General features: G+C 45.0%; 5 protein-coding genes across 14 annotated transcripts in view; 3 read left to right on the top strand and 2 right to left on the bottom strand.

Annotated features, from left to right (window-relative positions):
- Nucleotides 1-279961, bottom strand: part of CHCHD3 (coiled-coil-helix-coiled-coil-helix domain containing 3) — a 286033-nt gene extending 6072 nt beyond the window's left edge. The window contains exons 1-8 of one of the 4 annotated variants that reach the window (XR_014784221.1): nucleotides 279794-279961; nucleotides 267309-267414; nucleotides 227532-227613; nucleotides 185257-185401; nucleotides 117517-117600; nucleotides 68498-68568; nucleotides 35238-35343; nucleotides 6095-6230 (exon numbers count right to left, since the gene is read on the bottom strand). Coding sequence is in view for 2 of the 4 variants with exons in the window: in XM_084809044.1 (XP_084665170.1) it covers nucleotides 6095-6230; nucleotides 68498-68568; nucleotides 117517-117600; nucleotides 185257-185401; nucleotides 227532-227613; nucleotides 267309-267414; nucleotides 273172-273285 (738 nt within the window). In the remaining 2 variants the exon portion in view is untranslated. Of the gene's footprint in view, nucleotides 1-6094; nucleotides 6231-35237; nucleotides 35344-68497; nucleotides 68569-117516; nucleotides 117601-185256; nucleotides 185402-227531; nucleotides 227614-267308; nucleotides 267415-273171; nucleotides 273307-279793 lie in introns of those variants that run through there. The other 3 variants (XR_014784222.1, XM_084809043.1, XM_084809044.1) reach the window with 3 other exon arrangements.
- A 76519-nt stretch (nucleotides 279962-356480) lies between these two features.
- On the top strand, nucleotides 356481-902212 carry EXOC4 (exocyst complex component 4). Of its 3 annotated transcripts, XM_084809035.1 has the most exons (19): nucleotides 356481-356584; nucleotides 357742-357807; nucleotides 385080-385269; nucleotides 391501-391695; nucleotides 416139-416323; nucleotides 417521-417630; nucleotides 421144-421387; nucleotides 434708-434885; nucleotides 511135-511280; nucleotides 517021-517109; nucleotides 647561-647657; nucleotides 796897-797116; nucleotides 828120-828256; nucleotides 838992-839147; nucleotides 840286-840464; nucleotides 873118-873256; nucleotides 877377-877555; nucleotides 879098-879257; nucleotides 901672-902212. In XM_084809035.1, the coding sequence occupies exons 1-19, from the start codon at nucleotides 356499-356501 to the stop codon at nucleotides 901907-901909; spliced, it is 2994 nt and encodes a 997-aa protein (XP_084665161.1). In that variant the 5' UTR covers nucleotides 356481-356498; the 3' UTR covers nucleotides 901910-902212. The 3 variants fall into 3 exon arrangements, with proteins under 3 accessions (XP_084665161.1, XP_084665162.1, XP_084665163.1); XM_084809036.1 differs by lacking the exon at nucleotides 357742-357807; XM_084809037.1 differs by lacking the exons at nucleotides 356481-356584; nucleotides 357742-357807; nucleotides 385080-385269 and adding an exon at nucleotides 389956-390020.
- Nucleotides 902213-921385: 19173 nt separating this feature from the next.
- LRGUK (leucine rich repeats and guanylate kinase domain containing) lies at nucleotides 921386-1012754 on the top strand. Of its 4 annotated transcripts, XM_084809038.1 has the most exons (21): nucleotides 921386-921754; nucleotides 926852-926959; nucleotides 932020-932101; nucleotides 933920-934020; nucleotides 934573-934662; nucleotides 938799-938880; nucleotides 946521-946645; nucleotides 952227-952370; nucleotides 953194-953274; nucleotides 962051-962137; nucleotides 963038-963144; nucleotides 967077-967196; nucleotides 974140-974236; nucleotides 975244-975357; nucleotides 978176-978377; nucleotides 980964-981080; nucleotides 987020-987177; nucleotides 990706-990794; nucleotides 1004527-1004661; nucleotides 1009086-1009231; nucleotides 1011195-1012754. In XM_084809038.1, the coding sequence occupies exons 1-21, from the start codon at nucleotides 921506-921508 to the stop codon at nucleotides 1011392-1011394; spliced, it is 2634 nt and encodes an 877-aa protein (XP_084665164.1). In that variant the 5' UTR covers nucleotides 921386-921505; the 3' UTR covers nucleotides 1011395-1012754. The 4 variants fall into 4 exon arrangements, with proteins under 4 accessions (XP_084665164.1, XP_084665165.1, XP_084665166.1 ...); XM_084809039.1 differs by lacking the exon at nucleotides 934573-934662; XM_084809040.1 differs by lacking the exon at nucleotides 1009086-1009231.
- An 8217-nt stretch (nucleotides 1012755-1020971) lies between these two features.
- On the bottom strand, nucleotides 1020972-1052681 carry SLC35B4 (solute carrier family 35 member B4). 2 transcript variants are annotated; one of them, XM_084809034.1, is made up of 10 exons: nucleotides 1052527-1052681; nucleotides 1038808-1038921; nucleotides 1037693-1037795; nucleotides 1034342-1034391; nucleotides 1032632-1032713; nucleotides 1031849-1031912; nucleotides 1030567-1030676; nucleotides 1029027-1029102; nucleotides 1027102-1027177; nucleotides 1020972-1024744 (listed from the first exon to the last, which is right to left on the bottom strand). In XM_084809034.1, the coding sequence occupies exons 1-10, from the start codon at nucleotides 1052601-1052603 to the stop codon at nucleotides 1024471-1024473; spliced, it is 1026 nt and encodes a 341-aa protein (XP_084665160.1). In that variant the 5' UTR covers nucleotides 1052604-1052681; the 3' UTR covers nucleotides 1020972-1024470. The 2 variants fall into 2 exon arrangements, with proteins under 2 accessions (XP_084665160.1, XP_084665159.1); XM_084809033.1 differs by having other exon boundaries at nucleotides 1020975-1024744; nucleotides 1052458-1052681.
- LOC146339306 (uncharacterized) lies at nucleotides 1052436-1083151 on the top strand. The gene is made up of 10 exons (XM_084809031.1): nucleotides 1052436-1053002; nucleotides 1059379-1059562; nucleotides 1063575-1063607; nucleotides 1065132-1065242; nucleotides 1069027-1069216; nucleotides 1069773-1069973; nucleotides 1071601-1071878; nucleotides 1075105-1075170; nucleotides 1076146-1076311; nucleotides 1082737-1083151. The coding sequence occupies exons 2-10, from the start codon at nucleotides 1059405-1059407 to the stop codon at nucleotides 1082797-1082799; spliced, it is 1266 nt and encodes a 421-aa protein (XP_084665157.1). The 5' UTR covers nucleotides 1052436-1053002; nucleotides 1059379-1059404; the 3' UTR covers nucleotides 1082800-1083151.
- Nucleotides 1083152-1095454: the final 12303 nt, after the last annotated feature.

Raw genomic sequence — 1095454 nt, 5'->3', positions numbered from 1 at the left:
CTTCGAAACCCAGCTTGTACTTCCGGTAGTTCTCGGTTTGCATACTGCTGAAGCCTAGCTTGTAGGATGTTGAGCATCACCTTGCTGGCATGTGAAATGAGCGCAATTGTGCGGTAGTTTGAACACTCTTTGGCGTTGCCCTTCTTTGGAATTGGAATGTAAACTGACCTTTTCCAGTCTTGTGGCCACTGTTGAGTGTTCCAGATTTGTTGGCATATTGAATGCAGCACTTTAACAGCATCATCTTTTAGGATTTTAAATAGCTCAGCTGGAAGACTGTCATCTCCGCTAGCTTTGTTGTTACTAATGCTTCCTAAGGCCCACTTGACTTCACTCTCGAGGATGTCCGGCTCAAGTTCAGTGACCGCACTATCATGGCTATCAGGGACATTCAGATCTTTCCTGTATAGTTCTTCTGTGTATTCTTGCCACCTCTTCTTAATCTCATCTGCTTCTGTTAGGTCCCTGCCTTCTTTGTCCTTTATCATGCCCGTCTTTGCACAAAACGTTCCCTTGAGAGCTCCAATTTTCTTGAAGAGATCTCTAGTCTTTCCCATTCTGTTGTTTTCCTCGATTTCTTTGCATTGTTCATTTAAGAAGGCCTTCTTGTCTCTCCTTGCTATTCTCTGGAACTCTGCATTCAGTTGGGTATATCTTCCCCTTTCTCCCTTGCTTTTTGCTTCGCTTCTTTCCTCAGCTACTTGTAAAGCCTCATCAGAGAGCCACTTGGCTTTCTTGCATTTCTTTTTCTTTGGGATGGATTTCGTTGCTGCCTCCTGAACAACGTTACGGACCTCCGTCCATAGTTCCTCAGGCACTCTGTCTATCAGGTCTAATCCCTGAAATCTATTCCTCACCTCCACTATATATTCATCAGGGATATGATTTAGGTCATACCTGAGTGGTTTAGTGGTTTTCCCTACGTTCTTCAATTTAAGCCGAAATTTTGCAAGAAGCAGCTCATGATCTGAGCCACAGTCAGCTCCAGGTCTTGTTTTTACTGACTGTATGGAGCTTCTCCATCTTTGGCTGCAAAGGACATAATCAATCTGATTTCGATATTGACCATCTGGTGATGTCCATGTGTAGACTTGAATTACTGTGATGTTGAATGGTTTGCCTTGGATTCGTACTGAGATCATTCTATCATTTTTAAGATTGTACCCCAGTACTGCTTTTCCCACCCTTTTGTTGACTATGAGTGCTACTCCATTTCTTCTAAGGGATTCTTGCCCACAATAGTAGATATGATAGTATATAGTAGTAATAGTAGTCACCTGAATTAAATTCGCCCATGCCTGTGCATTTTAGTTCGCTGATTCCCAAGATGTCGATGTTCAATCTTGCCATCTCATGTTTGACCACCTCCAGCTTACCTTGATTCATTGATCTGACATTCCAGGTTCCTAAACACACACACACAGATACACACACATACATACACATGCACACATATATATGTGTGTATATATACATATACACACACATATATGTGTGCATGTGTATGTATGTGTGTGTGTGTGTGTGTGTGTCTCTCTCTGTATGTGTGTGTGTGTGTGTGTGTGTATCTCTCTCTCTCTCTCTGTGTACGTGTGTGTGTGTGTGTACGAGCATGTGTGTGTGTATACACACACACACACACACCACACATTCTGAGCTCCTTGGGGGAAGGGTGCAATTCTTAAAAATGAAGCAACATTAATATTATGTATTTGGCCAACAGGCTGATTTTTCAGTTGTTGTTGTTCAGTCGTTCAGTCGCGTCCGACTCTTCGTGACCCCATGGACCATAGCACACCATATATATCTAATACATGGATTTCTGCCCACAGAATCTGAGCCGAAAGGGGACTGATGTACCACCTATCAAAGCGGGCAAATGAGAACTCACAGGTCATGTACAGCCTATTAAACTATGAGCTGAAAGTTGAATGTCTTGAGCATCAAAGGAAAAAGATACTTTCATCTGTGTAAATCAAGCTGTGTGTGCAGTTTGGCATTCTTCAAAAAGAAGGGTTGCTATTAATTTCTAACGCTATCCATTTTGATGAAGAGAGGCTCAAGGAGATTCGGTACTGAGCCTCCCAGGATCCGGAACCCAATGTCTCTACATTTCATGCCACTTTCTTACAGGTTGTATAGATGGCTGTTTTTCTTAAGGTAATGGCAGTCGCACTCCTCTTATTATGTCCATACTATCCTTGCTCTTGCCGTAGAAATGGGGTCCCCAACGTGTGCTCGTGGGCAACAATATGCCCATGTATAGCTCTTTTGATGCCCATCAGGAGCTCTGCTCCTCCTGAATTTTATTTTGTTTCTTAAGATTTTCATCGTTATTATTATTTAACTGAGAGGCTGGTGTGATGAAAAACAAAAGGCTGCCCTCCGGGGCCATCTTTATTTGGGTTCAAAAGAGTGGCTTTGTGTTTTAGAGCTTAGACCCCACCTATGCCTGGTAGTTAGGTTCTTGGGAAAGTTACTTTTCTTTTAGTCTCACCAGTTTGTCTTCTGTGAAAGGAGTGTTTTGTGCCCCACTGTGGCAGCCATTTGTGAGAGCACACACAACACTCTCAAAATTCCAAATATACCCACTGACCCAAAAAAGGTTGGGGACCCCTGCAGTAGAATCACATGACCTATACTACTAAGGGGGTGGGCAGACTATAGCCCTGCATTGGAAAAAAAACTGCCCACATCTCTAAAAAGGGAGATATTTAATCCAATGCAGGAGGGATGGGACATTTTCTTTCATAGAAAACAATATATTTTTTTAAAAAAAATATGGGGCATGGCTGAAAAGAAACGGAAATTCTCTGCTGTTTGTCAGTTAAGCCTGCATGAACACTCATGTGACGTGGAAGTGTGCATTTTTGAAAGAACTGAAAACAGAAGATGGAAACTTTTTTTAAAAAAAAAATAAAGAACATTACTGTCAGGACTGATTCTGAGCATATGGAGATAGTTATCAGTTCAGATTCAGAAGGGGAACAGCAAGAACCAAGGGAGGCATCTTCCCCAGCCAGTTCAGATAAGATATGGTTAGGCATGCTTCTCAGGTTACTAGCACCCAGATGCCTGGGCCTAAAGCCTCCCCACCTCCTCCGTGAGAATCCAGGAGGAGGAGGAGGAGGAGAGCGCTGGGCGTGACCTGAGGGATGCTAGACCGCGGCGCAGAGCAAAGCGGGAAAAGTTAGAGGTGGCGCTCAGATGGTCGACCCGGTTGGCGATGCGTGAGGGTCAATGGAGGGGAGCATCACTGGAAGGGAGGGGCATCCCTCCCTAAGTTATTCTAGCCAGCACGTCCCTGTTCAAACTGCTAGCAACATCGTAGCTCCCATTTGGGTCCCCTGCTGTTATTCCTTTGTAGCCTGAGAGTCTTCGGGGCTTTGCATCTGTAATGACGCTGTTGATAGTGAATCAAAGACGTGAGACTGAAGCCTCTCTTCTTGTGTGTGTGCACGAGGAAGGTGGCGGCCAAGGGAATGTGACAGTTCCACAGGCATAGGTGGGGAAATGCACCTCATCAGCAGTCCAAAAGAGACACTGCAGGTCACACAGCCGTCTCCAAAGCAACAGACATGCTACCTTGGTGGGAGAACTACATTTTCACATCCACTCCATTGGTGTTTGAGTGACACGACTTGGAGGGAAGATAGCCAAATCCTCTGTATTAGGAGAGTTATAAGCCTGTGGCCATTTCTCAAACCAAGAACCGCCTATACATACTGCCGTCCTGGAAGCTAACTTGGGCTCAGAGGTCAAAGCAGACTGTTAAACTAGGATGTCAAAAGAATATTGCCTGAATCAAAAAGAAAATGAAGTATAACCAGATGTGAAGGAAATTAGAGGAATAAGTTGTTGAATTCTAGGTTTGTACATCACCTAAACTGAGCAACCCTTTGGAACTGGAGGTGGAGTTGGAATCCTGGGGAAACCACCACGTTAGCCAGAGCTACTGACAATGCACAAATGTTGGTTTCTGCTAGCACATGGATGCCACAGTCACTTTTGAGCAGTGAGAACTAGTGGAATTTGGAAGAATGAGACTTGTCCTTGAGCAAATTTGAGGACTGCAACTGTGATTAGTGATTGAGTACTGAGATAAAAAGCTTCCTGCATCCTGCCCCCTCAAAGTTGCAAACCTAAATGGAAATAACCAAATAAAATAGGATTCCCTCCTGCTTCTCTTCTCTGCCACCAACAGAAGCAGAACAGCAGGAGGGCTGTAAGGATCTACCCTGCAGGATATAAAGTGAGCAAGTCGGAAACTACAGGAAGAGAGAAAAACATACAGGGCAATGGGGAGCAAGCAACAATCATGCATCTATAAAGATGCATAATTGGCCCTTTCCATCTCTCAGTTCCATGCATACGGTCTATGCCAGCTTATTGGGTTCTCTTGAGAGAATCCACAAAGTAAACTTGGCAAGCTGCCTTGACAACCATTATAAATTGGCGTGTCCCTGAATTTGCAGACATGCAAAGCAAGCAAACGATAGCCATACAAGCTAGAGCGTGGCTTCTGGCGTTACCACTCTACTGGGGATACTCTCTGAAAGAGAGCAAGCCAACTTCATGGAAATGGAATTATAGTAAGAACAGAGAAGGGTCACTTATAAAGCACTACCATGAGCGAGGCAACTGGAGGTGCAATTGACGGCCTCTGCTGACAATATGACTGCAGAGCTGGATGCCTCCCAGTAAGGTGTCCTCTCGTCAGAGCCCTGTTGAAATGATTGGGAATGCAGCAAGATAAAAGCTGCAGCCACCACTCACCAGAGTTGCTTACTCGTAATTGTTGTTCTCCAATTGCCCACTGAGGGAAATTTCTAGAGCTCAGATAAAAGTCAGAGTGTGCACATCCCCATTCTTTCGGAAGGCTGCCGGGCCCATGCTTAAGTACATGAGCCTTCACTTCCCGCTTGGACGCCACAGTAAGTCTGCATGACTAGTAACCCATCAACTTAAACTCCTGTCCCACCCCCTGTTTTTGCAGTCTTGAGCAGGCAGTTTATGGGAGGTTTCTCTAGCCCTTGTCAGACTACTATACAAGCTGCATCCCGCTTGGTGGGTGAAAGGTTGTGAAGGGCTGGGCTACAAAACCAGGAAAGATGAGCAGGGTGGATGACTGCACACTAGATATTAAAGTTAAGATGTAGCATGAACAACAACATGTTGTTCTTCATGATGTTCTTCATGTTGTTCAACATGATGTTGGCCTGCAAACGTCCTAGGAGAAAAGATATCTGTCTTTTGTTTCCCATATGTCTGCTCTAGTATTAGATTAGAGGGACAAAATAGGTGTGTGGGAAGCTGGTGTGTGGGTACGACTTTAGCTGAACCATGCAAACCAGACAAGAAGCTGGAACTGAAGAAATCCAAAAAATATGTAAGCTGGTATTAGTGGGCCAAGGAGGGTGCTACTATCTAGTAAGGAGGTTTCCAAGCAGTTTTGTACAGAGTTAATGAAATATGGAAGAATCAATATTTGCAACAGCATAACTCAAAACTGGCTAAAAGCAACAAAAGATGGAAGAGGATTTAGAAGTACATCAAATGCAGACACGGATCCAATCCTTACGACTGCGGCTAAGTTTACCTGCTATTAGTCAGAACGTAAAGGCTGCCTTCTACTGAGTCAGACCCTTGGTCCATCTAGTCCAGTACTGTCAATAATGACTGGCAGTGGCTCTCCAGGGTTTCAGGCAGGAGGTTTTTTTCCAGCCCTACCTGGAAATGCTGGGGATAGAAGCTGGGACCTTCTGCATGCAAAGCAGGAGCTCTACTACTGAGCTATGGCCCCAACCAGCCTTGGAAACCACAAGGGAGCCCCAACGCTCCCCAATCCCCTTGGGATTTAAGCAAGATTCATAAAGACAGCTAAATGGAGTTAAATGAAGAGAATGTATAAATCAAAAGCAAAATGGGCCGAATCCAAGAGACAGTAAAGCAACAGACAAAGAGGTAGAGAGAATAAGTACATTACAAAATTACCAAAGACAGGAAACTGCCCCCCCAAAAAAAACCCTAGAGAGATCTCTAAAGAGACATCTCAGTGTTGCCCTGCTCCTTTGAACTGCTTTTCCGTACCCACCTGCTTGGCATGGTTGACACACTTGAAGTACTCGCTGGCCAGGGCTGAACAGCTGAGCGTCTGCTGGGAATTTTGCTGGTAGCACTGGAGGATTTTGTTCTGCAGGTCAGCACACACTGGGGTAGACTTATATCGCCTAGAAGGAGGGGGGAAGCAAGAAGAACAAAGGTGTTTAATGGGTGTTTTCACCCTAAGTTATAAGAAACCAAGTGTTTTTGTTTATAGAAGAAACTAAATATATGTCCAAATAAATATTTTCTTATTTATGTGTTTAAATTATGATCACATAACAAGTGCCCTGTGGTACCAGTCTAAGGGTCCCATCCAGTCCAGCATCCTGTCTGAACAGTGGCCAAAAAGATGCCCTCAGAAGACCACAAGCAGCAACTGGCTATTAGAAGATATTGCCTCTGGACATTTATTTATTTATCTACAACATTTATATACTGCTCCACACCTAAACAGATTCCAGAGTGGTGAACAATAAAAGACAAAAAGAATGAACACCATATTAAACTTTAAAACAACAACAACAACAACAGGATACCAATAAACATTTTGGCTGGTCAATCAAGGAAGGCTTCTTGAAATGAAGATGTTTTCAGCGGTTGCCAAAAACAGCACAACATTGGTGCCTGCCTGACCTTGAGGGGCAGGGAGTTCCACAGAAAAGGAGCCATCACACTGAAGGCTCTTCTCCAGGTGGACTCCAATCGGGCCATAGGTCCATGTGGAACCCCAGGAGCATCCCATCTGATGACCTCAGTGACCAAACTAGTTGGAAGGGAAAAGGCACTCTTGTTCCATTTAGGGACAAGGATGTTCCATTTAGCTATGATGGCTAATATCTATTGATAAGAACCATGATGTGGGAGGACTTTGAGAACTGGTTCCTCATGTGGATTGGGGCATCCTGACCACATAATTACAACTTTTTCTCTCTCTTTTTTGGGAGGGGGACTGTTCTGTTGTAGTTAAATTCCATACCCCAAATTATACCACTGCAAAGCTGCCCATACAACATGTGCCCATGGAGATCCCTTTCCCATCAGCAATCATACTGGAAAGATAGCAAGGTGACTCATAACTGTATACATAAACCACTGTAGCTATTCTAAACTGCACAGAATAGCTCACGGAAGTTACTGGCAGCCTGCACTGCACCCTACAAAAGAAGAACGGTAAGCAAAAATTAGGATATATCACTTGTGGCTCAACCAACAACATATGGTTAGTACTAGAAAAGGGAGAACAAGCTCTTGATGAAAATATGTAAGAACAAATTAAATCATTATCCAAATTAACGATTTGGTTATCTTTTCATAAACTCCCTGCTAATGATTTACAAGTTATCTGTATGCAAATATTTTTGAAATAGTTAAGAACAAAGCATCTTTCACGGTCGGTTTCTTAAAACATAGGCCATCACAGACAGACAAATGGGATGGATTCTCAAGGGCAAGGATCATACTAGTGTTTCACCAAGTTTTAAAATGTCTGTGTACACATTCTGATTAGTTTCATATCAGGGGTTGGACCCAGAGACCCATGAGTGGAGGGAAACCACCAGTAATGCAGATCCACAAATGCTGCGTAAGTGCTAGTGAAAGTCTGCACAGTGCTAGAATAAGAGCGGTTCTATAAAAATTCTAATGCTTCCACTTGCACATGTGAGAAAAGATCTTTGGATTTAACTTCATTTCTCTTGTGCAAAGCTCTAGTGCAGTCGTCCCCTTGTTGGCTGGGGATGATGGGAGTTGCAATCCAACACCTCTACAGGGCATTAGGTTGGGGAAGGTTGAGACAGTGTAAGGTGTAGAAGAGTCCTTTCATGAACAGAAGTCACATTCTACATGTGGAAGGGCATCTTTGGATCCAACCCTAGGCTTGTTAATAGCCATTCAACTAGTATCCTGTGATGAGTAAAAGTTGCTTTCGAGGCAACCAAGTACAGATGCTGTTAGAAACCACAAGAGAGATTGTTACTCCCCACCCCACCCCCACTTTAAGGCTATCAATGTGCCACAAATGACTAATATGGGTATATGTAGGCTACTAAATTGGGGGGATGGCCTAGCAACTTTTATGGACTTACTTCCAACACTAGTATCATACCATATTCAAAGCAAACCTACAACCCAAACAAGTAACGCATGCTATGTAATTCAGGAACCACAATATATAAAATACACTCACAGGATATTTGTTCTTTGAAGAATTAATGATCAGGAACCAAAATTTCTCAAGTACTCAATGTATATAGCCAACTTTCCCTAGTCCACGCAAACACAAAAAACACAAATACATTTTGCCAGTTTGGCTAGTTACCAAAGTTTGTTCAGCCATTCTTTCAATAATAGGTTTGCAATCAGCATATGTTCCTTCCTTACAGTCCATCTCAGGATGGTACCAAGACATTTACTAGATTAACAAGAATTATGTAATCAAGCATAGTTTGGGTTACCAAAGTTCTTGTATCACCTCCTTTCATAAATTAAGTTGATGCTGATTTACATGGAAAATAGTTGCCTTTTTTGCTGGCTCATCTCCAACATTTATGCGGCCCAGTATAGATTTTATGCAATCCTATGGCATTAAGTGCCAATCTTCATTCCTGTTCTTTCCAGTCAAGGGAACACTTCCTTCCAAATTAGTGTGGCCATGTATCCCCCTCCCGCCGCAAAAAAATTATACAAGCTCAAGAGCTCATCTAAACACTTCCCTCCCATTGCCAGCAACGGGAGGGAGTGATTTTTCCTCTGTCCACAGATAGAAGAAAAACACTATAAGGTCATCTCCCTTTTAACTTCCGCTCAACTGGCAAGAGCCAACAGGGCTTTGGAAGGAAGAGAGCACTCTGATCGCTGAGCACTCCATTGAGAGAACAGCATTACTTTCTTAGCCACTTTTACATGTGAATTGTGTGCCATTTACTTTACAGGGTTGGTCTGAATTAGCCTCACATTTCACTTTGCAGGCCTTCTTCACCATGGTAAGGGAGTGTTACTGACAACACAGAGCCACTATGATGCTGGCAGCCACAGCAGGCCATGCCTCCAATCTCTCTACCGTTATTGCCCAGAGAACTGAGGAGTGCAGGTTGAGTTCCCTTCGTTTGGTGATGAAATCACCACATCACTTGCTAAATATATCTCATTCATCTATTTCAAAAAATGGAACAGGAATGTACACATTTCTCCCAAAAATCCAATATGCAGCTAAAACACATCTTCCAGCTAGTATTACCACGGGCTAAACTTCCTGGAAGATGGACTGTTGGCAAAGGACAGGTTGCACCTCACAAAGGCTGGGAAGAATGTGTTTGGCCACAGATTTAGGAATGTACGAAAGTCACTTACCTTTTCGCTTCTCCCCCCGAAGTTCAGGCAATGGGGGGGAGGCATCCCGCCTTGCCCGGCCGAAATTCAGGCCGGGGGGGGAGGCGCCCCACCCGGCCGAAATTCAGTCCGGGGAGAAGTGCCCCGTCTCCCCGGCCGCGAAACAAAAAGTAAAAAAAAAAAAAAAAAAGACCCCGTGATAGGCTACATGACGATTTACGTAGCCTATCACGGCTAGATTTCCAAAGTCAGCCGTGATAGGCTACGTAAATCGTCACGTAGCCTATCACGGGTGACTTTGGGGAAAAAAAAGCACGTATGGGCGCCACCATTTGCGTTCCTTATTTTGGCACGTCTAGTCTACGTAAAGATTTACGTAGACTATGGCGAAAATAAGGGCAACGCAAATAGCATGCCCTTATTTTCGCCGTAGTCTACGTAAATCTTTACGTAGACTAGACGTGCCAAAATAAGGAACGTAAATGGCGGCGCCTCATGGGCGCCGCCATTTGCGTACGCGCTTTTTTTTTTCTTCCCCAAAGTCACCCGTGATAGGCTACGTGATGATTTACGTAGCCTATCACGGTTGACTTTGGAAATCTAGCCGTGATAGGCTACGTAAATCGTCACGTAGCCTATCACGGGTGTTTGTTTGTTTTTTTACTTTAGTTTTTTTGCAATGGCGGTGGCGGCAGCAGGTCGGGAGACCGGCCGCCGCCCCCACCCGCCACGAACCACCGCCGAACTGCCGCCAGGACCCACCGCCGAGAGGGACATTCGCCGAAGGTAAGTCCCGTCCCGGGGGGGGGGTGGGGGGCCAGCGGAGAATTTCCCAACCAACTTCGGGGGGCCGAATGCGTCAGTGCTCGGCCTCCTGAAGATTCGGGGAGAAATTCTCCGCAATCCCTACACAGCTTGAAGAACTTCATCAGGAGGGCTTTAAACTGAATCCTACAGGGAAGGGAGACATAACGTTGGGGGTAGCAATGGACAAAGGTTCATGCACCGCAATGGAGAGAACAGCTCTAATAGCGCCCCAAAATAGTCTTCACAAACATGTAGGAAGAAAGCCAGACCATGAAGGACATGGTCTTCGATGTCTATATACTAATGCCCAGAGTATGGGAAACAAGCAGAACGAACTTGAACTCTTAATACAGGAGGGAAAGTATGACTTGATAGATAGGTGAGATGACTCTCATGACTGGAATACAGCAATTTAAGGATATAACTTGTACAAAAAGAACAGGAGGAACAGAAAGGGAGGTGGAGTTGCACTGTATGTGAAAAATACATGTCACTGCACAGAAATACAGGAGGATGAACTTGGTAGCCCCATCAAGAGCATCTGGGTTAAAATAAATGGAGCAAAGAATAAAAGGAACCTGGTGGTCGGAGTCTCCTACCGGCCACCCAATCAAGAAGAGGACGAGGATGAAACTTTTGAAAAGCAAATAGCGAATGTTTCAAGGAAGCATGATGTAGTAGTAATGGGGGACTTCAATTTCCCTGAAATGTGTTGGGAGACAAATTCTACAAAACACGGCCCCTCCAGGAAACTGCTGACTTGTGTGGTGGATAACTTCCTCCTACAGAAAGTAGAGGACTGGCTATCCTTGACTTGATCCTAACCAACAGAGATGACTTAGTGGATAAAGTAGCAGTTCCAGGAACTCTGGGGGAAAGCGGCCATGTTATACTTGAGTTCATGGTTCTAAAGGAAGCAAAAGCCGTGTATAGCCAAACCTGTACCCTGGATTTTAGGAAAGCTGATTTTAATAAACTCAGAACAATGATAAATCCCATGGCAAGCAACTCTAACGAGAAAAGGAGTCCAAGATGGGTGGGAGCTTTTAAAAAAGGGAATTCTCAAGGCACAATTACAAACAATTCCAACAAGAAGAAAAGGTGGAAGACAACAGAAGAAGCCAATGTGGCTTCACAAAAACTTAGAGATGACCTGCAAACAAAAAAGGACACATTCAGGAAGTGGAAGAAAGGCCAAGCAACAAAGGAAGAGTACAGGCAGGTAGCACAGAATTGCAGGGTTGGCGTCAGGAAGGCTAAAGCTGAGAACGAGCTGAGGTTAGCGAGGGAGGCTAAAAGCAACAAAAAGGCTTTCTTCAGATACGTACATAGTAAAAGGCAGAGGAAAGAAATGGTGGTTCAGCTATTAAATAAGGATGGCAAAATGATAACAGATGACAAAGGAAAGGCAGAGGTGCTCAATTCCTACTTTGGCTCAGTCTTCTCCCAAAAGAGGGTCTATGACCCCCCCGGAAAGGCGAAGAACAGGCTGAAGGGGTAGGATTGCAGCTTGAGATCGATAGGCATATGGTCAAGGAACACCTAATTACTTTGAATGAGTTCAAATTTCCAAGGCCAGATGAACTGCATCCTAGAGTAATAAAGGAACTGGCAGAAGAAGTCTCAGAACCACTGTCTATTATCTTTGAGCAATCACGGAGGACAGGGGAAGTGCCAGATGACTGGAGGAGGGCTAACATTGTCCCTATCTTCAAAAAGGGTAAAAATGAGGAACCTGGGAACTACACACCAGACAGTCTGACATCAATCCCTGGGAAAATTCTGGAGCAGATAATAAAGCAATCAGTCTGTAAGCACCTTGAAAACAATGCAGTGATTACTTGAAGCCAACATGGATTTGTCAAGAACAAATCCTGCCAGACAAATCTGATATCATGTTTTGATCAAGTAACTTCCCTTGTCCCCTTCATGGATCACTGCCTTGTTGTGGCAAAGGGGCTTGCGTAACTCAGTGAAGCCATAACTATGCCATGCAGGGCCACCCAAGACGGACAGGTCATGGCAGAGAGTTCTGACAAAATGTGGTCCACTGGAGAAGGAAATGGCAACCCACTCCAGTATTCTTGCCAAGAAAACCCCATGGAACAGATCACAAGGCTAAAAGAGATGACGCCGGAAGATGAGCCCCTCAGGTCGGAAGGTGTCCAGTATATTACTGGGGAAGAGCAGAGGGTATTTCCAAGTAGCGCCAGAAAGAGTGAAGCGGCTGGGCCAAAGCCGAAAGGACACTCAGCTGTCGATGTGTCTGGTGGTGAACAGAAAATCCGATGCTGTAAAGAACAATATTGTTTAGGAACCTGGAATGTCAGATCAATGAATCAAGGTAAGCTGGAGGTGGTCAAACAGGAGATGGCAAGATTGAACATCGACCTCCTGGGAATCAGCGAACTAAAATGGACAAGCATGGGCAAATTTAATTCAGGTGACCATTATATCTACTACTGTGGGCAAGAATCCCTTAGAAGAAATGGAGTAGCACTCATAGTCAACAAAAGGGTGGGAAAAGCAGTACTGGGGTACAATCTCAAAAACGATAGAATGATCTCAGTACGAATCCAAGGCAAACCATTCAACATCACAGTAATTCAAGTCTATGCCCCAACCACTGAGGCCAAAGAAGCTGAGGTTGATCGGTTCTATGAAGACCTACAACACATTCTAGAACTAACATCAAAAAAAGATGTCCTCTTCATCATAGGGGATTGGAATGCTAAAGTAGGAAGTCAAGAAATCACCGGGATAACAGGCAAGCATGGCCTTGGTGTACAAAATGAAGCAGGACAAAGACTCATAGAGTTTTGCCAAGAGAACATGCTGATCATAGCAAACACTCTTTTCCAACAACACAAGAGGCGACTACAAATGGACATCAGCAGATGGTCAATATCAAAACCAGATTATGTCCTTTGCAGCCAAAGATGGAGAAGCTCTATACAGTCAGTAAAAACAAGACCTGGAGCTGACTGTGGCTCAGATCATGAGCTGCTTCTTGCAAAATTTCGGCTTAAATTGAAGAACGTAGGGAAAACCACTAAACCATTTGAGTAGAAAACATTGAGTTGGATAGACAAATAGTCTGACTTGGCATAAGTCAGCTTCCTGTGTTCCACACTGTCATGGGACTGACTATGCCCGGATGGAAGGCAGACCAGGCCAAGTAGAGTGCTCTACTCCTCTTTGCCATTACTTTCCTATGAACTTACTGCTGCCACTAGGTAGAATTCTTTTTTCCCTAGCTGCCTCCAGCAAACAGCCTAAAAACCTTCTGGGTCTCTTGCAAACAATCTTAGGTAGTGTGGGTTTTGGCTTCTAGGTATAGGGTGGGTAACCCAACAAGAAAAGAGACAACACAATTTAACCAACAACATTTTACAAGTTTAATGAAAAAGTATTATTTTAGGGAAAGGGTTTTTAACATCTGAATAGTTACAGCACACACACACACCACAAGAGCAAAACAACCTAAGAAAATAACCAGGGGAAACACATCCAGCTATTTCTAATTAGGCTGTGTCCCTATTTTCCAAGTTCTTCATAACAATATCTTACTTTCAGATTCTCAGCTTTTCCAAGCATTTCAAGCCCCAAGCAGCTCTCCGATGTTCTTTCTTTTTCTGATTCTGGTTTCTACTTCTTTCTGATTCTTCTTTCCTTCCAACCTTTCTCTGTATTTTAGTCTTCATCTACCCAACTGCCCTTTTTTGCTTTCACTTTTGTGTGTGCATAAGCTAGCCTGTGCACTTGTGCCTTTGACCAATCAGGAGGCCTCACCTTTGCCCTAAATTTCTTCTGCTGAGTTCTTTACAAAAATTTAAAAGCCTCTGCATCTTGCAGAACTGAAATCTATCTTTTTCCAACCTACATAGTTCTTGGCACCACAATGAAAACAAAACCCCTTTTATAAGCTTCTTATGTACGTGACCTCTTGCTAAAACTTGCTTTCCAGGCCTGGTGGCACTGAAGCATTTGGTTTCCTGAATTTTTGATCCAATGGAAAAAAGAGATGAAGTCAAAGGCTGTGTGTGTGTGTGTGTGTGTGTGTGGTTTTATTCCAAGAAGTAGCCATATGTATTTTGGTCCTGAGTAGGGGCCTTCTTCAGGGGTTAGATTTTTTATATATATAAATGCTTGCAGAGATCTTTGAAAAAGATAAAATCTGCAACTTAACGTTTTGCCTTTTAATTCAACACGTACAGAAAAGAAATAACCCCATAGTACCCAAACCAAACTATATACAACATCTGAAGGCAATTCTGTTCCTTCAAACACACTATATAAAAATGCATCACCACCAAATGCTCAAGATGCAAAGATGGTTTAACCCTCAAACAACCCCTGCTGCCCGGACTTGCACGACATGGGAAGCCAAGCACCCACAGGCACCCTGCAGAAATGGTGCCTGTGGGCACCCAACACAATGCAACAGCCCCTGTGGGTAAATTAACCCACAGTGGGCTATCGTGATATATGCAAACAGGCCCAATATCCCTGCACCAATCTGCATATAGGACATGACTGGGCCAGGAGGTACAGCCCTATATCCTCTGTAAAACTGATTTGCATATTGCATTTTCTAGACTGTGGGCTGGATAGTCATGGTGAAGTATTATGCAGCTATGTTACTTGCTTCTTTAAAAATTTGTGGTCTTCAGAATTGGATCTTAAGAAGGAATTCACCAGCATTAACACATTCACCTACTATGCTTGCAGAAGCATTCAGGTACACATTGGCTTACAAGGCTGTTCCCAGGACTGGACAGCACAATGTGTGAATCAGTTCTTGGTTGAGAGATTTCATCCTTCTGTTTTTCTGGGCTGACAACATTGGGAGCTAATGGGGCATCCAGAATTTTTCACAGGCTGTTTGCTTCCTTAGAGAGTTTATCTGGGGAGCGTCAAGACACCCGGGTCCCTGACAGAGCCCACTCATCCCCAGTTTTTTTTCAAATGAGCAACTGACAGACCTGAGCTGAGATTTGAGTAGTACCACCCATTTTAATTGTTTCCTGGGAGGTTTACAGTGTCATAATATGAGAACTGATGCTGCAGAGTCTGCAACTGATAACCGTGAGGCCTGCAGCTGCACGAGTCCCAAATAAAACTTGAAAGGAAGCAATGTGTGCATGCTTTGTGTGACTTATGACTCACTGCTCTCATGATTCACCACTTCTAATGAAACCTAATGGCAGGCCTGCTGAGGACTACTAATGCGTTTTGTTCAGAGAATCACTGTAAGCAAAGCAATTAACCCAAACTTAAAATTGCTCCTGAACTGTCCGGATGAGGTAATTCAGATGGGATGACTTTGCCCCCTTAATAAAAGTCCTCAATGTGGGGGACAAATAGTGCACATTCACAACTCATCTTACAGTAGTTTTGCCAGGGCTGTACTAAACAACATGAAGGTTGTATATCGAATGATATTTGGGAGGTTTTTCAACGCTCTGATCAGTACCTAGAGTCACAGGGTGAAAATCTTCAGGAGGCCACCGTTTTCCACCCTAGCCTCATGACAAGATCCTCCATTTGCCAAGCCCCACAGATTTTCCCAACTTGCAAAACGGATAAAGCAGCTAAAAGCTTTAAGACCAGGCTCAGATTGCTTGAGCAAGTGAGTTGATACTAGGGCCATGCATTTAAACATTTGGTCTCGGCCCCTAGGAATTTGAATCCCCCCTCCTACCCTGCCAAGACACATATTAAAGAGCCACACGGAATTACAACCTCACTGGTTTATTTTTCTGGAAATAGATTTACAATCAATAGCAAAATAAAAGGCCCAAAGATGCGTACTGGGCCAGGCACAAACAAAATGCCCAAGGCCAAGCAGGGAGCTTTCTGAAGAACATGTGGATCTAGACCTTCCACACTCAAGCCCAGCACTAACTACTACACTGTGTTGTATCCATTATGTAACTAAGAACTGCCCTGCTAGATCAGAATGAGGCTCCATACAATTCAGAATCCTGTTTCCTACAGTGGTCAAGACAGATGCTGCTGAGAGGCTCACAAGCAGTGCATGAAGGAAAGATAGGGTCGTACTTGTTTTGGTATGTTATTGTCAGATGCTTTGGACATGGTTTCAACAGCAGTCCAAGGATGGGTCTCTGCCCTACATGTCTTCCATGGCTGCTATCTCCTGCCCTCTTGACTCCATTCTCATTGCCCCTTCCAGTTCCCCTTCTCCATGCCTGATCCTCTGTTCATTCTCATGTTCCTACTTTTTTTGGCAAACATTTCCAAGCTTCAGAAATCTTCAAGGCAGTATTATACAAAATAAAAAACGTAAGCAAATTTACTTGATTGCTATAGACTAATCACAGGAGTTTGGATCTGCCTTGAAAAACAACAACGACTTAAAAAGCAAAAGGGCTTGGAAGGTTTGTTCCAGTTACAGGTATCAGGGAAGCTAGTAAGCCAGAAAATAGTTCAAAGCATATGCATTATTGCTGAACTACACTGACAGTCAGTATCACAGGACTTTGGGAGGTTTTAATGGCTTGCCTGTTAATCACTGGTTTTCAAAGATTTTTCATTGTTTATTTTTAGCAGGGGAAAGATTTTACCTTGCTTCTGAGCAAAACCCCCAAAGTAGTGTATACATGCATGTGGACTCCCCCATCCACTGAAGAGAACCCTGGGCCAAGTACTGGTAGATCTTGCTGTGTAAATAGTATCAGCTCCCTTGGCAGACAATGCACTGGATTAGCCACCTAGAAAGAAGCCCTGACCGCACTGAACGATTCCATTTGTTGTGCTCCCCTAATGTGCTGTTTACACTTTGGGGCAATGGCCAAATCACATTAACTGCCTAACATTAGCTAGCCACAAACAGACGGCAAAGCAACTTCCAATTCAGGAGACGGTGCATGGAAGAATCGAAGTACGCTATAGGGGATGTCTGCCTTACAAACAGCAAATGATCTCTATGAAGGAAGCGTCCTCTATACTGATGTACAAAAATTGCCATTTGGATGGTCACATGCAGCACCAAAACAACTATGTTGGATCAGACTTGGGTCAGGAGAGTTTCTGTCTCTCTCAGACCCTCCCCACTTCTCAGACAAGTCTAGCCAAACCTTTGCTTCTGCTGCAGCCGAAAGGGTGTCTCTCCTTGTAGTCTTTTATTCAAGCTGCCATTTTGTAATGTGAGTGAGAGGCAGGTGTACAAGCCATTTTGATAGTGAGCAGAGAGCTTTCATTTGGGGGCAATATAGAAATATAATGAATGAATGAATGAATGAATGAATGAATGAATGATACAAAGGGCTGCCCTTTGTATCTGCTGCAGCCATGAAGGATTAGATGAAAAACCTTGGGATGGCGAAGATGCTGTCTCCTCCCTGAAGTCTTTGAAGCTAAGCCACTGCCACAATACTCACATCATGACATTAGTTGAATTAAGGCTGGGGAAGGAAGCTAGACCATCTCTATTCATGTATTGCTCAGTTCTCCCCCATCAGACTGAATGGACGTATTTCTCGTAACTGTCAACAGATTATTAACAGGAGTGCAACATTTTTCCTCTTGTTTCAGTTAAGATAATAGTATAGAAGCACGTAGCTATATAAAAGAAAACTGTCTTTTCAAAGAACCCAGAAAGGGGGGAGGGGGAATGGAAGCAACTTTTCTGTGTAGACCTTTTTTTTTTTAAAAAAAAGAACCATATTGCTCATTATATTTCCAGGGCCTCCAGGAAAGCATCCCATTTAGAATATTCAAACAAAAAGAATCAACAACAACAAAGGGTTATCAAAAGCCACTCTGGTAAGCCAATACCCTTTCTGTATAATGGAGACAAAAGGAGCCCGCAGTGGAGGTATTGGATCTAGTCCCACAGGATTGGGGTCATTAAGTAATAACCACAAAAGTTAAGAGAAGGAACCCTAGTGAAAATTCTCAGCTCTTTGATGCTCACTGAATGGGAAGAATTCTTACACCACAAACTCTTGCCTTTCCATGGGCCCATATCATTGCCGAGATCTATTTCCATGATCTCTCTGTAGCAACTCAGAAGACTGTGCCTCAATTACAAACTTTTCACCTGCAAGCATTTTCATACAGAAAGCATTTCAAACCACTTCCCCAATGCCCAGAGACTGTTCTTGTCAGAAATGCGCTTGTGGGTTCCACATCTGAGATGCTCCATAATAAAATCAGTGTGAAATGTAGGCATTGTTTTCAGTTCTATCACAAGTTGACATCCCGGCATGCCATAGGAGTGACTAATCAGGGGTTACAGTGGGTGAGAGAGAGCACGCAAGCCTGAGGCCTGGTCCTGATTTCAGCCTGAGGAGCAGGGAACCAGTGTCCAAATAGGACCAGTAACTACTAATGGTGCTCTAGCTTGAACAGTAATAATCTGACTAGTATACCTTTTCTAGCCCCCTGAATTTTTAGCAGTGTGTGCGTGCATGCGGGTGCCACTGTGTGTGTGTAAAATTCATGAAATAGCCTGCTGTAAACAAAAGCTCAGGATGCATTACATGAATTAATCTTTCAAGTATTAGAGGACTTGGATTCTTGCACTGAGCAGGGGGTTGGACTCGACAGTCTTATAGGCCCCTTCCAACCCTACTGTTCTATGATTTTATGATTCTATAACTGTCCCCAATATTCAGCAATGACAAAACTATAGTAGAAAATGTTTTTGCTCTGCTCCAACCTGTCGTAGGCCAATCTTTTGTGTTGTAAGGACTGCGACAGGGAGATCTTACCTGCATCCCAATGCAAAATCACCCAAAACAAAGTCAGGTTCTGTTTTTCTGTGTGGTAGTGCTAATGAACTCACATCCATGAGGCTCTCCAGGGCAGTGCCCTAGAGAGCCTCATTGTCAAAATATACAACGGAGGATCTGGGATGGGGTCAATTTCTCTCACCCTCTGGGTCTGGTTCCTCTCCACACTTTGAGGCGTTGCACTAGGGCAGTAGTTTTCAAATGTCCTGCCTTCAGCAAACAATCCACGTTGGCGCATGCTCTGGAGAATCCTGAAGCTTCTCACAGAATCCATCAGCAATGCAGAGGATTCTGGGCCATGACCTAGAGAGCCTATTATGTCTCACTGCTGTTCCACCTGAACTGAGAATATGGCCCAACAACACACCCCTTGTGGCTGCATGTTATGACATAGCAACGTATCTGTGTAGCTACTCACAGATTGCGGTGAACACAATGTCTTGCATGGAAACTCATTACTGATCAAAGGTGTCACTTACACTGAGGAAATCCTAATATTTATTTATACCCTGCCTCAATGATAACATCATTTCAAGGTAGCTTCTAAAGTACACCAGGATTTCCCAGAACAGTTTGAAAACCAATGCAACTAGGCTATCATTTGCAAATTGGCATGCTGCACTGATCTGCTTCCACATCCCACATTAAAAGTAATAGCAAGCAAATTGGAGAACAGTGTTCTTTGACCTTTTAAACAACTGGATGATAATAAAACTTTGGGGGCCTTCAACTAAAGTGTTCTGCCAGCTCTCTAAGACTGGGGTAGTTCTTTCAATCACACTTTGTAAAGAGGTTTCATAAGAGATTATGGAAAGACCTGGTATGTGTGATCATAGAGCCGTTGTTGCATTGCTTTAATAACTGGCTTGTCAATCGAAAACAGTTTTCTAATGCATGAGCAATATGATTTGGTGGACTGAAAATCAAATTCTGATTGACCAAGCTACTTTCCCCCCAATTAAACGCTGAAGGTGGTGTTAAAAAATGTATAGCCCGATTGTATTACTGCACACACGACTCCTATTTTGTGCAAAACAGTTCCCATGAGGCAGAGACCATGCCAAATGGAAGGTATAGACCTCTCACTGCATGTTTTCACAAATCTAATTTAAAATCTGTGCATTACTATCTTCTGGGAGGGCTGCTAGGCATTTCACAACAACCTCACAAATAGGAGGATTTACTACGAGTTCAGGGGAAAAAAAACAACCAGTGTCACAGCTAGTAGTTTATGCTTCTCTAATGTCTTCTTATGCTATTGAAGACGGTCATATACTGGCTACAGTCGTATGCAATGGTAGGCAAGAATTCCGGAGAATCCTAGCTTACTGATTGCTCCTGGGCTAAACTAACCAGGAACTGAAAACTAAGCATGTGGTCCAAAACCAGGCTCCTGGCTTGTCGCTCCCAAATAAGCCAGGAATTTTAAACCAAAAACAAACCCTGGTTTGCAATTCTGGCTTGTAAGGGGCAAGACAAGCCAGGAGCTCTGTATGGATAACACACTAGGGGTGCAACCCTGTGCAGGTTTAGACAGAGAAAAGGCCTACAACTCCCAGCATTCCCCAGCAAGCAAGGGAGAATTGCTACAATTTTGAGAATTGCTACAATTGGGAGTTGTAGGCCTTTTCTCTGTCTAAACCTGCACAGGATTGCACCCAAAGTTTTCAGTTCTTGGTTAGTTTAGCTGCTATCATTGGCAGGAGGTGCCAAGTGAGAGCAAACAGGTTCTGTGCATCAGCAGACAGCTCATGAATGATAAGCCAGGATTCTTTGGAATTCTGATTTATTGTTGTGTGCAAACGCTGTTTGTTGATGTCTAAGCATTCAAAATAGATCTGCCTCCTGCAAATCTAGCAAAGATGTCTTCATTCATGATTTCTGCCCCTCATATATTGAGCCTCTCATGCAACCTGCTTAATCACCTTCAGATGTACTTGCATCTCTGCCCATTCTTAGTATGCCACTAAAACTCCATGAGTTTCCTTGCCTTGAGATATTCTCTCATTCCAGATAGCCACTGCATACCTCATGTTCAGACAACGCAGACCCCTTTCTGAGGTTCCTTCCTTCCTTTCCCAGCAGTCATGCCTAGAGCAAGATCCATCCACAGAAACACTCCCACTGGCTACATGTTAAAGTCTGCCTTTGAGAAATGTCAATCAAAGGCGCAAAAAGCAATGTTATTTTCATAATGTTTTCGGTAACCCCTAACAGTCCTTAAAAAAACCCAGAGGATTCCTCAATCAATACACCTCAGATGCTGAGATAATGCTTGTAGACATCAGGGGAGTCACAGCAACTATGCATTTGCAAGGTATGTTCAATGATTCTTAGTAAATCCCCTCTGCATTGCTAAAGAAGAGATGTGGGAAACAATCTTTCTAAGGTTCGGTCTGATGCAGCATCCACTTGTGAAAGGGATTGACAGAATGTCTCATTGTTTGATGGGGGGGGGGGATGCCGCTTTTATTGCAGCTCAGCACGCATTAACTAGCCATCACTCCCTGCAGGCAGGATGACATGTTAATGCACCCTAGGATGAGGTGTAAGACATGCACAGATTTGCTATGTGGTGCATGCCATCTCCACTCTCAAAGCACAAGGTGGGTTTCAATAAAGAGTCTTACACTGTCGCTTGCTGAGGCACCTGCTCCTTCCTCACAGTCCCCACATCCTCCAGACACACACCCCTTTTGTGCATGTAGTGCTGAGTGCAAAACAAGTGGCCACAAGGCCAGCATGTCTCTATCCTGCGACAACTGGGGCCAAACAACGCAAAGTATGTGGTAGAGCCCCACAAGGACTCCAGGTGTGTGTGGGAATCACATACTTCACTCTTCCCCCATATCAAAGACTCACTTATTGTGGCAAACTGGCATGTCAGAGAGGGGCTAGCCTAGCCCCACTCCCTGACCCATTAGTTATCTACATACAAGGTACGGAGGGTTTTTATTACGTGGGGAGCTTCAAGCAGAGGTTCCTTGATTTGCAAATGGCACAGGCCCAGGAGGGCTTGTGATTTTTCTGGATATCTGGTTCTGCTCTTAAAGCAGTTTTTAGAATTAGATCTGAGGGAACCCCTTATTTTTAAGTTAGGACTCAATCCTATGTGGATTGCTGGAATCCCTCGAACTTGGAGACTGCCAAGTATCCAATGAAGAGTGGGAGGAGAGCAGAGGTGATCTTCGCCTCCGTGTTCCAGCTGCCCTGCATTTCTGCTAGATGGGCGATTTCGACCGTCTAGCGGTGGCACCTCAAAGGGGGAAGGAAGGAGGCTGGGGCAGCCATAGCATACATAGTTTCACATTTCCCTTGGGCCCCCTCTTCCCTGATGCATTCACACACATAAATAGAGAGGCTTCAGTCTCACATTTAATTCATTATCAACAGGTTCATTACAGATGCAAATCCTCCAAGACTCTCAGGCTACAATGGAATGCCTCCAAGGGATTCTGCAGTTTGAAGTGAGGCTTGCTGGCTAGACTAACTTAGGGAGGGATGTCCCGCCCTTCCAGTGATGCTTCCCTATGTCACCTCTCACGCATCGCTAACCGGGTCGACCGTCTGAGCTCCACCCCTGACATTTCCCTCTTAGCTCTGTGCTGTAGTCTAGCATCGCTTAGGTCACAGCCCCCACTCTCCTCCTCCTTGTCCTCCTCCCGGCTTCTCACAGAGGGGGGCAAGGGGGGGCGGCAGGCCCGGCCAGCTGGTAGTTAGTAACCTGAGAAGCACGCCTACCCATATCTGAACTGGCTTGGGAAAATGCATCCCCCGGTTCTGGCTATTCCCCTTCTGAATCTGAGCTGCTAACTATCTCCCTGTGCTCAGAACGAATCCTGACACATAGTATTGCAGCCGGCCCAGTCTTCTCCCCTCCCCACCTCCAGGAACGCCCCTTTTTCCCCATCTCCGTGCTCCATTTTTCGAGCATGGAGAAGTAGCTGGTGCTGTTCTCTCTGAGCTGGCTACGAGGGGGAGTGGCAGGGAGTGTGGTTTCCTGGTTCTGAGGTCGGAGCCCTGTCTCCGACCTTGGAGCCAGGAAATTTAACTATCCTATGCGACACCCCCCACCCCCAGATGCTATCTGGGATTGCTCCCTCCAAAACCATACACCAAACCTAGTCTGAAAACTCAGCATGAGTGCACTATTAGGTACTGGAGATATACAGCTCTGAAGAAATGTTTACAACTTTAAATATGCTGCTAAAATGGAATAAAAGCAAATGTGTGCAGATGCAGCTCAGGCAATGCAGGCGATGTAACTCAACATTATGCATTTACATGATGCTTGGATGCCCAAGGATCTTACTCTGTCCATCCCCAATTGCACTTTTCCCAGCCTAAACCATTTTACCTTCCCCCACTTGGCAGCCATTTCTAAATGGCTGAAGTCTGTGGCTGCTTTGTTCTATATTGTACCCGATGCATGTAACATTCCCTTCTTCAGCAGATGATCAAAAGCGTTGGAACCAATATATTAATTCTCGTTGGTCTCCATGGCAAAGGGGAAAAAATGTCTACCTTTTATATTTCACAACAATATGATACTCGGGGGATAATGAGGCTGAAATTTAGTGTTGTGCACCTTAAAGGCATTTGATGCCGAGTGTCGTAGTTGACCTTACAGAATAAGAGAGAACCTCCCTCCATTTAAGGACAGAGTACAGTATATATTACGGATATAAAAAGAAAGCACAGCTCCTGTGGCAGTGTGAGGCGCTATAAAGATTTTATTAGTGTGGGTTGGAGGTGGCTGTATTACTCCCAGGTCTACTGAGCCAGGAGTGAGTTATGCAGCTCTTCCTAAAAGAGTGGCAATAAAAAATGTGCAGTGTGGCTGGACTGTCGTGTATTTGGCTTGTGTGGGTCATGGTTTCAGCCCCCTCCATTGAGGCATTAACAAGCTTTTCTGCCCCACACTGCTTGGAACTACTGATACTCATATGTGCTCAAACTGTGGACCACATTTTGAAGACTCAAAAGTGTCAGGGTCAGACCAGAGCTATGGGTAACTGTACCCAGATCTGGAATGTGCGCGTTCCAATTCAGAGTCTGTGACTTGGACTACAGGGAGTCATGTTTTGGATAAAATTGGGGGGAGCCAGGAGCACAGTAGTGGGCTCTCCCACTCTGGAGGCATCCAAGATGAGGCTGGACAGCCACCTGTCAGGGATGCTCTGACTTGGATTCCTGCATTGAGCAGGGGGTTGGACTCGACTGTCTTGTAGGCCCCTTCCAACCCTACTATTCTATGATTCTATGATCCCCACCCCACACTCCCACAAGTTCAAGTTACAGGAAGCCAGATTCCGGCTGAACACCAGGAAAAACTTTCTGACTGTTAGAGCAATATGACCATAGAACCAATTACCTAGGGAGGTGGTGGGCTCTCCCACACTGGAGGCATTCAAGACGAGGCTGGATAGCCACCTGTCAGGGATGCTCTGACTTGGATTCCTGCACTGAGCAGGGGGTTGGACTCGACTGTCTTGTGGGCCCCTTCCAACCCTGCTGTTCTATGATTCTATGAAGCAGCGCCCGAAATTACAAGAGGAGCTGGTGGTCTCCTTACCAGCCGCCTTAGCTACTGTCTTGAGAAGGCTACAGGGGGCTATGTTTCGGATAAAATTGGGGGGAGCCAGGAGCACAGTTTACTGATTTCATCATGACCCCTTGCCTTTCCCCCATACAGAAGCCGGGGCATGGTCTGCAGCCACCTGCTGCCGCCACGGAGGTTGGGTCTCGTCAAGGCACTGAAGGGAAGCCTTTCCAAGGGCTTGGCACTTTGAGTTCCATGAGGAAAGAAAGGCGAGGTAAGTGCATGATTTCAGCATTGACCTGAAATTAGGCGCTGGGCACCGGAGCCAGAGCCACAGTTGCAGCCACGGCTAGATGTGGAATCTGAAATGCAGCAGGCAGAAGACAGCTCTGCTGACCAGGCAAACGCAGAAGCCAGGGGCCTGGTATTTAGATCTGGCCTGGCCAACCCAGAGGCTTCATACTGCCTGCCTATTGCAGAGGGGAGCAGTTTTCCACACCTTTGTTCCCTTCTGTGCCCGTCATGGGCTCTTGAGGCCAGAGTCAACGCAGTCCCAAGTAGCACACTCATCTGGGCCTAGCCCTCAGAGCACAAAGTTCCCGATTCAAGCACTGGAGGCCCTAATAATCCACAACTCCATGGCCAAAGCAAGGCTAGTGAGCGTTACTGCAGAGTATCTGCTTATATTCAAACAGGCCCTTAGCCAAAGTGTGGTGTCCACAAAGAGCAGTATGTTTATTCAAGGCACTTTTCTCTTTACAGCAGTTTACATTTAATGCTGAGCCGAAAGCTCTCTGTGGAGAACAGTTGGTGCAAAATGCAGGTGTGATGTGATGTCGGGGGACAGATGGAAGGTGTCCCCAAACCACCTGCTCTGCAGCCATTGCAGTGGCCCTCCTCCCACGGCAATGATCTGATAGCTGGTGGCTTTCATTATTTTCACCAAAAAGTCTCCTAGAGGGAAACCAGGAAGCATTGCCCTCATTTGGACTGGCTTCAGAGCTGCATTGTGGCCATATTGTAGGAGACTTCCAGGGGCAAGGAATCAAAATGTTGGCCACCAGCTGGCTGAGAGAACGCTGCAACTGCTGCTCAGTTGAGCCAGCTTTTGCCCCCTTTCCCTTTTCAAAAAACACTGAAATGACCTCTCCACTTTTGCCTCCTTTGAACGGGCCATGAAATGGGGTGGGGATGGGTGGAGATTTTGGCTCAGCCCTACAAAATCATATTCTTCTATTTATAGGTTTTAATTTACCCCAGTGCATTCCCATCGCTGAATGAGCTAGTAGAAAAACCACCTCCTCTTCCAAGGGCAGAGTAGTTGTCCCTTGGCCCATTGCCGGGAAGGATTTTTTAAAAAGAAACAAAGGTTACATACTCAGCACAACAGTCTCCTATCCCCACTGCTGGAAAGGCAGTTCCATTGCTGCCCATGCCCAGTAGGGACTGAGAGCATCCCATCAAAAAGCAAAGAGCTCAAGGAGAAGATAATGAACATAATTATAGTTAGTTATTGTTTGGTCTCCGTACAGACCCACTTTATAACTCTGCTGCCAGCAGAGCTATTTTATGCAATGCCTTTTCCACTTGGCAATCTTTTCATAAATCAAAGCAAAAGGCAATAGCAGGCAGTTTCTCCTGCAGCCTGTTTGACAATAAAAGTTAACACGGAGCCCTGCCTGTTATCAATCTTCATAAATGTGCCCCCGCTATGGAAAAGGCTTGTGTCACAGTTCACGGGCTTTTCACTAATAATGCAAGCACAGGAGTGAGCTTGCTGCTTTAATGGATCTTCAAGTGTGTGTGTGTGTGTGTGTGATTTTATTTGGGGACTGAAGGGTCTTTTTTTTAGTCACAACAAAAAAAACCTTTCTTCTTAAATATTTAGAATGAAAGGCAGTCACGCTTCTTTTTCTTTGGCCACATTAAACTTCAGTGGAATATGAATATATATATATATATATATATATATATATATATATATGCATGCGCGCGCACATATATATATGCATGCTTCCATCCTTACAGGTCCACCTAGAGAGATGCTCACAGTAGCTACTCCCCAGACTTGGAATTCCATTCATTCAAAGATTCAAAAAGCCTAACCCCAATGAGTGTGTTCCACTAGTGAAGTTCAGATTTTTCTGTAAAGACAAGCCAGTTGTAGCAAGGAATGAGCAAAGGCTACTTTTGTGGCGGATTTTTAAAATGCTTTGTTTAGGGCAGGGGCACATAACCTGTGGGCTGCATGCAGCCCTCCAGTGTGTTATTTGTGTCCACCCATGACCGCCACAACCAAAATTACCACCTGATTTGCTGCTGCTGTAGGAACCAGCGTTCGGAGGGCCCACTTCCAAACCACCAAACCTTTCCAATGCATTGAGGCATTAACAAACACACAACCAATAACCACTTCCCCAAAAGTGACAAATGCGGAAAACAGCAACCAGATTTCTTTCAACCTGCAGCCACTGACCTCTCCTATGCCCCACTCTTTCATTCTGTTACAGTTCTTAGGGCACCAGCAGAGGGTGGGGGGAGATATTCAGTCTCTTCCCCTATGCTCTAGGTGTTCCTGATACTTCTGGGGGCCTGTGGATGCTGCAGAAATATATCCAGCCACTGTAGAGACCAGGTGTTTTGTGTGTGTGTGTGTGTGTGTGTGTGTGTGTGTGTAGAGTGTGTAAGTGCTTGCAAGTGTGCACTCGAATGCATGTGCAGTCCCTGAGCCCCCAACCAACACCACATGGGCCCTCAGGGCTAGAGAGATTGTGCACTCCCTGGTCCAGGACAATGCCAGATTTGCACCCATGGAATTTTTGAGTCAAAAGAAGGGGTGAAATGTGTCACACAGACACCCTGCTTATATTTTCCACATGCTATTCCCTCCTTGGTCCCAGGTACTTCGCTTCACTCTATCCTGCACTGGACAGGTCACATCTGGAGTACTGTGCTCAGTTCTGAGTACTACGTTTTAAGAAGTATTTTGACAAACTGAAGTGTGTTCAGAGGAGGGTGAGGTGGTCTGGAAACCAAGTCCTATGAAGAATGGCTAAAACAGCTGATTAAGGGGATGCGTGATATCAGAAGGACTGTCATGCAGCTGATGGAGCAACCTTGTTTTCTGATGCTCCAAAGGCAGGACTGCAACTAATGGGTGAAGTTTGTAGGGAAGCAAATTTTGTCTAAACATTGGGAGAAACGTCCTATTCAACAGTGGAACAGTCTGCCTCAGTAGATGGTGGCTCTCCTTCACTGGAGGTATTTAAGCAGAGGTTGGATGGCCATCTTTCAGAGATACCGCATTTATATCTTGCATTGCAGATCCTGCGCTGAGCAGAGGGCTGGACCAGATGACTTCCAATATCTCTTCCAACTTTATGCTTCTATGTTTCTCCCATCTGCTGCTTCAGTGATCTCCCTTTTTAAACACACACACACACACACACACACACACACACTTAAACGGCTTTTCCTGTGGCAGTCCCAGTCAATCAGAATCACAGAGGCAGCATGATGACATCATATTGTCCCACAGCCAAGCAGTTTTGGCTACACAATGCCATTCTAAAGCCAAATTAGAAGACAAGAACCATTGCCTTCGCTTTGTATTGGCTTCACAACGCCAAATAAATGGAGGGCAAAGTTTCCTGTCCCTACTCTGAATGGACAAACATTTTCACCCCATTTCACAAAGCTTCTCTAAACAATAGCCCAAACTATGCCTGCTGTGCACATTAACGGAGAGCAAACGTTTCTGCTAAACATGCCCTCCCATCGGCTCAGACCCAGTTTTGATGGCATGTTTCTAAATATTACCTGCCCTGAATCTTATAGACTAAATAATAAAAATCTTGCCCCTTCCCCAAACAAATAATAAAATATACAATTGGTGAGGTATGGGTAGTATGGTCAATTAAGTCATTGATAAGGAACTTGCCACATCTATTTGGTTCACTCTTTTTTTGCACCTATCTACGAGCTGGAGGTTTGGTTTCTGACAAAAGCATCAATAAACCACGTCTAACTCAGTGATCCCTTCATGGATCACTGCCTTGCTGTGGCGAAGGGGCTTGCGTAACTCAGTGAAGCCATAAGCTATGCCGTGTAGGGCCACCCAAGACGGACAGGTCATGGCAGAGAGTTCTGACAAAATGTGGTCCACTGGAGAAGGAAATGGCAACCCACTCCAGTATTCTTGCCAAGAAAACCCCATGGAACGTATCACAAGGCTAAAAGAGATGACGCCGGAAGATGAGCCCCTCAGGTTGGAAGGTGTCCAATATACTACTGGGGAAGAGCAGAGGGTATTTCCAAGTAGCGCCAGAAAGAGTGAAGCGGCTGGGCCAAAGCCGAAAGGACACTCAGCTGTCGATGTGTCTGGTGGTGAACAGAAAACCCGATGCTGTAAAGAACAATATCGTTTAGGAACCTGGAATGTAAGATCAATGAATCAAGGTAAGCTAGAGGTGGTCAAACATGAGATGGCAAGATTGAACATCGACCTCTTGGGACTCAGCGAACTAAAATGGACAGGCATGGGTGAATTTAATTCAGGTGACTATCATATCTACTACTGTGGGCAAGAATCCCTTAGAAGAAATGGAGTAGCACTCATAGTCAACAAAAGGGTGGGAAAAGCAGTACTGGGGTACAATCTTAAAAACGATAGAATGATCTCAGTACGAATCCAAGGCAAACCATTCAACATCATAGTAATTCAAGTCTATGCCCCAACCACTGAGGCCGAAGAAGCTGAGGCTGATCGGTTCTATGAAGACCTACAACACCTTCTAGAACTAACACCAAAAAAAGATGTCCTCTTCATCATAGGGGATTGGAATGCTAAAGTAGGAAGTCAAGAAATCACCGGGATAACAGGCAGGCATGGCCTTGGTGTACAAAATGAAGCAGGACAAAAGCTAATAGAGTTTTGCCAAGAGAACACGCTGATCATAGCAAACACTCTTTTCCAACAGCACAAGAGACGTCTCTACACATGGACATCACCAGATGGTCAATATCGAAATCAGATTGATTATGTCCTTTGCAGCCAAAGATGGAGAAGCTCTATACAGTCAATAAAAACAAGACCTGGAGCTGACTGTGGCTCAGATCATGAGCTGCTTCTTGCAAAATTTCGGCTTAAATTGAAGAACATAGGGAAAACCACTAAACCATTCAGGTATGACCTAAATCATATCCCTTCTGAATATACAGTGGAGGTGAGGAATAGATTTAAGGGATTAGACCTGATAGACAGAGTGCCTCAGAAACGATGGACGGAGGTCCATAACATTGTTCAGGACGCAGCAACTCAATCCATCCCAAAGAAAAAGAAATGCAAGAAAGCCAAGTGGCTGTCTGATGAGGCTTTACAAGTAGCTGAGGAAAGAAGGGAAGCAAAAAGCAAGGGAGAAAGGGGAAGATATATCCAACTGAATGCAGAGTTCCAGAGAATAGCAAGGAGAGACAAGAAGGCCTTCTTAAATGAACAATGCAAGGAAATCGAGGAAAACAATAGACTGGGAAAGACTAGAGATCTCTTCAAGAAAATCGGAGATCTCAAGGGAATGTTTTGTGCAAAAACGGGCATGATAAAGGACAAAGAAGGCAGGGACCTCACAGAAGCAGATGAGATTAAGAACAGGTGGAAAGAATACACAGAAGGACTATACAGGAAAGATCTGAATGTCCCTGATAGCCATGATAGTGCGGTCACTGAACATGAGCCGGACATCCTCGAGAGTGAAGTCAAGTGGGCCTTAGGAAGCATTACTAACAACTAAGCTAGCGGAGATGACAGTATTCCAGCTGAGCTATTTAAGATCCTAAAAGATGATTCTGTTAAAGTGCTGCACTCAATATGCCAACAAATTTGGAACACTCAACAATGGCCGCAAGACCGGAAAAGGTCAGTTTACATTCCAATTCCAAAGAAGGGCAACGCCAAAGAGTGTTCAAACTACCGCACAATTGCGCTCATTTCACATGCCAGCAAGGTGATGCTCAAAATCCTACAAGCTAGGCTTCAGCAGTATGCGAACCGAGAACTACCGGAAGTACAAGCGGGGTTTCGAAGAGGCAGAGGAACTAGAGATCAAATCGCCAACATTCGCTGCATCATGGAGAAAGCAAGAGAATTCCAGAAAAACGTCTATTTCTGATTCATTGACTACGCTAAAGCCTTTGATTGTGTGGATCACAACAAACTGTGGCAAATTCTTAAAGTGATGGGAGTACCAGACCACCTTACCTGTCTCCTGAGAAACCTGTATGAGGGTCAAGAAGCAACAGTAAGAACCAGACATGGAACAACCGATTGGTTCAAAATTGGGAAAGGAGAACGACAAGGCTGCCTATTGTCACCCTGCTTATTTAACTTATATGCAGAGTACATCATGAGAAACGCCGGGTTGGATGATTCACAGGTCGGAATTAAGATTGCCAGGAGAATTATCAACAACCTCCAATATGCAGACGATACCACCCTAATGGCAGAAAGCGAAGAGGATCTCAAGAGCCTCTTGTTGAGGGTGAAAGAGGAGAGTGCAAAAGCTGGTTTGAAACTCAACATTACAAAAACTAAGATCATGGCATCTGGCCCCATCACTTCCTGGCATATGGAAGGGGAAGAAATGGAAGCAGTGACAGATTTTATTTTCTTGGGCTCCAAGATCACTGCAGACGGTGACTGTAGCCATGAAATTAAAAGACGCTTGCTCCTTGGGAGGAAAGCTATGGCAAACCTAGACAGCATAGTAAGAAGCAGAGACATCACCTTGCCGACAAAGGTCTGTCTAATCAAAGCTATGGTTTTCCCAGTAGTAATGTATGGCTGTGAGAGCTGGACTATAAGGAAGGCTGAGCGCCGAAGAATTGATGCTTTCGGACTGTGGGGCTGGAGAAGACTCTTACAAGTCCCCTGGACTGCAAGGAGGTCAAATCAGTCAATCCTGAAGGAAATCAACCCTGAGTGCTCATTGGAAGGACAGATACTGAAGCTGAAGCTCAAATATTTTGGCCACCTAATGCGAAGAGAAAACTCTCTCGAAAAGACCCTGATGCTGGGAACGACTGAAGGCAAAAGGAGAAGGGGACGGCAGAGGATGAGATGGCTAGATAGCATCACCGACGCAATGAATATGAACTTGAGCACACTCCGGGAGAGAGTGAAGGACAGGAAGGCCTGGCGTGCTATGGTCCGTGGGGTCACGAAGAGTCAGACACGACTGAATGACTGAACAACTCCTCAGATGACATACATCAGCCGGGGGGGGGGGGGGCATAAATCTTACTAAATCATTACAGGGGAGGAGACAGATTTATACAAAGGATTTCACAAAGTCGGGCAACCTGCAGCTCCAGGGTCAGAAGGGTCTTGACAGCTTTTTGTTTAAACTCTACAAGGTCTAAGGACAAGAACACATCTTGCTTGTTGCTGTACTGTATATCTTTTACAGCCACTGGATTTTTTCTATGTCATCTGGAAAAAACTGATATTATCCAAGACACTCAGTACAACCACCTCCCATCTCGGGGCTCTCATCTCTGAGTTAGCCCCAGATATGTTAACACAGGCTGGAGACCAGTGGGAAGGCCCAGGGACAATTCTGTGATGCAATGAAGTTGTAAGCAGTAGGCAGAATGAAGCCAAATTAACCATCCTTCCACTACTCGATGACTGATATGCCTTGCATTTTACATGTGTCAAAGTCAGCCACATGTCCCCATCTTGGGGAAAACTGCAGATTATTCAAAAGCACCACAGGGATGCTTATGATGAAGAGCCCACTGAAAGAACTGAAAACAAGATTCGTGGATGTGCCTGAGATTCAATCAGCTTTCCCCAATCCTGCATTTCCCCCACTTGTTTCTGCAGAAAAAATGGAAAGTGCCGTATGACACGAGAAACTGAAATGGCAGATAAAAAGGGCTGCCAACTCGAATTTTTGAACATCTGGAAGTGGCACGGCACAGGCTCTTTCTATCCATTAATTCCACACAGTTATGTGTTGCCTCTTCCTGGAGTTTATGTATCTAATGGCCCTTGCACATCAGCAGCCAGAAACAAGTCCATGGCTGCAATATGGCAATGGTTAGAATTTAGATTTGAGGGTTGTAGACCCAGTTTCAAATCCCTGCTCACCATGGGCAAGTCACTAGTACTTAGCCTGATCTACCTGGACAGCCATCTGTCAGGGATGCTCTGACTTGGATTCCTGCATTGAGCAGGGGGTTGGACTCGATGGTCTTGTAGGCCCCTTCCAACTCTACTATTCTATGATTCTATGACCTCCCAAGATTGTTGTGAGGCTACAAAGAGTTGTAAAACACTTTCAGGGCTGAAAAATGATTAAAATATTACCAACAAAAACAATATGTAGTTGTGCTTAGTATATTATGCAGAAACCCCAAATGCTCCACTGGGATGGGTGTGTGAGTGAGAGCGGGGGGGGGGGAGAGGGGGGAGAGGGGGAGAGAGAGAGAGAGAGAGAGAGAGAGAGAGATGATTTTTTATCCACCACCAATCTCTATATGGGAAAACTGGTTAGAGGTTCATCTAAGAAGTTAGATCAGCGATTGGTAAACATGGGTCTCTCCAGAAAGGTGTGGGTAGTTGCCAAGGGAGGTCTAAGCTCTTTTTGTGCTACAAGATGCGGAGCCAACACAGGACACAAGCCAGCCTTGCATCTCCTGTTTTTCAGGACCATGGCTGGGAAAAGCCTATACCTGGGATTTTGGAAAGCCATTGCCCATCAGAACAGACAGCACTAGGCTAGACAGACCGATGGTAATGTTCTTCAAATATCTGGAAGGCTGTCATGGAGAAGATGGAGCACAGTTGTTCTCTGCTGCTCCAGAGGGCAAGAGTAGAACCAAAGGGCAGAAGAGCAAGGAAGCAGATTTTAACTAAATATCAGAAGAAACATCCTAAGAAGCGAGAGCTGTTTGGCAGTGCAACAGCGCAACCCGAGTGCCTTGGGAGGTGGTGGGTTCTCCTTCAATGGAGGTATATAAGCAGAGGCTGGACAGCCATCTATCAGGGTGCTGTAGCTGAATCCTGCACTGCAGAGCCTGCACGGAGCAAAGGTGTGACTGGATGGTCTCCACGACCCATCCCTACTCTATGATTCTCTGGCAAGATGCAATATAAGCCAACTCCTATATCCTTTTATCAGCTCAAATTAAGCTTTTAAAGCTCTGCTAATGTCAATAGAAGAGTTAATCATATGCTTAAGCTTCACCGTCACGATTTGCTTTATGGAGCAAACTGAGCAGTGGCCTGAAGTGCTAAATCGGGTGGGGAGGGGGAATGCCCTTGTAACATTTAGATAAAGCAATTCTATCCTGATTTGATATCGGTGAAGATGTTCCAGCTAAAACCCCGCCTTCATCGATATATCTTCCTCTGTTTCAGTGTACGTCTTTGGCATTTTAGTAGATGCTGTTATTCAAGATGGCAGCCAGATGAAGATGGATATAGAGAAACAGATGAAACGCCATAAGAACAGCAGCCATGCTGAATCAGACCAAAGGCCTCTCTAGTCCAGCATTAGGAACAAAGGAAACTGGTAACGCCTCTGATACTGGAGGTAATAGATAGCCATCATGACTAGTAGCCATTGATATCCTTATCCTCCATGAATTTGTCTAATCCCCTTTTAAAGCCCTAAGTTTGTGGCCATCACTACATTTTGTGGTAGCAGACTCCATAGTTTAACTATGCGCCGTGTGAAGAAGTCCTTCCCTTTACCTCCCACTATTCAGCTTGATGGGATGAGGAAGGCGTCTTCCAGACAGAGGGCGCTTTGTGCTACCAATCAAAAGGCATTGTTCCACTATTCCGTCTTTTCCTCCTTAATGAATTATTTCGCTGAAAGATAGACAGAAGAGGAGGTGGGAAAACACAGGAGGGTTACAAGCAGAATTGCCTGGACCCCCCATAAAAATCCTTGAATGAGGCAGGGTGATTGTAGGATAAAAGCCTCATCTGGAAACATCTGCATTTTATTTCTTATTTCTTATTAAATTTATTAATTGCCCATCTGGCTGGTCACCCAGCCACTCTGGGCGATGTACAACATACAATAAAAACAGTTTAAAACAATAAAATTCTACAATAAAAACATTTTCTAAAATACCCTAACCCACCCCAAATGCCTGCCTGAACAACAACGTTTTTAATGCACGACAGAAGCTCATTAAAGAGGGGGCATGACGGAGTTCCCTAGGGAGGGAGTTCCACAGAAGTGTACACACTGCCATGATGAAAGGTTCTGTGTCTTCAGCTATAAATCCTTTGGATGTCAGCTCTTTCAATCACAAATACAGCAAAGTTAACTGCTCCAGTACACACAGATGAGTCAAATTTCTGGTTCTCATTGGTTCTGAACATTAACTTGCTTCAATTTCAGTGTGGGAAGAATGAGGTTCAGTTAACCTTTCTCATCCACTATCACAAAATAAATGTTCGGACTGTAACTACAGCTAGTTAGCATCAGATTCAATGGGAAGAATCTTTGAGAGAGCTTCCTCTTTGAAAAATTTATGAGACAGCTCCAATTTCTTATCAAATGAACCATGCAGTTTAAAACTCAGAAATGTGTTTGGCATGTACTACAGCAAGATTTAAAAAAAAAATTGAGAAGGGAACAAGATCTGTTGCACTCAAGACCAATATTTGCAGTAGATACCTGTGAAAAGGGGGGTGCTGGAAAACATACTCCATGCCCTCAGAGTAATGGATGGCAGTAGTTAAAAGAGTCACCAAGTGCATATAGAAGATCACAATTAGCAGAGCTGCAATGAAACAAAGGAAAACCTTGGACTCAGTTTGAAGTGGGAATCTGTGACAGAAAAGAAACGTGATCACTTAATTGCCAACAAGATATAAAGTGGATCTGGTACTTCCTATGCTTTGGGCTGGTCGAGATGAAATATTGCCCATTCCTTAAACTTAGAAATCCCGGTTGAAAGGAAACCCTAGTGAGTATTTATCCTATTTATCTGTTTGCTTAAAAGATGTCAAAGCTGCCTTTTAGGGTAAACCCTTTTAGGATTAACTCTCCCAAAACCTAAAATGACACAATATAATAAAATAATGATAATAAGAAATGAAAAAGAAAATTAAATAATAAAAATCAGATAGCACTGTATACACAATGTGTGTGGTAAAGTCCTAAAGTACCTAATAGACCAAGGCAAGCAGGTGAGTGTTTAGGACTCTGTTTGAAGGCCTGTAGTGATGGGGTTTGGCAGACATCCATCCAGAATAGTCAGTTTTCCTACCCCACAGTACATTTTGTCTGGATTACATTTCAGCTTGTTCTCCCCCATCCCAAACTACCTCCTGATAGTAGTTCAAGAGTTCCACAGACTCCCTGATGGAAATGAAAAGTAGAGCTGAGTGTAATCTGCATGCTAACAAGATCTCAGCCCCAACGTCCAGATGACTTCCCCCAGTAGTTTCACGTAGATGCTGAAAAGCATAGGGGACAAGATAGAACCTTGGCTGATCCTCCAGGAAGGCCTGTAACATTGCACCTCTCAAGCCCAACCCGGATAGATGGTCCAGCCTGATACCACGGTTGATGGTACTGAAAGACACTGAAGGGCCCGCAGTGTCAGGATTGATTCTGATCACAGGGACATAGTTAGCGGCTCAGATTCAGAAGAGGAGCAGCCAGAACTGGGGGAGGCATTTTCACAAGCCAGTTCAGATATGGGTAGGTGTGCTTCTCAGGTTACTAACTCCTAGATGGCCAGGCATGAAGCTTCCTCCTTACCCTCCTCTGTGAGAAGCAGCGCGCAAGAGGAGGAGGGGCTTGAGGATTGTGACCTAAGAGACGCGAGGCGGCAGCACAGAGTTAAGAGGGAAAATCAGGGGCAGAGCTCAGATGGTCGGTTAGCGATGCGTGAGAGGCTAAACAGGGAAGCCTCACACGAGGGGCGGGACCTCCCTCCCTAAGTTAGCCTAGCCAGACAGCCTCCCTTTCAAACTGCGGGCAACTTTCGGTGATCCCATTTGAATCCCCTGGAGGAATTCCTTTGTAGACAGAGAGTCTTCGAGGATTTGCATCTATAAAGAACCTGTGGATAATAAATTAAATGCATGAGACTGAGGCCTCTCTATTTGTGTGTGTGCGAATGCTTAAGGATGGGGGGGCAAGGGATTTGTGACAAGCAAGAACCAACCAGGTTGCAGTTCCCATGTCCATTCCCTGGCTTATGTCATCCACCAGGGCAACCAAGGCTGTTTCCCTTCCTAAACCAGCTCTGAAATACAGTTGGGATGGATCTAAATAATCAGCATAATCCAACACGGACACCACAATATGCTTCAACATCTTGGCCAAGAACAAAAGATTAGACACAGGGTAATTATCCCAAACCATTCAATCTAAATGAAGTTTCTTTAATTAAGGCATCACCACTGCCTCTGTCAAGGCAGTGAGGACCATGCCATCTTTCAAAAAAGCATAAACTACCTTCAAGGTCCATGTCTCCAATTTCAATTGCCAAGAGGGGAAAGATGAAGGGAACATGTGGAGCCGCAAGGCTCCAAGCCATTTGTCCACATCCCAGTCTGTACAGGGTGAAAAGTAACTACAGTGTCCTCTAGCTCTACCCACTTCAGATTCTGTCAAAACTATGGCATCTAAGTCAGAGTGGACATGAGTGAATTTATCTGTAAAATGTACAACAAATTGGTCAGTGGATGTTCGAGCATTAAGCATGACTAACACTGATGCAGGTCTAATGACTGAACTATGGCTAAGCCAACTCAGGGAAGGTTGAGGAGAGACTGTGCACAAGAGGGGAGGAAGTGTGTAATCTGCAACCTGCTCTCGGACCCCTAACTGTTGTTAAAGCACAGAGAAAGTTATATCTGCACTTTGCACCAACCTTCAAAAAACCCCAGGAATAATAGGTAAGTAAGATTGTGAGCTCTTTGATTAATATTGATTAAATTGCTGTAAGCCACTGTGAGCACATAGGATAGAGTTAGATATAAAATAATAGACACATACATATCAATAAGATTAGATGGGACAAATCAGCCAGGGGTGATTGGGTAAGGATCAGTCTTTAAGGCAAGGATCAGCAATGGGGGAGTGCTGCCGTAAGTCACTTCTCAATGTCTGGAAAGATGACATGAGGTGGTAACTACGTCCTCTTGAAGAGAGCAAAGGAATGACCACGTGCTGCCATACTTCCAACGACTAACATGGATTCATCCTTTCTATATTTCATCTACAGATATGGGGTGACTTGTAGAAGCACTCCCATGCCACCAACTGAGGGAACTAAATTTACACCCCAAACTCCAACACTTTATTCTGCAGTATACTTGTTCTGAAACTGTTTGTTATCCTTTAACTTAAAAAACCAACAACTTGAGGCCACTCTGGCAAACTCTTGATCCATGAACCTGGAAATCACGTGACCCAAGAGAAAATTCTGCAACCAGCACTTTGCATCTTGCCTCCTTGTTCAAAAAATGTTGGCATTGTTGTAACACTTAGAAATGTGTCTCTGCAACCACAAGAGCCAGGATCTTAAGACACAGTCACTTGGAAGCCTTTCCTGGGCTGGGGGGGGGGGGCTCTCTTTTCCCTGCCCCTTCAGTCAAGTGGTGATGGACCAGAATCAGTTTTGGGGCCTATCCTGTCCTCCCCAACCCCATCCACATCATCCAAGCAAGGCCTCAAAGGTCACCAGGCAGGCAAATTCCAACAGGCTCATTTGGTCCTAGAGTTGGGACTTTTTCTCACCACTGAGAAAGTGCTCTGCTTTACTCAGTGCTGCAAAATCTCCCAATGTGGGTCCTTGCAGAAAAGAACCCTGGACCGAAGCTTAGATTGGATGGCTTTAAAAGGGGGTTGGACAGATTCCTGGAGGAAAGGGCTGTCGATGGCTACTAGTACTGATGGCTATATGCTACCTCCAGTACCAGAGGCAGTGAGCTTGTGTACACCAGTTGCTGGGGAAAATGGGTGAGAGGGTGCTGTTGCACTCATGCCCTGCTTGTGGGTTCCTGGTTGACAGCTGGTTGGCCACTGCATGAACAGAAAGCTGAACTAGATGGACCCTTGGCCTGATCCAGCATGACTCTTCTTAAATTCTTATGCTCTTATGTTCTATATTAACAAATGTTTATATGCTGTGTACAAAGCTGGCAAGGAGGGGAGGCACCTAATGCCTGCTGTGAAACCAGGGTGGAGAACATGTGGCCCTACAGATGCTGGCAGACTCCAACCTTCATCAGCCCCAACCAATGGACAGTGATGGTGGGAGCTGTAGTCCAACATCCAGAAGGCCATAGGTTCCCCACTCCTGCTCTCAACTAAGAATTCCATCCGAGTTGAAACAACATACTTTGTTGTACGTTCTTTTTCATGAACATTGGAAGGTGACTCCTATTTGCAGCAATTTTCAGCACTTGTTGCAAACAAATTTGTGTTGTTCAAATGCTGTTCTTCTTGACACCATTTTCCTTAGCCTTTGCCCTTACGGCAGTCATCTGCTTTGCTCACATTTATTCCTGTTAGCTGAGGTGAACCTTGTGATTTGAGTGATGTCATAGATGTTTCATCTGCCAGGAAAGAAGTCACCGTTCCTCATAAACAAAAGTCGCAGGAGTCACCACAGACAGATTAAACAGCAGTTCAGGAAACAAGGCCAAGGACTGCAAAAAGGAAAATGGCACCAAGCAGCAGCAGCTGCCAGGAGAAAAAAAAAGGGGGGGGGTGCTGGACAGCTATGAAACACCACAAATTCACACAGCACGTAAACTATAGAATTCGCTACCACAGGATGCAGTGATGGCCACCGATTTGGATGGCTTTAAAAGGGGGTTGGACAAATCCTGGAGGGAAAGGCTATCAAAGGCTACTAGTCCTGATGGTTCTATGCTACCTCCAGTACCAGAGGCGGTGAGCCTATGTACACCAGTTGCAGGGGAGCATGGGCGGGAGGGTGCTGTTGCACTCGTGTCCTGCTTGTGGGTTCCTGGTTGGCAGCTGGTCAGCCACTGTGTGAACCGAATGCTAGACTAGATGGACCCTTGGTCTGATCCAGCAGGGTTCTTCTTATGCTTAAATGTTCAGTGGAGTATTTTTTTTTCCCACCCAGGAATTTGTGTGGTTACAGAGAATGTGTGAATATTGCAATCAGATATTTGGTGCAATCCTAGTAATAATAGATCTTTCCCACACCTACTAAGATTGGCAATTCCCATAAAACATACAGCTTTGGACAACCAGCGGGGTGAATTACAGAATCGTTACATGGGATTCATTTCCACTGAAGCATTAGACATTAGTCTTTGATGGAAGTGGGACTTTGGACTTGATGGATCATTGATCCAATCTGCTACAATAAGGCAAACGTATTGTTATTGTGCATGCGTGTGCATATTAACTCAGACACAAACTTAACTGGATTTTGTTGCTAGCATTTGGCAGCATGAAATGCGTTATTGATCCAATGACTAGTAAAAAGAAGGTTATGAGGGATGCTTACAAGAGGAACATGCCATCCAATTCAAGATACAAAGAATAATATTTTAATCAAAGACACATTTGCAGGAAATGGTTTTTAAATGGTGACATAGTTAGTGGGGTTTCATGGTGGGGTGGATGACTCTGTCAATTCTGCTTTGTTCCACATTGAAATGTTTTAAAACTCATGTGCTTTCTCTCCTGTTTATACAGAATTTTGCAAATTTTCGTAAGTTCTATAAAAAAAAAAGAGCTGAACAAAATTCTCATTCATCCCTCACCAAAGCAGCAGTGGTACCAATGACACCCCCTTGATTAATGCAATAAGGACAAAACTCTCCTTGCTGAAACAATTCTTCCAGGCCTCAAAGGTTTCCTCCCTCCCATCGCCTCCCCTACTATTCCTGTGCCCTCCCTGCAACAGGGGACCCCAAACCTGTCCAGTGTCTGCATCTTCCCACTTTCTCAGTATTGAATGTTCTCCATTGTATCTTGGAATCTCAAGAGCATATGAGCAGGAGCGTTCACGTAAGGAAGCACCCTTGCTCAAGTGTGTGCAAACACAAGTGAGGTGAGTACAGCCCTGCTCACCACCCTGCACTCACATCAGTCCTGTGACCTGACACTGCTTTCCCCTTCTTGAAGGCCCAGAAGGCCCATTCAGGAGAGGGAAGGTGGGGGTCGGTACTCCTGGGGGCCCGTGGAGCGTCATTTCCTGTTGGGGACTGGTAATATAACTCCCAGAATCCCTGGCAGGAAATGGATACTTTCTGCACAAATTTCCGCTGAAGAAAAGAACTGCTGGGGATTCTAGGACTTGCATTTCCAGTCCGAGCCAGGAAAAGATGCTCCAACATGCCCTGTAAGTGCACACTGCCAGCTTCCCCACATTATGTTCCTGGGCTGCGGGGAAGGGGGAGGCAGCACTGAAAGCTCTGAAGTTTTGGCGAGGGTTTGAATCAAATGCTCACAAAGTCCTCAGGCCCGTGTGAATGTTTGATTCGGATAATCACAAAAGCTTGAACCCTTTGGGGGCAAGCAGTGTGATGGCTGGGCATCTTTAATGTATCACATATGGAAAGACCTCAAACAGTGGTAGTATGGAAAGCTCTTGAGAACCCACTGCAGACATACTACTCTGTTATTCTCTGGGCAGCAGATTCTTAGGATGGGATCAGAGGGATTACAACACTAGAGCACAAGATACAAAATACTGCTAATGTTGATGGAGGATCAAATCACATCTGGCATGGCAGATACAAATGTCATATGTATACTGTCCACCTGGAGGGGAAATACGCATTTGCAAATATACAGGAACATGTATTGGGGTTTGTAACTATGGGCATCATTCCCAGCCGCATTTCTGTCACAGGTATATGCCTCTTCATGCTGACAACCATCTGTGTACACCCAGCAAACAAGTCTGCTGTGTAAAATGTGAACAAGCTCTGAGTACCAGTAGTGTACAAGTTAGGCTACGGAATACAGAAACCAAAATGGTTCCTATGCAGTGAACTTAAATTCTAATACCCAGCACCGCACACTGCCTTAGGGCCAAAAAGCCCACCCCTGATATAGGTGAAGGGAAAAGGTAGGATTTGAAGGAAAGGCAAAGATGGAGTGATAGGGATGGCAGGCTGAATGGAACAGGTGGATCTAGGGCAGTGTAGCAAAAGCTCTGTAAAAGGAGTGAGAGGTTTTGGGGAAGGTTTTTAAGGAGCATAGGAATGTGGCATGATGGGAAGAGAGAAGGGTCAACAGCTTCTGTGTGGAGTGAAAATAGGATGCCTCAACCAAGCATATAGTTATGCAGTACTTTTGTCCTAAGGACTGGAAACCTGAAGTTGATAATGGAAGCAACAAGATGTCTTATGCCCACGACAAAAATGTTCATTACACTGTGAAACCGAAGTGAGCTATCTAATTCCTAAATTCAAATCTGGAAAATGTGTGGCCTACTGGTTTGAGCAAGGGCTTTCCGATTATGGTACAGATTTTTTTTTTTCCTTTTCAGTAGATTAAAAGGCATCAGCAATCCACTTTTACCTGCTTACAAGAAAAAATGGCTCACTCAGCCCATCTGACTTCTTTCCACAATGCCAAAAGAGAACGTCTTCTGCCAAGCTCCCCCACCTCCTGCCCCCCGGTCCCGGCTTAGCACCCAACAAAATCTACGAGGCAGTTAAACCTTCACCAGTCACAATCGGTGTGGCATATTGAAGGGAAAAATTGTTGGTACAGCACAAAATAAACTGAATTTCATTTTCAAAATTAATAACCAGAGCTACTGTACTGATTGCATTAGTCATTTCCATAAATAATTAAAAACCTCAATTTGCACAGAATTCCCAATCTGGTGCACCGCAGCAGCGCAAAATACAACGACCTTGCTGCAAAAGCAACTCCATCTTGTCAACAAGGACACGGGGCCTCGAGCATTGGCAGCCGTCCGGCAACCCTTAACTGCGTGGCCGTCCCATGAGCCTTGATCCATGCCCAGATGTAGCTCTTCTCGGAGAGACATTTCTCATTCCACAGACTTTTCAATAAATACAGCTCAGCTGGCATGTCTAAAATATGTAGCTTCAATTCAGACATCAGAGAAGCCAATCACCAAACTGTGGTTTGGTGACAGAGTAGCCCCACAGGTTCTCTCGCATGCTGATTCTCTCCTCCATTTCTTGATTTACTCTAACCATATATAGGCTGCCTGATGCTTGAATCAGCCAGCAAACTATGCTTGGTGCTAAAAACAGGATTGCCACCAAAGCCTAGTTTAGAAACCTACTTCAAACCATGGGTCTAAGAATCGAACTAGATGAGAAATGTGGGAATTGCATTTCTGTTTATTTGAACTTCAAAAAAGCAGTTGGGGGGAAATGACAATATTGTATTTTTATTGATTGATTGATTTCATTTCTATACCGCCCAATAGCCGAAGTTCTCTAGGGATCATGGTGTGTGTGTGTGTGTGTGTCTTAATTCAACACTACATACCAGTGCCATTTTCTTGATGACAATCACCCTCTGAAGTTGCTATTTGCCCTGGAAAACCACATGAACACCACATGTAAGGTTATCATTCCAGGGCAAATATAAGCTGTGTGTGTGTGTGTGTGTGTGTGTGTGTGAGGGAGGAGAGCTGTCAGGAGAATGGCACAGGGGAGAAAAAGTTAACCACTCTCACACTTCCAATTTTAATCAGGGGCCCAGCAGCTTAGTTCAAGAAGATGGAAATGCAGTAATATATTTGTCACATCCACCTTAGCCCTAAATCATGATTTGTAGACAATCCTGGCCAGGAGTTATTCAATTTAGATGTCATGGCTAACTACTGTTAGAGCAAACCAGAAAAGGGAGGAGAGCATCTTCTCATGAGAGAGAAGGGAGATGTGACCAGCTACTATGTCATCTGAACTGGGCCGTACCTTTTGGATTGTAACTTTTCATACCTGCTTAGGCTGCATCTCCACCCATGTGCTCTCATAGTGGGCTCTCCCACACTGGAGGCATTCAAGATGAGGCTGGGCAAACATCTGTCAGGGATGCTCTGACTTGGATTCCTGCATTGAGCAGGGGGTTGGACTCGATGGCCTTGTAGGCCCCTTCCAACCCTACTATTCTATGATTCTAATCTTCTCTTGTACTTCTACTTTAAACAATTTGATCATAAGGCAATTAGAACTGCTGTTCTGGATCAGACCGAAAGGCACATCTAGTCCTGTATTTGGTCTCCAACAGCGGCCAGGGTGTTAACATGCATCCTCTGCTGTTACTGCCTCTGGAGATGGAGGTTTTATTTAGCTGTCATGGTTAATAGTTTCTGATAGACCCACATAAACTTGTTTAATTGGTGTCAGGGTTGCATCAGTCCTTCTTCTTTTGAATATTAAAAGCATAGCCAGTGATGCAAGCAGCAGCCTGGCAATGGTTCTTAGTATTATTTTATTGTTATTTAATCGATTTATATACCGCTGAACATATTTAAAAATATCCCTAAGCGGTTATTGAGAATGGCCCAATGAGAACAACGCTATAGGATGACTAGCCGATGGGGACATCCATCTTTTTAAAACAACAACTAAGAACGTTCCCCAGAATGTTGCAGTTCCGCCACCACTTGAAGCAGCAAAAGATTTAACAGTTAAGAAAAGAAAGGCAGGCACAACCTTCTACTGCCTTAAATCTAGTATGGTATGTTTTCCTCTCCCTCCCCCACCCCCCACAAAATTTCAAAAAAATTTATCCAAACCTCCCCCACTGTGGAACCTGAACACCCCCGCGAAAGTGGCATTTTCAAACCAGCCTTATGTGAAACAGGATCAGTCCCCGATTCAAATCTCTCCTCTACCATGAAATCAATAGGTGGACACAGAAACAGTGTTGTCTCTCATTCCTTGTCCCTCATCTGCAGAAAGATAACAACAACTGGTGTGTGCACGTGCATATGCCAGTTGTCAACATTCAATCACATTGTAGTGTGAGCAGTAAACACACCTCAGGAAAGGTCTACACAGACTCGAGAACGCTTTGCTCCTCAATGGCTTGGGACACTAGGGAACACGTTTAGATCCCACCCCAACGGTGGGAATCAAGAGATCTCGAGAGCTCCAATTCCAATTTTACAATTGTTGCTAGTGGATGAATCCTTGGCACCCGCACCTTTGGTTGGGCGTTGTGTCGTGCTATATAACCCAAATAATTTGCCTGTGGGTGCTTTTTTTGGTGTGTTTTAAAAATTATTTACTCCAAACAGCTTTGCAGGATTCACACAGGGTACGATGTCTGGAGTCTCATCTGTCTCGGGAACAACGATGACTGCTGGATAAACTGCAACTGCATAAATCTTTGGGAGATTGATGAGGGTAATATAAAGACCTAAGGAGGAAGAGGGATCCCAGATGAAATTTGTAACACTGGCAATTAGAAAAACAGAAACACAATCTAATTTGATCTAGAAGGCTTTGGGAGAGACTCTGCTAGTGCAGGGATGTATATGCCAACATTATAGCAAAAACTTCAGTTATTCTTTACAGCCAGTGTGGCTGAGTGAAGAGTGTACTGGGCTTGGAACTGGGAGACCAAAGTTTAATCTCTACAATGGATTCAGCTGGGGACCTTGGGCCAGTCACCATCTCTCAGAGTCCAATACGTATGAGGGGATTAATAATGGCCTCCCTTGCAGGACTGTTGTAAGACTGAACAGAAAGACTGTAAGGCACACTGCATATTAACAGCACACTGTGAATGAACAAGCATGATAAACAAGATGTGGGGTTTTGTTTGATGGGTTGCTAAATTCCTTAAGGACCACCATCATGGAGAGATGAAAAAATGAAAAGAGGATCTTCTTCCCATCCCCCAAAACCACCTTGGCTCCTTACCACTAAAAAAGTCATTCATACAGTAGTACCCCACAGATCTTATCCATGCAATCCAGACCACAGTGTGACAAGCAAGGAGAAGCAGCATCACAGCAATGCAAAAGCTTTTGATTGACTCAAGAATATAAAACAAGGTACAGGACGCATGGGGAAGCCAACAACCTCTCACAATCACTAACCAGTACTGACTCTGAGCAGGATGGGAACCTTTCCAGACCCTGAAACATGATGGAAAGTCAGACATTTAGGTATCTGCTAAACCCACCTACTGATTCACCCTAAGGAAATATTATTGGGGCCCATCGTGTTCATGCAAATCAACACCCTTTGATATCCATCTTTATTTTTTGCCATCTTGTCAACAGAGACTCAGGGTGGACAATTAGAAACACAACTCCCCTTGCTGGCTGGGGAATGCTGGGAGTTGTAGGCCTTTCCTCTGTCTAAAGATGCATAGGAGTGTGCCCTAAATCATGTAAAAGATCTATTTCATCACATATAATATCTATTTCACACACATACACACCCAGTCAAGAATCATCTACTCATGACCAGTATACAATATGCCTTCTTCAATAAAGCCTGGCATTTGTTCCAGAGGATACCTAGCCTTGTGCTTTCAACAATCTGAGCAGGAAAGGAATTTCAGTTCCAAAGATGGGAGCAGTGACCATGAATACCTCTCTATGTGCCCCCACCACTCAAAACTGGCACACGAAGGATATCATCACCTTTAGCTAGCGATAGTCATTCCACCTGGCTGTATCTGAGAGATGAGACAGCAAGGCCCTTGCCATCAACAATTAGGCAACATTATGAAAGAGTTGTCACTTTAACTTGCTTATTTTTTCTCTTCCCTCCCTGTTCCTTTTTCCTTTTGTCTCATGTAAGACATTAGATTGTAAGCCATTATTTTAAACGGTGAACTACCTTGGTTGATTTGTTAGGAAGGCAGCATATAACAATGTAGTTAGTAAAAAAAATAATCAAACCAAAGAGACCATGACAGGACAAAGGGAACAAGATGACCATGAAAGTAGGGAAGGGGCTCAAACCATAAAGGATTTATAGGTTGAAACTATCACCTTGAACAGTACCCAGAACACCCAAAGAAGCTGGAACAACATCTACCGTCTGCTGACTATTCTCTTTGCTGAGCTTTTAAACCAACACGACTTCAAGAAACAGAAAGGAACCAGTTAATTGCAAGCAGCACCAGCAACAAATGAGCTGTAATGGAGGTGTGAGGCATGTAAATCAGCCCATGCCCACGATGCAGCGAAGGCAGCATCTGTGCATGCAGCTTGCAAAGTAATGAGGCTGTGACGATGTACTGGCATCCTGCTTTGATCACTTCATCTTGTTCAAGAGCTCTGCTGGGCTAACAGAGGTTAGTGGCGCTGACCTCTTCCCTCCTGCAGCTTTGCCCAGGAACAAACAAGGGAAGCACTTGATTTGAGATTCAAGTTCCGACCCCTTCTGCCCTCCATCATTGCCTCCCATTTGGAATGCTGGTAGCTTAACAGGTGTGGAAAGGGGGCAAGCAGCATAAGCCATCTCAAGTTTGATTTAACATGTGAAGGTAACTGATAAGACTATTCTTCTCCCTGTAAGCAGAAACAGGTGGCACACTACTTTAAACAAAATAAAACAAAACAAAAAACCCATATCATCAACTGTGCAAACATACATTCCCTTCCATGCAAACAGGTGAAGTCACTGGGATGTGGTTCGAATGCACACAGATGTTCTAAAATCTGCAAAATGGCTCCAGCTACAAAAGTGGGGAGGGTGTGTGTGGAGAGTGCTTGCAAAACTCATATATACAAGAGAACAAGGCGCATGAGATTGATTGCAGCTTTTAGCCTCCCACCTTGTTTCCATACTGTAATTGGGAAATGGGTGACTTGTACTCATGTAAATTCCCAACAAAGCATGTTCAATACACAAAAACAAGAGGCTTTAGAATCTTTGAAAGGGAGCTGGAAGCCAGATGTATCACAGCAGAGTATCACTTGCCAGCACAAGCGTAAACCGCTCCTTTCCATTGGAAGCGGAGGCTCATGAAACTGCAGCCGGCAGCAAGAACTGCCCTTAATGAGCACATCTATCAATTTTCAGGGGACTTGGTTGATTACGGGTACACAAAAATAAGAAACGTGCCAATTTAACTGTTGGCCACTGATGTGTAAAGAGAGAGAGAGAGAGAGAGATTCACTCACTCACTTGATTTCATATAAAGGTCTATTGAAAATTACTCCATCTATCCATGTGAGCCTGCACAGGAAGCTGCCAGAATTTCTCCACATGACACCAGGTGCATCCACCTTAATGTGTGATACAAGCCCCAGCTATGAAGAATGGACATTCAACTGGGTATATTACTTCTTGTTGTTAGAGGTTATCAGAGGCCAAGTTCAGACATTCTTTTAGGAACACACCTAAGATGTCTGACATATACACGTGAAAATGCAAACTGTGAATGCAACAAACATGTGTATTATTCTTTGTTGGGGAGCTATGATTGGCTGCAGCTCCCTGTTGAGCGTATGCTATGTGTCAAACCTAGGTTTGCCTGGGTGTAATGTGTAAAACGACTTTTCTTTTTCTAGAAAATATGTTGATGCTTCATCCTGATAGAACGGCGGTTAATGACAACTTAACAGGAGTTAAAAAAAGTAATCCTATTTCTAGGATTTAAAAACAATAGCCAGAAATGTCATTCTTTAAAATACATTACTAACCCAACACCCTTACAGGAACCTGTGCAACATCAACGCTGCCACCCACCACTGCAAATGTAAGAGCAACCATGCAAAGCCTTTACAAGTCCACGACACTGAAACACAAATAAACCTCCCAGCTACCTTGACCTCAGGATCAGGCTAACTGCACACATAACAGGCTCACAGCACCCTGTAAAAAATGACCAAGCACAGACTTTAGTCAGTTTCCAGGGAAAAATAATGTCACAATCCCAGAGGAGCAATCAAAAAGGATTTCAAACATGTCTTCTTTTTCTATACGTTTATCACAAACAAGAGGATACTTAGGTCAGACAAGGAGGAAAAGGCTGGTGACATGTGCACAATGATGGCTCTTTATTCACATCTCCACAGGGTCTCATGCAATGGCCTCCCATCATTTTGAAAAGAGTGGATTAACCACTTCACTTCCCTGCCTAGCAACAAGTAGAACCACTGAAGAACAGGTTCCCCAGACACTGGCATCACTAATGCTACATCAACTTATGACAGGTTACCGTATCATGGCGATCACTTGTGACCGAGTAAGATTGTCTTCCAAGAGTAGAGTCTTAGCAGTGGGTCTGCAGGTGGCTGTGAAGGCCAATTCTGGATCCACACAGCCTCCCACAGTGAGGACATAGGTTTCCAGGTGGGAGGCGATCATGGTGAGGGTTTGCTTCACGTGCCTTCCGCTGGGCTCGTTTCTCCCTTTTGCCCTGTACTCGTGCTTCTTCAAAGTCCACAGCGCCTTTAATATAGGCTGACCTCCAGTTGGAACGCTCATGGGTTAGAGCTTCCCAGTTCTCAATGCTTATGTTACATTTTCTTAGATTAGCTTTGAAAACATATTTAAATCTCTTTTGCTGTCCACCAATATTCCGTTTTCCATTCATAAGTTGGGGATAAAGTAGCTGCTTTGGGAGACGATGATCAAGCGTTCGAACAACGTGGCCGGTCCAGCGAAGGTGATGTTGGAGAATCATTGTTTCAGTGCTGGTGATCTTTGCTTCTTCCAGTACGCTGACATTAATCCATCTGTCTTCCCAAGTAATTTGCAGAACTTTTCGGAGGCAGCGTTGATGGAATCTTTCGAGAAGTTGGAAGTGGCATTTATAGATGGTCCATGTTTCACAGGTGTTTTTTGCTTTCAGCCTACTGAGATTAAAGTTTTCCATCTGTTCGATATATGATTTCTACACCAGTGGGAAGTTTCCCTTCAACAAGGTGTAGAATCATAGCGATAAAGATAACGAATAAGGTTGGAGCAATGATGCATCCCTGCTTAACGCCTGATCCCACTTTAAATGGATCACTTTGAGAGCCATTGTTATCCAAAACTGTTGCCGTCATGTCGTCATGGAGGAGCCGCAAGATGTTCACAAATTTATTAGGGCAGCCGGTTTTCAGAAGGATGGTCCAGAGAGCAGTTTGGTTTACAGTGTTGAAGGCCTTAGTCAGATCAATAAACACCATGTCCAAAGGTTGGTTTTGCTTCCTGCATTTTTCTTGGAGCTGTCATGTGGTGAAGATCATATCCACTGTCCCCTGGGAGGGGTGGAAGGCATTTTGGGATTCAGGGAGGATATCTTCTGAGATAGAGAGAAGGCGGTCTGTGAGGATCCTTGCCAGGATTTTGCCTGCTGTAGATAGAAGGGAGATGCCTCTATAGTTTCCACAATCTGTTCTATTGCCCTTTTTGAAGAGAATGATAATTATGGCATCCCTGAAGTCTGCTGGGATCTCCTCCCTCATCCAGATTTTTTCGATGAGCTTGTGAAGCTGTTGTGTAGCTTCAGGCCCACCTTCTTTAAAAACTTCAGCAGGGATCCCATTGGGTCCACTAGCTTTGTTATTTTTCATTTGGTTGATGGCTTTACTGACTTCCTCCAAACTAAGGGATACTGCAAGCTCATCTCTGGTTTGTTTTTGTAGAATTTGCAAGAAGACTTCATCAGCCACAATAGACGTACAGTTAAGGAGGTTGTGATAATGCTCTTTCCAACGCAGGGCAATAGACTCTTTGTCCTTTAGAAGTTTGGCACCATCTATTGAGTGTAAGGGGTTTGTACCATGATTTGTTGATCTGTAGATGGCCTTTGTGGCATTAAAAAAGCCCCGTGCATCATGGACTTCTGCAAGATGCTGGATTTCTTGAGCTTTCTTTATCCACCAGGGGTTCTTAAGTTCTCTAGTTCCTCTTTGGACCTCAGCCTTTGCACTGGCATGGATTTTTTTCTTAGCGGCACAGTTGATGTCTTTTTGGCATATTTGGAAGGCTTTCCTTTTCTTATCAATAATATGTTCAATCTCCCTATCATTCTCATCAAACCAATCCTGATGTTTCTTAGTTTGGTATCTGATAGTTTGTTCACAGGCTGCGATAATGGAGGTCTTCAGTTTATTCCAGTGTCCCTCGACATTTTCAGGGGTTTCCATAGATAGATGTTCCATGAGAGTTGTTTGAAAGCAGGCTTAATAGGATCTTGAAGGGCTTGGGTGTTGATTTTATGTCTTAGTTTCCTTCCTTGGAGCCAATGTTGAGGGACAATCTTAATGGCCATCATAGAACGAATTAATCGGTGGTCTGTCCAGCAGTCGTCAGCACTCGTCACGGCTCTAGTGAGGAGTACATCACAACGATCTCTGGCACGGACAATTACATAGTCTAAGAGATGCCAGTGCTTTGACCGAGGATGCTTCCATGATGTTTTAAATTTATTTTTCTGGTGAAAGAGTGCGTTGGTAATAAAAAGATTATGCTCTGCACATTTAGTCAGAAGTAAAATTCCATTCTGGTTACTATTGCCGACTCCTTCTTTCCCAATGATCCCCAGCCACAAATCAAAATCACGCCCAACTCTTGCATTGAAATCGCCCAGGAGGATAATTTTATCCTCCTTAGGTATCTCTGATAAGATGGTGTCCAGCTGGGAGTAAAATTTTTCTTTGATGTCTTCATCAGCATCTAATGTTGGTGCATAGGCACTTAAAATAGTTGCCTGCTGGTTTTTGGCGAATTTTATTCGAAGGGTTGAGAGTCGTTAATTAATTAATTAATTCATTCCATTTCATTTCATTTCTATACCACCCAATAGCTGAAGCTCTCTGGGCAGTTCACAAAAATTAAAACCAAACAGCACACAATAAAAGAATTTAAAATATATAGAACATTAAAACCACAATATAACAATAAAACCACAATAAAACCTAGCAGCAGTGCAGGAGTTTAAAATACAAATTTAAAACAGCAAAGCTAAAAGTCTAGAAAGCTAAAATGCTAAAATGCCTGGGAAAATAAAAAGGTCTTCACCTGGCGCCGAAAGGAGTACAATGTAGGCGCCAGGCGAACCTCACCCGGGAGCTCATTCCAGAGCCGGGGTGCCACAGCGGAAAAAGCCCTCCTCCTAGTAGCCACCCGCCTCACTTCCTTTGGCAGGGGCTCACGGAGAAGGGCTGCTGACGATGATCTTAAGGTCCGGGTAGGCACATATGGGAGGAGGCGATCCTTCAAATAACCTGGCCCCAAGCAGTTAAGGGCTTTAAATGTTAATACCAGCACTTTGAATTGGGCCCGGAAATGGACTGGCAGCCAGTGCAGCTGAAAAAGTACTGGTGTAATATGAGCTCGCAGGCCAGTCCCTGTTAACAATCTTGCTGCCCTATTTTGGACCAGCTGAAGTTTCCGGACCGTTTTCAGAGGCAGCCCCACATATAACGCACTGCAGTAATCCAGACGAGAAGTTATCAGAGCATGGATAACTGTAGCTAGGCTATCTCTGTCCAGATAAGGGCGTAGTTGGTATACCAGCCTAAGCTGATAAAAAGTGCTCTGTGCCACTGAGTTCACCTGTGCCTCAAGTGACAGTTCTGGATCCAAGAGCACCCCCAAACTACGAACCTGATCCTTTAGGGGGAGTGCAACCCCCTCCAGAACAGGTTGAATATCACCCAGCCGGGCAGACGAACCACCCACTTACAGTACCTCCGTCTTGTCTGGATTGAGTTTCAGTTTATTGGCCCTCATTCAGTCCATTACTGTGCCCAGGCACTGATTCAGAACAACCACTGCCTCACCTGGGTTTGATGAGAAAGAGAGGTAGAGCTGGGTATCATCCGCATATTGATGGCACCTCAGCCCACACCTCTGGATAACCTCCCCCAGCGGTTTCATGTAGATGTTAAACAACATGGGGGATAAAATAGAGCCCAGTGGAACCCCATGGCATAATTGCCATGGCACAGAGCAATAATCCCCCAGCACCACCTTCTGGAATCGGCCATCCAAGTAGGAGTGGAACCACTGTAGTGCAGTGCCTCCAACTCCCAACCCAGACAACCTATCCAGAAGGATACCATGGTTGATGATATCGAAAGCCGCTGAGAGGTCCAGAAGAATCAACAGGGTCGCACTCCCTCATTATCGTTCGATAATGCCAGTAGGAACTTCTGACAAGAACTTCATAAGATCATTTTTAACAGCAAAGCCTACTCCATATATTCATCGTTCTTGTTCAGGCAGTCCTTTCCAGAAGAAGGTGTAACCTCCTTTTTCTTCCTTCAGTTGTCCCTCTCCTGCTCTTCGGGTTTCTTGGAGTGCTGCTATATCAATGTTAAAACGTCTCAGCTCCCTTGCAATGATGGCAGTCCTGCGTTCAGGGCGTTCACTATCTGTATTGTCCAGCAGTGTCCGTATATTCTATGTTCCAAAGTTCATTTGTCTTTTGCGACCGCTAAGTGGTGACCCCACTGGACGCGGTAATCCAGTCAGGGAGAAGTGAGGCAGACTATGTTTAGGGCACCTTTTCTAGCCCCCTCCCCATATGGGATGAGCAGAGGGGATCCTAAATAGGACTGCTCAGTCATGGATACAGCTGCTGAACTACTCAACTGCCTCGGTCCTTGAGTCAGGATGACTGAATCTGTATCCACCGCCCATGTGCCGGTCCATGACTAGGTGCTTCCCTAGGATTTCACAGTCCTGCCCCTGTTGCCATTCGCCGATCGCCATGGGACTTTTGATTGGTTAGGTGGATTGGAAGACACCTGTGTGTGAATTTGTTTTATGTGTGGAGATCAGTGCACAATGATCAACACACAGTCTTCATAGAAAAAGGCGCATGAATAACATGACGATTGGTTATCTGTTGCAGCCTTCATCCGCCTTCACAGCCGTTGTAACATATATCTTGTTATCTTCCGCCTGTTCTGCCGTTGAGGACTTTCTTGGATCGTTCTTTGTCTGGTTCGTCCCCCTTGACCTTACCGACATGGGTGTCCCTGCTGGGAGTACATATCTCCTGACGGCTTCGCTCACAGGGTTCATTGGAACACACGAGCCTACTTACCACAACAAGGTGACGATCCAGCAAGTGAGAAGTTACTGTATGATCTAAGTTGATCAATAGGGTACAATTTTCTTCTAGTGATCTCTCAATAAACTCAGTGTCATTTCAAGTCCATACCTAGGTCAACTTCAAAGATTAGCACATATCCAACATAATAGTTTTAAAACTCTTATCTAGAGGAATGCAGGTGCTTATCAGAAGCATATCAGAAGGTTTCTTAATGAGACTACCTGTAACGGTGGACAAGTTTTTCTGAAAGAACTTGCCAACCATGACTGATTATCCACTGCAATGCACAGTCAGAAGAATCCATTATGTTCTGGAGTGCACTCTCAGATCACACAGGACAATGATGACACCCAAGAGGTGTGACCAGAGCAAAATGTGCCCCTAGACAATGCCCCAGAATCCGTTATAATGCATAAAGATTATGTGGCAAACACATCAATATGGAAAAAGCTCCCCGAAGGTCAAAATGAAAGACACTGGAGCCTGGAAACCACTGATCAAGAAGATTAGTTATACACCAGTATTACTGAACCAGAAAAAAAAAAACTCACTACCCAGCCCATCATTTTTTCTAATAATAGATGGTTGGGATCTTGGGGGAGCGGGAGTTTCAATTCATAAGGATGTTTGCATGTACCAGCCTCAAAGAAATGAATGGGGAATATGCCTTTATGTCTCTCCCACACATTTAGCAAGGTATACACAGAGGACATTCCCTGCAGACGGCAGCCTTTACCTTCTTAATGAATACGTAACTTAGGGCTTGTCAGCTTGTCTGTACTTGCTGCTGCTATAGTTTTTGTTCCAACATAACTATGTTGGCATAGACTCCCATCTGGAATAAAGGTACCCTCCGGCACAAAATGGCTTGTGCTAGTGTAATTGTATCTGCACAAGGGAATTGTGCTGGTATGTCTACTATGATTCCTTTAAGGCAGTTTTATCAGAATAAGAAAGTATGTTCTAACGAGGCTCCACAGTGCTACTCAAATCTACAAACAGACATGCTCTCAAGTTGTCTTCTGAAACCTTATTTCGTAGAGATATATAAAATTATGCAGTGACACAGAGAGAGAGAGAGAGAGAGAGAGAGAGAGCAAGCTAGCTCTGTCTTAATACTAGAACTTAGAGGAGTCATGCAGGGCAATTTATGGAAAGTAGACTTAAGACAGATAAAAGTAAGTACTTCTGCATACAACATACACATATTAAGGTATGGAATTCACCATCACAAGGTGGGTGATAGCCACCATCTTAGATGGCTTTAATGGGGGATTAGATAAATTCATGTAAGAGAAGGTGGTGGTGGTGGTGATGGTTCTATGGAACCTCCATGCTCAGAGGCAGCATGCCATAATGCTAGTTGCTGAGGGCAACCAACAGAGGAGGGTAGTTGGCTTCTTGGAGACAGCGAGCGGGTCTCTGTTGGAAATGGAAAGTTAGATTATATGGACTCCTGGTATGATCCAGCAGGGCTGTGATGTTCTTATGGTGGAGCATTTACAACACATGGGAAGAGTGCACACCGTTTTTACGCAAACATACAAATGTGTATTTAAATAACTGCAATTTGGTGGAAAAGAAACACAGACACCGTTTAGAATCCCCTGCTTTCACTGTATTAAAAGTACACATTTATCTAGCTAAAATGTGCTTAATTAATATTTCATATAACTGTGTTGGATACTCTACATTCCTAATGGATTGTATTGATCAAAGGAAGAAAGGAAAACGTCTATGTTGCTGTAGGGAAAACTAAAGCTGTCCGTTATAAAGCGACCAGTGTTCAAAGGTTTAAGACTTGGAGCTGGGCTTCTGCAAAATCTGGGCAACTCTTCCCTGCCCTGTAAAAGAAACCACAACATTTAAGACAACTATATATGTTATTGTACTTAAAACATTTATATACTGCCCTTCATCCAAGAGATACCACGGTGCTGAACAGCAAATAAAAAAGATGCATTATTTATTTCATAACACACTACAGTAACAAATAACATTAACAATAAAGCAAAGCAACAACTAAAAATCATACAGCAGGCATTTCTCAAATGAAAATGCCCGGCGACAAAGAGACTGTAATACAGATGGCCGGGCACCTGTTTATAGAGAGGGCATTCCATAATTTGGGTGCCAACACCAAAAAAGCTCTCTCCTTTGTTGTTACATTGCACACATTCTAATGCCCAGTATTTAAGCTTCATCACAGCTAGGCTTTTAGGTATTCTGAATTGTCTCAACCATGCCAATTTCCAGAGGATGGAATGTACTATAGTGCTCACTAGAGTGGCACTGTTTCATAGTGTTCCACTGTTGCCAAAACACCTGGCCATCATTGTTTTACTTAGTGGGGGAAGGTGTCTGTGAGTTAGAGGTCCCTTTCTGATCTCAGTGCACATGAACATAAGGAGGCAAAAATAACTCTTAAGAGCTCTTAGAGCTTGTTCAGACGATGGTGTTACGACCATGTAACATTAAAACCTGGGATTCAAAGCAAGATTAGCCACCTGCCAAAGTGTGAGGGAGTTGTAGAGGAATACCACCCCCTTCCTTTTGCACATGTCCCAGCTAGAATATATCTATCTACTGTAGGGCAGAGGTTTGCCGATTCCCTACGCCCGAGGTGGACAGCTTGAAGGCCAACACATCTGGAGGGACACAGCTACTTTGATCTCTCACCATCAGTTATTCTGGCTAGGGCTGATGGGGAGTTGTAGGCCACAAGATCTGGAAGGCCAGAAGTTGCCCACCCCTGTCCTATGCTGAATCCATAACCAATTGATCAAAATGGTACTTGGCTTTGAAGTTCACATGAGAAGAAAATGTCAGCCCCAAAGCTACCAAGTTTCCTGCTTCAAACCTTCAACATTGAAGAAAAAGAACAGAACCCAAGAGAAATGCGAAATTCAATTACTCAATAAAAGCCCAAATCCTTCTGCCCAAACCCAAGCTCTTCCTGTAATATTGCTCTTTTCTTTCTTCTTCTTCCTTATGTAAACTTTTCATTACGAACAAGACATCTTTGTAATATAATCATTCTGGTTATAATGCAACTGCGGATAACATAACGCCTGCATTAGAAAACGGCAGCAGGGCCTGGTAATGTTGTTTTAATATAATTTGTGTACTGCAGGAACTAGCGCAACCTGATCATTTAGAATTCAATCAATGTGAATTAGTGTCTTAAAGAGAGATAAACCATTTGACAATTTAGGATTTGATCAATGTGATTCAAGGCCCGACAAAGACTTTAAAATTATCAGGAATGATGATTTGGAATAATAAAACAAATTCATGCAGCACTGAAGCAGGCAGTAAGAGGGCATCAGGGTAAGAGGGCATCAGGGTACGTATCACAGACAGACAATATACAGTGAGCCTGTCAGGTCTGAGATACATTCTAGACGGCCTATGCAATGTGCCCTCCCTCCTTCCCCATCTTGAAAAGGGTAAATCAGCCATTAAGAATGCTCAAGTAATTCAAAAGGACTAAAGGAGAATAGGAAGGAAAGAAAAAACTCAAGGAGGGAGATGAGCTGTGTTACGGAGAACCTCAGCCATGATGGCTTTTAGACTATTTCTGGGAATCACCCTAGCACCCAGTTAAATGCATTCGTGTTCTTCCAGAAGACTGTTTGGGCAAGAGCTAGGAACAAAAGGTTCCAGAAAGCAGGGTATGAGTTACGAGCACATGATGTACTTAAAACTTCATGATCTATGGATTTTCTACTGTAATTGAACCAACAGGACCTGCCCTCATACAAGTATGCAGAGCATGGGAACTCCAGATATTACACAGATAAGAACGTAAAAAGAACCTATCTAGTCCAGCATTCTGTTCCCACAGTGGCCAACCAGAGGCCTATGAGAAGCCCACCAGCAGGGCATGAGCGCAACAGCGCCCTCCTGTTCATGTTGGTCTAATCTGCTCTTAAAGCCATCCAAATGCAACTAACACCACATCTTGGGGTGGCAAATTCCAGACTGTAACTATCTGCTATTTGAACAAGTAGTTCCTTTTGACTGTCCTGAATCTCCCACGATTCAGCTTCATTGGATGGCCCTGTGTTCAAGTATTATGAGAGGGCAAATAATGTCTCCCTGGTCACTTTCTCCACAACATGTATAATTTTATAGCCCTCTAAGTCTCCCCTTAATAGCTTTTCTTCTAAGCTAAAAAGCCCTAGATGTTATAGCCCTAGATGTTATAGTTGCTCCAGCCCCTTGATCATTTTGGTTGCCCTTGTCTGCACTTATTAATTATTATTATTATTATCATCATTATTATTAAATTTATTAATCGCCCATCTGGCTGGTCACCCAGCCACTCTGGGCGATGTACAACATACAATAAAACAGTTTAAAACAATAAAATTCTACAGTAAAAACATTTTCTAAAATACCTAACCCACCCCAAATGCCTGCCTGAACAACCACGTTTTTAATGCACGACGGAAGCTCATTAAAGAGGGGGCATGACGGAGTTCCCTAGGGAGGGAGTTCCACAGAGTGGGGGCCACCACAGAAAAGGCCCCCTCCCTCGTCCTCACCAGTCTAGCTGTCCTGGCTGATGGGACAGAGAGAAGGCCATCCGAGGCTGATCTTGTTAAGCGGCCTGTCTGGTGCTGCTGGAGGCGCTCCTTAAGATAGGCTGGGCCGGAACCATATAGGGTTTTAAAGGTTAAAACCAACACCTTGAATTTGGCCCGGAAAACAACTGGTAACCAGTGCAACTCCTTCAGCACTGGAGTAATGTGATCTCGCCGGCGGCTGCCTTTAATCAGGCGAGCCGCCGCGTTCTGTACCAGCTGCAGCTTCCGAACCGTCTTCAAGGGTAACCCCACGTAGAGCGCATTACAGTAGTCTAAACGAGAGGAGACCAAGGCATGTACTACCGATGGGAGCAGATGGTTGGGAAGGAAGGGGCGCAGTCGCCGTATCAGATGGAGTTGATACAGCGCTGTCCGGCTCACAGCTGACACCTGAGCCTCCATGGACAGCTGGGAGTCCAAAATGACCCCCAGGCTGCAGACCTGGTCTTTCAAGGGTAGCCGTACCCCATTCAACACCAGGTCAACATCCCCCAGTCTCCTCTTGTCTCCCACCAAAAGTACCTCGGTCTTGTCAGGGTTCAGCTTCAGCTTATTCCTCCCCATCCAGCCACTCACCGTCTACAGACATTTGGACAGGGATTCTACGGCCAACCTTGGTGAAGATTTGAATGAGAGGTAGAGCTGCGTGTCATCCACATATTGATGACACCGCACCCCAAACCTCCTGATGATAGCCCCCAGCGGCTTCACATAGATATTAAATAGCATCAGGGAAAGGATGGAACCCTGTGGCACCCCACAAGTGAGTGGCCACAGGTCCGAAACCTCCTCTCCCAGTGCTACCCTCTGGTACCTGCCGGAGAGGAAGGACTGGAACCACCGCAATACGGTGTCTCCAATGCCCAACCCCTCCAGGCGGTCCAGGAGGATACCGTGGTCAACGGTATCAAAAGCCGCTGAGAGGTCGAGGAGAACAAGGAAGGAGCATTCACCCCTATCCAGAGCCCTCCTCATATCATCTACCAAGGCGATTAAGGCCATTTCTGTCCCATGCCCAAGCCTGAAGCCCGACTGAAATGGGTCTAGATAATCAGTTTCTTCCAAGTGTGCCTTCAACTGCATCACCACCACCCGCTCAATCACCTTGCCCAAAAATGGCAGATTTGAGACTGGGCGAAAGTTGTTCAAAACTTGAGGATCCAAGGAGGGCTTCTTTAAGAGCGGTCTTATCACTGCCTCCTTGAGGGCTGATGGCATCACTCCCTCCTCAAGGGAGGCATTCACCACCGCCCTGATCCCCTCACCCAGTTTCTCTCTGCGGCCCATAATGAGCCACGATGGGCAAGGATCAAGTAAGCAGGTGGTCGGCCTTACAGATGAAAGCACCTTGTCCACTTCATCAGGAGGAAGAAGCTGGAACCGATCCCACAAAACTGGTTTGCCACAGGCCGCCTCTTGCTCACTAACTGTATCCACAGCGTGCAGAGTAACACACCTAATCTGATCAATTTTATCTGCAAAGTGCCTTGCCAAGGCCTCACAGGAGGCCTTAGAATGCTCCAGTGGTTCAGGAGCCACAGGACCGACCAGGCTCTGGACCACTTGGAACAGCCTCCTGGGACAGCACTCTGCAGACGCAACAGAGGCAGCATAATATTCCTTTTTTGCTGCCTTCATCGCCACATGATAGGCTGAAGATACAGCTCTAGCCCGTGTCTGATCGTCTTTGGAGCGAGACTTCTGCCACCGGCGCTCTAGCCGTCTCACCTCCTGTTTCAGAGCTCGTAACCGCGGATTGAACCATGGTGCAGTCCAAGCCCTGTTCAGGGGGAGAGGGCGTTTCGGAGCCACCTGATCTAATGCCCCAGTGATTGTGGCATTCCAGCCACCCACCAGGGTCTCGACTGAGCGGCCGTTGGTGTGCCCCAGAGAATCCCCAAGCGCGTTCAGGAATCCATTTGGATCCATAAGACGCCTGGGGCGGACCATTTTAATGGGTCCTCCACCCCTGCGGAGGGGTTGTGGAACCGAGAAGTCCAACGTCACCAGATAGTGATCTGACCATGACAAGGGGGTGGTGGATATACCCCCGACTTCCAGATCACTCCCCACTTCTCCAGAAACAAACACAAGGTCTAGCGCATGAGCGGCTACATGGGTGGGCCCAGTTAGAATATGGTGCAGCTCCCAGGAAGCCATCGTCTCCATGAAGTCCCGAGGTGCTCCTGTGAGGATGGCCTCTGAATGTATGTTGAAGTCACCCAACACCAATAAGTTAGGGGACTGTACACGCACATCAGAGACCACCTCAAGCACCTCGGCCAGGGAGTCAGTCGTGCAGCGGGGTGGACGGTACACGAGCAGAATCCCCAGACTGCCCTTCCGGCCCAACCTCCAGTACATGCACTCAGCAACCTTGATCATTTTGGTTGCCCTTGTCTGCACTTTCCCAGAACCTTTTTCTAACTACCAAGTTAACCCCATTCAAAGGATAATTTTAAATGGCCAATCTAAAGCCTGGTGGGAAAGATCTTCCTGTCTTGAAGTATCCTCACCTCCAGATAGACCATTAGGTTGTAGCACCACCCGTTTACTTGTTGGGAACATGGCTTTTGAAATTCCAGAGTGACCAGCTCAAATCACAGAACCAGGAGACTAAGGAAGTTTTCTATTTACTCCAGGAACCAAGCTACTGAACCTTTTGTTTAACTCCAGCTTGGGCACACCCTTCAGTCTGAACTGTCAAGGTGATCGTAGGATCCAGCGTACACAAACACTCTGTTGCACTGACCTTTGATTTCCCCCAGGACTGCCTGGCATGGTGCCCATTCCTTGTGATCGCCTCCTGGCACTATCCCTTACTCTGAAGCTGAAGCCACTTTCCAGGCCCAAAGCTCTCCTTCTTGATTGTGTTACACTGCTGCCTTGTCTGCCCAGATGGTGCTTTACTCCCAGTGAAGCACCCACTGCTGCATATAGGTAGCCTCAGTTTTCAGTGGTGCTTCCCAACCACACTGGGAACTGAGCTACCTGCTTGGAGTGCTCAGAGAGGCTTCCACTCTGTGCAGTCACAGTATCGGGACTGTGGACCTCTCTGAGCTAGCCCTCATAGAGCTACAGTGAAAGTAGCAAGACTGTTATGAGTCACTGGCTTTAAGCTCAACAGTTTACCTCTTTTTTGGCTAAGCTGACAACCAAGGGCATTATGCTAAGGCATGGTTGTGTCCTGAGCCACTTCATTGCCCGTGGCAACCAGCCATTGCCTTCTACCCCTTGGAAACAGAACCTTTATGACCAGGAACTAAAGTCTCTGTGCTCCCCTCTCCTCCTCTGAAACAGGTAAATATACCCATTCTGATTTAACATAGTACTGTAAGGAGAGCCCTGCTGGATCAGACCAAGAGTTCATCTAGTCCAGCATTCTGTTCACACAGCGGCCGACCAGCTGCCCATGGGAAGCCCAAAAGCAGGACATGAGTGTAATAGAGCCCTCCCACCCATGTTCCCTAGCAACTGCTGTACATAGGCATACTGCCTTTGATACTGGAGGTAGCATAGAGGCATCAGGACTAGTAGCCATTGACAGCTTTCTCCTCCAGGAATTTGTCTAACCCCCTTTTAAAGCCATCCAAATTGGTGGCCAACGCTACGTCTTGAGGTAGCAAATGCCATAGTTTGACTATATGATGTGTGAAGAAGTACTTCCTTTTATCTGTCCCTAATAGCCCACCAATCAGCTTCATGGGATGACCTTGGGTGCTAGTATTTTAAGAGAGGGAGAAAAATGCCTCCCTATCCACATTCTCCACACCATGCATAATTTTGTACTCCTCTATCATGTCTCCCCTTACTTGCCTTTTTTTCCAAGCTAAACAATCCCAGCTGTTGCAACATTCCCCCATAGGGGAGTTGCTCCAGCCCCTTCATCATTTTAGTTGCCCTTTTCTGCACTTTTTCCAGCTCTACAATATCTTTTTTTAGGTGTGGTGACCAGAACTGTACACAATATTTTAAGCGTGTTTATAGATTTATATAAGAGCAGTTTGATGTTGGCAGTTTTATTCTCAATCCCTTTCCTAATTATGCCTAACATGGAGTTTGCCGTTTTTACAGTGGCCTCACACTGGGTCAACATTTTCATCCAGCTGTCCACCACAACCCCAAGATCTCTTTCTTGGTCAGTCACCACTAGCTTAGATCCCATCAGCTTATACTTGAAGTTGGGATTTTTTGCCCCAATGTGCACCACTTTACACTTGCTTACACTGAACCACATTTGCCATTTAGACTTCCTCTAAATCCTTTATCCTTTACATTTATGCTTTGTCTGTGTTGTTGAACTAGGTTCCCCACTGTAGTTAGTCCAGCATTCAATCTTCCAGGTGAATGCCATGCCTCTGAATATCATCTAGACGAGAGGGAAAAGGTGGGCCCTCTCGGTGGTGGCACCAAAGTTTTCAAACTCCTTGCCCTTGAGGCCCACAAAGCTACTTCTCAGTTACGATTTTTCTAGGAGGTTAATATTTCCCCTTGCCAACTCCTGCTGTCTTTTTATTAGCATGGAATACTTAAAAAAATGTTTTGTCTTGCCTGATCGATATGATTTACAGATTGCTGGTAGATTTATTTGGCATGGCTAAGTTTCATTTGGTTGTAAGCCACTTTTGAGTGCCTTTTTGGCAGAAAGGCAATTAAAATAACATCAAAGTTTACACACACACACACACACACATAAAAATGTGTACTAGTCAAGCCTGAAATTATTCCCTGTAAGCAGAGAAGTCCCAGAGGGCTCCACAGATTGCTATTTTCCCCCATTTCTCCTGTGCTCTGGAACATGGGTAACTGGCATGGTGCAGATACGGAGAGCTGGATAGAATCATAGAATGATAGGGTTGGAAGGGATCTACAAGACCATCAAGTCCAACCCCGTGCTCAATGCAAGAAGCCTGATTCCCAGGCGGTCTCCCATCCAAGTACTAACCAGGACTGACCCTGCTTAGCTTCCGAGATCGGACGAGATTGAGGATAGATATACTGGAGGTGCACACAGAGCTCCTGTTCCCTGTTATGCCCCCTTGCACTCCCTGCACACACTGATGCACTCTTGCTGGTGAAGTAATGGGGGAAACAAGAGTATCAAACCCTGTGCCCACATTTTGATTGGACTGAGCCCAGGTATTTCAATGGAATTAATACTGGCAGCCTACCTCCAGCATTATAACTGCTGTCAAGAACAGGCCCTGCGTGTGAAACTTTCATTTAGAAAGTGACACAGAAAGTGAATCTTTGAGTGGAAAACTTACTAAAAATTCTAGGCATGTTTGCCATTATTAAGTCGAGTTGCTTTGCAACAATACCACAATTAGCTCTATTAATCTCACACTCCCAACTTGAAGTCACACTGACATGCAGCACATTGGTTTATGCATTTAGCAGAATTATAAATTTAGCAGCTCAACCTTACTTAATTCTCCTTTTACAGGCAATTAAACAAGCTCTTTAAAGCAGCTTGGCTCGAAACCTTGTCCTCAATCCTCACGTTGAATTAAACTGAACACGAGACATCGGAAGAGCATCAATGTTCGGTTTTTCACTAAATCTTTCATAATTTACTTATCAAGCAATACTCCAAAAGACAGTTCAAATAACATCAGTTTAATTTAAACTCTTAAGGGCACAGAAATGCACACTGCCTATTATTTCCTTCTTCTTCTTTTGAGCAAACAATTATGTATCAAGGTTGACAGGAAGACATCTCTCCCTTCCCCCTAGTCCAATACTTCCAAGGTCATCAAAATAGAAATAAGGAGGCATTTAGGGGAGGTCAGAAAATTATATGCAATATTGGGTCTTAAACATTCCCAGCAGTGTTTTAAATAATAAATTACCCAATACAACACAGTGAAGTAATTTTGGAGCTCTAAGCTCCATATCCTTCCTGGATGGGTGTGAGGAGAGTGCAACACAGTGTGTTGCCTTGTCCCTCACCTGCCCTTCATGGAGGGGAGGCACTGAAATCTTCTGCTGGGACATACCCCATTCCTGTGTGCTGTCTGCAGCCAGCCTCAAACAGAAATGTGGAGTGATGGGCAGCTAGAGCAGCAGCAGGCCTTCATCTTTTCCCCCAAACCCACATACAGGATCCCTGCCCTAACTACTCCACGTCAAGAGGAGGAGGAAAGGAGGGGGGTGGGAAACAAAAAGCAGAGAGAGAGAGAAAGATGTGATCCCTTCTGAAAAGAGGGTTGCAAGATGCGGTGAGTACAGAGCTCACCAAGAACCTGTTACTCTGCCGATAGGCAGGTCAGGTCTGGGGGACAAAGGCACCACTCCGCTTGTAGTAGCCACAGAAAGACGTTTCACCCTGCCTACTGACCCAAGGAGAAGGGGCAATTCCTACAGAGTAAATGAATCAGAACACCCTCTGTGAGTGCTGGGAAAATGCTGCGTGTGGATTGCTTCTGTGCCCACAGAGACAGCAACAACAAATACACTTCTAGTGAATAAACTTCTGCTTAATAAATTTAAACCATGCACATGTTTAAAACAAGTATCTTTAAAATGTTAGCCTTCAGACAAGAAGATGCTGTCAACTCCGCTAAAAGAGGTAAGGGGTCATCTTATCCATTCCCTTCCTATTGTTCCCCTGCCTGGAAGTTGAAATCACGCAAGCAGGAAGTGAGAGAAAGGTCTCTGGCTGGACAACTACAAGAAACACTTGAGGTTCATTCAGAGAATGGGGAGGACTGCTACACTGCCATCCAGTGACAAAGGCACCTCTCTCTCTCTCTCTTTCTATAAAGGAAAATAGATAAATCTGCAGTGCTATACCTTAATTATGCATCTGCAGCTGTATTTGTCAATATTATTCATATGAAAATGTATACTTATTTCCATAAGTTCACCACCAGTCCTTTGTGCTAGGTTATACATAAAACATTTTTCCTCGTGGAAGTTTAGCTTCAGAAAAAACACAGCCAATTGTTCTTTCCAGGGTGCCTTAATTCTGAGCAATCTGAAATCTAACTAAGGGGAGGCCTTACATTAGAAGCAAAAGTAAGAACTGCCTTGCTGTCAGGCCATGGGCCATTGAATCCAGCATTGTTTCCATTAGCAGTTAGACACATGATTCTGGGAAACTCATAAGCAGGGGCATAAAGGTGACGGCCCTCCCCAATGCTTCCCCTGCCCTCCTTCCACAGCATTGCATATCCAGAGGCATAGTGCTCTGTACATGGAGGCACTATTGAATTGTCATAGCTATAGGCACTGACCTGTCCTACAAGAATTTGTCCAGTCCTTTTAAAGAGATGCCCTGGGCTCTCTCTGAGGAAAGGTGAGATATAAATAAATGTAAATTAATTAAATAAATATATTTGTGCAAAATGAAGCCTGTTTAAGTAATGCATTGTTAACGAGTCCATAAGCTACTTCTATCGTGTGCCATTAAGGCCCCTTTTGAATGACTGAGTGCACTCAAACTCATGCATGTACCAGCTCTGCGCATCAAAAGCAGCCTTCTCCAACCTGGTGCTCTCTACATGCGTTGGACTGCAAGTCCCATCTTCCCAACCAGCATGGTCAATGGCGAATGGCCGTGCTGGCTGGGAAAGATGGGGACTTGCAGTCCAACACATCTGGAAGGCACCAGGTTGAAGAAAGCTGATCAAGAGGCTCACACTTAAATCACCACAAAGAGACTCATTGCCTAGAGATCCAGTGTAAAAACGTTATTCAAGTTATGTCAACTTGTGGTTTTACCACAGTGGTTGCTTTCATACGACCATTAAACCATGACAATATTGAAGGGGTGGGTGGTCAGACAGCTCATGGTGGTCCTTTGGCCTTGGAAATACCTCTCTGAATTGGATTTAAGGATGCTTTTACAGATCCTCTGAAGAAACCATACTACCTCAAATCTAGTGACTTGAGTTGCAGCCCCAAAGAATAACTCCTGGGTAGGCTACTCAAATAGCACACCCCAAAGGGTACCATATTAACAAGACTGAGGACTGCCCTCCATTATTCTTCAGATATCTGCTGAAGGTCTTTTTATTTCAGTGTACTTCCAGTGTTTTGATTTCAGGTTTTCTAATCAGTTGTTTACTGTTTTTAATTTGGCTGTTTTTTTAAAGCTACCTGTTCTGATTGTTGTTTTATGTGTAATTCGTATTGTGTGTTTATTCTATTGTTTTATTGGAAAGAGAGAGAGAGAAAGAGTTGTAAGCTATTTTGGACTGCAAATTCCTAATGAGACAGAAACTTCTTAGGCCACCATGAATATTTATTGATATAGTACTACCAATGTGCATAACGCTTTACAGAGTAAAAAACAGAAATAAGCTACCTACCCAGCTGAGTTTACAATCTAATATTTGGCACAGGACAAAGCAACAGAGGGAAGGAGAGGAAGATGGAGGCAATGCTAATTGGAAAAGAATATGAGTTCAGTTCAGTGACACATACTTAGGCTTCATCTCAGAAGAGGTTGGAGGACCAGTACACACCAGTGGACCTCACCAGTAAGAATGAATAGACAAAAGCTCCAAAAAGAGTAGTGGGGGTAGGTCAGGTTTACTTGCATGGCTTGCACGTGAAGTCACTAGTAAAACTGGGCTAATATAAGGTATCATACATACATGTATGTATGTATGACATACACACATGTATCACACACACACGTATATGTATATGTAAAAGATGTTGAGAAATAGCTGAGAAGTCAGAGAACCTGGGTGGATCTTCTAGTGGTCAAGGAAAGGAGCTGCTTCTCCCACCTTAACGATCATTGCCTCCCTAGGTCACCAGTCCCTGTCTGTCTGGAAACTTTGCCACCTGCAAGAGGTTTTCTTGCACGGGTGAGCTCCAGGCATGCCAAAAGATTAATGCACAAAGCTGCCACCTCCATTGAGGTGAACTGAGAAACCAGCCTATCAAAGAGCACACGGAGGTCTGGACTGGACTGCTGTGCTTGCAGTCTTGAGTCTATGGCTTTCTTCTCTGCCAGAGGTTTGGAGAAAGACTCAGCAACATAAGGAAGCTGCCTTATACCAGGTGAGACTATTTGTCCATCTAGCCCAGCACTGTCTACTCCGGCAGCAGCTGCCCAGAGTCTTAAACTGGGGATGCTGGGGACTGAACCTGGGACCTTCCGCATGTGAAGTATGTGCTCTATCACTGAGCTTACGGCCCCATGTGCAAGCCAATCTCTCCAGATGAAAGGGTCCCAGGTAGCAGGGCTGGGAAAGGCCTCAGAGAGGCACTGCCAGTCAGAACAGTCAATTAACTAGGCCAGACAGACAAACGCTCTGACTCGGTATAAGGTATTTTCATACGTTCGTATCTGCAGAATTTCAGATACACATACACACTCCTTTCACATTGAGGAGATTCTTGAAAACATTTGTATCTGAACATATACTGAAAAGGCAGACAAGATCTCATGTTTAAGACGCCTTTCTATGGGAAGGCTGACTAAAGCAGTGAGTTGCCTTCAGGCCCCTTTATGATCTTTATCAAGTTATTAGCAACTATAACGATATGTTGCTGAAAGGCTAAGAGCCTTTCAGCAACAGCAGACTTCCAGACAACAACTAGAACTGGTCTCTGTCTTCTATTGACAGAATTTATCAGAGGATGGCAGGAAAATGGGGGGTTTAAAGTTTCTAATACGAAAGCCATGAAATATGATGGATGATGCTTTCCTGCAAGAATTAGCAGCAGCAGAAGGACAGACCGGGGCTAAGGGTCAGAGCCACTTTGGTCCCGCAATTACTGGCTCTTCATTTAACCCTCTGGAGGAATAATAAAGAGAATTTAACCCGACCTTCACCATTAAGGGCAAAGTTAAATTGCTGATTTAAAAACCTTTCAAGCTGTACCAGGAATCTATCAAAATAGGTGAAATCCAGTCGCAGCAATAACAACCTCAATATTGCCCAAAGTGCTCTCAAAACCAAAAAGCTGTACAATAAATAAAATCAAAGACTGTAGTCTTATAATATAATGCAAGCTTTGGTATCTTACAATGTCAAATGTTTGACTTTTTGTTAAAAAAAAAATGGCTCTTGCTCGAGTCCCCTACATTTTAATGAGACTGATCCAGGAGATATGCCCACCTCTGACGATTCTGCCCCATGTCTCTCCATACAGTAACGCATACAAGCTTTGAATTTCAATGCTATGCTGAATGCACTGTTCAGCTGGCTCAAAGCCTTTGTCAGAAACCTTTCCTTGCAGTACCAGTACCTGCAATTCATTTTATTTCCATTTTCACTTCCCCAGTGCAGACTGATAGGCTACGGAAAAAAATCTGCCTTTAGATGAACAAAAGCAAAATCAGATTCATGGTGTTCAAAAATAATACTAGAGAGAAAGGAAAATGAAATGAAAGAAAAGGGGTCTTACTTGAATCTGGCATCTACCTCATCGACGGCTTTTTGGTATTGCTCCGTGGTGACTTTGTAGAACTGTGCGCTCTGGAAAAATGGAGAAAGGAATTGTGTAAATGATTGAACTACATACCAACCGATAACAATATCTGGGGGGTGTTTAGTTATTCCTGAGGCCCCAAAAGAGACATCCACAGAAGAAAATGCTTGCATTTCAAGCACAATTACAAACAGAAGCTCAGGAAATGTGCACATGTTCATTCCAATTAGTTAAAAAAAGCCCTGGCCAGAACATAGATAATCATCTCTACATTCTGCCTCTTCAATCCTGCTTTACTCCTGTCACTAGACTTCTGTCAGCCTTTTGCATCTTCTTACCTTTTTCCCTTGGCCCTCTTCTTCCTTTGCTTGCTTCCTGGGCCTCTGATTCGCTCTGTTTCCTGGGTCTTTGCTTCCCTTTCTTTCCTGGCTCTTCCACCCTTTGCTACCAGGCTCCCCTTTACCCTTAACATCCATGACATTCAGGGCCCATGTCTCCTTGTCTGGTTTCAACTATGCTCCCCAGTACTGCTCTGAACTTTGTGACATCACAGTGCCTCAGCCAACAGCCAGAATGACTACTCATAGCGGCTTGTGGCAATTTCAATACTGCCCTTTGTTCAAGCATTTTTGTAAGCTGGCAGGGAAGGTCCCATCAACACGTATTTTGGTTTAATTTGACAGTTAATTAATCTCTCTGCAGCAATAACCAGGGTCCATATATAAATCTGGAGTGAATTCCTACATAAACCTATATTATGTACATACATTTGTGTGTGTGAGTTACATATATTTGTTTCCTTAGATTGTTCAATGATTTTGCCACATAGATGGGCAAAATCATATAGCTAAGAAACCATATAGCACGCTCCGGGAGAGAGCGCAGGACAGGAAGGCCTGGCATGCTATGGCCCATGGGGTCACGAAGAGTCGGACACGACTGAACGAATGAACAACAGCAACAACAACAACAACAACAAGAAACCATATAGCTGAGAAGTGCATTATGCTCATTGCAACGAGGAGTAACAACACAATCCTGTACATAGGTACTCAGAAGTAAATCCCATTAAACTCGATAGGGCTTACTCCCATGTGGGTGGGTATAGAGCTGCTGCTTAAGTTGGAAAGCCACCTAAGTTAACACAAAAGCTCTGGACAGGCTTATACTGGTTTCATTCCTGATGGTTTATGCTTAGGAACTCTGGCCCATTTGAGGTCTTGGTGAGGCCAGCCACCTGAGCAAGCCAGCACAGTGAAAATGGGCTGTTCTAGCTGCATCTCCACGTGATAAAAGCTCAACCCAGAGTGGTTCAGAAATGCTGCAAGCCCTACATGACTGTATTGCGTCACAACTACATTAATGAGAGCCAGTGTGGTGTAGTGGTGAGAGTGTTGGACTAGGAGTCGGGAGATCCGGGTTCTAGTCCCCACTCGGCCATGGAAGCCCACTGGGTGACTTTGGGCCAGTCACAGACTCTCAGCCCAACCCACCTCACAGGGTTGTTGTTGTGAGGATAAAATGGAGGAGGAGGATCGTTGTGTAAGCCACCTTGGGTTCCTTAAGGAGGAAAAAAGGCGGGATATAAATGTAATAAATAAATAAATAAATAAAATGTAGATAATGGTTAACCACACAGGAGCAAGAGACTAATCCAGCACAGATTGTTGCCCCATGAAATTATCTTCCCCCTCAAAAAGTGTTTCCCCCTGGTGGCAATTCATCCTACCATGTTCTATTGGGGCTTAAGGCTCACAGAGGGAAGCGGACATGGCCAGGCCAGGGGGGTTTCTCCACGACAACGGAAGGAGAAGCGAGTGGAGGATTACCTGGATTTGTTCAACGGATTGGCTTTGGTGCGCCTGTGATCACACAGGGCTCCACGAGCGGGTGCAACACACCAGACTAAGTCGCTTCACAGAAGATATTTCCAGCTGGGGGGGTTGGAGTGAATGTCATCTGACTGGCAGGGGCTGCTCAATGAATAAGAGAGGCTCATCCCCTCCAGGCTCGCTGTCAGGATTCCTTTTGCCCCCACAACTTCAAACGCCGAAACACACACACACACAAGAGGCTTCAGTCTACAGCTTTTAATCAATTACTTCACAGGGTCACAGAGATGCGAATTCTCCGTGACTCTCAGTCTACAAGGAAAGGCCTTCAGGGGGTTCAAAAGGTAGCTACGAAAGTTGCCCACTGTTTGAAGAGGAAGCCTCACTAGCCTAACTTAAGGGGGGGAGGAACCTCTCTCCCATGAGGCTTCTGACTGCAGCTTCTCACGGCCAGTCAGGTAGACACTAAGTTCTGCCCCTGCCTTCTCCCTCTTTGCTCTGCGTCTGCATCTGGCGTCTATTAGATCAGAGTCTCCAACCCCACCCCTCCCCCTTCTGTTCGCTGTCTTTCACAGGGGTGTGTGAAGAGGAACCCTCATCCTCAGCCAGCTGGGCATTTGTAACCTGAGAAGCCGGCCCAGTCATGTCTGGTCTAGCCTGGGAAAACACTTCCCCCATGTTTGGTGGTTCTCCTTCAAAATCTGAACTGCTATCCCACTCCCTGCATTCAGAAACAACCCTGACACTCTCCCCTCTTTCTCCTTCAATAAAATCCTGGGAGGTTTCCTCCAACGTCTTGCCAAAAATCACTCTCCTCCTCTCTCCCCTGCCCCCCACATTAAGTACTTCCTTAAACCAACAATCATCACAGGAACACAGTGTTCCCCTTGCCTTGAAGCTGCCTAAGCTGTGAACAATCTCCTTCTCTCCCACTCACCACATTACTTACTTCCTTCCTTAAATAAACAATCATTATAGGAACACAATGTTCTCACTGCCCTGATGGGATCAATCAAAGCTTCAAAGCTTTGACATTAAGGCTCTCTAAATGCATTATTTTGATTCATGGGGAACTAGTAACTTTGGAAGTGCGCATTTCAGGAATAAGCCTCATTGACCACAATGGGAGGTACTTCTGAGTAGACACACATATGTTTGTGCTGGGAAAGACAGGAAGGGGAAACAAAGGGATGGGAAACCCGGCACCTTTCTAACCCAATGGAGCGAAGGAATGAAGGTGTGAATTAGTTACTTCTGAAGGGAATAAACGAAACAATGGAGAATTGCAGCTTTGGGAAAGCACTTTACAGCCTTTAGGAAAGTAGTGCTTTAAAATGTGCTATTTCAATTGAGGTGGATCTCTGTAAATGCTGGTATGTGCATTCAGGGGACAAGCTTCACTGACCACAATGGGAGTTACTGCTGAGTAGGCACTAGTTGGTTTGTTCTGGGAAACACAGGGACAGGGTCTATTCCAGGCCAAGTCAGGTCTCTTAAGCAGCAGTCAGGGAAGTCAGAAAACTGGACAGCTCCCAGTGGGTTATGCTGGCTGGAGCTTTCTCTTATCACAGTGAAAAAGCAGTATTATCTTAGCACAGAGCTGAAGCCATCTGATGCCTTATGTAGGATGACATGGTCTGTACTATAGTTGGCCCCACCTCCATGGAGGAGATGGCTGTGTTTTTTAAAGGGCCTTTGCCTGATTTGGTATCCACTGGCTTCTTCAAGGTTGGGGAGGTGGAGATGCTGTTGGGGACTTGTCTTCCGAGTCCAAGGACAGTAGGAGCACATCCTCTGGCCAAGAGGGCATAGGAGACAGTACAGGTGGTTCCCCGCTACGAGGAGCAGTCTGTACCTCATTCTCCTCTGAGTCTTCCTCAGGATACTACGGGCCCCTGGGCTTGGGACCATGATACATCCCAGGTATGCGCATCTGGAAAGCGTGCAGTGCCTTTCTATCCAGTCAACTCTTCCTAAATTTCAAAGGCAGCCAATATTGCAGAAGAAACCATTTTCCTATACCTAGAAATGTCACAGCTTCCCTATGGGGCAGGCAACGTTCTGAAACGATGGGCTATAAAGCTCTGACATTTTTATGATTAAATAATGTCTCTTTGGTAATCTTTTTTGATATATGAAACAGTTTTTATTACTCTGTAACACTGTTCACACTGGAACTAAGGCACATCACTGAGGAGGGGGTTCCAAAATATGTATTTACCCCACAATTCTACAGATTGAGAGGATGGCCCAGCCTAGTCACCCACTGGGATGAAACAGCAAGGAGCCTCTCAAAGGGGGGATGACTGAGCTAAAGCATGAGGACAGAGCCACATATGTCCCTTGTGTCCTGAAACTCTGGCTGCTGCTTCTCCTTTGCAAAACAGGGCCAGAGGGGCTCCAATTTCTAGAAAAGCACTGGACCAATGGCGTGTGTTTAACCCTGCCTGGCATCCCCCCTCCCAAATGCAGGCAAAGGGCCCAGACCCATCTTTCCACCCTAAATGTAGAACTCCAGCTTGGGGGCAGGGGAAAGAGTGAGCGGGAAGGATCTGCATGTAGTTCTGTCCTCAGGCTGGCATGTGTATAATATGAAGGAAGATTAAAAATCATGATACCGGAGATACTGAGCACTGGAGCCTGGATGCAACTTGCCCTATACTGCAGCTGGATTACCTATCCTTGAAACAGGGAATAGACATGTGGATGGAGGCTTTGACCCACCAGCTGGCCCTTATCCAGCATGAATGGGTACGCAAGGGATGAAGGCATAAATGTTTGTAAGGAAGTTGCGATAGTTTGCTTGTGCCTTTGTGGCGATTAAAATGGCATCTCCATATTACACCATGACACCTTAGGCATTTCATGTTTGTATACACGACACACCACATATAACAAGCATACTCAGTGCTGGGACCCTGCTTTTGCACTTGTTTTATGAGATCAGACCATTTTCAGCCTGGGTCATCTTTGTTGTTGTTCAGTCGGTAAGTCATGTCCGACTCTTCGTGACCCCATGGACCATAGCACGCCAGGCCTTCCTGTCCTCCGCTCTCTCCCGGAGTGTGCTCAAGTTCATATTCATTGCATCAGTGATGCTATCTAGCCATCTCATCCTCTGCCGTCCCCTTCTCCTTTGGCCTTCAATCTTTCCCAGCATCAGGGTCTTTTCCAGAGAGTTTTCTCTTCGCATTTGGTGGCCACAATATTTGAGCGTCAGCTTCAGTATCTGTCCTTCCAATGAGCAGTCAGGGTTGATTTCCTTTAGGATGGACTGATTTGACCTCCTTGCAATCCAGGGGACTCGTAAGAGTCTTCTCCAGCACCACAGTTTGAAAGAATCAGTTCTTCGGCGCTCAGCCTTCCTTTTGTCAGGAGCGCCCTAGTGGCCTCTTTCAGTACACTCCAATAGCCAACTCAAGATACAGAGAAAAGGATTCTTTTTAAGGCTTTAATCATTTTACAACTTAATGACACTTTCAGATGCTATCACCAGCGACTAAGCAATGAACAGCAGAGTAGCCTATGCTCCGGGTAGGCAGTTGGTCCCTGTTTGAAGGAGAATCACTTGAAGACCCTGCACTTATGGGCTAGGGAGAGATCCTCCCTCTTTCCCTTGGGTCCACGGGACACGGCCATTGCTTGCGCGCCAAACGGACGCTACACCTCCTTTCCGTGTCCTCCATCGCTCGTCGCTCCCTGTGTCTGCATCGAGCGTCTAGCAAGCCCCCCTCCCGCACTCTCTCACTGCCCAGGTCACTATCTATCTCAGGAATGCCAGCAGGAGGAATCTCTGCCAGCTGCTGTGCCTGTGAGGGATGAGCTCGCTCCTCTCCCATAGATTGCTGATCCTCCTCAGAATCAGAACTGCTCTGGGGTTCTATCGGCTCAGTTTCCACCCTGATACCTTATAGTCCAGCTCTCACAGCCATACGTTGCTACTGGGAAAACCATAGCTTTGATTATACGAACCTTTGTCAGCAAGGTGATGTCTCTGCTTCTTACTATGCTGTCTAGGTTTGCCATAGCTTTCCTCCCAAGGAGCAAGCGTCTTTTCATTTCATGGCTACAGTCACCGTCTGCGGTGATCTTGGAGCCCAAGAAAATAAAATCTGTCACTGCTTCCATTTCTTCCCCTTCTATATGCCAGGAAGCAATGGGGCCAGATGCCATGATTTTAGTTTTTTTAATGTTGAGTTTCAAACCAGCTTTTGCACTCTCCACTTTCACCCTCATCAACAGGCTCTTTAGATCCTCTTCGCTTTCTGCCATTAGGGTGGTATCGTCTGCATATCGGAGGTTGTTGATAATTCTCCCGGAAATCTTAATTCCGACCTGTGAGTCATCCAACCCGGCATTTCTCATGATGTACTCTGCATATAGATTAAATAAGCAGGGCGACAATATGCAGCCTTGTCGTACGCCTTTCCCAATTTTGAATCAATCGGTTGTTCCATGTCTGGTACTTACTGTTGCTTCTTGACCCTCGTACAGGTTTCTCAGGAGACAGGTAAGGTGGTCTGGTTTGTTTAAGAATCCATCTCTTTAAGAATTTGCCACAGTTTGTTTGTGATCCACACAATCAAGGGCTTTAGCGTAGTCAATGAAGCAGAAATAGACGTTTTTCTGGAATTCTCTTGCTTTCTCCATGATCCAGCGAATGTTGGCGATTTGATCTCTAGTTCCTCTGCCTCTTCGGAACCCAGCTTGTACTTCCGGTAGTTCTCGGTTCACATACTGCTGAAGCCTAGCTTGTAGGATTTTGAGCATCACCTTGCTGGCATGTGAAATGAGCGCAATTGTACGGTAGTTTGAACACTCTTTGGCGTTGCCCTTCTTTGGAATTGGAATGTAAACTGACCTTTTCCAGTCTTGTGGCCATTGTTAAGATAGCAGCCTGCTCGAGGCCACCCAACGACTTCCCAGCTGATTCAAGATCTTGGGTGGGAACTTCCAGTTTAATTACATCTTATGTCTCAGAGTTGGATTACACAGGCCATGGGGATGCCACAGTTGCCACTGGTACGAGCAGGGAAACCCACAATGTAATGATGCCTTGACATGTACTAAGTACTGCCAGACCTTTCTGCAGAGAGGGGGAGGATAACTTATTACACAGGATACCATTTCGGGGGGCATCCCCATGGCTTGTGTGATGTGTAAATACATCTCTCAGACACCAGTTTTCCTGAGCTGAGAATCTCCATGTCTTTTGGGTCAGAAAACAGAAGCTTTTGCCTCATACTATTGCAGACTCCTACCAATTAGATCAAAATCACTGTTATGTGATGGCAAAAAGACCACAACAAAACAATCTCTGTCCCTCTGTTCCAAAACAGACCAGAATGTAGGCAACATTAAGCAAGGCCCCTTTACTGTGATCTAAGAGGATATCAAAGTCATTTCACTGACAACTAAAAGGAGAAGCTCCATCTGGAAAGTCAAAAGGACAGATGTTTAATCATCTGAGCCTGTGCCTTATGCTTTCCCGGACCATTCTGAATTTGATGGGGATTTGATGGGGATCTAGAAAAATCATTGGAAAAAATATTAAGCTGAGAAGAAAGGTAAAGGTGTGTTTCAGGCCTCACACCTTTTACACAAATTATAATAAATTGTGTAACAGATACCACAGTCAAAAGGGCACACGAAGATTAGAGAGAACACGGTGGTCTTTCAACTGCAGGCTTGCTTCTGCAATCCCAGCCTAATAATTCATTTGTCTGTGGACTGAAGTTCCAAGCACGTGACTTTGGAGGTATTTTATTTTTTAATAAATCATTGTTGGCCGGTAAGAAAATGAAAATGAAATCCTGTTCACATCAGTGACCCCCTTTGCATTTAGCAATCTTGCTTGTCCAATGACAGTCACATCCAGGTTGCTCAGATGCAGATAAAATCAATAGGGATGTGATTAGACAAGCAGACGGACGACAATGTGCACACGGACAGGTCACCATTTGAGATGATGAATAGTCCTCTATCAACCAACAGTCCCCTCTGATGCTAACATTTACTATAATCTTATTTGGGCAGCGATTTATCTTTCTTGTGCCTGATCAATAAAGATGAACACAACAGTTGTAAGGATCGATTGCAATTTTTTATCATTTTAAAGCATGAAGGCACATTTCTGACACAAAGGCAATATTCTTAGAGTACTTGTTTGGCTTTTTCTTTCTTTTTTTAAAATCCGCCTTTTGAGAGATCAGCTGAGCTGCTATACATGTTGAGAGAGGCTTTAATCTGACTGCAGACTATCAAGCAGCCATTTATCCACTTAGATTCGCTTTAGCATGACTTTCAAGTGTTATCGTTTTCACTTGAACCTGTGTATGCATGCATACACACTGACACACACATGTAATGGGCAAATGGGACTCTGCCCCCAACCATCACCTTTTTAAAAGAAGAAATCCAAAAATATACAGACATTGGCTAGAAATGCTTGCTTTAATTGGCTGTCAATTAGAGATTACATTACTGTACAGTCTTCTAATCTACTAGCAGAGAAACTGCTTTTCTCTTCTCAAGTGGCTAATTTAAATTGTCCCTTAATATGACAATAAATGATGGGGTATTTAGGTCAGGTACATCCAGAATCAAGGATTCTGCTGTGAATCTGACTCCAACACCCATCCCCAAATCAGTGGGATAGAAAAACATACTGTTTTCACATTTTCTACACGTGGTATACGAACAGGAGGCAGAGTTCTAAATATAGAACAGAATGTGCAAGGAATTCCAAGTGTGCAAGAAGCAGAGTGCATGTAGCCTGTCTTTTTGTATGCACAATGCACACATAGAACTTCACACACATTGGGCTGAAAGCCAGTTTTGAAATCTCCCAAATTGTGGATTGGTTTGCAGGGTGAGGAGGAGAAAACTAGATTAAAGAACTGTTGGCCAAAATGCCACGTTACCAGGTGGATTTTTTTTTGGTAGAACAGAAGGGGAAAGTATCTAAAGTCCAATTTAAAAATATACCTCTGCAGAATGGCAGCTGTCAAAAAACAGAACCACATGAGTCCTCTTCATTTCAAGGAACGCTCTGTGTGAAGCAGCATCCCACACGGTTGCTGCCATTTGACGTTTGTCTCATAAATACAAAGGTAGGCCAATTTTCTAGCAACTTTCATCTCATAGTACATTACAAAATTGCATGTTGACACAATAAAAGCAAAATGAATGAGGAAAAAATGTGATGGCATGTAGTTACTACAAATGCTTTTACACTGGAATATTAAATCCATGTTTCTTCTAAAGGAGGTTGTATGTTGTAAGAGAGCAACAGGTAAACATTCTACTTTCTTTCATTTTGATGGGACTTGAGGCTGTAGGGCAGACTTCCCCCAACCTGATGCCCTCGAGATGTTTCCGACTACAACTCTCAGCATTCCTAACCATTGGCCATGCAGGCTGGGGCTGATGGGAGTTGACGTCCAAAACATCTGGAGGGTACCAGGTTGGGGAAGGCTGCTGTAGTAGGTCCTGAACCCAAAGGATGTCAAGCAAAGATTCAGCCTCTGAACCACTACTAAGCTCTGGCCAAAGCTCTAGTAAGGAACCCTAGGGAAAGCCAGCAAAATCAATAGGAAGTATCTTAGCAGTAATAGGCCAGAGTGAAGTAAGTCAGCCTTCCCCAACCTGGTCCCCTCCAGATGTGTTGGACTACAACTCCCAGCATCCCCAGCCAGGTGTCTGCGGGATGCTGGGAGTTGTAGCCCGACACAACTGGCAGGCACCGGGTTGGGGAAGGTTGAAGGAAGTGATATTGTTTAACCCCTGAACAAACAGACTAACAGGAAGTACTGCTGCACCCAGACCTCCTTTTCTTTGCCCTCACTTTTGCTCTCCCAATCTCCCCTCCTTCTGTGTACCTCAGCTTGGTGGGGTCCAACACATTTTTCTTCTCTCCTGCCTATCTCAATATTATTCTTTTTTCTCTGTTCCAATATGCCAATACTGATTGATACTCAAGTGATTTTTCAGCCATTGTGATTTAAATGACAGCAAACTACTCTTTGCATGGTGTGGTAAGGCATGATTAAAAACCTGCAGGGAGAAATACACCCAACCAACTCCTGGTGTGAAATGAACTTGAAGTGAATCAGGCCTCCAATACACATGCTCTAAAACCTCAAGAAAAGAATGGTGAATGTTATATCATCAGCTTTTTTGTCAATGTATGGAAACTCAGAATGTGTGTGTACATGCGCATGCATGTGCATTTTTAACAAAGCAACCAGAACCAAACCTGGATGCAGATGAGGCTTTGTGTCGAGATTCGGGCTTTGGAAATGCAGCCACTCTGTCTCCTCTCCAACTAGCATCTTTTGGTTTTATTTATCTAAAAAGCTGGTGGTGGATGGGGGAGGGGGCAGTGCAGCTGAGTGACTGATGTGTTCACCTTCTAATACTAGGGACACATTTTACCAGTGGATCCAATCACCGTGCTTTGGGGGAGGGACTGAGTGTGGGCTGGGTGGAAAACCCCACTATCTCAACTGCAACTCCCAAATGTAAATGGAAGTCTCCACTCGGAAGGAGATCTCCAAAGTGAACAATTCTATGGCCATGCGAATTCACCAAAGGCCATGGGACATGCAACAGTTTCCTCTTCTGTTTAAGGAAACAACTTGTGCACCAGCTCATGTGACAAATACCTCACATGTCAACTTGGAAGCTGTGCCTAATTACGGCTTGCCATTACATGTACATATGAGACTGCTGCATTAGCAGCGTAGGAGGTGCTTGCCTACTGCATGCCCAGAGGCCCTTGGATAGTCCTCATGACAACAAAGCTGGAGATCCCCATCATCCCTAATGGTGATCTCCATTTGTTGTTAGGAGATGCAGTTAACTGTCACTGTCAAGGGCTCCTTGGAGGCCTCTCTCAGTCTAATCCAGTAGCCAAGTCCAGACACAGACAAAGGGATTCCTTTCAAAGCTTTATTCTTCTTTTACAACTTAACAACTCTACAGGTAGCAACTAGATCTGAGCAGCAGAGTACCTATGCCCTAAGTTGAAACAGTTGGTCCCCGTTTGAAAGGGAATTACTGGCAGACCCCTGAACTTAAGGACTAGGGAGAGTCCCTCCCCTTTTCCTTTGGATCCTCGGGGTGCAGCCGTTGTTTGCGCGCCAACCGGGCACTACGCCTCCTTTCCACGCCCTCCATCTGGCGCTGCTCTCTGCGTCGGCGTCGCGCATCCATCAAATCTGCTATCTGCGCTTGGTCACTCCCTGGACTGCTTTCTAATCTAGGAATGCTGGTGGGAGGAATCTCCGTCAGCTGTGGGCCCTGGGAAAGAGGAGTGCCTCCTCTCCCAAGAGCAACTGCTCTTCCTCAGAATCAGAACTACTCTGGGATTCTATGGGCTCAGTGTCCACCCTGACGGTCACATGTAAAGCAAACCTTAGCCTCACATCAAGACAGGGGGTTCCATTGGGTGACTCAAAATAAATGGCTACAATTCCAGGACTACATCCCCCACATCAGCCAAATTCATGTTAAAAAAAACAACCAAAGAAGAAACCTAAGATAAAGGGGGTGGGGGGACCACATCCTTTCCATCACTTGTGAAAGTACACTTTTCCTCCAAGGTATCAAAGCATTCTAAGCGGTGTGTATGCCCACTGTTCAGGTACAGCCAACTAAAGTATCTTCCTGAAACTCTAATGCAGCCCTCTCAGAAGGTACCTCTTGCCACGCACCTCTGCAGTTCCTCTCAAAAGGTATGGATGTTTAATTTCAGAACTAGAACATTTGCTGGCTAATATCGAGTAATGCTAAAGAAAACTAAAACCTTTCATCATAGGACATACCTATTTCACAAGCCTTGTAGCTATTCACTCAACCATCTAATTTGCATGTAATTGAAGCACATTCGGTTAATACAAATGTTCTCAATCTTCAGCACATGCTTAGACGCAGAATGATATTTAAACATCCTATTGATGACAGGATGCCTAATCAAAGCCAGCCGTGTTTACAATCTCTCCTTCCTTGGCACCCTGTACCTGTGATGCTTCATATTACAAATTTCATCCTCACTAAGTTACTAATGTCTGCGATTCTTCATTACTCCGAAGGCCCTCTGTCATCTTGTGCTGCTTTCAGAAAGCTCTGGAGGTTTAATTGGCAAACGAGAACTTTTCATTGTTCCCTCTCCAATAATACCGGTACTCCAGACTGCGAGCACACATTAGCAGAAATGGCACATCTATAACAATGCCAGGCATCTACTGAATTCTCTCCCAAGGACACCAGCTGATTCTGCACATTCAAAACTACCCAAAAAAGGGATCACATAATTTTTCACTTAAAATGAAGTCACCTCTGCAGGTGAATTTATCTGATGATGAACATTATTCTACAGGGGCTTATGCCCCAAAATCCCAAGAGGCCACTTCCTCTTCTGCACCCTTCAGTGATTTGTAAGATCAACAGAGCACACTCTCTTGAGGTTGCCACCCAGGCATCGTGGTAGGACAGCCAAGCCACAGAGTTAACTGCTGGCGGCTGCCCCAATATAATGGAACTCTCTATCCTGGCAACTTTATTAAGAAATCTTGGCCAACAACCTTTTGGAAGCACTGTATGGCATTTCTGCATCGGGCAAATTTGGCAGAGCACCAAGGCTAACTAGTTGGGAAAAACTGATGCACACTACCCTGAGCTCCTTCAAAGAAGGGTGGGATGGAAAGGTGACTGATAATGCTGAATAACAACTTGCAGGAAGTTGGGCTTTGAAGAATCATGTTTTTAAATTTAAATTTTCGATTTGTATTTTAATCTAAGAATTGCCATGCTAGATCAAATCAAAGCCCACCTGCCTTTCAGTAGGAATGGCCAGCCAGACGCCCCTGAGAAGCTCACGAGCAGTTCTCTCCGCTTCTATATCTAAGGCATACATAGGCTTTTGTTGTTGTTGTTCAGTCGTTCAGTCGTGTCCGACTCTTCGTGACCCCATGGACCATAGCATGCCAGGCCTTCCTGTCCTGCGCTCTCTCCCGGAGCGTGTTCAAGTTCATATTCATTGCATCGGTGATGCTATCTAGCCATCTCATCCTCTTCTGCCCCCTTCTCCTTTTGCCTTCAATCTTTCCCAGCAGCAGGGGCTTTTCCAGGGAGTTTTCTCTTCGCATTAGGTGGCCAAAATATTGGAGCTTCAGCTTCAGTATCTGTCCTTCCAATGAGCACTCAGGGTTGATTTCCTTTAGGATGGACTGATTGGACCTCCTTGCAGTCCAGGGCACTCGTAAGAGTCTTCTCCAGCACCACAGTTCGAAAGCATCAATTCTTCGGCGCTCAGCCTTCCTTATAGTCCAGCTCTCACAGCCATACATTACTACTGGGAAAACCATAGCTTTGATTAGACGGACCTTTGTCGGCAAGGTGATGTCTCTGCTTCTGACTCTGCTGTCTAGGTTTGCCATAGCTTTCCTCCCAAGCAGCAAGCGTCTTTTAATTTCATGGCTACAGTCACCGTCTGCGGTGATCTTGGAGCCCAAGAAAGTAAAATCTGTCACTGCTTCCATTTCTTCCCCTTCTATATGCCAGGAAGTGATGGGGCCAGATGCCATGATCTTAGTTTTTTTAATGTTGAGTTTCAAACCAGCTTTTGCACTCTCCTCTTTCACCCTCAACAAGAGGCTCTTTAGATCCTCTTCGCTTTCTGCCATTAGGGTGGTATCGTCTGCATATCGGAGGTTGTTGATAATTCTCCCAGCAATCTTAATTCCGACCTGTGAGTCATCCAACCCGGCATTTCTCATGATGTACTCTGCATATAAGTTAAATAAGCAGGGTGACAATATGCAGCCTTGTCGTACTCCTTTCCCAATTTTGAACCAATCGATTGTTCCATGACTGGTTCTTACTGTTGCTTTTTGACCCTCGTACAGGTTTCTCAGGAGACAGGTAAGGTGGTCTGGTACTCCCATCACTTTAAGAATTTGCCACAGTTTGTTGTGATCCACACAATCAAAGGCTTTAGCGTAGTCAATGAAGCAGAAATAGACGTTTTTCTGGAATTCTCTTGCTTTCTCCATGATCCAGCGAATGTTGGCGATTTGATCTCTAGTTCCTCTGCCTCTTCTAAACCCAGCTTGTACTTCCGGTAGTTCTCGGTTCGCATACTGCTGAAGCCTAGCTTGTAGGATTTTGAGCATCACCTTGTTGGCATGTGAAATGAGCGCAATTGTGCGGTAGTTTGAACACTCTTTGGCGTTGCCCTTCTTTGGAATTGGAATGTAAACTGACCTTTTCCAGTCTTGTGGCCACTGTTGAGTGTTCCAGATTTGTTGGCATATTGAATGCAGCACTTTAACAGCATCATCTTTTAGGATTTTAAATAACTCGGCTGGAATACTGTCATCTCCGCTAGCTTTGTTGTTACTAATGCTTCCTAAGGCCCACTTGACTTCACTCTCGAGGATGTCCGGCTCAAGTTCAGTGACCGCACTATCATGGCTATCAGGGACATTCAGATCTTTCCTGTAGAGTTCTTCTGTGTATTCTTGCCACCTCTTCTTAATCTCATCTGCTTCTGTTAGGTCCCTGCCTTCTTTGTCCTTTATCATGCCCGTCTTTGCACAAAACGTTCCCTTGAGATCTCCAATTTTCTTGAAGAGATCTCTCGTCTTTCCCATTCTGTTGTTTTCCTCGATTTCTTTGCATTGTTCATTTAAGAAGGCCTTCTTGTCTCTCCTTGCTATTCTCTGGAACTCTGCGTTCAGTTGGGTATATCTTCCCCTTTCTCCCTTGCTTTTCGCTTGCCTTCTTTCGTGAGCTACTTGTAAAGCCTCATCAGACAGCCACTTGGCTTTCTTGCATTTCTTTTTCTTTGGGATGGATTTCGTTGCTGCCTCCTGAACAACGTTACGGACCTCCGTCCATAGTTCCTCAGGCACTCTGTCTATCAGGTCTAATCCCTGAAATCTATTCCTCACCTCCACTGTATATTCATCAGGGATATGATTTAGGTCATACCTGAACGGTTTAGTGGTTTTCCCGACGTTCTTCAATTTCAGCCGAAATTTTGCAAGAAGCAGCTCATGATCTGAGCCACAGTCAGCTCCAGGTCTTGTTTTTACTGACTGTATGGAGCTTCTCCATCTTTGGCTGCAAAGGACATAATCAATCTGATTTCGATATTGACCATCTGGTGATGTCCATGTGTAGAGTCGCCTCTTGTGCTGTTGGAAAAGAGTGTTTGCTATGATCAGCATGTTCTCTTGGCAAAACTCTATTAGCTTTTGTCCTGCTTCATTTTGTACACCAAGGCCATGCTTGCCTGTTATCCCGGTGATTTCTTGACTTCCTACTTTAGCATTCCAATCCCCTATGATGAAGAGGACATCTTTTTTTGGTGTTAGTTCTAGAAGGTGTTGGAGGTCTTCATAGAACCGATCAACCTCAGCTTCTTCGGCCTCAGTGGTTGGGGCATAGACTCGAATTACTGTGATGTTGAATGGTTTGCCTTGGATTCGTACTGAGATCATTCTATCATTTTTAAGATTGTACCCCAGTACTGCTTTTCCCACCCTTTTGTTGACTATGAGTGCTACTCCATTTCTTCTAAGGGATTCTTGCCCACAATAGTAGATATGATGGTCACCTGAATTAAATTCGCCCATGCCTGTCCATTTTAGTTCGCTGAGTCCCAAGAGGTCGATGTTCAATCTTGCCATCTCATGTTTGACCACCTCCAGCTTACCTTGATTCATTGATCTGACATTCCAGGTTCCTAAACAATATTGTTCTTTACAGCATCGGATTTTCTTTTCACCACCAGACACATCCACAGCTGAGTGTCCTTTCGGCTTTGGCCCAGCCGCTTCACTCTTTCTGGCGCTACTTGGAAATACCCTCTGCTCTTCCCCAGTAGCATATTGGACACCTTCCGACCTGAGGGGCTCATCTTCCGGCGTCATATCTTTTAGCCTTGTGATACGTTCCATGGGGTTTTCTTGGCAAGAATACTGGAGTGGGTTGCCATTTCCTTCTCCAGTGGACCACATTTTGTCAGAACTCTCTGCCATGACCTGTCCGTCTTGGGTGGCCCTGCACGGCATAGCTTATGGCTTCACTGAGTTACGCAAGCCCCTTCGCCACAACAAGGCAGTGATCCATGAAGGGGATCTTCTTTTCTTTACCAGATATTAAATCTCTGTGTGTCAATGCCAAGCTTAAATTCACATCTGGTTCACATCAAGCTTCTCCTACCTGCTGCAATAAAAACTTGCTGTCTCAAGAATCCTTGCTCTCGGTTTCAGAGATCTCATAGCTTCTTCCTTCACTACCCAACTATTAGCTATCTCTAGGCTTCCTTTATTCTTTGTCTTCATTTATCTGATCTTTTTAAAAATAAAAGTCCCATAATCTTTATGACAGCTTCCTATTCAGTATGATTTCCTCACTCAGCTTCCCAATTACTCTCCCCTCTTCTCCCAGCCCTAGCTTGCCTTCAGTTCCCATTGTCATTTTATCCACCCAATAACTTCTGTGCTTACCTGTTGGTAATTCATTCATAATCCTCTCTGCAATCTCCTATTCAGGCCTCCTCCTCCTCACCCTCACCATTTCCCTGTGAAGCTCATATTTCCATTCATGTTTTTTTCTGGGCACTGAAAAAATTCCTCAACACGCCCAGAGGCATACAGTCATGTGCATGTCACCTGTGTAGATCCCAGATGAAGGGCTGTTTGCACACAAGCCCTATTGACTCAAGAGTAAAATTTAGCTCCCTGTTAGCTTTCATGACTTCTTTTCCCCCAAAATCAAGTTTTGAACCCATATGGTTGCCAAGAAAAATTGAAAATAAACAGTGTGTCCTCTGAACCCTGAGAAATAAAACCATGGGAATGGGATCACCATGCATTGCACAAACCCCTGACCCCACCTTAAACCCCAACAGTCACTCCCCCCCACACACACACACCCCAATTGCCACCTTGCTTGTCCCTTTTAAGATGTGAAAGCAATAGGACCTGGCTATATTTGAAACCTTTCCCAGATCCTGCCATTTGTATTCATGGAAATGGCCATAGTTCAGTGACAGAGCACATGTATTCCAGGTTCGACCTCCAGCATCTCCAGCTAAAAAGATTTCAGAAAGCAAGGCGGAGTGGAGAGCTGCTGCCAGGCAAAGTGGACAACAGTAGTTCAGATGCCCCATGACCTGCGATAGTACATGACAATTTCATATGTTAATATTTGTGGGATTCCAGACAAACACATCTAGGCCAGGTGATGTCAGTGGAGGCGGCCTAAGCTCCGACTATCAGGAAGGTGCTATATGAATAAAACCACGGAAACACAGCTCTTCTTGTGGATCTAACAGTTCATTTGTGCCTTTTCATTTTCTATTTCCAGTACTGTAATTTCCTTCGGTGTGAACAACAGCCCCAGGGGGAAAAAACTCCATATATTTAGTGACTGTTACACTTGTAAGGATGGGCAGTGAAGGAGAATTGTGACGGAAGAAGTCTGTGAACCTGAGTGGTAAAGATCATGCAGGAGATGCAATATTTAGGTATTTGGAATATAACAAGAGCCCAAAGTCATGCAACCCTATTATCAACTTCTTTTTTTAAGTTTGGATTTCATTGTCTTGCTAAAATTCACAGCACTAACTTGGCCAAGCTGCGTGCATCTGAATTCAGTGAGAAACACCTCTACATACGGAGCCATTCACAAGAGAGGGAGTTTGCAGATCTATTTCTGTCACCTGTATATGGCAATACTAGCATTCAAGAGAAATGAATACATATGGAACCCCACAAAAATGTATGCTGCAGAAAGGAGAATAAGAGATTACTCTCTTCCAAAAAAAGCAATCAGCACTGCAGCTACTAAGCATTCCCAAACAGCCTTGCATGCAAGAAATCCCAGGGTGAACAGAAAATTACCTAGATTAAAAGGACCTATCTGGATAAACAGATTTACGATTCTGCCTGGGTTTGATATTCAGTTGCTTGGGATTTTATCTATTTGTTTGAAATGCTAAGATTATAGTATTATATTGGATATTCACCAAGTATAAGAGGTGGAATCTCAAGAGATGGAAACGGTTGGGGACGTGGGGGAGAGACTAAAGGATGCTATGCACAGAGATGGAGTAGAATCCCACCAGAATTGAAGCAGAGTTCCAAAGGCCTCTATGACATGGTAGAAAAATGTACATCTATGCTGAGGCCTACTGCATCATGGGGAACTCCCAAGTCACCAGGTACTCCTGAAACATATTGGATCCTGTTACGTTTGAAGGTGGGCCTCCAGGGCCTGAAATGGCCTCCAGAACAGGTGAGCGGGTAGTATGTCAGGAGAAGTTGTGCTAGTTTAACACCTACCCCATGGGAAGGAATCCAGGGGAGGGAGGGAGGGGCAGGGGCAGGAAAAGACGCCAAGTGTCTGCTCCAGCTGGGCTGGTTTTATTTGATTTTAAGTGTATGTCTTTGAATTTTATTAATTCTATGAACCACTTTGAGGACTTCTGTTGAAAAGCAGGATATGCATTCATTTGTTTGCTCAATCAATCAATCAATCATTCAGTCAATCAATCAATCAATAAAAGAAATATTTTCGGAAACTTACACTGCAATGCTATGCATGTTTACTTGGAAGCAAATTCCACTATGTTCCAGGTAAGGAAGTGTGCATAGGACTGCCTGGCACGAAGAAAGTGATACAGCCAGAATGATGGCTCCGCTTTGGCAAGTCAACAGAAAGCCAACAAAAAGCAGCCGGCACCTTTTGAGGTTCAGATTCTCTCTCCTATGCTGCAATCCCATAAAAGCAAGACGTCACTAAAAAAAAACCCCAAAACTGTGTGCCACTGGCAGAGCCAGAGGTGGTGACATCCATGAAGTAATCATCACTGGGTCAGCCTACACTGCGGAGGAATAGGCTGGCCCCAATCCTATGAAACCAACGGAGCCTAGATAGACTAGAACATTTGGTCATTTGTCACACTTGGGACTCCTCCCTAGGCAGCACGCATAGATGTTTTCCCCTTAAGATCCTCACAACAACTCTGTGAGGCACATTAAGCGAAGCCAGTGATACACACAGGGTTATGGTCTAGTGCAGCCTTCCTCGACCTGGTTCCCTCGAGATGCTTTGGACTACAACTCCCACCAGCCCCAGTCAGCACAGCCAATGGTCAGGGATTATGGGAGATGTAATCCCATGGTATGGTGGGCAGCAGGCTGGGGAAGGGTGGTGCAATGGATGGAGAGGAGAGGGAGGAGAGTTAATCTGGGCCAGCTCTATCTATTGCACTACACTAGCTCCAGCATCACACCGGAGCTACTTCCCCTAGCAATAACTCATGCTTCCTTCAAGAAGCTGTACGCCCTGGCCATGGGCTGCTACGGTTTGGAGGTGCCGAGGTAGTGATAAGCCAGACCCAGGTTTGCTTACAAGGAGCCTTTATGGAGTACTTGCAGCACACAGGCGTATCCAATGGTTGGATCAGACAGCTTCTCTGAACCCAGAGACAAGGGGTACAATGGGTTTTAAACCATACATGTTAGCAATGAGGCAGCATGACAGAAGCAAGCGGTAATTAGCGTTCATCTGCAACTTTCACAGCATAGGCTAACAGCGCTTGTTCAGAAGGAAAACAATCAGAACTTTCCCAGCACAGACACCTGTAGCTTAGCATAAACAGAGCCTCACTTCTCAGGCGCATCCTAGGCCCTGATAAGATTGAGAGCTCGTTAGCATGGAATGTGCTGAGGAGGCGATATTGACCTGTGACTCATCTTACCAGCCAAGAGGCCCACTAGCAAGAGAACTGCACTAATACATGAACCAAGTCAGAAAGCATTATGGATCTCTAGGCCCCTCTAAATCTACAGCTCTAATAGCGCCCAATAATAGTCTTCAGGCACACGTAGGAAGAAAGCCAGACTATGAAGCACATGGTCTTCAATGTCTATATACTAATGCCCAGAGTATGCGAAACAAACAGAACGAACTTGAACTCTTAATACAGGAGGGAAATTATGACTTGATAGGTATGACTGAGACTTGGTGGGATGACTCTCATGACTGGAATACAGCAATTGAAGGATATAACTTGTACAAAAAGAACAGGAGGAACAGAAAGGGAGGTGGGGTTGCACTGTATGTGAAAAATACATATCTGCACAAAAATACAGGAGGATGAGCTTGGTAGCCCCATCGAGAGCATCTGGATCAAAATAAATGCAGCAAAGAATAAAAGGAACCTGGTGGTTGGAGTCTACTACCGGCCACCCAATCAAGGAGAAGACAAGGATGAAACTTTTGAAAAGCAAGTGGCCAATCTTTTAAGGAAGCATGATGTAGTAGTAATGGGGGACTTCAATTTCCCCAATATTTGTTGGGAGACAAATTCTGCAAAACATGGCCCCTCCAGGAAATTCCTGACTTGTGTGGCGGATAACTTCCTCCTACAGACAGGAGAGGAAGGAACTAGAGGATCGGCTATCCTTGACTTGATCCTAAGCAACAGAGATGACTTAGTGGATAAAGTAGCAGTTGCAGGAACTCTGGGGGAAAGCGACCATGTTATGCTTGAGTTCTTGGTTCTAATGGAAGCAAAAGCCAGTGTAGTCAACCGCGTACCCTGGATTTTAGGAAAGCCCATTGTAATAAACTCAGAACAATGATCAGGAAGGTCCCATGGCAAGCGACTCTAATGAGAAAAGGAGTCCAAAATGGGTGGGAGCTTTTAAAAAAGGAAATTCTCAAGGCACAATTACAAACAATTCCAACAAGAAGAAAAGGGGGAAGACAACAGAAGAAGCCAATGTGGCCTCACAAAAAGCTTAGAGATGACCTGAAAAAAAAAAAAGACACATATAGGAAGTGGAAAGAAGGCCAAGTTACAAAGGAAGAGTACAGGCAGGTAGCACAGAATTGAAGGATGGCGTCGGGAAGGCTAAAGCTGAGAATGAGCTGAGGTTAGCAAGGGAGGCTAAAAACAACAAAAAGTAAGGATGGCGGAGAATTTCTCCACGAATCTCCGGGAGGCCGAATGCCAACGCATTCGGCCCCCCGAAATTGGTGGGGAAATTCTCCCCCTCACCCGGGATGGGACTTACCTCTGTCGAATGTCCCTCTCGGCGGCGGGTCCCAGTGGCGTTTCAGTTCTTCCGACCGGCCGCCGCCGCCACCATTTCCCAGGAAAATAATTTTTTTAAAAAAAACGTGATAGGCTACGTAACGATTTACGTAGCCTATCACAGCTAGATTTTCAAAGTCAGCTGTGATAGGCTACGTAAATCTTTACAAATTTAAAGATTTTTAAATTTTTAAAAATCTTTAAATGGCGCCGCCGCCGCCATTTCCCAGTAAAATAATTTTTTTAAAAAAAACGTGATAGGCTACGTAACAATTTACGTAGCCTATCACGGCTGGATTTTCAAAGTCAGTCGTGATAGGCTACGTAAATCTTTACAAATAAGGGCAAATAGCATTGCCCTTATTTTCGCCGTAGTCTACGTAAATCTTTACATAGACTACCTGTGCCAAAATAAGGAACTCAAATGGCGGCGCCCATGGGCGCCGCCATTTGCATACGCATTTTTTTTTTCAAAGTCAGCTGTGATAGGCTACGTAAAGATTTACATAGCCTATTATGGCTGACTTTGAAAATCTAGCCATGATAGGCTACATAAAGATTTACGTAGCCTATCATGGCTGACTTTGAAAATCTAGCCGTGATAGGCTACGTAAATCGTTACGTAGCCTATCACGTGTTTTTTTTCCAATTTACTTTTTTATTTCGTGGCCGGGGAGACGGGGCGTTCCCCCCCTGCCTGAATTTCGGCGGCGAGGGATGGGGCGCCTCCCCCCCTGGCCTGAATTTTGGCCGGGAGGGGCGGGGCGCTTCCCCCCCCGCCAAGAATTTCAGTGGGAGAAAAGGAGCGCCTCCCCCCCCACCGAAAACAGCTGTGGGACCAGGTAAGGGACTTTCGTCCATTCTTAACAAAAAGGCTTTCTTCAGCTATGTGCATAGTAAAAGGCAGAGGAAAGAAACGGTGGTTCAGCTATTAAATAAGGATGGTAAAATGACAACAGATGACAAAGAAAAGGCAGAGGTGCTCAATTCTACTTTGGCTCAGTCTTCTCCCAAAAGAGGGTCTGTGACCCCCCAGCAAACGCGAAGAACAGGCTGAAGGGGCAGGATTGCAGCTTCAGATCGATAGGCATATGGTCAAGGAACACCAGATTACTTTGAATGAGTTCAGATCTCCAGGGCCAGATGAACTACATCCTAGAGTAATAAAGAAACTGGCAGAAGAACTCTCAGAACCACTGTCTATTCTCTTTGAGAAATCATGGAGGACGGGGGAAGTGCCAGATGACTGCAGGAGGGCTAACGTTGTCCCTATCTTCAAAAGGGTAAAAAGGAGGAACCTGGGAACTACACACCAATCTCTCTGACATCAATCCCTGGGAAATGTCTGGAGCAGATGTTAAAGCAATCCATCTGGAAGCACCTTGACAACAATGCCATGATTACTCGAAGCCAACATGGATTTGTCAAGAACAAATCCTGCCAGACGAGTCTGATCTCATGTTTTGATCGAGTCACCTCCCTTGTGGACCGTGGGAATGCTGTGGACATCATTTACCTCAACTTCAGCAAAGCTTTCGACAAAGTGCCCCATGATCTCCCGATGAGCAAACTAGCTCAAAGTGGGCCAGATGAAACAACGATCATGTGGATCCACAGTTGGCTACAGGATCGGACTCAAAGAGTGCTTATCAATGGGACCTTCTCAAACTGGGGAGAGGTAACGAGTGGGGTACCGCAGGGCTCAGTCCTGGGCCCAGTGCTCTTCAACATTTGTATTAATGACTTGGAGGAGGAGGTGCAGGGAATGCTGATCAAATTTGCAGATGACACAACATTGGGTGGGATAGCTAATACCCTGGAAGACAGAAACAAAATTCAAAGTGATCTGGATAGACTGGCGCGCTGGGCAGAAAACAACAGAATGACATTTCATAGGGATAAATGCCAAGCTCTGTACCTAGGAAAAAGAAACCAGATGCACCGTTACAAGATGGGGGATACATGGCTCAAACACACTACAAGCGAGAATGATCTTGGAATTGTTGTCGATCACAAGTTGAATATAAGCCAACAATGTGATGTGGCTGCAAAAAAGGCAAATGCTCTTTTGGGCTGCATTCAAAGAAGCATAGCTTCCAAATCCCGGGAAGTACTAGTCCCCCTCTACTCAGCAATGCTTAGGCCTCATCTGGAGTACTGTATCCAGTTCTGGGCACCACACTTTAAGAAGGATGCAGACAAACTGGAGAGGGTTCAGAGGAGGGCAACGAAGATGATCAGGGGACTGGAAACAAAGCCCTATGAGGACAAACTGAAAGAACTGTGCATGTTTAACCTTGAGAAGAGAAGACTGAGGGGAGATAGGATAGCGCTCTTGAAGTACTTGAAAGGTTGTCACAGAGAGGAAGGCCAGGAGCTCTTGTCTATCATCCCAGAGTGTAGGACACGGAAAGATGGGCTCAAGTGACAGGAAGCCAGATTCCGGCTGAACATCAGGAAAAACATCCTGACTGTTAGAGCAATACGACAATGGAACCCATTCCCTAGGGAGGTGGTGGGCTCTCCCACACTGGAGGCATTCAAGATGAGGCTGGACAGCCAGCTGTCAGGGATGCTCTGACTTGGATTCCAGCATTGAGGAGGGGTTGGAATCGATGGCCTTGTAGGCCCCTCCCAACCCTCCTATTCTATGATTCTACTGTTCACTTGGTTACAGGCCTGGGGCCATTACAGAAGCCTACTGTCGGGGTGGAAACTGAGCCAATACAGCCCCAGAGCAGTCCTGATTCTGAGGAGGAACAGCAATCCGTGGGAGAGGAGCTCGCTCATCTCTCATAAGCACAGCAGCTGGCAGAGATTCCTCCTGCCAGCATTCCTGGGAGAAATAGTGACCCTGGAAGTGAGAGAGCGCAGACGCAGGGAGAGACGACAGATGGAAGGCGCGGAAAGGAGGCGTACCGCTCATTTGGTGCGCAAACAACGGTCGCGTCCTGAGGACCCAAGGGAAAGAGGGAGGATCTCTCCCTAGCCCATAAGTTCAGGGTCTTCCCGTGATTCTCCTTCAAACGGCAACCAACTGCCTTACCTGAAGCTTAGGCTACTCAGCTATCTTTCCCCACTGCTGTTCCTTGCTTTGGCACTAGCAACTAGTATTCTGAAAGAGTCATAAAGTAATAAAGGAATGAAGACTTGGAAAGAATTCATCGTCGTCTGTATGCTGAGCTGGCAATTCGTGGGGACTGCAAGAGGCAACGAGGGCGCTCCTGACACCTACAATGCTTCTTGAAGTACTTCAGTACATCCTTTAGTACTTCCTGAAAAGCACTGGTCTGGGAGCAGACCTGTAAGAGATCAAGGTCTAGACGGCTTTCCTAATTCGTGGCATAGTGATAAAGGCAACTAGAAGATCTCCAAGAGCAGGTGGATGCAATGAAATGTATTCCAGCACAGCAGAAAAGGTGACAACAGAGTGCCTCATTGGCTCTGTATTCCTTTGCTTTTGACAGCTAGTGTCTTTTGGAGTATCAGTTTGCTGCAGTTCATATGTCTCGATACGTATGAAGAAGTAATACCATGGGAATATATGATACATAATAACGAAGGGTTAAATTCTGATATTTGGTGGGGGGAGCTGTGAAAAGATTTCAAAAAGTGGCAGGGGAGTCACTATTCATTTCAAAAGGGATGATTATCTCCCCATATTTCAAAGGAAAGGCCTTTTGAAAGATCTGGCACGGAAATATGCATCTGAATAGAGGCATATTGAAAAGCCCAAGCTTTCAGGTATAATGGTTCTCAGTCAGGATGCTCATATGCTACACAACTTGATTCCCTGTGGCACATTTTAACACAGCTGAGCACACCGTCAGACCTGCATTATCACCCCTGCCCAGCCTACAAAACCTGATGGTTCATTAAATTTCTTCACTTCCTCCCGCCCCGCTTGCAGCCCTCTTACAACTATAGGAAGCTCCCCATAAAAATACTGGGGAAGCTTTATCCCTTCTGTGCAGATAATCTTATCGGAGGGCCAACATTAAAAACCAAGAAAATAAAAAGAGCTGGAGATGTTTAATTCCACAGAAGTGGAATAAAGCAAGAACGGCGGCTAATGTGAGTCATATGGGTTGTTAAAATATTAGTGTAACACCCTCCTGAGCTGTATGTGGAAACAGAAACGGGTTACACACACACACATTTCAGTTCTTACCTGTGTATAGAAAAAATTCCGGTATAATAACTCAAAGTCAAGCCATTCACTGATTTTTCTTTTCTAAAACTGTGCTCTACAAAAGCCATCACAGGAATATATCAAAGAGGTTAAGGACTAACTACCTTCTTCCCTGATTCCAGTTTTTGTGTTATTTTCTTCCCTTCCACAGTTTTTTATTTATTATTTATTTATTATTAAATTTATTAATCGCCCATCTGGCTGGTCACCCAGCCACTCTGGGCGATGTACAACATACAATAAAACAGTTTAAAACAATATAATTCTACAATAAAAACATTTTCTAAAATACCCTAACCCACCCCAAATGTCTGCCTGAACAACCACGTTTTTAATGCACGACGGAAGCCCCCTCTTTAATGAGCTTCCGTCGTGCATTAAAAACATGGTTGTTCAGGCAGGCATTTGGGGTGGGTTAGGGTATCAGTTCATCAGTTCATCCCGCATCTCCATCCCGCATGATTCTGATTCAGAATCAGTTCATCCCGCATCTCCATGTCTGGGCCGTACCATTTCACAAGCAAGAGGGGAGCGGGGTGCCGCACCTTCGATAGCTCCTTGAGTTCTGATTCTGACTGAAACCCGGAACGCATTCACCACCCCGCTGACATCGGAACTACCAGCCTCCACTGGTTCTAGCTTAGCCTTCTTCCTGACAGGATTGCTTTTAATGTGTTTGTTTGGCATGCCAAGCATTCAGTCAACCCAGCCCAGTCACACATCTACCACATCTGTGGGAACCAAGCCAAGGCTGAACTGTGAGCCACCGCCACTTAATGGAAAAGGAAAACAAGGAGGTAAAATTATGGAAGCCAGAGAAGAGGTTTCAATATTCAAACATCCAGTGCAGCCTGCCCCAACCTGGCCCCCTCCAGATATATTGGACTGCAGCTCCCTTAATTCCCAGACAGCATGGCCACTGGCTGGCTGTGGATGATAGGAGTTGCAGTCCAAGACATCTGGAGGGCACCAGGTTGGAGAAGGTGGTTCAAGTGAGTTCACCATCTGCTGCTATACCATCTTGTGTCAGCCCTTAAAGTCTTAAGAGCCAGGCAAGCACCAGCGTTTTCAACAACAACTCAAGCAGGCTGGCTGGGGCATCAGGGGTTTGGGATGGTGGTGGTGGTATGATAATATTGTGACAGCTGATGTGTTTATTCCTGTTACACAAGTTTGCTCTTTTTGAACCAAATTTCTGATCTATCCCCCTCACCCCATAATCTCTATTTTGATGGCAGGGTGTAGTGGCTAAATGATTAAACTGCGAACCAAGAAAGGCCCTGGTTCAAATCTTACCTCTGCCTGAGCTCACTACCTTACATGGTTGTACAGACAGGTAATTTATCTATTACGAATATCTAATTGATGTAAAGCATTTTGAACACACAGAAATACTGTGCAACCATGTATTGTTCCTATTATTACCAGCAGCAGCCACTAAAAGCAATAAGGTCTACCACCTAAACAAGGGGCCCTTAAATAATTCTCTACAACATCTGGAAACATGTGTCATCTGCTGACAGAACACCATCTATCAATGGAGCAAATTCCCCCTCTCGCTGCAGACAAGTTTAGGGTGCATGGGCGGGGGCTCACGCAACACTGGATGTAGCCCATATTTTTGTAAGGTGCTGTGGGGGATCTCAAACTCTGGGAGCCAAATTCCAGCTCTTTATTCCCTGAGCCACCAAGGGAGCTTGCCGGATGAGGATGCCATGGGTACATCATGCAAGTGTGTGTTGGAGTGGGGGGCGGGATTTCAGGCACAGTAATCTGTCAGGTGACCTGGGGACCAGTGATGTAGCACCTCGCACTTTAAGTCTCCGGAGCCTGCTGCTGTTTTACAGTCTTAGCAGCTTCTCTCTATCTGGCAAGGGCCAACTGCTACTAGATGACTTGCCTCTTACCTACTCATTGTCTGGATGCCTGCCCTGGATTCCTCTCCATCCCACCCCCTATAGACAGCTGATCTGGCTTGGACCCACTGTCTGCCTTCCTAATCTTGCCTTGGACTAAGCCTCCAGCTACCACCCCCTGGAACAGCTGCACTTTCCTCCTTCATGGCCATGATGCTGTTACATTTCAGGAGCTTGCTGCTCATCAGATCTGCCAATGTCTACGATTTGGGGTATGATGTATGTGTGGAATCAAATGTACCCATGATTAGAAAACACCAGTTTTCAGTAACAAATCTCTAGCAGTAGATATTGAGCCCAAAGGGGAGGTGACTAGAACATTACTGATTTGTCTGTCTTGATTCTGCTGAGTCATCTGAGAAGACAGTGCTCTGTTTGCATACTAAGTTCCTGGCTTGGGGTAAACTAGTTCTATTTTAGTTTCTTTCCCTGTACTTGTGCCTGTGTGTGACTGAAGAGTTATATGTGATCAGATGCAACATGTATGGTACTTAAAATGTGGATGATTTTTTAGTCTCTCCCAGTTAAAAGGGTTTAGTATATTTTATCATTACTTATCCACCCAGGGTTAGTTTTGGGATTTCGCTCACAGCCGCACACCTACTTACAGGAGCGGTGAACCAGCAAACACATCACATGAAACACATAGTCTCCAAATCACAGCTTACTGCTCAGTGAACCTAGAAGGTAGACCAACAAAATCCATCAACTGCCAGAGACGCACGGCCCTCTCTTACGGCTTTGCCTCAGCAGTTCCCCATGGCTAGTGAAGAGACCTCTACTCAGCTGAAGACCAAGTTATTAAGAAATGGTTTGTCGGCTTAGATTGGATTGATCATTTGTTTCCCGAATTCCTTTTCCCATCATTTACTCATTATACGCCTCCTCCTGATGGGAGAGGACATTTATTAGCTCCCGCATTTATTGCGCTGGCAAAGGGAAACACTCTGGTGGCAGCATTTCCTGAGGGCTGACTCATTTATCTACTGGATAAGAGACTGAAGTTTTCTAAGGGGCAGAAAAATTAAAATATCACTCAGGCTGACAGCAGAGAAAATGAGGGTCTATATGCGGATGAGAAGGATGTTTGAGCTTTCAGGTTACAAGGCTATTGACTAAAGAGAGTTGGAAAATTGCACACAGATAAAACTCCTTGTATAATATCCTCACACTGACAAATGAAAGGACTGAGGGCTGTTGCCCAAAGATGAAGCGTGCTTGGCAAAGTCCAGAAGCAGGACCAGAGAATTTCTTGTTTGGAAAGCAGGACCACTACCTTTCCTGTGTCACACTTCTTCACAGCTGCCCAAGGCTGCCAATGCTTTAGAAGCTCCCACTCCACCACAGATACTCATTTTAAAAAGTAACAGGTTTCACTGAGACCTACCTCAAAAGATATGGCTGGTTATTTTTAATCAATATGTGAGATTGAGCCCCCCTCTCAAAGGGAAAGCTTCTTTGACCCTTCTAAGCCTTCAAAAGTCCCTGTGTGAGACATTTTCCTTTAGGCAAACCTACCTTCCATTCCCTTCATGGTGTTAGCATTGATTTTTTTTTTTTTAAATCCATGACTGAGTCTTCAACAATCAGAAAGGTCATGAATATTCCATGACATCACGGCCAGTCAGCAAATGAGTGGAATGACGTGAAGCAGGTCCCAGACAAACAGGTTTTTTTTAGTCTGTTATCAAAAAACTGCAAAACTAGCACAAGGCAATCCAGCACAGGACCCGAATGTGTCTACTGGAGTAAAAGATATGCACCACTCTCCCAAACTTGCCTTTATATCTAAGCAGCCCTGGAAATCTTGTAAATGCTTACTGGAGCCTTTGGAACACCCTCATTCCTTTCCCAGGTTAGAACCCTCAACCACCTAAACCATGTGAGAGATCACAAGATAGTAAAACCACGATAACAAGTAGTCAGGCAGTCTCTGTCAAGGGCAGATACATGCAGGAAGCACAGAAAAGCAAGTAAATAAGTTGGGATGAGCCACTGTTCCACACATAACCCAGTTCTTCATTTCAATGGCGCGCGTGCAACTTCAAAATGGACTGTGCCCATAACATAGCTACAAACGTAACTCCATTCAGCTGGTCTCCGACAAAAGGAAAACAGACAGGGTGGAAGGGAAGCAAAACAGTAACAATGATGATACAATCACTTTGAACAGCAATGGCAGAACTAGCATATTTGGGTTTCATACAGGCAGTGATTCCCATTCATGAAAGAAATGCCCCAAACTTTCAGACAATTAAGGACGGAACTTGTCTCTCTGTCAAAAGTGGCAGCCCCTACCCCCACCCGTAGTACCTTTCAACCATGGTGACTATGGAACGTGAGACTTCTATGATCTTCATAGAAGAAACAAGAATGGGACAGGATTGGCAGAAGCATCTCTTCATTAGCTCCAGAGAGAAGAGTGAAAGGAATAATCAAGGAGCTGTCCACCATAGCCTGCTCATGAATCAAAGTTGTTGTTAATTTTCTGTCTCCACTAATAATCATCTCCATTTGCCCTGCTAATTTCCACCTTTGCCTTCTTTTGTCTTTTCTTCACGTATGAGCATACACCCAAGCAATCAGAAGGATATTCAGTCAACATGTCTGGAAGTGTTTCCTGCTCTGATCAATGACATTTCATCCCTTCTAGCTTCACTCTGTTGAAGCTCTGCCTTTTATGTGGATAAAGCAATCAACGGCTACTAGTCATGATGGCTATATGTGACCTCCAGTATCAGGGGCAGTAACTCTGCAGGTCAGTTGCTGGGAACATGAGCAGGAGGGGGCTGTTGCATTCATGTCCTGCTTGCGGGCTTCCGATGTGCATCTGGCTGGCCACTGTGCGAACAGAATGCTAGACTGCATAGACCTTTGGCCTGATCCAGCAGGGCTCTTCTTATATTCTTATGGATTGGCGTAACAGGCAAGGCAAACATGCCTACTGCTGCCCCCAAGCCTTTACTTAAAATTCAAAAGAAAAAAAGAAAAGAAAAAAAGGGTGACACACATCCACAAATCTCAGCCCAACCCACCTCACAGGGTTGTTGTTGTGAGGATAAAATGGAGAGGAGGAGGATAATGTAAGCCACCTTGGGTTCCTTGCAAGGAAAAAAAGGCGGGGTATAAACGCAATAAATAATAATAACAACAACAACAACAACAACAACAACAACACAACTCAAAAAGCGAGAGCTGCCTTGATTGCGTTTTTAGAAAAGTGGTATAAACAGTAAGTAAATAAAACAAAATGTGGTGATTGATATAGAGGCTTGGAAGGAATTTTCAACCAGATTAAGGCTGTTTTTCCTTCAAACTCCCTACTTATTTAACACAGCATCAAACATTCCAGCCTGACTTGACAAATGTAAGTGAAGTGACATGGTGGTTTCAGAAGTCTTTTCAACAATTTGGTGTCTGTTCCTCCCAGGGCCAAACTAGACACGAATGGCAGCCAAGATGTTGCTTTATTCACAAATCTGCCTCATTCACATGTGAAGTGAATAATTTCACGTCCAATTTCAAATACTAAAAGGAATGCATGAGTAAAAGGAGGGAGACCCTTCCCCACCTTACCTCCCACATTCTATTGCCCAAACTAGTTTTCTCCTTAGCCCAGCTATGACACCATAACTGAGCCAGACTAGGAGAAAGGCACCAAGGACAACGGACCACGGAAGAGGGGCAAAGGATTTATTGTCCTCATGTGTGCCTCTCTTCTCCTGTTAAAACTCAGACCATACGCACACCCTGTTTGAAACATGAACAAGGCAGGATTAAGACAACCGTGGCTGGCGCTGTCATTATCTAACATGATTCGCATATTCTCCTACAAAGTTGTGGGTTCCCGGTAGGGATGGGCGGAATGCTTACCCCGTTCCGGGGGGGGGGGGTCCACGGGGGGGGGGGGAGGCGATCCGTTCCTCCCCCCCCCCCCCCCCCGGAATCCATCCAGGCCAGCACCACTCCACCTTGATCCTGTGGAGCCGGCCACCAGCTCCGCTTCGCTGGTGAATGTCAATATGGCCGGCAGCCATTGCCGTGCCGTATCGCTGTAAGTCAGGCTCCGATAAGTCCAGTACGCCATTTGCGTCCATAGCCTGACTTACAGCAATATGGCACGGCAATGGCTGCTGGCCGTATCGACATTCGCCAGGGATGCAGCTAGCTCCGCAGGATCAAGGCAGCAACAGATCTGACCCAGAAGGATTTCGCACAGAGGTGGGGGTGAGTGCTCCATTCCGCCACAGGACCCAATGGGACCGGATTCTTGGAATCCAGCCTCATTGGGGTCCATGGCTGATTTCTCCCCCATCCCTAGTTCCCGGCAGATACGGAAATCTTCTTTTGTTGTAGTAGCAACTGATTTATCTCTAGCAAAAAATGACAGACATCAACAAGGTGTCCCACTTATACCCAACCTTTGCAAGGTTTTCTTTGTTAACACTCTTAACATGAAAGGGCAAACTACATGTCATGGAGGGAAGCAGAGGGATTCTCAACCACGTGCTTTCTGCATAAGGCAAATGCAGGAGCGCTTGAGGGGGAGAAATGGGGGCCAGAACCTCCACCCACCAATTCTCTTCCGCAAACATCTCTGTCTCTAGCTGTTTCTAAATTAGTATTCCCCCCCCCCAAAGACCACCGCAACCGGGCTCTGAAACAAGGAGTAAGTCCAGAGCAAAACTGCCAGAGAACATTTCTTAGGGGAGAATTGTCAGGCACAGGTAGGCCAAAGCACCCTGCTTCAGATTTCCCCCTACAAATGTTGCCTGCCTCCCCACCCCTAGATTCACTCTCACATAAGGGAGTTTAGGAAAACAATGAACAATTCTATCCTTGGTTCTCTTTTGTTCATATATTTTTCTTTGGGGGTTTGAATCATGTCATAGAAATACTATCCTTGCAACCACCTGGCATCAGTATTACACAGAACATAAGAAGCTGCCTTATACCAAGTCAGACCATCTAGGTCCATCTAGCCCAGTATTGTTGACACTGACTGGCAGCAGCAGATCTCCAGGGTTTCAGGCAGATTCCTTCCTAGCCCTACCTGGAGATGTCAGGGATTGAACCAGGGGCCTTCTGCAAGCAAAACAGGTGCTCTACCTCTGGCCTATAGCCCTTCCCCTATGGCAGGAGTGGACAATGTGTGGCGGTCCAGATGATTTAGCCTATGACTCCCTGGATCCCTCACCTTTGGCTATGCCAGCTAGGGCTGATGGGAGTTGTAGGCCAAAACATCTGGAGGGCCACAAGTTGCCCACCTCTGCCCTATGCCATCGCAGCAAGATGAAATCCAATCCCTCCCTGCCCTTTCCCCTTTCCCTCTGGCACATGCTGCTTTGTGAGCAAAATTTAGGACTGTGCACTGCTTCGGCCTGAATCCCAAAGCAGATCGGGGTGATTCGGGCTGAAGCAGACCAGTTCCAAAGAGGGTTGGGAGTGGCCTGAAGCGGCCTGAAGCAGGTTGGACTGCTCCTGAAGCACTTCAGGACGCTTCAGCCCGATCCAGGCAGCCACCCAGCTGAGCAAGCCCCCTGCTCTTTACCTAGACCTGTAGGGAGCAACTCCTTGCAAATGGCAACTCCTTGCAATACAGCGGCAGCTGTGGGCACGCCCCACAGGTTCAGATAAGGAGGAGCAGGGGGCTCGTGCAGGGGTACGTCAGCTGTCTGGATCTCACTTCAGACCTGGAGGCCAAAGCAGATTGACCCTCCTCCTCATCAGCCTGAAGCAGATCAGGGCCGATTCAGATGCCCTGTATCGGCCTCCGGAGCAGGTTGAGGGGGTCCCTGAACAGCCCTAGCAAAATTCTTCTACTGCCACCTTGCCCTATAAATATTGCTCCAGCAGGGGATGGATGAGATTGTTTCCACCTATTTAAACAAGATTGTTACTAGCTTGAGACAAATAGATAGATATTTTGTGCTGTATTAATTTCTATCTAAACCTAAATCTTGCCTGTCTTCGTCTAATCTGTGTGTGCTTCAGTAATTCCACCTTTGTGGGTAAAAGAAATTTTAAAAGAGTGAAAGAACAACAACAAAATCAAGCAGAAAACGGAGCAATGTACTTACCCTATCTTCTCTCAATACTATTTAGCATTTATATGATGCTCTGGGGGTGTTCAAGGCACTGTATATGCATGCCAGTAATCCTCACAACCACTTGAAGATAGTATTGTGGTAGGCGGCAGTATTGCAACTGAAGCTCTCCCCATGACCTGAGTTCGATTCCAGCAGAAGCTGGGTCCCAGGTAGCCGGCTCAGGTCGTCTCAGCCTTTCATCCTTCCGAGGTCGGTAAAATGAGTACCCAGCTTGCTGGGGGAAAGGTAGTCATGACTGGGGAAGGCAATGGCAAACCACCCCGCTATAGTCTGCCATGAAAACGCCAGCGCAAGCAGCGTCCCTCTAGGAGTCAGCAATGACTCAGTGCTTGCACAGGAGGAACCTTTCCTTTCCATTGCACCTAATCAATTAATGGCCAATGTGAGATTTGAATAGGTGACTACCAGGCTCACAGCTCACACTCTTAACCAACACACTATGCCAGTTTCACAGAATGGAATCAGCAACAATAAATTACAGGGCGTCAGATTTGGCTTGGACAATAGGAAGCTTACCTAAGAACAACATAAAGTAAGTTCCTTAGCCTGATTTTATAATTTCCTTCAGGCATCTCACAAGAGATGACGTAACTATAGGACACCCTGTCTTAGGACAATAGAATTAGATCTGACAATCTCTATTCTAACTCTGTGTATTCTAAATTTCTACTCCCCCCATCCCCTGCCATTCCTGTGCCGATTTTTATATGAATTATTAGAACGACAAGCAGAAGTTCCAAGATGGGCAAGCCTTGGGCTTTGTCTCCATGCAAGTCATACATGGAGTTATTTCACAGCGCAAAATTGAAATGGGTCATTCTTTCAACCTATGCTAAGGGTGCCATCTTTCAAAGCCAAAGCGCAGCTATTTCTGAGGATGTTTTAATGTTCAACACAAATTGTGACACCATAGAGAGCCAGCCTAGAACATTAATGGCCACATTAAACTATAATGTATGATGTGTCTACCTTAAAACAATCTTTCCTTGCAAGAAATGCAAGATTAATGCTTACTATTCAATGTGGAAAACAGCTTGGAGTTTTTATTTTATTAAGTGACACTTCAGCATTGCCATTGATCATAGGAACAGTAATGAATGATGAGAATAATGTATTTTTAACAAAGCAGAGTGTCATCAAATCTAGAGGCTCTGTTCACTTGTAGCCACAGTTGGGAAACTTATCTTAGCAATTATTAAATGCATGTAAGGATTTGTCTGTGTCATCATATATAAAAGCGCTTAGACCTCACTGACAGTAGTATCAAAAGAGTACTTTCATACCAGCTAAAAAGCTGAAACTTGGCAGACACATCGTTCAGGATAGCCTCTTGATTAGCAAAGTCTGAAAAACAAGGTAATGACTACACCAAATGGCTGAAATGGACATGGATCTCCTTCACAAGAGTATGGTCAGTATGCAAAGCAAAACACAGGACAAATTGCAGGTGTGTGTGAAAGTCTGCCCTTCATATGTAGGGATATGCGAATCAGCAAAGCTCAATCTTGCCAAAGTTCTCCAAATTCCATCTCGAAGCTCGTTCCAACTCAAGCCTGTATCAGATTGCGAACTTTGTGTTTGTTTTCGCATGAAAATCCATCTATATTTTTCCAAATGTATATATCAATTGTGCGCATCTTTAAATGTATGCATTTTCCTTCCATGTTTAAAGCATATTTGTGTGCATTTTTCAAAAGTGCACATTTTTTGTTGTGCATTTTTTAAATCTACGCATGCTGTTGAATACATTTCGGGAGGGGGGTCTGCGAATTACCCTGCAAGCTTGGAAATGTTATGGACTTCGACTGCAGATTGCGTCCAGGTCCATGTTCTGTCCGGAAGGCGCGAACAGGGTAAATCCTGATCAAAAACAAACTGAAACAAATTTCTCATACATGCCTACATATATGTGAACAGACTGGAGGGAGTAATGGATCTGCAGTGGCAGCCAATAATGTACCTGTGCTTGGAAAATCCAAGCTGTATTTAAAGCATGTGCATTTGTACACATACATGTGTGTGCGAGTATATGTGTCGGGGGAGGGAGAGAAATAATTGAAAGTGAGTAAATAATAATATTTAAAAGAAATACAGTGCACAACTAGGCACAACTATAATAGCATTATAATAGCATCCACTTTACAAACTGAAATAAGGAGTTCAGAACGCTAATATGGTTGGACCCAAAAGTGCCCTTCCCAAAGCAAAAAGTGACTCCTGCTATTTTACATCATGCATGAGAGCACTGCATAAAAAAGTGCAATAAATCTAAATGTTTTCTTCTGCTTCCATAAGCATGAGAACTACTATAGAACCTACCTACTATAGCACTGTGCAAACTGTCCCACTAGAGTTTGTGCAATCATTTGCACAGTAACTGTCAGGATTCTTTTTTTGCCCGGCTGAGAACTCCAAGAGCCAAATCAACACTCAGACCAGAGGTGGCGTTTCCAAGGCTTTAATTCCATTTACCCTAATGAGGCATACAGATGCAAATAGCTAGAGACTCACAGAACACAAAAGAAACAGCCTTCAGGGAGTTCAAAGGGAAACTACAAAAGGTGATCTCTGTTTGGTCAAAAAGGCGGCAAGCTCTCTTAACTTAAGGGGTGGGAGGGGAAGATCTCCCACTCTCCCGTGACACTTCCAGGCGCAAAGCTGTTGACGCCGAGCCGATCGGGCAGAGCGCCAAAGTTCCGCCCCGTGACCTCCCGCTTGTGCCCGCGTCTGCATCCTGCATCTAAAAGTTCAGGTTGTTCTTCCCTCGCCTCCCCCTGTCCGCTATCACTCCCAGAGATGTGTGAAGGGGGGGGGAGGGCTCTCCATGCAGCTGTGCCTCTGAAGCCTGGGGAAGTTCCTCCCCCACATGTTGCAGCTCTTACTCAGAATCTGAGCTGCTCTCACACTATATGCTCAGAGGCAACCCTGACAGTAACACAAGTGCCTATTTCCCTTCCACCCATGGTTCTTTGGATGCAACCCATAGCTTGAAGATTATAGCTCAGGTTCTCCCTTCAATCAATCAAGCTGCGATCTGAAATGCTGTAATTGTAAGCGAGAAACATCTTAGCCTCTGCTTGTCTGGCACAGAATTCTCCCATCAAAGTACTTCCACCAAATGCAGTGCAATCTACAGAGAGCAAGGTTCGAGCGCTGACAACAGAATGTTACGTTTTAGGTCAAACTGACAGCTCAATTGTGTGGTGCTATCACCAATATTAAACTCTGACCCATAATATAGAAGGGTATTGTGTTATCAGTGTGGTGTTGTGAAACTGTGATGAACGCTCCGTGTTTAATCTTTCCAGTGCAGAGCCTGGAGGTTCAAACAAGGAGTTGAAAAATGGCCACTGAGGACAGCATCTCAGCCCTCAGTAGCATTTGGTCTTTGGACACTGCCTGCATGCCAAAGCATCATGTCCTTCAGATTCTAGAAAATGGGAGGTAATGCCATCTGGGTGCAAGAAGGACCACCTGACCTCTAATCCAATGTCTGCGAACATGCCTCCACAAAGCACTTTTGTGAAATCAGTGAGTTTTCCAGAATTTTGAGAATCACAGCTTTCAAGCTCAAAAAGAATATTTCAAAGCCTCGTGGCCGTGAAGAGAAGCCTGAAAGCATCAGTGCTTCTTGAAAACTTCAGAATGCTTGCAGCCAATATGACCAACAAGGAATGACAGGCTGTAGCCTTGACTTGTGCTAGAAGACCAAACACATACCCTCCTAAGCCTAAGAGATCTTCAGCTATTGGGCAGTATAGAAATGTTATAAATAAACAAACAAATATGTGTGAAATAAACCTATGTTCTTCCCTGCTCATCTCTGCCCCTATTTCCACCCCCTTCCTCTGCTGTCTCCTATTTCATTATAGAATTTAAGCCCTGACCTCATCGTTTATGGAGCGCCATATACAGTGATCGTGCAGTAATATATTTTTTCCTTAGAAGCCTTAATGAACAACCTCATTCACACATTCACTTAATCAGTCACTAAATAACAGCAGTTCTCCGAGTGATGTACAAAATAAACAATAAAATATCACAACTATAAAACAAAAGTTAAGAAGCAGCAAATAAGACAGCTATAAAATCAAAACTAAGAACTTTAAAACAGACCAAGAGATTAAAACATTGCATCAATAAAAATATGACCAGAGAGCCAAACAAATTTTTAAAAATTGCAAAACTAAACAACCATATTACAGCATAATGTAAAAGCTTCTTTTAAAAAGAAGCTGCTGTTTTTTGAAGGCCTGGGAAATTAAAAAGATATTTTTTGCCTGGAACCAAAATGACATTAAATGTAGGTGCTAGGAACATTCCACAGCTGAGGAGAAGTCCCTTTTTCTTGTAGCCACCTGCATATCTCAGTTGCCAGGGACACTAAAAGGAGGACCTCAGCTGCAGGCTCCTAGTCACAGCTACTAGGCTACTACTGAGTAGACGACTCAGCTATCAATGGCTACTAGTCATAATGGCTATACATTACCTCTAGTATCAAGAGGCAGGGGGCCTCTTGTATGCCAGTTGCTGGGGAACAAAAGCAGGGGTTGCTACTGCCCTCATGCTCTACCCGTAGGCTTCGCACGGGCATCTAGCTGGCCACTGTGAAACAGAACGCTGGACTAGAAAGGACTTTGGTCTGCTCCGGAATAGTTCTTACATATTTATGATGATCTTAAGGCTTGGGTAGTTCCCAAGCCATGAGCAGCTTTAAAGATCAAAACCAGCAGTTTGAAATGGGCCTAGAAATGGACTGGAAGTCAGTGAAACTGATAAAGTACTGGTGTGTGAAGCTGATCAAAGAATCATAGAATAGTAGGGTTGGAAGGGGCCTATAAGACCATCAGGTCCAACCCACAAAATACTCGTGCAATACGTTCATAATGCCTGGTGTTGCAGCCATATTCTATACCAACTGACTTTTCTGGACTGTTTTCAAAAGCAGCCCCACATCCAATGCATTTCAGTAATCTAATTGGGAGGTTACCAGGGCATGGATCCTGAGGCAAGACTCTCCCTATCCAGGAAGGGTTGTATCTGGTGTACCAGCCTAAGCTGGTAGAAACCAGTTTGAACCACAAATGTCACTTGTGCCTCCATCAATAAAGAAGAATCAAATGAGCATCCCCAAGCAACAGAAGGGAGTGCAGCCCCTGTCAGAACAGGTCGAGCACCACTCACCCACTAACAGTACCCCCATCTTGTTTGGATTGGGTTTGTTTACTGGCCTTCATCTAGTCTATTTCTGCAGCCAGGCAATGATTTAGCACCTCCGCTGACTAATCAGAAAAGACAAAAAAGAGAAACAGAGATGCATGCCAACAGCATGCTAGTGACATGCGACTCTAATTCCCCAGATGATCTCACTCAGCCGTTTTATGTAGTTACCAAACAACATCGGGGATAAAACAGAATTTGTGGAACCATGAAGCGTAAATGCCAGAAGAAATCCCCCAGCACCGCCATCTAGAAATGGCTGTTCAGGTATGAGTGGAACCACCAGAGGGCAGTGCTGCCCACACCCAGTTCAGCCAGCCTTTCAGAAGGATACCATGGTTGATGGTATCAAAAGTCAGCAAGAGGTCCAGGGGAATCAACAGGATTGAACTCCCCTTGGGTTTCTCCAAGAAAGGTCATCCCACAGGGCAAGAAAGGCAGCAGCAAAACCAAGCAGAGTTGAACACACACACACACACACACACACACACACACATTGAAATGGATCTAGAAAATCAGTTAATCCAAGAGTGCCTGAAGTTGATTGGAAGGGGATGTCAGTCACAGGCCTGTAGTTGCTGAAATCTTCTGGGTCCAGAGAAAACCTCCTTTATATCTCATATACAGGACCGATCACAAGTTGGGGGTGGGGGGGAGATACTCTCCAGAAGGTTAGACTGGCTAGTGAACATGGGGGATCTTGGCCTTCTCTTGCAACCCCATATGGGGTTGTTTGCTTGATTAAGCAACTCACCTCTAAAAGGAAGTGCTTTGTATGCTCTAGGTATGTGCTGGTAGCACCCACTGTAATTGGGATGATACCCAATCTCCAAGTTCTCATATTTATCACATTTGACTGCTTTACTAATTTATGTGTTGGAAGTCCATACATTTAGATGCAGCAAAACGAAGGTAAAAAGCCTTTGCAGCTGATAAGGTGTCCAAGAAACTAATGCAAATTAAATTCATGAATGTGACAATGAATATGACAAGAGGGTGCAGTACTTAGAGGCTGCCCTACAGCTGGCAATACATTTGCAAAGTAGCCCCAGGTTGCTTGCCCCGAATTCTACAACAATGAGTTCTGGGCACAGCAAGTAAGAAAGGAACTTGGCTGCAAGTTCAACCTCCAAATTATTTCAATAACGCTTGTGCAGTTTCTTGGAGGTAAACAGTTACTTCAGCCCCTCAAAAGGACTATATCTGGGGAGCCTGTTATCATATAATAGTATTTCCCAGTGAAATGAATCCAGCTTCCCATTTCATGATGTTGCCTGATATTGCCATTGAAATCCAAAAGAATGCAGTAGGCAACCTCTTAATGAGCAAAGTCTTTTCTCAACTACACAATTCCCTTCTGTCCCAGCTACAACTATCCATGCTCACCAAGAGAAGGTAGGGAGTGATGTTTTTGCAAAACTAAGCACATTTGTGAACTGTCCAGATAAACTGCTGGAAATAAAAAGGTTTCATAGAAAAGTAGAATCATAGAATAGTAGGGTTGGAAGGGGCCTACTAGGCCATCGAGTCTAACCCCCAACAGATTTTCTTCATTATGATACATAAACAGTACCAGAAGTACTGTATTTCCAGATTCTAAAATGCTAGCAAGAATTTGCAGATACCAAGGAGGAACCTTCTGGTGCCAGAAGCTCCTAGGTTCAATCCCTGGCATCTCCAGGTAGGGCTAGAAAGGAATCCTGCCTGAAAATGTGGCGAGCTGCTGCCAGTCAGTGTTGACAATACTGGGCTAGCTGAACTAATTGTCTGACTCTGTATAAGGCAGCTTCCTATGTTTCATGTAGTCTACAGTCAATAGGAAGGCTGGCAAAGAAACAACACCTTCATTCCTTACCATGAAAGTCACTGCGGGGGGGGGGGGGGGATGCACCTCACCCCAAACTTTTAGAAGCCCTAATACGTCTGTTGGCATTTGGCCATTCAGTCACTTAAATGTCATAGCTTAAAGGCTTGAGATAACAATGTACTAAAAAAAATACAAAATCCTGCTAAAATTCAAGATCAGCAGCTAAAAGCTTATACTAAAATCCCAGCCTATGACCAGCAAACCCTAAAACCAGCCTGAACACAAAGAATCCCTAACAACCCTTCCACAAGTTATTTCTTTAATTGGACCTGTAGCTCATCCCATTCCAATGGCTGGGGGTGGGTAACTTTATCCTAATGACTCTAATGACTTATTCCTAGAGATGTGAAGGCCCAGAAAAAAATGGAAAAATATGGGGAAAACCCCAGTTTTTCTAAGGACTGTTTTTATTTTTGTTCTTGAAGAACTAGAAACATTGAAGAGCTTTGGGTTATGAAATATTTTCTTTTAGAATTTAAGATAAGGTGTTTCTATGATGTTACCAAGTTTTTACTCCCTCTGCCCCAAAATGATTTCTAAAAACTATGTAAGAAGACTTTTATAGCAAAGTAGAGATGTACAATGTCTGGAAATACTGAAGCCATGGGGAATTTTTTTTTTTTAATCCTCTCTGTCAGATTCTCAGCACAGTTATTTCTTCCCTTTCTTATTAAAATTATTGACCGAATGTATCTTTTACTGTATCTTTTATCTTTTACATTTTGGGATGCTCCAAGACATGCTCAGTTTCCCAATATGTGAATAAGGTCACCATACCATAATACGGAAGAAAATATACATTCTTGACAGTGTGGATTTTGTTCTATAGAGTCCTGTGTTTCTGGACTTGTCTTCCTCTGCCTCCAGTTCTTCTGGCTTCTAGAATGATTCAGATGTTTCAGGGACTACTTGCTGAAGTTCCCTCTGGTCAGACATAAAGTAGGAATCTAAAATACATTATGTATAACTTGGTTTGTTCATAAAATTAATCGTGTTTGGTATATTAAAATTTAAAAGTATAGTTTTTTCAGACAATTACAAATTTACTGAGTTCACTTTTTAAGTTTTTCAATATAATGATAATTTTATGAGCAAACCATGTTATACACAATATAATTTTGGGAACATAAAGGCTGCTTTACCTTCTTAAAGCAGCCTTTCTCAACCTGGTGCCCTACAGTTGTCTTGGGCTGCTATGGCCAGCATTCCTGACCACTGCCCATCCTGGCTAAGGCTGACAGGAGGTGAAATCCAAAATATCTGAAGGGCACCAGGTTGGGGAAGGCTGTCCTAAAGCAACCAACTGACTTTAGATCCGCACGGAGTACTTAAAAAGTAAGTATTGCTTATTTTCCAATTTTTCCCAAAATTTCCAGGCCCCACCGCCCCCAGGGAAAAATGTTTTTTTCCCATGGCTTCAACATTTCTGGAAATGTTACATCTCTCCTGGTTCCCCTCTTTAACTCCGGCCTTCAAAGCTAGTTTGAATTTTTCAAAAAAACTTGTATCACTTTCCTAAGTTGCACAGGCTCAGGTTTTGGCAAGTCTCCCAGGGAAAGGCAGCTGCCGAGAATGCCTCTGTGTGCCCTTGCAGATGTGATCTGAAGCAGAGATGACATCTATTTCTGAACTTCAAGGGAGAGTTGTCTGCATTTCCAAAGCAAACCCGCCGCACAACAGAAAGGTATTGCATTCACACAGTGGCCAACCAGTTGTCAACAGGAAACCCACAAGCAGTACTTGAGTGCAATAGCACCCTCCTGCCCATGTTCCCCAGCGACTACTTGTCCTACTTGTCCCCTCTATTTCTGATGTTCAGGCATGAGTTGCTTATGAAGCCGTAACGGCATCATCCATATACAAGACAGAGGTATCTGCATGCTTGGGGGAACCCCAAGGTTTGCAGAATTAAAAGAACAATGAACAACCCCAAAACAGCCAAATGAGGACTGAGTATGCTCAGTGGTGACAGAATGCTGAGTTTCGGGGGGGGGGGGCGGATAGGAAGGGGAATGGAATTGGGTATTGTGGAGGGGGGTATGGCCGACTGACTGAAACAGTAAACAGGAGCACTCCACACTACAGTATTTTCTTGCAGGTCCCACTTGTATACCTAAGGAAGCATTCCTCCTTGATCTTAAAAGCCATGAAGGAACACAGGAGTGGACTAGAGACAATCCGTTAGCCAGCGCTTATGAGACATGCAATCCAAAATATCTCTCTGCACATTGCCATAGAGCGAACACAACACCTAAATTCTAAGGAATGTGCTTTCTACCTTTGAAATTATTATGTGACTCATGGATAACATGGTCCTTTTGCTATCTCTGGGCCTGTACATTTAGGGCTTTATAGGTCAGAAATATTTGTGCCGCTTCAGCCAACATTTGCAAGACAGTATTCACCAAAGAAACTATCCAGTTGCTAGATCATTCACCTGTTAATCCTCTGAAAATATGAATACAGCAGAGAGTGCAGGGAAATCTGAAACCTGTGTGGCTTGCATTGTAATAGTTTTGTTCACAGTAAATGTAAACACACACGCGCACACACATCATGGATGATACTTGGCTTGGAAGCTGAATTGTGCATTATCTCTTTTTTCAGAGCACTGGACCTATCACGGCAAAAAACTAGCATTCCTTTCTGAGCCTTGAAGGGGGGTGAGTGGGGGAGAGAAGAGATCATTAAATTATAATTTCTCTGCACAACTGGGATGAGGATTTCCTACCAACAGGATTAATGCGAGCACAAAAATCCAGACTAAAGCAGCTCAGCAGAGAGGAGAGCAGTTTAGTGTCTAGTAAATTTGATTGCTGTGAAAATCCTGACACATCATAATAGCAAAATCCTATTTACTGCAGCAAGCAGGATGGATAATACTGGTTAATAACAGGTATAGTGTGTGCCATCAACTCACAGCTTTACAGTCTGCATGCTCATCTTACTTGAAGGTTAATACTCCTTGACAGGCTATGCAGTAAACCAACGACACAAATGAAGCGCCGATCCTACCAGCTGAAAAGCCTACTTGGAAACACAAGTCATAGGGGGAGAGAAAAAAGAACCAAAACGAATGGATACTATTTCCAGGATTCAAATCTACCTTCTCAGGTCTGATTAGCCTGCGCAAAAATTTACCTGTTGAGGGGAACCACCATCACTGTGCATCTTTTACCCCAAAGGCAGACAAATCTAGTATCAAAATATACCAATCTTCTTCAACGTGGCCAATGGCCATGCTGGCTGGGGATGATGGGAGTTGTAGCACCAACACATCTGGGAGGCACTAGGTTGGGGAAGACTGAAATAAGCCCTTGGAATTATGCAAATTGTGAATCAGCTTACCAATGTTGCCTAACCCATCCTGATTTTAAGACCCATGTTTTCAAAAAGCTAGGAATTGGTCAAGTTGGGGGGAGGGGGAGGGCTAAAAGACTGAAGAAGCAAAGCGGAGGGAACATACATTATGTGTGTGTATATATTAGGTATTATATATTTATGTATTATGTATTTGTCATATGAAATGAGGACTGATTTGGGGATTATTACACTCACAATGTGCTTTTTGTATAGTATATTGGGGTCTTATTATACTGTATATCTTGGTTCAGAGTCCATTCCCAGGCTTGCTACATGGCAGGTGGCTTTTCACTGGTAGCCCATGTTCTCCTACTGTAGGATTTCCAAGCCTGCTAGTTCTAGTTGCCTAGGGAGCAAGCACAAGTCACAGTAGGGACTGAACGACTGGAAAATGCAAGATCTGACTTAAACCCAGATCATCCAGGTCTGTATCCAGTGGATTATCCACTGAATGACACTGGCCCCAATTACGTACATTCTGGCATATGCGTTTGAAACACAGATGATATGTTTTGTCTCAACTGCATGTGCATAATTTTGAAAAATGCTGGGCCCGTGGAGGGCGGGGGGATACTTGGTAATGACAGATAGCTGGTTCTCTTCAATATTTAGCATCTGCATTTTGGAAATGAAGTAACATCACAGCATAATGATGGAGTATCTGGGAGTGTTTTGCTGAGGTCTCCTGCTGAAGGAAAGGCGAGTGCTTCCATTTTAAGCGTCTTCATTATTTCAATCTATTTTCCCATTGATTTGCCATTTCCCATACAAGAATGGCAATTAGCCCACTATGGGCTCCAACTGCATTAGATCCAGCCTTTTATACTGTCAGCTAGTAGGTTTTCATTCAACGTTAAAAAGGAAAGCAAACCCATACCATTCCATCCTCTGCTATTGTGCCTAGCACTGAAAGCTCAGAGGACTTTCTGAGCTGTTGCTCTGATATCAACGTGAATCAAGAGAATTGGATCATATTTTCTCTGGGTCTGAAGAGGAAAATGTCCCTTTAGCACTGATGAATGAATCTCTCTCTTGAAATCTAATGTGGGAAACTCTTAAATAACGAGTTTATAGCCTGAGCAGATATACTGCATGGGAAGGTTATTCTTTAACTCCTTTGTTAAACTATTCCATCTTGCTTAGCTGCCATGGGGTGTTCAATAACTCACAACTTATATGCCATCACTGACCTACAAATACCAGCAGCTGTTTGGGGAATCACTTTCGTTCGTTCTTTTTTTTTTTTTAAGTATCAAGGGGTTTGCTCCTTTTTTTGTGCACATAAACCATATTTATGGATGGCTATTGCCCCTGAGAACAGAATTGTTTATCGCAGCTGTCACTGATGCAGAGTCACTTTGTCCGGTATAATCCTCACCAAAAGGTTGGTGTATCTTCACTCCAGCCTCTCAAATATTTTCAGAATGACAGCCGTCATCTGGCAGTGAATATGTATAATAACTCTGCTCTAGAAGGAGCATCCTGTGCTGACACTAATCTGTTCTGTTGTCACCTTCCGTTATTATCAATAACTGCAGTAGTATCTCTGCTGCGAAAAGAAACATGAATATGAAACTGCTAATTGAAAAAAGCTAATAAAAAGAGCCAATTAATTATATAGAGGAGCTCTGACACTCAGTGATATGATATACACAAATGCCACCTCACAGGAATCAAGGTGCTTTATCTAAGAATCGGTTTAGGATTAAATTAGCATTCGTTGCCAGTACGATCAGTGTTTGCTTGGTTGCTTTTTGTTTTATGAAGTACTTGAGCTCAAGCCTCCCTTGAAGGCACAGCATCTGCTTGGTAGTACTGGGGATGCACTTTGATCGTTGCACGGCAGAGCCCAGCTCAGCGGCAGTGCATACGCCTTGCACGCAGGAGGTGCTAGACTGAATCCATGGCATCTCCAGCTAGGGCTTAGAAAGACACCCTAGAGAGCCAATACCAGTCAGGGTGGGCAATGGTGAGCTAAATGGACCAGCGGTCTGACTCAGTGAATGAATGAATGAATGAATGAGTGAGTGAGTGAATGAGTGAATGAGTGAATGAGTGAATGAATGAATGAATGAATGAGTGAATGAATGAATGAGTGAATGAATGAGTGAGTGAATGAGTGAGTGAGTGAGTGAGTGAGTGAATGAGTGAATGAATGAATGAATGAGTGAATGAATGAATGAGTGAGTGAGTGAATGAGTGAGTGAATGAATGAGTGAGTGAGTGAGTGAGTGAGTGAATGAGTGAATGAATGAATGAGTGAGTGAGTGAGTGAGTGAGTGAATGAGTGAATGAATGAGTGAATGAGTGAATGAGTGAATGAATGAGTGAATGAGTGAATGAGTGAATGAATGAGTGAGTGAGTGAGTGAGTGAATGAGTGAGTGAGTGAATGAGTGAGTGAATGAATGAATGAGTGAATGAATGAATGAATGAATGAATGAATGAGTGAATGAATGAGTGAGTGAGTGAGTGAGTGAATGAGTGAGTGAGTGAATGAGTGAGTGAGTGAGTGAGTGAGTGAATGAGTGAATGAGTGAATGAATGAATGAGTGAATGAGTGAATGAGTGAATGAGTGAATGAATGAGTGAATGAGTGAATCAATGAATGAGTGAATGAGTGAATGAGTGAATGAATGAGTGAATGAGTGAATCAATGAATGAATGAATGAATGAATGAGTGAATGAATGAGTGAGTGAGTGAGTGAGTGAGTGAATGAATGAATGAGTGAATGAATGAGTGAGTGAGTGAGTGAGTGAGTGAATGAGTGAATGAGTGAATGAGTGAATGAGTGAGTGAGTGAGTGAATGAGTGAATGAATGAATGAATGAGTGAATGAATGAATGAGTGAATGAATGAGTGAGTGAGTGAGTGAATGAGTGAATGAGTGAATGAATGAATGAGTGAATGAATGAGTGAATGAGTGAATGAATGAATGAGTGAATGAGTGAATGAATGAATGAGTGAATGAGTGAATGAATGAGTGAATGAGTGAATGAATGAATGAGTGAATGAGTGAATGAATGAATGAATGAGTGAATGAGTGAATGAGTGAATGAGTGAATGAATGAGTGAATGAATGAGTGAGTGAGTGAGTGAGTGAGTGAGTGAGTGCCAGGCAGCTTCCTATGTTTCACTGACCACTATGCCATGCTGTCTCTCCTCCTCACAAGTGAAACTGGGCAAAACGTTTACGCCTCCTTGACTAAAATGTGACTCTGCCATCCATTTTAGACAGAAGTGCATAACAATACGAAGCACTGAAGAGAAACTTCCAGTCCGTGTTAAAGAGGTCTAGGTGCTAATTCCTGAAGTCACAACATTCCTTTTTTTAAAAGTTTCACTGTTCCCTCTGTGGTTGCAGCACACATCTAGAGACAAGTGGCCACAGTGACTTGGAGTGCCTTCTACCAGCTTCAGCTAGTACGCCAGCTACAGCATCTCCTGGACAGGGCTGGCTTGACCACAGGGGTACAGGTGCTAGTAACCTCAAGACTGGATTACTGCACCATCTTCTGCGTGGGGCTGCCATTGAAGTTGGTCCAGAAGCTGCAGGTAGTGCAGAATGGAATAGTTCGGGTGTTGCCGGGAGCTGCCCCTTTTCAGCACCTCTGATGAGGTAGGTACATTGGCTGCCACTGGGCCAGGCTTATGGTTTTGTTATCGGTGCATAAAACCCTAAACAACTTGGGACAAGGATACCTGAAAGTGAGCCTTCTCCCTTATCAACCTGTCTGGTCAATGAGGTCACTGAATGAGGAACCTGGTGGCTCCGCATGGATCTGACCTGAGGTCTATTTAGAGTCCACACAGAGCAGAGCTTTTAATGTGCTGGCTCCCTCTCTGTGGAATTCACTGGCATTTGATGTCAGGCAGGCACCAACATTGCACTGTTTTGGGCTTCTGCTAAAGATGTTTTTATTTAGGCAAGCGTTCCCCAAGTTCAAGGCCAGCCATGGTCATATTGGTATACTTTCATTTTAATTTTTTACGCTTTGTATTTTGATCCCCCTCTTTTTTTACCACTTGGGAATCTTTTTTAGATGTTGTTAATAAATAATAAACATATGTTAAGAATCCCTCATAACAGATTGCAGGGATACTGGCTGAGAGTCTACCATGCTTTCTCCTGGCAACGAATTTACTTTTCTCTGCCCACTTCCTTGTTCTTTTTCCCTTTTCTCTCTTTTGAGTATTCTTAATGTTGAGCCAGAGTAAGAATTCTGTGAAACTCAAAACCAGTCAACCTGATTTGTGATTTTTAGCTGGTCCTGATCAAGGTCTTATGTTTCTGTTCCTGTGGCAAGCAAACAAGGGGGAAGGGCAGCTATCTCACCATAACAGGCATCTTAAGTTCTTTAGATTAAAAAAGCCAAAGTATAACGAACATCAGGCAGAAGAACAATATCAAGAAGTCCCATGAGAATCACCCTTAGAGACGTGGACTACACGCTAGTCTGAGCCATCCATGTGTCCAAGTTGAACAGCCAGGCATCCCAGAATAGCCTGTAAAGGCTGGACCACAAGTGTGGAACTCCTTTTCCTGGGAGGCTCGCCAAAATGCAGGTCTCCACATTTTCTGAAAAAGTCGCCAGGCTTGTCCATTTTGAGCTGATGTTTTGAGCCAGTGAAACAGGTTAATGCTGTCACTATGAGGTCTCTTTACGTCAACCCTAATGAAGGAGACGAAGGAGAAGACCCAAAGCTTTCTGATTTTGTGAACCGGTCAGAGAGCTTCAGCTATGGGGCAGTATAGAAATATAATAAATGAAAATGAAATGAATTTACAAAGGCCTTCTCTCTCCACCCCCTGCGCCACACCTTTATTTATTATTAATTTAGAAGATAAATACCCTGCCCTGAAATTTTATTTATTTATTTCTATGCCGCCCAATAGCCGAAGCGCTCTTGGTGGTTCACAAAAATTAAAACCACAAAGTGTTTCAAATAACGCTCGATGGCTTTCAAAAGACTGTAATAATACACACACACACCCCAATCCCACGCTGCCCGGCAGCCCTTAAGGCTCCTGGCTAACAGATGTGATCCAAGCAGGCTTTCCATCAGTTCTATAACCCCAGGGCAAATGGCAGTCGGAGCAGAATTCTTTTTAGCAGGGCTAGGTGTGAATCAAACTCCCTGCAACTGCTCCTTCTCTGGTTGATGGATGGGGCCAGGTTGGTCTCCACCTTGTGATAACGTTCTCCCTAGGAGGCAGGAAATGCAACCTTCCAGTCACCTTTGGTCCCATGGCTGGTGTTAGAGGCGTAGTATGCGTCCCATCAGCTCTGCACATTTAAAAAGTGGCCAAAAACTAAGTGTCTAACAGGAATTAACAGCAAAGCCCTTCATTAGAAGAGAATAAGCTCTCTCACCCTCTCTTCCAGTCGAGCCAGCTGCTCTTTGTAGTAAGTATCATGCTTCTTCAGCTCTCTGTCTTTCTCTTCCAGCTGCTTGGCCTAAAAAAAGCATCACAACACACACAAACACACAAAAGAGAGAAAACTGGATCAAGAAAAAGCAAACTCCAGCAAAGCAAAAGTCGGGTATATATTATGCCTGTTAACTCTTACATGGAGATTGAAGCCTGCAGCCTGTATGGTTCTGCCAAGACAGTATATTAATAAGATCATGATTGGAGCATTGAGAAAGTTGAGTGCTTGCCTATTGTATTTCCCTGTTTGTCAACAGCTGTGCCACAGTTCATCCAAACGGATCTAGGAAGAGTCACAAGACAGTGCCAAGCAAACAGCACTGAAACAAATTCCTTAGTGAAAGACAGGTACTATGGATCCTAAAAGAAAATGACAGATTTGGAAACCAACAATAAGGTGGCCAGAATGCAATGAAATTCCTGGAATAGGCATTTAAAAAAAATATTTGGATGATTATGTACTCAAATGCACAACTCACCCCAAATTTCTGAGCTGTCAGTGTCCAATTAGATGGCTAAAACCAGCACCCACTCAAGTAAAAAGTTTAATGTCTATGACACAGGTCACTTTTATACTATACATGTGAACTACTTCCAAACTGTTTTAAGTCCAGTCAGCACTCCCACTTTTTCCTGGTAACTGTTGTTTGTGAAAAGGCTGCCAGGGCTGTTAGCCTGGAGGCAGGCAGATGGTTTAGAGGGGATATGCAGTAAACCTGCACCTCAGTCTGAACTGTGGCAACATGTTTTCCAGACTGAGCAAGGCGGTAGCTTTACTGACCCTAATGGCAAACCAGGGGAACAGCTGCAGGACTACCTTCTGGCTATCCACATCAGGTTTCCCCAACCTGATGCCCTGCAGATGTGTTGGACTGTATCTCCCACAATCCTATGCCAACAAAGCCACATGGCTGAGGATTGTGGGAGTTGTAGTCAAACACATCTGCAGAGCACCAAGCTGGGCAGGCTGATCTACAGTGCTGGTGTGCTTTGCAGCAGAGATCAAGCCAGCAATTTCCTCTGCTTGCAGGCTGCCATGGTGGTGCAGGAGAAAGGCTACCGTGCGCCGCCAGCTGTCCTCATTTGAACCCCCTTGCAGCCCCAGACAAGAGTGCTGGGAATTCCCAGTTAGAATCTCCTCTATTCCGTGCCGGATGACAATTGTTTCTCAGCAGTAACTAAGAAAAGAACAAGTTACATTAGCCAAAACTGTTTTAGGATTGTATCAAAGATATGCCTCCCCAAGACAGCAAGATTACTCAAATCCTTGAAAGTCTATGAAGTCTGGATCATTATCCTTTTAAACACAAAACAGCTCCAAGAAAACCACCACTAGTTATCAAATACTTTGGGGAAGCTTTAATGTTTGCGACGCAGGTGCGAGAGAGACTGATACATCCTCACACATTTTAAGCTAAAGCATTAGTCTCTCATCGCTGAATATTTTTGCTTGCAAAGTTTCCCTCATTGCTGATCAAAAAGGTAGTTTTAGTCCCGTCCCCCCCGCCACTCCCTGGGCTCCCTCCCAGAGTAGGCTACATAGGAGAAATGAGGCTTGTAAAGTACAGTCCTTGAGAGTAGAATGGTTATCAAGGGATCAGTAAGAGGACATGGAACATTGCACCTCTAGGATCCCAGTGAAATGTCATCCCAAACCAGGGTGGATAAAAAAAATAAATTAAATCTTTTTTGTACTATTTTTTTTAGTATTAGTTTCTCCCAAAGAACACTTGGATTTCCTCCTCCTCCTCGCTATTGTTATTACATTTCTATAGTGCCCAATAGTCAAAGCTCTCTGGTTGGTTCAGAACATGGATAATATTAAATAATCTGAATATAAAAATGTTAATCCTACAGCTAAATCTGAAACCTGAAAGAATGCCTCCTGCTAGATTCACTGAGTTAAAGGTTTTTCTATGTAAATGAAGAGCCAATCTGAACACTTTTCAAATATAAATATTTACACTCTACCTAACAAACACAGGCACTTCATGTTCACCTTATGAAAATAAACTGCTTTCTTTCTTTTTCTTTCTTTCTTTCGTTTCTCTCTCTCTCTCTCTCTCTTTTGCTTTCCTCCTTATTTTTTTTCTTCCCCAGAATACTGTAATGTTGGAAACTGTAGATTTTGACCACGTTGTTGGTATTGTTTATTTCACTTATAAAAAATAAAATAAATATAGATTAAAAAAATGAAAATAAACTGCTCTAGTTTGCCCAGGAACTTCTCTGCTCTACTTCTTGCTTTGATGTATCAGTCCTAGGGTATTTGTTTTTGTTTGCTACTTCGCTTTTGTGAGGGTAAAGCTGTACCACGGCAGAGAGAAGCAGAAAAGAGCAACACTGGAAAGAAGAACAGAAGACAAAGTTGTCCAGCGTGCAAGTTCCTATTTTCTCACATTTAGCCTCACAAGGCGTTATGGCTGCTAAGAAAGACCCTATAAGGTAGCCTGCTCCAGCCTCATGCATCCAGATGCTTCAAACTACAACTCTCATCATCCTGACCATTACCCCTGCTGGCTACCTCTGATGGGAGTTGAAGTCCAAAACACCTGGAAGGCACCAGTTTGGGGAAGGCTGCTACATGGGAATATTTTGAAGACGCTGTCAAGGGCTCCTTGGAGGCCTCTTTCAGTCTAATCCAGTAGCCAAGTCCAGACACAGACAAAGGAATTCCTTTCAAAGCTTTATTCTTCTTTTACAACTTAACAACTATACCGATTGCAACTAGATCTGAGCAGCACAGTACCTATGCCCTAAGTTGGAACAGTTGGTCCCCGTTTGAAAGGGAATTACTGGCAGACCCCTGAACTTAAGGACTAGGGAGAGTCCCTCCCCTTTTCCCTTGGAGCCTCTGGGCGCAGCCGTTGTTTGCGTGCCAACCTGGCATTACGCCTCCTTTCCGCGCCCTCCATCTGGCGCCGCTCTCTGCATCTGCGTCGTGCATCCACCAAGTCTGCTATCTGTGCTTGGTCACTCCCTGGACTGCTAACTAAACTAGGAATGCTGGTGGGAGGAATCTCCGTCAGCTGTTGGTCCTGGGAAAGAGGAGCGCGCTCCTCTCCCAGGAGCGACTGCTCTTCCTCAGAATCAGAACTACTCTGGAATTCTATGGGCTCAGTGTCCACCCTGACAGACATTCCCTCTATAGATAGAAAGGAAAGCTTGTAGGACATACACAGTCCACCAAACAGATGCAAGGCTTGGTTGTATGAATTCATCAACAGTGTAAATAATACTCTAGATGTAAATTAACATGGTTCAGTAAATCAGATCTGCAGCACTGTTTGGGAAATATATAAAGTAAAATCAATGGGAAACCTGATTTAATGATCTAAACTGGGCTTTTTTCTTGCTGATTTAAGTTATGATTTAAACCAGTGATTTATCTGAAGTATTCTTATGCCACTCCTCAATCCAAAAGTCTCTGATTTAAATTACCTTGATTTAAATCAACCCACCATGTCCTAAATTGCCATCATCTAAATCAGCCTCCCCCAAACTGGTGCCCTCCAAATGTTTTGGACTACAGCCCCATCATCTTTGACCACTGATCATACTGGCTGGTGCTGATGGGAGTTGGTTGTCCAAAGTCTAGAGGACACCAGGTTGGGGAAGGCTGGGTTAAACCTTCCATAAAGCAGGTTTCTGGTCATCACTGTGCCCATTTCAGCCAGACAGCTCTCATGACAAAATTCACCACTGGTACACTTGTTCTGGCAAAACCATACAGGAAGCTGAAGGAAATGAAGCCTTACTCCTCAACAGCCTCACATTCCCACTAGACATAGGGCAAAGAACAGACAGGAAACCTAAAGGTATATCTGATCTGCGCATACAGCAGGCTGAGAAACTCGCTGCTTATTATTATTATTATTATTATTATTATTATTATTATTATTAACATTTATGTCCTGCCTTTTTTCCTCCTTAAGTAACCCAAGGCAACGTACATAACCCTCCTCCTCTCCATGTTATCCTCACAACAACACCCTGTAAGGTAGGTTGGGCTGAGAGTCTGTGACTGGCCCAGAGTCACCCAGTGAGTTTCCATGGCCGAGTGGGGGCTAGAACCCAGATGTCCCGACTCCCAGTCCAACACTCTCACCACTACACCACACTGGCTCCCACTGTAGAGTATATCTAACATTCTCAAAGTGTGGGAGAGCCCTCCTTAGGGAAGTTTAAGATGTTGCTGGGGTCTTTAATAAGCTTCTCTCCCCCCACTGAAATCTGCACCATTTTGGTCTTTCCTCTGTTATTTACTACGAAAATCTCTCTGTTGCTTTATGCTTCTTCTAATAAAGAACTGCCACGTTTGGAGTAACATCACTGGTCTGTCTAGCCCAGTGATGACTACTCTTACTGGCAATGGCGCTCTAAGGTCTCAGGTGGGTGGGGGTTTTCTGAGCCCTGTTACCTGAAATCTTCTAACTGGAGATGTTGAGGATCGAATCTGGGGCTTGCTACATGCAAAGCATGTTCTCTACCACTGAGCACTGGGCCCTCCCATAAAATATGACGCTACCTTACACAGAGTCGCACTATTGGCTTCTCTAGCCCAGCACGTCTATTCTGTTTCCCTCTTGTTTGAAGGGGCTGACGGAGGTACTATGATTCTGGTACTTTGGCTTTGTTACACCTGAAGAGGCTAAAAAACTCCTTGGTTTGTGGAGGCTTACCTCTGACAATGTTTGAGAATTCCTATATGGGGGGGGGGGCATCAACAGAATAATTTATTTGTTTAGAACTTATCCCCTTAATGAATGGTGGCTTTGCTCCTACCCTAGCCATAACCTAGACAGGCCTTCCTCACCTTGAGAATCACTATTCCTGCACATAGCTTTTGTTGTCTGTGATGTATATTCTGCATTGCTTATTGGAACTCTTGACTGCATTGCTTACCTTAATTTCCATCTCCTGGAAGCATGTAAATCCAGAAAACAAAGCCATGAACTTAGAACACAAACAGGATATAAATAGAACCCAAAAAATGTGCAAGACACATGCTAATTCTCACAGTTGTGGCCACCTAGATAACTTGCCCAGCAAAGTTGGGAACAAAACAAAAAGTGTGGCTGTGATACAAAAATTAATGGGCAACATTCTCAAATCTTTTAAAGTACAAAAGACCAGACTAGATAATCCTAGTACTGGGGGCTGATTGCACAATAGGTAAATAAGCAGAGGCGTGGCAAAATACAAATTGGATCACAGGAAGGGTATTTTGAATTTGGTCCCAACTTAGGGCAAGTTTTGCCATCAAGTCTCTCTAGTTGTGTCTGCCCACAATTACTTTTTAAAAGATTTCCAGACCCTCCATAATTTCACAGATGAAAAAAGGAGCACAATATGGACTGCTCTACCATAAAATGTTATTTTTTAAATTTATAATTAAACTTCTATCCCACAATTTTCTCTCCAAGTGAGACACTCAAGGTGGTTAACAAAAACAGGCCCAAAATAGTACAATAAATTAAAATACAATAATACAGCAAAGTAACACTCAACGTTAAAATAGCATAAAGACAAAACTGAGAGGAGCCAGAATTAAAGAACACCACATTATCACAAGACAGCCAGCAGTCTAACCTCTCAGGGAAGGAGTTCCAGATATGGGGTGCTGCCACTAAAAAAACTCAGTTGTGTATTGTCAGCAACCATGACTCCGAAAGCAGGGGAATAGACCACAATAGCTTCATGGAGCCTCCATGTTTAGAGGCAGTATACCTCTGCATACCAGACTTTCAGAACAAACAGGGATGGAGTACCTGTGGGCTCCCAGGAGGCACGGCGAGAAACAAGACACTGGATTAGGTGGGCCTTTCAGCTGAGCCAGCAGGGTTCTCATGGTCTTGCCTATTTTTCACACCCCTATTCTCTCAGCAAGGATCAGAGGATGCTTCTCTTATGCACTGCTGAACCCTCTTCTTTGCATGCTAAACACTATATTCATGACCCTCACTGACTGAGAAACAAAGAAGGTAGCTTATTTGGTTCAAAATACACTAGGCAAACCAGCAAGCATGACCAATGGTCAGGGATTATGGAAGCTGTAGTCCAAAACATTTGGTGGGCAACAGGTTGCCCAGCCCTGTGTAGATGAATGTAATAATCCTATAATACGCTATCAACAGTACAAAGAGAACCTGACCAGCTGCAGTATGTGAAACGGCAGCTAAGATGCCTTAGTGTTCTTGTGTGTATTTGTGCACTAGAGTCAGGACGAATCTACTACCCCAGAGCCAGCTGAAACTTGAAGAACAGCAACTCTTAACAACTCACACTAACAAACATTTTGGAAGGCGTCTCCAAAATCTGTGGCATAGGCCGAACAGGAGTAGTGTTTACCAAGGAAAGGTATGAGAAGATTAAAGGTGTCCCCAACCAGTCGTGTCCGACTAAAAGGTGCGGTGCTCATCCCCGTTTCTAAGCCGAAGAGCCAGTGCTGTCAGAAGACGCTTCCGTGGCCATGTGGCCAGCATGACTGAACACCGAGGTGCACGGAACGCTGTTACCTTTCCCGCCGAGGCGGTACCTATTTATCTACTTGCAATTTCTTGCTTTCGAACTGCTAGGTTGGCAGAAGCTGGGACTGAAGACGGGAGCTCACTCCGTCACGCAGCACTCAGGTCTCGAACTGCTGACCTGCCGACCTTCCAGTCTGCAGTTCAGCGTTTTAACCACTAAGCCACCGCGGCCCATGAGAAGATTAGGACCATCCTAATACATGGGGATCCTTGGAGATTATGGGTTTCAGCAGCCCCATTCTCTCCCCACTCCTTTGCCAAGAGAGAGAGCTCAAGAAGTGAAGTCAATAGAGTGGAAACTGGCAGAAAGTCACAAAGCAATTTGAATTTCCAACATTCACAGCTCTAGGAAATTTAAGACTATAACAAAACAAAGGAAAAGGTCAGGTATGCATAGTAAGTGACTATGGGAAGGCTGCAAGGTACCTAATCACAAACAAATTCTCCTCACCAACTTCAACAGATCAATTAAAAGCAATTGCCTGGACCTCTCAGAAGGGAAACAAAAGCAGCAAATTAACAGGCTCGCTGCTGTGGAACGAGAGAGAGCACAAGAGGAAATTAAAGGATTTCTAAACTTTAGGAAGTAGAACACACAAACATCCCTCACCTTGTAAGACACAATCCTGGTTCATCCACACATTTTCATCAAGGAATGTCTTTTTACTTGATTATTCAGCAGTTCATGAAATGTGTGAACTGGTTCCATTGAAAAGCATTAGGTGACGGGTGACATGAAAGCTCTCACAGTCGTGTTTGATCTGGGGTGGTACATTCACACATGCAAGTCAACCCTGAATGCCACAGTGATCAAGTGATGAACACGCATGTGTGAACCAGCCCATGCATGAAGCCCTGTCTTTCCCCATCCCATCCACAGTTTGCTTCAAATGAGGATTGTTGTTTATTCGGTCAGTCGCTTCCGACTATTCGTGACTTCATGGACCAGCCCACGCCAGAGCTTCCTGTTGGCCATCTCCACCCCCAGCTCCCCCAAGGTCGAGTCCGTCACCTCCTGAATATCATCCATCCATCTTGCCCTTGGTCGGCCCCTCTTCCTTTGGCCTTCCACTTTCCCTAGCAGCAGCATCTTCTCCAGGGTGTCCTGTCTTCTCATGATGTGGTCAAAGTACTTCAGTTTTACCTTTAATATCATTTCCTCAAGTGAGCAGTCTGGCTTTATTTCCTGGAGTATGGACTGGTTTGATCTTCTTGCAGTCCAAGGCGCTCTCAGAATTTTCCTCCAGCACCACAGTTCAAAAGCATCTATCTTCCTTCGCTCAGCCTTCCTTATGGTCCAGCTCTTGCAGCCATAGGTTACTACGGGGAATACCGTTGCTTGAACTATGCAGTCTTTTGTTGTCAGTGTGATGTCTCTGCTCTTAACTATTTTTATCAAGATTTGTCATTGCTCTTCTCCCAAGAAGTAAACGTCTTCTGATTTCCTGGCTGCAGTCAGTGTCTGCAGTAATCTTTGCTCCTAGAAAGACATAGTCTGTCACTGCCTCCACGTTTTCTCCCTCTATTTGCCAGTTATCGATCAAGCTGGTTGCCATAATCTTGGTTTCCTTGAGGTTTAACTGCAACCCAGCTTTTGCACTTTCTTCTTTCACCTTCGTCATGAGGTTCCTCAGCTCCTCTTCGCTTTCAGCCATCAAAGTGGTATCATCTGCATATCTGAGATTGTTAATGTTTCTTCCAGTGATTTTAACTCCAGCCTTGGCTTCATCAAGCCCAGTACGTCGCATGATGTGTTCTGCATACAGGTTGAATAGGTAGGGTGAGAGTATACAACACTGCCATACTCCTTTCCCAAACTTAAACCAGTCTGTTGTTCCATTGTCTGTTCTTACCGTTGCTACTTGGTCGTTATACAGATTCCTCAGGAGGCAGACAAGATGACTTGGTATCCCCATACCACCAAGAACTTGCCACAATTTGTTATGATCCACACAGTCAAAGGCTTTAGAATAGTCCATAAAACAGAAATAGATGTTTTTCTGAAACTCCCTGGCTTTCTCCTTTATCCAGCGGATATTGGCAATTTGGTCTCTAGTTCCTCTGCCTTTTCGAAACCCAGCTTGTACATCTGGCAATTCTCGTTCCATGAATTGCTGGAGTCTACCTTGCAAGATCTTGAGCATTACCTTACTGGCATGTGAAATAAGTGCCGCTGTTCGATAGTTTGAACATTCTTTGGTGCTTCCCTTTTTTGGTATGGGGATATAAGTTGATTTTTTCCAGTCTGTTGGCCATTCTTGTGTTTTTCAAATTTGCTGGCATATGGCATGCATCACCTTGACAGCATCATCTTGCAAGATTTTAAACAGTTCAGCTGGGATACTGTCGTCTCCTGCTGCCTTGCAAATGAGGATACTATGCCACTATATTAAGAAGCCACATGGAATATCAGAGTGCTGAGATGAGCATTAAAATACAGGTGCTGGACCTCAGTGAGCACCAGACTTCAGGCATTTGGAAATTCTTAGCCGAAATATAGCACAACACAGATCCAATATAATTTAGATGATGGAGTGAGGCTTTAGTGGGTTAGTAGCATGTGGAACCCTGCCTTGGAATAGGCAAGCTGGACTAGGTTAATGCTGGCTCTTGCAGCCTTACTAGCTTGTTAGCATTTCTTAAATCCCAAAACTGTATAGACCAATGGGAGCCAGGAGATGCTCCTTCTTGGGGAGAAAAGGATGAATTGGCAAAGCAAAATGAGATGAAGTTCATTTGCAGTACAGCAAGACTTCAATCACCAATGGGAGATAAAGAGGTGTGGGACAGATGCTCTATGAACGGTTTTTGACTTAGTAACTAGAGCTTACCTAATACTTCAAGCTGGAGGAATGAAAAGAGTATCTGTGAATATGAAGGTTTACACACAGCATGGGTGAAAGACATGTTATCTGAGAGCTTTTCTATGGATGCCATTGACAGTATTTTTCATACATCTATGGATGGCATTTACAACAGAGGAATGAGAACAGGTACCAATCCTTAGCCTGTACCTTAAATCACTTGGGCAGGAGAAGGACAAGCCTGAAACTGGAGCCTAGTCAACTCATGATGTGACCAAGCAGCAGCAGGTAGGTTGGGGTAACCAGGAGATCTTGAACTGAAGAGAGGAAACAGGGTGTTGGACTAGATGGACCTTTGGTGTGATCCAGAAGGGATCTTTTTAGTTCATAGGACTGAAGGTCCTGAGGCATGCCATTGCGGAGCACCTGACATTCTTGCTGGGATGTGCTCCCCGACTAGGCAGTTTCCTATGACCTTTTCCCAAGGAGACCATTGGTCTTTCTAACTCAGTGCTGTCTGCCTGACTGGGAGTAACTCTCCAAGGTCTTTCCCAGCACTTCTACTGGAGATCCTTTTAACGAGAGATGCAAATAAATGGTTCAACCCCAAACCACATAAATGTAAAGTATGTGCTCGACTATCAGGCTAACTGGATCCTCCCATAGGCCTTTAACCACAGGCTTCCTGGTTCATAGCACAGATTCTTAGCCACTATGCTACAGTAGGCCCACTACAGGGTCAGTGGCATAAAGTAATTAATCTCCAACCAAAAAGTATGCTTTCCTGTTCTGTGCGAGGAACTGCAGGAATTGCCAAATATATGAATAATTCACATGAGCAGTATCCACCAAGTGGCTAATGACATTTGCATTTTCCAAATAATGCAAAGCAAGCAAAAAAATCCAAATAAAAAACAGAAGCCACCACAATATTTACACAGGAGACAACATAAACATGCCACAGGCAGAGAATTCACTGCTGATATATACACTGGCAAGGTAATATTATATTTATGGGACTGCAGAACATGATCTCAGTGAATATCAATTAGCCATAACAAAATAATTAACAGTGACCATGTATTCAATTAGCTGAATGTTGCACTTTAGTTGTAAATGAAAAATGGTACAAGGTTCAGTGCTTCTTTTTCATAGTAGTTCTAATAAACACACTGAACTTAGGGACACCTTGAAGGGAGGAGCTCACCTCTGAAAGTTTAGCCTTAAATTCTGAGGTACCCCAAACCAAACCAATGCCAAATCAGGTGTGGCAATAAGAACTCCGAAGGTCAGTGTTAGGACTGATTCTTGTTTAACCTTGGCTTGACAAGGAAATGTGGATGTATGTATGTGCAGGCACACTTAGAACTCTACTGCATCCTTTTTTTTTCCAGAAGGAGAAAATTTACAGTCTAGTTCTGAATGGCAACCATCAAGCTGTAGAGAGGAGTTTTGTCCTTTTATTCCCTCTGTGCAATAATAGGCGTGGGGCAATCGATGGCTTCATCTCAAAGGAGGAATATAAAGAGATCAAGATGTTAGCAAGAAGAAACCTTAGTACATAATGACAAAAAACATTTTTCTTTTTTAAAGCAGCCAGATCTGGGAAAGATGATAAGAAGCCTAGCACTTAGAAAGAAGAGTACTGAGTGCCAACTTCCTGCCTGAATACATCTGAGCAACTACTTCTGAAGGGTTCAACATCATTATTCTCCAGAATTATACTTGCAGTCAAAAAATTATGCTGCACAGCATCCTGATCCCAGTTTCAGTATTGTATACTAAAAAAAAGAGAACAAAAGTAATCCATAGGATTGAGAATGCTGACTCTTATTTATGAGATTTGGGTTCAGATTCAACTCTGACAGATTGTCCAAGTCATTTTCCACGGGAAAAAACCTTTCACTTGTCTACATACTGTAAACTTATTTTGTATTTCTTTATTTATTACATTCTATACTGCCCTTTAGCTGAAGTTCTCTGGGCAGTTCACAAAAAAGAACTAAACTAAACTAAATGTATACACCTTTCATTGTCATGCCCCACCAAGGAACAGGGACATCGTTAGCAGGAACATCATTGGAAGAGGAGGCGGAGTCACTGGGACCCTGGCAACCCAGCATGGACCCTGCAGTCTTAGCTCTGGGAGAGGGCCACACCACAAGCACCATGCTGGGGCCTGGTGGAGAGTCTGGGACAGGGATCAGCCCCTGGGTACACAGGAAGAAGGGGTCATTTCTAAAGGCACTCAGTTGCTACCCGGACCTTGCTGATGCAATACTTCTGACCAACTCCTCCTCCTCAGGCTTCTAGCTCTCAGTTCCTGACTAGACAACCCCCACCCCTGCTGCTTCTCAGCAACTGTGTCCTGGAGCCTGCTCCTGGGCCCAAGAGACAGCTTCCCTGCCACAGCGGTAGATGGGGACTCGGAGCCTCACCGCTCGGGTCTTGCCAAAAACAGGACGACAAGTTCTGCTGTGGAAAGTAGAAAGCATTTTAACTTCCTTACAATTGCAAAACGTGTTTTATTCATCCAATGTTGTCTCCAAATTGAATCCAATTAAGACACAGTTTAAAGAACAACAACAGATAATGAGATGTATTTTACAATTACCTCACCTTACTCAAAAATATGAAATTCTATTAAGAATTGTTTATATTGTCAGAGTATAACTATAAGGGGATGATATTCCTGTTATCCTCCCTCCACCGTTACTTCCTATGAGGTCAGGTTTTGCCAAGTTTAGTAATTTAGATTCCTAGTATCTCAGATAAGCAACATTTCAATTTTCTCCATTCACTCTGATTTGGGCCCTGTCTGTCTGTCTGTCTGTCTGTCTCTCTCTCTCTCACACATACACACACACTTGCATGCAGGGTTGAAACACCATAGAACTAATCAATCTCCAATATAGGAGAATACGTGGAGTGTGAAGTGGTACCAATTAAAGGGGAAAGTTGTACATATTTTATATACCCTTTTCAGGTCAGTTTTGACCCGAAATAGGGCTTCAACATTTAAAAATATAATAGTAGGGAGTATTATTATAATTAATAATAATAATAATAACTATTTATCAAGCTCTCAGGAGAAAAAAAATTGACATCTCATTGATTAACATCCATCTGACAAAATCCCACATTAACAACTGGGAACAGTTGCAGCAACTCCATCTATGCCACTTCTACCTTATTCCCTGAAGGATCAAAGAATGGGGGGGGGGGGTGGATCAGATGAAGGATGAAACAATCTCTCTGCCTGAGGAGCTGACAACTGACATGCCTCATGTTTGTAAAGGGAATAAAGATCTGTCCATCAAGACTGACTTGACAAGACTACCCAATGAAATGCTAAGTGACGAAACAAGGGCTTTTTGCACTTAATATAGCAAAAGGTCCTAAAAAGTGTCTATGGGCCTTCAGGCAGTGTACTGTGCTTCAGAGGGAAGGTTAATGTGAAAAAAAGGAGGCTAAAGAGAGCAGCTGTGCAGCAGGGGGAATAAAACGTTCTAGCAGAAAATCTGCTGCTCGGGTTGTTTAAAGACATAGAGTCAGTAAACGCCACGAAGTGGGAACATATGATGTTCCTAGGTTATAAGCAAGTCTAAGTGTGACACGTGTGTGTGTGTGGGGGGCGTTATGGAGAGAGAGAGAGAGGGCATCAAGATCACCACATTTCCCTACCTCTTTTTATTATCTCCCCCATCTACCCCCAACATTTTTGCTGTGTATGTGAATGAATGTGTCTGCATTTGTGTCTAGGCAGCAATGTGACATTAATTATGTGCTGTTTCAAGATTACATCAGACAAGATTTGCATTCCAGATAATGTTCTCAGTGGCACAATGAAGCCGCCCACCGTGGCTTATTTAAGCCATGGTGAGCTGTGGTGCGTGCCTGTGGCTATTTTGAATATTCAAGCCGCAACCGCTGCTTGTCATGTCATCCGAACCCAGCAAGGGTGGGTTCTTGGTGTCGTTAACAAACCACACACAACCCAAAAACAGCGCATGGGTCCTAGGTCATTAACATAACCATGGCAACAACCCACCCTCGCCTGGTTCAGACAACACAACAAGGCGCAGTTGCGGCTTGAATATTCAAAAGCCGCCCAGCATGCACTGCCACACTGCAAAGTACCTTACATAAGGTATTTTGGCTCGTTCTCTCTCTCACTTTCTGTAACTAATAATTAATAGAAAACAATAAAAGTGTGTTTAAAAAACAGCCTATTTGTGATAAAATGGACTACCACCAGAAACAAGAACTCCAGCTGAAGAATCACAACTCTTGCCAAGCAGCCTTGGACTGATATCCTGAGGAGAGGATCTAAAGCAGGGATGGGGAACCTTCAGCTTGCAGAGTCTCCCCATGTGTCCTGCAGAGGCTTGGACTCCCCTCCACAGGCTCCACCCTCCTCAGCCCCCCAAGCCCTCGGTTCCACAGGCCCTACCCCCCCCCCGGCTCCCTCCTGGCTCCCCAAAGCACTGCCCCCTGGAGTCTACCGAGGGACTGGGAGGAGGTGGGGAGAGGAATCCTTGCCATCTCCCCAAGGTCAAGTGGCATGCTAAATGCTTCCCCTGGGCTTCGCTCTGCCCAGGGTTTCCCTAACTGGAAGAAGCTCGGGTGGAAGCACCAGGTGGGATCATCACGTACCACCTCAGCTGGGATGGCTTCGGTGCACGTGAACCTTCCCTGGCTGCCAGGAAGACCCACGTGAAAAGAAACCGGGTCCCCAGCTGAACCGCCAGGTGCGCCATCTGCTCCCCACCCCAAACATGGTCTCCACCCCTTATCTAAAGAATGAATGAAGCATGCAAGAGAGAACTACAAGGGCAGCCAGAGCTTTACTTCCTGATACTGCTACAGCAGTTCCTGCTCTCTGAGTTGCGACTTGTCTGCTCAGTAGTGGGAAATAAAGCAGAGAAATCAGAAATTAAGGTTCCAGTTACATATGCACCCCCTTCTCTCCAATATGCCCATATTGGATTCTGGCTCTAGACCTAATCAGCAATATTCCCTAGTCCATATGCTCAGGCAGACTCTCCTCAAAAAGTCATTATAATAGCCACTCCCTCTAGTACCAGCAATGAACACTCAAGCCTGCCCTGGCTCCAACCCTCTGTCTTCTTATAACAGGCTATTAGTTTGCTAAACAACGATGGAATCAAATGGAATGAAGCATACTGTTGTTTCCCTGCTTCTAAGAAATGCTTGCAGGATCAGGAAACCTGGACGCTAAACAACTGTGCATTGAACTGACATCCAAAGAACAGAGCAGAATTCCACCTGGCCATCCCAGCTGACAGAGACAAAATTGATTTGAGGAAGAAGAGAAGACACTTTTGCTGGCAATATAACAAACAGCACCTAAATGAGGTTCTCAGCTTACAGTGCTAGTGATAAACATCTCATTGAAATGTTCAGACCTTGACATTAAAACCATGGAGCTACAGTATGTGAACGCTAATCACAGTCACAACAGCAGCATTAACTCAAACACAGACAACTTCAGAAGTCTGAGGTAAGGTATTTTTTCATACATCAGAATGACGGAAACATACTTTGGCTACATTTGAAACAAGCCACAGTGAACCTTGGGCTTGTGTGCCCAGCCTCCCCCTTCTTCTCCAGCACAGCCAAGAACAGGAAACCAGAAGCTTTCATTTTTTATTAACCACCATTTAGCATTACATCGAAACCCTAACTGTGATTAATCTTAATTATGGTGTGGTGAAACAAGCCAACTTCATAACCCATGGTTTCAGATCGGCTTGTTTCAAACATACCATAGTTAACATTAACCGTAGTCTGTTGGGTTCAGACAAACTGACAAGCTGCAGTTAATCAAAAACAGAAGCGAAAGTTTCTGAACTCCTCTGCCTAGGCAAGCCAGAAAACGATGAAAGGTGGTGAGGGCACAAGCACAAGGCACACTGCAGCTTGTTGCCATCATGATAAACCACGGCGTACTGTGACATCCAAACACAGCCAATGAGTTGTTTGTGTCATGACCTTAGATGTGAATGCCCTAGCTTACATCAGGGACTTCCAGTAAGTACATAATCTGTTTGCAAGCACATCACACGTATTTTGCTTTAATGGTGTAAGTGATTTAGATAAGCTTTGGCTTGTAGGCTTTTGGCCAGAAATCAACAGTCTTACTTTTATGGTAAGTAATAATAGTAGTAGAAGACACAAAATGTTTTGTTTGAGAAAAGGTATTACTAACACGTAAACAAATTAGAATATTAATACGGGGGGGGTGTCTCCATAATTGCCAAGGCATTACCAATCCCACCCCGCCCTCTTTGCAGATTGGGAATAGCACCGTAGCAAGAATGTAACATGTCAAAACGTTACTCCTTGTTTTTCCAGTGCCTTTCAGCATTATGTTTCTGCCAGTTTTATCACTACTAACGGACCACCTAATAGCTTCTAATGTTTAAATATTTAGATGGAATGAGCCACTTGAGAGCAGGAAAGGTGGGCACAGAAGTGATGGGTGCCCCAGCCTGAAGGTGCCAAATGTGCCTTCAGATAGTGCTGCTTTCTGCAAGCTTTCTGCCCAGCCTTCCATTCAGAAAAGGTTGGGGAGCACTGAACACTGCTGCCCAAAGATGCATGAAGCACCTCAAGGTGGTGGACAACAGCACGTGTTTCCCACCCCTCACAGCCTGCCCCACCCCACCAATACCCAGTACAGGGTCAGGTAAGCTGATGCCCGACACAGATATCAAGACACTTGCATGGCCATTCCCATATTGCACATGTACAAGCTTTACCCAAGCGGGATGTTAAAGGCAAAGGTGTCCCCAACCAGTCATGTCCGACTCTAGGGGGTGGTGCTCATCTCCATTTCTAAGCCGAAGAGCCAGCATTGTCCGACAACGCTTCCGTGGTCATGTGGCCAGCATGACTGAACACCGAGGTGCACGGAACGCTGTTATGTTTCCCACCGAAGCGGTACCTATTTATCTACTTGCAATTTCTTGCTTTCGAACTGCTAGGTTCGCAGGAGCTGGGACTGAAGACGGGAGCTCACTCTGTCACGCAGCACTCGGGTCTCGAACTGCTGTCCTGCCGACCTTCCAGTCTGCAGTTCAGCGTCTTAACCACTAAGCCACCGCGGCCCTAAGCCATAACAAGGGATGTTACAATAACATAAATTCTCATTACAAAAACCAAGAGTAGCATGCTAGCGGTCAGGGAAACGCCTGGACAAACAAATGTGTCTTCAGCTGTCAGTGGAAACACTCCACACTAGCAGCCCGCCTGATCTCAATGGGGAGATTGTTCCAGATGGCAGGCACCACAACTGAAAAGGCATAAACGAACTGATAAAAGTTCACATGGCACTGAGGAAAAGGTTGGAAAGCCTTCTGAAAGCACGGTGGCAAGGACAAGACTAAAAGCGGGGCCACCTTTTCATACATGCATGGCTATCCGTCGCAGTGTTGGGAGGAAGCTAGGCTTGAATAGCTCGAAGACAAAGCAGTTGCAAAATGTCCCAAAATTCAACCCCTGACGTCTTCAGGTAGGGCTGGGAAAGACCCATGTGTGAAGTCTTGGAGAGCCACTGCCAGTCAGTGTTAACAATACTGAACGAGGTAGATGAGTGGAAGGACTGTGCGTTCCATGCAGTTCTGGTACTCAATACAACTTCCTGAGCTCAACCTTTACATGCTTTGAATGCAAAAAGACCCAGGTTTGATCCCCAGCATCTCCAGGTAGGGGAAGAAAAACTCTTGCTTGTATCCCTACAGAGCAGGTGCTAGTCAGTGTTGACAGTACTGGGCTAGATGGACTGACTCGGTATAAGGCAGCGTCCAGTGTTCCTATGCCTTTTGCACCAGGCTCTGGTTGGTGGCTCTCAGGTTTCAAGTAAAAAAACAAAATCAATCCTGCATGCCTGAGGTCTGCCCACCCATGAGCTAGTTGGTCCAATGGTCTGACTTGGTATAAGGCAGCTTCCATTGTTCCTAGGCTTACAATATGGCTGAGGGGTACACAATGAACTCTTTATCTGACTGCCATCTCCACTCTGAAAGAGACATCCATACATCCAGAGAGAATTTAAAGTGACCTTGCCTCACCAGTTTCACCCTAGCAGGAGCTCTCAGAGTTTTACAGAGGAATACGCCTGAAGATTTATAAATATTAAATATATTGTAAATTTTCAAGTATATATTTTGGAGTGCTGCAGATCACCATTCAAGTTATCTAATGCAATCTAACACTGCAGACCGCAATCTCTTGGAGGTGATATCTTTAACCTTAGCAACACAATGGGAATGTCTGCTGTGTCAATTTCATCTCTGCTTTTTCCACAAGTCACAAAGATCATTATCACAGCCAAGAAAAATATTTATAGGACATTTGCTTGCCAGTGTGCAGAAAATCACAAGAAGGTTATCCACAAGAGCACTAGTTGGGAGGCGGGGGAGAGAGAGGTTGAACACTTTGCTGATTTTTCTTCGTTTTCAGCATTTTTAAAATCATATCTGAAAGAATACCGATGTACCTTAAGTAGCTTCACTTAATTCAAGAGAGTCAAAGTACTCCTAGAAGTAGGCAGTGTCTACACTCTATTCAAAATGAGGCAGGGAACATACATAAATGAAAGTCCGAAATGATTAGAAGAATGTGATTATCACAGAGCAAGTCAGTGCAAAAACTGCACACATTTGACACACATAGTATGGTAGCTCATTGCTCTAATTATCCATTTATTTTCTGTGAATCATAAAAGGAACTAAGAGATGATGCAATAAATTCAAATACAGCTTCATCTATTTAGAAACATTAACCATACATGCCAGGAAGGAGCATTGGCCACAACAGGTAGTTAGAATTTCAAATAGGGCAAATACAGCCATTTTGATTAGTTATTAATGTTATCTACCATCATTCCCATGGAACAAGTCTCATATTAAAAAGGACCAAAAAGACTTACTCTGGTTTAGAGTAAGGATGATGAGAAAGTAGATCAAGCATTTCCATGTCTCCCTTTATGTTAAGAGAATAAGGGGATAGTCAGTGAACAGTGAAATTGAAAAGCAACAATACTGAAACTGATTAAATGCACAGTTAACCTGAAGAACTCATGGCCACGAGGTTCAACAAAGAAAGCTTAGTAAAAATTTAAAGTGAGTCAGGTGCTTATATTAGAACAGAGAACATTTCATTTTTAAACGTTAGTCCTCTTTTAAATAGCAATTATTTGAGAACACTTTATATTTACTCTTTTCTATTACTATTATTAAACAGGTACTTAACTTGCCTGTCATGCAGGGCTAAAAATAGCATCCAGATCTAATTCCAAGATGCAATGCATTATAAAGACTCCTTCTAGATGTGAATTCCTCCAAAATGTTCACAAGTTAACACTTTCCTCTACAGAGGCTGGAGAGTGAAACTGGGGGGACATGGAAGTGTATGAGAAACTGGACTTCTAAAGACCTGCAGCACGTATGGAAGACTAAACTACGTTGGGGAGAAAAAGCTCTCTCACCAAGGGTAGCTTGTTTGCCTCTAACGCACGGATTTGTAACACAATGACTGTCTGCATCAACCCCATGTTTCACACAAAACCCATTCTGGTGGAATTCACGCTCTAAGGCAGCCTTCACTAACTTGGTAGCTTCCAGATGTGTTTGACTGCAATTCCCATCACGTCCAGCCAGCATGGCCACTGGAGGACATATCTGGAGGGCAACAGGTTGGGGACAGCTGATCTAAAGAGTAGAAAGGCACTGGAACGAAATATCAATAATTACAACCCATTGTGTAATCCTCATTTCCTGCCTCCAAACATCAATTAAACAGGAAGCAACTCTGCTGCTCCAAATGTGTTATTAGGCTCATTTATCACCTGATACAGTGGTCTACAGCTAAGAAACATTGCTTTGTTGTAAAGTGAAAGAAGAGAAACTGGCTGTTGTAAAAGATTCCCTGCTTGAAGTCTCCTACAGGACACAGTATGAGAAACATGCCATTCCTGTACGCTGGACTAAAAGTAAAGGACCAGTTTGGGATCAGGGAAGATAAATCCTCCCTCACCAAAACAGAAGGACAGAGCTTTCCAAGAGAAACAGAGGTGTATAGCTCCCCAAAGGAATTTCTGAACAATTCCGTCATTTTTGTAAAATGCTTTGATAACACAGAGATAGGGACACCTCTTAAAATATAAAAAACAAAGGTAGACGAATCGGCCATAAGAATTCCAAAATCCATATTAGTGAAATACCTTTATTGTGCCAACCAAGAAGTGTATGTAAAATAGAGAACAATGTTCATTTTAGCAATAGGAATATTGATCTTTCCCCAGGGGCTGACCACAAATGCTTCTCACTGGTCCAAATATCTGCTGCTGTTGTTTTCATTTGTTGGAGCAAGGAATCTAGATTCAATTTAATCTGTTGTGAAATATCTTTGGGGATTTTAATGCCAAGGTAAATTGTTTAATAATTTATTTCGGTATTTTAAGACTTTGCAGAATTCCCATAATATCACCCAAGATCTGATTGAGGATACATTTAAGCTCAAAATACTCTTGCACTATACTTTCATTCAGGTTTGGTTTGGTTTTTAAGTGCATCATTAAGGAGGGAAGTTAATCTCAAGAATCAGGATTGTCTATGTAAATTAGGCATTACCAACAGGCATAGTATTACTGGAGCATGAACAGAATGTCAGTAGTATCTGTTTTATACTCTTCAAGTTGCTGAGTGAAACAGCTGTTATCAAAAAATAAATCTAAACAGAAGAAATTTTGATAAACAGGGGAGAGAGAAGTGTAATCTCTCTCAGACTGGCTGAGGTGGCAGCAGATATCCACAAGACAATTTTCAGTCATGTAAAACTTTTGAGAAGACTATACAGAGGTGGTACATCTAAGGGTGGCATGTCTGAGCTAATATTTCATAAAAGGTCCTTGTGCCCTCAATAATAATTTATCTGCATATGTTTGACTTCATTATCATCAAACTCTATATTAATGTCTTCTTAAATACATTCAAAATATCCTTAAAAAACATGAAGAGTTTCTCTTATATATATACTGACGATAGGTAGAATACTATCTGCTAAGTAATGGAAGTCAAATTTACAGCCAATAAAAGCAGAATGGGTTCGGAAGATCTGGGAGCAACTAACTTTAATTAAATTATCTGCATTTCAAACATCAGCAGTTAAACATCAGGATGTTAGCCAAACCTGGAGGCCAGTGATTACTCATATTATGAATATGCTTTCAGTATAAGCTCCAATTAAGGTTTCATGAACTGAAATGAATATTGCTCCACCTTGAAATTTAAATTTCTTTGTTGTGTCCTAGAGTTGGAAGGGACCTCAAAGGCCATCTAGTTCAACACCCTGCCAATATAGCTTAAAGACTTCAAACAAAAGAGAGTCCTCCAACTTCCTAGGCAGTGTGTTCCATTCTCAAACACATTGTACTGTCAAGAAATACCTCCTAATGTTCAGCTGAAATCCCCTGTCTTGTAATTTGAACCCACTGGGTCTTACCCTCTGGATCAACAGAAAACAAATTTAATCCATCATCTAATGTGATTGCCCTTCAAATATTTGAAGATGGCTAGCATACCACCTCTTAATAGCCTCAAGTGAAATCCAACAGTGTCCCTCTGCCGACGCACCTGCAGCCGCCTGCAAATCACCAAAATCCGCTTTGGAGGGTTGGGAAAGACCACTTACACGGTGCTGAATGTAAGTCTCCCTTCCCCAGACTAAGCATACTAACTCCTTCAACCTCTCCTCATAGCAATTGGTCTCCAGGTCCCTCATGTAGGGTTGGGGGAGAAATCAGCTTGGCTTGCATTTCATGGGAACTTACTGTCATGCCTTCCCCTGTTGCCACGGTTTCAGAGGCAGAATCTGATTTGGAGTCAGTGACAGAAGGGCCTGATTTAGGGCCTACTCAAACCGTGCAAGGTCATGCTGCTGGGAATGCGCCTCTGTCTAGTTTCTTAGGGGTGCAATCAGGGGGAGGTGGATACTTCTTCACAGCTGCAGCCAAAGCTAACCTTGGAAGGCACGGCCAAGCCGGCACTGCTTGGGGAACTTAACAGGCAGGAAGAAGATTCGGTCAAAGAAGAGGTGTGCCCAAGATGGTCACCTAGACAACAGCGACAACTGAAGAGGCTAAGTGAGAAGCAACCGCTTCAGTGCAGTTCACATCCCTAAGCTACATTTCCTGGTAGGGTTAGATTGACAAGTGAGGATCTCTAGTCACTCCGCCCCGGTATAAAAGCTAGCGCAGAGGAAAAACAGATTTGTGTGTACAACGGCGCGGGGTCTTGGACATTCCCTTGTGAGGACCCTGGACTATTGCCTGCCATGCTTTGGGACCCCGCTTTGGATTACAACACTGGACTTTAAGATCCCACCTCTAGCTCCTGTTTGGATTACCTGAATTTAGTGAATTTGAGCAAACGAAGGATTTGATGCATGGATTCTGGAGATGTTGTTCTACTGTAGTAAAAGAAAGAGTTGATGCTTTAACACATGTATGGTTGCTGATGTTGCGAAGGAGCTCGTCCTCACACTTACCTAATTTCACACTTTCGAACCAATCCATGAACTAAAATTTGGTTATCCTTCGAAAGTAACACTATTCCAAATTCTGCAATTGAGTTCTCCAATTAAAAAAAAAATCAAAACTGCATATATTAAGTGAAAGTGCACACAAGAATGTGTATATGAGTGAAAATAATGTTCAAAAATGCATTGTATTAGGAAAATGCTAAAATGTTTGTATAGTAGGCAAAATTGCATACAAACATGCATTTATTAGGATAACTGGTACACAAATATGCATATAAATTTTCAAATGACCTTTTTTAAAAAATCAAAGTTTGGGATGAACCGAACGTAAGAAACTGGGAGAAACAAAATATAGATTCATTGATCCCTACCCTCACCATCTTTGTTGCCATCCTCTGGACACATTCTAGTTTGTGGATATCCCTCTTAAACTGTGGCACACAGAACTGGATACAGCTCTCCGTGTGCATCTGACCAAATCAGAACTGATACATCATTCCTTATCATTTTGTTTTGTGAGATGTTTTATATGTAACAAACATGTTTTTGTAATAAACTAATTTGTAATTAAAAAAAAACTATCTACAGAGGATTCAATTAAATCCTGAAAACATTCACAAAGCATTTTCGAAGTATTACTGCTCAGCCCACTGATGTTAACTAGGACAAGGTGGACACTATCTTTTGAGTAGGAAGCATTAGATAACGACCACCTGTGAACTGGGATTTCTTATTGCAACTCCTTTAGTCCGTTTTGATGTACTACCTGTATTTGTTTTTTTATTTGAATGATTTCTGTGCTGCCTTTCTGCCAAATGGCATTCAGCAGTTTCACAAAATTTCATTAAAATAGCATAATCAGGCATACACTTCCCCTACCCAGTTTTTCAGCAGCTAGCAGATGCATCTTTTGTAAGAAAGATGGTTGGATCCAGATTACGTTAGGCCCAGTTTAGGCCCACTGAAATCGATAGGGACTTATGTTAGTCATGACTAAGTCCCATGGGTTTCAATCAGACTATAATGTGATTAACTTAGTATGAATCCTATATATATATATATATATATATTAGTAACATTAAACAGATATTTAAGAATACATAGCAAATATGTGCGTATATGTACACACACGCACACAGACCTCCTTCTCTACGTTTAAACTCAGGGACAAAAAAAAACCCCACCCAGCCAAATTATACAAAGGAAGGCTATAATTTCAACAAACAGATATAGAAGTGTAGCAGGGGAAAATCATCTTTTAACCAACTGAAACATGTTGTTGTTTTTTTTAGGAGTTGCAGCACAGTCAGCAAAAGCAAGTAAATATGGTTTGTAAAGCATATTGGCTCCATAAAGATACAACGCAAACCACAGAATCATGCAGTGTTCAGGCATCAACATTTTTAGTACTGCCCAGGAAGTAGCTTATACACATTGCTTGGTACAATTTATGGGAGGAATCATTCTGACAAATATTTTATGTCTTTGTCTGTTTATAGGCATTGGCAAGCTTAGCAGAGAAGCTGCAAACCTGAGGTTGACACCAGCCACAGTGCTTAGGGTGAAATAACCATCCCATCTAATCTCTGAAATACCTGAACCACTGCCTATGGTGAGATTACTCCTTCATTCAGACTGAGGAACTGGTTGAAATCTTGATGTATTATTAAAAACGTCTGGAAAAGAAGAAAAAGAAGGAAAGGTTCCTCCTGTGCAAGCACCGAGTCATTGATGACTCCTAGAGGGACGCCGCTTTCGCTGGTGTTTTCATGGCAGACTATAGCAGGGTGGTTTGCCATTGCCTTCCCCAGTCGTGACTACCTTTCCCCCAGCAAGCTGGGTACTCATTTTACCGACCTCAGAAGGATGGAAGGCTGAGTCGACCTGAGCCGGCTACCCGAGATCTGGCTTCCGCTGGAATCGAACTCAGGTCGTGGGGAGAGTTTTGGTTGCAATGCTGCCACCTACCACTCTGCGCCACATGAGGCTCTGAAGAAAAAGAATGTGAGTTCAAAAAAGCTGAAACAGGATTACCCTTTTGTCATTTGCTTACACACTTTAAAACCCACAGGCACCATTTTTGGCTGGGGTGATGTAGAGGCTGCTGTTAAAAACAGGCATTAAAAAACATTTAAGCAATTAGAAAAAGATATCCTGCATGACAACTTAGATCTCAAAGAAATCTTCAGGCAATGTGTCACATCTGTTAACTCAAAGGCTTGTCCTGTCATGCCCACCAGCCTAAAACCTAAACTTTTCTGTTGATCTCTGAAAAAAAATTGGTTTTGCTTAAGTTTAAGGATGCACTGCCGCACCTGCACAGTGCTGACCTAGCATCCCCATGCCTCTGCCACTGCCCCACAACAAGGTTGCCCAGTTCTCCTGGAGCATTACGCGGTGGCAGCAGCCTGTTAACACAGCAGTAAGCCAACTCACTGCTGCCTCTGTCCATTATTAGTAAGGCAAATGCAGATCTGAATCTCACCACAGAGTTCCCGAAGTATACTAAAATGAAGCGTGAGAGGAAGCCCTGACTTTCCCATGCATCTTAAAACTATACTGTGTTCAAACTACTGTAGTTCTGTGATCAAGGACAAGGAAATCCAGGCTAGCAGAAAAGCTGTCCAGCATAGAGCACAGCAAGAGATATGTTGTTTCAGCATTGGCTAGGCTTCAACTGAGCCATTTTATAGGTGATGCTCCTGCCCCACCCCTTTCTGGCTTGACAGTAGGGTCCGGATCCACAGCATTCCTCCTCCTCATGGGTAGAGCTCAGGGGCAGTCGATGTGCTGCCAGATGGGCACTGCAGTTCCAGTTCCGGACCTCCATCAGGACATTCTGCCGACTCTGTTTCTGGGGACCCTGGTAGGTCAGAAGCAGGGGGCTGGGATCTGTCAGTGCACTTTGGTTCCACCAATGTCAAGGCCTCCTTGAGGGGGCATCCCCCTGGTTTCAGGAGGACTACTGGCATCCAACCCTCCTTGACCCCCTAGGGCTAGTGATAGGATCATCTGAGGTCTCATTCAGTTCCAGGGTAGTCCTGCCAGGAAGGTAGTGGGACATGACAAAAATACCCAGAACCGATAAAGTGACATTTAGGTTCAAAAGATATAGTTTAAACCCATTTTCCTTTTGAAATAAATTTTAGAATGCACCATAAATTGGTCGTACATATTGCTATGCTCAGTTTAGGACTGGGGCAAGATGCACAGTGTGTTTTTAAGATGCCAACCTTGCAAAATTAGATCTGGAACTCATGCTGCATTTTGCGGTGTCACACATAAGCCTGCGTATGTATGAAATCTTATTGTAAACCAGTGTTGTAGCAGACAGCACCAGGAAGTGAGGTTGCTTGCTTTAAGTAACTCAATGCCACCACTGAATGGCTAAGAGGAATCTGGATACTCTTCCGGGGGGGGGGGGGGGGGAGATATTGTGCAGAGGAGGCATGACTGCTGCTAGGTCAGCACTCATGCCGACACACAGATGCTGATCCAGCCAGCTGGCAGCACCCAGCATGAGTGCGAGTCATGACATCAGCAGCCTCTGCTGGGCATTGCCAGCCAATCAGCAGCTACGATCCTGTGTAGTGCTGACCTTCCCTCATTTTGTAACATCTCCAAGTAGGGTGCTGGGTCTCCTCTCAGGTGTTACTCAGTGGCAGCAGCCTGTTGCTTAACAGCAAACCATTTCAGCAGCCACCACTGGTTGTACCTGTTTTGCCTACAGACATGAACTCAAAGCTACCTCTGAGTTCACATGTCTACAGTTGAGGCAGATGAACAGTGAACACATTGTCATTATACATTTGTATGTGCAGGCGCGTGCTCATTCTGCAGCTGCAAAACTAGCGCCTAGAAATTTCAGTGGGGTTTAAAAAAAAAAACACCCTTGGCAACATTAAGGCCTCATATTAGCTAACAATCAACAGCAAATATGACTTCAGTATTGCCAACAGAAGCAATCACTGAATAGGCATCTAATTACTCTTTATTTGTTTAATGCCAACGATAACTGTCAAGAACACTTCCTCATTTAAATGATGCAGGAGATTTCATAGATGCAATATCAGCATATCCTGCAAGTTTCAATTAAATGAATAAGCAATGTGTAAGAATTACCCCTTAATTACACAAAGCATACTTGAGACTGATGGCAAGAAATCAAAAGGGGCCATGTTAACCATAATAACCTCACTATTCTCAACTGTAGAGCCTTATTTTTGGATTCCATAGTCTTCTATTCAACTCAAAACCCCGCTTGCCACAGTCAAGAAACTATGGATAAAGGTTTTAAAATGACCAAGGTATGCAGTTGCAACATATGGGATTACATTAAAACGCTCAATGGTCTGGAAGCACCTGATCTTGTAGAATCAATGAGGATAAGCAGGCATGAACCTGACCGCTGCCTGGGTTACAAGCCCCATGTAAACTGCCTTGACCCTTCTAAAGGAAGGGTTGGATAAAGACATTATAATAATGAGACTCTATTTGGGGTTGCTCAGGCAAAATCCAGAGAGAAAACATTTAGAGCACATGTATATATTTATACAGTGCTTAGGAATTACTCTCACTATCCATTAAGGAGGTAATCAGCTCTTCGCTTCCACCCTTTAAGGGAATATTCTTAACAGTCATATTTGATCATCATCTGGTTGTGTCAACTAATAAGTTCTCAAAAACACCTACATGAGGGTGCAATCCTATCTAGATAGGTGGCCGCCTCCAAACCTGGAGGTGACCACCTATCCAAAGCAGGGCAGGAGAAGCACAGAAAGGATCGTTCCCTCCACACATCTCCTGCCCTGCTTTTTCTGCTAGACAGCCGATTGCAGCTGTCTAGCCGCAGGAGCACGGAGAGGGGAAGGAGGCTGCTGTACGACACATTGGATGTGTTGTACAGGCAGCTACAATCTCCCCGCCCTGGAACGTCCCCAGCCACGCCCCTTTCCAGCCCCTCCACGCTCCTCTTGTGAACGCAGGGGACGGGGCTGTTCCGTACTGCCTCAGAGGCAGTGTGGAAGTGGGGGAGGTTGTTTTTCCGGGAACCGACCTCAGAGCGCAGGCTCCAAAGTTGGTTCCCAGAAAACAGCATATCCTATGGCTGTCTAGCCGCTGTCTAGTGGTCATAGGATTGCTCCCTGAATAATCTAAATGTATAACACACTTAGCCAAAATTGTGTTATTTACTAGATACAATAGGATAGGAGGGAGGTTTCCTGACTCTGAAAGGATGTTAAACTCCAGACTCTGAAAGGATGCTTTTTATCCCAGATTAATTAGCATGAAACTTTCACTCATGAATCCTGCTTAAAAGTGTGACTAAATTATTTAAAAGCATTTGAAAACAAGAAATCTAGATTTTTCTTCCACTCCCTCATTCCAGCCATTATTTTTTCAACTATCACAAATGAAGAAAAACAAAGTAGCTCTAAAGGCCCATTTTGTGCAGATGAAATGTGATAGGGACTAATTAATCCATATTAATTTCTGGGAATAGTCTCTAATTTTACAACAAACAACAGAACTTAACTCCTGATCGGTCCTAAAACTTCTCATTTATGTATAAGACTGGAATTTGCCAGGAGAATACATTGTCTAGCAAACTATAAAGTCAATCTGACCTTTTCTGATCTGATTTCTTGTTAAGATTTTCAACCAGCTTGCTTGTCACTGGCACACGGCTTTCCCATCAGACAGCAATACCACAGTGGAGTCTGGCTGGATCAATGACATGTCTCAAGGATTTTTAACATGCTTAGACTGATGTTGGGACACAGCTTTCATGTCACGATGTCCAAAATCTCCGGCTAATCTGCGATTTATCAATCATAAGTGTGACAGTGGGACTAGAACACAAGATTCTGCTATGGGAACCTAGCCGACAACCTGTTCTTTGTCTGGCTAGCCTACCTTACAAAGACTGCTCTGAGCTTCCTGTAGGAAGGGCAAGATACAAATGAAATGCACAACATAAAAACACATCTAATCTGCAAGAGAGGTTTACTATCATTTCGAACTGAGAGCAACATTTCTATAGCACACCATTGGTGAGACTGCTTTCACTTATCCACTGATACTACTATGTCAGTTAAAGGTATAAGTGACTTAGTGAAGCATGCCAGCTACAATATACACACCTAATAGAGTATATCTGTCTCCAAGTTTAACATACAATCATGGTAGAATAACCTCCTGCCAGACACAGTCATGAAGCATTTAGTCACATGCTACAGGGTCTACATGCAACATTAATTTCCATCCCAACTTTGTCCTACTTGCCACAGATAATATCACACAAATAAAGTAGAAACCCATATTTGACAAATGCTGGAATCTTAGGACATCAGGAGAGCTCATAAGAGCAATGGTCACACTTTTTGACATGTGTGCAACAAGTCAACTCCAGTATACACAACAGAGCTACTGAAATGTTCACTAATATGTAAGAAACCTCACAGACTTTGGGGAGCTTTTGTCGCTAGACTACTGATCTGGGCCTGGGAGTCAAGAGCGGCACAGTGGAGGCAGGCAGGCAGGCAGGCAGGCAGGCAGGAGTGTAGACAAGAATCTAGACCATTGCCAGGCCCACACAGTCTTGCACTAGGTGTTCCACCAACTCCTGCTACCTAAAGCAGTAGTAAAATTTATGCCACACTTCCCACTTACTGAAAAATCCTCCCTCTGCCTGAGGACTACAAACCCTGCTGACCGGCAGAGTAGACATCGCTGGGTTAGATAAACCAACAGCCTGCCTCAGTCAACTTCCTACATTCATACCCAATTGTGGAAATTGATATGGGAGGAAGCCAGTGTCATGTGATTGACACAGGATATGGGAAATTACTAATACAGAATATGGCAAAATACTGATATGGGATATGGCCCCAAGACTTGAACCCATATTGATATGGGATATGGGAAATTAATATGGGAGGAAGCCAATGTCATGTAAATGGAAGTCTGCAATGGGACTTTCCCTCTTTGTCCTCCCCTGACAGCAACCCCCTCTGCCTCCTGAAAATGTGCTCCAGAGGGTCTCCCAACCTTCCGGAGAAGATTTTGAGGGTGTGCAGGGGGGAGGGGCAATCTCCCCCTTCCTGCTTTCAATGTCTGAAGAAGTTCCATCAGAAGAAAAACTTCACTGGATTTCATCCTATGTTTTCCTCCTACCGATGAAGCACAAAATAACTTCCAGAGCACTCCATGGCAGAATGTAACCAGGGCAATTTCAGCCATGTGAACATGTGGTTGTGGCTGGAAGTGTGTAAATTCTGGCTGTATTATATCTTGATGGGACTTTCTGCTCAATTGCTCAGGTACTGTGCGTGTGTGAGGTAGAGGATTTTTTTTTCCCCAAGGAGACTTTGGGAAATAGGAGGTTCTCACTAAATTCTATTTGCCATGCTTTCAGACAGCATGGATTATAATTTGATGAAACAAGATTTTAATATTTTTCCTTGTAAAGAAATTATACTGACACCTACTTAAGAAAAATGCCATAGCTTATCCTGCAAATGGATGTCTTGGGATTTTCATTTTACCTTCACGAACGGTTTTCAAATGCATGGCTCCATTTAAAACAGATTCAAAAGTCTTTCAGTGTCACCGTTCTACAGCTAGGTCTGTATCAATAGGCCATTGTCACGGAGCCTGAAGACATAAAACTCCTTATCAATTTTTTTATTTATAAATAACAGAAATCCATCACAAAAGCAAGCACCCCATATGCCTTCAGAGAGATCTAAGACGGCAACAAATTAAACTGGATCCTATTACTTGAAGGTCCAGGACCACAAAGAGCTGCTGAACACCAGTGGTGAACTGGTGTTACTTTGATCTCCATTGTAACAGAAAAGCAAAATGACATGTTCAAATGAAAATCATTTATAATGGATGAAAGCAAGGCTGCACTTTCCCTGAAACAGATATGTCTAGAGGGACGCCAAAAAGGAAGCAGGGTGTGTGTGGAGGTGGGGGGGGCTGTATGTGTCTGTGTGTGTTTGAGAAAATGGGGGAGAGGTATCCACAATGTGTTTTATTTAAAACAATATCCAAAAGTTGAAATATTAGGATAAGCATTTTAGAACTTCGCATCTCATTCAGTTGTTGAAAAAAAATAATTCTTTTAGCAGGACTAGTAGAATGACCCTGTTCTCCCTCTCATCTCTCTTAGCTCAGCCTGCTGGAATGGCTGCTGGTGGTGACAGCTGAGGGAGGAGGCGTCAGATCAAGCAATCTGATGGGCTTCCTCACCAACTTCCCTACCACCACCATACACTCAGGCTACCCTGAGGCAGCCAACAGACTTGCCAAAAAAAAAAAAAAATAAGGAACACCAAATGAAATCTAGGCACCAGGCAACTTCTCGTTGAAGAGGTGAGACAGTCTTGTTGAACAGTCTCCAGGGCTTGCAACAATATATAAGTAGGGATGGATGAACCTTCTTTTTGCTTTCTATACTGTTTGCATTTTTTCAGCTACAAGTTCACTCTGTCCCATTTCCACCTCAGTTTGGATTTTTTTTTAAAGTCCACATGAAAACTCATATGCATTTTGACATGCAATTTTTGTAAGCACTTTCTCCTAATATATGCTTTTGTGCACAGTATTTTCGCTAATGTACACATTTTAATATGCATTTTTTGATCGGAGATCCATCTCACACTTCAGAGAAGTGCAAAAACAAAAGAATAATTGTGTTTTGGCTCACATGCTAGCTCAGGAAGTGGAAGTTAGGTCAGTTCATATTAAATTGTGAACCAAACGAATGTCACCCCACCAGTATATATAAGCCTCAGTTCTATGCTGAAGGTTGTCTACCTGGGAGCTGCCCACAGTACTGCAAATCATCTTGCTGACTGACTCATCTGTGCCCCCATGGGGCTCCCCATCTACCATAATCAGTTTTGATCAGCCCCTTGGCTGACGCTGTCAAGGCCTTGGTTTTTAAAAACACTATCATGAACTGTCAACCTTATCCCAGGAAAAAAACTGAAATCCTCTTTGGACAAGAGTACAGAAAGGACGAAGGACCACCACTGACTGGGCACATCTGCATTCTCCTACAGCTTTGAAGAACATACTTCATACTCACATACAAAGTGCTTTCATTAGATGGATAGTTAAATGAATGACCAGGGAAGTGCTAGGCTTTTTGCTACACTTAGCTCTTACATTTGCACTTACAGATGCTTTTAAATAAAATATGACACTTGGGGATCGTTCAGATGATAATTTAAAGCCATGATTCCTGAAGTGAGACACGGGCTTCCTTTAAGTAGTGGGAGCACTCCTGTTCTGCTCTCAGTTCCATCTTGCTTGTGCCCTGACAGAAGGGCAATTTATACAGTAGAAACAAGCGGTGAGCTTTTGCCTGGACCAGTCTCCCCCAACTTGGTGCCCTCCAGATGCATTGCACTGGAACTCCTATGATGCCATGCTGGCTGGAAATCGTGGGAGTTGCGGTCCAACACCATGGGAGTTGCGGGCACCAAGTTGGGGAAGGCTGGGCTGGACGACCCATTTCAAACTGTAGGTGGGCCTGAATGTTCCTGCATGGGGAGAAAACCATGCTGCAAATAAAAACAGGAATAGGAGTTCAACCTAGAAAGATTTTTGGGCATGGGGGCTTTGCGTATTTGAATGGTCCCCCCGGTGCAAACACTCCTGCAGCCTGAAGTGGCACAGTCTAGGAGAAGCTTTAGTGCTTGTCCATGATGATTTTTAAAAACGGCCCCATCAAAAACTAGATTAGGAATTAAGCCCCTTCCCGATTACTGTTTATATGGGTGGCTCCTGTGGACAACCAGGGATCTGGCAGCAGAGATTCCAGTATGGGGCAGCTGGCTCCACTTCTCAAACCCCAAGATGACCATAAGACTATCAGTAACCAAGAAATATATTGCTGGTTTGAGAGTCTGGAAGTGAAGGAAGTGAAAAGTCTTCCAAAAGACCAGATTAAAGGCAGGGGGCTAAACCGTAACTCCATTCCGTTACTGGTATGAGTGAATGTGCGTGCATATACGTACTTCGGATGGATGGATCTCATACACACATAGTCACATGAACATGCATGAATAGGCATGTATTTTGTCCTAAATAACCCCCAATACCAATCACTTTTGGGTGGTTTCACACAAGAGCAAGCCCAGGTTTGCCCCCAAATGCCTGCTCAACAGGATGGTGCAGCCAATAAGGTTTTGCCAAAGCTGTACAAATATGTTACGTGTATTTACCACTTTTGTTTTGTTTTTTTTGGTGTACACCCAAGACACATAATGTCTGAAGTTGCTGACTATTCACAGAAGTGTATTCCAACCCAGCACTCGGGAGAGCCCATACCACAATGGCGTGGCATCTGCTTTGCAGGTAGACTGTCTCAAGTTCGAATTCTGGCAGCTCTATCAAAAAGAATCTTGGGCAGCCAGGTTGAGAATGATGTCCTCCTGCGTGACACCCTGGAGAGCCAATGCTACTCGGAGTGGCACGTAGCGGGCTTCAAGGACCAGCGCTCTGACTCAAATAAAGCACTTTCAAACATTTCAGTGAGTGCCTCACTTAGTTGCACAAGCTACTCCTATACAAAGTACTTCGATACACATTTTTTCAAATTCTTCCTTCTGTTATCCAGTCTTTAACAAACTGATTCATTTGGTGGAGTATTCCTTTTCTTTCCTTTTAGTGTATTCAGGCTGTACATCCATATTTTCAGCATTTCGAAAGACACAGAAGGACTTACTCCGATTTTTAAATATTTACTTCTTTCTGTAATTTGACTCCTATTGTGTAGTAGTTGTTGAAAGTAATTGTTGAAAGCAGCTTTTTGTGGCATCACATAATGAATATACTGCCTGAAGATTAGAAACACAGAGCTTCCGAGAAAAACATAAAAGCAGAACAGAAGGAGTTTTCACATGCAGTTACAGTATTATTCACTTAATTGCTGAAGAAGGTCGTTTTGCTGTAATCAGTGGTGTGATTACAGTTGTAGGTGTCTACAGTTGTAGGTGTCTACAACTGTTTAAAAAAAATTGCAGATCAAATACAGGCTTTGCAGATAAATAAAGCACTTCCGTCAATCAGATGTAGGCAACCGCTCCATAACAACCTCTGATTCCAATTAGAAACCCGAAGAGAAGACCTGCTGCCACCAATTAGAGCACCTCTTGGGTGCTCAACACCAAGGAGTTTTGGCTGTCTGGGTCAGCTGAAAGAGGAAAAGCACCTTGACAACAGGGAATGGAAAAAGCTTCAACAAGGTTCAAAAAGTTAACTGTTGTTGTCAAACTGAACATGGGACAATTTTCAGAAGAGGCAAAGGAAATGAAGCCAGCAAAAAAAGAAAAATCCATCCTTGACGGAACGAAGCCGATCAGTTGAATCTACCTCACACGGTTACATACCAACTCAGTAAACAAAGTGAAGGACTGAAATCTCATTATTCACCCAAGCCTGGGTCAGGCCTCCTGAAAACATGAGAGTCAAGAGACTTCCAAGGCAAACACAGAAATCTACAAATCAGAGTCAAGGTAAGTCTCACAAGTGTCTACAGCTTCAGATGCTAGTACCCACCCCGTGACATAACCCACAGCAGGGAGCAACGGGATCCATCTGTGTTGCCAAAGACATCATTTTGGATGAAAGTGAACAGAGTTTCTAAGTCCTGGGGAAATCAATTGAAGTACCTTATATAAAGTACCTTATATAAAGGCACAATGGATCACAGAAACTATCAGCAACCATTTTGGTAACTGCATCTCCCCTCCTGCAAGCCCGTACCAGGAGACTTTAAGACATTGCAGATCACTACTTCCTATTATCTGCCCAGAGAATATTAGTTGCTGGGCTGATGATAGATAGATAGATAGATAGATAGATAGATAGATAGATCGGTCTGTGGAAAAATTGAGCTGCTTCTCCTCTTATCTTCGATAGTTACATTCCCTGGGTTAAAAGTGGGAAGGATTGTGCACTTCGGTGAAGCCTGGGCTCTGCTCTTCCTTGTCCTTCTTTGGTGCACATGCCCTCTGCTTCTACAACTAGGGTGGGCAACCTGTGGCCCTCCAGCTGTTTTGGCCTACAATCTCATCAGCCCTAGCCAGCATAGCCAATGGTGAGAGATGATGAAATTTATAGACCCAAACACTGCAAGGGCCACAAGATGTTCAACCTTGCTCTAGCCATTGTGATCCAGACTACAAAAGTCTATCTGATGGAGGCTAGTCCATGGAGGATTCCATACCTTTGGGCAAAAAGTTAGATTGGATTATTGTTGGTCTCTCTAATAATAAGTGTGCCTGCTGCATTCACTTTTTGTACAGTATACCAAAGAATATACTCCAAACGAATGCTGCAGTTTCTACCCAAGGCTGGTTGTTCCTTTCCCTCACTAGAGCTCTACCTCTGAGTTTTGCCATGGAAAAGTTAATACGTTTCCCTAGAAACTTCTAGGGAAACACTACATGCAGGCCTTTCTACAGTGTATTCGCATACAATACCATGGGTAAATTACTGGGGCTAAGCCAAAACAGGTGACACATGTACACACATTTTGGCAAATACTCAGAGAGTAAACATGTTCAGCCATTTAATGAGGGCAGGAAGCATCCAGCCAAATCCAACTGACTGCATTATGACGTGACATCACCATATTACCCAAATGATCCCTGATTGACTGGGAGCACCTCACTAAGAATCCCTTTAAAAATGGTATCAAAGCTGCAGAACACAGAAAGAATCAGCTGCATACAGGTAGTGAATAGTGCACAAAAATGCATATTTGAAAATGGCATATTTTATAAGACCTCATTTCCAATTGTTCTTGTGCCACTCTTTTGAGTGTTATGTGCTCCAAGCGCACAAAGAGTAACACGGGAACAACAAATTGTAGTAAATAAGCAAACAAGGGTCAACAAAACAAAGGAAGAACTGGCCCAGACCTATCGTATGAGTTTAGGATTCATAAAAATGATACGTCAGAACACTAAACACCCATACAACACATATAATACTCTGACAAAACATATGCTGTGCAACAAAACACAACCCCAAAATGCCAGATGCCTTTTCACTAACATTGCATAAGTAAGGTAACACTCCTATGCTCAGTGTTAAGCTCTGCAGAGAAAGAACAAACAACCGCACTCAACTACAAAACACAACCTACAAGTTGCACACAAGTTTGTTCCAAAAGGGTTGGAGGAATTATTTTATTCCATTTATTATAACTATTTATATTTTAACTGTTGTGAGAACAGAGAGGGTTTAAACAGGGATAAAATAACACATGTTCATTGTATGAGAAAGCAGCCCAAACTTTGAGCTGACTATTCACAGGCAAGAAGACGGGAGTCTCCAATTTCTATTAAAATGTTTCAAAACACACATACACAGATTTATACTGTTCTGCTGGCCTGCTAAATTTTCCTCATGGTCTTATTATAGTCCTAGCATATAATATGTGGGTACTACAGAAGCATATGCTAGTAGCAGAATGAAACCTCTGTTCCTAGAACAAAGGATGCAGAGCTGCTGATTACTGCAAAGTGAAACCTCCAAGTTGGGCTAAATCCTTTGGCAGGCATTGTCAAGAGAATTTGAGTATTCCAGCCATAGTGGCCATTTCTTTGGAAACCCTGTGATTTCACTCAATAGCTGGCAATTGTTTAACAAGTAATTAAGCTAAGCGGTATTCAATCATGCCTACTCTTTTGAAGCCAACAATATTTATTTTATTTAACATTCTTATGCCCTGCCCTTCCTCCAAAAGAAGCACAGAGCCACTAACAATATTAATAAAACTACCAGAAAAAAACATTAAATCCTTCCATCACAATCAAACCATTTAAAATACAATAACAATAACCTAACCTAAAAACACAAAAACAACAAGTCAGAAGCTAAGTGCTTTTGTAAATAAAAAGATCTTTAACTTACATTTAAAAGTATTCACAATGGGGGCTAATCACACCTCTCTTGGGAGGGCATTCCACAGATCAGGGGCTGCCACTGAGAATGCCTTCTTACATCCCCACCCTCCTCACTTCATTGATGAGGGGTGGGCAGCAAGCAGGGCATCTGCAGACCAAAGGGCTCTAGTTGGCTGATAACAGGGGAGGCACTCCCTCAGGGACCTGGGTCCCAAACTGCTAAGGCCTTTAAATGCTAAAAGCAAGACTTTAAATTGGGCTCAGTGGTTCACTGGCAGCCAATGCAATGCTTTTGGGATATAATATGATCCCTCCTCACCGCTCCTACCAGCAGCCAGGCTGCAGCATTCTGCACTAGCAGCAGCTTCCAGCCATCTTCAAGGGGAGCTCCACATACAGCATGTTGCAGTAATCTGAGATGTTATTAGAACATGGCCAACTAAAGCCGGATCCTAGCTTCCTAACTACCATTTTAAAGGATTTCCCCATGGAGCATGCATGGCTGCATCATCCATCCAGGTGAGGACAATACTTGGGGCTGTGAATACTGTGAGCACCACAGAAGCCCAAATTTAGTACTCAAAATGCAATATACAAGAATGCAAAGCTCTGCAAATTTTTACTTATATTGAGTACAATCCAGCCAAAGTTCAGAACTGAAAAGTCCCATGGATTCCAAATGAAACAGTGTGAAGCCCATGCTTAACTCTCCCACTGACATCAGTAGGCTTCAAGAAATTAACATTGGCTTGATCATACCCACTATATTTTTAAATATTTTATTTACTTTATTAAAGCTCTAAAATCATCATACAAGAGTATGGGAGATTGCACAGAACACTTAACATCTCAATCGATGACAACTAGAGACCTCAGTGTAGCTTTTTATACTGGGTGGGTGAGTAGTCCTGTTTTGTTTGAAAACTTCACAAACGTGACCTACACATCCCTGCTTGAAAGCACTCTTTCCCTGTTTTATAAAAGAAAAGGGACTACATTTTAGGAGCAGAACTTAGTTCCCAGCTTCTCCAGGGGTCTCAGGTAGCAGGATGGGAATGAACGGCAGCGGCAAAAGAGCACGGATGTGATTTTGGCATATGACTTGTTCATTCCAATGGAGTTTGTGGAAGACACGTTCTTCAGTAAGTTGGCACCACTATATCAAAGAAATGGGCATTCCAAGTCATCTAAACAATTTTGTTTCGTTTTTTTTAATCATGTGGGTTTTCCTTTTGAGGATTTCTAGTCCTTCTGATACTGGGCTCAACCACATAACAAAGTAGCCCTGTGAAGGTCTGAGGCCTACAGAGGCAAGGAAAAGAAAAAGGTCAGCCTAGAGGCCTGGAGTTTTTGTTGGGAGGGGGTATCCCTCAGAGGAGTAGTTTCATTCACCCCATTAAGTTTCAGTTCCATTTCCCCAGTTAAGTTTCATTTCTTCAGGTTTGAAGCAGTACTTCTGGTTTTGAGGGAGGAGGGTATATAAAGCCAGCAAGAGAGCCAGTAAGAGCATAGTCGGGGAGACCAGAGCCTGAAGAGGAAGCAGGAAGAAGCAGCCTGGAGGAGTCTAAGTACAGCTAGGGTAAAGGAACTTGCATTTTGCAACTTTTATTTTCTCTTACTGCCTTTTGCATCACTCAGCTCTATTCTGTAAATACTTTTAGTTGTAATTTGTTCGCTTTAATTTACCAGTAAACTGTTGTGGTTAAGCCCCGTGTCTGGAGTATCTATCACCCCACATCTACAGCCTAAAACCCCATGTTATTGGAAAGGGGAAGGTAAAACGAGGAAGGTGGGACTCTTAAGGTGGAAAGAGATCCTTAAGGAGCTGCTCAGGGGATCCAGATCATAAGGGGAACCCTGACAAGCTCCTGTACTAGACTACTGTACTTTTAACCTTTCCTAATCCTAAACCTGTATTATATACATTTCCCATTTCCCCTAAGTGTCTTTAAAATTACTAGCACTTCAGATCATGATTCATGTACCAGAGACTGTGTGCTATTATCCCCCACCCCCACATCTCAATTATATCTTAACATTATGGGGACTGGAATGCATTAAATAAATCATACTGCACAGACTCCCAGTAAAGTAATAATACTTACATGCATTTTGGAAAAAATTGGCCTGCATTATAGATGTATGTATAATGTCATTACCTTATTTTCAGCAGTGACTGTAGTACCAAGCAGCAGTGTCTGCTTCTAGCTACGGATGGAAGCTTTTAGCAAACCTTATGTTTATTCTGTTGCTGGTAATTAGCTGCTTTGGTTAACATAATCCAACATTTACAAACAGCAATTTACCCAATATATAAACCCGCTCCAACAATTAACAAAGCATTGTTATTGATTAAGATTTAATACAGCAGTTGCTGGTTCTGCAGAGCACCACATAACAAAAATGATCTGTAATTTGTCAAAGAACATTTCTTTGTCAAACTACTTAGCTAGCAGAAGTACAGTTTCAATTGCATTCTCTGTCAGCCCTATACTCCAAAAAAAAAAAAAACTTTAAGCCCATGTGAGGAAAAGAAACAGACTGGGTGTTCATTGCTTTGCTCTCTCAAGAACTCACTTCTTTGCCTTAGCCTGTAATTGCACTAGGATTCTACAGGGGCTGATGTGTATATGGTGCTATCTGATTTTAACTCTTAATTTGGATCTTATCATTTCATTATGTTTTGTGGTTCTAGGTTTTGTTGTACGCAGCCTTGGGAGGGTTAATCCTAAAAGGCTGTTTATAAATCTTCTCAATAAATGAAAATATGAATTAATATTTTGAGGTTGTTTGTTTTTAAATGGATAGACCACTTATTACACATCCTGTAACCTGCTAGATTTTAAAATACTTTATATAACTGTTTTGTGCCCCCATGTACTAGATACTATGAGTGTCGGTTTCTCACACCATTACTAGATTTCATCTGTCCTTTTCCTACTCAGGACATTCCTCCTTTGCCATAAACTTTAACCACGGGCTGGAAATATTTTCTTCACATATCTAGGCAGCAGCCACATGTTTGGGGGGAAAACAAGCAAGAAGATGGTGCTGAAAAGGCTCTTAATGCTCACTTAGTGCTCACTTCTGCTCATACAGAGCAGAAATAGGGTTGGACAAGAACAAGGAAGCCACTTTAGGCCATTCCTAGGGAGATCTGCACAGGAACAACAACTAAGCACTACTTGCCTGCTTGACTGGTCCACGCTACCGGTGCTGGGCTAAAAGCAGTGTGGTGAGGCTCCAGTAGTATTACACGGTGCCAGCTTGAAATAAAAATGGCTTGGCTTGAGTTGTCCAATCTCACAGTTCAATGTCTAAGGCTGCAATCCTGCACCAAGTCTTTAGGAGAGCAAGTCCCACTGAGTTTACATGTGAACAAACCTGCTTAGGATTACACTATTAGTAATTGTTCTTGTACTCTGTGATGGGAACCAGCTGAGCAATAGAGACATTCAAGAGGCAGCCAAATGTTAGTCAACTTGTCAAAGAACACCCCAAGCTACCTGACCAATTGGGGCTCAATCACACACACGAGACACGGCGCTCGACTCCAATATTAATATGCACTCATATCTGCATTAACATACCGATAACTAATTTGGGAAGTGAGGCTGGCTACCCAAATTGAATTACCATTGAGCTTGTTTGCCCATGTAGACCATGCATATGCCAAAACTGATCTGGAGATCTGCTCTGCCACCACACCGGTTTCCCCATAAGGAAAGCCAAGCAGTAGATCTGCCCTCATTTTCCAGACACACTATTTTTACATCACTTTTCTATAAAACCTGTTTAAAAACAGCAGAATCCTGCAGGCATTTGGTGCCTGGAACATCTGCTTCAGGTGTCCAATGTCTCTATCTGTCAGGACCCAGCTTTAGCACAGTAGTGGGCCTTGTAGGTTATAGCCAGGATTTGATTAGAAGTAGCCTGAAAGTGTTCAGGCCTATTCAGCCTCTGGAATGTCAGAGTCTGTGTGCATTTATCTTTGTCACTGTTCTCAGAGCAGAGCCAGGGGGAGTCACCCAACGCCCTGTCCACCTGCTGGTCTGGCCTTGGCAGGCAGGGAGGCTGGAAGATGTCCATAAGAACCCAAGAGAGGTGGGGTGGGGTTTGCAGAAGGGTCGCCCAGGTTGAAGCATCACTGCTGGAGGGCTGAACAGTGACGCCCTGTTTACACAGGGACCTTGCTGAAAGGCTAATGGCCCTTGTCTGTCAAGGGATCCGGAGGGGGTGTCCTACAGTCACACCTTCCCTTATAAGCTGATGCAAAGGTGAAGAGCCTTTGCTAGGAACATCTTGTCTGCATTGCTCAAAGCCTTCTCTGTTTGGATCCATCATCGTCTGGGCTTTTGGAGGCACTCTGCACATGGACTCTCCCTTAATTGGAACTTTGGATTGCTAAAGACTTGCCATGAAAAGTACTGTGAGGCTTTTCATAGACTTCAACTCGTTTGCTGTGGATTGTGTGTCTTTGTTTGTCGTCAGCTCAGCATACTGGCAGGCTGGGTTTGAGCTATGACTTTTGGACTTTCCTCTGCCTGGACACACGAAGTGTGCAGTTACCAATGTGAAAGCGGTGGCACAGAACTCCCTGCATGTCTGGGTTTACCTTTCCCTTGATCTTGATAGGCCTCAACCATGTAGCCTGGAGTTATCAACAAAAGATTCAAAGCTGGACTCTCTATGGGTGTGGTTTTGTTTAGGCCTTTCAAGAATTTCTCCCTTGATTGCCTGAGGGGCCATTCCAGGAATCATTCCTATTCCTTGTCTGGGGTTTGGAACCTCGTGTAAGGATTGCCTGGGTTAGGTATGCCAGTGATCCAGAGTCCCTTGTGTTCAGAACAGTGGAGACGGCAACAGGGAAACCACATTGATGAGGATCTCAGTCACAGTAGTAGTGTTGAGCTTTGGACTATCCTGGAATTACATAGAGCCTATAGCTACTGACCATCAGCTATATGATTTCTGAAGAGTGTAACCATTAACCCTGTGGTGTGGAATTTCCTGCAATAAAGACATCTCACTGACTTGGGCGTCCAGTGTCAGAGTGCCTGAGCGTGTGTGCTGGGGGGGATTGGGAATCCTGGCGCTATCACACCCAGAACAGGATTGCTGGATCAAGGTGCAAGTTAATAAAAAAAATTATTCGATAGTGGCAGCAGAAAGCTTCCATTGTTCAAGAATGTGTAAGTGAATATGACAAAGAAAAACAGGGAGAGACATACTTCTTCCAGTCCTCAAAGACATTAACTCAAAGTATATTCGCTCCTTGATATATGCACAAACATAATAGCATTAATGGAACTGACACATAAGCATTTGCTGGCAAATATATCCCTTATCTCCGAGTCACAGATCTGGTGTAGTCAGCTACCCGTTAGCCATATTCCATTATTTTAACGCTTACAAACACATTATTTGCTTTTCATAAAAATGCTAACAGTTGTAGCAAGAGCAGTATCAGGTATTTAATTAGACTTCCAAATCATTCCAACACCTCCCTACAGCATAATTTAGACAGGCAAAAAAGCTCCAGAAATTCTCTATTTATCTTTATGACCAATAGTATAACTACTGTTAAAAGATAATTCAACCGTAGTATATTTTTCAACACGTAGTGTAAATGAGACAAATACCATCACACAATCAGCTAGTTGCCCTGGGTGCGGATTTACATCCAGATATTATATGAACACAAAATGTGTTTTGAAATCCAAAGTAGTTTGCCACACTGAAGCAAGTTTTACAGAAATTGGAAATATGTTGCAACATGCAAAACCACTGTGACCAGCTCTTGTTACATTTCCAACATGTCTGGCATACACGTTAGCCCCAGACTAGATAAAAGCTCTAAGTAAGGCCAACAGAGCTTCCATTTCTCAAATTTTGAGAGAGCAAGATTGATCCATATTAAATACTGATTCAATTATATTTTATATAAAAAATGGCCAATGAATGCTTACCATTCATAGTGAGTTCAGAGGGTACTGTTGATTGTCAGGCATTACCAAAAGCAGACCATTTAAGTCCAGAGTAGGAATCCAAGAAACTGGTGGTAACCAATGTAGAAAATGATTTAGCTTCAAAATGTTTAGAAATCCTCACGAAGTCCAATGCTGAATCTCAGCTAGAAGACTTGTCAATCCTCTGTCTTCTTTAGTTCCAGTTAAAGGAAATTCATTTTTTTCCTTTAGTCCAAATAGTTACAATTTAAAAAAAAAATTCATATTCTTCTGTGTAGGCACAGTGTGTAGTATGGAATAATTGCTGGTTTAGCTCCTGGTGCCAAAGCATCCACACTTCACTAAATATCACAGAATGACTGGTTCAAATCCATGTAGGAGCTAACTCAGCCTTAAAACCTCCCCATCTCAGCTAATGGCATACATGAAAAGATTAAAGGCAACAGTATTAGTTGTAATAATAATTACAGGTTGTAGAATCTTCTTCTTTGGGAGGCTTCCAAAAAAGGGCTAGATGTTAATTTTCTGGGGGTGTTTCAGCTACTGAATGTCCTGCTTCAGGACAGAAGACTGGCCTAGATGACCGACCATAAAACTCCATTATTCAGACTTCCTGGTCCAAAAGGAGGAGGATGGTTCATTAACTAAATATTTACCATGCCTGTATACTTTTTTGGAAACATAATGAATTGCGCCTGTTTTCTACAGATATACTAAGGCCAATACAATCCACTTCTCTCACTAATTCAGTTGAGATAATGGTCTACAGGAGGGCTACATATTGGAAAGCCAGTATAGGTTGGGGGGGGATGACGACTAGGTGGCTCCCTTCTCCCCACTAGCCTCAGAGGACAGAGCCCTCTAACAGATGGCTACAGGCACCCATAGCACTTGCCTACTAGGTAAGACACTTCTTTATCATTGGCTGGGATGCAGTTAGCGCCACTTTCATTGTGCTTTCTAGAGGGTAGAAACTCCTAGCAAGTTATGGAAGATGGGCTCCTACATCAGATCTCAAATTGCAGCTACTGTCTTAGAATGCTACAGGAGGGCCATGATTTGGCTAAAATGGGGGGTGGGGGGGAGGTAGCAGAGGACAAGGCTTGTAGACTCCTTTAGGGTTCCCTAACTCTTCTCCTAGAATGTTAGCCTTGCCCTACATGTCATTACCCTCTGTTAATTAGAGCCAAGAGTGTCTTGTCTTGAGACACATCTTGGTGTAATATCCTCAGGTGATGGTACGACTAGCATTCTGGTCAATTGATGAATACAGTTTTATCAGATCACTTCCTATTATTTAATTTTGGTCAAATATTTTAATGCCACATAGGTGGCAACTTACCTTCCTTTTTTCCCATTTGTTAGCTAGGGCAAGGGTGAAAGTAGCTTGGCCACTATCCCTATAGCACTCAGAGGCAAACCTAACAGAAGGGCAAAGCTTCTCTTACTGGCTACTTGCTATAGCTAGGGGCATCTCCAAACAGGAAGACAAGCAGTCATCAGTAGTGAAAGCCACTGCCTAGTGATCACAGTGTTGGACTAGGGTCAGGGAGACCTAGATTTAAATTCACATTCAGTAATGGAGCTCATCAGGTGACGTTAGGATAGTCACAAACTCTAAGCCTAAGCTACCTCAGAGGGTTTCTGTGAGGATAAAAAGGGGGTAAAATTAAAATGTAATAAAATTCCCTTAACTTTTAAAAATTGTTAAAAGTTGTGTTGCAACACCTGATCTGTTTTTGTCCCCCTAAGATCATAAGTATCAGACATGTTGACAATTATCTTCTTTATCCCTCTCATAACATTAATATTTTAAATATACTTGACCAACATTTGACTGGTCAACTGACCAAACCGTTTTTGACCAGTCAAATGTCCAACCCTAGATGTAGAATGGATCTGGTGGCTGGAACTTCCACCACTTGCCCCTTGTTTCTCTTCTCCTCCACAGGGCAAGTTCAAGGGGATCGCAGAGGCTAGCGTACCTCACACCAATGACACTGTGTGCCAAAGCAGTGAAACCTCCTTAAAAACCAGCCATTTGCGATCATAGCCACACCTCCCTGCCCAATAGCAGAGTCACTCAATGTTTATTAAGCAATCGCTGCCTTCTGCATGTGAAAGTGCCATGGAAGTTACTATCAGTTCAATTATTTACAAAGGCACCCAACAAAACACATGCCAGCTACTTTGTACATATTAAAATCCACTTTCTGATCATTTAATCCTGTTACAATTATACAATGACCATGGGAATTCAAGAATCACGCAGGCCTGTTTTAAGAAAGTAAGACTCAAGGAAACTATTACATTCATTAAAATGCTCTGAAAATGACTAGTTTATCATCCACATTGCAGAACAGAGAAGGGCTGAGCATAAATTATTTATGATGTGTAACAGTTTAATGGAGCATAAAATGGATTTTCTTTTCCTCACTATTAGCAAAAGTTGTGGGTTTTCTGTGTGTTAGTTCCAAACTTGGCAGTGTACCCTACCCATTTAGAATTATGACAGATGCATCAATTTTCTAAATTGTTCTATATCAACTGCAAGTTAAAAGAAAATTGCTTGCAGTAGGCTGTAACTGCTGTTTTCTAAGGTACCACACTGGTACCCTGCAGGGATCTCTCGAAGTTGCTTTATGGAGTCTTTCAGCAAATGCATAACTTTGACAACCCATCCTGAAATTTAGGGAACTTCCATCAACAGAGCTGCACACCAGCAGAGAACAGCAGTAACAGCAGGCCATCATTTTGAGATGGCTTGGGAGTGCTTGCAAACAAAATGCTGCCCATAATCCACTACAACAAAGGTGATGCACTGCTTAACTTAATGAAACAAACTGCAACTACAAGGAAAGAATAAATAGTTATTCAGATCATACATTATGTCCACTTTCTGGCAAGCTGCAGGTTGTACAGCTTTCAGTAACATTTTTAGTGACAGAGAAAACAAGGCAACATTAAAAAAAAAAGAAACAAACAAACAAACAAACAAACATCCAGAAGCCACAGCTGCCATCACCAGATACATCCAAAAAGAGAGGAACTGCAGTAATTGAATCTAATTCCGGACAAGACTACTAACAACATATAATCAGCAGGCCATAAACCCTAGATCTGGGGGGGCAGGGGGGGTGGAGGGCATAGCCCAGTGACAGATTGCTGCTGCTGCTGCTATTATTATTATTATTATTATTATTATTATTATTATTTATGCATAGGATGTATACCTACAATTATACATGCAGATATTAAAGATGTTGGTTAGCAAAAGAAAGAATGCACAAAAGATAGAAAAGAATGGTGATGTTTATTTGCATTTGAGGAGAAACAGTCAGTGATGTGGGTTTTCTGAAAAAAAAACTGAATTGGAAAATTTTCCAATGCAAATTAGAGTCATTTACATAGGAAAGTTTTCAGTTTGCACTGAAAAATATTCTGATGCCCTAGAGCAGGGGTGGGAAACTTGTGGCCCTCCACATGTTTTGGCCTACAACTCCCATCATCCCTCACCACTGGCTGTGCTGGCTAAGGCTTATGAGAGTTGTAGGCCAAAATATCTGGAGGGCCACAAGTTGCCCACCCCTGCCCTAAAGAGATTCAAATCAGCATGTTTATTTTACTCATATTTAGTAAACAAAGCTAAAAAAAAATACCCCATGTTAATTTTTTGTACCAAGTATTTGACCTGAAATATTTTAGGGGGGAAAACGAAAGCACATTAAGAGTGCAATCCTATGCATGTTTAGAAATGCTGGCTGGAGAATGCTGGGAATTGTAGGACGCTTTTCTGTCTAAATATACATAGAATTCCACCCTTAATACAATTTAATTATTATATTATGTAGATATTTTTATTGGAATGCTTTTAAAAATTTAAAGATAGCATGTTCTTCTTTTACATTGTTTAAATTTAAGAGGGGGTGTACTGAAAACTGTGGCCACAGTAATGAATTTTACCAGCCCAAAGAAATGCACAAGATATGTTGGCAACTACTAATCTGTTTCAACAGATTTCAACTCCCTTCCACGAAGCTTATTGGGGCAACTTTATTTTCACTGTTTCTACTTATTAGGTCCATTTGGGGATGTACGAGAAATTCATTTTGGTTTGTTTTTTATCTGGATTTGCCCAGCTCACACCTTCCAGACCAAACACAGATGCAGATGCAACCTGCAGTCAAAGTCCACATATTTCTGAGCTTGCAGTGTAATTCACGACCAAGCAAAATGCATTTGACAACACGAGTGCATTTGAAAAATGCCCACTGAAAAATGCACACTTTTGAAAAATGCACACAAATACACTTTAATCAATGGGAGAAGAGAGTGTCTGTTTCAAAAATGCACACAACTGATGTGTACATTTGGAAAAACACACAGCAAATACACAGGGATTTTCATGCAGGAAAAAAAACAAAGCTTGCAGTCTGATATGGACTCGTGTCACAATGAGCTTCAAGATGGAATTTAGAGAACTTTGGCGAGCTCTGGTTTTGGTGTCGCGCACATCCTGAGTTCCATTTCACACTGAGACCAACGGACAGGTGGACAGACAGACAAACAGACAGGCATATATATATATATATATATATATATATATATATAATTATTACACTTCTATACCGCCTAATAGCCGGAGCTCTCTGGGCGGTTCACAACAATTAAAACTACAAAAAGGAATTGTTATTCCACAACACTACACTGTACTGGCTCACTTGGTATGAAGAGACTCAAGCAATGCCTTACTGCTATTTTAGTTTATTTAGGGAGGCTTTTACTTATTCAATTCATGAAGCACTACACTATGTATGCTTGAAGCTACATGACTGATGTAGAAATTCTGCTACTGAAACTGCCAGAAAGAGTCATTGCTGATTTAACACATCCTTCCTTACAAAATGCCATGTTTGTTTATACACACACACACCCCTCATATATTTGCTAAGGATAACCACCTGAAAAACATTAATTACAACTTCAAAACTGCCAAGCTTGCCTAATATTGCATTTGCAATTGGCATATGTTCATTTTTATTAATGAACTTATGAAATGGAAAATTTTCCATGGAAAAATAAAACACTGGGAAAAAACCTCCCCACAGCACTGAGAACAGGTGAAGATGAGTCAGATATAGGCAATACTGGTGGTTATTTTTATGATGCCATCAACATACATGATGCCCTTTAAGAGTTTCAAAGGCAAAAATAGATCGGTCCTAGCTCCAAGGAGCTTATGGTCTAAGAGAGACACAGCAGGGAAATGAATGCAGGGAGAGAAGAAGAGATATGAACAAGGGTAAGTGCAGATCTATGTTAAATCAGCAAACTAGCCTCTGTGATGCCTCACAATGCACATCCAGGGACATACTTGCAGGTTGCAGGCATTGTTCCTTCTTCCCAGTGTCACTTACTGTTGTCAAAAGCAGCTGCTTGTCTTTTCTCACCCCTTCTCCTCTTTCCATCGTACCAAGAACACCCCAAGAACTTAACAAAAATGCATAACCAACATCCTCCACTGTTGAAACTTACTATGAATCCTGGATTATCTATGAGGAATCCATGTGTGTTTCAAACTAAGCCACAGCTACCATCACAATATAAGAAACCTTCAAGCCTGTGAGAGATACGACGCAAACAAAAACAAAAAGTTATACCTCCCCCACCCACCTCACACTGATCATCAAAGGCAAGGAATGAGGTGCAAAATCTGGACAAAAGGATAACATAAGGATGCCTACCTCACATTTTGAGAAATAGTCCTTCAAAGCAAAGAGTTCAAAAGTGGGAATGATTCCCATTGCCAGGATCTAAGCGTAACCTAAATGTTGCCCCTCAACAATAGGCCTTGATTCCAAGACAGAAGGACCCTCAATCAGCATCTCAGGGGACACAACAAATAGTCTGAACAAAATGCCTGCCCAGACTGAAGGTTTGGGAGCTCCAGTTATTGGAGTGATCCCCAGTGAAGTCAGACTTCTTATAGGATGGAGAACCAGGGCTTTCCCCAAACAGAGACAACCTGTGGGGCTTCTCTACAGGAACTATCAATTGCCATCTTCTCCCCACCCATACCCAACTCATGTAAGGCACAAGTGGACTCAGTGGCGTGCAGCACCTTCTATCATCTTAGACTGATATACCCTAACCCTTATATTTCTTTATCTGAACAAACAACCTAGCTACAGTTATCCATGGTATGTTAACCTCTCATCTGAATTACTGCAATGTGTTATACGTGGGGCTGCCTTTGAAAATGGTCTAGAAACTTTAGCTGCTCCAAAATAGGGCAGTGAGATTGTTAATGAAGGCTGATCAAAAAGAACTTATTACACCAGTCCATTTCCAGGCCCAGTTCAAAGTAGTGGTATTAACTTTCATAGCACTAAACAGCTTGGGGCCAGGTTACCTGAAGGATTGTCTCTTCCCATATAGACCTGCCCAGATTCTAAGATCATCTTCAGAGGCCCTTCTCTGGGTATCCCTGCCAAATGAAGTCAGAAAAGCAGCTACTAAGAAGAGAGCCTTTTCTGTTGTGGCACGCCAGTTGAGGAATGCCTTCTCCAGAGAGGCTGGCCTGGCGCTTATGCTGTGGTCTTTTTGGTACCTGGTAAAGACCTTCTTATTTTCCCAAGCATATTAGTCTTTCAGTTTCTGTCATTTTTAAGTCTGTTATTGTATTTTTAAACCTTTATACTACTGCTGATTTTTACTTTGGTTTTATACTATGGTTTTAAACTTTTAAAAGTTTGATATTATGTTTTATCACGCTGTATTTTATGGTTTTAATTGTTGTGCATTGCCCAGAGTGCTTCAGCTATTGGGTAGTATAGAAATGTAACAAATTAATAGATATATACATACCCTGGCTCAGGAGCCCATTAGGGCTCAATCCCAACACAAGACTCGGAAGGAAGATGACCAAAGGCAGGCAAAAACACTTGCCAGGTTGTAAGACATGCTTCTCCTAAAGGGTACAGTAATATGAGTGCTTTCATAAGAACAGCCGTGCTGGATCAGGCCAAGGGTCCATCAAGTGCAGCATTCTGTTCACACAGTGGCCAGCAGCTGTTGACCAGGAACCCACAAGCAGGACACGAGTGCAATAGCACCTTTCTGCCCATGTTCCCCAGCAGCCCCACTCTCAAGTTTTGACAGGATCAGAACCTTCACATGTCATAGTGAAGGGCCACACAACAGGGATCTGATGCAGAGCTTTGAAGTCTCTCTGTATTGAAGAGGCAGTTGCTGAGTCTTATTGCCAATATCATGTGACTTTGCCTCCTCTTCTAGAACCTTTGGCTGTACTGTTCCTTGGACCTTGCTTAATATTTTGCCTAGTGGACTCCCTAACCAGTCCCTATCGGCCTCCTAAATGTCTGTCCAGGCCATATGCTACAGAAGACCTGAGCAGATCAGGGCCCAGGCAAGACAGTTCAAATTAAATAATTTATAGTAACAAAAGTAGTTAGAGGGAAATGCTTCCAGAGCACGAAATGCAGATGCGTTGATCTAGGTCAATATGAGCTTCAGTCCCCACAGCATTGAGTCCTCAAGTATTTAACTACAGCAGCCTTCCCCAAGCTGCTCCCCTCACGATATATTCGACTACAACTCCCATCATCCCCAGCCAGCATGGAGGGCACCACAATGGGAAAGCTGGACTAGAGAAACATTATTCTTCAAACTCTTCTCCATTCCCAGCACGTATTACAAATATTAACAGAAAATTCAATTAATATTCTATTGAAGTCTTTCCTCTCTTGTGCCAAAATACCAATAGTGCTAGGATATCCCTGCATTGTCTACTATCTTGACTTCATTTCACAAACCTGGTTGGCAGCTTTTGGGTTCAGACTTGCATAATACAAAAATTACTTGGCCACTGTTGTATTGTATATATTCCCTTTAAGAGCATAAAAAGAGCCATGCTGGGCTAGACCAAAGGCCTATCTAGTCCAGCATTCTTTGTTCCCACAGCAGCCAACTGGAAGACCCAACGGGAAGTCTACAAGCAAGATATGAGCACAATAGCACCCTCCCACTGACGCTCCCCAGCAACTGGTATTCAAAGGCATACTCTGATACTGGAGGCAATATATAGCCATTATGACTAGCAGCCATTGAAAGCCTCATCCTCCATGAGCTGCCTAATCCCCTTTTTAAAAAATATCCAAGTTGGGGGCCATTGCTACATCTTGTGGAAGCACATTTGATAGTTTAACTACGCTGTGTGAAGAAGGACTTAACGGTGTGAAGAAGGACTTCCTTTGTTGAGAAGTTTCTAGTGGCAGTATGATCTACATACATACGTACATAAATTTAATAAAGAAAAATAAAAAAATACTAATGAAGCAGTACAAACACTGGAAAAGTCTTGTACCAGTGGCTTGCTGGAGGTAAAAGCTGGCTTGCAGGTGTTTGGGGGGACACTTTTGAGAAATGTTTAAAATAAATTAATAGCCTAAAGTGCATTCAAATACCCTGTGTGTGTGTTGACGAAACATCCTCACTTCAAAAAATATACACGGGCAAGAACATTTTCTTGTATTTGGAATTCTCTTTTTCTTGATGTACTCTAAATGCCCTAGCAGAAATTATTATGAAAAGAAACCATTAAAGGTATGCTAATGACTATGAATTGTGACAGATGCTATAGAAACAGGCCTGTTGGCTCAGTCACAGCACCATTAACTATCTATCATAAAGTACTCTGAACTTGCTCATTTATTACTACTGCACAGCCCAAGGGGGGAGGGAAGCAGCAAGAGAGTTTCTCCAAGGCAAAATCATAAGCCACTTACTTATCCTAATGTCATGATCCCTACTGTTTATCTGCATGATAATTAGGAAAATGAGAAGGAGTGAAATATTGTTTTTTAAAACGTGATTGGAATTGAACAGCCTTCTAAAGCAGGGCAAGGTGGCAGCATACCATGTTAGCAGACCAAAGCAGAAAATTTAATTAGATGCAACAACTTCCATGTTAGCATAAAGCACAAGGTTACCAACCTTTGCTGTAGATGGCTTGTTGACCCCCCTCCAAATAAAGGGGGGAGAGGGAGAAAAAATAAATTTTGATCAAGCAAGAAACAAAATCAACAGAAATGTATTTGCATATTTGAGCTATGTTCCCAATCTTGCCTACATCAAGTAGAAGCTATTCCTAATAACCTATGTAGCACTTTTAATGATGCAGACTGCTGTACGCCCTGTGTTCACATTACAACACTGAAGTAACTCATTATTATTCCAACTGCAAAGCTATGGAACCAAGACAGAGAACAACTTCAAGGCCACCCTGCTAGGATGGCCAAATAAGAATGTAGGTCTCCCAGTTGAACATTTTATCCAGTGGACCACTTGGGTTTTGGAATCATGGGTAAACCTACGCATTCAAAAGCTGAACAGTATTAATCACTCAAGAGTGTCTGGGTTTGATCCAGGTGTCATGCACCGTAAGATTTAAACCAGGAGCCAATTCCCTATTCCATTTTCCATCCAGGCCAAACACCCAGAGGGGGGAACTGCAGACATTTCAGGCTAGGAAACAGACTGCTGATCCAAATGAGCCATTCAGCTGCCCTTTTGTGTTACCAGACTGTCCCTCTGGCTGCGTCTCTCTGGCTGCTTCCCTCCTTCCGCACCTGGTTCTTTGTCTGTTCTCTGGCCTATCCAATTCTGCTACCTCCTGCCATGTCCCTCCACCGTAGATACTATGGAACCAACTCTGATTTCCCATTTGGGTTACAGATGCCACTCCTGTTTGCTTCAGGCCATTTGTAACTGCCAGGATCTGATCCTAAAAGCACTTGTACACCAAAAGCCTGACACCAGCAAACACTTCTGCTGCAAGTTCTCCATGTATTTTAAATTTCCACACTGAAATGAATGGAGAACGCACAATGTTCATATTTGCCCAAAACTGCACCATTTCCTGAAAATGGGGCAGGGGAGAGAGAAAGAGACAGAGAGGAGAGAGAGAAAGCGCTAGCAAGCCCATTAACATGAACTACTGGTCATTCCTTATCATCCAACAACCTGAACATTTCCAGAGAGTTGTTATGGCATTAGAATCCCACGCTGTATGAAGAACAGCAGTATTTGGCTTAGAGGACAAATAGGTTCAAGGATGTGTAGAGCTACAGGGGAAGAGCCCCCAGATTTTCACACAGCCTACCTGGAGATGCTGGGGACTGAACCTGGGACCGTCTGCATGCCAAGCATGTATTCTACCACTGAGCCACTGCTCTTCCACGTTCAGGGAGGAAGGAGAAGCAATTCCCACCCACTTAACTATGGTTCAGACCAGTGTGATTATTCTTCTGGAACACCTGGACAACTCAATGATTTTTACACACCAATTGATTATTTTTATGAACAATTAAATGGACGTGTGTTCTTGGTATCCATGTCAGGGCACAAATCCCTTTATATTTTTAGTGTGCTGTTGTTGTTTTACTTTTTCCTCTCTTTTTCTTTTTAAAATGGCCATTTCTTATTCAGAACTTTTAGTGTTTTAAGAAGAAACATTTTAGCCAAATAAACCTCCAGTTGGAAATCAAATTCACAACCAAACATACTTACTTACAAGCATACTTAGAAGATGTAAATCCCACTGGAAATAAATGGGATTTACTTCCAAGTAAACATGATTAGGATCAGGCTGGGAGTTTATACTCTTACATGTGAAATTCTCTCCAGCTCCCTGGAAATGGTAACTGGCTGACAAAGATTTTAGCTTTTGCATGCAGGTAAATAAGCAAATTCAGTCTTCAAAAAGCACGTTACATAAATTCCAGAAATCTGTGGTGATTGCAGGCACTTATATAGCAGCACATAACATTTATGTTGTATAAATGACTACAAAGTCTGGTTAATTTTTGTTCTTTTGATAACACAGGTAATTTTCTCTTAGGTTGTCCTACCAATCAAAGAGAGCAGGCTTGATAAGGAAAGCCTCTCAGGTGGCACTTTTACATTTGCCATAATTTGGTAAATGAAAACTACTATTAGTTATTTCTTTCTTAACTGAAATTAATCTCCATTTTTCACCACAAAAGAAAAAAACAGATAAATAGCAGCAAAAATTCTTGTTATTCAACTCAGGGTTAAAAATACATATGCCTAAACAAGCCAAATTTGGTAAGAGAGAGAAGTGTCTAATCCAACAGACAAACAAACCATAAGATTTGTCATGCTACTTTGTCAGGACCGGGAGGAAAGATTTCTGTCAGGGGGACCAAGTTGTGATCCACTGCACACAGTTGCACCACATCATTTAGAATGACAAACCCTGACAGCTTTTTGATTCAGCTTTTGTCGCGTCAGTCTGCTGGTGAGGAAGACACACGCCAAAGGCTCAAAAGTAATCAAAGTATGGGGGGGGGAATAATAGACATACATGCAACATACCGATTGTTAGGAAGATAATGTTTCTTAAAACTAGTCCTTCAAGCTTGTATCTTGGGGCACAAGTAGGTCTCACCTCTTTATAATGTACTGGATCCCTCAAGAGAAAGCAAAGATCTGTACAGGAGGTCAGTATGTTCCCCCTTGCCTGGCTACGACTAAGAGTGATGGGGCTTGTTTCAAAAAGACAGCAAGGGGCACAAGCAGCTCATTCAATTAAGAGGTCAGGGAGCTCCAGCAAGACCAGTAATGTGGGAGATAAAGCGACAGTATTATGAACTCAGTTTTAATACACTACAACTAACAGGACAGGAAAACGAACTAGATATCAGACATTTAGCAGTTACAGGAACTCTGGGGGAAAGCGACCATGTTATGCTTGAGTTCTTGGTTCTAAAGGAAGCAAAAGACGAGTGTAGCAGAATGCGTGCCCTAGATTTTAGGAAAGCCCATTTTAATAAATGCAGAACAATGATTAGTAAGGTCCCATGGCAAGCGACTCTAGGGAGAAAAGGAGTCCAAGATGGGTGGGAATTTTTAAAAAAGGAAATTCTAAAGACACAATTACAAACAATTCCAACAAGAAAAAAAGGCAGAAGGCAACAGAAGAAGCCAATGTGGCTTCACAAAAAGCTAAAACATGACCTGAAAACAAAACAGGACACATCCAGGAAGTGGAAGGAAGGCCAAGCAACAAAGGAAGAGTACAGGAAGGTAGCACAGAAATGCAAGGATGGTGTCAGGAAGGCTAAAGCTGAGAATGAGCTGAGGTTAGCAAGGGAAGCTAAAAGCAACAAAAAGGCTTTCTTCAGCTACGTGCATAGTCAAAGGCAGAGGAAAGAAATGGTGGTTCAACTATTAAATAAGGATGGCAAAATGATAACAGACGACAAAGAAAAGGCAGAGGTGCTCAATTCCTACTTTGGCTCAGTCTTCTCCCAAAAGAGGGTCTATGACCCCCCAGCAAAGGCAAAGTACAGGCTGAAGGGGCAGGACTGCAGCTTCAGATCTATGCACATATGGTCAAGGATCACATCATTACTTTGAATGAGTTCAAATCTCCAGGGCCAGATGAACTGCATCCTAGAGTCATAAAGGAACTGGCAGAAGAACTCTCAGAACCTCTGTCTATTCTCTTTGAGAAATCATGGATGGGTGAAGTGCCAGGTGATCGGAGGAGGACTAATGTTGTCCCTACCATCAAAAAGGTCAAAAAGGAGGAACCTGGGGACTACAGACCAGTCAGTCTGACATCAATCCCTGGGAAAATTCTGGAGCAGATGATAAAGCAATCAGTCTGGAAGCACCTTGAAAAAAATGCAGGGATTACTTGAAACCAACATGGATTTGTCAAGAACAAATCCTGCCAGACGAATCTGATCGCATGTTTTGATCAGATCACCTTGCTTGTGGGCTGGGGGAATGCTGTGGACATAATACACCTTGACTTCAGCAAAGCTTTCGACAACGTGCCCCATGATCTCCTGATGAGCAAACTAGCTCAAAGTGGGCTAGATGAAACAACGATCCGGTAGATCCACAGTTGGCTACAGAATCGGACTCAAAAAGTGGTGATCAATGGGACCTTCCCAAACTGGGGAGAGGTAATGAGCGGGGCACCACAGGGCTCAGTCCTGGGCCCAGTGCTCTTCAACATTTGTATTAATGACTTGGAGGAGGAGGTGCATGGAATGCTGATCACATTTGCAGATGACACAAAACTCGGCAGGATAGCTAATACCCTGGAAGACAGAAACAGAATTCAAAGTGATCTTGATTGGCTAGAGCACTGGGCAGAAAAAAACAGAAATTCAGTAGGGATAAATGCCAAGTTCTGCACTTTGGAAAAAGAAACCAAATGCACAGTTACAAGATGGGCAATTAGCAAGAAGGATCTTGTTATAGTTGTAGATCACAAGCTGAATGTGAGCTAACAGTGTGATGTGGCTGCAAAAAAGGCAAATGCTATTTTGGGCTGCCCCCTTCGTGGATCACTGCCTTGTTGTGGTGAAGGGGCTTGCGTACCTCAGTGAAGCCATCAGCTATGCCGTGCAGGGCCACCCCAGACGGACAGGTCATGGCGGAGAGGTCTGACAAAATGTGGTCCACTGGAGAAGGAAATGGCAACCCGCTCCAGTATTCTTGCCCCAAGAAAACCCCATGGAACGTATCATAAGGCTAGAAGAGATGACGCCAGAAGATGAGCCCCTCAGGTCGGAAGGTGTCCAATATACTACTGGGGAAGAGCAGAGGGAATTTCCAACTAGTGCCAGAAAGAGGGAAGTGTCAGGGTGGACACTGAGCCCATAGAATCCCAGAGTAGTTCTGATTCTGAGGAAGAGCAGTCACTCCTGGGAGAGGACTGCGCTCCTCTTTCCCAGGACCAACAGCTGACGGAGATTCCTCCCACCAGCATTCCTAGTTTAGTTAGCAGTCCAGGGACTGACCAAGCACAGATAGCAGACTTAGTGGATGCGCGACGCAGACGCAGAGAGCGGCGCCAGATGGAGGGCGCGGAAAGGAGGCGAAGTGCCAGGTTGGCGCGCAAACAACGGCTGCGCCCAGAGGCTCCAAGGGAAAAGGGGAGGGACTCTCCCTAGTCCTTAAGTTCAGGAGTCTGCCAGTAATTCCCTTTCAAATGGGGACCAACTGTTCCAACTTAGGGCATAAGTACTGTGCTGCTCAGATCTAGTTGCAATCAGTATAGCTGTTAAGTTGTAAAAGAAGAATAAAGCTTTGAAAGGAATTCCTTTGTCTGAGTCTAGACTTGGCTACTGGTTTAGACTGAGAGAGACCTCCAAGGAGCCCTCGACAGGAAGTGGCTGGGCCAAAGCCGAAAGGACACTCAGCTGTCGATGTGTCTGGTGGTGAAAAGAAAGTCCAATGCTTTAAAGCACGATATTGTTTAGGAACCTGGAATGTCAGATCAATGAATCAAGGTAAGCTGGAGGTGGTCAAACTTGTGATGGCAAGACTGAACATGGACATCTTGGGAACCAACGAACTAAAATGGACAAGCATGGGCGAATTTAATTCAGGTGACCATCACATCTACTACTGTGGGCAAGAATCCCTTAGAAGAAATGGAGTAGCACTCATAGTCAACAAAAGGGTGGGAAAAGCAGTACTGGGGTACAATCTCAAAAATTACAGAATGATCTCAGTACGAATCCAAGGCAAACCATTCAACATCACAGTAATTCAAGTCTATGCCCCAACCACTGAGGCCGAAGAAGCTGAGGTTGATCGGTTCTATGAAGACCTACAACACCTTCTAGAACTAACACCAAACAAAGATGTCCTCTTCATCATAGGGGATTGGAATGCTAAAGTAGGAAGTCAAGAAATCACCAGGATAACAGGCAAGCATGGCCTTGGTGTACAAAATGAAGCAGGACAAAGGCTGAGTTTTGCCAAGAGAACATGCTGATCATAGCAAACACTCTTTTCCAACAGCACAAGAGGCGACTCTACACATGGACATACCAGATGGTCAATATCGAAATCAGATTGATTATGTCCTTTGCAGCCAAAGATGGAGAAGCTCTATACAGTCAGTAAAAACAGGACCTGGAGCTGACTGTGGCTCACGTCATGAGCTGCTTCTTGCAAAATTTCGGCTTAAATTGAAGAACGTAGGGAAAACCACTAAACCATTCAGGTATGACCTCAATCATATCCCTTATGAATATACAGTGGAGGTGAGGAATAGATGTAAGGGATTAGACCTGATAGACAGAGTGCCTCAGAAACGATGGACGGAGGTCCGTAACACTGTTCAGAAAGCAACTCAATCCATCCCAAAGAAAAAGAAATGCAAGAAAGCAAAGTGGCTGTCTGATGAGGCTTTACAAGTAGCTGAGGAAAGAAGGGAAGAGAAAAGCAAGGGAGAAAGGGGAAGATATACCCAACTGAATGCAGAGTTCCAGAGGATAGCAAGGAGAGACAAGAAGGCCTTCTTAAATGAACAATGCAAGGAAATCGAGGAAAACAATAGACTGGGAAAGACTAGAGATCTCTTCAAGAAAATCGGAGGTATCAAGGGAACATTTTGTGCAAAGACGGGCATGATAAAGGACAAAGAAGGCAGGGACCTAACAGAAGCAGATGAGATTAAGAAGAGGTGGAAAGAATACACAGAAGAACTATACAGGAAAGATCTGAATGTCCCTGATAGCCATGAGAGTGCGGTCACTGAACTTGAGCCGAACATCCTCGAGAGTGAAGTCAAGTGGCCCTTAGGAAGCATTACTAACAACAAAGCTAGTGGAGATGACAGTATTCCAGCTGAGCTATTTAAGATCCTAAAAGATGATGCTGTTAAAGTGCTGCACTCAATATGCCAACAAATTTGGAACACTCAACAGCGGCCACAAGACTGGAAAAGGTTAGTTTAGATTCCAATTCCAAAGAAGGGCAATGCCAAAGAGTGTTCAAACTACTGTACAATTGCGCTCATTTCACATGCCAGCAAGGTGATGCTCAAAATCCTACAAGCTAGGCTTCAGCAGTATGTGAACCGAGAACTACCAGAAGTACAAGCTGGGTTTCGAAGAGGCAGAGGAACTAGAGATCAAATCACCAACATTCGCTGGATCATGGAGAAAGCAAGAGAATTCCAGAAAAACGTCTATTTCTGCTTCGTTGACTACGCTAAGGCCTTTGATTGTGTGGATCACAACAAACTGTGGCAAATTCTGAAAGAGATGGGAGTACCCGACCACTTTACCTGTCTCCTGAGAAACCTGTACGAGGGTCAAAAAGCAACAGTAAGAACCGGACATGGAACAACCGATTGGTTCAAAATTGGGAAAGGAGTACGACAACACTGTATATTGTCGCCCTGCTTATTTAATTTATATGCAGAGTACATCATGAGAAACGCCGGGTTGGATGAATCACAGGTCGGAATTAAGATTGCTGGGAGAATTATCAACAACCTCAGATACGCAGACGATACCACCCTAATGGTAGAAAGCAAAGAGGATCTAAAGAGCCTCTTGTTGAGGGTGAAAGTGGAGAGTGCAAAAGCTGGTTTGAAACTCCACATTAAAAAAATGAAGACCATGGCATCTGGCCTCATCACTTCCTGGCATATGGAAGGGGAAAAAATGGAAGCAGTGACAGAATTTACTTTCTTGGGCTTCAAGATCACCGCAGACGGTGACTGTAGCCATGAAATTAAAAGATGTTTGCTCCTTGGGAGGAAAGCTATGGCAAACCTAGACAGCATAGTCAGAAGCAGAGACATCACCTTGCCGACAAAGGTCCGTCTAATCAAAGCTATGGTTTTCCCAGTAGCAAAGTATGGCTGTGAGAGCTGGACTATAAGGAAGGCTGAGCGCCAAAGAATTGATGCCTTCGAACTGTGGTGCTGGAGAAGTCTCTTACGAGTCCCCTGGACTGCAAGGAGGTCAAATCAGTCCATCCTAAAGGAAATCAACCCTGAGTGCTCATTGGAAGGACAGATACTGAAGCTGAAGCTGAAATATTTTGGCCACCTAATGCGAAGAGAAAACTCTCCGGAAAAGACCCTGATGCTGGGAAAGACTGAAGGCAAAAGGAGAAGGGGACGGCAGAGGATGAGATGGCTAGATAGCATCACCGATGCAATGAATATGAACTTGAGCACGCTCCGGGATAGAGCGCAGGACAGGAAGGCCTGGCGTGCTATGGTCCATGGGGTCACGAAGAGTCGGACACGACTGAACGACTGAACAACAACAACAACAATGGCTCTGGGCTTCCTACCAGGTCTGGGTCTGCTGCTGCCTGAACTCTCAAGAGTCATGGGATGAAAGGAGGGGGATCAAGGCAGGGAACAGAGGGGTTATTGGGGGGCTCAGGTGAGGCATCCACAAAATGGGGCTCTTCAGGTTGCCTTTGGACTTCTCCTCCAGGTCTTCAGGTGGAATGGGGTTCTCTGGGGGTCCCAAACGTCTTCCTCTGAAGAAGTCCCTCCAGAGTCTGAGTCAGATAGGATCCTAGCAAACTAGTACTGGGCTGTGGCAATTCAGACTTTAGGCGGTGGAGGTATGTCACCTTTCTGAACACTCCTGCCATACAAATACAAGTACACGAACTAACATAGGGAGAATACTGGGCTAGAATCGTTCTACAAAACATGGCTAGGTTTCTATATAAAAGGATTTTTTTTGGTACGGAAGAGCTGATCCCACCCATAAGCTGAAGTGGTACAAGTCCAGGAAGTATTTTTACCATTTCATCTGCTCGCTGTGCAGGACAGGCCTGATTTTCAAATTTTATGGCAGCAGAGCTACCAAGGCTTTATTCTGGACATGCCTTAAGAGCATTGAAACAGAAAGGGCTGCAGTTGGCCCCTACCCACTCTGCCAAAACGTTGTATGTACTAAACACATCCATGCTTTCCAGACTCTTAAACAGGACAAGCACCTTCCTGAGATTAGTCAGGAATAAAAGCACACTCACCCAAAGCTCTACAGGCAATATTCTTCTAGTACCACAGTGAGTTTGACAGCCAATTTCATAACGCATTTTCAGTCTTCACCATTACTGACAGTTGTATCTAATAATAAGGAAATCTTCATGACAGCAAACACAAAGTAATTGGGTTTAATTCTGTTCTGGATCCAGCCCTAATATCAAGTATGAACACTAATTTATTGAACATTTTCACAACATTGCAAATAATCATTGTTGAACTTTCTAGTCTTGCCATTTTGGTTTTTTGCTGCTTGGGTAGGCCTAAAATAACTAATCACATTCTGGTTTAGGCTATGTAGTTTCCTTCAAATTATTTCAGAATCATATAAAATGACTCGTTTTTCTATTAAAATGATGAATGAGCTAAATGAGGTATGTAATAAAATACTGTAGGCATGTAAACAAACAAGTGTTCTCTCAAGGGAGAGTGCTTTACCTTGTTTGGCAATTCTGCCCTGCAGCATTTTCTAGCCAAGTCATCCTTAAAACATAGTTAGCATAGGAAGGAATGTCTGGTCAAGAGCAGGAAAGGTCAGGTGTAATCTGCTTCTGAAGAAAATCAGAAGCCCTCCTGTGGTCAAATGTGAACAAGTTAAAAACAATGGAGACAAATGGGGCTGCTAGTGAAAAAAAATACCCTATTTGCAGTATGTTGTTGGAAGCTATCGCTCAGGACTATGGAGAGAGATCTAACGAGTAACGTGAAAAAAAATTATCTGGTTCACTGATATCATGTGCATTGGAGAAACTCATCTGACCTAGTGAACATGTAAGCAGCAACCAGCCATCCATGGTGAAGAGTTCTCAGCATCTGGTGCAAACAGCAGTACACAGCAATGATAGAACCATGGAGGGGCCCTTGTAGGGCATCTTTCCCAGCCCCCTACTCAATCCAAGAAATCCAGAGTTAAGAGTACCCGCAAAAGATGGCTGCCTAGTCTCAGCTTGAAGACCTCCAGCAAGGGAGAGCCCACCATCCCTCTAGGTAATGGGTTCCATTGTCGAACTGCTCTTACTGTGAAGTTGTTTCTGATAATCTTCAACCAAAATCTACACTCCTGTAACTTAAGCCCACTAGATCTGGGGCAAAAGGGAACAAGTGTTTGCCCTCTTTCATGATTCAGCCTTTCAGCTATTTCAAGTCGCCTGCTCCCAGTGTTTTCTTCAACAAGCTAAATATGCCCACTTCCTTCAACCATTCCTCATTAGGATTGTTTTCCATACCCACTACTGTCATGTCCTCTCTGGAGGAATCCTCTTTGGAGGACAACCTAGAGCTCCCTGAGAATAACATTTCAGAGGAGCAGCTGGCTTCCAAAAGACTGTGAGAGAGATCAGGTGGATCCTGGACCCTCAGGAGAGACAATATCTGAACTGCCCTCTCGAGACACGGAGAGGCCTTGTTCTGATTCAGAGGCAAAAGCCGAGCTACTGCCTAGTCTGAGGGAGTACAGGCACCTAAAGGTACAGGATGGGCCAGCCACCAGGTAAAGAAGTGTCTGCCTCAGGAACAAGACTCCCTGTGAGTAAAGAGTTAGTCATAAGTAAGACTCTCTTCACGAGTAAGATCTTTTCTCGGGTGAGACTGATGGCCTGCAGCTGTGCCTGGGCAGGGCTCTGAATTTTGTTGTTCAGTCGTTCAGTCATGTCCGACTCTTCATGACCCCATGAACCATAGCATGCCAGGCCTTCCTGTCCTGCGCTCTCTCCCGGAGTGTGCTCAAGTTCATATTCATTGCATCGGTGATGCTATCTAGCCATCTCATCCTCTGCCGTCCCCTTCTCCATTTGCCTTCGATCTTTCCCAGCAGCAGGGGCTTTTCCAGCAAGTTTTCTCTTCGCATTAGGTGGCCAAAATATTTCAGCTTCAGCTTCAGTATCTGTCCTTCCAATGAGCACTCAGGGTTGATTTCCTTTAGGATGGACTGATTTGACCTCCTTGCAGTCCAGGGGACTCGTAAGAGTCTTCTCCAGCACCACAGTTCGAAGGCATCAATTCTTTGGCGCTCAGCCTTCCTTATAGTCCAGCTCTCACAGCCATACATTACTACTGGGAAAACCATAGCTTTGATTATACAAATCTTTGTCGGCAAGATGATGTCTCTGCTTCTGACTATGCTGTCTAGGTTTGCCATAGCTTTCCTCCCAAGGAGCAAGCATCTTTTAATTTCATGGCTACAGTCACCGTCTGCAGTGATCTTGGAGCCCAAGAAAGTAAATTCTGTCACTGCTTCCATTTCTTCCCCTTCTATATGCCAGGAAGTGATGGGGCCAGATGCCATGATCTTCATTTTTTTAATGCTGAGTTTCAAACCAGCTTTTGCACTCTCCACTTTCACCCTCAACAAGAGGCTCTTTAAATCCTCTTCGCTTTCTGCCATTAGGGTGGTATCGTCTGCATATCTGAGGTTGTTGATAATTCTCCCAGCAATCTTAATTCCGACCTGGGATTCCTCCAACCCAGCATTTCTCATGATGTACTCTGCATATAAATTAAATAAGCAGGGCGACAATATACAGCCTTGTCGTACTCCTTTCCCAATTTGGAACCAATCGGTTGTTCCATGTCCGGTTCTTACTGTTGTTTCTTGACCCTCGTACAGGTTTCTCAGGAGACAGGTAAGGTGGTCTGGTACTCCCATCTCTTTAAGAATTTGCCACAGTTTGTTGTGATCCACACAATCAAAGGCTTTAGCATAGTCAATGAAGCAGAAATAGACGTTTTTCTGAAATTCTATTGCTTTCTCCATGATCCAGCGAACGTTGGCCATTTGGTCTCTAGTTCCTCTGCCTCTTCGAAACCCAGCTTGTACTTCCGGTAGTTCTCGGTTCACATATTGCTGAAGCCTTGCTTGTAGGATTTTGAGCATCACCTTGCTGGCATGTGAAATGAGCGCAATTGTGCGGTAGTTTGAACACTCTTTGGCGTTGCCCTTCTTTGGAATTGGAATGTAAACTGACCTTTTCCAGTCTTGTGGCCATTGTTAAGTGTTCCAAATTTGTTGGCATATTGAGTGCAGCACTTTAACAGCATCATCTTTTAGGATCTTAAATAGCTCAGCTGGAATACTGTCATCTCCGCTAGCTTTGTTGTTACTAATGCTTCCTAAGGCCCACTTGACTTCACTCTCGAGGATGTCCGGCTCAAGTTCAGTGACCGCACCATCATGGCTATCAGGGACATTAAGATCTTTCCTGTATAGTTCTTCTGTGTATTCTTTCCACCTCCTCTTAATCTCATTTGCTTCTGTTAGGTCCCTGCCTTCTTTGTCCTTTATCATGCCCGTCTTTGCACAAAACGTTCCCTTGAGATCTCCAATTTTCTTGAAGAGATCTCTAGTCTTTCCTATTCTATTGTTTTCCTCGATTTCCTTGCATTGTTCAATTAAGAAGGCCTTCTTGTCTCTCCTTGCTATTCTCTGGAAATCTGTATTCAGTTGGATATATCTTCCCCTTTCTCCCTTGCTTTTCGCTTCCCTTCTTTCCTCAGCGACTTATAAAACCTCCTCAGACAGCCACTTTGCTTTCTTGCTTTTCTTTTTCTTTGGGATGGATTGAGTTGCTGCCTCCTAAACAATGTTACGGACCTCCGTCCATCGTTTCTGAGGCACTCTGTCTATCAGGTCTAATCCCTTACATCTATTCCTCACCTCCACTGTATATTCATCAGGGATATGATTTAGGTCATACCTAAGTGGTTTAGTGTGTTTCCCTACGTTCTTCAATTTCAGCCAAAATTTTGCAATAAGAAGCTCATGATCTGAGCCACAGTCAGCTCCAGGTCTTGTTTTTACTGACTGTATGGAGCTTCTCCATCATTGGCTGCAAAGGACATAATCAATCTGGTTTCGATATTGACCATCTGGTGATGTCCATGTGTAGAGTCGCCTCTTTTGCTTCTGGAAAATAGTGTTTGCTATGATCAGCGTGTTCTCTTGGTAAAACTCTATGAGTCTTTGTCCTGCTTCATTTTGTACACCAAGACCACGCTTGCCTGTTATCCCGGTGATTTCTTGACTTTCTACTTTAGCATTCCAATCCCCTATGATGAAAAGAACATCTTTTTTTGGTGTTAGTTCTAGAATGTGTTGTAGGTCTTCATAGAACCGATCAACCTCAGCTTCTTCGGCATCAGTGGTTGGGGCATAGACTTGAATTACTGTGATGTTGAATGGTTTGCCTTGGATTCATACTGAGATAATTCTATCGTTTTTGAGATTGTACCCCAGTACTGCTTTTCCCACCCTTTTGTTGACTATGTGTGCTACTCCATTTCTTCTAAGGAATTCTTGCCCACAGTAGTAGATATGATGGTCACCTGAATTAAATTCACCCATGCTTGTCCATTTTAGTTCGCTGATTCCCAAGATGTTGATGTTCAATCTTGCCATCTCATGTTTGACCACCTCCAGCTTATCTTGATTCACTGATCTGACATTCCAGGTTCCTAAACAATATTGTGCTTTACAGCATCGGATTTTCTTTTCACCACCAGACACATCCACAGCTGAATGTCCTTTCGGCTTTGGCCCAGCCGCTTCACTCTTTCTGGCGCTACTTGGAAATACCCTCTGCTCTTCCCCAGTAGTATATTGGACACCTGAGCGGCTCAACTTCCGGTGTCATCTCTTTTAGCTTTGTGATACGTTCCATGGGGTTTTCTTGGCAAGAATACTGGTGTGTGTTGCCATTTCCTTCTCCGGGGCTCTGAATACTCAGGCTTAAAAGCCTTCAGTTCTAGGCAGAGAATTGCTGGAACAACATCTGTTCTCCAGCTCCCAGACTCCAGTCCTGCATTCCCCGAATCCCTTGCTCTCTGTTGATTGTGCGCCTTCAACCTTGCTCTCAGTACTGACTTTTGCTTGTTTCAAGGCTCTGTTGTGACACTGCCTGAAGGACAGTTTCCATCTTCACTGCCATGTTCCAATTTGAACCTGTTCCAACTTATCTATGTTTTTCTTAAAGTGCAGTGTCCAGAACATCAGATGAGGTTGGACTAGCAAGGAATGCAGTCAAACTATTACTCTGCATGACTTGGAAACTATTAATTCTATTAACAGAAACTATTAGTGCTATTAATGCAGCCTGAAATCACATAAGCCTTTTTTGCAGCCACATCACACTACTGAAATGTTTAGCTTGTGATCAACTATAAGGCTACCGTCCTTTTCATGTGTACTACTGCCAAACCAGGTATCCCCATCATATACCTACACATTTTATTTTATGGTGATGATTTGTCTAAACACAGAACTTTGTATTTACCTCTGTTGAATTTCATTTTGTTAGTTTTAGCACAGTTTTCCATTCTAGGATGCCACCACCACCCCTTTTCCTCTAACCCTGGGAAGGGGAGCTACAAACCATTTATCTGCCCGGGATGAGGAAGCAACCAGCTGAGACCTACTGACAGTAATCAGGCAGCCTTGTTTTCCTCTTACTTCCCTACAGGCATAAATCAATAAACACTGGTGGTGAACCAAGAGTCTAGGCAGGTGGGGACAGAGAAGCCTCTCTTGAAATTGCCAGGTCCAATATATTATTAAAGGATTATAAGAGAAGAAAAGGGAAAGCAGAGTGGGTGCTTGAATAATAACTGGTTTCAGGACAAAATGCAAAAGGCAGCACATGCATGTGCACACACTATATCTATTGCTACAATGGATCATTCTTCCAAATAATAATGATCAACTTCAGATGTTTTATCTGGCCCCAAGTGCACAGAACTATATTCCTTTGCCTCTTCAAGAGGAACTGAGACTCTAACATCACTAGAACCTCAATAAAATGGCTTTCCAAAATGTAAGGTCTTAATGACAGCTCATTCTGGCCCAAGCAGTGAAGCAAATGTGTTGACAGTAAATGTCAGGTCATAATAAGAAGATGGAGATATAACTGCCCTTGTGCACTTAGGTTATCTATAAAAGTATTTCTTAAATGCCACACTTTCCACTGCTCACCCTGACACTCAAAATTTCTCCATTGATGAAATGTCAATAAGCTATTTATGGCAATGTCACCACATTTAAAACTATTCCAATAAGAGTAAATCCAGTTGGTCCACATGCAGTTCGCAACACAAAATACTTAATGTGTTTTATGAGCTGATATACAGCTGTTACAGAATTAAAAGGCTGGTCGCTAAAATTCTTCTATGAAGCAAGCTCCTCCATTCACCATCACCTCACAGCACCCATTCCATCAGGCTGCACGGAGGGACTGCAGGGCCAGTCCACTGGTTCTACAGGGAGACCAGCAACATTTGCCTCCTCCTCTCCTTGGACTGTTTCCATTCCAGCTGATCACTGTAAGAACGGTATAATTAAAAAACAATACCTGAGTTTGCTTCTTCCCTCCTCTCTCCCAATCCCATTGTTATCATGTATTTTAGAGGGTAAGCCTAAGGGCAGGGACTGCCTTATTATTGACCTGGGAGCCTTTCTGGGCTGAAGAGCAGGACAAGAATGCTTCAAAGAAATAAGAGAATGTGTTGGAACCTATACAAAGACTGCAGAACTGTCCCAAGCAAAAGCATACTACTGTGAACACCTCATGGGCAAACAGGCTCCAGATTTAAGCTACTTAAGGCGCAATTCTATGGGGATGGCCTGAAGCCTCCAAGCTCAGAGGCTTATGGCCATCCAATGCAGAGTGGGAGGTGTGGCAAAGGCGACCTTTGCCTCTGCGCTCCTCCTGCTCTGCATTTCAGCTAGATGGGCTTTTCACCCATCTAGCTAAGGCATGGGGGAGGGGGAGGGAAGCAGGCTGGGGAGGCTGGAGGATTACTTGTAATCCGGCCTCCCCAGTCCCCTCCCCTCCCCACCGACGGGAATGTCCTCAATACCTTCCCTCCGAGGTTGCTTTTGTGACCTCGGAGAGGAAGCCAGCACGGTTCTCTCCATGCTGGCTGTGAGGGGGAGGGGAAGGGGGTGGGGAGCTCGAACCCCTGGGTCTGAGGGCAGAGTGCTGAATCCGACCTCAGATCCAAGACTCCAAACTATCCTTTGGCCCCCAGACACTGTCTAGGGGCCATAGGATTGCTGTCTTAGGCTGCAATCCTATGCACTTAGCTGAACGGAGCTTACTTCTGAGCAAACATGCACAGGATTATGCTGCTACATTCATTATTCCACTTCTTCCCATTTCCAGTGCCTCCTTACACACAGCCTTACAAAGTTTGAAAGTTTTGCCTTCTATTTCACAAGGTCAGTTTAATGGAAGATTATCACCTTCTCTCTTAGGTGCATAAAAGAACTTGAAGGCTAATAGTAACTTTCAGAATCAGAACCCTGGATTTACACATTATTATGCATATGAGGAAATAAACTCAAGGGAGAATGGCACAGTTTTAAAAAGCTTGGTTCTGGATGAAGAAAACAGCTATGGCTTCTTGCACAAGGAGACAAATAGGCCACCTTTTAGCCATACTGTGAGCTATAAAGCTATAAACATTTTTTTTTTAAATCATTATGGGATTAATCTGAAACTATTTCATTTCTTTGATGGGCCAACCCCTTGAATCAATGGTTCATGGATTGGACTCTAGTTTTTATAAGGTGCCAAAGTGATGACAAACACAAGTTTCATTCTTAAAGCCCTTATTAAAAAGTGCTCTGTGGTCATTATCTCTCCTCAACTCCGCACTTGCACAAGTCCTCTCCGGATACATGAAGCAGAGGAGTCAAATGCATTATGCAAGGTCACCAGCCTTGTAGAGATGGGACATTAGGCAGAATGGAAATGTCAAATGCCAAATACTTGACATAGCACCTTCATGTTCAAGCAGCACTGAGCTACTGAAACCACTGAATCTATGCCATTATCACAACATATACCAAAATACTGCTTCCCTTCTACTAGCCATTGCTCCCCCATGGCTTACTGCTATTTGAACCAATGGGGAAGGTGAAGCACCAGATGAGCTACCAGAACTCTTATGGGTCTTCTGTAACATCCATCCCTTGCCTGTCAACCTTGAAAAAATAAACTGCACTTACCAACAGCTGCGCTTTCAGGCGCTCCTCTTCAGTTGCCGCTCTCTCTCGAAGAATGGCTCTGGCCAAATGCTCATTCGAGGCGGCCCGCTCTCGCTCAAGAACTTTGCCAATTTCATCTCGCACATGCATTTGATTTTGTTTTAACCTACAGAAGAGGAAAAAGACAGACACAGATCTAAACTGTACTTTCGAAACATAACGCCTGTCTGGGCCAAAGCAATGAGATACAGATATCCTACACTAGATCCATTGAAACAAATGGGAGATTTGCGGGAGTCTATCAGACTTTCGTTTTAATGGAACCAACCCACTGAGACACGGGAAAACATTCCGCACAGCTTGTGCCCATTGATAATACCATAAAATACCTGGGAACTCTGGTACAGACACTAAATTACTGGTTTTAAAAAGGCTGAAGGAGCATCTAAGTATGAATGCCAGGCTTTATTATATGCATAAAGCTTGAAGTCTCACAACTAATGTTATTTCAACTTATTGGTACAGCACCAAGATATAAAAATCATTATGACTATAAAAATCCTATTTCCCAGTAAGATTAAATACATTATTAATATCTCTTCAGTTATGCATAGTGTATAGCCTGGGCACAGTTATCCTTATTCCAGGCCATTCTTGTTCAAAGTAAAGCTGTTTATCCAGCATCATGCTATCTGAAATCTTCTATGTTAAAACAGGATTTTTGAGCTGATGGTGTGTCAGCCTGTCTATCGAAATGTGCTCCTTGGTATGCCGCATTACTCCATTCAACCCATGCTACATAACCAGTATTACAATTTCCAAATGGAGAAAAGCCTTTACAGACTTACGATTTAAATCTGCAGGTCTTTATTGTCAGATTCCTTATGAACAAAGCGTCTGTCCATGTGGGGCCAATGTGCCTGAAGACCTCCCTCACTATGTACTTGTTTGCCCAATTTATGAGGACTTACAAACAGCCTTCTTTAGAGATCTAGACCTGCCATCAGGCATATCTGTTGGGTATTTGGTTAATTTTTTATTGGAAGACAAGTTCCCTTACGTTTCTGGAAAGGTGGCCTGCTTTAATTTTAAAGCAGCCATTTTAAGGGGGGAAAGTTTGTGATAAGTCAGACTATCTTGATGGACAATCCTTTATTTCTTAGAATGCTAGGTTTTATTATTATTTTGACTGACCAATGTATTTTACTCTGTTCTTTGTCTTTAACGTGTTCTGTATTTGTAATGACTTCTGCTACACAAAATAAGCTATATTTGATTTGATTCTGATCTGCTTATCTTTCATTACCTATTTACTGCCATGGAGGGAGCAATCCTGTAGCCACTAGACACTGTCTAGAGGGCCATAGAATTTTTTGATTTCTGGGAACCGAGGTCAGAGCCAGGGCTCCAAACACAGAAACCATGCCCCATGCCCCCGCCCCCTCATAGCTGGAATGGTTCTCTCCGCAATGGCTAAATCTCTGTGCTCGGAAACAGAGCATGGAGACGATGAAAAGGGGGATGGTCCCGGGGGTGGGGAGGAGACTGCAGAAGCCACTTTACCCAGCTTCCTATGCGTTGCGCGGCCTCCTTCCCTCCCCCTCCCCAAAGCCGAGGCTAGACAGCTGAAATTGGCCATCTACCCAAAAATGCAGGGCAGCCGGAGCACAGGGGCGGGGATTACCTCTGTGCTACGGCCGCCCTGCAATGGATACTCGGCAGCCTCCGACTTTGCAACGTGCTGACTATCTCAACAGGATTGCACACTAACGGCCTTAACCCACACATAACTTTGTGCAAGAGTTACTTCTTATTCACCATCAGGAGCTTGCCTGGATAGACAGACAAAAGCCCACCTGCATGCAGGTAGGGATCCAAAACAACAGTCTATAGACTAGGGCAGCTGAACAGGGAAGGTACAAGGAGAACTGAAGGGAGGTAAACAAGCAAACCTAGACAGCTTGGAGCAATGGAGCCCTGAATAACAAGCAGTGATTCACTAGCAGAATGCCCAAGAGTGGGAGCCTCCCCAAAGTAGACATTTTATATATGGCACCCACCAATGGGGAAGACAGGCTGCTAGTCAACCAAGACCTAAGTAATTCATGAAGAACTGCAAAAGGTTGGAAGGTTCCATTGCTGCTAGGATGGGCTATAAATGCTGCTGCCTCTCCTGCTCAGGTTCTGCCTGGACTCAAAAAGCCCAGGTTCTTTTCCTAATACAGCCAACATGTGACACCACCTCTACAGCAGGAGATTTAAGCCCTTGTTATGCTTTGAGATCTAGACAATATTAGTGTTCTTCTGACCCTTGGTATGATCAGTCTATTGCAGGAAATTCAAAATTATGAGCAGACAACCTCAAAAGCTGCCAAAACGAATGACATTAGTTTTAAAATACCTGCCATTCTAACACTGCACATTTTTATACAGGGACTAAAATATGTATTAAATAATACAGCTAATAAAATACACCTGCTTTATGTGTGTTCTCATGCTGAGCACAAAGTCAACATCTGAAAGTTTGCCGCTGGTAACAGAATATGAAATACAGCTCTTCGAACAGGCTTAGGAAATCGTAGCAGAGATGAGGTTTCCAAGTTCTCACTGCTTTTGTCCGTTACCGAGGGAGCTTCAGAGAACAAATCATTATGTCTGGGGTCACTTTGTGAAAAACATTCCCCCTCCCCTCTCCATTACAGAGCTTTATATTTTCCCCCAAGGAAATGGTTAGAGGTTGGGGACGGAGGAAAACAGACAATAACAATTTGAATTGCCTTTGTGCTCCAGATACAACCCTCCGGAATGTGAACCAAAGGGGAGTTTTTATCAAGTTTATTAAGCAGCATCTTCAATTACTCAAGCAGAAAGTTAGATTATGCAGACATGGCCCAAATTCCATTAAGTGATTTCCCAAGATCCTCCAAATTATTCCAACCAAATCGAATCTATTGCACAATCAATGATGCAGAAAAAGGAAAGGCCAAATCAACATGCACAAATTTGAGGCTGGTGAAGACAAAGATGATCTGAAATAGAAGAGCTGTTGGGTTTTGTTAGGGATAAAACAGCACTCCCTTACCACTTCATCAGTACCACTTTATTATTGGTGTGGTAACTAATCTGTGATTAGTCATTTTGGGAATGCCATCCTGAGACAACATGGGGCAATTCTGACTCTCACAGGCTAACTCTGAAATGGTCCAGTCAACACATATATAGGAAGTTAGATTAGAACTGGTCATCTACAAATGGGGAGCTGCAACAAAAGGCTGTAGTGCCGATGTGGGTAACCTCAGGTCTGAGAGCCAAATCCGACCCTCCTGGGCTCCCCAGGTGGCCATGCCCCCTTTCCCCAGCCCCCACCCCCTTTTCCCCAACCACCAATCATTAGGCAGTTTCCTGGCTTTTGTGAAGTTTTTTCACCATTCTAAAATGTTGAAATGCCTCTCCTAAGGCTTAATTACTGGCAGTCAGAGCTTTACACTAAAAAAGGCTTTTGTATTTTGGCCCTCTTTTGCATTTGGCCCCACCTACCACTGGAATGTGGCCCTCGAAAGTTCCTCCAAAACTGAATTTGGTCCTTGGTCTGAAAGAGGTTCCTCACCCCTACTGTATGTATACCCAGCCCCCCTGTAGCACTTGTTTGGGGTTCAGTGGGGAGACTTTTTTTCTTTTCACCCTCTTAAAACTTTCCCCGACTCTGCTACTTAGTGCTAAAGCTCTCCAATATCCATTCAGAACTACCATCTTTAAAAAAAAAAAAACACCTCTCTTTTTTCAGCCTAAACTTGGATTTCCATTTTTCCACAAGAATTTCATGTTGTTGGTTTTGGTGTGTGCATGTTTTTAATTGCTACAGTTAAGGAGCAACACATACATCGCTTTGTTAATTCCAAGTATTCTCAAGGCATTAAAAAAACAGGAAAGGCCATCAGGCATATCCTCGATGAAAATCAACAGGCAGCCTCTCTTTAGAGTACCTGAGTGATATGATGAAATTTCTTGTTCTGCATTCTAGTATAGCCATTTATCCCACTCATAGCTCCATAAAATTGTTCAATAGCATCTCCTTATAGTATATTTAATCATAATTAGCACTAACCCTGGTTGAAATCCAAAACATACAGTGAACGAATAGTTTAGTTTGCCAAACTAAGCACTATCCTGAGGGCACATATATGGTAACGTAAGTGTAACCTGCTTGCTGACCTTGAAGCAGAGACCTGCATGTTGTCTTTGAAGCAAAGGCTAGAGAGGCAGGGTATACATGCAATACTTAACCACAGCTAATGCATCCCCTTTTATTGTTTATTAAAATTATTTCTCTCCTGCCAGGCACTCAAGGCAGTTAAAATTGTTTTGGATCACTTTTGAAAAAACAAAAATCAATAATAATATACAAACTAAAAAATTAAGTGCAGAACAACAGATGAAGTAAACCTGATAACAAAATAGGTGAAAGACGGTCAGGAATGAAATACTCAGAACATTTGACATGCCAAAAAGGTATTCAGTGGGCGTCTAAACGTCATCAGGGAAAGAGCCAAATGAGCCTCCCAGCTTGGAAGATTCCAAAATAGTTAAATGTTAATGCCAAGCCATGGTTTCCCAGCCTGTTTTGCAGACAAGCCTCAACCACAGTCTACACACTTAACCACGCTTACACTAAGCCCATGCTCAAGTTAAACCAATAGTTGAGCACCATATCTGCAAATGGCCATTGTATAAACAATCATAGAAGGTTCAATTCTACAGATGAAATGAGACAAAAAGAGAAATGATCAAATTCATAATAGATAGAAAACTTAGGCTTTTTAATGTTAAAATAAAAACAAAGATCAGAAAGATGTGTTAGAAAACAAGCTTTATTCACAACTTCACAACAGCATCTTTAAAAGAAAACCAATTCCTTTTTCTCTTGGGAGTCTTCCTGCAACAAATTTATTTCAAACAAACTTTGAAATTTTGTGCGTCTTCTGAAGTTGGACATCACCATTATGACAATGCCTACAGAGCTTTATTGACCTGAGTGTTTTGCTCAAATATCCCAAACTCACTTTAGATTCACCCGAGTTTCAGTGTAAGCAGGACAGTTCTGAATGCAAACCTGACTTATTTGCATTATGTAATTGCATGGCTTGAAGGAGCTTAATGAAACAAACACAAGTCATTGCTGCCCTAAGATCTCAAACACTTGCGTGCATCAACTTACAGTAGTTTTCTCCCTCAGCACGTTTTATTGGCATTCAGTATGCACTGCAACCGAAAGAGAATACACACCCGCTAAATCTCCAACAATGAGCATTGCCATCTACCTCAATGTTAGATAAATAAATATGAGACGTGAAATTTATATGCAAGCGCACAGATATACAGCAAACCCTATTGTCTTAGTTTAACTCTTCAACAGGCATTCAAAAAAAGTTTTTTAAGTACCAAGATTATTTTGTCTGCACTGCAATCATGTCTGTGAAATTCGCTACCACAAGATGCAGCGATGGAGTGGCTGCCAATGTGGATGGCTTTAAAAGGAGATTACATGAATTCACAGAGGATATCATGGCGATCACTCGTGACTAAGATTGTCTTGCAGGGGTAGAGTCTTAGCAGTGGGTCTGGAGACGTTGGGAGACGATGATCACGCATTCGAATAACATGGCCGGTCCAGCGAAGTTGATGTTGGAGAATCATTGTTTCAACACTGGTGGTCTTTGCTTCTTCCAGTACGCTGACATTAGCCCGTCTGTCTTCCCAAGCAATTTGCAGAATTTTTCGGAGGCAGCGTTGATGGAATCTTTCGAGAAGTTGGAGGTGGCGTTTATAGGTGGTCCATGTTTCACAGGCATACAGTAAGGTCAGTAGTACAATGGCTTTGTAAACAAGCATTTTGGTCTCCCTGAGAATGTCCCGATCCATGAACACTCTATGCTTCATTCGGGAGAATGCTACACTCGCAGAGCTCAGGCGATCCTGAATTTCAGAGTCATTGTCGGCTTTTGTGGAGAGATGGCTGCCAAGGTAAGAGAAGTGATCGACATTTTCCAGCATCACACCATTAGGCTGGATTGATCGCACTACAGAGGGGTTGGTTTGTGCTTGCTGGTAAAGCACTTTGGGTTTTTCATGTTAAGCGAGAGGCCGAGCTTTTCATATGCTTCTGCGAAGATGTCTAGGATAGTTTGGAGACCTTCCTCTGAATGTGCGCAGATTACATCATCAGCATACTGAAGCTCTATGACAGAGGTTGTAATTACTTTACTTTTTGCTTTCAGCCTACTGAGATTAAAAAGTTTTCCATCTGTTCGATATATGATTTCTACATCAGTGGGAAGTTTCCCTTCAACAAGGTGTAGAATCATAGCGATAAAGATAGCGAATGAAGTTGGAGCAATAATGCATCCCTGTTTAACGCCTGATCCCACTTTAAATGGATCACTTAGAGAGCCATTGCTATCCAAGATTGTTGCCATCATGTCGTCATGGAGGAGCCACAAGATGTTCATAAATTTATTAGGGCATCCGGTTTTCAAAAGGATGGTCCAGAGAGCAGTTTGGTTTACAGTGTCGAAGGCCTTAGTCAGATCAATAAATGCCATGTACCAATGGCTACTAGCTATATGCTACCTCCAGGACGAGTGACAGTATGCCTCTCAATACCAGTTGCTGGGAAACACGAGCAGATGCGTGTGTTATAGTGGTGCTCATGTCCTGCTTTGGATGTCCCACAAGCAGGAACAGAACACTGGACTAGAAAGGACTTTGGTCTGATCCAGCAGGGTACTTCTTAAGTCCAACAGCTCCTGCAGTTCAATGTGAAATGCCAAATCAAAGAGAAAATACAGAGGATAGGAAATGGCATCTTTTATTAGCCCCTATGCCCTGATAAACGTATCAAGAACATTTCACCAAACTCAAAAATGTGTAACATGTACTGGTCCAAAGCAAACAACCTGTTCTAATAAACTAAAAGGACACAGCTGTTAAAAGGGTAGGATTTTGCTTTAAACCATCAAGCCACAAGAGTCTGATGCTATTTATTTGCAATCTAAAAACTAAATGTTATTGTCTCCACAAAAACAGCCAGCATTTGAGCTGTCTTGCTACATAATTTTGCAGCAAGGAATTGGATGGTTTCAAACTCAAAAACTGGTTGTTAAAAGTTACACACCACGGAGGATATAACTGTTGTTTCTTATGTACTTACCTTCTTTTGATGTACTCTTAAACAGATCTCAGGCCATTGTAGTTATAATTAGTTGAAGGTAAAAAAAGTACAGGTGAGACTTTTTGTTATTGTGGGCATAGTCCTGCTATCAGCAAGCCATATTTTAAGCTACCTTGGGGGCCTACAGAATGGTGAGATAAAAACATATAAATGAAAAGAGTCATGTGTAAGCTAAGTGCTCCCAGTGACTTTGGCAAGAAATGTACATGAGTCTGTGAAAAGCTTTACAGCATCAGTGTTTTAACAGCACTTCATAACTTGTTGAGAAAGGTGCCTTGAATGGCATTGCCAGTGGAATTTGTGTTTTCCTAGGAGTTAGGAGGCAATAGGATAATGAACTCACTGGATACCAGAAGGAAGGAGCAGAGATCCAGTTGAAAAGCTGTAGTGAGGTATGAAAAAGTAGTATTGGTAGACTCCAAGAGGCAGAGTTCAGCAGCAGCGGAGAGGTTGCGGGATTGTGTATTTGGAAGGTATAAACAACAATCATCTGTGTATTTTGGAAGGTTTTATCATCAATCAATCACCTCAAAGTTAACTAATCACTATATTTGGGGTGTAGAAGTATTTTTCTGCTGGTAAGATCGGAGGCCTCTGCCTTCTCCAGTACGTGGAACAGCAGTTCAACACAATGAGCTGCTTATTATTATTATTAAATTTATCTTCTCTCCGCTTATGATAGACTATTACGCAAGCTGATTTGTACAGCAATTTTGACACAGAAGTGCCGATTCCACTGCAGGCTAGTTAAAGTACAAGGTCCCTTCAGTCCTAGTGTGGAATCTGAAGTGTTGCATGCAGCATTTTGCATATGCCTGTGGGCTTTCCAGCTCCCCCCCGCCTTTGAGCAGCAATCTCCACAACCCATGGAAATCCCCCTCAAAGGGTTGCTACATGAAGGAAAAACGCAGGTCAAATGGCATGTTCCATTCGTCTTTGACATATAGGCCTTTCTGGATCCAGGCCCTCAAACTCAAATTATTCGTCTTCTTATAACACGCAACAGCCATACAAAATGACATGGGCTTCATTTATATAACTAATTATACCTTTACTGTGGGGCAAGAGAAGGTGAAGCCCAAAATGATCAACTGATTATAGAAACACATTACAGACCAAGCGCTAGCCTGACCCTCAGCATCTGCACAAGATTTACACAACCAAAGGTTGTCCTGTGTCATCTAATCAATATGAGTGTACTCTGGCAGAAGGTAATGAAAGCCGGTAGCAGAAGGTTCCTGGTGCCAACGACTGAATGACTTCAACGATGACCTTAAAACGTTAAGGAAATATTATGGTTTTCAAACACTTGGAAAGGAATGTCAGCTATGTTCTTGTGCAAACAGGTCTGTTAAAGAAATAAAGATTGTATTAACCAAGAGAGACACACAACAACCTCTAGAAGGGTTACCCATAAACCAGTGGCAAACAGGAGTGAGCCGAAAAGGATGTATAACTCCACTGTTGGCCACTGCACTTGTGCACACTTCTATTGCGTATGTACTGCTCATGGCATGTGCCAATAATGCAAAGGGAAAGGGGGGAAGATCAGAACATAAGAGAAGGATGTATCCAGTCAATATGGGGTAACTGAAGTCACCCATTATTACTACACTTCCTTGTTTGGAGGCCTCCCTGATTTCATTTTCCATCTCAAGGTCATGCTGAGCATTCTGATTTGGGGGACAATAGCATGTTCCTAGTACGAAATTACTTTTGGAGCCCGGTATTGTCACCCACAGCACTTCTGTGGAGGAGTCTACCCCTTTTAGGTTTTCTAGTCTGCTTGACACTATGCCCGCTTTGACTTCCAGAGAAACATCCCCTCCAGTATGCTCTTCCCTGTCCTTATAGCATTTATATCTAGAGATGACCGTATCCCACTGACTCTCTCCATTCCACCAGGGTTCCATAATGCCCACTATATCTTTTTTTAATGTATTTTAATGTATTTTATCTTTATAAATGAAATAAACAATACCAAAATTACCAACAACCTGATCAATACTACAATTTCCCGACAATACAATATTCTGATGAGGACACCACAATAACAAAGAGAGACGGAAAAAGAAAAGAAAAAAAAGGAAAAGGGAGGAGGAAAGGAAGTGAAGAAAAAAGAAGATTCTTTCCCCTTCCCTCCCCCTCCCCTTTAAAGAATTAAGTTTAAACTCCAATACCTCCCGGCCCCCGATGCCATTCTATTTTAAAAACTATATCTATAACCTTAACAATCTTACAGTTTAATAAACAACCTTACATTTCAATATCATGTCATCAATCTTATATCCAAGAAACAGGTCTACAATTCATTCCTAAAAGCCCCTATTATTATTAATAATAATTATTATTATATATATATAGTGTTATATAATAATAAAACTTAATATAAACCTTCGTCAGTAATATATTTTATACTAGATATATTATCTACTCTGAAATAAAAAATACAAAGCAAGAAAAAATGAAAGATGAAAGAGAGTAAACAAATATATGTATAATCATTTATCTTCTGAGCTAGCCTGGATCATGTAGACGAAACACAAACAGTTAACAAAGCTTGTTTAAAGATTCCAGTTCATAGAGTTGTAACAGAATTCTCACACATTTTTACATTCAGCCATGCCTCCGCCATTTCATGATTTAGAAACTTCTTCATCTGACCTTCAGACACAATACAAAGTGTAGCAGGATATTTTAAGTAATATTGTAAGTTCATTTGTTTTGCCATATTTTTTGCTTTGATAAAATGCCTTCTTTTATTTGCCACCTCTTTGATGTCGTCTGGAAATAACATAACTTTATCTTGTCTCCAGGAAAGGCTTCTATCCTTTCTTGCCAAACGCAGGACATAATGCTTTGTGGAGACTTTTCCAAATTGAACTATGAACGTGTAGTCAGTCCCTTTAGCATTTGGTACACGAAATGCCTGTTCAATATCAAGTACATAATCAGATGGGATAGGGAGTATCTCATGCAAAGGTTTATCCACAAAAATAGGCAATTACATCATTAGACAGATTTTTAATCCCAATAATATGTACAATGGATCTCCTCATGAAGGCCTCCAGCTGAGAAATTCTGTCAGAGGTATTTTTAAAACAAACCTGTGTCGTAGTTTCATTTTCTGCCACTCGATCTTCAAGCTCATTAATTTTCATCTCCATTTGTTGCCATGATGCATTAATTAAATCTACAGCTCCTTGCAAGGCAGTGATGGAATTTTGGATTAAATCCAACCTTTTGGCTTGCTCCGTAAATTGCGAAGGTAAAGTCTTTATCAGAGTAAATAATTCCCCTATATCTTCTGTTCTCGAAACATTTGACACAGGGGGTGAAGGGGGAGTGGATGCCAGCTCCTTTCTTCTCCTTGGCGCAGTCATGTTTCTCTCAAACAGATCTTACAGGTCCTCAGATGTTCTCAAATATTGTTAACGTTTCTTAAATCATCCCTCAAAAGTTGTTGATATTTCTTAAAACATATATTACTATGGAACACGTCAGCCCTGTTTTCTCCTATGTAATACGAGTCTCAGTACAGCTTTTTGCGTTGGTAACGCTCTGGGGAGATAATCCTGGAATCCAGCCCCCCCACTATCTCGTGGGGGATACTTTTCTCCAAGATGTTATCCAGAGCTGCCTTGCCCCCCCTTTTAATTCCAGGGGGGAAATGAAAAGGTTTTGCAACCCTTTAAAAAGCTGTTTGAGAAAGCTCCCACGGAGAACCTGTGGGAAGCTGCCAGAGCAACATCGGTTCCAACCAGAAGTCTATAATGCCCACTATATCTAGGTTCTCCTTTAAAACCAGGGACTCCAATTCTCCCATTTCGGCTTGGGAGCTTCTAGCATTTGCACAGAAACACCTATACATGGTGTCCCTCCCCAGATGTCTCTGGCATATGCATGCTATGGGCCTTAGGTCTCTTTGACTGGCTTGCTATGAAGAGTGCTTTTCATGCTAATTTTCTGGTACTTGGATATACACACCTGAGTACAAAATACTGACGTCCTCACTTATTTAAATAAACCTAAGAAACAAACATTTATATTCTGGATTTCAATCAAGAGACCCTGAAATAGGTTGTCATCATCAAGATACAGCCTGTCATAAAATAAGGAACAGCAAAGAACAGTGGTACAAACGTAACAAAATCGGTAACACAAGTCTAAACGTCTAAAAAACCACACCACTGCACACCGAGAAAAACACAGAAAGGCAGTCAGGCAGGCCTCCTTGGAGAGGACATTCCATGGAGAGGGCATCAGACCTATCATACTTCAGACTAGCGGGGTGGGGGGCAATAACAAGGCTTCTGTTGTCAGCTGGAATGCACAGGCAGTCCCATAAAACCAAGTTTTAATCGGTCCTGGATGTGCCTTTAGTTATGACTGACTGTTCAAAGTTGGTTTTAGTTATATGTTGTTTGCATATATTGTTTGTGTATATTTTCTATGTGCTTTTATGTAAATGGCTTTTAAACTTTGTATATTGTTTCAATGTTTTAACTTCTGTAACCAGCCCAGAGGGCTTCAGCTATGGGGTGGTATAAAAATGTAAATTAATAACAGTAATAATAAGGAAAAAGCAAGTCCTTCAGAGATCCTGGCCTGAGATGTTTGTATTGCCTTTCTCTCCAAGCATATTCAAGGCCAAGTATAATAAAATGAAGGCTGCAATCCCATGAACACTTACCTGGGAACAGGTCCCATTAAGCTCTATGGAACTTTCCTCCAAGTAGATCAAAACAGATAGGACTGGGCTGTTAGACATTTAACACAGTTAGAAATATAATACAACAAGCTACAAAAGACAAAATACACAAGGAATGTTTCATATGTATGGCGCCCAGTGCATTACTTGTTCTTTCCCCTCTCAAATGCTCAGACGCATGGCCTGATCTTTCCTCTATGTGGAAGGGGGAAGAGTCTGGTAATAAAGTCATATTGTGCTTTATATTCAGGAACGTGTGTCCAAGTACAAATGGCATGTGCCAGTCATATTTAATATTGCCACATGCAAAAACCAACTGAGAATCTACCCTAACTAGAACTAAATGCACTTTCCTAGGTGGGTGCAAAAAGTTGCTAGACAAGGCTGAAGACAGAACCTGACTTCTCCTGGAACCCAAAACTTAACCATACTGACTGAAGGCATGCTAATTATTTCAAGGCCCATGTTGCACTGTACAAAATGCAGGCAAGGTTGGCTGAGAGCTATGTCTACCATGGTGAAGGTAAACCTTGTCCTAGAGAGCTCATTATCAGATGCATTCAACATTCCCTCCAACAGAAGACTTGGATAGCTGGGTGCCTATCAATTTGGAAACAAAAAAGGGCCACACAAAAAGAAAGGAGTCATTTTTGCAGACTTTGAGGACTTCCTAGATATGCAGAAGTTGGTAAATAAAACATTTTTTAAAACCCCAAAGCAGCCTGACAAGGATCTGGGAGGATCTAGGATGTATGGTATGTTGAGGTGATGGATGAGAAAATAAAAAGGGAAATGGAAGGGGCAGGAAAAGAAGAAGTAATTGTCCTGCTCAAGTCCCTAACATCTTACAATACGTTCGTGGAGGAGAGGGGAATTAGAATTGAAGAGATGTGTGGCATAAAGTTTAAAAAAAAAGACCCTACCACCAACACTTTCGTACAGGTAGAAAGGAAAAAGGGAACTTTTTCCCTTTCCCATTTTCCAGAACTGCCCCCCACCCTGCCACCACCACTATATAGCTGTACGTTCTCAGCTCTGAGGGGGGCAGCAAACCCCAAGCCTGTGCCCTCTAGCACTATATAAAATACACAGATGAAACGGATTTTACAAAATCTGTACATCCCTAGTCCTAAGCACTTTACAGTGATAATTTATATTAAACAAATTGGGAATATGTTCTTGCATTTCTACTTTAAAAATTGGGGAGGGAGGACACACAGATATTCTTTCCACCAGGATTCAAAATGTTTTCCGAAGTACAAGCTTTCTCTGGAAATCTTTCTTAGGTCCTGCTTCCATATTGAACTAATAATGATGCTATAATTAGTCTATGACACCATGCTAAAAGCCATCCCACACAGCACGAGCTAGGTTAGCTAAACTAACAAAATGAATAATTTAACTCAGTCAGCAAGGATTCACTCCACCAACTGCACTACTTACCTGAACATATTGTTTTCCAGTACTCAATATTGCAGCTGATCATATTGGATGGCCAAGAAAAATCAGTCACACTTCAGGCTAATTGCTATGAGAGACCAAAAAAAGTAACCCAAAGAGACAGTCCAAGATACTTGCAGTACATTCAGATATATGTATCTTTATTTCATTGCCACTGCCTACACTGTTGCTCCTGTGCTGTCCCAAATCCATGCAACCACTTTCATCCATGTGCTTCAGCTTTCTAGCATGTTTGCAAACCACACAGGTGACTTCTGACCCCTTTGATAGTCCACCACTTGTGTAGCATGTAAACATGCCAGGAAGCCAAACCACACAGCCAGAAGCCGTTCTACATACCTGGACCAGTGTCAGACAACTGTGGTCACAGCAGCAACCCACACTAGAAACAGGACATGTTAACATGGACCTTAGATGTTCCCAGCCACAGTGAATTAATCTATTGAACTGAAATTGTTCGCAAGAGGTTCAGTTCACCAAGACACCAAGTTCTAGAACTCTAGTACAAGAACGTAAGGGGAAATTTTGTTGTTGTTCAGTCGTTCAGTCGTGTCCGACTCTTCGTGACCCCATGGACCATAGCACGCCAGGCCTTCCTGTCCTGCGCTCTCTCCCGGAGCATGCTCAAGTTCATATTCATTGCATCCGTGATGCTATCTAGCCATCTCATCCTCTGCCGTCCCCTTCTCCTTTTGCCTTCAGTCTTTCCCAGCATCAGGGTCTTTTCCAGGGAGTTTTCTCTTCGCATTAGGTGGCCAAAATATTGGAGCTTCAGCTTCATTATCTGTCCTTCCAATGAGCACTCAGGGTTGATTTCCTTTAGGATGGACTGATTTGACCTCCTTGCAGTCCAGGGCACTCGTAAGAGTCTTCTCCAGCACCACAGTTCGAAAGCATCAATTCTTCGGCGCTCAGCCTTCCTTATAGTCCAGCTCTCACAGCCATACATTACTACTGGGAAAACCATAGCTTTGATTAGACAGACCTTTGTTGGCAAGGTGATGTCTCTGCTTCTTACTATGCTGTCTAGGTTTGTCATAGCTTTCCTCCCAAGGAGCAAGCGTCTTTTAATTTCATGGCTACAGTCACCATCCGCGGTGATCTTGGAGCCCAAGAAAGTAAAATCTGTCACTGCTTCCATTTCTTCCCCTTCTATATGCCAGGAAGTGATAGGGCCCGAAAGGGGAAATACTAGGTTTCTTTTATTGGGTAACATCTTTCCATCAAGGGACAGTATTTGCACACACCAAATTAATAAGTAGTGAGCAAAGCAATGATCGTATAGCAGGCCTCCTGGAGACTAGGAATGGGTGAACCCCCCAAAGTCTGGGGGCGGTCTGCCGCAGAGAAATCCAGGCCCCTTGGGTTCACCAGATTTCCCCAGAGCCCTGCACACGCCCACCAGATTTTGTGGGGTGCCGTTCCGGTTTATAAAAAGGCAAGATCGGCTGTCATTCACAGACCTTGGGGAAAAGCGCTTTTACAGCTGCAATTTATGTTGATGTAAGTGCTTTACTTACAACTTCACAATTTAAGGCTGTAATTTTCCCAAGGTCTGCAAATGGCAGCTGCCATTCGTAGACCTTGTCTTTTTAAAACGTGGAAGCCAGTGGGCGGGGAGGTAAAGAGAGCCAGTCCGCTGCGGACCCCACAGGTCCGGTTCTTGGGAATCTGGCCTTATTTGAGTTTGCAGTGGATTTCTCCAGTATCCCTGTTACTGCTGGAAATTAGACCCCGGCCTAGCAGACAGAGCCCACCAATCATATTGGCTGGGACAAACTACCACTTCGCTCCTCTTCTCCCAGCAGTCGTCCTGCCTGGCTGTTTCAGAGACAGAGACACATGCAGGGCAGTGATGTCTCCTACACCAGCTTGGATCAAATGCCATTTGGCTCCTCCCCTCCCCAAACTGTCTCCTGCAGTGAATATTCCACCTGGGCACTACATAACACTATGGAAAACCTGGTACCTGAATTCCTTTTGTATCATGACTCTTAGACTGTAAGCCATCATTATAACATGTAAAATTGCCTCGAGAGCTTTGGCAGAACTGAGGTACATAAATATGATGGACAGAATATACAGTGAGCCCTTGATCAGATGCAGCATGGCACTACTTATGTTCTTCAGTGCTGGACAGGTGATCATATCTGCCCAAGGAAATCATGTGTGATAGCTAACAGCCACCACTAAGACTGCCATTTTGACCACTCACATTTACCTCACTATTCAGAGTGCTCCCTAACTTTCTATGCCCATTCATTTTCAAGAGCACTTGCAGCCTGAAAGACAATGCTACTTATTCTGGGTTGTTCCCACTCACCAAGACTAGACACACCATTCTCACATTCTGAGAAGCAACGTAAATAGCTACATAGCCATTCCGTAAAGTTAGTGTGCAGTTTAGTATGTTCACTAGGTCACATTTCCATGGATTTAACACAGATGTACCTGCTGGAAAAGAACTCTACTAGTGGAAGGACACTTCCCACAAGAGTTATAATATTAAATGTGTAAAAGTGTGCCTGCGCAATTGCAGCACTTGATGATCTAGGAGTCCCTGGGGTCAAGAAAGAGATTAGCGCTCTACTGTTCCGTCGTGTACAAAAGTGTGAAGCTCCGTACTATTAAACAGGATATCAAGATCCCTTTACATTTTGCAATGATGTACAGCAGATGTTTCAATGAATTTAATACCCATCCCATCTGGTTGCCTTCATCGTTCAAAAAGTCTTGTTGCAGAGCATTGCTGTGCGCAATGGCTCCAACTAAAGAGCACTCACACCATGCCAAACACACAAAGCAGCACACATTTATGGTAAAAAAACCATTTGTCATTTTTTGCTTAGTTCCAACATGAACAAGTTTGTTAATGCCGTTTGACAGATTTGCATAACATTCTAAAATGTTTTGAACAATGCAGTTTAGGTCACAATGCAATATTAATGAGTGAATAGTGTTCCTCAATGCTGGGCTTAATATTTAATGAGTCTGAGTGCTGCAGAAAAAGACGGAGGTTAGAAATCACTGCAGCTATCAGGGATCCAAGAAAGAGGGCTACCTACTCCAAGGAAGCCATTAATCTAAATGTTAAATTGGGGTCTGAGGGATGTGGAAAAAAACTCCAACGCCTTCTCTTGTGAATTTCTAGAAACTACTCATTAGCCATCAGATGAAAGTTTACCCCATCCCTCCTCACCTGATAGTATAAAGAATACTGGAGGCAAGAAGGGAGGAGTTATAATTTTGAGTACCATGGCTGAAAAGTAAATTTTACAGTAAGTGAATAAAGAGAGAATAATGGCACCTAGAGTTCTTTCACACTTCGTTTTTAGAGTTGTGCACCCAGAGTGGGGGGGGGGGGTGGTCCTTGGTGTTGTAAGACTTGCCACCCGAGGAATAGATAGGGAAATAGTTGTAAACTGGAAAAGACACATTTCTATTTGTCTCCCAAGGTGCTGATGTGCCACAGCCAACTGACAAAGTTGTAGAATCATAGAATCATAGAATAGTAGGGTTGGAAGGGGCCTACAAGGCCATCGAGTCCAACCCCCTGCTCAATGCAGGAATCCAAGTCACAGCATCCCTGACAGGTGGCTGTCCAGCCTCGTCTTGAAGGCCTCCAGTGTGGGAGACCCCACCACCTCCCTAGGGAATTGGTTCCATTGTCGTATTGCTCTAACAGTCAGGACGTTTTTCTGGATGTTCAGCCAGAATCTGGCTTCCTGTCACTTGAGCCCATTATTCCGTATCCTGCACTCTGGGATGATCGAGAAGAGATCCTGGCCTTCCTCTCTGTGACAACCTTTCGAGTACTTGAAGAGCGCTATCATATCTCCCCTCAGTCTTCTCTTCTCAAGGCTAAACATGCCCAATTCTTTCAGGCTCTCTTCATAGGGCTTTGTTTCCAGTCCCCTGATCATCTTTGTTGCCCTCCTCTGAACCCTCTCCAGCTTGTCTGCATCCTTCTTAAAAAGTGGTGCCCAGAACTGGACACAGTACTCCAGATGAGGCTTAACCAGTGCTGAGTAGAGGGGAACTAGTACTTCCCGGGATTTGGAAGCTTGCTTCTATTAATGCAGCCCAAAAGAGCATTTGCATTTTTTGCAGCCACATCACATTGTTGGCTCATATTCAGCTTGTGATCGACAACAATTCCAAGATCCTTCTCGCTTGTAGTGATGTTGAGCCACGTATCCCCCATCTTGTAACTGTGCATTTGGTTTCTTTCACCTAGGTGCAGAACTTGGCATTTATCCCTATTAAATGTCATTCTGTTGTTTTCTGCCCAGTGCTCCAGTCTGTCAAGATCACTTTGAATTTTGTTTCTGTCTTCCAAAGTATTAGCTATCCCTCCCAATTTTGTGTCATCTGCAAATCTGATCAGCATTCCCTGCACCTCCTCCTCCAAGTCATTAATACAAATGTTGGAGAGCACAGGGCCCAGGACTGAGCCCTGCGGTACCCCGCTCGTTACCTCTCCCCAGTTGGAAAAGATCCCATTGATCAGCACTCTTTGAGTCCAGTTCTGTAGCCAACTATGGATCCACCAGATCGTTGTTTCATCTAGCCCACTTTGAGCTAGTTTGCTTATCAGGAGATCATGAGGCACTTAGTCTAAAGCCTTGCTGAAGTCGAGGTATATGATGTCTACAGCATTCCCACAGTCCAAACTGGAGGGTACTTGATCAAAACATGAGATCAGATTCGTCTGGCAGGATTTGTTCTTGACAAATCCATGTTGGCTTCAAATAATCACTGCATTGTTTTCAAGGTGCTTACAGATGGATTGCTTTATCATCTGCTCCAGAATTTTCCCAGGGATTGATGTCAGACTGACTGGTCTGTAGTTTCCAGGTTCCTCCTTTTTGTCCTTTTTGAAGGTAGGGACAACATCAGCCCTCTTCCAGTCATCTGGCACTTCACCCGTCCTCCATGATTGCTCAAAGAGAATAGACAGTGGTTCTGAGAGTTCTTCTGCTAGTTCCTTTATTACTCTAGGATGCAGTTCATCAGGCCCTGGAGATTTTAACACAATCAAAGTAATTAGGTGTTCCTTGACCATATGCCTATCAATCTCAAGCTGCAATCCTGCCCCTTCAGCCTGTACTTCGCCTTTGCCAGGGGGGTCATAGACCGGCTTTTGGGAGAAGACTGAACCAAAGTAGGAATTGAGCACCTCTGCCTTTTCTTTGTCATCTGTTATCATTTTGCTATCCTTATTTAAATAGCTGAACAACCATTTCTTTCCTTGGTCTTTTACTATGCACGTAGCTGAAGAAAGCCTTTTTGTTGTTTTTAGCATCCCTCGCTAACCTCAGCTCGTTCTCAGCTTTCGCCTTCCTGACACCATCCCCGCAATTCTGTGCTGCCTGCCTGTACTCTTCCTTTGTTGTTTGGCCTTCTTTCCACTTCCTATATGTGTCCTTTTTTGTTTTCAGGTCATCTCTAAGCTTTTTGTGAAGCCACATTGGCTTCTTCTGTTGTTTTCCACCTTTTCATCTTGTTGGAATTGTTTGTAATTGTGCCTTGAGAATTTCCTTTTTTAAAAGCTCCCACCCATCTTGGACTCCTTTTCTCGTTAGAGTCGCTTGCCATGGGACCTTACTTAGCATTGTTCTGAGTTTATTAAAATCAGCTTTCCTAAAATCCAGGGTACGCGTTTGACTAGGCTCAGCTTTTGCTTCCCTTAGAACCAAGAACTCCAGTTCATGGTCCACTTCATGGCCGCTTTCCCCCAGAGTTCCTGTAACTGCTACTTTATCCACTAAGTTATCTCTGTTGGCTAGGAGCAAGTCAAGGATAGCCGATCCTCTAGTTCCTTCCTCTACTTTCTGTAGGAGGAAGTTATCCGCCACACAAGTCAGGAATTTCCTGGAGGGGCCATGTTTTGCAGAATTTGTCTCCCAACAAATATCAGGGAAATTGAAGCCCCCCATTACTACTACATCATGCTTCCTTGAAACACTGGCTATTTGCTTTTCAAAAGTTTCATCCTCGTCTTCTCCTTGATTGGGTAGCTGGTAGTAGACTCCCACCACCAGGTTCCTTTTATTCTTTGCTCCATTTATTTTGATCCAGATGCTCTCCATGGGGCTACCAAGTTCATCCTCCTATATTTCTGTGCAGAGATATGTATTTTTCACATACAGCGCAACCCCACATAGCTTCCTGTTCCTCCTGTTCTTTTTGAACAAGTTATATCCTTCAATTGCAGTATTCCAGTCATGCAAGTCATCCCACCAAGTCTCAGTTATACCTATCAAGTCAGAATTTCCCTCTTGTATTAAGAGTTCAAGTTTGTTCTGTTTGTTTCCCATACTCTGAGCATTAGTATATAGAAATTGAAGACCATGTGCTTCATAGTCTGGCTTTCTTCCTACATGTGTCTGAAGACTATGATTGGGCGCTATTTGAGCTGTTCTCTCCGTTGCAGTGCATGAGCCTTCGTCCATTGTTACCCCCAACTTTACATCTCCCTTCCCCGTAGGATTCAGTTTAAAGGCCCCCTGTTCTTCATACTGTGGCCAAACACATTCTTCCCAGCCTTTGTGAGGTGCAACCCGTCCCTTGCCAACAGCCCATCTTCCAGGAAGTATAGCCCGTGGTCCCAGAATCCAAATCTCTCTCATCGGCACCACTTTCATAGCCAGTCATTCACCTGGAGTATTTTTCGTTCCCTTTCTATCCTTCTTCTAACTACTGGAAGGATGGATGAGAAAACTCTCTGGGCCCCAAAGTTCTTGGGTTTCCTTCCCAAAGTTTCAAAGTCTGATGTGATTTCTTCGTAGCTCCACTTGGCAGTATCATTTGTTCCCACATGGATGAGAAGAAAGGGATACCTGTCAGTGGGCTTTATGAGTGCAGGCAACCTTTCAGTCACATCTCTAATCCATCCTCCTGGGAGACAACATACCTGGCGAGTCCACAAACATTCGTGACATACTTCAGTCTCGATCCCACACAGCAAGGAGTCTCCCACTACTACTACTCTTCTCTTCTTCTTCTTGTAGGCCTGGGTTTCATCGCCTCTCCCTGACTGACCTTCAGCCTCTTGCTCACTCTCATGCAGGTTCCCCTGTAATTCTTCCTCTGAAAGCTGTCCTCCAGTCTCATCCTCAAGTACCTGGAATCGGTTCCACAGCTCCACTGCTTCCACTGGTGCAGAGTGGTGTCTAGTTCTTCTTCTCCTAACTGTCACCGTTTTCCAAGGAGTATCCTCTACGCCATTTTTCTTCACCTCACCATTTCCCACTTCTGCCTCAGCTTGCTGTTGCTCTTCAAGTTTCTGGTCTTCACTCTGCTGCTGTAGTTCCACCATTCTGTCCAAGAACTCTTCATGTTCTCTTATTCCCCGGAGGGTTGACAGTCGCCGCTCCAGTCCTCTTACGTTTTCTTCCAGCAGCGTGATCAACTTGCACTTGTTGCATGTGTAGGCCATGTTGTTCTCAGGCAGGAAAACAAACATTGCACACACCTTGCAGGTCACCACCACTTGAGAGTCTGGTCCTTCCATAGCCTCTTTTCCCTTTTTGTGTCTAGCTTTGTGATTGTTCTAGACTAGCCTGTGCCTGCTCCTCTACTCACTAGAGGTTAAAGGCAGAGTCCCACTGGTGTGGAAGTGTGTGTTACAAGAAAAGTAATTTTAAAAAAGAAAAGAAAAAAATGTTAGGGGCCTCCCCCTTGACCTCCCTGCCGAACTCCACTGGCCAACTCCTGTTTGCTCCCCCTGTTCACTCGCTCTGGTCGCTCGCTCGCTGTGAGCTTGCTTGCTTCTGTAGCCCCTGGACCAGCTGGAGCAGCTTCCTCTGCTCTGCTCAGTTGGGAGGCGGGAAACAGCCTGATGTGAGACCTATTTGCAAGACTGTGTTATGGATAAAGCATTGGAGTATAGATCAGGGTGGAAAACCTCAAGCTTTTTCTCCTCTTTTCAACCAACCCATGCAGTCTGATCACATGTTTATTCATAAGTAAATCCCACTGTATTGAATTGCCCTTTGTGAAGGAACAAGACTGCCCTCCATTTTCGTATTTAGTTTGGTGTTATGGAGTTATATCTGTGTGTGTGTGTGCATCAGTTTTAGCCAAAAGGTTAATAGTTTAGACTTCAAACATATAGTTAGAACGAAGAGGCCAAAAAGTTTGCTCAAGATGCCAGGAGATTATAAAGTTCAACAAAAAGTCAGAGGAAGAGAGAGAGAGAAAAGTTTTTAACTCTGGTAATAAAAACTTGGTTTGCAGAAATAAACAGGTACCCTCCTGACTAGTTTAAACTGGAGAGATAAAAGCTTACTTGAGATAAAAGCAAAGTGGAGGAGGAAGTAAGAAAACCCAGAGTCCTAGAGGAAAGGAAGAGCCAGAGCTGCTGGAAATGGAGAACTAGTTGAGAGAGCTGAACCAATGACAGTAAGATATTACTTGGATAAGGGACCTGAATAAAATATGGACACAGTCTAGTTAAGTTAGCTGGATGAGCTGGGAGCATCTGCCCCATCAATGACGGATGGATGAAGCCAGGAAGGTCACACCTTGCCATGATGGAAGGCAAGGGGAGCAGTCTGCCAGTGGCCTTGGGTATCCTGGTCACTGGCAGAAGGGGGTGCGCTCCTTGCTTTTTTCCACAGAATGAGCACAGAGAAAGAGAGAGAGAGAAATGATGAAGAACATTAGAAAAGAACCCATTGGGAAACTGCACTAGAAAATGCGATATTAAAATCAATAGTAGGGCTTGACCTTTTGGGATACTGTACTTTTTAAAGCTTTCTATTGATTTTTCTTTTAAAAACATGTTTATTCTGGAGTACTGGCAAAGATCTAGAGAAATATAAAAATATTCTTCTATACCTGGCTGGCTTTGAACAAAACAGTTGATAAATTATACATTTGCATGCCGTGCCTCGCCTTGCCTGGTGTGGCGAGTGCTAATGTTTCAGAACTGTTTTGATTTTTGCTATATGTCATGATTGTAGCTAGGCATGTTGTGTTGTCTTTCAAATCAGGAAAGCTGTTGCATCTCTCAAAATCAGTTCAATATTGATACAGAAAAAAATATTTGTCATATCACTTGCTGAGTGTGGGTGCTTCTGAGAGTGTTTGTTCATGTTATGCAAGCAAGGCAACAGTTGTGAATGTTTTTCTGTTGTTGTTTCTTGCAATGTGAAGATATTTGCAGGGCCCCGATCATCCTTGCATTGATGACTGATGCCGAGTATTGATTTAACCTGATTGCTCTAATTATATAGCAAACGTTTATTGGAGATATTGACCAGAATCCATAAAACCACCTGCCTAGTTCCATGCACACAACCAAAGTTGAGTTTTCCATGTATCATGGGAATCTGAGCATTTTAAGTCCATTCATGAAGCTGGGAAAAGTTCCAAAGGTAATTTATGGTATCATATGGTGATTTGCTGTTTAAAGAAATTCCCACTGGACACTGCATAAGAGCAGCTGTGCTGGATCACACCAAAGGCCTATCTAGTCCAGCACTGTGTTTGCAGAGTGACCATCCAGATGGCTCACAAGCAGGAAATGAATCCAATAGCTCTTCCTGCTCACATTCCCTAACAACTCATATAAAGAGGCAAATTGCCCCTGATCCTGGAGGTAATATGTAGCCATCATGAGTAGTAGCCATGCATAGCCTTACTCTCAATGAATTTGTCTAATCCCCTTTTAAAACTGTCCAGGTTTTGGGTCATCACTACATGCTGTGGTAGCAAATTCTATACTTTTAACTATGGGGCTATGTAAAGAAGTCCTTCCATTTGTTTGCCCTGGATCTCTCACCATTCTGCTTCATTGGATGAAACCAGATTCTAGTATTATTTGAGAGGGAGAAAAAAAATCTCCCTATCCACTTCCTCCGCACCATGCCCAATTTATACATATCATATCCTCCTCTTACATTTTATTAGCAATATTCTCTTCAAAATCCTTCTTTGCATCCTTTATTTCCTGCTTGCATTTTCTTCAAGTTCATGTTCCTTTTTGTTCTCACTAGGGCAAGACTTCCATTTTCTAAAGCTACTTTCTCTTTGAAAGCTTTTTTTTTAATATATTTTATTTATTTTATCTTTATAAACACTACCAAAATTATTAACAACCTACTGAATCCTTCAATTCTTATCCATACAATATTTTAGTTAGGACACCATAACAACAGAAAGAGAAGAAAGGAAGTCAAGAAAAAAGAAAGAAGAGGAAGAGAGGAAGTCAAGAAAAAAGAAACAAATTATTTATTATTATTTTATTATTTATTAAATTTATTAATCGCCCATCTGGCTGGTCACCCAGCCACTCTGGGTGATGTACAGCATATAATAAAACAGTTTCAAACAATAAAATTCTACAATAACAACATTTTCTAAAATACCCTAACCCACCCCAAATGCCTGCCTGAACAACCACATTTTTAATGCACGGCGGAAGCTCATTAAAGAGGGGGCATGGCGGAGTTCCCTAGGGAGGGAGTTCCACAGAGTGGTGGCCACCACAGAAAAGGCCCTCTCCCTCGTCCCCACCAGTCTAGCTGTCCTGGCTGATGGGACAGAGAGAAGTTCTTTCCCTTCCCTCCCTCTCTCCCCCTCTCCACCCCTTAAGAATTAAATTTACACTCCAACATCTCCCAACCTCCAATGGTATTCTATTTTAAAAAACTGTATCTATTATACAATCTTACAATTTAGTAAAACAATCTTTTATATCAATGCAACAGTTCTACACTTCATTCCCAAAAGCCTGAATATTAGTAATAATAATAATAATAATAATAATAATCAAAAAGAATATAGTATTGTATCATAATAAAACTTAAAACGAACCTTCAACTGTCAATAATATTTTTATACTATTTTTTCTATTTTAAAATATAAAATAGAAGAAACATAAAAAGAGAAAAAATAATAATAAAAAGAGAATACATAAAGGTAAAGAAATATGTATAAAATCATTTCTTCTCAGCCTAGATCATGAAAGCTACACACAAGCAGTTAACAGTACTTGTTTAGAAATTCCATTTCATGGAATTGTGACAGAGTTCTCACGCATTTTAACACTGAACCAAGACTCCGCCATTTCATGATTCGTAAAGTTCTTCATCTGGTCTTCAGACACAATACAAAGTTTAGCAGGATATTTTAACTAATATTGTAAGTTCATTTGTTTTGCCAGATTCTTTGCTTTGATAAATTGCCTTCTTTTATTCGCCACTTCTTTGATGTAATCTGGGAACAGCATAATTTTATCCTGTTTCCAGGAAAGGCTTCCAGCTTGTTTTGCCAAATTCAGGATATAATACTTTGTGGAGACTTTTGCAAATTGAACTATAATTGTATAATCATTCCCTTTAGGATTTGGCACACGAAATGCCTGCTCAATATCAAGAGAATATTCAGAGGATATAGAAAGTATCTCATGCGAAAGTTTATCCACAAAAGTAGACAATTTCACATCATTAGACAAGCTTTTAATCCCCACTATACATACGTTGGCTCTCTTCATATAGGCCTCCAATTGAGAGATTCTGTCAGATATATTTTTACAAATAACTTGTGTCATAGTTTCATTTCTTGCCACTCGGTCTTCAAGCTCATTAATTCTGGCCTCCATTTTTTTCTGTGACGCATTAATTAAATCCACGGCTCTCTGCATATGAGTGATGGAATTTTGAATTAAGTCCAGCCTTTGAACTAGTCCCGAAAATTGCGAAGATAGGGTTTTCATCATCGTTAAATAATTCTGCTAAATCTTCTGTTTTCGACACCTTTGACACAGGAGTTGTGGGAGGTGTTGAAGCAAGCCCTTTTCGTCTCCTCAGTTCAGCCATAATTTTCTCCAATAAATCTTACAGGTCCTCACATGCTCTCAAATATGGTTCAAAGTTCTTAAATTGTCTCTCATAGGTTGCTGATTTTTCTTGCAGGATATATTGTTATGGAACATGCCAGCCCTGTTTTCTCCTATAAAATAGGAGTCTCATTACAGCTTTTCGCATTGGTGCAGCCCTGGGGGGATAACCCTGGCATCCAGCTCCTCCACTATTGTGTGGGGGCTACCTTATTCCAGGCAAAAATCCAGAGCTATTTGCCTTGCCCCCCCCCCTTTCAATCCTAGGGGGGAGATGAAAAGGTTTTTCAACCTTTTAAAAAGCTGTTTGAGAAAGCTCCCACGGAGAGTCTGTGGAAGCTGCCAGGGCTACATCGGTCCCAAACCGGAAGTCAGCTCTCTGATAGCTTATTTGACACTGTTCGTTAACCATGCTGGTGTCCTCTTGGACTTTGTGGTACCTTTCATGACATGAGCATCTACTGTGATTTTGAGTAACCCCCAAAGAGAGATTTGAACCTCGTGACTTTCCCTTTCAACTTCTTCTTACCCGTTTCTTCATTTTAGAGACGCTTCCTTTCTTAAAGTCAAATGTGACTATGTTGGACTTTGGGGGGGGGGCAATTTGCCACTTACATATACATTAAATTTGATAGCAAGTTGTCTTGTTTCAGTAAATCGTAATCACCACAGTTTGTCCAGATTCAGACATAATGCTAAACTATGGCTATCTAAACATGGAAGTGAATATTTACAATGTCCTCATGGTCATGCTGGAGGAGGGGAGAAGGGAGGGTGTGTCTGAGCCTGTGGCTTGCTCAGACTCACTCAGATAATGCTAACCATTACATCCAAGCCAGGTCCATGTGTGAGACCCTGGCACATTCCCAATCCTGCAAAACATTGTTTGGAGAATGATCCAAACTGAGCCAGTGGTGGGGACTAACTATGTGATAATGTAGTGTAACTCCTATATGCTCTGTTGAGATCCCCCTGGATCTAAGTTCTCCCCAGGACCTGTTCACCCAGACTTATCTTAAAAATGTGATATATCTGGAGAAGATAAAAGCTTACCTTTAAAACGTGATATATCTGGAAAGACAACTGCCAAAGTTACCTGAGAGAATATAATTCACAGAATGAGAATGGGAATTAGAGACGGAGCTCTGATAAACTGCCTGCATAAACTCCAGTTTTCAGTTTAGGGTGTTTTTCTATTTCAGTCTTAAAACCTGCTATTTTAACGGACAGCTTCTATGTGCAGTTTTGTCTTTATACATTTTGTGTTTTACTTGATAAATGATAAGTTAGTGGAAATCTCTTTTCCATGTTTTTCGTGATGGAGCATTAGGGAAATATACAACTGTAGATTACTGGATAGAACAGTAATTTTCTTCTCTTCAGTTTCACCAGTGGGAATTCAAAAGGAATGTTTGCTTCCAAATGGAGATCTTTCATTTTGTAAAATAGCAAATGAACAGGCATAGGAGAGCAAGTCTTAATTATTGTTTCATGTTAATCTGTCACTTATTTGAATGAAGAACTAATGGGTGCCTAAACCATTGGGAAGTTGTTTGACAGGCCCTGCTGAAATGCAGGGCAGTTGATCACAAGCACTTCTGAACTCCAATTTTGCTGGGGTATAGTTATGCTGTGTTTTGCATAAATATGGCTTGATGACGTATTTTATTAGAAACTAGCTACACAAGCAGTTGTATTCTGATGTAAGCCCTGAGATATGTTAGTGGGGTGGGCTATGGCCCGAGAGAATGGCTGAGACTTTGAGGTGGGTCACCTCACCTCAAATATGATATTGTAGATCTGGAAAAGGTGCAAGAAAAGGACAACCAAAACTATCAGGCAGTTGGAACACTTTTCCTAAGAGGAAAGGCAGAAGCATTTGAGGCTTGTTGTTTTTTAAAGGCAAGTAAGAGGGACACTATTGGGGCTTATACAATTGTGCATGATGTGCAGGAAGTGGAGGAAGATGTTTTTTCTCCTTCTCATACTATTAGAATTCAGGGCTGCCTAATGAAATTGACTGGCAGTGGATTCAGAACAGTTGAAAGGTTTCTTCAGAGAACACCGAATTAGCATATGGAATGCATTGCCACTTTAAAAGGGGATGAGACACATCCATGGAGAACTGGTCTACCAACAAATAGAAAATCTATCTGCCATGATAGCTAAATGATATCCATGTTCAGAGTCTGTATTCCACTGAATGCCAGCTGCTGGGGAACAATGGCATGAGATGGCGACTGCCTTCGTGTCCTGCCTGTGGGCTTCCCAGAGGCATCTGGTTGGCCACTGTGGGAAACAGGATGGACCTCCAATGGACCTCTGATCTGATCCACCACAGCTGCTCTTGTTTTCTCACTGTACCATGCATATTAAACACACAGGCACCAATCTTTGAGAGAGGGGGAATAATCGGATTTTGGTTTCTCAGGCTAGACGGTTCAGGTACATGTGGATAAAATTTCATCCCCAACTCTCATCAGGAACTCTGTTTCCTGAGTTCTTTTTAGAGGCTCAGGCTCCCATGTAACCTCTCTCTCCATGGATGAATGCCAGCTTTTTTTTATAATGTAGCAACATCAGGTCTCTAGCCTGAGTTGAGCTGAGGTCCATGCTTCCATCTCTTGTGTTTCTGTTGCCCTTCCCTACCATACATCTGTCAGTCTGTGGTGTTGTGGGAAGCACTTGTGGGGCTTCTCCCATTCTTGAAGTTGGCACCCACTCCATTTCTCCCAAATAAACAGGGTAGTTATTACCAACAGAACACACATTTGTCCTCTTTAGAAAATGTGGTAAATAGCAATGTAGGTTTCCCCTTGAAGCAAGGCTTCTTCCTGTGATGTGTGCACTGCATCTTGTACTGTTGTCTTTAAGGTTTGGGGAACCCCCCTGGGGGTGTACATTTACTAAGCCTGTAAATAAATTCTGAGGTCATGAGGGAGTAGGTGGCCCCACCTTACTTCTTGTGCTTCTTCAGGCTGCTTCTGAATGCTTTTTTCGTTTTGACTTGCATGAGAAAACTCCCTTGAGCAAGTTTGTATATCTGGGGCTGGGATCAGGTCCCAGAACTCCTGAGGCTGCAGTCCTATCCACAGTTACTAAGGAGGAAGGGTGTCACATACCAGCAAGGTTCTGTTCTATGAACTGAAGGGAAAACAAGCAAAATAGTATGCCCACACTTCTTTTTGTCCTTCCCTTTCTGGAGCCTTTTCCGCTGCCACCAGAAGGAAGTTTTTATTTCACTGGCTGCCTCCACCAAGCCAGCATGAAACCTCTCTGAGTCTCATGTATCTACTTTAGGTCATGTGGAGTTGGCTGTTAGACGTGGAGTGAATAACCCAAAGAAGAGATCACAAAATTTCAAATAACAGAGTTTAATTTTTACTAAAGTGTCAATAGGAAAAAGTTTTAAAGTCTGAATGGACATACACTCTCACACAAAAAACAAAAAAAATATAAGCCACTATATCATGTCTATTATACAGTGAGCCCTCAGATTAACGTTCTTTTAATCTCTATAAAGCACTGGAAAATTATAGGCACTTTATAAGTTAATACCAATATTGATATAAAAGTTTTTCTTATATCTATGGGCACTCTGCAGATAAATGACCAGAACAAGTCCGGGGGAAGGAGAGAGAAGTGTCTTTACACAACAATTTCAATTAATGGCAAAGTGTTTTACAATGACACTCCAACCCACAAATGCAAGTGAAATTAATGATTTCTATCTAATACCCTTCCACTGAGCACAATGTACCGGCACTGCCATGCAGACATTTTTAAAGTTGATTTAGTGTTTACAGGAATTTTCCTCAATAAATGGATGAGAAGATTTAGAAATATGGTGGGCAAAGGTTGCAGTATGTTATCTAGCAAATGACAGATAAAATACCACACCATATGGAGTCCAGCTGCCCCTGTAGAACAAACTCATTATTTGGGCGTGTTTGAAGAGCTATTGGCGGCATTGCTCAGAAGAAGAAAAAGAAAAAAATAAATTTGCTGGAAGCGTCAAAGCCACATTTCTAGAAGTTGCCGCTTCCAAATGGAAGGCTAAAAACTAGAGGGTTAGCTGTTGCTAAGCTGTTACCATCTGTTTGGAGGCAAACAAAGGCGGGGGGGTGAAATCACCCAACCGGTAGTGCTGCCAGAGACTGCCTAGATATCAGACTGTGGGACAAACTACATTTATTATCTTATTTTGTTTGTTTGATGCATTTCTAGCCCAGACTTCTGCTGAAAAGGGCTCCCAGAGTAGTTTATAAAGATTAATAAAGCAATCCCTGCCCTCAGGCTTACGATTAGAAAAACACAACACAAAAGGAAAAGTGATTGGGGAGAGAGGAGGGGGCAAGGAAGAAGCTGACTCTGGCAGAAGTTCTCACAACAACCACAGGGTGTGGCTTCTTCCTACAGCAGCCTTCCCCAATCTGTGGTCCTCCAGATCATCCACAGCCAGCAGCCACATTTAAAGGCCACAAGCAAGTCTAACGTGGCTCTTCTTTGTTCTGCCACTACTCGCCATGTTAAGAATTCTACATGGGGAAGAGGTTGGGTAATAACATGATGTTTCTACAAGTGTGACCCATGATGTGGGTTTTCCGAAAAATTTTGAACCTGAAAATTTTCCAGTGCAAAGCAGGCTAATTTGCATAGGGTTGTCTGTATCGGAACATTTTCAGTTTTAGTGGAACATTTTCAGTTTGTATTAGACAACCATTTAGATTCCCCTATCATGGAGTTTGATGAGTTTACCTGTGGTTTAATAAAAAGGTGAGGACTTTCTCAATAAGCATGAGCAAAACTAATTATAAGGAGGAAAAAATATTTAGAACAGTACCAGGGTCAAGAAGTTCTCATTTATTCATGGGGGGGGGTAGAGAAAAGGAGCAAAACAATAAGAAAATTAAAATTGCCACCCATTAGAATCCAGGAGACACAGATGGGTTCAAGCTCAACATTTAACTAACACTCAACATCACACACCATTCAAGGGTGGTGTGAGGTAACTAAACCGTATCAAAGGTGATCTTAAGCATGCGTTCTGGGAGGACTGAGGAAGGAGAGGTGCACACATATGCAGCCTGTGCTGGAGGTGTTTTTCATGGTGAAGAGGTCCTTCCAAAACCTCAAAACAAATGCAACAAAATAGAGGGTGCCAATGAAGACCCTTTAGGACTGGGGTCTCCAATGTAGGGACTATGGACACCAATGTACCCATGGATAACTCTCATGGCACCTGTCCCAACCCCTTCTGATTTTTATTTTAAGATTTATTTATTTAACTCGAAGGCCAGCATGCTTCAAAATGAAGGGCTGCCCTTCAGTGCCATCTTTATTTTGGTTCAAAAGAGTGGTTGTGTGCTTTGGAAGTCAAACCCCACTTCTGCCCTGTACTGAGGTTCTTGAGGAAGTTACTTTTCTCTGAGCACCACCAGTTTGCCTTTTGGGAAGTGTTTTGCAACTGGCCATGTCCATCATGGCAGCCATTTTATGGACGGGCAAGCCTCCCCAAGACAGCTATTTTGTGAGAGCACCCATGACACTCCCTCAAAATTGCAAATGTGCCCACTGACCAACAGGTACTCGTGTGTGTGTGTGTATAAGTATAAAACTACGAAAAAAATAGTCTTTATAAATATCATACTATCTCCATCTATCCATGACTTAAAACTAAATGCAGGTTGTGTGAAAAGGTGAAAAAATGTAAATACTAGGAAAAGATTGCTTCATGGATTTTTATCTTCACCACCACCACCACACATCTTCCTTGTTCAAGCATCTCAGTACATATATCAGCGGTGGAAATCCAATATTCCACTGAGGCTGGCAACACCAACCTCAGTAGTGAGTTCATCAATATCATAATCACTATAATAAAACCACTAAGTTATCCTCCCACTTTTGATTTCCCAGGACATCCCAATCTTCTCTGCCTGCCATTTAGACTGTAAATTCACAGAGGTAATTGGGTCTCTGCTTTGCAGAGCACCCACCATCGGGGAGGGGGGGAGAATTCAGCTTCCCAAGACTAAAAAGTGCTTTGAGCACTCTATGCAGGATGATGAAGATGATGACGACGATAATGCTAAAGATATCTATACAACACAAAAATTGAAACTAACTTGGCACTTTTCATGTTCCCCAAACATAGAACAATGAAGTTGGAGGCAATTATCTGCAACCTCAACACATCCACTGACCAAACCCTCAGCTTCTCCCAAATCCCCAGTTCCATGATAGAGTACCCATACTGTCCAAGGCCTCAATTCACCATAAGCATACCCGGCTTTCTGATAGAAGTGTTAAAAATCTAAGAGAAGTCTAACAGAATAAGACCAAACCTCCACCTAGTTCAGCATCCTGTGTCTCACAGTGGCCAAGAGGATGCCTCCAGGAAGCCCTCACACAGAGCTTGTAGCCTACTTCTACTTTTATTCCCCAACAACTAGTAATCCCTAGCACACTGGTTCTGAACCTAGAGTTTCTATACAACCATTATGACTAAAAGCCGTTCTCTCCTCCATGCATTTGTCGACAGGACTTATGTTCTTCGAATACAAACATGGTGTTGCCAAAAAGGACAAATCTGCTCATAGGCAGGAGTACATTAGCAAAAGGAAAACTGGGCCAAAGACACAGTGGGGAATGATGGCATCAAAGTGATGGGGAAAATATGGAATAAATGTTCTTTTCTTGGCAAGAAGCCCTACCTTCACTACACTCATATTTTTGGTGTGAATTGTTATTTAGCAATCTCTGGCAACAAGCTTCAATTTCTCACAGGGTCCCTAAAGGCAAGGCCACTGCTCCACTGAGATGTGCAGATTTCTCCGTAGGAATCAACACAGCAGGTGTATCTTGCTGACCAGGAGCAGGTTTCTCATCTCCAAAGTTCATGAGCCATGGCATCCACCTGGCACAGCACACACCACTTCATACCATCAAGATAAATGCTCCCAATTACAAGACTGTTTTTCACTGGTATGTCAAAGGCACTTTCAGATGGCCGTCCTATCACAGCCATGAGCAAGGAAAGTACAGTTTAACAGCTGAGCATCCAAATACTGACCCAAGTCATGGAAGTCATTGAACTGTTCTAGCTATGTAATAACCAATTTGAAGCAAAAGAATTTAAGACTAGCAGGCCTGCAAATCACAAGAACTGAAACGGCATAGATTGTAATAAAAAATTAAAATGAATTTACCCCCACCTACACACTATCTACAGCTGGAAAGGTGATGCATTCCTATGGTCTAGGGCAGCCTTTTCTAAACATGCGTTCCCAGATGTTGTTACAGTAAAACTCTCATCACCCCTGACTATTGGCCATGCTGGTGGGAATGATGGGAAGTGTAGTCCAACAACATCTGGGCCTACAGTTGGTCTAGGCTTCCTGTGCCAACAAAGACACAGGTACCTTGCATTATGAAAGACAAACACAAAGGCAAATAGAGATTTCAGATGTAACTTGGTTAGTTTATTCTGAGAGCTTCAGTCCTGGAAGATGTAGATGAGGCAACAATTAGACATCTGTTACAAGATTCCATGATATCACAAAATCACAGAAGTCAGCTTTTAGGTCGCATACTAAGATACACATGAGAGCTTGCAGGAAACAAAAATCAACTAATAGCAAATACTCATGGCAGATTTAACATACCCATGAAAAAGAAACGTACACATCTCATTTTGACCAGCAGCTTTAGATATTAACTCAAGGATGTGTTGAACGAGTCCTAAATTCTTTAACTACATGAACCCTTCATTTTAGAAAACAGTTGTCTTTCACATTGTTTTTCTTCAAATACACCTTTGATTAGTGCATTATCTATGGAAAGCTTTTCTTCAAAATAGCTCCTGCAAGATTGTATAGCATCATCCCCCTTTAGCAAACAGTATCCCCAGCTGGCGTATGCATTGGTAACAAAGACAATCAAGCCTTGTGTACTTGACAGAAACTCCAAATTCAACGTTTTCTATCAGGCTCATGCTAGCTTTTGAGTCACGCGAGGGCCAGCCAAGAGATTATGGGCCTTCAACAGCAAATATATGGCAAAAGGATATAAATCCAGATGCATAACTCTATACCTACAAATAACTGCTACCTAGTATCACAGCTTTCCTAATGTAAGGCAGGCCTCTTCTAGGAGGAAACCTGTGTCCAGACTCTTTCAGAATTGTAACAGAGCCCCATTTCAGATTACTTAGAGGTTCCTGCCACCCACGTTGTGACCCATGCCACTTCAGTGACTGCTTATGTCATACTTCCTCCTGAACCCCTCTCCACAGCTCAGTGGCAGAGCACATGTTTTGCATGCAAAAGGTCCCAGGTTCAATCTCTGGCTCCTCCGAGTAGTCTGGGAAAGGTTCCTTCCCAGAATCCTGGACAGCGGCTGCCAGTCAATGAAGACAAAGCTGTCAGGGTGGAAACTGAGCCCATAGAACCCCAGAGCAGTTCTGATTCTGAGGAGGAACAGCAATCCGTGGGAGAGGAGCGCGCTCATCCCTCACAGGCACAGCAGCTGGCAGAGATTCCTCCTGCCGGCATTCCTGAGATAGATAGTGACCTGGGCAGTGAGAGAGTGCAGGAGGGGGGCTTGCTGGACGCTCGACACAGACGCAGGGGCGTCCTGTGGACCCAAAGAGGCGTAGTGCCCGTTTGGCGCGCAAGCAACGGTCGCGTCCCGTGGACCCAAGGGAAAGAGGGAGGAACTCTCCCTAGCCCATAAGTTCTGGGTCTGCAAGTGATTCTCCTTCAAATGGGGACCAACTGCCTAACCCGGAGCATAGGCTACTCTGCTGTTCATTGCTTAGTCGCTGGTGATTAGCATCTGAAAGAGTCATTAAGTTGTAAAAGGATTAAAGCCTTGAAAAGAATCCTTTTGTCTGTGTCTTGAGTTGGCTATTGGAGTAGACTGAAAGAGGCCGCTAGGGTGCTCCTGACAAAAGCTAAGCTAGATGGACCAATGGACTGATTTGAGATAAGGCAGCTTCCTTTGTTCCTCAATGCCTGAAGTTACTAGGAGAAGCTAAGCCCTCAGGCTCCGTTGGAAAGGAAGCAGGCAGAAATTCTCTGGAGAGAGAATTGCAGGGCAAAAGGTGCCTACGCTCAAATCAAGGTTGTTCAGATGTCCAACTCTGATTCCTCCATGGCTGGGGAGCAATTATTTATTTTTTTAACATTCTATACCACTCCTTCAACACCAAAGATGATCTGAGGGTGATGTATGCAACATTATAAAAAATATAATGCAACAGTAAAATTAAACAGAAGCATAAAAACTGTTACGACCAGCAAAACAAAAACAACCAGACTAAAATCAATTTAGATTGAATTAAAATTTGAAAATTCACCTCAAAATGCCTGGGTAGACAAGAGCATTTTAATTTGATGCCAAAAAGGATACCAAGTCAGTGACAATCGTATATTGCTTGGAAGGCCATTCCAACGTCAGGGCACTGCCACAGAGATGACCTCATAATGAAATAAAAAGGAAGGCACTCTCAACAATATGGAAAATGTCACAACATTTAACTGTGGTCAATTCACCAGTAACCCAACCCTATACATCCAGGTTGGGTATTGAAGGGTTCCCACATCCTGAAGAAAATCTAATGTATCCACCAGTGACTAAAACATTTTATACACATACTGGTAGTAATTTCGTATGATTAGCTGGTTCCTTTTCTTTCATTTTGCTTTCTAAGAAGTACAGAACACAATAATAAGATCAGGCAGAATTAGACACACAGTGGACACATATTCAGCCTGTTCTTTAAAATGAGAAATCTCAGCTCCAAGAATTATGGCTCGAAAGCATCTCGAAAGCATCTTTATTTTAATGATGGTTTTACTAGGAGAAGGGAAATTGCGCTCTCTCTCTCTCTCTATATATATATATATATATGTGTGTGTGTGTGTGTGTGTGTGTGTATATATATATAAAAATACAGCTCGATAATGCATGTCATTGTGTGTATAAAAGCTATAACGCTCATTTAAAAGACATGAAGCCATAAACTCACAGTAGATTCTGAATGTCACCTTAAGTACTTTGGCAAAGAAGAAGAGCTAACAGTGACAAACTAAAACAGGTAAACCAAACTAAATTGCTAACATTAGACATAAAAAAAAAAAACCACAGTGCAACTCCATTGTATAGTCTTAGGAGCATGCTAGCCTTTTACATCTGCTAATGCAAAGTGCCTAAGTGAAGCTCAAGCAAAATCTGGGTTTGATGTATGAGGTTTTTGACATGAACACACTCTAACCATGCACATCTCCAAGGAAAGGAATTAGATGAGCAAGGCTCCCATTTGCTCTGCCAGGTAAAAGGTGTAACTCTCATGTCAAAGGCTAGGGGGTCAGAATGAGTGACATTTTTCTCCCTGTCAAAGAGCTTGACTTATGCACTGAGGGAGCCGATGAGGAGTTAATCACAGCTGTGCAGCACCTACTATTCACATGTGACCCATTAGAAGTCTGTCAGATTGTCTTAGGACAGGAGCCATGGTATATAACTCCACAGAGTATTCTTTCAATCAAGGAAAGAAATAGACATTCTGAACACAAGGCTACAGGGACACATGAGTGGTCTGACCCAGGTGCAGCTCTCTCCATGCAATTCTATCAACGTGTCATGGCACATGGCAGATAAATATTCTCCACTTAGAAAAGTGGGTTTTAAAAATGGACCCACCACAAGAACACCTTGCTATATAAAGAATGCCTGAAGGAGCAGATGATAACCATCAGAACCAACCAGTTAAACCAACTTTTCAGCTTTCAGCACAGACATAGGTTCTCTTTTAGAGTAACCAATAGTTTGTAGCAACAATTGTCTTGCCCAGGCTGTGGGCGCTGAACTCTTAGAGGTGCCAAGACAGTGATACATCAGACTCAAAGGTTTACTTACAAGGAGTACTTTATTGCGTAACTTACAGCACACAGGCGTACCCTGTTATGAGCCTTTTGACTCATCTGCACATGCTCAGAGGCTTACTAGCATGGGTATTGCACCAATAATGAACTTATTTTTTAATTTTTTAATTAATTAATTACATTTATATCCCACCTTTTTTCCACCTTAAGGAACCCAAGGCAGCATACACAGTCCTCCTCCAGTTTATCCTCACAACAACAACCCTGTGGGGTGGGTTGGGCTGAGAGTCTGTGACTGACCCAAAGTCACCCAGTGAGCTTCCATGGCTGTGTGGGGACTAGAACCTGGATCTCCTGACTCCCAGTCCAACACTCTAGCCACTACACCACACTGGCTCTCAACTTAAGCAAGCACTATGGATCTCTAGGCCCCTCTAACACTATAAATGACTTGGCTACACTCCTGGGGCCAATACAACAATCCACACTTAAGAGTTCACACATGCAGCAACAGCAACTTCAACACTGTGATATTATGTCCTTTAACAAAATGAAGGAAAGAAAGACAGGCCAAGGATTCTGCCTGTGGGTAGAACATGTTGCATGCAACGTGATTAAGACAGCATAATGATGGTGCCACTGTTATATGTGGTGGTTTATAAAGTACAAGACAGCAAATCCCTACCCCAAGGGGCTTACAATATATAGACATAGAGAAGGGAAATCATGGAGTAGTAAAAAGGAAAATATGTCATTATTTCAGTTACCGCAGGGTACAGGAACTAGAGATTTACGCCAAAGGCTTCACTGAAAAGGTGTGTTTTGAGGAGTTTTAAAGAAGAGACATGGCATCATGGAAGCATTCTGGGAGGGGCAACAAGGTAGAAAGAATGATGTTGACAGCGGGAGGAGACACCTAGGGATGGCTCAGGGTGATGGAAGTGCACTCTGAAATTTAGTGTCATGCTAAATTTCCTTGACCCACATCACTGAGTCATTTCCTTGACCCACATCACTGAGTGCTGCTAGGAAGGGGCACCATGACACAGAGGAGAAGAGTAGTATCCAGTGCCATCCCTATACAGCACATATTGGGTAATTCTGCTCGGGGGGGCGGGGGGCAGGCCGTGAACAACCACCTTAACATTACATGGATGCAAGCTTGCTATACTGCTGAGATACCGAAGAAACAGACATTAAAATGATTTATTCAAAAGGGCTTTTGTTTTTCAAAGAAATAAGTATGCACGTTTCACAAACAGATGGAATTTCTTAGAAGGCTTGTGTGAGCACGGGGGAAGAGACAGCGCGCGCGCACGCACACACACACACAGAGGGGGAGGGGGAGAGAGAGAGAGAGAGAGAGACCATTACATTATACTTCTAAATTATATGAATACCACCCACAGAAAACATTGCTGGAATACACATATCCTACCATATCCTGCCCACTGGGGTGGGGAGAGGAGTTGAATAATCTATTATGAAAAGGGGAGTTGGTTGCACACAGAGCCTTAAAAAATGCTACAAAAAGAAACCACTGGTTAAATTTTGCAAAGTGCAAAATGCAGGCCATCCCTGCAGACCCGTTTCCCAAGACAGAAATCCAGCTTTCGTGTTCTTGTATGGCACAAAAGAGGTCATGCAGTCAGCACTTCCCCAACCTTCTTTCTGGATACGTAATTATTTCATTTAATAAATCTCAAGAGACATACAATGTATAGACATTCAGGAGGGAAATCATTGGCCCAAATTTCTCTGCTAGCAAGCTGAACACATAAAACTACCTTATGCCAAGTCAGATCACTACTGAGCCCAGTACTGTCTTCTCTGGCTGGCAGCATTTCTCCAAGGGTATCCAGCAGATTCTCGACCAAAGATCCTTTCAGGTGGAAATGTTCAGTATGAACCTAGAACTTTGTAATGCAAAGCCTGTGTTCTACCACTGAGCTACAGCCCTTCCACACAGCGCTGCGGGATCCCTTGGGCCAAGAGAGAAACCAGACTGGCTGGGAGTCTAACATGACCTCTTCCAGGCTACACTAATCCAAATCCTAATATTGTGTTGGCCACCAAGGCTTCCTTACTGCCATCCCACTTGACTTTGTCTCTTCCAGCTTCTTTACTTTACAGGGGGTTGGACTCGATGGCCTTTTAGGCCCCTTCCAACCCTACTATTCTATGATTCTATGATACATGGTCCACATTCAATTGCTGGATGTGCATCCAACACTGTGGGTGTTGTCACCACCCCTCTTTTGTTAGTAAATCCTCAGAGAGGATCTCTGCCCAGGATTGCCTGCCCAGATGGCCATGGCTCTAAAACTGCCAGGCCTTGAAGGTGAGGTGGAAGCATCCATAGAGGACAATTCACCAGGGTCCAAAACCCAGAGGGTCAAGCTCGGATGTCTCACAGTTTGAATCATGCCATCCGACACCTAAGGCTGTTTAATTCTTCGAACCATTTCAAGCAGAGATGACAGAGGGCATAATCTAAAGCCATTTAACAGCACCTTAAGGTGAGGCGTCAAGACAGATTCTCTGCAACTTTGCTTGAAGAACAGGGCTCAGCCATCACCAGGTCCTGCTTGGGGATATAAGGACTCAGATAAGCTCTGGATTCTCTTGGATCGTTTTCTGCCTTTTCTGGGAATTTCACACAGTCCTGGAAAAGCTATGGTCTGATCCTGCTTCTCTGGAACCTGTCCTTTAAACCTGTGATCTGAAACATGTTAGCTGTTCTCGAGTCACTCCAGCTGAAGGAAAGTACCTGCCAGGTCTGATCTTGCAGGTTCCATAGCCCGGCTGGAACAGGAGACCAGCTTCGACTTGCCTGGTACAAGGATTTTGCCTAACACTGGGTCATCCTGTCATAACGGACAAGGAGAGCTATGTGCTGGCCTGGCCTCTGACTGGGAGAAAGAAGCTTGAATAATTCACATAACTCTCTCTCTCTCAGTCCCATATGAACTGAGGAAGCAGAAAATACACACAACCCAGAATAAGAACTGAACAAGAAAACCACCACAAACAGGCACCACTTAATCGTACTGGAGCAGGGGTGGGAGGGTGAATAATCAAAGTAGATAATAAATTGCTCCATTTTAAAATGCTAGCATGAATTACATTAAAACTAACACAAATACTAAACACATTTCCTTGTGAAAACCAAAGATCAATTAAGACAAGCCATAATAATTCAAAGAGCAGCAATTTCACCATAATGCATTGATTTGCTTTACTATTTAATCAAAGAGGCATATTTTAGTTGGGTGTGTGATTGTTTTTCATTTTGGAGAAGCATTAATACTCTTGTACCCAATTATATACAATGTTAATGTAATTTAGACTGCAATCCTATGCACACTTACCTGGGAGCAAGTCCCACTGAAGCCAATGAGGATTACTTCTGAGTAGACATGTTTAGAATTGAGCCGTTGATTACATCAGAATATAGTGCTCTAAGCGAAACAAGCTATGCACAGGCAATTTTAGGAGTACTAATTATAATGTTCTTTAAGAAAACTAAAATAATGAACCTGCTTTCCACTTCTCAGAATGGAAAAGGACAGCATGCTGTCTTTCATTTGTGTTACACACAGAGAAAATGAAGAGTCGGACACGACTGAACGACTGAACAACAACAACAACAGGAGACTCCCCCAGAACTTTTATTTATTCAAATATTTATACCCCACCCTTCAGCCCCAAAGGCATTTTGCAACGATCAGTTAAAAAAAACAAAACCCCCAAACAAAGAAGGGACCACCTCTTTATCCCTGGCGTCTCCAGTCAAAAGGATCAAGGAGCAGGTGATGGGAAAAACTTCTTTGCCCAAGATGGTGGACAGCTCCTGCCAGTCAAAAGACAATTCCGGGCTAGATGGTCTGATAGTATGGCCTGGTGTGAGGCAGCTTCCTTTGTTCCTAATCAGCAACATAATATTACAGGAGGGAGTGGGGAGGAGGACAAACTAAGGGTGGTAGAGCACAGGCTTTGCATGCAACAGGTCCCAGGTTCAATCCCCAGCATCCCCATTTAGGACTGGGAAAGACCAAGAAAGAGAGGAGCCATCAGGTTAGGGGGTTCCATTGCTGCACATCACAACCAGAAAAGCCCTGTCACATATTCCCACCGACCACTTGCAATGGTGGTGGGACTCCAAGCCACTGCTGATGACTTCAGTGGGCAGGCAGGAAATGTGGAGGGAAGGCAATCCTTTAAGTAAGCTGTTACCAAATACTGGGTTTTCAATAGGCAACCTTAGAGAGGGGTCATGGATCAGAGGTGAACTACATGATCAACATCAGTCCCCATCTCCTAATCCCACCCTGGAATCTCAAATTAAAAGATCTCAGGTAGCATGGATGATAAATTTCTCTGCTCATAACCTCCGACAGCTACTACCAGTACTGACTTGGTGAAACATTGCTCCTACTCAGTAGAAGGCAGCATTCTATGTTCTCTGCACACATTCAGAGGTCTGATATTCATGCTTAGTCACTCTGAACATTTTTCTAGCAATGCAGCTGACTTTTTAAAACAAAAAAACCCTGAATGGACCAGTGAATGAACAGGGAGCAGTAATATCGGGGGGGGGGGGGATCCACTACTATTATTTTTCTGCAGAAAAAATGTATCAGTTTTTAGAAATGCAATGTTATGAACTAAGTTAAATTAGTACTCTGATGAATGAACACAAAGACAAGCCAAATTGGGCAACTGGAATGGATTACAATACGAACTACATTTAAAATCCAAACTGTAATTAACTTTTTCCAGGTGACTATCTCAAGGGGGCACATATGTTTGTGTGCACAGCTCTTGAGGCATGCTACAAGGAAAGAGTTAACCATTTTCAGTGCCTTCACTGTCATATCTTAAAATATTTACAAGTATTCCAATAAAAATAATTTCCAAATAAAACTTTGAATTTCTTTGTAAGTAGCATTTAAACCAAGCTAAGTGCACTTTGAGTTTTATTCCCCTTTAACAAGTACTTCACTTCAACTACTTTTGGCTATTGGAAAAACCTTTCAGATATTTATACAGTGCATAAATCACCATTAGGGAAGCAAATGTTTTCTAGAAAATCCGCATTACTATATGGGAGCACCTGATACTGGAAGCATTGTCGAAGCTAAGCAAAGTGGATCAGAGCAGTGCCTGGAAGAGAGAACAGTGGGATGCCCACCCAAGAGGCACTGGTCTTTCTAAAAGTAAAAACTGGGCATAAGTATAATCAAGTCAGCCCGTCCATCAATTAAGTTGGTACTTCTGAAGTTTTAAAAATTAGCTGCTTGATGGATTTTGTTTTATTAGTGTATAATCAAAAACATTCTTAAGTAGTGAACTGGGCTCTTCAAGATCTACTAGAAAGGGTTTTTTAAAAAAACTCCAGCCCAACTTCAGCCTCTCAAAAGCAAATAGGGGAAGGGCCACAGCTCAGTGGTAGGGCACCTGCTTTGTATGCAAAAGGTCCCAAGTTCAATCCCAAGTATTTCCAAGCAGGACTGGAAAAACTCCTGCCTGAAACCTTGGAGAGCCACTGCCACTCCATGTTGACAATACTGGGCTGAACAGACCAACAGTCTAAGTATAAGGCAGCTTCCTATGTTCCTAAGTGTAAGACTAAACAGAACTGTTTTTACCAATATATACTACAGCATGCCCTTTAGAAAAACCCACAACAGTGCCTGCCTACACAAACGCATGCACACAATTGTATCCCTTTACATCTTCAATGCTCAATATAAGTCCTTCTCTTTAAAACAGTTCCACCATTTCCACTGCTGTTAGAATTTCACTCTTGATCAATCTGATGAGATCAGAGATATGAACTTTGGTGCTTTTTCCTGAGCTACTCCACTGCTAAGGCTCCAAACAAGGAAAACACAAACTCAAAAAAGACTGAACTCAAAAAGCAAAAACAAAATGAGCATACTTGCATAGCAATGCACCTCAAGTTCGGGAGGTCAAATAGATGTTTTGTTTAACACCAATCCACACAAAGTAAAAGTGAGTCCTATCAAATCTTTCTTTCAAAGTACTACTTGAGCCCATACTTTGAGACCTCTCATCTCTCCCTTTACTTTAACACTGCAAGAAGCATGCATTTAAACACAAAACAGTGAATATCTATATATTCCCAAAACAAACCTTTTATGAGCTTCAGCATCTCTCCGGGCTTGTTCTAATGCCAATTCTTCAGCTATTCTTTTCTTTAGATCTTCTTCATTCACTGGAATTAAGATGTGGGAAAGAGTAAGTGCCATTGATACAATACAGATGTTGCCAGAGCACAATATGTTCTGAATGACCAGCTATAAGAACAGCCAGACATTTTTACCATCCTAGTTTCAATTTTAACTCCTACCAAAAGAACATAATGCAATCGATGCCTAAATTATTATTACTCAGCAAACTACTGATTTAAACAAAGACTTTGACAAAGCCACAGTTAAAAAAAAAAAAACACTGCCGCCATTACTTTGCCAAATCACCTAGGTCAGGATAACCGATGAGCTGTGATGTGAACATAACTTTGCAGACAAGTAACCAGGGCAACCAGCAATGGAAGTTGGAGGCAATGGCACAAACAGATGTTAACAGATGGGTCTGGGCAATATCCTATGCTGCCCATGCACCAGTGGGACCCACCACTGGTGCAATGGGAAGCTGGTGGTTTTTAAAGCAACCAGGCACAGGCAGAAAAGCTCTTTTTTGGAATGGGGCAGGTCAGCGGAGCTCGCAGAAAGTCCGCTGATGTGTCCCAATCTGGAAACAGCTGTCTCCAGGCTTGCTTTAGTCAGTATTAACTCCCCAGTGCTCTAGTGATGGGTCCTGCTAGCGCAACAGAATGAGCAGAAGCGCAGTGGTAGTACTAGTTATTGCCCAAATATCTAGATCTAAACATGTGTTTGAGGGCCAAAGTACACATGTCATGGAGTTCTGCCTCTTTTCTCCCCAAACAGCTGCACCTTTTTTTCTTTTAAATGAAGAATCACCCAGGAAGGCTGTGAACAGGAGCAGAAGAATGGCTGTGGGGAGAGGGGTTGCTGAATCCTTATTTCTAATTCTGTTGTTTAGTAGCCAATCCCCAGCTACCTACCCCCAGCCAATTTTCTCCCCACAGAAGAAAAGATATGGTCTACGGAGTCCAAGGCTGTTTTTCTTTTCTTTTTAACTGTTCAGAAAAGCAGACAAAAATTGTCTAGTTTGGCCCCAATGCCCAAGTCCAAATTTGAGAATGACTGGGATTGCGAGAAAGTAATAGTAGCTCTAACAAAACCTGCTTGTTGATTGCAACATTAAAAAACTCAAATACGAGAATATGGCCTGGGATTAAAGTCATGGCCCTGGTGAACAAGCGTAATTGGCACAATCCAGAAACAGGTTATGCATATTGCATATTGCAGTCCCACCTGAGTCTGGATATACTAGCTATTCCAAATTAAATATCCCAGAGAGCAAAGGTGCCTTCTTTCTTGTGCAACCTTCAGTTTCCATATTTCAGCACCAGATTACCCAGTTCAGTGTCCAATCTACTGGGGTCATTTATGATGTTTCAAGAATCTGAGGGAAAAGAAGGATAAAGATACATTTCTCCCATACTTCCCACTAATGAGAAAAAAACCTGTTGCACTACTTCTGAAAAGTGTATTCCTCTATTTTTCATTCATTTGAGAGAGGTTTTGACAAAATTCCACTGTGCTCAAGGACTGCTGCCTCAGGAGCATATCCTACATATTATTATTATTTAAATTTATGCGTCATCTCTCACCACAAAAAGCAGTCTCAAAGCGACTTGCACACACAGATCCAGAAATCCATAATTAATATAACAGGAAAAACACAAAATCAATATAAGCCATAATCATCACAACAATACAAGTAAAAATAAACATCATAAAAACAATCTAAAACACAATATAAAAGGGGTTCACCTACAATACACGCACATAGCCTAGAAGGAACAGCACAAAATCAGCTGACAATAATTGGGCCAAAACTAATGTCCAAATGCCTGGGGAAATTACGTCTTCGCCTGGAGCCAAAAATATGACAGTGCTGGCACCAGGCAAGCTTCCTTGTGGAGAGCATTCCATAAACACTGAGCTTTCACAGAAAAGCCCCGCTCCCAAACTGCTCTCAGAAGGGGCACACAGAGATGGGCCTCTGAAGCCCACCTCAGCATTCATATTGGGAGAGGCGGTCCTTGAGTTATTAAGGTAATGAACTGTGTAGAGCTTTATAGGTTAAAACCAGCACTCTGAATTTGGTCCAAAAACAAGTTGGTAACTAGTGCAGGTGAGCCAGGATCGAACATAGGTATAACATAGGTATATAAATAAGGTATATTTATATATATTCTGCTTATAATTAAGGATGCAATCCATCAGGAACAATTTCTGTGCAAATTCATGAGAGTTCCACAACACTGCTGTTTTACCTGGATTTGCTCAGAGAACATTCCCAGTGGATTGTGTCCTTCATCTCATTGCCTTTCCTCCCGCTCCGCACCTCAGACCCCCCACAAGCAGCTCTCATTCACAGCTGCACTACAAAGGCAGCAAAACATTTTACACTGCAATTGATCATTAGATTAATCACAACTCTGGAGAGATATTTTAAATATTTCAAGTCTCAGGTTTGCACCTGACAACAGGCATACAACGCATAACAATTAAGGTGTCCACCAACCTATGTATCAGGATTTTTTATTGCTCCTGCATGTGAGAGCAGGTTAAGGGGAAAGAAAAAAAAAAAAAAGGCTAATGGACTGCAGCTTCTAAAGAACAATAAATAAGATTTGGGTATCAGCCAATAAAGACATGGCACATTTGACCTTAACAATCAATTAGGTTATGCATTGATCAGCCAGATCCTAATAGGGAATAGAAGTGGAGCTGTAGATCATTAAATAGAAATTCTATTAGCCCTTGTAAGCAGCATGGCTCCCAAATGAGAAATTCAAGTAAGCGGAGTAAAGACTAATCCTGGAAGAAGGACAAGGTATGAGAAATAACTCCTGTAATTTTATTTATCTGTCCAAGTACTTTCAAGAAAACAAATAATTTGACTCAAATTGATGTGTTAAAACTTCTAGGCAGATCTTTCTTATTTAGCTGATGTGAATAAATTGTGTGCAAATAAACCACTGGAGAGTACAGCAGAGCATAATTACTCCAAGTCTGGTCACATTAAGGTCACCTGGAGAATACATATTATTGGCAGAGAACCTGATTTTTCTCTAGGCAGATTCTGAGGTTATACCAGGCACTCACAAGAGGTGTTTGAGATATAATTATGGAAAAGTTGTGTCAAGGAGCCACAGTGTTTTATTCCGCACTCAAGAGTGCTGCTGGCACTAAATGAATGCCCAATAGAGGACACACAGTCATCTTAGTAAAGGGTGTTTATTTAGGTGGTCTTTTGATCTATGAACTCCATAATGGATAGCCAAGAGCAATACCACATCTCACAATACCACCAAAATCAGCATCCCCATGTCAAGTTCCCTCCCCACCATTTTCCTTATTTATCATCACACTGGGTATTTCCCAGCCTCCATCAACGATGTGAAGAGGGGTGGGGAAAACACACAATGATGCCACCACAACATTGCAAGGAGAAGTGGCAGAACTCAACATGGGGCTGCCATTTTGAGATCCACATAATGTATAAATGCTGCAAGATTTTTTTTAAAACACAGACTAAGATAGCAGTCATGCACGCGATATCCTGGCACATATAAAAACATAAGAACGTAAGAAGAACCATGCTGGATCAGACCAAGGTCCATCTCTTCCAGCATTCTGTTCACACAGTGGCCAAACAGCTGCCCACAGGAATCGCACAAGCAGGACATGAGTGCAACAGCGCTCTCTCGTCCATGTTCCCCAGTAACTTGGGTATATAGGCATGCTCCCTGTGATACTGATAGCATATAGCCATCTTGAGCCCATATACGGCAGTGAAGGAATCTCCCATGAGCCATCTGGGGATCCACAGGGGGGCTTGACTAAAGGAAAGTTCAAACAGTACCCTTATGTATTCACAATTGCATGGGGGGGGGGGTCCCTCATGCCAGCCACACCCCAAAATGCCCACATGCCCAGCACCAGCCACATGTATGACCAAAATGTGAAGGGGGTCTACCCACAATCAGGTCAAGAAAAATTCCCACTTGCATGGAGGAGGTGCACACACAAAACCCCTTTACACTTCCATCGAATGCAGAGGTAACACACACATTGGCATGTCGGAAGTGTTGCCAGTACATGTAATCCCACTCCCCCCACCCTGCACTTGCATGTCCACTAAACATGCAACAGGGTTCGTTTGAACACCCTCGATGACAACCAAAACTATACAACAGCGAAGCATCACCACAGGCTCCCTCCGCTACCTCCAAAAAGCCTCACCACCAAGAGGCCAGATCAGAGATGGCTCATATGAAGGAGTGCTTATTTAGCAGCTTAGGGTCTGCCGTTTTAAGCTAACTGATCTTGCTTGCAAACATGGAGTTTTGCCAGAATGAAGGCATGTTTTCAACCATCCTCAGCTAAACTGGGAAAGAGTGGGATGTGATGACATTTAAGCTTCATTTAAGAGGCGGAAAGTTGCTGGAACTACAAGCATCTCCAGAACTCAAATTTGCTAACATGTTTCTTAGAGGGGCTTGTCAATTGGATAATCTGCTGCCCAGAGCCAGAACTCTGCACTTTTCAACTACCAGCCCAGCATTCAAACCAGGAGAGATGACTGAACAAATATACTTAAGAAAATTTCTCTGTAATAATATGTTATAACACTGTAAGACCTTTAGAAAGAAAGTGAATTTACTGCTAACAGGGGCTGGTTAATTTGCTCATTTAAATCAAGTACAAAATGGACTTGATTCTGATCCATCACAGACTAGAGAGCTTTATTGCAATCCCAGGTAATTTGGGTGAGAATACTCATTAAAATACTAAAGCTACAACACACCTGAACAGTTTGTCACACGTTGTGCATAATAATTCTTCAAGCATGTGAACAAGAGAGGGAATGAAAGAGAACCTACTGACATGGTTTTGTTTGGTGTTTTTAATAGCCATTGAGAAAAAAAAATCCCTCAGAAGCAGCTATTAAAGAAACTCGGTAGTCCTGACACGAGAAGTAGGGCACCATCACAAATTAGGCATTTGCTATGACAAACTGAAAGATAAATAATGTATCTACAAAAAGAGGAATAGAGAAAGGTGGGGAAGGCGCAGAGGCCTTTCTTAAATAATTACAACCAGAAACATCTTAGGAAGCACTTCAAAGGGACTTAGAGGGCATGCACTATAACCATGCAGAAGGAAATCAAGTTGTACTGCAGAACTAAAAACTTCTTTTTTAGGAGGACAGGGTGATGTGATAAGGAGAAAGCTCGACAAAACTACAGCTGGGGCTGACTCATAAAGGCTACAGGTCCTTCCTGTGTAGGCTTGGAATGCAAGTCAAAGTTGCTTGGAAGGGTAAAGCCAGCTATGTGCTCCCTAGACCCATGTCTGTCCTGGCTCTACAAGAGATGCCAGAGGAGGGGTGACCAATTGGGTGGCGGATATTGGTGATGCCTCCTTGAAAGAGAATCATGCTCCGGCTTTTCTAAAGGAGGTGTGGTGAGACCTTAATTGAAGAAGCTTGGCCAATATTGGCTTAGCTCTGTGTAATGTGTGAAAAGGTTGTTCAGTCATAAGACGAAAATAAATGTATGGCCATCTTATACCGCATCTGTCTGATCCTAGAGTAAAGAGGATCAGTACAAACTATCTGAATATCTGTAGAAGTTCCAGAAAACCAAATATAACTTACTATGATTAATTTCGGGTTTATAATATTTTTAGCAGTTAGGTGAACAGCTAAGTAAACTAAAGTTGAACATACTGGGGCAAAGTCCCTTTCTCGTTTGCATTACCTAAATTCAAAACAATGATTGTGCTGTAGTGTCGTGGCATGACATCCTGTTGTAACAGTATGTATGGGTTGGTTCTGTTCTATCACGCCCCATTTGGCCTTTCACAGTACAAAATTATATAAAAACACATTTAAACAGCTAAAAACAACTATGTTAAAACTACAACAAGTACTAAGATCTGCTAACAGCAATAAAAGCCTTCCAGAACTATACAAAATTGTCATTTTCAAAATGGGTTGGTGGTGATTTTTTTCTAAAAAAGAACTATAGTTTCCAAATAATTTTAAAAAACAACAATGATTAAAATAATCCCCAGACACTGTAAGATTAATACACCTGCCTTTGTTGCTCCAACAACTGGAAATACACCTCTGTTTTAGGAGCCAAACGGCGTTTCCTTGCTCTAAGAAGACGGAATCCCTTAGAGGCATTAGAGGCTAATGGTTTGTATATCAAGCTAAAATTTTCTGGAAAAAAATGCGACAGTCCATGGGGAAGGCATGCCTGAGTCACTTGTGAGAGTGACCTTGTTACATGCTTCCTGAATTTCTGTATTTCTGAGCAACAGGTCAGCTCACTGGAGGATGGGTATCAAAACTGCTGTGCTCCTACCAAAGGATTATTTTCAAAGCAAAAAAACTACCCTTGGAATCATGCAGGAAGCATTTCTACTCAAATAGATCAAGGGGGACGAAAATAAGGCTGTGCATGCAGGGGGAACTCCAGGCAATCTCGCTGGAAGCTCTCTAGGAACAGAATTCTATTGTCTGGGCGGGACGCTATACCCTCATATGTGCTGGCCAATCTGCCTGCAACGCCACTGTGATATCACTAAAAAAGTCACTTTAAGGGACCAATGGGACAAGATGCCATTCATTAACAATTTACAATTGTGTGAATTGCTTTTTAAAAATAAATTGCAGGTTCAGGGGCCATAATCTGATTCAGGACCCTGGTGTGGGGGCCATGAGGCTTTAACTCTTTGCCCCTCACTGTGGTCTCAGTCCAGATCAAGGGGGGGAGGGGTATGGAGGCACATCTGCTATTTCCTGGGCAGGGGGAATGCTCACTCACTCCAATGGGAGATTCCTCCCCCTTCCCCAATGCAAATAGCAGATGCAGGCCCCCCAGTCTGGATCAAGACTGTCCTCCAAGATCAAGGCCTTGACTTGATTGCGGCCCGTGCACCCACTAACTGCAAAGAGCATCACATCTAGTTAGAGCCTAAGATTATTTGCCAACCAGTTTTTCTCCACTCTAGGCACATGCATATGGATTTATCTGGAATATTTAGATACCACATTTCAACAAAAAGTTCTCAAAGAGAAAGTAAAAAGGTGCGTTAAAAATGTTTCGATAAATTTGTTTACCATCTCAGCAGAGGTGGGGATTCACATGTAGATCTTCCACCCACAAGCAAAGGAACAGACTCCTGCACCTTGGCTTGTCTATGCAAGTTCTGGCTGTCTCAGAGAGCAACTCCTCCCTGGAAGCACCCCACTCAATCCTACTTTGGGGATGGATAAGACAGTGACTGGGCACGGATGCAGGACTGCTCCAGCCATGCAGTTCTTTCCTTAGATGAGGGGTGTTGGACTACAGCTCCCATCAGCCTCAACCAGCATGGCCAATGGTCAGAGATAATGGGAGTTCTTGACATCTTTCCCACATGTTCCTTGAACAACCAACTTGGCTGCTGCTGAAATCCTTACAGGTGTGGTCTTGAGGCCCTCCTCCCTTGCCGACATTAGTGGCAGTTCTGGCTGTGTTGGTCTGGGCAAGAAGCAACCTCTTCCTGGAAGCACCTGCCCACCCCACTCCATCCCAGGGTCAGATCCAGGAGCAAAGCAAGTAAGCATGGGTAGACCAAGGGGGCGGTGCTGTTCCTGCCACACAGCTCCTCCCTTAGCTGTGCAGGCACTCAATATAATTAAAAAAGAGTGCACGTGCCACCTAGACTGGGCTACCACAGTACTACCACAGACGGGTGCACATCTGATTGAATACCTCCTCAGTACCTCCCCACCCCCAATTCCCTGCAGATAAAAAGCTAGCTTGTCCATGGACAAAGCTGGGCTAGAACGTCTCTCCCTGGGATGCTAGTTTCCTAGGTAGACATGCATATATTTGTATAGTATATAGCTATGCCCACCGGGGTATTTGGACCAGCATCCGGGAAGGTTTGAAGGCCGGGAGGGGGTGTTGCTGTAGTCTATAGGAATTCCATCTCCCTTTGCAGGCTCCCTGTCCATGTGACTACTGGTCTGGAGTGTATTGCACCTTGTATTGGGTCAGTGGGACAGATTAGGGATTCTGTTGGTGTATCGCCCACCCCACTGTTCAACAGACTCCCTAGGTGAGCTGACGGAGGTTGTCTCAGGTGTGCTGCCGAGATCCCCCAGACTGTTGGTTCTGGGGGATGTCAACATTCACACTGAGGGCACCTTGACTGGGGCAGCTCAGGATTTCATGGCCTCCATGACAACCATGGGACTGTCCCAACATGTCATTGGCCCAACACACGTAGCAGGGCATACTCTAGACCTGGTTTTCTCAACTGGACATGGAGATGGTGATCTGGAGGTGGGGGACTTTGTATCAGTCCCTTTGTCATGGTCAGATCACTGCCTGCTGAGGTTTAGACTTACATCAGCTTTTCCCCTCTGCAGCGGTGGGGGACCTTCTAAGATGGTTCGCCCCCAGAGGCTAATGGATCTGGATGGTTTCCAGAGGGCTCTGGGGGAGGTTCAGGCTGATAAGGCTGGCGCTCCTGTCGAAGCCCTGGTCGATCTGTGGAATGCAGAAATGACCCGGACAGTTGAAACGATTGCTCCTGAGAGCCCTCTCCAGAGTAGAGCTCATATGGCTCCGTGGTATACCCCGGAGCCGAGAGTGCTGAAACAAAATAGGAGACAGCTTGAGTGCAGGTGGAGAAAAACTCCTAGTGGATGCAATCGAACCCTGGTGCGTGCCTATGGCCAGGTATATGCAAAGGCAGAGAGAGTGGCAAGGAAAAAAAATTCACTGCCTCTATTTATTTGTCCATATGCCACCCAGTGGAGCTTTTTAGTGCTGTCCAGGACTTTTACATTTTTGCCCTAAGGACACCATGGAACCATCTGAGGCCCGCTGTAATGCACTGGCTAGGCACTTCCAGAATAACATCTCTTGCATCCGCCAGGACTTAGACTCCTGAAGGCAAATCTGGTGAGGTATCCAGAGCAGAGTCTTGTCCAGTTTTCTTGAATGAGCTTCAGTTGGTACAGCTCGACGACGTGGACAAGGTGCTAGGACAGGTTCATGCAACCACTTCCATATTGGATCCTTGCCCTTCTTGGCTAATAAAAACTAGCAGGGAAGGAACAGCTGGCTGGGCTAGGGAGGTGATTACTGCCTCCTTGTGAGAGGGAGTGGTCCCGAGTTGCCTGACAGAGGCAATGGTGAGACCACTGCTGAAGAAATCCTCCCTCGACCCGGAAAACCTTAATAATTATACGCCTGTTGCAAATGTTCCATTCCTGGGCAAGGTCCTTGAGCGAGTGGTTGCCAACCAGCTCCAGACACTCTTGGATGAGACCAATTATCTCGATCCATTTCAGTCGGGGTTCAGGCCAGGTTTTGGCACGGAAACAGCCTTGGTCACCCTGTATGATGACCTATGTCAGGAGAAAGACAGGGGGAGTGTGACCCTGCTGATTTTCCTTGATCTCTTGGCAGCTTTCAGTACCATCGACCATGGTATCCTTCTGGGACGGCTCTCTGAGCTGGGAGCGGGAGGCACTGCATTGCAGTGGTTTTGCTCCTACCTGGAGGGTCGGCTCCAGAAGGTGGTGCTTAGGGAACACTGCTCGGCCACACGGATTCTCCAATATGGGGTTCCACAGGGGTCAATTTTGTCCCCCATGCTGTTCAACATCTACATGAAACCGTTGAGTGCGGTCATCTGGAGTTTTGGAGTGCGTTGTCATCAGTGTGCTGATGACACACAGCTCTATTTCTCCATCTCCTTCAGGTGAAGCTGTTGATGTGCTGAATCAGTGCCTGGCTGAGACAATAGACCGGATGAGGGCTAATAAACTGAAACTCAATCCAGACAAGACTGAGATGCTTTTGGTGGGTGGTTCTGCTGACCAGATGGAGGGTGTTCAACCTGTTCTGGATGGGGCTGCACTCCCCCTGAAGGAGCAGGTCTGTAGCTTGGGGGTCCTCCTGGAACAATCTTTGTCACTTGAGGCTCAGGTGGCCTCAGTGGCATGGAGTGCCTTCTATCAACTTTGGTTGGTGGCCCAGCTACACCCCTATCTGGACAGGGATAACCTGGCCTCAGTTGTCTATGCTCCTGTAACCTCCAAGTTAAGATTACTGCAATGCACTCTACGTGGGGCTGCCTTTGAAGATGGTTCGGAAGCTGCAGCTCATGCAAAATGCAGCGGCCAGATTGTTAACAGGGACCAGAAAGTTCGAACATATAAGACCAACTCTGGCCTGCTTGCACTGGCTGCCTATATGCTTCTGAGCTCAATTCAAGGTGCTGGTTTTAACCTATAAAGCCCTACATGGCTTAGGACCGCAATACATGATGACAAGCCTCTCCCAGAATGAACCTACCCGTACACTACGTTCATCATTTAAGGTCCTCCTCCGAGTGCCTCCTACAAGGAAAGCTTGAAAGGCAGCAATGAGTGAGAGGGCCTTCTCAGTGGTGGCCCCCCATCTGTGGAACAAACTCCCTGATGAGGTCCACCTGGCACCAACATTATTATCTTTTCGGTGCCAGGTTAAGACCTACCTCTTTTCCCAGGCATTTGGCAGCACATGATGAGTTAAATCAGTCCTGGATGTGTCTTTAGTTATGTCTGATAGTTCAACGTTATTTTTAATTATAAGTTGCTTGTGTATATTGTTTGTGTGCTTTTATGTGCTTTTTTGTAAATGGCTTTTAAACTTTTTATATTGTATTTAATGTTTTAACTTTTGTAAACCACCCAGACAGCTTCAGCTATGGGGCAGTTTAGAAATGATGATAATAACAACAACAATGGAATATTCAATCTTACAAGTCTCCACCTGAATTAGTACAGGGCTGAATTAGTACAGTCCAGACACAGGTTTACCACATCATCTTTTGACATCTATTGTAAAAAGACTGAAATCAGGGGATGGGGGGAGAAGAGACTCCTTAGGGAAACCAAGCAGCCTTGTAAGCTCAGTCAATATCAATTTCTTTGAAGCACACTCCTTATTGACTTTATCTAAATAAAAGGCTGCACCCTTCCATCAGGCTGCAGTGAAGAAGGAGGGAAGCAGGGCCACCACCAGCTCTAGGAGCATTTTCGGCTGCAAAGCGAAGTTAAAATGGTTCAAATAAATAAGTAAAATACCCAGTCGCAGGAAACTGCAAGAGATACCATTATGCCCATCTTACTAAATATATCGCAGTAAAACATTATACTCTACTGTAGCCCAGCTTGGAAGATTTTTCACCTGAGTAAACAAGGAAGGCATAGCTCCTTCAATGTGGAACTCTTACACTACACTGCACGTGGGAAGCTTCTCTGCTTAGAAACATGGCTCATCAACCATAGCCATTAATGGGGAAGTAAGAAATCTATAATTCTGACACACTGTCCTACATCAAGTGGTCCCTTCATCACAGACACCTATTACGGAACTGAACTTTAGAAACATGTAGTCTAGAAGCTTGCCTTTAAAAATTAATATAAATCAAATGTAGCTTATGGGCACAGACAGCACACACTTTGGGATTACTGAATTTTCCAGTGCGATACTGGACTGAGGTCACCATGAAAAGAAATTGCATGTATACAGGTTGGAGAATCATTCACACAGCAGGGGCTCCACTTGCTGTTTCAACAGCTGCAGTTTCCACCGCTAAAGAGGAAAAATGAACACGAACATGCAGAATGGCAAGCAAGGTTCTTGCTCAGAGATGGGGAACTTGTGGCCATCCATATGTTGTTGGACTGCTTCTCCCATCATCCCTCACCAATGGCTATGCAAGCTAGGGTTGATAGGAGTTGCAGTCCACCAACATCTGGAGGGCCACACGTTCCCCATGGCTGTTCTTGCTGCGTGCCATATAGGTTACATACATAAATGGCATGAAAAACCACATCACCTTTTCCATGAAGCCTCTCATACAACTTCTGTCTTCATCCCCTTCTGAAACTCAGACCCAGTAAACTGAACTCCTATTTCTTCCCCTGTTTACTTCCATCTTGCTCCCATTTCTGTTGCCTCCCTTGTGTTGAATTTTAGACTGCAAGCTCCTCAAGGCAGGAACATTGGTTGCTACTCTGTAAAGCACTGTGCACATGAAGTATGAGAGGTGCCAGTTCACTGCAATTAGTGGCCAGTTTATGAAAACATAGGTTAATGTATCCATGACATGCTTAATGTTATTCTAGCTGCATGTGATAGTGCTGTTGACATTGCACAATGCCTTTATAGGACAGTTCTGAATGCCTTAAACTGAGCATGCCCAACCCGTTCCCTTTATTCATCTTGCCTGTCCCCCAACCTCCAGGAGATATGAAATTTCTTTTCAATAGCTACTTGACCATGTCAATGTACTGTCAGAATGCCCTTCTTTTTTCGGAAAACTCCTGCAAATAAGGAGGCAAATGTTCCCTTACCACGAATTGCCATGACTTGCTTTCCCTTAAATCCATTACAGTACAAGTGATTCCCTCCTGTGTAAACACAAAGCTGGAAGTGTATTAGCATAGCTGTTTGTAAGGCTTTTAGCACAACAATAGACTGGGGTATCAGAATTCTAAAACTTCCATATTAAATAACGATGCAGCAGACGATGAAGGATTTACAATGCTGCGTTCTGTAAGATAACACATACACAGAGCTGTGCAATTTTTTTTTCAATTCTGGCCAGAGTAATTCACAAAATTCCTTATGAAGGTATTCAGTCAGACAACCGGGGGGGGTGTGGGGGTGTGGAAGCCATTGTATTTCCTATCAGCCTTGCTGAAATCATTCCTAAATTCTTAACAATGAATCAAAGGGGGAAATGGGGATAGCGGTTCTTAGTATTTATTTTCAACAATTCACCAAGTGCAATTCTACTGTAAAAGAATATCTTGAAGTGCTGATGCCTAAAGAAGAGCACTGCACTGCTGTTAAACAGGCAACAATTAAGAGACTTACAGACTGAGCCTAAGCTTTGCTTATTCTGAAACTAAGACCCACTGAGTTCAATGAAGCTTATTTCCTAGCAAGTATGCTTAGGACTGCAAGCAAGTATGCTTAGGACTGCAAGCTTATTTCCTAGCAAGTATGCTTAGGACTGCAAGCTAGTTTCTTTACACAATGCAGATTATACAGCAAGCCTTAAGAATTCAGTAAGCCAAATGTAGGCCACGGCCTTCTGTGGAAGAAGCGAGGAGGGAGTCTGACTGCCAGTTCAAAAGTTAAGAGCAGAAGCTTCAGTTTGCCCATTGTGCAAGTGCACAAACTCCGCACTGAAGACTGCCCAGATCCGCCATCCAAAGGAACCATTTCCCTTTGGAATTCCCTTGGTGCGAGGTGGGCAGCAGCAAGAGGCTGCTGCTGTGGGAGACAGCCCCACATTCTTTCACCAGAGCTGGGATCAAGCAGAGCCATGTTCCTCGAGGACAAGAACCCTCAAAGAGAAGAATGAGTCCCACTTACAGAGAGGCAGCCGATTCCTCAGGGGAGACCCCAGCACCGGCAACTGGCTCCTCCTGCAGCAGACAAGCCCTGATGCTGCCTCTCCCTTCCTCTCAAGCAGCCTCTGTGGCTTCACTCTTCTTCCACACCCTACAGTAGCCAGGCAAGGTGGAGACTGATCTCCTGCCATCTCACTGAGCTCTTGCCTGGGTGAACTCCCAGCCCCAGAATCCAAGGAGTCTTCAGCTGTAGAGACCTCTTGGCCATGGTCAGGCCCGGACTCCTGTTCCCCCTGACAGAATCTATAACGGTAAGTAAGGAGGCCTGAAGGCTTACACCAATGAAGATACAAGGCAGCCGCTGAGGGGGGGGACCACTCGGAGCACTGAGCACGTGTGCAGCAGCTAACCGGCTAGCCGCACCCTACACGGGCACCATCAGACTGCAGATGGCCCATCAGCAATTGTGTACCTACACAGCGTAGAGAGAATGGCTGGCTGCCTGCCTCAGCTGTCACCTCATATCTACCCTGGGTAAGGACGTGTGGACCCATTCAGCTTTGGGAACCTCTTACCACCTCCGGCACTACTCCTTGCTGGCAGCAATAAATGGGGGGGGGGGGGGCGGAATCCCTAGGTTGCAAATCTGGCAAATAAATGTTCTGGAGTAGCAGTTAACAGCACACAATGCAGTAAACAACTAAATGGTCTTAGAAAGCAGTGAAGGCAGGGAAAGTGATCTACAAGTGTTTAACTCACCAGACGATGATGCTTAAAGAAATTAAGCTGAATACAACATCGGAGATTTGGTTCTTCTCTGGATTGTAGGTAGAAGGGAAACTGGCTACTTGCTTAAAAAAGAAAGCAAGTTGCATGCATTCATGAGCCATAGTCTGTGCATTCAGCATGATACTCAGCCAAATTATGCGGGGTTTGAAGACACCAGAAACTCCAGTCTGGATGCGCTTCTAGTGAATGCTAGTTTGGTGGTTAACAAGACAATTGCCCTGCAAGAGACTTCTTTTAGAAGAGACCACTGGCCATTACAGAGACTAGGCTGGATATTACTGCAGCATCAGCTCCCAGCAGACTAAAGGCCCATTCCGATATCGAAATCAGATGGCGGGGCTAGATTTGCACTACCCTGTAGAGATGTGAAGGCCTGGGGGAAAAAACTGGAAAAATTCAGGGGGAAAACAGTTTTTTTCCCATGGAATGTTTGGGGGTTTTCCCTAAAAATTGAAAAAATTGAACAGCTTTGGATTATGAAATATTTTCTTTTAGAATTTAAGACAAAGTATTTATATAAAAGACCCTGATGCTGGGAAAGACTGAAGGCAAAAGGAGAAGGGGACGGCAGAGGATGAGATGGCTAGATAGCATCACGGATGCAATGAATATGAACTTGAGCACGCTCCGGGAGAGAGCGCAGGACAGGAAGGCCTGGCGTGCTATGGTCCATGGGGTCACGAAGAGTCGGACACGACTGAACGACTGAACAACACAACAACAACCCAGCATTTACTCCCTAAAATGATTTCTAAACACTATGTAATAAGAACACATTTACAGAAAGTCTAGAGATGTAAAATGTCTGGAAATAATGAAGCCATGGGGGAAAATGTTTTTTAACTCTCTGTGTAAGACTCCCAACATAGTTATTTCTTTCATTCCTTATTAAAATTATTGATCTAAAGTATATGTTACTGACAGACATTTATGCTCATTTTCCCAAAATGTGAGCAGTCACCATTGTGCATTCTTGACAGTTCGGGTTTTATTCAATGAAGTCCTGTGTTTCTGATGCTGTAGCAGCCACGGATGGAGCAGTCATATGGCCACTAGGCCCCGTCAAGAGTGATACAGGATTTTTTGGTTTCTGGATCTGAGGTTGGAGCCGGCGCAGTTCTTCCCCGTCTCCGTGCTTGGAAATGGAGTGTGGAGAGGGTGAAAGGGAACAGTCTTGGGGGTGGGGCAGGGACCACAGAAGCCTCTTTATGAGGCTTCTTATGTGCTGTGCAGCCTCCCCCCATCCACCCACCCCGAAGTCCCCAGCCAAGGGTAGCTGGAGCATGGAGGAGAAGATCCCCTCCATGTTCCAGCTGCCTTGCATAGGGTAGCCAGCAGCCTCCAAGTTCAGAGGCTGGCGACTATCTTCATAGGATTGCACCCTTAATGTAGTTCTAATCTATTCAGACAATAATTGCAAATTTACTGAGTTTACTTTTAAAAGTTTTAAAATATCTTCTCCACTAACCTGGTGGGGACTAAATGCCACTCTCTTTTGGGAGGACTGACTCCCATCATTACTCATTCCAAATGGTCATTATGCAGCTTTAAGGTACCTCAATTTGCTTGTTTCCTTCTTCCCTTATATATCATATCTACCAGATTGTTGTTGTTGTTCAGTCGTTCAGTCGTGTCCGACTCTTCGTGACCCCATGGACCATAGCACGCCAGGCCTTCCTGTCCTGCGCTCTCTCCCGGAGCGTGCTCAAGTTCATATTCATATTCATCTAGTAATCTACCAGATTACTAGATTGTCATTTAGACATGATCCTGTCTATTTTACTTTGGCATGGCACTTATTTGAATTTAAACAACCAACAGGGCTGGTCAAATTCCAGATTTCATATTCTGCATTGTCCTGGTGGTCTTACACCCAGATGTAATTCTATCACATTCCTGTACTCGGAAAAAGGTCTGATAAAGGCCAATATTAAAATCAATACTGAGATGGGTTATTAATTGAAGTCTTTGATTGAGTTCTCCAGAACAACAAAAAACAAAGCATAGTAAAAGAAAAGGAGTAAACACACTTTAAGAGCTGAACTTCAACTGTTAAATATAACGGGGGGCGGGAGTCTTTAGCAAGTGAAAACAGCTGAACAATTGCAGATTTGTCATGCCAAATCAAGAAATTATTTTCAGTGTGATCATTTAAAAATATAAAAGCCTTCATGAGCTATAATAATGAAATCAGCCTACTGTATCTAAGTATAGTTTCAGGCAATGCACTAACACAACCTCATATATGCACAAGATCATCTACAATACCCAAACACAGGGACAGAAGTTAATTACAACTGTCTGACAGCTTTAATATAACCAGAACTTAATTTTGGCATCTTAAATTTCCTTGTGAGCTGTCAAGTTTTTCTGTTGAAATATAATCAACTTCCCATCTGCAAAATTTCAATTTTTTCAAAGGCTGCATTGTCCTTTTTATAATCATCTCTTTCACAAGATACTTCCCCAAGATGCTTCCCTTCAAAATTAGCATTATCTTTGTCAAAGGGAAAAAATAAATCACAGGGATTTATAGGTTGCAGCTATCTTCACAGTTTGACATCAAGTGTAGGCCCTTGTCTTGTGATGTTTTCAAGATGACCACTATGAAAAGGCTAGAGAGACCGCAGCACTAAACAGCTTCCTAGCACAAGATTCTGAGAAAGCCAAAGGCCTTGTGTATCAAACATGAGTTAGGTGCCAACCCTTCTGGGTTTTTGGTGCCTATTGAAAACATACCTTACCCAACAGGCATTCCCAAGAAGGTTATTTGTCCTCTTTATGAAAACTTGTTTTTGTACATTGCTTAGACATTTCTTTGATCTAAGCAATTCATAAATACTGTTAAATAAATAAAACAAATAAATAAATAATAAACATCTTCATGCATTGCCAAGAACATTCCAAGCGGAAGGCAGTATCAACAGTATTATTTTAGGGAACAAAGGCAAGTAGTACCAACCTAATGCAGGCAAAACATTCCTGATCTCTAACCATGATTAGAGGGGATTTTGAGGGGAAGCAGGCTAGAAGATCACCAGTCCCCACGCTTCCCTTCTTGTGCACCCATTTCCTTCTCGCCCTTTGCCCAAACAGCTTTAACCACTTGCACTGACCTCAACCACAGCCTTTTCACCATATATCCTGCCCCCATTACACTTCTAATATTATATATTCCTACATTTCAAGCGACCTCAGTAAGAGATTATTCTGTTCCTGAAGTAGTGCATTACACCAAACGTACATTCAGACTCACCAGCGAACAAAATAATTGCAATTTGATCTACATCTGATGGACAATCATGATTCAAGGTCCGACTTTAAAAAAAAACAACTCCATGTGGGCATGTCAGTTATTTTCTCAAACCCTCTGACTGGTGCTCAAGATGAGCACCGGCAAACATCTCCTAGCACAGATCTGACAGGTTTTCAAATTTAGGTGCACAAAAATTAGGCTAGCACCACCAATGCCCCCCCCAAAAGGTTATTAGAAGCAGGGGTGATTTGTTATTAAGAGTAAAGGGAGACACCACCAGCCATCCTGTCTGCCAGCCCGGCCACATTCTCCCCGCTATCCCCAGCAGATGCCCATCAGCATGTCACCTGTGCTGCAGCTCAGAGTTCCTTCCACTCAAGTCAGCATCCCTGCACATCCCCGGCTCCGGCTGCAGCCGGCAGTGCTCCCTCTCCCCCACAGGGTGGCTTCCTTGCCTTCCTCCAATGTCTCATGACCCTGGGCTCCGCTCCAAACTAGGCACGCTCAGGATTCCTGCACACATGCTGAGACAGAGCGTCCTGGAGGAGTGTTCTGCCCAATTCCTCCAGTTTCATCAGCTTAAGTGTATAGGAATCCTGAGCATTCCCAGTTTGGAGAAGAGCCCAGAGTCACGAGGCACTGGAGGCAGGCAAGGCAAACCACCTGGGGGAGAGGCCTGCTGGCACGGGGGCCGACACCTAGGAACAGCACATGCAGACGAGAAGGAAGCACCAGCAGGCATGCAATTTCTAAAACTTTTTGAAACAAGCAGCGTGGGGATGCGGGACCGATCATGGGGTTTGTGTGGTGTGTCCTGGGAACCTACAACCCCTGCTATTTTAAAAAAGAAAATGCTACTTTTATTCTTTTATTTTTAACCTGGAGTGTTGGGGGTTCAGGAGCAATTCATAGAATAGTAGTAGGGTTGGAAGGGGCCTATAAGACCATCAAGTCCAACCCGGGGGGGGGGGAGCATCCTTCCCCTCACTGGCTGTTTCTTTTTTCTTTGTTTAAGAATACTTTAAAAATGTTCTTTATTTTACTTTAGCCAACCTTCAGTTTGTTTTTTCTATGCAATGGATTAATCCTGGAGCAGAAAAATGTGGGTCCAAAGGAGTAGGGTATTTTTGGTTCTATGGGTCAGACCACTCCTCACCCTCTGCTTTGCACTCCTGAACTCAAAGCTACTCTGCCTCCTGAGGCCGCCTACCATTGGCTCTGCCTACCCTCAGCCCCAAAGGGCTCCAGCCTCGACTGACTGGAAGAAGGTATTCCAGTAACAGATTATTACATGCAACTTTAGCTACCATAAGCAAAACTTAAATCTCTAGCGAGATGAGTTGCTCAGTGAAGATGACATTCTGAGGCTGAGGCCATTAGAAGGCTTGGTGGAGCCTGATTGGCCTTTGAGGTCAGCTGACCTGAGCGCTACGTCAGCTAGATCGCTCCCCTGAAGAACATAGCTCCGTCATCAAGACATGTGGCAGAAATTAAACTATGGTGGTGCAGGAGGTAAGGCACCAGAGCCTGGATGCTGGGAGACCTGGTTTGAGTCACACACCCCAGATGCCTACAGGTTGCAACCTCAGGTAAGTCTCCTAATGGCCACATCTGGTGGAACAAGGTACAATTTCTCACTTCTAGCTCAATCTTTTCCTTAATCTTTACAAACTCTTAAGGTTGTTTAAATAAAGCCCAGTTTCATTCTCAAGCCAGGAAATCCATTCCAGGAAGAGAGATTCTTCATTTACACACGCATGGCCTGAGTTGAAATACCTGCTATGTCACAAATTAGTGTTGAGGATAGCACTTGCCAAGTGGTGTGCTACAGAAGCCTCAAGAAACGTTAAGCAGCCATGGCAAGTAAATAAAGGTAAAGGTAAAGGTGTCCCCAACCAGTCGTGTCCGACTCTAGGGCGCGGTGCTCATCCCCGTTTCTAAGCCAAAGAGCCAGCGCTGTCCGAAGACGCTTCCATGGTCATGTGGCCGGCATGACTGAACACCCAGGTGCACGGAACGCTGTTACCTTTCCCGCCGAGGCGGTACCTATTTATCTACTTGCGATTTCTTGCTTTCGAACTGCTAGGTTGGCAGAAGCTGGGACTGAAGACGGGAGCTCACTCCGTCACGCAGCACTCGGGTCTCGAACTGCTGACCTGCCGACCTTCCAGTCTGCAGTTCAGCGTCTTAACCACTACCACTAACACAAGGAGTGCACATCTTCAATATTCAGAGGATGCTTATCAAGGGGGTTGTTAAAAAAAAGATAGAAGCATATTTCTACCATCACCTTGTCAACACTCTCCCAGAAATTGTGACTTCCAGCCACGTAAATAGCAGAAGGGGGAGTGTACACACTAAGGAACTACATGTACCTTGAGTTCCACAATCGAAGTAAGGTGGGATAAAAATGTAATTAATAAATAAATAAGTTGACCCTCCCACACAGACCAGGAAGGCATGAGCAACTCACTCAGTCAACCTAGGAAGCAATTGTTTCTAGATTATTTGAAAATGAATATTCTGCTGTGTAGCCCAGAAAACCAAGCTCTTAAAGGCAGCTTACGAAGAGCTAAACTTACACTGCTCCTTGATCACACTACAGTGTGACAGAACGCTAGGTGTGATGGAAAGTTGGGGACTGTTTTTTACATATACAGGTAATTTAAAATATATACTTCTTAGATTATCTCTGTTTTCAGAGCAGTAGGCAAAGTTCCAATTTTCAGCACACACAGACTATACACGTCATCTCTCCCTTGAGTTATAGGTAGGCATGAAGAATAGTTGTCCACAAGCAATCAAGCCCTTCTCACAGGGGGCTGCTCAGTTCACAACCAAATTGCAAAAATCACATTTTAATCTGTTTTTTATTAATCTGTTAATCACAGCAATTAATCAATTAATGCACTCAAGCCCTGTCATGTAATCTTACAACTCAGTTGCATCCTTTCAAGTTTCAGGGAGCCTTTTGTAAAAAAAAAACAAAAAAAACCACTCACTTTAAAACAAAGCTTAATAATACATGCAAACCATTTGGGGGGAAATAAAAACAAAGTTATTAGTAGCATTTGTCTCTTGTTTGCCCCCAGAGGGAAATGGTGGTTTTGTTTTAAGCGTTTCACTTCTGTTTAGTTAGGAGGGTTAACTAGTTGCATGTTCAAGAGGAAATACCATTGTTTCTGTTCAGTCGTTAAGTCATGTCCGACTCTTCGTGACCCCATGGACCATAGCACAGCAGGCCTTCCTGTCCTGCGCTCTCCCTCGGAGTGTGCTCAAGTTCGTATTCATTGCATCGGTGATACTATCTAGCCATCTCATCCTCTTCTGCCCCCTTCTCCTTTTGCCTTCAATCTTTCCCAGCATCAGGGTCTTTTCCAGGGAGTTTTCTCTTCGCATTAGGTGGCCAAAATATTTGAGCTTCAGCTTCAGTATCTGTCCTTCCAATGAGCACTCAGGGTTGATTTCCTTTAGGATGGACTGATTTGACCTCCTTGCAGTCCAGGGGACTCGTAAGAGTCTTCTCCAGCACCACAGGTCGAAAGCATCCATTCTTCAGCGCTCAGCCTTCCTTATAGTCCAGCTCTCACAGCCATACGTTGCTACTGGGAAAACCATAGCTTTGATTATACGAATCTTTGTCGGCAAGGTGATGTCTCTGCTTCTTACTATGCTGTCTAGGTTTGCCATAGCTTTCCTCCCAAGGAGCAAGCATCTTTTAATTCCCCTGGACTGCAAGGAGGTTAAATCAGTCCATCCTAAAGGAAATCAACCCTGACTGCTCCTTGGAAGGACAAATACTGAAGCTGAAGGTCAAATATTTTGGCCACCTAATGCGCAGTCACCGTCTGCAGTGATCTTGGCGCCTAAGAAAATAAAATCTGTCACTGCTTCCATTTCTTCCCCTTCCATATGCCAGGAAGTGATGGGGCCAGATGCCATGATCTTCGTTTTTTTAATGTTGAGTTTCAAACCAGCTTTTGCACTCTCCACTTTCACCTCAACAAGAGGCTCTTTAGATCCTCTTCGCTTTCTGCCATTAGGGTGGTATCGTCTGTGTATCTGAGGTTGTTGATAATTCTCCCGGCAACCTTAATTCCAACCTGTGATTCATCCAACCTGGCGTTTCGCATGAGGTACTCTGCATATAAATTAAATAAGCAGGGCGACAATATACAGCCTTGTCGTACTCCTTTCCCAATTTGGAACCAATCGGTTGTTCCATGTCCAGTTCTTACTGTTGCTTCTTGACCCTCGTACAGGTTTCTCAGGAGACAGGTAAGGTGGTCTGGTACTCCCATCTCTTTCAGAATTTGCCACAGTTTGTTGTGATCCACACAATCAAAGGCTTTCGTGTAGTCAATGAAGCAGAAATAGACGTTTTTCTGGAATTCTCTTGCTTTCTCCATGATCCAGCGAATGTTGGTGATCTAATCTCTAGTTCCTCTGCCTCTTCAAAACCCCGTTTGTACTTCCGGTAGTTCTCGGTTCACATGCTGATGAAGCCTAGCTTGTAGGATTTTGAGCATCACCTTGCTGACATGTGAAATGAGCGCAATTGTACGGTAGTTTGAACACTCTTTGGCATTTTTAAATAACTCAGCTGGAATACTGTCACCTCCGCTAGCTTTGTTGTTAGTAATGCTCCCTAAGGCCCACTTGACTTCACTCTCTAGGATGTCCGGCTCAAGTTCAGTGACCGCACCATCATGGCTATCAGGGACATTAGGATCTTTCCTGTATAATTCTTCTGTGTATTCTTTCCACCTCTTCTTAATCTCATCTGCTTCTGTTATGTCCCTGCCTTCTTTGTCCTTTATCATGCCCGTCTTTGCACAAAACATTCCCTTGATATCTCCGATTTTCTTGAAAAGATCTCTTAACCTGTCTGATTTGACAGCCAACATAAAGCTTCAGTAAAATTTGGCAGGTAGAAGACTATAAAACAAACAGCAGAACCATGCCTTTAAATCGTTCTTAATATTAAAGAACTTCTGAACTGTAGAGAGCTCAGCAAAGATAGAGAACAAGTGTTTCTCACTATAGCTGAGAGGCTATACCAAGATGAATGGTGTGCTCCTCTCTGCTTCTCTCACCTTGAGGCACTGAACGCACTGCTCCCAATACCTTAACTGTTATTAAGCAATTGGGAATTGAGTTATGGATCATACTTTGATCCATAACAAAGGATCCATTTTTTGATCCATAACAAAGGAGAGGCCTCCCTGCCTCTCTAGTGCATGAATTTCCCTCATCCCAAACCACACTTGTGTTTCTTAATACGTTTCCCATCATGAGAACATAAGAAGAGCTGCGCCTGTCAGACCAAGCTTCCATCTCGTCCAGCATTCTGTTCACAGTGGCCAACCAGCTGCCTGTGGGAAACCCCCAAGTAGGACATGAGTGAAACAGCACCCTCCCCAGTAACTGGTGTATGTAGGCATGCTCCCTTTGATACTGGAGGTAGCATATAGCCAACTGGACTAGTAGCCATTGACAGCTTTATCCTCCATGAATTTGTCTAATCCCCTTTTAAAACCATCCATGAAATTGGTAGCCATCACTACATCTCATGGTAGCTAATTCCACAGTTGAACAATGCACTGTGTGAAAATGTACTTCCTTTTGTCTGTCCTGAATCTCCCACCAATCAACTTCATTGGATGACCCCAGGTTCTAGTATTATGACAGAGGGAGAAAAATGTCTCCCTGTCCACTTTCTCCACACCATGTATAATTCTGCACACCTCTATCCAGTGTTCAGAACTGTACACAATATTTCAAGTGTGTAAAAGATTTGTGTAATACATTTGTATAAGAGCAGTATGATCTTGCCAGCTTTATTTTTTATTCCTTTCCTAATTACGCCTAACTTGGAATTTTCATTTTTCACAGCCGCCTCACTTCAGGTCGACATTTTCATCCTAGATTCAAATGCTGGTTAAGAAGAAAGCCAGTCATAAGGCTAATGTCAGGATTCCCTTTGCCCCCACTGATCTTCAAACACCGAATCAAACACAGACCAGAGGCTTCAATCTACAGCTTTTAATTCCATTACCACAAAGGGTCATACAGATGCAAATTCTCAGTGACTCTGAGTCTTGCAAAAAAAAGCCTTCAGGGGGTTCAAAAGGGAGCTGCAAAAGTTGCCCACCATTTGAAAGAAAGGCGGGCTCACTAGCCTAACTTAAGGGGTGGGGGGAGGTCTCTCTCTGTTGTGAGGCTTCTAAGCGCCGTTGTTTCGGGGAGGCCTTCTAAGTTCCGCCCCAGCCATCTCCCCCTTGGCTCTGCGTCTGTGCCTTGCATCTATTAATTCAGACTCGCCAAACACCGCCTCTCCCTGTTCGCTGTCTCTCACGGGGGGAGGGGGGTGACAAGGGACCTTCCTCCAGCTGGACCTTCAAAACCTGAGGAGCCTGCCTATCCATATCTGGACTAGCCCGGGAACATACCTCCCCCATGTCTGGCAGTTCTTCTTCAGAATCTGAACTACTCTCCCACTTGCTGCACTCAGAAGCACTCCTGACAGCTAACAAGAGTAAGCTGATGCTAATGTAATGCTTAAGCAGGCTTCAACATTTATGCTCACCATGGTGTGGCACCCCTCTCTGGCAAGCATAATGAGCAAAAACCTTCCTTATAACTTTGGAGCTGCAAAGGTGGGCAGGAGCATCCCAGCAGCTGTGCTGGGATTGCTACCACCTCCCCAGCTCCAAGGCTGGGAAGGAAGCTGAGGGTGGTTTGGCAGGAAAGGGGTATAGCTCAGCAGTAGAGCACATAAGAACATTAGAAGAGCCACACTGAATCACACCAGGGGCCTACCTAATCCAGCCTTGTGTTCCCAAGGTAGCCAACCAGATGCCCCAATGGTAAGCTCACAACAGAACATGAATGCAACAGCATACTTGGGCTCCCCACCAACAGGTATATAGGGGCATGCTGCCTCTGATACTAGAGGTAAGATATAGCCATCATGACTAGTGGCCACAAGAAGGAAAGGGAGGGGCTTCTTTGAGCTGCACTCTGAGCCAGAACTCTCTCGCCAATCTTATCTGCGGAAAAGAGAAGGGTGCGGGAGGAGGGGCTTTTTCAGCAGCTTTTTCAGCTCTAAGCCTGGCTTTCCCACAAGAGAGGTAAAGGAGGCAAAGGAAACATCAGGGCTAATTGAGATCAGCTGTCCTGTCTGAAGGAAGGGGTGAGGGGGACAGAAGCAGGCTAAGGGAACATCAGGGCCTGCTCTAACTAGACTGCTCCCCCCATCCCTGGAGATAGGAGAGGAAGCAGGGCCATTCTACCAGCCCTGCTGAGAGTCTACATAATTTTTTCCTCTTCCCTCCCTATCTCTTTTTCCCTGTGTGTCATCTCTTTTTAGATTGAAAGCCCGTGGGCAGAGACTGTCTTTTTTGCAGATTTCTTGTAAACCACTCCATGAGCCTTTTTTGGCCAAGGAGAGAGATAAAAATGCATTAAATAAATAAATGAATGAATGAATGAGGAGCCCTCCTTGGCTGCTGTTGTGCAACTTCCAGCAAGCTGGCATGGGAAGCGAAGGAACCTGGTGACCACAATTTTTGGCTTGGCTAGCAAGGCCAGCCAAAAATTGTAGGTCCTTGTACTTAACTATGGCTAAGTAAATTGGGATTGTGATGTGTGCACAAACTCCTGGAGAAAGGATTTTGATACAGCTATTCATCAGGTGATCTTTCCCATGTAAGGGAACTCACAGAACATCTGTGAACCAGGCAGTACACAATCATGGTAGTGCTGCCATCCAGCTTCGTGGCCAGAGATGCAAATAGCCCCTGTGGCACAAAGAGTCTTCCAACTTCTTAGACTGGTGAACCAACTACAAGTCCTTCCTGACGGACAGTGTTGACACAGTTTTGCAGGCACTGGTAACTTGCAGGTTAGACTACTCCACTGTTCATAGAGCTGCTTTAGAACTACATCTGGCAGCTATGTTTTAAACTAATTGGAATGGGCACTGGGCAGATGACTGATTGATTGCATTTATATTCTGCCTTTTTTCCTCCTTAAGGAACCCAGGGCAGTGTACATAATCCTCCTCCTCTCCATTTTATCCTCACAACAACCCTGTGAGGTAGGTTAGGCTGAGACTGGCCCAAAGTCACGCAGCGAGCTTCCATGGCCGAGTGGGGACTAGAACCCGGATCTCCCAACTCCCAGTGCAACACTCTACCCACTACACCACACTGGCTACTAGGTACTAGGCATACTGAAGTTTTTGTCATAGCTGGAGGTAGATCATATTGCACCACACACAAACACACTGAGATCATCTCTCACTAGTCCTTAAACAGCTGCACTGTCTCCCAGTCCATATCCAAGTACAATTCAAAGTGCTCTTGCTAGCCCTTAAAGCAGGGGTGGGGAACCATCAGCCCACTGGATCTGGCCCATGGCAAGTCCCTTCCAAGCCATGGCCCTTGCCTTTCCTACTGGAGCCCAAGCAAGCTGCCAGAGCAGGGACACAGAGACCATTCTGTCCCTGCTCAGGCAACCTATGTGGCTTCCATGCTGGGAGGAATAAAGCCTCATCCAGCATGGAACTCAAGCAAGCTGCTGATGGAGGAACCGATCGCGCTGTTTCTCCCCCAGCAGGCTGCTGTGTTGCCGTGCTGGCAGGGAGAAATACAAGCCTGTTTTTTCCCCACCCAGCACAAAAGCCAAGCAAGCTGCCAGCATCACTTCACGCTGCACCTTCCTGTCAGAGGCTCCACCTCACCTCACACTTCCCAATATTGCAAGATTTGAGGGGCAGTGGGTCCAGGAAGAATAGTGGCTATGGCTGTCCCCACTGGCAGCTTTGGCCCTGTCCCCCACTGGCACATGGTGTCAGGACCAGCTCCCTTGCAAATTAAGCAACTAGATGCCTGTTAAAAGTTCACCAAACTCTTTTATTGCAGCGTAACACAAGCACCTCACCAGAGTCCATGGATCAAAATTTTAGTGTGTCCAATTTCAATAAATGCAAGTAGTCCAAACAGAAACCAGAGGCAGGATCTTAAAAGTCCAGCGTTAAACTCCAAAACAGGTCCCAAAGATGGGATTCAAGGTGTGGTATAGTCCATGGGTCCAGGCAACGGAATGTCCGGTACCAGCAACAATGTACTCACAAATTGGTTTTGCCTCCACATTAGCTTTTATGCAGAGGCAGAGCAGCTAAAGATCCTCATTTGTCAATCTAACTCTACCAGGAAACACAGCCTGGGAACATGCACTTTGTTGAATTGGTTGACTCTCCTCTTGCCCCTTCAATCAACACTGTTCCCTAGGAGATGACCTTGGGCACACCCTGGCTGAATCTGCCTTCTGCTCACTTATCAAGGAAAGTTCCTCTGCCTGGGGACCCTCAAGTGTTCTCCCCATGGCTAGGCCTGGCAGTCCTTGAGAAGGCGCAGTTTCCTCCCCTGGCTTGCAATCTACTGCAAAACTGGATAGAGATGAATTCCCAGCCTGCTACCATTCCATATCTTGACTAGGCCTTAAATCATCTTCATCTAACTCTGAATCAGACTTTGCGTTCAATACAAAACACACACACACACACACACACAGAAGCGTGCACACACACATTAAAAGGTGTGCTTTTTCAACCCAGAAAGTTTTTTTTTAAAAAAAAATCTGTTAATATTCGAAAATAAAGAGTTAATATTTAAAGATCTACATAAATATTTTTACTTCATGTGCAGATTGTGCAATTACTGCAAGGGAGCTTTGTATCATATGTATCTGCATTCGGTAAAAACCAAAACAGAGCACTTCTAGGTTTGGGTCAGAGAGCATGAAATGTAATTTTGAATAATCCACCTGAGACCAGAGAAGCTCATAATACTCTGAACTAGAATTACCTATTCTCTAGTATCTATTCAATAAACACAAAATGGCACTTCTAAAGGAACGCCTACGCCAAGAAGAGAATGCTACTTGTATACAAACAAAACCAGTCAAAACTATCTATACAGCCTCAAGGACATCAATTAGGAAGATTTAAAAGATCTTACGCACACATACACACAGAGCCAAGAAAACCAACACCTCCTGTAAAACAGTGCCTTTGTACTCACTGGATATTTTTTTTTTTCAAAACACAGGTTTTGAGTAAGCAAACATAATTAGCAAGTTCTTAAAATGCCTGTATAGTTTGTTAATTACTGCTCAGTTTGCCAGTCACACACTTGAACATTTACTTTTCCAAGGGGTCAGGGTAGATTATGATGTGACCTTATTTTATCGTTATGGTAACAGTTCTGTGAGGTGGTGCTGAATGGTAACAACTTCACCATGGCTACTGAACGGAGATACAAACCTTGCTATGCCTTAAGTGAAAGGACTGCCCCCTGACATGCTACTTCTATCCTGCAGAATAAGCAGGAAATGGGATGCCTTCACGCGATGCCTTTCCCATATCCCTCCTACAATGCGTTGCGTCATCTCTCACATGATCGTTCCACATGGCAAGAATTTCCCCTGCATGCACCACCTCTTCCTGACCCCGAGTAAGCATATGACTTGCTACATGACCAAAGAAAACATTTCCTTTCCTCACTTGCAGGCTCCACGCCCAGGACAGCCGACAGGAGGGCTGCCCTTCTATCACACTGCTGCCCTTCAGGCCTCCATCGCTGTAGACTAGGAATGGGCCACAGAGAGAATGGCAGAAAGAGATCCCACCTTACATCTGCACCCATCCAGAGGATGGAGTACATACAGCTCAGTCAGGCCTGCCTTGGAGTGGGGAGGAGTTTCCCCACCCCTCCTCTATGCAAGCCCTGGTGTCTTGATGCAGTCTCCCCAGGAGAAGAGCTAATTTGGAGCTTTTGGCTACAGCAGACATTTTGGTGAGCATATACATGCCTTAAGCATGCCAAAGAAATTAAGACTATAAACAGAAATTCAGGTTTTTTCCCACCATTTTCTGTTAATGACTGTCCTCCACAGATTTTTGTTCTTTTGCTGTCCAGTTATATGGGTGCCCAGCTGAGCTGATTAAAAATGATGTTGACAAAATAATAAGTTTTGCATATTTTTTAAAAACCATCTTAGGAGGAAGGTGACTTACATGAGCACTGGAACCTTTCCTCTACAAGGGCTTCAGGCCTCTGAAATAGCCAGCAACAAACTAACAGCAGTGTGCTATTCAACTAAGGAGAAGAACAAAGTAAGTGAGTCAAGGACACTGTGATAAACCATTGCCCAGCTGACTGTTGTATAGGTTCTTTAGAAGCGATCACAGGAAGGTGAGCTGAGCCCTATCATATTCAGCAGATCTTTTCAAGAAAGTAAATGGAGTTCCCCCATCATCAAGGTACCCTAAAGTAAACATCTCTCTTATTCATTCCTGCCTGGCACATTTTACAGAACCTTAGAAGTTTGTTATACTCCGGTTTCATCCCTTCTTTGGCAATACAGTAATACCTGACTTATCTGGACCCTCCTTTAACAGCAACATGCTTCACATGACTCTTTTTATCAGTTTTCCATTCAGCTAGCTTTCACATTCCCCAAGATATAGCCAGACCTGAAGAAGGAAAAGGAGTGGAGTGCAGAAGAAAAGAGTAACACATTCTAGTTTGCCCAGAAGTATTACATTAATGCAATTCGAAACAAAAAGAAAAAGAAAACAGAAGATTGACTGCTTACTACAAACAAAAATAAATAATATAACTATTATTTATATATAGTGCCACCAAAGAACATGGCACTTTAAAGAAGTACAAAGAGGACAGATCTATGCTCCAAAGAAATTACCACCTAGAATTTGACACACAGGAGACAGAGGAAGAAGGAAAGCTTGGCTTAGTTACACCAGGGTGTGGTAACTCTGGCACTGCCATTGGCATCAAGAAGTTTTGAAAAGGGCTTTGAAAAGAGATGGCACATTATTATTATACGTATATATAAACTTCATTTTAGTTTAAGTATAAATGGGAATGGGAAACCACCACTTTGAAACTATGGCAACATGCTACCTCCAGCGTGACAAAGTGAGCTTGCCTCCTTCAACAGGATGTAGATTAAAATTATACTGTGATGTCAAATACTGCATTCTGCACAGACTGCAAGGCACTCTGTTGTCAGGGCTGCCACCAGTGAAAACTCAGAAGCTTCAGCTGGTGCAAGTTCTACCTCCTGACAGGAACAGAACATGACACTAGTGTTCCAGTGCCTTCAGGGTCTTCCTGTCACCTCCCAGACACAATTCAGGGAGCTGGTTTTGACCTGCAGTCTTAAACAGCTAAATGGACTGGGCACCATACAGCGCACAGAATATTTCTTTGCAGACATTCTCTTGAAGTCTTAAAGACATACGAATAATGCTAGCTTCATGATCCCATCCCCTAGAGCAGATGTGGGCAACCACATTGTGTTCCGGGGAGCAGGCTGACTCCCCCTGCACACACAGGCTCATGGCCTGGATCTCGGGGGGGGGGGGGGACCTCCTGACCTCATCAGGCTGCTGGCCAAAGCTGGCTCCCCAGCCACTACAGCCAGGGAGACATCTTTGCTCACCCTTCACCTTCCCAAAGCAGCAAAGGCAAAGGACGAACATAATGGAGCTCAGCTGACGCCTGGAAGTTTGGACTAAGCGTGCTACCAGCTTCACTTCTCCTTTGCCTTCCCCACAAAAGAAAAGCAAAGTGCACTCAGGCAACACTTCCAGGAGGCAGTTGGGCCTGACCAGAGCACTCAGACACTGTCCCACCCCCTCTCCCTTTTGAGAGGACAGGGCTTTGGGGGAGGTAGCTGAGCCTTGACCGAGGCACTGCGGGCGGGGGTTTCCCCAACCCTGTCCTAGAGACTGGAACTACTCCCCTATGAGGAAGGTTACAACATCTGCGACTGTTTAGCTTAGAGAAAAGGCAAGAAAGGGGAGACACAACGGAGGTGTTCAAAATGATCTAGGGTGTGGAGAAAGTAGATAGTGAGACATTTTTCTCCCTCTCCCATAAAACTAGAACCCAGTGGGGTCATCCCATGAAGCTGACTGATGGGAGATTCAGGACAGAGAAAAGGAAATCCATCTTCACACAGCACATTGTTTAACTATGGAATTCACAACCATGAGATTTAGCAATGGCCAGCAATTTCATGGATGGTTTAAAAAGACTGGACAAATTCATGGAGGAGGAGAAGGCCATCAATGGCTACTAGTCCTGATGACTATACGTTACCTCCAGTATCAGAGGCAGTATGCCTATGTACACCAGTTGCTGGGGAACATGGGCAGGAGGGTGCTGTTGCACTCATCTCCTACTTGTGGATTTCCCTGAGGCAGCTGGTTGGCAACTGAATGCTGGACTAGATGGACCTTTGATCCGATCCAGCAGGGCACTTCTTATGTTCTTATGTTAGCAGTGCTCTCAGAACTAGAAGAAGCAGATCATAAAGCAATCCATCTGGAAGCACCTTGACAACAATGCCGTGATTACTCGAAGCCAACATGGATTTGTCAAAAACAAGTCCTGCCAGACAAATCTGATCTCATTTTTTGATCAAGTCACCTCCCTTGTAGAACGTGGGAATGCTGTAGACATCATATACCTCGACTTCAGCAAAGCTTTCGACAAAGTGCCCCATGATATCCTGATGAGCAAACTTGCTCGAAGTGGGCTAGATGAAACAACGATCCGGTGGATCCACAGTTGGCTACAGAATCGGACTCAAAGAGTGCTTATCAATGGGACCTTCTCAAGCTGGGGAGAGGTAACGAGTGGGGTACCGCAGGGCTCAGTCCTGGGCCCAGTGCTCTTCAACATTTTTATTAATGACTTGGAGGAGGAGGTGCAGGGAATGCTGATCAAATTTGCAGATGACACAAAATTGGGAGGGATAGCTAATACTTTGGAAGACAGAAACAAAATTCAAAGTGATCTGGATAGACTGGAGTGCTGGGCAGAAAACAACAGAATGACATTTAATAGGGACAAATGCCAAGTTCTGCACCTAGGAAAAAGAAACCAAAGGCACAGTTACAAGATGGGGGATACGTGGCTCAACCACACTACGAGCGAGAAGGATCTTGGAATTGTTGTCGATCACAAGCTGAATATGAGCCAACAATGTGATGTGGCTGCAAAAAAGGGAAATGCTCTTTTGGGCTGCATTCATAGAAGCATCGCTTCCAAATCCCGGGAAGTACTAGTTCCCCTCTACTCAGCACTGGTTAGGCCTCATCTGGAGTACTGTGTCCAGTTCTGGGCACCACACTTTAAGAAGGATGCAGACAAGCTGGAGAGGGTTCAAAGGAGGGCAACAAAGATGATCAGGGGACTGGAAACAAAGCCCTATGAAGAGAGACTGAAAGAACTGGGCATGTTTAGCCTTGAGAAGAGAAGACTGAGGGGAGATATGATAGCACTCTTCAAGTACTTGAAAGGTTGTCACAGAGAAGAAGGCCAGGATCTCTTCTTGATCATCCCAGAGTGCAGGACACGGAATAATGGGCTCAAGTTACAGGAAGCCAGATTCCGACTGAACATCAGGAAAAACTTCCTGAGTGTCAGAGCAATACGGCAATGGAACCAATTACCTGGGGAGGTGGTGGGCTCTCCCACACTGGAGGCCTTCAAGACGAGGCTGGACAGCCATTTGTCAGGGATACTCTGACTTGGATTCCTGCATTGAGCAGGGGGTTGGACTCGATGGCCTTGTAGGCCCCTTCCAACCCTACTATTCTATGATTAAGGCTAAGAGTCAAAGAAACTGTGTTTAAACAAATAAGGCAGCATAACAGCAGTATTGGGCTAAATAGTAAATACCTCTCCTGAAGAGTAATCAGAGCATATGGTCTTCGATGTCTATATACTAATGCCCAGAGTATGGGAAACAAACAGAACAAACTTGAACTCTTAATACAGGAGGGAAATTATGACTTGATAGGTATAACTGAGACTTGGTGGGATGACTGTCATGACTGGAATACAGCAATTGAAGGACATAACTTGTTCAAAAAGAACAGGAGGAACAGAAAGGGAGGTGGGGTTGCACTGTATGTGAAAAATACATATCTCTGCACAGAAATAAAGGAGGAGGAGCTTCGTAGCCCCATCGAGAGCATCTGGACCAAAATAAATGGAGCAAAGAATAAAAGGAACCTGGTGGTCGGAGTCTACTACTACTACCACCCAACCAAGGAGAAGACGAGGATGAAACTTTTGAAAAGCAAACAGCCAATGTTTTAAGGAAGCATGATGTAGTAGTAATGGGGGACTTCAATTTCCCCGATATTTGTTGGGAGACAAATTCTGCAAAACATGGCCCCTCCAGGAAATTCCTGACTTGTGTGGCGGATAACTTCCTCCTACAGAAAGTAGAGGAAGGAACTAGAGGATCGGCTATCCTTGACTTGATCCTAACCAACAGAGATGACTTAGTGGATAAAGTAGCAGTTACAGGAACTCTGGGGGGAAGCGACCATGTTGCACTTGAGTTCTTGGTTCTAAGGGAAGCAAAAGCCGAGTGTAGTCAAACGTGTACCCTGGATTTTAGGAAAGCTGATTTTAATAAACTCAGAACAATGATCAGTAAAGTCCCATGGCAAGTGACGCCAACAAGAAAAGGAGTCCAAGATGGGTGGGAGTTTTTAAAAAAGGAAATTCTCAAGGCACAATCACAAACAATTCCAACAAGAAGAAAAGGTGGAAGACAACAGAAGAAGCCAATGTGGCTTCACAAAAAGCTTAGGGATGACCTGAAAACAAAAAAGGACACATATAGGAAGTGGAAAGAAGGCCAAACAACAAAGGAAGAGTACAGGCAGGTAGCACAGAATTGCAGGGATGGCGTCAGGAAGGCTAAAGCTGAGAACAAGCTGAGGTTAGAGAGGGATGCTAAAAGCAACAAAAAGGCTTTCTTCAGCTACGTGCATAGTAAAATACAGAGGAAAGAAAGGGTGGTTCAACTATTAAATAAGGATGGCAAAATGATAACAGATGACAAGGAAAAGGCAGAGGTGCTCAATTCCTACTTTGGTTCAGTCTTCTCCCAAAAGAGGGTCTATGACCCCCCTGGCAAAGGCGAAGCGCAGGCTGAAGGGGCAGGATTGCAGCTTGAGATGGAGAGGCATATGGTCAAGGAACACCTCATTACTTTGAATGAGTTCAAATCTCCAGGGCCAGATGCACTGCATCCTAGAGTCATAAAGGAACTGGCAGAAGAACTCTCAGAACCGCTGTCTATTCTCTTTGAGAAATCATGGAGGACAGGGGAAGTGCCGGATGACGGGAGGAGGGCTAATGTTGTCCCTACTTTCAAAAAGGGTAAAAAGGAGGAACCTGGGAACTACAGACGAGTCAGTCTGACATCAATCCCTGGGAAAATCCTGGAGCAGATGATATGCAATCCATCTGCAAGCACCTTGAAAACAATGCCGTGATTACTCAAAGCCAACATGAATTTCTCAAAAACAAGTCCTGCCAGACAAATCTGATCTCATTTTTTGATCAAGTCACCTCCCTTGTAGAACGTGGGAATGCTGTAGACATCATATACCTCGACTTCAGCAAAGCTTTTGACAAAGTACCCCATGATCTCCTGATGAACAAACTAGTTCAAAGCGGGCTAGATGAGACAACGATCCGGTGGATCCACAGTTGGCTACAGAATCGGACTCAAAGAGTGCTTATCAATGGGACCTTCTCAAACTGGGAAGAGGTAACGAGTGGGGTACTGCAGGGCTCAGTCCTGGGCCCAGTGCTCTTCAACATTTGTATTAATGACTTGGAGGAGGAGGTGCAGGAAATGCTGATCAAATTTGCAGGTGACACAACATTGGGCGGGATAGCTAATACCCTGGAAGACAGAAACAAAATTCAAAGTGATCTGGATAGAGTGGCGCGCTGGGCAGAAATCAATAGAATGACATTTCATAGGGATAAATGCCAAGTTCTGCACCTAGGAAAAAGAAACCAAAGGCACAGTTACAAGATGGGGGATACGTGGCTCAACAACACTACAAGCAAGAAAGATCTTGGAATTGTGGTTGATCACAAGCTGAATATGAGCCAACAATGTGATGGGGCTGCAAAAAAGGCAAATGCTCTTTTGGGCTGCATTAATAGAAGCATCGCTTCCAAATCACGGGAAATACTAGTTCCCCTCTACTCAGCAATACTTAGGCCTCATCTGGAGTACTGTGTCCAGTTCTGGGCACCACACTTTAAGAAGGATGCAGACAAACTGGAGAGGGTTCAGAGGGGGGCAACAAAGATGATCAGGGGACTGGAAACAAAGCCCTATGAAGAGAGACTGAAAGAACTGGGCATGTTTAGCCTTGAGAAGAGAAGACTGAGGGGAGATATGATAGCACTGTTCAAGTACTTGAAAGGTTGTCACAGAGAAGAAGGCCAGGATCTCTTCTTGATCATCCCAGAGTGCAGGACACAGAGTAATGGGCTCAAGTTACAGGAAGCCAGATTCCGGCTGAACATCAGGAAAAACTCCTGACTGTTAGAGCAATACGACCATGGAACCAGTGACCTAGGGAGGTGGTGGGCTCTCCCACACTGGAGGCATTCAAGACGAGGCTGGACAGCCATCTGTGAGGGATGCTCTGACTTGGATTCCTGCACTGAGCAGGGGGTTGGACTCGATGGCCTCGTAGGCCCTACTATTCTATGATTCTACAAGCAAATGATATTTTCTGTTACTACGTTGTTTCTTTATTGTACAGTGGACATTCTGGATAAGCATCACTTCATTTAAAAATCTTATTTTGAATGAATGGATTGTCATTTTAGATTGTTTCTGCGATCCCCATTTTTTCCCTTCTGAGTTTTCACAGATGACGTTTTGATACTATTTTATTGTATGCAATTTTTTATGTTACTTCATCAGATATGTCCAATTTATTTTTAAGGGTTGCCTTTGTCTGTTCCCATCTTCTGATTTTTTTAGTATAACTTTGTACAGTGTTTTCTGTTCCAGTGTGGTTCACACTTCCTCTTGTCTGGCTGGTTTTAGGGGCCTTTGAGTACAGCTAGAGAAGGCAAACTCACACACACAAAGACCTTATCCAATTGAAATCAATTCCACTTGATTCTATCAGAGCAAAAGCAAAGTGATATGAAATACAAGTGAGCTTACTTTAGCGAATCATGGCCTTAACTGGAATCAAAGCTCCTGTCATACAAAGCAATAAATGCCAGCCCTGTTTAATTTTGCCACCTTTTCTTACATCAGCAGGTTAAAAAAAAAAGTCATTACTGCGGCCTTTCCAGCTTTAGTACCTGTTTTTTCATTCTATTCTAAAAAAAGGTGAACTTCTCAGAAACTGTGACCTCTCCAAGTAACAGTTGTCCATCTGCCTTGGTTCATGTGTGATCTCCTTTTACACCCATGAGGAACCCATTAAGCCATCTGGGGGGTGTATTGCTCAATTTGTATGCACAACCGCAAATAAAACTTTGTACAATTTATAAGAGCTGAATCCATTATATGCAAATGCAAGTGTCTGCGAGCAAAATTAAACTTATCTGTCCTGATGGTATCCGTGTCCCTTTGCCTCACTTGCTTATTCAAGAAATACAAAAACTAATAAGACTTTCACATCAAAATGACTCAACTCCATATCACAGTGTGACAGCAGCAAACAGATACTCAACATGTTCATACATTTCTGTGTTATACTCCTCTGGACCATTACATTAGAACCTGAATCATTACTGAAATTATTACATAGAATCTTTTATCTCAAAAATAATTAAAATGTGACATGTAACTGAAGTGTGGCATTTTCATTGCATCACCTATATTAGGTGTCTGAAATAGCTGCCATTATCATTTCTAATATGTTTTTATCACTACTGCTGTAGTTCTTGAGCATTCTGCAAAAAGCACCTACAAAATGCATTTCACTTTGTCCAGAACTCATCTTAGAAGATTGCAGCACCTCCCCTGGAACCTGGAAAGGCTGGAAGGAGTTGGGATTTGTGATGTCGTAGACCTCCATGGTGACTGTGGAGTCTTGAATGTAACGGGGATCCAATTTCTGAATCGCTCTTTGCCTGTTGTGTCCCAGAGCTGCAACTGCACTGTCTGGTCTTCCAAGTACATTAATTTAGTTAAGGAGTCAACTCCAACCGTATCCTGGCATGTGGCACAGGAGTCATACCTGAACCACGTGATCAAGGATGTCTTCCCAGGAAGACCAGTTTGAATTTCCTTAGCAGGCTCCTGAAGTCTCCTCCTATAGACATGGTGCACCTGGCTCTGGGGAAGGGGCACACCAGAGGAAAATGAGGGAGACTGTCATGGTGGTTATCACATGGCACAGGAGTGCATTTTCCCTCACCTTTCTGAAGGGTGATTAGGTACGATACACAATGTGGAGACGAAGGTAGAACCTCAAAATCAGGCCAGTTGAGACACATTAATCACAAGTCATGGGTAGTACTTCAGAATCATCAGTGGGGAATACAAGATCACAGAACCACAAGAGACAGGCCACCTCCCTCTCCACAGGCAGGACCAGCCATCTACAGGCACATCTATGCAATCCAGAAAGCAGGGTGCTAAAAGCACAGGACAGTTATACTGCAGGAAAGATACCTCCATAGCAAATAGCTCCAAATGTCAAGAGCTGGTCATACGCTGGTTCCAAATTGATCTGCAGTCCATTTGGAATCTACTCAGTAGAGCTTTCAATGTACAGGCTCCCTTTTTGTGGGATTCCCTGTCTGCCGATGTCAGGCAGTGCCAATGCTGTTTTGTTTTCAGCACTGGCTGAAGATATTTTTATTTAAACAAGCCTTCCCTGATAGACCAGCCACATTTTTATTGGTATAATCTGATTTTTAAATACTTTAATTCTTGGGAATCTTTTTACATATAGAGAGGTAAATCCTATAAGTAAATAAATAGAATACACTGCACATGGAAAGTATACCCCGACCTTCAGTCTGGAGACCAGGGGTGGGCAGAAGGTAGATCTCCAGATGTTTTGGACTTCATCTCCCAGATGCCCCTGCCACCACAGCCAATGGTTAGCAATGCTGGGAGTTGGCCCAAAACATCTGGAGATCTACTCTCTACCTACCCCTGCTTTAAACAACTGGAACAGCAACCAGACAGGCTGAGAAAATGTAAAACCAATCTCTTAGGAGGGCTTATGCTGGGTGCAATGAGAGAGCCAGTGTGAGGTAGTGGTAAGAACATCAGACTTGGACTTGGAGACCTGGGTTCAAATCCAGACTCCACACTATATGCTGGCAGAATATAAAATCACACTGCATCCTACCTGCCTCTAGGTGCAAGTTATGAACTAACAGTACATACAGAAAGCTCTTGATGCCACTACAGAGCAATGGAAGAGGGAACAGCTCGTCCCTCAAGGAAGAACAACAACACAGAAAGCTGAATCTGAAAACTAAGGCAATGACCACATAATTAAAAAAGGCTACAGCCTACAGCCAGAGGTGTTTCCTTTCCAGTAACCTTTTCTGTGCCTTCAGGCGCATTCCTATGGCCACTAGACAGTGTCTAGACAGCCACAGGATTTTTTGGTTTCTGGAAACTGAGCTCAGAGCCAGCACTCCAAGTTCGGTTCCCAGAAATCGGACTCCCTGCCTCCATCCCCTCCCCCGCCACCTTGTAGGAGATGCCGCTCGTCCCCGGCTCCGCACTCAGAGAACAGCAGCGTGGAGCAGCCAAAGGGGGAGCATTCCTGGGGGCGGGGCCCGCAGAAGTGCCGTTACGATGCTTCCTATGCGCCCTCCAGCCTCTGCCCCACTCTGATGCGCCCCGGCTAGACAGCCGAAATCAGCAGCCTAGCCGCAAATGCAGGGCAGCCAAAGTGCAGAGGAGAGGATCCCCTCTGTGCTCTGCCCGTCCTGCGCTGGATAGTCAGCTGCCTCTGCATTCAGAGGCAGCCGACTATCCCCATAGGACTGTGCCCTCCCTCGTTAAATATTTCATTAACTTTTCAGGAATCCATTAACACCTAAAAATAAATCAAGCCATTATATTTGTCTATTATGACTAAGCTCTGCTTCTAACACATGCATTCAGAAGACACTCAAACTAGTCTGATCGAATTATTTGTCATCACACAGCCTTAGGAAAGAATGACAGATATGCTTTAAAGATTTTGCACTTGTTATTTCATTATGTTTAAAGTTAAGCAAATAACTGGGAGAGGATGTTTGAAAGAAGGCGACTCAAGATTTTTATTAGAGTTGTAACTTATTTTCCCCCCTTACTTGAAGTCAATAGATCTATTTTACATTGGCAAGCACCATCACGTGGTAAAAACTATTAATCCTTAGGAGCTCTTTAAAAACACAGTTTGAAGTGACTTGATAACTGTCTACTTGCAACTGTCTATTTAAGGATTCCTATTAGAAATAAGGCTCTATGCTGTTTTCTTTAATACAAGGTTTGCACCCATTTTCACTGTGAAAGAGACAATGTACTCACCAATTTACCCAATACCAATTATCTCATCAGCCTTGAACCTCCCTCCATAGTTCAGGTGAGCTATCCACATATCTTTTTTAATTTTTAAAGTACTGTATGTGGATTTCTTCAATTAAGCAAACATTTGTCCCCTTATTTTGTAAAACACACACACACACCAGGAGATTGGGGGCAGGGAAGGCAGCTTTATGGTACAATAGGAGCAAGCCAATCGAGGCTTTGCACAGCCAGCTGGCTGCAAAATAGGAAAAACGTGTGTGTTTTTTTTACCCTGGCAAGAAGGTTCTTCACCTGATAAAAACATAGAAAGTATATTTCCACAATACCTCACTGTTCACACTGCAGACACGCGTATGCATCCTAATGTCTGGATACACATTCTGCTGAGTAGCTTCTAAGGAGCTGAAAGACCATGTCAGAGTTAAACAGACACATATCTGCCCATGCAGAAGCAAAGTCACTTCTCCAGAGCATGTGTTGGGGAAATGTAACACAGGAAGCCTTGTTTATAAGCAATTGCAAAGAAAAGAAAAAAGAAAAAAAATCTCGCAGGGGAGTTTAAAAACAAAGCATCCTTTAAAAAAACTCTCACCCCATCCCTGCCAAAAGTCAGCAAAAGGCATTCAGAAACAGCTTTGTGTAATCAGTTAGGGCACAATCCTATGCAAGTTTAGACAGAAAAACTCCTAGCACTTCCAGCATGCTGGCTGGGGAATGCTGGGCATTGTAGGACTTTTTTTCCTGTCTAAACATGCATAGGATTGCGCCCATAAGGGTTTAGCAAAATAATTTCAGAGTTACACCGAGATTCTTATTTCTCATCACTGGAAGCACAGACATACCTGAAGTACCTCCAACCGAGCCATGGCCACCAGATCCCGATTTCTGCGGAGACCTTCCACCAGGTGACGAGGGATCCTTCATACGCTCTATAACATTCTCAGACAGCTGAGGAGACATTGAAACAGAAGCAACACCGACAATTTATAAACTGGCCTATCAGAGTATTTATTTCCCATACTGCTTCCTGTTCTAGCTCCAGGCACAGGGTTTTTCTTTTTATTCTAGCTCTGAGAACCAAAAGAACCCTGTCCAAAAGACATTCTTGTAGGCATCAAAAACTGGCAACACATTGTAAGCAACTAGCAGGTAAACCTTGCAATGTGTTAAGGATGAGTAACAATCACGCCCTGATTGGCAGCTTGGAAAGACATTATTAGACCCAGCCTAACTGAGCTAAAATCTTCCTTGAATCCTCACTATCTCTTTCCTTAAAAAAGCAAAACTGAAGATTCTTAACAGGCACTACATGCTTCCACAGAGGCTGCAGCCCTAAGCATACTTGTGTAAATAGATACCAGTGAAATCAGTGGGATCTCTTTCCAACTAAGTGGGGTTGGGATGCAAGCATTAGTGGAAATTAAAGCAAAAGAACTGAAGTTCCATTGTTCTGAACAGTTATCAGGCTCACAGACATTAATAACATATATCTGTAAATGTTAAATCCTCAAGCGAAGAGGTAATGTTAATTTACAACACTATCACACCAGCAAGAATTTCTGTCTGGTAAATCAGTGTGTTGCAACAATAGACAGCCAGATACTATCAATTTTCAACTCTAGGAGTTCTTTGCTACTTGTGTTTCAGAAAACACAGGGACCTCAAGCTGAGCAGTGTCACAGGGACACAAAAGCACATGTTTACAGGTGAAGGAACAAAGGGAGAAGGAGGAATCAAAGAATAGGTGGCAGCAGGAAGCTGGGGCCAAGAGAAGCGTGAGGAAATCAAAGAGACAGAAGGAACAAACTCTTCCTTGGGCGCCACCCCAATATCTCCCTGTTTCATCATTTGGCTTTTATTTTTCTTTTGAAGTGCTGCCGGTAAGAGCTTTTACATAAGCTTCAGAAACCACAACCATGACACCAAGAGCCCCTTTGTAAGAGTCTCTGAGAAATGGGAGGGAGGAGTCAAGACGAAAGATAAAGGACAGGGCAAGGCACAGAAGGTGCAACAAGTGAGAACACTGCAAGATGGGCATTAGATGACTGAGAAAGGATTTGTAATGTCAGGTACTTAACGTTTACACAAGGGCCCACAAAAGCAGCCATCATCTTATTTTAAAAATGTATATCCTGCCTTTTCACCAGACAGGACTCCAAGGGGGTCACAACAAATAATTAAATTACAATTAATTACATTAAAATCTAAATAGTAAAAGCTGGTCCAGCAACCAATAGACAACAAAAGAATAAAACACCAAAACTAACACCAGTCCAATGCCCCCAACAGCCTGGACAAACAGAAAGTTTTAAATTGGCACCTAACAGATAATAGCATAAGGGCCGAATGAATATGCCTGGGAAGTGTCTGAGTGCCAGTATACAAAGGACTCTGTCAACTCAAAAGGTGGGGCACCTGGAATTATAGTGGAATATAATACACAGGCAGGTTCATATGAGAGTAAGCATCCATCTTCAGCTTACAACTCAGATTTTTTAAGGGTCTACTGGAGCTTTCTGAAAAAGTCTAATAATGCATTGAAATAAATAATATACTGCAAATACTAAACCACCTGGACACTTCAGATGAGCAAGATATTTAATAGATGCCTGCTGTTCATCAGTGCTTTCAAGGTGCTTGTTGTTGCTTTTAAGATCTCTAGACTTCATGGATGGTGAGTTTGGCACTATGCACCCTAACCAAATTATCCAACACAAACACTATAGTGGTATGTAACATCCAAAGATGCAACTTTGAAAAGGCTTGCTACTTTACCGTGCAGGGATGTTGCCCAAAGTTAAGCATAGGAAGGAAAGACCTTATCCAAGTTACAAGAGAAAGATAAGCTATTCAAAGCTGCTCTCCAAATATACAGGATTGTGAGTGAAGAGCAGAGGAAGGCAAAAGAGAAGAGATAGAAGCTGGGAGTTGTGGAGGAGAAATTCGGCAGTCTGAGTACATGAGGACCATGACAAACAGAAGAGAGCTTTCACAGTTTCAGTTAAGAGGGTAGGCCAACACTGGAGGGAAAATGTTAACTTGCACAGACCTATATAACATTTTTCAGTTCCAGATGTCAACGTCATCTTCGTTGGAGCCTGGGCTAAATGCTAAACCCTAACCTTTCTTCCAGTTCAATCTCTGCCCCTGAAAGCCATTTTAAAAAAAAATTGTGGAGTGTTGGTAAATGATCTTCAAGCTTTGGTGGGGCTCCAGGGGGAGAGAGTTCCATCATTAGGAGATTTGCAAAAATTGTTACTCTATTCGCAAGGATACTACTCTATACTTACTGTAAGAATCTTTATACATTACTACCTAGCCTTGAAGACTACAATTCTCAAACCTACTGAAGCCCAATGCAATGCATGTTTACTAAGAAGGAAGTCCCACTACACTCAATGGGGCTTTCTCTCAAGTAGCGTTACACAAAACCTCTGGATGTTTATCCAAAAATAAGTCTTACTGAGTTTAGAAGATAAGGAGTTCAAATATTTAGAGTTCAAGGGTACCTAACCTCCAAATATCTGTGCATAGGACTGCAGTTTTACAGCACAATCTGTGCATGTTGACTCAGAAAAAAGACTCACTGGGTTAAAGGGAACTTACTCCCAGGTAAGTATGCACAGGACCACAGACTTTGTTGAAGGGAGTGCTCCATTCAATGTAATTCAGAGCCTCCAAATTTGTTCTGTCATTCTCCACAACCACACAATACAAGCTAGAAACTTTAAACCTTGTTTACACACTTTGGGAGAGTAAGGTCTGTGCTTCACTGCAGAAGGAACCATAAGCTGCACTGTATTCAACAGGAGCACAGACTACGCCAAACACCTCATCATCCCTTCCCACTCCTGCAAACATCCCAGTGGCAAGCAAAGGGTAATTTCCCCCTCTGTGACAATGATGAATCATACTTTTAAAAATATTTAAGTAATGAGAGTTGCCTACCCTGTAAAAAAGCACAAGGGGCAGTGTTAAAAAAGAAAGGGGACAAAAACAAACCAGAAAGAGCAGGGTGGAAACAAGGTAGCAAGGTTGCTGGGTGAAACTTATGAACATAAAAGGACCCATAGAGATCTGAGGGGTAGGAACAGAAACACCTAATGTGATATATCCAATTCTGCCAGGCTACTCAGAAGAATACCATAGTCAGTGGTATAGAAAGCAGCTAAGAAGTCAAGGAGAATCAACAGAATTACTATCTTCCTGTCTATCTCTGTATTGGCATAGGTTATCCAACAGGGTCAACGCAGCTCCAGTTGGAAAACCTAGTCTGAAGCCAAATTTGAAGTGGATCAAGATCATCATTGCCACATGGAAGTCCAATTTAGAAGCGGGGTTGTTGCCACTACCAGCTTGATCACCTAACCCAAGAATTTCATGTTAGAGACTGAGCAATAATGATTTTAATCTAGCAGTACTTTTGTTTTGTTTTTAAGCAGTAGCCTCACAAATTTCCAGGCATTTTAGATTTTAGTTTAACATTTTATGGCTATCTTTTATTTTATACACACACACAGAGGTAGATGTGTCATTTGTTGTTTGGTGCATATTGTCACCCTGCTTATTTAACTTATATGCAGAGTACATCATGAGAAATGCTGGGTTGGATGAATCAGAGGTCGGAATTAAGATTGCCGGGAGAATTATCAACAACCTCAGATATGCAGACGATACCACCCTAATGGCAGAAAGCGAAGAGGATCTAAAGAGCCTCTTGTTGAGGGTGAAAGAGGAGAGCGCAAAAGCTGGTTTGAAACTCAACATTAAAAAAACGAAGATCATGGCATCTGGCCCCATCACTTCCTGGCATATAGAAGGGGAAGAAATGGAAGCAGTGACAGATTTTACTTTCTTGGGCTCCAAGATCACCGCAGACGGTGACTGTAGCCATGAAATTAAAAGACGCTTGCTCCTTGGGAGGAAAGCTATGGCAAACCTAGACAGCATAGTAAGAAGCAGAGACATCACCTTGGCGACAAAGGTCCGTCTAATCAAAGCTATGGTTTTCCCAGTAGTAATGTATGGCTGTGAGAGCTGGACTATAAGGAAGGCTGAGCGCCGAAGAATTGATGCTTTCGAACTGTGGTGCTGGAGAAGACTCTTACGAGTCCCCTAGACTGCAAGGAGGTCCAGTCAGTCAATCCTGAAGGAAATCAACCATGAGTGCTCATTGGAAGGACAGATACTGAAGCTGAAGCGCCAGTATTTTGGCCACCTAATGCGAAGAGAAAACTCTCTGGAAAAGACCCTGATGCTGGGAAAGACTGAAGGCAAAAGGAGAAGGGGACGGCAGAGGATGAGATGGCTAGATAGCATCACCGATGCAATGAGTATAAACTTGAGCACGCTCCGGGAGAGAGCGCAGGACAGGAAGGCCTGGCGTGCTATGGTCCATGGGGTCACGATGAGTCGGACACGACTGAACGACTGAACAACAACAACAACAACAAATTATATTCCTTTAGCTTTTGTGGTTTTGTATTTTATTCCTTTCACTATTGTAATGCATCCAGAGAACATCTGTTATTGGGTGGATTAAAAACATAATCAATCAATCAATAAACTTGTTGTTGTTGTTCAGTTATTTAGTCGTGTCCGACTCTTCGTGACCCCATGGACAATAGCATGCCAGGCCTTCCTGTCCTCCGCTCTCTCCCAGAGTGTGCTCAAGTTCATATTCATTGCATCAGTGATGCTATCTAGCCATCTCATCCTCTGCCATCCCCTTCTCCTTTTGCCTTCAATCTTTCCCAGCACCAGGGGCTTTCCAGTGACTTTTCTCTTCGCATTAGGTGGCCAAAATATTCGAGCTTCAGCTTCAGTATCTGTCTTTCCAATGAGCACTCAGGGTTGATTTCCTTTAGGATGGACTGATTGGACCTCCTTGCAGTCCAGGGGACTCGTAAGAGTCTTCTCCAGCACCACAGTTCGAAAGCATCAATTCTTCGGTGCTCAGCCTTCCTTATAGTCCAGCTCTCACAGCCATACGTTGCTACTGGGAAAACCATAGCTTTGATTAGACGAACCTTTGTCAGCAAGGTGATGTCTCTGCTTCTTACTATGCTGTCTAGGTTTGCTATAGCTTTCCTCCCAAGGAGAAAGCGTCTTTTAATTTCATGGCTACAGTCACCGTCTGCGGTGATCTTGGAGCCCAAGAAAGTAAAATCTGTCACTGCTTCCATTTCTTCCCCTTCTATATGCCAGGAAGTGATGGGGCCAGATGCCATGATCTTAGTTTTTTTAAAGTTGAGTTTCAGAACAGCTTTTGCACTCTCCTCTTTCACCCTCAACAAGAGGCTCTTTAGATCCTCTTCGCTTTCTGCCATTAGGGTGGTATCGTCAGTGTATCTGAGGTTGTTGATAATTCTCCCGGCAATCTTAATTCCGACCTGTGATTCATCCAACCTGGCATTTCTCATGATGTACTCTGCATATAAATTAAAACTACCCTCTCTGTAATAGGGAGAAACTTTACACAACCAGAAACAACCGGCCAAGAGCCTACCAATATGGGCGAGGGTCAAATGCATACATGGTTGGATGCACTTTTATAAAGACACCATCCATATCCTTGGGCATCATCATCAACTAAAATGATAATGCTGGTCAACAGAGTAGAGAGATTCACCAAAGGGCCAGTGTGGTGAGGGGGTATACGAGCACTGCACTTGGGACTGCAGAAACGTAACCTGAAATACTCACTCTGTCATAGGGAGGGCTGATCAGCAAATACTGGGTGTGGCTTGTTCTTGTGCAATTACAAACGGTTTGAACTGCTGAAGACAGCAAAAGAAACTCTCCACAACACCCGCACATGAAGCTGCAGGGAGAAAATGCAGCCGCTACTCAGTTACCTGTGTGCACATGCTCTCTCTCTCTCTCTCTCTCTCTCTCTCTGGGGGCTGCAGCAATTGCGAGAGCTACCTGTGGGCACTGCTGCGGCTTCCCGCTGTGCCATCCTCCAGAGGGAAAGAGAGTGTGCAGAGGCAGCCACTGCAACCTCCTCTTGCTCGCTCACATCTGGTTTCTGTTAGTGGTGTAGCAGTTGGCATTGGGTCCAGCAGACTCATCCTCACTGCCACGCTGTGCAAAGGGAGAACACTGGGAAGGACATGAAGAGAGGCGGCTGCAAGAACAGAAACCACCTCCTCAGCTTACTTGCTTAACTGGCTGCGCTCTCTGTCTTGAGCCAGCACAGTGGTTAGGTAGTCTCTGGGCACTGTGCTGAGCCCAGTCCTAACCACTGTGCTGCCAAGGAAAAGCAGACTCACACCAGTGAGCTAGCAGATGCAGCAGCTCCTTGTTCCAGCTGCCACCTCCCCTGCCCTTCCCCTCTGATTAGTGCACTGGTCGGGCCTGGGCACAGTCGGCCCAATCCTAACTCTACGCCAGCCGGTGAGGCCAGCAAGTGAGGAGTAGAGACGAAAGGAGCCACCTCCACTCACTCTCTCCCTCTGAGTATCTGCCAACTTCTTGCCATGCCCAGAGAGAGCTCTATCGGGTGGAGCAGTGCGGGGAAGGGAGCAATGCCGTGGAAGCCTCCATTTGTGCTCTCGCTCTCTCTTCAGGGATTGGGGAAGGGCGCAACTGAAGGGAAGCAGTGGCAGCCATCTACATTCCTCTGTCTGGGCAGCAGTTGGGATTGGGCTGAGCACTGATATCTCCCAGGGGGACAGCCCAGCATGCCCAGTCCCAACTGCCACGCTGCCTAGAGAGAGAAGGCAGACAAGACAGGGTGAGGCGAGCGGAGCTCGCTCCTTACACTGTCACTCACCTGCTTGAGCAGGCAAGTATACCATGATGGTGGCAAGGAGTAGCCACATTCACCCCCTTCCCCACTGGCTCCGAGCAGCAGTTAGACATCTGCAAGTTCCCAAGTCACTTCAGAGCAGGTGTGACTAGCAAGGATAGCAGGCACTCCTCCAAAACATTTCCCACTACCCCATTTGCTTCCCCAACTTTCTGTCATACTACGTTTTATTTAATGTGTTTTAGCAAAATCCTTGCTCCTCCTAATAGTGATCTTTGACACCATTCCCCCCCCCCATTTCTTTCTGGCATTCACCTCTGCTTGATGGTTTGGGGTTTGTTTATTTGTTTGTGTGATACTTCCTTAGGAGCAATAATTTACACCACTGCTGCCCAGAGTGAGAAGGCAGTTTTTATTTTATTTTGTAGTACCTTCCTAGACAAGCCAAGTTAAACAAGCCAAGGCAGCTGCTCCTTGCAACTGCTACCCAAATACCCTCTCTGGCATCTAAGCACATGAGCAAATGGTGCCTGTGCCTCCCTCCCTCCATCCGAAAAGAGACTGTAAGAAGAGACATGGTGGACCAGATCAACCAACCACCCAGTGCAGCCTCCTGTTTCCCACAGGGGCTGACCAGATGCCCCAATAAGAAGCCCATGAACAGGACATGAGGGCAACAGCACTCTCCTGCCACTGTTCTCCAGCAACTAATATTCAGTGGCACATTGCTTCTGAACATGGATGTTCCATTTACAGCATGACTAGCAGCATCTGATGGACTCCACAGCTGTGAAGCCATATACTTCCCTCTCAAACCCATATGAGCTGGTAGCTGCCACCACATCTTTCAGTGGTGAATTCCACAACTTAACCATTCACCGGCTACCCCCAAATTATGCTGCAGACAATTCTGCAGGTTAACCATGCACCAGCATGCCTCCAAATCCTGCAGTAGCCAATTCCACAGGCTAACCATGCGCCAGCATGCCTCCAAATCCTGCAGCAGACAATTCCACAGGTTAACCATGTGCCAGCATGCCTCCAAATCCTGCAGCAGCCAATTCCGCAGACTAACCATGCGCCAGTATGCCTCCAAATCCTGCAGCGGACAATTCCACAGGCTAACCACGTGCTAGCATGCCTCCAAATCCTGCAGCAGCCAATTCTGCAGGTTAACCATGCACCGGCATGCCTCAAATCCTGTAGTGGACAATTCCACAGGTTAACCAGCTTAACCACAGTTTAACACAGAGATGACTTAGTGGATAAAGTAGCAGTTACAGGAACTCTGGGGGAAAGTGACCATGTTGTACTTCAGTTCTTGGTTCTAAGGGAAGCAAAAGCCGAGTTTCGTCAAACACGTACTCCGGATTTTAGGAAAGCTGATTTTAATAAACTCAGAACAATGATCAGTAAGGTCCCATGGCAAGCGACGCTAATGAGAAAAGGAGTCCAAGATGGGTGGGAGCTTTTAAAAAAGGAAATTCTCAAGGCACAATCACAAACAATTCCAACTACAAGAAAAGGTGGAAGACAACAGAAGAAGCCAATGTGGCTTCACAACAAGCTTAGGGATGACCTGAAAACAAAAAAGGACACACATAGGAAGTGGAAAGAAGGCCAAGCAAAAAAGGAAGAGTACAAGCAGGTAGCACAGAATTGCAGGGATGGCGTCAGTAAGGCTAAAGCTGAGAACGAGCTGAGGTTAGCGAGGGATGCTAAAAGCAACAAAAAGGCTTTCTTCAGCTACGTGCATAGTAAAAGGCAGAGGAAAGAAATGGTTGTTCAGCTATTAAATAAGGATGGCAAAATGACAACAGATGACAAAGAAAAGGCAGAGGTGCTCAATTCCTACTTCGGCTCAGTCTTCTCCCAAAAGCCGGTCTATGACCCCCCTGGCAAAGGCGAAGTACAGGCTGAAGGGGCAGGATTGCAGCTTGAGATCGACAGGCATATGGTCAAGGAACCCCTCATTACTCTGAATGAGTTCAAATCTCCAGGGCCAGATGAACTGCATCCTAGAGTCATAAAGGAACTGACAGAAGAACTCTCAGAACCGCTGTCTATTCTCTTTGAGAAATCATGGAGGACGGGGGACGTGCCAGATGACTGAAGGAGGGCTAATGTTCTCCCTATCTTCAAAAAGGGTGAAAAAGAGGAACCTGGGAACTACAGACGAGTCAGTCTGACATCAATCCCTGGGAAAATTCTGGAGCAGATGATAAAGCAATCCATCTGCAAGCACCTTGAAAACAATGCAGTGATTACTCAAAGCCAACATGGATTTGTCAAGAACAAGTCCTGCCAGACAAATCTGATCTCATGTTTTGATCAAGTCACCTCCCTTGTAGAACGTGGGAATGCTGTAGACATCATATACCTCGACTTCAGCAAAGCTTTCGACAAAGTACCCCATGATCTCCCGATGAGCAAACTAGCTCAAAGTGGGCCAGATGAAACAATGATCCGGTAGATCCACAGCTGGCTACAGAATCGGACTCAAAGAGTGGTTATCAATGGGACCTTCTCAAACTGGGGAGAGGTAACGAGTGGGGTACCGCAGGGCTCAGTCCTGGGCCCAGTGCTCTTCAACATTTGTATTAATGACTTGGAGGAGGAGGTGCAGGGAATGCTGATCAAATTTGCAGGTGACACAACGTTGGGCGGGAGAGCTAATACTTTGGAAGACAGAAACAAAATTCAAAGTGATCTGGATAGGCTGGAGCGCTGGGCAGAAAAAAACAGAATGACATTTCATAGGGATAAATGCCAAGTTCTGCACCTAGGAAAAAGAAACCAGATGCACCGTTACAAGATGGGGGATACGTGGCTCAACAACACTACAAGCGAGAAGGATCCTGGAATTGTTGTCGATCACAAGCTGAATATGAGCCAACAATGTGATGTGGCTGCAAAAAAGGCCAATGCTCTTTTGGGCTGCATTACTGGAAGCATAGCTTCCAAATCCCGGGAAGTACTAGTTCCCCTCTACTCAGCACTGGTTAGGCCTCACCTGGAGTACTGTGTCCAGGTTCTGGGCACCACACTTTAAGAAGGATGCAGACAAACTGGAGAGAGTTCAGAGGAGGGCGACAAAGATGATCAGAGGACTGGAAACAAAGCCCTATGAGGAGAGGCTGAAAGAACTGGGCATGTTTAGCCTTGAGAAGAGAAGACTGAGGGGAGATAGGATAGCGCTCTTCAAGTACTTGGAAGGTTGTCACAGAGAAGAAGGCCAGGATCTCTTCTCGACCATCCCAGAGTGCAGGACATGGAACAATGGGCTCAAGTGACAGGAAGCCAGATTCTGGCTGAACATCAGGAAAAACTTCCTGACTGTTAGAGCAATACGACAATGGAACCCATGACCTAGGGAGGTGGTGGGCTCTCCCACACTGGAGGCATTCAAGACGAGGCTGGACAGCCACCTGTCGGGGATGCTCTGACTTGGATTCCTGCATTGAGCAGGGGGTTGGACTCTATGGCCTTGTAGGCCCCTTCCAACCCTACTATTCTATGATTCGATGCTTAACCATGCGCCAGCCACCTGCAAATCCCCAGCAGCCAATTCCGCAGGCTGACCATGCGCCGGCATGCCTCCAAATCCTGCAGCAGACAATTCCACCTGGTCAGTCCTGTGGCTCCGGAACCACTGGAGCATTCTAAGGCCTCCTGTGAGGCCTTGGCAAGGCACTTTGCAGATAAAATTGATCAGATTAGGTGTGTTACTCTGCACGCTGTGGATACAGTTAGTGAGCAAGAAGCGGCCTGTGGCAAACCGGTTTTGTGGGATCGGTTCCAGCTTCTTCCTCCTGATGAAGTGGACAAGGTGCTTTCATCGGTACGGCCGACCACCTGCTTACTTGATCCTTGCCCATCTTGGCTCATTATGAGCTGCAGAGAGAGACTGGGTGAGGGGATCAAGGAGGTGGTGAACGCCTCCATTGAGGAGGGAGTGATGCCATCAGCCCTCAAGGAGGCAGTGATAAGACTGCTCTTAAAGAAGCCATTCTTGGATCCTCAAGTTTTGAACAACTTTCGCCCAGTCTCAAATCTGCCATTTTTGGGCAAGGTGATTGAGCGGGTGGTGGCGATGCAGTTGAAGGCACACTTGAAGGCCCATTTCAGTCGGGCTTCAGGTTTGGACATGGGACAGAAACGGCCTTGGTCGCCTTGGTGGATGATATGAGGAGGGCTCTGGATAGGGGTGAATGCTCCTTCCTTGTTCTCCTCGACCTCTCAGCGGCTTTCGATATCGTTGACCACGGTATCCTCCTGGACCGCCTGGAGGGGTTGGGCATTGGGGACACCATATTACGGTGGTTCCGGTCCTTCCTCTCCAGCAGGTACCAAAGGGTAGCACTGGGAGAGGAGGTTTCGGACCCGTGGCCACTTACTTGTGGGGTGCCACAGGGTTCCATCCTCTCCCCGATGCTATTTAACATCTATGTGAAGCCGCTGGGGGCTATCATCAGGAGGTTTGGGGTGCGGTGTCATCAATATGCGGATGACATGCAGCTCTACCTCTCGTTGAAATCTTCACCAAGGTTGGCCGTAGAATCCCTGTCCAAATGTCTGGAGACGGTGAGTGGCTGGATGGGGAGGAATAGGCTGAAGCTGAACCCTGACAAGACCGAGGTACTTTTGGTGGGAGACAAGGGGAGGCTGGGGGATGTTGACCTGGTGTTGAACGGGGTACAGCTACCCTTGAAAGACCAGGTCCGCAGCCTGGGGGTCATTTTGGACTCCTAGCTGTCCATGGAGGCTCAGGTGTCAGCTGTGAGCCGGACAGCGCTGTACCAACTCCATCTGATACGGCGGCTGCGCCCGTTCCTTCCCGACCATCTGCTCCCATCGGTAGTACATGCTGTGGTCTCCTCTCGTTTAGACTACTGTAATGTGCTCTACGTGGGGTTACCCTTGAAGACGGTTCGGAAACTGCAGCTGGTACAGAACGCGGCGGCTCGCCTGATTAAAGGCAGCCACCGGCGAGATCACATCACTCCAGTGCTGAAGGAGTTGCACTGTTTACCAGTTGTTTGCCGGGCCAAATTCAAGGTGTTGGTTTTGACCTTTAAAACCCTATATGGTTCCGGCCCAGCCTACCTTAAGGAGCGCCTCCAGCAGCACCAGACAGGCCGCTTAACAAGATCAGCCTCGGATGACCTTCTCTCTGTCCCATCAGCCAGGGCAGCTAGACTGGTGGGGACGAGGGAGAGGGCCTTCTCTGTGGTGGCCCCACTCTGTGGAACTCCCTCCCTAGGGAACTCCGCCATGCCCCCTCTTTAATGAGCTTCCGCCGCGCATTAAAAACGTGGCTGTTCAGGCAGGCGTTTGGGGTGGGCTAGGGTATTTTAGAAAATGTTTTTATTGCAGAATTTTACTGTTTTGAACTGTTTCTGTTGTATGTTGTACATCGCCCAGGGTGGCTGGGTGGCCAGCCAGATGGGCGATTAATACATTTAATAATAATAAATAAATACCTAAATAAAATTAGCCATGCGCCGGCCCCCGGCGAATCCCCCTGCAGCGGAGAGGCCCCCGCCCGCCCGGCTCGCGCCCCGCGCCTCTCACCCGGACGCCCTTGACCACCGTGATGTTGTCGTTCTCGTCCGCCTCGAAGGTGACCCTGCGGGGAGCGCTGCCTCCGCCGCCCATGGCGCCCGGGCCGCTCGACCCGACTAGGCCGCGGAGCAGCGCGAGCGGGACAAGGTGCCCGAGCCGACTGGCGCCCCGCCCCGCGCCGCGCCGCGCCGCCATTGGCCCGCCGCGCGCCGCGGCCCGCCTCCCGGCCGGGCGCGCTGCGCTCCCATTGGCGAAGACGCGGTTACCCGCGGCAACAGCCCAGCCCGGCCGGCGGCGGAGGCGGCGCGGAAAGTTTTTCCTCCCCCGCCGCCGCCTCTCGGGCTGCCCGAAGAACGAAACTTCGCCGGAGAGCCGGGGAACCACGGCTCCCAGAGTGCACCGGGGCACGGGGAACCGGGCGCCGCGAGGCAGGCTGGGCGCTGTGGTCTCCACGGGAGTACCGCGCAGAGTACCTGCGAAGCGGCGCCGGGCGCTCGGCCGTGGGCGCCGCCTCGCGTGCTGGGCCGCGTGTTTGGAGCGTGTGAATGCAGTTCCTCGCAAGCTCTCAGGCCGCGGCACCTCTTGCCTGGGAGTCGTGGTTGTTCAGTCGTCCCTGACACCCATGGACCACGGCACGCCAGGCCCTCCTGCCCTGCGCTCTCTCCCGCAGCCTGCTCAAGTCCATGTTCATTGCGTCGGTGATGCTATCCAGCCATCTCATCCTCTGCCGTCCCCTGCTCCTTTTGCCTTCAGTCTTTCCCAGCATCAGGGTCTTTTCCAGGGAGTTTTCTCTTCGCATTAGGTGGCCAAGATATTTGAGCTTCAGCTCCAGTGTCTGTCCTTCCAAGGAGCACTCAGGGTTGATTTCCTGTAGGATGGACTGGTTTGACCTCCTTGCAGTCTATGGCACTTGCTTCCGAGTATTCATAGGATCTGAAGACAGGACACCCTGGAGAAGATGCTGATGCTAGGGAAAGGGAAGGCAAAAGGAAGAGGGGCCGACCAAGGGCAAGGTGGATGGATGATATTTTGGAGGTGACGGACTCGACCTTGGGGGAGCTGGGGGTGGCGACGGCCGACAGGAAGCCCTGGCGTGGGCTGGTCCATGAAGTCACGAAGAGTCGGAAGCAACTGACTGAATTTTTGTTGTTCCGTCGTTCAGTTGTGTCCGACTCTTCGTGACCCCATGGGCCAGAGCATGCCAGGCCCTCCTGCCCTCCGCTCTCTCCCGGAGCGTGCTCAAGTTCATATTCATTGCATCGGTGATGCTATCTGGCCATCTCATCCTCTGCCGTCCCCTTCTCCTTTTGCCTTCAGTCTTTCCCAGCATCAGGGTCTTTTCCAGGGAGTTAAACAACAACAAATTCATAGGATCGTGCTGCAAGGATGCAATTCTGAACACACTAGGGCAGTAGTAGCGAATGTTGTGCTCCTTTGGATGTTGAACTCCAGTTCCCATGGCCAATGTTGGGAGTTGGAGTCTTAACATCTACAGGGGCACAGATTTCCCACCCCTGTACTAGGGAGTAAACAGCACTGGAGAAACTGGGACTTACTTGGGAGTAAACATGCATGAAATTGGGCTGTTCCTCTGGGATTCCATGCACACTTTACATGGGAGTAAATACCTATGAATCCTCTGGAACATGCTTCTTATTAAGCATGTTTATCTATGCTGCAAATGGTCCAAAAACCTTATTCTTCAGAAACCACTTTAGTATTTATTGGGGGGGGGGGGGAATTAACAGCCCATTCCTATCCATGTTTATTCAGAAGTAAATTCTACTTGATTCAATGGTATTTACTTCTCTGTAAATGCATAGATTGCAGCCTAAAGTTGTAGTTCTAAGAACATGTCCTAGGAAGGAGCCCTATTTAAGTCAATGGGACAACTAATATGCTCCAGATTGCGCTGTTCTAAATGCCTTTTGACACTGCAAAGTCCATCCATGTGTCTGCTGCAAGACGGCTGTGGCTCACCACCAATACCTTTGCATAACGTAGCAACAACTTAAACACCTAACAAATTTATTGTGGCTCTTCCTGCATGAAGAGGTGCCTGCATTCATCAGATGAGTGAAGTATCAGTCCTACTTCCAGTGCAGGCTGGTGGCTCCAATGTCAGTGGGGCAGTGTATCCACTCCAGGGCTCAGTCAGAGTTCTGATTGGTTCTGACTGAAACCCGGAGCGGATTCACCATCCCACTGACATTGGAGCCACCAGCCTTCACTGAAAAATGAATCATAAGAAAGGAGAGCCCATCAGCAGTGAGCAGCCCCTGGACAGCAAGCTGAGCAGACAGGCACCGTACCTGAGCTCAGATCATTTCGAAAGAGAGGGCGCCCAGCACCAACCATCCGGACTCGTTGCGCAGCCATTCAACCTATTTTTCCTTAAGAGATCTTTTTTCGTAGTAAGAAAAAAGACAAAAGAAGCCACGGGAAAACAAGAGAGAACAGTGACATCCGGGGGGGCCATAAAATTTTGTGAATGAGGCAGTGAGATTGCCCAGTGAAAGCCTTGTCTGTATGTACCCACAGTAATATTTCTATTTAAATTATAGCCATTATTTCTAGATTTGCACCTATACATATATATTTAACCAGTGGTGGCTCTGATTTTGGTGGGGCTGTGAACAGAACCAGACAGATCTCTAAAGGAGATGCCCCCACCCCCAAGATAGCTCCCTTAGAGTTCTGGCTGGTTCTAACTGAAACCCAACGCCCCAACAAAATCAGGGACTTGGGTACAGATGAAAGAAAGTGTGAAGGAAGGATGTTCTTACAAAGGCCAGAAGGCCCAGCCGACCAAGACTGCATTACTATGCAGTACAAATGAAAAACAAGATCCTCCCAGAAGAGGAAACGATACTGACAAAGCAAGGCGGGGAGAATGTTCTTCTCCCTGGACATTCTGTAGAGCACTTGGGAGTTGGGGTTCTTTGGCAGAAAAGTTTCAAAGCAAGGCTGCAGCATGAAGCTACTGAGTAATACCTTAGCAGTAATACCTTAGTAATACCTTAGCAGTAATACCTTAGCAGATTTGACGGGATCAGGCTTGAATAGAGAGTAGCTGCCTACGGGAACGAATTGTCACTCTTTATTGATTTCTATGGCAGCTGCAGGGGACAGGGTGGGAGGAGGGATCAGATCATGAAGTCCCCCTCCCAAAGTTGCAGCAGTGTCTATGGCTTCCGGAGGGTGAGTCCAAAAAATTCTATGGTCCTTGGGACACTCTCCCAGGACCACAGGATTGCACCTTAATCAGTGGAGTCTGGTGGCTCCAATCACAGCGGGGTGGTGCATCCACTCTGGGTTTCAGTCAGAACCAGTCAGAAGCACCTTGGAGAGCTCCTTTAGAGTTCTGTCTGGTTCTCACTGAAACCTGGAGTGGATTCACCGCCCCAGTGACATCAGCGCCAAGCCTCCACTGGCCTTTATTTATTTAAAGTATTTTTATCAAGCTCCCCAGCCAAAAAGGCTCCCATAGCAGCTTACATACAATCAATTAAAAAAACAAAACAGTCCCTGCCTGCAGGCATACAGTCTAAAATGGCAGTGTGACACAAAAGGAAAAGGAAACAAGCGGCTGGTCTTTGGCAAGGTGCTGGAATAGCCCTGCTTCCCATTTCTCCTCCCTCTGCGGAAGCCTCCTGGAATGGTTGTGGTGGTGACAGTTGAGGAGCCTAATGGTGTGGGCTGGTGGATCGGCTCTGCTTCTTTCCATCTCATCTGCTGCTGCTGCTGCAGAGGAATTTCTAAACGTTTAATTAATTAGTTTCATTAACTAAGTGGAATTTTTTTTTATTTTATATCCCACCTTTCCACCAAAAAATGGCACTCAAGTTGGCTAACAGTAATAAAATACAGATTAAAAACAAAATCTTAATTCAAACATAGCATAAAAACAAATTAAAAACACAACAATGAAAGAAACAGGCAGCCCACCAATTAAACCCCCCTTCAGCAACAGACTGTGGCTCAGTGCTGGAGCACCTGTGTTGCGTGCAGAACATCCCAGGTTCAATCCCCAGCATCTCCAGGTAGGGCTGGGAAAGAATCCTCCCTGAAACCCTGGAAAGCGTCTGCCAGTCAGTGTTGACAATGCTGGGCTAGATGGACCCAAGGTCTGACTCAGTATAAGGCAGCTTCCTGTGTTCCAATGACCAGCTTACAGATCAAAGGCTGGCCTGAATAAAAAGGTCTTTGCCTGCCGGCAGAAAGACAACAGAGAGGGGTCCAACCAAGCCCCCCACACCAGGGAGCTCCAGAACCCCCAAGCAACCGCTGAGAAGGCCCTCTCTCGCATCCCCACTAAACATGCCTCGGATGGCAGTGGGATCAAGAAACAAGCCTCCCCAGAGTTCTCAAATCTGGGAGAAGGGGGTCTTTCAGGTATCCAGGTCCCAAGTCGTTTTTTAAGCAATTAAAAAAAAAACAATGGAGAATCTGCCTGAAGCTCTTGGTGGGATCATTCAGTAATGATGCCTCCTGTTAGAAAGGCAATTAGCGGAGAAAAAAACAAAAAGGCAAAAAAGAATGAGTGCTTACCAGTCCCACATGCACACAGACTATCTTAGCACAATAAAAGAGACCATGCCCTTCCTAAGTGACAGAAAGAGAACAGTTTACTCACAAGTATTATTTTACACACAACGCAGGCACAGCGTAGAGTTTCAAGAGCATTTGTTCAGTCCATCTGCGTTCTGTTACCCAGGCAGGAGTGAGACAGCAAGCACACGTGCTCCCAGCAATGGTGGCCGTCGGGGCGGTGGGGAGAGAACTCTCAGGAAACCACAGAGATCCTAAGGCTAAGGTTGCAGTATTCCCAACAGCTTGAAGGAGAGGGCTAAAGCTAACAATCAACAATGTGTTTGAAGTGGAGGCAAATACGCCTATTCATTGCACCATAAAAGCCAAAAAGGGAAGTTCGCGTCCTCCTGCAGAAGAGGGGGGGGGGACATGCCGGCTCCTGTTGTAGGTACACTCCCTTACCCTCAGGCACCCACCCCAGCCATCTACAATAAAGAGTTAATAATACTACTCCAAGACATCTAGAGCACTCCAGGTTGGGGACAGCTGACCTATGTATTATTTACCACCAGCAGGTCCCTGCTTAGCACTGAAACAAGACTGGAAACCTGCAGAAATGTTTTGCTGATGCATTTTTTCCCCTTTATCATAATTCATTGATTCCCCTTGCACCAACTGGCCCATTTCCATGCTATGAAACTTTGCAGGTATCGCATCCCTTGCCCCCAACAGAACTCCGCCCGCATTCTTGATACATTTTCAATCCATCTGCATTTGGATACAGAGTGACCTGGCAGATGGGGCTTCAGCCAATCTGCTTTCCTTGGACCTTAAGTTATCACAGCATCGCTGGAACCCTTTACTGTCACGTTACACATATCTTCAGAACATAGCAAGGACGTGCAGGCAGCCTTTGTGTGATGCCTGCGAGAGGCTGCCCTTGATGGCTGCTTGGAAGCTTCAGCTCATGCCAAATACAGCCAAATGCCTCCTGATTCAGGTGGGCAACCAAACTCACATTGGACTGGTGCCCACCATCTGCACTGGCTTTCCTGTTCTTCCCAACAGCAGGCTGAAAGCATATTGACAGGGGTAAAGAAGATGTCTATCAGAAGAGCAGACACTTGAAGTAAGAGTGCCTTGGACAACGGTGTGTTACAAGGCAGGAAGCCTTTGCACAATTTGGCTGCAACCCTTTAAACATACACACACACACATCCCAATACTGCAAAGAGACTCCCAATCTGCAAAACACAAAGGGGTCTTTTTGGCATTCTGTACAAATTGATGCATGAAGCTGAAAATCAGACACGCTGTGGTGTTAAGCACCGAAAACACCAGGTGGAAAAGATAAGGTTCAAAAGATGCTCGAGGGGAAGAAGCTATTAGTGGTGGACTCTGGCATCGTCTCTCCCTCATTTGCCACAAACAGAAACCAACTTCTGATTTAATTTGTGCCCATTTCCTCTGCTAAGAACCTCTTTGGGATTTGAAGGCTACGTACAAACATACATCACAACAGCAATTGCTGCGGGTGTTTTTTTCTTTCCTTCTTTCTCGGAGACATCAATGCTCGCAAAAACAATTGTTCTAGTTTAGGCTCAAATTAAGTTTTGCTTTCCCAAGGTGCCTCCTGTACATCATTTTGCAAGACAAAAAAGCAGAAGCCAGAGCCAAAGAGGCAAGGGACACACCCACACACACCTCAACCACCAGTCAGTTGCTGGAGAAATGAAGCCCACCTTATTAGGAAAGTGGATTTTTAAAGATCCCAGGTCAGTCCAGTGGAGGCTGGTGGCTCCGATGTCAGTGGGGTTGTGAATCCTCCCCAGGTTTCAGTCAGAACCAGTCAGAACTCCAGCTCCTTCAGTGTTCTGGCTGGTTCTGACTGAAACCCAGAGTGGATCCGCTGCCCCACTGACATCAGAGCCACCAGCTTCCACTGATTCAAACCCTGCCATCACCAGTTAAAAGGATCAGGTAGCAGCCGGTGGGAAAGATCTCGTGCCTGAGACCTGGGAGCCATGGCGCTCTCAGAGTAGGGCTCCGGGGCAGAAGTCCAAGACCCCATTCAACAGAATCAGCATCAGGGCCTCCAAAAGCAGCATGGAATGGTAGGGTTGGAAGGGGCCTATAAGACAATCAAGTCCAACCTGAGCATCTTCTTGGTCAAATAAGTCTGAGCATCTTCCTGGTCAAATAACATCATCATAGAATAGTAGGGTTGGAAGGGGCCTACAAGGCCATCGAGTCCAACCCCATCATAGGTCAGGTAGTGTAGGAAACTTACATTATTATGCTTGTTTTGCCATTTTTAGAAGCTTCCTTCTTTACTTTTAATGCCATGTAAAATCTATATATTTTCTTAACTATATTTGATTTTACTTTATACTTATAAATCCATGTCTTGGGATCATTTCCCTGCAGCCTTCCCCAAACTGATGTGTTTGACTATACCTCCCATTATTCCCAAACACCACAAATAATGGGCATGCTGGCTGGGGATAATGGGGGTTGTAGTCTAACACTTCAGCTGGGTGACACCTTGGGAAAGGCTGATTCACCCTCATCCCACCCATGCTACTCCTTTGGCTAATGTTACCAATTAATATTTGCATCTTTTATGAGAGGGTTTGAGGTGTTCTCCAGCTGTCCATTTAAATACTGGAGTAGGATCACTGCCTTGTTGTGGCGAAGGGGCTTGCGTAACTCAGTGAAGCCATAAGCTATGCCGTGCAGGGCCACCCAAGACGGACAGGTCATGGCAGAGAGTTCTGACAAAATGTGGTCCACTGGAGAAGGAAATGGCAACCCACTCCAGTATCCTTGCCAAGAAAACCCCATTGATCGTATCACAAGGCAAAAAGAGATAACGCCGGAAGATGAGCCCCTCAGGTCGGAAGGTGTCCAATATACTACTAGGGAAGAGCAGAGGGAATTTCCAAGTAGCGCCAGAAAGCGGCTGGGCCAAAGCCGAAAGGACACTCAGCTGTGGATGTGTCTGGTGGTGAAAAGAAAGTCCGATGCTGTAAAGAACAATATTGTTTAGGAACCTGGAATGTAAGATCAACAAATCAAGGTAAGCTGGAGGTGGTCAAACATGAGATGGCAAGATTGAACATCGACCTCTTGGGAATCAGCGAACTAAAATGAACAAGCATGGGCGAATTTAATTCAGGTGACCATTCTACCTACTACTGTGGGCAAGAATCCCTTAGAAGACATGGAGTAGCACTCATAGTCAACAAAAGGGTGGGAAAAGCAGTACTGGGGTACAATCTCAAAAATGATAGAATGATCTCAGTACGAATCCAAGGCAAACCATTCAACATCACAGTAATTCAAGTCTATGCCCCAACCACTGATGCCGAAGAAGCTGAGGTTGATCGGTTCTATGAAGACCTACAACACCTTCTAGAACTAACACCAAAAAAAGATGTCCTCTTCATCACAGGGGATTGGAATGCTAAAGTAGGAAGTCAAGAAATCACCGGGATAACAGGCAAGCATGGCCTTGGTGTACAAAATGAAGCAGGACAAAGACTCATAGAGTTTTGCCAAGAGAACACGCTGATCATAGAAAACACTCTTTTCCAACAGCACAAGAGGTGACTCTACACATGGACATACCAGATGGTCAATATTGAAATCAGATTGATTATGTCCTTTGCAGCCAAAGATGGAGAAGCTCTATACAGCCAGTAAAAACAAGACCTGGAGCTGACTGTGGCTCAGATCATGAGTTGCTTCTTGCAAAATTTCGGCTTAAATTGAAGAACGTAGGGAAAACCACTAAACCACTCAGGTATGACCTAAATCATATCCCTTATGAATTTACAGTGGAGGTGAGGAATAGATTTAAGGGATTCGACCTGATAGACAGAGTGCCTGAGGAACTATGGACAGAAGTCCATAACATTGTTCGGGAGGCAGCAACTCAATCCATCCCAAAGAAAAAGAAATGCAAGAAAGCCAAGTGGCTGTCTGATGAGGCTTTACAAGTCGCTGAGGAAAGAAGGGAAGTGAAAAGCAAGGGAGAAAGGGGAAGATATACCCAACTGAATGCAGAGTTCCAGAGAATAGCAAGGAGAGACAAGAAGGCCTTCTTAAATGAACAAAAAGAAATCGAGGAAAACAATAGAATGGGAAAGACTAGAGACCTTTTCAAGAAAATTGGAGATATCAAGGGAATGTTTTGTGCAAAGATGTGCATGATAAAGGACAAAGAAGGCAGGGACCTAACAGATGCTGATGAGATTAAGAAGAGGTGGAAAGAATACACAGAAGAACTATACAGGAAAGATCTGAATGTCCCTGATAGCGGTCACTGAACTTGAGCTGGACATCCTAGACAGTGAGGTCAAGTGGGCCTTAGGAAGCATTAGTAACAACAAAGCTAGCGGAGATGACAGTCTTCCAGCTGAGCTATTTAAAATCCTAAAAGATGATGCTGTTAAAGTGCTGCACTCAATATGCCAACAAATTTGGAACACTCAACAGTGGCCACAAGACTGGAAAAGGTCAGTTTACATCCCAATTCCAAAGAAGGGCAATGCCAAAGAGTGTTCAAACTACTGCACAATTGCGCTCATTTCACATGCCAGCAAGGTGATGCTCAAAATCCTACAAGCTAGGCTTCAGCAGCATGCGAACCGAGAACTACCGGAAGTACAAGCTGGGTTTCGAAGAGGCAGAGGAACTAGAGATCAAATCGCCAACATTCGCTGCATCATGGAGAAAGCAAGAGAATTCCAGAAAAACGTCTATTTCTGATTCATTGACTACGCTAAAGCCTTTGATTGTGTGGATCACAACAAACTGCGGCAAATTCTGAAAGAGATGGGAGTACCAGATCACCTTACCTGTCTCCTGAGAAACCTGTACGAGGGTCAAGAAGCAGCAGTAAGAACCGGACATGGAACTGATTGGTTCCAAATTGGGAAAGGAGTATGACAAGGCTGTATATTGTCGCCTTGCTTATTTAATTTATATGCAGAGTACATCATGAGAAATGCCAGGTTGGATGAATCACAGGTCGGAATTAAGATTGCCGGGAGAATTATCAACAACCTCAGATACACTGATGATACCACCCTAATGGCAGAAAGCGAGGAGGATCTAAAGAGCCTCTTGTTGAGGGTGACAGTGGAGAGTGCAAAAGCTGGTTTGAAACTCAACATTAAAAAAATGAAGATCATGGCATCTGGCCCCATCACTTCCTGGCATATAGAAGGGGAAGAAATGGAAGCAGTGACAGATTTTACTTTCTTGGGCTCCAAGATCACCGCAGACGGTGACTGTAGCCATGAAATTAAAAGACGCTTGCTCCTGGGGAGGAAAGCTATGGCAAACCTAGACAGCATAGTAAGAAGCAGAGACATCACCTTGCCGACAAAGGTCCGTCTAATCAAAGCTATGGTTTTCCCAGTAGCAACGTATGGCTGTGAGAGCGGGACTATAAGGAAAGCTGAGCGCCGAAGAATTGATGCCTTCGAACTGTGGTGCTGGAGAAGACTCTTACGAGTCCCCTGGACTGCAAAGAGATCAAATCACAGTCCATCCTAAAGGAAATCAACCCTGAGCGCTCATTGGAAGGACAGATACTGAAGCTGAAGCTCAAATATTTTGGCCACCTAAGGCGAAGAGAAAACTCACTGGAAAAGCCCCTGATGCTGGGAAAGATTGAAGGCAAAAGGAGAAGGGGACAGCAGAGGATGAGATGGCTAGATAGCATCACTGATGCAATGAATATGGACTTGAGCACACTCCGGGAGAGAGCGGAGGACAGGAAGGCCTGGCATGCTATGGTCCATGGGGTCACGAAGAGTCAGACATGACTTAACGACTGAAGAACAACAACAAGAGGCAGCTACTTGGAGCCCTTTCTGTCTTTTGGGTGGCCCATGACAACTCAGAAAATAGCTAGAGTTTGACCGCACAGTTTGTCACAACAAAAAATGGAACTGAGTTTTTTCAATAGTATTTAAGAATTCATGTCCAAATATGTTCTGTATGTGATTGTTGGCATCCAATGGTCCTTAGAATTTTACAGTATTTGATAGGTGACATGCAATAGTGTTTTATATTAACTATTTATTTATTACATTCAAAACCACCCATACTTCAAGGAGATCTGGGTAGCATACATGGTTCTCTCCCTAGCAGTTTATCCTTACAACAATCTTGTGAGGTACACTAATTTGAGAGCTAGTGACTGCCCCAAATCACCAAGTGACCGTTGTGGTTGAGTGAGGATCATGGTTCTCCGCAATTCTAGTCTGATACTCCAACCATACCCCATAAAGGGTCTCAGTAGTATTTTGAATGAAATAGTATTTGATAGTTGATCAGTATTTTGTACTGACAGTGTTTAATAGAGGGCACACAATTGTATTTTGTGTTTGATAATTGACCTGGAATGGTATTTAGAATGTTAAAGTATTTGATACATGGTATGAAATAGTATTTCGAATTTGATACTGGGCATGCAATGGTATTTAGAATTCGTCCATACTTGACAGCTGTCATATTAGAGAGCCAGTGTGGTGTAGTGGCTAGAGTGCTGGACTGGGAGCCGTGAGAACCGGGTTCTAGTCCCCACTCGGCCATGGAAGCTCACTGGGTGACTTTGGGCCAGTCACAAACTCTCAGCCCAACCCACCTCGCAGGGTTGTTGTTGAGAGGATAAACTGGAGAGGAGGATTATGTATACCACTTTGAGTTCCTTGGAGGAAAAAAGGCAGGATATAAATGTAATAAATAAATAAATAAATAAAACAGTGCTATTTTGTATCTGACAGGTGAGATATGAAACATCAAATATTTTATGCCTGCCACAACAAAGGAAAGCTAACAGATCCAAAGTGCTCAAATTTCAAAGGCCGAGGTTAAAATTTGCTGTGAAAAATTCAAAGCTGAATTTGTAATTTTGAATATTTACCACTATTAGAAATGTGCCATTTTACCTCCAGGCACGAGGCATGCCTACAGAAAGATTAAACTACATCATTAGTTTGACTCATATTTAAGGCATCTCATTATATATTCTCTCAGCACTCGGAGGGTCAAAAGCTTTTTTTATTTTTTTAAAGGAAAAAGATGGGTTGCATCAATAGTGAAATTCTGGCCTGGATATTAAAAACTAGACTGTATCCCAAATTGTAGGATCTCTTACCTGAATCTTACACTAACCCTTTAATTCCAGAAATGGTCTGGAAGAAGTAAGTAAGGGGCCGGGGCTGGAATCTACATTGCTAAGCACAAAACAGGAAGTCCAAGGCATGTGCATAGAGCTAGTGGTTCAGCTAGGTAATGTTAAGACCCTAGACTCGATGGTCTTATGCCCTCTGCCCTTTTAGACAGCCATTTTGTGTTATTTCAGTTGTGAAGCACACAACTAACCTTTCTCTTTCCCTGCTCTGCTTGCCATTCCATGCTTTCCAGCTATGTTCCTGATACTTAGGAAGAATAAAACCCTATTTGCCAACCCTGATGAAAAGGAAATACTCTGAGTGCAGATTGCAAGTGCAAAGTGATGCATGTTGGGGCAAAAAATCCCAACTTCAAGTATAGTCTGATGGGATCTGAGCTAACGGTGACCGACCAGGAAGAGATCTTGGGGTTGTGATGGACAGCTCAATGAAGATGTCAACCCAGTGTGCGGCCACTGTAAAAAAAGCAAACTCCATGTTAAGCATAATTAGAAAAGGAATTGAGAATAAAATTGCCAGTATTATACTGTCCCTATACACATCTGTGGTGAGGCCACACTTGGAATACTGTGTCCAGTTCTGGTCACCACACCTAAAAAAAGATATTGTAGAGCTGGAACAAATGCAGAAAAGGGCAATTAAGTGATCAAGGGGCTGGAGCATCTCCCTTATGAGAGAAGGTTACAACAGCTGGGATTGTTTAGCTTGGAAAAAAAGGAGGATAAGAGGAGACATGATAGAGGTGTACAAAGCTATGCATGGTGTGGAGAATATGGATGGGAAGGCATTTTTCTCCATCTCTCAAAATACTAGAACCCGGGGTCATCCTATAAAGCTGATTGGTGGGCTATTAGGGACAGATAAAAGGAAGGGCTTCTTCACACAGCACATAGTTAAACTATGGAATTCGCTACCATGGGATGTAGTGATGGCCACCCATTTGGATGGCTTTAAAAGGGGGTTGGACAAATTCCTAGAGCAAAAGGCTATCAATAGCTACTAGTCCTGATGGCTATGTGCTACCTCCAGTACCAGAGGCAGTGAGCCTCTGTACACCAGTTGCTGGGGAACATGGGTAGGACTGGGAGGGTGCTGTGGCGCTCATGCCCTGCTTGTGGGTCCCTGGTCAACAGCTGGTTGGCCACTGTGTGAACAGAATGCTGGACTAGATGGACCCTTGGTCTGATCCAGCAGGGCTCTTCTTATGTTCTTATGAGCAAGGAAAGTTTTGCATTTTAAACTCGCTTAAAGTTTTTGTGAACTGCCCAGAGAGCCTTGGTTATTGGGCAGTATAGAGATGTAATTAATTAATTAATTAATTAATTAATTAAATCATAATAATGGAGTCTGCTGACCTGATGCGAAATGCATTTACCTGGAAGTAAGTATAGTTTTGTTGTTGAAAACTATATTTTAATGTAAAAATAATAAAACGAGCATCTGTGAGGATGTGCATGCCTGGCCACCTGCCCCTTAATTATAAAATGCCTTTTGAAATAAGAAGGAAGAAAGGATGCTGAGGTGAGCAGTGTCTGCCCCAGTAGTCCCATGCTGACCCAGGTACTGATCCCAAGCAGTTTGCCACTGCTCCTGTTACCTGCTGCCATCAGGGAGGTCCTTTGGGGTTGCTGGTCCTGGACTTTAGCCCTGAAGACCATCCCTGGCTGCACTATTGGCTAGAACCACCCAGGATCCCTCTCCCATAGGATTCAGGTGGCTACTGAAGACTGGTGCTGTCTAGCTGTGGGATAGTACTGCTGTGTTTGCTGCACCACAGTCGGTTTAGTAAATAAACCCTGGCAGGGCAAGGCAAAGCAGCACAGAGCCGTCTTGCCACTCCAGAGTACAAAGCAAAACGGAATTTAGCATTTAACATCAACGTCAGCAGAAATGTTTCTTGACCTTCAACAGGCCTCCCGCTCCCCGCAGAGTTATTCGTCTCACACACACGCACACACAAAACATGACCAAGCTGCAGCAGCATCTCAGACACGTTTGAGAGCCTCCTGCTGAGAGCATCAAGGCCCGCAGCTCCAGCAGTGATTAGTCTCTCCGCCCCAGCCAGCCGAAGCCGCAAGGATGCTCTCCCCAAAAGGTGCTTTTGATCAGGCCATTCAATTCTGTTCGGGGGGTGGGGAGCAAAGGGCCTTTCCTGATTATTTAAAAACGTGTGTGCACACGCACACACCCCATGGATTTTTAGCACGATGCTCTTGCTAGTTCAATCCACAGCCAGTATCATGATGTCTTCTTGCTTCTCTGTCAGCCTTCCTCACAGTGGTGCTTTCAGATGTGTTGGACTATAATGCCCATCCTCCCCAGCCAGCATGGCCTTGCTGCAGGAAGTAGTGGTAATTTTGCTCACTCCTTTTAAGAAAAAAACCATCAGGGGAGATGTGTGCTCTATTTGTGGAGATTGGGGGGGCTTCTTCACATGGAGCTTTTATCCTGCTATTGAGATTGCTCATTCACAAAAGTTTGCGGGTCCTTTTCATGATGTCGTCAACCTCCGGGGCACATCCAGAGGTAGTTCCTGGTTATTCCATGTTAAAAAGATCTGGAGAATATGAAGTATCAAAATATATTGGATTGTTGCACTATAAAAACAGCCACTAGATAGCACTGTTTCATTGAGTTCTATGGAACCTTGAAAATGAAAAACTTCCCCTCTCAGCAATCACATGGTTGCTGTCTGAGAGCCCACGGTAAACGCGAAAAGGCTCCATGACAGGAGGACTGTGGATTTTTTTCTTTAGTGGAAAGGCAACCTGGGAGTGCACCGCAAAAAAACAACCCGGGCAGAGCAATCCAATGGCGACTGGAGAAGGGGCGGGGAAGAATCCAGGGCAGATGTCCTACCACCTTCCATTGAGAAATGGAGATTGACAACGTCAATCACCAGCCCTGAATGTCAGATTTGCAACTTCGGCATGTAGAACCAGCTAAGTGGATGATCACATGGGAGCTTGGACTGTTAACCAAGCTGGGAAGCAGCAGCATATGGTGTACCGAGAGCAGCCTTTCCCAGCCAGGTGCCCTCCAGATGAGTTGGACTACAACTCCCGTAAGTGTGGCCATTGGCCACACTGGCTGGGAATTATGGGAGTTGCAGTCCAACTCATCTGGAGGGCACCAGGTTGAAGAAAACTAACCTAGAGGCATCCGGGTGGCCAATGTCGCAAACTGGAGATCGGAAGAGATGGGGTTTTTTTTTAATCAGATCCAGCCATGCTCTTCCTGTGTTCTTATGTCTCTGCAATCTGGTGTACTACCTCACCAGCTCATGATTGACAGGGGCAGAGCAGAGGAGCTGGTCTCAAAGATAGGCAGGGCATTTTAGAACTTTCCAGGTTAAATCCAGGATTTCAAGTTATGGTGGGAACACGCTACAACAGATTTTCTCAATCTGGCGCCCTCCAGATGTGCTGGACTACAGCTCCCATCACCTACGGCCAGGGTGGGTGGAGATGATAGGGGTTGTAATTCAAGACATCTGCAAGGTGCCAGAGTGCAGAAGGCTGCGCTGCAGAAAGAGAGACCAGCTGCTAAAGCGTTGTTCTTGTAGGCTTCATATAGCAACCCACCACACAGTTGTACTTGATCCCAGGAGCAGACTTTTCTGCAGTGCTCCCTTCTGACCCACTGGGGTTCTCACGTTTGTGCTGACTGCATCGTAGCTGCTCCAGGTGTAATTCCAGCAGTTTTATCAGCTTCCATTCCCAGTTCAGTTAACTGCTTGCATGTGCAGAAACGTGTACTTCTTGTCTACGGGAAGTTCAAGGTTTGCCAATTCCCCTGTGAAATAGCAAATTGATTAATTGTATGCGACTAGAGCAGATTATTTACTCAGTAAGGGGCTAACATGATGATCCCTCTCCCTTTCCGCTGCGCCGTTGTTAAGTCTGTTTGATTTGGCACTTCGATAAACAACAGGTTAATACAATTTCAGAATATTAAGCTCAGGCAATGGTGACGGTCGATCAGACAACATAGGCAGCAGATGGCTCCTTTCTCTCAGCCGCCCTTGCAGGCGAAAAATTGGAAATGGTCAAGGAAACAATGGTGACCTTTTATACATAACTATTTGGTTTAGAGGAAAAATGGAAAGGACAAGTTCAGCTTTGAAAAGCTACAGGAGGGCACTGCTTGCAACCTCAGTGCGGGATGGGAAGCTGCTTTATTCTGACTCAGACCATCCATCCATCTAGTTCAGTACAGTTCAAGGGTCCCCAATTGGGGGGGGCACATTTGGCATTTTGAGAGTGTCATGGGCACTCTCACAAAATGGTTGCCATGGTGGGCATGGCTGGTTGTAAGACACTCATTTCCCAGAAGACAAACTCTTGAGAGTATCGGGGCACAATCCTGTCAATTGCACCCTCAGTGATTGGAAGCCCCTGAACTCGGAGACTTCCAGTCACCCAGTGCAGGGTGGGAGGAGCAGCAGAGACCATCTTTGCCTCCCCATCCTCCCACCCTGCAGATTTCACTAAGCGGGCTTTTTAGCACTTTCTTGTGATGATGCTTCAGAAAGGGAGGGGAGGAAGCTGAAAGAGGCTCAGAATAAATCATCTCCTGGCTTCTCCGGTCTCCTCCCCGCCCACCAGAACAACCCCCTTTCCCCCTCTCCGAGGTCAGTTTTCCAGCCTCGGGAGCCGGCATGGTTCCTTCCATGCTGGGTGTGAGGGTGTGGGGGGGGCGGGCTCAGTCAGATCTCTCACTCCCCTTCCCAAGGTCGGAGCGCTGTCTCCAACCTCGGAGGGGAACTCTGGACAATCCTGTGGTCCGGGACACCCACCCAGGGACTCTAGGAGTGCTCCCTAAGTAAAGTAACTTGACCAAGAACCTAAGTACAAGGCAGAGGTGGAGCCTGAACCCCAAATGCCAAATCACATATTTGACCCCACAAAGCACAACAACACACCCATTTCACAGAAGGCTCTTGATGCTCAGAGAAAAATAACACACACACCAGGCAAAGATTCACTCAGTGCAGGCAAAACACACCCTCTAGCCCCCAGGGCACCCCCTGCCCCAGCTTAGCTCTTCATTTTCTGGGGGGGGGCATGCTCCAAAATGAACTCATGGGCTGCAGCCACCCACCATTTTTATGCCCTAAGAATGCCTCCTAAGCCCACATGGGGCCCAAAAGCATTCTTGGAAATAAAATTCGGGTAGACCTTGCCACTCAAGCAAGGCTCAGCTGGAAAGAGAAGCCCCCCACACCCCCTTCTGCCCAGAAGCAGCCAAAGACCTGGCCAGGCGGGTGGGGCCTGGTGAAATCTAGAAGGTTCTTCCCTGAGAGGCTGCTGTTACATGGTTCACCACATGGGGCAGTGCCGAGTAGTTCCTGACACTGGTTCACTAGCCACTTTCAGTGGCCTATCTGGCATCTCCCTGGGTTCGGCTCCCTTGCATTTACACAGACATCTTGGCTTTGATGTAGGCAGTGCATGAGTTTGGCTTTAGACAGAACAATCCCTTTCTGCATGCTGCCTTTACCCTTAAAACCAACCAACAGCTTCCGGAGACTCAAGTCTGGCTCTGCCTTGCCTACCTATGGCCCAGCGCAGACGCTTGGCTCTTCCCTGGCTACAGAGAGTCTCTTCAATGAGAACAGCCTCATGCACTATGCCATCGAGCACAGGAGCAACGAGATCCGGACCCACTCAGCAGTGCGAGCGTCAGGTTTTAGGAAGCCTTTGGACTAGACAGCCTCAGTGGCCCCCTCCCTTGGTGATCCTACCTTCTCAAAGCCATTGTCACCAGCAGGTATTGCTTCTCATCCTCTTTCTCCTCATTGCTACCACTTGCTTGTAGGGATGTACGAACCCCTCACTGTCCAGTCTGGAGGGGGGGGGTCTGCTGTGGGGCAATTCAGGCTTCTTGGTGCCCCGCGGAGCCCTGCTGCATCCGCCAGAATTGGGGGAGTGGCTCTCTGGCTTTCTAAAAAACGTGATATGCTAATGGCAGCTGCCATTAGCCTATCATGGGAATATTACAGCTGTAATTTTACGACATTTCTGGCTGTAAAGCACTTACTTTTACCTAAATTGCCACTGTTTACAGCTACATTTAGGTAAGAGCAAGTGCTTTACCGCTGCAAATGGCATAAAATATGCTATCTATGGCTGTAACTTTCTTGTGATAAGCTAATGGCAGCTGCCATTAACATATCGTGTTTTTTAGGAAGCTAGAGAGACTCCCTGAGGGAACGCGTCCAGACCCAGAGGTAAGTGCGGCCAGTCTACCATGGACTCTAGAGGCTGGATCCTTCAGAAGCTGAACTCATTTGAGTCCGTGGTGGATTTCTCCAGCATCCCTGCTTGCTTGCCTGACAGGCAGGGAGCGAGAGAGTGAGGAGGCTGCGGCATCTCCTGCTCCTCCTTCTCACCGCCACCATTGTCAGGGCCAGAGCGAGAGGCAGGCGAACAAGCAGGTTGCCACGGTGAAGAGAAGAAGCAACTTTGAAGGGCTGTTGCCAGTGGGGCCATGCTGAGGTGTGGCCCCTCAGCAAGTGCCTAACCATGCCTACCCTTGACACCTACCCTTGATGCCACTCAGGGAACGACATCTTGCCAAAGCCCCCCCCCCCAAAACTTGGAGCCAGCCCCAGAGCCAGAAGGGCAATCAAGCCAGTGATCTGTTGGTGCACATTGCTAAGACCTCTGACCAGAAGGCAATGTAAGGCGGAGTCCTGCTGGCAAAAGGCCTGCCACACCCCTTGGTCCTGCATTTTACCTGGGCAACGTTCCTCTCTGCTGAGCTCCAAGCTATTGAACTACGTCTCTGTGTGGACTTGTCTGCCTTCTCCCACTTCTGTCACACTCCCTTGGGGGTTTTCCTGGTAAGCCAGAGTCAACAAGGAATTCTGGTGTTTTCACGATTCAAAGAAGGGAACAGATATCTACATGGGTGGGGATCAGAGCTGCAGTAAGAAGCCACTGTGTTCTCCTCCATTGTGTAACGGATGCCCAGAGAGATCAGCTCCATCATGGAGGTCTGTAGAGATTCCACAGCCAGACTTTATGTAAATTCTGTTTCTATTTTAATACTTTCGAGGTAGCCATCAGCAGATGGTGTGCTGAAACATTCATGATTTTAGCCAATAGAATTGCAATTACCAACTGTCCTCTTTACCATGCCACGATTAGATATAGTGCTATTAAGAATCCCTAATAATGAAATTCGCCTTCATGGATCACTGCCTTGTTGTGGCGAACGGGCTTGCGTAACTCAGTGAAGCCATAAGCTATGCCGTGCAGGGCCACCCAAGACGGATAGGTCATGGCAGAGAGTTCTGACAAAATGTGGTCCACTGGAGAAGGAAATGGCAACCCACTCCAGTATTCTTGCCAAGAAAACCCCATTGATCGTATCACAAGGCAAAAAGAGGTAACGCCGGAAGATGAGCCCCTCAGGTCAGAAGGTGTCCAATATACTACTGGGGAAGAGCAGAGGGAATTTCCAAGTAGCGCCAGAAAGCGGCTGGGCCAAAACCGAAAGGACACTCAGCTGTGGATGTGTCTGGTAGTGTAAAGAAAGTCCGATGCTGTAAAGAACAATATTGTTTAGGAACCTGGAATGTAAGATCAATGAATCAAGGTAAGCTGGAGGTGGTCAAACATGAGATGGCAAGATTGAACATCGACCTCTTGGGAATCAGCAAACTAAAATGGACAGGCATAGGCGATTTTAATTCAGGTGACCATTCTATCTACTACTGTGGGCAAGAATCCCTTAGAAGACATGGAGTAGCACTCATAGTCAACAAAAGGGTGGGAAAAGCAGTACTGGGGTACAATCTCAAAAATGATAGAATGATCTCAGTACAAATCCAAGGCAAACCATTCAACATCACAGTAATTCAAGTCTATGCCCCAACCACTGAGGCCGAAGAAGCTGAGATTGATCGGTTCTATGAAGACCTACAACACCTTCTAGAACTAACAACAAAAAAAGATGTCCTCTTAATCATAGGGGATTGGAATGCTAAAGTAGGAAGTCAAGAAATCACCGGGATAACAGGCAAGCATGGCCTTGGTGTACAAAATGAAGCAGGACAAAGACTCATAGAGTTTTGCCAAGAGAACACGCTGATCATAGCAAACACTCTTTTCAAGGGACGACTCTACACATGGACATACCAGATGGTCAATATCGAATTCAGACTATACAGTCAGTCAAAACAAGACCTGGAGCTGACTGTGGCTCAGATCATGAGCTTCTTATTGCAAAATTTCAGCTTAAATTGAAGAACATAGGGAAACCCACTAAAGCATTCAGGTATGACCTAAATCATATCCCTGATATGAATATACAGTGGAGGTGAGGAATAGATTTAAGGGATTCGACCTGATAGACAGAGTGCCTGAGGAACTATGGAAGGAGGTCTGTAACATTGTTCAGGAGGCAGCAACTCAATCCATCCCAAAGAAAAAGAAATGCAAGAAAGCCAAGTGGCTGTCTGATGAGGCTTTACAAGTAGCTGAGGAAAGAAGGGAAGCAAAAAGCAAGGGAGAAAGGGGAAGATATATCCAACTGAATGCAGAGTTCCAGAGAATAGCAAGGAGAGACAAGAAGGCCTTCTTAAATGAACAATGCAAAGAAACTGAGGAAAACAATAGAATAGGAAAGACTAGAGATCTTTTCAAGAAAATCGGAGATCTCAAGGGAACGTTTTGTGCAAAGACGGGCATGATAAAGGACAAAGAAGGCAGGAACCTAACAGAAGCAGATGAGATTAAGAAGAGGTGGAAAGAATACACAGAAGAACTATACAGGAAAGATCTGAATGTCCCTGATAGCCATGATAGTGCAGTCACTGAACCTGAGCCAGACATCCTCGAGAGTGAGGTCAAGTGGGCCTTAGGAAGCATTACTAACAACAAAGCTGGCGGAGATGACAGTCTTCCAGCTGAGCTATTTAAGATCCTAAAAGATGATGCTGTTAAAGTGCTGCACTCAATATGCCAACAAATTTGGAACACTCTACAGTGGCCACAAGACTGGAAAAGGTCAGTTTACATTCCAATTCCAAAGAAGGGCAATGCCAAAGAGTGTTCAAACTACCGCACAATTGCGCTCATTTCACATGCCAGCAAGGTGATGCTCAAAATCCTACAAGCTAGGCTTCAGAAGTATATGAACCAAGAACTACCAGAAGTACAAGCAGGGTTTCGAAAAGGCAGAGGAACTAGAGATCAAATTGCCAACATTCTCTGGATCATGGAGAAAGCAAGAGAATTCCAGAAAAGCCTTTGATTGTGTGGATCACAACAAACTCTGGCAAATTCTGAAAGAGATGGGAGTACCAGACCACCTTACCTGTCTCCTGGGAAAGCTGTACAAGGGTCAAGAAGCAACAGTAAGAACCGGTCATGGAACAACCGATTGGTTCCAAATTGGGAAAGGAGTATGACAAGGCTATATATTGTTGCCCTGCTTATTTAATTTGTATGCAGAGTACATCATGAGAAACACCAGGTTGGATGAATCACAGGTCGGAATTAAGATTGCCGGGAGAATTATCAACAACCTCAGAGGGGAATTATCAACAACCTCAAAGGGGAAGAAATGGAAGCAGTGACAGATTTTATGTTCTTGGGCTCCAAGATCACCGCAGACGGTGACTGTAGCCATGAAATTAAAAGACGCTTGCTCTTTGAGAGGAAAGCTATGGCAAACCTAGACAGCATAGTAGGAAGCAGAGACATCACCTTGCCAACAAAGATTTGTATAATCAAAGCTATGGTTTTCCCAGTAGCAACGTATGGCTGTGTGAGCTGGACTATAAGGAAGGCTGAGCGCCGAAGAATTGATGCTTTTGAACTGTGGTGCTGGAGAAGACTCTTACGAGTCCCCTGGACTGCAAGGAGGTCAAATCAGTCCATCCTAAAGGAAATCAACCCTGAGTGCTCATTGGAAAGACAGATACTGAAGCTGAAGCTCGAATATTTTGGCCACCTAAGGCGAAGAGAAAAGTCACTGGAAAGCCCCTGATGCTGGGAAAGATTGAAGGCAAAAGGGGAAGGGGACGGCAGAGGGTGAGATGGCTAGATAGCATCACCGATGCAATGAATATGAACTTGAGCACGCTCCAGGAGAGATCAGAGGACAGGAAGGCCTGGCGTGCTGTGGTTCATGCGGTCACGAAGAGTCAGACATGACTTAACGACTGAACAACAACAATAATGAAATTAGGTGTCTGGTGCCTTCAGCCCCTGGTTCCACCAGGGGAAAGGACCTGCAGTGCTGCCATTCTCCCTGATTACATATCTTGCACCGGACAAATACACATCTTTGCACCTGATTACACATCTTGCACCAGACAGATGGAACCACTCTTTTGGCATTGCACCATTCTGTCACTGTCCAGCAAGGCGCAAGCTAGGAAGAGGAAGCCATGGCTCCGTGAAGAGCTGCTCCAGGTGGTAAGCTCCTGGAGCCACAGGCTGGAGCATCACCCTCCGCAGTAAAGGGTTCCTAGTGTCCTGATCCCCCACCTGAGCAGAAGCTTGGGCCCTGACTCCAGCCAAGATGGAGAAGGGCCAGTGAAATCAGTGCACCAGTGGCATGGGAGGTTGAAGTCCTGGATACAGCCCTAGCCCCAATGTCATGCCTGATCCTGGCAGCCAGAGCTCCCTCAAGCCAACAACCTCAACACAGGACCTCTAGAGACAGTAACTCCTGACACACACACAATACACTGCCCTCCTCTGTGTCCATCAGTGCTGGCAATGGGGCTCAAGGGAACTAACCAAGAGGGTGCAGAGTGGTATGCTGCAGGTCAGAGGGCTGGCCCTTTAAGGGCTTCCAGTCCTTGGAGAAGGGGCAGGGTCTAGGGTGGTGATCTGGTCCTGGAAGGCTGAAGGCTGTAGGCCAGAGGCCCTTTGCAGCAGGGTGGGTAACGTGCAGCCCTCCAGATGTTTTGGCCTACAATTCCCATCAGTGCTAGCCAGCATTATCAACCGTGAGAGACGATGGGAGTTGTAGGCCAACATTTCCTGGAGGGCTACACCCCTGCTTTAAGCCCTTCCACAGTAGACTGTGTACTAAGGATCTCAAGACAGCCTTCTCTAACTTGGTGCCCTCCAGGTGTTTTGGACTACAACTCCCAGCATTCCTGACCATTGGCCATGGGAGGTGAAGTCCACAATATCTGGACAACACCAGGTTGGGGAAGGCTGATCTAAGAGAAATACAAATAGCGAAGAAGACAAAGGGAAAGAGGGACCAATGTGATTAGGAAGACAGGAAAGAAACAGGCTCCCTTCAAACTGGATAATTGATCTTTTCAGCAGTTCCTGTTATGGGCTGCTGGCTAATTATTCCTTTCTGCAAGTAGACTGCTGTTTAATAGCCCAGAATGGTGGGCTGGCAGGAACTAATTGTTAGAAGATTGTGTGTGTGTGTGAAGAAGTGGTGGTTTGCAGTCTGGAGAACTAAGACAGAAATGTAGATTGGCTGAAGACATGTTGTCTGCACAATGCCTTTGGGGTCTGAGATGGGGTAGTGGATCTGGTGACTTGTAGGAGTGCCTACTGCAACAGGGGTGGTGAACCTCTTTCAGCCCAAGGGCCAAATCTGTTTTGGAGAAGGTCTTGGGGGCTGCATTCCAGTGGAGGGTGGGGCCGGAGGCAAAAGAGGTGGGGCACCAGACACCAGCATATTGTAGCTGAAAGCAATTCCTGCCAGTAACTAAGCCTTGGAAGAGGCATTTTAACATTTTAGAATGAGGAAAACTGCACAAAACCTGGCAAAACACCAATTGATTGGAATTTGGGGGGAAGGGGTTGGTGCCTGGGAAGGGGGGGCATAGTTTTCTGGGGAACCCACAAGGGCCAGACTGAGACCCCTGGTGGGCTGGATTGGGACCCAGGCCTGATTATCTACTCCCCTGTACTCCAAGGATGGTGAACCTGTGACCCTCCAGGTATCGTTGGGTTCCAGCTTCCATCTGCCCTAGACAGCATGGGAATGGTCAGGGATAATAGAATCATAGAATAGTAGGGTTGGAAGGGGCCTACAAGGTCATCGAGACCAACCCCCTGCTCAATGCAGGAGTCCAAGTCAGAGCATCCCTGACAGGTAGCTGTCCAGCCTCATCTTGAATGCCTCCAGTGTGGGAAAGCCCACCACCTCCCTAGGGAATGGGTTCCGTTGTCGTATTGCTCTAACAGTCAGGATGTTTTTCCTGGTGTTCAGCCAGAATCTGGCTTCCTGTCACTTGAGCCCATTATTCCATGTCCTGCACTCTGGGATGATCGAGAAGAGATCCTGGCCTTCCTCTCTGGGACAACCTTTCAAGTACTTGAAGAGAGCTATCATATCTCCCCTCGGTCTTCGCTTCTCAAGGCTAAACATGTCCAGTTCTTTCAGTCTGTCCTCATAGGGGTTTGTTTCCAGTCCCCTGATCATCTTTGTTGCCCTTCTCTGAACCCTCTCCAGTTTGTCTGCATCCTTCTTGAAGTGTGGTGCCCAGAACTGGACACAGTACTCCAGATGAGGCCTAACCAGTGCTGAGGAGAGGGGAACTAGTACTTCCCGGGATTTGGAAGCTATGCTTCTATCAATGCAGCCCAAAATAGTATTGGCCTTTTTTGCAGCCACATCACATGGTTGGCTCATATTCAGCTTGTGATCAACAACAATTCCAAGATCCTTCTCGCTTGTAGTGTTGTTGAGCCACGTATCCCCCATCTTGTAACTGTGCATTTGGTTTCTTTTTCCTAGGTGCAGAACTTGGCATTTATCCCTGTTAAATGTCATTCTGTTGTTTTCTGCCCAGCGCGCCAGTCTATCCAGATCACTTTGAATTTTGTTTCTGTCTTCCAAAGTATTAGTTATCCTGTCCAATTTTGTGTCATCTGCAAATTTGATCAGCAGTCCCTGCACCTCCTCCTCCAAGTCATTAATAAAAATGTTGAAGAGCACTGGGCCCAGGACTGAGCCCTGCGGTACCCCACTCGTTTCCTCTCCCCAGCTTGAGAAGGTCCCATTGATAAGCACTCTTTGAGTCCGATTCTGTAGCCAACTGTGGATCCACCGGATCGTTGTTTCATCTAGCCCACTTCGAGCAAGTTTGCTCATCAGGATATCCTGGGGCACTTTGTCGAAAGCTTTGCTGAAGTCGAGGTATATGATGTCCACAGCATTCCCACGGTCTACAAGGGAGGTTACTTGATCAAAAAATGAGATCAGATTCATCTGGCAGGACTTGTTTTTGACAAATCCATGTTGGCTTCGAGTAAAAACGGCATTGTTTTCAAGGTGCTTGTAGATGGATTGCTTTATCATCTGCTCCAGAATTTTCCCAGGGATTGATGTCAGACTGACTGGTCTGTAGTTCCCAGGTTCATGGGATGATGGGAGTTGTAGTCCAACATCTGGAGGATCAAAGGTTCCCCACTCCTAGTCTGTTGTTTGCCCTCACTTGTGCTCTTCCCGTATATTTGTAAATAATGCAAATGTCACAAAAGCCTCTTACATCTCCAGTGCTCTTGCTCTCCAACAGAAACTAAATCCTGTATCACCACCGTTGCTTGGAGAAGAGGGGAGCGTGTAACAGCTCCGTGAAGCATTATGCTTGCTTACCTCTTGTCACTGCCAAGAGGTTGGCTTGCAGCTACCTGGCAGTTCATGCCACATTAATCTGTTGACAGAGCAAGCAAGGGTGGAGAATAGAATGGGGGCACAAGCCCTGAAACTCTGACCTACGTCGAGATTCTTATCATCAGGATTTGGATCAGTATTTCCCAACAGAGAAAGCAGCAAACATGAGTCACCCAGGCAAACCGATTTGTATTCCACATGGTATTTTCAGTTGATAGTCAGAGGTAATGATAATCTCGGATGAGAGATACTTTTTTAAAAAATGTGTTTTTCTCTCTCTACATCACTTCAAGGGATTTTAATTAAGTCAACACCTGATTATGACTTTGGCAGCCAAATTATAGTTTGCAGGGCTTTATCACCAAAAATGATTGTTCTCAGGGGCTGGCAGCATTTCTGCATCTATTCATCGGTATTGCTCACTGCTAAAATCTAAGTGACAGGCATGTGTTTAATACCATGTGCACATAAGGGGGGGGGGAGTTAAAAAAAATCTTTGCATGAATTTAGCTTGATTTATTTGTAGCTTTCCCTTCTCAATGAATTTTACTTTTATTTATTTGCCATATGTGAATACTGTCTCTTGGCTGAATTGTTTTGCTGTAACGCTCTTTCCTCTTCCCCCAGCAGTGGAGAGCAGTGTCTCTGCACACACAGGAGGGAGGCACTCACCCCCCATGCAGGTAAGCTCTTTCATGGGTGACCGCAAAGGGGGGCAAAGGGGAGTGTTCCCCCCGAATCCTAAATGTATGTATTTATTTTAATGTACAGACCCACACATATCCAGCTAGTCAGCAAGAGGTTTAGGGTGCAATCCTATCCATGTTTAGACAGAAAAAAGTAGGGATGTCAGAGAATTCCACTACAAATCTTGGGGAGGCCGAATGCCAGCGCATTCGGCCCCCCGAAATTGGTGGCGAAACAGTCTGCCCCCCCTGCCCCCCCCGGGACGGGACTTACCTTGGGCGGATCTTCCTGGTGGTGGCGGCGGCGGCTCCGGCGGTGGGGCGGCGGCGGCGGCTGGTCTTCCGACCAGCTGCTGCCGCCACCATTTCCAGTTAAAAAAACACAAACAAATGTGATAGGCTACATAAAGATTTACGTAGCCTATCACGGTTAGTTTTTTTAAAAACACCGTGATAGGCTACATAAATGTTTACATAACCTATCACGGGTGATTTAAAAGAAAAAAACAACAACGCGCGTACGCAAATGATGGCGCCCATGGGCGCCGCCATTTGCGTTCCTTATTTTACACGTCTTAGTCTACGTAAACATTTACGTAGACTAAGACAGCGAAAATAAGGGGAACGCAAACAGCGTAGACGCTATGCTATTTGCGTTCCCCTTATTTTCGCTGTCTTAGTCTACGTAAACATTTACGTAAGACAGCGAAAATAAAGGGAATGCAAATAGTGTAGCATCTACGCTGTTTGCGTTCTCCTTATTTTCGCTGTCTTAGCCTACGTAAATGTTTACGTAGACTAAGACGTGCCAAAATAATGAACGCATTTGTGTATGCGCATTGTTGTTTTTTCCTTTTAAATCAGCCGTGATAGGCTACGTAAACATTTACGTAGCCTATCACGGCTGACTGCAGGGACGCAAATGGCGGTGGCTACAGCCGCCGCCATTTGCGCCCCTGCTAGCCAGCGGCCAGATGTCCGGCTGCTGGCGGAGCTGGCCGGCGGCTCCGCAAAATCCCTGCGGAGCAGAGCCGGCCAGCCAGAATTTCGGGGGGGAGGGACGGAGAGCCTTCCCCCCGGCCAGAATTTCGGGGGGAGGGATGGAGCGCCTCCCCCCCCACCTCGAATCAATTTCGTTAAAAGGTAAGAGACTTTCGTACATTCCTAGAAAAAAGGCCTACAATTCCCAGTATTCCCAAGCCAGCTATGGCCGCTCATTAATAGGATGCTATAGGGATCCATCCTCTCCCCGATGCTATTTAACATCTATGTGAAGCCACTGGGGGCTATCATCAGGAGGTCTGGGGTGTGGTGTCATCAATATGTGGATGACATGCAACTCTACCTCTTGTTTAAATCCTCACCAACACTGGCCGTAGAATCCCTGTCCAAGTGCCTGGAGACGGTGGGTGGCTGGATGGGGAGGAATAAGCTGAACTCTGACAAAACCAAGGTGCTTTTGGTGGGAGACAAGAGGAGGTTGGGGAATGCTGACCTGGTGTTGAAGGGGGTACGGCTACCCTTGAAAGACCAGGTCCTCAGCCTAGGGGTCATTTTAGACTCCCAGCTGCCCATGGAGGCTCAGGTGTCAGCCGTGAGCTGGACAGCATTGTATCAACTCCATCTGATACAGCGGCTGCACCCCTACCTTCCCGACCATCTGCTCCCATCAGTAGTACATGCCCTCTCGTCTAGACTACTGTAATGCACTCTACGTGGGGTTACCCTTGAAGACGGTTCGGAAGCTGCAGTTGGTGCAGAACGCAGCGGCTTGCTTGATTAAAAGCAGCCACCGGCATGATCACATCACTCCAGTGCTGAAGGAGTTGCAATGGCTACCAGTTGTTTTCCGGGCCAAATTCAAGGTGTTGGTTTTGACCTTTAAAACCCTATACGTTTCCGGCCCAGCCTACCTTAAGGAGCACCTCCAGCAACACCAGACAGGCCGCTCAACAAGATCAGTCTCGGATGGCCTCTCTGTCCCATCAGCCAGGACAGCTAGGCTGGTGAGTACGAGGGAGAGGGCCTTCTCTGTGGTGGCCCCCATTCTGTGGAACTCCCTTCCTAGGGAACTCCGCCATGCCCCCTCTTTAATGAGCTTCCACCACGCGTTGAAAATTTGGTTGTTCAGACAGGCATTTGGGGTGGGTTAGGGTATTTTTAGAAATATGTTGTTTTAATGTGTAATTTTACTGTTTTAAACTATTTGTCTTATTGTACATAACCCAGAGTGGCCGGGTGACCGGCCAGGTGGGCGATTAAGAAAATAAACAAACAAACAAACTGCTCTTTGTGGTAAGACCAGTACCACAGGTAACGTGATAGACGTTTTACATTTTTGTGTGGAGGCAGGAGATTATATATATATATATACACACACACACACACACACACACAGAGAAACTTTTTTTTCTGTGAGAGTATCCAAAGACAGCATCTAATACTCAACATACCAATGCTATGTAAAACATGGTGGACTCAAAAATACAAGAGTATCTGTGTGTTTGCAGAAAATTACACAAGTATTGTCTGTAACTCAAGCAGTTAGCAGGATCAAGCAACACCAAGGCAAGACAACTTTTGTATCAGTTGTGTGCATCATGGACATCAACTTTTATGGTTAGGATTACCATTATATTAAGGAATTTGTAAATTGGAACACAAAAGGAGTTATATACAGTATTCAATGTCCTTGTAATCTGACTCTGATATATGTTGGGATGACTACTAGAGCTGTCAGAATAAGAATTTGTGAGCATAAGAGCTGCATCTGCTCTAGAAAACTACAGGCCAATATGGTGAAACATTTCATGGATATGGGACATGATGAAAATGATTTGAAGTTCTGGATTATTGAGAAGATCCAAGGCTGTGGAACCAGGCTACACCATCTCCTGAGAAGAAAGGAAACTTTCTGGATCTATACATTAAGGACTGTGTTGCCTTATGGGCTTAATAAGGAATTCAGCTGGATGCCATATTTGTAATTTCCTTTGTGCTGGTTTTCCAATTAGTTTCATACTATACTTGCCATTGTTTTATTCTATTACTTGCTTGTTGTATCTTAGCAATATAGTTTTTCTGATTGTAATTTTAGGATTATTGTATTTGCACTGTGTTTTTAAGCAGTTGTTCTCTCTGTACCCTACATGGGTTTTAAGATGTTTTTGGCTTCTTGGTATGTATGTGGCTTTAAAATTTCTTAGGTTCTTTGACTCTGGAAGCAACGTGTTTAGCATTAGATAATGACGGGTACTCAACCTTTGCCAAATTGATAATGCACCTGCACTGAACCTTGATTGAGGCCCCTATTTAGTAACCCAGATTACAATAGTGGATGGCTACTCACAGCATCCAAGCCATATGGTGGAGCAGGCTGTAGTGTTAAAAATCTTCTTCTGTCTTGGAAGAGAGCTAGATGCAGTGCTACTCGGTATATATTGATGGAAGAATTTTACCATCATGGGTTTTAAGGGCTTTTAGCTGGTGGGTTGCTCCTTTTGTTGTAAGGGATTTAGTTTGTATTTTTTTATTATTGTGGTGTGATGACCTGGGAATTTTTATTAGGCGATTCACCTTGTTATGTTTTAGGTACAGGAGGAAATGTTTAGACTCCCTTATCTAGCAGACATACATACATTCCACTTTATGGTAAGCCAAAAATCTTACTAGTTTAAAAACTGTTGGTAAATATACCTTTTATTATTTTTTAGTTATTCATGAGCTATTTTACTAATTGTGTCACTGTTATATTTTAGATATATTTAAACCTGTTTTTCTTTTATAGGCTTTATGTAGAATCTCTGCAATTATGAGACATTATCTGTAATTAGTGATTATATGGGCTGTAATTTGTGTTTATTTTCCCACTAATGAAGACTGTTTAGGTCAAAATGCATATGGGACAGGGGTATTGCAAAATCTGTATAGCCCAGATACCAATTATTATAATATGTATGTAGGGAATACTTGAGCACTGTTAGAACTTTTTAACCTTGTTTGTAGTATTTTATTAAAACCTTGTTTTTAATTGTTTATTAGAATTGGCGGTTTCCTATAACCTATTTTGTTTGGAAGCTACGGAGGAGACCATTCACCCAATAATAGAGATGTGCAAGAAACTGGCAGATAAAGTGGATATAAGAGTGAGCTTCAGCTATTGGGCGGTATAGAAATGTATACATAAATGTAGAACCCAAAGCTCTTAGACAAACCATGCAACAACAAAAGCCGTGCCAATCATCCCAGCTGACCCACAGAAGAGTTTTACCAGTGGCCCATCTACATTCCTTCTCTGGATTCACTTACTGCCTCACTGAGGACTCATTTCAGTGACGAAAACCAACGTGCTCTGAGTTTGCTGAAACTACATCTCAGATGTACCATGCTGAAGAAGGCTGTCGAGCCCATGTCAGTCCCGTTCAGGAACTTCACAAATGTGAACACTTTGGGGATGAACCTGTGACTTGGTATGAGTTGTGGGCCAAAAGATGTACCAAAGAAATACACAGGAGGAGCATGGAGCGGCCAAAATGGGGCATTCCAGGGGGTGTTCTGGGGTGGGGAGAGCAGAAATGCTGGTAGGACACATCCTATGTGTCATCCGGCAGCCTCCTCCCCCTCTCCACCCTCCCGTGGCTAGACAGCCAAAATTGGCTGTCTAGCCAGAAATGCAGGGCAGGAGAAGTGCGGAGGGAACGATCCCCTCCGTGCTTCTCCTGCCCTGCATTGGATAGGCAGTCGCCTCCGAGTTTGGAGGCGGCCGCCTATCTGTGTAGGATTGAGCCCTTACTGAACTATTGGGCCACGTCAAACTGTTCCCTGCTATTAAAAGAGCCATCCTCACGGAACTTCCCGTCCCAGTGAAAACATACACCGTTGTGGACTGACAAGCATCAACAAAAGAAGGTCTGCCTGGTTTCAGACCTTGTGTCTGGCATTCACCACAGCCAAGGCACATCCTGTGTAAAAGGCGTGAAATTCAGCTTTGGGGGTTTTAATTTGGTCTAGAGTCCTGCAGTATTGTTGCTCAATGGACGAACTGAAGCTCTGTGTCTTTCTAATGCCTTACTCTGTTATTGTTAAATTGACTGATAAAGCAGTTTGTTAGAAGTTAATTCTGAAACGTATAATCCCATACAATATAATAAAATACCAACAGGCGCAGTCCACCATAGTTTCTTGTTGCTTCTCTTCAGACAGCACCACGCAATGGTGCACAGGGCTCAGTCATATAAAGACTGCAAATAGTCACATCAACAACCTATCATTACAAGTCATAGACCTTCCCCCCCCCCGCTCCAAATTATGTGGACATCCATGACCTCTCTGTTAGCAAAGGCCGAGTACTCTGCTCCAACCATTGTCACTGCTGGTCAAACTAAATATGTGAAGGTCTGGAAAATAAAACTAGAAATTATGGGGGGAGCAGGGAAACACAAAAAATGTTCCTGTTCTTTTCCAGGGAATTTTGGAAAACTTGGGCAAAAATCGTGTGGGGGGATTTGATTTTTTCTGGCGTTTTCCCAGCTTTTTCCCAAGTCTTCACAGCTTTAGGCCAAGCACTAATGGACACTTTTGCCTTGCAGAAGCACAGCTGAGATGCAGAGACCAAAATGAGCTATCACCACTCATGGAGTTCCACTGCAGAGTGTGTATATTCACAGTAGCTGTGGCTGTTGGGTGTTGTAGTCCAATACCTCTGGAGGTCTCTGGGTCAGGGAAAGCTGATATACACATCACAGATGCTGACATGTTTGAGAAACCAGCTCTCCTGTGTACTTACATGTGGGCGAGAGAGGAATATTATGCTTCAGGCGTGTGATACGGACTTGCAGAATTTTCTGTACGTCCATTAGCATGACACAAGCACATGATACTTTTTTTCCTTTTCTCCTGATAAGGAGAACATGTCTGTGCAAGGATTCTGCACCTAGGTTTTTAATGAGTTAGTTCTGATGCTGCTATGCGTTTGCTGTTTTGTGATTTATTAGGCCTGTTTAAAGTGTGGTTTTATTGATGCTTTATTATACATTTTCTAAATGCCATTAACAGTTGTTGAATATAGTTTTATAGAAAAGCAGGATAAAATATATTAGATAAAAAAGATAAAAGTTATGGATGGATAAGGAATGCAAGCTTGTAAGGGTTTGAGGAAGAGAGCTTGCGGAGAGAGGTTGGGGATTCTGCAGTTTTGTGAGTAGTACCCCAAAATATGTGGTAGCCCCACAAGGATGGCAAAATCACACAATGCATCATTTTCTTTTCCCTGATGTAGAGAATGAGATTATGTGGAGGTAGCAATTATGAGCAAGTAGGACTTTGATAAAGCCATCTATTGTATTTGCCCAGGCCTGGTCTGGAGAAGTTGGTAAAGCTCCAAGTTTGAGATCTAGATTTGTGCAGCGTTTTTTGCTTAACCATAAGAGTAACTGCATGGTACATAGTTTTCTTTCCCCCAGTGTGGAGCACGAAATAACATGTTGATAGAGGATGCTGGCAGGTAGCACTTTAAGAAACCCAGCTGTCCTTTTCTCCTGTCCCTGGCTCAGAAAAGCAGGTGGTGCCCAACACAGGCTAACTATTATTTTTCTTAGAGCTGATGATATCAAATAACTCCTTCTAATAACAAACACAGTAGGTGAGTGCCATCAAAACTGTTGACAAATGGGGCAGCCAGAAAAAAAAGTGTGAGGCATCAGCATGCTCAGAAGAACACCAAAGTTTGCCAAAAGGGGGGAAAACCTAATGGGGCCAAACAACCAGCCAACAGTTGCCTCCCCAGGAAGACTGAGCATGCTCAGTTGGCCCTAGCATGTTGAATGTTAGTCTGTTGGAGGGCGAACAAAAAATAGAAAACTGGTGGGGGGGCAGTGCGGGGAGAGACATGGAATGAAGTGGCCCAGAAGATGGTATGGCTGGCTGGAATGCTGGAATGTCCCCGCAACTTTTTGTCGCTGGTCCCACTCCTTTTGTCTAAAGCAGAACTGAAGTTTCCTCCTCAGGCTATTGCTCTTTTTTTGTGATGTGGATATTTTACAGAGAAGCTCTGACATACCTGACAGATGTCCCCCACATCTGTAGAGAACATGGCATTATGGCAGCTGGCTGACCATTCCTTTGCTAGGCAGATTACCGGTTTACTTAATAGCCCACAAGAGCTGGCTGATGGGAAATGAGCAGGAAATAGGTGGGGATCTCTAATATGATTTAATTTAGTGTGATACTAATCTCAGTTTGGGGAAGGATGTGCCACCGCTGTTTATGGATGCGGAGGCAGCTGGAAGGCAGAGGTGACTGAGTGGGAGAGAAGGAAGTAGGGAGTGTTCGGAAGAGACAGAGAGAGAAAGCTGGGGATTGGCTGATCACTGACAGCAGCAGCTTGGGCTTAGGAGATCCTTCCTCTGGGGATCTGACAAAAAGCAACAGATCTCGTATCTCGCAGGAGTGCACACTCTTTGCCTTCACTTATGCTCTGCTTGTACATTTGTAGTAAAGCATATATCTGTGTGTTTATAGAATCATAGAATCATAGGGTTGGAAGGAGCCTACAAGACCATTGAGGCCAACCCCCTGCTCAGTGCAGGAAGCCTGATTCCCAGGCAGTCTCCCATCCAAGTACTGACCAGGGCTGACCCTGCTTAGCTTCCGAGATCAGACAAGATCAGGCGCATCCAACCCTTTGCTCGTATATTATGTGTATACACACAAACCCTTCAACTTATGTATCCCAAAGCAGTTTACAAAGCAAGTTAAAATCAAAGCAACAAAAATAAGATATATACAACTAGGGATGTCAGAGAATTCTGCAACGGATTCAAATAAGTTCAGGTTTCTATGAATTCGACCTGCAGATTCCCTAGCAGACCGGCTTTTTCCAAGTCACATGGATTCTGCAAACTTGCAGCCCAGTTTTTCACTTTTAGGGGGGGGATGATCGATAATTCGCACTAGCGCTAATGCATACTTGTGCAAATGCATGGATGTGCTCATGTGGATTCATTAATGTATTTGTGCATTTGCGTAAGTGTGCAACTGTCCATTAGCACCAATGCACACGTGTACTAATGTGCTAATGTGAATTAGCACTAATGCAAATTAGCACAAGCAGAACTAAATTCTGGTAAAAAAAAATTGATTCCATCAATGAGCAGACAATGGGACATAAGACTTTTGACAATCCATGAAACACAGATGGAACTGATTTAACAAAACCCATACATCCCTATAAACAAGAAAAGAATTAAAATCAACAAATGACACAATTAAATATCAATTAAAACAAGATAGTGAAAACTTTGTTTCCAGTGGTCTAATACTTTTTCAGACAAACCACTAAAGAGCCAGAGATAATAAAAATGTCTCAACCTGATACCTAAAAGAGAATGCAGTGGGCACTAGGTAGGTTGCCTTGGGGACAGATTTCCACAACCAGCCCAGCACCACAGATGAGGTGCCCTTTCCTTTGTTGACTTCCTCTTGATCTCTGGTGGCAGTGGTGACGGTGGTGGCACTTACAGAAGGGCCTCAGTGGACGATCTTCATGTTTGGACAGGTTGACATGGGAAAAAGCAGTCCGTAAGGTACTGCAAAAGGTAGCAGAGGTCTTCCCAATGTCATTCAAAGCAATGCCATTCAAATGCCATTCCCATTCAAAGGAAACCAATGCCGGGTAGCTCTACCTCTGGAACCGTTCATGGCTCGTGGAAGTGGAGGTTGGCAACAATATATGTACAGAGCAATGGAGGGGCAGGGGGTGCTATATGTCCACCTCTTTTGGCCTCCATGGCACCATTTCTGCAATCTCTTGTAAGTGGCTGACCAAAAAGGCAAGGCAGTTTCTTGCATAGACTGTGTGAGAATTGTCTCATCATTCCCACCCGTAAGCCGCAACAATTCCATATTAAAGTGATAAACTAACACCATTAAACATTTAAGGAATGATGAGGCAGGAAAGAGGGGAAAGCTGTTAAAAAAAATTAAACGTTACCGTATACACTGGAATTAAAATACTACATTAACTGCAGTGTTTTCCCCTTTTGTAGGAAGGCAGCGCAATTGCCCCACACATTAACGAGCCTCCATTTTGACGCATTTGTTCCATCTGCATGGTCTTCCCTTGACTTTTATGGCACCATGAGTTTGTCACTGCTTCAGAGTATGCAATATTTAATTTTTATCTCACAGCCCCCAAACCCCACTCTTCTTATAGACTGCCTGGCTTGCTGGATTTTATGTTGTCTGAATGTGTTTTAGGAAGCCTGCAAAATCCAAAAATGCCCATCAGGATCTGCCAACTACTAGACTCCAGAGAACCCCAGAAAGCCAGACTGAGATCCCAGCTGGGCTGAATTCTGCCCACAGCCCTGAGGTTCTGCAGCCCTGTATAAGAGACCTACTCAGATTGGACCTACTCAAAAGAGAACCACCACCACCACCACCAGCATGGCTGGCTAGGGAATGCTGGGAGTTGTAGGACTTCTTTTCGGTCTAAAGATGCATAGGATTGCACCCTTAGAAAATTACATTCCATTTGTGTATTCTCTGTGAAATGGGCACATTTTTCTAGCCTCTCTCCTAGAAAAACTTACAAGTTACAAATGCTTAATTCCTTGCTAATATGCTGCACATATGCGTTTTGTATTTTTTGTGACTTGATGGGATGAGATCATGTACCTGAGTTATTGTCTCTGTGCATACTCCTAGTTCTTATTTTGTGATTGTGACACATTGTCTTGATTATGGTGAATGGATAGCAATTGTCGTGTGCCATCTGTGGGGGTTCTTTTCTTCTTGAGTCAGAATTCCACCCCTGACCTCATCCCCTGCTTTATCAGAATGCTTAAAGATAAATGCATATTCCTCAGGTTGCAGCCTAGCAACCCGACTTGAGAGATTCACCAGCAGACGGAGTAGACAGCAGCCAGAAAGATGGACCAATTCTCTTACTCAGTATAATGCTTCTACCTATTCTTGCTCTAATTTAATAAGGAAAGGAGAAATCATTCCAGTAGTTCCAGCTTCATTTTCTGTTCCCCCGGTCTCCCGCTAATCTTTTCTCCCACTTTTGAACTTCACCACTTTGCACCCTATCAAGTTCACTACGCACTGTACATTTAAATGTAACAAGGCAGGCTGCGTGAACTGATTTTCCACAGAGGTCAGGTTGATAAGATTGCATGGGCAGTGAATATACACACAGCTTTTATTAAAGAAAAAAATTAAAGGCCTATCTGTGTTAGATTAATTAAAGAGCTGCTGTAAAGAAACATCCAGAAGAGCATGGAATTTTTCCCTCTGCAGACAGGCTAATAGCCAGAACTCCTGAAAGATTAAAAGGCTGGTGCTGCTGGCCAAACAATATACAAATTCCTCTCAGAGAAATCGCAGCAGCATGCAGTGCTGCTTGGAGGCACAAAGGTTACTTTGCCCTTCCCCTGTTTCAAGGAGAAGTCACTGAGAAATAAACTTTGGAACAGTACAGCCACTAAGCTGCCTCATTTTTATTGAAACTTAACAGGGTAGTGCAAGGTTTGGAGGAAAATGGGCTACAAATGTTCAATCCTTTCTCATTTTCTTCTGATATCTTGGCAATAATCCATAATTATACACACAAAAAGGACCTTATTTCGCAAGTACAGATTCCCGAACTGTATTTGCCAAGTGTTACTTTTGAATTCCACTAGCCCAGGGCTTAATACAATCTGGGGCCCATCAGGGCTTGTCCCCAAAACTTATTCCCCCCCCCACAGTACTCCTATTCCATTAGCAGCAGCTAGACAAACAAACATTAAGCCGGATGAGCTCCCCCCATCCCTTTCTCACCATGGCAGGAATGTCTGTGTCAACTCGGGAGCACTGTAAATAACACAAATGTAGCAGCGGTAATGTCAGTGCTCAGAAATGCAAAGGGGGAATAACGCCGCCGGGCATTCCCCCTACGCAGGGCAGAGTCCACAGGGAGAGCTGGGAAGGCAAAGCAAGAGTTCAGGCAAGGAAACGGGACCATGGAGAGCTCGAAGTGAAGCTGAGCTAGAATAAGGCAGGCTACACCCTTCAAGAGCAACAGACTGGCGATGCTGCTCCAGTAAACGTCTGGTGATAACTGAGGGCGTAATAGACTGCAGGCAGGTCAGAGTTTCTATCACCAGCCCACTAAGGGAGCGAGTGGTTCTGAGAAAGGGCGAATCTGCAGGTGTTGGCTCTGCTGGAACTCAGGGTGCCTCTGGCTGTGCTGAGGGTTCAGGAGAGGAGTCTTCAGAGAATGAGAAGGGTCGAGCAATTTCCTCAGGCCGTATGGGTGGTGGTCGGGTAGAATGCTGGTATTACTCTGTAGAGGAAAACCACTGGAAGACTATTGTATATCGAGGAGATAGGGATGGTGTGCCACAGTTGTTCCGTCTATTCCCATGTCTCCTGGAAGACCTTAAAACTTAGGCCTCCTTAAGGCCTTTAGTGTGAAATTCAGTTTTCAGAGTTAGTTGCAAGTGGGGGTGGCATGGCCTTGAAATGTGGGAGGATGACATGAACAATGGTACGGCCTTGGAATGCGAGAGGGTACCATCTGGCTATTGTCCACTCGCTTCGCCTAACCTTTTGAGCGGTACAGTTATGACATACATCATCAGGTGGCTTAAGCACAACAGGGGTGATTGAGGTGCTGTCCTAAGCGGCATGTAGCGCTCACGAGATTATGGTATAAAAAAGCCCCGCAGTTTGCCCAAGAGGAGCTTCGATGCAGACCTGACTGGGAAGGTGCTACATATTGGCTGTAGACTGGGGTCTCCTCGTTGTCGTTCTGCTGGGGCTCCGGAGAACTGATTGAGGACAGCTTGCTTGGTATTGTATATTCTTCTGGATATCCTTTTGCCTGCTTTAAATAAAATCCTTTGACTTCAACTCACTTGTGTGCTTATTGCTCCTGAATCCAAAAACAACCCTTGCCTTTGGCAAGACATACTCTCACACAGAAGGGTCTGAAGGAGCAGTGTCTTCCAGGGTTCATTCCAGGGGTGACTCCGGCTCCTAGTCTTCCTTCTCCTTGGTGTCCTCAGATACTGCTCTTGATTGTAGGACATCTGACCCCGGCCCATGATTTCTTATCACTAGGGATGCCAGACCTGAAAGGGGAATCATGCGTTCATGTCTGCTACTTGCTGATCAAGGAATGACTTGCTTATGGAAAAAGAGACACCACAGATCATAGAATCATAGAACAGTAGGGTTGGAAGGGGCCTACAAGGCCATCGAGTCCAACCCCCTGCTCAATGCAGGAATCTAAGTCAAAGCATCCCTGACAGATGGCTGTCCAGCCTCATCTTGAATGCCTCCAGTGTGGGAGAGCCCACCACCTCCCTAGGTCATTGGTTCCATTGTCGTATTGCCCTAACAATCAGGAATTTTTTCCTGATGTTCAGCCGGAATCTGGCTTCCTGTCACTTGAGCCCATTCTTCCGTGTCCTGCATTCTGGGATGATCAAGAAGAGATCCTGGCCTTCCTCTCTGACAACCTTTCAAGTACTTGAAGAACGCTATCATGTCTCCCCTCAGTCTTCTCTTCTCAAGGCTAAACATGTCCAGTTCTTTCAGTCTCTCCTCATAGAGTTTTGTTTCCAGTCCCCTGATCATCTTCGTTGCCCTCCTCTGAACCTTCTCCAGCTTGTCTGCATCCTTCTTAAAGTGTGGTGCCCAGAACTGGACATGGTACTCCAGATGAGGCCTAAGCAGTGCTGAGTAGAGGGGAACTAGTACTTCCTGGGATTTGGAAGCGATGCTTCTATTAATGCAGCCCAAAATAGCATTTGACTTTTTTGCAGCCCCATCACATTGTTGGCTCATCTTCAGCTTGTGATCTACAACAATTCCAAGATCGTATACTGCTTCTGTTAGTCAGAAGCCACTGGATGTATTAGTTATTGCTCAGAACAGTTGCTCCAGCCACAAGCAGGGAGGCGCCTCCTGTGGGAACTGGACCCAACCAAACTCCATGATTGCTCACTCCTTAACAGTGCCCAGAGTGTTCTAGCAACAAGAGAAAGGAAGGAGGAAATTGCAGCAAAAGCTAGCAACTATCTTATCATTCTCTGCTGTTTCAGGAAGAAGCCATGTGTTTCCAGAGGCAAGTGGTAATACTCACAGAAAGCTGGAAGGGGGGGTGTTGCCCCTGCAGTGGGTGTTGAACTCTTAGGTTAGAAGTGCCAAGATACATCAGACTCAAAGGTTTACTTACAAGGCAACTTTATGGGGTAACTTACAGCACACAGGCGTACCCAATGGTTGACTCAGACAGCTTCTCTGAACCCCAAGCCATTGGGCACAATGGGTCTTACACTCTACAGGTTAGCAATAAGCAGCGTTTCAGCAGCACGCGCCCCGAGCGTTCATTCGCAGCATAAACTAACAGCACTTGGTTCTCAAGCACAGCCACCTGCAGCTTTAAGGTAGACAAGCTCTACTCCTCAGGCTCATCAGTGATAAGACATTCTCCTCATTAGCAAGGAATGCACCAAGAAGGCTGTTATTGGCCTTTTGACTCATCTGCACATGCTCAGAGGCTTACTAGCATGGGAAGTGCACCAATAATGAACTTAAGCAAGCATTATGGATCTCTAGGCCCCTCTAACACTACAAATGACTTGGCTACGCTCCTGGGGCCAATACAGGGGGCTTTCTGCCAGTGTCTAATAGCTGCTACAGTCACCCAGAAGCTTCTGTCCACATGAAGGCTCAATTTAGGGTGAATTGGATCTGGAAAATAATATCAGGAGTAATTGCCATGACGAACATTCACATAGGAGTAGAATGAGATGTTATGACTTCTGGTTTGAGTGGCAGGCGGTGGGTGGGGGGATTTATTTATTTCATTTCTATACTGTCCAATACTCAAAGCTTTCTGGGTGGTTCACAAAAATTAAAACCACAAAGCACAGCATAAAACAATATAAAATATGAAAGCTTAAAACTACAGTATAAAAGTACAACCAGAATAAAACCTAGCGGCAATGCAGAGATTTAAAATGCAGATTTAAAACAGCAGAGCTAAAAGACTAGAATGTTAAAATGCTGGGAAAATGAAAAGGTCTTCACCTGGTACCAAAAGGAATACAACATAGGTGCCAGGCAAACTACTATTCCACAATGAATAGGGAATCGGTGCAAAAACAACCCAGGAGGAACTACTCCAGGAACCAACAGCAAGCAAGATGCTCAAGACAGAAGACAATTTAGAAGCTAGCCAGAGTGATAAATTCAGAGGACAAAACCTCAGGTTTGGGCATCCAGGATGGCCCAGACTAAAGCCAGGATATTGCAGCATATGTCCCAATAACATTTCCTTAGGAAGGCTGGGGTAGTGAGATTTGCTCACGATCAAAGTCTACTTCCTCTCCATATTGGGAAGGAATGTTCTCACCTTAGGCCTAGCATTGGGCCAGACTATGCAAGCAATGGTTGGGGTGGAAATATTGTGGGAGCAGAGGCATCTGTGAAGCATGATCTCAGATTGCAGAATTCTGCTTTTTTGGTGCAGAATTTAGATTTCTTGGTTAAGAACTTTTTTCAAAAAGCCTGTCTGGATCAGACTTAGGGTCCATTTAATCCCGCATCCTCTTTCCCACAGTGGCCAACCAGATGCCTTTGGGCAGCCCAGAAGCAGGGCATTCATTCATTCATGATGGTATTTCTGTGCTGCCTTTCTGAAGCCAACCTAGGCCATTCTAGAAAAGGTTTTAGAAAATAAAAACCATAATCAAATAAAAGCATAGTGAAACATTAAAATCAATCTTTAAAAGCCATAAAACCATAACAACAATGTTAAAAGTCAAGTTAAAAAAAATGTGTCTTGATACACACACCCTTCCTGAACCCAGAGAAAGTGGGGTTGCATTCCAGAATTTGGCACTGCATTCCAGAATTTGGGAGCAGCACAGGAGAAAGCCCTTTCCCGCAGGCCTGACAAGTGGGCCTCTGCAAGTGAGGGTGTCTTCTAAAGCAGTGGTCTCCAAACATTTTTGATCGTACACCCCTATCAGCGAAAAAAGTTTGAGCACCCCAATATATGTATATTTATTTATAAATTATACACACGTACTACTGTACTAATATATTATGTACATTACAAAACATACACAAAAAATAAAAAAATTACACAGGATGAGATAAAGATGAAATAAGCAATCTTTTTTTAAAAAAATATTTTATTTATTAACCATACAAAACCCCTTTTTGCTCTCCCTTAAAACAATTAGTATTAATATAATCTGTAAATCCACTTAACTGTGCACACGTCATTGCTATATGCTGATGATCGAGAGAGGGCACTGCTGTCCACTTGCAAGGAGGGGAAAGGAGGTGTGCTGGCCGGGCTCCTGCCTGCACCACAGCCAGGAGTCCTGGTCACCAGCCCCACACCCAGTGCAGAGTGCCCAGTCCCCATTCTTTGGCCGACTGGCGGCTTGGCCTGAGCTGTGAACCTTTTGGCAGAATGGCAGCTGAGAGGCAAGTGCCCACTTCCTTCTTGGCTTTGAAAGGAGCGGGAAGGGTTAATCTCTTCCCATTCTCCTTCTGCACGATGGCAGCTGAGGGGAAAGTGCCTGCTTCCTTCTTGGCTTCATTCTGCACAAGGAGTTTGCAGTTCATCTCCTTCCCGCTTTGCTGAGTGGGAAGGGTCACTCTCCTTCCTGCTTTCCTTCAGCCATGCCGCCACCCTCCTTGCACACACAAAGGCAGCTCGTGCACCCCAGCGGATCGTCTTGCACACCCCTGCGGTGCGCGCACCCCACTTTGGAGACCACTGTTCTAAAGGGCAAGAGGGCAATAGCCCTCTCCCACTGTTGCTCCCCACCAGCCGCTGCTCAGGGACATGCCGCTTCTGATCCTGGAGGTTGTATATAACCACGAGGATTCTATAGATAGCCTTAACCTCCATAAAGTTTGTCAGTGCCTGCTACAGGCTGGTTTTGTTGTTGCTTGTTGTTGTTTTAAGCACAGGGCACATACCGCCCTGAGAACGCACACCAAGCTGCATATGGCTCTGAAGTCCTTGCGCATGCAGGCTGATGTGCCTCAAGGCAGAATGCAGGCGTCTTGTCTCGGTTTCTGCTTCCAGAATGTCACAGGATGCTGGTCCTCCAGCGCTCCGTGGGGCCCTTCTAACAGAAATGCTCTCGAGCGATTAGAGCGGCTGGCTCGGTGGGAAAGGGATTGCGCAAATCACAGAAAAACAGATTTGAGGCAGAGAGAGAATTCCTCACAGTGTCATTTTAAAATGATAATTAAGGAACAATGCAACACTTTGCAGAGCCCCAAGGGTAGCAATACCACATGGTCACACCACAGAATAATGCGGCTTTTGTGCAGGCATCGCTAATTAATTGAAACAAATATTTGTTGCATTATGTCTAATGTGAGCATGTGATGCGAGAAAAGACGTTTCACAGCTGGAAAGCCAACTAAGAATATCGTGGCTGCTTTAAGGAGCAGCTGCTAAGGGAGAAACAAAAGGGGGAGGTATCGACACAATTGTTATTAAACAATAACACCCCTGTTCTGTAAAGAGATACTGCTTATCTTTTAGGATGCAGTGCAATCCTATGTATGTTTACTCAGGAGTAAGTCCCACTCGGTTCAGTGAGATGTACTCCAAGGTAAATAACCCAAGGCTGCGATCATATGTGTACTTATTTGGAAAACATCCCACTGAATGAAGTGGGGCATACCTTTGCATGAACATGCTTAGAATTGGGTTTCTGAGAATTCTTCAACACATAGAATCATAGTGGTGGAAGGGGCCTCAAAGGTCATCTAATTCTGTCCCCCTGACAATGCAACTAATCTGGTGCTACAGCTTAAAAACCTCTGTTAAAGGAGAGTCCACCGTTTTCCATGGCAGTCAGGTAATGGTGAACAGCTTGTACCATCAGGATGTTCCAGGGCTGTAGAGAGGTAATCAAGTCCCAGGGAAAAACATGGTCTTGGGCTTCTCTTCCTGCATTCCCCACCACCATGAATGCTGTCAGTATATAGCACAGTATATTTAAGTACATGGAATATCAACATAATAAATGCATTATAGAGTTCACTATGTAGTATTTAATGATGATAAATCTATTAATAATCATGAATGCCAGTTCACTAGATAGGCAAACCTTCCTTGATGGGGTAGATTCCAAAAGGAATCTCGGGAACTTACGAATCATCATAGTATCTGTGAACATTATTTACTATTAACATTAAGAACAGAAATTTTCAAATATTTGCATAATTCAAACGAAATGTCCTTTATTACAATGATTTATGAATCACCCAATACTTAAAAAGGGAGCCTACTTTAATGACTTCCTTCTTTGCTTTCATTTTGGCAAATTTATCAATTAAATTGTCAAAAGAGATTTCCTTAGCAACCTTTCTTTCTTCATAATAAGGTGGTTAAGCCTTTTCTGCCCTATGATAGATCTTAGCCAACCCTTCTTCAGTTAACTAAAGGTACACTTGCCTGATGCAACCAATGTAGGGATGTAACTGAACATTCTTTGGGTAACTCATATTTTTGGAAATGGATTTTTCCAGGTCATTTGCATAAATTTGGTCCTCTTAGCAGCCCCAGATAAGTAAGTACGCTTCATCGCTGAATGTATCCTCACAACAACCCTGTAGTGTAGATGAATTAATTACGTATTGTGTTCAGGGCCATCCCTACCATTAGGCAGAGTGAGGCAGTCCCCTTCAAACATGATCATTCTGTTTCCTATTCCAAGCATTCCAGTGAGATCTCTGTATTAAGAAGCCATCTTCTAACAACTAGCTCTAATGAAGAGACAATACACTAGCCATCCTGGGCCATTTAGAAGCATCAGCATTCCTTTGTCAAACCCCAGACCAGGCTTCCCCAGCCTATGCCTTCCAGATGTGTGGGACTGCAACTCCCATAATTTCCAGTACGCACGGTTAGTGGCTGGGAAGTATGGGAGTTGCAGTCCAACACATCTGGAGATCACTAAGTTGGGGAAGGTTACCCCAGACTCTTACCAGGCACTGCCTGGCACCATAGTGTTAGGCCTGTTCCTAGTAATCAGACAGCAAACCCATAGCAGTATATTGTTTGCAAAAATCGTGGGCTGTAACAGCAGGATGTGCTCTGAAGGGATAAGCACGGACATGTGCGCACACATGCATAGAGTTGCCATGTGGTTGCAATGATATTAACCACCCATCGCTCTGAAAACCAAGGGATTAAAAAGGGGTGTAAACTCATGGACAGCCTTTCATACATGGAATGGCATCCTCACAGTATTATTATTATTATTAATATTAATAATAATAACAACAACAGCAACAACAGCAACAACATTTATAGCCTGCCTTTTTTCCTCTTGTAAAGGACCCAAGGCAGCATACATGGCCCTCCTCCTCTCCATTTATCCTCACAACAGCCCTGTAGGTTAAGCTGAGAGACAGTGACTGGCCCAGAGTCACCCAGGGAGCTTCATGGCTGAGGGGGGACTAGAATCCGGATCTCCCATGTCCCAGTCCAACACCCTCACCACTATACTACACTGGTTCTGTGTTCTGATTTTTGTCAGCTACCTGCTCCTGTAAAATGTCAGTGAGCCCTAAATTTGGGAGCTGAAGAATGTTAGGCAGGCAGGGTTTCAGCCTTGCATGTCACTGCCAAACTCTGGCCCAAAAGAGGGCAACCCAGGGAAACCACTTAGGTCAGCAAAGAAGCAAACCAATACAGACAGTGCCTCCAACAGCACTACCATTCTCGTTTGGGCAGCACACTCGGGGAGGTCAGTGTACAAGAGAACCCTTGGTTTGCGTGCCCCCATCCCTTTCCAGGTAGAGGAGCCCATTTTGCTTTGCCCCATGGGTCTGCCAGACTAGTGCCAGTGCTACTCATCACCACATGGCCTACTGCTGTTCAAAAGACTTCACTGCAGATCTGTCTGGTTCTACTGTAGCTTCCTTCTTTGGCCACAGCAGAGTGCTGGCACATTCTGCCTGTTCAGAACATGTTGTGGCTTGAATCCTGATACCTCACCCCACACCAAACAGAACATTAGGGGCTGAATTTCGAACATTAGAAGAGCCCTGCTGGATCAGACCAAAGGCCTATTTAGTCCAGCATTCTGTTCACACAGGGGCCAACCAGATCCCCGTGGGAAGCCTGCAAGCAGGACATGAGCACAATAGCACCCGCCCACCTTTATTCCCCAGCAACTGATATGGAGGGGCACGCTGTCTCCTACACTGGAGGTAATATATCAGCACCATGACTAGTAGCCTTTATGAATTTGCCTAATGCCCCTTTAAATCCATCACTACATCTTGTCGAAGCAGGTCATCAGTAGTATTTTACTGAATATTTATTGCTTTTCTATTTGTTTTGCATATTTTTGTCTTGTTTTTATTTTGTCCACTGCCTTGAGAGGGTTATAACCTTAAAGGTGCCCTAAAAATCATTTCCAATAAATAACCAAAGTGCAGCCCTATAAACTGTACCCTTGCTGCTCCGAAGCCCCCAAACTCAGAGGCCTCTGAGATCCCTATGCCCTGCTGGGCTAAATCTGGCAGGGCAGGAGGAGTGGTGGCGGAGATCTTTGCCTCCCAGTCCTCCGATCGCCTCTGTGTTCACTAGACGGGCTTTTCAGCCCATCTAATGAGGGCGCTTTGGAGGGGAAGGGAAGGAAGGTGCTCAGGATCAACCATATTCTAGTCTCTCTGGTCTCCTTCCCTCCCTGCCCACCAGAACACCCCCTTTCCCCCATCAATTTTCTGACCTCAGAGAGGCAGCCGGCCCAGTTGTCTCTATGCCAGCTGCGAGTGGGCGAGAGCTTGGATCTCCCCCTTCTGAGCTCCCCCTTCTGAGGTGGGTGGGTTGCTGTCTCCAACCTCGGAAGGGTTTTCTGAGTCATCCTCTGGCCCGTGGGTTGCTGGCCCAGTGACCATACAATTGCTCTCTAAATCCCACAGTTTAACTGTGGAAAGAACTTCTTCCTTTTATCTGGAATCCCCCACCATTGAGCTACATTGGATGACCCTGGGTTCTAGCATTAGGAGACTTGTCCTTACCCACGTTCTCCTCACCATGCCTAATTTTATACACTTCTATCATGTTGCCTGTCCCTCACCTCCCCCCCCCCCCGCCAAGCTAATCTAAGTTGGTGGGATATATCTTTTGCACTGCTCCTGTTAATTTCAGGTGGCCATGCTCAGGAGAAGCTCCCATTGTGCCCTTCAATTTTTGGTTTGTTTCAGAAACCGCACGATGAACATTAGAGGTGAGTAATGGGGAAAAAGCATCTACCCAGTGCATTTCACAACAAGCAGCTGTCTCCTGGCATTGAAGGTAACCCATTGCATGATTACCACTGATCAGGGAAAGCCTCAGGGGTAGGCATCACTGGGCACATGTCAAGGGCCACACCCTGCAGGGGCCTACTGCCAGTGCCAAAATCCCCCTGGCTCTGCTGCTGCTCCTTGCAGTCACTGCCTGTTGACCTCCCCTTTCTGAACAAGCAAGCAGTGACAAGTGGGAAAAGACAGAGTGCCTTCCTTTACCTGCCCTCTCCCTCTGAGCAGTGATACCAATTGAGTCAAGAGGGAGAGGGCAAGTGAAAAGGCAGTGAGAGCAGAAGGCAGGAGGAGGTGAACCTGCTCAGGGAAGGGGCCCACTGAGCCCCCCCCCCAAAAAAAACCCTGAAGCTGGCACTGGCATCACTAATGGGTGATATACAGCATTTAAAAACTAACAGAGCCAAAATGAAGATGGGAGGAAAACCCTATCTCTGCTGGCATCCTCCAAGCTATGGATGGTGGACAAAGCACTGGGCTGAAACCACAAGCGCACTTGAGCATGCTGTGGACCGAGGCAAGGCGCTAAATAGTCCTGATTTAACTGGCGGTGTCGGTATTTCCGACTCAAAAATACACGATTGTAACTGCTCCTTGGTGTGTCTTTCCATTTCCATTTGAAAGAAGGATGGAAGATAATAAACCACAGCAACATCCCATGAGCTCAGAGGGTTTAATGAAGAATTAAGGCAGTTGTAACCGCACAGCTGAAATAATAGGAAGGAAATTGAATTATGCTCCCCATATTAAATGCATATATTCTTGAGCAATTCTGCCAAAATTACTTTGCTAACCTGTGGTGTGAAATATAGGCTGTTTTCACTGGGGTGCATTAAACAGTGATACCCTGCTTTTCTGCAGTGGATTTGAAGGGGACGGCAGGGTGGTGGAGGAAGAGGAGGAGGGGGTTGCACTCAGGTTGAAGACGCAACCCAGCTTATGGGTATATCGGCTCTAAATTGTCTCACAGCTGTTTCTGGCTCCATTAGACGGGAGACGGGGCAATTTATGGAAGTCATTTTAAACTATTTGATTGTTGGTATATATCTGCTGAATTGATTGGTTGGGGAGACAGATCTTTATTTTTATAATAGCAATAACATCCTTTGCACATTACTGCTCAATTTATCCCCGATGTTAACAGTGCCAGCCTGCATCTATCAATTTATATGGGGGGGGGAATATGCCGCTATTTCTTAATTAGCAGTCTAATTGTGAGAGAGTCCAGCACACTAGCAGATGAGCCTGGCTGGACAAACTTGGAAGCTCACACAAAACTACCAAGTAGGTAGACCAGTCTCCCCCACGCTGGCGCCTTCCAGATGTGCTGGACTGCAACACCCATAATTCCTACCCATGCTGCTGGGAATGATGGGTGTTGCAGTCCAACACATCTGGAAGGTGCCAGCATGGGGAAGGAGGACGCAGGTGAAGTGTAAGCCAGTGGTTCTGAGGAACCCCTGGGTTTTGCAGACCTTAGCAGTGTTGCTCAATCAGAAGATCCATAATGGCAGGGAAGCTGATTGGTGGCAGATTCAGGACAGATAAAAGGAAGTCCTTCTTCACACAGCGCATATTTAAACTATGGAATTCGCTGCCACAGGATGTGGTGAGGGCCACCCATTTGGATGGCTTTAAAGGGGGGGTTGGACAAATTTCTGGAGGAGAAGGCTAGCAATGGCTACTAGTCTTGATGGCTTTATGCTCCCTCCAGTACCAGAGGCAGTGAGCCTGTGTACACCAGTTGCTGGGGAACATGGGTAGGAGGCTGCTGTTGCACTCATGCCCTGCTTCTGAGTTCCTGGTCAATAGCTAGCTGGCCGCTGTGTGAACACAATGCTGGACTACTAGATGGACCCTTGGTCTGATCCAGCATGGCTCTTCTTATGTTCTTAAGTATCCTATGCAAGGCAGCTTGTCCTCTGTTCCTCATCTCTCCCTACCATGTGCAACCATCTCCTGATCCATCATATAACAAGCTTTATCGCCATGAGAAGGAGGAGTCCCAAACAAGAGTGTGGGGAAGCAGGTTCAAGACTGCCCAAGCCGGCTTGGTGCTGCAATGAGGTCAGACCCTGGACAGGACGAAGGGGGTGGGACAGAGTTCAAGAGTCTCAGAACCAAAGCCAACCATCCTGCAGCTGGGAACAAGAGGGATGAGTTGACCCAGCACTAGCTTGTTGCAACCGCCAGAGCTTTGTAGTCTGGCTTGAGGATCTAGAGCAGGGGTGTTGAATCTTTTTCAGCCCGAGGACCAAATTCCATTTCAGAAAAGCTCTCCGGGGCTGCGTTCCAGTGGTGGGTGGGGCCAAAAGCAAAAGGGGCGGGGAGGAAATGCCAACATATTGTAGCTGAAAGCTCTTCCTGCCAGTAACCCAGCCTTAGGAGAGGCATTTCACCCTTTTAGAATTGGGGAAAAATGTGTACAGGCCAGGAAACTACCACATGATAATGGTTAGGGGAAATGGATGGGTCCAGAGGAAGAGGACATGGCCATCTGGGAACCCCAGAGAGCCGGGCTGGACCCCAGGCAAGCTGGATTTGGCCTCCTGGTCTGAGGCAAAAGCCTCACCTCCTGAGTGCTGGAGCATGCCGGATAAAATACTAGTCTCTTGGTGCAGGTGCTGGCTCCGTCCAGGTGGCGGGGTTCAGGGCTTGCAGAGACTTGGTCCATTGATGCTCTGCAGGGCTTCTCTCATCCTCAGAGGATTCCCTACTCTGTCCCTCAGAGCCCATGGGCAAAGGCATATCTCCAGGGCTTGGGAAGGGCGGCAACTGCTGAATCTGGTGCTAGTGCATTTACTTGGGATGAGACACGGAGCGGGACCATCTCCTCCTTGGAACTACCCCTGCTTGGGCACTCTGAGCCCAGGGGCTAAGGAACGGGGGCATCACAAGCCACAGGACAGTGCTGGAGGAGCTCTAGGCCATGCTGAGTCAACACAGGGTGACAATGAGGCACAACAGGCCTAGCCAGCCATGGGTGAACTAAATGTGTGCTCTGTAAGAGAGATCTCCAAACTTTCTACCTTCAAGGAGTCCTTTCCACAGTGGCTTGTCCACTGGGTAACCCCTGGGCATTTATCATGGGACCTGCTGCATGCTGTATATTCTGGGGCTCATACTTGGCAAAAGCTTTCAGAGAACTCCAGGATTTCTTGGAACATTGTTTGAAAACTATTGAAGAACTTGCCCCAGAGACCACTGCTGCCTCTGGAGCCTTTATGTATGTATGTATGTATGTGGCTTGATCCTAACCAACAGAGATGACTTAGTGGATAAAGAGGCAGTTACAGGAACTCTGGGGGAAAGTGACCATGTTATACTTGAGTTCTTGGTTCTAAGGGAAGCAAAAGCCGAGGGTAGTCAAATGCGTACCCTGGATTTTAGGAAAGCTGATTTTCATAAACTCAGAACAATGATCAGTAAGGTCCCATGGCAAGCGATGCTAGTGAGAAAAGGAGTCCAAGATGGGTGGGAGCTTTTAAAAAAGGAAATTCTCAAGGCACAATCACAAGCAATTCCAACAAGAAGAAAAGGTGGAAGACAACAGAAGAAGCCAATGTGGCTTCACAAAAAGCTTAGGGATGACCTGAAAACAAAAAAGGACACATCCAGGAAGTGGAAGGAAGGCCAAGCAACAAAGGAAGAGTACAGGCAGGTAGCACAGAATTGCAGGGATGGCGTCAGGAAGGTTAAAGCTGAGAACGAGCTGAGGTTAGTGAGGGAGGCTCAAAGCAACAAAAAGGCTTTCTTCAGATACATGCATGGTAAAAGACAGAGGAAAGAAATGGTGGCTCAACTATTAAATAAGGATGGTAAAATGATAACAGATGACAAGGAAATGTCAGAAGTGCTCAATTCCTACTTTGGCTCAGTCTTCTCCCAAAAGAGGGTCTATGGCCCGCCTGGCAAAGGCGAAGTACAGGCAGAAGGGGCAGGATTGCAGCTTGAGATCAATAGGAATATGGTCAAGGAACACCTCATTACTTTGAATGAGTTCAACTCTCCAGGGCCAGATGAACTGCACCCTAGAGTAATAAAGAAACTGGCAGTAGAGCTCTCAGAACCACTGTCTATTCTCTTTGAGCAATCATGGAGGACGGGTGAAGTGCCAGATGACTGGAGGAAGGCTAATGTTGTCCCTATCTTCCAAAAGGGCAAAAAGGAGTAACCTGGAAACTACAGACCAGTCAATCTGACATCAATCCCTGGGAAAATTCTGGAGCAGATGATAAAGCAATCCATCTGCAAGCACCTTGAAAACAATGCAGTGATTACTAGAAGCCAACATAGATTTGTCAAGAACAAATCCTGCCTGATGAATCTGATCTCATGTTTTGATCAGGTCACCTCCCTTGTGGACTGTGGGAATGCTGTGGACATCATATACCTCGACTTCAGCAAAGCTTTTGACAATGTTCCCCATGATCTCCTGATGAGCAAACTAGCTCAAAGTGGGTAGATGAAAAAATGATCCGGTGGATCCACAGTTGGCTACAGAATCAGACTCAAAGAGTGTTGATCAATGAGATCTTCTCCAACTGGGGAGAGGTAATGAGCAGGGTACCACAGGGCTCAGTCCTGGGCCCAGTGCTCTTCAACATTCTTATAAATGACTTGGAGGATGAGGTGCAGGAAATGCTGATCAGATTTGCAGATGACACAAAATACGTACCTTGGAAGACAGAAACAAAATTAAAAGTAATCTTGATAGACTGGAGCGCTGGGCAGAAAACAACAGAATGACATTTAATAGGGATAAATGCCAAGTTCTGCACCTAGGAAAAGAAACCAAATGCACAGTTACAAGATGGGGGATACGTGGCTCAACAACACTACAAGCGAGAAAGATCTTGGAATTGTTGTCGATCACAAGCTGAAGATGAGCCAACAATGTGATGTGGCTGCAAAAAAGGCAAATACTCTTTTGGGCTGCATTAATAGAAGCATAGCTTCCAAATCCCAGGAAGTACTAGTTCCCCTCTACTCAGCACTGGTTAGGCCTCATCTGGAGTACTGTGTCCAGTTCTGGGCACCACACTTTAAGAAGGATGCAGACAAACTGGAGAGGGTTCAGAGGAGGGTAACAAAGATGATCATGGGGCTGGAAACAAAGCCCTATGAAGAGAGACTGAAAGAACCGGGCATGTTTAGCCTTGAGAAGAGAAGACTGAGGGGAGATAGGATAGCGCTGTTCAAGTACTTGAAAGGTTGTCACAGAGAGGAAGGCCAGGATCTCTTCTCGATCATTCCAGAATGCAGAACACGGAATAATGGGCTCAAGTTACAGGAAGCCAGATTCCAGCTGAACACCAGGAAAAATGTCCTGACTGTTAGAGCAATACGACAACGGAACCCATTCCCTAGGGAGGCGGTGGGCTCTCCCACACTGGAGGCATTCAAGACGAGGCTGGACAGCCATCTGTCAGGAATGTTGTGACTGGGATTCCTGCATTGAGCAGTGGGTTGGACTCAATGGTCTTGTAGGCCCCTTCCAACCCTACTATTCCATGATTCTATGTATTTATTTATTTACAGCATTTATATACCGCTCCACATCTAAACAGATTCTGCAGCAGTGAAACAGATTTTGGAGTGGTGATTGCAGAATTCTAGCTCCATGCTTGTTTTTAAACTTGAGATTTAGAACATTCAAACGTGGGAGGGAATGAAACTGACAGAGTCATCCATCCAGGCCCAGGGCTTTGAGTGTTTAGCTCTTTGAATTCTGGCTTTGAATCCCTGGGGATTCACCCATGTTTATGGTGCTGAACTAGGGTGGTCACCTTTTTGTCTGACAGGGTCACGATCTTTTAACAGCTGCAGGCAGGTGAGCAGGTGGGCACAACATGCTCCTCTCCATGCTGAGAATAACTGCACCTAATGCATTTGGCCAGTGCAGATCGGTAGGAATTTGATTTTAATTGTGTGTGTTTTTTAAACAAGAATTCATCAAAATTCACAAATTTGTTCACATGTGGGGCAGAAGGAATGTGAGATTTAAAAAATTCCAGAGATGGGAGAAAGTGAAACTAGCATCCATTCATTCATCCCTCGTTTAAACCCACATGCCCTACCAAACTGGCAAAATTATTCCCAATTAATGTTGTGACTTTTCTCCTGAGTGATGGTATTACCTGCTCCTGAATATGTAGAATGGGGTGAGCAGTCTTGGGACTTGTCAGTACAAATCAGAAGCAGGCACCCTTCAGCTTTTCGATGTGTGGCAAAGCTGTAAGCGGCTCTCAAATCTAATTTATTAAAAACACATTTGTCTGTGAGAGCACAAGATCCCTGATTAATTTCCAGCACCTAGGCTTATTTAATGCCACAGGTTGGATTGTCATTTTTGATTTTCCAAAGAATGCCTGATTGATAGAAGCTATTGTGAGGGTGCTCATTGGGCGTATTGTTCTTGTCAAAGAACCAAAGAGGAAAACCTATTGATGAAAATGGAAGAGGCAAAGTTGTCATATTAATAGATCATGAATGTGAGGGGGAGGGTGGCACGTGTGTAACGTAATGGAGATCTAAGTAAATCACACACCGTGTTAATGCTGCGTAAGAGACAACAATGAGCAATTTAACTGCGATATCCATTTCGCAGTTGGCACCATTACTGATTCATCCCCCCCCCCCCCCCCGAGGTGACTCAGATCTCAATCACCGTTGGCTGGTCACACTGTTCTCCTGCGTACATCGTCTTGTTGAACGCTTGGAATGTAAATCAATGCAAATGAAGCTTTGCATTTGAAAAAACAACTCTCTCCTCCCCAGCCCCTTAAAAGCTAGCTTCCTTAAAAGGAATTATTTTTGTACAGCTCATTAATGGTCATATAACCTGGATTAAAAAACCCTTGCACTCATTTCCAGGTGCTTCCAGATAAGATATGTCCCCATCACTCTGCCTGAATCACGGATGTTCATGGGGGCTCCAGACATCATCATCTTCTACTTGTGACCAGGGATGTTAGAGGAATCCAAAATGGAATCAAATGAGTTTGGAATTCGACCTACACAACTATCAGGTGGATCCACAGTGGGCTGCAGAACTGGACTGAAAGAGTGCTGATCAATGGGATCTTCTCAAACTGGGGAGAGGTAATGAGTGGGGTATCGCAGGGCTCAATCCTGGGCCCAGTGCTCGTCAACATTGTTATTAATGACTTGGAGGAGGAGGTGCAGGGAATGCTGATCAGATTTGCAGATGACACAAAATTGGGCGGGATAGCTAATACCTTGGAAGACAGAAACAAAACTTCAAGTGATCTTGATAGACTGGAGCGCTGGGCAGAAAACAACAGAATGAAATTTCATAGGGATAAATGCCAAGTTCTGCACCTAGGAAAAATAAACCAAATGCATAGTTACAAGATGGGGGATACGTGGCTCAACAATACTACAAGTGAGAAGGATATTGGAACTGTTGTCTATCACAAGCTGAATATGAGCCAACAATGTGATGGGGCTGCAAAAAGGGTAATCTTGTGGTCATTCAATGACAGTGATGGCAAGAGATGGAGGAAAGGAAGTGGTTTGCTGCATGACACATCGCTGATGTATGGAATTCACTCCTGCAAGCTTGGCAATGGCCCTAGCTTAGACAGCTTTAAAGGGGAACTGGACAAATCCATGATGAAGGAAAAGGATATCAAGGGCTTATTAGTCCTGGGTGGTGTGTGTGCGTGCGTGCGTGCATGCGTGCGTCTCCATCAGCGATTTACTCTGAGCTGGCTGCATTTGGAGGTCATTAGGGATACATGACGTCATGGCCATCCAGCAGGCAACCCAGAGGGTATCACGGAAAAAAATGGATTTCCTGAGACTGCTTAAAGTCCAATTCTTTTCCTTAAGTCGAGTTCTCTGCAGTATAGTTGTTGTGTGTCCCAACCCCCACATTTTCCTTGGGTATACTAGACCTGCCCAGGGGGCACCTTTCACCATGACCCTGGTCAAGGGGTGTTGCCCAACCCTCTGTTTCCCAGCAAAAACCAATTAGTGTCTACTCAGAAGTAACTGCCATTGTGGTTGATGTGGCTTGTTCCCTGAATGCACACACCAGCATTTATAGAGATCTCCCTCAACCAAAATAGCAGATTTTAAAGCACTAATTCCCTAAATGCTGTAAAGTGCTTTCCCAAAGCTGTGCTTCTCTGTTGTTTGGGTTATTGCCATTCGGAAATAACTACTTCCACCTCCAATCAGCAGATCCTGCACACCATCGAGTTAGAAAGAGGGCTGGTTTCCCATCCATTCAATTCCCCCTTTGTCTTGCCCAGCACAAACATATGCTTGTCTACTCAGAAGAAACTCCCATTGCGGTCAACGAGACTTGTCCCCAAAATGCGCACTCCTGAAGTTACTAGATTCCCATGAATTGAAATAACGCACTTAGGAGCCTTAAAGTCGAAGCTTCGATTGATCACAGCATTGGCAGATCAGGGCAGAGAGAACACTGTGTTCCTTTAGTGATTGTTCTTTAAGGGAGTAAATAATCCTGGGGGGCGGCAGTGGGGGGAGAGAAGGAGATTGTTCCCAGCATCTTCAGTTCAGGGGAAGGAGAACACTGTGTTCATTTAGGGGTTGTTCTTTAATGGTGTAAGCAATGCTGGTGGTGGGGGGTGGAGTCAGAGAGAGAGAGAGAGAGAAATACAATGAGAGTGATTTTTGTAGAGACACAGGAGGAAACCTCCTGGGATTTTATTGAAGGTGAAAGAGCGGGGAGAGCCTGGAGGGGGGGAGTCTCTCTTATTGGTTGAGCAGCCCCTGCCAGTCAGATGACATTCACTCAAATCCCCCCACCCCACCCGGAAGTACGTTCTGTGAAGTGATTTATACTGCTCGGTGCACTATTCGTGGAGCCCTGCCCGGACCAAAGCTGATTCCAAGAGCAATCCAGGTAAGCCACCGTTCCCTTCCCCTTCCGTGGTCCTGGAGACAGGGTCCTGATGGCTCAATGGAACTTTCAGGTTCGGAAGCAGGATGGGTCTAAGTAGCAGTTGCCGAGGGGCAAACTGGAGGGGTCAGCTCTTGCCCTCGTGCCCTGCTCATGGGCTTCCCAGAGGCATCTGGTTGCCTCCCATAGGAAGCAGTTTGCTGGACTGGAAGGGCCTTTTGTCTGATCCAGCGGGGCTCCTCCAATGTAACCTCATGACTTGGCTTGATGGGACACGCTGCTGATTTACCTGATCAAACTGGGTACGTGAAGGTCAAAAGCACCTCAAGGTGAACTGGAAGAGATTTCTCTCAAAAGCACAACCTAGAGATGCTTTTGATAGCAGAGGAAATAGCCTATGCATAGAAATAGGCATACTTACCGGTAATCAGCCTGTAGTATCCTGATGAGCCATGGAAGTTAACGTTCTCCCCCAGGCGGAGGATCCCAGAGGTTTGCAGCGCCTGTGGTGCAAGCTCTGTACTGACAGAACACAATGCTTGAAGAGCACAGAATTCCTAGAATTTTATGGCCAAGCCCCCTGTGCCAAATGAACTCTGAAAATTGATATAATTAATGCAAATGCCCTCATCTGCATAAGCTTTCCCTTCATTTACATATCTTAACTTTTCAGAGTTGTGCTTTCTTTGTGTGTGTCTCTCTTGCTTTAACTAGGTAGTGCTTTAGTTTAAATAGGGGAGGTGCTAACAAAGTAAGGCTGTCCCAAGACACTCAGGTTCCTTAGTTTGGAGAATCAAAATGGCACCCCCCACAGCTCCTAACATGGGGTATGATTTACTGGCAGGGCCAGCCCAGGGTATTTTGCTGCCTGAGGCAGAGGACAAGATGGCACCCCCCCTCCATTCCACATACAGAAGCTGATTGGACTGGCAGTTTAATCTTATCTCAACACTGGCAGCAAGACAGGGACCTCCACTTCACCTGAGTGGTGCAGGCTAGTTTAGGGGGCATGACACACACAGCTCTTTCTTCCAAGAAGAGAGAAAGGCTAGGGCGCTCAGGAGGAATGGCTGTCATTGTTTTCCCCCAGCATCTACTGTCTGAGGTGGTTGCCTCACTCTGCCTAATGGTAGAGCTGGCCCTCTTTACTGGAAAGTTCTGCAGGGGAAAGGGAGTGGGGCCATCCTTAGGAGAGGCATTTCAGCCTTTTAGAATGGGGGGAAATTGCACAAAAGATGGGAAACCACCAAATGATTGGTGGTCACAGAAGGGGGTGGGGAACCCTGAAGGGTCAGATTGCGACCCCCAGTGGGCTAGATTTAGTCTCTGGGCATGAGACTCTGCACCTCTGCTTTAGTCATGTGGAGCAGAGCCCTTCTTGGGCACAGCCACAATATGAATGTGTATGAATCCAATTTGAGAGAAAACCATAGATAATCAAGACTCCATCACTAGCATCTTGCTCCTTTCTGAAATTGTCCTTTTCACAGAGCGGAAGCCCTGCCCCTTTATTTATTAGTCCATTTTTGTTTATTTCATACATATATACATTGCCCTTCAATATGTGTATTTCTAGGGGGCTCAGACCACAGGGAAAGTATAACTCTGTAAACAAGGAACTCTGAATGTTTACTTTGGGTCAGGATACCTGAGAGAGCACCTTCTTCTTTACCAACCTGCCCAGTCACTGAGGTCATTGGAGGGCTTGCTCCTGGTGGTTCCACATGGACCCATGGCTGACTGGAGTCGACCAGGAAAAGAGCCTTCAGCGTGGTGGCCCCCTTCCTGTGGAATTCCTTGCCTTTGGAGGTCAGGTAGGTGCCAATGTTGTGTTGCTTTCAGCATCTCCTGAAGACATTGCTATTTCAAGAGGCCTTCCCTGAGCAACCAGCTGTGCTTTATTAAGTTCAGAATCTGTTCTTTTAAAATGTTTTAACTGTTTTAATTATGGGGTTTTATTCTTTTGACTTGTTGTTCACCACTCCGAAATCTTTGATGTGGAGCGGTATATAAATATTGTAAATAAATAAAATAAAAGTTAAAAAAAATCCCTACCTGTTTAACACCATAAAACAAGAGCTTGGCACAGACTGGAGTTGAAACAACAACTGAGCAGCATTAAACTGGCACAGGAGTTAAAAGGTGTAAGAAAATAAAATGGTCTCTGCCTGATGCCCAGAAGATGTAACGGCAGGCTCCAGGTGAGTTTCCCTGTTCCAAAGACTGGATGCCACAACAGAAGAGGCCTGTCTGTCTCCAGTCATCACCACCCACCTTAGCTCAGACAGCTAAGTCTCCATAGATGACCTAGGTGCACGGGAAGGTTGATGTGGGATCGGGCACTCCTCCAGGTACTCCTGGGGCCATTTAGACGTGCCTTTTACTCCGGGGCCGGTGCAAGTGGAGGTCTGTTTGATTAGGCGACGCAGTCGCCACCTCGCAGTCTTCTGTGGTTTCCACCCAGAAAATGCGGGTTTCCAAGGTGTAGTTTTCCTCCAAATTTTTCAGCTGCTGCGGCTTCACTGTGGCGGGGTATGCTGTCTAACCATCCCTTGGGGAGATGGCGCGGTTTGCGGTGGGTGTGGAGTGGAGTGGAGTGGAGTGGGCGGGGAGGGACAGTGTGACACCTTTATCCTCCTCCCCTCTCTTCCCTCTCTCTCTTCCCAATCACTTCCCATCCTGCCCGCAGTTGCAATGGGAGTGGGGGTGGGAGAGGGAAGCGGCCCTTCGTGCCGCCACAAGCAACTGTGTCCCTCTTTGCCGCAGCAAAACTGTGCAGTACCTTACCCCCATATATCTAGGTCATTGAGCATCCACAGCGCAGGAGCCGCGCAGCTCCAACGATGCAATAGACCCAGTCGGTGCCATGTAGATGGGGCCCTGATGTAGGACCCTTAAGCAGCCTACTTGCCAAGAGACCCCGCGCCCATCTTGGTTCTCACCTGGTGTGGAGACTTTCAACCTGGCCTGACTATGCACTGAGGACACACCCCAGAGCCCTTTGTAAAGACCTAAAAGATTCTGTATCATTTTCTTAGGACACAATCCTATGGATGTTTAGATAGAAAAAAGTCCTGAAAAAAGCATGGCTGGCTGGGGAATGCTGGGAATTGTAGGACTTTTTTTCTGTCTAAACATCCCTAGGCTTGCACCCTTAGTCTGTGCACCTACACACCCCTTGGACTGTCCATTCCCTATCCAGACAGTTACGGGGTCATCACAGATCAGTGTTGCCAAACCCTGCAGTGGAGGACCCTCAAAACGTTACAGCCATTCTTCAATAAAAGGTCTCATCTATTTGAATCCCTTCTTCAAATCCTAATTTTCCAAGAGTAAATAGCACAACCAGTAAAAGAAGAAAAATCAAGTTACTAAAGGTATGGGGGCCCAGAGCTCTTCTTTTAAATCTGTTGATTTGCTGGCATACAACACTTGGGTTTGCTATTAACATTAAATTAGCTGGCTCAATCAGTTAATTATATATAATACACACAGATCACTGTGTGTATCACAGATCACAAGAAGCAGACTTGACAAGGAAGGGCTACTTGGCTACATGCAGCGGAGCAAATGACTTTCAAAGGTGAACAATTCTGGAATTCCGGCAATGTTAGATTCAATCTGATGTTGGCCTGCATCCAATTGTCTGCTCTCTGCATTTGCCAATATCCAATGCTTGCAGAAATATGAAAAATATCCTAGGATAACTGGACAACATTTTTAAAACACTCAGGCAGGCTAGGGTGAAAATATCAAAACAACATTTCGAACTTGAATTCCATACTAATGCAAAGAACCTATCTTTAATTACCCAAGTGCTGATTCACACAACCGCTGTTTTAACGCAGCAAAATTAACACAAGCTGATGTTTTCAGTGGCTTTAATGCATAGAACTGATCCTGTGAATGCTTCCAAGTCTGTTCAGATTTGTCTTTGAGCCATTTGATTCACAGCTAGGATGATATCACAACATTAGAACTTAGGAACTCCTTGCCTCAGGATGGAAAGCCTGTGTTGCCCAGAGGTGCAGCTAGGTAATTTTAGATCCTGGCCTTAGGGCACAATCCTATGCTTGTTTAGACAGAAAACAGTCCTACAATGCCCAGCATTCCCCAGCCGGGATAGCTAGCTGGGGAATGCTGAGAGTTTTAGAACTTGTTCCTGTCTAAACATCCATAGGATTGCACCATTACAGTGCAAGCCTATGGCTGCTAGTGAGGGGCTAGATGGCCATAGGATTGGTCAGTTCCCAGAAACTGACCTCCTGAGAACCGACCTCCACCCCCTCCCATGCTGCCTCATAGGCAGGGCAGATCGGCCCCACACTCGGAAGAGCAGCATGAAGCGGGGAAAATGGGGCATTCCCGAGGGTGGGCCAGGGTGGGGAGGTTGAAAGTGTCAGTACGACACTTCCTATGTGTCGTTTGGCCACCCCTCCCCGCTCTCCAAGGTCCTTTGGCTAGACAGCTGAAATCAGTCGTCTAGCCGCAAAAGCAGGGTGGCGGGCGGGAGCATGGAAGAGATCCACTCCTCACCACTCCTCCTGCCCTGCAGTGGATAGGTGGTTGCCCCCAGGATCACAGGCAACCATAGATCCACATAGGATTGCTCCCTTAATAATCTTTCACATGCCCCATTTAGACAGTCATGTTATATTACCTTAATTGTGAAACACACAACTAACATTTCTCTTCTCCCTGATCCACTGCCATTTTATATTTATTCATTTACTTGCTTTATACCCTGCCTTTCTACCAAAAAATGGCACTCGAGGCAGCTTACAAAACAATTTAAAATACATAAATTTAAAATACATAAAATAGATAATAAAACAATAAAACACATTAAAATACAATAAAAATACAACTCCATGCTTCACAACTGCTTGTATATTCCTGATATGTTAGAGTAAAAAAAACCCAAACAAACCCAAAAACAGAAGAAGAAAATGTTTGCCAGCCCTGGTAAAAAAAAGAAGAAATACTTTGAGCATGTGCAGTTTCACATACTAAACTCACTTGAATCCCAGCACAGTTATGACTACATGAATAAAATGGTTTGCTTCTGCTGCCCTGACACCAAACACGTTTACTTGGGATTAAGCACCATTTTGTTGTAGAAAAGTATGGTTTTTTTAATGAAAAAATAAGGTTCTGTTACCATGTACACACCTGGCTGGCAAAACCCTGAGTATAATATGCTTTTAAAAATAAGAAGAAAGGATGCTGAAGACGAAAGAAAGGATGCTGTGGCGACCACCGTCAGCCCTGGTAGGTACTGGAAGCTCATCATGGCTTGGGCTGGTGCTGGGCCTCTTTGCTGCCCCCACTTCACCTGCCATTTTCTAGGGAGTAAATTTGAGGGGCTCCTGGGCTGTGGGGCCCGGTTCAGCTTGAGGTCCAGTGCTAGCCGCACCACTGTTTCTTTAATTTCCCCAGCTACAATATATTTTTCCATATTGTAATGTAAAGTATTCTTGGGTGGCTTGGTCCTGAATGTCCAGTTTAGACTCATTACCTTTACAAAAGACCTCCTTCTAGTGGAGATGAAAACTGCTAGAACTGGTCTGTTGATGTGGATCAACACAGCAGCCTGCATTTTTGGACTCTCCTTAGGGTGTGTAGCTATGGAGACAGTCATGATCAGCTTCTCCATTTCAAAATGACCACTACACCACTGTGTCTCAACCCATTCTTAAAACCTTTGTCCATTCACCAGCACCTTCTCTCTGTCTGTGGCTGCCCAGATCACTCAATAGTCCAGTATTTGTGACCATTTTTAAAATCTATGATCTTCCTTCAGATTCTGTCACGTCTCAGATTTAAACGGTATCTTGTTTAGGTTGGATGACCTTTTTGATTTTTTTTTTTACAGAACTATTACCTATTTGATTGGAAGCATGACTATAAATTCATTAACTTGTTGTGTTGCCCTCTAAGCATTATCTGGTTCAGTTAACGATTTTTAATACGCAAATGCACAGGCATGACAAAGTTTCAAAAAACAGAGGGAACCTCGATTAGTTCCAACCGTTCTTCAGAGGGCACGTTCTTTGGCTTTCCCCCAAAGAATCATGGGATTTGTACTTTTGGGGAGATGCTGACATTTCTTTGTTAAGAAGCCTTAGCCCCTTCATAGAAATACAGCCCCGAAAGCTAATTTACAGCCAGAGAAGTCGATAGCTGTGCAACAGTACATTCTTGGCAGCTAGATTCTCTTGCAACATGGACATGTCTTACACTTCTGGGTTTTTTAAAAAATGTTTTTCTCCCCTTTGGAATGTTGAATAGCTTTGCAAATAAACAAATGCCTATTAAAATTAATTTCTCATGAATTAAAAAAATAAGAGTTACTAACCAGTTAGATATTATCCATTGTGTTGCTTTTTTAAAACAGACAAATGTTGCCTGCATCACTTTGCCAACCCTTCAGCTGCGAATTTACACTTCCAGAGAACTGTGAAAGGAAACAAATCTCATTATTATTTTTCCCTTTCCTTTTGAAGCTATTGCTCTGCCATTGTGCCAGCTTACCTGGTACACAAATGCAGTTTTTAAAATCCCTGCCGCAGCACCCTGTGGAGTGAACATATGCCACGATCTCCGAACGAGAAGCCAGCAGCTGTGTAGCAGATCGAAAAAAAGTCCAGATATGCCAAAATCATCTGACAAACAAGCCATTAAGAGATCTTTTTAAAAAACCCACTAAACACTAAACTGCAATAAGGTTTAATGACAGCAACAAGAATCTGCCTGAAAGCTGCCTGATGCAAAGGCAGGGTGCTGGAGAAGATGAGAGGCATGTTGTTCTTCACTGCAGCATTCTGGGATTCCTGTGTTTCTGCTTTGTCAACAGGATGCAAAGGCCTGAGGGGAAGGGCACTACGAGTCAAGCTGAAAGAACATTAGATAGTGTTGCTCTTTACATATGCAGAGCCTTTCTACATGAGGCATTTATTGCGGATTCCTCATTCCCTACTCATGATTGTTTACAGGTACTTTAGACAATATTTTGGCCCTCCAGTTTCACTTCTGTTTTAAACAACACTTTTGGCGAGTTTTTTTAGAGCAGGGAAAATGCAGTCTTGTTTTTGAAAGCAAAAGAAAATGCATTTTCCACTTGCATAATTGCGTTCTTCCGCTATACCACAGTGCCACCAAGAGGTTATGTAGCAGAAAAGCAGGAAAGGAAACACTCTTCGTGTAATGCTCAAATCTCAATTCTGCGACAAAAACAGAAGTAGATAAATGGATTAACAGCCTTGTGTAGAAAAGCTCACAGTCCCTCTAGGATTAGGTATCCCACCCACCCCGGTCTGCTGAGCCAGGAAGAAGGCTGTAATGCAGGGGTGGACAACCTGTTTTTACCATCAAGGGCCACATGTGGTGGTAGGTAATGGGTCATATGCTGATAGGGTAACCAGGTGTCCTATTTTACAGTCCTCTATCTGAAGGGCTGTTCAGTCCAAGTACGCTTTAAAGATAAAGAACCCTACGAAGGGAGAGCATGCTGGGGTCTCAGGGTTAACAGGGCCGTTTCTTTGGAGGGGCAAATAGGGTGTCTGCCTTGAGTTCTAAATTCTGGGAGCATCAAAAAGCCCTCCCAAAGGTGGCAGTGGTGCTCTAAGCCCTCCCTATGCTGGCCACCCACCCATCTGTGCTGCCGCAGAGAGCCCATATGCTCACCCAATCTCTCACTGTGAGGACTCTCCCCAAGTGAGAGGTCGATTGGGCTAGTGGGCAGGCTGGCTCTCTCAGCTGGAGAGGCCCAAATGCTGTGTTTTGAGAGGTCCTCCCTTAAAGCAAGGCATTCTGGGTGAGGTGGCTATGAAAATCGCCTGCGCTGCCATGGCACAGGTGATCTCTAGGGCCCCTCACCAAGCATGGCTCACTTTAAAGAAGGGCCCCTCAAAGCACCGCACAGAAGGGGAGGCAGGCAGCAGGGAGACTAAAGAGGAGGAGGAGGAAGATGGTGACAGCTGGAGAAGAAGAGGAGATTGGAGTAAGGGTGGGGTTGGCAGTGGCCAGGGGAGGTGGGGGGAGAAAAGAAGGGCCTGGCTATGGGATGGGGCAGAGAGAAGAGCGGGGGCATGTCCGCCAGGGTGCTGAAATACCACCTTGCCTAAGGCGCCAAAATACTTAGAGATGAGCCTGAGGGTTAACCGTACCAGCTTCAGCTCTCTGGTGTAACTGTTTCCTGTTGCCAGCCAATGGGCAGTGTCCAGTGGGGCTGCTCTGCATTCACTAGTTCTGTTGCACTCATGGGACCCACCCTTCTGCGAGCTCCGCTGACCTGTCCTATTCCAGAAACAAGCCTTTTCGCTTGTCTTGGGTTATTTTTCAAACCATAAAACCCAAGAGGTGGGTCCCACAAGTTCAAAGGCATAACAGGATACTACCCAGTGAGAGGTAGCTTTGTGAAAATGATGTTCTCCCACTATGGAACATCGGAAACAGACTTCTACTGTGTCTGACCATTGGCCCATCTCATAGAATCATAGAATAGTAGGGTTGGAAGGGGCCTCCAAGACCATCGAGTCCAACCCCCTGCTCAATGCAGGAATCCAAGTCAGAGCATCCCTGACAGATGGCTGTCCAGCCTCGTCTTGAACGCCTCCAGTGTGGGAGAGCCCACCCCTCCCTAGGTCATTGGTTCCATGGTCGTATTGCTCTAACAGTCAGGAGGTTTTTCCGGATGTTCAGCCGGAATTTGGCTTCCTGTAACTTGAACCCATCCTGCACTCTGGGATGATCAAGAAGAGATCCTGGCCTTCCTCTCTGTGACAACCTTTCAAGTACTTAAAGACCACAATCCTATCTCCCCTCAGTCTTCTCTTCTCAAGGCTAAACATGCCCAGTTCTTTCAGTCTCTCTTTATAGGGCTTTGTTTCCAGTCCCCTGATCATCTTTGTTGCCCTACTCTGAACCCTCTCCAGCTTGTCTGCATCCTTCTTAAAGTACGGTACCCAGAACTGGACACAGTACTCCAGATGAGGCCTAAGCAGTGCTGAGGAGAGGGGAACTAGTACTTCGTGGGATTTGGAAGCTATGCTTCTATTAATGCAGCCCAAAAGAGCATTTCCCTTTTTTGCAGCCACATCACATTGTTGGCTCATCTTCAGCTTGTGATCTACAACAATTCCAAGATCTTTCTCGCTTGTAGGGTTGTTGAGCCACGTATCCCCCATCTTGTAACTGTGCAATTGGTTTCTTTTTCCTAGGTGCAGAACTTGGCATTTATCCCTGTTAAATGTCATTCTGTTGTTTTCTGCCCAGCGTTCCAGTCTATCAAGATCGCTTTGAATTTTGTTTCTGTCTTCCAAAGTATTAGCTATCCTGCCCAATTTTGTGTCCTCTGCAAATTTGATCAGCATTCCCTGCACCTCCTCCTCCAAGTCATTAATATAAATGTTGAAGAGCACTGGGCCCAGGACTGAGCCCTGCGGTACCCTGCTTGTTATCTCTCCCCAGTTTGAGAAGATCCCATTGATCAACATTCTTTGAGTCTGATTCTGTAGCCAACTGTGGATCCACCGGATCGTTGTTTCATCTAGCCCACTTTGAGCTAGTTTGCTCATCAGGATATCATGGAGCACTTTGTTGAAAGTTTGCCGAAGTCAAGGTATATGATGTCCACAGCCTTCCCACAGTCCACAAGGGAGGTGACCTGATCAAAATATGAGATCAGATTTGTCTGACAGGATTTGTTCTTGACAAATCCATGTTGGCTTCGGTTATCACTGCATTGTTTTCAAGGTGCTTACAGACTGATTGCTTTATCATCTGCTCCAGAATTTTCCCAGGGATTGATGTCAGACTGACTGGTCTGTAGTTCCCAGGTTCCTCCTTTTTACCGTTTTTGAAGATAGGGACAACGTTAGCCCTCCTGCAGTCATCTGGCACTTCCCCCGTCCTCCATGATTTCTCAAAGAGAATAGACAGTGGTTCTGAGAGTTCTTCTGCCAGTTCCTTTATGACTCTAGGATGCAGTTCATCTGGCCCTGGAGATTTGAACTCCTTCAAAGTAATGAGGTGTTCCTTGACCATATGCCTGTCGATCTCAAGCTGCAATCCTGCCCCTTCAGCCTGTACTTCGCCTTTGCCGGGGGGGGGGTGGGTCATAGACCCTCTTTTGGGAGAAGACTGAGCAAAGTAGGAATTGAGCACTTCTGCCTTTTCTTTGTCATCTGTTATCATTTTGCCATCCTTATTTAATAGCTGAACCACCATTTCTTTCCTCTGTCTTTTACCATGCATGTATCTGAAGAAAGCCTTTTTGTTGCTTTGAGCCTCCCTCACTAACCTCAGCTCTTTCTCAGCTTTAGCCTTCCTGATGCCATCCCTGCAATTCTGTGCTACCTGCCTGTACTCTTCCTTTGTTGCTTGGCCTTCCTTCCACTTCCTGGATGTGTCCTTTTTTGTTTTCAGGTCATCCCTAAGCTGTTGTGAAGCCACATTGGCTTCTTCTGTTGTCTTCCACCTTTTTCTCTTGTTGGAACGGTTTGTAATTGTGCCTTGAGAATTCCCTTTTTAAAAAACCCCGACCCATCTTGGACTCCTTTTCTCCCTAGAGTCACTTGCCATGGGACCTTACTGATCATTGTTCTGAGTTTATTAAAATTGGCTTTCCAAAAATCCAGGGTACGCATTCAGCTACACTCAGCTTTTGCTTCCTTTAGAACCAAGAATTCAAGTGTATAACATGGTCGCTTTCCCCCATCTAGCCCAGTATTGTTGACAGTGACTGGCAGTGGCTCTTCAGGTTTTCAGGCAGTTTTTCCAGCCCCTACTTGGGAATGCCAGGGATTGAACCTGAGACTTTATGCATAGAAAACAAATGCTACACCATGAGCTGCAGCCCTTCCCAAGGAAGAAATGTTGCTTTCATTCAGGTGACTCAAAATACTATTGCCAGTTTTTACCCATCCCCACAGATATGAGGAAGCCACATCTGGTTCTGGGCCTTGGTACACGTTTTTGTTTTTTCAGTTTAGAAGTTTCAGGATTTGCTCCGGCCATTCCATCTTAGCAAAAAGAAATTGCATTCACGTGAAAGTGCTGCTTCATCTTGTGTGTGTGTGTTTCCACAAATAATCCAATTAAAACAAAACCACCAACCAGGCGCTATTCTCTGTCTCCCAATGGTTTTAATAGCAAGGATTTCATTTTGCATTCCTGATTGTTTTGGCATTGAGATTGCTTGCAAATGCCCTTAGTTTTGAAGGGACAGAAGCCCAGCGTCAGCGCTGAGGTGCTAAGTAGCCAGGTCAATGTCACGCTATGGTAACTTTTAATTATTATTAAGCTTATTGAGCCCATATGCTTTGGATCAACAAACAAGGTCAGTGGGTCACATGTCCTGACCGCCTAAACTGATTAATTTTTTATCTCTTGGCAGATGGTATTAGGGTCAGGGTATTGATTGACCCACTCCCTCAGTTCTTGGCATGGCAAATTGCAGGCTGGAACATTCCTCACCCTGTTAAGCTTTTGGCCAGCACAGATCTCAGCAGACCATACCCGTGGAGTAGGAGTAAATATTGACGTTCAGGCACTCATCCTGGTGGTCCCCATAACCACACCCCCACAGAGAGTCCAAAAACTGGAGGCAACTCTGTTGATCCATATCAACAAACTAGATCTATCAGTTTTCATCTCCACCAGGAGGTGGTCTTTTGGAAAACTAATGAGTCTTACAGCACTATCCTATGCATGTTTAGACAGAAAAAAGTCCTACAACTCCCAACATTACCTAGTCCTAAGAGAGCATTTTTATGGCCCCTAGACAGCATCGGGGGGGGGGGGGCATAGGACACTTCAGATTCCCAGATCTGCTCCAACCTCAGAGCCAAGAATCTGCTCTTCCCACCCCTCCCTCTCACAGCCAGTGTGGAAAGACGTGCGCTGGCTGCCTCTCTGAGGTTGCAAAAGTAACTTTGGAGAGGGGGTAGAGGGGGTGTTTCAGTGGGAGGGGAAGGGAGAGGTTGGGATACGAGCTGTCTGGAGGCCTCTCCAGCCTCCTCCCCTCCCCTCCCCTCCGACATGCCACAACTAGACAGATGAAAAAGCCCGCCGAGCTGACAACCTAACCCGACAATCACCTCTGCTGCTCCTCCCTCTCTGCGCTGGATGCTCTTCGCCTCCAGGTTCAGAGGCACTGGGCGAGGAAGTCATAGGATTGCACCCTTAGCCGCTCATTCAAGACCAAAGCCACCCCAAAATACGTTACATTGCAAGGAATAATGTATCGTTGCTGGGAAAAGCAATTTATCTGCAGCTACTGTGAGGATGGCAGCGAAGCTCTGTGGGAACAGGGGATTCTGAGGGGGCGGCAGAGAATATCAGCCCCCCTGCTAATAAAAAAGGGCTGGCATTCCTTTCCTGAAAGCTCTGCTACACCGCTGCATACACCTTTCAATTGCTTGGACGGCCTCTTCCTGTGGAGAAGGGGACACAGCATTCCGAGTATGGTCGCACCATAGATTTGTATAAGGGGAATATGATCTTGGCATGTGTATTTTCGATTCCTTTCCTGATTATGCCTAACATAGACTTCGCCTTTTGCACAGCAGATGCAATCCCAATCTGGGTTGTGGTATTCATTGAGCTGTCCACCACAACCCCAAGATCTCTTTCTTGGTCATTCACTGCCAGCTCAGATCATATCAGTGTATATGTAAAGTTAGGATTTTTTGCCCCATCGTACCGCACTTTATACTTGCTTTTCCTATCAAGGAGATTGTACAATCCTATACACAGCCACTCAGAAATAAGTCCTACTGGATTTGGTAGGTCTTACTGTCACATACGTGGGTGTAGGATTGCAGGCAAAGTGTTACCTGTTTAATTTCTGCAGTGTTTGACTGCTGTTAAAAGCATAGTTGGAAGGCTGCTAAAAAAACCAGGGGATCCTATTCTCCAGTATCAAATGGTGTGGGGAGGAAATAATAATGTTTAAAACAGAATAAAAAGTGGCAACTTTTTGCTGAAGCTGCCCTGGGAACCTAAGAAGCTTGATGGATTAGACAAAGGTTCCATCCAGCCCAATATTTTGTTTCCCACAGTGGCCAACATGCAGGTCCTGAAGGCGATTGTCCTTTTCTGCCGTTGCTCCCCTGCGAATAGTACCGGAAGGCATACTGCATCTGAGCATTTACCCATCATGACTAGTAGTTATTGGTAGACTTACCCTCCACGCATTTTCCGAATCCCCCTTTAAAGCCCAATCTATGATAGCGGCCCTCACTACCTCCTGTGGCAGGGAGTTCCATTACCCCTTCTTTTGTCTGTCCTGAATTTACTGCCTTCAGCTTCATGGGATGACCCTGAATTCTAGCATTATCAGAGATGGAGAAAATCCCTCTCCATCCACTTTCTCCACACCATAGATAATTTTATAAACCTTGACCATAGTAGTCAAATCTGGAATTTTTTTTTTTTTTTTTAAGGTAGACATTGCTGTGATTCCTGAGCCAATGCGATCACCAGGGTTACTTTATAGAGAGAGATACTGGAGTGTGCGTGAAAAGTCACATTCTTTGACTGGATAGATTCACACCCTAATCTCAGGTGCTGGGGTGTGTGTGTGTGTGTGTGTGTGTGTGTATGTATGTGTGTGTGAACATCCTGTAGTTATTATTTAGGCATGGAAAGGCACTCTGTACCTGCTCACTAGTACAGCTGTCTTTTTTACTTATAAGATCATGCGTCCCAGGGCTACGCTATGGCACTGAAAAGAGGTGCTGTAGTAAGCCATGGATCAAATTAAGCAGAAACTGCTGCAGGGAGAGCTCCTTCCAACACCCCCCCCCCCCAACAACAACCATGAGCAACAGCATTTTTCCAAAGGTTTCTGAGTGTACTTGGGTCATAATGTCTGCAGCCAATTGACGAAGATGCGATTGAACGATCAAAAAAATGTTCATAACCCAGGGCTATACACTTATTGCTTTTTCCCTTAGAAAATAAACATCAATATAGATTTTATTACATCCTCTCCAGTCCCTCTTCTCCTCACTCAGTGAGAAGGGGGCAAAATCACACTGACAGTCGTGTTGTTCACCCTTGCGTTTCTATTGATAACTTTCTGTTTATCTTCTTGGATTCATGGTCTGTTATGAATCCTTCTTATCTGATCTGTTGCTTGTTGCTTCCCACGTGGCTTGCTGGAAAGGCCCGTGGCAATGGATCCTTTCCTCTCACATGGCAGTCCATTTCTAAGGATGTCACACTTGGACCACAAGCCTATCCAGCAGCTTAAGATTTGTAACCCGATCTCTAAAGTGTGTGTGTGTGTGTGTGTGTGTGCGCCATTTGCCACTTTCCTCCTTGTTTAGAGCAAATAGCAGATGGCCACCGAGTGAACAGGAAAGTGGAGTGAGCCAAAAATAATGGACTGCAACTCCCATTGGCCATGCTGGCTGGGCATGCTGGGAGTTACAGCCCAACACATCTGGAGGGCACCAGGTTGGGGAAGGCTGGTGTATAGCAGAGGTGGGCACAAGGCAGATCCTCCTGGATGGGTGATTTGCAATAGATCAGCAAGAATTTCTGACTCCCAATCGTTTAACGAAAGTAACAACAAAAGGACTGTTGCACCTCAATGAGGCTGCTGAAATGAAGAAAGCTTGGGATAACCAGGAATGGACTTTTATGTGAAAGGACTGTCTGTGAGCTAGGGATGTTGGAGAAATCCACCACAGATTCCAGTGAGGCCGGATTCCAAAGACGTCCCCTGGAGTCCGTGGCGGAACAGACTACCCCCCCACCGCCACCCCCCGAAATCCTCCCTACCTAGCGGTGGATGCGGCAGTGGCGGCAGCGGATGTGGTGCTGGATGCAGTGGCAGTGGCTCTGGCTCGTCTTCCGGCCACTGTGGCCGCCATTTGCGTTTGTCAAGGGCTCCTTGGTGGCCTTTTTCAGTCTAATCCAGTAGCCAAGTCCAGACACAGACAAAGGGATTGTTTTCAAAGCTTTATTCCTCTTTTATAACTTAATAACTCTACTGTTAGCAACTAGCTATGAGCAGCAGAGTACCTATGCCTTAAGTTGGAACAGTTGGTCCCCGTTTGAAGGAGAATCACTGGCAGACCCTGAACTTATGGGCTAGGGAGAGTCCCTCCCCTTTTCCCTTGGATCCTCTGGGCGCAACCGTTGTTTGTGCGCCAACCGGGCACTACGCCTCCTTTCCGCGCCCTCCATTTGGCGCCGCTCCCTGCGTTGGCGTCGCACGTACAGCAAGTCTTCTTCCCACGCTCTCTCACTCCCAGGACTGCTATCTATGCCAGGAATGCCGGTGGGAGGAATCTCTGCTAGCTGTTGGCCCTGGGAAGGATGAACGCGCTCCTCTCCCAGGAGTGGCTGCTCTGCCTCAGAATCAGAACTACTCTGGGATTCTATGGGCTCAGTGTCCACCCTGACATCGTGCCTGCATTAGGCCATGATAGGCTGCGTAAATACTTACGTAGACTATCACGGCAAAGAGCAGGGGCGCAAATGGTGGCCGCTACGCCATTTGTGCCCCTGCTCTTTGCCGTGATAGGCTACGTAAGTATTTACATAGCCTATCACGGCAAAAGGCAGAGATGCAAATAGCGTAGCGGCCATTTGCGTCCCTGCCTTTTGCCATGATAGGCTAGGTAAATACTTACGTAGCCTATCATGGCCTAAAGCAAGGACGCAAATGGTGGCCACTATGACGGCCGCCATTTGCGACTGCAGCAGCCCAGCAGTGGCCGGAAGTCCAGCTGCGGCCGGCCCCGGCCGGTGGCTCTGCAGTCTTGCCATGGAGCAGAGGCGTCTGGGAAAGATTCCGGGGGGAGGGACGGATCGCCTCCCCCCCACCGCATACACCCCAGAACGGAACCAGGTAAGGGATTCATACATCCCTACTGTGAGCTCCGTTCAGTTCTGGTACCAAAACAAATTTGTTGGCTCAGAATGTGCTCCATGACAATGGAAGGAGAAGCCAACAGTGGCTTACCTGGATTTTTCAAGGAGTTGGCTTTGGTTCAGGCAGTGCTCCACGAGCGAGTGCTCCACACCATTCTAAGTCCCGTCACAGGAACTTACTTCTGGGTGGGGTGGGGGGATTGTAGTGAATGTCATCAGACTGGCAGGGGCTGATCAACCAACGCCAGAGGCTTCCCCCCTCCAATTCTAGAGGCTTCCCTTCCTTACAGCTGACAAAGCTGCGAACGATCAAAGCTTCGATGCTTCGCATTAATTACTCCAAAGCAAACGTTATGGAAACACAGGTGCAGCCTTCTTTCTCCCCTGAAGCTTCCAATGCTTCGAACAATCAAAGCTTCACATTAATTACTCCCGTATTGCTGAGAAAGCAGCTTTGACATAGCACTTCACAACCTTTAGGAGAGTTAACCCTCTGAATACTTGAAGCACCGTGGCTCCAACCAGCCCCCTTTCTAATCCCCTTCCTCCTTTCCACTGAAGCTCCCAATGCTGCAAAGGATTGAAGCTGTGAATTAATCACTTTTGAAAAGCAAGGAAGCAAACATCAAAGACATGCAGCTTCAACATTAAGGCTCGTAAATGCACTTTTCGATGCATGGGAATCTCAGTAACTTCTGGAGTACGCATTTCGGGAACAAGCCTCATTGACCACAATGGGAGTTACTTCTGAGTAGACACAAATATGTTTGTGCTGGGAAAGACAGGGATGGGAAACCAGCCCCCTTTCTAACCTGATGCAGTGCAGGGTTGAAGGTGCGAATTAGTTACTTCCAAATGGCAATAAACCAAACAACGGAGCATCGCAGCTTCGAGATAGCGCTTTACAGCCTTTAGGGAATTCGTGCTTTAAAATGTGCTATTTCGATTGTGGGGGATCTCTGTAAATTCTGAAGTGTACATTCAGGGGACAAGCCACATTGACCAGAATGGGAGTTACTTCTGAGTAGGCACTAATTGGTTTGTGTTGGGAAACAAAGGGACAGGAAACACCCCTTGACCAGGGTCACGGTGAAAGGCAGACGCTTGGGCAGGGCTAGCATGCCTGAGGTAAATGTGGGAGTTGGGACACACAACAACTATATCATGAACAACCCAACTTAAGGAAAAGAATCGGACTTAAAGTGGTCTCAGGAAATCTGTTTTTTCCAAGAAAAGCTCCAGGGTGGCTGCGGGATGGCCATGACTTCATGTGCCCTGAACAACCTCGAAATGGAGTCAGCTCACAGCAAAGCAACTGTGGAGACCCCCCCACCCCCGTTTTCTGAGTGTATGTCTTTTGTACCTGATTGCTGGATTTGGGGGATCCAGTAAAAAACCAAGTAGATCCAGCTACATATGCCCACTTCTACTGTATAGCAGAGGAAAACATATTGAAAGCCAGCATGGTATAGTGGTTAGACTGTCAGATTAGGGCACGAGAAACCAAGGTTCAAGTCCCCAGTCAGCCAGGAAGCCCACTGGGTGACTCTGGGCCAGTCAGTCATCCACTTGCAGTGACACTCACCTCACAGGTTGTTGTGAGGATTAACCAGGATGGAGAGAGAATTCTCTGCATTCCCTTGAGCTCCTTGGAAGGGGCCAGTTACAGGGAGCACGTCTCCCTTGTTGCAACAGTTTCTCTGGCTATCGGTCTGTTTCTGAGCACAATTTGAAGTGCTGGTTATGACCTATAAAGCCCTATACAGTTTGGGACCAGGCTACCTGAAAGGCCACCTTCTCCCATACTGCCTGGGTCTTATGCTCTTCAGGAGAAGACCTCCTTTTGATACCCCTGCCTTCAGAAGCACGTTTGGTGGTGACAGGAGAGGGGCCTTCTCAGCGGCTGCTCCCAAGCTGTGGAACTCCCTGCCAAGGGAGGCTAGGTTGGCTCTCTCTCTGCTGTCCTTCTACCAGGAGACAAAGGCCTTTTAATTCAAGCAGGCCTTTGGCATGTAGGTGGGTCTGTTGCACTGGGTGTTGTTTTTATTCTGTTATTGTTGTGTTTTTAATTGTGTTTTAATGCATTTGATTTATTCTTGTTTTAATCGAGTTTTATTTGTCTATAACTGTAAGCCGTCGCCTTGGGTGCCATTTCCTTGGTAGAAAGGTAGGGTATAAATCACACAAATAGATAAAGAATAAACAAAAGAAAAATGCCATTAATAAATATTTATATTTGTAAGTGCTTGCACCATCCAAAGCAGTATATATCTAGGTTTCTGCATCCCTGAAGGATTTTCCAACCCCAGGTGTTGAATGTCTTTTACTCAGAGGCCAAATTTATTTTCAAAGAATCTCTTGGGAACCCCATTCAGTGGTGGGTGGGACCAAAGGCAAAGGGGTGGAGCCAAAAAATTCAGAATACCCCCCAATACCAGCATATTTTACCTTAAAGCCCTTATTGCCTGTAACTAATGCTTAGGAGCAGCATGTGAACCTTTTAGAATAGGCACACACACACAAACTGGAAAACCACCAGACAATCAGCAGTTGGGGAAAGGGGGCCTGACCATCTGGAGAAACCTGCAGCATCTCTACACCAGCCTAAAATCCCGCATTTAAAAGAGGGCTTTCTGCTTCCGTTTTAAATGCAGGATCATGACGGACTCCCTTTACATGTGCTTCCTTTCCCCCCTGCCCCCCCTTATCTGAGTCTTCCAGATGTTTCATTGATCTTGCTCCTCTTCTTGCAACTTTTCCTTTTTTACAGGGGGAACGCAAGCAGGGTAATTTGATACCTCATTATCTCCGATCTATTTAAAAATAGAATAAAGGTCATTTAGTGCAGGAGACGCCCTGGAGGTTCATGATGTCATCTAAAGGGCCTGCAAACATGGGTAACCAATCTCAATAGCAGGATAAAAGCTCTGTGTGAAGAAGCCTGGCACTGGAGGCCGGTTGCTCTGATGTCAGTGGGGCGGTGAGTCCGCTTTGGGTTTCAGTCAGAACTCTAAAGGAGCTCTCCGAGGTGTGAAGGATTGCTTCTTTAGTTCTGGCTTAAACTTGGACCAAATTCACTGCCCGAGTGACACTGGAGCCCACCAGCCTCCACTGCAGGTCAGATCTGGCACACAGGCCTGAGTTTCAAGACTCCTGCGGTAATTCAGAAATGGGAAGGGGTAAATCCAGGGGATCTACCATCTAACACAGGCAGACCACCTGGTGGAACCTATAGCCCGTTGACATGTACTGTTTCCCTGGACCAGGGGGTGCAAAATCTGATGGGGCAACCTGTTGGAATTTGTAGTCATAGAATCATGGAATAGTAGGGTTGGAAGGGGCCTACAAGACCATTGACGCCAACCCCTGCTCAATGCAGGAATCCAGGTAAGGGCATCCCTGACAGATGGCTGTCCAGCCTCGTCTTGAATGCCTCCAGTGTGGGAGAGCCCACCACCTCCCTAGGTAATTGGTTCCATTGTCATATTGCTCTAACAGTCAGGAAGATTTTCCTGATGTTCAGACGGAATCTGGCTTCTTGTAACTTGAGTCCATTCTTCCGTGTCCTGCACTCTGGGATGATCGACAAGAGATCCTGGCCTTCCTGTCTATGACAACCTTTCAAGTACTTGAAGAGCACTATCCTATCTCCCCTCAGTCTTCTCTTCTCAAGGCTAAACACGCCCAGTTCTTTCAGTCTCTCTTCATAGGGCTTTGTTTCCAGTCCTCTTCCCTGATGAATGGGATAATGTAACTTCCCTCTGGTGCCATACAAGAGCAATATAAACAAAAGCCCCTAAGAAGTCAAAACCTACTAAAAGCAACATGGAAGGCAGCAACAGAGACCGGTGCAGCTGCAACAAGTGTAAGTGAACACGTGCAGGCTATCCCCTTTACTGTTTCTGCTGTGAAATCTCTCTGGGCAGGACATTCCACAGTGGCTTCATATCAGGGAGGGTTCAGCCTCATGCTTTTAACATTGTTTACTTCTGTACATGAAAGGATGTGGAGCAAAACCTCTCATTATGACCCCAACAGTTACTTATCTCTTACATAGTGAGGGCCTCATGCTAAGGAGTCCTGGTGACATCGTGATGAGCCAATAACATACAGTATTGTGACTCCAACGCCCCATGTCCAAGATTCAAGCTTACAAACCTGCTTAGATTAGCCTTGGCTAATTAGTACTTAATTAGTACTTCATCTAAATTAGTACTTCATCTAAAGTACTGGTAATTCAGGAATTACAGCTGAAGAAGGATGGTGACAAAACTGGAGATGATTAAAAGGAGCTGCTATAAGAATACAAGGTCTGAAATGTGAGTCACAGGAGGACAGGATGAAGGAATTAACTGTCCTGTTAATTATTATTACTTCCATAGAGTCATCAGTGTACATGTTACTTTATGGAGTTATGTAAACAAAAAAAATATAGATCCCTGCCCCAAGGAACCTACAGCATAAATGTTGATGAGAATGGATATTTACAATGGAAGAGTCAGTAAGGCAGAAAAGAACGTGGATGTCTATGAGCAAATAGTCACATGTACTTATGCTTTCTTTCAGCTGAGGATTTTGGATGTTTTTAAATTTAAAATTATTTTTATGCCACCTTAGATTAAGATTGTATCCCTGGGAATAAATCCAACTGACCTTAGTGGGGCTTACTGTAAGTAAACATGCAAAAATCACTTCACTTTGACTTTGTCTTTATTAGGATGACGTCAACATTATGATGTCATCAACATTCACTGTGACATGACCCCACTTTGAAATTCAACCTTCCCTTAAAGTCACACAGCCCCACATAGAGCGATACTATGCACAGCTACTCAGAAGGAAGTCCTATTGAGTTCAAATGGGCTTTCTCTCAGGTAAGCAGGTACAGCATTTCAGCCCTAGACCCCTTCACATACCCCCTTGTAAGTAACTGGGCATAAGTATGTGTAACCGCAATAGAATGCATCTTGTTTCCCAGCTTCCATTTCCTTCCGCTGTCTCTGTTGTTTCTGAATTTTAGATTGTAAGCTCCTTGGGGCAGCTGACTCTGAAAAGCACAATGCTCACTGATGGCATCTTATTATTAGCCTTAGCAGCCATAGTAGTAATCAGAGCTAACTTGAAAAAGAAATGTTACATTTCTCAAAGAATAACTTATTTTAGAAATCAGGTTGACAGGCCTCTTGAGAGAAGCGCTTCGCTCATACCCTTTCGGAATAGCGATGCTGACGACAAGGGGCGACGGCACGTCGCTTCGCCTTTTCGTGGGAAGGTTGCGAAGGGCATCTGTGTTTATGGTTGCGAAGGGCTTCTCCCCGCATCTCCTCCACCTGACAGCCCCCACCAGCCCAGCCGCCGGAAACTGCAAGTCCCAGAGTGCGCAGCGCCAAGAGGCGCCGCGGCGGGGCGGCGTTGCTCCGCCCCTCGGCGGCCGCGATAGGGCGATCCTTGGCCGGCTCGCCCGCGGATTGGCCAGGAATCGGCGAGCGGGGCGCTGCCCGACCCTCGGCACTCCGGCGGAGCCCAAGATGGCGGCGTCTGAGGCGACTGGCCGTTACAGAAGCGCTATGAGCAAGAGCAAGGACCCCTCCGGCCTGCTCATCTCCGTCATCAGGTAGGGGGCGGCCTCTCCCCTCCGGGGCGCCCGCCCGCCCGCCCGCCCGCGGGGGAGCCTTGGCGGTGCCCCTCCGGCAGGGAGGGCGAGAGGGCGGCCCTCCCCTGCGCCCCAGTGGCCGCGGCTTCGTGGCCGCCCCTGCAAGCGTGCGCCGGGAGCCACGGCAGCCCCCTCCCCGGGCCCCTGGCACGGCTGCGGCGCCTGCTTCGGACAGCGCCCTAGAGGTACTGGGGCGGCACCGGGGGGGCGCCGGCGTCGGGGGGGCGCTTGGGGCCACGAAGCGCAGCGAAGGGCAGCTGCAACGACCAAGGGGCTACAGCACCGCCCCCCGAGGGAAGGCTGCGGTGGCCGGGGCTGCTTAGCTCAGAAAAAGGGCGAGGAAGGGCGGGCATGAGGGAGCTGCACAGAATTGTGCCTGGTGTGGAGGAAGTGGATAGGGAGGCATTTCTCTCTCTCTCTCTCTCGGCATACTGGAACCCAGGTTTATCCCATGAAGCTGCTTGGTGGGAGATGGAGAGCATATACAAGGAAGTACTTCTTCACACGGGCCGCGGACACTGACCTGCAGACCGGAAGGTCGGCAGGTCAGCAGTTCGAGACCCGAGTGCCGCCTGACGGAGTGAGCTCCCGTCTCCAGTCCCAGCTCCTGCCAACCCAGCAGTCCGAAAGCAAGAAACTGCAAGTAGATAAATAGGTGCCGCCTCGGCGGGAAAGGTAGCAGCGTTGCGTGCACCTCGGTGTCCAGTCATGCCGGCCACACGACCACGGAAGCGTCTTCGGACAGCGCTGGCTCTTCGGCTTAGGAACGGGGATGAGCGCCGCACCCTAGAGTCGGACACGACTGGTTGGGGACACCTTTACACCTTCTTTACACAGTGCAGAATCAAACTGTGAAATTCACTTCCACGGGGTGCAGTGATGGCCGCCACTTTGGATGGCTTTAAAAGGGGGTTAGACAAATTCACGGAGGAGCAGGCTGTCCATGGTTACTAGCCCTGATGGCTATGTGCTACCTCCAGTACCAGAGGCAGTATGGCTGTGTACACCAGTTGCTGGGGAACCTGGGCAGGAGGGTGCTGTTGCACTCATCTCCTGCTTTTGGGTTTATTTATTTATTTATTATTGCATTTATATCCCGCCTTTTTTCCTCTTTCAAGGAACCCAAAGCGGCTTACATTATCCTCCTCCTCTCCGTTGTATTCTCACAACAACAACCCTGAGAGGTACGTTGGGCTGAGAGTCTGTGACTGGCCCAAAGTCACCCGGTGAGCTTCCATGGCCAAGTGGGGACTAGAACCCGGATCTCCTGGCTCCCAGTCCGTCACTCTCACCACTACGCTACACTGGTTTCCCAGGGTTGGCCACTGTGTGAACAGAATGCTGGACTAGATGGACTCTTGGCCCAGCATGGCTCTTGTTATGTTCTTACGTTGTTAAAGGCCGCTTTCACACAGCACTCCCTCCCCTGTGTTTTTTTGGTGTTTGGAAGGAAGGGGAAGAAACATTGATGAAACCTGGATAACCAGTTGCCAGAGCAAGTTGACTTCTATAAATGAGCTTTTCAGAGAGATTTGGGTAGCACCCAAGTTGTGCTCTTTTTGGCGCCAGGTGAAGAAGACCGGGCACCTGGGAATTATTTCCCCAGGCATGTCTTTTAGTTTCGGTTGTTTTAAATCTGTACTGTATTTTAAAAATTTGCACTACAGGTAGGTTTTATTTTGGTTTTTATTTTTATTTTATTTTGTAGTTTCAAACTTTTATATTGTATTTTATCATGTGGTATTTTATAGATTTAATTTTTGTGAACAGCTTCAGCTATTAGGCAGTGTGGAAATGTAATTAAATAAATACCTAGGTCTGATGTTAAAAAATTCTGGATCCTGGTCTGCTCATTTGAAAGCCATGGCATTGACAGCTAATATAACGGCTAAGGCTGGTTTTTGTTTTTCAGCTAGATCAGATGGAAAGTTAGTAACAACCCTACTTGAGTTAACTAAAACTTAATGATTGTCCCGGTATTTGTATGTTCCCACCGATGTGGGCTTGCTCAGATATCGTGGCCCTGGGATAGGAAAAACATAAGTCCCTGTCTAGAGCCCTGAGTGTGCCTAGATCCACCCCCAAGGCAATTGTCTGAAGGAAGACAGCCTGTTGTTCACTGAGAACCTCAGTTCAGAATATATATTGTGTATGAGTGTTTCTTGTATTCCCTAGTTCTGAATGTGGTGGATGATGCAAAGCCAGGATACCCCCCCCCCCCACACACACACACCCTGTCTCCTGTACTTGTAAATTGCTGGGGGTGCAATGAATATAAGACCTCCCCCTTTGGGAGATGCAGAGAAAGAGTGAAGCAAGACTTGAGATCACCTGGAAAGCGAACAAAGGGACATAGCAGTGTGGTAGAGCACATGAGTGGCTGGGGTGCTTGCTTTTTCCAGTGGCTTAGAGGTAACTGGTGGTGACTGTTTGGGGGTACTTGCAGCTACAGGCTGCCTTCCCACGCTGCTCCCTCCCTTGTATTCTTTGCAACTTTTACATTGCCTCTTGTATTAGTTAGTGCTAAATGCAGTGGATGATACATAGCCAGGATAGTACCACCACCCATCTCCTGTACTTGGATATTGCTTGGGATGCAGTGAAGTTAAAACCTCTGTCTTTGGGTGGTGCAGAGAAGGAGTGAAGCAAGACTTGAGGCCACCTGGAAAAGCTTAGTGGTAGAGCACATGCTTTGCATGTGCCTTAGAATTTCCAGGCAGGGCTGGGAAAGACCTCTGCCCCATCCCCCCATTCTGATAACCTGGAGAGCCACAGCCAGTCACTTTAGACCAGGGGTGGGCAACTTGTAGTTAGGGATGTACGAAAGTCACTTACCTTTCCGCAGGGGTGCTTCGCGGTGGGGGGGAGGCGCTTCGCTTCTCCCCCCGAAGTTCAGGCGAGGGGGGGGGAGCCATCCCGTCCCACCTCGCCCGGCCGAAATTCAGGCCGGGGGGGAGGCTTCCCGCCTCGCCCAGCCGAAATTCAGGCCGGGGAGAAGCGCCCTGTCTCCCCGGCCGCGAAACAAAGTGTAAAAAAACAAAACAAACCCCCCCCGTGATAGGCTACGTAACGATTAACGTAGCCTATCACGGCTAGATTTCCAAAGTCAGCCGTGATAGGCTACGTAAATCGTTACGTAGCCTATCACGGGTGACTTAGGAAAAAAAAAGCGCATACGCAAATGGCGGCGCCCATAGGCCGCCGCCATTTGCGTACGCGCTTCCCCCCCCCCAAAGTCACCCGTGATAGGCTATGTAACGATTTCCGTAGCCTATCACGGCTGACTTTGGAAATCTAGCCGTGATAGGCTGCGTTAATCATTACGTAGCCTATCACGGGTTGTTTTTTTTTTTTTACGCTTTACTTTATAATGGCGGCGGCAGCTGGTTGGAAGACCAGCTGCTGCCCCCCGCCCCCGACGAAAATGCCGCCGAACCGCCGCTGGGACCCGCCGCCGGGAGGGACATTCGCCAAAGGTAAGTCCCATCCCGGGGGGGGGGCGGGGGGGCGGAGAATTTCACCGCTGATTTCGGGGGGCCGAATGCGTTGGTGCTCGGCCCCCCGAAGATTCGGGGAGAAATTCTCCGCCATCCCTACTTGTAGTCCTCCAAATGTTTTGGCCCACGACTCCCATCAACCTTAACCAGTAAAGCCAGTAGTGAGGGATCCCGGAAGTTGTAGGCCAATACATGTCGGACTGTAGACAATGCCGAACTAGATGAACCAATGGTTAGACTCAGTATAAGGCAACTTTCTAGGTTTCCTATGAGACAGAGAAGGGGACAACATGCATATATTCCGTGTGGGCCGATTAAAGGAATGTGTCTGCCTTCTCCTGATCTCTTAGAGATGAATATGGTTGGGGGTGCTAAGGCAGCTCCTTCTCATGCTGCTGCACACTTTATTCCTATGCTAAGGCCCCCTCTTCCCCAAAATCTATTGCTTTCCTTTATACGGATGTTTATGGTTGGCAATGCCAGGGGTATATGGCCTTCCTGCCCGCATTTCCTATACCTCTTATTCCTATGTGAAGGAACCCCACAATCTACTGTTTCCTTTCAGTCTGCATATGGTTGAGAATACCAGCGGAATAGCCCTTCCCTCACCCTGTCATCCCTCATTCCTATATATATATGGAGACCTTCTGTATCCCACATATGTAGTTGAGATTGCTGAGAGCATCTACCAGTCTTATAACGCTTATATTTAATGAGGATGCTAATGTAGTTCTCCCTGGGTTTCTTACATTTTACCTGTACGGTTGGAGGTGTCAAAGCAGCTCTCTCTACCCCTTCTTCTTCTTCCTTTAGTAATACTGTTGGCTAGTCTCTGAGCCCATCTGCAGCTCCTTGGGAAGAGCCTGGAGCTTGGACTGTATTACCATCTGTTGTTGTTCAGTCGTGTCCAACTCTTTGTGACCCCATGGACCATAGCATGCCAGGCCTTCCTGTCCTGCGCTCTCTCCCATAGCGTGTTCAAGTCCATATTCATTGCATCAGTGATGCTATCTAGCCATCTCATCCTCTGCCGTCCCCTTCTCCTTTTGCCTTCAGTCTTTCCCAGCATCAGGGTCTTTTCCAGAGAGTTTTCTCTTCGCATTAGGTGGCCAAAATATTTGAGCTTCAGCTTCAGTATCTGTCCTTCCAGTGAGAACTCAGGGTTGATTTCCTTTAGGATGGACTGATTTGACCTCCTTGCAGTCCAGGGGACTTCTAAGAGTCTTCTCCAGCACCACAGTTCGAAAGCATCAGTTCTTCAGCGCTCAGCCTTCCTTATAGTCCAGCTCTCACAGCCATACGTTGCTACTGGGAAAACCATAGCTTTGATTATGCGGACCTTTGTCGGCAAGGTGATGTCTCTGCTTCTTACTATGCTGTCTAGGTTTGCCATAGCTTTCCTCCCAAGGAGCAAGCGTCTTTTAATTTCATGGCTACAGTCACTGTCTGCAGTGATCTTGGAGCCCAAGAAAATAAAATCTGTCACTGCTTCCATTTCTTCCCCTTCCATATGCCAGGTAGTGATAGGGCCAGATGCCATGATCTTCGTTTTTTTTTAATGTTGAGTTTCAAACCAGCTTTTGCACTCTCCTCTTTCACCCTCAACAAGAGGCTCTTTAGATCCTCTTTGTTTTCTGCCATTAGGGAGGTATCGTCTGCGTATCTGAGGTTGTTGATAATTCTCCCGGCAATCTTAATTCCGACCTGTGATTCATCCAACCCGGCATTTCTCATGATGTACTCTGCATATAAGTTAAATAAGCAGGGCGACAATATGCAGCCTTGTCGTACTCCTTTCCCAATTTGGAACCAATCGGTTGTTCCATGTCTGGTTCTTACTGTTGCTTCTTGACCCTCATACAGGTTTCTCAGGAGACAGGTAAGGTGGTCTGGTACCCCCATCTCTTTCAGAATTTGCCAGAGTTTGTTGTGATCCACACAATCAAAGGCTTTAGCGTAGTCAATGAATCAGAAATAGACGTTTTTCTGGAATTCTCTTGCTTTCTCCATGATCCAGCGAAAGTTGGTGATTTGATCTCTAGTTCTTCTGCCTCTTCGAAACCCTGCTTGTACTTCCGGTAGTTCTCGGTTTGCATACTGCTGAAGCCTAGCTTGTAGGATTTTGAGCATCACCTTGCTGGCATGTGAAATGGGCGCCATTGTATGGTAGTTTGAACACTCTTTGGCGTTGCCCTTCTTTGGAACTGGAATGTAAACTGACCTTTTCCAGTCTTGTGGCCACTGTTGAGTGTTCCAAATTTGTTGGCATATTGAATGCAGCACTTTAACACCATCATCTTTTAGGATTTTAAATAGCTCAGCTGGAATACTGTCATCTCTGCTAGCTTTGTTGTTAGTAATGTTTCCTAAGGTCCACTTGACTTTACTCTCAAGGATGTCCGGCTGAAGTTCAGTGACCGCACTATCATGGCTATCAGGGACATTCAGATCTTTCCTGTAGAGTTCTTCTGTGTATTCTTTCCACCTCTTCTTAATCTCATCTGCTTCTGTTAGGTCCCTGCCTTCTTTGTCCTTTATCATGCCTGTCTTTGCACAAAACGTTCCCTTGATATCTCCGATTTTCTTGAAGAGATCTCTAGTCTTTCCCATTCTGTTGTTTTCCTCGATTTCTTTGCATTGTTCATTTAAGAAGGCCTTCTTGTCTCTCCTTGCTATTCTCTGGAACTCTGCATTCAGTTGGGTATATCTTCCCCTTCCTCCCTTGCTTTTCGCTTCCCTTCTTTCCTCAGCTACTTGTAAAGCCTCATCAGACAGCCACTTTGCTTTCTTGCATTTCTTTTTCTTTGGGATGGATTTCGTTGCTGCCTCCTGAACAATGTTACGGACCTCCGTCCATAGTTCCTCAGGCACTCTGTCTATCAGGTCTAATCCCTTAAATCTACTGCTCACCTCCACTGTATATTCATAAGGGATATGATTTAGGTCATACCTGAATGGTAGACTGCAGATTAATAGATGGTCTATTTCTGTGGGTTGTCATCTTTCCCATCAGCCAGCCCTTGTCTCTTTCTGTCAATGCTTCCTGAAGGAAAGAGCCTGGAACTTGGATTGTACCACTGACTGCCAAGGACCAAATAATCAAACATACAAATATTCACCCATTCACTCACCCACATATCCCTAATTATATTGTACAAATCATATTGTACCATTTTATGGGTTTTCATTGTAAGCTGTTTTGGGATCCAGTTTTGGCTGAAAAGCTGAGTATAAATATAATACAATTTATCAGTTATATAGCACTTTCCCCTTCATATCGTACCTGTCGGAACTGGTGGTTGTTGGAAGTTGATGGGAAGGCACTCTACTATGTTTGTTTATGGTGGTTGCTTGCTTGGGTCTGACAGAGCTCAGGCAGTGTTTCAGTTTCTTAGATGACTTGACACAGCTGTGGAGAAATGAATGAGGATGCCTTCCTCGGGGTGTCACTAGCTGTTTTAGCCCCCTAATGTTTTAAATACAAAGTGGTGGAATCTCAGCCTTGACAATCTATTTGGCATACTATCAGGCTAAATGAATATACTGTAGTGCTTTGAGGCTGTACTGTCACAGATCCCTTCCTATGGTTTTGGATGGGTGCCAGTGGCTGATGGTCCTCAAAGACTGGAAAGTAGCTTATATGACTGAGGAGTGACTGTCAAGGGCAGGGAATTTCCTGCTTCCCTTTGCAGTGCCAAGGGACAGCAAGTAACATCCTGAGGTTTAGTGTATGGTTGAGTGACCATTATAGCTAGGTTTGTTTATTCTTCGTATTTAAAAATAAATAAACCAAAATTCTGCACCAGGAAAACCTTCACTAACCATGCTTCTCCCCTTTCTACATGTCCCTTAAGAAAAGTGACGTTTCAAAGAGTGCTTGTGCAGATCAGTTCTGAAGCAAAAGTACAGCACCTCTAGCCCTGTAGAGGTAATAGGAGAGTTTAAGGAGCCTGGTGGAAAGGGCCACAGGTTCTCCTAGGACTTCTTGCTGTGCATGGCTCCGAAATCTTTTGATGTGGAGTGATATATAAATATTGTAAATAAATAATAAATAAATAAATTTGAGGAAGCCTCCATTCAATGCCGGCTATGGAGCAAAAATGCCACTGAACATACTCAAGAGTGCCTTTCCTGGATCACTGAGTACCCACAGCCCACCCGCAAATATCTGGCATTAGGAGGCACAGGTATGACTTGCAAGCAACAACACATTTAAGAGATGGCGTAAGTCTCCCCTTACTGCCCCATTTGAAGATGGATAGGGGTGTGTGTGGCTGTCTGATTTCTTTGTGCCTGATTTTTCTTTTGCTACTTTGGAGGGAATCTGATAATAGCTGATTTAATCTGCCCTGCCTACATCTTGTGAGTAGGCTGGCTGGAACCTTCCCACATTGTTGCTTTCTGATATCAGCGTTTTCCCACAGTTGTTGTTTAGCAATGTTCTAATTTGCTGCCCCTGCCCACTTGTGGTATATTATGACTTTCCATCTGCACCGAATGGCTGTTGTGCTAACATTGCTTTATAAAATGTTGGTGGATGGGTGGCACCTGTGATCACACACTTTGTTGGAATAAATTCATGTGTCAGCCTGTATTTATATAGAATCTCTTTGTTATGAACGCAGATGGATTGCTGTAGCATTTCATTTGCAGTTGTGAAGTTTGGCTCTGCTTAACTTTGGTACCAAGTAAAGCAAAGATCTTAAGATTTATGTATCTTAGTGAATGTAGCCCATCGTATCCCAACATTTAGAGGCAGGTACCAATATTTTTTTTAAATCCTGTCAAATCAAAATTCAGGTAAACAGGTCAAAATTCCAAGTCTGATCATCTGAGTCATCTACTTAATCATGGCCTCACAAATAGAAAAAAAAATCTGATGCCACTTCTGAAAAAGATTTGGAAAGTAGCTCCATAGTTTGAGGCAGCCACAATAGGTCTTAATATCATATAGGATTTGAGGGATAAGATAGAGGAAAAGCTGGCTGTTGGCAGAGCTGATATTCATTCCTGGTATAGGTACAGGTAGATTAGTGGTGCAGAAGAGGAGCAAGGGAAGAGTCTAAGCCACCTGGAGAGGGACCTGAAGGAATGAAAACATCACTGGAGTATAGCAATTTGCAAGCACCCTCCCTCATGCAAGAGATGTGAGTAAGCAAAAGTATGATAAGTAGATAAAACTTGTACTTCAGGTGCTCAAATAGACTGGCAGGGTGTGTGAAGAGAGAAATTGTAATCACCAAATTTTCCTCTGCTGCATAGTCAGTATAAGATCAGGATACGATAGGGGGTAGTGTACCATAGGACATGATCAGGATATGATAGGGGATAGTGTACCGTAGGACATAAAGAAAGTTTACTGGGGTAGGAAAACCTTAATGGAAAAACAAGCTTATGTTTCCATAGAGTTATCTGACTTGTACTGCCTGTAAGCAGTGACATGTATGGATGACCACACTTCCCTGCCGTGAGCTGTCTTGCTTTGGGGTAACCCAGTCATCCATATCATCTTACCAAGTGATAAGGAGAACTTTTCCATGCATTGTTGGTTTTTATTTAAGTTGTACTCATACCATGTTCAACAAAAGAATTGCCTGAGGGCCAGCTCATATGTATTTATGCATTTGTTTGTTGGGTTATTTTTTCATCCTGCTCTTTTTTGAAAGAGACCAGAGTGGTGTTTCATTCCCACAATAATCCTATGATGGAGTAGACTGATTCTACATGCTATGCTACCTACTATGTAGTAAGTGTCTACCTACTACTTAGTAAGAATCAGTGACCCGGTTAGCACATAATGGCGGCAAATTGTGGGTTAATTAACCCACGATTTGCTGGCTTGTATGTGACTGTCTCTTTAAATATACAACCTCTGATCGGCCTGATCAGAGGTTGTTCTGTGACATCCAAACCCAGACACTATGAGTTAAGTGTGGATTAAACAACTCCAGGTTAATTTACAATTAGTTGTTAGGTTAACTTTTGGTTGTTTAATCCATGATTAATCCATAGTGTCTGGGTTCAGACATCATAGAACAGTCTCTGATTGGGCTGATCAGAGGTTGCATATTCAAAATGGCAGTGGTACGCACTGTGGCAAATCATGGGTTAAGCATGACTTGCCACCATTATGTGCGAATGGGGCCACAGTTGAACTGGGACTTGAACCTTGGGTTCTGTTTTCAAAACTGATGCTCATGTTGCCTCATATCTTTGATTCTGGTAATATGCAGGCAACTGGAGAAGTGGAAATATGGTTGCTGATTCCCCTTGTGCAAAATATCAGTTCCATGGCTTATCAGTAATATGGTGAGTCATTAACTGGATGCATATGGATAAATTATCACCTTAAAAAAAAAATCTTCCATGCTTTGGATGTGGGTTTTAGAGACCTAATCTAAGGTGGTTCATATCTGTAACTTAGGTTGAAAATGCAAGTTAAAACATTATACAACAGAACTGTTAATGAAAACTGATCCCATGAGTTCTGACATTTAGGGTACAAAAGAAATCAATTGAAATAGTTGTTGTGTGGGCACTGGAAGCTTGCTCCTGCGGTGTTTGCTATCGAGGCATTGCGGTGCTGAACTACAGTATGAGATTTTGAAAGTGAAATTGACTGGAAATGAAAGCTGACCTATTAATTTTATTGTCCAAGCTGACTGCAAAGAGTAAATGGCACAAAGGAAATTAAAGTGGATGTTCTTTTACCAGGAGTATGAGTAAAAAAGAAAACAAAAGGGAACATACTGAACGATAGACACTATTTTACCTGCCTTTTCTGAAATTCTTAGAAAATAAGTTCTTGTTCATGATGACTGGATTCTATGATGGAGCTGAAATAACTTATGTGCTGCGAATGGCCACATTGAAAACCTGTCATGTTCTGGAGTCCTGGGGCTGATGTACTTTTTGCTAAAATGTGCTGAAAATTGGATGCACAGATAGGACAGATGCCACTGTATCCTCAAAATGGACCGCTTTTTGCCTTGCCTGGCATTTCATTTATTTAAACAATTTCTGACTTGTTGCAAAGTATATGGGTTCATTTCCCCAGCTGAGTCTTCAAATCATGTCAGATGGTGCAGATCTCTTATATTGGAAGGAACGTCTGAAGAAAAAGAGAGAAGCAATGCAGTTGAATGGGGAAGTTGCTAAATGCAGGAGCAGGCAGAAGAAGGTAGAGTGGAATCTACGGGTAGATCTCTGGATGATTTTTAGTAGATTGGCAATGGGTTCTAACTCTCAGTGGTTTAACAATAGTCCTTTTTCTTCCTAAACCAGGCAATCAAAATCAAAGAAGCTTGGGGGAAAATAGGGGTAGATTTGTGTGTGAATGGTAGTTCTGGTACTGAAAACAAATTCCTAGGTTAAGCATGTGCTCTGAGGCACCTTATTCTGCAGTTCAATGTCTGCCTTCCTGAGCTACTGTTTTGAACCTGGCTCTGGTTGGTGAACCTCAAGTTTCTAATGAGAAAAATGGTATATCCTGAAACCCTAAAGTCTCCCCACTTCTGGTGTAATGTATAACTTTGTGGTGATCCAGCTTTCTGGCATGTTCAAGTGTCAAGAATGACTAGTGGTGCCATTCTTACTGTGCTGTATAGTACCTATACTTCTGGCCACCCTAATTACTTTGGTATGGTTTAGTGACCTGGTGAGCAGGCAGTAGTGCAACCTGGGGCAGGCAGGCATACTTTCTCCTGTAATGAGGTGATCTTTGTCCTATAATTAGGCCCATGGACCCTTCTGCTCCTTAACAAGGGTACCATGACTCCCCCCCCCCCGCCGCCGCCCCCGATGTTGGCTGTCACTTCTGGCATGCATGTTGCAGGTTGTCTACCAGTAGTGTACCTGTAATCCTGATTATATCATTTGATCAGAGTTGTGGCAGGACTGTTCCTAATGGCTGAAAATTAAAGTGAAGATTGGACATATTGTGAGAAAGAATGTACTGCATAACAGATGATACCAAAAAAACATCTGGAACAACTGAATGTATGGAAAATCTGTTAATCTTTGAAAGAAGATGAGTACATGGGTTGTGATGTTCAGGGGTCTACAAATACCAGCTTGACTTACTAGCCACACTCCTATCCATCCTTGCTACCAGGTCGACCCCTATCCCTCTGGCAAGCACAGAGGCCTTGGGAAAGAAATGGGCTTTTTTTCCACATGCAGCAAGCTTTAGAGAAGAACAGAAGCAGATATTTTTTCCACTGTTTTGATCCTTCTCCAAAGCTTCCTGTAAGGGAGAAAAGACCCTGTCTCTTCCTTTAGCTTTCTAACAAGCACAGTGGGTTTGAGGGAAGGCTGGAGATTTGTGTAATTTGTAGGGAGCATTGGCAGCAGAAAGGAACAGCAGACTTCTCTCCTGTTTCTGTCCTTCTCCAAAGCTTCCTCAAAGTCAGGGAAGAACCTACCTCTCTCTCCAGCCCTCTGGCAAGCATGAAGGGTTTGAGGGATGGATTGAGTCTTGCCTGCTGTTTCTTTCTGTTGCCCGTGCTTCCTGCAAAATTGGAAACGGACAAAAGGAAGTTCTTTACACACTGCATAACTCATTTATGGTATACATTGCTGCAAGATATGATGATGGCCACTAGCTTAGATGGCCTTAAAAGGGGATTAGGCAAATTCATGGAGGAAAAAACTATCAGTGGCTCTTAGTCGTGATGTTTGATGATTATATGCAACCATCAGGTTTCAGAGGTAGAATGTCTTTTTCACACCAGTCGGGAGTAGCAATGAGAGAGAGAGAGAGAGTTACAGCTTTCTTGTCCTGCTCCTGGGCTTCCAAGAGACCAATTTGGGAAATAGGACGCAGGACTAGATGGATCCTTGGTCCAATCCTGCAGGTCTCTTCTTATGCATGAGAAGCACATGCTCTACCACTGAGCTATGGTCCCTTCTTCTAAAAGGGTCTTTGCTGCCTTTGAGGCTCCAGATGTCAGGGTGGACAGTGAGCCCATAGAATCCCAGAGTAGTTCTGATGCTGAGGAAGAGCAGTTGCTCCTTCGGGAGAGGAGCGCGCTCCTTTTTTCCCAGGACCAACAGCTGACGGAGCTTCCTCCCACCCACATTCCTAGTTTAGAAAGCAGTCCAGGGAGTGACTCAGCACAGATAGCAGACTGGGGGGGGATGCGCGGCGCAGACGCAGAGAGTGGCGCCAAATGGTTCGCGCTCAAAGAACGGTTACGCCCAGAGGATCCAAGGGAAAAGGGGAGGGATTCTCCCTAGTCCTTATATTCAGGGGTCTGCCAGTAATTGCCCTTCAAACGGGGACCAACTGTTCTAACTTAGGGCATAGGGATGCTGCTGCTCAGATCTAGTTGCTACCTGTAGAGCTGTTAAGTTGTAAAAGAAGAATAAAGCTTTGAAAAGAATCCCTTTGTCTGTGTCTGGACTTGGCTACTGGATTAGACTGAGAGCCCTCCAAGGAGCCCTTGACACCAACTCAGAATATTCAGATTATGAGATTGACACACAACCTACTGATGGAGGTCTCTGTACAAGAAATGGAGGTCGACAGTGTGTTGATACCTGTATTTGGGATGAGAAACAGAATTTCCCCTCTTATAGAAAATTTGCTAATAGCTTTTGAGCGCGATTTGGTTTCTGATGTTTGTGGTTTTGCTCCCCAGCTTGAGCCATCTGACATAACCTGTTCTTCAAGTGTCATTGGCATGTACATCTTGTCTGCTCCTATTCTCTCTCCTTCTGGCACATAAGTTCTGGATTATGTGGGGGTGCTCTGAATGTAGGGTGGTGGTGGTTAATTTGTGAAAAGTCAGATCATGGGGTTTGGGCTGAATTAGCTGAACCTTATATCCTGTCTAGCACTCTTATTTTATGAGGTTGGCAACCTATGGGGAATTCATGAGCTTGGCTTTAAAGTCATGGTATAAATTGGAAATCATGACTTTTGGAAAAATGGCATCTTGGTTTGTTTGCCTTTCTCTCCCCAAGGCTTTCAAGCTTATCTCCATGCCCATAAATTGGTAGTGAATTTCTTTTTCTCTTCTTCCATTAGTCTCACGATTTCTCTGCATTTTATTTTCTCTACACAGACTTGCAGTGGGATGAAACTGTGCTGGGAATAGTTTCAAAGGCATAGATGACATCTACCTAATAGGTGTTAAAAAGCCTAAAGGCCGCTGCTGTAGCTGCTGTTCAAAAGCCTCTTGGTGGACTGAATGCTGGAGATGCAACTTGATTTGGATTTGTTTCTTTAAAATGTAGTGTACTGGATGGAGAATTCAGGCAACTGATGGGCAATTTGGAAAATATTGTCTTCTAGGGGGACAAGTTTCTGTACTTCTATTGATTCCTCCCCTCCTCTAACCTTTTGTTTTGTCTATACTTGGTTGGAGCTGCTTTTGCATTCTGAAACAAGCTAGTTGGCATTTAGCAAATGCTATTTCTTGGTGAGAGCTTGTCAGATTTTATTTTTAAATTGGTTAATGTAACTGCCTTTTATTTTTTGTTAGGAGTTTCTCTGTCCAATTAAGGCTGCAGTCCTGTGCACACTTACCTGGGACACAGTGGGATTTACTTCTGAGTAAACATGCATAAGATTGGGCTGTAACAATAAGGCTCTTAATGGCCTTATTCAGTTGGATAAAACAAACTTTGGCTAAAACTTAATGAGACTATTCTTGAAACTATAGTGCAGGATTCTGTCATCAGGACAGACTCTGGATATCATGAAGGATGCTCTGTTTTCTGTGTTTGGTTATGTTCTGTTTCATCCCCCAAAGTTCAAATCTCAGAATGGAGGTAGAGAAATTGTCTATTAATGTTGAAATTCTGTGCTCCCTTACTTGAAAGCAACTTCATTTGAACTAAATTGTGTTTACTTATGAGTAATGAGTCAATTCAATGGCTGTATAGTACATATTCAGGGAGAGATATCAATAGGTTTAAAATATTGGTGGATGCCACTTTAAGATAGAGAAAGAAGCAATGTGTTTAAACTACCAGGTGTGTTTTGTAAACACTATCAGCAAGGCAGTTGGGGTAAGCATCATGGTGAGGCAGAAGCTCCCATCTGATGTTCTAAGTCTTTCTCCATTAGGCCAAAATTGTCCCCCACCCCCAGTCCTTGGCTTGAACTCTCCTGGGGTTTACCAGGCATCCCCTTCCCTATCTGTCAGGTTGTTGCATGAGCATACTGATTCGCCACAGCTGCATATTTGGGTAGGAACAAGGATATCAAGTGCCCCAGCCCCCAGTTGCAACCAGCCAGCTGTGTATTTGTATGTTTTCTATGTAGTCACTACAGTCAGTCTGTGCTTGGCATGGTGTGATGTGTTTCAAGGTGTGAGCTAGGAAGTCTCTCATTCAGTTATCTCTCCAGCTATGAGTAAACTATGTGGCCCTAGGGAAGCCTTTATCTCCCAGTTCCATCATCTGACTCCCCTCATTTCTTAGTCTGGCCTGCCTTACAGGGCTGCTGTAGGGAATGCTGAGAGAATGTATGTGAAGCTTGAGCACTTGAAATGTACTATACAAATGCTTCATATTAGAATTACTATTATTGTATTTCCTCATATCAGATGTTCACATTCCTACACCCATGGATCACCATCCCAGTACTTGGGGAGGCAGGGATATTGAAGTGGCGGGTAGGGGTGGGTTGAGGTTGAGAGAAGAATGGCTTTCCTAAGGCCACCTATGGAGTTTGTGGCTAAGTTGTGCATTCTCCAGCAGGACAATGCCCTGTAACAGAACTCAAAATACAAAACTGCCCTCACAGCTCTTCTGGTGAATCAGCTTGCCCCTTTGAGCCTGACATGAGGAGCTGAGAGCTTTCTGTTCTGGCAGTGTGATAACAGTTGACAGCATAGCCTCCTCCCTGAGAATTGGAACCATATCGCAAACTCCACTGAAGAAAGGATTTCAGTTGTCTCCAGTCACTTGGCAGTTCTTGCCATTGATACACCTAGTTCTCCAAGTCCATCTCTATTAACAGGTACAAACTGATATTCCTTCCAGCACATGCCCGGTTCCCCAAGGTGCATATTTTATCTCTCAGACATATTAATCTGTAGCCTTTCAAGACTCTCTCTCTCTCTTTTAATCCCTCCCCTCCCTGTGCTTGGTGAAATTGAAGAAATAATGAGATAAAGTGTTGTGTGTTTTGGTTAAATCACTAAACTTTATTCCCTTTATCTTGGGTATCCTTTAGCTTATCCCCCCGCCCCGCCCTGATTTGTGTAATTGCTTCAATGGGATTTCAGAATATATTATGAGATAGTATTTTGAGGTTAAGTACTGCCAGAAGCTCTAGGTAATTTCACTTGGGACTTATCCTTAAAATAACTTTTCAATTATAACATTCAAATAAGATTTCTGCATTCTGGAAGTGGTGCAGATATACACATCTGGGCACATCATTAGTAGAATATTCACCACTTCCAAACCTGAGCTTCACAGGATGTAGTTGTGGAAATGCAGCTCTCTTGGAGTGCAGGAGTGGCTGTGGTGGAAGTGGATTGGTGGTCAAATACACCTTTATTTTATGGGGATGATAGGCAGAATGAAGCACCTATACAGACTCCATAACCCAAGCTACTGTCACCCATTCTGCCCCCAACTCTCTCTACTATCCTTATTGGTATAAATATATTTATGTCAAAGCATAAATAAATAAATGTATTGCTAACATGTTTTTATAAGGCTGTAATCCTTAGAAAGTTCCATTATACTCCACAAGCTCATCCCTGTGGCCATTGGCCATTTCTCCACCTCTTGATGTTCCTGGAAAGAATATCAAATATGCTGTTGAAATATTGTCTTTAATATTTACCTATTTGACCAGAAAAAGAAAAAGAAGTATAATGGCCATGTGTGGCTCACAAGAAGGACAATAAAAAATGGTTGTTGTGGGCTTTGTCACATGATTATCACAGCCCACCATGGCTGGGGCTTGAATAGGCAACCTGGTACCCACAAGTGCCATGGCCTAAATAGGCCATGGTGGGGTGTGGTGAGCGTGCGAACCAGGTCAAAGTTGAGGGTTGCTCATGCAGCTGTATACCTTGTTAGTTTTTTGATTGTGCATTTAAATGTCTAACATTGCCTCTGTAGAAGGGCCCCAGAAATGCCTTGAAACAAAATGAGTTCAGGGTCAAGCTGTATGTACTCTGCATTAAACGTCAACATGCTTTATTTATTCATTATATTTTTATCCCTAAGGCTCAGGGTGGTTTACACTTATTTTGCACTTTTTAAAAAAACAACAAATAATAGCATACTCTTTTTTGTAAAGACCCTCAGAAATAGCCTGAGTCTTTTGCAGCTAACTGAAGAACAGCTGACAGTTCTGGTTTGTGTGGTATCTTTCTCCACATGTATTTGTCATGATTATGACCTCAAGACAGCACTTCTAGTTCATGTTTTAAGACTAGCAAGTTGTCAAGGCCAGAGAATCATCAAATTGTTTTCTGATTGATTTCCTAATATTACAGACTGGTGCAATAATTATCTGTTCTGTTGTGCCATGCAACAAAGTGGTGTCAGTACACTTTCTGTTGCTTTTCCTTGTGAGGACTTAATTCAGTGTTGCTTGTCTCCACAGCTTTGAATTGGGACTGTCAATTGATCAAAGGTTTTAGTCGATTAAGTGCCTTGCTTTAACTCATTAATCAAAATAAATATTGCATTACCACAATGAAAGTGATATTTCTGAGGATATACAATGAAGACAGCAGTTTATTTTAAGTAAATAACACTGACACATTGTTTATTGTCAGGCACATCCTTTCACATGCATTGCCTGAATCAATTCAGAGATGTATGACAATGGTTCAGGACAGTACTGAACCACTCCTCAAAAAGAAAAAGAATCTCAACCCATCCTCCTTGCCGTTTGCAATGTAGTTTAGCTATTTAATCCTTTTCACACTGTGTCCATGTAATACCTCTATTGAACTGTGCAGTGCTCTGTTTTAAGGAAGCAAACCCTTCTCCTCTTGAATGAATTCAGTGTAATTTATGGTTGCAGGGTTAGCTCAGTGGTCTTTCCTTGATCTTTGCTTGGGGATGTCCCTAACCAGTCCCTATCAGGAGATGGCTCTGTCTGAGGCTGGAGGAGTGTCTAGAATTCTAGAATTCTTAAAAGCTAACGTTAGATGTTATTGGGTGCCAGCTGTGTACAGTGTGTCAAATTTTTGCATACCAGGATCAGATTTTTAGGAGTGTAGTTGACCAGGCAACTTGGATTTTCCAGCCTTTGCTTGTTCATTCATGCACCCCAGCAGCCTGGCAAGTAAATCTTGAACCCCCCATGGCAGTTCTTTGTAAGAGCTGCAGTAGATCTGCTAACAAGCTCAGGTTGTTTACTTTCGGTGGTGTCCTCCAGTAAGAACCCAATCTCGTTAACAGAAGTACTTAAGCAAGTGTGGCAACAGCATCCTAGAACTCTTTCTTTATAGGAAACGTCACTGTGGTCCAGTCACCACAGAAGAAACAAGTGCACGCACACAGTGCTGTTTTATAATAAATTAGATTGATTTTCTTATTTCCAGTGTTCTGTTTGAATGTCCAGTCTGGTACTAGTATCAATGTCACTTTTTTGAGCTCTGGAATCTGCACATCATACACATGTATGGAGCTGTGTGTGTGAAAATGTGATGTGAAGAATTGCCCCCATATGCAACAAGGTCTTGCTTACCCCAGCTGATTATAGTTGAAAAAAAATAGACTTTGAAATTATTGTGAACAAGTGGGACTTGCAACAAAACCTTGCAGTATATCTCCACCCCCCACCCCCCCCACACACACACTAAGGGAAGTGCTGCTATTCAGGGCTGCATCCAGCCTGGAACACAAGTTTTGTTGTGCTCTTCAGGCCTCTGAGTGGGAGGTGAATATCAGGACAGAGGAAGGCCCCCTTTTTACTCCCTCCCATGCTCCAAAGCCTTCCCCTGCTGTGCTTTACAGTGCTGGATGACTATCATCTTTAAACCTGAATATATTTTAACTGTATAATGAAGGGTTGTGTGTGTAGGACTCTCAGTTCCGGTGATGAAAGGCATTTTCCTAACTGCAAGCCCTTCCTTTCCCCAGTACTTAGGACCAAACCAGGCACTGGTGATATATGTAGCATGCAGCGACATATCTGTGTTTTTCTTAATGAATTCCTGGTGTGCATGGAAGCAGTCCTTAGAGGAATGCAGTACATAGGGAGGGGAGGCTTATCTCTTCCCTCCCCATTGTAATCCCTCCTCCTTTTGCATAGCTCCAAGCTTTAGGGAGAAAAGTCCCCATTGAGGGGGTGGGTTCCATAGCCTTGTGTCTGGAGGCTCAATGTCACCCCAGAGAGGACTCTGAACCCAATGAGATACTGGTCACCCTGCTCCAGGGAGGACCCTTAGGAACCCAAGAATTTGGCCCTCCCATCTATCTCACCCTCCAAAATGGCTCTCTCAAAGCCTCTCAGATCTGTTCTCTAGGAGCATAAGGCTACAGAAATGAGCATGCAGTCAAGACCCAGTGAGAGTTGGAGCTTCCAAGGGACCTGAGCTGACTAGCCTACTTAAACCTCCTTTCACGAAGTACTAGCCTAGCCTAGCAGCTCCTACATAGTGCTGTCCGTGGTGCCATCAGTCTCTGCCTGGCTGTGCTCTTGTTTATCCAGCACAACTAGTGACTGAACGTAACCCAGCCTTGCTGGTCATAGTTTCTTTCTGCCAGAGCCTACTCGAGTGTCCGATTGACTGGCTGCCTTCCCCAGAGTTTGTAGCAATCATCCTGCCTCCCCTGTATGGATCATCCCTCCCCACATGTGCCTGTAATTTACTAAGAAAAAACCCTCAGATTCATAGTGGCATGCTATGTACGTACAGAATGTCTAGGTTAGCCTTTATTATACGTTTCTGGGTGCTTGAGCAAGTCAGTTCTCCTCTTCTGTCCTCTAATCTCTCCCCCCTCCCTTTCCCGGCTTGCATATGAACAGTACCAATTCAAGATTTGTTTCAAATGAGAAGCAGCATATGAATATTGCTAATAAACATGCCATGTCTTAAACTGCTTTCAGTCATAGATTCATTGGTAGACTCCTATAGGCCCTGTTCAGATGTCACGCTAAGCCATGATGGTTAGGAGTTTTGAGCTAACCATAGTGGCTTAGCATGACGTCAGAACAGGGGTCAGACCCAACCATGGCGATTTATTAACCACAGACTAATCATGCTCATTAACCTCTTGCTGGAAGATGGTTAGTGGGCTCCACCATGGTTTATAGTGACGTCTGAACACCCTCCATTGTTAATTTGCAGCTACCATGAGCTGCAATGCTGAGTTTCTCAGCAAGAGTGGCCAAAGAAGAAATAGCCGCTCTAACCTGAGTGGCAGATCTCTGAGGTTGAGATGTGCCTAGCAACACATGACACAAATGCTGATACCCATTCGCGCCAGTGAAGAAGCGCCCCTAGAACCACAGCTTGTGCCCACCTGTGACCTGGCCCGGTGGTGCAAGGGGAATGCCCCTTCTTCAGCCGAGATCTGCCCAGCAACACATGCTTGAATGCCCACCAGTGATGAGCACCAAAATGGCTGTCATCAGCGCAAAGGCTGCTGGGATGCTTAGCTGGAATGAAGGAATGGAGGTTCCTGCAGGAGGGAGGGTGGTTAGAGGATGGCTAGTGTAACCACATTGCGGAACATGGTTAGCTGCATGTGTGGCAGTGGCACGTGCAATGGTTAGTGGTAACCACCATGCATCAGGATTAGCCTAACTACCCTTCCCCATTGTGTATCTGAACAGGGTCATAGTCTGCCTGGCATCTGGTTTCTTTATTTCTTTCTCTCTCTTTGTTTCTGTAAATTCAGCTGCCATCTATATTTTGTAAGGTCACAGGTTCCACCAGGCAGTTTCAGGGTTTTTTTTAAACATAATTTTATTTCAGTCACAGCTCTGCATACATAGGGTGTCACCCCATGTATGTAGAAGCCACTACCTTATTCTTTTGGGTGGTCCCATTTTGCTTCCAGACTGATCCACCTGAGTTTGTTATTAGAGGGAATGATAGGTCTAGGGAAACCTCAATTCATTGCATTTCCCCCATCAAGCAGGCAGTGCAAATACTATGAATACACTTGTTAATTGTTCACAAACTTTTAAAGGAAATACTACGGATCACTAGAAAAGGCCTACAATGTATTCATTATTTCAGATGAATCTGTGCTGTATTTAGCATTGCTCTGTCACCTCATGAAAAAAGAAGTGATGTAGACTGCAGTGTCATTTTCAGTCCTCCCCCTTCTTTTGCACTGAGTACCTTGATGTATATAAGACACATGACCTGGATCTCTCCCCTCCTTCCTTGATCTTATTTGTAGGCTGATAGCTAGAGAAAGCCTGTCCTGCTTTTTCAACTTCTTGTTGATTTCTTGGCCTTGAATGAATTGGCCCAGATGAAAAGTATACACACTTCAGTGCTTCTTAAAAAATTAGACTTCTATTCTTTTGTTGCTTCTCACTCTGGATGAGTAGCCAATTGGGAACATGGCTGCTGCCAGCTCTTTTACATTTCAGTTACGAATAACACTGTGCTTTTAAAACATGGTGTCTTATTGCCATTCTTGAGTTCATAGCGCTGTCCCCCTTTTGTTTCCTTATTTAAAATTTTATAATCCACTTTTCAATGAAGTTTTCAAAGTGTACAATAAAATCATAATGCTACAAGGATAATAAATATATTAAGAATGCAGTTGATCCAAGGTACGAACTGGTGAAATAAGAGATATAACTGAGAGCATCTTTATATAAAGATTATCTTTAAAGAATAAAATAATTAAAGATCAAGTTCTTGCCTAAACAGAAAAGTCTTAAACTGCCTGCATGAATGGACTGAGCTTGCAGATCTGTGCAATGCTGTACACTGTACATTTCTTTAAATTTATAAATTTATGAGTTGAATTTCAGCCCAGATAGGGCCCCCAAGGGTGACGTAATTCCTAAAAGTACATGGTCCAGTCAAGACATGACTAGATTATGTACATTGTGCAGGTAGTTTTGAAACCGAAAGGTGATGTGTTCCTGAAATATCAGTTCCAGTGCATATGGTTTCAAGGTACACTCAGGTTGGTTAGTATTTGGATGGTAAACAGTCTGTATCAGGGTTGATTTGATTTAAAACAAATTGATTTAAATCACTTCTCTGAAGGACTCAATTGTAATTATTTAAATCACAGTTTAAATCACTAGTGAGGACAATTCTATTTAATCATCATTTTTAGTAGAAGTACATTATTGTTTAATACAACCTTAATACATATTCAGAGATGTAGGTTTCATTAGAAGGTAGGTATACACTAAGCAATTATTCTGAATTGTTTTCATATTAATTTTCGTCAAAAATGGGATGATAATTTGGTCATTTTAGAACTAAAGCAGAATGAGTTTGTGAAGTCTTTCAGGAGATGAACCAGCTCCAACTGTTCAGTTAATCATGATATTTTTGTCATGATGTACCAGAATCACCACCACCAAACAGGCTTTTAAATTATACTGATAAGATTGTTTATTCTTCTGGTTAGTTTTCTTCTTCAACAAACAACAACATTAACAAAACACGCACATGGATTTTTGTGGAGGATACCTGCAGAAGTTTCCTCAGGAATCAGGACTGCATGAATGTGTTCCGTTCACTTTTGGTTTCACCGTCAATTCCTGTCCCCTATCCATTGCATTTATATCCAAACTCCTCCTCCTTGTTCAGATCTATTTCATCTCCCCAAATTCTGTATTCATTGGCCATCTCTATCTTCACACTTAGAGGCAAGGCCTTGAGAGAGTGAGAGAGAAAGCATGCACTTTTGTACGCCACCTGCAGTGCAGAAAAGGGCTGAGCAGGTTATCTCCCATCTTTATGAATTGTTCTTCATAGAATATGATTAGAAGTTGTATAATTAGTATTCATGATGATATCTTTGACCCTGGCTCTTTTTTTTTTTTACTAATTGCTTTAAGAAAATTTGAAATCTGATTTAAATAATTCTTTTGATTTAAATCAAAACAATCCAATTTTTAATTTAAATAATCATTGATTTTTATCAACACTGGTCTGCATGTTACGTTGCTTTGTTTTTATTGGCAAACCTGCTAGTCTGAGATAGGCAGGCTTAATATGCATACACATATTCACTGAAAGGGGCTACAGGTGGCCCTGCAAGAGATGGGCTACTGTTGTGGAAAAGAGACACTTGCTAAAGCAAATCAGCCTTACTGCATAGTACCCCCATTAAGCATCACAAGTGGTTCATACACTGTTGTTGCTCAGTCGTTAAGTCGTGTCCGACTCTTCGTCACCCCATGGATTGTAGCACGCCAGCCTTCCTGTCCTCCGCTCTGTCCCGGAGCGTGCTCAAGTTCATATTCATTGCATCGGTGATGCTATCCAGCCATCTCATCCTCTGCTGTCCCCTTCTCCTTTTGCCTTCAGTCTTTCCCAGCATCAGGGTCTTTTCCAGAGAGTTTTCTCTTCGCATTAGGTGGCCAAAATATTTGAGCTTCAGCTTCAGTATCTGTCCTTCCAGTGAGCAGTCAGGGTTGATTTCCTTTAGGATGGACTGATTTGACCTCCTTGCAGTCCAGGGGACTCGTAAGAGTCTTCTCCAGCGCCACAGTTCGAAAGCATCAATTCTTCGGCGCTCAGCCTTCCTTATAGTCCAGCTCTCACAGCCATACGTTGCTACTGGGAAAACCTTAGCTCTGATTAGACGAACCTTTGTCGGCAAGGTGATGTCTCTGCTTCTTACTATGCTGTCTAGGTTTGCCATAGCTTTCCTCCCAAGGAGCAAGCTTCTTTTAATTTCATGGCATATATATTTTATCTAGATAATTCATGCATTGCAGCACAGTAATTTCGAGGCATTTGGTTTCTGGCAAATCATCAAGTTTAAGCATACACCAGCTTTTTAATATTAATGTATTTATTATACTGCCTTCTGTTTCAGAAGTTTGAAAGCAGAAAAGTTGTTTTCCCAGAGTAAACACTTGATTTCACCCCACATCCACTTTGCAAACACTTCATTGACTTTCCTCCAACAAACATTTTAGTGGGACCGCAATGAGTGTTCAGATGCCCTTCATTTATTTTTCTACTGTGTCAGCAGGAATGTGTATACAGTCCTAAGAATATTAAGTATCTCTTGCTTTGTTTGAATGGAATGACAACCCAAGCTTTTAAAACAAATATCCTGGGTTGTTGCAAATGAGACAGTGGGCTGATGCGGGTTGTCCAATTGCTTCCACTGCAAGCAGGAGAAGCTAAAAAAACAAGGGCTTAACCCTGGGTTCCAACTCTGGCTTGCCTCTCCCTTGACAAGCCAGAGTTCCTGGTTCATACATCATGCTAAACAACCCAGGGATGGAGTATTCCTGGGTTGTGCAGCTGCTCCCGCTGCAAGCATTCTTGCTCATTTTCAACAACCCAGGGTTAAAAAACAAAAACTGCGTTATTGTGATGTGTGAATGGGGACAGTGTTTGGATCTGCTTAGTTCATACACATCTGGTGATTTGGGGAGACTTTTGCTAGACTTATTTTAAAAGGTGAGGAACCCCTTTGCATCGAAGACCATATTGACTTGGGAATAATGTTTTCAGAGCTGGCGGTAGGTGCGGCTGGAGTCATCCTCTTCTTCACTATTCTCTCCTAAGAATCCTTCCAGAGGTGTTCATCCTCTTTTATTTGGTCAGCGTTTAGTGGCACAGGCTAAGTGGTCAATTATATTGACATTTTAATATTCTTAATTTGTTCTTTGATTAATCTTGTCTCATAAATGTTGTGCACCCAAATCTTTTGGTTTTAAATTAAAAAAATTATCACTTCGAAAGACAGAATCCTGCACTTCAGTGTTTCAAATCTGGGACATTCTTTTAAGGAGGTCTTTCATTCTTTCTGATCATTCTTATCCCTAATGTCTGTAATGAACACTTTGGGGTACACTTGAAAAATAATTTCTTCCCTGTTTTCTCAACTGTAGGCCCCTTTCCATCCACTCTGTACTGCAGGTGCTGTTACTTCAAAAATGGGCTTGTCATTTGACGGTAATTGGTTCCCACTTTCTTTGATGTGTCGCCATTGTAGCCCAGCCTTAGCTTGACATAGTTTCTGTTGTTTTAACAGGTCCAAGCCTGAAAGCCAAATTGTATAGGAGCTGAAAGCTATGCTGACCTTCATTGATTTTCTCTTCAAACCACTTCACCTATTTGCCCAAAACTGTCTGAGAAGACCTTAGAAAGGAAATAGAGAGACACTTTTGCTCCTGTGCATAAGGTTATTGGCAAGTCAGAGAGGTGATAGCCATTCTGTTGTTCTTGATGATTACTCTTCAATACTCTTCAATGGTATAATCCCTTCCAATATTGTACACTACTGTACAATAAAAAGCATACAGGACACTGAAAGGTCTTGAGGCATACAACCCCACATTGAGGAGAACGTATGCTTGTGACTTGCTATTCATGCTTTTGGTATCCTTTGAGATCCTTAGAAATTCACACATGGATGTTTTTGTTGTGATGGTTATTTCAGTGCCATTTATTTATGCACAAATGTAGGTTTGCTAAAAAAATAAAGTTAAAAAAACCTGTGAGAGAATTCCAGCCATCTGGGGAAGCTTAGAGCTGCTGCTATTGCTCGTTTCCAAAATTAATAATAATAGATCAGGGGATGACAAAAAATCATGAGATCAGCTTAGAAATAACAAGAGTTTGTAACAGAACCTTCCCCAATGTGGCACCTTCCAGATGTGTAGGCTAACACATAGTTAATTTTTTTTTGTCTCCTAGGCATGTGTGTTATGTGCAGTCTGTTTTCAAGCACTGTGAGGACAAGAAAAATCTTCTGCTGTCTAGTCTCATGGCAAAATAACTGTGCTGTCCTTCATACCTGTGTACATGTTTTTTTCCTACTCGGAAACAATATCTGTGTTGAAAGTTCATGAGCGTGAAGTTCATGTGTGTGATAGGACAGTGTTAGTGGCTTGAGATTGAAGTGTTTGCACTCGCTTTGTGACTGCTTGGGAGGAGCATGCATTTGTGTGGCAGGTTTGCACCTGCAATATATTTCAGCGTGGCTAGAGAATCTCTGCTCTCAGTTAAGGCCCCTAACATTGTCTGAGAAGAAGACCTGCTTGCTTGAGAGTGAAGGCTTTTCTGTGTACTTCACTATAGGAAATATTATTTGTTATTATCATTTAATAGATTTATATATCGCATACCATATTTTTTTTAAAAAATGTATCTCTAAGCAGTTTACAAAAGAATTTACATACATTAAAATACATTGTAATATACATTAAAGAACAGTTATGGTATATAATAATTGGTAAAGCATTTATGTAAAACATCAATTAACATTAAACATTAAAACAAATACAACACCATAATTAACAAACAGGGCGGCACACTCTCTTGGAAGGCCTGGGTGAAGAGATGGGTCTTTAACTAGTGCCTAAAGTGTGCTGCAGTTGGCACCTCCTGAATACCAGGGAGGAAGTGGTGCCATCCTGGAGAGAGCCCACTTCTGTGTTGCTGCTTGATGGCAATCTGCAGGTCATGGTACAACCAGCAAGACTTCTGATGATCTTCATGATCATACAGGTCTGTATTGAGGAAGGCAATCTGTCAGGTAACCTGGTCCCAAGCTGTTCAGGGCTTTATATGCCAAAAACAAGACCTTGTACTTGGCTTGGTAGCTAATAGGTAGCCAGTGCAGTTGGGTTCAACACCAGTGTAATATGTGCGTGGCCAGATGCCCCACTCAGCATCCTGGCTGCCGCATTCCGCACCAGTTGCTGCTTCTAGACCAAGCACAAGGGGAGCTCCACATAAAGCACATTACAGTCATCTAAATGTGAGGTAACCACATTCATGGGCTACAGTGGCCAGGCAGTCCCTGTCCAGGAAAAGGCACAGCTGACACACCAACTGGAGTTGGTAATATGCACTCCACACCGCTGAAGCCACATGTGCTTGTAATGACAATGATGAATCCAGGAGCACCCCCAAACTACATACCTGTTCTTTCTCAGGGAATGCAACCCGATCTAGAACAGGAAAGCTCCCCAATTCCTGTACCTGGAAACCACCCACCCATAGAGTCTCAGTCTCAGTTTGTTGGTCTTCATCCAACCCATTGCTGCATCCAGGCCTCTCCTGATTCAGATGTTACAGAGAAATAGAGCTGGGTGTCATCAGTATACTAAAGACACCTTGCCCCCAAACTCCCAATGACCGTCCAAAGTAGCTTCATATAGTTAAATAACATGGGTGACAAGATGTTGCCCTGCAGCATCCCATAGCATAATTTCCAGGTATCCAAGGCACAGTCCCCCTAGTGCTATATAGCAGCCTTCCCCAACCTGATGACCTTAGTGGCAAATTTGTTCCCAGGTATCTCCAGTGGGCCACGGTGGCTTAGTGGTTTAAGACGCTGAACTGCAGACTGGAAGGTCGGCAGGTCAGCAGTTCGAGACCCGAGTGCCACGTGACGGAGTGAGCTCCCGTCTTCAGTCCCAGCTTCTGCCAACCTAGCAGTTCGAAAGCAAGAAATTGCAAGTAGATAAATAGGTACTGCCTCGGCGGGAAAGGTAACAGCGTTCCGTGCACCTGGGTGTTCAGTCATGCCAGCCACATGACCACGGAAGCGTCTTCGGACAGCGCTGGCTCTTCGGCTTAGAAACGGGGATGAGCACCGCACCCTAGAGTCGGACACGACTGGTTGGGGACACCTTTACCTTTACCTTTTTTATCTCCAGTTAAAAGGAGCAGGTAGCAGGTGATAGGAAAGGCTCCTGCCTGAGAATTGAGAGAGCTGCTTTGAGACAGAGTAGACCAGGCTTCACCAACCTGATGTCCTTCAGAGGTTTTGGACTTCAACTCCCATCAGTTCCAGCCAGCATGGCCAGTGGTCAGGAATGGTGGAATTGTAGTCGAGAACATCTGGAAGGCACTAGGTTGGAGAAGGTTGGGGTAGATTCTGCCTTTCCTTTGTTAGTTTGTTTATACATTCTTTAAATAAACTGTACCTTCATCTAAAAATGGATTTCAAGACAGCCACTATACATAAAAATTTGAAATCAGTACGATGTTAAAAGAACACAAAACGTACGTGTGTGTGTGTGTGTGTGTGTGTGTATTTACAGCCTATTTGTATACATTTGTCTTGTTTTTATCTTGTATGCCGCCTTGAGAGGGTTGTACCCTTAAAGGTGGCCTAAAAATAATTTTAAATAAATTAAATAAAAAATAAATACGCAACAGTGCAATAAAACTGAGAGGATTAGAACTATGCAGTCACCTGAAAATATAATAATTTAAAATGCCTGGGCAAGTGAGATTTTAACCTGCCACTGAAAGAAATGCACTGTTGGCACCAGGCATATCTCTCTTAGGAGGGCATTCCAAAGTTGGGGCACTGCCACAGAGAAGGCCTTTTCTTTCATTTATGCACAATTCACCTTTCCTATAGATGGAGCACAGACAAGGGTCTCCTCTTTCAATCTCAGTGCACCAGCAGTTAAACACAGAGCCTCTTCCACAGCCCCTTTGTTTTTCCCTTCTGTTTCCTGGGTCTGATTATCTGTTGTAATTTGAGCTCTTTGTTTAATATTGAGATGTTTATTTCAAATGAAAGGTCTAATACCATCTTGAGCTCTTGCGATGGAGTAGGATAAAAATATGTAAAATATAATAAGATGCACACAAGTGGTGATGGTGGAAACTCCTTTCAGATCTGATGATTTGTCCCTTTTGTATGGCACCTAACAAGGATTTCTAAAGGACCTCTAGATCATGCAGTGTATGGTGGTGGTGGTGGTACGTCTTCACTCATGTCTGTGTTGTGAAATATAACCATCAGTAAATGATAAAGAGCATTAAAGTGGTGGCAGCTTTCTGCTTTGTGAAGCCATTTCTTCAGTTGCTTTTTTCTTTCTTGTTCTTTAGGACACTGTCCACCAGCGATGATGTTGAGGACAGAGAGAACGAAAAGGGTCGCCTGGAAGAGGCGTATGAGAAGTGTGATCACGACTTAGATGAGCTCATTGTTCAGCACTACACTGAGCTCACGACTGCCATCCGCACCTACCAGAGCATCACGGAGCGCATCACCAACTCACGCAACAAGATCAAGCAGGTGACGGGCAGTGTAGAGCAGAAAATGCAATACTTCCTGCTGATGTGCACTTGGCTTAGACCTTTATGACCTGCTTTTCTACTTAAAAAGTACCCCCAAATGATGGTTAAAATTATGAACCATTTAATTGATTGGAATGAAATCACTGCACTCATTCCCTCTGTATTTGAAGTTCAGGTGTGACTGCTGATCATTATGTAGTCAAACCAGCACAACCAAGACACAAGAGGAGACATGACAGCATGTTTTGGGAACCCCTAATCTTGCAGAAGTATACAAATACTTTTTTTTTTAATGTAGGGGGCAACTCCACCCCCCACACACAGAAAAATCATGCATATGTGTGCAATTGCATAGAAACAAAAGGCAGGAGCTGGGGGAAACTACATGCACTGTAGCCTCCCAGTCTGTGAAGGGGGAGCTTTGAAGGTATGGCTTATGCTGGCCTACTGTCTGCACCTTCAAAGGCTCCAAGCTGAGAAATTCCACAAAGTAGGTACCATGATAGAAAAGGCCCTGCTCCTCACCACTGCAGATTTTACTTGCATAAAATATGGAGCTCAGTGTAGAGCCTCTCCAGCAGATTTCATCAACAAAGGAAGAAGACTTCTCCTTTGTTCTCTAACTGCTGGAGCTAAAGTTATGATGGCTGAGAAATTTGGGCTGGATTAATTGTTTACTCTAACAAGGCTTCAGAATTAATTGGAATTTAATGATTAAGAATTATACTGAAAATGTGAAAAGGGACTAGTTTGCTTCTCGAAGTCATATGTAGAATTGGGCAGTGGTTTCTAAACTGAGATCACTCACAGGCTAATAGGCAATGGTTAATTTGTTGTAGGGGTTTCTTGGGTTTCTAGCTTAACTGGAAACTATGCTCCCTAATCAGATATTCAGGTACACTGTAGCTACGTGGTAGTGAGGGGCAGAGACTGCACACAAGTTCAGAGTTACCCATTTTCTTATTACTAAACATGTCTTTGGGTGAGCCTTGGGATTCTGAAGAGAGAGGGAGTCATACCTCACTAGGATAGAGTATGCCTTGCATCCATAACATCCTGGACTCAGTTCCCAGCACCAAGTTAAAAGGGTCATAGTTAGCATGGCTGGGAGGAGACCTCTCCTTGAGTTCTTGGAGAGCGGCTTCCAGTACACGTAGACCGGGAATGGGGAATGTGTGGCCCACCAGATGTTGTTGGGCCGCAACTCCCACCATCCTTCCTGATTGGCTGTGCTGTCTAGGGCTGATGGGAGTTGCAGTCCACCAACATTTGGAGGGCCACATGTTCTCCACCCCTGACATAAGTATTAGGCTAAGTGGACCACTCATGCAATTCAATATTAGACAGTTGTATGTGTTCAAGAGGCTCTGGGGCTGATTGCTGGTGCATCCTGACTCTTTAAGTCATGCAGTTGGGTCCTGTGAAAACTGGTGAGGAGAGGTGGGGTGATGAGGGAAAATGCAATGCAGGCTATAGGAAAAAGTGTGTGCGTGCATGTCTGCCCAAAAAGTCAGGGAACCCTTGCCTTCCATCTAGGCACTTGTTATCCAACTGCCTAACTAAGTGATGATGGCTCCTTGAAATTTAGAATTATTTATTCAGCCTGAGTAGTGCTGATGAATAAAAACATGGAACTATAGTGATTCTGGTGGCTGAAATATTTTCCCAGCCCTGCCTGGATGCTTGATGTGTATGTTGCATATATGTGCAGAAAATCAGTAAATATGGATGGGGATCTATGGTGACATGGAAGGTATGTGGATCTAAGTGAACTTTATGTAGAGCCAAAAGCATGCCGGGTGGAGTACCTGAGTAAATACAGACTGGTCTGGACATACTGTGAGCAAAATGGAACAGCCTGCTTCCCCAGGAAGAAAAGAGGGTTTCTTTCAGTTTGGCATTCTGTGAACAGAAGGGCATCACCCCTCTTGAGACCATGCACAGTCACCTTTTTGAACTTCCAAATTCATTTAGTATTTTCAAAGGGGAGTGAGGCTAGTCTGATCCATTCCAAGGGTAGGAGTTCATTTCAGGGATTTATGTACAAAGCTCAACTCCCTGTGAAGGCCGAGATCAATTACACGAAATTTGAAATAAACTATAGCTCAAGCTTACTCAATACAATTAAGCTCTGTACAGGTCAAAAGCAAATGTATAGGCATAGTGACCTTGAGATACCACCTTAAAATAAGCACAGAGGATGAAGGACCTTTTGGTATTTACTGTTCCTGATTAGATTCAGTCAACATGTATTGAAGAGGCTTTTCTTTAACCTCTTGGGAAGTGACAGACAGCATATTCGGTCTGATCCCTCCCTCCCTCCCAATTGGTCTGTCATATTAGCAGCCTTTCCATTTCTGTGTCCTAGCTCCCCCTGCCCCCCTATAAGGAAATAGATTTTACAGACCTGGAGAAAGTTTTTGCATCGTATGTATTTTGTTCTGTCTGTTTTGCCTATGTCCTTGGAGTAGCGGGGGAGTGTAGGGGGAGCTTAGAAAATTGCCCTGGTGTTTACTTGTTCTGTGCTTTTGAATTTTCTTAGTATTATACACTACATTATCCCACAAAGGTGACTGTGGGTTATCAGTTTTTTCCTACACTATCAGCCCTAAGAATTAGGTTTATATGTGTGTGTTTGTGTGTGTGCGTGAGCAAGAGGGAGAGAAAGACCATGAGTGCTTTCAGACAAGACTTTTATAGTGCCATCGCCCTGTCTCGTTCACAGAATTTTATGGGGGCTCCAGATGCCATCGTCTCCCACTCATAAACCTCTTGTGTTTTCTCACTGCTTCTTCTGTCTTTTTTTTTTTCTTACCATGGAAAACCTGTTACGGAAAAAGACTCAATGGCTGCACAATACCTATTAAGAGAGCCAGTGTCACATAGTCATGAGAGTGTTAGACTGGGAGCTGGGAGATATGGGTTCTAGTTCCCACTCAGCCATGGAAGCTCACTGGGAGACTTTTGGCCAGTCACAGACTCTTAGCCCAACCAACCTCGCAGAGTTGTTGTTGTGAGGATAAAATGGAGAGGATGATGATGATAATGTAAACTGCCTTGGGTTCCTTGCAAGAGGAAAAAAGGCAGGATATAAATGCAATAAATAAATGATAGCACAAAGAGCCCCTCTGACTGGAAAAAGCCCATGTCTGCCAGAGTTAAAGTCAATGCTGTGTCCACAGCATAATGCTCGAATCCTCCTCTACTTTCTTAATTTTAGAACCAGGGAAAAAAATCAATCACCTGTGCATGAATTAAATTATTCAAAATACTGACATACTTTGCCAATTAGTTTGCCATTATAATAGGGTGTGAGGACCATAATTTCCTGGTCACCAGTAGAACCATCTGAACTTTATCATCTGTGTTCTTATTCAGAACTCAAGTGTATGATGGAAGCAGTTTGTGGGGGCTGCCCTACAGCTATGGAACTCCTTTCCCCTGAACATCTTTGGGCAGGCTAGAGACAATGCCACCCAGAGAAATGGGAGCTGCATATGTACTGTAGTGAACAGCTGATTGGCACACTGCTTGGATTTGATTTGAGGTACATTTGTCAGTAGCCAGCATGCTTTAAGATTTCACTCCATTGTGGCTACCATTTGCAAACCATTTGAGGAGTGATTGCATCTGTGAAACTGGCAACCCAGTCAGATGAGTAAGTATTGGCTTGGGTGCAAAAGGGTTTATAAAACTTTGAAGGTGGGGGTGCAAAAACTTGGGTGCAAAAGGGTTTATAAAACTTTGAAGGCAAAGGAACCTGCTTCTTTGTTCTGCAGCTCCCAAAGGGCTGATTACCATGCCTGCTTTCTTTTTAGTTGCCAATTGCTCCTGCGTGCTTGGATTTTCACACTCCATTCCATAGATGTGGCTTGTGTCAATGATGCTATGGCAGTATCCAAAGAACTACTTTAGCCATGCCAGATGGAATCCCCCCCCCCCCCACAACAGAGCCCTATACCATGTAACAAACTGCATTGGAAAGTTCCCTCAGTGTCAAAAGCAGTTGGCTGTGTGGGATGGCCCTCCTCTTGTCAGGGGTGGAACTAGCTGTGTAGTTCTTTGGATCCTGGCCAATGTAGGAAAAAGCTATGGCCTTTTTCTTTCCACTGTTGGCCTTTTCCACTGAAAGCAGACTACATTTTTCAGGCTTTCACAGCAGCAGCAGTGCGGAGGTGTACAAGATCAGGTTCCCTGAAACACATTTTCATACATTTGATGTGTCTCCATGTTTGTGCTTCAACCTGTTTCATTTCCCGCCTACTGGTAACAACCCCACCAGGGAGGTGTTGCTTGCCTGCCAGCCACCTGTTAAAGGGGCAGGGGTGGGGAGAGGGGGAGAGAAATCTGCATTCTAGGCATGGCCAGAGGGAGGAGAACTGTTTCCAGCCTGTGGATCACAGAGTTTTGGAGTAAGAATTAAGGTACTGGGCACAGTCCAACAAAAGTTAGTGAAATCAATGGGATTTCAGTTAGTTATGGCTAAATCCCATTCCATTGCTTTCAGTGGGCCTTAGTCATGACTAATTCTTGCTAGATTGTGTTATCTCATGGCTACATAATCATTCAGCTTCCATTCTCAAGCAGCATATACACAACCAACTATCCTTGCTGTTAACTCTTCCTTGATTGATTGATTGATTGATTGCATTTATATCCTGCCTTTTTCCCTCTTACAAGGAACCCAACGTGGCTTACATGATCCTCCTCCTCCTCTCCATTTTATCCTGACAACAACAGCCCTGTGAGGTAGGTTGGGCTGAGAGTCTGTGACTGGCCCAAAGTGACCCAGTGAACTTCCATGGCCGAGTTGGGACTAGAACCACAATCTCCCGGCTCCCAGTCCAACACTCTCACCACTACACCACGCTGGCTCTCCTTTACTATTAACCTCTGCTGTAAGGGAGAGTGTTTGTCTTTGATGTCCCAAACTACCATTGGGGGTTATACCAATGTAGACCTGCTGCCCCCAAAAGGGAAATTCCTGCATCTGTATTTGGAGAACAAGAGCATGCAGAGAAGTTTGCCCAGTTATTATTTTTAAAAGTATGATCCTAAGTATGAATGTTTTTTTCAGAAGTATCGTAAGCCTCTCTATTTGGATTGGTTTTAGGAGAAGGGGGATGCCAGTTGAGGGTTAGGAGTTTTAACATAATTTGTCTTCAGAGTGTGTGTGTGCATGTGTGTGTTTAAATTATGAGCGGAGGCTTCCAGCCAAAGATTTGGGTAGCTATTTTAAACTGACACATAATTCCTTGCTTCTGCATCTCTTCTCTTCCCATTCTGACTTTGTTTTCTTTCTCCTCCTCGCAGTATCCTCCCTCTGGCCTTTTCTCTTTAGGAAGTATTTTTATTTTGACAAATGAAGCCTTCACTTTTCAGAACTACTTTCTAAATTCCTACCCCTCATTTTCCTAAGTCCTCTTGCTCTGCTTGGTCTACTGCCTTCTCAGGTCACTCCAGCTTCATTTTCCTAGCCTCTTGCTGCTTTAACCCCTCCTTTCCTAGTGCCTCTCCCTGCTTCCCTAGAATCAAAGGAACTCAGACAATCCTAACCAAAGACTTCCCAATCTTTCTATGAGAGAAGGGCAGCTGAGCAAACCATTGCTAGAGGTTTCATCTCTCTCACCAAATGCAATATTAGTGAACTGTATTAGCAATTTTTAGTCAGTTGTTACCCACCCTGAGCCTTCTAGGTAGGCTAGGCTATTAATATTAATAAATATTGTGTGTGTGTGTGTGTTTCCTGTAATCCACCTTGCTAGTTTTTCCTGCAACATATAGTGATCTGGATTGTGGAGGCTGGTCCTACTTTGTGGTGGCAAGTCAACCTTGTTGCCTTCAGATCAGGTGAGATCTGCAACAAAATGTTGCAGTTTGGAGTGCTCCTTTTTCAGTTTTCCAGTCAGCTAGCCATGCTCTCCTCCATGATACTCCATTCCATTCTGCCTCTCACTTGATTTCTGATATCCCCCCAACAGTCAGTCAGAAGTTGTAGCCACTGAGCATGCACAGTCCTGACTGAGTTTTTGTGTGTGGGGGTCTCCCCTCAAGTCTGCTGATACCTCCTCTCTTGTGTCTGGATGCTCCTGTAAGCAACAGCATTCAAAGCCTGAACACTGAAAATAAAGGGAAGAAAGATAATATTCTGTTTTGACATGGTCAGGGAGGCTGTGTAGGCTGGCTCTAGCACAGAAGCTGTTAGGCTGTTTTGTGCTACCCTTTGCAGGTCAAGGAGAATCTGCTGTCCTGTAAGATGCTTCTACACTGCAAACGGGATGAGCTGCGGAAGCTGTGGATTGAAGGCATTGAACACAAGCATGTCTTGAATTTGCTGGATGAGATTGAGAACATCAAGCAAGTGCCCCAGAAACTGCAGCAGTGCATGGCCAGCAAGCACTACCTCACTGCCACGGATATGCTGGTAAGAGGTGATAGCCGGTGCTTGACAGACAGCTGTCTGATAAGTGTCTGCTAGATCTGCTATCTGGGCCTGAGTAATTAGATCTGCCATTTACTCCCTTGCTGTATTGTTCTCCTTCCCTGTCTCTTTTGCCCTCTTCTGTCACTCTCTCCTTTTTTGATCTTCAGTCTATTAACCTCTTTGGCTGCAATGAAAGCTCTGCTGACTTTGACCTTATGTTCTTAACCTCCATTCCTGTCCTCCCATCTGTAGTTCCACATCCAACTTTTTCTCCTTCTCCCTTCCAGTGTTTCACTTCTATTACTATGCTCTTTGCTCCAAGGAACCTGCCTGCGCTCTTGTCCATGTTTCAGGGATCACTCTTTCAGACTACTGCATCCTCCTTACCGCTAGCACTTCCCTCTTGTTACCTCTCTCTTTGCCAGTCACTTTACAGTGGGTCTTCCTCTGCCATTGCAGGAATCACACCTCCTTTGTCTCTGCACTGCCACCCTGTTGCTCTCCACATTTGTCCCAAACACCTAGCTCTAGCAGGGTAAATCTCTCTCTCTCTCTCTCTCTCTCTGCCTTTAACTATGGATAAATTCAGAAAACAGGTTTTCAGTTGATGGTTATGAGAGGAATCTGGGGCATTGCAGAAAATTAGATTGTTGTTGCTGATCAGAAATCTGTTGCTCGCAAAGATCCATTGGGTGTCAGACCTTTATTGATGATGATCCAGTTCATCAGTCATCCCTCTTACTAAAGATGGTCCTGTGCAAAGGGAAAAGTACTAATCTGAATGTGCCACACACTTTTTTGTCTCCTCCTTCATTCTGCATGACCCTGTCTGCAATTTGCCACTGTGTGTTCTGTTCTCCGATATTCTTGCATCCTCCCATGATGCCCCATTCACTTGTCTGCCAAGTCAACTTGGCCTGTCCTCTTAATTCCTTTCTCACAGCTTGGTAAGAATGATGATGCTTAGTGAAAAAAACCTGTGCTTATCTGAACTGTTTCAGTGCCTTCAGTGTTTATCATTGCTGATATTGTGATTATAGGCTGCAATACATTTTGTCTGTTTAAAATCATGTCTGAAGAACTCTCAGCTGACTGGTAGAGGGGAACAATAGCACTCTTTGCTTTGGACGTTTTGGGAAGGACTGTATATCCTCTCCAAAATACAAGAAGGTCAGAACATTGCCTCACAGGTTTGGTGAAAATAATAAAGGTAGCTTTCCTTTCCTTAAATGTTAAATATTTGCACTTCATAAAGAGAGAGCGTTAGCTTAAATCCCTGTTCTTCAAAAGAACAGTTTTGAGTGCCACTTCAGCCCTTATATTTTTAGTTGTACATCTGAAATGTGAATGTGACTGTCACATTTCCCTTGGCCGCCTCTTTCCTTAAGCACTTACAAACACACAAAAGGAGAGGCTTCAGTCTCACGCCTTTAATTCATTATGCACAGGTTCATTACAGATGCAAATCCTCGAAGACTCCCTGGCTACAGAGGAATGCCTCCAGAGGATTCAAATGGGGTCACCGAAAGTTGCCTGCAGTTTGAAAGGGCGGCTGTCTGGCTAGGCTAACTTAGGGAGGGAGGTCCTGCCCCCCCGCCGCACGCTGCTTCCCTGTGCAGCCTCTCACACATCGCTAACCGGTTCGAACGTCTGAGCTCCACCCCTGACGTTTCCCTCTTAGCTCTGCATCTCCACCTCGCGTCTCTTAGGTCACAGTCCTCAAGCCCCTCCTCCTCCTCCTTGCTGCTTCTCACATAGGGGTGTAAGGAGGAAGCTTCATGCCCGGCCATCTGGGAGTTGGTAACCTGAGAAGCACATCTACCCATATCTGAACTGGCCTGTGAAAAAGCCTCCCCCAGTTCTAGCTGCTCCTCTTCTGAATCTGAGCTGCTAACTATCTCCCTGTGCTCAGACTCAATCCTGACAGTGACAGACACACATTTGCAAACATGTATCGTGTAGGTACATTGGCCAGGGAGCAGTGACTGTCTGCATCTCCTTGTTGATGATATATAGCACACTCAGGGGCAAACCTGGGTTTGCCTCTCTGTAATATGTGATATGGCCTTGTGGTGTTGCAACATTTATATTAAAGTCAAGTTAGTGAATAGATGAACTGGTTAAAAGCCAGATGGTTAAGAAATCACTAACCTGTCAGGGATGAGTCCAAGCCCCTTGAGATGTCTGACAGCTCTGATTCTGAATCAGAATTGGAACAGCTAGACCAGAGGCTGGGGAAGGGACCTTCCCTAGAATCCCAAGATGCTGGGAGAGATTCCTCTGAAGTCCCTGACAAACAGATGGCCCAGGCTGAGTTGCTGCCCCCTCCCTCCACGGTAAGAACTCAAGTTTCTGAGGAGGAGGAGGAAGAGGGACGTGACTTGAGAGACACTAGGGCATGTTGCAAAGCAAAGCGAGAAAATTTATGGACAGGGTTTAGATGCTCCACCAGGATAGCCACTCTTAGAAGCCAATGTTGGAGGGAGCCACCCTAAGGGAGGAGATCACTGTGCAGTAAGTTTGGCCATGAGGTTCACGGGCAAACTTGGCAACTTCACTACCGTCCTGTTTGTCTTCCCTGATTAGAGATCACAGATTAGTTGTTTAGGGCCTGAGGCAGTTGGAGAGCTTCCTTGAATCTGCATTTGTAGAAAGGCTAGTCTCTAGCAAAATAAAGTCATATTAGCCTGAAGCTTTGTCTCTTTGTGATGTTGATTGCGAAGGGGAAGGATGATCCAATTCCTGACATAACCAGTTGACAGCCTCAGTTTACTATATAGCACTTCTAATTTGTAAATACTTTACAAATGTTGCTGCTTTGCCCTCGCTATTCCCATTTGGGGGGACTGAGGCTAAGAGGGTCTTGCACTGAATCACACAGTGAGTCTTCATAGCCAGCAGTAGAACTTGAATGCAGGCCTTCTACACCCAAGCCCTGGTCTCTGTCCACTGCTATTAAGTACTGTGCACCTCTGTAGCTATATAACTTAAAGGAAAAATGTGGCAGACTGAGACTGGTTTATTCCTTTGAGCTGTAGCGGATTGACTTAAAATCAAGCTCCTCTCTGTTTTGTAGGAATGTACCCCCTCTCTATCCATCCCTCAGGGTGGCCTTGCAATTCCCTTCCTTTTGACAATAGAGCTATTCTTTTTCTTTTCTTTTGCTGTAGCAGAAAGTTAAATGCATCAAGAATGGAGCTCCTTGGCTTCAGCCTTCTTTAGCTTGCTTCTATCTCCACAGCAGAATGATGCCATAATTGTGCTCTTGCTTTCGGGTAATTCCATTCTCCTTCATTGTATCATCTGAGTAGTGTGTAAAATAATTATTAAACTGTCAGGGATGCATAATGTTTCTGGATCTCCTTGTCCTTTGTCCTCAAGGTAAACAGCTGTTGGCTTATCAAAAGCCAAAAATGATCCTACAAAGACGCCGATATCTCTCATGTTGAAATGGAAGAACTGATAAATATTGTTGCCTGTAGCTTTGTGATATGTGCAGTCTAAATTAGACCTTTGCAGTCATTGTGTGGGCTTGATGCAAGCGCATTAATGGCATAATTTCTGGTTGCTGCATCGCATTTTTGCAGTCTGTTCTTTGTATTCCACTCACATTAATTGAAGTAATTTTGCCACTGAAGCGTGTTTCCAACCTCTGCATTTAAATTGAAATTTTAATTCCCTTATTGTTTGGCAAAGACGTCTGAAGATGGCTTGTTACAGGTTTCATTATCACTCAAAACACTCCAGCTGGTTCTAATGTACAATGATTAATTCTGGGAAGACTTGCTAATGTAAGAAAGGCAACCTTTTCCCAGAAGCAGGAGCAAAGAAGCAAAGGTATTTGATGACGGCTGGTGTTTATATAAAGCTAGATGAAGAAAAATGTGTGTTTTGTAGCTGGCTGTTGACAGCCTAACACTTGCAGAGGTTAGCTTTACAGATTATCTGGAGAAAGTTCTGTGTATTCATTTCATGAATGAATCCGGCAAGAATAAGCTTGGAATGCTTCAGCAAGTTGCCGGTCATGCACAAAAATGTTGCAAGTTCCGTTAGCTAACTGGATGCTTATGTAAGAAAAGAAGTCCTTTGATTAAACACATTGGGAGAAAATTGTTCAGTGTTCTGTTCCTCTGACCCCATAAAAACATTCTTTACATCTGTTCAAGAATTTTCTTCGTATGAGCTTGGAATAATTTGGGAGCAAGGGGAAGAGAGGGGGCAATCATGCTCTGAGTGCATGGATGGGGAATTGTCTTATTACCAAGTCAGACTGTTGATCCATTTAGCTCAGTATTGTCTGAGAGCAGCTTTCTAGGGTTTCAGTCAGGAGTCTTTCCCAGCCCTATGTGGTGATGCTGGGGATTGAACCTGGGATCTCTCTTTCACTGAGTTGTGGTTCTTCTGTACCAGGTACACAACAATGCACTGGCCTATGGCATGGCAGTCCAAGACCTTACACTTTTTCTGTTGGGGCTGCAGCATCCCATGCGCTTGCTATACCTGCTAGGGGCAGGATTAAGTGCTATGCAGGGGCAGGCCTCCATCTCTTCCTACCTCAAGGGGGAGCAGAACCTAAGAAGCCAGGCTCCTAGTGAGCTGAATGGGGAGAAGGGAATAGCCTATCCCAGCCTGTTCCCTCCACTCATCTTCTATCCTCTGCTCTGTTGTTGCACTCTGTGTTGGTGTGCAAGTATGTTTTCATTCCTCTACACCATATTACTTGCATGAATTGTCCTGGGCTATTGGCTCTCCAAGGACCTTGGATTTGGCTTTGTGCATTCTCACTCTATATTTTTCTCAGGGAAGCAAGTGCAAAAAGGGCACTTGCTCAGGGAATGACTTTCAGAAGACCCAGAGGAGAAGAGAGAAGAACATAGCGAGTGTGAGTGTGTGTGTGTGTGTGTGTGTGTATTACTGTGTAAGTAGTAGCACTTCTGAAATGGGTTCGGGAATGCTAGGGGAATAACAGACTGAACATGAATCAAAAGCGTGATGCTTTGGCTGAAAAGCTAATCTCATTGTCAGTTACATCTACAGGAGTGTGTATTTACAAACCCAGTTCATACAAAACAGTGGGCCTGTTCTCATGATCATGGCAGGGGAAAGAAGTCATGGTGCCTTATTTTTCCTGCCATACGTGCTGGCAGGGGTGGGGTGGAGGGAGGAGGGATTAGCATAATTACCCTCGGCAACACAGCTTCCTGTGTCATGTGAACCCCACCAGAGTGGCTTGTCGCCATGGTGAACAAGCCACTCCAGGACCCCACAAAAGCCCATGGGTTCTGGTTGGCTTGTTGACCATGGCAACAAGCCACCCTGGCCATATTTGCATGACATGGGAAGCCACACTGTTGAGGCTAATTATGCTAATCCTCCCGACACTATATCACCACATGCAGGGTGGTTAACAAGCCATGGTGGCTTGTTAACGACCCTGCGATCATCCGAACTGAGTCAGCGTCTTCAATCCATAGTCAGGATGCACAATGAGGTATATGACAATGTCTCAGAACCATGCATGGCTCACCCCTCCCTGTGTGTGTATTGCAAGATTTGATCTGCTTGTACATTTTTGCATATATATACAATTCCAGTTCAGGTGTTTGCCTGTATGTGTGAGGGCTTAAACTGGTTAGGGGGACAGGGCCATGGATATCTTTCTGGGCACCACACTTCAAGAAGGATGCAGACAAACTGGAGAGGGTTTAGAAGAGGGCACCAAGATGATCAGGGGACTGGAAACAAAACTCTATGAGGAAAGACTGAAAGAACTGGCCATGTTTAGCCTTGAGAAGAGAAGACTGAGGGGAGATATGATAGCACTCTTCAAGTCCTTGAAAGGCAGGACACGGAGTAATGGGCTCAAGTGACAGGAAACCAGATTCCGGCTGAACATCAGGAAAAACTTCCGGACTGTTAGAGCAATACAGGAATGGAGCCCATTATCTAGGGAGGTGGTGGGCTCTCCCACACTGGAGGCATTCAAGATGAAGCTGGACAGCCACTTGTCAGGGATGCTTTGACTTGGATTCCTGCACTGAGCAGGCAGTTGGACTCGATGGTCTTGTAGGCCCCTTCCAATCCTACTATTCTATGACCACCCCCCCGCTTTATCAGGGGCTCTGATCACAAAGAGTTCTACTTGCGTTAACTGAATGCGAGTAGAACACCCCTTCAGACCTCAGTGCAGGGAGGTTTGGGACTGAGGGGGTGGGGGCTGGCATTCCCGGGGACATAGAGGCCCGATCCTGCTACCTAGTTTAAGCCCTCATATGTTCAGATCAAATGCCTGAACAGGGCTAACCTATGTGCACAATCTGATTACTGTGAAATAGGGGTGGATGGCCAGTATGGGTGCATGATGTTTTACTTAGGGAAGTGCTCCTTACCCCACTGCATGTGCAGCCTCTGCATAATCAGGATGTGGGGGAAGGAAGAGAAGGGAGCACTATATAAACTGTCTCCAGGACTTTAGATGTTAGTACTAGTCTCCCCCCACCACCCCTGGGTGAGAGTTTTTGGATTCATGTGTTCTATTTTGTGCACTTTAGTTCAAGAAGGCTTTTGAACAATTGGAAGGGATTTAGAGTTGAGCTGCAAAGGTGATAAAAGGTCTAAATTTTGTGTGGAGTTTCTAACATAACCAGGACTACATCTGGTCTGTGGTAACAAAAGAAATATATATGTATATGTATATATAAAGATTCATTGCCAAGTTTGCACAGATTTTGGACCAAGAAATCTAGATTTGATGATTGTGTACGCTAAGCAGACCAGAATGTATTTTGCATAATTCTGCTGCTTCTATTGGGGAAAGAAGGGCAAAGAGCTATTTCATAGACTGAGTCCTTGTATTGCTCACCCTCTGCTGCATTTATCCTTGGTGAATGAGATTCTGGCCTGTTCCTCAGCTGTGTGGCATTAAGCACCATTGTTGTGGCTTTTCTGCATCTGTTAAAAGAGCACATGGTTTTTTATTTCTGCTTCCAAAGGTGAATACTACCATTTAAAGTTCCCCCGAGGTAGATTTTTGCTTCTTGGACCAAAGCCTGCATTGCTGCCACCTTCTGTTTTGTTTTTGGAATTGAGCAGGTGGAGCCATCTCTTTGCTCGTGCGTTCAGCTCAATATAATTTGTTCAGAACAGGAGCCTTGCTTGCAGTCAGATTATCTCATTTTCTGTTGTTGTGCTGACACATCAACCCCTGAAGCATGGCAAGTTTTCCCGCTGCACCTTTTTGTTGCAATATCTGAACCTTGGCTTTAGAGTCTACCTTATTTAATTGGGAGATATTTCTACCAGTTTTGGTCAGACTGCATCTTTTTTCTTGGTGCCATGGCCAAGAAATCAGATATTAGCAGGAATGTCCAGGAGCTTTTACCTATTCTTAATGGCAAAGCCAACTATCGGACTGAGTGGAGTCAGAGGCAAATGGTGTGCCCAGGTAGCTAGTGGTCAGGTTCTGGAGGATGTGGAGAAAGATCCTGACTGTTAGAGCAATATGACAATGGAACCAATTACCTAGGGAGGTGGTGGGCTCTCCCACACTGGAGGCATTCAAGACGAGGCTGGACAGCCATCTGTCAGGGATGCTCTGACGTGGATTCCTGCAATGAGCAGGGGGTTGGACTGAATGGCCTTCCAACCCTACTAATCTATGATTCTGTGATAAGACCAGAAGCGGATTGCATGATCTAATATGGGCTGCTGGTCAGATTCTGGAGTGGGCAGTGAAGGGGGCAAGTTAAGGCAAGAGGAGCTTGTTACTACCCTTTCTCATTGATGAGTTGCTCAAACTGGAGATTGCAGTCTATAAGACCAACAAGGCCCCTTTTGGCTCCCCAGTCACTGGAATCCTCTTTGGCTGCAATCTCCCTTCTCACCACTGTCAGCGGGGTACTGTGGAGCAGGAAGACTCAGGCCAGCAACTCGTTCCACCTGTAAACTCTTCTGGTGGTACACTCTACTCCCAGTCTCCCTGGTTTGAGCTGCTGACACCTTTCTCACCTAACTGTGAGAAAGACTCCTTTCCTGGATTTACTCTATTTTCAAAACCCCTCTTCATGCATTCTCTGGAATGTGTGAGGTTAACACTGGCAACAGGGACAGGGCCTTTATCAGGGTCCCCAATCTTGCAGAGATTGCACACAAGCAGAACTCTCCTGCAGACCTTGCTGCTCAACACAGCAAGGCCAGGTAACTGAGGGGGCCAACATTTGCAGCTCTTCTTCTGTCCTGAGTTTTAGCCCTCATGTGTGCCGGAGAAGGCATGAAGAGGTCAAGAGTGTTTGCATATGTGAGCGGTTTGCTTCCTTGCTCATACTTGCCACAACTCAAATTAGGTGTTCTTTCCTTTTGTTTTGTTTTGTTTAAAACAAAAGCTCAGATTCTTAGAAAGTTTGTGACTTGCTGCTAGGGATGAATGAATTTCTAAACTCTCAAGTTCTTTCCATGCCATTTATGAAGACTTGCAAATTTTACTACGTTCTTATAAAAAATGAACTGAACAGATTTCCAACCCGTCCCTACTTCCTGTACAACCACAGATCGTGGTGCATGTCAGCCACATGGAGGTGTCACTTCTCCACATCGGAAAAATGACTGGTGTCTGGGTTTGCTATACCCAATCACTTGAGGATCAGAGTGTCTCCATGTGAATGGATAAAGGAGTGTAACATAATGTTACACTCCTTTATGTTCATTGTTGCTGTTAAGTCGTGTCCGACTCTTCGTGACCCCATGGACCATAGCACGCCAGGCCTTCCTGTCCTCCGCTCTCTCCCGGAGTGTGCTCAAGTTCATATTCATTGCATCAGTGATGCTATCTAGCCATCTCATCCCCTGCCGTCCCCTTCTCCTTTTGCCTTCAATCTTTCCCAGCATCAGGGTCTTTTCCAGCAACTTTTCTCTTCGCATTTGGTGTCCAAAATATAAGAGCTTCAGTATCTGTCCTTCCAGTGAGCAGTCAGGGTTGATTTCCTTTAGGACGGACTGATTTGACCTCCTTGCAGTCCAGGGCACTCGTAAGAGTCTTCTCCAGCACCACAGTTCGAAAGCATCAATTCTTCGGCGCTCAGCCTTCCTTATAGTCCAGCTCTCACAGCCATACATTACTACTGGGAAAACCATAGCTTTGAATAGACGGACCTTTGTCGGCAAGGTGATGTCTCTGCTTCTTACTGTGCTGTCTAGGTTTGCCATAGCTTTCCTCCCAAGGAGCAAGCGTCTTTTAATTTCATGGCTACAGTCACTGTCTGCGGTGATCTTGGAGCCCAAGAAAATAAAATCTGTCACTGCTTCCATTTCTTCTCCTTCTATATGCCAGGAAGTGATGGGGCCAGATGCCATGATCTTAGTTGTTTTAATGTTGAGTTTCAAACCAGCTTTTGCATTCTCCTCTTTCACCCTCAACAAGAAGCTCTTTAGATCCTCTTCGCTTTCTGCCATTAGGGTGGTATCGTCTGCGTATCTGAGGTTGTTGATAATTCTCCCGGCAATCTTAATTCCGATCTCTGATTCATCCAACCCGGCATTTCTCATGATGTACTCTGCATATAAATTAAATAAGCAGGGCGACAATATACAGCCTTGTCATACTCCTTTCCCAATTTTGAACCAATCGGTTGTTCCATGTCCGGTTCTTACTGTTGCTTCTTGACCCTCGTACAGGTTTCTCAGGAGACAGGTAAGGTGGTCTGGTACTCCCATCTCTTTCAGAATTTGCCAGAGTTTGTTGTGATCTACAGAATCAAAGGCTTTTGCATAGTCAATGAAGCAGAAATAGACGTTTTTCTGGAATTCTCTTGCTTTCTCCATGATCCAGCGAAAGTTGGCGATTTGATCTCTAGTTCCTCTGCCTCTTCGAAACCCCGCTTGTACTTCCGGTAGTTCTCAGTTCGCATACTGCTGAAGCCTAGCTTGTAGGATTTTGAGCATCTCCTTGCTGGCATGTGAAATGAGCGCAATTGTACAGTAGTTTGAGCACTCTTTGGCGTTGCCCTTCTTTGGAATTGGAATGTAAACTGACCTTTTCCAGTCTTGTGGCCACTGTTGAGTGTTCCAAATTTGTTGGCATATTGAGTGCAGCACTTTAACAGCATCATCTTTTAGGATTTTAAATAGCTCAGCTGGAATACTGTCATCTCTGCTAGCTTTGTTGTTAGTAATGCTTCCTAAGGCCCACTTGACTTCACTCTCGAGGATGTCCAGCTCAAGTTCAGTGACCGCACTATCATGGCTATCAGGGGCATTAAGATCTCTCCTGTAGAGTTCTTCTGTGTATTCTTTCCACCTCTTCTTAATCTCATCTGCTTCTGTTAGGTCCCTGCCTTCTTTGTCCTTTATCATGCCCGTCTTTGCACAAAACATTCCCTTGAGATCTCCGATTTTCTTGAAGAGATCTCTGGTCTTTCCCATTCTGTTGTTTTCCTCGATTTCTTTGCATTGTTCATTTAAGAAGGCCTTCTTGTCTCTCCTTGCTATTCTCTGGAACTCTGCATTCAGTTGGGTATATCTTCCCACCTTGCTTTTCGCTTCCCTTCTTTCGTGAGCTACTTGTAAAGCCTCATTAGACAGCCACTTGGCTTTCTTGCATTTCTTTTTCTTTGGGATGGATTGAGTTGCTGCCTCCTGAACAGTGTTACGGACCTCCGTCCATAGTTCCTCAGGCACTCTGTCTATCAGGTCTAATCCCTTAAATCTATTTGTCACCTCCACTGTATATTCATAAGGGATATGATTTAGGTCATACCTGAATGGTTTAGTGGTTTTCCCTACGTTCTTCAATTTTGCAATAATTTTGCAAATTTTGCAATAAGAAGCTCATGATCTGAGCCACAGTCAGCTCCAGGTGTTGTTTTTACTGACTGTATAGAGCTTCTCCATCTTTGGCTGCAAAGGACATAATCAGTCTGATTTCGATATTGACCATCTGGTGATGTCCATGTGTAGAGTCGCCTCTTGTGCTGTTGAAAAAGAGTGTTTGCTATGATCAGCATGTTCTTTTGGCAAAACTCTATGAGTCTTTGTCCTCCTTCATTTTGTACACCAAGGCCACGCTTGCCTGTTATCCTGGTGATTTCTTGACTTCCTACTTTAGCATTCCAATCCCCTATGATGAAGAGGACATCTTTTTTTGATGTTAGTTCTAGAATGTGTTGTAGGTCTTCATAGAACCGATCAATCTCAGCTTCTTTGGCCTCAGTGGTTGGGGTGTAGACTTGAATTACTGTGATGTTGAATGGTTTGCCTTGGATTCGTACTGAGATAATTCTATTGTTTTTGAGATTGTACCCCAGTACTGCTTTTCCCACCCTTTTGTTGACTATGAGTGCCATTTCTTCTAAGGGATTCTTGCCCACAGTAGTAGATATGATGGTCACCTGAATTAAATTCACCCATGCTTGTCCATTTTAGTTCGCTGATTCCCAAGATGTTGATGTTCAATCTTGCCATCTCATGTTTGACCACCTCCAGCTTACCTTGATTCATTGATCTTACATTCCAGGTTCCTAAACAATATTGTTCTTTACAGCATCGGACTTTCTTTTCACCACCAGACACATCCACAGCTGAGTGTCCTTTCGGCTTTGGCCCAGCTGCTTCCGTCTTTCTGGTGCTACTTGGAAATTCCCTCTGCTCTTCCCCAGTAGTATATTGGACACCTTCCGACCTGAGGGGCTCATCTTCCGGCATCATCTCTTTTAGCCTTGTGATACGTTCCATGGGGTTTTCTTGGCAAGAATACTGGAGTGGGTTGCCATTTCCTTCTCCAGTGGACCACATTTTGTCAGAACTCTCTGCCATGACCTGTCCGTCTTGGGTGGCCCTGCATGGCATAGCTTATGGCTTCACTGAGTTAGGCAAGCCCCTTCATCACAACAAGGCAGTGATCCATGAAGGGGGTTGTGACTATATGAGTGGACAATTTGATGAATCCATGATATTCATATGATTTGGGAGACAAATTCTCTAAAACATGGCCCCTCCAAGAGATTTCTGACTTGTGTTGCTGATAATTTCCTCCTACAGAAAGTAGAGGAAGGAACTAGAGGATTGGCTGTCCTTGACTTGATCCTAACCTACAGATGACTTCGTAGAGAAAATAGGAGTTACGGGAACTCTGGGGGAAAGTGACCATGTTATACTTGAGTTCTTGAGATAACAGAAGAAGCCAATGTGGCTTCACAAAAAGCTTAGGGACGACCTGAAAACAAAAAAGGACACATTCAGAAAGTGGAAGGAAGGCCAAGCTACAAAGGAAGAGTACAGGCAGGTAGCACAGAATTGCAGGGATGGCGTCAGGAAGGCTAAAGCTGAGAACGAGCTGAGGTTAGCGAGGGATGCCAAAAGCAGCAAGAAGGATTTCTTCAGCTATTTGCATAGTCAAAGGCAGAGGAAATAAATGGTGGTTCAACTATTAAGTAAGGATGGCAAAATGATAACAGATGACAAGGAAACGTCGGAAGTGCTCAATTCCTACTTTGTCTCAGTCTTCTCCCAAAAGAGGGCCTATGATCCCCCTGGCAAAGGCGAAGTACAGACTGAAGGGGCAGGATTGCAGCTTGAGATTGATAGGTATATCATCAAGGAACATCTAATTACTTTGAATGAGTTCAAATCTCCAGGGCCAGATGAACTGCCTCCTAGACTAATAAAGGAACTGGCAGTAGAGCTCTCAGAACCACTGTCTATTCTCTTTGATAAGTCATGGAGGACAGGTGAATTGCCATTAGACTGGAGGAGGGTTAATGTCCCTATCTTCAAAAATGGCAAAAAGGAGGAACCTGGGAACTACAGACCAGTCAGTCTGACATCAATCCCTGGGAAAATTCTGGAGCAGATGATAAAGCAATCCATCTGTAAGCACCTTGAAACCAATGCAGTGATTACTCGAAGCCAACATGGATTTGTCAAAAATAAATCCTGCCAGACAAATCTGATCTCATTTTTTGATCAGGTAGCCTGCCTTGTGGACTGTGGGAATGCTGTGGACATCATATACCTCTACTTCAGCAAAGCTTTCGACAAAGTGCCCCATGATATCGTTACGAGCTCAAAGTAGGCTAGATGAAACAATGGTCCGGTGGATCCACGGTTGGATACAAGACCAGACTCAAAGAGTGCTTGTCAATGGGATCTTCTCAAACTGGGGAGAGGTAATGAGTGGGGTACTGCAGGGCTCAGTCCTGGGCCCAGTGCTCTTCAACATTTGTATTACTGACTTGGAGGAGGAAGTGCAGGGAATGCTGATCAGATTTGCAGATGACACAAAATTGGTCAGGATAGCTAATATCTTGGAAGGCAAACAAAATTCAAAGTGATCTTGATAGGCTGGAGTGCTGGGCAGAAAACAACAGAATGACATTTCATAGGGATAAATGCCAAGTTCTGCACCTAGGAAAAAGAAACCTAATGCACAGTTACAAGATGGGGGATCCTTGGCTCAACAATACTACAAGCGAGAAGGATCTTGGAATTGTTGTCGATCACAAGCTGAAGATGAGCCAAGAATGTGATGTGGCTGCAAAAAAGGCCAGTGCTCTTTTGGGCTGCATTCATAGAAGCAAAGCTTCTAAATTCTGGGAAGTACTAGTTCCCCTCTACTTAGCACTGGCACTGCAGTTTTAAGAAGGATTCAGACAAGTTGGGGAGGGTTTAGAGGAGGGCAACAAAGATGATTAGGAGACCGGAAACAAAGCCCTCTGAAGAGAGACTGAAAGAACTGGGCATGTTTAGCCTTGAGAAGAGAAGCCTGAGGGGAGATATGATAGCGCTCTTCAAGTACTTGAAAGGTTGTCACAGAGAGGAAGGCCAGGATCTCTTCTTGGTCATCCTAGAGTGCAGGACATGGAATAATGGGCTCCAGTTACAGGAAGCCAGATTCCGGCTGAACATCAGGAAAAATGTCCTGACTGTTAGAGCATTATGACAATGGAACCCATTATCTAGGGAGGTAGTGGGCTTTCCCACACTGGAGTCATTCAGGATGGAGCTGGACAGCCATCTGTCAGGGATGCTTTTACTTAGATTCCTGCATTGAGCAGGGGGTTGGATTCAGTGGTCTTACAGGCCCCTTCCAACCCTACTATTCTATGAGATCATCGTCCTGCTTTCTCTGCCCTTGCAAAAAAGTGCCTGCATTTGCAAAAAGGACAGAAATATGTTTAAAAAAAAACTATAGCTTTTCAGCATTCTGGAACACAGCAGATTGCTGGACTAAAAACTAGATTCTGCTATTGTGGTGTATTCACTAGCAGCCAGTTTTCTAGGTTTTTCAACAAGTGAAGGAAGTTCATTCTTGGGTGCCAGGGTATGGTAGTAGCCCCTTCTGGCAAGGATTCTTAGTCATATGGACGATAAGCTCTGCAGTGGATAGATGCAGTGTATGGACGTGCATGCACCATGAAGATGTGGAATCATCAAATAGTAGGGTTGGAAGGGGCCTATAAGACCATCGTGTCCAACCTCCTGCTCAATGTAGGAATCCAAGTGAAAGCATCCCTGACAGAAAGAAAGCCTTTTTGTTGCTTTTAGCCTCCCTCACTAACCTCAGCTCGTTCTCAGCTCTAGCCTTTCTGACGAGTTTAACTGAGACAGGAATGGGGTACAAGGGCGTGGGGAAAGATGCCTCTTCACATAGAAATTGGGAATGGAGATAAACCCTTAATTTACCCCTTCATCAAGAAAATAAGGCCTTGTGGTCTGTGCAAGTTGTTCTGGTCAGACGAGGTTGGAGTGAGAAGTGAATCCCTCCTCAAGGGCCCTTATTGGCTCATATGGGCACAGCTGTGGAGCGGAGACCGGATGTACATTGCTTTACTGCTTCCCTCCCTGGCTCAGATAGTTCTTTTCTGCTTTTCTCTCAACTGTAGATCCCTGTCTGCTCTCTGCTTCCTACAAATTGGCTTCTCTTTTCTCATTGCTCTTCCTCTTTAGTGTTTCCCACCCCACCAACCTCCCTCTCCCCACATTCCAAACCTTCTTGCTTGAGTTGGGCAGTTTCCACTATTGTCCTTTAATTCCCTTGCTAGATATAGAGCGCTGGAAAAACCTTTCCCACCACATTGGAGTAATATGAGTGGAGACCTGTTCAAGGGAGCTGTCAGTGTAGTGGCTTGTGCTGTGATACTACATCTTAAATATGTAAGGCACATCTTTCGATCCATGCCATTGGGACTGCAGTATGATGTCAAGTCCTTAACTCAGCCTTCCCCAACCTGCTGCCCTTCAGATGTTTTGGACAGCAACTCCCATGATTCCCAGCCAGCATGGTCGTTAGGAGTTGAGGTCCAACACATCTGGAGGGCACCAGGTTTGGGAAGGCTGTCTTAACTGAACACTTCATTCACACAGGTTTTATCAACAGGGTTCAGAATTGTCCTGCCATGCCAGTCTCATCCTGCAACGAAAATAATATTAAAGTGGAACTCATTTTAGAAATATAAAAAGACATCATGGTGAATTTTAATATGAGTTTTAAGATGCCAGTGGATAAAATAATAACCTGGAAATTGGTTGTTATCCCCCTGCCTTTGCCGTTACTTTAACGCAAACAACTTTTCACATAGGTTTCATCAGTTTTCCCCTTATACTGAATGGGAATAGTTCTTAACAAAATACTCTTAATGTTCAAATGACAAACAGCAAGAGACTGCTTCTGAGCATGTGGTGTAAAATATATCTTAGAAGTGCTCAGCATTTAACTCAGTCAGCTTTTTCATTATTACTTCTAATCCTATTTTCTGATCCTCTTCAAGTTTTGTTTTGTTAATTTCATCATCAAGATGTAAAGATATTTTGAAAGCAGAAATGCATGAGTGGAGGGTGTTTTTTTTTTCCTTTGTAACGTCTTATTGCCTTTTCTCCCTTTAATATACTTATCAATAACTTCATCTCTTTCCTTTTAATCTTGTAAATTCCATTATCTGAAGCATTCTGTTGCATTAAACTGCTAGTGCCTCCCATTGCCTCATTTGCATTGACACGTGCTTGACCTCGGCCCCTCTCCTCTTTTCGTTAATGCATCAACAAGCACTGATATCTCTCCGGAGCATTATCATTTGGCTGTTAGCTCAACTAATAACAACCATTCATTTAAGCTGATGAAGGTTTATTAAATAAAAATGGGCGGTAATGAAGGTGGTGGAGTAGCGATAGCTAGCATCCTCATTTTTTATGGCAAGGATTTGCAGAGTCTCCATAAAGTGAACCGGCTTCAGAATGGAAGTTGATAGGGGTGTCCAGATAGATGTAACCGTGTTGTGGAGCAAGGATAAGGTGGAACTACGCATGACATAATCACAGGGTTGCTACCAACAGCAGTGGTCTCGCAGCTTGTCCCCCCTATATTAGTAAGGAGCATGTGTCCACCCAACCCAAGAGCAGCCAGTGTGGAGAGATGGGCAGAGAAATGTGCTTCCCTATATATCATTATGAGGAGAGAAGGGGAATTGGATGTGGGTTTGTTTCTTTTTTGGAGGCAGTGCTGTAATAAGCATCACATCAAGTCTACTCCATCTAGTGGATATACCTCAGTTAGGAGGCTGACTGGGCTGATGTTTTTAATCTTTTAAAATGGCTAAAATGAGGTACCTTTTAACTTCTCGTTATATTGGGTTGGATCCAGTGCTGTCATTCTACTGACAGAACTGCTTATGCCACTGGAACTGGGAAGAGGGACTATTCCCGCTCCCTCTCACTCCCACCGTGGACCCTCAAAATCTGCTCCAGAAGGCTGGGAAATTCTTTGGAGGAGTGCTTTGGCTAGTGTGTGGTATAGAAATGTAATGAATGATTGAATGAATGTTCAGGTGGTGTGGAGGACTGTGGAGAAGAGGAGAGAGGGGGAAAGTCCCTTTGTGCTAGAGGTCTTCTGCTAACATGGTGTTTAATGTAACTCTATGAGTTTGGCTCCAGTTTTGGTAAAAAAAAAAAGAAAAGAAAAAAAAAGAAGTAACTTAAAGGAATAGTTTTCTTGTCAGCAGAGTTGGATATGTTTATATGATGATGATGATTTAATTATTAAATTTATATATGCAGTTCTGTAAAGCTCAGGGTGGCTCACAGCAAAGATGCATTAACTCCTAACAGTTAAAAACAAAAAAATCCAATGGCAACAAACCTTGAATGGCATCCACATATTCTGAGGACCAAAGCAAAAAAAAGTTTTGCCATATTTTTTAATGGCAGGGATGCAGAAGCTAATTTCTGTTGGGTGCCCATGTATTCCAGATTCTGGGAGAGGGCTGGCCATCTTGATACTGAGACTTTCCTAACTGACTCGAGGGTTAGGTGATGACTTGCATTTTAGTTGAGCAGGAAGATGTCAGATTTCTAGCCAGCATCATCTATAAGAAAAAAATTAATGAAAAGCCACCTTCTGCCACAGGGATTTCTGAGAGATTTTATTATGAGGCTAATTTGTTAAGGCTTCTGCTATGAGGCATCTAATTTGTAACTACTTCAATTTCTCCTAGAGTGCAGCTGCAAAAAACATTTTCTGGAACTCTGGTATTATTCTGATTGTTTCTCAAGCTCTGATTTATGGGCTTATAATTTTGTCCTAGTAAACTAATGAAACTGTTAGAAAGGGACAGGAAATGCGCATGATCTTGGGGATAATGGAGCAACAAAGTACAAAAATCTGCCAGAGAAACTAGATTGCCTTTTAAAATTTAAAACTGCACAGTTGTTTAAACCCCCAAAGGACCAGGAGAAATAGTAGTAGTTGGATGATACAAAAGCATGTATAGAATTGAAGGTGCAAGGAAGATTCTGTGTTTCTTCTATTCCAGCCCCATGTTCGAAACAGGATCCCTTCAGGTCAACCCTGGAGGTTTTTTGTGCAGTTCCCTGGTTTTCAGTCTCTACTTACAATAGAGAAGAACTTAGCATTAGTCAGGAAAACATTCAATTATTTCATCACCATGATAAGGGTATAATGACGTCTTTCAATGCTGATCTACTCTTATGGTCAGAAATAACTTCCTAATGTTTAGATGCCCACATACAGTTTTTGGATGTGTATTTTTTAATATAATATCTTCTCTGTGGCCATTCCTCCTTTACTTTCCCCCCTCTCTAATTCATACTACTTGTTCTCATATATGTTACTCATATACATACCATCCACATACCTGCCCCCCATCCCAAACTTACACTCTGATAGCGCTGTCTGTTCTTCTCTGATGAACTCATCCTCACAAGTTGTGCATAGCCCTCTCAAAGCCTAGGCCATTAGTGCTCAGTTTTAAAGCTTCTGCAATGTTGGAATGTTCATAAACTTTCCATAACACCCTCAGCAACTGAGCCAATTGTTAGGATAACCTCATTTCAATATACTAAAGCCAGAGCTCTTGCAGCTAAATTCAGAGACTGCAATCTGTGTTTACCTCATTTCCCCCCTTATGTTGAGTTTATCTGCTGTGTATGTTGGTAGAGGGCAGGAATTGGCCAGCCAGCGGTCTGATCATCTGCATCTTCTGTTCTTAAATCTGAGACATCATTCATCTCTTTGTGACCATGGTAAGTGCTCTAAAATATTATTGAAAGCTGGGTATCTACCTTCCAGTAATTTAAAACCTATTGCTTGTCCTTTGTTGGATCATGTATTTATTTAGTACATTTATATCCTGCCTTTTTTCTCTCTTGGAACTCAAGGCTGCCTCCCATCCAGGCACTGACCAGACTCAGACCTGCTTCAACAAGTGATTGCATCATGTGTCCTTCCCATATTCTTTTTACCGTCTCTTAAAAATATGTTAGAACAGTCAGTTTCTTCTTTGTTTTAAGTGCCAATTTTGTGGTGGCAATACTGATTGTTCCTCCTTTAGATCCCAGAATGCAGACAACTATATGGTGATTAAACTCAAATGCTGTCTGAAATCTGTGCAGTGCAGTGCATGAATGTAGCTTTTCTGTTTTTTCAGTGGATCTTTCTGACATGGAGACTCACGGTGAAACATATTGTACCTGTGTTCTTCTGAAATAATATAGTTATTCAGAATACGTGATGAATGTTCCTATTGGATTTGATCTGGATGAACTCTCAGAAGACTGTGAAAATACCACTCTGGTTGATGGGGCATTATCAATTATCTCAATTATCTTCAGCAACTGGAATACATACTAAGTTTATATGCTCTCTTGCCAGTTCTGATGAGCTTTTCTCATTACATCTGGGAGCTCTTGAAGAGTTTTGGAGCCCTCATCTCCTAAATCAGCAACTAGTTTTATAGGAGAACCACTTTGAAGAGGGTATGGAGGGCCTCTATTACCAAAGCCACCATTTCCACCACTTTGCTCCTCGCTTCTAGGTTGGCAACTGGGTTGGGGTTGGGAAGATTGTGTTTGATCCTGGAACCTCCAATTTCTGATCCCTAGTTTATGTCCATGTAAATGAACGTAATGAAATGGTAAGGTTTTTGTTAGAACACTTAGCCCAGTTAGGTCTCAGTTTTAAGTGTGCTGTGCAAGAAGTGATGGAGATCTTGTCCATTATTCTCTTACAGCATACATGGTCCTCACACATTCCAGTGAGAGAGGTTAGGCTGAGAGATAGTACTGGCCCAAAGTTTCCTAGTAGGCTTTGTAGCTGAGTGGGAATTTTGAACCCTTGTATGAGTCTAATATTCTAACCACTACACACCACACACTGGGAAGGGGTCCTTACTGTATCCTGCTCCAGATCTAACAATTTGTACTGTGATGTAGGTTTGACTTGCAGCCACCTCCCAGGAAGTACAGTTCTGAATGGCACATAGCATCAGCTTACATCTAGAAAATGGCAGTAGTGAAGTTGTATAAAGCATGAGTATAAATAAATTATATTATTGAATGTACTGTACTTCTAATGTAAGTAGCATGCCACAACCAAGAAAACACTGATTATCTCCACAAATCATACTGTCACATATAAACAACAAATCATGCAGATGGTATGCTATTTTTCTCTTATTGTGAACATTTTGACTAGCAACAGAATTTGATTTTTGTGTTTTTAAAAATTGAACCATTAAAATACGAAAACCATTAAAATGAAGATTATACAATGCACAGTTTTTACTTGGATTAAATTTTGCATATGCCACATGTTTCTTGCTTCATTTTGAACTTGCTACGGAATGTTTTGTAGAATCTAGAGTATTTTGAAATTGTTTTTTTCACAGACAACATGAATGGCAAGAAGTGGGGTATGAGGAATAATAATACTGTAGTCTTTTCATTGAATCATAGAATAGTTTTATTGCTTCAACTCTTATGGTCATTAAAATAATGATTAATTAAACAAAACACAATATCAAGAGTGATTAGAAGCACTGTAGATATGTATAAAATTCAGAGAATTATATACTTTCCCTTCAAATTTAAAAATAAACGATAAGAAGTGGAACATATATAATGCAGCATTATAGTTAACTTACTCTTAAATGTTCTCTTACGCTTTTAGGTGGTTGCTGCAAATCTGTTATAAATTTATCTTCAAACAGTAGAAATAAGATTTTGCACGATACTTGTGGCTTCTTACTTTCTGCTGCCATGGATCTCTAGTGGTTACCCACCTGTTCTTGTCTGGAGTGCTCCTGTCTATATGTCCTTATATCATTCCATTTCCTTTGTTTCCTCTCCCGTGTCAGACTGATCCTATGGCACTGTCTGAATACCATTCATGTCTGTTCTCCTAGATTTTCTATGCCTTGCTTTCGTGGTGTGAATCTTTCCAGTTATGGTCTTGCTTTTCATTCCTGGCATACACACTGCAATACTGCAGCCCAGTCCCAGCAGGGACCTCTCCCTAACTTAGGAAGGAACTTGCTCTGGTTGCTCGCCTTTGCACTCCCTTCCATGACTAAAGGTGGCTTATATTCTGAGATGGGAAGTTCTAATGAAGGCAAAGCACAAGAAATGGAGACAGCATTCTGTAGATTTCTAACTTGGTGACTGATTAAGCAAACTGTCTAATCATTCAGTGAAATATCTCTGTTACTGCCAAACCAAAGCACACCCTTGACAGCCGATGCATGACCTCGCTGCTCTGGAACCATCAGTATGTCTCAACTCATCACAGGACAAGCAGTTCAGTGCACATTCTTTTTGGTATTTTGAGTAGAAGCGTGGGGAATCTTGAAATGAGCAACTTTAAAGTGTTCTTCATGGAAGTGTATGTCTCTGTGTTGGCACAGCAGAGTGCTCTCAGCTAGCTCTTAGCACTTGCCACACTTTAAATGGGATACCACAGCTATTTCCCTTGTCTCTCTGTACAAAGGGCAGGGGGGAAATGCACAGGTACAAAACACTGATTGTTGAATAATTTGCTGCCTTTGCTGTCTCTGGGCACGTGTCAAATGTTTTTGCACTTGGGAAAAAAATTAAAGCGTTCATACTGGCAATAATGGAAGAGTCTGTACTCCGTTTTGCTACCAAAGGTACTCTTGATTGCCCAAATGTCAGTTGTGATAGAACCTCGTATACCTCCCCAGTCCTAATGAGAAATGTTCATTCCTGGTGCCCATCTGTGAATCGTGAAGTGCTTTGCTAATATGGACAGATGCTGAGAATAGCAAGCAACTTAAGGTTACTTTTTCTTAGTTTTCTTCTTAGTTTTCAGGATGAGATAAATATTCAAATAAGCTCATAGAAGGTATTGATTGATTTGATTCATTCTGTGATTTATAAACTGCCTTTCAGGGCAAAACTACCCTTCCAAGGTGGTGTACAAAACTTCATAAAAACAAATATCGTAAAATGTAACCATCCAATTAAAAGCACAGTGCACAAACTAAGGGAAAGTACAGTTAATTCCAGCAATTAGTAAAAAGCAGACTGAACTTTAATTCCAGCAATTAGTAAAAAGCAGACTGAAAATAGTAAAAAGCCCCCCCTCACATTTTCTCAGTGAGAGTTCCAGAGGTGCAGGGCCACTACCAAAAAGGCCCTGTCCCTGGTACCTGTCAATCTGACATCTTAATGATAGGTAAAAGAACAGGGCCTTAGTAGGTGATTGTACAGCCTGGGCAGGTTCATACACATGTAGGCAGTTTTTTAGCTTTAGGATTTGTTCAAAATGGCAGAAGATAGCCATGTTGTCATGTCAAATATAGTGTCCAGTATTGTCATGTCCAATTTAGTGCCCTGGAATGTGTCTAGCTGATTCCTAGTTTTTGATAAACTCACAAAAAAACACAAGTAGCCATGATTTCACAGTGTGATACTTAAGAGGAATAGAACTGTGATATCCCTTTAAGCATATAAATTATGTGACGGCACAAGTGGAAATATTGTAGGCTTCAGAAATTGCCATATTTAGATCAGCCAACTTTGACATGATGGCCTCAGTTCCTGAAGTGGACTTGGCTTTCTTTTTGGGCCATGAATGTTTTCTCAGTAGGACTGTTCTGTTTTAGAGACAAGTGTCTTGGTAATGGGCAGTAATGAAGAATGAAATATGCGGGGGGGGCGAAGGGGCAAAGGCTGTTTAAATGGTGTTTGCTGAAGCATAGCTCTGGCTCTTAAGCTCTAAGCCCGCGAACGTTGCACCTCAGCTATGCTGTTTACCTCAAGAATTCAATCACTCTAAAAGCGGCATTACCAAGGCCGTAACTCCCCAGCTTGTGTGTCTGCAAATATGAAGTGTCACACAGGCAATTTTTTAGAAAAAGATGGCTGCGTTTTCTACCAAAGAAGAAAATTAAAGCTCCATTGGCTTCTTCACCCCACCTTTTAATACTACAGTAAATGATTGACTCTTCTGTTTTCTTTTTCTCAAGGCTTGCTTGAGAGCTTTATGTTGATATAATAGTTTAGTGTTTGTGTATAGCCTTTCCTTTAAAACATGAAAACCAAGTGGGGGCCCAAATCCTTGTGAAGAGAGTGAAAAATGACATTAAATATAACTTCTGTGGCAGACCTGAAAACCCCCTCCCCCTGCTCCAAGCCCTTTTTAACTCTCATCTTCCAGAGCTTTGGGGTTTGTTCTCATGGATTCTCAGGGTCACTGCCATTAAATTAAATTGAGCCCAAGTAGGAGGAACAAGCAGGAATGAATAGGTGAAGGAGTTCAGGCACTGTAGCAGCCCATTCCAAGCCATAATGTCTACGTCTAAAGGCTGTCCTAAATAAAAAAAGTTTGTATTGTGGACAAAGGCAGGACTGAAGGCCATTGGAAACCTAGTCCTAACATAGAATGAAAGAGCTTCTTGCATCCTTGAACTCCTTGATGATTCCGTCTATGGTAAATAGTTTAGACTGAACCAGGACTTGTTCCCCATGTCAGGCTCAGCTTTGGGATACATTTCCCTGTTATATAAAGTAATGAATTGTCTCTTTGAGCCTGTGTAGATGGAATATCTGCATCTTTCACTCCTGGCTGAGTAACCACAGCCAGCCTCAACGCATCTAGGAGTACAGAGCAAGAATTTTTGTTAAGAACGGCATAGCTTCAAGGCAGACTTGAGCTTCAGTACCTCTTTTTAAAACTCACTATTAAAGCAATGAGTCCCTGGGTAAATGCCTCTGAGTCCAGGTTTTGGTAACTGCTTCCATCATCCTTGAAGCCTGTGACTCTTAGTGAACTTAGAACTGTGTATCAAAATGCAGTTTATTTGTCATACTAATGATGCCTTGGATTATTAAGTGAAATATCGTTTAATTTGCTACAAGCTATTTATGCTCTCTGGTTACCTTTTGCATTTCTTAAGGCATGAACACTGAATTCCTGCAAAATGAGATTTTCTTTTCTGTTGCTGGTCACCTTTGTTTTAATTGCTTCATGATGAAGTATTTCCAGTGCTGCAAGGGAATAGTGAACTGATAAAATTAAACAGAATTGCTAAAGCATTTATCAGTTGTTGGTTTTATTAAATCATGTCTCATAGAAGGGCACCTTAAGCATTGTATCACATGGAGATTGGTAATGTTACTGTAGCCACCAATTTGGCCCTTCTTTAGGCTTGAGCTTTTATTTACTCCCAGGGTGTGTATAGAAATCACTGAAGTAGAAATGGGGAGTGACTCTCTTTCGAGTCTTAATATCTTTAGTTGAAAACTTCATTGGCCAGCAGCTAGAACAGAAATGGGTCGCTCACCCAATGTAACTGATCACGAAGAGCAAACCCAGAGTAATACTTCCTCAAAATCCACCTCTTCTATGAAGCCTTTTGACTTAGCTCCTTAGTCTGTGCCCCTTACTGAAGCTAAGGTGAAGTATGTGTAAATGAACTGAGCACATATTCTTCCTGTTACCCTGCCTTCCCCATGTCCTCTTCTCTAGATTACCAGCTCCTTGGAACAGGGACCTGTCTTCTTGTTTGTTACTCTAGAAAATGTCATGCCCATTGATGCTGTTGTCATAAAAGCATGACCTAGTTAAAAACTTAAGCTAAGTGAAGCATTGGGCAGTGGGCATTTTGAGAAGTAGTGAAATATACCATACATTTTCTTCGCAGGTCTCGGCAGTTGATTCCCTAGAGGGACCCCTCCTTCAAGTGGAGGGACTAAGTGATCTGAGATTGGAGCTTCACAGCAAGAAGATGAACATGCACTTGGTCCTGATAGATGAACTGCACCGCCATCTTTACATCAAATCCACTAGTAGGGTTGGACAGCAGAACAAAGAAAAAGGAAAAATAAGGTTGGTCTAAAAATGATTCTAATGCCATAAAGAAAGCCTTGTTCTTATGATGAGCAAGACATTCTTTTGGAAAGAGCTGTGCGGCCCAGGTCACTCCTGAGTGAACATTTAGTTGCTCAGAGGAAAATTTGAGCCTGGTACTACTAGTCTTAATTTCCTCTTTCCAAAGGCTATGTAGGCAGTTTTGTTGGTTGTCCATAGCTACTTGTCTATAGCTTTGGTGGTTAACCATGTACTTGCTCTGCAAAAATTCAGAGTCCAAAAGGCTTCCAGAAGTGCTTGTAGGATGATTTATATGATATTAGGATATCAATACAAACCATCAGAGGCTCTCCAGGGTCTGGGGCAGAGTTCTTAGCTGGGCTGCTTGAGATGCTAGGAAATGAAGCTTGGTCCTTGCATATGGGCTTTGCTACTCAGCCCTTCCTACTTCCCCTTTACTGGCTTCACTATCTATCTTATGGTTATAGACCAGGGGTGTTGAACCTCAGGCTCATAGGCCAAATCCGGCCCATTTGGGGTCTCATCTGACCCCTCCGGGGTTCCCCAGATGGCCACATCCCTTCCCTCCACCTCCAGTCTGTTGTTGGTTTCCCAGCATTCACACAGTTTTTCCCCATTCTAAAAGGTTGAAGTGCCTCTATGAAGTATTAGTTACTGGCAGTAAGAGTTTTAGTCTAAAATACGCTGGTATTGTTGCCCTCCCCTTTTTACCTTTGGCCTCTTTTGCCTTCAGACCTGCCCACCATTGGAATGTGGTCTCTGAGAGCTTCTCCGAAGTTGAATTCGGACCTCAGTCTGAAGTTCAACACCCCTGTTAAAAGCTATGCAGAACATAGATGCTTCTTTGAAAATGTGCTTCTTCATATATTTTTAATGGTATAGTAGTTATGATTAGAGGCGTGAAAATGGCACGCCGTATAGATTCTGCTACTTGGTGGCTGCTTCATGTCACTTCATTGTAAGGCCTAAACTGGTCATAGACCTTTACAATGCAGCTTTGTGGCTGAAGAGGGCACATTCATCTTGGATTCCGCCATCACAGCGGGGAGCATCTGTGGCTGAATTATCTACTCTGAAATTTCTATGAAGGGCAGTGATCTTCTCATTTGCATCTCCACTTTTTGATAGTGCCTGCCGGAGTTCTTTTAAAGCTTGCAGCGGTGTCAGGTTATGTTCCATTTCTTTTCACTGCAGTTCTCTTGTGAAGGATGTCTCTCCTGTGCCTCTTCTTGATGTAACTAACTTGTCCACTCCGCGCAAGTTCCTGGACTCCTCTCAGTTCAGCACTCCAGGAAACTCCAGTGGTGAGTGGTGAACTAATAACAGTTATTTCCATATGTCTCTTTTTGTTATGCTTGTGCATGGCTTTATTCAGCTAGATAGGGTTGAAAGTTGTTTGAGGGGGTGGGGGAATTTTGGGCTCAGAGGTGACTTTAGCTAGACTTAGATATCGGTTCCCTAATTTCAAGGGTTTGTTTACACAAATTTAATTGTTCTTCCAGTGTTGTCTTCAGTGCAGCTCCTACAACAGAGGCTGGCTACATATTATGTACAAATTTGTGTATTAGAACCCCAAGCCATTTATATCTGTAGAACTATGTATTTGGAGGCATGTGTGAAATTGAGAAGCAATAGCAGGGGAAATTGAGTTTCTCTTACATAATTTAGGTTGTGGAATTAAGATTTTCTGACCAGGAGATGGTATTTTGTGTGTTTAGTGAAGTATAAATGCACGCCTGGTTGAAGTAAGGATTTCGTGGCTGGGCTCCTTTTCCTGGCTTTCTCTTTTCATGCCCCAGAGGCAAAGTAAGTGCATCTTCTCTGTATTTGTCGTCCAGCAAGGAATTGTTTTCCAGGGGATGAATGGGAGGCTGTCTTTGTCAGGGCGGAAACTGAGCCCATAGAGCCCCAGAGCAGTTCTGATTCTGAGGAAGAACAGCAATCTGTGGGAGAGGAGCTCGCTCATCTCTCACAAGCACAGCAGCTGGCAGAGATTCCTCCTGCCAGCATTCCTGGGAGAGATAGTGACCCTGGCAATGAGAGAGTGCTGGAGGGGGGCTAGCTGGACGCTCGGCGCAGACGCAGGGAGCGACGACAGATGGAGGGCGCCGAAAGGAGGCGTTCCACTTGTTTGGCGCTCAAACAACGGTCGCATCCCGAGGACCCAAGGGAAAGAGGGAGGATCTCTCCATAGCCCATAAGTTCAGAGTCTTCCCATGGTTCCCCTTCAAACGGGGACCAACTGCGTTACCTGGAGCTTAGGCTACTCTGCTATCTTTCCCCAGTGCTGTTTCTTGCTTAGTCGCTAGTGATTAGTAGCTGTAAGAGTCATAAAGTAATAAAGGAATAAAGCCTTGGAAAGAATCCTCGTTGTCTGTGTCCTGAGTTGGCTATTGGAGGGGACTGCAAAAGGCAGCTAGGGCGCTCCTGACAGTCTGTGTGTAACAGCCTGTCCCCCCGCAACCTATGAAAGTGATACTGTGGCCCAGCAGAAGATGCTGTATGACACCATTTTGGAAGAAGTACTTTCTGCCTTCCTGTGTTGTTGTCAACTTTTTGAAAATTTGTTTCCCCTATAGTGGCATATCCTGAAGGCTTTCCCAGCTGGTCGCCAGAATTAAACTTGTAGTTGCTACTGGCAACTGTATGTGTGGATCCTTGCTCCTTGCACTGTGGTTTCATTAGTTGTATATATGTAAAAGGGAAATCCGTGATAGCTAGCTGCAGAGGATGAAGAACATAAGAAGAACCCTGCTGGAACAGACTGAAGGTCCATTAAGTCCAGTTTCCTGTACCCAACAGTAGCCAGCCAGAATCCTCCTAGGAGCCCCTAAGCCAGGATATAATGGCAAAAGCCATCCTCTCTTGTTTGTCCTCTGGCACCTGATATTATGTGCTGTGTGAAAGACTTGCTTTTTTCTGTCCTGCATTTACTGGCAATGGATTTTGTTTTGTCATTCTAGTGTAAGAGAGGGAGGAAATTCTTGATGCATACTTTAATAAACTTCTGTAATGTCCCCATCTTAGTCATATTTTTTCTAAGCTAAAAGCCCCCAAATACTTTAGCCTTTCCTCCTGCCTCCTGATCATTTTGTTTGCCCTTTTCTGCACCTTTTCCAGGCTTACAATATCCTTTTTGAGGTGGGGTCACCAGAACTATGTACATCATTCCAAATGTGGCTGCAACATAGATTTATATAAGGTGTAATATTGCTGTATCATTTCCATCCTTTTTCCTAATACTCTGTAGCATGAATTCTGCCTTTTTCACTGCCATTTCAGCTGTTTTGATGTTTTCAGTGAGCTTTCCATTGTAACCCCAAGATCTCTTTCCTGATTAGTCATTGCCACTATAGACCCCATCAGCTGCTTTGAGTGCCATTTTTTGGCAGAAAGGTGGGGTATTAAATCAGTCAGTCAATCTATCAGTGTGGATGTAAAATTAGGATTTTTGTCTCATTGAAGCTCCTTTTCTATTTTGCTATTCTGGGTAAGATGGATATTCCAGAGTTGGCTCAAGCTCCATGTCCCATTATTCGTTATTTGTGAAAATTTATTGTATATGATTGTGCAGAACACCACTTAGGAGTGTAAAGGGACAGGAAATCATTGAGAAGCTTTGAAGTGCCCATTCCATTTGTTGCTTATTAGCCATGCGTCTGAGCATGGGTAGAAGTTCAGCAATGGAAATTATGCTGGCGAAGGGGTTTTGAGAACTTTCAAAGTAGACCATTGGGGCCCCATGAACCTCTGTCCTTCTAAATAAAAAGTTCTGGTGGAAGCAGGGCATAATCTGGGAAAGTATAAATTATGCAGAGTATGGCATAAAATTTTACTAGCTGCTCATAAAAAGGAGACAGCTAGTGAAATGCACTCTGATAAATAGTAGCAACATTTGATCATCCACACGACTATAAAAAACAACAACAACAAGACCTGGAGGGTGTTCCTTAGCTGCTATGCTCTTGGTGTTGATTTGGGCTGGGGGATGGGACTTTCGCAGTTTTATTGCTGCCATGTCCCTCCTTGTTTAAATGCTCTATCATACAGATTAGTCTGGCATTGAGATAGGAAATCTATTTTTATGGGATGGATCATCAGTGTGGGAAAGTACTTGGGGAAGCTGTTAGTTAGAGAGTGACGAATTTTCAAGGGTCAATGTTAGTGATTTCTAGAGTGTTTAAATTCAGTGTAAATACCTTTTTGTTCAAGTTTTGTTTTGTTTGTGCTGAGAAGTTAGCAGAACTGTGATTTTTGTCCTGGATCGGCATATATTGAGTCAGGAATATGAAAACCTAGTCTGTTGGTTGTATCTAGGATCCTACACTACCATTAAATCTCCAATGGGCCATAAATAGCTGTGTGAGTAGGACAATTCCAGTGCTGTGCAAGGAAGGGTTGTAGCCTTCCTTGCACAGTGGTAGAACTGATGCTTTTCATGCAGAAGGTCCCGGGTTCAATCCCTGGCATCTCCAGGTAGGGCGAGGAAGGAATCCTGACTGGAACCCTGGAGAGTTGCTGCCAGTCAGTGTCGACAACACTGGGATAGATGGACCAATGGTCTGACTCGGTATAAGGCAGCTTCTTATGTCCACTGTCAGGATCCAGAGAACAGTGGATCTTGTTCCATGAACACTTGATGTCTTTGCCCTTGGGTTTCTCAAAGCACAGTCCACTTTGAAACTGAGCAGATTGTGACATGGCATAGGGGCCTGCTATTCAAAGAAGAAAAGTAAAAACAAAACAAAGCAAAAACCCACTGGTCACATCCAAGTCCTTGGGCATACCTAAAGCACCACTTTATTTTTATGTTCCAGGGAGAGATATCAGCTTGATGGAAATCCAGGATAATTTAGATCTGGATCCTGAGGAAAACAGCTCTATCTTTATGGGTATCCTCATCAAAGGCCTCGCCAAGCTGAGGAAGATTCCAGAGACAGTGAAGGCCATTCAAGATCGTCTGGAGCAGGAACTGAAGCAAATCGTTAAGAGATCTACCACTCAGGTGGCAGACAGTGGCTACCAGAGGGGAGAGAACATAGTCCAGGAAAACCAGCCTCGGTAAGAGCACTGCTTTTAATAATGCCTCAAAGAATATAGCATTCCTGACAGAAATAGGAACTTTCAGTCTGCAAGAACATTACTATGCCTTTTCTTTGACACAGAAATTTTAGTCCACACCACCATTTTGTGTATCTGTTCCAGTTGTAATCCTGGCCACCATGATCTATGCTGCTGAGCATTGCATGGCATCCTGTAGAAACGACAGCTCTCCCTGTTGTCCTTTTAAAGCTCTGCTACCTAGCTGAATATTTTCAGGTCAAGGTTAATATGAATCACTGGACTTCATCACTACAGAGTAGGTGTGAAGAATGCCTCTTGATCTTAGGGTTGGCATATGGATTGCACCTTTACCTTACTCTCAATTGATCTTAGCAGAGGATGCCGCAAACAGAAAATGTACCTAACTCTCAAGATTGCAGGAGAAATATTTGAAGAAGTAGTGGCATAAATAATATATGATTGAAAGCAAAAAGGCTAAATTTCATTTTGCTTTTCGACTCATCAGTTTTCACATTCAAGGGTAACAATTTCAGAATACAAATATATTATATGCTAATGCCACATAGCCATTAATGGTAGTTTGGCATCTGCCACGTTCATGGAAATGATATGCGCATCATGTTAATTACATACTTCAGTACAAATTCCCTGTAACATTGTGGCATGCGTATAATTTCTCAGAGTGCCTCAGAGTCCAGTTTCTTTTTTTCAAGAATAGGTGACTAGTAGGTTGTAGAGAAGTCTTTCCAGATGGAAAATGTGAGTGAAGCAGAGCTGACGGTCTGAGCTAACGGGCAACCTGAAGCTGTTGACACTGAAATGTGGGCTGTCTCGATTAATTCCAAGAAATGCTTCTTCTGGTGCCAAGGATGGTACTTTTAAGGGCCTATGCTGCTGTCTGTCTTGCTCATTGTCAAGGCATGTATCAATGCAGAGGGGCAGTTTGCAGACATTTGCCTATTTGAGGCTTACAAACTCAGGAGAAAGAGTTGTCAGGTCTCTCCAAATTTAACAAAAATGCAAAAGAAGGTATCCTGTTTGTTTATTTAAAACTTTTTTATGCAGCTCTTCAGCTGAAAAGGCTCTCAGAGCAACTTAAATAAATCAATAAAACAGGATAGTTCCTTCCTGCCGTCTCACAATCTAAAAGATACATCTTAAAAAGGGAAAGGGATGGAGAGGGGAGGGAAGAGGGGAAAAAGCAAATGGGTAGAAATAGTTAATAGTAGTTCTTATTCCAGCTGGAATAGAAACAGGGAGAGGAGGAGCCCAGTGGAGCCGATCTTTCAGCAGAGCTGATGGAATGGCTCTTCTTCTCATCTCCTTCTGCTGCAGCTTGATAGAATGTCATGAAGGGTCTCTACCTTTTATACCAGCTGTCATTGGCTCCCCATCTCACATTTTGACAATTCTGGATCTAGAAGAGAAGGAATCTGACTCTGGATGTTTATCCATCCTTCAGAAGGCCTGGCTTTTGTAAATGATTCAAAGCTAGCCAAGAGCCTTTCAAATACATTTTTAAAAAATGTGCCTTACTCTCCCCTCCCCATGTCCTCCATCTGCCATTCTTCCCTTCCAGCTGCTGCAATGTTGCTCTTTCCTGGAGCAGAAGATGTATCATGGTTGTATCAGTGTGGCTGTTGCTTTGGCTGGAAGAGATAGCTGTGATGAGTGCCATAGCCCTAACATAAATGTTTCCTAGACAATATAGGGAAGTGTGTGAGGACACAGAGTTCAGAAATGATGTTCTGAACTTTCAACAACAAGAAATATCGTGTGTGTGTTAACTTCTTACTAGAAAAAACTTATTGATAACATGACTAGATAAAAAAGCTTAAAATAATAATAGTAGTAATAATAATAGTAATAATAATAGATCAGCTTCCTACTAGAGCAAGAAATGATAAATGGGGCATTATTCCGTTGCCCCCCAATCAGTACAAAGGAGGGCCAAATATATTTATACCTTATTTGTGCTCAAACACAAGTTAGCAATCACACTATTCAATAATGTTTTCCCTGTCCTTACGAATAGTTAAGGAAAAGCAACTGTGATGTAGTTATGTGAGTAGCTGAGCTACAGGAACCTCATGTGAGCCTGCCAGCTGACCTTCAGAAGTGTTATGTAGGTAGGCTAGGAGTATGGAAGGGACAGAGCTGATTAAAAGATATAAAAACATTAAATTCTTATATGAAAAGATCATGCACTGGCAAGGAGTTCTGTTCCTGATGGAAGGTGTTGTAGGGAAGAGGTAAGGTTTGTGAGCCAAGAGATCTCTAGGCGAGCATTACAGCCTCCAAGAGAAGCAGGGTAATCACTCTTGGAACCAAATGTCAGTTGAATCAAGTTAACACCACGGGTTTCCTGTTTCCCCAATAAAAGCTAAATTCAGTATGTTAATGTTATAAAATCATGGAGTTAAAACTTGAGCAGGGTGAACTTCTGACAAGACTGCTTAAATTTCTAATAAGGTTTTTGGGGTTTTGGCCCTAGTGCCTTATGACCTCAAGACTTGGCAAGGTTTGGGTTTTAGCTCATCTGAGCCCCAGCATCCTACCTAACGGCTCTGGGTATTTTACAGTCAGTGAGCACATTGTCTGTCTGGCTACTGTACTTAAAAACATAAACATATTATTGCAGCCCAATAAAATGACTAATAAAAGGTGAGAGTCCCAAAGGGGTCTTATCACCTTGCTGAGCTAAAACCCAGGCAGCTTGTTAGCAGCAAGTCTCCTTTCAACTGAAGCAAACTCAGCAGTGCCATTTCAGCATGGTTAGTGCCCTTTTGATACCCCAGCAACCTGTTTGGAAGCCCCCTAAAGAAGATCACCCTTGTTTTCATGAGAGGGCTGTGTTTTGAAGAATGACGGTTTGCCTTCCTGACATATAACCAGGGCTCTTAAGGGTTCACATCTTTTCCTGTTGTAACAGTATAGTGCCTGCATGGAGACTAGCAAGAAAAATGCCTTTAATGGATGCCCCTGGCAGTGCAAGGGGTTACACCAACCTTTTCCAACTTGGCCCCCCTCCAGATGTGCTGAACTGCAACTTCCCATTGGCCATGCTGGCTGGGAATTATAGGAGTTCCAGTCCCAGCACCTCTGGAGGACATCAGGTTGGAGAAGGCCAGGTTATACCATGGGAGGGAGGGTTTCTCCCATGCTGCAGCATGAGATTCTAGTAGGTGAATGTAGATTTCTGTTTATCTGATTTGCTTCAATTTCATATAGTGGTGGGGCATATGTGCAGAGGATCTTTGTGTTGTGGCTCAACTGGATACTGCCCATTCTCTTATTCTGTGGCTGGCACTCCAAAGTCCAGTCCCAGCAGTTCTACATTGTTTATGTTACTTAGGGTTTTCAGGAAGTCATTTCAGCACTGATTTTCATATTTCTCATTAGTAGGTCTTAAAACCATTTTATGAGGCCAGTGTCCCATTTTATTTGCTTGCAGTGTGAAGGGGCAGTAGTTTATAAAGTTCACGCAGTCAGAAATCAATTGCATACCTTTGTTTCTCTATCAGCCCAATCTGAAGTTTCTTTACAAATAATGGTGAGGCTTTGCATAAAGTCACTTGTGAACAATTCTGGCTCAGTTTAAGTCAGTACTTTCTAGCTCCGAACTTGTGATGATAAGAAGAAAATGCAATGAATGGTTCCTATCAGCAACTGTAATGATGAAGTAGGAACAGTGCAATTCACGCTGCTTAGAGCCAAATGTTCCACCAGCCTTATGGTAGAATGTAAGAGGTAACTGTAATATGAAGAAGGATGTGGCAATGGCCAGTGTAAGGGCATGCAGAAATCACCACTTGAGGACATGAGTAATGGGAAGAGATTATGAACCATTGGAGAACTGTCCTAGTTTTTAACAGTTATCTCAAATGAGTGAAGGACAGAATGTAGGCTAACAAAATCAGGTATAATAGAGGTAGTATTTGTGGGTAGAACTACTAATCTGGAAAGAAGTTCTCAGTCTGTTCTAGACAGTGTTCCACCACTGGAAGGAACATAGGAAGCTGCCTTATCCTGAATCATTGGTCTATCCAGTCCAGTATTGTCAATATTGACTGGCAGTGGCTTGCCATTGTTTCAGGAAGTTTTTCCAGCCCTGTCTGGAGATGCTGGGGATTAAACCTCAGACGTTTTGCATGAAAAGCATGTGTTCTATCGCTGAGGTGTGGTCACTGTACCAATTACTGGTGCAGAGGTGTGGCTTGGGAGTTCACTTGGACCTGGCCTTGCTTCTGGGTATATAGGGTGGCAAGTAGTGCTTTTGCCCAGTTTAGGCTAGTGTGTCTATGGCCTTCCCAGAAGAAGGCAAACCTTGCCACAGTTATGTCTTTGTTACATCTAGATTGAAGTCCAGTAATGCACTCTACCTAGAGCTGCCTGTGAAAAGCATCTGGAAACTTCAGCTGCTACAGATTGTTGCTGCCAGCTTGCTGACAGGAGTCTGATCTGCAATTACGTAACACCTTTATTGTACCATTTTTGTTGTCTCCACATATGTTTCTTGGCCGAGATCAACATGTTGGCACTGGTCTTTAAAGTCCTAAATAGTTTGGGACCAGGATACCTGAAGGACTACCTGCTTTCATATGAGCCAACTGCACTGTGATTTTCAGCATGTTCCATTCTGTGGTTCTTTGAGGCTCGCCGGGTAAGCTGGTAGTATCTGATAGCAGTCAAGTAAGGCAGGAAAAAAACAGGACCTTGGATAGCTCCAAGTTGGTCCCGCTGGCTGGAACTCTCTCCTGCTAGAACAATAACAGGATGTTGACTTAGCAGGGAACTAAAGCCAACTTGAAGCCTTATGTAGGCTGCCAAGACCTGTAGTGTGGTCAGCTCCCCCTCTCCAGGAGAAGCTGACTGGATTGTTTTTGAGTTCTCCAGAACTCTTTATCAGGCAAGATGGTAAAGAAAGCCAAAAAGGTGGTGGTGGTAGGAGGGAGACATGTCTGATGTCCAGGCCATGGAGTCTGCATTTGGTTATGGGCTTAAGATGCTACCAGGTGCTACCAGGTACAAAGATGATTTCTAGTTGCACCTGGGATGCTCCCAAGTGTTGCTGGGAAAAAGAAGCGACAATTTGTCCCCAATTTTTGAAAATATAAAATCCAGCTGTTACTCAATTATAATTACAATAAAAATAATAGAGATATGCGAGAATTTTGTTCCTGTTCACAAATCATGCAAGCACATCCTGTTTGCAATCCCGAACGCAAACACAAGCAGGAACTCATTTCTTGGGATTTTTTTGCTATTTGCTGAACGTGCATTTGCTCTTGAAACTGCACATTTGTGTGCACTTGCGCGAATATGCATCCCCCCATTTTTGATCATGGAAAATAGATGTTTTTACAATTGCGAAAAATTGTGCACTTTTAAAAATGAGTATTCTTTCTAATCGAAAAAGTACATTTTTCATGATCAAAACAAAAGTTGCTAGCATTCGGGAACAAAAAAAGAGGCAAAGCAAGCTCTGAGGAAGAATTCAGGGAACCTCAGCGAACTCTAACATTTCATGTTCTCTCATCCCGAAATAATAATTCACAATAATAGACATTCATTAATGACAAGTATATGCAATGAATATGAACTTGAGCACGCTCCGGGAGAGAGCGCAGGACAGGAAGGCCTGGCGTGCTATGGTCCATGGGGTCACGAAGAGTCGGACACGACTGAACGACTGAACAACAACAACAACAAATGACAAGTATAAAAACAATCATCACTAGCCATAAGATTAATTTTGACTTTTCAAACATATTTCAGCCATATGGACTTCCTTGTTGGCTCATATTTTCTTGGGGAAATATTGCATAGCTTTAAGCTAAAGTAAAGAGCCAGGGTGTTGGAATGCACATGTCCCAGGAACAACTTTGGTGGATTGGCACAGCAGAATGATTCAGAGGCAGATGGCTAAAAGAAAGATGATAGGGAGCCTTGCCTGGATTCATCGCAAGTGTAACTGTAAATTGTTTCAAACATAATGTTCCCGCTTCTGTATGAAGCTAATTATCTTTTGTAAACTGCCTTGGGAGTGTTTGTACGAAAGGCAGCACATAAGCACTTCAAATAAATACATTCTGATTAAAAGGGAATTAGACAAATTCATGGAGGATAAGGCTATCAGTGGCTACTAGTTCTGATGTCTGTATGCTATCTCCAGTATCAGAGGCAGTATACCTATGTGTACACTAGTTGCTCGTTCAGAATGTGCTTAACATTTTTTAAAAAAATCTGTTGAAAATTAAGCATGTGTTTAAATCTCTCCCATTTAAATCAGTAGAACTTTAATGCTTAACTTTGACTGGATTGTGCCCTATGTGTCTTTAAACATACAATAGTAAGACAAAGCAAACTCTTTAAGTTATTACAAAATGCTCTTAAAAGAAAAGGTAAAGGTTTTATGTTTAACTACTAATGAACACAGGTTTGAAGTTCTATTCCAGGAACTTGGTATATCTTAGGGAAAGTACCAAACGCATACAATGACAATTAAATGTTAGAAAGAAAAATCAAAAGTATAAAAATATTTCTCAGTACTAAAAGATCTAGTTTGCAAAATTAATGTTAAAGCAGTTTTTTGTAATCTCTGTATTGTATGTTCACTTACAGGATGTAAATTTCATAGGGAGGCTCTGCAGACATGTTAGGAGAATGTATATATTCACACTTTCAGCTGCACTGTTAACAAATCTGGGGTATAAAACTAAATAAAAGTGCAGTGTGAAGCAGTCCTCGCTGTGGTCCATGTAATGCAGTTTGTTGCATCCAGAATAGGCAGGGTGAAGTCATAAGCATGTGTAGATTTGAAGTGGTTCGAGGTGTATCGGATGCCGATCTCCTCTGCCCTGGAAAATGCGATATAGATGGATCTGAGTTTACTTCACAAAGGATTATCCTTTTAAACCTGGAGTTCAGCTCCAGTCTATGCTCAAACGGTAACCATCATCCCGGTGCACTGATCAAATTCTTTGCAACTGATGCCAGCTTTTGGTTACTTTGTCAATTTGAGTTCTATGCCCTCTCCAGTTCATGTTGAGGAAGGTTAGCCTGATCCAGAAAAGCATGTTGATGATTGTAAAGTGCGGGAATTGCCATTGGTGACCTCGTTCAAGTATAAGCAGTCATATTGCATCACATTATGTCCATTTATTGCCCAAGCATGAGGAGCAGCCTCAGGATTTGTGTCACTTTCTGTTGAATATTTACTGTGTTTTTGTGGTGATGCTGTGAACTTGGACTGTTAAACTGCCCAAGTGGACCTTTGTCAGTGTAGATGGATGCTTTGTGGAGGTTGCTTGTCCTTAAAAGAACAAAACAAGTGTCATCATGTAGGCAAAAGAGAGAAAAAATATTCCTTTTTACAGCAGTGTTTGGTTCCTCTCTGTACTCCAGCTAGGTTTTTGGTCTTCTTGTCTCCAAATTTTAGAAAAGGTCCACAAAAAAGCTTCAGCAAAGGAGATCATTACCTTGTTGTGGTGCTGGAGCTTGAGCACCTCAATGACGCCATGAGCTAAACCATGAAGGGACACCCAAGACGGGAAGGTCATGGCAGAGAGGTCAGACTAAATACGATCTCTGGGGAAGGTAACGGCAACCCACCCCAGTATTCTTGCCATGAAAACTAAATGGATCAGTACAACCAGAGAAATGGGGATACCAAATCATCTTATCTGACTCCTGAGGAATCTGTGTAACGACCAAGTAGCAACGGTAAGAACAGACCACAGAACAATGGACTGGCTTAAGATTGGGAAAGGAGTACGGCAGGGTTGTATACTCTCACCCTACCTATTCAACCTGTACGCAGAACACATCATGCGATGTGCTGGGCTTGATGAAGCCAAGGCTGGAGTTAAAATCACTGGAAGAAACATTAACAATCTCAGATATGCAGATGACACCATTTTGATGGCTGAAAGTGAGGAGGAGCTGAGGAACCTTCTGATGAAGGTGAAAGAAGAAAGTGCAAAAGCTGGGTTGCAGTTAAACCTCAAAAAACCCAAGATTATAGCAACCAGCTTGATTGATAACTGGCAAATAGAGGGAGAAAACGTGGAGGCAGTGACAGACTTTGTATTTCTAGGCACAAAGATTACTGCAGACGCTGACTGCGGCCAGGAGATCAGAAGACATTTACTTCTTGGGAGGAGAGCGATGACAAATCTTGATAAAATAGTGAAGAGCAGAGATATCACACTGACAACAAAGGTTCGCATAGTTCAAGCAATGGTATTCCCCGTAGTAACCTATGGCTGCGAGAGCTGGACCGTAAGGAAGGCTGAGTGAAGGAAGATAGATGCTTTTGAACTGTGGTGTTGGAGGAAAATTCTGAGAGTGCCTTGGACTGCAAGAAGATCAAACCAGTCCATACGCCAGGAAATATAGCCAGACTGCTCACTTGAATTATATTAAAGGCAAAACTGAAGTACTTTGGCCACATCATGAGAAGACAGGATATCCTGGAGAAGATGCTGATGCTAGGGAAAGTGGAAGGCCAAAGGAAGAGGGGCCGACCAAGGGCAAGATGGATGGATGATATTCTGGAGGTGACAGACTCGACCTTGGGGGAGCTGGGGGTGGCAACGGCCGACAGAAAGCTCTGGTGTGGGCTGGTCCATGAAATCATGAAGAGTCGGAAGCGACTGAACGAATAAACAACAACCACCACAAAAAAAGAGCTGCAAGGATGCTGAGAGGATTTAGGGGTGGTTCTCTCTGAAGAGTGTTGGATAAAGGGAGCTTTTTTAGATTGAGGGGGAAGCAGGATATTTGACCAAGATCATTACTGTAACAGAGTGTCACTTGAGAACTACTATTCAGCTCATGCCATAGTAGGATGAGGCTTGCAATTATGCCAGTGAAAAAAGACATAATACGTTACGTTTAAATACCTTGTGGGTGGGGATGGACAGTAGTGGTGGAGACTTGTAGCCAAGTGTGTGGAGAGGTATTTCAAATAAGTGTGTGAAGTGCCCCATCACTTAACTTCCCATCTACTTCTTCCTGACAACACAGAATAATTCCTGTCTCTAGACCCAATTTGAGGGTTTTCCCCAAGCTTAACCCTGAAAGGCCAGATTGGACCATCAGAGGGCTGGATTTGGCCCCCTGGCTTGAGATTCTGTACCCGTGCCCTAAAGTTAAGTCTGTGTGTATGCTTTTTGATGGAGTGTTGGATTTGGTTATAAAGGATCAGGGGTAGAAACTGTGTTTAAATCCCTGGTCATCCATGAAATCTGCTGGGTGGCTTTGAGTGTCTGTCCTCACCCTCACTCGCATGTATGTGGACATGCACATGTGCATACACACACACCTCTTGCTGTTACGAGTGACCTGCCTGGGCCACCCAGTAACCTCTCTGGGATATCTGGGTTGCCATGATCCCAATCCAACACCTCAACCTGTGGCTCGCTAGCATTCTTGGGCCCTGGCATTTCTCATTGTTTATATTTCCATCTTTACCCATTAAAAACTCCAAAAAGATATGATTAGTGACCTGTCTCATAGAGTGTGTGGCTTTGAGGATGAATGAGCCTGCCAAGTTCTAAAATTGTACCAATAAATAACATCAAGAATAAAGAGAGAAATTAAAAAAATAGCAGTTGTTCAGAGCTCCAGGATTTAGAGTAATAAATGCCGACCTCACAACCACCATTATGATATCTAAGGGAATTTGCCTGTTTCTTGTGAAAGATTCCAAGACTACCCAGCCAATCTGCATTGGCAAGGTAGTTCTTGAAAACCTTGGCATGAATACATGGCAGCTCTTGTAGGCCTTGGAATGTAAAACCAGAGGGTTCTCGTTGCCCTGAAACAGCCATCTGTGTGGCCCAAGGCTTATGCTGCCTTCTCTGACAACACTGGCTGTGGCAAGGGCAGCTGACTTACTTGCAAATGTAATAAAGGCCTAATGTGACACTAAGGGGCTATTGCAGGCAGAAAGTGAATTGAAATAGCTGATTTAATTGCCTTTTGGAATTCAGCTGGCCAAAAGTACAAGCAAGATCAGCAAGTTCACAGAACAGACGGAGGAGGAGGAGGCAGGCAGGTAGTGCAGGACCACGGTACTGATAAGCCTATGCTAGTAAGGGGCTTGTGACTCTCAGGCTTCAGATGTGCTGAACAGTTATGATATGGCAGCCATTCCTAGGTTTCTGTTTTTGCTATAGGGATTCATAATGTCATAGAGCTATGCAAGAATAGTGTGCTCCATAGCGCCACCATGTTGGTGAGTGTCCACACAACATGCATTCAGAAACTGTGTTCTACAAGGTAGTAGAACAAACAAGCACAGTTTGTTACTTAAATTAAAACAACATTTAGACCACTTCCCTCCAAATAAAAATTATGGTTTAGAGTACTCAAGTTGGCTTATGGGATCATTGCAGTCAATAGAAACAAGGCACTATGTTAACTATGAAGCTCTTGCCATCAGTACACTGAAATATTTATATGGACTCCTCCAGGATGGAGTTCATCTTCATTCACACACTTTGCTGTATACATGATTAGCCACAATAATATTGACACACAGTTATTCTCTAGGTGTCTGGCATCCCATTGATGTCAAAACTACTGATGTAAGCTTGCATCTGTCTGTTTAATGAGGTAAACAGCCATAGATGTTGGAAATTTTTCTGTTTTCTAAGTAATGGTAAATTTCCAGTGTGGCAAGTTGCTGCCTGACCAAAAACAGTGATAGATTTTGCCATGGTACGTTAATTACAATAATTGGGTTCTTAAAAAGGCATAGGGACAACTAATGAGAGAGACATTTTGGTGAGGATATAGCAATAAACACCTGACGTATAATAGTAAAATCTTGGTAATTGGTATGGCTGATGAGCCTTGAGACTTCAGGTTTCTGGTTTTGCATGTCTGATTTTAAGCCCTTTCTCCAAATGTTGTATAGGAGATGCTACATTAGAATACAAATAGGGTTTCTTCAATTCTAATGAAAGAGCATTATGTACTTTCAAATGTTGACTCTCTCATTAAATATAAAGCATAGCATCTGTTGCATTTGACTTTCTCATGTTTTTGAGGTTTGCAAGAGTTCTTCAGACAGAATGAAAGAACATTACATTGTGTATACATCTAGCGATATGAAGGCCCAGAAAAATGGCGGGGTGGTGGTCTTTCTTTTGTGAGGCCTTTTTCTAGTGGAACAATGGGAAGTTTGGGGAGAAACAGAAAACTCAGTTTTTATTTTAATTTATTGCATTAAACTTCAAATGAGATCAACATGTGCACAGTCTTAAAAACACATAATTATAAACATCAAATTGATGTTATAAACATCAGAATTCATATTTAAAATTCATATCATAAAAGAAAATCCAAACAGGCATTAATGCTACTCTTATTAACTACTTTCTCTTTTAGAATGATGAGTGGAATGCTTCTTAAGACAAGTTTCTAAAGTATTGTTAGCTGCCCTTCACTCCCTCAAAATGCTTTCTAATAATTACAGTATATACAACAATGTACTTCACCCTTCCCCGACTTTTGCTGTCCAGATGTGTTGGAATACAACTACTTGGGAATTATGGGAGTTGTAGTTCAACACACCTGAAGGGCACCAGGTTTGGAAAGGCTGATCTACTGTTTCAGTGAGGTACAGTTACCATATACTATAAACCTGTATAATTCTCAGCTCTTCTTGCCTGCTTCAGATTCCTCCATCTTCTGCACTGTGTGAAAGAAACTGATCTATTCTTGGAAATATACAAACATGTGAAAGAGTAGAGAAGGACATTTCAGTTCATGCAGACCTTCAGTTCTTCAGGTCCACGTAAATATAAATGAATCGATCTTTCAAAAGATTGAATAGAGAAAAAGAGCTTTCATGATGCTAGAGCTTTCAGGAGTGTATAATTATTTGACATAATGTGTATTTTATACTCTGCTCACTTCTGTTAAAAAGAGATTGCAGTGTTTTTTTATTGCGTCTTCTGTTTCTGGGTAATGTTGACATTATGGAGAGCCAGTGTGGTGTTATGGTTAGAGTGTTAGACTGGGACTTGGGAGATCCAGGTTCTAGTCCCTGCTTGGCCATGAAACTCACTGGGTGACTTTGGGCCAGTCATTGACTCTCAGCCTAACCTCACAGGGTTGTTATGAGGATAAAATGGAGAGGAGGAGGACCATGTAAGCCACCTTGAGTTCTTTGCAAGAGGAAAAAAGGTGGGATATAAATGTAATAATACATAAATAAATGAAGAGGAGACTATTTCCAAGTTAAGATGGTTTCTATATTCAGCTCTTCCCCCACTCCCAATTTTCCCAGTGGGCAAAACCTAAGATATTAATTTATATCTTGCCTTTTTCCCATGGAATTCAAGGCTGTGTACATAGAGTTCATCCAGGCACTGACCAAACCAAGGGCTTCAGCAAACTTGATCCATCATGTTCCTTCATACAGTACTTTAAGTTATGCTTTGGTACGTTTGGGTGCAGCATCTTGCTGCTCCATGTCTAGCATTGGGTATATGAATGAAACGAAAGCGTTTTTACTGTAACATCGCAGAAATATACCAAAGACAACATTTACCTGCCTAATTATACAGGATTTGTACTATGTTCTGAAAGTAACAAATGAAGTGTACATCTGATCAGAAAATAAACATTGTATCCTTTTCAGTTCTTCCCAAAATTTCCAGTTTTTTTCTGGTGAGCAGGAGCGGGGTGCTGAAAAGGTAGAAAATATTAGTCTTAAAAATTTCTGGAAATCTTTACATTTTGACATAGAACAGAAGCTGGGCAATGTAGTAATATACAGTACTTCCTGTTTTGCTTCAGGTTGGTTCTTAGGACTTCCAATGGAAGCTAAGCCAGCAGAGGAGGAAATAGGCCATTTAAAGCAACCCAGTGTGATTTGTTTTTTTGACATCCTTAGTCATGGATGGCCAATTTCTATGCTTGTGTGTCTGTTTTTCAAATAGTGGTTCAGGAGCTGGAAATGTGTATTTTGCAAAATAAACGGACCCCATCGCAAGTAGTCAGGCGCTTTGATACAGCTGGCACCATGTAGTACTCAGGGCTTCACAGTCATGGAGTGTATACGCACAAGCTTTACATAGAACACCCAAAGAAAGATGCATCACTGAATCTCTCTCTCACCTTACAATTTCATTTTTCTTCCTGACTCAGTTGGCTCCTCACCATCCATGTCAGTGGCCAGGTCCATTGCATGGGGTCATGAGATGACTATTGTAATGCTGCTCTATTAACTGAGTACCCTTGAAATGCATACAGAATTAAGTGATGGAAAACTTCTCCCGCTCTCAAAATGATTTTTAGGTTACTTCTGGAGCTTCTGGAACTTCTCTTTGACAAATTCAACGCTGTCGCTGCTGCTCATGCTGTTGTCCTGGGGCATCTTCAACAGACTGTCGCTTCTGCCTCCAGTCAGTATGATGGAGACATCAAGTTATATGACATGGCAGATGTGTGGGTGAAGATTCAGGATGTCTTGCAGGTAAATAACTCAAACACACATCCAGTTTGCAGTGCTGTCTTTTTTTTCCTAGCAGAAGCTTTTGAAGTCTGGGATCTGCCTGTAATTTGGGGCAGTTGGCTCTTAGCCAGTGTTCAAGGTATAGCAGTAGGGTTTAACTAGGTTTTAGATAACAGTGAGGATGTAGAGGTTGAGATGCCATGCAAAATAGAATACTTATGGTGATTTCTCCCCTTCCAGAAATGTTTAGGAATACTTGTGCTGTGACATGACGCTATCGGATAGTGAATCTTCCCATCCCCATTTCACAGGTTTGGCTGCTTTGGGTTGAGGACAAGGAAATGGAATGTCACTACCTTTCATGCATCCCAGTGGCACATGTAATGTGTGGACTGTAATTAAGATGCTGTGCTAACAAACTACAATAATACAATATATGTGAAACATATAAAGATTGTAGAGAAAATACAATTGTAAGCCACCAGGCAGGGTGACCTGAATCTCTCAAAAGGTACCTGAGTAACAGGAGTCACATATAGTTTATGTGGTGACCTGTTATGGGTGGAATCCTCTGTATGTCTGGTATGAGTCAAGGGAGCATTGTATGCCATCTTCTGTGAGGATTCATGCTCTCTGTTGCCTCCTATGGTGTGACCTGCATTCACCAAACAGTGTAAATGTGCCCAATGCAGAAGTTATACTTTTGCCTTCAGGTTTTCCAGAGTCTTAAGTGTACAAAGCTGTCCTGGACAGTGCTGTATGGATTTGCATTCAGAGCATGAAATCTTTTGCGTGTCTTTCTGAAACATCATTTAGTATATGGAGAGTTCTGGCTTGTTCGAAACTAACTGAGGCCTTGAGGGTTTTAATGCCCTCAGCAGCATCCTTTGCTTTGTACCAATAGAATCTGAAGTGGTAGAGGGGAGTGCTTGCTAAGTTGTCAAATGATGCATCAGCAGATTTCAACCTGCCTGTACTTGATGTTGGGACTGCCTCTTGTCTCTTATGAAAATGCTACAGCTTTAAGACACCTGTCTTTCCTGTCATCATGCTTCTGTTTTAGCTGCTGGATAGATACATGCTGGGATTTCCAGCAGAGAATTGATTTTGGGGTCTTTCCCTTAATGTTTCATGTGGAGCTGCTCTATGGTTCTGGCCAGTCTCTTAAATATCACTGTATAGCTGAACTAGAACAAAGGGATAAACAACCAAATATCCCACTGGGCAATATCCAGTATTGGTGTCATTGTTCCTGTTCCTTACATGAACAGCTGGTGAATAGCTCTCAAATTATAAAGTGGGTTTGATAATGGGAGCTTGGGTAGTTGGATATTGTGAGTTCCCTCCTGTAAACCACATCCATTTAATTTTTAAGTCATTGTGGGCTCCTACTTTATGCGTTCATCCAAATCAACTGGTAAAGCTTTTCTTGGCCATCAGCCGCTTCTGCCTGGATTTGGGGGTTTGAATGTTCCCTCAAGCATAGGGTGAAACTCCCTGTAGAAAATCTGCATGCTACAGAGAAGTCTAAGCTGGATCCTTGTCCCCAGGTATGTGAATTTTAATGTATATTTAAATATGTAGGCCAGCCTCACCCAACTTGGTGCCCTCCAGATATTTCGGACTACAACTCCCACCATTCCTGACCATTGGCCATGGCTGGGGCTGATGAGAGTTGAAGTCCAAAACATTTGGAGGGTACCAGGTTGGGGGAGGCTGATGTTAGGCCATTTAAGTTAAAATTCCATATTGCACATTTTTTCTTAAGGGAAACCATGGTGAAGACAAGCAAAATGATTCTTACATGGAAGCAGAAATAATTCTGCTCCAAGAGAATAGAAATCTCTCATACATAAATTGTAATTCCATGCATTAATTGTGAATTATTTTGAATATTTTTTGGAAGGTCTTAAGTGATGTGCAGGAGAAGGATGGTGCATGGTTAAAACAAGTGATGGAGGCTTTTGAGGAAGGATAATCTAATCATGCAGTAACCAAAACCTCAACACCTTGGGCACTAGGGTTTTTTCCAGACCTGTGAATGACAAAGATCACATAGCATTGATAAAAAATAATTCAGCAGCATTTAGCAGTGGCTAGAACTCAGATGCTGCTTGTCACTGTATGACTTTCTCTCATTACATTTGCAGTACCAGTCTCTATGTAGGACCAGAGATGCTGGTCAACTGTCTGCTTATTTGATGGTGTTCAAATATTGCCAGGAATGAGGGCCCCTTACTCACCATCTCTGCAGGTTTCATCCTTGTTTCCCTTGCCTCTCCCTACCTGCTTGACAGCCTTCCCTCTTCTGGCGCCCACCTCCCAGCATCCCTGAGCCAGCATGAAGGTTGTAATCCAACACATCTGGAGGGTTCCAGGTTGGGGAAGGCTGCTCTACTGTTTAAACTGTAAGCTCTTCATGGCAGGGACCTGTCTTTTGTTTACGTTACTCTGTAAGTAGCCATAAACATTGATAGTGTTATTCATATGCATGCGTCCTATACAAGTAACAGAAATGGGGTTCAGGAGGAAGCATGAAACAAACTCCTACAAGCTGTCATGACAAGGGCCCAGGAGTCAAGGCCATCCTAGCATCCGTCATATTTGTGATAGGAAAAATAAGCCTCCATGTGTGTGGCCCAGTGCTTTTTAGAGATTGCGGGAGGGACTGGGCTCTAGAGTAATTTAGAAGACTGTAATTGTTATAATTAGCACATTTCTCTCTTTTGATAGAGTAATGTTTCCAGTACCGGGTATGACTTGACAGTATTTTACCAATTATTGACTGGTCAGTTGACCAAGTATTTAGCGCCTGGTCAAAAGCACCCTAGAATTTCTCTTGTCATCCTAGCTAGCTATTCAGATAATAACCCCAAGAATTATAACCGCAACTGCAGAATCGTGGTTATGAATGCTGTCCATAGATCCCGCCCCCCCTATCCCATTGAGCCATGTGCTGAGGCCAGAGAAGGGCTTATAATAGCACAACATTTCTGGGAGCAAAGCAACTTACTATTTTTGATGTTATTCTAATACTGAATTGTTTGCAGCTTCATCTCGAGCACTCATAATTTGAGGACAACCTTAACACTTTTGAAAGAGAGTACCATAAAACATAGTTCTGACAGGTGGGATTGGCTTTGTGGGTGTCTGAATCTTTCCTAAACATTGATGTGTTGATGCATTTGTGAGCAGATGGGAGTAGTGGGCAGAAAATGGGTGAAGAAGCAGTTGTCAAGATTAGTGTAATCACGCCTACGTGGCATGCCATGTGCTTTACCTCACGGATGTGTTCCTTCAGCTTAGAGATGGTATGTTGCAAGAGAAAATTCTCAACCTAATACCCGTCTTACTTTTGAAACAATTTATTTGGATTTTTAAGTGGTGGGTTTCAGGTAGTGGAAGGGACCTTAGAATATATTCAAATAAAATAAATAACAAAGGGTTTAACTGAATAACAGATGGAGGGGGGGATACTAGGGAAAGGGAAAGGGAGATGAAGGTATAGATGGCTGAACTCTCTTAGGAATGAACAGAGCCTTTCAGTTACTTCTCTTTGCACCTTTTATCCTCTTTGTAAGTGTACCATCCCACTCCACCCCACCCTATGGGAATAATAATTTTAGATTGAAAACATGTGGGGCAGGGCTTGTTTTTAAGATTTTAGTTTTATATGGTGCTTAGCTAAGTTGAGGTGCTTTCTGGAGCAGGTATGTTGGTGTGCCTCCTTGTTGAGGTTTGGGAAGCTTGGCAATGCCCATTTTTAAAGCAAGCATTTGAGACATGATCTGTCAGGACTTTTTGTTGTACATCTGCTGTTGTTTTTTGAAAATGAGTTTTTATTTTATAGCTGCTGATGGACACATTTGGGGGCAAGATGTAACCAAAACCAAGCACTTTTAAGTTGCATTGATTTCAAGGATCTAAAAATGTGACACCAGTTAGGTGCCATAGCTGAAAAGGCTCTGCTGTGTACCTGTCACACTTGGATTAGATGCAGTGTTTTGTACTCAGCTGCTGTGCAACCAAGTGCAAAAGTATATTTTGTAGGAAGTGGCTCCCAGGAAGAGAGACAATCCCACCTGATAGGGCTTTCTCTTGGGATTTACACTGTGACTTGCCACAGATCACTTACTTTGCTCTGGTTAACACCCCCACCCACCCCTCGGCTTGCAAGCTCAGTTACTACCTTTATTCTGAGCAAATGTTCTTATGTGTTTGCGGCAGTCTCCCAGATGGATCTGTGCTTCTGCACCCTCTAGTAACAGAGATATTAGATTTTTCTCTCTGACATTTTAGGCATGTTGCTAATTTAGTTCTTTAATTTAGCAGTTCGTTGAGAGCATAATTACTGCAGTACTAAATATTTGATTGAAAAGAACAATAAGACACCTCCAGTTAAAGATGTAATAGCATGGATAAGCTGTTTCAGGATAATATGATTAATGGAGTTGCAGGCTCTTCTGGCACAATTAAGATGCTTCTCTGAAATCCTCACATACCAAGTTGTAGAAAGTGTTGCCATTTTAGGCAGTATTCTGGGAAGAAGGGTTGAATGGAGCACAAATCCAGATTCATGCTAAAGCACTCCGGTTTGTTTTGAGTTTTATAGGGCTTCCCTGTATCACATTATTTTGCTGTGTGCCTAAGGTGCTTTAAGCATGCAGTTTGAATGTGACCAATACATGTACAATACAGATACACTTGTCCGTGAGCCAGGATTGGCTGCAGCTCTGTGTGGATAGTACACCTGGCAGCAAACCCAGATTTGTCTTGTATAAAATGTGAAATAGTCCTTAACCAACTCCTTATTTTGTCTTTAGCCTGTATAGTGAAGAGAATACACTGTCCATTGGGTCACATGTTCTGTGGTGTGTTAGTGGTTGGAGAAAACATCAAAATGGACTACAGCCCTACGTCAATAGATATCACAACTCCCCACTTTCCAAAGCCAGGGAATAGTATAATTTCATTCCTCTTCCTTTCCTTCTCCCCAACTCTCCCCTGACTGTTTTTTAAGATCCCTTGAAGTATCAAAGTCCCTGGGAGAATCAGTACAGTTATTATGGACAAAATGGGCCTGCAGGAAAGCAACAGAGGATTCAACAGTATCCAAGGCAAGCTACATCTTTTGGAACGCAAAGAGTTGGCCCAGGAGACTATATCTGGAGTGGGTCCCTGGACAGAGAGTAAGCAAGCTAGGTATCAAGTCAGTATGTCAGATTCATTGCTCAATAATCTAACACTGGAGTGGGACATTGGTCACAAATGGAAGAAGGTTAGAGAGAACAGGCGGTGGTAAGAAGAGTGCAGTCGGACAGGAGTTGGGTAGTAGGGTGTACATATTTAACTTTTTCCAAGAGAGTTGTTCTGATCAGGGGAGGAATCTGGTGGCAACTTCCCATGTGGCTACAACCTCCTGATTAATTGCTTCAGCAAGGTCCTTTGTTTTATTTCAAGTTCTTTCAGATCAAATGCAGGTCCCTGATCCAGCTTAGAGATACAGATTGTAGGAACCCTTCTTTCTACCTCAAGTACAGGGGTTGGAGTCTCTGTAGTGCCTGTCTCAGTGTTTTTGGTATTGGTGAGTTACAGCTGTGTGATTAACATGTTTGATGAGTAAGCATCCCATTGCCTGTGCTATGCACAGGGCCAAGGAAAGCTCTTGCAAAACCACAGGAACTTCCACCATCTGTGAGGACTCAGTGGGGGAACTTCATTCATGCCAAATCAAGAGCAATTGCTCATGGTCCTGACATAAAAAATAACTGTCCAGAAGCCCCCTGCCACTGAATTGTGTGTTCTGGAGGTCAGGTCCAATTCTGAATATGGCTGCCAGGATTTTTACAGGCTTGGTTTATTATATTCAATTTATGTGTCAACCTCTTTGCAGTCTAGAAAGCACATTAAGAATCCCTGTGGGAAGGTTAGGTATGATAAAGTGACTTGCCCAAAGCTGTTCTAGTACATCTCTCTTTGCTCTGCACTCCATGCCACCCAGTCAGATTTTACAAATGTGAAAGTTTTGATGCACGCAAGGCATGGGGCTGAAATTCAGAATCCAGGTTACTGCAGAAGTAGTACACAAGGCTGGAACTTGCCAGTAGGGAAACACAAGGATGCTGCTGAAAAATGGCAGCCATGATGAGACTGGCTGAGGCAAGGAGGTTGTTAACCATTTTTGAGCACCTATGTAGAAAACACCAAAGGGATTACTATGCTATTACTATATTTTACTATAAATTTGTTCAGTCGTGATTTATAGTAATTTGGTCTCTGAAATATATGGTGACTCACGAGGCCTGAAGAGGACAGGAGAGGCAGATCTATTGGAGGAAAGTTGGGATACATTATGGTTTAAACAACCCCTGAAAACCACGTCATAGAATCAGTCTTGAAAGTTACTCACAGGTGGTACCTCACTCCAGTAAGCCTGTACCACATGAACAATGAACTGCCGTCCTTATGCTGGAGAGACATAAGGTACGAGGTACACTTATACACCTGTAATGGGAATGTAACTTTTTAAAAGGAATTCTGGGTAAAAAAAAATGCAGACATATCAGAAATGACTCAATAAGTAATACCACCAAATCCTTCTTTGTTATCCATTTATGAAGACTCTTCAAGCCAAATCTACCATACAGAGCATGTCCCGTTGATCTTAGCGGCCATGCAGCTTGTATGGAGGTTCCAAAATATTGGAGTACAGGTATATTTAGCCTGGAAAAGAGGAGGTTAAGGAGAGACATGATAGCGGACTTTAACTATCTGAAAGCCTGTAATGCAGAAGATGGAGTAGACTAGTTCTCTGTTGCTCCAGAGGGCAGGACTAGAACCAGTGGGTGAAAGCTGCAGGGAAGCAGGTTTCGGCTCAACATAAGGAGAAACTTTCTAATAGTGAGAGCTGTTTGGCAGTTGAACAGACTGCCTCAGGCAGTTCTGGGTTCTTCTTCACTGGAGGTATTTAAGCAGAAGCTGGATGGCCATCTGTCAGAGATGCTGGGGAGCTGCATCCTGCATTGCAGAGCCTGCGTTTATGAGGGGACTTGAGGATCCCTAAGGGCCTTTCCAACCTTTATGATTCTTTGATTCTGCAGGATATTCAAGTCAGTCCAGGGCTGATACGCAAGGATTTGGCAGTTGGAGTTGCCAGAAAAACTGACCCATCACAGCAAAATGGGTCTGGGGTATTGCTAAGTGGACAATTTTATCAAAATTTGTTAACCACTTTTCCTCTATGTGAATAGAAGAAATAAGAGCTTCAGGCCATCAATTCTTCATAGCTCCTTCTGGAGAGATGTGTTACATTTAAAAAAGAAAAGGGAGTGCTGGGGCAACATGTATGAACATAGTTGTTCCTTTACCAAGGTTCTTAATGTGGGAAATAATGACTTGTTGAACTCTTGGGGTCCATTCTGTTAAATGTATTTATTTGTTTATAAAATAAGAATGTATTCTTTAAAAATGGCACCGGTGTGTCTCGCCCACCCGCCCAATGTCTAGGGATATTCAAGATGTGACATAGTAATCAGTGCTATGAGTTTCCCTGCTTTATCTAGTTGGCTACCCTTTTCAAGGATGGGACAACTTGCAGTATGATGATGTCACAGCATGCATTGCGCATCCCTAGTCATTATAGGGGCTGAACAAGAGACAGGGCTGCTGTTTTCAGTGGAAGCTTTGTGTTTGCTCTAATATCTACTTCTAGCTCAGCACTCCAAAGTTTGTAGCATCTGGGACCTCCTCAAGGTGACTGTGTTTATGTGATATGTATTGGAATGGTGGAGGGAGCTGGGGATGATGTAGGAATGAGAAGCTTGTGGAGATGAGCTGGCAGTGGGTGCAGTTGGGCTCCACTAGTATTAGAGGGAACAGGAGCTCTTGCTGTTGCTTGTAAATATTATTTCTGATATACAGGTCTGCAGCATTCCAGCACTTTAAATGCATTGAATTACCACACTGTGTTAAGCTTAAGAGCAATACAGTAATGGGATTCATGCTATGAGGGTCTCTTGATTCAAGAACGGAATTAACTTTATTCCTGAGGCCACAGAAATCTGTGGTATTGAAGTTTCCTCCAAAATGGAAGCGATATTCCTCTCTGTTGTCTTCCACGTGGCCTCAAATGTGCTGTGTTGGTGCCCTTGAAATCCTGAATGGTGTGGTCTCATTAACATTGTCCTTCCATTTAATTCAGAGGATAATTGGTGGATGATGATTGACAGCTGCTGTGGTTGAAGAATGCAGCAGAAGAGAAGCGGGAGTCAGATGAGAACAAAACAGTACTCCCAAGGCCATTAGCACTTTAAAGTGAGACTTACAAACTTTTAGCCCTTGCCTCTTTGATATTTTTTGTTTCATTCCTCAAAAGAACACATTTGCCGCTCTTTACCATTGCTTTAGCAAACTAACACAGTGATACTTAAAACAATGACTTCCTTAGATCAGGTGACTTTAAGGTATTCTTTGTAGAAAAGTTAAAATAGGACAAGTTAGACGATGACCTTTAAGAACTGTATAACCTTCCTGACTCTGAGGAGTACAAGTTCCCCTTAAAGAAAGATTAAAAGAAATTGCCCCTTCCATTTTACTTTCTAAAATGTTATTCATTAACTTTAGAATATGCAGAGTGATTCTTCATCTTGCTCCTCTTTATTACTCCCAAGCTGTTGACTGTGGTGACCTACCAATAGAATTGTCTTCAACACGCATGCTATTCTGTCCCATTTCTTGAATGCAGAAGGGGTTGGTCTGTTAGCTCTTTGGGCTAAAGTTTTGTCCAACCACGTGGTGTCCCATCCAGGTCTTTATTTTGGGGATCAGCAACAAACTATTTCTCTCTCTCTCTCAAAAGAATATCCTCTTTCTTCCCATCTTGGTTATGGGAAGAACACTGCTGGAGACTTTGGAGAGATGTTGCCAGTTGGAGTTGACCAGCCTTCCCCAGCTGGGTGCTGGCTGGTAATAATGGGAGATGTAGAGCAACTCCCAGTTGGAAGATGCCCAGTTGGGGAAGACTGGAGTAGAAAACACTGAGATAGATGGCTTAGTACTCTCACCCTTAGCTTAGACTGCCTCTCCACTTGTCAAACTCCCTGGGTCCCTGTAATGATGACCTTTCTATACGAGGCTGTTAATCCACTGTATCTACTTTCAGTTTCATGACAGAATTGAGATCTGCGGCACTACACAAAGAACGTTTTCTTTCTTGCTTTTCTGCTGTATAACCTCTAGGCAGTACTGTAGTATAGCAGAATAGTGCAAATACACAAGTGAAAAAGCATGTTCTTTCACTTTCATGAATAAATACCACATTTTCTGTGCTTTAAAATAAAAAAAACTTGCTGAAAGGGCTCTTTAGACACAGAAATGATACTGGAGTGTCTCAAGGTCTTCTAAAGAACCCATAAACAACCATGAGTAGGGAATGATGAGCGTACGATAAATGCCTCATGTTAAAAAACGTGATGATTCAGCAAATAACTACTGCCTGAAAGCAATGTGTATGTTAGCTGAAACCAAGTTCTGCAAAACTGAATTAAAACTGTCTAAAGTTATGAAGCATTCTGTGATAAAGGCATTACTGCTAAAAAAAAAAAAAAGGCAGTAAGATGAATCAACCCATGGTGTCAACTAGATGTTCTTGTATAAGCCATTATCCCAGCCTGTTTCCCTTTTTTAAAAAGTGTGGATGAAAAAAAAATAAATATGGAACAAAAGCTTTTTGCACATTAGGAGCGCTATATAAATGATTGATAATAATAGCAGTCCCTGGTTCCTTTTCATTCGAAAAGCACAATGTAGATACAAAATGATTAACTTTTTTGGTCCATTTGTAGAACCTCTCTCTCATCATGAGGGCGTCGGTGTACCATCTATGCCTTGAACGCAAAAGTCATATTAATTTTAAGCTCCATTAGAGATGCAAGGAGGAAAAGAAAGGTGTTCATCAAATGGGAAAGGACTAAATTAGTAAGCAATTTTTTTTAATTTCAAGGTTCAGGAGAGTAGCACAAATAATGGAGTTCTTCTTTGTTTTGTTTAGGAGGAAAAGCGCTCCATCAAAACTTGTATTTTTTGTCCTTGTAAATTGAAGCTCATTTATATTACTGCCATGCCTACAACTCACATCCAAGATCAAGGCTGCAGAAGCAGATAGTAAGAAATACTTTTCTCCCTGAAGAGTTTACAGTATTGGACAGAAAACACAGAATTAGAGTGGGAGGGGAAAATGGCAATTTATCAACTAATGAGTTCAAACTGAACCAGCTTCTTTTCACCCCTTCACTGGGCTCTCTGTATTGTGCCGTTAATGCAGTGTAACCATGGAATCTGGCTTTGGTCACAGAACTCAGTGTCCTGAAAACCTCAGCATTTAAAACAAAACCAAACTACCCCACATGCATCCAAGGCATATTTCTAGCAATTAATGTTTCAGTAGTTTTGAAAATGTGTGGGGAGCACCTGGTAAAATTGTACCTGGAGTGCCTGAGGAGAAAGGTGGATTATAAAGGTTAACCAAATAAACCGGGATAAAAAGAGGAGGGGAGGGACGTGTGCAGAAAAAAAAACAATGGAGAAAAGAAAATGGAGAAATCCCAGGTGCCTATAGAAAAAGCTTTATTTTAGTTCTTTTATATTGGCCCGACGCGTTTCGGAAGTGTTAGTTTCCTTCTTCAGGGGCTACAATAAAAATATATACTTACATCATCTTAGTTATTTCATGTTACTGCAGAACATATAACAACATCTCAAGCAGTCATAAAATAATACATCTAATAATAAATTGCTCCTCGGAAGAGAAATGCTCTGGATTTTAAAACTTGGTAGTGTTTCTCCCATAAGATTGAATGAAGATGTTGATTATTTACCATTGTTGTAAATGTGATAATAATTGTTTAAATTTTTTCAGAATCAGGAAAGGCAGCAAAGAGTTTTTGTTTTCCTTATGTAACATCAATGTTTTAGGCCAGTGTAGCCAATTAAGGGCATTTTATCCAAATGATTTAAGCTAGCCCACGGGACCCCTTTTGCTAATACAAACCGATGAGATTTGTCTTAGTATATTGACTACAAGATAAGGCGAGTTTGTGGTTATTAAGCAAATAACTTCCTGGGAAAACTATGGCTCGTAGAAGATTATAATATTTTTTGGTGAGTCTATGATCTGTTTGGCACAAAAATAAGGGAGTAAAGTGTAGCTAGGTTGTGTATCAAACAATTTTCTAATATGGACATTCGTAACCTCTCTTCCCTTCTCTATTTTTCTTCCTGATCATTCAAATAAAGCTTCTTAACCGTTTAAGGCCATTTTAAAGAACAACAGATTTTTTACAGGTGATGCTTGTTGTTAAAAAATAAATAAATCTGTACAATAAGATAATGTGAGGACTTTAATTTGTCTGATTATCTTACGAAATGGCATAATATAAGGGAATTATAGTTTAGTTTTTTTCTACAATAAATCCTCTCTTTTAAGAGAATGCTTTAGGGATGCCATTTTTCAGAGCTATTTACAAATGGTACACTTTCATTACTACAAATTTACTTCATGAAGCCCACCCTGTTATAAAGGTTGTTCAGCGCAATCTATATAATTTGCTGCTAATATGTTTATATAAAAGGTGCTGGTTGTTTTCAAGTGTGAAATATATTGGTTTGTTTTTATGTGAGGAAGGTTTCTTAATATTATAAACAAGTATTGATGTTTTATTTTTTAACATGATAATTATTGTGGTTAAAGTAATCCTGACATTCTTATCTGAAGTTTTTATAGAGAGAGAGAGACAATAACAAATCTCTGCACTTTGTCGTTTTCATTTTTTGCCTTGTTGGTTTTAATAAGTGTACAAGTAATGGTTTCTTGATTTTTATATGACTGTGAGAAGTATTAATTGTGTATAAGTTAAAATTGGTTGTGAAATTTATATAATTTTTATAGTAATTATTTATTTTAGGAGTGTTTGAGATGTTTTTATATGTTCTGGAGTAACATGAAATAACTAAGAAGATGTATGTATATATTTTTATTGTAGCCCCTAAAGAAGGAAATCAACATTTCCAAAATGCATTGGGCCAGTATAAAAGAACTACAATGAAGCTTTGTCTATAGGCACCTGGGATTTCTCCATTTTCTTTTCTCCATTGTTTTAACCAAATAAACCACCACCAGAGCAGTTGGCCAAGCAAAGACCTCCAAGCATCAAAGGGTGGGGCTTCAGTGTCTTGCTCCTTATGCATCTCCATAGGTGGCAGAAGTAGACATGATACAAAGCAAACTATTATGGCAACTGTGCACAATTTATTCAGGCTGCAGAATATTCATGATACAAGTTTGGGACTCTTATTTATGTTCAGAGTATACAAAACCCTGGTTACTGCTAGTTGCTGATTGAAGAACAAGCAGTAGTTTCAAGTGTGTCAGGGGAAGGGGGTTAGGCTCCCAGCTGACCCAAGCCTAGGGGAGACCTCTTTGGAGGAGGAGGATTTCGATCCCATAGCAGACCCAAGGAACCCGCTTGATCTCAGCCATGCTGTGATTCCTGACTCTCCCCTCCTTTCCTCTTGAAAGCTTGTCCCATAGCTTTCCAGAGCACTGGTGGTCATAGACCAGGTAGGACACTTGGAGTCAGAAGACAAATTAGGCAAGGCATTGAGCAATCAGCATTTGTGGTCAGAATTTATTAGGACAGTAAAATCACAGTCATGTTGGAAGTCTGAGCTAATATATGCTTTGGCTGTTGGTGATTAGATTGAGAGGTGATGAGACATACACTTCCTGGTATCAGAATCAGTGCAGATGGAAAAATGACTCTGGTCACCATTTCCATGTTGCTGTGAGCCTAACTGGCCATGTGAGCATGATCTTTCAGTACTAGCATGAGGGATATGGATTGGATCTAAATCAGGGTTGGGGACTTGTGGCCCTCCAGATGTTAGATTCCAACTCCTATCAGCCCCAGCCCACGTGGCCAATGGTTAGGGATGATGGGACTTGAGAGTTCAGCAGTATCTTGAGTGCCACAGGTTCTACATCCCTGATAATCAAAAACATAAATCTTGCCTTCCATGTTGTGATTTGTTTCCGTTGTGACCCTTCTTGTTGAATATTTTGCCTATAAAAAGCATAAAAAGGGAAAGGTGTTTAGGACCTCCCAAAATACTTTACTTTCAGAATGGCCCAGTTAGAATTATAATCATGGCCTTGAAATTACTGAAAGAAATTATTGGTTGTGAGCATTGGATTCATGACAGCAGGAGGACCTCAGAGTTAATGGAACAAAATTGGTGTGACTGCAACAGCAAATCTGACTTTTGACTAATTGTGAGACATTTGTATTCTCCCTTGCTCCCCATTCCCAAGACACAGGGTTAGTTCACACATGCATGTTCATCAAGGGAAGTCTTTCGTGTATGGATAAGCCGTCACAGATCAAACACCACAAATACGATGTTTATATCAACTTGCATCACCTGCAACTTGCAACTTGCATGATGGGCTTGTTCACACTGTTAATCTGGGTTCAGATTTGCATTTCAGTGGGTAAAGCTGACAAAGATCACTGACTCAAGGTTATAACTGAAATTAATTAAATGTTTTATTGATACACAATACAAGGGCAGTAGAGAATTATTATTGTAGGCCTAAATTAACTAGTCAAGAACATCAACAGAAAACCCATTCAGGGCAGTATGATGTGATAATCAACAGCATACAGAAACAGTGAACAAATTAGGAAATAATAGTATAATAATCTGAATAAAGAAATGGGAATATAATCAAACTCTGTATTATCAGGCCCTACACTCCATCTTCCTGCTACAGCCTCCTACAGCCCATGTAGTTTAAAAGCTTCCTAAATTCCCTAGTTGTACTACCATAATTCCATGGCATTATAGCATTCAAGAGAATTTCATAGCTACCGATATGCCCAAGCATCCCTTCATCTACCGTGGAACAAAGCAAAGCAGGAAATACAAAAAGGAAGAGAGAGGAGAGAAAAGAGAAAGGGTTTTCAGCATAAAAAGTCCAGCATGCCAGTATGCCACTAGTCTTGAAAAAATTGGAGAACTTGAATGCATAGAGAGTGGATCCATACTGACCAGAGATGGGACCAGATCTTTAAATCAGTTTGGAACTGAACCTAGAGGTGGACACTAGAACATCTCCACCCTTCATGCATGCTCAGAATTTCTCTGGGGAAAGTGTAACTGGCATCCCTACAATATACTTATTGTCACAAGTCACATAGACACATTCATACCAGCATCTTCTCAAAACAAAACCAAGTATATTATGGTTTTCCCATTTACTGTGCTGCCTCACAATGACCTTCTCAGCCTCCTAGCAGGCACAATGTTTTTCTCATTCCGTTTGTTAATCTGGGTGCCAAGGTTTCACACTGGCCATCACTTTGCCTCAGCAAAAGAGACAAGCAGCTTGTGCGGAGCTGGACTCTTCCATTGCTGTCATCCATTCCAGCTCATCATGGCAGCTCAGGTGTTTGCTGAATTCAGTGGCTCCTTGGGCCTAGTAGGGCCGTATAAACACACATGAAATACCAAACCATTGTTCGGCGCTATATGAATGAGCCTTGTACTTGCCCACTCCAGTTCAATTAGTTGTTTCCCCTTAAATGCAAAACATAGGGTTGTGTCCAAGTTTAGTCATGCCTAACTTAAGTCCCATTAATTTCAATAGGTCTACCCGAAGTAGGACTAACACTGGATACAACCCGGAGCTTCTCAATCTGTCTGAACTGGCAAGCTACAATTTGCACTTGCGTTTGAAATCATGATTGGAAACCACCTTCAAGCTATGGTTTGCAATCGTGCTTTGGAGAGCAAGTGCAAAGCGTAGTTTGGCAGTTCGGATGTAATGGCAAATTCTGGTTTGTACTAAAGTAGTAACTAATTGAATCGAAGCATGTGTGGCAAGGAAGGGTAACCTCCAGCCTGTGGGCCTAATTTGGCCTGTACTGGGGCCCAATCCAGCCTGCAGAGGGTTGAGTATCCTCCATGGCTCCTGCCTCCTGCCCTCCCAAGCCCCTCTCCTTCCCCTAGCCCCGCCCTCTGACAGGAATCCCCATGCTATCTCCTATTGGAGATAATAAAGGGATTCCCCTTACCTTGCTCAACCTCCATCAGAGAGTGAGTCCCTTCCCATACCATTCCGACTTGGTCGGGGCTTGCAGGATCCAGTTCCTTTCTGCTGGGGCTGAGTTGGACTCTTTCTTCCCACCCAGATGGTACCCTGATTGGGATGCAGGTTTGAAGGAGCTGCTCACCTTGGCTGGTGCTTGCACGAGCTGGCTCCTGCAAGTGCTAGCTGAGTCCCCTCCTGCCCCTGCAAGCTCCAGCTGAGTCCCTTTGCGTGTAGAGAGATGCATGGAGCTCTATGCCTCTCTCTGCATGTAAAAAAAAGAACTGGGCAACAGGGCGCCAAAGATGTCACAGGTTAGGGAGGAGCCCTGTCCTCTTGATGTCCTCCAGCTTGCTGGGCTTGGTTTGTGGAGCAATCTGGCCCCCAGATCAAAAGAGGTTGCCCTCTCCCCCCAACATATGGAGACAGGGAGGAGGATACCTGAGCACATGGTTGGTTTTCGTAGTGCCAAACCAGGATTTGGCATTACAGCTGAATCAAGTTTATACCCTTTGTTTGAAGCAGGCCATTGGCTCACATGCATTCACTCATCCTTCGTTGATTTGCAGCCTCCGTTTGCTGAAGATAAAACCACCATTAGCAAAAAAAGAAGAAGTCATTTTTGGAACTGATGGAATCTGAGAAATATAAACACCCTTGTTTTGTTCTGTTTACTCAAAACATCCCAGTATGTTTTCTTCAGTATTTTTGACAGGGTGCTTTTGTGCTTTAATTAATAGCTGCTGTGTTTGTCTTGGGTGGAACATTTAAATTACTGTTATTTTTAAGGCAAATAACTTTGGGAGAGGACAATCACGGTGATTGTAATGAGCACAACAATGGACATGGTTTTACCCAAAGGTGAGGGGTGGGCAGGGAATTAGTTAATTAAATGTGAACGGAATGATATAACTGGTAATTAAATCCCTTGCAAGGCTTTATTGAGATACAGGGTTACTAGGAAAGGGTGGTAGGATGTCCTAATTTTTTGGCGGTAGTCTTCGTAAGCATCAGTGAAGCAGTGAGTTGGAATCTTGTGTTGTTTTTTTTTAAGTCAAGAATGATTTGGCAAAGTACTATTTACTTCCAATTATAATAGGAACTGTGCTCTGTTCTTAACTCAGACCATATCTCAAGGGCCATAAAGGTTTGAAAAATTAATCAGAATATTTTTTTAAAAAATCAGAGCAGTGTTTTCTTTTTAATTCCCTTTGCCTTCCATTCTGTTGCTATGGCTCCCATGATAATGCTTCCTAATTAAATTCAATTACCTCATCTCTGGCCAAATTCAGACAAATATTTGTGCATATATGGCTACCGGTAGTAGGTAACTGGGATTGCACTTGCCCAATAGGTGCGCCTGTCTTATCTCTGGGCCCACTGGATCTCTATGCATTGAACATGACACTTGCATAGGGCCTGTGTGTTTGGGACTCAAGTATGTGTGAATGGCCAATGAGGCAGCATGTTCTCAGTTTACTGCTGCATTTGGAGCCTTCTACCACAGCATCCTGGCCCCTGAGGTAAGCTTTTCCTCTTGGGGACCAGCATGGGCTGATGTGTGAGTGTATGTGCAAATGAACAGAGTCCAGCAGTCCACTTTAGGTGGCCTGTGCTGCCTGCCCTGATTCTTGGTTAAAGATGTGGAGCAGGGATGTTCACCTTTGTGAACACCTCTACTTGATACTTCATGACAACCCTAGTTGAAATCTTAATGATTCCAATGGGATAGGCATAAGCATGTGGCTAAGTCTACACCTGCTTATGGGGCATAATACTCGCTAGATCATGCCCTATACTTAGTCAGAAGCATTGTTACTGGCCCCAACCATCGTAAACAAATACCATGTTGAAGGTGATGTGTAAGCAGAAGGGGCAGGGGAGTGGAATAACCAGCCAGAGTCTAGCCAGTTGATTGCTTTGTCACAAATTTTAATCTTTTCAGTATATTTGCCCTCTTACCTTAAGCTCTGGTGGGATTTCTGCATGTGAAACCTCTGTATAATCCAAATCAGATACAGCTTTCCAGCAGGTTGGTAAATAGATAAATCATTATTTTCCCTTAAGCATAATATTCCAAGTCTTCCCCTATTGCCCACAAAAGGCCATAAAAAATGAACCAGCACTTTTACAAATGATTAGTTGGGACACAATAAATGGATGATCTCACTTTATTACAGTGATTTGGTGCTGCATTTCCTAGCCGTTTAATCAGAATGTCACATGTCTGATACCCCGTTAGAAGAATTGCGTTTCCTACTCGCAATAGCTGCCAAAGTGATAAATGGTGGCGCACTTGAAATTGTTCTCCCTTGTGAGTTGCTCATGATAACTTACCTTTATTGGTAGTGATGTCTTTTCCTTCCAACACAGGGTGTCCTGTTGTTAGAATGAATAGGCTCCTATAATTTGGGGCCGCCTTCAACTCTGTGGCTGTAGATATAATGAGTGCAACTTGGGTTCTACATGTCTGAGGACATGGGGAATGAGATGGTCTCTGCTCAACCAATGCTCTGCTAGCAATTCTATCTATGCACTATTCAAACACTGCTGCACCCACCCCAGGCTGTCTAGTTATTTTTCCTTTTCTCAGTGTTCTTTTAAAAAAGTCTCTAGCCATTTCACTTATGGAGGTATAAGGAAGAAGAAAAAAGGGCACTTCTATTGATGGTGCCCCCCTTCCCCCTGCCTTTTGCAAGTTATTATATTAAGAGTAATTCATGTATTTTAAAAATCTGCCTGAATCAGGGGTAGGTTTCTAATTAATCAAAAGTGTATTAATAAGCTAATGTTGCACCTCCTCCCAAATCTATTTGCTCCCATTAAGAGATGTATGAGAACTCTTTTTAGCATTTCCACAGATATTTCCAGCTTGCCAAAAAGTGACACTGTGTATTCAGGACATTTGTCCTCAAAAGTGGATATGTAATTTTTACATGGTTAGGATTTTCCAGATAGACTGTACACATGTTAGCTGGCATTCCAGCATCAGTTCCCCATTCAGTATTGACAGTCTTGCTACTTACTGCCAGTGATGTGTTTTCCCCCCACAAAATTTTCTGATTCTCTAAACCTATTGGGATCTGGTTTAGCATGTTTACTTGACTTATTTCATAAACCATAGTAAAAAGTATGCTATGTTATGTTTATGTGCTGTATAAATATCTCAAAATATTTTTCCCCCTGATAACCAAAAGTAGTTGAACTGAAATATTTGGGGTGGGCGAAGTTCAGTAAAATGCACTTAATGTGATTTAATTCAACCAAATGCAAAGCTTTACTTGGAAATGTATTTTTATGGCAATACTTTCAAATATTTTAAGACATGACAACTCAGTGGCATAAGCTTTCCTTATATGTTTAAATTATAAGTGGGAGATATTTAAAACAGTTAACATACTAATTTTAGCCTGCCCAAAGAGCTGTGTGATATGCCATTAATGGGTTAAATCCAACAGAAGTCCTACTTAAAGTAGACCCATAGAAACAAATGGAACTTAAGCTAGTCATGGCTAACTCAAGTCCCATTCATTTCAGTGGGCCTACTCTGCATAGGACGTAGGTTGGATTTTACCCCTTGTCTACTAGTTCTGGTTGTGACTGATACATTTAACAATTAAATTGCCTAATTTGACCGATAGTGTACCTGTTCAGTATGTTACTCATTAATTTTATGAAATATGGATTTTTAGAAATGGAATGTTGCATGGAAAAATATGGTAGCGGAAAACTTTCTGCCCCACATCCCTGGCTATTGTACATGTTGAGTAAACATTTGAACGTTCTGTGAAATTGGAGTGGAGTCCAATCCTATGTATGTTTACTCAGAAGTAAGCCCCACTAAGTTCAAGTAGGTAAACTACATATTCATGCAATACTGTTAATTCTGCTCGATCTCTCATTGGTTTTTGATACCATCAACCATGGTATCCTCCTGGATTGACTCCGTGGGATGGGTATTGGAAGCACTGTGTTACAGTGGCTCCAGTCCTACCTACGGGGCCGAATTCAGAGAGTAACATTTGGTGACTTTTCCTCAGCCCCTTGGGAATTGAGCTATGGGGTTTTGCAGGGCACCAACTTGTCCCCGATGTTGATTAACATCTATATGAAGCTGCTGGGAGTGGTCATTAGGGGATTTGGGCCAAATGCCATCACGCAGCTCTATCCTCCTGTGACACCTGGATCAGGAGAGGCTGTGCAAGTCCTGGATCAGTGTGTAGACTCAGTAATGGGCTGGATGAGGGCCAAGAAACTGAAATTGAATCCAGGCGAGACGGAAGCACTGTGTATAATTGGTTCCCAGGTCCAGGAGATACGTTCATTGCCTGTTCTGGATGGGGTTACACTCCCCTTGAAAGATCAGGTTCAGAGCCTGAGGGTACTCTTAGATCCATCACTATTGCTGGAGGCCTAAGTGGCTGCAGCAGCTCAGAATGCCTTTTACCAGCTTTGGCTGGTTTGCTAGCTACAGCCTCTCCCGGACAGGGATAACTTGGTCACAGTGGTACAGGCATTAGTAATCTCAAGACTGGATTACTGCAATGCCCTCTGTGTGGGGCTGCCCTTGAGGCTGGTCCGGAAGCTGGAGCTAGTGCAGAATGCAGCAGCTCGGCTGTTGTCAGGAGCTGCCCCTTTTCAGCATGGAACTCCTTTGCTGAGGGAATTGCACTGGCTACCTATATGCTGCTGGGCCAGGTTAAAGGTTCTGGTGCTAGTGTACAAAGCCCTAAACAACTTGGGACCAGGATACTTGAGAGAGTGCCTTTTCCCTTACCAAGCTGCCTGGTCACTGAGGTCATCAGAGGGCATGTGCCTGGATCCATGGCTAACTAGAGTCCATCAGGAAAAGAGCCTTCAGTGTGGTGGCTCCCTTCCTTTGGAATTCCCTGCCTTTGGAGGTCAGGCAGGCACCAATGTTGTGGTTCTTCTGGTGCATCCTGAAGACATTGCTATTTTGGGAGGTCTTCCTTGAGTGACCAGCCGCAGTTTATCAAAATTCGGTTTTATAAGAATGGTTTCTTTTAAAAAATATTAATTATTTTAACATGGTGTTTTTATTCTTTATCCTATCTGCTGTTCACCACTCCGAAATCTTTGGATGTGGAGCAGTATACCAATATTGTAAATAGATAAAGAAATAAATATTTAATAGGATTGCAATCTTAATTATGCAATATCACATTTGCCCCTGTGAAACTATGAGAACTGATCATATCCATGTACATTACGTTGGCAGCCTGGCTAGCTTCAGGAGCAGAGTGCTATTTTTATTGTGCAACATTTCAAGTTCGGATGAAAAGGAATGGGTAAGTGTGAGACAATAAGATGATGTGGCTTGTGGGTCAGATACTTACAATAGTAGCGGTGTTAGTATAGTTCAGCATAGTGACTTGAAGTCCTGGCTCAGGACATGGAAGTGAATAGAATGACACACAGGTAGTCAAACTGGCAAGGGAGCTGACATTGGGGATAGGTACCCTAAGACATTGCTCTACAGCTTGTGGATTGGGATCCACTACTGGGTTGCAGCCTGATCTAAGGTGGGTTGCAACAGCAACACTTCCACCAGACGAATGTATAGTAAGGAATGAAGAGGTTGGTCCGCAATTGCAGGTTTGGACTAAGGGTGGGTCCCAGGTCTCAAAAGGTTGAAGGCTACTGGACCAAGAACATCTCAGTCAGTGTCTCAACAACTGGCTGCTCAATGTGAAAAGCCAGGCCAGAATAAGCAGCTTTATAGGAAGAGATTGAACCTCATTGCCCCTTGTATCATATGACTCTTGCTGAACTAGTGGGTGCAGTACCACCCTCTGACCATCTCCAGTTAGTGGTACTGAAGCTCGGCAGAAAGCAGGCTGTCATTGGGAAATTCATTCAGTTTGCATTTGCATGCTAATTTAGCTAATTTTGCACCTTTAAACCACCATGCGAACCAAACCTCAGTCATCCTTTGTACTTGTCCGAATTTGCAGTGGAGTTCTCGAATCACATGTCTTCCCTATATGATGGAAAATAACTTTCGAAAATGCATTATATTAGGACAGTTGCTTGTCAAAAGGTGTGTATTAGGCAAAAATGCATGCAAACTAGCATGTATTAAGAGAAATAGGCAAAAAATTTTATGAATTTTTATGCAAACTTTAAAAAAAATAACCCTCAGAGTTCGAGATGAACCAAACTTAAGATTGGAAAAATGAGAAATTGAGAGAAACCAAGATTGACAGATTCATCCATCCCTACCCCTCGTTCCCTGGCAAGACATTACTGTTGGAGCCCCAGGTTTAACACCCTGGTGCCATTTGTGGAGTGCCCAAACTGGATCACAGTATTACAAATAAAGTTTTAACCATGCAAAGTAGAGCATAAGTACTGATGGAAGTAACTCTTTTCATAATCAAGCAGACTTGCCTTGAACAGTACTTTCGCTAGCTGCTTAATTGGGTAAGTCTGTTAGGGCAAAGCTGGCTGGGGAATGCTGGGAGGTGTAGGCCTTTTCTCTGTCTAAACATGCATAGGATTGCGCCCTTAAATGCATAGGGTTGCGCCTCCCATACAAGGAGCGATGTAATGAATATGAACTGAGGAAGTTGGTTGTGCCGGAGCACTTGCTGCAGATTGCATTGTTTGTGCTTGTGTGCGTGATCCACAAGAGGGGAAAATACCATCATGTGCACAGGTAGTATCCCAGAGCTGCTGCTTTGTCATTGGCATCATTTGCCTGTTTATACAGGAAACAGTACGAATGCATTTTTCTGTTCATGCTCTTGAAAAACAACAGTGAAGGCTATTGGTTACAGGTTGGAGGTCTTGTTGGACTTTCCCCCCCTCTTTTGTGTTTGAAAACTGACACTGACAGCGTAATTAACAACCGCCTTAGAGATCTGAGCGATAGTTTCGCACACATTAACTGAAGCAACAGAAATCTGGTCCTTCAATTGTGTATTCATCATGTACTTTAGATTACAGAATGATCTATTTACTCCTGATGTGTCACACACCTGCCACATTAATAAGCCCGGAATTTCTATTTCTCATCCTGAAGCACTGTATGAATTTAACACACAGGCATGCATGGATCCCTGTAAAAATCAAAGACATTTGTAGCTGGCTGTAAGCAAAGCTTCTTTGCTGTATAACAGTCCATGGTTGAACAGGTTGCTTGCACGGGACACAAATAATTATTGTTGATTGTTAAAAATTGTTATATCTCTCTGTGGAGTGTGTGTGTGTGTGTGTTTATATATTGTTATGTGCATGGTTTTATCTTACAATATTGTATTTTTAAGGTTTTCAATCTTTGTAAACTGCCCAGAGATCTTTGGCTGTTGGGTGGCATTGAAATGTAATAAATGAAATGAAACTAATCCCATGCTCAGTTTTAGCCAGATTATGGAACTGACAGTAGTGAAAATTTGTTCGGTTGAAAAAGGTTAAAAATACTGTATTTTGCGGATGTGTAAGCAAAGGCCTATGCAAACCCTGGTCAGGCAGGGATTCGTGGGCAGTTTAAGCCTCTCAAGAATTTGTTTGAGAGTTATTTGCAAAATATCCTGAACACTGTAAGATTGCGAAATGTTCTACATCCTAGGCAAATGTAAAAGGCCTAGTATAGATAAGCACAAGATATGCTGGCCTCTGCTTACCAATGCTATTCTAACTTGTATCAGAAAATAATGCCTTTCAGGAGAATGTAGCTTATGAGCAAAACGGATGTGTTGTTACCGTCTTTACTAAACATGGTGGGTTGTTACCATCGTTGTCCTCATAGATATGTGATCAATTGTAATTGGATACTTAACTACGATGAGATACATTCTTAGCAAATTACTGGATTATTATGTAAATATGGATTGTTTGTCTGATTGGTTAATCAAGGATCTATGTTTGTACTTGCCTTTTTAAAAAGGAGGGTATGTTAACAGACATTTTTAGGAAAGGGGGAATCCCCCACACAACAGGAATCCCTAACAGCTGGGCACTGGAGAGGCATAGTTGAATGTCAAAAGCCCCCCTCCCCCACTTATGAGAACAAATATGACAATAGGGAAGCTGAGGTAGTTAAAAATGAAGAATTTCCCCCTCCTACCTGCAAGTCATATGATTGTCCCAATTCCTAGAGGCTCAAAGTCCTTCTCACAACAAGAGACAAGCACCCTCAAAATAATGGAACTGGAAGCTTTGGCTTATTACATGCTTGTAGCATCATAGCTGACTTAAATCCCATTGATTTTAATGAGTCTACTCTTAAGCATGACGAAGTCCATATCCATCTCAGTGTAGTTTTAAACACCAATACAATTATCATCGACAGTGTACCTCTCCACTGACAATACAGATGAACATCTGTAGCAATTTCATCTGCTTCTCAAAGTCCTTATTTAACATTCTGCTTCCCCTGTTTGCATAAAGATCACATGGTTATTTTACTTGAGCTTTGTTCTCCAAATAAAAATGGAGGCTTTCCTGGTGATCAGGTCTGGTTGTTGAAAGAAATCTTTAAATAAAACTTAATCTTCTGGTTTTCTTCTGCAGATATAGTGTTGAAGTGCTAGTGCATAGTGTTATTCAGACCCCATAAACTCAGCCTGAAGACATGAAGACTTTTATTTCAACTTGTAGAACTGGATGATTCAGAATGGAATGGAAGTAATACCCATTTTTCATTTGAATGGCAGCCACTAGATATTTGAGTATTTAATGTGAATGAACTAGCAGACAATCATTAACTTGCTTTTGTGAATAGATAAGGTGTTAACTAGGGACATTTTTGGTTCACCAGCTGGTGCCTCCAGCAGTCTGGCCTCTTCTGCTAGAGGTATGAAGTTTTAATACAGCTTAAGGAGCGAGAGCCATTTTGGAGGCTGTCCTGTGTTTTTTGTTGTTCTGCCAGGAATGAACTATTGGGGTGGGGTGGGAATCATCTTTGTATTAAAGTTGGCACAGAGAAAGCTGAATGCCACTGCTGAATCTAATTTCTGTTGGGTTAAAGCTAAATCTGCGCTGGTTAGAGGGTTTTTTTGTATTAATATTTTTATTGAACTTTAATTTTATTTTTTCAATAAAAATTACACACAGACAATGTATTAAAATAAGTGTGCACACACACTTAAATAACAGCAGAAAAAGAGAAAGAAAAAACAAAAGAAAAACACCACCATTAATGCCAACAGAAATAATAATAAAAGTAACAACTATATACAATAATGATGTTATACAACTTAAACTAATGATAATAACAGTGTCTGGTTCTTACTCATACAGCGCTGGTTAGTGTTGAGCCAATAACTGGGTCACATCCAGTGTTACTAACAGCCTTGTGGCGTATTGATAAGGCTTCCATGACCAACTGGTGAGTCCCAGCCCACATGTTAGAATTTGGTATTGTTGTGCTTTGTATTGTAGGTGTTGATTCATGCTTGCACTGTATACATGGGTTGGATGTTTCCAGCAGATCTACTTCTGTGTTCCCTTTTGGGAATATTATTTAATTTCTCCCCCACCCCCATTATGATTATGCAGATAGGAAGGTCTGATTATGTTGCTCTTTATGTTGATTACTGGCATTATAAGATTTTTAATTTTTTTTTACATATAGCAGTATCGAGTATTTACCACCTGCCAAGTGTCAGCTCTCGGCGCAGCGTGGAGGATTAACTTTAGAAGGAAAATGTTGATTCAAGGCAAAAAACAATTTGTGTAAATTATTTTTTATATGATGGCAGTGCAAGCTAGTGACCCATCCAATCTGACTGATTGTTTTCATCATGGGTATAGCTGGGCTGTACACAATTATCCCCACCAGGTCAGCGCAAAAGGGTAATTTTTATACACATGTAGATTCAAATCTGATTGAGTGTGTGGGAGATGTAAGCCCCGCCAATCAAGGCAAACTGAGAGGTGGAATGTTTTAGAAGTCTCAAGTGCAAGAGTGTATGGTCTGTTGTTAAAATATCCCTCATCCAGGCAGTACAGGAAAATAATGATTAGAACTGGCTTGTCCTACTCAGTCTATTTCCTTTTCAAAGGCTCCTACCCCATGGTGGTTTGTGATGAAAAATATTTGGCACCGAGGCTTGAGCCTGCCTGGAGGTTGCAGCCTCTGACCTGGAAGATTACCAATCGTACATAAGTAGAGGCTGGTTTTAATTTCTCACCGATGAAGGAAGGTGCTCTGCATATTATTAAAATAATCACTTGTCCTGTTGTTTCAGGGATGTGTGCTGCGAGTGAAACTGAAATTAATCTGAGATTAAGCAATTTGTTACATTTATTTTCTTCATTCATCAATGATTTTTAGGCCACCCTTCAGTAAATCTGTCAGGGCACTACAACAAGAATGAAAACATCAGTACAAAATCACAGTTAAAACTAAACATACGGTAAAATGGGCACATGCAAAACTGACATGGACCAGAAATAGACTGATCCACCCAACCCTATTTGAGGCTATGACTGACTGTGAGTAGGAATGTCAGAGAATTCCGCCACGGATCTCGGTGAGGCCGAATGCCAGTGCATTCGGCCCCCCGAACTCTGTAGCGGAACGGCCTGCCACCCCCCCTCCCCCCCGCAGATCTCCCCCCGGGATGAGACTCATCTGGGGCGGATCTTTGGGGAGGCTGCCACCGCTGCCATTTCCAGGCTTGCCTTGTGTAAAAAAAAAAAAGACGTGATAGGCTATGTAAAGATTTACGTAGCCTATCATGGCTAGGTTTAAAAAAAAAAAAAGACGTGATAGGCTATGTAGATCTTTACGTAGCCTATCACGGCTGGGTGGGTAAAAAAACACAAAAAACTGCGTACGCGAATGGCGGCAGCTACGGCCACCACCATTTGCATTCCTTCTTTTTACCGTCTTAATCTATGTAAATATTTACATAGACTATGATGGCGAAAATAAAGGGGAACGCAAATAGCGTAGCGGGTGCTATTTGCGTCCCCTTTTGATTCACCGTTTTAGCCTACGTAAAGATTTACGCAGGCTAAAACGGGGAATCAAAAAGGGACGCAAATAGTGCCCACTACGCTATTTGCGTTCCCCTTTATTTTCGCCATAGTCTACGTAAATATTTACGTAGATTAAGACGGCCAAAAAGAAGGAACGCAAAAAGAAGGAACCGTAGCCGCCGCCATTTGCGTACGTGATTTTGTTTTTGTTTTTTACCCAGAGCCCTCTGCGGCCGGAAATCCGGCTGCGGATGGCTCTGGCCTGGCTGGGCCAGGCCTGGCTGGCTGCTCCGCGGAGCTGCCGCGGAGCACAGCCGGCCGTTGGAGGATTCCGGGAGGAGGAACGGAGCACCTCCCCCCCCGGCCAGGATTCTGGGGGGAGGGATGGAACGCCTCCCCCCCCACCATCAACATAATCTGCGAAAGGTAAGTCACTTTCATACATCCCTAACTGTGAGTGCTCTGAGCGGGGGTGGGGAATCAATGAGAGAGGGCCAGTTCATGTACTTACTTGGCAGGTGGTCAAAATACTTGTGTGAAACTAGGCTGAATGCACTCTCCCCTCCCCCCTTTTAAAAAATAAATGTTAAGAACTGTGCAGACAGGGTGGGGGCGTGTGGACTGGCCAGCACACACATTTTGGTATGTGGATGGTGGTGGAGAGAGGCATGCATCCATTCCTCCAACAAAGGAAAAGGATGGCCATCCCAGTAAGTGTATGGACCAAAATGTTGTCTCTGGTTGTGATTGTACATAAATATGGACTCTTAAAAAGAATCTAAACATTGCCTTCTGTTTCTGTCCATCCAGTATTAATTTCTTGTTTCTTTGGAAAGAAGGGAATCCCTATGTCATTTCCTGATTTTGTCATTTGCTTAGATATCACAGTGGATTAATTTTTGTTGTTGTTGTTGTTTTATTTGGTGGTGGGTAGTGACATAAGGTGCCTTAACAATAGTATCTGAATAATGCTTTTTTCCCTTCCCTCCAGTGATTAAATTACCCTCTTTTCCTATCCAGCATTCTGAGCTTGGATCTCTCCTTGTCAGTACCATTACTCTTCAGAAGACACTCTGTTGATTCCAGTATAGGTTAATTTCTCAGAAGCACGATGGTGGTGTTGAGAATCAAAAAAACATGTTAGCTGATTGAGGTATTTGGTTCTGAAAGCTTGGCTAATTGTTTTGAGATAGCATATGTATTCGATTTGATTAATATGGCTGCCTAGTAGTAGTATCTGAATTGGTGTGCTTGTGGTCTGAGTTGACTTTTTGCTCCCAACTCAAAGTGTGCTTTTCAGTGATTTTTGCTTATGCCACTACTACTAGGTTTCTACCATGTCTAGTTTCTACTATGGGAAAATGATCATGCCTGTGAGCTCTTGGTTTTAGTCTTGAAGGGGTTTTGGAATATTGCAGGCAACCCGCTGGATATTATTAGAAACATGAAGAGCGATAATTGTTAATATAATTGTGCTCTGGTGAAGTGGAACCTTCAGATGAATAAGAAAGAAGTGGGTCTGGTAAGCAGTCTTGGGTGACAAAGAGAGCAGGAATGAAGTAGGCAGACAAGAGTCCAATCCATGATCAGGATTCCAGAAGGTTTGGGTGGTGGATGGTGCAGGAAACGTGCAGGCAAAATACAGTCTGAAACCAGGATCCTGGAGAACAAGGGCAGTCTGATCTTGGGTTTTCAGGCCCCTGAACAGGTCATCAGTAGCTGACTGCTTTTTCCGGCAGAGTGTCAGCTCCAGTGGAGCCCTTGTATCCCTCTTGGCCCTGAGTATCCCTCCCAGGTTCTGAACCCTTGCAGAGGAATAGAGAAGCTTAAAGAGACAGCCCTTGGGAGATGAGCACTCAGTTGCCTCAGCATCAGTTCCTGCTTGATGTGTTGATTGAGTCTGTGAACTGGCAGTGGGGCGGGGGCATGAGAATCCTGATGTGGTAGGACCTGGTCCCTTGAAGGGATCTGGATCAGGGTGCTGTCTTTGGAGATCCCAGTTCAGGGGGGTTTCAGGCTGTCAGGCTTAGTATTGGGAGATAGATCCAGTGCCTCTGCAGATTGTGCAAGCTGTCTTAACGTGGCCAGCATCTTCCCTTCTGTATTGGAGTCCTGCCTGCTGCTAGAGGTCCTGGGAAATGGTAAACCTGGTTAATTTTTGTAGGATTTTTTTTCTGGCACACTTAACCTCTTGCCAGTGTAAATCTCTGCTTTATAATGTAAGACAAAGGACAAGGCTTACAATCAAGATAATTGAACATCACCTTATTGGGAACTTTGACACATTTAGGCAGCTCAGTGAAACAAATTTCTGTTTGGCAAGAAGGCGTTTTTGATGGAGATGGATAAGTGGAGTAGGATTTTGACCTGTCAGATTGAGGCTCTAGCACACGGCTTTTGCAGTCAGATAGATTTATCCATGATGGGTTGTTGGTGCTGAAAACATGTGGAAGATCAAGCAAATCTTTCATATTTCCATGATCTTACCCCTGCTGCTCGATTAGGAAATTCTATAATCAAATGCCTCCAAGAGAATTCTGGAATTAAAAATGGGATTCCAATGCCTTACACCACTCAGTATGGTCTTCTCAACCAAGAGTAATTAAAATGTCTTATCTCTGAGGTTTGCCAGATGAGAGACAATTGTACCAGCCCCTTAGAAATAGATAATTAGATCCTTTTACCGTTTAGAAAGGAATCCAAATAAGGAGGTGTCAATGTTAAATTTAGGTTTATGACTTTCACTTAGTTCTTGTTCAGTTGTTCAGTTGTGTCCGACTCTTCATGACCCCATGGACCATAGCATGCCAGGCCTTCCTGTCCTGCGCTCTCTCCTGGAGTGTGCTCAAGTCCATATTCATTGCATCAGTGATGCTATCTAGCCATCTCATCCTCTGCCATCCCCTTCTCCTTTTGCCTTCAATCTTTCCCAGCATCAAGGTCTTTTCCAGGGAGTTTTCTCTTCGCATTAGGTGGCCAAAATATTTGCGCTTCAGCTTCAGTATCTGTCCTTCCAATGAGCAGGAAGTGATCCTGCTCATCTGGCCCCATCACTTCCTATATGCCAGGAAGTGATGGGGCCAGATGCCATGATCTTCTTTTTTTTAATGTTGAGTTTCAAACCAGCTTTTGCACTCTCCTCTTTCACCCTCAACAAGAGGCTCTTGAGATCCTCTTCGCTTTCTGCCATTAGGGTGGTATCGTCTGCGTATCTGAGGTTGTTGATAATTCTCCCGGCAATCTTAATTCCGACCTGTGATTCCTCCAACCTGGCGTTTCTCATGATGTACTCTGCATATAAATTAAATAAGCAGGGCGACAATATACAGCCTTGTTGTACTCCTTTCCCAATTCTGAACCAATCGGTTGTTCCATGTCTGGCTCTTACTGTTGCTTCTTGACCCTCGTACAGGTTTCCCAGGAGACAGGTAAGGTGGTCGGGTACTCCCATCTCTTTCAGAATTTGCCACAGTTTGTTGTGATCCACACAATCAAAGGCTTTCGCATAGTCAATGAAGCAGAAATAGACATTTTTCTGGAATTCTCTTGCTTTCTCCATGATCCAGCGAATGTTGGCGATTTGATCTCTAGTTCCTCTGCCTCTTCAAAACCCAGCTTGTACTTCTGGTACTTCTCAGTTCACATACTGCTGAAGCCTAGGTTGTAGGATTTTGAGCATCACCCTGCTGGCATGTGAAATGAGCGCAATTGTGCAGTAGTTTGAACGCTCTTTGGCATTGCCCTTCTTTGGAATTGGAATGTAAACTGACCTTTTCCAGTCTTGTGGCCATTGTTGAGTGTTCCAAATTTGTTGGCATATTGAGTGCAGCATTTAACAGCATCATCTTTTAGGATTTTAAATAGCTCAGCTGGAATACTGTCATCTCCGCTGGCTTTGTTGTTAGTAATGCTTCCTAAGGCCCACTTGACTTCACTCTCGAGGATGTCCGGCTGAAGTTCAGTGACTGCACTATCATGGCTATCAGGGACATTCAGATCTTTCCTGTAGAGTTCTTCTGTGTATTCTTTCCATCTCTTCTTAATCTCATCTGCTTCTGTTAGGTCCCTGCCTTCTTTGTCCTTTATCATGCCCGTCTTTGCACAAAACGTTCCCTTGATATCTCCAATTTTCTTGAAGAGATCTCTAGTCTTTCCCATTCTGTTGTTTTCCTTGATTTCTTTGCATTGTTCATTTAAGAAGGCCTTCTTGTCTCTCCTTGCTATTCTCTGGAACTCTGCATTCAGTTGGCTATATCTTCCCCTTTCTCCCTTGCTTTTTGCTTCCCTCAGTGACTTGTAAAGCCTCATCAGACAGCCACTATGCTTTCTTGCATTGTTAATTTAAGAAGGCCTTCTTGTCTCTCCTTGCTATCCTCTGGAACTCTGCATTCAGTTGGGTATATCTTCCCCTTTCCCCCTTGCTTTTTGTTTCCTTTCTTTCCTCAGCTACTTGTAAAGCCTCATCAGACAGCCACTTGGCTTTCTTGCATTTCTTTTTCTTTGGGATGGATTGAGTTGCTGCCTCCTGAACAATGTTACGGACCTCTGTCCATAGTTCCTCAGGCACTCTGTCTATCAGGTCGAATCCCTTAAATCTATTTGTCACCTCCACTGTATATTCATAAGGGATATGATTTAGGTCATACCTGAATAGTTTAGTGGTTTTCCCTACGTTCTTCAATTTAAACTGAAATTTTGCAATACGATCTGAGCCACAGTCAGCTCCAGGTCTTGTTTTGACTGACTGTATAGAGCTTCTCCATCTTTGGCTGCAAAGGACATAATCAATCTGATTTTGATATTGACCATCTGGTGATGTCCATGTGTAGAGTTGCCTCTTGTGCTGTTGGAAAAGAGTGTTTGCTATGATCAGCGTGTTCTCTTGGCAAAACTCTATTAGCCTTTGTCCTGCTTCATTTTGTACACCAAGGCCATGCTTGCCTGTTATCCCGGTGATTTCTTGACTTCCTACTTTAGCTTTCCAATCCCCTATGATGAAGAGGACATCTTTTTGTGTGTGTGTGTGTTAGTTCTAGAAGGTGTTGCAGGTCTTCATAGAACCGATCAATCTCAGCTTCTTCGGCCTCAGTGGTTGGGGCGTAGACTTGAATTACTGTGATGTTGAATGGTTTGCCTTGGATTCGTACTGAGATCATTCTGTCGTTTTTGAGATTGTACCCCAGTACTGCTTTTCCCACCCTTTTGTTGACTATGAGTGCTACTCCATTTCTTCTAAGGGATTCTTGCCCACAGTAGTAGATATAATGGTCACCTGAATTAAATTCGCCCATGCCTGTCCATTTGAGTTCGCTGATTCCCAAGATGTCGATGTTCAATCTTGCCATCTCATGTTTGACCACCTCCAGCTTACCTTGATTCATTGATCTGACATTCCAGGTTCCTAAACAATATTGTTCTTTACAGCATCGGACTTTCTTTTCACCACCAGACACATCCACAGCTGAGTGTCCTTTCGGCTTTGGCCCAGCCGCTTCCCTCTTTCTGGTGCTACTTGGAAATTCCCTCTGCTCTTCCCCAGTAGTATGTTGGACACCTTCCGACCTGAGGGGCTCATCTTCCGGCGTCATCTCTTTTAGCCTTATGATATGTTCCATGGGGTTTTCTTGGCAAGAATACTGGAGAGGGTTGCCATTTCCTTCTCCAGTGGACCACATTTTGTCAGAACTCTCTGCCATGACCAGTCCATCTTGGGTGGCCCTGCATGGCATAGCTGATGGCTTCACTGAGTTACGCAAGCCCCTTCGCCACAACAAGGAAGTGATCCATGAAGGGGACAGCACGAAATTAAGCACTATTAAATACCATTGGTTTCAATGAAAGTATTACGCACATGCTTACAATTATCCCATTGAAATCACTGAGTTCCAAAAGGGCTCAGTGTTGATGACTGGATTGTGCCCATGATGCTTCTGTAATGGGGAGCAGCTAGTCAGAAATAGGGTTAGTCTTTAAAGTAGCATCAGTTCTCCAAGAAATACAGCATGATGCAGCTTTCCCCGATGCAGAGACTTCTGGGAAGGCTGCGTGCAAGTTTCCTTTAAAACTGCTAACTGTCTTTCTCCTGCTACAGTCAGACAGAACACTGGTCTTGGCACTGCCTTCCGCCACGCATCCCCACTGGTTGGCGTTACTTGCATTTCTGGCTCTGGAACATCAATTGACCATTAGTGCCTATTAATCAAGCACTGTGTCTTTTGCAGAGAAAATACATATTGTTATTAATGACATGTGGTTTTTTGTTGTAAAGGATCTTGTTCCTTCTGCAGGTAATATTTTTTTGAATCACAGAGATCATGTGGGATGGGGTTGTTGTTGTTGTTGTTATATGTATTTATACCCCGCCTTTTTCCCAGTACTGGGGGTTGTGCTGAGTTAGTTTGATACACTTCAAAAAGTGCTAGCCTGTGCACGCGCGCGTTTAATCAAAGAGACCGACTTTGAACATCTCACAAGCTGGAGTAAAATGACTGAAATGAGTATTTCGCTGAGATTGTGCACTGGAATGTAAGTAGCAATTAAAGAAGGCAGAATACACATTCTTTCTAATAAAATGGGCGAGAAGATGACAGACTGACCTGACACGTACCAGGAGCAGCGGGAAGGATCCTGCATTGGCTGCCTCTTTTTCCTTTTTTCAAAAGAAGTAAGACAAGTTTAACAAAAGACTTTAACATGAATTAATACTCCTACAAATATAACTCAGATGTATTCTCTGAAATGCAGCAGGATATTAATAGGAGAAATGGGGAAACCAAAATGGAGATGGTATCTTTGCAAATAGATATGGGATGGAACTACTTCTTGTGGGAAGCAGGGAGCGCCTGCAGAAATTAGGATTGTTCTGTGCCCCCCACACCCACCCATCCCCGGTAATGTGAAGTAAAATTCTCCCTGTGTCCTGCTGTTCTCTATTGTTGTGATTTTCTTGCTTTTTTGCACAGCAGCCAATGATGAGATGACATCAGGACCCAAGGTGAGTTTTACTATGTATTACCAAGTAATTTTGGTGGTTCCACCTATAGGCACTGGATTAGAGCTTGGGAGGGGGGCAGTGGAAATAGAGTAACAATGTTATATTCCTGTAGTCTGGAACATATTGTGTATTTAAAATGTTTTGGATTGTCTATGTTAGAGAAAGAAAGAAAAACCTCTTTCTGCCTGCATGAAAATTGTATGTGCATTCATTGATTAGCACACGTTTTTCATCTTTGGGATCCATTATTTTACATGTGACTTTTTTTGTCAATGAGGAATAAATAAATTATGAAGCAATGTGCTTCTGGCATTGGATGGCACTGGTCTGGTCAAAGGTTGGATGTAGAGTGGGAGAGCCGAGCAAGAAGCAATGAAAGCATTTCCAGGAAAGGATGAGGAATTGCTGCTGGAAATGAACTTCATCCAGACCAGATCCATCATTTCTTGACGTGATCATTTCTATTTTCTGTAGGTCAGCTGCCATTCTAGTCATTATGTACTTCAATATATTTTGAGGTAAGCTAGCCTACACCTGACTTACTGACCTGAGAACCTCATCCCTCCTGTCTAGTAGTTGCTGGAACCACAGCCCTGGCAATTACAGCTCAGTAACATAAAGGGAGACCTAAAGCAATGTTGTACCAGCAGTGAATGGTGCAGGGGGCAATAGCAATCAGCATAGGAGGGGTGGAGGCACAGAACCAAGTTATGCATTCAGAACTATCGTGTGGTACAGCTATTCTCAAATTACGTGAGAATGCAAGGGGGGTTAGAGATTGCATGCTTGCATATTATCCCATGTAAGAAGATGCCCTGCCTCTAGAAAACTAGTGTATCAGGGAGCAAGTCTGATTGTATCCTGCTGTGAGATTGCTGTTGGTGGCTGAGTTTTTCACAGGCTTGAGCACAGTTTTTGCTTTCACTGCAGCAGTGTCCTCACTTGGAGACACCCAGATAATTTCTGTCTGTGCTTCCCCCGCCCCTGCCTCTGTCTCTGCCAGAGGTTTTTGGGGGGGGCAGTGCAGGGAGGCTGAAGAGTGAGAGCAGCTACTATGAACGCTCAGGAAAGAGAGTACTGCACTGGAATGTAGTGTAGTGGTTAGAGTGCTGGAATTAAATCAGGGAGATCTGGGTTCAAATCAAATCAGGGAGATCTCCCTGCTATTCGACACAGCATACCGGGAGATCTTGGTCCCGTCACTGTTCCTAAGCCTGGTTTACCTTACAGGATCGTTGTGATGATTAAAGGAAGAGGGACTATGCATGGTGTTCTGAGCTCTTTGGGTGAAGGGTGGTGTAAATACACTGTGGCTGCCCGGCCTAGTTTCCTCCCTAGAAGCACCAGGATGTGGAAGAGAAAAGAAGGGGGATAGGTGGGCAGTGGATGATAATGGCAACTCCCTCTCCCCCTTGCCTAGCTTCTGGAAAACCAGGGGGAGGGAGGCAGAGGTGAGTGGACTATGGAGATATATTTAAAGAAAAGATTCCTAGGCTTTCTCAGTTTAGCAAGACTATGCGAGACCATGTCTCATTCTGTGAATCATTTTGCTCTAAGTGTGTTTGGAACTTAGCACACCAACATCTGCAATTTCTCAGCGTATGACTGAGAGGTAGGAATGAAGGGAAATACTCCAAGCTTGCTGACACTGATTTGTGTGAGTACAGCTAAGACCGAAAACGTTTCCATTACATTTCCCCATTTTCTAAGGCAAAAATCCTGCCACTTGTCAAGGGCCTGAAAATAATGTGGGTAGAGTGGACCATATTTCTTGAATCAGAGTTAACAAAACTGGTTGCTGCCTGGGATGTGACTCCTCCTCCCCCCATTCCCCCTCCCATTATTAGCCATTGGCTGAGCCATTGTGATACACTATGGAACGCTCACCAACATTCTGATTGCTGAGGAAAAAGGGTCTGTCATGTTGACAAATAATGCAGCAGCTGCTACTGTGAGGGAAGGGCTTTGGTATAGGAAATTCCAGATTCAGAGTCAGTATATCATTGAATACCAGATGCTGTGGACCAACCATGGAGGACTGTGGGCTTCGTGCTGTGAGTGTGGCCTCCCCAGAAGCATCCATGTGGACACAGTTGGAAACAAGTCGAAATGGTCTCTTGGTCTGATCCAGCAGGGCTCTTTCTGGATGTGACGCATGTACTGGCTGACACATATGCGGCCATTTAGATGTTCACCCTGAAAGCATGGAGGGTGATCTTAGTGATCTTTGAGTCACTAAGTTCTACTGAAAATAGGCACCAGTTCACTTGTTGGGGTTTATGCATGTGGCAGCACTTAGGCTGTGGATTGTTGGCAAAAAGGTGGGGGAAGATAAACTGAAGATAGGGTAGCTATGGACAAAGGGAGCCCAGGAGGAAGGCTGAATAAAGGAAGAAGGACCGAGTCAGCAGTGGGACTGTCAGAACATGCTGAGGGGCCATGAAGGCAAGAGAAGGGTATAGTTGCTCTTATCTCCTGCTTGTGGGTTTCCCGTCGACAGCTAGTTGGCCACTGTGTGAACAGAACGCTGGACTAGATGGACCTTTCGTCTGATCCAGCATGGCTCTTAAGTTCTTAGGAGAAGAAGGGCTCCAGTAGACTGTAAGTCTAGGCTAGCCTTCCCCAATCGGATGCCCTCCAGATGTGTTGGAGTACAACTCCCACCATCCCCACTCAGCATGTACATTGGCCAGGCTGGCTGTGGATGATAGGAGTTGTAGCCCAACACATTGGACAGGCATTATGTTGGGGAAGGCTTGCTTAGGAGACGAGTGGCTGGGGAGGTCAAGGGGGGTTGAAGAAGACAGGTGGAATTGCGTACATTGATTTTGCAACAACCAGACAAGCTTTCTGTTGCAGGATTGTACTAAATGAATAATTGAGAGTACAGTTGCTATTGAAAGTCGCAATGCCAACAGCCATCTTGGAGCCATGTATCCTTGCCTATCAACTCAGCATCCTTGTGTCTGGTTTGAGCTATTACTTCTGCTGTTGGGTTGTGGGGCGTGTTTGCCAAGTAACACAGAGTTCGACTGTTTCCAAGGTGGTTTTGTTCTCTTTGAGTAATTAACACTTTTTGCTGTTTGAAGGCAGAAGTGCTCAATTCCTACTTCAGCTCAATCTTCTCCCGAAAGAGGGCCTATGACCCTCCCTGGCAAAGGCAAAGTTCAGGCTGAAGGGGCAGGATTGCAGCTTGAGATTGATAGGCATATGGTCAAGGAACACCTAATTACTTTGAATGAGTTCACATCTCCAGGGCCAGATGAATACTTCAGGGCAAGGGGATACTTGGCTTAACAATACTGCAAGTGAGAAGGATCTTGGAATTGTTGTAGATCACAAGCTGAATATGAGCCAACACTGAGATGTGGCTGCAAAAAAAGCAAATGCTATTTTGGGCTGCATTAATAAAAGTATAGCTTCCAAATCCCTTGAAGTACTAGTTCCCCTCTACTCAACACTAGTTAGGCCTAATCTTGAATACTCTGTCCAGTTCTGGGTGCCATACTTTAAGAAGGATGCAGACAAACTGGTGGAGAGGGTTCAGAGGTGGGCAACGAAGATGATCAGGGGACTGGAAACAAAGCCCGATGAAGAGAGACTGAAAAAACTGGGCATGTTTAGCCTTGAGAAGGGAGGACTGAGGTGAGATAGGATAGCGCTGTTCAAGTACTTGAAAGGTTGTCAAAGAGAGGAAGGCCAGGATCTCTTATTAATCCTCCCAGAGTGCAGGACACAGAATAATGGGCTCAACTTACAGGAAGCCAGATTCAGGCTGAACATCAGGAAAACTTCCTGACTGTTAGAGCAATACGACAGTGGAACCAATTACCTAAGGAGGTGGTGGGCTCTCCCACACTGGAGGCATTCAAGACGAGGCTGGACAGCCATCTGTCCAGGATGCTTTGAACTGGAGTCCTGCATTGAGCAGGGGGTTGGATTTGATGATCTTACAGGCCCCTTCCAACCCTACTATTCTATGATTCTGTAAGGCTACTCAGCCAAACTAGTGTGTGTGTCTGTGTGTTTAACCAGTTTAAATAGCTACATTTTATCCACTGGAGATAAATTGCTGTCACATCAATAAATAGGGAATGCTCATGGCTGCCAGCTTTATTAGATGGCGGAAGACAATAAATTCACAGACTCCCTTGTGAGTCGCAAAGATCTGAAAAAAAAACTTGCCAGTAATTATATAAAACAGAGACAAGTTAATGCAGGTTTTGCTACCTGTTATTTTTTCCATCAGTTCTAATCACCATTCTGCTTGGAACTGAGTGTGCAAGTTATCTCCCTCCTCCCTCAAGTAATATAGGGATAAAATAAATGAACCATAGCTGAGCTAAACAGAGAGGTGGCCCTTAAGCGGGCTGTTGCTTTAATGCGGCCTTCCGCAACCTGTGCCCTCCAGATGGTTTGGACTTCAACTCCCATTAGCTGCTACCAGCATGGCCAGTGGTCAGGAATCCTGGGAGGTGTAGTCCAAAACATCTGGAGGGGACCAGGTTGGGGTAGGCTGCTTTAGTGGCACAAATACATTCTACAAGTATATTTCCCTGTGCTAGCCATGAATGATTTTCAGCAAGATCTGTAAGAACTTCCTAGGGCATGAGTGTACAGAAGCTTTCCAGCCTGAGTTGGCACAGAGAGGCCATCGAGTATCAGCTTTGCATGTAGAAGGTTACAGGCCAATCCCTGGCTTCCTCAGTTAAAAAGGATCTCAGGTAGGAGGGCTAGGAAAGACCCTGGCAGAGATTGTGAAGAACCATTACCAGTCAGAGTAGATAGTAACAGGTGAACATAAGAACATAAGTAGAGCCATACTGGATCAGACCAAGGGTCCATCTAGTCCAGAATTCTGTTCACAGAGTGGCCAACCAGCTGTCGACCAGGAACCCACAAGCAGGACATGAGTGCAACAGCACCCTCCCACCCATGTTCCCCTGCAACTGGTGTACACAGGCTCACTGCCTCTGGTACTGGAGGTAGCACACAGCTATCAGGATTAGTAGCCATTGATAGCCTTTTCCTCCAGGAATCTGTCCAACCCCCTTTTAAAAGCATCCAAATTGGTGGCCATCACTACATCCTGTGGTAGCAGGATGGGTAGATACTATTGACACTCTCAAAGAACTCTAAAAGGTTAGAGAGGACTTACCTTTGCAGAAGGTTGATTCTTTTTCAGCAGGGCTTGTCCTTCTATATGCTTACTAATTTTATCTTTAATAATGCTTTCAATCAATTTGCCCGGAGTAGAAGTTAAGCTAACTGGCCTGTAATTTCCCAGATCCCCCCTGGATCCTGTTTTGAAAATTGGGGTTACATTGAATTGTCTGAATTGTCTAGGACTCTATAGGAAGCCAGGACAGCATCTACAGAAATGATCACCCTTGTCCAAGGCACCTCACTGAGCCGAGTCTCCTGGCTTGCACTGTTGGTATATCACTTGCTTTTGGCCTCTTGGCTTTATGCCTGACTATCTGATATTTTCCTGTTAGGCCTCGTGGATGCTTGTGTCACCGCATCCTGTGGCTTGATTCTGCTGTGATGAAGCAGCATTTCTTTGTAATGCATGGGACTTAAATGTAGGGATGGGTGAACCCCTGTCTGGTATTGGTGGGCGCCCACTGAAGTGCCGCTCCTGCTTGACCCCCCCTGGGCCCCCACTCGATCCCCCACAAGCTCGCTGAGCCACCTGCACTCACCCTGGATCCCGTCCACAAGTGCCCGCCATGTTGCTAAGCTTATTTTTTATGGAAAAAAGGGGGTCATTAAAAATGCACATATTTAAATATGTGCAAATTTGGACTGGGAAAGTTTGATATACACAATATTAGAGGCATAAATGGGCCATTTATGCCTCTAATATTGCATAGATCAGCCTTTCCCAGCCTGAATTTGCATATATTTAAATATGTGCTTTTTTAAGAACCTCCCTTTTCCTGTAAAAATCAGCTCGGTGAAGTGGTGGGCACTCGCAGACAGGACCGGGTGAGTGCGGGGAATGTTCGGGAGGGTGCGAGTGGGGCGAGCAAGGCTCGAGGATTGGTGGGTGTGGTCGGGGGGCATGGGCGCGGGGGGGAGCCCGACAGACTCCCGGAGCCAGTTGGGCGTCCCCGTCATCCCGACTGAAATGGCACCTGTGGGATAGATGCTGGCAAAGATGGAAACATTTGCTCTGGAGGCACCTGCCTTATGCCCTTCCATATTTATTTGTATTAAGGTTGTGAGAGTTTCACAAGTGTTTCTATATGAACCTAACACCATAGATGTGAACAGTATAGTCTAGTGTTCTGCTACTTGTCTTCCTGTCTCTGCTCTGCTAATGTTGCTTTGCTTCTTTTAAGGTTTTTTTTTAAGTTCTTGGCTTTCTGTCAGACTAAATGTAATTCTGGGTAGAGTAACAGTCAGGGCCAGAAATATCGGAACAAGAATAACTGTTTTGGCAGTTGGCCTCTGTACACCACCACATTGAAGTTGAAAGGAAACACACCCAGATGGGAGCGAAGTCAGGACTGTCAGCTGTAATTCTAGGGGTTTGACAAAAGTGGGGCACTAACCATTCAGGAAGTACCGCCAGTGGCATACAACCCCCCCCATCGTTGGTGGCTCATAAGTAATGGAACAAACCAACATCATTTCAAACTTAAGGATCCTCTTTAATACTTGGATGAAAATCCTTTGCAGTCAATGACTGCCTGATTTAACTGTCCGATCTTCCTACTTTGGCACAGTCTTTCCTACTTTCCTGCTATGGCTCAGTTTTCTCCCAAAAGAGGGTCTATGACCCCCCTTGGCAAAGCTGAAGTACAGGCTGAAGGGGCAGGATTGCAGCTTGAGATCAATAGCCATGTGGTCAAGGAACACCTCATTACTATGAAGGAGTTCAAATCTCCAGGGCCAGATGAACTGCATCCTAGAGTAATAAAGAAACTGGCAGAAGAACTCTCAGAACTGCTGTCTGTTCTCTTTGAGAAATCATGGAGGACGGCTGAAATGCCAGATGACTGGAGGAGGGCTAATGTTGTCCCTATCTTCAAAGAGGGTAAAAAGGAGGAACCTGGGAACTACAGACCAGTCAGTCTGACATCAATCCCTGGGAAAATTCTGGAGCAGATGATAAAGCAATGCATCTGTAAGCACCTTGACAACAATGCCGTGATTACTCGAAGCCAACATGGATTTGTCAAGAACAAATCCTGCCAGACGAATCTGATCTCATTTTTTGATCAAGTCACCTCCCTTGTGGACCGTGGGAATGCTGTAGACATCATATACCTCGACTTCAGCAAAGCTTTCGACAAAGTGCCCCATGATCTCCTGATGAGCAAACTAGCTCAAAGTGGGCTAGATGAAACAAGGATCCGGTGGATCCACAGTTGGCTACAGAATCGGACTCAAAGAGTGCTTATCAATGGGACCTTCTCAAACTGGGGAGAGGTAACAAGTGGGGTACCGCAGGGCTCAGTCCTGGGCCCAGTGCTCTTCAACATTTGTATTAATGACTTGGAGGAGGAGGTGCAAGGAATGCTGATCATATTTGCAGATGACACAAAATTGGGAGGGATAGCTAATACTTTGGAAGACAGAAACAAAATTCAAAGTCATCTGGATAGGCTGGAGCGCTGGGCAGAAAACAACAGAATGGCATTTAATAGGGATAAATGCCAAGTTCTGCACCTAGGAAAAAGAAACCAAATGCACAGTTACAAGATGGGGGATACGTGGCTGAACCACACTACAAGTGAGAAGGATCTTGGAATTGTTGTCGATCACAAGCTGAATATGAGCCAACAATGTGATGTGGCTGCAAAAAAGGCCAATGCTCTTTTGGGCTGCATTAATAGAAGTATCGCTTCCAAATCCTGGGAAGTACTAGTTCCCCTCTACTCAGCACTGCTTAGGCCTCATTTGGAGTACTGTGTCCAGTTCTGGGCACCACACTTTAAGAAGGATGCAGACAAACTGGAGAGGGTTCAGAGGAGGGCAACAAAGATGATCAGGGGACTGGAAACAAAGCCCTCTGAGGAGAGACTGAAAGAACTGGGCATGTTTAGCCTTGAGAAGAGAAGACTGAGGGGAGATATGATAGCGCTCGTCAAGTACTTGAAAGGTTGTCCTAGTGAGGATGGCCAGGATCTCTTCTCGATCATCCCAGAGTGCAGGACACGGAAGAATGGGCTCCAGTGACAGGAAGCCAGATTCCGGCTGAACATCAGGAAAAACCTCCTGACTGTTAGAGCAATACGACAATGGAACCCATTACCTAGGGAGGTGGTGGGCTCTCCCACACTGGAGGCGTTCAAGATGAGGCTGGAGAGCCATCTGTCAGGGATGGTCTGACTTGGATTCCTGCATTGAGCAGGGGGTTGGACTCGATGGCCTTGTAGGCCCCTTCCAACCCTACTATTCCATCATTCTATGATTCTAAGTCTGGAACCCATGGACATGACCAAATGCTGAGTTTCCTCCCTCGAGATGCTTTGCCAGGCCTTTACCGCAGCTGCCTTCAGCTGCTGCTTGTTTGTGGCTCTTTCTGCCTTCAGTCTTGTCTTCAGTAAGTGAAAAGCATGCTCTATTGGGTTGAGATCAGGTGGCTGACTTGGCCATTGAAGAACATCCCACTTCTTTGCCTGGAGAAACCCTTGGGAAGCTTTTGCTGTATGTTTTGGGTCATTATCCATCTGCAATATGAAGTGACGTCCTATCAGTTTGGCAGCATTCGGCTGAATCTGAGCAGAAAGTATAGCTCTATACACTTCAGAATTCATCCTGCTGCTTTTATCAGCAGTCAGGTCATCAATAAACACCAGTGACCCAGTTCCATTGGCAGCTATACATGCCCATGCCTGCACCATGTTTGACAGATGATGTGGTATGCTTTGGATCATGAGCTGTTCCTTTCCTTCTCCATACTTTTCTCTTCCCATCATTCTGGTACAAGTTAATCTTGGTTTCATCGGTCCAAAGAATTTTATTCCAGAACTGGGCAGGCTTTTTAAGGTGTTTGCTGGCAAAGGCTAATCTGGCCTGTCTGTTCTTTAGCGTTACCGGTGGTTTGCACCTTGTTGTGAAGCCTCTGTATTTACATTCATACAGCCGTCTCTTGACTGTAGATGTTGACAAGGACATGCCTACTTCTTCAAGAGCGTTCTTAACCTGGCTAGATGTTGTGAAAGGGTTCCTCTTCACCATGAGCAGAATTCTGCGGTCATCCACTTTAGTTGTCTTCCGTGGTCTTCCAGGCCTTTTGCTGTTGCTGAGCTTGCCAGTTAATTCCTTCATTTTCAGGATGTTCCAAACTGTAGTAGTGGCCACTCCCACTGTTTTTGCGATCTCTCTGATGGGTTTATTTTGTTTCCTCAGCCTAATAATGGCCTCCTTCACTCGCATGGACACCTCTTTGGACCTCATGTTGGGAGTTCCAGTGAAAAGCTACCACATGCAAGTGTAACACTCAGAACCACCTCCAGGCCTTTTATCTGCTTGACTGGTCATGGGGCACCCAGGAAACAGGCCACACCTGGCCAAGCAGCTGCTTGTCAGCCATTTGCTCCATTGTCAAAACCCTTACAGCTGACAGTCCTGACTTTGCTCCCATCTGGGTGTGTTTCCTTTCAACTTCAATGTGGTGGTGTACAAAGGCCAACTGCCAAAACAGTTATCCTTGTTCCGATATTTCTGGCCCTGACTGTATAGAGCAGGAATAGAACTGCATTATTGCACATATATGTAATAGCCTTTTCTTCTCTCTCTGCCCCTGTGTGTGTGTGTGTATGAGTGTGTTTTAATCATGAAGTCAATTTCTCCTGCTTCATTCGCTCCTTTCCTGCTGTACAAATGCCTGTGAGTGGAAGAGCAGAAAATGCAGTTTCAGAATATTGCGGTCAATAGGGTCAGAGCAAGAGTGAAAATCTAATGGGGGTGGTAATATAGATGGAGCTCTCTGGAATGTCAGTGGAAATCAAATTGGTGAGGCAGAGTGAGGATCATCGTATGGTCTTTGCCAGGCCTGTGTGTACTAGCCTGGGGGGGGAGTGGTTATAGAGAGGAGCAAGGGAAGACACTATCATTAAGTCTTGTGGGACTATCTGGGATTGATATCTTCCAGGCCTTGCACCTTGATCCTAAACATTTGCTTTTCTGGACCAGGGGTATCATAGAATCATAGAATAGTAGGGTTGGAAGGGGCCTACAAGGCCATCGAGTCCAACCCCCTGCTCAAAGCAGGAATCCAAGTCAGAGCATCCCTGACAAATGGCTGTCCAGCCTCGTCTTGAAGGCCTCCAGTGTGGGAGAGCCCACCACCTCCCCAGGTAATTGGTTCCATTGTCGTATTGCTCTTACAGTCAGGAGGTTTTTCCTGATGTTCAGCCGGAATCTGGCTTCCTGTAACTTGAGTCCTGCACTCTGGGATGATCAAGAAGAGATCCTGGCCTTCTTCTCTGTGACAACCTTTCAAGTACTTGAAGAGCGCCATCCTATCTCCCCTCAGTCTTCTCTTCTCAAGGCTAAACATGCCCAGTTCTTTCAGTCTCTCCTCAGAGGGCTTTGTTTCCAGTCCCCTGATCATCTTTGTTGCCCTCCTCTGAACCCTCTCCAGTTTGTCTGCATCCTTCTTAAAGTGTGGTGCCCAGAACTGGACATAGTACTCCAGATGAGGCCTAATCAGTGCTGAGTAGAGGGGAACTAGTACTTCCCGGGATTTGGAAGCGATGCTTCTATGAATGCAGCCCAAAATAGCATTTGCCTTTTTTGCAGCCACATCACATTGTTGGCTCATATTCAGCTTGTGATCGACAACAATTCCAAGATCCTTCTCACTTGTAGTGTGGTTCAGCCACGTATCCCCCATCTTGTAACTGTGCATTTGGTTTCTTTTTCCTAGGTGCAGAACTTGGCATTTGTCCCTATTAAATGCCATTCTGTTGTTTTCTGCCCAGCGCTCCAGTCTATCCAGATCACTTTGAATTTTGTTTCTGTCTTCCAAAGTATTAGCTATCCCTCCCAATTTTGTGTCATCTGCAAATTTGATCAACATTCCCTGCACCTCCTCCTCCAAGTCATTAATACAAATGTTGAAGAGCACTGGGCCCAGGACTGAGCCCTGTGGTACCCCACTCGTTACCTCTCCCCAGTTTGAGAAGGTCCCATTGATAAGCACTCTTTGAGTCCGATTCTGTAGCCAACTGTGGATCCACCGGATCCTTGTTTCATCTAGCCCACTTTGAGCTAGTTTGCTCATCAGGAGATCATGGGGCACTTTGTCGAAAGCTTTGCTGAAGTCGAGGTATATGATGTCTACAGCATTCCCACGGTCTACAAGGGAGGTGACTTGATCAAAAAATGAGATCAGCTTTGTCTGGCAGGACTTGTTTTTGACAAATCCATGTTGGCTTCGAGTAATCACGGCATTGTTGTCAAGGTGCTTACAGATGCATTGCTTTATCATCTGCTCCAGAATTTTCCCAGGGATTGATGTCAGACTGACTGGTCTGTAGTTCCCAGGTTCCTCCTTTTTACCCTTTTTGAAGATAGGGACAACATTAGCCCTCCTCCAGTCATCTGGCACTTCCCCCGTCCTCCATGATTTCTCAAAGAGAATAGACAGTGGTTCTGAGAGTTCTTCTGCCAGTTCCTTTATGACTCTAGGATGCAGTTCATCTGGCCCTGGAGATTTGAACTCATTCAAAGTAATGAGGTGTTCCTTGACCATATGCCTGTCGATCTCAAGCTGCAATCCTGCCCCTTCAGCCTGCACTTCGCCTTTGCCAGGGGGGTCATAGACCCTCTTTTGGGAGAAGACTGAGCCAAAGTAGGAATTGAGCACCTCTGCCTTTTCTTTGTCATCTGTTATCGTTTTGCCATCCTTATTTAATAGCTGAACCACCATTTCTTTCCTCTGCCTTTTACTATGCACGTAGCTGAAGAAAGCCTTTTTGTTGCTTTTAACATCCCTTGCTAACCTCAGCTCATTCTCAGCTTTAGCCTTCCTGACGCCATCCCTGCAATTCTGTGCTATCTGCCTGTACTCTTCCTTTGTTACTTGGCCTTCTTTCCACTTCCTATATGTGTCCTTTTTCGTTTTCAGGTCACCCCTAAGCTTGTTGTGAAGCCACATTGGCTTCTTCTGTTGTCTTCCACCTTTTGTTCTTGTTGGAATTGCTTGTGATTGTGCCTTGAGAAATTCCTTTTTTAAAAGCTCCCACCCATCTTGGACTCCTTTTCTCGCTAGCATCGCTTTCCATGGGACCTTACTGATCATTGTTCTGAGTTTATGAAAATCAGCTTTCCTAAAATCCAGGGTACGTGTTTGACTACACTCGGCTTTTGCTTCTCTTAGAACCAAGAACTCAAGTACAACATGGTCGCTTTCCCCCAGAGTTCCTGTAACTGCTACTTTATCCACTAAGTCATCTCTGTTGGTTAGGATCAAGTCAAGGATAGCCGATCCTCTAGTTCCTTCCTCTCCTTTCTGTAGGAGGAAGTTATCCGCCACACAAGTCAGGAATTTCCTGGAGGGGCCATGTTTTGCAGAATTTGTCTCCCAACAAATATCGGGGAAATTGAAGTCCCCCATTACTACTACATCATGCTTCCTTAAAACATTGGCTATTTGCTTTTCAAAAGTTTCATCCTTGTCTTCTCCTTGATTGGGTGGCCGGTAGTAGACTCCGACCACTAGGTTCCTTTTATTCTTTGCTCCATTTATTTCAACCCAGATGCTCTCGATGGGGTTACCAAGCTCCTCCTCCTGTATTTCTGTGCAGAGATATGTATTTTTCACATACAGTGCAACCCCACCTCCCTTTCTGTTCCTCCTGTTCTTTTTGAACAAGTTATATCCTTCAATTGCTGTATTCCAGTCATGAGAGTCATCCCACCAAGTCTCAGTTATACCTATCAAGTCATAATTTCCCTCCTGTATTAATAGTTCAAGTTCGTTCTGTTTGTTTCCCATACTCGGGGCATTAGTATATAGACATCAAAGACCATGTGCTTCATAGACTGGCTTTCTTCCTACATGTGTCTGAAGACTATTATTGGGCGCTATCAGAGCTGTTCTCTCCATTGCAGTGCATGCGCCTATGTCCATTGTTACCCCCAACATTACATCTCCCTTCCCCGTAGGATTCAGTTTAAAGCCCTCCTGATGAAGTTCTTCATGCTGTGGCCAAACACATTCTTCCCATTCTTTGTGAGGTGCAACCCATCCCTAGCCAACAGCCCATTTTCCAGGAAGTATAGCCCGTGGTCCCAGAATCCAAATCTCTCTCGTCGGCACCATCTTCGTAGCCAGTCATTCTCCCGGAGTATTTTTCGTTCCCTTTCTATCCCTCTTCTAACTACTGGAAGGATGGATGAGAAAACTATCTGGGCCCCAAAGTTCTTGAGTTTCCTTCCCAAAGCTTCAAAGTCTGACGTGATCTCTTCATAGCTCCACTTGGCGGTATCATTTGTTCCCACATGGATGAGAAGAAAGGGATACCTGTCAGTGGGCTTTATGAGTGCAGGCAACCTTTCAGTCACGTCTCTAATCTGTCCTCCCGGGAGACAACATACCTGGCGAGTCCATGGGTCTTCGCGACATAACAGGTATAACAGGGTTAAGCCAGGACAGTATTATAATCTCCAGGTGGTTATTTCTAGCAGTGTTTTCATTAGTTATTAAACTTCCTTATCCTTCCTCAACCCACAAGATCTAAAGGGCTTATGCCAGTCCTGGAAGTGCTACACTGTTCACCAGTTCAACGTGCTGGCTTTTATTTTTTATGCCCCACATGACCTGAGCACTGATGACCTGAAGGAGCACCTTCTGCCTGAAGGATCAACTGAAGGTACTGCTGTTATCATAAGTCCATCTGCCAGTGACAAGTACTGGAGCCCCACCTATGAAACTCCCTGCCTTAGGAGGCCTGCTTGACTAAGTCACCACTCTCATAACAAATTTAGTAAAAACTTCCCGCTGGGAAGACTTCCCTCTTCACACAAGAATGCTCAATGTAGGAAATTGTGCTCTGCAAGTTGGTGATCTTTGTGTGTTTTTTTGATTTTGTGACACATTTGGGCTTATTTTTTAAAATGTTTCAACCTGTAGTGATTTTTATGCATTGTGTTTTATGGTTTGGAAAGTGGCATTGAGTGCAATACTGGAAAGCAGGGTAGAAATTAAGGTAGTGATGATAATGCATCCTTAAATTCTTTCTTTCTATCTATCTATCTATCTATCTATCTATCTATCTATCTATCTATTTCACAATGCTGTCGAGGCAAAGGCGACAACGTATTTGCAGAAAGTCTCTAAAACCATACCAGCGTAGGAACTGTTTAATACCTTTTCTTAGAGATCAGATGGGTTGTTGGGGTAAGGTGTAAGGAGTTACAAGAAGAACTGAAGCCACAGCAGAGATGACGGTTGAATGTCACAGTCATCCGTTTCAGCAGGCCACCATAGCGGGGGGTGGGGGAGAAGACAGACGCTGGGTCTGAGGTTCAGTGATGTGTCGGCACCAGTGGTGTACTGGTAAATTTTGAAGTGCAGGTGCTCATCATGACAGTCCTCGTAGCCACACCCCCAAGGAGAGTCCAAAATTGCAAGCAGCTGTGTTGATCCATATCAGCAAACCAGTTCTGGAAGTTTTCATCTCCACCACAAGCAGGTCTTTTGTAAAGCTAATGGGTCTTAATCGTCCATTCGAGATCAAGCCACCCTAAACTACTTTTTATTTCAACAGGGAGCAATATATTGTTGCTGGGAAAATTTATTTCCCCCCAGCTACTCTGAGGATTGCAGCTAAGCTCAGAGGGAACAGAGAAGTCTGAGGGGTGTTGAGAGAGGATGTCGGCATTCCTGCTAATAAAAAAGTCCTGGTGTTGCATCCCTGTGAGGCCTGGGCCTGAGTCCACTACACCACTGGTCAGCATCTTTATCCTCCAGTGCCACAGTGTTCATTTCTCTCTCTTGGCAGTTCAGCACTGCACCTGTACTATTTCACCCATTGCAGGGGCTCCATCTTCTGGTGGGACTGCAGCAGAAAAGATGCAGGGAACTCGCTGATCCACTGCTTGTCCCCTTCATTTCATTCATATATTAAGATCTAGGCCTCACCCACATATAATATGGGCAGAAGCTTCGAGTGCACAAACAGCTGGATAATTGTCTGTCAGCACCCATCCTGCCAGTCCCTCACAATAACCCAATCTGTTTTAACCTCTGTATTGCAGCTTCCGTCGTTCTCTTGTCTGAATAAAGCAGAACAGCTATGCTCCAGGAATTCTGCAGTTCCTTTCAGAGCAGCACATCTATCTTTTTATGGCATGTCTGTTTAAAAGCACAAAGCGAGGACTGCAGGCAAGGCTGCACACACCACCTTGAAACTAATGACAACGGCGCTTTGCCTAATCCCATTATGGGCCCCCCAGTATCATTAGATGTAAGCGGGGCTGTTTAGCTTCACTTGATAAGTTGATGAAAGGAAGGCTGGCAAAAGGGCTCCCTGATGCAGAAATGCACTTATGCTTCTGCTGTAATGGAGCATGTTTGGAAACATTATAATCCGCTTAACGGTGGCATTTTGGTAGCCCAGCGTTGTGCTTTTCATAGAGGAGTGTAAATGACAAAAGAAGTGTGGGGTGGAGCATGAATGGTTCGTGTATGTTGTGCAACTTCATACAATGATCTCTCTCTCTCTCCCCTCCCCCCTCCCTCCCCCACCCCTTTAAAGCGGTGTTTTGTGAATCTTCTCTTTGCTGTGAGCTCCCCCATCTGGCATTAGTTTCATATTTTGTTAAAAAAAACCACCTCTGATAAAGCAAGTAACTGCTTCTCTAGCCAGCATGAGTTAGAGGTGGGCATGTTTTTGGAAGAGATGGGAAGTGGTTTCTCCTGCTGTCTTTAAATGCTGCTGACATCTGTGCATCAGGGTTGGACTTAGCAATAACTTAAGAGTGAAGGAGGACTAGAAAATTGTGTGCTAAACAGCTGTGCCTTTATGCAATCCCTATTAGTTTTGACAAGGGAGGGGGCTGGTGGAGGCGAGATTCCAGGTAGATGATGCCCTAGCTGTGCAGTGTTAATCTGTGACTTCACATTTCTGACTGTTTTCTGAAAGCTGGCTCCATTTGTTGTAGGTCTTGCCTCCTTTCTTTTGAATATCCAGGTGTATTTATTTCATTGGTTTTTTTAAAAAATTACCTTTGCAACTTACTCTTCTTCTGAGGCTATCACTGTAGCATCTGTGGGTATTTCTCATTTTATCCTAGCAACACCCCTATGAGGTGACTAGACTGAGAGATATATTTATTTATTTATTAAATTTATTAATCGCCCATCTGGCTGGTCACGCAGCCACTCTGGGCAATTGTACAATAATAGAAACAGTTTAAAACGACAACATTATACATTAAAAACATCATATTTCTAAAAATACCCTAATCCACCCCAAGTGGCTGCCTGAATAACCACGTTTTTAATGCATGGCAGAAGCTCATGGTGACTGGCTCAAACCCATCCCATGAGTTTGAGCAGGTATTTGAAGGGAAGCACATTCTGGCTTCTGCCATTGTCCAGAAGGACCAGCATTTTGGATTGTGCTGTTTTAATGCCCATGTTTCAGTGGGATAGGTCCTAGCTGACCAGGAGCTAATCCAGTTGACTCTCCAGAAGAGAAAGTTACCAGGGGGTGTAAACCTTCTGCTGGAAACCATAGTTCAAGCTGGTCAGAGACCTTTCAATTTGTTAAAATTTTGCTGATTTAAAAGAATTTAAGGAGATGCTTTCATTATGATGTCCTGGTTTAAGCCTTTAATTATATTATTCATCTTTATCCTTTTCCTAGAATCAATATTCAGGCCTTGTAGAAAATATCATTGCATAAGTATTTCACATTGATGTCAGACAAGATGTCACGTTTGCAACTTCCCCTAACCTTCTTCAACCCCACTAGCACATTTAGGCTAACACAAAGTAGCCTTGGAGAAAATTCCTGTCACATATATTTTTGAAAGACTAGGGAAAGTGTTTTAGTCATAACACAGATCTGTATTCCAAGAAACAGATAAGACTGGTTGCTAGGAGACCATGGGGCAGGTTGACTTTTTCAGTGGGAAAGGAAACATCCTTAAAGAGGGACTTGTCAAGGAAAGGAGTCAGAGGGTGAAGTTGCTTGCCTGCTTTTGGGGACAGTCTTGTCCCTAGGTTTTGTACCAGTGGGAGTTAAATAGAGAGTGAAAGAAATAAGGAACCATACTGCTTGATTCTTTTATTCTTTGTCTTAATATTCATATCACCTTTTATTCATTTATGTTATTAATTTATTATTTCTATATTATATTCTCTCTATAAAAAGAGCTTAAATGAAGGAACAGTATTCATGTGTCTATTTGAAGTCTGGACAATTGCCTTTCTGTAGAGGTTGTTTACTCTAACGGAGGATCTATCAGTCCCAAATAAAGGAGGGTTGTTCCCTTCAAATTTTGAGAGGTAGGTTATTCAGGTTGTTGATGCTTCAGAAGTGGTTCCAATCCATGAGAGGGCCTGCACCACCTGCCTCCCATGGCAAGGGGGGCAGGAGCAGCAGCAGTCTGGCCCCATCCATCAGCTGGAGCAGGAGCAGCTGCAGGGAGCCTTCCTGTTCCCTGACAGAAAGAGCACTCTGTTCCAGAGTGGTTCCATGCACCAGCCAGATGACTAAGGTGTGGGCTGCTGGCTTATGTCTGTGTAGCTCTCTTTGCCCACGAGGGAAATTGTGTTCGCTAGCCACAAAAAAATCAAAGCATGAAGGGAAGGAGTTGCAGCCCAACTAGTTCGTTTGCACAGTTGTGGTTAGTGCGTCAACTGCACCTATTCCTAGAAATCTCTGATTTGGCCACAGTCACTCATGCATGCCTTAGTTACATTCTATTGAGACTAAAGGTAAAGGTGTCCCCAACCAGTCGTGTCCGACTCTAGGGGGTGGTGCTCATCTCCATTTCAAAGCCGAAGAGCTGTCCAAAGACGCTTCTGTGGTCATGTGGCTGGCATGACTGAACACCGAGGTGCATGGAATGCCGTTACCTTTCCCGCCGAAGCGGTACCTATTTATCTACTTGCAATTCCTTGCTTTTGAACTGCTAGGTTGGCAGGAGCTGGGACTGAAGATGGGAGCTCACTCCGTCACGCAGCACTCGGGTCTCGAACTGCTGTCCTGCCAACCTTTCGGTCTGCCGTTCAGAGTCTTAACCACTAAGCCACCGTGGCCCCCACATTTAGACTACTCTAACACAATCTACATGTGGCTGCCTTTAAAATCTGTTAGGAAACTGCAGCTGGTCCAGAATGCTGTGGCCAGAAAGTTGGATACGGCTGGTTACAGGGAACATCTGACTCCCTTGTTACAACAGCTTCACTGGCTATTACCAGTTAATTTGAAGTGCTGGCTATGACCTATAAAGCCTTACATGGCTTGGGACCAGGCTACCTGAAAGGCTGCCTTTTCCCATATGAGCCTGCCTGGGTCTTAAGATCTTTAGGGCAGGCCCTTCTCTCGGTACTGGCACCATCAGAGGTGTGTTTGGTGGGGACATGAGAGGACCTTCTTGGTGGTTGGTCCCAGGCTTTGGAACTTGGTTGGCTCCCTCTTAGCTCCCCTTCCACTAACAGTAAAATACATTTTTGTTCAAGCAGGCCTTTGGCATGTAAGTTGGCCTGTTGGGTTGAGTGCTGTTTTTATTCTTTCATTATTGTGTTTTTATTGTGTTTTTAATGTATTTGTTTTTTATTGTTTTAACTAAGTTTTTATTTTTATTTTAAACTTCTGTTCTTATTATTGTTAGCTGTCTTGAGCTCCCTTTCCTTGGTGGAAAGGCAGGATATAAATCAAAGAAACATAGATAAAGAGTTCATATGGGAGTACCTAGCCACAATAAATCAAGTCTTTGGAGCCTGAGAGTTACATCCGAGGGTACTGAAGGATCTTGCAGATGTATTCCCTGACTATTGACTATGTTGGCTGGGGCTTATGGGAGTAGTAGCCCCAAACATCTGAAGGTGGCCTGCCCCTGTTCTAGGGCAAATAATTTAAGCGGTCAGTTTGTGAGCATTTAGGGAAAAAATGCAGTGATCACAAAGAGACAACACAGGCTTCTCAAAAATAAGTCATGTGATGAACCTTATATCCTTTTTTTGATAGAGCTACTAGCCTGATAGACCAGGGGAATGCTGTGGATGATGTAATATATCAGCAAGCCTTCTGAGAAGTTCCCCCATTATATTCTTGCTGGCAAGCTGGTAAAATGGGGACTAGGTGGTTCTACTTTTAGCTGGTTGATGGACAGTATCAAAAGATGGACTGTGTACTTTTCAGAGGCTTCCTCGTTAACCTGGAGAGAAGTGAGAAGTGAGAAGTGGGGTGCCACAAGGTTCTGTCCTGGGCCAACATCTTTATAAATGACTTGGATGAAGGAGTGGAAGGGATGCTCATCAAATTTGCAGATGATACCAAACTGGGTGGGGTAGCTAATAACTGAGAGGTCAGATTCAAGATGGTCTTGACAGGATGGAGAACAGGACCTAAACTAACAAATCGAATGTCAGCAAAGAGAAATGTAAAGTTCTGCATCTAGGTAGGAAGAATCAGTTGCACAAATACAGGATGGGTGACACCTGTCTTGATAGCAGTACATATGAAAAGGATGTAGGGGTTTTAGTAGACCACAAGCTAGATATGAATCAGCAATGTGATGTGGTGGCTAAAATAGCTAAGGCAAGTCTAGACTGCACTGTGAGGCTATCAAATGTAAAATGAAAGGCTGTTCATCCCAATATCTCTATTTATACACAGATCAAGTTTTGTTTGTTGTATGCTGCCAGTTTGTGGTTAGCTAAGAGTTTGTATGTGTGTCTGTACCTCTCAGTAAGGCACCAGGGATTTTGAACTTGGGACTCTAGTAGGGGGACCCACGTGCCTTCCTTTTGACTGTGGAAGAAGAAGCTGTGTTCTACTCTTTGCTGCACTGTAGCATCTCTACTGAAGATGGTCAGAGAGTCGTACTGCAGCTACCCACTCAGCAGGAATCAAATGACACAAGGGGCCAATAGGATTCCACCTGGTTCTTTTACACTGATGACTTTGGCCTGGCTCCTCATTCTGAACATCTTGTTGCTCATGCACAGACTGATCAGTTTTTGGAATGCCTGTCTTGGCTTCCATGCATCATCTGGAGCTGTTAGCTGTGCAGGCACCTTCTGAGGTATTCCGGCTTTCTTTATGTCATCAGAATTCTCTAGGTTAAGCTGAAGAAGCTGGTAGGGCCCCAACTTGGACAGGATATGAGTTGAACCATTAGGGAATCTTCACAATATTTGATCTTTTACTTCCATCTCTTTCTAAATCAGGAGAGTTGTAATAAGCTCTATCCTCTTCTGAAGGATACCAACCCAGTGTTGAGCCTTACTGGCAGTGGGCTCTTTGCTTTTTCCCAAACTGAAGTTCAGCTAAATCCCCTATTTTAGCTGTTCATTCAGTTCCACCCAGAAATCCTAGACTCACAGTGAAAGTTTTTCTTCCTTTTTTGGTGGGTTTGTAAAAAATGCTGGCTGGGGGATGCTGGGAGTTATGGTCCAACACATCTGGAGGACACCAGGTTGGAGAAGACTGCTTTTCATGGTAACTAATGACAGACATCTCCAGGGAACATATTGTCAGGGTGGAAACTGAGTCCATAGAGCCCCAGAGCAGTTCTGATTCTGAGGAGGAACAGCAAGCCATGGGAGAGGAGCTCGCTCATCTCTCACAAGTACAGCAGCTGGCAGAGATTCCTCCTGCTGGCATTCCTGGGATAGATAGTGACCCTGGCAGTGAGAGAGCACTGGAGGGGGGCTGGCTGGATGCTCGGCGCAGACACAGGGAGCGACGACAGATGGAGGGCGCCGAAAGGAGGCGTACCATTCGTTTGGCACTCAAACAACGGTCGCGTCCCAAGGACCCAAGGGAAAGAGGGAGGATCTCTCCATCGCCCATAAGTTCAGGGTCTTCCCATGGTTCTCCTTCAAACGGGGACCAACTGCCTTACCTGGAGCTTAGGCTACTCTGCTATCTTTCCCCAGTGCTGTTCCTTGCTTAGTTGCTAGTGATTAGTATCTGAAAGAGTCATAAAGTAATAACGGAATAAAGCCTCGGAAAGAATCCTTGTCGTCTGTGTCCTGAGTTGGCTATTGGAGGGGACTGCAAGAGGCAGCTAGGGCGCTCCTGACACATATATCCTTTTGAATCAAATTTATGAAGACTCTTGCTTTTCATTAATTGACATGCCATCCATAGTTTTCAAAAGACAGTACATTTACTAAGGCCTTGCTTGTTGATGAAAGATTTGTCATGTCTAGAAAATTGCTTACCATCGATACCCCAAAGATATAAAAAACACAGCTATGACATCTGGTTGGTGGAGGAGAAAGGGTGTGTTGTGGCAAGGTGCCTCAGAGTGCAATATGTGTTTTACAAGGAAGGGAAAGATTTTTAAGGATAAGCAGAGTGGAGGAAAATCCCAAGGCACTTCCTTCCCATCCTCTTTGCCATAGGAGTATTGCACATTTTTACTCAAGTGCCTGATTAAATTTGACATTTGAAAATAGAACTTTATGCAGAAATGAGTACTGTACTTCTCAGCATTTTAATTAAGATGTTTAGTTCCTGTCAAAGCTTGATAGTTCTCTCTGCTTCTCTCTCTTTCTCTCTCTCTCTCCCCCCGCCCTCCGGTTTTAAGGGCAATACGTCTTCAACTTCTGAAATTTCCGAAACCTGTACTTAACCTTTAATCGTCATTCCATTTACATAGGAGTCTGATTAACAACTTTTTAAAGTTCAGGAGCTTGGAGTAAATGCAACTAAGCCCTTTTTTGGAGTCTGTTATTAAGCAGTGGCATTTTAATGAAGACTAAGGGCATATATTGTTACTATCTTGACTGTAGTGGGATGTTTTAAGCAATTAGTTGGAAGGCTGAAGAACATGAAATATACTGTATTATCTAAGAGTTAACATTCTTGGTATTTAAACAGTATGCCATCTTCCTCCCTCCCTCCCTCTCTTCCTCTCCTCCCTCCCCCTGCTACTGAGTTGTAAGTTCCAGTTTCTGAATCACATACCTGTCATAATAGCACCTTGGCTCAATACATTGCAGTGAATTATGTTCCATGCATTGAACAACATGTGATCTCTTGCACAGCCACACTCTTCAAGGCATAACGTCTCCATAAGGAAGGGAGTTCCTAGGAAGAACGCTCTCTATTCTGCACATGCCCTCCCCCATTAATGTTGATTGGCTGCTCAAGAGACCATTGAGCCAATCCCTTTTTTGGCAGGCTTTTTACTGATTTTGTAGGACTCTTTCACACATTATGCAATAGCAAACCCAGGTTTCCCACTGAATACGCACTCAGTAGGGAGCTGCAATTAATCCTGGCTTCTTGGGGAAAATACTGACACCACCAGTTTGATGCCACCACCAGCACCCGCCCTGCTGAGGAGAGGACACAGAAGAAGACACCGCCCAGGTAGACTGTAAGTGAGCTTCACCACTGTGCTTCCTCCCTTCTACCTGTGGCTGCCCCAGAGAGACTTTCTGGGGCCAGAAAACACTGCCTCTTTGAAGGACTGGACCCCTGACTTTGCACTCTCTTCAAGAGACCTTCTATCAGTTGCAAGAGAGTGCAGCAGCTCCTATGCTTGGTACATAAAAAGCTGGGCAGCCTAGGGGCAGGCACCAAATGGGTTCACCCCTTTGGGGGTGAATGAGGGTGAGGGCCACCCAGTCTGTTGGACAGAGGGGGGGAGGGAAGGGACTGTACATCTGCCTTGTTGTGTATATACAGTAGTATTAGGCATACAATTATTGCCTGTTGGGTGTTTTTAAAAGGCACAGAGAGGTGGGGTACAGGGAGCAGCCATTGGAACAGTAGAGGGCAGAGGGAGATATGGTAACTAGATGCAGCTGTGGTGTTATGGGGGTGAGGAGTGCCACAGCGTGATGGTTGCTCCCAAGCTGTCTCCCATATCGGAGAGCCTGAGTAGCCCTGGTAGCAGTCCCCTGGGTTGAAGGTACTGCTGTTGAATGCCAGGTCAGTGAATGGGAAAACAACTGTCATCCAGGGCCTGATCCTGGATGGGCATGCTGACCTGACTTGTCTCATGGAGGCCTGGGCCCCATCTACATGGCACTGCTTTCACCCTCCACCCGCAGCATTGCAGCTTCAAATTAGCTTCTGGGGGTATTCACTTTACTGCACACTCCCCTAACAGACTCCGCTGTGGCCTTTTCTTTCTTTTTTTGCCTTTATACTTTAATGTGCAGCTGTGCAGTCCCATGAGCATGGGGGTGTGACACTGCAGTGTCTGTTTTGTATTTTATGGGTTCTGTTGTGTCTTTCTGTCCCTCCTTAGGTAAAAAGTGAGTGTTCTGTGTCCCTTCATTTCCACGCCATCTGTTTGTCAGTTCCCCAGCCTGGGACTCTCACAATGGTTCGCGTGAGCAGTATGTGCCTACCCATTGCTTCGAAATGGTAGCCGGAGTGAAGTTGTTCCTCCCCCAAGACCCCCTTGGCCCTTGGGCACTGAGTCTAAAACAACCATTGTGAAGATATGACGCTGCAAAAATGTGTGAAAGTGTGATTAAATAGATGAAAACGCCTCTCTGTGCCTCTGTAACTGCGAAGCTGTGAAGGGGCAGGGGGAGTAAAGGGGTGTCACAGGGTGACACAAACACTGTGCATGCCTACAACACCCCCACTGCAAAATGTGAAGTCGGTTTGGGGAAGGGACAGATGGCTCGCAACCGCAGGAAACCCGCAGCAAATAAAAAACATTGCAGCAAAAAACGCCTCCTTCGAAATCCGCATTTTCCGGGAGAAGACCATGGATGGCTGCAAAGTGGTGACCACCTATCCCAAGGGACCTCAACTTGCACCCACCCTGGAGTGAAAGGCTCGTGTAGATGGGGCCCTCGTTGGTTGAGACCAGGAGAGTAAATATCTCCCAGCTTTGCCCGTCTGGATTCTCCGTGTTACAGCAGGGAGGGGGTAGGGAAGTAGAGTTGCATTGCTCTATCATGATTCTACCCCCCTGTCCAGGTGCCCCATCCCACAGTCCTCCAATTTCAAGTGTGTAATTTGAAGGTGAGTGTTCAGTACAGAACAGGGATTCTGTTGGTGTACCGCCTGTCCTGCTGCTCAGCAGTCTCCCTTTCTTAGATGAGGTGGTCTCGGGTTTGGTGCTGGAGTCTCCACGACTTATTGTGCAGGAGAACTTCAACATACATGCTGAGGCCAGGGTGGGGCCCCGATTAAGATGGTCCAGTCCAGGAGACTGATGGATCTGGATGATTTTCTTATGGCTCTTGGGGATTTTCCTGTCACCTCAGCAGGCGATTCTGTCGAAGCTTTGGTTGATCTCTGAAATGGAGAAATAGCACAATCATTCCTGAGCATCCTCTCCCACAGAGCCAAATGATCCCCCCTGGTTTTCCAGGGTGCTGCAGGTGATGAAACAAGTGGGATATTGACTAGAGCGATGTCGGTGGAAAACTCAGAATCTGTCCAATCGAACATGGGCTAGAGCTCATTTGTGAGCCTACTCCATGGCAATGAGGACAGTGAAGAACTTGTACTTCACCACCATTGTATCTGCTCAGAGGTGCCCAGCAGAGCTTTTTCAGGTGGTCAGAGGCCTGTTACGCTCTGGTCTGCAAAGAAAGAGGTGGACCATTCAATAGCTTACTGTGACCGATTTGCATGACACTTTGCGAATAAAATCGATCACATATGTTCTTATTTGGATGGTATCATTGATACAGGTTTGGTGGATGTAACTTTGGCTCCTGATTGTCCAGTTATAATGGATATTTTTTTGGTTGCTAAAAGACTGATACTATGATACTGGAAGGATAAAAGCTCACCACCTGTAATATAGTGGATTGTAGACTTAACAACGGTAGCAACCTTTGAAACAGTGGTATATAGGCATAACTTGCAAATGGACATATTTGGATATCTGGTCTGCTTTTACTGAAGTTTATGTGTAACCTATTTTTCCTCCTCTTCTTTTTATTCCTAGAATATTGTAATATTTGAAACTGAGGATTTTAGAATATGTTACATTTTAATTTTTTTTCTGGTTTTGTTATGTTTTTTGTTTGTATGTTCGCTTTGTTTTGTTAAAATTCACAATAAAAATTTATAAAAATTGATATTTTAAAATTTGTACAGTCAGAGGATGTGGACAGGATACTTGGAGACGTGAGGCCACTCCAGGGCTGGACCCTTGTGTGCTGAATGCTTGCCGTTCCTGGCTTATAAAAGCATCTGTGGGGTGGGGTGGGGGAACTGAGTTGGTAAGGGCAGTGGTGTGATTCTGTCTTGCCTAAAAGAGATGGTGGTAAGACCTTTGTTAAAAAATACAAAGCCTCCCTGAACCCCACTCCCCCTGAAGACTCTGACCCACAGTTTGGGTGTACTCTTGGACTTGGCCCAGAACCTGTATGCCCAGGTCTTGGCAGTGGCCAGGAGTGCGTTTACACAGCTGAGATTAGTGTGCCAACTGCACCTGTTCCTAGAGACGTCTGATCTGGCTACGTACCTTAGTTACATCCCATTTGGACTACTGTATGTGGGGCTCCCTTTGAAAACTGTTCAGAAATTTCAGCTGCTCATAAAGGCTGTGGCCATACTATTGACTGGTAAAGGGAGCACACGACTCTCTTGTTACAGCACTGGCTACCGGTCTGTCACCAGCTTCATTGGCTACTGGTCTGTTTCCAGGCAAAACTCAAAGTACCGGTTATGATCCATAAAGCCCTATACAGCTTGAGACCAGGCTACCTGAAAGATAGGCTCTCCCATACGAGCTTGCCCAGCTTTAAGGTCTTCAGGAGAGACTCTGCTTTCAAGACCGCTGCCTTCAGAGGTGTGTTTGGTGGTGACCTCAGAAAGGGCCTTTTCAGTGGCCACTCCCAGGTTGTGGAACTCCCTCCCAAGAGAGGCTGAGTTCGCTCCCACTCTGTTTTCCTTCTGCCGACAGGCAAAAACCACTTTATTTAAGAAGGCCTTTAGCCTGTAAGTGGGCCTGTTCAGTTGGGTGCTGTTCTTAATCATATTTTTTCCTATAATGTTTATGTTTTTATTATATTTTAATATATGTTGTATCATTTTAATCAGTTTTAACTGATTCTGTAAACCACCTTGATTGCCATTATTTGGTAGAAAGGTGGGGTATAAATAAATAACATAGAATCATAAACTTTGAGTGTTTTGTAAGCCATCTACTCCAGCCTTCCCCAGCCTTCCCTCCAGATGTGTCAGACTACAGCTCCCATCATCCCCAGTCATTAAGTTTTTCTTAATGTTTCACCTAAATCTGCATCCCTGTAATTTCCATCCATTGGTTCTAGCAATGCCCTCCGGAGCAACAAAGAAGAACTCCACCCAGTCTTTTACTTTGAATATAGCAGTCATGTTTCCCCTTAATCTTCTCTTCTCCAGGCTAAACATACCCAGCTCTTCTAACTGTTCCTTACAGGACTTGTTTTCCAGACTCCTCACCATCCTAGATATCCTTTTCTGGATGTGCTCCAGTTTATTTATGTCCTTCTTAAAATGTGGCATCCAGAACTAGACATGGTACTGCAAATGCAGCCTGACCAGCACAGAATTTTTCAGAACTGTTACTTCTCATGATCTGGACTCTATGCTTCTGTTAATGCAGCCTAAGATTGCATTAGCTTTTTTAGCAACTCCTTCTCACTGCTGGCTCACATTCAGCTTGGGATCCACTAAGACTCCTATATCCTTTTCATATGTACTGCTGCCAAGTCAGTTCTCCCCCATCCTATACTCATGCTCTTGATTTTTAGTATCTAAATGTAAGGTTTTACATTTAACTCTTTTGATTTTCATCTTGTTAGTTTTGGCCCAGCATTCCAGCCTGTCAAGATCAATTTGAATCTTGATTTGGCTTTATAGTTAGGGCTATCCCTCCCAGCTTCATATCTGCAAATTTGATTAGCAGTCTTACTATACCCTCAACCAAGTCATTTATAAAAACGTTGAACAACACAGGGCTTAAGACCAAGTTTGCAGCATTTCCCTTGAGACCTTCATCCAGACTGATGCAAAACCATTAATGAGCACTCATTGGACATGATTGCTCAACCAGCTATGGATACATAGGGTGTATCGGGGTGTATGCTTTGTGGTATGATGCTGGAGTCCTGCTGTTTCTTTCAGACACAAAGGATCAGGGACCTAGAGGCTGAATAACCAGTGGTGCCAATGCAGGGGGCACCAGGCCCAAGAACCACTGAGCAACTGGAGACTCTCAAGCCTTAGACACCAGAGACCAACAAGCCTGGACCAAAAGGTGCAGCCCCTGAGCCCAGCTCTAGCAATGGGCCAGTACACTCACCTCTAAGATATCCAAACTCCATGGAGGTGGTGGACCAGTACAGCCAGCATAAACTCTTGGAGAGACAAAGGAGAGTTAGGTTCTAGGCCAGAGGCTTGCCCCTTTAAGGCTTTCCAGTTTGCAAGAAAGGGGTGGAGTCTGAGCATCCTCCTCCCCTGCCCAGAAGTCAAGGCATAAAAGGCTTCAGTTTGGCCTCATACCTTGTTGGAGCTCTTCTTGGTGCTGTGATATCTGGTCTGCCTCATTCCACCGTACACTATGGGCTCCTCCTTGAGACCAGAACAGTACAGATAGGAAAAAAACAAAACCCCCAGTTCAGAATAGTACAGATAGAAAAAAAAAGTGTATAAAATGGCCTTGGGAAATCTGAAGGCATGTTGTGGATTTGTAGTCCAGCGCTGTCCTTTGAGATGGTATCCTCTGTCATAAGGATATGGAGAATGGGAAATACTGCACTATTCCTAGAAAGCTTTTTAAAAAATCCTGAGTAAACGTTTCTCAGCTGGAGAATAGGTCTGATAATATCTCATTTTTAAAAAACCCTACAAAAATGCCCATCTGCAAATGACTTGGTAGGAGAAAAAAGAGTGGGCATGATGCTTAATAATATATAATAAAATAATAATATAAATAATAAAATAGTATAAATATAAGTTATATTTTTATAAATAATAAATAATATAACTATAGCTCCGTCAACTCTTGATAGTGAATTTGTATAGGAAGAGGAAAAGGGACATGTCTGGCTGCTCCCTTCCCCACCCCTCACAGAACTCCTTTGCTTTGCAGATTTACCAAAGTATAGTGTACATGCAATTTTTCCAACACAAGTAACATTAATGTAGGAAATCATTGTGCATGAGCTGTGCTCATTTGTAGGTGTTGGCATCAACACTTCATCTGATTCTTAATTTGGTGGCTTTTCAAAAAGATTGAAATGCATTTAACGACCAGCTCTTATTTAAAAAACTGTAATGGATTATTTGTCATTATATATCTTTGGAGGAAGTGGTTGATTTTTTTTTAAAAAAAAACTTGCTTTAAGAGTCCCTGTGCTTTTCTTTCATTTCTGCCTCTAACTGCTTTTAAAGTGTTTGTGACCAATACTACAAAGGACTCAGTCGTAATTAATTGTTGTACTCGTGGATGGTTTTTCTTAAGAGACTTGCGTTGGGTCATACACTTGAAGGGATGTTTTGATGGGGAAGGCTTTGAAGAGTGACAGCTGACAGATGTCTGTTGTTGTCTCTCTCAAGTTCTTTATCCATTTTCAATCCAGTTTTCCTCTTCTCCCTGCCTATTGCCTATAGAATAAAGGGTTGTGTACTTAACATCCTAGAATTTGGGAAGTTACTTGTGTTCCGCATGTATACATTCTGTGATTAGTGAAGTAGATAAACTAAGTTGTGCTACTTGCAAGTAAGCACCTGGAGTAGACAGATACTTAGGGCTGCAAGCTTTCTTCAACCATTAATCAATAAGACTTCAGCTGGTTAATTGAGGAAGGCAAATTCTCAACATAGGGGCTGAGAGTTAAGGAGCTGAGAGTTGTTTCTTTATATTTTGAAACTAATTTGGTTCTGGCAAGGAATTTTTTTTTAAAAGAAACAAAATGTTCAAAGTGTCCTTTCCTTTCAAGGGCAAGTAGCATATTTGAATGAACTGTATGTTATCTCACACTTTCATTTTTCAAGAAGGCACCTATACTGCGACTTTAGCAATCTGCAAATTTATTGAAATTTATTTGATTAATTTGGTTAAAAGCCAGAGCATTAACTAAAATTAATGAGCTGTCTGACAGTCCTACTGAAGATGCTTAATTTTGTGTATAGTGCATCAAGGCTTCAACAGTAGCCGTATTTTAGAGGTGGAAATATTGCTGGATTTGCCACTACTTGTTTGATATTTGCACTGTCCCAGTGGTAGCTTACTTCTTACTAATATTACCAACAAAATTTGCCTAAAGGGGAGTTGAAAGTGTATTCTGTAGGTCCTGCTTGAGAAAACTATGTGTAGGACTTGCATGCACGCTTAGCTTGTCTATACCTGTTGCTGACTTAGGCAAAATTAGTTTATTGCCCCCCACCAGCATCTTGTTGTGGGGATGGTGCTTGAGCCCCCCCCCCCGTTGTTTTCCTGTTTGCAGCTGTTTCCCCCCCTGCTCCATAAGCATATGAAGGGAAGGGTGGAGACAGCAATGGGGAAATCCATACTAGCCCAGTACTGTGAATTTCAGTACCTAAGTAGCTGTCTATACTGTATACTGCAGGAGTGGGGAACTTCTTTAAGATGGGAACCTGAATTGCCCCCCACCAGGCTCTCTGTCCATTATGCCTTTCTTTGTTCTGGACCTGTTTGAATGTCAATACTGCAACCCATGAAGCACAGAAATACTACTAACCACTTCCAAAGCTCAGGGATTCCCCACCAGCCTCACCAGTTTGAGTTTCAATGTTTACCCATCTGCTTGACTACAACCTCCAGACATTGGTTTATGACAGCGATGGCAGCTCCTTGGATGCCGTAGTAAAGGTACATAGAGCTGAGTGTCATCAGCATATTGATGACACACAAGCCCAAAGCTCCAGATGACCTCTATCACAGGCTTCATATACACATGAACAGCACTGGGGCGGGGGCGGTCAAGAAGGTGGTGGTGTTGCAACTCCTGATGTATCTTGATGAAACTGATTATCTGGACCCATTTCAATCAGGTTTTCAGCTGGGATATGGGGCTGAGATGGCTTTGGTAGCCTTTGTGGATGACCTACATTGGGAACTGGGTAGGGGGAGTGCAACCCTATTAGTTCCTTGGACTTCTCAGCAGCCTTCGATGCCACCAACCATGGTAGTTTTCTGGACTGCCTTGGGGGTGCTGTTCTTCAGTTATTCTAGTCCTCTCTGTCAGGCTTTGTCCAGAAGATGGTGCTGGGGAATTATTGTTTGGCTCCACAGCAATTGGCCTGTGGTGTCCCATAGGGTTCTATCTTGTCCCCCATATTAAATAACATATTAATCTACATGAAACCATGGGCAGAAGTCATTCAGAGTTTTGGAGTAAGGTGCCACCAATATGCTGAGGACACCCAACCCTATTGTTCGTTGTCACCTGACACCAAGGAATGCTTCCTAGGTTCAATAATGGGCTGGATGAGGATGAACAAGCTGAAGTTAAACCCAGGCAAGATGGAGGTGTTGGTCAGTAGAAAATCTGACTCAAACTGGAATTCAACCTGTTCTGGAAGGGGTGCACTCCCCCAAAGGACCATGTCCATAGGTTGGAAATGCTTCTTGATCCTACACTGTCCCTGGATCTTCAGGTAGTGGCTCAGGGAGTGCATTTGCACAATTATACTTGGTGCACCAGAATCAGTCTGACTTGGCAACAGTTATCTATGCCTTGGTTATGTTGTGTTTAGATTACTGTAATGTGCTCTACATGAGGCTACCCTTGAAGAGTGTCCATAAGCTTTAATTGGTACAAAATGCAACTGGTAGGCTGCTTACTGGTACATGGTATCTGAAAGACCTGCAGTGGTTGCCAGTTCAAGGTGTTGGTTTTAACCTTTAAAGCCCTAAACGGCTTAGGACCTGGCTGGCTAAGGGACTGCCTGTCCCGCTATGAACCTGCCCAAGTACTAAGATCTGCAAGAGTGGCCCTTTTGAGGGCACCATTACCCATTGAGGCCTGTTTATTGGGGACGCGTGAAAGGGCTTTCTCGTGTGTTGCCCCCAAATAATGGAATGCACTCCCTCAAGAACTACGCTTGGCCCCCACTCTCTCGGCCATTAGAAAGGGTGTAAAGATGCATCTTTTCAACTTAGCCTTTTAAAATGTGTAGTTTAATATTTTAAATTATTTTAAAGTATTTTTAATGTTGGTTTTATTGTTTTAAATTGTTGTACACTGCCTTGATGGCTTTTTAGCAGATAATAAGGTGGTATATAAATGTAAATAAATAAATAAAACATCAGTGACATCACTGAGTCCTGGGGACCGCCACACAACAATTCCCATGGGACATAGTCCAATAACTCATCTCTTAAGTGTGGGCAAGCAGAATAGAATGAAACTACTGAAGAGCCAGCCCAGACACCCCCACTGCTCGTTCAAATTGCATCAAGAGAATGGTGGAATTGACAGTATCATAAGCTACTGCAGTATCTACTGAGATCAGTCAGGAGGTGTACCCCGCCCCCGATGCACAGAATCCACCAGACTTATTAAAGCGATGTCTGTCCCCATAACCAGCCATTACATCAACAACAACAAATTTTGTTGGGGAAGAAGGGTTTTTCTCAACTAAAAACTGTTAGAGTTCCAGCAATTGCTTAGTCATGAAATGGGACAAGGACAATTAAAAAGCTAGAGTAAATATAAAAGATACAACAATTTTCCATCAAGGTATTTATTTAAAAGTTTACTCTATCCTGTCTTTTAGTTGTGGATAGGATAACAACCATTTTGAAATACCAAATCGAAAATATTAAAAACACTAAAGAAATATGTAATTTATGCAATCCAAAACAGCTACCCAGCTACTAAAAACTTGCTTAGGTCAGATCTAGGTAAATCTCAACTTTTGAGGTGGGGTGTGTGTGTGTGTGTGTGTATATGGTGGGGCGGGAGGGCATAACAGAGCTGGGAAGCAAGCACTATTCTGGGTGTCCTCATTAGTGCTATACGGAAGGATTTGTTACCGTTTCCCTTGGTAGACTGTAGTGCTCATGATAAAACACAGGGTTTGCTTTATTGGGGAGGAAGTTCCATTGAAATCAGTGGGCCGTGCTAATGAATAAGCACGTTCACAATTATTCTGCCATGTATGTCGCAACAAAGCTGTTTAGAGCATTATAGATCAATAAAAGTATATCACTACCTAGTTTTCAGAGTGAGTTCTAGGGAATCAACCTCCTTTGTGTGCTGTGGGAATGCTGTGGACACCATATACCTTGACTTCAGCAAAGCTTTCGACAAAGTGCTCCATGATCTCCTGATGAGCAAACTAGCTCAAAGTGGGCTAGATGAAACAACGATCCAGTGGATCCACAGTTGGCTACAGAATCAGACTCAAAGAGTGCTTGTCAATGGGATCTTCTCCAACTGGGGAGAGGTAATGAGCGGGGTACCGCAGGGCTCAGTCCTGGGCCCAGTGCTCTTCAACATTTGTATTAATGACTTGGAGGAGGAGGTGCAGGGAATGCTGATCACATTTGCAGATGACACAAAATTGGGCAGGATAGCTAATACTTTGGAAGACAGATACAAAATTCAAAGTGATCTGGATAGACTGGAGCACTGGGCAGAAAACAACAGAATGACATTTAATAGGGATAAATGGCAAGTTCTGCACCTAGGAAAAAGAAACCAAATGCACAGTTACAAGATGGGGGATACTTGGCTCAACGATACTACAAGTGAGAAGGATTTTGGAACTGTTGTTGATCACAAGCTGAATATGAGCCAACAATGTGATGTGGCAACAAAAAAGGCCAATGCTATTTTGGGCTGCATTAATAGAAGTATAGCTTCCAAATCCCGGGAAGTACTAGTTCCCCTCTACTCAGCACTGGTTAGGCCTCATCTGGAGTACTGTGTCCAGTTCTGGGCGCCATGGTTTAAGAAGGATGCAGACAAGCTGGAGAGGGTTCAGAGGAGGGCAACAAAGATGATCAGGGGACTGGAAACAAAGCCCTATGAAGAGAGACTGAAAGAACTGGGCATGTTTAGCCTTGAGAAGAGAAGACTGAGGGGAGACAGGATAGCACTCTTCAAGTACTTGAAAAGTTGGCACAGAGAGGAAGGCCAGGATCTCTTCTCAATCATCCTAGAGTGCAGGACACGGAGTAATGGGCTCAAGTGACAGGAAGCCAGATTCCGGCTGAACATCAGGAAAAACCTGCTGACTGACTGTTAGAGCAATACGACCATGGAACCCATTACCTAGGGAGGTAGTGGGCTGTCCCACACTGGAGTAGGGATGTATGAAAGTCACTTACCTTTTCGGAGGGTGACATTCGCGGTGGGGCAGAGGCACTCTGTCCCTCCCCCTGAAATTCTCTCCAGCCTGGTCCGCTCTGTGGAGATTCCGCAGAGCCTCTGGCCGGGGCTGCCCACAGCCGGACATCCGGCCGCTGGGCAGCCTGCAGGGACAGAAATGGCGGAGGCCGTAGCCACTGCCATTTCCGTCCCTGTATTTTGCCATGATAGGCTACGTAAATATTTACGTAGGCTATCATGGCCACCCCCCCAAAAAAACAGCAAACGCAAATGGCGGCGGCCATAGCCCCCGCCATTTGCGTCCCTTTATTTTGCCGTGATAGGCTACGTAAATATTTACGTAGGCTATCATGGCAACCCCCCCCCAAATCAGCGAACGCAAATGGCAGCGGCCGTAGCCCCCGCCATTTGTGTCCCTTCATTTTGCTGTGATATGCTATGTAAATATTTACGTAGCCTATCATGGCACCCTCCCCCCCAAAACGTAAATATTTACATAGGCTATTACGGCCACACACAAAAAGGAACGCAAATGGCGGCCACTACACCATTTGCGTTCCTTTTTTTTTTTTTTGCTGTAATAGCCTATGTAAATATTTACTCCAGCTAAAACGGCAAAAAAAAAAGGGAACGCAAATGGCGGCCGCCATAGCTACCGCCATTTGTGTTCCCTTAGGTTTGCTGTGATAGGCTACTTAAGTATTTACATAGCCTGTCACGGCTACATGGAGGAAGCGAATGGCGGCTGCAGACTCGGCCGCCATTTGCAAGTCAGCACGGACGGCAGCAGGTAGGTGCTCAGTTCCGGGCCCATTTTGCAGGGCGGGGGGGCTTCGTTCCGCCACGGATTTCCGGGGGCCGAATGCAGTGGCATTTGGCCTCACAGAGATCCGTGGCGGAATTCTCTGACATCCCTACTCTGGAGGCATTCAAGATGAGGCTGGACAGCCACCTGTCAGGGATGCTCTGACTTGGATTCCTGCACTGAGCAGGGGGTTGGACTCGATGGTCTTATAGGCCTCTTCCATCCCTACTATTCTGTGATTCTATGATTCTAAGAGGATTCCTCAGAAACATTTCAGGGGTTCTTCAATAATTAGAAGAGAAATGATGGACACTTTGCCCAAAAGATGGTTTTATTCTGCCCTTGAGTACATCCAGTGCTCCTCTGCAGGGCACATTAGATGTTTTTTAGGGCACACCCTCAGTTTGCATGGAGCAGTGATGAGTCCTAACACGTGCTCACCTTACAACACAACATGCAGGAGTTCTGTGCCAACAAGCCAGTGTGGAAAGGGTTCCTCAGGTAAACATTTGAAAAACCATTGGAATACCTCAACCAAAATAGGGGCCCCTAAGTTGCTGCCTCACCACTTTGGATTCCCCTAATTCCTGTGATTTTGTGACAGTGTTGCCCTAAATTAAGTGAGATTCTTTCATTTCCATGTTGTTGCTGTTCCGTCGTTAAGTCGCGTCCGACTCTTCGTGACCCCATGGACCATAGCACGCCAGGCCTTCCTGTCCTCCGCTCTCCCTCGGAGTGTGCTCAAGTTCATATTCATTGCATCGGTGATGCTATCTAGCCATCTCATCCTCTGCCGTCCCCTTCTCCTTTTGCCTTCAATCTTTCCCAGCATCAGGGGCTTTTCCAGGGAGTTTTCTTTAATTTCAGAGGGGCAACTGCCAACCACAGCAGGATTTTATAGAGGGAAGAATATCATCCCTTACCTGCATATCTTGCATTTGGAGAATTACTCCTGTCTCTCACTTTGCAGAACAGAGATGTTTGCTGGTTTATGCTAATCGAGCAATTAGTATTGACAATGAATACAGCAGGATTGGTATTCCTTCCATTAGCCAAGCATTTCTTTGTTTAATTTCTGTTACTCTACAAAAATATTGCTTAGTCCTTGTATGCTAATGGTCTCTGAACAGTGCATTACAGATGACAGCACTTGAGGATCTTTTCTTTTAAAAAATGTAGCTTTTAAATTGAATTCCTGGAAAATGTGAAATTGACTCACAAAGAGTTTGTATGACACAAATACATGGCAGGAAACGGTGCCTGTATTTATATGTTGGGGGCAATGTGCATTCCATCTGTCCGCAGGCTCTCTGTGGAAATAACACATCTTTCATCTGGAGCACTGCTTGGCAGCCTGGTGGAAGTCTGGGCTTTTGCGTCGTAATAAGAGTAAACCACCAGTGAGGAGAGGATCTTTTTCACATGAGGGTTTTTTCCCTCCCTCCTGTTGAAGGGGGCCAGAGGAGGCACCCAGTGGCCAGGAGATGGGGCTCTGGCCCCCTGCCCCCATGCACTTTGTATCACTTCCTCATGGCTGTCCTTCCTTGCTCTCTAACACCCCCAGGACACCACAGCTTTTCTCCAGCTAACACTGTGGCAGAGATGTGGACAGAAAATTTTCCAATGCTTTATTTTTCTGTAGAAAATTTTTTGTTTCATAAGTTCATTAGTAAAAATGAATGTATACCGATTGCAAATACAATAATAGGCAAGCTTGGCAGTTTCAAATTTGTAATTAATGTTTTTCATGTGATTATCCTTAGCAAATATGTCAGAGAATACATATGCATCATTGACATACATGTTTGTCGCAGTGTGAAATAGAAAAAATAGGATGAAAAACTAACATGGACTTTTTAAAGTGTTTTTGTTTACTAAATACAAGTAAAGTAAACCTGCTAAATTGAATCTCCCTAGGGTAGGGGTAGGCAACCTGTGGCCTCCCAGATATTTTGGCTTGTGGCTCCCATGAGCCCTAGCTAGCATAGCCAATGGTGAGGGAAAATGGGAGTTGTAGGTCAAAACATCTAGAGGGCTATGAGTTGCCCACCTCTGCTCTAGAACATTTTCTGATGCATCCCAAACATTTTCATACGCAAAAGACCCTATGGAAATTAACCTAATTTGCATTGGAAACGTTTCTGATACAAACTGAAAATTTTCCTGTGCAAATGACCTGATGAAAATTGACCTAATTTGAATTAGAAACATTTCCAGGAAATTTTCTTTTTCAAAATGTTCTGGAAAACCCACATCACTGACTATAGGTGTTGACAGTGTGTGGTTTGTCTGTTAGGGAGGTGGGCTCTCCTTCAGGGGTCCCCACTCTCTTGAGGCAAGGCAGAGGTGACAGCTGGGGAGAGGGGCATTTTTGCTGTGGCATCCTGTCTATGTAATGCTCTCCCCAGTGAGGCTTTGACACCGGATGGCCTTTTTATTTTATCAGGCTTTTTACAGCACAGTCCTATGCATGCATGGCTCCATTGAGTTCAATGTAGCTTACTCTCAGGTGTTTATAGGACTGCAACTTTAGACTGCTATGGAATTGAGTTTGTTGGCTATTCTAACTTTGCTCTGTTTTTGCATGACCCTCAGCCCTCAGGCCCTCCAGTGTGCAGCAGTGGATTCTGATAGTGATGAGGCACAGGCCACTTCCTTGGGGGTAGGTCAGTCAGTGACTTATTCATGGCCCTCCCCAGCCAGAGGACGCAGCCGTGCCATCCTCCTCTGGCTCAGAGGATGAGTCCCCAGAAGAACCTTCATCTCCTCAGCCTTGCAGTAGTCTCAGGCTACAAAATCAGGCAAGGGCCCTTTACCTCGTATAGGTACTGTATATACTGTACTCGTATAGGTACTACATAATGCCTCAGTTGGCTTTAGTTTTCTCCTGAGACAACATCCTCTTGTTCTAGTAGGAGAGAATTCCAGCTATCAGGACCCATTTGGAGCTATCCAAGTTCCTATTTTCTTCTTGCCTTGCCAGCTTCCTCTGCCAGTCTCAAGGGACCACTGAACAGGACAGTTTTTAGATATTTGCTTTGATACTACTGTAACTATGTTTAACCTTGTGGGCTGGCCTAGAAACACATGTGTTGAGGGATGGAATATAAATTTGATCAAATAAAATAAATATATACGACAATTGGATTCCTCTCAGTGTTGTTGTTAATTAGTAATTATAGAGTAACTGTAAAATTTGGCAAAATTTTAATGTGGTGAATTATTTTGCATTGTTTTAAAACGGGTTTGATGGTTAGGATGGGTAAGAAGCAATTTGCTCAAGATAAAAGAAAACAGATTGTTGTTAGAAAATGCTATGAAACTGTGAGGACACTTGGGCAGTGAAAGTGCTCCAGGAAGATGTGACATAGTTTTATCTATTTTTAAAACTTCCTTCCATTAGGGTACTAAGTGGCTAACAACAACACAGAAATAGAAAATAAATAAGACAATATCAAAACTTGCATAATAAAGTTCTGCAATAATTGAATCAGCAGTTAGAACTGATGTTTGGTTCAGGCTCTAGAGCCAGGTTTTCACCAGGCGCCAGGGGCCTCTCTGCAGAGGTCATTTCAAAATGTCAGTGCCACAAACAACAAGGCCTTGTTCCTTGTGCCCACCTGTCCAACCTCAGTCAGCAGCAGAAGTCTTAAAGCAAGACTTCAGATGTCGAAGGGAGTGTATTGGAGGGTATACGTGAAAGGAATTGTTCCTTTAGGTACCTAGGTTTAAATCCATTTAGGGCTACCTCTTCTGTAGAGGTTTTCAAGAAGAAGCTGGATGATATGCACATGTGTTTCTGTGTCAGGGACAGTTAATACCTCGCAGATCAAAATGAAAATGATATATAAATTACATTGATATTTATTCATTTAATTGATAGCTTGCCTTTTCACCAAAAAAAAATGTGCTCAAGGCCATGCAGATAGCCATGTGATAGGCTGTAGAAACTGTCTTTCTTCACGTTGTATGGGATATGCCATTAGTTGTCAAACATTTCAGACCCAGGACTCACCTTTAAATCCAATCTGCAATGTTGGCTTCTTTCTCTCTGTATGCCTATCTTTCTCCCCTCTTTAGGGTGACCAGATGCAAAGGAAGACAGCAGGGGTTGGGGAACCTCTAATAACTTAAAACATTGTGTAGAAGAGGAAATTTTGGTGGGTGCAGCTTTTCTTACTCCTCCATGACAAGCTGAAGCTGCTGGAAATTAGCCCTGCTGTATATTTTTTATTTAAATAACTCCTCTAAACAAAAGCAGCAATGTGATACCTAAGGTGCAACCCATTTGTGGGTTTCAGCCCACCATTAGAAGCCCAAAGTCATAGGCCTTAGAAAGTGGTATTCATCAGTTGGTAGGTTGCTGCATCTAGTTAGACTTGGATCAAGAAGGCAAACTATGTTTCAGTGCTCTGCTTTTCTCCCTTATGCTATCAGCCTTCCCCAACCTGGCACCCCCCTCATGTGTTGGAGTGCAATCCCCATTATGCCCAGCCAGGATGACCATGCTGGCTGGGGGTAATGGGAGTTGTAGTCCATCACATTTGGAGGACACCAGGTTGAGGAAGTCTGGGCTGAGTCAAGTACACTTGTTTACTTGAATTGATTGACATATGTATTTGCTTGCTATCAGTATGTGTTCATATTTGTAGTTTTATCTTGCAAAACACTCCTTCTCAGACGGATGTATCCACACACCTACCATCTTCACTCTCCAGTTCATGCATATGTTTAAATAAGGCTCTCTTATGATAGGTCACACCACAATAAAGGTGTTCGACTTTGAAGTGCCATGCGTCGTTCTCCAGTTTTTGCTGCAACAGACTAATAGCTATTCTTCTAGAATATTTGAGTTTTAATTTTGATTTTTGAAGAAGAAAAATTTATATTTATTTATTACATTTCTATACTGCCCACCAGTTGAAGCTGTCTGGGTGGTTCACAAAAATTAAACCTATAAAATACAACCTGATAAAATACAGTATAAAAGTCTAAAACTACAGTATCAAGTAACAATAAAACCAAAATAAAACTTAGCAGCAATGCAAAGATTTAAAATACAGTAACAGACTCAAAATAAGAGAAACTGAAAAAAATAATTATGCCTTAGGTCTCTTCACTGTCTTGTCCAGATTTGTTTGCCATTAGTGTCTAATACACGGATGGCTAAATTCAACCTCTGTTGAACAGGAAGTCAGAAGTCCTTGTTATAGATGGATGGGATGCTTCAGACTGTACAGTCAGTCATAAATCTTGCTCTTTATGCATTTGATTAACGTCTAACAAGGATTTTGATGGATGGCTTTGCAACGAATAATTAAACATTGTAGGACCAAATACTCATGGCCTTACTTCATCCTCAGGCAAATATGCCTAATCACTTCAATGAGCAGAAAAAATGGGATTGCATAGCTCTGCACATGCAACTACCCGCGCCCGGCGAATTCTGGCTGTAAAATATACGTTTAATAACTACTATTTTTTATTGTTTCATATAGTTTTATATAATAAAACTATTAGAAAACATGTAAATGAAGACAAGGCCACTAGAAAGACTGACACTGAGGATGGGTTGAGGGCTTGGAGTAGCAGCTAATAAGTAGAGTTGTACGAAAGTCACTTGCCTTTTCGCAGGGGTGATTTGCGGTGGGGGGGAGGTGCTCTGCACCTCCCCCTGAAATCCTAACCCGGCTGGCTCCGCTCCGCGGCTACTCCACGGAGCAGCTGGCCGGGTGCATTTGCAGGCATGTGGAGCCTATGGACGCAAATGGCGGCTGTGGCGGCCGCCATTTGCATTCATGTTTTTGGCCGTGATAGGCTATGTAAATATTTACTTAGCCTGTCACGGTGAAAGACAGGAGTGCAAATGGAGGCTGCTACACCATTTGCGCCCCTGTTTTTTTATCGTGATAGGCTACGTAAATATTTACGTAGCCTATCACGGCAAAAAAACAGGAACGCAAATGGCGGTGGCTACAGGGGTTGCCATTTGCGTTCCCTTTTTTTGCTGTGATAGGCTACGTAAATATTTACGTAACCTATCTCGGCCTAAATGGGGAAGTGATTGGTGGCCGCAGATGCAGCCACCATTCGCAAAGCAGCGCAAACGGCACCAGGTAAGTGCTCCGTTTCGCGCGCCTTTCGCGGGGTGGTGGGGCAGGGGGGCTTCGTTCTGCCACGGATCTCAGGGGGCCGAATGCACTGTCATTCAGCCTCACTGAGATCCGTGGCGGAATTCTCTGACATCCCTACTAATAAGACAGTTAAAAGAAAATCCACATTTGGGTATTATGTTTATTAGTACCAACCAAAATGCCATGCAAGGTTGTGCAAGCTTTCGAGTTCTCTAGAACTTTTAATCAGGCTAGATAGTACCAAAAAACAGGGGATGGGGGAAGAATGGAAAAGTCCAAAATTGTAGGCCTTTTATAGGTGATAAACAATAACAACTATTGTTCTGTGGAGCTGGTACTGCAGGGTGGTAATTCGGCCAATTCTGCAGTATTTGTTTTAAAAGACTTCCTAACTGTATAAAGATTCCCAGTCAGCTTTTCTTCCTATCTGTGCTGCTTTTTCTGTGACCTGCTCCCTGTTTCAGGTGTTGCAAGTTTAAAATTAACCCCCTTGAATACCACCCTTAGCTCCTTAGAAGATGAGAGGCATACCTCTCTGACAAATGTGATGAATCAGAAATATAAACAGGAGCTGTATGGAAACTGTTTTTTTTCCTCCTTCCCTCAATCCATTGTAGTGATGCCCACAAGTCATTTTGTGTTTAGATGCTAGATGTATGTTTGTGACGGGCCGTGTGTGTGCCAACTGTCTGCTTGTGAGCTTATCTAGGAATTGGCTTATCATTAAATCTGCATGCCTGAGGAAGTGACCTTGGAATAACCAGCCAGTAAAGTATTTCTGGTCACTCTTGGGAGGAGAAATGAAGGTCTATGGATGAGGTAGAGAGTACTGTGTGCCTGGCCAGCTTGTCTCCCTGATACTCTCGCTGTGGAACTCCCCGTTTCCTTTCTAACAGCCAGATGCTTATAATGCTCATTCCCTTTGCAGGGATTGGGTCCAGCACCTATTCAGCTGCATCAGCCTATTATCTGATGGGTTCTGTTAGCCTTTCCTTTGAATATAGCTTTGCCCCCCTCCCTTACTCCCACCGCCTTTGTGGTGATTGCTTTGTTCCTGCTGAGTTGTGCATTACCCAGAAGATTGCAGTCATACTGAATATAAATGGATATCATTCTCTCTCCCCCCACACTACCTCCCCATGCAAGATTTTTCTTTCAAAAGAATACTCCGCTAGAAAGACTAAGTGCCATTACGTGCATTACATAGTAGTATTGCTGGCTGACCACTTGATAGGGAGCTGCGGCCAATCCTAGCTCTCATAGCAATTCTGCCTTTAAAAGTGAGCCAAGCAAGTAGGTAATTTCCTGTGAAAAATACCCACATGCTGTACTTTCCCTACCCTGGAATGAGGATGCATTAGAAGCCTCTTTGCTGGTGCACGTTTAATTGAGATATTTAGGGATAGCAATCAGGTTATCTTTATTTAATTCTCAGTTGTGTCTAATTAGCAGCTTAGTACCATTGGCCTGGTTGTTATTTTATGGTAATTTGTTTAAATAAGATCCTCGCTTCACTGATATGTTCCACTTGTTACATACAGTGCTCTTCTGTGAGGTTAGGCAGCTTGCTAGCAGGGTGAAAAATGATAACCAATAATACCACTATGCTCCCATGAGCCCCAGGTGTTGTGAGTGCCCTAATATTTGTTGATCAACATTCATTTATTTGCTTTTTTACTTTCTTATCTTTCACTGAGCTAACATGGCTGAATGAGAGTGATAGACTTCTCTCTCTTACCATCAATTGGATAGGTTAATTGTAGTGACTGAGCCAGTCAGTTATATCTTAGGCCCTATCTACACAACAAAACATAGGATTTATATTGCTTTAATTGTCACGGCCTTGCCAAGGAATTCTGGGAATTGTGCTTTGGAGAGGGTTTGATGAGAACTCTCTTTTAAGATAATCTCTCCCCACAAAACAACAATTCCCAGGGTTCCTTGCAAAGAAGGAATGGTGGTTAAAGTAATCCAGGTCTGTAGTGTGACTATGCCCTGCCACTCATCTGAAGACAGTGGTACAACATTTGGCCCAACAAAACAGGCTGTCTTCAAATAAAAAGGTAAAAGGTAAAGGTGTCCCCAACCAGTCATGTCTGACTCTAGGGTGCGGTGCTCATCCCCGTTTCTAAGCTGAAGAGCGAGCGCTGTCCGAAGACGCTTCCGTGGTCATGTGGCCAGCATGACTGAACACTGAGGTGCACGGAACGCTGTTGCCTTTCCCGCCGAGGCGGTACCTATTTATCTACTTGCAGTTTCTTGCTTTCGAACTGCTAGGTTGGCAGAAGCTGGGACTGAAGACGGGAGCTCACTCGGTCACACAGCACTCGGGTCTCAAACTGCTGACTTGCTGACCTTCCAGTCTGCAGTTCAGCGTCTTAACCACTAAGCCACCGCGGCCCCTTGTCTTCAAATACATGAGAGCAAATATTTTCTAAGAGAACAGCAGGAACTCCTTGCATGTTTGGGAGATTAGCAGAACCCTTTGCTACAAAAATCAACATTCATAGTGAGTTCTCTGAATTTCCTACATGGAGTGTCTTCTACAAGATGATTTCAGCATGTGTGAAACTGGCAGTGTTGGTACCTAAAATATAAAATGGCTGGTCTGTATTAGAAGTTTGCCTGTTTTTATCAGTAAAGCCAAATGCCTTCTGCTGACAAGACTTTAATGTGGCGGTAAACTTTTGTGCAAACTGTCTGTCTGTATATGTTTGCGGTACTATGTCTCCTAAAGTTAACTTGAGGCCTGTTTGCAAAACCTTTTGAAAGGTGTTCTTGAAAGACTGTTGCTCTTTCCTTTCCTCTGCAGATGCTGCTCACAGAGTACTTGGATATGAAAAATACGCGGACATCTTCGGAGCCATCAGCGCAGCTTAGTTACGCCAGCTCTGGAAGAGAATTTGCGGCATTCTTTGCAAAAAAGAAACCTCAGAGGCCTAAAACTTCTCTGTTCAAGTAAGCTGCTCTACCTCTCTTTCCCAAACTAGTTTGTGTTGTGATTGGCCAGTCCAGGCGTCTTTGGTAGTGCCCTGTGCTTGAGAGTAACCCAGTATTTTCTTCGTCTTAATTTAGTGGGGAGTGCCGCCCACATTCTTGCCATGTGGAAGTCAAACATATGGCATAAGTGGGCTCTCTGATTTGCACATTAAATAGGAGTCATCCTTGCCTGAGATTTCTAGGGGCAGGAGAGGTGGAAATCCTGGCTGAGGAAAAGCGATAGCGAAAGAGGATAAGGTCTGAATGCCGACGCTTCTGTGGGGCCCAGTCCAGTTCTTGTCTTTTCCACTGGAATGCAGCATAAGGCTTCTTTCTCATTCTTCATATACTGGGGGAGGTAGAGGGGCTGGGCAAGCTCCTTGCCCCTTCTAGGGGCAATTAGTGTTGCAGAGGAGGGAAGGGCTGCTGGTTCCTGCTGTTATCTGAAGGAATAATTGGGGCTGTTTGGGCTCCACCCCTGAAGTTCAGAGTTCTCTGCATCTGATTGACATGCACTCTCACATAGACATGTGCAGGGATACACATACAAAGCTGTTGAAGGACAAGGGCAAAGTTTGATCTGTGTTGGTAGCTGTGCTTTCATGCTCTTCTGATTTACCCAAGAATTTAGTCCTTGCTCCATTGTCTTTTGATGCACTCAATCACTGCTGTTTTACAAAGATGGGTCTCAGATCCATCTTTTGTGCTCCTGCTTCTAGGCTTCATCCAGTCTCCCATTTCTAACTCCCTTTAACCAACTCATATGATGTTTTGGAGACCAATAGGCTACGACTACAGAATAAAATCCATTAGTGGAAAGTGGGATATCCACATTTTAAATATTAAAAATTAAACTATGGGGGAGGGGCAATTGCCTGTTTTGGAGTATTTATTTCATAATTTAAATTTCTTGAAATGCTTCATAGACAGAAATCTCTAGGTGTTGTACAGCATAACCCCCCATCAATTAAAAATTAGAAAGATTTAAAAAAAAATACAGTGAACACATAGCAGCATAATCCCATAAAATATACCATATATTGTGAAAGCTAAAAACGGCTAAGAGGAACAGGAATTAAAACTGAACCACAAGGGACTAAAATGCAAATATTAAAAAGCCTGGGGGAACAGAACATTCTGTTCAAATCCTGACCCAATCCTGGCGTAATAAACCAAGATTTGCTCAAGCTTTGTGGCACCCAAATGCAGCCTCTCAGGAAGACTCAATTATGGATGGGCTCAGGGCTTCCATACCACTTTTGACTATGCTCTGGCCAAATGATGTGGAGTTGGGACCTTTATTCTGCCTAGATGTTTTCTGGAAAGAATTACTGTTTGCTGGCAAGTGTGCCTTACATTCACCACTGGTATAGCATTGCAAGCAGCCTGCCACTTTCTATTCAACAACAGTGGACTAGCATCTGGGATGGGGACACCTTTCTGAGATTCCATCGCAGGTTCCTGGAAGGTCTGATTTATTGTTCTCCTTGTGATCCTAGGTTACTCTTATCCCCTGTAGTTTGGCATGTTAATACATCAGCCTCATTGCTGTAGCCCCATGTGCTCATTTCTGTTTGACGAAAATGAAATAAGGCATAATTGCTTAATAAGAAGAGCATGTCCCTTGCTGCTCATTCTCTCGTCATTGCTCTCACCACAGTGACAGCCATATTTGCTGGGATCTCTGGTTGCATTATCTGTCAGCTGTCATTGCATCTGTGGAGATCTCTCTGTTGAAATGGCATTTTTCATCCTGTTGAGAGATGTACACGTTTGATAATACCTCCATTGTGCTGTTTGTTCTTTCTTCAGTGTTTGTCTCACCAGACAGACTAGCTGTCTCCCATCCTCCTTTCCCATTTAGAGGGCCATCCACCTGTCAGTAGAATGTCTGCATTTTAGATTGTCCCATTTGAGTAATAATCCAAACGGAATAGGGGGTTCGGCTGCTAGGCAGTCTTACGCGGCTGGGGCAGTATTTTGCTGCAATCATGGTAAAAGGAATGTCCTTTCCGGTGCTGCTGAATGCATGGAGGTCCTTAGTGAGTGATGGACCTGGATTACAACTCTCATAGAAACTACACTGGATAGTTTACCACAGCCAGAATAGTTTACCACAGCTGCGTTCAGTAGGTTGGGGTAGAAATGCCCATTAGTGAGGACAAAAGTGTTGCTTTGAGCAAGTCACTTGTAGCCTCTTCGTTTAGGTAGGTCTGCTGAGAGCTATCCAGAAGCTATTGGCTGTATATAAACATATGAAGCTGCCTTATATTGTCAGTCCTTTGGTCCATCTAACCCAGTACCGTCTACTCTGAGTGGCATCACCCCTCCAAGATTTCCAGCAGAGTCTTTCAGTTTCTTCTTCAGGCTGAGACCATTATAATTTTGAGATGCTGGGATGTGATACAGGAGTCCTGCTTTCCCATCCCAGATTTGCAGGGGCAGCTCTGATTTCTCAAAGCCAAGAGCAAGGCACTTTGCGTGTGATCAGAGATACTGTTTCATAGCATTCACATATTCTGGGGGCAGGACTCAGTCCTGACGATTGGCTCAAAAAAAGAAACAGGGTGGGCCACTTTGACTCTTGATGCATATTAGGCCCTCTTGCCAGCACTCAGAAAAATTGAGCTCCTGGGTGTGCTTTTCTTAAAAACATATTGCTCTAGCTAGTAAAAGCAGAAGGGCTGTTGTATTCATGCCCAGCTGGTGAGTTTTGTAAAAGTAACTGGCTGGACACTGTTGGAAACAAGATGCCGTGCTAGATGGCCCTTTGTCCAGCAAGGCTCTTATGCATTACTATTTTTTGCTGTGCAGTTTCTATAGCTGGAAGAAAGCAACACAATTTCCAATCATTGTTACTGAGAGGGAAAACAAACACACTTCTAGGTAATATGGGCAACTTAGTCATGGAAGCAAGAGGGTTGCTGGACCAAACTTTCATTGGTTAGAGGTTTTTTGTTTTGTTTTGCTTGGCACAGTTCCTGACCTTATCCCATTGCTACTGTTTTCTTTCACCCTCATCCAACTGGCCATCAAATTCTAATCTTGGTTAGACCATGGTTTATCACCATGGGAAAGGCTTGCCTGGCACCTATGGCACCCAGGGGGCTTGCCTGGTGTGTGTGCTATGGTTAGTACAGTACAGTAAATAAATGAAATATAGGAAAGAGCTGAGGTGAGCCTTGGGCTCATGCTCTTCCCCACTCCTCTGGCACAGCTACAAGGATGAGATACAAAGCTTGTGCTTGTATGTGTAATTAGTTTAGCGCATGACTGAAACCTACACTTTTGTTTATCTTAACTATGGTGTGTTGAAACATAACCTGTTAAGATTAACCACAGTTTGTCTGATTTGGATGAAATGAAAAGGTGCAGGTAATGAAACCTTCCAAACTCCTTCCTGCAGCTGTGCTGGAGGATGAGAGGGGAGTTTGGAGGATATGATCCCAAAGCTCGCTTAGGTTCATTCCATGAAGCAGAAGCAGAAGAAGCCGCTGCCCAGCTGAGACAGGGAGCAAGGGAGGAAATTCCCCAAAACTCTCCAGGAGCCAGCCAAGGACCTCCCCAGGGGCTTATTGAGCAGGAGGCGCAGGCTCAGAGACTGTCTTCCCCCATCCCTGTGGGAACTTGGACTCTGTCAGGGGTGTTGGGAGAGGAAGCACCGGAATTGACAGGTGCCAGAGCTCATTGTCGAGTTAAGCAGGTGGAGCTGAGAGAAGGTGGGAGGTGTTCCACCAGAGTGGTGGCCTATCAGAAGTTGAGTCAGGAGGATCTTCCCTGAAGGGAGGAGCCCAGAAAAAACTTGTAGAGCACTGTGGGAAACCCATCCAGTAGTTGAAAGGCAAGTGCCCTGCTTCAGTAGCTCTCTTAACAAAAGCTCTGTTTTGCTAATTGGGTCCAGAGCCCAGCTCCCAGCCTTTATAGTTGCTTTAGCTGTTAAGAGGTGCTGTTAACGAAATAAAACAGTTTGTGGATTGCACAGCAACTCTCTTGCTTCACTACTCTGTGGGAGGGCTTGGAATCCCTGACAGTAAGTCTCTGTGTTACTAAGAAAACTGCATTGTAGGGTCAGACTTTTTTTGAATTAATACTTTTTATTAGATGTTCTGTCTCTTCTTTTCCTTATGCAATACAAATAAAATAGGAGGAGGGGGCTTGGGACCAAAGTTGGTACACATTCAAAAACATATATCAGCTTTCTATAATACTCAAGCATACATAGCAATGTATGGTGACCAAATAAGTGTCTGGAGACTTCTGTCTGTAATAAAGGCAATAACATTCTCAGCCCATTGAAGAACTGATGGCATGGACTTGGACTTCTAATTTTGAAGTATGCCAGGCTACCAAGAATGCTTTCAAAATCCACTTTTGTTGGCCATCTGGTAGTTCCCAGAGTACATGAATATAGTTCAAACACACTTGAACTCTTATCTTAGGGTCAGACTTGTGTGATAGACGTAATGACATCTGTCTGTCCTGTAGTGGTTGTGGTCTTACTTCAACATGAAAAAGTCAGTGTGGGTGAGGGGAACAGAGCCGTCTCCTGCCTTGCCTCCCCGTGCTCTGTCACTTGAAGTACTTTTTTCTGTGGAATGACCTGCTTCTATTGTTGGAGCTGGAACCCTTGGGCAACAGAGCGTGGAAGGCAAGGCAGGGTGCTGTTCACATGTAACAACAACCCATCAGTTTAAAAGCCATCGGGTTGTTGTGCATGAGCAGGAGAGAGTGGGTGTGCCACCTGCAGTGCACCTGCCTCTTACACACCATGGGTTAATTGCTGGATTGATTAACTCCTAAACAACCCAGCCGTCTGGGTTTGGATGTTACACTCAGCAGGAGCTGTTTGTGGGTTGCTGAGCTGACTGTGGGTTGCTGAGCTGATTGTTTGGTGCTGAGTAAAAGTGCCTGCTCTCTCCTGCTTGTGCACGACAACCCATCAGTTTTTAAACCAGTGGGTTGTCTTTACTTGTGAACCAAGTCAGTGGGATCAGCTCCCCTTTGGGAGTAAAAAAGTAAACCTTCTGCTTTATAGGCAAATGGGGCAAATGATAATAGCTTTCCTCATCACATCTGGTTTGGGCCTTAGCTGTAGAATTAATTGCACAAAACAATGTTCACAATACAGGGTCAGTGTCCACAGAACTATGAAGTTGGTTGGCTTTGGAAGGTCATTGCCAGTGACCACTCTCTCTCTCAAGAGGCTCCTGTCGTATGCTGGAGAAATTTGAGATGGACTAAAATGAGCTTGGATTTCTAAGAATCCAACCTGCAGAATCTGCTGCGGAGCGACCCCCACAGGCTGCGTGGAGCCTGTGGACTTTCGGACGATTTTTTTACTTTCCCGAAATTTATGCAAATAAATTCGTAGGCAAATATGTAAGTTTCTCTGAGGAAATGGTGAATGGAATGGGGGACAATACGCTAAATGTTATGTACTGAGGTAAATTATGTAAATACTTATGTAAATACTTACGTAATTATTTACGTATTTTTCCGTGTGAGGGAAAAAAATTCGCATCCGTCTGTGGGCAGACGACGGAACAAAAGGCACCTGACAATCCATGAAACACAGACACAGCGGATTTTACACAGTCCGCACATCCCTAGATGCGTTCCTTCTTGGAGCTGGCCTTGACTTGGGTTATTTAGAGGGAAAGGCTCTTGTGTCCGTAGTCTATTCATAATCCTTGCCGATGTGCTGTGTTTCTTGTTTCAGGTTTGAGTCATCTTCCCATGCTATTAGTATGAGTGCCTATTTACGGGAACAGAGGCGGGAGCTCTACAGCAGGAGTGGTGAACTTCAAGGTAGGCCAAGCTAAATAGCACATTTGATTTCAAATGAGCCACTTGAAAATGTCTGAGCACTTTTACACTGCCATTGGAAGCTTCTAAGAAATGAATCTGAAATAAATCAGAACTCATTTGAAATCGATACTGAAAATGTTGACTAAAATTTCAAATGTAGATCTCAAAACTTTAGGTTCTGAGATGCTGAATGCCACAGTGAATTGCGTGTTATGCTCATTGAACATGACTGACAGATTTAAAGGAACAGCCTCATAGTAGTAGTACCAAATTATGAATGTTATTATATTTGAACTTCACAGCAGAGCCAGAATGTGAAAAAATATATTTTTCTAACAGGTTTTCCTGGTAATCTAGAATACAGCAGTTTTGCTTTCAGGATGATATTAGATTTGGCTGAAAATTCTTTTCAGTTGTATGGTTATGTGTGTGTGTATCTATGTATGTTTGTGAGATACCAGTCTAACTAATGGTTCTGATAGGTGGATTGGGTGCTATGTGAGCTAGCAGTGCAAAAGCTTTTGGCTTGCATTCTCCCTCTTCCCCCCACCTTTCTTGATTTGAGGCAAACCATAGTTTGCTGATTTGGATGAAATAGCAAACTATGGCTTTCCTCAAACCACAGAAGGGGTTAGGAGGAGATGAGGAAGACAAGAGAGAGGGAAGAGAAACAGTTGGAATCAGCTCTGCACAAAAATGGTGGGGGGGATGCCAATTGAGAGCATTTATTAAAAGCCATAGGTCCAACCCAAGAAAGGCTGCAAAGTGCCGCAATGTCAGGGGGCCCTAGCCAGCCTCTTTCAGTCTACTCCAGTAGCCAACTCCAGACACAGACAAAGGATTCTTTTCAAGGCTTCATTCCTTTTACAACTTAATAACTCTATCACCAGCGACTAAGCTATGAACAGCAGAGTAACCTATGCCCTGGGTTGGAAACAGTTGGTCCCTGTTTGAACGAGAATCACTTGCAGACCCTGAACTTATGGGCTAGGGAGAGTCCCTCCCCTTTTCCCTTGGGTCCTCTGGACACGACCGTTGCTTGCGTGCCAAACGGGCGCTACGCCTCCTTTCTGCGCCCTCCATAGCTCATCGCTCTTTGCATCTGCGTCGAGCATCCAGCCAGCCCTCCTCCTGCGTTCTTTCACTCCCAGGACCGCTATCTATGTCTGGAATGCCGGCAGGAGGAATCTCTGCAGGGCCTGGGAGGGATGAGCGCGCTCCTCTCCCACGGACGGCTGTTCCTCCTCAGAATCAGAACTGCTCTGAGGTTCTATGAGCTCAGTGTCCACCCTGACATCATCCCTGCTCCCATGAGGCCCCCCCACGGGATTGTGGGGGTACAGCTGGTGGAAACGCCTCAGCAGCAACAGAGCATGTACATATTTCACGGGTTCCCAGAATCGCTCATCTGGCCCGTACCTCTTCCAGTCCACCAGATATTGTAGGCATCTGCGAGAAAGGTGGGAATCCAGAATCCCCGCGACCTCAAACTCCTCCTCCACCTCCACCAGCACTGGCGGCGGGGGGGGGGGGGAGCTGGCCGAGTGATCAGAGTCGCCAGAAACCAGGGGGGACAGCAAGGACCGATAAAAAGCAGGATGGATCTTCATGGAGAGCCAGGCGAAAAGCAACAGGGTTAATCTGGGCAGTAATCTGGAAAGGCCCCATGCGGCGAGGCGCGTGCTTCCTTGCGTGCGAGTGAGAGGGGAGGTAGTGGGTGGACAACCAAACCCAGTCTCCCGGTTGCAGAGACGGACCCGGCTGGCACCGTCGGTCCGCAGAGGCCTTGTAGGCTGTCTTGGCTTGCTCGAGGGAGTCCTGTAAGAGGTGGTGTACCACTCTCAACTCCTCTAAAAAGTCATGGGCCGCTGGCACCAAAGAGGGAGCTAGGGTGGACAGGAAAGCCTTGGGGTGGTAACCAAAATTGGCAAAAAATGGAGTTTGGTGGGTGGAAGCATGGCAGGCATTGTTATAAGCAAATTCCGCGAGAGGCAGCAAGGAAAACCAGTCATCCTGCTGGTAATTGACATAACAGCGCAAATATTGCTCCAGAGTCGCATTGGTGTGCTCGGTCTGACTGTCCGTCCGTGGATGGTGGGTGGAAGAAAGATGGAGCGTCACGTGTAGAAGCCCAAGTAGTTCCCTCCAGAAATGGGCAGTGAATTGGGTCCCCCTATCCGAATGAGACCCTTGGGCCATCCGTGGAGCCGGAAAACATGCGCCAAAAACAGCTCTGCCGTCTCCCTGGCTGTGGGCAACCCAGAGCAGGGGATGAAATGGGCCATCTTAGAAAACAAATCCACCACCACCAGAATGGTGGTCTTACTGTGTGAGCGAGGCAAGTCAGTGATGAAGTCAAGGGAGAGCAGTTTCCAAGGTCCTGAGGGGGTAGGCAGGGGGTGAAGCAAGCCTGTGGGCTTGCCTGAGGGGGCCTTTGCCCGCTGGCAGGTTGGGCAGGAGGCGACATAGGTCTTGACGTCCTGACACACACGAGGCCACCAAACATCCCACGTCATTCCGTGCAGGGTCTTGGTGAAGCCAAAATGCCCAGCGGTGGGGGAGTCATGGCACTGATGGAGGACCTTCTTCTCCTGAGCTCCATCAGCGGGGCTCGGGTAGCTCCGAGCTGCATCGGGGTCTCCTCCGCCCCCACCGCAGGGGCGTGGGGTGGGGGAGGGGCAGGAAACATGGGGGAATGGGAGGAGGGAAATCTCGGCCCATGGTGCCACGCTGGATCTGCCGGCGCCCCTCCAGCCAACTATCTATCTGGTGGCAGGTCTGGATGAGGTCCTCCAAAGTTGGCGGGCTGGGCGTGCACGCCAACTTGTCCAAGGTCTCGTCATTTAAACTGTCCAAAAACTGAGCCACCAGCACGGCGTCATTCCACTGTAAATCCTGCATCAGCAAGCGAAAAGTTGTCGCATAGCTGGAAACTGAGTCCTTGCCCTGTCTGAGGTGGCGAATCTCCCAAGAAACCGTCTGCGTACGCAGGGGGTCACTGAAAAAATGGGCCATCGCTGTCATGAAACCTTGATAGTCCCCGAGCAGGGGGTTGTTAGCGAGAAGGAGTCCCGAAGCCCATTTAGCGGCCACGCCGGAAAGTAGGTTAATGATGAAGCCCACATGAACCTGTTCCATCAGGAAAACCTCAGGTCGAAGGCGCATGTACAGCTCCGATTGGGCCCTGAAAATCTGAAAAAGTCCATTCTCCCCAGAAAACTTCTCTGGCAAGGCCACCGGGCACTTGCGGTGGGGGGAATCGGAGGTGTCGGGGGTTGAACTGCAGCCTGTAGATTCTGCACAGCAGCCGTCAGTTGAGCCATTTGATCACGGAGAATCTGGTTCTCTTGCGCCAGAGCCTGCACCGTCGGGTCTCGGGCACCCTCCATTTGGCAGTAGGAGGAGAGCGAGAGAGAGAGAGAAAAAAAGAGGAACGGGGACCAAGCTGTCAGGGCGCTCTAGCCGGCCTCTTTCAGTCTACTCCAGTAGCCAACTGCAGACACTGACAAAGGATTCTTTTCAAGGCTTTATTCCTTTTACAACTTAATAACTCTATCACCAGTGACTAAGCTATGAACAGCAGAGTAACCTATGCCCTGGGTTGGAAACAGTTGGTCCCCGTTTGAATGAGAATCACTTGCAGACCCTGAACTTATGGGCTAGGGAGAGTCCCTCCCCTTTTCCCTTGGGTCCTCTGGACGCGACTGTTGCTTGCGCGCCAAACGGGCGCTACGCCTCCTTTCCGTGCCCTCCATAGCTCATCGCTCTTTGCATCTGCGTCGAGCATCCAGCCAGCCCTCATTCCGCGCTCTTTCACTCCCACGAACGCTATCTATGTCTGGAATGCCAGCAGGAGGAATCTCTGCCAGCTGCAGGGCCTGGGAGGGATGAGTGCGCTCCTCTCCCACAGACAGCTGTTCCTCCTCAGAATCAGAACTGCTCTGAGGTTCTTTGGGCTCAGTGTCCACCCTGACACGCAAAGTGTGGGGGATTGGAACGGGGGTAGTGCTGGCCAAACAAGAAATCCCTTATGTTTGTGCATCAATAGGACACATTAGAAGATATTTACATGTTGTCCCATAACTATATATCTGCTTTCTTCCCCCCATTTTTCTTCTCCCCTCCTCCATTTCATTGCCATTTGAGAATTAATATTGAACTTATTGAGGTTGTCTCCCTTGAAATATACTGGTGGTGGTGATTGCACAGACATTCCTTGTTATTTCTTAATATTCTGTAATTCTTCACCTCACGTGTGTAATTGAATCTACTAGTCAAGAAGCACAAAATGGACCTAGAAATAACAGAAATAAATATATATATTTTAAAAATGGATGAAGGTATTGTTCTCAGTTGTCAAGTAGATAACTGTAAAACAGAATCTATCCTCCCACCCCACCCCACCCCTCCCCTGCAGTCTGTCTGGGGTAGTGGAAAGTGATGGCACATGGGAGAGCTGCACAGTACACCTTTGTGGAGTGTATTAAACAGGGTATAGAGTGTTCCTTTCAGGAGCTAGCTGGTGTTTGCAAGGCACCACCTGATAGCCATTGTGTGGCAGTTCTTGGTAATCGAAATAGAGGTGAAGACATCTGTCCTTAAGCTCTGGTGTCTCACTTGAAGTACCTTAGGAAGTGTTTGATAATCTTAGGAGCAGGAACCATTAGCTATAGGGAACTGGTGCATCTTTGCTGTATCTAGGGCTTAATGTGAGCCAGGCTTGTTGCCAGAATTTGTTTTGCCTATCAGCACTTGCACTTTACAAGTAGTAAAGGATGACTCCTCTGAACGTGGATAGGGTGCCATTCCACCCAGCCTTGTACATCTGAAATAAGAGAGCAGGACTACCTTGGCATATATGATTATATTTCCCTGCAGGCTCGAGTCCCAGCACCTTCTTTTTAGCCATTAGCCCTGATTCCAGTGAGATAGGCGTGAGGAGGCATATGGGGTGGTAGCGGTCTTATGATACCTCAGGAAGTCCTTCTTCACACAGCGCATAATTAAACTATGGAATTCGCTACCACAAGACATAGTGATGGGCACCCATTTGGATGGCTTTAAAAGGGGGTTGGACACATTCATGGAGGAGAATAAGACTATCAGTGGTTATTCGTCTATGTATCTGCCTCTAATACTAGTCCAGTACCAGATGCAGTGAGCCTATGTTCACCAGTTGCTGGGGAACATAGGTGGGAGAGTGCTGTTGCACTCATGTCTTGCTCATTGGTTTCCCATGGGCAGCTGGTTGGCCACTGTGTGAACAGAATGCTGGACTAGGTGGACCCTCAGTCTGATCCAGCAGGGTCCTTCTTATGTTCTTAAGGGATCACAGCTCAGGGGTAGAGCACATATCTTGCCAGCAGAAGGACTCGGCTTTGATCCCGGACATCTATTGTTTCAATGATCAGGTAGTAGATGCAGGGAAAGGCCTGTTCCCAAGAACCTGGGGAGCTGCTTCAAGTCAATAAATAGTGAGGTAGTTGGACCAGCAGTTTGAGCTGGTATAAGGAAGCTCCCAGTGGTCATCTGAATATTTCTTATAATTTATATATAGCAATCAATGTACATAGCATTTTACTGCAGCAGCATGATGATAATGATAATGAGGAGGAGGAAGAGGAAGAGGAAGAGGAGGACAAGGAGAAGATGTGGAAAGCTGGCTGCTGGCCCAGGGAGCTTACCATTTATAGTTTTCTCCATTTTGAAAGCAGAGGTGCGATTGGAATGGGAAAGGCAAGGGTAGCAAGGGATGAAGGTGAGCAAATGCAACTACAGTTATTCATTGAGGCTGGGACGTGTGCGTTAATATGTCAAGCAAGGGGTGAGCTGCAATTAAAGCACCATCCTAATAGGGATAGGTGAGACCTTGCCATGCCTTTGATAAAAGTCTCTGTGTGTTCGCATATGTTAAAAAATGTTGTGTTCAGATGAATTTACCATTAGATCTCTAATAGCTTTCCTATTCGTTACACTAATAGTACAGTTAATTCTGCCAAGCAGCATGGTCTTCAAAGAGCTGTGCCGCACAGCCGTCACCTTTCTTGTAATTAATGAAGTGCCCTTTGCATGGCAGAGACTATAGGATTTAATTACCGTTGCTACCAATGCCCCCTGCTGATTCTGACTCTACCATGGAACGCAGAGCAGAAGTGACTTGGAGGTGGATGTTCGGAGCTTTTAGAGAAACAGCCACTGCTGCTCTCTTACCAGCCACCCAGGGATTCCTGCATGTACGAGAGGGCTGTGGGTGCAGCATTTGCACCGAACACAACCATCCGTTTGCGAAGTGAACTTTGTGGGAGGTGATGTTCGTTCCCTAAGGTTCCCCATTGGTTGTTGCAAAGTAGTAAAGAGGAGGCTATGTAGCAGTTATTTCAGTTCAATAAAAGTGCAACAACCCCTGTGGTGGTGTCCTGGGAGAGAAGATGAGGCAAGGAGGAGTTACCATATGGGCTAATTCACACATGATATTACTTATTTATTTTAGTTAAGCTGCTTACATCCCAAGATTTCCAAGCATTTTACATAAAAACACATAAATACAATATAAAAATCAATATAAAAACAGTATAAAACAATAAATACCTTAAACATTACAACAAAGTAGTAAACTAGAAGAGTGTCAGGGAAAGCCCGAGTGAACAAATGTGTTTTCACAAGGCCTTATAGGAGACAAATCCATGGTGTTGGATGTGTATTCAGAACAGGGATTACTAGTCTTTGGTGTACATAGCTCTCCAAACATACACCTGTTATGTTTGTAGTGTGTAAAGGCTAAAACATGATGAGCCCCGTCTTTCTGTCTTTCCAATGGTAGTGACCTGCAAGGTGTGTGCAATGTTTGTTTTCTTGCCTGCGAACAACATGGCCTACACCTGCAACAAGTGCAAGTTGATCATGCTGCTGGAAGAAAAAGTAAGTGGACTGGAGCGGCAACTGTTGACCCTCCAGGGAATAAGAGAACACGGGGAGTTCTTGGACAGAATAGGGGAACTACAGCAGCAAAGGGAAGACCAGAAGCTTGAAGAGCAACAGCAAGATGAGGCAGTGGGAAATGCTGAGGTGAAGAAAAACGGAGCAGAGGATACTCCTTGGAAAAGGGTGACAGTTAGGAGAAGAAGAACTAGACACCACTGCACCAGTGGAAGCAGTGGAGCTGTGGAACCGATTCCAGGCACTTGCGGATGAGACTGGAGGACAGCCTGCAGAGGAAGAATCACAGGGGAACCTGCATGAGAGTGAGCAAGAGGCTGAAGGTCAGTCAAACAGAGGCGATGAAACCCAGGCCTACAAGAAGAAGAAGAGAAGAGTGGTAGTAGTGGGATACTCCTTGCTGCGTGGGATCGAGACCCAAGTATGTCACGAAGACCTGTGGACTCGCCAGGTATGTTGTCTCCCAGGAGGACGGATTAGAGACGTGACTGAAAGGTTGCCTGCACTCATAAAGCCCACTGACAGGTATCCCTTTCTTCTCATCCATGTGGGAACAAATGATACTGCCAAGCGGAGCTACGAAGAAATCACGTCAGACTTTGAAGCTTTGGGCAGGAAACTCAAGAACTTTGGGGCCCAGATAGTTTTCTCATCCATCCTTCTAGCAGTTAGGATAGAAAGGGAACGAAAAATACTCCGGGTGAATGACTGGCTACGAAGGTGGTGGCGACGAGAGAGATTTGGATTCTGGGACCACGGGCTATACTTCCTGGAAGATGGGCTGTTGGCTAGGGACGGGTTGCACCTCACAAAGGATGGGAAGAATGTGTTTGCCAACAGCATGAAGAACTTCATCAGGAGGGCTTTAAACTGAATCCTACGGGGAACGGAGATGTTGTCAAGGACTCCTTGGAGGCCTCTCTCAGTCTAATCCAGTAGCCAAGTCCAGACACAGACAAAGGGATTCCTTTCAAAGCTTTATTCTTCTTTTACAACTTAACAACTATACTGTTTGCAACTAGATCTGAGCAGCACAGTACCTATGCCCTAAGTTGGAACAGTTGGTCCCCGTTTGAAAGGGAATTACTGGCAGACCCCTGAACTTAAGGACTAGGGAGAGTCCCTCCCCTTTTCCCTTGGATCCTCTGGGCGCAGCCGTTGTTTGCGCGCCAACCGGGCACTACGCCTCCTTTCCACGCCCTCCATCTGGCGCCGCTCTCTGTGTCGGTGTCGCGTGTCCACCAAGTTTGCTATCCGCTCTCTGTTACTCCCTGGACTGCTATCTAAGCTAGGAATGTTGGTGGGAGGAATCTCCGGCAGCTGTTGGCCCTGGGAAAGAGGAGCGTGCTCCCCTCCCAGGAGCGACTGCTCTTCCTCAGAATCAGAACTACTCTGGGATTCTGTGGGCTCAGTGTCCACCCTGACGGATGTAATGTTGGGGGTAACAATGGACGTAGGCGCATGCACTGCAACAGAGAGAACAGCTCTGATAGCGCCCAATAATAGTCTTCAGAAAGCCAGACTATGAAGCACATGGTCTTTGATGTCTATAAACTAATGCCCAGGGTATGGGAAACAAACAGAACAAACTTGAACTCTTCATACAGGAGGGAAATTATGACTTGATGGGTATAACTGAGACTTGGTGGGATGACTCTCATGACTGGAATACAGCAATTGAAGGATATAACTTGTTCAAAAAGAACAGGAGGAACAGAAAGGGAGGTGGGGTTGCACTGTATGTGAAAAATACATATCTCTGCACAGAAATACAGGAGGAGGAGCTTGGTAACCCCATCGAGAGCATCTGGGTTGAAATAAATGCAGCAAAGAATAAAAGGAACCTGGTGGTCGGAGTCTACTTCCGGCCACCCAGTCAAGGAGAAGACAAGGATGAAACTTTTGAAAAGCAAATAGCCAATGTTTTAAGGAAGCATGATGTAGTAGTAATGGGGGACCTCAATTTCCCCGATATTTGTTGGGAGACAAATTCTGCAAAACATGGCCCCTCCAGGAAATTGCTGACTTGTGTGGTGGATAACTTCCTCCTACAGAAAGTAGAGGAAGGAACTAGAGGATCGGCTATCCTTGACTTGATCCTAACCAACAGAGATGACTTAGTGGATAAAGTAGCAGTTACAGGAACTCTGGGGGAAAGCGACCATGTTGTACTTGAGTTCTTGGTTCTAAGGGAAGCAAAAGCCGAGTGTAGTCAAACGCGTACCCTGGATTTTAGGAAAGCTGATTTTCATAAACTCAGAACAATGATCAGTAAGGTCCCATGGCAAGCGACTCTAACGAGAAAAGGAGTCCAAGATGGGTGGGAGCTTTTAAAAAAGGAAATTCTCAAGGAACAATCACAAACAATTCCAACAAGAAGAAAAGGTGGAAGACAACAGAAGAAGCCAATGTGGCTTCACAACAAGCTTAGGGGTGACCTGAAAACAAAAAAGGACACATATAGGAAGTGGAAAGAAGGCCAAGTAACAAAGGAAGAGTACAGGCAGGTAGCACAGAATTGCAGGGATGGCGTCAGGAAGGCGAAAGCTGAGAACGAGCTGAGGTTAGTGAGGGATGCTAAAAACAACAAAAAGGCTTTCTTCAGCTACGTGAAAGCTACGTAAAAGGCAGAGGAAAGAAATGGTGGTTCAGCTATTAAATAAGGATGGCAAAACGATAACAGATGACAAAGAAAAGGCAGAGGTGCTCAATTCCTACTTTGCTCAGTCTTCTCCCAAAAGAGGGTCTATGACCCACCCCCCCCGGCAAAGGCGAAGTGCAGGCTGAAGGGGCAGGATTGCAGCTTGAGATCGACAGGCATATGGTCAAGGAACACCTCATTACTTTGAATGAGTTCAAATCTCCAGGGCCAGATGAACTGCATCCTAGAGTCATAAAGGAACTGGCAGAAGAACTCTCAGAACCACTGTCTATTCTCTTTGAGAAATCATGGAGGACGGGGGAAGTGCCAGATGACTGGAGGAGGGCTAATGTTGTCCCTATCTTCAAAAAGGGTAAAAAGGAGGAACCTGGGAACTACAGACCAGTCAGTCTGACCTCAATCCCTGGGAAAATTCTGGAGCAGATGATAAAGCAATGCATCTGTAAGCACCTTGACAACAATGCCGTGATTACTCGAAACCAGCATGGATTTGTCAAAAACAAGTCCTGCCAGACAAAGCTGATCTCATTTTTTGATCAAGTCACCTCCCTTGTAGACCGTGGGAATGCTGTAGACATCATATACCTCGACTTCAGCAAAGCTTTCGACAAAGTGCCCCATTATCTCCTGATGAGCAAACTAGCTCAAAGTGGGCTAGATGAAACAAGGATCCGGTGGATCCACAGTTGGCTACAGAATCGGACTCAAAGAGTGCTTGTCAATGGGACCTTCTCAAACTGGGGAGAGGTAACGAGCGGGGTACCGCAGGGCTCAGTCCTGGGCCCAGTGCTCTTCAACATTTGTATTAATGACTTGGAGGAGGAGGTGCAGGGAATGCTGATCAAATTTGCAGATGACACAAAATTGGGCAGAATAGCTAATACTTTGGAAGACAGATACAAAATTCAAAGTGATCTGGATAGACTGGAGCACTGGGCAGAAAACAACAGAATGACATTTCATAGGGATAAATGCCAAGTTCTGCACCTAGGAAAAAGAAACCAAATGCACAGTTACAAGATGGGGGATACGTGGCTGAACCACACTACAAGCGAGAAAGATCTTGGAATTGTTGTCGATCACAAGCTGAATATGAGCCAACCATGTGATGTGGCTGCAAAAAAGGCAAATGCTCTTTTGGGCTACATTAATAGAAGCATAGCTTCCAAATCCCGGGAAGTACTAGTTCCCCTCTACTCAGCACTGCTTAAGCCTCATCTGGAGTACTGTGTCCAGTTCTGGGCACCACACTTTAAGAAGGATGCAGACAAACTGGGGAGGGTTCAGAGGAGGGCAACAAAGATGATCAGAGAACTGGAAACAAAGCCCTATGAAGAGAGACTGAAAGAACTGGGGATGTTTAGCCTTGAGAAGAGAAGACTGAGGGGAGATATGATAGCACTCTTCAAGTACTTGAAAGATTGTCACACAGAAGAAGGCCAGGATCTCTTCTCGATCATCCCAGAGTGCAGGACACGGAATAATGGGCTCAAGTGACAGGAAGCCAGATTCCGGCTGAACATCAGGAAAAACTTCCTGACTGTTAGAGCAATACGACAATGGAACCAATTACCTATGGAGGTGGTGGGCTCTCCCACACTGGAGGTGTTCAAGGCGAGGCTGGATAGCCATCTGTCGGGGATCTCTGACTTGGATTCCTGCATTGAGCAGGGGGTTGGACTCGATGGCCTTGTAGGCCCCTTCCAACCCTACTATTCTATGATTCTGTGATTCTCTTGTGTGGATATGTGTGTGCACACAGCAAGGAATATATTAGGGGCTTGCTTGACAAGAAATACATAGAGCATTTAATGTAGAATGATGGCATATAGCATGGGAGTGGAACCATCAGCCTAATCCAGACCCTGGAGGTTTCCCACCGATTTGCAGGGCTTCCTTGTATTTCTCCAGGGGGTGGAGCTTGGCCTCCATGCTGAGAGAGGCACAGAATGTTGTGCCTCCCCCAGAATGGACAAAGGCACATGCACTGCCTCTGCACGGAGAAAGGCCCCTGATGTAATCCAACCCATGGAGGGCCTGGTGGTGGTGGGCAATTAGGTCTCCTACCTAAAACTGGCTGCCCCTGACATACAGCATTTGGAAGAGAGTGGCTGGTAAATAAATACTAAAGCCAGCACTAATAATTGTGTTAAAAAGTAACCCAAAGTGTAGCCTCATTAATTCCAATTGTCGGGAGCAACATCTGTGTGATGTAGTGGTTAGAATGTTAGACTGAGACTTGGAAGATCTGGGTGTGGTCCCCCCTTGGCCTTGAAGCTCATTGGTGACTAGGTCACTGACTCTCAGCCTCACCTACTTCACAAGGTATTGTGAAGATAAAATGGAGAGGAGGAGGGCCATGTAAGCCACCTTGAGTTTCTTGCAAGAGGAAAAAACGTGGAATATTAACATAATAATGAATAAAAAATAAAATATAAATCTAGAATATTCCAGATATAAAGTGGGCTGTGTGATATTTGCTTAGGTATCCATTGCTGAGTTGTTTTTTGTTGGTTTTTAGTTTGACCAGGGGTCATTGGTGAGTTTGATTCATCAAGATTTGGGTAATCAGGATCTTACTTTTAATGTAGACCATGTGTATAATGTGCTTTCAAATGAGAAAAATCTGCAGTAATAACTAATATCCTTTTTGGAGAATGTGATGTTTGAAGTAAAATCAACTTGCCAAAGCAGAGACACAGTTACTAGGATATGTTTTTATAGTTAGTTGCATCATTTTGTCAAAGGCAGTGTGAGTTGCAGGCTTTTGATAGAAACACCTGGAGATATTTCTGATCGGAGTCACCATTGGGCGTTAACATAGTTTGTTTCCCATAGTAAAACTGTTCTCAGGTCAGTTTGCCAATCAGGTCTGTTAAGAAACTTGATGTGTGTGGCAAGAAAATTTGAAGAGCCTCAGGGGGGCTCAAAGCAGCAAGGAAAGCAGCCTGCAGGTTTCGTCCAATATTTCGTGTTTCCAGGCTCTGGTGGATAATTGCAAGGTTCTCTTGACTACACCTTACTTTAAGAGCAAAAAGCAGAACAGAACTTCTGGTTGTAAAACTCTCTGCCCCTGTCTCTATGACATCCTTATGCTAGCTTTCTCTATGTTCAGGGAGTTTTTAAAGAGCATTTAGAAATTTAAGCCCTTGCATCTGCCAGAAGTACAGATCAGTGATATAATCCAGGACGGACTCTGTGAGTTTGCTAATTATTGCTTATAGATCAGGGAAGGAGTTCCCAGCAGCACCCACCTCTTCAACAAAGCCATAGTTCATTGTGGTTTGTGCAAAGTGGATTAACCAACAACAACAAAAAGGCTGCCTGGGTAGACCATCTGTGTTCCCTGGTGATGCAAACTTAACTTGACGTTTGGAGTAATGAAAATGCAGCTCAACACTCTTTAGAGTTGCATTTTGTTAATGTGTTGTCATTCAGAGGTGATAGGGAAGGAGAAAGGAAGGGCTGAGAGGTGTTCTTGGCTCATTTAAAAAGAGGCGTTGTGACAGGTGGGCACCCCTCGTTTTAAAAGGGAACAAAATGGCAGAACACTTTGAAATGAAGAGCTGCTTCCGCCTTGAGGAATGTAGCGATGGGACCTTGTGTTCTGTTAGGTGTCTTCATTGTCCCTCTCTGTCAAAATTGGAGTTTGATTTGAGTTTGGGGCAATCACTCTTCTTCGCCTTGATGGTGTTAATGCAATCATCTCATTCAGACCTTATAAGCCCACTTATTATTTTCTCTGCGTGTGGTTTTTCTGCTTTAGCAGATTAGCAGCAACCGTCTCTTCAAAGGCTATCCAATCAAGAAGGGGTTATTAAAACCAGGGCACTTTATGACTGAGAATTAATTAGAGCAGCATTTTCATGCAAAACATCCAATTTTTTGATTAGCAATGGAGCAGGGTCACAATTAACACTCTAGGAAGCTTAAATTTCCGGTATTTTGATTTTCAGGAAATGAGATTATCAAGCAGAGGTCAGATAACTTGACAGCAAAGAAAAGGGGGTGGGGGAGAAAGGGAATCTATGTGTAAGAAAATAACTTGCTTATCCTTGTGCTTTAGATATTGCTGTTACGTCTGCAGAGAATTCTGTCTCAATGAAGGAGAACATTTCTGGATGGTGTAGCTCCTCCTTTCCATATCTGGAGGCAGGGCTGTGCAAACTGGAAGCCTATTACTGACATCCTCTGGTGGGAGGAGCCCCACACAGTTTCTGTTCCGCCTTCACTGGTAGAGCTGGGCTTTCTTTTCAGCTCCAGCTTGGAGACTTCTCTTTCCTATATCTTCTGCGCTCTCTTCAATTTCTTAACTAAGTGAGGCCTAGAAAGCAAGTAGGCACCTGCAGCCAAGAACATAGGAACATAAGAAGAGCCATGCTGTGTCAGACTAAGTGTCCATCTAGTCCAGTATTCTCTTCACACAGTGGCGAATCAGATACCTCAATGGGAAGCCCACAAGTAGACCATGAGTGCAACAGCACCCTTCCCCAGCATCTGGGGTACATAGACATACTGCCTCTGACACTGGATGTATAGCTATCTGGGCTGGTAGCCATTGATAGCCTTATCTTCCATGAATTTGCCTAATCCCCTGTTAAAGCGATCCAGATTGGTGGCCATCACATCCCCTTGTGGTAGCAAATTCCATAGTTTAACTATGTGCTGTGTGAAGAAGTCCTTTTATCTGTGCTGAATCTCCCACCAGTCAGCTTCATGGGATGACCCTGCATTCTAATATTATGAGAGAGGGAGAAAAATGTCTCCCTACTCACTTTCTCCACATCATGCATAATTTTGTATACCTCTGTCATTTCTCCCCCCACTCACTTTTTTGTTAGGCTAAACAGTCCCAGCTGTTGCAAACTTTCCTGATAGGAGAGTTGCTCCAGCCCCCTGATCACATTAGTTGTCACTTTCTGCACTTTCCCCAACTCTACAATATCCTTCTTTTAGGTATGGTGACCAGAACTGTATAGGCTATTCCAAACGTGGCCACGCCATAGATTTGTGTAGTGGCAGTATGATAATGGCAGTTTTATTTTCAATTCCTTTTTGTAATTATGCTTAACATGGAATTTTCTTTTTTCAAAGCAGCCACACACTTCAACATCATTGAGCTGTCCACCAGAATGCCAAGATCTCTTTCTTGGTCAGTCACTGCTAGCTCAGATCCCATCAACATATCTGTGCATTTGGGATCTCCCCCCCCACACACGTGCATCACTTTACGCTTGCTTCCATTGGACTGCATTTGCCATTTTGAACCACATTCACCCCAGTTTGGAGAGATCCTTTTAGAGCTCTTCACAGTTCCTTTTTATTTTAACCACCCTAAATAATTTGTTGTCATCAGCAGACTTGGCTACCTCACTGCTAACATCTTATTCCAGATCATTTATGAACAAGTTGAAAGCCATTGGTCCCTTCTTTTCTCTAATAGCTCCCTTAACACTGCTAGTTAACCATGCTGGTGACCTCTTGGACTTTGTGCTACCTTTCCTAACCTGTGGTATACATTCTAGCTGAGCATCTATTATTGTGGTTTTGAGTAATCTCCAGACATTTTGGGAAGTTTTAATGCTCTTGACTCCCCCGTTCATCTTTCTTTTACCAGTTCCCTCATTTTAGAGAAGTCTCCTCTTTAGGAAAAGGATGTCTAGGAATGGGACCCACCATTGCCACAACTTGTCTTTGTCTGGAGGTGCTGCTTTGCCTTGCAGCTGTTGCTGAGATAAGATATGGGAAGCAGCGTGCTCCAGGTGCTAAACACCTCCCCCCACCACTCTCTCTTGGCCAGTGGACACAAGTGCAATGACCATGCTGAGTCTTCGCAAGGGGGCTTCCCCCAGGGTTATTCTGGTTGGGCACTACTCTAAAGCCAGAAAGTTAGCTGACCCCAGGATATGAGGGAGAGAATCACTCCCCAAATCCTCTTCTGAAAGAATTGAATGGGGCCTTCTGTGGACATTTTTGGAGCACTGCCAAGGAGGAGGAGATTGCAGATAAGAAGGTGGGTTTGCAGTGGGCGGTGGTATCAGACACTCCAAAATAAAATTACCGCATTCATTGTGCAGATCGTTGCTACCTGAGCAGCAGTGAGAATTTCTCCACCATTACAAGACATCTGTAGAGCTGCTGCCGGTAGATTGCCCTTCATCTTTATGTGCAGCTAGAAGATTGGTGAATATGCATTTGTGGAGACAGGTGTCAAAAGCTGGGTCCCACAACAGGTTATGTAGAATGTGTTCTCCAGGGAGAAAATGGCACTACTATTACACATGCCACCCAAGGATGGAAGAGAGAAATGTTGGTATTGTGGATGTTTATCCTTCTCAGTGGATTGAGGAAACCCTGACCCTCACAGAGTTGTTTGTTTCCTGTGCAAGAATTGCTGCCTGTGATTTCTTCAGGACCCAAGAGAAGTCCAGTTCGTATTTGTATTCTTGGGCTAGTCAGCTGTAGATTCTCTTTCCTATCTTCTTTCCTTCCTTGCTGCATTTTCTCTTCTTTGTTTGGGCTCCACAGTTGTTTCAAGTCTCTCCCGCCCCCGGCTCCCCGTTTAAATTTTTAGAATCCTTGTCTTTAAGCTGTAGCACTCCTGAAACTGGCTGGGGTTCCTCCTGCTAGAGGGGATCTATCGTTTATGTTTTGCATACCTCCCCCCCACCCCAGGTATGGGTGGGAAGACCTCATCCATCCAAAGATGTGCACTGTGTAGAATGAATATTTACAGTCATGTGTTCCTTTCTCACTATAAATTACATTGGGAGGGCATCTGCTTTCACAATGACAACAGAGCAGTCACCCTTGCTTCATTAGTGTCCTCCTTGATAAGCAAAGCATCTTCTGCATTTTTAACATGTGAATTACAGCAGGACTTTATTAGTCTGCAGCTGCTGTTCTGCATTTTCCAGGAGACACCTTTTATCATGAGTCCTCCTTCTAAAAGCTCAAAATATTGGTACCTTATTGGAAACAAAGAGCTTTTCTGTCTACACACAGCTTTTTCTGTGCTGCACTAACTAGGTATATACTGTGTATCTTCTTTTGTAGTGTCAACCATTCTTTTTATTTGTACTTGCTGTCTGGAACGGTTGCTCATTAAAAACAAACACAAGTGAATTCTTTCTCAGGCTTAAGTGGCTATGATAAGGAGCAGGTCATCTTAATCTCTTCTATGTAAAACATTGAGCCAGCTTAAATGCTGCCGTAAGGTGCAAAGACTAGAAAGTCTGAGTTTGAGGGCTGCACAATAATTTAGGGGAGTTCTGCTGGTGTCTCAACCTCAAAGTGGTAGGAAAATACTCTATAGGACAGATACCTGTTCCATATGGGGCTGCTAAGAAGCGCTGTCAGTGAACGCTACCTCCTCAGATTGCCAGAAATGTGATATCTGAGAAGATAAGGTACATTGTTTTGTTTTTGAAATGCTAGTGGAGTGGCTAAGAGACTGAGCTGTGAATCACGAATTCCCTGGTCTAGTCTCTGCCATGAACCTCACATAAGCCACTTGGAGGATGGGGGTGATGGTGGGGGGAAGAGTTGCTAAATGAAGGACAGCAACTAAATCATCCCCACCATCTGCCCGATATTGTGGGATCAGCTCCAGTTACTGTGGCCTGATGATGTGGACAAAGTGCTTGCAGCACTGTGACCAACCACGTGCCCTCTTGATTCCTGCCCCTCTTGGGTAATAAAAACTAGCTGAGGAGGTATGACTGGGTGGGTCCAGGGAGTGATAAATGCTTCCCTGCAGGAAGGGGTGGTCCCTGCTGTCCTTAAGGAGGCAGTAGTGTGACCACTCCTGAAGAAGCCCACTCTGGACCCAACAGTATTAGACAACTACTGCCCAGTCGCAAATACCCCTTTCTTAGGGAAGGTACTTGAGAGGGCTGTGGCGGAGCAACTGCAGGCACTCTTGGAGGATACTGATTATCTAGATCCATTTCAGTCTGGATTTTGATCTGGTTATGGGACTGAATCAGCCTTGGTTTCCCTGATGGATGACCTTTATTGAGAGAGGGACAGAGGGAGTGCAACTCTGTTAATTCTGCTCAATCTCTCATTGGCTTTTGATATCATCAACCATGGTATCCTCCTGGATTGACTCCGTGGGATGGGTATTGGAGGCACTGTCTTACAGTCGTTCTGGTGCTACCTATGGGGTTGATTTCAGAGAATAACACTGGGTGACTATTGCTCGGCCCTTGGCAATTGAGATATGGGGTGCTGCAGGGTACCATCTTGTCCCCAATGTTGTTTAACATCTATATGAAGACCCTGGGAATGGTCATTAGGGGATTTGGAGCTAAATGCCATCAGTATGCTGATGACACACGGCTCTATTCCCTGTGACATCTGAATCAGGAGAGGCTGTGCAAGTCCTGGACCAGTGCCTGAACTCAGTAATGGGCTAGATGAGGGCCAATAAACTGAAACTGAATGCTAGCAAGACGGAAGCTCTGTGGGTGAGTGATTCCCAAGTCCTGGAGATAGGCTCATTGCCTGTTCTGGATGGGGTTGCACTCCCTCTGAAAGATCAGGTCCATATTTGGGGGGTACTCCTAGATCCATCACTGTCGCTGAAGCCCAAGTGACCACTGCAGCTCAGTGTGCCTTTTACCAGCTTTGGCTGGTTTGCTAGTTACGGTCTCTCCTGGACAGGGATAACTTGGCCAGAGTGGTACAGGCATTAGTAGCCTCAAGACAGGATTACTGCAACATGCTCTATGTGGGGCTGCCCTTGAGGCTGGTCCGGAAGCTGGAGCTAGTGCAGAATGCGGTAGCTCAGCTGTTGTCAGGAGCTGCCCCTTTTCAGCATGGAACTCCTTTGCTGAGGGAACTGCACTGGCTGCCTATTTGCTACTGGGCCAGGTTTAAGGTATTAGTACTAGTGTATAAAGCCCTAAACAACTTGGGACCAGGATACCTGAGAGAGTGCCTTCTTTTCTACCAACCTGCCTGGTCACAGAGGTTATCGGAGGGCTTGCTCCTGGTGGTTCCACATGGACCCATGGCCGACTGGAGTCCACCAGGAAAAGAGCCTTCAGCATGGTGGCCCCCTTCCTATGGAATTCCCTGCCTTTGGAGGTCAGGCAGGCGCCAACGTTGTGTTGCTTTCAGCACCTCCTGACGACATTGTTATTTCGAGAGGCCTTCCCTGAGTGACTTGTTTATTTGTTCAGTCGCTTCCAACTCTTCGTGACTTCATGGACCAGCCCACGCCAGAGCTTCCTGTTGGCCGTTGCCACCCCAGCTCCCCCAAGGTCGAGTTTGTCACCTCCAGAATATCATCCATCCATCTTGCCCTTGGTCAGCCCTCTTCCTTTTGCCTTCCACTTTCCCTAGCATCAGCATCTTCTCCAGGGTATCCTGTCTTCTCATTATGTGGCCAAAGTACTTCAGTTTTGCCTTTAATATAATTCCCTCAAGTGAGCAGTCTGGCTTTATTTCCTGGAGGATGGACTGGTTTGATCTTCTTGCAGTCCAAGGCGCTCTCAGAATTTTCCTTCAGCACCACAGTTCAAAAGCATCTATCTTCCTTCGCTCAGCCTTCCTTATGGTCCAGCTCTCGCAGCCATAGGTTGCTACAGGGAATACCATTGCTTGAACAATGCGGACCTTTATTGTCAGTGTGATGTCTCTGCTCTTAATTATTTTATCCAGATTTGTCATTGCTCTTCTCCCAAGAAGTAAACGTCTTCTGATTTCCTGGCTGCAGTCAGCGTCTGCAGTAATCTTTGCGCCTAGAAAGACAAAGTCTGTCCTGCCTCCACCTTTTCTCCCTCTATTTGCCAGTTATCAATCAAGCTGGTTGCCATAATCTTGGGGTTTTTTTTGCGGTTTAACTGCAACCCAGCTTTTGCGCTTTATTCTTTCACCTTCATCATGAGGTTCCTCAGCTCCTCCTCACTTTCAGCCATCAAAGTGGTATCATCTGCATATCTGAGACTGTTAATGTTTCTTCCAGCGATTTCAACTCCAGCCTTGGATTCATCAAGCCCAGCTCGTCGCATGATGTGTTCTGCGTACAGGTTGAATAGGTAGGGTGAGAGTATACAACTCTGCCATACTGCTTTCCCAAACGTAAACCAGTGCGTTGTTCCGTGGTCTGTTCTTACCATTGCTACTTGGTCGTTATTCAGATTCCTCAGGAGGCAGACAAGATGATTTGGTATCCCCATACCACCAAGAACTTGCCACAATTTGTTATGATCCACACAGTCAAAGGCTTTAGAATAGTCAATAAAACAGAAATAGATGTTGTTCTGAAACTCCCTGGCTTTCTCCATTATCCAGCAGATATTGGCAATTTGGTCTCTAGTTCCTCTGCCTTTTCTAAACCCGGCTTGTACATGTGGCAGTTCTCGATCCATGAATTGCTGGAGACTACCTTGCAAGATCTTGAGTATTACCTCACTGGCATGTGAAATAAGTGCCACTGTTCGATAGTTTGAACATTCTTTAGTGTTTCCCTGTTTTGGTATGGGGATATAAGTTGATTTTTTCCAATCAGATGGCCATTCTTGTGTTTTCCAAATTTGCTGGCATATGGCATGCATCACCTTGACAGCATCCTCTTGCAAGATTTTAAACAGTTCAGCTGGGATACCGTCATCTCCTGCTGCCTTGTTATTAGCAATGCTTCTTAAGGCCCATTCAACCTCACTCTTCAGGATGTCTGGCTCTAACTCACTGACCACACCATCAAATCTATCCCTGATATTATTATCCTTCCTATACAGATCTTCCATATATTCTTGCCACCTTTTCTTGATCTGCTTCTGTTAGGTCCTTGCCATCTTTGTTTTTGATCATACCCATTTTTGCCTGGAATTTATCTCTGATGTTTCTAATTTGCTGGAAGAGATCTCTTGTCCTTCCTATTCTATTATCTTCTTCCACTTCCGTGCATTGCTTGTTTAAAAATAATTCCTGATCTCTTCTGGCTAACCTCTGGAATTTTGCATTTAGTTGGGCATATCTCCCCCTATCACTGTTGCCTTTTTCTTTCCTTCTTTCTTGGGCTGCTTCCAGTGTCTCAGCAGACAGCCATCTTGCCTTCTTGGTTTTCTTTTTCTTTGGGACGTTTTTTGTTGCCGCCTCCTGAACAATGTTGCGAACTTCTGTCCATAGTTCTTCCGGGACCCTATCTACTAAATCTAGCCCCTTAAATCTATTCTTCACCTCCACTGCATATTCATGAGGAATATTAGTGAGCTCATATCTAACTGATCTGTGGGTCTTCCCTATTCTCTTTAGTCTGATTCTAAATTGTGCAATAAGACGTTTGTGATCTGAACTGCAGTCAGCTCCAGGTTTTGTTTTTACTGAATGTATAGATGTCCGCCACCTTTGGCTACAAAGGATGTAGTCAATCTGATTTTGTTGTCGACCATCTGGTAAAGTCCATGTATAAAGTCGTCTTTTAGGTTGTTGGAAGAGAGTGTTTGTTACGCACAGTGAGTTGTCTTGACAAAATTCTATCAGCCTATGTCCTGCTTCATTTTGTTCTCCCAGACCATGCTTGCCTGTAATTCCAGGTGTCGTTTGACTACCCAACTTAGCATTCCAGTCTCCTGTAATGAAAATAACATCTCTTTTGGGCGTATTATCCAGTAGGTGCCGCAGATCTACTGATCTACTTCTGCTTCTTCAGTATCTGTGGTTGGGGCGTATATTTGGATTACTGTGATGTTGAATGGCTTACCCTGAATTTGAATTGAGATAATTCTATCGTTTTTTGGATTGTATCCAAGCACTGCTTTAGCCACTTTATTATTAATTATGAAGGCTACTCCATTTTTTCTGTGGTCCTCTTGTCCACAGTAGTAGATCTGGTGGTTATCTGATGTGAAGTGGCCTATTCCAGTCCATTTCAGTTCACTGACACCCAAAATGTCTATATTTAATCTTGACATCTCCCCAACAACCACATCCAATTTGCCCTGCCTCATAGATTTACATTCCAGGTTCCTATGGTGTGTTGACATCGGATTCGTTGTTCACCACCAGCACCGTCGGCTGCTAGCCATTCTTTCGGCTTTGAGCTAGCTGCATCATCTGGGGCTAGTTGAACTTATCCTCTGTTCCTACCCAGTAGCATCTTGACCATCTTCCGACCTGGGAGTCCCATCTTCCAATGGTATACCGACATAGCTCTGGTTGTACTGATACATTTAGTTTTCATGGCAAGAATACTGGGGTGAGTTGCTGCTTCCTTCCCCAGGGATCGTATTTAGTCTGACCTCTCTGCCATAACCTTACCGTCTTGGGTGTCCCTTCACGGTTTAGCTCATGGCATCATTGAGGTGCTCAAGCTCCAGCACCACAACAAGGTAACGATCTCCTTTGCTGGAGCCCTGAGTGACTAGCTACGTTTTATTAAGTTCAGAATCTGTTCTTTTAAAATGTTTTAATTGTTTTAATTATTGGGCTTTATTCTTTTGTTGTTCAACGCTCTGAAATCTTTGATGCAGAGGGGTATATAAATATTGTACATACATACATACATCCAGGCCAAATATCCTTTAGCCTCTGGTATGTGCAGATATAACGAGGGTGTGTGTGGTGGTGTTATAGAGGGGAGGAACCCCCAAGGTATGCAGGCAATTCTTTTTTAAAAAGGATTGCCCTCCAAGTCTCAAATTCTTTCTCAGTTTTGGCGCCTAGTGCATCTGCACATGAAACAAGCACTTTACAAATAGGTGTGTGTACATGTGTGTGACTTACATAGGACCATCACCATGCTTGCCAAAGTAATGTACAGGGAAAGGACAGGCCTAGGGCCCTGCCCCGAGGGACTTAAAATCTAAATTTATGTGGCAAGGGAGGAGAGTAGTAAAGGAGGAAAGGGGACAGATGAAGAGTAGCAAGGGATATGAGCAAATTGAGTTCTCCTTACTTTTGTTTCCACTGGGATTGAGGGGTTGAGTCTCCATAGGAAAGATGGGTTTTGAAGAGGGATTTGGATGGCTAGATGGAAGTGGAGCTTGAGTTTTTTTGTGGGAAGCGGTTGCAAACGTAAGTAAATCCCCTACAATTTCAATTCCCCTATTTCTGTACAGAGCATATGCAGTGCATAGCACATTAAATAACGTTGAATAATAATAATTCCAAGATGTGACAGTGCTATTGTGAGGTTCTTGGAAATTGAGCACTTCCTGCCTTCACCCCATCTCTGCTTAAATTGAAGGCTCCAGATATGATGAGAATCGGTGGATCTAGAAGTGTGCTGTAATTGGGGTTTGGGATCTTCCTGGCATAGAATAACCATGAACATCTTTGTCAAGGTTCTCCTTTCAGACAGATGCCTTCCTATCTTACTTTGCAGGAATCTGGCTACAATCTGCTTATGCAAAAGTCTGTTTGAAATATTCACCATTCATTTGATTTTTTGTTTTTAAAATGCTTTCTGATTATTTTCAGGTGTGTACAGCAACTTATCCACACTAGAATGTTAGACTTTCTGCCTCACTTGAGTGCAGAAAAATGAAGATATTTTCCTCAGTGCAGAGTTTCTTTCTTATCTCTGCCGTGCCTTGTGTTGCAATGTGAAACATGTCCTTGGCCTTCTGGCTTCGTGGGATTTAATTTTTCTTAATTAACCTCAAGGACTTGCCATGCACCACCTCCAGAGTTTATCCATGTGCCTGTCTCCTGATGTGTTTGTGTGAACCATTTTGCATTATCCTGACTAAGAAAAACATCAATGATTAGTCAGCCCAGGCTGCTTTTTCATTCCCATTGACAACATGCACAATGCATGAATTACCCTTTTCTCTATTTTTACAAATCCTTTGTTTCATGGATGAAAAGTAGCCATGGCCTATCTGATTTCATTAGCTGATGTGACCAGCCCATTTTCGAGCTAATGTTTCAAGTCCAAGTCCAACTTGTATTTGTAATAAGCAGTTTCTAGTTGCATTTTCCTGTTTCCAGCTCTGGCAATTAAGTTTATCTTCCTGCTCTCTGCCCACTTTCTCTCCCTCTCCCTGCTCCCCCCAGATTGCCATTCCAATGGAAGTTGCCCAAGGTAGTATAGAAAATAAGAGAGAGAGAGAGAGAGAGAGAATGTCCAAATGTACACATATGCACAGTTCTGGGGAAAAGGTGGGGAATAATAATAATAATAATAATAATATGCCAATATGTCTTGTAAAAAGTAAGATCATCTGCATCACTTAGTTCCACAAAATATAAATAATTCTCATACAATTTTCAGGACCTATATTATTAGTAACATTAAAAAAAGCAACCAAACAAACCACATGATGATAATATAAAAAATTGGGTTATATCCAGTGAGTTGTATCCAGGGTTAGGCTAACTTGTCCTATTCATTTCAGTGGATCTACTCTAAGTAGGACTAACATTGCATATTATTTATTTCATTTCTATACTGCCTGTTAACCAAAACACTTTGAGTGGTTTTTTTGTTTGTTTATTAATTAAATTTATTAATTGCCCATCTGGCTGGTCACCGAGCCACTCTGGGAGATGTACAATAATAAAAACAATTTAAAACAATAAAATTCTACATTTAAAAATGTCATTTTTCTAAAAATACTCTAACCCACCCCAAATGCAGAAATAGAAATTTACAGAAATATAAACCATTAAGTTTACGTTTTCAATTTCACTGACTATTGGGCATGGTAATAACATAAAAGCATTTACAAAATGTGTAAACAAATTATAACATAGCATCAAAGGTCAGTGGAACACAATCTTCCCGTGTTTGTGGCTGCCACAGCCAAAGCTGCTACTGTCCTTCTGATTTCAGTGTTGCCTAAAACAAAGGCAGCTTTTGAAGCATACCACTGAGACACATACTACTGAGATTATTTAAGGCTGACAAAAATAGTTTAGATCTGCCCTCACCATATTTATATGTATGTATGTATATATAACATAGTTTTGACACTTGCCTATTTTGACCTTGTACATTTGCACTGATATATATATTATAAATGTGAGTGTCCCATTACAGCACCATCACGGTTACCATGTGTTTTGGCTAACATGCGTGTGGCCATTTGGATGTGTACCCTAAGCATGTGTAAGGGATCTTTTAATGTTGAGTCACTACATGGTGCTAGAAATAGGCACCTGGGTTTTAGGGGAATCCGGAAGGTGGAGAAAAGGATTTCGAAAGAATAATGAATTGTTTATTGAGGTTTAAAATATAGGAAAATTTAGGCAGCTTACTTAAAAGCTTTTAAATGAGAGCTGGCATTGACCAGTTTAACTAAAACTTCCCAAATCCCATCTAGCAAGCGTAAGTGAAATGATGGCGAACAAAGAAGTATAACATGTGCTGTACAATTTCCTAAAGACTATGTGTGCCTACAACTCCCATCATCCCTCACCATTGGTTATGCTGGCTTTGGCTGATGGAAGTCATAGGCCAAACCATCTGGAGGGCCACGAGTTGCCCACCCCTAAAATGTGGGAAGGAGAGGGAGAGAGAAAAGGAAGATGGGCAGAGTTATAATTCAGTCTGAGGATTTTAGGGTGGTAGAGTGACAAATAAGTGAATTCTAGGGCAGTGTGGGTAGAGAAGTTGAGAACAGGTTTTAGGGTGCAAATAGGTCACAGATTGAAGCAAAAAGGGGAGAGATTTGATGATGGAGGGAGAGGTGTTTGTGGGTAGAGGAGACGTTCTTATTCGGTTTTGAAACATCTGATAATATATCCATAGGAATATCTCCTATATTATCTCTTATTTGGGTATATATTCTTGGATTACTGAAAAGAGGGATGCTGCCTCTAAACATTGTTCTTGAATAACCAAAAGAAGGGATGGACATTGTTGCCACAATGATTTCAATTTGCTGGAAGAAGAAAAACAACAACAATGACTGTTCAAAAACGACTTCTCTCTTGCTGTCCGAGTATGCAGGCGCTCTCTAGGAGGGGAGAATTGGTAGTGGTGGTTGGGGTAGGGGAGCAGGCAGATCTCCCCAGAGCCAACAAAAACTTGGTAAAAAGAGGGAAATGCTTAGGAAAGTCTTAGGGAAAAGTAGAGAAACAGAGTTGCAGCTGGCTAATTGACCAGCCAGGAACACAATACTGGGAAGTTAATGAGCAGAGAACTTGTGTTTTGGGTCATCTGTATAAATATAATAAACAACAAACAAATAATAGTAAAACAGATACGCCTTTCTTTTACCCTGTACAGCTTGAGTACAAACCATAGGGGCTACCGAGCCCTTCAGGAACAAAAAGGGAATGGAGAGAGACTACTCTTGCAGTGTGCAATGAGGTTTCTTTTTGGAATAAAAGATCTTTAAGGTTCCATGGCTCCTCCTAGCTCCACCTTTTATCCCTAGTTCTGAGATTAATAATCAAAGGTAATGAGGATATCTCCACTCCTGCTGTCTCATAGGATCTGAGAATAAAGTGTTAAAAGGTTTAAGATGTGTCAGTCGGGGTAAAACTGACTGAATGACTTTTTCAATTAAATTTTGATGAGGTTGGGGAGAGAAGTCCCAATTAACATACAACTGAATTCATTCCTTGTGGATCACTTCTCCTGGAGGGTGCCTGGAGCACACTGCAACTTTTAAGAGATGATATGGAGAGAGGAAGAACAGGATCTTGTAGATTAATTGAAGCAGATGACCAAAGACTCAGCCAGAGGTTATGACACACCTCAGAAGGATGTGTTGAGTCTGGACCTCTGCCACGGCGGGCTCTTCTTTAGCTGTCTTTCTGAGCCTGAAATGGAGCTTTCTATCCCAGTCCTGTTCTGATACAACATTGGGTGACATCATGTTCATCTATTCCATCCATTTTAAAATCCAGAATGTGCATGCATGTCTACAATATAGTTAAGATAAATATGACACCCAGGACTGGATAGCAGGCAGGAGCAAGAGCATAGATCAGCATGGGGGGATAATGGCAGCCACCTGTGGTAGGAGGGTTGAATCGCTGGACTGCGTGCAGGTTGAGTTGAGGAAGATGGACTGGCAGATTGAACTTTAGTTTGAATGCTTAAAGGGCATGAATGATGATCGTTCTATGTTTACAGGATTTGTAGTGGAATCTCACATGGTCACTAATCCTTGGGCAGCAAATTCTTGACGTACTTTTATCTCTGTTCTTTGCATATGCTTGGTAGAATGAGCAGCTCCAGACTCACTTTTGTTTCATCTTGGCCTGTGTGATCATTTAGCAACTGACTGATTGATTGTTTGATCCCTCCCTCCCTCTTCTAAGGAACCCAAGGTGGCTTAAATGGTCCTCTACCTTTCCTTTTTCCCTCACATCAGCCCTATGAGGTAGGTTAGGCTGAGAGTCATGTGAACAGGAGGAAAGCAGTGTATGGAGTCTTCCGTCCACTCCCCTGTCCTGTTGGCCTGTGAATGGACCAAGAATAAAGGGCCAGGGCAAATGGTTCTCACACCCTGACTTGGAGGAAGCTGCTCATGCCTTCTTCCTCTAAGGCTGGAATACCGTCTAAATGTGCGAGGCAGTTGATCCCATTGGACTCAGTGGAACTAACTTCTGGGTAAACGTGCATTGGCTGCATGCATTTATTTGTTGTTCTGCTTGCTAGGCTAAAAATAAAATCATGTTTTTACAACCCTTACATGAAGGAGGCAGTCTCCTTGGGGCTTGGGGCATCTTATTTTAATGTTGTAGTGCATATTGTGCTCTTGTTTGTACTTTGCATTCCAGCAGTGATCTTGGTGAACTTGGCTTGCATTAAAAGTAATCTAAACACTCAAGAGATGCCCTTTGTCAGGGTTGGATCGTACTTCTTTGTAGAGTTTCTCCCCCCAACTGCCACTTCTGTAGCTATGCAGTGAACCCCTGAAGAGTGTGTTTTTCCTACTTGGTGAAGCTCAAGAAATGTTGAGAAATGTTTTTCTAAATTGGCTGTTTGCATTTGTTGTGAGTGTTCCTTGGAGAGTTCAAGCAGAAGTTTTTTGTTTTTGTTTTTTTATATAGCAGACTTTAGTTTACAAATTGCTTGAGAAATGCGATCCCATTTAGCCACACAATAAACCTGTGAGGAAGGATGTTACTTACCTCCATTGTGAAATGGGGAACTGAGGCTAGAAGATCTGAGTTGCCAACTGGCAGCTACCACAATTCAGGGCAAGGCTATTATTGTTCTGCCTGTGTGGATGACAGGAAAGGCTGGGCAGCAGAAACAGTGGGGGGTCTTTCAGTACTGGATTTGTCAGCTCTTGAGGTTCAACCAGTTCAGAGCAGTTGGACCTGTGATGAGAGAAGCCACAGGTCCTTTCACCGTTACTGCTCCTACCAGTAGCTTCGCCAGCTCCCTTCCAGCTTCAGCTGACTAAAGGTCTCTGCTCCCCTCTTTGAATCCACTCATTCCACCTATGTATGGAACTGCCACCCTGAACATGTACATCAGGGGTGCAGAAACTCAGGCCTGGGGGATAAATCTGCCCCACCTGGGGTTCCATTCAGGCCCTCCAGCATTCCCTAGATGGCCACGTCCATTTCCTCCAACCACCAATAATTTAGTGGCTTCCCCCCACCCCCTTTTAAAAGGCTGAAATGGCTCTCCTAAGGCTTAGTTACTGGCAGGAAGAGCTTTAAGCTAAATTAGACTGGTATTTTTGGCACCACCCTTTTTGCTTTTGGCCCAGTCTTTCTTTTGCCTTAACCCCCATATTTCACTGGAATGCAGCCCCCCGAGAGCTTCTCCAAAATAAAAAACCAACCCTCCTGCTGAAAGAGGTTCTGCATACCTGATGCACATTGTGCCCTTTTTCTGCTCTCCTTCAAATTCCTCCTCCAAACCTACCATTTCTGCATGGCCTGTCGCTTGTCTTGAACCTCATTCCAACCTATAACCAAGCTTTACTTATGTGTAATGGCCAAAGGATTGGGCTAACCTCACTTAATTACTGGTATAAATACCAGTTTTCTTTCCTTTCCACCTTCATTTCATTAATTTCTTACATTTTTCTGCCTCCCAATAGCAAAAGCTCTCTGGGCAGTTTACAAAGATTGAAAACCTTAAAAATACAATAGAGTAACTTAATATTAAAAACCATTTTATACTATGTTGTTGTTGTTGTTCAGTCGTTCAGTTGTGTCCGACTCTTCGTGACCCCATGGACCATAGCACGCCAGGCCTTCCTGTCCTGCGCTCTCTCCCGGAGCGTGCTCAAGTTCATATTCATTGCATCCGTGATGCTATCTAGCCATCTCATCCTCTGCCGTCCCCTTCTCCTTTTGCCTTCAGTCTTTCCCAGCATCAGGGTCTTTTCCAGGGAGTTTTCTCTTCGCATTAGATGGCCAAAATATTGGAGCTTCAGCTTCATTATCTGTCCTTCCAATGAGCACTCAGGGTTGATTTCCTTTAGGATGGACTGATTTGACCTCCTTGCAGTCCAGGGGACTCGTAAGAGTCTTCTCCAGCACCACAGTTCGAAAGCATCAATTCTTCGGCGCTCAGCCTTCCTTATAGTCCAGCTCTCACAGCCATACATTACTACTGGGAAAACCATAGCTTTGATTAGACGGACCTTTGTCGGCAAGGTGATGTCTCTGCTTCTTACGATGCTGTCTAGGTTGGCCATAGCTTTCCTCCCAAGGAGCAAGCGTCTTTTAATTTCATGGCTACAGTCACCGTCTGCGGTGATCTTGGAGCCCAAGAAAGTAAAATCTGTCACTGCTTCCATTTCTTCCCCTTCTATATGCCAGGAAGTGATAGGGCCAGATGCCATGGTTTTAGTTTTTTTTAATGTTGAGTTTCAAACCAGCTTTTGCACTCTCCTCTTTCACCCTCAACAAGAGGCTATTGAGATCCTCTTCGCTTTCTGCCATTAGGGTGGTATCGTCTGCATATCGGAGGTTGTTGATAATTCTCCCGGCAATCTTAATTCCGACCTGTGATTCATCCAACCCGGCATTTCTCATGATGTACTCTGCATATAAGTTAAATAAGCAGGGTGACAATATGCAGCCTTGTCGTACTCCTTTCCCAATTCTGAACCAATCGGTTGTTCCATGTCTGGTTCTTACTGTTGCTTCTTGACCCTCGTACAGGTTTCTCAGGAGACAGGTAAGGTGGTCTGGTACTCCCATCACTTTCAGAATTTGCCACAGTTTGTTGTGATCCACACAATCAAAGGCTTTAGCGTAGTCAATGAAGCAGAAATAGACGTTTTTCTGGAATTCTCTTGCTTTCTCCATGATGCAGCGAATGTTGGCAATTTCATCTCTAGTTCCTCTGCCTCTTCTAAACCCAGCTTGTACTTCCGGTAGTTCTCGGTTCGCATACTGCTGAAGCCTAGCTTGTAGGATTTTGAGCATCACCTTGCTGGCATGTGAAATGAGCGCAATTGTGCGGTAGTTTGAACACTCTTTGGCGTTGCCCTTCTTTGGAATTGGAATGTAAACTGACCTTTTCCAGTCTTGTGGCCACTGTTGAGTGTTCCAAATTTGTTGGCATATTGAATGCAGCACTTTAACAGCATCATCTTTTAGGATTTTAAATAGCTCGGCTGGAATACTGTCATCTCCGCTAGCTTTGTTGTTACTAATGCTTCCTAAGGCCCACTTGACTTCACTCTCGAGGATGTCCGGCTCAAGTTCAGTGACCGCACTATCATGGCTATCAGGGACATTCAGATCTTTCCTGTATAGTTCTTCTGTGTATTCTTGCCACCTCTTCTTAATCTCATCTGCTTCTGTTAGGTCCCTGCCTTCTTTGTCCTTTATCATGCCCGTCTTTGCACAAAACGTTCCCTTGAGATCTCCAATTTTCTTGAAGAGATCTCTAGTCTTTCCCATTCTGTTGTTTTCCTTGATTTCTTTGCATTGTTCATTTAAGAAGGCCTTCTTGTCTCTCCTTGCTATTCTCTGGAACTCTGCATTCAGTTGGGTATATCTTCCCCTTTCTCCCTTGCTTTTCGCTTCCCTTCTTTCGTGAGCTACTTGTAAAGCCTCATCAGACAGCCACTTGGCTTTCTTGCATTTCTTTTTCTTTGGGACGGATTTCGTTGCTGCCTCCTGAACAATGTTACGGACCTCCGTCCATAGTTCCTCAGGCACTCTGTCTATCAGATCTAATCCCTGAAATCTATTCCTCACCTCCACTGTATATTCATCAGGGATATGATTTAGGTCATACCTGAACGGTTTAGTGGTTTTCCCGACGTTCTTCAATTTAAGCCGAAATTTTGCAAGAAGCAGCTCATGATCTGAGCCACAGTCAGCTCCAGGTCTTGTTTTGACTGACTGTATGGAGCTTCTCCATCTTTGGCTGCAAAGGACATAATCAATCTGATTTCGATATTGACCATCTGGTGACGTCCATGTGTAGAGTCGCCTCTTGTGCTGTTGGAAAAGAGTGTTTGCTATGATCAGCATGTTCTCTTGGCAAAACTCTATTAGCTTTTGTCCTGCTTCATTTTGTACACCAAGGCCATGCCTGCCTGTTATCCCGGTGATTTCTTGACTTCCTACTTTAGCATTCCAATCCCCTATGATGAAGAGGACATCTTTTTTGGGTGTTAGTTCTAGAAGGTGTTGTAGGTCTTCATAGAACCCATCAACCTCAGCTTCTTCGGCCTCAGTGGTTGGGGCATAGACTTGAATTACTGTAATGTTGAATGGTTTACCTTGGATTCGTACTGAGATCATTCTATCATTTTTAAGATTGTACCCCAGTACTGCTTTTCCCACCCTTTTGTTGACTATGAGTGCTACTCCATTTCTTCTAAGGGATTCTTGCCCACAATAGTAGATATGATGGTCACCTGAATTAAATTCGCCCATGCCTGTCCATTTTAGTTCGCTGATTCCCAAGATGTCGATGTTCAATCTTGCCATCTCATGTTTGACCACCTCCAGCTTACCTTGATTCATTGATCTGACATTCCAGGTTCCTAAACAATATTGTTCTTTACAGCATCGGATTTTCTTTTCACCGCCAGACACATCCACAGCTGAGTGTCCTTTCGGGTTTGGCCCAGCCGCTTCACTCTTTCTGGCGCTACTTGGAAATACCCTCTGCTCTTCCCCAGTAGCATATTGGACACCTTCCGACCTGAGGGGCTCATCTTCCGGCGTCATCTCTTTTAGCATTGTGATACGTTCCATGGGGTTTTCTTGGCAAGAATACTGGAGTGGGTTGCCCTTTCCTTCTCCAGTGGACCACATTTTGTCAGAACCCTCTGCCATGACCTGTCCGTCTTGGGTGGCCCTGCACGGCATAGCTGATGGCTTCACTGAGTTACGCAAGCCCCTTCGCCACAACAAGGCAGTGATCCATGAAGGGGATCACTATGTACTATATACTATGTACACATACAATTTTATAATCAACAATAAGAAATTCCAGGACCTGTTAAAAACCCTATTATATGTCTGGGAATAGAGGAAGGTCTTAACCTTGCTGAACTTCCCCTCTCCTATCCCATTGCTTTGTCTTCCCTGCTCATCCTTTTGCTCTTCCATGGAAGACTTAGTCCACAACAGATTTTTGCTACTGTTCAAAGTGCAGATGTGTGAAATGTATACGTAATGCCATTTGTACACAATCCTCCCTCCCTCTATTGTTTTCCCCATTAATTGAGATTGTAAGCTCCTAGGAAACATGGACCTGTTCTTGTTGCCTATGAAAGAGTGTAAGGCATCAGAGTATGCTGATGGTGTGGTATGTTTAAATACATCATGCCACTTACAGCCCCTTCCCAATGCCCCTTTGCCATACCTTTCTTTTTCAGCCAGTCTTTTCCAAGCTGAAAATCTTGTGAAGGTAACTGCGTCTCTGGGAGTAGTAGCAGCTTTGTGAGCCCTTCTTAGGGCTAGTGATGGGGGAGGTTGCAAGATGGAGCATTATGATAACCCCCCAGTAAATGATGTCACAATTGGCCAGTTATTAAGATAAAGATATTGGTGCTTGCCCTAGATAGACAATGGATAATGTATCCTGGAAGGTGGTTTAAAATCTTCCTCCTCCTTATTCTTAAATGTCTAGCACTTCTCCTGCTCAGTCTCTTCAATTTCTGGTCTTGCTGGCTGATTAATGACTCCTGCGCTCTTTGCCTCCAGTCCTTCCTTCTCATTAATACAGTTGTTACCCATGTATCATTTCACTCTAACCTTTTCTACCGCTTTGCTTTCTCCCTCTTAGTCTCATAGTTTGTGGTGCTCATGCTGTGAGTTTAAGTCAGTTGAAATTTTCTCAGTAGCATATGATCTCTACTCGTCCTGATGTAAATTAGACAAAACAGGTAGCTAATGTGCAGAGCTGTGATATCCCCACACCATTCTCCTTTGCCTTCTTTGCAAGGGAGATTAGGGGATGGAATCACTGGGATGGGGGAGTGTAAATGCTCCCCCCCCCCCACACAAGCAATGCTAATCCAGGGTCTAGAATATAGGTTGGAAGCTAAACATCCTATTTATTCATTCCATTTTTCTTATGACCATTGAGCTCTAATAAACAATGCCTTGCAGCACACTGTTCTGCTAAATAAATGTTTAGCAGTGAGAGCAGAAGAAGTGAATCTCCATGGATGTAAGAGCAGAACATGTAAGAGACACTGCAAAGGTGGGCAGTCTTTTTGCCCCTGAGGGCTGGTTGCAGCAGTGGGCAGAGTCTGGAGTCCCCCTCCCTTTTCTCACACATACACTCTCACCCCCACCCCCCCAGTATCCCGGCACATTGGGATGGGGAGGGTTAAACCTCCAGGCACACTGAGACCCCCTTGTGTTCCTTCCCCTCCATGCGCTGCCTTAGCCGATCAGTGCGGGGAGCAGCTGAGGTGCACACTGGCATAATCTGGGTGGAGGCTACGCGTTGCCCATATATGAAGTACCATAATCTTGTACAGCCACCTTTCTTTTAAATATTACCCCCTAAGTTTGTAGAGCTAAATGTTAGTTTAGGAGAATTAATGTATTTATCCCATTTGGTTTTACATAGGTATAGGCAACAACAAAAAAAACTTCTTTGGATACTGGAGTAAAAGGTGGATGTATGGGCATAAAATGTTGTTTTTAGGGGTGTCCTGCAGCAACAGAATGTGAGGAAGAGAAATACAAACAACTCTTTCACATGGGCAGTTGGAAGTGATGGCATAAAGGAGCTAATTGCTCTTTGTATTACAGTGCAATCCTAGTCTTGTCTATTCTGAAGTAAGTCCCATTGAGTTCAGTGGGGCTTACTGCTAGGTAACTGGGTATAGGATTGCATCCTTAGTGGCTCAGCCAAGTTGGCAGTTCCAGCTTGACAATTCTCTTTCTGACTCTACTTGTTAATGGTACTGGGCATGTACGTACACTAATGTTACCCAAAACATGACCAATTCAGTTGTTGTGGTTGCAGAAGTGGTAGAGGCACCCAGACATTTCTCCAAGGGCTTTGCAAAGATGTGCTCTACATAAAGATGGATCTATTCCTGGGATTTAAACTTCATCTATTAAAACCTGCCCCACACAGACTACAGATGGGTGAGAAATTCACTCCGTTGCATGTTTTGTATGAATCTACCCAATTCACACTTCCTGTATATTTCATAGAATCATAGAATAGTAGGGTTGGAAGGGGCCTGTAAGACCATCGAGTCCAATCCCCTGCTCAATGCAGGAATCAAAGTCAGAGCATCCCTGACAGACGGCTGTCCAGCCCCATCTTGAATGCCTCCAGTGTGGGAGAGCCCGCCGCCTCCCTAGGTAATGGGTTCCATTGTCGTATTGCTCTAACAGTCGGGAAGTTTTTCCTGATGTTCAGCCGGAATCTGGCTTCCTGTCACTTGAAAGGGTGGCAATGCATTCTCCGAAAGAAAAAAATAATATGACAGCATGCATACATTTGAAAAATGCACAAAAACCACTGCATACATCAGTGGCATATATAAAAAAAAATGTGTTCATTTGAAAAATGTGCACACAAAAAAGTGTATATTTGAAAAAAATGTAGCCAAAAATATATATTATCTGGACCCATTTCAGTTGGGCTTCAGGCCTGGGCATGGGACAGAAACGGCCTTGGTCGCCTTGGTGGATGATATGAGGAGGGCTCTGGATAGGGGCAAATGTGCCTTCCTTGTTCTCCTCGACCTCTCAGCGGCTTTTGATACCGTTGACCACGGTATCCTCCTGGACCGCCTGGAGGGGTTGGGCGTTGGAGACACTGTATTGCAGTGGTTCCGGTCCTTCCTCTCCGGCAGGTGCCAGAAGGTAGCACTGGGAGAGGAGGTTTCGGACCCGTGGCCACTCGTGGGGTGCCACAGGGTTCCATCCTCTCCCCAATGCTATTTAACATCTATGTGAAGCTGCTGGGGACAGGAGGTTTGGCGTGCGGTGTCATCAATATGCAGATGACACGCAGCTCTACCTCTCGTTCAAATCTTCACCAAGGTTGGCTGTAGAATCCCTGTCCAAACGTCTGGAGACGGTGAGTGGCTGGATGGGGGGGGAATAAGCTGAAGCTGAACCCTGACAAGACCAAGGTACTTTTGGTGGGAGACAAGAGGAGGATGGGGGATGTTGACCTGGTGTTGAATGAGGTACAGCTACCCTTGAAAGACCAGGTCCGCAGCCTGGGGGTCATTTTAGATTCTCAGCTGTCCATGGAAGCGCAGGTGTGAGCTGTGAGCTGGACAGCGCTGTACCAACTCCATCTGTTACGGCGGCTGCGCCCCTACCTTCCCAACCATCTGCTCCCATCGGTAGTACATGCCCTGGTCTCCTCTCGTTTAGACTACTGTAATGCGCTCTACGTGGGGTTACCCTTGAAGACGGTTCGGAAGCTGCGGCTGGTACAGAACGCGGCGGCTTGCCTGATTAAAGGCAGCCGCCAGCGAGATCACATCACTCCAGTGCTGAAGGACTTGCACTGGTTACCAGTTGTTTTCCTGGCCAAATTCAAGGTGTTGTTTTTGACCTTTACGCATTTACAAAATCCTATGTGGTTCCGGTCCGGCCTGTCTCATGGAGTGCCTCCAGCAACACCAGACAGGCCGCTTAACAAGATCAGCCTCAGATGGCCTTCTCTCTGTTCCATCAGCCAGAACAGCTAGACTGGTGAGGATGAGGGAGAGGGTGGCCCCCACTCTGTGGAACTCCCTCCCTAGGGAACTCCGCCATGCCCCCTCTTTAATGAGCTTCCGCCACGCATTAAAAACCTGGTTGTTAAGGCAGGCATTTGGGGTGGGTTAGGGTATTTTTAGAAATATGTTTTTAATGTATAATTTTATTGTTTTAAACTGTTCTATTATTGTACATTGCCCAGAGTGGCTGGGTGACCAGCCAGATGGGCAATTAATAAATTTAAATAAATTAATAATAATAATAATAATAATAATAATAATAATAATAATAAAAAGAATGAATTTTATGTGCCGGGGGGGCACGGGGAGGGGGGACATTGTACAGAACCAGGGCAGAACAAGCTTGGCAGGAAAAACTGAGAACTTTGACAAGATAGAGATTTGCAAATCTGTCCATCTGTAGTGCACACCCCAGTTGCTCTACTTCACCTTACTGACAGCATTTTCAGAAGCAATGGGCTTTTGAGAAGCCATGGTTGGTCACAGCTACCTGCCACTTGTGTGAGACTTCCAGATGTGTGAAAGGGTGGGCTGTATGGTGTTTGCTTGTTAGCAGATCTACTCTTAATACATTGTGGCAGAGTGGGTGGGGGTTTCCGTCTATGTTGGGCTGGTTCCCGTTTGATTGGTTTGCACTCTCTGTGTATAAGCTTAACCACCATCACCCAGTGACTTATCCAGATATTTATTTCTCCCTGCATGGGTATTTAAGACCAATACAGGCTTCAAGCCAATAATGGTATGTCTTAGGGGCTGACTTTTCACATTAATTGTCCAATGAGATTGAATTTGGGCTTAGGCCAGGTGCAAGTCTCAAGCTCACACACTCCTTATACCCTTTCCTGTTGCCTTCAGTACACTTAGAAGTTGCCAAGTGAACCTGATGTGTGTCTTTGAATATAGGATCTCCTGGTTGTGTTGGAAACCTCTGCCTGCCTAGCACGGAAAAGAGTACACAAGTCCATGGCCCACTTTGATTTCATCCACAACACAATCCTATGGGCTGAGTGATGAACAGGCCCTTAGCTGCTATTGCGTAATCTTCAGCAGTGTGTTTGTTGTGGTTTCCTTGATGTAAAAAAAGAGTTCCTGAACCTGGGAGTGCTCCAGACTCCTGCAAATTCTCCACAACTTTCCTAAAGAAACCACCATGAGGGCCACTAGAGAGCATTCTCTCTCTGTCTCTGCTGTCATGAGTCAACTAGAAAACTCTCTGCCTCATTTCCTCTCCACTGAGCCATCCAGTCATTTTTGTCCTTCGAAAAATTTGTCATGGGATGGCACCAGATGTTTCTGCATCATTTTTAGTAAAAATTCCTTCCGCTAGCCCTACTTATGACCATTTGTTCTGAGGGACTTGCAAGGGCCTTTTCTAGTTAGGTTGTGTAATGAGAACAGCTTAAGTACTTTCATTAATGTTTTTGGATTCTGGGGTAATTACTTGACAATGTTATAATAAAGACTTGATGGTCTGAAGCTTAGAATTTTTAGAATAATATCAAAACTACTGTAAGCGATTAGGAGCTTGGATTGTTTCCCATCTTCTTCTCTGGGAGTTTTAATTGCTGTGAATCAGGCAGTGGTGTTTGACTTAATTGTCGTCTTCAGCTACTACTGAGTGTCCCCAGTGTAAAAGCTGCATGTTCATTCCAACCAATACCTGTCACCCAGGGTAGCAGAATGGTACTTTCTCTGTGTCTTTAATGAATATGTAAATGCTTTTTCAAGGCCCCATTTCCTAGACTTAAAGATGCATTTCTCCTGTGATGGGAGACTATTTAATACATTAAAGTAAAATCCAGGAGTGGACAAAATGCCTTTTTATATCAAAAAGTGATGAAGCTCCATAGACTCATTAGTATGCAGTTACTCAGAACTTCTGTTGGTTCTTTGTTCAGAATATGCTATGCAGCAAAGCTGCCTCCTGCTCCTGCTCCTTCTCCTGTTGCTGTTGCTATTATTAATTAAATTTATTAAACACGTTTCTCTGAAAAAACAACCTCCAAGCATCTTATAACAGGGATTAGAACATATAACAATTTAAAACAATGTTAAGCAGCTGAAAACAATAAAATATTGCAACTGGATAAAATAACTAAATTAAAAAAACCCATCATATGCCTGGGACTAGAAGAAAATCTTAACCTGATTTTCTTAACCATTTGTCCGGCAGGATTTTTGTATACGCAGCAGCCGAGGGCTGGGGGTCGGGGAGGGGGAGTGGTTGTTATCTACCGGGAGTCCTTGGTCCTCACCAGACTCCCTCTCTGGGAGACCAGGGTTGCTGAGTACATGTACTGGAGGTTGGGCCCAAAGGGCAGTCTGGGGATTCTGCTCGTGTACTGTCCACCCCACAGCACAATAGACTCCCTGGCCGAGGTGCTTGAGGTGGTCTTTGATGTGCATGTGCAGTCCCCTAACTTGTTGGTGTTGGGGGACTTCAGTGTACATTTGGAGGCCATCCTCATGGGGGTGCTACAGGACTTCATGAAGACCATGACTTCCTGGGAGCTGCACCCTATTCCAACTGGGCCCACCCATGTAGCTGGTCATGCCTTAGACCTTGTGTTCATTTCCGGAGAGGTGGGGAGTGATTTGGAAATCAGGGGTATTACCCCCCCCCCTTGTCATGGTCAGATCACTACCTGGTGGGGTTGGACTTGTTGGTTCCACAACCCCTCTGCAGGGGTGGAGGACCCATTAAGATGGTCCGCCCCAGGTGTCCTGTGGATCCAAATGGATTCCTGACTGCACTTGGGAATTCTTTGGCACATGCAAACAGCCGCTTGGTCAAGACCTGTGTGGTATTGGTTCCAGCTTATTCCTTCTGAAGAAGTGGACAAGGTGCTTTCATATTTAAGGCTGACCACTTGCCTACATAATCCTTGCCCATCTTGGCTCATTATGAGCTGCAGGGAGAGACTTAGGGAGGGGATCAAGGCTGTGGTGAATGCCTTCCTCAAGGAGGGAGTGATGCCATCAGCCCTCAAGAAGGCAGTGATAAGACCACTGTTAAAGAAGCCCTCCTTGTATCCCCAAGACTTTAACAACTTTCGCCCGGTCTCGAATCTGCCATTTGGGGGCAAGATGATTGAGCGGGTGGTGGTGTTGCAGTTGCAGGCACACTTGGAAGAAGCCGATTATCTGGATCCATTTCAATCAGGCTTCAGGCCTGGGCATGGGACAGAAACAGCCTTGGTCGCCTTGGTGGATGATATGGGAAGGGCTCTGAATAGGGGCGAATGCTCATTCCTTGTTCTCCTTGATCTCCCAGTGGCTTTTGATACTGTTTACCACGGTATCCTCCTGGACTGCCTTGAGGGGTTGGGCATAGGGGACACCATATTACGGTGGTTCCGGTCCTTCCTCTCTGGCAGGTACCACAGGGTAGCTCTGGGGGAGGAGACTTCAGACCCTTGGCCGCTCACTTGCTGGGTACGACAGGGTTCTGTTCTCTCCCCGATGTTATTTAACATTTATGTGAACCCGCTGGGGACTATTATCAGGAGGTTTGGGGTGCAGTGTCACCAATTTGCAGATGACACGCAGCTCTACCTCTCATTTAAATCCTTGCCAAGGTTGGCTGTAGAAACCCTGTCCAAGTGTTTGGAGTTGGTGAGTGGCTGGATGGAAAGGACTAAGTTGAAACTGAACCCCGACAAAACTGAAGTACTTTTGGTGGGAGACAAGGGGAGGTTGCGGGATGGTGACCTGGTGTTCAGTGGGGTGCAGCTACCCCTGAAGGACCAAGTCCACAGTCTGGGGGTCATTTTAGACTCCCAGCTGTCCATGGGGGCTCAGGTGTTGGCCGTGAGCCAGGCGGCGCTGTACCAACTCTATCTGATACAGCAGCTGTGCCCCTACCTCCCTAACCATCTGCTCCCATCAGTAGTTCATGCCCTGGTCTCCTCTTGCCTAGACTACTGTAATGTGCTCTATGTGGGGTTGCCCTTGAAGATGGTTCAGAAGTTGCAGCTGGTGCAGAACACAGTGGCCCACCTGATTAAAGGCAGCTGTAGGCAAGACCACATCACTCCAGTGCTGAAGTTACACTGGTTACCAGTTGTTTTCCAGGCCCAATTCAAGGTGTTGGCATTGGCCTTTAAAACCCTATATGGTTCCGGCCCAGTCTGTCTTAAGGAGCGCCTCCAACAACACCAGGGATGCTGCTCAATGAGATCGGCCTTGGAAGGCCTTCTGTCTGTCCCATCAGCCAGGACAGCTAGGCTAGTGAGGGCTAGGGAGAGGGCCTTTTCTGTAGTGGCCCTCACTCTGTGGAATTCCCTCCCTAGTGACCTCCGCCATGCCCCCTCTTTGATGAGTTTCTGCTGGGCTTTGAAAACCTGGCTGTTCAGGTGGGCATTTGGGGTGGGTTAGGTTTTCTTTTTAAATTTTTTTTAGAGCAATGTTGTTTTGTTCAGTTGATTATGTAAATTTGTTGTATTTCATGTTGTTGTTTGTATTGTACGCTGCCTAGAGTGGCCGGGTAGCTGGCCAGATGGGCAGTAAGTAAGTACGTAAGTAAATAAATAAACCTGGCACCCTAACAATGACAATGTTGGTGCCAGGTGGATGCTCTGAAATGGCATAATATGGTTATTAAGCTTCTATTGCTAGAATAATTCTGTTGATAACTTAGTTACCACTAAGGTCAGTGAGCAATAGAAAGACTGCTAATGCTGTGGTGGCTATCTGTATAATCTGGGGCCTGATTGGGTATGCAGGATTGGGGCTGGAAAGGGAAATATCGGCCAGAAGAATAAGCAATTTGAATCTTCAGGCTTTCTCTACAGTCGTAAACATCAAGGCTGAGGTGTGAAGCCAATTGTGGGACAAAGAATCTGGAAGCTTCTGTCTAACTTGACCTGCTGGATGCACTAGTGCTGACTACACTATCTGTATTCTCTCCCTGGTTGGACTGCCCATCTTATCCCATCATATAATAAGACCAAGATGTCTAGCCTAGGTCAGATGAAAGACTGGGACCAAAAGGCTACTCAACCATCCACCCTCTAGACCCTCTCCAGACCAACCTTGTGCAATTGAGACAAGAAGGTGGTGCAGTCAGAGAGCAGGTGCACCGGAAGAGGAGTTTGTACAGCAAATAGCACAATATTGTTGCCATGATGAACAATGAATGTGTGAAGGATGGGTCTTTCCATTGCTGAGACCCCTGGCCCTCTTTGCACAGAGAAACTGATTGCTTCGCCCCATCCCAGTGTGTGTGCGCATGTGCACATACGCACACGCACACACACTTGGGAGGCTCTGGCAGTATAGATCAGGCTACTTGCTGCTCTTTCCCTCAGTGCAGTGTTTATTTTACTTCCCCCTGTAGGGATAAATGTCTGCCAATCATTTCTATGGGAAAAAGTTCAAGTGTGCACTTGGTGGCACCATTGAGGTAGCGCTAAGCTTGCACATTTTTGCCCCCTTTCAGCTGCATCCTTGATTGCACCCTTGATTGCCATGAAGAACTGAGCCTCCCCCACTTCCACCTGTATAGCACCACCCCTAGATCCCTGGCTAGGTTCTCTTCCTCAGATGCAAAGCCAAAGGTTATTTCTGCTGAGATTTATTTAATGCTCTGTCTCAGAAAGTTGTATCTATAGGCTAATCTCTGATCCTTGCTCATTTTATGTTTGCTGTAAAGCAACATAGCAGCCCTTAGAAAATGATTCAGTGCAGAATGACAGGCTACCCAAAAATATAGGGTGGCAACCCAGAACAGCAGTTCAATGTTAAGTTGCTCATTCCCAGTCCATACTTACTAGTTTATTTTTTGTTTATTTATTTTTTATTTATATCCTGCCTTTCTGTCAAAAAATCGTACTCAAGGCAACTAATCATAACATCTAGAGTAAAAACAGCATCTTAATTAAAACATAACAAAACCAAATAGATTAGTGATAGATTAAAAACACAACTGCAACCAATTAAAAACTCATTCAGCCACAAATTAGCTGAAATGCCAAAGGCCTGGCTCAATAAAAATGCCATTGCCTCCTGGTGGAAGGGCGACAAAGAGGGAGCGAACCTAGCCTCTCTGGGATGGGAGTTCCAGAGCCTGGGCTGGCCACAGAGAAGGTCTTCTCCCATGTCCCCACCAAACAATGGGACCAAGAGAAGGGTCTGCCTGCAGCTCTTAAAACACAGGCAAACTTGTGTGGGAGAAGGCAGTCTTTCAAGTAGCCCAGTCCCAAACTATATAGGGTCTTATAGGTCATAACCAGCACTTTGAATGGTCCCCTGAAACAGACCAGTAGCCAGCAAAGCAGTTGTATCAAAGAGTCACGTGCTCCCTGAAGCTGGCCCCAGTTGACAGTTTGACCAAAGCATTCTGGACCACCTGCAGTTTCTGAACATTTTCAAAGACAGCCCCACGTAGAGTGCATTATGCTTGTCCAAATGGGATATAACTAAAGCATGTGTGTCCCTGGCCAGATCAGACATCTTTAGAAACAGGTTTAGTTGGTGCATTAGACTCAGCTGTGCAAACACAATCCTGCCACTGCAGAAACCTGGGCATTCAGGTTCAGGGCCACATCCAGGAGTGTACCCGAAGTGTGAGCCTGAGTCTTCAGAGGGAGTGTAACCCCATCCAGTGTAGGTTGAATCCCTATTACCTGATCTGCCTTTTGAATAGTTCTCTCTTGTTTGGATTAAGCACCAATGTTTTTGCCTTCATCTATTCCATTATCGACATAAGACACGGTTTTGCGGCTTTCTAGAGATTTAGATGGAAAGGAGAGATAAAGTTGGGTGTCATCAGCATGCTGGCAGCACTGAACCCCAAAACTCTGGCCAAGCTCTCCCAGTGGTTTCATGTATATTTTAAATAGCATGGAGGACAAGATGGAACCTGAGGGACACCACAGGCTAGCAGCCACAGAGTCAAAGAGGAATCACCCTGCCCCACTTTCTGAAATCACCCCTCCATGAAGTACCAGCACTACCACAGAACAGTGCTTCACAGTTCCATCGCAGATGCCTCAAAAGGGTATCATTGTTGATAGTTTCTGTAACTACTGAGATGTCCAGCAGAACTAATAGGACACATTTCCCCTGTCAGTTCTTGGCATAGATCATCCACCAAGATGATGGTGGATGATCTATGATGGTACCCCTATCTTCAAAAAGGATAAAAAGGAGGAACCTGGGAACTACAGACCACTCAGTCTGACATCAATCCCTGGGAAAATTCTGGAGCAGATGATAAAGCAATCCATCTGGAATCACCTTGAAAGCAATGCAGTGATTATTCGAAGCCAACATGGATTTGTCAAGAACAAATCCTGCCAGATGAATCTGATCTCATTTTTTGATCAAGTCACCTCCCTTGTGGGAATGCTGTGGACATCATATACCTCGACTTCAGCAAAGCTTTCGACAAAGTGCCCCATGATCTCCTGATGAGCAAACTAGCTCAAAGTGGGCTAGATGAAACAACGATCCGGTGGATCCACAGTTGACTATAGAATCGGACTCAAAGAGTGCTTATCAATGGGACCTTCTCAAACTTGGGGAGTGGTAATGAGCAGGGTACCTCAGAGCTCAGTCCTGGGCCCAGTGCTCTTCAATATTTTTATTAATGACTTGGAGGAGGAGGTGCAGGGAATGCAGATCAAATTTGCTGATGACACAAAATTGGGTGGGATAACTAATACCTTGGAAGACAGCAACAAAATTTCAAGTGATCTTGATAGATTGGAGTGCTGGGCAGAAAACAACAGAATGACATTTAATAGGGATAAATGGCAAGTTCTGCACCTAGGAAAAAGAAACCAAATGCACAATTACAAGATGGGGGGTATGTGGCTCAATAATACTACAAGTGAGAAGGATCTTGGAATTGTTGTCAATCACAAGCTGAATATGAGCCAACCATGTGATGTGGCTGTAAAAAAGGCCAATGCTATTTTGAGCTGCATTGATAAAAGCATCGCAAATCACGTGAAGTACTAGTTCCCCTCTACTCAGCACTGGTTAGGCCTCACCTGGAGTACTGTGTCCAGTTCTGGGCACTGCACTTTAAGAAGGATGCAGACAAACTGGAGAGGGTCCAGAGGAGGGCAACGAAGATGATCAGGGGACTGGAAACAAAGCCCACTGAGGCGAGACTGAAAGAACTGGGCATGTTTAGCCTTGAGAAGACTGAGGTGAGATAAGATAGCGCTCTTCAAGTACTTGAAAGGTTATCACAGAGAGGATGGCCAGGATCTCTTCTTGATCATCCCAGAGTGCAGGACACGGAAGAATGGGCTCAAGTGACAGGAAGCCAGATTCCGGCTGAACATCAGGAAAAACTTCCTGACTGTTAGAGCAATATGAGAATGGAACCAATTACCTAAGGAGGTGGTGGGCTCTCCCACACTGGAGGCATTCAAGACGAGGCTGGACAGCCACCTGTTAGGGATGCTCTGACTTGGATTCCTGCACTGAGCAGGAGGCTAGACTCGATGGTCTTATAGGTCTTATAGTTCCAGCCCTACTATTCTGTGATTCTAAGATGATCAAAGCAGTCTCTGTTCTGTAAGGAGGCCTGAAGCCGTATTGAAATGGATCTAGATAATCCTCATCCAAGCCCCCCTGGAGTTCTACGTACCCTGTGTACTGGCCACATGATGCTGTGTGTTTCTCCATTGTTGCTGGTGCATACAGAGGAGGAAGCTGAAAGAAAGTATCTGTAATGAGTTGGGATAAATAGAACTAGAAGCTATGGAAGGGGAAGAGGAAAATTGTTAGCAAAGGGCTGTAGTTTGTGCCAGCAGCCCTGTGTTTCCTGTAATGTGTATTTTTGCTTTCAGCCATTCACTGAAGATTAGTCTTAAGAGCATATGAAGCTGCCTTGTTCTGAGTCAGACCATTGGCCCACCTATCAAGAATGATGTACTTGGAGGGATCCGCTCCCTGAGTCTCAAGGAGAGGTCTTTCCCAGCCTAGGGAACAGTGGCACAACCCTGTACCATTCTTTTTCTTTTCTTTTTCTTTTTTGTAGCAAGGAGCCTAAGGGACAGAGCTTGTTAAGTATATATAGGGTGTGTGTGTCCCATTTGTCTGGAATGTGTCTATATTTAAAGCTTGTCATGTGCTTTCCCATCACAGTGGCGCATAGAGCTGCGAACTACCAACAGAAGCACACCGTCTGTTTTCTTGTGCAGAATTTGAAATTTTGTACATTATGTGTACTAATCTTCCTGAGAATCTTGAGTTTCACTTTTTTATTTTGAAAAGGACATTTCTAATCCTTATGAGCTGCAATATAGAGAAAGAGGGCTTGACAGTGACTGGTAACATCTCAGAAGCTACAGAGAGGTCTGAGCAGGGCTTCCAGCAGTCTGGGTGATGTTGGTCTTTATCACCCTTCATAGTTCGTTACCCTTCCATGTGGCTGGTGGCAGCAGAGCTAACAGTGCAAAATGAGGAAAGGGTACATTCTTCATTATTCAGGTCTCAGAATTTTGGCCTCTTTTGGTGCAGGGTTTATGTAACTTTGGCGTAAAATGTGGATGGTTTTTTGGTAAATATAGTCTACAACGTCTTGAGGATACTCCTTTGACAGGTAGACCAAATCCATAAGATCAGGCTGCACGTTGAGCACCTCATTTTTTAACCATCAATTTACTGATGAAGTCAAATTTTCCACAAGGCCTTCATCCTTCAGGTATATATGTACGTAGGTAGGGTGTTCTTGTTGTTTCAGTTGCCCTTATTCTTTGCTGTGTGTCTCCTGAATTAATGGCAGCGCTGATGAAACTCCATGCAGATGCCCTGTGGAGCTTCATTATGGCAAAGTAATGCCACATGATTGAATTACATGCAGAGAGACTGTACTAGACCCTTTCCCCTCCTCCCTCATAATAAGAAGTTGGATGCAAATGGTAGCGGCTAAGCAAATTCTAATACATTTTAATGAAAGTGTGTGGAGTTGGAATGATGGGGTTTGATTGTCTGTATTGGGAGTTAATGATGCAGTTGTAGAAAGGCAATGTGGTGGAGAGTTGAGCGGCAGTCGGAATGCTGGTGAAATTAAACTGGCTAATTTTCAGGCCTGGACTCAAGATTTTATTTATTTTTAGCTATGGAGTTCTGCAAGAGTTATGTTACAGGCTAAACTCTGTAGGCTCTTGCTTACAGGTCCAGCCAAATAATGGTGTAGCAGAGAATTAACGATCTACAATTAAATAGCTTGTAGATATCTGCCCACCTATGGCAAGTAAAAATAACCTCCAGGTGAGCAGGGAGGGGAAGCTTTTACAAGCTAGAACTCATATTTTCCTTTCAGACTGTCAGATGTACCACAAATGACCAACAGAAGTATATGTGTGGGCTAATAACCTATGTAAACAGGACTGAAATCCACAAGTATCCAGTGTCTGGTGCGTTATGAACCGAGTTGTCCCTTCTTTGCGGAATTCTAAGGCTGCTTAAGGGAGTCCTTTTCTTTCTTTCCCTTCTAATGCCTTACTCAAATAAGGGAAGAAGAAGAGGAAAGAATGAACTAGTTCTCTGTTAAGTGGCACTGGAATCCTCAAATAGCAGCAAGTCTCAAAATGTACCAGACATTGGATTTTTGAGACTTTGAGGCCTTACCCCTTGCCACAGTGCTGCAGTTTGCCAGAGGAGAGGCTCACTGGTGTCAAAGAACATAAGAAGAACCCTGCTGCATCAGACCAAAGGCCTATCGAGTCCAGCATTCTGTTCTCACAGTGGTCAAGCAGATGCCCATGGGATGCCCACAAGCAGGACATTAGGGCAATAGTGCCCTCCTACTTAGGTTCCCCAGCATTTGGTAGGCACAGACATACTTCCTCTCATACTGGAGGTAATACATGGCCATCACGTCTAGTAGCCTTATCCTCCATGAAGTTGTCTGTTGTCTTTTTAAAGCCATCTGAGTTGGCAGCCGCCAGCACATCTTGTGGTGATGAATGCCATAGTTTGAGCATGCGCTTAAGCCAGTTAACCACTGCTCTTCGGCACTGCCGATGCAGTTGGCCAAAAGGACAGCAGCCTGCTATCTTGCACGTTCTTGTCTTCCAGGGTGGAATCCATGTGGGCATTTAGACAAAGTATGGAAAGGTGCTGGTAAATAGTTGAGGGTCAGGACCATGAAGAACTCCCTGTGGAGCTAGATTCAGGATTTGCCTGGACAAATGGGACCTCCTGTTTTCGGTTCCAGCAAGCTGGCCAGTCTTGTTCTTTTTCATGATACTGCATTCCCTCTCTCCCCATGTTTCCCTCCCGCTCCATAATAGTCAGTTAGCATTCAGTGCCTGCTGGGCAGGCTCAGTCCTCATTGAGCTGGCTTTATTTTGGAAGGAGTTTCTTAATATGTTTTGTACTTCTGCAAATGTTGGGGCTACCCTGTGTGGATGGTGCAATTTTCCCTACATAAGGATTGGCACTCATTGGAAAATGAGTTTGTTGTTACTACATAGTATCAGGAGCGTCCTAGCTGCCTCTTGCAGTCCCCTCCAGTAGCCAACTCAGGACACAGACGACGAAGAATCTTTCCAAGGCTTTATTCCTTTATTATTTATGACTCTTTCAGATACTAATCACTAGCGACGGAGCAAAGAACTGCACTGGGGAAAGATAGCAGAGTAGCCTAAGCTCCAGGTAAGGCAGTTGGTCCCCATTTGAAGGAGAACCACGGGAAGACTCTGAACTTATGGGCTATGGAGATATCCTCCCTCTTTCCCTTGGGTCCACGGGACGCGACCGTTCTTTGAGCGCCAAACGAGTGGTGCACCTCCTTTCCGCGCCCTCCATCTGTCGTCGCTCCCTGCGTCTGCGCCGAGCATCCAGCAAGCCCCCCTCCAGCGCTCTCTCACTGCCAGGGTCACTATCTCTCCCAGGAATGCCAGCAGGAGGAATCTCTGCAGCTGCTGTGCTTGTGAGAGATGAGTGAGCTCCTCTCCCATGGATTGCTGTTCTTCCTCAGAATCAGAACTGCTCTGGGGCTCTATGGGCTCAGTTTCCAGGTACTTGCGGATGAGACTGGAGGACAGCCTGCAGAGGAAGAATCACAGGGGAACCTACATGAGAGTGAGCAAGAGGCTGAAGGTCAGTCAAACAGAGGCGATGAAACCCAGGCCTACAAGAAGAAGAAGAAGAGAAGAATAGTAGTAGTGGGATACTCCTTGCTGCGTGGGATCGAGACCCAAGTGTGTCGCAAAGACCCGTGGACTCGCCAGGTGTGTTGTCTCCCAGGAGGATGGATTAGAGACGTGACTGAAAGGTTGCCTGCACTCATAAAGCCCACTGACAGGTATCCCTTTCTTCTCATCCATGTGGGAACAAATGATATCGCCAAGCGGAGCTATGAAGAAATCACGTCAGACTTTGAAGCTTTGGGAAGGAAACTCAAGAACTTTGGGGCCCAGATAGTTTTCTCATCCATCCTTCCAGTAGTTAGAAGAGGGATAGAAAGGGAACGAAAAATACTCCGGGTGAATGACTGGCTACGAAGGTGGTGGTGACGAGAGAGATTTGGATTCTGGGACCACGGGCTATACTTCCTGGAAGATGGGCTGTTGGCAAGGGACGGGTTGCACCTCACAAAGGATGGGAAGAATGTGTTTGGCCACAGCATGAAGAACTTCATCAGGAGGGCTTTAAAATGAATCCAACGGGGAAGGGAGATGTAAAGTTGGGGATAACAGTGGACGTAGGCGCATGCACTGCAACGGAGAGAACAGCTCTAATAGCGCCCAATCATAGTCTTCAGACACATGTAGGAAGAAAGCCAGACTATGAAGCACATGGTCTTCGAGGTCTATATACTAATGCCCCGAGTATGGGAAACAAACGGAACGAACTTGAACTCTTAATACAGGAGGGAAATTATGACTTGATAGGTATAACTGAGACTTGGTGGGATACGTGGCTCAACAACACTACAAGCTAGAAGGATCTTGGAATTGTTGTCCATCACAAGCTGAATATGAGCCAACAATGTGATATGGCTGCAAAAAAGGCAAATGCTCTTTTGGGCTGCATTAATAGAAGCATAGCTTCCAAATCCCTGGAAGTACTAGTTCCCCTCTACTCAGCACTGGTTAGGCCTCATCTGGAGTACTGTGTCCAGTTCTGGGCACCACACTTTAAGAAGGATGCAGACAAACTGGAGAGGGTTCAGAGGAGGGCAACAAAGATGATCAGGGGACTGGAAACAAAGCCCTATGAAGAGAGACTGAAAGAACTGGGCATGTTTAGCCTTGAGAAGAGAAGACTGAGGGGAGATAAGATAGCACTCTTCAAGTACTTGAAAGGTTGTCACAGAGAGGAAGGCCAGGATCCCTTCTCGATCTTCCCAGGGTGCAAGACACGGAAGAATGGGCTCAAGTGACAGGAAGCCAGATTCTGGCTGAACATCAGGAAAAACGTCCTGACTGTTAGAGCAATACGACAATGGAACCAATTACCTGGGGAGGTGGTGGGCTCTCCCACACCGGAGGCGTTCAAGACGAGTCTGGACAGCCATCTGTCAGGGATGCTCTGACTTGGATTTCTGCATCGAGCAGGGGGTTGGATGTCAGGGGGAGGCCTCTCTCAGTCTAATCCAGTAGCCAAGTCCAGACACAGACAAAGGGATTCTTTTCAAAGCTTTATCCCTCTTTTTCGTTCCGGGAGAGAGCGCAGGACAGGAAGGCCTGGCATGCTATGGTCCATGGGGTCATGAAGAGTCGGACATGACTGAACAACAACAAAAATCCCTCTTTTACAACTTAACAACTCTACTGTTAGCAACTAGATGTGAGCAGCAGAGTACCTATGCCCTAAGTTGGAACAGTTGGTCCCCGTTTGAAAGGGAATTACTGGCAGACCCCCTGAACTTAAGGAATAGGGAGAGTCCCTCCCCTTTTCCCTTGGATCCTCTGGGCGCAGCTGTTGTTTGCGCGCCAACTGGGCACTACGCCTCCTTTCTGTGCCCTCCATTTGGCGCCAGTCTCTGCGTCGGCGTCGCGCGTCCCTCAAGTCTGCTTCCCGTGCTCTGTCACTCCCAGGACTGCTATCTAAGCTAGGAATGCTGGTGGGAGGAATCTCCGTCAGCTGTTGGCCCTGGGAAAGAGGAGCGCGCTCCTCTCCCAGGAGCGACCGCTCTTCCTCAGAATCAGAACTACTCTGGGATTCTATGGGCTCAGTGTCCACCCTGACATCGGACTTGATGGCCTTGTAGGCCCCTTCCAACCCCACTATTCTATGATTCTATGGTTTCCACCCTGACACATAGGATACTAGTCTTATGAAGCAGTAGAGAGCTAGGAGTGTTGCTCCAGCACTAGTCTGGAGCTAGCTTCTTATACAGCCCTTCAGAGATTGTGGCTGGTGAAGCCCCTCCTCCCTGAAGGGAGACTGGTGGTAGTTAAAGGTGTAGCATTCTAAGACCACACAGGCATGTTCTCTAGCTGGGTTGAAATGCCATCGGAAGCCCCTGGGCATGGCAGGATGGAGCAGGGAGGTCATCTCGAGCTTCAGGTAGTCCAGAGAAGGAGTCAGCTGAATCTCACAGTCTGCTGGGGCTCCCCCTACATAGAATCTTCTAGTAGGATCACTGCTTTAGAGACTGGGGAGCTTCAGTGACCCAGTCACCTTCATTCACCATGTCTGCAGAGCTTTTCTCTGACCAAGATGGTCAAGATCCTGGCTGATATGCATGTCCAGGCAGACTCTGCGCTTGGTCAGGTGACTCAAGGGGCCCATGGGTTTCACCTTTTGCCCTTTAAATCCCCAGACTTTGGTCTGGATCTTCTGGCTAAGCAGAAAGAAGGACTGCGCTGCTGCCTGATTGATGATAATCCTTCTATGCTTATATGTTTGCTGGCCTGCCTTGTATCTGGCTTGCTTGCCATGAGGAAACTCTGGGTATGACCTGCTGGCTATCTCTCAGATAACACTTGCCTCTGGCTTCACCCTGCCATTCTGCAAATAGCCATCCAGAACACCACAAATGTATACTTGTGTGCAAAATCTTACGACGAGCAGGGTTCCTTAGTCTCTCTGTGTGTTTTTAAGCAGAGGATTTCTACTCCTCAGGAAGGCAGAGATGTGTTTGAAGATGTGCCACTGTTAGATGCTATCCACAGGCACCGCACAGTAGTGCCGGTATGTTTTATGTATCAGCTTGGCGCCAGTATACATTCATAGCGGATGTATTCTGGTGGCAGACTGAGAGACTCCAGTGCATCTGCAGTGGTGTAAATGCGGGCACCATCTTCCCACTCCACACTGCTGTGCTCTAAAATACACAGTGTTCACTGCTGCCCTGCTTCCTGGTGTGCCCCACCAGCTGCAATGGGAGATGCCAATGTGGCCTGAGGCATAGGCACATTTTGAGCCTGGAGTAGGACAGATGCTGAACCGTTGGGCTGTAATAGCCTCCCCATGTTTTTGACGTTGCTCAGCGTTACCCTAATAACGTTTGCCTGTTTGCTTTCTAATGTTACCAAGGGAACGGATCAGAATCATCCCTGGTTAAATTTGTGCAGCTCTGTTAGCTGCAAATAAACGAGATTCTGTGTTAAGGCGACAGAGTGGAAAGACTGGGGAGTGGCGGGGGAGTGGGAGTGGGGTGGGGGGGGAGTGGGGGGAGAGTGGAAGGTTTCGGCTTCTAGCCCTGTATTGAGGCAGGCAGCTTGGACCAGCTGCTGCTGCTTTTCATAGACATGCAGAACGTAGGGTGGGCAGGAGTCCAGTTTTTAACTTCTGGCCTTGGTGGGAGATTATTTCGGCAGAGGGTGGGTTTGGGAATGATGTAGGTGAACTATGCTCATAGTGACTCAGGCATCCATACTTTATGCTGAATCACCACTTGGTTTCCTGCCAGGGTGCTTGGATGATGGTTTGATACAAGTGGAAAGCCTGGAGAGGAAGGAAGGAGTGCATAATTTCTTTCCATTGCTTTAAGGCGTGGTAAGCAACCTGATGCCTCCTGATGTCTTGGACTACAATTCCCATTATCCATGTCAATTGACCATGCTGGTTGGGGCTGATAAGCATTGGAGGCCAGAATGTTTGGAGGTCACCAGTGTGCCTACCCTTGCTTTGCGGCCATAGGCCTTGGCTCTCAGTAAAAGGGAGGTGGGTAGTGTAGGGAAAGGACAGAGGCAATGATAGAGGCAAGGGACAGGACTGAGGAGTTTTCTACAAAGATGAGGAAATCAGATTCCTTTCTATATTGTTAGTATCACACTAAAAACCAGACTATACTGTACCAAAGCAAAGGCCATCTGTGATAAACCACAGTAATTATGCTTAAATATAAAGATAATGGGAATTAAATGTTAGGGGGTTTGAGTGCATTCGAAATATACACGTCAACTTGGTTTTGGCTTTGTCACAGTAATTTGGAAAGCTCAAGTGTGGGGGGGGGATGAATACTGCACACAGCCAGTTATTTGTACAAAACAGTAAATGCCCCACAATCAATTAAGAATCTTACACATGTTTGTTGCTTTCGGTTGCCATTATTCCCTTTCTTTTTGGGTTGGTATTTCACTGTCATTGAGATTAGAAAAAAGAGGGCAAGTATAGTTGAAGGTGTGGTTATGTAGGAGTGGATTTACTGCTCTATGTAATTTGACTGTGTGGCAAAACCTTTGTGTACTTATTTACTTCCTCCTCCTGTGTTTGCTGCCCCTCTGCATCACTTCCATTCCATCACCTTAAAAGAGACATAAAACACCACAACCAATATTAAATGTAATATAAAATAAGGAGCAGAGCCCTCTGGGAGCAAAGCAATCTTATCGACTTCACATACCTGTTGATGGGGTTTAAAGGGGCTTTGCCTATCGAGGCAAGACTTGTTTGGCGTTAACATCACAGAAAGCTTACTGGACACTTCAGCTCAGTGTGCTTTGGCAATGTAAAAGGCCAGCTCAGTGTCAGGAAATATTAGGAAAAGAGTGGAAAATAAAACAGGAAAGTATTGTAATGTCAAGATGTAAATTCACCAGGCCAGCCATTCCTGACCTGGTGCCCTCCAGATGCGTTGGACTATAACTACCATACTGGCTGGGAGTTGGAGTCCAGCGGATCTGGAGGGCACCAGGTTGGGGAAGGCTGCATTATACTCACACTGAGTGCAGTTTTGGGTGCTCCATCTCACATTTCGTATTTAACTCCCACAAAGGTTCATCATTCACAAACAAGATAGTTCTAATACTGGCTGCTGCTAGGCTAACTGACTGGATCTTTCTGTGTTTGGAGGAGGGCTGTCATGGCTGTGCCCTTACTTGAGAGCTTCCCTTGAGGACCTAGCTGGCCACCCACCACTGAAGACAAAATTCTGGATTAGGTAGACCTATGGGAATTCTTACTGTTTAAAAGTGCAGCATTTTAAATGCTTTTTTGAAAAAGCTAATGGGGATTTTATATAATGGCTGGTTCTGGTTAAAGCCGTCCTTGAGAGAGAACAATAAGTATCTGTTGCTGTGCTGAGAGTACATTTGTGTGTCAAGGCTACCATATTGATCATTGTTTTAACTTAAATCAAGATACAGTTTTGCGTCTTCTGCTGCTGCTTGAAGAAAACTAGTCTTGACAAAGATTGCTTGCATAGACGTGGGAAGGTACTAAAGGAGCTAACTCCCACACTGTGGGCTGTTGAACGTACTCCTGCACAACTCTTTATATTGGCCTGACTGAAAAGGAATCATAGGGAGGTTTCACAGTCTTATGATGCTGTTACCCCCAGCTTAATCCTTGGCTTGTTCGGTTGTGTCAGCTTCTGTATACCATATGTGAAGACATTTGGAGGTCAATCAACTAAGCCAGATGGAGGGGTAGGAGAGTAGTAGTAGATGGAGGAATATGAAATTCAAGGCTAATAGGTGAAGGAGTTGAAATAAATGAGCCCCAGAAATTGTAGTTCTGTGAGTAGGCTAGGGATCTAATACTTGTGAGCGCCCCTGGTGTGAAATTTCAACAGAATCTCTTTTGGGAACAGCTATTCCTTATGTCTAATCAGACTCTTAGGAAATGTTCATACAACCATTTATCCTTTAAACATATGAATAATCTATGAGGCAATTCCTCTGGGTCCTTGCTTCAAGATCCACCACCATCAGAGGTGCAGTTAGTAGTGACAGGGACTGGGTCTTTTTTGGTGGTGGCCCCTAGGTTGTGCGGCTCTTTCCCTGTGGGGATTCATATGACTCCTACTCTACATGTTTTTAGTCAAGGTGTAAATACCATCTTATTTCACTGGGCCTTGACCTTGACTGATATTTTTTAATGCTGTGAAATGCTGTCATATTTCTACAATTGGAGATGGTTGTGCTGCTGCTTCTGTCTCCCATTTTTGTTTAATTGTTTTATTATGATTTTTTATTTTATTCTTTCAGGGGGGGAAGCGGACTAGACATATTAATTTTCATAAGTAAATACACATGAAGAATACATGAAGCTCTTAAGTAAAACCACTGATTCATCTAGCCCAGGGACTATATTTGAACAGGAACTTACAAATGGAAAGGATGTGTTCTACTATATCCTGTTATCCATGGGAGACATAACCTGAACCCACTTCAGCCTGTAATAGGAGTTTACTGTTTTGTCATCCGTTGTCTTATGACATCATGCCATTACCTCACAGTGGGAGCCAAGGCAACTTGACTATCTTCTGCTGCACCAAAGTGATTTCTTTTGTGAGCTTAGTCTGAATTTGTGAGGTTTGCCAGAGAAAGCATAGATGGGCTCAGTCATGGAATAAAGCTGGAGAGAAAATCTTGTCTATAAGAAATAGCTGCCTAATGGAACAAATTCCCAAAGAAGCTGATGGAATTGATCATGGGTTAGGTAAGTGTACGTCAGGGATGACTTAAGTATAATCAGCGTGGGTTAAGTGGCAGGGTGATGAAGGACCTTTTAGTGTGCCTTCCCTAATATTCTAAGTTTTTGTTCTTTTTCCTGAAAAATAATATGTATCTCTCCCCCCACCCCCACCCCTTGTTGTGCAGCTAATTCTCTCATGTACTTTTGAAAATCCTTCCTTTATGTACCATGTAAAGACTGGGATGCAGTTGAGAGTTCAGGTTCAAAAAAAAGTTTACATGGACTAAAATTCCGCCAGTGTTTCTGTTGAATATCTGTTTATCTAAACAGAGGTGTGAGCTACTGCCTCTCATCTTAAAGTCAAAACAGAGGTGTGTCTCCCCCTTTCAAGAAGAGAAACACCTTCCATGATAATTTTATCCATTCATCCAGATTTTTGTTATAAAAACATGAAATTTGGGGAGGTCTGTAACTAGTTCATACTTTTTAGGGACAAGATGGTTAATGTTGCTTATCCCCAGGTAATTTTGAATCTGAATTTTAAGCAAACCTATCAGATCCTTTTTTCTCTTTTCTCTTTTTCAATTATTAGTTAATTATTTCGGTACACTAAGCAAAATGATGGTTGCTTCCTTCGTTTTTGTGCAATGTGTGGGTTGCCAGGCATGCAAATATTTATTATTTAAGAATGTATTTATTACACCTTTTGCTTTCAAAGAAGGACTTCTTCAAAGCAGCTTACAAAATGTAAAAGCATAAAAACAATGATAATGAGAACACAGTCATAAGCTCAGGTCCCAGCTTACCTGGGACCCTCTTTGCACCAATGTGCGGGAGGCTGGACAAGGAGGAAGAGACCATTGTGCATCTGGAGCTGCACGGCTGTCTGGTAGGCTGCACAGCAGTTCTGCGATGCCGCACAGTGCCTCTGTGAACAGGAGCTTTGAAGGAGCTGTCAGCATCCCTGATAGGTGGAACCCTGGGAGGAGGACCAGAGATTGGAAGTCTCTTCTATGGTCCATATGCTCCCATGGAATAAAAGGCAGACATCTGTGTGGCTTTGGGATTTCCTTGACCCACTCCCTCAGAAATGGATGCTTTGCTATTGACTGCCAGTTAGCTGCTGGTTGACAAAGCTGGGAAGGAATTTTACCTGGGGTGTGCAGAACCCATAGGATCGCAACCAAAATAAAATTGAGCTGCAGCAGAGTCAACTGCTTGTTTAAAGAGAAAGGCAGCCCCTGACAGTTCATGGCCAAGGGAATGAAAAAAAATGGTCATGCCAGAGGTCATGTCATGTAGACCATTCTGCTTTGAGTGCCAGGCCTGGCAGACTCCTCCTGTGCTTTCCTAAGCAGGAATGAAGCCTCCTTTTCCTTGTCAAAATAGCAGAACATTGGAGTGTCTGGCAACTAGGGATGGGCAAACGAGTGTGGTTTGAGCTCACCAGGATTCCACGAAGTTCAGCTCACTGCTCGTGTCTCCTTGCTTTGCATTTGTGTTTGTTATTGCTATTTGTTTGGAAGAATAGGAAAAGTGTGCAAAATGAACAGGTATCAGACATGTAAGTTGTGTAAACAAATTCCCAGATTTACACAAATTTCCCCCCTAGACTGAAGTGTGGGTGATTTAAAAGTTCCACATTTTGAGACAGTTGTGCATTTTGAAACGGTTGTGCGTTTTTCAAGTACACATTTTGTGAACACTAAAGCAAGTTCGGGAATTTGCAAACATTTCCAGAGAAAATGTGCTCCCTCTCACGTTCAGGACTGTGAATGGGTCATTTTTGAGTGATTTGCAAATGAAAATGAAATTCTCATACATCCTTACTGGCAGCATCACCTTGGCTACCTCTGATGTCTTTATCACAGAAATGGTGCTGTGGCAACAACCTTTCCACAGTAATTGGCTGGGCAGTTCAGGCTTTGTTCTTTGATAGGTGAACATGGAAATTTGTAAGTGCTCTTGAGAAGTTGGAGAAGCATGGTAAAAATATTTCAGCAAATAAAAGTAACAAACCATTCTTATATCAGTGTTGCCACTGGCAAAGCAGGCCTTCCTTGAGTTCAGTTTTCCCAAATTCTTAACTTGTATTTCTAGGAGGCTGGTTTTGTTAAAACAGCACACCCAAATTCCAGCTCTGCTTAACTTGCATTTTATTACTCCTGACTTGAAGAGAGGTGCTATTTTGCTGTTGCTTAACCCATAGCATTTATCCGGCTGTGAGACAAGGCCTCTTGAAATTACCTCCCAGCTGCAAATTAGTTGGAATGGCCTTAACCATCCATAGTTGCTTGTTCCCTTTATAAACAAAATATCCTTTTGTTCGTAATATAATTTTCTAGATTAGCCATTATTAACATTCTCTCTCAAAACTGAATTTACATCTGAATTATCTCATTACTTCCCAACCAGCCAATTATTGTCTCTAGTGAACAAAATAATTATACTGGTGCCTACTGCTCTCAGGGTTTTCCTCTGAGATCCTTAAATGTTGACAGCTACCAAATGTCCTGACTACACAGGTTCCAACACATGCCTACAACTGTGTGAACAAACATGCCAGTGTACTTGGAAGGAGTGACACAGGAAATTTCTTTTAGGTATTTAACACGCACGCACACACACACACACACACACACTCTCTCTCTTAGCGGAATGCGATATTGGCTTACTGAAACCTGCGTTCCAAGTTAGAGGCATTTGAGTGGTTATATTCCACACTCTTCTCCCTGCTGTGCTGCTGTCAGGCACTCCCATGGTTTAAATTGGGAATCTTGTGACAGAAGCCCGCGAGCTCTGTTTTACTCAGTACTCTTTTACTCAGGCCCCAGAAGGGAATCAAAATGTGAAACATCAAAATGCGAGGTGAGCAGGCCTCACTGTCAAAAGCCTGGTGTCTGGTCCTTTTCTTGTCAATAGAGGAGGACCTCTTTCCTGCTATGGGTTAGGCTTTGGCACAAACCCCACAGCTAAAACAACTTTGGTTATTCCAAAACAAACAGAATGTCACCATGAAGCACCCAGATGGCGGGCCTTCTCTGTAGCGGCACCCACCATCTGGAAAACCCTCCCTCATGTAGTTTGGGAGGCAGAAAATGTGACATCTTTTAAACTCCTCCTGAAAACACACTTGTTCACTTAGGCTTTCCCTGTTCTGTAAACTAATCACACCACTCTATTTTGCTGCTCTTTGACTGCTCTTTTTACTGTAGCTGGTAGTGTTTTTAAAGTTGTCTTTCAATGCTGCGTTTTAATGCTGTGTTTTTAATATTGCATTTTAATATTGTGAACCACTGAGAGGTGTTATTATATTCAGCAGTATATAAATACCACCACCACCACCACCAATAACAACAACAACAACAACAACTGACTGCAGAGTTGAAGAATACACATCTACAGGCCTGGCTTTTGCTGTGGTTAGCCCCAGGATCAGCCCAGTCTTACCAGCCTCCTCTGCAGGAGCAGGTACTCTCCCTCCACAATACCTTATTAAAATATGTTCTTGTATTGAAGAGCTAGTGAAGAAGACTCAAGTTTGACCATTTAAAGCTTGTGCTCAACTCAAGCCTAGTAAGATTAATTCCAATCCTGCTTATCCGGTTCTCACTTGCTTCTCATTCTTTCTTGTGCCCATCTGCTGTATGCCTCAGCCATGTGGTTTGAGAAGAGGATATATTAGATAAATCTGCCAAGCCCAAACTCTAGACCAGTATGCATTACATTGTAGATTAGCTCTATCCTCTGACCCATGGCTGTCTACCCATGGCTGTCAGTTAGCCAAACATCTGTTACAAGTGGCCACCTGTGACCCAGACCTAGCAGTCAGGGTTCCTCATGATAATACACATGGGTGATATCATAAAGACATATAACAGCTGGGGCAAGGGGGCTCTGATGACTGCCAGTAATAGCAGATAACAGTAGAGGTCATGGTGATTGGAAAAAGCAGGGAGACAGGGTTTGGCAGGCTTGATGTAGTGTGCACACATCAGGTGTGCATTAGTGAGACCTGGGTGGGGGAACTGGGAGGGGTTAGTCTCTCCCAGCTGTTCCCTCCTGGGTATTCGGTGCAACGCCATCACCAGCTTGAGGGTCAGGGGGCCGGGGGTTGCTGTGTTATACAGAAATTCATTCATTCATTCATTGATTCATTCATTCATTAAATTTCTTAATTGCCCATCTGGCCGGTCACCCAGCCACTCTGGGCAATGTACAACAGTACAATTTAAAACAGTAAAATTACACATTAAACATTATTTAAAAATACCCTAACCCACCCCAAATGCTTGCCGGAATAACCAGGTTTTCAGTGCGTGGCGGAAGCTTATTAAAGAGGGGGCATGGCAGAGTTCCCTAGGGAGGGAGTTCCACAGAGTGGGGGCCACCACAGAGAAGGCCTTCTCCCTCGTCCTCACCAGCCTAGCTGTCCTGGCTGATTGGACAGAGAGAAGGCCATCCGAGGCTGATCTTGTTGAGCAGCCTGTCTGGTGTTGCTGGAGGTGCTCCTTGATATAGGCTGGGCCGGAACTGTATAGGGTTTTAAAGGTCAAAACTAACACCTTGAATTTGACCCAGAAAATAACTGGTAGCCAGTGCAACTCCTTGAGCACCGGAGTGATGTGATCACGCTGGCGGCTGACTTTAATCAGGCAAACCACCGCGTTCTGCACCAGCTGCAGCTTCCAAACTGTCTTCAGGGTAACCACGTAGAGCGCATTACAGTAGTCTAGACGAGAGGAGACCAGGGCATGTACTACCGATGGGAGCAGATGGTCGGGAAGGTAGGGGTGCAGCCACCGTATCAGATGGAGTTGATACAATGCTGTCCGGCTCATGGCTGTCACCTGAGCCTCCATGGACAGCTGGGAGTCTAAAATGACCCCCAGGCTGCGGACCTGATCTTTCAAGGGTAGCCATACCCCATTCAACACCAGAAATTCTATCTCCTTCATTAACCTTCCTGTCCATTCAAGTGCCAATCTTGAGTGTTTATATCTTACACTGGGGACAGACTAGGGATTCTGCTGGTGTACCACCCACCTTGCTACCCATCAGTCTCCCTGCCTGAGCTGGAGGAGGTGGTCTTGCACTTGGTGTTGAGGATCCCTAGGATGATGGTTCTGGGGGACTCAACTTTCATGTTGAGGCCATCAGATCTGGGGCAGCTCAGGACTTCATGGCCACCATGACAACCATCGGGCTGTCCTGACTTGTCACTGGCCCAATGCATATAGGAGGACACGTGCTTGATTTGGTTTGCGCAACTGGACAGGAGGATGGTGATCTGAAAGTGAGGGAATTAACATCTATCCCCTTGTCATGGACAGATCACTTCCTAATGAGATTTAGAATCTCAGCAGCCTTTCCCCTCTGCAAGGGTGGGGGACCCATTAAAATGGTCTGCCCACAGAGGCTAAGTGATTCTGATGGATCCCAGAGGGCTCTGGGGGATTTTCCTGCTGGTATGGATGATGGTTCTGTTGAAGCCCTGGTTACTTTGTGGAATGCAGAGATGACTAGGGCAGTTGACACAATTGCTCCCAACCACCCTCTCCCTCTGAGCAAAGCCTGGGCAGCTCCTTGGTATACACCTGAGCTGGGAGGAATGAAGCAAGAGGGAAAACAGAATGCAGATGGAGGAAGACTTGTGCCTAGTCTGATTGAATACAGGTTAGAGCTTGTTATTGAGCCTACTCTATGGCGGTGAGGGTGGCAAAGAGAGAAATCTTTTCCATCAGCATTGCATTTTCTCAGTGTCATCCAGCGAAGTTTTTCTGAGTGGTTCATGGCCTTTTGCAATCTGGGCCAGGGAGAGAGATGGTGGAAATGGTAGCACATTGTGACAAGTTTGCCTGACACGTTGAAGATAAAGTTGCTTGCATTCGTCATTACTTGGACACCACAGTTATTGCAGTTCCATTAGTAGAGGTGTCCAAATTGGGTGAGTTTCAATTCAATTGGGCTTCAGTTCTGGTTCTGGAATGGAAACTGCCTTGGTCACCCTGTGGGATGACCTTTGCCAGGAGAGGAACAGGGAGACCGTGGCCCTGTTAATTCACTTGGATCTCTCAGCAGCTTTGAGTGCCATCGACCGTTTCCTTCTGAATAGGCTATGTGGGCTGGGAGCTGGAAGTACTGCAATGCAGTGGTTCTGCTTCTACTTTGATGGCTGAATCCAGAGGGTGGTACTGGGGGATTATTGCTCTGTCCCTTGGCAGATATGTCATAGGGTGCTACAGGGCTCTATTTTATCCCCCTTGTTTTTCAATGCCAAATGAAACCGCTGGGGGAGATTATCCAGACATATGGACTGAGGTGTCACCAAGAAGCAAATGACACCCAGCTCTGTCTCTCCTTTTCATCAAATCTGGGTGAGGCAGTGGGCATTCTGAACCTGTGTCTGGATGCTGTAATGTACTGGATGAGTGCAAATAAACAGGGACTCAGTCCAGACAAGATGAAGGTACTGTTAGTGGGTGGCTTGTCTGCCCGGCTAAGTGATGTTCAACCTGTTCTGGAGCAGGTTGCACTCCCTCTAAAGGATCAGGGGTACTCTTGCATCCAGCATTGTCACTCTAGGCACAGTTGGGTTCAGTGGCGCAGAGCACCTTTTATCAGCTTAGGCCAATGTACCAGCTACGTCCTTATCTGGACAGAGATAGCCTAGCTACAGTTATCCATGCTCTGGTAGCCTCTCATCTAGATTACTGCAATGTGTTATATGCGGGGATGCCTGTGAAAACGATCTGGAAACTTCACCTGATCCCAAATAGGGCAGCAAGATTGTTAACGGGGACTGGCCAACATGATCATATTATGCCAGTAGTTTTCAATCTGCACTGGTTGCCAATCCATTTCTGGGCCCGATTCAAAGTGCTGTTGTTAACATTCAAAGCCCTAAAGGCTTGGGGCCAGGTTACCTGAAGGATCATGTCCTCCCATATATACCTGCCCAGACCCTAAGATCATCTTCAGTAGCCCTTCTGTGGGAGCTCCCACCAAAGGTAATAAGGTGGGTGGCTGCTAAAAAGAGGGCCTTTTCTTCTGTGGCCACCCCAGTTGTGGAATGAGCTTCCCAGAGAGGCTCGCCTGGTGCCTATGTTGTACTCTTTTCAGCTCCAGATGAAGAACTTTTTATTTTCCCAGGCATTTTAGTTTTTCAATTTTTTGTTTTAAATCTGATTTTGTAGTTTTAAACTTTTTAAATGCTTATATTGTATTTTATTGTGTTAATTTTTATAGTTTTAATTGTTGTGAACTGCCCAGACAGCTTCAGCTATTGGGCAGTATAGAAAAGTAATAAATACATGATGTGACATTTTATGTGCTATCGGAGAACATGCCTCCAAATTCATAATTCTTCAAATTAACAGGAAACGTGTTTTTACACAATAGAGAAGGAGAAGTATAAATGAACAGGATTATTCACATGGCTCTTCCTGGTAAAACTCACAACTATGTTGGTGGCTTTAGGCAGAAAGAAAATAATGTAGAGGTTTTGCAGGTGTCTAATATGTACGAATGGCTTAATTGCTTTCCTTTTCCTGAGATGAGTAAATACATATTGCTCTCCTTGCCTCTGCAACAGAAATAGATTGTAAGGTCGAAGTCATCTCTTCATTTTGTAGCCCTCCATAGGGGGAAAAGGGGGGGGGGTAATCAAGCCTCAGCCTGTCATTCTGGCTTATCATTGTCAAAAGGCTGCATCTTTCCTGTTCATCAATATCCTGTTAGGAGTGAATTCGAATTCTTTGATTATTAAAGTGGATGGAAAGTAGCAGCTCTGTGTGTGGCCAAATAGCTACTCATCAGGTGTATTTTTTATGGGGCCTGATGATTTAATGCAAACCTTAATCAAGGGCTCAAAGTTGGGTTTTTTCCTACTGGCTTTCAACTTCATGCTTGGAATTGCATTCTCTTGTCTGTCTGTCTCTGTCTCTCTCTGTGTCTGTCTGTCTGTCTGTCTGTCTGTCTGTCTGTCTGTCTCTCTCTCTCAGTGGTGTGAGTGATTTCACTTATACACACTGGCCAAGCGCTGGCATTCAAAAATAACAAAATTCCAGAGGGGTAACCATGTTGGTCTGTGACAGTCAAAAGAACCACGAGTTTTGTGGCACCTTAAAGTAGCCTATCCCAATCTGGTGCCCTATTGATGCATTGGACTACAACTCCCACCATTCCCAGCCAACATGGCCCTGCCATCTTCTGGGGGGCACCAGGTTGGGGAAGGCTATTCCAGACAGTGTGAAATGTGCTAACAATTTCCAGCTCTGCAGCTTCACACTCAGCTGAAAACTTTGTTCAGAGTTGGATGAACTTAAGGTCTGCTACAGAATGTCCTGGGAGACTGAACTGCTCCCCACTGGTTTCTAACCATTATCATTTTTAATATCTGATTCCAGAATGACGATTTTATTCATTCTTTGTTTATAGCAGCAATGTTTGTGAGCTAGGAGCAAGAAATCTTTGAATCAAAATCCTCTTTGGTATAGTTGCTGAATAAATGGTTCCTACTGCCAATAACTCAAGACATTGGGTTGGATCTAGACTTAGTCATGACTAACTTAAACTCCCTTGATTTCAGTGGATCTACTCTAATTATGACCAAGTCTGGATCCAACCCATTGGATGCACGTAGTTATGAAGATGAAATTCTGAAATAAATATTGATTTTCTACTGAGAAAATCTATAGAAATGATGATAATTGTTATAACTGTGTTTGTTTTCTTCCCTCCTGATCCCCTTTTCCATCATATTCTTTATAGATTGTGAGCCTGTGGGCAGGGAACGCTTTTATGGAATTTATGTAAGCCAATTTTAGTAGAGCAGGGTAAAAATCCTTCAGATAAACTACAACAACAACTACCACTACGTTGTTGTTATTTTAAAGCACAGGTTGTGAAGCATGGCATTATACTGTGAATTATTTTGTTATAACCTATTACATTCATTAAGACCATATGGGCATCCTACCAGGCCATTATTCTTTGGAACAATATTTCCCAAATGCTGGTCATGATCATTTTCCTATATAAGGCAAAGAAAACCCAAATGAACTGTGTTTCTCTCACCCTTCCCCATCCCACATTTTGGCCTGTTGAACTGGTCTTGTGAGTGTTCCAAGACATGGTCCAGAACTAGGGATGGACGAAAGGGACTTACCTCGTCCCACAGCTTGCTTCGTGGTGGGGGGGAGGCGCTTCGGTTCTCCCCCCGAAGTTCAGGTGAGGGGGGGGAGGCGCCCCGCCTCGCCCGGCCGAAATTCAGGCCGGGGGGGAGGCGCCCCATCCCTCACCGGCAAAATTCAGGCCGGGTAGGAGCACCCCGTCTACCTGGCCGCGAAAAAAAAAGTAAAAAAACAACAACAAAACACCCACACCCGTGATAGGCTACGTAACGATTTACGTAGTCTATCACGGCTAGATTTCCAAAGTCAGCCGTGATAGGCTACGTAAATCGTCACGTAGCCTATCACGGGTGACTTTGAAAAAAAAAAGCGCGTACGCAAATGGCGGCTCCCATGGGGACCGCCATTTGCGTTCCTTATTTTGGCACGTCTAGTCTGCGTAAAGATTTACGTAGACTATGGCGAAAATAAGGGCAACGCAAATAGCGTTCCCTTATTTTCGCCGTAGTCTACGTAAATCTTTACGTAGACTAGACGTGCCAAAATAAGGAACGCAAATGGCGGTGCCCCATGGGCGCCGCCATTTGCGTACGCGCTTTTGTTTTGTTTTTTTTCAAAGTCACCCATGATAGGCTACGTGACGATTTACGTAGCCTATCACGGCTGACTTTGGAAATCTAGCCGTGATAGGCTACGTAAATCGTTACGTAGCCTATCACGGGTGGTTTTTTTTTTTTTTACTTTACTTTTTTTTTTGCAATGGCGGCGGCGGCAGCCGGTCAAGAGACTGGCCGCTGCCCCCGCCCCCAACGAACCGCCGCTGAACCGCCGCTGGGACCCGCCGCCGAGAGGGACATTCGCCGAAGGTAAGTCCCATCCTGGGGGGGGGGCGGGGGGCCAGCGGAGAATTTCCCCAACACTTTCGGGGGGCCGAATGCGCCAGCACCCGGCGTCCCGAAGATTCGTGGAGAAATTCTCCGCCAACCCTATCCAGAACACACAACTCCTTAGAAAATGTTCCAAAAGGAGGTTGCATCTGGCCACCATGAGCTACAGTTAGATATTTCTGGTGTTTGAACAACCAACCATTCTTGGGGTTGAGCAAGTCATGTTCTACGGAGCTGTGGTTTCCTGAAATCATTTTTCTTTAAAGGGAAAAGTTTAGCAGTTGTCCTTAAGGCCTACTTGGCAATTGAATTTCCACATCCTGGAACTAAACCAAATTGCCTGCAGGTATATCTGCCCTTGCTGGGTTAGAGGCTCTTTGCATTACATTTGCATGTCTGTTCAAAAGCTAGTCCTAACCTCGGCACTAATCATTTGTTGTCCAGAAGCACTGAATTTCCCAGGTAAATGGAGAAATCTTCAGGTGGCCACCAAGTTCATGCTTTCATTCAGTACTTTCATGGGTGAGCTAGTAATGGGATGGATTTTTGCCCTTTGGGGTTTCTCCAGCAACAGGGTATTTGAATGCACATGGGAAGAAGTTGATGGGGTGTGAGAGTCTTTGCAGTGGTGCATTATAGCAAAAACTGCCGCTGCAGTGTGTTAATACTTGGACGTGGTTCACCCTTCTGCACATTCCATCTCCCTATTTCAGGAATGTCTGGACTAGTGGTTGAAAAATGCAAGCTTAATTAAACAAATCTCCATAAATCTACAATCAAGTCATAATGACTACAACTAAAGCAAAATGAAAATACTGGTAATTCTTGAGTAGATTGCAAGCTTTAAATTAGAGCTGAATTTAGCTACACATTTTTTGGTGATAATTTTTAGCATTTTTCCCACAGTCATTGTGAAAAAATTTGCTACTTTTTCACTACCCTTACTTATTCTCCCTCAGTGGTGTCGTAATATAGCCAAATTTGATTGGTTAAGTAGTACTGTGACATCCCATTCATTTCATGATTCCTTATTGGATGGTACTTAGCCTTGTAACTCATCCTGGAAGGAGGAAGGAATAGTTGGCGAGTGGGATGATGCAGAAGAAGTCATCTCCCGAGGGCAAAAATAATACTTTACAGGATTGAAAAAGTTGCATATTTGCACAAGCTAAGTGATTTTCCAGAAAACATAAATCCCACTGAAATTGCTAGGTTTTACCTGAAAATTCTGTGCAGCTGTATTCTTAAGTGGTTACAAACAATATAGATATAGATATATTGAACAGATTAAGCAATGAAGCAAAATCCCAGGAGAGAGGAGGAGGCAGGCAGGCAAAGACACCTAAGAGCCTCTCCCAGCTGGACTGTCTCCCCAGCCACCTACCACCATCTATCCCATGGGATGGATCCTACCTGCCCCATGGAAAGATTTCTTTCTTTCTTTCTTTCTTTCTTTCTTTCTTTCTTTCTTTCTTTCTTTCTTTCTTTCTCCCTCCCACCCTCCCTCCCTCCCTCCCTCCCTCTCTTTCTCTCTTTCTCTCTTTCTCTTTTATTTATGACTGTTGATGTTATTTGTACTCCATCCTTGGAAGGATTTGTAACCTGAAAGGCAGGTTATAAACAATAGTTAAAGATAAATAAATATAAATGAATAGAATAGAAAAGAAAAGAATGCATGGAGAAGATATGCTAGAGAAAAGAGGACTAGTCATGTGGGCAAATGGTACTGAGTGAAAAGAATGAGTAGAGTGAAGGGTATCGTTACCCCTTTCCCAAGAATCCCTGCTCTCCCAGAGGCCAGTTTTCATAGGCCTCTTTAAATTTTCCTCTGACATCTCGAATGATAAATGTCCACTCATCTCCTTATAAGTGTCAGCATTATGTTCGGATATTGGAATTTTCAAGAATCCCCCACAAATGCCATTCATGCTACAACCCCTTTTGGCCACCTGAGCCTGCCTCATTTCTTGCCAGTAATTTTGCTAACATAAGCAATACTCATATTTGCAAAAAGTAATTCAAACATGTTACTTTTTCAAATTCCTTGTCATGGTGGATAATGCTGACAAATTAATGTTCCCAATCTTATAGTTAACCTGACATATGCTGGTTTAAAATTATAGCACAATACTTCATCTGTCTGTATTGTTTAATTCTTGCTTTTTGCTGAATATCACAGGTAGAGGCTTCAGGTACTTATAAACCTACATCAAATACTGTTGGGATCCTGTATTTAAATGTGCTGGATGTCTGGAAGGCTGCAGATGGTCAAAAGAATATGCTCTAAGAATGATTGTCTTACTACTCATTAAAATGTGTTTTGTAAGTTAAAATGAGTAAAATGACTGATTGGTTGCAGAAACCTTCATTGGCAGACCATAATCAGCCTTCCCCAACCCGGTGCCCTCCACAGTGGCATCCTGCATGAAGCATGTGGGATACATGAGGCTGCCTAATGTTTGTAATTGAATTGTTACCTGCTTGCTGTCATAAGGGGACTGGGTTACATCAGGCCTGTACAACTTAAGACCTCTCAGGGACTTGACAACTCTACTGTATTTGCCACCTGGGCAAACAGCAAAGAAACAGATGTTCATAAAGCCTTTAGTAGTGGGACATTGTACATAGGGGATGGGCGCTGTTTGGCATGGTAAGTCACAATTTTTGCAGGCCTGGAGAGTGGGGCAGACTTTTTACATCATCAGAGCTGGACCCATGGAAGCAGAGCACTTGTTTCAAAATGGCACAAGTCACTTTGAGTTCTGTCCCTCTCCTCTGGCCAGGGCCACCTGAAGGAGACGGACATGAGGCATGGTGAGACTCCAGCCTCAGGTGGTGGATCTGGGGCAGGTGGGAGGATTGACACCCCCTCTGGCCTGCCCATTTAGTGCTGGCTCCAGCCACCTGCACTCAGGGCTACTGACCCCCCACTCCAATTTTGCTCCTGCCACTTCCTCTGGCAGTTGCCGCCTCCCCCTGCTGCCCACTCTTTCTCCAGCTGCTTCCTCCCCACTCCCCCCCCCCCGCAGAGAGCACTTCAGAGACAGGTGCCACCACCTCCATGGTACAGAAGCTCTTTCTGTAAGATCTTAATTCTGAACACTTGGCATTTTGGAAGAGTTTATCCCCATTTATCATTCACAATAATTATTTACCTCTCTTTTTCTCCTTTGCCATGTTAATTTTGGATTACCTTGTCTAGGCAGTGTTTGGCTTTCAACTTGCTCCAAAATTATGAAGTGCATAATTTTCCTTTCATTGGTATATTTCTGTAGCACCCAGATGAAATTAACAAATATTATTGCATCTAAGTCTTTTGTCTAGTGCAAGCAGAATTAACACACTGTCTTTTTAAGTATTCCTCTAAAGGATCAGCTAAAGGATACTGAGCGACCAGGTACCGTACTTTTTAGGAAAATATTTTATCTTAAGGGTTTGTTTTTTTCTGACAGAATACTCTTTAGTTCTTTGCACTTAACAGTGTTAAACAAGATGGAGATCTGGTTTAGCTTGTTAGGAAGTCAACTCTTGCCCTTCATTCTCTTCTCTGTGATTTTCCCTTATAATGCTAATAAAAGCTTTGGGATCTGAGGCTGAGCATGGCTTGGAAGTTTCCAGGCTGTGAAAAGGCTCTTGTTAAATGTCTATTTTGGATTAAAGTGAGATGCACAAAAAGGAATTTATGTTTTAAAGGCTGAATATGTGCGTATTGTGGTTTCTGTTGGTCTCTCTGGTGCTGAATTAATGGAAAATAATTTTGGCACAGTCCACCTGAAGCTGCTTCTGTGAAATGCACACAAATTGTGCAAAAATGTGTTTATCATCTTGCTGAACTTCCATTTATTTCAGTGGGGTTTACATAATAGAGAACAGAAGAACCCTCAGATCAGCAACAGGAGAAAGGAGTGTTACTTGTCCCTAAAATCTAATTGGCATTTAAGCGGAGAACACATACAATTTTATAAGTCAAAATGTATTATGTTATTCTGTTTGTTCTATACATTTATATTCTGTTTTTCCTCCAGGGAGCTCAAGGCAGTGTATGTTGCCCCAACCTATTTCAGTCCTCACAACAACCCTGTGAGGTATGTTAGGCTGAGAGAGAATGACTGGCCCAAGGTCACCCAGTGGGCTTTATGGCTGAGTGGGGGGTTTGAATCTTATCCCCTAGGTCTTAGTTTGACACTCTACCACAGCCTTCCCCCACTGGATGGGGGATGCTGGGACTTGCAGTCCAACACATCTGGAGGGCACCAGGTTGGGGGAGGCTTCTCTAAGCACTCCACCACATTTTCAAACATATTGAGGTTTATATTTAAATCTCAAAAACAGATCTTAGTGTCTTATCTTGTCAACAGATTTTGAAAGTTGACCCTGCCCTGGCATTAACTCATTTTATTTGATCTTTCTTTCTTTCTTTCTTTCTTTCTTTCTTTCTTTCTTTCTTTCTTTCCTTCCTTCCTTCCTTCCTTCCTTCCTTCCTTCCTTCCTTCCTTCTCTCTCTCTCTCTCTCTTTCTTTCTTTCTTTCTTTCTTTCTTTCTTTCTTTCTTTCTTTCATACCCTGCCCATCGACAGGTCCTCATGGTGACTTACAAAAGAATACAAATTACAATATAAAACATTTAATTTTTGTAAACTGCCCAGAGAGCTTTGGCTGTTGGGCAGTATAGAAATAAAGTAATATGAAAACAAATGTTAAAATGCCACAGTATAAAAGTTCAGTATAAAAGTAGTTAGCAGTTTTGAAAACAAACACCAAGCGGCATAAAATTAACGTACAGAGAATTAAAAACCTGGGAATATAAAAAGGTCTTTGCCTTCCACTGAAATGACATCAAAACAGCAAAGAAAAACCCCAGACAAGCCTCCCGGGGGAGGGAACATTCCACTGTCTGGGTGCCACCGTTGAAGAGGTCCTTTGCTCTGTAGCCACCCAGCAGCCCTCAGATGGCAGGGGCACCTGAAGAAAGGCCTCTGCTGAAGATCCTGGTATATGGGCAAGCACATTGGAGAAAAGCGGTCCTTCAGATATCCTGGTCCCAAGCCGGGAAGAGCTTTAAAGGTCAGAGCCAGTGCTTTGAACGGGGTGTCAGCGAGCACAGTTGACGTAACACAGGCGCAGTGTGATCATAATGCCTTGTCCTAGTTAAGAGTCTCACAGCTGTATTTTGGACTAATTTTGGATTCTGAACTGTCTTCAGATGCAGATACTATAATGCATTACAGTAATCTAATGTGGAGGTTTCCCGGGCATAGATCGCTGAGGTCAGCCTATCTCCATCCAGGTTGGGTCACAGCTGATGCACCAGCTTAAGCTGCTGGAAGGTGCTCTGTGCCGCATCCCAAATCAGTCACAAAAACTAAATATCAAGTTTCACTGTCTGAATGTCAGAGATAACTTATCTGAAATTTAATTTCTGCATGAAGATTAGAAAGTATGTGGATACAGTTCCCCCAATAATTTCTGTTGTTTCCAGGAGAATTGGATTTCCCTACCCTGGAGATCTTTTAAAAACCAACCAGCCAACCACTTTTACCGGTTCAGGAAGGGCAACCCTCATGACATATGTAGGGGCATGATACATTGAGCCGTCCTCATTCATGAAGTATTCCTTCTCACTATTAAAATGGAAGGTAATATCTGGGATGTAGTAAAGCCACTAAATAATAACTAAATATGAGAAATCAAGGATGGCTTTCTTAGGTAATGTTGTGTACTGAGACTCTGATTTGAGGGCACTGGATGGGGGATCATATCTTTGAGTTCTCCCCTACATAAAAATCCATGCAATGAACAATCTAGTGCATTGGGGAGAAAGCTTATAGGCTAGCTTGCTCCCTGCATGCTAGTTTTCTACTTGGCAGGGACTTTTATTTTATTTTAATGTAGAGGGCTTTAAAAATGGCTTCTGCAGTGGTACAGTCCATTTCAGCACCCTGTGATTCTACAGTCTCATTCTACTGCTTATGTAGACCAGGCCTGACAGATTGTCCAGGAAAAATTCTGCTGCTTGCCAGATACAGCCTATAATGCCATGCAGTAAAAATTTATAGCAAGTGGGCTGAAACCTACGCATAATAGATGCATCACCCGTTAGTGGGTGAAAGAAACCTTCCTGTTGCATAGATGTGGTGGCCAGATGGGGGACCAAACTGTGCATGGGAGCTGCCAAGATGGCTAGCAGGTGTTCAGTGCAGCATTGCATTTAGGACAAGAGGAACTATGACAAGCACATAGAGCAGGTATGAGTGCCGCTTGTTACAACTTCTGAAAGCCTAACAGGGAATGAAATCTTAAGATGCTGAGGTCCGTTGAAGTGGGATTTTGTCAACAGACAGCTTTGCCTGCATTCATATCCCAGGGTACTCTCAAATAGGGATTCAGAGCCGAAGCATATGGATTTACATATGGTGTCCCTTTCTGGGTTTGTCCCAGCTGAAGTTGAGTTGATCTTCCAACACGGAACCTGCAGGAGGGAGGGGGAGATGGGAAAATAAGCATTGTAATGAAAATTAGGTGGCACTGTTCAGCTACTGACATTTTTATGTGAGTCACCTTTATTGCAGTCATTACTACAGAGGGAGAGGAAGTACTTAACAAGCACAGCATTAACACACAAGCTATTGCCTCTCCTGCCATCCTGCTAGAGGCCATTTATCTCTTAGCAGAGCTGGAAATCTATTTTTGAGTTGAGTTTCTATGAGAAGCTGGGATTTACTTCATTTTTAATATCTTTAAGGGTAACAAAAGGGCTAATGAAAGGGCTAATGTAGCCTTGGAAGCAAGCATGCAAAAGTTACAAGCCTTCAAATATTTTTACAAGCGTTGTGAGGATTGGCAGAGGAGGAACAGAGAGCTCTGTTCCTCTTGCAGTGACCCATTGCAAGTCCACAGAGAGCATGGGGCTGTGTTCTGCTGTGGTTGGGTCAGACTCAGCATTAGAGCAAACTATGGGCAAATTCAGTGGCAAGTCAGTAAACAGGCAAAAGGTCAAGTTCAGCAACAGTTCAAGGCAGGAACAGTTAGTAAAGAGGTACGGGTTAAAGGCTCAGTATTACCCACAAGAAGGAGTTCCAAGAGATAGATCTGGGGCCTGGCCAAGGTCCAAACACAGGTAAGCAATCAAACACAAATGCAGTCCAAGAAGCAGAGTCAAGCAGGAGTTCAAAGGTCTCCACTCTGATCTTATATGCCAGGGCTCCCAAAGTCCCACCCAGGATTCAGCTGCATTACCTCAGATGCTTGTGTGAGGAGGGCCGTACTCATGAGGAGCCCTCTTCAGCACGTGGGCGCTCCTTTGCCTGCCCACTGTCCTAGCCTGAATCTTAAGGTGTCGGTGTTCTCTGGGTCTTGGTGGTAGCTTGGCATCCCCCCTGCCTCAGAAGCGGAGCTCTCTGTCCCTAGAAGAGGCAGGTCTGAAGACATCACTCCTGAGGGCCCAGGACCATCTTGGGTAGTGTCAGGGCCCTCTGAGGTGGCCTGTTCCCTGGGGACGTCTGGCTCCAAAGGTACAAGCCCTTCCTCTGATGAAGAATCATCGATGGGAGTCATGACAGGGAGGGACTCTCCTCCTCTGGCAGCCCGTGTGGTAGCTACACTGGGTGCACAGGACACATGGAGCACTCTGTCCTTCCTCTGCCCAGCCCAATCCTTTGTGTGCAATTCTATCCGCTCACCTTCAAGTAATTCCTCATTGCTAATGGCAGCCTTCCCCAACTTAGTGCCCTCCAGATGTGTTGGACTACAACTCCCAAGATTCCCAGCCAGTCCAACACATCGGGAGGGCACGAGGTTGGGGAAGGTTGACCTATGGCTTCCAAGTGACTGCTTAAATACAAGGGTGGAATGGATTTAAGCACAATTCCATGATTGAGGAAGGATGTTGCTATCAAAGATAAGCTGCATTTTGTTTTTGGTTCCCTCACCCCCACCCTTCTTGAATAAGTAATGGCAAGATCGTTTGTTTATTGCTGGCTATGCTGCTGTACGATTTGCTTTTGTTCATTCTACTAGGTCTGCATTTTTCAAATCTTCTGCTCTCTTTCACGTCACCCTTTCCACATGACTTGTACCCCGCACTGTCTCACAAGTCCTTCTGGGCTCAATTTTTTTTAAGTCGTGTATGGATTCCCTTTGCCATCTTGCACTTATCCAGCTGTCTTCTATAGCCAGACACTGGGCAAGCACTGGATTGCAGGGCATGAATTAGGTGGAAAGGAGGAGAAACATTTATGTTGTCAGCCTTACTGGCAGCATCTGGTTTCAAGGCACCAGACAGTTTTTCTTTGATACACTCTGAAAAGGATTGAAGGCAGAATGGAACAGCTCTGTCATAGATCCATGGCCACTTCCCTTGTCATCTTAAGGGCACAATCCTATGGCTGCTAGAGAGCAGCTAGATGGCCGCTGGATTATTCGGTTTTTGGGAACTGACCTTGGAGCCCACACTCCGAGGTTGGTTCCCATAAAACCACCTCTCTGCCCCTCCTCTGCTGCTTCATAGGCAGCACGGATTGTCCCTGGCTCTGTGCTCATAAGAGCAGTGCGAAGTGGGATGAAAGGGGGTGTTCCCAGGGGCAGGGTGGGGCGGGGACCTCGGAAGGGCCGGTACAACACTTCCTATGCATCGTCTGGCCGCTTCCCCCCCCACTCCAAAGTGCTGCAGCTAAACAGCTGAAATTGGCTGTCTAGCCACAAATGCAGGGCGGCCGGAGTGCGGAGGCAAAGATCCCCTCTGCACTGCACCCACCTTGCTTTGGTTAGGTGGTTGCCTCCGAGTTTGGAGGCAGCTGCCTATCCCCATAGGATTGCTCCCTCAACCAGGGATCTTCTGCATCTCTACCACTGAGCTGTTGCCCTTCAAAATGTACAGTACCCTTTCCCCCAGGCCTGCATGGAACCCCATCTCTCTGTATAATCTCTATAAAATGGAGAGAACAGAATCTCTTTTGCCAGTTCATCGCAGTAGTTTCTGCTAAAAACTCAGATTAAACATTGCTAAAATAGAAATGAAAAGCTAGAAAATGGTTTCAATTTTATGGGTGTTTTGTGTGTGTGCTAGTGCCATGCTTTTAATATCTTGATAGTGCTTTTATATCTATCTGTGGATCTACAGTGTTTTAAAGTATATTCTAGTGTTTAATAGGTGGTGAGGAAGTGCACGGTAGGCAGGTGGTATTCTGTAGATTTCTTAATAATAGCCAGCAGAAGCCGTGCTTATCCATGCTGTTAAGAGACGGATGCAGAGTGTTAAGCAAAAGTATATATGCCAACAGGAGAATTCTTTTTCTAGAAAGAAAGGTAATACCTTTATTCTGCACACTATTGTGTTTTCGTTGTTCATTCGTTCAGTCGTGTCCGACTCTTCGTGACCCCATGGACCATATCATGCCAGGCCTTCCTGTCCTCCGCTCTCTCCCGGAGTGTGCTCAAGTTCATATTGCATCGGTGATGCTATCTAGACATCAGTGTAAAAGGAACTGTAAGAATCAACCATGACTGCTTACATGAGTATCACAATTGGGTTTTAGCATATTTTTTACTGTTAAGTGTTAATTTTGCCATACTCTGAGCACTTATGAAGCCTGAGAGCACTTACTCAACCAAGGCATTGGCTGAACGTATTAGACTAGAGGGACCACAGTGATGGTGAGCTACAAAGATTGATTCTAGCCCTCTTCTTGGGTTGGTTAGGAAAGATGGGGATCTGTGGAACTGCCTGATGATATATTTATCCCAATATACAGTTCATTTCTTTTGATCCCAATATACAGTCCATTTCTTTTGCAACCTTTAGCACAGGAAAGAACATAGACAAATTTGTTTATTATTTCTTGGGAATAGTTTTAACCAAGTTTTCTCAGTGTCATACAGTAAGTAATTAATCATAATGACCCAGGCTTTGTCATGCTCAGAGTAGACCCATTGTAATAAATGGGACTTTAGTCACAGTTATCTTGTCCCATTGATTTCAGTGTGTCTACTCTGAACATGGCAAAGCCTGGGCCCAATCCAATGCAAATAAAACACCTGCTACAAATTGATACACGGAACTCTTTATAATCATCCCATCATGTTTGATGGTTCTTCATATGCTTCTCTTTTCAGCAGTTCTGCTGCTAGTTCAATTTACTTACTTTTAGATTGCCTTCACAGCTACCTTCTGGGCCCTATAATTTAAGATGGCAATTCTGCTGGCTGGAAAGGGTGTGGGACTAAGCCAGGACAACTGCTGAAGCTCCTGGTTGATAGATAGAGCTAGGCTGGTCTCCTTCCTCCCTACAATCACTAGCAATTCAGCAGCCTCCATTCTGAATGAGGAAGGGCTGTGGTAGAGCACATGCTTTGCATGCAGAAGGTCCCGGGTTCAATCCCTGGCATCTCCAGGTAGGGTGAGGAAGGAATCCTACCTGAAACCCTGGAGAGCCACTGTCAGTCAGTGTCAACAATACTGGGCTAGATGGACCAATGATCTGACCAAGGATAAGGCAGCTTCCTATTAATGTCTTGCCAGTGCCTGGGCAGCAGGAAATGGCTGTTTCCTGCTTGGATCTCTTATCCTAATTGGCCAACTGAACATGTAATACCAAAGCTCCTTAGAGCTGCCTCCAGGACCAAACTCTGATCCCAGTATGTAGGCTTTCAGTATGACAAGCTTATTCATCCAGGTTAAAAACACACACACAATGGATGGGCCCTAATTGCGTTGAATTGTGGACTGTTACTTGTTACATGCATCACTTTACCTGTATCTTTTTCCCTTCTGGATTGGACTTTTATTGTATTATGTCTGAAACCTAGATGCTATAAAAAGCAGGCTCTTCTGTTTGTCAAAGTGAAGACCTCCGAATAACATGGAAGTATGGCTCATTCTGTGAATTTTAGTCACAAAACTCAACAGGCTGAAATATGCTTCTGGCTGCTAACCTCAGCAGAAGAGACAGTACTCTTGAGAACAAAAATAACAAGGTGATTTTGGGTCTCATTATCGAAAAGGCACTTGCTTCACAATGAGAGATTTTTCACAGCAGGATGCACGTTAGATTGATGCCAAGGCACCTTGGATAGAGAGAAGAATGCAGCCCAGGCCTGGGACCTGAGGTTAAGACAAATATGTGCCACTTTTCTTCTACATTTGCTGTCATTCACTGTTGATAGGCTTTCAGCTCTATTGTGCAAAGTGTGTATCTCTCCTGTACCTACCTACCTACCTACCTACCTACCTATTTATTTTAGGGGTTTTTTACCCTACTCTTCAGCCGAAAAAGGCTCCCAGAGTAGCTTACAAAGATGAATATTAAGACAGTCCCTGCCCTTGGGCTTACAATCTAAAAGACATGATACAAAAAGAAAGGGATAGGGATTGGGAGGACGGAGGGGAAGGAAAGCAAATACACCAATGCCCGATGTATAGGACCAGGTTGGTCTCCCCCCTGCAATGATGTTCATCCTGGGAGGCAGGAAGTGCAGCCCCCAGTGGCCCTCGGACCTCTAGCTGATGGATGAAGCCAGAGTCTGCAGTCCCAAGGAACTGTCAGTTGGAGTTGCCTGATTTATCTTATTCTGATTTATTTTATTTATCTACTTATTTAAAATATTTATATGCCATCTTTCTACCAAAATGGTATTCAAAGCAGCAAACAAAATAACAAAATCAGCCATTAAAAATACATTAAAAATATATGCAGTAGAGAAAAACTATTTCAAAACACCATTATATAGCAGGTATAAAACAGGTCAAAATAGTTTGAACTGGAAACTGTTCAGAGTAATTACAGCAGTTCAAAATCATTTAAGTATTCATTCATTTTAGAATATTTATATAATGTTTCCCATTTAAAAAACCCTGAAGCAGTTTACAACAAATGATAAAACAATACAATATTATAAAAGCACAACAAGCAGAGGAAAACAACCGCCAGAATGACAGCAATACACAAACAATTTATACAAAACCAAACCAGATGGATTTTACCGATGGGGTACTGAGGCTGAGACAGAACGATGTGACTTGGGGCTAATAAAGAGAAAACAAGACATGGTAAGACCAGGGACAGGTGAATGGATATGCAATTGTGGCAAACCAAGGAGAAGTGAAATGGATGTGGGAAAGGCTTAGGAGACAGCAGGGGTCTTGAAATGGATGATGAGGCAACTTGGTGAAGAGAGGGGGCATGGCTAATGCTTGTTGGAGCATTTGCGAGGCCACATCCCCAAAGTGCCCTGGTAATGCTTTTCCCAACTCACGACTGTGCTAGAGTAGCCCTGTGAATCAGCCTTGAAGAACTGTCCACAACCTGTGTGCTAATCTCTGGAGGAGTTTAAGCAAAGAGAATCCAATCAGAAGTCAGGGTGTTAAACTAGTCCAGCCTTCCCCAACCTGGCGCCCTCCAGATGTGTTGGGACTGTAACTCCCATAATTCTCAGCCAGCACTGGCCATGCTGACTGGGAATCATGGGAGTTGCAGTCTAGTACATCTGGAGGGCGCCAGGTTGGGGAAGGCTGGACTAGAGAGTATACAATTACATTTTGCCTTTCATAATTGTATCACTCATTTTTCTGCTGCTCCATTTCCCACAATGCCTATAGGCCAGTTAGCATTTTCCATTTTTGCCTATGAGGGGAGCATTTTAATGAGCACTAGATGAACTTCAAAGAATGACAAAGCTGTTTATATAATAGAGGGATTGTAACAAACAATCTAAATTGCTCCTTTGGGAAAAAACAACAAGTGTACAAATGAGGGTTGGACCACATAAGGAGAGAACACAGACCAGTGCGGTCTTCCTGCGATGTGTTTGGTGATGGAGTTTATTTTCTTACAGCTGCCATAGTTCAGACATTTAAAACACAGCATCCTCCCCAGTACCTGCGACCAGATATGTTGCTCAATGGATTGTTGTAGCTTTAATGAAAGCTGCTTGTGCTGAATCACTAAACTTGCCTTTTTTCCTGGAACGTTCGTTACTGGGACCTGACAGATCACCTCTCTTTTGCTTCCAGACAGCCTGGCTCTCTAATTCTTCTCCATAACGAGTTTTGTGCTGCATGATAAAATATTCATGTTCAAATAACTTCTAAACTAATTATCTGCAGCCAGCAGTTGCCTCTGCAGTCATTTGCTGTTAGCTTGGCTCAAGTTAATGGCTTGTATTTCAGTTTCAAACAGGCCCATCCTGGCTGTTCCCTGTCTCTGATTCTTATTTTAAATGAAATTTCCACACACATCTAGAGTTAATTCTTCTGTTTCCAAAGGAGGTTTTCTTTCCTTGCACATTCTGAAGTTTAGTCTGTGCTATGTGTGTATGGTGGCTTTCACGCAATGTCTGTAAAAGCATATTGCTCTGAAACAAACACTCAAGAGGTCACTGTTTTCATTCAGTGTGCTGTATTTTAAATCACCATATTCCTACAACAGACTTTACACCAAAAAGATATCACTGACCTTTATACAAAACAACTCTGACCTTTTCTTTTTTTACATATATGAGCTTTCTCTCTCCCTCTCTCTTGGGGGTGGGGTGGGGGAGAAAGAAAGAAAGACAAAGAAAGAAAGAAAATAACCTAATTTAGAAAGCCAAGTTAAAGAAATTATCTTTAGTAATTTGATCCATGGGAGGGTATTTTATTTAATTTAAAAAACCATTAGAATAACTGCTGATAATTTTTTAAAAATAGAAACTTAATTTTATAGCATTGAAAAACAATTTAACAACTTTTCTATTGTTCTTGTTAGGCATATTAAAATACATCTGTTATAGCTGTAAAACCTGATTAATAAATACAGGTTTGCATGCTGTTTGTTTGATCCTTTATTTGGGCCACTGTCAATGTAAGATGGAACCATATTTAAATAAAGTCCTCTGATTTGTAGTAAGAGCTATGCAACATTTCTTTGAAATGTAACAGAGTTGTATAATATGAAAAGGTAACATACAGGACATCTAGAATAGAAATAACCCTGTGGCTGAGCACTGTGCTGAAGATTAAGGGCTTGACAAAATTGCAGGGGGTGCATAGCTGCCACCAAGCTGTTTCCAGGGGAGGCTGGTGGCTCCGATGTTAGTGGTGGTAAATCCGCACCAGGTTTCAGTCAGAACTCTCAAGGAGCTCTCCAAGATGTGAAGCCTGGGGGCGAAGCACCTTGGACTGCTCCTTGAGAGTTCTGACTGAAACCTGGAATGGATGCATCACCCCACTGACATAGGAGCCACCAGCCTCTACTGGCTGCTTCTCCCTCACGTGGTGGTGGTGGTGGTGGTGGTGGTGGTGGTGGTGCTGCTGCTGCTGCTTCTTCTTCTTCTTCTTCTTCTTCTTCTTCTTCTTCTTCTTCTTCTTCTTCTTCTTAATACCCAGTAAAAGAAATGTGTGATGTGACTTTGCATTTGTGTCCAGAGTTTCCCCACTGCTGCTCCTCTTCATTTTCTACCACTTGCAGAGTTTGGGGAAATGTTGAATGCAATAATGTCACATCACCCTTTTTTAAAATTAGGTTTTACCAGGGAGCTGTTTGCTGGCAGAGGTCATTCATCCCTATAATGTTTATTTAGGTTCTAACATTATTTTTAAAATTGTGATAGTTTTAAAACAAACAAACAAAACACTACATAAATAACCAGAACTGAGGTTACAGCCAACAAAAAGCCCTGTACCAAGAGTGGGGAACCTATTTCGGTCTGAGGGCTAAATTCAATTTCAGAGAAGCTCTCAGGAGGCTGCATTCCAGTGGTGGCCAGAGCTGAAGGCAAAAGGGGTGGGACAAAATATTGCCAGCATATTATAGCTTAAAGCAATGACTGCCAGTGACTAAGCCCCAGGAGAGGCATTCCAGTGTTTTAGAAGGGGGGGGGGAGTGCACAAAAGCTGGGAAACCACCCAATGATCAGTGATTAGGTATAAAGGTGGTTGGGCCAGGGGAAATGCGTGGGGCCATCTGGGGAATCCCGGAGGACCAGATTTGGCTCCCAGGACCAAGGTTCCCCACCCCTGCTCTACATCTATACCTAGCGCATAGTTAAACTATGGAATTCGCTACCTCAAAATATAAGGATAGCCATCAATTTGGACGGCTAATCTGCCCAGAGAATGTTGGTTATTGGGTGGATTAAAATATAATAAATAAATTATCCAATATATAATAATTCTTGATTTACACCTGCATCTGGATTAGTGTTATTCTAGTACACCAGGAAAGCTCACCAATTGTCCAAAGATGTAGTGTGTTTGTAATCCCATATTCTTTTTGTTGTAGGTTAATTTAAACGTTGCCAAAGTTTGTCAGGTGCTTTGCAAACAATCTGTAGTTGGTAAGTTTTGTTTGTTCCAATGTTTAGTGACCAAAATGTGTGCTGTGATTTACAAATTATTTACTAAACGTTTACAGTCCTCTTTTATGTACTGTTGAAACAGTCCTAATAATAGCATTTTTGGCTTCAAGTGAAACATTTTCTTGATTGTCAGAATGATATATTTCCAAAAAGTTACTATTTGCCTACAGGACCACTGATAATACCCATCTGTAGGGCTGTTGATGTTGACATTTCCCCCTGTCTTATTATGAAGAGTTACGAGGGGAGTTATGATAATGGGAGTTATGATATGGGAATCAATAGGGAGTGCATCCCTATTGGTTCTTTTGGACCTTTCAGCGGCATTTGCTACCATTGACCATGGTACCCTTCTGGATGGCCTGAGGGAGTTGGGGGATGGGGGCACTGCTCTGGAGTGGTTCCACTCCTTTCTCTCAGGACGGTCCAGATGGTGTTGCTTGGGGATAATTGCTCCTCAAAAAAGGAACTGTCATGTGGCGTCCTTCAGAGCACCATCCTATCCCCAGTGCTGTTTAATATCTACATGAAACTGCTGGGAGAGACCATCAGGAGATTTGGGTCTGGATGTTATCAGTATGCTGATGACACCCACAACTATTTCTCCTTAACATCTTTATCCAAGGAAGACATGACACCTCTGAATGACTGCCTGAAGTCGATAATGGGCTGGATGAAGGAGAACAAGCTGAAGTTGAATCCAGGCAAGACAGAGGTACTCATCGTGAAGGGTCCTAATTCAGGTATTACGATACGTCAACCAGTTCTGGATGTGGTTGCAGTCCTGCTGAAGGAGCAAGTTCATAGCTTGGGGGTGCTTCTTGACCCAGCCCTGCTGCTGGTGGTGCACACGCTGGTAACCTCTAGGCTTGACTTCTGTAATGCGCTGCACTTGGGGCTGCCTGTATATCTAGTCTGGAAACTCCAACTGTTACAAAATACGGCAGCCAGGCTGATCTCTGGGACACCCCGTGGAAACCATATTATACTTGTTTTAAAATCTTTACACTGGCTGCCAATTTCTTTCTGAGCAAAATATAAAGTGCTGGTTCTTACCTTTAAGGCCTTGGTCCAAGGTGCCTCAGGGAGCGCCTTCTCCTCTGCATCCCAGTCCGCTACCTAAGGTCCTCTGAGGGCTCTCTGCTGCAGCTGCCTAATGTGAGATTAGCAGCCACATGCAAGAGGATGTTTTCCTTTGCCACCCCTCAGCTGTGGAATGACCTCCCAGTTGAAATGCGCCTGCTAACCTCTTTGAAGGTTTCTAAGCAGGAATTAAGCGTTCTATTATTCTGACAGGCCTTCCCTTTTTAGAACCCGTGTTCCTTTTGGTGACTCTTGTATACTGTTTTTGTGCTGTGCTGTTTTTATTGTTGGATTTTTTGCTAAATTGTTTTTAACTTTGTACGCCACCTATAGTAGTCGTATATGGGTGGGTTATAAATTAAATACATAAAATAAATAATAATAATGAACTCTGCATTGTTAGGAGAAGCTAAGAGGTAGGGTGGACTTGCTGCCAAGCTAGATGGCTGAGCTGGGATTTGGACCTTGCTGTTAGTCATGGGAAACCTAATCACTTTTGAATACCTGGGAGAGATGGAGTTGGTTGCCGTTGTTGCCAGAAAGCTCCACCAGCAATTTGTCAAGGGTAGGTGAGGCTAACTTTCCAAAATAGATTCACCTAAGCATCCAGCATAAACACAGCCCAGGGTGACATCTTTCATGATCTGGAGTCAGGACCACTTTGTGAATCGGAGTGGTCTGCCGCTTTCCTCTTCAGCTGTTATGTTTCAAGCTTTGGGTTATATCCACTACTAGTTTTAGAGTAAGAACATCAAGAAGAGTCACGTTGGAGCAGGCCAAGAGACCGTCTCATCCAGCATCCTGTTCATACAGTGACCAACTAGCTGCCTGTTTGCAAACTCCAAGTAGGACATGAGCACAATAGCCCACTCCTGCTTGTGTTGCCCAGCAACTGGAATACATAAGCATACTGCCTCTGACACTGGAGGTACCATATAGCAATCAGGACTAGTAGCCATTGATAGTTAGTCCCATTGAGATGAATGGGATTTGAGTTAGACCAGCCTTCTCTAACCTGGTGCCCTCCAGGTATGCTGGAATACAACTCTCAGCATCTCAGAATGGGATTTGGGGAGCTATAGTCCAGCACGTCTGGAGGACACCAGATTGGAGAAGGCTGGGTTAGAAAAATATTGGAAATAACCCATTGGAAACCACCTTCTATTCTGTAGTGGCCTCAGAGCCACACACCACTGCCAAGAAGAGAAAGGCTAGAAGTCATATTTAGCACTGTAATTCAGAGCTTGCGTCTTCCTACCTAAAACAGGCATAGGGGGCTAAAGACCCCCTGTGTCCCTCAAGCTTTTAAGTATTGGCACAATACTTATGTCAGTAAGTATTTTAAGCAGTGACATGTTTAAGTTTGAAACTCAACATTAAAAAAACTAAAATCATGGCATCTGGTCCCATCACTTCCTGGCATATAGAAGGGGAAGAAATGCAAGCAGTGACAGATTTTATTTTCTTGGGCTGCAAGATCACCGCAGACGGTGACTGTAGCCATGAAATTAAAAGACGCTTGCTCCTTGGGAGGAAAGCTATGGCAAACCTAGACAGCATAGTAAGAAGCAGAGACATCACCTTGCCGACAAAGGTCTGTCTAATCGAAGCTATGGTTTTCCCAGTAGCAACATATGGCTGTGAGAGCTGGACTATAAGGAAGGCTGAGCGCTGAAGAATTGATGTTTTCGAACTGTGGTGCTGGAGAAGACTCTTACGAGTCCCCTGGACTGCAAGGAGGTCAAATCAGTCCATCCTAAAGGAAATCAACCCTGACTGCTCACTGGAAGGACAGATATTGAAGCCGAAGCTCAAATATTTTGGCCACCTAATGCGAAGAGAAAACTCCCTGGAAAAGCCCCTGATGCTGGGAAAGATTGAAGGCAAAAGGAGAAGGGGATGGCAGAGGATGAGATGGCTAGATAGCATCACCGATACAATGAATATGGACTTGAGCACGCTCCGGGAGAGAGTGCAGGACAGGAAGGCCTGGTGTGCTATGGTCCATGGGGTCATGAAGAGTTGGACACGACTGAACAACAACAACAACAATAAATATAGTTGGGAAAATATTTATGATTTTCCCCCAGCCCCTGTTTATTGGGGGCGGGGGGTTCAGTGACACAAAGGGAAGCTGTTCTTTAATCTTCCTGCCACTTAATACAAGCTTTTAACTTTCATTTCCCAAGTCATCACATTTTTGTTGCTTTGCTAGCCCCCTGTGGCCAAAGCAAATACCTCCCTAATTAATTTTAATAACAGAGAGGCTCATTAGCGACATGTGCCGGTCTGCTGGGAGAGGCCACGATTGATATTGATACAAATGGTTTTTGGTGTTTCACTGCAGCTTCTTCCAGAAAAAAGAGGGCATGGAGGATCAGAAGGCATGGCAGGTGGGGGTGGGGGGGCATGAGGAGACATGTATATGCCATGGTATAGGTAAGTCATGAAAGGGTTAAAAATTACGTATGATTTGCGCTGGCATTAACCAGAGGAAAAAGGCTACTCCTAATTAGATAAATGCTCTCCATTCTCTCTCTCTCCCCCGCTCCCTGTTTTAAACCCGTCTTTTAAAGCCTGCTGTATTTTGTACTGAATTTTTCACAAAATGGGACCAGTGTATCCAAGGTGTGAATGCTGCTTCTCCTGTGAACGTTTATACCTGTTCACCTATGGGCTTTGGGAGGCAGGGTCCTCCATCTCACCCCTTTTTCTGTTTCACTTGATGTTACGTAGGCTTCTTCCTGATTGTGCTGTCACTTTTCTGAAGTAATTAAAAACAATCTCTTAATTCCCCTCTGGAAATGTACTTAAGGTCCTTCTTTTGCAAACACCTGTTTGTGGCTGTCTTTAATTGGGCTGTGGCTGGTACAGAATACACACAAGGAGGCTGATTTGGAGGGCTGATTTGTTGAGCCTCACGTTGTGTGTCCCCCCTCACACACACACACCCAATTATGGACAGAAGTTATGGCATTCAGAGTCAGTGCTTTGAACCTTCCCTGAAAAAACGGGGCCCTGGACAATCTTTATGAGATGGTTATCTTACGTATGTTGAGCAAGTGTGGACTAGTTATGCAAGCAGGGCGGGATATTGGTATCATTCGTAAGTAATTACACTGAGAGCACAAGCCAGTCCTTATTGCTCTACTAGCAATATGCATGGTTTCTCTAACTTGGGACGGGTGGATCTGCAGGTCTGTTTCCACAGATCTCCTCCATTTCCCACCTCCAAGTCTACTATAAGCAGATTTTTTTAATGGAAAAATTGCATATTCTTGTTGCACATTTTTCAAATTTTCTGCATTTTTGTACACATCCACCACTTGACTAAGTGTGTACACATTTTTGAAATTACACATTTTCCTTGTGCACTTTTTGTTAAAATATATGCACATTTTATCAGAAATTTTTTTTTGTTCCGTGGAAAATATCGTGAGTCCTGAAATTTATGGATTTACAAATTCAAAATGCATCCGGTCTGCATCCATTTCCTGGTAATGCAAATTGGAGAAATCTGCCTAAAAATATTCTGTCTGAGCAGATTTCTCATACAACCTATCATCTTGCAGGGTATAAAGAGCTTCATGGTCCTGATTCTTGCAGCAATCCTGTGAGGTTCTATTCTGAATATAGTCATGCCTTGTCCCCTCAGCTGCCTAAATCGGAGTCATGTGCAAGTCAGTCTGCGCTCTGTGGAGGAACAGAGGAAGCAGTTGTGGCTATTGAGTATTTAGTCAACCAGAAGAGCCAGTATTGGCAGCAGCAGTCCCAAGGGTGCCGGAGAAGAAGGCACTGCTGCCTCATGTAATCCCTTCTCCCTTTCCCCTCGTGTGTGGGGAACATGCTCTACTGACACCTCCTCTTGCTGGAAAATGAAGGTTTCCACAGCCACAACTTTCTCCCATTTCAGACAGAAAGCTGCAGGGTGCTTCATTCCCCAAGAGGAGGAGGCAACAGTGGTGGAGTAGCCAGCCAACTGGCTGTAGCATATCAGTTCTCTGTTCGCTGCAATGCTATAGCTGTCTTAAATTTAAAAATCATCTCAGAGTATGTTCACTTTAGTGTACGTTTATCTCTTTGGTGTACATTTGTTTTCATCCGGTGTCACAATTAAATTAGTAATAATGGACAGAGACTTGCCCACAATCGCCAGTTGAATTGACAAATGCAATGATAACAGGATTTGTTTGCTAACTAAAACCACAGATTTTTCACCCTTGCTGTGGAATTGATATTGTATTGTGCAGATACTGTGACAGGCTTCAAAACCAGTTTAGCATCTCATGGTCAGATGAGTTGCTTGGGTGCAACACCCATTATGGATCATACATCCAGACAGAGTTTCATAATCTGAGAATGAACTCATGCTTTGTGTGGCAAAGTAGGCCCCTGTTGGCAGGAAGCGATGAGCTGAAGCTGTAAGGGTGTTTTGTGTGGCCCAGCGGTATGACTGTCAAGGAGAAGATAGCAATCCAGTATAGTTCCTGGCTTGCCTTTGTGTGGTGAAGTGGTTGGAGTGTTGGATTTGGCCATGGAGTCTTGGATTCAGTTCACCATTCAGCCATGAAGCTCACTGGGTGTCCTTGGGCCAGTCACTTTCTCTCAGCCTAACCTACCTCACTGGGTGAGCGTGCAGATAAAATGGGGTGGGGGTGGGGAGAAGAATCATGTATTCCTGAGCTTCTTGAAGAAAGGGCAGAATAAAAAGGAATTGTAATGCAGTGTAATAATGTCGTAACAGTTCCACTTGGGTAAGGAGATGATCCGTGCATTCCTAACTACTGACATTTTCAAGGAATATAACATTATAAGCTTTCATTAATGTCAGGTTTGTTCATCCATCAAAGCTGTTCTTATGCCACATGCTGCCCCCTTCTTCTCTTCTCTTCTCTTCTCTTCTCTTCTCTTCTCTTCTCTTCTCTTCTCTTCTCTTCCATTAGAACTCCACTCCTCAGACCTCGTAGCTTTCCAAGACTTGTTGATGTTGTTCAGTCGTTAAGTCATGTCCGACTCTTTGTGACCCCTTTCCATAGGGTTTTCTTGGCAAGAATACTGGAGTGGGTTGCCATTTCCTTCTCCAGTGGACCACATTTTGTCAGAACTCTCCGCCATGACCTGTCCGTCTTGGGTGGCCCTGCACAGCATAGCTTATGGCTTCACTGAGTTACGCAAGCCCCTTCTCCACAACAAGGCAGCGATCCATGAAGGGGTTTCCAAGACTATTAAGTGATTATTTGGAGAAGACGTGTTTAACTCTTTAGCAGTCTAAACATGAGCTCAGGCTTTGCAGAGTAGCGAAGCAATTAGCCAGCCAATTCTAGGGGGTTGGCGCTCTGTGGAATCAGCACTTCCTGTGATGATCCTGCCAGTGAAGTTACAGCACCCAAATAAATGAAAAGTGAATGTATTTGCAGAACGTTGCAGCTCCTTCTCCTGTTAAATTATTAGTGTGGCTGTTGCCTGACTCTGCGGTCCTGGCTAAATGCATTCCACCAATCTGTCTGATATAAAGCTCCGTAGTTGATATGCTCGCACTTGATTTGAAGTACTTGCTCAGTGAAGTACTTGGTTTGCAGGACAAACTTTCTGCAGATGTATTCTTCATCAGTGATGAGCGCTTGTTCACTCCGATTGATGCCAATACTTTTCATTTGAGCAGTGAAGGCTCTTTACGGAATGCTCATATTGCAGAAGAGCTGCTGTGATGAACAAAGATTTTAGCTAAATGAATCCTGTTTTCCAAGGAGGCTTCAAAGGGGCCTTTAATCTCACTGTTTCAGCTACTTTCTCTGTGGCCTGGGTGCTTATCACTCACACTGGGGGAGTCCATTTTCACTAATGTATTTTCCTCTTTACGAGCTCAGAATAGGTTGCAGAAAATGTGTTTTTTGTTCCATATGAAATGAGAATTTCAAAGTTAGTTTAAGGGTTAGTACAGCAAAAGGTGTGTGTATGTACATATATAAAATACATCTCTGTTCAGTCAGTTCCGTTCTTCTACTGCCAGTTGCAGCTCATCATATAGAACAGGCAAGAAAAACAAGAAATTAGGGGTGATTCTTTCTTTCTTTCTTTCTTTCTTTCTTTCTTTCTTTCTTTCTTTCTTTCTTTCTTTCTTTCTTTTTCTCTCCCTGTTCCTGCTTTTTGATTACAGGTTTCCCAAGCCCTTCACAGTCCCTGCATTCCTCTGAACCTGACAGTCCTCGTAGTTGATGGATGGGGCCACTAAATTGTCCAAGCTCCCCTAACAGCTGGGCATGCATTTTCCACAGAAAGCTGATTGGTGCTAGCAACCTAGGAATGATACATAATGTTGGCTCCCCTTTAATCATGGTTAAGCGATTGGAAGTCGCCCGCAGGGGAATACATGCACTCCCCTCCCACAGTCAAATTCTCCTCTCCTGCCTTAACTGTGGTTAAGGAATGTGGCAGCACTGACGTTGGCCATGCTTTAGATTAGCCAGGGTTCCCATTTAACTAGGAACTGAAACTGCAGCTTAACACTTGGTCAGTGGGGATCTGGTTAGCCTAAACTATGGCTAATGTCAATGTTACCTTTCTCCCTAGTAGAGTACCTGCTTTGTGGCAGTAGACTCAGTGGTAGAGCACATGATTTGCATGTGAAAGGTCCTAGATTCAGTCCCTGGCTTCTCCAGATGGGGCTAGAAAAAAGCCTGGAACCCTGGATAGCTGCTGCCAATCAGTGTCGACAATACTGGGCTAGATGGACCAATGGTCTGACTCAGTATAGGGCAGCTTCTGAAGTTAAGATGGGGAGAAGGAATTTGCACCCACGTACACCCACAGCTGGCTCCTAACCTCTTAACCATGATTTAGAGGAAGCGGGAATTATATCTGCACCAGCGCCTCTTCTTACTCTCCTCCGAACCAGGAATTTTTTTCTGGCAAATGGCTAGAGAAGGAGGCAATGTGGAACATCCCCCCTCCCCACCATTCACCCCCAAATAAACCAGAACAGCTTCTGGGTTGGGAGGAGAAATATATATTTCCTTTTGAAGGCCTGAAGGCCATGCACTATTTCAAGGAACGGGGTCAAAGCCAGGTTTGGACAATCAAATCTGTCCCTTGCCTTAGCAATAGAGTTGAAGAAAGAACTGGAACCTCCCACCTGTGTCTGCCAAATTTGATGGGCCTTTAACTAGTGATTAATAGCAAAATAAGTGCAGTCCATCTTTCTGCTTACCTGAAATGTTGTTGATTCAAGCTTTGCCTTATGTTTTTGCACCCTTCACAGCAGGAAAGCTGGCTGATATCTTCTGACAGCGTTTTTTCTCCCTCCCCCCAGCCCCCTGCACCACCTCCTTTTTTGTAGTTTTAAAAATATATAAGTCAAAGAAATGGCATCCTTTTGTCACCTGCATCACAAAAAGACAGACTGCCCCTGGGAGCCAAGAGTGTTTGGGATGACAGTCGCCTGGTAAATTCTCCCCGTTCACCTGCTCAGGTGGACTGATCCTGACTCCCAGAAGACAGATCTGCTTTCATATTCTTTGGCCTGATGCCTCTTGGCGACGAGACAGGCTGTGGTTGACGGCTTATGTCTGAAAAGGGCTTCAATAATTGCTCGTTCTGTACAGCAACTTTGTCAGTGACAGATGGTCACACTGAATGTTTAAAATGTTCGGGACCTCTGGATGCTCCTTATGCTTCTGAGTGCCAAGCGTTGCCAACATTTTTAGCTGGGGGCCGGGGGGAAATCTCCGCATTGCTGTTCCTCCCCCCCACCCCCGCCTTCAGACAGGCTCCATTAGGAACTGTTTTTCTGCAGTGAATTGTCATTTCTTTCCTTGGTCTCTCCTTTCCTTCCTTAAAGAAAGTATCAATATGTTAGTACAGACTGGCATAGAACAAATGCCAACTGCTCTTGTAGATGTGTTAATGGAATTGCTTTCTTTCTTGCTTTCTTTTGCCTAGTAACTGCACATATGGCCTGGAGTGAGAATACAGGGGCAGCAGGGAGGTGAGCCTACACTTTAGCAAGATTATTTAAAGCCCATTTTATATTTGGGGTTATTGGAAAATGTATTTTACCTTCTATGTACATGATGCCCTCCTCTTCTCCTTAAACCCAAACATACTGTGCCCTGACTCATGAAATTAATAGACCACTTTGGAAATATATCAGGGTACAGGATTAATTGGAAAGAAGTAGAAGCCATTCCAGTTAGACTAGCCACACAACTAGTACACTCACCATTTTCATGGAAGGCAGATAAACCTAAGTACCTAGGCCTCTCTGTCTCCAGAAAAGGAAAGAAAACAGGCAGGCTTTATCTAGATACTCTGTTAAAACAAATAGATTCAGAATAGGTCAAACAAGTAGTTATGAGTCTATGAGGTAATGTGAACACCCTAAAGATGAACATTACCCCCAGTCAGCAAACCCTCCTCCATATCATTTTAAAATTCTGACTATGCAGACATCCTGACTACAACATCCAGGCAGCCCTTTTTTCCCTCCTCTCCCCTACCTGCTTTTTGTACTGTCTTTCCTGATTAAGAGATCTGGAGATCTTGAAAGCTTGCACATTGTTGGCCTAATAAGAATATTATACTACATGGATTTTGGGATTACCTCCAGGATAATCTATGGTGATCAGGTGTCTCTAAAATATTGGACAGTCTGGTATTTCAAGTGCTACCTGAGCTGGTGTCTGCTTTCCTTTATGTCTGGTAGTGGATTTACAGGGAAGGGGGGATTCGGGTTCTTTCTTGATCCAGATTGTAAAGAAACCACAGGAAGCATGCTGCTGCCTCCTTTACATCTTGCCTAATTTATGGCAAGGCACAAGACCTTGTAACAGGATTAAATCTCAACTATGCCTTTCAATCAACATAATTAACAGAACTTGGATAACACATGTGTGGATCCTGTGGTACCATCCATGACATCCATGCCACTTATACCTGCATGTCTACCTATGTGGTGTACTTAATTTCATGTATGGCAGCAGTTTGCACTGGGCAAACGGGCTTATCTTTAAGCCATAGTCTCAGTGGTCACAAATCGGATATAAAGAGCAAGAAGGTGAAGAAACCACTAGCTAGTGATTGTTTTAATCTCCTTGGACACTGTGTTGCAGACCTCAGAGTTAGTGTTCTTGGGAACATGGCAGTGTTAAGCGTAGGCATGGTGGGCACCTGCCAAGGACTCATACCTAAGCAGGGGCCCACTGAAATGAGCCCCCCGAAGTTGCTTCTTCTCTTAATCATGGCAACCTGCTTGTTCACCCGCCTCTTGCTCTGGCCCAGACAATGCTGGTGGTGAGAAGGACAAGGAGGAGCAGATGCCACAGCCTCCTTGCTCACTGGCTCTCTGCCTGTTGAGCAAACAAGTGGGAGTAACAATGAAGAGGATGAGGAGCAATAGCAGCTGGTGATAACAGTGGTGAGAAGATAGACTCATTGAGAGGGGCGGTCCATTGAAAGTGTCTTGCCCAGGGGCCCTCAGAAACCTGGAGCTGGCGCTGCTCAGGAAGGTCAAATCATGTGGACGCACGGAATGCAAGACAGTCGAACTGGAGCCTGTACAGAAATGTGATTGTATTAATCGGGCTCAGCAGTGATTATGAGGTGTTCTTGCAAAGTATAAAGTTTCTACACAATGTATACTATTACTGTCTCTTTAAGGGCTTTAGAATGTTTGCTCTTGTCAGCTTTTAATAGATTTTTCTGCCTTAGTTTCCCCAGTTCCAGCACAGCATCTGATGAAGTTGGTTGTCACCAAAAAAAGTATGCAGTTTTATAATAAAAAGCTTCTTAAAAATTAGGCTCAAACTGTCATACAAAACATTTCTTTCTCATTGTCGCAGAAGACTAACATGGCTTTTGTATCGTATATAGAATTAATATATTCAGATTTTAATGCAAATTTATGCATCCTCTTTTGCCTGTTTTGGTGGAGCATATTCTCTTTTGTGGCAATGGGCTCTATGGCCTGCTTTAAACATAACACTAAGCCATAGCATAGTATTACACGAATGAGCCAGTTTGAGCATCACACTGGAGCACTCCCCCTCCCCTATCCTCGTCCAGCATGTGCCAGAGGAGAAGATTGGAAGGATTACTTCCTGGTTTAAACTAGCCACAGTTTATTGTTAGTCTGAACCAGGAACTGCAGTTAATTTAAACCAGATGTAGGCAACATGGTGCCTGGAAGCACCAATACACCCCCCAGATACCTTCTTGGCACCCGCCAAGGTGCCCTCCCCCCCCCCTTTTAAAAAAATTAACGTATCTTCTTACCAGCTGTTGGGTTTGCTGTGAAATAGGTTTCTGTTGATCCTGAAAACTGTGAGTTCAGTGGAGTTCTTTAGTGTGTTGGGGCACAGACCCTACCTCTGCCATGTACCCAATCTTTTGGGCAGGCTACTTGTCCTTTACCTTGCCTCCCATTGGCCATTTTGAGGTGGTGCCCAGGAGAGTTTCTTAAACTGCCAAATGTGCCCATGGCCCCAAAATGTTGCCTACTCCTGACTTAAACTATAAATTAAACTTCAGCTAGTTTAAACTTTGGATTTACTACAGGGTGTTCTTATTGGACATAACCCATGAGTGGATGCTTCTGACCTCCTCCTTGTGGCTGCACCAGAAGAGGAGAGTGGTGTTGGGGAGGGGGTGCCCATATGAGCCCAGGCTTCACCAGAACCCGTTCATGTAGCATTAATCCATGGTTGTTCTTCATGGTCTCTATTTATCACACGTGTGGGCTCTGCGCCTGTGTGGGGCCTTCTGTAGTTGAGAAATTTTGCCAGGAAGCTACCCACCATCCTGTTGTGCATGCCCACCAGGTGTGTTCCTGCCTGTTCCCTCAGCTCTCCTTTGACTGCTGCTTCCGTGGTTTAACATTATGTCCAAACCGGACATACATATTGAAGGGCTTACTTCTCACTGTTCCACAACAATGCTTAAAATGGATGAACCATATGTTCCAGAAATATCCATGGAGGTATCAAACTGTGCATTGTGTGTGCTAAACTTAATATACCACTAGAGCAGAAAGGGGCTTCGGTCTACTGAATCTTAAGGCCACCCATAACACATACCTTATTATGCAGACATACTACTGTATAAGGCAGAGGGGGTGGCGGCGGGAGGGGGGCACAACTGGTTTTCCTGGAATGCATTCTCTGTCACTATTACAGCCCTGGACAGCTACAGGCTATTCCTGTCTGAAAACACATACACAATGCGCATCCACCATAATGGCAACAAGACTGGCCTGGAGGGTGTTAGCCCAACGCTAACCCATTTGCTCACAGCAGCCTTAAATGAGAGTGAAACCCACACATTCTGATTACCCACAAGCCAGTTATTTTGGAGGGAGTGGACAGAGAACTGAGTATCTGAAGCAGACTCTTTCACATCTTGTCAAGCCAAACTGAATTTGACTTGCCATGTGACACTTGCATGCCAATTCAAGCCACTGTCAATGTGTATAAACTTGGTTTTTACATCACTCAGGTGGGCATTGAACTTGTATAGTTTTGAAACTATCTTGCTCTGTTATGTAGATGGGGATATTCCACATTACAAATTTAACAAAGAACTAAAATATTAAGGATGGCTTTCTAACTATTTGGAAGTGGACGAATGATATGAGCTCATGTTGGTTTTCCCCTGTAGTGAAGCCGTGTGTTGGATTTAATGGTGGGTTTAAGTTTTTTTTACTGATATGCTGATATGTATGTACCCCGCCCTGGGCCCATAAGGCTATAAAGGCGGGCAGTAATTTAAATAATAAATAGTAATCAGTACATTATTAGCAGTAGCTTTTGTGATATGTATGGATTGCAGCAATTTGCCTCCAGAGCTGTATGAAGTCATAGTTGTGGCAGAAATAAGGTGGGTAACATTTTTTAAAAAAGAAAAATGGAAAAGCTTGGGTTGACATTGTTTCTTTTTGAATGTCGTGGTAATGACTAATTCCAGGAGATGCAGGTAGAAAAAAAATGTCATAATGACCTTATTCATTCAAGCATATGAGGCATTGTATATATGTGTGTGTATTGCCTAATATATAGTTACTGCTACAAATCAAAGTAATATAGAATTTAAGAAGTTGGCACTTCGATCCATCACACCAAGCAATCCATTTTTGCTTTTGCTGAAGCCTTCTCGGGGCCTGAAAATGATGAAAACTTTAATAACTTTTTGCCTGCGCGCATTCTCCCCCTGGGCTTGTGGTAAATATCAGGTACTAAGATACTGTTGAAATTAACTTGAAAACATAAAAATGTAAGACGTCCCTCCCCATTCCTGCCATCTTCAAAGTCAAGGAAAAGGTATGGCTTTATGACACTTTTCGTAATTACTGTGCCCCCTACTCAGAAAATGCTGGCTTCCTTGAAGAGCTCTTGTTAATCTGAAAATAAACCGGAAGGATTACATAAATAATGAAAGAGCTAAAAATGCTGTAGTTTTGTAATGTAGATGAAGGCAAGGTGTCATGTCAGGATCACATTTGCATACTGGAATGATTTAGTTATCATGCTGTCTACTCCAAAGAAGCCAAAATGGCTATGAATATTCATAGGTTTCAATTAAAATATTAATGACACACCAGTACTTTTGTGGACTCTGAGCATCCATAAATAGTTTTGTTTGGATTGGGTGAACAATGGAAGGATCAGGTGGAAAGGAAGCAGCAGAACAGCACACCTGTAGTTTGGATGGCAATTTGTATTTATTCTGGAGACAAGATATGGACAGTTAGTTATACATCAGTATGTAGCAGTTAAACCCTTGCAAATGTTGCCCACCCCTGTTTTCTAAATATATAGTTACAGAGGGGGGATGATTTCTTGGAGACAGGACATAGCTATAAGGTGCCCTTGAAGTTCATGTTCCCATTTCACGTGAACATAGGAAAACATAGGTGGGCAGTCTGTCTATGCAAAAAATGTGCATTTGGAAAATGTCATATGGTTCTGATACTTCCACTAACACAGGAGTAGGCAGTGGGATACCCATGGGCACCAGTGTACCCCACACACTTTTCTTGGCCCTTACCAAGGTGCCCAACTCCTCTCACTTAAACAAAAAAATTAATACTTTTTTTTTACTGGGAGCTGGGGTTGCTGTGGAATAGGTTTCTGTTGGTCTTAAAAAAAAACTGTGGAGTTCTTTAGTGTGTTAGGGCTCAGATCCCACTTCTGCCTTGTACTCAGTCTTACTTTGCCATGCCTCCCATGACAACCATTTTGTGGTGGTGCCCAGGACAGTTTCTGCCAGTCCATTTTCAGGCCCGATTCAAAGTGCTGGTATTAACATTAAAAGCCCTTAACGGCTTGGGGCCAGGTTATCTGAAGGATCGTCTCCTCCCATATGTGCCTGCCTGGACCTTAAGATCATCCTCAGCGGCCCTTCTCCATGAGCCCCTGCCAAAGGAAGTGAGGTGGGTGGCTACTAGGAGGAGGGCTTTCTCTGCTGTGGCACCCCGGCTGTGGAATGAGCTTCCTAGTGAGGTTCGCCTGGCACCTACATTGTATTCCTTTCGGTGCCAGGTAAAGACCTTTTTATTTTCCCAGGCATTTTAGCTTTCTAGACTTTTAGCTTTGCTGTTTTAAATCTGTATTTTAAATTCCTGCACTGCTGCTAGGTTTTATTGTGGTTGTATTGTTATATTGTGGTTTTATATATTTTAAATTGTTTTATTGTGTGCCGTTTGGTTTTAATTTTTGTGAACCGCCCAGAGAGCTTCGGCTATTGGGCGGTATAGAAATAAATAAATAAATAAATAAATATATAAATAAATTTGCCAAATGTGCCCATGGTGCAAAAAGGTTGCCTACCCCTACTCGAGCATATAATCTGCAAAATGTCAACATGATAACTTTCTGACTTCAGCCACTCCTAAGTAGGGATGCATGAGAATTTTGTTTCTGTTCTCAAACCTCTTAAAAATACCACATTCGCAATTGCGAACAGGAATGCATTTTCTCCAAAAATGGTCGCAAATTCCTGGAGGAGAAGGCTATCGATAGCTACTAGTCCTGACAGCTACATGCTACCTCCAGTATCAGAGGCAGTATGCCTATGTACTCCAGTTGCTGGGAAAAATGGGCAGGAGGGTGTTGTGCTCATGTCCTGCTTGTGGGTTCCTGGTCAACAGCTGGTTGGCCACTGTGTGAACAGAATGCTGGTCTAGATGGACCCTTGGTCTGATCCAGCATGGCTCTTCTTATGTTCTTAAATTCCCAAACTTGCATTTGCAAAATGTGTACTTGAAAAATGCACAACTTTTTCAAAATGCTCAACTTTCTCAAAACATTCAGCTTTCTCAAAACGCACAACTTGTAAATGACTCACGCTTTAGTCTATGGGGGAAATCTGTGCAAATTTGGGATTGTTTTGTGCAACGTTGGTGTTCAATAGCTGTTCATTTTGTGCAATTTCCCCATTCACACAAAACAAACAGCAGTTGCAAGTGCAAGCACAAATCGAGGAAAGATGAGTGGTGAGATGATGTTTGGAGAATCTTGCCTAGCTCAGACATCGTTCATCCGCCCACCGCTACTCCTGAGTGGTAGGCAGACTTCTCTTTGGCTGCCATGTGCCCTGCCTCAGTTTCCCCAAGTCAGAGACGTGCACAGTGTACTCTAAACTCTTTGATAGCCTTTTGAAATATTTAAGATGCATTGATTGAAGGTGGCCCTAGAAGTGTCTAGCACTCCATAATTTGATATCTCTTCAACCACACAAGCTCTTGCAGGCCAATCTGTGGTAAAGCAAGATAGAAGATTATCAGGGATGATGAGCAGAAGGTCAGGACAAGATAAAACAGAAGCAATGTAGATTGTGAAGAAAATAAGATCCATCATGTAAACTTAATCTGTGCTTCATGTTTTATTCCTATAGGTTATAATCTTTGCCACTACATGCATGGCAAAAACTTCGGGTCTGGACACATTTCCTGTGCAGCTCAGTAGAGCCCTTCTTTTTTGTGAACACATCACTGTATGAGGAATATGCTCAGAGTGGGATCTCCCCCCGCCCTCCGCCATCATGAATGCCCTAGGTGGCTTCTTCAGTCTCTGTTGATGGACACCCCCTCCCCCCCCCCCGGCAAACAGGTTCTCAAAAATGCACAGCACAGTCGCATTTCTCCTAGTAGGGCAATCCATCATTTTTGGAGAAAGGCTCAAGCTGGAAAGGAGAACTGTGTTGTTCAAGGTAGAAACTCACAAACCACAACATTCCAAATCACAGAGTGATTATCTTGCTCCTTATTTTGAGGATATATGGAGACAAGGGAGTAATCATCCTTTGCAACATAGCAAATGGCCAGTAGAAAAGTTTCCCAATTGCTGGGGTTAGGAGATGGAGTTGTGGAGCCTGCAGCTGTAGTGAATCATGCCCAATCTGAAGGTGCTGTCCTGGGCATCCCCCTGCCAGGATTGGGTATGTCTTTGCAGCTGAGAGGAGCTGAGAGTTTCTTCTGTATGCCAGTCAGTAACTTTGCTCTAATGACAAATCTTGCTGCATTGGATTGGCCCATGTTCCTGCTAACCTCACGCAACTTTGCCTGCCTTTCAGTCCTGCCTTTCCATTTTTGGTATCTCCATCTCTTGGGTCAGATGGTTCTCCTGGCAGTCTTTGCCCTGGATTTATTTATTTATTTCATTTCATTTCTATCTTGCCTTTTTTCCTCCTCAAGGTACCCAAGACGGCATACATAATCCTCTTCCTCTCCATTTTATCCTCACAACAACAACCCTGTGGGGTAGGTTGGGCTGAGAGTCTGTGACTGGCCCAAAGTCACCCAGTGAGCTTCTGTGGCTGAGTGGGGACTAGAACCCGGATCTCCTGACTCCCAGTCCAACACTACACTGGCTCTGTTTGGGTCACTCTTTGGCCTTTTGGGGAATTCTTGCCAGGCTATGGCATTCTGTTTCCTCCTGAATTAACAGCTGCTTATAATGAATAGAAGTAGCTGATGGAAGCCACTTTAGTCCTGTCTGTCCTGACTGGCAGCATCTCATCAATATCTCAGGAAAAACCCTTTCTCAGGCCTGCTGCGATCCTCCTCCTTTAGGAGGAAGGGCCATAGCTTGTTGATAGAGCACATGCTTTGCATGCAAAAGGTTCCAGTCATCTCCAGCTAGGACTGGAAAACTCTTGTCTGAAACTCTGGAGAGCTGCTGCCAGTCAGTGCAGGCCAAAGGTAGGAAACCTGATGCCTTCCAGATGTTTTGAACTATAACTCCCATTATCCCTGACCACTGGTCCGGGGTTGCTGAAGGTTGTAATCCAAAGTATCTGAAGGGCACAAATAGGGATGGGTGAACAAGCGGTTTTTGCGATCCCTGAAATTCTCCAAACACCAGTTTGTAGCTCGCCTTGCCTTATTTCCCACATTTGTTTGCACTCTTTCCATTTCTTTCGAATGGGAAAGTGTGCATTTCAAATGGGAAAAATACAAAAGATTTTAAAAACCACACCAAAAATGTACACTTCCCCTCATAGAGTGAAGCATGAAAATGTGTTTTTAAACAATTCACATTTTTATAGTGTGGACAGAAGTTAGGGAATTTGCAAATAATTTCTGAGAACATGTTTTCCTGCTCACATTTGTAGTTGTGAATGGGACATGTTCTCAGGATTTGCGAAGATAAACTCATTCTCTTACATTCCTAGTTGCAAGTTTGCCTACCCCTGGTCTAGGCAATATTGAGCTGGATGGACCATTATTCCAGCTCGGTATAAAGTAGCTTCTTAAGCTGTACGTTCCTGTGGTGACACATGCAAAGCAAGTGCTTCTACTGTTGACTGTGGCTTCTCCAGGAGACGCCACACTTCTTGATGCCTAATGCTTGCAGCCCCGCCACAATTCTAACAGTAATGCCTTGAGTAGCATATTCAATAATATGCCATCCTTTAGACAACATTAACTGTGTCACTTTGGTGGAGTCTGCCTGAAGCAGCAGACAAGATCTTACTCCAGATCCAAATACTCCATTCATAGCCAGTGGAAGCCCTATTATATAAATGCAAAGGACTGTGAGAAATAGATAGAAGTTGATTGTGGGCTGACAGAAGAAGATTGGTCTTGATCATGGAGGACAATTTGAGACAAGTGACTAAAATGCACAGTTGCTAGACCGCTGAAACAACAGCTGCCCATAATTAGTTGATAAATCCTTTTTTAGTTGTCAAAGACCGAACACTCACAAATTCAACAGAGTACACTGTTATGGCCAGACTTCAGGAAAATTACTCCCAGTTGTTCAGTGTAATATGGCCAAGCTGCTGCAGTATCGTAAAATTGTATATATACACCTGCATTGCTTACCTACTGCAAAGGACTAGACAATTCTTAAGATACTTTCCAGCTCTGAGATCATCCTCTGTGGTTGTACTATTAATCTCCACATATTCAGTTGACCTTGTACTGGATACCATCGAAGTGGCATAACTGAAATCCTGTTTCCCTTAATGAAACTAAAGAGTTCCTTTAAAGGTTATCCTGGATTGAGCAGCTTATGGTCTACTGACTAATACCTCTTATGAAGGATGCACAGATTGCTGGTGAATGGTAAACTTGCATTGGGCATGTCACATTCTTGGCTCCGGAAATCAAAAGAAATGAGATATGAGTAGCCTCAAACCTGAAAGACGTTGTGTTCCTCTGTCCAAGTGGATCTTTTTATTGGGACCAGCCATCAGATATTTCCTTTGACTGCACCAACTTACAGGAAAGAAATAAAAATATTCGTGAAGGCAGAATGGAAACGGAGCAGCAGATGGTCCAGCAAATGTCAATGAGGCATACAGATTGAAATTTTTAAGAGAAAAGGTCAACTCGCTAAGAGAAAGATGAATAGGAGTCTAACACAGGAGAAGGGGCACAAAAGTCAAACCATTATTTTCCATCTTTCCTAGCAGTTTCTGAGGAAAAAATGGGGGCTATTCACTTGCATAAAAATGGATAGGAATCTCTCCCAAATTAAATTGTACGGTGAATAATGTAGAAGCCCATATATTGCCCTGGGATAATTCAAAAATAATCATAGAATAATAGGGTTGGAAGGGGCCTATAAGATCATCAGGTCCAACTCCCTTCTCAATGCAGGAATCCAAGTCAGAGCATCCCTGACAGATGGCTGTCCAGCCTCATCTTGAATGCCTCCAGCGTGGGAGAGCCCACCACCTCCCTAGGTAATTGGTTCCATTGTCGTATTGCTCTAACAGTCAGGAACTTTTCTCCTGATGTTCAGCTGGAATCTGGCTTCCTGTCACTTGAGCCCATTATACCGTGTCCTGCATTCTGAGATGATCGAGAAGATCTCCTGGCCTTCCTCTCTGGGACAACCTTTCAAGTACTTGAAGAGCGCTGTTCTATCTCCCCTCAGTCTTCTCTTCTCAAGGCTAAACATGACCAGTTCTTCAGTCTCTCTTCATAGGGCTTTGTTTCCAGTCCCCTGATCATCTTTGTTGCCCTCCTCTGAACCCTCTCCAGCTTGTCTGCATCCTTCTTAAAGTGTGGTACCCAGAACTGGACACAGTACTCCAGATGAGGCCTAATCAGTGCTGAGTAGAGGGGAACTAGTACTTCCCGGGATGTGGAAGCTATGTTTCTATTAATGCAGCCCCAAATAGCATTGGCCTTTTTTTGCAGCCACATCACATTGTTGGCTCATGTTCAGCTTGTGATCGACAACAATTCCAAGATCCTTCCTGCTTGTAGTCTTGTTGAGCCAAGTATCCCTCATGTTGTAATGTCTATCTGAAATGAGACAGTGTGATGTCCTTTTTGTTTACTGGCTAGTAGTATCCTTATGGTAGACTACACTGGTAGCTCTAGTGACAAGAACTCCTGTTCTGCCTTCAGCCCTGCATGCTACATTGTCAGCCATGTTTACACTGAATACAGTTCTGTTGGCTCCAAATAAGGCCTGACCTGAAATTTCAGAACCTAGGAAAGGCTCTGACAGTCAGAAAGAGGGGAAATATTCTGTTGATTAACCATAGGGAGCACCAATGGGGAAGGGGAGCCCCTCCCAGACTGGTGCCTCACTCCCTGCCCCAGTTGCTGGATTCCTGTGGTTACTTGAAGAAAGGGCACTTTTCACATATAAATTATAACTGGATAATATTGGCAATTAAAATAAGGTTGTAACCCTAAACATGGTTGCTTGAAATCTAAGTCCATGAAGATAGGATAGGACTTACTTCTGAGAGAGTGTTTTAAAGTGGGAGTGTTAATGTGAAATATACCATTGTTTCTCTTTACAAGATCTAAAATGTGGAACAAAGTGTGTCTCCCTCCCTGCCAAAAAAATGTATTGGCTACATCCAGTATTTTTTTTTCTGGTGCCACCATGGTTAACAGGATCCAATGAGGTCTGGATAATATTGAGAATGGCTCAATATGGAATGCTAGGTGTTTGGAGTGTGTTTTTATGTCATGGTTTAATTTCCCAGCGTTATTCCTCTATTACTACTAGGCTGGAGCTTTGTATTACAAAAAACACAGGGCCAAAGCTGAACATGGCAGCCCTGTGCTGATTTTCCCACTCATCCTCTGTAATATGTAGCTCAGCTCACCTCGTGACATGATGTTACTACACTGAGGATTTCTCTGCCCCTCCTACACAGCATTGGGTGCCATTGGCAGTGGCATGAAAACATACATCATGGTGATATCAGAGTATGAGATAAGTTGAACTAGACATTGCCAAAGAGATGGGAGAAGAATTCGAGATGAGTTGCCATTTTCAGTGGCAGCCCCATGTTCTCTGTAATGTGATGCCCTCCTCAGAGTGAATCCTACAGCTTTGTCCTAAAATGCTATCTTTTTAATAGTGTGAATGTGTGTTTGAGTCAGCGCGTAAAAAAATGCAGAGGTATCAGACAATCCTACTACAAGGCTGTGTATGTTTTTCATTCCTGTCCTAGTCTTGATGTTCCAGAAGATTTGGGGATGATTCACACAATTGCTGCAGGCCACCATGGCTTATGGAAGCTACAGTGGGTTGCGGTGCATGCCACCAGCCATTTTGAATATTAAAGCCACGGTGGGTGGTTGCCATGGCTTATTGTGTCATGAGAACCCAGAGAGGGTGCCTTCTACAAGGGTTAAACAACCTTCACTTAACCCATGCGATGTTTTAGGGGTTTGCGAGGGTTGTTTAACCCTCGCATAAGCCACCCTTGCTGGGTTCGCACAACACAGTAAGCCGCAGTGACTGCCCGCTGAGGCTTGAATATTCCAAAGGGTGGCTGGCACACACCGCAACCCACTGTGACTTAAGTCAACCCACCGTGGCTTAAAGAAGCCACGGTGGGCTGCGATGATCTGTGAACCTGGTCTTGGAGTTAGTCAGGAAGGGAATCTGAGTCACCCTTACCTAGCGTGAGTAAGAAAAACTGCAGGGGCACAGCTCCTCCTTGGCTGATTCCACAGTCATGGATGATACCGGAGCCTGTAGGTCACCGTGGGTGGATAACAGCGAAGTCAAAAGCCAACTCTGTCACATGACAGAGTGACCGCAAAGATTCAGGCATTGTCTAGAGGGCACCACACGTTTTGTAAACAGAAAGAGGTAGGTGATCAGATCTTTGGCATTTAGCATAATTAAGAAAGGACAGAGCAGAACGCACTGTCAAAACAATAGACCTTTGAATATGTGTCATGATCCAGGACATATCTGCATCAGCAGAGGAAGGTGAGAATGTGGAAAAACCTCTCCCTTGACCAGCCCTCCCCAGTTTGGTGTCCTCCAGATGTGTTGGACTACAACTCTCAGCATCCTGCAGTCAGCATGGTTGGGAGTTGTGCTCAACACATCTGCAGGGCACCAGATTGGGGATGTCTGGTCTAGGCCATCCCAGGAAGTAGCTAGTGACCTGGTCCACACAATCACGGAAGGGAAATAAGCCACCCTACAACAGGCCATGGGTTCTGGGTAGCTTGTTGCCCATGGCAAAAAGCCATGCCGCCAAGGGTAATTATGCTAATCCCCCTGGGACACGACTAGCATGTGCAGGGAGGAGAAATAAGCCACCGTGGCTTATTTACCCTCCATGATCATGCGAACCCAGTTACGGAGTCAGAGATTTCTGTGGATGAAGAGGCGGCAGAACCACAAGGGATATTACTTTCTCTCCCCTGCTCCGCAGAATGTTTCCTTGCCAAGATCTATCTATCCCGAGATAGATGTCCATCTTGCCCAGCAAAAGTCCCTCCATCTAGGTACCCCACTTTCTCCACTACATCGGTTCCAGAGGCAGCAGGAGGCAAACTAGCAAAGTGCTTCCCTCTTAGCTGCCTTTATAGTTCTCTACGAGACCACACTGTGTGTGTGTGTGTGTGTGTGTGTGTGTGCGCGTGAGAGAGAGAGAGAGAGAGAGAGAGGATACAAATGTAATGTTGAACACAGATATGCCACAGATTTATTACAGTCCGGGTAAAAAGACTCAGTCCTCTGTGTTTGGGTGTGTATGTGTAGGTAAAATTAGCTTTAAAGTTAAAGTGACATTTCCGGCAGGTATAAAGTGAAGCCTACAAGAAAACATTATTGCATTTATTTCAAACTTTAAAAAAGAGAAAGCAGCACAACAGTTTGATTAGTATGAGCAGCTTCCCCCCTAAGGGCTGAATGTGGAATGAAACTTCATTATAAAATATAGTGCCTGGACTTCAGTTTGAGTCAGGGTTGCAATGTCTGCTTCCCAATGCTTCAGGGAATTGACATTTCTTCACACACAAATTTCTCCTGACCAAACTCTCCTCCCAATCTTAGACTAGCTTATTGCCCCTAAACAAAATTGTAAATTTTACTTCCTTGGAGCCAGAGATGGCCCAAGCTAGCTTAAATGGACTCAGTAGGCAGAAAGGAAAGACAGATCATTACGCAACAATGGCACCCCAGGAAACATTTAGTTCTAGCAAGATGATTCTGTAATCTGTTTAAACTGATATTTATTTGAAATGCTGTTGGGTTTTAAAGAATAAATATGGCTAGTGTAGGAGGCTCTTAGGGATTTGCTGAAAATGTGAAATGTGCATCACAGCTATATCATGTCCATTTTGGTAATAAGTATTTTGCATGGTTTCCATAGCATCTAGTTTTTAGAATAATAATCCTGAAAATCGGGCTCTAGTCAGTTAGTGGAATATAACCAGAAAAATGCCTACGTTTTTGTGTGACTCCTTGAAGTTTCAGGCCATTGTTGATCTCTGTTGAATCTGTCACTGCAAACTACCTGGGCTAACAGTCTTGACTGTTTTTAAACCATACTCCCAGTGTTTTGCTCATTAGCCTCCCTCCTGCCAGCCTTGCAATAGCCTGTTACTGCCTTTACATTTATTTAGTCCCAGCAGCATGCAAAGTGTTGGACGGAATGCGGAGAGACACAGGGCCTATTCGGAAAGACTAACAGGCAAATAAAATGGATCAACAAAAGAATAGGTTGATTGAAATGCTGGTAAAAGAATAGTGGGTTTGTGGAGTATTGTGAAGTAGAGTTGCACACCCTAAAAACAGGTGCATCATTATTTCCAAAATAATCATTTGTGAGGATGTTGTGGCTTGTGTTTTAGGTGTGTGACAGAGCTTGGTGGCCTATTGTAGATGTAAAGTTGCAAATATCTTAATCATGGTTTAGACCACAGGCTTGGGTGCTCCCTTCCTCCTCCCATCTTATCTCCTCTGCAAACTACACACACGCGCACGCATACACACACACGCGCACACATATTATTTTGGCTTGAATGCTGGTTGAGCACTACATCTGCATTTAACACTAGCTAGTTGCAAACAAAACAAACTCCATCTCTGGTTTCAAATCCTGGTTAACTAACCATGGTTAATGCCATTGCAGGTGTAATGCCCAGCTTTACTTAAAGACAAAGATTTGTTTTGGATGGCGGGGGGAGAATTAGTGCTGGAGTGGGGAGGGGGGAGGCTTCTTGACCAGGTAAATTCCAGTATAGAGTATTTACATCTTGTGTTGTGCAAGCAGGGCAGATTAAGGATTCTAGTGTACCTCCCACCCTGCTGCTCAACAGTCTTCCCTGCCTGGTTGATGGAAGTGGTTGCAGATTTGGTATTGAGGATCCCCAGGAAGATTGTCCTGAGGTGCCTCAGTATGCTGGATCTGGGGCACCTCAGGACTTCATAGGAGTCATGACAACCATGGGGCTGTCCCAACATGTCATCAGCCCAAGACACGTAGCAGGACATTCTAGATTTGGTTTTCTCTACTGGACAGGAGGATGGTGGTATGAAGGGGGGATTTTACAAGATTTCCATTGTCATGCTATGATCATTTTCTGTTGAGATTTAGACCTATGGTGACTGTTACCCTCTGCAAGGGTGGGTGGGGACCTACTCCCAGAGACTAATGGCTTCCAGAGGGCTCGGGGTATGTATGCTCTGGCTGGTATGGTTGGCGTTCATGTTGAAGCTTTAGTTGATTTGTGGCGTGCAGACAATACCTTGGAGGTTATGATTATCGATCCCAAGCAGCCTCTCCTGCTTTGCAGGGCCCATGCAGCTCCTTGGTATACACCTAATCTGAGGGCGATTAAGCAAGTCTGAAGACTAGAACACAAGTGGAGGAAATCTCAGAACTAATACAGACATCATCATCATCATTATTATTATTATTATTATTATTAAATTGATTAATCGCCCATCTGGCTGGTCACCCAGCCACTCTGGGCGATGTACAACATACAATAAAACAATTGTTTAAAACAATAAAATTCTACAGTAAAAATATTTTTGAAAATACCCTAACCCACCCCAAATGCCTGCCTGAACAACCACATTTTTAATACACGACGGAAGCTCATTAAAGAGGGGGCATGGCGGAGTTCCCTAGGGAGGGAGTTCCACAGAGTGGGGGCCACCACAGAAAAGGCCCTCAGATTACATTAGTAAGTTCTTACATTAGTAAGAACTTTATCAAGCCTATGCAGTGACAGTTATGGTGGCAAGGAAGCCATTTTTCTCCACCACTATTGCATCTTCTCAGTGCTTTTCCATGTGGTTCAAGGTCTTTGACATTTGGCCCTAGTGGTGATGTAGAGAAGCCCGCAGTGGCAGGGTTGTGACAGTTTTGCAAGATGTTTTGAGGGTAGTATTGCTTTGAGGGTAAAACTGATTCTGCAGTTGGTACAGGTCAATCTTTGCAAGGTATCTAGAAGTATCTCAGGTGGCTTCTGTGGCACAGAGGGCCTTTTACCAGCTCAGGCTGGTATCCCAACTACAACCCTATCTGGTGGTGGATAACCTGGCTGCAGTGATCCATACTCTGCTAACCTCCGATTTGGATTACTGTAATGTGTTATACATGGGGCTGTCTTTGAAAATGGTTCAGAAACTTCAGCTGGTGCAAAATGTGGTAGTGAGAATTTTAACCAGGGACATATTACTGCTCTACCTTGCCTGCACTGGCTTCCAGTTCATTTCTGAGCCTACAGAGTTCTACATCGCTTGGTACCTTGGTACCTGATGGAATGCTAAGTTTTTTTAATCAATTTTTTATTGTACATTTTAACAAAACAAACAAAAAAATAACAAAACTAAAAAAATAAAAATATAGCAACATATTCCAAAATCCTCAGTTTCAAATATTACAATATTCTAGGGAGAAAAAATTAGAAAAAGAATAGGTTACATATAAACTTCTGTAAAAGCAGACCAGATGTCAAATTCCTTCATCTTCTCTCTCTTCGCAATCAACGCACACCAAGATACCAGGCTTCAGGTTCACTACTTTATTAGTCAACAACCAGGTTCTTTACAGATGCAAATTCTAATTCAGGCTACAAAGGAAACAGCTACTCCACACAGTTACAAATACCAATAGAGGAGCCAAAGTGGAAGTTAGAGAAGTTGCCAGCAGTTTGAACAAGAGCTTCCAGGCCAGACTAGCTTAGGGGGGATGACTCTCCCTTACAGTTGCTCCCCCCTATGTAGGCTATATTGCATAGCCAACCTGGGGGAGCGTCTGAGCTCCACCACTAACTTTTCCCGTTTCATTCCGCGATGGACCCTGGTGTCAGGAGCGCCCTAGCTGCCTCTTGCAGTCCCCTCCAATAGCCAACTCAGGACTCAGACGACGAGGATTCTTTCCAAGGTTTTATTCCTTTATTGCTTTATTCCTTTATTGCTTTCATAAAGCAATACTAATCTACAGATTAGTATCTGTAAGAATTACAGATGTTACAGATACTAGTTGACCTGGTGTTGAATGGGGTACGGCTACCCTTGAAAGACCAGGTCCGCAGCCTGGGGGTCATTTTGGACTCCCAGCTGTCCATGGAGGTCAGGTATCAGCTGTGAGCCGGACAGCGCTGTATCAACTCCATCTGATACGGCGGCTGCGCCCCTTCCTTCCCGACCATCTGCTCCCATCGATAGTACATGCCCTGATCTCCTCTCGTTTAGACTACTGTAATGCGCTCTACGTGGGGTTACCCTTGAAGACGGTTCGGAAGCTGCAGCTGGTACAGAACGCGGTGGCTTGCCTGGTTAAAGGCAGCTGCCAGCGAGATCACATCCCTCCAGTGCTGAAGGAGTTGCACTGGTTACCAGTTGTTTTCCGGGCCAAATTCAAGGTGTTGATTTGACCTTTAAAACCCTATATGGTTCCGGCCCAGCCTATCTTAAGGAGCGCCTCCAGCAGCACCAGACAGGCCACTTAACAAGATCAGCCTCGGATGGCCTTCTCTCTGTCCCATCAGCCAGGACAGCTAGACTGGTGGGGACGAGGGAGAGGGCCTTTTCTGTGGTGGCCCCCACTCTGTGGAACTCCCTCCCTAGGGAACCCCGCCATGCCCCCTCTTTAATGAGCTTCCATCGTGCATTAAAAACGTGGTTGTTCAGGCAGGCATTTGGGGTAGGTTAGGGTATTTTAGAAAATATTGTTTTTATTGTAGAATTGTATTGTTTTAAACTGTTTTATTGTACGTTGTACATCGCCCAGAGTGGCTGGGTGACCAGCCAGATGGGCGATTAATAAATTTAATAATAATAACAAATACTAATCACTAGCAACTAAGCAAGGAACTGCACTGGGGATAGATCATGTACAACAGAGCATGTACATATTTCACGGGTTCCCAGAATCGCTCATCTGGCCCGTACCTCTTCCAGTCCACCAGATATTGCAGGCATCTGCGAGAAAGGTGGGAATCCAGAATCTCCGTGACCTCAAACTCCTCCTCCCCCTCCACCAGCACTGGCAGCGGCGGGGAGCCGGCCAAGCGATGAGGGTCACCAGAAACCAGGGGGGACAGCAAGGACCGATGAAAAACAGGATGGATCTTCATGGAGTGGGGGAGAGCCAGGTGAAAAGCAACCGGGTTAGTCTGGGCCGTAATCTGGAAAGGCCCCGTGCAGTGAGGCGCGAGCTTCTTTGTGGGCGAGTGAGAGGGGAAGTATTGGGTGGGCAACCAAACCCAGTCCCCCAGTTGCAGAAGTGGACCCAGCTGGCGCCACCGGTCCTCAGAGGCCTTGTAGACTGTCTTGGCTTGCTCAAGGGAGTCCCGTAAGAGGTGGTGTACCGCTCACAACTTCTCTAAAAAGTCATGGGCCGCCGGCACCGAAGAGGGAGTTAGGGTGGACGGGAAGGCCTTGGGGTGGTAACCAAAATTGGCAAAAAATGGAGTTTGGTGGGTGGAAGCATGGCAGGCATTGTTATAAGCAAATTCTGCGAGAGGCAGCAAGGAAAACCAGTCATCTTGCTGGTAATTGACATAACAGCACAAATATTGCTCCAGAGTCGCATTGGTGTGCTCGGTCTGACTGTCCGGCTGTGTATGGTGGGTGGAGGAAAGACGGAGCATCACATGGAGAAGCCCAAATAGAAATGGGTAGTGAATTGGGCCGCCCTATCCGAAATGAGACCCTTGGGCCATCCGTGGAGCCGGAAAACATGTGCCAAAAACAGCTCTGCCATCTCCCTGGCTGTGGGCAACCCAGAGCAGGGGATGAAATGGGCCATCTCAGAAAACAAATCCACCACCACCAGAATAGTGGTCTTACCGTGTGAGAGAGGCAAGTCAGTGATGAAGTCAAGGGAGAGCAGTTTCCAAGGTCCTGAGGGGGTAGGCAGGGGGTGAAGCAAGCCTGTGGGCTTGCCTAAGGGGGCCTTTGCCCGCTGGCAGGTTGGGCAGGAGGCGACATAGGTCTTGACATCCCGACACACACGAGGCCACCAAACATCCCACGTTACTCCGTGCAGGGTCTTGGCAAAGCCAAAATGCCTGGCTGTGGGGGAGTCGTGGCACTGATGGAGGACCTTCTCACAGAGGGGTCTAGAAGGCACATAGACCTGGCCGGAATGGTAAAGCAGGCCACCTCGCAAAGGGAAGGGGGTACAGTGGTGGAGGCCAGAGGCTAGCCCCAATTCCTCCACTTTTGTGCGGACAAAAGGATCCTGAGCCTGTTCAGAGTGAAGGAGCTCCTCCCAAGAGTGAGGCACTGCAGCTGCCACCAGGCTCTGGGGGGGAGGGGGAAGAATCGGGGGGGGGATTTTCCTCACCCCCTGGCTGGAGGTCCAGCTTACAAGAAAGAGCATCTGCTTGTAGGTTGTTGGAGGCTTTCACATGGCAAATCTTAAGGTGGAACCGGGAAAACAAAAGCGACCACCTAATCTGCCACTGGTTTAAGGCACGGGCTGTCTGAAGATATTCCAGGTTGCGATGGTCGGTTCTAACTTCAACTGGGTGCTGTGCCCCCTCCAGAAGATGACGCCAGGTCTCCAAAGCGGACTTGGTAGCCAACAGTTCCTTCTCCCAGATGGTGTCAGGAGCGCCCTAGCGGCCTCTTTCAGTAGACTCCAATAGCCAACTCAAGACCATGATGAAAGGATTCTTTTTAAGCTTTAATCCTTTTACAACTTAATGACTCTTTCAGATGCTGATCACCAGCGACTAAGCAAGAAGCAGCGGAGTAGCCTATGCTCCGAGTAGGCAGTTGATCCCCGTTTGAAGGAGAGTCACTTGAAGACCCTGAACTTATGGGCTAGGGAGAGATCCTCCCTCTTTCCCTTGGGTCCATGGGACGCGACCGTTCTTTGAGCGCCCCATGGACGTGACCGTTGCTTGCATGCCAAATGGGCGCTACGCCTCCTTTCCGCACCCTCCATTACTCGTCGCTGTCTGCGTCGAGCATCTAACAAGCCCCGTTCCTACACTTTCTCACTGCTAGGATCACTATCTATCTCAGGAATGCCGGCAGGAGGAATCACTGCCAGCTGCTGTGCCTGTGAGCTGGCTCCTCTCCCATGGATTGCTGATCCTCCTCAGAATCAGAACTGCTCTGGGGTTCTATCGGCTCAGTTTCCACCCTGACAGATGGTATAATTCCTCTCAGACATGTTCAGTTTCCTGGAGTGGTAGGTGCAGGGTTGCAACCCGCTGCCCGCCCGATCTGGCTGAAAAAGCACAGCCCCCGCTGAAAAGTCAGAGGCATCAGTTTGCACTACAAAAGGCTTCCTCGGATCGGGATGTAACAGGATTGGCTCAGAACTAAAAAGCTTCCTAAGTTCCTCGAAAGCCTGTTGGGCAGATGCCGTCCAATGAAAAGGGGATTTCCTGCCCTCAAGGAGGTCCTTGAGAGGAGATGTCAGCCGAGCAAAGCTGGGCAGGAACTTTCTGTAAAAATTTGCAATACCCAGAAAACGTTGCAAGTCCTTCTTGGTGGATGGAGCCTGCCAGGAGAGGACATCCTGGACCTTTGCAGGATCCATCCTGATACCATCAGCTGAGATAATGTAGCTAGATAGCTGATGTAGCTAACGTAGATAGTCCGAAGAGGTTAGGTCAAACACACATTTCTCCAGTTTGGCATAAAGATGGTGCTTGCAGAGGCACTGGGTGACGGCAGAGACATGGTGCTGATGGGCGTGGGGGTCCTCAGAAAATATAAGTAAATCATCGAGATAAACAATGAGGAAAGTGTCCAAATAGTCCCTGAAAATGGCATTCATAAAACGCGGAAACGTGGGGGGGGGGGCCCGCAGGCGAGCCCAAACGGCTTCACTAAGTATTCATACGCTCCGTACCGGGTGCCGAAACAGGTCTTCCACTCATCCCCTTCCTGGATGCAAATCAGATTGCATCCGTACTGGGTGCCACGCAGGTCCAACTTTGTAAAAATCCTGGCTTGCCCCAGGCGCTCCAGCATCTCTGGTATGAGGGAGAGGGGATAGTTGTCGGGGATTGAGACTGAATTCAATGCTCGGAAGTCATGCACCGGGCGGAGTCCTCCCAATTTTTTGTGCACAAACATGGTAGGGGCGCAGGCGGGGGAGGAGGAGGGGCGAATGAAGCCATGTAGGGATGGTCGAAAGTCACTTAGCTTTTTGCGGATGCGATTCACAGTGGGGGGGAGGCGCTCCGTCCCTCCCTCCGAAATCCTCGAGGGGGGGGAGGTGATCCGGTCCCCGTCCCCCCCCCGGAATCCTGCCCGGCCGGCTCCACTCTGCGTCAGCTCCGCGGAGCAGCCGGTCAAGGCCGTCCGCAGCCGGATTTCCAGCCATGGACGGGCTGCTGCGGACGCAAATGGCGGCCACTGTAGCGGCCGCCATTTACGTCCAGCCAGGCTGCCGTGATAGGCTACGTAAGTATTTATGTAGCCTATCATGGCAGGCCCCCCGCCAAAAAACAGCGTACGCAAATGGTGGTGGCTACGGCGGCCGCCATTTGCGTTCCCTATTTTTCGCCGTTTTATCCTACATAAATATTTACGTAGGCTATTACGGTGAAAAAAAAAGGGGGGAACGCAAATAGTGTAGTGGCCGCCATTTGCGTTCCTTCCCCCCCCCCCCGCCGTTTTAGCCTATGTAAATATTTACATAAGCTGTTACGGCGAAAAAAAAGGAACGCCAATGGCAGCCACCGTAGCTTCCGCCATTTGCGTACGCGTTTTTTTTCTTTTCTTGCCATGATAGGCTACGTAATACTTACGTAGGCTATCATGGCAAACACCAGATGCAAATGGCGGCCGCGGCAGCTGGTCGAAAGACCAGCCGCCGCTGGAGCTGCCACCGCCGGAGCTGCCACCGCCGGAACATCCGCCCCAGGTAAGCTTCATCCCGGAGGGGAATCCATGGGGGGGGGCAGGGGGTGGGAGGCCGTTCCGCCATGGGTTTCGGGGGGCCGAATGCCAGTGCATTCGGCCTCACTGAAATCCGTGGTGGAATTCTCCGCCATCCCTAAAGCAACGTCTGAGGTTTGTGTCCAAAAACTCCCGCAGAGCTCGAAGTTCCGGCTTCACCATCGAATACAGCTGGCCAGCGGGGATGGTCGCCCCAGGAATAAGGTTAATGGCACAGTGAAAAGGGCGGTGAGGGGGGAGCTGGTTGGCCTCCTTCTTGTCGAAAACATCCCGAAAAGCCGCATACTTCTCTGGGAGGATCACGGTAGCTGAAGAACTACCAGAAGCAGATGAGGAAGGGAAGGAAAGGGTTAAGGCCTGGGCTGGGACTGGTGCCTCGGTCGGGAGGCAATGCTCCCAGCAGTAGGGAGACAAGATCTCCACTTGCTGAAGTCCCCAAGAAATCTGAGGATTATGCTTAGAGAGCCAGGAAGCACCCAGCATGATGTATAGGGGAACCTTGGCCAAGTGAAACTGAATCTGCTCAACGTGGGACTGGGCACGCAGAGTGAGCGGAGCTGTAATCCGGGTCACCGCGCCTGAAGAAAGAGGACACCCATCGATGATCTCCACTGCCAAGGGGGCAGGAAGAGGCAGGGTAGGAATCTTGTGGAGGTGAGCGAAGGTTTCATCCATGAAACTGGTCATAGCCCCAGAGTCCACTAAAGCTAGGGCCTCCACCCCACTCTACTGGGAGGAGTGGAGGTGAACATGCAATAGCAGATGGGAGGGTGGGGGGGTTGCGGAAGGCACCCACCTGGTGGGGAACCCACCCCCACACTGGAGACCCCCAGCAGGCTTGGGGGGCAGTGTAGTCAGGCCTGGGGGTGAAGAGGAGGAGGAAGGAGAGGAGGAGGAGGCAGTGGGGCTGCGGGTCTGGCACAGCAGGTTTTGGCGAAATCTCCCAGCTTTCTGCACTGAAAGCATCGGCGCTCTGCGCGCCGCCGCTCTAGTTCCTCCGGCGACAGCGGGGCTCGGGTAGCGCCCAGCTTCATCGCGGTCTTCTCCACCCCCACCGCAGGGGTGGGGGAGGGGGCAGGAAACGTGGGGGAATGGGAGGAGGGAAATCTCGGCCCCCGGCTATCTATCTGGAAGCAGGTCTGGATGAGGTCCTCCAAAGCAGGCGGGCTTGGCATGCGTGCCAACTCATCCAAGATCTCGTCGTTCAAACCGTCCAAAAACTGAGCCACCAGCACGGCATCATTCCACTGTAAATCCTGCATCAGCAAGCGAAAAGTTGTCACGTAGCTGGAAACTGGGTCCTTGCCCTGCCTCAGACGGCGAATCTCCCGAGAAGCTGTCTGCGTGCGCAGGGGGTCACCGAAAAATCTGGCCATCGCTGTCATGAAACCTTGATAGTCCCCTAGCAGAGGGTCATTTGCAAGAAGAAGTCCCGAAGCCCATTTAGTTGCCACGCCTGAAAGTAGGTTAATGATAAAGCCCATACGAACCTGTTCTGTCAGGAAATCCTCAGGTCGAAGGCGCATGTACAGCTCCGATTGGGCCCTGAAAATTTGAAAAAGTCCTTTCTCACCAGAAAACGTCTCTGGCAGAGCCACTGGGCACTTGCAGTGGTGGTGGGGAATCGGGGGTGGTGGGGGTTGAGCCGCAGCTTGCAGAGCCTGTACAGCAGTTGTCAGTTGAGCCACTTGATCACGAAGAGCCTGGTTCTCTTGCGTGAGAGCTTGCGCCGCTGTGTCCATGGCACCCTCCAGAAGCAGTAGGAGCGGAGAGAGAGGAAAAAAAAGAGGAACGGGGACCAAGCTGTTAGGAGCGCCCTAGCTGCCTCTTGCAGTCCCCTCCAATAGCCAACTCAGGACTCAGACGACGAGGATTCTTTCCAAGGCTTTATTGCTTTATGACTCTTGCAGATACTAATCACTACTGACTAAGCAAGGAAGTGCACTGGGGATAGATAGCAGAGTAGCCTAAGCTCCAGGTAAGGCAGTTGGTCCCCGTTTGAAGGAGAACCACGGAAAGACTCTGAACTTATGGGCTATGGAGAGATCCTCCCTCTTTCCCTTGGGTCCTCGGGACGTGACCGTTGTTTGAGCGCTAAACAAGCGGAGCACCTCCTTTCAGCGCCCTCCATCTGTCATTGCTCCCTGCGTCTGCACTGAGCATCCAGCAAGCCCCCCTCCAGCGCTCTCTCACTGCCAGGGTCACTATCTCTCCCAGGAATGCCGGCAGGAGGAATCTCTGCCAGCTGCTGTGACTGTAAGGGATGAGCTGGCTTCTCTCCCACGGATTGCTGTTCTTCCTCAGAATCAGAACTGCTCTGGGGCTCTATGGGCTCAGTTTCCACCCTGACACCTAGCACCCCTCCAGTCACTCCCCTCACACTCCCCCTGCCCAGAAACCTGGGTTCTCATGTAGGAGGAAGCGGGGGGGTAAACAGGTCGAGCCATTGGTGTGCCAAAGTCTTGAGAAGAAGGCCTTGCCATATCTGAGCTCACTAGGGAGGGAGCCTCCACCGATTATGGCTGTTCCCATTCTGAGTCTGAGCTGCTCGCTATCTCCACACACTCAGATACATTCCTGACACCAGATATCCAAATATAAGTCCATTTGCAAGTTATACCTATATACCACTCTTTCAAATGTTGCTAGCATTGTTAAGTCTTCAGTCCATTGCATTATAGGCAGTGAGCTTTTACCCTTCCAGTACTGTAGTATCAGTCTTTTAGCAACCAAAAGGGTGTGAAAGATCCATTTATGCTGACCATGTGTTACATTCCAAAAAGCAGGTAAGTAATTTAAGAGAACATTTACATCAGTAAGTATTAAAGAAGTTTCCAATACAAAATTTATCCATATAATAACTTCCTCCCAAAAGGAGGCAACGATTGGGCATTTCCAAAACATGTGAATAAGAGAAGTGTTAACTGCATTACACCTCCCACAATTAGCTGTGTTTGAAAAACCTTTATTTAAGAGATGCTGTGGTGTCCAATAGACCAGAAACAAAAGCTTTTGCTGAATAAGGCGTATGTATGTATGTATGTATTTATTTATCGTATGGCACATTTACATCGGATTACAATACAAACATAGAGCATAATAAATATGAAATGTAAAATATAAACAGGAATATTACAAACTTATGTCTAGGTTGCAGATATAGTTTTTTACTTCAGTTGTCACGGCCAGGAAATCAGCAAAGTCTCCATTGTAGGCTCGGTTTTGACACTCGGTCAATATATGTTGGATAGTTTGTTTTTCAGCCCCACAATCACTATTTGATGATGTTGTTTTGCCCCATTTATAAAGGTCATCTGCACATCTACATGACCCGTGCGAATTCGGTTCAAGGTTGTCCATATTGCATGGGGCTGGTCAAATCCAGGTGGTTTTTCCAAGATGCAGGGCAAGCTTCGGCATTGTGGAGGGCAGTTTCCTAGCCAATCTTGTTTCCACGTGTTGTGGATATTGAAATAGAGATATCTGATACAGACGCCAAAACAGTGGTCCATTGATTAGACAAAATAGGACATTCCAATTCCGTGTTCCATTCCTGCTGTAGACCATGTGTATCATACTTATTCATTGATAATAAGTATTTATAAACATGAATTGTGGGTTGATGCATCTGGTCAGCTTCAATAAGTGTTTCTAATAGCAAAAGGAGACTCCGAGACAGTAAAAGCTGCAGGACCGACTCTAGATACTAACAAATGTTTCAACTGCAAATACTGCCATTCCGCTGTAACAGGCAAATCAAATTTATCTTGCAAAGTTGAAAATAGCAAAAACTGGTCATCAACACCCAACAATTGATCCAGGGTAACGATCATTTTATCTGTACAGGTCTGCCGCAAAAACATTTTCTTTCCAATTCTTAAATCTGGACTTCCCCATATAATCAATTTAGCATGGAAAAATGGGTCAAACTGTAACTGGTGTGACCTTTACGCCACACATCTCTAACTGCCAAGATGGTGGGAGGAGCCCTATCTGCCTTAATATGCTGAGAACCTAATGCCATCCATTTGGAGAGAGGCTCCAGACAAGAAGATTCCAATGCTGACCAAAGTAGAAAATCAAATCTGAGTGGAAAAGACCAAAATTTAGTACAGGTCAGCAAATAAGCCCAATGGTATGTAGCAAGATCTGGAAAACTGCACCCACCTTCATTTATTGGAAGTTGCATTCCTTTCAAAGATATTCTTGATGGAAAGGAACCCCCACCCCCAAAAAAAGATTTACGAAACAAAGCATTCAGTTTTTGGAAATATTGATGGAATGTCAAGTTAAGACTTCTTTGTTCTTCCAAGCTTTTAAAGATCTCTGTTACTTTAAGCCTTGTGACATTTTGGTGGGTTTAGCTCCTGTATTTATTGGTTGATCTTAACTCTTTGATTTGTATTGTATTTATCATTTTGGCTTTTCTATTTTTATGGTCTTAGATTTTTGTTAGATTTTGTTGTTTTTCTCTTTTAAGGTGATTGTGCAATACCTAGGGGAGTGTGTTTTATAGGCATCTCATAATAAAATAAACGTGAAATAAACGCCAACTGTTTGCTTCTGATCCTTTAAATGTATTTAAGAGATTGGAAGTATTACAGCTACAGTGGGCCTTAGACAGCCACATTACCAGTCTGCTGCTGAATCCAAGCTGGAAGTAAACATCGCTGCATATCCAATATGTGATTGAAATACAGTTGTTTGAACCAACCATCAGTGGGGCCAGCCCAGAGCAGGAGTTATAGCTCTTAAAAACAAGTGTCCATGAGAGAAAGCCTTTCCACCGGTCAGTCTAGAGTGCTGCCATAATACTGCCATAACAGAGATGCTTATAGCTGCAAGGCCCATGTTAAGTGCACAAATACACAGTCACATGAGTGGTTGCTTTTGGGCACTTGTTGGTTAAAGGTTTCAAATCTTTCAATAACAGCTTGTGACAGCCAAGACAGAGAGAGAGTGGCTTCTTTTGTGAAACCAAGCTTCTTTTTCCATGTGCCATTTTTTCACGCCCTTTTTTTTCCTACTGCTTTTCATTCAGCGCCAGAATAAGCAACAAAATTATTACTTCCTGCTGTAGCTGACATTGAGTTCTCTGCCCTTCTCCTTGAAATATCGCAAGGGGAGAAAAATAGCAAAAGAAGGGGGGATTAAATCATTGTTTTCTAGAAGACGATGGTTATATATGAGCCGTGTTTTCAATGTAGCAGCAGCCTCATGTTGCCTTTGGTATATTTCACCCAGAAATATATGGAAAAGTAAACTTTTTCCTTTCCCCCAAGAGTTTACTAAATTAGGGTTCAGCATGTTTCTGACACAGTGACTTTTATGAAATTGGTTTTTATTAAAGTCTGCAGGTTGCTCTGGTGCCCGCCATCGCTTTGATTAAGCATGGTATTAGGATCATATCCTAGACTAACAGCATTTCCACATCCCTGGCTGTGTTTTCAAAGAATTGTGATTAAAGTTCTGGCTGCTTCCCCACAATTGCTAATATCTGTTGAGGGGTTGAGTAGCCATCTTGGTTATTGGTGCTCAGGTTTCCTTTACAAATGGGCCTCTCTGTGCTTTCTCACCAGTGTCGGTAAGCTGGGTCTTTAGGGGGAGCTACGTCTGCATTGAAATGCAAGGATTAAAGCTGTAACCAAATTAACACCGGGGTCTTGAGGTTTTCTGATGTGGCTTGGGAGCCAGAGCGTTGGATGCTTTCGAATGCCTAATGCACCTTTGATTGAATCTTGGGCAAAACAAAGCGACAAAATGAGGAGGTGGGGAAAAGCCCATCTGAAAAAGATTATGGATGAACAGGTTGAGTAATGCCATCTGACAGCTCAAATTCTGAACAATCTGATCATTTCTGCTGCAGATGGGAGTCGTAGCTTTGTACTTTGTGCTTCGCTGGCATACACAATCCATTTAGGGTTCCCTCTGGGAAAAGTCCATATTATTACCTAGATTCTATGTACACATTACTTGATAATGAATTAATTCAGACCCCCTTTGTGTTCATGGGAGTAATGGCAGTCTTTTTTTCCCCTTGTTGTTGCAGATTGATAGAGATATCACAGCTCAGAATAGCCAAGCAAGATTTTCTCTTGTTTGAGCTTTGATGTAACAGATTTCAAGCAAGGCTGGCAATGCTTTCTTAGCTTTTCGAGGACCCAGCAAGTTTACCAGCATCAGGAGCAATTTGTTCAACCTTCCCCTGGAGGGTTCTGTAGTCACTGTGACCCTGGAGCTGGCAAAACTCCTTAATCTTTGTGTGTTTGTTGTAGCCAGTCCCATAGCTGCCATTTTTAATCAACCTAAGATTATCTGTGTATCAGGGCACACTGTGTATGGGTTTTATTGACCCAGATTGCATGATTAGGACTAACTGATGATAGGTTTGCTGATTTAAGATTACTATTCTGAAGGGGGGAAAACACTCCTGTCTACACCAACATGAATTTACAGATTTTTTCAGTCACACTCCACACACTGCTTCTGGTCATTTGCAGGCCATATTGTGTTTGGAAAGAATTCTGCCATTTCTGAATACCAGAAAATAGATACTCTTTAAGGTACAACAGAACAATTTAGTTATCCTTCTAGCCCACAGTTCTTCTGCCTCTGAGCCCTAATAAAGCTGGGTCAAAACACCTTGGGCAGTGAGTGAGGCAAATTCTCACACCAAGGGTTGGGAGTAGGCTGAGGTCAGAAACATGTTCAGGAATAGGGATAGTCCAAAAAGCAAGTTCAGGATCAAAGTATAGTGAAGCAGTCCAGAAACAAGCATATTCTGAAAAGCAAGTTCTTAAGGAGAGGTTCAAAATTTAGTAGCCTGGGAGATCAGTCAACAAGCAGAGCACAGCAAACTACATAAGCTGGTTTGCAAGAGTCTAGGAGCTGAAGGACATGTGTCATTTCAGCAGCTACCTGACCTCAACAGATGGTTTATAGAGTCTGGTCTCCTGGACCCCACCCAGGTCCAGCTGTGAGCACTTAGCTCTGCTCTCAAAGGGACCTTTATTCACCAGGAGTGCCTTACTCACAAGGAGATCTTGTTACCTTGGGATTTCAAGCTCATGCTCCTTTGACAGATGGCCATTTGAGCCTGCACTTTCTGGCATGATCTATATTTTCTGGGGCCAGGAGACAGTTTAACCTCCCTCTCTGACTCGGAAAGGGGTTCTTCTGGCACAGGTGAGGGACGCACCACAGGGCTCTTGTCAGAATGTCCTCTGCAGAGAGGCTAGGTGAGGTCTCTCCTTGGATACTGGGATCTTCCTGGTCATAGTATTGGATCTTGGGCAAATCACCTTTCTGTAGTGTTTGTGCCCTCTGCCTTTGTTTGTTATTTCATTTCAATAATACTTTATGTTCAAGCTCATTACAGTTATTCCCTTGTGCATACTCATAATGCACCCTTTTGGCCCAGGTCATTATTATGGACATTTCTTCCAAATGGGAAACTGAGACTGAGCGAGTAGGGGCCAAGGGTGCTTCCAGAATGGTGGCTCCTAGCACTACCATTCAGAAGACAACGTGGAGTTATTCCATCTTTCTTGTGTTAATGGATTTTCTATGGTAAGAAAAAAGATAGAAGAACCACTGAGGGTTACAGATGGAAGGTGGCATCAGCTGGACATACACACACACACACACACACGCAACAGGGGGCGATTGCACGCTGGCATGCACTGTACATGGCCAATTGCGCAATAAAAGCCTTCTTTAGAAGCTTCCCCAAATACCATACAGTACAGCCCTTTGTCTGAAGTCAAGATCACCCAAGAACCAACCAGTCCCCTCAAGGTTTAGTCCATTCAATCTATTTATGCCGTGATCCTAAGCACACTTACCAGAGAGCAAGCCCCTTTGAACAGCATGGGGATTACTTCTGAATAAGCATGCATAGGACTGCACTATTAGTTCAGTGTGTCTCCTTCCCAGTGGCTCAGAGTGGACAATAAGAATATAAGAAACAAAAACAGAATACTCAAGTTTAAAATGTTTTAGAGAGAGAGACTGCTTGCTACGAGGATACTATGGGGAAAATACTGAAAAAGTAAATTAGCTCCCAACATGGAGGAATGAATAAAGAAGCTGGGGTGTATTACACTTAAGAACAATCATTTCAGATATTTGGGGGATGGTGCCCTTTTATTTTGCTCTGGAATGACAGTAAACCACATGCAAATGTAAAATGACAAGTACTACTCATGGCCTATTAGCATTTAGCATTTGTGTACTATGCATTATGTTCATTTTGCATCAGGACTAAAAGTACTGCTACATTCCTCCAGTTGAGTTTGTGATGAGGTGAAGGATTATGCTACAGCCGTGCTGCGCAATGGCATTTCCCTGTACGTGTGAATTTAGTGTACATTGGGATTTTAGTGAGCCCAACCAAAACAATAAATATGAGAGATGACAAATACATTAATCATACCTCCTCCTGCTGAATCCTGGGTCAGAAGAAAAGCTTGAATTTTAAACACATTATAGAGCTGAAAGGAGATTTTCTATATGTGTCTGACGTTCTGATCAAATGATAAAGTACAGTCAAATTGAACCTCAACCTTTTGTACAACCTACACAAGTGAAGGCACACACTGCAGTTCTTCCCACCCCCACCCCCACCCCCTGCTCATTTTTTCAAGCAGATGGAGTGAGAGTATCTAATAAATCAGGTTTTGAAATATTAAGCAGCAGCTTATTGGAATTCACATGGGGGTGAATCTGAGATGATGGCAGCTTTGGGGAGCAGCAGTACGGTTGCAGGATGGAGATATTGGCATAGCTTTCTCTGCACATTGATGGCATGGCCAGGTTTGCATACATTATGTGCTATAATGCTCAGGAATTTAATAACGGAGGGCAATGTGTTTGTTGCAATAAACCTGGGATGGGCAACCTGTGGTCCTCAGCCTTATTTCAGAAGTCCTCTGCATGTGATCAGTTCAGACCTCTGGCAAGAGCAATCTGTCCCTCCACAGGCAGCCCACAGGGTGGGATGGAAGAGGGAGAGAAAGAAAGCGATAGCAGAAAGAGAAAAGGGGTGACTCCCCCATTTTGGCTCTAGCTCTGCCCGCCTCTGCCTTCAGCCCTGCCTACCAGTGATATGTGTCCCTCAGTAGATTACCCGTGAAGGAATGCGGCCCTCAACAGAAAACAGGTTGTCCACAACTGCATTTAGCATTGGGACACCATTGGCTTGCCAGGAACTCCATAGGATGTGATGGATTGAAACAAGTTGTTTAATTCCCAATTTCACATATTGATAATTCCAAACCTTTAAGGCAGGATCCCATGTAATTGGATTTTGGGGTCCTGACTGTGGATTTCTGGACAATTGACTGCTGATAGCTGAACCTGCTGCATTTCAGGATCGTCAAGAGTACCCATGTCGAGGAGGTAGAGCATATACATTGCATGCAGAAGGCCTCAGCTTAATCCCTGGGATTTTATTGTTTGTGATTTTTTTTTAATTTTTGCTCTCCTAGTTGCCTAGAAAACCTTTCTTTTTAGGTGACCTATATAATCTAAATAAATAAATAAATAAATAAAATCTCCAGTTTAAAGGGTCAAGTAGTAGGTGATAAGAAAGACCCTTCTAGTGCCTGAGACTCCAGGGTGCTGCTGCCAGTTGGAATAGACAATATTGGGCTCAGGGACACAGATAGATTTGAGGTACCTTGGGCAAGTTGCTTTCCAGGAGCCCTCCCCAGCCAGGCTACTAACTCCCCCAACCAGCCATCCTTCCCTCCTTTTAAAAATGTATCTGGTGGTGGTAACAGCAGTGGTGGCACCAGCTCGTCCTCCTCCACCACCACCACCTAGCCCCGTCGGCCCCACATTGCCAAAAAAAAGCGCCGGGGCAAGCCCCACACCCTGCTCTTTTGAAATAACTTTTTTTTAAAAAACTTACATTTTGCGTAGCGGCAGTCTGAACCAATCAGATGCTGCCTTTGGGAGGATGCGACCAATAAAGGCACAAGAGTGGTGAAGGAGAGTCTTTACATTGCTCCTGTGCCCTCGATGACTGCGTCCCCCAAAGACAGCATGAATAGCAGGAGGAACATCAGCTGGTTGCTATTTTAAGGGTCACCAATGAAGTAGCATAAATTTCTGTGTTTTGTCATAGCAGTTTATGGGACTTGCAGTAAGTTTGTAGGACATCATCCTTGGATTTTGCGTTCTAGTTGACTGGGATAGCAAAATGCCTGGGATGTGCAGGAATGCCTGCATTTGCCTAATGCAAGGATGATTCAGAGACTTTTTCGGGATAAGGACTTCCAGAGGTTGTTTTTAAATGAACCCCTGCCATATCTTAAAATCCAAGACAGCTTTTGACAGTAGTTAAAAAAAAAAAAAAAGACAAGTAGAAGCATCAGTCAAACATTACGCGTCCTTCTGTTTCAGTTGAGTGTAAGAGAGATGATCTCCAGCTTAATATGAGGCAAATTTATTCTTTATTGATACTAAAAATTACAGCTCCTCTTTCTACAAATGCACAGCACTCAAGGCGGCTCACAAATTAAAATGACATTAAAATGACAATAAAACTGTAGCAAACTCAAAATATGACATCATAAAAACAGACGCTAAGGTGGGATATTTTTCTTTATTGCTTTCCCAACTGTAAACCAGGCTTCATACAAGCTGGATTTATAGGCAGTGGGAAGCTGACATGACTGCAAATGGGGTGATCTGGCATTGCCTCCCTCTGGTGGAATGTCTGCCTGGAATGTCTCTGAAGCCAGGGTTTTCAGAGTAAGGAGGCAGCCTGTCTAATGGGCCACACCAGAGGCAGGCTGCTTGTAACTGATCTCTCCATCCTGTGTGTGTATGTGGGAGAGGGAGAATAGGTCTGTTTTGCATGTAGAAGGTCCCAGGTTTAATCCCTGGCATCTCCAGTTGAAGGATCTCAGGTAACAGGGCTGGGACAACCTCTCTCTGCCTGAGACTTTGGAGAGCCGCTGCCAATCCGAGTTGACAGGACTAGGCTAGATGAGCCAGTTGTTCGGCTCAACATGAGGCAGCTTCATATGTTCATAAGAGAGAGACAGTTGGTTAGGAGGAAGCATGCCAACTTTATTTTTATGTATGTAGCCTGGATCTCAGACTCCAAGGCGGCTTGCACAACTTGTGAAAGGCAAGGTGATGGTCCTGGCAGGGGTGGTGTCCTGTGCCCATATTTTGGCACAAACAAATTCTGGCAAGATAAAACACAGAACACCAGAAACAGTAACAACTTTTATTGGTAGCAAATCAGGTTTCATAGACAAGCTTCCTGGCTCTCATGGCAAAGGCTTAATTCTTCAGAAATCATATAGCTGATGGCAGTTAGCTATGGGCTCAATATTTAATTCAAAGAAGAGTCAAAAGCTAGTAACTATAATCGTGTCAGAGATCCAAACAATTCAGTTTCCCCATTGTAGTCTCCATGGTTCAGAATGCAGGGCAAGGGGATCAAATAATTTCTGACATAAACCAGGCAATCAAAACAAGAGTTCTAGAGAAAGACCTAAGTAAACCCACACACGCAGAGATTTAGTCCAACCTTGAAAGATGTTTTGGCCTACAACCCCCATCAGCCTTAGCCATCAGAGCCCATGGTGAGGGATGATGGGAGCTGAAGGCAAAAACATCTGGATGGTCACATGTTATACACCCCTGTACTCAAGGGGAGGCAGCTTAAGATTGACTTTGTGTGTGTGTTGTTTTGCTCTCTATGGAACGTGACAAAGATTTGTTGAATGCCTGCCCCAAAAGACTCCAACCATCATGTTCCTTTTATTCATTGCTTCATTTATTTGAACCCAGATGCGGTCAATGAGGCTACCAAGCTCCTCCTCCTGTATTTGTGTGCAGAGATATGTATTTTTAACATATAGTGCAACTCCATCTCCCTTTCTGTTCCTTCTGTTCTTTTTGAAATAAGTTATATCCTTAATTTGCTGTATTCCGGGCATGGGAGTCATCCCACCAAGTTTCAGTTAGACCTATTCCTATTCCTGTGAGCTACAATTTTCCTCCCGTATTAAGAGTTCAAGTTCGTTCGGTTTGTTTCCCATACTCTGGGCATTAGTATATAGACATCAAACACCATGTGCTCTATAGTCTGGCTTTGTTCCTACACGTTTTTGAAGACTATTTTTGGGTGCTATTAGAGCTGTTCTCTCCGTTGCAGTGCATGAGCCTTCGTCCATTGTTACCCCCAACTTTACGTCTCCCTTCCCCGTAGGATTCAGTTTAAAGCCCTCTTGATGAAGTTATTCATGCTGTGGCTAAACACATTCTTCCCAGCCCTTGTGAGGCGCAACTCAGCCCTTGCCAACAGTCCATCTTCCAGGAAATATAGCCCATGGTTCCAGAATCCAAATCTCTCTCGTTGGCACCCCCTTCGTAGCCAGTCATTCACCCAAAGTATTTTTCTTTCCCTCTCTATCCCTCTTCTAAGTAACTACTGGAAGGATGGATGAGAAAACTATCTAGGTCCCAAAGTTCTTGAGTTTCCTTCCCAAAACTTCAAAGTCTGACATGATCTCTTCGTAGCTCCGCTTGGTGGTATCATTTGCTCCCACATGGATAAGAAGAAAGGGATACCTGTCAATGGGCTTTATGAGTGTAGGTCACCCTGCAGTCACATCTCTAATTCATCCTCCTGGGAGACAGCATACTTGGCTAGTCCATGGCTCTTCGCAACATACCTGGGTTTCAGTCCCACACAGCAAGGAGTCTCCCACTACTACTACTCTTCTCTTCTTGTTGTAGGCCTTGGTTTCATTGCCTCTGCTTGACTGACCTTCAGCCTCTTGCTCGCTCTCATGTGGGGTCCCCTGTAATTCTTCCTCTGCAGGCCGTCCTCCAGTCTCATCCTCAAGTACCTGGAAATGGTTCCATAGCTCCACTGCTTCCACTGGTGCAGAGTGGCTTCTAGTTCTTCTGCTCCTGTCACCCTTTTCCAAGGACTATCCTCTACTTCATTTTTCCTCACCTCAGCTTCTTCCTCTTCTGCCTCAGCTTGCTGTTGCTCTTCTAGCTTCTGTTCTTTGCTTTGCTGCTGTAGTTCTACCATTCTATCTAAGAACTCTTCATCTTCTCTTATTCCCTGGAGGGTCAACACTCGCTGCTCCAATCCTTGTACTTTTTCTTCCAATAGTGTAATCAACTTGCACTTGTTACACCTGTAGGCCATGTTGATCTCAGGGAAGAAAACAAACATTGCACAGACCTTGCAGGTCACCTCCACTGGCGAGTCTTTTCCTTTTCTGATCTATATTCCCTTTATGTTTCTAGCTTTCTGATTGTACTGGGAGAGCCTGTGCTTTGTCCTCTATTCACTGGAGGTTAACAACAGAGTCCCACTGGTATGGAAGTGTGTGTTACAAGAAAAAAAAATTGTTAGGGGCCTCCCCTGCCGAACTACTGTTTGCTCTACCTGTTTGCTCTCTCTGATCGCTCACTCTCTAGGAGCTTGCTTGCTTGCTTGTATAGCCCCTAGACCAGCTGGAGCAGCTTCCTCTGCTCTGCTCTGCTCTGCTCTGCTCTGCTCAGCTAGGAGACAAGAAACAGACTGAAACTCCCCACCCACACAGCTGCTGGGAGTACTCAGGCCATACCCCTTCAATTCAGTTGGAGCTCTCAGGAGCACATGGTGAGCACACAGACTCAGAATGGAAAGTCCCTGGGCTTACCCCAGCCCACTCACCACTTTGCCTTTGTCTTCTGTTCCACTGCAAGTCCCCTGCCAAGCTCCTGTTTGCTCTCCGTGTTTGCTCGGGCAACCAAAAGGGCAACCAAAATGACCAGTTTTTCTATTAGGACTGGTTACAATGTTTGAGGCTTTTTAGTTTAAACAAACATGAGTAAGTGGAAGGACATGATGGTGTAGAGTATACAATTATGTATGGTGTGGAGAAAATAGATAAGAGGTTTTTTTCCCTCTCCCATAATACTAGATTCTCGGGTCAACCAATGAAGGTGAAAGATGGGAGATTCAGGACAGACAAAAGGAAGGATTTTTTCACACAGCACATAGTTCAACTGCCACAAGATGGAGTGATGGCCATCAATTTGGATGGGTTTGGAATGGAGCAATGGCCCACATGGCTGACACACTTGTTCCCGCGTGCCCTCTCTCCCTTTGTAGTGTCAAATGGGTTCCCTGTTGTTTTCTGTGGAGCTTTGGATAATGAAATGAGTGGGGCGACAGCAAGAGGGATGTTGGTGGAAGACTAGGGACAAGTCTGACGGAACATGGGCTAGGGCCCATTTCAGGGCCTACTCTGTGGCAGTGGTGGTGGCAAATATATATTTCTTCCCTGCCACCACTATGTCTGCCCAGAGGCAGCCAGCAGAGCTTTTCTGGGGAGTCAAGGGCCTATTACGTAGTCTCAAAATCATTGAGGGGGAGAGGGTGCATTTTCAAAGAAGAATAGAAGCCCTTTGGCTCTTATGGTGGGTTTCTTAGGTAACGTTCTGGATTTTTCACCAGTAACAATACTGTTTAGCGGTTTTATCTCCATAGCATTAGAGAACTGTTTTAAGATTCCCACTCCTCTATTTTTCAATTAAAATATTTAGAGCCTCCACTGAGTACAGATTGCTTCCGATTATTACAGCCAGCAGGATATGCATGGGAGGGGTTTGGGCAGGTTTTAAAAGTAGAAGCATCTATATCCTTGCTGAGAGAGGGCAACAGAGATGTGTAACATGATTGGCTGGAGCTTTGAACTCTAAAACAGCATCCCTTCAAGCTTAGAGTTTTTTTCAGTTAGCAACATTTTATTCTCTTCTCCACAGGCAATTCTTTTGTTCAGCTTTGGATCAGATACCCTAATTTTCTGCATCTCCACAAGTGCAAGGTTTATTTTATGCTGGGATTTTATGTTGGGAGGGTTGGACTCGATGGTCTTATAGGCTCCTTCCAACCCTACTATTCTATGATTCTATTATGCTGTGATTTGCAAAAAGCCTGTTTGCAGTGACTGGGCTGGCCTGCTTGTCATGGTTATTGTAAGGATGACTGAGTGGATGTATGTGAATGACTTTGAACACTTGAAATGTACTATATTTGTTGTTAAATATTCCCAGCTTTATTTTGTTTATTAATATTTTTTTATCCTGGCTTTCTAAAATCATATGTTTTTTGCTGCCTGTCTAAAAGTGATCTGTGAAGAGGTCAGGCATGCCTCTCACAGGAGGCAGTCCCAAATTAGGACTCCGCAATTGGAAAGGCCTCATCATTGGCACCAACTTGCTGCACCTCAGATGGTGATGGGAGCCTATGAAGGGCCTCAGAAGATGAATGAAGCCCTAGGGTTGGTGTAGCTTCTGCTAGTTAGAGTAGGAAATACTGGGTAGATAGACCAGTGGTGTTGACCTGGCATAAAGTAGCTCCCAGTGTTCCTAACGCTGATCCACTCTGTATGTTTCTGTATGAGTTACTGATCTGGGCTTGCCCTCTAATAGAAGCAAGCAAGCTGAGAACAGTGGCGTGTATAGCCTCAGTGGGCAGCCTCCTCTGAGAGTGGGCAATTCTGCTAGGGGTCTCTGCATTAGATGCCATTGGATCATTCAATCCCACCCAGTACATGTAGGTAGCAGAAATTGCCCTAAATCATGGAGCCCAAGAGAGGAATTGTTCTTTGGAATCAAGGATGTATGGATTGTGTTAAATCTGTTCCGTCTGCGTTTTGTGGATGGTCAGGTGACTTTCATTCCATTGTCCACTCATTAACGGAATGGGATTTTTTAAAGTAGAATTTTGTTCTACTTGTGCTAATTTGCATTAGTGCTAATGCGCACATGCACAAATTCCCCCTAAAAGTGGGACATTGGTCTGCAAGTCTGTGGAATCTGCGTGAGATAGAAAAAGCCAGTCTGCTGCAGAATCCGCAGATCAGTTTCGTAGAAATCCTCACTCATCAGAATCTGTTGTGGATTTCTCTGACATCCCTGTTTGGAAGTATTGGGAATCTTGCTTGTATGTGTATCTGCCTCTTGCAAAGTGGCGGTGCTGTGTCTTTGAGTTCCTCTTTAAAATGCACGCTTAGAAAGACCTGTTCATCCCCCATACTTTTAATCTAGCACAGCACTGACATTTCAGGCTCCATTACAGAAACATACAGCTGTGTTACTAATGGAGCCCATCTCTTGACTCACAAAGGCATCCAGGTAGGCACACTTGGCTGAGACCACACCGTGGGGAAGCTATCCTTGAATTTGTAATACATTTCGCTTTACCGTTTGCACACGCGCGCGCGCGCTCGCACATCACACACACCATGGTCTGCCACTCCTCAATAAGAAACCTTATAGTTTATTACCAGACAGATTAAATCAGCAAGCTGGCACTCTTCCTTTATACAGCAGCTGGAAACATTTAAGGCTTTTTTGCTTGCTATAAAAAGGAAGCCATAACCCATTTTGAACCATAAAGATATAAAAAATAAAAGAATTGCTTAAGAGATTTCTGGGAATGGTGAGGAGGCTGCAAAAGCCGCAGTTCCTGGAATTCTGAATAGTAAAAATACCATTCTCTTAAGGTGAAGGTTGAGTTCATATAGACCAGGTTTTCCCAACCAGGTGCCCTCCAGATGTGTTGGACTACAACTCCCAGCACCCCTGGGAGTTGTAGTCAAGCACATCTGGAGAGCACCAGGTTGGGGAAGGCTGATATGGGCCCTATTTGAGGCTTCTGGGAGCACAATCCTGCTTGCAAACAAGGCACGTGCTCCCTGTGTGCCTTGTTCCCTTGCAAAATTGCTACAGTTTTTGCCACTGCAGTGGCAGCAAATTCAGCAGGGGCAAGGGACCTGCAGAAATGGCCAGGGGAGCCTCCTGTGGGCTGTGTTTTGTTCACCCCTGATACAGGGCCATGATGGCAGGGAATTGCAGCCGTGTTGGCATTGCAGAGCTGCAGTAATTTTCCAAATGGCGTAGAAGTAATCAGACTGTACAGCCCCAAATGAACAGTCTACTCGTTTTTATAGAACTATGAGAATTTGATAGCTTATGGAAAATATCCAGCCTGTTCTTTGGCCTAGGGGCGGGCAACATCTTCAGCATGGAGTGATGGGGTCGTGCATGTAGCTTTTGACAAAACCAACACAGTCATAACTGAAGAGTTTTAAGGTCGTGGATCCAGTCATATAGCAGGTTCATGTTGTCGAGGTGCTCCTGGCACAGCCAAATGGATTTATTGCTTAGCAAACCTTGTTGTTTCATTTCTTCTTCCACTGAAGTGTAAAATTGAGCCAGCCCTCGCTATCTACGCTAAACCGATGAGTAGGGTGGCCAGTTACACGTTGCAAAAAAGTGGATGAAAAAGGACACAGGGTTGCACAAAAATTGTCCTAATTTATATGTATAGATTCACATTTAGAAATAAGTACTATAATTTAAACAGAAATACAGTAGACCTCACCATAGTGTGGAAGACTGTGATCAGGTAATCCATGTGCCTGCTCAGCCTGCTGTCCAGGGGCTACCTGTCGATGGGCCACTTCACTGCCCCGGCTTCCCTCCTTATGATTCTTCATCTTTGAACTGGGTTTGGACTGGACAGCTCTTCAAATAGAGGACTGCCCTTTAACAGACCTTCAGATAGAGGATTGTCCTCTGTAAAACAGGGCACATGGGCACCCTACCAGTGGTGAGTTAAACTTTTATATGCCGGAGGCAGAAATGTGGCTGGGGTAAATGTTAAGAAAAATTGAGTGTAACTTCATTACAGGCTCAGTTTGTGAACAGATACTTGTATATGTTCTTTGTCGCACACTCCTCTCGACATCTGAGGCCTTGCTCCTGCTTCCTCAGCCTCGTGAGCCTTTTCTTTGATGGCTCCCGCCTCTTCCTGGTGAGATCTCCCAGGGCCTGAAACTGTTCTTTCTGGCATGACTGTTCAAAAAAGCATTTAGCTGAATGTTTTCCTAGTGTGTGTGCGCGTGTTATACTACTGTTCCCTTTATGACTGATTTATGATGTTGTTCATAATTTGACCATTTGATGTTATTGTGTGGTTGTGGTTTGTAAGTTGCCTTGAGTTCACTTGTCCAAAAAAAAAAAAAAAGGCAGGATATAAATCTTTTAAATATCATACATAAACATACAAACTGTTTGCTAGGTAGAGTTACTCCTGCAATCCCAAGAACCCAAATTGTGTAGAGATTGTGCTGCTTGCGTCCCTCAGATCCTTCAGTATTGTGGGTCATTCTTGGACATTCTTCAGTGACCCTTGATTCAAGTCCCACTTCACCCATGGATGCCCTTTTGCAGATGATTATTTAACGGAGGTGGCATTAGTTCCCTCACTACACAAATTTATTTGTTTTATTTATTGTTATGTGAAAATTTCAGGAGCTGAGAAGAACAGGAAGCTTTTTCTTCCAAAGTCTTTGGTCTTTGCTGCCTGTCTTTGAATAGCATGGCTGGGAAAAATACGTCAGATTATTTAATTCCTCTCTATGAATAATATTGATTATTGCAGGGGGATTCAATGTACCTCTCCCTTTTCTTCATTTCTGCCCATATTTTCTAGTTCATACTTTACCATATTGGAGGCTTGAGGCCCTTAGTAAGCCACATTGAGAGAGATGCTCTCTAACAAAAGCTGGAAATGAATAATTATTTTTCTGAGTGATGCATTCCTCCCATTTTCCATTGAAGTTTCTGTCATATCTGTATGAATTTAAAGGGGACCAAATAGTTGCAAATGTTTCAAACTTAGTTTTGGAGAGTCACCATCAATAATTGCATCCAGAAAACATTTAGAAATGTGTTCAGTCAGTTGCATCTCCATACTCCTTGAAGACTTTGAGGGGAGTGAAAAGAACTTCGTAAAAAATCTCATTCAGCTCAGTATGGTGATGTCTTCTGCTTGCATTTGTATGGGAAGGCCAAACTGGCTTATTAAACTCCAAAGCAGATCTAAAAACACATGAGATGTGCTGTTATTCCCCCCCCCCATGCATTATTTTAGTATGCTAATGAGAAATGTGGGTTTCTTCTTATTTCCCGATCCTTATCTGTATATTTGGATGTCTGAGTTTGTCCTCCTCTCTCTCCTCTCCCTGTGGCTTTAAAGCTGATTTTAATGTTTTAATATGTTTTTATTTCATTATGGTTTTTATTTTCTGAACTTCTGTGAACCGTCTTCTTTGGCTTCAGAAAGGTGGTTTACAATCAGTCAGTGCTGTGCCTTGGGGAAGAATCCTTTCTGCATAAATTGAGTTGTGACCGGGATGTGGTGAGTGCATTTCCTGGTAGCAAGTGCTCACACATGAAGTCTTGCAAACACATCCATAAACATTACTAGTCCATCTGCCTACATGTATCAATGTCCAAGAAGGTGTGGGCTGGGGAAGATCTGATTTTTTAAAAGGAACAGTCTGATCCTGTTAGCATTCATTCGGTGAAGTAGGAAAGCACACAGCACCTGAAAATAATCATTTTATTGTTTTGTGTGTGTTTCATTTTAAGGAGGACCTGATGACAACTTGATAGAAGGTGGTGGGACGAAATTTGTCTGTAAGCCAGGAGCCCGAAACATCACGGTCATCTTTCATCCACTTCTGAGGTAACACTTTACCCTTCTGTTTTGTATAGCACGTATGCATGCACATGGCCATGTAAATACAGAGCCATACTGTTCTTTCTTGGGCTGTGTTCATACCTTCAGTTGTTACAACAAAACTTCAGTCTGCTTACACAGATGCAGCAAAATCATGTGGCTTGGTATTGTGTATAGGATCCAGTATCTTAAGATCTGCTTCCATTAGAAAGAAGAAGCTGCGTTTCTAGCCATTATTATTACTGAGCATTTTTACTGTACTCTTCAGCTGAAAATGTCTCCCAGAATGGCTTACGAAGATTAATATTAAGACAGTCCCTGCTGTCAGGCTTATGCTCTAAAAGACATGACATCAATGGAAAAGAGATTGGGAGGGGTGGGGGGTGGGGTGGGGTGGGGTGACAACCAGATCCAGCACTAGTTCCTAGTTTCAAAGTTCTTATAGGTGTTCTGACTGTGAACATTGGCTAGCTGGGGTATGGCGGGAGTTGCAGTCCAACACATCTGGAGAACACCAGGTTGGCAAAAGTTGTCCTAGCCCTTCACTAAAAAGGGACAAGCAATAAATATAACGTACTGGCCACTCAAGAGTGCAACTGTTCCTCAGTTGTCACTTCCTTGCTTCAGCTAGCACCCCCACCCCCGAATTTCTCTTTGAATGAAAGTGTTTAAAATTGTTTTATTTGTGTTGGTATACAGTACATAATGAGTAGACAGTGAAACCAAGCCCATCTTTATATTTCTTGCAAAGAGAAGCGTAGGCACATGTGAAGTTAAATCTTTCTCCATTTGTGGTGGACTCATCTCTTCGTAGTGACTTGTTCATGCTTCTGTCATATACAGGTGTGTTGCTTTCCTGATAACCTTGCTGCAAAAGCAGTCTCTTGGTTTCTTAAAAACTCAATAGCTCTCTTGCTGAGTTTATTTGTCTGTTTGACCCCCTTTGGCGGCAAACAATGTAATTTATTATTGATCAGGAGTGGGGAAAAGTTTAGTTGTGGCTCGTAGCAAATTGTTTCTCATTCACTGCCAGTTATGATTAATAAGCAGCGAGTGAACATTGCAGCCGCTGCAAGGTAAGCTGATTTCTTGATAAACAGGTTTCAACTTTACAAGACTGCAAATGAAGCCCCCTCTGCCTTCGGATGCAGAGTTTCAATTATTAAAATACATTAGAAATTCTCAGCTGGAAATTCATCAGGGGCTGCTAGGACTTGCAAATACCTGAGCTGAGTAAGGTGGAAATGGGAAGCTTATTAGAGCACTATTCGGGTTTAATCTCCCTACTTCCACCTTCCAGGCTGATGATTAATGTTCTTTTTAACATCAGTGTCTAAGCAGCAGAAGGCTTGTTTTCGTGCTCAATACCTAATAGGTTTTGTGTTCTTTCTGATGTCCATGTGCTTTCCCCAGTATTGTTCTATACCTCTTGTCTCCCTTGTTTCTGACATTACATATTATATTGGCATGGATCTTAAGATCTGTTTTGAGCAGTACTTTTTAAAACGTTAGATTTGTCTTAAACTTTCATTCGGCAACCAGTCCTGGCTTCTACATTTGGGTATAGCTATTGGGCCAAGAAAGGGGGAAAAAAGAGGTTTGTAATTTGTACAAATTTGTAAGCAATAAAAAAAAAAAAATGCCTCCTTTCACACCATATGTGTTCAACAGCTCATCAGTACAAGGATGTCTGCATTATCACCCATTGTGAATGCCACTGTTAATAAGGTAAATTATACATATGTTTTTGTTTATTGTTGTTCTGCTAGTGCAAGCAATCATCTTAAACTTTTTTTCATATAAGACTAATACAATATGTATTATATTATACACACCAATCAATAAAACATCCCTTCTCTGAGTCACTTAAATAAGGTATGTGCATTTCCACACTCACTTACATATATACTTTATGTTTCTTATACAGAATCCAAAATTACAATAAACAATTTTCTCTTCTCTATATATCAGTGGATTTGTTAAATAACTAAATCCAGTTGTTGAGAAATAGAACTGAATATTTGGATATATTGCTTTACTTCTACAAAAATTAATAAAATGTCCGATTTTGGGCTAATTTGTCCCCCTTCGTCTTTTTTTCTGTTAATATGTTAATTTTGCTATAATAACAAAATCCCTTTAATCCCAGGTAATTATCGATGTCTGTATTTCTTGTATTTCAATTCTCTCTGACCTCACTGTTTATTATTATACCCCCTACCCCAGCTCACTGCCAGCCATCATGCATCTGATGTAGTGTCCTTCAGCCCAGTTAAGCTAATGCCATAATAAATTTGTTAGTCTTTAAGATGCCACAAGGCTCTTTGTTGTTTTTGCTGCAACAGACTCCATGACAGAGCACAGGCTTTGCATGTGGAAGGTCCCAGGTTCTACAGATGGGGCTAGGAAAACCTCCTGCTTGAGGCCCTGGAGAACCATTGCTGTCACTCAGTGTGGACAGCACTGGGCTAGATGGACCAGTGGTCTGACTCAGCGTAGGGCAGCTTCTTAGGCTCCTAGACTAACGCAGCTGCCCTCTGGAGATTTATACACGTGGGCAGCTGTGCGTGCATGAAACTAGCGTTAGAAGCAACCCTGCGAAATTTCGCTTAGGCATTTCAGAGCCCCGCTGCCTCTCACAGGGGCCGCGGTGGCTTCGTGGTTAAGACGCTGAACTGCAGACCGGAAGGTCGGCAGGACAGCAGTTCGAGACCCGAGTGCCGCGTGACGGAGTGAGCTCCCGTCTCCAGTCCCAGCTCCTGCCAACCCAGCAGTCCGAAAGCAAGAAACTGCAAGTAGATAAATAGGTGCCGCCTCGGCGGGAAAGGTAGCAGCGTTGCGTGCACCTCGGTGTCCAGTCATGCTGGCCACACGACCACGGAAGCGTCTTCGGACAGCGCTGGCTCTTCGGCTTAGGAACGGGGATGAGCGCCGCACCCTAGAGTCGGACACGACTGGCTGGGGACACCTTTACCTTTTTTACTGCCTCTCACAGATCTGCAGCTTCAGGGTTACCTGAGGGAAAGCAATGACAGCTAAGAGCAGAATAGGTTTGTAGTGTAGACATATCCTCTGCTGTCCATGTTTTGTACTGCTTGGGTAGTGGGTAGGATCCCAGATGGCCATCTATAGGCAACAGGGAGAGCGTGCAGGTCAGGATTAGCTGGGCTTGGCATGGCAGGGAGATGTGCATACCAGGATAATCAGGTGTCTGAGTGACAGGATAGCTGGTACCACACACAGCATCATTGGCTGCAGGAGCTGGAACATGACCAAGTGCTGCATCCCTTGAAGCCATGAGAACTTTAAAAGGCTTGAAGCCACACACCGTAGTATTGCTGGATGGCCACAGTCAGTGCCTGTTGTCTCCTCACCTGGGCTGTGTAGGATGGCCTTCCCTCTATTGTAGAGATCCATGGGCTGGGTCATGATGGTTTACCCCCAGTCTCGAGAAAGGAAGGAGAAAAGGGTGATGCCCTGAACAAAAGAGCAACACAGCAGAAGCCCAGAGGAGGGGTATGGCATGGGAGAAAGAAGCAAAGTGCTCTTGGCAATACATGTGCTTGTAGGGAAGTAGGCAGTGAGAAGGAATGGGAGATACTGGGAGACAATATAGCCAAGGACAGAGAAGTGATGAGACTTCAGTTAATTGACTTCCAGTCCATTTCATTGGATGGCCCTGAATTCTGCTGTTAGGAAGCAGAATACTCAGATAGTATTGCCCACTCTGACTGGCAGTGGCTCTCCAGGTTTTCAGGCAGGGAATGGTCTTTCCCATCACTGGCTAATTTATCCTTTTTTTAACTGGAGATGCTGGGGATTGAACCAGGGACATTCTGCATGTAAAGTGTATATTCTACTAGTGAGCTATAGTTCCTTGCCTGTTCCTCTATTATGAAAGAAGAGAGGGAAAACTTCTCCATACCATGCATGATCTTATAAACCTCTAGAATGCTTAAAGCACTTCACATACATTATCTCAATACTCCTTACACAACAACTGTCTAGGGTAGGCCAGGATCATCCTGTACTCTGTTTCTGATCTTCAGGGGAGAGTACCTGTGCTTATGCAGCCAAAACGGCAACAATCACACAGAAGAGGGAGGTACCGACAGACTTGGGGAAATCTGAGGTTTGCAGAAATACAAAAAATCTTTAGAAAACAACAACTAAGGGATGGAAACTACCCAAAAACAACTCGGTGAGGATTGACCACACTCAGTGTGCATGAAATGCTGGCTGCTGGGGAACAAATAGAAAACAGGGTGGGAGGGTGAATTGAACGGAGTGGCTGAAAAAGGAGGACAGAAGAAGAGAGACAGAGAGAGAACCTTTTCATTATCTGGATAGGTAATTTCCTAGTTCACAAAGAAGTGAGAGCTCCCTCTGGAAATCAAGGAGAAATCAAGGTAGCATCAAAGAAGAGTTTCTACTCTTCCTAACTCAGTTCTTATTTAGTATGAAACTTTTAAAAATTAACTCTACTAATGAAAATTCCAAAGCAAATTCAGTTGGTTGTCCGCATATTGCATAGAAAAGGCTGTGGCTCAGAGAGAGTGACTAATGACAGTCCTGCAGTGTAGTTCACACTGAATTCTGCAGGTTAAGCTCTGAGTCATTTACAACAACCCTGCAGTGTAGTTCTCTGTTATACCCCTAATGCGGGCTGAAGGACTGTGCTGAGGGAGTAGTGTACAGCAGCCCAGCAAGCTAGTCCACTGTTAATAGTGCAAGTCACAGGTGGGGCTGCTTAAATTGCCCCCCTCAGACCCCCTCTGAGGCCAAATCAAACACTCACTTGCATTGCAGAGTCCTCATGCGCCATTGACTTGCATGCAGACTGCTTGTACTCTTAAAACTTCAAAATCTAATAAATAAATTTTGCATGTAAAGTAAGACCCAAGTTAGAGCAGGTCTCCTGCCTTTGATGCTAACTTGTTTGTTTTCCAACCCCCTCCCCCACAGGCCCAAGTAATACATGCACACTGGGCATACAGTGGCCCTGCTAGTTACCTTCTAATTGCAGACCAGGGGTGAGACTGAGCTTACAGCGGCTTGTCTCCTGCCAGCGAGTAAGTTCATGACAGAGAGGAGCACCAGGGACTTCCTGGCCCACACAAGGTTGCTGCTACAATAAAATGGGCCTGTTGTATAGGTCTTACCTCAGTGCATGAATTAGACCAGCCTTCCCTGACCTGGTTCCCTCCAGATTTACTGCATTGTAGCTCCATCATTCCTAGCCAGCGAAAAGGCTGAATTCGACTGTGCAGGGCACCATGTTTGATTCTCCTTTTTCTCCCACCGCTTGATGCCTTTAAAGTGAAAGCAGTGCTGATTTGCAAACCTGCGGGCCTCGTTTTTTGTTTTTGTTTTTAAAATCAGTCGACAGGCCATCTGTTTAGATTTCTTGTGTTTGTGAAGTACTTGCAGCTAATGACTGCAGCGTCAATAAACTCTTGCTAGCTTAGAGCGTATTTCATGCCATCGTCAACCACCGCGTTGTGACAAGGAAGACGACTGTTAGGGAAAAGCTTTTTCCAAAGTGACCGCTTCGCCGCAGCGCGTAGTTCTGGCTGTTTATCTTTAGCGTTTCTATCAGCTTGTCACGGGCAATCAGACATTATCTTCATTGCTGACATTGAACAAGCGTGTAAGACATAATGAGAACTTCCTATTTTTTTCCATTCCTTTACCCTACTCCCTCCCCGCTACCCACCCCAGCCTCTGTCAAACACAGATGACACATTTTGAATAGCAATTTTCATGACACACGTTGGTTTCATTACTAGCTTGATGGGTAGGCAGTGGAAATAATGTGTGTCACAAAAATGGTTAGGGCAAGATTTACGACGGCAAGATCTCTCTGCATTGTACAATGTGCTTGTCATACTGGGGAGAAAAGATGGCATTTGCTACATCTTAACCTACCTTTCTTTTTTTTATTGCCGAATAGCACATCAATAACTGCTAGGGAGAGGAAAAATGGTTTCATGACAGAAACCCTCCTACTCAGGCATGCTGTGTAGTGGAGGCAGAGGGGCCTGAGAGAGGAAAACAGACTTGGACTACTGATGTTTGTCTAGTGTGATGCCACCAGCAGTATCCATCAAGACAACAGATAGGTTGTAAGAAACCTGGCTCCTTTTTGTGACTGACACAGCTACAATACTGTGCTACAATGGCTAAGTGCTACAGTAGTCAGAAGGGCTGAAGGTTTGCAGAAACTGATATTGAGGGTGATGCTTTACAGCACGGGTAGGCAAGCAGTCCCCCCCCACACACACACACACCCAGACATGTTTCTTGGCACCTGCCAAGGTGCCCTAACACTTTTTCTTACTGGCCGCTGGGATTGCTGTGAAATGTGTTTCTGTTGGCACTGAAACCTGTGGTTTCAAAGGAGTTGTTTAGTGTGTTGGGGCTCAGAACATCCCTCTGCCTTATACTCAATCTTTTGAGCAGGTTACTTGTCCTTTGTTTTTTTGCCATGCCTACAATGGCAACCATTTTGTAGTGGTGCCCAGAACAGTTTCTCCTAGCTCCAAAAGGTTGCCTATCCCTGCTTTACAGAGGCATAAAGGAGTATGTGACTTGTGGGTCAAAATGTAGATTCTGGCAATGACTCCTTTCAGCTAATAATACAAAAGGGAAATCATTCTGGGTTGGATCGGTAGTACATGCCTTGGTCTCTTCTCATCTAGACTACTGTAATGTGCTCTACATGGGGTTACCCTTGAAGACAGTTCGGAAGCTGCAGCTGGTACAGAACATGGCAGCTTGCCTGATTAAATGCAGCTGCCGGCATGATCACATCACCCTGGTGCTGAAGGAGTTGCACTGGTTACCAGTTGTTTTCTGGGCCAAATTCAAGGAGTTGGTTTTGACCTTTAAAACCCTATATGGTTCCGGCCCAGCCTGTCTCAAGGAGCGCCTCCAGGAACACCAGACACGCCACTCAACAAGATCAGCCTCAAATGGCCTTCTCTCTGTCCCATCAGTCAGGACAGCTAGGCTGGTGAGGACAAGGGAGAGGGCCTTCTCTGTGGTGGCCCCCACTCTGTGGAACTCCCTCCCTAGGGAACTCCACCATGCCCCTTCTTTAATGAGCTTCTGCTACGCGTTGAAAAGTTGGTTGTTCAGGCAGGCATTTGGGGCAGACTAGGGAAATTCTAGAAAATGATGTTTTAATGTGTAATTTTATTGTTTTTAAACTGTTTGTATTATTGTACATCGCCCAGAGTGGCTGGGTGACTGGCCAGATTGGCGATCAAGAAATTAAATAAATAAATAAATAAATCTATATTTAGTCCTTCTTAGGGTAGACCCATTGAAATCAATGGGACTTAAGTTAGTCATGAATAACTTATATTGATTTCAGTAGGTCTACTCTAAGCATGATTAAAGCTGGATCCAACCCAGAATGCTCTGCCACCTTCTTCTGGTGGGAGGATGACATATTCTCCCAATGCAAACAAGCCTATTTATGTCCTGGGACTGACCCTTTCTGAGAAGTTAGAATGTTTGTAAACATTCCATTACATCACAGATTCCCATCATCGGGGGCCCTATAACTTGTCCTGCATCCTAGATGGTTAAGATTGGTGGGTACTCAAGACAGAGCCTTTTGTGTAGCAGCACCCCACTTGTGGAGCTCCCTCTCAGGGAGGTTAGGCTAGACTTCTCTTTATTGTCCTTCAGGTGACTGATGAAGACAATACTGTTCTGCTGAGCTTTTAATAGTTAATGCCTCTCTCTGAATTTACTGTTAATCTCTGACGATATCAAATTGTGAGCTTGTCTTGTTCAGTTTTTTGTAGTTTATATATTTTACTGTTTTTATTGTTTTTATTTGTACATTGCCTCGAGTACTCATTGAGCTGGAGAGGCAATCCAAAAATCTACTAATTCTGCTAAATAAATATACTCCCTCAGCAGCAATTCTGTATTCAGTGATGCAGTAAAAGGAAAGGTTCCTCTTGTGCAAGCACCGAGTCATTGCTGACTCCTACAGGGATGCTGCTTTCGCTGGTGTTTTCATGGCAGACTATAGCGGGGTGGTTTGCCATTGCCTTCCCCAGTCATGACTACCTTTCCCCCAGCAAGCTGGGTACTCATTTTACCCACCTCGGAAGGATGGAAGGCTGAGTCGACCTGAGCCGGCTACCTGGGACCCAACTTCCACTGGGATCGAACTCAGGTTGTGGGGAGAGTTTCGGCTGCAATACTGCCGCCTACCACTCTGCGCTGTGCTGTTGCCAAACTAGACTTTGCCCGGGTCAGACAGTATGCTTACCTGTTTGTGGAGGTGGGTGGGGTGTGCGAGTGCACCTTCCCCCTCTGCTCAACTCACATATCTATCCCCTCTCCAACCCCACAGGCATTGCACATCTGGGCTTAATGTTTGAATATGACATACACAGGTAAAATCCAACACAAGTGGGCTACCAATTTGCTGTCAATAAGCCAGAGAAAATCTGAAATGACTTGCACAATTGGGCCTATACATGTTAGTTACAATTGTCAGGAACGCCTTGGCAGCCGCTCTCAGTAGATTCCAATAGCCAACTCAAGACACAGATGAAAGGGAATTCTTTTCAAAGCTTTAATCCCATTACAGCTTAATGACTCTTTCGGAGGCTAATCACCAGCAGCTACGCTTCAGGCAGGCAGTTGATCCCCATTTGAAAGAGAGTCACTTGAAGACCCAGAACTTATGGGCTAGGGAGAGATCCTCCCTCTTTCCCTTGGGTCCACGGGAGGCGGCCGTTCTTTGAGCGATGGCCCTCCATCGCTCAGCGCTCTTTGCGTCTGCGTCAAGCGTCTAAGAAGCCCCCCTCCTGCACTCCCTCACTACCCGGGTCACTATCTATCTCTGGAATGCCGGCAGGAGGAATCTCTGCCAGGTGCTGAGCCTGTGAGGGATGAGCTGGCTCCAGTCCCACGGATGGCTGTTCCTCCTCAGAATCAGAACTGCTCTGGAGCTCTCTGGGCTCAGTTTCCACCCTGACAACAATGCACATAAGATGTTTTGAAGTGTTCTGCTCACACGTGTCTGCTGTGTGAGAGGCAGGACTTGTGAGCCAGGTGGGTAGAAAGGAAAATTCTGCGCCCTCCATCTCTCGTCGCTCCCTGTGTCTGCTTTGAGCATCTAGCAAGCCCCGTTCCCGCACTTTCTCACTGCTAGGATCACGATCTATCTTAGGAATGCCAGGAGAAGGAATCTCTGCCAGCTGCTGTGCCTGTGAGGGATGAGCTGGCTCCTCTCCCACGGATTGCTGATCCTCCTCCGAATCAGAACTGCTCTGGGGTTCTATTGGCTCAGCTTCCACCCTGACATGCATTCTCCCTCACCTGTGGTGGTATTGCCTTAGGATAGTAAAGTCCTGGTAGTTCCCCATGTCCTGAGGGCTGTTTGACACAGACATATTAATCACTGGATTCCTGTATCACCAGTGAGGAATTGCATGTGTCAGTGGGCCATCACCAGTATAAGAATTTAGACAGAACTTCTGTAATGTCACACATCACCTCAAATGCAGTGCATTGCAGTTTACACATTCAGCTGCCAGTTGTCACAGGTAGAAGAATCATGCTGTACATGTAAGTGTGAGCCAGCCCATAACTTTCACCTTCACGTATGATCGCTTTATGCTGGTCTACATTGACTGATTTATCAGAATGCTCAGAGCTGCTTATTTCAGGCTCCTACGTATTCTTTCACCCCAGGCTAAGACCTGCTTACCGTTAAATGTGCAACAATATCATGTGTCCTTGGATTATTTTCTGGACCCATCCTAGAAAGTACATCCCTGCATGGCAAGGAATCCATCATAAAGAGAAAAACCAATAATTGTATAACACTGTAGGATTGAGCAGGGGCATATTAAAAGCTGACAACTAAAGAGAAAGCGACCTACGATGTAATAATAAGAAAAGCACTGCTGGATTCCAAACATTCATCTAGTCTGGTTTTCTTGTTTGTTTCTGACAGTGGCAAGCGAAATGTTTCAAATAGAATATCTGAACAGATTGGGGTGGTGACACTTTCTGAACCTCTGTGTCATTAAGGCTGCAGTCTTAACCCAACTTGCTAGGCAATAGATCCCATCAACTTCAGTGGGAATTACTTTTGGGTAAACCTGCACAGGATTGTGCTGTTAATAAGATATTTGCCTTGAATCTGAGAATGGCCAGCACTTCTCCCTGACCCCCCACCCCCATACACATATTACATTCTGCAACAATCAATTTTGTATAGGTGTTAAGGGATAAAGTTAACCCAAGTGTTCTCATCTGCAAAACTGTGAATGAACATAAAGAGTTGAATCTGTATCTCTCAACATTTTATTGGGAACAGCAAACCAGAAATGGGAAATGGAGGACTGTGTTGGCCCTGGGGTAGGCAACCTAATTTCCATCAGGACAAATATAATGCACGAAGGCCCAGATTAATTACCAGCACTTAATGGGGCTCACTTGCATGTAATAAATGAGTAGTGGATATTATTTTCTAACTGGCAAGTGGTTCTTTGAAAGGAGTTGATTCCTGGGAATAGTTTTTTACAGAGTCATGAAAAGTTAATTAGACATGTAGCCTGACGCATGATTTTTCCTTGATTAGATATTGTGGGAGGTACTGAAGTATGAAAATTAGGACTACGAAAGAAGTCTGGTTGCTGCCTGTATTGTCCATTGATAACCAACTGTAAGGCCTCAGGCCTGAACCAAGCTATCAGTAGTTTTAGAGGGGTTTAGATGATCCGTAATGCTGTCTGACTTTGGTCAGTTGGCTGCTGTTTTCCCTAACAGGCCTCTTGATTTACCAGGATGCGTCAAATAGAGCGGCCTCAGCACAGTCCATACTAAAAAGCTGCAGTGTCTTATCAAGATGTGCCTGGGAAGTCAAGCTTGTTTGCCTTAGAGCTGCAGGTGGCTATGCTGGGAAAGTTCTGGTTGTTTCCCTTCTGAACAAGCACTGTTAGCCTATGCTGGGAATGAACGCTAATTAACGCCTGCTGCTGTCATGGTGCCTCACTGCTGACACGTATGGTATAAAACCCATTTTACCCCATGGCTCTGGGTTCAGAGAAGCAGTCTTATCCAACCCTTGGGTACGCCTGTGTGCTGATTGTACTCAATAAAGTACTCCTTGTAAGTAAACCTGGATCTGATTTATCACTATCTTGGCACTTCTAAATTAAGAGGCCTACTGCAGGGGCAGTACACCAACATCTGCTCAGATGCTGATATTCCAGGCAGGAGGTGGGGTTGCTCTACGGTTGTCATTCTCCATTGGTGGGAAGGAAATAGGATTGACCCAAACATGTAAGCTAGTGGGTATGCTGTGGAAACTCAGCCTGGCCAACAAGCCTTGTATAATATTTGTTTGACATCTATGAGTTTTTCTTTTGTTGGTTTCAGCTGGCATTTGAAAAGCACTTGGCTCTTTGGGGTAATAATAATTTTACATATGCTTTATGGAGTATGTTTATTACCAGACAATTGGATAACAGATGTTTGCAGTCTTGAGGCTGGTGAAGGGAAGGCAGTGAAGGAGCTGAAGACAGGAGGGAGAGGAACAGGAGACCATAATGTTTCAGAGTGCAGAAATGTAATTTGTCCTAATCCTTTTGAATACTGGGTGCCAAGTCCGCTAGGATAGTATCAGCCACGCCTTGTTAATATCAAGCAGCAATTAAAAATAGTTGCAGGGAAGGGGCAGAGAGCAAAAGGGCTCATTGGCCCAAAAGGAGAAGTTCCATAGAAACCATTTAGTTTGCATGTCACAGAAAAGGTGGAGAAGTTAAATTACCCTGGCACCTCCACATTCCTCTCTCTGTCTTGGTGGACACAGCATCTGTCAGGCAACAGACTGCCTGGATGGAAAGCTGACAGTGGTGCATCCATAAGTAATTCTTGGATTGCTACCCCTGATTTAGTGAGGGAAGGCTAAATCACCACTGAAATTTTGTCTTGGATAAACTCAATAACTAGCCAAAAGCTGCCATCTTCAGTGATGTAAGCCCATTGAATGCAGCAAAGAAAGTGCCTCTTGAAGCCGAAACAAGCAAATCAGAGAAGACTTTTGCTGATTTGCTCTGAAAGCCCCACTTGTAATGACACAGAACTACTTTTGGGGAGTAATTTTCACCCTGTCAGCCCCAACTCTCCCCAATTGTAAAATGGCAGAGTTTTCCTTCCTGCAGATTTCAAATTTTTGGCCCTTTTTTCTCCATTAATTGCTGATGCACATTGTAGCTGTTTTTGAAGAAAGGTCAGGGACAGACTCCATTGCATCTTTCTGATGCAATAGCTAAAGATGTTATCCATGGAAAGTGAGAGATCATATAAATACATTCATGAGCTGAAATCAACCTTAATTCTTCATTGTATATGCTTAGTACCTTGCTAGGCTGCACGTTGGATGATGATAGGACCAGCTACTTTTGTATGTAGTTTTAATTCTTGTAATGGAAACAGTAATGGACAACGCTTTGCATACTGTTTATTCAAGAAAAAGACATTCACTTAAGCCAGGGGTGGGCAACTTGTGGCCCTCCAGATGTTTTGGCTTACAACTCCCATTACTCCTAGACAGCATAGTCAATAGTGGGGGATGCTGGGAGTTGTCCACGGCTGAAGATGATACTGGACAATCTCTCTTTCTCTCTGCACATCCTTTTGCTGTGCATGTTATGATAAATGCTCACTCGCTGGATTGTCACCTTGTTGTGGTAAGTGGGCTTGTGTGTTCCAATGAACACTGTGAGCGAAGCCATCGGGAGTTATGGACTCCCAGCAGGGACACCCATGGCAGTAAGGTCAAGGGGGAGGAACTAGACAAAGAACGATCCAAGAAAGTCCTCAATGGCAGAACAGGCGGAAGATAACAATATGTATGTTACAACAGCTGTTAAGGCGGATGAAGGCTGCAACAGATAAAGGACTACGTCATGTTATTCATGCCATTGGATTAGAGCCTTTTTCTGTGAAGACTGTGTGTTGATCATTGTGCACTGATAACCACACATAAAACAAATTCACGCACAGGCGTCTTCCAATCCACCTAACCAACCAAAAGTCCCATGGTGAACGGCGGGGGCAGGACTGTGAAATCCGCAAGCCCCTAGTCATGGACCGGCACGTGGGCGGTGGATACAGATTCAGTCGTCCTGACTCAAGGACCAAGGCAGTTGAGTAGTTCAGCAGCTGTATCCATGACTGAGCAGTCCTATTTAGGATCCACTCTGCTCACCCCGTATGGGGAGGGGGCTAGAAAAGGTTCCCTAAACATAGTCTGCCTCACTCCTCCCTGCCTGGATTACCGCGTCCAGTGGGGTCACCACTTAGCGGTCGCAAAAGACAAATGAACTTTGGAACATGGAATATATGGACACTGCTGGACAATACAGATAGTGAACGCCCTGAACGCAGGACTGCCATCGTTGCAAGGGAGCTGAGACATTTTAACATTGATACAGCAGCACTCCAAGAAACCCGAAGAGCAGGAGAGGGACAACTGAAGGAAGAAAAAGGAGGTTATACCTTCTTCTGGAAAGGACTGCCTGAACAAGAACGACGAATATATGGAGTAGGCTTTGCTGTTAAAAATTATCTTATGAACCTCTTGTCAGAAGTTCCTACTGGCATTAACGAACAACTCTCAACCCTTTGAATAAAACTCACCAAAAACCAGCAGGCAACTATTTTAAGTGCCTATGCACCAACATTAGATGCTGATGAAGGCATCAAAGAAATTTTTTACTCCCAGCTGGACCCCATCTTATCAGAGATACCTAAGAAGGATAAAATTATCCTCCTGGGCGATTTCAATGCAAGAGTTGGACATGATTTTGATTTGTGGATGGGGATCATTGGGAAAGAAGGAGTCGGCAATAGTAACCAGAATGGAATTTTACTTCTGACTAAATGTGCTGAGCATAATCTTGTTATTACCAATACACTCTTTCACCAGAAAAATAGATTTAAAACATAATGGAAGCATCCTCAGTCGAAGCACTGGCATCTGTTAGACTATGTAATTGTCCGTGCCAGAGATCGTTGTGATGTACTCCTCACTAGAGCCGTGACAAGTGCTGACGACTGCTGGACAGACCACCGATTAATTCGTTCTATGATGGCCATTAAGATTGTCCCTCAACGTAGGCTCCAAAGAAGGAAACCAAGACATAAAATCAACACCCACGCCCTTCAAGATCCTATTAAGTGAGCCTGCTTTCAAACAACTCTCATGGAACATCTGTCTATGGAAACCCCTGAAAATGTCAAGGAACACTGGAATAAACTGAAGACCTCCAATATTGCAGCCTGTGAACAAACTATCAGATACCAAACTAAGAAACATCAGGATTGGTTTGATGAGAATGATAGGGAGATTGAACATATTATTGATAAGAAAAAGAAAGCCTTCCAAATATGCCAAAAAGACATCAACTGTGCCGCTAAGAAAAAAATCCACGCCAGTGCAAAGGCTGAGGTCCAAAGAGGAACTAGAGAACTTAAGAACACCTGGTGGATAAAGAAAGCTCAAGAAATCCAGCATCTTGCAGATGTCTATGATGCACGGGGCTTTTTTAATGCCACAAAGGCCATCTACGGACCAACAAATCATGGTACAAACCCCTTACACTCAATAGATGATGCGAAACTTCTAAAGGACAAAGAGTCTACTGCACTTCGTTGGAAAGAGCATTATCACAGCCTCCTTAATCGTAACTCTATTGTGGCTGATGAGGTCTTCTTGCAAATTCTGCAAAAACAAACCAGAGATGAGCTTGCAGTATCCCCTAGTTTGGAGGAAGTCAGTAAAGCCATCAACCAAATGAAAAATAACAAAGCTAGTGGACCCAATGGGATCCCTGCTGAAGTTTTTAAAGAAGGTGGGCCTGAAGCTACACAACAGCTTCACAAGCTCATCGAAAAAATCTGGATGAGGGAGGAGATCCCAGCAGACTTCAGGGGTGCCATAATTATCACTCTCTTCAAAAAGGGCAATAGAACAGATTGTGGAAACTATCGAGGCATCTCCCTTCTAGCTACAGCAGGCAAAATCCTGGCAAGGATCCTTGCAGACCGCCTTCTATCTATCTCAGAAGATATCCTCCCTGAATCCCAAAATGGCTTCCGCCCCTCCAGGGGGACAGTGGATATGATCTTCACTGCACAACAGCTCTTAAGAAAAATGCAGGGAGCAAAACCAACCTTTGTACATGGCGTTTATTGATGTGACTAAGGCCTTCGACACTGTAAACCGAACTGCTCTCTGGACCATCCTTCTGAAAACTGGATGTCCTAATAAATTTGTGAACATCTTGTGGCTCCTCCATGACGACATGACAGCAACGATCTTGGATAACAACGGCTCTCAAAGTGATCCATTTAAAGTGGGATCAGGCGTTAAACAGGGATGCGTCATTGCTCCAACCTTACTCATTATCTTTATCGCTATGATTCTACACCTTGTTGAAGGGAAACTTCCCACTGGTGTAGAAATCATATATCGAACAGATGGAAAACTTTTTAATCTCAGTAGGCTGAAAGCAAAAAGTAAGGTAATTACAACCTCTGTCATAGAACTTCAATATGTTGATGATAACTTAATCTGCGCACATTCAGAGGAAGATCTCCAAACTATCCTAAACATCTTCGCAGAAGCATATGAAAAGCTTGGCCTCTCGCTTAACATCATGCTTAAACCAAAGTGCTTTACCAGCAAGCACAAACCAGTCCCTCTGTAGCATTCTCCCGAATGAAGCGTAGAGTGTTCGAGGATCGGGACATTCGCAGGGAGACTAAAATGCTTGTTTACAAAGCCATTGTACTACTGACCTTGCTGTACGCCTGTGAAACATGGACCATCTATAAATGCCACTTCCAACTTCTCGAAAGATTCCATCAACGCTGCCTCCAAAAAACTCTGCAAATTACTTGGGAAGACAGACAGACTAATGTCAGCGTACTGGAAGAAGCAAAGATCACCAGCATTGAGACAATGATTCTCCAACATCAACTTTGCTGGACCGGCCATGTTGTTTGAATGCCTGATCATCATCTCCCAAAGCAGCTACTTTATTACCAACTTATGAATGGAAAACAGAATATTGGTGGACAGCAAAAGAGATTTAAAGATGTTCTCAAAGCTAATCTAAGAAAATGTAACATAAGTATTGAGAACTGGGAAGCTCTAACCCATGAGCGTTCCAACTGGAGGTCAGCCTATATTAAAGGCGTTATGGACTTTGAAGAAGCACGAGTACAGGGCGAAAGGGAGAAACGAGCTCAGCGGAAGGCACGACAAGCAAACCCTCACCGTGATCACGTTCTACCTGGAAACCTACGTCCTCACTGTGGGAGGCTGTATAGATCCAGAATCGGCCTTTACAGCCACCTGCAGACACACTGCTAAGACTCTACTCTTGGAAGACAATCTTACTCGGTCACGAGTGATCGCTATGATGATGATAAATAGAACCTAGTAGAATTTCCAGTAGAATTATTGCTCCCACATTATGTCAGTGAAGATCAACCAGGGCAGATATCAGTTGCAGAGGTCTCAGATGGGTACAGACTCAAAGCAAAGAATTAGTGCCCTTCATTGTGGACTCCCTTGCTGTTGATATTTAGCACTTTATCTAACAAGCACAAATATATTCTGTTTGCTGAAACATCCTGGAACACACACAGAAAACATGCACACTTACACAGAGCATAGGCAGTTGTTGATAGACATAACATACACGGCAATATTTGTGGGAGTGTTTTGGACCTCTGGTAGATTTGTGACCTGGAGGTATTCTGTGGAGGTACCAACTGTACAAATCGATACCTTCATATGGTGCCTATACAAGATGCATGATCACAGCAAGGCAAAAAACATAGTGTTGCCATGATCACATAAATTAAGGTTGGTTGTATATATAGGCATGAATTCATAGTGGCAGTGCTTCCATATGATCCCCAACTGCAGATCCACGTGCCTTTGTGGGGCTGTCTATGGGAGAGGGTCAGAATTGGCTCTGTCTTCCATTCTCTTGCTAATTCATCCTTCTGGGTCTCCAAATGTCTGGGCTCTATATATGTAGCTGAATGGTAAAGGGACATTTACATTTAAAAGAAAAACCCTGAGTTGTTTTGACATTGCTAAGAGGTTATGAAGCAGGCCATTATAGAAGCAGCGTACGTCTAGGGTGAGGTTCATTTTTGTGCCATTGTTAATGCTTTTTGAGAGCTGACAGTCTTGCTGCACATGCCTTATTAGAGGTGACAGCTTATGAAAATCCTTCAGGTGAGGCTGTTCATTTCCTCCAGCACCCAGTAAAGCTCTCCTTCCTCTTACTGACACACAAGCACCTGGAAGCTGCAGAAACAAAATCCCCATTCCTGTGTGAGGCATTTGTCTTGTTCTCATCTTGTCAGAGAAGGCGCTACATCTGATCAGTCAAGTTTGGATTTTGCAAAGATGTTTTGCCGGTGCTATAAATCAAGACAGCCTGTCATCGGTCTCCTCTCTCTCCAGCTCTCTCTTTCCCCAAAACAAACTTAGCGCAAGACTAAATAATACACACATTTTGACACATCTTGTAATACGTGTGCCTGACAGTCATACGTGGTGCACAAATCTTCACTGGTAGCTCAGAATTGCAAGGTGTTCTGGTGGGCTCTTACCATTGGAAAACAATCGAGGTTGTGGTTTTGGACTAGTTTTTCTTACCTAACCATTTTGCAGAGGAAGCTTGCAGCTTAACCGTTCTGAGAAAACAAAAAGAAAAACCTGATTCTGGTGGGAAATCTGAGGTACAAAGTTTGACATGGTTAAGTCCACGCAAGAAAATCTTTGGCTTTTCATGCCAACTTTGTGGTATAAAGTTATGATGCAAAATGGAGCAGAGGTTGTAGGTAGGCATATATGGGTGTATCGTGGACAAGAATGAAATAACCCCTTGTCCTCTCAGGGTATCATATCTGGAAGACTTGGGGCTGGTTTACACACTACTCTGACAGGCTTTACCTGTGATGGGGTGTGGGAGTGAGCCTTGGGTTTGTACACCCTCCTGCACCACTATAGAACATTCAGTGTGTGGTAAACACCCATATGGCAATCCCTGCTCCTTCAATCCATCCACACTAGTGGAAAGCTTTTATATTTATTTTTGTTATATTATGAAGTCCTGAAGTGTTTCTGTAGCTAGCATGTAGGAGCCTAGATTTGAATCCCCTGCTGGAATGACAAAGTACCAGCTAATGACTTCAAGTGGAACTGGAGACTACATGTTTCTTACCCCTAGGACAAGGAAATATCACTCGGTGAAAACATTGTCCCAGTAACAGCAGCTCTTTTGCATTTGAAGGCCCTCTTTACATATTCCTTTCCCCAACATATCAGGGCCAAACAAGTGCATACCTCAGGATGATTTCTTGAGGGGTTTCTAGGGCTCCCCATGTTACCCTACTTGTTCTGCCACAAATGAAAAGCCAGGGATGTATCATCTGTTGATTTATTATGTTTATATCCCATGGAGTTCAGCGTAGCAGATATGCTTCTCCTTTCCCCTATTTTATCTTCACAAGGTGGGTTAGGCCAAGAGAGAATGAGTGGCTAGTCACCCAGCTAGCTTCACAGCTGACTGGAGAACTGAACCTAGATCCAGCGGAAGTGCCATCTGAGCGAGTACAAAAAGAGTCCATGGAATAGCTATCTGGATGATGGGAATAGTCATAGAATCATAGAATAGTAGGGTTGGAAGTGGCCTATAAGATCATTGAGTCCAACATGCTGCTCAATGCAGGAATCTAAGTCAGAGCTTAGAGAGAGCCAGTGTGGTGTAGTGGCAAGAGTGTTGGACTGGGAGCTGGGAGATCCGGGTTCTAGTCCCCACTCAGCCATGGAAGCTCACTGGGTGACTTTGGGCCAGTCACACACTCTCAGCCCAACCTACCTCACAGGGTTGTTGTTGTGAGGATAAAATGGAGAGGAGGAGGATAATGTAAGCCGCCTTGGATTCCTTGCAAGAGGAAAAAAGGTGGGATATAAATGCAATAATAATAAATATAATAAATAAAATAAATAAAAATAAAAGCATCACTGACAGATGGCTGTCCAGCATCATCTTGAATACCTCCAGTGTGGGAGAGCTCACTACCTCCCGAGGTAATTGGTTCCATTGTTATATTGCTCTAACAGTCAGGTTTTCCTGATGTTCAGCTGGAATCTGGCTTCTACTAATGATCCCATTATTCCCTGTCCTGCACTCTGGGATGTTCAAGAAGACATCCTGGCCTTCCTCTCTCTGGCAAGCTTTCAACAACTTGAACAGCACTACCCTATCTCCCCTCAGTCCTCTCTTCTCAAGGCTCAACATGCCCAGTTCTTTCAGTCTCTCCTCATAGGGCTTTGTTTCCAGTCCCCTGATCATCTTGGTTGCCCTCCTCTAATTAGGTGTTGCTTGACTATACGTCTATCAATCTCAAGCTGCAATCCTGCCCCTTCAGCCTGTACTTCGCCTTTGCCAGGGGGGTCACAGACTCTCTTTCGGGAGAAGACTGAGCCAAAGTAGGAATTGAGCACCTCTGCCTTTTCTTTGTCATCTGTTAACATTTTGCCTTCCTTATTTAATAGTTGAACCAACCTTTCTTTCCTCAGTCTTTTACTATGCACGTTACTACTACTACTATTAAAACTTCAAGTTCATTCTGTTTGTTTCCTGTAGTCTGGGCATTAGTATATAGACACCAAAGACCATGTGCTTTATAGTCTGGCTTTCTTCCTACATGTTTCTGAAGACTATTAGAGCTGTTCTCTCCCGTTGTGGTGCATGAGCCTTCGTCCATTGTTACCCCCAACTTTACGTATTGCTCAGCAGTAGGATTAATTTTAAAGCCCTTCTGATGAAGTTATTCATGCTGTGGCCAAACACATTCTTCCTAGCCCTTGTATGGTGCAACCCATCCCTTGCCAACAGTCCATCTTCCAGGAATATAGCCCATGGCCCCAGACTCCAAATCTTTCACGTCACCACCACCTTCATAGCCAGTCATTTACCTGGAGTAGTTTTCTTTACCTTTCTATCCCTCTTCTGACTACTGGAAGGATGGATGAGAAAACTATCTGGGCCCCAAAGTTCTTGAATTTCCTTCCCAAAACTTCAAAGTCTGAAGTGATTTTTTTTGTAGCTCTGCTTGGCAGTATCATTTGTTCCCACATGGATGAGAAGAAAGGGATAGCTTGGGAGATGAAATTAATCATGGAGTCTTTGTTCTGGAGACTCCAATGCTGGGGCGTTTCCAATAAGTGAGAAAGTGCCCGAGTAGTGTTCTGATGATGTTCAACCCCTAGTCCCATCATCCCAGCCCATGAACCATGCTTTCTGAGGATGATGGGAATTGTCATCCAAAACATTTGGAGGGCTCCAGGTTGCCTACCCTCAAAGTACAGCACCCCGAGCTGTAGTTTTATATGCTTTTGTCCCACTTTTCCTCACCTGCTTCTCTTAAATTCACTGAAACTTTTGTTAAACATTAGTTTAACTCTTAATTGGGCTGAAGTATTGTGGTTAAGGAGTGAAGAAATAAGGGTGGACTAGCGCAACCTTTAGGGTGCCACTCTGGGTTTGGGCCAGGCATTCCTCTGGCTCCCCAAAGATCAAAAGCCAGGATGGTAGGAACCTAATTAGCTTGCATTTCAGAGTAGCTGAGATCAGAGGCGGTGGGTGTGATGGCTAGGAAAGGGTGAGTGGAAGTTCACTGTGGTCTAGGGAGCTGCAGGGCTTGCCTGGACTTGAGGCAATACAGCAGTGTGTTACCCTTGAATATATGCATCAGGAGGCTGTTGCATGCATTCAGTGCATGATTTGTGTATCCAGCCTGAGAAACATACTTCCACTCGTGTTATCCTTACATTAAGTTGAGATAATATAATGTGCAGTAATGCCCTTGTTTCTATCTGAAACATATGGTTATTGGATTCTCCCCTTGGATGTGGTTGTTTAGAAAATTAGAGCTAGACTTTTCCAAGGTTCCCCCCCCCCCAATCTAAGTATCCAGCAGGGTATATCCATCATACTGGTTTCTTGATGCAGACAAAATTGGCACCCGTTAAGTCGCCAATTGAGGGCAGAAGTTTCACCATATCTTAAACATATTAAGTGAAATGCAAGCATCCTTGGACACCTGCTGGGAAATCATCTGGTGTCTTTCTGAAACTATTCTGAGTTGCTTATTGTAATAAGACAGATCAGATCCTTAATGAAAGCAAAAGCACAATATTGTCTGCTCTGTGTTGCCAGATTTGACAGGGAAGAGGAAGCAGCCCTTGCATTTGGATTCCTTTCTCTGTTCGAGTATGTTTGGTAAGATCACATGAAGCCAAACCTCAAAATGTAGTTTATTTTGTTTTGTTTTATTTTATTTTATTTACAGCATTTATATCCCACCCTTTAGCCAAAAAGACTCAGAGTGGCCTACAACGATAAGTAGCACGACAGTCCCTGCCCTCATGCTTACAATCTAAATTTAAGACATGATACATAAGAAATAAGGCACAGGGAAGGATAATATTGTCTGTCAGTCTGAAGGAATAAGAACTATTTGAAGAGATGGTGATGGTGTGAATTTACTTCTTTACCTCCTGCTCACAGGGGAGTTGGTTATAATGGCCTCTGTGACAAGAGGAGAGGCCCGGTCTCTGCTCGGCGAAGCAGCAGCAGGTAGAGGAGACAGTGGTGGCAACTCCCTCACTGGTTTCTTCCTCGAAATATTTATGGGTACAGGAGGCAACCTACCAAGGACAGGTCAAAATTAGGGTGATGAGACTGCCTGGGACCAACATTTCAAGTCCTGACTTCAGCATTTCCTCCTTGCTATGTGGGTCTTCCTTGAGTTCATAGCTCTCAAAACTACGCTTTGCAAGATTTATCCAAAATACCCTCTGTTCTGTTAGAACACAAAGTCACAACTGAAATTGGGCAGATATGTTTGAATCTGGTATAATGAACAATCAACAATAGTTTTATAGGCTTACAATGAGAGCTGCACCAAATGTTCATTATCTGTTTGACTTAATGCGAAAGTTGCCATTTCACAGGTGGTGAACCATTTGCTGAAAGACCAACCGCACAAAAAGTATATAGTTTTCCCCCCACCTCCACCCCCCATCATGCAATGATTACTCCTAGTTAGGATGCATAGTTATCATTTTGGCACTACAATTACCACAGTGGTCCAGGTTTTTCAGCATGGTGTTCTATTAACATGATGGTGCTCTGTGAGAACGCACTTCATTTAAAACTGTGCAAAGCAAGATTTTGTCTTAAACAACAACAACAACAACAACAACTCTGATGTCTTCAGTGCATGCACACTTCTGTGTGTGTTTTTGTTCACAGAGAGGGCTAGGTGAACTTGAAGCCAAGTTTTCTCCCACTTTTCTCCTGTGGAAAGTAGACTATAGTTCTAAGGACCCATTTCAGGTGCATCTTTTTCCCATCTACCTGACTTTGCTCTGTTCCTGAATATCTTCAGGTAGGTTTTGTTGTTGTGGAGAGGGGAGGAATTGCAAATGCAACTGATCAGAAACATTTTCTCTCTTTTTCAACCCCCACCTCATCAATGTAAAGTGGGGGACACATGTCAAGGATGGTACAAATATGTTCTCAAAAACTGGCCACATGTCAGTTAAGCTTTATTTACAACTTCATCTAATAATCTTACCTTTTTTTCAACCATTGCTCATTAAATATAAATACATTTACACATATAAAGGTTCTAAGCACTCACAGTGACACAACTATGTTATATTCCAAAATCTGCAGTCAGGTAATGCCTCCCTTAGAACCAAGAAAAATGTCACAAAATAGCGAGCAAGCTTCGAAGTTCTCCAGAACTCTTCATCAGACTGGATGTTAGGCAAAGCAGGGAGTCCAGGGGAGATGAAAAAGCCCTCCTGATGTTGTAGCCATGGTCTGCATTTAGTCACAGTCTTAAAATGGAGTGCAGAAGGAGACTGAAGACTTAATTGGTTAGGCTATATGCAGATTTTAGATTGCTGGGCCAAAGATTCCCATAATGGTTGATTATCCTATTTGAAAGTATAAAAGCTAGTGGTTACCGGGATCCATCTTTTGCCATAAGTGAAACACACAGGTTCTTTGTTAGGTAGAGAACAGAAATAATGGGAAGCATGGAAGTTTTAATAGTAAGAAAGCTAGAGATTAGTTTTAGATAGTGTATTAAAATTATGCGGTAGTTTCTTTATACTTTCACCATTTGCTAACATTTTAACATTGTTCTTCTCTCTTTCCTTCACATTGGACCATTAGGTACTGCTCTCAACATTCTCTGTCAAGTCTAATAGGATAGGAAGGATGCAGATATAGTACAGCTTTCCTGGGCAATGTAGGGTGAGCAGGGAAAGTGGCACAAGCAAGCAGTGAGTGGGTGTCTGAGCACAATGCAGCGGCATATTCCATTGCTGAGCAGCTCTTTTGAGTTCAGAAATTTTTCCTAATATTGAACTGAACTGGCTTCACTGCAATTTTAAAAGGGCAGCTTCGTTTCCTCAGTTGAAAGGCCAATTAATTGGTCACATCTCTTCAACCATTAGCTGTAGCAAAGAAACTAACCTGTACTTTATGTAGCTGGGTCCCAAAGCATTTATGTGCCTAGTGTGATGATAGCAACTGCATGTTGTGATGGTGTTTTGACACCTTTCATCTTATCTTACAGCCACTTGCATGCATGCATTCATTAAGGTTTAACTCAATAGTATTGTGCAGCATCCACCATTGGCCCAATCCACAAACTCTAATGGCAACGCGTCTGATCTTTAAGGTGCCACAAAGACTCTCTGTAAGTAAATCTTGCTATTTTGTAGATACAGACACTGATTATGTGATTACACTGATGTGTAATTTCAGATATATGAGAGCAGAGGTAAGCCATGTTAGCTTTCATTACAAAGATATGTGGTATGTGTTTAAAATCAAGGAATGAAAACATTAATCAGTTAAACATTTAATTTGAACAGATTTTTTTTAAAGGATTTTGAATTGGAGTGGATTTCATCTGGAAATGGAGCAGATCCCTACAGAAGCATAGAATCATAGAATAGTAGGGTTGGAAGGGGCCTACAAGGCCATCGAGTCCAACCCCCTGCTCAATGCAGAAATCCAAGTCAGAGCATCCCTGACAAATGGCTGTCCAGCCTTGTCTTGAAGGCCTCCAGTGTGGGAGAGCCCACCACCTCCCCAGGTAATTGGTTCCATTGTCGTATTGCTCTTACAGTCAGGAAGTTTTTCCTGATGTTCAGCCGGAATCTGGCTTCCTGTAACTTGAGCCCATTATTCCGTGTCCTGCACTCTGGGATGATCAAGAAGAGATCCTGGCCTTCTTCTCTGTGACAACCTTTCAAGTACTTGAAGAGTGCTATCCTATCTCCCCTCAGTCTTCTCTTCTCAAGGCTAAACATGCCCAGTTCTTTCAGTCTCTCTTCATAGGGCTTTGTTTCCAGTCCCCTGATCATCTTTGTTGCCCTGCTGTGAACCCTCCCCAGCTTGTCTGCATCCTTCTTCAAGTGTGGTGCCCAGAACTGGACACAGTACATATGAATTGTTGAGGATTTGGCAGGTGGGGGAGCAATTACTAGGGCATAGCAAGCACATCTATCTGACTTTGTGTCCTGGGCCATGTTTCCACAAAAATGGAAGGGCGACGCAAACGAAGGAATGCTGGAATTTTCATGAAATCGGCATGGCTCCACACATGGTTCCATGAAGGACTGCACCGCACCATTATAAATCCCTGATGGAAACGTACTTTTGGGTGGGGTGGGGGGATTAGAAGTGAACATCACTAGACTGGCAGGGGCTGCTCAACCAATAGGAGAGGCTCCCCCCTCTAGGCTCTACTCCCCTTAATGGCAATCTCGGGAACAAGCCTCATTGACCACAACAGGATTTACTTCTGAGTAGACTTCCCAGACCAGTGCCCCATTCCACCCATTTTTTCCCCTTTTCCTATAAATACCAGGCTACCTCCTTAGCAGGCACCCCTGAATAAATGCTCTGTGGTGCGATAGCACCAATGCGTGATAGTGCATTTTTGGGGACAAATTTCATTGACTACAACAGGAGTCAGCAGGCGCCCCTGAACTAATGTGCTATCGCACAATAGCGCAGATGCATGTTAGTGCCATTTCGTGATAGAGTGATAGAGCAATAGTGAGATACTGATGTGGAGGGTATGCGCCTTAGCGTATAATATACAAAAGCTGAACTATGAAGCTTACGAAGGGGGGCCGAAGAGCACAAAGGAATATTAGCCATGGATCATCCCCTCATGTAGTTCTGGGGAAGCGACCTGCAATAAAACTTATTTTCAGGCTGTAGTGGGAGCACTTGCTTGCCCACAATAGCACACTTATATGCATTAGTGATCTTGTGCTTATTTTCAATGTATTTTTAAAAAGTTGGTCCCTCAGCATCCTGCTCCAAAACGGTGTTGAAACTTCTGGAAAACAGGGAGGGAAAGGGTTGGGTCAGTGAGGTCACAGGCAGGTAAGCGACCCCCCATCCCCCTGAGCAGGACTATGATACTGACTCAAGTGCAGGTGATGGAACACACCCCAACAGGACCATGACCGAGCCGAAGTAAAGAGGAAATGTCAGACTATAACCAGTCTCAGGAGAACCGGTTTTTCCACAATAAACTCTGGGACGCCTGCTGGATGGCCACGATGTCATGTAAACCACGCGACCTCAACACACAGCCAGGCTGGAGTAAATCGCCAGTGGAAACACACCCTTGCAAGACCTAAACCCACCTCTCAAAGTTAGAGCTTGACTATGCAAAACTTTGCTTTGGGCCTGGAGATTGCAGATTGGAGATTTGGGCCTAAATACTTTGGAAATTATGAGCCCTTTGATTAAGGTACAAGGTGTATTTCATGGCACTTATGAGATACAAAATGATTCCTTCAGCTGGCCTTTTGACCATGTGCTCCATCATTAATCTCTCTCTCTCTCTCTCTCTCACTCACACACACACACACACACTCACACACACACACACACACACACACACACCACTGCCTTTTTCTTTCTAGGAGAAGAAACAATAACATTGTGGGCATGTTGATTGATTTAAAAATAAAAGAAATAGTATTGTTTGTCAGGTGGGTTGTAAGTGAAGCTGTCTTTTATGGAAACTCATTCAGTGGTTGTACGTTGTTGGAAATCATTTGTGTATGCATATTTAGTAGCTCATCCCATCTCAAAGGCTTGGGGACAGGCAGCATGTTAACATAGCCAAGATCCTGTAGACAACATCTGGCCAAATATCTGGACTTTTCTGTTTCTTCCCCCGTCCCTTGCTCTTTGTACCACCTACCTGATGAAGAGTTCTGGTGAACTTGAAAGCTTGCGCATTTTTGTGAAATTTTGGTTGATCCTAATAAAGGTATTACCCAACTGTGGATCTTGATTTTATCTGTCCCTGACCACCGAATAGTCAACTGAAATAAATATTATACCTCTTCCAGAAGACGCACAGATCCAGACTTGGACAACTCTTCTGGGGTAGGTTGTTACATATTTAAAATAATTTTTTTTTTAAGTCCCTCAATTACTCACACTCCTGAGACATGTCAATCCAATCCACCAAAGCTAGAGCCTGTATATTTAAGACCTCTGATTTTGGGATAGTTTTTGGTGGCCAGTTTAAAGCTGGGAGTTGAGTGGGGTGTTCACAGTAGTTCTGCTGTCTGTTTGAATTAGATTTGTCATTGGATACTTCATGAATATATGTGCAGTTAATAGTAACTTATCTCTGTTGCTGGGATGGAATGGTCTAGTAATTTAAATAAATGCATTTCTTTCATGCTTATCAAATGAGAGAGACCTCCCTGCTTTTTCTTTTTCCATAATGTGAGTGACTGCCAGACAGGGAAGGAAGGTGGAACACAAGAGAATAAAAATGTGTTGGGTTTTTGTTAAAGCTTCCTAGGATTGTGTGACCAGGCTAGCAGGGAATTCTGCTGTACTTCGGACTCTCCTGTTGGAGAAACAGAGTGTAATCCACCAAGAATATCTCCTGTATAGGCACTGAAATAAATTAATTAACTTACCGTTGCCCTGCTCTGATTCATTTCTGTGGGTCTCACGATGGCGGTGTTCCTGATGGGTCTGAATCCCAACTCTTGTACTCTCTTAACTTTCTGAGAGAAGTGATGGCTTCATTTAGTCTGGAAGTGTTCTGTGTCTTTACGGAGAAACATTTCAAGTGAATCACAGCTTAGGTGGGGAACCATGACCACCAATAAACAGTTTTAGCTTCTGTAGGAAGCATGGCTGGTACAATACAGCCAGGATTTAATTTATGAAATGAACCTTTAAATTCAATTGTGCCGCTTGATAGTGGAAACTCTGTGTTGTAAAAGCCAAGGAGCACAGTTTAATGTCACTGATTTAGACTTATTTATCTCATTTGGGTTGCTGTATTGCTTTTGAGTTTTTACTCTCTGCAAATACTGTGAAATAAATGGCACAGAGGGATGCAAGAGCGTTACCTTCTTATTTTTTAAAAAATAACATCTTATGTGCTACTTCGTAGAACAGTACTTAGAACTAATGAAGTGGGTTCTCTGTGATGCCTTTTAGACTATGGAAGAGCATCCTCTATTAAGTTTTTATAGTGGTTTTCCTTAGATGGGCTGCTATAGAATGAGAGTCCTGCTGGGGAATAACACACCAGAAGTGGCATTAATATTGTGACTGTGGTAATGTTAGTTCCTGACAAGCAGAAATAACTATACCTCCCACCCCCATCCCCATGTGCACACACCCATGTCCCAATCACTAGCAATCAGCAATGATTGCTACATGCGCAGTTATTTACACTTTGTGTCCTTGGAGGATCAGTTGACTAGATGAGATCTGGCCGCAGCCCAGTATCTGCTTAATTGTTTGGAATCAATAAGTATGATTCAAACTCTGTGACATTCTTGGCTCCCCTTTTCCCTTGTGTAGCTCAATCCCCTGCCTCTCCCACACCTTTCCCGGTGTAAGCTCCTCCTGTCTCTTAGCCCCTTCTTACATTCTTGGCTTCTCCTTCCTTCAAATGACTGCTATCTCTGTCCTATTGGTCCTCTACTCTGTTTGTAGATCCATGCTTCTTTTCCCATTGTCTACACTGGTGCCCTTTCTTCTCCTTAGTATCAGCCATAAAATGGCCCAGATTTATCATTATTGGACTACACACTGCAGTTTCTCAAGTATCACCATGGATATGATCAGCTGCAGCTGAGCTCTAAAACGATATTCCCTAGTTTGGAATATGAACCTTGGATGCTTCTAATGATTGTCTCCAATCTGAGGTTGAGCTTTTACAACCCCATAGTTTTTCTCTGGCTCAGGTTGTATTTTGAGCTAGAAGAGGATACCTAGTTCCCATCCACCCCAACTCGCTCACTCCCCCATTACCCGGCTATGGTGGGAATAGGTAGATAGGTCCTTTCTTGCTTTCACTTCTTTGGCACATATAGATTGCTGCTAAAGCAGCCACTGGTGCACAAGGGATCCAGGGAAATGTGGTTATGGTTCATACGCCAAAGAAGGAAGAACAGATCTACCCACTGCTGCCACAACCATCACAGCAGCTGGGTAAGATGGGTGTGTGTGTGGCAGGGGCATATGAGGCTCATGGGGGTTGGAGAGGGATGTGGACCCTATCATTCTCCCAATGACATCATTGCAAGTATGATGGGATCCCAAAAGTGCTAATAATTAAACTCGGAAACAATCAAGCTATTTTCCAAATTGTTAGGGAAAGAGGACGATTAGCTGCGCTCAGTTACAAGTTGATTCAAGTACTGAAGTTGCCCCTGAGTACTTCTTAGTTTGAGTAATACACCTCAAGTATGTGCAGTAAATGAAAATGATAATGCTGAAACAAACAATTCAGGCTTCACTCAACATTCTGGGGAGGAGCAGCAGCAGCAGAATAATAGTAATCATAATCATAATCAGATTTTTTTGATCAAAAATCAGTTGTCTTTTCCTCCTCCTCCTCCTCCTCCTGGTAGGTTGACTGTCCTGCTTTGACTCACTGGCTAGTTTAAACTTGACAGTGTGCCCTACATTGCAAGGTAAAAATCATTGCTCCTGTTAGCAATGATACAGCATTGTTGAGTAATGAGGCCAACTCTGGTCTTGGTTTCTAGGAAATCTTCGGTATCCTTGCAGTGCTGAAATTACAGATAAAGTGGGAAGAATGTTCTGTCAATATCGTTAGCGTGATTATGAGAAACTACTTTGAAGCCTTCTGGAAGGAACACCAAATGTTGTGAGCATGGAGAAAAGATCCAAAGAATTCCCAGGTCCAGTTTTCCTCTAATAGGTCTCCAGAGCTCCAAGTAAAACTCAGCCTTCTGCCAGGTTTCATTTTGATGAGAGTGAGTGGCTGTGTTTTCCGAGAGCCCAGGTCTAGTTAGGGCCCAGGCAGCAAAGAGATCATAGCGGAAAAGATCAAAACACCCTGATGCACAATAGGAAAGTTTTGAAATTTACCCAAGTTTTGAAAGATTTGTGGAAGGGGTGGCCACTTCACCTCCACAAAAGGGCCACACTTCAGCCCAGAAGCAAGTTTTCCGCTCTTTATTTATCATGTACTGCCAGTTACACTTCACTCCCCCCGCCCCTTTCCAAGTTTATGTTTAACACAAGAGAGATGGTGGCATTGAATAAAAGATTGCCCTCGGGGCCTTTCCAGACAATGGGTGAGAAAAAAGGTTGATTCTCAGCACTAAAGGTGGTTTGGGTGCTGAAGCAAAATATCCTGACCTCGTGCAGTGTATCTGGTGGGAGGAGTATGCTGTATGGAAGGAGCCTTGCCAGGACAGGACAACATTTGCTGCTTTACTCTCCTTTTTTGTTAATTATTTTAATATTGTCATATTCATGGTGAGCTTCTTATATATATTTTTTAAACTTTCAGCAGCCTCTCTGTCCTCTTATCTCTTTCTTCTTTCTTTCCAACTCCCTTTCCCCCCTATAGATGCAAATGTTCTTGTTAAACCTCACCTTCTCTCATTTCTTTCCCATACCTAACTGTTTTCTGTTCTGGCACTTTATCCCTGGTATTCCACACTGCTTCATATACTTATAAAAATAAAATAAAATCCTTAAACAACTTTTCTCTTACGCTTTTTAAATTGAGTTGTTCTTCTTCGACTCCATCTTCTCTTATCAGAACTGCAGCTGACCTAACACATATAGCTGTGTTGCTTATGTGATTTTTTTCAATGATGCCACACTGAGCCCTTTCTAGAATTGTGAACCTGTTTTTCTTTCTCACTCCTCCCCACCCACCCTTGAAATTGAGATAACAAGGACTTACCATTAGGTTTGTATGGAGCCTAATAGGCATAAACGTAAAGCCCTCTCCAGCTGACACAGCCATGAGAGCATCATCTAAGGGCCATGTCAGTGTCACCTGAGGACATTTGTAATGGGTTGCCCTGTGTTTCGTGGCAAATCCCCGCAGCTCAGTGCCAAGGAAAACTGTCAGAACTGTTTGGGATTGTCACTTCGGAGGCCTCCAGGAGGCCACCCTTGTGGAATGCTCGTCTTAGTCTCCTTGAAGTGACTAGGATAATCAACTCTACGGTCTAAGCAACTGCAGCTGCTTGTCTGTGGCTCTGAAGATTTAATTTTGCCAACAGTGGCAGAAGAATTTGCTTCTTAGGTACGATGTTTTGATGTCACTTCTGAATTGAATTACATATGTATTGGTGGTCCATTTTTAAGGAGTTGCCTTTCTGCTGTTTCATTTGGGATCAGATTCTCAATACCTGTAGGTGTACGTCTGTGGAGTATATCTTGTTAGTGTAGCTCACTCTTACCCCTCATTTGCTTTCTGGTTACAGATTGGTGTTAGTTCATTTCACAGACCAGGAAGGCCCTGTTCTGTGAATAAGGAAAAACCAGCAAAATAGTGTGACCCACTCCATTTTGCTCTTCCTTTTCTGTGGCCCTTTCCACAGCCCCCAGGTGGACATTTTCAATTTTCTGGCTGCCTTCACTAAACCAGCCTTAAAACTTTGCTCCAGATAACGCAAGCAAGAAACTCAAGCCATCTGGAGGGCTCCGGGTTGGGGAAGACTGCCGTAGAGCTATTGCCAGCCTAGAGCAGATGGAGCTGCCCTAGATAAACCCATGGTCTGACCTGGTATAAGACCATTTCCTGTGTCTCCAGACTACTTGGGCCTGCACCTGCTTAGCTTCAGCAGTGCTACGGCATCAGGTTCTGACAGACCGTTCGTGGTCCCTACAACATAAGGTTTTAACTAAATTCAGGGACCTTTGAAGGCAAACTCTGCCTCCCTCTTCCATTGCCATTTTCCTGGTTATTTCCTGTCTGCAGTTTAGTAGTCTTTAAAAACAGGAGGACCGCTAAGATAAATCCCATGAAGGGGAAAAGAGAAATCATAATACACAAATAACTTTGAACTTGAGCTTGGAGAGCTTTGTTTTTACTGTACATTTTTTTTAAAAAAAAAATCCTGGTCATAATTTAAAGGGTGAGGGGCATACTCTCACTTCACATGAGACTCCTCTTTGCACAAGCCAGCATGTCACAGGCCATTAGTGGCCATAATTTTGTAACTCATCTTGGCAGGTCTGCTCCCTTTGGCAAGCTTGATAGAGATCCCTCTTGCAAAAGGGAGCATTGGAGGGGAAGGGGCATTGTGAGCCTCTGTGGTTAGAGGCCCTGTTGCTTGGGTTGCACTGAGTTGTTGGAAAGCCTTGAGCGGTGACACTTTGGGCCTGCCAAGGAGTGCATGTCATTCAGAGACGAATGGAATGCATGCTCTGAGCACAGCCCTTCCGAGCACAAATGTGGTCAGTTCATATGGCAGCATGCGGCAGGAGAAGAGAGAGGCCACTGTGCCATCCTGAGGCCATTTGTGAAGTGCAGCTGCTGTATGTGCTGGAAAGATAGTCAACTGTGCATTGCTGCCTCTTGGGGCTTTAGAGTAAGTTTGTTTCAAGTTACTCTTCCGCTTCTCCATTGAATCCAAAAGTGATGGCCACTGTGTTTGCTAAGACTATTGCTGTCCAGTTGTGTTTCCTCCAGCTCTGTATCTTGCGTCCTGTTTCACCACCTGCCTGAAAGAATTTATTCAGTCCTCAGACATTAATAATAATGAGAAATAAAAAGTGAAAGGGAGAAATAGAAATGCTTTTTATACATGGCCTGCATAAAGATCAATATGTGCAAAGCATCTGGTGTCATTTGGTCCAGAGAGTCATTCTTAAGCTTTCAGTACCACAGGTCAGTTTTGCATGGATTCTGCATTAGCATGGTCTGCACCCAATTGATGGGTGGCTTATATATTTGATTATTTCTTGTAAACCTTATTTTTTGTTTGCCTGTCTAGATGAATCCATTAAACCCTCAAATATAAAGTGAAACCACACAGACTTGCTGTTCTTGCTTCCTTGCTTCCTGTTGGGTTGGATTGTGGTTTCCACTGCACTGGTTTGAAGGCTGGTCCAGAGGGCCACTGCAGCCTTCCCCAACCTGGTGCCCTCCAGATGTTTTGGACAACAACTCCCATCAGCCCCACCAGCATGGTCAATGCCAGGAATGCTAAGAATTGTAGCTTTAAACATCTGGACAGCACCAAGTTGGGAAAGGTTGAGCTACTGCTAGGTCCAGCCTCCATCTTTGATGGATATGTTCTTCTGGAAGTTGTGTGCTCCCCGGCTGCCTCGGCTCTTCTTTCTACAGTCTCCGTTTACTCTGGTGGCTCTATCCTAGTTGTTCTCCCTGTTGTTCAGCTAACTTGTGGTCCTGAAGTCCCAGCCTCAGCTTCTGATGATGCTGGTGCACTGAGATCTTTGGGTTAGGGTGGCATTCCTTGTTAGAACATTAAGAGTTAGATCATCAACACGTTGCCCTCCCTCCCTGCTGTGGTAAAGCCTCTCTTTCTTTGTCCTGTTCCTCTACTATGCAAGGGTAAAGTGGCCCCATGACAATGCTACCTTTTCCACCTGCTCCTAGAGCAGCAGTGGGCAATTTGTGGTCCTCCAGATGTTTTGGCCTACAAGTCCCATCAGTCCTAGCCCGCAAATAGAGGGATGATGGACTTGTTTGCCAAAACACCTGAAGGCTTACAAGTTGGCCACTCCTGTCCTTGAGTGTGTGGCTCGAGCCACTTGCTTACATTATCTGGAGCAAAGTATTCTGAAGGCATTTTAGTGTGATGCGTCTTCTGTTACATAGTTTGGAGAGTTTCTGATGTGCAAATGAGCCCATAGCTTTAGAACTATAGTTGTAGAGCTGAGTGAGGTAAAGTTGCCCATCTTGACACTGAGGTGATGAGCAGCAATGTTCCTTGGTCTCAAGACGTGTTTCACCATTTCATTCCTCCAAGAAGAGCAAGGTGCTAGGCTTCTTTCAGAGGGGATACAGAACTGTCCTCATGTCCAAAATCAACACCTTGCCAAGCTATGACATTTGTCACTATGAAGCTTTCCATATGCCCTCAGGATATCTCCGACACAAAGCAGTGAACATGATGTTCCTTTTGGAAAGGTCAAAAATGACATTGTTCTTTGACATAAATTTCACCTTTAGATTCATGTTCAGACAGTTAAGTGACAACCCTTTAACTGCCAGAGGCTGGGTGCTGGCAGATGGCGAGTGGCACCAAAATTGACCTATGTCTTGTACGTTCTCTCTGAATCTTCTGATGTTGGTCACTGCTAGTTGCATGATGTTGGGCTAAACTGAGCATTTGTCTGGCCAAGAATACCTTTCTTAGTAAGGAGGCTTACACTAGAGTATTAAAAGGTTGGGTTGTAGGAAGCACTGCTAAAAGTAGGACAGAAGCTCAAGGCATGTTTTCTGAGGATTGGGTACCCACAGAGATTAATTCAGTGCATCTGATCCTGCAAGCCACACATGTGCTAAGCTGAGCCCATGCAGTTCTGTCCCCACTTCCAGTATGCTAGAAAAAAGACTATAGTGGAATGAGGAGAGGCTGAGCTATCTGGCAGAGCCAAAGTCTGATGTTGGCCTGAGTTTTGGGAAGACCTTTCTTGAGCTTTTGGATTGAGGCCAAAGCATGAAAACTTTGTGTGGGGTGTACCCAAAAGATGTAGGAGGTTGGAAAACAACTCTTGAAAAGGGATTATTCCCAGGTTTACAATAGAAAGTGCTTCCTTATACAGCACTTGATAAAATTATTGGTGCTACACAAATTTATAGACCACAGGTCTGTCAATGGCTCTAAGCCCAGGTAACGCAAATGTTTTGGACTAAATTCCCAGAATCCCTGGCTGTTGGCCATGCTGGCTGGGCCTTATGGGAGTGGTAGTCCAAAACATCTTGAAGGGATCTTGTTGCCAACTTCTGCTTTAAGCCATAGCAGGTTAACACAACCTCTGTTTCCAGAGGCAATATACCCCTGAGTACTGGGCAACCAAAGCGATGGCCATTGCCTTCATGCCCTACTTTTGAGTTTCTAATGGCATCTGGCTGGCCACTGTTAGGAAAAGAATGTTGGGCTAGATGGACTCAGTACTCTTATGTTTAAGAAGATGAAAAGGAAGGAAGGAAGGAAGGAAGGAAGGAAGGAAGGAAGGAAGGAAATGGGTAAGGAATATCTTACAAAGCTGATTCTAGAGTGAGCTAAGGCACAGTCGCTCAGAGAACATTGCTACTGTAGTCTGCTGCATAGACTGTTGATTGGAGGTTATAGCTTACGTTTCAAATGAACCATCAATATATTAGTTCAGCTTGAGCAAACTAGGGTCTTCCAACCTTTTCCACTCTCTGTAAAATCAACAGTCGTGATACCTTAAAGGCTAACAAGTGTGGTATGACATAAGATTTAAGAGGCCAGAGCCAACTTCATCAAATGGATCTGTATACTTTTATGATGGTGTTGGAGGGTTGGTTCACAGAATGGTAAATCCAGCAGTTCCCTACAGACAGTGGCTTATGGGCCAACCTTGGGGAGGGTGTGTGTGTCAATGGATTTGTGCATACAGATGAGCACACCATGTACAATCTCGTCTGCATAGTGGTAGAGGAGATGTGACACTATGTATAGTTGACTAAACGAATCACCAACATGTGAACTTGCCCTGAGAGAGGGAATAGTGAATTCCATTCTTCTCTCTTTACATGATGCTTTTAGCCTTCAGAAATATCCAGCGATCTCAGGTCAAGGCAATGTAAAGGATCAGAAGTATATAGGAGTTCTAGCGATTATTTAAAAGGGCTTAGCTCGGTATCAACTCCTGATCTTGGGGGCCTCAGGCAAGGTAGTGGGCCCCATTAACCTGTAGGAGATGTGGCATGGAAACTGGGGATTCTGTAATGTTGCATCTAAACATCTTGTGTGCCCTATGCACAGTGAGGATAGTAGCACGGTTGGGGCAATGCCTGTCTTCCCACCCTGGGGAGATGGTTCTTGGCCAGCTGGCTTACCATTAATTGTCTCTCTGAAGTCATCTTCACATGGACTGTTTGCCAGACTTAATAACAGGAACTTTCCTCCTCCTTATGTCTGTAAGCCTGAAATTGCTTTGCATATCAAATGTACAGACAATCCAGGGAATAGCAGTGTTCTTGGTGAGATTCTGTATACCAGGAGATACTGGCATGAATTTACATCCTACCTTCTGAATTGCATACAGAGCAGGGAGCGTGATCTGATACATTCCTTAATAAAACAAATGTTGGAAAGGACATGACCCAATTAATTATCTTCCTTTATTTTCTCAGCACGTGTAGCCTTTGGCTCCATGTGGTTCTGTGTGTGTGTGTGTGTGTGTGTATTCAGTTTTGCCATTCATCTCAGAAATTTCCATAGTTTCAACTTTCACAGAAGGAGGCTAGGAAATGTGTCTGTGGCTCATAATTATCTCATGATATGCAAATGGCATCTCCCAGGTAGGAAGTCAAAGCTTTACTCAAGAGGCTTGTCGATATTGATAAATCTTAAGAAAACTTTGGTTAACCTAAGACTGTACAGGTCTTAGATAGGTAGTAATAACTTGTGAAACATTAGTAGATATTTAGCTTTGACTTCAAACTTATTAATCCCAGTCCCCCTCTCACTCACAGTCTTTTTTGGTGCTGCGTAAAGTTGATGCCTTTTAATTCAAGGACAAAAATAGAAGAGGAAAAAGATTGTGATGTAATTCATCTGTATTAAATTAGAAAAAATAGGACTTCCGGTAGGAGCCATGTCACCCTGGCAAGCATCCTGCGGAGGCTCCGCAGGTTGCCTCCTCAAACAGCTTTTAAAAGGTTGAAAAACCTTTTCATCTTTCCCTGGAATTAAAAGGGGTAGCTAGAGTACATCTGGATAAGATCTTGGAAGAACGACTCCTTTTGCAGAGCAGCAGAAGAGCTGGACTCTAAGGTCAGTTTTCTGGAGTGTCATCTACTCAAAGCTGTTTTGAAACTCCTATGTAATTAGGAGGCTTCAGGGCTGATGAGTTCCAAAAGTATTTATGAATTAAAAATACCAACAATATCTGAGGACCTGCAAAATCTGTTGAAGTGATTGTTTGTTTGTAATTGTACTTACTTGCTTTCTTTATGGAAGAGGAGGATGGCAGCATCAAGGGGAAGGAAAAAGCCGCAGGACCACCGCCAACTCCCCCAACCCCTCCCTTGGCAAAGGTTTCTAGTGATGCCGGAGATGTAGGGGAGTTGCTGGCTCTGATAAAAATGTTGTCTTCTCAATTAGCAGAACAGGCTGAGAGGCTGGGTACAATCCAAGATTCTATTGCTAACCTTCAAGGGGCTGTGGATTTAATTAATAGCTCTTTGCAAAAAAATGGAATTGAAGGTTAATACTCTCCAAGATCAGGTGTCTGCGCAAGAGATGGCTATGCATGCCTCCCATAATATCCTGTCTGCAAGAATTTCCCAACTGGAGGCACATACTCATAGAGCGAATCTGCGTATCCTTGGTATCAAAGATCTTCCTGCTGATATAAATCTGTCTAAATTCTTAGATACATTTCTGCATGAGCTACTCGCTCTGCCATCTGATTATTTACTCAATATGGAGTATGGATACCATGTTCCAGGTCCAGTCCGTGGCATCAAAGGGACTGCCTCTACTGTTATAGTTCAATTTGCAAGAGTTTCTTCAAAAAATAATATTTTGCACTTGGCAAGAGAACTGAGAGAACTTTTTGGGGGGCCAACACAAGACAAAGTTATGTTATTTCTGGATTACACTAAAGAAATCACTGACAAAAGAAGGCAATTTACCAAGGCAAGAAATCAGGCAAGACAAATTAATCTGCAATATCATATTAAGTATCCTGCTATACTTTGCATTCTTTTTGAAGGCCAGATGAAAAAGTTTTTCAATAATGAAATGGAGGCTTGGCTAGCTGGCATTCAAAGTAAAGCACGGGAGACATCTTCTCCAGCCTCATGAGCTGGGACCTTTCAATTATTATTGTCTTTCAGATTTATTTGGGTTATAAGATCTGGGCAGTATGCCAGTCCAGAGGACTGTTTACGTATATCCCCCCTTCTCTCTCTCTCTCTCTCTCTTCCTCTTTTTTTACATTAGACATGATATACTGTATAACTGTGGTGCTGGAGAAGACTCTTACGAGTCCCCTGGACTGCAAGGAGGTCCAATCAGTCAATCCTAAAGGAAATCAACCCTGAGTGCTCATTGGAAGGACAGATACTGAAGCTGAAGCTCAAATGTTTTGGCCACCTAATGCGAAGAGAAAACTCTCTGGAAAAGACCCTGATGCTGGGAAAGACTGAAGGCAAAAGGAGAAGGGGACGGCAGAGGATGAGATGGCTAGATAGCATCACCGATGCAACGAATATGAACTTGAGCACGTTCCGGGAGAGAGCGCAGGACAGGAAGGCCTGGCGTGCTATGGTCCATGGGGTCACGAAGAGTCGGACACGACTGAACGACTGAACAACAACAACTGTATAATAAAATTCCTGTGTGTGTATAGATATGTATACATTTATATATAGATTTAGAAAAGACACTATCTAAAATATAGATAGCATAAAATTTATTAGTGATTTACTATTATTACTTATCCTTTTTAATTTCTTTCCTTTTTATTATTATTACTATCATTATGAGACTTTGATTAGTAATATTTTTGGCGGGTTAAATTGTTAAGCTTTACTATTATATGCTAACTGAAGGGCAATATATGGTTATTGGAAATGAGTTGTAGGCTTGCTCCCTTGCTATAAGACTGGATGGTATGATATTGAAATGTAAGGTTGATTATCTATGCTGTACTGAATTGTAACATTGGCAATGTTATAGGTATAACTTTTAAGTAGAATGATATTTGAAGTTTGTGTGTAATGGAGTTTAAATGTAATCCTTTAAAGTAACTTTTTAATATTTTTTCTTTTTCTTTCTTGCTTTCTTCTTCCTTTTCCTTCTGTTTTTTTTCTTCTTCTTTGTTATTGCTGTGTCCTCCTAAGAATACTGTATTGTTGGAAACTGTAGATAATGACTTGGTTGTTGGTACTGTTTATTTCATTTATAAATATAAAGAATAGAATAAAAAGTATAAAAAAAAGAATTAGAAAAAATAGACTTGAAACGTTAATTGCATGCAAAGGAGAGTTGAAAGTAAGGAGGAAGAATTTGGGAGACAAGTTAGAGGGGCTATTCTTTCCCCCATCCACAACAAACAGTGAGCTTAGATTTGTTTTAGAAAGTTCAGAAACTTCCAATGTGTGTTAGAAACATAAGAACAAAAGAAAAGCCATGCTGGATCAGACCAAGGGTCCATCTAGTCCAACATTCTGTTCACACAGTGGCCAACCAGCTGTCGACCAGGGACCCACAAGCAGGGCATGAGTGCAAACAGCACCCTCCCAGTCCCACCCATGTTCCCTAGCAACTGGTGTACATGGGCTCACAGCCTCTGGTACTGGAGGCAGCACATAGCCATCAAGACTAGTAGCCATTGATAGCCTTTTCCTCCAGGAATTTATCTAACCCCCTTTTAAAGCCATCCAAACTGGTGGCCGTCACTATATCCTGTGGTGGCGAATTCCATAGTTTAACTCTGTGCTGTGTGAAGAAGTACTTCCTTTTATCTGCCCTGAATCACCCACCAATCAGCTTCATGGGATGACCCTGGGTTCTAGTATTTTGAGAGAGGGAGAAAAATGTCTCCCTATCCACATTCTCCACACCATGCATAATTTTGTACACCTCTATCATGTCTCCCCTTACCTTTCTTTTTTCCAAGCTTACCCTCCTTTTTTTCCCCAAGCAGTTGGAATGCCCGTTGGTAAGAATGCATAGTCTAGCCTGATTCGAAAATGCAGGACAGCCGACAGTATTTTTTTTCCCTAAAAAGTAAAACAAATGTAAAATGTTATTTTACATTTCGGGGCAGCGGGGAGGGGGAGAATCTGATTAAAACAACAAAACACAATTGCTAGAAATACTTGTCATCTGCTTCCTATATTACTGTCCTCAAGAGCAAACCCAATTAAGTTTGCAAGGTTTCCAAACAATGTTGAGGGCTCAGGAAATTTCCAAGGCGTAAGAAGTTTCACAGAGAGCTGGCTTTGCATAGTGGCTAAGAGGGAAAGCAGTCAGCTGGGAAGTCCCCACTTCCAGTGTCTCCTTAGCCAATTTTGCTTTAGGTCAGCCAATCTCTCAGTCAGTCCCCCTTCTCTAATATGAGGATAATATCCTTAGCTGACTGTATAGAGAAGTTGGGGTTATTAAGGGAATTTGTGTGAAGGACCTTGAAAGTTCCATTGTTGTGATTGCTGTCTGACTGCCTTTTTGGAGACAAAAAGGTGGCATTGATATTAATAAACATATAAACATTATAATAAACATATAAACATTAGTTGTGGGTCAGTCATGTGGAACACCTCTCTTTGTCGACTTAATATGGTGAATGAGCGTGCTCCTGTCTGATCTTACAACTCAGAATGGGTGTACAGGGAAGGTGATGTTCTCTTAAATTTCTGTTAAATCAGGAACAGACAGTCTAGAGCGTCATAAATGAAGAACACTTTGAAGCAGTTTTCATTATGATTCAAGGAGAAAAGGAATCCAGTGCAGGTGTTGTTGGAACACTGATTTAGGCTGCAATTCTACGCCTGCTAACCTGGGAGTAAGTTACATTGAACATAAAAGGACTTATGACAAAGTAGATATGTATAATGTTGCACTGTTAATGTGTTTCAAGCATCCCTTTCCCATTAAATGATACTCCTTAATATCTTTGCTGGCTGTACACGCCTGGACAGTTGTCAGGGGGTGCCCCATGTAGGCCATATTGCAGTAGTCTTAGCCCTTATGGTTACAAAGGTATGAACGGAAGTTACTGGGCCCATATCCAAAAAGTAGCATTGGAATCTTCTCACCCACTGGAGTTGTCCAGAAGTGCTCCTAGCCATGCCCTCATCCTGGAATGCTTTGTGCAATGATGAATCTAACACTTCAGGTGTGGCAGCTGGTGACTCCAGTTCTGGAAAGGTAGTGATTCCATTCTGGGTTTTAGTTACCACCAGCTAAACTTCTAAAGGTGCTATCCAAGGTGCTGAACCTTATCCCCAAATGGGTTCAGCATCTTGAATAGCACCTTTAGAATTTTTGCGTGTAACAGCTGCCACTGCTGAAGTGTTAGATTCATCACCGCACAGAGAATTCCAGAATGAGTCACCAGCCACCACTGCACTTCAGGGATGTGAGCTGAGTGATTAGAAGAGGCTCAACCCCAGCAGTTACCAAGTGCCCCTATGCCTTTCCTCCAGTACTGGGTGTCTCCCAATCAAACTGGCTGAATCACCTTCTAATCCAGGCCTTTATGAGTTGTGATACCCCCAACTTTAATACGTCAAAAGCAGTCCAAGTATGGCACCCCATCGTGGACTTAATAAAACTTCTTTCTTTGCAACCTGTTTGTTCTCTGTGGATAATTAAGGAAGGCTGTTTAACTTAGTGTCACTTTTATGTTCATGGAAATACTGATGCTTCTCTGAAGCCATGTAGTAATATAATGTGGAAGACACGTAATTGTTCCTGTTGTGAATGGGTGCTCATAGACACAAAAACTCCATCCCAATATCAGTGCTTTCATAGTTGTTGAACTGTCTTCTGTAGTCCTTGTTCTGAGGCAAGAGCTGAAATTTGCAAGTGTTAACTGAGAAATTAAGGCACTCAGAGCACAGCAGCTGGCCAGAAAGTTTATGCAAGAAGTCTGCATCTCCTCTTGGGTTCTGCAAGGCCTTAACATCTTATGGGACCTGTTTTTCTGCCCTTCTCCAAGACCCCCAAGACCTAGTCCCTGTCTAGATATAGGCCACATTTTCTCAGATCAGCAGAATTTTGGGGTACTTCATAACACTGCTATGTGCTAAGTGTCAGACAAAATTAAAGTGCTCCAGTGTTTAATTATTTGCTTTCATGTGGTTGAGACACATTGAATGAATGTCTCTTGACATATGATTTGTTCAATATGCATGTGTATGTGTGTGCATGTGTGTTGTGGAGGGTGGGGTGGGGTGGGGAGATTGGCAACTCTTAGTTTGTTATGACATTTTAAAGCCTGTATTTAGTGATGGCAGCATTGAAAACTCCAGACAGCACAACTATGGAACTCTTCTCCCCTCGGAAGTTTGCCAAATTTCCATCACTACATACAGATTCCACTAAGACATTTTAATAAAGAGAAGTCTGATCTGTTTTGAGCCAGTCTCTTGGTGACCTAGCAGGGGGCCTGAGATAAGCCTTGTCCATGTAGCTTGACCCTTCATTTCCCATCCCAAGATTGCTCAAGTCCTCCACAGGGCTATACAGTGTCTAAAAAGCACATGCCCTGACCTCTGAAAATCCTCTGTGCTCTCTGGATTGTGACCAATTAGTAGCTGTTATCCTGATGCTATATTTTAATTGCATCAATGAGTGCTAGAAACTTGCTTTATATCCTATTTGAGTAGGCAGTGAGGCCAGATCAGGTAACAGTAGGTTGGATAAATGTGCCAATTTGTATACTAGATTCCATTTGTATATTGGATTCCATATTGCAAGGCACACAATGCAGGAATAAAAATCATACCCAGGCCTGGCTTGAATTTTTTCAGAGATTCCACAGACAGGAATCAAAGAGCCCTTGACACAAAACTACTTCATATAAGAAGGTGCAGTGAGAATGCTAAGGCAGACGACGTTGCTGCTAAAAAAGCCCCTCTTTTCTGTTGTGCATTATGAAGAATTAATTGGGCAGGGATATGAATTGTTTTTGTGCCCCCCCCCCCCAAAAAAAAGTACTTTGGGTGGTGATGAGTGTATTTGCCTCTCACAGCAATGTATCAAGGCCTCTAAGCAATACTGATTTTAAAGGCACATACAGTTAAGTAGTGATCTAAATTAACATTTTCAAAATGACAGCTGCCAAGAATTATCAAAGCCAGGGTGTTGTGCGGTTGGGAGGTTCCATCAGTAGGATGGGATGTGAGAGGGACGACGGTGACACAGGCTCACTTGCAAAACATGCACTCCCACAGAGTCGCTGCCGGTATTCCAGCTGCCTTGTTTGATCACATCTATATTTGGATTAACGTGTCTTCCCTGCCTACCCCCCCCCCAGTCTTTTATAGAGTGCCTATTAAGAGCATTTGCCAGAGTTAAAGGAACAACTGCTGTCTCGGAACACAATTCACTCTGAGGAAGACATTTGATGCTATTTATTTACTCAGCGCTATAAAACCTTAATGCAATAAATAATGGGTCCCACCGGAGCATGTAGGGGTAAAGCCAGTTATCATCTTCTCTGCAGGCAGACGAACATGGCTCAAGAACAGAAATAATGACCTAAATCTGCTTCCAAGGATGCTACTTATATACCTGATGCCAGGTACAAATGCAGGGCTGAATGGTGGGATCTGGGCATAATGAGATGGAGTGGAAGAGGATGCACAGCGACTTGGGGGAAATTGGTCTTTGTCACACTGGAGGGCTCCACGGCAGTTGCTTACCTCTCCATGTGTGGTATGATCTCCAGCGCACGCGGCTTGTGTAGACACAGTTGTCTCGTAGTGCTCCACAGTCCAGATATAAAGCCATTGTTGTAAGGAAGGGAGGTGCATGAAGCAAGGCTGTTCCAATATATTTTGGGCCCTGGCATGGAAAATCCAACTGGCACCCCAATGTCTTCTGCCCATTAACAGGCACAATCCACTGGCAAGTTCTCCTGTGCAAGCCACACTGAACAATGAACAAACCTGCTCTCATACAGCTCCGATTCATTTTACTGGGGATTGCAGAGAGAACCTGGCCGTGTCTTGTGCCCCATTGGATTCAGGTCTGCTTGGTTGTCTCTTCTGCTACTTTCATTGTCCCTCAAATCTGACTGATGTTGCTTTGCTTTGTGGTGGAGCTGCCTGTGGCATGTGGCAGGAAAAACTGCAAGAGCATGGTGGGCCCTTCTCTTTTCTATATTTTGGGTGCTTCCAGATGAGGTTTTTATTGTGCAGTAATCCTGCCTTGTTCACAGAGTTTTGCACAGGGACATTGTCATCATCAATTTGTAACCTTCTGTGTTTTTCCACCATTATGCTGAGCCTTCAATATAAGTCAGGACATACATTCCAGTGTGCGTTTGTTATAATTTCATCCTGCCCATCCCCCAGGCAGCACAGAGTGGCATACGTGGTCCCTCCCCCCAACCCTGTAATCCTTTCCTAAAATTTCCTGATGTTTTCTTTGCCTTTTTGTGGAGGCCACAACACATGTATCCAACATTTGTAGAGAGTAGCCTACCATTGTCACCAAATCCCTTGCATGGTAACACCTGCTTCTCAGCCTTTCTGTCCCATGTTTTTACAACGTCAAATAAGCATAGGGTTATTTTAATAAGCATACATAAATTTTGTAGCTATCCACAGTTACTTTCATCTGCTGCTTACTCATCTGCTCTGCAAATACTCTGAGATCATTTAGCATAAGAACATCAGACCAAGGGTCCATCTAGATATGCATTCCCTTTTCTTCAGTGGCCAACCAGATGCTTCCTAGGAACCCACAAGGATGAAGGCAAATCTGTCTATGTGTCTTCTCAAATAGATTTTTATGCTACATCTTATCTGATGTCCACACCCTCCCAGTCGACAGCAGATAGGAAAATCTGAAGGTTCTGAATAACTGCAAATAGTCATCATCAAAAACTACCCTACCAGAACATTTTTGGCAGGGTGGGGAGGAAAATCACTTCATTCCTCAGGCTTTTCCTCCTCATAGCTCTAGGATCAGGTTATATGGAGGAGGTTAAAAGTTGTCACAGAACTGTGTAGAAGCAATTTGGCCTGGCTTGTCAGAGTCAATCTCTCTCTGCTAATACCTCTCTGTTATTACTGGATGTTGCTTATGGGCTTTTGAAAATGAGAAAATCTTTCCTTTTTGATAGCATAGTTGAGTTTTGTTTTTGGTATGAAACCTCTAGCAACATAAAGGTAACTTTCCCTATGTGGCCATCCCAGAGAATAACTGAGAAAATTAGGGTGGGGGGTGGGGGAGTTAAGTAACATTATGTCTATACCTACTGCCTGAAATCTTTGTCGATGTAATACATCACAAGCTGGGAGAGGGATAATGAGGACAAGAATATCCTTGAAGGATTATAAATTCTTCCTTATATCTCCCAGCAGTGGCTAGTTCAGCATCTCAGAAGTTTACAAGTAGGGCCTGATGGGAATGTCTATTCCAGAGAGAGGCCACCTGGTGCCCTCCAGTTTTTTGGACTACAATTTCCGTAATCCTTGACCATTGGCCATGCTGGGTGAGGCTTGTGGGAATTGAGGTCCAAAACATCTGGAGAGCATCAGGTTGCCTATCACTTTCTGTTCCCTTTTCTTCATCCTCAGTATCTAGTGCTCAGAGGTAGGCTGTGTCTGGCCATGAGGCTGAATGTCTAGTTATCACTCCCCTTGGTATCTCTTTCTAAAGCCATTTATGCTAGTGGCCATCAACACATCCTGTAGCATGGAATTCCATTGTCCCAGGCCATCCAGTGAGCTTCAAGTCTGAGTAATAGTTTACACTCTCCAGTTGTGTGCTGCATCCCCACCCAGCACACTCTCTGCTCTACCCCCAAACTCTCACCTATTGTTTACATTGTCCTGTGTCTTCCTTTTATTTTGTTTTACAGCCTTATCTTGTGGGCACTGGGAATCATCCAGTCAATACTTTATTGTGATTTAAAGTTTTACAAAGAAATATCTGACATGTGAATAACTTCTGTATTGCTTCCCTCTCCCCCCCCCCTTTTCTGAATGATACCCCACTGGTTGTGCAATGACTATTTTATTCATGTTGAACAATGGCTGGTGCCCATCAGAATCTGTGCACAGGCATGCACATAATTATTCCCACCTCCCCAGCACTCTCAAGATTGATGCCAATTCGATAAGCTTCCCCAACCTAGAAATAGTAGTTTTTGTGCTATTGATTTTATCTAGCTTTGCTTCCAAAAAATATATATCCCTCAGTAAGAACAAGCGGTCATTTTATAGAAGTTCTTCTTTAGGTCTCCTCTGCTATAGTTGGCAATTGGAAACATCTGTGTGGCTACTAATTCCCAGGCAATCTGGTCCAATGCCTTGGCTTTAGCTGCTGTGCACAGTCTGTGTTTTGCACTGGGGATGTGTGTGTATGTGTGTGTGCTCTGTATATGGTGAGTAGATCTGAGTATTGGGACTAGTCCGGATTACAATTTCCACCTGTTCCTTGGCAGATTTAGTGCCAAGGTGCCAAACCAGATGTGTTAGAGGGGGATGTGGATGTAGAAGGGGAAGATATAAAAGGAAAGAGGTACTTGCTCTTTAGCAAATGGACTTTGTACCTTATTCCCTCTTTTGGGTTGCACAACCCGTGCTGATCCTGTGAGTCTACAGTCTGCTAAGACTAGCAGGCAGTAGGAGTGTAGCTCAGTGTCACGTACCCTGGTTCTGAGGCTCTGCATTACCCTGAGCAGGACTCAGATTCAGACAGGTCACAGATAACCCCACTTGAGGGGGAGTCCACAGCACCCCCTTTTACACCTGCCATCATCAGGTTCTGAGGATGCCTCCCGTACAGCTTGCCCTGTTCCTGAGCCACGCAGAAGCATGAGACTACAGAAACTGACACTGGCCCTTTAAGAAGTGCAGTCATCATCCAGCAGGGGTGGAGCCACTGAAGGGCCAGGCTTGGCCAGGCTTCTTAAGGTCTCAGCTGACTGCAGGCCTTTGCTGGGGAACTTTCCAGTCAGAACATCATGCAATGGGCTCTCCGAGGTCCAGCCTTGTGTGACGTGGATCCTGCCTTGTTCGGTGTCACCCAGAGCAGACAGTGAATGCTGTGTGCAGACCTCTTCCTCAGGGCTTCACGCCTAGCCCGGTCACTCAGTGGTGGGAACTACAAGCTTCGCATGCAGAAGGTCTCAAGTTCCATCCCTGGAATCTTCATTTAAAAGGATCTTGGGTAGCAGAGCTGGGAAAGACCCCTCTACCTGAAGCCTGGGAAAGACCCCTCTATCTGATGCCTTGGAGAGCCACTGCCAGTGAGAATAAATGGGCCAGTGGTCTGAATCAGTATAAATTTGGTCCATATGAACAACGAGAAAGAGGGAATGAGTTGTATGTGCCAGGGAGCAAAATCCAGCAAGGGCTTCAGCACCTGGGACAGCTCTTCCAGGGACTAGGTTTGCTACAGAGCCCCGTCACCTAAACTGAAGCTGCAAGGAATTTGAACAGCATACAATATTCATTTATATATTCAGATGTATAGATTTACCCATCCTGAGCATTCAAAATAGGGCGGAGGATTTTGCTTATTGAAAACACTCTGCCTTTCTATCCATCAGGATGTTTAAGATGGCTTAGCAACAATATAAAACATAATGAAGGAATATAAAACGCTAAGCATAGTCAATAAAATCACAGCAGCAGCAGCAATGAAACTGTTTTAAATGGGGGGAAAGTATCAGTTGTCCCACATGAGCCCCAATAGAGGTCAGCCCTTTCTGTCTGGAACCCAGCAATGAGGGAGCCAAGGGAATCGCCCTGAATATATTAGTACAGTTAAATAACTGAAACTTAAAATCACTGCTCCCCATAACCAGCCTAAATAAAGACATAAGAAGAGGCTCAGACTCCAGCTTTAGGGAGTTCCATATTAGTTGTCTAATTACCACCAGCACTCTATGTAGCACGTTACAGGGCACTTTACAGAGGGGCAGGACTGAAGGCGAAAGGGGTAGGAGCAAAAATACCAGCATATGTTAAGCTAACTAAGCCTAAGGTGATGCATTTCAACCTTTTAGGGTGGGGAGAAAATGTGCAAAAGCTGGGAAACCACCAAACAATCTGTGGTTTGGAATGGGGAAAGGGGGCGTGGCCATCAGGGAAACCCCAGGTGGGCCGGATTGGAACCCCAGGTGGGCTGGATTTGGCCCACGTGCCTGAGGCTCAATACCCCTGGAGTAATATAAGCAGGATGACAGGACTTTGCTTTGAGAAGCTTACAATCTACATGTTGTCAGTGGAGAGACAAGCGTTCACGCTCTGGTAACATACAGGTTGGACTGCTGCAATTTGCTTTATGTGGGGCTACCTTTGAAAACAGTCCAGAAGCTCCAATCAGTTCAGAATGCAGCTGGTAGACTGCTAACTGTGGGGCGGGGATCACATCACATCTGTTTTGAAACAATTTCATTAGTTCCTAGTTCATTTCTGAGCTCAGTTTAAAGTGCAGCTGCTGATGAGGTTTTTTAAATTTATTTTTCTTATTGATTAGGGTTTCATCTTGCACTGTGCTGCTGTTTTAGATGCTTGTGGGTAGAGGGGGGATTCTGATTCACAGAAGCTGGTTGTGAGTTGGTCATTTCTCCAGATTAATTAATGTAGAGTGGGAGAACTTGACTGTATGTGCATGGCATTAGGCAGCATGATGTGACAGGAGAGGAGGAAGAGACCTCTTAAAGGCTAGCTAAAGAAAACACCAACTTCCGATAGTTACACACCAGAGGAGCTATTTTGCTAGGAAAGATAACATTTGTATGGGGGAGAAATAAATCGAGGAATCTTTTTGATGTCTCTGTTTCCACTGAAACACTTCAGTCTCCCTGGTTCATTTTCTGCCGGCACTGTGACCCCCTTGAATGTCACCCACTGTGTCCCTGTTCTCAAGTTTTTTCTCTCCCTGTGCCTTTCTTCCCTTGTGGATCCTGCCTGTTCTGAACTATCTTCCCTGCCTTTATGATGCTTTCCTCCTCTGCTTCCTGATGGGCAGGTGTGTGTGTGTGTGTTTGGCTCACGCTAGCTGACACCTTTTGTTAGTGGTAACAGATGGTTGAGGGGCACTAACAGAGATAACCTGTGAGTGCAGGGGGGCATGGGGAGAAACGTGAACACCATGCAGTTGATATCTATTGTAGGAAGAATGAATGTCATTTGTGAAGCAGACTTCAGATCCATTCCAGTACAGGAACAAAGAGTTCCAAATCATTTCCAGTGGTAGTTCTATTAAGTTGGAAATAGACATGAACTTACTAGATCAGTTTTCCCAACCTGGCACCCTTCAGATGTGTTGGACTGCAGCTCCCATAATTCCCAACCTGCATGGCCAATGGCCATGCAGGCTAGGAATTCTGGGAGCTGCAGTCCAACACATCTGGAGAATGCCAAGTTAGAGGAGGCTGCACTAGATGAAGGGACTTTAAATATTCCCCCAGTAGTGGCTCTTACCATGTGAGAGAACTGGTTAACTAATAGGCTCTGGCCATGTTGTAAGCCAAACATTAGCATGTTTTCTTGATTGCTTTTCCTCCTTGCTGTTTTTGATCCAACAGCTACTCTTTCTTAGGTTTGCTTATGTCATTTTAATATTTTCCCATCTGTCAAAAAAATCTACAGTGGGCACCCTGAAATGGCGGCTCATCATATTGATTTGTGGGATTGTTCCATAATGGTTATACATTAACACCCACTGGCTCTTTAGTACTTTGCCATTTCCATAAATCTGGGATGCTCTCAAGGGGTCTATACATTTTTTTCTTGTCAATAGTAGTGAGAGTATATTTCAGCTTCAACATCACCCATGTCTCATGTATAGTTGTGGAATGTTTGCCCATATCTAAGAGGGAAGGCCAAGCCTGCCCTGACAGCCTTCACAGCTCCAACAAGGGAGTAAGTGTCACTAGGCAGAGCCGAGCAGGAATGGTGCCATACGGGGTCTCGCATAGCTTCTGGTACAGAATTGATGGTATTGGCTATATGGCTAGTTGCCAATCCAACCCACATCTGACTCACAGGTGTGTGTTTTTCTCTGTCAATCACACAGTTGAGCAACCATATCACTTCCCCACTGTAGGAGGGTGCTAGTGCACACACAGTCTACATCCACGTGCCCACATGCAGAGAGATTTTTCTGCCGAACATTGAATTAAAATTAAGCATTATAGTATATTTATGCAACCCCTTTGCATAAATCTACCCTCACCCTAGTCCCTGGCAACTGGATCCATTGCATTTATTCATTACTAGCAAATAGACCTGGCTTCACATAAACTGAATCTTACAAGGAAGGGAGACATAAAGTTGGGGGTAACAGTGGACGAAGGCTCATGCACCACAGTGGAGAGAACAGCTCTAATACTGCCCAAAAATAGTCTTCAAAAACATGTAGGAAGAAAGCCAGACTATAAAGCCCATGATCTTCGATGTCTATATACTAACGCCCAGAGTATGGGAAACAAACAGAACAAACATCTTAATAGAGGAGGGAAATTATGACTTGATAGGTGCAACTGAAACTTGGTGGGATGACTCCCATGACTGGGATACAGTAATTGAAGGGTATAACTTGTTCAAAAAGAACAGGAGGAACAGAAAGGGAGGTGGAGTTTCACTATAAGTTAAAAATACATATCTCTGCACAGAAATACAGGAGGATGAGCTTGGTAGCCCCATCAAGAGCATCTGGGTTAAAATAAATGGAGCAAAGAATAAAAGGAACATGGTGGTCAGAGTCTACTACCGGTCACCCAAGGAGAAGATGAGGATGAAACTTAAAAAAAAAATTTTTAAAGGAAATTCTAAAGGCACAATTACAAACAATTCCAACAAGAAAAAAAGGCGGAGGATAACAGAAGCAGCCAATGTGGCTTCACAAAAAGCTTAGAGATGACCTGAAAACTAAAAAGGACACATATAGGAAGTAGAAGGAAGGCCAAGCTCCAAAGGAAGAGTACAGGCAGGTAGCACAGAATTGCAGGGATGGCGTAAGGAAGGCTGAAGCTGAGAACGAGCTGAGGTTAGTGAGGGATGCTAAAAGCAACAAAAAGGCTTTCTTCAGATACGTGCATAGTAAAAGACCAAGGAAAGAAATGGTGGTTCAGCTATTCAATAAGGATGGCAAAATGATAACAGATGACAAAGAAAAGGCAGAAGTGCTCAATTCCTACTTTGGCTCAGTCTTCTCCTGAAAGAGGGTCTATGGCCCGCCTGGCAAAAATGAAGTACAGGCTGAAGGAGCAGGATTGCAGCTTGAGATCGATAGGCATATGGTTAAGAAACACCTAATTACTTTGAATGAGTTCAGATCTCCAGGACCAGATGCACTGCATCCTAGAGTAATAAAGGAACTGGCAGAAGAACTCTCAGAACCGCTGTCTATTCTCTTTGAGAAATCATGGAGGACGGGTAAAGTGCCAGATGACTGGAGGAGGGCTAATGTCCCTATCTTCAAAAAGGGCAAAAAGGAGGAACCTGGGAACTACACACCAGTCAGCCTGACATCAATCTCTGGGAAAATTCTGGAGCAGATTATAAAGCAATCCGTCTGCAAGCACCTTGAAAACAATGCAGTGATTACTCGAAGCCAACATGGATTTGTCAAGAACAAATCCTGCCAGACTAATGTGATCTCATTTTTTGATCAGGTAACCTCCCTTGTTTGTCTGGGGGAATGCTGTGGACATAATATACCTCGACTTCAGCAAAGCTTTCGACAAAGTGCCCCATGATCTCCTGATGAGCAAACTAGCTCAAAGTGGGCTAGATGAAACAACCCTCAGGTGAATCCACAGTTGGCTACAGAATCGGACTCAAAGAGTTCTTACCAATGGGATCTCCTCAAACTGGGGAGAGGTAACGAGCGGGGTACCGCAGGGCTCAATCCTGGGCCCAGTGCTCTTCAACATTTTTATTAAGGACTTGGAAGAGGAGGCACAGGGAACGCTCCTCAGATTTGCAGATGACACAAAATTGGGTGGGATAGCTAATACCCTGGAAGACAGAAACAGAATTCAAAGTGATCTTGATAGGCTGGAGCACTGGGCAGAAAACAACAGAATGAAATTTATTAGGGATAAATGCCAAGTTCTGCACCTAGGAAAAAGAAACCAAATGCGCAGTTACAAGATGGGGGATACGTGGCTCAACAACACTACAAGCGAGAAGGATCTTGGAATTGTTGTCGATCACAAGCTGAATATGAGCCAACCATGTGATGTGACTGCAAAAAAGGCCAATGCTATTTTGGGCTGCATTAATAGAAGTATAGCTTCCACATCCCGGGAAGTACTAGTTCCCCACTACTCAGCACTGGTTAGACCTCATCTGGAGTACTGTGTCCAGTTCTGGGCACCACACTTTAAGAAGGATGCAGTCAAGCTGGAGAGGGTTCAGAGGAGGGCAATGAAAATGTCAGGGGACTGGAAACAAAGCCCTCTGAGGCAAGACTGAAAGAACTGGGCATGTTTAACCTTGAGAAGAGAAGACTGAGGGGAGATAGGGCAGCGCTCTTCAAGTACTTGAAAGGTTGTCACAGAGAGGAAGGCCAGGATCTCTTCTCCATCATCCAGAGTGCAGGACACGGAATAATGGGCTCAAGTTACAGGAGGCCAGATTCTGGCTGAACATCTGGCAGATGGTCAGGAAGGTGAGGGTGCAGCCACCGTATCAGATGGAGTTGATACAGCGCTGTCCGGCTCACAGCTCACACCTGAGCCTCCATGGACAGCTGGGAGTCTAAAATGACCCCCAGGCTGCAGACCTGGTCTTTCAAGGGTAGCTGTACCTCATTCAATACCAGATCAACATCCCCCAACCTCCTCTTGTCTCCCACCAAAAGTACCTTGGTCTTGTCAGGCTTCAGCTATCCAGCCACTCGCCATCTCCAGACATTTGGGCAGGGATTCGATGGCCAACCTTGGGGAAGATTTGAATGAGAGGTAGAGTTGCGTGTCATCCGCATATTGATGACACCGCACCCCAGACCTCCTGATGATAGCCCCCAGCAGCTTCACATAAATGTTAAATAGAATCGGGGAGAGGATGGAACCCTGTGGCACCCCACAAGTGAGTGGCCATGGGTCTGAAACCTCCTCTCCCAGTGCTACCCTCTGGTACCTGCTGGAGAGGAAGGACCGGAACCACTGTAATACGGTGTCTCCAATACCCAATCCCTCCAGGCATTCCAGGAGGATACCATGGTCAATGGTGTCAAAAGCTGCTGAGAGGTCAAGAAGAACAAGGAAGGAGCATTCACCCCTATCCAAAGCCCTCCTCATATCATCCACCAAGGTGACCAAGGCCGTTTCTTTCCCATACCCAGGCCTGAAGCCCAATTGAAATGGATCTAGTTAATCGGCTTCTTCCAAGTGTGCCTTCAGCTGCATCGCCACCACCCGCTCAATCACCTTGCCCCAAAATGGCAGATTTGAAACTGGGTGAAAGTTGTTCAAGACTTGGGGATCCAAGGAGGGCTTTTTAAAGAGCGGTCTTATCACTGCCTCCTTGAAGGCTGAGGGCATACACGCAGCTCTGTCCTGTGTCTGATCATCTTCGGAGTGAGAGTTCTGCCACCGGCATGCTAGCCATCTCATCTCCTGTTTCAGAGCTCGTAACCACAGATTGAACCATGGTGCAATTTGAACCCTGTTCAGGGGGAGAGGGCATTTCGGAGCCACCCGATCTAATGCCCCAGTGATTGTGGCATTCCACCCACCCACCCACCAGGGTCTCGACCAAGTGGCTGTTTGTGTGCTCCAGAGAATCCCCAAGCTCATTCAGGAATCCATTCGGATCCGTAAGATGCCTGGGGTGGACCCTTTTAATGGTTCTCCACCCCTGCGGAGAAGTCCAGTGTCACCAGATAGTGATCTGACCATAACAAGGGGTGGTAGATACCTTCGACTTCCAGATCACTCCCCGCTTCTCCAGAAGCAAACATAAGGTCTAGTGCATGACCAGCTACATCGGTGGGCCCAGTTGGAATAGGGTACAGCTCCCAGGAAGCCATGGTCTCCATGAAGTCCCGAGATGCCCCCGTGAGGACAGCCTCTGAATGTACATTGACGTCCCCCAACACCAATAAGTTAGGGGACTGTACACGCACATCAGAGACCACCTCAAGCACCTTGTCCAGGGAGTCAGTCGTGCAGCAGGGTGGACGAGCAGAATCTGGGGATTCTGCTTCTACACGAGTAGAATCCCCAGATTGCCCTTTGGGCCTAACCTCCAGTACATGCACTCAGCAACCTTGGTCTCCCGGAGAGGGGGTCTGGTGAAGACCAAGGACTCCCAGTAGATAACAGCCACTCCCCTTCCCCAATCCCCAGCCCTCGACTGCTGGGCATACAAAAATCCAGCTGGACACATGGCCGCAAGAGTTGGAGCAGTGGCCTCAGCCAGCCAGGTCTCCGTAATACATGCCACGTCTGCACCCTCTGAGGCAGCATGCCTATGTACCCCAGTTTCTGGGGAACAATGGCAGGAGGGTGCTGTTGCCCTCATGTCCTGCTTGTGGGTTTCCCGTGGGCAGCTGGTTGGCCACTGTGTGAACAGAATGCTGGACTAGATGGACCCTTGGTCTGATCCAGCATGGCTCTTCTCATGTCAAGAGTTGGACATATTGTTCCCATCCTGTCTAAGTGAAGGCACACCTGCTGGCATGGCTCCTACCATGGTACACTCCCATAGCACCCTGAGGGTGGGGTTATGTACACACCATTCCCCTGAAGGGATTCCGCCCCACAGTAGGGAGGAGGGAGAAGCCTCAGAACTCTGTTTCTTGGCCTTCTACTCCCCTATCTTCAAACTGTGGACTGCAAGGCAGGCAGAAAAACCCAGCCTCTCTAGTTCTTTCTCTATCGTGTAGAAGGGCCAGAAGCATGAGACAGGTATCCAGACCTGCATATTATTCAGTAAGTAGTTTAAAAGCTAATTTGCACCTCATTAGTATAGTGTGAGTGGGTTGTAATTAAGTGGCAGTTATCCTCAAGCAGCTTCATTCACACTTCAAATGAGGGTGGGTGGTGAAGCCACAATTCAGTGTCCAGTTAGATTTTGGTATAGATCTTCTGCTGGTGTGAATTAGCACAACCCCACTGATGCCAGTATAACCAATTTGCTAATAACTAAGGATCTGGGCCATTTGTGGCATGACATCCTTTTTTTAATTGTCTAGAACTTCTTGGCTGCATTTTAAGGTATGATTTGTTCCTATTTAGTGAATGTAGGTAGCAGCAGCGCAAACAAATTGGATCTTTTAACTAAAAATGCTGTCTAATCTACAAAGGAGCACCCTTACAGGAATTGTGCCATTTAGTAACAGACCTCAAAAAAAGCTACATCACACTAGGTCCCTGCCCTCGGTAATCCATTATGTGGCAAAGAGGTGTGTGTACCTAATGAGTTTGTGTGTATGTTGCTCTAATCTATTTTATTTATGTGCATTTAATGTAATTGGAGAGGCTTCTGCAAGAGGGAAATGGATCTTGAAAAGGGAGAGGGGCACATGTGAGACAATAGCTCCCAGCATTTTTGCTCAGAACCCCAGTGGATTAGCGGTAGTAGTTTGCATTAGCAATGACAGTTCAGAGATGATTACTCTTCCCTGGAGAGCAGCAGAGACCGAAATGGCGCTCCATTATGCTGCTGATTAGTATTCGGCGCGGTAACTGTCACTGCAGGCTGCGGAGTCCAAAGAAGAGAATCAAGCAATGGCTTTCAAATGAATAAAGTTTTACTTGAAGGGAGATGACATTATTGACATGAACATCGTGTTTGCTTTGTGCTGAGGTGATGAAATAAATCTCCTTCATAACACAGGACTTTTGTATTGCTGGTCTTAACCCCTCAGCTGAAAAATTATTGGGATCCCCTTCTATCAGTGCTATTTAAATTTACCTAGTATAAGACAGGTAGATGTCAGAACAGCACATCACTTCCCATGAGTAGTGAAGAATTTAGGGGCACTTGTAGGTGGAAGCCAGTGTTTTGAGAGCATGGGTCTTGTGCAGCAGTGGATGAGTCAGTCTGGTAAAGACTACAACCCTATTCCTAGTGTCCCATGTGCAACTGAATCTATAGCTAGGACAACTTTTTTCCTTGCCCTGCATGTAATGTTAAACTGTAAGCTTAGAGGTAGCACCTTCTTTATATTGTACCTCTGTGGGAAGCCTGGTATATCAGGCTTGCAAAGAGTCACTTCCCAGTCACCTATAAGAAATACAATTTAGCTCCAGGCAATCATGCAGAGAAAGTTTTGTAAACTGGGTGAGAGTTGGGAGGCTTTCCTTCCCTTTCAGGCCATTAATATGCCACAGATCACTATCATGTGTATGTGTGGGCAGACAGGGTAGTAACATTTCTGGACTTATTTGCAATACTGTGGTATCTTATATGCAATATGTAAATGAGGATTAACTTCATTTTAGCTCGATAGAGTCTTTTTTCTTTTCTGTATGTTTTTGTTGGGGGCACTTTGCATATGGGATGGAGGGGGCTAAACATTTGATACTGGATCTGTTTAAATTATTAAAGGTCAGCCTTTTCCTCTACCTAGTTTAGACACAAAATTGGTAAAGACAGACTCCCCTTCTGGTTTATTGAAAGCTTTTCTATAAGCTTCTAAGACAGTCAAAGTTCAAAAGAATGTCACCTTTAAGCCCCTGCAAGATGGAGAATAACTCTCCTCACCCTTCGGCAGCAGTTGGTATATAATCCGATTGAGATTGAATTGGTTCTCTACAACACATAATCCAAGTAACACATTCGGCTCCATGTCTTCCTGTGCTCTCAGAGCCGTATTCACACACAGTAAAGCAGGTCTCAATATTTTCAAGGACACAAACACACTTTATTTTTGTTTTTTAATTACAGTTTAGCATAAGCTAACATCATGGCAGTGGTGGGCAAATGCTTGGTACAATGGACTAAGTTCTTCTGTTTGTCCCCAGCAGGCAGGACTACAACTTCTCCTCTTCCTTGGTTGGGAGTTGGACCCTCACTCTGACCCCATGTACTTGATGTATACACAGACAAACACACATGCACGCACATATGCACAAACCTGCTTTACATGGAGCCAACCCATTGGTTCATCCAGCTCTGTACTGTCTATTCTGATTGGCAAAAACTCTCTAAGATCTCAGACACAGACTTTCCCCAGCCCCACTACCTAAGAAGCTTTTAACCGGAGGTGTTGAGGGTTGAACCTGGGATGTTATGCCTGCAAAGCATGTACTTTTCCACTCAACTGTGGGCCTTCCCCAGACCCACCTAATAGAAGAAGAGACACCATGCCCCTCTCTGTATGTGTGTGTGTGTTTGTTTGTTTGTTTGTTTGTTTCAGCTTAGTCAGGGGCCCATGATAAGCTTTGTTTCACTGTCCTCCACTCCAGATTCTATTTTCTACTCCAAATTGTGTTTTGCATTCCACCCGTGCAGGGCTCTGGGTTTCTTAAGAAGGCAGGGGTACACAACTTGTTTGGCCCTCATAGCTGCATCCAATGTCTGCTATGGGATTAAGGACTGCCCATGCCACCAGTAGCAGGGCATACAGTTTCTCTACCACCAATAGTGGGGTGTGGACCCTTTTTCATAAGTAAGCAGGACTGAATCACTCAGTAGCACTTTCAAATTAAATCCCAAATACCAAGCCTCTGCATGTCTACTCAGAAGAAAGAATGAGCAGTATGTCTACTCAGAAGTAAACAGGGCACGCCTCTGCATGTCTACTCAGAAGGAAGCAGGACAGTCCTCAGACATAAGCAAGACTGGATCACACAGCAAGTTCTCTCCAGGCTTTGCCCCCTCTTCCCAGGAGGGAAAAATTATCAACTTGGACAAGCAGCTGATTGGAGATGAGAGCTTTTCCTGCTGAGATAGGCAGCCATTTTCAGTGTTCAGCAGGGAAACGCTCCTAGCTCCAATCAGCTGCTATCAGAGATGAGAACTTTTTCATGCCAGGGGCAAGGCCTGGAGAAGAAAATGCGCAGGGAGGGGGGGATCAGCTGGGCTGTGGGAAAAGGTGGGTGGGGTGCTGCCAGCTTCATGGGCTGCACCAGGAGCGGCTGAGAGCAATAGATCTGCACCCCTGTAATAAGGACTTGGCCTGCTATTGCTCCCCCATTATTGTCTTTTAAAGCCATTTTACATAAGAACATAAGAAGAGCCATGCTGGATCAGGCCAAAGGTCCACCTAGTCCAGCATTCTGTTCACACAGTGGCCAACCAGCTGCCGACCAGGAACCACAAGCAGGATGAGTACATCAGCACTCTTCCTGCCATGTTCCTCAGCAATTGGTGCACATAGGCATACTGCCCCTGATACTGGAAGTAGCATATAGCCAGCAGGACTAGCAGCCATTGATAGCCTTCTCCTCCAGGAATTTGTCTCACCCCTTTTGCACTGGATACCAGTTGTTTTCCGGGCCAAATTCAAGGTGTTGGTTTTGACCTTTAAAACCCTATATGGTTCCGGCCCAGCCTATCTTAAGGAGCGCCTCCAGCAACACCAGACAGGCCGCTTAACAAGATCAGCCTCGGATGGCCTTCTCTCTGTCCCATCAGCCAGGACAGCTAGACTGGTGGGGACAAGGGAGAGGGCCTTTTCTGTGGTGGCCCCCACTCTGTGGAACTCCCTCCCTAGGGAACTCCGTCATGCTCCCTCTTTAATGAGCTTCCGTCGTGCATTAAAAACGTGGTTGTTCAGGCAGGCATTTGGGGTGGGTTAGGGTATTTAAAAAAAAAAATTATGGTAGAATTTTATTGTTTTAAATTGTTTTATGGTATGTTGTACATCGCCCAGAGTGGCTGGGTGACCAGCCAGATGGGTGATTAAGAAATTTAATAATAATAATAAAAAAATATTTTAAAGCCAACCAAATTGATGGCTTTTTTGCATCTCTTATTGTCTGCTTGCATCACCTTTGTGCAAGCTTGTTTTCCCTTTCATTTTCCTCATTTGGGCAAGACTTCCATTTTCTAATGGAAGCCTTTTCTCTAATAGGTCTCTTAACACTACTCGTTAATCATGCCATGATCTTTTGGACTTGGTGCTGTCTTTCCTAACCTGTGGTTTACATTTTAGCTGAGCTTCTATTGTGGTGGTTTTGAAGAGCCTCTAAGCATTCTGAAAGGATTTAACCCTCTTGACTCTCCCTTTCAACTTCCTTTTTACTGGTTCCCTCATTTTAGAGAAGTTTCCTCTTTTGAAGACAAATGTAACTATATTGGACTTCCTGGGCAATTTTCTACTTAAATATGTATTAAATCTGATAGCACTGTGGACACTGTTTCCAATTGGTTCAACAACATTTACATTTTGTACTTGGTCCTGGATGACACCACTTAGGATTAAATCCAGGGTTGCCTCCCTCTGATCAGTCCCATGACCAACTGTTCTAGGGCACAGTCATTTAGTGCATCAAGTAATTTAACATCTTTGTTGTGACTGGAACATGTCAGTTTGAGGGGGGGGATATTGAAGTCATCCATTATTACAACACTTCTTTGTTTGGAGGCCTCCCTGATTTCGTTTTCCATCTCAAGGTCACCCTTAGCAGTCTGGTCTGGCGGATGATAGCACATTCCTAGCACTACATTAGTTTTGGAGCCCGGTGTTGTCACCCACATTGCTTCTGTGGAGGAGCCTACCCCTTTTAGGTGTTCTAGTCTGCTCGACACTATGCCCCTTTTGACGTACTGAGCAGCATCTTCCCCAGTACGCCCTTCCCTGTCCTTCTGGTAGAGTTTCTACCCAGAGATGACCATATCCCACTGGTTCTCTCTGTTCCACCAGGGTTCTGTAATGCTCACTATATCCAGGTTCTCCTTTAAAACCAAGCATTCCAACCCTCCCATTTTAGCTTGGAGGCATCTAGCATTTGCATAGAAACACCTATACACAGTGATCCTCCCCAGATGTCTCTGGCATGTGCATCTTTTGCTATAGCACTTAGACCTCTTTGATTGGCTATCATTTTCCACCATATGTTCATAGTTTATTTCCTCCCCTTCTAAATTTGGCAATCAAAAACATTTTCATCTTCATCCCTTTGGGATGATTTAACCTGAACCGGATGCTTCCCAGCTCTTGTCAGCTTTCCCTCAGGGTTTAGTTTAAAAGCTGCTCTGCCACCCTTTTTATGTTTAGTGCCAGCAGTCTGGTTCCATTTTGGTTTAAGTGGAGCCTGTCCCTCTTGTACTGGCCCGGATTGTCCCAAAATGTTCCCTAGTGTCAAACAGATTTGAATCCCTCCTCCCTGCACCACAGTCATCCATGCATCGAGACTCCTCAGCTTTGCCTGTCTAGCTGCCCAGTGGATGGAACAGGTACCATTTTCTAGAAAGCCACCTTGGTGGTCCTGAATTTCAGCCTCCTACATAGCAAACTAAATTTGGCTTCCAGGACCTCACAACTACATTTTCCCACATCGTTGATACCAGCATGGACCAGAACAACTGACTCCACCCCATCTACCAGGCTATCTAGACGGCACATGGTATCCACAACCTTTTCACCAGGCTGGCAGTTTACCATGCGATCTACACGCCCATCACAGACCCAGCTGTCTATGTGTCTAATGATCAAATATCCCACGACCACAAGCCCTTTTCCCCCAGAGACACAACCTCGGTGCACAAGAATATTTGCTTGTCTTCCAAGGAATCAGCCCCTTCTAAGGGATTGTTTCCCTCTTCCTCTTCCCTTGGCTTCAAGGGAATGAACTTGGCTGTTCCTAGACAACAAGTTGCCATTTTCTTGGCTGTTCCTAGGCAACAAGTTGGCAACACGTTTGAGGTGATTACCCCATTGTCAGTTTGTAACCTAAAGCCTGTAGGAGCCAGGATAGCCTGTGCCCTCTCTGAGTTTCCAAGTGATTGTGACCACACAGAAAGTGAAGCTCCAGGTGTTCTACTTGCTCTGAAAAGATATACCTGCTCTGAGTAGGAAAAGGTGAATCTGTCAGTTTCGCTTTCTCCTGTATTTGAGCTTTTTAAAGCTGAAGTTCTTTTCTCCACAATATGAAGAACTTCACGAATTTTGGTAAATTCATATCAAAAATGAATTGCAACAAAATTCTCACCCATCTGCACCAACCAAATTCAATAGGTATAGCTATTCCCAGGACCATGATGATGTACCTGCCTGCCACAGAGCTGTTAAAGAGGAAAAGCCTGTCATAAAAAAGAGGTGACAACCCTAATTAAGCACTAATATGGTTGAATACACAGGAATTCACACCCAGACTTTTAAGAGCAAAGCACTCGAAGCCCTGTGCATGGATGGACAAAGGTGTCAGTTTTAGGTTCCCCCACATTCTGTCTTTGTTAATCTTATGTTCTTTTTTGTTCAAAATATAGAGAACTTTGTGAAGTTTGGTAAATGATTATCAAAACTGAACGGAAACAGAATTTTCACCCATCCCTTGGTCTGACTTTATTTCTTCCTCTTCCTTTTGATAATTACTCTAAGTGTGTCCCTTCCATCCCTGTGTAGCTTACCCTGTGCCACTGAAACTTGAGTTCTCCCCATTGCGCTTGTGCCTCCAGAGATTGTCTCATCATTTCCATGGTACCCTCCCTGCACTTTATTTGACGCACTATAAATTCCCTGTCTCTTCTCTTGCTGTAACATCATTAGGATTAGGAATAGTCTTCTGCAGGAGTGGGCATAAAGTAGATTTCTAGATGTTTTGAACTTCAACTCCCAGTATTTTGGCCATTGGCCATGCTGGCGGGGTGCTGGGAGTTGAAATCTCAGCTGGTTTTTAATTGTGTTTAATTGTGTTTTAATGTATTTGCTTATTGTTGTTTTTATCAGTGATTGTAAGCCTCCTTGAGTGCCATTTTTGGTAGAAAGGTGGGCTACAAATAAAATAATAAATAAATGAACAAACATCTGGAGATCTACCTTCTATCCTCTCTTGGTCTACTGGCCCAGTGTAGGGAGTGGTATACTAATCTGTTATTCCTTTAGGTAAACATGTGTTTGAACTTTTCAGTAAATTTTTAATGGAACCTTTTTCAGAGTGCTTGACAGAGTTCTTCACTTCAGTCTAACACAGTGAATAATACACTGTCTGCATGCCACAGCTCTGCCAGAGATCCTATTAGCTGGGTATTCCTCACATACACTTGTATGGAAGTGAGTTCACATGCATGTATGAATGAAGACACAAGAAGTAGATGGGTTGGAGCACAATTCCCATCATCCCCAGCCATGATGCTGGAAATTCAACCATTCACAATTAAGCCAAGTAGAGTGCCTTTTATTGTATGTGCGTGCATGCACAAGTGCGTGCTTGTGTTTTAAGTAAATCACAAAATCTCAACCATTTCTGTTACTAACACTGCCTCTCAGCTTAACTTTTCTCACAGGATAGCCATGAGGATAAAAGTGCATAGGGACATAATGTATAGTGCCTGAAGTTCCTTGGGAGATGATGGATGGATAAAAATGTAATAATAAATAGTATAAATAGCTCTCTTTGAGTTTATATTGTGATGAGATGAAATTGAAAGTCATCTGGTGCCCCCCAATCACCCCCCCCCCCCGCTTTGGCCACAAAGAGAGGGATCGCTTACATTTCAATGAAATCCTCCTTTGATTTAAGCTGATTGCGATAGAGTTTCTAGCACTGTACTGGAGACCAGATGCCTGATCTCCAATAAATTACACCACAGACAACCTCGTCCCCTCTCAGGGAAATAACATTGTTGTCGAGAAGAACTCCCAATGTTGCTGTGGGTATCAAGCACAAAAGACAGCTGCCTGGGACCATATGGGCCATTATATTAAACCACAATCAAAGGATTGTGTTTAACTAGAAGCAGATTGGGCTTGTAAAAATCCAGTACCTGGAACACAGTAAAAGGCCAGAGGAATGATGAAATTGGATAGGCCCCGCAAAGGTGGGTGGTGAAATCCCATGAATCTTTATGAAGAATCAAGAGCAACAGTCTTATTTTCATGTCACAAAAGACAGAACACTAAAAAAATATTACGGAATTTTTCTCCTCTATGAAGGAAGGCACTACAACCTTGCCACCTGATTTAACTGCAGAATAAGGATTGTTCAAAAGGTTTAAGTGTCCTTCAGAAGCTAGGAAAGTCTCCCCATCCCCATTCCAATTCCATTTTGATATTAAAATCAGACAGTGGTAGAAATGATAACCTTGTGGTTGTTTCTGTCTCTAAGTAAGCTTACCTTACCTAGAGATCTCACAAGTAAAATGTGATATATTAGATGCTGCGTATTAATAATTCTGCAGAGTCCCATTCTGCAGAGAAACTGGATGCACGATCCCTGCACGTCCGGTTTCTCTGCAGAAACAGCAATTCCCAGCTGAATCACTGGGGGTTCGGCAGTGCAGCAGCAACCAGGGTGTGTGTGTTGCACAAATGGCCATTGTGGGCTGCGTGATGCCCACCCCTGAGTTAAAGGATCTTGAATAAGAAGGCTAGGAAAGACCTTTGCTGGAAGCTTGGAGAGCTACTGTCATTCAGAGTAGATAATGTTAGCCTAGATGGACCAATACTCTGGCTCTCAACTACAATCAATCAATCAATCAATCAATCAATCACACTTCTTGACCGCCTTTCAGGGCAGAAGCCCTCCCAAGGCGGCTTACAGCAATAAAATACATAAAAACAGTTAAAAGTATTAAAAGTGATAAAAACAATAAAAACAATAAAAGCCAACATAAAACCAGCAACAATGATAACAGCAGTAACAGCAACAATAGCAGTCATATTAAGAGAAGGCCAAAGTAAAATCTGTTTTTAAGGCCCTCTTAAAAGCCTGCAATGACGGAGCATGGTGGACCTCCAATGGCAGCTTGTTCCAAAGATGTAGGGCCACTGCAGAGAAGGCCCTCTCACGTGTGATCACCACCTGACTGCTCTCACAGGTGGGCAAATGAGAAGGGCCTCTCTTTCTGATCTTAAAGTGTGGGCAGGCTGATATGGGTGAAGGCAGTCCTTCAAATAACTTGGTCTCAAACCGTTTAAGGCTTTAAAGGTTGAAACCAGCATTTTGAATGGGGCTCGCAAACACACCGGTAACCAGTGCAGCTGGTGCAGTATAGGCATTATGTGATCGAAATCGCCTTGCCCCCACCGATACTTAGGTGGCTGCATTCTGCACAAGCTGGAGTTTCCTAACTGTCTTCAAATGGCGCATTACAGTAGTCCAGCCTGGATGTCGCTAATGTGTGGATAACTGAGGCAAGGTCCATCCTCTCCGGATAGGGCCGCAGTCAGCATACCAGCCTAAGCTGGTAAAAAGCAGTCCTGCACACAGCAGCCATCTGGGCTTCCACAGTTAGCTCAGAGTCCAGGAAGACTCCCAGACTGTGCACTTGGTCTTTTAGGGAAAGTGCAACCCCATCTAAGACCAGTTGTAAACCTCCATCCAAAGTAGCTGGTTTCCCAACCCACAGTACCTCCATCTTGTCTAGATTAAGTTTCAGCTTGGTCACCTGCATCCATCCCCAAACAGCCTCCAGACACTGGTTCAAGAGTTCCACAGACTCCCTGGGATGTGCAGATGGAAACGAGAGGTAGAGCTGAGTATCATCTGCATACTGATGATATTTCAGCCCAAACCTCCTGATGACTTCAGTGGTTTCATGTAGATGTTAAAAAGCATGAGGGACAAGGCAGAACCTTGCGGCACCCCACAGGCTAATGTCCATGGGATGGAACAGAAGCACCCCCAGCACCACCTTCTGAGACCACTCCTCCGGAAAGGACCAGAACCACTTTAAAACTGTGCCTCCCAATCCAGATAAATGATCCAGAAGGATACTGTGGTCGATGGTATTGAAAGCCGCTGAGAGGTCTAGAAGAGCCAACAGAGTGGCACTCCCCCCATCCATTCCCTGGCATAAGTCATCAACCAGGGCAACCAAGGCAGTTTCTGTCAGGAGCACCCTAGCTGCCTCTTGCAGTCCCCTCCAATAGCCAACTCAGGACACAGACGACGAGGATTCTTTCCAAGGCTTTATTCCTTTATTACTTTATGACTCTTTCAGATACTAATCACTAGTGACTAAGCAAGGAACAGCACTGGGGGAAAGATAGCAGAGTAGCCTAAGCTCCAGGTAACGCAGTTGGTCCCCGTTTGAAGGAGAAGTGCAGGAAGACTCTGAACTTATGGGGTATGGAGAGATCATCCCTCTTTCCCTTGGGTCCTCGGGACGTGACCGTTGTTTGAGCACCAAACAAGCGGAGCACCTCCTTTCAGCACCCTCCATCTGTCGTCGCTCCCTGCGTCTGTGCCAAGTGTCCAGCAAGCCCCCCTCCAGCACTCTCTCACTGCCAGGGTCACTATCTCTCTCAGGAATGCTGGCAGGAGGAATCTCTGCCAGCTGCTGTGCTTGTGAGAGATGAGCGAGCTCCTCTCCCATGGATTGCTGTTCTTCCTCAGAATCAGAACTGCTCTGGGGCTCTATGGGCTCAGTTTCCACCCTGACAGTTTCCATCCCATAGGCCTGAAACCTGACTGGAATGGATTTAAGTAATCAGTTGCATCCAAAACAACTTGGAATTGTGAGGCCACTACACACTCCAGCACCTTGCCCAAGAACGGCAAATTTGACACAGGGCGGTAATGATCTGGAACCATGGGATCTAAAGTTGGCTTCTTCAGCAAGGGCCTCACCACAGCTTCTTTCAAAGCTGTGGGGACCTTGCCGTCCCTCAAGGAGGCATTTACCACCTCCGAGGTCCAGATATCCAGCCCAGCTCTGGCAGATTTCACAAGCCAGGGTGGGCAAGGATCTAAAGGGCAAGTAGTAGGCCTCAGTCCTCCCAAGTGGTTTGTCCACATCCTCAGCTTGCACAAGCGGAAAGGTATCATAACATGACTAGATGGTGCACCAGCCCCGTCCATATCAGACTCTGTCAAAACAATGGCATCCAAGTTGGCACAAATATGAGTGATTTTATCTGCAAAGTGTCTGGCAAATTGTTATAGTGGGCCTTTCAGGGTTCGGCTTCTTGTGTTCCTAGGCCTATGCCCAAGAGGCCTTTAACCACACAGAAGAGCTCTGCTGGATGACACTGAGCAGATGCAATGGTGGTGGAGAACTAGGATTTCTTTGCCACCATCACTGCCACAGAATAAGATCGCAAGTGGATTCTTACTTGTCTTCGATTGTATTTGTTCCGAGTCATCCACCATTTGCGCTGTAATTGTCGACACAGTCGTTTCATCACCCTCAGCTCCGCAGAATTCCAAGGAGCTGACATGGTTCTATGACTAGGTCGAGGACGTTTGGGAGCGATCATATCGACAGCCTGGGTCATCTCATTCCAAGCAGTGACCAGGACCACTGGCTAAGCCTGCAGGACAATCCCTAAGAGACCTCAAAAATCCATCTGGATTCATCAGTCTCTGGGGGCAGACCATCAGATTTGGTGCCCCACCCCTGCAGAGGTTACAAGTGGCCTGAAGGTCAAAACTGATCAGATAATGATCTGTCCATTACTGGCTCCCCCACCTGCAGATCATTTTCTCCCAATCCAGCCCAGAAAACCAGGTCCAAAGTGTGTCCTGCCACATGTGTTGGGCAAGGTATTATTTGAGACAGGCACATGGTTGACATGACGGCCATGAAGTCCTGAGCCATTCCTGACAAAGTAACCTCAGCATGAATATTCAAGTCTCCCAAGACCATAAGCTATAGACCAAGGCTACCCCCCCCCCCAGTTGAGCTTGGTGCCTGCACAAGAAATCCTGGTGGACACATTTCAGAGAGACTGACCCCTCCACATTCATCCAACCAGGTTTTGATAACACAAGCCAGGTCGGCATGTTCTTCAGCTATAAGCTCAGAAATGATACTACCTTTTAGTGTAGTATCTGACCTGGCATTCGTCATGAGCACCTTCAGGCTAGAGGGGGCCGGCAAGCCACCAGAATTACTGAGGTTGGAAGGCAGACTGGAAGGAGATAGAGCACATAGGTGTCTCAATTGCCTTCTCCTCTCCCGATGCCGTCTCCTCCCACCACCATAACACTCTCTGTCCAGCACTACATCTATAGTGGCCCCAACTTCCACCACCGGTAAACACATTTCTGGCCCACTAAAACCACATTCCAGGTTAAGGTTAGCTGATGGTGCTCTCCCGTATGGGCACACTGGAGGAGGTTAGGTGGTAGTACCTCCCCCCAGGAGTAGAGGTCCCTGCTGCCATTTTTGCTGTTGTACTTGAATCTTCCAGGGTGGGGAGAGGGATTCTGCTGTGCCCTCCTGCGTGCATCTCCAAGTGCAACGTTAAGTGTGAACGCAACGCCGAGGTGCGCACAGAGGCGCTGCCTGTGCATGCCACACCCCATATAACCTGTAGGAGATAGCAGAGGGTGGAATCTGATTGATATGGTACCCTTCATATGTTGTATGGACACTTAGCTGGTACTCAGCACCAATGATGGTTTAGAACTGAGGAGGGAAAGGAATTCAGTTAATGAACCCTGGTCTTGGCTTGCTTCTGTGTTGCGATGAAGCCATGTTTGTCAACTAGCCTTTTTCACTTCACACATTAGTGGAGACAAATGAGCGTTCATCAACAAGCATACACTCAAGAGTAAGCTGGCACCAATCACAGCTCATTGTTGAGTGGACCCACATGATGCATGTGTCTGCAAGTGAGTTTAACTCATTCTTGCTTATCATTTTTAGGAGTAAACTATAAATGTATATAGTGGCTCACACATGGAACCCAGGGCTGGAGTGTGCCGACCTCACCTTACAGCTTGTGTTTTGCCCCGACTAAAGCCTTAGGCTGTTAACTTCCCAGTTCTCAGCCAGTCTAGTGTTCAGCTAGCCTATTTCTTCCTCTGTGTGTGTTTTTTAATGCCTGCAGTGCATGCATCACTGTGGAGGATCACCCACTGTCTGGGTTAGCTCATGTCTTTTGAGATGCTTTTGAACATAATAAAAAATCCCATTCTCCTATATGTACACAAAGGAAGAACAATGACTGAAATGCACATTAGTTGTCTATTGTACCAGTGGGTTCCCTCAGGGGGATCTTAATCCTGCTGCTATCAGGCTCATACTCCGATACAGAAATAAACAAAAGCGCTGCCCCCTCCCTACCTTCCATGATGGATGCAGCAAAGGGAAAAAAAACAATAGTGCTTTGCTTCCTAGGGCCAGATAAGAGCCTTTGGAGCAGCCTTTGAAAGTACTTTTTATCCTCTTTTCTCTTCTTCTAAAATGCTTTTATAATCATGTAAGACAACACATTGTTGTGATGGCCATTAGCCAGTGCTTAATTTTATGAAATAATACATCTTGGTAGGAAACTGTCAGGGTGGACACTGAGCCCATAGAATCCCAGAGTAGTTCTGATTCTGAGGAAGAGGGGTCGCTCCTGGGAGAGGAGCGCGCTCCTCTTTCCCAGGGCCAACAGCTGACGGAGATTCCTCCCACCGGCATTCCTAGCTTAGATAGCAGTCCTGGGAGTGACAGAGCGCGGGAAGCAGACTTGATGGACGCGCGACGCCGACGCAGAGAGCGGCGCCAAATGGAGGGTGCGGAAAGGAGGCGTAGTGCCCGGTTGGCACGCAAACAACGGCTGCGCCTAGAGGATCCAAGGGAAAAGGGGAGGGACTCTCCCTAGCCCTTACGTTCAGGGGTCTGCCAGTGATTCCCTTTCAAATGGGGACCAACTGTTCCAGCGTAGGGCATAGGTACTCTGCTGCTCATATCTAGTTGCTAACAGTAGAGTTAAGTTGTAAAAGAGGAATAAAGCTGTGAAAAGAATCCCTTTGTCTGTGTCTGGACTTGGCTACTGGATTAGACTGAGAGAGGCCTCCAAAGAGCCCTTGACAGAAACCTTCTAATCCTACGTGTGAAGAATCCACTTATGGTTACTATGTTGTAAGGCAAAGATACTCTGTACATGCTGAAAGGACCTCTTTTCCTTCTTCACATGTCCCAGGGTTTAAGGACAACACTGAAATAGGTCCCCAACTTTTAGTCCTGGTCTAAACTGAACCATACCACCATCACAACCTTTAAGGGGGGTGGGGACAACCCATGTCCAAGCTATCAGGGGTGTTAAACCTCAGGCCCACAGGCCAAACGTGATCTTCCAAACTGGCCCTCCGGCGTTCCACCATGCCCCATTCCCTGGCCCTATCACCTCTCTCCCAACCACCAATAGTTTGATGGTTTCCTGACTTCTGCATGTTTTTCCCTTGTTCTGGAAGGTTGAAATGCCTGTCCTAAGGCTTAGTTACTGGCAGTAAGGGTTTCACGTTAAAATATGCTGGTATTTTAGCCATGCCCCTTTTGCCTTTGGCCCCACCCACCACTGGAATGCAGCCCCCAAAAGCTTATCTGAAATGGTATTTGGCCATGAGGCTGAAAGAGACTCAAGACCCCTGTAATACATGATGGGAGTAATTTCTTCGGTGGCTACAAGCCGTGATAGCCAGAACTGTGACAAGATTCATCTGCCTACCAGATGCTGCATATTAACAACAGGGGAATGAGTGCAGAGAGGGACTTTGGCACTGGTAGAACACATGCTTTGCATGCAGGAAGTCTAAGGGTCAACCCTTGGAGTCCCCAGTTAAAAAGGTCTTGGATAATAAGGTTAGGAAAGACCTCCACCTTAGCCCTCAAAGAGCCATTGCACTGGACTAAATGGAAAAGTGCTCTAACTCAGCATGAAGTAGCTTCACAGTGTTTGTCATGGTCTGCTTGTGAATTTGTGTAAGGCTGCCGGGGCCAGTCTGGGCCATGGGCCCCCAAATTCAGAACTGGGGTACAGAGCTGGCATCAAAGGCAGGCATGGCTGGGCACCTGCCAAGGGCCTACAGCCCAGCCAGGGCCCACTGACAAGAACTCCCTGGGCTTGTCCTCCTCTTCACCTTGTGGGTTTCCCATTGACAGCTGGTCGGCCACTGTGTGAACAGAATGCTGGACTAGATGGATCCTTGGTCTGATCCATCATGGCTCTTCTTATGTTCTTATGTTCTTACCATTGCAACCTGCTCATTCATGTGCCTTTTGCCCTGGCCCAGACAACCGTGGTGGTGAGAAAGAGAAGAGATGCCCCTGCCTACTTACCCATTGGCTCTCTGTCAAGCAAGCAAGTGATGACAAAGAGGATGAGAATAGCAGCTGGTGACAATAGTGGTGAGAAGGTTGGCTCACTGAGGGTGTTGTGCCCTAGGGCTCTCAAAAACCTGGAGCTGGCACTGCCAGGGTATGTGTTCTCCAACTCAGAGTCCCTGAGGTCAGCTGCTGGTGCTGGCCTGGAGCGAGGGCTAGGACTTTATTTAGCACCTGAAATGCAGCAGGCAGAAGGTACCCATTTGTAGAAGGCAAAAGACCAGGCTCTTGGCATTGATAGCAGGCTTGTCGATTCCAGAGGCTTCATATAGCCTATCCATCACAGGAGCTGATGTTGCATTGCTGCTCTTCCCTCTTGTGTTTGAAGAGAGCTTTCAGGCAGAAGCATCCATGCTCCCAGCCTTGTGTCTTTGAGGTTTCTGAATCAAATCCGGAAGTCATTGATGGCTACAGCCAGTTCTTGACTGTCTTGGAAGGCAGAACACCAAGCTTAGATGGACCACTGGTCATGGTCCATCATGGCATTCCTTATATCAGCCTTTGTCAACCTGCCCCCCCCAGATGTGTTGGATTACACCTCCCACGATCCCCAACCAGTATGGCCATTAACTTGGTGGCACGGAACACCTTTTAATCAGCTAAGGCTGATATACCAACTATGTCCTTATCTGGACAGAGATAACCTAGCTACCGTTATGCTCTGATAACCGCTCATCTGGATCACTACAATGTGTTATATGTAGGGCTGCCTTTGAAAACGGTCCAGAAACTTCAGCTAGTCCAAAATAGGGCAGCTAAGTTGTTAACAAGGACTGGCCAACATAATACTATGCCACTACTTTTCCATCTGCAATGGCTGCCAGTCCACGGCCCAGCCCAATTCAAAGTGCTGGTATTAACATTCAAAGCCCTAAAGGCTTGGGGCCAGGTGACCCGAAGGACCGTCTCCTCCCATATACACCTGCCTGGAACCTAAGATCGACTTCAGCGGCCCTTCTGCAGGAGCCCCCACCAAAGGAAGTGAGGTGGGTGGCTACTAAGAAGAGGGCCTTTTCTGCTGTGGCACCCTGGTTGTGGAATGAGCTTCCCAGAGAGACTTGCCTGGTGCCTACACTGTGCTGTTTTTGGCTCCAGATAAAGACCTTTTTATTTGCACAGACATTTTAGTTTTCCAGGTTTTGTTTTAAATCTGGTATTGTATTTTAAATATTTTCATTGTGGCTAGGTTCTATTTGGTTATTATTTTTGTTTTTATTCTGTAGTTTTGATTTTTTAAAAAAAATATATTGTATTTTATTGTACTGTATTTGTGTTTTATGGCTTTAATTGTTGTTGTAGAGAGCTTCAACTTTTGGGCAGTATAGAAATGTAATAAATAAATAAATACATATTTGGGGAGGGGCTGCTTTCTATTCCTCCATGTCTGTTGCAGACCTGGAGCGAACCAAAAATTCCCTAAGGTGGTTGTCTCTGTCAGGGGAGTTGAGCCATAGATGGAATCTTCTTCCTTCAGCTCTGATGCGAATGCTGGACTGGTTTGGGTAGTCACAGGTCATTTCACTAGGACCGGTGTTACACCGCAGTCTTCAGATAGCAATGGTTTCTACTAGCTGTGAAGCTCTTCAGTTTTATCGAAATCATAACCTTCATATAACTCTAAATCTACGATTTTCTTTACAAGATAAATTCTTAAGCAAAAGCTTTGTCATATTACTGGATGCTGACATTGTATGTTTTGGGGGAGGTGTGGGGTGCAGCTGGTTGTGTGTGTGTGTTTTAAAGATATAACTTTTAAACAGTACAGCCATTCATCAGAAGAGCTCTATACAGAATTTTTAAAAAAAAAAAAGTTGTGGGGGGAATATTAGCAAAGCTGTTGATAAAAACTGCATGGAGGATGCACTGCACCACAATGACTATTGAACAAAGGCGATAGAAAGCGAACTGTATTATTTCTCACTCACTTTGTTCAGTCAGTGATTGAGGCATTTCAGAGCACAACCAGGAAAATAATAGGTTGCTTTCACAATGGCAGGAGTTTAACAAATGCTCAGTCATTCATCCGACATCATTGCCATCTTGAGCATGAGAGCTTTACCATATGATATTGATGCCGGCCTTCGTTTTTATTGCCGTATTCTTTTCAGATTCAATCTGTCTGCAATGGACCACTAAACATTTCAATTTGCTACCTGTAGAGCCGGATTGAAAGGCTCAGGCAACAGTGAGCGGGGAATTATTGGGGGTGGGGGGAGACACAGATTGAGTAGGCTTCTTGGCTTTATGAATAAGGCATTGCATCCCCTGGAATGCTAAGGTAGACACACAATTTTCTTGTGAATGTCTCCCATACATGCATGGTGGTAGACAACAGCTCAGTAATGCTTGTGGAGAAATAATTATATTCTTTTCTGCCTGTTGACAACATTTTCCCTGTGTTCTGTGCTGTTTCCTGAAACATACAACCTGGGAGGAATTAATTGACACACACTTTGGAACAGGGGTGAGCTGACTTACATAGTTTACTTTAGAATCCCCCATGGTCCACCAACGTGTGTGGTACATTTGGAAAACAAAAGTGCATGCTAAGGATCTTTTAACAGCTACGGTATAACTATGTTGCCCTGACAACAATTTGCTATAGGGCAAATAATACATGGAATGAATGAATGAATGAATGAATGACAACTAGTCTGTGGTAAATGATCCTCAGTAGGTGCTCTTATTTAAGCTCATAAAGAAGATCTCTGCTGGATCAAGTTAATGTCCACTTGGTACAGCATTCTTTACAAGATTCCCAGTACTGGGTGGACCACCAGTAACTGATCAGTGGTCCACCAGTGGTCCAGGGTCTTCCTTCTGCTTATCCCTGTTTTAGAACATAAACTAAATATGTGTTATCTTGATAAAATTAGATTGATGCAGAAATTCATAAGATCAAAAACAACACATAATCTTGTGGCACCTTAAAAAAATAACAAATTTATTCTGGCATAAGCTTTCATGGGCTATAGACCACTTCTTCAGATGCATGGAGTATTATGAAGAGTTTCAGGTGTTTAAACACTACATACACTGTGTGTGTGTGTGTGGGAGGGGTGTGCATGTGGAAAGAATTGTACCAATGTTAATAATGTGATGGTCACGATCAGTACATTCTGCATTGAATTTCCTTCTAACCCACTATTTATCATTGAAAACATGACTTCAGTAGCACTGCTTCAAGCTACAATTCACAAAAGTGGTTATGTAAGATACTGTTTAAATTGTTCTAGTAAGGTAGATGTATCTTATACATTTTGTAGCCTTATGGATTAAGCAGAAGGGGGAAAGCAGCTGAGAAATACAATAGGTTACCATCACAATTTGTCTCTGCTGGTAAAGAGTAGAGAAATATCTATTGGGGTGACTTGGAGCAGGGATGGCAGCCAGCATCTCTCAGCCTAATTTCATATGGTCTTCCGCCTCATTTCAGAAGCCCTCTGCATGTGATCTGTTCAGATCTCTGGCAGGAGCAATCTGTCCCTCCACTAGGAGCCCACCAGGGAGGGGAAGGGAAGGGGAAGGGGGTAGAGATTAAGGAAGTGGTGGCAGAACGAGAGAAAGAAAGGGGCCCACCTTTTGGCTCTGGCCCCGCTGACCAAGGATATACAGCTCTCAACAGGTTATCCCTGAGGGAACGTGTGCCTTGACAAAAAAAAGGTTCCTCACCCCTGCCTTAGGGTATATTTGGAAGAGTTTCCTATCATATCACCATTTGCCATGGTCAGATCCATTTGCATGTGCTTTTTAATGCTTCCTTTCAAAAGACTAAGTTGGTTGCTCCCATAAACATGCTTTCCAGGATAACCCCTGCAGTGCCAATATTCTTAAGGTTTGTCACCTCCTGTGGGACCAGGATCACATAGAAGTATTCAAGTGATAGATTTGCACATCTGACGTTGCAGCCAGTACCACTTAAAAATGTAGTGTTTGGGTATGCTGTGGCTAGAACAGCAGGAGGGCTTACATTCCAGAACTAAGGATTTTTACCTAGGTGTTAGGTATACCTCAAGAGTAGAATCTTGTGTGGTTTTCAGATGCTAGAAATGTAAAATGTTGGATGGAAACACAGTGCAGGAGTGTGGGGAATATTAATGACATCTCACCAGTTTTGAAGTACACATCTAGAATAAACCAGAAAAGAGAAAGGTAGCAGCAATGGAATTGTGCCTCTGGGTACTGCAGAAGTGAAGTAGTCAGTAGCGATATGTCTGAGGAAGTAAGACCAAAGGGGCAAACAAATGTACATGTGGACATAGTGGTGTTTGTAGTTTAACAGGAATCATGGTTCCTCTTGTGCTTTGGGGATGGAGGAAGATTCCTGCTGCACCCTTCTCCAGGGGATGTACAGTCACAAGGTTAAGGGATGGAGGGTATTTCTTCTGCTGACTGAGCCCTGGGGAGCTGTGATTTACAAACAAGATTTGCTATGAGCTCTCTCTAGATAAGCCATTTTGGGGCACAAGAGACTCATGAATTGGAGAAAGGGGGTCGCTGTTGGAGAGACCCATCAGTTGTGACTTCATTAGTGTCCAAACTGCATTGCAAGGCCTGTTTTCCTCTCTCTTGCCTTTTGAGTGAATTGTCTCATATTGATTCCATTCACTTTCTCATTGAATTCTCCCCTCCAAGGTATGTTTTTCTTAGGTGTCCCCTGCTGGTATAAGAAAGCAAAGCCATAATAGCTCTCTGTCTCTCTCTGTCTCTGTCTCTGTCTCTCTCTCTTTCTCTCTGTGTGTGTATTCTGGCTAACCATAAGCATTCAAACAGGTCTTTTGTTGTGCCCTGTTACTTCCAAATGCCTGCAGCAGGATAATGCCATTAGCCGAACCTTGAGAATTGTGGACTGTACTCAACTGCATTATCTATGGATTGTTTGCCTCATTTGTTAGTGATCAATACTGCTATCTACCAACCCCCAGCCTTGCAGAAAGATGGACATTTAAATCTGAGCATAGCTTCTGGCTGGGGAGTATCTTTCATAAACTCTCATAAATTATGGACTATATTTTGCATCTTCCCTTTTTCACATCCCTCAGGGTTTGTACTTGCCAGCTATGGGGAAAAAAAGACAGAGATCAATTTGTTACTATGGTTCTTGATCAAGTCAATAAAACCAATTTGTCCTGCTAAGCGAGTAGCTCCAGTTGGCATGTTGAACAATCCTGAATTTCCAAGGAAAGAAATGCCCAAGAATAAATTATCATGAATAGTCTGAGAATCACCAGCAGTCAAGCCTCTTGGCTAACCATGCATCTGTATTAGCTGTTAAATGAAATAACCTTTTAGTGTGGACATTTTAGTGTTTCGAGGAACTAGTTATATTAATTGTAAAAAGAATGTGCTTGCTTCTCATGAGAAGAACACATTTTATTAAATACAATTAGATCTAAGAGTCATTCAGTTGATGAGTTATTTCAGTGATTATTATCATGGACTCTTGGCAACTGGTGTAACTCCTATATCAACAAAGATTTCTTCCTTTAAAAAAAACATCCTTTTCAAAGATTAGACCTCTGGTGCCATTTAATCTTACAGCAGAGACCAAAAAGAATTCAAGGCAGATAAATTTGAATTCTGTATTGTGCAGCTTCTTGAATTTTTCAGTTTCAAAATCTGTAGAGTAAATTAGAATTTTGCTATTGGATTTGGCATTTGACATTAATTTTGGACCCTTCTGCTGGGACTTGAAAAAAAAAACAGATGTGATACACGAGCCTCAAGCAAATCTGGCAAAATTTGGAGACATCTAGTTTGATTCACATTCAGATGTTGACTGCAGTGGGGTTTTTTAAGCACTATTTTTGAACAAGACTTTTGTCAAGTCTTTGCTTGCTCTTCTCTAGGCTAACTTTCTACTCCATTCTCACTCTCTTCCACTCCATCCCCAATTTGTTGTTGTTCAGTCGTTCAGTCGTGTCCGACTCTTTGTGACCCCATGGACCATAGCACGCCAGGCCTTCCTGTCCTGCGCTCTCTCCCGGAGTGTGCTCAAGTTCATATTCATTGCATTGGTGATGCTATCTAGCCGTCTCATCCTCTGTCGTCCCCTTCTCCTTTTGCCTTCAGTCTTTCCCAGCATCAGGGTCTTTTCCAGAGAGTTTTCTCTTCGCATTAGGTGGCCAAAATATTTCAGCTTCAGTATCTGTCCTTCCAATGAGCACTCAGGGTTGATTTCCTTTAGGATTGACTGATTTGACCTCCTTGCAGTCCAGGGGACTCGTAAGAGTCTTCTCCAGCACCACAGTTCGAAAGCATCAATTCTTCGGCGCTCAGCCTTCCTTATAGTCCAGCTCTCACAGCCATACATTACTACTGGGAAAACCATAGCTTTGATTATGCGGACCTTTGTCGGCAAGGTGATGTCTCTGCTTCTTCCTATGCTGTCTAGGTTTGCCATAGCTTTCCTCCCAAGGAGCAAGCGTCTTTTAATTTCATGGCTACAGTCACCATCTGCGGTGATCTTGGAGCCCAAGAAAGTAAAATCTGTCACTGCTTCCATTTCTTCCCCTTCTATATGCCAGGAAGTGATGGGGCCAGATGCCATGATCTTCGTTTTTTTAATGTTGAGTTTCAAACCAGCTTTTGCACTCTCCTCTTTCACCCTCAACATGAGGCTCTTGAGATCCTCTTCGCTTTCTGCCATTAGGGTGGTATCGTCTGCATATCGGAGGTTGTTGATAATTCTCCCAGCAATCTTTATTTATTTATTTATTTATTGCATTTATACCCCGCCTTTCCAACCCAGCGTTTCTCATGATGTACTCTTCATATCAGTTAAATAAGCAGGGTGACAATATGCAGCCTTGTCGTACTCCTTTCCCAATTTGGAACCACTCGGTTGTTCCATGTCTGGTTCTTACTGTTGCTTCTTGACCCTCGTACAGGTTTCTCAGGAGACAGGTAAGGTGGTCTGGTACTCCCATCACTTTAAGAATTTGCCACAGTTTGTTGTGATCCACACAATCAAAGGCTGTAGCGTAGTCAGTGAAGCAGAAATAGACGTTTTTCTGGAATTCTCTTGCTTTCTCCATGATCCAGCGAACGTTGGCGATTTGATCTCTAGTTCCTCTGCCTCTTCGAAACCCAGCTTGTACTTCCGGTAGTTCTCGGTTCGCATACTGCTGAAGCCTAGCTTGTAGGATTTTGAGCATCTCCTTGCTGGCATGTGAAATGAGCGCAATTGTGCGGTAGTTTGAACACTCTTTGGCGTTGCCCTTCTTTGGAATTGGGATGTAAACTGACCTTTTCCAGTCTTGTGGCCACTGTTGAGTGTTCCAGATTTGTTGGCATATTGAGTGCAGCACTTTAACAGCATCATCTTTTAGGATTTTAAATAGCTCAGCTGGAATACTGTCATCTCCGCTAGCTTTGTTGTTAGTAATGCTTCCTAAGGCCCACTTGACTTCACTCTCGAGGATGTCCGGCTCAAGTTCAGTGACTGCACTATCATGGCTATCAGGGACATTCAGATCTTTCCTGTAGAGTTCTTCTGTGTATTCTTTCCACCTCTTCTTAATCTCATCTGCTTCTGTTAGGTCCCTGCCTTCTTTGTCCTTTATCATGCCCGTCTTTGCACAAAACGTTCCCTTGAGATCTCCAATTTTCTTGAAGAGATCTCTCGTCTTTCCCATTCTGTTGTTTTCCTCGATTTCTTTGCATTGTTCATTTAAGAAGGCCTTCTTGTCTCTCCTTGCTATTCTCTGGAACTCTGCATTCAGTTGGATATATCTTCCCCTTTCTCCCTTGCTTTTCGCTTCCCTTCTTTCTTAAGCTACTTGTAAAGCCTCATCAGACAGCCACTTGGCTTTCTTGCATTTCTTTTTCTTTGGGATGGATTGAGTTGCTGCCTCCTGAATAATGTTACGGACCTCCGTCCATAGTTCCTCAGGCACTCTGTCTATCAGGTCTAATCCCTGAAATCTATTCCTCACCTCCACTGTATATTCATAAGGGATATGATTTAGGTCATACCTGAATGGTTTAGTGGTTTTCCCTACATTCTTCAATTTAAGCTGAAATTTTGCAACAAGAAGCTCATGATCTGAGCCACAGTCAGCTTCAGGTCTTGTTTTTACTGACTGTATAGAGCTTCTCCATCTTTGGCTGCAAAGGACATAATCAATCTGATTTTGATATTGACCATCTGATGATGTCCATGTGTAGAGTCGTCTCTTGTGCTGTTGGAAAAGAGTGTTTGCTATGATCAGCGTGTTCTCTTGGCAAAACTCTATTAGCTTTTGTCCTGCTTCATTTTGTACACCAAGGCCATGCCTGCCTGTTATCCCGGTGATTTCTTGACTTCCTACTTTAGCATTCCAATCCCCTATGATGAAGAGGACATTTTTTTTGGTGTTAGTTCTACAAGATGTTGTAGGTCTTCATAGAACCGATCAACCTCAGCTTCTTCGGCATCAGTGGTTGGGGCATAGACCTGAACTACTGTGATGTTGAATGGTTTGCCTTGGATTTGTACTGAGGTCATTCTATCGTTTTTGAGATTGTACCCCAGTACTGCTTTTCCCACCCTTTTGTTGACTATGAGTGCTACTCCATTTCTTCTAAGGGATTCTTGCCCACAGTAGTAGATATGATGGTCACCTGAATTAAATTCGCCCATGCCTGTCCATTTTAGTTTGCTGATTCCCAAGATGTCGATGTTCAATCTTGCCATCTCATGTTTGACCACCTCCAGCTTACCTTGATTCATTGATCTGACATTCCAGGTTCCTAAACAATATTGTTCTTTACAGCATCAGATTTTCTTTTCACCACCAGACACATCGACAGCTGAGTGTCCTTTCAGCTTTTGCCCAGCCGCTTCACTCTTTCTGGCGCTACTTGGAAATTCCCTCTGCTCTTCCCCAGTAGTATATTGGACACCTTCCGACCTGAGGGGCTCATCTTCCGGCGTCATCTCTTTTAGCCTTGTGATACGTTCCATGGGGTTTTCTTGGCAAGAATACTGGAGTGGGTTGCCATTTCCTTCTCCAGTGGACCACATTTTGTCAGAACTCTCTGCCATGACCTGTCCGTCTTGGGTGGCCCTGCATGGCATAGCTTATGGCTTCACTGAGTTACGCAAGCCCCTTCGCCACAACAAGGCAGTGATCCATGAACTTTCTACTCCATTCTCACTCTCTTCCACTCCATCCCCAATACCTATTTCTTACTCTTGAATTCTGCACCCCAACCTTGCCTTGTCCATCAAAAGTAGATTGGAAGCCCATCATTTCTGTATTCTGTGCATCACTTTTGATGCTAAATTAAATGTTTAGTAATCATAGTAGGAGTAAAGAATTAGTAAAGATAGTAGGGGTAAAGAGCTACATTGCCTGGGGTAGGATTCTTCATAGAGGAATAACCAGAGGTAGAGAGATTGAAGAAACTCCTTCCTTTTCCTCTTATGAATTCTATAGCATCCTGTCTTGCTGATAGATCCAATTAAAGGGAGGCAGGATATAGAACTGCCTAGATCTCATTCTCTGCAGAATTCATAGTGGGTCTTTTGTGTTCAGGTGCCAGCATGAGTCCCACCGCAAAGGCTTTCTTTCTGCAGAACGATTAAGAGCAACCTTCTTAATTTGCACATGTATCAGCTGCTCCATCATCTTGCAATTTACTACTTCCCCTTGCCTGAAGAAACCTATTATAAAGAGGCAAGCTACAAAGCTGTCTCAACAGAACCAAGGAAAGCCCCCCCCCCTTTTTTTTTTTGCTTTTAAACCTGCTGGGATTTAAAATTAGAAATGAAAAGACCATTGCAGAGAATGACAGCTCCAAAATTTAATCCTCTTTGGTGGTAATAGTTTTTCTCTAACTTTTCCTCCTGGCTCCCTAAAGGGAAGGTGCAACCCAGTTAACTCCTGACCTCCATCACCACAGACTTCTGCAGACTGGTCAGCTTTGGGGCCCCTTTCCAATCAGGATTTCTCTCACTAAAGCCCAGAATTAAGTCAGTGACAGGATTGAACATGTCAGCACCCATTTGCCAGTGCATTTCTACCTCTCCCAGAGAGGCGACTCTGGCTTCCCATCCCTGCATCTCGGGATGCACTCCCTTCCTAGATGCTCTGTTTAAGGTCCTGTTCATACCACACACAATTTGTGTGTGATTTTTCAAGGAGGAATATAGACTAAGAACTGGATGACCTGTTACATTCATGGCCCTTGTTTGTTCGTGTGGGCAATGTTATGTGCAAGCTTGATCTTTGCCAGGATTGGGCCCAGCCTCCCTGTGGAGTCTGAAGATTCTGAATTAGATGCAGAGGCGGAGTTAGGAGGGAAAGAGCTGGGCCAGAGAGCGGGGGAGGAAATTCCCCAAGAGACTCCAGGAGTCAGGGAAGAATCTTCCCAAGGACATGATGATAACCAGTTGGGCCAGGCACAAATACCGCTTCTCCCTTCTGTGGGAAGGCAGCAACTCACAGAGGGGGACGGGCAAGACTCGGCAGATGCAGGAGCCTACCATCACTCAAAGGGGGCGGTGCATATGAGGGAATTGAGATGCTCTGCTAAGTTAGCCACTCATTGCAGGGAGGACCCTCCCTGAGGGAGGGACTGAGGAAGCCCTCTTCTGTCTAAGGCACCTAGAATTAGTTTAGCAGCAAGGCCGTGGTGGCGTAGTGGTTAAGATGCTGAACTGCAGACTGGAAGGTCGGCAGGACAGCAGTTCGAGATGAGCACCACACCCTAGAGTCGGACACGACTGGTTGGGGACACCTTTACCTTTTACCTTTAATCTTTTTCTATTGGAGAACTCGGGATCAGTTAAATTAGGCCCAGGGCAGTTTTGGGCAACTTCGCGTCTCTATGGTTTGAAAGACTAGCTGTTAGTATATTAAAGGACTATTGTCTTGAAGATCTACAGACACCGTAATATACCACAGATTACAGAAGGTTAAGTCAATGTATGTATGTATGTATTAAAATACATTTTTTAAAAATAGCCCACCTCCAGACGCTTCAGGCAGCTTACAGTGTAATATTTAGGGTGTGGGGGGGGGGTTGCTAAGGAAAAGCATAGGAACACAGGAAGCTGCCTTCTCCTGAGTCAGACCCTTGGTCCGTCTAACCAGCATTGTCGACACTGACTGGCAGCAACTCTCCAGGGTTTCAGGCAGGGGTTTTTCCAGCCGTACCTGGAGATGCGAGGGATTGACCCTAGGGCCTTCTGCATGTAAGGTAGGTGCTTTATCATTGAGCCACAAAACAACTTAATAAGGTCAGATTTACCAGGAGTTCAGTAATAGGTAGGATAGGCCCTTTCTTCCTTCAGGAAATGGGAGATCCGAGCACTGCAGAACAGAAGACTGGTGAAAGGTGGTAATAGAAACATGCAAAGCTGCCTTATCCTGAGTCCAATGAACCATTGGTTCATCTAGCCAGGTATTGTTGACACTGAATGGCAGTTACTCTCCATGTTTTCAGGCAAGATTCTTTCCTAGTCCTACCTGGAGATGCTGGGGATCGAACCTGAGACCTTCATCATGCAAAGCAGGTGCTCTTCCACTGAGTTGCAGCCTCTTCCTGTAGCTCGGTGTTAGAGCACCTGTTTTGGATGAAGGTCTCTGGTTCAATCCCCTCTATGGCAGGAAATGAGCAGGTCACACATTCCTTTGTATATAATATTCTTCCATCTGGGTAGCTCAAGGAAAAGTTGCTGTCACCACTTAATTTGTATCCTGATTTGTATCCATATCCTCTATGTGCAAAGTGGCCCACAACACAGATCACAAAAAACTAAAAAGAAAACAATACATTTCTCTCCATAATAAAAAACAAACCCATTCAGAATAATTTTGCAATAACACATACATAATAAAAACAACGATATCAAAACCTTTAATAACGCCATTGTCAGCAAGAAGAAAGTGAAAACAGCCTCTGGGAGCAATGGTAGAGTGAGGCCTTTAAAAAGCTTCACAGGAAGACAGGACCCATTCTCAGTCTCGGGTGTTAATAGGAACAGAGTGAAACACCCTTGGCACAGTTGCGTTGTCATTCTCAATGCTGCATGTAGGGTTCCACCAACACAGTTTGCAGATTCATGGATATGAGTGCAGTTTTGCAAGAATCTTGGACTATCCTGAGTGAGTTTGCTGTTCAAAATTCATCAGTATGAAGCCAAGGAACTATAACTGAGATTCTCATCATCTACTATCATGTAATCTTGATTGTTTGCTGCAAAAGGCCTTTGGCCGTAAGCAATAAAGGTTTGGTCTGCTCTAATCTTCTTCATTGTTTGTGTGGCAGTGAAGCACAGGAATTGTATCTCATTCAGAATGTCTATGGCAAGAAGACTTAAGATTCTGCAATATTTGCAACAGTACTCATAAATGGCCATACATGCAAATCAACTCTGGTTTTGGGAGACCATCCGTCGTATTTTCTCAGAGGAGCTTTTGTCAAGGTTGTTGAGCTCACCATGCATTCTTCTTGATTACAATGAACAGAACGTTGATCTTGCTGGAAGCTGTAGTGTCAACGTGCAGTATGGCTCCTTCCAAGGGAAGCTTCCATTCATCATTGCAAAGGGGCAACAAAAAAGCCCCTGAGGAAGGAACAGGTTCACACCACTAGGAATTTGTGTCCAAAGGCATTCATGCCATTAGCACAGGCTCAGTACAAGAAGTTGTCAACAGCCGTTCTCCACCTAGTTTCAGAGTTCCGTGTGCCACAGTTGTATGCTCATGGACACATTCTGTATAGTCATTATAATAACAATGGTTTTAGATCTCCAGTTAGTGTTTGTTCAGCCCTAGACTTAGCTTCCTCTTTTTTCATAGAAGTTGAAAAAATGCACACCCCAAGCAATTTCTATAATATTTTGTTCAGGCTAGCCTTGTGTCAGGGAACAGCAATCAAATGTATTCTGTGACAGGAAAGAAAATGTCATTTTGGAAGGGAAAAGTGGTACTGTGAGATTTGGGTAATTAAGCTTTCCTATCTTTTGCCCACAACCTTTTTGATAGGTCTTTCAAAGCTTCAGCTGTATTGATATTAAAATTGTTGCCATAAGCAGAGGTGATAACCATTGTACTATTTAATGCAACTTTCCTGGGCTTCGGAGAGGTCAAGAGAAGGGAAAATCCATGGACAGGCATCTTTTTACTAGCTGGGTTATTTAAAGATCAATGTTAGAATTTCTCAGCTGATCACAATGCAAAATGGCACATAATATCACCGCTCTAAATTGTCCCAAATTGCTGCATTTTCTTTTTTTCTTTTTTTAAAGAGAGAAATCTGTACTGCCTTTGTTTGAGTAATGGCTTCACCAAGTGTACTCTGTCTTGCCTATTAGATTATTTCAACTTTGGTGTCATAGCCAGAAAAATGACTGCACATCAGTGTGAATTGCAGGGTTACATATATTATTTAGGAGTGTGTGAAACCTTTTCTCCAGGTCAACCATCATCTGCTTTCAGAGCACTTTTGTTCTTATTCCTTTGAGGGAGAAGATGGTTTTCTTTATGGATATTATTTATGAGCCAAATGTTGCTTTAGCATTTACATTTAATTCTAATGCATTATTAACATGTTTAGGCATTTGAGTTTAGTGTGTCAAAACTGATCCAATGCATACTGGGTAATTTATTATCACTGTTTCTATAGGAGAGCTTTTTAGAATATTGTTCTCACCCATAGAGTAAATGTGAGGTTTACAGCCATTTTTCCCCCATCTTGGTCTTATGAGCTGGTGTTGTGGAGTGGCTCAGAGCATGAGCTCTGAACCAGGAAGTTCCTGGTTCAAATCTTACCTCTACCATGAACTCTTTAGGTCAGGGCTGGGAAACCTCTTTCAGTCCGAGGGCCAAATTCAATTTCAAAGATGCTCTTGGGGTCCACCTTCCAGTAGTGGGCAGGACTGAAGGCAAAAGGGGCAGAGCCAAAGGCAAATGGGCTGGGGCCAAAAAGTATATTTTAAAATACCCGCATATTGTAGCTTCAATCTCTTCCTGCCAGTAAATCTCAGCCTTAGGAGAGGCATTTCAACCTTTTAGAATTGGGGGGAAATGGCCAAGCCAGGAAACTACCAAACAAATGGTGGTAGGGGGAAAAGGGTTGGGGCCAGGGGAAGGAGGGATGGCCATCTGGAGAACCCCAGAGGCCTGGAATTGGTCCCCAGAAGGGCCAAATTTGGCCTCTGGGCCTGTACAAGCCACTCTTGGCCACAGCTCCTCATCTGAAACTTGAAGATACCAACATTGACCGATCTCACTGGACTAGACAGAACAACGTTCTGACTTGGTGTAAAGCAACTTTATGTATTTCTCAGTGATAGTGGTTTACACTCTTGCTTTCCATTTGAAAATCCAAATGTCAGCCCTGTAAATGATATGCAAAATATTAAAACAGTAATCCAAACCACATAACTAAAATTGGCACCAACATCTCAATACATCAGAAGTGTCAGCAGCAGCAGGAAAGTAAGGCCAAGCACAGAACACCTAGTCCTCGACATAACAATATGCCTTGCCAACTGCCTAAAAGACATCAGGGAGGAACAAGGACTATATCCCGCGGGAGGGGGTTTCACCATTTTGGTGCCACTGCTATGAAGGGCCCACCCTGCATAGCCACCCACCATACTCAAAATAGAGTATGTATGTATGTATGTTACCAAGGTAGTTGTAAGGATGCCTGAGATAATACGTAATGCTTTCATCGCTCAAGAAACACTATATATGTTTTTTGATTGTCATCATCATCACCACAACTACCATAGTTTCCTATGCAGAGGCATTTTGAATGCCAGTCTCTTCTTAATTAAACCAAAGTGATGTGAAAGATGAGATTCTGCTCATGAGACATAGAACTCATCTCAGTACTTTGAATGTATTTTCTCTCCCCCCCCCCATCCCTAACATTTATTTAGGGCACAATCCTATCTAGATAGGTGGCCACCTCCGAACTCGGCAGGCGAAGCACTGGGGGGGGGGGATCATTCCCTCCACACTTCTCCTGCCCTGCTTTTTCTGTTAGACAGCCGGCAGGGGGGCCGAGCAGGAGAGGAGGCTGCTGTACGACACATTGGATGTGTCGTACAGGCAGATCTGCTCTCCCCACCCTGGAACGCCCCAGCCCTGCCCCTTTTCAGCCACTCCGTGCTCCTCTTGCAAGCGCGAAGGACAGGGCTTCTCTGCGCTGCCTCCAAGGCAGTGCGGATGCAGAGGGAGGTCAGTTTTCCGGGAACTGACCTTGGAGCGCAGGCTCTGAAGTTGGTTCCCGGAAAACAGCATATCCTATGGCCATCTAGCCACTGTCTAGTGGCCATAGGATTGCTCCCTCCATCTATTTTTACTTTAATTTGTATCCTGCTCTCTCTCCAACCAGATACAGATTAGCAGCAGAAAAATAACAATAAACTCCCTTTTGTGATTGGAAAAAGCCACTTTGACTGTCATTTTCTTGGTAGAAAGGCAGGGTACAAATCAAATAAATAAAAAGCACATTAGCAGCTCATAGCAATAAGCAGCAGTATTTCAGCATTGGTGTTTTAGGAAAACATGAGGGCCCTTGATGACTCTGGCAGCTTGGATGCATACATGCTGTTGGTGGGGGTGCAAAGGGGTTGACGTCTGGCAGATGGACAGCTGCTTTTGTGACAGGGCCGTTTGGGCTCAGAGAAGCTTTCACCACTTTACAAATATGTTGTGTTGATGTGGGAGGAAGTAACTGATTGGGCTTGGCACACCATTTCTTTAGAGGCTGCTGTTTGTACCATTGGCATTAGTTGGTTCTTGGAGCTAGTGAGGGATGAATATTAATATCCTGCATCAGTCCTTTTGATAGAAAGCCATTGTCTCATGTTGACTGCTGCCCAGCTGAGTCAAGTTATTTCGTTCAAAGAGATTTATAGCCTATCCTACCTCCAAGGGTGTATCTGTACAGTACCTCATCATGTTCTCAATTCATTGCTTTAGTGCTCAGGGTCTCACTGCACAGTTGGTCGTCTTGGGATCAGAACTCCTGAACTCACTGAGGCCTCTGATTTATTGTCACGGTGGTGTTTGTTTTAAATGCGGGGGGAATTGCTTCCCAGGAAAATTATAATTCAAAACAGTGGTGTGGTACTCTTCTCTGGTGAGTGGCATTGACAGTTCCGTAGAAAGCAACAACCCATCAGCCACCAAAGACAGCGAACAAAGGTGTAAGTGTGAAACATTTTAGAATTTCTCTTTCATATGTTTGAGTTCTTTTTTGTAATCCCCTTCCTCCCCATCTTGGCATCCCAGCCTTGGGGCTGGAAACAATGTCTGTGCAACCGACGTGTAGAATCCAGCAGTAGAGGAGATGGACATAGCTTGGTGGTGGAGCTCATGCCCTGCACAGAGGAAGGTTCTGGGCTCAGTCCCTCACATCTCCAGCTAAAAGGATTTTACCCTTAAATGTGGCCTAAAAATAATTTAAAATAAATTTTAAGAAGGAACTTATGGAGCAGGGCTGGGAAATACACCTATCTGAGAACTCCGAGAGTTCATTCCAGCCAGAGTAGATAGCACTGGCTTTCGTGGGCCAATGATTGGTGACCCAGCATATAGGAACGGCTCTCATATGCTCAATAGCATTGCGGGCTCTGCATAGATGGGGATAACAATTCAAATCACGTTGTTGAACATTGAGAAGCCTTCAGTAAGTTATCCCTCACCCCTTCATCTTATTCACAAAAGGAAGAGTCCTTCATCAGGCTATTATTCCCAGGGTTACTTGTGAGTGTAGTGAGCCCATGAGAAATAGGCAGATTTATGGAAACGTTTGCAAGAGTTAGTTTTCATATATACCCTATTTCAGAGGAAGAGCCACAACGAACACCAGAAAGTGCCTAAAATGTAATCCAACTATTGCTCTGTCTAATCTAGTATTGTCCCGTCTGAGTGGCAGTTGCTCTTCAAGGTCATTCCAGACCTTTTACGAGATCCTTTTGAATGGCAGAATGGCAATGCCAGAGATTGAAGCTGAGATCATTTGCATGCAAAGCACTGAGTTGTTGACCCTCCCCTGAGCTGTTGAAGGAATAAGCTATGCTTGGAAAGCCTGGGGGGGGGGGATAAACTGAAGGAGTGACTTAGCTTCCCCCAGGTGATGGACACATGTTGCTTTTAAGTGGAATTAAAAAATCCCAATGAAATGTCTGAAACCCTACTTTCAATTATAACTCTGGCTATTGTTGGCTTTCCAACAAAAACTATTGGCATATCTCATTAAACCTGCTAATTGCACCTAGAAATACTTTTGGAGCAGTCCATTAAAAACCACTTAATAAAAATCGGAAGGAAATATTAATATTGGTGGGTTTTTTTTAATGCTTTCTCTCTGGCTTCTTAGTGTAGCTTGTACACAGCAAATACCTCTGTTATGAGCTTATACATGAGGGTATTATCCTGCAAATATAAAAAACCAATTTTGTAGCGGGGATTTAATAATACAAATGAAAAATTAGCATAAACATTATTTGAAATGGATTGTTATGACATGAACAACATACTGTGTCCATTATTCTGGTGGTGAAGTGTTGCTTCTTCCCTCAGCCCATCAGTGGACTGGAAGGCCAGAAAGGTAAGAACACAGTGGATATTGTTGGGGTCTCTAAGTGTAGAGGAAGTTGAGACATAAGTGTTAGGACTTAAGAGAAGGTTGGGAGATGCTCGCAATTAAGGTGTCCATGGCTGATTGGTTGGAACTTTAATTTAACTCTAGCTTCTCAGGCTGCTTTCATGATACTTAAGTTTACCCTTGCCAATTATTGCTACTATTTTATTTATTACTAGCAAACAAGATTCAGCTTTGCACAGGTTGGAATAGCCCATAATTTGATACAGCAAAGCCTTCAAGCAAACGTATGCAAATGTCAGAGTTGGACATGTTGTGCCCACCCCATCTGAGTGAAGGCATGCCCACTGGCATCCCTAGGCAAGGTCCCTGCCATGGTGTATCCCTATAGCCTCCTGAGGGAGGGGCCTGTCCACTCCATTCACCTTTAGGCCTATAACTCTGTCCCTCGACCTGCTAATCTCCCCTTGCTTCAGACTGTATGGACTGCAAGGCTATGTGCTATTTAGGGAAGTCTCCCCCTAGTGGCTGAAGATGTTACTGCAGTCTTCAACTACATGGACACATTAAAAATAACTAAAATTATTTGTTTTAAAAACAAAATAACCCATAGTTTCACATCCATAGGGTCCCCTTAGTATGCATGCCAAGTTTCATGTGTCTTGGCACTATAGTGCTCACACACACACGTTCTCTTTTATTATTATAGATTAAATTTACACCTCACATTTAAATGCACATTTTCTTCATTTGTAATATTAAATCCCTGCTACAAAATTGGATTTTTATATTTGCAGGATAATACCCTCTGTAGCCATAGCTGAATGCACCCCTGCTACCCATCACAGTTTGCACCTTGCTCCTGAAAAGTGGATTGCAATGACTGATACATCTCCCGTTCTTTCACACTTCCTCTAATGTGACAGGTGCCAGTTGCTCCTGCGAACAGGATGCAAGGTTAGATTCGTTTGATCCCTCTTCTGGGCTTTAAATTTGACACTAATACAATGGAGTGAACTGTTGACATGCACTTTTATCTGATCTCAGATATTGCCAAATTGGGGGACTTTAAAAACGAAAATGAAAACAAAACAAAACAAAAATGATGAAGGTGCTTCTGCAACCCCCTGCCATCGATGTTCTGCCATGGCTGATATTTTATTTTTGTTTCTGCCGGGTTTGATGTATGGATTTTTATCCAAACCATTTACTGAGCTCTGGAGGACAGCACTTTGGTTAGATCAGTATAGTGCCAGTGTAGTGTAGTGGTGAGAGTGACGGACTGGGAGCTGGGAGATCCAGGTTCTAGTCCCCACTCGGCCATGGAAGCTCACTGGATGACTTTGGGCCGGTCACAGACTCTCAGCCCAACCCACCTCACAGGGTTGTTGTTGAGGATAAAACGGAGAGGAGAAGGATAATGTAAGCTGCCTTGGGTTCCTTGCAAGAGGAAAAAAGGTGGGATATAAATGCAATAAATAAAAAAAAAGAAATCAGATTGAAGAGAGTGGATGAATCTGTTTGTTTTAGGCTGTGAGAGGGTGGCAGTGTGACACCAGGATAGCTTGTTCCCTGTCCTGCTGTTCACGTTGGTTTTATTGAAGAAATCTTGCAAATTTACTTGCATGCTTTGGGGCGGAGGGGATTGGAACAGTCTGAAATGAGTTTTCATCTCCCACAATCATTAACACATTAAGCAAGATGGGACAACAGTGCTTCATAGATGCCATTTCCATTTTGCTGAAACAAGAAGTGGCAGGATTTAAATGGGATCTTTTGGAGCTCACTTACCTGGAGATAATTTGTCAGGCATTTTTTGCTTGCACATTGACAGCAAGTGTTTGACCTTGCTTATATATGACAAATAGGGTATTCACTTGAAAGGTGGGCAAGGTGGACTTGGGTGCAGCCAAGACTCTAAGGAATGGCATAGCACAGGCCTATGGGTCATATTCCCCAAAGTGGAACTTTACCCCCCTGTCTCAACTGTGAACCAGAATAACAACATTGTTCAAAATCCAATATGTTTAGTTTCTACCCGCACCAAACCCAACTCTGTATCCACTCCTCTCTGTGGCTGAGGAGACATGCTTTCTTTCCCTATCTATCCTTGGAGCTAAAATAGAAGTTTTTCTCAAGTAGCTGTTGCTGGGTTTGTACCTGGGAATAAGGCCATAGTTCAGTGCTAGAACATGAGCTTTGCATGCCACACATCCCAAATTCCATCCCTGGCATCTCCAGTCAAAAGGATCTCAGGCAGGAAGACTGGGAGAGACCTTTGTTTGAGATCTTATGGAGCCACTGCCATTAAGAGTGGACAGTACTGGCCTTGATGGACCACCAGTCTGATCTGGAATATGGCTGATCATTTCAGGCATCAGGTGGTGGTTGATCATTTGATTGTTTCGCAAGACCATAAGAAGAGCCCTGCTGGATCGAACCAAAGGCCTGTCTAGTTCAGCACTCTGCTCACACTCTGTTCACACAGCAGCCAATCAGCCTCCCACAGGAAACCCACAAGCAGGACATGGGTGCAACAGCACCTTCCCACTCATGTTCCCCAGCAACTGGCTTCTGTTGTTGTTGTTGTTATGCATCATCTATCAGACCCCTGTCCTGAGGGCATGCAAGCTATAATTTGACACAAGGTGTAGCAGCCATATCGGGGGTCAGACTAAGTAGCCTCATGTTTCATGTTCTTGCTGAGCTCTTGCTCTCTGAAATATATGTTTGTAAGCTGACGAGACACAGGAATTTCTTATCTTGTCAACAAAGGCTAAGGTCATAGAATTGTATATCATGTTCTCTGCTGTTCTCTGCTTATCATGGCTACCCTATAACCCATTTCTTGTATTATAAACAATGGTGCTAAGAGAAGAAATGTTAAGGACTGCAACCCCACACGGGAGGGAGAGGAGGAGCCGTTTCCTATGTGTCATAATGTCTATAAAAGCAATGTGTTAATGTGCCTCGGGGCTTTTGGCTCTTTGGAAGTGATTCCAGCCTTAAGCCTGCACGTTAAATAAAGAAAAACTCTTTTTCCTTCACTCCGTGGTCTCTCTGACTCTGAGTTCTGCAACAAAGGGAGGCAGTCTCTACATATACAAAATTAGCGTAGTGTGGAGATGTTTCTTGGTTAGATCTTTTCCCTGATCTGTTAGAGTTTTCCTATGGACTGGTTCTCATGTCACAGCAACCCAGAGTTTTTTGTATGTGTTTTTTAAACCCTGGGTTGCTGTGAACAAAGTGGGAACAGGCGAGCATGCTGGTTCCTACCACCTGATCCTGCCGGCTGGGACTAAGGCTTACAACACAACAACACAGAAGTCCTGGTTCACACGTTACACTTAACCCAGAGATGGAGGTCCCTGGGTTGTTTTGCTCCTCCCACTTGCTGCAGGAGCAATCAAGCAGCAGGAACTCGCATGTTCGCTTTCTCACACCTGCTTTCTCAGTTGGGTTCTGCTTGTCAGTTTTAGCTCTTAGCATGTCCATGAAAGCTTGTCCCCTAATGGTGAAGCTGTCGTGTCAGGAGGGAGGTCATCTGGCATCACCAACACAACAGCAGCCAGAAGGAAGCCGTGGCACCCCATCTGTAAATGCTGCATTCCATGATGATGTTTTCTGCACTGTGTTTTTGAGTTTGCAAAGGTGCAGCTCAGTTTTAGGGTCACTTAATTGCATTTTGTTTCTCACAGGCTGCTGTTCTTATCGCCACAACAGCAGGCTGCGCGGGCTCAGTCAATAATTGTACATTCACTGAAGGCAATCAATACAAAAATTAAAAAGGCAAGTTGGGGTAATTAGGCTAAAGCTGTGGCTTATGAGTTTTCAATAATTACTTTAACTTCCTCCCTTTCCCCCCCACCCACGGCTTGAGGAAAATGGGGCCTGATTGAAGGAGTGGATAATGTTTGACTGAGGACATGTCAACATTTTCACAAAGGAAAGAAGGAAGTAAAATTAGCGCCTTTTTGTTTTTGGTGCATTAAGTGGGGGCTACACAGGATGGCAGGGAAACAATAGTGTTGATTTAAACTACGTGGTCTCGCAGCTGTGCTGTGCTCAAGTTACCTGTTTGGCCTGGGTTTTGACATTATTGGTTTTCAGGCATTGTAGCCTTTCAATTTACCTGCCAAGGAACTCCTCTATGTCTGCCCCAAAATCTCTGTAGCTTGAAGAGGACTCTGGGTATATTTGAGCTCATGTTGTCTTGCTGTTGCCCCACAAGATTTGAGAGTGCACTCTAGAAAGTGCTCCTAACACCCAAGTGGCAGCACGCAAGAACATAATGAAAGTCCTACTGGATCCAACCAAAGGCCTATCTAGTGGCCAACCAGAGGCCTCTGGGAAGCCCAGAAGCAAGACATGAAAGCAAGTGCTCTCTCCCACTGAGGTTTCTCAGCAGTTCGTATTCAGAGGCATGCTGTCTCTGATTCTGGAGGTAGCATAAAGCCATTATGACCTGTAGCCATTGATCATCTTATCTTCCATGAATTTGTTTAATCCCCTTTTAAAATCATCTTAGTTGGTTCCTGCCACTGCATCTTGTTTTTAGTGAATTCCATAGTTTAACTATGTTACTGTGTGAAGAAGTCCTTTTCTTTCTGTCTTGAATCGCCCAGCATTAGATGACTCCAGGTTCTAGTATTATGAGAGAGAAGAAAAACTTCTCCCTATCCATTTTCTGCATATCATGCGTGATTTCATCTATCTCTATCATGATGCCTGATATTTGCCTCTCTTCTTAAAATAAAAAGGCCCATACATTCTAAACTTTTGTCATAGAGGAGCTGCTCCAGCCTCCTGATCATTTTGGTTGCCCTTTTCTACATCTTCTCCGGCCATACAATATCCTTTTTCAAATCCGGCCACCAAAACTGTGGCTCACCAGCATCTATGGTTGCACCATAGGTGATGATAATGATGCTTTTTAAAAATTACATTTCATAATGTAATTTATTTATTACATATCATAATAGCTTTCTGATATTGGCAGTCTTTGATCCCTTTCCTAATGATCTCTAACATGGAATTTGCCTTTTTCAGAGCTGCCACACAATTGAAATTTTCATCAAACTGACCCTACCACAAACCTAAGGTTCCTTTCCTGGTCAGTCACTAAAGGAATTCTTCACACATAGCTTCTGTCCTGCTATTGAGACTGTTCACTCACTGAAGATTGCAGGCCCTTTAGATGACGTTGTTAACCTCCAGGGCGTCGCCTGCACTAAATGACCTTTATTCCATTATTTAAAAGATCAGAGATAATGAGCTATTAAATTATCCCGCCTGAGTTCCACTTGAGTTACTTCTTGAAAAGAGGAAAAGCCACGAGAATAGGAGCTAGATCAATGAAACATATGGAAGACTCAAATAAGGGAGAGAAGGAGATGGAAAGGGGAGGGGGGAAAGGAAGTGCATGTAAAAGGAGTCCGTTGTGATCCTGCATTTAAAAAGGAAGTAGAAAGCCCCCTTTTAAATTCTGGATTTTAGGCTGGTGTAGAGATGCTCAGATACTGCCAGCTCAGACCCCATCAGTGTGTATTCATGAAGTTAGGATTTTTTTGCCCCCATTTGCATCCCTTCACACTTAGTTATATTGAACCACATTTGCTCTTTTATTGCCCATTCACCTATTTTGGTTTTTAATTTTGTAGACCATATTGGAAGGGTCTTCCCTAAAGGCAGCTTATAAATCTTTTTAAATAAATACATTTTGAATAGATCCTACTGGAGCACAATTTCATTTTGCTCAATATGAAACAAACTGTCTTTCAAGGAAAACTAGTTGATGTTCTCATCAAAGGAACTGTAGTGGTGGTGGACAAGGGAAGGCAAGGACATACGAACATAAGAAGAAGCATGCTGGATCAGACCAAGAGTCCATCTACTCCAGCTTTCTGTTTGCACAGTGGCCAACCAGCTGCCTGTGGGAAACCCACAAGTAGCACATGAGTGCAATAGCACCCTCCTGCTCTCATTCCCCAGCAACTGGTGTACATAGGCACGCTGCCTCTGATACTGGGGGTAGCATAGAGCCATCAGAACTAGTAGCCACTGATAGCCTTATCCACCATGTATTTGTCTAATCCCTTTTTCAAGCCATCCAAATTTGTGGCCAGCATGATATCTTATGGTAGCAAATTCCATAGGTTAACTATGCACTGTCAGGAGTGCCCTAGCGGCCTCTTTCAGTACACTCCAATAGCCAACTCAAGACACAGACGAAAGGATTCTTTTCAAGGCTTTAATCCTTTTACAACTTAATGACTCTTTCAGATGCTAATCACCAGCGACTAAGCAATGAACAGCAGAGTAGCCTATGCTCTGGGTAGGCAGTTGGTCCCTGTTTGAAGGACAATCTCTTGAAGACCCTGAACGTATGGGCTGGGGAGAGATCCTCCTCTTTCCCTTGGGTCCATGGGATGCTGCCGTTGCTTGCGTGCCAAACAGGCGCTATGCCTCCTTTCTGCGCCCTCCATCGCTCGTCGCTTCCTGCATCTGTGTCGAGCGTCTAGCAAGCCCCCCTCCTGCACTTTCTCACTGCCATGGTCATTATCTATCTCAGGAATGCTGGCAGGAGGAATCTCTGCCAGGTGCTGTGCCTGTGAGGGATGAGCTGGCTCCTCTCCCACAGATTGCTGATCCTCCTCAGAATCAGAACTGCTCTGGGGTTCTATCGGCTCAGTTTCCACCCTGACATGCACTGTGTGGAGAAGGTAATGGACCCCTGACCCAGCTAGGGGGCACTTGCAGGAAAAAAAAATAGGTGGATGCCGACCCGACCCCTCCATGTCCATTATCCACAACAAATGTTCCACTTGTGCAATCTGTGCCCAGCCCTGAGAATATGGGAATAAAGAAAGGTATTTCCTGTAGAGTGGAACTTTTCATTTAACCTTGCATTAAAGGGTCATTTCCTGTTTTGGAGTGGGTTGAACAAAAGATGGCCACCAGATGAGCTTTCCCAGTGCAATCCCTCTGGCTTATCTGCCAATTACTAGTTCCATCCACTAATGGGATAACATTTTATCTTTCTCTCCTTATGTGCCAGCACTGCTGAAGGTTGTCTACCTCCGAATATATAATATGGCTGTATGTTCACACAGAGAAAAGCCATGTTTCATTACTGCACATGCTTTTTACTTCTCTGTCAAGATTGACCTGTCACTCCAGGGTTCACAGAAAGGGTCTTGTATTCCCAAATCTCATTTCCCAGGCAGGTTGCTTCACAAGAGCAGCACAAAGCCGCTAGCTGAGGGACCGATAGTGGAGCTAATTCAGAAGAAGCATGCCGGGTCCCTTTCATTTTCTGTCCAACATTTCAAAATTGGAAGGGGATGTGTGTGGGGGGGTGAAGGAGGGAGAGAGACAACCAAACTGCCTTTCTTCTGTATTATCCCTCTTTGAGCGATAGCTGTGGATCCCGTACCAACTGCCTTTAGGCCCATGAAATGGAACATGTTGCTGTAAGGGCAGATATCTCTTAACAGTAACTGCTTTAAAGGGAAGAGATTTGTAATATCTGTATTTATTACATTCTGCCCCCCCCCCCCGCACTTCTGCGTCTGTGTGGGAAGTGTCAGAATTAATTTAAAAGTGTGAGTGAGAAATGTTGTGCAAAAGGGACTGGGGCTGCCAGAACGCCGACATCTGCGGAAGACGGTCAAGACTTTATTATTTCGTTTTATTAATAATACACTCTTGCTCCAATTTTTAAATTGGAAAATGAAGTCCAGCTTGAACTCATTGGGGCCCTACCTCAGTGGGAAGATAGCACATGCTCTGCATGCAGAAGGTTTCTGCTTCCATCCCTGACATCGTGAGTTAAAAAGAACCTCTGATAGCAGGGCTAAGAGAGGCCTCCAGCAGTGTCGGAGACCCCGGAGAGTTGCTGCCAGTCAGGGAGTAGAGCTTGATGGACTGATAAGATGAGGCAGCAGAGGTAGAATTCTGCATCACATAGCCAGGGGACAATCTGCTTCCTCTTGATCCCGATGACCAAATGTCAGATAAAACTGTAAGATGGCAACTTAATTGATAAGTTAATGGCAGCATTAATGTCAATTCTGGCTAAATAACTGGAAGAGAAAGAATCCAACAGATCTTGCAGATTGGCAAAAAGAAAGTTGTGAGACATGAAGAAGCTCACTTATGTAGTTTATATGTAAGAAGAAAAGAGACAAGAAATATTATTTAAAAATCTAGTCGTCAGTTGTTAGGTGGTGGAATTATTTATTCAGAGAGAGAGAGAGAGAGAGAGAGAGAGTCTGTGTGTATCAACATAAGAGATCTGATGGATCAGACCAAAGGCCTGTCTAGTCCAGCAATCTGTAACCACAGTGGCCAACCAGATGCCTATTGGGAGCCCACAAGAGGACATGAATGCAATAGCACCCCCCTGCTCATGTTCTCCAGCAACTGTATACAAAAAAACCATAGTGCCCCTGATATATAGCCATCCTTGCTTGTAGCCATTGATAGCCTTCTCCTCCATGAATTTGTCTAATCTCTTTTAAAAAGTTGGTAGCCATCCCTACATCTTGTGGTAGCAAATTCCATAGTTTAATTATGCACTGTGTGAATAAGTATGTCCTTTTGTTTGTCTTTAATCTCCCACTGTTCAGCTTCATTGGTTGCATAATTTTGTACACCTCTGTCATCTCCCCCTTACTGACCTTTTTTTAAAGGTAAAAAGCCCCAAGCATTGTAACCTCATAAGGGAGTTGCTTCAGTCCTCCATTTTGGTTGCCCTTTTCTGCATCTTCTCCAGCTCTACAATAGCTTTTATCAGATGCAGTGAGCAGACCTGTACATAGTATTCCAAGTGTGGTTGCACCATAGATTTCTATAAAAGGCTTGTGATATTGACAGTTTTATTTTTGTTTACTTTCCTAATGATCCCCAACATGGAATTTGCCTGTTTTGACAGCAGCCACGGTCGATGTTTTCATCAAGCTATCCAAGATTCCTTTCCTGCTCATCACTGACATTTTTCCATTGTAATGTCCATTCCCCAGTTTGGAGAAATCCTGTTGGAGCTCTTCATTATCCTGTTTTGTTCTAACCATCCTAAATAATTCGGTATCATCAGCAAAGTTCACCATCTCTGTGCACATCCCTAACAGCAAGATAATTTATGTACAAGCAAAAAAGCATTCATCCCAACACAGATCCCTGAGGGAACCCACTGTCTACAGTGCATGCATTGACCTTTGACTTACAAGACAAACTTTTCAATGAGATGGACTGTGTAGACTCTGTCTGTCTGTCTGTCTGTCTGTATATACACATATATATGCCAAAATTTAGCTTTCCAGTTTGTATGGAAGTATCTTAGCCATTGTGGGGGACGCTTCATGATGCCTGTTTTGAGTGAAAGTTTAAAAATTGTTACATTCTCAGACCTTTCCGATGTGCTGTCTTGTGCTATATATATACCAAATTCCAACTTTTGGGGTAGTGTGAAGCTACCTTACCCATTTGGAGGATACACTTCACATCTGTTTTGAGAGGAAGATATACAGATGGGTCATTTTCATGGTATCTTGGACTGCATGGACTGCAAGGTATATCAGATTTCAAATTTTAGGGTGATGTGGAAGAACTTCAGCCGCTTCATATCCCCTGTTCTGAGGGGAGAGATTCAGATTTGCGATGTAGTAGTAACTTGGATGTTCTATTTAGGGCACAGTACTATGTATGTTTAGACAGCATGGCTGGCTTGGTCATGCTGGGACCTTTTTCTATCTAAACTGCATAACATTGTGTCCTTAATATCTAAAAGGAACAAAACAGATCAGCTGTATTCAGACCAAATTGAACTATTTATTTCCAAGCAGCCTTTGACTCTATTAATAGGAACAGGTTATGGGCTAAACTGGCAGAGTTAAACATGGATCAACGCCTCTTGATCTTACTACAATAGTTACATAAAAACTCAAATATTCAGATGAGATTTTCTCCTGCTGGACATGTGTTGGATAACACTGCAGTATTTCGAGGTGTTAAACAAGGATGTGTCGTGGCTCCCCTTTTATTTAATTTATTTGTAAATGATATAGCTTCTGATCTGAATAGTGACCCATTTTTTCTGGTAAAAGTAGAAGAAAGGAAACTGTCTTTTCTCCTGTATGCTGACGACTTGATCTTCAACCTGGTCTGTGTAGATTACTATCAGCAATGGCTGTATTCCCCCCAAAAGTTATTATCCATTAATTATGGGAAAACTGAAGTCATGGTCTTTGGACATAGGTCCCCAATACATAAGTGGAGAATAAATTCCCATCCCATTGAGCAAGTATCCGCCTATAGCTATTTGGGTGTTCTTTTTTCATCTTCAGGAGGCTGGGGCACCCATTTTCAGTCCTGAAATTAAAGATAAACTAGCAATTCAATGGACCACTGAAGTTGTGGTGCACAAGGGGTGGTTATCAAATCTATCCAATTCTAACCTTGCTGAAATCAAAACTAGTCTCTCAATATACATATGGAGGAGAGCTATGGGGTTTAAGAATCCTGTATGAAATGGAATTGTTTCAAAACAAACTGTTAAGGACTATTCTTGGTGTATCAGGGAGTACTCCCTCTTCATTTCTATGCTCAGAAACTGGTGTATTGCCAGTTAAAACTAATGTTATTATTTGTGGTTGTTGTTCAGTCGTTCAGTCTTGTCCGACTCTTCGTGACCCCATGGACCATAGCACGCCAGGCCTTCCTGTCCTGCGCTCTCTCCCGGAGCGTGCTCAAGTTCATATTCATTGCATCCGTGATGCTATCTAGCCATCTCATCCTCTGTCGTCCCCTTCTCCTTTTGCCTTCAGTCTTTCCCAGCATCAGGGTCTTTTCCAGGGAGTTTTCTCTTCGCATTAGGTGGCCAAAATATTGGAGCTTCAGCTTCATTATCTGTCCTTCCAATGAGCACTCAGGGCTGATTTCCTTTAGGATGGACTGATTTGACCTCCTTGCAGTCCAGGGCACTCGTAAGAGTCTTCTCCAGCACCACAGTTCGAAAGCATCAATTCTTCGGCGCTCAGCCTTCCTTATAGTCCAGCTCTCACAGCCATACATTACTACTGGGAAAACCATAGCTTTGATTAGACGGACCTTTGTCGGCAAGGTGATGTCTCTGCTTCTTACTATGCTGTCTAGGTTGGCCATAGCTTTCCTCCCAAGGAGCAAGCGTCTTTTAATTTCATGGCTACAGTCACCGTCTGCGGTGATCTTGGAGCCCAAGAAAGTAAAATCTGTCACTGCTTCCATTTCTTCCCCTTCTATATGCCAGGAAGTGATAGGGCCAGATGCCATGATCTTAGTTTTTTTAATGTTGAGTTTCAAACCAGCTTTTGCACTCTCCTCTTTCACCCTCAACAAGAGGCTCTTGAGATCCTCTTCGCTTTCTGCCATTAGGGTGGTATCGTCTGCATATCGGAGGTTGTGGATAATTCTCCCGGCAATCTTAATTCCGACCTCTGATTCATCCAACCCAGCATTTCTCATGATGTACTCTGCATATAAGTTAAATAAGCAGGGTGACAATATGCAGCCTTGTCGTACTCCTTTCCCAATTTGGAACCACTCGGTTGTTCCATGTCTGGTTCTTACTGTTGCTTCTTGACCCTCGTACAGGTTTCTCAGGAGACAGGTAAGGTGGCCTGGTACTCCCATCACTTTAAGAATTTGCCACAGTTTGTTGTGATCCACACAATCAAAGGCTTTAGCGTAGTCAATGAAGCAGAAATAGACGTTTTTCTGGAATTCTCTTGCTTTCTCCATGATGCAGCGAATGTTGGCGATTTGATCTCTAGTTCCTCTGCCTCTTCGAAACCCAGCTTGTACTTCCGGTAGTTCTCGGTTCGCATACTGCTGAAGCCTAGCTTGTAGGATTTTGAGCATCACCTTGCTGGCATGTGAAATGAGCGCAATGGTGCGGTAGTTTGAACACTCTTTGGCGTTGCCCTTCTTTGGAATTGGAATGTAAACTGACCTTTTCCAGTCTTGTGGCCACTGTTGAGTGTTCCAGATTTGTTGGCATATTGAATGCAGCACTTTAACAGCATCATCTTTTAGGATTTTAAATAGCTCGGCTGGAATACTGTCATCTCCGCTAGCTTTGTTGTTACTAATGCTTCCTAAGGCCCACTTGACTTCACTCTCGAGGATGTCCGGCTCAAGTTCAGTGACCGCATTATCATGGCTATCAGGGACATTCAGATCTTTCCTGTATAGTTCTTCTGTGTATTCTTGCCACCTCTTCTTAATCTCCTCTGCTTCTGTTAGGTCCCTGCCTTCTTTGTCCTTTATCATGCCCGTCTTTGCACAAAACGTTCCCTTGAGATCTCCAATTTTCTTGAAGAGATCTCTAGTCTTTCCCATTCTGTTGTTTTCCTCGATTTCTTTGCATTGTTCATTTAAGAAGGCCTTCTTGTCTCTCCTTGCTATTCTCTGGAACTCTGCATTCAGTTGGGTATATCTTCCCCTTTCTCCTTTGCTTTTCGCTTCCCTTCTTTCGTGAGCTACTTGTAAAGCCTCATCAGACAGCCACTTGGCTTTCTTGCATTTCTTTTTCTTTGGGACGGATTTCGTTGCTGCCTCCTGAACAATGTTACGGACCTCCGTCCATAGTTCCTCAGGCACTCTGTCTATCAGGTCTAATCCCTGAAATCTATTCCTCACCTCCACTGTATATTCATCAGGGATATGATTTAGGTCATACCTGAAAGGTTTAGTGGCTTTCCCTACGTTCTTCAATTTAAGCCGAAATTTTGCAAGAAGCAGCTCATGATCTGAGCCACAGTCAGCTCCAGGTCTTGTTTTGACTGACTGTATGGAGCTTCTCCATCTTTGGCTGCAAAGGACATAATCAATCTGATTTCGATATTGACCATCTGGTGACGTCCATGTGTAGAGTCGCCTCTTGTGCTGTTGGAAAAGAGTGTTTGCTATGATCAGCGTGTTCTCTTGGCAAAACTCTATTAGCTTTTGTCCTGCTTCATTTTGTACACCAAGGCCATGCCTGCCTGTTATCCCGGTGATTTCTTGACTTCCTACTTTAGCATTCCAATCCCCTATGATGAAGAGGACATCTTTTTTTGGTGTTAGTTCTAGAAGGTGTTGTAGGTCTTCATAGAACCGATCAACCTCAGCTTCTTCGGCCTCAGTGGTTGGGGCATAGACTTGAATTACTGTGATGTTGAATGGTTTGCCTTGGATTCGTACTGAGATCATTCTATCATTTTTAAGATTGTACCCCAGTACTGCTTTTCCCACCCTTTTGTTGACTATGAATGCTACTCCATTTCTTCTAAGGGATTCTTGCCCACAATAGTAGATATGATGGTCACCTGAATTAAATTCGCCCATGCCTGTCCATTTGAGTTCGCTGATTCCCAAGATGTCGATGTTCAATCTTGCCATCTCATGTTTGACCACCTCCAGCTTACCTTGATTCATTGATCTGACATTCCAGGCTCCTAAACAATATTGTTCTTTACAGCATCGGATTTTCTTTTCACCGCCAGACACATCCACAGCTGAGTGTCCTTTCGGGTTTGGCCCAGCCGCTTCACTCTTTCTGGCGCTACTTGGAAATACCCTCTGCTCTTCCCCAGTAGCATATTGGACACCTTCCGACCTGAGGGGCTCATCTTCCGGCGTCATCTCTTTTAGCCTTGTGATACGTTCCATGGGGTTTTCTTGGCAAGAATACTGGAGTGGGTTGCCATTTCCTTCTCCAGTGGACCACATTTTGTCAGAACTCTCTGCCATGACCTGTCCGTCTTGGGTGGCCCTGCACGGCATAGCTTATGGCTTCACTGAGTTACGCAAGCCCCTTCGCCACAACAAGGCAGTGATCCATGAAGGGGATGTTATTATTAGGGCCTTTAATTATTGGCTCAAGATTTTTTTTCTCACCTCCAACCAGATTACCCAGATTGTGTCTGTTAGAGCAAACGAGAACTAATCCATCAAATACAGTATCCTGGTTTCAGAAATTAAGTTCCCAAATGCATTATTATGGCTTCTTTACCCAGTTTGTCACTATTTTAAATACAGCCCACAGTAAAGTGGTTTTTAAGGAGAGGGTTTATAGTGTTTCTATCCATTTTCCAGTAACAACATACCAGTTAGCGGTGCAGTTTCCAGTAACAACATAGCACCCTGGTTTGCTAAGATCAAGAATAATTTTGAATGTGAAAGATATTTGATTCTTATTTCTAATCCTCATCTCAGATCAGCTCTAACATGACTAAGGATGAAGCAGATGAAAATGGCAGTTTTAGAAGGACATTTTAATAAAACGCCTTATGCCTCCAGACTTTGCCCTTGTCATAGTGGCAAAGTGGAGGACCTGCCTCATTATCTGTTTTGTATCTCTTTTCCCAAATTCGTTCCAAGTATTTAGATACATTTTTTGAGAGAAAGGCTATCTGTTCCGACTCAGACAGATTTTTTTTTGTTTCCATGTCATAATAAGACAATTCTCCTGGCACTGGCTAATTTTGCCTTTGCAGCTCAAAGCTATAGAGTAATTTTTTTGACTTTGCAAGATGATTAAAAATATGTAACATATGGTTTATCTGATTTTACTCATCTGTGTTTTTGTATGCTTATTGTAACCATTGGTTGAAACAATAAAAGATTGATTGATTGATTGATTGATTTGAACTATTTGTTATCTTTCTGTACCATCCAATAGCTGAAGCTCTCTGGATGGTTCACAAAATAGAGCTAAACTCTAAAAATATAAAACATAGCATAAAATCCAATAATCATAATTATAATAATATTCAGCTACAAAATTAAATTAAATTAAAACCAGAAGCAGTGCCAAGGTCTAAAAAGCATGAACACGTTGTTTTTTTAAACTCAAGGACTAAAAAGCCTGGGACAATAAAAAGGCCTTGATCAAGCACTGGAAAGACTACAGCATGGGCACCAGGTAAGACTCTCTGGAGAGTGTATACCACTATTGGGGCATCTTCACTAAAAAGGCCCTCTCCCTACAGGTTGCCCACCTCACCTCATTTGGCAGGGGCATCCAAAGGAAGGGCTCTGAAGATGATCTTAACCTTAGGGATTGAGCAGGTATATATGGGAAGAGGCAATCCTCCAGGTAACCTGGCTCCAACTGTTTAGTGCTTTAAGGGGGCTTTAATGGCAATTTGAATTGGGCCCAGAAACAGACTGGAAGCCAGTGCATATGACAAAACACTGACATAATACGATCATATTGTCCAATCCCTGTTAACAATCTTGTCCTATTTTGGACCAGCTGAACTTTCCAGACCATTTTCAAAGGCAGCCCCACATATAATGCATTGCAGTAGTTTTAACAAGACGTTACCAGAGCGTGGGTCATTATAGTCAGGCTATCTGTGTTCAGATAGGGTTGTAGTTGGCGTATCAGCCTAAATCAGTCTTCCCCAACCTGGTGCCTTCCAGATGTTTTGGACTACAACTCCCAGCATTTCTGACCAATGGCTATGGTAGCTGGGGCTCATGGAAGTTAAAGTCCAAAACATCTGGAAACACTGAGGATGGACGACAGTAAGAAGATGCAATGGTGGTGGAAAATAACTCCCTCTTTGCCATCATCACCACTACAGTATAAGTGTGATAATGACTTAGCATGAGTCTTCCTCTATCTGAGCTCTAGCTATCTCCCCTCTTACTTCATTGCCCTCAGGTCAGATGTATATCAGGGAGCTGGTCAGAGAGAGAGGGTGCTTGAGCACGATCATAATAACTGAGTCATCTCTGCATTCCACATCATGACCAGGACTTTGACAGGAGCACCATTCATACCCATAGGAAAATCCTTCAGAGCCCTCAAGATCCATCAGAATCCATTCGCCTCCAGGAACTAAACATGTTAATAGTTCCCCCAGCCTTGGAGAGAAGAAGGGTCTAAGCTGCTGTAGGAAGTGAACTGACCATGACAGGAGGCTAGGTGTTAATTCTCCACTTTCAGATCACCATCCTCCTGCCCAGTCAAGAAAACCAAACCAAGCATGTGCCCTTCTACTTGTGTTGGGCCAATGACATGTTGGGAAAGCCCAATGGTCATCATGACAGCCATGAAGTCATGAGCTACCCCAGATCCAGCAGCCTCAGCATGGAAGTTGAGATCTGTAAGAACCTCCATCCACCAACAAGTAAAGAATCAGAAAGGATTTGGTTGTTCTATCTGTGATGATAAATGCTGAGGTGCCTGATACAGCTTGAAATACAGGAAACCCTGTCCGTACTGGGGAATGATGCGTATGTTGAACATGAATGTGCCAGATGGTTTAGCTGTGCTGAGTTTCATGTGCAAATGACACAACATGGCTCTGTTATGTTGTATGTTTGTCATACAGGGGATATCCCCCCCACCCCACCCCAATTTATCAGGCAGCCCCCTTTGGAGACCTTTTATTTCATCTACAAATGAAACCGTCAAAATGTTTTGAGGGCAGTTCATTTTCCAGCATACAACGGCCCCCTGTAATTGCTCACATTGAAACAGTCTCTTGTCTTCCTCCTTCCTAACAAAGCTCTATCTATTAGCATTTCTATGGTTGTTATTTGTAATTGCCTTGCCGTTCCTGATGCCTGCACATTATAATTAAATCATTTCAGATTCCTAGTTACAGCCCTAAAACAGCTGCACCAAATTACAGCCAAAGACTTATGCTGGAAATAAGCAGTTCCAATTAGCTAAATATCTGGGGCATGGTTCAAGGGGGGGGAGGAAGCACCAAAATAAAACAAGAGGCCAAGAATAGGTTACAGCTTTTCATCTACAGATTTCTTCAAAGAGCTGAGCTGGGAGACTTGGAGCTTCTTCTTTCTAAACAAAGTCAGAGTCCTAGAAATGACAACTATTGCTGCTCCTTGGGGAAGGGCAGGGAAGGGCTCCTTTTATGATTCTAAGCTGCCCCAAGGCCATTTGCTAGTTGGGCAGTATATAAATTTAATAAATAATTTTCCTTTTTCCTGTAAATTATTCTTTAAACCAGCCTTCCCTAACCTGGTGTCCTCCAGATGTCTTAGACTACAACTTCCAGCATCCCCCAGCCAACATAGCTGGCAAGGGATGCTGGGAGTTGTAGTCCAACACATCTGGAGGGTGTCAGGTTGGGGAAGGCTGCTCTGAACTTTCATGTGTGTTGCTCTATGATTGGGCTGATGGTCTGGAGGCAAGCAGGTGGTCAGGAGTGGATGGGCAGTCCAAGAGCAATTCAGTCTAAAGGTGAGCATTATGTTGCTTATATTGGGAAGCCAAGCCAGAGTGAGCCCCTTTTTAAAAGACCAGGTGGAACTCTATTGGCCAGAATCTATAGCTGGTGCAAAATGTGGCCGCCCAGATGCTGATGGGGGGGGGGCAGAAAACCTGAACACATAATTCCAGTCTTGTGTCAGTTGCACTGGTTACCAGTATGTCTCTGGACAGAATTCAAAGTACTGGTCTTAACCTTTAAAACCTTAATGGGCTTGAGACCAGGTGATCTGAAAGACCACCTTCACCCATACAATCTTGCGCATATGTAAGATCTACCCAGAGGAAGTGGAGTACAACACAGTGCTCACTGTTCTGTTTCACATCAGGACCTTGGATAGCACACTGCAGAAAGTACTAGCTGGAGTATTCTCCCATAAGGAGCTGTTGTCTCAGCAAAAGTTTGCAGTCAACCAGGGGTGGAACCTGGTCTTTCAGTGGCTCCGCCCTTGCTGACTATGGGTCTTAAAGGGCCAGTGTCTGTTTCTGTAGTCCCATGCTCCTGCATGACTGAGGAGCAGGAGAACCTGCAGGGAAGTCCTCCTTGGAGTCAGATGATGGGAGAGCTACATCCTCAGGCTGGGAAGGTATAGAAGGGCAGATGCAACCCATCTGAATCCATGTCTTCTTTGTGGTGATGAGGAGCCTCAGAAACAAGGGACATGACACCACCGTGAAAAGCAGGGAGGTCGGCACGCATTAAAGACAGGACCTCCTTGGTGGTGTCCCAGAGCCTTTGGAATTCTCTTCCAATAGATCTACACCTTGCCCATTCTACTCTATTATTTAAGTGGTCCTTGAAGACCTTCCTCTTAAGGGCTGTCTTTGATTCATACCATAGCTTATGTTAGCAGAACAGCTCTATAAAGCAATTCTGGACATCTGTTCTGATGTTATCACCTTTAAATTTGTACCTTGCTTCTCATTTCTTTTGTGTAAGATGCTTTGAGAGGGTGTAGCCCAAAAAAGTGGCTTTAAAATAATTGAAATAAATAAATAACTGAGTGGGGATTTGAACACAGTTCCTCGTAGTCCTGATTTGACATTCAACACCATACTGACTACACTACACTGTTGTTGGAGGGAAATGCAGTTTTTGATGTGCATTCAGCTTCTGTTTTCCCCTCTCTCTGCCTAGCTTGTGCAAAGAATTGTATATCTAGCCAACCATTATTTTCTCCCAGTGGAAAATTATGTTGGAGACAATCATACAAAAGGAAACTTTGTGTTAATTGTCCACATCAGCAGAACAACTATATCTACATTGGAAATCGAAAATGGTGGATTGCCACAACATCCCTAGTTTAAAGCATTATTTCATTGTGCTGGTAGTATTGTTAGCCTGCTACTTAAATGCACTCAAACAGCATTTTCAGCTGATTGCAGTAAAGGTGTCTTTCTAGAAAGATATATAGATATAGTTTCTTGAATAATACGATGAAATTAACTGTTTGCCCTTTTAAAAAAAGAAGAAACAACTTTGCGTATTCCCTGCGTCCTTCTGGCGAATTTTCTTTAAACACGTCCATGTTAAATTGCGAATGATAGATTTTTGCCCTTTGTGAAAGAGAGGATAAGCAAGTGCTAACATCCTGGCTTAGCATGGATGAGGCCTGTCTTTCTTCCGGGGTGAACGTTTTTCATGGAGAGATAGAGGAATCCTGGCTCTGGAATTAGATTAGGGCCGGGAAGGGTTCAAAGTAAGTCATTGAACATAATAGTACTTTAGAGTTGTGGTTAAGCAGCTCAGCCTTTTTTCCTGCTTTTTCTTCTTCTTTTTTAAAGGAAAAGTGAAGTAAGAGGCATAGCAGCAATTGGGTTTAGAAGGCTTGAGGCTTCCCATTTTCATTCAGAGCCTCGCTGTGCCTGCTGCTTTGTGGTTCAGACGTTGACAGATACCTGGAGGATTCGGCAGCGCAAAAGTGATGCCCAACATTGGCAGACACAGAGCAGGAGAAATTCTCTTGTGGCACCAAGTTTAAAATCTGTTAGATTTCTAGGGGGAAAGAGAGACGTTTACAAAACGATTCTCACTTTTGAAGTTTGAGAAGGGCAAAGTCAGCCCGGCAAGGGAACTGAGCTGGAGTCCCTTGGTACACATAAAAACTTCAAATTCTGTGGTGGGGGGAAAACATGATTCTGGGATTCTTGGCTTACCTGTATGAAGGTAGGGTGTCCCCCATCAGTAAATGTCAGGGTGGGGGGGGGGGCGGTGTTCAAAATCTCCTTGTGTCTAGCTTCTTTGAATATAAGTGGAAGTATACCTTACCTGCAAAGATTGTAGTCTGAAACCATGTGGGTCTGCTCCAGCTGTTGCTAGGGGAGTTTTCACAAAACAGTTAAGAATTTTGTTTCTCTTGGAAGTGATGTGAGGTTTCAGTATCTTGAAGTGATATTGCAGTATAAATAGCACTGCCCATGTGTTTTCTGCCAGCCCTGCATAATACCTGTTTTGTAACATTCTTTTGCACCAATCTCTTGCAATATCCTGAAATCCCATAAGGCATGTATGCTCAAATCATCCAGGTGTTTATGCAATCTTAAGACCACAAAACCATGATGCAATGCGACTGTGAGCGAAATATGCGTATGCTCCCCCATCCTCCAAAAAGAAAAGCATTTTGGCCATCAAGGGTCACTTACTTGAAGTGAGCAACTGCTAATTTCAAAGGAACAGCAGTGAAAATGGAACTGGCCAGAATTCAAAATAGGCAGATGGATTTCTCACAGAAATCTTATTATTTGAGGCCAAGGCAAGAGATTTGATCATTAAAATCCACCTGCAGGTTTTGCACACGCCTAACAATTCTAACTCCAAACAATTCAGATAAAAGTAGCTACACTAGCACTTCTGATGTGGACACTGATGTCTTTGGCAAGCCCCTGCTTAAATCTGTCATGTCAACATGGCACGGTGTGTCCTTCTAACAGTGCCTCCAGAAAAAAAACACGTTGCCACTGATGTCGCGTTACAAGGGGGTGCTTTATAGCTAGCCATGGCTAGTGCAATGCTGTTTTGGAAATGCAACACCGATGTAAGAGCCAATCTTTCTCACATAGTGCCAAGAAAAGAAAAGAAAAAATTAAAGCTCTGTGTGTACACCCGAAAGCCCCACAGGCGAGATCACACTCCAAATAATAAACAATGCAAATAATCATAGGAATTCATTGTGGAATGTTGCTGCACATAGCCTGAGGCTGAAAACACTGAAATGAGCAAAGAACTCAGCATGAACAGCACATCTTTGGGGGCTTCAGCCTTCGCTGGCTGCTGAGTGTTCTGTGAAGAAAGTAGTGTTTCGTTGTTAGGGTGGTACTTGTTTACCTTGAAGCTCATGAAGAGCCAGAGAGTGAGTTAGAAGAGCAGCCCCAAGGAGTGTTTCAAGAGACGTCCAAGCGCCACACAGATGAATTGATTTAATTAGCCTTTAGAAGACGTATTGTGACAAAGGCATCAAAAAGATTAGCTCAACAGAGACAGCATGATGTGGTTCTGTTTATTGTAGAGCTTGACGTGTGAGCTGCATGACAAAATCTTCAGGTGGCTGCATACCATGACAGGCATCATGTTCACAAAGCTAGGAGATTCTCTGTTGTTGTTATCCCCCCCATCCCCCCCACCACTCGGTCACCTCAGTGAGTGAGGGGAGGGAAAATGAGGGGCAAGTTCCTGCTCCCCCAGATTACTTGCAAATTCAGGACCTTGTTGAACTTCAGGGCTGAACTACTGTAATGCATTGTATATGGGGCTTTCTTTTGGTGATGGTTCAACAGCCTCAGGTAGTGCACAGTGCTTGGGGATTGACTGATGGGGATGGACTGTCAGGAACACATGACACCAATTTCTAGCACCTGGTCTGGTTCCCCCCTGCCATCTGGGCTGGGATACATCATTACAAATTATCAGGCGCGTTAAACTTAAAAGCACACAGTGACCCCATCCAGATGTAACAATAAGCTCATGCTCGAACAGAACAGCATGCTAGTGGATGTAGCCTGATCACTCCCGCTTGGTTTCTCCTCAAAGTGGGAGTGGCTAAACAAGCCACAGACCTTCCATCCATGGTTTGGTTATCGTTATTACATGCAAACTGGAAACTTTGCCTTGTATTTCTTCGAACAAGCCATTCATCTATTGTTTTCTTATGACTCTGGCTTCTTCCCCCTGAAGTTGAACACTTACTGTCTGAGCAAAGTGTAAGCTTTCTGGTGAGTTTCAAGTCAAGCTGTTGACTAATTAAGTGATATTAATTAAGGAATTGACCTTAAAACATCTTGGACAACTTAAGTCTCAAGGGCTCCATTTTCCCATTTGTACCACTCTCTTAATTTTAAACTATGAAATATAACCAAAAGACTGAATTTATCTGCATGGGGGAGTCATAGTTATTAAATAAAGACCAAAAAGTTTGAGCAATTCCATTATATAAATATTTCAAAATAAATAAAAGTAGCTAGGATAACTAATACTTTTCTTCCTTTTAAGAATGCTGTCTCTTAGTCGCTGTCCCTTCTTTCCAAATACAATTGCTGTTTAAAAACCACAGTTTTGCTTATTTCATTTGTCTCACACCACAACCACACAACCAGAATTAAAAGAAAATTAGGGCACACCTTCCCTAGCCCCACCATTTTCAAGCAGTGGAAGGGCCAGTGTGGTAATACCACACATTATGTGAACCGCCCAGAGAGCTTCAGCTATTGGGCGGTATAGAAACTAACTAACTAACTAACTAACTAAATAAATAAATAAATAAAATCACTCTGGTGGGCAGAACTGCAGATCTTGATATGTTCCCATGTCCCTTCCTCCATGTTTAATTTGGATGAAACCATTCAGGCCAGTAGGGTGTACCAGTGTGTACCAGCCAGTGTGGTGTAGTGGCAAGAGTGTTGGACTGGGAGCTGGGAGATCCGGGTTCTAGTCCCCACTCGGCCATGGAAGCTCACTGGGTGACTTTGGGCCAGTCACAGACTCTCAGCCCAACCCACCTCACAGGGTTGTTGTTGTGAGGATAAAATGGAGAGGAGGAGGATAACGTAAGCCGCCTTGGGTTCCTTGCAAGAGGAAAAAAGGCGGGATATAAATGCAATAATAAATAATATAATAAATAGGGAATTTTTCTTTAATGCAAGGAAACTAGGTACAACATGTTTGGAATTCCCTCTTTAATGCTTAGAGCTATCCAGAAGCCAGCTTCCATAAATTAACCGGGTTATAGTTTTGACTTTCTTCTTTCCTTCCTTTAGAAGGTGTGTGTACTGGGCATGTTGTGTTAAGCCTGCTTTTGATTTCTTACATGGTTCCTCAAAGTTCACTTTAATAAGGGCAATAGAACAAAACAAACTTTGAAGTAGTATAAGAATATGCCAGCAAGACAAAGTACAATTACTTTGTCATGCATCTTGTTATGTTGGTGTATTAATTTAATTAAATTCCTCGCTAATTAGCACTGTGTGTACTAGCGTTAATTATTATTTGCTTACCACAGTCAACAGTTTAATTCTTCTTAGAAAAGTGCCGTGCTTCCGAGTTAAATAGTGATTTTGCTTGCTTGAACAGTGGTTATATCATTTTTGTCCAATTTAATGTAATTAAAATCCACTCTGAGCTATTTGGAATGTAGCCTTTTAAGATGCAATACTATGCATGTTTAGACAGAAAAAAAATGTCCTAGAAATCCCAGCAGATCCCAGCCAAACTTTTTACTGGCTAAACATGCATAGGATTGCACCTACCCTTCATCACTAAGTTTGAACAAATAGGAATGATCATATCCCTCTTGCACAGTAATACTTGATTATCAGAAAAAACAAATAAGATGGCTGCCTGCTGCCTTATCCTATTATTTTCCTTTGATAACCTGGATGATGCATTTAAACTTTAAGGTACTGCAATAGCACCTGCACTCACAGGGGGTTGTTTTTCTCTCTGCAGTGGCTTGAATTTTAACAGAGTAATTCATGCAAATAAATCTGCACAGAACAGCTTTTCCCAAGCTGGTGCCCTCCAGATGTGTTGGACTACAACTCCCAGATGCTGGCTGGAGGATTCTGGAAGTTGTAGTCTAAAGGCTTCTCCACAACGAGCTTTTTATCCCGTAACTTACCAGGGCTTTTGCTTCTGGATTCTTTGCAGAATTAAGATGGCTCCTTTACACGGGCAGACACATTGATTCAGGGACTTCATGTGTCTGCAAGTTCTATATGTTTCATTATACATCAACTAGATGGCGGTGTTGTATAGCAGAACTGCATAACTACACACTGCTGATATAGCGGATTAACATTCCTTATCGGATTATCTCCAATCTTTTAAAACCTGGGTTAAATGTCAGAAAGTGTGGGAGATGCCCTAGAGGTTGACGACATTGTGTAAAGGACCCGCAAACTTCCGCAAGTGACCAATCATGAACGTGCAGTAAAAGCCTCATGACATGTATAAATGCTCCAACACTCCTGGAGGGGCACTGGGTTGGGAAAGGCTGGCCTAGAACATCAACCCCAGAGCTAAGTCTTGTACCTACCCCGGGACCCAGAAGTCCAACATAAGCACCTTGTGGGTCTTCACCAAGTCAGGCAGTAAGACCACAACTACCCCTAGAAGCCTCTGATAGCAGCAGCAGAAGAAAAGTGGGCCAAGGGACTTGTCATCCCCCACCCCTTCACCCTGGTGTTTTGCGTTTGACCCTGAAGACTTGACCCTGAGTCACCTTTACACTCAAGGGGAACCGCCTTGGCCGCTGGACCCAGAGAGTGGCTGAGACTGAGCCACCCTCCCCCTCTGGACTTGGAACTGTGTAATCATGGCCTTATGGGCTCAGTCCAAGTCAGACGGTAAGGTCACAATCGCTGCTAGAGCCAGTTGCTGCTGGCGGGGTAATGCCAAAGGCTTCTCTCTCTTTAGGTTGGCCCTTGGTGGCAGTTTCTGGACTGTGGGCTGTTTTTTGTATGTAGCTTTCAATGCCCTGGTATATATTTTGATCTCACCCAGTGAGGGTAAGTTTCATAGTGAGAGGCACTAATAAAAATTAAAATAGCACATTTAGTGTTATGTAGCAATAGTGATACTTATATCCTTGTCCTTTTGTACTTACAGTGTTTCCTCCACTCCCTTCCATATCTCTGCATATGTCGATTGTGGGGAAATGATAAAAAGGCGGAGGGAGGGATAATACAGGATGGGATATTTCTTCAACTCAAGTTTATGGGAAGTGAGAGGTAATAGCTGTTCCTTCCCACCACTATTGTGACACTTTCTGCATTCATGTCTATGATCTATTCAGTGACATCAGGAGGTGTGCTAGGATGCGCTAGCTGACATCTCCTGCTTTATGGCCTATCAAAACATATACCTGGAAGCTGGAATAGGTCTAGGCACCTGAGGTCATCTCTGCTGCTATGGAACTGGGGTGAGGACCCAAGGATGCTGTTGCCTTCAGGAGCCCAAGTACTCCTTTTGAGTCAACATTTCAGCCCTGAGCTGTCTTACAGCCCTTCTTGCAGCAACAGGAGGTGGCTTTAGCAATGTATGTATGTATGCATTTGTTTAAAAATGTATATTCCCCCTTCTTCTGGAGATGTTTGATGTGGCTTGCACTATAAGACATAAACAATAGGTCAGTCTTTCTTTTGGTTTCATAGGAATGGCATTGGCACCGGGGGATCGGGCTGAGTTTAATTTAGACCCAGAGTGTCTCAGAGCTGGGTGAGGAGGCAAGGGGATTCATGAATTGCTGTTGTCACTGAATAAATTACAGCCCTGCGAATTGGGGCTTAGAGGTGGTTGTTGAGCAACGGTTGACTGTGCTAGAGGAGCAGAAGCATTTGCTGTGCCATGTATCTGGCAAGAGGAGAACACTTCCAGAATATTGAAATAGTGAGCGGGGGAAAGAGATGTGGCACTGGGGAGAAGGGCACTCAGGTAAGTGTGGGGGGGGCGGGGGAGATGGAGAGGGGGCAGAGAGAGAGGGGGCAGAGAGAGGGCTGAGCACCTTGCCCTGTCCTGGGCCTCCTCTCAGTTCAAGGAATGTGGGCCTCCCTTCTAATGGACCTTCCTTCCAGAACCAGCTGCTGGTTAACATTAAGTTTTTGTAGCCAAGGCACCAGAAATCCATGATTTAATTCTGGAAGAGACTGATGACCTGGCAGCATAACGTGAGTGGCGTGGGATTGTGACAAGAAATGTTTTCTGCTACCACTGCACCAACACAGTTAGCAGAGCTGTTGCGCTGCAGGTGGTAAAACAGCAGAGATTGTGGTTGGTTTAGTCCTTATTCCGCTTCCATTTACCATGGAGGCAAGCCCCAGGTCAGGCTGGTTAAGGAGGGATTGCCTGAATTTGCAGTTCCTCCCAGCATCCCACCACCGCCTCCTTTTCCAGGTTGGCAGCAGCATTGGTCAACCTGCTGGGTGGCCTCATCCAGCAAGAGAGGAGAAGAAATGCTGTGGTAATTGAAATGTGAGCAGCTCCCCATCCTGCCAGCCACTTGAACAGAGGCAGAGATTGATTAGTGTCTTCCTTCTGCTAATTAATAAAAGAGGAAGAATAAGGTCCAAGCGTGAGGTGCTGTACTGAGAAAATAAGCCCTGTAAGTGGTTGCGGTAGCTGTTTGTGTATAATTGTTTCATTAGTCATTTAATAGTTTTGCAGACAGCTTCCCCTTTCATGTCATATCTGCATTCAGCACGTCGGCAGAGTAGGGAGCCGGCAAGGAAGTTGTTTTAAAAATCCATCATTCTTTTTTTCTCTTTCCCTTTTTGAAACGCAAGCAACAGAAAGCACACACACACACAGAGAGAGAGAGAGAGTTTGGAGAGGGGAGGGATGGAAAAGGGAACACGTTGTTTAATAAGACAACAAGATTCATTCACCAGCTTGGCAAAACGAAAGGGGCCTTTTTAATATTCTAGAGCTAAATTAGACAGCAGATCCGGCATAGGCCTCAGGCTTTGACATGTGTTTTATAATGACAGTTAATTAGATGTTGTCTACAGCAATCATAGGCTGTCATTTCTAATACATGTCTAGAAACTTGAAGGACAGGAGAATCTCCCTTCTTCTCCCCTCCACAGCCCCAATAGTTTTTCCCCTGAAATGAAATCAGTTGGCAAAATTAACAATGAATATATGAAGTGTTAGTTTGACAATTAATCTAGACTCCCTTTTGCATGCCAGCCAGTGGGAGCCCTTTTAATCAGTCTCTTCCTCACTTTCAGGCGGCATTGCACTCTTGGGGATAAAGCCGCCTTGCCAGCATTAGACGATATTGCCATGTCCCCACCCCACCCCACTGCACTCCTTCCAGCCACCTCCAGAGATCTGTTACCTATTATAGAGTTTAGCATGAAGGACTGTTGAGTCTCAGAGCTCACTTGAGCTCTGCTGCTCCACAATCATGGGGCAAGGAAGTCATTACCATCGAGGATTTGGCTCAGACCATCTGAATGAGGAAACAATTTTGCTGTCTGTCATGCTAGTGTGTATCTCAGGAAATCCTAATTCTGAGCCATTTTTTTGCTCTTCCGCCTGTGCTCGAGAGAAAGAACTATCATCTTTCCCTTGTGATCTGCTGAATGTATTCCGATTCCATGGTATAAAGCCTTCTCTCTTTCCCTCTTTCATCTGGCTGTGGCCACATTGATCTTATAAGACTATCCTTAGACATTCATTGATCTTGCTGATCCAATTATTGCTTGGGTTCAGGCGTTCATGGACTCTATCTGGCAGAGGGACACGTACTAAAAACATACTGTTTGTGTAGTTTCTTCCCATTTTAAAAACAACGGCTGGTGGACTTTAAAAAATAATGGTGGGAAGTAGTGGGGCTGAGTTACTGATAGAGGAAAGTGTTTTTTTCATGAAATATTTATTTATTTATTTATTGCATTTATATCCCGCCTTTTTCCTCTTGCAAGGAACCCAAGGCGGCTTACATTATCCTCCTCCTCCTCTCCGTTTTATCCTCACAACAACAACCCTGTGAGGTGGGTTGGGCTGAGAGTCTGTGACTGGCCCAGAGTCACCCAGTGAGCTTCCATGGCCGAGTGGGGACTAGAACCCGGATCTCCCGGCTCCTAGTCCATCACTCTCACCACTACACTACACTGGCTCACTACACTGGCTACACTGGAAATACATGAAAATGGAAAAGTAGGGACAGCTCCTTACAACACAGGGCTCCTACACATGGGGCTTTTATCCTGCTATGGAGATTGCTTACTCTTAGAAGTTTGCAGGTCCTGTACATAACACAGCCCTCCAGGGAACCTCCTGCACTTTGTGAGCTCTATTGCATTGTTTTCCATAATTATGAAAGTCCAGCATTTCCCCTCCTCCCACCATGGAGTTGATATAAATAAGGTTATACTGTTTAAAGTCGCTTTTATTGCAAATAAAACAACCACACCACATAGTGGCTTTGTAATGAAACACATAGAAGTATAGTGTTTTTTTTAAAGCCACGTGGAAAGGACCTGATCTAATCTCACAAAGATTCCGGAAGCAGAAGCCCCAGTAAACTGCAGGATTTTTAGCCTTGTGTGATGAAGCCCACAGTCTAGTGTATGGTGCAATGTTGCCTAGATGCCACTGCACTAAAAAAAAATTAATCTACCTCCCTACCAACTAAACCCACACCTTGAGGTTTAGTGTACCCCAGCTGTGTTTATATTGCCCTCCTCCCCACTAGCCAGAAGCAGACATTTGGGTTGTGTGGGGGTTGTGGGTGGAGACAAATGTAAGCAGGCAAAGCTAGGGTGGCCATGTGTCCTACTTCATAGGGGGACAGTCCTCTATTTGAAGGCCTGCCAGACAAGATTGCACTGTGTGAAGTTTTCCTCTGTTTGTCCAGTCCTTTCAATCTGGTTTAGAGATAAAGAACCCTAAGAAAGTCGGGGCCTTGAAGATGCCTATCAACAGGTAGCATCATGAAAGCAGGCTGAGCAGGCACACTGCTCTTCTGGTCAGTCTTCCCCACTATGGTGAGGTGAATTTCTATTTAAATAATGGTAATTATTTCTAAATAGTCATCCATACATTAGCATATGCAAATTTTATGCAAATCTGTATCTTTGGGGTGCGTCTCTTTTGGTAATGTGTAAGTGGGCATCCTAGATGAAGCATGGTTGAATGTTCACTTCTCCTTCAGTCGCTTTTGTGCCTCCATATTTCCTCTCTCTCGCTCGCTCGCTGTCTCCCTTCCTCTCATCTTTGCTGTCTGGTTTCTGAGACAAAGAAGGAGGAACTATGGACATGTTGGGATGTGCTGTGCAGTGGTCTTGCATGCACACTTTCTGGTTGTGGAGTGTACAAGGTACACCTATTGCTAGGCAGCAACCTCATGTGGTAACAGTTTAGCCATTGTGGGGTGCAAGGGGTGACGTGGGCTCATCGCTGCCTCCCACACACACACACTACTGCCTCGAAGTGGTCCACTGGCAACTTAAGTTTCCAACTGGGGCTCTGGTGTGTAGATATTTTATTATCTAGCTTTTTGTGGAAGGTTTTGATAAGGCTTTACATAGAGTGACTTCACTGGCTATGTACACTAGCCTTGACTCACTTTAGGTTAGAGATCAGAATAACATGGTACTGGTGCAATTTAAAATGTATTTTAAAATATTGTACGTGGAAAGGAATGTTAACACATGCGTTGTTGTTCAGTTAAGTTGTGTCCGATTCTTCGTGATCCCATTGTCAGGGTGGAAACTGAGCCCAGAGAGCCCCAGAGCAATTCTGATTCTGAGGAGGAACAGCCATCCGTGGGAGTGGAGCCAGCTCATCCCTCACAGGCTCAGCACCTGGCAGAGATTCCTCCTGCCGGCATTCCAGAGATAGATAGTGACCTGGGGAGTGAGGGAGTGCCGGAGGGGGGCTTCTTAGACGCTCGACGCAAAGAGCAACAAGCGATGGAGGGCGCGGAAAGGAGGTGTAGCGCCCATTTGGTGCGCAAGCAACAGCCACCTCCCATGGACCCAAGGGAAAAAGGGAGGATCTCTCCCTAGCCCATAAGTTCTGGGTCTTCAAGTGACTCTCTTTCAAACGGGGATCAGCTGCCTGCCTGAAGCTTAGTCCACGCTGCTGTTCTTTGCTTTAGCCGCTGGTGATTAGCATCTGAAAGTCATTAAGCTGTAATGAGATTAAAGTTTTGAAAAGAATTCCCTTTCGTCTGTGTCTTGAGTTATCTATTGGAATCTACTGAGAGAGGCCGCCAAGGCATTCCTGACACCCATGGACCATAGCACGCCAGGCCTTCCTGTCCTCCGCTCTCTCCCGGAGCATGCTCAAGTTCATATTCATTGCATCGGTGATGCTATCTAGCCATCTCATCCTCTGCCGTCCCCTTCTCCTTTTGCCTTCAATCTTTCCCAGCATCAGGGGCTTTTCCAGTGACTTTTCTCTTCGCATTAGGTGGCCAAAATATTTGAGCTTCAGCTTCAGTATCTGTCCTTCCAATGAGCAGTCAGGATTGATTTCCTTTAGGATGGACTGATTTGACCTCCTTGCAGTCCAGGAGACTCGTAAGAGTCTTCTCCAGCACCACAGTTCGAAAGCATCAATTCTTTGGTGCTCAGCCTTCCATATGGTCCAGCTCTCACAGCCATACGTTGCTACTGGGAAAACCATAGCTTCGATTATACGGACCTTTGTCGGCAAGGTGATGTCTCTGCTTCTTACTATGCTGTCTAGGTTTGCCATAGCTTTCCTCCCAAGGAGCAAGCATCTTTTAATTTCATGGCTACAGTCACCGTCTGCAGTGATCTTGGAGCCCAAGAAAATAAAATCTGTCACTGCTTCCATTTCTTCCCCTTCTATATGCCAGGAAGTGATGGGGCCAGATGCCATGATCTCCATTTTTTTAATGTTGAGTTTCAAACCAGCTTTTGCACTCTCCACTTTCACCCTCAACAACAGGGTCTTTAGATCCTCTTCACTTTCTGCCATTAGGGTGGTATCATCTGCGTATCTGAGGTTGTTGATAATTCTCCCGGCAATCTTAATTCCGACCTGTGATTTATCCAACCCGGCGTTTTGCATGATGTACTCTGCATATAAGTTAAATAAGCAGGACGACAACATGCAGCCTTGTTGTACTCCTTTCCCAATTTGGAACCAATCGGTTGTTCTATATCTGGTTCTTACTGTTGCTTCTTGACCCTCATACAGGCTTCTCAGGAGACAGGTAAAGTGGTCTGGTACTCCCATCTCTTTAAGAATTTGCCACAGATTGATCCACACAATCAAAGGCTTTAGCGTAGTCAATGAAGCAGAAATAGACATTTTCTGGAATTCTCTTGCTTTCTCCATGATCCAGTGAATGTTGGCGATTTGATCTCTAGTTCCTCTGCCTCTTCGGAACCCAGCTTGTACTTCCGGTAGTTCACATACTGCTGAAGCCTAGCTTGTAGGATTTTGAGCATCACCTTGCTGGCATGTGAAATGAGCGCAATTGTACGGTAGTTTGAACACTCTTTGGCATTGCCCTTCTTTGGTACTGGAATGTAAACTGACCTTTTCCAGTCTTGTGGCCACTGTTGAGTGTTCCAAATTTGTTGGCATGTTGAGTGCAGCACTTTAACAGCATCATCTTTTAGGATTTTAAATAGCTCAGCTGGAATACTGTCATCTCTGCTAGCTTTGTTGTTAGTAATGCTTCCTAAGGCCCACTTGACTTCACTCTCGAGGATGTCCGGCTCAAGTTCAGTGACCGCACTATCATGGCTATCAGGGTATTAGATATTAAAGGAAATGTCCTCTTTGTTATAGTTTGGAGTTCTCTTTGATGAAAATCTATTTCAGTAGTTATCCAAGCTTATGGATTCTTTCTGAATCCCAGAAAGTAAATGAATAGAATCCAGTCACCACTGAAAAAAAACCTGACAGGACATTGCAGTAATATACAAGATCAAACGCCATAGCCCCTCTTGTTATTTTAATTTATATGAGATAATTTTCAACTAATTGTACTAAATTGTTCAGGGCCTATCAAAAACTCTCAAACTAGCTCAGTGAGAAATGTGTCTTAGTCCTAACCCCCTATGGAAATGAAACTTGGATATATACATTTGAACTTATTCACCCTTGATTTTGCTTTCTTTCATCTCCTCCCTATTAACATTTAGAGTGCCATTCCTGGGAGCTGACGCCACCTGTCATGTTTAGCTGAAGTTACTTGGTAAAGCATCATGTACGTTGATATATCAGGGGTTGGGGCCTCGCCCCCCCCCCAATTTATCAGAAGTTGGTTAAAAAATGGGAGGGGGAATCAACGTCCATCGCTGCTAGGGAGCACCAAAAGAGTCAAAATTATCTTTAAACAAGCTAATTTTGACCCTTTGAGCACTCTGTAACCGCTGTGGATGCGTGTGTGTGTGTGTGTGTGTGTGTGTATTTGGCTCCATGGGGGGCAGCCCACTGGGGTGGGGCAGGGGGCTCAAGTGGCCCACTCCTGCTTCATTCATTCATTCATTCATTCATTTAAAACATTTCTATCCCGCCCTATATCATTTAGTTCTCAGGGCGGCATACAGATAAAATCAATGTAAACAGTATAAAACAATAGATAATTTAAACACCTTAAAACATATTAAACTATTAAACAAGCTAAAACCAGTTAAAATCTAAAACAGTTAAAACAATGTGCTAGGGAATGCATTTAGCCCTCAAAGGCTTTTACTTTTTTACTTGGAGCCGAAACAAGACCAATGTCTGCGTCAATCGGGCCTCCAACGGGAGGGCATTCCACAACCGGGGTGCCACAGTAGAGAAGGCTCTCTCCCACATCCCACCATAGTGTATGTCTCGTACTGGTGGGACGCAGAGGAGGGCCCCTCCAACAGATCTCAGTTCTTGGGCAGGCATATATAGGGAGAGGCGCCCCCTCAAATATCGAGGCCCCAAGCTGCTTAGGGCTTTAAATGTCATCACCAAAACCTTGAATTCTGACCAGAAGCATATTGGCAGCCTGTGCAATTCCTTTAAAACTGGCGTTGTGTGGTTTTTATGGGATGTTCCGGTCAGCAGTCTAGCTTTTGCATTTTGCACTAGCTGCAACTTCCAAGTCGTCTTCCAGGGCAGCCCCACATAAAGTGCATTGCAGTAGTCTAATCGGGAGGTTACCAGTGCATGTACTACTGTGGCTAGGGTATCTGTGTCCATGAAAGGCCGTAGCTGGCGGATCAGCCGAAGCTGGCCCCAAGTACTCCAGGCCATGGAGTCCACCTGGGACTCCAGTGACAGGGATGGATCTAAGAGTACTCCCAAGCCACACACCTGCTCCTTCAGGGGGAGCGCAACCCCGTCCAGGACAGGTCGCTTACCCAATTCCCTGACTCAGGAACCACCAATCCACAGAGCTTCCATCTTGTCAAGATTCCGCTTCAGTTTATTGGCCCTCATTCAGCCCATTATAGCCTCCAGGAACTGTGCCTCAGCCGACTCCGATGACAAGGAGAAATAGAGCTGAGCATCATCAGCGTACTGGTGACACCCCACCCCAAAACTCCTAATGACCTCTCCCAACAGCTTCATAGAGATGTTGAACAGCATGGGGGATAGAATAGAACCCTGTGGCACCCCACAGCTTAAAAGAACAGGAATCCCCCAGTACCACTCTCTGGAATCGGCCCTGCAGGTAGGAGCAGAACCACTGCAGCACAATATGGAGGCTTTCTAAATTGGTCCATGAGGTGACTGTTATCCCATGAAGAGCTGCTCGTATGCAACAGCTCACACAAGTGGTTCACAGAGCAATCCTAACCCCAGGAGCAGATGGCTGGAAGGGTTTAGGCTGGGGCAGAGGTGCTTTTTCACTGGCGGAGGGAGCACATCTGCCCCGGAGGCCCCGGTTACACCTACAGAAATCTCCGTGGGTGTAGATCTACCGCAAAAGAGGGTGTCCCAGGGGTTTGTCTGAGGCAGGCTTGGGTCCACTGGATTCAGTGCCCCTTTGTTCTCTTGAGAGGATCAGATCTCTCCACCACTCCAGACCAAAGCTACCCCTCCCACACACACACACACATTGAAACCAGTGGGGGATTTAAAAAAAATTAACAGCTGAGAAAAGAAGGAACAAAAACACCCCATCCCCCATGTCCTGCCCTGACTGGCACGAGCTGGCAGTGCTCTGGAAGTGGTGGATCATCCACCCCCTCTCTCCTCACCCACCCTGGTTATGACTGCTCTTCCCAGGATGTTCCACCACGCCACTGCACATCTTAAGTGTCCACTCCGTGTGGCAAGCTCCAGCACGCAAACCACTCACCATGCAGTAACAGCCACTGAACAAAGCAATTTGAAAGAACGTCATTGGGGCAGCTACCGTGTATACAGCACCCCCTTCAGTCATGGAAGCAAAGAACCGCCATGATCCGAAAACAGTTGGACATAGTGTTTGTTTGTTTGTTTGTTTGCATCTCATTTGGGTCCCACTGAGGTTAAGAAAAGCGTTTAGTGTGAATGTCAGCCAAAGTTTGGAAGGGTCTTTGTTTTCTTGTTCTTCTGTCAGACTCACAAAGACAATAGGCATAAAGAGGCTGGCGCTGTGAAGCCCATCCATATGGCACTCAGAAACTTTAGGAAGCTGTTCAGTAGCACAGCATATGCCAGTCCCCTGTGACCATCATGCTTATGGTAGTAGAGTGTCAGGCACATAAGAAGAGAGCTGGGTTGGATGAGGCCAAAGGCCTATTTAGTTCAGCCTTCTCTTCTCACAGTGGCCAGCCACGTGCCTCTGCGAAGCTCACAAGTAAGAGATCAGGCAATAGCACCCTCCCACTCATGATCCCCAGCAGTGTTGGGAGGCACACTGCCAGGGGCACCATTTACAGCCCTCAGATTCTGGAAGCATGAAGCACCTGTGTGTTAGCATACTGGGCCAGCCATCAAAAAACATTCTCCTGGACATGCAAAGTCTTCCTCTTTGGCCATGGCTAAGGTACATTAGTGGCCAAGCTCTCTGCAAATGTGCCCCTAATCAAGTCCACAGTATGGGATAGAACTTCTCTAGTGCCCACTACAGTACATAGGGTCCCTCCCTGTGCCTTGGGTTGCTGTGTCTTGGGTTGCTTTACCCTCTTGTTGGCTGAACTTTGGACTAAGCTGCAGTGCAGCACCAATGAGACAAACTGAAGTGCACACCTAACACTGTCATAGCCAGGCTCATAAGCCCTTCTGCTCCTGTTCAGGCATGCCCCAAAATATTCAGCTACCTCTGGAACCCATGCCACAGACTGCACATCCATGCCCAAGTGCATAGAATAGGCTAGAGAAGGAGCTCACATCCAGCCCTTGAACTGGTCTACATATGGTCTTGCAAAGTATCTCTCAGAAACCAGACTTCTCTTTGTCGGGAGCAGGACTAGCCAAGGGTTAACACTCAGGTATTGAGCCGTGGAAGAATAGGACTTCTACTCCAGTGTGGATCATAATACCCTGTTCTTTAATAGGAACCCCACCAGCTACATCAGATATTCCGAGGCTGTCCAAGTAGTGCAACAATCCTGTGTCTCCCTTGGCCACCACCACTTCTTTCTGCAGGTTACAACAGCTGTTGGTATGCCGATCCCAGCTTCCGCGTATCCTTATGCTCCTGCGCACATCAGGGGCCTTACAGTTGCATACGCAAACCTAACAAACTACTGCTTACACTTCAGTTGCTTCATCTGATCCCTTTATTAGTCTGTAACGTGATTTGTGTTCAGTCAGAGACGCTTCTGTTTAATTTAAATAAAATGCTAACAATATTCTGCTCCTAATTTATCCCCATCTGGGCTGCTTTTGAGACTTCTAAGTAGATTGTTACGGCATTAATTATGATTTCACGGCAAGGGCCATGTTCCTCGGTAGGACTGATGGGATTGTGTCCCCCACTGCGCCTTCAAACAAGGAATCTACACACATCTCTATGAAGTCTCCTTCCTCCTTTATTTGAAATAATGGAGGGGTGATGAAGCAATCAAGCCCAATCCTATTTACCCATCCCTGTGAGTGTAATTCACGCATCACCAAGCATCGTCAATGAAAAATTACCTTGGGAGTTTAAAATTTCCATTCCAAAGTTGCATTATAAGATTATTGTTTTCATGTTTCCTGATGTGCTACAGGGTTTGGATACGTGTGTGTGTGTGTGTGTGTGTGTGTTGCTTTGCCGACACTATAAAATTTCTATCCACTTAGCATTTCTTTCATTGAATGAGCAAAAGTTTAAATACAAATATTAGAATTTCCTAGTCTGTGAAAATTAGCTTTTTTAGAAGCTCTTTCCCCCCTGTGTGTTACAATTAGGGATGTACAGAGTTTGTTAAATCCATTCCATCTGTGTTTCGCAGATTGTCAGGTGTCTTTCATTCTGTCATCTGCTCATTGACGGAATCAAATTTTTTAACCAAAACGTTGTTCTACTTGTGCTAATTCGCATTAACACTAATGCACATTAACTAATGTGGATGAGTGCATTTGTGCAAGTGAGCATTGCACTTGCACAAATGCACATTAGCACAAATCCTCCCCAAAAGTGAAGAACTGGTAGGCAAGTCCATGGAATCTGCATGACTCGGAAAAAGCGGGTCCTCTGCAGAGAGAAAAATCTGGACTCATTTGAATCCATTGTGGATTTCTCTGAAATCTGTATTTTCAACTAGGATGAACCTTTGAGTTACAGTTAGGATGAACCATTCCCTCTCAGGATAAACTTTTTAACAAGTCCCTTCTGTCATCCTCTCCAGTGAAGACAGGACAAGAAGCAGTAGCTTTAAATTTCCAGGAAGTAGGTTCACATTCAACATTAAGATGAACTTGCTTGCCATAAGCATCTTGGGGCTGGGTCAAACTGCCAAAGGAACTTGAGGGATCTTCCTTCCTTTGACATATTTTCAGTGGATAGCTAGACAGGGGACTCCTGGGAGCACTACCAGTGTATGGTATTCTCTCTTAGAGACCAGCCTTGGATGATCTCCTAGAGTCCCTTCCAACCATACTGTTCTATAGCAGTTTACACCAGGGTCCATCTCATTGAGCTTGGGCTGCACAAACCTAACTTTCTAAGTCAGCAACTGCTGAAAAGAAGGTGAAAAGAAAATCCGATGCTGTAAAGAACAATATTGTTTAGGAACCTGGAATGTAAGATCAATGAATCAAGGTAAGCTGGAGGTGGTCAAACATGAGATGGCAAGATTGAACATCGACATCTTGGGAATCAGTGAACTAAAATGGACAAGCATGGGCGAATTTAATTCAGGTGACCATCATATCTACTACTGTGGGCAAGAATCCCTTAGAAGAAATGGAGTAGCACTCATAGTCAACAAAAGGGTGGGAAAAGCAGTACTGGGGTACAATCTTAAAAACGATAGAATGATCTCAGTACAAATCCAAGGCAAACCATTCAACATCACAGTAATTCAAGTCTATGCCCCAACCACTGATGCCGAAGAAGCTGAGGTTGATCGATTTTATGAAGACCTACAACACCTTCTAGAACTAACACCAAAAAAAGATGTCCTCTTCATCATAGGGGATTGGAATGCTAAAGTAGGAAGTCAAGAAATCACCGGGATAACAGGCAAGAATGGCCTTGGTGTACAAAATGAAGCAGGACAAAGGCGAATAGAGTTTTGCCAAGAGAACACGCTGATCATAGCAAACACTCTTTTCCAACAGCACAAGAGGTGACTCTACACATGGACATCACCAGATGGTCAATATCAAAATCAGATTGATTATGTCCTTTGCAGCCAAAGATGGAGAAGCTCTATACAGTCAGTAAAAACAAGACCTGGAGCTGACTGTGGCTCAGATCATGAGCTGCTTCTTGCAAAATTTGGGTGAAACTGAAGAATGTAGGGAAAACCACTAAACCATTCAGGTATGACCTAAATCATATCCCTTCTGAATATACAGTGGAGGTGAGGAATAGATTTCAGGGATTAGACCTGATAGACAGAGTGCCTGAGGAACTATGGAAGGAGGTCCATAACATTGTTCAGGAGGCAGCAACTCAATCCATCCCAAAGAAAAAGAAATGCAAGAAAGCCAACTGTCTGATGAGGCTTTACAAGTAGCTGAGGAAAGAAGGGAAGCGAAAAGCAAGGGAGAAAGGGGAAGATATAGCCAACTGAATGCAGAGTTCCAGAGAATAGCAAGGAGAGACAAGAAGACCTTCTTAAATGAACAATGCAAAGAAATTGAGGAAAACAGCAGAATGGGAAAGACTAGAGATCTCTTCAAGAAAATCGGAGATCTCAAGGGAACGTTTTGTGCAAAGACGGGCATGATAAAGGACAAAGAAGGCAGGGACCTAACAGAAGCAGATGAGATTAAGAAGAGGTGGAAAGAATACACAGAAGAACTATATAGGAAAGATCTGAATGTCCCTGATAGCCATGATAGTGTGGTCACTGAACTTGAGCCGGACATCCTCGAGAGTGAAGTCAAGTGGACCTTAGGAAGCACTACTAACAACAAAGCTAGCGAAGATGACAGTATTCCATCTGAGCTATTTAAGATCCTAAAAGATGATGCTGTTAAAGTGCTGCACTCAATATGCCAACAAATTTGGAACACTCAACAGTGGCCACAAGACTGGAAAAGGTCAGTTTACATTCCCATTCCAAAGAAGGGCAATGCCAAAGAGTGTTCAAACTACCATACAATTGCGCTCATTTCACATGCCAGCAAGGTGATGCTCAAAATCCTACAAGCTAGGCTTCAGCAATATGCGAACCGAGAACTACCAGAAGTACAAGCTGGGTTTCGAAGAGGCAGAGGAACTAGAGATCAAATTGCCAACTTTGTTGGATCATGGAGAAAGCAAGAGAATTCCAGAAAAACGTCTATTTCTGCTTCATTGACTACACGAAAGCCTTTGATTGTGTGGATCACAACAAACTCTGGCAAATTCTTAAAGAGATGGGGGTACCAGACCACCTTACCTGTCTCCTGAGAAACCTGTACGAGGGTCAAGAAGCAACAGTAAGAACTGGACATGGAAAAACCGATTGGTTCCAAATTGGGAAAGGAGTATGACAAGGCTGCATATTGTCGCCCTGCTTATTTAACTTATATGCAGAGTACATCATGAGAAATGCCGGGTTGGATGAACCACAGATCGGAATTAAGATTGCTGGGAGAATTATCAACAACCTCTGATATGCAGATGATACCACCCTTATGGCAGAAAGCGAAGAGGATCTCAAGAGCCTCTTGTTGAGGGTGAAAGAGGAGAGTGCAAGAGCTGGTTTGAAACTCAACATTAAAAAAACTAAGATCATGGCATCCGGCCCCATCACTTCCTGGCATATGGAAGGGGAAGAAATGGAAGCAGTGACAGATTTTATTTTCTTGGGCTCCAAGATCACCGCAGACGGTGACTGTAGCCATGAAATTAAAAGACACTTGCTCCTTGGGAGGAAAGCTATGGCAAACCTAGACAGCATAGTAAGAAGCAGAGACATCACCTTGCCGACAAAGGTCCGTCTAATCAAAGCTATGGTTTTCCCAGTAGTAACATATGGCTGTGAGAGCTGGACTATAAGGAAGGCTGAGCGCTGAAGAATTGATGCTTTCGAACTGTGGTGCTGGAGAAGACTCTTAAGAGTCCCCTGGACTGCAAGGAGGTCAAATCAGTCAATCCTAAAGGAAATCAAACCTGAGTGCTCATTGGAAGGACAGATACTGAAGCTGAAGCTCCAATATTTTGGCCACCTAATGCGAAGAGAAAACTCTCTGAAAAAGACCCTGATGCTGGGAAAGACTGAAGGCAAAAGGAGAAGGGGACGGCAGAGGATGAGATGGCTGGATAGCATCACCAATGCAATGAATATGGACTTGAGCACGCTCCGAGGGAGAGCGCAGGACAGGAAGGCCTGGCGTGCTATGGTCCATGGGGTCACGAAGAGTCGGACACGACTGAACAACTGAACAACAACCATCTCATTGAGCTTGGGCTGCACAAACCTAACTTTCTAGGTCAGCAACTGCAGGCAGATTAAAATCGCAGATCTTCTAGGACTGGGCTGAAGCCGTGTTCTTTAAACAATAGGCCTCCTGGACTTGCAAAATACTTCTCCTGACTCTGCCTGCCTCCATGCCCCCCACCCCAATCCACCCATTGAAAACTGCCCTTTTCTGCCCTTACATAAACGTCCCCTTCCTGCTAACAGACTTAGGGCCAAACTACATGCTGCGTACAAATGTATGTAACTGTAGCCTCATGGCCCTCTTTAAGCTTGAAAAAACACTTTGGAACAGGACAATTGAGAGTGTATAAGTCATGTAGGCAGTTACCACTTTCCCCTTCCGCTATTTCCCTGCTCCAAATTGTGTATGCTCTCCCAAAGTTAACCCCCTCCACAGGGCTCAAGTAATGTATTTACAAGTGCAAACATGTATTCAAAATCCAGCTTGGTTGGCGGGGGAGCAGAGAAACAGTTGTGCCCTCTCTGCTGTCCACTCCCCCCCCCCCGATCCCTGGCTTTTCAGTCTGAAAGGGAGTTGTTTGGCTAGCTAGAGGTACACACATTGGTGTGTAACGTGTCATTTTGTGCAACAAAGCATCTGTATAGCATGCAGCTCACAGTCAGTGGTGCAGCTAGGTAATTTTAGGCCCTGGACTTAATGGTCTTATAGGGATAGGGGTAGCTTTAGATGGACATGTGTATTACTTCAGTTGTGAAAGCAACAATTCACATATCTCCTCTCCCTCCACCCGCAACACCATTCCATGCTTTACAGCTGCTTCAACAACAACAAATGTTTGCCAACCCTGATAAAAGAAATGCTTTCAGCTTGGGTAGTTTCACATTGCAAACCCACTTACATCAGATTACCATCAGGACTATGAGAATAATATGGATTTGCCAGCCCAGGTGTTGACCTGTTTGCTGCTGCCCCTATCATCTGCTGCTCTCTGGTTGGTCATTCAGTCAGTCATGTCAGTGGGGTGGTGAATCTGCTCTGGGTTCTAGTCAGAGCTCTAAAGGAGCTATCCAAGGTGCTGAACCCATTTCAGGGATGGGGGCAGCACCTTGGAGATCTCCTTTAGAGTTTTGACTGAAACGCGGAGCAGATTCACCGCCCCGCTGACATCGGAGCCACCAGCCTCCACTGGCAGTGAGGTACAGGGAGTCACCCAGTGTGTGATGGTAGTTTGTCAACCTTGCCTGTAAAAATACCAGGATGAAGTGTGTGTGGGAAGAGACCTGTACTTCATTTTTTGGTTCCTTTTTGCTTGAAGTGAAGTCCTTCAGAGTTCCTGCAGATACCTGAGAATATCTGGGGTGCCATATTCTGCAGGTCCATGCAGTCCTGGCCAGTCTTCTCTACTGCTTAGAAGATTTTTAGAAGTGAGCTGAGTCTCTGGGGGAAAGGCAGAAACTTGAGCTGCCTGGTTTGTCTTTTCATTTGCAGTATCCCCAACCCACCCCCCTTTTCCTACAGAGTCATGCCCAAGCAATATGGCATAGTAGCGCTTTCCATCTGGAGAGCTGTGAGCACCGGCTGGTTCCAGCCATACTTTCAGCTTTCTTCCTTTTGAGTCTGTAATTAAAACAACATTGTTGAGCTTTAAATGTGCCTGTAGTAAAAGTGGGGTGTGTGTGTGTTAAAACATAACCTTAAAGGGAAGGAAGTGTTCCTTGTTGCTAAGAAGTAGTTCAGGTCACTGAGCTGCCCCCCACCCCCAGAAAACCAGGTGTTAAACCTCTTGAGGATGATACATTCGAGAGAGATTAGGAGGAGGACTAGTTTTGGATGATGTGGAACATCCTGAAAGGGATTAAAAATACTGGAAAAGCACTCATAAAATGAAATCAGAATGGTTATTATAAATAATAATAGTGTTTTGTGCCTTTTCCATGTTCAAAGCATGCAATACATTATCTCAGTAATCTTTACAACAATCTTGTAAAGTAGACAGTCTTGTAAAATATTATCCCCACATTGCTGAGGAGGGTGGGGGCTGAGGCTGAAAGAGAATAGCTTGCCTAAGGCCACCCAGTGAGTTTGTAGCTGAGGCGAGACTTGATCTGGAAGTTCCCAGCTTACACTGTTAGATACACCAGTTGTCAGTGTAACGTAGTACTCCCATGAAAAATGCAAAAAATGTATACCTCTAGGTGTGCATGTATGGAGGTGTGAGTCACAGTGGCCACACAGTTAGCATTTTTTTACTGTGTTCTGAAATGTTGCAAGTTCAAGGCTTAGTTAGTATGGCAGCCATGGGTTGTCTTTTGTCAGTCTTACTGTAACCAGCAACCTAGGTCCATTCGGTTGCTTGCCAACCTGCTAGGTTTCTTTCCTATTCTATAGTCCTTCCTTCACTCCCTGCAGGGTAAGACCCTCCATCCATCCATCACTTCACAAAAGATATGTCCTTCGGCCCTGCTGTTGCCTTATCTAAATTCTGACTTCGTCAGTCACCTTGCTTGGACCACTTAGCACACCCTTCCCCAACCTGGTGCCTTCCAGATGTGTTGGACTGCAACTCCCAGATGCTGGCTGGAGGATTCTGAGAGTTGTAGCCCAACATATATAGGGGAGACCAGTTTGGGAAAGGCTGACTTAGCATGAAGACCAGCTTTATTTAAGGAAAGTCCCAATTCATAAATTAAGTTGCATGGACACAAGGTTAGGCCAAAGGTCCTTTTGTTGCCATTCCTAGATTGATAGTTGTCAAAATATGTGGTACCCTCTGTAGGAGATGCGGGCAATGGCTGTCAGAGGCCCTCTGATTTGATAGAGCCAAGAGATTTGCTTCCCAAGCTGGGTTATAAAGAAGGCTCTACATCTCACCATCTGCAAGAGTGTAGAGCAGAACCATTCTGGAACAGATCAAAGGTTAATGTGGTCCAGCATTCTGCTTGAAGCAGTGGCTGGCCTTTGTGTACGTTGGGGATCCCCCTTTAAAGGCAGGATATAAATGTAATAAATAATAAATAAAATTTATAAGTATATTTTTTTCTGCGAGCTCCTGTTTCTTTTAATCAGCTTGCACCTGGGTTGAATACTAGGCAAATTATTTGACTATGGCTTTTTCTCTGGATTTGGCAAGGCCTCGGTCTTAAATCTTCCTTTTCTCCAAACTTATTCAGTCTTATTTTGAAGTAACCTATGGGGAGCTCCTGTGGGCAAGATCAGATTCAATGCTTTAGTGTGTGCCTCCACCTAGGGCACACAATAAACTTAGATGGTGATATTTTCCCCCAGACTTTGCACAATTAAAAGCTTGCTCATTCGTAGCTGTACAGCGGGGCGCAGCTGTTTGCCTTAGATGGGTTCACCCTTACTATTTAAAATGCAATATTGCTCAGTGCCATTGAGCTTCATTTCTCTGCCAGCCCAGTAATGAGTCTGATTAAGGTTCAAATGATATGATCTGGTACATACGGGAGTTCTAGTTGCAATCATTATCTCTGGAAAGGCATGGGTGTACAGTCCAGCAAGATGTGGCAAGAGATTTTGATGAATTAATGTGTAAAAACATAAACTAGGACTGAGACCTCCACCTCTGTGCTGTGTTCTGTACCACACCAGTTCTCCTTGGGGCTTTTGTTCCTCCAGTGCCACAATGCTTTGTGCAACTACCAGCATAACACATTTGGTGTACTTCGTGTCCACATTTGAAAAAGACATTCATTAACAGACACCTAGGGTGGCCAGGTGTCCTTCTTTACAGAGGGCAGTCCTATATTTGAGGGTCTATGCAGTCCAAGTCCAGTTTAAAGATAAAGAACCCTAAGAAGGTAGAGTACACCCCAGGGCCTTGAACTTCCCTATCAGCAGTTAGCACCATGAAAGGAGGCAGAGCAGACACACAGGTAACCCTGTTAGTCTTCCCTGCTATGGTGAGATGGCCTTTCTATTTCAATTGTAATTGTTGTTTACAGATTTGCATCTATACATATAAATTAGGATATGCAAATGTTATGCAAATTGCACTCCTCTTTTTTTGTTTTGCATTTCCTCTCTTTTGGCAATGCACAAGCAGCCATCCAACAGCCTTCTGAGGAAAAACGTTAAAACTCAGCAGAGAGAGACTGCTGACTTCAAATCAGAACATTTAATGTCTTCATTTTAGTATGGCTCTTCCTAGGCATATTCCTGTTCTCTTGAGGTCAATAGTTCTGGCCATGCTTCTGATAAAGGTGGATATTATTCTTATTATGTATGTATTTTAATTAGTTACTGATCTGGAGCTTCTAGGATGGAACAGGCTATTCCAAAGATAAATTGGTGCATTCTAATCAAGGCTGACCTTGTCATGAAGAAACCTGAAGTATTTGCTTCAGCCAGCCGATCCCAAAGTGGTTGCCATTTCCCTGCTTCCAATCTGGCAAGATTAAAAAATAGAACTTCAGTCCAGATTAGAGCAAAGAGTTATCATTCTGCTTCATGACTGAAGCCGTCTAAGGTCAGCATTGCTTCCAGTTTTGTGGTGTATACCAAAGTTGAATCTAATACTGGAGTATATCTTTAATCCAGAGGTGGCAATGTGTGGCTCTCCAGATGTCTCAGTCTACAACTCTCATCAGCCCCAGCCAGCATAGCCAATGGAGGAGCAGCAGGCAGAAAAGGTGCAAGTGGCAGTTTAGTCGATCTGATCGTGTCTGACATTGTAGACGCGAGCAGCCTACCATGGCGGTATTTGCCATTTGAAAGTTCCTCAGTCATTTCCAGATTGTGAAGAGCTTCCATTTCTTCAAAATGCCCTGATGCAATACATGTTACCCACCCCTGCCTTAATCTATACTTAGCTAGTAGGATATGGAATCACAGAATCATAGAATAGTAGGGTTGGAAGGGACCTACAAGACCATCGAGTCCAACCCCCTGCTCAAAGCAGGAATTTGCGTAGCAATTTATTGCTTTGGTACCAGGCCTTGGGAAAATGGCAGAATTTGTGGGATGGCTTTTCAATGCCTTGCACATATTGTGGATCCCTAAGTATAAGATTGTATGCCTTGTAAGTGCAGTCCTACAAACATTGTGATGCTTTTGCCAGCCACCACACCTCATGGAAGAGGCATTAATTCTCTTTGTTCTTTCCTCACTACAAAGAAGTGGCCTTTAGTGTAGCATCGCAAAATGATTTTTGTAAAATTCACCTGCTCCTTCCCCTCCCTCCCATTCCTGCTCAGAAATATAATTTGGTGCTTTTTCCAGTTACATCTCTTTACATTGTTGGAGCTCCAAGGTGTGGAGAGTGCAGTGGTGCAGTCGTGGCTGTAGGCGAAGCCAGCATGCCAAATTCTGACTGTAACCACGCTTGGTACACTGTTCATCCCAGACTCCTGAATTTCTATCAGAGAGGAGCCTGACTTTGATATGGAAGAAATCAAGTCAAAAGACAAAACTGTGATGGCCTTTCATCAGCACACTGAATCCCCAGCTTACTCCATTTCTCAGAGAAAGTAAACAAGTAGTCAGAAATGGACATGCTTTGACCAAAGGGTTAGCCTCACTTAGTAACTTCACAGCCTGGATGTTGTTGTTCTTTCCGTTTTGCTGATCAATTTAATAGCCATTTACACACCCCATAAGAACTTCCTCTTGCCTCCAGGGAAATGTGTACCTCTCTAAAGAGAGACAATCTGGCTAGAGAACCTTGTATCCAGTGCCAGACTGGTTCTAGCTAAAGTCAGTGTCTGGGATGCTACTTGGATAGTGTGGAAAGGAGACACATGACAGGGCCAATGTTGCAGGCTGGGATGCAGGCTGGGATTCGAATGCAGGGCCCAGTGGTATGTTACCTCTCTGACACTTTAGCCACAACTCTCTATTCATCTTAATAAGCTGTCAGTTACAAAAGTAAACAACCGGCTTCATTCCCCAATCCCAGGTGTGTGGATGTGCATTGAGAAGGGAGCATAGAGGGCGTTAGATCTCAGTTATAACCATGTTGGTATGCTGGGCGCAGGTTTTGCGCTTGCCCTCCGGCATTTGCCCTCTGGAGTTTTCAGATGATGAACACCTGATTGCATTGATTTCTGAACCCCCGTGCTGCGCACAAGCGGCTAATCAGTCAGTTGAACGATAATGAAAGATCTTGCCATCTGTCTGCTTTATTTAATGGAGTGTCAGCACATCCCAAATAGGAAATAATTGGATTGACAGACACACAGTCAGTTATTAGACTGTTTGTTATCTGATTAGAAAAGGGGGGACATGAAGTGGGAAGGGGGAGCAGCAGGCAGGGGAGCTGAGAATGGTAATTGAGTTGATCTGATCATGCCTGACATTGTCAACATGTGTGGCCCACCGTGGAGGTATGTGCCATTTGAACATTTCCCAGCCATTTTGAGTTTGTGTAGAGTTTCCATTTCTTCAAAATGCCCTGATGTGATACATGTTTTTATAGTTTGTGGCCATCTAAATAAGGATGGCTCCCCCTGTTTATGTCTTTATTTAAAATACGCTTAATCTGCCTTTCAAGGCAAAGCCTCCTGAAGGCGGTTTACAAGCTAAAATTTTGAAACCCTAATTTATGAAATAAACATGGGCATCCATTCATGTAAAAGCAAACTGGAAAATCCAGGTGTTTCAGGCCTGTATAAAAACAGGGAAGAAGCCACATGCACATCCCATGGTAGTGCATTCCACAAGGATGGATGGGGCCACCACAGAAAAGGCCCATCTCTTGTGCCCACCAGCCTAATAGCTCTTACAGGTGGGCATGTGAGCAAGACCTCCATGGCCGATCTTAGTGCCTGGGTGGTTTCATATAAGTAAAGGCAGTCTCTGAAATAACCTGATCCCAAGTTCTTGAGGAGTTTAAAGGTGGTGGATTTAAAGCAGTTTAAATTGGGTCCAGAAACACACTGGCAACCAGTACAAGTGGTACAGAATTGGTGTGATATACCCTGATTGCCTAGCTAACTTTATAAAATCATTGCTGAATCTAACATGTTAAAATTGAGCTTTTTAATGAATGGTTGGTTTCTTTTAGCATTTCCCCCATAGAGGGCATTCTGAATGCTGCAGGATCAGTAAAGGTTGACAACAGAAATGGTGCTAATGGCATCAGTGATAACTAAACTTGCCAAATATTGGGAATATGCCCCTTCCCTCATTGAGAGCTTTGTCATACCAGAAAGTATGGGGTCTATTGATCATGGAAAAGGTGTTTCATCAAATATGGCTTGCCAAGGTCAAACCCAAGAAAGTTTTGGCAAAATCATACCCCTTACTAGAAAATGTACAAAAGCAGCCTCTAGACCCTCCCCCCCGATAATTAATATATCTCTGACCTATAGAATAATGGTATTGTACTTAGTGGTTAAGACACTGAACTGCAGACCAGAAGGTCGGCAGGACAGCAGTTCGAGACCCGAGTACTGCGTGACGGAGTGAGCTCCCGTCTTCAGTCCCAGCTCCTGCCAACCTAGCAGTTCGAAAGCAAGAAATTGCAAGTAGATAAATAGGTACCGCTTTGGCGGGAAAGGTAACAGCGTTGCGTGCACCTCGGTGTTCAGTCATGCCGGCCACATGACCATGGAAGCGTCTTCGGACAGCGCTGGCTCTTTGGCTTAGAAATGGAGATGAGCACCACACCCTAGAGTCGGACACGACTGGTTGGGGACACCTTTACCTTTACCTTACATCACAGTTAGTGGTAACATTGATCTAGTTAATGTGATTGTCAGTTATATTTAATTGTCCAAATCATAATTGGTTAGGGTTAAAACTTGATAGTAAAAATAGTTAGGGGAAAACATGTTTTTTATAATTCTACTCAGAGCGATGTACATGGTTCCGCCCCCTCCCTCCCACCTTTATCCTCACAAGAACCCAGTGAGGTAGCTTAGCTCAAGAGAGGGTGGCTGACCCAAGATCACTGAGTGAGCTTCAGGGATGAGTGAGGATTTGGCCCTTAGCTATCTGAAATTGAAAAAGAGTAGAAGGTAGACAGGGGTTAATAGTATCATTGCTGTTCTCTAAGATGAAGGAGGAATACCTCACTGGTAGAGCCCATGTCTTGCATGCCAAAGGTCTGAGGTTTAGTCCTTGGCATCTCCAGCTAAAGAAATCTTGATGCTGGCTGGGATGCTGGGAGTTGTAGTCTAACACATCTGGAGGGCATCAGATTGGAGAAAACTGGAGTAGACATTTCTGGACTAGATCAACCAATGGCTTCATCTAAGGCAGCTCCGTATGTTCATCAGAAGAATGTCAAAAGAGCATTCCCCAATGTCGGTGCTTTGACAACAGTTATTCAGGTTGAGATAGCATCCAGATTACGGTGCTGCCTTGACAGGATGAAGCCTTTGATGGAAGCAGTTCCAGACCAGAGGCAAAATCACATTCAGCCATACCAGTGCAAGCTGAAAACAGAAATGAGAGACAGTTAGGAACAGGAGCAAAGCAGGCTCAAGGGTAGGAGCTACAGAGGCCCAGGTTTGGGGTTACAACCTTTCAGACAATGGGCAGTATTTAAAAGTATGTCTGTACTTTCCTTTCCAAGGTCAGCCTGACACAGTATGACCTGTGAGCTCATCTCCCTGAACTATGTCTTGAAAGCAGTTGTTCAAAGCTGTTTGGGGGAGGTGGGGGGAACATCTTTATTATCTTGTAAGTTATCCTTTATTTCTCTTTCTTTTATTCTACACTTTGGCACAGACAATTCTTACCTAGTTCTTTCTGTTTGTGTAACACTTACTCGACTATGTTCTATAAATGTAACCCCCCGCACACACACACACACACTCAAATAAAATAAAATAAAAGTTTTTAAAAGACACCAGGACATGATCAAAAAGACTCTCTTCATTGTGCTCCCATGCAATGCTAGCAAATCTGCGTGAGGAAATTTGCCTCTCTACTAGCCAGTTTTCTGCAAGAGCATACTAACAGGGGTCAAATAACTAGGTCACAGAGATTTTCTTCTTACTGATATTATTGACAAGAATATAACTAGGGAAGAGCAAAATCTCCACAAGGTTAAATGTTCCAAAGTCTCATTTTATTTTCTTATTTTTTTCACCATTGGTTTTGAATCTCTGGTCTGATCCTCAGTACCAACATCGCAAATCATATCAGCTACCCAAGAAGTGTGGTGATGGTGTAGAATGGCCTTCCTCAACTTAGGGCACAGTCCTATGGGGATAGTCGGCCGCCTCCAAACTCCAAGCTCTTCTTGGAGCTCTTCCTCCAAACTCCAAGCTCTTCTCCTCCACGCTCCAGCCACCCTGCATTTGCAGCTGGATGGCTAATTTCAGCTGTCTAACCAGGGCGCCTTGGGGGGGGGGGCGGGGAGGCCGGACAGCACATAGGAAGCATCATAATGGTGCTTCCATGGTCCCTGCCCCACCCCCAGGAATGCCCCATTTTCTGCCGCTCCGCACTGCTCTTCCGTGCGTGGAGCCGGGGACGAATGGTGCCTCCTACAAGGTGGTGGGGGAGGGGAGTTGGATTTCTGGGAACCGAGCTCAGAGCACTGGCTCCAAGCTCGGTTCCCAGAAACCCAAAAATCCTTTGGCAAACTAGACACTGTCTAGCGGCCATACGATTGCGCTCTCCAGATGTGTTGTGGACTATAGCCCCCATAACCACCAACCATTGGACATGCTGGCTGGGGCTGTTGAGATTTGTAGTCCAAAATATCTGGCAGGTGTCAGGTTGGGGAAGTCTTGTGTAGAAGGCCATTTATGTCTGGACAGGAGACAGCAACAGAGATAGTAGTGCTGGGGGGATATTTAGGTTGGATCTTGCTACCCTTTGCAAGGAACCGATTTCATTCTGCAGGCTCCATTACTTCTGGAATGAAGCTACCTCCAACACTACTTTCAAAGAGTCTTAAGAGGAATGCTGCTAAAATAGAAGCCATTTGTGCTGGCACCTGGGCCACTGCGTATTAATGAAGATTTCCTGTGGTAGAAGAAGTGGACCGAAAACTAGCTTCACCGTGAGCCAATTCCTTCTGTTTTATGAAGTCCTTTTATCCTTCATTGCATGTGCTTGACTCTCATTAAAGCTAATAGAAATGGATTGAGTGCATGGGGATGGGAATTGGGCTGTCTGGTGGTAATGTTGTGGGTGGGGGCGGGGGGAATTTAGCATTAGCTTGCCGGAAAGAGTAAGCTAATAGGGCCAACATATTTAATAGATCAGCATGGGGCAGTGGACAGAGCTTAGGCATTGGGTGTGGAAGGCCATGAAGGAAACTTTAGGATGGGCCCAGATCCAATGTCCTGGGTACAATCATTGGCTTTTCTTTTTTGGATTACAGAGGTGGCTACTAATATTTAGAGGTGTAGATCTACATAGCTCCTCAGTGGTCAATACCACCTTTTCAGCTCTTATAGCTGATTTTTCCTGATCATCTGATCAGGATATTTCCTGATCATCTGATCAGCTCCTCCCAGCAGATTTTTCCATTTCCACAAGAGACACTATTAGTGACCATTCTACCTGAGTGCTGTAAGGAAAATCAGTGAGGTGCCTTCCCTTGGCCTGTCTGGACCATCTTCAACAACTGTCATTAGCTGCTTAAGGACATTTAGGCCACAATCCTATGCATGTTTTGACAGAAAAAAGATCCTATGCATGTTTTGTCAGAAAAAAGTCCTGCAACTCCCATCATGCCCCAGCCAGCTATCAGACCGCAGACCTACCTAGAGCAGTGTCCTGTTTCCACAGTGGCCAACCAAATATTTATTTATCGTATCTATTAGATTCTTTATAAAGCAAGTTCTCATATTTACTAGACATTTTATAAAACAATTTTAAAGTTCTGAACTCTACATTTCCCCCATCTTTGTTTTCCCATCCTGTCTTCCTTTTGTGGCATTTCTATTAGATTGCAATCCCTTTTTGGCAGGAAGAGATCTCTCTGTTTCATCATTGTACAGTGCTTAGTGAAATTCGAAGTGCTTAATAAATATTACAGTGCCTCTGCTCCACCTGCCAACTGAATGATGCTTCTTTAGCAGCTGCAGTGGATATATAGAATTAGGCTGCCCAATGTGGCATGCCTGTCAGTGCAACCTAAAATGGCCTTATTCTTTTTGTGCCTTATCGAAATGTTGGATGAAGTGAAATTTGAAGCAAACTTTGGGGGTTCTCCTTGAACCTCTGAGAAATTTCAAAGGAATCCAGAAGAATTTTGATAAGTCTATCACAGTTTCTGTGATAGACTTATCATTGCACATCCAAAACTCATTGCACATCCAAAACTCGATTCCTATTCAGCTTATTGACTCCAGCTTTGAGCATGCTCATTATCATGGCCAGTGTCAAGGATAGGTATGGTCGGGCACCTGCCAAGGGCCCACACCACTTCAGGGGCCCATTGATTTAAGCTTGCCAAGCTCTGTGTAAGGTTATGCTTTTTTTTTTTTTACTGTGCTTGCAGTCTTTGAAGTTGTGCAGTGGTAGTTTGTATCTTTAAAAACCTCAGTGATCCAAAGCACTTGAGTTTAGTCACCATTCAATTTAGCTAGAATGGCCATCTCACGTTGCTCCCCAGACTCCATTTTATTTTTATGTACCGCGATGGTTTATTGTTGTTAATAACGTGATCGCTCAGCACTCCCCTGGTCAAAGGGAAAGGCTGCAGTTAGAGAGATTTGTCTACAAAGATGGATGAATTCTACTACCAGGGCTGTCTTGTTGTATTACCCCCAGTGACTGCTGGATGGATTTGACAATGTTCTTCCCTGGGAACCCAGCTCAGGCTCATTCTGAGCCATCAAAACAGCCTTTCCCACCCTGGTGCCCTCCAGATGTGTTGAACGACAACTCCCATCATTCCCAACCTGCATGGCCACTAGCCATGTTGGCTGTGGGTGATAGGAGTTACGGTCCAATACATCTGGAGGGCACCAGGGTGGGAAAGGCTGCATCAAAAGATTGTCTGCTCTCATATGACGTAACAGTCTTTGGATTCCTCTGCTGCTCCATAAGCCTTTCTCGAACCACCCAGACCTCCACTGTCTCCATTGCCCCTTTACCTCTGCTCTACTCATTATCGAGAACACTTCAGAAAGGTACTGCTAGCAAAACACAAAATGTGTATTTAATCAACAATAAACATCCAAACACCACTGGATAAAGTGAGAAACAAACAGTAACAATAAAAAACACAAATAAATACAAAGTTAATTCAATATTATGAATAATCACCAAATACAGAAATATTCATCTTCACCATGTGGTCTTTCCATCACAGGACGGGAAAGGTTGGGACCACCAATGGGATCCCACGGAAAGAGTTGTGGGGCACCGCCTCCCTGTGGTGGCATGGGGAGGATGGCTGAGGAGGCGCATAAGGCCCGTGCTGTGCTTCCGTTGCCCCTTGAATAGCCACTGTCCGTGATGGTAGGGCTTCTGCCTGGCGATGCAGCGCAACCATGCGGTCCGCCATAGCCAGCTCATAAACCAGGTCTCAGGCGGCCATCCCTGCATGCACTGACTCCCTGGAGTTGCAGATTGCCTGAGCGCACACCTGGATGTTCTTATCCATCACACCTGCAAACCAAACAGTGAGCAGGCACTTGCTGGCCCATCTTCTTTCCTCCCTCTCAGCCATCTCCTCGAAGAGGGTGTGAATGCGTTCGCCTGATATTTCTGTGGCAGCCACCAAATCGTGCACAACTCGCAGCCTCTCAGCTTTGCGCGTATTCTGCAGTTGGGCAGCACACTGGGCATTGGTGAGCACGGGCCGGTCGTCGTCAGGGGCTGCGAAGTCGTCCCCTGGTGGTCTGGCTGGGGTGTCGTCTTCCCCTATGTACAGCGGAGCAGGTGCAGGCAGTTCCTCTGGCTCTTCTTCTTTGTCCTCGTCTTCTGGCTGCCTCTGCACAGAGGGCTTGCTGCATGAGCAGTGAGGAACTTTGGGGCCTGTGCTGTGTGGGGATGGACAGCAGCTCTGCGAGGGGCAGGGAGTGGGCGCCTGGCCTCACCTGAAAGAGCTCCAGAAGCAGTGTGCGCTGTACCTCCCCCCTCTCGCAATGTCTGGCAAGGGTTTCCCTGTCTGTGTCAGGGACTCTATCGTGCTCTGTTGTAAGTCAAGGATACTGTGGTGGGCCTCTCCTGCTCCTCTTGCTCGCTCAGTGTCAGGGTGGAAACTGAGCCAACAGAGCCGCAGAGCAGTTCTGATTCTGAGGAGGAATAGCAATCCGTGGGAGAGGAGCTCACTCATCTCTCACAGGTACAGCAGCTGGCAGAGATTCCTCCTGCCGGCATTCCTGGGAGAGATAGTGACCCTGGCAGCGAGAGAGCACTGGAGGGGGGCTTGCTGGACGCTCAGCGCAGACGCAGGGAGTGACGACAGATGGAGGATGCAGAAAGGAGGCGTAGCGCTCGTTTGGCGCACAAACAACGGACGCATCCCGAGGACCCAAGGGAAAGAGGGAGGATCTCTCCCTAGGCCATAAGTTCAGGGTCTTCCCATGATTCTCCTTCAAACAGGGACCAACTGCCTTACCTGGAGCTTAGGCTACTCTGCTATCTTTCCCCAGTGCTGTTCCTTGCTTTGTCGCTAGTGATTAGTATTCTGAAAGAGTCACAAAGGAATAAAGTCTTGGAAAGAATTCCTCGTCGTCTGTGTCCTGAGTTGGCTATTGGAGGGGACTGCAAGAGGCAGCTAGTGCGCTCCTGACACTTAGCTACCTTTGCACCACTGGCCGCAGAGGCTGCAGTTGTTGGACAGCTTGCTCCAGGACCGTCTGCACGTCTCTGTGGAAAGTGGTAAAGAAGCGCTCACGGGTGACTGTGGCCATGCCCATACGTGACTGGGATGCTCTGCCTTGAATTCCTGCATTGAGCAGGGGGTTGGACTCGATGGTCTTGTAGGCCCCTTCCAACCCTACCATACTATGATTCTATGACTGCACCCGTGGCTGTGTCTCTGCTTGCCAGGTGCCCTCCTGCGGGTCTCTGCTGAGCACAGAGATGAAGAAGATGGGGCTGCTGGTGCCTGAGGAGATGGTCACAGGTGAGCTGGTCTCAGATGTGAGGCAGACCAGCCCTTGTGCTGCTGGCGGCCACTGGGGCAGGTATGAAGGGCTGGGGTGTCGAGGCAGAGGTGGGGGAGGCGACCTCTTGCCCTTGGCCTTCATCTTTGTGGATTCCTTGGGCTATGGCTGTGGACATAGGGAGGGGCCTAGACTCACGGAGGGGTCATGGGAGGGCATGGCAAAGCTCCTCATGGCCAGCTGCCAGAGTCAGGGAGGTTAGAAAAGTGGGCCTCTGCTTCCCGTGGTGTATCCCGGCGTGACGTCCCAGCGGTCACTCAGCATGCGGGCAAGGTCATCATAGAAGGGCATGATGTGCGGCTCGACCCCTCTCTGGCTGTTGTGTATGATGGTCTCCTTGAATTTCTTCTTGGGGCTGTGCAGCTTCTGTTTGCACTGCTGGGGGGTGCATGAGTAGCTGCACTGTTGCATCTGCTGGGAGAACTAGGGGAAGAGGTTCTAGTGCCTGACAGTGTTGAGACTGTCATGGGCTGCTGCACCCTGACTGTTGGCTGTTTCTTCCCTGGCTTCTCCCCTTCCTCCAGAGAGGGCACCCCAGGCAGAGTGGATGCTGTGCTGGGACTGGGAGGTTTCTGTAGACAGGCCGTCAGAGAAGAGGGACGGTGAGTAGTTGCCGCCACCCACCTCCTGAGTATCCCTGTCTGGGGGTGCAGGGCCTGCCATCTCTCCAGAGGCACATGGGAAACGATGAGCTACTGGTGCACCTTGGACATTTCCCTTTCCCCCGTGCCAACGCATGGTGGGAGTTGGGATTAGGGCATGCCAGGGACCTGTGTAAGTTCTTTCTCTCTGGAATGCTTAACTCTGAGTAGGAAGAACTCCTGGGACCATTCACACATCATCTTCCATCCAGATTGTGGTTTTTGAAAACATTCCTGTGGGTGCCCAAACATAATGAGGGAAAGCGGGCTGGGCCTCAAATTCCCTATAAATACACTGGACTGGGAAGGATGTTGGTGGGCCGGGTACCCATACTGCGCCAGACCTGCAGCACTTCTGAGGGCTTGTGCATCCCCGCCTTTCCTGGGGTTTGGGGCATCTCCCCCCAAAAGGGGGACTGTCCTCCGTTGATATGTGCAGAAGGGGGAGTCAGTGGGCACTGCCCTCCTACTGGCATGCCCCCAGTTGGGAGGAAGTAGCATTTCAGCCAGGGGCCAGGTGCTTGGGATGTGGCAGGCCAGGAGGGGTTGTTTTCATTTGCCAGCATAGCTGCAGCTGCTTGTGCCTGGGAACCAGGCCCACTCAGGGTCACTCTGCTGATAAGAGAGGCGTGAGAGCGAAGGCAACGTTGTCCGCAGAATGCTTCTCCCAAGGACGGGGGAGGGCCGAGTCAGGCGGTGAAGGGGCCGGCATGCCAGTGGCCGCACAGTCTATTGCTTGGCAGATCTTGGGCATAGAACTTGCCCGCAAGGAGCAGAGCGGCGCTGGCATTTTTGGCCGCTCTGGGCACACATCTCCATGGTAAGTCCCCGTTCCCCATGTGTGCTCGCCAAACGACACAGTAAGCCTCTGCAGGGCACGTAAACCCTTCTGCAGGGCATGGGTTATGTGGGTGGCTTAATGGGGGTAATTAATCTATCATGGGTGCAGAAAACACCCCCCACATGACACACTAGCCCCTCGAGGGTCATTCCCAGAATGTGCCCACCATGGCTTAGTGTCTGAACCCAGCCATAAAGTTCAAAGTATAAAGTTAGTCTGTTAGCCAGCTTGAACTTGGCACAAAAAACCTTCACCAGAAGTCAGTAAACAAATACATTATAAAACGTAGCATTATACTCATGATCAGTCCCTGTTCCCGCTCTCCCCCTCTGCTCTCAATTGAATGTTACTTCTAAGCCTTCTGGGTCACTTTTGAGCTGTGTACACCACCAGTTAGACCACTAGACCTAGGTAAAAGAGGCAGTGGCTCATTGTTGGAGAGTCAGTGTGGCATGATGCTGGACTTAGACGAGAGAGACTTGAGCTGGTGTCCCTGCTTAGTCATGAAGCTCACTAGTTGGCCATGGATAAGTTGCCGTTTCTTGTTCTTGCTATCTTAAAGGGTCATTGTGAGATGCAGTGGGATGGGGGACCCCAGAAGTATTACCCCAAGCACCTTGGAGGAAAGACTGGGTATACTCAGAGTGCAGGGACAGAGAACCTCCAGCCCATGGGCCAAATGCACCCATGGAGGTTCACCATCCAGCCTGTCAGCTTCTTCCCCAGGCCCTGCCTTCTCTCCTGACAGGAAAAAGCTCTTAACTCTGATCAGAGATAAGAGCTTTTCCCACCTGCACAGTGAGAAAGGAAGCATGTGCCACTGTGCACCAGGGGGAAAAACTCTTATCTCTGATCAGCAACTGATAGGAGATAAGAGCTTTTCCCTGAAAGGGAGAGGGGGAAGGTGCAGGGGAGGAAGTTGCTGAGTGATTCAGCCTTGCTTACATCTGAGTAAACATGTTGGTCATGGTTATTGCTGAGTAGACATGCAGAAGCTTGGTACTTGGGATGCTATTTGAAAGTGCTGCTGAGTGATTGTCCTGCTTACTAGTGAGCAGACATGAAGACATTGTTCTGTTTACTTCTGAGTAGGCTTTAAGATGGTAATAATCACATTTTTGCTAGGCTGACTTTGCCTTTGGCCACACCCACAGGCAGAATGCACCCCCCAAGGCCTTTTCCAGATTGGAATTTGGCCCCTGGGCTGGCAAAAGGTTCCCTACTCCTGTCATAATGACTGGAGGATGGAGTAGCAGCCACCTCTAAGCTCTAGCAGTAGTATGAGAACTGTTTCCATATAGTCCCATGCAGCTCTGGTAACGCCTGTAAAGGGGGGGACCAGAGACTTCCAGTTCATAGCTCATTGCCTTAACTGCTACCCTTATGCCAGCTCATCACAATGGCCCAAGTTGGGTGGTGTACATGGATAGTCATCCTTCAGGCCAGATACTGGACTCGAGGAATCATTAGGTTTCTTCCAGCCGTAAGACTTTGTGATGGATTGTGGTTGGAAAAACTGGGGGCTGAATAGAATGAGCACTGCTAAAGTAGGGGTGTTAAACCAAGGAACTCTGGGAGCACTCAGTGGAGAAGGAATGGTTTATCTTTGCATGCAATGAAGTATTTGTCACGAGCTTGTTCTTAAAAGCAATATCTGTTCTGTAATAAGTGATAATACTGTAGCCCAATTCCCCGGCGTCTAGTTTTCCTCTGCAAATGCTGTGCATTTCTCCTTTTAGTACCTCCTCAATGAATGTGCCTTCAGTAGCAAATGGTCTCTGGCACATCCAGTAAGGTGGATGTTTTACATTCGTTGTATTTATTAAGCTGCGTGCATGTTTAATCGTCAGTATCCTCTGACACTTCCAGAGTTTCAATATGATTTCTTTTTAGCAAAGAAAAGGTGGGGGTTGGGAAAGGCTCCAGGAGATGATGCAGGAAAGCAGTGAGAAAGGAGCTTTCATCAATTCAATTTTTTTGTCAAATGCAGCTTTGTCCACTTGAAGTGGCTGCTGTGTTTTTGGTAACAGAAAATGCAAAATGGTGTTTTTGTTGTACACAAAGGAAACCATTAGCACTTCACTTCTTGGACGGGTCATAGCCACTACAGAATGCTTAGATCAGTGCTGGACTCAGTTGCAGCCTTGAGATGACATACAAAAACTATATCATTCTCATAAAAAAGGAAGACATAAAATCCTAGGTATTCTGAGGGTGTAAATAACCTCTGGATCTTGATTGTGTGTAGATTATTATCCCAAGGAAAACATCTGCCTATACAACCAAAGAGTTTCAAAGCATTTCAGCCCTTCACACCCTTCTGATTATCTAGGGTCAGTTCTCTAGTGAATCGTAACCTGTAACCATCATAGATAATAGTTCCATTATTGTTTACATGGTTGTATCAGGAAAGGATGAGATACCTTGGGTGTGTAAGCAATTCAGAGCTTGAAGTGAGTTCAAGAGTTTTATCCCAGGATAACAGATAGTGTGAATGGACACTAGGCTAAGTTCTTTCTCTCTGGAATGGTTAACTGTAAGTAGGACTTGCTCCTGGGCCTTTTCAAACATAATTTTCCATCCAGACTATGGCTTTTGAAAATACTTCTCTGGGTGTCTAACATGTGAGTCTCCTGCTGGAATGGCGTCAAACTCTGCCCCTTGTTAAAGATAGTTCCATGGGCTGGGCAAAGCCAGTCTCATGGGACGGTTGCTCGTTGAGAAATTTCAGTTGAAAAACAGAAAAGAAAAATCCCTAACTGCTACAGCTGTATGAAGTAAATATTAGAATCATATTTGCTGGGCAATAGCAGGGTGAGAAAAATCCACACCATTAGTTACATCCATGTGGTTCTTGTATCCAGTCACATACTGCACAACACAATATAGTGTTGTATATTGTTATGGGGAAACAATAACTACACTGCTAATGTATATATGAATGGGAGCTATGGAAGAACCAAGTGCAGAGTAGCCTCCCTGTCTCAGGCAGAATCATGGCCAGGAAGGGGGATGGAATGGCGTCAGGCACATAAAAGAATGGTGGAACATGCAGATTTGCACCACATGCATGCGCTGTGTGAACTGGGGATGCATCCTAGAATACCACCCAAATTCTGCTGCTCCCAGGCAGTAGGACAGGTATCACTGAATCATAGAGATGGAAGGGACCATTTCGGCCATTGAGTCCAACCCCCTGTTCAGTGCAGGAATCTGGTTTAAAGCATCCCTGAGACAGATGGCTGTCCGGTCTCTGCTTGCAAACCTCCAGTGATGGAGAGCCTACCACCTCCCTACGCAGCTGGTTCCATTGTCTGACTGCTCTGACAGTTGGGGAGTTTTTCCTGATGTTCAACCAAAATTTGCCTGCCTGTAACTTAAGCCTGTTATTTTGTGTCCTACAATCTGGTAGAGAACAGGTTGTAGCCTCCTTCTGTATGACACCCTTGAGGCACCTGAAAAGTGCTGTCGTATCCCCCTCAGCCTTCTCAAGGCTAAATATACCCAGTTCACCCAATCTTTTCTTGTAGGACTTAGTTTCTAGTCTCCTGATCATCTTTGTTGCCCTTCTCTGAAGTCATTCCAATTTATCTGAATACTTCTTGAAGTGTGATGTCCAGAAATGGACACAGTATTTGAAGTGAGGTTTGACCAGTGCAGAGTAGAGTGGAACTATTACTTCCCATGATTTTGAAACTACCCTTCTATTGATGCAAATTGCACTTGCCTTTTTTGCAGCCACATCACACTGTTGATTCATATTCAGCTTGTCTTCGACTACAACTCCAAGATCCTTTTCAAACATACTACTTTTTCCTAAATGACGAACTTTTCACTTGTCTCTGGTGAATTTCATTCTGTTATTTTCTGCCCAGTTTTCTAATCTATCAAGATCATTTTGAATTCTGTTTCTGTCTTCTATGGTATAAGCTATCCCTCCCAATGTTGTGTCATCTGCAAATTTGATAAGCATTCCCCCACCTCTTCCTCCCAGTCTTAATAAAAAAATGTTGCAGAGTACAGGACCCAGAGCCACCCTGCAGCATCCCACTCAATACCTTCCTCCAGTTTGATGAGTAACCATTGATCAGCACTCTTTGTGTACGGTTCTCCAGCAAGCTGTGGATTCGCTTAGTAGTAGTGCCATCTAGCCCACACTTAACTAGCTTGCTAATCAGAATATCATGGGGTACTTTGTCAAATGCTTTGCTGAAGTCAAAATATATTATGCCTGCAGTATTTCCATGATCTACTAAGGAAGTTATCCAGTCAGAAAATGAAATATGATTAGTCTGGCAGGACCTGTTCTTGACAAATCTATACTGGCTTCCAGTGATCATTGCATTAGTGTCAAGGTGCCTACAGACTGAGCACCTTATAATCTGCTCTAGAATCTTCTCAAGTATTGATGTTAGACTGATTGGTTTATAATTACTCAGATCTTCCTTTTTGCCCTGTTTCAAAGATAAGGACATTTGCTGTCCTCTAGTACTTGACCCATTCTCCAGGATTTCACAAAAAGAATAGATAGAAGTTCTGAGAGTCCACCCGCTAGTTCCTTCCAACACGTGAGGATGCAGTTTATCTGGACCCTGGAACTCATTTAAGGTGCTTAGATATTCCCTGACCATTTTTCTGTTAACCTCAAGTAGCACCCCTACCCCTTCAGCCTGTTCGTCACATATGCCAGATGGGACACAGATCCTCTTTTGGGAGAAGACTGAGCCAAAATAGGAGTTGAGCAGTTTCACCTTTTCTTTGTCACTTGTCAGCATTTTGCCATCTTGGCTGAGCAGGTGGTCTACCATTACTTTTGTCCTCCTGTTACTTTGAACATATCTGAAGAAGCCCTTTTTCTTAGGGAGAACAGGCTGTATTTCAAGGAAGCTTGTTTGCTGTCATTGAGGAATGCCTGATAAATATTCCAAGGAATTCCAGGATTTGCTGCAACACAGTCTGAACACCAGTGGCATGTGTATAAAGATTGGATCCCTCCCAGGTGTACCATCAGGCTGGCAGTTGCATCAAGCCCTTTTTGTGCAGGGGTGGAGGTGGAATTATGTTACTGGAATTTAGGAAAATTGCATTTTTAAACATCACTCGGATAAGAGGTGTCACAACCAAAAGCAAAACCAGGCTTATATTTTGCGAAAGATAATCATAATCATTGGTTTCTGTATCAATACTTGCCTTGTCTATATTACAGTCTAGCTAAGGCAATAAAGTTGGGAGTTAAAATGACTTAAGTTTTAGAAACAATAAGCTGAGATCTATCTATCTATCTATCTATCTATCTATCTATCTATCTATCTATCTCCAGGGAGTTGTCAGTTGCACAAAAAATAAAGGAAACAGACTTGATTTTACCTAAAGTGCTTTTCCGTCTAGAGGGACCTCTTAACTGTAGTCACAAATCACCCTGAATGCTTTTCTAGAAAGATAAAACAAGTTAAATTTGTATATCACTCGGCAATCTCTTGCTTCTGAATTGGATATGAAATGGAGATTTTAGCTTTCCCCCTGCATCTTTAGGGCTCCCACCCAGATCTTTTTCTTCTGTTCAGAACTTTCATAGCAGGCTGTGAACAGGCAAGCTGATTTCCCCCCTTTTAGCTTCATTAAGGTCTTGGACTTTTTCCCCTGGGGCATCTTCTGGGGCCATGGTCCAGCAACCCAGAGATGTACCTTACTTTGCATTTTGATGTGCAGAAATCTCTTTAGCATTTTACAAGAATGAGCACTGCGGTTGTTATGTTAAATAAGTGTAATTACCATGTGTTAAGGGAATTTTCCATCCTTGACTTGCCACATGACTTGCTCTCTCACACTGTGAAAATACACCCCGCAGTGCTTTTTTTTTTTTTTTTTACCTTTATGGGTTTTTCCTCCATTTCCCCCTGCCCACACGAGATGGTTTCAATTGGGACTGCTGAGAATGGAGTCAGATTCTCTTGTAAATTTACATCTGGATGGTTCTTTTCTTGATGAAACTGTTTAATGAAAATTACCTGCACAGACCTGGATCACGTTGGTCCCCTTGGGCCACAGGTGGAGCATTAACCATTTATTGAGGCCTGCCAGTTATTTGATCAACACCCTCGTTTTGTCGCCTTCAAGGCAAGGGTGGGCTGCGATGATGCCCTGGTGATCTTGTATTTCAAAGAAAGCCTCACTGCCTGATTGTGTCAGTTTAGGCTCAAATGACACGTTGCACAGACACTTTCATCATCTCTGTGTTTGCATTTTAAAATCAAAATCAGCCCGGACAGGCTGTGAGTGAGCAGAGCAAGGGTGCATGGGAAGAGTCACCATTTTCCTGCCTGGCAGTGCTGGCTCCAGATTTCTGGTGACACTTGGGCAAGACGCCCTCCATGAGCCCCCTCCCTCAGTGAATCTACCTTCTCATTGCCATTGTCACCAGATGTTATTCCATTTCATCCTCTTTCGCATCATTCCTACCTCTTGCTTGCTTGCCAGGCAGAGAGCCAGGGAGCCATGTGGCCACAGCATCTCCTGCTCCTCCTCACCACCATCACTGTTGCCTGGGCCAGAGCAAGAGGCCGGTGAACAAGCAGGTTGCAATGGTGAAAAGGAGGAGCAACTCCAGGGGGCTCATCAGTGGGCCCCTGCTGGAGTGTGGGGCCTTGACAGGTACCCAACCATGCCTACAATTGTCCTATCTTTGTCCCTGTGGTCTGGACATTTTTCAACTCAAAATGGCTTCCCTGCACTAGTTTTTCACCCATGGAGGAGAGAAATATTTTGTCCCCATATTTTTCTCTTTGCAGGTGAAAGGGAAAGCAGACTGGGAAGGGCAATTCTGAGGAGAAAAACAACCAGATAGGAAAAGGGTTTTGCATCCTCTTTCCCACATACCCAGACTCAAAGCCTGCCCAGACTGTTTTTTGTTTTCTAAATGCAGCAAAATGAATTATGGAACTCCATGTATCATTAGTGGAATGGTCGGGATTGCTGCTAGACAATGCATTTATAGACAATGCAGAACAAAATGGTGAAGCCATAGTTGACAGAACCACATTTTCAAAGTGTAGGGGTTGCGCTGGAACAGGGCAGGCGACCTGGTGTCCTCCAGATGTTTCAGACTATGACTTCCATAAGCCACAGCCAGTAGAGCTAATGGCCAGTATTGTTGGCACTATAGTCTGAAGCATCTGGAGGGCACCAGGTTGCCTACCCCTGCTCTGGAGCTTTGATCTTCATTGTACAGAGTGCTTAATGGAGCCAGGGGAGCCTAAAATGAAGGGTATCCATTACTTGAATAGGAGCTGTCGTGTTTTAGAACAGATGATATGCCCTTAAGATAAAAGGACAACTATTAATTCTAGTGGGAGTTCATTTCTGAACAACAGGGTAGGATGCAAACAATATTGATTCTGCCCGCCCTGGAAATCACTGGTTTAACTCTAGTTCCATTTGACTCGGCCAACATAGTAATGATGAGCCTTCTTCTCTTCTGATGTGTTTCAGATTTATTCAAGAGATTGAGCATGCTTTGGGACTCAGCCCAATGAAGCAGTGCCCACTCCGGGAATTCCTCACTATGTATATCAAGAACATCTTTCTTAACCAAGTCCTGGGAGAAATTAACAAGGAAATAGAAGGGGCCACTAAGATAACCGATCCACTGAAGATACTGGCCAATGCAGACACCATGAAGATGCTGGGTGTGCAGAGACCTCTCTTGCAGGTAACAGTACTGACCAGTACACTTCTGAAAGGGCTTTGGTGAATCTTCATGGGAAGGGCGCTCCACAACTGTGGAAGAAACAGCAAAGACACCGTACCATGTATCATCTTTGGACAGATTTGAACATACAGATGGTATAGGCCAGGTCTGCATGCCTATCAGACTGCAATTCCAATTCATGTGGTAGTGGTAAAGACAGTGTCTCCTCCTTCTACCCTGCACCTAATTTAGTATGTGATGCAGGTCATACATGGGTAACCCTGACTTGTACAGTCTTCCCCTGCTTTGTTTGAAGGGGAAGATTTCTGTGAATCAAGACCTCCATGTGAGTTTCTGCATTACATGTTATGTTACATGCATGGTGGAAGTGGACAGTGTCCATGAAACCTTATGCCAGAATTAATCAATTCATTAGTCTTCAAGCTCCGACAAGACTCTTTGTCATTTTTGCTGCTACAGACTAACACAGCTACACTCTAAAAAATGTTACGTTAGGTTCATGCTAGAAGTGGAGTGGGGGGTGGGGGACATAGCAAAAGAAAGCATTGCTATGCACCATTGCCATGCACATTGGCTATGTGGGCAGTGTAGTCAAGAGGGCACCTTAGATATCGCAACGTGACATTTTCCATTTAGAGCTTTGTACATCAAAACCAACCTATAGTCTTTTCTTTTTTTTTTTAAGAGGAAGATCTGCTCCCACACTTACATGCTATCACTTTCTCACCTAAGCCACCTGGCATATGGTCAGTGGAAATCACATCCCATTTCTGATTCATTCCAAATACAAGTTTCATTAAAGCAATTGTCCTTTTAATTCATTATCTCTTATTACCACAACTACCCATAAAAAACAAAGCCAGTGTATGATTTATTTGTTTTTTTAATATCCTAGCAGACATTAAAAAAAAAAAAAACTGGCTTACTGCACAGAAGGCAAGTGGTTCAAGAAAAACTCTTGCCGGTTTGTCTCTACAAACAGTCTATATAGCAACTCCCCATCCTCGTGCCCTGCAGATGTTTTGGACTACAACTTCTGGTATGTCTGACCATTGTCCACGTTGCCTGGGGCTGATGAAGGTTGAAGACCAAAACATCCTGTTGGCACCAGGTTGGGGGAAGGTTAATTTATAGATTTTCAAGCTGACCAGAGCCTCTTGGCCCAAAATGGGAATTTGTCTTTCAGTTGCTCTGGGAATTTTCCAAATGACTGCTCCCCATGTAGCTGGGTCTGGCATGATTTACATTGCAAAACCACAAAGGAAAATGGCCTTTTTCTGTATATGGTAGCAAGCCAAGGTACCAAAAGGATTTCTTGGCTTTCAACTGGAGAGAAAATTCACATGTAAATGGAAAATGGTGACATGTGGTAAAATGGTTTTTGTTCAAGACTATCTAGCTGGTAGTACATTGCCCCTTTGAAGTATGTTCATACTGCATAAGAAAATATCCTGTCCCATATACTTCGTAAGGATCCTGCTTCTCCTCCTTTATCGGCTCTAGTTAATAGCTCTTCTGTGAAAATCTAAGCGTTCTCCAAAATAAGACCTTGTCATTAAAGCTCTTGTGAATTCTGCAGGACAGAAATGCCAAGCATGGAGAACTGTATTTGACATCCTACAAATCATTTTGATAAATCAAGTTTCTGTTCTTCATGTGATTGGTAAATAAAACTTTGGGCTCCTGTTGACAGATAGTGAAGGCTACAGAACCCAAGGGGAACTGGGTGCGGCTTATCAGACCAGAATATTAGCAGTCAAGAATAGTTGAGTTCAGCTGGTTTGCTGGGGCTCTTCCACAATAGCGGCACTTAGAGCCTTTCTCCGCGAGGCTTTTATTGTGTGCTAACGATTGCTCACTCACAGTAGTCTGTGAGTCCTTTACACAACATCATTATCCTCTAGAATCTCTCCCATGCTTTGCAACCATTATTGGGGTGGTGGTGTTCCCTACGAAGAAAATGTAGTAGTATCTAGAAATGGCAGAAAGAGAATCTCATGACATTGCACAATTCTGCTATACCACAGTGCCATCTAGTGGTTGTATAATAAACTAATAGAAAAGCAGAGAAAGAAACTCCCCGGAAAAAAGCCCGTGTAAGGGAGTCGATCTTAATCTTGCAAAGAATCCAGATGCAGAAGCCTCAGTAAAGATGTGGGATAAAAGCCTCATGTAGAAATGCCCTTATTCTCCAGCGGTGGTTATACATCAGTTTTTCAGCCAAGGCACATCCATCCCAAGACATGTACACTGCAAGCCAGAACCTATGAGGGCCATCTAGATAACAGTGTGGTGCAGTCGGTTGTGTGACTGTGCCATTGGTAGTGCCTGATCACCCATCACCACAGAGTTTTCTTTAATGCCCCTGTTTCCTGAGATGACGCACTTTGCAGTTCCTTCTTTTCCCACCTGAGAACTGGCAGTATGTGTCCTTGGGACGACTGGGCCTTCTTGACACGGCTTTTGGATGTCCCAAGGCTGGTTAAAAATAGATTTGATTCCTAGCCACCCTTGAGAGAAGTCTTCCTTTCAGATTCGTCATACATGATAGACTGTAAACATTTTTGACAAAGGCATCATGATAGCGGACAGTCTAGTAAAACTCATTCTGAAGGCTGCCTGCACAGCTGCTTCTTCCATAATGACTTGCTTGAGATAATGAGGCCGTTGCTGGGATTGGCTTTCTCTCTCGCTTCTGGGGGAGATCACTTGTGGCTCTCCCTAGAAAACGTCGCTACCAGCCGTGAAGGCATACTGTTCTCGTCTTGTCAAATTACTGTACATTAATCAGATGGATGTTGGGGACGAGCGACGTTCAAATGGCCACTGACTGCTGCCAAGCGAGTTTTGTTGTTTAGTGCCATAAACAAATGAGTTTTCTTTCAGGTCCATTTGCAGGCATAATCAGAAACTATTAGGCTGCAGTTGTAGCCGATCAATCGTGCATTCCTTGCTTCTCAAGGGTGAACGTGACCTTTGAGACATGAGTGAAAATTCTGATCAATAAATAATGCTTTGCAGCAACGTAATAATTTTCAGTCTTCTCAGAAGTGCTTTTTTGAATATTTGCACATGCACGTAGACACACTTTCTATTATTGGTAGCTAAACTGAGACACCAAGAGGTTGTTTCACAGCCAGGGATAGCTTGGATCCTATCATAGATATAGCTGAAGACAAAGTTGAGGATTAATTGATGCAGGTTTGTTTGTTTACTTGAAGGCTTACATTTTCCCCTTTTGGTCCTATTTGGATCCCCACAGCAGCTAATAACAGGAGTATAAAAATAACACATTTAAAAACATGCTCACCAATTACTGCTAATTTACAAAGGTTAGTTTTGCATCATTGGAGATTTGGTCAACACTTCTGTGGATTTTTTAAATGAATTAGTTCCACTGCCACTGTGTTATTAAATCGGGACTGAAATCTGTACAAGTAAATTCAGGGGGGGTACACATCTGTCATGGTACAGTAGTGGTAGTGAGATATGCATCGGTTGCATAGACCTCCGAGCTGGCTCCCTACAGAGTGTGTAGGGCTGTCCTGCAGGAAAGATACCTTCCTTTTCCTGAGATAGTTGCAGCATTCCAGTGTGCTGCAACATGGAATTGGGCACAAGCAGGTGCATTCAGAGAAGCTCAATACCTTTTAGTGGTGGCTCAGACTGGAACTAGATGCGACACCAATAATGGGACTGCTGCCAACAACGCCAACCCTGTGCCATGTTCCCCCTCTTCTCCCCATAACATGTAGTTAAGGAAACACATCATCCCCCCCTCCCCCTCCCAGTACCACACACACACACACACACACACACACATATAAACCCAGGAGTAGCTAATAATGTGGAGTCGGGCCAGGAGAAAGCATGATGTAATAACCTGTCTCCTTACCTACACTTTACAGGTAGAAGTAGAGGAACTCAGTATCTCTATGCAGATTGCCACTTTCAGCTGCAACCCTGTGATCACTGTACTGTCTGGTTCCACCCTCAGATAATTTGTCTGGGCAACAACCAAATTTCTGGCCTTGTCTGTTTGGCTTTCTTGGTGTTTTCCAAGTACTTCATGCTCCCCAGCTTCTTTTTTAACCTCTTCCCCAGTCTCTGGCTGTCTTCATTCGGTATTCCCTGGTGCACAGTTAGGGTAACACTCACCAATGAGGCCTTATACAGAAGAAGAAAAAACAAGATGCTAGGAGCTAGCAAATATATTGCAAATGTTTAAGTCACATTCAGTGCACAAATGCCAACTTTGAAGTACAGAGCCACATAGGATGCAATAATGGCCTCCTGACAGTAGAATACAAAAGTATATTTTTCTATAGATTATATTTCTGTATTATGTATGGCTCCTTGCAGGTTGTCGTCTGTGTCTCGAATGCTGCTTGAGCATGTTGTTACTTTTTGCCCTATCTCTTAATTTCTGTTTTTGTAAGCCACTGATTTGGATAGCATTATTTGGAGACTTGAGAGCAATTCCTTTCCCCCCCTGCTGTTGGTTGTGTTATCTTTACCCTATAACATGTAGTTTGGATCACTTGCATGATGCAACTGGAGCTGGAATAATCTGCTAACCTGCTGGCCTGGATTATATCAGTCTGTGGAGAGCTTATATAGAAGATCCTGCCTCATGGTAGAGGGTTGGTCTTGACCGTCATGACCATTTCCCTACCTGTAGTTCTGTGGGAAACCTGTGGGAAACAGAAAAGTTCCACTTCCCTGCTGTGCCCCAGACTGTCATCGGTATTGTGGGAGAGCAGTTAGCACACCTGGGTCAGTGAACATATGGGGATAAAGAACCAAGAAGGAAGTGTGTCATAGCCCCAGAGTCCAGCAGTGACCTGGACACAGAGGCTGAGGCACCAGTGATGCCAATAGAGGAGGCATCAGGCCTGACCACCACTGCAGAACTGAAGATCCTTGAGCCCAAGACGTCAGAGACCCCTGAGCCTGGACCAAAAACTGCAGCCCCTGAGCCCAGTTCCAGCAATGAGCCAGTACACCCTCCTCCAAGGAGCCAGCACACCAATGCAGGGAGCACTCCCAGCATGAGCATTTGGAGAGACGAAGGAGTGCTAGGCTCCCGGTCAGAGGCCTGTCCCTTGAAGGCTGTCCACTTTGTAGGAAAGGGGTGGAGTGTGTGTGGGGGGAGGCCTCTGGCTGTCCAGGCATACAAAGCTTCGGTCTCATCTCAGACCTCCTTGGTGCTGCAACATCCAGCCTGCCTCGCTGCACTGAGCCCCATGAGCTACTCCTTGGGGTCAGAACATGACAAATGGTCTCTTTATGTAGATTTGCATATAGACAACACAGAGAGGAGATAACAAATGTGGGTGGAAACTGCACACATGGACAGAACTTTCTTTGAACATTTTGCGGTTGTAGCGCCCATTGCCAAAGAGACAAGCTGCTTTTTTAAATTGAACGGTTGCTTGTCTCTTCACCATTATGAGCTGGTGGAAGTGTCATAGAAGGCTCTGGTTGCATTTATTTATTTATTTATTTATTTATTTATTTATTTATGTGCTTGTTAACCCATAACCATAAGATCTCTGGGTGATATGCAATTAACAGGTTACAACAAATTAAAAGCATAATGTCCATATTATGCAAACTGGTACAACATTAAAATCCAATGAAACACAAACAGAACCAAAAACAGAGTAAACATAATACCAGCCTTAGTCATATGACCTAATCAACAGAAAACTCAAACAGCTTCATGGGGCTAGAATATATACCAGCCGCCATAAAAAAGGAGACTGAAGTACTATCAATATTTAAATTATGTTAAAATAATGATAAAAGGCCTGAGAGGATAAATAAGTGTTTGCCTGGCACACAGAGAGATTAACATAAGCCTCTAGGTGAGCCTTTCTATCTAGGAGAGCATTCCATAACCGGGGGCCATTGCTGAAAAGGCCCCCCTCCCCCCTCCCTCTCATTCGATGCATGACTCCTAACCCTTCACATATGTCTCTTCTTTGGATCATAGTTTGCAGTGGCTGAGAGGCATTCACAGATCACTTTCCTTCGATTAAGCTGGCCAGAGTTGTGTATCTGTGCTGTTTTCCCATCCACCAAGAGGGTGGCTGAATGGTCTTTTCTCATGCAGGGACAGGGAGACTGAGAAGCTACAGTGGTGCAATTCTGCCTGGCCTGATGCCCTCACTGACCCTCTGAATAAGCTGACATCATTTGCTCCATCCTAGTTACATTACTGGGTGAGAGCTCCTGCAAGTTGGAGGGCACTCTTGTAGCTGTACCTATCCCGCCCCCCAGCACTACCTGCCCTGGATCCAAAATGAAGGCCTTAAGGAGAAAGAAAGCCTTTCCACACAGGACATGCAGCAGTTGCTCTGACATCGGTGCAAACTGGATCAGTTTTGGCCTGTAATTCATTGAACAGTCACCAGTAAAATAACTGAAACATTCTCACAATTTGGCATTTTACAAATGTGTGAGTATGCATGTGTGCGCGTGTGCACACACATGTTTTTCCATCAGCACCTCTTGACATTTCGTTTATAACCAGCTTTTCATCTGACCTGGCCTCAGACGCACACACTGTGTGATGGATTATTTTAATTAGCCCAATGGCATGGACAAGCTTGCCTTCACAAGGCAAATATTGTGCTCATAAATCTTCATTTTTTGCCCTTCGACCAGATCTATGTGGCTGCTCTCATCCCGTTGTCCACAGCCAGGAGCCGGTTGGCTGGGAACTGCTCAGATTTGATTAAAGGTGTTTCTCGGTAGCCTGTTTCAATCCATACAAAAGCCAGAATGACCAAGGCTGAAATTCTGAGAACAAATGAGCAGCGTTTTAACCACACCAGACCATTCAGTCCACCTACCTCAGTATCCTTTCTCTCACCATTGCTTAGTACCAGACACTACAGCGAAGTATTAGTGATCTCTGTCAACCTCCTCTAGTTTCCAGAACTCATAGGCTTCATCATAGCAGCCATTGACATTTATGTTCTTGATTAGTTGATCTGAACCCCATAGACAACACCTGCAGCAGTCAGCCCTAATGAGCGGTAGTGCATCCAAGTGTAGATTTAAGATGCCAGAAGGCAAGAATTACTCAATTTTGTTTTGAATTTTGACTACATTTGATATTCTCAAAGAGTGATGGGAAATGCAGAGAAGTCTTCCATAGCTCAGGTTGGCAGTCAGGTGGATTGGGAGCCAGGCAGAGGAGGACACCGACACACCACAAGACATCTTCCATCCACCCTCTCCCTCTGAATTTGTTGCTTTCTTTCATTATCTCTGGGTTGTTTAAAAAACAGAGCTCTTGCCAATCGCATAAAATGCTCAAAGCATTCTACAGCAGATTAGGAATGTATGGATTTTGTTAAAACCATTCTGTCTGTGTTTCGTGGATTGTCAGGCATCTTTCATTCTGTTGTCAAGACACAAACAGAATTTGATTTTTCTTGGCCAGAATTTCATTCTACTTGCCCTAATTCACATTAGCGTTAATACACACTTGCGCTAATGTGATGTAGTTAATGTGAATTAGTGCAAATCCCCCCCCCCCCGTGAAAAACAAGTCCACAGAATCCACATGACTTTCAAAAAGGTTGTCCACTGTGGTAATCTACAGGTCAGATTCACAGAAATCTGAACTCATTTGAATCAGTTGCAGATTTCTCCAACATCCCTACAGCAGGTAAAATACAGAGGAGGGAGATGCAGTAGTTTCAGTACAGTGCAGTAGTTGTTGCAAAGGCTGTAGCTCATACAAGGGCTATCACTCAGTGGTACAGCACATCCTTTGCATGCAGAAGGACTCAGTTTCAATCTCTGGCATCTCCAGTTAGGTTTGGGAAAGACTCCTGCCTGAAAACCTTGAGAGCTGCTGCCAGTCAGTGCCGACAGTATTGGACTAGACAGACCAAGCCTCTGACTCCGTATAAGGCAGCTTCCTGTGTTCCTAGTTTAGGAGACTACCTAAGTTAGCATCAAGTGAAGAAGGTGTGTATGCAGTTGTCCATTAATTGTATGATAGTTTGCAAATCCCCAGGAACCCATAGATATAAAGGAAGAGGTTGGGCAATGACTCCTAAGAACACAAGAAAAACCATGCTGGATCAGGCCAAAGGTCTATCTAGTCCAGTATTCTGTTCACACAGTGGCCAATCAGCTGCCCACGGGAAACCCACAAGCAGGACATGAGTGCAACAAATCCCTCCCGCTCATGTTCCCAGCAACTGGTGTACATGGACACACTGCCTCTGATACTGGTGGTAGCATATAGCCATCAGGACTAGTAGCCATGGATAGTCTTCTCGATATGATTCTCAAACCTATGTTCCCCAAGTTAGGCCCCAGAGTGAAGATTTAGTTGGTTCACATCTGCATGTACAGAGTTTGATTACTCAGCACTAACTTTGTGAAGTGTCCCAGCTGAAAAGTACTATGTCTGAGTGGGCATCAGGTGATATCACAGTACTCTCTGCAGTGATTCAGTTAATGGCTCATCCACACATACAAACCCACCTGATGCTATCTCTGACTATGCATGTGTGAACCAACTGGTAAGGGCATTTCCAAACATTACACAGTAGCAATCCTAGGTTTGTCACAAGACTCTCAGGGTCCAGGTTTCTTCCTAAAATCTCTTAGGCATACACCTAAAAATAAGCAAACTATAACATATGAACTGACTCCTTGAGTCATTCATGAACACTTCTGAGTGTGACAATAGTGTTGGCTCACACATGGCAGTCTCTGAATATTCTTGTTGTAATTTCTATTTTATGAAACATTTTCAGAATCGCAACCCTTGAATCCTGTGTGGAATTGTTAGCTTTATTCCTTTCTCTTTGTCCATATGTTTGAGGGAATTATCCTTTAACGGAATGACTTGAGGGTTGAAAATTACTTTGGACATTAACTTTATTTCCATTTTTAATCATTGCATTACTCGTAGAATATAATTGCAGATGTGGCATAGGAGGCAGGCACAAGGACTTCTGCTAAACTATGCAAGTTGTAAAACGTCTGCTACTATTTAGCTTCTGATTTCCAAGCTCCTCCCTGCTCTTAATGCACATAATTATACCTGGGTGGCGTTTTTTTTAAAAAAAGTGTAACTGTGAAATGTGACAGCAAACTCTCGCACAGAGACAAAAGCAAGATTAATCGCTTCTCAAATGGAAAGCTAAAGAAGTTGTCTTCTGAAGGGACCTCCCCCACCCCCCATTGACAAGGGAGCATTCAGTGAAGGGAGGATTGAAAGAGCAATGAGTTTTGAAGTAGAGGATTTTGCCACTCAGAGAATCAAAAGCAAAGCAGAAGTTTTGCAAGCACCGTGACCGTGTTCTGAGTATTCATTTTTAACATGTTGCTGCTAAATTACATCTTAAAGAATGTGAGCCTGCAAATAAAAATACTGCCTCTTATTTGCTGCGGTAGAAAATAACCCCTTTTGCTTTAAATAAATGCACATATACAGTACATCCCCACATAGCTGTCTGACAGGAGGGCTGAAGATCTGTGCTGTGATGTTGTGTGAATTGCAACCTGAAGATACAAAATATGGCAGCGTCATAGAGATGACCTGATCAGTGCGGCATGAGCTCTTGATTTGTATAAAGTACAGCTGCAATCATACAAGGGTGGCCGCTTCTGCATCGCCAAAAAAAGAGAAGAAACGCGTCACCAAAAAAGAAGACAAAAGAGGATACAGATTTGACAGTTTTGAAATAATTTCTAGAACTTAAATAGAAGTTCAGTACATCTCACCATAGCGGGTAAGACTGTGACCAGGTGACCTGTGGGCCTGCTCCATTTGCTTTCTGGGCACTAACTGTCGAAGGCCCCTGCCTGCTTTCCCTTCTTATGGTTCTTTATCTTTACATTTATGGTATATATTTAGGGGGTTAAGTCCTCTCAAAGGGGCTACCGATGATTAGTTTGTTAGTTTGTTTACGTGATTCATATCCCGCACCTTCAAGATAAATGTATATTCCCAGGGTAGCTAACAAGGTAGTAAGACGCAATAAATATAATAAAAATAATAAAATGAAACATATAAACTAACGCAACAAATTATAATAGCAACAGTATGTTCAAGTAGACTAGTTAAAATGCTAACATTAGCTGACAGTAACTCATAAAACATCAATAACACAACATTGTATTGGTAAGACAAAGACTAAAGGAATGCTTACTTTTGAATCTGTTCTGGCCCTGGTAAATTCCTACAATAGGGAACCAAAGAAATCCCACAACATATTAAAAATGTCCTTTCTTTCTAACAAAGATCAGAGTTCATTATCAATACGTCTCCATTTTTCAGCGTTAAGCCCCAGCATGAGAAACAGATGCAGCGGTTCAGTCCCAGTGAGCCCTTGCACAGATTAGAGCTTGAGTAGCAGTATCCTTTGCCAGATGTGGTGAAGAATAAAAAAAATACTTGGGACATGGGGAAAAAGAGAGAGGGTGGGTTCTTTTTAGATTTCTTGCCCGCCCGCTTCTGAAGGCTTAGCGTGTGTAACAACTCCACGAATGCACATTTAAGATCTCTCCAGCACAGAAATGGGTACAAGTGTAGGGGCAGGTGAGAAGCGTACCTGCTTGAACCATCTTGCCCTGCATCAGAGGCAGCCCCTGCCATGACAGCCAGGCTCAACAGACATGCAAAGCAAGAGTGGACAAAGTTGGGCAAGGCAAGTTAGGCCTGTGGCTAGAAATCAGTGAAGTTCCTTAGATGCATAGGCTAATGAATTCTGGTGGGTGGGCATCATGATGGTGTCATATGACCCACGCAGTATGCAGTGATTCTTGTAGGTCTGGCTTCTTTTCCTTTAGTTCCTTCCTTCCTCTGTCCAGATCTTAGTGGTGGTGCACATACTGAGCCCCCCACCTGACATCTCCAAGGCCCCAAGCCCAGGACTCTGTAAGTCTGGGACCCTTTAACCTCTGGACAACCCCTCCCCCAATCTGTTTTTGATTCTAGGGAGAGGTCTGTCCTGCAAGGTGCCACTCTTCACAGTGTGAACCTGGTGGGAAATTGGCTGTGCTTTTTGTGTCTTCTAGGGAATGGGCAGATTCTGAAGAGAAAAACCATGAAAGGGTTGGCATGGCAGCAAGGCAAGGAAGGGCACAGCAGCTCAGCCAGTTTGGATTATAACTCAAGTGTTGATTCCTGTGGGATTGTTTAATGTGGGATTTTTCCAAACACTGTTCCTCCATCCCTGAAATCGTTAGTGGAGAGGTTTATTTCTCTTCAAAAAAGATGCTTGAAATCCCATGTTACTGCTCTACTTGTATCAATAGAGGCAATGCAGGCCAACCTCAACGTTTCCCTGACTTGGAGCAAGCCACTAATGTAGACAAGTCCTAAATCTTTATGGCAGGGATGGTGAACCTCCAGCCCATGGACCTAATCCGGCCTGCTGAAGTTCCCCATCTGACCCGCAGAAGCCTGGCCTCCCTCCGCAAGCCCTCTCCCCTTCCCAAGTCCTGCCCCCTGCCCTGGAGGCTACTGGGGACTTAGGGAGGAGGTGGGGAGAGGAGGTAACCATGGGATTCCCCTAGGGGAGTGGTGTGCTAACTGCCACGCACTCCACCAGCTCTTGCAGGAGCTCCCACAAGCGCCATCCGAGTACATTCCCTCCATCTGCTGCGCGCCGCCCCAGTCAAGATGGCATATGGCACGTGAAGGAAGTGGCCAGCTTGGCTGCCGCTTGGAACAGAGGCTCCTCCGAGGACCGCCCAAGCCTCTTTTCTTTGTGTGCTGCTTGCCATCCCAATGGGGATGGTACATGGCACATGAAGGAAGTGCCTGGCTCAGCTGGCACATGGAAGAAACATTCCTCCAAGCACCAACTGAATCCCTTTCTCCATGCAGAGGGGCACCAAGAAAGGAAAAATGGGGTGGGTGGGGCTGCATGATGTCAGGGGAGGGGTGGGGCCCTGCCCCAGCCCACAGACCCAAAAAGGTTCCCCTCCCCTGCTGTATGGAACAATGCCAATGTGGCTGTAGTTTTTTTCTCTACATTCCTGGGCTTATGACCCATTTTTCTGTTGTTGAGAAAATTAAATCAAATATTCTCAAATCTGGAGTTTGCACTCACAGATGTCTACCCTGCCCCATAATGTAGAAAAGGCCATGAAGGCTCCAGACGCCTTTGCAATATATTATGTAGTTAGTGTGTCTCATTGCCAGCTGTCGAAGGTCTGATGACATTTTGAGGGTGACAAAATATCTGGCCAGTATAAATAATCATCTGACCTTCATAACTGACTGTGACAAAAGTCCGGAAAGGTCAGCCAGATGGACTGAGATGCAGACCCTGGAGGCCTTGAACAGATACAGAAGAATCCTTCAAATATGCAATTTGGAATTTTCGGGCAGAAGAAGAAAATAGAAGAGGCCATGAATAAACCTCCTTGTGGTCCAAAGCCTCTGCGTGGCTGTAGCTGCCTGTGGAGACCAGCCAGCCAGCCACATCCCTGCCCATTCACCCTCACTCTTTGAAGGCTCGGCACTGCCAGGTGCTTCCAGAGGGGAAGATGGAGAAAGACGCCACACGTCCTCTGTGACTTTCTTGTTTCTCAAGCCAGAAAACGAGAAAGCGGCTGGCAGTGGAACTGAGGGAGGCTTGGAAGGGGACTCTCCACTGAAAACTGTTACAGTCACCTGAAGGCTTCTGACCATGTGGAGATGCATTATAGTTTGGCTGTACAACTAGATGTGTTGTATTTGGCTTACATTTTGCCTGACCATGAGAGACTTATTCCAGCTGGGGCAAGAAGAAGAATCTACCTTTAAAATGGCCTGTCTAAACCTGCTGCCAGTAGGCACAGATTTCACTTAGGCATGCGTTAAGTTTTGAGGGTAGGAGAATGAAACAAAGACGGGGCGCCACTCTCATCTTGAGCACCACCAGGCTTTTTTTTAATGGTGCCAAGTTGCTTCTGGATCGCTCCCCTTTATTGCCAAGGAGTGCTTTAGAAAGATGACTAGCATCTGAAGATGAATTACCTCCATTCCAAGTTAATTTCTGTTTCCCAGCAGGACCCCAGCTGGACCCCGCTGGGTTTGGAAGTGCCGTTGATTGGGTAATGGATGAGCGCTTTGTGGATGGCTGTGCCCGTGCTCGCCTGGTGCCAGCTTAGGCTTCCCCGATGCCCTTCATTTCCCACTTTGCAGCCAGCATCGCTATAGCTAAATGGGTTTTTTCACAGGACAGTAACTTGACTGTCGTTAGCATGGGGGAAATAATGTATGAGCACAAAGCAGAATTGAAATGCTTACTCTGTGCAATCCATGACTGCCTGGGACTTCTGTCGAGCAAGATCGACGGGAAGCCATCTGCTCTGGTAGCAAATATAAATCAGGAAGGGAAAAGGGCAATCTATCGAGGGGGCTTGAGGAAATGCCCACATCATTCCATATTTATCCTTGGCCCGGCCTGGGGGCAAAACTCAGGAAGTTATGATGCACTCTAAAGGACAGCCATCCCCAACCTGGTACCCTCCAGAAGTATTGGACAACACCTCCCATCATTCCCAGCCAGCATGGCCATTGAGGAAGGCTGCTAAAGAACATAAGAATCGCCTTACTGGGCCATATACTCAAGGTTCATTGAGTTCCATTTCTGGAAGGCCTTTGCAGATTTTCATTGCTAAAATTTTGCTAGCTTCCTGAAGCATCAGGAGTAGTGAAAGAGAAATATTTTCAATAAGCAAAGTGGCCAGCCAGATACTCGGGGACGCTTACAAGCTCAGGGGTAGTCATCCCCTTATTTCATCCCCAGTATGCAGTGTCCAAGGCATGAGCCTTTTGATCATTTTCAGCTATCATGGCCAACAGAGATGGATTGGCCAAAACTCATCTATGGTGAGTTTGACCTCCACAAATCCTACCCACCCTAATTTGCCAGAGGGCAACTCTAAAACGCAAGACACAGAGAACTTTTGGCTTAGCCTTAGGATAGAACTGTCTCTCCCCCCCACACACACAATTTGTCTAATTCTTTTAAAAACAACATCTGCGCCGGTGTCCATCGCCGCACCTTACAGAAGTGAATTCCGTATATTGTTTGTATTTCCTTTTGTCCCTTCTGAGCCTACTGCCAGTCAGTTTCAGCAAGTGACCCTGCTGACAGTTAAGATTTCTGAGTGGGAGAATAACTTGTTCTTTCTTTCCACATAATTTTATAAACCTCTGCCCTTAGTAACCTCATTTGTTCCTGAGCTTAACATATCTAACAGGCCTACAGTCTGGATGTACAATGAGAGCCGTCAGTAATAAATTACTCAGACTGAGTTAGGGATAGGTGAGAAATTTGTTCAATTCACATTTTAATGCAAACATATCTAATTTTGCACTTTCAGTTCACTATGCCAACCAACACCCCATTTCCTTCGAAATTCACATTTCTCCAAATTTTGCAATGAGTTCTGCAGTCAAAAAACGTATACAAAGAAGTACACATTAGGGGAAATAATGTTCAAAAATGCATTATGTTAGGAAAACTGGTTGCAAAAAGGGCATACAAAAATGCATATATTAGTAGAAATGTGCACAATAATGCTAATCTATTTTCATGCAAACTTTAAAAAAAATCTCAACGTTCAGGATGAATCGAACTAAAGACTTGAAAAATTCTTAGAGTTCAAGACGAACCGAATTTAAGATTGGAAAAACAAGTTACTGAAAGAAACTGAAATTGACTGATCTGTCCACCCCTAGATGAACTGGGCACATGGGACCTTGCAGCTTTATCGCAGGCATGGTTGGCTATCCAGGGTCCCAGGACCAGAGGATCTTGTCTTCAACAGCCTGCAGTCCACTCCTCTAACCAGTAGTCCTGATTTTGCAGGGAGTAGCAAGGAATTGGTGCATTACCCACGGTTCTCAGCAGCCTGGTTTACATCTGGCAGCACCATTATCCTCCTTCAAGGATTCTATTGGAACAAGATGTATTTCTCAGACCAGCATTTTATTACGGTGTCTTTCCTGCAAGTGAGCTTTTTCACTACCGCAGCCACATACTAGAAAGTTTCATCACATTCTCAGTGCTCACTTGCTAGCAAACAATGAACCATTAGTAAATGAAAATAATCTCAAAATTGCAACTAGCAATGTTGCCAGAGGTTTAAATACCAGTGGGTTCCTTAGACCCAGGTGGCTGAAAGTGGGCTGGGGCTTGAAATCAGATAGAAAGATATAAACATTGCAAAAGCACTTTCCCTCCAGTACTGCCTTAGCAATGTGCACACCAACATTGAAATCCTGTCAAGCTTTGTTAGTATCACAAAGTGGATGTTGTTGCTGAAAGCATTTTTACCCCACTCCTCAGCTGAAAAGGCACCCAGAGCATTGCACATACAGTCACTAGAAGAAGACATTCCCTGCCCTCAGATTGACAATCTAAATGGCACAACACCGAGTGAAAAAGTAAATGCAGGCACCAGTTCTTCAAGTTAAATAGTAATTCTTATAATAACCAGCTGGAATGGAAACAGTTCAGGGACAGGAGGATCCAGTTGGACTCTCTGCCGAGGAGTGGCCCTGCTTCCCATCTCTCCCTCTGCTACAGCCTGATGGAATGTCTGTTGCCAGGTGACAGTTGCAGGAGGAAGTAGCAAGCTGAGGACTCAAAGAGAGGGGTGGGACAGCTAGCTGCCTCTGTCTATAATGAAATCACCTTGGAACTAATAAAAATAACTACATAGTAAATTGGAAGAGGCATTAGTAACTCTACGTATACTCTGTGCCAAGGGCTGCCAATTCTATATGTATTTGCTGGGTTATTTGAATAGTGGTATTTGAACAGCAATGTTTGGGATTTTGCAGAATTTTTGAGACTTTGGTAAAGAAAGAAGGGTTGCTTGGGAGGGAGCAACAGGAACTAGGTTGCCGGGAAGCCCAGCTCCTTGATTTCCTGGAGTGTCACTGGAAGCCTGCTAAGGCTGAGCCTGTGTCTTCTCCTTGCAGGCCAATTCAACAGTGAGCTTGGAGCCTCTTGAATTAAACTTCTCTGCAGCTTGCGACTGTAGGAGCAAAACATTTTAAAAGATCATCACATGCCAACAATGCCCCATCTGCCTGGGGACTCTGTCAGCACTTCCTTGCAAAGCCTTCCTTGCTTCTGAGAGGCCTCACAGTTGGCATGACCAAGAGTAAAATCTGGCAGTGATTCTAGAAAGGGAGTTTGAGAAGCAATATTGCAGAGCGTTGGCAGCACAATGATTGGGAATGAGTCTGGGGAGTGGAGGGTCGGGCAAAATGTGGGTTGGATACAGGACCTGGGGAAGATCTGAACTGGCTGTTGCTGGCCTACGGCACTACGGAGGGGCCTGCCTGCTTTTTGCTGATGTGATGTAACTTGTAATGATGATCATACTTCACATTTATATAGTGCTTTGAACAGTGGAGGGTGGTGGTTCCAATGTCAGTGGGGCAGTGAATCTGCTCTGGGTTTCAGTTATAACCAGTCAGAACTTTAAAGGAGTTATCCATGGTGCCTCACACCTTGTCTGAAACTCTCCACTTCCTGAAACCCCCCACTGCCACCAGCTTCCCCTGGTTTTGAAGTGTGTAAATGGCTGCACACAGATTATTTTACTGCAATGTATCGCCAAACCCAGTGTTGTCTAAGACAGGCAGTGGCTCTCCAAGGCCTCAGGCTGAGATCTTTGGATTTGGGACCTTCTGCCTGCAAAGCATGTGTTCTTGCCCCGAGGTTTCAGCCCTCCGCAGTCCACACAACAATCCTGTAATCCTGAACGTGTTTATCCCCATATTGTAGGGGTGGGTTGAGATGGAGGGGCTTCCCGTTGGGCCTTCTAGTGTGTGGTAGAAGTGAAATTCAAACCAGGGACCTCCTGATTCTGGCCTGAGTCTCTTTGCCATTACACCAGTGTTCCCCAGCCGGATTACTTCCAGATGAGTTGGACTGCAGCTCCCATCATTCCCACTGACCTTGCTGGCTGGGAATGATGAGATTTGCAGCCCAAGACACCTGGAGGACACCAGCTTTGGGAAGGTTACTGCACTGTACTATATCAGCTCTCACTAACTGCTGCCTGATAATTCAGCTAAGTCTGGGAGTGTTCATTCCTGCACCCTATTTTTGAGTGTACCTGCGGGGTTGGTTTTAGTGGTTTATTTATGGACTTTGAGAATCTTTGGTAAACAGTTGCAACCCCTTCTGTAGCCCACTCTGATGGCTGCTTTATGCCTTGTGGCTTCCAGGTGGAGGGTGCCTTAAATTGGACGATGGCGGTTGTCACATGGATTTGTGAAATTAATTTACCATGGAAGCACATGCACCCTTCCTGAATCTGTAACGGTATGGAGACATTCTCTCAGTCGAGCTGCTGCACACAAATGCCTCATCTCATGATGACAGGTACTGTGTGGGCCCGTCTGTGGCACCTGCACATCTCCTTAGGAAGGTGCCCACAATTCATAAGTAACTGTTTGTCACATGGGCATGTAAGATGTACAGGCAGCTTTCTAGTGGTCATCCTGACTGTAGAGTAAGTTATACTGGGATGATTCCCAGATGTCTGACAGCTAAGCCAAACTTCCTTTCTGCATTGCACCCAGCAAGTTTTGCTTCTTGAGCGTGAGTGTCATGACCCAAGGTTCTGATTCCCCTTCTTCAGGAGGAGATGTCTCTGATACAGACCTTTCAAACCCAAAGGAGGATATGGCTGTGGGAAGCACCCATCAACGCCCCTCTCACCTCAGGGCCCTCAGCCCCAGAGAGCCCCCCCCCCCGCCGCCGCCGCCGCCGCCGCCGCCGCCTTCCAGAGGAGATCACATTGCCATGCTCACATTCCGAGGACTCTGGTTCCAAAGCCACCTCCACACCCCAGGTGTCTCCATGCTGTCACTGCCAAAGGCTTCCAACGCAAGCATGGCCCCTTTAAGGGAGAAGGCCTCATGCACTGTGTGGGAGGAGCTAGCATCCTTTAAGAAGCCCAAGTCCTATTTAAGGCTCAGTCTGAGTCTGCTAGTTGTTGGAGTAACATACAAGTTGAGCTTCTCTGGCTTCCATCCTAGTCCCACTCAGAGCTGTCTGCGGCGCTATCCACTTCTTCCTTTCTCTAACTGACCTTGGCTTTGTTTGACTTTGTGCCTTGACTCTCCCCTGTGTTGACCATCCTGGAACTTTACCCTTGCTGTGCCAGACCTTGCCTATTAGAGCCAAACCTTCCTTTGTTGATTGTATCCCTGAGAATCTGGGTGCAGCAGTACTACCCACAACTGGGCTAACCTCTGTACTCAACAGAACCCATAGCCTGAAGTGGTATAGTGGTAGGAATAACCTACCTTCAGAAGAGTCTGTTCCCTGTGTTTCTACAGAATCACTCTTCTGGGCCTGTCCCCCACCTAGAGGATGTGAGGACAAAGCAGTTCTAATGCAGGGATGGAACCAGGGAGCTTCCTCTAGGAGAAGGAACCTGTCTCTTTGCATCAGGAGTGACTGAATGGGTCAGTCAATCCTGTGGAAGAAAGAGAGCAGCATGTCCAACCCCAGCAGAGTCTCTTTGGAAGGAGGAGAGGCCAGCACAGTGACTTGTGCAGAGACGCAGCAGGCAGCCTCCTCTGTGGGCCCATGCTCTGGACTCCCAGGAGCCTTTCATCATTTACTGAATTTATTTCATGTAGCACTGAGTTTGGGAATGACTGGGCTGGACTGAAGCATGTTAGACAGAGTAGGCTCACCATCTCTATCGTAAGCGCACTTGTAAGAAATACTGCCAAAGAGAGCCAGAGTGGTATGGTGGACAGAGGAGTGGTTGGAGCTGCACTAAGGAGACTGGGATTATTCAAATCCATTGTCAGCTGTGAAGCTCGTTGCCTGACCTTAAATAGCCTGCTCCCACCGCACCACCACATTAAGAGATATTGAGTGTGCAGCCTGGATCTGTTTGTCTCCAAGCTCTCCCCAACATAGCAGGGCTCAGTTACCTCGATAGATATTATAAGAAGATAAGGAGAGCCTTGCTGAATCAGACTAAAGGTCCCTGTCGTCCAGTATCCTGCTTTCTACAGTGAACAGCCAGATGCTTCTGGGTGCACACAAGCAAAGCATGAAGACAACAGCCTTTCCCCAGGGACACCCCCTCCCTTGGCACCTGGTATTCAGAGGTATACTTCCTCTAAAGGTGAAGCTTCCATTTAGCTATCAGTGTTAATAGGGGTTGATAGAGATGTCCTCCAAGTTAAGTGGTGCTGTTTTTCAACTGCTGCCATTGTACACTGGAGCGCCTCCTTCTTTCCCTTGAGCTGCATCCCAGTTTATCGCACTGCACCCCAAAGGAAGAGGGAGGAGCTGGAGCTCATCCAGTTTGCAGAGGAGCTTTGTCAGCCTAATAGATTACTGTACGGTCCACGTTGCTGATGACAGGTGAAATGGCATGGAGTGGAACAAATCTGTATGTATCGCACATTCCCACTGGGTCAGGCCAGGGTTCCCTCTTCCGGCATGTTGATTTCTATATCCTCAGCTCCCTTCCCTAATGAATAGTGCCCCATCATGGGTCACCGGGGCCCCCTGCTGAATAGACTCCACCGGCACCACATCAAGGGCTTTCCCAAAGCCTTATGCTGTGCATTTAATGGTGCCTCAGCACCAGCAGGAGGGCAGCTGAGGAGAAATAATAAAACCCCCAAACAAACAAGGAGAAGCCTCCCATAAATGTTTCTGCAGAGAAATCTCATATATACAGTATATGCTGATTGCTGTGAAATGCACAGCTTGAATCTGCCTGGGTTTCAAATCCACCACCCTAATGTGAGGTATGACATTCTTGGGCTGAACATCTTTTAAACATTCTGATGCAGCTTTTCTGTGCGATGGACCTTTTAAAAAGACCACAAACAGAATTGAAGATCAGAATTACCCTCTCTTCTATGGGCCAGCCAATCCCCTCTTGCCCTGTTCTCTGGGCCAGCCAGTCCCCTCTTGCCCTGTTCCCTGGGCCAGCCAATCCCCTCTTCAGTAAACGTTATCCAGGAAACCATTTCAGAGCATGGCCCCCACTGCATTTCAACCTTTGCAGTGCTCTTTTCCCCCACCTGCATGCAAACCTCCCAATTTTAAAAACATATTCCTGTGCAACTTGAGGCCTTCAGCCAACTGGTTGGCTGGTGAATTCCAGCACCTGCAGCCAAGCCCCCCACCTGGCTATCAGCAGACAGTCTCTGCCTGCTCCCCCCATCCCTGCCTCATGCTGTCTCTCTGTCCATCCTTTGTTCTCGTCTTTTTCTGTGAGCACAGGGAGGGTGGCAGACTGGATGTCCCACCTAATCTAAAGGGAGCAGCAGGCGAGGCTTCCCAACTGGCAGTTATATGGGCAGGCCAGCAGGAGCTGTTCCAGAAGGAAGAGGCAAGGAGCATCAACTCGACTGCTAAGGCAAGGCGCTGTGCTTCTGCGCTGCTGCTAATGCTGGCCAGGAAGGGAGCGTCACCTTGTCTGCTGTGTCAGTCAGGGCATGTCTCTATAGTACCACGAGTCCCTGAAGTCTTTCCCTTCTCCCCACCCACCCCAGCCCAGCCCTTTTCTCTGACACGTGTGCTCTTTGGGATTAGGCTTCATTGCTACATGTGCAATGTAATAGAAGATGTGCACCACAGTGTTGAACTGGGCCAAAGGAAGCAGGCCAGCTTTAGTTTATATATGAAAAAATAAAGGAAATGGTCCACAAAATCATGGGGAAATGCAGAAAGGACGAGGGGGAGTTTTACTGATGCTCATCACTTCCTTCCTTTCCTTCCATCCCTTTTTCTAAAGGTGTGCATGAACTCCCCGTTTAAGTTGTTCACCAGGAGTGCTCAATATCTAGATAAGCAATTAAAAAAAAAACCCTAACTTTTTACAAGGTTTTCAAATTGTACAAGTGTGGGAGAGGAAGGGATTGTGTTACTGTCCATCAGTAGTCACAGGCACTAATCAATAGGTGCCTCCAGGTTTCACAAGCGTGGTTTGAATTGGCCCAAACCACTTGGACACCACTTCAAACACAGAGCTGAGTAGGCAGCTTGGCATCCATACTGTTTGTCTTCTCAATTCCAATCGCATCATGAAAATAACTTAAAAATCAGTCTGTTGAGATCACCAGCTACAGGTAGACTTTGAACTATGGGCTTTCAGCAGCTTCACACTTAAAATAAGCTGCTATGGGCATTTCAAGGCTCAGATTCAGAGATGGAGTTAGAAGAAACCCAGCAGAGACAGGGTGTGGGAAGGAAATTCCCCAAGACTCTTCAGGCACCAGCAAAGAGCCTTCCCAGGGGCTTATTGAGGAAGAGGGCTAGGCTCAGAGACCCCCTTTCCCCCGCCTCGTGGGAACCCAGACTCTATTGGAGGGGGAGGGAGCTTTGGGATTGACAGATGCCAGAACCCACTGCCAAGCTAAGCCGGCGGAGTGGAGAGGAGGAGGTGGGAGGCGTCACACCAGATTGGCTGCCCTTCAGAAGTTGGGTCAGGAGGATCCTCCCTGAAGGCAGGAGCTCAGAAAAAACCCAGCTGAGCACCCTGTCTGGAGGTGAAAGGCAACTACCTTGCTTTCAGTAGTCCTCTTACCAAACGATTTACTTTGCAAATCAGGCCTAGAGGACCACTCTAACCTTCTGTAGTTGCTTGAGAGGTAAAGAGGTGCTGTTAGCTGAATAAGGAGTTTGTGGATGCACAGCAAGTCTCTGCTGCCTTCTTTTTCAGCAGGAGGGCTTAGCATCCATGACACACCTGTTCTCGTTCACACATGTAATGTCCGCATGTATAATAGGAACACATCTCAATAGGATCTTTAGCCTAGAGCAGCCATCCCCAACCTTGTGCCCTTCAGATATATTTGACTGCATCTCCCATCATACCCTGCCAGCATCACCAGGTTCAGGAAGGCTGACCTAGAGTTATAGTGTGCAGTGTCAGAAATTGGGATGCCCAAGTGGAGGAAAGCAATAGACCTAAAACTGGCCTAAAGTGGTGAATTAGCAATGAAACCAAAGCCAGAGAGATTAGAACAATCAAGTGTATAGTTTACTGTACACATAGAAAGCGTATACATGTAGGCAGCATTCATGTGGGACTGGCAACTATTTAGTTAATTCTATGGAGGAGTTGGGTGGAGTGAAGGACTAAGACAGAAGGAATGGCATGCAAGAAGGGGTTTAGACAGGGGACGGAGGAGGAGAGGGTGCTCCAAATAAGAAGGTACATAGGCAGTGGGTACATAGGCATAAGCAGTATGGCTGTGTATACCAGTTGCTGGGAAACATGGGTGGGACGGTGCTGTTGCACTAGTGTCCTGCTTGTGAGTTCCAGGTTGACAGCTGGTTGGCCACTATGTGAATGCTGGACCAGATGGACCCTTGGTCTGATCCAGCAGGGCTCTTCTTATGTTTTTAAGGCGGTAGGGCACACAGGGTTGGGTACACATGTGAAGATTCTAACTGGGGTAGAGATAGAGACCTGAATGCAGAAAATGTCCTGCAGAGACACAGGTAAACTTTTTTGGAGTTAGTGGGGAGAAAGAAGGAAAGTGTGGCACCTCGGAGCTGTGTGCCTGATGCCTCTTACTTCAGAGAGCTGCAAGGACATCCCTCTGGTGTCAGACTGGAGGGGTGCTGTTCGTTATGGGGGAAGAGAAGAAAGGGGTCCCCCTCCTCCTTCCTCCCCGGAATCTCCTGTGCTGCCAATAGGAGTATCCCACTGCAGGTCTTTCAGAAGCATCAGTGGTGCATTGCCTTTTGCCCAGCTTTTCAGACTGTCCGCTTCCCAGCCTTTGCCTCCCATTTGGAGGCCCTTTCCAATGCTTATACGTAGAACAGCTGGAGGCTGACCCAGAGGCAGTGTTTCTTTTCACTCACCCACACTCATCCAGTTCCAGCCCACCTATGTTTTGTTGTTGTTTTTTTCCGGTTGGGCCAGTGCATTGGATCATGTAGATCCGTCACAGAAAGACTAAAGACATAAAGGATCGAACCACAAATGTTACCTGTTCCAAGGTGAAGAGAATAAAGGGGGACTTTCCCCTCAAGATCTGCTGTAATGTGGAAGTACATTCTGTGGACTAGAACCCCAGAGTTAGAGGGACTGTTTCTTAAAGATTATGGATCACTGAGTATCCTGGCCCTCAAAGTATAGTCTCTTAAGGGCACCAGAAAGCAATGATGAGCAACCAAAAGGTTGGAGAAGCCTTCTTAGGTTCCCTTGAGCTTGAACTTCCTGCATACAAAATAATAAAAACTGAGCTGGAGGGAGGAAGGTGGAGGAAAGCTAATATTAACTCTCTTGAAGGGGTCGCTTGAACTGCCGAGGTGAGACAAACTGAATTTTTACTTGAAGAAATTCCATTTTAACACCTTGATTTAGGGGGAGGGTTTTTGTTGTTGTTGTTATTGTTATATTTGAAAATTAAAAATTAATTTTAGGAATGGGGGAAGAGTTTTCCCCCTAAGAGCAGAAGAAGGGTGAGTGGGCTTGTCATGGGGTGGTGAGTACAGAGTGCAAAGGGGGAGGTCTCTGTGCATATTCTGGACATAGGTCCCTAACCTTAATGGATGCTAATGAGTGTTAAATGAGTTTACTGGTGGCAGCGCTGATTCTGGCATAGTGCTTTCCCTCTCCAGGGCTCTGGATTGGCCAGTTCCAAGGGGTGCACTCATGATGGCTTGATTGCAATAGGAGCTAGGCATAGAATAAGGCATCTGCGTATATCCAGAATTCCACCCCCTCTTTGTGTGGCAAGGGTAAGTCACTCCCAGGGTAGTCTGTAAAGCAAGGGTAGTGACTGTGTACTGAGCTATCTTCCCCTGTTTTTTCAAGCCTCTGTTTGATTCACTTTCCTGGCAAAACAGAAATCACTTGAGACAAGGTGCTAATGAAATACTTTAAAAGGCAGCAAGGCTGAGCTCCTCTGTAACCACTGTTCTATAAAAAGGCAAAATCTATTGTCAATAAAGGCAGTGGGGTTCAATCCATTATCCAGTATTTCACTACCAAACCCTTGTCAGACATGGCACGCCAATCCAATTTCTAATCAACAGCAGACAGAAGTTTATTGATTGATTGATTCATGAAAACAAAGCAAACGAATTAACTTAATGTATTAAGCAGTCCTCTAATATCAGCAAAACTGAGAATTCCACACAGTTACCAAAACTGCGAAATAGTCTCGAGTGATTGCTGATTGTCGTCTGGGTAGCTAATCCTCCATTGTGCAAGGTGGAAGTTGACACAGCCAGTAACTCTGCTCCTCAGTCTGCATATCAGGATCCAAAGCCATTCATAGATCCTCTGGTTTAAGTGAACGTTTTTGTTGGTAGTCATCCAGGATTAGTCACAGTCCACCTGTATCTAGGGGGCCTAAGATTTTTCTTCCTGGGCAGGTAATTCCCTGTTACCTCATGGTGGGAGAGTTGGATCTTCTCATTTTGGTGGAAATTCCCATCCCAGATAGCTTCAAGTTCTTGGCCAGGTGAAAGCCAATTTCTTGCCTTGAGGTAATGGATGACAGAAACCAAAATGGATCCCACTTCTGCTAGTGTCACAAAATGGACCTTAGCAGAGTCATGGTTTCACTTGCTGCTTAATTTATTTCCTTTTTTCTGGGGTGTAGTCAGATATACCCCCTTCATGGATCACTGCCTTGTTGTGGCGAAGGGGCTTGCGTAACTCAGTGAAGCCATAAGCTATGCCGTGCAGGGCCACCCAAGACGGACAGGTCATGGCAGACAGTTCTGACAAAATGTGGTCCACTGGAGAAGGAAATGGCAACCCACTCCAGTATTCTTGCCAAGAAAACCCCATGGAACGTATCACAAGGCTAAAAGAGATGACGCCGGAAGATGAGCCCCTCAGGTCGGAAGGTGTCCAATATACTACTGGGGAAGAGCAGAGGGTATTTCCAAGTAGCGCCAGAAAGAGAGAAGAGGCTGGGCCAAACCCGAAAGGACACTCAGCTGTGGATGTGTCTGGTGGTGAAAAGAAAATCCGATGCTGTAAAGAACAATATTGTTTAGGAACCTGGAATGTCAGATCAATGAATCAAGGTAAGCTGGAGGTGGTCAAACATGAGATGGCAAGATTGAACGTCGACATCTTGGGAATCAGCGAACTAAAATGGACAGGCATGGGCGAATTTAATTCAGGTGACCATCATATCTACTATTGTGGGCAAGAATCCCTTAGAAGAAATGGAGTAGCACTCATAGTCAACAAAAGGGTGGGAAAAGCAGTACTGGGGTACAATCTTAAAAATGATAGAATGATCTCAGTACGAATCCAAGGCAAACCATTCAACATCACAGTAATTCAAGTCTATGCCCCAACCACTGATGCCGAAGAAGCTGAGGTTGATCGGTTCTATGAAGACCTACAACACCTTCCAAAAAAAGATGTCCTCTTCATCATAGGGGATTGGAATGCTAAAGTAGGAAGTCAAGAAATCACCGGGATAACAGGCAGGCATGGCCTTGGTGTACAAAATGAAGCAGGACAAAAGCTAATAGAGTTTTGCAAAGAGAACATGCTGATCATAGCAAACACTCTTTTCCAACAGCACAAGAGGCGACTCTACACATGGACATCACCAGATGGTCAATATCGAAATCAGATTGATTATGTCCTTTGCAGCCAAAGATGGAGAAGCTCCATACAGTCAGTAAAAACAAGACCTGGAGCTGACTGTGGCTCAGATCATGAGCTGCTTCTTGCAAAATTTCGGCTTAAATTGAAGAACGTAGGGAAAACCACTAAACTATTCAGGTATGACCTAAATCATATCCCTGATGAATATACAGTGGAGGTGAGGAATAGATTTCAGGGATTAGATCTGATAGACAGAGTGCCTGAGGAACTATGGACGGACGTCCGTAACGTTGTTCAGGAGGCAGCAACTCAATCCATCCCAAAGAAAAAGAAATGCAAGAAAGCCAAGTGGCTGTCTGATGAGGCTTTACAAGTAGCTGAGGAAAGAAGGGAAGCAAAAAGCAAGGGAGAAAGGGGAAGATATATCCAACTGAATGCAGAGTTCCAGAGAATAGCAAGGAGAGACAAGAAGGCCTTCTTAAATGAACAATGCAAAGAAATCGAGGAAAACAACAGAATGGGAAAGACTAGAGATCTCTTCAAGAAAATTGGAGATCTCAATGGAATATTTTGTGCAAAGACGGGCATGATAAAGGACAAAGAAGGCAGGGACCTAACAGAAGCAGATGAGATTAAGAAGAGGTGGCAAGAATACACAGAAGAACTCTACAGGAAAGATCTGAATGTCCCTGATAGCCATGATAGTGCGGTCACTGAACTTGAGCCGGACATCCTCGAGAGTGAAGTCAAGTGGGCCTTAGGAAGCATTAGTAACAACAAAGCTAGCGGAGATGACAGTATTCCAGCCGAGCTATTTAAAATCCTAAAAGATGATGCTGTTAAAGTGCTGCATTCAATATGCCAACAAATCTGGAACACTCAACAGTGGCCACAAGACTGGAAAAGGTCAGTTTACATTCCAATTCCAAAGAAGGGCAACGCCAAAGAGTGTTCAAACTACCTCACAATTGCGCTCATTTCACATGCCAGCAAGGTGATGCTCAAAATCCTACAAGCTAGGCTTCAGCAGTATGCGAACCGAGAACTACCGGAAGTACAAGCTGAGTTTCGAAGAGGCAGAGGAACTAGAGATCAAATCGCAAACATTCGCTGCATCATGGAGAAAGCAAGAGAATTCCAGAAAAACATCTATTTCTGCTTCATTGACTACGCTAAAGCCTTTGATTGTGTGGATCACAACAAACTCTGGCAAATTCTTAAAGGGATGGGAGTACCAGACCACCTTACCTGTCTCCTGAGAAACCTGTACGAGGGTCAAGAAGCAACAGTAAGAACCAGACATGGAACAACCGATTGGTTCAAAATTGGGAAAGGAGTACGACAAGGCTGCATACTGTCACCCTGCTTATTTAACTTATATGCAGAGTACATCATGAGAAATGCCGGGTTGGATGAATCAGAGGTCGGAATTAAGATTGCTGGGAGAATTATCAACAACCTCCGATATGCAGACGATACCACCCTAATGGCAGAAAGCGGAGAGGATCTCAAGAGCCTCTTGTTGAGGGTGAAAGAGGAGAGTGCAAAAGCTGGTTTGAAACTCAACATTAAAAAAACGAAGATCATGGCATCTGGCCCCATCACTTCCTGGCATATAGAAGGGGAAGAAATGGAAGGAGTGACAGATTTTACTTTCTTGGGCTCCAAGATCACCGCAGACCGTGACTGTAGCCATGAAATTAAAAGACGCTTGCTCCTTGGGAGGAAAGCTATGGCCAACCTAGACAGCATAGTAAGAAGCAGAGACATCACCTTGCCGACAAAGGTCCGTGTAATCAAAGCTATGGTTTTCCCAGTAGTAATGTATGGCTGTGAGAGCTGGACTATCAGGAAGGCTGAGCGCCGAAGAATTGATGCTTTCGAACTGTGGTGCTGGAGAAGACTCTTACGAGTCCCCTGGACTGCAAGGAGGTCAAATCAGTCCATCCTAAAGGAAATCAACCCTGAGTGCTCATTGGAAGGACAGATAATGAAGCTGAAGCTCCAATATTTTGGCCACCTAATGCGAAGAGAAAACTCCCTGGAAAAGACCCTGATGCTGGGAAAGACTGAAGGCAAAAGGAGAAGGGGACGGCAGAGGATGAGATGGCTAGATAGCATCACGGATGCAATGAATATGAACTTGAGCACGCTCCGGGAGAGAGCGCAGGACAGGAAGGCCTGGTGTGCTATGGTCCATGGGGTCACGAAGAGTCAGACACGACTGAACGACTGAACAACAACAACAACAACAACAACAGTCAGATATACAGGCAATCAAGGCATCACTTTGGAAGAGGGGAATCGTTCGGAGCCTTATTGCCTTTGCCTAAGCAGCACAGAAAATACAAAGCAGGAAATGTCAAAAGAAGGCCTCCTTTTAGACTGATGTAGCACTCCACTGTGGTATATCTATGAGGAGAAACAAGGGCACCATGCTCTAGGGAGTGCCCCAAACCTTACGGTCCCAGAGCCCCTGCTGTCGTACCCTGTTCCCTTGTGTAGGGATAGGCAGATGCCTTAAATTAGGAAAATTGCTTGCAAGAATGTGTACATTAGGTAAACCGTTGTACAAGAATTCACTTTTTATGAGAAATGCACACAATAATGCATATGAATTTTCATGCTTAAAATTTAAAAGATCTCAACGTTCAGGACAAACTGTATTTAAAAATTGATAAATTTGCAAATTTGGGATGAACCAAGCCTAAGACTGGAAAACTGGAAAACCGAAATGGACAGATTCGTCCATTGCTCTTGTGACCTACCATCCAAGGCTCACCCTGCCAGCGTTTGGTATTCTGGATTGGCCCATCCCTGGATGAGCTAGGTTACAGGTGATGGGATGCCTTCAGCTTGGCGAGTCATCAGTTGTGCAGACCAGCCGTGGAATATCAATGCATGTGCAGAGCTGAAGTGTTCTTCACCACCGTAGACTCCTAGCCAAGGACACGCTCTGCAAAGTGCCTTTGATGACTGTCAAGCCTCCCTCGGAATAACGTGCCGCACATGCAGAGGGCCAAGTTGCGGCACCGAGAGAGGGTGAGGCTTCCTGATTCTTTTTAGCAGGTTGGAGAGCAGAATCAATTCCTGTCACTCACCAGCAAATCTGCAGGAACAGGATTATGGATCTGGGTCCTCCTTGCAGGGCTTTAATCTTAAAATCGATGTGGAGAAGGAAGCCAGGCTTGGGGGAAGGACGGGGAGAGGCTCTAACTTTGACTCTGATGAGGTTTTGCAACTTCAAATGCAAAAGTGCCCAAGACTCTTGCCTTTGTGATGAGTGTGGCAAGGGAGGGCAGGGGAAAATGACTCACCTGTCACAGTCAATGGAATCTACCGCATGGAGGAGTTTAATTCAATATGTAAACACAAGCAAGCCGTGGAAGGTGCTTCAGCGTCTTACTTTTAAGCACAGCGCTCAGGAAATAATCTTACCTAGCCTGTGAAGCTAATATTACCTTGGGATTTTAGCTGCAGCCCATCAGCGTGGCTCACACGAAAGAGAGGTCTGCACATTTGTCAGGCTGCATGCAATGGTAATGTGAGGCCGTGGGTGATTCAGGGTGGACAGGTATTGGGAGAGGGAAGGGGAGGCCCTCACAGGACCTCAACTCAAAAAGGATATTGTAGAGCTGGAAAAGAGGCGGCGGGGGGGGGGGAGCGAACTGATCAGGAGGCTAGGGTACTTGGGGTAAAGTTCTTGGGTCTTTTCACTTTGAGGGGGGAAAGTGACATAGGGAGGGACATGACAGAGAACAGGGTATGGAGTAAGTGGACAGGGATAACTTTTTCTTCCCTCTCATAATAGTAGAACTTGGGGATCATTCATCGAAATTGATGGGCAGTAGACTCCAGACAGACAAACAAATTTGTCACATACACATAATTAATTTTGGGGATTCACTGCTCAAAGATGTGGTGATGGCCACTACCTTAGGTGGCTTTAAAGGGGGATTTGACAAGCTGTCAACAGCCATTTGCCCTAATAAACACGAAAGCTCAGAGGTAGCATGCCAGTAATTATCATGCACTGGGGAGCAAACAGCAGAGGAGGCTATTGCCCTTACGCCCTGCTTATGAGCTTCCCAGGAGCATCTAGCTAACCTCTCTCAGGATGCCAGACTAAATCAGACCCTTGATCTGATCCAGTAATGCTCGTCTTAGAGAAATGCTCTTCTTATGAATTGAGAACCGTATAGAAGGCTGTGGCCGGGTGGGTTTCTCTTCAGATAGTGCTTCCCTTCAGTGAATGCAGATTCTGCTGCAGATAAATTCTGAGCAACCGTCCATCTCCTTCCTCTTCTGCTCTGGTTGCATTGCTATGCTCCTTTGCAGGGCCACCGTCAAGGGTAGGCAAGGCTGGGCACCTGCGGGGGGCCCACACCCCAGCAAGGGCCACTGACCAGAGCTCCCAGGAGTTGCTGCTCCCTCACCATTGCAACCTGCTTGTTCCCCTGCCTCTCGCTCTGGCCCAGACAACAGTGGTGGTGAGGAAGAGGAGCAGGAGATGCCTGCTTCCTCATTGGCTCTCTGCCTGTCAAGCAAGCAAGTGGAAGCAATGATGGGGAAGCAGTAGCGACTGGGGACAATGGCAGTGAGAAGGTAGACTCATCGAGGGAGGGGCCTATTTAGGGTGTCTTTAGGGGGCCTATTTAGGGTGCCCATGGGCCCTTCAAAAATCTGTAGCCGGTACTGCTTTGGACCTTGGCCTCCATCTCTTTCTGTCAACAAGGCAGATGTTCGCCATGGCGTCTGCCTTGCTTCTTCTACAACTTCCAGCCCAAATCTCAGCTACAGCCATTCCTTCTTTTCCTACAGGGCCCATCCAGTGGGGATGGGCTCCTATTCATGCTTGTAGTGAGTTAGAATATTTTGGGATGTTCCATATATAATTCCCGACTTCTCCCATCCCAGCACGAGAGATGCTCTCCATTCTGACTTCACAAGGGAGTAGGGATGGACAGACATGTATCTTTAAACTGGTTTTATCTCAGAATTTCTAAATGCCTTCTAAATGTGTTTTCTCTTGAAATACGCATTTCAAGTTCTTGACCCAAGAACTGCATCAGAACATTTGGGAAGTGCAAAAGCCAGTGGATAGGTTCTGATCTGCACATTATCCTGAGAGGTTCTAATTAGGGCGGTTTGTATTGGAATTCATTAAGATCAAATTCCTCAAGTTTCCCTAGTGGGGGTGGACATTTACTGTGCTGTTCATTGACCAGGGAGGTGGGCTTCTTCACCTTCTTCAGTAGTGGACAGGTCTGAAGTCGAGGACAGGAGTCTTATGGTATTGAACCGAATTGCTGCCTATAAATAAAATTAACTATTGCATTCTTTTGTTTCTTTTACCTTGAAAAAAGCTTTTCTTGACTGAAGCTCACCGTGTTCCTCCTCCCTCTTCTGTTTTGATCAGAGCACAGTCATTGTGGAAAAAACAGTCCAGGACCTGATGAATCTGATGCATGACCTAAGTGCGTACTCTGACCAGTTCCTCAACATGGTATGTGTCAAACTCCAGGAGTATAAGGACACCTGCACTGTGGCCTACAGGTAAGGCTTGCTTGAGGCTGGAGTGCATGGAGACATCCTTCAGGTATGAATGTGTTGTCCTTCTCTGTGAAGAATGGATGGGGTTTAGAAAAAAGACAAGTAAGGTGAGACATGATAGAAGTCTCTCAAATTAGGCATAGTACTCATAATACTGAAGCTCAGGGGCCATCCAGTGAAGTCAGTTGGCAATAGATTCAGTACAGGTCAAAGACAAGACATTTTCACAGTGCATAATTAACTTGTGGACCTGACTTCCACAAGATGTAGCAATGGCCATGTGCTTAGATGGCTGTAAAAGGAGATTAGGCAAATTCATGGGGGATGGATCTGTCAATGGCTATCAGTAATGATGGCTATGTAGAACTTCCAGGTTCAGAGGCAGTGTACCTTTGGATACCAGTTGCTGAAGCCAGAGTGCACTACTGGGTGTGGCTGTTGCATTCATGTCCTGCTTGTGGGGTTCCCAGGGGCATTTGGCTAACCACTTTGGGTAAGAGGATGCAGGAACTGATAGGCCTTTGGTCTGATCCAGGATAACTTTTCTTATGTAACTCTTTTATGAAGTTCACTGTCTAGCCTTGAGCGAGTCACTGTCTCATGGTTGTGATGATAAAGCAGAACAATCCCCAGACACACTTCTCTGAATCCATTGGAGGAAGGGCAGGATATAAATAGGAGAGATACTGTCAGGGTGGAAACTGAGCCGATAGAACCCCAGAGCAGTTCTGATTCGGAGGAGGATCAGCAATCCGTGGGAGAGGAGCCAGCTCATCCCTCACAGGCACAGCAGCTGGCAGAGATTCCATTCCTGAGATAGATAGTGATCCTAGCAGTGAGAAAGTGCGGGAACGGGGCTTGCTAGATGCTTGACGCAGACGCAGGGAGCGACGAGCGATGGAGGGCGCGGAAAGGAGACGTAGCGCCTGTTTGGCGCGCAAGCAACGGCTGCCTCCCGTGGACCCAAGGGAAAGAGGGAGGATCTCTCCCTAGCCCATAAGTTCAGGGTATTCAAGTGACTCTCCTTCAAACGGGGATCAACTGCCTACTCGGAGCTTTGGCCACTCTGCTGTTCCTTGCTTAGTCGCTGGTGATTAGCATCTGAAAGAGTCATTAAGTTGTAAATGGATTAAAGCCTTGAAAAGAATCCTTTCGTCTGTGTCTTGAGTTGGCTATTGGAGTCTACTGAAAGAGGCCGCCAGGGCACTCCTGAAAAATACATACATTTGACGGAGGGCTGCAAGCTTAAAGTCAATTGCATGATACAATAAGGGAGCAATCCTATGGGGATAGGCAGCTGCCTCCAAACTCTCGGAGGCGACTGCCTATCCAATGCAGAGTGGGCGGAGTGCAGAGGGGATCTTCTCTGCCACGTTCCAGCCGCCCTACATTTGCAGCTAGACTGCCGGTTTCAGCTGTCTAGCCACAGCGCTTCGGAGCGGGGCAAGGCTGGACGATGCATAGGAAGCATCGTACCAGCACTTCCATGCTTCCCACCCCTCCCCACCACCAGGAATGCCCCCTTTTGCCCGGCTCCATGCCGCTCTTTTGAGTGTGGAACCCGGGGACAATCTGTGCCACCTAAAAGGCAGCAGGGGAGGGGGCAAGGAGGTGGTTTTCCAGGAACTGACCTGGGAGTGCAAGCTCCGAGATCAGTTCCTGAAAACCAAACAGTCCTGTGGCCATCTAGCCACTGTCTAGCGGCCATAGGATTGCGCCCTTAACTAACCAGACCTGCAGTTCCAGATCTGTAAAAGCAGGTTGTTTAATTTCACCTCCTTTTGAGCTCAGTAAGGGATGTCTGCATGAGCAAAGGAATCTGGAGAGACAAAGCAAATGTATATGTACTGCAGCCATGCCCCATGAAAGAGTTTCAGAATGGCTGGTACTGTGAACCAGAGGAACATTCGGAACTGCCTTATATTGAGCCAAACTGTTGGTCCATCTAACCCAGTATTGTTGACACTGACTGGCAGTTACTCTCCAGGGTTTCAGGTGGAGTTTTTACAGCCCTACCAGGAGACACCTGGGATTTAACCTGGGACCTTCTGCATACAAAGCAGGTGCTCTTCCACCAAGCTACTGCCCATGAGCACACATCTGGATATTGCAGGTGTTTGTGAGCTAGGAGATTTGGAAAACTGAGATTTGGAGGCCAGCCCAGTAGCACTGCCTGCTTCAAATTTCTCACAAACTACAGAGGACTGAATGAATGGGTCCAGATGACATGACAACTCATCATGCGTTGTTGTGTGAAAGAAGCCACAGTGGGTTGTCACGTCATCTGAACCCAGACTGCTTCCTACAGGGTGGCATTTTTGGCCCACAAGCCACCCTGACAACCCATGGAGCGGAAAAACCCCCCACTGATCTTCCCAAGTGATCTTGCCCATACTGTAGTGACAGCCCCTCCACCGATGCCCAAGTGGCACTTTGGAGGGGCTGTCACTTGTTCAACAACCTCTTAAAAAAAAAATTCAGGCCCCAACATCTGCGCAAATGCAGATGTTGTCATATATATATATATATATATATATATATATATCAGCCCCAGGAATTTGCACAAATGTCGTCGTCGTCATCATCATCATCATATCGGCTTTTCACAGTTGCCCAAGTGCGCATTTGTGGCTGTCTGAAATATATATTGCCTTGCCTTGCCTTGCCTATTGCCTTCTATGCTTCAGCTGTCAAAGGGAAGGAACTGTAGTATGAAACATACAAGGTAATTGACAAGATGGGACTGCATATAGTCTGATTTGACAGCAGTTGACAGGTGGGAAAAGGGGTCAAGATCACCCCCTTAGCAAGGTGATCCTCATTCATGTAACCAGAGCCGCAAAAAGGTGGGAAGTGTAGATCTCCCTTAAAAGGACTTGCTGGAGACTCAAGGAACTGTGGAATAGAAGCAGCCCCCTGCCCCCCTCCAAGTGTCAGCTCAACACTTAAAACACTGGGTGTTACCTTGCTAAGGGGGAGTTCTTGACCCATTTTCCCCACCTGTCAACACTCAATGGCTGTCAAATCAGCCTGTATGCAGTCCCATCTTATCAATTACCTTGTCCATTTCATACTGTAGTTGATTCCCCTTTGACAGCTGAAACGTACAAGGCAATAGGCAAGGCAAGGCTATATTTCTTTTTTTTTTTGGACAGCCACAAGTGCACACCTGGGCAACTGCGAAAATAAGACAAAAATCAATAATAAAAAAGACGTTTCCTGAGGCTGAAATTTATATATATATATTTTTTCTGGCCCCATTTGTACAAATGTCAGGGCCCAAAAAAGCCGGGGAACAAAAATAGGATTGCAGTCAAGAGTGGGGAGCGGGGATGGGACAGGCAGACAAGATGGGTTCTGCTACAAAGTCCCCTGGGATACATGCTGGAGCCAACTAGAGGACCAAGGGGGAGAATAACCCACGCCAAGCCCAATCGTCTGTCAGGTTCACTGTGTGTTGTTCCGTGAACAACTCACACTGCTTAGCTTGTTCACCACAGTGGATTGTCATGTCATACGAACTCACCCAGTGTGTCGTGTGTACCAGCATGTAATTTGTCCCTCAGTTCATTACTGCAGTACGTGTAGAAAACCAGCTGTTTAGAGAAAAGGAAGCAGTGGTTTTATTCAGCTTTATGAAACAAATGCAGCAAGTTATTTGGGGTTTTAAAACCAACAACAGGAAGTTATAAAGAGAATTATCACCTTCTTTCAGGGTTCTCAACAAACCATCCTGACTAAGCACTGAAATATATAAATGCATTCAAATGTAGCTGATCAATTAAAATCCAGTTAATCCAGCTGCTGAATTATCTTTAATTAGTGGACTGCCTTGCTTTTAAGATAGCAAGGGCCGTGCAGTTTGGATGCCAAATTTAGTGAGAAGACAGATAGAAATTCACAAGAAGAACAAGTTTTCCTGTAGCAGCAGGGAGAAACCCTGCCACATGCTCATCTCATCTTCCACTTACCATTGATTTGCAAATCCTACCTTGTCTGCCCCATGTGTGAGCATGGGCAGCCATGATCTCCATCAACCAGACCACGTTGCACCGCTAGAGAGCAGGAACAAACAAGGTATACTGTGCAAATAGAGCATGCAGAAGAGAGATCCTTGTGCCACAGAGAGTGATTTCTCTATTGTGTTCGACCTCGCTTGGCATCCATCCTTCCCTGCTGTCCTCCCCGGAGGATGGCACGTGCCACGGTGCAATTAGGACAGCTCTGATTCCCATGTCCGAGCCCTGATTACAGGAGGAGGAGATACGAGTGCAGAGAGAACGAACTACTTGATCGGCTAACGGATGCTAGATACAAATAGAAATCATTATATCGTTACATGATTCAGAAGAGCATAATGGAAGACCATAATAAGCGTATGTGAGGGGTGTGTGTGTGTGTGTGTTTGAGAGAGAGAGAGAGAGAGGGAGGGAGGGAGGGAGGGAGGGAGGGAAGGAGAGCGAGAGAGCGAGAGAGAGCAAATGAATTAATATATGAAGCTGCTTTATACTGAGTCAGACCTTCCATCCATCTATCTAGATTCCCCAGCCCAGTGACCAGAAATCCTTGAACCAAAGATGCCAGGGATTGAACCCAGAACCTTTTGGGTTATCAAGCATGTGCTCCACCCCTGAATTACAGTCCATCCTCTTTTCATATCAAGCAGCCTTATATTGAGTCAGACCATTGGCCCATCTTTCCCAGTACTGCTTGCTCAGCCCTGCTAGGTAAGGGATGAGGAACCTGCACCCCTTGTTAATGAATGCCCCCTCCAGACACATGCATGAGCATACACACGTTCCCAGATACGCCTGTCTTAAGGGATATTATAACGTTGACCATAGAACGTTTTGGCAGATTTGTCCCAGTGATGCGCGCACACACACTCACGTCTGTTCCAAATGGGGTTGGTTTATTTAACACACAAGGATAAAGACATAGACACATTGATCATATTGGGGATTAGCTGAGTGGTAAAAGGCACTATATGAACTCCAAAGCTGAATAATCAGTTTGTGTATAACAGACAACCCTAGGAATATTTAACAGATAAAATGAATCCCATAGACATCCATACACAGGACTCAAATGGTGGGGAAATTAGCTTAAAGGTCCCCAGGTTGTCTAGGCCAAGGGTTGCTGTGCATAGAAGTCTAGGCCAAGGATGTGTGTGGTGGATCTAGGTCTCAATGAGCCAGGTTATGGTTCCTGGGTGTTGTAGAAGTTGGTGCAGGCAAATCAAGGCTTTAAGATGGATCTGGGATCTGGGGAAACTCCTGTGGTTGCTGTGGGGAAAGGAGCCTTGAAAAAGGTTGTAGGGGGGTTGCTGCTTCAGCAAAAGCAAGGACTTAGGCAGCCAGAACTGGGTATCCTGGGGAAAAACGGTGGTCGAGCTCTCTGGCAGAACCCTGGATTCTGTGGCTTGACAGTGAGTTCAGCAAGTGTATTGATCTGGGGTTCTGATTCTGTCAGGTCCCAGCAGTCACATACCCACTGAGTCAGTCTCTCTCTCCCCCCACCCACCCACCCACCCACCCACCCCGAAATTGGTCACAAAAGGCCTTGTTTATCAAATCTGCAAGGAGGGAGCGAGAGTCAAGAGTACTGAATGTGCAGTACCGAAACTTTGGGAGGCACGGAAAACAGGCATTCAAGGATTCGTTTTTTGTATTAATTAATTTATTTCATATCATTTCTTTACCGCCCAATAGCCAAAGCTCTCTGGGCAGTTCACAAAAATTAAAACCAAAAAGCACACAATACAACAATATAAAATATAAAAACATTAAAACCACAATATAACAATACAACCAGAATAAAACCAGAATAAAACCTATCAGCAATGCAGAGATTTAAAATACAGATTTAAAACAGCAAAGCTAAAAATCTAGAAAGCTAAAATGTTAAAATGCCTGGAAAAATAAAAAGGTCTTCACCTGGCGTTGGAAGGAATACAATGTAGGCGCCAGGCAAACCTCACTAGGGAGCTCATTCCACAGCCGGGTTGCCACAGCAGAAAAGGCCCTCCTCCTAGTAGCCACCCGCCTCCCTTCCTTTGGCAGGGGTTCACGGAGGAGGGCCACTGAAGATGATCTTAAGATCAGGGCAGGCACATATGGAGGCGATCCTTCAGATAACCTGGCCCCAAGCCATTAAGGGCTTTGAATGTTAATAGCAGCACTTTGAATTGGGCCCAGAAATGGACTGGCAGCCAGTGCAGCTGGAAGAGTACTGACATAATATGAGCTCATTGGCCAGTCCCTGTTAACAATCTTGCTGCCCTATTTTGGACCAGCTGAAGTTTCCAGACCGTTTTCAAAGGCAGCCCCACGTATAACGCATTGCAATAATCCAGACAAGACATTATCAGAGCATGGATAACTGTAGCTAGGCTATCTCTGTCCAGGGCGTAGTTGGTATACCAGCCTAAGCTGCTAAAAAGTGCTCCGTGCCACTGAGTTCACCCGTGCCTCAAGTGATAGTTCTGGGTCCAAGAGCACCCCCAAACTACGAACCTGATCCTTTAGGGGGAGTGCAACCCCCTCCAGAACAGGTTGAATATCACCCAGCCGGGCAGATGAACCACCCACTAACAGTACCTCCGTCTTGTCTGGATTGAGTTTCAGTTTATTGGCCCTCATCCAGTCCATTACTGTGCCCAGGCACTGATTCTGAACAGCCTTATTGCGTATTGATGGCACCTTATTGTATATTGATGGCATCTTAGCCCATACCTCCGGATAACCTCCCCCAGCAGTTTCATGTAGATGTTAAACAGCATGGGGGATAAAATAGAGCCCTGTGGAACCCCATGACATAATTGCCATGGCGCAGAGCAATAATTTCCCAGTACCACCTTCTGGAATCAGCCATCCAAGTAGGAGCGGAACCACTGCAGTGCAGTGCCTCCAACTCCCAACCCAGACAGCCTATCCAGAAGGATACCATGGTCGATGGTATCGAAAGCCACTGAGAGGTCCAGGAGAATCAACAGGGTCACATTCCCCCTGTCCCTGTCCCAGCAGAGGTCATCCCACAGGGTGACCAAGGCAGTTTCCATTACAAAACCAGGTCTGAAGCCCTACTGAAATGGATCTAGTTAATCCCATTTCATTCAAGAGTGTCTGGAGCTGTCCTGCAACCACCCGCTCAAGCACCTTGCTCAGGAAGGGGATGTTGGCCACTGGCCTATAATTGTTAACGTCCTCCGTATTTATAGTATTTAGACAAAAGGAAGCATGTCCCTGACTGGGCAAAATGCATGCTAACGGAATACTTATTGTTGACATCTCGGACGTCCTTTGTCCAAATCTAATCAGACCAGGATTTTCCAGGGATTGCTGTGCATAAGGCCTCTGCCTGACTTATCACTAATTATACGACACTGAGGGGCTGTGTGACTCTATGCGCAGGGTGTCTTCATGCCTATCTCCTGATTACTGTGCTTAATCTAATGGTGAGGTACTCCATTTTAGTGTGCTTGATGAAATCCTACTGCTGATGCTTGACTGAATACATGACCAGATGCTAATGACCTGGGAGGTACTCACTTATTGGAACTTCTTGCCCATTCAGCTGGGGATGCAAGCCTTCCACGCTTTTGTTTTCACAGGGCGCCAGGGGGAACTTCTTAAAGTGACAGGACATAGTATCTTGAAATAATAGGATGAAGCGTCTCCCGGGTTTCTGTGCCAAGCAGCCTGCCAACACCTTCCAGATGTTGTTGGACTCCCACCAGCATGGCCAATTAGAGTTGCAGTTCAACTCCATCTGTAGGGCCACGGGTCCCCGACCCCTCCTTTAGGCAGAGATACCAAGGATTTGAATCTCAGACCTTCTGAGGCCAAACCATGTCAGTGGAAGCTGGTGGCTCTGATATCAGTGGGGTGGTGAATCTGCTCCGGGTTTTGGTCAGCATTTTGGATAGCTCCTTTGGAGTTCTGACTGCTTCTGACTGAACCCCGGAGCAGATTCACCGCCCCACTGACATCAGAGCCACCCGCTTCCACTGCATGCACTCTACTCTGAAGCTAGCCTCCTGCTCTGGTGCATAGCATGTGTTTGGGACACCAGGGCAGAATCAACTCCTGCCGACTTTAAATCTTTAATTCTTGGAAATGCATCTGTCACTAAATACAAGAGTCTCAATTAGCCCCAGTGGCCTTCAGATGTTTCCCATCGTCCAAGGCCCAAGCCCCTAGGCTGTTTAGTTTCCAGTGACTTTTAGCAGCCCGCCAATCACATTTTGGAAGCTGTGCAAGTCTGGATCTGCTCTGCCGGCTCAAGCAGATGCCTTACGTGCTCAATGCACTGAGCTGTGGAGGAAGCCAGGCCTTTCGCTGCAGTGCCCTCTCACCTGTTCGTATGTTACACCCCTTTCCCCGCCCCCTCCTGGGAGCCAGATACAACACAGCCGCACAGATGGCTCTGTCTGTGGCCCATTGAGCCAGGAACTAATTATTAGATTGTCATGCTGGTGGTAATGATTAGCCCTATTACTGGAACAGGAAAAATTGCAGTGCTAGCTACTCTGGGGTGGGGGATGGATTCTGGTGTGAGTTTTATATTACAATTCTGTTCTTAGTTAGTTAGTTAGGGCACAATCCTATGCCTGTATAGGCAAAGAAAAGGCCTACAACTCCTAACATGGCCCAGCATCTTGCCAGCTGGCTGGGGCATGCTGAGAGTTTTAGGCCTTTTCTCTGTCTAAACAGGCATAGGATTGTGCCCTTAGTTAGTTAGTTATTCGCAATGTTAGTGTGGCGCTTCTCATTTGAATGAATCCTGAAGCGGTTTGCAAAAAGAATACTGCACAATGGTATCATATTGGGAGGTTATGAGTCAAAGATAACTCATAGCTGGGGGAAAGTGAAAGTAAACAGATAACAGTTTCAACAAGCATTTCAAATATGCCAGTGTTGAAAGTATGCTCAGTCCTCAGAGGGGAGGTCATTCCACAGGGTGGGTGTTGCTGCCAACGAGAAATCCAGAGGATTTCCTCTATATATTCTACCTCCACTAAGCTGTATGAACCCCACAATACCTCTGTGTCTCCCCCACCCTGTTCCTTAAAAGTCCTTGCATTTTCTCTGCCACTTCTGACAGCTGACAGCATCCCAGGCTTAGCCTCTGTATTTCCTCTTTCATTCTGTATATTATCATAAAGAAACATGGCAGCTGGGACAGGTGTGTTGGGAGCCATCAGAAGCAACAATTGTGTGTCACAGTAAACATGTTAATTTTTCTCAAGAAGAGGAATTGTCACTTCCGCATTATGCTATCCCAAACAGCTGGGTGTGTTTGTGTGTGTGACTATCACAACCACGTGGGGAGGGGCTAAGCATGCTAAGGCCCACCATGCCATCGGCCCTACCCACATAATTACACTACTGGTGTGTGCCTCCACTGACTGGAGCCGCATGGGATAGCTCAACAGGGATGCAGCTCCCACGTGGCTGGCTTAATTTGCAAAACAGGCCTTACAGCAGGAATCAAATAGAGGACTGCTGAGATGGGACTCATCATCAGAGGCACATTTGTACTGCCATGTATTATGTTGCCCAAACTGGAATCCTAGAGAGGACCAACAGAACAATCCTTACCATGCAGCATGACCTCACCCACCTTCATCAATCCAGGCCAAGGCTTGCCACAGTCAGAACAAAGGGCCATTGTGTGTTCTCACTAACTCAGCAAATCGCTCCAGAAGATGCAGACAAGCAACATCAAAAGGTTCCACTGGGATGGAGTTTTGCATAAAAGCAGAGAGCCATACCACTGTGACAAATATCTAATTTGGTACTTTTCATCCCATATCATAGTTTTCCAAGGGCTTCCTTTTCATTATACCTTAGATTATCTCCCTCCTTGAATTACTAGATAATATTTGAATTTGTGGAGGGAGTGTTCCAAAGGCTTATGTGTAGCAGGCACATAGGATGAAACCAACCTATCTCTGAGGTGCAAAATTGAGAAGAAAATGGTTGTATTTGTTAGACTGTGAAATAAATGCCCCAGAGAAGTCACAGCCTCATTGCTGTTATCATTTCAGACTTGAGTAGTCAAAACATACTGGTTAACGTAGTCTAGCAAATAGGCCTTCATTCACAAGGAAATGGGGGAAATGACCAAATTTTTCTCTTCCATCGCAAATAACTATGTTTTTCTGATACTGTTTTAGCAGAATGCTAAGAGGAACCATTAGATTTTCTACAGTATGAGCTTGAGGGCTATTTGTTGTTCAAGGCAGCTTTTACTTTTATCTCATTTTCAATTTTGCATTGGTTTTTGGTGTAGCTCAGGGGCTGATAGTTTAGGAAATGCGAAAACACATTGTTCCAGAGAGTGGTGAAGGCTGAAATGGAAATTTAGACTTGGGGAACCTGCAGCATTTGAAAATCAAACTGTGTCATTTTGGCAGATTAAACTTAACAATTGCAAAATGGGTAAGATCTGTACCTTACTGAACCGGTTGCTTAAAAGACTTTACAAGCTTTTGCGTTGCAAAGAATTCTTCATCAACACAGCTGATTCTCAGTTATAGAGAGAACAAAGTTGATTATAATTGTCTCTACAAAGCACAGTGTTACGGACACTTGTTTCCATAATCTGGGCACCCATTCCATGCAGTTGGTGGTGATATTTATAATGTGGGGTGGAATATCAAATAATCAGGCAGGCAATACTTAGTGAATTGAGCTTACTTTTTCCTAACACCAGCGTTGCTCATTTGATTTAGGAGCATTGTTCAGTCCGATGAAAAGCTGGTTATTAGCGCATCTTGGGCAAAAGATGATGATATCACCAGACTCTTGAAATCTCTTCCAAACTGGATCAACATGGCACAGCCCAAGCAGCTGAGGCCAAAGAGGGAGGAAGAGGAAGACTTCATAAGGTAAGTTCTTCTTAATCCACTTTAAAATGATGCTAACTGAAATGAGTAGAGCAGGCTTTGACTGGGTTTTCTTATCTGGTGGTGGAGGTATGTAGAACCCTCAATTATTATTTTTTTAATGTATAAAGGATGATGTGCTTTGGGGCTGCTTGTTACCAGGAAGTAGAGTTGAACTGTGGAATGTTCCCTTTGGGTATTGTAAGTTACTTAATAATGTGTGTTACTTTAGTGGATGACTCAACGTTTGACCGTTTGACCTCCTGATCAATTTTGTGAGCCTCCTCTGTCCAGCTGCCCACCGCCCCAGCCCCCTGGGACAACCGGAAAAGCCTCTTCATGAGCTACTAAGTTGTTTTAGAAATCCCTGGTGATAAATGAGAGGCTTGTTATTACAACTTACCGGAATCCATTAGGAAAATTATGTTAAGGAATTCTTATCCCTTCCATGTAGGCTGGAGCCAGCCTGGGATGTTGTTGAAATTGGTCAATCTCCTTGACATGCTTTAAAAAAAAGGTTGGATTGTTTTATTGCTGTGTCGTTTACTAATTGCTTTGAAGTATGTTGTTGGTTACAGTTTTTAATGCTTGGTTGTGAGCAGCTTTGGGAGGCTTTTAGCTGAAAAGCAAGATAAAAATAATTTAAATCAAATAAAAAAATGGGTTGGATCCAGTGTAAGTTAGTCACTCATCAATCCCATTAAAATCAATAGGAGAAGTTACAACTAACTGTAAGTCCCATCGATTTCAATGGGACTAAAGTGTGACTAACTCAGTCTGGATCCAACCCAACATGTTCAAGAATATATCCAGATGGTCCTAGTATCAGGAATCAAGAGCAGCTAACACATTGGTGTATGACCAGCATGGGCTCAGATCAGAGCACATGTAACATCCGAACCCGGGGAAAGCTCCCAGACAAATCTAACGAAAGGTGCAATCTTTTGCATGTTTAGACAGAAAAAAGTCCTACAGCTCCCAGAATTCCCCTCCAGCCATGGTTGGCTGGGGAATGCTGGGGGCTGTAGGACTTCTTCCTGTCTAAACATGCATAGGATTGTGCCCTAAAGGCAGTTCTTCCATTAACTGTGTTGTTACATTCTACATTATTTGCATTTGCCATGAACTTTTGTTGTTCCAGGACTGCCTTTGGCAAAGAGTCTGAAGTGCTCATTGGGAACCTGGGAGATAAACTGATTCCCCAGCAAGAGATTCTTCGTGATGTCAGCGACCTGAAGGCTTTGGCCAATATGCATGAAAGCTTGGAGTGGCTCTCTGGTCGTATGAAGGCAGCGTTCTCCAACCTTCCAGTGGCACAGAGTGAGTGAAGTCCAGAGACATAGGGATATGAGAACAACCCTACTGGCCATGCTGGCTGGGGATGGTGGGAGTTGCAGTCCAGCATATCTGGAGAGCACCAGGTTGGGAAAGGCTGGTCTGTGTAGCCACTGTTACTGCTAGAACTCGGGGTCAGCCTGTGAAATTGATTGGGTCAGGACAGACAAAAGAAAGTACTTCTTCACATGACACAAAATTATTTATGGCATTCCCTGCCGCAGAATGTTGTGATGGCTGCTGCCTTAGATGGCTTTAAGATGGGATTCAATAAATTCACAAAGGACGTATCTATCAGTGGTTATTAGACACAATAGCTAAATGGAACCTCCATGTCCAGAGACAGTATTCCTCTGACATCAGTTGCTAGAGGCCGGAGTGGACAACCAACAAAGGAAGGCTACTGTGTTCATGCCTTGCTTCTGGGCTTCTTGGAAGCATCTGATTGGCTCCTGTAGGAAACAAGACTGCTGCCTGTCTGGTCCAACAGGACTCCTCTTATGTTCTTACACATTCAGCATTTGCTCAGAGCCTCCAGTGCTGCAGGCACTGGATGGCAAATAAAAATGTTCTGAGCTACAGATGGGGCTGGGGGAGGATGGAAGGTTGCTGAAAGCGCTGTCTTCAGTGGAAAGGCAGGATATAAATTTAAGAAATACATAAACGTGGAAAGGACAGAGCAGGTGTTAGTGGAGGCAAGGGCAGGGTGAAAATACAAAAGGTCTTCGTGGTGAAGTAGGGTTTGAGAAGGAATTGTGGAGCAAGTGAGAAACAGAAGTTAGAGACAGATGCAGGTGAGGAGACTGGCATGGCAGGAAGATGTGCAGATGGCATCAGGAGAAGGTGATGAAGTGGACAGACAGCAGATAAGCTGACAGAATGAAAATGGAAATTAGGAAAGGAATCTAGCACCCTCTCTTCACTTAAAAAGTAGGAGATGAGTAGTTTCTGAAATCCATCATAAATCGACCAGAGGGAACTCGGATAATAGACAATCATTGTGTTTCCTATTGGATGTTCCACTAGAGTTTTATGAAGTACCTAACTTTGATATTATTAATTAATTACTCAAATAGTTTTATTTACCTAGCTCCATCTTGGAATAATTTATCCGCGAGTTTCACACATTTCTGAGCAAACAGGCCTTGGAGGTCCCATAACAAAACTTCTGTGGTCTGTATGGTCCCAGAGGTCCAGTGAGAAAGGTGGCGTTACCCTAAGTCGGTCTTCCGCTGCATAGGGGGATCATGGCTTGAACACCCGAGCTCCAGCAGGCTCTTCGGGCTTGGTAGGGTTTGGGGTTAAGACTTTTTAAAAGTATTTGTACAATATACAAACTGGGATGGGTGACTTCATGGTTCGTCTGTCAAAGTCCGCCCCTTCCTACAGATAAAAATTCAATAACCTTTTTTCTGTGTCTCTGCCACAATTATCACTCTTTTAAAACCAGCCAGGCTAATGGAGTGTGTTTTATCACGTCCTGCAGTCTCTGCCTAGTTCATTATTTAGTGTTTGCTAAGCTGATGGCACTTCCATAGCTCTCCCCTTATCTGTGCTTCTTCAGAATTGGATTTTTGTATTTTCCAAACCAGTCAGATATGACACAGTCATTTTTGTCTTCTCCTGTGTTTTTTTTTTCTTTTCCTCTCCCCTCCAAGGAATATAAACTTCACTCTTAACTAGGGATAGATGGATCTGTCAATTTCAGTTTCTTTCAGTTTTTCAGTTTTCCCATTTTCAGTTTGTTCCATCCTGTTTCTGCATCAGTTTGTGATCTTTTTCCTTAAAAGTCTCCACAAAAATGTGTGCATGAATTTGTGTGCATTTCTCCTAATATGCACATTTTTATGCATAATTCGCATAATGTATGCATTTTTTGCAATCAGTTTTCCCTAATATAATACTTTTACAGATGTTTGACTGATATACATATGTTTGTGTGCACCTTCCCCTAATATTTGCATCTTTGTAGGAATGTTTTGATCAGAAAACTGCATCATAAAATTCAGGAAAGTAAATACCAAAAGATAATAGCTTTTTGTTTCATTTATTGTTTTTAGAAGGGCAAATTAGGAAAGGTCACTTTAAAACTACTGTAGCCTTCTCTGCGGTGGCACCCCTGCTGTGGAATGCCCTCCATTTGGAGGCCCAACTGGTGCAGATGTTGGTTTCATTTTGGTGCCAAGTTACAACATTGCTTTTCACCAAAGCCTTTGACGGCTAACTGAATTCCCTAAAGTTGCACACTGTTTTAATTGTTTTATTGTTTTAGATTTTCTAATTGGTAATAGCTTATTTAATGGTTTAATATACTTTTAGCTGTTTAAATTATTTATTGGTTTATACTGTTTAAATTGATTTTATTCTGGATGCCACCCTGAGATCTTAATGATATTGGGTGGGAAATAAATGTTTAAAATAAAATAAATAAATAAATCACTAACCAAACAAATTTCTCCCCCATTCCTACTCTTAACAGTAAACATTTGGAGACCAATGTTGCAGCATATGGCTGAATCCAACAGAGTGATCAAGCAAATGTTTATTCATTCATAGATTTCAATTTTGGGTCCACCACTTCCTGAAGGGTTGGGGCTGGTAGTGGTATTAAAAAACAAAAAACATTTAAAAGAATTTGAACTGTATTGTACTTGTAGTAGTGAAGCCTCTAATACCGATTGGCCAAGCAGAATGTTGCTCAGAATGTTTCATTGTTTGGGAAACAAGGAAATTCGCAGAGGAACTTAGGTGAGGAAAGGGCAAGTTGTAAGTTTCTCTGGAAATGAAACCTTACAGAGGCAGACCAAGGACTAGGAAGAAGTCCCATGGTATAGTGATGGTGAAAGACAAGTAGCTAAGAGAGAAGGCCGTTGAAGGGAGAGAGGGGCCAGTGGACTGCAGAGAAGGAACCCAAAGCATAGATAAGTGGCTTGAGAAGGCATGGAACTGAGGGAAGAAGGGGCTGATCTTGGAGGGATTATGAAGTCCCTTCACAGCGGTTCAGGTCAAGAGGGTCCATGTGCTACTGAGACTGAAGGAGGAAGACCAGAAGTGCTAGGAGGGATGGTCAGGAGAGAGGGTAGCAAGGCAAACACTCACATGCATGTTCACACACAAGGAATCCACCCAAATCATGCAGACAAAACACAAACAAATCCCAGACAAAACAAGTCCAGTCACCGCTTCCACCCCCGGTTGGTTCCTACTCCCCCTAGCCCCCCACAAGCTACTCTTCGCTCTCCTCCAAGCCCCCAAACATACCAGGCAGCAGCAGGGGCCTTTCCTTTTTTCTTTCACTGGCTGGCTGTGCTGGAAGGTAGAGCACCTACCTCCAGCCACCCCACCCTTTCCTCTCGGAAGAATGCACTGGCTCATGTGCACTCCCAGAGGCATGCTGGGAAAAGAAAGGAAGAGGGTCGGGTGGCTGGAGTCCAGAGCTGTGCTGCTTTCCAGCTGCCCAAGGATGATGATGGTGATGATGATGCATTTTTTAAAAAAAACATTGGGGGGCAGAGGGCTTACTGGGCACCTAGGTGTGTCTGGGGGTGCTGCAGTGCCCATGGACATTGTATTGTTGACCTCAGCACGAAAGTACAGTGATGGAATGAATTTGGAATTCACGAAGTTCTAAATACGAATTCGGTGTTTCAACACGTGGAACTGCCAGCCGGTAGTCATCGTTTGAACCTGCAGATGGAATAATCAAGAGGGGGAAAACTCAGCTTGTTTTTGGTTGTGCTGTGGGCTTGCTTTGCCCTGGGCTGCTACTATGAGATGCAGTACCCCATCCCCCCATCCCTGGCTCTCTCCCTCTCTCCCACAGCTAGTCCATGCCAGTCAGGTTATGTGTGGCAAAGGGATTCCAGGCTAGCACAGCAACTCTAATTCCCTCTCCTCCCCAGAGAAATTGCAAGAAGCAGGGTTGGGACCACTGCTTTGTGAGGCATATCGATATGCATAATCCTGTGTATACCTAAGGATTTCTTGTGCCCAGCATAATCACTCATTGTGTGTGTTTGTCTCTGTGTCTTGTCCCTATTTAGGAAGGATTACAGGTGGTTTTAGATTAATAAACCTTGACTATTTCTTGGCTTGGGGGGGGACGACACACCAGGATTTTGTCATTTCACCCGATAGGGCATGTCTCTCAGCATTCCCACTGCAAAGATCCCCAACCTGGGAATTGCCTTCTCCTACACAAACCTGCCTACTTGGGAACATTGCTCCGTTTCTGAGGCCTTTCTTGTTATCATCCCACTGACAGGGATTTGGTTGTAGGAGATGAGAGGAAGGGTCTTTTTAGTCATGGCCCCCAGATGGTGGAATGACCTCTGTGGAAAAGGTCTGGCGTCCTCTACCCCACGCCTCAGTAAGGATGGCTTTGCCTGCCCTCCAACTTCTCATATTGGAGAGGAAGCAGTGGGGGGGGGGCCTCTTAGTGCCATGCTCCCCTCCCAGCTGGGAGGTTGAGCGGTATGGAGAGGGCATCCCTGGTATTATCTCCGATCTGTGATCAAAGACAGCACCCAGGATTCCTCCCCCCTCCTCCTCCCCAACCCACCATAGCATCCAGGGGGCCAGCTTCAGGGAGGGGCCTCTACTGAGGCCTCCCAAGCCGGATGGGCTGGTTTGGTGGGCCAAATTGGCCTACTGGCTGAAGGTTCCCCATCGCTATTTTAAACAGTTGTAAACCACTTTGAGTTTACATTGCATGGTAAGGTGGACATAGATTTTGTAATAAGCAAGCAAACAAGCAGGGATGATCCTACCAAGGAAAATAAAATCCTCTTGACTTCAGTGGGGGAGTTAAGCATCTGTCCCACTGAGGTCAATGGGACTTAAAAGAGCTTAACTTTGGCTGGATCATGGGCACAATTTATTGTCCAGAAGGTTCACTTTCGCCAGTGTTTGAGTTCAGTTTTTTGGGGGGGAGGGGGGGTTGAAAGTCTGGGAAATAAGTGTTAGGGCTTGTGGAAAACTTGATGCCATAATGGGAAGAGGTTTCTACAAGGGGCACTGAGTGTAGGTTTATGGGCAGACTGGGCTCGAACCTCTTCCTAGGATGTGCTGGCTTTACATGTGAAGGGAGTTCTTGATCTTCGGAGAGGGTGAGCCCCTCCACCACCTGCATTTAGAAATGGTACAGTCCCGGTGTACAGTGTTTGTCCCTTCTCAAAATCTGATTTTGTGTTTGCAGTTAACTGCTGTCTGATACTCCAGGTGTAACAACAAGGCTCTTTTGTTGCCTTTCAAATGGAGCGCGCAGTCAAGGTGAAAGGGAAGATGAGGGCGAGGGTTGTCTTCTTTCCTCCTAGGATAAGTGGAAGAGGCAGCTTTTGCCTCAGGAAAAAGGGAAGCAGCTGCCGCTTTGTCAGGCAGTTAAAGGTGACCATTGTTTGTGCAGCCGCCAGGCGCTGATGGGGAACACCAAGAGGCGGGCAGCGTGCTCCTCGGTGATAGAAGGTATCCATCCATCAGTCCACGAAACATCTCAGGTTGATGGCCAGCCAACTGGCAGCTTCTGGTGGCTTCCTTAGCCACTCCTGGGCAGCTTGCAAGAGGACCCAGAAGCGTGGAAAGGCACTGTCTGGCAAGGCACATCCCCCAAGAGACTCAGCACCAGGAAGAGGAAATTACTGGCCGGGGGAGAAATGAAAATGCACAATCCCAATTGCAGTTTGCCTTTCCCTTTGTTTGGAAAGCCATGTTTCAGGAGGCAGTTGGGCAGCACCAGCTCTCTGCCACCCACAAGTGCTGCTTTACCGTTGTGGGTTTCCAAGCTGGAGAATCCAGAGTGCAATCCTAAAATATTGCAAGGTACCTTGTACCTTCATACTGTGATGCTGGGTCGTAGGCAGTCTAGGGAGCCAGCAGAAGGTGGAGCAGGAGGCACACATCCCTAGCACCAGGGCTTGAGGGGAATCCAGCAGACAAGAGAACCAGAGGCAGCTCTAACAGCCTGGCAGGGAAGGCCACTGCTGACTTTGCCTGGCAAAGCCCAGGCCTGGCCCAGGAGCTTGCATGGCCTCTGCTGGGGGTGGGGGAGTTACCTTGGGGTTGGGCAGGCAGCATAGCCCTGGGCACTCTTTGATGTGTAGCAGAGCATAGATCCAAAGGTTCCCAGTTCTAGCCCCAGCAGCTCTTGATGCTTCAAGTGTCCTTGTGTCCAGTCGTCAGTCTTGCATGAATGTATACATGCAGATCTCCGCTGAAGATGTATGTCTGTTTGTTTATTTAAAAGCCTGCATTCATGTTGACACCTTGGCTGTCTGGGATTCCTATACCCACCTCATGAATTTTAAGGCACTGCTATAAAGATTAGTTCAGCATATCTAATGAAGATGGGTTGGGAGGATAGGGTCAGTGCATGATTTCGGCAGTGTAGGACTTGATCCTTGATCCCATACCTATCTCTTTCATATATTTACTGATATGGGGTTCTTTGAGTAGGCCAGGCAATTGCAAACCACCAACCAGGCTCCTCTGCTAGAACCCAGATACTCTGTTTTGGGGAAACTTTATCCTATTGGATTGGTCTTTTCTTTTTAAAGAGAATTGGCAATGGATTTTTCCCACCCAAATTCAGCTCTCCCTCAGTTACAGGGTGAGACTGTTAGTTCTTCAGCTGGTTGCTGAACCTTTTAATCAAGAAACTGTCTTACCTCCCATCCTTGTGCAGTCTGACTCCAGTTGTGCCGCTTGCCCCTGAATTAATAAGCACTGATCATCTTGTGGGTATATGAACTGGAACAAGAGCATGTACTTGGCTTTTTAGCAGAATATGTTTGTGCTTTCACACACCTGCTTTTACCACATCTAGCTGAATTGTGCGTTCTTCTTTTTGTGGAAGAGGCTTCATATCTCCCTGTTATATCTGTGGCTTTTGGGTGGAGCTTGCATTATGCATGGCATGAGTCTGCTACCAAAACAGACATCCATACTAATATAGGAAGAGCCCTTCTGCATCAGAGCAAAGGTCCATCTAGGCCAGGGATGCAGAACCTCTTTCAGCCTGAAAGCAAATTCTATTTTGGAGAAGCTTCTGGGGGCCCATTCCAGTGGTGGGCAGGCTGAAGGCAAAAGGGCAGGGCCAAAATGCAGTGACTAAGTTCACAGAATCCCATTTTCCCCATTCTCTTACACAGTATGTAATTTGTCTCCACACATGTGCCCAAATTGTGTGTCCCCTTGCCTCTGCAGGATTGGTTGATGGTTGCCTTTGCCAACCAGGATTGGTTGGCAAAGGCAAAGACATACAACAATGGTATGACATCAGAGCACAAGGTTCCAGAAGGGGAGTGGGGAGGACAGGCGGAAGGGATGTTGTTTTCGTTGGCAGCCCCGTGTCTCATGTAAATGCTGAATCCATCCTAAATGCCTTTGGGTAAATGCAGGATTGTTCTTGTAGACATAATTATGTCTACAAGAGAGCCAGTATAGTGTAGTGGTTAGAGTGATGGAGTGGGAGCCGCGAGAACCGGGTTCTAGTCCCCACTCGGCCATGGAAGCTCACTGGGTGACTTTGGGCCAGTCACAGACTCTCAGCCCAACCTACCTCACAGGGTTGTTGTTGTGAGGATAAAATGGAGAGGAGGATAATGTAAGCCGCCTTGGGTTCCTTGCAAGAGGAAAAAAGGCGGGATATAAATGCCATAAATAAATAAATAAATAAATCTGCTTTTCAATTTGATAAAAATTCTCAAAGTGACTTACAAATTAAGATTAAAAAATAGACTATTAATACAACATAAAACACAATGATAAATAGCAGAAGACAGTATAAAAGAGCCAAAGTAAAACATAATAGCAGCACTTAAAATCAGTCACCAAATGAAATCCTTTTTAACTGGCATCTAAAGCTTCACAGATTGGCACCAGGCAAACATCCCTGGGAAAGAAGTATAACTAGCACCCCACCAAAGAGAAGTCCCTGTCCCCAATAGCAACCCACTTAATGTCTGAAGGCAGAAAAAGGCCTCCAAATTAGAATTGGTCTAAGTGGCCCTCGAATATAGTGGTCCCATTTGCAGGTTGGGAATTGGGGCAGGGTGCAGTTCTCTTGTATTTGATGAAGTAGAGTGTGCTGGAGTTCATCCCTTTTATCAGTGGGGGCAGCTTCCTCTATTTTATTTTTAACTTTAAATTTATTTGCTAGGGGCTGCACCCACCATGTGTTTGGCAGCTGCCAGGATGTCACTGGTGACCTTTTAACTCTGGTGAGATACGATCTACCTGTCTTGATCTGGCGAGTAATCTAGCTGCTGTATTTTGCACCTGCTGAAGTTTGAGAGTAGTCTTCACTCCAGTGCCTCCATAGGCATCAAGACATCTTGGGTTCATGCTGTGATATACTCTGGAATCCCCAGGTCCCAGGGCTTTTCCATGACTACAGGACCTGCATCAGCAGTGGGTTCCATCAATGTACCTTCTTTCTATTTCCCAGCATCTTGAAAAGGCAGTTGAAGGTTCTTAACCCCATGACCGTGTGGGGTATGTGACCCTGTGGCTGCAGGTGGCCATTACCACAGCCAGCCCTTGCTCTTCTAGGTGATCTATCAAATTCTTTGGTTGTGAGTTAAGAGTTCAGATGCATTGTGGGCCCAATCTACAAGGAGAAGTCTTCCAACCCTGATACAGTTCAAAAACGCATTTTCCCAAATTCGCATTTACTCCTCGCGTGGCACACATAGCCAGTTAATATGGCATACATCCTGCTTTCCTGAGGCAAACATAATGTTAAACCACATTAATTTGGCTGTATGTAGGCGGAGTCTCATGGCATCCACAAGCTTTCTCCTTAAAAAAAAAAATCCATTAAGTTTATGCGCAGGTCTGTAGGTCCAATGCAGCAAATGAGGGGAGATTTTTAAAAAGTCATCCCAAAAGCAATTCCCAATTCCCCACCCCTCTGTCATGTGCTGAGTAAGTGCAACTGAAGACAATGTGATTTACTTTCAAGTATACATTTTTATCTGGTGTTTTCAGCTTGTTCCTTGAGGCAAGGAAATAAAAAGAGGCAGAGGAGAGAACTGGGGAGGCTTGATTTTTTTCTTTTCTTCCAAAGGCAGGAGGAGGGGGGAGCAGCAAAAGCAATGTGCTTCCTTTCTCAGGAGTAAGCCTCATTGAAGAGAATGTGCTTTACTTCTGAGAAGACACGGTTATCCATTTTTCAGCTAGTTCTTTGAGGAAAAGAAATAAAAAGGACAAAGGAGAGAAAGTGTCTCGGGACATCAACAGATTTCCTTTCTTCATTCGTTTACATTCGGAGGTGCAGTGCTGAGAAGGAGGGATGGAGGTTTTTTTTAAGTCAAAAGCAAAGTACAGACTTTCTCAAGAGCAAACCTCATTGCATTAACTCTTCAGTTCACTGGGCAGAGCAGAGAGCGAGTGAGCAAGCGAGACAGCAGGAAAGAAGCCAGTTGAAATGTGTGTGTGTTATTCAGAGGTTCGCAACAAACAACACCCCCCCCCCCCCCAGCAGAGGGTGAAGCCAACAAGAAGGGTTAACTCCTTCCATCCCTGTCAGGTCCACCCTTAGCTGACACAACTTTCCGTTTCTCCTCACTGTACTGAATCCACTCCTCCTCCCCCTGGAGTAGTACTGCAAGTTTAGGAGACACTGAGTCCTTAAACTCAATGGAAGTAGCGGTAACTGGAAAATGCATCACAAAAGGACTTTGCGAAAATGCAGTTTTATGGCAAGAAAACCCAGGAGTGATACAGATTGGAGGTAACGTCATATGTCAACCCCGTGTGTGAGGTGCAGTGGCACTGTAGTAAGTTCCCCATGTAAATTGGGTCATGGCTTCTCAAGTGTGGAATGAATATTCAGACAGGCAGTAGTGTGATTAACTGAAGACAGGGAAGATTGCAAAATCAATGGAAAAATAAAATTCTCCAGACAGTTCTGGAAGCTAGTTGGATCAACCAGCCTCCAGGAGGTGTGTGTGGGCGAAGCATCTAACACAAATACAAAAACAGCTGCACACGTTGGTATGATTCCCAACACATTTGAAGAAGCATTTATCATATTCCTCGATATTCCTCAAGAACAATTGCTTGGAACAAAAATGCATGCTGCAGACAGGTCTGCTCTGGCATTCTACAGCATGGAATCATGTTCCAGGAAGATTTTATTAAGGAACGTAAAAACTTTACCCTTGATAAAGAGTACTTTGAAACACATTGGGAATCATACTCATCTGTGCAGCTCTTTTTGTGTTTGGTTTCTGTTTCTATTGCTGTACTTGATCTTCCTCTTCTTGTGTGTATGTGTGACACATCCTAACAGAGCCTTTGCCCTTGCAGGTGATAGGAGACCCAAACATTTGTGTTTTAACCGAGAGCTGTTGTAGCATAATGGCAAAGAGAGTGAGTTACAAATCAGGAAGCCCCTTCAGTGCCATTTTTCTTGGGAGAAAGGCAGGGCACAAATCAATCAATCAAATAAATAATCTGAATACCATGAACTTGTGAGGTGGCCTTAAGTAAGCTCCCACCCCCACCCACCCTCTCTCTCTCTCTCTCTCTCTCTCTCTTCCCCCCCCCCCGCCCGCTTCCTCACTCCTCTTCTGCAGTATGGGAATAATAATACTGACCTCCTTTACACATTTGTCGTAAGAATTACTATAAGATAATGCACGTGAAGCACTCGGAACACTCTAAAATGTCATCTAAACACTTACTAGTATGGCTATTAAATGGTTGTTCCATGACAAAGGCAGACCACTCCTTCCAGTGCAAAAAAAAGAGGCTCCACCTATGTCCTGCTGTGTGCCACAGAGCTGTGAATTAGATAGATGGTTTTCATTGGTGTTATTGTGACATTATTGTGTTGCATTTATTCATCACCTCGAAATTTGTTGGGGACATCTAAGTTTGATGAAAGAAAATAAATGCGGCATGAAAAAAAGATCCGGCGGGCCATTTCTGGCTCGTAGAAAGAGACTGATCGTTTGCTCTGGGATTTAAAGAATATATAAAGTGGTTTAGGAGTCTCCACATAAGCTGGTTAAATCTGATTAATTCCACATGAGCTGGGGTTGGCTGCTGATCAAGGTAAGGGGTTGGTTCTCTCCTGCCACAACACACACACTCTAGTTTGTGAACCCGTAGCCCTGAAGTTTGACCACATGGTTTCTGCAGCTGGCGTTTTGATTACACCACCAACTAAGTCACCTATTTATATTATAGTTCTCCACACACAGGCCTGGAAGATTGGCTAGAAGCGGGGAAAGGGAAGTGGGACAAGGAGCAATGAGTGTAATCATAACCTCAAGCAAAGGTGTTGATCCCAGGACGCGAGTTCAGTCTCCAGGAGAGCAGCATGTGCAAGGTCTGGGAAGGAAGGCCGTAAACTCTGTGTATCTGAGGTTGGGCAGCTGCTTCCTAATTCCCTTACTGTTAAATATTTGATGCAAAGGGTCCAGGAGGGCTCTGGCTGCTAATCACCCTGGCATCCAACTTTTTCTAAGGCACCACCAAGAAGCTGGGTCCTTCTGAGGGAGGAACAATCTAGAAGAATATTCTCTGTCCGATGTTCTTAGCAGGATAGACCATGTGCCTGAATTTTCAGAGGTAAGCCAGACTGGAAGAAGGATACGGGTTGGCTGCTTTAGCCACAGTTCCAAGGATGTAGTTGGCAAAACCCATGAGCTCATGACTTTTTGGTTGAGTGGGTCATTCAGCCACAATTGTGCAGAATCCAGTGCAAAAACATTGGAATGGCAGGAAGAAAAGTGCGCCTGGAGGAGCACTAAGTATTTCTGCTTCCTGCCAGGTGGCAGTGCAACTCAAAACCTCACCACTCTTACCCCGCCCTTATCAACCCATCACAGTCATCATCATTATGTGGTGCTCAGTCAGCAGCAACAGGATCAGGCTGCCAGCCTGACATCTGGTTCCGCTGCCCCAAAATGGGATGGGCAGCAGTATGTAAGCGTGGCCTGTACTAAGAGGCAGAGGGAGAGTTGGATGGCTTGCTTAATAGGAGAGGCCCTTTTGAGGGCACCATTACCTGCACAGACCCATTTGTCAGGCCTGTGTGAAAGAGCTTTCTCCTGTGTTTTCCCCAAACACAGAATGCACTCCCTCAAGAACTACAATTTGCCCCCACTTTGTTGGCCTTTAGACAGGATGTAAAGACACATCTTTTCAATTTAGCCTTTTAAAATGTGTTGGTTTTAATGGTTTAATGCTCTTACTGTTTTTAATGTACTTTATTGTTGGAAGGCTTTATTGTTTTAAATTGTTGTACACTGCCTTGATGGCTTTTTAGCAGATAAGTCTAATAATAATAATAATAATAGTGTGCGGCTAACTTAGGCGTTTTCTTTAGGGAAGAGGCCATAATTCAGTGATGGAGGACTTGTGTTTACAAGCAGAAGGTTCCGGATTCAGTCTGTGGCATCTCTGCTTAAAGGATCCTAGGATGCAAGGCACTGCTGATCAGAATAGATGAACCAAGGGTCTGAATCATTATGCGACAGTCTTACCTGTTCGGGGTGGGGACTGGGAGAGACGAGGGGCCGTTCCCCTTCACAGGCACATGGGAGAGATGAGAGTATGGCCCAACTTCTTCTTAACGGGATGGGCCCATCAAGGAAACCAACCTTGCTTCAAATAGCAGCCCTGGAATACAACCACTCGCTGCCCCAGTAAATGAAAGAAATGACAGCTGGTGTGACCCAAGAACCTGTCCTCCTGGTGTGTGGAAGTGTGTCATGTTCTACCACCTTCCTGTAAAGACCAGCCCAGATCCAGAACTGGATGAGGCCTTGGAAGAGGAGGAAGAGAATCCCTCCACCAGCTACAACACATACTTTGGAACAAGGGGAGTCAGCGCACCCTGACAAATATTCTAAGACTGCCACCCCAGAAGATGTCCCATCCAAGGGGATTGCATAGTCAAGGGAGCCAATGAACTCCAACTGCTACATTTTCCTATTCCCATCTCTGGCTTTCCCTGTTGGTCCAGGTGGCACAGGAGAAAGTAAAGGAACACAGTCAGGGATATAACTGAGGCAAAAGGTTCAGCATAGGGATCTGTCATTCTCAGTCTTGTTGAGGTTATTAGGTTTCTTTTACTCATGTAAAAGTCATGTCCGACTCTTCGTGACCCCATGGACCATAGCATGCCAGGCCTTCCTGTCCTCCGCTCTCTCCCGGCGCGTGCTCAAGTTCATATTCATTTACTGACATGTTGTTCAGTCGTTCAGTCGTGTCCGACTCTTCGTGACCCCATGGACCATAGCACGCCAGGCCTTCCTGTCCTGCGCACTATCCCGGAGCGTGCTCAAGTTCATATTCATTGCATCGGTGATGCTATCTAGCCATCTCATCCTCTGCCGTCCCCTTCTCCTTTTGCCTTCAGTCTTTCCCAGCATCAGGGTCTTTTCCAGAGGGTTTTCTCTTCGCATTAGGTGGCCAAAATATTTGAGCTTCAGCTTCAGTATCTGTCCTTCCAATGAGCACTCAGGGTTGATTTCCTTTAGGATTGACTGATTGGACCTCCTTGCAGTCCAGGGGACTTGTAAGTCTTCTCCAGCACCACAGTTCGAAAGCATCAATTCTTCGGCGCTCAGCCTTCCTTATAGTCCAGCTCTCACAGCCATACATTACTATTGGGAAAACCATAGCTTTGATTATGCGGACCGTTGTCAGCAAGGTGATGTCTCTGCTTCTTACGATGCTGTCTAGGTGCGCCATAGCTTTCCTCCCAAGGTGAAAGCATCTTTTAATTTCATGGCTACAGTCACCATCTGCGGTGATCTTGGAGCCCAAGAAAGTAAAATCTGTCACTCCTTCCATTTCTTCCCCTTCCATATGCCAGGAAGTGATAGGGCCAGATGCCATGATCTTAGTTTTTTTAATGTTGAGTTTCAAACCAGCTTTTGCACTCTCCTCTTTCACCCTCAACAAGAGGCTCTTTAGATCCTCTTCGCTTTCTGCCATTAGGGTGGTATCGTCTGCATATCAGAGGTTGTTGATAATTCTCCCAGCAATCTTAATTCCGACCTCTGATTCATCCAACCCGGCATTTCTCATGATGTACTCTGCATATAAGTTAAATAAGCAGGGCAACAATATACAGCCTTGTCGTACTCCTTTCCCAATTTTGAACCACTCGGTTGTTCCATGTCTGGTTCTTACTGTTGCTTCTTGACCCTCGTGCAGGTTTCTCAGGAGACAGGTAAGGTGGTCTGGTACTCCCATCACTTTAAGAATTTGCCCCAGTTTGTTATGATCCACACAATCAAAGGCTTTAGCGTAGTCAATGAAGCAGAAATAGACGTTTTTCTGGAATTCTCTTGCTTTCTCCATGATGCAGCGAATGTTGGCGATTTGATCTCTAGTTCCTCTGCCTCTTCGAAACCCAGCTTGTAGTTCTGGTAGTTCTCGGTTCGCATACTGCTGAAGCCTAGCTTGTAGGATTTTGAGCATCACCTTGCTGGCATGTGAAATGAGCGCAATTGTGCGGTAGTTTGAACACTCTTTGGCGTTGCCCTTCTTTGGAATTGGAATGTAAACTGACCTTTTCCAGTCTTGCGGCCATTGCTGAGTGTTCCAAATTTGTTGGGATATTGAATGCAGCACTTTAACAGCATCATCTTTTAGGATCTTAAATAGCTCAGCTGGAATACTGTCATCTCCACTAGCTTTGTTGTTACTAATGCTTCCTAAGGCCCACTTGACTTCACTCTCGAGGATGTCCGGCTCAAGTTCAGTGACCGCACTATCATGGCTATCAAGGACATTACTATCATGGCTATCAAGGACATTAAGATCTTTCCTGTATAGTTCTTCTGTGTATTCTTGCCACCTCTTCTTAATCTCATCTGCTTCTGTGAGGTCCCTGCCTTCTTTGTCCTTTATCAGGCCCGTCTTTGCACAAAACGTTCCCTTGAGATCTCCAATTTTCTTGAAGAGATCTCTAGTCTTTCCCATTCTGTTGTTTTCCTCGATTTCCTTGCATTGTTCATTTAAGAAGGCCTTCTTGTCTCTCCTTGCTATACTGTGGAACTCTACATTCAGTTGGATATATCTTCCCCTTTCTCCCTTGCTTTTTGCTTCCCTTCTTTCCTCAGCTACTTGTAAAGCCTCATCAGACAGCCACTTGGCTTTCTTGCATTTCTTTTTCTTTGGGATGGATTTCGTTGCTGCCCCCTGAACAATGTTACGGACCTCCATCCATAGTTCCTCAGGCACTCTGTCTATCAGGTCTAATCCCTGAAATCTATTCCTCACCTCCACTGTATATTCAGAAGGGATATGATTTAGGTCATACCTGAACGGTTTAGTGGTTTTCCCTACGTTCTTCAATTTCAGCCGAAATTTTGCAAGAAGCAGCTCATGATCTGAGCCACAGTCAGCTCCAGGTCTTGTTTTTACTGACTGTATGGAGCTTCTCCATCTTTGGCTGCAAAGGACATAATCAATCTGATTTCGATATTGACCATCTGGTGATGTCCATGTGTAGAGTCGTCTCTTGTGCTGTTGGAAAAGAGTGTTTGCTATGATCAGCGTGTTCTCTTGGCAAAACTCTATTAGCTTTTGTCCTGCTTCATTTTGTACACCAAGGCCATGCCTGCCTGTTATCCCGGTGATTTCTTGACTTCCTACTTTAGCATTCCAATCCCCTATGATGAAGAGGACATCTTTTTTTGATGTTAGTTCTCGAAGGTGTTGGAGGTCTTCACAGAACCGATCAACCTCAGCTTCTTCGGCCTCAGTGGTTGGGGCATAGACTTGAATTACTGTGATGTTGAATGGTTTGCCTTGGATTCGTACCGAGATCATTCTATCATTTTTAAGATTGTACCCCAGTACTGCTTTTCCCACCCTTTTGTTGACTATGAGTGCTACTCCATTTCTTCTAAGGGATTCTTGGCCACAATAGTAGATACGATGGTCACCTGAATTAAATTCGCCCATGCTTGTCCATTTTAGTTCGCTGATTCCCAAGATGTCGTTGTTCAATCTTGCCATCTCATGTTTGACCACCTCCAGCTTACCTTGATTCATTGATCTGACATTCCAGGTTCCTAAACAATATTGTTCTTTACAGCATCGGATTTTCTTTTCACCACCAGACACATCCACAGCTGAGTGTCCTTTCGGCTTTGGCCCAGCCACTTTACTCTTTCTGGCGCTACTTGGAAATACCCTCTGCTCTTCCCCAGTAGTATATTGGACACCTTCCGACCTGAGGGGCTCATCTTCCGGCGTCATCTCTTTTAGCCTTGTGATACGTTCCATGGGGTTTTCTTGGCAAGAATACTGGAGTGGGTTGCCATTTCCTTCTCCAGTGGACCACATTTTGTCAGAACTCTCTGCCATGACCTGTCCGTCTTGGGTGGCCCTGCACGGCATAGCTTATGGCTTCACTGAGTTACCCAAGCCCCTTCACCACAACAAGGCAGTGATCCATGAAGGGGTTACTGACATGATTCTGGACCAAATTGCATGTTACCAGAAATGCCCCCACCACCAATCCGAGTCCACTTGGTAACATCTAGTTAAAGGAATGCGGAACGTGATGTCATTGCATTCAGCGTTTCTCTTTCCATCCCCTAACTCGTTCCCCTCAAGTGGCAGCCAGTGATGTGAAGCAGGGTGGGGAAAAGCCAAGTGCAAGGACATCATATCGCTGGTCATCTTTAAATGTTACTGGGGAGATACAGGAGGACGAGTGGACCACTGGCAGCCATACATTTATGGTAACATGTATTTTGTTCCTCTAGGAATACCTCGTTAAAATTAATGGAAGTGAGATGGGCTTGCTAGGACACATCCATGTTCATTTCCGTGGAACTTGAGCAGAAGATGTTCTCCAGCAGATGGTGCCCATGGCTTTTGGCTGAATACAGAGGTCAAAGAAAATTGAATATATATTTGGAAGATTTATTATTTGCCCATGAGAGTTCTTGGTCACTGTGTGCTGTCAATAGAACAGAAATTTGCTAGAGAATAAAAAGCACTTGAAATATATTAGTTTGAAACAATAATAGGTGCTTTACATTGGCAAGGGAGGGACACATAAAACTCCTCTTAAAATCTACATTTATTTCAGTCATTCAATACCAACATTCATTAAGATTGACTATTGCTGTTTGAGGTCTGACAGATACTAAAGAATCTTTATTTCTAGCATGAAACCAAATTACGTATTAATAGAATTACACATTAATAGTTTAACTCTTATGGGGGAGAACAGTTGCCTGTCATGCTGGAGGTAGAAGATAGCCATCAGGACAAGTAGACATTTTAGCCTTATCCTCCATTAATTTGATAATTCCCTTTTAAAGCAGTTTTAAGTTGGTGGCCATCACTGCATCTCATGGTGGTGAATTCCATAGTTTAACCATGTGCTGTGTGAAGAACTATTTTATTTGTACTGAATCTCCCACCATTCTGCTTCATTGGATGGCCCCCAGTTCTTTTAGTATGAGAAAATATCTCACACCCATTTTCTCTAGACAGTGCATAATTTTATACATGTCTATAATGCCCCCTTCTCCAGCCTAACTGCCTTTTCCTAAACTAAAATAACCCCAAAGTTGTAACCTTTCTTCGTAGGGAAGTTGCTGCAGCCCCCAGTTCATTTTGGTTGCTCTTTTCTGCACTTTTTCCATCTCTGCATTATCCTCTTTGACATGCGGTGACCAGAGCCATATACAGTAGTCCAAGTGAGGTCATAATGTAGATTTTTGTAAAGGCATTATGATATCACCAGTTTTAGTCTGGGCTCCTTTCCTAGTGATACCTAACATGGAATTTGCCATTTTCACAGCAGCTGCACACTGCACCAATGTTTTCATTGACCTCATCTGCATATATGTGAAGTTAGGGCTTTTTGCTGCAATGTGCATCACTTTACACTACCTCACTTTTGCCATTTTATTGCCCATTCAGCCAGTTTGTCGAGATCCTTTTGAAGCTCTTTGTAATCCCTTTTTGTTTTTACTAACCTGAATAGTTGGGTGTCGTCAGCTTTATTTCACCCTGTTCACCCTTATTTCCAGATCATTTATAAATAAGGTAAAAAGCTGCAGTCTCAGTACAGATCCTTGGGGGAAAACCCACTCTTTACATCCCTCCATTGCAAGAACTGAGCAGTTATTCTAACTCTCTACTTCCTGTTCTTTAACCAGTTACCAGTCCATGAGGACACATTCTCTTATCCCATGAGTCCTAAGTTTTCTCTGGAGCCTTTGATGAGAGACTTTGTCAAAAGCTTTTTGAAAGGCCAGATAAACAGTCTCTACCAGATCACCCATGTCTACATGCTTGCTGCTGCTCTCAAAGAATTCTAAATGGTTAGTGTGGCAGGACTTACCTTTGGAGAAGCCATGTTGATCCTTCTTCAGCAAGTCCTGTTCTTCTGTGTGCTTGATAATTTTATCTTTATTCATACTTTCCACTAGTTTACCCAGAATAGATGTAAATGTAAAAACCCTATAATTTCCTTGATTTCTCTGGATCCTTTTCTTTCTTTCTTTCTTTCTTTCTTTCTTTCTTTCTTTCTTTCTTTCAAATTGGCATTACATTGGCCAGTTTTCAAGTTCGGAGACTGAGTTTAGGGACAATCTAGATATTTTTGCTAGATCAGAAATTTCACCTTTGAGTTCTTTAAGGATTCTAGGGTGGATATCATCGGGACATGGTGATTTGTTAATTTTTAGTTAGAGAGCTTCAGCTATTGGATGGTATAGAAATGTAAATAAATAAATAGTTTGTCAATAAGGCTTAGAACTTCATTTCTTGTCATTACTATTTACCTCAGTTCTGTAGACTTCCTTCTGGAAAAAGTCAGGTCAGGCATAGGTATCTACCCTACAACATCTGCATTAAGCTTCTATGCAGTCTCCTTATCCTTCTTTAGCACATCTTTAATTCCCTTGTCAACTAATGGTCCAACTACCTTCCTACCCAGTTTCCTGCTTCTGGTGTCTTTAAATATTTTTTTCATTGTTGGTCTTAATGTTTTTAGTGATGTGCTCCTCAAATTCTTCTTCTACTACTACTTCTCCTCCACCTCCTTCTATTTCTGCACCTCTTATTGTCTGCTTGCATTTGTTGTGCCAGAGTTGGTTTTCCCTATTGTTTTCATTTGGGAAGACCCATTTTCTGAAGAAAGTTTTTACCAGTCCCCTTATTTTTAGATGTTTCCTCCTGTGAAGTTAAATGTGGTTGTTGCAATTTCTTGGCAATTGTCAACTTACATATGGACTGAATTTGATAACACTGTGGCCGCTGTTTCCCATCAGTTCAAGAATACTTATGTCTCACACTATTTATTTTTATTTCATAGAATAGTAGGGTTGGAAGGGGCCTACAAGGCCATCGAGTCCAACCCCCTGCTCAATGCAGGAATCCAAGTCAGAGCATCCCTGACAAATGGCTGTCCAGCCTCGTCTTGAAGGCCTCCAGTGTGGGAGAGCCCACCCCCCCCCCCAGGTAATTGGTTCCATTGTCGTATTGCTCTAACAGTCAGGAAGTTTTTCCTGATGTTCAGCCAGAATCTGGCTTCCTGTAACTTGAGCCCATTAATCCGTGTCCTGCACTCTGGGATGATCAAGAAGAGATCCTGGCCTTCTTCTCTGTGACAACCTTTCAAGTACTCGAAGAGTGCTATCCTATCTCCCCTCAGTCTTCTCTTCTCAAGGCTAAACATGCCCAGTTCTTTCAGTCTTTCTTCATAGGGCTTTGTTTCCAGTCTCCTGATCATCGTTGTTGCCCTCCTCTGAACCCTCTCCAGTTTGTCTGCATCCTTCTTAAAGTGTGGTGCCCAGAACTGGACACAGTACTCCAGATGAGGCCTAAGCAGTGCTGAGTAGAGGGGAACTAGTACTTCGTGGGATTTGGAAGCTATGCTTCTATTAATGCAGCCCAAAATAGCATTTACCGTTTTTGCAGCCACATCACATTGTTGGTTCATCTTCAGCTTGTGATCGACAACAATTCCAAGATCCTTCTCGCTTGTAGTGTGGTTGAGCCACGTATCCCTCATCTTGTAACTGTGCATTTGGTTTCTTTTTCCTATGTGCAGAACTTGGCATTTATCCCTATGAAATGTCATTCTGTTGTTTTCTGCCCAGCGCTCCAGTCTATCCAGATCACTTTGAATTTTGTTTCTGTCTTCCAAAGTATTAGCTATCCCGCCCACTTTTGTGTCATCTGCAAATCTGATCAGCATTCCCTGCCCCTCCTCCTCCAAGTCATTAATAAAAATGTTGAAGAGCACTGGGCCCAGGACTGAGCCCTGCGGTACCCCACTCGTTACCTCTCCCCAGTTTGAGAAGGTCCCATTGATAAGCACTCTTTGAGTCCGATTCTGTAGCCAACTGTGGATCCACCGGATCGTTGTTTCATCTAGCCCACTTTGAGCTAGTTTGCTCATCAGGATATCATGGGGCACTTTGTCGAAAGCTTTGCTGAAGTCGAGGTATATGATGTCTACAGCATTCCCACGGTCTACAAGGGAAGTTACTTGATCAAAACATGAGATCAGATTCGTCTGGCAGGACTTGTTTTTGACAAATCCATGTTGGCTTCGAGTAATCACTGCATTGTTCTCAAGGTGCTTCCAGATGGATTCCTTTATCATCTGCTCCAGAATTTTCCCAGGGATTGATGTCAGACTGACAGGTCTGTAATTTATTTATTTCATTTCATTTCTATACCGCCCAATAGCCGAAGTGGTCTGGGCGGTTCACAAAAATTAAAACCAAACAGCACATAATAAAACAATTTAAAATACATAGAACATTAAAGCCACAATATAACAATACAGCCACAATAAAACCTAGCAGCAGTGCAGGAGTTTAAAATACCAATTTAAAACAGCAAAGCTAAAAGTCTAGAAAGCTGAAATGCCTGGGAAAATAAAAAGGTCTTAACATGACGCCAGAAGGAATACAATGTAGGCGTCAGGCAAACCTCACTAGGGATCTCATTCCACAGCCGGGGTGCCACAGCAGAAAAGGCCCTCCTCCTAGTAGCCACCCGCCTCACTTCCTTTGGCAGGGGCTCATGGAGAAGGACCGCTGAGGATGATCTTAGGGTGAACAGTGAAGCCACTCGTTGCTACAGCACGTCCTTTTTTGGATGCCTCCCTGATTTCATTCTCCATCTTAAGATCATCCTGCCCATTTTGGTGACAGCTGTGCTTGATATATGACTAGAGAAATGCTAAGATCAGGATTGTTATTCTTAAAAACAGACGATCCAAAGGGCAGTTGAAATCAGAGGCTGCAGAATTAGTATCCATTAACAAATTTGACAGTATTCTTCAGGGCTTGAATAAGAATTACCGGTGCTTCTCTCTGTTGTTCCCGTGCCCACCATATGGGAGCTAGTAGTTGCTCATTCTGCTTTGGCTCTGTGCTTCTGTACTGAATTCCTGTTTAGCTCTCTCTGGACATGGCTTTTGCTTTCCTTCTACCTTGAGGGCTTAGCTGGTTGTCTACATATTCTCTTTGACTTTATCATTGCAAATGTTTTTGGAGCAGCGTCTCCTTCTTAGCTTTTGTGTGTGTTGTGTAAAGCAGCCTTCCCCAACCTGATGCTAGCCAGATATGTTGGACTATAACTCCCATTATGCCCAGTCAGCCATGCCCAGGCAGCCAGATTGGAAAAGGCTGACGTAGAGACGTTGGACTTAATTGTTCATATTTCTTCTCACCAATCTAGGAAAGTGTTCTGGGTGGGTAACTCACTCTTCCCACGTTCTCCACAGGCAGGCCGTAGAAAAGGAGGCTAAGCCCAGTGGGAGAAGCCCCCACCACCTTCTAGTTCTGCCTGCTCCACAGTGATGGGATTTTTTTAGGGGCTCCTGCACTTTTTGTCATCTAGCCTTAGGCCAGGAGTGTTGAACCTCTTTCAGCCTGAGGGCCGCTTTGCATTTCAGAGAAGGTCTCGGGGGGGGGGGCGCATTCCGGTGGTGGTGGTTGGAGCTGAAGGCAAGAGGGGGCAGGGGAAAAGGGCCAGGGCCAAAAATGCCAGCATTTTGAAGCGTAAAGCTCTTGCTGCCAGTAAGTTAAGCCTTAGGAGAGGCATCTAAGCCTTTTATAATGGGAAAAAACATGCAAAAGCCAAGAAGCCGTCAAACGGCCAGGGGAAGGCAGTATGGCCAGAACTTGGGAGAGCCTCTTTTTACTAGAACGGACAAAGCTTGGTCTAATAATCATTAAAGCCAGGGTGCTGAACCCCTTTCAGCCTGAGGGTCAAATTGAGTTTTGGAGAAACTCTCAGGGGCTGCCTTCCAGTGTTGGGCAGGGCCCAAAATAACAAAAATACGAGCCTGTTGTAGCTTAAAGCTCTTACTGCCAGGAACAAAGCCATAGGAGAGGAACGTCAACCTTTGAGAATGGGGTGGGGGTGGGGAGCCAGGAAACCACCAAGCAATCACTGGTTGGGGGAAAGGGGATGGGGCCAGGGGAAGGGGGGCATGGTCATTTGGGGAAACTGTAGCGGTAGACTTGGCCCCTGGGCCTGAGGTTTCTGCACCCCTGCATTAAGAGATGAAGGAGCTTGCCCCATTCCCCTCAAATAGGCTTTGAAATTACCTGAGCAATTTTCAGAAAACTCAGAATTAACGTCTTTTATTTTCTGAATGCAAGGCTTGGAAAATAGGCTGCCGCACCATACTAGCCCTTTCAGTCACCCCCAAACCCTCCTGCCTTCAGAGGTTGCCCTCAGATAACTCCCTGCAGAGAATCCTCTTGCCCCAAGGGTCCCACCACCACTCCCAATATTCTGGGTGGGTGCAGTTCTTCAGAGGAGCCCCGTGGGAAACAACAGAGCCATTTATTTACCGGGGGCGGGGCTGCTTTGAAGAGCAGCTCCTGAGACAACTAGAGTGGGGGCCAAAAGCCAATACCCTGAAGGAGACCTTTCTTAGCCTAAGGGTTCCCTATGGGAAGTGGGCTTTGACCGCCTACCGTCCCCAGTTTTGCAGGGGCAGCCCTTCAAGCCACTTCCCCAGACAAAGCAGCAGAGAGGTTTCTCCCTTGCCTTGCCAAGGGAGATACTTTGAAGGGCTGCCCCTGGGAAAACCGATCAAATTGCCTAAGAAAAGAATCGGAGTCCTTTGGGATGTTTTTCAAAAGGACCCAGATCATTTCCAAGCAGGGGGAGTTTTCCCATCTCTTATGTACACTATTAAATAACGAATAGTGTATGGTAGATGCACATACTGAGCTTGGCAACTGGAAATGGCCAGTTGTTAAAAGGAGGGATTGGTGTTTTGTTTTTCTACCCTTCGGACCTTCCCTCCTGTGCCTCCCCTCAGATCCAGAAACAGGATATGAGCAGCCATCTGTGTGACTCCTACATGCTGGAGAGCTTCCAGATGTGGGGCTGCTAGCACTCCTGATCAGAAGGCATTGTGCAGCTGTTCCGGCTTTTTCTGCAGTAAGAAAAAGGATGGAAGACGTGGTGGGAAAACAGGAAGGGTTACAAATGGAAGACAACAATGTCTGTATCCCCCAAAGCTTCTCCGAATGAGGCAGGGCCATGTTACTATAAAAGCCATGTCTGGAACCTGCTGTGTTCTCCAAGGATTAATTTGTATTTCACATCCTCTCTAGGCAACCATTCTTTTTTCCAGTCTTAGTTCACAATATGCAGATTGACACAAGCCCTATGACTGCCCTTTCTTTCTTTCTTTCTTTCTTTCTTTCTTTCTTTCTCTCTCTCTCTCTCTCTCTCTCTCTCTCTTTCTCTTTCTCTTTCTCTTTCTCTTTCTCTTTCTCTTTCTCTTTCTCTTCAAACTCTGCCACCTTCGCTTTCCTCCCCTCACTCCCCAACAATAATCTCTTTCTCGGGGCTGTATATTTGCAGAAACAAATGGAAAGCAAACCGCTTTTTTCAAGGAATTATTGCCTTTTTAAAAAGTGCTAATTTCCTTGTGAAATTTATGCCTGCCAGCAGAGGCGGCTGAGGAGCACCCCAGGCAGTTCTAACGAGACAATTCATTAGCCAGAGGAGTGTACACACGCCATAAAGAACATTAATTCGCAAAATGAAAAACTAATAGAGTGTTTAGCTGGTGCTTTATCACTGGTGACAGTCGGCACTCGCCCAATCATTAGTGTTTACTTGAACGGATGGGGGCAACCGCCCCGGCCTGGCTTATCACCACTCATCTCAAATGAGATTGCCGTCCTTTTCCGGCTCGGCTGGTCCACCTCTCTTCCTCACCTTAAATGTTACAACCTGCTGTACTTAGCTGCATAGATTTATGGGCTCCTACTCTTAACACTGGAAGGGGAACAGCTTTCTCTGTTGTTAACAGTTCATCTACCTCTGCAACACCTGGAGAGCCTCTCTCTAACTTGCCTGCCTAGGCTATTTATCAGACAGACTGTTTCCCCCCACCCCACAATCCCAAAGATTTGTTGTTCAGTCGTTAAGTCGTGTCCAACTCTTCGTGACCCCATGGACCATAGCACGCCAGGCCTTCCTGTCCTGCGCTCTCTCCCGGAGTGTGCTCAAGTTCATATTCATTGCATCGGTGATGCTATCTAGCCATCTCATCCTCTGCCATCCCCTTCTCCTTTTGCCTTCAATTTTTCCCAGCATCAGTGACTTTTCCAGTGACTTTTCTCTTCGCATTTGGTGTCCAAAATATTTGAGCTTCAGCATCTGTCCTTCCAATGAGCACTCAGGGTTGATTTCCTTTAGGATGGACTGATTTGACCTCCTTGCAGTCCAGGGGATTCGTAAGAGTCTTCTCCAGCACCACAGTTCGAAAGCATCAATTCTTCGGCACTCAGCTTTCCTTATAGTCCAGCTCTCACAGCCATATGTTACTACTGGGAAAACCATACCTTTGATTATGCGGACCTTTGTCGGCAAGGTGATGTCTCTGCTTCTTACTATGCTGTCTAGGTGCGCCATAGCTTTCCTCCCAAGGAGCAAGCATCTTTTAATTTCATGGCTACAGTCGCCGTCTGCAGTGATCTTGGAGCCCAAGAAAGTAAAATCTGTCACTCCTTCCATTTCTTCCCCTTCTATATGCCAGGAAGTGATGGGGCCAGATGCCATGTTTTTTTTAATGTTGAGTTTCAAACCAGCTTTTGCACTCTCCTCTTTCACCCTCAACAAGAAGCTCTTTAGATCCTCTTCGCTTTCTGCCATTAGGGTGGTATCGTCTGCGTATCGGAGGTTGTTGATAATTCTCCCGGCAGTCTTAATTCTGACCTGTGATTCATCCAGCCCGGCGTTTCTCATGATGTACTCTGCATATAAGTTAAATAAGCAGGGCGACAATATACAGCCTTGTCATACTCCTTTCCCAATTTGGAACCAATCGGTTGTTTCATGTCTGATTCTTACTGTTGCTTCTTGACCCTCGTACAGGTTTCTCAGGAGACAGGTAAGGTGGTCTGGTACTCCCATCTCTTTCAGAATTTGCCACAGTTTGTTGTGATCCACACAATCAAAGGTTTTAGCATAGTCAATGAAGCAGAAATAGATGTTTTTCTGGAATTCTCTTGCTTTCTATATGATCCAGCGAATGTTGGCGATTTGATCTCTAGTTCCTCTGCCTCTTCGAAACCCAGCTTGTAGTTCCGGTAGTTCTCGGTTCACATATTGCTGAAGCCTAGCTTGTAGGATTTTGAGCATCACCTTGCTGGCATGTGAAATGAGCGCAATTGTATGGTAGTTTGAACACTCTTTGGCATTGCCCTTCTTTGGAACTGGAATGTAAACTGACCTTTTCCAGTCTTGTGGCCACTGTTGAGTGTTCCAAATTTGTTGGCATATTCAGTGCAGCACTTTAACAGCATCATCCTTTAGCATTTTAAATAGCTCAGCTGGAATATTGTCATCTCCAGGTCTTGTTTTTACTGACTGTATAGAGCGTCTCCATCTTTGGCTGCAAAGTACATAATCAATCTGATTTCGATATTGACCATCTGGTGATGTCCATGTGTAGAGTTGCCTCTTGTGCTGTTGGAAAAGAGTGTTTGCTATGTTCAGCATGTTCTCTTGACAGAACTCTATTAGACTTTGTCCTGCTTCATTTTGTACACCAAGGCCATGCTTGCCTGTTATCCCGGTGATTTCTTGAATTCCTACTTTAGCATTCCAATCCCCTATGATGAAGAGGACATCTTTTTTTGGTGTTAGTTCTAGAAGGTGTTGTAGGTCTTCATAGAACCGATCAACCTCAGCTTCTTCGGCCTCAGTGGTTGGGGCATAGACTTGAATTACTGTGATGTTGAATGATTTGCCTTGGATTCGTACCGAGATCATTCTGTCTTTCTGAGATTGTACCCCAGTACCGCTTTTCCCACCCGTTTGTTGACTATGAGTGCTACTCCATTTCTTCTAAGGGATTCTTGCCCACAGTAGTAGATATAATGGTCACCTGAATTAAATTTGCCCATGCTTGTCCATTTTAGTTCGCTGATTCCCAAGATGTCGATGTTCAATCTTGCCATCTCATGTTTGACCACCTCCAGCTTACCTTGATTCATTGATCTGACATTCCAGCTTCCTAAACAATATTGTTCTTTACAGCATCGGATTTTCTTTTCAGCAGCAGACACATCCACAGCTGAGTGTCCTTTTGGCTTTGGCCCAGCCGCTTCCCTCTTTCTGGCGCTACTTGGAAATTCCCTCTGCTCTTCCCCAGTAGTATATTGGACCCCTTCCAACCTGAGGGGCTCATCTTCCAGCGTCATCTCTTTTAGCCTTGTGATACGTTCCATGGGGTTTTCTTGGTAAGAATGCTGGAGTGGGTTGCCATTTCCTTCTCCAGTGGACCGCATTTTGTCAGAACTCTCCGCCATGATCTGTCCGTCTTGGGTGGCCCTGCACAGCATAGCTGATGGCTTCACTGAGTTAGGCAAGCCCCTTCACCACAACAAGGCAGTGATCTTGGGAAGGTTAAAGGCAGGCATTAAAATGTCAATTTTAATCAAGCAAAATGAAGCACATAGTACAGGCTCATTCCCATGCAAGGTTGCCGTTTCAGTTGTAGGAGGCAGCAGAGAGGCAGGACTGATGGCTGATGTGGGGCAAATTTCCACCTAGCTACAAAACTTTCTGGGTGACACAGACAGGGCTTTTCTACACAAGGCTGTTAATCCACTACATCTACTTTCAGTTTCTTGGCAGAATTGAGATCCGAGCACTACACAAGTGTTTCCTTTCCTGCTTTTCCACTGCATAGCTTCTAGGTGGCACTGTGGTATAGCAGAATAGCACAAATACACAAGAGGAGATTGCTCTTTCTTTCACCAATTAGAAATAATACCCCATTTTTTCTGCTCTAAAAGAACTCACAAGAAGTGCTGTTGACAAACAAAAGCAAAGCTGGGGGGTCACAAAGTCATCTAAAGAGCCTGTAGACAACCATGAGTAGAGCATGACAAGTGCATGACAAATGCCTTGTGTAGAAAAGTTCACATGCTCTCTCAGCCTAATCTACTTTACAGGGCTCTTATGAGGATAAAGGCGGGGGGGGGGGGGGAGACCGTGTATGCTGCCCTGGGGAGGATAAAATCCTATATACTAAGAGTGAACTCATTATTCATTCTTAGTATATTGAGTTCACTCAGGGAACTTAGTGTGGATCCTTATGTAGCCAAAGCAGCACAAAGAAGGAAGTATTAGCAGGCCTGGGAGAAGCCCCAAGGTTTGTAGAAGTATGAACAACTTTACAAGGAAAAAACCTAAGGGAGGGGGGGCCCAGAAACTCCTCTCTGAGGACTGAGCCATGCTTTGCTATGAGGGAAAGAGGTTTGTGACTTTGATATGCACACCAGGTACAATAGACGCATGACATCATCATCATAGTACTGGGGAGTTGTCCAGAAAATACTGGGCTGCGGGGAGGGGGAATGGAGGACTAGAATCGAGGCCACCAGCAATCAGGTATTACTCTTACGAGTCCCCTGGACTGCAAGGAGGTCAAATCAGTCCATCCTAAAGGAAATCAACCCTGAGTGCTCATTGGAAGGACAGATAATGAAGCTGAAGCTCCAATATTTTGGCCACCTAATGCGAAGAGAAAACTCCCTGGAAAAGACCCTGATGCTGGGAAAGACTGAAGGCAAAAGGAGAAGGGGACGGCAGAGGATGAGATGGCTAGATAGCATCACGGATGCAATGAATATGAACTTGAGCACACTCCGGGAGAGAGCGCAGGACAGGAAGGCCTGGCGTGCTATGGTCCATGGGGTCACGAAGAGTCGGACACGACTGAACGACTGAACAACAACAGGTTTGGGTGATTATCTAAGGAAGCAGAATTCCATATTTGCAACTGCGGGTTGCTGTTATACTTCCCCCTATCCAAAATTGGTGCCTGGATGAAATAGATCAGGTGAGAACACTAGAAATTAGGAAATCACATTGGGAGGATGCAGTCCTGTAAGGCTTGCCAGGAACCAGTCCATTTATTTATTATTTATTACAGCCATGGCTTACAATAAAATAAATAAAAAATCAACAGCAAACAAAGCAGAGCAGGCAATTACAGCCAGCATAAAACAGAGGTAAAAGGCCCAAAGCTGGAAAGCTAAACAAACAAACAGACCTTAAAGCCTTGAAGGCTTGGGGCAAAATACCCACTTTTTTCCTGCCTGGCACTGAAAAGAAGAGAAAGATGTGTCCAGGAGAATGTCTCTGGCAAGGGAGCCCTGAAGGCACAGTGCCACATCTGAAAAGACCCTGTCCCCGCTCACTTTATTTCAGTTTGGAGCTTTCTAATTTGAAACAACACATTGATTTGGAACTGGGAGATAGTGGAAAGGATAGTGGAAAAGGTAGAGGTTGGAGTGCTGTTGTAATGCTCATCCAGTCAAAATGTTTCCAGAAGCCCTCCCTGGCTCAAGAAATGTCCCAAAGGGGAGGGAACAGATCACAAATGCGGAGCACTGGAATGTTAATACAAAGATGGACCCTCCATCATGGCTCCATCTCAGAGCTCCCTCCACTAAAAGTGCAAATACCTTTTCAAATGCTGGCTTTCTCTCGTTACAAGTTTCAAAACTGTGTCAGGAGGAATTCAGAGGAACAATTTGTGTGCGCGTACAAGCTGGCTTATATTATACTTTCCAAAATGCACAGATTTTACGTTGTGTTTCAACCAAGCCAGAGTCTGAAAGCCCACACTGATTTTCTTCCCACTACTATTAAACTGTTCAACAGTCTTCCCCAGCATTCTGTGCAGTCAGAAAGCAGTCCACAGACTTTCACAACGGGCCTTGATTGGCTGCATAGCTTTGTGTTCCAGGAGTGCTTCGAGTTGGGTGTCACATTCCTGAGGTCTTGTCATTTGCATCCATTGATTTACATGGCTCAATCTTTCAAGAGGCACCCGTCGCTTCGAGTAATGAAATGATTGAAATCGCTGGTGACAACCAGCGTAAATGACTTAATTTTTTCTCCCCTTCACTTTGCTAGAATGAATTATCCCTCTGTTTGTCAGAACAGGTTATTGTAAAAGCATTAGAGCTGTCAAGAAAGAAACATTCATTGACTGAGACATCACCTCACAAATCTGTTCTATTACATACATTTGTTGACCACTGAACTAGTTGCTAGCTGGAAACATCGGATGATAACACCCTGTAGTTAGGGATGCTCCAAAGCCATAATCATGGCAACCAGCATGGAGTCTTAAGAATCCTTCCTCTTTGTGTGTGTGTCTGTTTTTAAAAGAGCAATTTTCTAGTCCTCATCATTACAAAAGAAAGCTTTATGATGCAATGACACTGATGGATAAAAGCATTGAGCAGGGAGGGGTGTCTGGGTGGGACTTGTATTTTTCCAGGGAAGGATTTCATCCTTCCATCATGAGGAATATCATGGCGAGGTCTCAAGCATTCTCCTCATCTTCCGTGGAACTCTACTCTTTTATCTATGGTGGACAGAGAGCGAATGTCAAATGACAATTTGCAGTGTGGTGCTGCTTAAAACAGACTATGTGGAAGTCATAACCACATGCTTTTTATGCTCAGGTGTGGCCTTCAGCCTATTGGTGAAGCAACTGGGTGAAAAATTGTGATGGGTGGACCTGTCCAAATCCACTCTGGAGTGAATCCAGAGTAAACAGATTAATTACCCAGGCATCCACTGGCACTTAGAAAAATTCATCCTGATCCTGGATTGGACCCAGAGCAGATTAGGGCCTGTCATGCAGCATCACCATAGCCCAGGGCGCTAAGTGTTTCCAGCAGCCCCCACCTGCCACCCTCCCCCATTTGTGCAATTTACCAAGGGGAATGGGAGCAACAGGGAGGCCACCTGGAAGCACCAGAGTGTCAGGAGCACCCTCGTTGCCTTCTGAAATCCTCAAGTAGCCAGAATCAACACACAGACGATAGGGCTTTTTTCCAAGGCTTTATTTCCATTCAACCTAATGACACTTACAGATGCTAATTGCATGAGCCTAATGAGGGAAACTTTAGAGAGCTGCCTACCAGAGGTTTCTAGCCTTAGTGAAATCAGTTGATCTCCGTTTGGAGGACAGAGGTGGGAAACCTCTGGTTTTAAGGGCTAGGAGGCGAAAGTCCACCCCTTTCCCGTGGGGCATCGGGGTGCAGCTGTTGATGTTGCGCCAAGCTGGCTGAGCGCCTCCTCTTGGCGCCCTCCATCTCCCGCTTGTCCCTTCGCCGGCGCCTAGCGTCCCAAAGCTCCAACTGTCCCTCTCCCCGCCTGCCAGGGTCGCTACCACTCCCATGAATGTGAGCAGGGAGGGACTCTCCCTCCGGCGGCACCTCTGAACAGCGCGCGGGTTCCTCTCCCACGGTTTTTATCTCTTCCTCAGAATCAGAATTGCTTTGGGGCTCTATGGGCTCCGATCCAACCCTGACACAGAGTGAGATTGGGAAGAATTGCCAATCCGTTTCAGATTTGGCTGGTTACCAGCGGGTGTGGAGCCAGATGTGAACTGAATTGCGTAAAATCCAGCATTTGAAAAAAACCCATTCCATAGTTTATCCCATCACTAGTAGAAATGTAACTGACATCCATGGCCCTGTGGGGAAGAAGAAGGAGCAAGGGAGACAGGTGCAGGCAAAGGGAACATCAGGGCCTGCTCCAGTTGGACTGCCCCTCCTGTGGGAGATGAGACGGGGGAACAGGGCCATCCCACCAGCCCTGCTGACAGTCTACCTAATTCTTTTTTCCCCCCTCCGCATTGCCTTTTCCTTGTGTCGTGTCTTTTTTAGATTGTAAGCTTGCGGGCAGGGACTGTCTTCTTTGTTCATTGATTGTAAGCTGCTCCAGGAGCCTTTTTTGGCTGAGGAGCGGGATAAAAATACAATAAATAAATAAATAAAATGTATAGTATTTAAAGACCTGGAGTTTAGCATTTTCCTATTTAGGTGACTGGCTGTTTTCAAGTCACTTTTTAGGCACCCTTGTCGGGGATTTTTCTCCTTGTGTAAGTTTTTTTTAATCCTTACCAATCTGACTTACTAATTGCTCTTTAAGTTTGAAGACCTGGCCAAGCGCTGCGTTCAACAGATTCAGAGAGTTAGCATTGGTATGGAGAAAAGACAGGATGAAGCCTGACAGGAAAGGAAACCATCGGGGAGGTGCTGAGAGGAAAATGAGGAACTGCCCCCTTCCCCTCTCTGGTACCTCTCTTGGAACCACTGGAGAGTGGTGTTGCATACCTCCACTGGGCCCCACCGATGCATCACCAGCCATCTCAACCAGTGGTTGCGCAAGCCTGCAGAAAGAGCCAGTCACATCACTTAGGTCCATCTCTTGACAGAGACTGCTAACCAAGACCGCAAGTGTAAATTTCAGCCACCTTCACACATGTGGGTGTAGTTACTGCAGTTGCCCCCACCCCTGTCTAGATACTTCCAAGTGGTTTACCTTTCCGGCATGTTTGTAAACCACGCCAGCCATGCTCTGAGATCTTCGGAGGTGAGTCCCTTGCCTCGTGCATAAACATTCCTGGAAGCAGAGCTGGCCTCAAGGGTAGGCGTGGTCAGGCACCTGCTGAGGGCCCACCCCATAGCAGGGCCCCACTGACAAAAGTCCCCTTGGATTGCTCCTCCTCTTCACCACTGCAAGTCGGTTGTTCACCTGCCTCTCACTCTGGCCTGGGCGGGTGCCCCTGCCTGCCTGCTCCCTGGCTCTCTGCCTCTCCAGCAAGCAAGTGGGAGCAATTATGGAAGAGAGGAGGAGGAGCAATAGCAGCTGGTGACACTGGTGGCGAGAAGGTGGACTCACTGAGGGAGGGGTCCACGAAGGGTGGCTTGCCCGGGGCCCCTCCAAAACCTGGAGCCAGCACTGCCTAGGAGCCATGCCATGTTGGCAGGAGGGAGCTACCGTCTGGATTGTCAGGCACACAAATGCCTCGCGCTGATACAGCAGCTTGGTTCTCCCAAGTCTGTTCATTGCCCACAACTGCTTGGCTAGATGGCATTTTATACCTGCATCACCGGGTGCATAGGGAGATTTCCTCTTGCTCCTCTAGGGCTCAGTCAGAGGCCTAGGAACTTTGATGTATCCTGTCCTTCAAGATTTGAGGGGATGGAACCTCCCCTCCTCCCCGAGTGGGCTGGAAAATCACTCGATGTGGCTGAGGTGACAGAACTGCTGGGATGGAATGTATCTGCCAGCACTGATTGCATTCCTTGCTGTCTTTCATCTGCAGTGTCGCCTGGCCAAGATGGTCATGCCAACGTGGATCTCCCACCCGTGTCTGAGCAGATCATGCAAACTCTCACCGAGCTGGCCCGATCTTTCCAGGAAACAGCTGACCGCTGCTTGCTGGTTCTGCACTTGGAAGTCAGGTATTGCATTCATTTGGTTGCGTGGAAACCATGGGATGGCTCATAGCTAGCCTGAGTATCACAGCCTCCTTCGTCACCCATGTCTGGACATCAGAGGTTCTTCTTCAAACGTGGCCCATTCGTTGCATCACAGCTATGTGAGAATCCATAGAACAGTCTTATAAGCCAGACCAGGACCCTTAATCCCTGTGTTATGGAGAAGCCCTAAGGCAAGGGTAGGCAACCAGTAGCCCTCCAGATGTAACTGGGTGCAGTTCCCATTATCACCAGTGGGCTGATGGGAGTTGCAGTCTAGCAACATTTGGAGGGCCACAAGGTGCCCACTCCTGTCCTAAGGCTACCCGATGATTTCAAGCGCTAACATGAATCATAAAAACATAGAATAGTAGGGTTGGAAGGGGCCTACAAGACCATCAAGTCCAACCCCCTGCTCAACGCAGGAATCCAAGTCAGAGCATCCCCGATAGATGGCTGTCCAGCCCCATCTTGAATGCCTCCAGTGTGGGAGAGCCCACCACCTCCTTAGGGAATGGGTTCCGTTGTCGTATTGGAACCAACGCATTGAATGACAATGCGTTAGCATAAGCGGCCTGTAGTGCAACACTAGCAATGTTAGCTGGCCCACCAGGTTTTCCAGGGGAAACAATATTGGTGTTGCATTAGAGGTCGCTTATGCTAGCGCAGTATAATTTATGGTAGGACTAGTGCTGACTTGGATACTGCCCTATAACTCCAGACCCCTGGTGTCAGAAATTGAGGGTTTTCTTTGAATGCCTCCAAAGGATGTATTTGCTGAACCAGCATGTACTACATCGTGGGAGTGAAAATAAAAGAACATTTGGCATTTTACCTGTGACAACGTGCAGCATACCTAATCCACAGGAGTCTTTCTGTGTATTTTCCCCACAGGGGGCGGGGGGAGGGGAGGGGAGAAATGACAGGCTGAAATGGTGGTTACATTTAAAGCAGAAATCACCAACCAGAGTGTTGATGATGATGATGATGATGATGATGATGATTATTCCCCTATTTGAACTTTAAAGGGAGAAGACTAAGTTGTCATTTTGTTTTGAGAATGTCACCTTTATCAGGCAGTTTTGTTAAATAAAAGGTCTACCCTTCAGGGGGCTTTTAGTGATTTCGCGCCAGCCACATATCACAGTTAATGGTCCCGAGGACGCATTTTGCAAAAATCAACCCTCCCGCTGTGCAATCAGCAATGTTTTCAGAAAACCTTAATGCCAAAGTTGCATCAAGGTCAATGCAGAGACGTCAGTGCAGAGACAGGGAAGACCTCTGGGGCAAAGTCATGATTTGTCTTTTGTACTTCATTCAATTTTTCCATAGAATCGTATTGGGCTGACATAGATGCGACCGCAGTCAACAAATTGGTAGCCAGTGTTTGGAGCAAATCCCGCGCCCAGCCTTCCTTCTCCTCCCTACCTTTGGTTAAGCAGTTTGTCACTGCTGTCATTAACTGTGCTTAAGGTTAATGGAGGATCCTGCTTAACCAGAAGGTGAAACTACTGGTTTCAGATCCTGGATTAAATGAAACCCTGAGCACGTTTAACCAGGGTTAACAGTTGTGCTGACAAACTGCTCAAATGTGCTCAAAGAGGACATTTTGCTTCGGGGGGTGGGGCTGTGGGGATGGAGCTGGTACACCCAGGGCTGGCTCCCAGTTTGTTAACACAGACTTGCTGACACCACATCTGCATCAGGCTGACGTTGCATGACCAAGCGACCACCTCGTCCAGCCCCTTGCTACATGGCAGGACCTCCCCACACCCCTAACAGTGCCAAGAACCCTCTCCATAATTCCAGACCTGCACACCCCTCCTCAGGGCCAGCCAAAGACATTTTGCTGCCTGAGGTGAAGGACAAGATGGTGTCCCCTCCCATTCCATGTACAAAAGCTGACTGGACTGGCTGTTGAATCTTTCTTCAGCGCTGGCAATGTGACAGCATCCTCGGCCACACCTGAAGGCAGCATGCTAACTTAGGGGACATAGGGCAGGCCATGTGGCCCACAGCTCTCTCCTCCAAATACTTGCTGACGCCTCCCAGCTTCTGCTACCTGAGGCAACTGCCTCACTCTGCCTAATGTTAGGGCCAGCCGTGCCCTCCATGTCTTGCAGTCAGAGATCATTGGGTACTCCCCAGCTTGAACCAGGAGCCTCTAGATATGAAGCCAAGGCCTAGCCAAGCGAGCTGTCTTCTGTACTTGAAGAGGGTTACTGAGCTCAGGCCCCAGAGCCCTTTCCAGGTGCAGAAGGGAATAGGGATAGGCAGCATTCTCCCTGTGATTCCCTAGGAGTGTGAAGCCTCTGGGCTGGGCTGGCCAGGTATAAATGCCTGTTGCGGTTCTGGTTCTGGCTCCAGCCACTGGCCTCAGGGGCCCTCGGCTGGGGAACACACACCCTAGGCCTGGATTCTGTCCCTGTTGCAGAGGTGGGCCGCTGCAACTTTCTCTGGGTGCACACTTGCCATTTTTCGTCCTCTCCCAGCTTCACATTCTTGCTTCAGAGCTGCCTCATTCAAGCAATCAAGGCAACCACAAACCCCATAATCTGCAATTGGAATGCATTATGGAAATTGGGCCCATTTGCATAAATGTATGTAATTGACACACTTTACAAAATTTGCCTTTTGTACAGTTCAGTTCAGATGCACTTTGGACGTTCCCATGAAGGCGTGAGGAAGGGAGCATGAGCAACATGTTCCTCTCTGTATATATGTTTGAGTCTCATCCAGAAAGGGGGAGATACACAGTGGCCCTCTTTGGACCAATCTCAGGCCGCTTTATATAGTCAGTAGAATCTAGCGGTATGACTTTTCCTGGACTCTCCCACTTGAGACTGCAAGTTAGGGGCAGGGCAGGAAGACTGTGGACTGAAAAGGTTTGGCCAGAGATGGGGAAGGATAGCGAGGAGAAGAAAGGGAAATAGATTTGCGAGTTGTATGAGATGGAAGTGGCACGTTAAGTGCCAGAATGTTAATTCTATAAGTACATATGAGGAAAATCCTAATAAATATCCAAGACAATATTTCTTACATTGGAGTCGAGATGAGCATTTATACTTGCCTGGTTTAAACAAAATACAAGATCCTTATCTGACAGTCCAGATGCCGTCACCTAAATCAAAGTGTCCAGGGAGAGATGGTCGGAGCTGCTTTGTGGTATGAATCTTAATCCTTCCCTTCCTTGGCTTGGCATGTTCATGCCAAGAATAAAGTTACTAACTTCTGCATTATAAAAAATGGCATCCATCCCAACGTTTCATGGAGCGCCAGTGTGCAAAATAGAGTTTCATGCACGCATAGTCTCCCTTCGCCTTTTCCATGAGTGGTTTCTTGGTGCATGAATGGAGTATTCCTCGGGTCATAAAAGAGAACTGAATAATCCCATTATGGGCAGAGCTCCATGTTCACATGGGAACCCCCACATGCACATGCACACCCACATCACTGGATCTTGGCCACTGCTGTCAGGAGTGCCCTAGCTGCCTCTTGCAGTCCCCTCCAGTAGCCAACTCAAGACACAGACAACGAGGATTCTTTCCGAGGCTTTATTCCTTCATTACTTAATGACTCTTCCAGATACTAATCACTAGCGACTAGGCAAGGAACTGCACTGGGGTAGATAGCAGAGTAGCCTAAGCTCCAGGTAAGGCAGTTGGTTCCCGTTCGAAGGAGAACAACGGGAAGACTCTGAACTTATGGGCTATGGAGAGATCCTCCCTCTTACCCTTGGGTCCTCGGGACGTGACCGTTGTTTGAGCGCCAAACGAACGGAACGCCTCCTTTCGGCGCCCTCCATCTGTCGTCACTCCCTGCGTCTGTGCCGAGCATCCAGCAAGCCCCCCTCCAGCGCTCTCTCATTGCCAGGGTCACTATCTCTCCCAGGAATGCTGGCAGGAGGAATCTCTGCCAGCTGCTGTGCTTATGAGAGATGAGCAAGCTCCTCTCCCACAGATTGCTGTTCCTCCTCAGAATCAGAACTGCTCTGGGGCTGTATGGGCTCAGTTTCCACCCTGACATCTGTTGACTAAGCTCAGTATTTTCTCTGGCTAAATAGTGTGAAAACATTGCACAGCTACCATTGCCTTCTGTCTCCCAGGGTTCACTGCTTCCACTATCTGATCCGCTTGGTTAAGCAAGGGAACTACGCCATTGTCGCCAATGTGGAGAGCATGGATTATGACCCCCTGGTGGTGCAACTCAATAAGGACATCAGCGCCGTTGAAGAAGCTATGAGTGCCAGTCTTCAGCAGCACAAGTTCCAGTACATCTTCGAAGGTCAGCTGCTCTCCAGTGATTTAGGGATAATGGGCCCTATAGAGATGGGCAGGGTGGCAAAGTCTGCCATTTTCTGCCATTTTCTGAGTGAAGGCAGGCCTTACTCAATCCAGATATAGAGTTGCAGGCTGAGTCAAGTGAAGCCACGAAGTGAGCTATTCAACTGTGCTAGTTCTCACAGAGGCAACTAGTTCTCATAGAGGTAATAAATCTATGTCTGGGCTGTTTTATTTCACATTGCAAAGGGTGGGGGTGGGGGAGTCATGTGGTTGAAAGCTCTTCCATACGAAGAAACTCCCTTCACGTGGAAAACGCCAATGTCAGTGGAGAAGGCAGGGTAGACCCTTTCTTCCTGTCAGGCCAGTTTTCTGTGTAGTGGGATGTGTGTGTGTTTGGATAGAGGAGGCTTCAATCACGTGGGCCTCCGCCTGAGGTGTGAATACAGCCCAGACATAGGCTTCCCCCTTCAGGAAGAACTGGGAACCATGTGACATCCGAATGTTTTCCGAAGCTGTGAACTTTTAGGATCGTGGTGAGAGGACTTGATGTGGGCTGGATTCCCATGGCTAGAGCTTGAGCAGAGGACAGGCTTTTACTGTTAATGCTCCATCTCTCCGAATGTGACCCATCTGGCTATGTTGTGTATATAGTCTTTGCTTATTTGTGCCTCTTGGACAATTCCTTGGGATGAGAAGGATGCAACAAGGGTACCCTTAAAGGACAATAAGCTGGGTGTATCACATAATCACAGAGAGCTAGGCAGCAGATCAGTTGATTAATTGGATTTCATTCAGTTTGAACCCCCTCCTCATCCTGAAGGCTCTGTATGTTAAAAACGTATTTTTAAAAAACTTACAAAAATTAACTTCAGGCAGCATTTACTTTAGAGTGAATTCTTCTTAGTACTGAAACTGCTCTAACTCCATCGTGTTCGTGGGGAGGGGGGGTTACTGCCTGTAAAATTTTGTTTCATAAATTCAGAGACAAAGAAGCACCAACAGGGGTGCAGAAATGAGCACAGTTCCAAAGCAGAATCGGTGTAGACCCCAGGCATCCCACAAACGCCAGGCATGCTTAGCTGTTTCTGCTGATTCTCTCTTTCTAGCATCACACACAGCCAATTCCACTCTCACGGCTCCCCAGCTCCCATCTGCAACACCCTTCCCAATGAATTTCATCAGGCAGGGCAGCCAAAATGGTAACTTTTTGTAAAATAAATTCCCCATTGCAGGCGTGTGCTGGAACTCTTTCATGTTTGCCCTAAGGAGGAATTAAGCTGTGAAGAAATCAGAATGTAGCCTTTTTGTGTGGCGTGTTAAGCTCAATCTACTCATTCCATTACTTATTGTTTTTCTGAAACTCTAAACAAATACATTTTTTTATTTATGAAACTCTAAACAAATACAGAGAGCTTTGGCTATTGGGCAGTATAGAAATGAAATGAAAAAGTAAATAAATAAATAAATAAATTTGTTTGAATCCTTTCTCCTGACTGGGTTGCCTGTATGTGAAACCTCCCCTCCATTTTTCCGTTCCCTCCAGGTTTAGGTCACTTGATCTCCTGCATTCTCATAAACGGGGCCCAGTACTTCAAGCGCATCAGCGAGTCGGGCATCAAGAAGATGTGTCGAAACATCTTTATCCTTCAGCAGAACCTGACCAACATCACCATGTCACGGGAGGCTGACCTGGACTTTGCAAGGTGGGATGGAAGCACTCTGTGCGAGTTGGGAGGTTGACTGGCAAGGGCAGAGTGCAGCCTTCCCCAACCTGGTGCCCTCCAATTGCAATGTACTGGAGCTCCCATCATCCCCAGCCAGCTCAGCCAATGGCCATGCTGGCTGGGGATGATGGGAGTTGCAGTCCAACACACCTGGAGGGCACCAGGTTGGGAAGACTGGCGTAGTGGCTTTACGTGTCTAAAGGTTTCATCTCCCTCGCCAGCGTTCCTCGTTACGGTTCTCTAGACCTGTTCGCACATGACGTTGGGGGGATGTCTTTTTCCCCCTCGTAAGAAGTCTTGCTCCCGTTGGTATTTGATGAGTTAACATAACGGGGCAGCTGGGAACTCTCAAGCCAGGCCATTTACATGTCCACAGACACTTTTCAGGAGCCAGCTGTGCCCAGATCCCAGGCCCGAGGAGACATGCTCCAAAGAGGAAGGGGACCTTACTGCAGGATCCTGGTCAGACTTGGGACCGGCCACAGACTGTTCCCACCATGTGAAGGACCACCTTCAGAGGAGGGGCTGACCCCTTGCCCCAGGAGGCTGTGACACAATGCCTCCGGCAGGATCCCAGCTCCAGACCCTCCACCATCACCCCACAGCTGTAGTAGGTGGTGACAGGTGCATGCCAAAGCCCAACACCACAGATGCAGGACCTGTCCGGAGACCCAAGGTCTCCGCTCCCTCAACTTGAGGAGGAGGGGGAGGAGGCGTTGGCAAGCACTAGCATAAGCTCCCAGACGTGGCCTGCTGAGCTCCAGGAAGAGGCGGGGCTCCCTGGCCTGCTGTAGAAATCCTCAATCTCCGCCCGTTAGTTGCTGGCACAGCAGCTGTGTGACGAAGCTCCTCACATAAACTTGCTCCCTCCCACACCCAGCTCTAGAGTCTGCCGGACAGCTCTCCTGCGGGTTCAGGCCACCAGCTCAGTCTCTGCTACAGCCACTGATGACCTCTTCCCCCGCTCAGGATTCCCCAAAACAGACAACAGGACAAGCCTGTACCCATGACATCTAGACCACTGCTGCATCTGAGATCTGTGAGCTGCCAGCTCCGTTTATTACGGTCACTCATTTACTTAAAAGTCTTTTCACCACGCTCTTTGGCTGAAGAGGTTCCCAGAGCAGAATGCCGATCAATGACAAGCAAGCTGGTCCCGCTCCTGCCCTCAGGCTTACAATGCCTGAAACATGACAAAAGGGAAAAGGGAAGGAAAAAAGAGAAAAACAAGCAAGCTCAGGCACAGATCCTTAAAGTTCTCATGATGACGAGCTGGGATGGAAAAGTGCAGGGAGGAGCCAAAAGGAGCTGGACTTTCAGCAGCGCCGATGACGTGGCCTGGCTCCCCTTCTCTCGCTCTGCTACAGCCTGGCTATGCTACTCATACAAATGCAGGTGGCAGCACTTGAGTTTATTGTCTTGATTCTAGAATCTACATATGCCGCCAGCTCGCCCAGTAATTGCTGTTGTCTGACTGCCCAAATTTGTATAAAGTATTTTTTTTAAGCATCACAGGCCCCGGGGAGTTTAATTTTGAGGTTGGCTTCCAGAACTGGGCTAAATATTTGCAGGGCAAAAGGAATGTCCTTTCCTTCAGGTTTCTGAACAGTATGATTTCAGCCCTGGCATCCAGTTTGTAGCTCAGTGGTAGAGGTCATGCTTTGCATGCAGAAGGGATCCCCAGGATTCGGTTCTGTAGCATCTCCAGTGAAAAGGGCCAGGGAGCAGGTGATGGGGAAAAGACACTTCTCTGACTGAGACCGGCATGGTTTCAGTGTTAGTGGGCAGTGAATCCACTCCAGGTTTCAGTCAGAACCCGTCAGAACTCTAAAGGAGCTCTCCAAGGTGCGGAAGCACCTTGGAGAGCTCCTTTAGAGTTCTGACTGGTTCTGACTGAAACCCGGATGGATTCACCACCCTGCTGACATCAGAGCCACCAGCCTTCACTGCCTGAGACCCAGGAAAGCTGCTGCCCGTCAGAGTAGTCTGCCCTGTGCTAGGTGGACAAAGCGTCTGACCTGGCATAAGTCACCTTCCCATGTTCCCCCCTTTTCTTATGGTTTACTGCAGGAGGATTATGTTTACGTTGTTGCCTGGTTTCGGTCAGCTAAGATCTAACTCATTTCTTCTCTGTTCTTGAAAAGGATTGGGTGGTGAAAACCATTTACTAGCAGCACACGAATGGTTCACAGAGACACTGCGAAGAACCGCTATAAAAATGTTTTCATATTTTGCTCCTTCCCCATGTCAGATTAACTGTGCAACCTGTTGCATGTGACTTGGCTCGCTTGCTTGAGCCATCTGCATTGTGGATCACAAAATCATTCCTTGCATGTAAGCTACCCTTTGCTCATTCCTGCTTCCAGCTTGTCACATGCTCAGATTTGGTTGAGGTGGCCTCGCAGTCGTTAACATGCGGCGGTGTGGGCGTTACTCTGTGTTGCAGCTCCAGTCCAAGAGCAAGGGTTTGGCCCAGGCAACTTTTCCAGACAAAACTGTGCAGTAATTTAGTGTGGGCCACAGACTGGCGCCCAGGTTAACAAAAGCAAGCATCCACAGCCCCTCCCACCATCACCACCCCCAGAAGGATGGGATTTATTTTGCAAGCAGATACAAGCAGTCCAAACCGCCTCTCTCTGGCCAATTTTCTAATCTTGGTATTCGTTATTTCAGCAATGGACAGCTGAACATATGAAATATTCATAAGGATATTTTTGGGGTCAGGAATCAAAATGCCTGTCTGGACTGAGTAGAAAAGCTTTTATGACCCTCTCCCCACTTTGGACTTGAGTAATCCACCAATAATGGAAGGGGAAACTCGCCATCTTTTGTGCCTTTTTTTCTTCCCCGAGACTGAATTAGATGGGTGAAGAAGTCTGACTTGAGCAGATTTAGGGGGAACAAAGTCCGCTGGCGAGCTTCAATTATTTGGATTCTCATATGGGGAATGATCTCATTATTGAGTTAGCCTATTCATAATAACATTGACATGGGGAAATTACAAAACCCCAAGGCAAGGGGGGGGGGGGGTTTCCATTACCAATTCTCCCTGGAATATAATTCTCAAATTCAATCATTTCCTTTTAAATGATTTTTTTTAACTTGAAATGTTAACTAAATTAGCCCAGGTTTTTGGCAGGCAGCACAGGACTTGAACATGTGCTGACAGCAACTGGCACCCAAATCAGAGACCCAAGTGCAAGGGAAGGTTGGCATTGTTGAAGCGGGAGAAAGAGGCAAGGCAATACAGGGAAAGCACTGGGGGGCTAAGCTTGCGCTGTCTGAAAGGCTGCATCTGTTCAGGGCATTTTCCACATGTTGCTACCCATTTTGCATTGCCTACTGCCCTGGCCTGGTTGTCATAATGCCAGGGCTTCAATATGGCATGGCTATGTGGCACCCACAGTCCCTCTCATAACCAGGGCAGCCTGCCTCGTGAGCTAGCGGTGACCAACCAGGAAAGAGATCTCAGGGTTGTGGTGGACAGCTTAGTGAAGGTGTCAACCCAGCGTGCGGCCGCTGTAAAAAAAGGCAAGCTCCGTGTCAGGCATAATTAGAAAAGGAATTGAGAATAAAACTGCCAGTATCACAGTGTCCCTATACAAATCTATGGTGCAGCCACACTTGGAATACTGTGTACAATTTTGGTCACCACACCTACAAAAGATATTGTAGAGCTGGAAAAAGTGCAGAAAAGGGCAACTAAATTGATCAAGGGGCTGGAGCATCTCCGCTATGAGAGAAGGTTACAACAGCTGGGCTTGTTTAGCTTGGAAAAAAGGAGGGTAAGGGGAGACGTGATAGAGGTGTACAAAATTCTGCTTGGTGTGGAGAATGTGGATAGGGAGACATTTTTCTCCCTCTCTCAAAATACTAGAGCCCAGGGTCATCCCATGAAGCTGATTGGTGGGAGATTCGGGACAGATAAAAGGAAGGGCTTTTATCACAGTGCATAGTTAAACTATACAGTCAGGGCCAGAAATATTGGAACAAGGATAACTGTTTTGGCAGTTGGCCTCTGTACACCACCACATTGAGGGTGAAAGGAAACACACCCAGATGGGAGCGAAGTCAGGACTTTCAGCTGTAATTGAAGAGGATTGACAAAACTGGGGCACTAACCATTCAGGAAGTACAGCCAGTGGCATGCACACACACCCATCGCTGGTGGCTCATAAGTAATGGAACAAACCAACATCATTTCAAACTTAAGGATCGCCTTTAATACTTGGATGAAAATCCTTTGCAGCCAATGACTGCCTAAAGTCTGGAACCCATGGACGTGACCAAATGCTGAGTTTCCTCCCTCGAGATGCTTTGCTGCAGCTGCCTTCAGCTGCCGCTTGTTTGTGGGTCTTTCTGCCTTCAGTCTTGTCTTCAGTAAGTGAAAAGCATGCTCTATTGTGTTGAGATCAGGTGACTGACTTGGCCATTGAAGAACATCCCACTTCTTTGCCTTGAGAAATTCTTGGGTAGCTTTTGCTGTATGTTTTGGCTCATTATCCATCTGCAATATGAAGCGGCGTCCTATCAGTTTGGCAGCATTCGGCTGAATCTGAGCAGAAAGTATAGCCCTCTACACTTCAGAATTCATCCTGCTGCTTTGATCAGCAGTCAGGTCATCAATAAACACCAGTGACCCGGTTCCATTGGCAGCCATACATGCCCATGCCATAACACTGCCTCCACCATATTTGACAGATGATGTGGTATGCTTTGGATCACGAGCTGTTCCTTTCCTTCTCCATACTTTTCTCTTCCCATCATTCTGGTACAAGTTAATCTTGGTTTCATCAGTTCAAAGAATCTTATTCCGGAACTGGGCAGGCTTTTTTAGGTGTTTGCTGGCAAAGGCTAATCTCGCCTTTCGGTTCTTGAGCGTTACCAGTGGTTTGCACCTTGTTGTGAAGCCTCTGTATTTACATTCATAAAGCCGTCTCTTGACTGTAGATGTTGACAATGACATGCCTACCTCCTCAAGAGCATTCTTGACCTGGCTAGATGTTGTGAAAGGGTTCCTCTTCACCATGAGCAGAATTCTGCGGTCATCCACTGTAGTTGTCTTCCGTGGTCTTCCAGGCCTTTTGCTGTTGCTGAGCTTGCCAGTTAATTTCTTCTTTTTCAGGATGTTCCAAACAGTTATATTGGCCACTCCCACTGTTTTTGCGATCTCTCTGACGGGTTTATTTTGTTTCCTCAGCCTAATGATGGCCTCCTTCATTCTTTGGACCTCATGTTGGGAGTTCCAGTGAACAGCTACCAAAGGCAAATACAAAACTCAGAACCACCTCCAAGCCTTTTATGTGCTTGACTGGTCATGGGGCACCCAGGAAACAGGCCACACCTGGCCATGCAGCTGCTTGTCAGCCATTCGTTCTATTACTTATGAGCCCCCAACGATGGGTGTGTGTGTATGCCACTGGCTGTACTTCCTGGATTGTTAGTGCCCCACTTTTGTCAAACCCCTTGAAAGTCCTGACTTTGCTCCCATCTGGGTCTGTTTCCTTCATCTTCAATGTGGTGGTGTACAGAGGCCAACTGCCAAAACAGTTATCCTTGTTCCAATATTTCTGGCCCTGACTGTAGAATTCGCTCGCTACCACAGGATGTAGTGATGGCCACCAGTCTGGATGGCTTTAAAAGGGGCACAGACAAATTCCTGGAGGAGAAGGCTGTCAATGGCTACTAGTCCTGATGGCTATGTGCTACCTCCAGTATCAGAGGCAGTATGCCTATGTGCACCAGCTTCTGGGGAACATGGGTGGGAGGGTTTTGTTGCAGTCATGTCCTGCTTCTGGGCTTCCCATAGGCATCTGGTTGGCCACTGTGTGAACAGAATGCTGGACTAGATGGACCCTTAGTCTGATCGAGCAGGGCTCTTCTTATGTTCTCATGGGCTGTAGCTCATCTCCTTACCAGCCATCTAAATGGGATTTTGCCCAACCCATGTTGGCCTTTCATACCATTTCCTGAATTATTGTGCCTGCTCACAGACGGGGTGGGCCAGGCCTATTGCCGGGCGATGCTCCATCTACCATCATCACAGTCAGCACAGCTCCGCCCTCCTGAACTCAGGGTCTGTGCAACTACCACCACTGCCCTTGGTTTACACACCGAGGTGATCTCCCATCCAGGCACCTCAGCAGGCCCAGATTCCCCACCCCCTTCAGCAGTATAATGTTGAGGAGTCCAGCCAAGTGTCCTCATCCCGTAGTCCCCATCACACAGTTTCTGAGGAGAGGGGACCTTCTCTTGGCCCCACAGCCAGGATTGGGCCTGCTGCCTGGCCCCACCCACAGACATCCACACGTTAGCATGGCCATCTGCAGGGAAGGAGCCTACACGTGAGTAGCCGCTCACATGGCGGCGTCTACATTATTGTGACACCAGAACAGGGATCGGGACACAAGGCAGCTGTACCTGCAGACAGACAGCGTGAACACCTGGGAACCTCTAGGCAGACCCAAGCAGCTTTCCCGGGGCATGGCCGAAAGTGTGGCCCTGCTCTTCAGTACTCATGTGATGCCCCCTTCGGCTGAGTAATGCATGAGGAGGGCTCATGTCCTGTAGCCATTTTAGAAGCCCACCCTCTCCCTTCTTGCTGAATATCTGTGCCTGGACTAGACCATTGAAATGGGGCAAGTGACACACTTCTGCTTGTACAAGACTTCTTTTAATAAAACCAGTCTTTGGTTGCTCATCTCTGTGCACCTTCCTGTGGCCACAAAGCCCTTTACATTGGTGGCAAACTTATTTTGGCCATCAGGCCTTGGCCCCAGCCTCAAAATGGCACTCCCGGAGACCGTTCTTTGGCTCACTTACAGTTGCAGCTGTGCTAACAAGAATGTTAGCATTCTTGCGCCGAAGAGCTAAACTTCTCCTCTACTTTATCCTCATAAGATATACATATATACCATCTCTATGTGTGTGCGTGCGTGCGTGTGTGTGTGTGCGTGCGTGTGTGTGTGTGCGTGCGTGTGTGTGTGTGTGTTCAAATCCACTTTTTGACCAGAATTCAAGGCAACTTACAAAATATGTGGAATATATAGCAGTCATTAAATTAAAAGAGCCACCTTCTGAAATATAACATTATTAAAGCAGCAGATGGTAACATTCAGTGCAAAAACAGAACAAAACAAATCAACAAAAAGCATTTAGTCATCCACTCCCACAAGTGCTATGAAACAGGAAGTGTTTGAACTAACCGATTAAATATTACAGCCTGAGCAAGACTGATGGGCTTACCTGGGCAGAGGGTTCTGAGATGGAGGTGCCACCACTGAAAAGACCGTGCTCCAGAACGTTGGAGTTTGGCTTTGTTCACTGGATGGAGTAGGGAATGACCATCACAACGCTCACCATGGGCATGCCAGCAGCTTCCTTACATTGGTACAAAAGTCCCCTCCCATACGTAGCTGAGTCTCTGACATGGACTCTTCCCTCCAACGTGTCTGAATTCACCTCATCATCTCACACAGTGGGATTGTTCCACCCTACGGAGAGCCATGTTCAGTGTTTGTGCAGCACCAGCAGATCACTGAATGGTCTATTGGCTCGATCGTGTTCAGTATAGGAGCACGCAAGCTTTTGAGTTTGTCAGAACTCTCTTTCTCAAGCAAAATCGAGCAAGTCAGGGATGGCTGTGGAGGAATCGGGATTGTGTGTATGTCGTTCAGAAGCTATGTTGCTGAGGAACTCCGCAGTCAGTCATGCGCCCTGTCTGCAGAAACGTTTTAGGTTCAACCGCCAGCATTGCCAGAGGAATGATTTCAGGTAGCAGGACTGGAAAAGGTCTCCAACGGAGAGTTTGAACAGCTGCTTCCAGTCAAAGCAGATGGCAGGGAGCCAGATGGACTTTTGGCCTGGCTCAATGTAAAGCGACTTCCTACGGGGGCTGGGAGGCGGGGGGCGTGTGTGTTGAAGTGGTAGTTAAATGAAGCAGACCCTTCCCTCTGAAACATTGCTGTTAAAATGGCAGCTCCTTCCACAGAGTGTGATGTAGCGCTTGATCGGCCACAGCCTGAGCGTAATGCAGGCAGAGATGTTCCGGATCCCATTCAGCTCCCATTGAAATATTTGGCGACGTATCGCTTGATTTTGACAAGGGCTGACTCGGCAGCGCACATCCAGTAGGGATCCAGCTCCGTGGCGCTGGTGCTGTGCAGCAAATCGCTCCCGGTTGCCAAGGTCCCTTCTACGCTGTCATTCTGCGGCTCTGTTGTTTTTAATTTGGTTCTGTAGCAAGCTGCAGGGGTTTTCCGCTCCAGACTGATCTGAATGTGTCTGTTCTGGCAGGGCCACTTTGGCAATGTAAGGCTGCCATCTACTGGCGCTTTCTGGCCGTGGCTGGACATTTATTTCCTTTTTAATTTCTATGCTCCCCGGTCCCCACAGAGCTCTCAGTGATGTATGTGGGCTTATCCCCATCTTACCCTCACAGCATCCCTGTGAGGTAGGCTAGACAAAGAGCACCTCTTGCCTAAGGCCACCCAGAGAGCTTTGTGGCTGAGCTCAGGGACCCCGGGTTCAAATACACCACGTCCTACCGGCACAGCAGGCGAAGTTCTTGAAGTTCTTCCCCCTTCCTCAGCTTCCTCCCGAAGGCGGAGGCTTTTGTCTGCCACATTTGTACAGCCTCAGTCAGCCCCATCGTTACCCACATCTGCAGGACTTAATACTGACCAACCTTACACAGATGTAATTGTTTCATGAGATTGCGCGTGGGAAACACTTTGAACACCATAAAGCACTATACAAATTATTGTTATAATAATTATTAGTATTATTATGTTTTACTCGCTGTAAAGTATGACTTACGCTATCTGCTTTGTGATGGTTTTATTCTACAGGTGTGTGTGTGGGGGGGGGGTTCTTTTTATTGATAACTTATAATTTTACCAATACATATTTGCCTGCTTTATTGGGTGTGCACGTGCGCGTGTGCTGAAATTTCCTCTGTGTTGATGAAATTGGAGATGCTTCTGTTCATGCCTAGGAGACGGTAAACTTCAGTTATCACCACAATGGGGGTATATTCTGAAGAAACATTCACCGTGGGAATGTTACAGGTAAAGACATGCATGCACATGCTCCCAGGAACTCCCCCATGCGTACAACGGACGTGGGAATGAGGATTAAAGCAGGCCCCCCAATGCTCTGCTGCCTTCCTTTGGCTGTGAAGGAGACATGGAATATGAACCGTTTGGAGTAGGGCGCGTGGGCTCTGTCATTGGCCCCAAGGTACACGTTTTGTGGGGTTTTATCAATTTTTAAAAATCCAAACATCTATACCAGGGGCAGTGAACCTCTTTCAGCTGGAGGGCCACATTCCATTTCGGAGAAGCTCTGGGGGGGCGCATTCCAGTGGTGGGCGGGGCCAAAGGCAAAAGCAGCCGGCCCAAACGTGCCGGTGTATTTTTGCTTAAAGCTCTTGCTGCCAGTAGGAGAGGCCGTTCAGCCTTTTGGAGGGGGGGGGGGGCTGCACAGAAGCTGGGAAGCCACCGAGCCTTCAGTGGTCAGGGAAAGGGGCGTGGCCATCTGGAGAACCCCGGAGGGCCTGGTTTGGGACCCCAGGCAGGCTGGACTGGGACCCTGGACCTGAGCTCCTCAGGTGTAAGCAATGCCTCAAAGCGGTTTGCGGTAATAGTAAAGCCGTAACAGCCAGATAGAACCATCAGGTGAGGGCTGAAATGTGCCCAGATCCTGGGCCAATAAGAACGCCTCCTCCTGGTGCTGAAAAGAGGAGAGCCTCAGCACCAGGCCAAGGTTCCTGGGGGATGTGCGCCAAAGGCATGGCACACCAGCCGCCTCTCCTGAGGTCCCAGAGGGCCTCTGCTGAGCATCTCGATACCCAGGCAGGCTTGTGAGGGAGGAGGCTGCCCTTAAACCATCCTGGTCCTGAGACGCTTAGGGCTTCCACGGTTTAAAGAAGAATAAGATCGGTTGTGATGGACTCTGCTTGAATTTTGCTTTATGTTTATGCGGAAAAACACACTTTACTTTGTTTTCCATTAAGAACTTGGCTCCCACAAATCTTTCCTTTCCCTTTTAAATTCTCCCCCTCACGTTTGTCGCCTTCCCTGTACTTTCTGCTGAGCTCTGATCGCAGCATAGCTTTAATTAGCTCTAATTAGCATTTGTGCTACATTAACGACAACAACAAAAAGCCCCATCCATGGTGGATTAAGCCAGAACCCCCTCTTGCTTTGCTGGGCCTTTTCTTGCTGCTGTTCCCAGCTGCATTGGGCGATCAAAGGGTCGGCTTCCCTTGCTCTCCGTTGATGTAGGCGAGAAAGCAGAGCTGCCACATTCCGTCCATGGGATGTGGTTCCACTGTCTTCAGGAGCTGCCTTGAAGGGAGAGTTTGGGGCAGAATGCAGCTTCTCCTCTCACCGCCTTACAGTAGGGGGTCTCGAACAGGGAGTCCGGCAGCAGGGCCCAGGTGCCTTACTCCCTCCACTACCTGGGACTGCTCTCCCTTGGAGGGCGTTACTAGCCTCATCTCTGCCCTATGGCGGCACCACACATACCATGGCCAGAGGTGGAACTGCTGCCCAGCTAGACCAGGTGACTTGAGGAGCCAACGGGGGCCCGGCCGGCCATATATAACTGTTGCTTCCGGCTTGGCTCCTCAGTTTGAGCAAGTCACCCCTGAGAGAAGCTGTTGAACAGGTTTCATCTCTCCCCTTTGCCTGCCTACTGTCGGCCCTGACCCCCAGCTGGCCCTAGACCCCCATGTCATGTCGCTCAGCTTGGCTAAGGCTTGTCTGAAATTCTCTCTTCAGCGCAGCTTTTGAAATGCATGGAAGATCTGCCCTGGGTCAGGCAAAACCATACTCTCAAATGCTGTAGGATTTCCTCTTAGCCAGCGCGTGCTGCCCTCAGTCGCTCCAGCCTCCTCCCCCCTCTGGTGGCTTCCTTGGGCCATTTCTAGGAGTCAGGCCTGAGGCGGGCCACTCCGTCTTAGAGCCAGGCCTCGGGCTTCTGAAACGCTTCGGGGGTTCCCCTGCCCCCAGCCTGGCTTCTCATGCTGCTGGCTCTCACAAGCCTTCACCTGTCTCCCAGGCATAATGGACCTCGCAGCCAGGTCTTGGGCTGTTGGAGGCCTTGTGGATCTCTCCTCTCAGCCAGCTTTCCTCATGCTGCAGCTGCGCCTGCTGCTAGCTTTCTCCCTCCAGCTTTTCTTCTCAGGTAGGACCCCCCACGCTTCGCGAACTGACAGTCAAGCACGCTGCATCTCCTTGAAGTGCCTCTCCTCTTGCAGAACAGGGCAGAGTTAGAGGTACAAGTCGCCAAAAGCAATTTTGTTTTACGTTTATTTCGGTGAGTAGCCTGTCCTGTTCTGAAGGCTCAGAACAAGGAATTACATTTAAACATGTGCGTGCGTGCACAGACACACCATTAACATTAAAAAGCAGCCTTGAAATGCCAAAGTAGCCAACTCATTGGCTCAATTCCAGCCCTCAAAAGTCAGCACGGAGGCTTCCGAATTGTTCTGGGGCGCATGTTGCCCCCCGAGCCTGCTTCCCTTGGCAGCCTGAACACACAGCGAAGACTGACGTACTCTAAAAAGAGAAGCTACCACAGGTTGTGCGCCCCTGGCGTGAGCTCAGCTTCCTTTCATTTTTACAGTGTGTGTGCTAGACATACACACCAGCATCAGTCTGTAAGAGACAAATGAAGTGCCATATGCACATTTGTCTGCCCGTCTTTCATCTTTAAGAAACAAAAAAAACCCAGACAACCCTGCGAACATTTTTAAAAGAATGACAAAACCGCTCTGGGGAATGCCGCCATGTTGGGTTGCGCTTTCACTTTCTGGTACAACCCATCTCTCCATCACACCGTGTGGATCTCAGCCTGGTTTTGGTTCCCTGGGCTTGTCTGCAGGCCTTCCTGCTTCAGATCCACCAGACCACCTTGCCAGCGCCCAGACCACAATGCAAATTCAATTGCAGCAGCCAGCGGAGGCTGGTGGCACCAATGTCATGGACGGAGAATCTGTCTGGGTTTCAGTCAGAGCCCATCGGACTTCTGAAGGAGCTGCTCAAGGTGCTTGGAGAGCTCCTGTAGAGTTCTGACCTGTTGTGACTAAAACTCGGAGTGGATTCTCTGCCCCACTGACATCGGAGCTGCCAGCCTCCACTGCTCACCCTGCATCCTGCTTGTCCACACCCCGTGGCATCCCGCAGCACCTCACAACACGCAGGCGCCAATCTAAATGTTGCGGAGGAAGCCAGCAAGAGGGATCCCTCTCCTCAGTCACAGCATGGGTCGTGCGTGCCAGGGCTGGGAGGAAAATGGCCGAAATTTTAATTGCGGCCATTCCTACAGGGGAAAGCAAAATCTGACCCCACAGTCCAACCAGGCAGTGGGTGTGAGCGCAAACAATAAATAAGCAGCACCAGCCTTCTAAAACCATCAAAATTATTATTCTTTCAACCAGCTTCAAATTGGATTGCTCCTGGGAGTCCGTTGGGCATTTTAGAACACCAGCCTGCCACCTGGACACTGCAGGACCTCTCTTCTAGCAGCTTTCCCTTTTTGGTGAAGGTTTTATGTCCATCAGTCATTTGAACACTTCCCAGAGGCACTTTTAATCTTTCTGCTCTATTTAACCTTTTAAATATATAGGTGTTTGTGGCCTTGGTAATGTTTACCGCCTGAATATAGATGCTTTTCGGTTGCTCCAAGTAAAACAGGGTGCCTTCCATTTTCTTAAACGACAAATACGTTGAGGGGAAAATGGAAAGGAGGGGACCTTCTCTCACCTCGCAATCTCTGTGAGTGAGGAGGGAAAGTGTGTGGGGGGGTGATTATGGGAAGTGATCTTTTCAGACATCAAAAAACCTGCTTTCACACTCCCAGAGACATGAAGGTTCAGAGAGGAGCTAAATTAAGTGTTTGTAGCTGAGCCATCTGTGTGCCAAGGTCTTGGGAAGAAGGCCTTGCCATATCCGAGCTCACTAGGGAGGGAGCCTCCCCCTGTTCTGGCTGTTCCCATTCTGAATCTGAGCTGCTAGACATCTCCACATGCTCAGATTCATTCCTGACAGCCGCCCTATAACAAGAGTTCTCAGGTACCTAATATTCCATTGGTGCTACTTGGGTATTAAATAATAGCGGTAGGATCAGAGTGTTTACGGCAGCCTGCCCCAACCTGGTGCCGTCCAGATGTGTTGGGACTACAGCTCCCAACATCCCTCAGCCAGCATGGGTGCTGGGAGTTGTAGTCCAACACACCTGGAGGGCACCAGGCTGGGGAAGGCTGGTGTGGAATAGAAAGAGCCTTGCTTGGATCAGACCCAAGAGTCCATGTTTCCCAGCATCCTGTTTCTGATAGTGGCCAGCCAGGTGCCTCTGGAAAGCCTACAAGCAGAGCCTTATCGGTAGTGGCACCTAGGCTTTGAATACCCTCCCCACTCCTCAGCAGAGCTCTCCAGGCACCTTCTCTCCTTTCTATAAGATGTCCAGTGAAAACCATGTGGTTTAGGCTTGCCTTTGAAGGAGGAAGAGGGCAATACATGCTTTAGAGGGCTGTTGGCTGCTTTGTAGTCTATTTTTTAATGGATCCTATTTTAACTGATATTTAATTGGCTGCCATTTTTGTGTTTGCATGTGTTATTTTATGGTGAATAGGTGTGGATCCTCCATGAGGCCAGCTGGGCTTTGATGGCCACTGTTTCCACAAAGTGACTCCCCAAAGCATCCACACCTTTACTATGTACTGTGGCTCTGTGGCACCTTCTCCCAGAAATTAATTTTGAACAAGCTTTTTATTTATCCCTTAGGTGAGCATTCTGCTGATCTCTGCTTTCTTGAGCAGTAATGAGAGTTTTGCATGAGTGTGTGTATGGTGGTGGTGGGGAGCTGTACAAAGTAATCATGCCTTCTTAAGTTATTTCATTTATATCCTCTTCTCTTTCTCCAATAAGGCCATCCAGCACTAGCCACAGTAATGAGAGGGCAAGAGTCTTTCCCCCCTGTGGAGGAGCTTTGTTTCTTCACTCCTGTTCTGAGTCTCTGGAACAATATCAAGCCTGTTCTTGTGGGCCAGTGTGATTTGGACAGAGCTGCCTTCCCACATTTCTGAGTTGTAATCAAATTTTTGAGGAGTTTTTTTGAGAAATCAGCAATCCTCTCATTCTCCCAGGAGCCTTATGCTCCAGCTCGAGCTTTTCTTCTTGATATTTTGTTATGCTTTGTGGGAGCAAATATGATTTGGTATTTGGGACGCAGATTCCACCTCTGCCTTGTACTCAGTTTCTTGGCCAAGTTACTTATCTCTGAGCCTCATTCAAAATGGGTGCTGGAGCAGAGAATGTGGGGTTCAAAAGAGTGGTTTTGTAGCTCAGCCCCCACCTCTACCTTGGACCCAGGTTCTTGGGCAGGTTACTTTTAGCCTCAGCAGTTCACCTTCTGGAAAATGGGTGTTTTGTGACTGGCCACACCCTCCATCACAGCCATTTTGTGAGAGCGCCCATGACATTCTCATAACTCCAAATGTGCCCACTGGCTCCAAAACCTCTGAAATAGATCATTTGGACCCAACACCATCAGTGGCACTGAACATCTTTTAACAGGTGGCTGCTCCTCTTTGGATCCAAATTGTACATCTGATGGATGGACACTTTCAGATGATGAGGCAGACCTACCAGCCAAGCTTTTCCCTCGGCTTTGCGTATGTCCTGTACCCTAACTCCCTTTCACCCTCCTCCAATGGAAGTGTGATGTCACAGCCTCCCGTGACAAGTCAGGTCAGAGCTGGGCTGAGTCACCTAGCAAATCACATAGCTGCTTGGAATACCAGTGAAGCCACAAGAGATTTGAGAGTGGCACCCAGGATTCTCATAGAGATACAAGCAAGGCATCAACACCATTGCTGCAAGGTCATGCATTTCAGATGGTTGGCAGACACAAACAGATGCTTTGAAAGTGGCACTGAGCAGAAGCCCAAAATCCAGGGCAGCGTTTTTAGAACGTGCCAACAGCACCGAAAATACGAGAGCAATTTTGGCTCAGGCCTGTTGCATGTTACCTAGGGCTCTTTTTTCTCTGTGCACCCAGGTGCTTAGTGAACCAGAATCTTTGTCCAGCAGTGTTGTGTGTGCTCTGGACTTTTAAAAAGAAATTAAATTCTTCACCTCCACAATCATTCTGCGTCAAGAGAAGCCAGATTTTGTAACCTGTATGAATTACCCAAATTCAGTAAATTTGCATTTGCGTGCTTTACATAAATCTGCTTTGTTGTGTGATTTCGGGGGCAGGGTGATCTTTTTTCTTTTTAAACATGGAAGCTGAATTCTGCACCTAAGGCTCCCACAGGATTGTGGCATATGCATAGCTCTGCTTTCTGGTTATGTGGAAATTGTCCTTTTCTTGCCACGGGTTTACCCCAACACTTCTGGTGTTACAACAGGAAAGATCCGTCAGGGCTTGGAAATGACACTTCTGGGTGGGCTTCAGCTCTTAAAACTCCGTGTTCTTTATAAATTCAGCTCAGGCGGGCAGAGGAGGGAGGCGTGGCTCAGTAGTAGTGCACCTGCTCTGCAAGTAGAAGGTCCCAGGTTCAATCTCCAGGTAAGGCTAGGAGGTCTCGCCTGAAACCCTGGAGAGCTGCTGCCAGTCCGTGTGGACAGTGCTGGGTTAGATGAACCAATGATCTGACTGCATAAAGCAGCTTCCGTGCCGGATCCGGGTTTTTGGAGAGCCCTTGGGCAAAACACCCTCATTGGGCCCCCTCCCTCAGTGAGTCTCCCTTCTCACTATCATGGTCACCAGCTGCTCATGCTCCTTACCCTCTTTGCCATCATTGCTCCCCCTTGCTGATGTGCGTGACAGGCAGAGAGCCAGGGAGCAAGGGGGCAGGGGTGTCTACTGCTCCTCCTCCTCACCATCACTGTTGCCTTGGCTGGAGCAAGAGGCAGCTGAATGGTTGGAATGGTGAAGAGGAGGAACAAGTCCAGGGGGCTCTTGTCAGTGGGCTCCTGTGGGGGTGTGGGCCCTCCGCAGGTGCCCAACCGTGCCGACCCTTCACAGCTTCTTATATTCCTAATCAGTATGAACCTGCTTGCCTTTGGGAGAGGCTCTCCTTCATCCCACCAACATCTGAGGAGAGTTTGATGGGGACCTGGGGAAAGACCCTTCCCTGGGGCTGACCCAGGCTTGGAGCTCCCTACCTAAAGAGGTTTGCTTGTCCTCCTCTTTGGGCCAAGACAGACATGGGCATCTTTGGCTCTGAAGCGGTGGTGGTGGGGTTCACTAAACGGAGTATGCAGGAATGAGAGTGAAAACTTCCCACCTCCCCGGCCATATCTCCCCGTGCTCCATTGCTTCAATGCTTCTTCCCCAGCTGACTCACTTTTGGTATTGGAGCCGGAGGTGGGGGGGGGGGATATTAAAGCAGTGAGGCATGGGAAGGGAGGTGGGCTTCATTCCCCCTGCCCATGCTCCACTAAGCATCCTACGCATGTTCAGTCAGAAAAAGGTCCTACAACTCCCAGCATTCCCCAGCCAGCCAAACATGCCTAGGACTGTGCTCCTGGTGTAAAATGAACCCACCAGCACTTGCGTCCGGCGTGGCCCTCCGATGGTCTTTCTCCTACAGGCTACAGACTTTCTGTTGGTTTAATTTCTGGTTTTATGCCCTGCTACATAAAAAACGCCCTTATAGCTGGCTCTTGGTTTTTATCTCAGCTTGTATTCCTCTTAGGTTTTGATAAGGTTTTTATTGTACTTGGTATATTCTGTAGCTTTATTGTTGATGGCCGCCTTATCTAGCGTGGAAAGGCTGGCTATAAATTGTGGTAATAAGTGAATGTTGTTGTTTTTTAAATGGCATCTTCAAAGCTCATCTCTACCCCAGGAGAAAATGCTGATCCTCCCCGTCGTACCACCAAACATGTGGCCCATCCCCATGGCTCAGACAGCTTCATAAAAAACCCAGAGCTTCTGTTCTCTTCTGCTGCTGCACCTTTGAAACAAAAGTAGGGAACATGGAGCTACGGAGGCAGATTATTGATTTTTGTCCCCAGATTAGCATATCTGGCAGATGGAGGCTGTCTAAGAACAGTTCAGAGTGGCATCTGTGGGCTGCCTGATGGGAACCCCCTGAACTTCACACATCAGATGTGGGATTTCATCTCTCTCTCTCTCTCTCTCTCTCTCACATGCAGCAATCCAGTCCACCCCACCACTAACCAGCTCTGTGCAGCCAGAATGAAATGTTGCTACAAGCAGAGATTTAAGAATAAAATTCCTCCATTCTTAGTTCTTGGCATGGAGGATGCAAGGACTGGGGGAGGGGGGTTAAAGCAATGTATATTGTGCTGTGAATGAACATTACTCAACAGAACAGATAAGCTAAGCGAGATCCTGATATGCATCTATCTACCTGACAGACAGGCATGCTGCTGTGACTATATTAGCTTAAATCTAATTACTTGTAAATTGTGGATAAGCCTGTATTTGTCAGATAAAGCCCAGTCCACAATCCAGTTAACTGGCTCACTACTTCCTTTACATTCACCCTTCAATCCTGTTTGCTAAGAACTGGATTAGCTGGTGAACTGAGCTTGGGGCCAAACACATACCTGGCTGATCACAGGGCACTTGACATACGTATATACATGCCTCAAAGAATCCTCTCCATGCTGTCCAGTTCTTCCCCCTCCTCCTAATCACACATGCTGATCGTCCAACCCACCCAGCAGGGTGCTCTCGTTCCCTTACATCATAGATGGCTTTGTGCCAGTATGAGGGCCTGCTCTAGGAAGAGGCAGGAGAACTTGGGTGCCTCCATGGGTTTTCTAAATCCCCCAGAAACATCCCCTTGGCTAATTTTGGAAACAGAACAGTGCTCCATTGCTCTGATCTACCAGGGTTTCTCTTATGTGCCTTCCTATGCTTGAACCATGGGCATAATTTGCAGACATTGTTCCATGCCTCCTTTAACACTTCAGGTGACACATGAACATGCATGTGGGTGCCTAGTCAACCACTGATACGGTTTCCACAGTTCCACTTGCTCCAGTTAGACCTACTTCTGTGGAGCTGACGACTGAGTGGAGGAAGGGGCTTGCTTCCTGGAGTTGGCACCTCTGGTGCTAACTGACCTGCAACCCCTGTATGAACCTTTTCCTGAAGCTGCCTGACTGTGCAGTCCTGTCCGTTGCCTTGCTAGCTTGCCTCCTTATCTTTTAATGGACCTGATCTCACCTCTCCTGCTCAAGATCCAGTGCTCCACATCTGGACAAGAGTCCATGGTAGAGTACATGCCCAGTCGCTGGGGGGAGAGATCCCAGGTGAGAGAGTTGGGAAAGACGTTCACTGGAGACCGTGGAGAGTGTTTTCTCATCGGAGCAGACAAGGCTGGCCCAGACAGATCCATTGTCTGGCCCTGCACCAAGTAGCTTCATATGTTCATACGGTGTGGCAAGTCATCAAGCTACCTCTCAGCCCAAGTTCCCCATCTGTAAAATGGGAGCAAGCTTCTTCTGCAAGCGCTGCATTTGTGATGAATGGCCGTAGCCGTAGAGATCTTTTGTTCCAGTATCAGGCTTCTGGATGCAGTTCCAAAACAGTTTGCTGTGTGCACGGCAGCCTGCCTTTGTTGTTCCCAGCGGGCAGCTAAGATTGTATTATATTTTCTGCTGACTGGCGCGCTCCTGGCGTCGCCTTTCCCACCAAAGTGCTGACTGTCCCCTTCCCCTTCTTGAGGGGGGCATTTCATTCCCGCCTCTCCGTTTGTGGGGAGGGAAGTCGCTTAATATTCTTTATAAACTGGCATCTAGTTCGGATAATTTTTGTACTCTGTGCAGTAAAAATGCAAATCCTTCTGACTTCCGTGCAATGGCAAGCATTAATAAGTGATGTTTAAATAGACTGGATTAGCAGTTTTCCTGATATATGAACAAGATCCCAGCTTCCTCCCCCTCCCCTCCCCTCCAATAATTTGCACATGCAAAATCAATTTGAATACAACACACTAAATTGAATTTAGTTTTTGTGTAGGAAATTGCACTTATCGGCCTCAGCCATTAAATTTACTGTTTAATATGTACTTTCCAGCTCACTTGGTTAGAATTCCATTGCCCTTTATCTGTATAAATTTAATTAGGCCTGATATCATCAGTATATTATAGAACTAATTAAAGATTTAGATAAGTGTGGGGTGTGTTTCTTTAATGCCCTATACAGTTCCACTTGGTGAAGGAGGAGATTTTTCCTCTTGGCTTTGTCGCGGCACCGTATGTAAGACTCAGAGGATCCAGTCTCAGAAGGTGCTTTGGAAGCAACATTTAGCAGGTTTAAATGGCCGCATCCTGCCTTTCTTGAGCGCTCCTCCTTAATTATCCTGCAGTGCAGGCCAGTGAGAAGTGTGTGCTCTTTTTGTAGATTATCTGTCACTTATCGTGGGCTTTCCTAGGTGAAGCGTGCAAGCACAGCGTGACTGCTGCTTCGTGGCGTGACAGTTTGCTGACTCACAAGTTCCCGCAAGAAGTCAGGTATCCCGTTGTGGCTGGCTGCTTAGTCATGTGTCTTCCCCAGGCCAAGCATTTTCTGAATCTTGGTCTGGCTTTGGCTTCACAGGTGCAGTGCCTGTTTGGAAACTATGGCTGGTTCGGAATGCTGCTGTCAGATTGTTGATAAGGTCCCATTATTCAGAGGATGCAGCTGGGTTGCTATTTAATTTGCATTGGTTCCCAGTGTGTTTCCAAGCCCCATGCAAAGTGCGGATTGTCGCCTTGAAAACCATATACACTTTGGGACGGGTGTATCTGAAGGACAGTCCGTTCCTGCCAACCTGTTAAGATCTGCTCTGGAGATCTGCTCTGCATCCTGCCACCGTTTGAAGTGCATGTGGCAAATACACAGGATAGAGCCTTCTCGGCGGTGGTGCCTTGGCTCTTGAATACTCACTTTCAGGAGACTCGTATAGCCCCTTTCCCTCCAGCCTTTAGCAAGAATGTTGGTCTTTTGATGCTGACTGATATCCAGGGTTTATTTATGATGCTGCAGTTTTTAATGTTAGTTGTTTGTTTTAAGTTAATTTTATGGTTACTCTTTTGTTATGAGTTGCCCTTTGCTCCTCCCACCACCACCCAATTTCTCGCCATGGGCCTGATGAAAGGCCCATCCATTGCTATCAACTGTTGAGTGGCAGTGGGTCTTGGTAGCAGAATCCAGATCTCCATCCTTGTAGATCACAGGTGTTGGACCTTTTTCAGCCCAAAGGTTGAATTCAATTTCAAAGAAAATCTCGGGGGCTGCATTCCAGTGATGCGCAGGGGCCAAGAGCAAAAGGGGCCAAAATTACCAGCCTCTTTTAGCTTACAGCTCTTCCTGCCGGTAACTAGGGAGAGTTAGGAAATGCCTGAGGCATTTCAGCCTTTTAGAATGGGGGGAAAACATGCAAAAGCTGGGAAACGATCAATGGTCAGTGGAAAGGGGATGGGCTAGGGGAGGAGGGCATGACCGTCTGGGGAAACCTGGAGGGTGGGCTGGATTTGGCCCACAGGCTGGCCAGATTTGGCCCACAGGCCTGAGGTTCATCACCCCTACTGTTGGTCTTTTCCAGCCCTGCCGTCTGAGATGTCGTAATCAGTGACAACAAACCTATCTGACAAGTATGAACTCTGCAACTGACTCTCCCATCCACTCAGACTATACTGCCAGAATTATGAATCAAAAGTGCACCTTCTTAAAAAAAAAAATGCTGGTGGAGTTCTTGCAAGCCTCCCTTTTCAGGGAGGGCTCTGTGGGGAAGCAACAATCATATCTTGAACTGCCTGCCTCAGAGGAAAGTTCCTAGATATTTTTTTTAAAAATCTCAGTGGAAAGGCAACCATGATGAAACGATCTCCCTTGAGTGCCATCAGTACTTCTCTCCATTTAAATGCTAATTTTGACTTCTAACCCAGGACCAGCCTGCATAAACAAAACAAAGCAAAACCAAAAATAATGTTTCCAAAGGTGGTCAGGGGAATTCCTGATTGAGCCTTGATCTGGCTAAGATTCGATTTCTTCTCAAGGGGAAGATCTTTGCATTTAATACCGATGACAAAGCAGCTCCTCAGACATTGCAGGCTTCCTTGATAGAAAGATGCTCAAGCCTTGTTGCCTTTGCCTCTCCCATCCCGGCTCGTGCTTAGCCTGTTACCTGTGCCTCAGAAAAGCAACTCTTATATCCAGTGAAGGCTGGCGGCTCGGATGTCAGTGGGGCAGTGAATCCACTCCGGGTTTCAGTCAGGACCAGTCAGAACTCTAAAGGAGCTCTCTGAGGTGTGGAAGCAGCCCGATCGTGGGTGTCAGCTCCGTAGCACCTGTGAATGATGCACCAGTGCCAAGAGATGCAGCACGCAGATTAGGGTGCCCTCTGGATGCTTTACTCAAGTTGTGCTACCTGACAGAATGTGTCTCCTCAGCTTCTCCAAAAAATGAATAAAATCCACAGTTCTAATGGCTGGAGGCAAAAACTATAAAAAGGGAATGAAAGCTGGCTAAGTGGCAAATTCCACTTACTCTTCCATATTTCATTACTTGATAACATCAGGAGGACAGGCCTATCAGAATTGCTTTGGCAAAAGCAAACAGGAAGCATGCCTGATCGATATGTATTAATACTTTTCAAAGACAGGGGAGGCAGAGGCTGAGCTGAGCTGCTAATCGAGTGAATGATTCCACGTGCGTAGGCCGGCTGGCCAAAGGCAACAAGAGGCCAAAGGAGGCAGTGTTTTTAATTGGACAGCATTGAAAATGCAACGTTCTCTCTCCCCTCCACACACCTCTCCCCTTTGTAGTAATTGTTGGTTTTAATTAAAAGTAATCTGATTCTCCAGTGCATGGCAGATGAATCCTGAAAGCAATGAGATCTGGATTGTGGGCAGGGAAGGGGACACGTTCAGCGTGTTCCATGGCAGTAGCAACCGCACGCATGATTCAGCCCTCCCTCAGACCCCTCAGTTGATGCCTACTTAGCATGATGACAGATCACAGCATGCAGTACAGGCTGCCCACCCTTCTCCAACCAGAATTGCATGGGGAGCGGGCGGGGGGGCTCTTCCTTTGCAGTCAGGTAATCGGACTTTCATCCCTTTCCGAAGTCACCTTTAATCCAAACCTTCTGTAACATGGTGCCCATGTCAGTCTTCTATCTTAGCTTTGTTTTTGTTTTTTTGACCTTTCATATATCTCTGTCCATCATTTCCTGACAGCCCACTTGTAGGATATGACCCTCCATTCGAATGCCAGTATCAGTCAGGGGTGACGATGTCGCAGAGATTCTGTCCCATGGAGGGAAAATGTTATGTTAGAATCGGCCCTTTAGTGCCAGACAAATGGATGCACGCGGTGTCGGCGAAGTGAATACGGAACATGTTGCTTTGCATTGCAGGCAGTACTATGAGATGCTGTACAACACGGCGGATGAGCTGCTGAACCTGGTGGTGGATCAAGGAGTAAAGTACACTGAGCTGGAGTACATGTATGCCCTGAAGCTCTTGCACCGCAGCCAGACGGGCGTTGGGGACCAAACCGCCCAGAACATGAGGCTGCAGCGCCTGAAAGAGATCATCTGTGAGCAGGCCGCTATCAAGCAGGCCACCAAGGACAAGAAAATCACCACGGTGTAATTCACACCCGTGCTGGCCTTTCCATGGCGGGAAAGGGGGGTTGTTGCTTCCTCCACACAGGCTGGAGTCACTTCGTGCTTGGCTGCAACTGATAAGAATTACATTATTATGGGAAGTGGTTGTCTTGTTAGAGCAAAGCGGGGGAGCTGTACCTATGGTGTGATATTTGGGCCATGTGCCCGTTTCATGGAAAGCTGCTCTGATGTTGTGGGGGTGGGGAGACCATTTATCTGGCAAGAGGGGATTTCCAGATGTTTGTCACCAAGATGAAATTGAATGCAAATGACTGGTGACTTGATTACATTTGAGGTCTAACTGGATTCCTTAGCTGGACAAGGGGCAGGGAACAGAAAAGGGAGGGATATCGGTCATTCATTTGATCCAGTATAATTTACAGTCTGGAGAAAAGCTGGTGAACAATTTCAAGCCATAGTTGAACTCTAGCTGTGAAAACTAGAGGAACCGGCATGGCTGAACTTCCGTCCCCTCCCCAGTTCATATAGAGTGGTTCCAGATTGTGCCAATGCTATCATGATATGCAGTTTACACTTGTTTCCAAGATTCTCCTTTTCCCAGATAAGCTGATTATGGAGCTTGTCCACCATCTTGAATGATATTTGATTAGTTCAGATGGAAAACAGATTACATTCATACCAGAAAGTGAAAAACGTGGGGGAAGTTGGGTGGGAGGAGGAGAGACTTGTGTACTGGTCTGCACTTTGGATGTATGCAGACGGTCATTTACCAAATAGCAATTTACTGTGGCGTGCAGCTTTATTGTCCAGCCAAGTAATGAGAATTTTGCAGTTTTTCAGTTGGTTGTGGAAAGATTCACTTCACCACTTCAGAGGGGTGCCACAGTTGACCAGCCTATTAAGCGTTTTCATGCGTACCGTGGAAACCCAGCCCTTGGTAAATGGTCCTCTGCATTCATTAGAAGACTGTCCTGGAGATACCAGGCCAAAATTCACAAAGGTCATTATCTCTGCTATGATGGTGGATGTGTGCAGGAATCAGCCGCACTCAGTGGGAGGGTTGGGGGGTTCTTTAGAGGTTTCTCTCTCCAGTTCAAAAACAGAATTTGGATGTTCACAGCTAGCTTTGACACTTACAACCCAAGCACACTTTTTGCACTGCAACAAATCTGAGAGGTCGTGTTTGTCCACACAGCACACCTGATCCACCTGTTCAGCTAGGTCGCCCTGCTATACAGGTCCCCACAACCTTCCTGGCAGGGGATGGTGATGAAACCAGTATAAACTGGCAGACTCCCAGCTGTCATTGCAAAGAGGTCACTTAGATGTCCCCCCAGACTTCAGGGTGAGCACAAGTGGGTTAAAGCCACAATGTGGTGTAGGTGATGTCTGAAAGATCCAACCTCAGCCTTCCCCAACTGGGTGCACTCCAGACCTGTTGGACTGCAATTACTAGCACCCCCAGCCAGGTTGGGGAAGGCTGTCATGCGGTGGAGACTGGTGGCTCCGATGTCAGTGGGGCAGTGAATCTGCTCCAGGTTTCTGCCAGAACTCTAAAGGTGCTAAAGGAGCACCTTGGATAGCACCTGAAAACTGGAGCGGATTCACCACCCCACTGACATCGGAGTCGCCATCCTCCACTGCTGCCAAAGCTGGACACTAGAGCTCCCTTAGCACTTCACTGCCACAGTTTGCCCAGATCTGCTCCTAATCATGTCACCTTCTGGCCATCACTGAAAAGGCTTCAGTCAGCCAGGGCCAGAGACAAGTACCTTCTCCTCCCCTTTTAGAGCCCAGTGATTTTGGGCTGCTTCATTATAAACATTTTCAAAATGGAAGTCCCGGGACTCAACGCTGCCAACAGCCATTGCCCTTCAGAGCAGGAGGACGGTTTGTGTTCTGTTCTCTTCAGACAGGCTGCATGATGCCTCCACCTACAGCTTGAAGCGGGAATCACCCTCATGGATCTAGTTCCTTGCCCTCTTTTCCCCAGCTGCTTACACTGCTTTCCTTTTGGTTCGACTGGAGAATTAAAGGATAATTTTGGAACCACTCATTATTGTATTGTGGTTTGCTTGGATGCACTGGTGCTCTCTTTGGCTAATTCAGCATCTTCCGTGCAGGGACTTTAAAGAAGGCTGCAACCCGGAATGGTAACCTTGGAGGCACAGAGGAGAGAGACCTGTCTCGGGTCACAAGAGCCCAAGGGGTCTGCTTGAAGATATCACTGTGCTTGTTCATAATGGCCCTGGGCTGGTACTGGAGTGGTAAAAGGTAGAGCGGCTTTCATCAGCCTGTTCCAAACGAAACCCTCCAGGCAATGAGCATATTGAAGAGCCCCCTATAAAGGCACTTGGACCAATCACTGCAAAGTAACATCAACCAATATTTGGCCATAGAGGGTGAAACTAGATATTACAAGGGAATCACAGCATTCTCCATCTTGTATCTCCCTTCTAATGTTAAGGCAGGGATAGACAGATGTTTGCAAGGGAGAACTGGCAGGCAGGAGAGGGCACTTATCTCTCCCTCACGCACACGCACACACATTCTCCTGTACAAATACCAGAATACTGTTTTAGTTGGTTCCCCCCCCCCCAAAAAAAAGAAGCTGGAAAACCAGAAAACAAAAATAAGCTTTCCTTTGGGGAAATTTGCCCTGGGGGAGAGGCCTGCAGGGGGTGGGGGGATTGGCAGGTTCAGGAGGGGTTAAGCACTCCTTCCTCCTGCCCTAGGATCCTCCCGTGAAAGAGCCCCCTATTCGTCCATTCCCGTTAACTCAGCTCATGCAAGTGCAGCCAAGGGAGACTGAGCTACGAACAGCATCAGGGGCCAAACGTTGAGGCAAGTGGGAGGAAGACTAGAGTGCTGTCCACCCCCTTCTCTACAGTGCCATGACTGTCTCTCCCTCAGGATGCTACTGGTGCGGGATCAGTGCTAGTAGCGCTAAGAATACAATTATTGATGGTGGAGACAATTATTTACTGACTCAAATTAATAGGTGGCAGTTTTGTGTATATTAGGTGTATTTTGCCATCCATTAGTATCGCACAGCTATTAAGCATGAACAGGTACACACGTCTTGCTGTGAGCTTAACCTGGCCATCAAAACCCTATCCCACGTATAAAGTTCCTCCAAACTGCTGAAAGAGGTGGGCCTCCAGAATGAGAACATTCTACAACAGACCGATGGACCCTCATTCTGCAAACTGGCACATGGATTGTAATTGGGAGGGCTCAATTGGCTTCCATTTCTATGCAATCAAGAAATATTTGCTGAGACACCCAGTACATGACAACAACGTACCAGCCAGAGGCAGCTTTTTGCTATTAGAAAGCACAATTTAAGGTTCATCCAAGAACAAGCAAGGGCGACTTTCTAATAGACCAGCTGATGATTTGCCAGAGGTGTTTTGCTGTACAGCTCAGTGCGGGAAATTGCAAATGCTTGCTTCCAAAACCCTAACAAGCCAATCTTCCCCCTTGATTGCCACTTGCTCCTGCACCTAAGAGAGTGAACTGTGAACACTGAGGCGCTGAACATCCCCATAAATTGCCACTGATGAAAAACAAATTTGATGATTATGGCTGGGCAACAAACTGCCTGAATTGGGTTTACTACTGCCTCCCCACACCCCTCCCGGCTTGGCTCAGCCAGGCCAAAGCAGCAAAAGGAGAGGAAAGGCAAAACAAGTTGGAAGTCCACCTCTGCCCACTGGTTATCCACATTTTATCCCTTCACTTCCAGTGTAGCAGGGTGAGTAGAATGCCGGGTCTAGATATGGAAATCCTGGTTCAATTCTTTGCTCAGCCATAAAGCTCACTGAGGACCTGCTCAACGCGACACAGGAAATCCATGATTGGTTCTGCCAGTATGTCTTTTCCCTTTTCCTAAAAGTGGCCATGTGTGTGTGTGTGATTTGCATCAGGACCACGGAATAGGTTGGATAACCCGACCACACATCAGTTCCTTTTTAAAATAAGTTTATTTTTCAGATGTGTCATTTACATGAAAACATTATCTACAATCCATATAAACACTAAATTACTACCAATTTGTCAGGTCAAATTATGGCACAAATACTAGCTATATGATGAAAAAGGATCTACATAATACTACATATATGAATGTACCATTAACTTAAATACAAAAATAGGGTAAATAATAACAGAAAACATCACATACTGCTTGCCTTTACACCGATAATTTAGGAGATACTAAAGCAGAAATTGTTTTTCCAATATTTAATCAAAGATTTCCATTCCTTCATAAATTTGGGATTCTTCCATTTACCATCTCTCAATCTAACTACCTCACTAATTTTTAATTGTGCAATTTACCAAACTTTAGGAAACCGTGCTTTACGTGTAATTGGTTCTGTATTTTTCCATTTCTGAGCAATAACATTTTTTGTTGCCATTAGCAAAATAGGTACCCTTTGTTGGTGATTTTTGGGGATCTGAGATTGAAAGACCTCCAGTAGGACTAAAGAACAAGGATGTGGTATTTCCTTAGTTTAGTTCTGTGGGTTCGGTGGAGAGAACTCGCGAGGTGAGTTGACCTTCCAACTTGCCAGCCTTTAGGCAAACAAGCAGCAAGCGTCAGGGTAATTTTGAGAAGCGTCTTTATTCTTACACAACAGATAAAAATCAACCGCCTTAGCAACTTGAGCTTGCTATGCAGACTAACACGTATTAACTTAGTCTTCCCCAGCCTGAGGTCCTCCAGATCTTCTATACTACAACTCCTGATGACTGGCCATACTGGCTGGGGCAGATGGGAGTTGAAGTCAGAAACATCTGGAGGGTACTGCAAAGGCTGCCCTAACTCGTTCTATTATCATTATCATTACCATTATTATTTCTGTACCGCCCCATAGCCAAAGCTCTCTGGGCAGTTTACAAAAGTTAAAAATTAAAATACAATTTACGAAGTTTAAAAACCATTTACATAAAAGCGTATGGACAATATATGCAAACGACATATAACTAAAAACATCTTTGAACTAGAAACAATTTAACAAAAAATAAATAAAAATCCAACAATAAAACAACACAGCTTAAAAACAGTATACAGAAGTCAGCGAAAGCCACAAGAGTCCTCAAAAGGGGAGGCCTGCCGGAATAATAGCGTCTGTAATGCCTGCTTAATCTGTAATTAATTAATTAATTAATTAATTAATCTGTAATGCCTGCTTAATAACCTTCAACGAGGCCAGCAGGCTCATTTCCACCGGCAGGGCATTCCTCAGCTGAGGGGTGGCAAAGGAGAAGGTCCTCTTGCACATGGCTGCCAGGCTCATGTTAGGCAGCCGCAGCAGAGAGTCCTCAGGGGACCCTAGGTGGTGGACTGGGATGCAGGGGAGGAGGCCCTCCCTGAGATGCCTTGGACCTAGGCCACGTACGGCTTTAAAGATAAGAAAAGAGACTTTATATTTTGCTTGGAAACAAATTAGCAGCCAGCATAAAGATTTTAAGAGAGCAATCCTATGGCCACTAGACAGCGGCTAGACGGCCATAGGTATATGCCCCAGCTGTGAGCTGCTAAGGTTTGGTGGTGCCGAGATAATGATAAGCTAGACCCAGGTTTGCTTACAGGGAGCCTTTATTGAGTACTTGCAGCACACAGGTGTACCCAATGGTTGGATCAGACAGCTTCTCTGATCCCAGAGCCATGGGGTACAATCGGTTTTATACCATACATGTCAGCAGTGAGGCAGCATGACAGAAGCAAGCATTAATTAGCATTCATCTGCAACTTTCCCAGCATAGGCTAACAGTACTTGTTCAGAGGGGAAACAATCAGAACTTTCCCAGCACAGACACCTGTAACTTGGCATAAACAGAGCCTCACTTCTCAGGCGCATCCTAGGCCCTGATAAGATACTAGCCTTTGTTAGCATGGAATGTGCTGAGGCAGCGCTATTGACCTCTGACTCATCTCACATGCTCAGAGTCCCACTAGAAAGGAAATTGCATGTATAATGAACCTAAGCCAAGCATTATGGGTCTCTAGGCCCCTCTAAAACTACAGGTGACTTGGTTACACTCCTGGGGCCATTACAATACGATATGCTGATTTCTGGAAACCGACCTCCCCGCACTGCCACACTGCCTCGAAGGCAGCCTCATCCTCCGTGCTTGCAAGAGGAGCGCAGAGGGGCCGGAAAGGGGTGTGGCTGGGGGCATTCCAAGCAGGGCAGGAGAAGCGCAGAGGGAACGATCCCTTCTGTGCTTCTACTGCCCTGCTTTGGATAGGCAGTCACCTCTGAGTTCGGGGGCAGCCTAACTAGATAGGATTGCACCCTAAAACCGGTGTAATATGGTCTCCACAGGTTGTCCCAGAGACCAACCTGGCAGCCATATTTTGTACCAGTTGAAGTTTACGAACTAAATATAAAGGCAGCCCCAAGTACAGCTCATTGCAGAAATCAAGCCTAGACGTTGCCAGCATGTGCACCACCATTACCAGGTCCACATGTTCCAGGAATGGGCGTAGCTGGCATTATCAGCCAAAGTTGATAACAGGGACTTCTCACCGTTGCCTCCACCTGGGGTGCCAGGAGAAGGGTTGGGTCAAGAAGCACCCCCACTCTATGAACTTGCTCCTTCAGGGGGAGTGCAACCCCGTCCAGAAGTGGTTGACATACCTCAGTACCTGAATTAGGGCCCTTCGCGATGAGGAGGAGCAAAGAACCTGGCACAGAAGGGTGCTTTTCCAGAATAAAAGCAACTAAGAGTCTTGTGGCATCTTAAAGACTAACACTTTTATTATGACATATGTTTTAGTGGATTTCAGTAGATGCATGAAGTGGGGTGGGCGTGCGTGTGTGTGTGTGTGTGTGTGTGTGAGAGAGAGAGAGACAGAGAGAGAGAGAGAGAGAGAGAGAAAGCGCACACAATCAGTCACTCTCCCCGTGTTCCACTGGCTGAGTGAATTTACACTCTGTCTTTATCCTGAAATTGAAACCTGCTGAGTTGTTAATAAGGAACAACCAGTGAGAAAGATTTGAAAGATTATTTAGATATGTTGTGGCGAATTGGCTTGCGTAACTCAGTGAAGTCATCAGCTATGCTGTGCAGGGCCACCCAAGACGGACAGGTCATGGCGGAGAGTTCTGACAAAATGTGGTCCACTGGAGAAGGAAATGGCAACCCATTCCAGTATTCTTGCCAAGAAAACCCCATGGAAAGTATCACAAGGCTAAAAGAGATGACGCTGGAAGATGAGCCCCTCAGGTCGGAAGGTGTCCAATATACTACTGGGGAAGAGCAGAGGGAATTTCCAAGTAGCGCCAGAAAGAGGGAAGCAGCTGGGCCAAAGCCGAAAGGACACTCAGCTGTGGATGTGTCTGGTGGTGAGAAGAAAGTCCACTGCTGTAAAGAACAATATTGTTTAGGAACCTGGAATGTCAGATCAATGAATCAAGGTAAGCTGGAGGTGGTCAAGCATGCGATGGCAAGATTGAACATCAACATCTTGGGAATCAGCGAACTAAAATGGACAAGCATGGGCGAATTTAATTCAGGTGACCATCATATCTACTACTGTGGGCAAGAATCCCTTGGAAGAAAAGGAGTAGCACTCACAGTCAATAAGAGGGTGGGAAAAGCAGTACTGGGGTACAATCTCAAAAACGATAGAATGATCTCAGTACGAATCCAAGGCAAACCATTCAACATCACAGTAATTCAAGTCTATGCCCCAACCACTGAGGCCGAAGAAGCTGAGGTTGATCGGTTCTATGAAGACCTACAACACCTTCTAGAACTAACACCAAACAAAGATGTCCTCTTCATCATAGGGGATTGGAAAGCTAAAGTAGAAAGTCAAGAAATCACCGGGATAACAGGCAAGCATGGCCTTGGTGTACAAAATGAAGCAGGACAAAGACTCATAGAGTTTTCCCAAGACAACACGCTGATCATAGCAAACACTCTTGTCCAACAGCACTAGAGGCGACTCTACACATGGACATACCAGATGGTCAATATCGAAATCAGATTGATTATGTCCTTTGCAGCCAAAGATGGAGAAGCTCCATACAGTCAGTAAAAACAAGAGCTGGAGCTGACTGTGGCTCAGATCATGAGCTGCTTCTTGCAAAATTTCGGCTTAAATTGAAGAACATAAGGAAAACCACTAAACCATTCCGGTATGACCTAAATCATATCCCTTCTGAATATACAGTGGAGGTGAGGAATAGATTTCAGGGATTAGACCTGATAGACAGAGTGCCTGAGGAACTATGGACAGAGGTCCGTCACATTGTTCAGGAGGCAGCAGCTCAATCCATCCCAAAGAAAAGGAAATGGAAGAAAGCAAAATGGCTGTCTGATGAGGCTTTACAAGTAGCTGAGGGAAGAAGGGAAGTGAAAAGCAAGGGAGAAAGGGGAAGATATATCCAACTGAATGCAGAGTTCCAGAGAATAGCAAGGAGAGACAAGAAGGCCTTCTTAAATGAACAATGCAAAGAAATCGAGGAAAACAATAGAATGGGAAAGACTAGAGATCTTTTCAAGAAAATCGGAGATCTCAAGGGAACATTTTGTTCAAAGACAGGCATAATAAAGGACAAAGAAGGCAGGTACCTAACAGAAGCAGATGAGATTAAGAAGAGGTGGAAAGAATACACAGAAGAACTCTACAGGAAAGATCTGAATGTCCCTGATAGCCATGATAGTGCGGTCACTGAGCTTGAGCCGAACATCATCGAGAGTAAAGTCAAGTGGGCCTTAGGAAGCATTACTAACAACAAAGCTAGCGGAGATGACAGTATTCCAGCTGAGCTATTTAAAATCCTAAAAGATGATGCTGTTAAAGTGCTGCACTCAATATGCCAACACATTTGGAACACTCAACAGTGGCCACAAGACTGAAAAGGTCAGTTTACATTCCAATTCCAAAGAAGGGCTATGCCAAAGAGTGCTCAAACTACCATACAATTGCACTCATTTCACATGCCAGCAAGGTGATGCTCAAAATCCTACAAGCTAGGTTTCAGCAGTATGCGAACCGAGAACTACCGGAAGTACAAGCTGGGTTTCGAAGAGGCAGAGGAACTAGAGATCAAATCGCCAACATTCGCTGGATCATGGAGAAAGCAAGAGAATTCCAGAAAAATGTCTATTTCTGCTTCATTGACTATGCTGAAGCCTTTGATTATGTGGATCACAACAAGCTGTGGCAAATTCTTAAAGAGATGGGGGTACCAGACCACCTTACCTGTCTCCTGAGAAACCTGTACAAGGGACAAGAAGCAACAGTAAGAACCAGACATGGAACAACCGATTGGTTCCAAACTGGGAAAGGAGTACGACAAGGCTGTATATTGTCACCCTGCTTATTTAATTTATATGCAGAGTACATCATGATAAACGCCGGGTTGGATGAATCACAGGTCGGAATTAAGATTGCCGGGAGAATTATCAACAACCTCAGATACACAGACGATACCACCCTAATGGCAGAAAGCGAAGAGGATCTAAAGAGCTTCTTGTTGAGGGTGAAAGTGGAGAGTGCAAAAGCTGGTTTGAAACTCAACATTAAAAAAACGAAGATCATGGCATCTGGCCCCATCACTTCCTGGCATATAGAAGGGGAAGAAATGGAAGCAGTGACAGATTTTATTTTCTTGGGCTCCAAGATCACTGCAGATGGTGACTGTAGCCATGAAATTAAAAGACGCTTGCTCCTTGGGAGGAAAGCTATGGCAATCCTAGACAGCATAGTAAGAAGCAGAGACATCACCTTTCCGACAAAGGTCCGTCTAATCAAAGCTATGGTTTTCCCAGTAGCAACGAATGGCTGTGAGAGCTGGACTATAAGGAAGGCTGAGCGCCGAAGAATCGATGCTTTCGAACTGTGGTGCTGGAGAAGACTCTTACGAGTCCCCTGGACTGCAAGGAGGTCAAATCAGTCCATCCTAAAGGAAATCAACCCTGACTGCTCATTGGAAAGACAGATACTGAAACTGAAGCTCAAATATTTTGGCCACCTAATGCGAAGAGAAAAGTCGCTGGAAAAGCCCCTGATGCTGGGAAAGATTGAAGGCAAAAGGAGAAGAGGACGGCAGGGGATGAGATGGCTAGATAGCATCACCGATGCAATGAATATGAACTTGAGCACACTCCGGGAGAGAGCGCAGGACAGGAAGGCCTGGCGTGCTGTGGTCCATGGGGTCACGAAGAGTCGGACACAACTGAACGACTGAACAACAACAACAATTATGGCTCAAGCCTGCGCCCAGCAAGCTTCAACTCTGGGTCTTTAATGCAGAAGACAGGAACACTCTGATTCTCCTCGCCTTCTCATGGCCCTGGAGGAGCACAGTTTATCAGCCAGGTGTTGCATATTAAATAGCAGTCTTCCCCAACCTGGTGCCCTCCAGATGTTTTGGACTATAACTCCCAGCATTCCTCACCATTGGAGCTGATGGGAATTGAAGTCTAGAACACCTGGGGGACACCCGGTTGGGGAAGGCTGATTGAGACAGATACGCAGACACACACCAATATTTTACAGTTCAGCATTAAATGCAGGAGTTCATGGTGTTAAAACAGTTCCAAATTGTGACCCTGGAATCTCCTCCTGGAAGCTAGGCCCATGTTGTCCTCCAATGAATGATGTCCAGTCATTCTTATCAGGAGAGCGAGTGTGGTTTATTGCAGCTTTCCTCAACCTGGTGCCCTTCAGGTGTGTTGGATTACAACTTTTATCATCCCCCAACAGCATGGCTGTAGAGTGTTGGACTAGGGCTGGGGAGACCCAGCTGCCACTGCCTGGCCAGCCATGAAGCCCACTGGGTGACGTTGGGCTGGGAGCCCTCTCTCAGCCTTGCCTACCTCAAAAGTTTACTCTGAGGATAAAGTGGAAGAGGGACATATGTGCTGTACTTATGGAGGAAAGTGGAATCAGCATGGAATTAAATAATTTCCCCATCTAAACCAATTTGTCCCTAGCCAGCTGGATTATAATTTAAACTCACATGTGGCTGGAAAAACAAAAACAGGATTTTGCTGTGGCCTGAACTGGCTGGGATTTGAGAGGGGGCTGAAAACATGTTGCTGCAACCCCAGGAGTGCTGGTTTCCACTTGCTGTTGCACCTCTCAGTGCCCAACTGGTGCCCTCCAGAGATGCTGGACTGCAGCTCCCAGCATGCCCCAGCCAGCCTGCTAGGAGCTGCAGTCCAACCCATCTGGAGGACACCAGGTTGCGGAAGGTTGTCCTAGTGCATGCATTTGCGTCATGATTCTCCTGGAACATCCATCCTTACGTTTATATATGGGTGAGAAGCATTTCCGAAGCCCTGGTGGCAAAATGGAGCCTCTGTGTTTGCGTGCGGCGTGCCCCCTGACGTTGTGCCAGCTGCTGTGGACAAGCGGTGAGAGATGCCTGCTGTTCCCGTGCCCTGCTTGTGAGCTTCCAGAGAGATTTGGCTGGCCACTGTCGGAATCAGAATGCTGGATTGGATAGACTTGGGTTTGAGCCAGAACGGCTCTTCTTGTTTTCTTCTGCTATTCTGCACAATCACTGCTGAAATGACTGGGAGGGGTGCTTTTACCCAGCATTTTAATAAGGCGTGGGTGGGAAAACTTCCCAATGAATCGCATGCTTTATTAACAAAAAATGTACGAGGAGACCTGTTTACTTGGCCAACAGTCTAGGGTGGCTGGAGACTGGCAGAATGCCCTTGGCTTGGCTGCAGCCACAAGAGAACGGTGTTCATTCAGACATCTTTCGATTTCTGGTTGTTGGTTGGTTTGTTTGTTTGTTTGTTTCACATTAGATCAATTGGGTGTCAGCTTAGGGTTTTGTTTTTGTTTTCTTACTGAGGCTCTTTGCAGCCCATCACAGCCCCAGTCATTCCCCAGCACGTCGGAGGCTTTCAAAACTCCTCTGGCAGTCGTAATGCATCTTGCATCTGAAATACATACGGCGGATGGGATCCAAATAGCCAGCCATTGCAGCGAGGCACCGCGGAGGAGTCATTCTGCTGGAGATGAGTGAGGAGGGGGCCAAAGCTGAGCAGATGGTGGGGCGGGGGGGGGGTCGGTCCTGAAGTTTTTAATAATCCCTTCTCTTGGCTGAATCCTTGCAAATCCCGGTGGAAGGGGCAGGCATTTTCCAGATGGTGGGAAATAAACTCTGGAACACTTCAGTGTGGAGAACTCATTAACCTAGGCTGGCAAGATTCCAGGTTCCACAGAAGTTCATGGAAGCCGCCCCTGGGGCCAACCTCTCTCTTTTGTCTGCTCCCACCAAGTTAGCAGCTCAAGTCTTCCATGGATGGATGGCCAGCCTAGCTGTTAATGTGATTATGGGTGGCTTCTTCCGCACAGGGAACCCGCCTTCACCAGATGGAATTCTCAACACGATTTTAAAAACAAACCATTTAGAGATGCCACTTCCTTAATGCTTACCCCTGTGACCGTGCCTAGGCCTTGAGCTGAAAATCTTATCAACTGGGCAGTCAAATGAAACCCAGTTCAACTTTTTTGAGAAGAGGCGTGATCCAATAAAAACGGTTAGAAGGAAGGGCTTCCTCCCTTTTTTGAAGGTTTCCTGCCAAGACTTTAGATTGACCAATTTAAGTTACCCTCATTGACTAAGGTAGGTACTTGGTAGTTAGGAAGGCACATGAATATATCTGGAGTGCTTTGTAATTTGCATGACAATAAATCCCGTTAATCAAATTAGAAGACACACAAATAATGAATTTTAATCGTTAGGTGCCCTGCCTTGCACATTACCACCTATACCAGCCTTCACCAACCTGGTGCTCTCCATATGTGTTGGACTGCCAGTGGCTGGGAATTATGGGAGTTGCACTCAACACATCTGGAAAGTAAAAAGGTTAAAAAACATCTGGAAAGTGCCAGTTTGGGAAGGTTGCTCTGTACTGTCTAGGACTCTCTGTTCGTAGCTGCCTCCAGGTCTCTTGTTCAGGCAGCCTTCCAGAACAAAATTGATACTTTGGGAGGCTAGGGTAATGCCCCAAAAGTCTATGTGAAAGCCATCAGCTTCTTGGTAACAATGCTCAGATCTCTTTCTGACATTGGTCACTGTCTGCACTCAAGTAACACATATTATTGGGGAATCCAACTTGGATGGCTTTAAATGGGGATTGGACAAATTCATGGAGGATAAAGCTATCCATGGCTACTAGTCCTGATGGTCATCTGCTTCATCCACTATCAGAGGCAACATGCCTATGTACACCGGTTGCTGGGGAACATGGGTGGGAGGGTTCTGTTGCACTCATGTCCTGCTTGTGGGTTTGGCCACTGTGTGAACAGAATGTTAGACAAGATGGACCCTTGATCTGATCCAGCACTGCTCTTATGCCCTTGTGCTCACCTTAGATTGGTGGGCAACAGAGCTGGCAGAACACTTTTGCACCTGAAGGAAAAAAGTCAAAATGGCATTTCCCCACCACTTCCCCGGGGCTCAAAATGCCACCCAGGGAAGAGACTGGAGGCACAAAAATGCTCCCCACCCCCACCTCTGACTCTTCTGTCTCAACAACTTGATTGCTTTGGAACTTTGAAAAAGCATCTGATGCTTTCTTAATATTCTTCAGGTGCTTGGAGAGGATCCAGTCTTTTGTATTATATTTCCCCCTTCCCTCCCGTTTCCCCTTTTAAATCGGTTTTAAAGAGGTATGTAATGTGGTTTTAATTTCTGTTATCATAGCCTCTTTATATAATTTGTCCCTAGTGCCAGTTAAGTGGGGTTCTATATAAATAACGTTATTATGCTCATAGAATATTCCAATTGTTCTCAGGCTTCACTTAACTAACAGGGCAAAGGGAAAAATTATTTTACTCCCCAATTAAATTCTGCTAATTCGACAAAGTTTCCTATCAAGATGGCAGATTTGGCCAATTAATGTTTTTCAGCCTGTTCCAATCTGTAGGGATTATTCATGGATGCATCACTTGTTCATTGCAAATCAAGCAATGACTCGCATGCATGAATGATTAACTATCACAGATGAAATTTTCTTATCACTCCAGTCTCAACTCAAGTACACCATGCTCTTCAATGGAGACATTTCACACATTCAGCTGAGATTCATCATATGATAAGAGACTGTGGAATGGATTTGCTTCTGTGAACAAGGTCTAAGTGCTAGAGTTGGGAAACCCAAGTTCAAATCCTTACTTATCAGGTATCAGGAATCAGAATCATAGAATAGTAGGGTTGGAAGGGGCCTACAAGACCGTTGAGTCCAACCCCTGCTCAATGCAGGAATCCAAGTCAGAGCATTCCTGGCAGATGGCTGTCCAGCCTCGTCTTGAATGCTTCCAGTGTAGGAGAGCCCACTACCCCCCTAGGTAATTGGTTCCATTGTCATCTCTTGTCCTAACCTACCTCACTGGGCTGCTTGGGGTCTCTAGTGGTATTCTCAAGTGTTTTGGAGAAGGACAGGATATAAATGAAATAAATCTACATAAATTGTCTGTTTTATTTCTCATGCAGGGGGCTGTTTCCACCCCACTGCTCCTACTCTCCCAGACATAATTGAAGTGGACTATCGGGCTTCTCCACATGGGGCTTTTATCCTGTGATTGAGGTTGTTTGTGGGTCCTTTACATGATGTCACCAACCTCCATTGCCTCTCCTGTGTCTTCTGGCCTTTATCCCTTTTTTTTTTTTTAAGATTAGATAAAGATTTTTTAAAGATTAGATAAAGATAAGGAGCAATTAAAATACAACATGTTGAATTTCTCCACGAAAAGGGGAAGTCACTCGATAATAGGCACTATGCCATAGCGTCATCTAGTGGCTGTATAATGAAACATATAGAACTCACAGATAAAGGGAAAGGGGCAGGGGTGGGAGGGAAGCACATGTAAAGGGCCGATCTTAATCCCACAAATAATCCGGAAGCAGAAGCCCTGGTAAAATTGTGGGATAAAAAGGCCCTGTGTGAATAAGCCCATGGTCTATAAAGCTTATGCCAGAGTAAATTTCTTAGTCTTTAAGGTCTTTTTTTGTTTTTCCTGAAACAGGATTACGCTCTGGAAGCATAAGGAATATGTGCTTTTGTGCGTTCTTCCCCACAGAGAATCTATTCAGGCAGTACTTTCCCACTGTGCACATACTACTAATACGGTAGCTCCCAGAGGTTGTTAGAGTACACAAGGGCAGCCCAACCCAGGATATTGCTTGGGGTGGCCACATTTGGGGGGCTCCAGGCTAATAAGAGAATGGGTTTAGCTACAAGGCCGAGCTACAAATCAGGAAGGTCCCTGGTTTGAATTTCACCTCTGCCCTGAATCCACATGGATTCAGCCAAGCCACTTTCTCTCAGCCTCATCTGCAGTTCAGGATGTATATGATATTCATTTCAGTTTGGTTTTGACCAGAATGTAATCAATTTGCACCTCCCAGACCAAAACGCAGACTCGAGCACAATCTATCCAGACATTTCCGAGCATGCGGTGTGATTGCTGGACCAAAAAATAAATGAGTTAAATGTCCATGAAAAGTTTGTACTTTATAGAAATGAACACAACATGCTTTAATCAATGGAAGACAAATGTGTGTATTTTAAAATGTGCATAATTGACACATACTTCTGGAAATATGTGCATTAAAATATGCACACATTTTCCTTTGAAAAGAAAAAAAAAATCAAAGCTTGCAATCTGATACAGACATGATATGGAACGGGCTTTGAGGTGAGATTCGGAGAACTGCTCACGTTTTGCTGATTCACACGTCCCTCTCTGAAATATGGGGGATAATAACAGAGACTTACCTAAATTGTTGTGAGGATTGCAACTAGGTAATGCAGGTGAAGTAAATGTTAAGAATTTTTTATTATTATCTATGAACTGAGGAAACCCTCTTGGAGGAAAACAGTCCTCACCCACTCGAGACCCCGATGCTTGGGGCAACTTGGTCAAGATTGTAGGGAGCAACTGTTTTCTGTGTCTCTGCTCCACTGTCTGGCATTTCCTCTGTAATAAACTTGCAATAACAAAACTCGGCGAAAACCCCAAAATGAGCAGAAGCCAAGCCTGAGCAGAGCTTTCCTTCTGAAGTCCCTGTTCCTTCCAACATTCCCCAGCATGCATTGCCTAGACATATACCATATGGAGGAAAGGCTTCCCGGGGCAACTTCTCAAGTAGGCAGAAGGGTGCTCAGTTGAAAAGGAGTCTCTCTCGTTAAGGGGTTTTCACATTTATTGCCGGCGAGATAATGAAAGAAAGTCATCTGGGCGACGTTTATTGCTGTTGTTATGTTTCCCTGAAGCGCAGAGATAAAAGTGAGGGGATGATGTCCACGAGGGCAGGGGGGGTGTTCCCCCATAACTGACAGTCGCAGCAATCAATGACTATTTTGACATTATGATTGCTAGGTGGAGAGCGAGAGAGAGAAGATCTCCAAAAATACGCCATGGCTGCAGCAATCAATGGAATGTTGGAAAGGGGGAGGGGAGGGGAGGGGATGTGCGACACCTACACAGATCCAAAATGTGAATCAGTTGGGATGACTAAAAAATACCCGAATATAGCATGCACAAAAATGAGCATCACAACTCACATATAGGAACAATACATAGAGTTTGATTTATCCTCCATGAATGGCTCTGGCCACAAAGATTTTGTCTGTGACATTCTCATCATGTTCTTAGCTCAGGGTAGGGTACTTGGTTATCACCTCCTGCCTTCCACATTTATCCTCACAACGCCCTATGAGGTACCTTAGGCTGCAAGGACATGGCTCAGGGTCATTCAGAGACTTGCATGGCTGATGGAGGATTTGAACCCAAATCCTTCCGGTCTTAGTCCGACAATAATCGCTTACACCACCCTGGTTCTCCATTCGAAGAAGAACGTGATTCTTCAGACTGCTGAAATATAAAAGCAAAGTTGACTCAAGCAGTCCTCTAAAGGCCATGCATCCTTTGGTTTATAGAGCTCACTGTCACACAAAGTGTTTATAATTACAAACATATCGCTTTAAAGGGGGATTCGATCAGTTTAAGAAGGAAGAGTTTGTTGGTAGCCAGTGGAGGCTGATGGCTCCAATGTCAGTGGGGTGATAAATCTGCTCCAGGTTTCAGTCAGAACCAGTCAGAACTCTAAAGGAGCTCTCCAAGGTGCTTGAATAGCTCCTTTAGAGTTCTGACTGGTTCTGATTGAAACCCAGAATGGATGCACTGCCCCACCAACATCAGAGCCACCAGCCTCTGCTGTCAGTAGCTACCAGCTAGGTGCAAACTCCAGCTCCACTGGCAGAGTACCTCAGACTGTCACTTGCTGGGAAGCAGCCATCAGACAGGGCGGAAGCCTCCGAGGCCGGGCTGTGGGACTTCTCGGTAGTGATGTGGGTTTTCCAGAGAATTTTGCATTGGAAAATTGTCCTGTACAATATGATAATTTGCATCGGAACATTTTCAGTTTGCATAGGAAGATTTTCTGATGCCCTGGAGCAGACATCCCCCAACCTGGTGCCCTCCAGATGTTGCTTCCGCACCTTGGAGAGCTCCTTTAGAGTTCTGACTGGTTCTGACTGAACCCCCGAGTGGATTCACTGCCCCACGGACGTCAGAGCCACCAGCCTCCGCTGGCAGAAGGGGAACGATGTTCCGAGCCTTGGGTGTAACTTGTCACAAAATGGGAGCGGGCAAAGGGACCTGGGAGCCCGGAACAGGGGGCACGGGGCCCTGCGGAGGGAGCTCTCAGCCGCTCTCAGCTGCTGAAACAAACTCACTGAAGAATCGCATATACAAGAGGGCTTAACACAAACGTCGAGCAGAGAAATTAAGAGCCTGTGCCAGGTTTCTAAGTGAGCAATAATGTTTAATTTGAAATGTTTGGTTTGGACTGCATCCATGGTCTCAGGCGGTTTTTTCTTTTTCACAGCAATTTCTTTTTTTCTTTTCTAATTCAGAAGCAAAGCAAGGGAGCTGAGTCATCCCCGAGAGCTGTTCTGTCAGCCTGGCAAAGTCCTCCTCCTCACCAGTTTTCTGTCTTCAGCGGATTCAAGCAGTACAGCTACTTATTTATTTATTACATTTATTTATTTATTACATTTATAAAAAGGTAAAAGGTAAAGGTGTCCCCGACCAGTCGTGTCCGACTCTAGGGTGCGGCGCTCATCCCCGTTTCTAAGCCGAAGAGCGAGCGCTGTCCGAAGACGCTTCCGTGGTCGTGTGGCCTGCATGACTGGACACCGAGGTGCACGGAACGCTGCTATCTTTCCCGCTGAGGCGGCACCTATTTATCTACTTGCAGTTTCTTGCTTTCGGACTGCTGGGTTGGCAGGAGCTGGGACTGGAGACGGGAGCTCACTCCGTCACGTGGCACTCGGGTCTCGAACTGCTGACCTGCCAACCGGACTGAAGACGGGAGCTCACTCCGTCACGCAGCACTCGGGTCTCGAACTGCTGACCTGCCGACCTTCCAGTCTGCAGTTCAGTGTCTTAACCGCTGAGCCATCGTGGTCCCCTAGATGCCTATATAGGTGCCCATTAGCCGTTGCTTTGGGTAGAATAGACAGTGCCACCCAGTCCTCTGTCCACCCTGGTGTGTGGATGGGGATGGGGCCGGCACTCCTTCCAGTGCTGTAATATTAGCCTTTTGGCTTCCCGGAGGGCTTGTAGGAGCCAGTGATGGTGGCCAGCGATCCGCCGTTCCCCACGCCACTGGGTGCAATTCAGCAAGGCATTTTACTTCTGTAAGGTGCCCAGATCGCTGGGCCAAACAGAGCTTGAAGGGACACGTTGCAGCTGCGCGGCCTGCCACGCGGCAGCGTCAGTGAGGCCACACGAAGCCTGCGATGCGCAGAAGGGACGGGATTTGTATCCTGCCGCGTTCCCTCTTCCGGAAACCCGAGGCGGCTCACGTTCTCCTCCTCTCCATTTCATCCTCTCCCACACCGGAGGTCTTCAAGATGACGCCGGGCAGCCGTCTGCCAGTGATGCTTTTACTGTTATTTATGTATTTTATTCGTTGTTGTTGCACCTGCACCCCGCCTTTTCCCCTCTCGCAAGGCACCCGAGGCGGCTCACCCCCCGCCCCTCCCCGCGTCATCCTCACGACGACAGCCCTGCGAGGTGGGCTGGGCAGAGGGCGCGCGCCCGGCCGAAGCCCCCCGGCTCTCCCGGGCCCCGGGCCGGCGCTCTCGCCGCGGCACCGCGCCGGCTGGCGCGGGGGCCCCGGCGCGGATGCTCCCGCGCGCGCAGGCCTGGTGGGGCGGCGCCCCTCGCCGTGGCGGCCGACGCGCCTGGGGGGCCCCGCGGCGCGGCTCTCCCGCGCCTGACTTGCGGCGCCGCGCGCCTCCGCCCCCCCCCGCACGCTCCCGCCCCACGGACCAACGAGCACCGCGCGAACGCAGGGGCGCTGAACAGAGGAAGGAAGGGAAACCCGACGGGGCGAACTACAGTTCCCAGGAGGCCGCGCGGGCCGCCCGGGCGTCCTTCCGCCGGAAGGGGGCGACGGCGTTTCCCGGCAGGCCCTGCGCCGCGCGCTCCCTCGTTGCCGCGCAACGGCCTGGAAACAAGATGGCGCCGCCCGAGCGGCCCCTTCCCCCTTGAGAGCCCCTCGGGGAGCGCGGTTGTTCGGGGCCGCGGGCAGGCCGCGCCCCCCGCCCGCCCGCCATGCGCCCCCGCGGCGGCCCCGCGGGCAAGAGCGGCGTCTGGGGCGCCCATGGCGGCGACGAGAGCGTGCCGCGCTCCTGGGCGGCCTCGCCGTCCGTCACCTTCTCCCTCCTCCTCAACCGCTTCGACGAGCGGCCCCCGCGGGACCTCGACGGGGAGGGCCCGGACGACCAGCTCAGCCAGGAGGAGGAGTTCGTGGAGGACGAGGAGGAGTCCACCGAATCCGAGCCCGAGCCGGAGCCCATGGAGGTGCGGCAGCGCCGGCTGGGCCCCCCGCCCCACCCGTCTGTCCCTGTGGCGAGGGTCGGCCCCGGGGGGGGCGGGGCTGCGGGATTCTCGGTTTTGAGGGGCCGCGCTACTCGGATACTTACGGGAAGGGATAAGGTTCCCTTGGACAGGCGCCCCTACAGGGAGCATTACGGGACCGCTGCGGCTTTTGCGGGGTAGCACTGTTAATTACAGGAAGGGTGAGGGTCCCCTGGGACAGCGCCCCCCCCCGGGAGAATTACGGGAATGCTGTGTTTGTTGGTGGTCGCGCTACTCGGATACTTACGGGAAGGGATAGGGTTCTCTTGGGATAGGCGCCCCTACAGGGAGCATTACGGGAGTGCTGCGGCTTTTGCGGGGTCGCACTGTTTGGTTAATTACAGGGAGGGTGAGGGTCCCCTGGGACAGCCCCCCCCCCCGGGGAGAATTACGGGATTTATTTTTGTTTTTTATGTATTACATTTCTATACACTGCAGCGCTCTGGGTCAGTTCATACCCACTGAAACCATAGAATACAACACGATAAAATATAATACAGAAGTTTAGAGGTTTAAAACAACAGTGCAAAGTAAAGATGAAAACCAAAGTAAAACCTAGCAGCAGTGCAAACGTTTAAAATACAGTAACAGATTTTAACCCCTTCATGGATCACTGCCTTGTTGTGGCGAAGGGGCTTGCGTAACTCAGTGAAGCCATCAGCTATGCCGTGCAGGGCCACCCAAGACGGACAGGTCATGGCAGAGAGTTCTGACAAAATGTGGTCCACTGGAGAAGGAAATGGCAACCTACTCCAGTATTCCTGCCAAGAAAACCCCATGGAACGTATCACAAGGCTAAAAGATATGACGCCAGAAGATGAGCCCCTCAGGTCGGAAGGTGTCCAATATACTACTGGGGAAGAGCAGAGGGAATTTCCAAGTAGTGCCAGAAAGAGTGAAGCGGCTGGGCCAAAGCTGAAAGGACACTCAGCTGTGGATGTGTCTGGTAGTGAAAAGAACGTCCGATGCTGTAAAGAACAATATTGTTTAGGAACCTGGAATGTCAGATCAATGAATCAAGGTAAGCTGGAGGTGGTCAAACATGAGATGGCAAGACTGAACATCGACCTCTTGGGAATCAGCGAACTAAAATGGACAAGCATGGGCGAATTTAATTCAGGTGGCCATCATATCTACTACTGTGGGCAAGAATCCCTTAGAAGAAATGGAGTAGCACTCATAGTCAACAAAAGGGTGGGGAAAGCAGTACTGGGGTACAATCTCAAAAACGATAGAATCATCTCAGTACAAATCCAAGGCAAACCATTCAACATCACAGTAATTCAAGTCTGTGCCCCAACCACTGAGGCCGAAGAAGCTGAGGTTGATCGGTTCTATGAAGACCTACAACACCTTCTAGAACTAACACCAAACAAAGATGTCCTCTTCATCATAGGGGATTGGAAAGCTAAAGTAGGAAGTCAAGAAATCACCGGGATAACAGGCAAGCATGGCCTTGGTGTACAAAATGAAGCAGGACAAAGGCCAATAGAGTTTTGCCAAGAGAACACGCTGATCATAGCAAACACGCTTTTCCAACAGCACAAGAGGCAACTCTACACATGGACATCACCAGATGGTCAATATCGAAATCAGATTGATTATGTCCTTTGCAGCCAAAGATGGAGAAGCTCCATACAGTCAGTAAAAACAAGAGCTGGAGCTGACTGTGGCTCAGATCATGAGCTGCTTCTTGCAAAATTTCGGCTTAAACTGAAGAACATAGGGAAACCCACTAAACCATTCAGGTATGACCTCAATCATATCCCTTATGCATATACAGTGGAGGTGAGGAATAGATTTAAGGGATTAGACCTGATAGACAGAGTGCCTGAGGAACTATGGATGGAGGTCTGTAACATTGTTCAGGAGGCAGCAACTCAATCCATCCCAAAGAAAAAGAAATGCAAGAAAGCCAAGTGGCTGTCTGATGAGGCTTTACAATTAGCTGAGGAAAGAAGGGAAGCGAAAAGCAAGGGAGAAAGGGGAAGATATATCCAACTGAATGCAGAGTTCCAGAGAATAGCAAGGAGAGACAAGAAGGCCTTCTTAAATGAACAATGCAAAGAAATGGAGGAAAACAATAGAATGGGAAAGACTAGAGATCTTTTCAAGAAAATCGGAGATCTCAAGGGAACGTTTTGTGCAAAGACGGGCCTGATAAAGGACAAAGAAGGCAGGGACCTAACAGAAGCAGATGAGAATAAGAAGAGGTGGAAAGAATACACAGAATAATGATTCTACAACCTGGGTGCCACAAGAGAAAAGAACCTCTTCTTGGTAGCACCAAGACCCCCACCTTACTTCCGGGGGGGGGGGTGTCTTCCGGAGAAGGACCCCAAAAGTTGGTTGTTTTCAGGGTGGCAGCCGGATCCACACTACTTGGACAAGGATGAGAAGAGTCGGGAATTCTTTGGTGGAGGCGCCTCTACGGGAATCATAGAATAGTAGGGTTGGAAGGGGCCTACAAGACCATCGAGTCCAACCCCCTGCTCAATGCAGGAATCCAAGTCAGAGCATCCCCGACAGATGGCTGTCCAGCCTCATCTTGAATGCCTCCAGTGTGGGAGAGCCCACCACCTCCTTAGGTCATGGGTTCCATTGCCATATTGCTCTACCAGTCAGGAAGTTTCTCCTGATGTTCAGCCGGAATCTGGTTTCCTGTCACTTCAGCCCATTAGTCTGTGTCCTGCACTCTGGGATGATCGAGAAGAGATGCTGTCCTTCTTCTCTGTGGCAACCTTTCAAGTACTTGTCAAGTGCTATCCTATCTCCCCTCAGTCTTCTCTTCTCAAGGCTAAACATGCCCGGTTCTTTCAGTCTCTTCATAGGGCTTTGTTTCCAGTCCCCTGATCATCTTTGTTGCCTTCCTCTGAACCCTCTCCAGTTTGTCTGCATCCTTCTTAAAGTGTGGTGCCCAGAACTGGACACAGTACTCCAGATGAGGCCTAACCAGTGCTGAGTAGAGGGGAACTAGTGCTTCCCAGGATTTGGAAGCTATGCTTCTATTAATGCAGCCCAAAAGAGCATTTGCCTCTTTTGCAGCCATATCACATTGTTGGCTCATCTTCAGCTTGTGATCTACAACAATTCCAAGATCCTTCTCGCTTGTAGTGTTGTTGAGCCGCGTATCCCCCATCTTGTAACTGCATTAGGTTTCTTTTTCCTATGTGCAGAACTTGGCATTTCTCCCTATGAAATTTTATTCTGTTGTTTTCTGAATTACTGGAGTTTGTGCTGGATAATTAGGGGAAGGAGGTGTTGGGCGGCGGCGGGGGGGAAATATGGAGACAAATGGGAGGGAGTGGAGCTATCCTTTTGCAGAATTAGGTGGCAGGGGGTAGATGGGTGGGTCTCAGCCAGGAGAAGTGGGAAGAAGGAGGGTCTTAGTAGCAAACTATGTAAAGGGGGCCCTGCTCTTTGGGAAGATGTGCAGCCACGTCCGATCCATGTTTGCTCAGAAGTAAGTCCCTTGTGTTCAGTGGGGCTTTCTCCCAAGTAATTGTGCATAGGTTTAAAGCCACAGTGGTGCTCCGGGAACCGCACATGTGGACTGGAAGGTGGGCAACTCTCTAATCCAATTTTCCCCAACCTGCTGCCCTCCGGAAGTGTTGGATTGCAGCCCCCATCATCCCAGCCAGCATGGCCAATATTACAAACAAGCGTTAGTGAAAAGAGGCTGTGGGGTGGGGAGGGGGCACCAAGTTGGGGACAGCTGCTCTAGCCTGTGTATTGGGAGAAGGCGAATAAGAACATAAGAGCCCTGCTGGATCAGACTGAGGGTCCATCTAGTCCAGCATTCTGTTCACACAGTGGCCAACCAGCTGTTGACCAGGAACCCACAAGCAGGACATGAGCACAACAGCACCCTCCCACCCATGTTCCCCAGCAACTGGTGTAAGGCATGCTGCCTCTGATACTGGAGGTGTGTGATGTTCCTAGTATGAGGGGAGGAAAATGCAGCTACATTCAGTCAGGTGGGGCTGTGGAGGAAGGAGCAATTCAAACATGTAGGTGATACTAGGAATGAATGAAAACATGCATCTACCTTCTGCTCGGTCCTGAGCAAGAGCTCTTAGTTTTAACAGGCCTGAGTTATGCCTTTAACTGGGAAGGAAATTGTAGTGTAGCAGCAAGGGCTACAGCTCCAGCTGAGCCCATGCTTTGCACGCAGAAATTCCTGGGTTCAAGTCCCAATATCTCCAGGTAGGGCCGGCAAAGACTCCTGTCTGGGGCCATGGGAAGCTGCTGGCAGCATAGACGGTACTGAACGAGGTAGACAAATGGTCTTATTTGATATAGGGCAGCTTCTGCATATGCTCTGTTTAACTGCACTTTTAAATGAACACTTCATGGCTTGCAATATTGTTTCCCTGTCAGGGACTATCTCCAAGTGAGGACCTGCTAATGCTAGTGGAGGTTTTTTTGAGGCAGGGGGGTTTACATCATCAGGCCGCACTGCAGGACTTTAAGAAGAGGCAGCAGATGGTTTCTTGAACCAGATTTAATTGAGCAAGTAGTGTCTTTGTGGCCAAGTAGCTGTCTTGGAATGCCACTGCTGTAGTGCTGTTGAAGTTAAACCAGGTGTGGACTTGATCAGTGACTGGATGGGGGACCCCACAGCAGCCTCACAGAGCTAACACGTATCACATACCTATGATATCCTATTGTTTTGTGAACCTCCCAGTGGGCTTTGGCTATTGGGCAGTATGAAATGTAATTAAAAAATAAAATTGCGTTATTAATTATGGCTTAATTAGGCTGGGTAAAATAAAATATTATTGACGTCAGCACTCTCTATTAAGGGCTTTGGCCCCCACTCCCCCTGGCATGGACTCATCTTTCTCCCTTAGCCGCAGCCTGTCATTGCAAAGAAGGGCGAGGCTGCTGGGTCCCCTGCCGGGAAGAGCTGAGGGTTTGCTTTGCCAAGCATAATCCCACTGCACAGGCATGCATCTTTTTCTTTGATTATTTTAGTACCACTGAACTGTGCCTTTCTCTCTCTCTCTCTTTCTCTCTCTCAATCTCTCTCTCTCTCAGGAGGAATTTGATGGTGTGCTGGATGAAGATGCTACTGCTGAAGCCCTGCACAGACTGGGGCGTTCAGCCCCTGGCACAGAACATGTCTACCTTGACCTGTCACTTTCGGTGAGTTAATGTCAAAGAGCATATTCACCAACATCCATATCTCACCCCATTCATGAATACACTAAGAGGTCCGGTCTGTTTCCCACCTCCCAGCTGAGCAGAGCAGAGGAAGCTGCTCCAGCTGGTCTAGGGACTACAGAAGCAAGCAAGCTCCCAGAGAGCGAGTGATCAGAGCGAGCAAACAGGGGGAGCAAACAGGAGTTGGTCATGGGAGCTGCAGTGGCAGAAGAGAGAAAGGAGACAAAGAGGTAAGTGGGCTGGAGGAAGCCCAGAGGGCTGTCGATTTCCTGCTGAGTGGCTGTGAGCTCACCAGGTGCCCCTGAGAGCTTCAATTAATTGGGGGGGGGTGGCCTGAGTACTCCCAGCAGCTGAGTGGTCAGGAAGCTTCAGTTTGTTTCCCACCTCCCAGCTGAGCAGAGCAGAGGATGCTGCTCCAGCTGGTCTAGGGACTACAGAAGCAAGCAAGCTCCCAGAGAGCGAGGGAACAGGGGGAGCAAACAGGAGTTGGCCAGGGGAGTTCGGCAGGGGAGGTCAAGGGGGAGGCCCCTAACATTTTTTTTGAAATTTATTTTTCTTGTTACACTCACTTCCATACCAGTGGGACTCTTGTTTTTAACCTGCAGTGAGTAGAGGAGCAGGCACAGGCTATTCTAGAACAATCAGGAAGCTAGACACAAAAAGGGAAAGAGGCTATTGAAGGACAAGACTCTCCAGTGGTGGTGACCTGCAAGGTATGTGCCATGTTTGTTTTCTTGCCTGAGAACAACATGGCCTACATGTGCAACTAGTGCAAGTTGATCACGCTGCTGGAAGCAAAAGTAAGAGGACTGGAGCGGCGAGTGTTGACCCTTCAGGGAATAAAAGAACACGAAGAGTTCTTGGACAGAACAGTGGAACTACAGCAGCAAAGCAAAGAACAGAAGCTAGAAGAGCAACAGCAAGCTGAGGCAGAAGAGGAAGAAGCTGAGGTGAGGAAAAATGAAGTAGAGGATACTCCTTGGAAAAGGGTGACAGGAGCAGAAGAACTAGAAGACACTCGGCACCAGTGGAGGTAGTGGAACTAGGGAACTGTTTCCAGGTACTTGAGGATGAGAATGGAGGACAGCCTGCAGAGGAAGAATTACAGGGGAACCTGCATGAGAGCAAGCAAGAGGCTGAAGGTCAGCCAAGCAGAGGCGATGAAACCAAGGCCTACAGCTACAAGAAGAGAAGAGGAGTAGTAGTGGGACACTCCTTGCTGCGTGGGATCGAAACCCAAGTATGTCGCAAAGACCCGTGGACTCACCAGGTATGCTGTCTTCTGAGAGGACGGATTAGGGACGTGACTGAAGGGTTGCCTGCACTCATAAAGCCCACTGACAGGTATACCTTTCTTCTCATCCATGTTGGAACAAATGATACCGCAAAGCAGAGCTACAAAGAAATCACATCAGACTTTGAAGCTTTGGGAAGGAAACCCAAGAACTTTGGGGCCCAGAGAGCTTTCTCATCCATCCTTCCAGTAGTTAGAAGAGGGATAGTAAGGGAACGAAAAATACTCCGGGTGAATGACCGGCTACGATGGTGGTACCGACGAGAGAGATTTGGATTCTGGGACCACGGGCTATACTTCCTGGAAGGTGGACTGTTGGCAAGGGACGGGTTGCTCCTCGCAAGGGCTGGGAAGAATGCGTTTGGCCACAGCATGAAGAACTTCATCAGGAGAGCTTTAAACTGAATCCTATAGGGAAGGGAGATGTAAAGTTGGGGGTAACAATGGACGAAGGCTCGTGCACTGCAACAGAGAGAACAGCTCAAATAGCGCCCAATCATAGTCTTCAGACACAGGTAGGAAGAAAGCCAGACTATGAAGCACATGGTTTTCGATGTCTATATACTAATGCCCAGAGTATGGGAAACAAACAGAACGAACTTGAACTCTTAATACAGGAGGGAAATTATGACTTGATGGGTATAACTGAGACTTGGTGGGATGACTCTCATGACTACAATACAGCAATTGAAGGGTATAACTTGTTCAAAAAGAACAGGAGGAACAGAAAGGGAGGTGGGGTTGTACTATATGTTAAAATACTTATCTCTGCACAGAAATACAGGAAGATGAGCTTGGTAGCCCCATCAAGAGCATCTGGGTTAAAATAAATGGAGCAAAGAATAAAAGGAACCTTGTGGTCGGAGTCTACTACCAGCCACCCAAACAAGGAGAGGACGAGGATGAAACTTTTGAAAAGCAAATAACCAATGTTTCAAGGAAGCATGATGTAGTAGTAATGGGGAACTTTAATTTCCCCGATATTTGTTGAGAGACAAATTCTGCAAAACATGGCCCCTCCAGGAAATTCCTGACTTGTATGGCGGATAACTTCCTCCTAAAGAAAGTAGAGGTAGGAACTAGAGGATCGGCTATCCTTGACTTGATCCTAACCAACAGAGATGACTTAGTGGATAAAGTAGCAGTTACAGGAACTCTGGGGGAAAGCGACCATGTTATACTTGAGTTCATGGTTCTAAGGGAAGCAAAAGCCAAGTGTAGCCAAAAGTGTACCATGGATTTTAGGAAAGCCGATTTTATTAAACTCTGAACAATGATCAGTAAGGTCCAATTGGCAAGCGACTCTAACGAGAAAAGGAGTCCAAGATGGGTGGGAGCTTTTAAAAAAGGAAATTCTCAAGGCACAATCACAAACAATTCCAACAAGAAGAAAAGGTGGAAGACAACAAAAGAAGCCAGTGCTGCTTCACAAAAAGCTAAGAGATGATCTGAAAACAAAAAAGAACACATTCAGGAAGTGGAAGAAAGGCCAAGCAACAAAGGAAGAGTACAGGCAGGTAGCACAGAATTGCAGGGATGGCATTAGGAAGGCTAAAGCTGAGAACGAGCTGAGGTTAGTGAGGGATGCTAAAAACAACAAAAAGTCTTTCTTCAGCTATGTGCAAAGTAAAAGACAGAGGAAAGAAATGGTTGTTCAGCTATTAAATAAGGATGGCAAAACGATAACAGATGACAAAGAAAAGGCAGAGGTGCTCAATTCCTACTTTGGCTCAGTCTTCTCCCAAAAGAGGGTCTGTGACCCCCCAGCAAAGGCAAAGAACAGGCTGAAGGGGTAGGATTGCAGCTTGAGATCGATAGGCATATGGTCAAGGAACACCAAATTACTTTGAATGAGTTCAAATCTCCAGGGCCAGATGAGCTGCACCCTAGAGTAATAAAGGAACTGGCAGAAGAACTCTCAGAACCACTGTCTATTCTCTTTGAGCAATCATGGAGGATGGGAGAAGTGCCAGATGACTGGAGGAGGGCTAATGTTGTCCCCTGTCTTCAAAAAGGGTAAAAAAGGAGGAACCTGGGAACTACAGACCAGTCAGTCTGACATCCATCCTTGGGAAAATTGTGGAGCAGATGATAAAGCAATCCATCTGCAAGCACCTTGAAAACAATGCAGTGATGACTCGAAGCCAACATGGATTTGTCAAGAACAAATCCTGCCAGATGAATCTGATCTCATGTTTTGATCAAGTCACCTCCCTTGTGGACTGTGGGAATGCTGTAGACATAATATACCTCGACTTCAGCAAAGCTTTTGACAATGTGCCCCATGATCTTCTGATGAGCAAAGTAGCTCAAAGTGGGCTAGATGAAACAACAATTTGGTGGATCCACAGTTGGCTACAGAATTGGACTCAAAGAGTGCTGATCAATGGGATCTTCTCAAACTGGGGAGAGGTAATGAGCAGGGTACCGCAGGGCTCAGTCCTGGGCCCAGTGCTCTTCAGCATTTGTATTAATGACTTGGAGGAGGAGGGGCAGGGAATGCTGATCAAATTTGCAGATGACACAAAATTGGGCAGGATAGCTAATACCCTGGAAGACAGAACAAAATTCAAAGTGATCTGGATAGACTGGAGCGCTGGGCAGAACACAACAGAATGACATTTCATAGGGATAAATGCCAAGTTCTGCACCTAAGAAAAAGAAACCAAATGCACAGTCACAAGATGGGGGATACGTGGTTCAACAACACTACAAGCAAGAGGGATCTTGGAATTGTTGTAGATCACAAGCTGAAGATGAGCCAACAATGTGATATGGCTGCAAAAGAGGCAAATGCTCTTTTGGGCTGCATTAATAGAAGAATAGCTTCCAAATCCAGGAAAATACTAGTTCCCCTCTCCTCAGCAATACTTAGGCCTCATCTGGAGTACTGTGTCCAGTTCTGGGCACCACACTGTAAGAAGGATGCAGACAAACTGGAGAGGGTTCAGAGGAGGGCAACAAAGATGATCAGGGGACTGGAAACAAAGCCCTATGAAGAGAGATTGAAAGAACTGGGCATGTTTAGCCTTGAGAAGAGAAGACTGGGGGGAGATATGATTGTGCTCTTCAAGTACTTGAAATGTTGTCACAGAGAGGAAGGACAGCATCTGTTCTCAATCATTCCAGAATACAGGACACGGAAGAATGGGCTCAAGTTGCAGGAAGCCAGATTCTGGCTGAACATCAGGAGAAACTTCCTGACTGTTAGAGCAATACAACAATGGAACCCATGACCTAAGGAGGTGGTGGGCTCTCCCATGCTGGAGGCATTCAAGATGAGTCTGGACAGCTACCTGTCAGGGATGCTCTGACTTGGACTCCTACATTGAGCAGGGGGTTGGACTCGATGGCCTTGTAGGCCCCTTCCAACCCCACTATTCCATGATTCTATGATTCTTAGGTAATTCATCACTGTCTCTCGTCCACAACCTTGCAAGACTGTTGTAATATTGAAGAACGTGTTGAATGCCCTTCTGAGCACTTATTATGAATATTGCATGGACGATGTGATAGAGCTCATGCATTTGCAGATCAGTCTAGGTTAGCACTCTGGTCATTTGAAAGATGTGTGCATTTGTTTGTTTCTACCTCTCTCCCGTTCTGCCCTTAAAAAGCTCAGAGTTCATTGCTTAGGTGCCAGGCAGCTCACAGTGTGTTTGGTAGAACTGTGCCTTGGTGTGTCCATGAGAGAAGGCAGGCACAGGGTTACGCATTCTCAATTCTCTTTTCCTTTTTCTTCCCACAGAATCGCAGTTTAAGTGACATTCAAGTTCTCTGCAGATATGTTCATCTTGAGAAGCTAGATCTTTCCTACAATAAAATTAATGGTACGTGGCCAGCACTTTTCTAAACCTCTGGGCTATTAAACCACTTCAAGTAAAAGGAAGAATGTGGTGGAACACACAGCGCTCTTATTACAAAAGCAGTTCTTGACTCTGCTTACGTGGCTCTGCAGAGGGACTGGATTGCCTTGAGAATGATGGGATGGCCACGCTCAAGCTCGTATGGCATTCTCTAATGGAGTATGCCCAGCGACTAGAACGTAAAGATTGTTGTCCAGTTTATTAACTGGAAATAAAATGCAAGCAGCCATCCTAGTTCTGAAGCTGGAGCTAAGACTGGACATTAGGAGGAGACTTGTACTGAGTCAGACCAACCGTCTGTCTAGCCTGCTCCTGTCTGTGCTGATGGGCAGCCCCTCTCCAAGGTTGCAGGCAGATCTCTTTCCTAGACCTGGTGTCAGAAATAGTTTGGCAGAAGATGCCAGGAATTAAACCTGGGAACTCCGGCCTGTGGTCTTCCACTGAGCTGTGCCTCGGGTCAGGTGGCAAGTGCTGGCAAGTGATGTTTCCTCTAGGTCTTAAAGGATTATCATTTATTTACTATGAACATATCAGTCCCTTATTTGCTAAAAAGCCATCAAGACCCATTTATTTATTTTGTTTGTACCCCACTTTTCCACCAAGAAAATGATGCTCAAGGCTTGGCGGCCCTGTCTTCCATAGACGCATACCATTGCATGTTATATTTAATGTAATGCAAATGGTGGAAGGGAGAACAAATTCATGGAGGACAAGGCTATCAATAGCTACTAGTCCTGATGGGCATATGATACTTCCATGATCGGGGCGATATACCTATATACACCAGTTGTTGGGAACATGAGCAGGAGGGGGCTATTGCGCTCATGTCCTACTTGTGGGGTTCCCACAGGCAGCTGACTGGGCACTGTACAAACAGAATGCGGGATTACATGGATCTTTGGTCTGATCCAGCATGGCTGTTTTTATGTTCTGTAGAATATGCTGCGATTTAGCAAGTTCATTTCTAGTTTGTGGTATAATAATTTGCCCTCATCTGAAAAGGCCTGGGGGCAGGGCAGGGGAGCTGACACACGTGCGCGGGCACACAATCACCACTACACAAGTCCTTAGACAAATGTTGTATTTAGTTACCTATCTGTGAGATTTGTATTGAAGTGACCTCTCAGCTTCAGTTTTCCTGTCTGTAAAATGGGAATGATAACACTGTAGCACTTTGGGGAATGAAAGTAATAGTGGTCCCTGGACCTCGTAAGGTCTTGTAATTAATGGAAGAAGGAAATTGCCATGAGTATTTTAAGAGAGGGTGGCCTATACACAGGTCTATGAATATGTTATGGCTCCCTGAAAGTGCAAGAAAACTCACTGTGGAATTAGTTCCAGAGTTCATCTTCCTAAAAGTCTTAGTTTATTTGGTTAAAAAGTAAGTTTCTAGCCCTTATTGTTACCAGTACATGTTTACACATATGTGGACATCACTTGGTGAAATTTCAGGAGCCAGAGGAATTGCTGAGTAAGATTTCCAGTGGGCAGTGCTTTAGTCCCCTCCATACCTATTTCCCTCACCTCATCGTTAGGAGCAGGCATATTTAAAATAGTGAAAATTGCAAGATAAATTATGCAACAGAAGATAAATCATGCCAATCTGCTCCATACAACTGAGCTTTTCTGATCACAGGGTGGTTATTTATTTAGCCCAGCAAGTCCATGCAGTTGCACCATTCAAATTAAGGCCAATACTGGCATTGGGGTTCATATATTTTGCTTTATTCTTCATTTTCTCCCCCCACCCCCACCCCCCATGTTCTTATTTCTTGTTTCCAGATGTCTCCTGTGTCAGTTACATGCCTTACTTGTTGGAACTGGATGTTTCCCATAATGAGCTAACCACATACTTTGACTTCATACCACCTAAGAATCTCCAAGTAAGAAACAAAATACAACTTTGTGGGCTGTATTTCAATTCAGGACAGCTAAATACAGCTAGCTAGCCAAATAAACTCTACGTCACTCAAGAAATATAAATGGCAAGTAAGGACAGGAGAGAGAGAGAGAGGTGTCAGATTTTTAAAAAGTATCAAGTTGAGCCTTCCTATTTCTCAGAACTCCTTTGCTTCACCAACAAGTCTTTCTGTCTCTGGGTTGTACATAAGGCTTTTCCTCATCTCATGTCACCTAGTTTTGGGTGAGATTTAACAACTGAATTTTTAAACTTGATAAGCTTTTTCTTAGATTCAGGGAGTAGTATCCAGTGTTAGTCTAGCTTAAGTCTCATTCATTTCAGCAGGTCTACTTTAACAGTGGATACTGCTCCAAATGTGTCATGAATAAACTCTCATCTGTAGACTTTGCTGAGAGCGATTGTTTCTTGCTGTTGATTGCTTGCTTTTCCACCTTCCACCTACCCCCCCCCCGCCCTGCCTTCATGGCTTCCCCACCCGTTCTGTTTTCCCCTGATGTCCTGTTTCCCCAATCAGGTCAAGCAAATGAGCCTTATGGCACTTCCCAAAGATTCTCAGGCTTGCACTTTGGTGAACATCCAGAGAAAGGGAGTCCCAGAATTTTGGGTGAGACTCAGTGTACAAGCTTGCACTTGATGTCCTAGCAATGTTCAGATGGTATTTTTAAGAGGGCACTCTCAGCCTAAAAGATCATGATAAAATGGTTGGGGAAGTTGGGGGCACTTTGCTGTTGATACTGAGTTGCTAGGGACTTTACCAACCAAAATGTTAGTTTTTTGGCCAGTACATGACTTAATAATAAAGTCTTCAGCTCATGTTTTGTGTCTGTGTGCATTCAATGGGTTAGCTTTTAAGAAAGTGAAAGAAAAATCTGGTGGGGGAAAAACCTTGTAATTTGAGACCTGTATTGAGAAATTATTTATTAAAGTGCCTAAGGATGCAGTCCTATGCATGTTTAGACAGAAAGAAGTCCTACAACTCCCAGCATTCCTTAGCCAGCACGGGAGTCCATAGCTGGCTGGGGCATGCTGGGGCCTGTAGGACTTCTTTCTGTCTAAACATACATTATTTATTTTATTTATTAGATTTATTAGCTGCCCATCTCGCTGGCTACCCAGCTAGAATCATAGAATAGTAGGGTTGGAAGGGGCCTACAAGACCATCGAGTCAAACCCCCTGCTCAATGCAGGGATCCAAGTCAGAGCATCCCTGACAGATGGCTGTCCAGCCTTGTCTTGAATGCCTCCAGTGTGGGAGAGCCCACCACCTCCCTAGGTAATTGGCTCCATTGTCGTATTGCTCTAACAGTCAGGAAGTTTCTCCTGATGTTCAGCCAGAATCTGGCTTCCTGTCACTTCAGCCCATTCTTCCGTGTCCTGCACTCTGGGATGATCAAGTAGAGATCCTGGCCTTCCTCTCTGTGACAACCTTTCAAGTACTTGAAGAGTGCTATCTTATCTCCCCTCAGTCTTCTCTTCTCAAGGCTAAACATGCCCATTTCTTTCAGTCTCTCTTCATAGGGCTTTGTTTCCAGTCCCCTGATCATCTTTGTTGCCCTCTTCTGAACCCTCCCCAGCTTGTCTGCATCCTTCTTACAGTGTGGTGCCCAGAACTGGACACAGTACTCCAGATGACGCCTAACCAGTGCTGAGGAGAGGGGAACTAGTACTTCCCGGTGGAAGCTATGCTTCTATTAATGCAGCCCAAAAGAGCATTGGCCTTTTTTGCAGCCACATCACATTGTTGGCTCATATTGAGCTTGTGGTCGACAACAATTCCAAGATCTTTCTCGCTTGTAGTGTTGTTGAGCCACGTATCCCCCATCTTGTAACTGTGCATTTGGTTTCTTTTTCCTAGGTGCAGAACTTGGCATTTATCCCTATGAAATGTCATTCTGTTGTTTTCTGCCCAGCGCTCCAGTCTATCCAGATCACTTTGAATTTTTTTTATGTCTTCCAGAGTATTAGCTATCCTGCCCAATTTCATGTAATCTGCAAATTTGATCAGCATTCCCTGCCCTTCCTCCTCCAAGTCATTAATACAAATGCTGAAGAGCACTGGGCCCAGGACTGAGCCCTGCGGTACCCCACTCGTTACCTCTCCCCAGTTTGAGAAGGTCCCATTGATAAGCACTCTTTGAGTCCGATTCTGTAGCCAACTGTGGATCCACCGGAACATTGTTTTATCTAGCCCACTTTGAGCTAGTTTGCTCATCAGGATATCATGGGGCACTTTGTCGAAAGCTTTGCTGAAGTCGAGGTATATGATGTCTACAGCATTCCCACGGTCTACAAGGGAGGTTACTTGATCAAAAAATGAGATCAGATTTGTCTGGCAGGACTTGTTTTTGACAAATCCATTATGTCTTCGAGTAAAAACGGCATTGTTTTCAAGGTGCTTGCAGATGGATTGCTTTATCATCTGCTCCAGAATTTTCCCTGGGATTGATGTCAGACTGATTGGTCTGTAGTTCCCAGGTTCCTCCTTTTTGCCCTTTTTGAAGATAGGGACAACATTAGCCCTCCTCCAGTCATCTGGCACTTCTCCCATCCTCCATGATTTCTCAAAGAGAATAGACAGTGGTTCTGAAAGTTCTTCTGCCAGTTCCTTTATTACTCTAGGGTGCAGTTCATCTGGCCCTGGAGATGTGAACTCATTCAAAGTCATTAGGTGTTCCTCGACCATATGCCTATCAATCTCAAGCTGCAATCCTGCCCCTTCGGCCTACACTTCGCCTTTGCCAGGAGGGTCATAGACCCTCTTTTGGGAGAAGACTGAGCCAAAGTAGGAATTGAGCACCTCTGCCTTGTCTTTGTCATCTGTTATCGTTTTGCCATCCTTATTTAATAGCTGAACAACCATTTCTTTCCTCTGCCTTTTACTATGCACATAGCTGAAGAAAGGCTTTTTGTTGTTTTTAGCATCCCTCGCTAACCTCAGCTCGTTCTCAGCTTTAGCCTTCCTGACGCCATCCCTGCAATTCTGGGCTACCTGCCTGTACTCTTCCTTTGTTACTTGGCCTTCTTTCCACTTCCTATATGTGTCCTTTTTTGTTTTCAGGTCATCCCTAAGCTTTTTGTGAAGCCACATTGGCTTCTTCTGTTGTCTTCCACCTTTTCTTCTTCTTGGAATTGTTTGTGATTGTGCCTTGAGAATTTCCTTTTTTTAAAGCTCCCACCCATCTTGGACTCCTTTTCTCGTTAGCGTCGCTTGCCATGGGACCTTACTGATCATTGTTCTGAGTTTATTAAAATCAGCTTTCCTAAAATCCAGGGTACGCGTTTGGCTACACTCAGCTTTTGCTTCCCTTAGAACCAAGAACTCAAGTATAACATGGTCGCTTTCCCCCAGAGTTCCTGTAACTGCTACTTTACCCACTAAATCAGCTCTGTTGGTTAGGATCAAGTCAAGGATAGCCGATCCTCTAGTTCCTTCCTCTACTTTCTGTAGGAGGAAGTTATCCGCCACACAAGTCAGGAATGTCCTGGAGGGGCCATGATTCTTTTAGAATTCTTTAATTCTAAAGAATTAAAGCTACTCTTTAGGCGGTGTACAATACAAATAACAACACAAAATACAACATAATTCACTAAACAAAACAACATTGCTCTAAAAACAACAACCCTAACCAACTCCAAATGTCTGCCTGAACAGCCAGGTTTTCAAAGCCCAGCAGAAGCTCATCAAAGAATTACACCCTTAAGTGATGTACAAAAATGTCATAACCCAGAAGCACAACTTGCAATTCAAGGATAAAGATGCATTAGGGAAGGAAGGCGAATGAAAGGGGAGAAGGGTCAGGCAGGATAATCCAAGGTGAACAAATACATTTTAAGGAGGTGTGTGAATATACAAAACAGGAAGAAAATCAGGTGGAAGGGCACCCCAGTGATCAGGCTGCATAGGAAATGACATGAGCAGGGGAGAGAGAAGGTGGCCTTAAGGTGAACAGGAAGACTGGCATCTGTAGAGAATGATCCAAGGAGGGATGCATAGAGAAAGTAGAGAAGATATGTCTAGGGAGGTAAGAGCATGGAGATGTTAGAAAGAAATGAAATTGATGCCCAGCTAACGGTGTTCCTAACGCAAGGGAGCAGTATCCTATACGGCTGCTATTGCCTCCACTGGTTCCGTTGCACTGCCAGTGCAACAGGAACTAGCGCTTCTGAAAGCAACTCTGGAAACGAGTGGAAACTCTTGTTTCTGGAACTGGACAGGTCAGTGGAGCTCCTCTCATGGAGCTCCACTGATCTGCCCTGTTCCGGAAACAAGCGTTCCCACTCTTCCCAGGTGCTTCAGGATCCACTTGCTTCCTGTTGTGCTAGCGGGAATATTGCCTAGGATCTTAAAAGTAATTATCTGAAATGGCCCTGAATGGCAAGGAAGGATGCTCCATCTCCTTGCCACTGCTTCTTCCCTCCAAGTTATGTTTCTGGGGCTTTCAGAACATGCCATGAGACTGAGGTGAATCGAGCAGCCCCTCCTTGTATTGGACACTGTGTTCATTGGTACGTTGGTGTCCCTGGTTCAGAACAGATGTTTGCAAGTGGAACACAAATTATGTTTAGAACGTTTTCATTGTGTGAGTTCTGTTTTACAAAATACATATGTTCTTTCTAAACTTACGTACGAATGATGCTCATGCTTCAACTTTGCACTCAAGTTAAAAGGTGCAGCAGGGGAGAAGAATGGAAGAAAGTCTATGGCAACTTGGTGTATTCTTCCATCCCACCCCTTTCCAGGTAGTGAATTTTTCATACAACAAGATTCCAGAAATGCGAGATCTTTCTGCCTACCAGTCACTTACAAAACTCATACTGGACAGTATCCTTTTTTTTTTGGAGAATGGAGCTTCTAGAGAGAAGGAGAATAACATAGAAGTCCCTTAAACAAATATTGGATCTGTGTTCCATAAGCTAGTTTGGCCCTGAAATCAATTTAATATTGATTCTAACCTCTAATCCTAGCCAGAGGGTTGGAGTGTGATTTCTAAGTGTGTTTTAAAATATATATATAAAAAATGTGGATTGCCATGCTAAATGTCCATGTCTGGTTTAAGTCTTTTAAAATCCAGCTTTGATCAGCAGTTTCAAAAGGCAATTGAGATTGTACCATCCTTATTGTACATTTTCAGTACAAGAGGATGGTGATGAGTTGATCTGTATCTTCTTTGAATTACCTGGATGGTGGGGTTGATCACAGCGAGAGGTTCCCTTGGGAGATATTGCTGTGTCCCAACAGAAGAAAGTTGTATATGCAGAAAGGGAGGTGACATAGCTCAGTGGTAGAGCACAATCTTTGCATGCAGAAAGTCTTAGTTTCGATCCCTGGCTTCTCTGGGCAGGCATAGGAAAGAATCCTGGAGAGCCGCTGTCAGTCAGTGGGGTTGTTCAGATGATCAGTGGGGAAAACAGTGCTGCGTTGGTTGTTGGTGCAGCCATGGTGACTTTTCACCCACCCTACAACCCCTACTTCAAGCCATGGGTTGTAGCGTGGGTGAAAAGTCACCATGGCTGTGCCATGCTCTGGGTTCAGACAACACGGCACCCTGTGGTGCGGCACAGGTAATTAGGGTAATCCCAGTCACGCAGCTGGCATGCATAAGGGCGGGGGAAATAACCAGCGCTGCGTTGTTTCCCCCACTGATTGTCTGAGCCCGGTCAGTGTCTACAGTACTGGGCTGGATGGACCAATGGTCTGATTCAGTATAAGGCAGCTTCTACTTTCAGAGAGATTTCCCTGCCTTGGTGGCAATTCTTCCAAATAGGGAGTCTTGAGTTGGGGGTTTCAAACTCATTGGCCCTGTTCACACATATGGCCAACTCATCGGTTTAAAAGCTGGTGGGTTGTCGTGCATGAGTGAAAGAGAGTGGCAGTGTGCCTGCTCTCTCCTGCTCGTGCACAACAATCCATCGTTTTTTAAACCACTGGGTTGTCATTATGTGCAAACCAGGTCAGTGTCTATTCCAATCTGCTGCAAATTGCTTTTCACATAGTTGCTCTTGGACATTGTGATGATGGACAGATGGGAAATGGGTTTTAGGGCATGTAGCCAAAAAAAGAGGGGGGTGAACTGTAGAGGAAACTCATATTAACATGTAAAACATGAGTGCTTCTAATTTCAAGATGAGGAGTGTTAAGGGTCTGTGATCCATGCCTGTCAAGGAAATGCACATCTTCCAGAGGGACGGTGGCCCTGAGTCATTCTCCCAAGAGTCTCGGATGAAACAGATAAACAAGCCAGCCAGTCTCTCTGCACCACCTGGATACAAGCAGTGTCTGCTTTAACTCTTGCTTTCCTGATTTTTTTAAAATTTCCCATGTTATCAGTAATATATAAATATTTAAAAGTTTTGGTAAATTGGTAACTTGGTGAAGATATACACAGTCTCCTACAAAACCTTGTCAATCAATTGGTAAACGTTTTGGTTGTTAATACACTGTTCTCATACAATCAAAATATTTATGAATGGTAAGAACAATTAAAAGAGCTTTTAACTCATCATGAATGCGTTGATTGTGGAAGGTTTGAGTTTAACTTTTCTACTGCGCATTTGAATGATCAGAGAAAACCCCTTTTGTTGGATTTTTAAGTTTTACCAAACGTCCCCACATCCCTTCCTTATCAGCAATTCTCATATCATATATACCTATCTCCCAATAAAATGACTACAGTGATCTTATCCTCTCAAACTTCTTAACAATTATTCCACATCTGGCTAGTCTTCCTATTTTTATTACTTTATCGTCCTTCCAATTCTTTAATTATTCATTAGTTTAATCCAACTCATCACTCCTAAAGAAAGATCTTTAATTTTTAAAAAATCAATTAAGCAATTAAAAATTATTTAAGTATGTCTTTCTTCCCTATTCTTCATCCAGTAGGTTAAATTCACACATTTAAATAGGGCCCAACAGTTAATTTCCCAATTGATAACTTTTGGTACTTCTCTCCCCACCTCAGACCTTGAGCTAACAATGTTTTCTCTGTCATTAACAGATAATAGTTTATTCATTGTTTGAGTCTGATCCTGTTCCTTCCAAATACTCCAAAAAGTTTCTTATAGGTTCTAATGGAATATCTGTTCTTGTTATCTCTTTCATTTTCCTCAGTATTTATAACCAAAGCTTCTCTATAACTGGGCAGTTCCACTTATATGTAGCATATTTGAGTTTTGACATTTACACCACCAATATTCTGTGGATACACTGGAATATATCTGCTGGGCAGAGCATTCCAACAAGGATGGGAGAGGGAGAATCGAAAGCCCTGCCAGGCTTACACTGGCGGGGTGGAAGTTGGCAGGGCAGAAGCTGGAGGGGTGGCTAGAGGAAAATAAGCATGGCAGTTCCATGGGTAGTGTACTTTTCCCCCTATTGTGCTATTGCACTCGTGTTCTATTATGGGTTTCCCATGGGCAGCTGGTTGGCCACTGTGTGAACAGAACGTTGGACTAGGTGGACCCTTGGTCTGATCGAGCAGGGTTCTTCTTATGTCCTTCCACACACCTACCCCATTCTGGGGGAGTAATGGGGGAACAAAAGGGCTTTAGATCCTGTGGATCCAAAGCCTCCCCCAATCTACCCCTGGCATGCCCCCCTTTTTTGCTGCTACCACCCATGGAGCACCAGTGCCAGAGCAGCAAGGGCAATAGAGGGTTCTGTGCCCGCAACAAGGAGGCTTGTGAAGGGAGTTCACCCTCTCCTTCATGATCTCAGATGCAGCGTTCATCACGTTTTGCTGCCGGAGGTGGAACAGCAAATGGCACCCCTTCCCCCAGAGTCAAGGTGCAGAATATCCAAGGGCAGTCGAGTTGTTTTGGCACCTGAGGCAGAAAATTCCACAATTGCCTCTTCCTCTCCCTGACAGTAAAAATATAATAAATGAAATAACAAATTTGCTGCCCTTTCATATCACCAAAATAAAGTTGCTTGAGACACCCACCTTGTTATGCCTAATGGTAGTGCTGGCCCTGATCATGACCTCAAATACAGTGGTCATTTAGGCCCTGATGATGTCATCATGGCTGTACTGGTTGCTGGGATCTCTGCAGGCTAGCCTGTCTCTAGTCTCTCTCTCTCTCACTCACGCATACGCTCACAGACGCTTCCATTGCCATGTAGTCTCCCAGCAGGCAGTGGCTTCCGGATCAGGTCTGTGGGCTCCCGTCCACTGTCTTACTCCTTGATTGATGGTGGAGACCTTTCAGTGTTCCCTTCCCATACAGATACAGCCTCCTATTTCAGACTGCAGGTTCTGCTCCAGGTAGAAGTAGGTGCTGTGCAAGAGCCTGGACTGCTGAGTGCAGGGAGTTCTTGCCTTCCTAGGTCAGGGGTGGGCAGAAGGTAGATCTCCAGATGTTTGGGACTTCAGTTCCCAGAATCTCCTGCCAACATGGCCAAAGATCAGGAATGCTGGGAATTCAAAACATCTGGAGAAGTGCTTTTTGCCCACCCCTGTCCTAGGCTATGTTAGGCTGGGCATGGTGGTACGGTCGTTTGGCTTGCCTCCCACTGGCTGCATCATGGTAAATACAGCTGCCTTCTTCAGGCTCCTGGTCCGCAGAGGCAGCTCCTGATGCTTTCACCCCTTACTGCTACATGTACCCTTGGCAATGGTAGAACTGAGCCTGTGTGTCCACCTCCCCCAACCTGGTGCCCTCCAGATGTGTTGGACTGCAACTCCCAGCAGCCCCAGCAAGTATGGCCAGTAGTCGGGAATGCTGAGAGCTGTAGTCCAAAACATCTGGAGAGCACCAGGTCGGGGAAGGCAGCTGCAAGCGTTTAAAGAAAAAGAAAATGGCAAACCCAAGTAGGGCTTTCTCTAAGAATGGAAGAAAGGCCTTGTTGGAGCAGACCAAAGTGGTTTCATCTAGTCCAGCTCCCTGTTTCCAATGTGGGGAGGAGGGCAGATTTTTCTGGAAGGCTGACATCAGCATATGAAAGGAAGAGCCCTCCCCTGCTGTTTGTCCCCTAGCAGGTGGTATTCTTGCTGTTACTGCTCTTTTGCAATCCAAATGTGGACACTCCTTTCCCAGGACGCATAGCCTACCTTTGCTTTGCCCCCAGAGTTATTCGTTCTCCTGCCAGCTTAGCAAGTAGTGGAACCTAATGTCATGCTTGGCAGATTCTATTTCAGACAGTTTTTAGCTCGACGATAGAGAGCTCAGTTCCGAGCGTTCAGGGTTTCATTATTTGCCTGTTTCACAAGGTTTTCAGCTGACATGGTTCTTGTCAGCTTGTGGCCTAGCAGCTCACTCCCATTGCAATTATAATTTCCCATTGTAGAAGAAAATAATGTGACAGGAATGAAATGGGGGCCAAGGCTGATTATTGCTCATCTGACTAGAAAGAGGGCATTAAAAAATGGCTTTGAATGCAAGCACTTCACTATCTCTACTTTGCTCATTTGTATTGTTTCCAGCAATGTGGCAAAATCAGCAACGACATGTGCAAAACGACGGAGATTTGAACTAGCCAAGCTATGAAATGACTCCATGCACCCTCACTTTCCAGTTCCAAATGGAAAAGCTTCATCTGAGTAATAGGACCATGCTGAAGAGAGAGGTGTAGAGATAGAAAACAACTAGAATTATATCTGGTTGGCACTTCAGATATTGAATGGAAAGCCATCCTTGGCCATGATGTTCTATGACTGCCTTCCTCAAACTGGTGCCTTCCAGACATTTTGGACTACAACTCCCATCAGCCCCACCCTGCAAGGCCAATGGTCAGGAATGACGGGAGCTGTAATCCAAAGCATCTGGAAGCCACCAGGTTTGGGGAGGCTGCTCTGTGAACATCAGCAGAGGTGTTGATCTGTCCTTGTGCTAACCAACCCCACTTCCTCTAATAGTGGACTTGGTTCCCTGCTGCTGACCATAATGGCTGAAAGGGGGAACATGAAGGATGTGTACTGGCATGCTGTTGGAAGCCTTGCAGGAGCACAAAAGCTATCATTAAAAATCACCTAAGGGAGGCAACATCCATCCAAAAACAAAACACAATGAGGACTGTGGAATGTTGAGTTTCATGTGGAAAAGTAAAATGGGACATCAAGTGTTGGAGGATTATTTGAGCTCTTCACTGCTTAGAGTATCTCAGAGAAAGGCACAGCTGGCTTGGTGGGACCAGTCGGGGTGAGATTATGCGGCAGCATTTGTTGCAGGTTCCACATTTATATTGGAGGTGCCAATGCAGATTGTGTTGGAGCAGGACATCCTTGAGGAGGGGTTCCTCCATCTCCACTCCTCTGGGAGCCTTATTGACAGGGGTGACACATCGCTCAAAATGGCTGTTTGCTACCAACAGTACAACTTTGAATGTATTGGGAGCGCTCAGTTTGAAATTTGGAACAGGAATGCAGAGTTTTGACCTATATAACCTTACCCAGAAACAGCCCTAGTGTGAGGCTAGGCAGGGCAAGATAGCTGCCTCCTATAGCAACGGACTGCAGTGCCATGAGGGGTCGAAGAATAGCAGCCAGATGTGCCCCATGGAAGTGCCCTTGCATAGCCCTCATTCATCTCAATTAGCTTTGTGCAGGAGAACATCCCTGTGGACTGTTAACTGGTGTGTGTGTGTGTGTCAGTGTCTGTCAGTGTGTCAGTCAGTCAGTTGGAGTGGGGAATCTCCACCTCAGGCACCAAAATAACTTAGGCCATCAATGATGTTGATTTCCCGCTGAGACACACCCACCCACACCCCTCTGTGCCATGCCAAACCCGCTGAGCAAGAGATATCTAGGTAAAACAATTATTTTGTAACCTGCAAATGAGCCAACGCACGGACACCTTTTTCAGAAGAGGCATTGCTGAGCTGACAGGAGCAAAATGTCTCCTGCTCTACTTCTGGAGGCTGCAGTGCAGATTGGGGAGGTCATTAAGGGTTTCCTTGACAGGTGTACATATGCGCAGCATGCACACAGTCGCACCTGACAGGATTATAAACCTGTCTCAGAGGCGTTGCCTCAAAGCCAGGAAGGATACATCCTCCTTAGGCTCTGATACCTGACGAAGCATTTACAGTGGGCCATTAATACTCCCCAAATTGGTTTGTTACCACTGCTGACTGAATTCCCACACTTTATTGATAACCTCACTTCACATTTAAAATCCCTCTGGATTTCAACAGGCTGGTGTTTCTGCTCTAGTGATATCGTTCCGATTCTCAGTGCAGTCTTGTTACAATGAGAACAGTGGGAAGTATTCTTTTTCTTCTTTTGGACAAATAGAGAGTGAATCCAGATTGGATCATGGATACCAAGCCCCTCAGATCCCTGTCACAGCTAATGTTTAACAAGGGCCATATTTTGAAATGAGCAAGGGTTGGCGGACCAGCACGGATGGCTCTGCCCACAGAATCATTCCTGCACAAATCAAAACGGAGGCAGAGGGTGCTTTAACCCAGGGGTGGGCAGAGAGCAGATTTCCAGAAGTTTGGGACACCAACCCAGAAGCCCCTGCCAGCATGGCCAATGGTCAGGAATACTAGGAGGTGAAGTCCAAACATCTGGAGACCCACTTTCTGCCTACCCCTTGCTTTAATCCATTCTTCCCTGTTGTGAAAAGCGGCAGAGGCTTTGACAAGGCCCTCCCTTTAGTACGCATGGGCAAAGGGCTCTCTAAAGCATTCCTCTGCAATGTGAAACTTGGTAAAGGCTTTGGCAGACACTCCCCCCACCACCCTTTTATTATAAAGCTCCGTCACCAGCATCAGGACACCGGCAAAGGGCTCTTCAACCCTACTCATGTGGTTTGGTGCAGCCATTCCCCAGTCAGATGTGCTCCCAATGTATAGCTAGCTGAAGGATTATGGGAATTGTAGTCAGCACTGCAGGAGGGCACCAGATTGCAGAAAGCTGGTTTGCTGGGTGCAGTGCTGGCCTAAGATAGAGCAGAGCTGAAGACTCAGCCAGGGATGAAACAGACCGACTGGGCTCAAGACACTGGCTGCCCCCAAGCAAAAAGTCCAAGCGGTGCACCTAGGGATGAATTAATCAGTCTGTTTAGCTCAGAAACACCTTCTAATTTGGGGAAATTAGCTCACACTTTCTCTTCAGATCCCAAACAAAACAAAGCTTTAGAGCAGGAGTGGGCAACTTCAGTGGGTCAGGGGCCACTTTCTCCCTCTGCCACCACAAGCCACACTCCTGCTATCATCTCTCAGATTTTTAGCAGCAAGCTGCAACAGAGTGGTAGAAAGGCCACACTTAGCTTGTTTTCAAGCTAAATTTGCCTTTTTTACGGCTCTGTAGCAGCTTGCTGCTGAAAGTCGTCCGCATGTGCCCGCGTATTGTCCACCCCTCTGTGAGGGCGACATTCAATAAATCCTTAACAGTGAGTCGGCACGTTGGAAAATCCTCTTTACCCAGACTTCCTTGCTGTGCTGTGCTGTGCTGTGCTCTTGATCATTAGCTATTGTGCAGTGCAATTCTATTCCTTAAGTCTAATGCCGATGTACAGACAATGACATGAGAGAGATTCGAGGCCTAGAGAAGTGCCACAGCCTGACATATCTGAGCCTGGCGAACAACAAGATCACAGCCATCACTGGCCTGAAAAACCTACCAATCAAAACCCTCTGCCTGGTGAGTTTGTATTATTTCTCTGAGAAACTCTTACCTTGAAGGACTCCTCGAAATGAGCTCTGCAGCTGCCAGCAGCACCCCAGAGCAAAGAGTGAGTATCCTCAGAGATGTGGATTTTCTGTACAAACGGATCTATGTTTAATGAATGTCTATGCTGGTTTCCCAGTTGCGCTGACAAAGAGAACAAGAGGCAACTTGACAATATATCCAAGAGCAGTAACTTACCCTAGGCACGCTTACTTGAGGTAGGTACTGTTGACCTCAGTGGGGTATACTTGCAAGCCAGTAGGTATAGGGTTGGGCTTTGAGTCTTTTAAAACATTGTTTACTGCTTACTGATATAGCACAATTGATGGATATGGTGCTTTACAGTGTGTAATCCAGCAAACAAAGCAAGCCTGATACCAGGGCACAGTACCTTCAGATAGCTGCCAGGGACACAGCAAATGGCAAGACCCACTGGTGCCTGTCTGGTCTCAAGAGGATTGAGGCTTCAGCTGCCACGGTTCAGCTGATAGTTGCCATTTTCAGCACTCTTCACCATTGACCATGCTGGCTGAGGCTGGTGCAGGTCAAAGTCCAACATTTCTAAAGGGCAGCAGGTTGAGGAAGGCTGGTTGAGGGGAAGACATTCTGAACACTAGTGGAGGTTTTGTGGCTGCCACCATTTTGTTTTTCCCAGAATGCCCCAGGCCAGTGGGACATTTTGTGGGGGACCCCCACCACTCTGCTATGCAACAAGGTAATCCTGTTCAAAGTTGTTTTTTAGATATGTGTTCCCTCTGTGTATACTGTCTGTTGTACGTTTTAAGTTTTTAAATTTTGCATATTGTATTTTTAATGTTTTTAATCTTTGTAAACTGCCCAGAGAGCTTCAGCTATGGGGCAATATAGAAGTGTAATAGATCATCATCATCATCATCATCCCCCTCCCCACAAACCATAGGAATGGGCCCACCAGAGGGCACTTTGCCAAGGATCCTTGAAACAAACCTGAAGCAAACAAAAAGACATTTTTCATATGCACAGGAGGTTCATCAGCAAAATAAAAATAAAGCTGCTGCCCTGAGGAGTTTGCAATATCAACATTAGGGGACCAAGGCAAGGGTGACAAACAGAAAGGAAGAACTGGGAAGCCTCAAGGGCTTCATGTATCATGGTTCAGGACCCTTACCCCTAGTCCTAAGTGAGCAAAGCCCCTGAGTTGACAGAAGAGGGAGAGAGCTTGGCCGCAGAAGGGCATCACAAGGTTTCTCCTTCTTTAGAACCTAGTTACCCAGGAAGGCCCCAGGAACCAACCCTCCTATGTCTGGAGGAAGTCACTGCCATCCTCAGATTCTGAGGGCTTCAGCCATATCACCACGCCCACAGCCACCACCATGTTGCCACAGTCTGAAGCTGCTGAAACAGACCAGGCCCCTTTAAGAGAGAACTCCTCAGTCAATATGAAGGTGTGACTAACCATCCTAAAGGAAGCCTGAACTATACTTAAGGATCATTCATGACCTGCTGTTTGTTGGAGCAACATATGGGCAGGCTTGTCTGGCTTCCAGACCAAGCATCACTTGGTGCTGTCCTTTGTGTTCCTGCCCCTATGGGGAACCTGACTTCTGCTTGATTGGCATCCAGTTGAACCTGGCTTGCCCTAAGATCTCAATGTGCATCATATCCATAGTGGACATCCTGTAACCCGGACCTCACAGTGCCCAGTGCTGCTGGGCCCTGACTGCGACAAGGTTCACTGGCTGAAACAGAACAACATGGACGCAAATGCAGTTATGTGCTTGCTTTGGCTTTGGTTCATTGGCTATATAAGGACTAAGGCTTAAGTGAAGAGGTGTGTTTTGGAGAAACTTTTGATGGAAGAGAGATGGTACCACCATGTAGTCGTTCAGGGTGGTGATGGTTACAGGCATAAGGGGCAGCAAGGGAAAATAAGACTTTAAGACTTATAAAAAGTCGCCTATAGGTCTAGTGAATTCAGTGTTGTTTTTCTCTGCCCTATCTGTTTTTCAGTATAGGAGCACACATACAGAGAATGTTCAGACATGATTGATTCTGTAGTTAAGCCATGAAAGGTGACTGCGTATCTGAGCATCATTTAGGGTCACACAAGCTGGTCCTGTATCAATGCAGTAATTAGATTTCTAAGTGGAGATGCTACAGTTTGCTGGATTCAGGCTCAGGACTCAGCTTTGGGGTCTTGATACTGCTTTCCATAAAATCCGAGCCTAAAAAGACTTCCTGGGCTTACAGCTGATTTGAAGGACTGCACCCAGGAAACCTGCTGCTTGAAGGTAAACCCCACTGCAGGGGATCCTCTTGCCCCTGTGGAGGGTTGCCCCTTTCAAGAGCAGTTTTCCCAAGTGCAGCCTTGGAAAGCAGCTCCAATGCAAATGGATGGAGAGAGAATTGTCTCTCCTTCTGTTTGCATAGGGCTGCTTTCCAGGGCTGCATCCAGAAAAACTGCTGCTGGGAGGCAGGGGTCATATTCTGGGTGTCAGATTATAACCCCTGCACTTGATACTACTCTTGATCTTAGCCAAAGGCTGAGAAGCAAATGATCTGAGTCTTTTTTTCCACCCCCTTTTTAAATAACTCGGGTAATTTCCAAGTTAATCCAAGGTGAGCAGGGGAGACCTCACCCATCTCTAATTCTAAGACTTCAGTCCTAAACATGAAAATAAGACCCATTGAACTCTGTGATTTCTGAGTAAACATGCTTAGGATTGCACTGCATGAAGAACGTTGAAATCTTTGATGCTAGCCCCCTGTACAAATGTCATAAGTTGTTGTCAGCAGGACAGCTTTTGCAAACCTGTCACGTTACTAATGCACCTAATTTGCCATCAATATTGTAACATAGAGAGGTATTTGGTGGTGGTGGTGGTGACACCTTTCGTCATGACTGGCCCAAGTGCCCTAATATCTCAGAGGAGCATGGCAGACAGAAGGGTCTCTCATTGACTGAGCTGCTCTTATCCTACAGAGGGGCAGAACTGGTAGAAAGACCAAGGAAAGGAAGATTAGAAGAAGGAGAGCTGAGGAAAGGGGTTGGCTGGGGGCTGAGAAGACATCAAGCCTAGTGAACCTGGAAGTCTAGGGAGATAAGTTTGTAAGAGAGAGTGGTCTAGAGAACAGGATGGGGAGGGGGAGCTGCACAAGATCAGAGGCTTCAAAGCTGAGCTGAGCCAAATGCACATATTGATTTGACATAACAGCGCAATCTCTGGCTGCAAACCTATCCTAGAACTGATGATGGATGCTGAAAAGCAGGATGGACTCAGGCATGGAAGGGACAACTCCCAAGCCAGACTTCTCTCCCCTCCCATATTCTTATTTTTTGTGTTTTGGACCCCTCTTGGCAAAGCTGCCAGCCAGCTGTGGATTCTTCTCACACAGCAGCCACACAAGGAACAAGCCAGAGGCAAGAAAGCCACCTTGCCATTAATAGCCTGATTAAACATTTAAAAACCAGGGGGAAATGTCAAGGGCAAACCAGCCAGCCAAAATTACAAAAAAGGTCCTCCTGACATCTCTTCTTCCTAAATATTTATTAGCAGAATCTGAAGGTCCCAGGAGGTTTTTCTGCAAAATGGAAGAGAAATGTGGCGGGCAAGGTTATAGTTGCATAAGAGCGGAGGGGTGAGCTTTTCTGCATTGAGAGTAATAATAATGAATGTATTGGTTGCATCACTAACTATGTGGAACTTTTGCAAGACTGAATAGAGCAAGATCTAAGCTGAAAGCTTGGTCCAGTCATCTGGCCGGTGCAGGCTCTGCAGGGTCAACTGACTGACAACTGCCTCATAAAGAGTATAGCTATGAGTGGCACACGGGGGGTTGCTACAACTTGGAGTTGCAATAACTGCATGATCACTGTCCGGTAATTAGGCTCCTCGCCAGTGGGGTTTTATTCCTTGGAAACTGTCACCTTCCCTTTCTGTGGCCTTCCCCAGCTATTTTTCCTCTTTCTTCTGCCCCAAACTGTCCTGCACCATTTGGGTTGGAACCACTGATAAAATTTTAGATGCAGTCACAGAATTGACAGGACAAGATGGAGGATGAAAAGAATCTGCAGGACCAGGGCTTCACTCAACCCTCGCATTACCCCAGGAATTCAAGCTTTGGATTTGACTAATACTTGAAAAACCAGATTTGGGGGGTGGAGAATCAAGAGGGAACTGAGAAGCAGAGAAGACAAAGAGGAAAAGATAAAATGTGATCAAACCTAGAATCTTAAATTAAACGAATTGCAGCACATGAAACGAGATAGCAAACCTTTCCTATCCTCTGGTTAAAAATAATCCTTGTGGAGTTATTAATTCACGACACCTTTGGTGCCATGCTGGCATCCATCTGTGAAAAATGTTGCCCACAGGGAAGGTGGAAAATAAGCATCTTTCCATGAAGTATTTTCCATCCAGAAATATTTACACTCTGCAGAGCTATTCTAATGCTGTAGCTAAAAGAATGAGCTACATATCGGGGGGAATGAGCTACAGGAAGTCCCTGTAAGGTGGCCTTAGGCAAGCCATTCTCTCATCCTCACATCTGCAACATAAGAATAATGATACTGACCTACCTTACAGGGTGGTTGCAAGGATAATAGGACAATCATGATGTGAAGTGATTTGAACATTCAGAAGTGTTGTGTATATGCTAACTGTCATTATTGACCCAGTTCACACGACACGCCAGGCTCATTGGGGGTTGTGCTGAGCAACATTTTGAATATGCAGTTAAATAACCCTCGCATAATCCTCGGTTTGTTGCAGGGTTATGTGAGGGCTTTTAACCCTCAAATAACACTTGGTGGACAGGTCTGCATCACACAGAAAAACCTCCCCCCACACCACCACCATTTGCATATTCAAAATGGCACCAGGCAGGCACACACCATGGCTCATCGTGGATTAAGCCACCTCCTATGAGCCCTGCGTGTCATGTGAACCAGGCCAGTGTCTCTGGTCTCAATAGGTACAGTCTGCAGTGGGATGGGGAGATCAAGAGAATTTGGTGGGACTGCCTTGCGCAAGTGGACACTTGCCTTTGTGCTTGTGCAAGACATCTCTGGATTCAAGCCTCTGCTTTTCAAAGGAGTCAGCTCACAATCAAGGCCTGGTTCAGTCAACTGGAATCCAGGCCAGTGCGAGTCTTTTCTTGATGAGGAGTGGGATCGCTCCTCCTCTCTGCTTTGGGAGTCTGGCTTACTCTTCTGTTACACAAAAACTCTTTGCCAGCCCAGCTATGGCTGGGGGATTGTGGGAGTTGTAATCCAACACATCTGGAGGGGCACCAAGTTGGAGGAGGCTGACAGGGTGGGCAGAAGATAGATCTCCAGATGTTTTGAACTTCAGCTCTCCAGCTAGTGTGGCCAGTGGTTAGGAATGCTGGGAATTGAAGTCCAAAACCTCTGGAGATTTACTTTGTGCTCATCCTTGGTATAGAGAAATCGAGTGATGTTCAAGCAGGTGTGAAACAGATTTCAGGGTGTTTAGACTCAGTCATTTATCCAAGGATAATCACATTCATAATTTCTGCTCTCAAGGACTTTACAAGCTTCAAATTACTTTTGCAGAAATCAAACGAAATAGAGAAGGCTGTTGGCTTGGAAGACCTAAAAGTTTTACAGATCTTGGATTTGTCCAGCAATCGGATCAGCAGTTTGGAAGGTCTGGAAGAACATAATCTACTTGAGGAAATCAACTTAGAAGATAACCAGGTGCTACGTTGCATGTTGGATGATATTGTTTTATTGGCTCTACCCCCCTTACTAGCTCTCCTCCTGAAGTCTGTGTGATATCTTGTAACATTGCAACAAAGAAATAGTAGTCTAAGGGCCATGTTTGTCTTCTGATTGTATAGACTCTAATGATAGGGTTTTTTTCAGGATTGTACAGTTTCAGGCTATCCTTATATATTTGGGGAGGGAAAAAGTGAAGAGACCCAACCTTGAGATTTTAGGGCACATCAAGCCAGGATGAGCAAGAACCTCTAGCTTAATCTAGATCTAAATAAATTAGGAAAATCAAGCACTTTTACATCAATTAACTTGTTTTGAATAATTCCACAGCTGCTATAGTTTTATATATAAAAAACTATATATAGTTTTTATATATAAACTATATATATATAGTTTATATATAAAATATAAACTATATATATATAGTCTATATATATATATATAAACTATATATTTATAGTTTAAATATATAGTTTATATATTTATATATAAATATATATTTATACCGCCCTCAACCCCTAGAAACTTTATGCAGCCACCTCTCTAGCTTCTGAGCTGTCAGATGCCATTGGCCACAGACTTTCAAAACTGTCTTCAGAGCCTTAAGGGCTAGGAACTTGAGTTTATTTTTGAAACGTTTAAGTGTATTTCTTCAGAAGCTGAATTGTGTACCCAGTGCCGTGTTCTGTGCTTTTTCTACACTCCCACAGAACTGTGGCATCAACACAGTTTTGGTCATGGAGTGGTTCCCTACTTTTGTTTCTTTTAATGAAAGTCTTTTCCCCCCCTGCATCTTAACTAGGTGTCTGAACTGAGCGAGCTGGAATATATTGAAGCCCTGCCTCTCCTCAGAGTGTTTAATCTGTTAAACAATCCAGTGCAGGTGAGAGAGAGTCAAAGAAGGGGAAGTATAAAATGAAACTGCTATCTCAGAAAAAAAAGTGTCTAACTCCTGTGACAGCAGAGCTGGGTTGCTCCTGTGCCACATGGGAATGTTATGTGTCTTCTTTTGCATTGCTTTGCACTCCCGTAAATGCTGAGCTGTTCCAGGGGCAGGCTTTGGTTTACTTTGGATTGGGAGGAGAGCATTGGAGACCTATGGCATTTTGTAGTATTTGATTCATTTACAAATATACAAATGGAGTCAAACAGAACATAAGAACGTAAGAGCAGCTGCTGGATCAGACCACGGGTCCATCTAGTCCAGCATTCTGTTCACACAGTGGCCAATCAACTGTCAACCAGGAACCCAAAAGCAGGGCATGAGCACGACAGCGCCCTTCCACCCATGTTCCCCAGCAACTGGTGTACATAGGCGCACTTCCTCTGGTACTGAAGGTAGCACATAGCCATCAAGACTAGTAGCCATTGATAGCCTTTTTCTCCAGGAATTTGTCTAACCTTTTAAAGCCATCCAAACTGGTGGCCATCACTACTTCTTGTGGTAGCGAATTCTATAGTTTAACTATGCACTGTGTGAAGAAGTACTTCCTTTTATCCGTCCCGAATCTCCCACCAATCAGCTTCATAGGATGACTCTGAGTTCTAGTACTTTGAGAGAGGGAGAAAAAGGTCTCCCTATCCACATTCTCCACACCATGCATAATTTTGTAGACCTCTATCATGTCTCCCCTTACCTTCCTTTTTTCCAAGCTAAACATTCCCAACTGTTCTAACCTTCTCTCATAGGTGAGATGCTCCAGCCCCTTGATAATTTTATTTGCCCTTTTCTGCATCTTTTCCAGCTCTACAATATCATTTTTTGGGCATGGTGACCAGAACTGTGCACAGTATTCCAAGTGTGGTCGCACCATAGATTTGTATAGGGGTAGTATGATGTTGGCAGTTTTATTCTCAATCCCTTTTCTAATTATGCCTAACATGGAGTTTGCCTTTTTTACAGCAGCTGCACACTGGGTTGACATCATTGGGCTGTCCACCACAACCCCAAAATCTCTTTCCTGGTTGGTCACTGCTAGCTCAGATCCCATCAGGCTACACTTGAAGTTGGGATTTTTTGCCCCAACGTGCATCACTTTACACTTGCTTACATTGAACCACATTTGCCATTTAGATGCCCATTCTACCAGTTTGGAGAGATCCTTTTGGAGCTCTTCACAATCCCTTTTTGTTTTAACCACCCTAAATAATTTGGTGTCATCTGCAAACTTGGCCACTTCACTGCTCACTCTTAATTCCAGATCATTTATGTACAGGTTGAAAAGCATTGGTTCTAATACAGATTCCTGTGGGACCCCACTATGTACTTCCCTCCATTGGGAGAATTTATCATTTATTCCTATTCTCTGCTTTCTGTTCTTTAACCAGTTACTGATCCATAAGAGGACCTGTCCTCTTATTCCATGACTGCTAAGTTTTTTCAGGAGTCTTTCATGAGGGACTTTGTCAAAAGCCTTTTGGAAGTCCAAGTAAACAGTGTCTACCGGATCACCCCTGTCTACATGTTTATTGACGCTCTCAAAGAGCTCTAAAAGATTAGTGAGACAGGACTTACCTTTGCGGAAGCCATGTTGATTCTTTTTCAGCAGGGCTTGTCCTTCTATATGCTTACTAATTTTATCTTTAATAATGCCTTCCATTTCCCTGAAACAGATGTTAAGCTAACCAGCCTGTAATTTCCCTGATCCCCCCTGGATCCCTTTTTGAACACTGGTGTTACATTGGCCATCTTCCAGTGCTCTAGTATAGAGGCTGATCTTAGGGACATGTTGCATATTTTGGTTAGAAGATCAGCAATTTCATATTTGAGTTCTTTGAGAACTCTAGGGTAGATACCATCTGGGTCTGGTGATTTATTTGCTTTCAGTTTATCAATAAGGTTGAGAACTTCATCTTTTGTCACCACTGTTTATGAGAAGAATTCATTCAGCTTCTCCGCAATCTCCTTGTTCTCCATTCCAGTCTCTGTTGTCATCCAACAGTCCAACTGCCTCCCTAGCTGATTTTCTTCATCTGATATATTTAAATAATTCTTTATTGTTGGCCTTGATGTTGTTAGTGATATGCTCTTCAAAATACTTCTTTGCATCTCTTATTGTCTGCTTGCATCATCTTTGTGCAAGCTTGTGCTCCCTTTTGTTTTCCTCACTTGGGCAAGACTTCCATTTTCTGAAAGAAGCTCTCTTTTCTCTTAATAGCTCCCTTAACACTTGGTGCTACGTTTCCTAACCTGCGATATACATTTTAGCTGGGCTTCTATTATTGTGGTTTTGAGTAATCTCCAAGCATTTTGAAGGGATTTAATCCTTCTGACTCCCCCTTTTAGCTTCCGTTTCACCAGTTCCCTCATTTTAGAGAAGTTTCCTCTTCTGAAGTCAAATGTGACTATGTTGGACTTCCTGGGCAATTTTCCACTTAAATATATATTAAATCTGATAGCACTGTGGTCACTGTTTCCAATTGGCTCAACAACATTTACATCTCGTACTAGGTCCTGGGTGACACCTCTTAGGATTAAATCCAAGGTCACCTCCCTGCTGGTCGGTTCCATGACCAACTGTTCTAAGGCACAATCATTTAGGGCAACTAGAAATTTAACCTTTTTCTCGTGGCTGGACCATGCATTTATCCAATCAATGTGGGGGTAATTGAAGTTGCCCATTATTACAATACTTCCTTGTTTGGAGGCCTCCCTGATTTCGTTTTCCATCTCAAGATCACTCTGAGCATTCTGGTCTGGGGGATGATAGCATGTTCCTAACACTAAATTAGTTTTGGAGCCTGGTACTTTCACCCACAGAGCTTTTGTGGAAGATCCTATCCCTTTTAGGTGTTCTAGTCAGCTTGACACTATGCCCTCTTTGACATACAGGGCAACACCTCCCCCAGTACACCCTTCCCTGTCCTTCCTATAGAGTTTATATCCAGAGATGATCGTATCCCACTCTACCAGGTTTCTGTAATGCCCTCTATATCCAGGTTTTCCTTTAAAATCAAGCACTCCAACTCTCCCATTTTGGCGTGAAGGTTTCTAGCATTTGCATAGAAACACCCATACACGGTATCCTTCCCCAGATGCCTCTGGCGTGTGCATCTTTTGCCATGGGACGTTGGCCCCTTTGACTGGCTGTTATGTTCTGCCATGTGCTCCTGGCCTATTTCCTCCCCTTCTACCTTTGGGTAATCAAAAACATTTTCATTTTCATCCCTTTGGGATGATTAAACCTGAACCGGATGCCTCCCAGCTCCTGTCGGCTTTCCCCCAGGGTTTAGTTTAAAAGCTGCTCTGCTACCCTTTTTATGTTTAGCGCCAACAGTCTGGTTCCATTTTTGTTCAAGTGGAGCCCATCCTTCTTGTACAGGCCCAGCTTGTCCCAAAATGTTCCCCAGTGCCTAACAAATCTGAACCCCTCCTTTCAGCACCACCGTCTCATCCACGCATTGAGACTCCTCAGCTTCACCTGTCTAGCTGGCCCTGTGCGTGGAACAGGTAGCATTTCCGAGAAAGCCACCTTGGTGGTCCTGGATTTCAACCTCCTACCTAGCAACCTAAATTTGGCTTCCAGGACCTCATGACTACATTTTCCCACGTCGTTGGTACCAACATGGACCATGACCACTGACTCCACCCCAGCACTATCTGCTAGGCTATCTAGACAGCGCTTGATATCCACAACCTTTGCACCAGGCAGGCAATTCACCATGCTGTCTACATGCCCATCACAAACCCAGCTGTCTGTGTATCTAATGATCGAATCTCCCACTACCGCAGGCCCCCTTTCCCCCAGAGGTACATCCTCTGCGCAAGAGGATATTTGTTTGTCTTCTGCGGAATGAGTCCCTTCTAAGGGATCATTTCCCTCTTCCTCAGAATCACACCCTCCTTCCCCGAGAACCACATTCTCCATGACAGTGGAGGAGCTGTCACTGTGGGAGTGGGACACAGCTAATGGGTCCCTGAAGGTCTCAGCCACCAACTTCTCTTAGCTTCTCCACATCAGCAACCTTGGCCTCAAGGGAACGCACTTGTTCCCTGAGAGCCAGGAGCTCATTACGCCGAGCACACACCCATGGCTTCCGTCCCGCAGGTAGATAGTCGTACATGTGGCACTCAGTGCAATACACTGGATAGCCCCCTCCCCACTCGTGGCTTTCTACCTACATAACTGTTTTTTTGGGGGGGGGGTCCCTGGAAAACGTAGCTGTTTACTATGAGAAGGTGGGGAAATTGTTTATAGTTATTCATTTACAGTTACTTACTATGAGTACAGAGTAAGGAGGGGAGAGTTGACCACCCTGGCTTCCTCGCCCTGTTGCTAAACTTGCACAGTTGCTTAACAGCAGGCTATCCTACAAGCAGCCAATCCACCACCACATATCAGATCCCCAGAGACAGACCCTGTACCCCAAGGTGCTTCCAGCCTTCTCACCTCTCTCTCTCTCTCTCTCTCTCTCTCTCTCTCTCTCTCTCTGCCTCTGTCTGATCCAAACTGCTGTTTCTTCTCTTTCTCTTTCCCTGCCCTCTTAACTCTCAACCTAAGAGGAGGGGATTGATGTAAGCTAGATGTGTTTGTGTGTGTGTCACTTTCTCAAAGCCCTGAAGTCCTTCAGAATATTCAAGAGAAATCTCCACGTCTCCAGGTCTCAGGAGACCACCTCCTAACAGTGAGCTGACACAGAGGAAACATTCTTGTCTGTTAAGCAGTAATCTCCCCAATAAAGGCATGCTTGGCCAGCAGCCTGTAACTATGTGTCTTCCAAATACAGTTTGGCACTGAGGAGCTCCTGCTCCCCCACTTTCCCTTAGCTGCTGGGGATCTCATGGGGCAGCTAAGTTCATTAGGCAGCCTCTCCCTCCCCACCTCAACACGTTCTCAACATGTTACAAACAGTGTCAAGTAGCTGGACCCTGCTAGGCCTACCGATGTCTTGCGTATCATCAAACACCCTGGAAAAATTAACTTGGTGAATCCACTTCCCCTTTCATAAAACATCTAAAGCTGTTACGAAGGAAGGTGGTTTTTGAGCCACTCTCCTTTGGAATCTGGGTGCAATTTCTGTGAGATGGACTTCCTTCTTATTCAAAGGGCTTGACAATCTCTCTGATTAACGAGCCACAGCATCCCATTCATCAATGACAGCAACATTTAGAGCCGCATAAAACCTCATGTATCAGCCTGATGCAGCAAATGTTTATAACTTGTCCTGAGCAGTGTGGAAGATTAACAGCACCAGTACCTTGGTTTGATGGCTTCTAGATGCTCTTTGAAATTATTTCCAGGGGTCCATGGAAGAAATATTACATGTTTCTCAGCATTTTCTTGGTTGGTAGATATTGCTTGGCACAATCCACCAGGGATTTCTCTTATGCAAAGTGCAGCTCTTTAATTGTGACTGAGCTTTGGGGAAGAAAAACTCCTGGTTGACTGGGTTTGTCAGTTTCTGTACGTTTGTCTATGAGAATAATGCAGATTGTTACAACTACATTTATTCCTATTTGGAAATCCACAAACCTTTGCCAAAGAAGCCCAAATGTGCTTTGAATAAATATTGCAGGCTTTGGACCATTATCCACATATGATATCTTTGTAAAAATAGCTCCATGTTATTATTAAGAGGCACTTGTCATGGAGCTTACTTCCTAAATTTGACAGTGGGGAGTAACAACAGAGCAAGAAGACAGGGAGGAAAGGCTAACAAACAATGGAGGGAGATGGGGAATGCAAGGGTAAGAAGGTTGTGAGCAGATGCTCACAGCCATGTGGGTGCATTGTATTTTGTAATGTGGGAAAGCCATGCCAGTGTACTTTTGTGTGTGTGTGTGTGTGTGTGCGCGCGCACATGCCAGTGTCACAGCAGGACATTCAGTCTGCCAATGAGCACACTGGAATGGAAAAGTACATCAGTATAGTGAATTGTCTCAAAATACCACCGCCAAAGGCCGCAATCCTGAGCATGCATATTTAGAAGTAATTCCCATTTAAGTCAGTGAAAATCACATCAGAGTAAATGCAGTTAGGATCAGGCTGGATTCTTATGCGGGAAGAGAGTTTAGGGAACACCAAGAGAGGGGCAGAGTGAATAGGCACCATTGAGTCATAGATTGCTTTCCCATATTGGAGAAAATGAACTGTATGTCTAAGAGGTGACATTCACCCTTCCCCTGCAATCTTCTGGGGCCAAAACTAGATTTTATGGTGAACATGAGGCTGCCACTGAAAATAGCAACCCTGTCTTCCTTTTCTCCTCTCCCTCCCATAACATCTAGATAAACTCAGCATATGACATCATGTCATCAGTTTCCCCACCATCTCAAGCAACAGCCAGTGGGGTTGCTGATGACATCATGACACTGCACATTGTGTAGTATATCCAAAAGTTTCAGGGGTAGGGGGAAGCAGAGGAGACACGGGGCTGCTGTTTTCAGTGGCAAACTTGTCTTCTCTGTATCATTAATTTTCAGCCCGATGGGCTCAGTATACTTAATATGAATAGCTCCCCAACCATACCTATCCACAGCGGTGCATATTCATCCTACTGATGCAACATTTTGGAATATGGAAGCAATTTTCCAGAGTTCTCCCTAGGTTGTAAAATGATAATATATGGTGAGCACATCCCTAACTGAAATCTTCCTCTAAGCTCTTTTAAGCCTCACTAGACAAAGCTCCTCAGATCAGCTTTTGGTCCTGTTTTAACATCTCTCCAATTACTCTGCAGGGCTTTTCAGTTATTTTATGAACAGAAGTGGCAATTATGTTAAGGCAGCTTTGAATTGGTTTGAATGTCAGTGATTTAGTGTGACTCGTCTTTTCAGAGAAAACCCATCTAATCAAACTGCCAAGTTGTTAGCTTTGTCATTGATGGTTAATTACTGTTTCTCTTAAAGTTATACTTCAGACATCTAAACTTAATTTTTATTAATTTACAATTCACTTAGTGTCTACATTTTATATAGTCTCGGGTTTTTGCCCTTAAAGTTCCTGTGACATTCACTCACAGTTAGGGAGGTTGCTATATGGGGTGTTTTGACCAAATTTCACTTTGGATTATTAAACCTCATCTGCTACATTTTCTTGAAAACATTCAGTTTCAGATGGCATTTTCAGGCCTTTTTGCCCAATCAGTTGTCATAGGATAACCCTTGAATCAATTCAACACATTCAAGGGGTGATAACCTCAGAAAGAGATGGGAAAGGAACCAACTATGACCCCATAGAGGTGTTCATTTTACTCCAGCCTCTCCCAGCCTGGCAGCCTCCAGATGTGTTGGACTGCAATTCCCATCATTCACAGCCAGTATCACCCTTGGCCATGGAATGATGGGAGTTGCAGTCCAACACATCTGGAGGGCACCAGGTTGGGGGACAGTGTTTTATGCACATTCTGTGACACATTGGCAGTTGATCCATAGTAAGATTCTCCTTACTGCTTGCTAGGATGATACAAGTGACCAAGCCCCAGGGTAGTTTGATCATCTGTACAAGCCCAACATCTGGCAAAAGAAAACAAGCATGCTTCACTCATCTTCCTTTTATCTCTTGGCCAGAATGCTCATTCACAATACAAAGGAGCAAGAATCAGACTTCAGTGTCAATAAATAGTGTACCGAAGACTCAGAGGCAGTGCAAGGCTCATGCATGGAACTACAAAAGGTCTTTGTAGGCTCAGGCCAAGGCAGTGGTAGAAAGCTACTGACAGAAGAGGCAGACGGCTGCCAGACTTGTGGAGCAGAAAGAGTTAATGTTGAGGTACTCACCCCTACCCTAAATAAAGGGTACAGGAAGAAAAGGCAAGACAAGGAGGATTTCACCTTTAGTGAATTTATATAGTTACATCTCATGCTACTAGTTTGTATTATACTTCTTTATCCAGTTTTATATGGCTGTAGGACTATTTTTATATTATTTTGTAGGCTTCATGGAAAAAAGGTAAGTTTTCAGAAGAGATTTAAAGGAAGCATAAGTGTTCTGGGAAGGAGCACCAGCCAGACATAGCGGGCCACAAGCAAGGAAGGGTGGAGAATACAGGACCATTGGACAGCTGAACATGGTGGAAGTGGAGAATGAAGGTCACGGAGATCAGGAAAGAAAGTGTGGAGCAAGTCATGGCTTAGTGGTTTGGGAGAGGTCACATCTCTGTAGCAGAGTACATCCTTTGCACATAAAGGTCCCGGATTCAATCCCATCTCCAGTTGAAGGAGCTCAGGTAGGAGGTCTAGGAAAGACCTCTCTCTGCTTGAGTTCTTGCACAACACTGCTAGTTAGGGTAGACAGTACAAGGTGAGACGGACCGGTGGTATGACTCGGTGTCAGGCACCTTCCTACTGTGTGTTCATAAACCGAGAGCTTTAAAGGTAAGGAGAAGAAGTTTGTGATGGATGCAGTATGGGATAGCAAACCATGGAAGGGATTTGAGGAGTGGCATTACCTGGTACAAATGTATCTCCTGAGTTTTTACTGCTGCATTGCCCTTCTCCCTCCTTTTTCTGGGTCAGTTCCTTCTCCCATTTGGAAGAAGGAGGAATGAGGAGGGTGGCCAAACTCTGGATTTACATGGATTATTATCTTATTTTCTGTGTCTGATTTCCTAATATCCTGTGTCAAAGTATGATAAAATGGCCTTTCATGTATGAGTTTAAAGAGCTGGATTTAGATATTCCTCTTTTAAATGAAACCAGATTTTTATACCTCTGTCAGGAACACACGGATTATTGGCTCCTGGTCATTTTCATGCTGCTTCGTCTTACAGAGCTGGATCACAAGAAAATCACAGTGCAAGAAAAGGTAAGTGTCCCCATTTTAATAGCGCCATCTAGATTATAAGCTTATTTGCCACAAGACAAGAACAGAGAACACTCTGAGCACAGGTGGTGCTTTCCCTTTGCCTCTGGATGGGTGGAGTGGGGGGGGCAAACAGTGGGAGGGGGCTTTTGGTTTCATGCCGTGCTCATGGATTTCCCTCGAAGCTTCTGGCTGGCCATTGTGGGAAAACAGGATCCAGGACTAGAGAGATCCTTGGTCTGATCCAGCTGGGCACTTCTTATGTACATTGCTGGTTGTGCAATGGCTTCTGTTCACAGTTTGTTGTTTTCCATGGCTGGCAATGGAACCTGCCGGTGGACAGCATTCTCTAGATGATAATCACGAAACAGCAAATGATTGGACCATGCCTCAAGTTCGTGTGAATCCTTCTGTTCTTCAGTAAGCTCTCTGGAAGACATGTAGAAATGAGAAGCCTGGAGTGGGATCATCATAAGCATGTGGAGAGCATGGAATTCATTTGGACTCCAAAGCAACAATAAGATCATGAGTACCGTCCTCTGGATCAAACCAGGACCTATCTAATCCAGCATTTGGTGCCCTAACATTGGCCAGGGATGCCTCTGGAAGTTCATGAGCCAGTCATGATGGTGGTGGACATCTGTCGACATTTGCCCCCAGCATCTGGCACTCACAAGTGTCACCAAGTATTGTGGTTTCATTCCGCTATTGTGGGTAACAGCTAAAGGTGGACGTATCCTTCATGAAAATTAACAAGCAGTTAATTGATTTCAAGGTAAAAATCCCAACATATACATTAATCAGGAGGAAAATAACCATAGGCACATTTAGCCATTCTTGCTCAGAAGAAGGCATTCATGTAATTAATGAACTGATCCCTTTCCCTTTAATTACTGGGAGCAGGTTGCAGCTGTGAACAAGTATGACCCTCCTCCTGAAGTAGTGGCCACCCAGGATCACATGACCCACATCATGTACAGCATGATGCAGCCACAACGGATCTTCAATAGGTAACCTTGTCTTCGGTCCTCCTTCAGCCCTGTAGGTGGCACTCACGTTAAGCTGTTGCAAGCATGGGATGCCTCCTCCTCGCCTCTCTTACCCTTCCCTTTCACTCTTCCAAAAAAGCAGGCTACGTTTAGACGTGCCAGGACTGCCAGCATGGAAATTAGGCAAATCTTGCTTGGCTGAGCAGATTATGAAACGAAGTTAGTCGCTCACCTCGGCACTCCAAGACAGATTGCCCACCGCTCCGTTTCTTTTAAACAATCTGTCAGAGCAGATGGCCATTCACACCATAAATGAGAGATGCAAAAAGCTCTATCAGTACCCAGTGATGAAACTCTTCAGGGAGCAATGAGAGCTTGCAACTGTACTTTCTTCAGGCTGTCTTTCACTCTCTCCCTTTGGAGGATTGGCATCTCATGGCAAACAAAATGGCCATCCATCCCTTTCTTGTGGATTGCAGCATGGTTTACGGAGGCCAGGAGAGGGATGGTCACAAAACTCCCCATTGAATAAAGGCCTGCACATCATTTGATCATTCTTTTTAAAAAGTTTTAAAATCCCTAGCCCCTCCTTGAAGGGATTTGACTCTCAATCAGTCCCCTTCAGCTTTCTTTTAAATAATTATCTCATTTTTAAAAATTAAATATGACTGTGTGGGCATTTTCTAGGCAGTTTTCTGCTTGCATATTGCTGAATTTGGTGGTGTTGGGGTCACTGTTCACAAGCAGCCCAGCACTGCTTATGTGATTTTGAAAAGCAAATAGCCAATGTTTTAAGGAAGCATGACGTAGTAGTAATGGGGGACTTCAATTTCCCCGGTATTTGTTGGGAGACAAATTCTGCAAAACATGGCCCCTCCAGGAAATTGCTGACTTGTGTGGCGGATAACTTCCTCCTAGTAGAGGAAGGAACTAGAGGATCGGCTATCCTTGACTTGATCCTAACCAACAAAGATGACTTAGTGGATAAAGTAGCAGTTACAGGAACTCTGGGGGAAAGCGACCATGTTGCACTTGAATTCTTGGTTCTAAGGGAAGCAAAAGCCGAGTGTAGTCAAACGCGTACCCTGGATTTTAGGAAAGCTGATTTTAATAAACTCAGAACAATGATCAGTAAGGTCCCATGGCAAGTAATGCTAACGAGAAAAGGAGCCCAAGATGGGTGGGAGCGTTTAAAAAAGGAAATTCTCAAGGCACAATCACAAACAATTCCAAGAAGAAGAAAAGGTGGAAGACAACAGAAGAAGCCAGTGTTGTGCATAGTAAAAGGCAGAGGAAAGAAATGGTTGTTCAGCTATTAAATAAGGATGGCAATATGATAACAGATGACAAAGACAAGGCAGAGGTGCTCAATTCCTACTTTGGCTCAGTCTTCTCCCAAAAGAGGGTCTATGACCCCCCTGGCAAAGGCGAAGTGCAGGCTAAAGGGGCAGGATTGCAGCTTGAGATTGATAGGCATATGGTCAAGGAACACCTAATTACTTTGAATGAGTTCACATCTCCAGGGCCAGATGAACTGCATCCTAGAGGAAAAAAGGAATTGGCAGAAGAACTCTCAGAACCGCTGTCTATTCTCTTTGAGAAATGGAGGACGGGGGAAGTGCCAGATGACTGGAGGAGGGCTAATGTTGTCCCTGTCTTCAAAAAGGGTAAAAAGGAGGAACCTGGGAACTACAGACCAGTCAGTCTGACATCAATCCCAGGGAAAATTCTGGAGCAGATGATAAAGCAATCCATCTGCAAGCAACTTGAAAACAATGCCGTGATTACTCAAAGCCAACATGGATTTGTCAAAAACAAGTCCTGCCAGACAAATCTGATCTCATTTTTTGATCAAGTAACCTCCCTTGTAGACCGTGGGAATGCTGTAGACATCATATACCTCGACTTCAGCAAAGCTTTCGACAAAGTGCCCCATGATATCCTGATGAGCAAACTAGCTCAAAGTGGGCTAGATGAAACAACGATCCGGTGGATCCACAGCTGGCTACAGAATCGGACTCAAAGAGTGCTTATCAATGGGACCTTCTCAAACTGGGGAGAGGTAATGAGTGGGGTTCCGCAGGGCTCAGTCCTGGGCCCAGCGCTCTTCAAAATTTGTATTAATGACTTGGAGGAGGAGGTGCAGGGAATGCTGATCAAATTTGCAGATGACACAGAATTGGGCAGGATAGCTAATACTCTGGAAGACAGAAACAAAATTCAAAGTGATCTGGAGCGCTGGGCAGAAAACAACAGAATGACATTTCATAGGGGTAAATGCCAAGTTCTGCACCTAGGAAAAAGAAACCAAATGCACAGTTACAAGATGGGGGATACGTGGCTCAACAACACTACAAGCGAGAAAGATCTTGGAATTGTTGTCGATCACAAGCTGAAAATGAGCCAACAATGTGATGTGGCTGCAAAACAGGCCAATGCTATTTTGGGCTGCATTCATAGAAGCATAGCTTCCAAATCCCGGGAAGTACTAGTTCCCCTCTCCTCAGCACTGGTTAGGCGTCATCTGGAGTACTGTGTCCAGTTCTGGGCACCACACTTTAAGAAGGATGCAGACAAACTGGAGAGGGTTCAGAGGAGGGCAACGAAGATGATCAGAGGACTGGAAGCAAAACCCTATGAAGGGAGACTGAAAGAACTGGGCATGTTTAGCCTTGAGAAGAGAAGACTGAGGGGAGATATGATAGCACTCTTCAAATATTTGAAAGGTTGTCACAGAGAAGAAGGCCAGGATCTCTTCTCGATCATCCCAGGGTGCAGGACACAGAATAATGGGCTGAAGTTACAGGAAGCCAGATTCTGGCTGAACATCAGGAAAAACTTCCTGACTGTTAGAGCAATACGACAATAGAACCAATTACCTAGGGAGGTAGTGGGCTCCCCCACACTGGAGGCATTCAAGACGAGTCTGGAGAGCCATCTGTCAGGGATGCTCTGACTTGGATTCCTGCACTGAGCAGGGGGTTGGACTCGATGGCCTTGTAGGCCCCTTCCAGCCCTACTATTCTATGATTCTATGATTGACCGGATCCATTGTTTAGGATTAAAGCAATAGTTGCTGGTCTGCTCCTCCCACTGACTCCATAATATGTTATTTGTTATTTAGTACCCAAATGTATATGCAACTTTCCACAGAGTTATCAAAGCAGTGAACATACAGTGGGGCTATTCGCACGTAGCAGTGTCAAACTGTGGGTTAACTGATGTCAAAAAAGAATACATAAATTAATTAACCCACGATTTGCCACAGCATGTGCCAGGCATGTTCCACTGCCTTTTTGAATATTCAACCCCTGATCGGGGATTGCTATGTGATGTCCAGACCCAGGCACTGTAGGTTAATCATGGGTTAAACAATCCACAGTTGACTTAACTACTAATTGTAAGTTAACTGTGGGTTGTTTAACCCACAATTAAATATCTATAGGGTAGCTATGGGAAACTCATGTGCATGCTCCATATTAGTGTAATACTTTCTTTGGGACAACTCAGAGGTTGGAAAAATGTGCAAGCTTCGTGATGTTCATGAGATGTAAAAGAAAAACAGGTAGTGGTGGGAGTGGAAACAGGAGGTGTGGTAGGCTGACAATGTTGAAGTCAAGATGTCTGCATGGTCATTGGGCTCTACCAGGTGATGTGATGGTTTCAGGAACTGAAAGACGCAAACAGTGGTTGATCCCCATTTCCAAACATATAAAATCCAGGTGTTACTCAGAACTGTCTTCATCCTGGGCAAAACACATAGAATCCTTGATCAGTGGAAAACAGAAGAAACTAGGCAGTCTTTATATTCAGAGAGCCTGGGATACTTTTACATGCTGTAGTAGGTAGGGGAAAAAAGAGTCAATAGATGCCCATGTGCCTTCTGTGTATGGAGTCCCTGATGGCCATGTAAGAAGCTTAATTAAGTCTTGTTTTTCCTCCTCTCCATGCAGCACCCTGCCTAGCCTTGATGCTCCATACCCCATGTTGGTATTGACTGGACCCCTGGCCTGCTGGAAGCGAGAACTTTGCCACAGGCTCTGCAGAAAGTTCAACAACTATTTCAGATACAGGTATTATCCAGTCCATACATGTTCATCAGTCCTTGGAGAGTTGCTGAGTATAAAACAGTGCCAGTTTTTTCACAAAGATAAAACTTTATGGAAGGCAGTTAAGTTGCTCTCTGTTGTACCAGTTCTAGTATTCTCTCCTCATCTTATATTGCCCTCTGCATTGGATTAGTTTAAAGGAATGGATTCCTTTACAAAAGGATCTCTCAGCAAATGCTACAGGTGTGCAAATAACACTCTCCATCACATTGTGGATTGGGCACAGATGGATGTTAGTTGTAGGGCTGCAAGTTTTAATTGGTATAGTAGGGCTGCAATCCTGTCCATGAATTGTTTAGCAGTAAACCCCATTGGAGATGATTGAAGTAATCAATGGAGGGAAATTTTAATTTCTGAGTGAAAATTTTAGTTAAAGGGGCTTTGAGTTAAAAGCTCTGTGTTTCGTGAAGTTGTTTTAGCTCTGGCGAGTTGCTGTAAAAGGGAAGAAAAAGGCCTTTCTTCAAAATGGCCTTTCCTCCTAGCAATACATGGTAAATTTGTATTTGTTAAACCGAGAGTGGTGGGGGATCTTTCTTCTATTAAGGATGCACAGGAAATGTCCATTGGGGGCTGCAACTGAGGGTTGGCAGAGCCAGAGCCAAACGGGGACAGAGCTTGCAGCACTGTGGGATTGCATAGTGTGCTTGCACTCTTTCTCTCTGTAACCCTTGCTTGCTTGCTTGCTTGCTTGCTTGCTTGCTTGCTTGCTTGCTTTCTCTGCCACCCCACGTGAAATTAGACCAAGGGGAGCATGCAGGTTGCAGGTTCCCCATGCCAGGACTTAACAAAAGGCAAGGCCGACGCGGTGGTTAAATATGTTTGTTTGTAGTTTCACTTGTAAGGAAAAATGCAATGAATCTCTATGCTAATTTCATATCAGTGTTATCGTGTTGCTATCTCGTGCACACTTTGGAAAGGCAAAGACTCCCTGCCAGCCAGCCTCTTGATAGGATGTTTCAAAAAGCAAATTTGTTCCTTGGACTCCCTGCTCCCCCCATTGTTCACCTCATACCGTGATGCCCTGGCAACTAGGTGGTTTCACTTTTATCATGTAGTCTGAACAGACATGAGTTCAGTTTTAGTTCCTGGATGATGGCTTGGGCTTCCAAGCATCCCTTCCCCCGACTCCCCACCTTCCAAAACACAACAGCTCCTGACCAGGCCAAGAATTAGCCATTCCTGGCATAAAATGCATTGGTGCACCTGGTTGTACAAAATCTGAAATAGTGCCTGTAGACCTCTGTGCTATATTGGTTTCTGTAGCTTAGATCATACAACACAAACCTTCCTGCACATTTTAGTTCTATAGATAACTGCCTATGTCAATCCATCAGCCAGACAGATTCCTTGTAAGCCAAACACTAAAAAAAACCTTCTGTCTGAGGAAGAAAAAATCAAATATAATACATATTCAATAAATTATCCCATATGAAAAGCCTGCTGGAATTTCCAAATAATTGAAAACTGGAGGGGATTTTCCAAGTGCTGTAAATTTTCCAAGATCCTTGTTGTGTTTTGTTTTATATTTCATTCTTTCGTAGGTTTTATGCATATGAAGAACAGAGAATGACAGAATCTTAGCAGAGCAGAAAATTGCTACCATAAAACAAAGTTGTATTTTAATTATTCAGTGGAGATTTCTGTAGCATTAGTTCCTTAAAATTTTAAACATGCCACTTGTTAAAAATGCATTTTTATGGAAGATACTGGGCCAGTTTGAAAGTTAAACACAATCATGCTGTTAAAAGGAGCTTGTAACATGCTGAAATTGTTTTTTTTTAAGGTGAAATAGGCCATTGAAAAAATCTGGCCAGTGCCCAGAAACAACCTTTCAAGATATTTATATAGTCGCTGAGAAATCAAGCCTTTGAAGTTTAAGCTTTATAGAGTCCACGTGTCTCATATTGTTCTCATTTGACACAGCTTAGGACAGCCTTCCCCAACCTAGCACCCTCCAGATGTGTTGGACTACAGCTCCCAGCATCTCCAGTCAGCATGGCTGGCTGGGGATGCTGGGAGTTGTAGTTGAACACATCTGGAGGCACTAGATTGAGGTGGGGCCCGAATACCTTTTCCCAGAACATGGCTGTGACAGGGCTGGCCAGCATCTCCAGATGTTTTGGGCATAGACTCCTAGAAGCTCCTGCCCACATGAGGGCCAATGATCAGGAATGCTGGGAGTTGAAGTCCAAAACATCTGGAGATCTACTTTCTTCCCACCGCTAGGACAGTTCCTGCAGAATTGGGATGAGGCATCCAACTGAACAACGTTTCACAGATAAAAATGCGGAGCAGACTCTGTATGTGTCTCCCCCAAGGTTCCTGCACAACACATCGCTGGCTGAGCTCCCCTCTTCCTTTATTTCCCACTGCTGATGGCTTTTCTCTCTTTGCTTTATACATTTACTTTGCAAGAGTCTGCTGTGCACTAATTTAAAAGTCCAGAGTTCAAAACAAACCACTCCAACTGTAGCGTGTGAAATGGCAGCCCATGTGGTACACGATGCCTTAGGCTGCCATTCTAGATCGACTTACGAGGGAGGAGGCCTCATTCAACATGTTTGATTCCGAGTCAGCAAGCATAGGATTGTGTTGTTAGTGTTCATGCATGTGCATTTAAAGTGCCTGTGCATTAGAGATGAGAAGATGTCCCCGTCCCCTTCCTCTAGAGACCCAAGAAAGGGAACTGAAACCCGAAGAACTATGTTGACCTTGCCGTTTTAAAAAGGCATTCTTCAAAGCGAAAATAGGAGCAGTAATTTACCATGGGAAGCTGAAGGATAAGGCTATCAGTGGCTACTAGTCATGAGGACTATATATTACCTCCAGTACTGGAGGCAGTATGTTTCTCAATACAAATTGCTGGGGAGCATGAGCAGGGGGGTGCTGTTGCAGTCATGTCCTGCTTATGGGCTCCCCCTTGGGGCATCTTTCCATTGGAGCATCCATTGAGAACAGGGTGCTGGACAGGTTGGGCTTTTGATCTGCTCCAGCAGGGCTGTTCTTATGTTCTTATCCTGAACTGAACTGCTGGCCCGTCTATTTCAGTATTGTCTACATTGATTGGCAGCAGCTCTCCAGGGTTTCCCCAGCCCTACCTGGAGATGCCAGGGATTGAACTTGGGACCTTTTTCTACAAAGCAGGTGTGCTACCACTGAGCTACAGCTAAGGATGCTGGGGAAATTCGAGACAGACTAAAATGAGCTCGGATTTCTAAGAATCTGACCTGCAGAATCCGCTGCGTGGAGTCTGTGGATTTCCGGATATTTTTTTTTTTAACTTACCCAAAATTTACGCCAATTTACTTGTAGGAAAATATGCACGTTTCTGCTTAGACTGGTAAATATAAGCGGGAAAAAGTTGAATGGAATGGGGGACAATACGCTGAATTTTGCATACTGACATAAATTAAATGAACCGAGAACTACTGGAAGTACAAGCTGGGTTTCGAAGAGGCAGAGGAACCAGAGATCAAATCGCCAACTTTCGCTGGATCATGGAGAAAGCGAGAGAATTCCAGAAAAACGTCTATTTCTGCTTCACTGACTACGCTAAAGCCTTTGATTGTGTAGATTACAACAAACTCTGGCAAATTCTGAAAGAGATGGGGGTACCAGACCACCTTACCTGTCTCCTGAGAAACCTGTACGAGGGTCAAGAAGCAACAGTAAGAACCGGACATGGAACAACCGATTGGTTCAAAATTGGGAAAGGAGTACGACAAGGCTGCATATTGTCGCCCTGCTTATTTAACTTATATGCAGAGTACATCATGAGAAACGCCAGGTTGGATGAATCACAGGTCGGAATTAAGATTGCCGGGAGAATTATCAACAACCTCAGATACGCAGATGATACCACCCTAATGGCAGAAAGTGAAGAGCATCTAAAGAGCCTTTTGTTGAGGGTGAAAGAGGAGAGTGCAAAAGCTGGTTTGAAACTCAACATTAAAAAAACGAAGATCATGGCATGTGGCCCATTACTTCCTGGCATATGGAAGGGGAAGAAATGGAAGCAGTGACAGATTTTATTTTCTTGGGCTCCAAGACCACCGCAGACGGCGACTGTAGCCATGAAATTAAAAGACGCTTGCTCCTTGGGAGGAAAGCTATGGCAAACCTAGACAGCATAGTAAGAAGCAGAGACATCACCTTGCCGACAAAGGTCCACATAATCAAAGCTATGGTTTTCCTAGTAGTAACGTATGGCTGTGAGAGCTGGACTATAAGGAAGGCTGAGCGCCGAAGAATTGATGCTTTCGAACTGTGGTGCTGGAGAAGACTCTTACGAGTCCCCTGGACTGCAAGGAGGTCCAATCAGTCCATCCTAAAGGAAATCAACCCTGAGTGCTCATTGGAAGGACAGATACTGAAGCTGAAGCTCAAATATTTTGGCCACCTAATGCGAAGAGAAAACACTCTGGAAAAGACCCTGATGCTGGGAAAGACTGAAGGCAAAAGGAGAAGGGGACGGCAGAGGATGAGATGGCTAGATAGCATCACTGATGCAATGAATATGGACTTGAGCACGCTCTGGGAGAGAGTGCAGGACAGGAAGGCCTGGCGTGCTATGGTCCATGGGGTCACGAAGAGTCGGACACGACTGAACGACTGAACAACAACAACAACAAATTACGTAAATTGTTGCAAACCCTCTTACAGAATTATTTACGTATTTTTCCGCATGACAACAACCAAAAAATTGAATCCATCTGTGAATGGATGCTGGAACGAATGACACTACACAGTCCACGAAAGGCACATGGGACGGATTTCACAAAAACTGGACATCCCTAGCTATAGCGCTTCCCCATGGGCAGATAGCAAGAAATGGGGGCTTTACCTGGTAAATAGGAGCAGTTGGAGTGTATGAAATGATTGGTTAGACAGGTAGGCCAGGGTCCGTTCCCAGAGGGTATATCCAAACAAGCACCGCAGATGTGGAGCAAGGAGCAGGAAGGTGGGCCTCTTGGGCCTGGAGAAAGAGAAGGCCTGAAGAGTCACGGAAGCGGAGCAGGAATGGGCGGGAGTAGAGCGAGAAACAGTCTGTGGCCTGCAGTCATGAGAGGTTTTGTTGCACGCAGCCTGCTGCTGGGAGGGGAAATCATTGAGGAACAGGAAACAGGAGGGGGTAGCCCTAGCGGGGAGGACTAGAGCAAGGCAAGGCGCATGTCAAGCTACTTTGGTGTTTGAAAGAGCTACGGTGTTGTAAGGAAAGGGCTCTGGCCCAGTTCCCCAAAGGTCTGAGTCCACCCATGACTGATAACCTGGATGCTAATGGACTGTATCTGTGAATTGCCGTGGTGCTGGAGCTCTACTCCCACCCCACCGCCACCCAGCAGTTTCTCTTAGAACAGGGTGGACAACTTGTGCCCCTCCAGATGTTTTGGTCTGTGACTCTCATCAGCCCTAGGCAGCACAGCTGTCCTGCACTCCTGTTTGTACTCCCAGCAGCACTCCTGTCAGGGATGACAGGAGTTGTAGGACAAAACATCTGGGGGGAACAAGTTGCCTACCCCTGCTTTAGAGCCAGTGGAGGCTGTGGATTCATTCTGGTTCCAGTCAGAGCCAGCCAGAACTCTAAAGGAGCTATCCAAGGTGCTTAACCCTATCCCGAAAATAGTTTTGGCACCTTGGACAGCTCCTTTAGGGTTCTGTTGGGTTCTGACTGAAACCCAGGATGGATTCATAGCCCCACGGAAATTGGAGCCCCCAGCCTCTGCTGCTTGGAGCACCTTCCACATTGGTCCCTACTGATTACTGTGTACTAGCCTTCCCCAGTGTGGTGCCCTCCCAGATGTGCTGGTCCATAACCCACTATCTTCCCTACCCAGTATGACCAATGGCCCTGCTGGCTGAGGATGATGGGATTTGTAGTCCAACATATCTGGAGGGCACCACATTGGGGAATGGTGATCTATGCAGTCTGGACCACAAGTGGACAGAGGGGCTCCAGAGCAGTAGCTCCAAAGGATTCCGTAGAGCAGACGTGGCGAAAGGAGGCAAACAAAGCACGTGCATCCACCACAAAGCACGCGTGCTCCTGGCCTCTGGAGACACTGGCCTTGGTAAGTTGCAGGGGTTGCAAGGCTTAACTGCTAAATCATGAGGACAGCCTCCCCCAACCTGGTGCCCTCCGGATGTGTTGGATTGCAACCCCCATGCTGGCTGCAAATTATGGGATTTGTAATCCAGCACATCTGAAGGGCCCGAGGTTGGGGAAGGCTGCTTAGGAACATAGGAATGCTGCCATCCAGCCCAGTATTGTCTACCCTGGCTCTTAGTCACCCTCCACCAAAGGCTTTTCCAGCCCTGCTATCTAAGATCCTTTCAGCGTAGATGCCAAGGATCAGACCGGAGACCTTCTGCATGCAAAGAGGCCCTTCCGTTGACTAATTAGTTGGGGTCAATTTCAATCAGTGTGCTTGCCAGTCAAGGGTATGTCATTGGGGGTGAGGGCGGCTGTTTGGGTTTTGATATGTTTCTGCAATAAGAGACGAAAAATAATACATCAAAGATGGCCATCCCTTATTCTTGTGGCAATGAATTCCATAAATTAATTATGCCTTGTGTGACAAAAGTACTTTCTTCAATCTGTCCTGAATTTGCTGCCAATCAATTTTATTTAATGACCCTAAGTTCTGCTATTATGAAAAACAGAGAGAAGCATTGCTCTCTCTACCCCATTCATAATTTTATATACCTCCACTGTGTACGTACAGATACTCTTTACAACCTGATCCTATGCATGTTTACTTGAAAAGAACTTGGGATCATCCAGTGAGATCGATTGACAGTAAATCCAGGACAAATCAATAGGATTTACTCCCAAATAAGTATGCATAGGATTGCAGCCTTAGTCATTCCCCTTAATGGCTTCTTCTCTTTTTACATTGCTTATCTTCAGTCCCTGCCATACCACAAGATCTCCTTATTTTGGAGAAGAAAACAGATTAGATTACTACTTTGTGTCCCAGGAGGAGTTTGACGAAATGGTGAATACGGTAAGGAGAGATCCGATTTCCCTTTTTTGGCTGCAGAGAAAGTTGCCCGGAACCCCTATCATAGCTCACTTTACGTAGGGGTAGGGAAATTGCTCTGAGCTAAAGATAGTGGAGAAAAAATCTATCTATGGTATTATTTCTGGATGAGAAACTGTTATAGGTGTATTGAATTATTTTTTTAAAAAAGATCTGTCTAGTTGTTCCTTAATTGTTTAGATGATTTCCACTCATTTTTAATTTGTTGTGCTCCCTACTCTGTGAGAGAGTTGTGCACAATCTTGCACATAAGCCATAAAGCTGAGTGTTTAGTTATTTTTTAAAAAAAGTATTCAGTCATCCCCAGAAACGCTGGTTCGCCTTGGCATTCAGCATTGTGGCCCAAATTCAAGTCAGGGGAGTATTTGCAGCAGCCAGCCACTGGCTGTGAGCTTTTCAAGGGTATCTGACCGGCTGCTGCTGGAAACAGAACACTGGGCTACATAGTCTGATGTGGAAAGGAATTCATACATTCTCTTGCTCCGATTCTGGACAAAGGAACTTTGCCTTTTCACTTAACAGGTCTCAAATTGAGGTGGCCTTGTGCATCTTGAGAAAACACTGAAAGAGGAAGCACAAATGGATCCTCTCTTTTGGCATTTTCAGCTAACATGTGAAGGGGTCATTCATATGTCTCCTCTGTGGTGAAATAAATTTGCTTTCCCCATAGCTGGAGCTCACACTTCTCACTGTAGGAGCGATACGTTACCTTCTTCTGCAGATTATTTGGGAAGTTCATAAAAGTGAAAGTACAGCTCATTCATGTTTCCCCTTTCGCTCCCAGCTCCCAACGTGAAATCCAGCCTTACGTTCCTGTGTGTCCAAGATCACATGTGTATGTAAAGATGTGTGTGTGAACATGCATCTGTATGCCTGTACTCAAGATACCATAATAGCAGAATGTGTTGCATTTGCAATATAGTGTTTCCTTGGCCTTTCATGTAGCCTCAGATTCGTTCTTTTCTTTCCAGGGAAAATTCATTGCAACTTTTAAATACAGCGGCTTCTGCTATGGACTGGGCCGGGACACCATTGAATCCATTGCTCGGGAGGGGCTTGCAACCTGTGTTCACATGGAAATAGAGGTAAGGGTGCCCCTGGGGTGCAGAAACATTTCTAGTAATGTCGGTTACATTTGCCTCACTGGATACCTCCACCCCCAACTGCAGCAAAGGCAGTGTAGACTGGTGGCTCTGATGTCAGTGGGGCACCGAAAGCCAAATCCGCTCTGGGTTTCAGTCAGAACCAATCAGAATTCTAAAGGAGCTCTCCATGGTGCTGAACCTAGAGTGCATTCATCGCCCCATGACATCGGAGCCACCAGCCTGTACTGGACCATGCAATTACATTTGTATTGTGGTCGGGGTGCTGCGCCTGCAGCAAGGCAGTCTGGTGGATTGGAAGCAGGAAGCCCTGGAGAACAGCTCAGGGAACCAAAGCCATACTGAGATCCACAAGTTGTTATATAGAGCTGGGTGGTACCAGCAATCGAATTGCTGGCCCCCACCTGGAAGTGTTGAATCTCTTCCAGCCAGAGGGCCAAATTTAATTTTGGAGAAGCTTTTGGAAGCCACATTACAGTGGTGGTCGGGGTTAAAAGGCAACAGGGATGGGGCCAAAATACCAAAAATGCCAGCGCATTTTAGCTTAAAGCTCTTACTGCCAGTAATGAAGCTTTAGAAGCGACCTTTCAGCCTTTCAGAATGGGGGGAAAACTGTGCGACAGACAGGAAACTACCAAAGGTGGTTGGGGAAAGGGGGCAGCAGGGGAAAGGGGTGCAACCATCTGGGGCACCCTGGAGGGCCATATTGGCACTCCAGGTAGGCAGGATTTGGCCCACAGGCCTGAGGTGTAACACCCCTGGTTTACCAGTCACTGGGGAACATGGGTGGGAGGGTGCTGTTGCACTCATATCCTCCTTGTGGGTTTCCTGTGGGCAGCTGGTTGGCCACTGTGTGAACGCTGGACTACATGGACCCTTGGTCTGATCCAGTAGGGTTTTTATATTCTTAAATGCTCTCAGGCCTGGCCTGACCTGGCGATAGTTGAAACTAGGCCTCAATTGTGGGGAAAGGCCCCAAGCTGCTAAATGGACACTTAAGACCATCAGAAGAGCCCTGCTATATCAGACTAAGAAGAGTCGATCTAGTTTTTAACAGGAATCGGCCAGATGCTTCCAGGAAAGCCAACAATCTGTGTGTGAGAGCAGTGATCTTCCCTTGCACCTGGTGTTTAGAGGCATACTGCCTCTGAACATGGACGTTCTCTACCTCTGAGCCAATCTGACCTTGGTGGTGACCTTTTGGACAGCTAGGAGGTGACCTGGCAGGGATAGTGGAGGGATTGCTCTCAGTGATGTGGGTACTGGTTTTTGGTTTCAAGTTCATCCACCAGACAGACCCATGACCAGTACCTAAGAAATTATACTTCCACTGCTTCCTATGAACTTTGCTAGTGAGTGCCCTTCTGAGGAGGACTCATAAGCTGATGGATCAGACTAGAGCCTCGCTGGAACTATTTGCTCAGATTAGTTCCCTCCTGCTATTTACTGTCAAATCTGAGGTATTAAGATCCTTGGGGCAGGGACCTGTTTTTTGGGTGATGGTGGGATTTCACATGATGTAAAGCAGCAGACTCATACTCTCCAACACTTCACAAAAATAACAGGGATGCGCTTGTAACACCACAATTCTCATACTGAGGACCACTGCTGGAGCTCTGCACACGCACACATTCAACTCTGCTGCCGATATGCTGTATTGGTTTACCAGTGAACAGGGTGTTAGTTCTTTAGCTTAGCTGTCTACTAGAAAATCCAAGTTGTCCCTCAACAGGGAGAATTGTTAATAGTTCAAAATATATCTCAGCAATTGCGGGGTGTGAAATAGCTGTCAGAACTCTGCAGGGAGCCTTCATTAGTGACAGGTGCTTTCATTTACACACATGTGCACTGGAGGCAAGATGTGCTCCAAGATTTAATGCTTAGAGCCTCTAGAGAGGACAACTCTTGCAATTCCCCTCCACAATTTAGCAAAAATAGGGACAGTGGTTTACAAGGGACAGTTGAAGTGCATGTGAAGGTTATGAATAATAATGGAGAGGGGCAGGAATGGGAGCAATTTGGGCCCAAACTGCACTTGACAGTGGCAGGCCCTTATTTTCAAGAATGGGTCTGCAAAATCACATCTCATGTGGGCCCTTGCAGTTCAGAGCATCACTCTTAATACCTGCAGGTTGTCCTCCAAAATCCTTTCTCTCCCTCCAACCCCCTCTTTAGATATGATTGGGGCAGACCAACATTTGACAACTGGTTTGCCACTGTCACACATAATTTGAGGCCTCAGGATACTCTAAACGAGTGTTTATGACCAAAGAGCAGCTTCACCTGGGAGGGGGGTGAGCATGTCCTCCCCCGCCGTCCCCCACTGTACCCAAAGACCTGCCAAGTGTCAATGTCACCTTCTGATGATACACTATGTTAGCCTTCCCCAACCTGCTACCTTCCAGATGTGTTGGCCTACAGCTGTGCTGGCTGGGGGATTCTGAGAGTTGTAGTCCAACACATCTGGCAGGCGCCAGTTTGGGCAAAGTTGCATGATGTCTTGTACAGATGGCACTGCCCACATACTTAGTTTGAGCTGAAGCCATTTCTTGGATCCTTGGTTCACTGCCCCACTTCAGAGGGATATGATCGACGTGGGAATTGTTCAGAGGGAATCCAGCCTTCTGAATCTGGCTCAGCCCCAAAGTTTGGCGAACCCAAACTTCACATGCCACTGGTTAAACAGCGCTTGGTGCCTTTTGTGTTGATCTGGGGGGTATTGTGTGTGATTTAACATCTTCAGTCAAGACCCACAGAATCTGAAGCAAATGATGACTGAGCAACACCTTGTCCTTTAAAGGGTGTGAGAAGTTTGAAGAATTCCTACTTTGAACCACGTTACATCTTACTCATCCCAATGAGCAAAGAAAAATACGGAGGTCACCTGCGAAGGAAGGGGCTGTTCAGTAGGCCAGAGATCGATGAAGCCGTCTGTAGGGTGGACATGTACATCAAAGTGAATCAGGATTTCCCAGGGTTCTTTGATGCCGTCATCAGCATAGGTTAGTGAGTCCCTTTCAAAATTGATTCTCCTGTATTAGAGTGGTGACAATGAATTCTTCCTTTGATACAAACGAAAGAAGCAGAGTTTATGGCGACCAGCCAAACAATTCCATAGCAAGCAGTATAACCTTTCAGTTTTCCTCTCCTGCATGATATACTAATGGAGTTAAAAGTGAGTTTCCAGGACATACACCAACATCCAAATGATCTGGGCAGGTGCTGTCAAGAGCCTCAAGGGCAAGAACATAAGAAGTCTCCCTTGGGTCAGACTCAGTGGTCCACCAAGTTCAGCATCTCGACTCCTGACAGCGGTGGGCTTCTGTGGGAAGTTCTGGCAGCAAGACCAGGCACTACAGTGTCTGCATCACCCAAAAGATATAAGAAAGGAGATCCATACTGCCTTCATTTGAATCAACTGCAATTCCTCGAACCTTCATGTGGTGGGAAAGAACCAGTGTAGTGTAGAGGGGAGATGGTTGGAATAGAGTGGGGAGACTTGCATTAAAACCCTCACTTAGCCATGAAAGTCACTGGGTGCCTTGGCCAGTCACTGTCTCACCTACCTCACAGAACTGTTGTGAGGATAAAATTGGGGGGGATTATATACACTACCTTGAGATCAGTGGAGGCTGGTAGCTCTGTTGTTGGTGGGGTAGTGAATCCGCTCCTGGTTTCAGTCAGAACCAGTCAGAACTGGTTCTGTCTGAAACCAGGAGCGGATTCACTACCCTACTGACACTGGAGCCACCAGACTGCACTGCTTAAGCTTCTTGGAAGAAAGGCAAGATAGGAATGTAATAAATAAAGAGCAGTGAAAGTACATAGAAAATTAAATGCAACAGGCAGGCTAGAGGCTCCACTTCGTTGCAGTGCTTTGAAATAAGTGTGCCTCCTCCTCCTCCTGAACATCCCTTTGCTTACTGGATTGAGCCTGCTTCTTCCGTGAGCTGCTGGAAAAGCTCTCCAGGGGAATCTTTAAAAAGAAAAGCATGTTGAGGCTGCTGGTTAGTGTGGCAAGGAAGAGGGCAGGAGAGAACGTACAAGCCAGCATTTGGCCGATGAGTACAGTTGGCCTGGTGTACGCAGAACAAGCATTTTGGAAACTCCGTGCTCCAAATAATGCTATCCAGGTGGCAGAACATAAAGCAATAGTTGCTCCCTATTCAGATTACACTTGCTGGAGAGGTGGTAATTGGGCGATTTGAAGGAACAGCAAGAAGAGAAATGCAGACTTGACCAGAATGAAGAGGGCAACACTGAACAGATCTTAGAGACAAAGGTGCATATTTGATTTTTGGACCCGGCCAGAGCTGACGCAACGATGCAGGGCCCACTGGGCCTTTATAGGAATGACCTAGGATGTAGTGTTGGGCTAGTAAATCTCCTGGGCCTTTAAAAGCCATGTAGTATTCAGAAATCAAGAGGTGCAGCTCCTCCCACTACTATATCTCCCTGGCAGAGAAGCCTGTACTGGTTAGACTTCTCCCACAACCTCTTTAAAGGTATAGGAGCCCTTCCTCCCCATAGTTAAACAATATGCAGCTCATTTTCTACTTTGGGGATAGAGGACGTAATGCTTCCAGAGCGCTGCAAGAAAAGAAAGGCTGTAACTTGTGTGCCTTTTACATCTTAGATAAGTAGGATTCACCTGTTGAATGTCTCATCTGTCCATTTCTGCCCATTGCACGTGTTTAAGAGCTCAGGAATTCTTGTTGAACTTTTTTGATATTATCTTTGGAGAGGACATGATTACATCAAAGAACTGCAGCAAATGGGAGACCCTAATCTTGCCTACTTCATTTAGGTTTTCCCCATTAATTTGTATGTATTCCCGCCATTCTTGCTTTGTACATGGAGAATTCTACCAAATGCAGCTGGGGAGCACACATTCCACGGGAGAAACGTTGAGCCCCATCTCCTCCGTATAATTGGCTGTCACTGATAGGGGCAGGGACAAAGTTTGATGATCTAAATATGTAAGAAGAGCCCTGCTGGATCAGACAAAATGCCCATCTAGTCTGGCATCTTGCTTCACGCAGTGGCCAGCCTCTGGGAAACCCACAAGCAGGAAATGAGGACAAGAGCCCTCTTCCACTGCTGTTCCCCAGAAACTAGTCATTCGGAGGCATACTGCCTCTGAACCTGGAGGGTGCCATCATGACGAGTAGCCATTGATAGCCTTGCCTCCATTAATTTGTCTTTGCCTGTTTTAAAGCCATCTCAAGCTGGTAGCCAACGGGGTGAAGCTACCATCTGTGGGATTACAACGGAATGTCTCTAAGTCAGAATCCCCCCTAAATGTAACAATAGTTGCTACAATAATTATCCCCTTTTAAAGCCATCTCTAGCTGGTAGCCATCACCACATCGTGTTGTAGTGGATTCCACAAGGTGCCCTGTTACAGCAGGAAACGTAAGATTGCCCTGAGCCGTAGATGCAGTGCAAGTGGGCAAAAGGTACATTAGGAAAGCGAGCTGTGGAGCTGGCTTCACCATATTTTTGTTTCACCTGGGAGCGTAGACCACCTCTTACCATGTGCGACTCTTCTCTTTCTCTCCAAATGGCCACTCCTTCACGCTCTTCAGATGACTATGATGAAGCCTTCACCAACCTGAGCTGCCTCATTGAGGAGTTCCTGGGGCTAAAACAGCCTTCAGAAGCTGAGGTCACAGTTCCTGCACCGGGCAGCAATCTCCTTTCAGGTATGAAGCAAAGCACTGCCAGTGTGCCAGCCGCGTGGTTACCTGGCAGCCACATAGCGTGTGGGGAGTGAAATGGAAAGTCACCATCTGTAGCTTTGTCCTTCAGGTCTTTGCTCTTTGGAGCTCCTGAAGTAGCTAGACGTGCAGGGGATTTCGGCTTTGAACTAGGCATTGTTATCACATGGGTGAAAATGCCCTATACCAGCTTCCCCAACTTGGCGCCCTCCAGATGTGTGGAATGCAACTCCCTGCATTCCCGGGAGGTGCAGTCTGACACATCTGGGGGGCACCAGGTTGAGGAAAGTTGCCTGTGCCATGGTGGGCTCACTCCCATAGAAGAGGTTAAGAAGGAGTGTTTGTGCATGAGATGCAGTTTCTTCCTACGAGCATCTGGCTAGTGAAATTTCAAAGCTCAGGGCTGGCTCGAGGTTAGAGGGAGCCCCAGGCAAAGTGCCTTCCTATGACCCCTCCCTCAACCTCAGTGGGCTTCCTGGCAGCTTCACTACTGGTGGTGGACATCATCATCATCATCATCATCATTATTAACAACCACTTAATATATTAAAATCCCTAAGGGGTTCACATTAAAATACAACATAACAATATAACAGACCAGATAAAATAATAAATACAGCATTAAAAACATGACAGTACTATAACAATAACAACAGGGTAGTAACAGAGTCCCTCAGATGTCAGGGAAAGCTTGTGTGAATGGGTGTGTTTCAAGAGACCACTGCTTCTGCCTTTCGAAGAATGTTCCAAAGGGTAGGTGCCATCTCTGAGAAGGCCTGCCTATGTACCGCTACCCTGTGACATTCTGTCGGCCGCAAAACGACCAGAATGTCTAAAGTGGGGTATGTATAAGGGAAGATGGTCAGCTAGGTATCTTGGTCCCAAGTTGTTTGTTGGTCAACAGCAAAAACTTGAACACAGTTCAGTAGCCAACAGGCAGCCAGTGCAGTTACAGGTGTAATACGGGTATAGCAAGGTGCTCCACTGAGCATCCCTGCCGCTGCATTCAGCACTAGCCGCAGGAGCAGCACCAGGTTCTGTGACAGGTGGCCACCAGCCAACCACCATTTTGAATTTCCCACAATGCTCTGACAGTTCTGCTTCAGGACATTGTGGTAAATTTTAAGTGGCGAGGGCCTCCCTGACAACCGCCGCTGACACCAGATCAGCTCTGCCAATGTACTGTGCAGGTGGTTGGGCCCATCTCCAGCACTTGTAGGCGCTGCCAGGGTGCTTGTGCCTCAGCAGCTGCCCAAAGAGTCCTTGCAGTGATGCCAGCCCTGGGGCAGCCCCACATTCTGTAGCCCTGGTAACTTTGGGGGCCATCCTTGTTTCTGTGCCTCCCCACATCCAGCTGCAGCCATGTCTCTGGAGTGGGGAAATGCATAATATGATGATGTCACAACATGGGCTAGTGTGCCTAAGCATCTCAGGGAGAAACTCATTAGGCAGCTGCCATTTCAGTGGCCGGCCCATGTCAGGTGGAACATTTAGTTCTCTCCTGATAGACTGCATCCAGGTGTCCTATCTTGGAAGGTGCCCAAAACAGTTGATTCTCACTATGTTGTGGAATGTCAGTTGTCATATTATTTTCAGCAAAATGATCTTGCTGGAGGAAGCCTGGGCTAAATCTGTCTCTAGTCTTCTAGAGCAGTGGTGGGTAGAAGGTAGATCTCCAGATGTTTTGGACTTCAACTCCCAGAAGCCCCTGCCAGCATGGCCAATGGTCAGGAATGCTGAGAGTTGGTCCAAAAAACATTTGGAGATCTACTTTCTTGTTCTAGAGGCAGGAATTGATATGGAACTGGAGACCAGAAGGAGGCATTCATCCTTCGATCCCAGATTGTTATATGTACACCAGGAGCAGGGAGTCCATTTTTACACCAAGGGCCACATTCCCTCGGGGTCTGCAGGCTGGCCATGGGTGGTGCCAGAGCCACCCCTCCCCCACTCCCTTTCTTTCTTAAAATCATCACCACCCCACACTCTTTCTCCGTCTTACACACTCTCACCCTGTTCACACTTCATGCACACGCTTTCCCCCAATTCCTCAGCGTACATCCTAACTGTGGGGGAGGGATTCTCATTTCAATGGCAACTGGGGCAGGAAGGGTTAATCCTCCCCGCATGCTGTGATCCCAGTGGGAATTTTACACACACACACACACACACACCCTGGGAAAAAAGCTCCCATTAAACATGACCGGGAGCCTTTTTCTAAGCCTGATTCCCACATGTGTGTGTGTGTGGAGTGGGGGGGATTCTCACTGGGAGCACAGCACTAGGAGAGGATTAACTCCCCCCTCATGTGTTGTGATTGTGACATGAAACACACACACACACACACTTGGTGGGGCACAGTAGGAGGTGTGGGTGTGGGTGGGAGGTTGGACCTTGGAGGAAAGGCTGGTGGACTGGATGGAAAGACCCCACAGGCGAGGACTGGCCGACAATTCCTCATCCCTAATCTACACCATGGATTGCTGGCATAGTACTATAGTGGGATGGGATGGCATTTCTTGGTCCTTTTATTTTTGTTCCAACAAGGAAAATCACAATTTTTGCTGAATAGCTGAATCCAGAAATGGTTGGTCTGCAGAAAACAACAACACAAAATGGTAGGAATTTATGGAAGATGGGAGGCAAGAGCAGGTGTGAGCAGGAATTTGTAGAAGAGTAGGCTGCAGATGCGGGAGTAGGAATTGCAGAAATTTGTGGATGATGGGAGGCAGGAGCAGATGAGAGTTTGTAAGAGCATGTGGAAGTAGGGGAGCAGGTGAGGGACTCAGATCAAAGACAGCAAGAGCACGAAATAGGAGAATGAGGATAAAACACCTGGCTGGGAGAAGATGCATGGTGGAGGCCCATAGGCATACCAGGAGACAGAGGACTGAGACAAGTTGGAAGAGATACAAGGAATGTAAGTGGCATGTGCGCGGCTTTCAGAGCTTTCAGGCTTTGATCCTTGCTCTAAGTGATGCTGTGACTAGTTTCACTGCTGCCAGAAGGCCCCAGTTTGAGGGCTGCATCTCCTGACAGAGCCCCAGCAGAAAGTCTTCTTCAAAAGAGGCCTTTAGTGGGCATGTGAGCCCAAAGTTTACAAAACCCAAACTGTTCTTTTAAATGCATGATTGAGGAGAGCAAAGAAGTACACAAGTTCCTTTGCCTCATCATTGTGTGTTATGCCATAAACCATCTGACGTTCCTTGAAGGAGCTCTTAATGTCCTCTAATGTCTTGCCATGCTGTCAATTTGCATTTCTTTGCCAGTCGCAGCAACTTCATTAAGAGTGCTGAGTTTGGGCAATTCCGCTTTCCATAAAAGTAACTTTAAAATTTACTATGCTTCATTAAATTCATTTAGAGCTTCATTTGTAGGTGTTTCAAATAAATGTAATGATCCTATTTTGGAAGAGAGAACTTCTTTCTTTATGGATGAGGCTTTAAAAAAAATCTTGCCTCAAGCTTGACTCTTAATATGAACATTTGCAATAAGATTGTAATAGGGGAGATTGGTTGTTTGATATAATGGAAGGCTATTTCATTTTTTTCTCATTTTTTTTTAATGAACATACATCCAAGAGCTTTTGTTAATAGGCAGGGCAGAGCAGAGACACTGGGAGAGGTGGAAATGGAGATCAAGGGAGAGATTAAGGTTGTATAATTGTTGCCTGTGGTCACCTCTAGCCCAAGCTGTTTTGGTGCTGGAAAATCTAAATGACTTTTAGAAATTGCATTCCCCTGCCTGAGCCCCACTGATACGTGTGTGTATAGTTTCTGTTCATTTTAATGGGGCTTGGACAGTAGAACTTCAAGGTGATTGTGCCCAGGACAGCCCAAGCATTGGGGGGGTGAATGGGTCAACTTTCTTGGGGACCAGGGCTCCAAGGGGGCCTGGCTGCTGGACTTCAAGCCCAGCACAAGAGGGGAAAATGTGGCTAATTGTAGATCATGCCTGAGGATATTTAAATTTACTTTCTGTACGGGGTGTCCAGATCTTGTATGACTTGCTGGAGTTAATGGAAGCCATGTTAGAAGAGAGCAAGCAACCTTCTCAAGAATTTCATATCCCAGAGTTCCTTAGTTGTTCCTGCATCTAGCATTTCCTATGCACAGGAAGGTAGAATCAAAAGCATGTCTCAGCCAACTGAGACATCCTTTTGATTCCTCCTCTGGGGACACTGAGACCTCAGAGGAGCAAGTGGTACTGTTAGGATTAACAGCCTTTGGAACATATGTGGGTCAATGACTTAGGCCTCTCTGCTTTCCCAGGGGCATAGATCCCAAGGACAGGAAACCATGTCTAAAGGTCATGTGTCAGTTCACTCATGTTTTATTAATGTGCCATATCTGGCTATAAATACAAATCAGGCAGTAAGAAACAGAAGGAACTTAAAACAAAGGGAACTGGAGGAGGCTAAAGCACAATGTTCAGTTCTTCATTCTTTTTCCTGAAACAGACAAACGGACAGGGAAGTGGGGCTCATGTTAGCATGTTATACTGGGCCTAGGGAAATTATGCTTGTGCTACACTCACTTTCAACATCTAACTGTGTTTACAGTGGCTGATACCATGTAAAGACATTTACCATTGTCTGAAAGCTCATTCAGATGTTACCCTGGCAGCATGTTTGCTGATGGGATCTGGGCCCTTAAATGTGCCATTAGCTGCTTCTTCGAAGTAGTGTCCCTTTGGGTTCAGTTAATTTCCAGCAACAAGTTTGGCAGCCTTATGATTCAAGATCCCCATAGCAATTCCATCAGCAAGAGAATGACTGGGTTCAGACAACATGATAGCCCACATTCAAGGGTTAAGTATCGGTTGAGTGTGTGTTGTTGAACTGTGGGTTGTTGTTGAAATGTGGGTTATTGTGTTGTCTGAACCCAGCCATGCTAACAAACCATGGTTTGTTAACCACGAACAACCCATGAAGAGAACCCATGGTTTGTTGATGGGTTGTGAATGGTTGGTTGTCTGTGGTTTGTTATCGCTGCTAGGTTCAGACAACACAATAACCCACGGTTCAACAACAACCCACACTCAGGCCATACTCAACCCCTGAGTGTGGGTTATCATGTTTTCTGAACACAGCCAATGTCTGAATCAGCCTTTAGTGAACTGGTGCAGTGTCAGATTGAAGCACAGAATATGTATTGTCGAATTAAACAAACCAGCTTTATCAGTTTGTCAGAAAAATCCCAGCAGTAATGGACAAAAGCTTAATCTCCTTTGATATCAACCTCCCCCAACCTTCAAAGACTTTTATAACATCTTAGCAGCTGAGTTGGAGGGAAGGAGATGTTTCAGACAGAGTCTGGGGAGCTTAGAAGAAGCAGGGGACCAAAGGGAACTTGCATGCAATGGATGCAGGGGGATGCCGAAAGAGCAGTGCGGGCTTCCATGGCCTGAGCCAAGGGGGAAGAGGAGGCAGCAGGTGATGAGAAGCAGCGGGGCTAGGAAAGGAGGAGTGGAGGAAGCAGAGGATCAAGGGGGGGGGGAGCCAGGGTACAAAGGAAGGGGGCTTAAGAGGGAAGGGGCCGGAATCAGCTCAAAATCTTACTAAATAAAATGTCAAGATGATATAAATCAGCAAACAAATAACTTGAAACCTGAAAACAAGGAATTTTAAAACAGAAAGAAAGATCAGCTCAGCTCAACACAAGAGCTTCAGTGGGGGTTGCTTGTGACACTTTAAAATAAAGTGGCAAGAGGTCATTTCTTTGGAGGTAAGTAGGAATCTTCTGGGGATCGCTACAGCCTACCTCTACTCTAACATGGGGACATACGGCATTTATTCTGGATGTAATGGCTCAAAGTTTGTGCAGAGAGCACAAAGAATGAATGAGCTGCATTTTTTTCTGTGGAGCCAGTAAACACATTAATTTTTTTTGCCAGCCTTGTTAAGATTATCTGCTCTTTTGTAGCTCCAAGTGAAACATCCTCAGCAATTCTGAAAACAACTGATGTCAAAGGTACTGATGGAGTGGCACCGTCGCCCACTCCCAATGAATTTTTGGACTCCTCAGCCAAAAATTACACTGCCGTAATATCAGCCAAACTTTCAGCACAGAAAACACCCGTGGTAAGTAATGGGGGAAGTGTTCCCATAATCAATCATACCTAAAATCATGGTTTCCCAAAATGGGCACTGATGAAAATAAAGGTAAGTCCGTATAATTTTCTTCAAAGGCCATTGAAGTGGAAGAAAGGCAGCTTAAAGATGAGTTCTGCCCTGGCCAGGGTTCAAGAGCACAGGAGCCGCTTAGAACAAAGGACCTCCAAGGGGGGAACCTCAGTAGTCCAAAACCCCTTGCTGACATATGGGTTGTCCAATTGGTTCTTCAAGTAGTTGGACAGAGAGTCCCCACAACCCTTTACTTTGTGTGGATTTAGGCAGGGTCTGCTCAGCACCTCTGTGGAGGACTTGTAGTTCCTGCCCATGGCTCATTTGGGAAGCCTGCTAATTCTTGGAGATCCTCATCCAAAACCTCTTAAGTCCGTTTGTTAGATTTTGAATGTGCATATGGCTATCAGATGCAGATACATTTCAAAACCTCTGTTTTGAATTTGAAGGCTACAAGTTGCATTTAATCATTTTAATTTATATTTCAGTCTCAAGTTGAGCTAGTTTTCTTGGTGGTTTGGGGATGGTTTTCAGTTGTATTAATGTTTGTTATGGTCCCTCTCTCAGAGGGAGATAGCAAGTGTCAGGGGCCTGATTGGACAGGGACCCTGGACCTGATTGGACAGGGAGTACAATCAGGGCACTTGTGAGGTCATAGAGATGATGTCAGGGGCAACCAGACCTTAAAGTAAATTTGACCAATGGGACACCTACTAAACCTGGCAGAAGCTTGCAAGAACTTTCCTCCAGCCCTGTGACCTGCGATTCTTTCACTAGAGTTGCCAGAGACAGCATTATACCTTCAGGGTTGGATCCAGGGCAATCCTGTACATATCTACTGAGAAGTAAATTTCACTGAGTTCAGTCTGACGTACTCTCAGGTAAGCGTGTTTAGGATTGCAGTCAGGCAGACCAGTCATAAGAGTGGCTAGTGAGAAGCCAGCCAGGGCAGAAGATGTGTGTTGTTGAGGGCTGGGGGGTCACTGGGCTTTTCAGTCTGGTGGATCCATCTATTTCCAAATCCACCCCCCACACACATTGACAGCAATGGGGGGGGGGGTAGAAATTAGTTATGCCAGCTCTAGGACTTATGGGGCTGAATTGGGGCCATCTAGGGCGTATAGCCCTAGATGGCCCCAATTCAGCCCCATAAGTCCTAGAGCTGGCATAACTAATTTCTACCCCCCCCCCATTGCTGTCAATGTGTGGAGCACCCACAGAACGCTGCATTTTGGGCCACTCTGCCAGCTACTACGACAGCAGCACCTGCCCAAGTGCCACAGGGACCTCCACTGTGGCGGTACTCCCTCCCCCACTGGTGGCAATCCTCTCCACCCGTGGAGACGAATGCACCAGTGCGCCATCCTAGCTCCTTCCAGCTGCCAACACTCAGGGGCTAGCATTGTGCTCCAAGTTAGTCATGTTTTAAGTCCCTTTTAATTCAATGGGAACTACATGCAGTTGACTTAGTCTGGATCCAACCCTTGGAGTGTGTTCTCCCCCACCGCGTTATGTCCCCTTGTAAGTATCCTCCATTACCTTGCAGTGCCGCTACATTACCTTTTTCTCATCTGCCACCATTTGGGCTTGGACTGGAGATGCAAGTCGCCTTGGTTTTTAGAAGAATCTTACTTCTAGAGGTTTCCCCTCTTTGTGTGGCTGTTTTCCGCCAAGGGACAGCTTGGGAAGGAGTACAGTGCAACACAAGCATCCCTGTATCCACACATTTAAATCTGAACATCACATTGGGGTGGGAGGTACCTTATGGGACTTGAGTACTGTGGTTGCTTTAAATGTTCCCCAAAGGCTGGGGCTTCCTCCCCACCTCCATTTGCTGACCCTTTAAGGGCACACTTGACCTCAGGTGGCAAACCAGCTGGAGAAGGGGGCACCGCTCATTGGCAGAGCCGGAGCTTTGCATGCTGAGGCGCCACAGCTCCATCCCAGTTAAAGCATCACAAGCAGTGGGGAAAGACTCCCATCTGAGCTTCTGGAGCATCACTGCCAGACAGAATAGACAGTCCTGGATAGATGGACCAATAGTTCAACTTGGCATAGGGCAGGCAGGTTTATATCACTGGTGTGCTGGGAAAAACAATCGCTTTTCTTTAGGGGAAGGGCCACAGCTGAGTGGTAGAGCACACGTTTTGCATTCAGAAGATCCCAGGTTCGACCCCTGGCTTCTCCGCTTAAAAGGATAAGGTAGCAGGGAATAGTAAAGACCTTACCTGAGACCCTGGAGGGCCACTGTAGACAGTACTGGACTAGATGGATCAATAGCCCAACCTGGTAAAAGGCAGCTTCCTATGTTCCTATGCACTTAATACTTTGGATGACAATTCACAGGAGCAAGAGAAGAAATCTAATGGGGTGGGGGAAAATGCCATTCTAGAATGATGGTGTCATAATGCTGAAACTCCGCTCAGCAGGCCTGGCACGTGTGGAGTTATTACCTTCATACCTTATTGCTAAGGCGATTGAGTCCCATTTTCTGATGTCTGGAGTTACAGCTCCAGATGGAGAAGAGAAGCCGAAAACCTATCCGCTACCCACCGATTAGCAAACGGCTTTCATTAATGTGGAGAGAGGTAGGGAACAGATGTGGGAAGGAGCAATACGCAGGCAGCTGCCCTGCATCTGTTCCTTTAGCAGCATCCTGACTCAAGCAGGATGCTTTCCCCAGCACTTTTATCTTCCATGCCAGGGAAAGCTTCACCAGCTCAATTTTATATGTCAGCCTGCTGAAAAAGGCACAGGAGCAGGGCCAGTTAAAATGTGGCATCCTTGAGTGACACAAATGCTCACAGAGTAGGGCAGGACCTTGCAACATCCCTGGCAGATGCTTGTCTAACTAGTCAGCCAGCATCATTGATTGAGTGTGTTTTGGAGCTGGAGAGACCCGGGTTCAAAGTCCCTACTTAGCTCATTGGGTGACGTTGGGCCAGTCACTAGCTCAGCCTAACCTAGCTCATAGGACCAGTGTTGTGAAGATACAGTGGCGGAGCAATGTGTGCGGTGTTAAGGACACTTAGGCTGCCCTGAGCTCCTTGGAGAAATGGTGGGATATAATGGGTAATTTTAAACAACCTTTATAGAATATGATTCTTCAGGGTCCTAGGCCTACTTTTTACTGAGGTGGTAGATCTTGGCTGTACCACGTCAGATGTGTGTGTGTGGGGGGGAATGTCACAATCATGTGATTGCTCTTCTGTACACACACACAACAAATCCCCTGAACAAAGAAAACTAGATGTGAGAGAACAGGGCTCCAGGTTAGCCTTCACGCTGATACCTAGTTTTTCTGTGAAGGGATTTTGTTTTGAGGACCATTCAGTCATGTAGGACTCACACCTCCAATCTGAAGTGGTGATGCCCGGACACAGATTTCCTCTAATGTTAGGCAGAGAGCTGCACCTCTGTGATTTTACAGACCCTCCAAGTGTCAGGAGATTTTCTTCTAACAGGTCGATTGTGCTTCTTATTCAGGAAGAGGCTTCTCTGCAGAGGCGGCAACATACAGCCAAACAGGGACTGCTGGGGAAGGCCATTAGCTCATACTCCCAGCTGTTTCAAAGGTAAGACAAGGCAGCAGGAGGGGCTGCAGTGGTGGGAGAGCGAAACAGAATGCTAAAGACCTGAGAAAGCAGAAAGCCATGTATTTGTGCTCATTTTCTGTGGGACTTGGCAACTACACCTCACAAGCCTGGTGTAGCATTTTTTTCAGGCAACTATCTGTGTGTTTTCCAAATATGTTTCGATCACCATGAGGGCCAGAAACTTGGTGATTTTTTTAAATGGCATCAGAAACTCTCCGGGAAGTAGAATTCTGCCTGGAACTAGAGATCTGGGAGAAATACATTCAGTTCGCAATTTTATGCAAAGTTACCAATTTGAACTACCCAAACCTATATACAGGCTGCATGCAGTTAAATATTAAATGTCGATATCTGCACTTTTCCAAACTTTACACATTAGAAAAAGTATTAAAATGCATGCATTACAGAGAAGTGGGCATGCGAACACTATCTTAGGGGAAATCACCTGCAAAAAAATGCATATAATTTGAAAAATGTGTACAAGATGCATGTTTTGATAAATGTTCATAAGAATACCTGCAAATGTTCACATGGACTTTACAAAAAAAATTGCAAACTGATGCAGAACAAAATTAACTTTGGAAAACGGAGAAAATGAGCAAAACTGAACTTGACAGATCCACTTGTCCCTACATGTGGCATCCTCTGATTGATAACTTTGTCAGATCAGGAGACTCAATTTTATGTTGGGGGTGTGGGGAGGAACCAAGCCCAGGAAGTACTACAAGTAGTACATACATGAGGAGGATTGATTCCAAGACTTACAATGTAATCCTATGCATGTCTACTCAGACGTTTGTCCCAATGAGTTCAGTGGGACTTACTCTCAGGTAAATGTGAATAGGACCACAGCCTAAGGAACTAATAGCAGGGCTCTATTCCAGGAGTGGGGAACCTCTTTCAGTGTGAGGGGTGGATTCCATTTCAGAAAGGCTCTCGGGTGCTGCATTCCAGCAGTGGCCAGGACCAAAGGCAAAAGGGGTGGGCCCAAAAACACAAAAGATCCCAGCATATTTTAGGTTAAAGCTCTGACTGCTAGTAACTAAGTCATAGGAGAGGCATTTCAGCCTTTTAGAATGGGGAAAAACTGCACAAAAACTGGGAAACCACACAGTCTGAAGTTGGGGGAAAGGGGACCCTGGAGGGATCCCACGCCTGAGATTCTACTCTGTGGGAAGACCTCATCTGGAATATTATTCTGTTGAATCCTTCTTTATTGGGAATACTGAAGATCATCCATTTGCTTAGCAGTTGAGAATCTTATGTAGGTATTGTTCACTCAGTCACACACTCCTTAGGAATTATGCATGGAAGAAATTGCAGGACAGTGCCATGGCTAGAACTGGCCTGTCAAATATGTATTGCATTTTTGTAATTATGAAGACGGTGCAGATACTAATGGCCATTAACAAGATACTGTTAAATGTTGACTGCTACTTACTGAAAAATCCTCTGATGTCAAATGCTGGTACTGAATAGAAAGTATTCCCCAAATATCAACAGCCAGTGAATAATTCAAGAATTCATTTCAGGTCTAGTTAGCTGAGACAGTACAGGTGAAGGATGGAGGCGCCAGTTGCACCCTAACTGCAAAGCTCAGATGTGCACTGAATGCACATCTGCCTCTCTGCAGCATTATCAGGACACACCCTTGTTTACAAGCTTTACAGAATTATGTCATTAACCTAGCTCTGTTTGTTAAATTTGCTTTTTGTTGTTGTTGTTCAGTCGTTCAGTCGTGTCCGACTCTTCGTGACCCCATGGACCATAGCACGCCAGGCCTTCCTGTCCTGCGCTCTCTCCCGGAGCGTGCTCAAGTTCATATTCATTGCATCAGTGATGCTATCTAGCCATCTCATCCTCTGCCATCCCCTTCTCCTTTTGCCTTCAGTCTTTCCCAGCATCAGGGTCTTTTCCAGGGAGTTTTCTCTTCGCATTAGGTGGCCAAAATATTGGAGCTTCAGCTTCAGTATCTGTCCTTCCAATGAGCACTCAGGGTTGATTTCCTTTAGGATGGACTGATTTGACCTCCTTGCAGTCCAGGGGACTTTACTTTACTTGCTTTACTTTGGTGCAAAATTTAGAATTTGGGCAGGCACTAAACACACAATACTTTGATCAGCTCTGATCCAGAAAGCTTGCTCTTACTTTAAATTTATTCCACGTGCGCACACACCCCATAGCTGAGTGGAATGTTCACTCTTTGTGAATGTTTGGGTCAAAGGAAAAGTCAAACTCTCTAAAAACTCATCGCAGAAAGCTTCAATAGATAATTCTGCCTTTTTCTTCTCCCTCCTCACTCCCCAGCTTGCTCTTGAAAAAAACCACCTGCTTTAATTTAGAACAGAAAGGCCTTTTTCACAGAAAATGGTTCTTTGCTCCCAGAGCTCAGCAATGGCACCTAAGCGGGCTTCATGCTTTTCTGTTCAACTACTCTGTTGCCAAGAGACAGGGAATGGCTTTTTATCGAGAGCTCATCGCAAGACAAAGCACTGAGCTTCTTTTTCCTGGGGATGCCACAATATAGAACTAATCTAAAGTCATTTGATTAGTAAAGGGCACTAATGGGCTAAAGAGAGACGCACATCGCTAGGTCGTATTTACTCTGGACATAAGTGGAGATGCAGGCAGGAAAATTGCCGTGAAGGACCAACTTGGCAAGAAAACGTTCCACGCATCTCTCCTAGTAACGCTGTATTAAAAGAGCTCTGCCATCTTAAAATGGAGGCTGACATCTAATGTACATTTTAGTTTAATGTCAGCCAATTTTCTCCTACATGCATGGAGCATTTTGAAATCTGCAGGGCAGTGGAAATGGTGCTCAGGAGGCAGTTACTTTAGGTGTAACAACTCTTGAGAACCATCTAGCTGGTGGGTGGGACACAGTTCTAAGTTCAGTCCTGGACTGGGCAGACTTCCCTAATGTGGTGACCTCCAGATGTGTTTGACTACAAACACCCATCATCCTCAGCCAGCATGGTCGGTGGCCATGCTGGCTGGGCCTGAGGGGAGCTCTAGTCCAACAGAAATGGAGGGCACCTGGTTGGGGAAGGCTGAGTCAGAGGATATAGCTCTTTTTGTCCACCAGTATGAGTCTTGAACTAATGCCAGCTTCAAAGTTGGTGGGGAGACCGGGATCAAAGGGGAATGCTTTTGCAACACCTTCTGATCTCTGGGCACAACAGCAATGCAGGGCAACAAGCATTCTGTCCCTGTAATAGACCACCAACAGCATCTCATGCCCAACAGCAAGTTCCGTCTGAATGAAGTAGAAGGCATGGGTAAATAGCACAAGCAGATTGGCGTTGTAGGTTTAAGCTGTTTTCCAAAATGGGTGCTAGTCATCCTCCCACAGCACCTATTTCATGAACAATGACATTTACATCCATAAAAGCTATGGCAAACTATGTGTTTTGAGGTGAGGCAAAGCCAGTGGCAACATCCTGAAACCTTTATTAGTGAAAGATAGTATTTATTTTAAATTAAAATAAATTATTTTATTTGTTACACAGCAAGATACTGAAATCAATGTGAAACAAAGGTATTTCTATCTCATTATTTAGCATCTTCGCAAGGGGTTGTTGGTTGTGTTAGGATAAGAAACTGCCTTTTAGACAGAGGCAGACCATTGGTCCATACAGCGCAGTATTCACTCCACTGGCTGGCAGTATGTATGTATGTATGTATGTATTATCTTAATATTTAATAAAGCTAATATTCCCTTTTTTGTCAGTAGCTCTTCAGGGTTTTGAACACGCCCCTACTGGGAGATGCCAGGGACTGAACCTGCGGCCTTTTGCATGCAAGGCATCTGCCTCACTACCAAGCTGTGTCCTTTCCCCAAATATTAATTTTAAGATATTTTAACCTGTTCCTCCACTGTCAAGGGTTCAAGAGCAGCTTACATAAAACCAATAAAATGTGATGGAGGAGAATGCAGTTAATTAGGAATCCTGAGCAGTTTAGGGCTTAATAAGTTAATCCCAGTACTTTGGACTGTGCTCAGAAATGGACCATAGCCCGGGTAGCTGTTTCAAAACTGGTATAGTAGGATCCATATGACTGGCTCCAGTTCATAAGCATTCTGCTTTTCTTCCCATGTTTCAGCTATCAATGTCCTCAAGCCGATATTCCTTTTTGGGGTCAGAACATAGTGTGCCATCTAGCATGTGCACACTATACCTCTGCAAAAGGTCCCAATAGTTTTGGGCTCATCGGGTACACGTGTGCGCATGCGAGCCCACATGCATGCGTGAATGGGGACATTCAGTAACGCTTATGTGTTCTGCTTAGAAGTAAGTCCCATTGTGAACAGTGGGGCTTACTCCCAGGTAGGTGGGTGTGGGATGGCGGTCTAAGGTGGCAATCCTGTACCCATCTAACTGGGAGGAAGACCCATTGAAATAAGCGGTATTTCATTCTGAGTAGACTTGTATAGGGTTGTGCTGTAAGGCACTAAAACGTATTAAAATGAATGTGACTCATGGCTCAGGCTGTGAAGCTCAGTGGGTGGCTGAAGGCCAGTCTCTCCCAGCCTAACTCCCAGGTGGGCCCAAAATAAAATCTCCCTCATCCATGATTTGACTGTGGATGAGGGGGCTGACCTGGCATGTATTACTGAGACCTGGGTGGGGGAACTGGGAGGGGTCTCTCTCTCCCAGCTGTGCCCTCCTGGGTACTCGGTGCAGCACCAACACCGACTTGAGGGTCGGGGAGGGGGGGTTGCCATGGTCTATAGGAATTCAATCTCCCTCTCCAGGCTTCCTGCTCATTCGAGCGCAGATCTTGAGTGTTTGTACCTTGTGTTGGGTACCCGGGACAGATTGGGGATTCTGTTGGTGTACCGCCCACCCCGCTGCCCATCAGACTCCCTGCCTGAGCTGACGGAGGTGGTCTCGGACTTGGTGTTGAGGACCCCTGGGATGATGGTCCTGGGGGATCTCAACTTCCATGCCGAGGCCGCTGTATCCGGGGCGGCTCAGGACTTCATGGCCGCCATGACAACCATGGGGCTGTCCCAACATGTCATCGGCCCAACGCATACAAAAGGACACACGCTTGATCTGGTTTTCTCGACTGGGCAGGAGGATGGTGATCTGAAAGTGGAGGAATTAACATCTGTCCCTTTGTCATGGACAGATCACTTCCTGCTGAGGTTTAGACTCCTGGCAGCCTTCCCCCTCTGCAAGGGTGGGGGACCTATTAAAATGGTCCGCCCCCAGAGATTAATGGATTCAGATGGATTCCAGAGGGCTCTGGGGGATTTTCCCGCTGGTATGGCTGGTGCTCCTGTCGAAGCCCAGGTCGCTCTGTGGAATGCAGAGATGACTCGGGCGGTTGACACGATCGCGCCCAAGCGCCCTCTCCCTCTGAGCAGAGCCCGGCCAGCTCCTTGGTATACACCTGAGCTTAGGGCAATGAAGCAAGAGGGGACGGCTAGAATGCAGGTGGAGGAAAACTCGTGCTGAGTCTGACCGAACACAGGTAAGAGCCCACTATCAAGCCTACTCTGTGGTGGTGAGGGTGGCAAAGAGACAGTTCTTTTCCACCAGCATTGCATCTTCTCAGTGTCGTCCAGCGGAGCTTTTCCGAGTGGTTCGCGGCCTGTTACATTCTGGGCCAGGGAGAGAGACGGTGAACCCTCGGTAGCACGCTGTGACAAGTTTGCACGGCACTTTGAGGATAAAGTCGCTCAGATTCGTCATGAATTGGACACCACCATTAATGCAGTTCCATTGGTAGAGGCGTTCAGAGCATCGTCTGGTCCAGTTTTATTGGATGAGTTTCAGTTACTGAGGCCTGAGGATGTGGACAAGGTGCTTGGCCAAGTCCGATCGACCACTTGTGTGCTTGACCCTTGCCCTTCATGGCTTATTAAGTCAAACAAGGAGGGGATGTCCGGCTGGGTCCTGGAGGTTGTAAATTCCTCCTTGAGAGAGGGAGTGGTGCCTGCCGCTTTAAAAGAGGCGGTAATTAGACCACTCCTAAAAAAGCCTAACCTGGACCCAGAGGATGTTAACAATTATAGGCCAGTGGCCAACATCCCCCTCCTGGGCAAGGTGCTTGAGCGGGTGGTTGTAGGACAACTCCAGGCACTGTTGAATGAAACGGATTATCTAGATCCATTTCAGTCGGGCTTCAGGCCTGGTTTTGGAATGGAAACTGCCTTGGTCGCCCTGTGGGATGACCTCTGCCGGGAGAGGGACAGGGGGAGTGCGACCCTGTTGATTCTCCTGGACCTCTCAGCGGCTTTCGATACCATCAACCATGGTATCCTTCTGGATAGGTTGTCTGGGTTAGGAGTTGGAGGCACTGCACTACAGTTGTTCCGCTCCTACTTGGATGGCCGATTCCAGAAGGTGGTGCTGGGGGATTATTGCTCTGTGCCATGGCAATTGTGCCATGGGGTTCCACAGGGCTCTATTTTATCCCCCATGCTGTTTAACATCTACATGAAACCAGTGGGGGAGGTTATCCGGAGGTGTGGGCTGAGGTGCCATCAATATGCAGATGACACTCAGCTCTACCTCTCTTTCTCATCAAAACCAGGTGAGGCAGTGGCTGTTCTGAATCAGTGCCTGGGCACGGTAATGGACTGGATGAGGGCCAATAAACTGAAACTCAATCCAGACAAGACGGAGGTACTGTTAGTGGGTGGTTTGTCTGCCCGGCTAGGTGATATTCAACCTGTTCTGGAGGGGGTTGCACTCCCCCCTAAAGGATCAGGTTCGTAGTTTGGGGGTGCTCTTGGATCCAGAACTGTCACTTGAGGCACAGGTGAACTCAGTGGCACGGAGCACTTTTTATCAGCTTAGGCTGGTATACCAACTATGCCCTTATCTGGACAGAGATAGCCTAGCTACAGTTATCCATGCTGTGATAACTTCTCGTCTGGATTACTGCAATGCGTTATACATGGGGCTGCCTTTGAAAACGGTCCGGAAACTTCAGCTGGTCCAAAATAGGGCAGCAAGATTGTTAACAGGGACTGGCCAGCGAGCTCATATTACGCTAGTACTTTTCCAGCTGCACTGGCTGCCAGTCCCTTTCCGGGCCCGATTCAAAGTGCTGGTATTAACATTCAAAGCCCTTAACGGCTTGGGGCCAGGTTACCTGAAGGATCGCCTCCTCCCATATGTGCCTGCCCAGACCTTAAGGTCATCATCAGCGGCCCTTCTCCGTGAGCCCCTGCCAAAGGAAGTGAGGCGGGTGGCTACTAGGAGGAGGGCTTTTTCTGCTGTGGCACCCCGGCTCTGGAATGAGCTCCCTAGTGAGGTTCGCCTGGCGCCTACATTGTATTCCTTTCGGTGCCAGGTGAAGACCTTTTTATTTTCCCAGGCATTTTAGCATTTTAGCTTTCTAAATTTTTAGCTTTGCTGTTTTAAGTCTGTATTTTAAACTCCTGCACTGCTGCTAGGTTTTATTGTGGTTGTATTGTTATATTGTGGTTTTAATGTTCTATATATTTTAAATCGTTTTATTGTGTGTTGTTCGGTTTTAATTTTTGTGAACCGCCCAGAGAGCTTCGGCTATTGGGCGGTATAGAAATAAATAAATAAAATAAAATAAAATAAACCTACTTCACAAGGTGGTTGTGGAGATAAAGTGGGTGGGCGGGGAGATAACTCCAGCCACTGGTCCCTGGAGAGAGGGATATAAATCTGGTAACTGAACAGCAACACATGCTAATTTTATCATTACCCTTTGGGCAGATTCTAGGGCCAGCTAATCATAGCGCATGACCAGTAAACTGACCCCCACTTCTCACTGTCCTTCCCACTTCTCTAAGAGATGAATTTAGGGCATAGGTGGCGTTACCAGATTTCAGTATGTGATGCAGAGTTTGGCGCTCTGAGAATCTCACTGCTCCTTTTTGAAAAGCAAGTCTATGGTTCTCGTGAATGCAGAGTTTGTGGTATTATTGCTGTACTTCCCACCAGCTGTGATCTGGCACTGGAGGATTGGACCTGGCAATGCGGTCAGCCAGGGGACTCTGCTCTTAATCATACCACACATCATTAATGTACGTAATTCACTGTCATAAGATGTGGTGGCAGCCACTAGTTTAGGTAGCTTTAAAGGGAATTAGACAAATTCGTGTAGGCTGGGTAGATCTGTTAGTTTCCGTTACCCATAATGGCCATCTGGAATCTCCATATTTAGAGGCAGTGTGCCACTGAATATCAGTTGCTGGGAGCAACAACAGGAGAGGCTACTGCCTTTGTGCCCATCACAGTCTGTGGGGCCATAGAGGCCTCTGGGTAGCCACTGTGAGAAGCACGATGCTGGATGAGAAAGACCCAACAAAGCATTTCTTATGCTCTAGGAGTGGCTTCGGCAGTGGCAACACATTCCCCACAGATGGCTCCACAGCATCATTAGCTAGCCTGGCAGAGCAGCAGAGAAACCTCCACCTTGTCCAAATCAAGGGCCATTTTTTGACAAATAGGGAAACGCCATCTCCCAGGAGACTAGCTAAAAATAATCTGGTTCCTAATGGACATAATTTTGAACCAGACCGTTTTTAAGAAAACAGCCTGTGTTTCTGTAAATCCATTCTGTGTGTAGTACTAATGGAGGGCGGCATCCTCCTCCATGTCTTTTTCTGCTCAGGAAATGGTTTTGCTCCAGGCATGTTTCCCAGGTGTGAATACAGGTGTACTCGCACACCAGCTCAATCAAGTCACAAATGTAATCTGAGCCCACTGTAGTGTTATTTTGAAGTTGGGCCCAAAATGTCAGGGATATTAGCCTTTTCCGAGCACAGAACATGGCTGATACAGTTTTGTTTTTTAAAAGAATTTGAGTTGAGACAACTTCAGGGCAATTGGAATCTTAAAATCATTGGGATGTGCCTATACCAACAATAGAACTGTATATAGAAAAAGGGTTGTTTGACATTTTCTAGTAATTTTGTCACCCCCTTCTGGAAAGAAGTTCTAAAATCCTTTTCTGTTGCCCTCTGGAAGGATGTTTATGTCACAAACATAGTCATGTAACTTGTTGCCTCTATGCAGGAGTTCAGAAAAATTGCTGTAGGGAAGGAAGATGGTTTGATAACAGCTGCTCTCTGAGAAAAACATGGACAGACAGGGAGAGAACAGGAGAAGTTAGGAGGTTGCAACACTGTGGTGGGAGTATTGGAAATGTTGCCCCCTTCCCGACAACCCAGGAGCTGCCTTCAGGTGGTGGAAGAGGAGGGAACATGACTTCCTTCTATGGGACCCATGTTCATGGCATCCCCACTTCTAACATTCTACTTTCCCTGCCATAGGAATGAATGATAGCCATTCATTTATATGAGATAAAGTAAAGGCAGGGTGTTGACAGAGAAAGCAGCATACTGCAAGTTAAAAGCTGGCTGCACAGATGGTGTTGTTGGGAAATGTTTGGTTTCCTGGGCCATGTCCTATGTTTCCAAAATGTAGGACTCCTGGAAGAAGATGTGCACCTCACAAGGACTGGGAAGAATGTGTTTGGCAGGGGCTTGTAACACTGATGAGGAGAGCTTGAAATTATAAGCTGCAGGGGAGGGTGGCAAAAGTCCAGAGCTAACTAGTGAGCCAAGTATTAGGGACAAGAACATGTGTGACAAAGGAGGAAAGCAAGACAGTGGAAGTACTGTCTGGTAACTTGTAGGTAAATGCAGCATGGAAATCAGGAACTTGGTAAGACTCGTGACCTCGAATATCTAGATACTAAAGTTTGGAGTATAAGAAATAAGATGAACTTGAACTCCTAATACAAGAAAGTAAGTGCTACCTGATAGATATCACTGTGTCAGTGTGATGAGACTCACGATTGGAACTTTGTAATTAGAGGGTATATCTTGTTCAGAAGGAATAGACCCAACTTAAAGGGAGGGGAAGTAGAATAGAGGAGGAGGAGATACTACTTGCCCTTTAGATCCTTGCCCATCCTGGCTTGTGAAATCTGCTAGAGCTGGGCTGGATATCTGGATCTCGGAGGTGGTAAATGCCTCTTGAGGGACGGCAAGGTCCCCACAGTTTTGAAAGAAGCTGAGGCCTTTGCTGAAGAAACCAAATTTAGATCCCATGGTTCCAGATAATTAACACCCTGTGTCAAATCTGCCATTCTTGGGCAAGGTGCTGGAGCCTGTGGTGGCCTCACAACTCAAAGCAGTTTTGGATGAAACTGATTATTTAGATCCATTCCAATCAGGTTTCAGGCCTCGTTATGGGACAGCATGGGCTCCGAGGTCGGTTCCCAGAAAACACCATATCCTATGGCCGTCTAGCTGCTGTCTAGCGGCCATAGGATTGCTCCCTAAAAGGACATGTACAGGAGATGGAAGGAGGAACATAAAAGCAGTATAATAGAGTAACCCAAACAAGTAAGGATGGTGTCAGGACAGTGAATGCCTTGAATGAGCTAAAGCTTGCAAGAGATTCTAATAACAAAAAGGGCTTATTTAGTTATGTTCAGAATCAGAAGAACAAGGAAGGGGTAGGACTGATGGTTAGGGAAGATGAAGCAATAACAGGTGACCCAATTCCTATTTTGCTTCAGTACCTTCTCACAATAGGAACTGTGTTTGATCTAGAACAAATAATATAACGAGGGACTTCCCAGGATAGGTAAGGAAACGGATCAGAAGACACCTCACTACTTTTAATGGGTTCAGGTTTCCAGGGCCAGATGAATTACACCCAAAGGTGCTGAAGGTGCTTATAGACATTATTTCAGAGCCACTGACTGTAATCTTTGAGAATTCTTGGAGAACAGACAAAGTGCCAAAAGACTGGAGGCAAGTAAATGTTGGCCCTATCGTCAAAAGGGGTGGGTGGGGTGGACCTGGGAAATTACAAGCTGCTCAGCTTGATGTTGATGCCATGTGAAATTCTAGAACAGATTATTAAGCAATCAGTCCGTGATTACCTAGAAGAGAATGCACTGATTACTAGGAGTCAGCATTGGTTTATCAAGAATAAACCATGCCAGACCAACCATCTCCTTTTTTGATGGAGTTACTAGTTTAGTAGATGATGGGAATCCCATGGATATAGAATATCTTGATTTCAGGAAAGCATTTGACAAAGTCTCCCATGATGTCCTTGCTGACAGGCTGGTAAAATATGGACTGGATGATACAGTTCAGTGATCAACAGCTTGCTAGGTAACAGTCCCTAACAAGTGCTCATTAATGGCTCTACATCAGTCTGGAGGAAGGTCTCGAGTGGAGTGCCACAGGGTTCTGTGTTAGGCCTTGTGCTGTTTGATATTTTTATAAATTACTTGGGTGAGGGCATAGAAGGGAAGCTTATCAAAGCTGCAGATGACACAAAGCTGCGAGGTCTAGTGAAAGACACTGAATACCAAATCAAATAGAACAGTGGGCCAAAGCCAACAAGATGAAATTTAACAGAGTTACATTTGAAGTCTTGCATTTAGATACAAAAATAAAATGCACTAGGATAGGAGTGACCAGGCTTGGCAGCAGTACATATGTACAGAATCTAGGTGTCTTAGTGGATCACAGGCTGAATATGAGCCAGTAGTCTGATACAGCTCCTTAACAAACCTAATGCAATCTTGGGTTGCACTAACAGAAGCATAGTGTCCACATCATGAGAAATAATCTACCCTACTCTGTGCTGGTCAGGCTGCATTTGGGGTATTGTGTCCCTTTCTGGGCACCATATATTGCAGACATGGACAAACTGGAATGCATCCAGAGATAGGCAACCAGGATGGTGAAGGGTCTGGAAACCAAGTCCTTTGAGGAAACCTTGAAAGAGCTGGGGATGTTTAGCATGGAGAGGGGAAGACTGAAGGGAGACAAGGTAACTGTCTTCAGATATCTGAAAGATGGAGCAGAGTTGTTCTCGGTTGTTCTAGAGGGCAGAACCAATGAGTGGAAATTGCATGGAAACAGATTTCTGCTAAACATTCCAACTGTTGAATGGTGAGAGCTGTTCAACAATGGAACAGACTGCTAAGGGAAGTGGCAGGCTCTCTTTCACTGGAGGTATTTAAGCAAAGGCTGGGTGGGCATCTGCAAAGGATTCTGAATCTCCATCCTGCATTGCAAAGCCCACACTAAGCAACAAGATGGACTAGATGACCTCCAAAGTCCTTTCTAGCCTTATGATTCAGTGATGGAGTGTCCTGCATTGGCTGTACCTGTCTCGGCGATAGGGCTGACCACAAGGCAAAGTAATAAACCAGGCCAATGTTCCAGCAGACAGGTTTCAGGTCAGGGAAGCTCAGGCAAAAGCAGAAGTAATCAAGCTAACAGGCACAAGGCCAAAGCACAGGCAGGCAGTCCAATACATGGAGTCAGCAAAGCAGGAGTGGTCAAACAGGCAGCAGTCAGATACGTACACAATTCGGTGGCAGAGCCAAGACAGAGTCCAAGGTCCATAGCACAGAGGTTCAACCACAGGGCATGGTCCGGAGACATGCCAGGAGAAGCTGGTGAGATATTGATCCCAGCAACTAGCAAGCGCTGCAGGAAGGCTTGTAACGGCAAAGGCTGCTGAGCCCCGCCCAGGCTCAGCTGCTGTCCATTAGAGCTCTTTGGCCAGAGCCCTTCTCCAGAGGAGTCACTTTCTCCTAAAGAGACCTTCTTTGTAAGCGAGCACTCGTTCTTGCCGGAGGCCTACTGGCCTGTTGCTTGAGCCGACGACGCCCCTGGGGCCCAGGGGGTTTCTCAGCCTCTGCTCCAGAGTCAGAGTCCCCTCCCTGAGAGGGTGGGACCTGCAGCTCTCTCCCTCGAAGGCCCAGCCTCCTCCTGGTCTGGTGCCAGCGACTGATCGAGCATGCCCTCGGTTTCTGGAGGCTCTAGTTCTTCCTCTGAGGAGGATTCCTCTAGTGAGGGAGTGGCACAGAGGGGCGTCATCGGAGTGGGTGGCCAAGCCTGCCCCTTGCTGCTTGCGATCCCAGGGCCGGGCTTGAGAAGCACATTCTGCCCCCTCTCCACTGTGTCCGGTATTGCAGCCTCTTTACCTGGTTCCATGGATCCCATTACAAACTGAGCCAAGCCCCATTTGGAGAGCCCTGCTCTCGTTTCTGTTTCTTGGGCATGTTAAGAGTGTGAGGGGGTGTCAAGCCTTTATCGAACTTCTTCTATGCAATGTATTCTGAGTGCAGGATTTAGGGGTTAGCGGTGTGTGTGTGTGTGCATGCCCAGTTTAGCTGGGCACGATAAATGGAAACTTAATGCTCGGAGGAGAGCGGTCAGACAATATTTTCTTCAACCAGCCGTGTTCAACACATTTGCCCCAACTGTCTGACTGAAAAAGGAAGCAGATTAGCTCTGAGTTGGGACATGGCCTTTGAGAACAAGTAGGTCACTGATGGCAAATTGCACGCCATCAGTTTGGGAGTGGAGCTCCTTTGCCTGAAGTGCACCAAGTACTTTGTGCTGTGACTTTCCATCACAAGTGCCAGGTGACATTACTTTATGGTTGAACTGTGCACTCCAGCATTGTATACGGAGGAATACCGTTCATTAGGAAGCAAATATAATTCCTATTATTATTAAAACTGAATAAGAAGAAACAAATCAGGAATGTTCCAAATTATTCTAAATACTATGTCCAACGATCGTGATGATTTTGCTGTGCAGTGCCACCGATGCACAATGGGTCCTCTTCGAAAGTATCTTGACTTTGTCAGCTACCCTATTTCTTCTCTGTGAGGCATACACCTGAAAGCTCTCCTCACAGCTGTTTGTGTCTTGTTCCAGGGATCTTGGCGGCACCTCTGCAGTAGTCGGCATGCATGCTCAATTTTTGGAACCCCCGTCTTACACCTCCCTGCTTTCGTCTGGAAGTTCCACCAGCCCGGATCACAGTGTCCCGCCCACCAGCCCGGACCAAAGGTGGGTAAGGACAAAGGTACTTTTGTCCCACTCACGTATCTGCCAAGAAGTGCAGTGGGCAGGCTCTCCATCCATGAAACTGTACCTGCAACGTATGCCTGGATCCTGGGAAATCACTGGCTAAGTGGGGGAGGAGGCTGCTGTACGACACACTGGATGTGTCATACAGGCATTTCCGCTCTCCGCGCCCCGGAACACCTCCAGAACGCCCCTTTTCGGCCGCTCCACGCTCTTCTTGCGAGTGCGGAGGATGGGGCTGTTCCGCGCAGCCTCTGAGGCAGCGCAGAAATAGAGGGAGGTCGGTTCTCTGGGAACCGACCTTGGAGCATGGGCTCTGAGGTCGGCTCCCGGAAAATCAGATATCCTGTGGCCGTGTAGCCACTGTCTAGAGGCCATAGGATTGCTCCCTAAATAAAACAACTAAATGAATAGCAGATGCAGAAATCCCTTTCAGAGGGGTGGCCAAACCAGTACAGAGCAACAGAAAGATGGAAACTGCTGTGGCACTGAGGCCAAATTGGCTTATTGTAGAATGCACTTTTGTGGGCAACAGCCGGCTTCCTCAGATGCATGAAGCGCTCTGGCCGCACACGCAGGCTGACATGTAATTGCAGCTAAACCAGGCCTGCACAATTGGTGACCTACCAAGCCAAATGCAACCCACCAGCCACACAGAGTGGTTTGGCAGGGGCTCCACGGGTTGTCTAGCATCTGGCAAATCATGATAGAGGGCTCGCAGACCTCATTTGGCTTGGTGGGTCACAAGGTTGTGCAGACCTGTGATAAACTAAATCAGAGATGGGGAACCTCAGGCCCAGAGGCCAAGCTTGCCCTCCTGGGGTCCCAGTCTAGCCTCCCGGGGGTCCTCAGATGGCCACGCCCCTTTCCCCCAACCACCGATCATTGGGTGGCTTCCCAGCTTTTGTGCAGTTTTACCCCATTCTAAAAGGTTGCAATGCCTCTTCTGAAGCTTGCTTACTGCCACTCAGAGCGTGAAGGTAAAATATGCTGGTATTTTTATATTTTTGGCTGCACCCCTTTCGCCTTTGGCCCTGCCCACCACTGGGATGTGACTCCCTGAGAGCTTCTCCAAAATCGAACTCAACCCTTGGGTTGAAAGAGATCCCCCACCTCTGCACTAAATGAATGTGGTGAGAACTAAAAGAGATGGGAGTGCAACATCCCGACCACCACACACACATACTTGCATCTTGCGAGCTGGACTGCTGAGAGTGTGGATGCAGGTGAGCTCCCGTGATGTCATACAAAGTTCACAAGGATTCCAAAGGCTGAGGGTAAAAGGCTGGCTGTGTAATGTTGAGGAGCAATTGCCATCAGGGAAGTTAGTTTGGCTGAGGAGAAACCCTTGGCAAGAGGAGGAGTTATGTCTTGTAGGGCAGGGGTGAGCAGACTTCAGGCTCCTGGGATTTACATTTTTTTTTAAAAAATTATATATATATATATATATATATATATATATATATATATATATATATATAAAAAGCTCCATCAACTGGAGACAAGCGCAAAATAATTTGTGTGTGTGTTGGGGAGCGAGATGCAAAATACTATTTATTGATTTGATTTGTACCCTGCCTTTCTACCAAGAAAAATGGCACTCAAGGCAGCTTACGATCATAAATAAAACTTCATTAAAACAATCTTTTACAATCATAAATAAATCATCACCAAAACAATAATAAAACAAATGCATTAAAACACAGTTGAAAACAACACAATAATAGTATTTATGTCACTGGTAGCTCAGGGGGCAGAACCAGGGGCCTCCCATGAGCCGACCACTGGGCTGAGCTGAATATGCAAGTACAAGCCGACACGTGAATGACTGGAGGTCAAGGATTCTAACCACCCGTTTTTGTTGTTGCTGTTACTCAACGATTGGAAGCAGGAGCCCCCGCCGTCAGGCGTCAGTCATCTCGCTTTCTATGGCAAGCGGGGAGATGGGTTCTGTTGAGCAAGACGAGCCTGGGGCTGGAGCTGCTGACACCCCTGTGCCTCCCTGCATGAGCTTGGAGCTGGAGCCGTGCGGGCTTCCCTCTGTTCTCAGGGGATGTTCCAAGACCAGAGCAGCCATTGGGAGCAGAGGCAAAGCAAGCCTGTGCGCGTGCCCCGGTTCTGGGCTGTTGTGGCAGGGGCTTGTTTACTGCCCTCCCCACCTCTGAGCTTAGAGCTGGCAGGAGGATCAGATTTCCCCCTGATCTTGTGCTTGAGATGTAGCACAAGGTCAGGAAAAACACCCCGTCTCTTGCGGGAGTGGAAGAGGAGTCCTGGTGATAATGAGCTTTTGTTTGACCAATAAGGCTAGCCAAAATGTGCCAGTTCCTGCTTGCTTATCTACCACAAATTATCCAGTAATCTGCCAGTAGATCCCAGTCTCCTTGCTGCTCACCCCTGATGTAGGTTGTCTGGCATGACAAGAGGCAGAGTGGCTCAGAAAGATCGGGAGAAACTGAACACATGTCCGACAGCCACGAAAGGCTGTATTTGATAGTGCCACCAGATGCAAAAGGGCGGCGGCAGTCTTGAACATCGTGTATTGATTCAAAATAACCAGCTGAATCTTTACTCAGACTCTGAGAAACAAAGTCAAAATTATTAATAACGATCCTTCAAGTGTCTCAATCCAATTCTTCTAGGATTTGTTTGTGCATTTTCATGACAGCAGCACCCCCCGCCCCCAGACATGCATACCGCCCGCTTGCTCCTGTTTACATTATTCTAATTAGCCAGCTGTAAAGATCTTGAAGCCGGCTATGGCTGCGTTACATCTTCCCTGCTATGCTGAAAGAAACCGAAATGTGTGACTGAGCTGGGGGTGTTAATAGGCTGCTGTTGGATTATCTATCAGCTGTCAGCATCACTAAAGAGGTGAGGCCTGTGTCAAGCAGGAGGCTGCGCAGAACAGTGAGGTTCCTGCATTCCACTGCGCACAGGGGAATAATATTTTTGCCTTTCTACTTTGTCACATTAAGGAGTTTTAACTCTGTAAACGTCTGCATTTAATGCTCTTAATATCCTTGTGGGAAATCAGCTGTGAGGCAAGCTTGCAAGAAATCAGGCTGCTAATAACGTGTTTGTCTGTGTGTACACACATGTTATGGTGGGGCTGCAACAGCTGCAGTCACCTTCTGAACTAGTGAGGAAGAAATGAAGAGCCTTGCAAAGTGAAGTGGGCCTCCCCAAGGAGGTGTGAGGGTTGCCAGGAGAGATGCACGGTCCTTCCTCTAATTTTGATTGGAGTAGGTGAAGATGGGTCAGTCCACTCCACAATATAGGAGGAGTCCTGCTAGAGGATACCAGTGGTCCATCTCATCCAGTATCCTGTTCCCCACAGTGACCAACAAGAAGCCTTGAGGGTGCCCACAAGCAGGACATGGGGGCAACAGCTTTCTCTTCTTGTTTCCAGCAGCTGTTATTCAGTGGCATGGTGCTTCCGATCCTGGGGACACTTAGCTGGTTCTTTAGTAGATCTAGCTCTGGAAATGGCTGGCCACATATATCCAGGGAGGATTGGAGATGGCCTAGCACTAGTCTGAGCCCCTCTCTTAAATGTAACGCCTCTTTGTTTTAAATTGCATGCTTCCATCCTTCGGAATCAAAGAATGGGTAAAATAAAAAACCTGTCATGGTGAGTGTATGCAAAAGCGTGAGCACACGCTAGTGAATAGAGGTGTTCTGTGAGACGTCACTGTTTTATCATGGCTGACTAGTTTGCTTGAACACTGTTGGCGTGGGGTGGGGGCTGGGACCCACAAGGCCGGCCCAGAGCCACTGGCATTTTCTCCACTCAGCTGAGCCAAAGTGTCGCAAACCCAAGCACAGCGTGCTGGAAGCAGAGAGTGAGGGAGACCCTGCTGTACGTCCTTCTGTGTTGTTTACCCCACTGGTTCTAAACCAGTGATCGAATCAGCAAGGAGGGAGATGCAGGATGGAGCAAGGCGCTCAAAACATTGGCCTGGGGGCGGTGGATGGGAGGGCTGGATTCTGTGGCATCCCTGCCTATGGGATTTCTTTATTTGGCTTTAGTGAGCCTCGTAGTTCTACACCAGGGACGTTCGGCGCCAGCTTGACTACATAAACAACTCAAGCAGTTAACTGGGCAGTTGAACTGGGGATGCCAGTGTAGCCGCAGTCAACCTGAGTGAGGCACAGCTCTCTCCCCAGGGAGATTGGGGTCGGTTCCTTGAAGCCAGGAAAGATGTTGTATTGCATGTGATATAAGGAAAGAGTTACGTTAGAGATTAGCAGCAGTCTGCCTGAGTGGAGCATAGCTCCAGGGAGATTGGGCTCCCCTCCTCTTTATGGTCCTCCAGGTGGCTTGTGAGGAAATCACCAGTCTGCCAAGGTTTTCACAGCTAGTGCCGCTCTCTGATCTTACTATTAACCCCTGGGTCCTTTCTCAGCTCCAAAGAGTCATCTGCTACAGCTAGGCGTTCGCTTGCTTCTCCGGCTGGAGCATTTTTATCCCGTGGCTCGTCTCCCCGGACCCCAAGGGGCCTCGCTGTTCCATCGGCTGAGAAGATCGACAGTGAGCAGGTGGACAGAAAAGGTGGGAGAGTGGAATGCCATTTTGAACACTAGGTTCATTGATTTATTTCATTTTATTTCGATGCCGCCCAATAGCCGAAGCTCTCTGGGCAGTTGATTGCAGGCTCTCTCTGCAGCATGATTGAGATGACATACCTAGAGCAGCAGGGGCCAGTTTGGAAGTGCTCTGACCCGCCACTGAGTCAGATCACGCCCTCCTCAGTGCCACGCGGTGAAGAAGCTGGCAGTAAAGGCGGCTGTGGACAGGTCCAGTGTCGAGGGTCGGCATGCTTGGGCACCTGCTGAGGGCCCACAGCGCAGCAGGGGCCCATCGACACTTGCTGCGCTTCTTCACCACTGCTGCCTGCTTCTTTGCCTGCTTCTGCTCTGGCCCAGACAACAGTGGTGGTGGTGAGGAGGAGCACAGCTGCCACTGCCCACTTGCCCCCTGGCTCTCTGCCCGTCAAGCAAGCAAGTGGTGGCGATGAGAAAAGGCTGAGGAGCAACAGCGGCTGAGGACAGTGGTGCTGAGAAGGGAGACGCGGTGAGGAAGGGGCCCATTGCTGGTGTCTTGCTCAGGGCCCTTCGAAAACCTGGAGCCAGTGCTGACTGTGGACAGCGTGGAGGTGGCCATGAGGCCTCGGGACAGTTTTGCGCAAGAGATCCCTGCCTCCAGCAGAGCTAGAGCAGCACTTCCAGCCCCCTGTGCCGTACACAGCACAAGCCTGGACGAGCAGGGCAGCCCATGGCCATGTTCAGTTAGGAACTGGAAGTGTCGTCGTGCTTTCATTGAACCTGCGGCTCTTCGACTCCTCCAGCATTTGTTTTGCTGGAATGGACATCTGCTACACAACTTGCCAAGCCAGGCTTCTGCTGTAAAGTGATGTCTATCTTCTTCAGTCTCTTTTTTCTGCTATATCTAATTGTTATTATTAATCACATCCTCAAACGTAAGGCTGGAACCGTTCTGGTGACCTTCTAATGTTTGGTGCAGTTTACGCTACAGTTTTCCTGGCATGGATATGAAGCCAGTGGGGCTCTTGTTTGTCTAAAGTCTAAACAAACGAAGCCCCAAGAGCTTTATAGATGAATGGGAGTAGAGGGAAATATGGTAGAGAGGTTTATAACATTTATGGAATATAACATTTATGGGGAAAATAGACAATGATTCTCTTCCACAACAGAAAAAAATGACTGTTGAATTAAGCAATGAACTAAGGGGCAGTAGTTTGAGGATAACATGTTGCAACCAGACATGGCAATGGATGCTAATCTGGATAGTTGTGAAAGGGGGTGATATATGGAGAATTGGTCGGTCAACAGGCATTAGTCATGGGAGTGAGACAGAACTCCAGGACAATATATCTGGAGACTCAGTGAGGGAGTCTCTGTCCCGCCAATCCTAATTAGGCCTGGTCTGAGATACATGTCGATGTACGCTGGAAGGCATGGCTCTTCATCCTAGTGCCAGCCGCAGTGACTGAATGCGGAGGAGAGAGCACATCGCACATGTTCACAGATGCTCTTTCCTCCAGCCACTCCACATGTCCAAAGGACAGCAGATCCAGCAAACAAACTAATGCAGTGCGCCAAGGCCCAGTTCCAGAACAGACATTCACAACACGTTTAGAAGCTTGGCCTTGGGAAGCCCCAGGTGCAAAGGAAGCATCAAGGCAAATCCCTGTACATTTTCAAGCACAAATTAAGGCCTCTTCATTGCTCTCATCTTATTGTCTCCCAGAGCTTAATTTAAGTCCAGCTCCAGAACTCGGTTTCAGTGATAGGCCTGCTAGCTAGAGTACATGTAGCAGCAGCAGTAAAAAGAGTGTTTCTAAGGATATCTAGAACCAAAACCAGGCCTACACACCTGGGACTAGTGAACAGGGTGTCCAAGTGAGAGGTGGGACTCAGTTGCCTCTCCTAGACAGGCACCATTATTAATTCTTCAGCACTGTTAATGAAATCAGTTTTTTCCCCCCTTACAGGGCCAGATCGTCCTCCTGACACAAAAGAGAAGAAAACACCAAAACCCAAACCCGTTTCCCCTATCGTATCCCAAGTCACTGTCCGACCAGGTTCCAACACCAAACCTGTGCTCCCTCCCATCCCATCAGGGCGGAAAAAAAATAAAACTGTGGCATCTGAAAGCCACGTCTCTTCCCTTTTTCCCAGCCCAAAGCCTTAGCTGTAACCACTTCCCTGCCCCTTCACGGAAAAATCTGCACACCGTGCCTTCATTTCGGAGTAGGCATGAATAGCTCATCTTTGCTGAAATTTTGGCTGCAGTCCTCGAAGATCACCTCTTGCAGCAAGTAGGCTGTGCCAAAGAGGGCTTCTGGTTTTTGCCCCTCTGGTGACAGGAGCCATTCCCGCTGGGTGGCAGTGAATTCCTACATACATCTTGGTTTTCCCTACAACATGAACGATGCAGCTCTCCATGCGAAGCTCCTTTGGAAAGAGCAAGAGTTTCCCTTCAGCCTTTGCACCCTGACAGGTTTTTGTATCTGTTTCTAGATTGCAGGCTTTACTGGAGAGGGGCTGGCTGGCTGGCAGGCAGGCATTCAACGAATTATGATGTTACTTAGAACTATATTTGTTCCTCTTATTGTTATTGTTTCACTATAAAATAACTGAATTGGACATGCGGCTACTGTATTATTCCAATTAAACAGGCTTTTACAATTAGCAGCCTTCCCTTTGGTGTTGGGGGCACAGAGTGTGTACTTATCTCCGCTCAGCTTGAAAGAGAAGGACTCTTGCCAAGTTGTCAATAATCCAAGTGGGCAAAATGGCATTGGAAAAGGCAATGAGGGTTAGTTCCCAATAAGGAATTTGTTGCCATGGCAGAAGCCATCATGAGAGGATTTCACCTCAATTTCACGTGAATTTTATTTTTCCTCAGGTGGCAGCAGCTGGTATTTAATGGGGATGGGTGGATTCCCCCACTTTCAAGCCACCATTCCTGGGTTCTGCTCTGATTGTCTGTGACCAAGAAGAATGGATTTGGGTGTTTTTTAGATGAAAAAAAATCCACCCCTTTCCCTTATTAGTAGCTGAGACTTTAAAAACAAATGTTGAGTTATGCACCTATAGGCCTTCACAATTATGAATTACCAATGCAGTAGTTTTATTTAGACATCCCTAGAAATAAAACCCCTCATCAGTTCTGCAGCTGAGGGAGAGATTAGCTCCTCCACTCTGAGAAGTGGGATTTGAAACTGAGCAGCTGATCAGCTTTGCATGTCAGAAACTCTATAAATACATTTTAAGCTGAATGTTATTATAAATATATATATTTTATCCCTACAATGCAGAGTACCTTTATATTCAGAGGAACATTGGAAAACCCACCCCTGTCCAAATAACATATAGAAACAGAAAAATGTATAAAGCCTTTGAAATATTTCTCTTTGGCTCATTTTTCTGCAGGCACACAGCTGTACTCATTCAAAAACACAAAGAAATGCCCTCCCCCCCCCCCTTGTGGTAGAAAAATATATACATTTATGTTTTAAAACATAATGTATGCATCATGTAAAAACAAAATGTTTTTCCCCCCGAACATTTTATCCAAAGCAACTGTATGCAGATCTAGTTGTTATTCGATTAAAACATAAACTCTTACCTGGGAGTAAGTGCCATTGAACTCGGTGGGATTTACTTCTGAGTACAGGATTGCACAGTTAATCAACTAAAGTTCTTTTAAGTGGTTGACAGCCCTAAATGTTTCACATTCTGATTATAGCTTTTCTAATAAAAATTAGAACATCCCCTTCATGGATCACTGCCTTGTTGTGGCGAAGGGGCTTGCGTAACTCAGTGAAGCCATAAGCTATGCCGTGCAGGGCCACCCAAGACGGACAGGTCATGGCAGAGAGTTCTGACAAAATGTGGTCCACTGGAGAAGGAAATGGCAACCCACTCCAGTATTCTTGCCAAGAAAACCCCATGGAACGTATCACAAGGCTAAAAGAGATGACGCCGGAAGATGAGCCCCTCAGGTCGGAAGGTGTCCAATATACTACTGGGGAAGAGCAGAGGGAATTTCCAAGTAGCGCCAGAAAGAGTGAAGCGGCTGGGCCAAAGCCGAAAGGACACTCAGCTGTCGATGTGTCTGGTGGTGAAAAGAAAATCCGATGCTGTAAAGAACAATATTGTTTAGGAACCTGGAATGTCAGATCAATGAATCAAGGTAAGCAAGAGGTGGTCAAACATGAGATGGCAAGATTGAACATCGACATCTTGGGAATCAGCGAACTCAAATGGACAGGCATGGGCGAATTTAATTCAGGTGACCACCATATCTACTACTGTGGGCAAGAATCCCTTAGAAGAAACGGAGTAGCACTCATAGTCAACAAAAGGGTGGGAAAAGCAGTACTGGGGTACAATCTTAAAAACGATAGAATAATCTCAGTACGAATCCAAGGCAAACCATTCAACATCACAGTAATTCAAGTCTATGCCCCAACCACTGATGCCGAAGAAGCTGAGGTTGATCGGTTCTATGAAGACCTACAACACCTTCTAGAACTAACACCAAAAAAAGATGTCCTCTTCATCATAGGGGATTGGAATGCTACAGTAGGAAGTCAAGAAATCACTGGGATAACAGGCAGGCATGGCCTTGGTGCACAAAATGAAGCAGGACAAAAGCTAATAGAGTTTTGCCAGGAGAACACGCTGATCATAGCAAACACACTTTTCCAACAGCACAAGAGGCGACTCTACACATGGACATCACCAGATGGTCAATATCGAAATCAGATTGATTATGTTCTTTGCAGCCAAAGATGGAGAAGCTCTATACAGTCAGTAAAAACAAGACCTGGAGTTGACTGTGGCTCAGATCATGAGTTTCTTGTTGCAAAATTTCAGCTTAAATTGAAGAACGTAGGGAAAACCACTAAACCATGAGGCTTTACAAGTAGCTGAAGAAAGAAGGGAAGCGAAAAGCAAGGGAGAAAGGGGAAGATATATCCAACTGAATGCAGAGTTCCAGAGAATAGCAAGGAGAGACAAGAAGGCCTTCTTAAATGAACAATGCAAAGAAATCGAGGAAAACAACAGAATGGGAAAGACTAGAGAACTCTTCAAGAAAATTGGAGATCTCAAGGGAACGTTTTGTACAAAGACGGGCATGATAAAGGACAAAGAAGGCAGGGACCTAACAGAAGCAGATGAGATTAAGAAGAGGTGGAAAGAATACACAGAAGAACTATACAGGAAAGTTCTTAATGTTCCTGATAGCCATGATAGTGCGGCCACTGAACTTGAGCCGGACATCCTCGAGAGTGAAGTCAAGTGGGCCTTAGGAAGCATTAGTAACAACAAAGCTAGCGGAGATGACAGTATTCCAGCTGAGCTATTTAAAATCCTAAAAGATGATGCTGTTAAAGTGCTGCATTCAATATGCCAACAAATTTGGAACACTCAACAATGGCCGCAAGACTGGAAAAGGTCAGTTTACATTCCAATTCCAAAGAAGGACAACGCCAAAGAGTGTTCAAACTACCGCACAATTGCGCTCATTTCACATGCCAGCAAGGTGATGCTCAAAATCCTACAAGCTAGGTTTCAGCAGTATGCGAACCGAGAACTACCGGAAGTACAAGCTGGGTTTCGAAGAGGCAGAGGAACTAGAGATCAAATCACCAACATTCGCTGGATCATGGAGAAAGCAAGAGAATTCCAGAAAAACGTCTATTTCTGCTTCATTGACTATGCTAAAGCCTTTGATTGTGTGGATCACAACAAAATGTGGCAAATTCTTAAAGTGATGGGAGTACCAGACCACCTTACCTGTCTCCTGAGAAACCTGTACGAGGGTCAAGAAGCAACAGTAAGAACCGGACATGGAACAACCGAGTGGTTCAAAATTGGGAAAGGAGTACGACAAGGCTGCATATTGTCACCCTGCTTATTTAACTTATATGCAGAGTACATCATGAGAAACGCTGGGCTGGATGAATCACAGGTCGGAATTAAGATTGCCGGGAGAATTATCAACCACCTCCGATATGCAGACGATACCACCCTAATGGCAGAAAGCGAAGAGGATCTCAAGAGCCTCTTGTTGAGGGTGAAAGAGGAGAGTGCAAAAGCTGGTTTGAAACTCAACATTAAAAAAACGAAGATCATGGCATCTGGTCCCATCCCTTCCTGGCATATAGAAGGGGAAGAAATGGCAGCAGTGACAGATTTTACTTTCTTGGGCTCCAAGATCACCGCAGACGGTGACTGTAGCCATGAAATTAAAAGACGCTTGCTCCTTGGGAGGAAAGCTATGGCAAACCTAGACAGCATAGTAAGAAGCAGAGACATCACCTTGCCGACAAAGGTCCGTCTAATCAAAGCTATGGTTTTCCCAGTAGTAATGTATGGCTGTGAGAGCTGGACTATAAGGAAAGCTGAGCGCCGAAGAATTGATGCTTTCGAACTGTGGTGCTGGAGAAGACTCTTACGAGTCCCCTGGACTGCAAGGAGGTCAAATCAGTCCATCCTAAAGGAAATCAACCCTGACTGCTCATTGGAAGGACAGATCCTGAAGCTTAAGCTCAAATATTTTGGCCACCTAATGCGAAAACTCTCTGGAAAAGACCCTGATGCTGGGAAAGACTGAAGGCAAAAGGAGAAGGGGACGACAGAGTATGAGTTGGCTAGATAGCATCACCGATGCAATGAATATGAACTTGAGCACACTCCGGGAGAGAGCGCAGGACAGGAAGGCCTGGCGTGCTGTGGTCCATGGGGTCACGAAGAGTCGGACAAGACTGAACAACAATAAAAATTGTTTGTGGCAAGACCCATGTCTGGAAAAAAGTCAGAATGTGTTAGCTATGCACCTTTTGCAATGATCTTGGAGGTGGAATTTAAAGAGGCATCTAATATAAGAAATGATACGGCTTACCCTGAAACGAGGGCTTAGTATCCAAACTAAAAAATTAAAATGCTGTCTTTTGGTTGTGTCATTTAATAGTCAGCAATCATAACACCAACAAAAAGCACCCAACAAAAAGCACAGAAAATAAATCGCTTCCAAGTCCAAGCTCTCGAAGCACAGGAGACACACATCTTTAACCTCCTAAAGACCAGCTTCATCTCTCCAGCAGCTGAGAAGCTGACATAAATCTCCAGAGGCTGTGAAGAGGGTTAGAGATGAACCAGCTGGGAGTCATTAGCAAGGCAGGTTGCTTTCAAATGCCAGAAGTAGAAAGCACCCCACAAACCCTGGAGAGCTTTCAAAAGGCATGTGCACCTGCTATGCGCCCTTCACATCGTAGGCGTGATTCAAGGCCCCCAAAGTCTTGTGCCAGCTGGCTCCTTGAAGCATTTTTTAAAAATTGCTGGGAAAGAATAAGGAATATGCTGTGTGACTTTATGTATTTTGCTATGTGAAGCCTACTTGCTATTCACAAATATATCTTCCAGGTGTAAATATATGGACTGAACTGGCCTAGCAGTTCTATAAGAAGTTAATGCATTATCTTCCTTGTATTGCGTGAAAAAGAAATGTAAGGAAAGAAAATACAGCTATGACTACACAACCATTAGCCCAAGACCCTGTTTTTCATGCTGTTTAACAGTGCACAGAATATTAATAGCTAACAAGTGGTCTGCAAAAAGTGTTGTGGATGCAGTTTGTTTGTAATACTTTTGCTGTTGCCATTCCCTGCTCACTTCCTCCACGTGCTATTCACATACTTCTTTCACACATATACCACTCATACCTCATTCTCACATATACCCGAACAGATAACCATCCCCTCCCTTCATCCCTCTCCCCCCCCCAATCATACGGCTGCTTTTGACCTTAGAAGGCCTGGGGCAGTGGTATTCCTCAGCCATCAGAATGTATATGAACATTCCATGACATCACAGCAGCTCAGCCAATGCTGGCCAAAACTTCGTTTTAATAAAACTGAGGACCCTGCAGCCAATTGCTAGGGAGATTTCAAACACCGCAGCTTGCACATTCATCAGGTTTTGGTTAAAAGTCCCATGACTGGGCCAACAAATCAATCATCTAATTTACTGTTACCATGATTCAGGCAATAATAAAGGGGGGGGGGATGATCATAGTGGCTCTTTAGCCCACTCGTTCTTGTAGAGCACATGGCACATTTTCACCCAACAAATATTTGAGGTGAAGGGCTCAACACCCACAAAGCATTACATTATTATGCTTATAGTGCCACAAAGCACTTTATCATAATGATTTATAATCAAGGAGGGTGGGTTTGGGTGGGGTATTCTCTAAAGTACCCCAGTTCTGTGAGCAACCAACTGCACACATGACATCCTAAAGTCCATTGGACTGGGAATAGTTCAGTGCCGGTTATCAGCACCTCCCTCTCCAACTCTGCCCCTAGTTTTCCATAAAGGTGGGTTTACAGAAACAAAGTGCGCAGAGAAGGAAAACAGCCACATGAAAGGCACTGTTGCTTACACAGCTAAACAGCCCTTCAAGTCAGGATGGATGTGAGCTGCTTTGTAGCAACTCTGAGAGATGGTCCATTTGCCCAGAACAGTTAGAGCTGGGAGTCAAAGAGGTCTTTCCTGGTCCTGCCATACAAGTTCCCCGGCCCTGAACCTGGGATCTTTGTACATACACAGGATGTGTTCCACAACTGAACAGTTACTAGTCTGTTCTCAGACTCTTGTTCTACTCAAGCCAAAATAATTCCTACTTTCCCCAAAGTTTACTAATTAAAGTACTGATCAAAAGTTACTCAGATTCTTTGTTTTGATGTGTTTGAGGTTGGGCCCGTAGCCAGCCAACATGGCATCTTCCATTCAACCCAGAAAACATTCTTAACTATTCTGGTTTCCTTAGGCTATTATTTATGTTCTCTGTAAAAGCAAGAGCAGCCAGAAAACCCAGGGTATGTTTGGTGATTTACAAAGACATCTTTACAGCACCCCAATGACCCATTTGCCATTTCCATGTAATTTAGGTGATGGGTGTCTATTTTCTGCTTTGAAAGCAATGAGGATTCAACTAGACAACCCAGGGATTTTCAAAATCTAGCTTCCAACCCCTTAAAGAACCTCTCATTTCTCAAGCCCTTTGAGCAGGACAAATGAGATGCCACAGAAGGACCTAGAGAGTCCTTAGAAACAGTCCAGACAGAAGAGGCACACCAACAAACCCTTACACTGCATTCTCAAGCTTCAGGACAGGCTGGTGTGTGTGGGTGTGTGTGTGTGTAAAAGTGCGGGTGGCGGGTGGGGAGACTGTAAAAGCTGTAACAGATCTTTGCAAATCATGAAAAAAACCACCCCCACCCTGCAAATTTCCAGTTTTTCCAGTCACACTTTGAATGGAATTCTATCCACAAAGTTGGAGTTTGGGGTGTCTTGCTTTTTCAGGCATCAAATATGAAATCTAATAACCTATCAAATACTAAACACAATTGCATGCCATTTACCAAACGCTAGAGCAGAATTAGAAAAGGGATTGAGACTAAAACTGCCAATGTCATACTGCCCTTATACAAATCTGTGGTGCAGCCACATTTGGAATACTGTGTCCAGTTCCGGTCACTACACCTAAAAAAGGATGTTGTAGAGCTGGAAAAAGTGCAGGAAAGGGCAACTGAAATGATCGAGGGGCTGGAGCATCTTCCCTGTGAGGGAAGGTTACAACAGCTGGGATTGTTTAGCTTGGAAAAAAAGAGGGAAAGGGGAGATATGATTGTTGTTGTTGTTCAGTCGTTAAGTCGTGTCCGACTCTTCGTGACCCCATGGACCATAGCACGCCAGGCCTTCCTGTCCTGTGCTCTCTCCCGGAGTGTGCTCAGGTTCATATTCATTGCATCGGTGATGCTATCTAGCCATCGCATCCTCTGTCGTCCCCTTCTCCTTTTGCCTTCAGTCTTTCCCAGCATCAGGGTCTTTTCCAGGGAGTTTTCTCTTCGCCTTAGGTGGCCAAAATACTGGAGCTTCAGCTTCAGGATCTGTCCTTCCAATGGGCACTCAAGGTTGATTTCCTGTAGGATGGACTGATTTGACCTCCTTGCAGTCCAGGGGACTCGTAAGAGTCTTCTCCAGCACCACAGTTCGAAAGCATCAATTCTTCGGCGCTCAGCCTTCCTTATAGTCCAGCTCTCACAGCCATACGTTGCTACTGGGAAAACCATAGCTTTGATTAGACGGACCTTTGTCGGCAAGGTGATGTCTCTGCTTCTTACTATGCTGTCTAGGTTTGCCATAGCTTTCCTCCCAAGGAGCAAGCGTCTTTTAATTTCATGGCTACAGTCACCGTCTGCGGTGATCTTGGAGCCCAAGAAAGTAAAATCTGTCACTGCTTCCATTTCTTCCTTCCTATATGCCAGGAAGTGATGGGGCCAGATGCCATGATCTTCGTTTTTTTAATGTTGAGTTTCAAACCAGCTTTTGCACTCTCCTCTTTCACCCTCAACAAGAGGCTCTTGAGATCCTCTTCGCTTTCTGCCATTAGGGTTGTATCATCTGCATATCGGAGGTTGTTGATAATTCTCCCGGCAATCTTAATTCCGACCTGTGATTCATCCAACCCGGCATTTCTCATGATGTACTCTGCATATAAGTTAAATAAGCAGGGTGACAATATGCAGCCTTGTCGTACTCCTTTCCCAATTTTGAACCACTCGGTTGTTCCATGTCTGGTTCTTACTGTTGCTTCTTGACCCTCGTACAGCTTTCCCAGGAGACAGGTAAGGTGGTCTGGTACTCCCATCCCTTTAAGAATTTGCCACAGTTTGTTGTGATCCACACAATCAAAGGCTTTAGCGTAGTCAGTGAAGCAGAAATAGACATTTTTCTGGAATTCTCTTGCTTTCTCCATGATCCAGCGAACATTGGCGATTTGATCTCTAGTTCCTCTGCCTCTTCGAAACCCAGCTTGTAGTTCCGGTAGTTCTCGGTTCGCATACTGCTGAAGCCTAGCTTGTATGATTTTGAGCATCACCTTGCTGGCATGTGAAATGAGCGCAATTGTGCGGTAGTTTGAACACTCTTTGGTGTTGCCCTTCTTTGGAATTGGAATGTAAACTGACCTTTTCCAGTCTTGTGGCGATTGTTGAGTGTTCCAGATTTGTTGGCATATTGAGTGCAGCACTTTAACAGCATCATCTTTTAGGATTTTAAATAGCTCAGCTGGAATGCTGTCATCTCCGCTAGCTTTGTTGTTACTAATGCTTCCTAAGGCCCACTTGACTTCACTCTCAAGGATGGAGATATGATAGAGGTCTGCAAAATGATGCATGGTGTGGAGAATGTGGATAGGGAGGCATTTTTCTCACTCTCTCAAAATACAAGAACCCGGGGTCATCCCATGAAGCTGCTTGGTGGGAGATTCAAGACAGATAAAGGGAAGTACTTCTTGACACAGCGCATAGTTAAACTATGGAATTCGCTACCACAGGATGTAGCGATGGCCACCAATTTGGATGGCTTTAAAAGGGGGTTGGACAAATTCCTGGAGGAAAAGGCGATCAATGGCTACTAGTCTTGACAGCGATGTGCTACCTCCAGTACCAGAGGCAGTGAGCTAATGTACACCAGTTGCTGGGGAACATGGGTGGGAGGGTGCTGTTGCACTCATGTCCTGCTTGTGGGTTCCTGGTCAGCAGCTGGTCGGCCACTGTGTGAACAGAACGCTGGACTAGATGGACCCATGGTCTGATCCAGCAGGGCTTTTCCGATGTTCTTAACAGATACGGGGGAGTCGGGGGAGGAACACAGAAAAGAAAACAGAACAAAAAAACAAAGCAAGTCTACATCTCTCTGAAGTCAAGTTCTTTATTTAAACCATATAAATTCTCCCTATTTCAAGTAAGCAGGAAGATCACATCTCTAGCTTGCTGTTTGCCTGCCCCTCTTTGTACAGGTTTTGTTCAAGTCCCTCATAACCCTTTGAAGCTGTTTCTTCCTCAGAACGTTGGTGTCTCTCCACCCAAGTCATACACCTATTAAAACTATAGGGCCTTCGCCCCTGCTTCCGTGGGAATTATGTGAGGAGGTAGGGATTGCTAAAAGAAACTTATAGAAACATAATTCCCAGAGGAGGGTGCTGTTAGCATGGGAGGGGAATCCCTAACAAATAAGAGAGTAATAATATTACTATTAAATTACTTAATAATAGCAGCCATAACCATAATGATAGAAGCGTGTCCATCATCTTTGCCAGGTAGCAATAACAGTCATCTAAACTACCCAAGGCATTTGCCTGTCCTGTGCACCTGATTATCACAGTGACAAATGGCACTCCAAACACAGGTGATCCATTCCATGTGCCCACATGCGCACTATCAGAAGGAAACACACCAGCCCCCGTGATGTGTGAACAGCAAAGGAAAATATGGGGCAAGGCCATTGACACATTATGCATCTGCCAACACAGGAGCCTATTCTGGCCGCTAGCGGACATGGAAATACATGTTTTGCAAATCAGCAGTGCACACGTACGAACTCCCAACAGACGTGCGGCATCCCCAAATGCTGCAATGCTCTTAGGACACCAGAACATCAGGCAACTGGATATTCTTAATACTACATTGCAAACACAAGGTGTTTCACAGTGTGCATGGGGAGAAAAAGGAAACATGTACTAAATATGGGGAAAGAAAGCAATTCCGTTATTTATAGCACTAAAGAAAGCATTCAAAGTTGCTTGTAAACACAGTTATATATAAATATACATGAACAGGATGCCAATGTTACCTTAAAAAAAAGGGGTCATAACATTAAAAACCTAAGAGAAACAAGCGCTAGAATGAGATGCCCCACAGGCATCCATAAATTCTAGATATGTACAAGGTACTCACTCACATCACGAAGTAGTCTGAACAGAGACACTGTACTGGAGGGAGAAGTTTCACAGCTTCTTTCAAATAACCCCACACCAAGTGAGGACAGGAATGGGATACAGCCCCTTGTAGAACTTCTCTCCATTTTAAATTATTATTTGGCTAAGTAAACTGTCTCACAGACGTGTCATAGTGGCGGCTTATGCTGCCCCTCTAGGCCAGTGTCTCAACCTGGCGGCACCTCAGGCATCAGCCTACAGAACAGAACAGCACCCGAGGAAAGTAACTGCACCTACTCTAACACTGGAGCGGCCAATTGACCGAAGCTAGAAGACTAGGTGCCTGGCCAGGGCTTTGCCAGCCAGGCTGCCTCTGGTAGGCCTGGTATCTGGCCCCTTCTGCACCTCAAGTCCTGGCCTCCTCATGTGGGGAGACCTGCCCTCTAATCCAAGCTGCCTCTGGGAGGTCTTGTCTACTTCCATTAGTAGACCTGGGGAGCAACTGCAACTCTTAACACTGGATGGGCCCGCACATTCATGCTCTGGACCACAGATCCAAGCCTTTGGGGCACATTCATGGCAGAAACTACGTCACTCTGATATCAGTTTCAAACTGGTTTGGGGAGTGTTCTGTATTAGAGGCCCATTACTCCAACCTGGTGCCTCCAGATGTGTTAGACTACAACTCTCAAAATTCTCAGCCAATACAGCCAATGGCATGGCTTCCACTTAAGAACAGACTATGGGACAAAATGAATACCAAACCACAAAGTGGAGACACTCTCACCTCTCCTTGGAGGACATCTTGGCCTCTCCACAAAAAAATAAATAACAATAAATCTTTGCATTTTGAAAACTAGCATGTCAGGGTGAATGACAGTCTAGAACCCTTCTCCTTGGCATCTAGTTCTCTACGTGCAATGAATCAAAAAACAGAGTGTGATCGCAGCTCCCAATTCCGTTGAGCAGGATTAGCAACCCAAATGTGGATCATCTACTCATCTGTTTCTGTAGAAGGGCTTAAACTCCCTCACTTATGCACATAAAAGCTAACTGGAACAAGGCGGAGGGGGAACAGTAGAACAGAATGCATGGTCATTGAAGGCAAATTTTAAGAGGGGAAAAGGTCTACTCCCTAAAACTTTAACCCTATGGAATACTGCTCCCAGCTGTGATCTTCAACTCCCCTTTGCCTAACATGTTCCTTCTCAACTAACACATATGTTGAAGGCAGCAGCCGTAACTCACTTTCTCAAGGCCAAAATCTGGCCTAGTTTTCACAGCAGTGGTAAACCTGGGTATCTGGGCCTTGCAAAAAAAAAGGAACTTACACACAAAAACTAGTACGTCAGGTTGAAGGCAAGGCTAGAACCTTTCTCCCTGGCATCCAGTTTTGTGTATGGAGGGATTTCTTTTTGTAGGGAGTAGCATTCAGCCATGTGAGCTCCCATCTGTGCATGGTTCTGCCACTTGATACTGGTTTATCAACTCAGTGAGAACTATACTTTGGTCAATCCAATCAACACAGAATCAATTTTGTGCCATTTATGTTTGCTAGGATAGCAACCAAGTGCTAAGGTTACGAATCATCCAATCGATGCCCAAACCTGACTGTATACCAGCTGTTTGAATGGCATCTTGACCACCTAGCTACATCCTCTTAAGAGCACCAGAAACCAAACTGTGAAGACAACCTCACAAGGTTTGTCATCCTCCCCCTACAAAAGCAGAACAGCATTCAACGATACATCTTTACATTCCAAGTTTAGGATGTCACCACATTGCCATGAGCGTCAGTGTGGTGAATAATCTCTCTGCAGACATGCTTCTGTTGTGAGAAAGCTTATTCACCACAACGCTGAACGTCACTTCCCCATCTGCAAGGCCACACGTATTCACTACAGAAAAGATACGTGTTACAAGTCACTCCGTGATGACTTTCACATGTTAACTTCCTAGTTGCGGCAGTTCGGTGTTTCTTACTTTGTGCTCTTTTGGTTTTCCCAAAATGGCAACCGTGTCATAAAGCATGGAAGGGCATTTACCATGAAGGACTGCTGAAGGACCTCTTAACAAGAGGCACCAAAAACACACGAGACAAAAATTAGAGCTGCACCGAGGGTTCGCCTCGTCAAAGCTGTTAACGCAGCAGCCATTAAAAAAAAGGGGGGGGGATCCTGATTTAGTCATACTTAGAAGAGACCCAGTGAAATCACAATGGGTCACAGCTAAGTTAAGTCCCATTGGCATACGCTAATTATGACACATCAGGATCCAACTCAAGAATTTCCCCACTTCAGGAGATGCGTTCATATTCTTGGCATAGCCAAGATCAGGGGGGGTTTTGTATTACAAAAATCAATCCCCCACTTCCATGAGAAGGGAATCCTCTGCATCATAGAAAGAACCTCCATTAGAAAAGGTCCCATTTTCAATGGAGAAGCCACAAGCTTTTCCAAGGGTATCCACAGTTACTCCTGCTTCTGCTTCTGCTTCTGCTTCTCCTCCTCCTCTTTCTTCTGCTTCCGGTCCAAGAGAGGCCTCAGCTTGTTCCACACTTCTGTGTACATCAGAGTCCCCACAAAGACAAAGAAAGTGCCCACCCAGTGCCAGACAGTGAAGGAGTTCTGGAAGTACAGAATGGAGAAGATGAGGCTGACAAACTTTCGCAGCGTCACCACCAGCGTGACTGTCAGGGAGGTGCACTCCGTGGTCAAGATGAAGACACCCCGTATGCAAACGTATCTGGGGAGGGGGCAGAGTTAAGGAGAAGGAAAATGGGAACGGGGGTGGGGGGGGAGGGAAAACCAAGTATGCTCAGCAAGAGGTATATACGGGCTTTGAACCAGATGTCAATAATGGGTTTTACAGGCATGCTGACCTCTTTAAATAAAGAAATCTTTTTCTGAGGGAGACAGAAGTGGAAGTGGCGGAGAGATGCCTTCCTTGAACAAGCTACGAAGGTTTGTTGGCTGCATTAAGAGGGCATAGAGTGGCTTTCCCCAACCTGGCACCCTCCAGATGTGTGGGATGGCAACTTCCATAATTCCCGACCATGGCTGTGCTGGCTAGGAATTGTGGGAGTTGCTGTCCAACACACCTGGAGGGTGCCAGGTTGAGGAAAGCTGACAAAGAGTTATTTTACAGACAGGATAGTTTTTCAGAAATAATAGTTTTCTTGAATGATCTGGGAGAAGTTACTAACTGCAAAAACAAAGCAAAAAAAAAGACTGATGACCAACACGTTATTAGTGGGCAGAATAAAGGTAAAGGTGTCCCCAACCAGTCGTGTCCGACTCTAGGGTGCGGTGCTCATCCCCGTTTCTAAGCCGAAGAGCCAGCGCTGTCCGAAGACACTTCCGTGGTCATGTGGCCGGCATGACTGAACACCGAGGTGCACGGAACGCTGCTACCTTTCCCGCCGAGGCGGTACCTATTTATCTACTTGCAATTTCTTGCTTTCGAACTGCTAGGTTGGCAGAACCTGGGACTGAAGACGGGAGCTCACTCCGTCACGCAGCACGCGGGTCTCGAACTGCTGACCTGCCGACCTTCCAGTCTGCAGTTCAGTGTCTTAACCACTAAGCCACCGCGGCCCCTAGTGGGCAGAATGCTGGTAGCCAAAATAAATAAATAAATAAATAAATAGTGCAATTCCACAGTGGGGAGAAAAATGGCTTCAGAAAAATATGGCTTGCTACAATTATGAACAAGACTACTGCAATGACGCAGGCAGATTCTGGTAGATTTAATGCAGTTGATATTCTTGGAAGACGGGAACGTGCTTGTGGACTATTGGAAAAAGACATTCAGGCAGCACAATGTGAAGATGCAATGACTGTTATAACACTCTGTTATAATAATCCAAATTGAATTTTCCAGGTGGTACAGGAAGGATAAAGTGTTGGATTTCGATAATTTTTTGGTTTTTAACTTGGCTTTCCACTTCGTTTTTTTCTGTTTGTTTTTAGGACTATTTAAAGGTGCAAACATGACAATTTTGTATGTATGTACATTAAAAGGGCATAAAGCTTTTAATGAGCTTGGTCTTTTTTTCTTTTTTTTTTAATGCAAAAATGTAACACATTTCTTCCCTCACAGTATCAGTAATGTAGAATGTGAGCATCTTAGAAATAGATGTTATCAATCCATCTCTCTCTCTCTCTCTCTCTCTCTCTCTCTGTGTGTGTGTCAAAATGTGTGTCTGTACCTTGAGCTGCATGGATAAAGTGGAGTATGCAGCAGTTCAGAAGCTTAGCCATGAATTTGTGTGGTGGTGGAGTAATGCACCACCCACCCACCCCACACAGATGTCCCGCATGCTTGATTCCCTTCCTCTCTTCCCAGTCCCCTATTTTTAGGGAGGAGGTTTGTACATACTAGGGATCAGCATGACATCTTCTATGTACATGGAGGAGAAAAGAGATGTTCATTGACCGTGCAAAGGCATGGGATAAGTGGCTGAACTGCAGCTTATCTAAAGAGAATTGAAAAATAAGTTCAAGGCAAGTTGTGATATTAGGGGTGGGGGAGAAAGTTGTTTAATTAAAATTTTGCACTTTCAAACCATTATGCAAACTGGAACTGTTATACCTTCAAAATTCACCCTTTTCCGAATTTTGCAGTGGAGTTCTCCAATCCAAAAATGCATACTAAAAATGTGCATATTCGAGAAAATAATGTTCAAACATGCATTATATTAGGAACATCTCTTGCAAAAAAATTGTATATTAACCAAAAATGCATGTATTAGGAGAAATGCACCCAAAAAAGTTTGTGAACTACCCAGAGAACTTTGGCTATTGGGCAGGATAGAAATGAAATAAAATAAAAATGTTTATGAATTTTCATGCAAACTTTTTTTTTTAAAAAAGAAAACCAACATTCAGGAGAAACCAAACCCAAGACTGGAGAAAAGCTTGAGCTGAGCCAAACTTAAGATTGGAAAAATGCAGAAACTGAGAGAAACCGAAACTCACAGATTCAACCAGCCCTATAGGAGATTCAGAAAACCCATCCACCAGCAAGGGAAGCCCGAGAAAGTCCACTGCACATCAATCTGAGCATTAAAGGCGCCTGGTGGATGTGTGTGAAAAGGATACTGCGTTATGACGTTCATGATGAGGTAGAACCACATTATGGGCAAACTGAGCCCAATCCCCGGCAGTTGGAACGGTTCTGCAAAAGCGGAGAGAAATATGAAGAAACCTCTGATGGCTTTGAGCAGCTGGGCAACGGGTGGAGAAGAGATGGTCCACCGGACCACTCAGCCAGCCACCTGCTGTTCTCCCCTCCCTGCAAAGTTCTCCCGCACACTGAAAAGTCGTTTTTACCAAACAACTTAAGACATTTCCGAGATGGGGCCAAGGGAGGGGTGTTGAACTCAGGCCAGTGGGCCAAATCCAGTCCACCTGGGGTCCAAATGTGGCCAACTGGGGGTTCCCCAGATGGCCACGCCCCGTCCCCTGCCCCCTCCCAACTGCCAATCCTCTGGTGGCTTCCCAGCTTTTGAGCAGTTTTTTCCCCATTCTAAAAGGCTGAAATGCTTCTCCTAATGCTTAGTTACCGTCAGGAAGCACTTTAAGCTCAAACTGGTCCCAGGCATGGTCTGAAGTAGGGATGGCAGAGAATTCCGCCACGGATCTCGGTGAGGCCGAATGCCAGTGCATTCGGCCCCCCGAAATCTGTGGCAGAACGGCCTGCCACCCCCCCGCCACCCCTGTGGATCCCCCCGGGACGAGACTTACCTGGGGCGGATCTTCCGGGCGGCGGCGGCAGCTTTGGCGGTGGCAGCTGCAACAGTTGGTCTTCTGACCGGCTGCTGCCGCTGCCATTTGCAATTGTTGTTGTTGTTTTTACAGAGACGTGATAGGCTACGTAAGTTTTTACGTAGCCTAAAACATCTGGGTAAAAAAAAAAAGGCATACGCAAATGGCGGGGGCTACGGCCGCCGCCACTTGTGTACGTGGTTGTTGTTTTTTTACCCAGACGTGATAGGCTACGTAAGTTTTTACGTAGCCTAAAACGACTGGGGGGGGGGGAGGCGTATGTAAATGGCGGCGGCTATGGCCGCTGCCATTTGCATTCCTTATTTTGGGCCGTCTTAGTCTACGTAAATATTTACGTAGACTAAGATGGCAAAAATAAGGGGAACGCAAATAGCGTCCGCTACGCTATTTGCGTTCCCCCTATCTTCGCCGTCTTAGTCTACGTAAATATTTACGTAGATTAAGACGGCAAAAATAAGGAATGCAAATGGTGGCGGCCGTAGCTGCCGCCATTTGCGTATGCGGTGGTTGTTGTTGTTGTTTTTCCCCAGAGCCCTCCGCGGCCGGAAATCCGGCTGCGGACGGCTCTGGCCTGGCTGGGCCTGGCCGGCTGCTCTGCAGAGCTGCCGCGGAGCACAGCCAGCCATGGAGGATTCTGGGGGGGAGGAACGGATCGCCTCCCCCCCCCCCGGAGAGGATTCCGGGGGGAGTGACGGAACACCTCCCCCCCACCATCAACATAATCCGGAAAAGGTAAGTGACTTTCGTACATCCCTAGTCTGAAGGCACAGGAGGCGGCCACCTCGCTGAAGCTAAGCAGGGCTGGGTCTGGTCAGTGCTTGGAGGGGAGACCACCTGGGAACCACATGTAGCCACCTTGAGTTCCACAATGGAAGAAAGGGGGAATATAAATGAAATAAATAAATGTGCGGGGGGGTATTTGTGGCCCCACCTTTCTGCCTTTAGCTGCACTTCCTTTTGCCTCTGCTCCTGCCCACCACTGGAATTCGGCCCCCAAGAACGTCTCCAAAACTGAATTTGGCCCTTTGGCTGAAGAAGGTTCAACACCCCTGGGCTAAGTGTTCATCTAAGCCACCATTCCAGCAGCAGTTGCCTCCCAGACGGCCGGATCTGGCCCCTGGCCTGAGGTTCCAGACCCCCGCGATAGAGGGAAGTTGAATCCCTGGCCCGGGATGGAGGAAGCCGCCCAGAAACAGACACCAGCACACAGAACAACAACGAGGAAGCATCAGACTTACCAGACTGGCTGAAGAGCAGAGCGTGTTTGCAGATGTCGGGGGCCAGGAACAGAAAGCCTGGGATGGGGAGCGCATGCTGCCACATAAGGGGAGACGGGAAGGGCTTTAGAGGGATGCCCAATGGAGAACCGGCCCAGGTCGTGGGGCCTAATGGAGCAGCCAGCGCTTCCTCTCATTCATGTACCCAACAGCCCGGGGAAGGGCTGTGACTCATTCAAGAAACCTTAATCATCGAATAACAGAGTTGGAGGGGGTCTTGGAGGCCATCTAGTCCACCACTCCCACCCCTGCTTGAAGCAGGAAATCCAGAGCTGGAGCATCTCCAACAGATGGCTGCCAGCCCCTGTTTGAAGACACACACACAGCCCATGACGGAGAGCCCGTAACGACTCCTTTAGGTCATCGGTTCCATTGCTGAATTGCTCTTACCGTTCCAAGAAGTTGCCCTGTATGCTCAACCAAAATCTGCCCACCTGCAACTTAAGCCCGACATATCCCGTCCTGCCCTCTGGGGCAAAAGAGAACAAGCCTTTGCCCTCTGCTATGTGACAGCCCTGCAGGGGTTTGAAGAGGGCTGCCACGTCTCCCCCACCCCTCTGTCTTCTCTTCTCCAGGCTAAACACACCCAGGTCTTTTTTTCAGGGCACTTGTTCTCCACACCCCTGAGCATCTTTGTGGCTCTCCTGTGTCCCTGTTCCAATTCGTCCGCATCCTTCCTAAAGTGCAGACCCGTGACCAGACACAGGACTCCAGGCAAGTAATAATGAGTCCATCAAACGAGTTTTGATTTATTGATCAGTTAACTGATCGGACCTGCATACGATGAAAAGAACAGTTTTGAAGAAGGAAAATCCACACATCACATTTTGTGCATGACGGTGTACGTACAGATTGTTTGCCGACGGCGCATGCTTCGAGGTGGCTGCTCTGTAAGTGCGTCTCTTCTAAATGGTGTCAGTGAGCTGAAGTTTTTAGATGTACTTCGCTTTTAAAGAAGAATGCCCTGCCAGATCAAATCAAGGCTTCCTTTTTTGCCAATTAAATAGTTTCAAAAGAGATTCGTCTAACTCAGGCCTCGCCAACCTGATGCCCTCCGGGTGTGCTGAACTACAACTCCCAGTATCCCTCAGCCAGCTGGCTGGGGATGCTGGGAGTTGTAGTCCAGCATGCCCGGAGGGCACCAGGTTGGGGCAGTTGGGGCATATTTGATTGATTCCCGTGTTAAAGAGAAAACACTCCCTGCAGACAGAGAACTAGCATGGTATGGGAGATGTATTCAAGCATGCAGCACCCCTCACCCCCACAAGTCTGAAGCGGTATCTGAAAGAAGAATGTTACCACTTTGCTCTGCTGAATTTAGAACATCAGCCTTTCGCCTGTTAGCGACACACTTTTAGTTGCGCTGATTCCAATGGCGCATCTAACTTTTTACGCACTGCATCCTCCAAGTGGTCTGAACATATGACGTAATTGCTTCACGCTTCTACACATCCATTGGCGGGGGGTGAATTCAACTCTACTACAATCAGAAGCCACTCACGTTGTAGAAAAGGGCTTCCTTGGAGTGCTTGCCAAATCTCTTATAGAGGGTCTCCTGGAAAATCCCCATCCGGGCCGACATGAGAAGGGCGAAGGTCAGCGCAGCGATACCTGAAACACAAAGGGTGGCATGAACATACTGTGTTTGCCGCTTATGGCAATAGCTTCCATGGGATGAGCTCTCAGGACCTGCACAGGTTTTCGTCCCTCTCCCCAAGGCTGGCAAAAATGGAACAAGGATGCACTCATGCGTGCCATGTGAGTGCCATTTTTGTTAGAAAGGCAGGCTACAACTCAAATAGGTAAATAAATAAATGTGTACTCTGTCAGAAGATTTAAGGCACTTCGAAAACACACTCACTGCCTTGTTTACAGACATACAAATTCCCTTTTCAGGATCAGTTGCAGGAGATAAACAGAAACCGGCTGTGCACAGCACAAAGTGGCTGGCGCTTGGGCCGTCACAAACCCATCTCCTTCCCCATCCCATGAATGGTGAAGCAGCTCTTCTTTAAAAAGTTCCTTAAACAAAGTGATGAATGAAGATTTCAATGAATAAATGTCCAAGCTGTGCTTAATTAAAGGCAGGCAGCACAAAAACAGAAGTTTGGAATTGGGGAGAGGAATGAGTTAGATGGCAGGTGAGCATTTCAATCAGCACAGCTGTTGAATCTGTAGTGAAGGTGAAGAGGGAAGCCAGGCTAGTTTCACAGGAGAAAAAGCTGCAGTTAACTTTTGTATAGGAATACGTCTGCACGCATCCTCAATTATGGAAAATTTATAATATGTTTGCACAACTGATTCAGATTGCCAAGTTCGGCTCAGAATCTGAATCCCATTTTGGTACAAAGTACACAGTTCCTTTTTCCTAGCCAAGGCTACCAGACATTGCAAATAATCCCCCAACAGCTCCTAGCCCACAAACAGTGTTACTAGCCTCACATCCACACATTCCTATGTTAGCCATTTGCAGCATAAAAGAAAAAAAAAAAGAGTCCAACTTTTGTACATTTACTTGGCCACCTCAAGGCAATTCTTATTCACCCTTGGGGACCAGGAAATGATTGCAAACCTAGATTAGTCACACAAAACCATTAGCTCATCACATTATTTTTTTAAAAAGATGGAAAATCCATTTTTTAAAAGAAGAGATGGGGGGGGGAAATGTTCCAAGGAAAGGAGGTGGGTTTGTGATGGCTCAAGCACTAGCCTATCTGTGCTGTGCTCCTCTGGCTTCTGCTGCAAACAGCTCATAAGGGAATTAGGTTGGGACAGTTACAGACCTAGCAGCCACCAGATGAAGGCAGAGACACTCTCTTCGTCTTCACTTGTGCTTGACATGGAACTCTACAGAAGCAAAAGCAGGAAAAAGAGAACATTTGCGAGCTTGCATTTAAACAGAGTGTGTTCCTATAAAATACTACTTTGCTGAGGCCAGCCTTCTTATAAATGGCTTAATGTCAGGGGGAAAAATGTCACTTGTAACACAGGGGCAGCCAGTTCCTCCATGCTTAGTGGTGTAGAGGGACACTATTTATCAGACATCTGTCTAGGAATAAGCTCAGATCCTCATCAAGAGTTCGGCAGGCTCTAGAATAAAGCAGACGCTACCTGGATGTCAGGAATCACCCAGAAATTAACACAAGGACTCACTCCCTTACTACTTACATGAATTTCCCCCACAACATTTCCTTTTTTAACCATACATAAAGGGAAAAAATAGTCATGTTTACAAAGAGGTTGAAAGTACTCCAAAAGGAGAGAGGCGGGTTTGTGATGTCTCACACGCTGGCCAATCTGGGTTGGGCACAGCAACTTGGCAAGACAACCAGAGAAAAATGAGGTAGGAGCAGCAGGGGCCAGATAAAAATGCTTTGGGGGCCAGTTTGCAGTTGGTCATCACTGCCATGAGGAATCAGCTGGGCCATCTCTGTTTTAGGCCAGGGAGCCGGACGATGCTATCTCTGACTGTGGGTTGCATGCAGGACGAAAGGTGTGCGTGGGGGGGGCGGTCACACATCTACTAATATCCTGGGGAGGGGAGCAGGACACATGGCAACCCTTACCACTTGTTTTGCAGACACGAAGGTGCAGGTGAAGATCCCCAGGGACACCAGGGCTATGGAGGTGTATTTGGAGAAAGTGTACCTGTGCAAGAGGAAGACAGAGGGAGAGTTTCAGCAGGACGGGGGCAACCCAGGACCATGCAGCAAATCCTGCATTTGGAGCACCCATGTACAGAGGGGGTAACATAGGAAGCTGCATAGCCATGGTTGCTGCGCAACTTGGCATCATTCAACGCAGAATCCAGCACTGAACCCAGGACAGGAAAGCCTTGCGCAGCCTTACCCAAACGGGTGCCTTCCAGGTGGTTTGGGACTACACATCCCATCATCCCTCAACCACTGGCCAACACACCTGGAGGGTGCCAGGTTGGGGAACGCTGGCCTTGAGAATCGCCTCCTTCAGTGGAGGAGGAGGAGGAAGGAGCACTGTGCGTGGATGTCTCACACTCTAAGCCATGCTTAAATCTGCATAGTGATTTTAAGAGTGCTTTTCAAAGGACTTTGTGCACATTGTCTTGGTATAATCCTTACAACAACCCTGCGAAGTAGTTCAGTATTACTACCTCCATATTGTAGATGGGGGGGGGGGCTGCGGCAGCTAGAATGGCTTGCCTATGGTCTACTAGTGAATTCCTGCTACAGACAAGATTCAAACCAGCGATGCCCTATTTGTAGCCCAGTCTCTTGGAAACTATGAGAGCTTACGAGAGCCTTGTGGTCCACCCTTCGTCATGGCCCCCGGTTCCTGTCCGAGGCTGGCATGACCACTAGGCCACCTTCATTAAGAGAATAAAGGGCTGGATGTGCCCGATCTCGTCTGATCTCGGAAGCTAAGCAGGGTCAGCCCTGGTTAGTATTTGGATGGGACACCGCCTGGGAATCAGGCTTCCTGCACTGAGCAGGGGGTTGGACTCGATGGTCTTGTAGGCCCCTTCCAACCCTATGATTCTATGAAATCTATGAAACGGCCCAAGACAGCCCTTTGAAGAGAACAGCAAAATGGATGCCAGCATGGCACAACCAAAAGAGCAATGATGAGCAGCCAGAAGCCCATGGAACTAACCTGCCCCACAGCAGGCCTCCTCTTGGCCCACCACACCCCCAGGCCTTCTTAGAGGCAGATGTGCAGGGCCTTGCCCTCACCCCGTAACAGCAGCTGACCACCATCCATTTAGGATCAGTGGGAACAGGCTTCCGGGGCCTGCTCCCAGATGGTGTGCATTCTAGGCAGGCTGGAGCCCCAGAATTTGTCTCTTGAAGTCTTCCACACACAACAGCCCTGCCCCACCCCAGCACCCGAATATGCGCATTCCCATTTGTGGATCAGCCAGTAGGGGGAGACAGAGTGCACACCGTTCAGCTCCTGGTGGATGCAACCAGGGATGTTGCGGGCGTCTGGCTGGGGGCTTGAGCTCAGCGGTTCCCGCCAGCACGGCCCCCTGGATGCCAGACTGAGGACACCTGCTCTTGCCCGACTCGGGCCCTGCTCCTCCAGCTATAACGTTGCGTAAATGGGCCTCCTTATGGCCACCATTTATGCAAAATCAGCCTTTACGGAAAAGGCCAAGATGCCATTTTTTGCGGAATGTTGGCTTGGCGGAGGAGCGGGATGCCGTCTGCACCCCGGTGAGGGTCCAGGGTGAGTTGGGCCATCCCTAGAAGCAACCTTGATTCCAGACTGTTTTCGGTTACAACATGAAGCCAACCTACCTTTTCTTCAGAATAATGATGCCCAGAGCCATGTTTGCTATCAGAGACCCCTGAAGGGGAGGGGCGGTCAGAAGGGAAGTGGAAAGAAACAAAAGCAAGGTGGGTTAACAGAGATTACAAGCTGGCAAAATGCCCATCCATCTACCTATCTATCTGTTACATTTATATCCCGCCTTTCCTCCAAGGGACCCAAGGCGGGTGGATGGCTGGAAAGGACACAGGGGAAGGGTTTGTATACTGCATGGCCCCAGTGCATTGGCGGTGCAATGCATCCCTGAAAGAGATGCACTGCACCCCTCTGCAGCTCTCCAAGTCAGCAAAGGCTGGGACACCCCTATGTACATGGTGCTGACCACACTGGAAAAGAATTCCCCACGGACAGGAGTGAATGGCAGCTAGCAAGTGACTCAGGAGAGTAGAGGGGTGCCCTTGGGACCACTGCTAGGATGGACAGGGGGTACACACACTCCCTGAGGATCCCAGCCACTGAGAATCAAGCCCACCTGTATCTACAAGCACCATCCCAGGTTCCATTCCTCGGTCATACAGCTAGAGCATGATGAGATGCTGGGACTAGGCTTCAACTTTTATGTCAAGAGTTTCGAGACCTTTTCAGCCCAAGGGCTGAACTCCATTTTGAAGAAGCTCTCGCAGGGGCGGGGCGGTCATGTCCCAGTGGTGGGTGGGTCAATGGCAAAAGGGGTGGGGCCAAACATACCATCATATTTTAGCTTAAACTCTTAATGCCAGTAACTCAGCCTTAGGAATAGGGATGGGGTGGATGTCTGACCGGGTCCAAGAGTCCATTGGGCTCCCCCCGCCGTCTGCATCCCCGGACCGTGCCTGCTGAGCCCTTGGCCTCGCTCACCCCCGCTCGTGCCCTCCCGGACGCTCCCCGCACTCACCCAGACCCGTGTGGTGAGCGCCTGCCATTTCGTGGGCTTCCACGAAAAAGGGAGCTAAAAAATTCACTTATTTAAATATGTACACATTCGGGCTGGGAAAGCTTGATCCACACAGTATGTAGCGTATTTAAATATGCGCATTTTTAGCTCCCTTTTTTTGTAAAAAGAACCCTCAGCAAAATGACGGGCGCTTACTGGACGGGACCCAGGGTGACTGCGGGTGGCTTGCCTAGGGGGGCTCAAGTGGAGGGGCTCAAGTGGGGGCGGTGCTTCAGCGGGCACCTGCCGATCCTGGATGGGGATGGGTTCGCACATCCCTACTTAGGAGAGGCATGTCAACCTTTTAGAATCTGCCAGAGCTGGGAAACCACCAAACGATTGGCACTGGGGGAAAGGGGCGTGGCCTTCTGAAGAACTCCAGAGGGCCAGATTTGGCCTGCGGGCCTAAGGTTCAACACCCCTGATTTATATAATAATAACGGGATGAACTCCCCCAGTTCAGGCTCAGGAAAACACGCACCAAACCAAGTACTTCCTAGAAAACAGCTTGGTTTATTCAGAGTCTAGTCATCCTCAGGAGCAGAACAGGGTCAAGTCCTTCCCCCTATCGCACTGAGCCTCCAAACTCACCCATCTTCACTGCTGCTCTGGCACTGGTGGCAGGGGAATGAAGGAAGCTCTCATTCTCTCTTTTCCATGACGTTGCTGTCGCAAGTGCGAGAAATTCTGGGAAACAAAGTTGTCCCGAGTGCCAACGCACCTATGTCTCTGCACACTCGTGCATGCTGACAGAGCAGCAGGCCACGTGTCGGGGGCGGGCGGGGGGGGGGACATGCCTCCCTGCTTCCATTCCCCTAGCGCACGAGCAGCAACAAAGTTATGCGAGGAGGGCCTGGAGGCAGCTGGGGGCGGAAAGACTTGAAAAGGCCTCACTGGCTCAGATTTCAATCCAAGCCACAGAAGACCTTCCAGGCCCATAATACTGAGGCAAATATTTACAAGTCCCACAGATCCCTGTTTCTGTGCCAGGAAATACATATTTCAGGTGCATCGCTAGCTTATAATTGATTCATGGGTTAGGTTAACTGACTGAAAACCTTTTAATGGATCAAGAGCTTTGCTATCTGCATAGCTTGATCTTGGATCCTCTTTCTTGGATGTTCTGAAATGTGACAGACTATAGGGGGAAAGGGATACTTCCATTGTGCAAAGTGCTTCCCAGTCCTTCCTCCTCCTCACGCAAACTTCTGGTAGGACATTGTATTGGCCCCAGGAGTGTAGCCAAGTCATTTGTAGTGTTAGAGGGGCCCAGAGATCCATAATGCTTGCTTAAGTTCATTACTGGCGCAATTCCCTTGCTAGTAAGCCTCTGAGCATGTGCAGATGAGTCAAAGGGCTGATAACAGCCTTGTCAGCGCATTCCTCGCTAACGAGGAGAATGTCTTATCACTGATGAGTCTGAGGAGCAGAGCTTGTTTACCTTAAAGCTGCAGGTGGCTGTGCCTGAGAACCAAGTGCTGTTAGTTTATGCTGGGAATGAACGCTAGGGGCGCGTGCTGCTGAAACGCTGCTTATCACTAACCTGTAGAGTATAAGACCCATTGTGCCCAATCGCTCGGGGTTCAGAGAAGCTGTCTGATCCAACCATTGGGTATGCCTGTGTGCTGTAAGTTACCCAATAAAGTCTCCTTGTAAGTAAACCTTTGAGTCTGATGTATCACTGTCTTGGCACCTCTAACCTAAGAGTTCAACGTCCACCGCCGGGGCAATACATACATTTTAGAAAGTTATGATCCACCTGCCTGCTAGGCAACCAGGCTTCCTGAAATTTCTGAGTATCTGCCTGGAGAACCTATTGACTCGCAGAAAGTTAGATGCTACACAAGATCCTGGATTTTATGATGTGCGTGGAGAGGTGCAGCTGTCTGGGGTACAGCAAACAACAGACAAGCAAGTACAGGTCATTTGGGTAAAAGAGAGGGAGAGATCATTTAATGCAGGACAGTATAGGATAACTTGAGAAGATTTCACATGTCTGTGGAACAGGATAAGTGTACTGACGCCTATTAACCTTCCCTGGAATGTCCCTGTTTAGATGCTGCATACCCCCAGATACAAGATGGAGAGGTCAAATCACAGGAGACGTCTGCCACCTACATGCCCTGCTTTTGAGTCTCCTTGGCCATTCGACTGGCTGGTGTGGGAAAAGAACATTGGACTAGGTAGAGCGCATTTGATTCAGCCAGGCAATTCTTATGTTTTAAACCAGAGTTATGAAACGGGTGACCCTCCAGAGGCTGTTGGACTACAACTTCCATAATCCCCCACAGGTGCCCATGGTGGCTGAGGCTGATGGCAACTGGAAATCAAGGACATCAGAAGGATCACCGGCTCTCCACCCATGTTCTAAACTATGCCCACAGAAGAGGCTCAAGACGGGACTCACCGATCTAAATATCATATGCAGTGGCATCGCAATGTTCAAGTTGAGGGCGTAGTTGTTCACCACGCTGACCGTGAAGAACATGGCCACCATGATCAGGAAGTACCTGAGAAAGGGAACCCACAAGGTCGGCCTTGAGGCAGCGATGGGGGGTTCTCAAAAAAACCTGGGATAGGACTTAGCATGTATCTAGCAAACAAAATTTAATTAGTGTGCCACGCGAATTTTACTGGCTTTATAAATATCTGAAACTTTTTTTGTGGTAACCAAAAAGCAGATCAACTGAAATATGTGATTAGGGAAGGAAAACAACAAATTCAAAGCTTTTGCTTGAAAAATGTTTTTACAGTCGCGACAACGCAAACTTTTCCCGTACGCTCGGTTGTATCCACTGTTAGTCCTACTTAGAGTGGATGACTGGGGCTTCAGTTAGACAACTTGGATACAACCAAGTGTTTAGATGGGAAGAGAGAGAAAAAGCACGAAAAACTACTAAGAAACGGAGGGAGCAGTCCTATGGCCACTAGACAGCGCCTAGACAGCCTTAGGATATGGTGTTCTCCGGGAACTGACTGCGGAGCCTGCACTCTGAGGTCGGTTCCCAGAGAACCAACCTCCCCCCACTTCTGTGCTGCCTCGGAGGCAGCGTCAAACAGCCCTGTCCTCCGCGCTCACAAGAGGAGCACGGAGCGGCCAGAAAGGGGCGTGGCTGGGGGCGTTCCAGGGTGGGGAGGGTGGAAATGCCTGGAAACTCCACATCACTGCCATAGGGAAGAAAATCATTTTCCTGGCAGCAATTTTAGACCAGGCACAGGCAGGTTTCTGAGCTGCGCTCCAACACAGACAGAAATCACATCAACAATGGGATTTTATAGCCCAGGAAAGTAACTGTCCACAGATCCCTCCCCCACTCCCCCACACACACAAGGTGATCTGTGGCCCATGGCCTCTCCCACTGCTGCTTGGGGTATCTGCAGTGGATGAAACTAGGGTGCGCCAGGAACTACAAACAGAAGGTCACAGATCCAAATAGGAAGAGATCACGGCCGATGTAGACAAGCCCCTCCCGCCATGCCGCCAACATTCCATTAAACATTCCCTTTAAAGTTCCACCATACCTGATTGGGATTGTAGGCCGTTTCCTTCCAAAGTTTGCTTCGAAGATGAAACCCTCCACGGCAATGAAGAAGAACTGGGCAAAGGTTACCAAGTTCCCACATCCTGGAAACTCCCTGCATTTTTGAGAGAGAGAGAGTGAAAGAGATGCGTGCGGGGCAGCGGGGAGAGAAGGATCCATTATGCATGAACATATTGCAACTTCTTGATGATATGGAATCCATTCTGGTGTCCATACAGCACATAAAACAATAATCATACAAAATAGGGTTGAAAACTGTTTTCAAATTCCTGTGGTCCAGCACCAACATTTTAGGAACCTTGGTCACCTAGTATTTGAGATAAATCCATCTCCATAAACAGGGAAAGGAAGAAAATGAGAAGAGGGAGCCATCAGATGGGCCCTGCTGGATCAGACGAAGGGTCCATCTAGTCCAGCATTCTGCTCACACAGTGGCCAACCAGCTGTCGACCAGGAACCCACAAGCAGGGCATGAGCGCTACAGCACCCTCCCGCCCATGTTCCCCAGCAAATGGTGTACACAGGCTCACTGCTTCTCATCCTGGAGGTAGCATGTAGCCATCAGGACTAGTAGCCATCGATCACCTTCTCCTCCAGGAATTTGTCTAACCCCCTTTTAAAGCCATCCAAATTGGTGGCCATCACTACATCCCATGGTAGCGAATTCTGTAGTTTGACTGTGCTGTGTGAAGAAGCCCTTCCTCTGATCTGTCCTAAGAGGGACACAGAAAGGGGACTATGATATAGATCCAACACACTGACTAAGGTAAAGAGAAAAAAAACAGTAATGGAAAAAGGTTTTCCAGAATATTCCCAGTTGCTCGAAGACATTGGTTTATAATTCCTTATTTGATAATTGTTTCTTTGATAATTTTTCTGAACTGCCCAGAGAGCTGTGGCTATGGGGCGGTATAGAAATATAATGAATGAATGAATGAATGAATAAGGGATTTTTCAAGTATTTCGCATAGGGCTGGGCAACACGCAGCCTGTACGCCACATGTGGCCCCATAGGGGGAGTTTTGCGGCCCCCACTGCTGCCGCACTGCCAGATTCCCAGCAATTCTGCTGAGAAACAAGGGACACGGGGATCCGCATCCCAGCTCCTCCCAGTCACCAAACCTCTGGTTGAGGTGTGGCCGCTTCAGGTTGCAGCTGTGGCCTTCTCTGCTGTGGCACCCCGGACGTGGAATGCCCCCCCTTGGAAGCCCGATTGACGCAGACACTGGTCTCGTTTCGGCGCCAAGTAAAAATGTGGCTTTTTACCAAAGCCTTTGAGGGCTAAATGCATTCCCTAGCACACCGTTTTAACTGTTTTATCGTTTTAGATTTTAACTGATTGTAGCTTGTTTAATAGTTTAATGTGTTTTTAGGTGTTTAAATTATTTTTTGTTTACTGTTTTGTATACTGTTTACATTGATTTTATCTGTACGCCACCCTGAGATCTTAATGATATAGGGTGGGATAGAAATGTTTTAAATAAATAAATAATAAATAGTGGGATGGGGTGCATCCCCCACTACAGAAGGTTTTGGGGGGGGGTCCAATGAGGGCGGTGATTAAACAATAAAAAGATGCCTGTATTTTCAAAGAGGGAACAGAGAACAAGTCTGGGGAACTAGAAGGAATCAAACACATTTCAGGAGCCATGTGGCTACCATGGATACGAACCCACCCCAAAATGGATGCTGCCGCGCACCAGCCTAGGGCAAAACCCAGGAACTGCCTGCTACTGACAGCCTTCTCACAAGCTCCAGTCTCAAGCTGCAAAGATGGTGTCCACTTCTTTACAGACTCTTAGCTATGCCAAAGGAAAACATGACCCTTCGTCCTCGCCTTGTGTCAAAAGACTACACAAGCAAGCTACAGCCAGGCATGCTCATGTGGATGCAAAGACGTCTGTGTACCCAGTTAAATCAACAGTTATTTTAGGTGGGTACTTTTACTGTTGCTGGCCATGCCGCTGGCCATGCCGCTCGTGTTTGGCAACAGAGTTATAGGGCAACCTGCCATGACAGAAGTCAGACACTTCGCAGCCTCTCAGGAAAAACCAGCGCTTTAAAGGGGCCAACTCAGAATTACTACTGAAAGCTGCTTTCCTTCATTTTATCAAGGGTACCCTGCTGGAGCTAGTAGCTAAACATGTGAGCCAGGGAATATTAGAGACAGCTCTGGGGTTTCAACCACTGCAGGTGAAATACGCAGGACTACTAGACCAGGGGAGGACACCCTCCGGCTTGCGACCTCTGCAGGGCCTGCCCCACCTCTCTCTACGGACACACACACGCACACACTGAAAGGTGAGCGGGGCAGGGGTGGGTGGCATCATAGGAGGGGGGGATTGGGGGGTGGGCCCCTGCCCACTTGCTCGCCACCTTGGTCCAAGGGTGGAATCCGGCCCCTAGAACAAAAATGGCCATCCTCCCATGTATTAGACAACTTCCAAGATGGATGGATGGATGGATGGATGGATGGAAGAAAGAAAGAAAGAAAGAAAGAAAGAAAGAAAGAAAGAAAGAAAGAACGCACGCACGCACGCACGCACGCAGAGGTACAGGCCAACGTTTAGAACTGGACAAGCGATATTGTACAGCAGGACTGTTGAACCTCTTTCAATCCACAGGCCACATTCAGTTTCAGAGCTCTTGGGAGCCACATGCCAGCAGCGGGCGGGGTCAAACGGTGTGGGGCCGAACATACCAGCATATTTTGGATTAAAGCTCTTCCTGCCAGAAACTAAGCCTTAGAAAAGGCATTTCAACCCCTTCGGGAAGAGAGGGGGCAGGAGAAACCATGCAAAAGGTGGAAAACCACCAAATGGTCAGAGGTCGAGGGAAAGAAGCTGGGCCCATCTAGCCAACCCTGGAGGGCTGGACTGGGATCTCAGGCGGGCCAGAATTTGCCCACAGCCTGAGGTTCAACACCTGTTGTTCAGGCACCGAGTGGCTCGTAAGAGGTTAGAGATCCCACTGTTTCAACGCCCAGGGTTACAACTCTACGAGGTGTCCTTCACTCCCTCTAGAAAGCACCTACACGCAGCGATGTGAAGGCCCAGAAACAAAACGAGAAAAACAACCCAAAAAGCAAAAGGCAGGAAAAGACGGCTTTTGAATTTCTTCTCTTGGCCCTTCACAGCTCTGCCTACTCACTGCCCATCACTCTGTGGTTACGGGTCTCCTCTTCCACTGATGGGCCGAGTTCCATATGGCGGGGGAGGGGCTGCAGCCAGGGGTGGGCCACTGGCTTTGTATGCAGAACGTCCCAGGTTCAATCCCCAGTTTTAAAAAGGGTCAGGTAGCAAGTGACAGCAAGGACCCCTCTCTGTGGAGATGCTGGAAAGCCACCGCCAGTCAATGTAGACAACACGGACCGAGCTCGATGGAGCAACAGTCTCGCTCGGTATTGTAGCTCTGCTTATCTATTTGGCGTGAAATAGAAAACTTTGGTCAAGGAAAACTTACGGCTCGTGGCCTGGTTTACCAAGCAGGCCTGTCTCTTGAGGACAGACATCTGCCTGGATGCTAGGATGCAAGGAAGACAGACAGTGGGAATTCTGATCACACAGAAAGCCAAGCTAAAACAATGGACCAGCGTGGAAGATAATGGCCTGGTTCACACATAACACCAACCCACAGTTTATTGCCCTCTCCAGTGTTTGTCCGACAGATGATGGAACAAACCATGCTTTGTTTTATCAATCGCTAGGTGGTTTGTTTCCCTCTTCCTTCACCACGCCCTTCCTGTGTTCCAAATGCCTTTGTGATGCAGTAGCACTGGCATGTGGGGTAGCTGGGTTTACTGACCGCTCTTGCCCACCACCTCTGTAGCTTAGTGAAACAACCCATGAACAACCTACGGTTGCGGGTTCACATATAATGACAAGCCAGCAGTTTAAACAACCCAGTGGTTTAAACAACAACAAACCACGAGCTCGCTTTCTGGGTTGTATGTGGTTAACAAACCATGGTTTGTTAGTGCAGCCGCGTTCGCACATCACATTAACCCAGGATTCAACAGCCCATACCACTGGTTAGTGTTACATGCAAACCAGGCCAATATAAAAGTACTCCTTAGGTCCAGTCATTTTGGGTAACTTTCATAGGCCTTGTGTGTACACTGGTACCCCAATAAGACTTGAACATATGCCAGTCCCTGAAAGCAACAGAAAACTGTCTTTGGAGGTTTCCGTCAGGAAACTGATGGAATCCAAAAGATTTCTGCATGCTCTTGGGGATTTTCCAGTAGAGACAGCTGGTGATCCTGCTGAGGCCCTAGTCTCACTGCGGAAGAGTGAGATGCGGAGGGCCATCGACTTGATTGCACCTGAGTGCCCTCTCCAGTGCTGTAGAGCCCGCTCCACTCCTTGGTATACTGGGGAGCTGCAGTCAATGAAACAGGCTGGACATCGGCTAGTGCACAAATGGCATAAGACTCGAAGCAAAGATGACCAAGCACGCTTTAGAGCACATAATTGTGCCTATTGCATGGTGGTGCAGGCAGCAAAGACGGCTTATTTTGCTCCCTCCATTGTGTCCTCAAGTAGCCATCCAGAGGAACTCTTCCGGGTGGTCTGGGAGCTGTTAACACCCTCCCCAGCAAATGGGGCCCTGGCCCCATCAAGGACCTGCTGTTACCTTTCTGCATCGCATTTTGAGGACAAAATTGCTTGTCTCCACAGTGAACTTGATGCTGCTGTTAGTGCAGTTCCAGTTGAGGTGTCTCGACTGCCACCATCTACCTGATTTTGTGGGATCAGTTCCAGTTACTGCGGCCTGATGTGGACAAGGTGCTTGCAGCACTGTGACCAACCACGTGCCCTCTTGATCCCTGCCCCTCTTGGCTAATAAAAGCTAGCCGAGGAGGTATGACTGGGTGGGTTCAAGGAATGATAAATGCTTCCCTGCGGGAAGGGGTGGTCCCTGCTGCCTTTAAGGAGGCAGTAGTGTGACCACTCCTGAAGAAGCCCACTCTGGACCCAACGGTATCAGACAAGTACCGCCCAGTCGCAAATACCCCTTAGGGAAGGTATTTGAGAAGGTTGTGGCGGAGCGACTGCAGGCACTCTTGGAGGATACTGATCATCTAGACCCATTCCAGTCTGGGTTTGATCTGGTTATGGGACTGAATCAGCCTTGGTCACCCTGATGGATGACCTTTATCGGGACAGGGACAGAGGGAGTGCAATCCTGTTAATTCCGCTTGACCTCTCATCAGCGTTTGATGCCATCAGCCATGGTATTCTCCTGGACCAGCATCAGAGGCACTGTGTTACAGTGGTCCCAGTCCTACCTATGGAACCGATTTCAGAGGGTAACATTGAGTGATTATTCCTCAGCCCTTTGGCAACTGAGCCATGAGGTTCCGCAGGGTACTAACTTGTCCCCAGTGTTGTTTAACTTCTATATGAAGCTGCTGGGAACGGTCATTAGGGGATTTGGAGCTAAATGCTATCAGTATGCCGATGACATGCAGCTCTATCTCCCTGTAATATCTGAATCAGGAGAGGCTGTCGAAGTCCTGGATCAGCGCCTAGACTCGGTAATGGGCTGGATGAAGACCAATAAACTGAAGCTGAATCCTGTCAAGACAGAAGCCCCATGGGTGAGTGGTTCCCAGGCACAGGAGATAGGCTCATTGCCTGTTCTGGATGGGGTTGCACTCCCTCTGAAAGATCAGTTTTGTAGTCTGGGGGTACTCCGAGACCCATCATTGTCACTGGAGGCCCAAGTGGCTGTGGCAGCTCGGAGTGCCTTTCACCAGCTTCAGCTGGTTTGCCAACTGTGGCCTCTCCTGGACAGGGATAGCTTGGCCACAGTGGTACAGGCGCTAGTAACCGCAAGACTGGATTACTGCAACGCACTCTATGTGGGGCTGCCCATGAGGCTGGTCTGGAAGCTGGAGCTAGTGCAGAAAGCAGCAGCTCAGCTGTTGTCAGGAGCTGCCCCTTTTCAGCATGGAACTCCTCTCCTGATGGAACTGCACTGGCTGCCTATTTGCTACCAGGCCAGGTTTAAGGTATGAGTACTAGTGTACAAAACCCTAAACAACTTGAGACCGTGATACCTGAGAGAGCGCCTTCTCCTTTACCAACCTGCCCGGTCACTGAGGTCATCAGAGGGCATGTCCCTGGTGCTTCCACATGGACCCATGGCCCAGTTGGAGTCCACCAGGAAAAGAAAAGAGCCTTCAGCTTAGTGGCCCCCTTCCTGTGGAACTCCCTGCCACTGGAGGTCAGACAGGCACCAATGTTGTGTTGCTTTGTGTACCTCCTGAAGTCACTGTTATTTCAAGAGGCCTTCCCTGAGTGACCAGCTGTGGTTTATTTTCAGAATCTGTGTCTTTAAAATGTTTTGTTTTAATATGATGTTTTATTCGTTTAGCTTGTTGTTCACCGCTCCGAAATCTTTGATGTGGAGAGGTATATAAATATTGTAAATAAACAAACAAACAAACAAATCTCTTATTATCGGATACAGAACCCAATTTTTTAGTGAGACAAGCCTGGAGAAAGAAAAAAATGTACAATCAGAGGTATTTTGGAGGTGTCAAGGGATCAAAAAGAGACTGTACCTCAGTACAGGAGCGCACTTCTTCTAGTTTAAGGTTTACTTTTTGTTTCGTTCCAATTCCTTGCTAGCAATTCTTTTATTTTCTTGGGGTTTTTTGGATCCCAGCTTCCTTCACTTCAGGAAAAGGGATTCCTTGCTTGGAGAGATGTCCCTGCAGCTGTTCCCTACAACTTTTTGAGCTGGCCCTTTGGGGCTGGTTATTTGGTCCATGCACGGCTTTGATAGGTTCAGGGTTTTATTTTGGTTTTTTCTCTTCTCTTCTCTTCTCTTCTTTCATTTTGTTTTGTTTTATTCTAGTTCCTGTTTATTTCCTTGTGAGGCTCAGGCTTCACTATTTTACATTTTAATCCAGGACTAATTTTTCCATCCGAATTCTCCCAGATCCTATATACTGGATCCTGATTCAATGGTCCTCAACTTTCAGCCAAGTCTTCAGTAACCTGCATTGTGGAAGAGGTAGTCCATCCCCTACGCCCTTTTCCCTTAGTTTTTAGGCCAGACTTCCCCAATGTGGTGCCCTCCAACTGTGTAGGACTGCAACTCCTATCATCCCCAACCAGCATGGGCATGAATGATGCAGTCCAACATATCTGGAGGGCCAATGTTGCAGAAGGGTGTTTCAGGCTAAACTGCTTTATGGCTGCGAACACAAGGGAGCCTTCATTACTGTGGGTTGGTGGGAGTTCTTGGTGGTGCCAAAAACAGACCTAACCAACAATTAAAACTGCTGCTTGCTGGGCATGCTAGAACTTCTGCATGTAAAAGTTGTATTGCAGGCTATGGGAGCAATCCTATGCCCCCTGGAAAGCATGTGTGTGTGTGGGGGGGGGGGGCATAGGATAGTTCGGATTCCTGGATCTCTCTTTTTAAAAAAATACTTTTTATTCTATTTTTTTATCTTTATAAATGAAATAAACAGTACCAACAGCCCAGTCATTATCTACAGTTTCCAACAATACAGTATTCTTAGGAGGACACAGCAATAACAAAGAAGGAAAAACAGAACAAGGAAAAGGAAGAAGAAAGCAAGAAAGAAAAATAAACAAAATAAACGTTACTTAAAAGGATTAAATGTAAACTCCATTACACACAAACTTCAAATATCATTCTACTTAAAAGTTATACCTATAACATTGCCAGTGTTACAATTCAGTACAGCACAGATAATCAACCTTACATCTCAGTATCATATCATCAGTTTTATAGCAAGGGAGCAAGCCTACAATTCATTTCCAATAACCATATATTGCCCTTCAGTTAACATATAATAGTAAAGCTTAACAATTTAACCAGCCAAAAATATTACTAATCAAAGTCTCATAGTAATGATAGTAATAATAAAAAGGAAGGAAATTAAAAAGGATAATAACAAATAACAAATCACTAATAAAATTTATGCTATCTATATTTTAGTGTCATTTCTAAATCTGTATATGAATGTATGCATATATATATACACACAGAAACAGGAATTTTATTATACAGCATATCATGTCTTAATATAAAAAAAGAGGAAATAAGAAAAAGAGAGAGAGAGAGAGAGAGAGAGAAAGGGATATATGTAAACAGCCCTCTGGACTGGCATACTGCCCGGACCTTATAACCCAAACAAATCCGATGGACAACAATAGTTGAAAAGTTCCCAGCTCATGAGGCTGGGGAAGATGTCTCCCGTACCTTACTTTGAGGATTCCTGGATCCGAAGTCGGAGACAGAGGTCTGACCTTGGAGGGGGGAATCTGCACTCTAATCCCGCTCCCGCTCCCAGCCAGTGCAGAAAGAACTGCGCTGGCTGGCTCTCCGAGTTCGGAAACTCACACTCAGAGAAGGGGGAAACGGGGTGTTTCAGTGGGTGGGGAGGAGACCTGAGATGCCCAGATACACGCTATCCTGAGGCCTCCCCAGCCTCTCCCCTCCCCCTCTGCAATACCCCAGCTAGACGGTCAAAAAGGCCCCCCTAGCGAAAATGCAGAGCGGGAGGCGTCCACTGTGCCTCCTGCTCTGCATTGGATGATCATATGCCTCAAGTTTGGAGGCTTACAATCACGTGGGCAGAAACAAACCCTAACCCTATATCACTTTAAGGTGTAATATAACCGTTACATGCCAAAATTTACATGCAATGACATTTACAGAGCTTTACATGCAATATTTCATTCTCCTGGTATTGTTCAGTTTGATAAGAGTTGAACGGTAGCTTATTTTGTGCTTGATAATCCTTGCATTTAAACTGCCCTAATGTGCAGCTGTCCTAATAACTGCCTAGTTTGTCTTATTTTTCCATGTAATCACTGCTTTTTATTTTTGCCTATAAAGATCACTTCTGCCATTTTCCCCTCCCTTGAGATCCATTTATGGATCATGTTCTTTTGTTTTCTCTGATTGCTGATGTCTCACTCTTTCACCTCGTGAGTTTGGATGAATACTCATGCTCTGTGCCTATCTGCTGTACATTTTTAAATAAAGTGCTATAATCAGTTTCATTTCAAAGCTGTCTCTGGTCCTTCCTGGAACAGCCCCAGAGCCCACTGCAGCACTTAAAAAACAACATCAAGAACAACAACATTTTTCAAGTATAGGGCAGCTTTCTATACTCGATAATCAGTTGTGTTGCCCCCCCAAAACCGGATCTCCATCCTCCACCAATGTATATACTCAAGACCTCTTAACAGCTAATGCATAACTAATACATGTGAAGTGATCCCAAGTAGGCACCCTCACCTAAGCACCGTTGAATTGTTCTGCCGCTTGAGCATAGAATCATAGAATAGTAGGGTTGGAAGGGGCCCATAAGACCATCAAGTCCAATCCCCTACTCAGTACAGGAATCTAAGTCAGAGCATCCCTGACAGATGGCTGTCCAGCCTCGTCTTTAATGTCTCCAGCATGCGAGCACCCACCACCTCCTTAGGTAATGGGTTCCATTGCCATAGTGCTCTAACAGTCAGGAAGTTTCTCCTGACGTTCAGCCGGAATCTGGTTTCCTGGAACTTGAGCCCATTGTTCTGTGTCCTGCACTCTGGGATGATCGAGAAGAGATCCTGGCCTTCCTCTCTGGGACAACCTTTCAAGTACTTGGAGAGCACTATCCTATCTCCCCTCAGTCTTCTCTTCTCAAGGCTAAACATGCCCAGTTCTTTCAGTCTCTCTTCATAGGGCTTTGTTTCCAGTCCCCTGATCAGCTTCGTTGCCCTCCTCTGAACCCTCTCCGGGTTGTCTGCATCCTTCTTAAAGTGTGGTGCCCAGAACTGGACACAGTACTCCAGATGAGGCCTAACCAGTGCTGAGTAGAGGGGAACTAGTACTTCCCGGGATTTGGAAGCTATGCTTCTATTAATGCAGCCCCAAATAGCATTTGCCTTTTTTGCAGCTATATCATATTGTTGGCTCACATTCAGCTTGTGATCTAGAACAATTCCAAGATCCTTCTCACATGTAGTGTTGTTGAGCCACGTACCCCCCATGCCAACATCCAACCAGCATTCTAGCATCCTTTGCGAGAATTCCAGCAGCCAGGAAGTGCCAGGTGGGTGGTCCACCAGAAATGTTCAGTGGTCTACATTCTGTCCTTCTTTGCCCGGTTCCTTGTAATTTTAGGGTACCAGTAGACTCACCCGAGCAAGAAAACATCTGCTCGCCTCTGATCTCCTTGGTAGCACACAACCCAAGACACTATTTATTTAAAAAGCAAAGGTAGCGGTGTTGGCCATATGAAAAAAAATCCACATTAGCACCTTAATTAGGCCAACCTTATAAACGTCTTTTTGTTGTAGTTAAAATCTTGCTTGATGAAGAGATCTGGAAATGTGAAGCTTGTACATTTTTGCGATCTTTTGCTTGGCCTAATTAAGGTATTACACTAATATGGATTTTAGAACTATTTAGAGTTTATACCTTTCCGTATGCCGCTGAGGAGGCCTGAAGGCATCTTACAGCACACTAAAGAACAAACGAACAATCTTAAATTTATAAAACCAAAATTAAAAACACCTATGAGCAGCAGCCAATACAAAGGTGAGCAGAAAGAGGGGGGAAAGTCCACTCAATATCCAAATGCTTGCTGGAATAAAACTGTATTGACAATTTTCCTAAAATGGCAATAGAGCTGGCATTATAATAATCTCTGGGGTGGCCGTTCCATGGTCTGGGGTATTGCTATGCCATTCATTCATTACACCTCTATACCACCCAATAGTCAAAGCTCTCTGGGCGGTTCTCAACCATCAAAGGCAGCTCCATGCAAAGTGCACTGCAGCAGTCTAGGACACAGGAAGAGCCCTGCTGGACCAGCCCAAGGGTCCATCTAGTCCAGCGCTCTGTTCACAGTGACCAACCAGCAGTCAACCAGGAACCCACAAACAGGACACGAGCACAACAGCACCCTCCCACCCATGTTCCCCAGCAACTGGTATACATAGGCTCACTGCCATGGTCCTGGAGGTAGCACATAGCCATCAGGCCTAGTAGCCATCGATAGCCTTTTCCTCCAGGAATTTGTCCAACCACCTTTTAAAGCATCCAAATGGGTGGCCATCACTGCATCCCGTGGTAGCAAATTCCATAGTTTAACTCTGCGCTCTGTGAAGAAGCCCTTCCCTTTATCTGTCCTGAATCTCCCACCAATCAGCTTCATAGGATGACTCTGAGTTCTAGTACTTTGAGAGAGGGAGAAAAATGCCTCCCTATCCACATTCTCCACACCAGGCATCATTTCGTAGACCTCTATCATGTCTCCCCTGACCCCTCTTTTTCTCCAAGCTAAACAATCCCAGCTGTTGTAACCTTCCCTCACAGGGGAGATGCCCCAGTCCCTTGATCATTTCAGTTGCCCTTTTCTGCACTTTTTCCAGCTCTACAATGTCTTTTTTTAGGAGGTTATGTGGGCACATGTATCAGAGGTCGCGCTGCTCATGGTGTCGCCGCAGCTGACAAAACCAGACCTAAGTTGACAAAAGGCACCTCTGTCATCAGCAGACGCACATCTCCAAGTGATCCAAATCTCCCAGCAACTTCTCCCAGTGGTAGGGAGTATGTGGCTCTCCAGATGTTTTGGCTTATAATTCCCATGACCCCTCACCATTGGCTATGCTGGCGAGGCCTGATGGGAATTGTAGGCCAAAAGCACCTGGAAGGCCACAAGTTGCCCATCCCGAATGTAGATGTTTCAAAAAGCATGGGACACAAGAGATGAAACCTTGCAGTATTCCCCTGAGCAGCAACACAGCCACAGGGAACCTGCCAGAGTTACCACCAAAAGGCGATGCCTCCAACTCCTAGCCTAGCCAAAGGGCCCCCAAAGTTGCCATGCTAAGCGAACTGAAAGCAACAGGGAGGTCCAAGAGTCAATGAGGTCACACTCCCCAGCCCATCTCCCTCTCAAAATAGGTCATCCACCAAACAAGCAAGGTGTTTTCAGTACCAAACCCTGACCTGAAGGCTGGCTAATAACAGCACACCCACTCAACCTGGTACCCATCTCTCCTTTCCTAGGGCCTACACTGTGCACGAACACGGGCCAAGTCCACCCCAGATCCAGCCCCTCCTATAAAGGGGCAAGATGTGCAGATGTAGAAATCCATATGTGGTGGATCTGTGCATTCAACCTGCTCCCAGAACAGTTAAAACGTTATCTCTGCCTTCACCCTCAGGTGCGCTTTTACAGATTCACCTGTTCCATAGTCCCCATCAAGCAGAGCTCGACATAGTCAACTGCCCGTATCCCTCCCTTGTCTCCACCCACTCCTCCTCAAGTACAGCTTGCTATGCTTTGGTGTCTTCGGAAACCACCGTATTACAGCAATCTCATAAGAACATAAGAAGGCCACGCTGGGTCAGACCAAGGGTCCATCTAATCCAGCATTCTGTTCACTCAGTAGCCAACCAGCTGTTGACCAGGAACCCACAAGCAGGGCATGAGCGCAACAGCACCCCCCGCCCATATTCCCCAGCAAATGGTGCACACAGGCTCACTGCCTCTAATACTGGAGGTAGCACACAGCCATCAAGATCAGTAGCCACTGATTGCCTTTTCCTTCAAGAATTTGTCCAACCCCCTTTTAAGTCATTACTACATCTTGTGTAAGTGAATTCCACAGTTTACTTGAAAGGTTGTCACAGAGAAGAAGGCCAGGATCTCTTCTTGATCATCCCAGAGTGCAGGACACAGAATAATGGGCTCAAGTTACAGGAAGCCAGATTCTGGCTGAACATCAGGAAAAACGTCCTGACTGTTAGAGCAATACGACAATGGAACCAATTACCTGGGGAGGGGGTGGGCTCTCCCACACTGGAGGCCTTCAAGACGAGGCTGGACAGCCATCTGTCAGGGATGCTCTGACTTGGATTCCTGCATTGAGCAGGGGGTTGGACTCGATGGCCTTGTGGGCCCCTTCCAACCCTGCTATTCTATGATTCTATGATTACGCGCTCTGCGAATAAGTCTTTCCTTTTATCTGCCCGGAATCTCCCGCCAGTCAGCTTCGTGGGATGGCCCCACTGGGTTCTAGTCTTAGGAGGGAGGGAGAAAGATGTCTCTTCCATCATGTCTCCCCTTACCCTCCCTTTTCCAAGCTAAACAATCCCAGCCGTTGCAGCCTTCCCTCCTGGCAGGGGAGCTGCTCCGGCCCCTCGATCATTTCACTCGCCCTTTCCTGCACCTTCCTCCAACTCCGCAGCGCCCCTTTTTGCGCCGCGGCGGCCAGCACCGTGCACAGCATCCCAGCTGGGGTCGCGCCACAGACCTGCATCTGTCGCTGAGGTCCAGCCGCGCCCGGCTCCGCGCGACCCCAGGGGCCGCAGCGCGCCAGGCCTTCCTGCCTGCCCGCGGACGGGCAGCACAACGTGGGCAGTCTCATTTGCGGTCCCTTCCCCGCTTCGGCCTGACGCGGAGGCTGCCCTTTTCGCAGCGGCCGCGCACGGGGCCGACGTTCCCGCGGAGCCGCTGGCCCAGACCCCGGCAGCCCGGACCTGGGCCTGCCGCGCGGGCAGGACGTGCGCGGGCCCCAGCCCGCCCCTCCCCTCCCGCGCCCTCCGCGCGCAGGGCGCACCCGGGCACCCTCACCTGCCCAGGTGTGCGTCCGCACCCTCCCCCGGCGCAGGGCAGATCCCGGCGCCGCCCGCCAGCACGCACCTGACCAAGAGCTCCAGGAACACCACGTTGCTGCAGCACCCGCCGAAGACCAGCCCCGCCGCCAGCGCGGGGCGCATCCTGCCTCCGCCGCCGGCGCCTCCCAGCGCGCAGCCCGGGCACAGCCGGCACCGGCCGCCGCCGCCGCCTCTTCCTCTGCTGGTCCCCTCCGCCCGCCGCGGTAGTTCTTCGGCCTCCTTTCCCCCGTGCCGTCCTATGGCTCTCCGGCACGGCGTGGACCACGACTCCCAGAAAGCTCCGCGCCGCCACCGCCTCTCGGTACACGTGTCCGCCTCTCGCCGAGCCCCCCCCCCCCGGTCTCCTCGCGGACGCGTTCTCCGAAGGGCTTTTGGGAGTTGTAGTTCCGCCGCTTTGATCTCGGAGGCTGACTTCTCCCTAGGGACTGGTCGCTTGCCGTAACAAAGCCGCGGGGCCGGTCGCTAAGCCCTCGTCCGTGGAAGGGGCGTTGGCTGCAGCAGGTAAAATAAGAATAATAATTAAAAAAAAAATGATAAGAAGAAGAATAAGCTAATAAGAATTAATGATAATAAGAATTAATAATAATTCTCTTTTCGTCACTCCCTTTATTTTTTGTTGCTGAGCAAAGTTGCGAACTCTGGGATTTTGCTCCTTCATTTAATGTACACAAAAGCAATTCAGAGATTGAGATTGTACAACCTGGCATTCGTACAACAACTTTGCCACGCATTTGGCTCTGCCGCAAACTACTCCTAGTCTTAGCCTGATCCTCTGTAGGTTTACTCAGAAGATAGTCCTACTGTGTTGAATTGGGGCATACATCCGGGTAAGGGCATATAGATTTGCTGCCTTTTAAGTTAATATTGAGTTGAATCCAGATTTAGTGACACTTAGAGTAGATCCACTGAAGTCAAAGGGGTTTAAGTTAGCAAATGGCTTACTCAGGTCTCCTTGATTTCATTTTCAATGGCTCTGCTTTTTTTTCTCTCTTATAAAGCATCACAGGGAACCTAAGTCTGTGCATACTTACTCAAAAGTAAGCCCCTCTGTCTTCAAGGTGGCTTACTTCCAAGTAAGACTACACAGGATTGTAGGCATGAACCCTGAATCTATGCATGTTTACTCAGAAGTAAGTGCTGCTTACTTATTGTAAGTGCCACTTTCTATATGCTTCAGTGGAGCATATACAATTGCAGTTGTGCAGCCTTACTCAGGAGTAAGCCCTAATGACTTCAGTGTGACTTATTCCCAAGTAGCAACAGTAAAAAATAAGGCATCAAGGCTATTCAGTCACAAGGCTCCTCTTCAGGGTGGATTTTTTAAAAATGAAGTTAAACAAGGAGACAAGATGGTTTTGAGTAAGGCTGTGTTGTTAATCCCTATGAATTTTGTTCTAATTGAGCAACATGGCTACCTGTGATACTTCTAGATGCCCTGCCTCGTTCATGGAATTTTATGGGGGGCCCAGCCAATGATGTCTTCCACTTGTAACCCATGTTTCCCCACCACTCCTTCCGTCTTTTTCCTTACCGCAAGAAATTCCATTAAAGGAAAAAAATGGAATTGCTGCAAAACGCCTTCTCATTGGTAGTGCTGGGAGCCCTCTGTCTGGAAGCACCCCTGGTTTGATCTATCATTCACAAAACTCTGTATATTATGATCGTTATTGTTATTTGATGTAATATTTATATCCTGCTCTCCTACCAATAAGTACCTAGAGCAGCTTACCAAAAATATACGAACGCATTAAATATACAACATATATTTAATGGCTTTAGATGGTTTATCGAGGCTGGACAGCTATCTGTCAGGGATGCTCTGACTTGGATTCCTGCATTGAGCAAGGGGTTGGACTTGATGGCCTTGTAGGCCCCTTCCAACCCTACTATTGTATGATTCTGTGATATACGTTTAACATATGATACATTAAGGAATAATCCTACAACGTTAAGGCCTTAAATATTAAAACCAGAATAAAATAAACTATCAACCTTAAAAAGCAGCAATTGAAATAATTAACAATAGCAGCAGAAGAGTTATTCATAGCCTGTTTGAATAGAAATGTTTTCAGGTTTTGACTAAAAGGCTAAAGAGATGCTGCTGGAAAGCCCACAAACAGAACAGTGCCTTCTCCTGTGACTGGTACCGAGAGGCATACTTCCGCTCATCCTGGAGGTACCATATCGCCCTCATGGCCAGTAGCCATTGATGGACTCAGCCTCTGTGGATCTGTCTAATTCCCTTTGAAAGCCATCTAAATTGGTGGCCATCACCCCATCTTGTGGTAGCAAATCCCATAGATCAAACAATCTGCTATGCGACCAGGATTTTAATATCCAGGCAGGTTCAAGTGGGAGAAGCTGGACGATGCATCAGCCAGAACATTTGAAATTGGAGAAGTGGGGGTGTGCACGCCCGTTTCTGCAGCTGGGGAAGTATCCCGTGGGGTCCGGCCGCCAGCACCATGGACGTTGCGCTAGTGGAAACCAGCGCTCGCGCAACGTCAATATCACTAGCTAGCGTGATGGGTTTCCGGGTGTCCTGTTGCGCCAGTAAGCACTATCGACATTGCTTGGTTTCTGCTAGAGCAACATAATTAGTGCTAGCAGCCAGACACCTCCCTACAGATCCTTCCCATAGATTCCACAAAGCTGCCTTACACTGCGTCAGACTATTTGTCCATCCAGTCTGTTTTGACTGGCAGTGGCTCTCTAGGGGTCGCAGGAAGAAAGGGGCTTTTGCCGTCACCTGCCACTTCGCCCTTTGAACCGGAGATGCGGTGGACTTCCTGCAGGCCAGGCAGGCGCTTGCTGCTGAGCGGTGGGCCCATCCCTCTGCAGCCGCTTGTGTTGCCTGGGATGGCAAGCAGAATACTGGCAGTGGAAGGAGAGTTCAGGGCAGCTCCCGTCTGGCGAGCTCTGTGCTTTGCGTTATTAAAACGTCTCACAGCCCATTGGCGGAGAACAAAGGACAGAGTTACTTTTGGGAGAGTTTCAGCATGCCCAGGACTTCTTAAACAGCAACTCTCGTGGTCAGAATGCTTGATCTCTCCCCTCTCCTGGACATTAATAACCCCAAGCTCTGCTTGTCCCTCCTCACCTCCCTCGTGTTAAAAGTGCACCTCTCTTTAATGAATGGGCCACCCCCTGGCCTGCTACTGGCAGAAAGCCACTGAACTAATTGCTTCCTTTGAACTGTTTTCTATGGAATTAAAAACAACAAGGATGGAAAAGGGGGAGTAAGTTCTTATTTTATAAAGCGCTGGCACATGTCAGCGTTGTTTGAAGTAGTGCAGCAGCGCCATTGTCCCTCTGCATTTGTCCCGTTAGAATCCCTTGCCGTGATTCAGTGACAATGTGGGATCTCAGACAAACAGGCAGCCAGAACCTATGTAAGTGTTCAGCAATTTCTTGAATGTCTTTAGATCTGGACATCTGGAAGGTTTGGAGTGAGTACATGAGATTGTATCCACGGGCTTGTGCCAAGGGGTGTTAGGGCTCTGTACGTCAAAGAGGCCATAGTCTTGAGCAGACTAGAACACCTAAAAGGGGCGGGCTCTTCCACAGAAGCACTGTGGGTGACAATACCGGGCTCCAAAACTAATTTAGTACTAGGACCGTGCTGTCATCCCCCAGACCAGAATGCTCAGGGTGACCTTGAGATGGAAAACAAAATCAGGGAGGCTTCCAAACAAGGAAGTGTTGTAATAATCGGTGATTTCAGTTACCCCCACATTGACTGGATAAATGCATGTTCCAGTCCTGGCAAAGACGTTACATTTCTCGATTCCCTGAACAACTGTGCCCTACAACAGTTGGTCATGGAACCAGAGGGGAGGCAACCCTGGATTTTATCCTAAATGGTATCGCCCAGGACTTAGTACGAGATGTTGAACCATCTTGAACCAATTGGAAGCAGTGACCACAGTGCTATCAGATTTAATATATATATTTAAGTGAGAAATTGCCAAAGAAGTCCAGCACAGTCACATTTGACTTCCAAAGAAGAAGCTTCTCTAAGATGAGGGGACTGGTGAAAAGGAAGTTGAAAGGGGGAGTCAAGGGGGTTTAATCCCTTTAAAATGCATGGGGATTACTCAAAACCACAATAATAGAAGCTCAGCTAAAATGTATGCCACAGGTTAGGAAAGGTAGCACCAAGTCCAAGGGGTCACCGGCCTGGTTAACGAGCAATGTCAGTGGAGCTATTAGAAAAAAGAAGTCTTCCTTCAGAAAATGAATTCTTCTCATCGGTCTTCACTGCAGAAGATATAGGACAGATACCTGTGCCGGAACTGATGTTTTCAGGAACGGAGTCTGAGGAACTGAGGCAGACAGTGGAGACAAAAATGAAGTTCTCAACCGTATAAATAAACTGAAATTAATAAATCACTTGGCTGAGATGGTATCCATCCTAGAGTTGTCAAAGAACTCAAAGATAAAATTGCTGATCTTCTAACCAAAATATGCAACATGTCCCTAAGATCAGCCTCTATACCAGAAGACTGGAAGATAGCCAATGTAATAGCCAGTGATCAGGGGACTGGAAACAAACCCCTATGAGGAGAGACTGAAGGAACTGGGGATGTTTAGCCTTGAGAAGAGAAGACTGAGGGAGATAGGATAGCGCTGTTCAAGTACTTGAAAGGTTGTCACAGAGAAGAAGGCCAGGATCTCTTCTCGATCATCCCAGAATGCAGGACATGGAACAATGGGCTCAAGTGACAGGAAGCCAGATTCCGGCTGAACATCAGGAAAAACTTCCTGACTGTTAGAGCAATACGACAGTGGAACCCATTACCTAGGGAGGCGGTGGGCTCTCCCACACTGGAGGCATTCAAGACGAGGCTGGACAGCCACTTGTCAGGGATGCTTTGTCTTGGATTCCTGCATTGAGCAGGGGGTTGGACTTGATGGCCTTGTAGGCCCCTTCCAACCCAACTATTCTATGATTCTATGTAACATCAGTTTTTAAGTAGGGATCCAGTGGGGAACTGGGAAATTACAAGCTGGTTAGCTTAACGTTTGTTCTGGGTAAATTGGTTGAAAGCATTATTAAAGATAAAATTAGTAAGCATATAGAAGGACAAGCCCTGCTGAAAAAGAATCAACACGGCTTCCGCAAAGGTAAGTCCTGTCTCACTAACCTTTTAGAGCTCTTTGAGAGTGTCAGTAAACATGTAGACAGGGGTGATCCGGTAGACATTGCTTGCTTGGACTTCCAAAAAGCTTTTGACAAAGCCCCTTACCAAAGACCCCAGAGCAAATTTAGCAGTCATGGAATAAGAGGACAGATCCTCTTATGGAACAGTAACTGGTTAAAGAACAAAAAGCAGAGAGTAGGAATAAATGGTAAATTCTCCCAATGGAGGGATGTAAATAGTGGGGTCCCAATCTGGGATTAGGATGAGCAGCGAAGTGGCCAAGTTTGCTGATGACACCAAATTACTCAGGGTGGTCAAGACAAAAAGGGATTGTGAGGAGCTCCAAAAGGATCTCTCCAGACTGGGAGAATGGGCATCCAAATGGCAAATGTGGTTCAGTGTAAGCAAGTGTAAAGTGATGCACGTTGGGGCAAAAAATCCCAACTTCAAGTATAGCCTGATGGGATCTGAGCTAGCGGTGACCGCCCAAGGAAGGGACCTTGGGATTGTGGTGGACAGCTCCATGAAGATGTCAACCCAATGTGTGGCTGCTCTAAAAAAGGCAAACTGCATGTAAGGCATAATTAGGAAAGGACTTGACAATAAAACTGTCAATGTCATACTGCCCTTACACAAATCTATGCTGTGACCACACTTGGAATACCGTGTATAATTCTGGTCACAACACCAAAAAAGAGATATTGTAAAGCTGGAAAAGGTGCAGAAAAGGGCAACGAAAATGATCAGGATGGTTTCTCTCTCTCTTCTAGTTCCTGGATCATGAAACTCTAAGGCAGTGGTAATGTACGGAGGTTATTTCCCTTGTTTTAGCATTAATGGTACTGCACTTAAAGTATAGGGAGAAGCTCCCCTGGGCATTTTGAATTCAACATGTCTGAAATAAAAGATCACAAGCAAGGGTGTGAACTCTTGCTGAGTGGCTGTCAAAGCTTTCATGTCGAATTACCCACTGCATGTTTCGAGCTCCTTTCCCTTAGCTATGCCTGAGCACTAGGCTGCTGTGGTGGCATCGCAGGGCAGTTTCGTCCAGGTTCCCTGACCCCCTGCTGAAAGCAAAGGCTTTAATTGGCTTTTCTGACCCAAGTTTCAGTCACTCCTGCCAACTGCAACTTTGAGGAATTTGAGTGCAACATGATCCGGCTTTTCTAGAACTTTCCTAATCAACGTCTAAAACTGTTGGGCATCATGCAAGCCACATGCAGCCCCTTCCCCTCCACCACTGTAGTTTGACACCGAAAATCAGTGACAAACCACCGCCGAATTCAGCAGCACAGCAGCTGGAGTGCAGCCCCCATGCCCCCCGAAGTGGCCCACCCCTGGCCTAAATCACAATCGGACTCCGGAGTGGCATCACTATATGGCATCCTCCCTCAGGCAGCAGCTGGGGCTACAGTGCTGCAGCAGGGTCCGTCTCTTATGCCTGCCCTGCCCGCCCCGTAGCGCCATTTTAATTTCCCATAATGCCTGGGCATTGTGGGGAATTAAAATGGAGGCTGCATACCATTGACAGTGCCAAGTAAGCCTAGCCAGTGGGCACTTTTCTGGGGAAGGATCCTCAGACCTGGAGTCAGCTCTGTGAAGAGCAGATCTCCATGGTCTAAGAAACACAGGGTTGCCAACCAAAACGGCAACCCTGTGTCAAATTCTTTCCCCCTCTGTGATGTATAGTACAACTTAAATAACAGCACACACGTTTTTAATCTTTCCGGAAGGTGCCAGCTCCACTCATTCTCAAAAGATGAACCGTCAGTTCGTTGAAGACCGGATTGTGGAGGTAGACACCCTTCCCCTTGTCTGGAATGTGGAAAGATCTGGACCTTATTATTCTCTCTGCGTGAAGAGGTCCCAGCTTAAGCAATTAGCATTTGCCTTTGAGTTTGGATCTGTGAACCCCAGGTAAAGGACGAACAGACGCAAGGCAGTCTATACTGCCCTTGGTGTGGGATGGATGAAAACGGTATATGCAGAATAAATATGTTTTCACGTACCTGGTTGTCATGTTTGCAGTCAACCTTTTCAGGGATGTACTTAAAAAAATCTTAGGGTCTTGTGCCCTTCAGATGTGTTGGACTGCAACTTGCGTATTTGGTTTGTTTTTTGTGTTTGTTCGTTTCTAACCCAAAGAAAGCCAAGGCTGCATTAGAAAGATCTTTGGCCTAACCCAGCATGGCTTCTCCTACGTACTTTCTTTAAAATAAAGGCAGTCTGTTTATAATAGGATAAATACACAGTTATTACTCATTTGTCTCAGAGCATCTAGACATTCTTCTCTTAAGGACCTGTTTCTGTTGTAATCACGTTGCATTTTTCCAACATTCAGCTGTGAGTCTGAGCAAAGGAAGAGCAGGCAGGCAAAAAGTGCTTAACCTGTTCACCTCTCATCATTTTCCGGTTCAAAATCCTCCTCCCTGAGTTGCTTTTTCACCTGTGGAGGAAAATATATGTTTCTTCCCCACAGGTAAAACAAAATGAAAAAGGGCAGCTTGGGGGAGGGCCATTTTGAACTGAGCGATGGTCGGAAGGCAAAGGACACCCACACCCCAGCTGTTGTCATTAAACAAAAAGTCTCTGTACTGTTACATGCATCTCCCATGTAGTGTCTGCTTTGGCCCTACATGTACACCTAAAAAATGTAATGTCTGGAGGACGCTCAAGGGCCAGACTTCACATTACATTCCACTGACTCCAGCCATGTGCAGTGCTAGCTTGATGGACCCTTCCTGTTGCAAGGCATCCTCTGGCTGGGCCATTGTCCAGTGGAACAGGGTGGAAGGGAAAGGGTTGCTTAACCTTTCTGTCCACCAGGTGCTTTCATTTACATGTTGTATTTATATTTACATCTGAATGTGTAGGCCACCTAGAGATGCTCAAGGCAGCTTACGAAGGAAAATATAAAGATCACAGGTCAGCATATAAAAAACATTTCAACTGAAAACATTTCATGTTGAAACCAGCTATTTGGAATGACAGCAATTTGGAATAGTACTAGTACTGTTGTTCAGTCTAGCTTAAACCTCATGCAAAAGCCTGAGAAAACATCTAGCATTTTTGCTCGACGCTGAAAAAGCCTTGATGGGATGAAACATACCTGATGAGCCCCTCTAGGAAAGGAGTTCCACAATCCAGGGGGGATCTCCACGGCGACGGGTTTACTTTGCTCTCCATTTTGCTGCAGTTTTTACTGGAGCTGAATCTGCTCTGTCTGGGGACATGGGACTTGAAAGCCTGGATTATCCCAAAGCTGGCCTGGGGCTCTCGGCAGGTCGCACGGCAGTTTACTGCAAATTGTTTGGGTGGCTACTGGGTGGAGTCTCATCCATGTCATCACCTAGAGAACCTGTTCCCTCCCTCCCAATCTCGCCTTGTTCTGCCCTTTCCGCTTTCTCTGGCCTGTGTCTGTTAGCACCTGCCTCTGCAACCTATACCAGATTCCCCCCCATTTTTTTTAGTACTGTCCCTCTAAAACCACAGTAGTGCAATAGCAGGTATAGCTACTCCTATTCAAATGTGCTATTTCACGATAGTGCTATAGGGATATAGCTACTCCCATTCAAATGCACTATTTCGCTATAGTGCAATAGGGATATCTTTTAAATGAGCCATTGTGGGTTCCCCAGTAACTACCTCGGGAACTGCAATCTCACCGAGTGTATGTATTCCTCACCCCACAGCATTTTTAGCAGGGTAAGCCTTAGCCCCTGACGCAGTAACAACTTTGAACGTCCAAGATCCATACAATTTACAGTCCACAGGCAGCTGTGGTTGGTGAACCTAGAGCGCTTACTTCGGGTTCACGATGTAGTGCTAATGCGCTATTTTGACCTTTCGCTTTTATACTTTACTTTTTAAAAACAGTTAGAGGCTGCCCGGAGCACACCTATACTTTGTGGAGATGGCCACCAGAGTTTAGTGGTAGGCAAGGTGAAGTAAATACTGTGAGGTAGCTTAGAACTCTGATGGCCAGCTGTGAAATGGCAGAAGCGTCGGGGGAACGCAGGTGGGGAAAACCTTGGGGAAACACCCCTTGACTGGGGTCAGTGAGGTCACGGCCAGGTAAAAGACACACCCTTGGGCAGGGCCATATGCCAGAGTAAACGTGGAGGGTTGGTGCACACTGCAACAGAAGTGCAGACAAGCCAAATTAAGGAAAACAACTGGACTAAAAGTAGTCTCTGAAAAACCGTTTTTTCGGTACAAAACTCCGGGGTGGCTGTGGGATGGCCACAATGTCATGTGCCCCAAACAGCCTCCAAATACAGCAAACTTGCAGGAAATAGCTCGTGGAGACACCCCCTAGGAAAACCACTACCACCATTCTACATTACTTTCCACAGTACGTGGCCTGCCCCTAACCAGCTGATCAGTTGGTGGACATGAGACTTATATTGGGCAGTCTGGATCTTCACTGCTGTTCCAAAAGCCAATTCCAAATACTGTGCAAGAGCCATGGGGATGGTTGCCAGTGGTGTAGTGGACCCAGGGGTCACAGGGACGCAGCACTGGCACTTTTTGATTAGCAGGAAAACTGCCCCCCCCCCGAGTTCCCTGTTCCCTCTGAGCTTAGCTGTGACCCTCACAGTGGCTATGCAGGGAATGGATTTTCACAGAAATAATACAGTGTTCCCTGTTGTAATGCAAAGTATTTTGGGAGCGGCTTGGTCTTGTGTCTCAGTCTGGAGGCCTAATCCACTCAGGGCCCTGTCAGAACAGATTCTGGGGTTACCAAGATGAAACAATACCACTTGTGTAAAAGAATGGCATACAGTTTATTGAATATACAGCTGTAATATTGATGCAGATATAGAGCCTCTCTACATGAGGTCTTTTATCCTGCAGTTGAGATTGGTTACTCATGGAAGTTTGTGGGTCCTTTACATGATGTTGTCAAGCTCTAGGGCCTCTCCTGTGCTTTCTGAACTTTATCCCGTTTTTTTTTTTTTTTAAGATCACGGACAATGAGCTATTTAATTAACACAAGTTGAATTTCTCAGTGAAAAGATGAAGTGGTGCTATAACACAGCGCCATCTAGTGGCTGTATAATGAAATAGATAGAGCTTGCAGATAAAGGAACTCCCGGGGGGGGGGGAACAGAAGTGCATGAAAAGGGCTGATCTTAATCCTGTAATGAATACAGAAGCAGAAGCCCCAGTAAAGTTGCATGATAAAAAGCCTGCTGTGGAGAAGCCCATAAAGAATAAATGCAACAGAACACTTACACACACACCTGCACTGGAGATCACAATCCCCTCAATGGGTGTTGCATTGATTCCCTGGATGCAATGTGATGCCGTTCCAAGGGCCCACAGTCTCTGGGCAGGCGGGTGCCCTTCCTACTCCCAAAGTGAGAGCAAAGAGCAAATCCTGCTGGATTTTATAGGGGTCTCTCCTCAGTTCCACAGCCTGTCATGAGAAACACAGGCTGGGAAACAAATCCCTCCCCTCAGGAGAAGGAGGACCTCACCTCCAGTTTCTCACAGGAGAGTGAAACAACTTGCTTATCTCAAAGATAAGGTCATGCAGCTGTGAGATCTCATTCCCTAATACCATTATGCTGTGTGCAAGAAGAAAACTCTTTTAGCATGGCCACAGTGAAATGCCCAATGTGCAGGGCCATGCAGGTCTGTGTGTGCTACAGACAGCATGTAGGACTCTGTGCTGGTTCACACCTGACTGCCATTTTTCTGGTATCAAACTCAGTAGCTCAGAGCCATTAGTTTTGCAAAAATCTGCTGCTGGTGAAGATGAAAACTGCTAGAACTGGTTTGTTGATGTGGATCTGCACAGCTGCCTGCATGTTTGGACTCTCCTTGGGGGGTGTGGCTCAGTCATGATGACACATTTATCACTACACATTTATCACTACACCACCGATGCTTACAGACATCTTCTTCCTTTTTTCTGTTCTAGACAGTCGTTCCCAAAGACGGAATTTCCCGAACGGTAAGGAGGAAACATAGGACACTTCAGCCAGTGTGTAATTTCTACACTGATAGGTCCTAGGGTTCATCTGCCTGAACATCGCACCAGTGCTTACTTTGAGAACAGAGAGGTGCCGGGGCAATCCCGAATGTGTGTGGGCCTCTTGTGGTTCCTGAACCATCATGGAAGGGCACTGCTGTCAGAATCTAGTGAGGTTGCAAACAGCACGCCGCATCGGCAATTTCCCTTGTGCAAAACCCAGTGAATGTGGGAACTGAGCAAAGGTACAGTAGCTTCCATTGGGTTGTATCCAAAGTTAGTCCTACTTAAAGTAGACCCATTAAAGTGAATGGAACTTAAGTTAGACCAGCGCATTCATTCCAAGGGGATTGCGCAGGAGAATTCTACAGTGGATGGTGCTCAAAATCTTTTTAAAGAAGGTCTAGTGAGAATATCTCCATCAGAACCCCTTCTTAAAAGCTCCACCCACCCGCCTTCTGCCTTACGTCAGATGTAAGTTCTGGAAGAAGAACCCCAACATCTGAACATATAAACCCAGTTGCGCAGGTGTCCCTGTCGTGTGGCGCCCCTACATGGGACCAGTCGTTTGGGTGCTCTTTGCAGCCAACTGCACTCAATGTGTGGATGTCAGACGAAGGAGATGTAAGGTTGCAGGCAAAGCTGAAAGAGTGCCTTCACTCCTGCTTTGATATGAAAATGACCTGCACACAAGTAGCAAATCCAGTACATAAGTACATTCCAGTCTGCCTGTTAGTCCAGAGGGATCAGGTCCATTCATATTGGGATTTGCAGTGGTGTAGTGGAGGCAGGGCTCACAGGGTTGAAGCACCGAGACCTTTTCCTTAGTGGGGATTATGTCATCTGCTCTGCCCCTCCGCCCCGCTTTCATGTTCCCACTGAGCTGCAATCCCCACAGTAGCTGTGGGGCTATGCATTTGCCCAGCAACAATATATTTTTGTGAGTAATCCTGATTGTTGTAATAAAAAATATTTGGGGGCAGCTGGGTCTTGAAGAGGCCATGAAGACCCACCTGGTCTACAAAAGATCTGCTCCTGGTGGAGATGAAAAGTGCCAGAACTGGTTTGCTGATATGGATCAATACAGCTGCCTGAATTTATGGATGCTCTTGGGGGTGTGGCTACGGGGGGACTGGCACCTGCCCTTCAAAATTTGCCGCAACACCACTGGGAAAGTGTCGAGATCAAATTCCTCAAGCAGTCGTACGTTCAACTAGCTTCAGGTGTCCCTCCGTGTCAACTTTGTCATGTCTTCAGATGGCCATTGTTTTTTTCGCCATGGCTGTTTTTGGACCGATACCTGGTTTAAATATTTCAGTCTGCAGTCACCAAGACCGTCGGCTGCCTTTTTGGGTTGCTACTTGTCCAACTCCAGGATGACACCATCGGCCAAACACTGAAGAAATGACGGTGGTCGTCAATACGCAGAGACAATAGGAAGGAACGATTGGTATTAGTTTTGAATCTCTCTCTTTCTCCTTCCCCCTCTCCTCGTTCATCCCTCAGGATTGTGAAACTTGACATCTCTTTAAATGAACTCGAAGAGCTTCCGCCCGGAGCGCTTTTCCCTTTCGAGAACCTCGCAGAGTTAGATGCCTCACTTAATGCTTTAGGCACGTGAGTGTGACTTGATGGATGGGATTGTGTGTGTGTGTGTGTGTGTGTGTGGGAAATTAAAGGCCTGTAACGAGAGAGGAGATTCTCCGTCTTGCCCTGGAGCAAGAGCCATCATGAGCACAGCATAACATTTGGAGATTTATTCTCTTTGCTGGTATCTCATAGAAAATCATCTTGTACTGAGTCAGTCCCTTGGCCAGTCTAGGCAAATATTTCCTGCTCAGCCTTGCAGTGGCTCTCCAAGGTGTCAAGATGAGGCCCTACTCCCTCAGATCCTTTTAACTAGCAATGCCAGGGATTGAACCTGGAGTTTTGTACACACTAGGTTTGAGCCAAAATGCCCCCCCCCCCATTTCACTGGCGGGGGAGTTGAAATGGGGGGGATTTTGGCCATTTTGCCAAAAAGGGACCTTATTTTTAGCGGTGACAACTGTGGCACTTCCCTTAGTAGCTAGTTGCCTCCATTTTCCACCAAAAAACGCACACCCTTGTAACTGTGCTACGAGGTGATGTAGCCTCATTCTGAGGGGACTCATGTTGTGGGGCGGAGGGGGAAATGGTGGCCTCCAGCCACTGAGAGCAGTGCCACGACCATGCAACAGATGAAGGCAAAAAAGAAAAGAGTTGGGGGGGCGGCGCTGTTTCAAAACACTTGTCTCTCCCCCCTCACTGCTGATTTATTTTTATTCATTACATTTCTATACCGCCCATTAGCCGAAACTCTCTGGGAGGTTTATAAGACTAAGCTTAAAACCACAAAATACAATAACATTGTGAAACATAATATAAAAACATACATTTAAAACAGAATAAAACCAAAGTAGCAACCAAGAGAAAAGCCAGCAGTACAGCAAAGGTCTAAAACTGCACTAATGGCACAATCCTATGCAAGTTTAGACAGAAAAAAAGTCCTACAGCTCCCATGCAGGCTGGGGAATGCTGGGAGTTGTAGGACTTTTTTCTGTCTAAACATGCATAGGATTGCGCCCTAACATCATTTTTAAAACTGAAGGGCTGAAAAGCCTGGGAAAATAAAAAGGACATCACCTGGTGATGAAAAGACTACAGTGTAGGCACCAGGTGAGCCTCTCTGGGGTGGTCATTCCACAGTGCGGCTGCCACCACTGAAAAGGCCCTCTCCTTAGTAGCCACCCACCTCAGCTCATTCGGTGGGGGTACCTGGAGATAGAGAGAGAGAGAGAGAGAAGGATATGATCCTTCAGGTAACCTGGCCCCAAGCCATTTAGGGCTTTGTAAGTTAATACCAGTACTTTGAGTTGGGCCCGGAAATGGACTGACAACCAGTGCAGATTGTAATGCACTAGCGTAATATGATCACATTGTCCAATCCTCAATAACAATCTTGTTGCCCCTTTTTGGACCAGCTGAAGTTTCTGGACAGTTTTCAACTCCCATAATTCCCAGACAGCATGGCCATTGGCAGTGGTAGCTGGGAATTATGGGAATTGCAGTCCAACGCATCTGGAGGGTACTGGAAAGGCTGATAGTGATCATGTGCTTTACCATCAGGCGAGGCCCCTTCCTCCAAAACGTACTGTAATGAGATTTGGAGTTGCTCGTGATGATCCCTTCCAACGATGAGATTCTTGACTTCAGGATTTCTGTCAGCAGAGTGATTAGTATGGGTTGGCCTGGCAACCAAAGACTGTTGATCGCTAGGAATCATCAGGTGGCATGCCTCACTGGGAACTAAGATGGACCAAGGTGTCATAGGTAGTGGGCAGAGATGACTTATCCTTATTCTGCTGCTATGAGTATTAATTAACCTGTTAGTGTGTGTAAATACATTTCCAGCTGCACTGGCTGCCAGTCCATTTCCGGGACCAATTCAAAGTGCTGGTATTAACGGCTTGGGGCCAGGTTATCTGAAGGATCACCCCCCTCCCACATGTGCCTGCCCGGACCCTAAGATCATCCTCAGCAGCCCTTCTCCATGAGCCCCTGCCAAAGGAAGTGGCTACCACCAGGAAGGGGGCCTTTTCTGCTGTGACACCCCGGCTGTGGAATGAGCTCCCTAGAGAGGTTCGCCTACATTGTACTCCTTCCAGCGCCAGGTGAAGACCTTTTTATTCTCCCAGTATTTTAGCATTTTAACTTCCTAGTCTTTTAGCCTTGGTGTTCTAAATCTGTATTTTAAATCTCTGCATCGCTGCTAGGTTTTATTCTGGTTGTATTGTTATATTGTGGTTTTAACGCTTTCATATTTCATATTGTTTTATCCTGGCTTTTTGGTTTTAATTTTTGTGAACCACTCAGATTGCTTTGGCTATTGGGCAGTATAGAAATGAAATGAAATAAACAAACAAACAAATAAATAAAGGCCACAAAACCCTGGATAAAATGCTCTCACACTTAGAATAAGATCTGGGTATGATGACACTAGCTAGCCTCCAAGGGATCCTGAGAAAAGTGGGTGGAGGGAGGCAGAGCTGGGACCCTAATGAAGCCATAAGTCCTGGTGAAGCAGCTTAGGCAAGGGTGTAGCTAGGGCTGGACGGGGGGGGGGGGGGAAGAAATGTTAGTTGTGTGACTTAGTTATGTGTATTACCAGTGGAGGCTTGCAGCTCCAAGGTCAGTGGGGCGGTAGATCCATTCCGGGTTGCAGTCAGAACCAGTCAGAACTCTAAAGGAGCTCTCCAAGGTGCAAAGCTTTCCACATTACTTTAGCTATCTGAAGCCCCCCCCCCCAAGACTTAGTAAGTGAAGGGTCTAAAATTATCTTGCTCACCACCAGCACACAAGCTGAAGAAAGCTGCCTTTAACTTATGCCCCCTTCCCTTGGGAAGGCAATGGATCTGCAGAGGAAAACTGTTACCCCACCATTACAGCATTTTCAAGGCACACGTGCACAGAACCAGCCTTTTTTTTTTTTTACATCAATTGCAATTCTGTGCCTCTTTCCATTAAAAAGACAGCACATGACCATGTTGGTTTTTGGTTTATGTAAACCAGGGTATGTTCGTAAGCTACGGCTTGTTGTCGGCACACGACTCTGGTTTTTGCAGGGGAGCGGCAAGCCCGAGGTCCTGGTTCGGATGTCGTGCTCAACTGGTTTGTTTAGCCATTTCTCCTGGCAGGAGGAATGGAGACGCAGGCACTAGCACGCTGCCTGACTCACAGCATTCCAGAATTTTAATGAATTCTGGCTTACCATGATGTCCAAACATTGTGTGGAGAGGCAATTCAAAAATAAATGAAATAAACATTCTAAGCTAGTGGAAAGTTAACATATCTATCTGATATAGGGAAAGGAGAATAAAATATCTTGGCAACTTAGACATCATCATTATCATCATCATTAAATTCTTTATGCATGTTAGGCCAACAATGAGCTGTGTTAGCTATGGATGGATCAATACAATAACGTTTTAGGATAAGATATTTGAGTGTGGACAATTCATTGCCTTGGGGCGCAATCCTATGTATGTTTAGACAGAAAACAGTCTGACAATTCCCAGCTTTCCTCAGCTAGCATGTCTGGCTGGGGAGTGCTGGGATTTGTAGGACTTTTTTCTGTTCAAGCCTTTAGGCAATGAAGATATATGATCTGATATAGAAGACATCTATTGGTTGTATTTCTTTCTTGATGTGCTTCATTTCTAATAAATATTTAATTAAAAAAAAAAAAACATTTTGGATGTTTGAATGCAAGTAAACAACAGTGTATTCACCCAGGAGGTGGGGGACATGACCCTTTCCCTATCTTCAGGTTATCAGCAGCATGTTTAATACACGTTTGTTTGTTTTCAACCTGGGATCACAGTGTGGGCGGCCCTGGGGTTCTGCCCAGCCTTGTGGTACTTGACCTTAGTTATAACCGACTCAGAGAGACGAAGGAGCTGGGAAACTTCCCCCACCTGTCCATCCTGCACATGTCTCACAACCAACTGAGGACTCTCACTGACATCCCTCTCCTGAATAACCTCAAGCAACTTCATTTGTCTTCCAACAAGGTACTTTCTTCTGTGTGCTGGGGATTTCCAAATAGGGTGGCTACAGGGAGGAGGGTGTAGAGCAGGGATGGGCAACACATGGCCCATGGGCCACATGTGGTGCCCCCCCCGCCTTTTTTGCAACCCCCCCCACTGCCCTCCCTCTGCCACCACCAACTTTGTCACTGAAATTTGGGGTCACGGCAGCGAAAAGGGGTTTGTTTTTCCTTGAGTAAAGGAAAATAAGTTGGGGATTTGCTGCCAAAAGACAGCGGTGCCCCACCACTCAGCTTCAGCTGCAAATTTGGCAGGGGGGTGCTTCCAGCTGGGTTCCATGTGGGGAAATTGCCCCCCGAAAGTCACCTGGTGTAGAGCACGGGTCAGGAATCGGCAGCCTATAGGCCGGATCCAGCCTGTGGAGCCTTCAGTTCTGGCCTGCAGCCTCAATGGGAAGTTTTGTTTTCAAGCCTTATTGCCGCATGGGGAGAGGAACCCGTCAAGATCGCGGTGTGGGGGAAGGGGATTATTAACCCTTCTTTCCTCTTTTGCTTTTTTGGCATGCTGTCATTTTTTAAAGTTGCGGTCTCTGGAAGGTGTGCAGAACCTCCCTCAGCTCTGCGAGCTCTACATGCGGAAGAACCGCATTTCCATCCTGCTGCCGCTCGCATCTTCACTGTCGCTCAGCGTCCTAGGTGCACCCTACAATGACATTGGTGGCCTGCCAGAGGCTCTGCATGTGCTCAGAGGGCTCTGTAGGCTGAAGCATCTCACACTCAAGGTAAGGCGCGAGCCTATCGTAAAATGTTGACCAAGAAGTGGATAAAGCACTGCTTTCTCATTTGGCTGGAGCTTGTGATGTAGTGGCAATGGAGTTGGTTGTTGTTTATTCGGTCAGTCGCTTCCGACTCTTCGTGACTTCGTGGACCAGCCCACGCCAGAGCTTCCTGTCGGCCGTCGCCACCCCCAGCTCCCCCAAGGTCGAGTCCGTCACCTCCAGAATATCATCCATCCACCTTGCCCTTGGTCGGCCCCTCTTCCTTTGGCCTCCCACTTTCCCTAGCATCAGCATCTTCTCCAGGGTGTCCTGTCTTCTACCTTATCCAAGGTGTCAGTGGCTATCCTTTGACATCCACTTCAGTTTTCCTCCTCTAAACAACATACGATTCCATTCCCTCTTCATAACAACAATCAGTCAGTTTTCCATGGCCTCTGAGCATGCTCAGTCATAACTGGGCTTCTTTCTTCATGTTCCACCCCCTGCTACTTTAAGGGTCCCCTCCCCTAATGATTTTTTGTACTTCTGTAAACCTTGCATTTTCTCCAAACCTGCTGATACCTCCCTCTTGCTTGTGGATGGCGCAGTTTTGGCTTACAAAAGGAATAGCACGCACCTCTGAACATCAGAAATAGAAGGAATTATGGAGTTGGTGGTGTGTGGCGTTTCCATTTAGCTATCATGCCTATTAGCCACTGATAGCTAATCCTGTTTTAAAGACCACTGAACCAGTGGTCTTCACCACATCTTGAGGCAGTGAGTTCCAGAAGTTAATTATGCACTGTATGTGGAAATGCTTTCCTGACATTTCAGGTAGCTGTGGGTACAGGGGCGGAACCAAGAGTGGGGGGTGGGGGAAGAAGTGATGGAAGGAAAAGGGAGAGGGATATTTCCTAGATACCATATTGAGAAGATGGTTTGAGGCTTAACTCCCCACTCCCCTTTTTCTCTTCAAAATTTCCCCCTCCATTGGGGCATACAATGCACCTGTTCGCTTCTGGTTCTGCTGGGGTGAAGGCTTAGTGTCATTTAGGCACTGGTGAGCCCTGGGTTGCAAGGTTCACCCATGGATTGGGTTTTTCAGAAGGTCAGATTTCAGGAATAAAACTGAGTGGTGCTGGGGCTGGGAAACCAGGCCGCCTTGTCTGTATGTTGCTCCAACAAGCAGCAGATTGTGAATGAGCCTTAAGTAGGGGTTTGACTGCCCTCCGGCTGGTTAGCCCTGCTGCCTCCACAAAGACTAAAGCCTTTTCTCTTAAAGAGGGCCCAGTCTGCTTTAGAAATCTCAGGCTGCGATGACGTGAAAGTGGCTGTGGCATGCTGCTGTCTTCATGACTGGAGTCCTCAGTTCAAGGACGGCAATGTGACCTCCTCTCGATGCAGGGGGGCAGATCCCTGAGATCTTCTTGGAGAACTGGGTTCTGAGGAAGGGGAAGCCTCATGATGCCTTTCTGTACCAGAGTCCTCTTCCTGAACAGTTAACTCGGGAGCTTCTTCTTGGAGGACAAAAGTTGGAGATCCTCTGAGGATGAAGGTTCAGGTTTCTGGCCCATGACAGCACCACAGTTACAAATCATAACTGCCATGGCTTCTGTTTCCCTCTTTTATTCTCTGCCCGACCTCCTCAAAGGACAACCCGGTGGCCCGAGACAACCGCTACACCACTGCCATCAAGGAATCCACCTCTGTGGAGATCCTGGATGGCATGTTTCTCCGGGATCCGTCAAGACTCTCCATGCTCCCTGTGCGCATATGGCCCTTCCTCCAGGGATCGGCATCCAACTCAACCAACACAGCCCGAGCCAAAGAGGACCTGACAGAGGTGGCCAGGAGGGTCTTCAGTGAAAGACTGCAGCAGAAGAAAGAGAATGTGGGGAGCGCTGTGCATCACTTTCATTCTAGAATATTGTAAGGCATTTCATTTCTTTCCCCCTCAGGGTGGGTTCTTGCACACAAGGCCTATCAGCTTCTGTATATAAGGGAGTATATTGGTGGCTGGCCTGGCTTTCCTCTGGGGTTAGAGGCTCCCGATCTAAACCTGTTCAGGCCCATAGAAAGAGACAAAGAGAGAGATGTGCAAGCAGAGAAAAGGAAGTCCTTCTCCACACAGCGCATCGTTAAACTGTGGAACTCGCTACCACAGGATGTAGTGATGGCCACCAATTTGGATGGCTTTAAAAGGGGTTAGCAAAATTCCTGGAGGAGAAGGCTATCAATGGCTACTAGTCCTGATGGTTACATGCTACCTCCAGTATCAGAGGCAGAGAGCCTGTGTACGCCAGTTGCTGAGGAACATGGGTGGGAGGGTGCTGTTGCACTCATGTCCTGCTTGTGGGTTCCTGGTCAACAGCTGGTTGGCCACTGTGTGAACAGAATGCTGGACTAGAGGGACCCTTGGTCTGATCCAGCAGGGCTCTTTTTCTGTCCTTCTGTCCTTAGAGGTTCCTGACAGGCAGAAAAATACATTGTTCAGAGGGTTTAGTGTAGGGGTGCTGAACCTCTTTCAACCTGAGGGCTGGATTCCATTTTGGAGAAGCTCTCGGGGGCCGCATTGCAGTGGTGGGTGGGAAAGGGGTGGGCCGAAAAAATCCAGCGTATTTTAGCTTGAAGCTCTTCCGGCCAGTAACTCGGCCTTTGGAGAGGCATTTCATCCTTTTAGAATGGCGGGAAAACTGCACAAAAACAGTGTGGTTGGGGCAAAGGGGCTGGGGCCAGTGGAGGAGGGACTTTGCCCCCCGGTGGGCCTGATTTGGCCCCCAGGCATGAGATTCTATGCCCCTGGTTTACTGAGTGAACTGAGAACCAAGGGGCGACATCAGAGGGTTTTGACCTTTGATTGACACTCAGGAAACAGAGATCTGATTCTCTTCCCTTGTAGAGACTTGCTGGGGGGGGGGGGTACAGTGGGGGCTTTCCTACTTTCCTACTTAGACTTCATTATAGGCAGAGAACTAAGGAGTGAACATTGTAGCTCGAAACTCATCATATTTTACACCCTGGCAGAGAGCCGCTATTAGACTGACATCTCACCTTTGCTCCGTGCAGCAGAGGTCAACAAGAGGCACAGCCTCAGGCGTAATTTGTTTTATTTTTTTGCATGGATAGAAAAATGAGCCTTCCTTTCTGGAGAACTCTGTTCTTCTCAGGGGACCCCCCTCCAAGAAGCTCACATTACAGAAAATTGTGCGCATGCACATCCTGCAATGTTGAACTGATCTTCTGGATGCCCATTGTGATGCATCATGAATGGAAATGTTTCCACTCCGAAAAACACATGAGCTGCTGTTAAAGCCAATTTCAATCATTTCACTGGGGACCAGTTTGCTCAAGTCCTTTTAGTTAAGCAATAGTTATTATTATGGTGGTGGTGGTTGTTATTTTCATTTCTACACTGCCCAGTAGCTGACTCTCTCTGGGTGGTTCACAAAAAATACACATCACAATACAAGATAATAAAAACATAATGTAAAACCTCTAACTTACACAATTTAAAACAATGTAAACAGGTAAAAAATTTACAAGAAGATACTGGGCCTGATAGAAACAACTGACATAAATGCCCCATCAAATGCCTGGGAGCAGATGACAGTCTTAACCTGGTGCCAAAAACATGACACTGTTGGAGCCAGGCGGACCACAGGGTGGAAAGCATTCAACGACAAGGGGGTCACCACTTAGAAGGCCCTCTCCCTTCTTGCCACCTTCCAGGCCCCCTGGGAGGAGACCCTTGGAGGAAGGCCTCTGATGTTGAACCTAGTGTCCAAGTAGGTTCAAGTTCTTTGGGATTTAAAGAATATGCCAAAATTATATTAATCCTGGTGCATGCTCTCTACCTTTGGGTATGGGGCAGTCTATCCCTCTGGATCTACAGTACATCACCTCTCTTTCCATCCAGTCCCTTTCCTTCCCTTTGCTCCCCTCCCCATCTTCCTCTTGGCCTTGGGCCATCACTCCTTCCCCCAGACTTGCCTGTTTAGCTTCTGGAAGACTTTTCATCAATGGTGTTGCAGCTGGTCTGACACCTGATATTGTTGTCCCATCCATCCATTAGTCAGGCTGGCTGTTTTTGCACAATGAAAAGAGCTTGGCACCCAAACTAGGAAAGGCAAAAAAGCCATGGGTATTGAGTCTTTTAAAAGATGCAAGGGAAAAGAGGAAAAATCATTTCTCTCTCACAGGTAGGGAGAGCCGGAGAGCTACCTCCCCATCACCCATCTTTTGTCTTTGGGTCAGCAGTTACTATTCTTTAACATTTATAAGACATCTACAATTTTCTAAGCACTGTACAGATACTCAAAGACAAGACTACCCCTTCCTGGAGACCTGGGCCCTGAGGAGGTAGAACGGAGTCCTCTCCCTAAGCAGCTAACTCCGGAGCTCTTCTTATGGGGATGAGTGGTCCATATCCTCTGAGGGCGAGGGGTTGGGGTCTTAGGGCAATATCCAACCGTGTCGTTCCGTTAGTGCAAGTGATATTGTGCTAGCGGAAATTAGGTTCTGAACTACGCACAAGAGAAGAATCCAACTAAAGCGATATTTGTGTAAGTCGTTGTGCATTATGCTTGTGCAACCTGTTGTGCGACCTGTTGCGCATGACTCTTGCACAACCTGTTATGCATTCTGCTTGTTACAATAGCTGGGATTGTTTAGCTTGGAAAAAGGGGGTAAGGGGAGACATGATAGAGGTCTACAAAATGATGCATGGTGTGGAGAATGTGGATAGGGAGACATTTTTCTCCCTCTCTCAAAATACTGGAACTCGGGGTCATCCCATGAAGCTGATTGGTGGGATACTGGTGGCCACCAATTTGGATGGCTTTAAAAGGGGGTTGGACAAAGTCCTGGAGGAAAAGGAATACTAGTCTTGATGGCTATGTGCTGCCTCCAGTACCAGAGGCAGTGAGCCTATGTACACCAGTTGCTGGGGAACATGGGTGGGAGGGTGCTGTTGTGCTCGTGCCCTGCCTGTGGGTTCCTGGTAATGGGCAACCACTTATGCAATGGCAGGATTCAATGGAACTGTGCTAGCACCATTTGAGTTTGTGGAATGACATTGTTGGATGCCACCCCTGGTCTGTGGCAGCCTTGAGGCTGTGAGGGATCTGTCTCTGAGGTCCTTCCTTCTGTCTCTTAGGGAAATGCAGGAAGAGTTGACAGAATATGAAGAAAACCTCAGACTGGAAATGGAGGGGTGTATAAGGTAAGGGAAGTTGTTGCATGCTAGGAAAAAGCAAAGCTATAGCTCAGCAGTAGAGCACGAGATTGCATGAAGAATTGGGGATGTCACGAGTGCAGTTTGGGGTTCGGGAATTCGTTGAGGAACCGCCGCCCGCAACCCCCAAACTGCGCCCGCCGAGGCACTGTCCTTGTTCGCCCCCTGCTCGTGCCCGCTCACACTCCAAAGTACGCACCGCAAACCTGTTCGGTGAGCGCCGCCATTTTCGCGCCTTGGCTTTCTAGGAAAAACAGGAAGTTTAAAAAATGCACATATTCAAATATGCGCAGTTTGGAGCTAGGAAAGCTAAATAAGTGCAATATTAGAAGTATAATTCCTCTAATATTGCACTTATTTAGCTTTCCCAGCTCCAAACTGTGCATATTTGAATATGTGCATTTTTTTTAACTTCCTATTTTTCCTAGAAAGCAAAGGTGTGAAAATGGCAGTGCTCACTGAATGGGTTCGCGGTGAGTGCTGGGGAATTCACTGAAATCGTGGGTGGCTCGAGCACAGGTTCGGGAGGGAAGCGAGCAGGGACGCTGCTTCAGCAAGTGCACGGAGAACCGAACTAGGGTGAGTTCTTACATCCCTGTGCAGAATGTCCCAGGTTCGGACCTCAGTGTCTTTGCTTAAAGCAGCTTTCCCCAACCCAGTACCTTCCAGATGTGTTGGTCTACAACCCCCAGCATTCTGGTTGGGGGATGCTGGGAGTTGTAATCCAACAAATTTGGAGGGCACCCAGGTTGGGAAAGGCTGCCATGTAGAAGCATGCGGATTGTGCTTCTGTGGAGGTGTTGAGAATTCTCTTTTAGGGATCCCTGGATGGGGTGGAGAACCAGGACAGTGAAACCAATTTAAGCAGGTAAGTTTTGAGGTGGGGTTTGACAGCACAATCACACAGGCTAATACAGAAGGAAGCAGAACCCTTTGTAACAGCACGTCAACCATTGCCTCCAGATACATACAAACGCTTCCACTGGAAGATGTTCAAAACTTGGACAATCCTGGGAAGATCTCTAAAGCCATGGACAAGTACCTGTTCACCAAATTCTGGGAAAAGTGGCAGAACGGAAGAAGGAAACCGGCCAGGCTACCCTACAAGGAGTTGACCAAGCCAGAGGAGGTATGTAAGATCTGGCAATGGTTTACCCTGCGCCAGCAGAGTGGGCACTGTGCGGGTGCTGTGCCAGTGTCTAAACAACTTGTTAGCTATCAGGTTTTCTGTAAGGAATTTCTACTGAAATGAGTGATAGCAAAATGTCTGTTTTGATTGGACTGGCATCTCTGGGGGAAAATACTTTAGGGCAGTGATGCTGAGCTGCCCTAGGGAGGGTCAGGGGAGACATGATAGGGGTCTACAAAATTATGCATGGTGTGGAGAACATGGGTAGGGAGACCTTTTTCTCCCTCTCTCAGAATACTAGAACCCAGTGGGGTCATCCCACGAAGCTGATTGGTAGGAGATTCGGGACAGATAAAAGGAAGGGCTTCTTCACAGAGCACGTAGTTGAACTATGGAATTTGCTACCACAGGATGTACTGGTGGCCACCAGTTTGGATGGCTTTAAATTCCTGGAGGAAAAGGAATACTAGCCTTGATGGCTACATGCTACCTCCAGTACCAGAGGCAGTGAGCATATGTGCACCAGTTGCTGGGGAACATGGGTGGGAGGGTGCTGTTGCACTCATGTCTTGCTCATGGGTTTCCCGTGGGCAGCTGGTTGGCCACTGTGTGAACAGAATGCTGGGCGAGATGGACACTTGGTCTGATCCAGCAGGGCCCTTCTTATGTAAACCCTTTCAGCTCAAGGCTGAATTAAGTTTCAGAGAAGCTCTGGGGGACCACATTCCAGTGATGGGTGGAGCCGAAGGCAAAAGGGAGCCAGGGCGAAGGGGGACAGGGGCAAAATGCCCAGAACACCAGCCTATTTTAGCTTAAAGCTTTTACTGCCGGTAATGGAGCCTTAGGAGAGGTGGGTCATGCTGTTTGAATGGAAAAAATGGGCAAATGCCAGGAAACCTACCAACAATTGGCAGTCAGGGGAAATGGGTTGGGACCCAGGGAAGGGGTGTGGCCTGGGGAACCCCAGAGGCCAGAGTTGGACCCCTAGGCTGGCCAGATTTGGCCTGTGGGGCTGAGCTTCAGCTCTCCTCCTTTAGGAGCACAGATCTGCTCTTCTTTCATAGGAGAGTAATGTTGCTCCCAAACCCAGGTGCTAAGCCAGGCACCAGGGTAGGGGGGAGTCTGGCCATCTTTTTCCCTCCCTTCTTTATCTACACTTATGTTATAAGTTCTTAAATTACGAGGGACCTGAGTGGACCTTGGCTATTAAAAGTGGTTGCGAAAATGTTGCTGGCTCCCAGGCTTCGGACAAACAGCGAACATCTAGCTTGCAACAACAATCAAATTCTCACACTGCATTCTCACCATTCAGATGCTCCAAACGTTCTTCTGTTGTTGTCAAGGAAAAATTATCTGAATTAGGGCTAATTTTTTTTTCAGTGGGAAGGGTCTGAGCAGGGCAAAAATATTCACCCATTCAGAGTGAGGGCAAGAAGCATCACCCTCACTTTGAACAGGCTTTGTGAAATGATCATGCAGCCAAATCTGATCAGCCATGGTCACGACGTCGCCACATATTATGCTGGGATCACTTCCCAGAAAAAAGAAGCCCAGTTTTTTTCTTTTTTTAAATGGCCCTGAAGCAGCTGCCAATTCAGCAGCAAAATGACAGCAAACATCTGCAAAAGATGTTTCGAATCCCTCAAAAACTTTCACACCAAAAATGTTCACATCCAAACATTCAGGCTCAGCTCAAGTGTGAATCCACTGTCAGGCATGGGCTCTTTCTCCATTCCCTTGAATGAAACAATACTACAATGTCATCTTCAGGGTGTACCAGACCTTCTGGGTATTAACGTGCTTCACTCTAGCCATCTTTCCCAAGGCTAACATTTCACCGATTAATCACTTTCCCTTTTTACAGTTGCTTTCAAACAGCCCCATCAAGGCACAGGTGTGTGTGGAATGCAAATACCAGCCCAGGCAAAAGGTGATGATGTTTCTCCCCCAGAACAGCATGTTGAGCGCACACAGCTATGCTAGGAATGTGCAGTGCTCCGTAGTTTGCTTTATAGTGGGGGCATGCATGGGTAGAAAGCCCCTTCTATGTAGGAGAAGGCCATGGGGTGAATTTTGCATCCCCTGGCATCTTTCATGGTAATTTTTATGGGTTCCCCCTTCAGGATATTTTCATATATGATCATATTTTTAGATATGGTTGTTTGTTCTGGGACAACAGCCTCTGTGTGCATATTGACAGGGACCCATAGATTCATTGTAAGAGGCTGCTGTGGACGGAGCAGTGATTCTGATTTCTTACTAGAGACTGGACCCAGCTTCACTCAGGCTGGAATAACCCTTAGTTTGATATAGCGAGCCTTCAAGCAAACGAGAAACACAAGACTCACCAGTGCTCAGGTAGACCTTGCTGCACAGATCAAATTCCACCAAAGCAGGAAGCCCTCCTGTGCTCCTTCCTGACCAATGGTCAGCCTGGGTGGAGTCACTCTGGAATGGCCTTCACTGAGAAGCTGCCGTGGCGTGGCTTGCCTCGTGGTGGCAGTGGTCAGCGGTTCCTGACGGTGGGCTTGCGAGTGGTCTCCCATTCAGGGGCTGATCAGGCCCAAACCTGCTTAGCTTCAGCAAGGTTTTACCTAGGGAGGTGGTGGGCTCTCCCACACTGGAGGCATTCAAGATGGAGCTGGACAGCCATCTGTCAGGGATGCTCTGTCTTGGATTCTTGCATTGAGCAGGGGGTTGGGCTCGATGGTCTTGTAGGCCCCTTCCAGCCCTACTATTCTCTGATTCTGTGAATGTGACCAGGTGACCTGTGTGACTGCTTGTTCTGCTCTCCAGAGATAGGATAGGGCTCTTCAAGTACTTGAAAGGTTGTCACAGAGAGGAATGCCAGGATCTCTTCTCGATCATCCCGGTGTGCAGGACACGGAAGAATGGGCTCAGGTGACAGGAAGCCAGATTCTGGCTGAACATCAGGAAAAACTTCCTTACTGTTAGAGCAATACGACAATGGAACCAATTACCTGGGGAGGTGGTGGGCTCTCCCACACTGGAGGCATTCAAGATGAGGCTGGACAGCCATCTGTCAGGGATGCTCTGACTTGGATTCCTGCATTGAGCAGGGGGTTGGACTCGATGGACTTATGGGTCCCTTCCAACCCTACTATTCTAGGATTCTATGACTCTTGGACCACTCCCTGGGACCTTTCTTATCCTCCCAAAGAGGAGCTATCATGGTTCCACTATTGGCTTTCCTGGCCAAGATCGCTGTCATTCCGCCAATGTACAGTGTTTGGATCCCCTTCCTCTCCCATTGTTTTTAATTTGGACACCTTTCTTCTTGGGAACTGAGCTGGAACTACTGAGCCAGAAGTTTCATGCCAAATGATCCCGCAGCTGCCTGAAGAGAATGGACGCTTTCGTTCGCTAGGCGGCACGGTCCGGATGGGAACCGATGACCCAGAGGTTAAATATTCTGCGTCTTGAGCTGTCTCTGGCGCTGTACGTGACAGCTCCTTTGAACAGCCCGAGCCTGCGGTGAGGAGCTGGCCAGGAAGAATGTGCTTGCTAATGTTGCACTGTACTAAATGTCTCTCTCTCACTAATTTATTAGCTGGCAGAGATTGGAGTGGGCTGATTGGGTTCATTGGCTCCGAACAATGTTGGCGAGGGTTCAGCTTATGAATTTGCAATCCTTCAGTCATAGGTGGCAGGCGCAGTGTAGTCATATCCTACAACAGGGGTGATGAATCTGTGCCCCTCCAGAGGCCTTGGACTCAAACTCCCATGGGGACTGGGACTGATGGGAGTTGGAGTTCAACATCTAGAGGGCCACAGGCTCCACACTTCTGACCTAAAAGTGAGCAGGAAGATCTGCAATGGTGGGGCAGTGTTGCAAGTAAGAGACTGGCTGGAAGCCTGTACCCACTTACCTGGAAGTAACCCCCACTGAACTCAATGGGACTTACTTCTGAGTAGACAAGTATAGGATTGCACTGTGGCAGTGCAATCCTTTGCATGTTTTTGTTGTTCTTTATTCGGTCAGTCGCTTCTGACTCTTCGTGACTTCATGGACCAGCCCACGCCAGGGCTTCCTGTAGGCCGTCGCCACCCCCAGCTCCCCCAAGGTTGAGTCAGTCACCTCCAGAATATCCTCCATCCACCTTGCCCTTGGTTGGCCCCTCTTCCTTTTGCCTTCCACTTTCCCTAGCATCAGCATCTTCTCCAGGGTGTCCTGTCTTCTCATTATGTGTCTAAAGTACTTCAGTTTTGCCTTTAATATCGGAAGTATATCCCACTATGTCCAGTGTGGCTTACTCCCTAGTAAGTGTGTCTTAGATTGCATCCTGAGCTCCAAACTAGGAAGTCCCTGGTCCAGATCCTGCCACAGCTGTGACTGCACTAGATTGCCTTCAGGTGGTATTGCACTCATGTCCTGTTGTGGGCTTCTCAGAGGCATCTGTTTGGCCACTGTAGGAAGCAGAATGATGGAGTACATAGGCCTTTGGTCTGATCCAGCAGGGCTCATCTTATGACAGGTGTGTACTGAATTGACACATATAACTGGACTTTCCTATCAGTTGCATTACTTTGGCTGATGAATGGCATCTTGCGTCTTTCTCAGCCCTAGTCTCGGCAAGCCTTCATCTCAGTGGTGGGTAACCTAGGCTCCTCCAGATGTTGTTGGGCTCCAACATCCTTGGCCATTGACCATGCTGGCTGGAGCTGATGGGAGCTGGAGTTGAACAGCAACTGGCAGGCTGCATGACCCCTGCTTTAGATGGAAACGATGATGAAGTCTGCAAAGAATGAGACTGCAATACAAAAAGTTCACTGCTCAGGATACTACCTTGAATTATGGGCTGGGCCCCCTCGCTCAGAGACTCTTAACTCCATTTGTAATCAGTAGGGGCTCTTTCATGTCAGCTTTGACCCACTTAACTGAAGGTTCTGGGAGCTCAATTGGGGGCCGCCTGCATGCAAAGCCCGTGTTCTGCCCATTGAGCTGTGGACTGTCCCTTGAGAGAGCAGACATATGGAGAATTCTAGTTTGCAGACAAACTATTTCTAAAGCCATCCCTAATAGCTTCCCAAGAAGAAAAGTAGCGGCAAAATAGGACGTTGTAGGGCAAAACGTCTGGAGGGCCACAAATTGCCCTCTCCTGCTTATATCCGGCAGCATCCTGTTTCCACAGGGGCTGGCAAGAGGCTTTTGGGAAGCCTGCAAGCAGGGCCTGAAGGTAATGGGCCAGCCCCATCGTTGCTCTTCTGCACAGGGTGTTCGGTGGCACATGCTGCCTCTGATTCAGGAGGTAGGGAAAAGCTGTCATCATGACTAAGGGTGTTTCTACATTAAGCAAAAAACCCGCAAAACCCCACATCCTTTCCAGAGCTTCCTGCTTTCGGTTTTTTTGTGGGATTAGGAAGTGCTTCTTTATATGGCAGCCATGTGGTTTGAACTGGGGGAGTGCCTTCCTCCCTCCCTGGCATGTGTGCAAAGGGGGGGGAGTCTTTTTTCGTAGCTCACCTGCTGCTGTACTGTTTTATCGCAGTCCCAGGAAACCTCTGACTTACTTCTGAGTAGATATAATACCACGGTATAAGTCTGCAATCCTGGGCACACTTACTTGGGAGTAAGCCCCACTGAACTTAATAGGGTGCTCTGAAACAACAGAGGATGCTGCTTCTGAGCTTGGTGGGGTGGGGGATCAGATGTGTCTCCCTTCGTTGCAGGGAGGCATTTTACCCTCTTCTCCCTCCGATTGAGCTATGCGGAGGCAGGAGATGCAATCGGCAGGTGATTCTTGCCTGTCAAATCTGCTCGAGTCTCCTTCCCTGCAACCCCACTCCCATCCTCAATGCCTTTGTCATCCTGACCGTGCCCCCAGCAACCAAAAACAAATGCCCACAGCAGGCAGACAGAGCGGTTTCTTCCACTATGGGAGAGTTTCACAGGGAGATCATGGCGCTCCTGTTCCGTGGGGCTGGGGAAATGCATTTGGGGTAAACATGAGAGAGGCTGGAGGAAATGGCGGGAGACACCCTGGAGGGTAACGGCATCATCTAAAGACCCCGCAAACTTCCATGACAGAGCCATCTCAATAGCAGGATAAAAGCTCCATGTGATGAACCCCTAAGTAGCCACTTTGAGTCTTGTCCTCCATGGATTAGTCAGTTGTCTGGCTGTTTGGCTCAGCGGGTGAAATGTTCTGCAAACCCCTCCTGAATTATGTTATCTCCTCCATGTCCTGTACTTAAAATGCCAAACCTGGATTAGAACCTCTGCTCCACCCACAAACGTCATTTGCAAGATTTGAGCTGGGCTAGCGGCATAGCCACCATTTTGACCACTCCTTCATAGAACTGGTGAAGGTTTTCCTGGTGTGAACAAGATGGCAGTCCTTCCCTTCAGACTTGTCATGCCAGTATCTTTCTCATCCGGATTTTTTGTCTGTTCCCTACAACAGGTAGTAAAAGCTGCTGCTTCTCTGTTGCTGAACCCACCGGGCTGCTTTTCCCCTACCACCTGAAGCCGCCTCCTTGGAGAACCTTGCAGAGTTCCATCAGTTTTGGGCCCCAGAATCCTGTAGCATGTATAGAGGACCAAAGGGTGCTGGGAATCACTTTGATGCTCTTCCCCATGGCTGGAGAGACACTGTGGGGCATTTTGACTGTGATGGTAGTGCATATGTTATTAAAATTATCCATTGTCTGGCACCGAAGGTGATCTCAAAGTAGAGGTTTGCAAATGGCGACACCCAGAGCCCCAGTTGCTCCCACCCACAAGTGAGATCCTCAGCCAACCCCTGCTGCAATCCACAAAATAACATGCAGCTTCTGTCACAATGGAATGGTAGGAAAAGAATACAAAATACAACTGTCAATATCATGCTGCCCTTATACAAATCTATGGTGTGACCACACTTGAGATACAGTGTACAGTTTTCCTCATGGCACCTAAAAAAAAGCTATTGTTGAGCTGGAAAAGGTGCAGAAAAGGGCAACTAAAATGATCAAGGGGCTGGAGAAACTCGCCTGCGATGAAATGTCACAACATCTGGGACTGTTTAGCTTAGAAAAAAGGGTGAGAAAAAAGGGAGACATGATAAAGGTGCACAAAAGTATGTATGGTATGTAGAAAGTGAAAAGGGAGACCTCTCTCTCTCTCTCTCTCTCTCTCTCTCTGTCTGTCTCTCATATAATACTACAACCTGATCCCATGAAGCTGTTTGGTGGGAGGCTGCTGTTGCACAGGAAAAAGGAAGGACCACCAAATTATTGATGGCCACCAATTTGGATGGGTTTAAAAGGGGATTGGACAAATAGAATCATAGAATCATAGAATAGTAGGGTTGGAAGGGGCCTACAAGGCCATCGAGTCCAACCCCCTGCTCAATGCAGGAATCCAAGTCAGAGCATCCCTGACAAATGGCTGTCCAGCCTCGTCTTGAAGGCCTCCAGTGTGGGAGAGCCCACCACCTCCCCAGGTAATTGGTTCCATTGCCGTATTGCTCTGACACTCAGGAAGTTTTTCCTGATGTTCAGTCGGAATCTGGCTTCCTGTAACTTGAGCCCATTATTCCGTGTCCTGCACTCTGGGATGATCGAGAAGAGATCCTGGCCTTCTTCTCTGTGACAACCTTTCAAGTACTTGAAGAGCGCTATCATATCTCCCCTCAGTCTTCTCTTCTCAAGGCTAAACATGCCCAGTTCTTTCAGTCTCTCTTCATAGGGCTTTGTTTCCAGTCCCCTGATCATCTTTGTTGCCCTCCTTTGAACCCTCTCCAGCTTGTCTGCATCCTTCTTAAAGTGTGGTGCCCAGAACTGGACACAGTACTCCAGATGAGGCCTAACCAGTGCTGAGTAGAGGGGAACTAGTACTTCCCGGGATTTGGAAGCGATGCTTCTATGAATGCAGCCCAAAATAGCATTTGCCTTTTTTGCAGCCACATCACATTGTTGGCTCATATTCAGCTTGTGATCGACGACAATTCCAAGATCCTTCTCGCTCGTAGTGTGGTTGAGCCACGTATCCCCCATCTTGTAACTGTGCATTTGGTTTCTTTTTCCTAGGTGCAGAACTTGGCATTTGTCCCTATTAAATGCCATTCTGTTGTTTTCTGCCCAGCACTCCAGTCTATCCAGATCACTTTGAATTTTGTTTCTGTCTTCCAAAGTATTAACTATCCCTCCCAATTTTGTGTCATCTGCAAATTTGATCAGCATTCCCTGCACCTCCTCCTCCAAGTCATTAATAAAAATATTGAAGAGCACTGGGCCCAGGACTGAGCCCTGCGGTACCCCACTCGTTACCTCTCCCCAGCTTGAGAAGGTCCCATTGATAAGCACTCTTTGGGTCCGATTCTGTAGCCAACTGTGGATCCACATGATCGTTGTTTCATCTAGCCCACTTCGAGCTAGTTTGCTCATCAGGATATCATGGGGCACTTTGTCGAAAGCTTTGCTGAAGTCGAGGTATATGATGTCTACAGCATTCCCACGGTCTACAAGGGAGGTGACTTGATCAAAAAATGAGATCAGATTTGTCTGGAAGAGGAGGCTATCAATGGCTACTAGTCCTGATGGCTGTATGTTACCTCCAGTATCAGGGGCAGTATGCCTATGTGCACCAGCTTCTGGGGAACATGAGTGGGAGGGTGCTGTTGCACTCATACCCTGCGTGTGGGTTTCCCGTGGGCACCTGGTTGGCCACTCTGTGAACTAGATGGATCTTGGTCTGATTCAGCGTAGCTCTTCTTATTTGGAGGGGGCGGCACTGACCTGGCCTTATCAAATTGGTGTTCCAGCAAATGGGATTGCTGACCAAGAGCACAGTCTGGCAGGTTGGAATGAATGGGAGCTGCATAAGAACTCTACCCATTAAGCACGGTGTGCATTTTTAATCTGCATTTAAATCTGGCTTTATTAATTGCACTTGCAAGTTAATTTGCAAAGCCTTTGACAGTTTGCCAAGTAGTCTGCCATGAGTTCTCATCTTTAATGGAAGCCTGTTCTGGGTCTCCCACTGACAGAGGTTCATGGTGGTGAAAATAAACATTTAATGTGGAAGGAGGGAAAAATTAGTAACTGCCACCTCTTCCTGCCAATGGTCAGCATACACAGACATGCACACACACACTGCAAAAAGCAAAAAATAACTTGCAGAAAAATTCACTCCTCACTGAAACCAACTCCCAGGGTTTCTTGGGGGAGGAGGCAAAATCTGTCCCACCCAAATTTGAACCCAAATTTTTGAAAAATTGTATGTTTCTCTTGGCTCTAGATTTTATTTAGAATGCGAATGACTTTGATGTTCCTGACTGCTGTCATCTGCTCTCACAGGTGGTATTATTATTAGACCTGCAACAAAATGTTTCACTGTTGAATGTTCCTACACATGGTGCCAGCCAGCCATGCCCTGTTCCAGTATACTCTGTTCCATCCCCCACCCCAAAATAGTCAGTATACCATGGTCACCCCCTTAGGGAAAAAAGCCTTTAACAAAAAAAAGTCTGCTCTTTGTATGTCTGGAAATGTTTGTATGTCTGCAAAGCCTGAAGTCTCCCAAGCCTGCCTATACATCCCTCCTGTGCATGGGTGGTGCCATTTTGGCTACATAAGGATTGGCACTCACACCTGAACATTGCTAATAGAAGAAATTATAGTATTTCATTATCTTGTTTTGATACCATCTGCCCTCTTGGACATTTGGAGTTCCTAGTGGAAAATAAAAGTGAGATAGAATTTCAGAATAAATAAATACATTGCAAGAGGGGTTACTGTGCCCTTGCGCTGTTCCTATTAATTGCAACGGGGCATGCAGGGGGGAAATTTTGCACCGACTTGTGCTTCTCTGTTTTAAAACATCTGGGGTGGGGGAACACTGAAGCGCAGTGCCTTTTGTAAGAGGATTGGATGGCAACAAAACCTTTTTTTAAAAGAAGCCAGGTAGAAAAGCCAGCAGCCTGGCCAGCTGGAAGCCACTTGAATATATGATATTTGACTAGTTCAGTGCCATAACTTTTCCCAGCATATATTTTAGTTTTCCAGTCAACAGAAAATTCAAGTGCATTAAAAACAAGGCAAAGAGATCCTGAATGTAAAAGTTCCCCTTCCCTAGCATTTTAGGGGAAACGTATCCAGAATGTTTAGGAGTTCAGCCACCACCACAGAGATGTTCTTTTTATCACCTTCACCTGGAGACTGAGGGGGTAACTAGACAAGAAAGTGGATGCATTACTCCCTCAATTTCTGATGTTCGGGTTGTGATTGTCATTGTCTAGGTTGACAAAATGGCACCACTCGCTCACGAGAGGCTTGGGGGAACAGAGGTACATACGTACACACAAACACGCGGGGGGAAAACTCAAGGGAGGGGGACTCCTGTCCCCCCAAACAGCCCAATGAAGCCTTAGCATGCTCTGTGGCAATGGGGCGCTGACTGTTGGGAGGAAAATGGGGGGGTGAAATGGAGGGGCTGGAAATCTGAACAGAAGCACTCCACACTTGCAGCCCCACTTGTGTTCTAATATCCTGCATTTTTATAAAACGGCGAATGGAGCAACAATTCAGAGCAGAGCTGTGGCACTGGAGGGTTTCTAAAAAAATTCAACCCAAGTGCCCCGTGATGTTTTCCTGATTTCCCTCCTGCCTGAGCTGCTACTTGCCCTCCAGGGAGAACATACAGGGTTAAACTACTCTCCCAGTACTGTGGTGCCAGTCCAAATTCCCCTCCCCACCCCCCATAGCAGCTGCATTTATCCTTTTAAAAAACAAACACAAGGAGGTCCAGTCATGGGCCTCCTGATATCTCGTCTAGTCGCAGCCTTCATCCTGGCCTGTACATGCAGCAGAATGAAGTGGGAGAGTTCTAAGGTGAGAGAGTGGGCTGTACCGCTTCTGACTATTTTTCATAGTGGGGTAATTTTGAATTGGCCCCCTCATGGAAAAACAAAAAGCCTCCCTGCAAGTAGAAAATGAGCACATGAGGGAATAAGGTTCTAGCCTAGGTCTCTCCCTGCCATGCTAAATTTCTACCTGCAGGGACATTTTTTTAAAAAATGGGGGAAGTGCTTTTTTGTTTTTAAGCTTATATCTTCCCACAGTCTGACTGTCTGCATGCCCATGACATTCTGCTGCATGCTTAAAACCAGCTCTCCTCACCTAGCAAACAAGACCCTTTCTTTGGGTTGCTAAATCTCAAATTCTTTAAAAAGGAGCGTCATTTGCTCTCTGACTTGGCAGCAATTTCCCTTGAATGCCATTGTTTCTTGGCCCCTTCCTCTCTTTTTTTTCCCTCCCCGTCTTTTTCTTCTTCTCTCAATTGCTTTCAAACATGGCTGATCGCTTCAATGGTTGAAGCACGCTTCCCTTGGAAGTGGACCAAAAATGTTTCGGCTCCGTTTATTTTCACATCTCAGCAGTCTTCATTTTGCTTTGACAAGCGCCTTTGACAAGTTTAAGTTTCAGCTTTTCTCCGTCCTTGTTGGGAGAGTTGAGCAGAGGGAGGAGAGATGGCAGGGAGCCAAGGAGATCTGGCTTTTCGGTGAGGGGGTTGTGAATGGGCGAGTTCCAGGCAAAACCTCAATGAAGGTGCTTCAGGTTTTGGGGAGGCCCCTGGCAGCAGCAGCTGCAGCCCCTTCACTTCATTGCCATGGCTTGCTTGCCTGCGCTCTCCCTCGGGGCCACAGGGCTAGAGCAGTGAAGACAGGGGGTCCTGGGGGTCCACAGACATGGGCTTCGGCAGTTCCTCAGTGATACTGACCCCTGACCCCATCACTGAGATGCTTCATTAAGGATCCTAATGCAAGGGGGCAGTTCATCTTAAGTGTAAGGCTGCAATCCTCTGCTCACTTTCCTAGGAGTAAGCCCCACTGAAGTCAATGAGACTTATGTCTGAGTGGACATGTTGTAGGATTATGCTGTTAATAAGCAAAAGACGGACAAGGAGAGCTCAGGCCACGCATAAGCACATATATGCAAGGGCAGAGCTAGTATACCATGTGAGCCCCAGTGGTTCAGTGGTTGATGGTCAGGGAAGAAAAACCCATTTATTGATTAATTTTATTATTTAGTAGATCAATAGACAGCTTTTCAGGGGTAAAAAACCCCCACCCATCTCAAAGTGGCTTGCCGTCTTCTTTAAAATACAAAATACATAATGAATCCCCTTGAAACAATACATATTTAATACATGAATCATGAAAATAACAAATAAGATATAACAAAAAAGACAGCAGCATCTGATAAAACCTCAGTTAAAAGCACAGTATACTAAATTAGCAAAGTGCAGATTGGAAGGAATAAGCCTTTAAAGTGGTCCTAAAAGCCAGCAGAGAGAGGGCCATCTGCACTTCCCCGGCAAGGGCATTTCAAAGATGCGGGGCCAAAACAGAAAAGACCCTGTTGCTGGTACTTGCCAGCAATGGAGGCTGATGTCTGCAATAATAGTAGGGCAGTGAATCCACTCCAGGTTTCAGTCAAAACCAGTCAGAATTCTAAAGGAGCTGTCCGAAGTCCACCTTGGAGAGCTCCTTTATTGTTCTGACTGGTTTTGATTGAAACCTGGGGTGGATTCACTGCTCCACCGGCATCAGAGCCACCAGCCTCCACTGCTTGCCAGTCTCACAGCTCTTACTGGTGGCCCATAAAGCACAGACTCAGATAGGGGTTGTAAAGGTGGAAAGATCCATCTTACCATCTGAAAAACAGATGCAGTTGCCACACACCAGCAGTGAGCAAGTTGCGGCCATCCAGCTGTGTTAGCCTACAACTCCCATCATTACTGGCTAGGGCTGATGGGAGCTGTAAGCAAAAACATCTGGATGGCCACCACTGCCTTCTACAGAATCAGGCCGTTGGGCTGGCGGCACCTCTCTGACAAATCATGGGTGTTGCCAGCCAAAAGACCAGCATATGTCAGCGTAGAGCTCTTACTGCTAGGAACTAAGCCTTAGGAGAGGTGTTCCAACCTTCTCGAACGTGGAGAACATGCACAAAAGCCAAGAAACCACCATCCCCAATGGGGCAGATTTGGCCTGCAGGCAGGCCAGTTTTGGCCCATGGGCCTGAGGTTCAACACCCCTGCCATAAGTCTTTAGTACTCCCTGACCCTTTAAAAGACTGCCCCAAGGCATCCTATTTCTTTGAGACCTGGAACGCACCAAGTGGGATTCACTGTTCCTTCCACAACCACCTCTTTCCTCCCTGCCCCTCAGGTGTTCCCTTTGATCGCTGCTCACTACGGGGCTGTTTTCGCAGAGGAATTCCTAACCTATGCCGTTATGGATGTGTTTTGCCCATGAGGTATAGGGGGCCCTTCTCCCCTCCCTCCGCCCTCCACATTCCTCCTTGTGAGCTTCACGCGGAGAAACGGGACCCCCGTAAAAGCCAAAAGACAGCCCAGCTTCATCCCAGGAATAAAAGACTGAGCCCCATCTCAGAGAGTGGCTCACGGCAGCCCCTCCTCCTGCCTCACAACTTTCCCCAACTCCGTTTGGAGTTCTCTGTCTCTCTCTTTCTCCCTGCTCTGACCTGCACGTCATTTGTTCTGCTGTAAATGCTGGAACTCGAGACATCTGGGGATTCATCGAGGGACAGCTTTGTGTGCCTGCTTCAGATGCTTTTGTTTTAGGAAACCCCGAAGACCCTGTCACTAAAGGAGAGCAAGTCGAGCCCTTGGCCTTCAAGATACCTATAGACGAATTCTTGTTATAATAGGGTTGTACTTCTGCGGGGAGTTCTTACACATGCCGGCCCAAGGCAGGTAAGTAGCCTTACTGTCACCTTGAAAGCAACTCCTTCTTTTGTCTCCCAGGGGTATTGCAGCACAAGGCGCATGATCCAGCCGACATGCAGCGCTTCGTGAGCCCATGGATTTCAGCAGGAGTTCAAGCTCTCCTGTTGCCATCAGTGGGACGAGCAGCGCAGTCCTCAGCAACGGGAAGCCCCCTTGCGCTTCAGGGAGCCTCCCCTTTGCAAGCGTGCTCCGTGCAGCAGCCAGACAGTGCAATTGTGAACATGTCTACTCAGAGATCAGCCTCACTGAGTTCAGTGGGACCTAATCCCAGGTAAATGAGTAGCGGGTTGCAGCCTACAAGTGCTTAACGTTGGCCGGATCGTGATCAATGTTTTAAAAGAGCATATCAGTTATTGGTACTGCCTTATGTAAAGTATCCTGATTGGTGCAAATGAGAAGTGTCGACGTTGCATACATAAAACCTTCCTTCCTTCCTTCCTTCCTTCCTTCCTTCCTTCCTTCCTTCCTTTCTTTCTTTCAAATGGAATAACATTTGGAGTCTGTCGAGGGAGTCCTAAATGTGTGACTACAGCTGTGACAGAATTGCCACCCTGAATTCATAGAAATTCAACCCCCCCTCCCCTTGCCAACGCCCCAAATTCTGGGGAATGCAGATTTACCCAATGAATTCTTGATGGCTTTTCTTATTACCCAGACAGCAGATTGATCAGGGACACCCATCTCCTATTCAGTCTTCTCCATGCTGGTGAGATATACTGTGTTTCTGTTTAAATTACGGTTATTATTTCTAAATTTGCATCTATGCATATGCATTTAGAAATGCACATTTAATCCAAACTGGTGTCCTCTTTTCTGGCAATGCTTTTCTTCTTCTTTGGCGATGTGTAAGAGCCCACCCTACCTATTCCAACAAATGATTCAAGGCTAAAATGTGGCCCAGCATGCTACTTTGGATTGTAGGTACTTGGGCCTCTGAGCTCTTTTCAGGCACAGACAGTCCTAGGGGCATGGAACATTGGCTGCTGCAATTGGCAGGCGATATATTGCCTTTGGATTGGCCAGGCCTAGTATAAAAAACTTGGACCTGGCCTTCTGTCTGGTGTTCCTAGAGCAACATCTTCAGCATGTTGTAGAAAACCCTCCCCGACCTGTGCCCTCCAGATGTGTTGGACTGCAACTCCCATAATTCCCAGGAATTATGGGATTTGCAGTCCAGTATCTGGAAGGTGTCAGGTTGGGAGAGGCTGTTCTAGAAGATTCTAATAACAAGCAGCAGGGAACGTGGTTGGAAGGGAGAGAAAAACCACCCCAAGTGTGGATTCTGGTACACAAACCCATGTTTAGCCTGAGCTAACTTTATTAGTATAATTAAATTAATTGACTGATCACATTTAATTAATTATTAACATCTCTTTGGCCAATAGCTGAATCTCTATTAATGTTCCAGATGTTTCTGAGCAAAGTATATACCTCAACAGAAGGTCATCCAACGGGCTGTTTTTTCCTCCCGACACATCCAAATCTTGAATTTGGCGAACATCCAAAATTAATTCTCACTGAGGGATGGATAGAAGTACACGTTTTATTAACATAGTTTGCCATGTCTGTATATAATGAACAGCTGATTTGGAAGGTTATAGTGGTTCTGGGCCTTTCAGAAGGGGAAAAGGGGGTATTTTGATTCCAACACAAACACAGCTTTGGCATATATTCTGACTGTGCATGGGGGAACATTTGTCCTACACTAACAGAGGACTGTGATCTATTTGAAGGACTGTCAAATGACAATCCTCTGTTCTGAGGCATCCTCTAGTTGAAGGGCTGTCCAGTCCATGTCTGATTTAAGGCCAGAAGGCCAGAAGATGGGAGAACAGGCAGAGGGCCTGAAGTTGCCCATCAAAAGTTAGCACCTCGACAGCAGGCCGAACAAGCAGACACACAGATCGCCTGGTCACAATCTTCCATAATATCGTGTGAAGTACTGTATTTCTATTCCTATTAGATGTATTAGAATTTCTAAATTCGCATCTATACCAAGGGTATAGTGCCTTACCCCTCCCAGCTTTTCTTTAATTAACACATTTGTTTTATTGGCAGCTGGGATTGCTGTGAAATTGGTTTCTGTTGGTGCTGAAAACTGTGAGCTCAAAAGAGTTGTCCAGTGTGTTGGGGCTCAGCTCCCACCTTTGCTTTGTACTCAGCCTTTGGGGCAGGTTACTGGTCCTTTGCCATGCATCCCATGGCAGCTATTTTGTGGTGGTGCCCACAACAGTTTCTCAAATTGCCAAAAGTGCCCACAGCCCCAAAAGGTTGCCTATCCCCGAAGTGTCCCTATAAATTAGCATATGCAAATGTTATGCAAATTTGCCCTCTCCTAAGTGGCCACCCTACTAGGGAGAGTCCTTATTTTCCAGCCCCTGTGCCCGGCAAGCCCCACGATCCCTATTTTTTGGCCTTGTTAAAATCTTGTTTGTGTAACTTGCTTGAGTTCTTCAGGTTTCCTCCGCCTCCCACAGTCTCTAGCTGTGAAATCTCAGAGTGGGTGGTGGATGCACTTGGCTAAAGAGCACGTGTACATAAATGCATGCGCATGAACCATAAGACACCATTCAGTACATGGCCCACCACTGCAGATGTTGCAGCAGCTGAGGTCTATTTTGAACCATTGATAGCATCTTGTAGGACAATGAAGCTTTTCCAATACATCTTTAGTCAAAAGTGTGTGCATGGAGAGGAGGACACCCCATCTTGGCTTTTCTATTGGTGGATGACCGACCATTGCAGGGCAGTGGTGCATTCAGGGCAGGACTTTGTGGCAGATGTCACTCAGCAGAATGAATAGGAGGATCCCCAAACCCATCAGAGCCAGCATCTCTCTCTCTCTCTCTCTCTCTCTATCTAATCTATCGTATTTTTATTCTGCCCTTCAGCCAGAAAGGCTCCCAGAGTGATTTATGAAGTCCAGAAATAATACACTCCCTGTCCACAGGTTTACAATCTAAAAGACATGACACAAAAGGAAAAGGGATTGGGAGGGTGGAAGGAAAGAAATAGTGCCTAAAGTGGGCAGAGCACCAGGTCATTATGTCCAGAGTCTAAAAATACCTGTCAATGGCTACTAGTTGTGATGGTTGTATATTTCCTCCACTACCAGAGCCAGTGTGCCTCTGTATATCAGGATCATGAAGAGGAGAGTGTTGTTACAGTCATGTTCTGCTTGCTGGCTTCCCATTGGGTCATCTGGCTGCCCACTGGGCAAACGGAATGCTGGACTAGATAGACCTTTGGTCTGATCCAGCACGGCTCTTCTTATGTTCTTAACTGAACCACTGTTGTTTAATACAGCATACAGTGGAATAATGTGTCATCAGTGTGTAAGAAGGAGGGCCCTTTCCAGTGTCCTTTGGTATGGCAGTAGGGGTGTCATGAGTGTTTCCATACTTTTATCTCTGAAACAGATAAGATGCTAGGTTGATGGGACAAGAAAAGTGGAAGACTTTGAGCTGTGGGTCTCAAGCAGTGGGAGACCTTCTGGGCAGTGCATGTGCAGTTCCTAGGGGGATGGGTGGTGCTCTCTAAATGGTTCCCCAATCCCAGTTTGTTTGTATGTATAAATGTGTTGAAGAGGCAAGAGTAGAGACTGTCTATTTCTCCAGGCATTTGTAGTTTCGATGTGGAGAAACTGTGCAGGGGTGTAGAACCTCAGGCTCACGGGCCAAATCTGGCCTGCCTGGGATCCAAAGGTGCTTGACCCCCTTTCCCAGAACACCAATTGTTTGGTGGTTTCCTGGCCATTGCGCAGTTTGTTTCCCATTCTAGAATGTTGAATTGCCTCTCCTAAGGCTGAGTTACTGGCAATATGAGCTTTAAGATAACATATGCTGGTTTTCTTGGCCCTGCCTCCTTTTGTATTTGACCCCGCCCACCACTGGAATGCATCCCCATATTGCTTCTCCGAAATTGAATTTGGCTGCCAGGCAGAAAGAGGTTCAATACCCCTGGACTGTTGGATAGCACAGTTAGTTTATCGGGCTAGGCATCACCTCCATGACCTTATGAGCAAAGGGCAAGCTGGGGTGCTTCCTCATGAGAAAACCCAAAGCTGGGGTGCTTCCTCATGAGAAAACCCAATGCTGGGGTGCTTCTTCTTGAGAAAACCCAATGCTGGGGTGCTTCCTCATGAGTAAACACGAAGTCCCTCATGCCAACTGTTCAGCAACTGTATGAAACTTTATGGCAAAGTGGTTTCCTATTTAATAGAGAATTACTTTCTGTCGCTAGTCTGTGACCCCCACCCCAACCCTGACTGGGATGTAGCCCAGACTATACCAGCTTTTCCCAGGGCATATCCTGGGGATGGTGAGGGGGGGGGGTGCAACCCTGCTCCGAAGTCTGGATACTTTCTAGACTGTTTCAGAGCTGTGCTGCCAATTTCCTTCCAGCCTTGCCTTCCCAAATGTGTTTTTTGAAGATTCTGTCCCAGTTTGTTCCAGCTGTTTATCCTGGATAAACAGAAACCCCCCTTCTCCAGATAAAAGAGCCGAATGCTCTGTCTTTATGCATTTCAAATGCCATATTAACCAAAAGGTGAGTTTGGTCTTCTGTGCTGAAAACATACTGCGCATCATTCCAAGGCTTAATTTCATGCATGGCAATCAGCGAGGGAATGGATTTATGAATGAACGATGTGGATTATATGCAGCCTGATCTATTGCTCGACACTGTAGCCTATGAGGAAGGGGAACTTGGAGTGGAAACATCTGGGAAATGCCACCCTTGGGAGCCGTTTGCTCATGTGTGAAGCGAGTTGCTGATGGAATAGAGCCATCCTGGATTTGTTGGGCTGGAGACAAACAAGGAAATGTAACAGGGCAGAGCATAGCTGCTAATGCTTTGCTGGTGCAAAGAAGGAAGACAGGTAGTGGAAGAAAACTTCTAGAATTCATTACCATGGGCCATTTGTGCTATTATGGGTTTTTGGTGGTCATTGGGCTGGGCTGAAATGCTTCTCCATTTTGATGCCTCCTTAGCAGACATAGTGTGGGGGGGATTTGGAGGAGGGGCGTAAAAGGGACAAATGGGGCCAACAAACCTAGTCCTGGTGCCCTTGGGTGTTCCGCTGGCTAGTGTATGGTGGCCAGGGGTCCTCTTTTACAGAGGACAGTAATTTATTGGAAGGGCTGATAGAAGGCCATCCTCTCTTTGAAGGCATCCAGTTTTCGAAGGGCTGGCCCGTCCAAGTCCAGGTTAAAGATAACGAACCATAAGAGCGGTTGTCCATCCACAGTGAGCACTTGAACTGAGTCTGAAGAGACAGGCACACAGGACACCTGGTTGCAGTCTTCCACTCTGTGGTGAGATGGACTGTATTTCTATTTAAATTACAATAATGATATCAACATGTACAAAGTATAAATTGTAAATTA

Source organism: Heloderma suspectum, chromosome 7 (assembly GCF_057233095.1).
Source record: "Heloderma suspectum isolate Gila_16-S chromosome 7, 16-S_ref, whole genome shotgun sequence".
NCBI lineage: Eukaryota > Metazoa > Chordata > Lepidosauria > Squamata > Helodermatidae > Heloderma > Heloderma suspectum.
Note: the sequence above shows the minus strand (reverse complement) of the source record. Positions and strands in the feature narration are given on the sequence as shown.

Coding starts and splice junctions, on each gene's coding strand:
- SLC35B4 (XM_084809033.1), bottom strand. CDS start 1,052,603: ATGCGCCCCGCGCTGGCGGCGGGGCTGGTCTTCGGCGGGTGCTGCAGC. Junction 1,032,714..1,034,341: donor ATCATTATTCTGAAGAAAAG/GTAGGTTGGCTT, acceptor CCTCTTGCACAG/GTACACTTTCTCCAAATACA. Junction 1,027,178..1,029,026: donor TCTGCTCTTCAGCCAGTCTG/GTAAGTCTGATG, acceptor CCGCTTTTGCAG/AACCGTTCCAACTGCCGGGG.
- LRGUK (XM_084809038.1), top strand. CDS start 921,506: ATGCGCCCCCGCGGCGGCCCCGCGGGCAAGAGCGGCGTCTGGGGCGCC. Junction 962,138..963,037: donor AAATCACAGTGCAAGAAAAG/GTAAGTGTCCCC, acceptor TACTGGGAGCAG/GTTGCAGCTGTGAACAAGTA. Junction 974,237..975,243: donor TTGACGAAATGGTGAATACG/GTAAGGAGAGAT, acceptor TTTTCTTTCCAG/GGAAAATTCATTGCAACTTT.
- LOC146339306 (XM_084809031.1), top strand. CDS start 1,059,405: ATGAACCGTCAGTTCGTTGAAGACCGGATTGTGGAGGTAGACACCCTT. Junction 1,069,217..1,069,772: donor TTCATTTGTCTTCCAACAAG/GTACTTTCTTCT, acceptor CATTTTTTAAAG/TTGCGGTCTCTGGAAGGTGT. Junction 1,071,879..1,075,104: donor CACTTTCATTCTAGAATATT/GTAAGGCATTTC, acceptor TCTGTCTCTTAG/GGAAATGCAGGAAGAGTTGA.
- EXOC4 (XM_084809035.1), top strand. CDS start 356,499: ATGGCGGCGTCTGAGGCGACTGGCCGTTACAGAAGCGCTATGAGCAAG. Junction 356,585..357,741: donor CTGCTCATCTCCGTCATCAG/GTAGGGGGCGGC, acceptor TCCTCTTTCAAG/GAACCCAAAGCGGCTTACAT. Junction 416,324..417,520: donor AAAGAAAAAGGAAAAATAAG/GTTGGTCTAAAA, acceptor TTTTCACTGCAG/TTCTCTTGTGAAGGATGTCT.